The sequence below is a fragment of the Apiospora aurea genome (genome assembly GCF_038362705.1).
Source record: "Apiospora aurea strain CBS 24483 chromosome Unknown utg000003l_segment0_segment0, whole genome shotgun sequence".
Taxonomy (NCBI): domain Eukaryota; kingdom Fungi; phylum Ascomycota; class Sordariomycetes; order Amphisphaeriales; family Apiosporaceae; genus Apiospora; species Apiospora aurea.
Window position 1 is genome coordinate 1,551,307 of NW_027117390.1, and position 1,060,905 is coordinate 2,612,211.

Below are 1,060,905 nucleotides of genomic sequence, written 5' to 3' on the forward strand. Positions count from 1 at the left end.
GTTAAATGGAAGATTATTAACGCGAATTAACATGAATTTAAAACTACCTTATAGTGCGACTATAATAATACGGTAATAATCGAAAATACCGCGAATAAAAAACAGTATTAGTTCGTAATTCTTTAGTCGTAGTGAATTTAAGACTAGATCGATAAAAAATAAGTCGTTAACACGTTAATCTAAAAGTTTATTCCCGTATAGCCCGTATTTAATAACCGTTTATACCGACTCGTTAAGAGATAATTAAAGAATATCGTTAAGAAGGGTAAGAAATCGGATTAATTATAAATTAAAAAGATAAAGGACGTTTATTTTTTAAAAGTCGGTAATTTAAAAGCTTTACGAATTAACGGAAACGCCGAGAAAGGCTTCGAAGCGATACCGGGAACTATTTATAGACTGTTCGTTAAAAACCGCTTATTATAGCTTATAAAAAACCTAACGAATTAATTAATCTTTTAATTCTAGCGCGCGTGGTTTAAAAAATACGTTATGTTATTAAAAGATAGCGAAGAGAGGAACGATTAATACGATATGTTTTACCTTTATAAAGGACTCTTAATAAAGAACGATAAAAAGTGGGAAATATAAGTAAAGAAAATAATAATAAGCTTTAATATTAAATAAACCCGAAGACGTAATTACTTTAAAAAGTTAATAATAAGAACCTTAATTACCGGAAAGCGATTAATAATCGCTAAAATTCTTACGCTTAAATCGAACGAGAGCGGCTTAAAAAACGAATAAAATAACGAATAGAATAAGCCGGAGGACGAACCGAGAGACGAATTTAACGAGCCCGAGTTAAGTAACGAGTCCATTAAATTAAGCGATAACCCCCCGAATTTAAAATAAAGGTAAATAACTTAATTAAAAAAGCTAACTCGGCCGCTCGTCGAATTAATAAACTAAATAAGAAAGTACTTAAAAAGGGGGGTATTAAATTAAAATTAACGAAACTAAAGCCGTTATCGAGAATTAATATAAAAATATTAATAAGTTAAAAATAACGGATTTAAATAAACTAGCGAATAAAGTAAAGCGATAGAACGAAAACTTAAGGAAATATATGCCGAGTTAAATATAATAAAGGCTTAAAGCGAAGTTATAAAAAAGATCGTTAACGGAATAATTATTTCGATTTAAAGCTTAACCCGACGAATCGAATCCGTTAAAAGGAATTTTCTTAGCGACGATAAGGACGAGTTATAAAGAATTAAAGAATTAGAAATAAACGGCTCTAAGAAACGTAAAGTTAAAGCGCTATTTAATCCTTATAGTACGCTTAGTAACGAACGCGGAAAAAAGGCTAAATAAATATTTATACGATCGTTAAGCGAAAAAGGTCTATTCGTTAACATTAAAAAAAGTAAGCCCGAACGAAGAATTAATAAACGAAGAGGGGTAAACGATTAATAAATTATTATTAATATATAATCGCTTTTATTTAAAAAAAAGAACTATTTATACGATAAGGAAATACACGTTGATTTAAAAGTAAATTTATCCTAAATTTCCTTTTAAAAAGGGGGAGGTATAGGGTTTAACTATTAAGTTGATAAACTTTACACTAGTCTATTAATTAATAGATTAAACTCGCTCGTCTAGCGAGTAGGACGAGCTTAATCCATGCTTCTTTCATCTACCTTATTCTAACCCCTACGTTCGTGCCACGACATTTAATACGTTTTATTTCTATAACTATAATATTTAATTTTTTATTAGTAAATAAGCTCGAATTAATAATTTAAACGACGCGAAACCCTATAAAACCTATTAATTAAAGGGTTATTATAAAGTTTTTCGGCGTTTTATAATTAATAATTGGCGACCGATTAGACGGCCGAATCTTATAACGCGAAATTCGATATTTATAGCGAAAATTAACGTTATTTAAAACAAAGGTATTTTAAAATTATATAATAAACCTAAAAATTTTAGAAATACTTTTTAATATTATTAATATAAAAAATATAGCTAATTCTTTTTCCGCGTCGCGTAATAGCGAGCGCGTTAATCAGTATTAAATTAACCGTTTTATTAACCGTAACCTAGACTTTAAAACTTAAATAAAACGTCGATATAATTTTTAAAAGGTTTTTTTATAAAGATTTGAATATTATTTCCGGTTAATTCGCGTTAATCGCGAATATTAAAATTAAATACGGTATTGTAAACGAAAATATATAAAATTTTAACGAAAGCGGTTTTATAATAAATATAATTAAGTTAATATTTATCGTAATACGCGCCGATTAATATAAAAAGGCAAAGTTAGTTTAATTAGATAATCGGGAATAAGCAACGATAATTAATTATATTAATTTATAAAGTAAATATATTCCGCGGTTTATAATTATTTAAAACTAATATTACTTTATAAATTAATTTCGCGAATGCGACTTACCAAGTAATTAAATAAATAAACTAACTTTTAACGGCTAGATTAATAACGAAACAAGTTTAGACTAAATTTAATACTTCGATAAATATACGAAAAAGCGAATAAAAAATACGTATCGCCTTTTAATCCTAAATAATTATAAAAACTATATTTTAGCCGAATTTAAAAATACTGATAAAAATAATATTATTAATACGTTTAATATACCTCTTTACTCCTCTCACTTACTTTAACTTTTAAATATAAAACTTTATTTACTATTAGAACGTATATATTTAAAAGAAATTAAGCTATTTATAGAACCTTAATAAACTATATTAAGAAACTCGAATTCTTTATGGTTTTAAAGTCACGCATTTCGCTATATTTATAAAAAACAATATTAAATCTAAATTCAACGTTTTTAATTTAATCCCTTATAATTTTAATAAAGTAATTAATAAATTAAATATATATCTCTAAACGCTTACACTTAACCTATCTCGTTTGGGGATAGCTAATTCTTATAACTTTTAAACACTGTTTAATCCTTAATAAATAACTAAACACTCTATTTATATTAAAAGAAATATTTACTTATTTAAAAAGCTCTCTAACGCCGATTTTAAATATAATAGACTAAATAGCGAAGAATATAATTAAAATAGCCTATAAAATAACCTTTAACGTAGTTTACCACTACGCGACGCATATTACTTAACGACGCACCTTTTCCACTTCTTAACCCTTTTATATAAATTAAGTTAACTATAACATATTAAATTAATTAAAACTATTCGCTATTCGATTTACTACTTAATTTTATCTCTTTTTTATATATTTACGCATTATAACCTATCTCCTCGTAAATATCGCAACGCCTTCCACCGATCGCCTTCCATTTTAATAAACCCCTAGTTTCATTTTTATTAATCGCTAGACGCTTCCCTTTTACCTTTTTATCTTATAGCTTTTAAGATTTTTAAATAATAAAAACTCCTTTAAATTAAACTTATAATTTTTTAACTCTCCAGCATTTAAAAAGGGCTAAATTAATCACTTATAAGGTATAAATTTCTACGCGTATAAAGGTTATTAAATACACTATCGCATTTATACCCTTCGCTATTTAATCTATAGCATTTAAAATTAGCGTTAAAAAGCTTCCTTAATAGGTAAAGACCCTACTTTTAATAAAAATAAAGTATTAAGTTATTTATGAGGAATTAGATAGCGTTTAGGGGTTATAGGTACCGGCCTTCCCTAAGCGTAATAGGCTAGGTATAAGCATCCGAAAACGCATATCCAGCTTACTAATCACCTCGTTTAAACGATAAAGTACTAAACTAATTGCGTTAAATTTAAATTTAATGTTATTTTCCATGAAAATAATAAAATACGCTACTTTAAAAGCGATAAAGAACTTAAGCTTCGTAATATAATTTATCGACGCCTTAATAAATAGCTCGATTTCCTTCGAATAAACACGCTTTAAAAATAAATAAAGTATTATATCGAGAAATTAAAGTAAATACGATAAATAAGGAGGCATATTAATAGTAACAATGATATTATCCTAATAATATACCTTAAATTTAACCGAAATATAACTCTTATAGCTATTAAAAATTAAAAGATAATAATAACCCTTCGTTTATAATCTAGTATATTTATCGAAATACTTAATCTAATTTAAGCCTATCTCGTTATTAATCTAACTATTAAAAGTCAGCTTAATCACTTAATCGCCCGATAAATCGATTTCGCGGGATTAATTCGCGAGGTAATATTAACCTTAAACGATTAAAAATAGCGAGATATACCAGCCTTATGAATTAATATATTTAATCGCCGTTACCCATTCCTAATTACTAGGTTAAACCGACTTCACTTTTTTACGCCACTCGATACATATTACGATAAGTATTAACCCGATTATACTCATTATAAAGCCGGTCTTATTAAAATTCTAAATATTTTTATCGATAATCCCGTATTTCGCCTTTATATTCGCGATTAATATAAACTAAATAAAAATAACTTTAAAATCCTCGTAAAAAGCCCTTTAATAATCGTACCGATAATTCATTTTAATCTTTAAATCCGGGTTATAATCGATAAAACGCCTAACCTAATATTTACCGACACAATCGCCGCCACACGACGCGGTAAAGAAACTAACTATATCTTTTATACCAGCGAAATCGGGAGATATCCTTTAAATATCTAAATTAATTATATACTTACGAAGTACCTCTTTTTTAATTAAATTTATTTTATATCGTTTTAATCGAATTTTATATTTTAAAGTTCAACCGTAAATTCAATAACGTAAAATTAATTTAAATATATTATAAACTTTTATTACTACTCTTTAGCTTATTTAATTCGATCCGTTTTATATTACTTAAATTATTACAACTATCCAATCTTCTTAGGATTAATTAAGCATTATAATTATAAAGGTATTACATTAAAGTTTAATTATATTAAAATTAAATTTAAATGCGTCGCTAAGTGATATACATCGCGTAGTGGTAAACTACGTTATACGTAATAGAATATATATATTAAAAGAAACTAATTTAACACTTTTTAAGCGTTAAAGAATTAAAAAGTCATAAATTTAGCTTAAAAAAGCCCTTAATATTAAGGAATCTTAATAACTATAAAACGAAAAGGTAAAAAAAGCGTTTAACGCTCAATAAAAACGAAAATAAAGGTTCGTTAAAAAAGCGCGCGACAGGCGGTAAGCGTTATAAAATATACGACGAAATAAACTATAATACGTAAACATATAAAAAAGATATAAAATTAAACGAAAAATCGAACAACGGATAATTTTAATTAGTTTTAAACGTTATAATTAAATTAATTTATTCAAACAATTCGAGAATTAAAAAAAGTAACCGGCGAAATAATATAACCGACTTAGTAGTAAACCACTCTATTATTAAAATATTTAAACTATTAAAAAAATCTAAATACCTAGAACCGGGTTTTAAAAGCTTAAATTAAAAAGGATAAACGAAAACGAGACGGCCGAGTTTTTTAATTAAAAGCTTATTTTACGGAGGGGAAAAGCGTACGAACGGCTAATATTTTTAATTCTCTCGTTACGAAAGAAAAAGCCTTAAAAGTTTTTCCGTGTATAATCTATCGATTAAATAAAGGATTAGTTAGAATATAGCGTAATTTTAACGATAAGTTATAATAATTAAGTTAATTAAGTAATGATTATAAGTAAACGCCGAAACGTATACTTTATTACAATTAAAAAAACGTTTACAGTCTTTATCGTTTTACTCGTAACGTAATTAATTAATATTATTTAAAAGTATTTAACATAGTAGTTTTAAGCGCCCTAGGTTTTTATTAAAACGTAAAAAAAGAATGATTTATATTAAGTTTATAACATAACTCTTTTTTAATTAATAAGTTTATTTTAATAAAAAAAAACTTTTCGCAACGATTTTTACTCGAAAATAAAGATAAGTTACGACGAAAAGTAAAAGAAACGGTGCTTAAAACATATAAGGATTTTTATTACGTATTTTATAAAGTATAATCCGATAAATTAATCGAATATTACAGGTTAATAAACTATAAAATTAAATTAATAAATAATATAAAACCGAACGATTTAAGTTATAGTTTATTTTATTAAATATCCTTAAAAGAATTTATCGCGGTTTAAAAATATAATATAAGAAACTTTTAAAAAGGTTTTATTATATTAAGCGACGCTTTTTAAGCGGCTTTTATATTTATAGCTTTTAAAAGCGATAATAAACTTCGGTTTTATATAAATTTTAAAAAATTAAATATTATTATACGAAAAACCCGATATTTATTATTATTAATCGAGGAAACCCTTAATAAAATAGTTAAGGTAAAAATTTATACTAAGATTAATATTCGATAAGCTTTTTATAAAGTTTATTTAAAAGAGGAAAATGAAGATTTAACAATTTTTTCGAACCTATTACAAAGCGTATAAATGTAAGGTTTCTTTATTTAAATTAATTAATAGGTTATTTATTTTTTAAAGATTTATTAATAATCTATTACGAAAGTTTTTAATGATTTTTATTACGTTTATGTCGACGATATTTTTTATTTATTCCGAGGATCTTTGTTAATACGAGGAACACGTGAGAAACGTGTCTTAAAAGCTATTAAAAACCGGCTTTTAAGCCGATTTAAAAAAGTGCGAATTTAACGTAACGAAAATTAAGTACCTTAGTTTTACTATTAAAACCGATGGTATTACCGTTAATTTTAATAAGATTTTTACGGTAAAGGATTAGTTTTTACCAATAAATATAAAGGCGGTATAATTATTTTTCGGATTTTATAATTTTTATTATAAATTAGTTGAAAATTATAGTGGGATTATTGAACTATTGATAATTTTAATAATGGTAGACTAATTATAGGTTTAAAGATTTAAGTAATAAATTATTTTTAAAGAATTAAAAAACGTTTTATTACGAGCATTAATTCTCGCGTATTTCAATTACGAAAAAGAAACGAAGCTTAAAATTAACTCGTTTAATTTTATTATTATTAACGTTTTTTTAGAGATAAAACGATAGGGAGTAGTATTTAATCGGATATTTTTTGGAGTTTTTTTAGCTTAAAGTTTAACTATTTTATTTACGATAAAAATTACCTATTATAATTTAAAGTTTATACTATTAACGCGTAGAATCAATTAATTTTTCACGCTTTAAACCGTTTACTATTATTATTAAATATTACGCGCTTAAACATTTCGATATTAAATAACATTTTAATTCCTAATAAATCCGTTAAGTTGAAATTTTAAGCTAATATAACTTTATTATTACTTATTAACCCGGAAAAAATACCATTACCACGGACGCGTTATTTCGGGAAACGGAACAACTAAAAACCTTTAAAAATAAAAAAAAGCGAAAAACACTAAATTATTTTTAAACGCTTTAATTCGCTATTAAGTTTTAATTTTAAAATTATCGAAAATATTAAAGTTATATCATTAACAAATAATATTTCGCCCCTCGATTTATTAAAAATATCCCTCTTAAACGCTTTATTCGACATTAATTAAGAAGTAAAGAATTTCGAGGTTTTACGCGAAAAAGCGCGTATAAACCATAAGATATTAACGAAATAACAGTAATAATAATAATAATAATAACGAATATACCGGATAAAGCGTTAAGAAACTTTTTTCGGTTAATAACGATAGCCGTTTAATTAATTTAATAAGTTTAAAATTTTAAAGTATTAAACTATAATTAAAAAAATTATAGCTATTAATTATTTTATATTAAACGTTAATATTTAATATAGATAAAGAAACTGTCTAATAATCGGTTTAAACGTTTATTAGCGTAATATATATTCGTTTATAGTGGTAATACGTAATAATATTAATTATAACGAATAACGAGAACAAGTATTCCTTATTAATTTCCGTTAATTATTAAAAGGGAATGTTTAAGCGTAGTATAGCTCCCTCGATAGTATAGTTAAAACCCGAATAAAATTTAATCTTTAATTCTATTTAACTAAACTCGAGTTAAGATTTAAAATTTCGAAGGCAAAGGCACTTCGTAATTTAAATAACGCCGGATATATAGCCGTAATAATAATTAACGAATAAACGGTTCGTATATAAGCGCTCGATATTATTCGTAACTATAAAGCGGTATAGATAAATAAGAATATTTAATTTATGAATTAAATTTAAAATAAACTATACTTAAACCTCTAATAATTAATTATTAAACTAAATCCCGACCTAAAACTAAATAAATTCCTAAACTATATAAAGAAAAAGGTCACCGCCTACAAGGAATATTTACTATATAAATAAATAAATAAGACTTTATTCCTCGAACTATATTCGCTAGACTAATAATTAATACACGGAACGTTTAACTGTCTAACGATTAACGCCCCGTTATAACTTAAAACACTCCCGGTATTAACAATTAACGTTATAAAGAACGGCGATTTATTAAATAATTATTAAAATAACTATACTTATAACGGCGAAGAAAGAATTAACCCTAAAGTAAACTAAGAAAATAATTTAACGGCGGAGGCTACGCTAATCGAAGATATAACCCGAATTATCTTAAATAAAATTACAGTAATCGGAATTAAAACCGTGATTAAAATAATTATTTACCGCGTAAATATAGTATCGAACTTTAAAAATAAAATAATAATTATCGTAATTACGAACGTAAACGATTTAAACGGAAATACAAACCGTAACGATGAACTTACTAATAATAAATACGTCGACTTAATCATTAAATAGTATATACCGTAAATAAAGAAAAGGTTTTCGTTAATCGCGACGACCCGGATATCGAGGAGTACGAAAAGGAATTTATTAGCGACGGATATACTTTAATAAATAAAGTAATTAAAAAAGGAAAAAATAAAGTATTTATTAATATAAATAATAATAATAAAGTTTCCGTTTATTTATTAAATCGTATAAATAATGCTATAAAAACGCCGAAAAATCGGTATAATTATAAGAAATATAATATAACGTTTAACTTAAAGATAAAAATATTTAAATATATCTTCGGGAATAAGTATACGAATATTAAGCCGCGTAAATAAGGTTTATATAATACATTAAAAAGGACGAGTTTAATTAAATTACTGAGATAAATATTAATAAGCGAGAATCTCTAATAAAATCGAATAATAACGTAGCACTTACGAAAAACCTTAACTTAATCCTATTAACGGATATACTAATAATAATATAAAACGAACTAAATTAACTATAATAACTAAAAATAGTATACCTAAACTTATAAGATTAAACACTTATCTCTAATATAGGCCGATATATATGTATAAAAATAAAAATGTTTACGCTTAAAGGAATATCGTAAATATATATCGACTTAAAGGCATCTATTTTATTAATAAGTCGAGAATTCCTAAATAACGTAATCAGTAATTATATCGTAACGATTAACGAATTAACCACTTATTCGGGAATCGGAAAAAGGACGAGGTATATTAAAAATAAGCGTTACCTTATAAGCGGCCGGCTTTAATAAATATAAAAATAAAAAAGTAATTAAATTTATTAATAAAGTATAGATCGCTAACTATTTAACGCCTAATATTTTAATAAGTACCCTATAGTTAAAAGGTATAAAGGTAATAATTAATTACCTACGAAAATAATTAATATTCGAAGTAATAAATAACTTTATAATATTAATAAAATTTATTAAAAAAAGAGTACCGGTAATAAAACGAGTTAAGCTCCGAATAAAAACCGTCGTCCCACCGAGGTCGTTTATACTCGTACCGGTTAATTATATAAGCTTATTTAAAATAGAAAATAAAAAAGCCGCGAGACTTCCTTTTTTATACAAAAGCTTTATACGTAGCGAACGTATTTATTTCATTAAACTCTTTAAAGGTTATAGCGTTCATTAATAATACCAATAAAGAAATTATTTTAAAACGGAATATAAAAATTAAAAGAATAACTAACCTATTAAATAAAGGATATAATTAAATATTCTAAGAATAAGCGAATATAATTAAAATAAGGGCTACATTAAATAATGTAAAGGGCCTCGATAAAGGCGATAATAACCTATATTGATTATAAACGGAATTTAACTCGTTAAAAGAAGCCTATATTATACTTAATAAAAAAAACTTAACAACGAATAAAATATAAGCTACTTTTAAAGATAATAAAATAAACCTAAGTAATAAAGTATCGTGATTAAAAGTAAAAAAGCTTAAAAAACATCCCGTCGATAAAAATAAAATATAGCGTCTATATAATAACGACGAACCGATCGTTTACGCAATAAACCGTGAAAATATATAAAAAGTTTAACGAGTTATAAACAAATAAAAACATTATTTAAATAAATAAAAAGGATAAAATAACGAACGACTTAATTAATAAATAATAATTATAAAAATTCGCAATAACGAAATATCCATTAAGTATTAAAAATAGGAAGTTATTAAACGAAACCTTTAATACTATATATTAAATAAAACGACTCGAATAAATAAAGCGACCGACGCTTTTAAATACCCCATTTTTATCATTTAACGCATCGTTAATAAAAAACGCAAGGGATAAATAATTATCGACCTATAACCTATTAATAAAATCGCGGTATTAAACTTATACTTATTCTTAACGGAGAATAAGGTAATCGTACTTATTCAAAGTAAATAATTTATTACACTTATAAATAAATTAAAATATTTCTATTAACTCCTTATAACAATAAAACATCGGGATTAAATATTAATTATTTTATTAAAAGGCTTAAAAATATCGAACGTCGTACTTATAAGATTTAAAAATTCGCCGGCTTTCGCATAATAATTTCTAAATTAAAAAATAACGGACCTTTTATTTATTAAAGTTTACATCGACAACATCGTTATCTTTAACGATATAATAAAGTAATACTTAAATTATTTACAATAAATCTTTAAGAAATTCTAAAATATCGGGATAATACTCTTATTTAAAAAGTTATTTATTAAATACTTAATAATTCAATTATTAGGATTTATCGTCGACGCGGATAGTACGTCGACACCGGACGACTATATAAAAGCTATAGCGAAAATTTAATACCCGGATAGATTAAATAAATTAAAAAATTATATCGGTCTTATTACAGTTGCAGTAATTCGAGAGGCAAGGCTACAGGTTATTGTTTTATTGTGGAAAACCGAAAAAAATAGGGAAAGAAAGAAAAGGTCCAGCCTTGCCGGGATGATTTCCTTATTTAAATAAGTAGGGAAAAGTTAGGTAGCGCTCGGGCTATTTCTTACACGCCCTTACCCTACTCTGGTTAGCAAGGCTACTAAAGGCCTGTTTTAAGGTACGCCGTAACATTACCCCCCCTTTTAAAATAGCTCGTCCCGAGATATATTAAGTAAAAAATTAGTACTATAATTACTTAAATTTATTCCTTTATTTAAATTATTGTTTTTTTTCGATCCTTTCGTTATACCGTTCTCTTTTCGGGGGCGGCCGGTTTATTATTATTTTCGTGTAGCTCGTTAAACGTGTCGTTCTCGGCCGCTTATAGTTAATGCTATAAACGTATCGAGGGATTAAAGGCTTCGGGATTTTGCTTATAGTAGGTTTATAATTATTTAACCGTATTTTTAAAGTTCTCTACGGGATACTAGGTTAAGTTAGGATCCTATTCTCTTTATTCGATTTAATATTATAATTTCCGATAATAAGTCCTTAAATTAATAATATAATATACCTCCTATTCTCCTTTTTCGCCTAGTTCGACCACCTCGCCGTTAGGGTTTCATGCCGCTTATCCGATTAATAGGTTATTTAGGTACTTCCTAAGTCGGTTTATATAAAAGACCTTGGAACCTATCTATCCTTCTAAGACTTTTAACAGATACGAATAACCGATTTTTCGTTCGATTTTATAGTGCTATCAGGTTAAAGGATAATCGAGTTTATCGGCAGGCTTTATAGAAGACTAGGTTTTCTTAATAATAAATACCCGATCCCTAATATCGAAATCCGGTTACCGTCGGTATTTATTTTCTTAATTATATATTCTCTATTAAGCTTTAATTATATTTCCTTTAATTATTTTATAATAGTTAACGATTCGCTTTATTTAATTTTATATAGTTATTCGGCTAAGTTTTTCGTATTCCTCTAAGTTCGTTATATTTTTAATCCTAGCCTCTTAATTTTAGGTAGATTTTATAGGGAACCCTATTTCGATCTCGTAAGGGGAGTACCTAGTTAAATTTTAAGGTAACGCAGCCTAGGCAGCATTTATAGCCGGTAGGGCTTCGTTTTAATTATTCTAAAAATAGTTAGTAAATATTCGTAGCCTTTACTTAAGGTATTAGATCGCTACCTCGGCTTATCTCGCTATTTAAGAGTAACCTGCCGAGGATAGTTTTTACCTAATTCTTAGGATTTTTAATACTTTATTTATAAAGGCGGAGATAAACTACGGTCCTCGATTTAAAGTTATTATTAAAAGGCAGCTATACGTTTAATATAATCCTTTATAATATAATCGAGCTATTTCGGTTATAGTAATAGTTATCCGGTAAGCGATATTCTATATTCGCTTCCTTAATTTATCGACTATTAATATAATATTATCGTTCTTTTTTTTATTTTTAAGCATTATCTTAAAGTTTACCGCGATAGCGTTTTAAGGTCGTAATGGAATTAATAATAAGTGTAAGAGACCTGGTATTTTATCGCGGAGAACCTTGTGTAATTTATATTTTATGCAGTTAATTACGAATATATCGTAATTTTTATTTAATTTTACCCATTGATATTTTATTTGTATTAGCCGCCTAGTTTTATTCCTTTTTAGGTATACTCTAAGGGTTCGAGAGTAAACCTCATCGATTATACGGGTTTAAAAGTCGCCTTCGTCGGGTATAATAAGGCGGCCTTAGAATAGAATAAACCGTCCGTTAATAGTTTATTTTTATATTTTATTTTCTCGGGCTTTTTATTTATATATTTTTAACCCCGGATGTATAGTATTTTCGTATAAGAGGGTATCGGTAAGTTTATATTTAAAGCGTTCGGGTAGCTCCTCGACTAGGTATAATTAAGAGCTCGCTTTTTTTTAATTAGGTAACGCGCTTCCTTTAAAGTTTAGATAACGTTTAAAGAAGCTGGCTTAAATAAAGCTATAGTTCGTTAAGCGTCCTTTTTATCTTTTTAAGTTTTAAGATCACCCGCTTTTTTAAAAAATGCGTTAACGAGGACGTTTTCTCTCTTTAGCTTATAAATAATTATAAAATTATATTATAATAACGTATCGGTTTAAGCCGCTTATTTTACGTTAAATAGTCGTTTAATACCGAAATATTAAAATGCTTCGTAATTAATAATTACGAGAAATAATTAAAATCGTTATAATTTCACTAGTTCCGTTTTTTAGTATTTAAACGCTCTTATTACTATTAGTATTTCCTTATCCTAAATAGGGTAATTATACTTAGCTCTTTATATCGTTTCGGAGTAAAAGTATACGGGATATTATTTATTATTAGGTCCCTCCCTTTAGAGCAGGACGTTAATTAAGATATTATCCGATATATCGGTCTCGATTTAGGTTTCTTTATCGTGAGAGAAGTATATTAATACGGGTGCCTTTAAGAGTAACTTTTTTAGCTTCTCGAATGCTTTTTAATATTCGTCGGTCCACGCGAAAGTAAAACCTTTCCTAGTTAGGTTCGTTAAGAGCTTAGCGATACGGCTATATTTATACACGAAGCGTCGATAGTAATTATAGAATCTAAAAAAAGACTAGACGGCTTTAATATTAATAGGGGTGTCTTAATCCTTAAGGGCTTTAATTTTTTCGGGGTTAATTTCTACGCCGTTTATACCTATTATAAAGCCGAAGTATTTAATCCTAGTAACGTAAAATTTATATTTCTTTATATTAGTTTAAAGGCCTACTTCCCTTAGCTTTTATAATATTTTCTTAATATATTCTACGTACTCTTCCTCGCTTTTCAAGTAAATCAGGATATCGTCGAAGTAAATATTATAGAATAAATCTAAGTATTTTATTAGGATTTTATTAATAAAACGCTAGAACGTTACGGGGCTATTAATAAGTTTAAAGGGGAAAACTTAATATTTAAAAAATTTATATTTAATCCGAAATATTATTAAATTTTAATCTTAGAGTTTTATACGAATCCTATAGAATACTTAGTAAATATCGATTTTAATATATATCTTAGCCTTAATTATCCTACTAAGGGTTTCGTTAATTAACGGTAGCGGATACCGGTCTTTTTTAATAAATATATTCAGTTTATAATAATTAACGTAGAAACGGAGTCCTTTATTAGCTTTTTATATAAATAAAATAAACGCTGTTTACGAAGTAATATTATTAACGATAAAACCCTTTTTTAAGGCGGCGGTAACGTATTCTTTATAAGCCTTAAATTCTTTAAGGGATATTTTATAAAGTGGGCTAAACTTTAGGTCCTCGGGGCTCTTTTTTTTTTTAAATTTATTTAATAATGGTTTACGCCTCCCCGGTACGGCGCGATAATATTAAATTAAGTTTTATTAAAAATATTATAACGTGGTTTACCATTACGCGACGTATATTACTTGGCGACGTACTTTTTTTACTTCTCGACTTTTTTATATAAATTAATTTAACTATAACGTTTAAAATTAATTAAAACTATTCGTTATCCGATTTCTCGCTTAATTTTATATCTTTTTTATATGTTTACGTATTATGACCTGTCTCGCCGTAGATATTATAGCGCTTTTTACCGGTCGCTTTTCGCTTTGACGAACCCTTATTTTTATTTTTATCGGGTACTGAACGCTTTCCTTTTATCTTTTCGTCCTATAGCTATTAAGATTTCTTAATAGTAAAGGCTTTTTTAAGCTAGACTCGTAATTTTTTAGCTTTTCGGCGTTTAGAAAGTGCCAAATTAGCCTTTTTTAGTATATATATTTTATCGCGTATAAGGGTTATTTTATAGGTTATTTTGGTTATACCTTTCGCTATTTGGTCTACCGTATTTAAAATCGGCGTCGGAGAGCTTTTTTAATTGGTAGACACTTTTCTTTTAATATAAATAGAGTGTTTAGTTGTTTGTTAAGGGTTAAACGGCGTTTAAGGGTCGTAGGTACTAGCCGTCCTTGGACGGGATAGGTTAGGTGTAAGCGTTTAAAGACGCATATTTAACTTATTAATTACTTCGTTAAGGTTATAAGGTATTAAATTAAATGCGTTAAATCTAGATTTAATGTTAATTTTCGTAAAAACAGTAAAATACGCGGCTTTAAAAGCGATAAAGAATTCGAGCTTAGTAATATAGTTTATAGAAGTTTTAATAAATAGCTCTATTTCTTTTAAATAAGCACGCTTTAAAAGCGAATAAAGTGTTATATCGAGAGGTTAGAGTAAATGTAAAAATGGGGAGGTATATTAATAGTAATAATATCGTTATTTTAATAATATACCTCGAATTCGGCCGAAATATAGCTTTCGTGGCCGTTAAGAATTAGGAGGCGGTAGCGATTTTTCGTTTACGATTTGGTATGTTTATCGAAGTGTTTAATTTAGTTTAGGCTTGTTTCGTTATTAGTTTAATTATTAGAAGTCGGCTTAATTATTTAGTCGCCCGGTAAATCGGTTTCGCGGGATTAGTTTACGAGGTAATATTAGTTTTAAACGATTAAAAACGGCGAAATATATTAGCCCTACGAATTAATATATTTAATCGCCGTTACTTATTCCTAATTATTAAACTGAACCGATTTCGCTTTTCTACGCCGCTCGGCGAGTATTACGACGAATATTAACCCGATTATATTTATTATAAAACCGGTTTCGTCGAAATTTTAAATATCTTTATCGACGATCCCGTATTTCGCTTTTATATTCGCGATTAACGTAAAGTAAATAAAAATAACTTTACAATTCTCGTAAACAGCCTTTTAATAATCGTACTAACGATTTATTTTGGTCTTTAAGTCCGGGTTACGATCGATAAAACGCTTAACCTAATATTTACCGACATAGTCGCCGCCGCGCGACATAATAAAGAAATTAGCAAAATTTTTTACATTAACGAAATCGGGAAACATCTTTTAAATATCTAGATTAATTATATACACACGAAGTACCTCTTTTTTAATTAGATTTATTTTACGTCGTTTCGGTTAGATTTCGCGTTTTAAAGTTCGGCCGTAAATTTAATAACGTAAAATTAATTCGGATATATTATAAATTTTTCTTATTATTTTTTAATTTATTTAATTCGGTCCGTTTCGTATCGCTTAAATTATTAAAACCATCCGATCTTTTTAAAATTAATTAAATATTATAGTTATAGAGGTATTACGCGTTAAAGTTTAATTATATTAAAATTAAATTAAGGTGCGTCGCTAAGTAATATACGTCGCGTAGTAGTAAACCACGTTATACTTAATAATCTTTTCGTATTTTATTCTGCGATAGCTATATTTACGAATTAAACATTTTTAACTCGTAAAGAAATAAAACGTATTATATTAATTAACCTTTTAAAGACATTAATAATTAATTACTCGGGTAAGCTTTAAAACGCTCGGTTAATAAAATTATAAGCCTTAACGAGCTGAAAAACTTAAAATATAAAGTATTTAAAATTAAAACATTTTAAATATATTGACGTAGTTTATTACTAATAGGGTTAGCATTTAATTAGAGATTTTAAAATTTAGTTAGAATTTAGTTAGACTAAATTAGATAGTGAGGTAACTTAAATCATATACTTTTAGTCACTAACTAAACTTAGGTAGATTAAATTAGTCACTATAATAATTAAATTCTTTTTAATCTTATTCAGTAAGGTTTTTAGTCGACTAAAAACTCACTTTTTAGTTATTACGGGCGGTAATTAAGTAATTAAATAAATAAGGCGATATCGGCTTTATTATTATAGTCTTTTAAATAACAATAACTACATAACGAAAACGTAACATAAAAAGCTACGAAAATAAAGGATTAAAAGCAAAGGTTTTTAAAAAAGGACGCTCTTTAAAGGTTCGTACGTAGCGTTAAATTAATCGGCCCGTTAAGGGCTAAAGGTTTATTTTAATATTTAAAGCCGTAATAATACCCCTTTTTTAAAGCGAAACACTGTCGACGCAAAATAACGAGGCAAGGTTTAAACGGTTTAAACGGTTTAGGCGGTATAATACTTAATTAATTTAAGTAATTAGTTTCCGGCGTAACTTTTAATTAAACGATAAACTCTTTAAGTTTAAATTTAAGCAAATCTAAATTTATTTAAGTAACGACGGTAATAATTCGCCACAATCTCGGCGTAGTTTTTTAAATACGCGGTAAATTCCTTAATCGGTTTATCGTATCCCGTTCACTTAATAATATACTTTAAACGAAAATAGCCGCCGCGGCCTCGGTAATTTTAATAGGAGTTTAGGATTTTTTTAATATTCTATTCCTCGATATCCTTTATTTTTATAAATAAAAAAGGTTATATTATTATTTAAATAAAAGGTTTTCGGCAATAAATCTTAATGAATTTACGTAAAATACGGGGTAAGTTTTTATCGAAACAAGTAATTTTAAGCGATAAGCGTATAGGTTAACGATTTTCTCGATTATAAAAAATCCTAAATTCTTTTAATCTAATTTTTTTATAGGCGAAGTATTTATATATGATAGGTATTTAATTATATTCTTTAACCGGTTAAAAATCGGCGGGTAGGTTTACGTTTTCAGTTCGCGTATTCTTTTTATCGGCTTTAAACTAAGCGGATCTCAGTTTAAAAATATTTATATATTATTTTTATTCGGCGGGTAAAGTTTTTAACGTTTTTAATAATAACTTTGTTATTTAATATAATAAACTTAAAATTAAAACGTAAATAAAATTCGTTGTTGGTAAAAAAAACGTCGTGCTTATATTTTTACTAATTATATTATTAATCGCGAAATCGGTTAACGGTAACTATTTTATTTAATTATTTTATAAATATAATACTTAATTTCGTAAGTATTATTTTAAAAATACGTTAATAATTTTCGTTTACTTATTAATTTCGAAATAATACGTAATAAATAAGCGAAACTTTATTCCTAAACGACGGATTAAGTATTTTTAAAAATCGAAAATAAATTAAAATCCTCGGTTTAATATAATCGTTTTCGGGAGTCCGTAAAACTTCTACATATATTTCGTATATAAACAGGCGACTTTTTTAAAATTATAGGTACACTTATAATATTTAAAGTATTTTATTTTAATTAAACGGTTAATTACGACTAAAATAACGTAGTAACTTTCGCTTTTCAGTAAATAAGTAATACAATTTGTCGATAAATTCTATTAAGCTCTCTAAAGGACGGAAAAAAGTCTCAATATGGTAGGCACCTTTGTGTTGGTTTTGTAGTTGTAGGAACCATGCTCTATTAAAGGTAGCCCTAAAGGGCTACTCGTCATTTCTACCTGTTGTGGTAGCTTGTGGCGCGAGCCACAAGCCACCCCTGTGTGGCCGTAGGCCTCACACAATACCCCTTAACGACGTTCGTAAAAACTAGTAATTTTTTTATAAGTATAATAGTTTTTAACTTAAATTTCGATATACACTAATATACCGAACTAATAATAATTTCGGGATAGCGTTTCGTAAATACGTAGACGCTTTATATATTCGGTTATAGGGAAAACGTAATATATTTTAAAAAGTTCCGCGTATAATTTAAACAAATTAAAAATATATAGTTTTTTTTTAATAAAATAAGTATTAACTTTTTATCTCGTACTCGGCTAAAAAGATTCGGGGGTGGCGGGTTTTTTTAGCTTTTAAAGCGTCGATAACGAATAATAAGTTTTTTATTTCATTAATAGCCTCCGCTAAACAGGGGTTACAGTAAGGTTAAAACGGTCGGGACCGGTGTTTTCTCTTCTTAAAGCGGTTTAAAATCGGCACAGCTAATTAGGTTAGTGTTAGTAATAAATAAAATTACCTAAGATTTGGTTTAAGATTAGGTAATCGGGGATAAGTTTAAAAAAATTAAAGGGTCGGCGAAACGAACGTGTTTTTACAGGCGGACTAACGGTTACTTAGTATCGGAAAAGTTTTATTTCGAGTTAAAAAAGTTCTCGAAATTAACGCGCTTTAATACTATTTAACTTTGATATTTTAAACGTTTATTCTCTTTCTTTAATAAGTTTTTTAACCTCCTAATTAGAATATTAAACTTAATTGTTTATTTCCCGGGACGGTACGTAATCTTAAAATTAAATGTTAATAAAAATTTAAACTATCGTGTTTATTTTCGGTTTAATAACTTCGTTATCGTAAAATACTCTAGGTTTTTATAATCCGTAATTATTTTAATTAAGAAACCGGCGCCTTTTAATTTAAAACGCTATTCCTCGAAATAACAGATAATAGCTAATAATCTTTTATCGTAAATTTCGTAATTACACTTCGTCGTAAAGTACTTTTTCGAATAAAACGCTACCGGCCGTAATATTCCTCCGTTATCGTATTATAATAGTACTTTAATTAATATAAAATTAAACGCATTAGTTTCTAAAATAACTTCTTTATCCTAATCGAACAGTATTAATATTAATACCTCGATAAACGTTTTCTTTAATTTTTAAAAAACGTTTTCGTAATTATTAATCTATTAAAAGGGCACGCTTTTCATCGTTAAGTTTATTATCGGTACGATAATATTAAAAAAATCGCGTATAAATTTTCGATAAAAATTCTTAAACCTAATAAAAGCTTATATATTAATTAAGTATGTCGGCGTAGCTTAATTTTTAATCGTTTTAATTCTTTCGGGATCTATTTAAATCCTTTTAATGCTTATAATTATCCTTAAAAATATCGTTTCCCAAATTACGAATTGGTACTTTTTTAATTTTATAAACAGCCCTAATTCCTTTAAAACTTATAGGATTTTCCGGATATATTCAGTATATTCTTTTCGCGTTTTACTATAAACTAGAATATTATTTAAATACGCGGTATTAAATTAGTTTAAATAAAACCTTAGGGTATTATTTATAAACCTTTAAAATGTCGATAACGCGCTTATTAAGCTAAACGGCATAATTAAACTTTTAAATAGGCCGAAACGAATACGGAAAACGGTTAAGTATTTTTATCTTTATTTTATACGTATACCGTTAAAAACAGCGATAATGTTTAATTTTATAAAGTATTTTATCACTTTTAAATTATTTAGCGATTCTTTAATTAAAGGTAATAAGTATTAGTTTTTAACGGTAATATTATTTAATCCTCGATAATCGACATAAAATCGAAGGCCTTTATCGGCTTTTTTAATAAATAGAACGGGGGACACGGCGAGCAAAAAATTAAAGCGAATAAATCCCTTTTATAGATTTTCGTTCAGCTATTTTTTAGCGTAATTAGTTTATTCCTTAATATCGGGTATAATAGTTCGAAAGGTGGGTTTTTTTACGAGCTAGATATTATAATTGTAATTATAGTGTAGCGGTAAGTTTTTTATTTGCTACGGCGAGAAAATATCTATATAAAGGGATAGTTCGGGCGGAATAATCGATACAGGTTTAGTAGGTTTTTTTTCTTTAATAGTTAATTAATTTCTTTTAACGTAATAGTAAATATACGATAATCGCGTCGCTAATATAGTTAGTAAGCGCGGAAAAATATTTTCGTAATATTTATATATTTTAGTTTTTCGAGCCGGGCGGGTAAGTTTATCGGTCGATTTTTCGGCGGTACGTTATATATCGCTTTAATTTTCGCCGGGCTTCCCGGCCAGGGTTGGCAAAATGACTAAGAGTTTTTAACTAAGATTAAATTCTTAATTTAGTCAGGGTAGTGACTAAAAAACTCTGACTAATTTAGTCAGTGACTAAATTACAGTGACTAAATTCAGGTAGGTGACTAAGACTAAGACTAAAAACTCTATTTTTAGTCATTTATATTAAATTTTTAAAAAATATTTTAATATTAATTTTAATTTAATTTTTATTATAAAAATATTTCTTTATTTTATTAACAATAATTTTTATTAGAATAAGAATTAATTATATTTAAATTATTATTAATTATTTCTCTTTCTCTTTTTCACTATTAAATAAGTTTTGTTTTTATATACTTTATATAAAAGTTATAAACTTTTATAATTTTATTTACGGTTAAAAGATTTAATTTAAAATTGATTTTATTAAAGAATTCATATTTCGATACATTATAGTTTAGAATTATTTTATTTTTATAAAATATTAATACTTCTACTATAAAACAGGGTAACAATTCTATAATTTCACTTTAATAAATTTAAACTTAATATATTCTTTTTAATATAAAAAATTATTTTTAAAATATTTATTTTAGTTTGTAATTTTATTTTTAAATTTCATTTATTCTATTATCTTAACTTATTAAAATTAAAATTAAAATTCCTTTTTTCACTTACCTTAATATTTAATATTTATTATTTTGGTTTTTTATTATAAATTAAAATAAGTGTTATTATATTTAATTTTATATGAAATAATATAGATAATAAACATATAATAAAATAAAATTTATTTAAATTCTTTGACTAAAAAGTGAGTTTTTAGTCGACTAAAAAACTCACTGACTAAGAGTAAAAAGAATTTAGTCACTATAGTGACTAATTTAGTTTGACTAAATTTAGTCAATGACTAAAAATATATGAATTTAGTCACCTCACTGACTAATTTAGTCTGACTAAATTTTGACTAAATTCTAAAAACTCTGACTAAATGCCAACCCTGCTTATTAAAACCGGCCGCTTATAAAATAGCGCACGTCTTTTTAATATATTTTATCGTTCCTCCGATTCCCGAATAAAAGGTTAATTCGTCGGTCGTTACGATATAGTCGCCGATTACGTTATTTAAGAATTCTCGACTTACTAATAAAATAAACGCTCTTAAGTCGATATATACTTACGATATTCCTTTAAGCGTAAACGCTTTTATCTTTATATATATATATCGGCCTATATTAAAGATAAGTACTTAATCCTATAAGTTTAAATATACCACTTTTAATTATTATAATTAATCTAGCTCGATTTATACTATTACTAATATTTTCGTTAATAGGATTAAATTAAAATCTTTTATAAATACTACGTTACTATTTGATTTCGTTAAAAGGTTTCGCTCGTTAACATTTATCTCGGTAATTTAATTAAATTCGTTTTTTTAACGTATTATATAAACTTTATTTACGCGGTTTTATATTTATACACTTATTTACGAAAACGTGTTCGAATATTTTTATTTTCGAATTAAGCGTTAGATTATATATTTTATAATTATACCGATTTTCCGGCGTTTTATGGTATTATTTATATAATTCGATAAATAAACGAAAACTTCGTTATTATTATTTATATTAATAAATACTTTATTTTTTCCCTTTTCGATTACTTTACTCGCTAAGGTATATTCGTTGTTAATAAACTTTTTTTCGTACTTTTCGATATTCGGGTTACCGCGGTTAACGAAAACATCTTCCTCATTCACGGCGTATACTATTTAACGATTAAATCGACGCATTTATTAACGGTAAATTCGTTGCTATAGTCTATATTTCCGTTTAAATTATCCGCGTTCGCGATTATAATAATTATTATTTCGTCCTTAAAATTTAAAGCCGCGTTCACGCGATAAACGGTTATTCTAATTACGGTTTTAATTTCGATTACCGTAATTTCGTTTAAAATAGTCTAAGTTGTATCTTTAATTAACGTAACCTCCGCCGTTAAATTACTTTTTCAATTAACTTCGAAATTAATCTCCTCGTTCGCCGTTACGAATATAGTTATTTTAATAACTATTTAACGAGTCGCCCTCCTTTTCAACGTCAATTATTAACGCCGTGAATACCTTAAATTATAATGAGGCGTTAATTACTGAACGATTAAATATTCCGTGTACTAACTATTAAGCTAACGAATATAGTTTAAAGAATAAAGCTTTATTTATTTATTTATACAGTAAATATTCCTTATAAGCGGTAACTTTTTCCTTTAAATCGTTTAAAAATTCGTTTAGTTTTGAATTAAAACTTAATTTAACCATTAGTTATTAAAAGTCTAAGTATAACTTATTTTAAATTCAATTCGTAAATTAAATATTCTTATTTATTTATATCGCCTTATAATTATAAATAATATCGAGAGCCTACGAATAAACCGCCTATCTATTAATTATTATTACGGCCGTATATTCAGCGTCGTTTAAATTACGAAATACATTTACCTTCGAAATCTTAAATCTTAACTTAAGCTTAATTAAATAAAACCGGAAATTAAGCTTTATTCGGGTTTTAACTACGTTATCGAGAAAATTATACCACGTTTAAACGTCCTCCTTTAATAATTAACGAAAATTAGTAAAGAACACTTATTCTCGTTATTTATTATAATTAATATTATCACGTATTACCGCTATAAACGAGTATATATTACGTTAATAAACGTTCGAACCGATCGTTATATAATCTCCCTGTCCGTATTAAATATTAACGTCCGGCATAAAATAATTAATAGCCGTAATTTTCCAATTATAATTTAGTCGTTTAAAATCCTAAGCTTATTAAACTAATTAAGCGGCTATTATTATTAACCGAAAAAAGTTTCCTAACGTTCTATCCGGTATATTCGCTATTATTATTATTACTATTACTATTTTATTAATACGTACTATTAATTCTTCGTCGAAAAAAAGTAACGACCTCGCCCGTTACCTCCTCCCTCGTTAATTATCGGCATAATACTTCGTTACTCCCTTTAAATAACTAAGAATTCGGTAAGTTTTTTTCCGAGTTTTTATTCGCGTTTTTATTAAAGTTTTATTTTTTTATAGCCGGTCCTTTATTAAAATCTCGACTTTTTACAGTTTAATTATTTCGCTCATTAAAATACTTTTTAAATAATAACGAATCCTTCGATTAAGCTTCGCGAATTTATATAAGATTAAATATTAAGGTTTATTAATTTATAACTTTTTTAACCGTTTAAGGGTTAAAAATACTAAGCTTTTTTTTTAAAAAAAATAATTAAATCGTCGGATAATATTAACGAGTTGTTCGCTTCGTCGATTTAAGTATTTTTAATTTTTTAATTAATTACTTACGTTTTAAAATCGTCCTATCTTTTTTTATTAACGCGAAGTTAAAAAATATATTTTAGGTAAACGTATATCTTAAAGATAGCGATAAAGGAATACAGCGAAATTATAGCTGTAATGTAGGATTATTTTCGATATAAAAAATCACCGCTCGAAATATTACTTTAAACGAGTATTTATTCTATAATTAAGCTTTAAGGTAAATAATAACCCTATTTAATATACGCGTTATATATTTAATACTTAAAAGGGTTTTATATATATTTATAACGAATTAAATAACTCTTATTCGTTTTAACGAGGAAATAATTATAAAGAATAATATATTTAAATTATTTATTAGGAAATCGGCTACTTAGTAAACTTCCTTTAAACTATACTTATATAGAATAATGCCGGTTAATATAGGGTATTACCGACGTTAAACTCTAAGTTTACTTAGAGCTTAAAACGCCTAGTTCGTATATTATAGTTAATAAATATACTCTACGGGGTCACTTAAAATACCGACGACCATTTTAAGTGTATAGTTTTAATACTCGTCGTTTACTTTAACGTTATTTAATTTAATAAACGAATTATTAATTTATTAAAAGTGTAAAGCGTGCTAAGCTTAATTATTAAAGGAATAGGCTATGATTATTAATAGTTAAGGGTATGAATAATTTAAAATATAAAGGTGCGGTCTATTAAAAGGTTCGCTAATCTACCTTACGGCTATTTACCCGCGGCCTTATTACGAATTATTTTACGGTACTACTAAAATATTATATTATATCGTTACGGTTTTTAACGTGCACTAAAAATACTACTATATATCGCGGCACGAATAAGAGGTTTAAATGAAATAAATAAAAAAAGCATAGATTAAGCTCGTTAAACGAGCTTAACGAAAAAAACTTAAAACTACTAGCTAGCGTGTGCGTATGTCGTCCTAACCTAGTAGTCGAACACCCTATAATTACTAAGTCGGTCATATTATTTCGCCGGTTACTCTTTTTACTTCTTAACCCTTTTATATAAATTAATTTAATTATAACATTTAAAATTAATTAAAATTATTCGCTATTCGATTTTTCGGTTAATTTTATATTCTTTTTATATATTCGCGCATTATAGCCTATTTCGCCGTAAATCTTACAGCGCTTACCGCTTATTACGCGCTTTTTCGATAAACCTTTATTTTCGTTTTTATCGGCCGTTAAACGCTTCCCTTTTACTTTTTTATTTTATAGCTATTAAAATTCCTTACTTATAAGAGCTCTTTTAAGCTAGATTCGCGATTTTTTAGTTTTTCGGCGATTAAAAAATACTAAATTATCCTCTTTTAATATATGTATTTTATCGCGCATAAAGGTTATTTCATAAGCTATTTTAGTTATACTTTTCGTTATTTAGTTTACCGTATTTAAAATCGGCGTCGGAAAGCTTTTTTAATAGGTAAACACTTTTTTTTAATATAAATAAAATACTTAATTATTTATTAAGGGTTAAATAACGTTTAAGGGCTATAAATACTAGTCGTCCCTAAATAGGATAGGTTAAATATAAGCGTTTAGAAACGTATATTTAATTTATTAATTACTTTATCGAAATTATAAAAAGTTAAACTAAAAACGTTCAATCCGGATTTAATATTATTTTTTATAAATATAACGAAATACACGGCCTTAAAAGCGATAAAAAATGGAGTTTCGTAATATAATTTATCGAATCTTTTATAAATAACTCGATTTCGTTTAAATATATTCGCTTTAACAGTAAATAAAACACTATATTTAAAAATTAAAATAAAAAAAAGTAAGAAAATATACTAAGTGTAGCAATATTATTATTTTTATAGTATTCTTCGAACTCGATCGAAATATTACTTTTATAACCGTTTAAAATTAAAAAACGATACATACCCTTTATCCGCTTTTTCGTATACTTATTAAAATACCGAATTTAATTTAAACCCGTTTCGTTACCGGTTTAACCGTTAAAAATTAATTTAATTATTTAAACGCTCGGTAAATCTTATTCGTAAAATTAAAGTATTCTAGTATCTTTCTATACTGTTTTATATATATTATTATTATTTAAATTACGTTTTAAAAACTTTTTAACGTGGTTTACCACTACGCGACGCATATTACTTGGCGACGCACCTTAATTCAATTCTAATATAATTAAACTTGAACGCGTAATATCTCTATAACTATAATGCCTAATTAATCCTAAAAAGATCGGATAGTTTTAATAATTCAAGCGATACGAAACGGACCGAATTAAATAAGCTAAAGAGCAATAATAAAAGCTTATAATATACCCGAATTAATTTTACGCTATCGAATTTACGGCCGAACTTTAAAACGCGAAATTTAACCGAAACGATGTAAAATAAATTTAATTAAAGAGGAGGTACTTCGTAAATATATAATTAATTTAAATATTCGAGGGATGCTTCCCGATTTCGTTAATATAAAAATATGGCTAATTTCTTTATCGCGTTACGCGGCGGCGATCGCGTCGGTAAGTATTGGGTTAAGCGCTTTATTAACCGTAACCCGAATTTAAAGATTAAAATAAATCGTCGGTACGATTATTAAAAGGCTTTTTATAAAGATTTTAAAGTTATTTCTATTTAATTTACGCTAATTACGAATATAAAGGCGAAATACGGGATCGTTAATAAAAATATTTAAAATTTCGACAAAACCGGCTTTATAATAAGTATAATCGGGTTAATACTCGTCGTAATACGCGCCGAGCGGCGTAAAAAAACGAAATCGGTTTAGCCTAATAATCGGGAATAAACAACGGCGATTAAATATATTAATTCGTAAAGCTAATATATTCCGCCGTTTTTAATCGTTTAAAGCTAATATTATTTCGCGAATTAGTTCCGCGAAACCGATTTACCGGGCGATTAAGTAATTAAGCCGACTTCTAATAGCTGGACTAATAACGAAATAGGCTTAAACTGAATTAAATATTTCGATAAATATATTAGATTATAAACGAAAGGTTACTACCGCCTCTTAATTCTCGACGACTACGAGAGCTATATTTCGGCCGAATTCGAGGTATACTATTAAGATAATAATATTATTATTATTAATATGCCTCTTTATTTATCGTATTTATTTTAACTTCTCGATATAGTATTTTATTCGCTTTTAAAGCGTATTTATTCGAAAGAAATCGAGCTATTTATTAAGGTTTTTATAAATTATATTATTAAGCTCGAGTTTTTTATCGCTTTTAAAGCCGCGTATTTTACTATTTTTACGGAAATTAACATTAAATTTAGATTCAGCGTATTTAGTTTAATACTTTATAACCTTAATAAAGTAATTAATAAGCTAAATATACGTTTCCGGACGCTTATATTTAACCTATTCCGTTTAGGGACGGCTAGTATTTATAACCCTTAAACGCCGTCTAACCCTTAATAAATAACTAAGCACTTTATTTATATTAAAAAAGGGTGTCTACTTATTAAGGAAGCTTTTCGACGCCGATTTTAAATGCGGTAAACTAAATAACGAAGAGTATAATTAAAATAGCTTATAAAATAACCTTTATACCCAATAAAATATATATATTAAAAAAAGCTAATTTAGCACTTTTTAAGCGCCGAAGAGTTAAAAAGTTACGAGTTTAGCTTAGAAAAGCCCTTACTATTAAAGAATTTTAGTAGTTATAGGATAAAAAAGTAAAAAAGAAGCGTTCAGCGCCCGATAAAAGTAAAAATAAGGGTTCGTTAAAACGGAGGGCGATCAGTAGAAGGCGCTATAGTGTTTACGGCGAAATAAATTATAATGCGCGAATATATAAAAAAGATATAAAATTAAGCGAGGAATCGGATAACGAGTAATTTTAATTAATTTCAAGCGTTGTGGTTAAATTAATTTATATAAAAGGGTCGAGAAGTGGAAAAAGTGCGTCGCTAAGTAATATGCGTCGCGTAGTGGTAAACCACGTTATATTAAGGATTAATATTCGATATATACGGGTAATAATGTTAATTATAGTTTAATTTAACTTTTAATTATTTAAATAACCTTTTTACGGGTTTTAAGGTTAATAACTAATTTATATAAATTTATAGTGTAAATTATTAATTATTACATTATAATATCTATAACGTTTAAAATTTTTAAAGTAATTAAATAATTTTTAATATATTAAAATATTTATAAAAATGTTAGTAAGTCATATCTATAATTAATTATTAAGTTTATTATAAATATATTATAGTTTTCGTTTTCATTTTTTTATATAAAAATAAAGTAACATTAATTATAAAGTATAAATAATACGGGTAAAAAATATAATATATAATAATTGTAAACCGCGAAACTATTTATATCGTTTTTATTTTTCATATTCGAAATTATTTATATATTAATATATCTATTAATATTCATTAAATATGATATTCGTTTAATTAATCAATTTAAAATGTTACTATTTAATAAATAATATAATATTAAATTAATTATTATAAAACCTTATTTATTTAAAATATCTTTAGAAGGCTACTTTTTTTAATATTTATTAAATATTATAATAATATTACCTTAATAATTTATAAAGCGAAGTATAAACTATTTATATATAGCTTTAAACTTTATAAGTATAATTAGTATAAGTGGTAAAAAATATTAAAAACAATTACGTAAATTAATATTAAATACGTATTAAATAAAAAGTAAAAAAAATTAAATAGATATTTATTAATAATAAATAATAACTATTAAGTTTTTTATTTATTATAGTTATATGGCGCTATTAATACTATATACGAAATTAGCTAGTTAGGTAAAATTAAAATATATTAAGTTAAAAAATAAATAATGATAATGAGAGTTAATTTATCGTTTAATTTAAAGCTTGGGTTTTATGCGGACGTTAGGGTTATATTAGCCGCTATAGTATATTAATACGGCGCTTTAATGGGCTTGTTTCGGCACCCGCCGCGGTATCCGTCCCCTTAAGCTCCAGTATTTTTTTGCCGGCTCTTACCGCCCTAAAATTACCGTATAAGCCTTTGTATGCGCCGCCACGTTTTTTACCACACTTGTTATTTATTATTACGTATTTTAGAAAGAAAAGGGGAGGGGAAGGGGAAAGTGTAGTAAAAGATTTAGTAACGGTGCAGGGTAATTGCGGAAGCAGTTCTAAAGTAAGTAGTAATCGGTATAATGGTGTTTTCGCTTTTAATAACGGGTCGTGTTAAGTGTTTTTTTAAGGCTATTATTATTTAGTAATAGCGATTAAAATTGGCTAAATCGGTGATATTCCGGTATTAAACGTATTAAAAGAGGTACGTAGGTACCGAAAAAGGTGCTATAATATTAAGGGTAGTTTTAATAATGCGCTAATATATAAAAATTTACCGGTACGCTGCCGGTGGTGGTTAAATAGCGCTCCTTCGACGTTTTTTTCCCGATTACGAAATTATTTTAGCCCCGAGAGATGTTTATCGTTATTAATAGCCTTTTCGATACTAAAACGCTCCCTGATCGATTTAAATAAATATATATTATTATATAATAATTACCGGGTAAGCTGTAAAGTAATTATTAAGCGTAATAAGGTAACTGCCGGGTAGGCTATAAAGTAATTACCGAGCGTAATAAAATAATTACCGGGTAAACCGTAGAATAATTACCGGGTAATTAGCGATTATAAAGTAGCGTTCGCGCGTTTATAGGGTAATTTTTTAGCCGTGTATATATAACTGTATAATAATAGTGGCTGGTTAAGCTTAAAGGGTTTATTATTCACCGCGGGAGGCCGTGAAAAGGCCGGTGTTTAAGGCTTTTTCCGGGCTTTTAAAGGGCTCTTTTAAAGGCTTTTTCGGGGGCGGTTCGTTTTTTACGGCTTTTCGAGTGAAGCGTTTTAATAGGCCCGTTCGTAGTATAAAAATAGCGGCGGTTTTGGCTCGTCGTGACTCCCAGATTTTTTTATATTGGTGGGAGGCCTAGAGCTTTTTTAGCCGGAGCCGGTAAAGGCTTAAACTTTTTTCCGTAACTGGTTATATTTTTTATAATATAGTAATATATGTTGAACCGTTTAACGGTCGCCGTAATCGTAAAGTAACGAGTCGGTTCCGGGGCGTCGAATAGACTAGAAGTAGTTTTTAAGGCTTATTTTACCGGTCCGTATTTAGAATATAATAGCCGTTATAGCGCGTTTTAAGTTTAAATATTTAGAGAGCGTGGTTTTTTCGAGCCGAGGAAGCTAGTGGTATAAAGTTTTTTCGTAAGGTATACCTTTTTATTTATCGGCTTAACGCTATTTAATAGTTTTTTAATTAATATGCGTTAAGTAATTATTATAATAAAAAAGGTTTAGTTAATAATAAATCGTTTCGGGCCCCTAGATGTGTGCTGGGTCCTAGCCTTAGGCGTATACTATACCTTAAAAAGCTACTGTGGCACTAGCCGGGCCACTGTAGCTCCGGTGGCTGCCAGTGCGGCCAGCGCCGCGGCAGCCTCTGCTGTTTCTTAGGTAAGGTCTAGGGTGGGCTCCAGGGTAGGCTCCAGGGTAGTCGTCGAAGGCCGGTCTAGGGTAGCGGTTAAAAATAAATCTAAGGTAAGCTCTAGGGTAATCGTCGAGGGCTGATTTAAGGTAACGGCCGAAGGCAGGTTTAGGGTAACGGCCGAAGAAAGGTTTAAGGTAACGGCCCGAGGCAGGTTTAGGGTAGCTACCGGCGCCGCTTTTGCCGGTGCGGCTGGGGCTAGTGGTGAAGGGCTGCGTGGTGCGAAGCTGGCGGCGGTATATAAAGCTTTGTTTTTAGTGGCCGCGGCGGCTTTAACGGGTGTTTCGGCGGTTACTTTCGCGAGCTTATCGGTTTTTTCGTTACTTAGAACCTTTATATAGGCTGGAATTTAGTAAATATTAACGTTAATACCTTATTATTATAAGGTAGTAAGCTATACCGAGATTTGCCGTAGTAGCTATTAACCGGATTAGCGTTAAGGCTAGGCTAACGATACGATAGCGGCCTAGTTATCGGTAAAAACGTCGATTTGCGTAAACCGTTTATTTCGTAGTTTTAAGGTGTAGCTTAAGGATATATAAATACTTTTTAATTTTATTAAGTATATCGTAAATTACGTTATAGTGCTTATATAAGCCGTTTTTTTATACGAGAGCTTAAAAATACGTTATATTAATGCGTAAGTCGCCGCTTTAACCCCGTTATTATATTTATTCTTATTTATGTAAAAGATTAACGATTTAAAACCGAAAGCTTTTACGATATAATCGTAGTGTATTTTTTTTCTTTTTCTCCCTTTTTTATTACCGTTGTAATTCGTTTTTATTAGGGTAAGATTATAAAAAAATAAATAGTTTTTAAAGAAGGTTAAGTTTTATAGTATTATTAATAGTGTTTAATAAGCCTCGTTAAAAGAGATTTTTAATAAGCTTTATATACTATATTTTTCGTGGAGGTATTGTAATTAGCCGTTAAAGGGTTTATTCGAAGTCGAAGGTAAGCTATGTAGTTAGTTTAAAAGAGTTATTATTTGATTAGTAAAATATATATCTCGGCGGTTATCGCTAGTAATATAGTAGTTTTAAGGCTATTAGTAATTATTTATAAAGTTTCTTATTATAGCTTTCGTAGCGCCGTGAGGTGTTATTTCGTTAAGCTTTTTTTTAAGGCTTTAATGTAAAGCTAGTATTATACCGTGTTATAGTACGTAATTTACGGTATTATTATAGCTTGGTATAGTTATTATAGTTATAGGGTACCGTTTTTTAATGGGCTCCGGAGATAGCTTTAAGAGTTTAAATAAACTTTCGAACTTTAGTGGTAACTTTCTGGATGTAGTGGTGTTAGAAGAGGCTTAAGTTAAACTAAACTTTTAAGTGGCGTAGCTTATTAGCCGGCTTAATAGGTTTAAACCCGGGGAGCTAAATATATTCGGTTAGTGAGGTGCCGTTAAGGCTCTTAGCGGCCTAATTAGGTATATTAACCCTTATAAGTAGTGTTATAAGTACTGCGTTTTTATTAAGTATACTTGAAGCTTAAGCTTTTTTAGTGCGAAAATGTATTAATTTATATTTTTACGGGGTAAAAACGTAGCCGTATTTCGTCGCCTAGTTTACGGCTTTATTATATACTTTTTTTAATACTTTATAATTTTTTGCGGTATTACGGCCGACGATTAAAATATTAATATTGTCGATTTAAATAATAGTAATTACTTTAAAGTTACTTTATAGTGTACCTTATAATATACCTTATAAGGTTACCTGGGAGCCGGCGTTATTACCGGTATTAATGCCTTATTTTAACGGGGTGTTTACTTTTAAAATAGCCTTTAAAATAGCCCTTATAATAATTACCGTGCTAGCGCTTATAGTGTGCACTGTAGTAGTGTTTTCCCTTAAAATCTTATCGAGAAGGTTTATATTATAAAAAAGCCACAGTAGTGGTAATAGTGACGACTTTTACGGGATACCGTAATTCTAAGTAATCTAGCTTAATTTATTCTCTAGCAGCTTAAGCTTTATACGGCGGTCCTTAAGTTAATTATTAATTTAGAGAATAATAAAGGTTAAAAAGCCTCGGCGAGCTAAGTAATCGGTGAGCTTATCATGGTTAACGTTATTAAAAGTTTTTAAAGCGTTTAGTATAAATAGTATAGCTATTAAATACTCCCCTAAATCGGCTAATTCGTAAGCTTCGTAGATACGTTTTAAAGAAACGTAAATAGTATACTTAGTAAACCGAGTTTTTTAAGCGCCGATATAATTTTATAGGAGTAGGTAAAACTGTTTTACGTAGTAATTAATACGTTTTACGATATAGGATTTTAAGGCTTTATTAATAGTTTCTAGGAGGGCGATAAGCCGAAAAGTTTTAACTATGCTATAGTTATTTTTTCTAAGCTTTTTAAGGACTATTATAATAAACTCCTTATAGGGGTAAATGCCCCTAAAGAGGTAATAGTTAAAAAGGGGGTGTAAAAAAGGTAGAAAAAGGTCTAGTAAAATACGGAGGATGTAGTTAAAAATCCCTGAGGGTTTAAGGGCTTTATGCGGCCGTGGCTTAAAAATAGCCTATTATATTTCGTTTTTAATGAGTGGCGGGTAGGGGATTTTAATGTTAAAGGTTAATTTCGGGCTAGGGGCGTTAAGGGTTTTTAGCGGTGCCGGAAAAAAAAGTGTTAAAGGCTGCCACTTTTCTTTCGAAAAAGGTCTGCTCGTTAATAGTAAATATAACGTTTTATTATGCTACCCCTTAGCTCCGAGCCCTAGTTATTTTTACTAGGTCTTATAGGCCCTTAGGTTCTTTTAAGCAGGTCTTCGTCACCTTCTCCTGCTAGGCTTCCGTTAAGGCTTTCTGTACCGCCGCACTTTTTTAGTTTTATATTTTTCGGTATATTTCCTAGTTTTTCAGGGTTAAAATACGTTATTAAACCTTTTATAACCTCTTAATTTTTATACACTTCGCTTTATACTCCTTTATAAAACCTAGTAAGTAGTGTATAATAGTGTTTACTATAAATACGGTGTTTTTTATAGTATTATTTAAGGCTTACTTAATAGACCGGAGTGTATTAATTACGTCCTCGTTAGTTAGCTTATCCTGTAATATAGGGAGCCTCTCCTTTAATTTAGTTAAGAATACGTTCATAAGGGTATTTTTTTAGAGCTTCCGGGGGGTTTAAAGGGGGCTATTAATAATTATAATTAAAGTATAGTATATATAGGCTAGTAATTCGAATTATAGTATACCTCGTTAACGCGCTTATATTTTAAAAGCCTATTAACGGTCGCTATATCGTAGATAATTAAATCGATAGAGGAGGTTAATTAGTTTATAGCCCGGGTAATCGTTTTTAATAGTAGTACTATTTTTAGGGTTTCGATCCCTAGGAACTTTTTAAAGTACGGTAACGCCTCGCGGGCCGAGCCTTTATTACTTAGGTTTTAAGCCGATTATTCGGGGCTTTTTATATTAAAATTCTTAACGATAAAGTGTTTCGTTTTAAGGTAATTTACTTTATAACGACGAAAAATAGTAGCTAGCTTTTAAAAGATATAAGTTATAGGCTTACTTTTTTTAAGGCTATTATAAATGTTATAAATATAGAGAGTGGTAGTAATAAGGGGCCCGTTAAATACGGGGTTAATAGGGTTAAGTGTTAAGGGAATATTATAAGTAATAGCTATTATAATTATATTTCGAGTATAACTAGTAAAAGAAATTCGAAATTAATCGAATCGTTTATTAATATAAAAGGCTATCTTAGGCCTTAAAGGTCCGGGATTAAATAGTTAAAGTGTAAAGATAAAGGCCTAGGGGTTATAAGAGTTATACTCTTAACGATTAAATTAGGGCTTTTAGGCGGCGATAATGTCGTAATTTAAAACCTTTAAATTCCGAAAGAATAGGGATATTACTTTTTCCCTAGATTTTTATATATTATATTATAAAATACGTAGAAAAGATGTATTATTTATTATATATTATAATAGATATTAGAGGTAATATATAAAATATCCTCCGAGTTAAACTCCGTGTAGTCTAGGCGTTATCCTTTAAAGCGTCGTTTTAACGGGATAAGCTTAGTAATACTAGCCGTAGCGTTAAGCTTATAGAGGGTAGTGTAATAAATAATAGTGTCGTTATTCGGCTTAGTCGGTATTTAAAAAGCTTAGCTAAGGGCCCTTTTCCGCTTTTTTTTAAAGGCTCCCTTTATAAGGTTTATTGTAGGGGCCTCGGTAGAGAGCTCGTCGTTTAGGTCCGCATTAGCCCGTGGCCGCATTTTAACCCTAATCTTTTTCGCCGTTCTTAAGTAAATCTTTTTTTCGGTGGCAGTCTATTTACGAAAGTTAAGGTCGATATTATCCGCATTTAATTAAATAATTAAGGGAGCTGTAAAGGCTAAGGGGTTTTTTATAGGTTTTCCCGGTACTATTAACTTTATAACTACGCTAAGGGATATCGAGGGAGGCCTAAGGTAAATATTGTTAATTAAGCTATTTAAAAAAGCGTTAAGGGCGTTAATCGAGTATAGAAAGATAGTCGAGTTTAGGGTAAGTTCCCGGGTAGGCTTTAAGGTAAACTTTAGGGTAGTAGTGGTTATATAAGCCGGTGTTAGCGCCGGTGTGGTTAATAATAACGGTCCTTTAAGGGCTGTTAGTGGTAGTGGGGAGGCCTGGCAGGGGCCTATAGCGGGGGTGGCCCTTACGTTTTAATAGTATTAATAAGGGTGGCGGAGGTGGTTAGTACCGGTATTAGTGCTAGTGCTAGTGTTAATACTAGCGTTGTTATTAGCGTTAATACTGGTGCAGGTATTGTTGCTAGCGTTTTAATAGTGAGCTAGTAAATAGTCTTGTTTTTTAAGGCCTTTACGACCTTTTAGCGCTCCCGTTTCCGGTATTTGTACTAAGAGCTTTAATTATTATACTAATTACGGTAATTAATATATTTCGAAACGCTACGAAAAAAGCGGACGGGGCATTTTTTCGTATCGTAAGAGTCCGAATAAAAGCTATAGGTATTATAAGTGGCAGCGTATTAAGTAGTAATATAACCGTATTTTTAATATCGAAGGCATTATTTAATCCTATAGTTTTTATTATAGTGTTTAACGTTATAAGTTTCGTTAAACTATAAGTATTCTACGTGGATTAATTAATTCGCGGACTTAAAGCGACTAAATTTAACGATAATAAAGCTTATAAGTTTAGCAGCCCTTTCCTTTATTAATTAGCCTATGTAAATAATTTTATCCAACGGGAAAATCTCGGCGTTTAAAGTTTATAGTTATACGGCTATCTCGGAGGCCTTAAAAAAATCGAAAAAGGCCGAGGGAATATTATAAATAATTACCCCGTATATCGAAATAACTACGGCCGTTTTATTTCCTACGTATTTTTCCTATTAATCGGCATGCTCGATTAATAGTTTAGCTTAGGCCACGAAAGTAGTATATATTTAAATATCCCCGGACTTAAGAAATACGGCGCTATTCACCTAGATACCGTTATACGGTTTTAAAGATACCGGCCTTTTCGGGGGCTATTAAGGGTTTTTATTATTTCGATGTCCTTTAAGTCCCTTAAAAGTATAGGGGGTTTAGTGGCTATACGGATAATAACGCTATTAATATAATTAATAAAGGCCCTAAAGTTTTTAGTTAGTATACCTTATAGCTAGGATTTAGTGGCTTTCCCGTCGTTTTTAGAGAATGTATAAAGCTTAATAGTAATCTCTTTTTCGGTCGTTTTTGTAATATACTCTCGATAAGTGATACCTGTAGCCGAAACTTAAGTGCGGACCGTTTTAATAGCCGGAGAAAGCTTTACCTTTCGAGCTACCGCCGCCTATGTGCGGTTACCTTATACCGGGTTATTTTATAGGTTATTTTATAGGTTACCCGGTAACGGGTTACTTTGTAATTAATTTAAAACCGTCGTGACGGCAGTCTCGACGGCTTTTATAAAGCTCGCGATCTATTTAGCTTAATATTTTTAAGCGGCGGCGATTTCGTTTAAATAGGTCTTTTAAGTTTAAACCCCGGATTCGCGAAAAAACTTTTCTAAGAACGCTTAAATAAAGGCGAAAAAGGGCTGTAAACGGTTCGACGGTACGTTTACGAGGTTATCGCTTCGCTACCGGCCTTTAATAGTTTATTATAAGGTAATAAACTCTCCTGTAAAAGTATAAGCATATATTAATATATTATTTACGGTTTTACCTAAATCCGGCCACTATTAGGGCTTTTTAGAGGCTATAATAAGCCGCGAAAAGCGCCAAAAAACGGACTTTCGACTATTAACGGCTGCGCCGGCGCCGTACCGAGCCCAACGTAAGCTCGGAGCGTAGCGGGAAGCTAAATAGCCCAATAACCGGATTTACAGGCTCGTAGAGGCCGGAATAAAAGAGTTATTTTTAAAAATTTTATTCTAACTTTAGTTATTGTTTTTTATAAAAAAAAAAAATAAAAGAAAGGAAGGAAAAAAAAGTTAATCGTAATATAGTATAAAAAGTAAAGTATAATATAGTGTAGAATACCGTATTAAATAATTAATTAAACTATATATATTAGCTTTAATAAAGCTTAATTATATAATTATTACCTTAAAGTTAACTTTATTAGCCGCTTAAAAATAAGCTTAATTAATTTCCTTTAATTAATTAATAATCAAACCACTTAACCCTTTAAACGAATTACGAGCCACGCCTTTAATATTACTAATAATAATACCGTCGATATTAATATTATTAATAATATTAGCCCTTTTAACCGTTAAATTCACTTCTTATAAAAATAACCCTCGCTAAATAGAAATCCTAATTAAATACCGGAAACAGCCTCGAATTAATAACGACTTAAATAATAAGCTTTTAAACTTAACGCCTTTTATAAGCCTTATAAAAAAACGAGCCCTGAAAAAAAAAGAAACGTAACCTTTAATATTTCACTACCCCTTATAAAAACCGCGACCCGAATCCTATTATTTACGAAATTACCCTTAAAAAACTTACCACCGCTTTTAAAATGATTAAATTAATGTTACGGCGTATTTTTTCTATTAAGTTTAATAGCCGCCGGATTATTCGGAATAATAATAACGACGATAATTTTTTCTTACGAATAAAGTCCGATATTCCTTTAAAATTTAATATTTAACCTATTTATATTACGTATTTTATAATATAACGTACGTAAGTTTAAGGATATAATAATAATACTGTTATTTAAAACCCCTTAAACTTATAATTATGATATTATCACTATTTAAAAACCTTAAATTAGTTTATTAAATATAATAATTATAATTTATTAGCTTTTATTTTTACTTCCTAGCTTTCAAAGTAAGGATTTAAACTATTTAAAGTAGCTTTTTACGTTAATAAAGACCGTTTAAATTAATCTCGCATTTTTTTTATTAATTATACGAATAATATAACGTGGTTTACTACTACGCGACGTATATCACTTAGCGACGCACTTTAATTTAATTCCAATATAATTAAACTTTAACGCGTAATACCTTTATAATTATAATACTTAATTAATCCTAAAAAAATCGGATAGTTTTAATAATTTAAGCGATACGAAACAGACCGAATTAAATAAATTAAAAAGTAGTAATAAAAACTTATAATATACTTAAATTAATTTTACGTTATCGAATTTATAGCCGAATTTTAAAATACGAGATCCGATTAAAACGACGTAAAATAAATCTAATTAAAAAAGAGGTATTTCGTAAATATAAAATTAATCTAAATATTCGAGAGATACCTCTCGGTCTCGCTAGTATAGAAAATATAGCTAATTTCTTTACCGCGTCGCGCGGCGACGACCGCGTCGGTAAATATTAAGTCAGGCGCTTTATTAACCGCAACCCGGACTTAAAAACTAAAATAAATCGTTAATATAATTATTAAAAGGCTTTTTATAAAGATTTTAAAGTTATTTCTATTTAATTTACATTAATCGCGAATATAAAAGCGAAATACGGGATCGTCAATAAAAATATCTAAAATTTTAGTAAAACTGGTTTTATAATAAGTATAATCAGGTTAATACTTATCGTAATACACGTTAAATAGTATAGAAAAGCGAAATCAATTTAACCTAATAGTTAGGAATAGGTAATGGCGATTAAATACATTGATTTATAGGGTTAATATATTCTACCGTTTTTAATTATTTAAGGCTAATATTACCTCGCGAACTAATCCCGCGAAACCGATTTACTAAGCGATTAAATAATTAAGCCGACTTTTAATAGCTAGATTAATAACGAAATAGGCCTAGATTAAATTAAGTACTTTAATAAATATACTAAATTATAAACGAAAGGTTATTACCGCTTTTTAATTCTTAATAACTATAAGAGCTATATTTCGGCCGAATTTAAAGTATACTACTAAAATAACGATATTATTACTATTAATATACTTCCTTATTTATTACACTTACTCTAACTTTTTAATATAATACTTTATTCGCTTTTAAAGCGTACTTATTCGAAAGAAATCGAGCTATTTATTAAAGCTTTTATAAAGTATATTACTAAGCTCGAGTTTTTTATCGCCTTTAAAGCTGCGTATTTTATTATTTTTACGGAAGCTAATATTAAATTTAAATTCAGCGTATTTAATTTAGTACTTTATAACCTTAACGAAATAATTAATAAGTTAAATATACGTTTTTAGACGCTTATATTTAACCTATTCCGTTTAAGGACGGCTAGTACCTACGACCCTTTTACGCCGTTTAACCCTTAATAAATAATTAAACACTCTATTTATATTAAAAAAGGGTGTTTACTTATTAAAAAAGTTCTCCAACGCCGATTTTAAATACGGTAGACTAAATAGCGAAAAATATAATTAAAATAGCCTATAAAATAACCTTTATACGTAATAAAATATATATATTAAAAGAGGCTAATTTAACACTTTCTAAGCGCTAAAGAGTTAAAAATCGCGAATCTAGCTTAAAAGAGCCCTTATTATTAAAGAATCTCAATAACTATAAAACGAAAAAGCAAAAAAAAAAGAGTTCAGCGCCCGATAAAAGTAAAAATAAGGGTTCGTCGAAACGGAGGGTGACCGGTAAAAAACGCTATAGTATTTACGGCGAAATAGGTCACAATACGTAAATATATAAAAAAGATATAAAATTAAGCGAGGAATCGAATAGCGAATAGTTTTAATTAATTTTAAACGTTATAATTAAATTAATTTATATAAAATGGTCGAAAAGTAAAAAAAGTACGTCGCTAAGTAATATACGGCGCGTAGTAATAAACCACGTTAATAATTTTTAAAATAATTCTTTTATCTTAATCGAACGGTATTAATACCGGTGCCTCGGTAAACGTTTTTTTAATCCTTAAAAAGCGTTTTCGTAGTTATTAATTTATTAAAAAGGTATATTGTTCTTCGTTAAATTTATTATCGGTACGATAATTTTAAAAAAGCTGTGTATAAATCTTCGGTAAAAATTTTTAAACTTAATAAAGGCTTATATATCGGTTAAGTAGGTCGGCGTAGTTTAATTTTTAATTGTTTTAATCTTTTCGGGGTTTATTCGAATCCTTTTAACGTTTACGATTATTTTTAAAAATATCGTTTTTTAAACTACGAATTCGCACTTTTTAGTTTTATAAATAGCCTTAATTCTTTTAAAGTTTATAAATTTTTTTAAATATATTTATGTATATTTTTCGCGTTTTATTATAAATTAAGATATCGTTTAAGTACGCGGTATAAAATTAGTTTAAGTAAAACCTTAAAATATCGTTTATAAACCTTTAAAACGTTATCGGCGCGCTTATTAAGCCGAATAATATAATTAAGCTTTCGAATAAGTTAAAACGAGTACGAAAAACGGTTAAGTATTTTTATTTTTACTTTATACGTATAACGTTAAAAGTAGCGATAATATTTAACTTCGTAAAATACTTTATTTTTTTAAAATTATTTAGCGATTCCTTAATTAAAAGTAGCGGGTACCGGTTTTTAACGGTAATATTATTTAGTTCTCGATAATCGATATAAAATCGAAAGCTTTTATTAGCTTTTTTAATAAATAAAACGGGGGACGCGGCGAATAAAAAGTTAAGGCGAATAAATTTTTTTTAAATCCTCGTTCAATTGTTTTTTTAGCGTAGTTAATTCGTTTTTTAATATCGAGTATAATCATTTAAAAAGCGGGGTCCTTTTTTATAAATTAAATATTATAATCGTAATTACGGTATAGCGATAAGTTTTTTATTTTTTACGGCGAAAAAATATTTATATAATCGAATAATTCGGGCGGGATAGTTAGTACGGGTTTAATAAGCTTTTTTTTCTTTAATAACTAATCGATATTTTTAGTGTAATAATAAATATACCATAATCGCGTTATTAGTATAATTAATAAGCGCGGAGGAATATTTTCGCGATATTTATATATTTTAGTTTTTTAGGCCGGGCGGGTAAGTTTATCGGTTAATTTTTTAACGGTACGTTATATATCGCCTTAATTTTCGCCGAGCTTTTTAGCGTATTATAGTATTTTCGGTAATAGTTATTATTAAAAATAAAGTGTATTTAAAAAACCCGATTTTCCGGTTATACTATTTTAATTAAAGTAAGCTTAATATTATAAAATAATACGTTAATTAAATAATAAATAGTTTAACGGTTTTAATATAGTTTTCGATAATTAAGTCGATAATAATATAATAAATAACGGCGTCGAAGCTATAATTTAAACTATTAAAAATTATTAATTTAATAAAGTTAAATAGCTTATTTAAGGATAAATTATAATATTCGGCTTAATTTTAATTTATAAACCTTATACCGTTAATATTAATATTAACTATAACGTACGTCGGTAATAGTTTTTTATTTAATTTTAAAGTAATAAATAAAATTAAAAAACTTAAACGTAATCCGGCTTTTTTATACGGATTAGCCTCGTATTATAGTTTTAAAAACTCAGAAGGTTCGGTTTCGAAAAATACGTATAATACGAACTTAATAACGATTTATACTAAGCTCGCCCCGTTTATTAAACTTTAAGCATTCGGGGTCGGGTTAAAAAAGCGGGTAAAAGCGGGTAAAAAAACAGACCGGTTTTAACGGGGAACTAGTAATTTTAACGGATTAAAACCGGGATTAAAAGCGGTTATTAAATAAAAAATAATTAAATACTAAATAGCCCTTTTCGTTATAATGAAAACACTCTTTTCGCTCGTACCGTCTATTTTTATAGGTATAGCTTAAATTTATAAGGTTATTTTTAAAAGTTAAGGCAATAAAAAAAACTCGAAGCGAAAACGAACGGCGGACCGGGTTTAACGCGAATAAGGCGCGGGTAGTATTAAATAAAACCGAGTTAAAGGCGCGAAAAAATTATTTCCTTATAGTTTATTATTTATATTAACGGAAACAATTATGTAAAGACTATAAATACTTAATATATAAAATATATTTTCGGGTAAACGTAAAATTATAAAGTAATATATTTTAAAGTTTTTACGATATATTTTAAAATAGTAACGGTTAAAAAGTTTCAGGGAATATTTCTCTTTTAAACGCGAAACGTTAAAATTCCGCGTTGTATATATTAAAGTTTTAATTTTTTTAATAGTATTAATATAATCGGTTACGGGCGTTTTAAACTCGGTTAAGGTCGTTAAAAACCGTTTCGATATATTTTGAAAAGTCGGTATAATTAAAAAATCGGGAATACCCTTATAAACACGGGGTAAAGTTAAGTCGTAAGCCCGGCCTTTTAAACGGCCGGTTATATATATTAAACGAAACGTAAAAATTAAGAAGCGGTTTTCGTTTTAAATTATTTTATTATATATTTAAACGGAGAAGCGACGGAAATTTTAACGGGATCCGTTAAATTTTACTAGGTTAAAAAACTTTTTACGTTTAATAAAAAATCCGAAATAGCGAGTAATAAGCGATATATATAATCCCGATATTAAACCTATAAACAGGTTAGCGTTAATTAAAACGACGGGGGCGAATATAAAAGTATTTAAAGTAAAAGTAATCGAGGGGGTAATTACGGTAAAAATAGCGATAAAAAAAGCTAATGCCTTTTTTACACGTAATTATTTAATAAACTCGTCTCTCGAAAACGATTTATTTTAATAGGTTTTTTTTAATAAGCTATAATAATTTATTTTTACGCGAGCCGAATTTACGTATCCGCGAATTAAACGTACGTATTTACGAGTTAAATTTTTACCGAATCTAGTTTAATTTCTAGCCCGTTAACGTAGTTATAAAGGCCGAGATTATATCGAAACTAAGCCTCCGAGTTAAATATAACTACATTTTTAAACGCGTTAAAAATATAAACGTTTACGGGAACGTCGGGTTAAATAATTATTACGGCGATAAATCGCGGTATTTATAAAAAAAAACTATATAATATTGCGAGCGGTAATTAAGTATTAAAATAAATAAAGCGATATTAATTTTATTACTGTATTTTTTAAGTAATAATAAGTATATAACGAAAACGTAGCTCGAAAAACTACGAAAATAAGGGATTAAAAGTAAAGGTTTTTTTTAAAAAAACGCTCTTTAAACGTCCGTGCGTAGCGTTAAGCTAATCGGTTTATTAAAAGCCGATGGCTTATCTTAATATTTAAAGCCGTAACACGGCGGCTTCTTTTATTTAAATCGCGATAAATAATAACCTTTTTAAGCTTAAATAACTATAATATTAATATATAAATAATATTATTAATTAAAACGCTGCTTTATAGCCGCCGTTTCTCTCGATCGATTTATATATTAATTTAAGAGTATAATAGTTTAAATTACCTTAAACTTATTTTATAGCTTCGATTAATATCGTTTCGATTAATATTATTAATTAATTATTAACGGCGTAATTATAAAGTAGCCCCTTTCGATTACTTATTATAATATACGATTAAATTTTTATATATTAATATATTAATAAATCCTCCCTCGATATTAAAAATACCGGTTTTAAGGTATATAACCTTAACTTAAAGTAAGTTACATAGCGCCATCGACAGTATATGCGAAATTAGCCAGTCAGGTGAAATTAGAATATATTAAGCTAGAGAGGAAAAGAAGAAAGGAGGAAAGAAGGTTAGCTCTAATGCGGTGCGAAGGGTAAGGTAGTGATATGTGGGGCACTGCATTGAGCAATTAATTAATCCACGTGTATTAGCCTTAGCGGGGCTTAGCTACGTGATTAAGTATATAACTTTTATTATAATTACAGCAATTTGGGAGGCAAGGCTATAAGTTATTGCTTTATTATAGAAAACCGAAAAAGATAGGGAAAAAAGAAAAAAGTCTAGCCTTGCCGGGACGATTTCCTTATTTAAATAGGTAGGGAAAAGTCAAGTGGCGCTCGAGCTATTTCTCGTACGCCCTTGCCCTACTTTAATTAGCAAGGCTACTAAAAGCCTATTTTACAGTGCGTTATAATATTACCCCCCCCTTTAAAATAGCTCGTCCCGAGACATATTAAATAAAAAATTAGTACTATAACTATTTAAACTTATTCCCTTATTTAAATTACTATCTCTTTTAACTCTTTCGTTATACCGTTCTCTTTTTAGGGGCGGCCGGTTTATTATTATTTTCGTATAGCTCGTTAAACGTATCGTTCTCGGCCGTTTATAATTAATACTATAAACGTATCGGGGGACTAGAAGCCTTAGAATTTTACTCGTAATAAGTTTATAATTACTTAGCCGTATTCTTAAAATTCTTTACGGGATACTAAGTTAGGTCGGGATCCTATTTTCTTTATTTAACCTAATATTATAATTTCCGATAGTGAATCTTTAAACTAGTAATACGATATACCTCCCATTTTTCTTTTTCGCCTAGTTCGACTATTTCGCCGTTAAGGTTTCGTACCGCTTATCCGACTAAGGGGTTATTCGAGTATTTCCTAAGTTAGTTTATATAGAAAACCTTAAAACCTATCCATCCTTTTAAGACTTTCAGTAAATACGAATAACCGATTTTTCGTTCGATTTTATAGTACTATCGGATTAAAAAATAATCGAGCTTATCGGCAGGCTTTATAAAAAACCAGGTTTTTTTAATAATAAATACCCGGTCCTCGACATTAAAATCCGGTTACTATCGGTGCTTATTTTTTTAATTATATATTCCCTATTAAGCTTTAACTACATTTCCTTTAGCTACTTCATAGTAATTAACGATTCGCTCTATTTAATTCTATGCGATTATTTAACTAAGCTTCTCGCGTTCCTCTAAGTTCGTTATATTTTTAATCTTAACCTCTTAATCCCAGGTAAATCTTATAGGGAACCCTATTTCGATCTCGTAGGGGGAGTACTTTATTAAGTCTTAAAATAACGTAGCCTGGGCGGTATTTATAACCGGTAAAGCTTTATTCTAGTCGTTTTAAAAATAATTAGTAAATACTCGTAGCTTTTACTCGAAATATTAAATCGTTACCTTAACTTATCCCGCCGTTTAAAAGTAACCTACCGAAGATAATTTCTATTTAATTCCTAAAATTTTTAATACCTTATTTATAAAAACGGAGATAAATTACAGTCCTCGGTTTAAAATTACTACTAAAAGGCAACTATATATCCGGTATAATCCTTCGTAATACAGTCGAGCTACTTCGACTACGGTAATAATTATCCGGTAAGCGATACTTTATATTCGCTTCCCCAATCTATCGACTACTAACATAATATTATCGTTCCCCTTTTTATTTTTAAACATTATTTTAAAGTCTTCCGCGATAACGTCTTAAAGTCGTAATAAAATTAATAATAAATATAAAAAGCCTAGTGTTTTATCGCGAAGAACTTTACTCGGCCTATATTTTATACAATTAATTATAAATATATCGTAATCTTTACTTAATCCTAGCTACTAATATCTTATTTATACTAACCGCCTAGTTTTATTCTTTCCTAAATATATTATAAGGGTCCGAGAATAAACCTTATCGATTACACGGGTCCGAAGGTCGCTTTCATCGGGTATAATAAAGCGGCCTTAAAAAAAAATAAACCGTCCGTTAATAATCCATTTTTATATTTTATTTTCTCGGGCTTTTTATTTATATATTTCTAACCCCGGATATATAATATTCTCGTATAAAAAGGTATTAATAAGTTTATATTTAAAACGTTTAAGTAGCTCCTCGACTAAGTATAATTAAGAGCTCGCTTCTTTTTTAATCGGGTAACGCGCTTCTTTTAAAGCTTAAATAACGTTTAAAAAAGCTAGCTTAAATAAAGCTATAATTCGTTAAGCGTTCTTCCTATCTTTTTAAGTTTTAAAATTACCCGCTTTTTTTAAAAGTGCGTTAATAAGAACGTTTTTCCCCCGGCTTATAAATAATTATACAATTATACTATAATAACGTATTGGCCTAAACCGCTTATTTTACGTTAAACAGTCGTTTAATATTAAAATATTAAAATACTTCGTAATTAATAATTACGAAAAATAATTAAGATCGTTATAATCCTACTAGTTCTACTCTCTAACATTTAAACGCTTTTACCACTGCCAGTATTTCTTTATCCTAAATAAAGTAATTATACTCGGCTCCTTATATCGTTTCGGAGTAAAAATATACGGGATATTATCTATCGTTAAGTCCCTCCCTTTAAAATAAAACGCTAACTAAGACACCATTTGATATATCGGTTTCGACTCGGGTTTCTTTATCGTAAAAAAAGTATACCAATACGAGCGCCTCTAAAAATAACTTCTTTAACCTCTCGAATACCTTTTAATATTCGTCGATCCACGCGAAAGTAAAACCTTTCCTAATTAGGTTCGTTAAAAGCTTAGTAATACGGCTATATTCGTACACAAAGCGTCGGTAATAATTATAAAATCCAAAAAAACTAAACGGCTTTAATATTAATAAAAACGTCCTAGTCTTTAACGGCTTTAATTTTTTTAAGGTCGACTTCCACGCCGTTTATATTCATTATAAAGCCGAAATATTTAATCCTAATAACGTAAAATTCGTATTTCTTTACATTAATTTAAAGGCTTATTTCCTTTAGTTTTTATAATACTTTTTTAATATATTCCACGTATTTTTCTTCGCTTTTCGAGTAAATTAAAATATTATTAAAGTAAAAGTTATAGAATAAATTTAAGTATTTCATTAAAATCTCGTTAATAAACCGTTGAAACGTTACGGGGCTATTAGTAAGTTTTAAAAAAAAACTTAGTATTTAAAGGATCTATACCTAATCCGAAATATCGTTAAATTTTAATCTTAAAGTCTTATACGAATCCTATAAAATACTTAGCGAATATCGATCTTAATATATATTTTAACTTTAATTATTCTGCTAAGAGTTTTGTTAATTAACGGCAGCGGATACCGGTCCTTTTAATAAATATATTCAGTTTATAATAATTAACGTAAAAACGGAGTCCTCTATTAGCCTTTCGTATAAATAAAATAAGCGTTACCTATAAAGTAATACTATTAATAATAAAACCTTTTTTAAAACGGCGGTAACGTATTCTTTATAAGCTTTAAATTCCTCGAGGGATATTTTATAAAATAAACTAAACTTTAAATCCTCGGGGCTTTTTTCTTTTTCCAAGTCTATTTAATAATCGCTTACGCCTCCCCGGTACGGCGCGATAACGTCGAATTAAGTCTTATTAAAAATATCGTAATATCTATAATAATTAAAGGGCATAGCCTCTTTAACCTTTTATTTTAAGGTTTCTTTATCGTTTAATAAAAAATCGCTTTTAAGGTTAATAACTCGGTTAATATTACTTAAGTATATAATTTTTATAACGTCGAAACCGATATCGCTAAAAAATCCGCCTACGTTTAAAGTTTATACCTTAACGAGCCTTAACTTATACTATCCCACGCCGTTTCGTTTTAGCCTATAAGGAAAGTTTTTCGGAGGATAACCCTTCTTAAGTAAAAGTCTTTTAATTAAGCGCGGGGGTAATAATTTATCGAGTTAACGGTTTATTTTAAAGATCTCGGAATCTTTAAACCAATCCCTTAAAAGCGGCTTTAATATAACGTAGCGGGGTAATATTAATCCTTTTATTATTTAACTTTAACTATCTATTTTTTATTCCCTAATAAACTATTCGATACGCTGTCGGACTACTTCTATAATAACTTAAGGAACTACCTTCAGTTCCCTAGGTTAACCTGGGGACGGGCTATCGCTCGAGGTTTCCGGTTTATCTATTATAATAAGCTATTAGTAATTAAGTTAAAGCTTCGGAAAAAAAGCTTTATCCCGCCTTCGTTTATCTTTAATAAACATTTTTATTTTATGTTTAAATAACGTTTTAATCATATTCGGGTTTCTTTAAAAACTATCTTACCTCCGTAATATCGATATTTCGGGTCTAAGCTTTTTACTAGTCCTCTAGAAAAATTAACCGCTTCCTCCGATAATTTACTATAATATCGTATTCCTTAAACCATTTTCGTTCAATAATAAAGTTATGCTTTATATCGATTATAAGGAAAAGTATAAAAAGTATTTCATATCTTTATATTTTAAAATTTAAAAAAAAGGCTACATTAATTAATTAAAAAGACTTACCATTATACTCTCTAATAATTTTAAATTAAAACTTAGTTAATTATTAAAGGTTTAATTACTTTATTACTTTACGGGCTAATTTTACGCTTATAAACAACTTTTCGTTAACTCCCGTATCCGCGAGTATATTAATAATAATAATAAACAATCCATTATTTATTACAATATAAATAAAAATAAAAAGATCCCCTTTAAAACAGGTCTATAAAAAATTAAAAAGTATATTTTATATACTTAGCTCGGATAATATCTTTAAAAAAAGTTAAGATTCCTTAAAGTACTCAGTTTTCCGAGTTATCGAGATCCTCTTCTAAACGAGTAAAACTAAACGGAACGGTCGATTTAAAATTAATAAAATTATATCCTATTAAAGCTATTAATCCGTTAACTCGCTTAATACGCTATTAATCGAAAGTTTTCTTATTAAAATAATTCCGGGAGAAATATCCGGTCTTTTTATAATTAAAGTATACTCTTTTAATTAAAAACTCCTTTATCTTAACGGTAAAAATATAACGGAAAATATCGGTCTACTTAAATAATCCGGTAGCGAAGTTACCGGCGAAACTAGTTTTAAAGGTAATACTTCGTTTAACACTTTTTCCGGTAATTTTAACGTTATTCTTCTTTTTACGCCGTTACGCTAAACGTAATTACGATTTTATTAATAATCGTATCGGAAAATAATAAAATGGAATTTATTAAACGAAACATCGTCGTTATAATAATTAATAACTACTTTTTCGTTTAATCGAACGGGTAATTTATTATTAAGCTCCTATTTATAGTCGTCTTTTTTAACGCGGGCGTATCCGGTTAACTTAATAAACTCGAGTTAAAAAGTCTAAAAACTATTACTAAGCTTTATAATTAAGTCTTAAAAAACTTTACGGACTTTTTCGTAAACGTTAGGGTTATAGTATTATTCGTATAAATAATTTAAGAGGTTTTTAAAAGTTTTAATTAAAAGGTCGTCCTACTCGTTAATAACGAAAGGGTATAAATTCTTAGCGGCTTTACCGCTAACCCGGCTAATAATATAGGTATACTTATTTTTATTAATAAGGTAGTAATTAATATTCGTTTTTAATTTACCCTTTAAGGTTATAAACTAATAATTAAACTTAATTTTAAAGTCTTTTTTATTAATAAACAAGGGGAGGTCGAATATTTTAATGCTTTATTTAAAGCTACTAAGCGACGTAACGCCGGTGCGGGTCGTCTTTTTATTTAAACCGAAACTCCTCGGTTTCGGATTAAGAAATTAACGATATGTTAATTTAATTACTAAATTTCCTCGTCTCTCTTTGCGACGACTAGTATAAAGTCTTTTTTTTTTCTCGGTAAGCTCACCGTCTTTATCTAGTCCTCTATTTTAACTATCCTTTTAATTAACGTCGTTATTTAAATCTTTTTCGTCGAGAACGGCAATTTATATATAGCTCTCTTTTAAGCTAGTATTAAAGTTTTTAGAAATCTTTATTAAGTTAAAGGCTTAATTTTTAAAACTTATTATAAAAAAAGTTCGTAGTTTAAACCTCTCCTAAATAGCGGTCGAGTTTTCTTTATATATTTTATCGAAATATCCTTCGACGATTAAACCTTTACACTTAAACCATTAAATCTTCGCGGTCTCGATAAAAACTACGAAAAGTATCGCGAAAATATTATAACGTGGTTTACCACTATGCGACGTATATTACTTGGCGACGTATTTTAATTTAATTTTAATATAATTAAACTTTAACGCGTAATACTTTTATAATTATAATGCTTAATTAATTCTAAGAAGATCGGATAATTTTAATAATTTAAGCGATACAAAACGGACCGAATTAAATAAGCTAAAGAGTAGTAGTAAAAGTTTATAATATATCCGAATTAATTTTACGTTATCGAATTTACGGCCGAACTTTAAAACGTGAAATTCGACCGAAACGACGTAAAATAAATTTAATTAAAAAAGAGGTACTTTATAAATATATAATTAATTTAGATATTCGAGGGATACCTCCCGATTTCGTTAATATAAAAAATATGGCTAATTTCTTTATCGCGTTACGCGGCGGCGATCGCGTCGGTAAGTACTGGGTTAAGCGCTTTATTAACCGTAACCCGAATTTAAAAATTAAAATAAATCGTCGGTACGATTATTAAAAGGCTTTTTATAAGGATTTTAAAGTTATTTCTATTTAGTTTACGCTAATTACGAATATAAAGGCGAAATACGGGATCGTTAATAAAAATATTTAAAATTTCGACGAAACCGGCTTTATAATAAATATAATCGGGTTAATACTCGTCGTAATACGCGCCGAGCGGCGTAAAAAAACGAAATCGGTTTAGCCTAGTAATCGGGAATAAGCAACGGCGATTAAATATATTAATTCGTAGGGCTAATATATTCCGCCGTTTTTAATCGTTTAAGGCTAATATTACCTCGCGAATTAGTCCCGCGAAACCGATTTACCGGGCGATTAAGTAATTAAGCCGACTTTTAATAGCTAGACTAATAACGAAACAGGCCTAAATTAAATTAAATATTTCGATAAATATATTAGATTATAAACGAAAGGTTACTACCGCCTCTTAATTCTCGACGACTACGAGAGCTATATTTCGGCCGAATTCGAGGTATACTATTAAGATAATAATATTATTATTATTAATATGCCTCTTTATTTATCGTATTTATTTTAACTTCTCGATATAGTATTTTATTCGCTTTTAAAGCGTATTTATTCGAAAGAAATCGAGCTATTTATTAAGGTTTTTATAAATTATATTATTAAGCTCGAGTTTTTTATCGCTTTTAAAGCCGCGTATTTTACTATTTTTACCGAAATTAACATTAAATTTAAATTTAACGTATTTAGTTTAGTACCTTATAACTTTAATAAAGTAATTAATAAGCTAAATATACGTTTCCGGACGCCTATATTTAACCTATCCCGTCTAGGGACGGCTAGTATTTATAACCCTTAAACGCCGTTTAACCCCTAATAAATAACTAAGCACTTTATTTATATTAAAAAGAGGGTGTTTACCTATTAAAGAAGCTTTTCGACGCCGATTTTAAATGCGGTAAACTAAATAGCGAAGAGTATAATTAAAATAGCTTATAAAATAATTTTTATGCGCGATAAGATATATATATTAAAGGAGGCTAATTTAGTATTTTTTAAGCGCCGAAGAGTTAAAAAGTCGCGAGTTTAATTTAAAAGAGCCTTTACTATTAAAGAATTTTAGCAGCTATAGGACGAAAAGGTAAAAGGGAAGCGTTTAGCGCTCGATAAAAGTAAAAATAGGGGTTCGTCAAAGCGGAGGGTAACCGGTGAAAGGCGTTGTGGTGTCTGCGGCGAAACAGGTTATAATACGCGAATATGTAAAAAAGAATATAAAATTAAGCGAGGAATCGAATAGCGAGTAGTTTTAATTGATTTTAAGCGTTGTGATTAAATTAATTTATGTAAAAGGGTCGAGAAGTAGAAAAGGTGCGTCGCCAAGTGATATGCGTCGCGTAGTGGTAAACCACGTTATATTAAAGCTATTAAATACCTTGAGAGGACCTATACTATGTTTACTTACGCAACCGCTAAGCGCTTAGCGTCTACAGGGAGACGTTTATCGGTACCGCGCTTAAGTAGATCGGTACGCGCGATAGTGTACCAATCAGTCGGCTGACGGGGGCGTTGGCTGACACAGAAATATGCTTGGCGCCGGCCTCGAAGTTGGGCTTACCAACTGCATGCGATCTTCTGAGTATGACGACACGACGTTCGTCGCTTAACAGACCTGCTTGTCAACCACGGCTTGGCGAGGTCCTGATGCCAGGGGTGGTGGGTGGCTATTCCGGTGCATGACCCGGCTCCGCGATACCTGATGGAGCGAGATCTCAGGGGCACACATTGCCTATCTATCGACACTGACAAGGCGGACCAATGGCAACATCGTATTCAATATCTACACTCCTAGACGTTAGAGCTTATACCAAGAGGCTATCCAATGGGTGCCCGCCTACAAGTTCTAATAGAGTATAGACGTATTAAATGGGTCGCAATCCTTTCTACGCTATATTCTCACGCACTTCCCGAAGCAGCAAAAGTGCTACCTCTTGGCACCTAAAACAGGCGAAGCTAGAGCTAGTATAGAAAACGTACATGCACGAACTCTTATGTAAGGCTATAATGGTAATATTATTCTATAGGGGCAGACGGAATACCAGGCTCCCTTCGACCCTGAAAGGAGGCCCTCGGTACATGTAGTAGCGATTTGTTATATAGAGATTGATACTAGTCGATGTGCACCTTAATAAGAGCGCCGAGAAGACATCAAAGAACCATGGAACACTGCTCTTAACCGGCACTGAGGCTTGCGCACGAACAGAAGCGTAACTCATGTATTAACGATCCTAAAGTTTTAAACCATCTGTAATTATATTGGTCAAGTCTCTCACACTTACTTTTGGGTCCAAAAGCGTCATGAAAGGAACATCCACCGCAAACACATGGAATATGGTGGTCCTGAACTCGGCTGCCAGCATGGAATCAATGCCAAACTCGCCCAACCTCTGCTCTGGGCGCAATTGTTCCATGGGCAGCAGAATCAGGTTTGAGATCTTGTTTGCCACTACGGCCTGCACCGCCTCGACAATGGGAGTGGCCGAGCCTCCCTCGACCAACGCCTTGGCAACCTCGGGCGGCAGGCCGTGGCCTGCACCAGCAGAGCCCCCAACAGACGCACTTGAGCTTCGCTCGAAGGCGGCGGTAAGCAGGCACGCGCGCGGATCCGCGAGAACGTGATTGTCGCCTTCGAAGCCCCGGTCGCGCTGTTCCTTGAGGCCGATGAACTCTATCCCGGTCAGAATGTGGGCGCCGACGAGGCCATCGTAGTGCGGCTCCCACGTAGACGGCGACTGGGAAGCAATGGCCAGATCTAGGACCTGCAGCAGCTCGTCTTCGGTGATGGGGTGTATCCCCTTGCGCTTCAGCAATGCTTCGATGTCCGGGTGTTCGTGCAGGTAGCCGACTTCTGCGATCATGCCGTACCCGATCGCGACCGCAGGCCGACCCAGACGGTTACGGTAGCGCGCAAATGCATCGAGGAAGGCGTTGGCAGCACAGTAGTTACTCTCTGTGGCGGTGCCTACTGTGCCAGAAATGGATGATGTCATGACGAAGAAGTCGAGCTGTGAGTCTCGACCATCCTTCTCTAGGGCATGATGCAGATTCCAGGACCCGCGGACCTTGGGCGAGATGCTGGTGTGCCAGCTCTTGTGTGACATTTCACTCCAGAGAGCCTCGCTGAGCCCCATGGCAGCCTGGATCACGCCGCCTATCGGCAAGGGGGCGTGTTGCATGACCATCTCCACGGCTTGCATGCTACTGACGTCTCCCTGCACGACTTCGACATGTACACCTTGCGCGCGTAGATCGCCGACCAGCACCTTGGCATCCTGTTTCTCCAAGCCAGATCTTCCGAGAAATACCAAGCTTCTGGCCCCACGAGCAACCATCCACTTGGAGATACTTCGCCCGAGACCACCAAGACATCCAATCATGAGGTAGCTCTTCTTCGGCGAGAAAACAGTCTGGTACTGTTGAGGCTTGACACGGATGTGATCCGAGCGGTCCTCGAAAGAGACGGTGACTTTGCCCATACGGGTTCCCTGTGAGAAGTAGCGGAACGCCTGGGTGATCTCCGATGCAGAGAACGTCTCGATGGGGAAGCACGGTTTCGCAATACCCCTGCGAATCATGTCCATACTTTCCACCAGAAGCACCTGCCATAGATCGTGGTGGTCTGTCCGTTGGGAGTAGAATAGGTTGCTGAGGTCGAATGCCGTAAACGAGACGTTCTTCTCAAAAGTCCTCAAGCTCAGCAGCCCGTTGTCCAGGATGTCGCGCTTTCCAATCTCTACAAAACGGCCAAAGTCTGCACACGCCTCGAAGCTGCTGCGGAGCAGCTCTCCGGTGAGCGAGTTCAGGACGACGTCCACCCCCTTTCCGCCCGTAGCCGCCATGACAGCAGGGAGGAATGAAGTATCTCGCGAACTGAATATGTGTGATGGATTTAGTGCAAACTCCCTGACCAGGAACTCCCGCTTGGAGTCGTTACCCACTGTCGCAAAGACCACCGCCCCGATGTGTTTGGCCAGCTGGATTGCAGCAATTCCCACGCCGCCGGCGGCAGAATGGATGAGGACAGACTCCCCGCGTTTCAACTGGGCGCGGTGATTCAAGCCATATATGGCCGTCGAAAACACAATGGGTATGGTGGAAGCTTCGACGTAGCTCTCGTTATCTTCCAACCTGCAGAGTGCCCAGTGAGGCAGACGCTCGTGGGTAGCGAAGCGGCCAGGTGCCATGGCAACAACACGATCACCAGGTCTGAGATGGGTGACGTCGGAGCCCACCTTTAACACAAGACCGGCGCATTCGCACGAACACGAAACGTCTCGAGTGTCAACCTTGGCACCAAGAACGTAGAGATCCTTTGCGTTCATGCCGACACTCTTGACCTCGATCTCGACCTGGTCTGCGGGCAGCGGCTCGGGGTAGTCTCTGGAGATGAAGTGGATGGTGTCCATCTGACCGGGATGGGATATATGCAGTTGACAAGGCCCGGCTTCCTCGATGGGCACCTCGAGAAAGCCTTCGTCTTGCTTCAGCCGGAACTGCGAGTTTAACCCATCTAGTGGCTCCCAACGAGCTGAGTGTATGACCTGGTCTTTTTGACTCAGCTCCAGTTCTGCATCGCGAGTCGTCACAAGTTGATTAACGACCTTGCAGGTGTTGTGGGCGGTGTTTTCAGTATTGGTCTTTACGTCGTCAATGTCGAGTACCGCAAACCGGAGTGATGGCTGCTCGAGCATCACGGCACGAGACAGGCCGAGTACTGGTGCATATTCTGGATTCTCCCCGGCAATAAAGCCGGCGTGGCATATCCAGAGAATCAGGGAGGCGCGGTTTGTCATTACCTTCATCAAACTCATTTGCTCTTCGCTAATGGTGCTGATCATAGGGGCCTCGGTTTCGATAGTTGCAATGATCATGCACCCAGCTAGGATGGTATTTTCGTTGACATCGGAGATTCCGATTAGAGGCACGGACCGGCCACTGTAGGATTCTATGACTTTGAGGAGTCTCGACTCTAAGCCGGACGGCTCACCACCTTGGTTTACCTTGTTGTATGTTAGCGATGGTTGCAAGTGAATGTTTGGAATGAGCGTACCAATACAATATCGAGCTTTTTCTGCTCTTGAATATAACAACCTGGCAAGAGTAACGTGGCGTGCGCGGTGTCATTGGATGTTTCAGTCATGGCTTGGATCCTGGACCCTGGAAATTCAGCTTTGTCGACCGTCGCTCCAGTAATGAACATTGTGGAAGGCCTCACCCAGCCCTTGACTCCAGGAGGCAATGTTCCTGGGCAGAAAATAAGGTCGAACTTGGTCTCCTTTGATACCACCGCGGTCTCGGATCGGGGGTCTGAGACAGTAAAAGAGACTTCATAACCCTCAAGTTCCCCGCTGGTGAACGTCGCCTGGGTCAAGGTTTCAAACCGCCTCAATGGGGACCTGGCTTTCAGAACCTCCAGAATGACATTCGAAGTATCTCCGTCCACATCCAACAAAAGTATATGGGATCTCGGGTTCTTATGGACTGCCAGGTCGAGACAACCACACAATCGGAGCAGTCCGGCTGGCAACCCCTTTTCACCCCATGTCTCAAGAAACCAGTCTATGTACCTGGTAAGGCCGGGGTTGACACCCGCATCCATCAGGGTGACATCTGGTCTCCAAGCCACGCGGCACATGGGGTTCCGCTGCTCTTGCCCTTCTTGCTGTGTATTGCCTTGATAAGCAATGCACCGTGCGCCCGCCATGCGAACCAGAGTCTCACCGGACGTGTTGTAGAGCTCAGCTTCAATGTTGACGGTCCCGAATCCGACTTGTTTCGATTTCGTATCGATTGCCCATTGCTTGCCCAAGTCCATGTCGAGCATGCTGGGTGCAGAAAAGGAAATACTGTTCATCTTGACCGGGACCGTGGCGCGCAAGTTCCGGACCCAGCCTCCGGTGGTCGCTACGAACGCGGTCTGTAGCATAGAGTCAATGCTAATGGGATGAGCAATGTACTGCCACGACTGTGACATGGCGGCTCGATCGCCTCGGAGCAGGTGTGTGGTGGCCAGGGATTCATCAGCCTTCCTGGCCCGGTCGCAGTAGATGTCTTCCATAACAGCGAACTTGGGTCCCCAATTCAGGCCTTCCTTGAGGAACTTATGGTACCACACACGAGTAGCCTGCTGCTCCATGGTATCCTTGTTCAGGTTGATGGTTCGTGGAAGGACACGTGCTGTCTTGTTCAGACTCACGAGGCCGGACGCATGTATCGTCGGGAGTGAGTCCACTTCGGAGATGGAAGAAACGGTCAATTGCCACCAGCTATCTGACGACAGTATACTGGTGACAGAAGCTTTCCGCATTTCCGTGATGACTTCGAGTCGTGGTCGCTGGTCAGAGTCGAAACTCATAGCTTTGAGAAAATGAAAGTCGCGCATTTCAACTCCCGGGCACTCGCGAAGGTGGACTCCGTTGACTTGGCAAGCCGCCTCGGCGCCCATTGCCAGGTATGCTGCAGCCGGAAAGACGATCGAAGGTCCGAGGCAATGATCTTGGAGCCATGGAAGCTCGTTGACGTCGATGATGTTGCGCCATGTAGTCGTTAGTTTGCTGGCGCCCGGTATCTGGGACCCGAGCAAGTCGTGTCGCGGAAAGGGGCGATTCCGGAACTCGGTCACTGCTCGTGCTTCGGTCCATAACAATGGCGCAGTGTAGTCCCAGGGGTAATGGGGAAGGTCGGTCAATACTTGACGTCTCGAGGATACCAACGCAATATCATCCGGGGTTATATTCTCTAGGGGCAAGTCATCACGGCCCTGGACAAATAGTGAGCCGACAAGAGACAGCATGCTGACTGCAGCATCTTTGCCGCGAATGAGTGTTGGATTGTATGAGTAGTAATCCATATCTCGCCCTTCCGAAGCAGCAATCTGCTTGACGTAGAACTCAAGGGCGCGATGAGGACCGATTTCCACCAGATGGTACCGTCCGAGAGCGAAGAGCCCCTTGACCGCGTCGGTGAACTTGACAGGAGACTCCAAGTTCTTCCTCCAGTATTCTGTGGCCCCCATGCTACTCGGGTCCAACCCGGATCCAGAAACCGACGAGATGAGGCGCACATACGAACAGGTTCCCTGTTCTAGAGCTGCATCCGCACTCCACGCTTTGTCCAACGCCTGTTGATAACTGTCGCCAACTTCCTCCATACTTTTTGAATGATACGCCCTGTTGCCGGTGTCGAGCTTGCGTGCGAATGTTTTCTTCCCGTCATGACCCAGAATGCATTTCAACATATCCACACCGTTGGCATCGCCGCTCAAAGTGATGCTTTGGGGAGAGTTGTCGCAAGCCACGGAAACCTGACCAGACAACCCGTGCTTGTCAATCAGTGCCTGCGCATCTTCTCGGCCAAGGCCGACTGCCATCATAGCACCGTCGCGTGCTTCTCGTGCGACAGTCCGGCCACGGAAGTAAGCAGCCATGATAGACCTGTACGCAGTAAGGGAACCAGCAGAGTATGCAGCGGCAATTTCTCCAGAGGAATGCCCGATAGCCACTTTGGGTTTGATGTTCCATGCTTCCAAAAGATCCACTAGCGCAACTTGAACGGCTGTGCACAGGGGCTGGGATATCTCGGCCAGATTGATGTCGATGCTCCCCGGGGGGCGAGAAGCACACCCTCCAAGGTCCACGAAGGCTTATCTGCAGCAGCCAGGCCGGCAAGAAAGGTATCAAGGTGCCGAATAGACTGTCTGAATTTTGAGTACTGTTGGAAAAGCTGGCTGCCCATACCGGACCATTGGGCCCCCTGACCCGTAAAGATGAACCCAAATGGAAGAGCATCCCTTCCGGGCTGAGTCGCTTTCGGTACGGTGGATGCAATATCTTGGGCCAACGTCTGAGGGCGGGCAATAGTGAAACACCGTGTTGCCAGATGAGATCGACGGGCGTTCAGAGTATACGCCAAATCACCGACTTCGATGTGTTTTCCGGGTCCGGATAGGAAGGCTGCAGTGTTTTGGACTTGCTCCACCATCGAGTGCTCTGTCCGAGCCGAGAATGTGAGGAGTACTGGGCTGTTATGACTCACGCCATTGACACTGTGGCCTTCTGGCCGACTGGCTACCGTCGGCAGCTTGCTCTCCGAAGTTGACGCAGTTGGGATCAATGGAGCCTCGAGAATAGCATGACCATTGGCGCCACCGAATCCGAATGAGTTCACACTGGCGCGAGCAACCTGAGATGTGGGCCATGGTCGATTTTCCGTGACGATGTCCAAGTTCCATTCATCAAGCTTGATGCTTGGATTGATCTTCTTGACGCCTATAGTTGCCGGAATCTCGCCGTGTTGGAGAGCAAGCACCACCTTGATGATGCTCGAAAGGCCGCTGGTACCCTCCGAATGACCGAGATTCGGCTTGATACCGCCAACCGCAGTCGGCATGCCGGACTTGTGGTGGAAGACACGGGAGATCCCTTCGAGTTCTATGGGATCACCAACCTTGGTGCCAGTTCCGTGGGCCTAGATCCGCGTCAGTAACCCAAATTCCTTTTTCTTCCATATGTAGGCTGTGACGGCCAGAGGCATACTTCGACATAGTAAGTGTCATCCGTGGGCAGACGGGCTCGCTTGTAAGCGGCTCTGATAACTGCCTCTTGGCCATCGATGCTAGGCTGGACAATGCCCGGAGTGCGGCCATTCCTAGATGCTGTCAGTCGTTGTAACACCTAGTGCGCCTCGAGCAGAAAAGGGGGAAGAGGTCACGGGGGAAATATATGTACAGTACGTACCCATTAATCGCTGTTCCTCGGATGATGGAACGAATGGGATCACCATCTCTCTGGGCATCGCTTAGCCTCTTGAGATAGATAGACGCCGCCCCCTCGGCCCTGCCATAGCCATTGGCCGATTCGTCGAACGTATGACAGATTGAATCCGGTGACAAAATACCGGCTTTGACAGCAATCAACTGCTGCTCGGCTGATTGTATCAGATTGGCGCTGGCGACAACTGCCGCATCACAATCATGCGCGTCAAGAGCCAGGCAAGCAAAATGCAAAGCGTACATGGATGACGAGCATGCCGTGTCCAATACAACCGACGGACCACGGAGGTCAAAACAGTGGGTGATGCGGTTCGACAGCACAGTCGGGCCGGAGCCGGTCGCACTATAACGAGAAAAGTACTCGGGATCCTTGTACTGCATGATCATGAAGTCGTTGGTGAAATTGCCGATGTAGACTCCCGTCTTGGAGCCGCGGACCTTGGATAACGGGACTCCGGCGTTCTCGAAAGACTCATACACGACCTCGAGCAGTTTTCTCTGCTGTGCGTCCATGTAGGATGCTTCGAGGTTGTTGATCTCGAAGAAAGGATTGTCGAATGGCCGCAAGTCTTGTTGCAGGAAATAGCCGCCAGTCGAGTTGATGCTCCCGGGACGCTCGGCGTTGGGATGATAGAACCCGGCTGCATTGTATCGCGACTCGGGCACTCTGCAGTGGCCAGATTTGTTCTCCTTGAGGAAATCCCACAGCTCGGATGGCGAGGAGACGTGGCCAGGCAAGCGACAGCCTACGGCTTTGGTCAGTATCCGGCATGAAGTATGTGCATGCAGGTTTGGGTCATCTTACCCATTCCCACAATGGCGATCGGCTCATGCTGATTACCGAAGCCCTCTTGCGGGCTGCCTGGTATATTTTCCCGGCATGCCATATTGGATGAGTACTAGGCAAGTAAGTATGAGATCAAAGAAGGGCAGACGGACAAGGCCTACAGCTTAGTGGCAACCTGTTGCATATATATTCGGAGTCCTGTGCCGCTGGCTTACAGGACATACTCAGTGGCTTCCTCTGTAAGGCTCCGATCACGTGTATACGATGGGGGTACATGTCACACACCGACTGAATACCTAGACTCTAACCACAGTCGTGTATCTTTACGCAGCCATATGGTATAGGGGCTAGCGTGAGCTAGGGGCTAGGCACTGTTTCACCTGCATTCGGTGGTGTATACTCATGATGTTATTGTATACATTGTCCCATACACCCATTGCCCCTTTACCCAGACACCATCGCTGCTGTGTAGAACAGTAGACGAGACTACCTCGTCTTGCGGGGGATATTCTTGCCTGGACTGCAACAAGACAAGTCCGCCCATGCCCAAAACTACATAGGTCTGACTACGGGTGGCGGCGGGCTTGGATAGATCCACCAGGGGCCACCAGGGGCCACCAGGTTGCAGGGTGTTCGTTATCACAATACCCAGTCTGCAAGGGAGTAAATAGCCCCCTGTCAGCCCTACGCCGAAGACCACATCGATTCTGCAGTTGGATTGCACGGTAGTAGCGATTGCCACTGTGCTTTCGGGCCTCTTGATCTGTTGGTCTCTTTCGTTCTGCCGAATTCCATCCAGCCACTGCGCCGCATGCGCGTCTCGTCACTTTTTCCCAATCGGGACGCTGCGTGCAACCCAAGCCTGCTGGGCCTGGGGCCTGCGCCGTTGATTCGTCGACCCGGTTTTCCGTTTTAGCGGCGGAAAGCAGATGCTGACCCGTCGGCGGCCCGTAGCAGCCGCTGAAAAGGGGATCGATCGTGCCATCACGAGATACGTGCTGTATCTCCTCCCCTCCTCCCCAGGCAGCCCCAGGCAGCCCCAGGCAGCCCCAGGCCCCGGCCATCCGGATGCTCTTTACCGGCCCTGCCACCCCCAACCCCCTTGGCCTTTGCCTTTGCCCTTGCCCTTGCCCCCCCCCACACCCTCCTCGCCTACCTGGATGCTGCACTAATCACCCGATCCAGCACTGCTGTGCCTCGTGCAATTGATGCATCTTCAATGCTGTTGGGCTGTTGGTTCTGCCGCCACCAATCAATGGCCAGTGGCTAGTCCAGAACAACTCTTTTCCGGCGCAACCCAACGACAGAACCCCAGAAGGGGCATTGGCCGAGATTGATAATGTGACAACTTCTGCATATACCAGTAAGCAGACATGTTGCAGGCCGAGGCAGTGTCACCACACCACATACAGACGCAGTTGGTTGCAGACCGGCTGCGACTGCGAATGCATTTCCCAGTTGCATCTAACAGTCAGCATTGCCGTTTGGGAAAATGGCCGGAAATTGTCCTTTGTCGCATCTCATTCGGCTCTTCTTGAGGGGTTGGTTTTGTCGTCGACCGCCCGCCCTATTCTCCCCCAGCCGTTCTCCCCCCCATACACATGATATCCGAGTTCCGATTCACTGTTCTAGCGCTGAGGATTGCTCATCCCATCCCATCCCATCCCACCCGCTGAGAATGGCCACGCAGCTAACAGCCGCCGAAGCGCAAGACAACGTGCAGCCCAACTTGCTTGCATTATGTTCCACCATGATAGCTCTGTCAACGCTAGCTTTATGTTTGCGTCTGTGGTCTAATCACATCACATTTGCTCACCGCTGGGGATGGGATGACTTCTTCGCCGCACTCGCTCTGGTTAGTACTGCCCGGGACGCGGGGAGCCTGTTGACTTTGCTGACTTGCTGACTCGATCCCAGCCGTTCATCATCGCACTAAATGGAGTCATCATCTGGTGGATCTATCTCGGTCTCGGGAAGCACGCCGCCACCGCCCCAGCAGAGGACCTAGCCAAGGTGCCCAAGATCATCTTCGTCGGCGCCTTCTTGTACGACTGCAGCATATCGCTCCCCAAGTTCTCGGTGCTTTTCTTCTACCGCCGCATCTTTGAGACCACGAGCCGGTGGATGACCATCGCGTTATGGACCGTCGGCGCCATGAACGCCGGCTGGCTGGTGTCGGCCTTGGTCAGCACCATCTTCCAGTGCTCGCCGGTTAACGCTGCATGGGAGACCGTCCCCGGGTCGATCTGCATTCCGCAGTGGGACTGGTTTCTGGGGACGGCGCTGCCCAGCATGATCATCGACCTCTGCATCCTAATCATCCCAATGCCAATCCTCTTGCGACTTCAGGCGCCCCTGGCTCGCCGCATGAAGGTTGGAGTGCTCTTCCTCTGCGGATACTCGTACGTCTGAATCCCCACAAACCTCGAGAGGTGATATTCTAACCTCCGCGCCTAGTGTCATCGTCATCTCCATCGGCCGCCTCGTGTCCATCGCGAAAGCTGGTCCGCATCTGCTCGACGACATCAACTGGACCACCATCAACTACATGGAGTGGCTGTTATGCGAAGGCCCCATCTCGCTGGTCTCCGTCTGCTTGCCGAACGTATTTCGCTTGTTCAAGCGGGCGAGCCAAGATGGCGTCAGGGGTATGCTACCTGACAGCCGTGGGGGGTCCAAGATGGTTTCTTCCGACACTAACGCCAGCCGCAAGGGACAGTTCATTCGTATGGAGGACCGCCCGTCGCACTCTCCCAAACAAATGGAGGGGACCGCCGACGCAGTCCCCGAAGAGGGCCAGCCTGAACAAGACCGCCAAATGGTAGGCACTGCAGTGTAGACGGAAAATGACCGAGATTAGGGTCTTTCGGGAATATGTATCTCTAGCAACCCCCCTCCCAGTAGATGTACATATCAATGAAGCTGTATTCAATCTAACGCAGAGATTCAACTCAAGAAGCGCCTCCAAACGGGGTATTGGCCAGCTGCAACGACGCGCCGCCGTCGACTACCAGCGTGTGCCCATTCACATAGCTGGAGGCCGGGGAGGCGAGAAAAGCGACGGCATCTGCCACCTCGCCCGGTCTGGCCAGTCTTCCCATGCACAAATCGCCAAGTATTGCCTTCTTGACTTCTGGCGACGCTTCGAGAAACTGGTCCATCATCGGCCCCGAGACATACGAAGGCGCCACGGCATTGACTCGAATGCCCCTGCCGCCATTTTCGATGGCCGCCGTCTGCACCATGCCCTTGACCGCATGCTTTGCTGCGATGTAGTTGCCCACCCCCAGGAACGCACCCTCCGAGGCCAAGGACGTGAGTATGACAATGGCGCCCCGGGCGGGAGGTCTGTCGGCAGCCGTAGTCGGCGCGACGGCGTCCTGGTCGTACATGATACGCAAGGCGGCGCGGGTCAAGAGAAAACAGCCAATGTTATGGACTTCGTCGAGACTGCGCCAGTCCGCAAGGGTCATGTCACGGATAGGGGTCTGGTTCGCGGCCCCGAACTATGTAGCATCAACCGATTAGTCTAGTATCGTGTGCTGTGCCGCGTGCGGGTGGAGAGGGGCTTACACCAGCCGTGTTGATGAGCACGTCGATGCGGCCGTGAGTAGAAGCGACTTGGGCGACAAGGCTATCGACCTCGTCTTCGCTGCGTACGTCTACGGCGTGTGCCGTTGCTTTGAAGCCGCCCGGGTCCTTGTCGCGCGCATTCTGGCACAGGACCACGGTCTCCTTGGCGGCATCGAGGTTCAAGTCGGCACAAACCAAGACATCGGCACCCAGCGAAGCCACACGCTGAGCGACTGTTCTTCCAATTCCGCTGCCTGGTATCCAGTCAGTTTTAGCTTTTGAATGCGCCGCAGAGATGCCGGATGGAAAGCATGGATGGTACCGACCAGCTCCTGTTACAACAACAACTCCGCGAATTTCCATGGTGGCAGTGCGTACTGGGGGTGGTGATGGGGGTTGTCTTTGATGCAAACAAAGATGAGGGGGGAAATGTAGTCGGCCTCAAGGGTTGTGATGCTTAAGTAACCCCGTCCATTCCTTGCTTCTGTCCGCTTCCAATGCCTCGCATGTTGTCAATCGCATGCGGGGCTCCAGGTCTCGCGCTTCGTGGTTCCGCCGGCGGTTCACCCGGATCCCGGTGCAGGCTCGGGTGCAGGTCTGGGTGCGGGTTGGGGTGGTGCAAGGGGTTGGTTGATGTGTGTGTGTGGTGCGTTACCTGCAGGCTGGGATGATGCGAGGTTGGGTCTGCGGCGCAGGCTAAGTACCTACACATGGACTTACCTAAGTAAGAAACAAGTCCTGACGAGTACCTCGCGTACTGTGCAGGCCCAGCTAGCTTGATGCAACAATTCCAGCAGAACTCCGCACTGCTCGTTTCACAGACTTTGTCATCCAGCATCTTAAAAGCCGCCCCTTTTCCGTCTCGACTTCTTGGGAACTGTCTCCCTTTGGCACAGCACCTCTTCGCCCATCCGTACAGAACCAATTGTATATTTCCTGTTTGCCAATATTTGTGTGCATCTGCACACTAGAGCCCCCTCATTGTTCAAAGCCATTCTACCGTGCTCTGCAGCACCTGACTTCATCTTCTTCCCCTGCGGGCTTGAGATTGAAAATATATCAACTCGCCTCAAGAGCCGGAGCAGCCCCAGACACCACCACCATGGCCTGGAAGAAGACGGACGTGGAAGGGGTGTATTCCCGCCCGCTCGGCGAGAACGAGGCTTTCATCAAGCTCGTCGGCGATGCAGGACTGCAATTGCCACAGAAGCGCGAGCACTGGGCTATCAACTACATGGCCACTATTGCTCCCAAGGGGTCTTTTGAGTCTGCAGACTTGGTCGCCCATTTCCGGCGCGCCTGGGCACACATGCGTTTCCGGCATCCGAGTCTCGCAGCCGACGTGGCTCCAGCCTCCAATGACAGCAGCTTGACTTACACGGTGCCTGCCGACGGAGCCGCGCTCGATGCATGGGTCAACGAGACTTTTAGTGTTGCCGCAGATGCCAAGTCATCCGCTGAGGTGATCCCAACTTTCCAGCCCACGGGCTTGGCCAAGTTGGTATGGATCCCGCGGTCCGGTGAGCTGCTTGGCCACACCTCGCACTGGCGTACCGATGGCGTCGGCGCAATCCTCCTCCTGGACGCCTTCCTCGCTCTTGCTGCCGACCCCCAACTCGCCGACCCGGCCTCGCTGGCTTGGGGCACCGAGATTGAGCGCCTCGCGCCCTGCGTTGAGGAAGCCGCCGCGATGCCTACGGAATCCACGCCCGAACTAAAGGAGCGCGGCGCCGCCGCCATGGGCACGTTTGCGCACGCGGCCGGCGCGATCGGGATCCCGTCCCTGGGCGACGCGGCGACGCTGCCGGCGGGGACGCGCAGCGCCTCGCTCACGTTCGACAAGGAGGAGTCGCAGCGGATCATCGCGGCCTGCAAGCAGCTGGGCGTCAGCGTGACGACGGCGGCGCACGCGAGCGTGGCGGGGGCCAACTACGCCCTGGCCGACGCGGCGGAGCGGGACAAGAAGCACTACACCAGCACGGTGCGGTTCGCGCTGCGGCCGTACCTGCCGGCGCCCTACTCGACGCCCGCCTTCGCCGCCGGCCTGTACACGACGGGCTGGATGAAGCGGGTCGAGCCGCACATGACGTGGGCCGAGCGCCTGCAGAGCTACGCCGGCGACTACAAGAAGGGCATCACGCGCGACTTCCTTGACTCCCACCGCGAGTACGCGCTGCAGCTGGGCGCCCTGATCCGCAGCCTGAAGCCGGACGGGACGCCTCCGAGCGACATGGACATCAGCAGCATCGGCGTGGTGGACAAGATGGTGCGAAGCTCCTACGGTACCCCACAGGCCGGCTTCGAGGTCAAGGCCGTCGGCGTCGGCGTCGAGATCCTGTCCCGGCAGGGCACCACTTTTGTCTGGACCTTCCGCGACCAGCTGAACCTAAGCGTCAATTACAACGAGTCGTTCCATTCCGACGAACAGATGCAAGAGTTCGTTCGCACAGTCAGGTCGCAGCTCCTGAAAGGGCTATTCCCGGAGGAGAATACAGAGGCTGCGGCTTAGCTGCGAGCCGTTGAGCACAAATGTATATAGGATAGTAAATCTGCACCATCGACTCTCAATAGTTTAAGTTTCTTCATTCTTACTAGACATCTGACGCTTCGTATCTACCCACGTGCTGACACTTACCGAGTCTTGGTGTGATCTGTTTGCCTCGAGCCATCTGCTCCATCATACGGGTTGGGTTACATCGGGGCAGTTCCGTTATCCGTGGGCATTGGCCACGCTTGGTAACCCTGAAAACATTATCTCAAGCACCAAGCCGAGAGTATTTGTAACGCTAGTTCAGTTGCCGATCTCGAATGGCACCAGGGCAGTGGCCAGGGCAGCAAGATGTCAAATTCGGCCTGTCAGCGAAGGGGCTGATGAGAGTTCATTAACTGCGGCATAGACCAACGGCATAGTTACATGCGGACCATGTTGTCAATTTCTACCACGTCCGTCCCGGATCGTCTGCGGGTGGCGCCGTGTCTCAGCGCTGTTTGTGCGAATCCTGCCTACCTACAGTGTCCTAAGCTACCTACTTGTACTTGTATAGTATATTGTTTTATTGGTTCATGAATGGTGCATTCTCCGCGTCCATGTCACCGGGTCGGGTCTTTCTGTATATGAAAGATGCTTCGGCGTTTTGAAAACGGCTCAGCCATGCCGGCCTCGCGTTGCATTGCAGGGGCCCGTCAAGTGTATCAAGTGGACTCCTACAGGAGGCGAGGGTATCACCACATAGCCACTAGGGGCCGTCTGAGCCGAAGCGAGAGCCAAAACAGATACAGGAGAATAGCGCATGTCATCGAAGCCGTGGAGCGACAATGGCTGACAACTGGGCTGGCATAGACTTCGAGGACTCTAAAAGCAATGCGACTCGAGGTTGCAACGGAGCTGAGGGAAAAGGCGCCCTGATTTCAGGTCACTGTAAATAGACGACTGGCGAGCTGTCAGGCGTTGGCGACGCCAAGATATGATATGTTTGCAACATGAGACAGAGAGGCCAGGCCAGTCGCTAAAGGGAAGATGAAAGCTATAAATCGCAGCTCCCTCGCTCCTGAATCTAAGCAATGTTTGGCCAGGCCGGTCCAGATCTTTAATTCCAATGACCCTGTTTACTATCTTCCTCATCAATCTCCCTGCCGGCAGGTCCTCCTATTAATCCAACCATCAACTCTACCTCTTTAACAAAGTAAACGAAACCTACGATTCAAGACGAAGTTCCTTCCTGTCGTCTTTTCCTTGTTTGCCGCCGATGCCTTGTCGCAGAACGGGTAAGTCCAACTATTTCTCTCCATCCCTTCCCTCTTTCCCAGCGTGCCGACGAAAAAGCTGACCAGAGGGACACAAAACCAAAGCTGCGGCTTTCCCGATGGCCCTACCTGCGAGTCCGTCGGCGTTGGCGCGAACGGCCTGGAACAGTTCGAAGACCCTGACGGCTGCTGTCTACTGCCCATCCGCTGCGGCAACATAGCCGGAGAGCGGTGCGAGCGTGTGGGCGACTCCCCCGACAGCACTCCCCAAGGTGGTACCAATGGAGGTCCTCGTGGAGGCCCCCCTGCAGGGAAAGGGAACGGCCGCAGAAGCCTCATCGCCCCTGGAGATTGGGTTTGAAGTGAAAGCAGTTGGGATGCCGATGGTTGCTTGGAGGCGTTGGCCAAATAGAGAGGAAAAGTAGGAAATACCAAAACGGACATGCTCGATACCTATCAAGCAGGCAATGTATGTCCTTAAGACACTGTCACACTGCCCTCAAGTGAATTTCGTCTGCAAAGTCCCCTAACTCTCAGACAGCTGCGAGGTCAGGAGGCGGTCGAACTTGCAATCAGCAGATCAACGACACGGACTAGTAAAAGCACGCCAGTCTGAGAACGCAGAGGCCTACTACTTTGTAAGGTAAAAATCAAAGCTTGTGCAACTGTCTCAGACCGTGTGAGATTTCCAGGGTGAGGTATAGTAACATTGAAGAAAATGGGTTATTGTTCACAGCCAACCTCGAATGCAGCCAGTGCGAAGTACGCCTCGTCCGATTTCCTCCCGCAATACTAGCAGCTTCTTATGTTAGCTTGTACATTTCAAATATACGCTTTGTAGTGCTGACGCCTAGTCCAAATCTACTGATAGTCGCGCGATGCTGTTGAAGAGTAACTTGGCCTAAGTGCTCGATGAAATTAACAGTTACTTCATATATATCGTGTACGCCCTTTAGGGGCCCCTTTTCAAGTCTAGTAGTCCGTCTCCGGGTGTTTACATACCGATACAACACGTACATACATTTATTTTACATCTGCCCAATACAACCTATGTGCACTGCAAATACCAACACCACCAACTCCCCCACCGCCCACAGCACGAACGCTACTATCACTCGCCAGCATAACCACTAATTAGCACCCAGAATGTTGCTGGCTCTAAATCTACCAGCAACAGCCAAAACGCCTACAACACCTTATCATGTATAGACTCTGGCAATTCACCACCCTTCTCTGCCTGCTTCTGATCCAATTGGTCCTCTGTTGCAGCAGTGCTTTTCGGGGGGCAGATTGGCTCGGTCTGGGCAGTGGCCGCGGGGCGAATACTGCCTACAATAGGTATGAGCAGAACTCCCACCAGGCACACTGCCACCTCCCAGTGCAGTATTGAATCGAGGGCATGCTCCAAAGGGTTTCGATCCATAGCTATTCTATCTTCCAAAGGCACGACTCCATGGCTGAATTTTTGAAGCGCGAGACCGATGATGTAGTGGCCCACGATGTAGAGGCCAATGACGGACGAATACACCATTGGCTGTACTGCCAATGCCACGACAACCCCATAAGGCGAAAGACAGGCCTACACGCTTTGGAGTACCAGGCCACGGCAAGAAATAGCAACGACGCAGCCATTCCAACCATCAAAGCCGGGAACGTTGTTAAGTACGCCGATAAGTAGCCATGTTCCCACTCCATTACAGCCAAACAGAGCAGAGCGAGACTGGTCTGAGCCAGAGAGGATCGAATTGCAGCAAAGACCTGCATGCAGAGAGACCACCGAGGTGCTCCCTTGGTGAGCAGATTCAGGGCTTGATAGTCGAGAAGCACTTGGATGGCGCCGTGTAGTGCGACTGAAGATACAGCAGCTTGAAGAATGTCGGTGATACCGTACGCTGTCAGTGTGGCAAGCGCACCATAAAGTACCACGGAGAATCCTGCGTGCATGCGCGCTATGCCGCCAGAGGTTGAAGGTGCAGAGACATGGTGACGACCCAGGGGAGCGATAGCCTCGGCCAGCAGCACTGCCAACATGACCGAAGCACCGAGCTTGCTGTCGAACTGGGTAGGGAGACCCCAGCATGAAAGCACCAGTATGCTAACAGCAAGCTCCAAGGTAATTTGTAGCCATGACCACCTCGGTGCATAGCTTTGACCAGGAGAGGCCCCAACCGCCCGAGTCCCTGTAACTGGCCCGCCAACGACAGCCATGTTCTTCTCGTCCTCGCTATCCGAGGAATCAATCAGGGTATCCGAGCTGTGGCCAGAAGTGACCCCCCGGCCCTCTTCTGTACGGTCTCCTGCCCCAGCATCCAGTACTTTGGGTGATTTCTCCGAGCCGATCTGTCGAGCCTTCAGAGGCCAGATCCTGCCGAGTAGAACTGCTGCGGTGATCGCAAAAGCGACACCCCTTTCGAGATTTGTATCCGGCTGTTGAGGCCCTTGGTTCAGCACCACCAAATATAGAGTCACCGACAACACCCATGCCACCACTCGTGCCAGTCCTACCGTACAGCTTTCGCGAGAGACAGTAAAGCAGTCGAACATCAGAATATGCTTGGTTGGCCCGCCCGAGACCCGGATCAGGCCCATCCGGGCAGCGGATGTGTATGCCAAATAGATTATGTACACCAAGTAATAGGCCATGCCGGCCAGGTTGAGCCAAACCAGCACATTCCGGTATGGGGTCTGGAGGACCACATGCATCGAGTAAAACACACTCGGGGCGCGCGATACAACCAGCCCCAGTAGGTTGCCCCAGGCTGCGATCTTTTTCAGGGGGTTTCTTTTTTGTCTGCCAACTTCTTCAGCGGGCTGTCTGGGCCGTTCTTTTTGATGATCTGGAACTTGAGGCCGACTTTGCCGAAGTTCTCGGTCAGCAGCGCCGCATACATGACGTAGAGCTGCTGTGGCGGTTGGCCTCCGGCCAGGATCAGGAGCGCGGACGTTATTGACCAGATGTGGTGTGCGACGAGGCCGGGGTAGAGTTGGGTGCGCGGGAACTCGCCCACCCAGATGGCGATCCGGGACGTCACGCAGACCTTCTCGACCGTGGTAGCCTGCCATGGCGTCTCGCCCATGACAGCTGCCGCAGTCCCATTGCCCTGGATCGCTGCCAGTGCGCAGGCGGGGACGAACAGAACGGCCAGGCCTTTACCGACTGCCATGGCAGAGTAGTAGAGAAGCGCCCGGTGGTTTCCCTGCAGTTGACTGTATAGCTTTGGGGCTCGCTTCCGCATAAGGCCATCTGCCCAGAACGTGGCCAAGGTGTAGCCCATGACGCCTAGGACGAGAGGTGTGGCAGGTAGGAGCTCGCTGAGTAGCTCTCTTGACGCCATTGTTGTGATTGTGCCATAGCCTTGGAGGCGGAGATGGGTTTCCGATTCACCAGTCGCAACTGCGGAGCTATCGTATGTATAGGCAGGCCAAGGAAAGAAAGCTGCCCGTACTTAGGTGGAAGAAAGAGGGAGAGAATCGCGTCTCTACTCCCATCATGGCGGCGAAATGCCATCCGGGTAGCCTCTACTTATATCGTTTTAATTTAGATTCGATACTGTGTAAACCGGACTAGTGTCTGGGGGGTGTTAGGGTATAATATCTCCTTTTTAAGTCGATGTGCGTTGGGTTTGCTCGGTTTTGAGTCACTTGCTTCTGCTGGCCTGCGCTGGTATGAGTCGAAAAGCAAAAGAACAAAACAAAGTCCATCAAAGTAGGTACCTATTCTGAGCTCATTATCGGAGGGGTAGCCGCTTGTTGCGATTCGACATCTTCAGGCGAAGAAACATACAATCTTCGATCCACACAGGCTAACTGAGGCGGTCCAAATTCTGTAAGGTGGTAGAGTGGACGGCAGGGTGGCCAGTTTCCTTCTGGCCGAGAGCCGCTGCGGTGGTTTCTGGTGCCTATCGGCGAGCAAGATTTGGCAGTCAGAGTTTCTTACCAGACTAGTTGAAGCCGGCGTTGTACAAGCCATCGATCAATCGACTCTAAACGGCAACGTGCTCTTTCTCACGCACCCGGTACACGTGCAGTAGTCTTCACCAACCACATTGGAGCAGCGACCATGCATCGGTCTCAGCGGCTGCGAGTGGTGGTTTCTACCTCCGTTATTCAGCTAGCCACTCTGTTTCACTCGCGCCGCCCCATCTCCGAGCACGGCGGAAAAAACTGTGCTATTCAGCGCCCCATCCATGAGATGGCTACGTCCAAAGGCTCCTGGGACGACTGCATTGGCACACCCATTTACATACTCAGAAATGGGAAATATCTGACAGTATGTCCTCCGACTGTGGCCACTGGAGACCCAGATCTATCTTTAGTAGTACAGAAACAGTCGAGATAGGGGTTGGCCTCACCACCATAGCTCGGTTACTACCCCAGAGGCTCCTGACGAGGATCTAGAGGAGATCTAACTAGCCGACAATGGTGAGGGGGTTATCACTGAATGAAGCTGACGCCAACGTTAGCGTACATCCCTCATTAATGGCGAAGAAGACCGCCAGGTTGTGGTAATGGGGATGGTATTCCCATCTTATCCCGTTCATATCAAAACACAGAGGGCGCGCTAGTCACAGTGAGACAGAAGCCGTGTAGATACGTCATGCGTTATCTTGTCCAGGGTGACAGCTCCCTAACTACGCCTGTCATCGCTCGTTGGAGTTTAGGTTACTGTCGGGTGCGCCGAGGCGTCGGGCAGTGCCAGGGAATACCAGGATCTGCGCAAGGACTTGGACACCTTCACCCACATCCTGGTGCAAGTGAGGAAACATCTGGCCCGCAACCATCTCTGCCCATTGCTGACTCCGCGTCTACTACCCAGATCGTCGAAGAGAACCGACAATTCGAAAGTTGTCCTTCACTAGCCAACCTCAGCATCGAAACGAAGTCAATTGTCAACGAATGTGCCACGCTAATTCAGAATGCGCTTGATCGGTGGTTCCCTAAGTATCAACAGAACCTGCAACCTGGGGGCTCTGGGAGCAGTGTGAAAGACGCATTTCGCAAGATCGAGTGGTCGCTCAGAGAGAAGCAGGGTATACAAGAGCTTCAAGACAAGCTTCGCAAGAACACGGAGAGGCTGGCACTCATAATAGGGATCACATCAAGGTGAGGGAGCAACGCATAACAATTTCCACCCTGCGCATTTTGTAGTCCTGGCTTACAATCGCGGGTACAGATACGTATCCCGCGCGGAGAACGCTTCGGTACTGGCCAATATCGATGAAGTGAAGACCCTGGCATCGGAGAACCAAACGAACCAGCAGATCCTTCAAAAGGCCCTTCGACTCCAGAGCCGAGGTAACCAGGCAATGCACTCCGACCTTAGTAAACGACATGAGGTGCAAGCCACTGGGTTGATGTCAATCGTGGCAATTCTTATCGCTGTGTTCCATCAAATTGGCCATGTGAGAGCCTTGATTGTCGCAATCATGTCACGCCTGCAGATGATCACAACATCTCCATTGCTTCAGGGGTTAGACCCGACGAAAGGGCTCCCGGTCTACCTCGAAGACGCATTGGGCGAAATCCGCGAGTTACCGCTCCAGTGGGTGACCGATTGGGATGTATGTATCTGTACCATCTGCTTGTGGCTTTGCTGGTGAGGATACTCCCAAGGATGTTGACACTTTGCTGGAGATGTGGTTCAAGAATCGGAAAGGGTATCAGCTGGTCAAATCGCCGTTTTTCGCCCTTGAGGATGACTGCTCTGGTCAAGACATCGACCGAGGCTTGCCACCAAATACTTGCTTGCGACGCGGTATGAAGTTGAATATGAGTTTCCTATTCCTATACAGGTGGCCTGGAGGTTGCTGTTCTCGATGCGGTACGGCGGTGAACTGCGAGGGAGACAGAACAATACAATGGTAGGGTTTCACTTGCGCTAGTATTCGATAGAGTACCGGTCGCTGACTTTAAATTCGTGGCCAGTCCGAAGAAGCATTGTGGCATGTGGTTTCGGACCCTGAGGAATGACGCAGTTCGGTCATTGTTGGATCTCGTCATATCCTCAGCCTTGATATGGGACACAGCAGGCGGTAACTACTCGCTCAAGCACACCCTTTCATATGACAGCAAATCACCCAAACCGTCGGACTTCCAGCGCGTTAGGATAACGGACTCTGGTAGCTACCGATTAGCTGTGTTTGAAACTTTTGAGATATTATTCAAGGAAATGCGCCAGATGAAGTGGTGTCAGACATGATATCAGAATCTTGAGCCCAGCAATGAGGAACTTTGCCGCGATACCGAGACCCCTGAACAAGAAAACGAGGAACCTCGCCGCCGCCGCCTGTTATAAAGGAAGTAGAATCTCCGTACAGACTCAAAATGCCTTCGAGTCAACGGATGAAGCAAGGAAGAATAAGGACACGAGACACATGATAGTCGCATAATATGAATACTACGTACGCACTTGCATGGTTGTTTTATGTACTAGAACATCATACCACCCAAAGCCATGCCACCAAACAGCGGCAACGCCATCGGCATCATGCCCATACCACCGCCGTACCCCATCCCCATCGGCCGGTTATACGGCCCAAACGGCCGCCCATAGGGCGACCGCCCCATCCCGCCCGGATAGGCGCCGCCCCCGCGGTACGACGAGTACGACTCGGGCCGGACGTGCCGCGCGCCCTTGGGGATCCCCGGCGCGTCGGGCGCGTAAAACACCTCCTCGAGCGACGGGCTGAGCTGCCGCACGTGCGTGACGCCCGCGTACTGCGCGTCGGGCGGCTCGAGGTAGACGTCGGTGCCCTCGTCGTCCTGGCCCAGCAGCTGCGGCTGGTTGGTCCGGATGGCGGCCACGAGCCCGCGCCGGAACAGCTCGTGCTGCTTGTACAGGTCCTGCTCGCGCTGCTGGCGGCGGCTGCGCTCGGCGTTGCGCTCCTCGTGCGTCGTGCCCGTGATCTTGTCCTTCATCTTGCGGCCAAGGGACCGCGGCTTGCTGCTGCTGCTGCTGCCGCTGCCGCTGCCGCTCGCCTCGCTTGCTTCGCCCGCCGCGGGTCCGTGGCCTGGACCCCTGAATGCGGTGGCGTGGTGCGAGTCCCCTTCCTCATCCGTGGTCTCTGCGGCGATGTCCTCCTTGCTGGGGTGACGCGTTAATCCGCCCAGACGTTCTCTCTCCTGAGCGGGAAGCGAGTTGAGGTATTGCTCATCGTCGTATGGGTGATGCCTGGAGGGTCACTTATTAGACCGTCTCTCCATGCCATCTGGAAACAACGTTATCGCAGCTTGCGACAACCATAAGACATACCATATAGACCGGGGAGGGTCAGCCCGTATATCTACGAAGAACTGATGGTGATTCTCTGGGTCAAATGTCCGTACCCAACCGTCCGGGAGGGGCCTTGATTCATCCTCAACTGTGGATCGGGGCCGTTAGTACAAAGCGTTCTTGTCTCGAAGCGAAAGCTAGAGACAGGATGGAAGACCTACTGCTACGACGTCTCTGCGCGGAAATGCCATTCCGCTCACGCTGCGATAGGCGAGCAGACCCAACGGCCTGATCATATGAGGGAGGGTCTTGCGATGTCATGTTGTATATAGCACCTTTGGTATTTCAATAGATGAGTAAGAAGACCTTCAAATTTGGGCGAGAATCACAATCAATTGTCGTGAACTTAATGTCGTGTCGTGGCACGACGTCACTATGAGGTCAATATTGGCGTTGTACTTAGGTCGTCATGTAGGATCCACAGTTCTGTACACCCAGAGCCGTGCATGCTGGGAGGTCAAGATACTCGAGCTCTGTTCAGTGGCAACACTCTTTGCTGGAGCTGCAGCCCGAGAAGCGCAAAAGGAAACTCCACAGTTGGCAAGCTCTGTTAATCAGGATCCAAGCAGAAATGCCCGACGAACGCTTGTTATGTGATCTGATCGCGACTACGGGTAGACCCTGTTCCAATAATAAGGTGGCACAGGAAAACGAAAGACAAAACAATAGGGGCTACGAGTAAGGAGGCGGTTATGGCGGTCACTCATTCACATTCCGGCTTCAAGAGTTGCATATAGAAAGGAAGAAATGAACTTTTCTCATTGCTACAACCAATTCGCTGAGCCTGATACTGTCGAGACTGAGTACGAGAGACCGAACCAGGCCAAGACGCTCCGAGAGTAAAGAGCCCGAGAAACCAAGCACTGATGTCGCTGCAAGACAAGCTTTCCGGAACACGTCAGGCACGAGCAGGGCCAGGGCTGGACGGATCGCCGACGCTAGCGCTACCGCTGCTAGGGGCACTACCACTCGCACTCGCACTTCCGCTCCCGATGCTGGCAATCTCGCCTTCGCCCTTAAGCTGAGCCGGGAAGCCAAAACCAGGAGGCGGTCGCAACGACTCCTGAGCGGAGCCCGGGAGGCTGCCCTCGACCACGTCATCGTTGGAACTCGACTGCGTGAAGCCAGACACGTCGCTAAGCATCGAAGAAGAACGACCCCTGGACTGAGTCATGCGTCGGGGACGAGACAATGGCGAAGATTGAGGGACGAAACCCGAAGCGAGCGGAGATGGCCCCCAGAGTAAGGCGTTGTATGCCGATTGGTTCCAGGCCGTGTTGGGGTCGTAGGGCGCAGCGTTCACAGCAGGGCCGTGGGGCAGTTGACCAGCGGCCATATGATCCGAGTACTCGAGCGCACCAGTGTAGATAGCTGCTTGGTGCTGGTTCTGGACGGCCTCGACCTCCAACTTGAGCGCGCCAATAACTTGCTCCTTTTCGGCCGCGCGGGAGCTGACGAGATTGTATCTCTCAAGATACTCGCGTTCCTGCTTGGCAAAGCTGTTCTCCATGTTGGCGCGATCTTGGCGACGTCGCTCAGCTTCATCCAGACCGCGAGCATTTGCGTCGGCCAGGCGGGAAAGTTCCCCGTCCACCTTGGCAATACGACTGCTGATCTTGTTCCGCTTTCCCTCAAGGCTTGACTTCTCATCCGCCATGGCCTTCACCTGGCTGTCCAAAAGCGCCTTGAAAGCCTTAAATTCGGTCAACGCTTTGTCGAAACTCGAGCGCTCCGCGTTGTATGCGGATTGCTTCGCTTTCCAGGAAGACATCAACGCCTCGGGAACACCCTCGAACTCCTTGAGCTCAGCCTCCAAAAGGGCAATGGCGTGTTGGGCTTGCTTCGTCTGAGTTTGATTCTGCTGGATCTTTTGGCGCATCTTGTCATCACCAGTTCCGGCAGACTGGACGGCCGACGACAATTTCTCCAACTCTTTCTTCAGAGCGTTCATCTTACGGCTCCACTCCTTTCGAATGCCTCTCTGGCGATTCTTCTCCTCGGCATACCTAACCTCAGCACCTGCTATAGAGGTCCTCAAGGTAGTGATGGGCGAATCAGGGCGAAGTGACCGCTGGTTGCTGGGTTTCAGGTTAGGCTGGTCAACATCTGCGGTCTTGGCCTGGGTCGTTCGGAGGCTCGTAGAGAGGAGGATCTCATGGGTCGTCGTGCTGACGAACTCGCATTCGTAGTTGGACATGGGAGTCAAACCGTAGATGTCACCGCTCCAAGTGACTCCACGGCGGCGGTTTTCGCTGGTTTCGGACTGCTTATCGGGCTCGATGCGAGTGGGTTGCCAAATCGCATTGTTCACCCGCACGTAAAATGGCTTGGTCAAATCGATCTCGTGAGACGATGTTGCTCCAGCGCTCCCCGCGGCACAAGAATGGGCCGGGAAATGGCTAGTATTGAAGGAAACTTCGTCACAACCGACAAAACTAATCCAAATCTGGTCGGCCTCGCTGTTAAACGGCGCATTCCCCAGATTGTGAATGCCCGTAGCATTGGCATCGGCAGAATCGGCAGCGCTATGAGTTAGTTCGTATTCCTTTACGACAACGATTTTGGTGCTGGCAATTGCAGCCCACAGTGGCTGGCGGTTCCTGATTTGCGCACTTTGCTTCCTCTTCTTCTTAGTGTTGATGGTGGCTTGCGGTTGGAGCGCAGCAGCATCGCTATCAGGCGTCGAGAATCCTCCGTCGTTGGAGAAGTCTCCGGCGTATGGCTTGCCAGCCTCGGGGTCCACACTCTGTGCGAGATTATCGCGTCGTTCCCTCCTTAAATACCAATCGCGTATGTACTTGACCAAGCCCTGTGTCAATATATGTATAGCCAACACGCTGCGAACCCAATTCACGCAGCCGGACTGGATTTTATCGTATCCACGTATCGAATCGAGCGATTCCAGAGGGTCGTCTATATCCGGTGTCATGAAACGGCTGGAACCAAGTAGATAGCCTATGGGCGAGTATTTCATTTTGGTGTGGCGCAGGATGTGTGACAGCAGAATCATGCTCAGGCAGACCAAAGAGTTCTTCATCGATCCTCCGTCCCGTTCTCTTGATCCTCCGCCTAGCCCGAGTGCAATGACCATCTGCGCGAGATCGAGGATAACATGCTGGATCGGGCCCCAGAGAAAGAGCCATATGAGAAGGACGATGCCATCCACACAAACGACGGTAGCGATGCTGGGGGCACCGAGGTTCCATTCGAACACCTCGCTAAGGCTAAGGCCACTGCTGGTCGTTACGAACGTCAAAAGCGTAAACAGCACGTAGATCCCGGATAGCGCAATGGGGGAATCTGCATCAGGATGATGAGAATGGCGATGGTGTCCTGCGCAGGGCAAGAGCGGAGGACCGTGAGGATAAACTCGAGAGGGCCGGTGTCCCGATGGACGCTGGTGTTCTTGGTAGCATTGACGTCAATGCGACGGTGGTTCTCGACAGCTCCGTTTCCCTGGGCCATGTTGTACGACTCGGATGAAGAGGACTCGGAGAAAGCGCTCATGGAGCCGCGCCTGGCGGAGTCGTTTGCCATGTCGTCGGCGTCGGCGTCGGGCGGGGTCGCTACTGAAGCGGCGAGGGAAGCGGGTGTCGTGGTCGTGTTGGCAATCGTCGGCGGCGAAGCTGGGCATCCTCCTCTACCCACATCTGACACATTCTCGTTGGACGAGGCAGCTGAATGTTTCGGGTTGGCGGCGGTAGCATTCAGATAGCCCTGGCTCTTCAGATTCTTGGGGAGCCGCTTGCCGGGGCCGACTAAACCATTATCGTGACGATTGCTGTTGTTGGAGTTCTGGCTGGAGGAGGCGGCGGATCCTTGCTGCTGCTGTCGCTTGGCTGAGGAGGGTGCACGAGGCATATAAAAGGATTACCTTTCCCACCCGGCGAAGCTGACTTGACCCAGAAGCAGAGTTCCGAGACAGCCAGCAAGCGACCAAAGTCTGGAACGCGGCGGGAGCGAGCAAAGTGTGTCTGGTGTTGGGGGGTACGTGGTCCAACCCGAGGCAGTGGTGGGCGGCTTGGGTTCAAACTTTGGCAGCCTGCGGACCGGGGCAAGAAGACTTTAGTCGGAGAGGTTAGGCGTCGTCATGGGATGAGGAAAATGAGCGGATAAAAAAGCGTTGGAACCGAGGGCGCGGGCTGTCTGGAATTATGCTTTGAGGATGGCCGCTGCGCGATGACTAAGAATGGCAAAGCAAAGGCGGAATGGGGGGGATAGAAGGAGAAGGAAAAAAAAGATAGTAGTGGTAATAATAGCGATTCCCGGGATGGGAGATGCAGTGGTATTAAGACTGCTGTGGTGGTGGGAGTGGTGGGGAGAGAGACGGGAGTTGGCTTGGCTCTCTGAACATCGAAAATGATGTTGATTGGGAAGAGAGAGGATTGAGGGGGCCAAGATAATAATAGAAGTCAATAATGATGGGTGGTGATCACTGCTGCTGCTGCTGCTGCTCTGCTGTTGGCCCAAAATCTACATGCACACAGTACATCCAGAAAGACAGACACACATCCAGCGAAGTGCGTATTGTGGATGTGTGGGATTGCAAGTGTGTTAGGAAACCCCCTGCAGCACTGGAGGGTAATTTAGGTAGCAGCGAGCAGCCAGACACAGCTGATTATTCTCGAGAACGGCTGTTTACAGGCGCACGTACAGTTACCGGTGCTGACTGGTGGTATGCATGCGACAGAGCGACGGGCAACAAAACCGGTTGATTGGATTGGATCGAATGAATGAAGTGCTGCTGTTGCTGCTGCTGCTGCTGCTGCTGGCACCAGTACCAATGTGTGAGTGAGTCTGAGGAAGCAGGAAAAGTGACAAGACCGAAAGACAAGGCCAGGGTGGAAAAAAAGCAAGGTGCAAGGCAAAAACGCAAAGCAAGGCAAGGCCGGTAAAGCAAACGAATTAGACAGGGTCAAATTACTGGCAGTGGATTCCGCTAGGGGTCAAAGGGGAATGGCCCCAAAGCTTTTTGGGCTTGGGGGCGGCGGGGTGCAGGCGAGGTACCTAGCCTCTAAGGTTAGCAGTTAGGTACGTACGGCCTTGCCCACCCAGCCCAGTGAATGTGAATCCTTCAGCACACAACACACCACCCACCTCAAACCGCACCAAGAAATGCATGGTCCAGTTCCAGTTCCCAGCAGGCACTCGTCCTAGTCCCAGTCCCAGGGGGCCAGTCGGATCTGACCTCCCTCCGTCGCCGCGCAAGCAAACAGCATGCAATCCAACCATCCGGCACTCGCTGCAGACTGCCTGCCTGCCTGCCCTGGTATCCGGGAAGAAGGGGCAGACGGCAAACGGCTGGCTTGTGGCTCAGCTTGCAGTGCATTGATCTCGGCCTACGGCCTCCATACAAGTACGAGCTTTATCGGCATTGAACTGTGATACCATGTCCTGCAGCGTAGCATCAAGTAGGTAGATGCCTACAGCGGTGTGGTGTGGTGCGAAAAGAGGCCAATCGGTACATACCTAGCGGATAAAGATAAGATGGCTTGGGAAATCCTGCTTGGCTGTACTATCGCCGACTACATATCCAACTACATGCCTTATACCTGGCGACTATACAATTTGCCATGGCAGACTCTCTTGGCTTGATGGAGCCCCAAAGGTAGACGTTTTCAGCTCCTCTCCTATTACTCATAGTACCGCCGAAACGGCCACCAGCATCTAACCTGGTAGTTCAGATCGGTTTCTCGCAGTGCCCTTTCCGCTAGAATCCTGGAAAGACGCCCGAGGCGAGATTACCTGACTCGGACCGCCGGTGGTGCGCAAGGTCCAGCCAAGTTCGTCCTCCGTCTCCGTTCCTCTCTCCACCTGTTCTGGAAGGCCTCCTTGTCCTTGTAGCCACCGTAGCCACTGGCACCAGAGAATTTCTCTGTAAGCCGTACATAAGCCGACACCCAGGCACTTGCCTGCTCGGGCATTCTCGCCTATCAAGCACGGAATGGCGAGAACTGTTAATTACCAATGTATGCAGCCACTAAAATATAGTGGCGTTGCATCTGCCATCATGTCGTCAAAATCTATCGCTGGGCGGGGGGCCTGTCGTTCAGGATCCTTGGACAAACCCCACCGGTGAGGAGGCCGTCACGTAACGAGTTACAAAAGTCGCCAGAGGATGCCACCTGATTCGCCGCTAGACAGAAGACTTTTTCTCCTTCTCTCCATCGCTGGTCTCTACAAATCACATCACATGCATAACGTCGCTTTAGCTACCAATCCCGAATCCCCCCTTGCCCTGAGATTTTCAGAGAGGCTAGGAACGGACGATGTCGACCTAGAGAACAGGTGCTAGGTACAAGAAAGGGAATGGACCGAGGCGTACGGCCGGGCAAAGGAGCTTAATCCGCGGATCCGTTGGATTCATCGGAATGGCCGGCCGTCGTTAGGGTCCAGGACTCCAGGGTCTTGAACGATTCAAGGGCGCGCACGTTGCAAGCTTGTCTGAACCACAGCCAGGCAGCCTCTCATGACCTGCCATGGAAGAAGTACATACGCCTGCATTTAAAGATTCCACGGCGGGTATTGATGTCTTTGGACAGTGACTTTCTACTGTACAGAGATTCCCCAGACAAACCAGACATCCATGTGGCTCGTGTCTACGATCCACCGTCGATCTGTCAGCCTCATTGTCTTCTGATTAGTCGGAGACCCCTCGCTTGGTTCCCATGCCGATGCAGATTGCAATAGATATATGGTCTGGTGTCCATTGCATTGGTGCAACTGACTCCTCCTAATCGACGCAGCGCGATAATGCACCTCTACCACTACCTCCCTATATTCCTCTTCAACTGCACCCTACTTACCAGTCTGCAGTTTGGAGTAGGTTGTATTGCATTGGATGCTGTCCAGGAGCAGACTCACTGGCTGACTGAAGTCCAGCGTCTGTCGAGTGAGCGGCTGTCCAGTGTCTGTCCAGTGTCCAGTGTCCAGTGTCCAGTGTCCAGTGTCCAGTGTCCAGTGTCCAGTGTCCAGTGTCCAGTGTCCAGTGTCCAGTGTCCAGTGTTTGGCTGTGTGGGGTCGCCCATCCTGCCCCGGCGGAGTCAGCATGGCATTAGGGCCATTTTGGCATCCAATCTGTTTGATTTGCATTGCCGATCGTTGCTTGACTGGCGCCATAGGCTGCAAGTTGATGGACTGATCACTGGTCATTGATCACTGATCACACGCACGCGCGACGCCAACTCCTAGCGGGATATGATGAGCCAACTACCTACTACTACTATTACTACTACTACCAGACCAACCGGATGAGTGTCTCGTCGTCGTAACGCCGTTGTTTATCTAGCTACGTAGTATCAACGGCGTGCATGATTGATTTAGGCATGTATGGTGAACTAAATCGGTGAGGGGGAGAGGAAAGGGACGAAGACGACGTCGTCCCAACACCGAACGAGCACTGCCGTTAAGATCTGAAGCCAAGGGGCTGCTGTGCGCAGGCACCCAGATTCCCGAGCCAACAAGCCACATCTACCTACCTACATATTTGCCTGCAGCTTGCGTGGTGCCGTACCTAGTATATAGGACCTGCAGTTACGTCGGTGTGTCTGGTGCCTGTCTCTGTCTCACTCCCACCAATTGCTTGTCCGCACAAGCTTTTGCCGCGGGAGACTGGCGCGGTACGCAGCCGTCAAAAAGACAACCATACCTCGAAAAGCTTCATCCCCCGCACTCATTCCCGCCAACCCAGCACACTAGGCGCGATATGGCTAAGCCCGTCCATTTTCCCATTGCCGGCATTCGGGCAACCTTCTTTTTTCCTTTATCGGGTGGAGTCCTTCGAGCTGGTCGAGCAGGGATGCGTTTAACCCGACTGGGCTTCCTACCTTACATCTCCCGATACCGTCATCCTTCAACCCGAGGTGAAGAAAAGAGTCCAGGTGTCTAACGAGTATGAAGCTATGCCCAGCACTAGAGTGATTTCCTTCTCTTAGAACAATTGATATCCCATTGAACAGATTGGAAATAAATAAATAAAAAAAGACACTGAAAATTTCCGGCTATCCCTGTGATGCCAGCCAAAATAGCTGTCATACGTGACTAGAGTCATCGTCCTGAGGAACGCATTCATTCTATGGGTGACTGACCGACTTGCTTGTACAGAATACGAGGCTACGAAATGTTTGCAATTTCTCGTTGTCCTATGTTACAGTCTATCTAGTTGCCAGTAGGGAACTCGAATGTAGAAGGAAATAATCCGTATTTCCGTCATGTGCGGGAAGCTCTGGCTGCATCCACGGTACCAACCACGATGCGCCCTCCATAGGCCTTGACTACTGGAGAGAAGTCTGCCACTGTGGCAACTCGGGTTCTCGTTGCCGCGGGTTTATCATCGTCTGTGAAGCTACCTTCGTCATCTGTGTCGGTGAAGGTATGTGGTTTCCTTCGAGATTTCCTGACTTTGTTCGAATACATTGGTGTCGTACACTTATCACCTATGCACCTCAGGTTGATTTGATCTTAATATCCAGGTCAATGGAATCGACAGTTAAGATTGCCGTGTTAATCGTGAACACTAAGCTGAGATGGGTAGATGTCAGTGACACTGCTGCCTGCAGAGAACTGAGAAGCGATACCTTCAATTGAGGCAGAAATAAGTCCTATTACGAAGAAGATGTGAGAGCTCATGCTAAGTCGAAAACTTTAGCTCTGGGCGGTATGTCTAGCGGGACAAGTTCACCGTTGACAAAGTTCGATGTCCGCTTGATCCGAAAGACGTTGCTCATCAAGACCTCTATTGGTTGACTTCTAATCTACTTCTCTGCCTTTGTGTATGGCACACGTCCTCTTCCCACCGTCATGAGCCTGCCTTTCCAGCCGCGCCCAAATCCTCGACCGCGTCCTCGCGATCCCAAGTCTCCTTCTCGAGCGCCTCGACTTCCCGGGCCAACTCCTGGATCCGCAGCCTAGCCCTCCTCGTCTCACCCTCCTGTCGGTCCCAGGTATCCCGGAAGGTCTGGAGCACGAACTGTGGCATGGTGGTCTTCTTGCCCTCGCGGTAGTCGTAGATGGCCACATCTTCCTCGGTACGCGCAGCGATGCGGCGGTGTTTATGGGACAAGATCATGCAGTCCAGGATGAGGGACGTGTCAGACTCCGAAGGTAAAGATCGCAGCTTGTGATACACTGATATACGATCCGGGTAGACCACAGGCTAGATTAATGTAGGTGTTAACTTGAAGTCCCCCTGAGCAACTCCCCATCCAACTGGAAGGCCGCATCATAAGCAGCAGACTAACTCACAAACTTGTAGTCGGCCTTGATACTTTTCATAATCAAGCCGACACCTCGAGGATTCATCAAATCCCGCCAGTCGGATGCGCGGGCCGGGTTGACATTGGCGAAATACCTTATCCAGTTAACCCTGGACGCCTCGGCATATCGTATATAAGCAGCATTATTGACATGTTGCTGCCAGATAATGTCAGCTAGACAGCTCACTCAACGTAGTACATTCTCAGACCGTGAGAGGTCAGGTCAATCTGGGTTCCATGGAGAGAGACCAAGGTGCCGGGTTGACAAGTCGAGATAGATGTGACTTACAAAACTATCCATCTCACCCCAAACCACAGCCTGCCTCTCAAGCCCTCCCTGCTGCAAGAACCCCTCGCTTCCCGCGGATAGACCACGCCATTCCCGGGTAAGAGCGCCGAGGACGCCAGCCACGCGGTGGACCTGGGCAGGCGAACAGCCGAAGATGATGCACTTCCCCAGTCGGGCCTGCAGATCCGCATACCACCGGGATGACGGCAGATCGGGCACCTGCTGCTCCTGCAAGGAGCTGCGGCATGCTGTACGACTAAACAGCCGCCTCGATTGCTGCCGAGAAGACTCGGATACGGTGGTGTACTTGCTGTCCGTATATGCCGCTTGGCAGGAGCGTGGTCTGATCTGACTTGGTGCCGTCAATGAGAGGAAGCGTCCTCTCGCTTGTGACCGTAGCGCCGCCATGATGTAAACTCAAATACAAAGTAACCGACAACAAACAATGCGCCCAGAAACGAAAGACAAGAAAACCAGCCAGAAAGACGGGGGAATGTGATCTCGAGAGTTTGACGGTCCCCCTCGCCGAGAGTCTCGGCTGAGGGTGGGTACGGGGTTAGGGGAGTAGTAGTAGTGCAGTCCAATGCAGTCAGTAATGCTGGGGTTGCGATAAGATAAGCAAGCAAGCAAGCAACAGGGCACCTTGATGTCGTCACCTCGGCCGTCACCTAGTTCAACCCAAAGAGTGCAGCAGACTTGACTGTTTCAACATACTCACAAGTGCATTCGAAATGCTCGCCAATATCATACTGCATACAGACTGATTCCTCCTAGCACGCAGAGGGAAGACAGGCAGGTTTGCTGAAGGGCACAGGAAGAACCATGTCCGCCCCGAATCCGGCACTTCGAAGAGAGGTGATCGCCATATACAAAGGTGCGCACCATTGCTCTCTGCTCTACACAACAACATACCTACCTAAATCCACACAAGCCCATGTCGTGCAATCATCATTGTATCTCTCTGACACAAAGCAGAACTCCTCTACTTGGGCCGAGACTATCCCCAAGGCTATTCCTGGTTCCGGCCGCGACTGCACCGTGCCTTCATGGCGAGCGCCGACCTTCGCGACGAAGAGGCGATACGGAAAGGCATTGCTCGAGCCGAGTTTGTGAAGAAAGGTAAGTAGACACTGTTTGCTCATGCTTCTTTATGCATCAACGTTTCCTCCGGAAGCTGCAAGAGGACTATGCTGACCGGCGATGTATGTTTAACCACTTGCGAAGAGATCGAGGCACTGTAAGTAATTACCAAAGCTTCCTCTATTCAAGTATATACCCTCTCCCATGGTAGTTCACACCATCCCGTGGTTTACCGGACCTCCAGTACATCCTGTTCCCCTTTTCACGTCTTCTCCACCTCTCCTGTAGCCAGCACATCCAAGAAAGGCATGGCCTCACTTCAGATCCAGCTGCGTGAATGCGCATGCATAAAAGAAAACCATGAACACAATCCGACTGGTCCTTAAGCCCATTTTCACACACAACCCCCTTGGGAAGTTTGACCAAATGATTTGATATATATATATACTACCTCTGCTCATCCCAGCACCTACAAGCATTTATTCGGGTATATGGATATATGTAGCATATGGACAAGTACTGACGCGACCCGGGGTATAAAGATATTATTTGAAACGATATAGAACTTTGAGGAAAAGATACGACGCGACTTGAGTGAGCCAAACGCGCATAAGAAGGTGAAGCTCGAGCGCGTCATTCGGCGGATCGGCATGAAGTCTTGTCACGCTTGACTTCTGGAGAAGGATGGGAGAAGGATGTGAGACGGCTGGCTGGTGGGGTAACAGGAAGTCTCGAGTAGCACCGGCTGCTCGCTCAAGTAACTTGTATCCGATCGCTGGCGTGCTAGGTCCAGGTAGTAAGCTGAAGGAATCGCGAGCAGGACAGGGAGACCAGTCTACTTTCTCTTCCGTGCCGTCCATGCACCAACCTCCAAACATTCACCCCAGCTTGTGCCCCCCTCTTTCAAAAGATCATTGATCATCTTCCCAGCCCAACCGTCCCACTCGTCCTGGCTTTTCCCGCTACTCTCCCTCAGCAGAGGCTCCAGAGCTTGGATCATGCCGACAACTGTCTCTAGTGCAGTCCGACGGACGGCAGCTTGTTGTTGGCTTAGAGACTTGCCGCCGCCCCTGATGGACTTGGCATCGCCCATCTTCCCCTTCCCCTTCATGCTATCGATATAGCTCTTGCCGTCTTTGGTGACAACACCGCCGACGCCTTCACGCTCCCAGCGGACTTCGGATAGAGGAACCGCCAAGCGTTTGGATCTCACGTCGCTCAGGCCGTCTTCTTGAAGTAGCGAAGGGCCAGTGTGAGTGCAAGGTACAGAAGATATAGTACACTTTTCCAGAGCCTTACTCAGCCATCCATTGTATTCAACCAGGAAAGGGTTGAGCGGCGTGGACAAAGGTGTATTGGCTGTGATTATGTAGGCCCCAAAGCGAGATACTTGATCCTCTTCGTCAGGGTCCGACTCGCTCCCGTCCTCGTCACTATCGCTGTCGCTATCGCTGTCACTGGGGCTGTCGCAGGGCTCCTCGGCAATTGTACCTTTGGACTGGCTGGTCGGAGCGTGCGGCCTGAGCATGCGGATGGTGTGGTCTGCGTCCCAAATCTCGAGAACACCACCAGGGCGTAAAACTCGAAGGTATTCGTCCATGAAGTTCTGATATGTCCTACCTGACGGCGTCGCAAACGACATATCCTTCACCATGACCAGGTCGAATTCGCCGGCTTCGACGGGCCAAGGTGTGCGGCGCATATCGTGCTGGATGAAGCGCCAACGCATGTCTTTGTCGGGCTTGGAGTTTGGGTCGAGACCCGAGCCGCAAAGAGGGACTATGTCAATCCCCGTGAAGGATATGGAACCATGGCCATGTTGAGCAAAGTAACGATGACACATCATACTCCAGAAGCCGGTGCCACACCCGACTTCAAGTACACGGGCTGGCGGCTTCGCCGAAAAGGCGGGCGAGGTGATGGGCCCACCAAAGAGCTGGAAAAGCAGCAGGGTACGCAGAGATTGACGGTGCAGCTCAGCAAGATCAACGGGCAAAGGGTACGTAAGAGTGGGATCTTGTATATATGTGCGGTTGTTTCTTATGATGAGAGGTTTGGGACCGACGGTGGAGCTGGGCTTCGTCGAGGTGGAAACATTGGAAGCGGATATGGAGCCCTCCGCCGAGGAGGGCGGAAGGGTGTCGGAGGAGGTCATGAGACCAGCGGTGTTGTTAGAGGGAGCGGTGGCAGGAGCGGAGGAGACGCTGTCGTTGCGGTATGCAGGAGGATACTTGAAGGAAATATCGTCGGGTGTCATGTTCGCGGCGGCATGGCGGAAAGGGTGGAACAGGAAGGAGCGCGGCGAAGACGAGGAAGACGAGACAGAGGGCGTGGGAGGCAAGTAATTGTACTGATGTTTGCTATCGGCAGGGAAAGACGTAACAGCAGGCGAATTGGCTTTTGATTTGCGATGGGTCGCAGCTCGGCCCGGTGACAAGGGGGGTGCTAGTGCTGCTGTCCGAAGGAGGGTTGCCTAAGCCTGCACTGTTTGCGTAACGATGGTAGTACTGCGAGTGGTGGCGGTCTTTGGCAGAAGAGGAGGAGGCTGATGGCGATGGCGATGGCAACGGGGATGTAGCGGTTGGTGGTGGTACTGTTCCTGCTGCCAGCCCAGTAGCGGGTGGTGAGTGGGGAGTCGGCGGCAAGTGGGAGGACTGGGAGGAGGACTGGAAGGACTGGGAGGACTGCTGCGCTGACGACGGGCCACTGCTGTGCCACAATGGCGAGGTTACCGAGGGCGAAGACTTGTTAGGCGAGTGCCGCGCATGCGAAGCCGCGGAGGCCTTGGAGGGGTTCCAAAGCAAGGAGTAGTCGTAGCCGTAGCGCGGGTTCAAAGGGCTACGCTGGAGACTGGCAAACCGATGGTGGTCGGCGCGAGGAGTCTGTTCGCGCTGCTGGAGATCTTCTTGACTCCCGCCGAGACCGTCGACATGGATAGGCGCAGGCGGGATGCGTTTGACGGAGGCTGCGCGCTCCCGTGTTTCGGTAGCAGCAGAGGATGGACAGGAGAGGCGGAGACGGGGACAACGGGGACAGCGATGACAGGCTTTTCTCGTTGGACAAAACAGGGGTAGTAGGCGACGGAGTAGGGGCTTGACCTGCCAAAGGCAATGACAGCGACAGTGCCAGTGCGGCTATCGAATTGATGGTGCCACTACCGCCGTGATTGCTGCCCTCACTGGGGTCACCACAGACAGTGACGGCGTCTTCTGCGGCTGCGGCTGCGGCGGTGGCGTGGCGTGTATTTGTAGTTGTTGTGGGTGGGCGCTGGCTGGTGTCGCTATCGCCCGCAGCTGTGACGATGTTGTTGGTGGTGGGAGTGGGAGTCGTAGTGGGCCCGACAATCCTGTTTCTGGGCGAAGTGGGGTTCGCATTGTCGGGGAAGACTGCGATTGCTTCCGACGACCAACCACGCCCAGGACTGCGACTGTCAATGCCAGTGTTTGCCTCGCAGTTTGACGCCCCCCTTTTCCTGTCTTGTTGGAGTGTTTGCTTTATTGTTGTTGTTGCTGCTGCTGCTATTGCTGCTATTGCTGCTATTGCTGCTGTTACTGCTGTTACTGCTGTTACTGCTGTGTCCGGGATCCCGATTCTGCAGTCTCTTGACAACGGCCTGGTCGACGTTCTCGGATGCGGTGCGTCGACTGAACGTCCTGCCGAGAGAGGGCGCGTTCGCGTTCGTGTTCGTTGTCGTCGAAGTCGAAGTCGAAACCGATGTCGACGTCGATGACACTGTGCTGGTGCTGCCGGTGCGGCTGCTGGCCGCTTCGTCGACCGACAATGCTGGTCTTGGCGGTCGGCCTTGACGACGTCGCTTGTCGCTGGTCGGAAGTCGCAGCGGGGTCTTGACTCGCAAGTGCTCGAGCCTGCTATATTGCCCCGTTTCGGTGGCCGCTGCGATCGGCCGCCCTGATAACACCACGTCTGGAGAGAACTGGGCAACGTTGTGCGACGGATGACCTCGGCTGCTAGATTCTGTACTGCTGCTCGCCGCCCTCGAGTGTCCTGGTCGTTTGGCGTTTGTGTTTTCGTCCGTCCGTCCCGAATGCGCCCGCCGTCTTTGACCAATCTCCGTGCTGATCCCATCCTCATCCTCTAGTATCTCTCGCTCCTTGCGCGGGTAGGGCTCCCCTCGGAAGTTGGCCACCGCCAACGTCGACCAGTGCGCTGCATTGCTCATTGTCGAGGTTGCTCATGCAGAATCTCGGTATGTTACGTGGTCCGCTATTTCTGATCTGCTACCGCGTGATGTCACTTCCCTGCGATATTCTTTTATTTTGAGTTTCCCAGCTGCAAGACCACCCTTTCCCCCTTCTAGCCTTTTAGGAGCGTTCGCCTCTCTGTGGCGACATGCGGGTGAAAACGACCGTGGGTAGCCAGCCGGCTCTGGTTTACTGCAATCGATATAACAATATAATCGTGATATATGACGAAGGGTCCAACTCATGAGCTTTTGGCCACACCACGTGCCTCATCAGACGACGCTAATCCTCCTGTATGCTTATAGCATCGTACGGAGGTCTTGAACTGCAGTCTTCCCGTCACGTTCGTATTGCGATAGACGATGCTGCCGTCAAGTTATCCGTGGCTCTCCAGGCAATGTTTGTCGGGGTCATCGATGTGTTCCTTGATGATGAATCGTTGTGTGTCGTGAGGCATGCTGGCTGATGTCTCCTGGCGGCCGGTAAACTTAAGCGATAGAACGGCAGGTTGACACAACGGCAGGCTTCTCCCCATGGGGTTTTGTTTCGTTGAACCAGAAGAGGGAGCGCATTGAGCGTGCTTTATTCACCCTCCGGTGAGTGCCCGTCATTTGGCCAAGGTGCCGGTGGAAACTCTATAAACACCTACCGAAGTATGATGCTCAAATCGAAAAGCCCGGCGGTGGCGGTGGGTTGCTATTCTCTACAGACTACACTCAGAGTATAAAATAACCTACCGGTGTGCCTATCTACTGTACTTATTTGCCCCGTTGCTGTCATAGCACTTATAAGATACACACGGACGGCGAAGGCAGTAAATAGCATATAGCAGGAACCATTCTCTCGGATCATGGCATCTGCTGCCTCCTATGGTTGGGTCATGTAGAAGACTTGACCAAACAAGTCGAAACCTCCCTTAGGACTTGGATGCTGGTCGTCCGCACGTTAGGAGACGTGAAGGTGGTCGAACACGCCTGTCGGCACGCCATACAGGATGTTTGGTTTCCTGGGATTACTATGCTTCCTATTGCATCTCTAAAGTGTGTGGTTGAGCGGGATTAAGATGTTATTATCAAGCCAGCTAACATTGATGTACTCCTTATCTGCGTACGGAGGCTATGCATACCCTCCCAATATTATGTAGTGGCAATGCAGACAGTTACTCAAGCAACCACCTTCTTGCTGGCGTGCCAGGCCATATGCCATGCAGCAAACCCCCAAAGTCCACCAGGTCCTGGACCTGTCAAAGCTTGGCAGAGGCAAAAGCTCGATTAGCCTCAAGACTAAAGTCCAAAGTATCGTGCAAGCATGGTATCACTACCACACACCTTGAGCGCGCGGCCGTATGTTGTTTTGAGGTTGCTGCGAGCAACGCTGGCTCAGACTACCGTCATGCAGACATGGGGTTTCAATGCGTCAAGATAGCCAACATTGTTTTTTGAGCCGTAGGAAGCATACATTGATGTGCGGCACCGGGCAGGACGGGCAATTCATCGATGCCATATAAAACGCACCGGTATGTGGCATGATGGCATGTGATGTGATTCAAACTGTACACTCCTATATTGCGTTTGGAGTTGCGAGTCCTATTTGCGTATTCCGAGTTGGATGCCACTCAACGAGCTGGCCCTGTATGACAGATACCTACTTTAGATACGTTATGCGTCGACAGTTCCACGATGGATGTGTCTGCGGCTGGGCAGGTGAGGCAATGCATCAACAATTGCCTGCCCTCTCTGGGCCCAGGTGCTTGCTTAGTGGAGGGGCAGAGTAGGGGGGACAGCAGTAGGGAGAGTAGGGGAGAGTAGGGGTGATGCAAGTGGGGGGCGAGGCTGAGGACTAAACCGGGTTGGGTGCTGTGGATGGTCCAAGCTCCCTGGAGTGCGACACAAGCACAAGAGGAGGAGCTTTTAGTTAGGACAGCAGACCTGATATCTACCAGCCGGCGGTGGGGGGTGTGCGGCTTTACGCTGAAGCTGGATTGACCTGAACTGCACTGAGCAGATGCACGCAGTCGCATCAACGTGGGATTCCAGAACCACCCGTGGCCAGCATTTTTTTCTCTTCTTGGTTTGGTTTGGGTTGGCGAGAGACACCTTGTAATCAATTGATAGCATTGACACCGAACAAATTACTCGCCCTCAAAGCACCGAGGGAGACAGAACATTGAGTAAGTTGGCCTCTACTCTACCTACATGTAGGTAGGTATCAAGTATGCACCGGGCCTCCCACCAACCTACTTGCCTAGCCACTACAGGCCCAGCACCAACGAGTGTATACTTGAACGTACATCCCAATCCCCAGCCTTGGCCTTGACCGTACAGCACTGCTCGCTAGCTACCGACAAGACACCTTCTGACCAACGACAGAGTATCCATCAAAACTGGCAATTGACCACCAGCATCTTTCTATTCAATGCACTTCGCGTATCGCCGTTGATTCACTCGACCCCAACCCAACTCGACAATATCTCTTACCGAGTTGCCCACTTTGGGCTAATCTGCTTGCATCCTTTTCCGCCCAAGCATCCGTCGACCGTCTTGTCGCAACCGACCACCCTTTGCGACCTCGTTCGTTCGCTCGCCGCTCTGCACGCAACCCAGCTGCTGTCGCCGCCGCTCTCCCTCGGTTTGCTTGCCACGCCATTCATCCTTCGACAAGAGCCCGACGTCCTCGACCTTCCCTGGCGCAAGCAACCATATTCCTTCTACCCAGGTACGTTGGCACTGACCCTCTCGGGACACCTCCCGGGACACCTCCCGCGGGGCATCATGGGCCTCTAGCACATCACCAAAGAAGGATGGGTGCCACTGCAGCTTGACTGGGCCCCATCCTTTTGCCTACCAACTCAATCCAGGGCGGTGACTGACGTGCATTCGGGCAGGAAACCAACGGACAAGCTCGATTCTCCCGCATACGGTGTGCTCACCTTCTCTGGTTGCTGAACAAGATAAAGCATTACCGGAGGACACTTGCGAAGGTGTAGAAACGACAGGCCACCTACCTAGGCTTCGCCAGGATCACCTGCTACTGTGCAGTCAGCGTAGCGTCCAGATGTTGCCGCAGGTTGTTCGACAGACACTATTCCCCCCTCCTTCCCGACCTACAGACCAGCAACACCCGAGACCTGCGGATAGGTAGACCGTGTTTGGACAACTCGACTGTGTCAAATCCTATGGCGAAAGGTCAAAATCGCATGCAACATCGACCTCCATTCCGACAAGTTCATACCGACGATTCTTCATATCTTTTCCAGCTGCCTCTACCGACACCGTGTACCGTTGTTCCGCACAAATCAGCCACCCACACGAGCCGAACATAAATCGCATATAGTCGGGGCAGTATGTACGGGCCGCAGCAGGGCCACAACTCGCGCCTGAATGGCGTGCCTGGAGGCAGGGGCTTGGGGCCTCAGATGATGTATCCTACATACGTTCAGTCGCAGGGTAGTCACCAACAACACCACTCGCACCCCCAGCAACACCACCACAGTATTCAGCAAGATCACGCAGCTCACTCGGCTGCCGCCACAGCTACTCTCAATCAGATGACGGGTGGGTTCCCGATGTCCACTAGTGCGACCCCTTTCACGCCCAACTCACGGCAGAATGGGCATACACCAGCATCGCGAAATGGACCCCCAGGACAGCCTCTTAGCGAGGTCATGGCTGAGCAAAACCGCGCGTTTAAAGAGTCGGAGCATGCTCATTCGATCATGACTGATCAGCACCAGCCGCATTTCTTCGCCAGAGCTAAGGCCAACGAGAACAGGGGGGTCGGCCCTGCCCTTACTAGCATTACGGCTTCCAATCCCGGCGAGATGGGTGCTTCGGCTCTGAACGGAGAAGACGAGGATAGAGGACGCCCTATCAACCTGGACGAGTCCGAGGACCGCCAAGATTGGCAGAGTCTGGATTTGAGTGGCCAGGGGCTCCGGGCCGTCTCGCTGACGGTGTTCAATCGCTACGCCTTTGTCGAGGAGTTGTATCTCCCTTCCAACGGGTTGACCTATCTACCCTCCGAAATTGGCCAATTACGAAAGCTGCGCCATCTCGATGTGTCCTTCAACCAGCTCACCAGCTTACCTCCCGAGCTATGCATGTGTACTCCGCTGCGGAAGCTCCTCATTTTCAATAACCAGATTAGAACCCTGCCTTCGGAGTTAGGCGCCTTGCATTTATTGGAGTTCCTAGGATGGCAAGGCAACCCCCTGGACGGTGAATTGACCAAGCGACTGAGCGAAGAAGGTACCAAGAGCTTGATTAACCATCTCAAGGAGAGTGCTCCTGGTAAGTTAACAGTCCCCCCTCTTTTGCTCGCATGCCATGTTCGTTTCTGACCAGTATACGTTTTAGTACCTATGCCTCCACAGCCGCGTGCCATGATACCGCTGCAAGAAGACGTACCCCCGAGTCTAGAACACATCCGGGTGTTGTCGTGGAACACCTTGTGTGACAAGTACGCCACCAGTCAGCAATACGGCTACACACCCGCCAGCGCCCTCTCGTGGGAATACCGCAGCGAGAGTATCCTGAGAGAGATGCGTCACCGTGATGCCGATATCATGTGTCTCCAGGAAACGTCTGGTGAATCTTTTGATACATTCTTCACGCCGGAGCTGGCCAAGGATGACTACAGGGGCGTCTTCTGGCCCAAAACCAGAGTGTCTCACATGAGAGACAAGACTGAACAAGGGCTCGTCGACGGCTGCTCGATCTTCTACAAGAACACCAAGTATATCCTCCTGGATAAGCAGCTTATCGACTTTAGGCAAACCGCCATCAACCGTCCGGATATGAAGGCAACTGAGGATGTCTTCAACCGAGTCATGCCCTAAGGACAGCATCGGCGTCCTCTGCTTCTTTGAGTCCCGGCTGACAGGAGCTCGGTTCATAGTCGTGAACGCTCATCTATGCTGGGAGGGTCATCTCGCCGATGTCAAGGCGGTCCAAACCGGTATCCTCATGGAAACCGTGACCAAGATGTCCGAACGATTCACACGTAAACCTGCGGTGCCGATCAGCGAAAAGAAGCTCCTTAGACTGCCCACGACTGACGAAGTAACCGAGCTGACGCCGGACGACCTTCCGGAGCCACCTCATCCCAGTCAGGACTACCGGACCAACACCGACATCCCGTTGCTGATCTGTGGTGATTACAACTCGACCTACGGCAGTTCAGTCTATGATCTGATGGACAAGGGACGAGTACCGCCCGATCATCCGGACCTGGTCGGCCATTCTTACGGCAATTTCACCCGGGACGGTATTTCTCATCCTTTCAGCTTACGGTCGGCATATGCCCACGTGCACAAGACGGCAGACGACCTTAGCTTCACCAATTACACATCCACTTACTCGGGCGCCATTGACTACATCTGGTACTCGACAAACAGCCTGGAAGCAGTCCAGCTGCTTGGACCTCCTGACTACGAGTTTCTCAAGCGTGTGCCTGGTTTCCCCAACTACCATTTCCCGTCGGATCACATCCAGATCATGGCCGACTTCGTGTTCAAGGCCAGGAAAGACAAGAAGGCACTCGGGGGAGGAGATCAGGGAAGGACAGGATCACCCTCCAGGGTATGAAGTGGACCGTCCGGGCCATGAGGCCAAGCTCTCTGATGTTCTACGTTCCATTGGTAGGCAGGCAAAAGGGAAGGCGGCACAACAAACTTTGTTTGGGAGTTCAAGGTAGCGAGAGGAGCGTGGTATATACGAAAGAATAGACCTGCGTGTGTGGAGGGGGAGGACGCAAAGGAGAGGGAGTCACGGAAAGGGGGACGGACGGTCAGGTTCATCATCTTGGTAGGCCGGAAGGTGGGGGAGCGGCGATCGAAGGGTTTTGGACATGTCCGGCTAGCAAGCCTGAGCGAAGGAATCAGCCAGATTTCTATGACGTTACCGCCCAATTGCGCTTGTTCTTGTCTTTGGCTTTGATTATTCACAAAAAGGAGTTCTATCGTTGTATTGTATCGACCAATAAAGCGGACAGCTGTACATCTTGCGTGCGAGAGTTTTCTCTTCTCGTGGTGGGTGGATGTTTGGTTCGGCAGGCCCCTTGCAACCAGCGTCAACCTGTGTGTATGAAGTGGTGAGTGGTATATCGGCAAAGAGCGTTGTCGTGCTGTCTCAGCTTGACTAAAGAGTAGGTGAGTTGTTTAAACGTTGAAACCTACGGGGAACCCTACCTACCAACCTACCTAGGAGGCAGTTGGGCTATACGTACATACGCCTAAGCCGATCAATCATCGTGGGTGGGGGCAGTCTCTTGCAGCGAGACACCGGGAGCCGCTGAACAAACACATGATCGCCGAATGTTGTGGTGGCATCCGGATCTGTCAGATCGGATCGTTACGAGACAGAGCGTTTCAGGAATTTCTGCGTTGCAGAACAAGGAAGGCGTCTCCCTGTTCGATGGACATGTCCCTATCGCCGGGTATACTGCCTGCCAAGTGGAGCACGTAGTGAACATGGTCGCGAGTCATAGAATGGTGGGAAACGCGATCAGTGGGTTTGGGGGCCATCTGTCAAACTCCAAACTGGACTACATGCGCACGAGCGGTCTGTCTGTCCGCTATTGTGCACAAGAATAGTCCTGTACAGCCACGGAATGAGTGGGCTTTTCACTCTGTCGAGTCAAACAGCGAAACGATTCCCACCACAAAGTGTTGAACAGGAGAGACGTGACGAGCCATGCCAAGAGATTCCAGATTCAAACCAAGAGATACCGTATGATCAAAAGTACAGCCGAAGTGTATATACTTCGGCTAGATCTGTTATCGTAATGATTTGATGAACGACCAGGACGGACATCAGCCAACTAGAAGGGCAAAAAGTAATCAAATGGATGTCCTGGGGGAGACTCGAACTCTCGACCTTTGGATATCTGAACTTCTAATTCAGTCATATTGAAATATGAGACCAACGCTCTAACCAACTGAGCCACCAAGACTTTTCTGTTTGATTGGTTCTTGGAGATCGCGTATAGTGGCTTATGGTATGCAGCAAGGCCGGAGTGGAACGACGGGACACAATGGTCGGAATCTGTTTCGGCGACTTCCGTCCTTTTTCTCCGACCAGACTCGTCTAACCTTACATCGCACGCTTCGACACCACAACACCTGTTGGTTACTATTGGAGCCAATCCAAGTTGAATGCTCAATCAATTCGACACATGACACCTATCACCAGGAACATGCTTCGAATTTCGAGAACGACTAGATTCCCCAGAAACATAGGCGGGAAATGGGGTACATGAGCCCACCGTATAGGAAGAGGGAGTCCAAACTCAATACTGCGCCCGTAACAAATGCCTATTTGTTTCCAGTGAGCGGGTAACGCAGAGGCAATCAGATCTGGTAGAGAATTCACAGCCCCGATGCATGGAAATCCCGGCATGCTGGTGATACTCGAAGATGCCCTGTAGGGATTCGAACGACGTACAATTCCCCGAGGGCCAGCCAGCCAGCAGCCAGGCTGGTCGCTCGACAGGAAGCGCTTGAAACAAAGCTCTCGTGGCTTGTGCTGGCCTGCCTCCTCTACGGGGGTCGGATCTGAGACACATTTGATGGTTTCTGGAGTCTCGGAGTCGGTCAAGCTACTACAAGTAGGGGGCCCGTTTTTGATGTTCTCAGGGCCAAGAAGGAAAAGAGCGTAAGGAGGCCCCCCTGCGAGGCCCCTACGCACCCCCTGCCCGGCAGATTTGCTTTCCATCACACAGCCTAGCGAAGCCCTAGGCCTCAAAGGGGACCCCTAGCACTGGCAGGCCCCGACATTGCTTGACTCTGGCTCTGTCTCTGGCCCCGTCTCTGGCACTCTGGTCCTCTGCCAATCTGCCCACCGTGCCAGCTGCCCACCCCCCTGTCGAGCGGTGCGTGCAGGGTCAGGGGCCCCGGAACCCGACCAATCCAGCAGGCCAATCGAGTCTTGGGAAGCTTGAGCCTCAATATGGAATGCTGTTCAAACGTTGCAATGGCTGCGACTGTTGCAACCGCTCACTGGGCCGAAACGGGGTCGCTTTTGTTCCATTCTCGCATTTCCTTGATCACCTCCAAAACCAAGGTAGGATTTTCGTCCCAAATTTGCAAATGAATAATGGCCCAGTACAGTGTACGGCTACCTCAGGTAGGTTAGCCCAGCGGATCATGGCCATCGTTCGAGCCAATGCTGCTCACGACCGGACGCGACGCTGGCTGTGATTACTTTCTTCTCCTTCCCGACCGACCGTCTGTCATGTTCCTCCGTTTCTGTTACAGTTGAAGAAGTCATCGGGTCGTGTATGTTGCTGCGCATCTACTTTCCCTCTTCAGCATTCCCTGGCATGGCGACAGGGCGAATCGCGCGTTTCTTCTTCTTCTTCTTCTTCTTCTAAACCAGCAGCAGCAGCAGCATCGTCACCGTCCCCTGCCACTTCGATTCTTCCATTCCAGCATAATCACTCATGTGTAATATCTACTTACTACCTATATTCTTCACCCCCTTGTTAGCTTTGTTTCTTGCTACTTGATACGATACCTTGTACTAGTAGTGTACCATCCAGTAAAGCTCTTGTTATTCGTTCATGGTGGGATATCGTTTACTACCAGCAACTCGTTTCTTTTCTTTTCACATATTAACTTTACTGTAATACTGCCACATGATTACTGAGCGCAGCTGGCTGCCCCAATATCTCGTGCGCGAGGGAGGAAGAGAAAGAGAGACAACAGCCCCCGCCTCTGATGGCTACGGTTACAGTCAAGGAAAAGGATGGCGTGACACCCCTCGACTCACAGTCCTCTGGACTCGGCGCCAATGACCTGCAGCGCCTCGATGCCTCTCTCGAGGAGTTCAGCCAACAGCCCAAGAAGGCCGGCAAGGGCCGGAAGAAACGGCCCTTCTTCATGTTGGTCGCGGTGCTGCTCCTGTTCTTGGTCTCGGGCGGCGGCGTCGCCCTCGCCGTCCTGTCCTTCGTGAAACCCGTCGAGTCCGAGGGCTTCCGGCTGGCGCGCAACCTTGTCCTGGTGGCCTCGGGCATGTCGCTGCTCTACACGATCATCCACGTCCGGGGCGGCTTCAGCAACTACGTTAACGGCGCGCCCCATATCCCGCCGCACTTCCGCGGCGAGTATGTGCACGCCAGCGCCCTCATTGTGGCGCGACTCGGCATTCCCGTCTGGATCGCCGCCTCTGTTGCAACCGCTATTCTCATATCCAAGTCGAAACAGCCTCTGGGCATATCTGGGAACCAGATCCCGTACCCGCTGTTGGACTTGATCATCTGCGTGGTCGCCTTGTATGTCACGCCACCTCTCCTGATTCCCAGGCAATGAAACGCCCTCATGCATGTAGAAGCTACAGTGGGCTATTTGCTAACTACGACTCACAGAATATCCTTCATCGCCCTTGCGGCTACCATCAACAAGAACCCGACACCTTTCGCCTTGGCCGGCATCTCGAGCTCGTGGATTCTTACGTATCAGGATAATGTCTTCGTCGAGCACGACGACGATGAAGCCTTTGTGAGCATTTCTCGACGGGCTTCGATGCAGCGAGCAGCAGACGAGAAGGGCGAGAAGCGGACGACGCCGTCGATAGCGCCGTCGCCGCCCCCGGCACTGGCCCGCCCGAAATCGACGGCGGATTCGTCGAAACGGACGGCGCTGACGGAGGAGGCCCTTACCAAGGCGACCGATAACGGGCGCAGAGCGGCGCGGCCCAGCAACCTCGACGTCGCGAAGGTGCAGGCTGCGGAAGAGGACGCCAAGACGGAGCTGATGGCCAACTCGCCCGTGCGGCCCAACTACTACACCACCATGCCGCCCGTGCAGCGGAGTTCCGTCCCGCCGGTGCCCCCGCTGCCGCCCAAGGTGCTCAAAGCGAAGGCCAAATCGCAGAAGCAGCAACAGCAGCGGCATACTCTTGCGCCGCCCTCCCGCGGCGGCGGCGGATGGCGTGACGATCGGGATGACATGGCCCACCAAGTCGTGATGCGGCCTCGGACGCGCAGTACCTATAGCAGCAGTGCCGAGCGTACTTACACCATGTCCACCTACACGCCTAGCTCCACCATGACCTCGCACTCGTCCGCTGCCCCGATGCTGAGCACGCGACAGCTCCAACAACAACACCAACAAAACCAACAGCAGAGGCCGGGCACGAGCAGCTCCAGCCACTACAGCACCGCGAGCCGATCGCAGTACGGGCCGGTGCAGTACCCGATCGTCAGGGCCAGCGGCGTGCCCTGGCGACCCCCCACGAGGCCCGGCAGCAGCTACCAGCAACAGCAGAGCCAAGGAGGCCCCCAGCAGAGAACGCTGCGCCACTCCCCGTCCTCGTCGCTGGACTCCAACGCCAGCGGCAGCAGCAGCCGGTCGTCGTCGTCGCTGGGCAGCATGACTCTGCGCACGCCGAAGCCGATAGCGGGGCTGAGAACCGGCGGCGGCGGCGGCGGCGGCGCCCAGCAGCAGCCGCGTCAGCCGGTGCCAGGAGGAGGGCTCCCGTCCGGGCCGGCGCCGCCTGCGAAGTCGCCAAGGCGGAAGTTGCAGAGGAAGACGTCCAACTTCTCGCGGCCGATAACGGCCAACGAGTTCGTATAGAGAGATGCTGAAAGCTTAGAGAGAGAGAGAGAAGAAATCAAACGCCAATACCCACGCGAGAGTTCTAGAGTTATTAGAACGATGATGTACGACTAGGACGCATCGATGCGAACAAGAAATAATATACAAGACAATACCAACCAATCAATTCGATACGTACTACATGTGCTTAGTCTAATAGGCAGAGACTTGCATCCCTTATTGGATCAAGCCGGAGAAAAACTGGGACAACCTAGCTGAACATACGGGCGATAATGTACGGCCGAATAGTATTACCAAGTTCCTGGCCATCATCATATGCGAATGCACGTCTGCCAGCAAAACATGGCGCATGCCAGAAGCGCATGTGACAAGTAGACCGCCGCTTCAGAAGTCCAGCAGCGGCAAGTAGTGCGGGTAAGGGTCAGCATTTGCTCGCTCCAGGTAGAAGGGATCAACTTCCCCGCATCGGGGCCAAACCGACAGCATGGGGGGGACTGGAGAAGACCCTCCCTGCTTGCACCTACATATTAGCATATGCCACGGATTCCTTTTTTCTCGAAACTTGGAAGAATTTGTTGTTCACGATAGACCATATGCCTCTTGAACGACAGATACCCGACCATTGGTCCAAGTTGAACAAAAGTGATAATATAGGCCAGCTTCTTCCCATATAGGTAGGCCCGTCCCAAGCTCATATCCGAAAGAATCCCCAACGGAGCCACAGAAGCTGCGGCGTAGAAAAGGAACCACACCGCAGCGCCGAATGGAATACACGAATGGCCGGGAATGCGGTCCATATATTTCCCTGCTGGGCGTCCCGGCGAAAGAGACGGTGATTTTGTGGCCACCAACAAATCGGTATTGATGACACTAAGGGCTTCTGGGCAGTAGGGCGACCGGGGGTTGGGTGAGTTGACCGGGGGTGGCTGAGATGGATGTTGTAAAGTCTTGGCGTGTAGGGCTTGGTCCGCGACATTCTGTATGATCAACTCGAAGAATATATTAATATACCAGAGGATGTCGAGGTTGCATATTGTTCAAACAGACGCTAAAAACAGAATCGTATAGCAGATACACAACTCGGATGCGATCCGGATATGCTCTGTGCCTCTGGGATACGTGTTTGGGCAGGTGCTTGGCGTAGGCCCGTACGTAGGGGCACACATTTCGCATATGCCGGGCCTACATCCGGCACGGCACGGTCAGGATAGGGGCCGCGCATGGTTCGAGTTAGCTAAGCAACGGGCTGATGTTCTAGATAGGGTGTTTACAAGCGACATGCATATTTCCAGCAACGATATGGCATTCTGTGTTAGTCGAGGGTCAACTTCTCGTTGCGTACATACATGTGCAAGTACCAAGACAGACTTGCGTCCCTTGGCGGCGGCCAGCCAGAGTGACATGGCCTACGAAGAACTAATCCCCGCAGATCCACCGCCCGGTCCACTCACATACATACATCCATGACTAGCAACAGCACATTCTCACTTGTTGAACTCCTTTCCCAAAAGCATGTAATCACAAGAGTCCATCTCCGTGGCCTTGGAGGGAGGGGTTGAAAGGCAAGCCTTTTTTTTTTTTTTTTTTTTGCCGGCTCTTCCCTCCCGCCAAGTTCGGCCGGTTTATAAAACCCGTCCGGCCCTCCCCTTCCTTCTGTCAGTAGAGTACGTAGGTAAGTAGGCTAGCTTGTTGCTTATCGCGCTTCGATCAAACAAGAGCAGGTGTGCTTTGGTTGCGGTTTCTGGATTAAGCTTTGCGCGCCAAGAAAACTTGGATATCCCGACCCTCGTCCTTGTCCCGTTCTCAAAGCAGAAATCGACAACATGGCGACGGAGAAGAAGCTGAGTGGCGATGCCGGGTATGGGTGCCCCGTCGAGGTATGCAATTGATTTAGTTCAGCAATCCTTCCTCACTTACACGGATTGAGCAACATGCCAGCCAGTTTACTGACCCATGCGGGGCGTGGTAGGATGTCCGCACACTGTCCGCCAATCCTCAGGTCGACCCGGCCGCCGAGAAGGCGCTTCGGCGCAAGCAGGACATGAGGATCATTCCTCTGTCGGCCGGCATCTACTTCCTGTGCTATCTGGACCGTTCCAACATCGGCAATGCCAAGGTGCTCAACGCCAGTACCCATCATGACTTGCTGAGTGAGACTGGAAGTAAGCAGGCAACTTTCCGCCGCCGGAGTCTTCCTGACTGGGCATCTGAGATTGACTTGGCTAACCTTCGATTTGCTGCAGTGACTAACTACGAGTATACGATTGCTCTCATGATGGTATGTTACTCGATCCCTGAAAAGCCTGGAGACCATGTGCTAATATGCCAGTAGTGAGTTACACAATCGGGCCGTCTCATCGGAGAGTCATAGAACTACTGGAGGTGATGACTACATCATGCAGACCCGGTGCCTATCGATTGATTGGATCAGTAAAGCTAACGCTAGACAGCTTCTTGGTGGCATACGGCGTATTTGAAGTCCCCTCCAACATCCTCCTGAAGAAGCTCCGGCCGTCAAGATGGATTGCCTTCCTCATGTTCGCGTGGGGAGCACTCACCATCGGCCTCGGCGGTGTCCACAGCTATGCCGCCGTGACCGTGGTCCGCTTCTTGCTCGGAGTCTTCGAGGCTGGTCTGTTTCCCGGACTTGTGAGTATACTCTGCAGCTTGTGGTCTGGACAAGAGAATTAACAACTTTTTTTTAGGTGTACTACCTGACATTCTGGTACAAGACGGAAGAACGAAGCGTCCGCGTCGCCTTCATCCTGGCATCTGCCACCCTCGCCGGCGCATTCGGCGGTGCCATCGCGTATGGCGTCGGCCACATGAACCAGGCGAGCGGCCTCTCGGCCTGGCGGTGGCTGTTCATCATCGAGGGCGCTCCCTCGTGCGTCTCGGCCCTTTTCGTCTTCTTCTTCCTGCCTGACTACCCCGAGGGCGCCAAGTGGTTAAGCGAAGAAGAGCGGGCCGTCGCCGTGCAGCGGCTCTCGGTCGAGGGCAGCAAGGGTCACCACAACGCCATGACTTGGCCTGATGCCAAGGAGACTCTGTGTGACTGGAGGTTAGTAATTCGAAGCCCCTTGTCGAACCAGCTCTGTACCGAGTCTTACGTGAATGATCAGACTTTGGGGCCATTACCTCGTGTACTTTGGTATCTCTACGCCGTTCAGTTCGTTGTCGCTGTTTACTCCGTCCATCACGGCTGGCCTTGGGTTCAAGGACCTCGAAGCACAGCTTATGACGGTGCCCCCATACGCTGTCAGTATATTCAGACCACCCCTTTTGCTTCATGATACTGACATCGTCCATTATAGGTCGCATACGTAGTCCAGATCCTCACCTCTTACTCCGCTGACCGTTTCAACGCCCGCGGCCTGCACTCAGCCGTCTTGGCCACCGTCGGCGCCGTCGGGTTCCTCGCCTCCGCCGTGCTCCCCGCTGACGCCTACTCGGCGCGCTACGGCTGCCTGATCGTCGCGGCCTCGGGCGCCTTCTCCTGCATCCCGCCGCTTCTGGGTTGGTTGAGCTCCAACATCTTCGCCACCGCATCCGTCGGTTTAGCCATCGCCCTCAATATCGGTCTTGGTGGCGCCCCTGGCCAGATCATCGGTGTCTTTATCTATAAGCCCGAGGAGGCCAAGTCAGGTTATCCGACGGGCCATTGGGTCAATGCGGCGCTCTTGTTGATGGTCGCCGTGGGGTGTGTCATGCTTCGGCTTTACTATGGCTGGAGGAACCGGAAGCTGTTGAAGGCAGGTGGTGCCGGAGCCGAAGGTGGCGATGCCGTCAGGCTGTTCAAGTACTAGGCCGGGTAGAGAGGGGTGGCCGAACTTCTTTTAACTCGCATACCCACTACTTCCGATTCTGACATCGATGTCTTATCTAATTTTAATAACGTACTTCTCAGGTGTGATTTGACACACCTCATTTATGTCCGCTTTCCTTTGCACTTGCCATTTACCGATATATCTCGCAACGAACAGATCAGTAGCTGGAGGCTCTTGTTAGACTACTGGCCCGATCCCTCAAGGGTAGCAAAAGTCTTGTCTGACTCCTTTCCGATCCCGACCTCCCACAGCCGGTAGCGGGGGCTCAGCCTGTGGAAGTCGACGTAGCCAAGTATGTGGTCCTCGAGCGCCGCCGCGTAGGCCTCCTTCCCTTCGCCCTTGAGGGTCGCGCGCATCCGCTGTACTGCCTCTGACACGTCTTGGATGGTGTCTTTCAAGACATCTATCTTGGCTTTGTTGTCGTAGGTGGCCATCTGGCTGATGTAGTTGTTGCTATCTCCAATCCGTTCTTCCTTGTAGAACCTGGGCAATACGTCAGTCAGTATAAAGTCGTCGAGTTTCGAGCCGTTGGGAAAGATAGGGGGTGCCGGACAAGCGATGGCCTGCTTAATACACTTACGATAAAACATCATTGGCAGAAGCAATGTATCGATTGAGATCCGGTATGCATTCCAGATATTGAGCCGCATCCGGATACATCGACTTGGGAAACGTCATGTAGGCGACAGCCTCGCCGTCGCCGTCCCTCTCCCGTACATACCACGCCCAGTTGCGTCCGCTGCCACCGCCGCCAGACGTTTTGTTCGCCGGAGTCTCCTTGACGCGCCGGAACGCTGCCTCCGTCTCGAGCAGGTTCGCGTTCATGAAGTTCAGTGAGGCCGAGACGATGAAGTTGGCCACGGTCGCGTCCCAGTACTTGTATGCCAAAGGCAGAAGATCAGCCCATCCCTGTAGTAACGGCAGCGGATGTGGCGCGCCCGAGACGAAGCGCGCGCCGAATCGGGCGAACTCCTCGGGGTGCATATGGGCTTCGTCGTCCATGAGGAGGCCTAGCCACGAGTAGATGCCGATGTAGACCTGGACATCCAGCGGATGCTTGGGGAAGCAGACCTAGTCGAAAGAGGTAATCAATTAGTATAAGGGTACGGGTTACTTTACGGCTACTATAAGTATATTTGGCTTTGGGTTGCTTACTGCAGCATATGTGACTCCCGCGTAGAAGGCCTCGGCGGAAAGAGAGCCCTCCTCTCTTGGAACGCAGATCTCGTACTGACACGCTGCCTCCCACAGGGCCGTGTTGTCGTCCAGGGGGGTCGGTTTATACTTGAGCTCCTTCTCGATGAAGTTTCTATAGAGTGGCCGGAGAGTGTCACTCAGAGACTTCGGAGCGTCATTCTGAGTCTTGTGTCCCCCCTGGATCAGAGAGACGCTTTGCAACATGGCAGCTACGGATCTCATGTATTCCAGTATTGTGCAGTGTGGGATAAAGGTGGTCTAACACAATGTATATATATGCAACCTTTTTGGCGTGAGGGCACAGAATACTTGATAGAAAGGCATACCATATTGAGCACATTTGCTCCTTATATACATGTTACCTGTCCTTTATTCCGAGCCACCCGTATGAAGCCCGGAGGAGCCGACAATGAGTGCATTACGTTGACCTGGCATTCATATTCCTCCCAAGTCTCTTGGCGAGAGACTCACGAAAATGATGATTAGTATGATCGGATTGCTTCTATATACGCCGTACTACTCACGATACCAGTTGGCCAGTGAGAAGGTGTGGTATAGCAGCCCTTACCATTTGGCTTCAGTCTACCCATAGTCTGACTGCGTTGCCCAGCACAAGTCTTGATTGGGCCAGCTGCGGGTATCATTCAGCTGAGTATTGTGTGAAGAGCCTTTTCTGAGATCTACCTCATCTCGCAGTTCGTCAGCACGAATAGACTTGGCTGACTTTGGGGGCGTAGCTGATAGAATATGGCAGAGCATTACATCTGACAGCGCTTTTAGTCAGATTGCACCAAAAGGAGTAGTTGAATGTATTCTTACAGCCTGGAAGGAGCTAAGAGGAGCTGTCAGAATGTCGACACCGCCTTATGTCGGCCTTCCTTTGAACGGGATAACTTCAGGCACCTCTTCGGGACCCCCGGGGGCATCGTGGGATCGTTTCGTTGAATTACGTCCATTTCTCAGCATGCCAAGTATGTTGTGGATAATTACATACGGCCAACAATTTCTTCTACCGTCGATGGTAATGCGCATACATTCTCAGCGCCGCAGCGGCACTTCCGCTCGCTCTTGGTGTAACCCATTCGAGCTGCCTTGTCATACAATAACCCTGCCCTGACCTCCGGCTTCGGGTAGTACACTACTTTTTCCATGCGCTTCTTCCTGCGGTGTGGTCTGTTAGGATCATCATAATTCCAATTTGATGGCTTACCCATTAGATTTTCCAGCGCCAACTTACAACGGTGTAACCAGCAAAGACGTGGTGTTTGACGACTCCTGAACTTGCTATCAAGGCTGCCGGATCCGGCATGTTACGCCACTATCTTCGAGCGGCGCCGACAGGAACGGATGACCGGCCCAACGCGCACGACTGAGCGGGCTATAGCTGACGTTGTACTGATCTCAGACCCCTTCACACACAGTCGCGCCAAAGTTTGCTATGACCGGACAACAGATGGCGCAAGTCCGACTTGCCCGCAACCCTATCAACCAAAGTCATCTGGGCCGAGCATATGCCTGGACTTCCTGCAACCAACATGTTTGCTTTTTTATGTCTCGGCCAATAAGCATCGGGCGTTGGAGACTATACCGGATCGACCACTTGCCCGCATCCCATCTCGGCTGAAGCCCCACCGAGCTCAGGGTGGTTGGTGACATTCAAAGCAAACCCGGAGTAACCATTGGTCTCCCGTCAACGCCAGGTATTGACCGATCCCAGCGTACTGTCTCAGAATGGGTTTGAAAGTCATCGTAGTCGGCGGCGGCATCGCTGGGCTCTCGGCCGCCATCGCGCTGCGGCGAGCAGGCCACGAGGTGCACGTCTACGAACGCTCCTCGTTCGCCAAAGAGGTCGGCGCTGCGATCCACATCCCGCCGAATGCGTCGCGCTCGCTGCTGGACTGGGGGCTGGATCCTGCCCTGGCCAAGTTCGTCGCGGTGCGCCGGAGCTACCGGGCCGACGGGGCTTCGCTCGACAAGTTCCACGAGATGAGCCATGAGTCTGTGAAGGACCAGTACGGTGCGCCTTGGTTCTTCGCGCATCGGGTCGATTTGCACGAGGAGCTGCGGAGGTTGGCGACACAGGAGGCTGTCGTTGAGAATGGTGATCAAGGTATCCCGGCTCAGATACATTTGAACTCGGAGGTCGTTGAGTTTGTGGGTTCATCTTGCCCAAGTAGCAGCATTAAACCAATGCACCTTTTCCTAAACCGCTAACACATCAAGCAAAAGCTCCCGGGATGTTCATCTATTAGATTGGCTGATGGCCAGATAATATCGGGCGACCTGTTGGTAGCAGCCGATGGCATACACACCGTCGCCGTGAAGACGGTTCTCGACCGCGATAACCCCCCTCTGCCCCAGAAGGACTACAACTTCTGCTACCGGTTCCTCATCCCTGCGGCCGAGATCCGGTCCGACCCGGTGACCAGAGACTGGCTCGACGGAGATGATGGGCGGATGAAATTCTTTGTGGGACACGACAAACGACTCATATCATACCCGTGTCGGAAGTAAGATTCTCTTCTTTTTGCGGCATCCTACCCATGGCTGACTGGGTCCTTCGATAGCAATGAGGAACATAACTTTGTGGCCATGTTTCACAATGACGACGAAGCAGCAAAGAACCCGGAGGGTGAGTCGGATCAGCCCACCTCTACCCCTATCTCGAACAACTCTGACTATGGGTGACAGACTGGCAGGCCTCTGTAGATAAGTCGGAGCTGTTGAGGCGATATGACGATTTCCACCCCTATCTCAAGGGAATCATGATGTAAGTTGTGCAATATCCAGTAACCCCCAACAGCCCAATATAAAGCTGAAGAATCGATATAGCAAAGCGACAACGGTCAAGCAATGGGCGCTACTCTACCGTCCACCTCTTCCCACATGGAGGAAGGGATCCCTCATTCTAATCGGGGACGCTGCCCATCCCATGCTGCCCCGTAAGTCGCATACACGCACATCCAGACCAAGAAAACGGGACGCGACGGGAGGGCAAAAGCCCCCCCTCAACAACCTAAGACTGATGAGCATTCTCGATATTATCCTGTAGACCAAGGCCAAGGCGGAGCCCAAAGCATCGAAGACGGCGTCGCCATGGGTATCCTCATGTCCGGCGTAACTAATCACCCCAACGACGTCGCCTCGCGCCTCGAGCTTTTCGAGTCGCTGCGCCGGAACCGCTGCAGCGCCATCCAGATCCTGTCCAACGCGGGCCAGGACGAGGCGGAGCGCGTCCGGGACGCGGCGGCCAAGTTCATCCCCATCCAGGACATACCGAGTAAGTGGACTCGGACTGCATACATCTATCGCATGTGGTTTCGTAGTTGGAGCTAACTGCAAGTGCGTGTTTGTAGAAATTACTGAGGAGTTCGTCGACTTCAATTTCGGATACGACATAGTGGAAGAGGCCATTGCCATCATGCGGCGACAGGATCCGGACTTCGTGCTGGCGCCTGGCTTCTTCCAGTCGCCTGCCTCGATGAATTGAGCAGCAACGAGAAATTCGAGATGTCGTGAAACGAGATTGGTGATCTGCGTAATGGGCACATCGTGTTTTACTTTAGCAAGAACTGTGTATTTATTCGCGAGAACCTTGGTTGCTAGATAGATCCCTTTTACATGTCCAAATGCTATATGCCAATCCATTTTGAACTCATTCAACCCAAACGCCAGCTCCTATGCTTTGATATCATTACATACATCCATCGATAAAATCGTAATAATACATAAAACCCCTTTCTTACCCAACGGCGGCAGCTAATCTAGAATCAGATGATGTATGTATCCAAACATATATCGTTGAAATGATAACAATGTATAATAAAGATAATAATATATCGACCCAAACAGAGGCAGCATCCCAATCACCGAAGCATGTAGGATAGATCAGGGAGGTTTTGGATAATGTTTTCGACGGCTTGGCTCATTCCCTCCTGCTCCTCCCTTTTCGACGATTGGACTGGGCCAAGAATGACCGTAGCTGGGGTTGGCATCTCCGGGATTGTTTGAAGCTTGTTCGCCACCGAAACTGGTGGTCCAATCGGTTTGTCTGCAATGGGCGCCTTGGCTGGTGGTTCTTGTATAGGCTGGGGAGTCGGGGTTTCGAAGCAAGAGAAGTCTGCAAAAGCCCAAGGATCCGGAGCCTGATCCCTGATCTCTTGGATTTCTTGACTTTCACGTTCCACGGAGAACAAGCTCGTAGACTCAGCCGCTGTCTCCAATGCCGGGACATCCGCTGTGAACACGGAATCACTTGTATTTGCAGAGAACAAGCTCGTAGACTCTGCGGCCTGTTCAGAAACTGGAGCATCCGTACCTGTATCTACAGATTTCTCCTCCTCAGGCGTGTCCCGCTGAATGGTCGTTTGCCCCAAGTCTTCAGGGAGGGCGGTGTCTGCCTTCAAGCTTGAAGGCTCCGGGTCTCCAATATCGGGGAAACCGCTGCTGAGACTAAGTCCCTTGGCAAAAGTAGGCGAGGCAACCATTTCACCCCATTCATCATCGTCGTCGTCATCTCCCTCCCCCTCATCTCTGGATGTGCTGATGTGCTGGACTGGGGGCAATGGTTCTTGGTGTGCTTGCTTTGGAGCAACTGCTGGGGCAACTGCTTGGACAGGGGGCAATGAGAGTGAGTTTCGAGCTGAATCTGTCTTTGGAGCGGCTGCTGGAGCATGGGGTAAGGACATTGAATTCCGAGCTGAATCTGTCTTTGGAGACGATGTTGTTCCCGTTGCCATTGGTAAAGTAGTTGGCGACGGCTCGGGAGTCATGGAGCTCCAGCCGAAGGCCTTAGCTCCAATAGGTGGGCCAGTGAAGACGTTTGGAGGTAGTGTAGAAGCCCTGGCCGTTCGACCATCGGGTAGTTCAGCAGAATCACGCGGTGTTACCGTAGGAATACTGCTCTTTGTCGCGGCTCGCGGCTTTCGACCGAATATCTTGTCCATCTCGATGGGTGCACTGCCCCCCGAGTCCCAATTGAAGCCGCTCGTCCGCTTGCCTAAACCAAATGTCGGCCGTCCCGATATTGAGTCCTCTTCCTTCCATTTTCGAACAACCTTGATTGTCTCTTCATGAACGTCCGAGGTTGCCCATTGAATCCTAGGATAATTCTCGTCGTCGCCGGAGTTGTGTTTCCGCATGGACCCATATCTCGAAATACGGTACCAGATCCGTCGCTGCTCGAGATTGGTAAAACTGTCAGATATAACACGGTCTGGCAGCTCGCTGTCCGGATCAGCGTCATCGGGGACGTCGGAGAATATCGTCTGAAGGCCATCTAGATCGACGTTGAAGTTGATAGGGCCGAACTTCTCTATGAGTTGTTGCACAGGGAGAGACGCAGATCGTCGAGTATCGGAGTGGGCAGCAGTACTAGATTCCTCCAAGCTATCCTTTCTGTCATCCGGGCTGGCAGAAACAGCTGTGGGATCATTCGATCGCTCGTTATCCACTGACGCCTCCGTTGCATCGTCAGAAGTCACCGAGGCTACACCCGAATCTGTCTTGGGCTCATCATCAGTAGTGGACTTTAGGGTCTCGCGTGACCTCTCCTTGCTCTTGTCTCTAGCCGATGTTGGCCTCTGGAGTTCGGCTGGTTCTTCGGATGCTGCTCTTGCAAGACCGTCAAACTTGTCTACCAGAAGGGCAATCTTCCCCGTCACCTTTCTCGCGCTCGGTTGTTGTGGTTTGAGATTGGCTTCCTCGTCAATCGAGGTGATAGGTGAATCCTGACGTTCCGGGACACGACCATCGCCATCGGTAGAAAAAGTCGAAGAAGACCTGGACGGACTCTCGTGAGGTTCGGCGTTCCCATCGGCCTCTTCTTCTTCAGGCAGTGTAGATGTGGGTTGCGTAATTGGGGAAGGACCCGGCCTGGATAAGGGAGCACCTTCGGGCTTGAGATTATTATGGCCAGTCGTGTCGGCACTGGGCGGCGGTAGTCTAGGTGTCGCATCAAGCCACAGTGAATCGGCGGCCCAAGGATCGGGGGAGGGAGGCGGGCGGAAGACGGAGGAAGCGCGTGAGCGCGGAGGAGGGTTCAAGGCGGGTGAGCCGGGCCAAGAACCAGTGCTCTCCTTTTCAAAGATGGAAGAAGTTTTCGATCTCAAATGCGGAGTGCGCAAGGGCGAATCTCGACCAGCCGTCGCCCACGGAGAGGCATCTAGTAGATCATGTTCCGACTTTGCCGCCCAGCCGCTGAAAGTTTCGTCATCGGCCCATGGCGACGGGCCTGGCGAGGGCGAGTGTGTCAAGCTTGTGCCTCCAAAGAAGGCTTTCGGAGGCGGGTTGAGGAGAAGGTTGTTATTGGGAGGAGCAGCGTCCGCGCTTGCCCACGGCGAGCCCCATGGATCGTCCATATTGGGGAGTGGAAGACAATGGTCATGTTGACTCGCGACAACAATCAAAGGTCCTCAGGATCCGGGAGTTGCGATCCATCATAAGTGGAAAGGCACACTAATCAAAAGGTGACAACAGCCAGCATGGCAAGGTAATAATAAAGACTGGGTTCTGGATGGGGGAGGTTCCACGCTGGCAGGCTGGCAGGCTGGCAGGCTGGTAGGCTGGTAGGCTGCTGGTGGCTGGCCTTTCTAGCCCTCCTGAGCGCGTGTGAGACGGGGGCAGCGCTCGGAATAGAAGTACTCTCCGATGGAAGAGCCCGATTGCCGTTGTACCTCCAGGAGTGCGATCAAACAAGAATGCGCATTGCCCAGGGGTAGGTACCTGTCTGCAGAATAGCACCCATGCTGCCAAGGCCGAGGAAGCCGGGGGGCGGGTGGAGTCGACTGAAGTGCAGTGACTTCAGCCCAGGCACCAACATTTGCATAACTGTGCTGCACAGTGCTGTACAGTGCTGCCTGGCTCCGGAGTCTGCTGTGTGGCTAGTGAGGTACTTGGGCTTCTGTGGCCTCCTGTGGCCTCTGAGCTGCTGTGGCTAAGCCTCTGCCGATATGCAGCACGGGCCTGTTTCGCTTCCAACCTCCCATTGCATCATTTCGCCCAGGCCCGTTGGTGGGGGTTTTTACCTCGGATATGGAGGGGCAGGCAGCTTTTATCGAGAGACAGTAGCCATATGTAGCTGCTGATAAATGCAGAATCTCGTCCATCGCCGACAATCGCTGGCCTGCGCATAGAGTTGGAAGGAATTTTCTGAACTCTGGGATTATCTCATCAAAGGCGTAAACGCCGCTCCCACCACGTTATTCTGTTTTGTACGTATTAAGGATAACTTAGTCCAATTGGAATAAAATCTCGGACGTGGATTCTATCAGAACTGCCGGAGCGCGACAGGTCACCGCAAAGCCAGAGATGTCTCTATCCAAAGTCAAACATATCATTCTGGTAGGTATTATGTTGCAACCAACTAAGATCGGTGGACTTCGGCTAATCCAATCCACCACAGGTATTGTCCGGGAAGGGCGGTGTCGGCAAATCGTCTGTCACGACACAACTCGCCCTCTCGCTTTCCCTCGCCGGTCATTCGGTCGGTGTCCTCGATGTCGACTTGACCGGGCCCTCGATGCCGCGCATGTTCAATATTGAAGAAGCAAAAGTTACACAAGCCCCCGGTGGCTGGCTGCCGGTCACGGTTCACGAAGCAAACGCCGAAGCTGGTGTTGGAGAACTACGGTGCATGAGCCTGGGCTTCCTCCTCAAAGGTCGCGGCGACGCTGTGGTCTGGCGCGGCCCCAAGAAGACGGCCATGGTCCGCCAGTTCCTGTCCGACGTGCTTTGGGGAGACCTGGACTATCTGCTGATCGATACGCCGCCTGGGACATCGGATGAACACATCTCGCTAGCTGAAACCCTCTTGAAGGATGCGCGCCCCGGCCAGGTTGCGGGCGCTGTGGTGGTCACTACGCCCCAAGCGGTAGCTACCGCGGACGTACGAAAAGAGCTCAACTTTTGCTCCAAGACGGGCATACCTATCATTGGCGTTATCGAGAACATGGCCGGCTTCGTCTGCCCCAATTGTGCTGAGTGCACCAACATCTTTAGCAAGGGCGGTGGTGAGGTTATGGCGCAGGAATTCAGCGTACGCTTTCTAGGTGCCGTGCCCATCGATCCACAATTTGTCATGTTGGTCGAATCTGGAGCGCGGCCGGTCTACCCCGCGGGAACCATGGTGAACGGGAAGGACATATCAGGGGCCAATACTTCAACGGAGCAGGCCGCGGAAACATCAACCAGGAAAGACGCAGCGTTGCTGGCGGACAAGTATCGAGGCTGCTCACTAGAGCCCCTGTTCAACCAAATCACACGGGATATTGTGGCAGCCATCGGATGAAGCCAAGCCGAGCCAAGTCTCGGTTTCAACACAACAGCCCAACTTTACCGGGGCTGCCCATGCATGCGATGCGACATATGTTATCCAAGCAAACCACGACCGATGAGGCGATGCGCCAGCCCGCGAAGGCGGTAATCAGCAAGACACGACAATAGCCATTTGCAAGAGGGTGTGCTGGAACTCCGGTGTTAACTCTATCTGTCATGACTTTACAAGAGGTTCTGGCGAGATGCAGATCATGCAGACAGCCTAGCAACCTGGGTAGGCCTGCAGGGGCTTGAGGGCTTTTTTGGGTGCCGTCGTACACCCTCTCCTGTTTTGGGACCAAAGAAAACCGTTTCGATGCAACTGACACGGCATGCGGCTTGGGTGTCCAAGCCAATACGTAGTAGCACATGTCGCAGGTTCATGCTCCCAAGACTCGGCTGCTCGTTATGGACCACGGTTGGTTTGGGAGCACCTTCTTTCAACTCGTCGTCTGGTTGGTGCCCAAGCTCCACTGGCGGTGTAAGCTGGAATGAGGATGTACACTCCATCCCCAGCCGTGCAAGCGGCCAGCAGGCGTGTCATCATCTTGGCCTAGTGGTGGTTTAATCTAGATAGAAATATACCAGCTCCAACAAAGATAAGGTCGATGCACGGGAAACGACTTGGGTGATAGCTGCCAGCCCGATATTTCCCAGGTTGTGTTTGACGGATGCCAAGTCAGGGAGCTCGGCCACTCTGGATTATGTACCCATTCGTACCTGACAGAGGGCGTGCTGGGCGGCAGGCGGCTGGGGCAGCTATCGACGATGCGCCAAGAAGAACACACAAAAAAACCGCGACTCCACCCCGCCCTAAAATCTGCAAAGTGAAATGACCTCAGAGGCGCAGAGGCTCAGCGGCGGCTCAGAGAGGGAAAGGCGTCCCGCGGCGCCTTGGGAGCTGGCTGGCTGGCTGGAACTTGGGCGGAGGAAGTGAGGAGTCGCGCTGTTACTGCAAGGCCTGCAGGGCCTGCAGAGTGCCTAAAGTGCCTGCCCGCTTGCTGCTGGAGTGATTTTTAGTGACCTACCAACAGCCCAGGCCTCCCCCCACCCGCTGTTACGGCGCACATGCAGGCTGCCCATCCACACCCACCACCAAAAAGCTGATTTACTGCATCTGATTCGATTCGGCCAGGCACAAAATTCTGCCACAGTCGCGGAGGTGCTGAATCAAGAAAAACCTCTCGCTCCCCCGACCTAACTCTGCTTGACTCTTACCGACTCATCCAACTGCCCACCGCTCCTGCGCAGAACAAGCCATAAATTATTTCCGTGAGGACGGAACGAAAGAAACTCTGCCCGTTTGGTTCTCCGCCATTCACCTCTTCCCGCTACTGCTGTTGCATTACTTTGCCCAAACTCTATCCTCAGCAAGAGCCCCAGGTCTCAAGACCCTTCAACTCATTTTCTTTTCCCGTCTCTCCTCCTTCGGACGACAGACCCCGAATCCCTACCTACCCGCGACGACACGACTGCCGCTTCTCGTCTGCCGCCTCTGCTGCGAGCCCAAACGCTTGCTCCATCGTCCGACGAATCTGGATCGTCCATGTTTCTCAGGCAACACTCGAGCAGCTTGATCTGAACGATCCGAAACCTCTGGCCTGACCCTACGAATCAGGCGCATTGTCCTGCTGTCGTCGTAATCCCATCCCATCAGTTCTTCCATGAACCCGGCGGACCTGCTACGCTTCCTCTCCAAGCCCGCAAAGTACGTCGAAGATAAATAAGCGCCGTGGCATCCCGTCTATTTTGACTAACACTCGACACATAGGCCCCGATAACCCCAGTTTTCACCGTCCTTCTTCACGCCTCTCCGGTTTTTCTTACCAAACCAAACAACAACTACCCACCCCGACCACACCATCTTTGCAGATACCCTCGTCTGCCAGGCCCGATACTCCACCACAGGTATCGGTTTCTTGCACGAACGAGGCCCGGATATCAACGAGTCACAATTCCTTCATCACAGGTCTTCCTCCTCCCCCCGCGCGGCCGCCCTCCTTAACGTCCCTACGTGAGACGTTATAAAGCTATACATTTGCATTGCTGCTGGCGTAGCCAGCATCTGATCCCCACCCACCCACCTGTGGGCCTACTCTCTCAGACGAACGCCGCAAGGTTCGTTTGGGTGGCAGTCAGTGCTCCGCGGTCGCTGCAGTACCCGCCGCCAACCCCGTCCAGTCCATCATCGGCCCGGCTCGATCGATCGATCCTCACCGTAGGACCGCCCTAATTTGGAGGGAGAAAACAAAAAGAGTTTGTTTGGATATTTACGACTTGCACAGTCGCAGTACGGAGATGGTCGACTCTGAAGTCCCCACCAACCAAATCATCTCGCCGTCTGAGGATACACCTCAGTTGACGATCAATCATGAAGTCGCGGCAGATTTAGATTCGTCCAACGCCTTCGAGGGGCCCGAGAAGCTTCTTGAAGTCTGGTTCGCTCCTAGTGCCGACGCTCTTCCCCATGGAGTCAAGCCGGACGGCCTGAAGGCCGTGGCGTCCGACATCTGGGTCCCCATGTTGGACGAAGTCCACTGCAAGGTTCTCTCGACCATCAAGTCGGAGCACATCGACTCGTACCTGCTCTCCGAGTCCAGCATGTTTGTGTTCCCCACAAGCTGATTCTCAAGACTTGCGGCACCACCACGTTGCTCCGAGGCCTGCACAGCCTTCTTCGCATTGCCGCCGTCGAGGCTGGCTTCCCATTCCACAATGTGAAGAGCGGGGAGGACGAACACGTTGCGGCAACCCCCTACCGAGTGTTCTACAGCCGCAAGAACTTCCTCTACCCCGAGAAGCAACCGAGCCCCCACCGGAGCTGGAAGCAGGAGGTCGATTTCCTGGACGAGACATTTGAGCATGGTAGCGCGTACATGGTGGGCAAGATGAATGGAGATCACTGGTACCTCTACATCACCTCCCCACAGACCAACTCGCCACCTCGTACTCCCGAAGGCGATAAGGAGCCGCCTTTCCTGCCCAGCGGCTGGAAGATTCCTACTGGGCTGGCCACGGCCTTCAATGGCGCCCCTGAGAGTAACGACGAGACCCTCGAGATCCTGATGACTGATCTCGATCCTGAGAATGCAAAGCAGTTTTACTTGGATCACGTGAGTGCGGTCGCGCGCGCTGAGTGTCCTAAGCAGGTTCAGGAGGCACAGCAGGCTGCTGAGGAGAGTCTGGGCGACTTGTCAGCTAGTGTAGATACGCTTAAGACGACCAGCACAGCCGTCAGTCACACCGATGAGACATTCGATGCCGCTAGCTTGGACAGCAACTCTGATGGGAACGGTACCCACACCCCAATGTCTGAGCTGGCCGATATTAACCAAGCGACTGAGGGTCACGTGCTTGGCACCATTGTCTCGGATGCTTGCGGGCTCTCTGGTGTTTATCCGAAGGACAAGTATCCCGATGCTCGCATTGATGCCTACATGTTTGATCCATGTGGCTTCTCTGCCAACGGAGTCATTCCCTCCCCCCACAATGCCGAGGATGGCGAGAAGTCTACTCACTACTTCACCGTTCATGTAACCCCCGAGCCTCAGTGCTCGTACGCCTCTTTCGAGACCAACGTTCCTGGGGGACAAAAGGGCCGAGAGACGTCTGAGGTTATCGAACATGTGGTGGAGATCTTCAAGCCGGGCCATTTCAGTGTCACGCTGTTCGAGGCCAAGGGCGATGACGTTGCCAAGGGTGTGGCTCGCAACAAGCGTCTCGAGAAGATTCGGGGCTACCGCCGCATGGACCGAATCGTTCATGACTTTGAGGACTACGACCTGGTCTTCCGCTACTACGAACGTGACGACTGGGTCGGTGGGTCAGGCCTCCGGGTTGGTGAGGATATGTAAAAAGCCTGGTGCAACAGACAATATCTCACAGAGACAAAATGATTTCATTTCACACGCATGGATGATATTTTTTACGATCTCTTTTCTGTGGAATTGGTTTCCCCTTCGTTGATTTCGACGAATCTACAATCATTGGGTACGATCTTGGTATGATCTCGGCCTTGCACACGGCAAGCGACACTACGATATTGCTACATGACTCTTTTGGTCCATTCTTTTCAGCTATATACCTAGCTCTATCTAAAATGGCATATCTTAATCAACCAAACCTCTTTCGGTTCCGACTTCGTGACGGTGATGTCTTGGTTCAGCTTTTCTGCGTATATCGCAAACATGACTACGAGCATTATGAGATTGAACTTAGACAGTTAGCTAAAGGTACACGACATGGCCCAAGACTCGGGTATGTTATGCTATGACATCATGAGTGCTGTGGATGTCCAACGATGGATAGGGGTATACAGGAATTGAGCTCGGTAACCTTGTCAACGCTGCTGCTAGGTTGTTGCGCAAACAAGGATGGGCCAGCTTTCTGTGTCTTGGCTTTCACAGCCGCAATATGCCCAAGCCGAGCTTTTCTCGAACTATCTTCATTCTACAGTTACCGAGAGAAGAACAAGCATGTATCACACAAGATTCGCCTATCAACCTTCGTCCGAGGTGTGTGAATATAAAACACAGCGCGTCCGGCTCTGGCGTGGCACGATATACTGTTGCTTAATTTTACGAAACATCGTGGCTTTACCCACTCTCCGTCACTTGACTTGACCGAGGTGCTGTGCCCCCTCTTAGCTGAAAGGATCAAGACATTGTCGATATCGCATCCGTGTAGCAACCACCCCTCAATCTATCGTCGGGATGGTTGACGAGATCTCTTTGATTGAACGAGTTGAGGGCTTCTGTTAGGTGGGAGGAGGGAGCCGACTGAGCGACTACATAATGGATGAGGTTTGCAGATAGAAGTGCCATGTGGAAGAACAATCACAGTCCGTCTTTTATGATATCTCTTTTTCACCATTGCCCAACCACCGTCATATCTCCCGACCTCTGTCCTATCTCAGTCCGTCAACATGAAGCTCGCTCGCGTCCTGGCCATCCTTCTTCCCGGCTCCAGCTCCGGAGCTGCTGTGGCGATGACGATGGACAAGCTTCGTGGCAGAGCTGCTATTACAGAGGTTGTGGAGCTGTGTCCCAACCCCGGCTTCATGGGCATCAACGAAACCGTCACCTGCCTCAACTTCACCGATCCTGCTACGCCCAAGGGGTATGGGCAGAGAGACACATGCAGTAAGTTTGATTCATTCCGATCCATGGCGGTGTAAGGCAACGCCTCGTCATCGATTTTTGCTGATCCGGACGGATCTCTTTCTAACCCGCGGCTTTGAACAGTCAGCTTGGAGGGCTCCCCCTTGCATGTCGGAGCGCCTCAGGGAGTTTCGTCGGTCCGCATGTATGGCACCCTGAACTGTACGCTGTACAAGTATGTATTCCTTTCTCTTGGATCCCCTGTTCGGCGCTTTGTCTTTTCCTCTCCGGAGCCATCGGCGCTCGATTGAGGGAAGGCAGCAATGCCAGAGGAAGAGAGCAATGCAGTACCCATAATGGTTGAACCTATTTGACAGACTCTTGCTACAGGACCGAGAATTGCGAGCCCGACACGCCTGACAATGGCCATATCGTCCCTGATGGGGGCGAGAGCCGTCTGTTCGGGGGCGCCGGGCCGGATGATCCCAAAGCTATCGACGACAAGACTGTGGCTTTCAGGTGCCGAGATCCAGCGAAACCTGGGGTGCATAAGTACTCGTCCTCTGCTGCTGCGCCACTAGAATGAAGGTGTTGGGAAAGCGACGGCGCTGCCTTCGCATAACCCAACCGCCAGGGCGTCTCGTTTATTGTGTCTGCGTAACAGAGGAGACAGGAGAGGGTTGTCGATTGCAAGGAGGCGGGAACATTCTGACTCATGTATTCGTACTAAGCAAATCGAGAGGGTGGGATCGCGTGCAGGGCACTGTAGGGTTGCTGGCATGCTCGCATTGCCGCCCTCGACTGGTTCGCGCTGCTTCCAAGACCTGACTGAGAGTGGTCACTTTGGCCGAAATGATCAATATGCCGTTTACTTGATCTCTCCCAGGATCTTCTGGACTTCTGCCACATCTACCTCGTCGTTGCTTCCTCCTGTCAAGCAGGAAGAATGAACCCATGATTCTGTCCCGTCGCCATCTCTGCTCATACCAAGCTTTGATCGTAGTTCTCCCACATTGCTGCTCCGTACCCCGCCACCAGCGATGATCTCGATGCTGTCGCCAGCCTTTGCAATGATCCTTTTCAATGTGGCCATGTTCTGAGCCGCATTGCCGGGTCCGCCCGAGGTGAGAATGCCGTCGACGCCCATCTGAACAAGTGATGCCAATTCCTTCTCCCACTCTGGCACTACTGCCAAAGGTCCGTCGGTGGCGGCATCAGCCGCATCGTTGCAGCCCACAATGTCGTCGAATGCGCGATGAAAGACGGTCTTGTACGGCTTCGAGGCGGCTACCAGCTTCTGCACCGTCTCGGCCTGCAAGCCTACCCTCCCAGCACCCTCTGTCCCTGTCTTCATCAACGCGCCAAACACGAACCCATCACCCCTCTCGACCCGCATCGCGCCCGACGCCTCAAACGCCTCAATAGACCGCACCATCCCGTCGATCTCGGCATCCGAGTACAAGAAGTCTCGTTGCCCCGCAGGAGGACCCCGCGGCCGGATCATGACGCGCACAGGGACCTGCGCATCTTTGAGGCATGCCACATCCTCGACGCTGGGCGTCAGGCCGCCGGCCGGGTAGGACCCCGCGGCGTTGAGCTCGATGCGGGCAGCGCCGGCCGCGATGGCGGGGGACGCGGAGGCGGGGCCGAAAATGGGGATTTCGAGGCGCGTGGGCATCTTCTTATCCCGCATGTAGCAAACGGTGGCAGTGGATGATGCTGTAGTACAGAAAGGGCTGAAGCTGTGCTCAGCTGCTTACTTAATTATTCTTCCGTTTCGGTGCTCGCTCAGCTTAGCATTGGGAGAAGGGGCATGCCATGCTCGGAAACGTGATGTGTATTGGTGGTTGCGCCGAACGGAAGAGGTGGATACACTCTCCAATTGATGCGATTGACTGGATGACTAATCATCCATTCCCGCTGTCGTATGTCTCTAATCGGCTTTGTGGCAAGCTTGCCTCAACGGCAATGCAAAGGGATCAGCAGTTGGCTGAACAGATTGATAGGGCAATAGCTAAATCAACTTTGTACAGGTGCTTTGGCTTCCTTCCGCGGTTTAGAAGACCAAGACTCGCGCATCTGCTGCGGTTCAGACTCAAGCCCCCCGCCAAGCGAAAAGGGGCAAAGCTGCGTTCAACTGGTTGGTGCCATAACAGTTGGCCCATCTATTAGTTGGGGCTGTTGCATTGAAAGTAAATCTCATTACGTTCCAAGTGTCAATCGACATCAATTGATTGTAAGAGTGGCTGCCATTCAACACACGGCGCCAATGCACAAGATGGATGCCAGGACAAATCACTCGCTACAGCCGCATTTGGAGGCCCTAGATAGGCAATTTCTAGAAAATGCCAAGGCCAGAGATCCCATTGTTCCTATCTTTGGTCCCATACAGCTCCGTCAAAAGGTGAGACGTTGTCTCGGTGGCCTGTCCGAAGCACTTGCCGCCACCAATGCCGCCAATCAAGATGCTTCCCACGATATCCCTTGGGCGCCGAATATCATTCCAAGTCTCTGAAACAAGAGGAGAGGATCACTGGGTCGTCACTCCCTGGACCCGCCAACCCGGGTACCCTCTTCGCGAAGAGGTGGTTCGTCTTCGCTTGTCTTGTCACCATGCCACCATATTGTTCAGAGTAGGGTGAGAAGGGTCCTTCGCGGTGTCTCCCACGTGCTGTGCCTTGAATGCGTGCTCCTGGCAGGAGTGGGCACTCTCTCCATAGCGGAGATCCTTCGCCTGAGAGACCGCCGCCATCGGCCTGTGAGCTCTTCGTCGCTCGGATGCGGTAGATTGCCTGAAGTTGCGAATCATCAAGGCTCGTGTATGGCTCAATGATTGAGAGAATGCCACCGAGAACGTTGACGTTCTTGCAGACCTCCCCAATATGCCCCAGGATACTGGGGACTGGGGCATATTGGGAGGTCTTTGGGTGATGAAACCCTGAAGTTGTCTGGTGACGAATTGACACGCCGGCAACACAGACTATCAAAATCGAAGGTCAGTCTTTGGACCACATGACTCGGCGCATGCTGTTTTGTGGATGCATTTTACTTACCAAATCCTGAGCCGCCTACTTCGCGGCGCCCGCATGGACGTACTCGACAGAAGCGAACGCATTCATCCGCACTGAATTCAAGCAACACCTCGCGATGCTCATGGAATGTGAGCTTTCGGTGCTCGTAGGAAATAACGAACGTCCTTGATCTCGAGCCGGTGTCCCGTATGCAAGGGTGGTCCTGTACCTGCTGGACCGTTGGGCGTTGCGCTGGTGACTCCTCAAGACAGAACGCCACCAGACTCTTCTGCTCCGGCGAGCACTGGTCTCCTTCAAGTCGAGGGATGTGCTCTCGCAAGAAGCCACCAAATCGCGTCAAGCTCACGTTCACCCCAACGTTGGGCGGCAAGCCAGAAAGAAGCAAGGCCAGATGGAAATGACTGGGCTTGCCAATTGTCGCTTGGCCCCCAACCCAGAGCGCACGCCTTGCACACTCTCGGATCGGCTCGGTGGCACCTGGTGGAATTTGTCGCCCCGCGGTGACTGACCGATGTTCCGGCCGTGATGCCGACGCTTTGGTCCATACCTGTCTCCTCGGCCACGGTGATCTCGATCGTATGCATGTTCGTGATGAGGACGGTCTGAAATCTCTCATCCAATCAAGAAGGACAGTCGTCAAACCGAGATTTTCGTCATCCAGCCAAAGTCTAGTCCCATGCCGGTGGCAAGAATGGAGCTGATCATCAGACTCCGCATCTTGGTACTTTCAAACGCCATAGGCCAATACCTTCGCAGAATCTGAGAGTAGGCGGCGCAGTGGAAGGACTCGAGAACGGAACGATCGTTGTAGAGCTGAGCCAGCCCTGCCAATTGGGCAAAAGATCTCAATCTTGTGCTGACGATGGTTTCTTCAAGTTTCTGCCCTATCAATTTTCGATGGCCAAGTCTTGGCCTGCCATGGTGGCAAGGCCGGCCGTCCTTCGGGTGGAACGGCTAGTAGTACCGCCGGAAGCTTATCCAAACTCGGTCGTTTAGAGGAAGTAAAAGTCGTAACAAGGTCTCCGTTGGCAAGGGCCACCGAGACCAAGGTAGCTGGATGCCGAAACGAGATCCCTTGCCCTCCTCCGACTTTGAATGACTTTTCAGCCTGGCTTCGTCGTACTCTAGCCAGATATCCTGTATCGTGTCCAGAGCAATTTCCCTCACCGGCGGGTGCATCATGACCAGAAACAACAGCCTGGCGAGAGACAGCGTAATTATACTGGGATCACGACGCAACGACTTCACCCGGTTCAGAAGTGCAGCGCTGATTTCCGGTATCTCACTCAGGAACCGGATCAGCACCTTTCCGGGTGCCGATAGGTATGTTAGGGGTAGAAACAGAAAGCGAAAGTCTCCTCAGCCGTCTTCATCGTTCTGGGCGTTCTCGGTCGCCCTGTCCATCTTCTTAGCTCGGATCGGTCGTATAAGGTGACCTGATCGGCGTGGAACAGCTCGGGCTCAACTTCTTACAGCATCGGTTCCTATCGGGGGATCAAAGCTTCAGCATCTAAGGAAGGCAGCAGACGTGAAGTGTGGCTGCGGCGAGTCTTGGGTCGCTCTAAAGCGGCCCGGTCGAGCGTTGCGTCACTGTTCTCACTGGCCAAAGGCCAGTCTACCAATGAGCAGCCATGGTTGTGCTGGATGTTGAAGGTGGCCGGTCTCGCGAATATGGGATCTGTACCGACCCGATGGGCCGGTTGCCGCTGGGATTTGAGGTCGATCTTATTGCAGACGGAGAATGCGTTGAAGAAGCTTTCGCCCTGGAAGTGTCTTTCCGTAATACTCGCCGTCGTTTTTAGCGGTTCCCACGAGTCCATCTCCTCGAAGCCCGTTCTTGGCGATTGCGCCGGGCCTTTCGCGATGCTAGGTAGTCCAGAGGACCGCCTCCAGCGATTCCAAGTTCGGTTAGTGAAGCTGTCTGGTGACGAATTGGCATGCCTCTCCAGTCGGGACCAGGGTCCACACCACCCATTGGTCCTCCGCCGTGCTCGGCGCCAGCAACATGACGGAAATCAAAGGGGGGTGCTGATTCTGGTCTTGGGTGGCGACTCGGACGCGAACGGGAAGAATGATCCGGCGCTGCTGAAGACCTGGGCATCATCATGCTCACATCAGTGCTGCCGAGTCGGGATGATGACGCCGAACGACGGTGCGTCGGGTCTACCTTTTGGCAGGGCTTGCAAGTGACTTTCCATCGGCTGTCAGGGTGCCCTCGAAGGGGTAACCGCCGTGGTAGTTAATGCCATCGGCACGCGGCTTCTTCTCCTTCTTGTTTCCTTGCTCTGTTGGGAACCATACTGAGGGTGGGTTGTCCTCTGCTTGGTTGGGTGTATCGGCTCGGTGACTGTGGCGCTCAATGCAATGGCCGTGGCTAACCCCGAAGACTTTGACGGCCAGCCCGTCTGAGATCTCGAGGTAGCCTTTGCCTTCGCCCTCGCCGAGAGCAGGGCCCGGAGCCAAGGTTTCATGGCTGGAAGAGCCCGACACCACTGACGGGCCTGGTGCGCCCCTGACGTCCAGGCTTCTGGCGCTGGATCGCGTCGCTGGAGATCCAGCGCCAGAAGCAATTCGCCATGGACGGGAAAATGTAGTGAGGATGCAGAGTCAGGACTCTAGTCATGCAAGCCTTCGCCCAGCCTTGTCGTCATGACTGTCTTGGCTGCCTTCTTCGAACAAGGCTTTCTCTTCCTCGTCGCCTTGGGGATACATAGGAGTATGTCCGTGGCATGTCCAGCACCATGTATCCTTCTGCATGACAAACAAGATTCGACCCTGCGGCTTCAACTTGCTAACCCAAGCAGTATGACCGAGTGCATTGAACTAAAACGGCCGTGACAGGGTAAGCTACAGGGTAGCGTAAAAGCGCGGATCCAAGACACCAACTGCCACATCCATCGAGTCCAATCCTTTACAAGGAAACCCGCACGTATCCTTGGCCTCTGAAAGCGGCTTATGGACAGATATATGGTAGGGGACGAATTTGCCTAGAACGAACTTTCAAACGGATCTTGCTCTCCTGCCGTTGGACAACCGCTTCCAGAGGAGCAAGGGACGTTTCCAACCGCTGAACCACGTTCTGTCCAAACCCTTATAACAAAATCTGTATTTTGGTAAGCATAAGCTCATTCAAAGAAGTAAACTAAACTCCAACATTTTCCACTTACTTGTTTTTAGGGGATGATGTCGCTGCGCTCACGCTCGAGCTCTCGCGTTTAATTGCGTTGAAGTTGAGGGTCTCAAAGGTCTCCAGGTAGGGCGTCCAGTCCATGGAGCTTGGCCAGCTGCTTGCTTTCGCTGTCATACAGATCGACAAATCAGTCTGGATGCCGTCGCCCAGGTCTTCTTGTCACATTGGCTCGACGGTGCCATCTAGTAACAAAAGCAGCAAAAGTGTATCTTCTTGGGTGCTTCTCCTTGATCAGCCGCAATGATCGAATGTCCTCGGAGACCATGATACTCAACGAACTGCATCCATTTCCGACAGGTGGATCTTGACGTAGGTAATTTCACCAAAGCCCTGGAAGAAAGAACGAAGTTCTTCCTCGGTGGCATAGCCAGACAGGCCTCCGTCGACGATGGTGATGTTGTCCGGGTCGATGAATTGATTCATGGCCATTGGATTGGATTGAATGGCTAGACACGGACGTGCGATCGTTGGTGGAGCGAGGAACCTGTAGCGTATCCTCGAGAGGAAACTGTACTTGGGCTACTGCTGCTGAACCATTCATTGATTGTTCATGCCGCCCGGGGACTGCGTGCCATCTTGAGGAGGCATCATGGCCGGACTGCTAGCATCCCACAACTTAGAATGGTCCATTGCCTCTGGGAAAACGTCTTCTTTGCCAGCTGTGCTGACGCACTTACTTCCTTCCGTAAGAAGAGCTGTTGTGGCAAGTGTCGCATCCCCAGATCCTATGCAGTTCGCCCGAGCCTCGTCAACACCGCCGACGTAGTTGCGCAAGATGAAGGTCCCTCGAGGCAGGTTAGTAAATAAAGCCGATTAAGATGTAAAGGGGAAACAGGTCAACTCACGATTGGCTCGAACTCTCTCGACGCGGCAAGGACGACCTTGAAACATTGTTCCAGCACCATTGGCCATTGGCCATTAGCCATGGTAGTTGAAGCGTCTCTATCATTCTACGAATATAAAGTCAGTCCTCAGATCAGAAGTATTACTCGACAGAGAGATGGCTCACCGTGTATTGACAGAAGGCACATGGCATGTTCTTCTTGTCTCGGCGAATGTTCACGAAGACTGCACCCCACTCGCCGAACTTGCCAGCTTCTGGCCAGTCCCCTTTCCAGCGGGAGACGAAGAGCTCTGCACCTCAATGCGCATGTTGGTGCTGTCAGTCGCTGTCAAGGAGGCTTCCTGCATACAGTGCCATCTTCCTGCGTTGTTTTCGACGGTTCCCTCAGGTCCATTTACTCAAACTTCGTTCCTTCCTGGGGGCGCGAGCAAAATAACCTGTCGTGCACTGGCAAAGGGCGTACGGCATGTTCTTCTTGCCGCGGCGGATCATCTTCTTCCAGTCTACCAAGCGGTCGAAGTGCTTGGTGATCATGGTGTTGAGGTGACCGTTGACGCAACTCTTTGCCATTCAGTACTCGGTCATGGCGAGGGCCGGTGAAGTTGCGAAAGTTGTGCTGGTCTCCGGGACCGGCAGCGTGCTTACACCATACAAGGCATGGATCAGAACGCCGTGAGCCATAACTCGATCGCGTTCGCGTTCCGCTCCTCCATGGAACCTGAGTCTCGACCCCGTTCTCGTCTCGTTCTCCGCCTTTCTCGAGCTCCGCGGCCGCAAGGCTTCAACCGGCGTGCTTCCCTAGGGAGAAAGAGAAAGCTATTTCCAGAGTGTGGCAGCTGGCACGTAACTCCGCCTTCCATCTCTTCTTTGATCAGATGACCGTTCTTGCCCCAGATCTTGGCCATCTCTTACAGCAGTGGAAGGTACGCTGACTGCAAATGTTGTAGGTACCCATCCCAAGGGATCTCTGCTAGTGAACCTTGTCGACCTTCTGAAGTGCTGAAGTGGCAGCCTTCTTCTTGCGCCCACAAAGGAGAAGAATCTGTAACGCTCGAGGGATCTCACACCTACGTGTACAAGGAAATACGTATCCCGCAATACCTCGTAGCTCACATCAAAAGTCTTCACCACAGTGTCTTGATATCATATCAACCCGAGGCAATAACTTGTGCATCGTCTTCTCCATAACATGTACGAAACCATGTAATACGAGCGAAACATGGGGAGGAGGGTAGTTGTGCCTCCTGCCATCCGCCACGAACAAGCAGGATGGGGAGGAGGGTAGTCCGGGGGTGTTTCCTCCCGAAATCCACACGCTCGCTGTTGATCTCAACATCAAGCTCGTACTAGAACTCGTACTTCTTCTCTTGGTTCCTTCGACTGGAGAAGCCAACAGCAACTGCCATGAAGACTTGTGCATGTGACTCGACATGCTGACGAAATCAAGTTTGGTCGTTGGTATTGTTTCTGTGACCAAAGAGGCGGAGGAGTTGCTGCTGATCACCTCGATGCCGACGTTCTGACGCCGCGGGGAGTATAAGAAGTGCATTTCTGATCCCACGAAGTTAGTGACGGTGGAGACGAAAAGCGCAGTTGCAGGCACTTACAAACACACAGCCACCCCCATGAATGCCGTGAGAATCAGCGATGTCACGGCTGACCTCTTCAAGTCTGCCAATGGCGCCATCCTGTTCCAAGACTTTTCAAAATCTCGCCGATGGTGACTTATCCGCCCTCCCACCCAAAGTCACCACCTAGTCCAGTTTTTCTTTTTTTTTTTTTTTTTTTTTTTTTTTTTTCTTTTCACTGTTTCCACTCTTCTTTGGAACTATCCATCCCCTATCTGGCCTCACTCCTTCAGGAAGCGTCCTTCCTCGTACCATATCAAGACAACCATGTCTTCCCGCCCTTCTGCTTGCTAGGCTCAACAGCTCCGTGAGCAGGCGGCCTTTGTGGCCACCAGCCTAATCTCTGCCACCTCTTGTGGCCCGGCGTCGACGAGCTGTCGGGCGCTCGGCAGGGACAGGAGCCGGACGGGGAGGTCGTTCCAGCCGCGCTGGGATGTCGTCGGAGTCGCTGGTCGAACTCTCGTCGGGGTCGACTTGGTTGACCTCCCAGAGGTTCTGGTTGGCCGTCCGAGAGGGAGTGGCGCGACCGGCCCGCCCCGTGCGCCCTTGTCGACCTCGGGGTCGCGTCTGGGCTCTAGTCCTCCCAAGCCGTGCCTCGGGGAGAGTGAGGTCACGAGCAATGGGAGGCTCGGCCCACTGTGCCGAAGAGGCGGCCGTGGTTTCAGTGGCCGTGGAAGGCACACTGGTCGGAGTCGTGACCGGGACCGAAGGAGCTGCCGCCAAGGAAGGCGCACCGGCGAAAGGGGTCGTCGTTGGCAAGGCTGCAATTTGTGCCTGTCGTTTCTGCTCGAATGTCGCTGGCACTCCCAAGCTTTGCCGACCACTTCGTCGTGAGCGTGCAGTCGGCCAAGGGGCCCGATCAGAGGAACTTGGCGGCTGTCGAGGGAAGGGTTCGCCGGCTTGGGGACGGGTGCCGGGAAAGCGGCCGGGGACGGTGCGCGGGAAGGAGCCGTGGAAGGAGCCGGGAAGGGTGCCATACAGCTCTGCGCCGCTTGGGACCGAGGCGCCAGCTCCAGTGACTGGGCGCACCTGGCCCGAGACGCCGCTGAAGCCGGCAGCAGCGCGAGGAGAAGCAGGTCCTCGGGACGGTCTTACCTAGAGACCGCCCGATTCACTGCTCTCCCCGGCTGGTGAGCTTTGCTCGGCCTCAGCAGCTTGGGCGCGAGCCGGAGCAGCCGGAAGTGCTTGTCGACGGCCTGCACGGCCCGAAGCCACCCCCTGCACCGTCGGAGAGGCAGTTGCTACCGCTTCGGAGTGAGCGGCAGCCGGTGCAGAGGGCGGCATAGAAGAACCGGCAGGGACAGCTGCGGCCCGTCTTTGGCCAGGTGCGTTGGCCCCGTTGTGGTAGGGGTTTGGCGCTCCTGCAACATTCTTTGTTAGGTTTGTGAACGGATCGGCGACAAGATGAAACATATACTTACTGGCCCGGCGAAAGAATCGAGACAAGTGCGGCTCGGCATTTGGGGACCTTGTCCCGATCTGTACATTCAAGAAGAAGTGCTCGGCTTACACAGTAGTCAGTACACGAAAGAAAGAAAGGATACATGGGCCATCAATACTTACAGAGCACCAGCCCGCTGTACTGGCGCCGGCCATTGCGGCCGAAGTGGTTGGCCATGCGTTGGGCCAACTCATTCCAGGTGACTTCCTCGTTGGCTTCGAACAAACCAACTCGGCCGCTGGAGTAGGGCGCCGCCTCGCGCCAGAAGTAGGCCTCCTCGGCATCGGACCAGCTCTTGCCAACCATCTTGTTGGTCTGTGTGGTGATCTATGGAAGAAGGCAATTAAGTTAGCAAGAAAGTAGTCGAAACTTGCCAACATACAATCCAGTTATGTAAGAAATATGAAATCAAGTGATGTTAAGGGTTGGCGACGATGTATATATAACCTTGCAAGGCTATACAGAGTGTGTACTACCAAGCCGCGATGGCAAGGGCAACAGCGCTGAGGAGGAAGAGGAGGATGGTGAATGGGTAGATGGATGCGAGTAAGGTGAAAGATGATGTTGGTGGGTGAGGTGAGGGACGATGAGAGATGGGAATGTCACATAATAATAAACTAACCTGGTGATGTGTGTGTGGTGTGGCGTGGGTATGGTGTCTGCTTGTGTTAACTGTCAGCCGGTCTGGCAGAGAGTAACAAGTGTTTGCAGTTTGTGAAAGAGTGTGAGTAGGAAGGAGAAGGGTAGGGACGAAAAAGAAAGAAGTTGAGGGGAGGTACCAAAGGTTATTGTGAAAGATGCTATGGCTAAGTAGCAACTTCCGAAAAAAAGACGAAGAGGATGCTGTAGTCATGTAGCAACTTCGGAAAAAAAGTAGAAGAAGATGTGGTGACCAAAGGCTGTGTGAGGGTTGAAGGAAGTGAGTAACTGTTTGGTTGCTCCTTCCAGTAGGTGCTTTGGGTAGGTATGGGACTGGGTGGGTAAACAATCGGCGAGGTGTTGAATTACTCTGGTTGGGGGCGATTGTCAAGTGTGTAGGTAAGAGAAATTTTTGACTTAGTGGCAGTTGCTGCCAGGACGCTTAGGAGGTGTTTGAGGTTCGGGTAGGAAAATATGGAAGAAGCAAGGAAAGGGAAGAAAACACTTACTGCTCCGATACCTTCTGCCTCTCTATGGCCTCGCGGCAATGCAGTTCGCAAAGTATCAATCTCTGCTGTCGTAGGAACTCTGGTGACGGCGCGTACTCAGGACGTCAAAGCAGAGCCTCACACGCCTTGGAGCTGGGGAGTTATGCGGCCCTATGTGCGATCAAGCGGGCAAGCGGGCAATGGTGGCGCCCAGCGTCGCAAGACGGTAGGAATGAAACCGATATGCGAGCGACGAGAAAGGCCGGATGCGGGAGAGGTGCGTCCTAGGTGCCTTCTGGGAAGACCGAAGGTGATGTGTGTGCAATCTCTCGGTGCATGCTCCGTTGCTGGTGGATGGTCCAGGTAACCTGGTCTCAGATCGACGACCAAGGAAACGCTTCTTACCGTGGGTGACTTTGCAGATACTTCTCGACGAAGTCCAGCTTGTGCTCTGCTCAAGATGTGCGAGTGAGGTAGGGAGGGCTGGGAGATAACTGTGTTTCGACCAGTCGAACTACTAGCAAGGTATGGACAGCCGTGGCAGCCATGGGAAGTCACTGACAAGAAGAAACTATTTCGTGTGTCCGGAACTTGGGTGAACTGGTTGGTGGGATGGAGGGAAGGAAAACCCAAAATAGCAAAAAGGGAAGCGAGACTAAATAGGTCGAGAGCCGAGCTACTAGTCAAGCAATTGAGGTAGCTGCGGGAAGTAACTGATGACGAGTAACTGACGAGAAGAAGTTTTTCTTGAGGGAATATTCTTTTGTCTGGAACTTGTGTGAAAAATGCAGTTGTATCTGGTGGTTGGGTGAACTGAATAGTTGGATGGAGAGAAGGGAAAAGCAAAATGGCAGATGGAAAGTGAGAATTTATAGGTAGAGACTCGTAGCCTGGTCTCAGTCTCGCGGGTGTCAGTACAGCTGAACTCGATCCAGAGTACCTACTGCGTGACAATATACCAACCCGCGTGAGATTAACGCACCAGAGAAGAGATGAGACGTTTTGCAGAAACTGAAGGGCTATAACGTCAGGATGAAATGAGGTGTGGTGTACTTGAGCTATCAGGGCACGAGGTTGCGCCAAGAGAAGGTTGAATGTATGATGTACAGAGGTGGATGTGTTGAGAACTGCGTGAATAGTGCGAAAGTGAAGTAATGCGTATGCGATCAGAAGGTGTTGGGAAGAGTGAAGTAGAACCAGTATGGGAGCGGTAGGTGACCAGAAACGGGGCAGTTCGTCGTTGCCTGTGGCATTGTTTATGACATTGACACTATTCGATGCGTGGTCCGCAATTAGGGCTTGGATGACTTCCTCAGTGCAGTAAATAATTGAATAAACCACGATCTGTTGACGAGATGTAGATTGGGGTGTGCTTTTTGGTCAAGATATACCACTGTGGTGACTTATGCGCAGAGTGACAGACCCCGGATGAACGTAAGAATTGCCAGTTTTTACTCAGAATAGCATGGAAAGATTACTTCGTGATGCTTATGACTCAACCTCTTCAGTTCCATAGCATATGTTAACCCAAATCTTCGGCCGCACAGCATAAGACTGGCTGTAGGCTAATAATAGCTGACGAGTGAGGTTGGACGAGACTGAGCGACTTGAAGTCCGTGTGAGATGATATGTACATAGACCTCGTGGAAAACAGCTGTATGTCTTCATTGAATAGGCACTGTATCTCTATGTAGCACTCAGATGCGTGGTCACCAGAGCTGAGATGAGATGCATGTATTACCCGATGAAGGACACATGGGATGGATCCAAGCCCAAAATCTGGCAGTGTTTGGCGGACGGGGCCTCGAATGGCCAGAAAGCGACTTTGGATATTGTTCAGAACTCACTTATGGCAGGGCCACTGCATCCAGGATTGTTCCTTGCCTCCGGCTAATGGCCAGACGTGGGGCGAGTGAGAAGAAGCGAGTGTTGTTAAACCGGGAGAAAGGTGATCCAGTTGTCATTATGCGGCCTCGGTGATGATAGCAAGCATTGGTTCCGTATCAAGTAACAGATTCATGTATCTAACTACTATGGAAGATGTGCAGTAATGTAATGGATTCATGGCCACGTACGACGAGACATGCGGAAGTGCCTTTCAGCCAGAACAGACTGTGGAGAGCAATACGGTCAATTGGCCTTGACGGCGTTCCAAACCAACGACCAGAATGAATCAAACGAGTTCGAATCGAAGGCACAAGACCCAGCATTCATCCTGGCTTGGAAAAGACCCGTAATTGCTGCGTTCTGGGAGCAGGCATACCAAGTAGTGCAAAATCCGATGATACCCACGAAAGGGGTAATATGCCGTAGGTTAATCAAGTAAGTTGCTCTGGCCCAACGTTCAGGGACAGATAGAAGCTGCCGCATGCTTCGATAATGATGTTTGCCAGATCATAATACCAGCATAAAATGTGTGGAAAGACTGACAAGTTGTTGGAACGGTCGACGGCAAATGGTTTCCAACCGCAGTGCAGGTCCGCATAAGGCACTGGGATTTTACAGGCCACCAACCAGTTCTATGCTGAGCATCAAATTGAACAACCTCCAAGAAGATGGATACCTATACTACAAGTAATTTGACGTTTCTCATCCCGTTTCGTTGAAGATGACGATAAATCAGTTGCTGAGCCACACAGCCTTTGCTCTATTCCTACCACTTGGTCAATAGGCTACGACGGTGTGGAGCAAACATGCCAAAGAAAACCTCTTGGACACATACGTTAGAAAAGGTGTTAGGCCGAGCTTTTGATTCCGCCTTATTGGCAGACTTCTTGAACCCCATCTTGGCAAGCAGGCCCTTCAACAGTAATGATGGTTTAGGTGGATGTGGCATTTGAATCTCAGTTAGAGGCAAGAGGTGCTACTTCTGCCATGCTTCCCACCAGAAACTACCTACTCTAATGCGGCCAAAAGCAAGACCTGTTTGCTTTGGCAAGTAGATGAGGTGCCTCTGACAGCTTGAATCCATCACTCGAATGGACTCTTAGGCCCTGGTGCCTTGACACCGCGAGCCATCAAGAACGCAGCAAGACGATACTCAAACTTGGCAAACTGGTAGGCAAGTCGATTAGTCCATGTACGAAAAGGTGCGATAGTGTCGTTACGTAGTAGGAAAGAAAGGAAGAGTGACATACTATGCTCTTGCGGCTCAAGGGGGCCACGCCGTCCTTAACCCACATGCCCCAGCTGCCCATCATGTTGGCCAGCATCATGTCCGTCATGAGGCGGTCTCCTACGATGGCGACCTGGCTGGGATGCGTGACGCCAGTCTCGGGGTGCTTCTGGAAGTAGGCCATGATCTCGTCCTTGCAGCCGGGCTTCTTGGCACGGTGGGACAGGACGACGGCGCCGGTGGTCGCCTCCAGCTCCGTAGCCAGCTTGCCATCCCGGTCGTGCGACATGGCTCCGGCCGTGTTGGAGACGATCAGGAGTTTGCGACCGGGATACTCCTTTTGCAGTTGCCGAAACCGCTCCTGGAAACCAGCATCCCAAATCAATGCCTGAAGGTCTATCGGATATTCCGGGTCCAAAGCGGGCCAGGCAGCACAGGGAGAAGGAGGAGCAAACTCACGACATAAGGGGGATGTATTTGGTTGGTCTCGGGGTAGGCAAAGCAGTCATCTTTGTCTAAGACTACAGCTTTGATCTCCACCTTCTTGCCATGGCTCTCGAAGGCCCTATCAAGCGGCACGGGGATTTCATTGAAGGTTGAGACTGTGACATGAGGAAGACATAGCGACGGCTTGGTCAATAGTTTGAAGACATTGAGAGCCCCTGAGAGGTTGAGGTTCATCGCCGACGTTGGGTTTTGCGTGGGGTCAGCCCACTTGCCTCCTCCTGCCTACCGGAGGGAATAGCGGGTTGGCTGGTGTATTATGGATTGCAGTATGCCTGATGGTAGGCGTGGCAGTAGGTAAAGTGTGAAAGTCACTATCTTGATCTTCGTTGGTGCGAAGAAGCAATTGATAGGTTCAATCTTTAGACCCGACTGCTGGGCATGCCAGCATCATCACATCTGCAAGCCAGCAGAGAAGCTTGTTCTGGGCGCCCATGGCAACTTTTTAGTGGGGTCACACGGTTGTTGCTGGGGAGCTACAGGCGGTTTAGGTACTTTAGCCCGGTAGCTGGGTAAGCTGCAGCACTTGCTGCACCTTGACGCGACGACGCGTGAACTTCCATTGACCTCGGGCGATAATTGTATTTTGGGCAACTTTGCGACACCGACTTGTTTTTGACATTGCCTGTATCGTATATTCACCAACAGACAGCATTGGCTCTCAAATCCCATACTGCACTCGTAGCCTTGTTTAACCAAACGCCAATTGCCGCCTACCGTGCTGCCGAGAACCTTTAGTATCGAAGAGCACCACCATCACCTAATGGCGCCACGCCGCAAAGCGGACGCTCCTGAGCCGCCAAAAGCTGCGCCCGTGAGGCAATCCACTCGGAAAAGGGCAACAACAAAGGCCGAAGAGCCTACCAACGAAGCGGCAGACGAAGACAAGGCCGCGCACCCATCACCAGCAAAGCGGCCCCGAGGAAGGCCCACGGCGGCCTCGAAGCTCCAGAACGGCGCAAGCCAGAAGAAGTTCATCTACGATGTGCCCTCGGACGACGATGCGGTTGGCGGAGAAGGGGGTTCAAATAAAGATAAGGATCAAGCGGAGAAGGCCCACGTCGGCGATGAGGAAGAAGAAGCAGAGGAGGTAGCGACGACTCCGAAACGCAAGGTCAAGACCACGACGAGCCCAGTGAAGGCATCGGGGACGAAGAATATCATAACACCCTCGAGGGCAACTCGGTTCACGGGCGGTGAGACCCCGCAATGGCGACGAAATGACCGCTCCGCGCGCAAAAAGAGTGCTAGGGCCTTGATTGAGCGTGTGGTGGCCGGCGACGCCAGCGACGAGGACGAGCAAGAAGAGCTGGCGCAGGAGATTTACGACTCGAGTCAGGATGAAGACGAGGAAGAGGAAGAGCTAGGAGAGGGGCCCGAGGGCAGGGCCCGAGAGATTGACGAGTCTGAGGCTGCAGCGGCGTCGCCGTCCAAGAAGCCTCGAGGTCGCCAGAAAAAGGAGACAGCGCTGAAACAAAAGGGGCGGGCACGCAAGAAGTCGCCGACACCCCCGAGGGACCTGCCACCGTACGAGTTATACTTTGCACAGAACCGACCTGGCGCCGCGAAGACATCAAGCAACACACTTGCGTCGCTCGAGTTACTCACGCACGAAGAATACTTCTCCATATTGCACCAACACAAAGAGCACCATGCTGGGGACATCGAGTATCTTCAGTCATGGCACACCGAGTCCTTTCCCCAGTGGTCCTTTGAGCTATCGGAAGGGTTCAGCATATGTCTATACGGCTACGGCTCCAAACGGCCACTCCTACATAAATTCGCCAAGTTCCTCTATGACGAAACACCCGACCACCAGACTAGCAAGATCGTCATCATCAATGGCTATGTTCGCTCAACTTCGATCCGCGAGATGCTCGGTACTATCGCCAGCGCCGTCGATCCGTCCCATAGACTACCTGCCGGCAACCCCTCCGTCATGTTGGACAGCCTGAAAGCCCTCCTTTCTTCTCATGATATCGACATTACCGTTATTATCAACTCCGTCGATGCCGTCCCGCTACGCAGAGCCGGCACGCAAACCATTCTCGCCCAGCTAGCATCGCACCCGCAAATCCAGCTGATCTGCTCCGCGGATACCCCTGATTTCTCCTTACTCTGGGATAGCGGCGTCCGATCCGCCTTCAACTTCGTCTTCCACGACTGTACCACCTTTGCGCCATTTACAGTGGAGATCGACGTGGTGGACGACGTACATGAGCTTCTGGGCCGCAAGGCCCGGCGCGTCGGCGGCAAGGAGGGTGTCACTTACGTCTTGCGCAGTTTGCCCGAGAACGCCAAGAACCTGTTCCGCCTGCTCGTCACCGAAGTGCTAATGGCGATCGACGATGAGGGTGTGAGCGGGGGAGAAAACCCTGGTGTTGAGTACCGCATATTGTACAACAAGGCGGTCGAGGAGTTCATCTGCAGTTCGGAGATGGCTTTCCGTACACTGCTCAAAGAGTAAGAAAATCCCCAAACAGCTAAAAAAAAAACGAGACATGAAGTAATGACAGCTAACGCGGAATTATAGGTTCCACGACCATCAAATGATTACGAGCCGCAAAGACGTGTTGGGCACAGAACTATTAAGCTTGCCTTTCCGCAGAGAAGAGCTGGAGGCTATTTTGGAAGATCTCATGGCTTAACTACATATATAAATACATAGGATGGCGATGATGCTGTACAAACACATGTACAAGAAGGCCTAGTGTGCCGCATGGGTGGTATTGTTTAGATTATAGAGAGCAAGACCAATTAATGATACCCCTTAGCCTGTCTCCGGAATTTCCTCGCTCTTCTCGTCTAGCTCGGCCCACTTTGTCTTTCCATCTGTAATATCTAGGCAGCGCCTTGAGTAGAAGATATGCATTCTAACTCGTCATATTAGCTTCATATATTTACGATCAAGGAAATGGTGTACTCGAAGTACGTACGTTGGCTGGAAGTCCTTCTTGGCCTTCTCACTCTTGAACTTAATGATGGCGGGGAACATCAACACCATGTTCCGCCCCTCGTCCATGATGGGCGCATGGCAGTACGCGCAGCTGACCTTGCAGGGCAGGTCATGGTACGTGTGCTTCTTCTGGGCGTGGTAGAAGGCCAGGCCCTTGGCGCCGTTCTCGAAGTGCAGGTCTTCCTTCTGGAAGATGGCGGCCCACTGGAACGGTGCGCCTGAGAAGAGTCGTATTAGTATCTGTATACTCTCGCATTGCATAAATCAACATAGGCTTTGGTAGGGAAGAGAATTACCATGTAAGCTCTGGCAATCTGTACAGTGACAGTACTTGGACGCCAGCGGCTTCTCCCGGCTCAACCAATACTTGATGCGGCCGCAGTTACATTGAGCTTCGTGATGCTTCGTGGCGTGCTCGTTCTTTCCCTCGGTGCGGTAAGGCGGTTGGTCGCGCCACTCGCAGCCCTCCTTGCTCTTCTCGGCCTCCTCGTCCTCGTGCGTCGTGGTGGTGTCGTGCAAACCGGTGCTCTCGTGGTTGGTGCCGTTGGGGTACGGGTCCTTCTTATCTTCACCCGTCGTCTCGGTCGACTCCGACGTCAGCTCGTGCGGCTCCCGCAGGTCGTGGTCGTGCTGCTTCTTCTGCTTCTTGGAGGGGGATTGGGGGTCGGATTTCGAGACTTTGGCGGACATGGCGGCGGCGGTGGTGGTGCTGAAGGGGTGTGAGGTTGTGTAGTACGGATGGCTATGGTTATAAGTCACAGAAAGAGAAGGGCCTATGGGGGAATTCGGCTGTTTGTTAAGAAACAGTGCAGCAAGAGAAGCTTGACTGTATTCGTGCTGGTGACAGTGACGTATTGTGGTAGTATAGCGACTTGTTAGAGTTCTCAGACTGTTCCTACTAGTAGAGAACATGTTGCATTTTCAAGGAGGAAAGCTATTGAGAAATCCTACTGGAAGGGGCATACTGTCCTTAAGGATTTCCAATGAGCCCGATCAAAGTTTCACCTTCTGAACTCCATGAAAAGCAAAGAAATGCAAGCAAAATCGTACAGTAACACCCTAGATATGCGCATCACATTCGGGAATGAAAAAAAACATAAGTCTAAGATGTGTGCGTGTAATCCATTTTAGCGTGTTCGGCCCCTTGGAGCAGCTTCGCCGGGGTCCCACTCCTTCATACTATCAACTTTTTTACAGTGCCATATCGATTTACAAAAAGATATGGTGACGTTCGATGTGAGTTGTCCGGGTCTCGGTTGCAGGTTACCAGCCTCAAGGGATATGTCATTGTCCGGAGCTGAGGCTCCGTTCCCCTGCACAGTTTGCTCGTGGGACGACGTCCGATCTGTGGGGTATCCCACGGGATGATCCTAGCCTCATGTCAACCCGCGTGCAGGGCCGCCACCCAATAAGATGGAGAGATGGTGGGAAGCTGGGGGAAGCTCGCGTGCTCTGGCAGTCACTTATGTAGGGGTCAAAAGGGCAGCGCATAAGAAGTTTGCAGAATCGATTCCTCCAACGTAGCTCTCAGCCAACGGCATCGCTGTGCTGGTACTACCGCTCAACTTCCGAATGTTGGGGGAAAAGGAATTCATCGAACTCCAGTCTCCTCGCTTATGATGATTCATCGGAGCTGTCGTTCCCGCAGAGCAAATACTAGCGCTCTCTTAAGGAGAGCTGAACCCCCATCGATCGGACTTTTAGGATCGAGCGTACTTGGGTATTTGAGCCCGCCGAGCTGCAAGCACGAGACATCTGTTTGGGTTCTGTCCCCGCCTGAAAAAAGAAGACAAAAGAAGAAGAAGAAGAAGATCCGGTTCGAATATCGCAAGGCATGCTCTTCTACCAACGTTGAACTGCCTCGTCAACCGTCCGGTTCATTGGTCTGCATTGCAATGCCGTATGACCGAAAGGTTTGCGCATTTGCAAAACACAACCTTCATAGAAGTCAACTTTCCGCAGCATCCAAAAGTCGCAGGCAAAAGCTGCGAGAACGAGAACGTCTTCACAATATAGGTACAGATGATCGCGAATTGCAGGTCCAGTACTTCCACAGTGGTGGGCATTTTTGACGGATGGGCACCAGATAAGCCCGTCTGACTCGATTATGGGAGGTCACGGGGCGCAGGTGGCCACAGCTGACACTGACGTCATCCTTCCCCGGTTTTGACAGCGCCAACACTTGGGGATCTCGGAAACTCGCCTAATTTCGCAGCTGCCAAGAAGCTGTCCCAAATTCCCGGATTGGACCCCTAAGAACATCGTGCTCAAGCTTGCCGATCTTGCATACCTAATCCATCTATCTAATCGAGTCCCGTCAGACTTCTAACCTATGATAACGAGAGAGGACCATCTCAAAATGAGCCGTGGAGACAATGACATCCAGGCGCGGTGATACCATTATCACACTTCCCAACAACCAACAGTATGCAGTGCCATCACGAGGAGGAGGGGGTCTCGGCCCCGTCGTCCCAACGGATGGCATGATGCCGGAAAAGCAGCCGCGAAACAACGCTGCAACAGCCGCATCCGCCGCCTCGGTGCGGGCCCTGACATCCCAGGCCATCGCCTTCTATTTCCGCGCGCCTGTCAAGGCCTTCTTCCGGACCAGGGTGGATTACCTCGCATACGCGCGCTCCGTCCATCATGCCCAATCCCAGTTGCACGCCCGTCCGCTGGGAAGCGATCGCGCGACATCTAGATTGACCGCAGCTCTGCAGCAGACATGGACCTGGATGCGCGCCACGACTCCCGGCGTGCTGACGAGCGCCGTGCGCCACGACGGCTGGGCCGTGATCCCGCACCAAGTGCTACCGCCACTGATCGCCAACGTGAGTGTGGGTGCCGTACTGTACACGAGCTACCTGCAAATTCTCGGTACGCTGCACCCGGAAAGCGCGCGGGGCAACAAACGCGCATACCCACCACCGGAACCCATCCAAACCTTCACGGCCGGGTTTCTGGCTGGCAGCATCCAGAGCTTATTGGCGGCCCCGCTAGATGCGATACAGGCGCGCTATGATCATCGAGATTTGATGCCAGCCAGCGGAAAGGGGAAACCCCGGAGTATGTGGTCCTTCAGCGCCGAGAAGCTGCGGGAGATTGGGTTGCGGGGCATCTTCGCCGGCTGGGGCCTGAGCTTTATGAAGGACTCCATGGGCAGCGCCGTCTTCTTCACGACCTTCGAGTACGTCAAGGCACAAGGGTACATCAACTTTGTGCGGTGGTACTACGGCGGCCTCAGCCAGGAGATCGTGGATCTCCTCGCCATGAAGCGCCCGACGGACAAAGACAAGATGATGAAACGAAGCAACCAGAGCAAACACGAAGGCAAGCCGACGGTGATCAGACCCCATTACGCCATCGAGCCCGCATTCCTCCTGCTTGCTGGTATCGGCGCCTCCTTCGGGCAGCAGATCCTGCTGCACCCCCTGAATCACATACAGACCAAGCACTGGGACCACCTGGAAGAACTGGACGCGAAGGCTACAAGGCTTAGGGAGTCCCAAGCCGCCAATCCGGGCAAGCCGCATCGGAAGTGGAGGATGATGCGGGCGTACTACCGCGCCTACCAAGAGACGTGGGCACAGCTGGCGGCCGAGGCGAAAGCGGAGGGAATCAGTCTGACGCGATGGTTCTACCGGGGATTCTGGTGGAACACGATCCGGCAAGTCCCCAGCACGAGCGCCGGGCTGATCATCTTCGAACTGGTGCGGCGCAAGTACGGCATGGGCACGGAAGAAATCCGTATCACGAAGGACGGATATGATATTCTTTTGACCTAAAGCTAGAGAGAAAGAGGGTGGTAGATCATGGATATACGGGCGTTGGTGGCGTTTTATATTAGTTGTTGCGGTTCAGATATCACTCGGCTCACTTTTTCCATATATAGAACCACCACTCATGCCACTACAGGGCGATTGCTTGCACATGATTCTTGTTGAGTATATAGACTAGAACTCCTCTAACACGCAGGACGGGCTGCAAAATACCAAGAAAAACATATAAAAAGTGAAGCTGAAGATCCAGTACACTAGAATTCTCCAGAGACTCGTTGTAGTCGCAACATACAAAAGCCGAGTCGGGCTTTGGCTCGACGATGTTCGGCGTTTGCGTGCGGATCCGGAGTGTAAATGGCATGATGACGCAGCAAAATGGGCCGGTCGCTTGCCGTTAGCGTCCGTCCACTAATCGTTGAGCACCTCCGAAATCATCAAAGCCATCAATCATCCGTTCCATCCTTTCCATCTCGCACGTGCTTTGCGTTGCATTCAATTGTTACATACCGATTCCCCGAAGCCAATTGGCAAACTGAAGCATCGTCGAGACATCTTCAGCATCGAGTTGGCACTCAATTGCCGGCTCTGGGCCTGGTCGCTTCTTTCGAATTTGGAGTAGGACGGCCAGCCCACTTTGAGAAAAGACCGCGGCCTCGCGTTGAAGCCGGCAAACAGAAGAGAAAATACGGAAGCAAGATGAAGCCCCACGATGCCTTGAACGCTACCGATGTCCACGAGGCCCAATGGGGAGGCCACTCGTGGCGCGGTTATCGGTGCCACCAAATGGGGCGCTGCGTCTGCCGTCTTGGGCGCTGCTGCATACGCCTTCTCGCCCCTATACCGCGGGCTGACCGTTCAGTTCAAGGTGTAAGTAGCAGCTTTCTTTTCTTATTTGGTATTGTTTCCCCTTCGTGACTTAGCTCCTTCTCGTCTGGGGGTTTTCTTTCAGACAACCAATATGAGGTGGGGATTCCTTTCCTCTCGCGGTGGTATGCACAAGACACATCCATCCTCTTGCTCCCCGCTGTGTGCATATATACATGGGTATATATCTACCTCTATAATCTTTCTGCATTCACAAGACAGCAACCAAGGACCCATGTATTGACCCGCCTCTGCAGATACATCCAAATGTCCGGCATGATCGTCGGCAGCATGATCGAGGCCGACTCGCACATGCGCCAGTACGAGCACCGGGTCCGCATGCAGCGGCAGATCGCCCGGGACCGGGCCAAGTGGGAGGCCCTCGAGCGCGAGTTCGCCGAGGACGAGGGCGGCCCGCCGCCGCCGCCCAGGCCGCGGCACCTGCGCGAGGCGGAGGCGGAGCTGGCGAGGAAATAGGGGTAGGGTCACCAACAATGAGTGTATGAGAGAGAGAGAGAGAGAGAGAGAGAGAAGTTAAACTCTCGAGACTTCTGCAGTGTATATATGTTCTGCCATACCAAGGCTTTTCGCAAAGGGGGCATGTGGGTATACCTCCTTTTCTAAATACTACTGGAACGGGTTGCCATCAACAATTGCATCAACGTTACGAAAACCAATCACCAAAACAGATTAGGTAATGCTCTCTCATAAACACACGATTTATCTACTCATCTATCTGAGGAAGTGGTATCTCAGAGATCCAAGCCAAGCACATAATCATTAAACTCGTGAACGCCATGCCATGCAAGTCTTTTTTACCGATTTCCCATCACACACACACACACCACCGAATTTGAACTTTATCAACATCCATTCCCCTTCCCTAGGCCTTGATCAAGCACGCGCAGCAGGCGCCTCGAACCGCTTAGGATCCATGTTGATCTTGCACAGCCGGGCCACGCAGCCGCTCAACTGCAGCAGCGTCTGGACGCCCTCGAGGATCTTCATGTGGGTAAAGCCGATCTCCTTGATGAACTCGAGCTTGCTGTGCTCGCTGAGGGTGGGGATGGTCTTGGTGACCTTGAACATGGTGCTGATGATGTCGTGGCTCGAGTAGCCCAGGTCCCAGAGCTCGCGCAGCGTGTCGAGGGCGCTGTCGACTTTGCCCTCGTAGCACGCCTTGAGCATGGCCTGCACCTTGATCGGGTGCGGCGAGTCGACCACCTTGAACACATTGTCGCCGCTCACGAAGCCGAAACCGGCCCACGTACTCTGCAGGTTGTTGATAGCCTGCCGCATGTCGCCCTCGGCGCTGAACACCAGGGCCGCGAGGCCGTCGTCGCTGTACTCGACCTTCTCGGCCTCGATGATTTGTAGAAGTCGCTTCACGACCTGGCTGTCGGTCAGGCGGGCGTAGCGCAGGATGGCGCAGCGCGACTGCAGGGGCTCGATGATCTTGTTGCTCTGGTTGCAAGCAAAGGCGAAGCGGGTCGTGTTCGAGTAGATTTCCATGGTGCGGCGGAGGGCCTGCTGGGCGCCGCTCGTCATGGAATCGGCCTCGTCGAGAATGACGATCTTGTGGCGGCCCGCGGGCAGCGTGACCTTCTTCTGGGCGAAGCCCTTGATGCGGTTGCGCACGACGTCGATACCGCGCTCGTCCGACGCGTTCAGCTCGAGAACGGCCTCTTTGTAGCAGTCGCCCAGCAGCTGGCGCGCCAGGCACAGCACGCTCGTCGTCTTTCCGATACCCGGCATGCCACTGATGATGACATGCGGCATGTTGCCATCTTTCGCGATGATCTTGAGGCGCTCGATGGTCTCGGTATTGCCGACAATGTCGTCGAGGAATACGGGTCGGTACTTTTCTACCCTGTTATTCACAATTGTTGTTTAGTTTCTTGTTTGCAACACGGGCAAAGAAAGGCTTTCAAAAGGCATCACTTACCAGGGGAGCTCATAGTTGACGGCGCCATTTGTGGCAGCAGTCAGCGCCTTCTTGGCTGCTGATGTGGACGACTCGCCGACCTCTTCCTTTGCTTTGGGCGGCATTTTCTGTTGCTTTGTGTCGGTAGGTGGTAGTGGAATGTGCCTGGTCCCGAGCTGGCTGGTTGATGGATAGAGAGCGGCAGGCCAAAAACACTTAACGCGGTCGGAAGCTTGTAATTTGTCCCGCGACGCGTCAAGCTGGGCTGGACGCCTGCCCCACCAACTACTTAGACCTAGGCTCATTGGTTAACTGCTGGTAACCACCCCTAGGCAGGACGACCTTTCCCTTCCCAATGCTAATTGGCGTTTCGTTTGGTAGCAAGAGTGATCGCATACAATTCACCTGGAAGTGAAGTAAGCAGGACCCATGAATTAGAGTACGACCATGTGTTTCACCAAAGGCCACATAAGGATGTTATCATCGCTCTCGGATTCGGGCAGTATGCCTTTGACCAACTGTATTATCTATCACCCTTGGTATATGTATAGTTATCTACTCTATGTCCGGTAGTCGCCATTGATAGTAATGTATTCATGCGAGTAGTCACAAGTCCAGTATGTGGCTTTTTCCTTGCCCGTTCCGAGGCGAACCAAAATCTCGAGATCCTCATGCTCCAGGATCTGCGCAGCCCGGGTCTCGTCTACCATCTCCGGCTCACCATCTACAAGAAGCTTCAGCTCCGGGCTTCCATCAGAGGGGACAAAGGAGACATTGGTCTTCTCTGGGATGATCTCGGTGATCTCGTTCTCGGCGGAGCCACCGGGCTCCGAGATCAGCGAGTAGCCCGTGGCGCACAGGATGCGGCCCCAGTTGGCGTCCTTGCCGTATAGCGCCGTCTTGACGAGCGGCGATCGGGCGATGGTGCTGGCGATCTTGCGAGCGCCCTGCTCAGACGAGGATTCGGTCACATTGATGGTGACAAACTTGGTAGCACCTTCTCCGTCACGGACAATAAGCTTGGCCAGGTCGGTGGAGAACTCGGAAAGAACAGTCTGGAATGCCCGGTAATCCTCTGAGCTCGCGCTGGAGACTTCCTTGCCGCCCGCGGCACCGTTGGCCAGAAGAGCGACGGTGTCATTGGTCGAAGTATCGCCGTCAATAGTGATGCTGTTGAAGGACTTGTCAACGGCATGCTTGAGCAGACCTGGCATAACCGCCGAAGCAATAGGTGCATCAGTAGCAATCACACCGAGAAGCGTAGCCATGTTGGGGTGGATCATGCCTGCGCCCTTGGTCATACCAGCGATGCGGTATTCTACCGAGGGGGAAGAGGGAAGGCTGAAGCTCTTGGAGATAAGCTTAGGGAAGGTGTCAGTTGTGCAAATAGCTGTCGCGCAGGTTAACCAGTGATCATGAGATGTTCCGAGTTTCCCGTGAGCTACAGAAACGTTGTCCAGGATCTTCTTGATGGGTAATCTGATGCGTGTTAGCCCGTGAGTCATTGGTCACCCTTTCATGAGCAGCTACTCGCCTTTGTCCAATGACGCCGGTGCTCATAACGATAGTCGCCTTGTCGGCTCCTAGAGACTTGTCGGCCTCAGTGGCCATGGCTTCGGCATCCTCCAGACCACCCTTGCCCGTCACGGCGTTGGCGCATCCCGAGTTGATGAGGACGCCTTGGAGCCCCGCATTGTTCTTCCGCTGGAGGAGAGAACGGCTGAACGTCACGGGAGCGGCCTGGAACTTGTTCTTGGTAAAGACGGCAGCCGCCGCACAGGGTCGATCCGACGTGATGAAGGCAAGGTCCGGCTTGGTGGTGTTGCCGGGCTTGACTCCGACAACGGTGCCCGAGACCTGGAACCCGCGAGGGTACGTGCCGCTCGTGGGCACGTACTTCTTCTTCGCGGCGGGCACCGCGCCACTGGTGGACGCGGAGTACATCCGCCTGCCCCATTGGACAGGTAAACGAGTGAGCATCACCATTTTTGCAACAATTGACGAGGTGAATAGAGTTCTCTGCTGCAAGATGCCTTTGAGTCAACCCTGTAGATCAGTAGGAAGTTTAGCGGTGTAGAGCGGCAAAATCGCCCCGGTGCTCGACCGATGGACGGTGAGTGCTATGTTACAGGTCTCACGAAAAACACCCCAACCACGGACAAGAGTCATTGAAGAAGTAAGTGAAGAGAGGCTTCCACTCGTCAATCTTGGCGCCCTGCTTCTGCAACTTGAAGTCCTCGTGGCTTTGAAGATAGGAAGCAGGGTTGTTGGCTGGAAGGTAGGGTCTGATATCGGCAATGCTGAGCTTGGTCGCCCAAGACGAAGCTCGATTGAAATATATATTATCGCTTGCTAAGACCTATTTGGAAGACCTCAGCGACGAAGCGCTGATTATAGTACAAAGTCTTATGGCAAGAAGCAGTTTATGACAACTTGCAATCGCTTCATTCAATTTGCCAGCAAAACCCCTCCTTCTTGCTGCCGTAGGAGAAAGGCGGAATCAAATCAGCGGACGAACAAGAACTAGCCATCTGCCAGATACTCATTACGGAACTGACGTTTGTTCCTCATCAACGATCAAGCACATCCCAGGACGCCCCTTGACCTCGGCGATGGCCATCATCGACGCCGTCCCCTCTCATCACAAAAGAGACCTCATCAATCGGTATCGGTTCATCGGGCTCTTCACTCATTCGGCAAGTGCATTTCTCTCGTTCGCCGCATAGAAAGCAGAACTCGGTGCCGCATACGCATCTGGATAACATCTAGTTAGCATGGCTTGATCCCCCAAAGAAGGCGGGGATGGGAGATGCCGCGCAAGTTGACAGATAAACTTACAGCATCTCGCTGCAGCCCTCCCCGTGTTCGATGACGGTGTTGCACTTGGGACATTGCCTCCACCCTTTCTTCTTGGCCAACTTCAAGATCATATTGACATCGGCGTCTTCAGCGCAGTCTCCGGCATGCCAGGCTTTCCCACAGGGGACGCACGTGAACGTCTTGCACTTGGGGCATGCCGCGAGCTGGTCGCCGTCGCCGACGACGACGAAGGGCTCCGGGACGAACTCGAGACAGCAGTGGCAGTACGCCGTGACGGCAGCATGGTGCTCCATGCGGGCCTGGAGGTAGTCGCTGGCGATGTCGGGGCCGAGGAACTCGAGTGTCGCAGGCGTCGGTTCGATCTCTTCGCAGCAGCGCGGGGGGCCGGCCGAAGCCGCCGTTGTAGGCGACGGAAAAGGAGTACCTCAGGCAGTCCTTGCACCAGGCGTGGGCGCAAGGAAGGACCACGAAGTCCTTGCTGTGTTCGGTGCAGAGAATGCAATACTTTCGCTTTGCGTGACCTTCGTCGTCCTCGCCGCAGCTACACGCTTCCTCGCCGCAGCTACACTCCTCCTCGGGACTGTCCGGACGGCCTTCCATGTTGTGGTCGCCGATGTGACCCTCATCGCCCTCTAGCACTGTTCTTTCAAAGCTCCATGGAATGTAGGGGAGACCTCCCCTCGACGGAAGGCGCGCCGCCGCCCTGTTCAGTCGACATGGCTGGTTAAGACGGTAACGTTCACCAGAAACCACTTTATTCGACCAGTCTCCCCAGAAAACAAAAATCGTAGAAGCTGAAATTGAGCCTGAAAGAGAAATATAATGTAGTGGTATATGACCTACTGCCAGGCGTATTCTATTCAATCTAACAGTTTCGGGGAGAACCGCTCAGCGTTTCTGCCTCTAAACACCGCAGATAACCCTCCTGATACCCAGCGTTGGCTCGATGGCCCCTGCTGTTGGTGGAAATGGCGATACTCGCTCGCCGCTTCCCTGCCATCGGCAAAATCTCTAAGCAGGTTGTGCGTGGGAAGGGTCGGGTGGCTTTCCATTCCTGGTAGTTTCATGATAAGACCGCCACTTTGATTTACCTAGTCCAATTTTAACCTCTGGCATGGTAATGGCGAATTAGTTCGCAACACAGATTACCTTTCAGTGAAAGTATGCCACTCAACAATGGGGCATTTGAGAAGGTACGAATCAGCCAGCTCTAGGATGGCTGACATAACATGCGCTGCAATTATTGAAGAAAGGGGTCACCACATTTCTACTGTTGATATGGTTGCGGTTGGCTGCCCCGCTACTTCCACAACCCCGCGACCCCGCGGCCCCGCGACCCCGCATGGTCGCCAAAAGGCATCGCGCTCCGGCCAAGGGATACTTGATATATCTGATCCATCAAAAGTACGAATCAGCCTAGGAACGACGGGATCAGTGTATCGAAAGCCTCCTCCGTTACCCCTAGGTCGAACTCGAACGTCGTGATGGTACTGCGAAGCCGCACCGCCTCCTGCCTCTTCACCGTCGCCTCGTCTGGCCGGCCCATAGCATCGAGTACCTGCGACATCTTGAACATGGATCGTGCTACCCTGGGCGCTGGATCAAAAGTCCCTTCGAGGACCTTGATAGCCCTCCGAATGTGACCCCTGAGAAACAGTCAGTAAGCATGTGTGCCATTTTCTTTCTTTTGGTGCGCAGGGAGCTATGGCCTTACAAAGCCTTGTCGTATTCCTTTTCGCGAAGTAGAAACCCCGCCATCTTGTGCAGGCCCAAGCCTGTTTTGAACTCGTCAGGGGTTATTTCTTCGCAAATCTTCAAGGAGAGCTCGGTGTTCTTTCTGGCTCCCTCGGGATCGCCCTGGGCTTCTCTCACAAGCGCAAGATACGAAAGACCCCTGCGTCATGTATCAATAAGTGTAGACAGAAGTCTGATGTGAAGGGAAGCCACAAATATGATAAGAGGATGACACTCACTGCCCGTATTTTTGCGACTGTTCTCCAGTCGTTTCTTTGAAGAGCCCGAGTCCTCTCCCGATGTATTGTGATGCAAGCTCCAGCTTTTCTCCTTTGCCCTGTATCAGGAGTCAGCGTCTTGCAGTTCATAACTGTCCATAACCAATACGCACTTCCGCATCATCGTCAAGCTTGCCCTGTTTCCAGCAACACAAGCCAACATCAAGACAGGAGAGCCCAGTAGGAGACCCGTCGTGCTTGCCGCTCTTCTGGCATTCTTCATGGATATGCACAGCTTCCAAGCACGAAGCCAGTGCCTTGTCAAGCTGCCCATCTTCCATGTACACAATGCCTATTGAGTAAAGAGTATTACCCAAAACGGGATCAAGAGGACTCAACACCTTGCTCCGGATGTCCAATACTTCTTGACAAAGCTCCAAGCTCTCTTTAATCCTATTGCACTCGAAGCGCACACCAGCTAGGTTGAAGAGGATCGTGGCCAGCGTAAGTCGAGATTCATCGATTTCCGGGCAAGCTTCCTTTGCCGTGTTGATGAGAGGCTCTACCTCGGAGAACAGACCACGTTCTACCATGTACCTGTTTTTCGATCAGTGGATGGGTTACTTCAAGATCGCAGGTTGATGTGTTTTGGGAACCACATTTACCATGTGCAGGCACCCAGAAGGCTTGCGAAATTGGCATTTTTCTCGCCTTCTTGGGATAATTCCTCCCATCTACGTCGAAGGAACAACACATGAGGCAAGTATGTGTTGCAACGAGACCATTCGCTCCACGTCGGTTTTCCCTCCACTTCACGAGGAAAAGACCTGTCTAGCAAAGACACAACTTGACCAAATACTTCTACCTTGTCAGCATCTTCCATGCTGTAGAATCCGACAGACTGTACAAGGCGGTGGATGCTGATATACTTGTCTGTGTGCGAGACGAGGCCGGAGCTGCAGAGACCATCCAATGCCTCGTAGAAGCTAGCAGGTGCCATAAGCTATAAGGCCGTGATTCAAAAGGCGCATTTGATCACTCACCTGAAGCTGTCAGCAAGAGGTACGATTGGCACTGGATGTTTGCTACTAGACAGAAGGAGTTCTATGGGAATCTTGTCGGGGTCGAAGTAGCACAGGACTCTGAGCAGAGATTTCGGTCCATCCTCTAGCTTGTCAATCGAGAACGCTGTTGCTATACTCTGAGGATACTCGGCTGATGAATGTCTCTTCTGGTACAGGTCCTTAGGTTGTTGACAGTAGAGCGCCAGGAAACGTGGGATGTCCATGTGAAATCGATCGATGTAGCTACCGATATGGCAGAGCGCAAGAGGTGAGCCGCCCCATTCCCTGAAAGCCAGATCCATATCCTGTGCGCTTTCGTGTTCCTTGTCCTCCCCCACAATACTGAAGAACAGTTCCTTGGACTTGGCTAGACTCAGGGGGGACAGCTCCAGCATTTCCGATTGACGATATTTGGCGATGTAGGGGCTCCTGCTCGTCATGATTATATGGCCGCCTCCCCCATGGGGCCAAAAGTCGTCCAGATGTTCGGGCTCATCGACGTTATCAAGAATTAAAAGCCAAGGTTGGTCTGGTCATACCGAGTTAGCAAGGTGGGATACTTGCTGGAGCTCCTCTCATACCGGTCTGCTCCAGCCACATTTTCAAGAAGCGCGCATTCTTGCTAGGCTCTGCTTCCATGGATGCACCTTTTAGTTTCATCTTCACAGCGCACTCCGAAAGAGTGTTCTTGATCTTCGTGGGACTGTCTGCGGAGACCCAGATACAGGCGAAATACCGATCCCCATACTGCTTGCAATAACGGGCTGCGAGCTGTGTTTTTCCTATCCCGGGGTATCCGTTGATGCAGGTAACTGCAGGCCGTTGTTTGGTAGAAGAAAGTTGACGCACGAGGTCTTCTAGCTCTTCAGCACGGCCTTTGAAGTGCTGTGTCACACTGACTGGGATGCGCTCTTTGGATAGCTGCAATGTCCCGGTATCGGTTGGAATAGTAGGCGTTCCAGCATAAACGCTCAGCCTCTTAACCCACGCCTTGATCAGATGCATGGCCTTTGTGTGCTCTTTTTCGAAAGTTGTGGATTGGCATGTAGCTATACGAGCATGAAAGATGTTAGCCCATAGTAAAGCCTTCCACCCTTGGAAAAAAGCGAACTTGCCATAGGGGTTCTTCGACAGTTCAGAAGCCAGTTGAAGCAGCCCAGGGGCGAGTGCTGTAAATAAGTGGACAACTTTGCTGCTGTAGGCGCTTGGATGTTGTTGGGGGAGTTTGCATGGGAGTTCGGTCGCCAGTGTGAGGTCTTCGAACAAATTCATAATCCTTTCCGTGTCCTTACTTCTGCGATACAGCTCCTATCTAATTGATTAATAGATAAAGGGAGGGCGGCTGAGACATTGGAAATCTTACTGCCAGGATCAAGGCTGAACTCCCCCAGATCATAGCCTCCCACCTAGGATCCTTGTTACCTGCCGCAGTGTCCAGGAATTGCTTCGCGAGCTCGACAAAATCACTAAGGCATTCCAACGCGCCATCAATTCGCGTCGTGTATACGTTGAAGCTGCTTGTGTTTTTGGAATAACCTGTCAGATACTGGAAAAGGTGCTCGCGGCTGATGATGGTCGGCAACTCTCGCAGCGCCGGTTTACGTCGAAGCTCATGATCGAAGAGTTGACGGATACCGTCCATGGGACAAGAGTGGTGGCTGGCCAGTGGGTGCAGAGATTCGTGCGCCTTTGGAGGAGATGGTGTGCTGTGCCGAAGTGGGCAGGCAGGCAGGCTCTACAGCCGTGGCACACGACACATTAAGAATACCTACTGCAAGACCGTAAGATCACGGCTACCATGTCACACACCCAACTTCATGGCTGTGAAGTCAGGCTGCTTGGTGCCCAAGGGTCCTGATATGATTCAGCTCCAGGGCTGACCATGACCATTGTTTCTCCTAATGGCTTTCGATTCGCAAGGTGTGTACACCAAATGCACATCGGGTGATATTGGGCAAAATTCTTGCATTGTATATTGCATCAGGCTGTCGTCCCGCCGGCTCGAGTTTTGATCTCGTTTCTGAAGTTGAGGTCAGAGGTAGGTAAGAAGGTCAAGTAAGTGCAACTCACAGGCCTTGGTCAACGACATTGAAACCGGAAGTCACAGCACTCTTGGACCGACATGGACACAGCTGACCCCGCCATAGAGCTGGGTGCTTACACTCCGTCACACTGCAAGTTTGGTGAGTGCGGGTGCAACCATCCCGTTCCTCCTCATCCCACCTTACACCTTTCAACGATTGGCATCTGACTGCTTTTTTTTTTTCTAACATGAACTGGTGTAGAGCCTATCGAAGTCTGTGGCCACCATCGCAACCTCTATGGAACAGTTTCAGCCCAAAAGACAAGACATGACGGCTCATCCTCCGTAGATGTGGCATTTCAGGCTTATTCTGTTTTGGCCAACTTCAAACATTGCCAAGAACTGTTTTCAGCGATGGCCCCCAGTCGCCATGCCACTTCTATCAGCCAGACCGGCTCAGCTTGTTGGCTCTTGGACGCCTCTGTCAAGTTGCACGAGTATCTCACAAGATCTGGCACGCCTGACGCACTGACATGGGACTCTGCGGCTGCGTACCTCCAACAACAGTCGCTGCTAAGAGGGATTGGGGACGGAGACATACAGCTGTCGCACTACTTTGTGTTCTGCCTAGTGGGCACGATGACATGCTTGTACCGGCCTTCTAAGTCGGGTGCGATCAGTTACAACTGGAGGCTCTTTGAAATCGAGACCTGTTCTGCTACAACCTCGCATAGCTTTGGGTGCTACTCCAACTCGACGCCGTACCGCCTAGACACCAGTTTCCCCATTGGGAACTTCCTAAGCGGCTACGGCAACATACTTCCTCTCTCAGACAAGAACGGGAGAACATCAGTCGACGAGGAATGGATACTTGACCCTACCAAACTCAATGCCGACATCCTTGGCAATATTCTGAAGATAGGAGTAACTTGGACAGACACACTGGGTGCTCATTTGGACTTTGACGACGTCTCGAACACCCTGTATCTCTTTCGGCAGGCCACCATTTGCCTCCTCAATGCTACACCACCCGAGGAAGGGCGCACGATAGTTCAGAGGTCGGTCGAGCATGCCCCTTCTAATCGGACACTTCCTTCCGGGCCAATAAGCTGATTATTATACATAAGCTGTGTTGATGGTGACATCGCCAGTCCAGACGAAGTTGCACAGCTCATGCAGGAGATTTTACTATCTGTGCACGTCTTGTATGGACAGTGTCCCAAGTCACGAAGAGCCTTCAAGGAGCACCAGGTTTTCAAGGAGATCCCCCAACGGGATCGGGACCGATTGCTTCAATCATTGTGTAACGGCCAGGCAGACCTCACAAGCTTCGATCGGCGACAGAAGCGTTTCTACAACATCAAGACCGACTTCCCCCTCCTTGGACCGAGGCTGCTATCCCTTGCCAAACATGCACAATCCCAGGAGCCCACAACACTCAAGCAGCTATGGAGGGACAAGAGGAAAACCCTTCAATGGTGGACTTTCTGGGCTGTCATCGTTTTTGGATCCGTGTCCACTGTCTTGTCGGTTGCTCAAACGGTACTTTCTGCGATGCAGGTTCACTATGCTGCCTCAGACCCACGTCCATGAGATTGACACAAGTGCCTTGGTTTACTGGAAATACAGTAGCAAAACGGTGTCGTATGGTTCGATACAGCCTTGTTTGTGAACTCGTGGGTAGCACAGCCCGAGCCGTGTGGCTGCTTCCATCTAATATATCATCAGAGTACAGTGATACCGAGAGAGCTGGTCACATGTGTAGCGGAACGTTCACATCGGGCATAAATTGAGGCAGTGTTCTTTGTCGCTTTTCTATAGATAACGGATCTTATAGCCATCAGTCCAGTTGGGCAGGATCAGCGCTGCCCAAGAGTTTTCTGTTTGCTGGCATGGCAGCTCCCTGCTACGGCGGCATGACTACACCCACCCAATCAGGCTGAAGCCGCGTTTGTCTTCTATATGCAAGACAAAGTGAGGTGTTAAAGCGGGCACCAATTGCCCAACTCTTCTGAGTCTCAAGCACGCCCCGTTTAACCATCATTAATTGTGTGTATGCCAGCTCACATGAGCTTCCGAAGGCGGGCACCAATCAACCCAGGATTGGAAATCACTTGCCTCGAAAGTGAGCAGAGCCTCATCTAGCCGAATGGAGACTGAGCCGGCGGAATCTCAATATGATCAATAAGAGATAAGTCGATGAAATGTTTGGTTCCCGCATAAACTGGCAGAAACGACAAGCTTCAAATCGGAAGCGCACCGCTAGCTCGAGTATGTTCCGCTGTCCCTTATGCCCAGGTTGCTCGTTCATGACATTGCTGACTTTCACCTGCTGCCCTAGACCGGATTTGCCCCTGATGGCCGAGCCCACCAAGACAATTTCCAGCTTTCCAGCTGAAGCTCCTCAAACATCCGGGCCTGATAAGAAACAACCATGGCGTGCCATCTATCCATGTCTTCAGAAAGCCCTCGCCGTCACAGGGGCGCCTTCAGTGCAGCTACCGGCCACGAATGTTGCTAGCAGCTGGCACTACCTAGAACGGGGACTTCTACCTCGCCCTCAAGAAGACTTACTCGGAAAAATGATTCAGGAGAAGTTCGATGGGAAGCCATGGTACGAGTCAGAGAAGGACCCGAAGCCTGACCCGAAGCCTAAGCCCAAGCCGGAGCCGGAGCGCTGTGAAAGTTGTGGAAACTCGCCCTGCACATGTAGCGTCTTCGAGGGTGGTTGATCTTTTTGCGTGATGTAACATATCGAAGTAGTATCTGGTTCTTTCATGGTTCGGTGAATCGGGTTTCTATTGGGGCCTTCACCCAAGCCCGAATATGTATTTCATCGCAGGTGTCATGGGTAACGGACTTCGAACATGGGCTCAACTGCAGTATTCATATATGAGAAATGAAAGAAGCACAATGCATAAGTCGCTCCCTCGGGAGTTTTGCGAATTACAACGGAGGTGAAGTCACGTCAAGTTTAATACGTACGTAGTCATATGTAACATGTATGATTAGACCAGGGGTGTATCAACACCACCAACATGCACGAAGTCCTTCCCCGCTTCCCTCATTCGGAAGCAACATCACAGCAAGCCCATTCCTTGAATGCAATCTTCTCACAATGAGCTCCAAAGAGAGTAGGTGGAGTCTGTTTCCTTTCTGCCATCGTTTCCAATAAACCAACGCTTACGCGTTTTGCTGTTCACCAGTCCTCTCCGCGTTCAAGAACGGCTCCGCGAAGTCGTTCCCCGATCTCGCCCAAGCCGAGTCGGAGTGGCTGCCATGTCGCAAGACCCAAGGCACCTTCAACTTCATCTCGCCCCTGCCGAAGTGGGACGCCGAGAAACCTTTCAACTTGGCTCTGCCGCTCCCCGCCGACCAGCCGAAGACAAACTCCGTATACGACCGCCACGATGTCCAGATCAGCGACGGCAGGGGCAGAGAAAGCGATTTCTCTCTCGACGTTCACGGGTTCGCGTTCGCAGAGGTGCCTGACGAGGGGAGTTTACGAAGCGAAGATGCCATCAAAACGGAATATGTAGCGCGAATGGAGTTGTGGCTGAAAGAGTACCTTGGTATAGAAAGAGTGTTTGCTTTTGATTACGCAGCAAGTTCCACCTCTCCTTGCGAACATCAAACATATATCTGTTATTTACTTGCTGAAAGGTGGCTTAGTTACGCGAGGTCAAGCACGGCTTTACAGATGGCCAGCGGGTGGTTTGGCGCGAAAGAAGACCGGCAGCTAGGAATGCACATACTGGTAAGCTGATAGAATACACTTTCAGGGCACCTTGAAGGCTTATCAGATGATGAAAGATCAGACACCAGAGGCAGCCATGAGCCGGCTGCGACTGTACTTTGGTAACGAGGCAGAAGGGTTGGCACAAAAGCGAGTGCGGTTCATCAAGTAAGCAAGCTTCACTTACCTCAAATATAGCGTGTAGGTACATGTAGCTAACCCTGGCTGTAAGTATCTGGCGTCCACTCATCGAGCCGCTAGAGGATACTCCTCTTGCTGTATTAGACGCTCGAAGTCTGAGAGATTCTGATCTCATGGCCCATGACATTGTCTATGCCCACTACCTAGGCGAGAACTACCTCGTCAAACACAACGACGACCATCGTTGGTACTACTTCAGCCGTATGAAGACCCAGGAGTGCATCATTATAAAGAACTTTGACTCTGAAGTAAATGGTGTTCCCAGGTGTTAGTCTATATTCCTGTCATGTCCCATTCAATCACCTGGCTCTTCAGCAGTTATTCTCGAGCCACCGATGCCGCCATTTCAAAAAGTGCACCTCACTGACCATCCCAACCGACTTAGTATGCCCTCATGCTGCATTCAGGGACGTAAACACACCCGAAGGCGCGCCATGGAGAAAGAGTGTTGAGGTCAGGTTGATTGCTTTCGGCTAATGCAAATGGAACAGCCAGGTTCCTTCGCGACTCAAACTTCCTTCCTAGAGCCTGAATCGTTATCATTATTTTGAAAGAGAAGGGTATCGAAGGCAATGGGACCTGTCAAAACAGATGTTGGTCGCTGATTCTCTTTGAGGTAATCGTCCACAAGGCTCAGCAAGCCAAGGTCCATCCCTAGAGATATGTTAGCCGTATACATACAGTCAACTCAACAAGGTAACTACTCACCTCTGGGCGCAATGATTGAGAGAGACACGGGAAAGTACTCCTGGTTTCCAGAGATCTTTGACATGTAGGCACATTGGCCGACTAGGTTGAGTCAGTATCATAGATGGCAATGATACCCCTCAGAAATACAGTGTATCATGTTCATACCTGGGACAATGATGTTGGGGAGACCGCAGAAGGATGCATGTAGGTTCGAGTCAAAGCCTTCGAAGATCCGGTCTTCAGGGGGGCTGCGGTTCTGTTAGTTCACACACCAGAACGAACGCAAGTCAAGACGACGTACGGCAAGTATTCATCCCGATAAGCAAGACTGTATCGAGGAACGACTATGATAGAGCTGCTGTCGTTGAGCACATGCTCTAGGAACCATTTGTTGTGCATCGCGACTTCGGCCAGCAACTCCTGCTTTCGAACGTCTGAAATCATTCTGCCCTGATCCCTACCGAAGAATAACAATCAGCACCAATGTGCAGTTGCAGAACTTGGGCGACTTACCATAGATACTTGGTTACCTTACAGACATATGGATCCGAATTGTATCTTTCCTTGTACTCCTTACGGAAGTTGGCAAGATATGTCCAGTATTCACTGTAGGTTATGTCGATAAAAGTCTGGACCAGGTTCTCTTAGTTAGGAACATATAACTTGGGCTGCGAGGTTCGTGTTGCTTCTTACGTTGCTGAAGGTCTCATAGAAACCCTTGTTTTCTGCTTCGGGCTTCGTCTCATCCCATAAATCGCTAATAGATAGAAGGACTTGCTCTGCACCAAGCCAGTGAGCTAGCGAAGCAACCCAGTCGTCCGCAATCTTTTGAACAGCATCGCGGTCAGACCTGTAGTCTTCTAGGAGCAGTATTCGGACCGGTCTCCAGGGTGTTAAGCAGTTTACTATGGCTCGCGGCTCTGTGTCTCTGCTGCTTGGTGGGAGGATGGGTGCATTCTGAAGCCAAACCCGGCCAAACCCTAGCATCGCGTCGCTGCTGCGCCCCAGGAACCCGGGCGTATGGAATTCGCTGGTTTTGGTTAACTCTGGAATGTGTATGGGTACCTAGCGTACTTACGCGCATGGCAAAAAGATATCCAAAATGGGTTTGCCGTCGTGGGATGGGCGGAAGCCGTAAACGCCATTAGCAACAGCTGGATCGCGAATACTTCCACCGGCTTTGAAGAGGCCATGTATTAGAGATTAATGGAACCTTCAAAGGTTAATGACGGCTTACTCACAGTCAGTGCCTAAGGTGATGTCGAGCCATGGATATTGTGCCAGACTTGACGCTGAGCCCGTACTACTGCCTGTTGCAGCCAGGTATCCATCGCCCCGAGCATTAAAGGGATAGAAGTAGTCAGACCAATCCCCAGTGACCTCTTGGCTGGCACCAAACTCGACTGTCTTGGTCTTGCCCACGATAATACACCCAGAATCTATCAGCAACTGAACATGCGAGGAAGAAGACGGCCTTGATTCTGAATGCAGGGTTCGAAAAGCACGGTTTCCACAACCTGTTGGAACCCCTTTCAGATGGTATAGGTCTTTGACTGCAACTCTCCAACCAGACAATGGCTTCTTCTGTTCGGCCTTGAAGGGCAGTCTGGAAGGGACCGCAACACACAGTGATGAGGATCCATACGCTGCAGCATTGAGGGGCTCATACCTGTCGAGCCATCAGAAAAAGAAAGCATCAATCAAGAGGATCGTATGGGAGTAATTGATGGACGTACGCTTGAGGGTTGTGTTGAGAAGGAATGGTGCTGAGAATAAAGGCATTCTGATCGTCAGGAAAGAGCCTCCAGGCCTTGAACAGACCACTGGAAGAGTAAAAGTAGGGCCCTGGAGGAATTCGGGTTTTGGTTGAGATTTGGTTAAAACAGGTGCAACCCCAACCCGACAAAAGATTGCAGGCATTCTTTTCGAGGGATTTATCTGTTATCAGCAGAACAGTTGCGAAGAAGCCGTTGCAAAACTCGTCGTTCTCCAGGAAATGGCTGTGTTCTTTTTCAAGATCGCCACTTTGGTCCGTTGAGCTGGGGAGGGCCAAACACGCTAGCGGCTTAAGCTTGGCTGACTTGGTGGCAAACGGGACCTTGAACTACGCCTCGGTTCGAATTAGTTTATCCTTCTTCGTAAGTTAATCTCACTGTAGCATGCTGCAATTCGGGAACATCACTCACATCACAAGTGCTTTGTATAGCATATGCCCTGGAACCAAGGGTAATGACTGTCGTGGCCCGAGGAACCCCCCGATCGTCTTGCGCCCGGTCGCGCCACCCGTGAAAGGCAGTAGTGAAGTGCCGGCCGGCGGGTGGACACAGCCGATGAGACAGCTGGAAGTCGGGGTCTGGCCTGCTTTCATTGTTGGGGTGTATCGCTAAGGCCAGGACCTTTTTGGTCATCTTCGCTTCACCTCTACTGTTGCAGTAACAGAGTTGAGGTGGGCAGGGAAATCAGGACCAAAATGGCGGCTGCCCTTACTTCAAGTAGGCAAGCAGGTTAGGTACGTAAGTATGCATATAGACAAGCACATAAGGTAACCAGCGATTGAGTTCGAGACTCTCAGACAGTCCGCAGTCAATGGACGTTACATGAGTATCTTGGATTTGACGAGACGAATGGAGGTGGCGGGGTTCACTGGCGCCTTACAGCGGCACCTGTGCATCCGTGATAGGTTCTCCTTGATTCAACCCCTCGGATTACTACGAGCAAACGAAGCTTTCGCCGGTCTCGCGTTACAGGCTTGCCTCATTCTTCTCGAGGTGGTACATTAATTTCTCCCGTCCATCTCATTTGCTATCTTTAGTCTCGGCTTCGCATATGTACGCAAGCAAACTCCGTTTGTTTGCCGCAATGCTCGCCGCTCAGACGCATGGTTGGTCAGGGCGAGCACCAAACGTCGTGAACCTACCTACCAGCCCCGTCAATGGAGGAGAAACAAGAAACGAGCAATGTAGGGAGTACGGACTCCTATCAATATGCCCAATTCAAGGAACACCAACCGCCCCGCCAAAAAAAGGTCGCGCAAACATCAGTGTTGGGGAAAAGGTTCCAGATGAACGTTGGGTTTGGATAGGGGGTCGGTAAAACGAAATCGGTCTCTTGTTATTCTTCCAGCCTTGAGAGGCGACGAGGGTAGACAATACCGGCTCACCATATATACATCTAGCTCATGTGGCCAGGGTACCAAGCACTCCATCACTTCTTCACTTCAAGACCCGCTATGGCGCTGTGATAAAGATACTTGCAGATTCACCTCCTTGGCATGATAGATTGCGATACCCCTGACCCCCTATATTCGTCTCTATGCGGGGCCTCTATTATTAGGGCTGAAGGTGCAAGAGTCTCCGACTTTTTGGTATGAACAACCTGAAGATATATATACTCAATCGTTGATTATGTATATATATAGCACTTTTACCACCAGGCTATACCGGCCCATCTAAGGAGCCCTGGGTTAGTCTAGATAGCCGTTCGAGGAGATGGGCACTCATTGATTCCGAGTGAATGTGTTCAGACTTTAACGTAGCTATGGCTCGAGGAAAGAAGCCATCAGATCAATGGAAAGACGCCATTCTGTGTGGTTGGTATCAGTCACAGGAGAAAGCTCTCCAGATAGTGGCGTACTCCCCTGTCCGCTTGTTAGCAGTATAGGTAATTGCTCATTGAACTATCTCTACCTGGAGTGGCTGGGCCGCTCCGTGTTCGGAAGGGATATGCTACTATTCAGCCATCTATCCAAGTAGATTAGAGTGCCTATTGATCGTAGATTTGTGACGAGTCGGTTCACTTGGTATTGGATTGGCTGAATCAGATCGGGGGGTTCCTACATAGTGGTACCCAAGTAGGTGTCACTGTCTCGGCAACAGACTCCATGATAGCAACTGGGCTTCGCCATCAGAACAAGAAGCAATCAGTCAAGGCCAGGGATTGCTTTATACCTGAAGGTAAGAAAGTTTACCTGCCTCTGCGATCACATTCAGTTTGATCCCCCCCTCCCTGCTGCATTAGGGACGGCAACTACAGACCTGAGACCACCCTAGAAGGTTAGAACCACACTCAATCGGGCAAGGGCTTCCCGAAATGCCTGACAAGTCGAATTCGATATACATGATCGCTTTGGAAGTCATTTGGAACTCAGGGACAGGCATGGTGTAATCTTAGCTTAGATGCATCTGTCGACTTGCGCGAGGATCTTGCTTGTTGCTGCTTCTCCACCACGAAAATGGCGTCAATCTGGGGAAGGTGTTTGGGCACCCCCACGCGGTGTCGTTGCGTGCTGGTTCCACCAGCGCGTGCCCAACCTTCTAAATAAAAATTGGGATCCCATCGTGGATAGGTTAACCGATTTGACGCATCGCTTCTAGGCCACCTACTAGTCCGAGCTTTGGGTACTGAGGCTACATATATACATCTGGAAAACGTTGAACAGCAACTGAACAGTTCGGGTATTAATATATCGTATCAATTGAGGAGCTTCGTTTGGTTGTCGACGTTTTTTTTTTTTAAGGAAGAGCGTCGACCAAAAAGAAATAATAAAAAAAATCACATGATGCCAGACCACCCGACTGCGCTGCACGCAATACGAGAGCGAGGGCCTCGGGTCAGTGCGGATTGGTACCTGCGCAGCAGCTGAAATGACGGGGAAAGTTTCCGAGGTCCAGTTTTCTCCTGCCTCCTCCTTACGTGTTCGCCTAACCTAGCAACGCAAAAAAGAACAAGAGACCAATAAAGTCAATTCGGCGGTCAACTGAGAAGCCTCCAAGCTTGACATCCCATAACCCAAAAAGCCAAAATCTAACGTTGGATATTGTACCTACATTTTTGGGGACCGATCGGGCAGTGATTGGGTGCGTTACATCGCCATCCGTGATTTGTTTGCTACTTTCCAGCAGACCGGAGGCCAATCGACAGCCAAGAAAGAAGTCAGCATAACCCGGGAAAACCATGTCGCCATTCTCATCATCACTGCCACCGTCTGCGGACAAGAGCAGCAGGCTCTCCTTCCAGGAGTACATGCAGCTGGTCGAGCTGCCCGCGCCCTCGCAGCCGTACGGGAGCCAGCATGGCGTCCAGCAGCCGAAGCGCTACATGAGCCAGCGCGCGTCCTGGATGCCCGGCATCGACCTGCCCAGCCCCATGCGCGAGCAGATGACCTTCAAGGGCGCCGCGTACGGAGGGCACGTCTACAGCCAGTCCGGCCTCGCCGCGTCCAAGGCCTTTGCCGAGATGCGCGAGGAGCTCGACAAGCAAGGGAAGGGAAAGCAGTTCAAGGGCAAGGTCTTTGGCATTCACGTAAGCTAAGCTGCCTTTCTTTCTGGCTCTGGGATGGCATCTGCCGAGTGCATAGGTATACGTCTACTGCGGCACTCCCTTACATCAAATCCCACGTTCGGCAGTTGCCACTACTGGAAGGATTCACACGTTACCTGCACCATCATTCTAATCAATCCAGCAGACTATACACGGGTACTTCTCCGAAGCCGGCCTCATCGACCGGCCCTTCATCTATGAGGTAACGCCCGTCTCCACGGCGAACCTGGCCTTCGCCAACTTCTCCGTCACGGCGCGCCAGCCCCAGCAGCCCACCAGCAGCCCCTCGGGCGACCACTATCCCCTGTCGGACGCCATCAACTCGCCCATGGGCCCCATCTGCTTCACCGCGCTCGTCTCCTTCCGTCCCACCAGCTCGTCGCAGGCCGTCATGCAGGAGGACCCCCCGCAGAGCCGCTTCGCCCACATCCTGGACTCCCGGCCTCCCCACAAGTGGGAGCCGGCGCCCCTGGTCGACATCGACCGCGTCGTCGCCATGCTGCCGCCGGGCAAGAAGCGGGGCTCGGGTTCGTTCCCGTGCGTCGACATGAAGAAGGTCGACATGCGGGACTTTAACCGGGGCAAGCCCCTGCACGAGCGCCGCGAGCTGATTCTCTACCGCCGGATCCTGTCGCCCGCGGAGAAGGAAAAGAAGAAGCAAGCGGAGAAGAAGGGACAGAAGGAGAAGGAGGATCCCGACGCGCATATCCTGACGCATGCCTTCGAGGCCGACCGCAATGGCCTGCTCATGTGCGGGAACCACGTCGGGTTCGGGTCATCGCTGGCGCGCGCCGCGACGCTGAGCTACTCGTTCGTCGTGCATGTGAGTCCCGAGGAGGCCATTATGCGTTCGCGACAACCAAAGCCGCGGCGGCAGAAGGAGGAGCATCACCACCACCAATTCCACCTCCATCTCCACGACCACCACGACCTCCACGACCGACAGCAGGATCAGCAGCAGCAACATCAGCAACATCAGCAGCAGGAGCGGCAGCGGCGGGATTCGTACCCCCTACTTTGTCTTTGCCGTTCTCACCATCGGCGCCACCGTCAACGACGTCGTCTCATGGTGACAGGAGCGAACACAAACATCACGAACACCGCGAGTACACGATTGATCACAAAGGGATTCACCGGACCACCCACAAGCACGACGACGACGTCGAATACACTGTCGACCACAAAGGCATCCACCGGAGCACTCACAAGCATGACGAGAGAGAAGAGGAAGAGGAGGAGGAGGATGAAGGAGGAGATGAGTGGTGGATACAGGAGGCCACGTTCCCCCGCGTCGAGGCGAACCGATGCGTCGTGCTGTCCAAAATCTGGAGCCCGCAAGGCAAACACGTCGCCACCGAGTACCAGGACGGCATCATCCAGAGCACGGAGGGGCCCGACCCGCGAAACAGCCACCGGATGAGCAAGCTGTAATGTATATGTTATGAAAGCTGTACAAACGCCACTCCGCACGGAAGCACCGGCGAGATATATAACGAAATCTACACATGAAAAAGCGAAAGGTAAGGGAGTGAGGGGAAGCGAGTGAGGAAATCCCGGAGGACATGACATTTTTTTTGTCTTTTTTTCTTTCAAGCATGAGCATAGTGATACCTCCTTTAAGTCGAAATTTATAGTTCCTAAATCCGTACTTCACGACTTCCCCCCGGTTCAAACGTGAGAAATGTGAGAGACCGAGAGTGAAAAAATTTGAAATGTCACTACAGAATACAAAAAAGAGGATGTTTATAATTGTCATTTCATATTGGTTTCTTGTGTCCCCTTTTGAGGCCTATTATGTATGTACACCCCTTTGGCCAACCACTAAAGCATCCATTGCCCTGAACTCCTCGCTCAATGATAAGCCAAATATATGTATCCAGACCTTTGTCCCTCTTTTACATAAAACTACAGCTCAATGGAAAGAGGATACTGTATTCGGTATGAACATACCCGGTGTTCAACTATCACTGCCGCCGACGCGGCGGCGGCCCCGCAAAACTCACTTTGATCTCCTCCGTCTCGACGGGACTCCCCGTATTGCCCCCCTCTTCCCCCTATTATTCCCGCCCGTGTTGTTGTTCCCGCCCCCAACCAGGACTTTCACGGCGGGTAGGCGGTGGTTCGGGCCGGAACGCTGGGGGATGGTTGGTAAGGGGTCCCAAGTAGCAGTCCGCTGCAGCGATTGCTGCTCCCAGGCACGATTTAGGAGCGGGCTCGCCGTGGATGCGGATGTGGGGCTCGCGTACGGATTGTTGTTGTTGGTAGAGTGACTTGAATAAGGGCTGTGGCTGTGGTTGTAGTCCATCATGCCGGCCGCGCTCATGTGCGGTTGCGTGACGCCGCTGTAGTCGGCCGGGTTATACGCTCTGAGGGGCAGGAGCTGCGCCGTGCTCTTCGTGCTGACGGCGCTCGCGGGCGTGGCTGTGTCGGTAGGCGAGAAGCCCTTGGCCTTGGGCGAGGTGGAATAGTGCACATGATCCGGAACTGTAGGTGCACCCGTCTTGATGCTTTGAAGACTCGGTCCACCACCGCCTCCGCGGCCATAGCTGCGGCCATAGCTGCGCTGCTGCTCTTTCTCCGCCCTGCTGAAGGTCGAGCTGGGCGCAATGGACGGCGACCAATAGGGGGAGGCGGAGACCGGGTTGGAACTTAGGGCCGCTGTCGGGCTCGTGTATGGCGACGCTTTCTCTTCGTGTATGGTAGTCGAGTCTGCCATGCCATTCGAGGCAAAATTGGGGGACCGAGGCGATAGGTGAGTCTGGCACCTGAACGATAGAGAGGAAGCTGGCCGGTGACCTTTGCGCCTATTCGGCGCATTGCCGTCGAGAGAGGCCGCCAGACGCTGGCGGCGATTCCTCCGCGTGCGGCGGCGCACGAAGATAAGCCCCGCGATCGCCAGTAACAAAGCCGCACCGCCGATGGCGATACCCACGAGTGCGGGTGTCGCCAGTGCCGGGGCCTCGGCAGACTTGGCCGCCGAAGAGGAAATCGGATTGACCATGCCGATTATGGTCGGCGAGAAAACGGTGGCGTTCAGCCCAACGGCAGTCCCGGGCGCGGGCTGCTGCGCGCATCCCGCCTGTAGAGCCACCATGTAGTTGGCCAGGTACTTCTGGTCCTGGGATGCCGAAACGCAGGAGGCGCATTGATGTATGAACGGCGCGTTGACCATGGCCCCGCCGTCGGCGGCGCAGAACCCGTATGGCTCGAGGCCGCCTTTGACGTTGAGCTTGTCGCTGGTCAGGGCGTTCTCCAGCCCGCCGCACGCCTTGGAAGTCGAACAAGGCGTTGACTCCGTATCAGTGGCATTGGGGAAACCAAAAATACAGTGGTCAAACGTGTATCGGAGGTTGTCTGCGAAGTCATCGTATTAGTGTGTGTCGTGGGAGTGTGTGCGTACGTGTAAGTTGAGGAGAAGAGATGAGCCTGAGGTGATATGAGACATACAGAGGAACCACCCTTGGTCCGTCTCGGAACCTTGGGCGAAAGTGCTGTCTTGCAGACAACTGAGACACCTGCGGAACTTTTGCCCGGCGGCCGTGCTGGCGTAGTCTTTGTCATGACAGCTGACGTCTTTGCTTAAGGTGTTTGATGAGTTTGGATCAGAGTAATCCAGATCGTTCGAGTCCACACAGAACGACGCGCAGGGCGAGTTGGGGGTAACCTGCAACGTGATACTAAAGCGAATGAAGTAGAAGAAGAAGAAAAGTATAAAGGTGTGGACAGAAGTTAATGAAGCCATCTCGCCGGGAGATTGGTGTGTGGTTCAGAACACGTCGTAGTTGGGTAAGGAGCGTTTTGGGTCGGGGGTATTATATTAGTATGGCGTAGTTTGTTGTAATATTATTAGGGAGCCAGGCCTGCTGGGTAACATCTATGTCGTGATGCTTGGGTATAAATGTGAAAGGACCAAAGGAAGGAAACCGAGCCAAAGATAGAAACGATCGAAGGAGTTGGGCGAGGAACTGTAAGCTGCATATCAACAGAAGACCAAAGGGGCATGTATATACATATAAGTGAGGGTGGAAAACATGACTGCATCACACCATACCAGGTCGTACTATGCATATAGAGCCATTATTCCTCCTAACGCGCTGCGTTGCCGCTCGCATGTCGTTGGTTGCACAGAAGAGATGTCGGTGATGCGACGAATGTGGCATTTTCGAACCCACACCAGAACGAGCCGCCCGAACTATTGAAAAAGTCCCCCGGCAGCCCGGCTCATGACGCATCGTCAATGGATGATGTGAGTTAGGAAACCGGGGGCTCTTCCTCGAGTAGTTGAGGGTAGGGCCAGAAGTTCATCCGAAAAGGAAATAGAAGCGCATGGATTCCTGGTGTGCGTCGTGGGTTGGGCCAACCAGATGGGCGCTACGGAGTCTGGACTCGTTTTTGAAGCGCTGTGATTGAATGGGCTCGGTCCTAATTTGGGTTGACAGTTGGGTCGCGGGCGGCTACAGCATCAGAGGCCGCTCTGAGAGGCCAGCCCCGGATTCTTGGGCTGCCACACCCATCATCAGTGCAGAAGCCAGGATCCAATAGGAACCGAGGCGTGCCTTGCCAACTTGCTTGTTGAGCACCGGCGCCATCCGCCGGCAGGCGAGACGATGATGATGATGATGGCTTGCAGATAGATGCGACGAAGAAGCTTCGTCCCAAACCGACCACGCTGCACAGGAAAACCTTCAAGATTGATCGGGCTGACGAACAACGAAACTCTGCCCATCTCGTGGACAGAACTGAACACACAGTTACTTCAGCTGAACTAACAGCCGATCGTCTGGTCTAGAAACCCGACAGCTGAGGCGAGTCATATCATATCGAAGATACTGATTGAACGAACAAACACACTGGAAGCATGTCTGCGAGGTGTTTTCAATCCGAGGCGGCAGTTGAAAGCAGTTTCCGGAGTGCATGAGCGTGTGAACAAAGACGAATTGTGATGAGTGACGATCCGGGTGCAGCTTGCATGCAGAGAGATTTGATGCAGATGGTGAGATGTAAATGGCAGCGGGTGCAGGACGGACGGACTTGCTGCAGGAGCACCACCAAAGCGCTTATTTTTAGGTCGTCCACAGCACTACGGAACACAGGCTACAGCACGCCCTCAGCGCCGAGTTTGCGAGTCTCCACCCCGAGCACTCACCACCCTCAGTCGCCATCCACACCTGCGTGCATCAACACACCTCGCAGGGCTCAACCCAGATCCCTTTTTTCCGTAAAGATCTACTGCCCCTATTGCAATATGCCCTTTCCAATGCTACCATGCGATATTTACTGATTCCGACTGGTCTTACTGTTGCAATCGCGTAGGGCTAAACACATCGCGGCGAGTTACAAGGCGCATGCAACGCTGCAGGCGCGCTGATAAAAACCCGACACATTTCCATTCGCTAGTCAGACGCCTTCCATCGAGTTCTGGTGTACGGATGTATGCAAGCAAGCAAAAACTCCGTGTTGGTAGTGCCTACTTAGTATGGCTGGCGGGTGTACTGGTACTGACAGCAAACACGTTGAGAAGAATTCAGAAAGAATTGGTACTAGAATTTTGATGAGTCGAGTGGGGAATATGTGCCAACCCGCTCGCCTCGTCTGATTGTATATAGTTTTTAAATCTATCAATATGGGTATATATATGTAGGGCTGTTCAGCTGTATCATGACCGTGAACTCCGTGGTGCATCGCCGCATCTAACCATGTATGGCGCGGCTGACTGACTCCTCCCGGAGCATTGGACCCCTGAAATCTAAGTCCACTGTTCGTCCAATGATGCGCATAAAGTCCCGATGTGGGTATCGAGGATCCCAGCGAGCCAGGTCTAGCAAAAAAAACGCCAATGATGACCCCGACTGAACCCTCATTACTAAAAATGGTCATTGCCCCCTAGAATGCAGAAACCTCAAGTGTATGCATGCCCATATGAATTTTCCCAATAACGCCGCCCAATGCAATGAGTTTTTCGACCCGTCTGCTGCTTCTTCCAGATGAATACTGAAAACCGAGTGAGAAGGCGGTTTCACGTTCTCCAGGATGGCAAACCCGCCATGTGTCAAGGCTCCTCCTGGGTATGTAGATACGGCAACACCCATTTAGCCGTACAGCCCATCCACTCCGTTGAGAAGGACTTTGTTGCCCATGATGCCAATCTTGGACTCGAAGAAACACCGCCCTTGGTCGCAATCTGCGTGGAAGACAATGCCGGTGCCGTCCGGGAGCGGAGTTGCGCCTCCAGGGGCCGTCAAACCAAAAGAGTCCATGGTGACGACCAAGGGGCCGCTCTCGCTTCTTGTATAGGGTCCGCGGACACTCCTGGAATAGGCATAGTCAACGTTGTAGGTCGGCGACGTGAAACAGCCTGAGCTGAAAAACATTACGTAGAGTCCCGCAGCATCGCGGAAGATGGCCGGGGCTTCGACCAGGGGGCCGTCCGAGGAGATGCGGTCCAGTAACTGGATTGGGCTGCCAATCTTGGTGATCAAATCAGACCCAACCTCTTGCAGCAATATCGGCGTTGACACAAAAGGCGACACACCGTTGTTGCAAGAGCCGCCGTGACCAATGGAGTTGCCGTCAATCTTGTAGGCGACATAGGTTTTTCCATCGACATCCCGAAAGCCCGAAGGATCTATGCTGCCGCCTTTACTGAGGTCGCAGTCAAATGGCTCAGCCGATGGCGTGTAGGGACCTGTGACCTTTGATGCGGTGGCCGTGCCGACGCAGTGGAACTTGGGGTTTGATTTGACTTGTCCGGAGTAATACATGACGTACTTGCTGCCAGCAGTACGCTGTACATCCGGTGCCCAGGTGTTCGAGTTGGTCGTCCAGGAGCCGGTGTTCGGCAAGGGGTCGATGTTGAGATACGTCCAGGGCCCGCCTGGTGCGGAGGATCTGGCCACCTGTATGTTCTTGCCGTTGCCAGCTGTTGCGAAGGTGTACCACTGTCCATCCTTGTCTTGCATAATAGATGGATCCGGGAAGTCCATGTTGATGAGGGGTCTGTCGCCTTCACGGCGCCATAGGCGTGGTGCGGGTACCTGGGGAAGAGCCAGAGCTGCAGAGCAGAACAGCAGCGGTGCCGCGAAACTGAATGTCCAGGAAGCCCTCATGATGTTTAGAAGGTCTGTCGAAGGGGTTTCGAAAAGGATGGTTCTTTTATCTCTATTCCAAGAGTCTGATGCTGTTGGACGTCTATCTCGTCTATTGTGCCACGCGGTATATCACATGTAACAGAATGGGTTTAAGGAGAGGGTCTGCTGGTAGCCAGATAAGTATGAACGATACAGGCTGATGTTGCCCGTTTCTTTGCTGAACAGAGCAGCTATCAATGAGTGAGGGGAAGAGGGAGAGACAGAGATGAGAAAGGAAAGATGTGTATCGTCTATGTTGAGGCGTATCCAGCAGACCTTTCCTCAGGAGAGGCAGCGAGGAGTATTTATCGAGATGCGAGGATATAAGACCTGAATCTCGGACCAAAAGCAACGGGCGAGCCGCTTGCAGACAGCAGTTCGGTATTATATATTCGTCGTGAGTTGAATCGGGTAGCTGGGGGAACATGCAAGCAAGGGCAGGTTGTCGACGGAGCAGACGGGTCCCTGACGACGAACTTGATGTTCACAGGGATCAAGTCGCCTGTGTTACGGCCGGGGGTGATATGGGGCTCCTGCCCAGTCTCCCCGGCATACCGCTACTGACCGCCATGGCCGAGAGAAGGTGGCATTATTGAGCAAAAAGGGCGAGTCGAGAAAGGCGCGATTGGGTGTGTGCTTCCCGTGGCCCATGTCTCTCGATGTAATGAACTCAATGCAGGCACGCAGCGAGGACAGGCAGGGTGGGGCCTGCACTGCCCGGACGATGGAGCGTCAATCGTCGCATGGTTTTTGTCGCTCGAGGCAATTTGCGTCTGGCTCATGCTCGCCATGCAAGGTTGTCCTACGGGACAGGTTCGGGGCCGGGGCTAGCTTAGCTGCTGCCGAGCCTCCTTTCGTCCCTGTCTCCCCAAGCGTCCTTTTCTTCTGCTGAGTGCCTAGGTGCCTACGTAGGTGCTGGCGAGGCACGATCTCTGCTTCTGTGTCTGGCAGCGCGTTGTAACCCAAGACAGCTCATACCGATGTTTCACAAATATTGGACCGGCCGACTGGAGTAGTCGTTTGGCCGAGTCACCTGTTTGCGTAGCAGTGGCAAGACAGAGGCAGAGGCAGGACGGAGTTTCAATGTTGGTCCTGTCTGATGAAGGGGGGAAAGTGTTTTGCGAACCCACTCGATTATGGTTAACCTTGGAATATGTCCGGACTCGGGTTGCTACCCAAAACGTGGCGGCAGTCGGTTGCCGATGATGGCGTTGGCGGTTGGCGCGTGGCAGGCGCTGGTCCACGTTCTAGAGGCCGTTCTAGAAGAGCAAGCTTGGCAGTAGGAGTAACAAGCCGATCGTTACTTGCCGTCACAGCCCTGGACAGAACTGGAGTCCTCAAACCCTAAGGCACTCGGCAAGCCGCCGCCAGCGCGATCATTCCCCATTATTCCAGGGCATTTTTTTCCGCCATGGCTCCTGGAACACTGCCTGCCCTGTCCAGGCACCAGAGATTGGCTGACTGAACATCTGTGTCCAATTGCAAAGGCTGCCCAGAGTCCTGCCCAGAGTCCAGTCCCGCGTACCGCCCTCGTTCTGGATTAGATTGGATGAAATAAACAGATCAATCTACAAATCTGTTCGTATGATGGTCCATGTGCGGACGGCTCTCGGCCTTCCCGTTTCGTTGACTAAGTGCCACAACTTACTCGGAGACGGTACAGAAACGCCAATGGAGTTTGGTTTGCCTTCTGTCTGATCTAGTTTGCACGCTTAGTGAGACCGGCGCAATTGTCAACGGTCTCCTTCTCCCCGTCAGATCTTCAGATCAGATGATGATGAATCTTCGGACGACCAAGGTGGAATCCGAAAAGAGGAAACTGGCTAGCTGATTCTGACGTCGCCACGGTCGTCAGCTGCAAATCGATATTTCACTTCTCCATCGGCGGTAGAGAGCTGTTCGCGACGATGAAGAGGCGCCGTTTCAGGATCATCGCTCCCGAGATGCGCGAATAACCGTAGAACAAGAACAGACTGACAGTGACAGGCGCTGGGCTGGCGGCGGGCCCTGGTGGTTGACTCGGTAGGCAGGCAGCGGGGAGGCTAGGAGGCTAGCCCGATTGCTATCTATGATAGGTACCGGCCAGGCCTGGTGAGCAGGATCGCAAACCGGCCTGTGGGTGCACCGCGTGGAGATTCAGGGTCCTGTTACAATGCCCGCACAGGCACTGGGTGCCATGCTCCATGCGCGTGAATCTCTAACATTATCGGGGTGGCTTGGCTTTTAGATCGTCGCGTTCCACACCGAACATCTTCATGCTTCCTTTGCTAGTCCCCTAAGCCAGCTAGCGAAATAAAGCGGTAGAATGCAGAGGTCCCTGCCAGCTTATGTTGTATTCAGGGATCGTTGGATGGGACATCTACGGTTACAAGCAACAACCCCTATCACATCTTGGATGGGTAATCGAAACACCTGCCCAGTCGGATATTTCTAATTGTTACGAAGTGCGATGATCAGATTTGCTTATGTACGTACATGCACGCACGCAGCGATAAACACTCCAGTAACCTATTTAATTCGATGCAGAAGTCGATGCCCGTCACACTTCACGACCAACAGATGTTCAACAACCCAATATCGTTCGCAGCTGCCAAGGAAGACAGCATGACTGTAGACGCAAGTTAAGACGACGTCTTCACGCAGCTTGATGCTATTATCCATCTGAAGCGGGTGATCACCGTGGCGCCGCAGCTCACGAACTCAACTCCACGCAAGTATGCAAGGTCCCGTGAACTTTAAACATCAGATCAAGAATGATGTCAATCAATGCAGCGACTAGGTACCTAACGGTCCAAATTCAAGCAGCTTCTGTAGCCTCCGAAATGCACAAGATGAAATGACTATGTATGAAGCAAGCCGAAACGCCTTTTCCGTAAATCCTCAAGCACTATACAATTCTGCAGAGAACGCCCACGTGCCTACATACTGGGCACAGTCGTCAACACTCGACTTCCGCCCAGGAACAACCAGACATCATCGTCACCTGACAACAGCCGCTTCGGCACCTTGTCCTTGACCTGGGTTGAGGCAGTCCAACGGCTTGTCGCTGTTGGGCTGCTGCTGACTTCTCAGCAAATGTTCGGATGTCCTCAAACAAGGGCAGGCGGTGTAACGTGTTACTAGTTGTTTCGGTGGTCATGATCCACAAGATGATATCTAGTTGATAACTCAGTCGGACTCGTCATCGTCGCTGTCCTTTCCTCCCTTGGAAGCGCGTTTCGCCTTCTTGGCGGCCTTCTTCTCGGCCTTTAATCGCTTGCGCTCCGACTTCTCTTCGGCTGTCTCGCCGTCGTGCTTCTTGCGCTTCTTGTCCTCCTTCTCGGCGGACTTGGCGGGGGTCTCGGCCGCCGCGGGGGCGGGGGCAGGAGTGGCAGGGGTGGGGGCCTCCGACATAGCAACATCGGCGGCCGGTGCGGCAGAATCCTCGGCAGGGGCATGGAAGTCCTTGTAGCCAGACTTCCAGGCGGCGGGGGTGGACTCGTTGGGGCGGCCGAACTTGTCCAGCTTGCCGGAAGCCTTGAGCTTCTTCTTCTCGGTAGCCTGAGGACCAAGTCCCCATCGTCGCGGGTACAGGTCACGCTCCATGATACAGCGCTTGACCTTGGCCACAACACCGTGGTCACATGTGGACATCTCCACTGTGGACATCTGAGCAATACCGAGGGCAATGGCCTCACCCTTGGTGGTGATCAGAACAACCTCGTCATGGACATCAATGCCGGCCTCTGGAAGCGAGTTAGTAAATGGCCAGAGTTCATGGTAGAGGAGCGTCAGGCTTACCATAACGAAGAAGACCGGGCAGCATGAGCTTGGCACCGTAGCAGATGGCGTTGACAGTGGAGTCCTTGACCACAATCCTCTTGTATCCAACCAACAATGTCTCCAAAGGCTTGATGATCTTTCGGAGGTACTTCTCGTCGCTCTGGTTATCCCTCATCCACTGGGCGTCCAGAACGTCATGCAGGGTGACCAAATCATCGTTCTCAGACATGGCACCGGAGCGCACACGGCGGAGCTCCTGCATGTGTCCACCAACACCGAGAAGGAGACCAAGATGGACGCAAAGCGTTCGGATGTAGGTTCCGGCCTCGCAAGACACCCAGAAAACGGCAAGATGGCGGTCATTGTCGAACTATGCAACCTGTTAGTTCTGAGTAGCATTGGCAGAAAAGTGCAGGGCAACATACCTCAATGAGTTTCGACTCGTAGACGGTTCTAATACGAAGGACTCGCTTGACGGCAGAGATCAGGGGACTAAAGTAGTCAGAGTCAGTAAATGCTTCGCATCCTTGATTGAAGATTGCTTTTAGCCAGGGTTTGCTTACGGTCGCTGGAAGAGAGAACCCGTGAGGGTCTCAAGAGCGCGAGCAAACTGCTGCTCGCCTCCGGGAAGAGAACCGTGCAGGCGGCACACGGCGACGTATTCCTTACCAGCACTCTGTTCGCGGGTTAGCAAGCATTCTTCCGTTTATCGTACGATGAGCTGCCGGTTTGGATCTCCTTGCAGACCCCGCCCCAGCCGCCCTCGGAAATGGGTGATGTACCTGTTGACTCTTGACAAGACGGGTGGCACGGTCGATGGCCACAATCAAGCAACCGGTAACCTTGGGATCCAGAGTACCACTGTGACCGGTCTTCTCGACGCGGAGGATACGCTTGACCCAAGCGACGACTTCGTGGGACGAGGGGTTCGAGGGCTTATCGAGGTTGATGACACCGGAAGACACACTATCAAGGAAATATCAGCAGGGAGCTCGGGGTAGATCGTTTCGACCATTGCGCGTTCGCAGGTTCGTCTGGGGGCGGCGGTTTCTTACTATGACTTCAGGTCACGGTTCAAAGGCGAGCAGCCATTGGGGATGGGCGTGAAGTGACCGGTTCTGACGAGAACTAAGGGATTCAGGTCAGCTAATTTGGCACTCGTCGCAATTGGGTGCTGGGTGGTGATCGCGTACGCTTGTCATAGTTCTTGAGCAGGAGAGGGACCTGGGACCAGTCGACCGGCGGCGCAGAAGCCTCGGGCTTGATGACGAAGGACTCCGTGTTGTCAGCCATTGTGTGTCGGCCGCTAAATCTACTGAACGGTAAAATAAGATATGCGGGCGACAGTAAGGCGATGTTGTTGTACGGATACTTGGCCGAGTTACGAACTTTTTGTTCTGCACCAGGACTCGGAACTGTAGCTCTCGAAAAAAAAGTTCCAGATATTTTTCCTGCTGTGGGGCAGAAAGTTCAGCGACCAGCCACAAAAACAGTCTTCAAGCAGTTTAGCGTCATGCCGCTAACCAAGCTCGCGCCTCACTTCGCGTCGCGATAAGGCAAGATAAGCTGCGATAAGCCTATCAGTTTTGGACCCTCTGAAATAATCGGTTGCTCAAGGACGAGCTGGTCTGGAATAGACTTCAATGTTAGGAAGGAAGGAGCTGTAAACTGGCTGGATGATTGAAACAACTGTGCACTCTAAGAGGGAAGCAATCTCGACTGTACTGGCGTCCTCATACGTGGTTCATAGTCCAAAATACACTCAGGTGTTATTAAATAAAGAGACTCCTTCCTGCGTCTGAATCTAGATGTAGAATTCGCAACAGCTAATAAGTTCCGGCCAGTCCTAGTCCTCCTAACTGACCCTTTTTAGGCCAACCGCCAACGAAACAAAGTAATACGCGATGGAATACCTTATGCCCAATCCCATCCATCCCTCCCAAGACTGCATGCTCGCAACAAACGCTCCTGAACTCCGTACTGGTATCTCCCAAAACTTATGTCGCTTAATAATCAACCTGAATAACTTTCGTTTCTCCCAAACTCGCTCTCCATATGCTCGTTGGCCATGTTGGTGATGGCCCATATTACTTGGTACACGTGAAAGTATACTCATTCCCGACTACGTCTGCCGTAACCAGGATGCTCCAAGACCGGCGCCGTATTCTGGTGGTATTGCTGGTGCTGCTGTGGCTCGTGGTGTCCGGTATAGCCACCGGCACTGCTGACCCCCTCCTGCATCTCGTACGCATCAGCGTGCTCGTACCCATCATGCTGCTGCTGCATCTTGTCTTTGCCCTTTTTGTCGCCCCAGAAAGCATTATGGCCGTGCTCCGACTCGGGGCTGATGGCGACCCCGATGTTGTTGTGGTTCTGGTGCTGGGCCTTCTCCGCAGGCCAGCCCATATGATGGGGTTCGCCGCCGCCGCCTCCGGGCCGGTCGGCCGCGCTGACGGGGCTGGTGAACTGCGAGCTGTAGGGCGAAAAGTACCGACCGGGGTACGTATTCTCCGTCACGGCACTGATGGGAGATTCGTCCCAGCTGCGCAACGGGCGCTGGCTAACAGGCGACCCATCCCAGTTTCGTAGGGGTCGTTGGCTGACGGGGGTCTGGAACATCTCGCTTCCCGCGGCCGGGCTGGGCCATGTCTTGTGTATCTCCTCGCGCTTGCGGAGGAAGGCTTTTCTGCGCCGTTTTCCGTTCCATACAACGCAGCAGCCCATGACAGCGAGAATGGCCAGCACGCCGCCAATGACGACGCCGACAATAGCACCGAGGCTGAGAGGCCCAGGAGGCCCATGGTTCCGAAACTCAGATGACGCCCTAGGTAAAGTCACATTGACTATGTCTGTCTCCGAGAAGATCTCGCCTTCTAGACTGAGCTTGATGCCCGCGGAAGGTTTCATTGTGCAGGCACCATCTAGCACTTGGAAGTCTGGCAACGTTGTCAGTGACGCTATATGCAATGTGCGGACTAGGGGCAACACACAGTTCCTGAGGATATGACCTCCGTCAACATTCTCTAGGCAACCACCACAATTGTTTAGAGTGCTATTGTCCCATGTAGAGCAATACCCAAAGGCTGTCGAGTTGCTAGCAAATGCATTGTATTCGATTGAGTCCTGCAGCGCCCCACAGGCAGTACTAATGAGACTGTGATTAGTGTTTCGATCATGCCGAAGGCAGTCTTGAACGAGAGACATACCGAGTGATGCAAGGTGAATAATCAAAAACCCCGTTGAACAAGCAGCCGTCGATAGCATGTCGCATATTTACTGCGTCAGAGAAAGTGATGTCAGCAGCCTGCTGAGGGTAACTCAACCTTTCGACTCGGTCCCGCCAGGCAGACCAGACACAGGCAACTTACAAAGAGCAAACTGCAAGTCCGTTGTATTGGAGCCTTGCACCAAGGTAGTGTAATCGCTATTCATCTCGCACTGGAGACACGACTTCCAGACGCTCCCAGCACTCGCAGAGTAGTCCCCTCGTGTGCACACCAAATCGTCGGGGTTTGTGCTGTCGAGGACATTGCCGCACTTCGTTCCACAGGGAGAGTTCTTCGCCACCAGTATGGCGGAAGACAACCGCGCAAGCGCAGCGAATGCGATTAGACGTCCCATGGTGTAATGGGAGATATATGACGATGTGTTCTGCGGTCGGGCCAGCCGGGTCGTACCTCTTCCCGGAACTCAAGGCAGAGTGGGTGACAAGAAGAGTTTCGCTTCTGTGGCACGTCACATTACAAACCAAAGCGCCTGGTCACTGTAGGTATGGAATCGATAGGAAAGAAAATTCGGTGTGCTACAATACACCCGACCGAGGCAGAAGCGTAGACGAGGGAGCGGTCTTAACGAGTTTATAACTTCATCTGTCCTGTCTGACCGTGGTACGAGAAAGGGAAGTCACGGCGTGGTATCCAATATGCCGGTTATGCAGTCACCCAACGTCGCCTCGAACGAGATCAAGGTGAAAGTAGACGAAACCAACAGCGATAGTACGCAGCAAAATGTTGCGATAGACCCCAGGTGGGGTCGGCAGGTCGGCAGGGGAGCAGGAGGAGACACACCCATCACAGATGATGGTGACAACCAGCTTCTGCTCCCTCATTGCCGCTCCGTGATTCGCCAGAGCCGCCGTGTTCCCTTGAAAAGTCTGCGGGGGCCGAATGCGAGGTGCGAGTCGCTGGCCATTGATGTTTCTCAGCACCTTGTCGGTTCGGTGGTACCCCTGCATGCTTTGCGCAGATTGGGCCGGAGGTTGGCTGGATACTGCGTCCAAGGCCGTCTGATTGGGTGCATTTTTAGTGCTGCCGCGGGGCATAGTGTCCACTCACGAGCACAGAACAGATCGGCACATACTCCACTGTGCCTGATCCTTGTCCAGAATAGCAGAATCACAGGGCGAGTCGTCCGGAAACGTCGTTCATTCATCAATCCATGCGAACGAAGGGATTGTAGATTACAGCTGTCTGTCAGATGTTTGTGGCTCAACAGTTCCTTCAGCCGCCCCAGAAGCGACCTGGCGGCTGAGTTTATGGCCCCCAGGGCACCCGGATTTGTTCGCATTCCTTCGATCTCCGTTACCATTTCCTAATCGACTCGGTCGGCATTGCAGTTACTCGGGCTTCAATCAAGACAAAGCCACCCGATGGCAAGCTTCCAGCCGCCGTCAACCCTCCTTACCAAAGTGCCGGGACATTCGAATGGCACCGTTTCGTTAACAGTTGGGCGCAGGAAGTTGCAAATGCTACGCAAGGGAGCCAACTGCATTTACTGGGCGGCTAGAATTGGAGTAGATATGCTTGTCTACTAACTACCCGAAGAACAAGTCATAGGCTTCAAGCTTTGCTCTTGACGCCCTCCCAATTTGTTTTCAGCCATTCACGGATAAAACGTCTCATGTGTCTCTTCCATCATTCCGAACTATGTAGCATATACGTGTATATAGTTGCGCAACTATGTGATTTGCTCGGAACCTGACGCTATGTATCTCAACAGGTCAAGCCACTCAGTCCCTGAATAGCATTGACTGCAGAGCCCCCATTATTGGTAGCAAACACTCCGTCATATAATAGATCAATAATTATTCAAAAAGCACCGCCGCCTCTAAAAACCAATCAGAGATCATAAACCAGATCCCGGGACATTGACTCATTATCTCATACAAGCCGACAACACCATCTTCCCGGCACGGCTTTGCCCTTCTCTACCCGAACCCTTCTCTTTCCGATATGCAAGCGCGTATTTGAAACAGAAAAAGATCGCCACGATATGCATCAGTGCCTCGAAACAGATACCCTGTGCTGAAGAGCCCCAAATAGGTTTGCCGCATTGTATTTGCAGCATAAACTTGGAAAAGGAGCAGGACTTTCATCCACCATCTCGTCTTCATATACATGACGAGAGAGCTACCCTCGCTATTGACGAATCTGACTTTGGTCTCCCATCAGAAGAGTTGCCTGGCAGCATCATTGCTCTGGGTGTAAGTGGATATCCACGACTTTTTCGGGGCTCCAGATCCGTTACGCCGGTGTCTGGAGTTTCCGGACTTGTGATTGGAGAAGAAAAGATGCTTGGGTTCGAGTCCGCCATGTCTTTTGGCGAGAAAAGAACAGGTGACTTGGACCTCTCCTTCAAAGCGCGCCTTGTTCCATCTTTGCGATACTTACTCTGCGGGATAGGAACCACGGCTTGATGCTCAACAATACGCGCTGGGCTGTGAGACTGGATGTCTGCTCGTAAGGTTCCGATCGCTTCCTGGCGGGAACGCGGTGAAGTGACGGCTGAAGGCAACTGACTTAGGGGAGTCATCTCTCGGATAACCCTGGGCGAGCTAGTGTAATGGCCGCTACCCGCACGCTGCCTACTACGGCTCTCCGAATGAACCTCTCGATATTCTGACGCTCGAGGGGGAAGCATGCGACTCAGTGAGCCCAGTGCGTCGCGAGCCGGTCCTGCTATGCTCGCGACTGTTGCCATCGCGGCGTCGAGATTTTGAGTGGGATGGTGGGTTTGAACCGGGACGGCTATTTGACGTCTCCGATGCTGACTTCTTATGTCTACTAGATTGTCCATCTTTGCGCACTGTTTGTAGGACAACGTAGTCGTCGTCATCAACATGGCAGAGCAAACTATCTCGCTTTGGACGGCTATCGTTCCCTTCTTCGAAGACCATCAAGTCGGCCCCGATCTTTTCCAGGTCGGGAGATGCCCTACCCCGGCGTCCCGTATCTGGCTTCGCAAGGTCGTTTGTCGGTACGGACTGGTTGATGCGGCTGCGGCATCTACTAGATGAGGCCGCTCCGGGGTTTTGCTCGTTTCCAGGGTGATGGTGGGCGCGCTCAGAGGTCTCATGGCTACTGGCAGCCCTGTTTCTCGAGCGCCTTGCATCTCGAGATATTGTAGGTAATGGGCGTGTGGTCGCTTCATCTCTGACAAAACCCGGCTTCTTGAATGCCTTGACCAAAGATGAAAATTCGGTAACAGGCTCCGAGTCAACATCTGTCAGTGAGTCATCGTACTTGTGATCCGAATCCTCGTGCGACGCCTTTGGGGCCCTAGAAATCTCGTCGAGGCTCTGAGCAAGTAAGTCATTTCTCCCCACACCATGCAAGGGCGATTGGACCACGATATCGTTCTGCAACGGCTGAGATGATAACCACGAAGTTACCATTGAGTTCTCCAGCTCGGCGTTGAAAGATGGGACTGGTTGCTGGTGTATCGCATCCACTGGCTGTCTATCCGTCTCAAACGCCCCGTCCGCGATTTCATCCGAAGGTCCAGTAATACCTGAGTTTCCGGCTGCGGGAAACTGAGTATCGTCCACTTTGGAGTTATCCAACTCTGGCGTATCGGGATGCGCATCACCAGTATCGTCCGGTATTGAGGGCAATGACCCGTCACTGTTGTCGATAGAGTCTTGCGCTTCGTCGTCTGGACGGTAAACCATTTTGGCGAAACCAGGCTTCGATGTATCGACCATAAGGAGCTTCTTCTCGCCGCGACCCAGCACCCCGTACACGGTGACCTCGCCATTTTGGATGCCGATGACCGCACTGGTCCCGGCGTACACAGCGTCGTCCTCGATGCCCGAGCGATTGGCGAAGACCACGATGACTTCATCACCGTTCTCGGATCGAATCAAGGGTTCCATCCGCTTAACCCAATAGGTCAATGTCTCCATGTCGGGCTCATGAGGCCTGGTACTGAACGTATTCGATTCTTCGCGAGTGTTCCATGCCATTGACACGACTAGAACGTTGGCGGCGATTTCTAGAGCATGAGTCGAGAACTCGAATTCGTCCCACGGAGCCTCAAACCTGTAAGGGCTGCCAGAAATGTCAGCAAACCTGACTGAGACACATACAGCAACGTCTTGACTCACTTGATATCCATGCCTAGGTTTCATGTCAGCAACGAACACACACACCGATCTATTCCATGGGTTACTTACAGATTCCCAAGGCAATCTTCCCGATTCCTGGCAGGTGACCCTTGTAGAAGCCCTCTGGGCCCTCAAGTGCCCAAGACTCATCTGTATAGTATAGATGGGTCTTCCGGTAATGCGCCCAGGTATCGCCATCCCGATTGACTACAATGAGAGAGTTATAGTACTCCGGTGATGTTGGCCATTTGTGAGAAACATCGGCCTTCTCAGGATAACCGACAGCGACAGTGCAGTCGTACTTGAGGGCGACCGTGCGAGCCCAAAGAGACGAAATGCCGGCACCAGTTGGTTCGAGATAGGGGTAGATTTCGTGCAGTGACTTGAAGTTATAGCCTTCAGGAGGGTTAGCAAACTTTATGACACATTACCCCTGAGTTGGCCACAGAGCCGAGGAATCAGCTCTCCCTTGGGAATAGCTTGACACCCCTTTTTGAGAACCCGTTCGTGGTGTCATCTGGTTCGAACCATGATACATACCCGAGAAAGCCAGCTCTGGCAAGATGAGCAGGTCCAAGCCTTCGGGGTTCGCCTGGCTCAGGATCTTGTCGGCTCGGCTGAGGTTATTGTCGACGTCTCCGACCTGAGGGGCGAACTGCAGACACCCTATCTTCATCTTGGAAGATATGCCGCGCGGTGGCCGGACCCGTAGGTAATACGAGGTGGTTCAGAAAGAGGTATACGTGTGAAAAGAAGACGGCTGACACCAACGACTCTCCTCTTCGGCCCCCGCAGTGGCTAAGACGTTGCCGGCGCCGTGCCTCTTGCGAGGTGTCAGAAAGGCAGCAGCAGCACGCCGGACGAACAGATCCTTTGCAGAATGAGCAAATAGCTGTCGACACTCCAACCCTAGAAGTCATATGTGGGAGAGCCGGCAGTTAAACGACACCTATGCCCGCATGATCATTGCTAAATGGATACATGTATGTAGAGGGCGGATAGATGCAGTGCAGCGAATGACCTTGTCGGTGGGGGGGATGGGATGGATCCATGGAACTTGGCGTAGGGAATTAGTGGGGCAGGGCGATCATGGGCGAGGCACTTTCACAGCTTTCTATTTTCTAACCCGTATATTTCGGAAACTCAGACTCGAAATCCCCTAAATCTTTTCTGCACTAACGGTGCCTCGCCCAACGACAGGCGGCCATTAACCGCCAGACCCCCTGATCCCCTTCGCCTAGCCAGGGACGCCCCCCTACTAATAACAGCTTCCATCGATAGGATGATGGCACTATCCATCACGCTTCAGCCAAATTGACCGCTGTAGATAGTGGCCTGTGGACGAGAGTCCTCGAACTCTGCTGCCAGTCCCTGGTCGCAGGCGTTGGTTATGATGGCATCACCACCCCTTTCATCGTAGCATCCAACCACCCAACTTACCTTCCTAAGATGCTGTTGCTTCCCTTGCAGCATGTTGGTTGTGTTGCTGATATCGGTCAGGCTGGCCGGTGTGCCGGGTTCTTTATGTTAACGACCAACGTCAGAGAACATTCTTGAATGCTTCCATGCACAAGCTGGAGTCTCCATGATCTTCAGGCTCTCAAACTCGCATGCCAAACGTGTCGCATACCAGCCACCCTCAAACTGCTTCTATTACCCAGAAAGCTATCCGATAGGGGTTCCCGCATAAGCTTCCCGCTCGTGGTACAAGCACATCGGTTTGTCCCTGTCGTTACATTATGGGGATTCTTCAGCATCTATAGCCAATGGTTAGGCTCGGTTCGTTGGTGGTTGCCATGTTATGGAGTCCGGTGTCTCGTCATTTCTGGATGAATTGGGATTGAGCAAATTCATTGGCTTAGTTCCTATGGGGTAACGGACCGCCTGACGTTAGCGAGCAACCCGTTTCTAGAGCCACGAAATGCGGCCGACTAGCCAATGGTTGGGTGCCGCACGACGCATCCAGCATCGCTTGACGCTTAGGGGTTCTTGTTGGAAATTTGCAATCTTCAGACCGCAGGTCGCATCTGCTGTATAACCGCGCTGTCGGAAGAATCAAGCGCCCTACGAGCCGCGAATGCGATGCGACTTGCACCGAGAACAATACAGATGGGACGTGTTTCTACTGGCCGCCCAAGGAAGTATGCTCTGGTCTAGTCGAGGGATCCGTCGTTCTGAACCAATACTGGCAGTAGGTATTGTAGTATAAAGACTTGTCTCTTCCTCGAATCCCTGTCTATTGAATTCATATTTACTTATATCAGAACCTGGTGGCGACCAGTGCTGTTACAGTTCCCGAGGGCATGTATGTCCATGCATTGGTACAAGTTACGACTTGGCGAGGCTATTCAAACCTAGCACTGGCAAGGAATGACTGGAGAAGGCCCTTTCGTCTCCAACGCTGCGACCTTGTTCAAGTGGTCCCAGCCAAAGTACGCATGCCTGTCCCGCGCTGGCCTACAGGAATAAACATTAGTTTTCTCCTTCAACACCACGCCCGTTGGGTAAAACTTACGATACAAGAGTCATGATACCAGCATCGCTCGTCGAGTTGTAACCCCATGAGACAGTATAGCCACTGCCCTTACACTTTTGGTCGTACCATGCCCAAGTAGAGGCATCAACTCCCTTGGGGGACTCGAGCCTGAGGTCGCATGGCGATCCGGTCGCTGACCCATCCTGGATGTTGAAGGACATGGTGACCGTAGTTTTGGCCTGATTAACGTCTAGATCCAATCAGTTTCTCTACCAGACGCCTCCCAGGCGAAACCATACGACGACTTACATCGAACGACGTCCTCGACCAACCACGTCTGGGGCTCAGCATCAGGATTGGGGACAGCTCGACCGCGGACTTTTGTCGCCAACCCGCGCTTGTTCGCCCCGTTTGGGTAAGCATCCGAGGTCTGCGCGGCAATGTCGTTCCTCGCGTCAAGATCCTTGTCGCTGAAGCCGAAGAAGGCGTCGGAATACAGCGGTTGGTTGACGAGGACCATGACGGTGAAGCCCAGGTCGCTGTGTCCCGTGTTGACCTGCCAAATGTCGCTGCCATCGCAGTTGACTTTCGTCACGGGGGGCCAGCCCGCAGTCCTGGCCGTGGGCGGCGTGGGCCGCGAACTTGCAGACGATGGGTGCCATGAAGATGCCACCGCCGATACTCGAGTTGCCCTGGATGTGGAAGCTCCAGTTGCAGGTCGTATTGTTGGCCGAACGGATCCGTTGCGCGCTCGAGACGGTCCACTCGCCGATTGATTTGGCAGGCTCGGCGGCTTGTGTGAACAAGGCAAGCATGGCAAGAAGGATGCCAGAAACGAGGGTGAAATGCATCATTGTTCCTATGGCCTGGGGTGTTCCCTTGGATATTGCGGTAGGTTTCCTAATCGTTGTTTCCACGTTTTGGCAGCTGGTTAAGCCCTTCATGAGGTTGTCGCTACTCCAGATAACATTACATACATACATATATTTATACACGTCTCTACCACTTCACGGTTTGCCATTTGAGAGCTGATGCCGAGTTCCTCTATACTCGAAACCCAAACCCGTCAACTAATGCGCACGCCCGCACCAGCTTGACGAGTACGGGGGGAAAACGAGCAGCACCAAACTTCGTCATCAACCCCGTCGGTATACCTGTGTAAACCAGTCTCGACGAATCCGAGCCCGTGTCGATGTTCCATCCCCATGAAGAAGGCAGAAGAGTCGCCGTGTTGAAGGGATCACAGGCTGGTGACCCAAGCTCCCAAAGGCAACACCAACACTTACCAAAAACCCTTGGCAAGCAAACACAATGATATTTGGCTACACGTCAGATATATGGCCGGCAAGCTAACTGACAACTCCTGTCCTTCCTCGAGGGATGACACCCCAGTCTAATTGCGTTTGCCTCACCATGGAAGCACGGAACTTGGCAATAGCTTCAGTACGTTTGCCCTCTCGAGGTCTGAGACAAATCTATCAAGATAACACACGACCCTTCCTGTTCGAAACGACACCAACAAGAGACTGTCTTGGCCTCCTTGTTACACACAATGGATGGTCTCGGTTCGGCACTAGGATGGACGTTTGGAAGGGCCGAAGACCATGACGAAATTAGGCCTCATAGGCGACTGCGCTTCAACCACAATATACACCTCATACGACTCATGCATGCCCTACGCGTAGTGGAGTGGGAATAAGTTACAGTTGTTGTGGCATCCGGCTCACCTATCCCTAAGGACCCCATGATGCTCTAGTTCCTTGTTTGATAGCACTTACACAACTCATAGGGACCACGGTGCTATCTTACAGGCAGTATCGATAGAGCCGACAAGAAGGATGGAGAGCCATATCAGGTGAGTCTTCGTATAAGCGCCAGTGCCATTGCGTGTCTGTATTTGGGTGTGTGCAAGTGTATGTGGGTGGGTGGACGGGAGCTCGCCGCGTACATGATCAACCCCTCCCCCAGGCATGCAATCCCATCGCAGTGCACGACAGTCGCGAACGCGTAATGACTTCTTCGAGGAAGCACTATTCCATCCAAAGTCCAGATGAAGATAACAAGAATGGATGGCATACGATCCAAGTCAATGCGACAACAACCTGGTCCCGGGTCTGACGAAGCCGTGGAACGCCAGGCGACTAGATAAACACCCGAGCTCAGCTCAAAAATAAACCAAGGTCCCCAGTCTCGAAGACACAGTTACATCCAGAAAGGATACCGTTCACCATTGATCTGCTTAGCTGCCTCGCTATACCGTCACGACCCGTTTTCCTGGTTGACTTGTCGTTCGAACAATGTCTCTGGGTTGCTGCTGTTGCTGCTGCTGCTGATCTGCAAAGACCTGCCGGTTTTTAGCGAAAATGTCATCTTCGCTCTCAGATCAGTTTGCTTGTATGCACGTATGCTGCAGCCACTATCACTATCACATTTTTCTAGCGGTGGTGTTGTCAGGGATGCCACTCAATAAGCGCCAAGGCGGTTTTCTTGCCTTCTAGAACAGCCGCGCTCAGTCTTGTCGCTCTCAAATATTGGCAGGCGTCCCGTATGATCTATTTCAATCATGCCGTTAGCTCATGTGTGAGCTCCTCGAGCCCGTTTAATTCAAGTTGTATATACCAACTCTCGTTGACCTGCATCTCTTATTGAGAAGGACTTGTACGTTACGTAAAGCCGACGAGCGATGGAAAAAGCTTGCACACACACACACTGTACTGGGAATAAGAATGTCAATTTTCTTCCGTCTTGCCTACCGGAAGAGAGCCTTGGCGGCCGCTCTCCACCCTCATTGGATCTACCAGCCCTCGAGCCCTGTAGGTCGGCAGCTGGACGGCCGCATAGGTGGTCAGCGCCTGGCGAGCCACTCACGTCGCCGCAATGTTTCAACCAAACCACTTATTCCGGCTAATGGACTTGTTTCCCACCCACACACGTTTTTCTGCTGCTCTCCCCCTCCCCCCTCTCCCACCAACCAACCACCCCTGCTCGCTCCTCGACCAGCGAAGGGATGCATGGATCGAACCATTGACCTTTCGTCGAGTTGGTCGAGCCGGCGTCGTCGCCCTGCGATTGGCCGGACAGGGGGTCAACGGGTCGCGTCTCCATGCAAGCCAAGCTCATCTCTCCTGTACGCCGGCCTAGCTTGACCAGGACGGTGGCAGGCCCTGATTGGCCGGCCGCTTCTGCCGACACCATTGGCCTGCTATATTCAGCATCCTTTCCCACATACGGATACACGTACACGCTTTTCTTAGCCCAGGCTAGAGTCAATTAAGTTTGGCTGCATCTGGCCCGGGATGCTACCCCGACGATGACCAACATTTCTAGATGGAGAGCCGCCTGCCTGCGCGCCGCCGGCGTTTAGGTCTTAGCGGTGCCAGCTGTGCAGGGCGACATATAGTAAGAACGCGGCCCCAGATCGTATGCGGAGGTTGCGTAGAAAGGAAATACCCTTCTTCGAATCTTTCTATATACCTCCTTGGCGGCGTTGTTGGAGGTCTTCTGTCATCGTTGTCAGTTGTTTGGAAATACTACGATCTACAGCAGTACCCAAACAACCACTAGATGGTAGATGCGTTGATGGCTGGTCTGAAACGTCTCTATATAGCTCATTCCGCCTCCGCCTCCTCATCCTGATTTCTCTGCCCCCACTCCTTTCTCGGTCTTTTGATGCTTCGAGATATGGCTGCTAGGCCAGTCTGGTCGTGGCTGTGTCTGTTGCTCCTGTCTCAGTGCCGAGTCCTTTTCGCCTTGGAGGTTACGCCAGGGTCGTCATGTGCTGCGTTATGTCTCAACAACCCCGAAAGCGACCCGCTGAACCCCGCCTCGTCTTCAACAAGCCCGTCGGATATCACCTGCAGCGATGAAGGGTACTCGGAGACCAGTGCCGGTATCAAGTTCAAGAACTGCCTGGAGTGCCTGAGGGATAGCAGGGACGCAAAGAACGGGGAGAACGATGTGTCATGGTTCCTATGTAAGAGATGATCCGTGGCCCTGTGTGTGTGTGTGTGTGTGTGTGTGTGTGTTTTCGTGTGCCACTCTGGTTCATGAATATCGAAAGCTGACATTGGGGCCCAAAAGACAACCTGAGATACTCGGTCAATGTTTGCCTATATGGATACCCGAACGTGACGACGAACCCGATCTCGTCACCTTGCGATATCAACTACGCATGCGAACCTCTCAAGATGTCTCTACGGGCAGGAAACCTGGTCCCGAACAACGGAACCCAGCTCGACTACTGCGAAGCGGACGGGGGCAAGTTCCAAGGGCCCAAGGTTAGCAGTTGCCTGCAATGTCTGCAGGCGAGCCCGGATCAAACATACACAGCAAACTGTAAGTACTGTCGGCGCTGGGGTTCGTAGTCGCTTGGGTTAAGTGGCTAATCGCCGATGATAAACAGTCTTGGTTGCACTCAGGGCTGGCTGTGAGCAACGCCCGAAATCAGGGGCTTTGATCGGACTGAGCGGGAACCTCTTCTCGAACGCGCCAGTCACCATCTCAGAACCCCCGGTCAACGAGGCTGATTTGAAAGATGGCCCATCGCCGACGGGCATGACGACAGGCGCGATCGTGGGAATCGCCGTCGGCGCCGGCCTTCTCTTCCTCGGCGGCTCGGCGCTATTCTTCGTATACTACCGGAAGCAGAAGAGGTTATACGGCGACGACCTCAACTCCGAATACGACGACCGCTCGAGAGGAGGGGCCGGGAGTCAGCAGGCGATGATGCGCGGCCCGGGCGGGCACAGCGCCTTCGACTTCACGCAGTACTCGGCGAGCCAATACGAGCTCCGGTCAGAGTCGCAACAGCAACAACAGCAACAAGTCGGGTTCGGCAGGAACGCTGACTACTACGACGAGATCGAAAAGGAGATGCAGATGCAAGCGCTTACAGCCCGTGTCCCAAACTACAACTACAACTTCGACCCGCACAGCCACATGCGAGGGCCCAACGGCGCTCTCCCTACACACCCGGCATATATCCCGAAATCCCTGAACCGCGCTTCCCGAGAGCACACGCCGGAACCTCCGCGGCTATCTTCTCAGGCTTCGCATCATAGCTACCACAACCAACCGGAAGCCTACGCGGCGAACCCCTACCTCAACGCCGCACCCGCGCACGCCCAACCCCCCGCTCTGTCGATACCTGCATCGACACATCAGGCGTATCAGCATCATCGACGATCAGCATCCATTCCGCCGCCGCCGCCGGGCCCACCACCATCCCAGCAACAGCAACACCACCAACAAAACAGTAATGCCAACAACAATGAACGTAGTATCCTAGCCGCCGCGCAAAGAAGCATCTCACCCAGCGCTCCCGCCCCTCCACCTCCACCCCCACCCCCGCCACGAGCCCCCCGCCTCACCCTCCCCTCCGTCCGCAAGCTGCGCGTACCAAAGAAGTACGCGCCGCCGCAGATCGTCATCGAGGAGCCGACGCCCGTCTCGAGCCCCGGCGGCGGCGAGGTACCCATCGGCCTCGAGATCTCGAACCCGCTGCCGCACCACCTGCAGCGTTTCGCCGACAACCAGCACCCGGGGATGACGGCCGAACGCGGAGGCGGCAGATCATCCTCGTCAGCGACCGCCTCCCAACCGCAGCAGCGAACCACCACCACCACCATCTTGTCGATGCCGGACCACGGCGGCATTCGGCAGCAGCACGCCGTGGACCGGCGGCCATGGAACAACGGTTCGGGCGCCGAGTACGTGGAGATATACACGAGCAAAAGCGACATCTACGGGTAAAACTTGGTTTGCATCTTTTGGGGGCATTGATGGGTTCTCTTCACAAAGGGTCTGGGAAGAGGAGCTACATGGGCGTATTTGGATTTCTTAAGGAAAGGATTATGGGTGGATGGACTTTATTTCAATCACTGGTTTACTGGGCGTGAATGGCTTACGATGAGATGATTTCAGGATAGGATATACCAAACATAAGGCACTTTAGTGATAATAGCCTATACCACGGCACGTACGTATAAATTGCGAACACATGACCCTGGTCAATTATAAGTAATTGCACGATAAATGAACTGAAGGCTAGAGTTACATGCTTGTATTTATCTGCTCTCTCCCTTGGCGTTGCCAACGAACATGATCTGCCCGAGACTAACTGCTAAGATGGCTTAGGGCCATGGAAAATATCGCCTGTCTGTCGGAGAGGGTTCTCTTAGAGTTCTATTAGCGGAATATGCAGGACAGCTGCTCACGCTTCAGTTGGGCACTACTGCCTGCATTCCAACATGTCACACAAGAAAATGATGAACAGATGTTTCGTCTTGATGCCCGGGGCAGATCTTTATTGTACATATTGCTAGTAGTTTCTATCAAGCGATTGCTCTAGCCGAGGCGTCGCCCGGGTCCAGCAGTCCTCCACGAATCTGGCAGTGGGCCACCACGAGGTGATCCTCCTCTCGGAGGCACGGTCGCGGAACCGTAGCTCGTGTTACTGACACGAGGAGTCTCCATGATCCACGAGATGAACCAAGGCGTGGGGATCAGGTTGGGCCCATTGCCAAATTCAGGATACAAACGGACAAGAAAATCGTGCATGTGCGCAGCGACAAGTCCAGTCAGGCCGATCTTGACCATATACCAGCCGTTGGGGAACAGAAGTTGCACGAGCAGCAAGCAGTAGGGCATCAACTGAGCTGGAATCGTGATGATATAGAAGTGTGCAGTCTGGCCACGCTGATCTTGGGTGGCCGTATAGCACATGGCAATAAGCAGGGCCTGGAGGTAACCACCAGCACCAGTGAAGAGTGAATTCAAGGTCTAGTGCGCAAGTCAGTGACCAAGTTCTAGGAATGCGAAGCAGTTCGGTCATGGTACGATTGGCACGGGGTTGGAGACGCATGCAAAGAGCATGTGTCGTGAAAGTATGTAGGGCGCTGAAAAACCACCCGAGCGAAATGGCCAGAAGGCTTCACCCGGGTCATCCATTAGAGCAATCCCACCAAGCCCACACCGCGAACTGGCCCTTCTTGAGGTTTGCGAATGACGGACCAGCCGAAGTGCAGGGGTAATCTTCCTCTATTCCAGGAACCGCGATAGCTGTAGAGAAAATTCCACTATCCGGGCAGATTAAGAGGTGTGTAATGATACACGGGGCAAAAGTAGGAAGGAAACGGCATGGGGTCACGGGTACACAATGCAGGAGAGATATGGTTGGACCTACGATGATGATGCCTCCCACGAACATCAGGTACCAGATGAGGTCCTCCTTCCTTGTGAACTTGGAATTGCTCTTCTCAAGTTGGGAAAGGTATGTAAAGACAAAGTACGTGTCCATGAGGACGCTCAGACCGGGACCGGTGAGGAGGAAACTCGTTACGACGCGGTGGATGCCTGGGGGGAATGCCCTGAGGAGCCTCCAGTGGAAGTAGAAGGGACTGCTCGAGAGCATGTGGGTGTACACTCCCACGGATGATGCGAATACAGCACTGGCGACCGTCCTGGAAGGAATCGGGTTAGTATGGGATGCGTTGTTGGTAGGTATGTTGAATGCGTCGATTGACTTACCTGGCAATGGGCGGCGTGGCCCAATAGGCGTCGGCAATGCCAGGCATCTTGACGCTGTACAGCTGGTACTGTTATGCAAGGTACGAGAGGCAGTAAGCGACAAAGAGAAAGTGGCGCGAGGTTGACAATCCACTGGCAGATTAACGACGGGCTGGTTGCTTCTCTTCGAATCAACAGATGGGCCAAGGTTCAGATGTCACAATGAACGCAATTGGATGTTGAGGATGAGGGGGAGGAGGAAGTTTGCTTTCTAAATAAATAGAAGGCACTTTCAAGGCGGGAGTGACAGTGGCACCAGGCAAGGCAGCAGCGCCTCTGGTTGCATGGTGTCCTGTGTCCAGATTTGACCTGCTTGAATTGGAGGTTGGAGAAGGAAAACAACAGCTGAGCCGCAGGGAAATTTTTCTACGTGGCCTTTATGGAAACTCCACGGAAGGCACTAAGCTGCCTTTCGCGCATTGGTGGGGACCGATAAGAGCTCTAGCCACAGATCGAGCTAGGTATCTAACCCCCAAACCCCACTACGGCTTCCCCTGTGGCATGCACCGTGGCTGCTGCCTCGGCCTCATTCAATTGTTCCTTCTAGAGAATGGCAGATAAGCCATTGCAGATAAGATACGAGTGATGCAAGGCAAGTGCATTGCTCATGTATTTGAGCAATGCACTGCGGTTCCAGCATCTAGCATTGAATTCTGTCACCAACTGGCAACTTCCCATTACCATGGAGCATGTGACGATGTGACAGGCCGCATACGTGCCACTGCTACGTTGCAGCGGCTTTCAGCTTGCTTTCGCAATGGCTTTCTCGAAGTTCGCCTCTACCCGTCGCGCATGCGTGATGGCGTTGGCTCGGGATCCGTCATGGTGGTGCCTGCTGTCAATGTTGTACTATCCCGGAACGTATTACATCGAACTGTTTTCCCCATGACTCTGTCCATCCGTGATTGACCAGCTTGCAGCTTGTAGATCACGTTGGGTCATTGATGTATCCGAGTAGATTCATATGTATGCCAGGAAGCTGAGCAATGAATCGACACTTTAATAGTGATTAGCGCTTATGTGCATGTCAGATTCGGACATGATGTGGCCCAGTTGGCAAGGTTACATAAACCTCGCATGACATCATCCAATACCAGGTCTCGGTTTACATCAAAACCACGGACACAAGTTCTATATCATATTAGAGAAGCAGTGGATGGGCTGAGTTACACGTGGGCGGGTACCACCCCTAGTTCGCATAGGCTGTACACGAGGGTAACAGTGACAGTTGCAATCTTGTATCTCAATGTGCTCTCGTGTAGACGTACTCAGGTGGCCCCCCCCCGACTCTTTGACGTTGAACCTCGGGGCACTTGCCATATGTTGCATGCGACCTTACTCGTGGATATGTTCAAGCACTGCGTAAATGATGGGCCACACGTCCACCAAGAAGTGCACGTGGGAGAAGATCACCAAGTATCACGGAGGGAGCCAGCTTAATTCAACATCAATATCATGAGCCTATACCATCTTCATAGTCCGATGCATGGGAGTATCATCAAGAGCTCGGAAGCTGCCGAGTTCCCTCTTGCTTTATTCGGCGACATGCATGATGTAAGAAGTGTGATAGCCTATACGGCTCGGATCTAGCCTGTTCATGTTTGTTGTCGGTGATGGTTTGCTATATCCTGACGGATACTGGCAGTCGAAGACAAGATGAGAAAAGTCGTTGCGTGATATATCCTATGTTTCTTTTACGATATCATTGGTAGAATTTGATATAAATATGCCATCAGGTCGCCATAATGGGATGTCCTGGTTCATCACACCCTCCAACTTCGCCCGAACAGACATCATACCAAATCATTCTCCATACAAGTCCCCTTGGCCATGCATTTGCTTCTCCTCGCCCCCCCCTTTTGCTCGCTAGGTTCATCTCCGGCAGCCCAATCCTCGACCTGACCCAAGCAACCCAACCCAGGACCCCCAACACCACCTGGACCATCATCGAACACCGCATCGCCTGCACCCCAACCCAATGCCTCTACACCTTCGACATCACCGAGGCAACCCCCAACCAACCACAGCAAGGCCCCACCCACTGCGAATTCACCGTCGACACCGCCCCCGGCACTGCCGCCGCGCTCCCCGCCAACCGCACCTCGTTCCAGGACAAGACGTGCGGCAGCATCTACAAGAACAGCTACACCGTCAACGGCGGCTTCATGAACGCCAGCGGCGCCGTCGTCCTCTGCTTCAAGAACCCCCCAGAAGGTAACTGGGCCTTCTTCGGCTTCGACCCCTGGGAGTTCCTCTCCGGGCCCCAGAAGACCTCGCCCGCTTTACCTATCGGCACGTACGACAACATCACTGCCTTCAGCTACCGGAATGATGATGTCTGAGAGCTTCTGCGATGTGCCATACCGAGTCCAGATGTGATGTGCTGTGTAAGCCACGTATTGGATGTCAACGAACATCAAAAGAAATGGGCGATCAGAGGGCCGCGACGAGTACTAAAGGTTGAAAATCTGATAGAAACCAGGCCCCATCAATAAACACGACCCGTAGCATATATTCCTTATCTCATTGAGAATGGACGTACTTGTGACTAGGTTTCTGTGAAAGACACAATGGCAATCCTTCATGGGCCAACTTCGGGGAGATATAGGGGTTGACAGCATCCCAGTATAGAACCTTCAGAGTCAACGTACCGACTTCTCATCACGCATCGTTTCATTAACCAAGTTAACATCTACCGTCGCAACACCCTTCCTGACCAACTCCACATCAGGAACAGAAGAATGCTTGTGGCCTTCGAAGATGGCGTCGATCTCTTCAAGCGTCTTTCCTTTTGTCTCGACCCAGAAGACAGCCTGCATTCATTGTTGCTTAACAGTGCACAATATTACAGACTAGTAACAAGAAAAGTGTAATGCAGAATACTTACTATGAGAATCAGCACGATAATGTCCCAGGATCCGTTGATCATGTACATTCTCCAGCCTATGTTGGCAATGCCAATAGGCATTACGAAGACCAGTAACAACCTGAGTAGCATACGTTAGCTCCGACTGGGTTTCCCCAGTAACAGGGGTGAAGCCAAGTTACATACGCGAGGGCACTAAGACCAAAAGCCGAGGACGCCAGCCCGTTCGCTCGAATAGAGTAGTTCATGACCTCGGGCGGGTAGAGGTAAAGCAGCGGCGTCCATGCAAGCGAGTAGAAACCCTGAAAGAGGAACATGACAGCGACGTCGCCGTAGATGAGACTCTGGGTGGCTCCCTCTGGATCGTCGGCGTATAGTTTGGAAAGCCCGCCAATGATGAAAAGACACACTATTAGGAGACTTTGCGACAGCATGGCCGTAGGCTTGCGTCCCCAGTTCGCGGCGAGGTGAGTCCCTGTCAGCGCGCAGAGGAGGCACCAGACGTTGAGGACGACGTTCGCTTTCAGTTGATCTCGGGTGTCGGTCACGCCCGCGGTATCCAGCTCGGCGCCGAGATAGTACGATGCGATAATGTTGCCTGCAATACAAGAAAACGGCTCGGCTGACATGCCGATCAGGACGCGTTTCCGTGCCACTGGGGTCCGCACGATCTCCCGCGGGCTCATGCTCCTCCCATCCTTCTTCTCGAACTCGATGGTGTCCAGGATCTCCTTGTACACGGCGACGGTGACAGGGTTGGTGAGATTGCCGTTGGAGTTGGTCTGGGCGACAACGGTGCGCGCTTCTTCGAAGAGGCCTCGGTGCACTAGCCAACGTGGCGACTCAGGGACGAAAGGCAGTATGAAGATGCAGAGCAGGCTGAAGATCCCCTGGAAGAGCGACGGAGCTCTCCATGCCCATGTCGATTGCCATTCCCCTGTTCCCAATGTGATACCAGCGGCGATAAGGGCACCGATGCTGGTAAATATGAGCAAACGTGTTATAACGCAGTCCCCCTGATGCTAGACACACTTACTAGTAAAAGTTGTTGAGTAGACCGACGCCCCAGGCTCTCCACCGGCTTGGGAAGGTTTCCGACAGATAGACGCCAGCTGCGACCCCCGAGATCTGGGAGCCAAATCCGAGAATCACGCGCGCCACGACGAACATGGCGATGTTCTGGGCTGCGGTCTGGAGAACGACACCGACAATCGTGATGACCGTACCCCAGAAGATGGCCGGACGACGCCCCAGCCTGTCGGCGGTGATACCTGCAACAAATGGGCCCAAAATGCTGCCGATAAAGATGGAAGCAGTGTTGAGCCCCGTCGTCGCCGGGGTTAGCTTGAAATAGTCTGTGTAGGACGGCAAAATATTGAGTCCGTTCAGCATGGAGCCATCATATCCAGACGTCTGTTTTTAGAAAGGATTGTCCGATAGATCGTCAGCGAAGTCATGGCTTTTGGTAGTAGGTAAGGCGAGCCATACCGCCGAGTTCACCATGGAGCAGAATAGCAGCAATGCAGAGAGATTGGTCGTGGACTGCGGCACCCACGCGGGCAGCCACGTCCCAGTCGGTGTTCGTCTCATTGTGTCGTGACGCAAATTATTGCAATCACGAGACTCGAATTTGGCGAAGCGTTACATAGGTATACTTTAGGTACGGATCTGTTCAAGAAAACATTGAAAGGTAGTTGTTAGAAGATGGCGGTTGTTGACGATGAATGTGCAGTACTGTTGCTCGGAAGTTGGGTCATCTGCCAGCACTGCCTGCCGCTGATAACGGCCCCGGCCTTCCACCATCCTGAAACCGCAGCCCACAGGAAGGAATCAAATGCAGCGTGGTTGAGCCGGCAATCGGCCAATGACATATCCATGATGCTATAATAACATGCGGATAATCGGTTCGAGTTATCAAGGTGCTGACAAGAGGGGACTAAAGCCTCCCGATTGCCCCTCACTGAATGACTGCACATGCATGCACCCCAAGAAGCACTTTGACCGTTCAGGGCACAAGTACAGGCACGGGAGGAAGTTACGAATCAAGATAAGCGTCTACTAGCCCGCAAAAGGCAGGCCAGTGTGAGCCCTGACTTTCGGGGCATTGAGAGGAGGCAATCAGGGCATCAGAACTCACCTCTCGGCCATCTTTACCCGCAGCGTACTCCTATTGAAAAGCATGTGGTGATAGTCCAGTTATGTAAGAAGCGGTATTCAAATAGCATGGCCAGATGTCGAGTGAGAAAGGGGTAATTTCTATCTACACGGTGTCCAATCTACTCATCCGGTCCAGATAGCGGCTCATTTGACATCGGTATGATGCGGGCCAATAAGTCAGGCTCCCCCTCGAACTCCTTATCAAGCGGCCACATAGGCCGGCGTATGCGGTGGTGCCCGAGCCTCTCAAGGTCCTGATCCACACCGCCGGGCGTAAGTCCCAGCATCCAGTCCTTCGCCATATCGTAGAGCTCTGGCTCGAGGTACCCGATCTTCACAATCACAATATCAGCTTGGCGTGGCGTCAGCTGGAGCTCCGTAAAGCCCCGCTCGAGATGGTACGGCTTGCGCAGCTTCGTCAGGATGGCGAACACGCTGCCTACTTGTAGAACCACCTCGGTCACGGCGTGCTTGTCGCCGTGCTTGATCGAGTGCACCGTCCCCGTCATCGTGACAGGCCCCGCATGAATGTCGTCCACTTCGGCGCCCGCCGTAACAGTCACGACGGACCCGACGCCGGCTGCTACCGCTTTCTGCACGGCGTCTGGTCCCGGCACGCTCGCGTAAATCACCGTTGGTCCATCCTCTTTCTGAAACTCGGGTCGCGCGAGGAGTTGCGTGAGGCCCCAGGTCACGTCGCCCGACCCGCCGGCTGTGGGGTTATCGCCCGAGTCGGAGATGAAATAGGGGCGCGCCGACGATTTCAAAGCAACGTCGATGCATTCCGCAAAGGACCCAGTAGGCGCCACGAACGCGAAGTCGCAGTGCGCATCCCAGAATAATCTCGCCAGATGCTGCGCTGCCTCGCTGATGGCGCCTTGGTCCCAGCCGGTGACGACTACAGCAGCACGGTTCCGGGGCTCGTCAGCCCAGGCATAGCCGACCCAGATCGCCGCATCCAGGACACCTTCCCATTTCCCCACCTCGGATACGGCCTCGTATATGTGCTTAGCTGGCTCTAAGCGAGTCGATGTCTGTTCGCCTGGGAGCAAGATAGGGATTGGCACCCAAGCCTTGAGCGGTCGCTGTGGCTTACTGTCATCAAAGACCGTGGAGGTCTGAGTCAATAGCTCTACCAGGTTTCGACATGCGCGTTTCTTGGTTTCCATGACATCAACGTGAGGTGCGGTGCGGTAGCAGGTAATAAGGTCGGTCTGGTGTGCCAGCTCTCGGGACACATTGCCATGCAGATCCATCGAGGCCGAGACAATAACATCCGGACCGATCACTGCGCGTACGCGACGGAGCAGGTCGTACTCGGCGTCATCAATGCCCTCGACGCACATGGCGCCGTGAATGTCAAACCATAGCCCGTCGAGGCGTTGATCTGACAACTCGTCCATGATATATTGCAGTCTTTGCACAATCTCGCCCGCGAGCTCCTCATACGCGCTTCTCGTCACGATGCCGCCCGGCAAAGCATGGCCGATCAACGCGCCCCGCCAGTCTGCAGCATCGCCCAGCGGCGAGCCGGCTCGTATGAACGGGTATTTCCCCTGGATCTCCTCATATCCGCGTAATGGGTGAAAGGCGGGCGCAAGAGTCCTCGACGGAGTAAAACCCGAGGTCTCGCAAGCCAGACCCGCGATGGCAATAACAGGTCCTCTTGAAGCCATTGAGATGTATGACTTGTGATGGGACGATGGCGGTTCAGAGTTACACATAACCAACGCACCTGCCTATTGGAGTACGTACGTTATCGGCCGGCAAGGGCCGGCAACAACGAAACCCCTCCCGGATGGTGCATCAATGGCCGCTTTAGTACCCATGGCCGCATACACTTTATGTCATGACTTTTGATCCACATCTCATGTGAATTAGTATAGGTAGAAAAGAAGAGAGCAAGAAAATCGCGAACCTGTCGCATATTTAAAGCGAGTTCGAAATACTATTGCTGGTGAAGTACGGGGCATGTATACTTCCTATCTCGGAAGCGAATCTAGCCTTCAGGTTAAGCATATGCGGTCGCACCGCGTATTTGCTGTGTACCATCTCAAAAAAAGAAACCACCCCCATTAGGTACCTAAATAGAGAATCTTGGAATCAAGCATAACCAAAACCTCAGATAAGAAGAAGATGGTATGGAGGCAAAAAGATATGATTGCGGCCAGTGTGGATTGAACACACGACCTCCAGATTGATGATTCCCGAAGTTGACTTCAGTCTGGCGCTCTCCCAACTGAGCTATGTCCGCTGTGATGAGACGATGTTGGCACCGTCCCACATTGTTGGCCGCTTGTTGAAAGAAAGGCTGCTTATGGGCATATGTATAGCCAAGCCTCCCTGTCTCTCTTCCTGATTGGTCCAGCAGCTTTGCCTAAGTAGGGATAGACGCCAAGCGCATAGTCGGCAGGTTCGAGTATCACTTTCAGAAGGAATTTGTCGCCCCCGCAAGGCTCACAAATCACGCTGAGCTCTGGGAAAGGACATCGCAGCTTTCTCGTCCTCCTCAAGGCTTTCTGACAGTGACGCTTGTTTCTGAACGCTCTCCGGACTCTAGAATAACTTACGGTGAAACACCAATCTCTGTTCATTGTGCAATGGTAGTCGTCGGCAGTGCTGGTGCTATGAAACTAGGACCCGTGAGCCCCGATTCCGATTACGGCCAGCCCTGATCTACCGGCTTAGACCACCTGAAAGAGACACTTCACGAAATAGAGTTTTTGCCTAACGCTGCTTCAGCGGAGAGCATGGTTCGATCTCCATGCGAACAACGAAGAGAAGTAGCTGTTTTTGTATGTATAATTTGCAGTGCTACCAGTGGCAGCAGAAACTATATCGAAGTTGAAATGGTTAATGATATTACCCCACTATATCATACGTACGTGCGCTATTTCCTCTTCTCCAGTCATCTCAGCGGTTTGAATGCCCCTCACTTGCCTGGGTTAGGTTAATTCCGTAGCGAGCTCGTCATTCACTCGCCTATCCGCATAGCTGGGGCCCATCATCGGCCCATGTGTCAATATCTAACTGTACGACAATAAAAAGGCCATCTGCTCGTCCTGTGAATAGGAAACAACAAAACCCCCGTCCTGTCGTGAGAGTTCTATCTTCTGTACTTACTTACTCAGCTCAGAAAAAAAAAAAGGAAAGAAGGAACACAAACACAACTACCAACCAACCACAATGACGGACGCACCACCGCTTCGCATTGGCTACGTGCCGGAGCACTTCTCGACCCCACTCTACTTCGCCCAGAAACACTTCGGCCTGCAGGCCACCCTCACGCCCTTCCCGTCCGGCACCGGTCACATGATCACGGCCCTGCGCGAGGGCGAGATCGATATCGGCATCGGCCTGACCGAGGGCTGGATCGCGGGCCTGGGCAAGGAGGACACGCCCGGTGACGGCGGCTACCGGATCGTGGGAACCTACGTCGAGACGCCTTTATGTAAGTCACGTCACACATATCCCAACACAAAACCTACGAATGAAGAACTGTATACCTGACCCTGTAAAACAGGCTGGGCAATCTCCACAGGCGCCAAGCGGCCCGAGATCTCCTCGGTCGCCAGCCTCAAGAACTCCAAAGTGGGCGTCTCCCGCCTCGGCTCGGGCTCCTACGTGATGAGCTACGTGCTCGCGGACCAGGAAGGCTGGCTCGCGTCGACGTCGTCGTCGGACGTGGGCCCCTACAAGGACTTCGTGGTGCTCCAAACCTTCGACAAGCTGCGCAACGCCGTCAACGAGGGCGCCGCCGACTTCTTCATGTGGGAGCACTTCACGTCCAAAAAGTACTACGACTCGGGCGAGATCCGGCGCGTGGGCGAGATCTACACGCCCTGGTCGAGCTGGAAGATTGTGGCGTCCACCAACAGCACGAAGCTGGCCCAGGACGAGCGGCTGCAGGACCTGTTCCAGAAGCTCGACCAGGGCGTCAAGTACTTTGGCGAGCACCAGGACGAGGCGGTCGAGTATATCAGTACGGCGCTCGACTACTCCAAGGAGGACGCGACCGAGTGGCTTAAGACGGTGCAGTTCGCCACCGAGACGGCCGGGGTCAACGTCGAGGTGGTCGAGAACTGCATCTCCATCCTGCGGAAGGCGGGCGTCCTGAAGGAGGGCACGGGGATGGAGGCGAAGGAGATGTTGGTCTCGGGCCTGGGCGAACAGCTTCCTTAGATCAAATCTGTTCCGTGACCAAAGAGAGTCTGGCAAAACTAAAAGGGGGGGCTGTAAATCGCCTGACTATCAAGAGGCATATAACTGGTACCTAAAATAAAAAAGTGAAATTGCCATAACACACCTATCCCTCCGGGCTGCGCTCCGGGTAGCATATGGCACCATATCACCCCGAGCGTAACTAGCTCCCTTGCCTGTCTCTTCCTTCCCCGTTAGCCCCACCATGATTTTCCAGTGACGTCTACCAGCAATTGAGCTTCTTCAGGTCCCCTGGTGCCTGGCTGACAAAATCACTCCCTTGCAACGTGTGCGATCCGACCAAGCGTACCGTTCTCTCACGGCATTACCGCCTTGCCAATTAGCCAAGAGAGATTCAGAGAGAGAGAGAGAGAGAGAGCGTGTGTTTTACTCCTTCCCTCTCGAAGCCGGGAGCAAACCAATTGCCCACCAGCATGGCGACACCCCTCCAACGCGCCGCCGCCATAGGCCTGCGCATACCAGCGACCGGCGCAGCAACCTCCTCCTCGCGACAGAGCCTTCCATCCCAATCCTTCCTCATGCGCCGGCTCCTCCTAAGGCCACCGACCCGAACGCCTCGGATGCAACACCAACGCCGTCCCAACTCAACCAAATCCACCTCTTCCTCTACCACCAACGCCCAAGCAACGCCAGCAACAAGCACCACATCCTCCACCGCGACTGCAACCGCAACCCCCGACAAAACCGCCACCCGCCTCGACCGCATCCTCACCCGCACCGCCCGCTACCTCCCCGAACGCCTCCACGCCCCCCTGCGCAGCTTCCGCCGCGCCCCCGTCTCGCACGTCGCCGCCTTCTTGGTGCTGCACGAGCTGACGGCCATCATCCCCCTCTTCGGCCTGACGGGCGCCTTCTACTACCTCGACGTCGTGCCCGTCGAGTGGGTCTTCGGCTGGTGGGCGCCCTACGTCCAGGACGAAGCAACAAAAGTGCTGCGGTACTTCAAGAAGAAGGGCTGGTTCGGCCTCGCTGCGGGCGATGAGCGCGGCGAGAAGGAGGATATGGAGAAGGGCGAGGAGAGGCTCGAGCGGGAGCTCGCCGAACGGGAGGGCGGGAAGAAGAAGGGCGGTTGGTTCGCTTGGCTGACAGGGCGAGGAAAGGACGATAAGAAGGACGGTGGCGAGGTAGAGGAAGCAGCGGCCCAGGCCAAGAGCAAAGCTCGTAAGGCCATCGATGCCGCTAAAACCGTGAAGGGCAAGGTTACGTGGGACAATTCCGAGATGGGTTACAAGCTGGGCGTGCAGATCGTGGCGGCCTACGCCATTACCAAGATGTTCTTGATACCGAGGGTGGCATTCAGCCTGTGGCTCACGCCGTCCTTTGCAAGGGCCATGGTGTGGTCGCGGAAGCTGATATTCAGGCGATAATCAGGTACACTTACTTCTCTCCCATAGCCACATAGGCTAGGTGTATCACAACATAATGCCTAACGCTGCCCAGAGCCTGTACAACATACATAATCACCGATTAGGATAAAGTAAAAGATTTGTCTTAAATGCCTTGATTTTCGTCTCGAGCTATGCTTTTGTAACTTTTGCGTTCACAAGGGGGATCCCATCATTCATATACCAGAGGAAAGAAACCACCCGGTTACTAATCCCAAGCCGTCATGCCTATCTTTCCAAGAAGTCAAGAGATGTCAACCTTTGTGTTTGGTTGGTTGGTTGACGACATTTAAGCCTTCTCGTAGACCCAGTCGAAGGTGGCGCTCTTGTAGCTGACCAGATCCTCGGGCTTGAACCACAGAGCAATCTCCTTCTCGGCGTTCTCGACGGAGTCGGAGCCGTGGCAGACGTTTCGGCCGACATCGATGGCGAAGTCACCACTAGAGACAGCAGATGTTAGCAGATGTCCTCGATTGGGTTTGTGGAGGAGCGTGAGGACAGAAAACGTACCGGATGGTGCCAGGGGCGGAGGCAAGGGGGTTGGTGGCACCGAGCAGGACACGGCCGGTCTTGACGGCGTCACGGCCCTCCCAGACCATGGCGCAGATCGGGCCGGAGTTCATGTCTGTTTGCCCAAAGTTAGCAAAATTTGGACCAAAGTCTGTCTCTGAGGGGTATGGTGACAACTTACACTCAATCAGACCGGGGAAGAAAGGCTTGCCCGCGAGATCAGCGTAGTGCTTCTCGAGGTGGGCCTTGCCGGGGGTCATCAGCTTGATGGCGACCAGCTTGTAGCTAGAGAGGAATGCGAGTTAGAGTTGTTGACAATGCCAATTGACAGGAGGATCTGCTGCTGCTACTTACCCACGGTTCTCGAAGCGGCTCAGGATGGGGCCGACGAGGCCACGCTGAACGCCATCGGGCTTGATGGCAATGAAGGTACGCTCGGTAGACATCTTGGGCGGTTCTGGTTCTTCGGCGGGAGAAGAGGTAGAATGTGGGGTGTGGTGGGAGGTGACTGTGATGGTGGTTGTGGAAGGTAAACAGGAGGATGGGGAGGAAGAGGCGAAGAAGGTATTCAAGAAGCCGGCGTCAATGGAACTGGACAGCTGCCAAGGGGGGACGAACAGCAGAAAAATCAGGGCCAGGCCAACTGTGAGAAAAAGCGGTAGCAAAATGGCGCGGGGTCGATGGCGGGGCACGAGAAGCTCTTCTTCGTCTTCTTTGCCTGCTGCAGATGGTGGGTGCTGGTGCTGGTGCTGGTGCTCGCCTGGCCAATGGGAGTGGGCGCGCAAGGCTGGGCTGCGCGGGCTGCTGGTGCTGCTGCTAGAAGACGCCACCCGGTTCGATCTCATCAGGGTCCCGTCGTCTTGGGCTTCAGCTTGAGGGTTGCCGAGATTGACATGTGTACCCGATGAATAGGAGCGGTGTGGTGGGCCCGATCCCAGGACATCTGCCTTCTTCCTTCGGGAAAAGATGCTCACAGTAGGAGGAGACCTAGGAGACGACGGCAGTGGCCCTCTCGCTTGGTCGTCTTGCATCTTGGGATTTGCATCCATGGAGATCTGATCTGGTCCTGATCTGGCGTCTCCTTGGTATACGCTGTAGCTCGCACCATAGCAGTATTGCCCCCTGGAAGTCCCAGCCAAAAAGTGCTTGCATTGGCCCGTGCACCGGCAGCTCCTACCACTGCGTCTGCAGTAAACCATCAAAAACACAAGCTGCAACGAAGAGAATTGGTAGTCATTTAATGCCCAAATCTGACTGAGCTTCTGCAGATAGTAATTTGCATCGTTCCGACAAGTCCTTTTCAGAGGATTTACAATCGAGCTGACCAACCTGCTATGCAGCTATGTACCTAGTAGTCAAGGTGACCATACAAGTCTGGTGTCATGGCAATCTTCCACCGTTCAAGCAACAGAAAATACAGACAGCTCGAAGGTTCTGCCAAGGTTAACAGCAATGCTTGCCCCACGTACTCAAAGCAGAAGACCTCAGTATTAGGCAACCCTGACATTGTCATTGTCAGCATTGCCTAACTTGGCAGGTCAACAAGCCGTCTATTGAAGTCTATCCAGCTACCCACCGTAGGTCTCCATACGCCAGTGACGGAGTGCCAGGCTTCAAGCTCAAGCTAAGCCCGAACCCCAGAAACGGCAATGGAGTTCCGGGCCGGGACCTGGGGGCATTAGGCTGGAGTAATGGGCTTCCTCTCTGACGGCCCTGTTCTAAGAACGATATACTACTAGGCAGAAGTGCCTGGTCTTCCCGTCCAACCCCAGCCCAGCCCAGCATGGTCCGATGCTGCCTCCAGTGAGGGGAATAAACTGGGTAAGACAGCCGACTATAGCCAGGAGAACAGCCCATCGGGTTTACCCCCCATTCGGGAACCCCAACCAATACCATGTCAGTGCCTGGGCGGGGACCGGGACTAACCAATTGGCCAATCCAGTTGAGATTGGCGAAGACGAAACGGGACAATCAATATTGTTCAACGGCCAAGTCCATCATGATGGCCCATCATGATGCCAGTCCACAATACCACCTTCCTCGGCTCAAAGCAAGTACGAGCGGCAGTTTACGAGATGCCAATCCCAGTACGTCATGGATGGGCCTGCAGCTACTGCAGGGCCGCCCCAACTAGAGCGACATATATCCCGCATCTACTGCACCCGCGTGCCTCTCCGCACTCAACCTAATTCGTAGGATTGGGGGTTGAGAGGGGCTGGGGAATTACAATACCATGTCAAGGTCAGTCAGGCTCACCTTGGCTGCAGGTACAGTATCCGTATAAGTAAATATATCTTCCCCGAGATTTCTGGCCCTGGGAGTACGCCGTCTTTGTTGTCATTGATGTAGTAGGCACCCCTTCGGATTCGAACCATCCACCATGACGTCGCGGCTTCCCTCGAACAAAGGACTTGTCTCTGGGCTCATAGCCCTCGCGTCGCTACTAGCCACGCCGACTGCAGCCCAAGATGCGTCAACGGGTATGTCTCCGCGACCGAAACCGGCCCCCTTTCCCTTCTGTGTCATCACCGCGCTTACCCACTGCACCAGGAGGCGTCGTCGTGAACGGTACAAACTTCGCCCTGAATGGCGATCACGTCTCGTACCGCTTCCACGTGGACGAGGAGACGGGCGACCTTATCAACGACCACTTCGGCGGCCTGGTAACGGAAACGGTCCCCATGCTGACTCCGAAGAGCCAGGGCTGGGTCGAGGATATCGGCCGCGTGAAACGCGAGTTCCCGGACCTCGGCCGCGGCGACTTCCGCGTGCCCGCCGTCCGCATCCAGCAGACAGCGGGATATACCGTCAGCGACTTCCGGTACCGCTCCCACGATGTCGTGAAGGGGAAGCCGGCGCTGCCCGGGCTCCCTGCCACGTTCGGCAGGGAGGATGGTGACGTGTCGACGCTGGTCGTGCATATGTACGATAACTACTCGAGCGTCGCGGCGGATCTGACGTATTCAGTCTTCCCCAAGCTTGATGCTATCGTCCGCAGCGTCAATATCACCAATGAGGGTAAGGGCAACATCACCATTGAGAGACTCGCCAGTTTTAGTGTCGATCTGCCCTATGGCGATTACGACATGATTGAGCTCAAGGGTGATTGGGCCCGCGAGGGTATGAAGGTTCGGCGCAAGGTGGACTATGGTACTCAGGGGTAAGCACATAATACCAACCTTCATTATTCCGGTTCAAAAGGCAACGAAGGACTTACACAATTTCCCTCCTAGTTTCGGAAGTACCACTGGGTACTCATCCCATCTGCACAACCCTTTCCTATCCCTCGTGGCACCTGACACCACCGAGTCTCGAGGCGAGGCATGGGGATTTTCCCTGATCTACACCGGATCTTTCGCCGTGGACGTGGAGAAGGGCTCTCAAGGTTTCACGCGTGCGATGTTGGGCCTCAACCCCTACCACCTGTCCTGGAACTTAGGTCCCGGCGAGAGTCTCACCAGTCCCGAATGTGTTGCCACCTACTCTGAGAAGGGCATCGGCGGTGTCTCTCGTCTCTTCCACCGCCTATTCCGCAACCATCTGATGAAGAGCAAGTTCGCGGTGGAGCCTCGCCCCGTGTTGCTCAACAGCTGGGAAGGCCTCTTCTTCGATTACAATGAGAGCCGCATCTACAACCTGGCGCAGGAGTCAGCTGAGCTCGGCGTGAAGCTCTTCGTCCTCGATGATGGCTGGTTCGGCAACGAGTACCCTCGCGTCATTGACAATGCCGGCCTCGGCGACTGGCAGGCCAACAAGGACCGTTTCCCGAACGGCCTCGGTCCCCTGGTGGACCAGGTGACGGCGCTGACCGCGGCCAACTCGTCCGACAAGCTGCAGTTCGGTCTCTGGTTTGAGCCCGAGATGGTGAACCCCAACTCAACCCTCTATAAGACTCATCCGGACTGGGCTCTGCACGCCGGAGACTACCCGCGCACCCTCACACGCTCGGAGCTTGTCCTCAACGTGGCTTTGCCTGAAGTCCAAGACTTTATCATCGCATCTTTGTCAGATATCCTAGGCAACGCCTCCGTGTCCTACGTGAAATGGGACAACAACCGCGCCATTCACGAAATGCCCCGCGACGGCACCGCCCACGCCTACATGCTAGGCCTGTATCGCGTCTTCGAGACGCTGATGACGCGCTTCCCCGACGTCCTCTTTGAGGGCTGCGCGTCAGGTGGGGGGCGCTTCGACCCGGGCATCCTGCAGTACTTCCCGCAAGTCTGGACGTCGGACGACACGGACGCGCTGCAGCGCATCTACACGCAGTTCGGCACGTCGCTGTTGTACCCGCCCTCGTCCATGGGTGCGCACGTGTCCGTAGTGCCCAACCAGCAGACGGGCCGGACGATCCCGCTGCAGTTCCGGGCGCACATCGCGCTGATGGGCGGCTCGTTCGGGTTCGAGCTCGATCCGGCGGAGTTGTCGGATGCGGACCGGGCGCAGATCCCGGGGATCATCAAGCTGGCGGAGGAGATCAACCCGATCATTGTCAAGGGGGATCTGTGGCGGCTCAACTTGCCGGAGGACTCCAATTGGCCTGCGGCTTTGTACTTGTCCGAGGACGGATCGAAGGGGGTGCTCTTTTACTTCCAGGTCCGCAGCACTTACAACCAGCCCACGCCCTACTTGCGGCTTCAGGGGCTCGACCCGGCGGCTCGCTACACGGTCAACGGCACGGATACGTACTCGGGTGCCACGCTGATGCGGATGGGTCTTCAGTACCGGTTCCAGGGAGAGTACGACAGCAAGGTCGTGCTCATTGAGAAGGCTTAAGAAATAGTAATTGCATAGTCTCATAGAACAAAGTGGCTACTAGCGTAGCTAAACTTACTTTCTTCGGTATAGTTAGATAATGTAAATCAATAATGCTCTATGATCCATCCTATACCCAGTTGTGTAGACTATGGCGTAGTACAGTCCACATTCAGACAGATGTATCAGAATACCAGTATCAGCAGCTCATTCATTTGCAACATTAAAGCTAGGATGTTATAATCTAACAGTTGTCCAAACTTTGCCTGTCTTCTAGTCCAGTAGTAGGTCCGTTGTTGAATGAGTCGCATTCTAAATCGCGCGGACCTCCGGATGAACTGAGACCGAGATGATGGGAATGGTAAGATCGGCTGGGTCCCCCAAAGGATATTGCAAGAAGAGAGAAGGCCTCAATCGTTGATTCGTTCCCAGTGTCCAATCTAAGGGACAAGGTTGAATCATCCCATTTCCGCACTTCGTGTATTGCGTTTGCCCAGGCCGTCGTCAACACCAACACCTCAAGTCGCCTGCAGTATCGTCCAAAAACGGGATCTTGCCAAAACGACAGTGGACACTCCCTTCGGCCGACCACCAGTATCTGGCCCCGGAGGCCTCCTTGCCGTCGGCATGTCGTCGGGTTTGTTGTCTGGAGCGACGTTGCTTCCGGGGCTGACTCGAATTCTCTTCCGCAACGGCGCATGTGCAGGTCGTCGAAAAAAAAAAAAGATCACACGATCAGAGACTCGGCGAACGATTCCTAGATGAGAAAGAGTTACGTCCCAAGGCTGAGCGTAACTGAACATCGTCAGTTGCCAAGAGAGACACGTCTGCAGCTGAATCGGGGTCGCTTTTCGTGCCAAATGTTACTCCCCGATAAGACTTTCTACCCGTTCCAAGTCGGACACTAGAGAAGCATATTGGACGTCTGTGTACCCGCGAGACAGTTTTGGGCAGCATCGTTGCCAAAGTACACAAGACGACCAGAGGTTCATCTGATCTATTCTCATCTGTGCCCGTCTTTGCCGGCAAAGCAACCCATGTCAGGGGCGGCCTCCAAATGGCTTGCGACTAGGCCCGGGAGTCGAGAGCAATAGATCAGATTTACTAAGTACACATAATGTAGGCTATCTACCAACTCTGTACTTGCTTGAACATCTCACTCAGCGTGGTCCAGGCTTAGCAAAACTTCTAGACCGAACTTTAAAGCTCGATCGCCCCAACCACCCGCAGGTCATGCATGGCGCCAATCGCCTTATGCGGCTATTCTATTGATATCTCTCTCCTCTCGCCAAATCAGAGGGGCCAAGACAGATATCCAAGAAATCCCAAGACCAAAAACCCCCCCATTCCCACTCCCTTTCACGAACGTCGTACGGGAACCTCCTATACCCCATAGCCAAGCATCCCTTCCTTCATCCAAAGAGAGATCCCTTCGGTCAAGAACCGAAATCCGTCAAATCCCGTCTCGAGATACCGCCTCTCATCGCCATGCTGGAATAAACGGGAGTGGACTAGGCGCCAAGCCGTGACTCGGGGAGCCCGTCCACTCACGACTTAGCGACCCCGCGTTTCCTGTCTTACTTGCAAGCATGCCTGTTCCATGTCCTTGTCTTACCCCAGAGCCCGGGCATGTTCGACCCCTCGTCCGAACCACGCCCCAAGCTCACCTTGCAAGCTCTCCACCCCCGGATTGACCCCAGATTCTGGGGAGGGAGGTGAGGGTCATCCGGAGATTATCTGCCAAGCCACAAGGGATGATGTCCAGTCGGCAGAAAAGTCGAGGCGCCCATGCTTATTGAAAAACATCAGCATAGCGCCCTGTCATTGCTTGCGTCACTTGACTTCGCGCAAGATGGGGGTATTGGGAAATCGTACCATTCGCCCACGTCCCAAGCCATTCCAAGAAGAGGAGAACGGCTGGGCCTTTTTGCTTACCGAAGATGACGCCCCGAACATCTGTGTGTCCTTCGGCTGGCTGACGGCCGCGGAAAACAGCTATTACTGATCAGGGAAGGGTACTGTCAGTGATGATGAGACATGACATATATGTTGCTCAAGAGCTCCCCCGGTGGAATCCCAAATTTTGGTATTTGCTTATTTTCACCGTCTCCCTACCTCGCAACATAGCTTGCTCACTTCGGCCGCATCTGGTCTTTTTTTTGGTGCTTCGTTCTAGTTCCTCTTCGTTTTGCGCGCACTGCTTTATGCAATTGGCCGTTTGAAGGCCATTTTTGAGAAAAGCTTCGACAGTCGGTCGTGTGTTGTCGTCTCATCCGGCTCCACTGTCACCAAATACAGGTAGAGAGCCAAGTCAGGCTTTCGTCAGTCGCCTCACCAACATGGGCTGGAACACCCACGCCTCGGGGACGCTTGATCCCCCGGAGGTGCGAAACTGGCACATCCACCTCATCGCCGTCGTAGCATCCATGTCAGCCTTGGCTAGTACGTTTCCTCCCCCAATCGCCATGAGATTGTCGTCGTTTGCTATCCAGGTTCCTAATCTTTCTGTTCGCGCACCAGTGGGGTACGACACGGCCGTCATCGGCGGCACCATGGCCCTGGAGTCTTTTATTCGTGACTTTGGATGGGAGGATGTCGATAAGACTACCCGCGACACCATTCAAGGCAACATCGTCTCGACATTCCAGGTAGGACATAAAACACCCGAAGGGGCTGAGGCTGTGTGAACCACGAGCCGGTTCTTGCCTGGATGCCATATGATCTAATATGCTGATCTTCTTACAAGGCCGGTTGCTTCTTTGGGGCCCTCCTCTCCTTCCCCATTGCGGAGAAGTTCGGCCGCCGCATTGCCATCCTGTGCGCCTCCCTGGTCTTCCTGCTCGGCGCCACCCTGATGACGGCGTCGCGCGGCAGCCTGAACCTGATATACGGGGGACGCGCCATCGCGGGCCTCGGCATCGGGTCCTCGTCGCTGGTGGTCCCCGTGTACATCGCTGAAGTGGCGCCGCCCTCAATCCGTGGCCGGCTCGTAGGCATCTTCGAGATCGCGTCGCAGGGCGGGGGATGCTGGGGTTCTGGATCAACTACGCAACCGATCAAACAATCGACAAGCAGCAGCAGGCGCAGTGGATCATCCCTCTGGCCCTGCAGCTCTTCCCCGGCGTTTGCCTGTTCTTCGGTATGCTGCTCTTCTGCCCGGAGTCGCCGCGGTGGCTGACCAGAGGGGACGACTTCGAGGGCGCTGCCCGCATCCTCTCACGCGTTCGGGGCTTACCGCAGGACCACGCCTACGTTGGCCGCGAGATGGCCGAGATCCGCGCCCAGGTCGAGGAGCGCTCGACGCTGCACCGCTCGAAGCGCGACCAAGCCCGCAAGCTGCTGCAGCGCGGCGTGCGCAACCGCTTCGCTATTGGCGTTGCCCTCATGTTCCTGCAGAGCTTCACGGGCGTCAATATCATTACGTACTACGCGCCGCGCATCTTCGCGACCCTCGGTGTACAGGGCACCTCTCTCAAGCTATTCAGCACCGGGTTCTACGGCATCGCGAAGACGCTTGGCATGATTACCTTCACCTTCGTCGTCGTCGAGCGCGTCGGCCGCCGTAAGGGGCTTGTCTGGGGCGCCGCATTGGGTTGCATCCCCATGTGGTATATTGGCGGGTACGTCATGCGCGCTGATCCCGAGGCAGCTGCGGCGGCGGGTGCTGTTACTCGCGATGCTTGGGGTTATCTGGCTATGGTCTGCGTCTATGTGAACGGGTTCATCATTTGCGCCACCTGGCAGGGCATCACTTGGACTTATGCTTCCGAGATCTTCCCGCTCGATATTCGCATGTTCTGTGTCGCGCTGACGACCGCTGTCACCTGGCTGGGTTCCTTCATTATTGCTCGCTTCACGCCCTACATGATCTCTGATCTCGGCTACGGGGCCTATTTCTTCTTTGCGTCGATCTTGATATCGATGGGAATTTGGGCGTTCTTCTTCGTTCCTGAAACCAAGGGTGAGTTGCCATCATATCCCTCCGTCTTGCGTCACTCGATCGTACTTCATGTGTTAACCTCTCCTTTCACCCTAGGTGTCATGTTGGAGCAAATGGACGCGCTTTTCGCCAAGCCGACCGTCAAGGTCGTGTGGGCGCAGATAAGGGGGAAGCCAGTCCTCCCCGAAGATACTGTAGCGACGACTGGCAAAAGGGATAGCAAGGATGTGATGGTCGAGGAGATTGAGAGTAAGGGTATATAATACCACCAAGCTGTTGGAAAGCAGGGTCTTGGGTACTCAGGTAGACGTATACCTGTTGAAAGGAGATATGTGACCGTGTTCAAGAAGAGAACTCGGAAGAAATCTCCTCGTCAAATTAAGGGGAACGAATTATGGTACATGACAGAGAAACATTTGGTCATTCGCACGATCCTGACAGCTCAACAGGTGTGCCCTATCTTCGTGCATCGTCGTACAATATTTGCTTGGATGTGATTCATTTGACAGACATGGTGCTACCTTGCACCAGTCGACCAAACGCCGATATGATCAAATGCTGATATAGTCCTCAAGGGACCCAGGCGATCAATCATACATTGAAGGCATTCAAATAGTACAAGTGTTGGAGAGCCGAGAATTAGAATTTGAATTTCGAGTTTGCGCTTATTCTATAATCCATTAAGCCCCTGAACCAGTTCACCCCCCTGAATAGCAAGAACACCCCTAACCCAACCAATCTGTTTATTCCATTCTAGTGAAACAGAGACAAAAGGAGAAAAAGCCCAAACCCCCGCCCCAAAAAGTCTTGAGAAACCGTTCATCATGAGCCATTTTTGGCACCAAAGTCATTCATGAGATCGTGTATGTGTGTGTGTGTGTGCGGCCAAGGGGAAGAAGACGACGAAAGAAAACAGGAAAAATCAGTAACAAAAGGTCGATCGAGAGAACCGAGAAGGCTCTGCTCTGCTCTCGCTCTAGATGGCGAGAGCACCGAGAACGAGGACGGCCAAGGCCCCGACGGATCCGGCGGCGGCGGTCGCGGCGGCGGCGGTGGCGACGGGGGGCGCGTGGGTGGCGACGCCGGTGCTGTAGTTGCCGCCGGGCTGGACGAGCGGGGTGGTGCCGTAGGGGCTGGAGCCGTAGGTGCCGGTGGCGGCGGCGGCGGCGGGGCTGCTGCTGCTGGCGGCGGTGACGGCGGCGTAGGTGGAGGTCTCGGTCTCGGGCTCCTGCTCGCACACGGAGGAGGAGCTCACGTCCTCGGCGGGGGAACTGGAGCTCATGGCCTCGACGGGGTAGGAGGCGGGGGCGGAGGAGGAGGCCGCGGTGATCAGGGTGGTGGGGGCGCTGTCAGTGGTGGTGCACTCGCTCGTGGTGGGCGCGGGGGCGGGCGCCTGGCTGAACAGCGGGGTCGGCGCCATCGACTCGGTGCAGTCCTCGGTCGGGGCGGCGGGCGCGGGGTGCTCGGCTTCGCTCATGCTGGGCGCGGCAGGGGCCGGGGCGGCGGCGACCTTGGTGCAGAAGTCCTTGACGGCGGGGAGGACTTGGGCTATTGCGGCGAGGAGGAGATTGTTAGTCGTCTGGGTCGGAGCGTTTACTCGAAAGAGAGGTGTTGGGGGAAGAGGTGTGTGAGACTTACAGACAGCGACGGTGGCACCGCACTTATCCATGACGCAGCTGCTGGCCGCGCCCTGGATGGCGTCGACGTCATTGCAGATGCACTTGTAGTCGGTGGCCGAGCAGCTGGTAGTGGCGGCGGCGCTCTGGATGCAGGGGACGGCGCAGGCCGGGATGCCGGACATGTCCTGGGCCGAGACGGCGGCGATGAGGGCGACGGCGGTGAAAGCGTACTTCATTTTGGCGGTAGTGGTTGATGGACGGGTTGAATGGTTTGGGATGCTATTAGGCTGGGATGAAAGGGCTCGAGAAAGAATAGAAGCTGTCGAGTGGTATTAAGAAGTAGCAGTAGATTGAAGAGGTAATGAGTGTGTGTTGCTGTAATAGGGGCTGAAGTGAGTGACTTTGGTTGGTGAGTGACAGGAAGAATGAAGGCGATAGGGGGAGCGAAAACGATGCCTTAAGTAACGATCTCATGGCACTCTTCCTAAGCACTAACCGGAAAATCTTGATCTTGTTGGCCATGCATCTGCCCAGACTCGAATCAGGCCTCCAGGAGATCTTCATCGATAGCCGAGCAAGCCACGATACGCCTCCTGAACGGTGCCATTCCTGAAGCAGTGGGTGGTCAAAGAGAGTTTCATATGCCCAAGAGAACGTCCGCCGATGCGGCAATGATGATCATCATGGCGTCGTATTAGGTAAACGCGTTCACCCGTAAAGACTCGTATAGGGGTGATCTGGGGTAAAGCTCATCTGAACAGTCTAGTCGCCCATTAGTGATGAGTGGCGCAGAGAATGGCGTCAACGGGTCCCTCTCGTCACATGCTTGTACGTTTCCAAACCGTAGAGCCAAGTCAAGATGCCGCCGCTGGCTGGCATCGTGAAGCATGGAGATCAAATGGGAGTCTCCTTGATGCGGTTCGGTTTGCTGCGCCCGCAGTATAGCCATGTCATAGCAAGCATCTGCCCAGCTATTCAAGTAAGCTATAAATGATATACGGAACTCTTTCGTATCTCGACATGGTATAACCAAGCCACTTCGGCAGGATGAGTCACCTCGACCTATGAGCGTCTGCAAAAGCTTGTGTCAGGAGCTTAGCATCGCGAAATGGAAGAGGGGGCAGCCGATACGCATACACACCAAGTTCAGTCCCGAAAGCAGACCTCCCTATGAACCATAACCCCTGAACTAGTACCCGTTCTGTAACAGCCCTGGTACTTTGAGTTCGATCCGGTCCGGATGCAATGTCTGAATCCCTAATAAGGCTTATTTCTCACCTCGACCAATGGTCAACCCCCTTTGCTTCCACACATTGTTCTAGCGCCTCCACCACATATTACAACCAAATATGACCACGAGGATGTTTAATTCCGTACCGTCGAAACCTGCAGTTGAGCGACGCCCTGCATGGAACACCACCATATGATCTTTCCTGATCCGATACGAAGATAATCTTCCTTCAAGCAAGGGTGGCATAAACAGCGCGAGATCGACCGCATCTCTCAGGCGTGTCATCCCGTACAAACTCGCCGCGCTTGACGACTCATTGATTTGAATCCGGCATGGCTTGCATCTCCTCTGCGAGCATTTCTGCAGATGGGACATACTTGGACGTTTTTCATCGATATTTGCTGTTCAAATGGTGCACATGCTTACGCTTGGCTGCGGCCCGCAGCAAGATGCAGAGGTCATGGATTGAACCATGATCAAGGAAACGACCTAGGCAGGATCTGCCGCACAGCTTTCGTTATACATATTGATAATCAGCCGATGTGTATCCGCACCTCTACCTACTATAGGAGTCATGTCTTCTACGGGAGTGTCCTCAACCTCTTGCCCCTCCCCTACTTCTCATACCCGCTCATCAACCCCCTCTCCCCATTCTCCCTCACCCCCCTCGGAAACGCCTCCCCCAAATGACTAGTATGCCCCCACGGCTTCCTCGCCATCTCCTCGCGAATGACGTCCCCGAAGCACCTACTCCAGCCCAGCCGAGGCCAGCGCCCGACCACGGCGTCGCGGGTCCGCGCATGGACCAGCTCCGGCCGCGACCCCATGTTGTCGTACACGGTGGCCAGCTGCACGATCTGCCCGAGCAGCGGGATCGTGCCCTCGGTGCCGAGGTCCTGGTGGCGGATGATGGCTTCGGCGACGGCTTCGGCCTGGGGCTGGGGTGCAGCGGCTATCGCGTCCCCGAACCCCAGCAGGGAAGAGGAGGAGGAGGAGGAGAGAGATGAAAGTAGGTTCAGGGCGTGGAAGCCGCCCCAGAACTCAAAGGAGAGCAGGGTTGACGTCAGGTTCTTCTGTGTGGTTCCGATGTCGTGTAGAAGCGCTGTGAGGGCCCAGGTGGAAAGGGAGAGGGACTGGAAGTGCTCTGGGAATTGGCACTTGAGAATGCAGTAGCCTGAGGGAGACGCCAAGAAGAATTAGTTACGAGTAGGGCAAACACTGCAGCATGCGAGAAAGAAGTGCAGGTAGAGTAGAAACGAATGTAGCTGGCGCACAAAGCAGACAACAGTTAGGAGGGGCATTATTCACCAAAGCTATACACTCGCATCGAATGGTTGAAGGTCGGCCCCGGAAGCTCTCGCCTGACGTACTCCTGTACCTTTGCCACGAGCGGATCATCGGACGGGAAGGGGATGTCGTCCACAGAGATGGGCGCTGGGTCGTGGAGGAAGGGCTTGTCGCCAAAGATGGCATTGGCGTCTACCGGCACGGCGGTCCAACCATGCTTGGCAATGTCCTCGGCCGACGCAGCTGGGGTTGTCGAAGTAGCAGCGGATGATGACATGATTGCCTAAGAGATGTAGACGACCAGTTTAGGGAGATTTGTATGGCAAGTGTAAATTTCTTTTGAAGTGGAAGTTGCAGTACTCTTTAGGCAAGCATATCATGTCCGGCTTTCAGTCGATTCGAGACTGAGTATGGCCTTTCTCTTGGATTATATATACATGACTGCACAAGTAAAAACCACTGCAGGGGGATTTGCAACCAGGTCCTGTCGTAGCAGATTAAAGGGACGCGATGCTCCGAATTTAGATCTAGGTAGCGCCGAAATTAGGCATTCTCGACTGTCCGTTTCTTGACGAAACCCGAACGTCATGCTACAAATCCCGGGTCTATCATGGCTTACACATGTCTCCATGTCGCCAGCCAGTTAGCTTCCATCACCAGAGCTCCTGCGCAGCTTGCTTATATAAGCGTAGAAGAGCGCATACCCGTCTTGCGTCACACGGCATCTGCCCGCGGCGGAGACCGGCGTTGAACGGGGTTATTATAAGGGTAGGTAGGTGGCATAGACCTTTGGTGTTCCCCAAGCACCAAAGACCGACCGCAAACACCGAATGTTGGCCAGAAGCCGAGACCAACAGCTACTTTGACTGCCTGGCATATACAGATTTGGCCCAAACCTGGACCGGGTATTTTCGATATACCAGATAATTATTTTGACTTCTTGGTGAAGAAACTCCTCAGAATCTAGATACGTTTGATTAGCAATAGCCCGGTAGCAACTACTCAAATCAAAATGGTAAAACAGAGATGATTGCCAGTAGAAGAAGGGGCATGCTTACCTGATTTCGTACGAGCCTGCCCTCGTCATATATCGCACCCACTTCACGCTGGAATAATTACTCTTCTCAAACACCTTCAGGTATCTGACCAGCAGACCGGAACTAGTAAACATCAGGAGGCTGAAGTTCATGCTCAGTGGGGGGTCGCGACCAGGCCTTCTGGTTGGTCATGCTAGTGAGCTCGGCCTCGGCGCTCAAGACGTATTCGCTCTGGCCGGTGAATCTGCCGATCTTCCACACAATGTTGTTCTCGCTGGGCTCGTACTTGGCCTTGCCCTGGGTGCATCTTTCGGTTATACGGGCGGTGTTGAGTGGGGTCGGGATCTTGACGACCACGTTGGTTGCAAACAGCTTGCTGCCGAAGTTGGCCTTGACGCCGATGCTGAACTCGACTTTGGTCTTGCCGACTTCGTTGACAATGGCGTGGACCTTGAAGGGCAGGTTGACGTTCTCGGTGGCTCGGTAGCGCATGAGCTCGAACTCGCCGTCGGGGGGCACGAAGGAGATGATTCTGTCGGTGTCGAACTTGCCCAGCTTGACGCATTGGTGGAACTGGCAATCCTCTAGTGTTACACTTCCGGCGGCAGCCTTGGTAGCTTTAGTACCGAGTCTGTTGCCGCTGGGCAGCGATTGCAAGCCGTCGTGGTCGAGGAGCAGTCGGTCGTTCAGGCCGAATTTGCATTCAGGGGTGCCCGACAGATACGCGCGCATGATGATCTGGCCCGTGACGTCGGCCCGTAGTACTGTGCCAGTAGCCGACATGAGCAGGTTGACGTCTTCGATAACGTCCACAAACGCTTCGTTCTTTCGGTATTTGACATCTGCCTTGCGCCATGACAGGGCGCCTGTCGCCTGCATCGTAATCTTGGCCGAATCTTCAGGGGCGCGTTCCGACTTGACGCCTTCGGTGGTGATGTACATCTTGAGGGTATCCGTCTCGGTGTTCTGGGGGTATCCGAAGTCGATGATCTCGTCGAGCAGCTCGTACACCAGGACGAAGTTGTTCTTGACGGCCTCCTCATCGAACTTGCCAAAGTAGCCCCTCCCCAGCTGGATCAGCCGGTAGAGGAACTCGAAGACCAGGGCGGCATTGGCGTTGCTCTTGGTGATGGCGACGAGGTAGATGTTCTCGTGCTTGACATGGCTGAAGGTGGTGCTGCCGAGGGTCAGGATGGGCGAGCGGACCTGGGGGTTGGAGATGACCTGGATGCGGAAGACGTCGGCGAGGCGGGGGCGGCAGTCGTTCCGGAACGCGCGAAAGATGAGGTTCTCGCCCTTCTGATTGAAGATCAGAATGCCCGAAAGCATCTTGGCGGAGAGACCTCGGGACGGAGGGGGCGGTGTCCTGGGAGCAGCGGCTTTGCTTTTGGATTCTCCGGTTTGGGGGGGCAAGATTGGGAATGTTTCGGGCGATGCAGATGCGATGCGATACACGGATGCACGGGGGACGGAGGTTGAATTGAGCTTAGGGCCCCTTGCTCTTGGCTGGCCGGCTCTAAAGGGGGATTTCCTCCACGAATCCATCCACTGTAGCGCGGTCACAGGCCAGTGCTTGATTGGGCGGCAGGGTGGTGGATAGCGTGTTTGTGTGTTCGCGTTCGCGCAGTTCAGTGCCTTATTAGGTAAGGGAAATACGTACTGAAATGCTTAGCTCAATTGAAGAGCGTTGAATGGCGGGCAAATGTCGGCCTAACCTTTGGCTGATGCCGCTGCTGCTGCTGCTGCTTCAGGCGCGTAGGCGTGCAGCTTTTCTGTTTGTCGGGCCTAAACCGCCCTAAGATCAACTGCACAACTGCCCAGAATAACGCGAGAACCTGCCAACATCGGAGCAAACACCAGCACGCGTCATGTACAACCAATATCAGCTTACATGCGCCGACCATGACGGATCATTTGCATTTCCACCTCACATTCGTTCATCTTGGGCCGCGAATAATGGCCGTTTCCTATGAAGCAACTTGAATTTCATGGCTCTTGGTGCGTGGCCTGTAAACACATCAACACCTGAATGCACTTCAACGCCACTATCGTCAGGCGTCGTTTCAAGCCTCCATCAAAGCTTAGCAGTTGATCCTTTCTCGGTTGGTAAAAATAAATTGTGGCATACTTCGGACAGTTATTGACAATGACATGCATGCTTCTGTGGCAGCAGAATACGCACATTTGGTTATGTACATGGATATGTCCGCCTCCCGTCTTTTGTTAGATGCGCCGTAGATGCGCAGGTAAGGCAGTCCAGTAGGCGCTGCCTCCGATATTACAACCCGCCTTCACCTCATCAACCCGATATTGCTCATACCAGTCGAACCTTGGTACTGGGTTCTGCCAAGCTTCTTATTGATCAACGCATGCACCAACGGCGATTCTATCATGTTGCCTCAGCTCGAGATTGGACTGCTGTGCCGACTTGTTTGTTCATTGAGTGTGCTACTTGCGGCCTCACCCCGCAATATATCCGCATACTCCTTTTGACGCCACTCCGTGGATGTCCATCCTGTCTCTGCTCAGTAGACGGAGGATTGCACAGCATAACACGAGCAAGACCTGCCATTCCCTTGCTTCTTGCAGCCCTGTGGAACCTGGAGCTGAAATGAGAGCAAATTTCCGGGACGTCGTGCTACTCTTTCCGGGATATTGGCTTGACCGGTCGTTCCCCGACTTCTCCGCATGCCACTAACTTCCGTTTCGGGAACTTCATGGAGGGTAACTTTCCGAGAATGCCACCACCATGACCATTGGACCATCGACCCAGGCACGGCGCTATTTCGTGCCCTGCAACCCCCAGAGCCGCCTGGACCAAGATCTGGTTGGCGGGATTATTCGCTACCAAAAACCTAGATAGACAATGCCCCCACGTTGATCCGCCCGCCTGACGTTCTGAGCCCATCGATCTCACGATGTCTTGGCCTCCTGCTCCCAGGCTAGTCGGAGGCGATTGCCTGGCAGTCGAGTCCGCGCGAACCGCACTCCGGGCTTTTCAAGAGGTGCTAAGACTTGGCCACACCAAGAATCATCCGACAGCATGCGCTATGCCATTGAAAAAAGTAGGCGGAGGCTGTCCCGAGTTGGATCTACGGATGCTGCCCATGCCACTGTTCCCGTCTATCCGATTAGTGATATGTCTATTCGATTAGTGATACGTCCCTCGCATTAATGCTCGGATCCGCCAAGGATGTTGCTGTGTAGATATAAAGGGCTCGACATCCTTCGACGAGTTGATGATGAACCTCACGACAGGCAGGCAGGCAGACAACGTCAAGTATACACACCAAGCGCCCATTAGACCACGAACGCAATGGCTGCAAAGACTTTCGTCCTTGCTGCTTTGAGCTCTCTAGCTCTAGCAGCCCCTCTCGAGGGAAAGATCGAGGAGCGCCAGAACTGCGGTGCTGCTTGGTAAGACATATTTCTCTGGCATATATACCTACCTCCTTGTTGTAGATTTAACTAACAGAAACCATCAGGTCTCAGTGTGGAGGTCAAGGTTGGTCTGGCTCAACATGCTGTGTGAGCGGTTACACATGCGTGAAGAGCAACGACTACTACTTCCAATGCATCCCTGGCCAAGCCACGACCACTGCTGCCCCTGCCCCAACCAGCACCACCACCAAGGCAAGCACCACCAGCAAGGCTCCTTCGCCGCCTACTACCACGACCCGCAGCGGCACGACGACCGCGCCCCCGGCTCCCGGCGGCAGCGGAACCGCCACCTGGTCCGGCAACCCGTACTCGGGCGTCCAGATGTGGGCGAACCCGTACTACGCGTCCGAGGTGTCGGCCTACGCCGTCCCCACGCTCGGCGCCGTCGCCAACCAGGTCGGCAAGGTCCCCAGCTACATGTGGCTCGACACCCGCTCCAAGGTGCCCCTGATGGCCGAATACCTGGCCCAGATCCGCAAGGAGAACCAGGCCGGCGCGAGCCTGCCCAAGGCCGGTCTCTTCGTCGTCTACGATCTTCCCGACCGTGACTGCGCCGCCGCCGCTTCCAACGGCGAGTTCGCCATCGCCGATGGCGGTGTTGCCAAGTACAAGGAGTACATCGATGCGATTGCTGAATTGGTCGAGGAATACTCTGACGTTCGCATGCCCCTGGTCATTGGTAAGTCAACAAGCTGTGATTCTCAATACTGCTACTTGCTTTCGAGCAAGCCTCTCTCCCGAGACCATACTTGCTGACGAAAATGAAACAATAAACAGAGCCCGATAGCTTGGCCAACATGGTCACCAACCTGAACGTCGCCAAGTGCGCCGGCGCCCAGGCCGCCTACCACGAGTGCACCCTGTACGCCATCTCGAAGCTGAACAAGCCCAACGTGGCCATGTACCTGGACGCCGGGCACGCGGGCTGGCTGGGCTGGCCAGCGAACCTGACGCCCGCGGCGCAGATGTACGCGCAGCTCTACAAGGACGCGGGCAGCCCCAAGGCGCTGCGCGGGCTCGCGACCAACATCGCCAACTACAACGGCTGGAACCTGACCTCGGCGCCCTCGTACACGCAGGGCAACGCCAACTACGACGAGAAGCACTACATCGAGGCCTTCCAGCCCCTGCTCAAGGCGCAAGGGTGGGACGCTCACTTCATTACCGACACGGGCCGCAGCGGCAAGCAGCCGACGGGGCAGACGGAGTGGGGACACTGGTGCAACGCGCTCGGTACGGGTTTCGGCCTCAGGCCCTCGGCCAACACGGGCTCTGATATCTTGGACGCCTTCGTCTGGGTCAAGCCCGGTGGCGAGTGCGATGGTACCTCCGACACTACGGCCGCCCGCTACGACTTCCACTGCGGTCTTGAGGATGCCATGAAGCCTGCGCCCGAGGCCGGTACTTGGTTCGAGGCATACTTCGAGCAGCTGTTCAAGAACGCCAACCCGCCCTTCCAGTAAATCGCGGTATGGGGCATGCATGCATGCTTGGGATTCTGGTTCTCTTTAGACTCATGATGACCCAAGAAGAAGCCAAAGCGGAAGAGGATCCGTAGGATTTGGGGGTGGATCTAGGAATATTGCGCGGCGCGGGTGTATATACTTCTCTTGTTATATATTGACACCTACTTACATACCTTGCTTTACAATTTTGGGTCTCTCTCGGTTGCTAGTGTGAGTGCTGAGTAAACCCCAGCAAGAATGTTCTCCATCAGTGAGTGAATGCACGCGTCCCGAAGGCCCGGTCACCGAATCCTGGATTCAGGCATAACTCTCCTAGCGGCGATGGCAGTTGTTTTAGTCGAAGATCAGCAGGAGAGATTAATAAATCGAGTGGGACTGGGATCAATGGATAAGCTGCTGTATATTTACCTATTCGGTATCGAGTTACCGAATCGAGCACCGAAACTATCAAGTTGGTTCCTTATGCACTCCTTATGCATCGTGAAACAGGCAGTATGCTGTTTCTCTCGGTCGACCCAGGGGGATTATGACGGTGCAGTGCATTTACGCCAAACATTTGATACCCCGGTTTTCATCTGAACGCTCAGAGCGATGGTAGCCCTGCAGGCGGAGTCCCAGGCTGCCAGAGCGAGCAAACAACGGCAGTGTCACAGTTTCAGCCGCTTCGACTTACCATTCTACCATAGCAACCCCGGCGGCACCCGGGCGCAGATCCACCTTGGGCGGCGGTTGAAACGGCGCCAAGATCAAAACCAATTAAACCACAGATTCATGAACGACGATGGTTACATCTATACGAGTCGCAGAGCCTCAGCGCCAGCGCATTCCAAGTGGAGTGCAAACGAGATCGGCATGGGATACTAAGCCATGGGCATGAACGTGATGCGTGATAAATACCCGAGGTATGGCACGCCCTGCGACGCTTCCCTATCATGTTCGCTTGATTCATCTCTGAACCGCTTGTTCTTCCACACCCTTTCGTTCAAACCTTGTACATTCGTTTCACGCCGGTGACGACTTTCTGTCCCGTTTCAACTCCCTACCTTTTCCACACTCTTTAACAAGCATCAGGATGCCTTCTTCCTCTTCCATTCTTTCGAGCGGCGCCGCCGTCGCCCTCTTCGCCCAGGCGGCGCTTGCCTACACGCAGGTCAACGTGCCTGCCCCCTTCATGACCAAGAACATCGACCCGATCGTGTTCCCCGGCAGCTTCGACAAGTCGCACCTGCACTCCTTCTTCGGCGCCGACGGCGTGACGGCGAGCACCAACAAGAGCTCCGAACTCGAGAACTCGTGCACCAACGCCGACAACCCCAACGACCTGTCCATCTACTGGGTCCCCACCTTCCTCTACACCAAAGACGGCGGCAAGACGTACGAGCCCGTGCCCATGTTCCGCTTCAGCGCCTACTACAACCTCGGCGAGACCCCCGCCGAGGTGCCCTTCCCGCAGGACCTCAAGATGGTGGCCGGCAAGGCCGAGGGCACCAAGCCCGCCGACATGCCGGCCGAGGCCAAGATCGAGTGGGTGTGCGAGGGCATGAAGAACCCGCCGCCGCCGGACAAGAACGGGTTCCCGAGCAAGACGTGCGACACGCACGTGCAGACGCTCTTGTACTTCCCGCAGTGCGTCAACGAGGCGACGCTCGAGACGGCCTACAAGGACCGCGCGCACGGCACGCCCAACTGGTGCCCGGAGGGCATGAAGAGCATGCCGCAGCTGCGCTTCAGCATCCGGTACGACCTGCGCAAGGCGCTGCCCGGCGGCTGGGATGGTGTCGCGCCCTTCAAGCAGGCGTGCGGCGACAACATCTACTGCTCGCACGGCGACTTTATCAATGGCTGGACGCCCACCGCGGCCAAGAACATGGTCGCGACCACGAGGGACAAGTACCACTTCGCGCCCGTCGACGGCGACCGCGGCAAGGCCGGCGACAAGCAGACGTGCAAGCAGCGCGACGCGGACCCCAGCCACGGCACGGCCGACTACGCCGAGAGCGTCAAGCTCATGGGCAAGCGGTCGGTCGAGGCGGTCGGCTGGGAGTCGCACAGCCGGTTCCTCAAGATCTAAAATCCTTCTAGCTTTGCTGGATAGACCCTGCCACTGTCGAGATACGGGGGGCAAAATGTTCGCTGTAAATATTTTTTGTGTGTTATTAGCTAGCGGTTCATGAATCTATTACCTACTTGTACAAACAAACAAGCAATGCAGATGATGATGCCGCAGTTCCGTGATGTCTCCCCGTGTCGCGTGCCTGTTCGAAGCTGTTGCCAGACCGCCTTCGCAGCTTCTAGAATGTGGACTGTATTCGGCTTTAATGGCATGATGGAGAAAATAGTGGAGGCGTCTAGGGGATGGCTGAGGCGAGCAAGTTCATTTTCTGGTTCATAGACGACCCCGAATCTGGGCCGAGCTTAACTCCCCACAGCGCAGAGGTTCTGTCGCCTTCTAGGTTAACGCCAGTCCAGTGCTGAGAGTCAAGGGTCGTTCCTCGACTTTCTAGGAGAGATCCTGATGGAATAGCCCGAAGGGAATCACGGTAAATCTGGAATCTGACTGGCCCGGTACTTGAATGGCGTGCTAGTGCGAGCTCCAGGAGCAGACCGTGGGTGCGGACGTATGCGGAAATACTTCCATTCCAGTAAATGCTAACCTAGTCGTCGATTTTGTTAGCGACTCGAAGAATTGGTAATCGCCAGCGAATTGGGAGGGGGAAAGTTCGCCCTTAGTGTCAGCACTTTTGTACCTGAGGCTAGCAACGGCCCGCAACCTACGGCCCAGCATCTCCAGTGTTACACGCTATTTTGGGGAATACGCAATGCAAAAAGCCGGTGGCATTAGTGGCACAGGTGCTTTGTAAAGCCGTATGATCTTTTCCCGCTTATTAATCCCAAGTCTGGGTGGGTGATGGATGCTAATGCCGACGGCATGGTACCACGTGCGACGGCGGCAATATAAAGCCGGGGAGTTTGCCACGAGTCCAATGCATCTTGGAATACTATTCGGCAGTTTATCTGGTTCTGCGATAGACCGAGACAAAAACACATAATAGACTACTGCTTCATTGCCTGTAGCGTTTCGTTGTTTCTTTTTCTGATACCCAGCAGCACCATAACCACACACATCCACACACCATGTCGAACGAAGCCATCGACAACGTCGCCGCCGAGGGCATCTCCTACTTCACCCCGGCCCAGGTCCCTCCCTCGGGCACCGGCGTCGCCTCCAAGATCGAGGGCCAGCCCCTGCCCAAGCTCTTCACCCCGCTCAAGCTGCGCGGCGTCACCTTCCCCAACCGCGTCTTCCTGTCGCCGCTGTGCCAGTACTCGGCCAAGAACGGCTACGCCAACGACTGGCACCTGACCCATCTCGGCGGCATCATCCAGCGCGGCCCCGGTCTGGCCATCGTCGAGGCCACCGCCGTCCAGGCTAACGGCCGCATCACCCCCCAGGATGTCGGCCTCTGGGAGGACGGCCAGATCGAGCCCCTCAGGCGCGTCGTCGAGTTCGCCCACGGCCAGTCCCAGAAGATCGCCATCCAGCTCGCCCACGCCGGCCGCAAGGCCACCTGCGTCGCCCCCTGGCTCGACCTGAACGGCGTCGCCACCAAGGAGGTCGGCGGCTGGCCCGACGACGTCGTCGCGCCCTCCGCGGTCCCCTGGCTCGAAGGCGTCAACCCGACGCCCCGCGCCCTGTCCGTCGACGAGATCGAGCAGTTCAAGAAGGACTTCGTCGCGGCCGCCAAGCGCGCCGTCCAGGCCGGCTTCGATGTGATCGAGATCCACAGCGCCCACGGCTACCTGCTGCACGAGTTCCTGAGCCCCGTCAGCAACAAGCGGACCGACAACTACGGCGGCTCCTTCGAGAACCGCACGCGCCTCCTGCTCGAGCTGACGGAGCAGGTCCGCGCCGCCATCCCCGAGGACATGCCGCTGTTCGTCCGCATCAGCGCGTCCGACTGGTTCGAGTTCAGCGAGGAGGGCAGCGAGGCCCGCGCCGAGTTCCACCCCACCCCCGAGGCCTCCTGGACCGTCGCCCAGTCCGAGAAGCTGGCGCCGCTCCTCGCGGCGCGCGGCGTCGACCTGCTCGACGTCTCGAGCGGCGGCGCGCACCCCAAGGCCGCGGCGCCCATCAAGCCCGGCCCCGGGTACCAGTCGCACTTCTCCCAGGCCATCAAGAAGGCGCTGGGCGACGACACCCGCATGGCCGTCTCCGCGGTCGGTGGCATCAACAACGGGCCCCTCGCCGAGCAGCTGCTGCAGAGCGGGCTGGATGTTGTTATGGCTGGCCGTTGGTTCCAGAAGAACCCCGGTCTGGTCTACACCCTTGCCGATGAGCTCGAGACGGACGTCAAGATGGCGAACCAGATCGGCTGGGGCTTCGGCGGCCGCGGCAAGGCCCGCCAGAAGAAGCTGTAGAGGGGGGAAGAGAGATAGAGAGAGCGTTTGTTCCCATATAAACCGTGAACGATAAAGCGTTTGTTTAGATAGACATAGAGATTTGCATCGGACGGAGCTGGTGGTGTTTATTCATGATCAATATGATGGCTTACGTTTTGATACATTACACTTGCCTACAAACAATTTTCCAGTGATTTGGTGTTTCTCCTTACATGACAACAGGAGGCCAACGCTTATAGAACAGTCCATCCACAGTAGGGAAAGCCTGTCGTACTCGCGGTTTGGGCTGCGGGTTTGATCATGTTGGTGGTTGTATACGAAGTACGCCATCCCCATATTATATTATCTCAGAAAGAGAAATGCAGATAAATGAATATGACATGTAGACAAACTAGACCGAGCCTGTATGTACAGATTTACTCGCGTATATAATTTCTGCTCCCATCGCACTATATTTCCTCGCTCATAACTCGTACAGTATGATAGATCCTTCATCGTGGTGTCCATCGAGTACGTCTTTTGTCACCAGGACAAAGCTATTGGCGATAGTATAGGCCGACAGCGCAAATCTACAACTGTAATGCTTTGTCCTTTTTGTTGAATACTTGCTGGAGGTAGGCTCCTTCTATGTTAATTGTAAGACACGGTCAAAGGGGGTTGCCGTTTTCAGCTCCGAGAAATCGCCTTTGTACCCCTTTCGGTGGACAAGATTGGATAAGTAAAATGGAAATACTGGACAGCACCTTCTCCATCCATCATCCCTAACGAGGAAACTATAGCGATAATACCATAAGAACCACGTAGAAAACAAGCAAAATACTGGCATATCCTTTAACTAAGCGAAATGGCAGGCGTAGCGAACTCAGACGTCTCGATGAACGATCCCTCCTCCATAGCGAGCAGCTCGGACGGGAGCCTACCGCCGCCCGTCTTCCGCGAGAACTTCCCCCTCGTCGACGCCGCAGACAGCCGTAGCTCGACGCTCCCGGTCAACCCCCGCTCGACGGCCGGGGTCCAAGTCGACCGCGCGGAGGACCACTACCTTTTCCTCGGCGCCGAAGTTACAAATCTGGGAGGGAAGCGCCAGAACCGAGCCGACTACCAGACGAGGCTGCGCGAGCTGGCGCGGGACAATCAGATTTGGACAGTGGCCGGGTTTGCGCCGGGGGTGCGCCTATCATGTCTAATTGGCTGGTCGCGTCGATTCTTCCCGAGTTTGACGAGCTGATTTTGAAGTCTAGGGAGCAGGGTAAGTGACATTAGGAGTTGTATTCGTCCAGTTGGTCTATTCCGTAAAACAGCGATACTAACACTGAGGGCCATCAGGAAGAGAGATCCAGTATTTGAGGGAACAGAGACAGAGGCTGGTATGTTTACCTTTTGGAGAACTGAATCTTTATTCCCCCAAGTGTGTCTCGGATCGCCTTCAGGAGTAGCCCTAGAGCTTTTATCTACGTCTCTTCTTGTGTTATTGCTGGTCTATTCCGCTATGGGGAAGTGCTAACGTTAAGAGGAACTAGAGGGAGATGTACAAAGCACAGAAGACCATTGTTGATAAAATGGGGGGCAAGGGCGACTTAGATGCGCAATTCGTCGGGAACTTTGTTGCGAAGTTTGGCGCCGATTTCAGCGCCACCTTGACACCGAAGCAGATGGTTGATCTGTCCTTGGCGTGGGCATCCTTTTGGATTCGCGTCCGGACGAGGAGCGTCATCACCACGGCGCGGGACGACTATGTAAACCTGGCTTGGTTCAACGGCGATTACAAAAACAAAGGCTATATCGGCCTCGTCCAGGCAAACAACGACCTGGTACATGAGCCGAATATGGGAGAAGACCTGATGCTGGCACCCGTCGCCGCGTTGATGGATAGCGACGGCATCCCGGCGCTCCAGACCGTCTTTCCAATGGTGTACCGCCTGAGCAAGGAAGACGCGCTCGATTTACGTAAGTAGGAAAGGGCTTGGCAAAAGAGCCCAAAGGGGCTATTATCACAATCTGCTGACGTAAACGTGGTTTTAGTCCGCTATGCGCAAGAGAAAACAGACCGGAAGCGCCCAACTGATGCGGCGAGGCTCTTTTCCTACATGGCGAACTGGCTCGAGAATTTCTCCTCGTGGAGGAACAGTGTCTGCAGCACCATCAGGGCCAGGGGTTCCGCCGTCAGGCCCCTGAGGACGGATATGACGACCTTGGATCCCCTGGTCGACACAGCCATCCGCCTCATGTGCCATTTTATCAACGAGTGGCGAACCACGGGCGCGGACGCGGCACAGGTGGCTCGGAACTGGACGACCCTCGACCGGACCTTGTTGCCGATAAACCAGGCCGTCACGACCCTGACCAACCAACACGCGCTTCACACGGACGCGAGATGGCGAACCGATACTGTCCGGAGGGCGGCCATGGGCTTCCCGACCAAGACAAGAGCGGAAATGCAAGATCCGCCATGGCTGCCTTCGATGCTGCACCTGCAACCCCAAGCTGACACCGAGATGTTTGAGCAATCTGCATCATCAACGAAGACTCAGAGTACCGCGAAGCAGGCTCCCCAGCAACCTCCAAGCACTGCCGTACCACCACCACAAGGCAAAAATGGTTCCAACGGGAACAACAACCCCTTTGCCCCCAATCCCTACCAACAGCCCGGCAACAACCAATACCCCAACTCCGGAAATCAGGGCTTCAACACTAATAGGCTTAGCTACGCCAGCGCCGCCATGAAACGGACAAGGACAAGGGCCGCCGACGAAGGCCAAGTCAAGCGTGCCCGCTGGTCCGACGAGCTGGAGCTATAGGGCTTCGAGCTGCTTGGTTATAAGAAACTCAAAGTTGAGAAAATTCAAGAGAAGAGAATGCGGGAGAAGACAGGGAACTGGACAATGGTGGTATACAGAGTGTTCCCTCATGTGTCGCAGGAGTGTTAGGGGGTTGCTCTGGATGGGGATAGCAGTTTTGGACTATGTTTTGTTTGTTCATTTCTGTCTTGGTTGATTAATTGGATCGTTTTATATATTATTATACAGATAGGGTAAACTCGACTAGTTAAGTAATGCGCACAATTATCAGGTTCAGTTCGAGGAGTGTATATACCCCGTCAAAGAGGTGAAAAAAGTAACCGCAGAGAGAGGTAAACCCTCTTACGTCGAGAATATTCTAACAGTACTACCGCTTGGGCACAGCGACCCGGTATAGGTAAATAGGGTCAATCTTAAGAGATGAAGTAAGTGTCTAAATGAAATCATCCTGCTCTTTGTGTTTAAGTTTATGGGTTTTAAGGGGTGAGACACTCAGTGAGTGGGCTGGAACCACACCGACCATGGAGGTCGCAGAGTTAAACTCATGAGCCCTAGGTAACGAGCCAGTAGCCTGTTGGCGGGTAAATGTATTCTGCCGCTGTATAATAATATCCTATCATCGTTACTCCGGGGGATACACTCGGTCAGAAGCGCCCCCTTTTGATCTAGACTATCCCACTTACCACGACTCTAATAGAGCCCCTATATGGAAGAGGTCAAACCACTTGTAATATATGTGGCTGTTACATCATTCAGTGACCTGAATCTGGTGACAAGTTCGGCAGCCCTGAAATAATATTTTGTTATCGGACATAGGAGCGGATAACGATTGCCCAGGATTCGGTAACTCATGTTGCGTCAGGATGTCTAGCAGGACAAGGCCGATTTATTTACCACTAAAGTACTTACGCATACTCTGAAATAACTTATTGGCTCTCAAAATGAACAATCAAGCAAAGGCCGCATACTCTAAACCTAGAAACAATCGGCAATGAGCCCTGTATTGCAGACTATTCACGTTACTGGTAGCCCACCTTTACTCAGATAATTCAAGTGACAATTTGAGCACACCCTTCGTTTATCTCAGGAAGGAAAACAGCTTTCACAACAGCAAATTTTTGCTTGAATCGTCTTCTGCCGGCTTTGATGGTAATCAAGAGCAACGCTCTCGGATTGTCATAGGACAGCAGTCATAATTTCCTCCAGTCATCGCCACGTGTTCACTGGCAAAAATACCACGCCCTTTTCACGTCTTGCAGCATCTGGTCTCTTCTGCAGGCAGCAATCGCTGAATACACCTCATATGCAACCACCCAAAAACTCAGTTGGATTCAGTTCAGACAACGGTGCGCCTCCGTGAAGCACTCACACGAAACCATCGCGGCTATAAATTCCTTTCTCCGATACTCAGACCTGACAATTTACTCATATAGACACCAAACACCAGAGAATTTCTGTCCAAAGCAAAAGCATTCACGATACCAAGTATTTTGGAAACCTTATCTTCGACGCATACCGGAGACAGCTATCTCCAGAACGGTTGAATACGCAGCTCACAGCTATAAGAAGAACTAGAAGTACGTCCATCATCATCCAGAAACCAATCTTCAATTAACATCTATCCTCAACAAACGGTATTTCAGCACTATTCTCTAACACAAGAAACACCAAGGAAACCACAATGGCAATGGAAACGAACACCCTTTTTTTCAACGAGCTCCGAGAGAAGGACGTCTCGGTAGTGAAGGCCGGCGATCTCGACTGGGAAGACTACACCACCACCTACAACGTACGCCTACCGTATACCCCCCCTGGCCGTCGTGATCCCCAAAACGATCCAGGAGGTCCGCTCCGCGGTGGCGGCAGCGGGCCGTCACGGCCTCCAGGTCCAGGCGCGCAGCGGCGGCCACTCGTACACCTCGTTCAGCCACGGGGGCCGGGACGGCGCCGTGGTGGTCGACCTGCGCCACCTCCAGAATATAGATGTGCGCCATGATCACCGACTTGGCTGCCTCGGCACCTTTCAGGCCAAGGTCGGCGGCGGCGTCCGCCTGGGGAACCTCGCCTGTAACCTTTACTGGGGGGGAGAGGCTCGCCATCCCGCACGGAACTTGTCCCAGCGTGGGCGTTGGCGGCCACTTCACGCACGGCGGCTACGGCCATGCCTCGCGCGCGTGGGGGCTCGCCATGGACCAGATCGTGGCCATGGACGTGGTTCTCGCGAACGGCAACTTGGTCTACACGGAGGCGGGCATCAATCCGGACCTTTTCTTCGCGATGCGCGGCGCTGCCGAGTCGTTCGGCATCGTTGTTAACTTCCATTTGCGGCTGCACCGGGCTCCCGACGAGACAATCCGCTGGAAGTACGAGTTCGGGGACCTGATCGGCGATACTGGGGTCCAGGGCGCGGTCTCGGCCATGCTGGAGCTGCAGAAGCTCGTGCACGACGGCTCTGTGGTCGACCGGAACCTCAGTTTCGGGGTGGACCTCGGCGAGCGACGATTCGGAATCAGTGGCGCCTACATGGGCTCGTCTGACGACTTCGAGGCGAAGATCGAACCTGCCATCCTCCGGTGCTTCCCCAAGGAGCCGAACAAGGGCATAGTTTGGGAGGAGCTAGCGTGGCTCGACAACCTCAGATCGCAGGCTGGGGGCGAGCCACTGCTCCAGAAATCCTCGTATAAGGGACGCAGCAATTTCTTCGCCAAGAGCGTGACGGTGCCGGAGCCGGGCCTGTCGGCCGCCGCGCTGACGAGCTACTTCGAGCACATCGCCACGATTTCCGCACCAAGCTGCCTGGAACCGGAGGAGGAGGAAGAGCAGAACCAGCCCGGCTGGTTCGCCATCATGGACCTGTACGGCGGCGCCGACAGCCAGATCAACAACACCGCCCGCCTCTTTCCCGACTCCTACCCGCACCGGGACTCGCTGTGGGTGGCGCAGCACTACGTCTTCGCCGACGAGGACAAGCCCTTCCCCGCGTCGGGCCTCGAGCTGGCCGAGGGCCTCAACGAGGCCATGACCCGCCACATGGACGGGCGCTGCGCCGCGTACATCAACTACACCGACTCGAGCCTGTCGCGCGAGCAGGCGCATGCGCTCTACTACGGCGACGAGGTCCTGGACCGGCTGCGGACCATCAAGAAGCGATTGGATCCCCGAAACGTCTTTGCGCACCCGCAGTCCATCGTCTAGATAAATCGATGGGTGAAGGTGCCTGGGGCTACTATGCCTCTTAGATGTTGACGAGCTCTCAGTTATTAAGTCTCCTGGTTCTTTTTCTCACTATTAGGTTAGACTACTTACTGAAAAGGAGATCTGTCCTACTTATGCTACATCGTTCCATTCACTTTTACTTTCTAATTCTTGGGAAAATTGTACATCGACCAATGTACTAATGTTTTCTTATTCAAGCTTTGGTAATGTTCTCTCTGGCAGGGAACCGCGACTGTCACGAGGTCGCTTGCCCCGCACCTAACCTACCAAGGTTGCAAGGCCATGGCAAAAGTGAGGCCTGTGACCTTCCAACCCTTGTTACCTCTGTCGCGTCGCGATATACTTGCCGTGTCATAGATTCAACATTGAAAGGAGAGTGAACATGTTGGTGCTGACGTGGGTTCTGCTTTCTTCCACCGTTCTACAGTGGCCCTGCGCCTCAGCCTCAGCTGGGGCAGCGTCGCCCCCACCCCCAGTCGCTGGCGATTTAGTGCAAGTCGACCGCCGCATCTGGAAAGCCACTGCTGCATCAGGAAAGTCGAATCTCATCTTCAGCTTCCCGTCCGGTCTGGTCTTTCTTCTCGATAGTGCTGATGGCGACTATGTCCTGCCGAGCAATGCATCGCACGTTCCGCTCCAAGGCCACGGCCGTGGCTGGGTTTTGCCCGAGCTGTCCAACTCCAGCGACTCGGCATGGATGGTCACCGCCAATGGCTCCCTCTCGCTTTCTTTCCAACGCGGACAAACCCATCTCGCCGCCAACGCTTCCCTGGTCTACCTGACACAGCACCGAGCGCGACCTTATGCGGACATTCATGGCGACAAATTTTCTCTCGATTTCCCTGGCGCTGGCCGTCTCTCCGATGCGCTCGCTGGCTTTTACTGGGGCACCATGCTGCCGTGCGTCATTGAGCGCACCGCCGCCGCCGAGTACCCCGTCTCCGAGGGTTATGTCGTCAGTACACTGGCCGACAAATACCAAGGAACGTATCCCGACGTCGACCACGAGTTCCAAGTGAAGGGGCGGATCGCATCGGGCAGTTCTCTCGATCTTGCAGTGGTACGCCGGATGATTGAGCTCGATCTTCGCCTGGCCCGCGAAGACCCTTGCCAGCTCTGGCGTGCCCCTTGCTCGCTGCAGCCGGATGGCCGCCGCGAATATCACATACGGCGCAACAGTGAAGATGGCGTCACCAATGCCAATATGTTTTTGATAACAGGCAATGTTGAGCTGGTCGAGTCGGTTTGGCTCTACGTTGCCCGGACCAAGGATTTCGAATGGCTTCGTGCCAATATCCCCAACATCGAAGGGGCCATGTGGCTCATTGAGTCGCATATAGACCATATGGGCCGGCTTTGGTCTGACGTTTATTACGAGGACCAAGTGATGAAGGATGGGCGTGAAACCATGTCGTTGGCCCTTGCATCTCGATCTTTTGGTCTCCTTGCGCAGCTTGAGCGACTTCTGGGCCGTAATGATAGCGCCCTGCACTACGAAGGGGTGGCCAAACTACTCGTCCACACCCTAGCCCAGCCACTTCCGGTGGGATACTGGGACCAGGAGAAAAATCGTTTCGTCGATTGGGTCGACCGATCTGGCGCTGTTCATGACCATATCCACTTACTGGCTAATATCCTACCCGTGATGCTTGGTGCGACCGACCCAGCTCAAACCAGTCATGTCACAGACTTGGTGCAACGCGAGATGAGCGAGTTCCAGCGTTTCCCAACCTTCCTATCTGCCCGCATTGCCAATTACACGCGCAGCGAAATAGGCGATGGGGGACCTTATGACCTCTGCGCTGCTGGTCGGTACTGGTGCTGGGACGCGGCGTATTGGGCCTGGCGCGGGAGAGGAAACGTGCTGCTCAGCCAGCTCGAGACCGTCGCTGGGATGGGCCGCAGTGAAGACTACGTCATGGGAGAGCGGTATGATATGGACTACGTTTACTATATAGACGGAAGCCCATGGCATGGCGCGGCGCATTATTACGAGTATCCCTGTGTCTTCGTTTGGGTCATGGTTGCCGAGTTCCTAGGCATACGTCCAACAATCGATGCCGATATCCTAGTGGCGCCGCGCTTGGTTGATGCAGCCACCATCGAGCTCAACCAGAAGGCCTACCAGCTCAAATATGTCTACGGGAAGGACAACTTCGTGTTAACGAACCTGGGGAGCGCCGCGCGTACGTTCCAGCTCGATTTAAGCGCCCTGTACCACCAGTCTACTTTTATGATTCCGTTAGATGCGACAGTTCCGGAGAAGCCGCTCGACAGCACAGTTGTTCTTGTACAACCTGGAGCCAGTGTAACAATCACCCCAATGCAGACTCCCCACGTCGACGAATTGAAGCTGTGAGATGGGTGAAAGATTGGGCCGTACGGCATCGCAATACTTGTAATAACAATTTATAAGGAGTATGTAAGGTTCGTGTAGACCTGATCATCCGACCAAGCTGACGTTTGACGCTGCCCAGTTTGGGGGGTTCCAACCAGACTGCAAGGAGCTTACGACGCAACCAATATATATGAAGGCGCACCTGGGAACTTTTGGGTCTGTCATGTACTTTCGGTAAGCCGTTGATCAGCGAATGGGCTGCGGCGCCGTTTCCTTACCTGCCCCCCCTGTCTAAGGATATGCCCCGAGACCCCGAATATCATGCAACCCCGCGAGAACCGGATTGACTCTACATGATGAAGGCTTGAGCTAGGTGTTCGGTCGAACAGGAAACCGCATAAACCTTCGAGAACATGCGCCAAGCCGGGTACCAATGCAACGCATACACGTTAAAGGTGTTCAAGCTCGATAAGCCCTCCACCATGAAACACCCGAGATCCGATCTATCTACCGGAATGCAGTTTCACCGCCTCACTTGCACTCGTGCCCATTAACCACGAGTGTTTGCTTCTGGATTCAGCCTTATAAGACCTGCATCACGTCAGCACCATGCTACGGCTCCTGCTCTCTCCTGACGGGCCGAGCATCAGGATTCATAACTCATTTCACGAAGCAGATATAACCCCCTTTCCGAGAACATCACCAAACCAATATGGAATCTACATGAGCATCAAATTCAAAAGGCTTTGGTGGTGGCTGGAACAAGGCGGTTGGCGTGCTGATGACAGCCACCAAGGAACTTCCATGCCTAAGCATCAGAACAATCCTCTTGGCGCATTACGCTTCAGGTTCAGACCAGACGTTATCGCCTGCTTGTAAAAGCATGTCGCAAAACACTTCCTGGAATTGACGGTGAATCAAATTCCAAGTCGATGTCGTAAATAGCAGCTTCAACACTTTCTGCGGTCCATGGTCAGCAAGCACGTTCGTACTCATTGGCTTGGTTCACGATGCAGATGCAATAGTCACAGCTATGCGGAGCCAATCATATCAAATCCATCTTGGCGACATGAACACAACTTGCATATGCAGGTTTTTCAAATGTCAACAGACCGCCCGACCACATGGAACCATGAGGGGGTTTAGATAACCCTCCTTGAGGGATGTGCAAGCTGCTGCTGGGATACAGTTGTACCCTACCAAATCTGACCCCGGCAACGGTATCCCACCCGATCACCCCGTTGGGGGTGGCTCCGCTGACAGTTCAACAGGGGTTGCTTTATGCCACTAATGCAGTGAGATTTGCCAGTTACACTAACCTTCTATGTACCATTCTCACATAACCTTGCAGAATCGCACTTGGCGATTGGCTCGCATTCTCTGCTTCTTCCATCTCGCTGGTCGCCTTTGCTGATGCTCGTGGTCCTCTCCACATGCCTGGGTCATCTCACCATATCTCTCACTCAGGATCTTCAGCCAAGATTATCATAGTCCCCAGGCACACGAGCCTCAATCGACCGACATATTGCCATTTGGCAACGTCACCAGTCTCGATACTATTATCTCCCATTCATCTTCACTGTTATTCAGACATCATTCAGATATTACGGCCAAACTGAAACAGCTACGACTCCCAGGGTATACAAGATATGTGTAAAGTCTGAGTTGGTGGTAGTCCCTCACCCACTCGAGTGAAGAGCCATGACCGAATCGGTGGAACATAAAACCAATGACTGAACCACGAATCAGATCAAGGTCATGGCGGTTCTACACCCCAGGCCAGCTGGTGTCTTTCTAGCTGAGCCAGTTCCCATCCATCCTGCACCATCAAAGCTGTTTGACGTCAGCGTCAAGCTGAAAGCATCACCCGAGGACAACCCAACAACAGCACTTGACCCGAAGCCTAGCGAGGACTTGGAATATCGGCCAGGAACTAAGTCTTCTCCGAGGTCCAACCAGATCTCACTTATGCCCAAAGGAAACAGCCCCCAGAGTGGTAAATCTAGCAGCACTCACAGTGATCGGAGCAGCTCACCAGAGAGGTCAGAAACGGGCAGTACCCATCGGACCTCCCAGCATCGTACGGATAGAGTGAAGAAGAAACGTGCCAGCAAGCCCAAGGTCAAGACTGGGTAAGCATCCTTCAACCCGTCTCTGATCATTGCCACAAGCTGATCCGATACCTCGGAGGGCGAGGCCTGTGGCTTTCCCGAGGCCACGCCTTGTCTACACCGGGGGACTTCATACAGATGCATAAGCTGTAAGAAGAGACACGTAAAATGCGACGAGGGAAAACCCGGATGCAGGAAATGCGAAAGCGTTGGCCTTGTATGCGAAGGATATGCGCTCCCTAAAGCACCGAAGCAAGCAGTCCCGCCCAGCCGCCAACTGTTACCTCGCATCGCCCAGGCAAGCCTTGCCTCGAAGGCTGCCGAACTGTTACGTTCCGCAACAGGTATCGAGCCAAAGGTGCCAATGCAACTTGGCTTGGGCTTCGATGCCAGTGGCGATGATGGATGGTATATGGCCCTGTTCAGGGAGCGTGTTGCCAGCGACTTATCTCCAGGTAAAGGAGCGAACTTCTGGATCCGGTCGTCCTTCCGGGACAGCATGACGATGAAAGCCATCCGGCATTCCATACTGGGCATCGGTGCTTACTCTCGTGCTCTCATTGACCTCAAGACTGATTATCCTTGGATCAGGACGGCAGACCGGCCCTGGTGGCCTAGTTCGATCCAGAACCGGCATCATCAGGCGGCCCTCGACCACCACGTCAAAGCGATATCATACTTACAGCAGGACATAAGAAACAACAACGTCGACGACAGAACGGCGATGGCTGCGAACCTACTCCTTATCGTATTCGAAAACATGCGGGGAAACTACCATGTGGCAGGGAATCTAGTGAGATCTGGGATAAAAGTTCTGAACCGGATGGGCCAGAGGGGATCGCATGTGTTCAAGTGGAAGCCGCCGGAAGCGTTCGAGCCTAACGAGACGTATGAAGAATTAGACGAGATGGCCTGCATATTCTCGCGGCATTCCATCGCGACGGTCAATGTCCCGTTCCCTCACGGCAAGTCGGCCTACCACTTGCTTCTCAACGACGACTCGCCCACCTCGGACGACGAAGAGAACTTCCCCGTCAGCTGCCTGATTGAAGACACGACGCCGCACTCTTGCATGGAGGCCCGGGCGATCTGGGATCGGATCCTCCATTCCCTCGCTGGCTTCTACACCAAAGCCCTCTGGATCAATCTCCACCAAGACTTCAGCGTCGACAAGGACGGCTTAGCGTGGGAGCAAGCACTATACTTGTCTCGGCTGCAGGAGTTCGGCCTCGGCCTCAGCACCCTCATGGCGGCCGAGCGGAACGCCAACACGGCGCGCACGCTGACGTTCCTCACCATCCATCACCTCGTCGCCACCATATTTACTTCTTGCTGCCTGGACCCGTCGGAGACAGCCTACGATAACTTCGCCTCCGAATTCGACATCTTGCTTTCCCATATCCAGGCCTATCTTGAGATCCCGTCTCCGTTCACGATCGGCTTCACGAACGAGGTCGGCATCTTGCCCCTACTGGCTTTCGTGGCGGCCAAGTGCCGGGTGCTGCATGTGCGACTGGCTGCCATTGATCTACTGATGAACTACGGTTGGCGTGAGGGGCCGTGGGACGGTGTGAGCTTGGCGCGCGCCATGGAGGGATTGATGAACATTGAAGGACAAAACCCACCTCAGGCTGGTCAGGATGCAGGTCGAGACGACGAGTCTTTCGCATTTGCCCAGCTTCCGTCGGCGGACATCAGGTATGCCTGGACCAACATGTTCTGGGATTACGAGGCCCAGGAGATGACCATGGAGTACACCAAGCTTTTGCCGAACATTGACGGTGGTCTCGACAAGAAGACATTGACCGTTTCGTGGAGATGATTGGATGTCTGGGCGCAGCGTCGCTTGATAAAAAGACATATAGACACGCAGTATATAATGTTACAGGATATGTAAATTTAGAGGGAAAACGAAGGGTTTCAGAGGGTAATGATTGGTTGGTCAGGAAGCTGGAGCTTTCCGGTTGTTCTGTCAAACTTCCATGTCGATTGTGTGGATGTACACATCATCGTATATACTGTACGAAATATTCATGTATTTATTTACCACCTTCTATAAGAAAACCTACCTTTCAAACAGCTTTCCGGTTTATGACGTTTGACTGGAGAACCTTCAACGCTCGGAGAATATTGCGGCCGCGACAGGTAAAGGCTTGTGTCCTTGCGGTAACATAGCGTGCCGAAAGAAAACGGGATGTGCTGTATGGAGGATAGTCGTAGCTCCTGCCGTGCTAGTATGCTCTAATTGCATGCGTCGCATGGGGATTCCCATGACGAGGTCCCTTTCTCCTTAGCTCACTGCATGACGGGTTGCAGGAAGGGGAAGGAAGATGCGGGATTGCGGGGAAACCAAGCAATGGGCGCGCCCTTATATCGACATCTCCAATTACCACATGCAGGACTGCTCTGTTCAGTAGGTACTTATCTAAGTAACGAAAGTCATCGGGCGATCGTAAAAATGTCGTTGCGGATCTGTTTCTCCAGCATCACCCGGATTTCTTGTCATCATTCAGCTCAAGTAACTCAGACGAGATAGGAGAAGCACAGCAACGCGACGATGCAGCAGAGACCCAAGGCATACCTCTTCGACGTCTTCGGCACCGTGGTCAACTGGCGCCACAGCCTGGCCAACGGACTGGAAGCGTCGGCCCGAAAGGTGATTGAGGAAACGTCGACCGGCGTTGTCGAGGAGGCGGTCCTGGCGAGGGCGGGGAGTATGACGTTTAGTGACTGGGAGTGGTTCGCCTTCCAATGGTTCGTTTCACTTTTCATCTTACTTATCTTTCTTCCTCTCACACAAAAGCTCTCTTGCTACTAATCATCTACTGATACTGTTGCCAAGGTCTAGGTATCAGAGATACATCGACTCTGATGCCCGCCCCAAGGAAAAGGGCGATCGGGAGGCGGGAAAGGCAACGTTTATCCCCCAGGAAGAACTGCACCGCCGCAACCTCGAGACCCTGGTCACGGAATTCCAGCTAGACGGCCTCTGGACCACGTCCGAGCAGACCGCCCAGCTCCTCCACCACCTCTGGCACGAACTAGACGCCTGGCCCGACTCCGCGGCCGCCATCGCCCGGTTCGCGAAGCTGGGCCCCGCCGCGGCCTTGTCCGACGGGTCGGTCGCGCTGCTCACGTCGCTCGACGCGCGGAACGGGCTGGGGTTCGGCGAGGTCTGGGGGTCGGACACGTGGGGCGCGTACAAGCCGGACCCGGGCGTGTACCTGGGCGCGGTGCGGCGGCTGGGGCTCGAGCCGGGGGAGGTGGCGCTCGTGGCGGCGCACTTGGGGGATCTGTGGGGGGCGAAGCGGTGCGGGCTGCGGGCGCTCTATGTGGAGAGGCCGTTTGAGGAGAGATATAGCGAGGGCAAGGTTGCGGAGGCGAGGGAACGGGGGGTGGGTGGATATGTGGGTTCCTTACGCGGCTGGGAATGGGCTGCTGGGGATGGTGGAGAGGTTGGAGGGGATGAGTGAGTGAGTGAGGACGAGGATTAGGGTGGGAGAAGAAAGGAGGCGCGTTTGGAGGGGGGGAGAGACTTCTGGTTCCTGGGGGGTAGAATGATTGCTGATGATGCCTGGATTCGTGGGAAGGGGGAGGCTCCCAAAGATTCACGGCGAGCTCGATATGATGGAGAAACAGCAAGTTCGGTAGGGGAGGTCAATATATTTGAGAGTTACACGTCATGTGGAGGAGACGCTAGACCGTCGTTATGATGCCGGCTGTGTCAATTACACTCGTTCCATCCCTATTATTAGACTGACGCTGGGCCATGAGAAAGTAGGTTCACGAGAATGACTTGGGAAAGGGTTATTGATTTCGTGGGATACTCAAGTGAATGCTATTAGACTCTTAGTGTTCATTGCGTTCAAGTGAATAGGGCCGATACAGAAGCCCAAGTTGGTTGGTTGCGGCTCGATTACTTACACGCAAGCCATGCTGCTGCTCTCTGTTACGCCCGATGAGTCAGTCAAGAAAGATGGCGGCTCGGTTGAGGCCTCCGGGCTGTGCTTTGCCTCGTCGCCGACATACGGCCGTCGGCCACGCACTGGCGAGGATGTCCACGTGGAAGAAGCAGTAGTAACCAGGCTCTGGTGGTCGTAATCCGGGGCAACGGTTGGTGGGTTTCTTTTAGTTCCGGGACCCCGTCTCCTACTGTCCCGTAGGACTGCTCTTCAGGTGGTAGAACCCCCTGAAACCCTGCGTCGTCGCCCACTCAAAAGAAATCTTGATGATGATTCATGAAGGTTATCATCAAGATCTATCCGTCGCCCGAGGAGAATACCAAGCGTGGCTGAGGGCCGCGTCAACGCACCGCCCCTCTTCGAATATCGCAGACTTGCAGTTTCACTCCGACACGATAGTAGGTCTGAACTTGCAGTAGCCCCTACGTGCATGTGCAGCAGCCCACTTGAGGGGGAACCTTCTTTCAGCTAGTGGGTGTCTACCCCGGACGACGTGCGTACGTGCGAGCGAGATACCCGGCGCTACGTCTTGCTAGTTCTGGCCTGTCAATATCCTTTCCGTCTGACAACGACTGCCGGGAAGCTGTAGAGATAGTTCGTCACGATACTCAGCTTGCTAGTATGAGAGTGTCATGCAGTAATTGCCGGCTCTGACACTCTTCTCTTAAGGCGTCAATTGACCCAATACATCAATGTGAGCAGGTTACTTCGTGTTACTTGGATCAATCAATCGATACCAGGGACTTAGCGTGGTCGTTTCCAGAAGCCCCGGTGCCTGTGCAGATCTCCGCGTGGCCAATTGCGGGGGGCTTTGTTCAGCACTGACACCGCTGAAGAAACGACCTTTTGTTTTAGCCGCCAAACGTTGAACTGAGCAGCAATTGCTTGGCAGAGTCGTGACGACATCGACTTCCAATATCAATCCGAACCACCAACTCCTGGATTCGGCAAAGACAACATGCAGTGTTCGTATGTGTTGGTCACCGAAACCATGGCATACTTCACGAGCAATGCTGGGTCGGTTTCTTTCTTGATTGTAGGAGGTAGGTATGTAGAAAGACCGCAGGAATAGGATCAACAAGCTGAAGGAAGCACCAAAAAGAGGACCGACCATTAGACTCTGACTCGTGCCAGATGCATCTTCTCTCTGCCACTCGCTTGCTCGTCGTCGTCTGTACCAGTAAGCCGTAACTACTTAGTAATCCATACAACCCGCGAGAACTTTCCCTAAACAAGCGCAAAGAACTAATGGACGGATAAACCGGCACTTGCAACTTATAAGCTGCCTGTGACACTGACATGGGCCACGGATTGTAGGGAAGCTCCAAAGTCAAACATAGGTCCTTTGTGGCTGGGCGGCTCTTGAGCCAGCTCGTCGGTTGGGTGTGAGGCCGAACAACACATGGATGGCCCACGATATCTTGGCCCATACCACCGATGGGGTTACTCGCGGGAAACAGGGGGGGGCGGTCAAGAGGAACATCCTACCAGGTATGCTGGTCGACATCATGACTTTCACTTCGTCTAGCTGCGCCTCCCTCCCAAGCTGGGACTGGTGATATGAATTGAGTACCGCACGTGGGAACTGCCCAGCCATGTCCCGAGTTGCTTAAAAGCAAACGACATCGTCCCCAGAGCCACAAGAATTCTTCCATCATCGCATCAAGCTCTAGTATCTTAGAACTGAGAGATATCCACCAAATCCCACATACTCTCTCCAGAGATACTCGAAAGATGCAGCTGAAGCAAGTTTCCCTTAGCCTGGCGCTGGCCAGTGCCGCGGCGGCCCAGTCCCTTCAGGATGCCCTCAACTCCCAGAACTCCAGCTTGTCGGTCCTCAACGGTAAGCTTAGGGCATCCGCAAAGACTCGAGCTCGTCGCTTACTCACTACCTCTGTTAGGTCTGCTGGCCGCGAACCCCAACATCCTGACCGCTCTGAACAACGCCCAGAACGTGACGATCCTCGCGCCCAACAACGATGCGCTCAACGGCGTCATCAACGGGTCCGTCAACACGTACGGCGGCAGCGTAAAGGACTCGACCTGGGTCGCCAACTTGCTCAACTACCACGTGCTGAAGGGAACGTACCAGGCCTCGGCCTTCACCGACAAGCCCATGTTCCCGCATACACTGCTGAACAACCAGTCGTACACCAACGTCACCGATGGCCAGGTTGTCCAGATGCAGAAGAAGGACAACAAGGTCGTGGCCTACAGCGGGCTCAAGTACTACTCCACCGTGAAAACCGCTGTAAGTTATGCGTCGCCACTCTTGTAAGTTATCCTCAGTGAGTATGGTGGACTGAACCGTGTGTTGCGCAGGATGTGAACTACACGGGCGGTGTGATCCACATCATCGACCGCGTCCTCGTCATTCCCCAGAACGACACGGCCACGATGACCAGCGCCAACCTGACGGCTTTATCGGGCGCCGTCAAGGCGGCCAACCTTGGCCCGCAGTTGGACGGCTTGAAAGACGTGACCATCTTCGCGCCCGACAACAACGCCTTCGTGTCCATCAGCAGCCTGCTCGCCAACATGTCGTCGCAGGACGTCGGCAAGATCCTGGGCTACCACATCGTCCCCGGCGCCGTGGCCTACAGCAGCATGCTGAAGAACGAGACCATCAAGGCGCAGGAAGGCACCGACCTGAAGATCACCGTCGAGGACAACGGCGCCGTTTTCGTCAATGCGGCCCGCGTCACCGTGCCCGATATCCTGGTCGGCAACGGCGTCGTCCACGTCCTCAACCAGGTCCTCAACCCCGACAACACCCAGCAGCAGCCTGACCCGTCCGCCACAAACCCCCCGCCTCCCGCCTTCAACGGCGGCAGCTCTACCAGCGGCGGCGGCGTGCCCTTCACTAGCGACGTTCCGACCCCGACCGGTACGAGCCCGGCTGCTACGTCCGCGGGCGGCAACTTGAACAACGCCGCGTCCATGAAGACAGGTGCCGTTGGTGCTGCTGCCTTGTTCGGTGGTGCTGCTCTCCTCATCAACTGGTAACCGACAACAGTTGTTTCTTGACATATATCTCATTTGTCACATCATCAACTTGGCCTTTTGTTTTGTCGCTAGTTCGGTCTGTCATTGGGAGCGAGTGGCTAGTACCTCGGTCCAACATTATCATGAGCGGACGATTGTGTCGTTCGCAAGCCTTGAGTAATGCTTATTACATTGGTGGAAAGAGCCAACTTTCTGCAAATTTGTCTGCGAAGATGCGATAGCTGCATTAATAATTGATACCTTTCCTTTCTTTACGTACACTTGGATGTGATGCGCATGCTTTCGAAATGATGTGTAGTCAAGATCAGGGTTTCTCACGGATAGAATCGAGCAAACCGACTAGCAAAAACACACGGAGTTGGCTTGTGCCTTGAAGAAAGAGAGAACAAGTGAAGATTGACACTTGACGCATCTCGCGGATGGCGACTAGAAAGAATTGGAGGAAGCGAATAATCTAGCGATTCTAGAATGAGAGATGATTTGATGGCAACCGATGCCCATGATGCCAAGTCCAAGAGCTTTCCAGGGGGTTGCTGGGCCGTACACAGCCCCCGGGTTAGGGGTTTTTAGGGGTGACAAGTGGTCACCCAGGGGTTATCCCTAGAGTCAGCGTAGCCGTTGGCTTGGTCTACATCCCGCAACAGCTCGGATCTGGGACAAGCAATTGACCACGTCTCTTATTGCATTCCATCTTGTCTACCTATATTCGCTGAAGAAATTGTCTAATCTATTAGCAATATGTCTTGGAGCAATAAGGGACAACTTATGCAATTGTCGCTTGTGGACTATTTGTGCAGATGCATGGATTTATGCAAAGTGATTTCGTCATCGGGCAGGTTGCGGCTCAAGCTCCGGCTCTCGATCCCGAACTCGATCTCCAAGACAAAACAGTAAGGGCAATCGCCATTGAGCATGTTCTATGATGTCGCATGACGACATTGTGCTGCCATTGTTTGTACTACGTAACCTAGTAGGCAACAGCAACCATGGGGGGTAATGGGGGTAACACCTCCGCGAGGCGTGTGCCTGGGCTGTTCTATGTAGGGTCCGCCTCCCTCAAATGGGATGACACTACTTAGTTCCCGTCCAATATCTATCCATCCATCAGACCAGACGCAGAATTGCAGAGCCTCTTCTTTCATTCAATATACCAAATTCCCCAAATACATCCATTACATGTTCACGCTTCGCAGAACACTACTGAGCCAATCATCCAAAGGACTCTTCAAATACAACCAGCAGACCATCCTCAGAACCATGTCTTCCTCCGGATTCTCCAACGCCAACACCGGCGACAAGCCCGCCGACCCCTACGGCGCTGCCAATGCTGACCCCCAGGCCACCCTCTCGCAGAAGGTCGAGGCCCTGAGCAAGTTCGCCAACAACTGCAAGTTCGGCATGATGACGACGCGCGACGCCTCCAACGGCAAGCTTAGCTCCCGCTGCATGGCTGTGGCCGGCACGGTATGTAATCTATTGGTTTCGATTTCTATCCTCCGTGTCACGTTACACTTCCCCCCCTCTTGTCTAAACTAGAAGCCACGGGAACTGACAACATCCCACCCAACCCTTACAGGATACCGGAGGCCTCGACCTCATCTTCACCACCAACACCGAGTCCCACAAGACGGACGAGCTGGCCAAGGACTCTCACACCAACATCTCGTTCGTCGACAGCTCCGGCCAGTGGGCATCATTCGCGGGCGATGCCTCGATCGAGACGGATCGCGCGGTTGTCACCAAGTACTACAACTCCGCCCTCAAGGCGTGGCTGGGCGACCTGGGCGACGGCAAGCATGACGGCTCGGAGAACGACCCCCGTATTGGCATTATCCGCGTCAAGACTGGCTCCGTCTCGTACTGCCTGACGGACATGACGGTCATCGGCCGCATGGCGGAGATCGCCAAGGGCGCCGTCACGGGCGAGCCCGCTTCCATCAACAAGCTGCGCTTCATCAGCGAGGCCGAGGTCCTGCAGTGGCGCGCGTCCGAGTCGCTCAGAACATAGATCTAGCTGAGTTGTGACGAAAGGGACGGCGTGGTGGAACCAAGCTGGGCTGGGCGATTATGACGTAGCTTTGACGTCGCTGGGCGCTGGAGAATGTCTCGAGCCTGTTACTCTGCTACGACTGTTATGAGATGCATGATTTATAATTCAGCACGGAAGCCATCATCAATTAAAAGAGCAAACCACTCCATGCAAACCACTCCATGCAAAGGTGTATGACGCTGTCTTAAGCCATCTCACGATTTGTGAGTCTCCGCCAAACGTGGGGATTTGTGGACAATTGAATGCCAGATCGATCTGATCTAACGACGTAAACACTCCACAAGTGCCTCCAGTCGGTTTAGTCCGCCCCCATTTTCACGGTTAGAAGACGGCAGCGACAATTTTGAAATAAAGTGTTTCTTTAAGTAGACCAAACCTGATCGAAGATACTACTGGCCATGTATTAACCCACAGGGTTGTATATTCACATGTATCGTCAAAAGAAGATTCGTTGCCTGTGCTTCGAACCAAAAACGTCCCCCGCTAAGCAATCCAAAACCATATCCTCTCGATAAAGTTCCTAGGCACCGGCTCGACCCACGTAGCCTCGAGCCGGTCGATCTCGGCCTTGCCGCTCCAGAGGTCCATGTCGGCGGCCTTGACCATGCTGGTGCGCTTGACGAGCTTGTAGCCGACGAACAGGCCCGCGAAGATGGGCATGTCGACGTAGGGCGGCAGGAACGTCTTGGCTCCGAACTTGCCCGGGAAGAAGGCGTCGAAGCCGTTGAAGAGGGCGACGACCAGGCAAAACGCGATGGCGAAGCAGGCCAGCCACGGCTGCAGCGGCGCGCGGTAGGGCAGGGCGGCGCGCGGGATGCCGTGGTGCTTCAGGCCGGCGTGGAAGCGCAGGTAGGCGAGGCTGATGGCGGACCAGACGAGCAGGGTCGAGACGGCGGAGAGGTTGGAGAACCAGAAGAAGACGTCGGCGCCGCGGTGGTTGACGTTGAGGTACACGAGGCACGAGAGCAGGGCCGTGGCGCCCACGCAGGCGTAGGGGACGCCGAAGCGCTCGAACGTCAGGAAGTGGGGCGCTTTGCCGTCGAGCGCGGCGGCGTACATGACGCGCGTCGAGGCGTAGAAGAAGGAGTTGCCCGCGGACCAGGCCGAGGACAGGACGACGGCGTTGATGATGGTCGGCAGGGTCGCGATGCCGCCGTTCTGGATGGCCATGACGAAGGGGGACTGGGCTGCCCCCGGCGCGGAGCGGGCGATGGCGTCGAGGAGGCGGTCGTCGCGCGAGGAGACGCAGAGGCCGACGAGGAAGATGGCGAGGACATAAAACAAGAGGATGCGCCAGAAGACGCGCCGGATCGCTTTGGGGATGTTGCGGCGCGGGTTCGCGGTCTCGCCCGACGCGATGACGACCATTTCGCTGCCGCCGTACGCGAAGGTGGCCTGGATGAAGACTTTCCAGAAGGCTAAAAACCGGCCGAGCGCGCCCTCCGCCAAGTAAGTGTTCATGGGGCCCGGGTCGTGCCAGTACCGGAACCCGATGCGGTCCCCCGAGGGGGTGCCGCCGAGCGTGATGATGAGCATGAGCAGGATCAGGCCGATGATGGTGGTCAGCTTGACGGCGCCGAAGACGAACTCGGCCTCGCCGTAGATGCGCACGGGGAAGCAGTTCACCGCGACCATGGCGAGGAAGAGGACGGTGATCCAGACCACGTCGGGCACCGGGTTGGGCCAGTAGCCGATGACGACAACCGAGGCCGTGACCTCGATCGGCACGCCGATGGCGAGCTGGTACCAGTAGTTCCAGCCCAGCGTGAAGCCGAGGGCCTCGTCGACGTAGCGCGATGCGTAGACGGGCACGGCGCCGGGCAGGGGCAGGTACGCCGCCATCTCGCCCAGGCTGTTGATGACGGCGTACAGGTTGCAGCCCGTCAGCGCGTACGCCAGGAAGGTCGAGAGCGGGCCCGCGACCGAGAGCATCTGGCCGGACCCGACGAACAGGCCGGTGCCGATGGCGCCCGAGAGGGCGAGGAACTGGACGTGCCGCGACTTGAGCTGGCGGTTCAGGGTGCCGTTGTGCCGGGTCTCGTACTGCTGCTGCTCGCGCTTTAGGTCGCTTAGGTTGTCATTGTTGATGTTGGTCTGGCGCTGCTCGGCGCTGACGGAGGTGATACCATCTGGGTTGTCGGCATGCTGCCGTGGTTGTGCTTCGAGGTCTTTTCCCCCTAGCAGCTTGGGTTCTGGTTCCATTCTGCTCCCCTTCTCAGATCAGTCTAGTAACTCTACTTCTTTTGTTCTTTTTCTTATTTCTTATTGAGCTAAAACTCAAACATGGACACAGGCTTGCAGAGAGGCTTCGTCCTTGCTTGCCATCTGTGAGAGCTTATCTTTCAACACTGTCGACGACCTCCATGCTACGTACCATTGGATTGAGAAGCCAAGCCTTCTCTATCTGGCATGCGATTCGTCCAGCACAGAAGAAGGCCCCATGCCGATCCCGAGATGACTTACTTAGTTGAGTAGGTAGCAAGTGACATTGAGCGGATTTCGCATGGAAAGAAGCTTGGCGGCTCACTTCCCCGCACCATTACTATCGGCGGGCGCTGTAGTAGAACCACCAACGAGCGAGCGGCTGCTCAAGGTCCAGTAGTTCAATAACGATAGAGCATCCTTTCAGGGAGCCTGAAGTCGGATTCAGTGTTAGCTAAGAGATAAGGAATGCATGCACCCATGAGTTTAAGTCCGCGAACTGTGTAGGTCATGATGACATATAATATCATCTGTAAATACTTGCATTTCACGCTTATATGCACATCCGGCCTGCCAGACGCGGGTCGTTCAGATGCATAAAACTGAAGCCACCACATGAGTAAACTCCTATGGCGGTAGGGCCAGCGAAACCGTCTATAGTTCCTCCCCCTATCAACAATGAAGCCCCGTTCAACCATTATTGATCCACATCGCGTAAGGTCTTTGGAATTCCGCCATCAACACATACATGACGGTAAACGGCCCCCCATTGACCACGTCTTCCGGATCGGACACGTGGTTATGGCCATTTCTCTCTTCCACAGGCCACGTGCGGATGTCCAACCGACGCCGGCTGCCCCCGTGCTCTTGCAGGTCTCGGAACAGTGCCCAGGCGCACGCCTCTGGCCCGGACAGCATGTACTCGGCGTCGTTCCCGAATACGCGCCCGTAGCACCGCTCTTCGCGGGGTACCTGCACCCAGAGGTGCCGGAAGTCGGTGCAGCCGCTGAAGAAGAACCGCCTCCAGGCCCTCTCGGCCCTCGGCCACAGGCAGATCGAACGCAAGAGCGTCAGGACCGGCTCGCCTGGTCGACTGGATGGCACCCCAGTGATCAGATATCTGTCCGTTCGGTTGCTGGTGCCGCGTTGGGCCAAGACGAGGTTGCGAACCTCGCGGCACGCCGCTAACGGGAGGGCGCCGGCGAAGAGGCGAACGAGTGGTCGATTCCGATTCGTGCCTACCGCGACAAAATCGGGATACCTCTCGCCCAGCATGGGACCGCTGGGAAACGCCGTCATGAAGTGCATGATGAAGCACAGGCCTATGATGAATGTGTCGTGAGTCGGGTTGAGGTATACGGTGCCTCGGTGTTTTGCCCTGGAGAGGGTGTGCAGGAAGTTACGACCACTACCGCTGGGCCTGCGCCCGAGCACGTCCTGGGATACGGAATACTCGCGGACCCGTTCGCGCACCATCGGCGGGACCAACGGTAAAACCCCCACCTTGAGGGGCACTCTATAGAACCGCAGGGCTTCGATCCGGGACAGTCGGGAAGTCGAGAGATAGGGGCTGCACAAGTGGCTCTGGGGGATGATGTGGTTGGTCCTGTGGACCAGCACGAGACGGTCTTGGGACTCGGCCAGCAAGGCGCACTGCCAAACGTACAACTGCAGCTCTGTGGGTAATTCAGGAAATTTAGCGAAAGCCATGTTTGCACAGAGTAGAATGCCCTCATGGGCTCCTGCTGCGGGGTCTGTATTTCGACTTGAGCCTGAAGGGCCACCGCCCACTCAACAGCGCTTGAATAATTCCATGTCAAGAATTGATTCATAAATACTGCTGTTAGGAGACTGTGGCGCGCTGTATCTCCGTTTCATAGTCCATGAAGCTTCCAAACCGTCACCGGAGGAAGCGTACGGAGATAGTTTGACGAATAACGCCATCGCAACGGCAAAGGTTAACACCTTATCACCACACACAATAACACAATGACCTAAGGTATCTAGCAGGATTGAATGTATCAGTAACCGCAGAGGCATAGCACTTGCGTCTGCGGGCCTCGAGGGGAGGCGCATCATGATCTATCCTGACTGCAAGACGAGGAGGAAAGCAAAGCGGTTCTCGAAGATCGAGATGTAAGAAATACCATATGAGATTGTGATGTTCCTTCAGTGAAAATAGACTTGCGAATTGCATAGTTGTCTCCTACCCCTGCTTGCGGCCGAAGTCCCAGGGTGAATCGACACCGAAGAGAAATCGCTGGCTATTCAATCATGCCAGTTGCTCCCGGTAGCGGCGTACATCACCCCATCAGCGAGATCGCTCTAGGGGTCATGTGGAATCGGATACTAGAAGACGAAACGGACTTCGCGCCGACTCGGTCGCCGGAATATTGTGAGTCATTATCGCCGAGCCCCGCTCAAGTCTTCCGAAAGGGGTGGTCAATAGTAGCGGAACGTTAAGCAGACAGCCGTGCCAGTAATATGAAAGCATGCCACACATCACAATACCACTCAGCCAGTTCCCGGGTTTTCAACAGCATCATGGCGTCTTCGTCGCAATCAGACCGTACCGGTAAGCCGACAGTGATGGTGGGCTGGATCGGCCTAGGCAGCATGGGAAGCGCGATGGCGAAGACCATCCAAAAACACCCCATCGCGCGTGGGGTGAACCAGCCACCACTGTGCGTATATAACCGCACTGCATCGCGCTGCGCGGCGTTGGAGGAACTCGGGGCCAAAAGGTGCGAGTCCGTTGCCGAACTGGCACGCGACAGCGACATTGTGTTCATATCAGTGAGTCCTCGGTTACAAGCTTAGGAGCAAAAGAAGGCGAGAAGCTGACCGAGCTTACTCAAACCACTTAGTCGAGCGCCGACGATGCGGTCCTCTCCATTGTAGAGCAGATTGTCAATTCTGGCGCAGTGGAGGACAAGGTGGTTGTGGACACAACGACTGTTCATCCCGACACAACGCAGGCTGTAGCAGCAACGCTTGCGTCGAAAGGGGCTCACTTTGCTGCCATGCCCGTGTTCGGAGCCACGCCCATCGCCGAGGCGGGCCAGCTCTTAGCCGGGTTTGCTGGGTCTGATGCGGCATTGGACGCTGTGGCCCCCTGCTCGAGGGTGTGATTGCGCGGGAGGTGTTGGTAGTCGGGAAGGAACCGGAGAAAGCCAGTCTTCTCAAGACAACTGGGTAAGTTTTCGCTCAATCGAGGGAGCCTACCAGAAAACAGACCTGCAGAAGGCTGGATTCAATCTGGACTGATTAGCTAAACAGCAACGTGCTCATGGCATCGTTGATGCAAATCATCGCCGAAGCGCACGTTCTCGCCGCCAAGACGGATCTGCCGGAAGCGACGCTGGAACGCCTGCTGGAGGTCAACTTTGGGCCCGTGATGCACTCGGACTCGGTGCGCATGACGACGGGCGTCTACTGCCCGGGGCCAGGCGAGAGGCCGTGGTCGGACCTGCAGCTGGCGATCAAGGACGTGGGCCACGGGGTCGAGATTGCGGAGCGCGAGAGGGTCAGCTTGCGGGTGGGACAGAGAGCTCTGGAGAACCTGAAGAAGGCCAACGATTGGAAGGAGAGTCCGGAGGGTGGTGGGAGAATCCTAGACTCGAGTAGCGTCTTTGGGGTGGTGAGGAAAGAGAGTGGGCTCGCGTTCGAGACTGAGTTCGTTAGGGCGCGCGATGCTGCTGCAACTGCCGACGCCGAGTCTAATAATAGCTCGACGAAGCTTGGGGGGGGGTGAGTAAGACTGGAAGAGGATTCAAATGACAAGATCCGAGTATATATATATATATATCACTGTCAGTTTCCTTTTCTCTTTCCTGTTTGCATTGCCATCTGTCAGCCTAGATCAATGGCAAAGAGAAATCCAGATCTGGATGGATTGGACCCATTTGAGTTGCATTGAGCAGGAATGGGCCGATGACTTGGAAGCATGAGGGTTCGGTGATTCGGAGCTTTACTTTTACGTGGGCTAGGGTGTTGACGTTTTGGTGCGGGTGGCCAGCAGCTCAACGCAAGCTCTAAAATGCGCAGGCCTACTGTACCTAAGTAAATCCCCTCAGCTCTTGTTTTCCATTGCCCCGGCATGAGGTACTGATTACACTGTTCGATGTAAGGAATGCCAATGACAAGTGAGCCCACACGCGCCCCTCAGGCTCTTCTCAACTGCAGCATGCCTGGCTCCCCTCCCATCTAGGTCTAGGAGCTCTCCTCGGAGCTCCCTCTTTCTTTCTTACCCTCCCTCACGTGTGTACGTTGAAGGGCAATGCGGGGGTCTTTCCTCAACTGAAGTCCGCTCCCTGTTGGTCTGATCTGTCCATCATTTTGATCACGAGGGGTCCTTCTTCGTCCGATATCAGCCTCATCAATTGAATCAGCACTATATACCCATCAAGTAGACCATTGGTGCTTTCGCATCTTATTTTATCATAATATTCTCCTTTTCTTCCTATCTTGACAGACCAATTGCCTGCGTATCTATCCCCTTCTATGAGAGAGGGCAGGAAAGCTCAAAGAGGACGAAGCAAGCATACTCACTGCCCTACCAGCTTCTTGTATCACGGGACAGACGGATTGGAAGGGGGAAGGGAACATAGATGGCATCCCATCCCGCCATATCCGCGACGGCGTTCCCCGCCCTGTCGGCGCTCACGTACGAGCAGCTGCAGCAGCTCTACGTCAAGAACAAGGCCGAGCTGACCAAGCACGTCAACGAGGCCATGGGCGTCGAGGAGAAGTTCTACGGCGGCCACGACTGGTTCGTGCGCTGGTGGGAGGCGCCGCCGCACATTGTGCTACAACAACAACAACAACAGCAACAGCAGCGCCAGCCGCAGGAACCCAGTAACGGCAGTAGTGGTGCTGCTATCACCAACTTGGCCATCAGCAACCTTGCTCAGGACCACAATGGCCTCGAGCACCAGACCATCCCGGCCTCGGAGCAGTCCGAAGCCGTCAACATGGTCAAGAACCGCTTCCGCCGCCGCCTCCAGCGCTTCAACTGGGTTACGGGCCCCCAGCGCCAGCCCGACCTCGAGCGCGTCCTCGAGGGCTCCGGCTTCTCGTGCCAAGAAGAGGAGCCCGTCATGTGCGCGGACCTGACCGCGAGCGAGAACTTCCCCGACAACCTCGTCAGCTTTGGTGGTGTTGGTGGTGATAACGCAGCGGCCCCTTCCTCTTCCTCTCCATCCCGCCTATCGACGCTGGCCGATTTACAAGCCGCCGGCGCCGCCCAAAACGACCTGCGCCGCTTCCTGCCGCCGCATTACGCCCCGCTGTCCCCGCCGGCCGGCCTCCTCCCAGAGGGCGTCGTCATCGAGCCCACCAGCTCCCTCGGCATCATCGGCTGGGTGAGCGCGTGGGCGCACGGCGCGCCCGAGTGCGACGTGCTGCACTGGACCAAAGTGTACGCGCGCGTCGCGACGGCGGTGTACCGGGACCAGTTCCGCATGTTCGCGGCGCGGCGCGGGAGCGAGGTGATCGGGACAGGCTACCTGCATTGCCACTCGGGCATCGCGTCGATCCACTCGCTCTTCGTACACCCGGCGCACCGGCGCCGCGGGATCGGGCGGGCCCTGGTCTTGTACGCGATGCAGGAGGCCCGCGCCATGGGGTACCAGGTCGCGACGCTGACGGCGACGGCGCCCGCGATGGACCTCCTGAAGAAGCTGGGGTTCAAGGAGTTCGGGGCCGTCAAGCTGTACACGTGGTACCCGGTCGTGCTGCCGTCGGCGACGCGGGAGCAGGGGCGGAAGTACGCGGAGGAGCAGCAGCGAAGGCAAAAGCAGGAGCTCGTCTCGCTGGCGGAGGCGGAGGCGAAGATGAAGGAGATGGAGGCCAAAGACGCTGAGGATGAGGACTGGGAGTTCGTGTAGGATGGGAGATTGGGACATGCATGCGACTATGACTGGGTTTTCACTCTTGCGCTTTTGGGCTTGAAGCATATTGGAGGAGTGGGTCACGCACGACGCATGATGAAATGAAATGCTTGTAAGAATGTCTCGAGGCGTCGGCTTCCTAGGATATACTACCCAAGGTTAGGATGGGGGAACAAGATCAGTTTCGGCGTGAACGGGATCTCAAAATGATGTATGCAGGAGTAAGATCTCCTTCTGAGATTATTAGGCTACTTTGAATAATTAAATGGTGTATCTCGTTGCATATGGTCATTCATAGGTCGTTAAAGGTTTTCTCTCTCAAGCTCTCTCTATCCCTCTCTGTCGGGGCCCACGCAAAGCATGAATCATCATGAGTATAGATCAAGCGAGCCTTAGACTTGCTTCTCCATGTGCGTGATAGCAATCTGGTCCCGGTACTTCTGCGCCACGGCCGGGTCGAGTTGCTCCTCGAACACATTGATCTCGGTCGTCGCGAACTTGCGGGCGCTGATGCCCTTCTCGAACAGCAGGTCGAGCTCGGCGAAGGAGCGGCCCGTGGGCTCGGGGATGCGGAAGTACGAGTACACGAGGCACAGGAAGCAGATGCCGGCCCAGAAGAAGCCGGCAAAGTTGCTCCAGTTCCAGGCGCCCGGGTTGAGCATGTACGGGGTGAGGATGCCGCAGATGATGGCGACGACGTTGCTGTTTTCTCGTGTTAGCTCTTTGGTCTGCTAGCTAGCTAGTGGCAGAATGAATGCCTTGGTTTGGGGTTTGGTATAACTTACTATAGGATGCGGCCCAGGACGATGGTCTTGATCTGGAGGCGCCGGGTGGAGATCTCGGCTACGAGGGAGTAGCACACCGTCCCCACGGTCAGCTGGTAGCCCATGGCCCAGACCAGCATGATGCTGCCGGTCGCCATAGATCCCGCGGTCTTGTCAGGGGCGAGGCCCAGGAAGCCGAGAATCAGCAGCATGCAGAACAGGAAGGTGAGGCCGTAGAGGTACAGGCTACGGCGTCCGATGCCGAGCGTGATCAGCGTCCAGGTGCCGACGACGCCGACGCAGTTGATGGCGTACTGGCCCAGGGCGAAGGAGTAGGCCTTGTCGGGGGCCATGCCGGCTTGCTCCAGGAAGTAGGTGGAGTAGTTCGAGAAGGAGTTGCCGCTGAGGTTCTGGATGGCCCAGGCCATGCACACAATCTCGGTTCGGCGGAGGTCGGTGCCCTTGAAGCAGTCGAGGTAGCTGGCTCCCTTGGTGATCTTGGCTTCCAGGGCGGTTGTGTGGACCATCATCGCCACCGTCTCATCGGCGTCAAAGTCGGAATCGGTGCGTTTGGTGGTCAAACGGAGGAGTGACCTCTTCGCGTCTTCCAGCTTGCCCTTTCGGACCAGCCACCACGGGGACTCGGGCGCGAAGTAGATGCCGATGATCAAAGGGACCGGCCACATCCACTGAAGCGCGTAGGGAATCCGGTAAGCCCACTCGTCCGTACGCCAGAGGTTGCCCATGATGACCCCTATTCCGATCTCCTGGCCGATGCCCCAGCAAATGTTGATGTACGTCGTCAAGTAGCCGCGGAGCGCGACGGGGCAGACTTCCGATGCGTACGTGATGGTGATGGTCTGGAACACGCCCCAGGGGACACCGCACAGGATCTCGGCCACCTGCAGGGCCACGACGTTCTCCGCCGTGAAGAAGATGGCGGTGAAGGCGATGACGAGGCACAGGCAGCCCATGACGGTGTAGCGGTAGCCGAAGCGCTCGAGACCCAGCCGTTAATCAACAAGCCGATGATCTCGCCGACGGTGGCACCGTTGCTGAGCCCGGACTGCCAGGCGGCGGGGACCTGGTAGGTGCCGTCGGGCAGCTGCTCGCCGTACTTCTTGTTGAACTGCTGGAAGGCGTAGAAGTTGTTGACGAGCGAGACGTCGTACCCCTCCATGACGATGCAGGTGGAGATGAGCACGCTCCAGGCGATGGCCTTGGGGTAGAGCTTGATGCCCTGCCACAGGCTCATCGAGTGCTCCTTCTCCGTCGCCAGCTTCGCGTCCCGGATCAGGTCGCTCATGGGCCGGACCTCGGAGTCCGAGTACTCCTTCTTCTCGTCCGCGGCGGACGGGTAGGGGCTGCTGCCCTCTATGATGGCATCTTGCCTGGTGGGCTCTGAAGAAGCCATGGCGGCGTGTTGTGTCTCGCGTAAGCCTTTTCCCCGCACAAGCTTCCGCTGGGGGGGGCTCTTGGTCTTGATTAAACAGCGACCCGAGCACTTCTTTTCTGTTTGATGAGTACTCCAGAGGTTCTTGTTGTCCCCAACCCAAGCAGAAATGAGCAGGTTAATTAATAGGGCGAGGTGGGGGTGTGGTTGTCGTGACTCGTGCCGGGGTCACGAGGTCGCATCAACAGAAGAGCAATGTTGGGGATGGAAGACGCGAGAACGGCAGGCCGAGTGTCCCAGTTTTGGGCTGACGCGGATACGCTAGAAGGCGAAGGAAATTTCAAAGGGGTTTTTTTTTTTTGTTGTTGTGGCCGAGAACCCGACACTCCGACTGAAAAACCCATCCTTAGCATACTCCACCTTCTACTTCGAGCTGGTTTCGCGTTCTGGTGGGGAAGACAAGACTTGGGATATGGAGAGGGCATCTGGGCAGTATTCAGAGATGCTATACTCGTCGAGTATACAGCATCAATCGTCTGGAATCCGGGGTAAACGGCTATAGAACATGCGGGGGAGGATCGTCAGCCGAATTAAGCTTAAAAGGGACCTCGAGCGTTCGAAACAAGCAAGTCGTCTTGCTTCCTCCATCCTCTCCTCGGGCCAGGGTGGGAGGCCGGATGGGTCCTGCGCTGCAAACAGCAATTCTCGCCGATATGGCCCAGCCCTAATGCCAAGCCAGGGGTGCGTCCGGCGGTTTTCGCCTTTTTCGAGCAGCACCATCAGCCAGGCCACAGGCCCTGTCGGGTTCCACGCCGAAAAAGTCTCATTTCAACCCCAGATCCCCCCGTTTGAGGGTCAGATTGCCTTTTGCCGCAGTCCCATCTCACAACTCCCGAAGCTATTGACTTGACTGTGTGCTATGTATGCACATACATGAGATGACAGGTGGTCCTTGTGCTTTCATTATATCCCCATTGCGACCCGACCGTGGACCGATGAGAGATCGATCTACGAATGCCTTCACCACAGGTGGAGCTCCTCGCTGCCCCATGGTAACCTACCATCCGATCTTTCAGTTCACCCCTTGTCGTCACCATGTCGTATCGTCGCGCAATCCCAGGCTGACCCCTACTTTCCGTGAAGCCTGCCATGCCGTGAAAACCACCTGAAATGCGACCGGTTAACGCCAAAATGTTCAAGATGCATAAACTCTGGCAATGATTGCCGAGTCGCATACAAGTTTAAGCTCAGCAAGGGTGAAGGAACCCGCCGATTGGTCATGACACCTCCTCAGTCCCAACTAACCCGTATCTTGCAGACTCGTTTCGCAGGGGCCAGAAGTGGTTGGATCCGCCAAGGCAATGTCAGCTGCTCTTCTCCCTTGTTTCCCCCATGTCCTCCTTGATTGACAGAAATAGTAACATATATCGATGAGACATCTGCTCTCGTCTCTGGCCGTGCATCAGACGACGAAGCTCCCCGTCATCTCCTGGACGGCGCTTCTTCCACAGCACTGGGGGCCAACCATGCGCCAGAGGATCCTCCTCACCATCCTGGTCCGATAAACCACCCGCGTGCTCTACACAATGGAACTGCTGGGCCGTCTGCGTTCTCTGGGCGGGCTCAGGGTCTCCTTTCGCCTGGTAGCGGTGCAGATGAGTCCCCGGACAGGTCACCAGGTGCTATGGGTATGACAAGAAACCATCGTTCTCTGCCGCATATTACTCGCAACTATGTCAGCGAGCCCCAATATCCCATCACCCAAGTCATGCCGCAGCCAAACGTCGGCAAACATGCCCCGCGACCATCCATGAGCGGAGAAGAAGCGCACCTATTTCGACATTACATACAACACATCGCCATCTGTGTAGGTTTCGAGAGAGTTCCCATATGTGGCAAGTAGTAGCTGACGATTCAGCTGGACACCTGCGACCCCTTACGAAACTTTGAGCTGGTGGTGCCTCAAAGGATCGGCACTTACCCGATCCTACTCAAGGCGACGTTCGCCATTGCGGCCCGTCATCTCAGCCGGACGAGTGAATATGACCCACTTGCTTCAAATCGATATCATAATCAGTGTCTCACTCAGTTGATACCAATGATTGATGACGCCGCTGGCGGGTTGTCTGACGAGAATCTCTTCGCAGCAACTATAGTAAGTCGTCAAGTCCCTAATACGTCGAGACTTTACTGACGAACAATGCAGATTCTGCGTATGCTAGAGGAGATGGACGGTAAGTTGATCAGACATCCCATCAGGGGTATGAGCAAGTCCACTAATCTTATGCAAAAGCCATCACTGGCAACGAGAGCCACGGCCACCTCTTAGGTATCCATGCCTTTGTGAACATTGGCGATCAATACATGGTACCTGGGAGTCTGAGCGCTGCAGCGTACTGGGCAGGGCTGCGCCAGGAGATCTACAGCGCCATCATCAGCCAGTCGCGGGTCAAAATCAACCTCGACCACTTCATTGTGGACAGGTCTCTTCAGCCGGCAGACGACTACACGTGGTCCAACCGCGCCGTGGTCAACCTGGCAGATGTGCTGAATTACTGCTTCGACGCGCCGCCGTCTCCGACGCAGTGGGCCGCGCTCGATGAGCACTGTCGGAGATGGGAGGAGCTGCGCCCCTCCTCGTTTGAGCCGTTCTTCTACCAAGAACGTCAGATTCCGGACGCGTTCCCACAAAGCTGGCATCATTCGAGTTGCCATAGTAAGTAAAACGTCATCCCGAGGCATTTCAGGAGAACATCTAGGTCATATGAATGCTAACTCTCTATTTCAGTCACGGGAATCCAGTATCATCTACTTGCGCAGCTTTTTCTAGCTCAGTTCGACCCAACTATCCCTAGAGTGGGTACGAAGCGGACATCAGCCATGAAGAAAGTGACGGTAAGTATTATATAAGCTTCGTGATACTTACACCAAGCTGACAGGTGAGGTAGCAACGAATAGACGAACTCATGAGGCGGCTTTGCGGCATTGGTGCTTCCAACCAATGGGCCCCGCCAGCTATGTTTGAAGCATCAACTGGTATTGCAATGTGTAAGTCCACGTTACTGATATTCCTAAACATATATGCTAACCTCTGCTTCACAGTCGGGGATAGATTTGAAGAGAGAGTAGACCAAGAGGCCATGCTAGATATCCTAAGAAGAACAGAATCAGATCATGCTAGGCCAACGAAGGCTGTACAGCAGCAGCTCACGAGAGCCTGGGGGTGGATGCCTAGCTATGAAGAGCACTAATAGAGAATGATATATGCTTTTAAATATGTAATAGACCTTATAGAGCCCAAAACGCCTAGTTGAGGCTCTATAACTCATCAAGATTTTGCAGCTTCAGCTCACTTCAACTTTCTTTGACTCCGACCAATTCTGAGTCGGCCAATCGTCCCCGGGCATGAACCCTTTCAGCACAGCTGGTTGCCCCAGAGTGTATCTGGCTGTTTCTGGTACGGGTCGTAATATGACTGGAAGCTGGAAGCCCGATATAAGTGCAATGGCATCGCCGTGGCGGATCATCTTGCCTAACCCCATTCTACCACCTGTTGCGGTGAAGAGACAGTTATTACTAAGTGCCGGAGAAACAGAACGCGACATCAATCCCTCGGCGTGTGATTTGAGCAGTACATCCCCGGTATCTAAGCGGAAGGACGAAGTGCTAGGGTCTTCCATCCACCCACGAAACGCACGTAACGCACGTAACCCCTCCTCAGAGTTGGCTGATGATATGCAAGTAGGGAAGAGAATATCCTCCAGCGCTTCCTCAAATGTAGACCTGAGGCTTTTGCTGGTGTGGCACGCCGACTCCCATACTTTCAAAAGCCGATGGGCATCATTGTGCCATTGCTTCTGGCCCAGAGGACTGTAGTCAGGAAACTCATCACTGATAGCGTCGACGTGGTCGACAATATGACCCCCCAAGGACAAGGTCTTTCCGTCCGGGAGGACTTCAGGCGTACTATCCCTGAAGACATATTTGGCCCCAAAGGTCGCACGCTCGTAACGGTACTTGTACGCTTCCGGCGGGGAGTTGCACTGCAGGTTTAGAGTCCAAGAAGGCGCCCCGGGAACTGGGGTGCAAGTGGAAACCAGGTCCAAGAACTTGCCAAGATCAGACATGCTCGAGATGAGCCAAACGCTTAGTTCCCGGAGGATATCGGACATGTCTCTGTGGTAGTCAACTACGATCTTTCCGAAGGAGTCGGGAAATATATCCCTGCAGGCAAAGACCATGTCGTGGGGGTTTCTGGCCTTCTTGGTCATAAGCAAATACAGCATATAATGGTCCAGGAATACAGCACTTCCGGGGAAGTGAAGGGATAGAGCCGTACTGGGCGATTCTCGACTCCTGTGCATCGGATCCAGGGCTTCGGGGTCCTTTTCGAGTCCCAGTCGTTCCCATTCTGCATCGATATGACTCTCGAGATCACGTAGATATAACTGGAAACCCCACATTTCCAGCGGCTCAGCGTTGCCAAGATACACCAAACAGTTTTTGCTGAGGGCGACTTCCTGAATGGTCCAAAGCCTTGTCCAGTAAGGGGCAGAGCTGAGCTGCTCGAGCCCGTCCACAAGTTCAGGGATGCGCTGGACTGTCATGCACAGTACGTGTAAGCTTATGCGTAAGTTTCAAGAAGGAATCTCTAAGTAGTAGTAAAGAGATAATACCGTTGACTATGTCGGACACACTTGCACCTTCGCCCATAAGTCGTGTTAATTCAAGAACCCTTTCCGTAGCTGCCGTAGCATGGCCTAGCCAGACGTTGACTTGTCTGGCACGAGAGTAAATTAGTCCCATCTCGGATACCTGTGCCGTCTTTTCGGCCTCGTCCCGCTGGTTGATGCACAAAGCGTCGATCCATAGAGTTCGCTGTTGACCCTCATTGCTTCGCAAACGCCGAAGAGCATGGTCCACATTCTCCGTTACTTTCAGTGTCATCCCGTTGCATATGACATCTCTTGTAGGCACTTGGTCGCCCCAGGTATAGGAGAGGGCCTCATATTCCACCTTCGAAGCAATCGGAGATTCCCAGAGTTCAATGTGGATGTCGCTTGCATATTGGGGGGCCGGAAAGAGCGTGATGAGGCGGGTGCTCCTCGCACTACTCAACGCTTGGTATTGATATTGCCGAGGAGGATCCATGAAGTAGGGAGTCACCCAATCGCGAGACTCGCAGGTTTCTGAAACAAAACTAACGCCTCAATATATCCGAGTGGTGTCCATTTGGGTCTGGAATGGCCGGCTTCTACGTAGAGGTGGAGCAGAATAATAGCGACGTTGGATTCTGATAACAGGAGGGGTCAGGGTCTGGGGCACTACCCTAATCCCCCGATTGGATGTTTCTAATAATAGCAATCGCGGGGCGCGACTTCAACTCGAGTCGATTCAACGGATCATAACAGTTGCAATTGCAAGTTACGACGACATAAGTTGTGCTCTGCAGTCTTGCTAACTCTTGATGCATCCTTATGAGAGTGCATCCCTATAAACTCAGGATCAGGCTTCGTTCCATCCGAATTCTTGTCTACGCTAATGCACACCCGTCAAGATCGTTACCCGGAAGGTTAGCTGACTGTCGCGTACCATTACCCCGAGGACGCGGGGCGCACCAGACAACACATCTTGTAACAGCCGACCTGATTACCGGCACTAACCGGTTTCGAGGATGGAGCGATGCAAATGCCGATAGGAGCGGGTGGAAGCAGATGATGTTAGGTGTGATACCAAGAAACTGTAAAGGGTGTCTCCCGAAGGAATGATCAGCCAAACAGAGCAGCCGGCGCCACGGGGACCCTCCCGAGATCTGTGTAACGGCTCGCCTGTGGCGGCCGCAGCTGCGCGCCCCATGGAACGCTCACAAAGGGAAACATCAGACGGCTTGCATCGAAACAAACAGGGCAAAATCGTCGGCCATTTTTGCCTGTTCTGGTGGCTGGGAGAGCTGGGGTGGGTCCGGATCTGGATTTACGCCCGGCGACTTTCACCTGTTCCGTCCCGATAGAGTATACGAAATACCTCATCACCGAGTCTCGACTTACAACATGGTCACCCCCACAGATTTGGTACCGTATGGGAAAGAACTCTGGGGATACGAAACTTCGTTATATAAGGAAGGCGCTGTGAAGTAACAAGTTTCTGTCGCTTTCTAGTTTTCCCTGGTATATCCATCGCATCTCTCCTCTTGCTTCCTCCTAGCGTGATACCTTTATTCTGTCTAGCCTTAGTTCAAGCCTTCAAGAGCAATAGAGATCATATACCCAAATACACACTCAAGTTCATTACTAGATATAATAGCACACAATGGCACCAGGAGCCCTCCTTGACGACACGAGCAACCGTGACGGTCACCTCCTCGAAGAGACCTCCGACGCCATCGATGCCATCAACGTCCTCAAGGGCCAACAAGCAGCCCCTTCCACCAAGGAGGCAGCGGAAGCAGCAGCCACTTTCAACAGCAAGTCCGAGTTCGACTCGTCCAAGGACAAGACACAGTTCCGGCAATACGAAGACGCCTGCGACCGCGTCAAGAACTTCTACCGGGAGCAGCACACCAAGCAGACCGTAGCCTACAACCTGAAGGCGCGGCACCAGTTCAAGACGCGGCCGAAAGAGGAAATGACGGTCTGGCAGGCCATGGAGAAGCTCAACACGCTCATCGACGAGTCCGACCCGGACACCAGCCTGACGCAGATCCAGCACCTTCTGCAGTCGGCTGAAGCGATCCGGCGCGACGGCAAGCCCCGCTGGATGCAGCTGACGGGCCTGGTCCACGACTTGGGCAAGTTGCTGTACTTTTACGGGTCCGAGGGGCAGTGGGACGTCGTGGGCGACACGTTCCCTGTCGGGTGCGCGTTCGACGAGGAGCGCATCATTTACCCGGGCAGCTTCGCGGCGAACCCGGACTCCCAAGACCCTATTTATACGACGCGCTGCGGTATCTACTCTGAGGGGTGTGGGTTGGACAACGTCATGCTGTCATGGGGGCACGATGAGTATCTCTACCATGTTTTGAAGGACCAGTCCAGGTTACCCGCCGAGGCCCTCGCCATGATCCGCTACCACTCATTCTACCCCTGGCACAAGGAGAATGCGTACCGGCACCTGATGGATGAGCACGACGAGAAGATGCTCGAGGCCGTGCGGGCGTTCAACCCGTACGATCTGTACAGCAAGAGCGACGGTGTGCCTGATATCCAGGAGCTCAAGGTATGTTCATTCATATTTTGCCCAGCATTGATCTTCGGGATTGAGCTAACACTTCATCTAGCCTTACTATCTCGAGCTCATAGACGAATACTTCCCCAACAAGGTAGTCAAATGGTAAAGGGATATCGGCGCTTAAGGGAGTACACAGATGGTCGTACTCAGCGTGGAGGAACAAGCATTGAACCAGAAAGTAAATTAGAGCATAGCGTTTGGTTTGATATACGTTGGTTCGGGCCTTGGACAACATGAATGGTGGCACATAGATTATATCTCCAATGCCCTCAATCAGGCGCCAGGGTTTGAATTGGGAGAACATTTTCTCGTCTATAGCGAAAAGTTATCCAATTCCTAAACCATTGCCAAATTGAGAAATTTCTATCAGGCAAAACGTATGGTTGGGCAAGATGAGACAAAAATACCTAGTAGAGGGCTTCTGAGGGCCAAGTGTGTCTGCCTGAGGCACTGTCCCATGGAAGAACTTAGTACCAGCCCTGAACACCATGGGACGACTCAATGCAAAATTGAATGGGCGGTGGTTGCCCACAGTACCATTCGCGAATTAGAGGCCAGTGGACGTGGTGGGAAGGCTTCGATACATGGATCTATCTCCCCTTCCGCCAGACAGTCTCGTATGAGCAAAACCAAATCGTTAAATTAGAAGGAGGCCAGAGCTCTGGTGACATGCCATCCACACCTGGAAAGTAGAGTACTGAATTGTTGTTGCTCATAGGGGCATATGCACATGCGTAGATGATGTAGCTGCCAGGTACCTGCTGCAACTGACAGACTTATGGCCAGAAATGTTGGCCGATGTTCCGTAATTAGGATAGCAAAGGGCAGGGTCGACGAGAGCAAGAAACACAAAAGACATGAACAGAGGCACATGCAGCGCTGGGTCTTTCCGAAGGGCACACGACGCTTGTGGCTCAAAAGGCGGAGGCCAAACCCAAATGCGGATTGGGAAGTTGCACATTCCCAAAGCTTCAAAAGGGATGGCATCACAAGTGTCGCCGAGGATGGTCTTAAATTTGAGATTTGTCATCTACCGGATGATAAGCTCGCCGAGGTGCTTGCATTAGGTGGGCTGCATGTCACTTCTCCTGCGATCGTTGGAATTCTCCTGCTGATTTGTCATGGTGGGCGTCTAGATTGTGGATAGGGGTAGAGTTGTCTATACTGCAGCAAAGGGTCTTGGGTCTTTACATACTTCTTATGTGACAACACCCCCTACAGCAAGTATTTCGAAGCAGGTACATTCGGTCCCGCAAAATAGACGTTGAACGGAGCCCTTTCCACCAATATTATTGTAGTTAACAATACCACAAAGCCTCGGCAAGAAATGAACACATGAGCTAGGCCCAACCTCCCAATCCCAACCCCAACGCCTTTCGTAATCAATAATTCGAACTATACCTGCCATTACTGGATGATGTGTCTGCACACCCGGGCCGGGAGGCATCGATGAAGCAAACGGCAAGTGCCCTTCCCCCTGTTCCAACCGATTACGGATAATGAAGGAGCCCCGCCTAGTTGCCCGGTTGAATTCGTCATGAGCAACCAAACCAACACGCGCACATCAGAGGTTGGCTAACTGGAAGGGACATCTCAAATTCGGTAGGTATTGCAATGCAACCAGCCCCTTCGATCTAAGATGTTGGGTTGTTGGCATTGCACCTCCCCAGCTGCTACAACATCGACAGGAGCCCCGAGCCACATACCCCAGATATGTTTTTTTTCTTTTCACCAAGCCAACTGCAACATCTCTTTACGAACCAACTCATAATTTCTTTGGACCAGTCTATTTCTCAACTTCATCATCTTTACACAGTCACTCCAACCTAGAACAGACCATCGAAGAAGATCTCTGCCCACTGTTGGTTTGACGACATTCCCTGTTCATGTGATTCTCTCTTTTCTGCCATATCTGCCAATTCACCCCCAAAAGCCTTGCTTTGGATGACAGAAACGCCCTCTCCACCAACGACACTCCATGAATCACCTTTGACATCAATCCTTGCACTTACTACGCCCTTCCTTCAGCCACCAGACTGCTCTGGCATATTCACAGCAACGAGGAAGACAACTAGCCTCCACCACCAGGGCAGTTACTACAAGACCGTTCTGACTGTGGCCATCTCAGATCCCACCAATGTCAGATTCACAACCTGTCAACCTCCAGGCTGGGCCGAGGCCGACCCGCATCACAGGTTTGAATTCAGCCCGGCTGTATGTCCGGACAAATGGACGGCGTACAACCTCAACAGTCATGGTGGAACCAGCAAGGTCGCCTGCTGTGCAAGGTGGGTTCTGGTCTATACTATGAAGCCTCTTATATGACATTGACCTAACTTGGGATGCTCTACTCTAGCGATTACATGCTTGCCTATAGGCCAGTAGGGCTCAACATCAGCTTTGGGAATATTGGTCCTCCAGCCTGTATCAAAAGCTTGACACGCACACCAACATCTCTATTTTCAGCTACAGGAACCACAGGCACCACCACAACACAAACCTACACCTGGACGCACCCGTTTCCCGAAGGCATCCAGATGCACAACCCGTACAAGATATCTTGGCAAGCTACAGACATGTCGACGCTGTCACCCACTCCCCCCACTCTTACATGCAGTGGCGGTCTATACTCTTGGGACCCAGGCGAGGCGGCAGAGCCACAACACTGTAATGACAACGAAGGAGGACACACGAGAACAAGTGATGCAGTCGGGTTTTGGTTCGGTGCATGTGGCGCCCGGATCATTGTCGCTGTCCTTCTCGGTGCTTGCGTTGGCTGGTGGCGCCATCACGTCAGAAGAGACCGGAAAGAAGAGAAAGCTAGACGGGCAGCAGGGCTCGGCACAGTCAACCCAGACCGTGGGCTGTGGTATAGGCCAAGGGCTTCACGGTGGAGGGAGACCCGGGAGGGACGAACGTGAGAACAGAGGGAATAACCGCTTGCTGTTCGCATGGAACCTTTCCCCCTTCGGTTCTTCAAGTTCTCCTTGGGGTATTTGCCACTACCACCAAGATCTGCACCAGAGGCTGTTCAAGCCTCATTGCAGGATCAAGAAGGACAGTCGTCAACACGAACTTCACTGCAGAGGATGATCCCATCAATATTAATTTTTTTTTCCTATCCTCTTTTTCTATCCTTTTTCCTCATTCTTTTCCTTCGTTCTTTCCCCGATTCTACTTTATTTGTATATATTTTTCTCCTCTTCCGCTTTTTATATATAATATCTTTCGGTTCATACCGGGCAGGCCAGCAGAAACAAAAGACTCGCACAGAGTCAAATGTGAGGACTCTGCGCAAGCGATTGGAGAAGGCGGGCCACCACGTCTCCCATGCCGCCAACGGGGAGGATTGCGCAAGTGTTTACAGCGAACAGCCGGACGCGTTTGGTGTGATCCTCAAGGGCATGCAGGAAGGATGGCGGACCGGCTGGCCAGGCCCAAGGTTCAACTACGAGCTTTTTAACTGCGACAACTTTAATATTCTGCTTGTACGCTAGATAAGGATCAACTGAATCAATGTTCAACTAAATGATATCTACAAGAAGCGAACTCCGTCCCCAGGCTCCCGCCCATGAATGCGACGCCGAAGTCCCATGTCCTTTGTCCATGCCGATGCAATAATACAGAGAGTGACCCAGCCGAAAGAAGATCTGAACCACATAAACTGCCCGCCATATTACGAGAACTTGATGTTCTGGCAGTCACTCCCACTGCTGCACTTCTGGTAGACCGAGACCTGTCCATATCCGCCACAGATTTGCTTCGGGTCGCCACCGCACGGCATATTGCACTTCCCCATCGTCCCGTTGGCCGGCTTGCGCCCCTCGGTGATCAGGGATTTGCTGCAGAAGCACTGCGTCTTGTATTCGACACCAGCGTAGGTCATGCCGCCACCCTGGGCCTCGCCGCAGATCTTCATGCACTTGTCGACCGTCATGTCGGGCACGCCCTTCATCGATCCCGAGTTCGCGTCTCCGCCACCGCTGACGGTGCGCCCGCCATTGCCGCCATCCTTGAAGCAGCCCAGGTACTTCCAGCCCGCAGTCTGGGACTCGTCCGTGAACGGCAGCAGCGGGTCGCCGATGGTCGCCGTGTCCTCGGGGCAGCTGCCCGCGGCCTGCTTGACGGCGGGCTCGGGCCCGGCCTGGATCGGGTTGCAGCCGGGGAGGGCGGCGAGCACACTGGCGGCGTCGGCGTTGCTGCTGCTGCTGCTGCTCATCAGCTTTTGGTTGGTCCCTGCCGACTTGACGGGCTCGTGGACGCGCGGGAGCACCTTGCAGGCGGCCATGTCGTCGTCGGTGCGGAACTCGAAGGCGCCGCACTTTTCGACGACGCCGCTGGCGTCTGTGCACTCGTTGATGGCCTTTTGCAGGGTCGGGACGTCCCAGCCGTTGAGGAAGTCGCCGTGGTATCCGTAACCCTCAGGGTCGCTGGAAAACGACTTAGCTGACACGCAAACTCTACGGCGCAAGGGAAAGAAGGAGAAAAGAAGAACGAAAGCAACTTACCCATGAGAAAAGACGAAGGGCTGCTTATCCCCATACCACTGATCCTTGAGAGCATCCACGCTCCAAGTGACCTCGTAGAAGATGGTGATGAACCGCTTCGGGTGCGTGGGCGGGCAGAAGCCCGTGTCGACGCCCGAGGGGTACGCCATGTGGCTGCGGTGGTCCGGGGAGTCGAGGTTCTTGCCGTCCCAGCAGCTGGGGAAGATGAGCTGGGTCCGGAGCCCCGCGGGGCAGTTGTGGTTGGGCAGCTCCGGGGTCGCGGGCCCGTCGATGCCGAGGCACGCGAAGGAGACGGCCCGCTGCGCGAGCGAGTCGCTCTTGTTGCGGTTCGTGGGGTCGCCGGCGATCATGCGGAAGTCCTTGGGGAATGCGAGCAGGCCGTTCTTGTACTCGGGATCTTTTTCGTCTGTACGTTGCCTGTGGGTATGATATCAGTACATATGTTGTGGTATGCTCAGGTCAAGTAGAACTTACAGGTAGTAGATCAAGGCGCCTCCGGACTGCTTGACTGGGATGAACGACCCGTTCTGGGCGTGGTAGTACAGGTTGGGCACCCAGTAGCTGGAGAGGTCCTTGGTGACCTTGCAGGTCGAGCAGGTCGCCGTCTGGGTCTGGGCGTAGTCCATGGTGAAGTTGAAGGCGTTGCTGCCCATGACGGTGTGCATGTGCGTCGAGACCATGCCCGGGTCGACGATGGGGTCGGCTCGCTCCACCACGACGGGCGACGAGCAGGGGAGGCGCCAGAAGGCCTCGGCGGCCTGCGGGGCCAGGCCGGCGATCCCGAGGAGGAGGATCGGGAGATCAGATAATGAAAACATGATTGGTTGGGTATAACGATGATAGGATAATGTGGATCCTAGGTCCTAGTTGGGTCGGGTGTTGTTGGTGTTGGTGGGTGGTGAGACAAGATGACTCGTTGGGAGAATGGATGCCAAAGGAGGCAGATGATGTACTCTTCCGGAAGAGGCAAAAATGAATGGTAGAATGAATAATCTTCTCTTTCACGCCTTCGAGACAAACTGTTTCGAATTGACGGTCACCAGAGTTGCTTTGTGGTTGGGCCAAGAGAGCGAATACAAAGAACGCCAGCGTCCACACAGTGAGAGAATGAAGAAGTAGGTAAGTAGCCCCCTGAGAACACAAGATGCACACAACACAAGACTCTCTGAAGGGCAGGACGAAGCCCTCTTTATCTTCCCCGAGTTTGCGCCCGAAGCCCAAGGGGCAAGAAAAAAGCAACTCGTGAACGTTTGATGCTAAATTACTGTCTCTGGTATCCTATGCGGCCGCATGGGGTGCTAGCGTGGCCTGTTAGCGACCACGGAGTCACGATCCTCGAGGACCAATCAAACTTCCGGCTACCCCTGCATACTAAACAGCCGCAACCCCCCTGTGGCAGAAAGCTAGAATTCCCATAGGCGCACCCACAGCTGGCCGTGAGCCAGCGCTACAGGTATAAACATTTATGTAGGTGCCACGGCGTTTGTGTGACTGACTATTGGGACATGGCGACATGTCAGTTCAGTATCGGTTGAACGCCATGTCAGCCTGGCAGATGTCCAAGACGGCTTACCCCCAAACTCAAAAATGAAGCATACAGGATGATGGAATACTTCATTGCGCATTTAGCGATGATTGAACAGCTGTGTGTAAGGTCTGTGGGAACTCTTCTACTCAACTAGTGGTTCCTGCAGATGCGGTTATCTGTCTTGTGAGATGCACTTGCCCCGGTGCAAAAGCTGAGAAGGTCTACTGGGATGCCGCAAAAGCAAAACTGCCATCAGCCCCTATGCCTGAGGCGGAATTTTAGGCACAAGCGCTGACTATGGGTGCTCCCTAGATCCTAGACAAGAACCATCGTACTGGTGATGATGGCTGGCCGGTGGCCGCATTCGTCTGTGGCTTCCAGGCTGCATAGTAACTAAAGGAGAGAGACATGCCCCTCAGATGCGACATGAAATCCGCGAGATCTGCGACTACAGGGTCACGCGTATGCAGGCGTCTTTGAAGCTCTTGGCGCATGTGGTCGCCATCCGGCTAGGTTGGAAGAAGTGCAGGCATCACGATGAATAGACACCTCAGTATTTGGCTAACGGTACGCTCTAGAGCCCCGAAACATATGGTGCACAGCGTACTTTGGAGGCACGTTCAATTCCTGTCAATTGTAAAGGTCCTTCTCCCCGAGTTAAACAAGACGCCAATAACCCAACTGCACCAGTTCGCCAAAAGCAATCCATAATTCTTCGAGGGCTCGAGTGCTCTAGTGCTCATGATTTATAAAGCCATCGCGATATACGTTCTTGGCTGTTCATCCTAGCTAATCTTCCGGAGTAGCGACCGGTCGCATCTTCGTCATGGGCAGGCTGACGTCATTGGGGCTTGTTTAAGGCAGGGGTTCGTAGGCGCCGCCGCTGTTGTGGGCTGCACGGTTCGAGAAGATGAAGTAGATGATCATGCCGACAATGGGGAAGAGGAAGACGACGAGACACCAGAGGAGTTTCTCGCTGGGCGCGCGGTTGGACTTGAGGACCTCGACTGTTGTGGAACGGACTTGTTAGTAACTGGTGACTGACAGGACTACTACTACTGTGTGGTGTCACAGACGCAGAAAGCATGGATGTAGACGTACTGAAAACAATGATGTCGAGAACCAGGACAATGAAACCAACGATGCCACCACCGGTGCCATACTGCATGGGAGTTCCGGTGGTCGTGAGCGTCTCGTCAGCAAGGGGGGCAGCGAAAGCGAGGGCAGCCAAGCAGAGCTGGAGGAAAATGGAGAAAGCGGCGTTGATCATGTTGACGGCTGGTATGTTGGATGAACTGTGTGTATAACTGAAGTCGGGTATGTATTTCTATTGAAGGGAAAGGACGTCTTGATTTTCTATTGGTATCACGGAATGAAAGAGAGTCGAGAACCCAGGCGGCATCATACAAGAGTGCCCAAGCCATTCCTTTTGAACAATGGACGGGGCGCGGGCGCGGGGCATTTGCTCCCTCCCTGAGCAGCCCAGGCGACTCCCCTGCAAGTCCCAGCTGCAAGTCCGGCCGTTGGCGATTCGCACGCAACCACGCGATGGCCGCGATGCATGACGTCATCAGGGAGTCCCCGTGCTTTGTCAGCTGGGCAACACCCTGCCAGCCTGCCTGCCTGCTACACGAAATGCCACAAAGCCCGTTCATGCGAATCTTGGTTTCCCATCAATGTGTTCTGTGCAGGTGACCAATCAAGCTCTTGCCAGCCTCACTAGAGTCTAGACTCTGCTGCCTAGCCAGCCTACTATGGAGTCTACCCGGCGTTGAATATGCGGGGAAGCGGCATACTTCCTCGTAGACCGAGGGATCGTCGGACTTGAGTGACCACCACCCACCTCAACTAAAGGGAGCACTTCACGATGTTCAACTTGCACGACATCCAGATATAATCTGTATGTCGCTTTGAAACAAACACACTCATGTTCTTTGTGTAGCTACTCTATACTAGCATAGTCATCGCTGAGGATTTTACCACTGCACTCATCCTGCGCTCGCCAATCGCATACAGTCAATCTATTGGCAACAACTCATAGCCCTGGACTTGTAAGGACACTTATTGGTGGCCCTGGCTACTTCCCGCACTTCAAAACTGAATACTGGAACCTCCTAGACCGCGTGTCATGTGTCATGGCTTGTCTACTTCCTAAAGCAGGTAGACCCAGAGGCTGGGCTGTCGCATGCTCACGACTTTCATTAGACTTTTGGTACGAGAGGGAGGAACGACAGTCCAAGAAGCATTGATTGGTAATCGTCAAGCTGTGTAATACATTGCAGGTGATAACTCTCACTTCAGGCCCTCTGGAAATAGGTATCGATCATGTTGTTGAACCATATTGGAAGCAGACATGTTGCTTCTGAGCGTCGTTGTGAATAACGTCTGCTGGAGTGACCTCTGTGCCCTGTTGTAACTTTGGAAGGCAAGAAAGACTAAGTGTTCGCACGCTGCGCAAGTTGCCTGGACTATCTGAAGAGACTCAAGGAAGTGGGAAGTTACCAACTCTTGAGGTGTGCAGTAGGAGTTGATCATCCGCAGTGCAGCAACACGCCTAGTTGGCTGAAGGAGCCCAACAAAGCCAATATAGCCACTGGATGGAAGGCATGGACACATTGGTACATGCTCATACCACGAGCAGTCGTATTGACTTGTGTATATGCCTTCAAGATAACCCCCTGCATTGCTGGTGTGATGCATGTTGGCAGTGATCAGTAATATGCAGACACAGAGCGTGGGGAAACAGTACAGGTCACAGCACTGGTTGGTATGATCACTCCTGCCCTTGCTTCAGTTATTCAGATTGCATGTAGGCAAAAGCATCTTCCTTCCTTTTCGCCTGTACACTTTGGTCGTACAGTACCTGGGTATGATTACATTCATCTATTCACCTGTTTCCCGCGGAAGGTGCATTCAATGGCTACCTCATTTTGAATGCAACTGAAGACCTCACATTGAATGCAGTCATGGTTCACCCCAGGCTCTCCCATCCACTACTTAAGCCAGTCACTCTTCCAACCAGACTCTGCAACTCTTGACCAACACATTGATCCTCTCCCTCACCACCTGTTACAGGACCGTTTCTGGCTTCCATCGCTTGCCCTCTCACATCCAGCATCCACGCATTCGTCTGTGCCACTCCGCTCAGCCGTCAACATGAAGTTGTTCACTCAGCTCCTTTCATTGCTGGAACTCTTCCTGAGCGTCGCTGCTGACGACACTCCTCCCTATGGTGCTCCTGGCGGCTTGCAGTGTCGCGACATCAAGGTCGGTCTATAGCCAAGAAGCACCGAACTGTTGATGAGGCAAGCAATTTCCGCTAACCTCTTCTCCTGTGATAGCTGGTCGACGGCCCTGCCATCTGGGCCTCATGCCCTGTCAACTTCAACGGCACCATGATCTACCTCTGCGGCACCATGGTAAGTGAGCACCATCTGTCGACTGCTTACAGCAGGAGAATCCGAAACTGTGTGCTGAATACTGACCACATTGGAAAGAACATCAACCAGTGCTTTGCCAACCAGGATGGCTTCCTCGCGGCACGAGAGAAGTATGTGATTAACCCAACCTGTTGCTCAGCATCCAGCGGAGGAAGAACTTGGCTGACATGGACTCTAGCGGAGGTGCGGCCAACAGTTGCAACAATTGCCAAATGAGCGGCACCATCCTTCAATGCGACTGCCTGATCAATACCCAGACCACCCTCCGTCAAACCAGTCACATCGACACCGGTAAGTGTTGAGTTCTGCCATGGAATCTCGCAAAGTTTTATGGAAGCTAACCGTTTGTCTCAGACGTTGCCATCGTGAACGACGGCGGTGGCATGAAGTGCTACAATCAAACGGCTAAGATCGCGTTGTGCTGAGACCATGCGTTCTTCCATGGTTACCCGTGACTCGGGGAGGAAGGGTGAAGGAGTCGAAGACTCTCGAAGTTTAGGTCCACTGAATCCAAGCCGCTGTGGCAATGGCCGATGAATATAGCTAGAATGTCCGAGGTCGTAGACCAGTGCAGCCCAAATATCAGAGACATTCTTATGCTGCACAGTACTACTAGTCATGTTGCTGATGCTGATCGTGCCTTCCCCATCAACGTGATGATGTATGACCCTTTGCTTGTATGTACGTGTCTGCTTACATTCAATGCTGTGAGCACCACGGTGTATTCACAGATATCTTCTTTCTATATAATTCCTCTGCCCGGCATTGCAAACTCACATTCCGCCCAAGACCGATCCATCTACCAAATCCCAAATCCCAAATCCCGCACTCCATAAGATGCAACCCCCTACTGGCTGCCCCCCCCTTCACTGACCCCCCTAAAATAGATGTAAAAATCAACAACAACAGCAATAGATAGGTCAATTAAGCAACACACATTGCATTTTAAGGTCTATTTCGGCTCGTACGCACTACAATAGAGTCACCCTCACCACCAGCTCGATTTGCATTAATTTCCACCACCTCACCGGCGCCCCTTTTCGGCCTTTTCCTTAACCTTCCTTCTCTGACGTCTTCTTGAACCTCCCTAATATTTGCTATATAAACAAAGCCCTCATTAGGGTCCTCATCGACCTTCCTCCTCTTCTGAACCCTTATTTTCTTTAGATCTACCTCCAGACCGGCCTTTTCCTACTCCAACCGGCCGATCCGAGCCGTTAAATCATTAACACTCTTACCGAGCTTCTTCCACAGCAACCTTCTAATTAGATCACCGGTAGTAACCTTTACACTAAGTATCGCAGCCCCTAAATCTTTAACCTACCGGCTATTTTTCGGCGTCTCGATCCTTTTAGCCTTCGGTTCGGCCGGCTAGCGCGTATCCTCGGCGGTAATAACTTTGTCGATAGCTCGCACCATATTAAAGCGCCGGAGCCTAGTATTCATCGGCTTTTTAATATTAAGGGGGTAAATACTAATTATTACCTATCTACTAACGATAACTTTAAAAATAAAAGCTACTTTATATACTTTAGCCCAGGCTCGAAAAAATCCCCCTTCTTAACGTAATTATTATTAATAATAACGTATACTAAATCGAGCTTCCTTCGAAACCTCTTTTTAAAACCTTAAAACAACTAATATCCAGGGGCTAAAATATATAGAAACTATATAATAATAAATAAAGGAGCTACACTTTAGTTTTTAACGCCGCTAATATTATTATTATTAATAGTACGCCGTATGCCGAAGGCCTTCGGTACATTTACCTAGTTCCTCGTGTAATAAACCGTGCCGAAGCTGAACTAAAAATACACGCTGCCAATATCGTAAAATCTACCTCACGTGCTCGACGTTACCATGCTGGTTCTCACCCACCAGCCTAGTAACCCTTACTTTAGGGCTTGAAGAGAGATTATTTAGGTTCGGGTAGTCCCTTAATCTCCATTATTAACTTATATAGCGGTAATCGACCGGTCCGTAAAAGCCACTTTGCAATAACCTTCGCCGTATCTTTTTTTGCAGTAAGCGCCGCTAAATCGCGACGAGTTCGCAGCGGATTAGGTATTAACTGTTTTGCTAGTTGCTTTTGTTTTCCCTCGAAGTCTTTACAGTATAAGATCAGGTGTTCGGCTGTTTCCCGTCTTTTACCGCAATTATATAACGGCGTCGGGACGTTTAAAACCCGATAGGTAAATAGGAACGACTTAAGCCTTATTCTTTCAGTGCGTGTTTATATTAAGACCGATGTTTCGTGTTTAAGCATATTGTCGTAACGACGGCACGCTTTCTAGTTTAGCGGCGACTCTATAGCTAATTTGCGGCGGCTTCGCGTCGGAGTAACGGTATAAAACTATTTTTGTTCCTATTTCTCTTTAAACGTTTATTCGACCGTTTAATTATTTAGCTATTATTTAATTAACGTTAATTAAGCGTCGCTTAATTATAAAGTCGTGGGGGTTTCGCTAATAGCCCTTTAGGGTCTCCTTTGTCTCTTTCTCTTTGCGTTACGTTTTTTATTAATAATCTCTGCCGCTTTTATATAGGCGTCGCGTAAAAATTATAGCTTCCCGGTAGTCTCTGTGCGTATTTCGAAACTAGTTGCCCTCGCACTTAAATAGAGGTCGAAGGGGGAACTGCCGCTTTAATTTCTAAGTAGTATTAGGGGGTCGCTTTATATGCTTTTATTACGGTCCGGAAATAAAAGTTTTAGATTATTATAAAGCTAAAGGCTGGCCCTTTTTCGATATCGCCCACTTTATACTAAGCCGACGCTCCGTACGCGAATACGCTGCGTATTACTTTTATATAAAGCTCCTTTACTTTTCGTACCGAATATCCCTAAACTAACGCTGCGAGCCTGGTAAAAACTAATATTTAAGTTGCTATTTTCGCTTTAATTTTTAAAATATAGTCCTTCTATTATAGCTTCCGATAGAGTTAAACGCCGAGGAATCTCGTAAAAGTTACCGGCGTTATAGCAACGTTTCCGAGGCGTACCTATAGCGTATAAGCTTTTCGCGCTTTAGTAAAATAGATAAGCTCGCTTTTTTTAGGTTCGAACTCTATTCCTTTCGTGTATACCCAGCGGCTATAAGTCTCCTAGGCTTTTTTTAAGTTTCGGTAATTCGTAACGTAGTCTAGCTTTACGGTAATAAGATTCGTATTATCCGCGAATCCGACGATAATAAGCTATTCGTGCGCTTTTAGCTCCTCGTATAGTGTAGCGATATAGAAAATAAAGAGGATCGGTAATAACGGGGAGCCTTACGGAATACTAGCGCGGAGCTAAATCCTCCTTAACGATTTGCCGTCGAAATAAAAGTGAACCGATCTATCCGTAATAAAGCTCTCGACCTATCGGTAAACCTAATCCGGCAATCCCTTTTCGCGAAGTATAACAATTAGTCTTTTATAATTAATTATATTAAAAGCGCCTTTAATATCGAGCTAAAAAAGAAAAGCGACGCCCTTTTATTGCTACGTTATACGGACGACGTCGATAACTAGTCGAATAGCTAGCTCGGTAGATCGCTACGTTCGATTCCCTATTTAGCTTTTATGTAAAAGTGAGTACTCCTCGGCTATTCCGGTAATTCGCCGGTTTATAGTTATTTCTATTACCTTCCCGACCGTACTAAGTAATAAAATAGGTCTCTATTTACTAAGTGTTTATTTTTCGATTACTGTTTTATTTAGCTTTAGGATCACGATAACCTTTGCCGTATAGAAACGTTTAGGGAAGTAGGTAAGCCGGAAGCTCGTTGTCGCCAAGCCGGCTAACGTCCGGAAAAGGGGTTCCTTATACGCTTTAAAGAAACTAAGAGGTAAAAAGTTTTCCCTTAAAGCTTTCCAGGGTCCCGTTTATTTAATAATATCTTTTATTTCCTTAACCGTTACCTCTGCCTCGATAAGGGTAAGGCTAAGGGCGTAATTCGGTACGGTATTTAAATCCGTAAGGTCGGCTTTTAGGTTAAAGAAGAACTTTTTCGAAAAAAGCGTAATTTTCTCGTCGTGGCTTCGCGCCTCGTTAATAGTTTTTTCGCTACGTCGTAATTCTAGGATTCCCGCTATTTGTAGTAGCGTTTAGCTCCGTAATCGGGCCTATTGTTCGAGCGATTAAAATGTTTTAAAATCGTGAGAGGTAGCAGCGATTGCGTAGCGCTAGCTTTTCGTTTTCGCTATTTGAACGATTCTTTCTAGGTCCGTTTTCGACTCGGTGTATTAATTTTAAGTATATTGCGAGGGTACCGCGAAATAGGCTCGGTATCGTTATTTCGTTATAGTCTACGCTTTTTAGACTTTCGGTAACCACTAGGGCGTACCTTTACCAGTATAAGGGGTCTTTTTTAGGGCTACTATATCGACAATTTTTCGTAGGTCGCCTATAAGGTTATCGATAGCTTGATCCAGCTCTTCCGGGCTTATTAACTCGGCAATATCGGTTAAACGTACTCCGGCTTCCGCCCGTGCCAGCCCCTTATTTAATATCGTCCAGTTCTATCCCTCTACTTTTATTTTACTACCTCGTAGCGAGTTAGCTTTTAATTTAACGCGGACGACCTGTGCCCTGTAGTTAGAACCTTTTAAGCCAGGGTCTCCTTTATATAAAATTATCGTTCCTCGTGTCACCTAGGCCAGGTCTAGCGTAGAATCTTTTTATCCGTAGCGTCGTCTCGTAATTTCTCCATATAGCGTGGCTAACTCTAGGTTCCATTAGTCCGTAAAGGCAAAAAAGTTATCTACTCCGTACGATTTCCTGCCATACACGTTCTAAAGCGAATAGTGTGTATTAAAATTTTTAACGAATAAGTGTCGCCCGGGGTACGAGGTCGCATCGAAGTTGTTTAAGGGGCTCCGCCATTGAAAAGTTTTTTAGATTAGTGAATATATAAACTATATAATAAAGCGGCCACTTTTTCCCCTCGGTATCGTAATAGCAGCTTAATCGGGGCCTGCCTTAATCTCTAATTTAGCGATATTGAGGCGTTTATATATATAGATAACCGCTCGGCCTTCGCCGTAAATTATTCGATACTTAGTTATTTTTAAACAGTACGCGGTTTATATACGAGGGTTCGTCTATACTTTTTATAATATTAATATATCGTACTCCTTTTAATTAGTTAAAGTAAGTGCCGTTATTACTTTTAATACTGCGATATTCTAATATATTATTCGTAAACTTATAATTATAAGACTATAATAGTGTTTTACGCTAATAAAAAAGCGACGGTGCCGCGCCGGCTTTACGAGCGTATTTTTTTGCCTTAACTGCTCGCTATCGAATCGAATCGCGGGCGGCCTCTCTTCCGCGAAACTACTATATACCTTTCTTTATCGCTAGTAAAGAGCGTCGTCGATAGTAATAAATGCCCTATTCTTACCGAGCTATCGCCGGTATTACGAACTTCGAACTAACAAGGCCGGTAAACATAAACTTTTTTTACGCGTTTTCTTTACTGGATCGCTACGGGGCAGCCGCGATCCCACGCCGTGTATTCCCTGCCGTAATTAATATAACGTTTCCTGCCTCGTAGTCCTCTTTAAGGGTATTTTTAGTCTCCCCTAAAGTATACTATTATAAAGTAATAGTTATATCGCTACTACTTCCGATAATACTTAGCTACGTAACCGTAGCCGTAATAACGGTAGCACTATTAAATACGGAGGTTAACGTTATACGGTTCGCAGTCGAAAATCTCGGAATCCTATATTAAGCCGTTATCGTATAAGTCTTTCGCAGTTTAAACGGAGCTCGCATATAAAATAAAGGAGGCGTAGCGTACTTCGGGATTCTTCGGCAAGCTACGCTTATATTTCGAGATTTCTCTCGGGTTATATTTATCTACAAGTAAACTACGTAGTAACGCGGCTTCGTTATAAATATCCCGTAGCTTTTTTACTAGGACCCTTTTCGCGATAACTACGAATTCTTTGTAAATAAGCTGCGCGTTAATCCCGAAAGCGTTTAAAACCCATTTATTATTTTTTATATGTTTTTTCGCCTCGTTTTTAAAAGTAAAAATAATATCGCCGCTAAGTAATTTCCTCGTTATAATAGTTTCGCTATACCCGATTACCGTATTAACGCTTTACACGATATTTATTAGCCTTCTTTTTTAAATATTATTAAATTAATCTACGCTTTTAATTATTACTTCGCGGTTTCGGCGGGCTAGGACGATAATTTTCGGTTACCAAGTAATAAGATCGCTATCGCGCGACATAAATATAATTTAAGCTTAAAACTTAGTTTATATAGCTTTAAAATCCTGCGTAGTTTAAGCGATAGCTTTTCCGACTATTTTTCGTAATTCCCCGCGGGTTATTAGCGCGTTATCGTCGTTATCGAGGTGCGGTTATAATTCGGTTATTTCGGTACGAAGTTCCCTAATTACTTAAAAAATCTCTTTACGCCTACTACTAAGGGCTATTAAATTAGCGATTAGTTTTTCTAAATACTTTAATCCTTCTTCGATACCTCTTTTCGAGCCATTTTCGCTGTTAAGACACGTTTAAAGCGTTTAAAGTCCTTAATTATACGCCGTAACGTTGCTTCGCGGGTAGTGTTAGCTCTGCGCGAGTCCGGCGCGACCGGTATCAACAACCATCGGATCATCCATCGGATCATCCATACCGTAACGCCTTGGCTGCGTCCCCTCGATAAAGGTTCGGCTAGGTCAATTCGACCTCGTAGATTTAAATAATAAAGTTTATTTTCGATTATTCGATGGTTCGACCGAGTTATCGATCTTTTCAACTTAAATATATCGCACTACGGTAAAAGTTATCGCCGCTAATATAAAGTTATTATCAATATAATTTTTATATTCATTAAGAATTAAAAGCCTTTATTAATTAAAGTTATTAGGCTTCGTTAAAAAAAATAAAGATTTTTTTTTAACTATTTTAAGGCTATAAAATTAAAAGTTTATCCTTTTAATAACGCTTTAAAGGCCTAGTCCTTATATTCGTAGTTAAGCTCGTCCTCTTTTTAAAGGAATTACTATTACTAAACCGATTAGCCTTTAAATATAACCAAAGGCGGTAAAACATTACTAATAGTATTAATATACTTTAAAATAATCACCCACTTATAATTAACTAAGTCGTTCCGTATTAAACTTTAATAAGCGGCAGGTTTAATTATTATAATACCTTTCTTTATCGTTATCGTAATTCTTACTTTATCGGCGTTAAATTTAAATCGAAGGGGTATATTATTAATAATAGCAGTATTAAACCGATTAAAAAACCCTCGCACAGCCCCGTTTAATATATATACGAAACGCCGAAAATTTATCGCTTTAATACGCACGGTCTTAAAGGCCGGATAACGTTTTAAAAAACGGTGTACTTATCGCTTACCGATAAAGTGATCGACTTTTTTTATAAAGAGAATACGCTAAATATATATACGAAATAACTAATACGTTAGTACGTAGCCTAGGCTAGCCTAGAAAAGGGCCTATTTAGTTAAAAAGGTCTCTTCGGCAGGGGTAAAAAGCTAAAAGGCTTTATACTTCTCTTTTTCGAAGGTTAACCCCTGAGTCGATTACGAAAGGTGCCCCTGTTAACGTTATAGTCTTTAACCGCACGGTTAATGCTTCCGCCGGCCAGCACGGCCTGGACCGCCTACGCAATGCGTACTTCTTTAATTATATTAGTAGTAGTAAAAAGAGGAAAAAAAAGGAAGAGATTAATCTACTTTAATTAGGAGACGAGTGAAATTTAACCCCTTTATATACTATTATTGTTGCTCAGAGGCTCTAGAATCATCTGAAATCAGGAGGGGTCAATCAGAGGGGGGGGCAGCCAGTAGGGGTTGCATCTTACCCTTCAACCAAGTCTTTTACCCAGCTTCAACTACAACTCCCAATTCAACTTTTCCCTCCAAATCCTACCTCTTGCAGAGTCATTCGGGTGCCAAGATGAAGATGTTCACTCAATTCCTCGCTATGATGGCACTTGTCATGTGCGCTTTCACTGCCGACTACCCTCACTACGCCGACCCTGGACAGTGCAAGACGATTCAGGTAAGTAGTCATCAAGAACCCTTGAACATGTGTGTTAGCGAAACAATCGCAGCTGACTTCGATTTTGTGCAAAGCAATGGAACGGCTACTCTGTCATCGCCAACTGCCCCAAGGACGACGGAACCTGGGTGTGCAGCATCCTCGTGAGTAATTTCCCAGTACCTGCTCCTCCTGGCGATCCAGCCGCAGTGAATGCCAGGCGGTTGACAGCAACCTTCAAACCTGCGAGAACCTGACTCTTTGTGTGCTTTCTTCTAACTGGACCTGAAAGGACCTCGACAAGTGCTATGCCAACAACGCTGGCGCGATCACCCCCAGAGAAGAGTAAGTTATGACCCGACTGCACTTTGCCTCAACGTGTTTGTCAAGAACTGCCGACTAACACTACCACAGTGGCGGCTTCAGCAGCTCCTGTAACGATTGCTACTGGACTAACACCGTGCTGCACTGCAACTGCGATATCAACCCCGGCCACAGCTTCATGCAGCCTAAGATTGAGACGAGTAAGTGGAATATCTCTTCTCTTGTACATCCTGCATAGATGGATAGGATACTATGCAGTGCGAAAGAAACCCTGCTAACGAAGTGCCCCCCAGATCTTCTCCTCGTGAACGCCAATGGCTTCATGCAATGCTTCGACCGCGTCGCCAAAAAGTGCCCTCACGGAACCGCTCCTACGGGAACCGCCCCTCCAGCATTCGCCTCCACAGCTCCCCCTTCGGCTACCGTGGCCCCGGCCCGTGACGCAGGACTGAAGGAGAAGAAGACCTTCCACGCCTGATTCCGATGAATCCAGGTAAACGATGCCACGATCCTACGCCGAGAGCCTTTCTCAGCTGGGTCTACAGCACAACTGGTTCAAGTTCTAAGCACGGCGCTGGGAGAAAGATGATATAGGGAGCGTATGCTGATTCAGCTACTGGGTTGTTCGTCAATGTCTCTCTAAGAATAGTACAGACAGAATCTCTCGTTGCCTCAACGACTGTCGCATCTTCCATGCTCTCTCAATCAAACCTCAAACAAGCTAACTCCTAATTCCTCACGGGTCGGCATTTCCGTGCCATGTAATTAGTATCTAGTGTCGCGGTTCATGATCCGCTCGATGTCCATGATCACTCCGTCCTTGTTGGGATCTCCCTATGACCCCGCCCTAAGCCCAGGCAGCTTCTCGGACATGCTCCCCGAGTGCTGCTGAAGTTGAGTGATATCGCGGATCAAGATGGTGAAGTGTCGCAGGCCTCCGCCTACACAGCTCTGTTAGTCAACCAGAAGCCGTGTGCCATCGCAAGCATGCCATCAACATAACCACCCTCACCAAGGCGATTGACGTAGATGGGGTTGCCGCCACTGCTCTGCTCCGCTCCCGCTACTTACAAGTTTCCATGGCGTACCCGCTACATGGCATGTTGCAGTGCCGGTCGCCCGCGATGTCACGGGTGGGCGGCACGTTGGCTCCGCACAGGCAATTAGTCCCGTTGGCGAGCCCGACGATCCACTGGTCCATCTGCCGGCAGCGGTTCGCGCAGAGGCCGCGGGACTGGAACGGGTTAGGGCCCAGGTCGACGAAGCCGGGGGCGGAGGAGAAGCAGCCGACGTAGTTGAGGGAGGCGGCTTGGACTTGGGCTACGGCTAGCATTGCTGCCGGGAGGACGAGGCGTGCCAACGGGCTCAGTTGTGTCGACCACATTGCGGGCGTGTGTGTATGGATGTATGGACGTGTGTAAGTGTGTGGGCAGAGAAAAAGTAAGTCTGGCTTGGGCTGCTGGCTTCGTTTAAGAAGCAGGATGGATATGATCGAGAGATGTTCCAAGTTGAGGCACTCTACAGATGCTGCAATGGTTGGATGCAATGTTCGTGGGTAGATATTCCTTCTGCCTAGTTGGTGCATGGGATGGCATGGAGTTAAGTTGAGCCACGAGCTGGGATTACGTCATTGTCGTAGTAAGCAGTCTGCTGCAACTAGATAGCTCCTACCGGCTGTTCTTTTAGTGGTCGCAGGGTCTATGGGAGGCAGGTAGGTTCTGTTGCTCCTGCTTGAAGTCAAGTAGAGTCTGTGGAGTGATATCTAATAGGATTGTTTACTGGTGGAAGTAGCTAGGCCGATGCGCATGTAGCAAACATACCATGCCAGTATTATGAGAGAGGCCGATTAGTCAGTCGGCTCTCCGTTTCGGAAGTCAGGTATCTGGTTTCGCTGGTTGCAGTCCGCTCTTGTAAGTGGCTTAGGAATCTCAAGACCGTTGGATTGGCATATTGTGTATCAACCCTTTCGCCCCTCAAGAGCTACAGGTGGGCTCGGTATCCCGGGTTGAGCTTGTTCTCGAGCTGGCCAATCCTGGTATTCTACTGTTTGCTCACATTCCTGTACTTCATAGGTATTGCATCGTTGGGTGGGCCCGGCAGCAGTATATTCTTTCATGGAGGACGGTGGCATCTGAATGAACCACCCATGTTACTAACTCGTACATGAGCTTCTTGTTCGTTCCATGCCGTCCGTTAACCTTGGGGTTTTCATGGTCAACCGGTGGTAGCTACCTTGCAGTCCTGAGCCGACTCTTCTATCCCACACCCCAACATGACCGCCCCCTTTCTCCTGCATACCATTTGAGCTGTTACCGCGGCGTCGGTTCGCCACACAGTCGACCGAGGGAAGACACCTCAAGCAAGCTCTGGTACAAGAATTGCTTCGGCGTTAGGCCCCCGGTCTTTCACTGAAACGTCCTCGTCACCCCCTGTGAGAAAGACGGGCTCCGGCCCTGCTCAAAGTCCAGCGGGCTGCTCTAGCTTTCCACGAGTCCGGTTGCACTCACCAGGCTCTCGACCTTGAACTCCTTACGAGGGGGGGGCTCGGGCACGGAGTCGCGACGCCGCGTGGGCCACGGTGGATGTCGGCGAGGGGCTAGACCGTGCCATGGAGACGGTTCTGCCCGGCACCCCGAGTTTCCCCTGGGAAGGACATAATGATGGCGGAGTTGCCTCTGTTGGCGCGGAACCCCCTTCGTGCGTGTTTTGGTGCCAAGCTATTGTCTATAGCTTCGGTCGAGATGGCGGCGGAGCATAGCTCCAGCTGGGGTGACATGAGTCCGAACCAAACACGTCGAGGTTAACAAATGTGTTAGACAAGGAGGGTTGTTTTCATCATAAACAATAGTGTGAACGGTTGTCAACAGAGTTCTAAGGCGTGGTCCAAACGCCTTCCGGGCTTCAAGAGTCCAAGGACAAGATGCAGTTTTTTTCCCCTGTGGTGTCCGAGTTATGATGGAGTCGCTCATAGTGCAGCGATCCGCCGTGTGTGCAACAGATGCTGCAAAAAGTCCCAATACTGATCCCCCCCTTGGGAATGCACCATGCCGACACTGAGACTTGAATTTCGATAAGCATTCACCAACCAATAGGCAAAGGAGGGTATTCAGGAGTTGAAAATGATATATTCAGAATAGCACAGACATAGCTGTTCCTTTGCATGATCCAGCCGGATCCAGGAGGCGCAAGTCGTAGCGATTCTGTAGGTGTTTGGGGTCCAACCGTGGACATCGTTCAGCGAGGTGATAATCTCTCGGCGCATTCACATCGAGCAGAGTTCATCTACCCAGGTTCACCCGGAAACAGCCCCGTGACGCACTCGGACCTTTGCGCATCACCTCCGAATGCAGATTCATCTATCGTACATCTTGTGGCGTCATTATAGTGTACAATAGCAGTTGGTTCTCTTGTTCCCCGCTAACTATTCGTGTATTCCTTCTATCGTGTAGATTCGTTTATGCGCTACAGGCTGGATTAGTATGGTTGGGCAGCGAATGGCGCATTGGGAAAAACTCACGGAGTGAGGAGAAGTTCCGCCCAGGATGTCGACAGGAAAGCTACGGCGGCCTAGGGAGGGGAAAATTAGCGATGAACAACAATTTATTTATATGTAAGGCCGGAGGGAATACATACACCGAAGACAGCGACGCTTCGCACAACAGCGGCGTTGTCCGGCGAAGTGATGGCATCGAAGGTCTGACCGAAGATGCCCTTGGGGGCGCGACGGGAACCGCCACCGAGAGACTTTTGGGGAGCCATTTTGCAGGGAAGATTGACGGTATATACGATTGGGAAAGACGGTGGTCGTTCAAGTGCGTATGCGACGGTGGAGTCGGAGGGGGTGGTGATGGCTGGCGAGGATATCTTGCGATGATGAAATGGCACTGAACAATCAAAAAAGCTTCGCTTCATTCAATGGACACAAGCTCGGGCGCTGCCAAGGCTGAAGATAACGATAAAAAAGAGCCTGCGTGAGTACGTACCTTGTAAGGCGGGGTCATGCGGGAATCTCCGAAAGCTGCCCTCCTGTCACCCAATGGCGTCACATCATGATACAAACGCCATGTACCTCGGAGCTGGAATGTCATCAAGACCTCTCACTGGGTGCCCTTCCCGGCGAGCATTCTTCTTTGGATTGAGACCCGGAAACTCCTATGCCATTGAATGTTTTGACATTTATCATCAAATTGCATCTTAATCACACCAATCAAGCATGGCCGACACCCCACGGTACGCCAACGCGGGTGGCTTTGTCCCGCCCACACTCCCATCACCCGCTCCCAGCACCGCATCCAGTCGCGCGGCTGCTGGCTTGCCTCACCCGCTATCGAAACCCCTAGTCCCGGGTTCGCGCAAAGAAGAATATGCCCGCAAGTACGCCGAGAGCCGCCTTCTTCACATCTCGAGGCGCTATGTGAAGAAACACGGAATCCCCGACCCCGCCGACACCGTCACAGGCTACGATAGCTTCGAAGAGGTATGCCACGACCTCGAGGAGGTCATCTTCGTGCTTTGGTTCTCTGGCACCCCCAGCATCCAGGTGCCATATCTTCTCAATATCGCCTTGGCCTTCACGGACTACATCGAGGCGTTCGAACCGGCGCCGACGGCTACGTTCCAACTGCTGAAGAAATTGGATCACTGCTTTGCGAGTCTACTGGCGGGGAAAGATATTCGCTCGGGCGAGACGCTGCCGGGCTTCGAGCAGAACATGAGAAAAGGCATGACCAAGACCGACATGGTGCGCTGCAAGAGTCTGGCAGAGCAAACGCGCCTGTTGGTCGCCGTGGTCATGAGCAATGTCGACGGAGTCGAGACCTACCTGCCAGAAGAAGATGAGTCTATACCGCCATCTAGAGGCCAAGCAACACCGGCTAGAGCTCAAGCAACACCGCACGGCGAAAAGAGAAAACGGATCGAAGAAGAGACTCCCGCAAAGGCGGAAGAGGAAAATGAGATCAAGGAGGAATCCTCATCCCCACCTAAGAGACAAAAGACTGAATCGCCAGAAAACAGACCAGTGACCGGATCACCCTCCGTCAAGCAGGAAGACGAAAATTCGACACCGGTGCCATCTACACTGTTCTCAAAGGAGAGCCTCACGGGGATGGAGGCGTCAAAGAGTGACGGGAAGTTTCACTTCGCGCTCGAGGATGAGGATGACGACGACGACGATGACGGCGGCGATAACACAGGAGGAAATGGAAACATAGGCGAGACAGCCACAACTGCTCTGGCGCGAACACCGCCACATCGTAGTACCTCGGAACCGCCAGATCAACCACCTGATGCGTATGAGCCTGATGATGACAACGATGACGAAGAGCTGTACATGAATGTGGCGAAGGTTTATGAGAAAACACTCGTTGCTCTGGGCAAGACCCTTGGAGAGCCTATAGTAGGGTATTAGTCTCTGGCTCTGGCTCTGGAGTTCTGGTATGTTTCTGTCGAAAGGGAAGGGCGTTTTGGATTCCATGAGATACATCATCGGTTTGACAATGTGGCTTATTATAGAGATACCCAAATGCATGCGGTGAGAGCTTGGATAGGGCAGTGTAGTCCTTCCTTCACTCGCAATTTTGCTACTAGCAGGACGAATTGATGGCAGAGATAACGGAATAAATAAAATGAAACATATCTATCATCCCCGTTGAAACCCCCTACGAAGACGAATCAGCTCATCAATTGGGGTGGTGTTGAAAGATGATGGTAAATCACAGATTCTTAGCTACTTCTCAGTCTCGTCTCCAAATGGACCTCAGTCCTTTCGCGGCCTTGTCAGTTCTATATTCGCTTGGCCCCCTTCATGAGATCAGTGGTATAACGTCAGGATAGGGAACTTGTAGAAGGACGTTGCTTTCGCGTCTATTAATATCACACATGATCTACGGAACAGAGATGGAGACGCACCTCATTTCAGCTACGGTGGTGACGGGACCAACAGGAAAAAACATCGGATACTTATCAGTTCATGTTCGCAGGATCGATCATGCGACGGCACTGTGATTGGCCTTTGCAGTAAATTACATATGCGCAGTAAGCGTGTCGTGAAGCGGGACAACTGGACGCCCACGTGCGGGAAAAGATACTTGACCTGTCAGCGCCAGCGCAAACTCTCAGCCAGCCTCACGCAAGTCCAGATGCGGAACCAGACGACGGGCAGTTGATGAAGCACGCACAGCTGGTTCCATACACTATCACACACATTTGGCATCTGGCTGTCATCGTACATGGACACATCATCAGAGCGACGACCAGCAACCTGGGTAGTAGTACTAGGTTAACAGGCTGGCTCTCGAGTCACGGGCCACATTCTGGTGCAAGGGTTAAGGATCTCGGTTCCCCTTCGATGTGGGGTTAGGGGCCGTAGTATGTAAACCCCTCCTCCCTCCAGAACTGCCTCCCCGTGCGCCCTGGGGTTTTCGGCCCAGATATTCATTGGGATTGATTCAGCAAATGCGGCTTTGGATACGACGAGGCAGGCAAGCGAGCCTTCAGCGGTTGATCGCATGCACGATATCCCTTTCTAGTCTGCTGGCGAAGATAGAAACTACTCTCGTTACGAGTCGGTCTGCCTAAGGTTTGCTTGACTCATGGGGAGTCGGACCGCTCTAGACTTCGCATTATTAGCTGAAGAGTGGGCGCATATCCGACATTCCGACATGCCATGGTCACAGCTTGCAAACGATATCCCAGTGGACATGGAAAACCAGCCAAGTGAGGAGCGAACACCGCCATCATCGCCGAGGCAAGCATTTACATGGCTCTCTTGCTTTCAAATGACAGACAGAGCCTAAATAGACGTAGCCTGACGTGAGAGCCTGTCAGTTGGGCATCGCCAGGCCCTTGAGTTATCATCATCCTGCACACACACACACACACAAACTTGCCCAGGTTTGGCATCTTACCTACCTACCTACATGCCTACCTCCTGCTCGTCCCAACATGGTCTTCTTCGCCCGGTACATCATGTCCGACTGAGGCAACGAAGCCAAAGTACCAACCTGGGTAATTTGCCCGTGCGGATCTTTTCCGTCTCACGATCGAAACCCATCAGCAAATTATGCATTGGATGCAGCCGTCGCATCGGCGTTGTGGCCAGTTTTCCTTTTCTGAGCCTTGGAAGCTGCAGGGAGTAAGTAGTAGGCAGACCTGTGTAGACTCCCTCCGGAACCACCCCTGGCTGCATATCGAGCTAGCCATGGCCCAACATGAACCAGCCTGATGGAATGATGAATGACCTCTCTTCTGGCAGTGCTACCACCACCAACCCGCCCCAAACCAGTGTGCTGCACTTTGCTTTTGGCGCTTGTCTCGAAGACCCAATCCCATTCCTGCCCCCCCTTCCCCTTCCGCTTCCCTTCCCCCGGCCCCCCGTCCCTGGCGCTGTGCAGGCTTGCAAGGGGGCTTTGCTTTTTTCTGGTGACCAGGCCCAGGGAAAAGGACAGGCAAGACAAGACAAGACACACACACACACACACAGAAACGCATCATCACCAAGCGGGCGGGCGGGCTGACTGGCACGTTCGGTTCGTGGGTCTCTGGTCTCCATTTCTCGAATCGGTCGGTTTCCATTCCGATTCCCACTTGGGCTCATCTCTTGCCCTCTTTTCCTCCCCATCCCTCCCCTTCTATTACTCTTTCCCTTTTTCCTCCCACATCGTCTTTTTGTGAAAGAAAAAATTTCCTGCTTTTCTTTCCGGTGGTTGATTCGGTGCCGAAGTCGCTAGGAAGAAGAAGAAGAAGAAGAAGGTTGCTTGAAGAAGACGGATAGGAAAGCTCCAAGGGAATATTCCGGCTTTATTATTATTTTTTCGTGACAGGTAAGAGAGCTAATTTCTGTTTTTTAAACTTTTTTTTCGCGCATCCAACGGTCTGCCATCTGTCCATGGGCACCTCTTTTACTCTCTCTGTTTTGAAGCCGGACTCTGTGTGGGCTTGCGCGGTTCCAACGATGGTGGGCGCCGGTCCCGGTCCAACACCCTCAAAACGAGCACCACCGTTCCTGTGGCTCCTTGAGAAGAGTCTATTCCGAGTCCACCTCTGGATTGCGACGAACCTCGGGAGCAATTCTGTCATACCCATGGCGGCGCATCCACAGGAGGGGGCTGAACCCTCGTGGTCAAAACTTTGAGCAACACCAATCTCGACAAATGCCCACGTCGTTCGGAACTTGCCAACAGTACTATAAATATTACCGCTGCTGCGCCAGGCTCTTTCTCGCTTTCCTCACCAGCTGCGCGCATCTTCAAGTCGTTCAGAAACCCCTCCCGCTCGAACAACCCCGCTGTGGTTCTGCTTCTGGCGCATCGCATTATCCGTGCGCGCGACGCTCCGCTTGCCTTGTCGCAACCATGGCTTGGCTCAGCTCTTCAACGTCTCAATCTCTCCCGCGATGAATCGATATATGTCGCACGCATTCCTTGTGTGGTGTGTGCGACAATGCGATGCGGCACACATCTACAACGGGCGGATGAGCATGCGCAAAGTCTGAAGAAGAAATAAGCTATTCCAACGACTTGAAGAATCAGACAAATGCGCCGGGGTCGCACAAAATCCATGCATCCTGCAGGTGCTCTGGAAAACGTGGGCCGTGTCCTCTGTGCTACATACCACCATACTTGATACCTGGCCCTACCCTGCCTTGGAGCTGAAGGGCCCAAAGGTGTGGGTGTGTGTCTCTGGATCCGAAATGTGGTGTGTGCGAGAGTGCGTTGTCCGTCGGAGGGTGTGGTGCGATAGGGCGCGGCCCGCCACTGCTTGCTGCTGCTGCTCCAACCAATCGTGGGGGCTACCCCTGAGCAAGTCGTCTGCCACACCCAGCACCCGCCCATGCTTCCATTTGGCCCATCCCTTCACCCATAAATACGTTTACCCGGATGACCTCGGATGAAGTGTCCAGCTGCGGGCTACCGCCGCAATGACGACCGCAGCCTTCGATGATAATATCCAACCATCAAGCAGCTGGACACTTGGTGACAACCATGCTTGCGACCACTATTGAGGAATGGCTTGGATTGGACCAAACTAGACCGACTGCGGAGGTGGCGCTCAAACCACACCGCTGCAAATGCGTCATTGACCAATGGACAGATGGCGACCAAGCCTATGTGAGATGCCGTGCTGACGATGGAACTATACAGACTCATAAACTCGTCGCAATGTCGTCTCTGTCGCGTCGGGCTTGCTACAAGTGTGGCAACGTTGGCCACTATGCCGAGGTTTGCTCTTCGGCCGAGCGCCTTTGCTACAACTGCAAGCAGCCAGGTAAGAGAAGCACCAGCAGCTCTGCTGTCAAACATATACCACGGCTTTTTACTGACTGGACACCAGGTCACGAGTCCAACCAGTGCCCCCTGCCTCGCACCACCGAGGCTAAGCAGTGCTATCACTGCCAGGGCCTTGGCCATGTTCAGGCCGACTGCCCTACCCTGCGCTTGAGCGGCGCCGGAACCAGCGGCCGCTGCTACAACTGCGGCCAGCCGGGTCACTTGGCTCGCGCGTGCCCTAACCCTGCCGGCGTCAACATGGGCCGTGGAGGTCCTCCCGTTGGGCGTGGAGCCTACGGAGGTGGCTTCGGCGGCCGTGGTGGTTTCGCCGGTCCTCGGGCTGCCACCTGCTACAAGTGCGGCGGTCCCAACCACTTTGCTCGGGATTGCCAGGCTCAGGCCATGAAGTGCTATGCCTGTGGCAAGCTCGGACACATCTCGCGGGACTGCACAGCCCCCAACGGCGGACCTCTGAACACTGCTGGCAAGACCTGCTACCAGTGTGGTGAGGCTGGTCACATCTCTCGCGATTGCCCTCAGAAGGCTGCCGCTGGTGACATGTCTGGCGTCCCGGGCGTTCCCGTAGGAGTGCCTGGCGGCGTCCCTGGTGTCCCTGGTGGAGTTCCTGGTGTCCCCGGCGTCCCCGGTGTCGGTGTACCTGGCGTCCCCGGTGGTGTCCCCGGTGTTCCCGATGTTGATATGACCAGCGCGGCACCCATCCCTCCTGTTGCTTAAAGCCACCCTGCGCGGAACCATAGTCCGTGTGGCTTGACCTGCAGTTTGTAAAAGTCAGGATGGTTGCAGTTGGAGAGAATGCTGACGACGATACGAATCAACAACGCCGGCTCTGGCGCTCGGAAGCCAGCATGACTTGCTCATCAAACACGGCTTTCTCGAAACGCATAACACAATTTTCCTTACTCTTATCACATTTCCTAATTACGGATTGGGCTCGATCGACTATGAGTACGGACTTACTCATCTTTCGTGGCTCTGGATTTCTTGGTAGCAACATCACCATGCCGGGATCATTGCTTCATTCGCCGCTCCTCGGCGTCGTTCTGGAGCACAAGTCTCTAACAACTTCTTTTTTTGCCCTACATGACCCTTAGCGGAACCACCCATTATTTCCTACGACCTTCACGACGTTTAACCACACACCTGGCTTGGGCCATACGAGCAACTCACGGCGCCTGGGATCAATCAAAAGCATGTCTCATTCCATGCAATTGAGCTCTGTTTATTGGCCAGAGCGCTGACACGTCCAATGGTTAATTCCATGGATGGAAGGTGGCTGATCACTACATGTGGCGACAGTACTTGTATCACCAACGGCAGGGCTATACCCGAAGGACCAAAGTCACTACCTCGGTTTGACTCAGCATTGGATCCATCACCTACACATACGCCGTTTATTTCCTTTGCTTCATCGAAAGGCAAGACTCTTTCTCTTCACGAATCGGACGACAAACACGACAGACGATTGACATGCTGTGGATCGAGAGATGGGGAAAGACTGGATGTTGCAGTTCACAGGGGAGAGGATGCAGTGCATGGTCACGAGATGGCTGCATCAAGAACGGTGGCGGTTGAGGGGAGCGCTAGTGGGTAGAGAAGTAGTCTGAGAAGAACAAGCAATGTTGTTGCACGATGGAAGCCTTGAGGTGCCCAATTCTCTCGAGCTTTCCTTCGATATGGTGCTCTCATTCTCGCAACGACCCAATTCACCTGCGGACGGGGGCATCGAGCGACTCGAGCTTTCCAAGACAGCTTGCGCCGGCTCGGCGCCCTTGCTAACCACATAGGTCGCCTGACAGAAGGGGTTGGGAGTTCGGCCAGTTTCACTGCTCAGGTAAGCGCATATCTTTCTCTTGGCCTCTTCTTCTTTCCCTTTCTTGTCTCTTTGGCTCTGCCCAGTGGGCATCCAAAACCGCCATACATGATGATACTCTTTAGCTCTAGATCAGGAGCTGCTCACCGGCAGCGAAAACCGAGAACTTCAACCATGTTACACAGTCTCTGAGCATTGGCGCATTTATTTTGGCTTGTCTACAAAAGCACACCAACTTCTTCTGATCGGTTTGCTGACATAGCCCTACATGCATACAGGTTTCCATTAGACACCGCCCAGTGTTCTCTCTCAATGACTCTCCGTCAAGTACATGATATATCGGTAAGTACTCTTGATGTGTGCTGCCGCGTGATGATATGCCAAGGGTCTTTGAATGACGTAGAGACTGAATTGGGGCTGTCGGTGGACGTACCTATCGTTTGCTTGGCCATTCCCATTCATCGTTGACAATGCTAAAACATCTCTCACACTATACTTGTCGTCTCGTAACAAGACGTCACGCATCACACAGTAACTGTTAGGCGCCAAGCCTTGCATAAGATATCTTAGGTAGCCTGCGGTAGATGTATAATGTAAAAATGCCTAATTCAAATCAAGTCCGATTCAGACCTGCGTGCATGCGCGCCTGTCATGGCTTTGCTTAGAAGAAAGCGTGTTAGGGGTAACAGTTGCTCCATCAAAGACAGGACAGGGCTTCATGTATTCGAGCGTGGTAACGACCACACAGTCCCAGCCAAAACCTAAGGTTCCATATGAACTATGCGATCGAAGCAAAGCTAGAATACGTTGGCGACTCTTGAGGGTAGTTATTGGTACCACATTCCATGGAAGCCTTCTCATGGTGTGCCGAAGCTAAGTGACCTTGCTCGGCTTCTTAGTGTCTTGATTCGTTTCCTGGGAGAAGAGGATTAAAGAGATGTGTGAATGTGCGTTCAAGGGAAAAGACATATGCCATTAAGGCCCTTTCGGACCTTTCACCGTTCCTTGGTGAAATGCGAGTAAAAACTCTTTGACCATTTTCCATCTCCCCCGTTCAATACCCAGTGGGTGCAGCAGGGATAGGGAAACTGGCTTGTGGTAATATGACGGGAATTACACACGGCTTTTTCCTCTCGGAATTTCACAAGCACACTCTTTCACGCGGTAAACATGAACTTTCTTCGAATGACAGCGCGTTTATCTGGGTAGTCATTGACGGCCGCATGCGCCCCCAAGTCAAAGTTCGCGTTCGAGAGCTTGATTTGTCGTTTGGTTTGCCCCCTTTTGTCAAAGCCGACTGCGACCCAAAGGACAGGACGGCTTCTTGTCGGAATACTTATTGTTACTCCCGTCAAGGGACGGGAAGGACTTTCCTCTTGGTCCTCTAGTGGTTTTCAATCAAAATTATTCATGGGCCTGGTTTCCATCCTCCATACCATCAGACCGTCTCCCAGTCTCCAATGTGTGTGAATGGGATTGCATAGATATGTGCGACATCTGTCTTTACCATTGCCATGGCTGCTGACAAGATCAGGTATATATATAACGACAACCAATCATCGAGTCAGGTCAGCATGGATGGCCATATACCTTACCATGCCTGTTACCTGTAAGGAACCCTAGGCTACATGACCAGCATCTACCTGCAACCGTTGAGCTTAACAACAACCACCATGGGCCATGTGTACGGCGATCAACTAGAAACAACAGGAAAGGCTGACGGCAATGTGCGGACCAATACACCCAGTTCCTTTGCTTTCTAGACACTCCATCACAGTGGTGCCAGATGCAAACAGTAGAATAGTACTTCGCGGACTTTACCGTACCTGAATTGCAACACTATGTAACACTTGCATCTATGATCTATCAACCTGAGGGTTTCACTTTTCGATGCCAACGTAACCCTCAACCCTTAACTAGACACCTTGTAGACCGTACGAAGTATTCTCTGCCCACTTCCCAACAGACAAGTATGCTCCAATCCCGGAGTCTTGCTGGCGTGCCTCTCACGAGTTGGCGTGACCGAACCATCAATGCTAGCCTACGACGTTACTGTTTCACTTCACCAGTCAATAGGTACACGATCAATAGCATGTCCTTTCTTCTCAGGTAGTTTATTCCATATTAACCGAACCCGACTTTGCCACCAGAGGGTCGGTCTATTGTACATCAGTTTCCCCCAATACTTGTATCTGTATTGCTACACCCATTCATCCATGGCCACTTCTTTTTTTTAAGAAAGGACTCCGCCAGCGCCGATGCTAGTAACAGACAAAAACAAAACAAAAAGACAAATGTGAGAAAAGCCAAGGAGGGACAGGCAGTGTGAAGTTATAGGAAGACCATGTAAAACAACAACACTCTTTACACAGACCAATCGGTCCTCCGCAAGCAAGGCAAGCACTATCAGTAACATCATGACCCTCTGCTTCCACCTCACTGACTGACTATGTTATACAATCCCCGTCTTCTCGACTCCTCCCATTTCAGGACTGAGCACAAAGAAAAACGGTATGGATACCAACTGAATCTCATTTCGTTCACCTCACTTCTCACCAAGCGGGTCGATGCGGCATCGTTTGGGTCTCGGCGGGTTGAGGCGGCAGAGGAACGTCCGTCAGCGGTGCCATGGAACGTGGCCGCGCCTCCACCACGTACGCGACGCCGTCCTCGGACGAGTACGAAGGCGGCCGCGCGGTGGCGGGCCTGACCGGGTCTCGCTCGCTTCTCTCTTCTCCCTCTGTTTCGCGCCCGCTGCTGCTAGTGGGAGGCGGCGACTGCTCGTTGCGGGCCCAGTATATACGGTTAGGGTCGACGCGCTAGAAAGAGTCACCTGTTAGCTACGAGATGGAGAACAGAGAACCAAATCAGATACGTACCACGCTCTCCCTCCATAGACCGTAGGCCGGGGGCTGCAGTTTGTTCGTCTCGCTCTCCAGGCCAGCGGCCTCTTCGTCGCGCGCGAGGACGACCCGGATGGGACGCTGCGGGATGGCGTAGCCGCCGGGGTGGAACATGTTGGGTAACCGGGCGCGCTCCTGCTCCTCGGCCGTCCTCGGCCGCATGACGAACAAGCACAACTTAATGAGCCCGTGGCAGAAGAAGATGGTCGTGGCCAGGATGATGAGGATCAGCAAGATGGTGAACTCGCTGTTGTTGATGTTCTTGGTGAGGCTCAGCGCCAGGTCTAGTAGGAATCACGTTAGCACGTGCTGAGCTACATCATAATAGGTACCCCCACTAGTATAGCTAGCAGGCGGGAGGGATGAGTATAAACTTACAGACAGACAATGTCAGGATTAGGAGCATTCCTGATACAAAGCAGCGTAGAACTTGGTTCCGGACGCGCCGGCTCTTGATCCAGGGGAAGCAAAAGAGAAAATGACTGGGGGTCGACGTCCTCCTGTCGCAGGACCGCCATCCCGATCAGAGGCCGACCCGTCTGATCGATCACAACGCCGTGTCCGTTGTCGACCCCGATTCGCCATATCCGCGAGGTGCATCTCTGCCGGGTCCGCGCCTCGGAAGCGCTGCATGAAACTGCTCTGGCCTTCTTCACTTTGGCGCGTACGGGCGGGCTGGGGCTCTTCGATGACAGGTAACCGGTCGGGCTGCTGGCCCTGTTGTTCCTGCGTCGTCGGCCGGGGCCGTTCTGACTGCATCGATGGTCTGGGGTTGTCTCCACCTCCGCCTCCACCCCTTTGTTCGGCCTCATGCAGAGAGGAGGGTCGGGTTGGTGGGCCGGACGAGCCCCTCGTCCAGGTGCGGGCAAGGTTCGGTAGGTGCAAGCGCGTCGAGGGCATGTTCGTGAGGTTGATATTGAAATTCGGCGACTTGGGACTTTCGACCTCGCCGGGCTGGATGCCGTCGGTATGTGCCCTCGGAGGCTCTTGGCCACCACCATTGGCCGCATTAGTGTTGCCCGTCCGCCTGCCGTTGGAAAACTGTGGGAGTCGTAGAGATAACCGCCGTGTCCTCGTCGTCGCCGTCGGGCTTTGGCCGCCTTCGATCATTTCTGGCGCGCCTTCCCGTTGCTCCTCCACATCTCCTGCCCGTGTCGACGCCCCGCGGCGGAACATGTTGGATCCGGGGAGAACCATGTTGCCGTTACCAAATGGCCTGGGCCTCTCGGTATAATCAGTACAAGTGTCAGCTGGGAGTCCGAATCGGCATGCTCCCAAAAACCCGTCAAACTACTTGCAGCGTCCTTTTTCAGAGGCTGCTCGAGTCGTATGTATGCCGTGTGGAGATGCCGAAGGAAGACAGAGAGATTCGCAGTACCGGGCGATGAGCGAGTGGACCGCCGGAGTTAACCAGGATGCGTAGAGGCGATGGGAACGACAACAATAACAAGACGCGGTTTGTAGGTTACAGATGAATCGGATGTAGTATATCGGGTCGCCCTTGGTGTTTCAAAGTCGAGGGCTCTCAGCGAACCAATTCTGGTCTCAAGCCAGATAGCGTCGAGAAGTGACGGGTTCCTGCAGCTCGCCTCGCCGGAAGTGCAGATGAATTGTCTTAGAACCGGGCAAGGGGTGGGTAGTGTGTGGCTTGATCCCAAGAGCGAAAATCGAGCCAGTCGAGATGAGAGAAAGAAGATAAGTCGAAACGAAAGGAAGGCTCTCGGTCACACACACGCGTTACGAGCCTATCGATCCCACGGGAAAGGAGGAAAGTAAGAAAAGAAGAAAAGAAGATTAGAGTTGTTGAGTTGCAATCAGGGAGCTCCCAGAGCCGGCCGGCGATGCAAGGTTCACAACGCACACACAACCAACCAAAAGGTGGGAAAGTAGAAGCGAGTGTGAAAAGGAAGTATGCGTGTGTGCGCGTATGGAGAAGGTGAGTAGGTATAATAATAACTGGTTGTGCGGTGGTGTGTAACGACTGTGGGACTTCTCTCAGGTCACAGGGTGCCTGCCAATCTGGGAGGGCTTGAGCGGGCAGAAACGAAAGAAACGGCAGGCCGGCAAGGGCCAAGAAGTCGGAAACGAGGGCGACGGGCTTGACGAGAGAAAATAAAAAGAGGGACAGGAAACGCCAAGGTCGGGGGCGGAGGCAACCAGTTAGGTAGGTAGTTGGCAATGAGACTGTGCCAGTATTACAAGAGTACTTCACGACGAAAGAGAGAAATGTTGTACAGGATCAAAGTGTGGATGTTGTATCAGGACTAAACATCGAATGCATGTAGTTTAGGCAGGAAAAAAGGTTGTGGGAGGAACAACCCGGGACCAGTGCTTCTCGACAGAGGAGGGAACTTGGACCTTGGCAACTTGTCGTTTTGCGGCTTACGCCATTGCGCGATGATGTGCCACTTTCCGGACCATGGACCAGCACTCGGGCGAAGCAACAGGAACAAGAGTGCGTCAAATCTGGGGTTGTTGCGTAAAAGCCCAAGCATGGCTGGCCCGCGTCTCGGGCGTTATTGAATTGGGCCCTCTGGGCTTTTGCTCAGGGCCATCCATTCCGCATGCGGGAGCAAGTAGAACGAACAGGGAGTGGGCTGACGGCTGTGAGACGTGAAAGCTTGTACAGGGGGGGGAGAGGACCAGCAGGACCAGGGGGACCAGGAGGACCAGGAGTGCGAGAAAAAAAAAAAAGGGGGTCGTCGATGATGTAGGAAATCGTGTTCGGTAACCAATTAGAAGGGTCTTGGTAGCGAACGGAGCCAATCTGTGACGGATGGAGCTGGTTATGAGACTGGCTGCAGGGGGCGTTGGCGGCATCCGCGTTTCGACTCGGCCGCTCTGATTTGGGCTGAGGACCGACATGGGTGTGGCAGGGTGGCCCAATCTGCCAGTGGGTGGTTGCGTGCGCTATGCCAGGTACAGTTCATAGCTCGCCCGCCTCGCCTGCCACTTTAGCGACGGCCACAGCCAGGCAGGCGGCCGACGAGAGGGCGAAGGGCGAGCGAGCGAAGAGTTGCCGGATTGCATACGAGGTAGCAATCTAGGAGCCAGGGGCACAGATTAGGCGCTACGACAACTACGATTAGGCAGTATTAGTATATCAACCTGACGTTGAATAACGTTGGTGCTAACGAGGGCAAACGCCGGGAAACCCATTACCTGCGACAGACAAAGAAAGAACAGATGATCTAAACTAAACATAGCTCAGCTCCTCTCAACCCCATCTCGCCATGCGCCGCCTATCGTAGAATTCTACATAAAAACGCAAGCAAAACGATGGGCCCCGGATCGATTCGGATTCAACAATCGTCCTTGTCCTGGAGCCCGAGAAACATATCGCCACGGACCTTCTAGTCGTGTTTCCAGCAGCCAAGTATGGCAGTTTCAGAATCTTAAAATTCGGTCTTCCACCCAGCCTCCGGTGCAGAAGCCACATGGGGTATCTACTGTAAGTCTGCCTTCTGCTACTGCGTGGTAAATACTGCCCGAGCCCCAAGACGGATCACCTATAGAGCCAATATGAGCTCCACGCATCTCTCCATCCTCCCCATTCTATACCTTGAGGACAATGCTCCGCTGGTCCGCCCTTTTACTTGGTCATTCCACACGAGATGCTCCGTCTCGAGCTTATCTCATTCCCTCACCATGTGATCACAAACCCAGCGAAGAGTTGCTTAGATTCCCACCTGTTAATGATGGTGTATTACGTTGCATCGAGGGCGCTTCGATGAAGATAGGCCCCGGCATGTCTAGATCCGACGAGACATCCGACCCTTACTTGGCTGGCACGGCGTCTGCGCGTGCTGGAGGAAGTCGCCTAGATTACCCTCTATGGCCTTATGAGCGATTCCAGGCCTCTGAGTGAAGAAAATACCATGACTGGCAATTCCAGTGGTTAATACATCAGGCTAGTTCATCGTAATTCACCCAAGAGCAATCTTCGATCTGAGGAGGCCGAGAGAACTGCAAGATCGTTAGCAAAACGTCCAATTACGAAAGGTTGCGGGATTCTTACTGAGTGGCTCATCGTTGGTGATGAACTCGGCACAGTTCACCGTACCCTTGTGACCGGGAAGCTTGTAGAGCAGTTTGCCTGTATCACTGCCCCAGATCACCACGGTGCCGTCGCCGGCACCAGCAGCAATCTTTTTGCCACTCTTATCCCAACTGGCCTTCATCAGGTTCTTCTCAATACCAACCTGAGCGCCGTCGAATGTTCGAAGATGACGTTCCGTGGGCGCGAATGGTCGAATGTCCCAGGTCCGGGCCGTTGAGTCATGCGAGAAAGATAGGAGGGACTGGCCGTCAGGGGATACCCTCAAACTTGTGACCGTGTCGTTGTGGCCGAGCATGGAGTATACGACGGCCTTTTTCCGCACGTCCCAAACCTTGATGTCGTTGTCAATACCACCCGAGTAGATCTCGTTTCCGGCTTCCGAAACTGCTACCGCGGTGATGGGGAAATCAGTCTCGATATAATCGGCGGCATTCTTCGTCCGAGGATCCCAGATGCCTATTGTTCCATCATCACTGCCGCTGATCAGCAACTCCTCTCCTCGGCTGCTGATATCCAAACTGTTGATTATCTCTTCGTGTCCCACATAGCGACGTATCCTTTGGCCCGATGTCAAATCCCAGCTCGCCAGATGCATATCGGCCGAGGCTGAGAAGAGGATTTCCGAATCGCGCGACCATTGCAGGTCCAGCACAGCTCCTTTGTGTCCGCTGAGCATGCCGTAGTTTTCGCAGTCGCCGCCGGCCCTCCAGAGCATGATGTTTCTGTCCATGGAGCCCGAAGCAAGGAGGTGACCTCGGGGATCGAACTTTGCTGCAAAAACCTCTCCTTCGTGACCTGTAAGCTCCATCAACGGCCCCTCGAGATTGCTAGTGCGCGGCGCCTTTTCAATCAGATTAGCATCAACGCTGTCGGTTGTGTCGAGTACTTCCACATACAGCTTGGATTAATGTTCCGGCAGCAGACCCATCTCTGCGGGCGAGGGTTGTGGTTGTTCCCAAGTTCTGCCTCTTCGCCACGAGTTGACCAGCACCGCCAGGGTCATCCGACGGGCGACGGGGGCGCTTCTCGGACATATTGCTAGACGTTACTTATGATTTGGCGATTGATGAGTCGAGGTGAAGGTTGGTTGATATGACGGCGAAAAGTCGCGACGAAAGAGACGCCTGGCAAAGACTGATATTTTTTGGACGTGTTTCGACGCGTCGTATGCTTTTCCTGTCGTCGGGTAGGCCGTCGTTTTGGTGTTAACGCGCGGCGGTAGGTCGTAGTCTGGGCGATTGCAAACAGCAACTTGCTGAGCTCTCTCTCGCACCTCAGCTTCAAAATGTACCTAGGCTCGTAGCTCCCGCTGTCGCAAAGAAAACTTGTCGGTGAGTGAGATATTCCTCAACCGACCGAAGTGGGATGTACCTGAGCACGGTACTTAGGATCACCGACCACCGACAGATTATGTAAGTGAGCTTGGTTACGGAGAGGGGCCCCCACGATTCCGGCCCTCACCGCTTTCAGTTACTGCCACTACACCTGAGTGTACAGTACGCCATTGAATGGTCCAACATCGGGAACACGCGCGCATCCTCTGTTTCTTGATCTTAACGACGCCAACTTGCCTGGTTCTACAAAAGCCTGTAGTTCTTTCTCTTTCATCCATCAATGAGATAGCGCTTCAGCTTCTATAAGCTCGTCGCGCGAGCATGTCCGCAAACAAGGCAGCCCGAGTGGGCGAAGAGTAAGCAAACGGGAACCCTCAACCCTTGGACCATGTACTGATTGTGTACTCTCATCTAGAATTTGGAAGTAAGTCGCCGGCTGGATTCATCGAATATAACCGCCATTCGCCTAACACACGAAACACAGAGGCCGCATCGATAAGGTCAACGCCGAGTTAGTGACTCTCACATACGGTACCATTGTTGCGCAACTATGCAAGGACTTCGAGAGCGACTACGTTGAGGTCAACAAGCAATTGGACCGAATGGGCTACAATATCGGCCTACGCCTCATCGAAGATTATCTCGCCAAATCCAACACAATGCGACGGTGTTCCAACTTCCGCGAGACCGCCGAGATGATTGCCAAGGTCAGTTTGGTATGAAAATGCGAGGTCTGCGAGGCCAGTAGCTTACTCGGGTCACTTTTCTATATCTAGGTTGGCTTCAAGATCTTTCTCAACATCACCCCCACTATCACGAACTGGACAGGAGACGGCAAGCAGTTCTCGCTAGTATTCGAGGAAAACCCGCTAGCCGACTTCGTGGAGCTCCCTGACGACGGACGAGCACAAGACGAGCTCTGGTATTCCAACATATTCTGCGGCGTGCTGCGTGGCGCCCTGGAAATGGTGCAAATGCAGGTCGAGGCCCATTTCATCAGCGACGTGCTGCGGGGCAACGACACCACCGAAATGCGGATAAGCTTGATCCGTTATATCGAGGACGAGCTTCCTCCGGAAGATGACTAGGCAGAATAAATCATAGAACGGTTTGGGAAATGGCGTTTGTTCGACTTTCGCTCAATTGGAGACCCCTTGGCGAAGAGTCGGTCATATTGGTAATGAGGGAGTACGACGCGTCAACACACGAACCTGAAGCGTTGGCGTTTTTGGCATGCCGAGAGGTGCAATCTGAATGCGGAGGGAACGGAGGCAATGCTAGACCAGGGAGGGGGTTTTCAAGCTGTGGATATCTGCTGCATATACCCTTCGCAAAACGCATCGTGGGTTCGTCCCGAATTGCAGATGCATGCGGCCGATAGTCCTGTTCAGACGGGCGTCCCTCAAACGGTGGTAATCAGGCGACTGTCGTCTTGATAAGCATTTGAATACCTCACCACTATTTGCGCTCGATAATTAAGGCTTAACGTGCCAAAGGCACTACGTCTCGGCCTGATTGAGTTGTGTGGCGTTCCCTTGATACCTAGAATTGACTTATTACCCTATTGTTAGTGCATAGGTTTGGATCTGCTCCAGCTCAGCCTTCCCGCGACATCGGTAGTTCTGTTTAGCGGTACGCGCCGCTTCCTGCCGATCCCCGTCCCCGTCATGTCCACTTCTGCCCTTCAGCACCTGGCGGGATCTTGCAGAAGAGATTGATTGCCTGTAGCATGGACGGATGGACCCCTGACGCAGCTTAATCCGACTCCTGCCAGATTAGGCAGCACAGGTAGATAGATATGGCTATCAGTAAGTGTTGCTGGGGGTTCTCCTCGAATGTGAAGGCCGATTTAAGATGCATGGTACCTGCGTTGGTGATACGCCAGGCTGGTTAAGGCTGAACTGGGGGCTTGTCAGATTTGCGCTGCATGCACATCATCATTGTTATCACATCGGGGTTATTAGTCAGGCCACTACAGTAGGATGGGCTGCTGCAATTGGGTTCCTCTCCATACGATCGATTGACTACATGCATGTGTATGTCGTCGTCAATTGGAGTTGAAGAAAAAAAATAGTGATATACGAAATGAGACTATTGAAACACACTACCTGAATGTCTCGACTGTTTACCCCAATGGTTGAAGATCATATTTCCCCAAAGGACCCTGAGAAAAACCGGGAGGGGGTTCAATACCAAGTCCGATTTCCTGCTGGGAAACTGGGAAACTGGGAAACACACAACCTTTAACGTTAAGTGGGTGGTGGGCCGCCAGCACGGCGCGTGTCGATCCCCAGAACCCGATGGATGCTCCCACTTTATTATTGCATATATCGTGACATTTGATGGCATGATCTAATAAAGGGAGCGGAAGCAATCGCCAAAATTGTGTGGGGTACCATGCTTCATGCGCCGGCTACTTGGTCGTGAGTGTTGGCATCTATCTCACTCACTCACTCTCTCTCTCTGTTCCAGCCTCATTCGGTAAAAGAAACCACTGACGTTGACACATACATGCACGTGCTGCAAGCTCGTGTGGCTGGCTCAGAAACCCAGCGTACTGTTTGTGCATATGCGGATCGTACGTAGGAGCCTGAAGCTGCAGAATCGTTGTGGTCGGCTGACACGCTGACATCGGGGATGTAAGACGGACTTTAATGTTGGAGGACAAACGTGATTGTCTGGATCCCGTCCGCTACCAGCACGACAAATGGTGTTGGTTTTCGCATGTCTGCCTATCCGGATGTTGACGGCCACCAATGTTCACTGCCATGTTCTCCTAGTATTACGGGCAATTGCTACCGTACCCATAGTCCTACGTGACCTATGAACTCATCGCACATGGAAGGATGGGCATGACTTTGCCTGCCCAGCGGATTTGGAGATGTTCCAGACGCCGCAACTTGCACATCATAGCTCCAAATCTTAGCGATCATCTCTCTTTGCCCACCAGCATGATGCATGATGTAGTATGCAATAACACCTGTGGCCACCGGCATCTATTAGATTAAGTCATATCTGCCCGTCTGCCATGGAACGACTTACGGCGCAGAGAAATGATAATCTCTTGCCGCCCCAAATCACTAATGAGGCTTTTTACATAACTCCTGAGGTTTCCAGAAGCCTCCTCGGTCTTTATGTAACTCGTTATCATGAACCTGAAATTTGATGTGGTGTTGCCAAGACTATTTGCTGCCTTAGCGGCCTGAAGTGTGGATACCGTGCTGAGAGCTACGCAGAGACGGTCACGCTAACCGGGCCTTGGCCGTTCTGAAATGTGCGCACTGCGACCGGCCAAGCTCCTTGAAGCTTTCTGTGAGCATGCAAGCTGGCTGCCCTGTCTCATCTCCCCCCATTCATCTGGTTCCAGTCGATCAATCCATTCTCATATCTGGCTACAGGACCTGCTTCCGCCATGTGTTATGGATATACCTACATGCGCACTATGTGCGCTGCCTGGGAGCAGTTCGACTGTGCCGTCCCGTAGTCCGTAGATAGGGAGAGATAGAGGCATGAATCAACCCTCTGAATGCAGCTTCTGTTAGGGTCAAGTAGTTGCAATTGCATAGCTGTAGCATACCGCTAGTAGATGTACTTGCTTGCATGCTCCTCCTAGAGTGCCGGTACAGACCGCACCACCCGCACTGCTGCTGGCATCAGTTGTAGGCGGACCTAGATGGACATGGGACATGGACATGGACGCACCCTCACACTCTCACTGTACTCGACGAAATGGCCTAAGCAACGACTGACTGACTGACTGAGTGACTGAGCCCACACAGCATCAACCCAATTTCTTCACCCACCTTACCTATCAACTTACTTCACCACCTCCCATTGTTTCTACCCCCCATATCTTCTCCTTCGTCGAACGACCTGTCTTGATGTTTGATGCTAGCGCAGCAGCTGTCTGCGATCCGACCTTACCAAATTGGCCTCTTATAGTGGGAGACGATTAGATTCAACCCCGGTTCGCCTTACAAATCATACGCCAGTCTCAGGTACCTTTCTATCGCATACTGCCACTCTGCCACTACTATCGCCTACAGGGCCAGGCCCAGTCTCCCTAGGCGGCCTGACAGAGCAGAAGACGGGAGCCAAAGCCAAAGCCCAGCGCAAGCCGCTCTCTAACGACTAAACCGTTACGGAGTTCCTTCTTGTGCACTCCCCTACTACCTACCTAACCTCTTCCCTCGGCTTCTCTGGGTAAAGAAGCACAAGAGCAGCCTGCTGTAGGAAACAGAAGATCAATACAACAACGTGCGTGCGTGCGTGCTTCCGAGTCGACTTTTCCTTCACTCGGGCAACATTCAATCGTGACGGCCGTGGTTCGTGGCTCGTTGTGCAACCCGCCCGAGCTTCAAATCCCGTCCAGTCGCGCTATCAATTATCCTGGCGGTTGATCTTTTTTTTCTGAAGGGTGAGTCCCGACCTGCACTTCCGCCATTTACCAGCCCCCCCCGTTCCCCGTCGCGCCCATTTTTTTTTTCTCCCAATTCCCTCCTGTAAGTCCCAGCACCGCACCACCTTGCCTGCCTGCTGCTTTGCTTCGTACCCATCCCCTAGGGACATTCTTCCCCAGAGCTGAATGAGCGGGACGACGACAACTGCTGCGCGTCACTGGCTAGAGCGCGAGAGAACAGAAGCAGGAGCGAAAAGAGACGGGAAGGATATCTGCTGCTTAGCCCTTTGGCCTTCATTTCATTTCCCGTATTTTAATTTTCGTCCTCCGACTGCACCCGCCGTTCATTCAATTGATCGGTCGACAAAGTCGAGAAGACTCGGAAGACCAGTTCAGGCAAGTGTCTGTCTATCTGCCGTGTCGTGTCGTGTCGCATCATACCACATCACTTTGCATTCTATCGTGTCTCTCTATCCCAGGCCGCCCTTGTGCCTTTTCCCACACGCCGATTCTGATCAAGCGCGCCCTCTCTCGTCTCCAGGCCCGTCTGCCTCGCCAGACCCCATTCCGCATCGCGACTTAGCCACCCTTTTCCGACCGGCCACGGCCACTACGCGGTTGATCTGTAATCGGGGGTGCCCTTCAGCCATCACCAGCTCCCTCCATCGCACCACTCGCGGCTATCGCTGGTACGACCACGACTTGGGATTTTCGACCTGTCTGCTGACCGTCTTGTGTCGCGGCTGAGTGCTCGCCACGTCCGCCCCCAAGCCAAAGTGACAACTCGTCCATCATCCCCCCAAAATTAGTCACCAAGCTCTACGCTACCGCCCCCAACTTACCCCAGACCTGGCAATCATAGCAACTTGCCCTTGACCCTGGGCCTTGGGCCTGTATATTCCCATCTGCACTTGGATCTGTCCGCATTGTTGAGTGTTTGTCGCATTGTACCTGCATCCTGTCTGCAGCTCTCTTTTTTCGCATTTCGTCCGTCGTTTTGTCGGGCCAAAACACGTCTCTACCCTTCTCTAGGTCTCAATCTCCGAAACGTAGCTGTTAGGGAGACTGGGGTCTGATAGGCAGAGTCAAATCAAAAGCCCGTCCTCCGTTGCCTTTTTTTTCTCCGACCGATACCACCACACACCCATCCAACACACAACCCACTTGCCCTGCCGCCTTCTTCCTTCAGCTTGCAAGGCAGCGCAGTCTAGTTTCCGGGAAACACCTCATTGCTCAAATCGTTCTCGAGCGCTGTCGCATCCCTCCACGATCCTGACGATAACAACGACATTTGACGACGTCACTCTATATCATTTGTCGCTCACCGCGCCACCGGTCAACTCAATCTACCCCTTTCGCAACAATCCGCCAGGACAAGCCAGCCGCACGCACCCATCGCGTCCGCGAACCTTGCATCAACGATTTCCCGTCATCATCATCGGCGCTTCACCTTTATCGACAAGCTTGATATTGTTTTGGATTCATTTGCCCCGGATTTCGATTTTCAGACACGAACTCTACGCGTTCTGAGCCGAAATACAAACCTTGCAGCGCGACCCTAGTTCGATCAACCGCAGAGCTGCCCATCGACTGCTCGCTTAGCTGACCAATCCTTACGGATGACCGCAGACGCAGTCTGCTTTGAGCTCCGACAAATAGGACCATGAACAACGTGAACATGGCCAACATGGGCGCCATGGGCGGACCGGTCGGCGGTGCACCCATACCCATGGCCATGAACAATGGCAATGGCGCGCTGCCTGCCCAGCCAATGCAGGGAAATGATCGTAACCACCGGTGTATGCTGAACACGTATATTTACGACTACTTTCTGAAAGAGGGCATGGTCGATTGCGCGCGCTCTCTCCTGAGGACAGACCAGCCGCTCAATGTATCCAAGGATAGCCCCGGTAGCCGACGCGACGAGAATGGGAACGCCTTGAATGGCGTATCTGACGACTCGATGGAAATCGACCACAAGCACGATGTAGATTCCAAGGACCTCCCGACTCCTTTGATCGCGTCATCCGATACGTGTTTTCTCTACGAATGGTTTGGCCTCTTTTGGGATATGCACCTCGCTCAGCGTAATCGCATGGGCAACAACAATGCGCAAGTGAGCCAATATATCAACCACACTCAGGTACATCACCCTCTTGAAGCCAGCCTCAATCCCCCTCCGCATCCGCTGACCAGAATACCAGACACAAAACCGGCTAAAGCAGAGCCAGCAGCAAGAACTGCTGCGCAGTATGCGACCAGACCAGGCCGGCGGTATGCCTTTCAACCCTATGATGCGCAACATGGCCAACGGCATGCAAATGCCAAACAACAACTTGGCGAGGAAAGCCATGGCCAACAACCAAAAGTAAGTCATCGATGTCTCATGACTTCTGATCCATCTATATCTGCACATTTGCTTACAATGTCAGCAGCCCCCAGATGATGCTTCAACAGCAGAAGCAGAACCAGATGCAGCGTGACCCCTCGGATATGGACGGCAACCGCCGGCCAGCATCGCCTGGATCAGCGGAAAATGCGCCTTCGCCCAACAAACGACCACGCCTGGAAGGCAACACTCCCTTCAACCCACAGCAGGCAGCTATGATGCCTAACGGACGACCACAGCAGGGCATGCCTGGTCAACAACAGGTCAGCAATACTTCCGCCGCACAGTCACATGCCCAGACCGCCCAGCTGCTCATCGCCAACAACATAAACCCGACCTCACTAACCCCTCAGCAGTTCCAGAACTTCCAGAACCAGCCGCCTGCCAACCAGCAGAAGTCCATTGCCACCTACGCCCAGAACATGGCCGGTCACCATGGCAATCAAATGCCTAACAAAGGCATGGGCAACCCAGGAGTCCCCCAAGGCCAAGGATCGCCCATGATGACGCAACCCAATGGCGCTGAGCTCAACACATTCTACAACGCCGAAGGTCTAGCTGGCGGCCCGATGCGACCTGGTGCCCCAGGGAATGCCCAGGGTGGCGGCAGCAACCATGCGCTGCAGGACTACCAGATGCAGCTGATGCTATTGGAGCAGCAGAACAAAAAGCGCCTCATGATGGCTCGACAAGAGCAAGACAGCCTGGGTGGTGGCATGCCCCGCGGTGATGGCTCCGCTGGTCCCGGGGTTCCTGGAGGTCCTCCCGGCCAGCCATTCCCCGATGCTTCCCCACAAGGCGGTAGAGCAGGTGCTTCGCCGAACCCCGGCGAGCAGATGAAGCGCGGCACTCCCCAGATGAACCCTGCGGGTATTCCGTCGCCTCTTCCTGAAGGTGGCCAATCTCGTGGCTCCCCCAACCAGATGGGCTTCATGCCCCAGAACGTGAATGTTGGTGACCCCAATATGGCACCCCATTTCTTCCCCAAGGGCATCAATGGCATGGATCCGAACATGGTCCAGATGAACGGCGGTATGCGACCGCCGAGCTCCCATCCCGGCCAGACCTTCAACGGTGGGCAGATGAACCCCCAGATGATGGCTGCTAGAGGAGGGCAACCAGGTGTTCCCGGTGGCCCACAAATGCAATGGCAAGGGGGTCCCAACGGCGGCAACCCCATGGTTCCCCAAGGAGGCCCTCAAGGCCAAGTTCAAGGAACACCACAGCAGCGTGCCATGCCTCCACCATCTGCCCCTGCGCCTGGTGGCAACGCGAATGGCCGGACACAGCCATCTTCGCCAGCTCCCAGTAACGCGGCACCCCGACACCCCAGCAGTCGAACAAGGCCGCCCCCAAGAAGAAGGACACGAAAGGTGCCAAGGGCAAGGTAACTATACTCCAGCAATGTGCCCCTTTGATGCCTTGTTGCTGACAATGCTGATCCCCAGGCGGCTGCAAAGAAGGCCAACAACGCAGCAGGTGCCACTCCCGCAGCGGAGCAATCACAGGAACCGGAGCCTCCCACTCCCGCGACTCCCATCACCCCAGTCAACCCTGGCAACTTCGCCAAGAACGGGCCGAATGCTGGTGCGGGTCAGCCGGCGCCCAATGCTCAGACATCTGCTCCTCCGGCTCCGGCTCCGGCTCCCGTCGCTCCTCCGGTACACCCAGATCCCTCGCAGCCGTTCGGTATGGAGAACACGGGTCCCATGGACTTTGGGATGGAATTCGCCAACCCTCTTACGTCCGACAACGTGCTCCAAGACTTCGACTTTGACTCATTCCTCCATGACAACGACGGCGCAGACGGCGGTTTCGACTTCAACCCGTCCACGTTCATGGAAGGAGCTGGGGAGATTGGCGCCGAATAGTCTCGGCCCCTTCTCGATTAGCTACTGTGAACCAGTCCTGCTTTACGCATCTCGCGCGTTGCTAGCCATGGTGGAGTTATTGGTTCTCTTATCTTGGTATTGCATCTACTCTCATCCGTTACTCGGACCCCATTCATCTTCATTGGGCATGTCAAGGCGTTGGTCGGCTACTTGCGAGTCTCGCATTGTTCTTGGCGGCTGCGAAGGATTCTCATGTGTTGGAAGGGAACAAGACACGACACGAGCTTCATGTTGCAAAAGTTGTTCCATGCGCCCAAAACAAAATTTTCTCAATTCCCCCGTAGATCGGCGTCACTGATATGGCTTTTATCTGGACTTTCTTTTGTTCGTACATCATCTGCCTTCTTTCTATACCAGAACACAACACACGCACGCACACACACACAATGCATACACAGCCCCGCTGGGTCAGCCTCACATATCCGGGATCAAATCATATCTTGGATCATTGGGCGGACTATCTATAGCCGGGAGGAGATGTTGGGTTTCACTAATTAGGAAAGTGGACAGAAAGTCTTGAGTGGGAAGATCGGGCTATTTTTCTGCTATTTTCATGTATTTGATAGAAAAGGAGGGAGATTGTCCCTCCTCAGGTGGCGAAGCGAGGGTGGAAGAGGGAGGGAGAGAGCAGGGGAGGGGATTACGGATACCTTTTCCTCCTTTAGTCTACTATTACTGTCTCCTCGGCTTGTGAGATTATCACTGTTACTGGTATTGATATTAGGCTTATTATGGTGTTTAAATGGCAAAGCTGATTACGATGTTCATATATACGCATATATTATTGCCTTTCTAGTTAAAGTTAGAGAGTTCTTATAAGTGCTCTCTTAAGTATTATATTTAAAGTATATTAAATTATAAATCACGTAACGTAGTTTACCACTACGCGACGTATATTATTTAGCGACGCACTTTAATTTAATTTTAATATAATTAAACTTTAATGCGTAATATTTTTATAACTATAATACTTAATTAATCCTAAAAAGATCGGATAGTTTTAATAATTTAAGCGACACGAAACGAACCGAATTAAATAAACTAAAAAGTAGTAATAAAAGCTTATAATATAACGTGGTTTACTACTACGCGACGTATATTACTTAGCGACGCACCTTTTCTATTTCTCGACCCTTTTATATAAATTAATTTAATTATAACGCTTAAAATTAATTAAAACTATTCGCTATCCGATTTTTCGCTTAATTTTATATCTTTTTTATATATTCGCGTATTATAACTTATTTCGCCGTAAATATTATAACGCTTTTTACTAGTCGCTCTCCGTTTTAACGAACCTTTATTTTTATTTTATCGGGCGTTAAACGCTTTTTTTTTACTTTTTCGTTTTATAATTACTAAAATTCTTTAATAATAAGGGCTTTTTTAAGCTAGACTCGCGACTTTTTAGCTTTTCGGCGTTTAAAAAGTGTTAAATTAGCCTCTTTTAGTATATATATTTTATCGCGTATAAAGATTATTTTATAGGCTATTTTAATTATACTTTTCGCTATTTAGTTTACCGTATTTAAAATCGGCGTCGAAAAGCTTTTTTAATAGGTAAACACCTTTTTTTTAATATAAGTAAAGTGCTTAGTTATTGATTAAAGGTTAGACGGCGTTTAAGGGTTATAGGTACTAGCCGTTTTTAAACGGGATAGGTTAAGTATAAGCGTCCGGAGACGCATATTTAGCTTATTAATTACCTCGTTAAGGTTATAAAGTACTAAATTAAATACGTTAAATCTAGATTTAATATTAATTTCCGTAAAAACAGTAAAATGCGCGGCTTTAAAGGCGATAAAGAATTTAAGCTTAGTAATATAGTTTATAAAAGCTTTAATAAATAGCTCGATTTTTTTCGAATAAATACGCTTTAAAAGCGAATAAAGTACTATATCGAAAAATTAAAATAAGTGTAATAAATAAGGAGATATATTAATAGTAATAATATCGTTATTCTAGTAATATACTTCGAATTCGGCCGAAATATAGCTCTCGTAGCCGTTAAGAATTAAGAGGCGGTAACGACCCTTCATTTACGATTTAATATATTTATCGAAATGCTTAATTTAGTTTAAACTTATTTCGTTATTAATTCAGCTATTAAAAATCGGTTTAATTATTTAATTACCCGGTAAATCGGTTTCGTAAAACTAGTTCGCGAGGTAATATTAACTTTAAACGATTAAAAACGGCGAAATATATTAGCCCTATAAATTAATATATTTAATCGCCGTTACCTATTCCCGATTACCAGGCTAGACCGATTTCGCTTTTTTACGCCGCTCGGCGCGTATTACGACGAGTATTAACCCGATTATGCTTATTATAAAGCCGGTCTCGTTAAAATTTTAAATGTTTTCGTTAATAATCCCGTATTTCGCTTTTATATTTACGATTAGCGTAAACTAGGTAAAAATAACTTTAAAATTTTCGTAAAAAGTTTTTTAATAATTATACCGACGATTTATTTTAGTTTTTAAATCCGGGTTACGGTCGATAAAACGCTTAACCTAGTATTTATCGACGCGGTCGCCGCCGCGCGACGCGGTAAAAAAATTAGCTATATTTTTTATACTAGCGAAATTAGGAGGCATCCCTCGGATATTTAGATTAATTATATATTTACGAAGTATTTCCTTTTTAATTAGATTTATTTTACGTCGTTTCGATCGGATTTCGCGTTTTAAAATTCGGCCGTAAATTTAATAGCGTAAAGTTAATTCGGGTATATTATAAGCTTTTATTACTACTTTTTAGCTTATTTAATTCAGTCCGTTTCGTGTCGCTTAAATTATTAAAACTATCCGATCTTTTTAAGATTAATTAAGTATTATAATTATAAAAGTATTACGCGTTAAAGTTTAATTATATTAGAATTAAATTAAGGTATATCGCTAAGTGATATACGTCGCGTAATAGTAAACCACGTTACCCGAATTAATTTTACGTTATTAAATTTATAACCGAACTTTAAAACGCGAAATCCGATTAAAATAACGTAAAATAAATCTAATTAAAAAAAGGTATTTCGTAAATATATAATTATTACGACCTGGCCCAGCTATGCGGCCCAGAACCCACCCTACGGCACGGCCCTACGATACCCCGAAACCTCTGCATAAAAACCCAGCGTAATCCGAAGCCCCACCAGTTAGCGAAACCCTACTAGTCATTACGATTTTATTGGTTAGTAAGGCTAATTACGACGATAATTAATACTACGAATTAGATAGTACGAATTGAATAGTACGAATTGGATAGTACGAATTAAACAGTACGAATTAAATAGTTAAAAAAGAATAAACTATAGTAGGATAATACTAGTTACGTAGAAATAAAATACGCGTAACGACTTTTAGGATCGCGATAAAAGCCAGAGAGTTAGCTCGATAGGATTTCGCGAGAGCTGCGAAATCCCCGAGATTTAAGGAAATTAATAAAAGAGAAATTAGATATATAACGATGAATATTCCCTATATATTTTATATAGATACTCTTTACTTTAATAATTAATTTAAACATTAATTTAACCTATTAGTAAAGCAAACAGCCTTAATAACCCTATTATAAATACCTTTAAGTCTACGTACCTTAGTTATCTTTATTCCTACGGCTATTATATATTGTATCGATAAAAGTGGACTTCTATTGTACGTTTAGATACTCTTTCGTATTACTAAATATAAAACCCCAGTACGTTTTACTAGGTTTCTTTTGGAACCTAGATAGCGTTCGTTATATTTTAATCACTCTTGTTTTTACGAATCACTACCTGGACCCTTAAGTAATAGTACCTATAGGAACCATGTTTACACCTGGACTTAGTAATACCCCTCGCCACGGGAAGGCCCCTGTTGCTACCGTAAACACCTCTTATCGAAACCCCGCGATAAAGGTAAACAGCGACGATAGCGACGATAGCCTTACCCGACAAGCGTTGGCTAAACGAATTAAGGAACTTAAGCAGGAGAGCGCTAACTATTAGCACTACTACGTTAAACTCGAAAAAGAACGCAACGAACTCTTAGCCAAAAATACCCTAAGATAGACACTAGACATCGACGAGCTACGTAAAGAAATACGCCTCCTCCGTACTACCGCCAACATTATCTAAACCCCTGTTACTTTTAAAGGAGGCATAAAGATTAGTACCTTAGCAGCCTTCGACGGGACAAGTAGAAATCTCCGCGGATTTCTTGTTTAGGTTAAAGCTTACCAACGGTTTTATAAAGAAACGTTCCAGGACGCTACTCAGCGAGTTATCCACACCGCCTCGTTCTTTAAAAACAAAATACTCGCCTGGTTTAAACCCTACCTAAACGAACTAGTAGAAAATAACTAGTAAATTAAGCTATGCCGCGTAAAGGTATAACGAATTTTTAAAAGCTACGATAATTTCGAATAAGCTCTTAAGTTACTCTTCTAGAACCTCGACGAAAAGCGATAAGTAAAAAAAGAATTAGAAACTCTTAAATAAAAAAGGTTAGCCGCTTTTTACACCGCCGAGTTCCGACGTATTATAACTCGACTAGATTATACCGAAGCCACGAAAATTATAATATATTACCGGGGGTTAAAAAAAACGTTAAGGACGAACTTAGCCGGCTTAATACCCCTAATAATTTCTTTTCGTATATAAAGCTTACTATTAAGATCGATACTCGCATATACGAACGACGCCGCGAAAAGCAAGGCGGATAATAACGGTAGACTAGTCGAGTCTTAACCAATACAAGACGACCGCGTTACCACTATAGTATATTACTAAAAAGCAGCATAGCGTATAGTTATTATAGTGGACTTATAAACCTTAATACCACTAAACATAATAAATACGATAAGAAATAGGGCGTTACTTATTATAACTGTTAAAAATAGAAATATTTCGCCCGAAACTGTCGATCCCTAAAAAAGGACTTTCGAAGAGTCCCGGATAGACGATAAATTAATACTATTAATAGTCGATTAACCCTTATAACTATTAAAGGAAACAGCGTTAATAGCACAATAAACGTGCCCCATAATAGCCTATCCTAGACAGCTTATTACGACGATAATTACCACGATTACTTAGCAGATAAGGAAAGAACGGGATGGTTCTTTAAAGCCCTTAAACGGTAAGGTATTACACGTACCCTCGCAATAGTATAACGATAAACCCTTTATAATAACGAAAGTAGCGAAGGCAGTAACGAAAATAAAAACCCGAAAAATAACCTAGTCCGCGCCGAGCGCCGATTAAAGGATTCTAAACGGCTTATTGGATTGCTTGTACCCGAACTCGCCGTAAAAATAATAAAACCCCGAGACTTAGATATCGACGGATAGCTAACGATCCCAGGAGTTATATTTTTTAAATTACGAAAACTGCGGCAAGTACTCATTATATACGGACTTAAATAAAGAGTAAAAAGAAACTACGTTATCGGTAACGATCTTAAAATCTCGCCAACACATAATAACCATTTCTTACTCGCTTGGATCGATTATATCCACGATAATTGCACCGAGCACTTAATAAAAAGCTCGAAGAGGGATAATTCCCTCGAAGGATTGGTAAGCACCTAATCAGGCAACTATACTTTAACCACCTTATCGGGAAGGTTAAGACAACTATACCTGACCCCCGACGAGCCTACCTACTAGTTAAAAAGACTCCACAGTAGCCCCGAGAATGCCACCTAAAGAAATAAGACTGAAGGGATTACACTAATAACGAGTGCCTATAGCACGTTTAAAAAAAAGTCACGAGCCTACTAAACGTTTAAAAAAAGCGCATAATACTTCCAAGATACCTAAAACTTTTAGGTTAAGGGACCTACCATAATAACAAAATCTTAAATACCGTTACCACCGTACGACTACGAAATACCGTACGTATAAATCCGTCGCTACCAACGAATAACTAACGAACGAAACTTATTATAACGGTCGAAAAACGACTTCCGCCGGTTATAAAAAAACGATACCCGACGGGACACGATAAATCCTTATATTTAATAACGAATAACTAAAATATCTACGACTATATTATATTAATAATCGAAATTAAAAGAGTTACTATCCGAGCGCTATTAAATAGCGAAACGCAAAGTAATTATATTTCACTACGAATCGTTAACAGCCTAGCTTTAAAATAACAGGAAAAGAACGCCCCATACCGATTTAAGACCGTCGATAAAGGATTTATAACGTACGATAATAAGGACGTACGAAAAGAAATCGCGAACCTTTTAATTAATATCGAAAAACGTTATAAACGAATCACGTGTAATATTATAGACGTCGTAGGATACGACATAATTTTAGGGATACCTTAGTTACGGGTAAATAATCCCAAAATCAATTAAAAAACAGGCTAACTTCAGTGAGATACACCAGGAAAAGGTTTAATCGATAGGCAGCGGTCTAAGAAGCGACCCCCCAGTAAACTTAAGGTCTTTAGGGCATATGTTATTGCTAAAAAGCCTAAACCGAACGTTACGACGACTATACCGAAAAAGTACCGGCAATTCGAAGCTTTCTTTAATAGGAAACTAAAAACAGGCTTACCGCTTCACACACGGTGAAATCATGAGATACCCTTTTAAAAATAAAAAGGAACCCCTATTCATACTTATATATAAACTTAATCAAGAGTACGAATAAACCTTAAAGGAGTATATCACGGAAAATCTCGAGAAAAAAGTTATACGACTATTCACGTTATTAGTAGGCTTCCCTATACTTTTTTATTTAAAAAAAGTAAGGATAGGAAACCTAAGTGGCGTATATACATCGATTATCGGAAGCTCAACGAAATCACTATTAAGAACCGGTACCCCTTACCCTTAATTAGCGATTTACGAAATAAGCTGCTATACGCCAAAATTTTTATAGTACTTGACCTTTTTAACGCATATAACCTAATCCGTATTAAGGAAAGAAAAGAATAGAAAACCGCGTTTCGAACTAAATACGGACATTTCGAGTATTAAGCTATGCCGTTTAGTTTAATTAACGTATCAGTTAGTTTTTAAATAATAATTAATTACGTTTTATAGGAGTACTTTAATAAGTTTATTGTAGTATACCTCGATAATATCTTAATTTACTCCGAGGACGATAAGTAACACTAAGAGTATATAAAATTAATACTCCGGAAACTGCAGGACGTTAACTTATTAATTAACCTAGAGAAAAGCGAATTCCATTAACGATCCGTTATATTTATAAAATACGTAATATCTCTTAAAAAAATCCGGATAGAACCTTCCAAAATTTCAATAGTTAAAAAATAGCCCACGCCTATAAGCGCTATAGAGGTCAAATCCTTCTTAAGACTAGCCAACTACTACCGAATATTTGTCCCCGGATTTAATAGGTTAACAACACTTCTAATAAACTTAACGAAGAAGGACGAACCATTCCGATAAACAAAAAAAAAAGACCAAGCCTTTTACGATATTAAAGAGCGAATCTTTAGCGAACCAATGCTTCGCGTAGCAAATCCTACTAAACCTTTTAAAATCGAGACCGACGTATCGAATTATACGATTAAAGGGTAACTTAATTAACGGAACGATAACGGAAAATCGCACCTTATCGCATTCTTTTCGAAAAAACTTAATAGACTAGAACTCAATTACTAGATTCACGATAAGGAGCTAATAGCCATTATTAAAGCTTACGAAAAATGGCGATATTACCTCAGCGGAACGGTAGAACCAGTTAAGGTTTATACCGACCACAAAAACCTTATAATGTTCACTACGACAAAAGAGCTAAATAAATAATAAGTACGATAGTCTAAATTCCTCTCAAGATTTAACCTTACCATTATTTACTATAAAAGTAATAAAAACGGTCGCGCCGACGCGTTAAGCCGACGATTAAACCACCAGGAGGAAATCCTACTTAAGACACGGACTATCTTGACCTACGACTAGGACGGCAACCTCACGCCGTTACGACAATTAAATACCATAAGTTCCGTATAGTACAACAACGATTAGGTCTCCAAGTTCCGACAACTAGATTAAACCCCGGATCTTACTAACTACACCAGGGATCACCTCGAGAAACGAGATAACCTCGTCTTTTACCGAAATAAGATCTACATCCCTAAGTAGTACCGTAAGAGCTTTATTAAGGAATTTTACGAGCATCCCGCGCACGGACACTAAGAAGTATTTAAGACTTAAAAACGAATCACTAGGCAATTCGATTGTAAAAACTTTAAGTCAATCGTGATTAAAGTAGTTAACGAGTGTAACCTCTATAATAAGGCTAAGGCCGCCAGACATCGATTTTATAAAGAACTATAATTAATTCCACTACTAGACAGAGTATGGAAAATAATCGCACTCGATTTCGTAGTTAAGCTACCCTTATTAAAGGAACCCTTAATTAAAGTTAACTACGATAGTATCCTGGTAATTACGGATAAACTTACGAAGTACGCTTACTTCTTGCCGTATAAGGAATTTAGCGATATTAGTAACTTAGTTTACACGTTTTTACGAATAATTATTAATTAGTATAGGCTACCTGAAACGATTATTTTTAACCGAGACAAACTGTTTACCGCTAAGTTTTAAAAGTCGCTAATAGCGTAACTCGGCGTGAAATATAAGCTGTTTATAGCCTATTATCCCTAAACGAATAAATAAACCGAACGAATAAACTAAATACTAGAATAGTATTTACGCTACTACGTTAACCATAAATAAAATAACTGGGTGCAGTTATTACTTATAATATAGTTCGTTTATAATAGCGTAAATAACGAGGCTACCCGTATATCCTTATTTCGAGTAAATTACGGGTATAATTTAAAAATTACTAGAACACCCTTAGAAAGAGAGTTAACACTTGTCGCGACTATATAAGTCGAAAAACTAAAAGAGTTACAGATAACACTATAGTAAAACCTCACCTTTCTCCAATAATAAATGAAGCAGTACGCCGACCAGACCAGGTTAAAGGGATTAACCTTAAGAGAGGGAGAAAAAGTTTACCTCCTACGGCGAAACATTAAAACCAAGCGACCAAGCGAAAAACTAGACTTCAAAAAAATTAGACCATTTAAAATCGTAGAAGTTATTTTTAAAAACTAACTACCGATTATCGCTACTTAAAATAATGCGGATATACCTTATATTTCATATTTTATTGCTTGAACCAGCTTTTAAAAACGCGAAAACCGAAACTTAGTTAGAAGTCGAGATAAATTAACACGAGTATAAAGTTAAAACGATTCTCGATAAAAAGTAAGTAGGGAAGGGATAGAAATACCTTGTTAAATAGAAAGGTTACCCAACGGAAAATAACACGTGGGAACCTAAGAAACACTTAGGGAACGCCGCTGGGAAGCTTTAATAGTTTAAAAAACGACCCCGAACTCCGCTAATAATGACGGCTTTAATAATACGTTAAAGTACACGGCGTTCTAGTTGAATAAAAAGTCGGAAGGCAATATTAGAACCTCCTTAGGAACCGGTTTAGATATAGCTTTATAACGAGCCTCTTCTTCCGCCTTCTCTCGTTCTACACGTTTTAGTTCTTCGATAGAATTTAAGCTTCGCTAAACGGCACGTATTATCTTTTTAAACCACAGCTTTTTTTATTTCCGAAGGCGCTGTACTTTCGTATTTATCTCACGACGACGTTCCTTAACTTCTTCGATCTCGGCCTCTAACTTCGAGTATTAAAGGGCGGCGTTTATTAACACCTTGGCCGAAAAACCCATATTATACCCGGACTGGTGGTTAAAAACGCACTCACTATACCGAGAGGAATTGTCCGGTGAGGACCGATAAATAAAACCACGACGAATATAGTAAGAATAACTGTCCGGCATCTCGATAAGACTTTAAAAAATAGCCTGAGCAAGAAAATCACAAGTACGAGACTTTTCCGTCCTGGATTATTTAAATACACGACGTTTCTCGATACGACTAAACGATATAATAAGCACACATTACAATAAAAGCAAGAAAAAAGAAAGAACTCATAAAAATCTTAGTATAACGGCAACCTGTAGGTATTTATGGCGATTAAACTGTTTTAGGGATAAAGCAAATGGAAAAAAGGGGATAGTATTACGACCTAGCCCAGCTATACGGCCTAAAACCTACCTTACGGCACGGCTTTACAATACCCCGAAACCTTTACATAAAGACCCAGCGTAATCCGAAGCCCTACCAATTAGCGAAACCCCACCAATTATTACGACCCCATTGGTTAGTAAGGTTAACTACGACGATAATTAATATTACGAATTAAATAGTACGAATTAGATAATACGAACTAGATAATACGAGTTGAACAGCACGAACTAAACAGCTAGGGAAAAATAAGCTATAATAAAATAATACTAGTTACGTAGAAATAAAATACGCGTAACGACTCTCGGGATCGTAATAAAAGCTAAAGAGTCAACTCGATAAGATTTCGCGAAAACTACGAGATCCCCGAGATTTAGAGAAATCAGTAAAAGAAAAATTGGATATATAACGATAAACATTCCCCATATATTTTATATAAACACTCTTTACTTTAATAATTAATCTAAGTATTAATTTAACCCATTAGTAAAGTAAATAGCCTTAACGACCCTATTATAAATACCCTCAAGTCTACGTACCTCAGTCATCTTTATTCCTACGGCTATTACACATTATATTAATAAAAGTAAACTTCTATCGCACGTTTAGATACTCTCTCGTATTACTAAACATAAAACCCCAGTACGTTTTACTAGGTTTCCTTTAGAACCCAGATAGCGTTCGTTACAATAATTAATCTAAATATTCGAGGAATACCTCCCGATTTCGCTAATATAAAAATATAGTTAATTTTTTTACCGTGTCGCGCGGCGGCGACCGTATCGATAAGCATTAAATTAGGCGCTTTATTAACCGTAACCCGGACTTAAAAATTAAAATAAATCGTCGGTAAGATTATTAAAGGGCTTTTTACGAGGATTTTAAAGTTATTTTTACTTAGTTTACACTAATCGCGAATATAAAAATAAAATATAGGATCGTTAACGAAAATATTTAAAATTTCGACGAAACCGGCTATATAATAAATATAATCAGGTTAATACTCGTTATAATATACGCTAAGCGGTATAAAAAAGTAAAATCGGTTTAACTTAATAATTAAAAATAGGCAACGGCAATTAAATATATTAATTCGCAAGGTTAATATATTTCGCCGTTTTTAATTATTTAAAACTAATATTACCTCGCGAACTAATCCTATAAAACCGATTTATTAAGCGATTAAATAATTAAGCCGATTTCTAATAATTAAATTAATAACGAAATAAGCCTAAACTAAATTAAACACTTTAATAAATATATTAAATCGTAAATAAAAAATCGCTACCGCCTCCTAATTCTTAATAACTATAAAAGCTACATTTCGGCTAAATTTAAGGTATATTACTAAGATAACGATATTATTATTATTAATATACCTCCTTATTTATCGCACTTACTTTAACCTCTCGATATAATACTTTATTCGCCTTTAAAATATATTTATTTAAAAAAATCGAGCTATTTATTAAAGCTTTTATAAACTATATTATTAAGCTTAAATTCTTTATCGCTTTTAAAGCCGTGCATTTTATTATTTTTATAGAAATTAACATTAAATTTAAATTTAACGTATTTAATTTAATACTTTATAACCCTAATAAAATAATTAGTAAGCTAAATATACGTCTTTAAACGCTTATACTTAATATATCCCGTTTAAGGACGGCTAGTACCTATAACCCTTAAACATTATTTAACCCTTAATAAATAATTAAGTATTTTATTTATATTAAAAAGAGGGTGTTTACTTATTAAAGAAGCTCTCCGACGCCGATTTTAAATATAGTAAACTAGATAACGAAAAAATATAATTAAAATAGTTTATAAAATAACCTTTATACGTAATAAAATATATATATTAAAAGAGATTAATTTAACACTTTTACTACGGCGCACCTTAGAACAGGCCTTTGGTGGCCTTGCCAACCAGAGTGGGGCAAGGGCATGCGAGAGATGGCCTGAAGCGCCACTTGACTTTTCCCCACTTATTTAGATAAGGAAATCGTCCCGGCAAGGCTAGACCTTTTCCTTCTTTCCCTATCTTTTCGGTAATGTTACAGTTGCAGCAATTCGGGAGGCAAGGCTACAGGTTATTGCTTTATTATGGAAAACCGAAAAAGATGAGGAAAGAAGGAAAAGGTCCAGCCTTGCCGGGACGATTTCCTTATCTAAATAAGTGGGGAAAAGTCAAGTGGCGCTCGGGCCATCTCTCGCATGCCCTTGCCCCACTCTGGTTGGCAAGGCCACTAAAGGCCTGTTCCAAGGGGGCGCCGTAGCAACTTTCTAAGCGCCGGAAAGCTAAAAAGTCGCGAATTTAATTTAAAAAAACCCTTACTATTAAAGAATTTTAATAGCTATAAGACGAAAAGGTAAAAAGGAAGCGTTTAACGCCTAATAAAAGTAAAAATAGGGGTTCGTCGAAACGGAGAATAATCGGTAAAAGGCGTTATAATATTTACGGCGAAATAAGTTATAATACGCGAATATATAAAAAGATATAAAATTAAGCGAGGAATCGAATAATAAGTAATTTTAATTAATTTTAAGCGTTATAATTAAATTAATTTATATAAAAAGGTCGAGAAATAAAAAAAGTGCGTCGCTAAGTAATATACGTCGCGTAGCGGTAAACCACGTTATAAAAAAAGTTTTTATATATTATAAGGTAGTTTTTAAAAAGGGTTTTTTAAAAATATAATATTAAGTTTAATTAAAAAAAAATTTAATATATACCTTTTCGATTTTAATTAATATTAAATAACGAATCGAGATTTTTATACTTTTTTAATCCGAAAAAAGTTAATAATAGTAATATTAAAACTTTTAATAGCACTGTGTGAGGGGGTGACGTAGTTATATAAAGTAATGAAAAAGGAAGGAAGATTACCTAGGCTAGCTGTACGTGGAGCTAATAATAAGGTGGCTAATAGTAGGGCTAGTGTAGCGGCATAGACTATATTAGTAGGCTAATTAAGTGATTTCCTTAGTGAGGTTTATTAAATAGCCGGCGGCTCGGAAAAAGCTTGCCGACCTCGGTAAGTCTTTTATTTAATTTTTTTAATTAAACTATAAATTTAATATACGTGATAAGATTATATGTTTTTAATTAGTTTATAACGTGGTTTTTTTCGTATTATAATACGGTAATATTATAATATAGGATTATTATAATACGTTGTTTATTATTATATATTAAGAATAATTTACTAGTTTTTTAATAACGGGTGTTTACGAAGCTTACCGCGTTTACGTTTTAATTAAGTTATAGTTTTAAGGACTTATAAATTATTAATAGTTAAATTAATAAATAATACGTTAACGGGGTTTTTACGAGGACGTCTTTTACCTCGTTTAATTAATTAATTACCGGGCTAAGCGGGTAAAATATTAAGAAAATTAATAACGTTATTAGCGATTACGTTAGCGACGACGGGACGGTTACGGGGACGAAAACTTTCTCGTTTAAGTTTTTTAATAACCGGAATAGGCGAAAGAGATACGCGATCGGATTAATTACCTTAAAAAACGGGACATTATTTCTTGGGTTTTTCGCGACGAGGTTATTATAGTTTAGTAAGCTTTTCACTTTCTCGTGCCCAGTATTTTTTAATTAACTCTTTAAAGTTATTTAGAGTATTTTTTCGTTTCCAAGTATTTTAATAATAAGCGAAGCCTTTTTACTTAATAAGATATTCGTATTTATTCTTAGTTCTATTTCGTTTATAGTTAAGAATAATTTTAATACCGTAACATAGTAGTTTATCTTCCTAATCGGCTTCGATAGAACTTAAAGGAGGACCTCTTTTATTAAAAATATCTTTACTATTCGAGGACGGTGTTAAATACTTAACGGAAATAACTAGGTAAACCCTAATATATTCGGGGGAGTTAAGCTTATAAGCTAATCTACCGATATATTTAAACACTTTAAATAGACTTAATCGTTATTATAAGTATTTCCGGGAAGGGTTACTAAGTAAATAATAACTATAATATAGTTTTAAGTAAACTTTATTATTAACGTTAAACTTAATAACTTAATAATAAAAGTCGTAACGATACTTAATAATAATAACTATATAATCTATAATAAAAAAGCGTTCTTACGTATATACTCGCGTATATAACGAATTTCGGAGAGACTTTTTTCGGCAGCGTTAATATCGGTAATAATATTTAATAAACCGGGAATTTTAAAGCTAAAGATTTATTTATAGGGTGTAAAATTAATCGCACGCTAGTAAGCACTATTTATATTCTATTAAAGCGAAAGAATAAAATTTAAACATTTTTTATTAAGGAATATAAACGTGTAAAAACGAATACTAATCTCGATTTCCTAGTTTTTTCGTTCCGAAAAACTATCGGCTTAAGAATACTATGCGGTTATAAATAGTAAACGCGTGTTAAGTAATTTTTACATGCCCTTTTAAAAGTCGCTTATAAACTTAGAGTCTCGATTAAAAACAATGCCTCGTGGTATTCCTTAATTAAAAAAAAAAAGCTAAGTTCTAAGAATTTTTCCCTAGTCTTCTACTATATATTAAATATTACTAGGAAAAAGCATCGTACGTTTAAAAGTTTAACATAATATAATTATTATATAATCGTAGTAGTAATTATATTCCTTTTTTTAATTATTAAGGAGTTTTTTCGGTATTTATTTAAAAGAAACTTAGGATAAAATCGATCGTAATATTACGTATCGGTAACGGATCCTTATTTTTAAAAGGTTAGTAGTCGCTAATTTTCGGTTAACGATTTATCGTATTAAGTCGATATTCGAAGTAATAAGCATAATATTATTTTATTAATCGTTTTTTATTTTTAATAGCGAAACCTTTTAATGCCTCTAATATTTTCTCGACTCTTTAATAATATCGATCGTCGTAAGCTATTATTATAAACTTATAAATAAGCTTATATAGCATATAAAGTTTTCGTTAACCTAAGAGATTAATATTATAAAGTAAATTATCGCGGACCTCGAAAAAATAGCCGGAACGAGAGAAATTCTTAACGACCTCGTTAATTTTAATATTTCTTTTAAAGTCTATAATAATCGTTTTAAAATAAGTGTTAGTTCGCTATTTTTTAATTAACTATTAACGGAATTAATTATCGAGTAGAATTTCGGCCTTTAAAAAATAAGCGTTATATTCTATATATTAGACTTCGTTTAGCGTCGCAGGTTCGGTAAAACGTGCTTTAGTGTTTTAAACGGTTAAAAGGCGGCTTAAAGCATTAGGAACAAAATTAATCTTTCCCGTAATATAATAAACTTATAAGCCGTATTATAATAAGTAAATAAAGGCGTTAATAAGTTAAGCGTTAAATCGATTTATGCTGGTTATATTAAGGGTTATTTAATCGCAAATTCTTTTAGTCACAACGTAATTTATTAAAATAATAACGGGGTTATTACTCGATTAAATCGTAATACGTAGTTTCTTAACTATTTAAATAAAATATGCCACCTCGAGCTTAAAAAGACCGTATCTAATCTCCGGTTAGGATAGTATACGGCTTAAATACGAAATAAGTTAAACTTAATTCGAAGGAATTAAAGAACCTAAAGTTTATTTATAGCTAGTTTTAAGGTAAAAAACTATAACGCTAAATCCGCGTTAAATTAATTTATCGAGCTATATAAATAGGATTTTATTAGGATCGAAGTGAAATAAGGCGGTGTTTTTATAAATAGCTAACTAAAAAGCGTTAAAAAAGGCTTTCTTAAGATCCGTTAATTTATAATACGTAGATTTATAATAAGCTATGCGCTTAGCTAAATTACCGTTAATTACTTTACTTTATTTACGTTTTTTAGCAAGTAATATAGTCTTACGCTTTTAAAGGGGTTTAATAATTTAAACGTAGTAAAGTATAAAATAGCGGAGAAATCCAGCGGCACCGATGTATTATTCGAGGGCCTTTAAATTACTAAGAAATACGAGCTTTTTAAAGGCAATAAAACGGTTTTTAATATTAATTAAACTAAGGCTATTAACGCGGTAATCGAGTAATTTAATAAAAGGATAGCCGAGGAATAATTTTATAAGTAATATAGAGATATCGCGGGAGTTAAACAGGGTAAAGATCGTTTTTAAGTGTTAAATATATTTGTTTTTTATTTCGGAAAAAATGACGATATCGTTAATAAAGGTACGGTAAAAGTGTCGGTATTTCGTTAAAAGCTTATCTATAAATCTCTGCGCGTAAATAGGACTATTCCGAAAACTTATAAGAGTAATTATTAAACGTTTTAAACTTCGATAACTTATTATAGTAAATCGGTCTCGAAAGTTTTTATATACTAAAAACTAGTAAAAAAAGGTAGTTATATTAACGATAGTAATAAAATATTTTTTTTATAGACTGAAAATGATATCGTTTTATAATAGTAACGGGTATTAATTAGGAATAGCGATAAAATTAAGGACGCGAAGATTTATAACGATTTATTTTTTAGGTTTATTATAAACTTATCGCTAAACGACGAATAAAAGGTTAATAAAAGGTGAAGGTTTATTTACTTATTTTATTTTTCCTTGATTATAAAGAGCGTTATAAGTGGCGTTAATAATTTTTTAATCCTTTTTACTGAGAGGGTATAGCCAGTAATTTAACTTGCGGTTTTACTATTCGTTAATTAAAGGGATTTTTATTTGTTTATTTTCGGGAACATTAATCGGCTTATTGTTTTTTTAGAGCTTAGGAAACTTTTTAACGATTTCGATGAGTTTATCGGCGAAAGATTTCTTTTCGGCGTAAATACTTATATTTTTTTCGGTTTTTAATTTAGGGACGTTAATAAGCTTTTTAATGCTTAAGGTAGAGAAATACTCGGTAATCTTCGGTTTATCGGGTTTAAGTAGCATTATAAGTAATACGTTTATCGAGTAAGGATTAGTTAGAGAATAATTACTAGAGTTAACGATAATATTATAAACTTTATTAGTAAGAGAAGTGCCTTTTATAGGAATAAAATCGAAAGTAATATCTATGAAATTAGTATACGGACTATTTAAATTAAGGATTATATTCGAAGTAATAACGGTTATAATAAGTGTTATAATAAACTTAACGTTAATTCGAATAATAGCGTTATAATTAAGAATAACTTAAGTAATAATAAAAGGTATACTAATTATAGCTCTAAGATTTAAAGTGTTTAAAGGTATTTATACGACGCTTACTAAAGTAACTACGGTAGTAAAAGTAGTTATTCCGGCTTTCTAAGTTATTTTAAAAAATCCGGTGTTTATGTTTTTTTTAATGCTACTTAATTTTTTTCCCTTAGGAAGAGTAACAGTTTTATTCGTCGAGTTAATTATTATAATAGCTTAAGGGCTCTTAGGGTTTATAATAGTATTGTAAATAGTGTTTATTTCGAAGTAGAAATAGAAATTACGGCCTTTAAAGAGGGGTTTATAATCGATTTAAGTATACGCTAACTCTTTAAGCTTAAAAGTTATTTTACGTGTATTAAAGACTCGTTAATTATAAGGGTTATTTTTAAGTAAAACCTAGAAAGTGGTCTCGAAATTAATGAGCTTCTAATAAATAACTTTTATAGTTATGTAGTTAATAATTACACTATACGAGTGTAAGGTGTTATTTTCGAGAAGTAGGTTAAAAGTAAGGTCGCTTTTAACTTAAGCCTCTTTCGTTAGCTTAATTAATTTAAGCTTATCTACGGAATTAATTCTTTTTAAATAAATAGAGAATCGAGCTTTTTAAATAATGTCGGCTCGTTTAACGCTTTTAAAGCGACACTTCTCGTTTTAAACTATATAGTTTAATTTAGTTAAAAAGTCTTAATTAATTAAATTATAGCTTATTCCGAGATTAAAGCAAACGTGATTTATATCCCCGTTCGGTGAGGTACGGGCTTTTATTTTAAGGTAGGTATAACTATTAATAGAAGTGTTAAAAGTTTCGATTAAAAGGGTTTCTTTAACGACGTATAAATATTCGTTCGCATCGTTTACGTCGTTCTCTAAGACGCCTTAACGAGGCTGCGGCAAGGTGCTTAAATCGATTTTTTAGTAGTTATATATCTTACTATAATTATAAATATGTTAAAACAGTTTATTTCGAAAAGGAAAAGAGTTATCGTAATAGTAATAAATAATGCGGTTAACGGTAAACAAAGGTAAGGATAGTATCTTTTTTATACTATCGCACTTTTTTTAATAAAGCTTAGTTTACTTTTTAATAAGGAATGAAATATAATATTTAAAGTAAACGTAGTTTTAACTATAAATAATATAAATAAGGACTTCTTTATTAGAGTCGGAATCGGAGAAAGAAAAAAACAAGGATAAATTAGGTGAATTATTATTATACTTTTCGATATAGTGGGAAGACTTTTTTTATCGTTAAACTTATTCTTTTTTTCGTATTTCTCTTTACGAGCCTTTTTTTCGGATTTGTCCTTGTGGGATTTTTTCTTGTTATCTTATTTACGGTTTCGCTTACCGCTATTAAAGTCGGAGTTATTATTGTTTTTTTATGACTTTTTTTTAAACTTACTACTTATTTAGCTAAAGTTTTTTTTTATATCGTATATATAACGCGACTACTTAACGTTGAGGTGCTTTTATTTAACTAAGGTAAGTAAGCTAAACTTAGCTTTATTAACGCGCTATAAGTATTAAAGAAGTGACTCGAACTGTCGAAATTATGTGAAATATTATTTAATTTTAAGGGATATTTTTAACTAAATATAAATTAAAACACTATAAGTATTAATATTATTATCGTTAAGGGTTTTTATTATACGAGAGTATTATAGTATTTTATTAAAAAATTAGGGAAGAGCGTGTTTATTCGAAGTAATATTGTAAAATATAAGCGTTATATCGTTAAATCGTGAAATCGCTTCCGATAAGTCTAGGATAAAGCGATTATATAAGGTATTTAACGTTACTATTAATCCGGCTCGTTATAGGTTTCGACGGTTAAAAATTATAAGTTTACTGTTCTACTAAACAGCCGCAGGTCCTCTTAACAGCGTTAAGAAAAGCGTTAAGATTTACTGCCTAGCGGGGCTTTCGGGATTATCGTCGATAAACGTTCGGATACGATCGGTAAAAACGCGAACGTTTATAAAAATTAAGTCGCGACTATATTAAACGATGCCGATATTTTTTTTATTCTCGAATTCCGGGTTAAATATACCGATATTATTACGTTTAAGTTTAAATAACTTTATTTTAAAGGAACTAGATTTAATTAATTAGTTTTAAGGAGTTAATTAAGTGGTTATAAATAAATTAAAGTTTAATTATTATAAACTAAATAGGTTAAGTTAATAGGTAAATTTAAACGTGTTAAGCTTATTACTTAAGGGATTACCTATATTTAATACTAATTAATTTAAAATTAAATCCTTAAGTTCCTAAAAGTTTTAAATATAATCGCTCGAAATTTTATTTAGGTTAATTTTTATAATTTCGAGGTTTTACTCCGTGTTCGCTTAAAACTTTTATAGGTTATCGCCCACTTTTTCGACCTTTATAATAAGCTCGCTAATTCGTCGGTTATACTCGGGTAGGGTTTTATTAATTAAGTTAATGTTAGTAACGACCTATTCTATATTATTAATATTAACTTAAACTTTTTTAAGTCTCGGAACTCTATTAACGGTCGAGCTTTAATCTCGAACTTTGCCGCCGCCCGTAGCGAACGACTCTCTATTATCCCCTATACCAATAAAGGCGGTGTCTAAATTAAAGTCGTGTTTTTCTGTTTTTAAATCGGGATTAAAAAACCTGGTAACGTTTTCTTTAAAGTCGTTTTCGTCTTGCGATTCTTAGTTAAAAAGGGAAGGTTCGGTTATTTTTAAGGTTAAAAATAAATAAGTACGGGGTTTACGAGTAAGTAATAATTTAAAGCTAAATTATTCGCTATTTAATTCGTTGCTTTTACTGCGCGTTATAAGCGGTGCTATACGGTTATTTATAAACGAGTAGCTAACCTTTTTTATATGTAAAAAAAGAAAAAAAAACGAAAAAACGAATATAACGCGATAAATAAGGAGGTTTTAATTTTATTATTTTAAGTACTTAACGTTCGTTAAAGTAATAAATTAAGAGGGATTAATAGCTTACTTAATATTCGGCTTTATTATATAACCGATTCGTTTATAACGAATAATTTAGGTATTTAATATTCGTTAAATTACTCGTTTAAAATTAAACTATAAAGATAAATTGTTTATGAAAATTTTTCGTAAACGGTGGTAATATCGCGAATTTTCGCTAAGGTATTTAACGTTCCCTTAAGAAAATTTTTAAATAGCGGCTAAGCTATTTAACGTTCGCTTATCGTGTTTAATAGTAATACGAATAGTGACTTAACGTTAACTATTCGTATCGAGGCTAATTAAATTAATTAGTAAAGGTTTACTATTATGCGCGGCTTTAAAAAAATATTACTATTATAATAACACTGTGTAAAAAAGTAACGTAATTATATAAAATAATAAAGAAAGAAAAGAAATTACTTAGGCTAATTGTGCGTAGAGCTAGTAATAAGGTAGCTAGCAGTGGGGCTAGTGCAGCGGCACAGACCACATTAACAGGCTAACTAAGTGATCCCCCTAGTGAGGCTTATTAACTTTACCGGTATACTTTATATTAAAAAGGTTTATTAAGTTTAATACTTAGTTTAAAAAAATAAAAAATAAGGGGGTATATAATTTAACCGGGTAACTCGAAACTTATTCTCGAAAGTTAAACGCGTTATTAATAAATACGGCTTAAAATTAACGTTTTACTAATAAAAGATTACTCGATTAAAGTAAAAAAATTAAAGCTTTACGTTTTAATATATATACGAAGGTTTAATCGAACTTAAATAAAGTGTTTTATAATTTACCGAATATTATTAAAATTAAAGAGAAAATTACTTAAACCGGTTAATATTAATAGAATAAAACCGGTATAACGGCTTAGAAAATAGCTTTAAAAATAAAAAATATTATTTTAAATAATATAATATATAACGTGGTTTACTATTACGCGACGTATATTACTTAGCGACGTACCTTAATTTAATTCTAATATAATTAAACCTTAACGCGTAATACCTCTATAATTATAATATTTAATTAATCCTAAGAAGATCGAATAGTTTTAGCGATTTAAGCGACACGAAACGGATCGAATTAAATAAGTTAAAGAGTAGTAGTAAAAGTTTATAATATATTTAAATTAACTTTATACTATCGAATTTATAGTCGAATTTTAAAATGTAAAATCTAATCGAAATAATATAAAATAAATCTAATTAAAAAGGAAGTATTTTATAAATATATAATTAATTTAAATATTTAAGGGATACCTTTTAATCTCGTTAGTGTAAAAAATATAATTAATCTCTTTACCGCGTTATACGGCGGCGATCGCGTTGATAAGTACTAAGTTAAACGCTTTATCGACCGTAACTTAGACTTAAAGATTAAAATAAATTATCGGTATAATTATTAAAGGGCTTTTTAAAATTATTTTTATTTAGTTTACGCTAGTCGCGAATATAAAGGTAAAATACGGGATTATTAACGAAGATATTTAGAATTTCGACGAGACCGGCTTTATAATAAGTATAATCGGGTTAATACTTATCGTAATACGCGCCGAGCGGTATAAAAAGGCGAAGTTAGTTTAGTTTAGTAATCGAGAATAGGTAATAGCGATTAAATATATTAATTCGTAAGGCTAATATATTCCGCCGTTCTTAATCTTTTAAGGTTAATATTACTTTATAAATTAATCTCGTAAAATCCATTTATTAAGCGATTAAGTAATTAAATTAGCTTTTAATGGTTAAATTAATAATGAGATAAGCTTAGATTAAATTAAATACTTCGATAAATATATTAGATTGTAAATAAAGGGTTATTATCGCCTTTTAATTTTTAACGGTTACGAGAGTTATATTTTAACCGAATTTAAGGTATACTACTAGGATAACGATATTATTATTATTAATATACCTTTTTATTTATCGTATTTACTTTAACTTTTCGATATAGTACTTTATTCGCTTTTAAAGTATATTTATTTAAAAGAAATCGAGTTATTTATTAAAGTTTTTATAAACTATATTATTAAGTTTAAGTTTTTTATCGCCTTTAAAGCCGTGTATTTTACTGTTTTTACGGAAGTTAATATTAAATCTAGATTTAATATATTTAATTTAATACCTTATAATTTTAACGAGGTAATTAATAAGCTAAATATACGTCTTTAAACGCTTATATTTAACCTATCTCGTCTAGGGACGGCTAGTACCTACGACCCTTAAACGCCGTCTAACCCCTAATAAATAATTAAGTACTTTATTTATATTAAAAAGAGGGTATTTATATATTAAGGAAGCTTTTCGATACCGATTTTAAATACGGTAGATTAAATAGCGAAGGGTATAATTAAAATAGTTTATAAAATAACCTTTATATACGATAAGATATATATATTAAAGGAGGTTAATTTAGTATTTTTTAAGCGTTAAAGAGCTAAAAAATTACGAGTTTAATTTAGAAGAGCCCTTATTATTAAGGAATTTTAATAGCTATAGGATATAAAGGTAAAAGGAAGCGTTTAACGCTTAATAAAAATAAAAATAGGGGTTCGTTAAAGCGGAGGGCGACCGGTGAAAGGCGTTATAATGTTTACAGCGAGATAAGTTATAATATACGAATATATAAAAAAGATATAGAATTAAACGAGGAATCGGATAGCGAGTAATTTTAATTAATTTTAAACGTTATAATTAAATTAATTTATATAAAAGGGTCGAGAAATAAAAAAAGTGCGTCGCTAAGTAATATACGTCGCGTAGTGGTAAACCACGTTATATTTTAACTTTAATTAATTAAATATATTACGTTATTATTATTTAATTAATTTATAAAGTGTAGTGGTAATATACCGATTCTACGTTAAAAGGGCCGATTAGGTTATTATAATAAGGGGTGTATTATAATGAGGGGTGCGCACGGTTACTATTCGAAATGTAAAGTCGTAAACCTTAATAGCAAATGCCGGCTTCCCCTATTCTGCTCGGAGCCGGGCATGGCTAAAAAAGAAAAAAAAAATAGGATAACTAACTCTATCGGCAATGCCAGAAACCGCAGTCGCATCCCCTTTGCTTGTTAGGTCATCGGTTATTAATCAGTGGTCCAGCAGAGATCAGAGAGCCAAGTTAAATCCCATGGAGAGTAGCAAGATTATTGCTATGAAGCTCGTGCGCTGTATTGATAAGCTTGCAGGGAATGAATGCATTAGTAACCTCCTCAATGGCATGATGGGAATTCTCCCTTAGGGTATAGTAGATGTCTACTCAACTTGAGCTGATACCTACTTAATTTCTTAATGTGGCTTTTTATACCCTTTCTTGCTGAACCCCCACGGGCTTGAAGATGCATGTATGAAACATACCGATGAAGAGCAGATAAGCTATGTATGGATCGAGCCCATCGAGATAGTTGGCCGAAATTGGGCCACTGCGTGTCGCCTCGCTTGTTGCCTCGCGTGTTGCCTTGCAAGGATGTCTGGCTGGAATACTACCGATAGCACAGGGGCGGGACGAGGGGAGTTTGCTGCCGCGACGAATCAAAGCAATGTGCAAGTGAGAAAATAGACGTGTCTTGCATTCCATTGGAAGCTATACTGGATGAATCACAGTTGAAGATGGGCAGCGCTTCAGCAGGTAGGTATGCATTTGGCGTTGCCTGTTACACCGTCTTTGCTGCTGTGACTACTGCTATTTCTGCAGTCATGCCCATTTGCGGCCTCGCTTGCATCTACATTCAATGTTATACACCAAGCACTATTCGCTACCAAACAGCAAACTACTTAGTATCTACCTCTATAAATGATAGCTCTTGATTCACCGGTTCCCTCTCTCCCTCCTGTTGTTGAAAGGCTCTGCGGACAGTTATATCAAGGCCGGCTCTTCTACAGTCATTCACCTTTATCATACTACTAGTACGGGCGACGATTACACGAGTTATAAGCAGAAACACCATCCAGCAAGATGGAGCCTCTGCACATCCTGAACCAAACGGCGCCTCGCGACTATGTCAACTTCACGCTATGCTTCCCTTTCGATGACGACAAGGCACAAGAGGCGGTGAACCATTTGCAGCGATGCGTGGACGACTGCACCCAGCAGAACCCGCATCTAACCGGCACCCTTCGAGTACAGGATACGCCACGGCGAAACACGCTGGCCTACGTTCCCGCGCCGCCCGGGGAGCGACGGAGAGCTGTCGTCGTCGAAGAGTTGCGGCCGTCTTTTTTCTGCACCGCGCAAGGCGGCAGCCGGTCTTTCACGTACGACGAGCTGCGCGCCGGCGGCTTCTCGCCCGGCCTGTTCTTCGACGACGTCTTTGCGCCGGCGGGAGACCCGGCTGACCAGGGCGGGGGCGGCCGCGTTCCCGTCATGCGCGTGCACGCCATCTTCGTCCCGGGCGGGCTCCTGCTGGGGGTCTTCATCCACCACGCCATGAGCGACGGCGTCGTCGCTACGGCCCTCATCAACGACCTGGCGGCCCGTACCCGCGGGGAGGCCGGGGGCTCCCTCCCCAAGAGCCAGCATCTCCCCCTGGGCCGGCCGTCGGCCGAGTTCGAGCGGCGCGTAAGTGACCTGCGGCGTGCGAACAGCGGGCTGAGCAGCGAAGAGATCATGGCCGAGATGTTGCCTGACTGGACTACTACTACAGGGCCGGATTTCAGCATCAAGAACTGCTTGCCTTCGAACAAGAGCCCTCGGGTCGGCAAGATCTTTCATTTCAGTAAAGATAGACTCGCCAAGTTAAGCCGGACATTGGCGCGCAGAGGGCCAGAAGGGGATGCCGTTGGCAAGCCGCCTTCTACAAATGTGGCCCTGATGGCGCTGATCTGGGCTTATGTAGCCAAGGCGCGAATGCGCGCGGTCGGCGTGGAGGACTGGTCAGCTCTGCTGAATGAGGAGGAGGAGAAGAAGAAGAAGAAGAATACGAATGATAAAGGCCAGAGTATCGCGGCTCAGCTTTTGATAGTCGCGGCTTGGAATCCCTCCATGGGCTCTTCCCTCGCATCTTCGATAACGAAGAACAAGACGGGGAAAGAAGGAAGGAAAAGGGGAAGCGGGTTCAGCCAGGAGACGCTCGATGCCCTCGGTGATTTCTGCGGCAATGCCGCCATGTGCCCCATTGCCGTTTTGCCTACCACCCAGCAGCTTTGGCTTGCAGCAGCTAGCAGCAGCGATGCCCCAGAAGAGCAGCGGGGCACAGGTACGGGAGAAGACGCAGGAGGGGCGCGACGGGAAGAAGCGTTGGCGCAGATAGTCGCCCTCATCACCCGTTCGCTCGACTCGCTGGACGCCGAGTTCGTGCGCCGGCGGGCGGCACTGCTCGAGACGCTGTCGGATGTCTCTGCAGTCACTATGAACCACGACTTCGAGGCGCCGCAGAACGTGCTCTTCAACTCGCATCGGTTCCTGGCGGGGCCGGATACGGTTTGGGATATACCTGGTCTTCTTCCAGACGGTAAGGAGGAAGGTGAGGGTGAAGGTGAAGGTGAAGGTGCAGTAGATGGTGAGTCAAACGTTGTTACTCCCACCACTACCAGCACGAGGGGGACACAGCGCAAGCCCGAGATCATCCGCAAGGGTCGCAAGGCCTGGGGACAGGGCACCGTGCTGGTGATGCCGAGTCCGCTGGAGTCGGACGTGCTGGAGGTGATGCTGGCCATGTCGGGCACGGCGATGGACAAGCTCTCTCAGGATCAGGGGTGGCGCGGTTGGGTCGAGAGGATCGTAGACTGAGTTCAGATTCGGGGGGGCGCACATGGGCGTCGCGGAGCGACATCATTCTTAGTCGACAGAGTAACATTGGAGTGACAGTACAACAGTCACGATAAGGCTGTAGCCTTGGCGAAGAGGGAGATCGACGATATCATCATGTCAGATCGGAGGTCCCGTGGGGTGTCACGGCATAGTAGCGATCAAGAAGGGCTTCACCAGGCAAGGAGGATATTGGCGCATCGCATCTTTTGTCTCTAGCCTGATAGATTCGGAGAGTTCGCTAATGAAGGTGGTTTGCCGCATACTTACCGGTTTATGTGCAAGAGTGAACCGTACGAGGCAAGTACTTCCACGTGTAAGAAGGGTTCGGTTTTGTACGTGCATGTCAGTATTTAGTCCAATCCTCAAGGACTTGGATGGTATGCCATTCATTACATCCGAAGTTATTCTTCAGCAGTCGATGGCATATATATATAGCTCATGTGAAGCGGAGGAGAGGTATATTCATGTTCACAGGTTGGTCATGATAAGAGTCGACATCGGAAAGCTGTTTATGTCCAATAGGGTGACTAAGATGGTTCCAAGTGCTCGCTTATGCCCAAACGGCAAGTCGATGAAACCCCGTCATACGTGAGAAGTAATATTCGTTCGGCACTTTTTATCGGAGCGCTTTCTCGAGGGCGTCTATTGGCCGTCTCAACGGGATGGTGTCGGGGATGACCTAAGATATCCAGGTCCGGGTGCGAGAGGAAGGAAGCGTGCGTCAGCGTCAGCATGTTCTTGTCCCAACTACCTACCCTAGCAGTAGACCGGAGCATCCGCCCAGTCTCGAAAAGCTTTAGAAGGGAAAGAAGCGGAAAACGAGTGAAAGACGTCAAAGTCCATTTTGTTGCTTGGACGGAGAGTCGTCATACCGTCCTCGGTGGTTGGCACTGGGACCCACGGAAAACGTAATGTTCCCGACCCGGGTTCCATTGAATACGCAATACTCGAGCCCGTCTAGCCCCAAGACGGAGCAAAACGTTGGGGCCGCCCGGCTTCCCGGTTCCAGACCGGTGCGCTACCTTGGCCATTGACCTGCGAGCCTGGTAGGACGTGACAGTGGTTGTCGGTGTGCAGATGCCGTGGCCAGACCGCGTTCCTGCCCGCCTTGATCTGGGCGGATGGAGGAGGTCTGAGTTGGCACCCAGATCCGCTCTCGCACCTTGCTTGATGGGCTCGCTGGGGAAAAGTCACGATAAGTACCGGTACTCGAGCATCTTGTTGCTATAACAGACTCCTTCTCCAGCCTTGTTGTTGTTGTTGTTGTCGTCGTCGTCGCCCTACCTGAACTATGGAGGCTGCGCATGGGACCCAGCGCGGGAATCCAACGGCAGAGGACCAGAGGACTAAAGGATCGGCTCTTAGCCGGGTAACTAGTTTCCCGGACCATGTAACACGGTCGACGGCATGCCACCGTGATGATGACGATTGAGTTGTGTATATGTCCACTTGCAGTAACCCCCCTCTACTACATGCCTACTGCTCCGTGGACTCGAGTAGATAATATCAGAGCAGTTAAGATGTGGCAAAGCGGGAGAGACAACCACTTGGTCCGAAGTCGAGTATGCCCAAATTGGTGAGCCGGAGCTTTTGGCCAATGACGAGGTTATAGTAGAAAACTCGTATCATAGCATAACCGTGACAGGTGGGCATATAGCCAAGACATTTTTGCGATAACTTGACAAGGCTTGAAGTTGGAGAACCGATCTTAACGTTCACGGTGGTATTGCTATAGTTGGTTAGGGTGTCACAAGGGCATTCGATCTGGCTGCGTCGGTAGATCACTGTCTGTGAGAAGGAAGGCATGGAGAATCCGTGTTGGCTCATTTCGGGATTTAACCGTGGATGGCGTTGATGCGACGTTGACCTGAGCCCCGGGGCCCTACCAAGCCCCGGCTCCAAGTGCCAAGGACACTCGCTGGCGCATCAGTGCCGTCCCCAGCTTGGGCGAAGATCAGCTTCGAGTGGCCAAGAATCTTCCAAGCAAAAAAGGGCAAAAACAGGACATGCCCAACGTGAATGGGTTCCTTGCTCTAAAGAAAAGAAAGAAAGATGTATGTATGTCCAGCAAGGCATGAATTGTGTATGGATGCAGGGTGCTTTGCATATGTGCAGTGCAGTATGCAGGCCAGCTATGCGCGACGTGGACGCCGGCGGGAGTATCTCGGCGGTATATGATTGGCAGGCAAGCCCTACGCGAACGGTACCTGAGCACATTATTAGCAGCAAGCACAAGGTGATGATGAGTCGACATGCGCCTATTGGTGGTGATGAAGCCGCCATCCAACTAACTCATTAAAGGTCGAAATGGCACTGAGCCTGGGCCAAGTGCCGGCATGGAACTTGAAACACGCGAGAGGGAGGGCCTGTTCGTCTGGTCTTTCTTTTGGGCCTCTCTTTTCTTTTTGACAGGACCCCCGGTCGTGTAATCCCATGTGGTCGCGGCGGTTGGCCTTGATGGAGAATCAGAGCAAGACAGAAAATCTTTTTTGTTCCCCCCTCCTGACTCTCGTCCCGATACGTGTGCGCTGTCGTTTTTGGAAAAGAAAAGAGGAAGCGCCCAATGGGACGGGGCGCTATTTCGCTTCGGTGGTCTTGGTGCTATCGGCAGTGTTTCGCGCCATCGCTGCAAGACGGCGCTTCTGCACCCTCATTGGCGCGCGCCCTCGCCCGAAGGACGACAAGTCAGGGGCTTCAGCTACGAACGAACGGTACCTACATTAACACTACCGCTAGCGACTGCGTCTTTTTTTCCTTCTCACTCTCGTTAGTAAAGAGAAACTACTAGAACAAGTGACGAGTCGGTTACTCTTGCCACTGGCATCGGACGTTTGAGAAGCACTTTTTTCTTTCTTTCTTATCTTTCGAGGCCAATGTCGCATCGCATGCGTGTAGTACGATGGATGACTTGCCAAGCCGAGCGAGGGAGCCCATCGAGTATCGGTAAACGGAGACAGCATGGAAGAATCCAATCCAATAATACATACGAGCTGAGCTAAATGAGTCCTTAATATCCAATTCCTATTTCCAGAACGGTATTGGGAGGACGGCGGCTAGCCAACTGTTCCACTACCGACCGTTGAACACTCCAGGGGCTAGTGGAATGCAGTGCACGCAATGCATAAAACATCCTGAAGAGACAATTGCATCGCACCAAGATAGATTAGACGGTTCAGCTGCCTACACTGCCACTAAATAAAAGCTAGAGACATGCTAAGAAGAGACAACAAGACGGTCGAGACCGCTAGACAGCAGTGAAATTCGCCCGGTAGGTATCACTGCTCGGTATCAGGGGAGTGAATAGACCCCCTTGCAGCTGTAGCGCCAACTGCACGCACGTCAGGTAGTTGCCGTAAGTGCCGCGCCGTCTTGGGCGCTTTGCCTTGGTTTGGACCTGCCCGTCGCGATGGCAGGCAGGCAGGCAGGCAGGCTGGCCGGTTCCTCTCAACCAGTCCACATTTTGAAGAAAAATGTAGAGATCAAAAAAGAGATCACAGATCTATCCCATCTATGCCTTCGGCTCCAAAGAGGCAACGATTGGCAAGATATAAATGCGTTGGAAAACTTGCTTAGGGAAAGAGTTCGCCGGTCATGGCGTGGCTGAGCACCGTGTTGCTTGAATTTGGACAATTTGCCCCACGAAAATGGAAGAACCTGAAGCTTCCAAGACATTGGAGGGGCAGCTCTCTGCCTGCCCCTGCCTTCCCCTGCCCGGGTTCAGGCCGGGGTCTGCCCATCTTATCAGTCCAGCCGTGTTTCACTTTGGGGCTACCTGGGCTACCTAAGCCTCTCTTCGACCGAACTCCTAGGGGACTCGGGAGCAACGACAGGAAAACGGAAAACAGGTGCTTATGCACGACGAACGGTCGGCCAAGCTACTTACCCAGGTAGGTCGTAGTCGACGGGCGTCGACGGCATTGCGTACCAAGACCCGACACTACATTTTTCAGGCCGAGCAAGACCAAGCCATCTGCTATCCTGTTTTGTTCTTTTCGCGTTGACGCAGCTCTGCCTGTCGATCTCTTCGTGTTCTCTTGCCCTCTCCCAGCGAGCAGGTTCGGAGACTGGAGTTACGGAGTCTGCATTGATTCCTCGCCATCGACCAGCTCCATAACTATAACGGATCGTTGTAAGATCCTCGCCGGCTCGAACACACAGGAACCAGCCCTAGCTGCCTACAAGTAGCTAGAGCTGCCGGAGCCACCAGTGCACACACAGGTGGAGAGGCGCGGCACCAGTTCCAGAGTTCCAGCAGATCAAGCAGTCAAGCTTGTCCGCTCGTCCCCGATGGCAGGCTGGCCCACCCACACATTCCAGCAACCCTTCCCTCAGAGTCCTTTTGCGCTTGTGGCTGTGGTGCGTGCATGATCCCTGTTTAGGCCAAGTTCAGGAACAGACGCTCAATGCTACCCACTCCGGTCGTGATCAAGGGGTTGAATCGATCAACGCCTGCCCATTCCAACACAACCTGCCAGAGGGGCAGCCCAGCGTCTGCCCAGAGCCTCCTCCCGCCGGACATTTTCACCCTGGCCCGTTCGACAGCGAATGGCCGCATTAGGAGGAGACTTGGCACGGTTTCTATGGCTGGCGGCCGTCCACTCTCGCTTCCTGGCCTGTTCGGGAAACGGGCAACCGGCCAGAATTACCACCCACGTTATACTCCCTGGGCCCCCATGTCATTAAGGCCTCCCCGGCACTTGTTCCAATATGGAGAGGTGCTATGGATCTTGGCCTGATAGCCACGCCCACCCACCGTCCCCCCGGCTAGGATGCATATTTCTTTCCGGCGGGTAGGCCAGGTAGGTAGGAAAGGTGGTCGTCCTATATTAGAGCTGTGAGTTCCCCTTCGTACCAGTACACGATCACCTTCGTCTCTCACTTTTCCATCTGTGCTGTTTCCAGTCACTTACGTTCACTTCTTTTCTCAACTCCATCTTGCTTGCCAAGACGACATTCATTACCTTCACCTCGCCCCCCCAGTGGCCCTCTTCGACCTCCATTTACATATTGATACCACCCTGCCAGTCAGGCTTCTTCCTCCTCTCGCCATTCTTGACTCGACACCAGTATCACTACTACATTCTCTCTCGCAGACTCTATATAAACACCACAACCAAAGTCTGCTACAGTCACCCACTATATATACATCCATCACCATGCGTTCCGCCAGCAGCCTTCTTTCTCTGCTCCCGGCCCTGGTCGGAGCCATCGCACCGCCCAACGTCGATGGCCTGAAGCTCCTCTGGCACGACGGCTTCGAGGGCCCTGCCGGCTCGCCCCCGAGCGATAAATGGAACATCGCACTCTCTGTGAACACCAACAACGAGCTTCAGACCTACTCGACCTCCAACCAAAACATCCAGATCAGCGGCGGAGACACCATGCAACTGGTCCCCCGCAAGTCGCCCTCGGGTCACTGGACCTCGGGTCGTATCGAAACGAAGGACTCCTGGACGCCCCCGCCCGGCGGCAGGCTGCTCATCCAGTCCAGCATCCTGCTCGGCAACAACGCCCCCGTCAACCAGCAGGGTATCTGGCCCGCCTTCTGGGCGCTCGGCGATGCCATGCGTCACGGCACCCAGTGGCCCCTGGCCGGTGAGCTCGACATCATGGAGCGTGTCTCCGGATCCGAGGTGGCCTACGGCACAACGCACTGCGGCGAGTTCCCCGGTGGTGTCTGCAACGAGCCCACGGGCCGCGGTAGCACGACCCCCCTGCCCGCCGACGGCTTCCACACCTGGGCGCTGCAGATCGATGTCACCAACCCCGACTGGAGGGCTCAGCAAATCCAGTGGATCCTCGACGGAAAGGTCTGGCGCACCCTGACCGGCGCTGACATCGGCGTCGAGGGCACCTGGAGCACGCTCGCCCACAGCCCCCCTGTACATCCTGATGAACGTTGCCGTCGGTGGTGACTGGCCCGGTAACCCCAACGGCGCCACCATGGACGGCTACGGCAGCATGATGGAGCTCCAGTACGTCGCCGTCTACTCTACATAAATACAGAGTAGTGGGGATATTTCGGTTGGTTGGTGGTTTGGACATATATGATTCACGACTCATAAAAATATATACTTTTTCAAAGAGATATATACAAAACAGTTCCTGCAGTTATCGATTTGCGATGGGATACTACTTCACACACAAAATGGCCTTGGCGTTTGCTTTTACCAGACTTTGGGTCTGGCTTATTACATATTGGATTGGTTGGAAACTTGATCGAGATACCTCCGTCGCGCGTTCTCAGCTACCAAGAGACGTGCACTTTTGCCTTCTACACTACTTACCGACACGCACACTTACTTTCAAGACGTACTGTACATATATTACTTATTGTCTAGTACATTCAATGGCTCACTCGACAGAATGGGCTTTCTTTGAGCAACTATCTATACCTATTCTTTCTTGCTTTCGTGACAGGCGCTTCTTTCTATTCTCTTTCGATGGGCGGACCCGCCCGTGTTTGTGATTCCTTGGCAATGTCATCTATTTGCGGCTGAAAGAAAGCGTAGACCTTAACTTTGAGGATCCCATCGTCCAGGGGTCGGGAGGGATTTTGACTCGCGCACTAAGCAGCATCCAGGAAGGTCAACTGCAAGTTACCGTGATCTACCCGAAGTCAACGGGACAAGGGCTCGCCGTTTAAAGGCGTGCAGCATGCAGAAAGCCACATTGAGGCTTGCAGCATGTTATCGCAGGTTTGGGTCTCGGGTATGCGAAATAGCCAGACAGACAGCACTTTGATGGAATATCCGCGCAGGATACTATACAAAACATGTGAAACACTTGGTGCAAATCTAGTCTTGGTATACTCACATTCCTCTGGTATCAATGGGACTATTCAATGCAATTGTCTCAATGCAGTAAATCATTCATACTCGACAAAAGACGGAAGGCCTCTATGCCGGTGCTAGGTACGATTTGACCATTGTGAAACCAAACATGTAGCAATCCGCATCTGGCAGCAAGGGCAGGTTCTGTTGGCTCGAGGCATCAAACAAGATCTGCTATGCGCATACAGATCACCCACTGGGGTATGGGGTTTACTGCTACAGACTGAAGACAAATAACCAACGGATAGACTCGTTGGACAAACGGGTAATGAACGCGAAAAAGAAACATACCAAACAACATGTTCCCACTGAGACGCGTTTCAATGTCAGAATGCAGTATCATCATCCACCTAAAACGACAGCTGGAGCTCAATATGGGAGACGAACATGATGGCATCCAGACAGGAAGACAGGCTGCGCTGACACGTGCTGGACAGGAACATAGTACTGCTGTATGTAGATTGACACTGTGTCGCCTACCTCTTCTTACCCCGCGATAAGATAAGGAAAATGCGCGGGCGGCGCTGGCCGTCAGTCCTTAGGTTAGCCTGGATTGGACATTATTTTCAGTGCAAGGAACCCGAGCTCTAGAACTTTGGGGGGCCTGTCTATGACCGAGTCCTGTTTCTATCCCACATGAGCAAGCAGCTGCACCACCCATACCACTCTTTACGGTAGCCAATTGCATGAATGGGTGTCCTCCGTATCCCCATGCCATCATGTCCACACATACTGCGCCAGCTGCCGTCTTATAGCCTCGGTCTGCGGCCGACGAGGCTCCCCGCGCTCCTCCGTCACGCCGCCCGCCAACAACCCACGTGCCGCCCACCACAAGCCCAGCGATTCCCGGCCTCCGTGCGCTGGGCCTCCTCCTCCTCTTCGCCGTACGCGTCGGCGGCGCCGGCGATCAAGCAGGCCTTCGCTGAGCTCGAGCGCCGCATCGCCGCCATCCCCATCGACCGGTTCCGCAACTTCTGCATCGTCGCGCACATCGACCATGGCAAGAGCACGCTGTCGGACCGCCTGCTCGAGATCACGGGCACCATCTCCTCCTCGGCCGCCAACAAGCAGATCCTCGACACCCTCGAGGTCGAGCGTGAGCGCGGCATCACCGTCAAGGCCCAGACCTGCACCATGATCTACAACCACAAGGGCGAGGACTACCTGCTGCACCTCGTCGACACGCCCGGCCACGTCGACTTCCGCGCCGAGGTGACGCGGTCCTACGCCAGCTGCGGCGGCGCCCTGCTGCTGGTCGATGCCAGCCAGGGCATCCAGGCCCAGACCGTCGCCAATTTCTACCTCGCCTTCGCCGAGGGCCTCAAGATCCTGCCCGTCGTCAACAAGATCGACATGAACGCCGCCGACGTCCCCCGCGTCCTCGACCAGCTCGAGTCCACCTTCGAGCTCGACCCCGCCACGGCCATCGGCGTGAGCGCCAAGACGGGCCTAAACGTCAAAGCCCTGCTGCCCGCCATTGTCGAGAACGTGCCCGCGCCCCAGGGCGACTACACGAAGCCGCTGCGCATGCTGCTGGTGGACTCGTGGTACGACAACTTCCGCGGCGTCATTTGTCTGGTGCGCATCTTCGACGGCACTGTCCGAGCGGGTGACAACCTCGTTAGTTTCGCCACGGGCGAGAAGTACACGGTCGGCGAGGTCGGCATTCGCTATCCCATTCAGGTGGCCCAGTCGGTCCTGCGTGCGGGGCAGGTCGGCTACATCTTCTTCAACCCCGGCATGAAGAAGATCCAGGACGCCAAGATCGGCGACACCTTTACCACCCTCGGCTCCGAAGGCATCGTCGCGCCCTATCCGGGCTTCGAAGAACCCAAGCCCATGGTCTTCGTCGCCGCCTTCCCCACTGACCCCGGCGACTACCATCGCCTCGCCGACAGCATTGGGCAGCTCGTGCTCAACGACAGGAGCGTCACCTTATCCAAAGAACACTCGGAAGCCCTAGGCGCGGGCTGGCGGTTGGGCTTCCTCGGCAGTCTGCACTGCAGCGTGTTCCAGGACCGTCTGCGCCAGGAGCACGGGGCCAGCATCATCATCACGGAGCCCGCGGTCCAGACCAAGGTCATCTGGAAAGACGGCACTGAGCAGGTGATGCAGAACCCGGCCGAGTTCCCGGACGAGGACCACCGCACCCGCGGCGCCGAGTTCTACGAGCCCTACGTGCTCGCCACCGTGACAGTGCCCGAGGAGTACCTCGGCCGCGTCATCGAGCTGTGTGAGGCCAACCGCGGCGAGCAGGAGAGCATCGAGTTCTTCCACGGCATGTCGGTCATTGTGAAATATCGCATCCCAACGGCGCAGCTGGTGGATGATCTGTTCGGCAAGCTCAAGGGCGCGACCAAAGGTTACGCCACGCTGGACTACGAGGACGCCGGGTGGAAGAAGTCGAACCTGGTGAAGCTGCAGCTGCTCGTCAACAAGGAGCCCGTCGACGCCATCAGCCGCGTCGTTCACACGTCGCAGGTCGAGCGGCTGGGGCGACAATGGGTCAACAAGTTCAAGGAGCACGTGCAGCGGCAGATGTTCGAGGTCATCATCCAGGCCGCGGTGGGCAAGAAGATTGTGGCGCGCGAGACGCTCAAGGCGTTCCGGAAGGATGTCCTGGCGAAGCTGCACGCGTCCGATATCACGAGACGGCGCAAGCTGCTCGAGAAGCAGAAGGAGGGGAGGAAGAGGCTGCGGACGGTGGGGAATGTGACGATTGAACAGGAGGCTTTTCAGAAGTTCTTGTCGAAGTAGATACTGTATATACCAAGGTACTGTAGATATCATACGTATAAGCAGAAGGCGGGAGGCAGAAGAGCCTTGTATATTAATGAAATTAAATGTAAAATAGTAAACTCTATAGAAGCCATACTCTTGCTTTTGGCATTGGGGTTTACATCCCTTCGGTCTCGCTCGTTACTTTCGTTTTTTCTCCTGTTTCTTCTTGTGGTAAGGTAGTGTGATTCACATGTACATTTGGGGTTGGTGAAGGACGACACTTCATCCAGCGTAACCCCTTAACCGAGATGGCATGGTTACTTCGTGATACAACGGGCTCGTCTATCAAGTTGGGGGGGAGTTTTGGTATTTCATCTCACTCAATAGGTACGTTGGTTGCCCCTGAAGTATATCATAGAGCAGCCAGGAGACATAGCTGCAGTTAGATAATCTCAACAACCAGCTTCGGGCTGGAGCTCGTGCCCCAGCCCATGGCGCCAATGTCGCATGCCGTCTGGATCCCTTCCAAGCCTTTCGCGACGACCTCTGGTTCGGGCTTGCACTGCAGTGCCCCCGAAGCAAGAGCCTCGGGGACCCATTTGCCCCAGATCGCGGGGCCGACTTCGTTGCGGACGAGAGTACTGCCGTAAGCTATTGTTGGGACAACAATACCGACAGTCAGTCGAGAACTCAGGGGTAAGAGAGTGGGTGCTCGATCGTGGAAAGGAAAAGAAAGGGGCGAGCTAGCTTTTTACTTACCATACCCAACCTCAACCCCCTCCGGTACCTCTTCCCCCACCTGCGCCACCCCCGGCAGCACCGTCTGCACCCACTTCCTGCCCTTACTGACACTTCCATTCTTCTCGAGCTTCAGTAAGATACGGGCACACCGCGCGACCGAGCCCCGAGACCACGCATCGAAGACCCCGACGCACTCGCGCCCCCTGAGGGCCTCCACAATCTCCTCCTCGATCCCTTCGTCGTGATAATCGAAAACCCACGTCGCGCAGAGGCTCCTGCAGTACTCGTGGTTCCGCGCGCTCGCCGTTGCGGCAACGTCGAACCCCGCCGCGACGGCGAGCTGGATCCCGCAGCTGCCGACGCTGGTGCGGCCGCCCCAGACGAGGAGGACTTTCTTCTTCGCGCCGTCCTTGTTGTCCATGGCCGTCGTGGCGGCGGCGGTGCCCGGGAGCGGCAGCGCCATGGCGTCCTTCTGGAACAGGGCCGTCGCGGCCGTGCTCAACCCCAGCGGCAGCACCGCGGCCTGCGTGTACGAGACCGAGTCGGAGATCTTGGCCAGGAGCCCCCGATCCGCCTTGGCGTAGCGCTGGAACGCGCCGCTCCGGAAATCGCCGGCCCCGTGGGCGCCCGCGAGGCCGCAGACGCGGTCGCCGGGAACGAAGGAAGAAGCAGCGTGGGCGCCGGCGGACACGACCTCGCCCGCCAGGTCGCAGCCGAGGACGGCCGGGTAGCCGCCGTCGGCGGGCACGATGACGCCCAGGGCCTGGATGAACCAGTCGACGGGGTTGACGGCGACGGCGCGGGTGCGGATGACGACTTCGTCGGGGCCGGGGACGGGCATGGGGGCGTCGGCTATGGCGAAGGGGCGGGATTTGGGGGAGGTGAGCCAGGCGGCCATGTTCTTTTGGGGGGTTGGGGTAGTAGCAGCAGCAGCCATGATGGTTGCTGGTTGGTGTTATTTCAAGGAGTCGATTTTTAGTTCGGCAAGGGTTCGCCAGGGGCAGCTTTGCTTTCTGAGATATCAATGTGGATGATACGGAAAGGGTAAGTAGGTGGCCGGATGAGAGGCTGTTTGATGTGTGTAGGCAGTAAGCATTAATAAGAGCTCCGTAGAATGGAGAGGGTATGCCAGAAGCATACAATGCGACGCCCCTCCGGGTATATATGCACCTTCAACCCGCGGGTGAGACAGAAGGCGCAGCTGGCACCATCTCGGGCTACTTAAGTACACATCCGGAGTTTACTTGGGTTTAGGTCCTATACCCGTAGCCGCGATGGCATAGCTTGAGAACACAGCAAGGTCGAGGATAAATGAAGAATCCTGCAAAGGCTGGAAGAAGGATCTAAATGGCATCATTTCAAGTGCCACATTATCCGGAACTGACCAACTTTCCGGTCGCTATACTTGAAAGGGCAAATGAATAAAGTCTTGGCTCGGAGTCGTGGGCCATGAACGACACCGAGGTCTGTCTCGGCATTAGATGATGTGCTTAACTGCGTGGCATAGCTCCGTGCGGCACTGCAGATGAATGTGAGTCCTGCTGATTGTTGCGGAACGTGGGCGAAAGGGAGAAAACCAGTAAACGGAACAGCATTCAGTCAAACGGTTCGACACGATTGAGGACCCGAGAACGCTATCTGACGTGTGCTTTCTTTTGTCTATTGACGTTGCCTTATGCCATGTGATTTCTGTACGAGACACTCTACATCCGGGCCTTGGTTTCTGCCCGAACTTCGGTTTCTTGATCGATATGTTTCTTCTCCCTCCAGCTTTGGCCTCTCCATTGTAGCAGAGCGGTCGGTATGCATGCAACTGCGAAGATGATACCGACCATGATGCCAGCGGAACCAGCACCACCGACGCTCTCCAGCATGTCGGGGAACCAGAACGGGCCAATAAATCCCCAAGTAGATCGAACAACGTTGACGAAGACACCAATGCTCGCGCTATGCTCAATGTGACAGTCTACAGCGTAGGTTACAAGAACGGTAGTGATGAGTTGGTTGCCGGCTGCAGCGATACCCACGCCAACCTGTTGCCCAGATATTAGTCCCAAGATCAGCTTCATAGTGCGACATAAGTACTTACGATGGGTGTGACGGTATAATGCCCTTTGGTAGCATTCTGTATCTGCACCCCAAAGACGATAAGGCCGACCATCGCCAGGGCGTAACCAAAGTAGCTGAGCCAAAGCCGGTGCTCTGGCGCGGGCCGATGACCTAGTTTCTTCGCCTTCTTGTTCATCCATAGGTCGCTGAGACGACCGCCGATCTGTTCTCCAATAACAGAGCCGATGATCATGCCAAGGAACTGCAGGCCAATCTGCTGCGGGTTGAGGCCAAACTTGGGAAGGAACAGTTGCGGGATCTCGACGGTAAGAAGCACGCTCGTAAACCCGAACACAATCGAGTAGGCGATGGTAGGCACCCAAATAGATGCGTACCTCCAGAGCGACAGGGGCTGGATGAACTCCATCGGCTTAAAGGGGCTGGGATCGAGGCGCTTGAAGTTTAGGTACTCCTGCTTGAAGACCGAGTCCTTGTGCGGGACACCCGATCGAAGGTACCGCGTTTCGGGACCGAAGAACAGATAGGCGATGAACTGAATGCCGTTGACAATGGCGAGCACCCAGTAGATCCATCTATAGTTGCCGGTGTGATACGCGACGAAGCCCATGAAGAATGGGCCACTGGGCGGTCCCAGGGTGACGAGCAGCGTCCACATACCCATGTAAGTAGCCCTCTGCTTCTTGAAGAACGTCTCGGTCACGACCCCGCTACCGATGGCGATGGCGGGACTGATGAAGAAAGACGTGAAGGCGCGGCAGATAGCCATGGACGAATAGGTTGGGCTCAGCGCGCAGCCGACGTTGAAGAGGAGAGAACCGACGGTGCTGATGAGCCACACCGGCCGGCGGCCGTACCGGTTCGAGACGGGTTTCCAGAAGAGGGGTGCCCAGCCCAGAATGGCGATTTGGAGGGAGGTCAAGTATGAAGCTTTCTGGATCGAGACGCCTAGTTCTTCGGCGATATCCTCGTAGGCCGGGATGACGGCGGCTGCGATAAAAGTGGTCATCATGGCCTATGCATGTTCTCATCAGCCACGACTTTCTTGTCAAAGACCATAACAAAAGCATTTACACAAGATCATTTCAAGCTTTGGAAATATAAAGGGAGAGACTGTTGATGAACAACTCGAGCTGTCCATTAACTTACGTGAAAAGCCACACACGAAAGGTTTGCGAGCTTCTTCCATTGCGGCCAGTTGTAGGGATCTGCCGGGTCTGCCGAGGGTAGGGGCTCGAGGTCGAGAGTGCCGTGACGCTTGAGCAGGTAGTCGCGATGTTCCTGGGAGATGCCGGCGGCGGCGGCGGTATTGATGTAGGTGGCTCGCGGGCCCAGCTCGAGGTCATCGACGGCGCCTTCATGCCGGGTCTCTCGTCTCTCTAAACCACCTTCATCGTAGGCACTCGAAGCTTCCTGCGCCTTGGACACGGCGAAGTCTTGGACGTTGTGCATGGCTGGCTGGCTGGATTCCTGATGACCAAGCGTCCTGAGACCAGTCTGATGGAGAGACTGGAGGGGGAAGAAAGAGGAAGCCAGTACAAGATAGGAGGATCAAGCCGAGGATCAAGTAATAGAAAAAGGCGTGAACGACCTAAAGGACAGACACAAGCCAACACATAGGTTCAATGTTCAACTTTCCGTCATTATTTCGTGCAAGTGTATGTAAGTAATACCAAGCGTTTGTGAGCCCGCTGCGTAGCCGACGGGAAGGGACCGTGGCGAGCCGCCCTTTGCTTGCCATTGCCCGAAACGAAAAAAAGAGTTGCCGTGCATGACTGCCATCCATGTCTCGGGATTTGGTAACATGAATTAACCGGGGCCCATCTTGCACACACGTACGTCGGGGCTTCAGGGAGCGAACCAGAGCAGACCGAACGCATCGTGTATCTGAAAACTGGGACTGGCTGACGCCTGCGTTTCTGAAGCGGTCGAGGAGGAAGGAAGCTGCAGGGGCATAGCAGCAAAAAGCGTGACTTCCTACGTCTCTCCGCATCTTTCTCCGCATTCACCCCCCATGCGCGCTATCTAGCACTATTCCTCGGGTGCTACCCCCGGCCCCCCACGAGACGAGATTGGAGCTGGAAAGTTGGAGACCCCCGCAGCAGAGCAGAGACCAGGCCCCCCAAATCCACTTTGGCATTCCTCTTCGGAGCAGAGACCCAGACTGGGCGATGCTGCCAACTACACCATGCCGAGTTAAGCACCGCCGCTCCAAAGCAATACGACTCTAGGAATGAGGAAACGTCATGCCGTGGGATCTGCTATCTGGGCATGCGCCTGTCATGAGGCTTGGCTGTATGCGAGACCCTTATACATACTTAGGGGAAGGACAAACGACGTGTTTCCATGAGTGATTTACACAGGTATGTGATGCCCAGCTCGTGGCAAGTTAGGAAAGCCAGCAGTAGGCAGTGCCGCAGTGGTGGTAGGCTGGTAGAGAGAGGACCACGGAACAGGACACGGAATGGGTTGCCAGTGCTATGATGACTAGGTCGTCACTAAGCAACGACTATTGGCTAGCTTGTGGAGAGCTGTTGCATCGGTAGACAGCCACGGTTTGGGCAAGATGCATCTCCCTATCTATGCATGCAGGTCGTCGGTCGCCGGGGATTCTCATGTAGGTACGTGTAGCACTGAACCATGAAGCACAGGCTAGGGTACTCATGCGATGAAGGGTGTCGATACTGGTCCTGCCACCCGGCCAATAAACTTCCTCGCACTCGAACCAATCGCGGTTATAACTCCGGACCCATGATACAGAAGATGAACGACGCCATCTCCAGTTATGGTAGGATCCAGTGGATGCGCCATGATCCGAATACGCAGCCCCTGGCGACTAACAACAATATCACCAACGGTTCTTCGATCACTAACAACTGAAAAGAGATATATGTACTTTTTTATTTTGATTCCCGCCGGCTAAACAAAATTCTGTATCTGCTAACCTAGGCTTTCGTCGCGAACCGCTCGGCCAGCTTCTCCGTCTGCTCGGCCTTGACGTTGACGGCGTCCTTCTCGAATCCGGCAATGGCCTTGTACGTGGCCCCGATGCTCTCGAGCTCCTCCTTCGGGATAACGTCGTAGATGTTAGCGAAGCCGTCGGGCGCGCGCTCGTGCGCCAGCTGCAGCACGTGGTCGGGCCCGTTGGCGCGGTTCGCCATGACGATCTGAGCCGTGGGCGGGAGGCGGGTCTCCTGGTAGATCTTCAGGGCCGCCGCGATGTCATTGGGCCTATCGGACTTGGCCTGGTCGAGCAGGCACTTGGCCAGCGTCTCGGCGTCGATGATGGCCTGCGTCGCGCCGTTGGACCCGATGGGATACATGGCGTGCGCCGCGTCGCCCAACAGCGTCAGCCGGCCGAACGACCAGCGGTCCACGGGGTCGCGGTCGCACATGGGGAACTCGAAGACGTTCTCGGTGCTGTCGATCAGCTCCGCCATCTTCAGGCCGCCGCACGCCCACTCGGCAAACGGCCCCGCGAACCGCTCCTTGGGCACGCGCTTGGTCCAGTCCGTGACGGGCGGCGTGACGTCCGGGTCGCCCTCGGCGCGGACCCGCAGCTCGGCGATCCAGTTGACGAGCGATTTCCCGGCGCGCAGCGAGCGGCCGCTGATCGGGTACGCGATGAACTTCTGGTTCGCGTGCCCGGCCCAGACCATGGAGGCGCCCGTCAGGTAAGGGCTATCGCGCTCGACGCAGCCGCGCCAGAGGATCCGGCCCGAGAAGCGCGGGGGGCCTTCGTGCGGGTACAGCAGGCGCCGGGCCAGGCTGTTGATGCCGTCGGCCGCAATGAGGACGGCGCCCGTCATGCTGGGGATGGCGGCGTCGCTGCCGTCGCTGCGGCGCGTGAACCGGGCCGTGATGGAATCGCCGCCCGTCCCCTCGGCGTCCTGCTGCTCGTACGCGGTGAGGGCGTGGTCGAGGTGGATGCGGTCCTCGCCCAATCTCTCCTTGGCCGCGTCCAGCAGCAGCATCTGGAACTCGCCGCGGTGGACCGAGAACTGCGGGACTCGGTAGCCGGCGTGGGCGCCGCGGGGCTCCGACAGGATCGGGTGGCCGTGGCGGCTGTAGAAGTTGAGCTCGGCGGTCTCGACGCCGATGTCTTGCAGCTTGGGCAGCAGGCCCAGGTTCCGCAGGATCAGCACCGCGGACGGCTGGACGTTGATGCCGACGCCCAGCGTGGTCAGCTGGGCGCTGGCTTCGAAGACGTGGATGTCCGTGAAGCCCTGGCCGGAAGGACGAATGTTAGCCTAGCCAGTCCACAGTATATGTATGCATGATAGGGACATGCTTCAGTGAATGTGGAGAAGCAGATTGAAACGCATGCCGTTGCTGTAGGGGATCGTTCAGGATGGTGATAAGATAGATGGTGCTACCATGGTATAAGCGGTGGACACTTCCTTACCTCGGCATGCAATGAGAGGGCGGCAGTCAGACCCCCGATGCCTGCACCGGCAATGATGATCCGGGGTTGCGGAGTCGTGAGATAAGGCATGGTGAAAGATACTACTACTACGCCTTTGGGAACAACAGTCTAGGAGCGATCGTAGTGGGGGAGGAGATAAAGAATGGCCTTGAGAATCCTCCTATCGCTCAGTATGTAAGTATGGCAAGAAGGAGTGAACCGCCCGTCACCGCAGTAATAGCAGAATCATCCGGCAGCTGAGGAGACAGACATCTTGCGAGGTCGGCGCCCTTGCATATGTGGCCGGGTCATTGTTTTCTTCAACTGTTACCGTCAAGCTGAGAGAACAGGGCGATCACTGGATCTCGGATCTGGGGGTCAGGGGTGGTCCAATCACTTTAGTCGAAAGCGGATATAAGACGGTGCATCGCTCCCTCCTTTTGACTGTGCAAGGGACGCATCTAGCCTGAATAAGTCAACACGAGTTTCTATATATACATGGGTCTTGCTGGATCTTGACCCGGCAATGTAAGTACCGTGGATCAAATAAGGAGGGAAATTTCCGTGGGCAGCACAGTCAAAAAAGCCCGTTGAACTTGAACAAGCGGTTACAAACCAAGGACAAACCTGGATCCTCAAATATGGACTGGAAAAGTCTCTAGTGCGTGTTATTGGCTAGTGCTAAGGTTCGGTATTTAGCCACGGGTAGAATACTCGAAGCGAACTTGGCGCTGGGTTGGCTGTGGGCTTTCAAGTAAGTGGAGAAAACACACAATTCCTAGCCAGTTGGCCGCGATTCTAGTCCTCTGGGAGTATATTCGCTTGCACTCTTCCAGCCCGGAGCTGGCATGGCACAAGAATATAGCAAGAGCAATATGGCTGTCCGGCTATGAACAACTTTACATACCACTGTCAGTGTTTGTGTGTGCTTCGCTGGTTGGTCATGGGCGCATTTAGGTACTCCTCACGGCGGTGGAGGGGTCAATTGCCTCAGTATGTTGTTTTGGTCTAGGAACTCTTTCGCTCTCTATATCTAGGATCTAGGATCTTTCTATATGCTTGGTCTATATCACCGTCTCGTCATGGCGACTGACATCTATTGACTCTAAGGGTGTGTCGTTTCATTCGTGTGCTCGTGTAGTTAGTTGCCGTTTCGTATCTCTCTTTCTTATTTCCAGCCAATATGGAACAGTTTGTAACCGCTCTCATCCCCACGCCCAAGACCATCGGGCTTCGGCAGCGTCTCGATGTTGAGGATCGACAGCTTGCGCCCCTCCGCATCCTTGGGACACTCGGGCGCGCCAAAGGCGGCCTCGACGGTGTCGCTGATGCCCTCGAATTTCCCGTTGGTGCGAACAGCGATGAGGACCCAGAAGATGCCGTCGGGGGCCAACAGCTGCGAAGCGCAGTCGCGCAGCCAGACGGCGTGCTCGGGGGCGTAGATGACGTCCGTCGCGACCAGCATGTCGGCCGGTAGATCGAGCGGCGGCGCGCGCGACGGCGCCGACCAGTCAAGGTGGCAAGCGTCGACGGGCGGGTTCTCGACGCCGGGGAAGTTGCTGGCGATGTTGGCGCGCAGGTTCTCGAGCACGACCGGGTGGAAATCCGTCGCGATCAGGGGCGTCGGCTGCGGGACGCCGAGGTGCGGCAGCATGTGGCCCATGGCGAGCCCCACGAGTCCCGTGCCCGCGCCGAGCTCGACGATGCGCGGCGCGTCCTTCTTGGCGAGGTCCTCGAGCCCGAACCGCGCCGGGGAGGCGCACATGAGCTCGGGCAGGATGATGGAGGCCGCGAAGCTCTGCAGGCCGACGGCGGTGTGGTCTGTGTTCGCCAAGGGACCGTCGAGCAGGCGCACACTGATACCATTTTCGCAGGAGCCGGTTACTGGCGATGGCGCCGAGGAGCGCAACGTGAAGGCGAAGTCGCGCACGATGCCCTCGTCTTCGTGTTCCTCCTCGTCAGGGGCGCTCGTAAAGGACTCGAGGATGCAGTAGGCCTTGTCGGTGGCTAGTTGGCGCGCCTCTTCGGGGATACGAATCATCTCCTCAGCCCGCGAGACGAAGGATGTGAGCCAGCGCATGGCGAAGTCCCTTTCAAAGGCATCACACCGCAGTTCCTCCAGTGCTTGCTTCACGTTTTCCGCATCTTCATTTTCAGTCTCTGATACGTAGCCCGAGTCGACGGGGGGTGTGGGCGCAACCGGCCGCGGGTTCTTCTTTTCCTTTTTAGGCGACTGCAGAGCGAGAGACAGCGGGATGGGGCAGTAAATGGCCTCCAGGTTCTGCAAACTAGCCAAGACCTGGTCCTCGGTGAAGGTGTCGGGCCTGCGCAGAGGAGGCAGACTGCCAGTCGGTGGCAGCGGGAGAGCTGCGGCGCCCATCGAACCGTGCTCCGACAAAATCGGCAATGACCACCCGGAGAAATGGACGGGGATCGGGGATCGTGGCCAACTGCCGGGAAGTGGAAAAGGGAATGAAGCAACAAAGGGAAAAGAGGGAAAGACGGAACGAACTTATACGCCCAGTACGTACTGCAAGTACATTATTTTCCCTTCTCCCCAGGGGGAATTTCAGCCAAGACCCACCGGATCAGCACGATCTGAACGGCTGGAATTCGGGGCTTGTCTAATCTCCTTCAGGTCCTTGGCTGCACATGGCAATTTTTTTTCTACTTGCTCCGGTGTAAGCCGGGGAGGCCTAGAGCAACTCAGCAGGTGCCAGGAACAGGCCAGTATCCACACCGCCGCCCCTCGTGGCTGACTCGTTGGCCTAGACGCCTCAACGCCCAATAAGCTGAGTCAACTGAACCCATTTGTGTTAGGTGCTGATTAGGTACTCCTGAGCACGAAGTCGCCTCCTCCAGTGCGCCCTTAACAGTGGGTGGTGTTTTTAATGGCTATGAATTGAATAATAATCCCACTCACCGAGTTGGTCATACTGCAACGCTCTTCCAAACTGAGCTCCTGCTCGTTTCTTCGTAGTGCATCGTCTTCCGGCGCTGAGGATAGATGTCAAGTGTAGGGGCTGCATCTTCAATTCGTGGGGTTCAGGGGTAACGGTGGTAATGGTTTGGGAACTTTTCTTTTGAGCTCCCTCCTAGAATGAAATATCCTTCTTTGCCGAATCGACCATATCGTACAACCGTGATTCCCTTTTAACACGCACAGCGACGAGACGAGGGCGGACTTCCCAAGCCAACGCTCAGTGATACCTCCCTTGATAGCGTTTGGGTGGCTCCAGCTCCGTCACACTGTCCTTGACTGTTTGACCCTTCCGGTACTCTTCCTCGAGTGCGCGCTGCATGTCGAAGTCTAGCTGGCGCTCCTTCTTCACGCGCTGCTGTTCCATGTCCCTGACGACACCCTGGTGCATTGCCTGCAAATCTCTGGCATTAGCCCGCAATTTGCGATATCATGATAGAACCATGCAAAGTCTGGCAGGCGCATTGCTCTCGAAAAAGCGATGCCATGAGAACAATTGCAAGTACGAGGGACAATTACATACATCCTTCTCAACTATTCGGAATTAGCAGGCCATCAAAACCATGGGATTGTGTGAAGAAGGGCTTACATTGTTGTTGAAAGTGCACGAAGACGACGGTCCCTAGGGCCAGGAGGGAGGTGCCGGCCAGAGTGAGCTTGGAAGCTTGCGACATGGTGTATGGGATCTCGAAACGTGCAATGGATACTGCTATAACATGGTCTCTTGAAAAAGTCTTCTCAGGTTTGTTCTTTGATGAGCGTTGTCTATTGCGCTACAACGTTGTGAGCCGACGACGACCCATGCCCATCGATTAAGGATTTCGCAGTTGGGAGCTTGGGCCACATTCCGTCACATGCAGCCTAGCTCGGGCCTGACAGCGACGTCAACCAGGGCGGCCACAGCGTCCACAGCGTCCACAGCGTCCACAGCGTCCAGGCGTATCGGCTAGCTGTTGCATCTGCTGCACAGCGTATCGGGCCTGACTTAGGTAATGCCGCGCTGCGACAGTTGAGTGCATTCCCAGGGCCCCAAGGCCCCTACATCATCATCCATCAACCGTTCCCATTCCTCCCAGTCCTACAATAAAGCACATTCAACCCATCACTCATTCATTAAACCCAAGAACCCGCGCTCCGCCCCAGTCGCCAGTTCAGTTTGCAGCCACGCACCCCGCGACCCGACCGGTCCTCGCAAGTCAATATGGTAGGCCTGTTGATGCCTCGACCTCGGACCAACCTCAAGGATGGATGTTGCTAACTCGACTTGCTATCTCACAGTCGGCCCAAAACTCCCAGGGAATCCAGACCTTGCTTGATGTAAGCGACACTCCCCCCCCAAAGACTATGCATTCAAGATGTGTGAACTAATCAACTGCCATCACCGCAGGCCGAGCGAGAGGCATCCAAGATCGTACAGAAGGGTACGCATTGAACCCAGTTTCCGACGCCAGCCACCCGACGCTCCCACCTTTCTTCAACCCCCCACCCCCCAGCTTCGCACGTCGACGAGCGCGAACCACCACAAGTTGCCTTGTTTAATCTAAGCCTTCGTCATTACTAACCTCATGCCCCTCCCTTTCAGCTCGCGAGTTCCGCACCAAGCGCGTGAGAGAGGCCCGCGACGAGGCCAAGAAGGAGATCGACTCGTACCGCCAGAACAAGGAGGAGGAGTTCAAGAAGTTCGAGTCGGAGCACGGCGCCGGCAACAAGGCGGCCGAGGACGAGGCCAACAAGGAGGCCGAGCTCCGCATCAAGGAGATCCAGGAGGCCGGCAAGAAGAGCCAGGACAAGGTCGTGAGCGATTTGCTCAAGGCCGTCTTCGAGATTCACCCCACTCCTCACGTCGAGGTCTCTTAAACGAAGACGACAGAAGAAGAAGAAGAGAGACAGTACCGATCAAGAGAGGGAACAGGATGTATGTTATGGGATCGTCAACGTCGTTGGTAGCATAAAGTAAAGAGAGAACGAACATGCACGCATTGTACTGAAGCTCAACTGGCCCCTGGCGCGATCCCACTTCAACGCAGGTTCTCCGAGAGGGAAGGGTTGCTTCACCGAATAGTTAGCCGTGCGGGATTGGGCGAGAGGAAAATCGGTTCGTCGCGCCGTGATCCCCCAAGTTTTGTCACGAGGGCTCTAGGCGGCTGCTGTCCGGATATGTCGATAAAGGGAGAGAAGCTTCAGGTCGGGCGGGCGTGTTAGTGACTGGTTATGTGGTTGTCGCTACTAAATATGGTATGTACATCATAGAAGAGGCACAGGTTCTGGTTTGGGTTGCATCAAAGCCCTTTGGGGCCAATATCATGTGATGATTCTATATGCCGCGCGTTCGTTCATCCGTAAAGCGACCGACCAGACTCTCTATCTTGGCCGTGTCTTTTGCAAGTGATCTAGTCAATGACCAAGCATGCTGTCTATGCCTGTCTATCCCTCGTCTAATTCGGCATCTCGTCCGGCAGACCGCTGCCGAGCTCTACCATATCCTTCCAGCTCTTGCCCATACCGCCGCCCTTCTCCTTGGTCTCCTCCCACTGCCTGAGCCGGATCTGCGGTGTCACCCCATCCTCGCCGACCTGCTCCTCCTCTTCCTCAAAGTCGAAGATGCGGTAGTCGGCGTTGAGGTAGAAGCAACCGGTGACGCCGAGACGCAGGAACCCGGAGTGGCTGACGACGATGATGACCTTTTCCGGACGGTCGCGCAGCCGCCGCAGCGAGGCCTGCCCACGGTTCAGGATGGCACCTCGGGTGGCGAAGTAGTGCGAGCCGGCGGGCGTCCGCTTGGCGGGGTATACCGGGTCCAGGGTGCTGAAGTCCACCTTAGGGAACTTGGGCGCGAGGGCGACGGCGGCGCCGGGCATGCCGGTGTCGCAGGGCTTTGCGGAGTTCTCTGGAGTGAAAGAACCGCATTAGTCAATGAGTTTTATTTCCTTCCTTTTATCTTTGTCACTTGGGAGGCCAGGTTTGGGGGACAGAGTCCATGTCTGTGACCCCTATTCCTCTCTCTCCCCTTGCGTGACTGAGTGCGACATGCATACCTTGCCAGCCGGCATCGGCCTCGATCTTGACGCCCTTCTCTATTAACCAGTCCAGCGCGCCCATGGCAGTCTGCATGGTGCGGATCATGGGACTTGTCACGATGAGACCGGCATTCTGGGCCACCGGATGGTTCATCAGGTTGACCCTGAGCTCCTGGACTTGAGCATGTCCATTCTCGGTGAGCTCTGGGTCATGGATTTGGTAGTCCTCTGCCGTCACACGGTTAGTAGCGATCCACAAGAGACCCGAGAGAGAAAGAAACTCACTTGTAAGATTATGCAATGCCTCGGCATGTCGGATGAGAATGAGTGTCGGGGCCATAATGGCTTATTCCTTGGTTTCGCGATCTTGTTGTAAATATGCCTTCTTCTTTCTTTAGGACACGTTTTAGGTAACCAAGGCTGCCGAGAAAGAAAAGAAAAGAAGAATCGCCAGGAAAAGTTTGCCTCTTATATGGATGATGTCCACATCAAACAAAACCGAAGAAATTCAAAGAGTGAATGATTCCAAAATCCGCAGCATATTCCAAGACATTGCATCTGGCAGAAGAAGGGGCAAGCGGCGGTCCATAACGGCCTGACTCGGTCAGCTCCGAGACCTCGTTCGCCCCGAAGACCAAAGGAACCTAAGGTTACACACACTCCATACATAGCCGAGCATGGCAGTGCACGATAAGGCGTACTCGCTTGTCGCTAGCTATTGTCTGACCAGTCTTAGCAATGGACTTAGCCACATAGTGGACAACCATGCTCAAGGGGGGGACCACACATCCCGCATGATCTTGCATGGCATCACCAAGTGTCAGATACCATGTGTGAGATCAGGTTGTCAGTGGGATCGCCAATTGCAGTGCGTTCGTATTTGAGGTTGTCAGTTGTTAAGAGCAGATACAAACCATTCAGCACAGTGCGGGCCTATATCAATCGTAAGTGCAAGTGCAAAATGCAAGGTGATAACTGCCTGTCGAGTTCAAAAGAGGGATATGGATATTATTTCATGCCCCGTAAAGTCCAATCACCAGGTCTCCGGAAAGAGAGATCGATTCCCTTTGCAGATCACCCGAGCATTGATCGAACGTTTATTAGCCGGAAGCCCATGTCTTGGACCAAATTCCGGACCAACCAGAACTCACCTCAGCCTGAAAGCTTTTTGGACATAGCCAACGGCCACAATTACTCGAATAAGATAATGGACCAAGCAGGTGTACCATAACGGCCAGATCAAACAGGCATTACTCACTGGTATTGTTCGTTCCAGTCCATGTCTATAACTGTGGTTAACTCTTGAATGAACGCGCTGGTTGGTTTAGTTAGTCCAGTGCCCTTGCGGTCCTATTGGTTGGCTACTGTAGCTCCAGCTTAAGCCGTTGGTCCCAGTGTCAGTGTCGGACATTTTTGGTTGCTTAGCACCGACCAGACTGACCTGACCTGCAATAATAAATAACAACCACTTTACCAGCACCAGCCATTTCACCACCACGCCGGTCGGTTCGGCGCCACTTCTCCCAAAATGACGAGCATCGACGAGCTCTTCAAAGGCGTGGGCAGCAAGCGCAAGCTGGACCCAATCAGCGACCCCAGCCAGGTCTACAAATCCGCACGTCTAGAGAACGAGGAAGACACAGAAGCCGGCCCTGCGCCGCCGCCCGACGACGAGGAAGGCGATTACGGCCCTACCTTACCACCAGAGGACGAGGAAGGCGACGATGAGGAAGGGCGCTTCTTTGGCAGCGGAATCACATCGGAACAACGCGAAATCCTCGACTACGTAGACGGCGTCGACATTCCTGCCGAACAAAAGATCGACCTGCCCTGGTTGCGCAAAACAGCGCTCAACTTCGAGAAGCTGGTCTCCCGCAACGCACAGCAACGCGCCAAGTTCGCCGACGACCCATCCAAGTTTATCCAGTCCGAAGCCGACCTGGACGGCGAGATCAAGGCCCTGAGCATCCTGACCGAGCATCCTGACCTGTACCCTGAATTTGCGCGCCTCGGCTGCACAGGCACACTGGTCTCGCTACTGGCGCACGAAAACAGTGATATCTCAGTGGACGTCCTGGAAATTCTCAACGAGTTGACGGATAACGACGACGTTGATACGTCACAGGAACAGTGGGATAGCCTAGTCGACGCAGCGCTGGAAGCCGACTTGCTAGGCCTGCTCGGCAGCAACCTGGAACGACTCGACGAGAAGGAAGAAGTCGACCGGAACGGCGTATACTACGCACTGGGCGTGCTGGAGAACCTGGCCAGCCGGCGCACCACAGCTGCCGAAGCAGTCGGCAGTACAGAGCACTTAATAAAATGGCTGTTGACGCGGATCCAAGCCAAGGAGAGCCGGATGAGCCAAAATAAACAATACGCAGCCGAAATCCTAGCCATTCTGCTGCAAGCGAGCCCTAAGAACCGGACGAAACTCGCGGAGCTGGACGCCACCGATATAATGCTACAACTGATCGCCAGCTACCGAAAACGCGACCCTGAAAAGGGCGGCGAGGAGGAAGAATACATGGAGAACCTCTTCGAGGCGCTTACGTGCCTCGTGGACGAAGCCGAAGGAAAGACAAAGTTCACAGAGGCAGAGGGCGTTGAGCTCTGCCTCATCATGCTCAAGGAAGGAAAGATGAGCAAAGGTCCTGCGTTGCGACTCCTGGACCACGCCACCAGCCGACCGACCGGCGCCGAAGTCTGCCAGAAGATCGTCGAGGCGGCCGGCTTAAAGACTGTATTCACCATGTTCATGAAGAAGAACGACAGCCAGACTCTGGAGCACCTGATCGGCATATTCGCGTCCATGCTGCGCCTACTGCCCGGGGGCTCCGCGGAGCGGATACGCACGCTGGCCAAGTTCGTGGAGAAGGACTACGAGAAGACGGCGAAGCTCGTGCAGCTGCGGCGGCAGTTCGCGGCCCGCGTCGAGCGGGCGGACGCCGAGATCCGCGCGGAGCAGGCGCGGCTCCAGAGCGCCGAGGAGCGGGAGGAGTACGCGGGCGACTGGTTCTCGCGGCGGCTGGACGCGGGGCTGTTTTCGCTGCAGACCACCGACGTCGTGCTGGCGTGGCTCGTGGCCGAGGACGACGGGGCCCGGCGGAAGATCGCGGCGCTGCTGGCCGAGCGCGACGAGACGCTCAAGGTCCTTCGGAGCTCGGTCGAGGAGCAGATCGAGGGGGTCGACGAGGTCGAGGACGCGGATGGCAAAGATACCAAGGAGATGCTGACCACGCTGGCGCAGTTCCTGCAGTAGATACCTAAGCAGTCACTAAATTGTATAATACGAACCAAAAAAGCAGTGTCATCTTTATTAAGCTACCAAATGTGTTTCAGCTTGGTAAGCAAAGGCCGGAAACTTGATTAATTAGACCAGAAACAAAATTAAGCCCCAAGCTGCTGGTCATCTATACGATACAGAGAATCCGCGTGTCGACGAAAAGTCGTAGCGTCGCCATGGTCTGTACTCTCGTCGGAATCTGCCTTGTCCACGACCGTGATAGCTCGTTCCACGACCACGAGGTCCGAGTCCGCGTCCTCTCGGAGGGGGCGGCCGTTGTTCCAGCCACGGCTAGCAAGATTTCGGTTGGATCAGCCTCTGATTTTGTTTATGCGGCATACTTCTAACTTGAATACTCACAAGGGACCGTCTTGGATATGGAACAACTATCGGTAGGATAGCACATGAGTATGGGACAACCTGCCTGTCAACCAGGCACATACAGTTCCTCATTAGAGGTAGCACTTGCCAAGAGGCCTGAAGCGAGCCGAGCTTTCACAGTCTATATTCGCTGGATAGCAAGTGCCAGGAGACGAAGAGAGTGAGCACATAATCACGGGAAAGGATAGAAAACGCTGGTTGCAGAATCACCGAGGCAGACCGCTGCCAAGAGGGGCCTCTGGATTGAGAACTTACAGTCGAAAAGACTCCATGTGGCTAGCGATTAAGTGCCTCATCTCGTGTCGAAGTGTCCTTGCAGGGTTAGGGCCAGTAACAGATACTGCACCTTAAAAGCATCGCTTTACGAAGTCCTCGACAGATGCCTACAAATCTGGCGCTTACCTCTACCCAACTACTCTGGCGTTATCTACAGCAAGGGTCCAACTACTATTTCCGCTTCTCTTACATGATCAATATGGGATGCAGCATATCACTCACGAAGTCAACCCGTGCTCTTTGAAACAGCCACCAAATAATATCAAAGTGGCAGAGTTCGTATGTCTCGCAGACGGGGACGGACAAGAGCAATTTGGTAACCAAACGAAACAACACCAACAAGGCATCACAACAGGTACGTCCCGCAGCAAGTGACCATGGGTGGTCTTGGACGGCGCGATTCTAAGCTTCCAGTCCTATGATATCGGCCGGTTGACTGCTCGCAGGGCTTCTGGGCGTCTCCCTATCCCCGGCCGTTGGGAAAGAGAACTTCGATTCACTGGATTCTTGCACAGCATCTGGCCGCACGACCACCATCCTGCAAGGAAGTAATCAGACATCGGAGAGTACAAGACGCTCAATGGAACATCAAACAGTTTCCGATTCTGCTACGGAATCTGTGAAATGGATACACAAGTCATTGCAATCAGACAAGCCCCAACGTACTCCAACCCCTGATCCTTTCCCCATAGAACCACAACAAAATAGGACTCGGTATCGCCAGCCCCAGCGTCAAGAACGCCAACAGACTGTTCCCCCACGCGACGCCCAGCGCGTCGTACATGGCGGGCGCGAACAGCGGGAAGCTGAACCCGCACATGGTCCGCAGGAACGCGCCGACGGCCGCGGCGCTCGCGGCGTGGCGCGCGCCGTACGCGTCCGTCACGTAGGCCTGCGCGGACTGGAAGGCGAGGATGAGGCCCGCGGCGAGGAAGACGCAGCCTAGGTCCGGGACGAGCCAGTGGATCGAGGGGCGGGCGGTCCAGCCGTACATAAAAAGCCCGAGGGGCGTGAGGAGGCCGCCGAGGAGCATGGGCGGGATGCGCCACTCCGAAACGCCTTCGGTGCGCTTGTAGTACTTCTTCAACCAAACATAGAGCTAACAGCGAGGAAAATGTCAGCTTGAAATGGGGTATTTGACGGGGTATGCAGAGACCAAGAACTTACACCATCAATCAGGGGATGGCTAATCTGTAACCCGATCATGAACCCGAGACATAGCGACAAGTAATGGAGGCTCGATATGGTCTTGCCCATTCCGTAGACATCTTGCCAAACGCGATCGAATGTCGAGAGTCTATTACATGACCATATCAGCACCCGTTGCCCCAGTTGCATTAGTAAAAGTGAGCTGTAGATGAACTTACAGGAGATACATGACGCCATACAGAAACGCCCTGTACACCGACGGCGCCTGGACGGCCGGGTGGGCAACCAGCATAGTGAAAGGCAAGATGAGCCGGCGGCGGATGATGGAACCTGAACTCCGCTTCGCATCATCGTATTCAGTACGAACATTCTGAGAGCCCGTCTCTTTCCTGATGTGAGCCGCCCGCTTGGCCAGGATGCGGGGTCCGTAGGTCTCGCGCAGGAAGAAGAAGGCCGTGACCTGGACTGCGACGTCGAAAAGGGACGTCGACCAGAAGATCCAGCGCCAGGAGACGCTCTGCGAGATGTAGGCGCCGACGATGGGCGCCACCGTGGGGCCGATGAAGGTCAGCATGCCGTAGATGGTCTGGCCCTTGCCGAGCTCCTCTTTGGTCCAGACGTCGGCGATGACGCCGTTGCATAACTAGGCCAAACGAAAAGAGCAGATATCAGTGAGAATGCACACATTCAAGGAGGTAGGGATGACTCACTGCTTGAGGCGCGCTGCCTCCGATGCCGCTCAAGAAGCGGAAGGCCAGCATCTGGCTCTTGGATTTGGCGAAACCGCACGCCGTGTTGAAGGCGAGATAGATCAGGTTGGCGTACTGTAGCACACGCACACGACCGTATATCTCAGAGAGCGGCGCCAAAACGAAGGGCCCCTGGGCGTAGCCCAACAGGAAGATGGACATGACCAGGGCCTGCATGAAGCCCTTGGGGATGTTGAGCTCGGTGCCGATCTGGTCTAGCGCGGGCGTCACCATGGTTGACGAGAAGGGCGAGATGAAAGTGAAGCAGGAGACCAGGATGGTAGCGACCCATTTTCGCTTCCAGGTCCAGTTAAGGGGGTTCTCAGTGTCGTCGGGACCATCCCAGGAGACCTAGACGAGGCGTTAGTGATGCTCTAGAGAAAGGGGCAATTATTGGTGGATGGATGCGTCGCAACTCACCACGACCTCTTCATCATTCTTCTTCTCCATCGATAACTGACTACTATCAGGGCTCGTCATCTCGCAATATGAAATGATAATTCATTCCCAAAGAAGACGAACCGCTCACAAGAATAGGGAGAATAAGTATCAGCTGGTTCTTAGGCCTTGAAGCTGATTCCTTGTGCCAAGGTCAGGTTTGTGCCCCCAAGTCTGTATGGCCCATCAGGCCCCCCACAGCCTCCTTTGCTTTTTCGCGTTGGCAGGCTGGGCGTACCGTGGGGTGACGACACGCAAACCCCCATTCCGACGTTGTAATCGCTTGGCAAACCGGCATTGGCAGCGGCCAGTCGTCTGGGCAGAGGGTGCGTAACGGCACGCACGGCCCGGCTGTGGTTGCAGTCCCAGCAGCGCCTTGCTCCTCAGATTCTTGGCTACGGCTCCTGATTCGTTCTCCCCCCCTATAGGCCATGGTTACAAAAGAAGCAATGCCGCACGCGACATCCTGCCCGGTTTTGGAGACGCTTGGGAATTGTGGACTGGCAGCCTGCATACGTCCAATGCTAGCTGCAGGTTTGGCGGCCTACGTAGCGTAGTATGCAACGACAGGGGGTTTGCAAATCAGGCAAATTCCAGCGAATTGTTTCGTATAGACGTCTGCAGCCATTGCATCACCCAAGCGCAGCATCTACTCGTAAGCCTTTGTGGCGTTTCTTATCTCTTACGTAGGATGCTTGTGCGTTCACTATACCGATAATTGGATGGGATGACTTCCGCCCCCTTGGTTTGGCCGCAGCTTCGTGGTTGTTTCATGAAGGTACTCAAGGCAGCCAAGGCAGCCCTTACTTGAATGAAGCTTGACTATCGAGCTGATGTTGTCCGCCGCGCGGCTCACATGGTGGATATCGTGCATCGGGCAGAACGCCGACTTCTAAATATAGTAACATGACGATCATGGCCTGGAACCTCTGAAGCCCTTTGGCTGCCGGCGGGACTCCCCGGGAATTACTGAGATATAAGTATGTCGCAATCGGTACATGCCTGCTGCTGAAACATCAGACTCATCGTAAAACATAAGACTAGACATTCCATTTCAGACCTTGTTCACCTACCCGGTCATGTTCAAAGACAAATTCAACCTGAAGAGACTCCAGTCGTTCTCCAAGAAACCACACCAACATGACATCAGGCTTCTCATTGCTCCGTCCGGTTTCAAGGAGACCCTAGGCCCCGAGCAAGTCGCTGATTGCATCGAAGACGGGGTGCGGCGTGTCTTGGATGAGGAGAGGGCCTTTATCAGAAAGGTGCCTCTGCACGATGGCGGTGAGGGTTTCGCCATCGCCCTGACCTCTGTCAAAGGAGGAGAGTTGAGGCACCTGGAAGTAACTGGTCCCACGGGCCAGTCCATCCAGTCGTGCTACGGCGTATTCGGGGAAGATAACAAGACGGCCGTGGTCGACATGGCCTCCGCTGCTGGGCTAAGACTTGTACCAAAGGATTGTCGCGACCCCACCGTCACCACCACGTACGGCGTGGGACAGCTAATAGCTGCTGCACTTGACGAAGGATGCAACAAGATCATCATCGGCTGTGGGGACTCCGGTACTTCGGACGGGGGTGCTGGTATGCTTCAGGCTTTGGGAGTGCAGCTACGCGCAAAGGACGGTTCCGCGTTGCCGATAGCACAAGGAGGCGGGAGTCTTTCCAACCTGGACAACATCTGTCAGCAGGAAATACATCCTCGGCTACGAAGCAAAGGTAAGTCAGCATCCAAGCAGCTGGAGTTCAAGTAACTTACTATCAAAGAAACCCAAGTCCAGATCGAGGCCGTGTGCAACATCAAGAACGTTCTATGCGGCCCTCGTGGGGTAGCCCGAGTGTACGGTCCGCAGAAAGGGGCTACGCCAGATCAAGTAGAACACCTCTCAACAGCTTTGGAGAAGCTCGCGTGGGCGACCCAGCCCATTTGCGGAGGAGAAGAAGGGATAGGCAACCTTCCTGGGAGCGGAGCTTCCGGTGGGCTGGGAACGGGCTTGTTGCTGCTGGGCGGCCGACTGCGGGCTCGACAGGAGGCCATCGACGAGTACTTCGGGCTCGCGACGCTTTTCGACGAGCCATGGGACATCGTCATTACGGGCGAAGGCAGTCTTGACTCCCAGAGCACGCACGGCAAGATGACGGTGGAGATTGCTAAGCGGGCTCAGCAGCACGGGGCCAAGGTCATTGCGCTGGCCGGCAGCATCGGGGAAGACGCGAACGAAGTATATCAGGTCGGAATCTCGGCTTTCATGAGCATCGTGGATGGGCCCTCTGACCTGGAGGAGGCCAAGAAGCACACGGACAAGCTGCTGCGTAACGCTGCGGAGAAGGCGATCCGCATGATCCAGGCGGGGATCGCGTTGAGGAGGAACGAGCCGCCTCGACCGCCGCCAGCGGCCATCCTGCCGCAGAAGAGAGGAGACCGATCCTTATTCAAGTTTGCCAGGGTAGCAACGACATGATCTTAGGGTCGCTTTCGGTTCAGCGTATTCCACAAGTACATGTGTGGCTATTCGTGGAGAACACTCGATGCCGAGCACGATGGTTTTGACTGCCGAAGAACATTTCCCGCATGACGGGCCAACATATTCCCATTCCAGTCAATTTCCCTTAGTCCTTACTCCAGCGTAGGTAGCATAGCTCAGGAGTTTTGCTTGCCAGCACCAATACCAAAGACAATAAGCGATCTTCGGAAAGCTTTCAAGGGCCATTTCGTGCCCGATAAAGACCCATTCCACTTTTGCTTATTTGATCCAACGTGCAAATGAAGCTCATAGCTCGGCGGTGGTGTGGAAGACGGAGCTCTTGTGCTTGGCCCCGATGATGGTTGGGCCAGGTGGCCATTGGCATCATCGTCTGGCCAAATTCCTCTCTTTGGCATCTCATTGCTGACAATCTTATCCAATACGTCCATAATATCCTTTTGCCAGTCTCCCCTTCTCGGATATTCATGAATACGTTCCAAGAGGGTTGCGCCGTTCCAAGTAATTGCGAGTGGTGCACCGTTCCAACCATAAGGTGAAAGAGCTCCACCATCTCGACTATACGTGACACCTGTTCCTTATGGTAAAAGTCGAATAGGGTATCCAGGAACTTTGCCCACAGAGTGTATTTCCCCACAGCATCTGGAGACATGCAGTCGGCACCATGATTGAGAAGAAGCCTGCAACACTCCGTACCGATAGCAGTAGATGCCTTCTCACCCACGGTGGCGAGTAATATAAAGAGCCTAAGCAGCGTATCCGACACTCTTGTTCGTTGCTGAACGTCCATTGCTCCAAACTCAGGGCTTAAGTAAGATGTGAGTCGCCAGTGAACCGCCATTACGTGAAGATTGTTGACCGTACATCCTTCAAGACTAGTGATCCTTGGAACAAAAGAACGGTCTCTGCGTGAGACGCATAGTAGTCACAGAGAGCTGCTATTGACCAAGAAGCTGGAGGCGGGGTGACGTGCGTGTTGTTGACCTTGAATTGTGAAACATCAGTCCAGAGTTGCGAGTAGACATTATCGAACTCGGTTAGATAATGGCTTGGAAGTGGGTTCTGCTTCTCCTGCGCTTCTCTTGCATAAGCCAAAGCTGTTTCTATGCTTTTCCACATCAGCGAGCCGGATCCAGGTCCGGGGTGTGCAATGCCGGCTTCGATGATCTCTACTGGGAAATTCTTCCCCAGCATCATGGCAGACGCGAAGAGACGGTCGTAAGGCCGGAAGCAAGGATCGAAGTCGTTTGACCAAGTGACCTGGGGTTGTTCATCCTCTCTCAGAAACTCGACAGCAGTCTTGTGAATGAACCGGACCATTGGACGATTCGCCGAGCGGAAACGCCGCTGTGGTTTTCCTTCGTGATATTCTAGCAAGCCACAGCAGCGGCTTGTAATGCGAGCTTCGAATTGAGCACATTTCCGTCTCTCCGCATCTCGCGATATACTCGCTGGTTTGAAATACTTCGCGTAGTTCCAATCCTCTTCCGCTAATGCCAACTGAAAGGCTAGGATTGGGTGGCCGCGGTGGCGAGACTCTACCTCTAGGCTTGCTAGGGCCATCTGAAGCAGCTGGTATGATTGCTTCCGGTACATTGGTGGTGTCTGATGTAGCATGTATGAAAATAGCGACTTGAGCTCAGGTGGGAGCTGTTTTGTTCTTTCAACAAGCTCTGCGAGATTGTCTCCATTTCGTAACCCCTCGAGCATAGATTTCACAACCAGTGCCACCCACAGGAAGACGCCGGAAGCTTTCTCGACGAGATTGTCTACAAGGCTGAGATATGGCCCACCCTTGCTCTGTAGTTTGGGTCCAAGGTGGTCCTGAATATAGTGTCGAATATCTTCCCCTGTAAGGTCCTGGAGTCGAAGGTTGGGGTGGCCGCCGAATGCGTCTAAACAGACTGTGATGGGCCTGCTGGACACAAAGAACCTGACATTTGAAGACCATGTAGTTTGGATCAGCTCAATGAGATCATGATGGTCCCCATGGAATTAGTCAAGGCCGTCGATGAAGAAGCAGATCTTGAAGTCGTCGCCCGTTTGTGCCACCAACTTGCGAAACCATCGCATGAGCTCAGGTAGAGTCGGACATCCAAGGACTCCAGCCTCTCGCTTCAGTAACTCACGACATAGCTCTGGCATGACACTGATTATCAAACGCGGATATTGCGTAAAGATATCATGTAAAAGGCTCCGGAGCAGACCCTCTTGAGATCGCTGTAGCTCCGTACCCAAGTGCCAGAAGAAGAAGGCAGGACAAATCAGGTCTGCGGCCTTTGCCCACTGGCCAAGCAAAGAATTGGTGGTGGCGTGGCATTGCACATGCTTCATGAGTGTAGACTTCCCTGAAGCAGCCTTGCCATTGGTCCAGTAACATGGTTGGGAGCCGGTCAGCCAGGCGGAGAAGTTGTCCCACGGCTTTCCTTGTTCCTCGGGATCGCAAAAGATCCAATTGAACGTTCTCTTGTGAGCCTCCGGGATAGTGTAGTACCTATCGGCTAGGTGTCGAAAATGGAGACAGTCTAATACCGGTTGTTGGAAGTCTTGGTAATCGTCGAACGAGATGCCGCTTCGATAATGGAGTCGAACTACGCTCTGAGGCATACGTGGCTTAACCCCCGGGTCGACAGGGCTGCCACCATGCGGTAGAACGCGGACATCACTATTTTGGAGAGTCAAGATGGCCGCGATCAGGTCTTGGCGTCCCTGTTTATGCAAGGCGTCACTGGCCTCCAGGCGTCGTTGCAACTGTGCGGACTCGCCCTTCACAGCCTGCACAAGCTTCCGCTGGTCTAGTGCCAAGATCTCCTTGATGTTGAACACCTCTCCCTCGATGTCTTTGGAGACAGTGGCAAGTATTCCCAACTTCTCGCTGATAAACGCCAAAGCCCTAAGGTTCACCTGCCGCTGATATACTTCCAACCTGTTGAGAAGGTCACGGATACGATCAGCGTTCCAAACGGTTTTCAATGCTGCATGGAAGTTGGACCATTGGCTAGTGTATTTAGTCTGCACCTGAATCCTGTTGGGCTTGAGGGATTCGAGAACCTGGATAAGCTCTTCTGCAACGGCACTGCAATTTTGAAGCAGATCTAGAAAGGCCTAAGAGGCAACCGCGTGTCAAGCATCAGTACAAAGACTTGGCGGATGATAGATTTTGGATATTGCTCACTGCTTCATGTTGTCCAAGAGGGCCGGCCGGAAACTCATTCTTGAGTGACTGATTGAGGCTGATCAGATCTTTGACGGCATTCGTAAAGTCGGTGTGCGTAAGCGACTTTCCATCTCTGCGTCCTGAGGAGGACTCTCGGATGACAGCTGTGCTAAAGTCGACAAATTGGACTACCGCAGCCGCATGCAACGAACCAAGCCAGTTCAAGATTATCTGCGATGTCTGCTAGCCGGGTGCGTGGTGATTTTGATAATAAATACATTAGGTACACAGCATCCATGGAAGTGAAGCAAACCCCCAGGTTGGAGTTGGTTTGCAGTGACTTGGGAAAGAGCGACCAAGTGCGGATGTTCCACAAAACCAGACCAACGCGACAACACGATACAACTTCCACTCGTTGTAACGGCAGGGGCCCATTTACAGCCCACCCGATCCCGCGTGATCCCTTTCGCTACTATCTCCACTTCCGCCGGCGGGCGGCTTGTGCCTGGGGTGTCTCCTGGATGCCAAGGTGCGTACTTTTTCGCCAACCTCGATATTCTCACAACCGCCAGTAGCCCGTCACAGCCACGGAGGGGAGAGTCACAAAAGTGTTGAGAACAGATGAAAGTCACATATGTTAGATCAACATCATCCAATGCCTCCTCGCACACACGCACCGTTCAAGCGTGCCAATTTCGACAATACCGCATCCTTTTGGATACATCGGAGTTGGCCAACCGGGTTATATATGTCACGGCAAGACGGCGTATCTGGCCGGAACCGTAACCGAAGACGATCAAGGCTTGTTTCTCCAGATGTGGGTTCGGATGCTTCGGGCCACTCCAACTTTTGTTTCCCCAGTATGGATCCGACGCTCCAGGATGGTCCAGCCTATCCGCAACCGGGGACAGGCCCACCACAGTGGCCCAACGATCCTCCCTCCGCCAACACCCCGGTCTGCCGGTCACACTCATACGAGCGCCGACCATCAATGCCAGATTGTCTCCTGACTTGGCGTTGGACCGAAGCCGGGACAGAACAATATCTCATGAGGACATGTGGTAGAGATTTTGACCGAGTGCTATCTGCGAGGAGGCATTGCCAGCCGCCTGGAACGACATCACCATGCGGGAAGGGAGGAAAGAACCGTATAAAAGCAGCCAGAGCCACAGACCTCAAGACGACTACACACTCGACAAATCACACAATCAACTTCAGCCTTGATACATTCGCTACTTCCTTACATAATCCTTTCTATCCAGCAAAACCCCGTTTCATACACAGTCGACCATGCCTGCACTCTCCGCAGATCTATATCACGTCGAGCAAGCCCCTCTGGCCTTGCGACCCGACAAGGCGGCACGCAACATTGCTTCAGACCCAAATAGACAGCACCTGCTGGACCGGATGGAGATCCGCGAGCTATGCGAGGGATGGCCTGTATACCGAGATGCCGCCGAGTGGGAGAACTACCGCTCCATGTTCCATCCCGGTGCCTACATCACCACTTCGTGGGAGCAAGGCACCATAGAACAGTTCATCGCCGCCTCGAAAACTGCTTTCGCCGAACAGAAGAAGGGCATGTTCCACATCCTGCATCGAGTCACTGGGTAAGTAAGCATCTTGCTCCACTGCCCTGCGCCGATCCAGCCCCTGAAATCTCCATCGAGGCTAAGACAGTCGCAGGCAAACGGTTGACGTCCAGGGGGATCGCGCAGTATCCAAACTGAAAGTCACCATCACCTGCCGCGTGACCATCGACGGCAAGGAAATGGACAACGAAGCGGACTGTCGATTCTTCGCCCTGCTCGAGCGCCGCAAGGGCGTCTGGGGCGTTGCCCTCTTCACCCTTCTCTTCGACAAAGACAAGATGATCGTCGTCAACCCCACGATTGGCGGTTTCGACATTCCCGAGTCCGAGGTGGAGAAGTACCCAAGGTCAGCACTTACTTACTCATTCACTGACTGTGGTCTGCAGTACTGCAAACAGAAAGCCCCTTATTACCACACCTAAGCTTAGAGTAGCGAGCTGACTTGAAGCAACAGCGGGTATCGATATCTGTGCTGGTGCGAAGACAAGGTCGGCCACCCACCAAAGCTGGACCTCAACGCCCACGGGCCCGAACGCGATATCCTGTACAAGAAGTGCAAGGATTGGCTGGAGGGCAAAGAAGTCAAGCCTAACCTGACTGGAAACGATATTGTCGACTACTAGACGAGATACCACTATTTTGTCGGCGAGTTTGGAATTTAAGCTTTAAATGAAGTGAATTTCCTAGAGCAATAAGAATGATGGTGTTTACTATAATTCGCTAAGATGCAACCCCTATCGGCTGCCCCCCCTCAAATGACATACCTAAAATAGATGTAAAAATTAATAACATCAACAATAAATAGGTTAATTAAACAACGCATACTGCATTTTAAGGCCTATTTCGGCTAGTACGCATTATAATAGAATCACCCTTATCACTAGCTCGATTTATATCACTTTTCACCACCTTATCGGCGCGCCTTTTCGGCTTTTTCGGCTTTTTTCTTAACTTTCCTTTTTTAACGTCCTTTTAAACCTCCTTAATATTTACTATATATATAAAGCCTTTATTAAGGTCCTCGTTAACTTTCCTCTTCTTTTAAAATCTTATTTTTTTTAGATTTACCTTTAAACCGGCTTTTTCTTGCTCTAATCGGCCGATCCGGGCCGTTAAATTATTAACACTCTTACCGAGCTTTTTTTATAGTAACCTCCTAGTTAAATTACCGGTAGTAATATTAGTATTAAGTATCGTAGCCCTTAAATTTTTAACTTACCGGCTGTTTTTAGGTATCTCGATTCTTTTAGCTTTCGATTTAACTAGTTAACGCGTATTCTCGGCGGCGATAGCTTTATTAATAGCTTACACTATATTAATACGACGGAGTTTATTATTTATCGGCTTATCGATATTAAAGGGGTAAATACTAGTTACTACCTATTTACTAGCGATAACTTTAAAGGTAAAAGCTACTTTACGTATTTTAGCCTAGGCTCGAAGGAAATCCCCTTTTCTAACGTAACTATTATTAATAACGGCGTATACTAAGTTAAGCTCCCTTTAAAACCTTTTTTTAAAACCCTAAAATAATTAACATTTAAGGGTTAAAATATATAGGAACTATATAATAATAAGTAAAAAAGCTACACCTTAACTTTTAACGCTACTAATATAAAGTTATTATCGATATAATTTCTATATTTATTTAAAATTAAAAGCTTTTATTAATTAAAATTATTAAGCTTAATTAAAAGGATAAAAATCTTTCTTAATTATTTTAAAGCTATAGAATTAAAAATTTATTCTTTTAATAACGCTTTAAAGGCTTAATCCTTATATTTATAATTAACTTTATCCTCCTCTTAAAGGAATTACTATTACTAAACCGATTAACCTTTAAATATAATTAAAAGCAGTAAAATATTATTAATAATACTAATATACTTTAAAATAATTACCCACTCGCGATTAATTAAATCGTTTCGTATTAAACTTTAATAAGCGGCAAGGCCGATTATTATTATACTTTCCCTTATTATTATCGCAATTCTTATTTTATCGGCGTTAAATTTAAATCGAAGGGGTATACTTACGATAATAGTAATATTAAACCGATTAAAAAACCCTTACACGGCCCCGTTTAATATATATACGAAGCGCCGGAAATTCATCGCTTTAGCACGTACGGTCCTAAGGGCCGGATAACGTTTTAAAAAACGGTACACTTATCGCTTACCGATAAAGTAATCGATCCTTTTTACAAAGAAGATACGTTAGGTATACATACGAAAGAATTAATATATAGGTACGTAGCCTAAGCTGGCCTAGAAAAAGGCCCATTTAGCTAAAAAGGTCTCTTCCGTAAGGGTAAATAACTACCGAGTCTCATCCTACTCTTTTTTTAAATATTAACCCCTAAGTCGGTTACGAAAGGTGCCTTATTAATATTATAGTCTTTAACCGTACGGTTAATACTTCCGCCGGCTAATACGGCCTAAACCGCTTAGGCAATACGAGCTTCTTTAATTATATTAGTAATAGTAAAAAGAGGAAAAAAGAGGAAGAGATTAATCTACTTCAATTAATAGACGAGTGAGATTTAACCCCTTTATATACTATTATTATTACTCAGGGGCTCTAGAATCATCTGAAATCTGGAGGGGTCATTTAAGGGGGGGGCAGCCGATAGGGGTTGCATCTTAAAAGCTATAACGTGGGAGTCTGAAGGTTATGTGAGTTTCTGAACGCAAAGTTAAGTAAACACCAGCTCTTTCACATCCTTTGGCCATCTATGAAGGACTCATTGAATAGAAACTATCTCTATCGATCTTATTTATGCATATGTTTTGTCGCCGTGACAAAATCGCCAAGGTATCAAAGCTCGCCGCCTATAGCAGCAGCATTACCACTATTTATTTCTAGCCAGGTCTCCCATCCCATTACCTCTCTTTCTACCACTCTTTTCCCCATCATTGGTCTAACCATTAACTCCTAGGAATCCAACGATCCATTACTATGCCCGCCGCTCCACCAGCAAACCACGTAGCCACAGTGAGAGCAAGACGAATGCTGCCCTTTGCGAAATCCCTTGCTCCCCGCAGCAACTCAACCGTCGCGAAGCGTGGATCGGATAGACCCTCCTTCAGCGTCCGCGCGACCCACTGCACATCCGCGCCCGCCTCCTGAATCGCCCAGGAGATGGGGAACGAGTCCTTCTTCGGCGGCGCCCGGACCCGCGGCCTGGACCCGGGGAACACGGCCGCGCCGCGCCGGCGGCCCTCGAGGTCCTTGAGCGTGAGCTCGTGCGCCTCGTGCTCGCGCTTCTGGACGCTCTTCTTGGTGAGCTTGCTGCGGAGCACGTTCTTCTCCTTGGCGGGCAGCCCGCGCCACCACTTCTTGACGGCGAGGAACATGTAGTGCTGGATGGCCGACTTCTTCCTGACGAAGGACGGGTGGTGCAGGATCTTGAGGATCTCCTCGATGGTCTCGTCGGCGTCGAGCGCGTCGTCGTCCCAGCACCTGACGATGCGCTGCGTGGCCCAGTTCGTGGTGACGGTGGCGACCAGGCCGGCGGGCTGGTTGAGGACGTTGCTGAAGTGGTCTTTGGACAGGTCCGAGTGGCTCGGGTCGGAGGCGTCGGATCCGTCTTCGTATACGGCTGCCGACGCGGCCTTGGCCGCTTCTTCGTCCACGCGGTCCTTTGCTGCCTTGACGGCGTTACGAAGCTCCTTGACCGCGGACTCGAGCATGACCGCCAGGAACTTGAAGACAAGCTGGTCTGTGTATTCTCCGAGTTTGGTGCTGGACTGGCCTGGCCCTTGGAGGTCCGACTCTTGCGCACTCTCCTGTAACCACTTCTTCATGCGGTCGTGGAGGAAAAGCACCGGCTCGATGGATTGCCAGAGAAGATTCGGGTTCGCAATGCCGCTGGCGTTCTCCTTCAACTCCTTCACTTCTGAAGCAGGTGGCGGTTCGTCGTTGTTCACCTTTAATTCGTCTTCGGTCGCCATTTTGAAGATCTCCCCGATTGTGTCTAGTTGTTTCATAAGGGGGCTGGCGTCGGATGTGAATTTGCTTAATGCCCCAAGTGCAGTCTTGACGAGGTCGAAAAGCTGCTCAAAGGCCATGCCTCCGTAGACCAGCTTCGATTCGAGCTCGCCCAAGGTGCCTTTAGACTGTAGAATGGCCATGTCATCAGCCTCGCCGAGCATACTGTGGAAGATGTCCAGCATGCCGAATGTCCCCGTAACCAAGGGTGGAACTTTCCTGCCTCTCCAGCCCGGCGCCGTAAGCCTGCACTCGTCGCCAACGAAAGCGAAGACGTCCCGTTCGCCAAGCTCATGCAAGCAGAGCTCGACATAGTTGCTGTGGGCAGAGAAGTCTTCAAGAGTGTGCAAAGCAGCCCCTAGACGAATGAAGGACTCTTTCCGGGCGCCAGCGTCCTTGCGACCTTTTCGGCCAAACTCGATGCATTCCTTGAGCTGCTTGCGGATGTAGTCCGCCGACGTATCCCACCCCTGACCTGAGTTGGCGATGTAGTTCTTCATCCCCGTCTTGGGGTCGAACTCGAGCTCTCGGGGATCCACGGGCCCACGCAACCGCTCGTCGATCTCCTTGGCGTTCTCGTCGTAGCCATGGGGGTTGTCAATGTGCTCGACGTGCGTGTAGCAACCCAAGCGCTCCCTCGTGACGTCGAACTCGTCCGTCGCGAACCCGAACTCCATGAAGCCCATGACCGACACGATGGCGCGCAGGATGGGCTCCGGAATGTTCTGCAGGCAGGTCGTGTCGATGACCTGGGAGAAGTCGCGCAACCAATTGCCAAAGTAGATCTGCTTCCGCTGCAGCTGGGTGAAGCGGTGCTGCGTCACGAAGCTGAAGGGCAGGTACTGTAGGACCTCGGTGATGTCGCCATGGCGCCACACATAGCCGTTGAACTCGGAAGCCAGGGGCAACGACCCGGCGCCAAAGGCTGTGGCACCCCCGGCGAAGAGGGCGCAAATGAGGAACACAAACAGCAGATAGTGAGCTGAAAACATGTCGTCGAAGATTCCGTAGTAATGATTGTAGAATGAAGCGTTATTAAAAGTTGACTTTCATGTGACCTGAAGCGATCGGGTTTGGCACAATTGGTGACACGGCGACCACTGCATTAACGGAATAGCGGGCGCGAATCGGTAGCGGCAGTGTCTCAAGAACTTCTGGAAGAACAGAATCCTGAGCAGCGAAGCTGCGTGTGTATCGCTAAAACAGGGAGAAACGAGCTGACGATTTCGATTTTACCAGTCAAGACATGATAGCCGTCAGCCCTATTTCATTGTGTGCAGATTTCGGTAGTGGTGGTTGGTCCGATCGAGTCGATGGGTGAGTGGGTAGTTTCGGGTGTGATGGACGAAGAAGATCTGGTGGGTGGATCACAAGATGTCATCGGGACGATGTTGTCACCCGCGACCTTGGCTTTGGTTCGATTCGTCTTAGCTCAGAGATGGGACTTTTTTCGTTGCTGCTGCACGTGCGAATTTGCGGGTGGCAGGGCGCCAAGAAAAACCAGCCGCATGGCCTTCAAGTCGTCGGGCTCTAAGGGGAAAAGAAACTGGGCTGAGACAGAACCTTTCCGATGCAGATCAGGGGCTAGCTTTGCCTCGGACGGGATCACAGAAACATGAACCAATCATGCCTGTTGGTGAAGCTCAAGGGTGACTGGTCTTGGGGAACAGTGAGCTGAAGTTAAGTGTGTCCAAATGGGGATTCATTGATGCAGCTCTAGACAAAGAGACCAATTCCCGCATGAAATCCTAGCCCCTGAAGCTTGTTACCTGTCACCTCTGGCCGCGACATCAACATGTCTGTGTGTGAAATCGCTGCAAGGTCACAAACACCAGGAGACATCCATAGAGTAGGTTGGATATTCGTTAATTCATTGATTTCTATCTATAAGGGGTAATAGGCTGCGGCCAACCATTCTTTGAAGACTCAAACCATACCGATGACGTAGTATTCGATCGGAGCACGGACATTGACAGGCTTGGTAAGTCAGCGCCCCCCGCTGCCAGTCCGGATCGAACGGATTCTCGTCATAAGCTAGCACACCTCGCGATGTTTCCATATTCCTGTTGGTGATTTCTTATTCTAGCATCTCCTGGAATCTCACTTTTTTGTGTGCCTTCATCTTTGCCCTGTTCTCGTGCTCTCCATCCTCTATCACTTTCAACTAGGAGGTGTTAGTCGGCGTAGAGTCTCTTCCTCTGTCGGGGTCGCCAAGCATGCTGTGAAGCCCCACCATCGGGGGAAGGTCGTTGGTATCGTTGCTGTCGGCAAAGCCAAAGCTTCTGTTGTATTCCGAGGAGGTCCTGGCTCTTCTGAGCAGTTTGAGTGAACCATAGATTGACGGCGCGTTGGCGACGAAAACGGCGACGAATATCTGTACCGACGCCCAGACGCTGCGCACATTCTGGTCCGGCTCTTTGAAGGTTTGCACGAGCCGGGTGATGGTGATTCCTATGCATATCGTCCCTAACCCGACTAACACGTAAACACGCAGCCTGCCAGACAAGCTTTGTTTGGGTAGTTGCGTGAGTGGGAAAGCAATAACGAGGACCACTATGTCGAGAAGCAGGTTACAGCTGGTTTGCATTACTAGTTGGGCGTATGCTTTCCTGCAGGCATCGGGTTCAGGGTACCTCTGCCAGTATAGACTGAATGGCCGGCACTCCAAGAACGTGGCCAAGACAACGGCCACGAATGTCACGACCACCGCACACCAGATGGTGCGCAATACGCAGGTCATAACTGTGACATCGTGCACGAGACGTGTGTAAAAAGAGAGAATGAGGCCGATCTGGAGCCAAAGGACGAGGGTGAAGAGGACGCGAGAGACCAGGACGAGTATCTGGCCGGCCTTGTAGGTAGCTTCACCCACGTCTTGGCTAGACCCACTGCCCAGAATGTCGTTACCTGCGCCGAACTGCAGGTAGTAGTAGTAGGTGGTGATAAGACGCCCGATAATGGCCACAACAGAAGCAGATGCAAGAAAAAAGTTGAGGTCGAGTTTGCGTTTCCGCCAAAACTCTAGGGTGAGACGGGTAAGGAGGAAGACGAGGCTTAGGGCTGCGGAGAGGTAGGCGAGAGTCTTAGCTGTTTGTGAATCATACGGCATGGCAGCTCGTCGATACTAGCTCTTGTGCATCTCTAGGTATTGGCGTAGGGGATCGGGTGTGAAGAGGAAAAAGCAAACATGAGGAGAGGCGGCTGTGAGAAACCGATGCAGGTGTTGGACGGCATGGCGTGTTCAATGGCTGTTGAAGCCGCAGAGGATAAGTCCTTCCGCGTGTGCATTTTTCTCCTCCTGTCTTATCCCTTCCTTCCGTCAGTGCTTGCCTTGTTTTGTTTCTTACGGTCCAATGACGAAATGAGGGAAATGAGCATGCGACGGCAGTTGTTCCTGTCAGTCCCTCCCTGTCAGGCTTCGGCCGCAGTGATTGCACTCTTGGGTGTTTAAACTTTTGCGCGGCGCACCGTTCGGTTTCCCAATTTCGGGGCCAACAGATTGCAATTAGGTAAGATCGACTCTCGGCGTGCTATTTTCCCAGGGATGCGGATACGGCGTAATGCTGACCACCTTAGTGAGTGGTAGGCCTGTTGACCTGGTAGGCAGGCACTAACCAGCTGCTGTAACCTCGCTGTAGATGCGCATCAATCGAGTGATCGGTATTATTAGGGGGCCAGCCAACTCGTCTAGCCTGGTCAATTCCGCAGACAGGCGAAGCAGCAGAGTGGAAGAGTACCTTGGGTACATACTTATGCTTAAAATAAAAATCTGTCCGAAGAAAAGACCATTCTCTTTTTCAAAAGGACGGCCAAACTCATTTCGACTTGAGATGGATTGGGCCTCTGTGATCTGTCAGGTAAGCCGTTCATTGACTTGATCACTTTGCATGATGACGGGCGACTTCCACTGGTGGGCATGTTAGCCGATTGCTCAGGGGCTTACCTGCCTCAAAGATACCTGGAATTTACGACCCCAATTCAGTAGAGGCAGTGGCAATTGACACACCGGTCTTCCCAAAACCACCTTCCAGCCTTACCCTGATCACCTATCATTCGGTAACGTCTGTCGCAACCGCCATTGCCCACCTGAAGCAGAGTCCTTCGAGCACTGGGCACTTTCCCAGTCGTCCCGAGGGAAGGGTACCAAGTAAGTAATGAATGGTGCTCCACATGGCGGGGTGCATGCCCCCCCCCCACCCTCCCCCAATTTCACTTTGCAAGTCGCCGAGCGAGGCTTTGGCCAATGACGTTTGTTTGCTGTTACATTTGATAGATGTTTCCTGCTCCTTGCTCCTTGGGCCACGCTGGCTACATCCTGGTCCTTCTTCACATAGGCAAGTTCATTCAGGCTTGCCCACCCGCCATGACTGCCAGAAGCCGCTCCAGCACATCGTCTTCGCCCGGGTAATCGCCCTTGATCGTGTCGAAGGCCGGCAGCAGCACAGCGTCGTCGATCTCTTTGTACTTGCCGCACGAAACGTGAAGCAGGTTCCCGTGCCGAGATGTGTCCGCCATCAGCAGCGCCGCCGCCCGCGCCACCGCCGATGCCGGCTGGATCTCGACGCCAATCTTTTCCATCATGCCCCGCAGGTTTGGCAGCACGCTGCTGTCCGTCCACGTCGGCGCCAGCGTGTTCACTCGGATCGGGAGCTGCGCTGCTTTGGTCAGGGTGGTGAGACAGCGACCGAAGCCAATGACGCCGTGCTTGGCCGTGGCTATTGTCCGTGTCAGAATCCGGGAAAACCTTGCTAATTTGGAGCAGGCACGTACAGTAATCCACGGCTCGGAGCCTTTGCAATCCCGTCGTGGAGCCGTTGAGCACGAGGCTGCCGCCGTCGGCCTGCTGTCGGATATGGTACAGGGCCAGTGTGCACGTGTTCATGAGCCCCTTCAGACTGACATCGATAACGTCATAGTTCGGCTCCTTTAGGTCGCCGTTCTCATCGACCTCCATCGACAGGAAGTCAGCGCGCGGGCCCAAGCCGGCGTTGGCAAAGACTGAGTCGATGCGGCCATAGAGCTCCTTGGTCTTCTTGAACACAGCGACAAGATCGGCCCAGACCGTGACGTTGGTCTTGACGAAAGCGTACTCTCCCGCAGCAGATGATTCGGGCTGCTTGACGGGCTCTTGCACATCTGCATTGATCACGCGAGCTCCCAAGGAGAGCAGCAACTCGACAGTGGCCTGGCCGATGCCTGATGAGCCTCCTTAAAACCCAACAATATCAGATCATTCGTTTCTTTCCTTCGTCGAGCCATCACCAACTCCAGGCCGCCAGAGAAATCCGTACCTGTGACTATCACCGCCTTGCCTTTCAACCCCGTCAAGTCATTGTCGTTGATCAGAAATTCGGCCATGGTGAAAAAGGTCGGTTGCGCGAGCCCGCTCGTTTGATTTCAAAGCGACGACGAAATGTCCAAAATATGCAGAAGATCACAGAACAGTGACTGCTGCTTATCAAAGAAAATCGACGGATGGTTTACCTAAAGGGAATCACTCGGCTAAATAAGTCCAGCAAGTCCGTTATTGAGCCCCTAGGCAACAGCAAGCATGAACGGCCAAGGGGTAGGGTCTTTCCCGCATCCGCATGGGTGGTGTCTACGTGTAACTTCACCGCCACCTGTGACACGCGACCAATGGATCCTACCCCATTCCAGGTACGTTTTACCCATTGCATCGAGCTAATAATATCTCTTTCTGCTGGTCCATTCGCTTCTGGACACAAGAAAGTGGCACGTAAAACGAAGCCGGGCCGCTTGGTGGGGGAGGATGCTTAGCCTGGGTCTCTACTTATCCCACGGCTACAGTTGACAGATTACCTTATTTTTCTTGGGTGGCCAGTGATGCTCTGCGTAAGCTAGGCGAGGAGAAAGTCTCGGCGTGGTTGCGTCCGACTGTATCTCCACAACTAACAGCCCTAGCCACATCCAGATGGTCCCGAAAAATCAAGCCAGTTACTAGCTTGTGGGCTGCTTACTGTTTCCTATGATAACGATAGGAAAGACTGGACATATACACACATACTCACTCGACCACTATTGCACAATACACATCGTTGCATATCGACGCTAGCCAAGCAGCCATTCTATGCGGATCTTACCCGTACTGCCCACAGCTCATGGCGCCACGTCTAGAGCTTTAGTCAACGCGCTACTGCTGAAAGTCTCTGCTGGAAAGGCATCTGGACACATATGGACCTGGCTCTGCATGCGAGCTAGATCAAGGAGCTGCATGCGGTAACTTGGCTAGCCCGGTATCAATACTCCGGACAGGGACTCTCAATTTTTTTTTTAATTTTTTTTTTTCAATCTCCGCAGAGTCGGGTAGCGGGCATCAACTGATCTGACATATTTGGCGTACAGAACACTAAGGGGCAACAGGCAAATGCTTCGGAGAGCCCCTTTCACTATATCATCAAGCTAAAACGCTCCGGAACCTTTACTCCCAGACCCTGGATTGCACATCAGTCGACAGCTGCGCTAGCGGTTTGTGGCGCTTTAGAAGTTGGACCCGGCCCGCGCCGGTGCTGAGTAAAGTATGATTTCTGATGCGTATCTCCAGACGTCAGGGCTAATATTGTGTCTGCTTCAGGTTTGCCAAGTTGATCTCGGCTCTTGTCACGCTGAGCGAGGAAAGGTACCCCAGATTAAGCAACACCCAACTCTCTTCTTCTGATTGTCCAAGACCACTAATCTAGATAATCGGTGTAGATTTATGCGGGATATAGTATCAACTACTCGAAGCCTGTCGTAACAAGCAGGTATCGTATACCCCGGGATAACATCTTGGCCGAGGAGTTGCTTACGCCATGTCATTGTCTCTCGGCTAGGGTTTAGTCAGCTCCTAGATATGTGGTGTTGTTCAGGGATTCGATGAGCGATACTCGTGTGATTGACCCAGAGAGGTCAAGCCACTGCTGGAAATTTCGAACCGAACCATAGTCTGAGACCCTGGTTCCAATGGGATGACTTGCGAGACCGACGACCAATCTAGAGTCTAAGCGAGGAGCCCCCTGAAGGTATCACCCTAGCCTAGTCTCGCTTTCTCGCGACCCAGTTGTATCCGTTCCGACTACCCGCGTCGCAGGGGCCATGAAGTCACCAATGGTTGGCTGCTCTTATAATAACCATATTTAAGCAATTGGCCACATCCGGCTTTCTCCTTGGTTCCGCTTCTAACAACCCGAAAAGAGCATCTTGCGTGCGCGCAACTTCTCGACACAGATCGTCGACCCCGCCATCATGGCGAACGTGGCGGGCGACGGAGTTCCTCTCCTCTATCTGACAATCGTGTTTCTGGTTCTCTCATGGCTCACTTTCGTGACTAGAGTGGGAGTACGAAGATGGATCCATGGCCTTGGGACTGACGACTGGCTTATGGGGGGCGGCTTGGTACGTTGCCTGATAACAAGTTTCTTTAGTTACGAAATATCATTGTATTAGCTGACGGATGGAACTCACACCGTAGGTCCTGTATACCATCACGGCTTCTTTGGTCATTGTGTGTTGTTTCTATGGCGCTGGACAGTACTCAAATGCGCTCACTGCTGGCGATATACAAATTGGAACTAAGGTAAGATTGTCTTCCGCCCCTTTACCAGCCAACAATCGAATTCTTTCGGTTCGGAGCTAAATATATCCAACACAACACAGATATTCTTTATCGCCGAGTTTTTCTACGCCGCTTGCACGGTACTCATCAAATGCAGCATCAGCGTGACTCTGTTACGCATAGCCGACGCGCGCCGACGCTTCGTATGGACCCTCTGGACCGTCATGGGCTTGACGGCCATCGCAGCTGTGGTTTTCATCCTCGTCATTGCCAACATATGTCATCCCATCACCATGCTATGGGGCGAAACGACCGAGGGAAGCTGTAACCCCAGTCTCAACAGCACCGTCAGCTTTTCATTCTCGGCCACCTCCATCGTGACGGATCTCGTGCTGGGCATTCTACCGGGAGTTCTACTGTGGAAAATACGCATGAAGAAGACCGTCAAGCTCTCTGTGATGGTCATTCTTGGAATGGCTGCTTTGTAAGTGCATTGCCAATGCCAACGCGACCCAGTTTGGTATATTAGCAACTAACAGCTACCGTTCCTTTTTCAGTGCAAGTTGCGCCACCATCATCAGGCTTCGATACTTAACCCTTTATAACGACCAGACCGAATTTATGTTCAGTACCGGTGCAATCGGCCTGTGGTCGGTCCTGGAAGAAGGAATTGGTATCATTGCCGGCTCGCTTCCGGCACTCCGACCTTTGCTGAGCCTTCGTGCTTTTGGTGGCAATGGTCGAAGAACCGATGGCTCATCTGCAAGCGACACAAACCAGCTGCCGATAGGAACCACAGCTCCACATCCGCGATACCAGGAGACTCCTCTTCCGTACACCCGCACACGACAGGGATCGAACGCCATACGACTTGATGCCTTTGACCTATCTCCTGAGTCGGAGTCGGGCAGCCTGCGCGGTTGGGGAAGCCGGCGGGGCTCGGCCAAGGGCGGTTTCGATAAAGAAGACGACGATGGGGACAGCCAGAGGCAGATCATAAAGGAGGTCCATGTCACCATCGAGGCCGAAGAGTCGGGCCAGGCCGGTTCGGATGACTGGATCAGGCAGCAGGTCTTGGGATGGGACACATCAAGGCGTAGCAGCCGAGCACACGCCCGTTCATAATGGACTAGTTTCCTTCACATCTAACGAATACACACGCCTTTTACATTACCATATACCCAGTGTTTCGATATGCACAGAAATAAATGTCGGGAACGAATGATAGCCAAACGCCATACCCTCTGGCGTCCATCAAAACCTCGGAATGCGATGAATATAACTACAATATAGGTCACCTACCAGGGTGGCAGACATGGTGATTCCACAAGCATTTGCCAGCAGCGATGTAGCATAGGATTTTGGCGACAGTGGGGGTAGAAGAAGGCAACCAAAATGGCTTGAGGTGGGCTGTTTTTAACCAATCACTCATCCCATTTTTTAACCTGGTCATATTATCGGAGAGGAGATTAGGTATGCATATATATAATCTGTCTGTAGGAAATAGTAATCATGTTGGATTCATTCATTCCATGGAAGTCATGGTAGCTAAAGTATTCAATAGGAAAATAACTCGATGCCTTCTGTTTGTTACTTGTGGCACTGGCAACGGTGAGTAAGTCCCTCTGCCTGGAAATTCCCAGTAACCAGTCACGTGCCGTATCCCATCCCTTTGAACCGCAAAAGCCTACTTAGGTACATGTACCTTGAGATGAGTTGATGCAGGTCGCGCTTGTATGGTTTGCCCTATTGCCAGGGATTCTTTTGCCGAGACAAGAACACTATGATTTCACTTGACCTGCTCTGTCACAAAACACCTATTTCACATGATTTCCATGCTCACACGGATTTTCCTAATTGGACAACTTCTATTGCCTCCTGCCTTTTCAGTATTGATTTGCAAACAATTTCTCGAGCAACGTCGAATTCCGGAAAAACCACACAACAAAGAGATCGACTCGTCCTCCAGATTGTAAAGAAAGATGCGCACATTTCTTCGCCGTTGGCATCGACTGCTCGGGTTGTCGACACACGCCCCCGGGTGGTATCGTGAGCGCCTCCGCGAAGAACTTCGAGAACGCCGACACGCAAACGGGCCCTGGCAGAAACTCAGCGAGACTGCGGACATCATGTTCGCTATCAGCCGAGCCCAACATGATGGCTTCCCCGTCCGGCAGTCCCTTCTGGCTCCCAAAGCCCCGCTTGGAAGGCGAGGCTCCTGCGGTGTCTGCGCCTACATGCTGGCGAAGTACACATCGAGGTGGTTGTTTTATCAAACTGCTGCTGCCATCAGCGGTATGCCACGCTTTCGTTCAGTGTGCGAGGTAGTGAATCCTGCCAAAGACAAGAAGATTGAGGAAGTCGCTTCACGTCACCAGCTTGACACGATGAAGTTTTGCCGGATCTCGCGGCGATTGCGCAAAATTTGGCCCCTTCCGTCTTGATTCCCTGATCAGGTGTTTGGGTAAGGCTTACGAGTCCTAGAAGGAGGCTCCGGCCAACCGCTGCAGCGCAACGGCTAGCTTGGTGCTCTCGGTGCTCAGTGAATAGGTCCAGCCAACGGCCAGTTATCAACAGAACCGATCGCACGGCCTTCATCCCGAAAAGCCACCTCAAGGTCCATCGTCCATCCTAAATAGGCGTCTGAATTCATTTGGGGAGCAAGGCCTTTGAGTTTTTCAAAGATGACAATACACATCATACCTATCCTCTTTACCCTACTAGCAGCACTTTGTTGTTGAAATTATATACAGTTGCTAACAATTGCCTATTGATAGTGCTCATGGATGATTGTGCGCCGATCTGCACACCCTTCGGCACAAGACATGTAGTCACTACATACCAATCATCCCATTCTCGACAAACAGCTTCTCGAGGAAAGCCTCCATGGATACCTAAATGAGTACCTCCTCGTCCCCAATTTCTTCGTTGTTATACTGTTCACCGACAGGAAGCCTTGGAATAGCCTCGATTGCTTTTATGTAACCGAGATGTCCCAGTTACTCAGACTATCTAGCTGGCATCTTTAAGCACCCGACGACATCGCATCGTGGGCTAGGGAATCGCAGATGTGTTCCAGCTCTCTCAAGCGTATCGGCACAATGATGGGCATCCGGATGCAAATCGTATGTTCCTAAGCTAGCTATACCATCCCACAGAATTGGATGTGACCAAAGGAACACCTTGGAAGTTCACAGTGGTATGCGGTACTACTACGTCTCCCGCCTGACTGCCGCATTCTTTCATGGCTCCTCCTAAATCTCTTTGATGTGCCGCCTAAACCAAGCTCTCCACCTGACAATGTCTTCCACCCGGGTCGTCCCCCGAAGGACCTTAACCCAGCCCTGGGTTCGGAAACTCGGGAGGATTTCCTCTCATTGGCGGTTTCCCAGCTCGGAGTCATGAACAAGGTCGCCATACCCTTGTCCCAAGGTGTTGCAGATCTGTGGCTGGGCTGAGACAAGTTCGAAATCCACATATGTCGTCTACTCTCGAGAGCCGATCAGACGGCCTCTAAAGCAAGAGATGCATTTCCTATTGGCGTTCCTTTTTGATGGTATGTCTACCATGTGTGTATGATTATGTTAAGTATCGAAACACATGGAGATGCTGATCAGTAGAGTCTCAGGCTATCAAGCTATTCATCGATTGGGGTACTGTCTATCGTGATGATGGAGGTTCTACCGAAGCAGGTAGTGCCGACAAAGTTTTGCACCAATCTCCACAACGTGGAAATAGCACGCATGCAACAGCGGAGGCCATTGACGATAGGGAGCTCAACCTTCTTCTGACATCGAATCTATGCACGTTCCCCCGCATCATGGCAAGTCGTGATCAACCGTTGCTTTCTCCCCGCGTCCTGGCTGCATATAGTATGCATTAGGCAATCAACCGGACAGCATATATCGAGTCATATATCCCCGGCACTTGATATGCAGCTTGCATGCACTTACCCCACGAATTATACCTTTTATAAGTCGTATATGCCCGGATCGGTTCGTATTCGCCACCAGTGTCTTGCAAACTGCCTCCCATGCACCTTTCAAGTCTGAATGGGATCAGGTCATGTCTAGATTAATCAAGTTGTTCACCATGGCGCTTCAAGTGCCCCTTGTCCTAGGAGGCAGCATCCCCTCAAGTCCTAGCATACTCGATCTGAGTTCCTCACAATGGACATTGAGCAACCCTGCCATGGAGATCAGCATCCCTGCGAGATTCCCATCTTATGCTCATCTCGATCTTTACGCCAATCACGTAATTGGGAACCCCGAGTACGCCCTCAACGAGTTTAACTTAAGATGGGTCTGGAAACAGAATTGGACTTATACCACACAAATTGAAGATCTGTAAGTAACTGCGGCAATGTTCCCGCTTCAGACTGTATGGCTACCCACCAGAGGCAGATCCCCTGACTATGACCAAACCTTCTTATTGTTCCAAGGCCTTGACACCTTCACCACCATTCAACTTTGTGGCCAGCATGTCGCTTACACCAACAACCAGTTCCGGCAATACCACTTCAACGTCACGGACGTGCTGGCTCAATGTAAAGGCCCGCCCACGTTGAGCCTAAATTTCGGCAGCGCCCCCAGATCGCCGAGGCCATTTCGAAGGAGCCCGGGCAGCCAGACTTGCCATCCAATGCCGGAAGCATCTTTGTGATCCCGCATCGGGAGTTCATGCGGAAAGAGCAAAACGATTTCGGCTGGGACTGGGGACCGGCCTTCGCCCCAGCCGGGCCTTGGCAGCCCGCCTTTGTGGTCCAGCTCAATCGAGAGCAGCAACATGTACATCCGCGCAATGCCTTAATCGATATCTATCGTGACGGACAAAGAAACAATTTACTTCCGGACCAAAGTCAGCCGTGGGTGGTTAACGCCAGCATTGACTACATTGGCGAACCCATCGACAACCCATGGCTAACCTTCGTTCTCAAAGACGCCATGAACCAAACCGTTGCTGACGGCGCTTTCCGCAATATCACTTCAGTGCCGGGCGTAGTCACTGGCATGACTACTATACCAGATGACACTGTCGATCTCTGGTGGCCCATCGGGATGGGTTCACAGACTCTGTACTGGCTGACGATAAGAGTGAGCGACCAGAAAAACAGCACGGTCGCCTCGGTGACCCGGCGGGTAGGATTCCGAACCATTGTACTGAACGAGTTGCCTGTTCCAGAGGAGGAAATAGCAGTCGGAGTAGCGCCAGGAAACCATTGGCACTTTGAAATCAACGGCCGTCCATTCTTTGCCAAGGGCTCGAACTTCATTCCACCCGATGCTTTCTGGCCGCGTGTTACCCCCCAAAGAATAAGATCGCTGTTCGCTGCCGCGATTGCCGGGAATCAAAATATGTTGAGAGTATGGGCCTCTGGCGCGTACTCGCCCGACTACATATATGATGCCGCCGACGAGACGGGCATCTTGCTTTGGTCCGAGTTCGAATTCGGCGACGCACTTTACCCGGTCGACCAGGGATTCCTGGACAACGTTTACGAAGAAGCCGTCTATCAAGTCCGCCGGGTAAACCACCATCCGTCGCTCGCCTACTGGACTGGTGGCAATGAGCTCGAGATTCTGCAGCTCTATCTAGCCAAAAAGGCAGCACCTGGCAAATTTCCGCGAATCCGCGCCGACTACGAGACGCTTTTCCTTTCGGTTCTATTTCCGGCCGTTTTTGAGAACTCACGGAGCATCAGCTACGCGCCTAGTAGCACCAGCAACGGATTCATCTCGCTCAACTTTACGGACGCACCCTACATGCCCCAGCGATACGGCAAGCTGGAGCCGGGCCACATATACGGCGACACGGATTACTACGAGTACGACTCCTCGTTGGCCTTCAACAACTCCGCCTATCCCATCGGTTGGTTTGCGAACGAATTCGGGTACCACTCGATGCCAGCCCTACAGACGTGGCAAGAATATGTGCCCGAAAGCGAGCTTTTCTTCAACTCGACAACGGTCATATACCGCAATCGACGCTATCCCCCGGGCGGGCTGGATATAAATTACCCAGCCACGTCAGAGGGGATGGTGGAGATGACACTGACAGCGCAACGCTGGTATCCGACGCCCATGAAGACCGACCCGATTGCCAACTTCTCGGCCTGGTGTTGGACGACCCAGGTATTCCAGGCCGACTACTACGGCGCCCAGATCCAGTTCTACCGACGGGGCTCCGGCTTTCCACAGCGCACCCTCGGCAGTCTGTATTGGCAGCTCGAGGACCAGTGGGCGGCGCCAACCTGGGCTGGCATCGACCGAGCCGGACGATGGAAAATACTTCACTACCGCGCCAAGGATCTCTATTCCAACGTCATCATCAGCCCTTTCTGGAATGTGACGACGCGAAGGCTAGAGCTCTGGGTCACTAGCGATCTTTGGGAAGAAGTCCATGGTACTGTAGATGCACGGTGGTATACCTGGGAAGGTGAAGAAGTTAACCTCGATGGCGGCTTGCGCGGCAAAGAAGTCACGGTTGGCGCGCTCAACAGCACGAAGATATTCGCGACGATGCCGGATGGCAACGCCAGCAACTTGATCATGAGAACCAACGTCACGGTTGCCGGAAAACTGCCTAATTCTGAAGAGGTCGCGACGTTCCACCAAACCAATTGGTTTCACGCTACTCCGTTGTCACAAGCCAATCTCGTCGATCCGGGTTTACAGTTAACACACCATGAGGAGGCTGCCATGTTTACTGTGACAGCCGCTTCTGGTGTCAGCGCGTGGACTTGGTTGGACACGCCAGCAGGAGTGGTGGTGGCGTTTGAGGATAATGGATTTTGGCTTACAAAAGGGGAGCCCAGAAGACTGGGCTATCGTGTCATTCAGGACGATACTGGCGGGGATTGGATCAACAAGGTGACGATACAGAGTCTGTGGGATAACACTTTGGCTGATTGAAGGGAGGTCGTCAAAGGCATCGGTATGCTGACCCGCCCCAACAGTCTCTACTGGGTGGACATCAGCGATATTAGTTTTACCCGATTCGTTCTCATGCCAAATGAAAAGACGTACGATGGAGGATTCACGATTCATGTACAGTAGCAAAGGCCTCCTGGTTATTTACAAAAGCTATAATAGGAAGTTTACTTTGGTTGATGTTATAAGCGTCACCATCCACGAACGCAAATATTCAGCTCTTGTGGGCTGCATGGAATACCAGGGCTCTTATGGAACACCACCAAACACATCTTCCACACCGTATTCCGGGTACACCGCGGTGTCGACTGCACAGATGTCCTTATAAGCCTCCAAGAACTCCGGTATAGAATGGAAAAGTCGCGCTGCGAAGTCAATATCCACGGTGTACTTCCAGCTCCACGGTCTCGCATCGTCATTATCTTTGTCGTCCGCCTCAGCCGGCGGCTCCCGGCAAAGCAGGACGTACGCGTCCCCGGGGTAGCCGTGCCCGCAATTCCAACCCGCGGCGACCTCGAGGTCCGACACCTCAACGAGGCTCGAGGCCCCGGCGAGCTCGTCGGGCTCCACGACGAGCTGCGGCGTCTTTTGCAGGTCCAGCATGGTCCAGAAGGGGATCCCCTGCTGCTCGCGCTCGGGCTCGAGCCCGGGACCGTGCAGGCAGTCGACCTGCTCCGCCACGACGAGCAGCTCGGCGGGGAAGGCGATGCCGTCCCGGACCGAGGCGCGGCAGTGCGCGCGCAGGTACGCCTCGATGGCGGCGACGTAGGCCTCGCGGTTGAGGCGGCGGTCCGCCTCGGACAGGGAGCAGGGGCGGCACGTGCCGTCGAGGCCGAGCTGGGGCGCGACCTCGTCGTAGTGCGCCAGGAGGTCCGCGGGCCGCTTGAGTTCCCGGCCGCCCGCAAGGCGGTCGAAGCCCTGGCCAACGAAGTACTCGAGGAAGCGCATGCGCTCCTCGGCGATGGCGGCTTCGTCCAGGTCGGCGACGAGGTCGTTGGGCTCGGCCGTCTCGGCGAGGCGGACGTACTGTTCCAGGGCGTAGCGGTTTCGGGCCGCGACGTGCTTGCGGTAGTTGGCGAGGCCTTCGAGGATCTCGGCGCGGTTTGTTACTGTGTTCTCAATCATTCTGGCCTTTTGTTTGTAGGTATGCAGGCTGAATATGAGCTATAGCGGATACAATGGAGTGGAAAGGGGGAGAGTTGGAGGGGCTTGGAGGAGCTATGGGAGGCATGGTTGCGACAACCCTTCTTTTTTATATATATTTTAAACATCACATTGTCTGCTGATACGATCGCTTGAGTACTTAAGATGGATGTGTCGTTGGTTGAAGACATTGACCAAGTAGGAAGGGGGGTGTGGGGGCAAGGAGTAGGCAGCAGTGATCCCTGTCAGGGTTGCATCAGTCTTCATGTGCTAAGTACTGTACACTGTATTCTCCCGGCCTCACTCAGCCAATGACCAATGTTTCCACATCGCATGCATCCCCATGAGAGCCAACATCAGTATCAGACGCCCACCAAACGGTCTTGCCTCGCCTCCGACGTGATAGACCAAGCAGTGCCCATAGACACTGAGCGCGCTGCAGAAAACCTGCCATTCGAGATGTGAGGAAATATCCCCCTTTTGCACACGTGCATAGCGCTTCCTCCACAACAGCCAGCTCAAATGCGTAGAGAAAAAGGCTGTTAGCAGTATCTTTTCGATCATAGACGCGGCATTGCTGCCATACCCATGCATAAATCGCAAAATCCTTGGCGCGTCCAGTACATACTCTGCATACTGCCTGCGCATCGAACGGAGGTCCAATAAGCCACGGAGAACTCGGTATCCACGCAGCATAACCTGTTGGACGGGTCCAAGCTGCACAAACCGCGACTCGGTATCTATTCCCTCCTGCTTGAGTGTACCTGGTACGTGTCAGTGCTAAAACTTGGGAACTAACCACGGAGAAAAAGAAAAAAAAAAAAGAAAACCGGGCTTGCCTTCTATGATATAAAAGGTCGAAGCGCTTATGGCAGCTTGCCTGTTGCAGGTGGTTTCCGAGATTCTACCAAGCTGGCTAGCAACCAGGTCCTGGTCGTCGCCATCCCAGTCGGGGAACGGCCGGAAACTCGATGCAAGATAGCAGTCCTTCTGGGGGCTGTACAGTCGAAACCCAGCATCTTTTCCCGTGTCATATTCAATGGCCCAGGTGGTATTGTGCAATCTCTCTTGATGCCCGCTTACCATGAAACGCGCAAATCCGTCGTCCGCGGGACCGAGGTTCATCTCCTGGTCGACGATAGACTGGTCCCTCGCTGCCAGGCCGAGGTAATGCCCCGTGATTCGGCTTCGGATATGTACAGGATCGCCGGACCAGAGGTGGCTCATCAAGTAATCCCTCATTTCAGGTTCATAGCCTTCATCATCGTGGGTGTCCGCTTGTTCAAAGGACCATGGGTGGCGTTTCCCCATGGGGTCGGAGAAATAGATTCGCGAGTCCGCCCAGTCGTCTTCGTCGTCCGTACGTTGCAGCTCGTCTCGGGTGCCGAAAACGCCCAGATCATCGAGCCACACGCCTTCGTCGAGCCAAAGAAAGCCGGCTCTGGGCATGTAGATCGAGACCGGTACGAATGGGACGATGGCATGCTGTGGGATGCTGTAGTTGCTCCAATTGGGCGACTGGGAGTCCACGTACGACGGAGACATGGAGCGGCGCAGTTGTGGGGAGAGGTACTGGAGATTGTAATTCCCTCCGCTGGTAACCTCTGAGGCCGGCATCACGAGACCCACAATAAGCGCGAGGACTATCCAAGGCAAAGCCAAGCTGCGCAGAGTCACGACTCCGATCTCGAGTAGTGTCCATATCTCACAAGAAGGTTAGTCGACCTGGCTGTCGGAGAAGAACCGAAGATGCCGGGACTTACCTCTGAAGTTTCTTTGGGCAGGTTTGTCTTGGAATCTCTGCGAGAGCATGCGATGCTCCAGATAGTCCGACAATACACGACCAGAAGGCTCGTAATCAAGTCCGTCAAGTTGCCTCCTAAGGCCCATGCAACTACAAGCAGGCACTCCAACAAAGTAGGAAATTTCAAATCGGGGGTGCTAGTGGTGTATACAAATACAAGGATAACAAGAAAGTCGCCAACGTCGTTACAATGCGCTAGACTAGTACGGCCATCATGAATCCAAACCGCGGCCGCCACTAGATAACCAATAGTCAGGGCTGAGGAGGCCAGGTATCTCTTGGCACATTCTTTCCCATAGTAGATGTATGGAAAAATGAGTAAAGACAGCAAAACACGGGATACTAAACTTAAGCCAGATAGAACTAGCGAATGCGTTTTTGCAGAAAGGAACAGTGACAACGGAGGGAGCAGCTCAAGAAAGAGTTGGCCCTTGGCCAGAAACGTGCTTAATACATGATGAAGATGGGATATCTCGGGGTCAACGTCGTATTGAATAGTAAGGAGTAGAGTGCCAGCAGCAACAGCAAGGGCGAGCGAGACCAAGTCAGGGTAAATGTGTACGGACCCCATTGCAACGGGCCAGGGAATGAATGAATGAATGATGCCTGGAACACACATACTCGGACGTCGCGCAGGCAGGCGCCTGTCCTAGATATCCATCTCGTGAGTGATTCTTTAGGCATTTGGAGTCTGGTCTTACACGATGGTCCAACGTCCACACCATCACCACACTCGCCATCAGGTGGAGGATCAAATTGTGATTACACCGGCTGGGGTGAGTCATTGGGGATTGCCGTATCTCTAGGAAGCATCCTGGTTCTGCCAGGCCGACTTTCAGAGCCGCATCGGGTCGAGCTTGAAGCAAACCACTTTTTGTATATTCGAACCGTACGGTCCGGTTTCCAGAAGAAGCCCAATATCGAAAACGCACAGTGTGAGGTGTTGAGATTATGCGAGCCCGGAGGAACTTTACACACCATGTCGACACGGGCTGACACGGATTGATGCTTGCGGCACGTATGAGATACTTTCGTCCCTTATCAAATGGCCCCCGCCACCCTCGCCTACAGCTATTCCGATACTATCGCAAAAACCCGACATCCCGGGATAATCCCTGGGAGCATCAAATTAGTCATATGTTGGTTCGGTTCCTCCGAATGCAAAATTGGCTATGCAATCCTTCACAGGGCCAATCCTCCCGGGGATGCATACGCCTCAACCAGCCAGATTACTTTTGTGGCACAGCTGCCCAAACAGGCATTTGGTATCTCTGTAATAGGCAGAATTGGCCACGGGGAGACGGACGTCGTCCGCATGAGCGTTGTGCGCCGAGGCCAAGGCAATGTACTCTGGTCGAAATGCTTCTTCTTCTCCAGGCACGTGGTTCTATTCATATCCCGACCCTTCCGCTTGGACTGCCCCTGGCATCGGACAGTCTGCCCCTTTTCGGGCACGTGGGAGTCTAGCCTTGCGGCAAAGATAGCCTCAACCAAACACGCGTCCACTTTCAAATCATCTAACACCATTAACATGAGCCATCGGGTGGTGCAGTGAGCTGACAAGGCTGCCTGCGGCCATCCTTCGTTCCGCTTCATGGGCTGGATGAGCCACTATCCTGCTTGACACTATCGAATATGCTTCTAGGATGAGAGAAGATGACCCGAGTAGATTGTGGTCAGGCCGTGAGCTCCGAGACTAGACTGCTTTTCCACCAACTGGTCAAGGGATGATTCCTCCACAGCAGCCTAGACTCGATGCCAAGCTGGAAGTACGGTAGGAATAGAGAAGAAAAGCCTCACAACGAGCAGTTTGCCCAAACTACTGAGCCTACGATCGACCATGGTAGAAGGAGCGAGAGCGAGGGGGGACGGAGGGACAGGATGAAAGTGGTTGACCGAGGATGAGTGATGTAGAAGAGAAACAAAAGGAATGTGTATATATGGCTGAGACTGCTCGATAGAACCAGTGATGATACAATATCAAGCGCACACAGGTTTTGAGACTGCAACTAGTCAAGATGAACTTGTTCAGTTCTGTGCGGTGTTGTGCCATTATATGGCCTCTCCTACTATTCACAGGAGCCAAAACATTTCCATGGAACTTTGCTCAAGATGTTGATGTGTTCAACTCGTCGCCGTACAAAGGCCCATACACGACTGTTTCCTCCCGCCAGGAGGGTAGACCGGAACTACGTATCATGCCTCTGGGTGCCTCCATCGTCTGGGGACTTAGGTCTTCCGATAACAATGGGCGAGTATACCTTCGTTGGCTGTTTGTGTATTATATTAGATTAGATATGCTAATACGACACGGGCCAGATTCCGTAAAACCTTGAGGGACCAGCTTCGATACCTAGGATGGAACGTCAACATGGTCGGGTCCAGACGCAACGGCAACATGGTTGACAATGTGGGTACTTCTGTTCGCCGTGTTGTGTCTCACAAGCTAACAACACTTGATAGAACGTCGAGGCCAAATCTGGAGACGTGGTTACACAGATTCATGCTGCGTCTAGGAACTCATATGACTTCAAACCCAACGTGGTGCTCATCAACGCAGGCACCAATGATGCGAACCAGAACATTGACATTCCCAACATTGGTATCAGGATGGAATCAATGATCAACGATCTCTGGGCAGCCGACGGCATGTCTGATACGCTCATCGTCCTGTCAACTCTGCTTCCTACCACCGAGGCCACTGGGGCTAGCAACGGACCCAGTATCAATTCCCAGTATGAGGCGTTAGTCCAGAGACTGCGCTCGAACGGTCGGCCCATCGTCATCGCGTACATGAACTACCTGACCACAGGCGATCTGGCCGACGGCACACACCCAACGGATGACGGGTATCGGAAAATGGCCTACGTCTGGTGGGTGGCCATTGAGAGAGCCGCCGCAGCCGGTCTCATCAAGCCCGCTGCACCTCTAGAGGGCGCCGCGCCCGACAGCAAGTGCGACAAGGTGTTCAGCAACGGCGTGTACGCCGGGGGTCTCACGCAGAAAGGCTCGGGCATCGGAGATGGCATCTACCATCACGAGTCGCAGGAGAAGGGCATCGTGCTTACCGTCACGAGCGACTTTGACAGGAACCAATGGTTCTTTGCTCGCCTGTACGGCCGGAAGTACGACGACCTCCTCGGTTGGTTCGAGCGCGAGGATGGGAGTGTCGCTTATGGTTGCTGGAAGAATGACGGAGGCAAATTCACCAAGATTGCCGATCTGAGCGTGGCGGACAACTGCATCCCCCGAGGTGTCCACTTCTTGGATCTCAACGGTACGCATCAACTCGCCATGGCCTCTGAGATCCTGTTGCTTTGTGTGCATGGCTGACACTTGCTTCTTGCTACCTGCTAGGGGACGGTTATGACGATTTCGCCTGCGTTGCACCAGATGGCAACGTCTACGCCTCCATCAACCAACGGGATGGCACAGCTGACAGGCCACCGTCTTTCAAAAACATCGGATTGATCAAGCAGAACGAGGGCTACCCGCAAGCGCGTGTTCGGTTGGGCGATATCGGTTCGTCCCCCTTGACACCGCTGGTTCCCGATAGAAATACGCTAACAAGACGAACAGACGGTGACGGACGGGGTGACTATTGTGTCCTTTACGACAATGGAAACATACGGTAAGCAGCATCCTCCATTTTTGAAGTGCAATTTCGTCCCAAGAGACTTAAGCTGACGAGTTTCTGCACCTCATACAGGTGTTGGCGAAATGGATGGATAGAAGACAAACCATCGTACTGGCAGGATCTCGGAGTCCGCTTTACGGGAAAGGGCAAGAACGATTTCCGTGGCGTCCGATTCGAGGACGTGAATGGAGATGTATGTCCCATACCTTCCACCCCCAAACAAGCTTCGGAAAACGGTCGAAGAGATTACTGACCGATGCGTAGGGACGCGATGACTGGATATGGGTGAGTGACGTGGGCGTCACGGACACCTGGACCAACGCGAGAAGCTGTGCCTCGGGAAAGCTCGGCGACGGGCTCAACGTGGCATGGCGTCAAGGCTTCTACAAAGGGGCCAGTTCTGGACCAACCCATGGCGGCATGGGGGCTTCGTCACGGACGAGGAGAAGTACCTGAGAGACCGAATTCACTTTGCACGCATCTACGGCGAGCCGCAGGTTAGTAGTACAGCACCACCAACCACTCTCATCTCTACCCCCTTTCTCTGCCCCTCACTACCCGGACGCTCTTTCCATTTTGGCTTTGTACGGCAAATCGCTCAAGTTCCATTCCACCTTTGACGGCTAACATGTACTTTTTGGGAACCAGGACTTTGGACTTCTTGGGCGCCAAGACTACGTGTTTATGCAACACTCCAAGGAAGGTGGACGCCACAAGTTTGACATGCGCGTGTGGAAGAATATCGGAAGTGGTGGCACAAAGCTGGAAGGTTGGTTCCCATTCGCCACCACCGCTTCTTTTCTATCTATATGTATGCTAATACTATGAACTTGTAGCCGATGGAAACAAGTGCGTATCTGATGCAAAGTCTCCAGCGAATGCTTTTGCTGTTGCCGTCTGCTGACCGATGACTAGGTATTGTAACATGATCGGCCACTCTGACGGCCGTGAAGGTAAGCTCGTCCCCAGCTACGGACCATGTCATCTCATATCAATACTTTGCCTGATGCTGATGCGCAACCAATACAGATTACGTATGGACCTTGTCCAAAGGCGAAATGCGAATCTACCCGAACAAAGGCCTCAAGCAAATCGAGGGCGACGAGAGTTTCTGGGGCGACAGCGAGATCATCTGGGACCCGACCAAGCAAGCCCCCTTCACCGAGCTGGACCGGCGTGACCTCCACCTCGTCGACTACGATGGCGACGGCGCCTGCGATATCGTTTGGGTCAACCCCGATAATGACAACAGGATGAGCGTCTGGATCAACAAGTACCCCTCCACCGGAGCCTGGAACTGGGATTACCAATCGAACCCGTCTCACCAAGTCACTTGTACGGAGCACCGAGGGCTGGGTATCTACGACCTTGCCGTGCGCTTTGGCGACCTCTCGGGAAACGGACGGGGCGACTACATTTGCATGAAGAAGGACGGTACAGCTGGGGGCTACCTGCACAACGATGACGGCACCTGGACTTCGGTTAATCAGTTCAAGTTTGCCGAGGGGAAGGATCGCGCCAACTTTAGGTTTCACGATGTCAACGGAGATGGACGGGACGACCTAGTGAGCCACCACAACCTTCGCATCGAACTACAACGGCCCTATTGCTGACCTGAAGACAGATCTGGATAGACAAGTTTGACGGGAAAGGTTACGTATGGTACAACGAGGGACCCGGTAGCGTGAGTGACGACTCCTTTTTCCTACCCACACTATGGCATAGGCTATGAACTGATTATGGGGGTTACAGCCGGCCGACAATGGCGGATCCTCTTTCCACTGGAGAAAGATCGACAATCCCGTCTACGATGGAAACCATCAGGGGAATTGCTTGTTCTATCCAGATCTGTATGTGATTCTCCACGTCCGATTATTTCTGAGTTCATTGACAAGGGACTGACGGCTGACAACTTCACAGAGATGGGGATGGAAGGTACAGATTATCGATCAACAGCTAATTAGACTGCCATACTGACTTATGTCTTAGAGCGGATATGCATTCACTCTTGGGTACATGGACAAACCAGGCCGAGACATGGTTCAACCGCTGCGGTGGACTGTCGGATGTTACTGGTGATGATCCAGGAGGCGTGATCAACCCGAATCTGCCCCCTCTCCCTGAAGATCAAGGTAGTGACCCGGGTGGTAACCCCGGCGGCAACCCTGGGGGAGACCCAGGTGGCAACCCAGGAGGCAACCCTGGCGGCAATCCCACACCTGGGGATGGCTCTGGGACAGTGTATGTGGGCCAAGAGATATTCACCCAGGCAAATCCGAAATTTGTCTGCGAACCGCCGTGCCTGCTGGTTTATCCATATTATACTCTCCCAGAGCCAACTGTTATCGTCATTCCGCCGTACACGACGTCGGTCGAGGTTTACTATCTCTCGACTGTGGTTACGACAATTGGTCAGATGACCTCCACGGTGACACTTTCGACCTGGACCGAAACACAGAACACGACCGTCATTCTCCCTCCCGTCACTACCTCAGTCATAGGTTTCTACGAGGTCGAGGTGACCGAGACCCAAGTGAGCACGCCCATCGTCAAGTGGGTAGAGACAAAGATTATACTGCCGCCGGCTATCATAACCAATTCGTATTCGACGCCGACCGAGAGCCGGCCACCTCGGACCCGGACGATCTTGCCGCCGCCGTTCCCATGGTCCAGTGTGCAAACAAGGGGCCCGCCGCCCCGCACGACGCAGCCAGAGGACAACCGGAACTCGCACATACCGACGGTCGTCACCATCTCACGCGGCCCAACACCGTCGCCCACGTGCACCTCGGGCTGTGGTACGCCGTGCAACTCTCTGTTCCAAATGTGCAGGCCTTGCTACGTCAACTGTGGCGGGGGCGGAGGTGGGCGCAATGTCGATTTCCACGACCCGGCAGACCCGAAGCCCAACCCTGTCAAGGTACGTAATTCGCGCATATCCCTGGCTTTTCCACGAGGTGAACAGGCTAACACAGGTTTTCAAGGACCCTAAGGACCCTACTAACCCGACCGGCAACCCGACCGGTAATCCTACTCACAATCCTACTGACAACCCAACCGCCAACCCAACTGCTGACCCAACCGCTAATCCAACTGTCGATCCGACAGCTGAACCGAGCAACCCTACCGAGTCCAACGATGCTTGTGAGCCAGAGCTGGATACATCTCACGGTCTTTGTGAAAATGGAAACTACCCGGTCTATGACCCCGGGACCGGCAGCGTATCGTGTGACTTCTCGAGAGAAGAAGCGGTCGACTTGTTGCCCGAGTGCCAGAAGGAGGTCGATGAGAGCTTGGAGGACTCGCTTGACCGACTTGAACAGTCCCGGTCTTGCTGTCCCAACTTTAGACCATCGGAGAGATTCTCTCGGATGTTTGCCAGAGCATGTCCGGGCGGCGTCAACTGTGTCTGTCCTTCAAACCGTGAGCAAAAGCCCTTTTCTCTCCAAGTTCTCAGAGGTCCTCATCGGCTCATCGGCTCATCGGCTCATCAGCTGAAATTGAGTCCAAATAAAACAATACTGACCTAGTATGTATCAAACCAAACAGCCCAGTACCGGAATAACCCGCCACCCAACGGATACCATAGTGTTTTCACCTGCGACTACCGATTGTGGCCGAATGTCTGCGCAAACGCACAGTCTGCCATTTTATCTAGGGGCAAGTCGCCCATAATGACCTTTGTCCCCGATAGCAAGCTCCATACGACAAACCCGTATTACAACGGGAAGACTAAAGGATGGAGACTCAAGGGATGTGAAGCCGAGGAATATCCCTTCGGCGCTGGTAACCCCAACAGAAACCCAAACACCAAGATTTGGGCCCAACAATCAGTTCTACGACTGATACCACAAGACGAGAACGGGGATCATGGACGGGCAATGAAGGCCTTTTACAGAGCCGCGGGGAATGGAAACTCGAGGCATGCTGATGGCCTCATCTTCTCCATTTCCTTCACTGGCCGAGCCATGTCCAATCCCCCCACCGAGGCGGACCTCTACGTGGACCCGAACGACCCAGCCAGTACGGCTATAAACCCATGCGCGTAAGTGACTAGCTCTGATGCCGGCTGCTCTTTCTACGCCGGGAAAAGGCTAACCATCTCATCTACCCATCCGACCAGCGTGCCTCACGGTCTTGCATTCATCTTCGTAAACAAAGCCAATGTAAATCGAGGTGAACGATCGGACGATCCGTAAGTCACAACCGACCCTGAGAGACCCTCTTCGCACCACCGTCTCTCGCCGTTCGTTTCTTCGTCCACTACTAACCACCGGGGGGACCGTCGCGCGTCATATAGCTGGTGGAATAACAGGAGATTTGTTCGAACCACCTCGATTAGCACGAACAGAGCCGGCTCGACGTTGCAGATCGGGGTAGGGCAAATGGCCAGTCAGTATTGCGAATTCCCCTCTCCGGGACGATCCGAGTACGTCAATGGCGCGTGGCAATATATCGGAACCTCGAACAACCGCAAGCGAGGTAACCGCTACTACTCCTGCGACAACTTCGCGGGCTATAACGGCCCAGCCATGATGCGTAAGCGCCGGGGTCGCCGCCGAGGCCTCAACGAGATGTCGCCCGCCGAGGTGCGGCAGCTAGCCCACGAGAAGGGCGGCAATAACATCACCGTGTCAGACGGGAACCTCGAGATCCGCGACCCGGACGTGATCGACGATTCCTGGATCAGTGTGCCTGAGAATCCGGCCCAGCCCGCGCCTCCGCCCCTCAAGGTGTCGGCACGGCAACTGCCCTCCGGCGGCGGGCTGCTAGACCCCAAGGCATACGCGTACCTCGGGTGCGACAACGCCGAAGACGACCCGTGCACATACGGGGATGGCAGTTACTGTTTCGACGTGGACAACACCAACCCGGACGACCCGGACCCAGACGAGCCAGAGGAGCCGGAAGAGCCTGAAGAGCCGACGTGCGACGACAAGTGCAAGCTTGACCGGGGCAACCCGTGCAACTGCAACGAGAACGGATGCGATGACTACTCGCCCGCCTGCTGCGGGAACGCCAGTTGCCCCTCGTGCGATTGCAACGAGAGTGGTTGCTCGTCCGGCTCGCCCGCGTGCTGTGCCAGTGGCACCTGCGCCTGGGCGAGTACGGGAGGTGGTGGAGGCTAGTGAGATAGTATTGTTGCAATTGTTGATGTCAGGGGTAACTTACAATGGCAGGGATGTCCTGACGATTTACTCGGATTTCTTCCTTTTTCCCCTTTTCTATGTCTATTCCTTTATAATGTCTACTCTTTCTAGCTAGTTAGCACCGCACATCTATTTTATCTGGTCACATTCTCGCTGATTATTATATATTGCTCTATTGCTCGCTGTAGCAAGTTATCATTTGCCTGTGTTACTAGAACCCACCTACGGCGGAGCAGGTTGCTTCAAGAGAGTTCTGATGACCACTCAAAGTCAACTGGTTTTCTAGTAGTGCTTAACTTTGCCTTCATGGCTAACGCGGAAGGATATCTGGTTCCTGGAGGTGGTGCATCTAATCGGGCCGGTTCGATCGCTTGATGAACTTGCTCTTTTCTCCTCAGGTTCTGGTTTCTTGGCTGACGCTTTGATCTGTGATATCACGTCGGCGTTCGAAAACCGGAACGAGGACATCGTCGTAACGTGGACGGTACTCACGGAGCTATTGCGCCATTTTGTACCAATTTTACAGATTTTGAACGCATGGGAAGGCAAAGCACACGTGCTACTCCCATTTTGGTATCTCCAAAGTCGAATATGGGTATTCAGCTCGTATGGTTCAGCCACTCACCCCAAAAGTGCCGTAGTCAACAACACCGAGGGGCATGCAGGAGAAGCGCCTCAATGCAAGTTCAAGAGCGTTCACCAGCTACGTCGTCTGAGTTTCTACGATCCCGGTCACCCTTCTAAGGTTACTTCCCCCGTGGTCTCCAATGGTGGAGTAGAATTGTCTACGGCGGGTAAAGCTCTCCTCGTAGCGTTACCGGAGTGGGTGGCGATGTAGCTTTATTCTTCTCGTAGGCTTAAACCAATCGCCGTTTTCTGGCTCGTTATGGGCATGCGTTCGGACCGTTGCCTCCGCTGAGTCATTTCTGGATTTCGCGTCAGATCGGACCGTCGGGATCGGGCCGAAAAGGGGGCAGCTCGTTGGGACGTTGCCGGTCTTGGCCGATCTCTTGGCGGCGGCTTCGTACAGGGGTGGGAATCGGTAGCTTGTCGAGGCGGAGGATCGTTGGGCTAGGTAGTACGTAGGCTACAAAGCCATGCGCGCGGATGGGTTTCGGGGTCTTTGAGGCTGTCTAGCGTCGGTCGGAGGGTTTTCCATGCGGATTGTCAGTATGAATCTTCCAGGAAGCTGGGTGGAGGGTCTACTTGCTATTTCTTGTGACACAGATGGAAAGACCACTTTGACAAATGGTGATTTTGTAGCGGCATCTGGGAGAGGATTGAGGGCTAGCAAATAAGCGCCTCTTCGCACGTGTCTTTCCTTCGTACTAGCTAAAGCAGTGCGGGGTAGTCTTTTGATTACTTGGGTGACTTGGTTAGGCGGATAGCTGAGTAGCTGAGGCTCTACATGTGATCCTACAGGCGGTTCCTCGCGTGCTCTACAGGCGGCTTTCAGGCGGCTGGGCTGGTCCAACCAGCGCACGAAGCACTATTGCCACTTATGCAAGTTGCACGCGGTGAGAGAAGTAGTAGTTAGGTTTATCACCAATTTTTACGTGTTGGAACAAAGGATGTTGATCACCGGGAGCCAGCATCATCATCAAAATAATCAGCAACACAACGAACAAAGCATACATACGGTCTGTTGTTCTTGCTAGCACCCATGTCATCACGTGCCTACCATCATCGTGATGGGATTCATACCGAGTCGCACATCCTGTTCTCCTTCCATTCGACCACGCACCCATTTTAACATCTTGCAGAACAGGTAAATATCCGGGCGGCATGGACAGGAAAGGGGCTATCGCGCCTCCTAGCAGAGGCTTCCCAAGCCACCACGACTTGTCATATGTAGGATCCTCTTACATTTTACATATCATGCTAACATCGTGATACGAAATCCCAGACCTCCTATTTCCGTTACGATAGACTTGCTACACCCCACCTCACAAGCCCTAGCACGGATCCCAGGATCGCGGCTATTGGGGGCACCACGCCGAAATACCTGCCTCTTACATAAGCGCTCGCGGCCACAATCACCCACCGAGGATCATTCCTGAGGCTCCTCCGCGACTGAAAGCCAATGTAGACGCAGCCGAATTGTCAGATACGATAGACAGCAGTGTACACAAGCCCCATGGCTCCAGCTATCAGGCCTCGGACCCCTGATTTGACCCAACGGCAGCTCCGCAGTCCGCCCCAAACCCCCATGGTCCCACGCACGAGCACGATCCCCGGCAAGAAGATCCCCAGTAACGCGGTGACAGGAACCTGCTAGGAAAGGAGAGCCCTGATTAATGGCGGCCAGCGACCCGAGAAAAATAGCAAAGTTAAAGTTGGGGTCGGGAAACTCCTGGGCGACCGCGAGGGGCTCACCCACCCCTCCGCCACCACGTTCTTGCGCAGTAGCGGGACTACCACGCCCACCCCCGGAAAACATGATCCATGCCAGGTACATGTTGGCGAAGAGGCGGAAAAGGAAGGTCGGCTTCGGGGAGGAGGAGCCACAAAGAACCATGACGGCGATGAAGACCGCGGAAAAGACGCCGATGATGCCGATGTCCGTCTTCCAGAACATGTTCAGTCGATACTCTGGGGGCCCACGCGACGCTCGTAATCGGTTTGGTTGGCGCTGTAGGCCTGGCCGTCGTTAGATACGGTCCTTCTACTGGCCGCCGCCGTCGTGTCTCGGTGGAATGGGAGTCCGCCTGCTTCTGCATGTGGGGGCCTGAGCAATATTGCTGGAGTCGTAACCCTCGATGCTCGTTCTTCCATGTCGTTGGCGTCTCTTAGCTGGTCCTCAGTTCCAGTCCCAGGCATAAGCCAGCGCTGGGCGGCTCGGACAGGTCGATGGACCCAGCGGTAGTCGTGCACTATGGTGGCGCAACCGGCCGAGAATACGAGCACGGGGAAGTACCAGGCAGCGTTGTACAGCATGCCCGTCGGCGCTGTCAGAAGCACAATGATTCGCGTGAGCTTGTCCTTGAAGGTCCTGTTCGATAGCTGCACTGCTGCCAGCGCGATGATACCCACGGCGGCGGTGTTGAGGCCTGAGAGCAGAAAGTAGACTGGCCCCGGCAGGGCCTCGCCCACGTTGGACACGCCGATGGACAGACCGAGCATCCCCAGGGCGCCGGGTAGACTGTGATATGCATGTAGAGGTTCGAATGGATTAGAACGCGGGAAAATTTCTCTGTTTTGTTTCCATATGTTCCCGCGTTCCTCAATGAGATGAGAACACCACGAGTACGACATCAAATGGACTTGTCTTACCACCCCAAGACGACGCTAAGGGTAACACTCGTCACATCGCCATGAATGAGGTTGGTTCAATAGAGCATCTTGGTGCTCGCCGGACCGCATAGTGCTTGTGACACGCTGAATAGCTCTTAGTACTATGTCGAATCGGTCCCGTCAGTATCGCGAATCTCCAGGGGATGAAGCAGGGGTCGCCCCGGAAGTGGTCGGCCAAAGGCCGTAAAGGTCAGGTGCCAATTGACCCACAGCGTCTCCGAGGCGTCTTGGACCGCCTGGAGCAGGATGACTTGAACGTTCTCGGCGGTCACTGTTTATTGGCGGTGCAGGCGCGCAAGTTTGAGCCTATTCCGAGAGACGAATTCTGATGAGGTGCGACTGGCCAATTAATCTAGTTCTCTCTCATCATCATCAAGTAGCCGCCAGGGTTTGCGAGAAAACGCCGCAATGAGCAGGTTGTCCAGGCCAAATGCCCTTTAGTTCCCGCAGTCGGGGTCGTCTCGGCACCTACATGTTGCATGACCTTTTTCGTCCTCTCCATCTCTCGAGTTTTTGGACTGAACAGCATCAGAGACGGAGATCTTGAAGGCTTGGCATCCACTACCGGACTCTAGATAATCTTAGTCTCCCATCATACCCCAAGACTCTTTTCACTACACCCGCCCGCGATGCGCTTCTTCACGTTGTTCGCCATCTTGGCGGCCGTCGTCGGCCCCGCGGCCTGCCACGCCAACGAGACCGAGTTCGAGATCGAGTCCACACAAGGAGGTGACGCTACCCTGGTCGATAACTGGGCCATGTTCAACATCCAGAACTGCCAACGGGGTCGCAAAGCGCCAAAGGAACGCATCAGGCAGGGTATGGAATACCTCGATGCCTCCCCTAACGAGAGAGTAGAGATCAGAAAAGGCTGTAAGGAAGTCAGCTGCACTTACAACTCAGCTATCTGGATGTGTGGCTTGGTAAGCTTTACTTCCTCCTCCTTTTCCTTTTCCTTTTCCTTTTTCTTTCCTTCCTCCTTGACTTGGTACAATACCTCTTTGTTTTTGTTTTCCTTTTTTTCTTCTTTTTTTCCCCTTCATGTGATGTACTCTTCCTTTTCCAACTTCCTTCCTTCCTTCCCTTATGAGGGTCTGAGAGTCTGAGGGGAATGCGTATCTGCGAGTGTTTTGTTTCGTTTCTACGTGGAGCCCCTTTCTTAAACTGTATCACTGATGATTTTTAACTGACGTTATATTCTTTTCTTCCCACCGAATTCAGTCCAACGAAGTTGTTTCAGTCTCCAGCTACAAAGTCATTGCCATTGGGGTCAGCAAAATCATGACGGAGTGCGGAAAGAAGGGTCGCATTTCGAAGAAGACCAGCGGCGAGGCTCACCAGAAGAGTTGGTACGTCCAGATCGGCCATTCGGGGCGTCATTGCTAAGTCTGGTCCTCCTCTTGCTGCACTTCTCCCCACCCCCTGCGTTTCCCTTGGAAGCCACGCCCTCTTGCTCTCTGGGTACGTGGTGGGAACCAAAATAAGAGGGAATGCTTGTGAAGCAGAACCTTTCTGCGTAAAAATAGTCATGGGAAAACGGAGAGACAATGCCTGTGGTACGATAGGCATGACGCATCGGTATTAGGCAGTGATATGACGTGGCGATGCTGTTGAGGATGACGTTTTAGCCGAGAAATGGGATAGCAGGTGTTTGTGCTTGACTATCGAGAAGTCATGAAGCCGCGGTGTTTTCTATCAGCAATGCATGAGGAGCCACGTTTCCCCCATGCATGTTGTTCCTCTTCTCCATGTGACCATGTACACTCTTGGGCTAGTTGAGGAGACTATTTCTAGTCTTGTTCGAGCAAACGTACGTAAACAATTTTGGACAAACTCGAAAAATGAGTCGACCAGTTCGGAGATGGGCAAAGGATGCAAGGTATTTTTTGGGTCTGGATATGGGTTTATAGCTGCGCATTTCTCACCAAGAGCTTACATCATAGTCTCCATTCCTCTCATGGTGGTTCCGTTGGTGAAGAGGCCTGGGAACGAGACATTCTAGGTACCTCGATAGGGGATGGTGAGACAGCCACTCCCGCAAGGGCTGCCAGGGTGTCTCAAACCGCCTCTACCCTGAAGCTGACCCTGACTTAGCTGATGTGCCAACCAACTCAAATTATACCTAGGCTGATCTTCATGCGCATTCATACACTTTGTTGGACTTGGTACTCTGGTTTTAATGAACATTTGGGTCGTGTATTACGAGTTACACCCTCCCCCCTTGATGCATGCTTCTCGTTCACGCGGACGGGTGCCACGATCATGTGTTTGAAGCATCCGCTCTTTGGTCATCTTACGCGGTCTTGTCTACGCGTGTATCTGCTTTGCTGTCATTTTAATCAAGCAGGCATACTTGTTGGGTTGAATTACCCCTCCTTGTTACCCCCCGAAATTACCCAACTTGCCAGAAGACTTACAAGTGTTACAAGTGCAGTGGCAACCAAAGACATCACTACGGGGCTTACTTGACCACTTATTCTGCCCTCATAGTTACCCTGGCGCGTAGCTCATCTAAGAAGGGCGTGAATTAAACACTCCTGCCAGTAACAGCTCCCCAGAAGCCTTCATGCCAATAGCTTTAGTCTATACTATTTTCAAATACTTTTCATTTGTATGTGGTTGGAAGCCTAGAATCTGTTAATTCTTGTTTTCTTTTTTTTCGAATCTAGAACCTCTTTTCGCTATAAAGAGCCCTGCAGCAACTAAAACAGCACGCTAGTGAACAGGTTCGGGGCTGGAGGATGCAAAATTCGGAGGGCGGCCCCGGCGTATTCGGGAAATACGGGGCCATTGCCACTAACACCGCTCCAGGCGCCCCTCCGTAGCCTTCAGCAAAAATTCCCCTCCAAACCCTCCGGCCTAATTTCTCAAGGCTTGAATTTTTTAGATTTGATTCCGAGTTTTTTTCCTCACTTCCGATATCGTCTTTGAAGAGTGCCAATTGATCCCAAGCCAATTCAACACCATCAACATGTCTTCTTCGCCGGTTATCAAGCTCCCGGACCCAAGGGTGGCAGCCTTTGCCAGCTCAATCACGGAGCCAATGGAGGGCACGGAATGGTGGAGAGGTAACGAGGGCGGCGTGGTATACGCCGGGGGCAACATCCTTGGCATCCGGTCTGACGGCCAAGGGCAGTTTCCTGTCGGCGTGATGGTCAGACACGACCATCCTGGCCTTGAGAGGATGGGAATCGACATGCAAGGCGAGCACTGGGCCATAATGGGCTTTTACTTGATCACCGATTGCTGGTTCAGTTGGGATGATACCAAAAAGCACATTATGGTCAGACTTGAGAAGGCACATTCGGCTTCAAATGCCAGCAGTGATGAACGCCCTGCCGAGGTAAGCAATTTGTTTCCTCTCACTCCCTCTCTCTCTCAAATCATTTCTTCTATGAAGTGCCACATACCAACCATCAACTAACAGGCTTGTAGGAGATGTGCCAAACCTGCCAGAGCCCCCTCATTGCGAGATACCAAGGATCTTCCCCCATCTGCCAATTTCCGTTGTGCGACACGGCCAACAACGCTCAGCCAATGGGGGAATACAACAAGCAATGGCTGAGAACTCGCAAAGACCAGAGTAATGTTCCGCCCTTCTCGGTCTCTTTGGTCCCAGGTCCTCCCCAACCTGTGAGCAAAGAGGATATCGTTGCTTGTTGCAATGGCCGAAGAAATACCTCCTTGAGAGTCAACTGGATTGGGTGGACTTGCCCCAACTGCAAGAGGCTCAACCTCTGTATCTACTGCGATGATTGGAGTCCTTCTGATTTCGACGAGGTGAGAAACTATTGTCTCAACCCAGTTCCCAATTTCTATTTGAGCTATGTACCTAAGGAGCTTACAGTTCGCGCCGGCTTGTGAGACATGCAAGGAGCCTCTTGTTTCGAGATACCAGGGCTGTTCACCCATTTGCGGATTTCCAAGGTGTGCCACAAACAACACCCCTAACAACTTCAACTCCCAGCCGACGGGAGCTTATGATCAGGCCTGGATCGATACTCGCCACAACCTGATCATTCCGCCCTTCTCCACCTCGTTGCTCCCGAGCCTACCCCAGTTCTTGAACAAACAGGAGATAGTAACCCTTTTCAACGCTTGCACCAAGAGAACGGAACGGACCAACTGGAATGGCTGGTTCTGCGACCGGTGCTTGAGACTGAATCTGCGAGTACATTGGAACCGGCTCGAATGCCGTAAATGCGGTAACTCCTTCCCTTATGGAATGCCGGATTTCGCCTTCGAGGAGCTGGTTCGTCCAGAATGGAGAAACATGACGAAGGACTCCGCGGTTCCTGGCCTCAAATACAACGACCACATAACGCATACCGTCAACGATGACCATCCCGGGTACGTGGTCCATACGTTCCATCTCGACGGCGAGAACTCCGTTGTCATTGGTTTCCCAACAGAGCTCGCTATCACGTACAAAGGTGGCTCCAAGTCCACGTTTGAAGAGCTTTGGGCGAGCATCCAAGATGGCACCATACCCCTGGAACGCTGCCCTGTCAGCGCAAAGATCCCGGGGCAGCTCACAAGGTTCTTTGCAACGAACTACGGCGAAGAGTATCTGGCCAAGATGGCCACGAATACTACCTCGTTCGCGGAAGCCCCGTCTGTAGTTCCGAGCATAAAGAACGAGCTGACATCCGTCGTGTGGGAAATTCTTGGCGGTGAGGACCCCAAGTTCAATGAATTGCTGTGTATCGGGAACTATCCCAACATGGCAATGAATTGGCACAAGGATGGTGAGAAGGGTGTAGGGCCAATCGTTGCTTCCTTTTCTTATGGGGGAACAGCCACCATGAGTTTCTCCATGGACCGCCGGCATCTGGTTGGAAGAGGGAGGACGAACGGCGCGTATTTATACGATACGATTCTTCCTGGCTGCTTGGAGGAGAAGAAAAAACGATCTCTGAGGAAGAAGAGGGACAAAGGGAAAATTACTGAGGAAGAGTATGAAGAAAGATTCAGGGCTCTGGTCGACAAGATTAAAATGCCCTCAGCCAATAAGCCAATTCTTCAGTTCCCTCTCCCTGGAACGGGAACTGTCATGATCCAGGTTGGCGAGAGCCTGAACCAGCGATATGAGCACATGGTTGAACACAACGGTGTTGCTCGCTTGGTCACCACCTGCCGCTCTATTGAGCATGAGGAGCACCAAGCTTAGAAACGAGTCAATATAAACAGAAACTAATTGAACTATTAAAACATAACAAAGAATTTTCGTTAATAGTAATAGAACGATGAGTTTTGTGAAGCGATTCCTATGAAGTTGTTATTTAAGCGATATGTGTTATTTATAGGCGTTTTACGCGAGGGCATCGAGCGTATCCAACACGTCTGCGAACCGAGATTCCTATAGTAACTGGAAATTATCGGCACCAACGTGTCTAGTAAAACGCTACTCATTACCGGCCCTCCTAGGTGCAGAAAAACTTCCACCGTCGCAGCCATCATAGTTATCTTGCTCCATGCTTTCCGTCTTGACCAATTCTACCCTGTAAGGTTCCTCCCCTGTTCCCCCATTCCTCATTCCTCATTTCCCCAGCTGGGATCATTGTATCAAATTTATTTATATCCCAGGTGGCCGAATTTCTCGACTCTTGATCCCCCGTTATCCCCTAAAGCTCCTATCCCATTTCACCACCCGTGCCGGAGCCATCTGATTCCATCAAGGGCAAGTCCTCCACCGAGATAACTAACCATAACCTATCGACACGAATAATACGCAGATAAGGAGAAGCGGGCTATCTTTGATCCCGTACATCATGTAGGAGCCTGTTAGCTCTAGCCAGAGCCCGACCCTGCTACCTGAGCAGCTCCCAATGCGACTTGCACGACGGTAAGAAATAATATGATGCTACCGAAACTGCGGAAAAATTGGTCAATTCCCCTGGCTGGTCAACCACCGGGCGCCAAATTACTTACAGGAAAGTCCAGTATTGTATTGTGTCTCGGCTGTCTCGAAAGAGAACCCAGAAATTCCACGGGCGGGCCGCTTGAAGGTGGTGGTCGAGTTCGAGGATGCGTGGCCACAGATCCCGGAAATCGACCTGGTTCCAGGATGTAGCCTCTTGTCTCATAAGCAACTCGATTTCTGGGTCATACGGGAGCTGGGCGCTCCAGCCGGACACTCTCCGGTTCTTCTCGAAGGTGTCTTGGGACAACGTTTTGATCTCGCGGGTACGGATCCGCCATGATGCACAGCCCAGGCACCAGCACTAATACCTAAGCCCAGTGTACGTCACCAGCGCGCCATGTGCCGAGGATACATGGATAGGGTTGAAAAGGTTCGCATAGGTGGACTGCACCTCGTAGACCAAGCTGGGTGATATGACTGACTTGTTCGGGCTTTTCGTTTCACGGTCTCTAAGAGCACACGGTAGAGCGAACAGCTCGAGGTAGTGCCTCTGTCCAGACCTCGAGAGCAGCAGATGGAGCGATATGTTGTCTGTCCAGGCAATACGTACACCAGCCAGCGACAAGAGTCTATTAGCGTTGAGTACCTTTGTCTCGATGATGTGCGATTCGATGAGACCCGAGTGTAGCCCGAAGCTGAAATCTGCTGTGCGGGAGACGGACGACTGATCAGCAACACACGCTCTTGAAGTCTCGGCCGTCCCGGAGAGCCATGCGGACTCGTCTGCGTGTGGGAGGAGGCCGCAAGACCTGATGAGATCAGATGGCGACTGGTCGAACGCTCTCGCTTCCGAATAGGGTATGCCGTATCTGTGACAGAATGATACAACCACGCGCTTCTGGTTGCCTTGTGTGGGAGAAAAGTACGGCTTCATAAGTGTCCAAACCCCTATTATGATGAGAACAGTGTCTTCGACGCTAGTTAATCGCTCAGCGGATCCTGGGGAGGTGTCGTTGAAGTAGTAGTGGTCGGGCTGACTGGTGGCTAGCTCGTTGACATATGGCTGTATTGCCATATGGTGGGGTTGATCTCCTTCTCTTCTGAAATGAAGCACGACGTCGGTAAACAGACGTAGATAATCCTCCTTCTTCCGCACACCAGGAGAGGATGACTTGATCCAGCGCAGGTACGGCTTCAACCGAGATATTGACTCTCCCGGATCATATCCCATGGCACTCAGGATGTCTTGGTCCATTCCGCCCAAGTGGTAGTCACTGTTAACGGGAGTTGGACACCGGATCTCAATACCTGCTGACTGCTCCATGTGTAAATAACCAAGAATGGCCCGGGACGATATCTCGTATTCGACAAAATTCGTAGGACAATATTCCGGGCGTATGTGGACAGAAACTTGCAATGACCGCAATTGCCTTCGAAAAGTTTGCGCAGCCTGGTAGAAGCGGGAGCTGAACCTGCCAAAATGCTCCCATTAGGTGCTGCGGGAAGCTGCCAAGCCTTCGGGCGTTAGGCATAGGACAAGGCACAAAAGCGTCTTGGGGGCAGTCAACCGATCAAACAGCCCGCATATGGTAAGGAGCCAAAATGTTCTCTGGAACCCTCTTGGAGTCTGGAGGGCAACATTTACGACACTGGCGGCACCACCAAATTCCTCATCGCAATGTTTTTATGTACAGCCTCAGGGCATGCGTTTCCAGGGCATGGGGTCATTGAAGGTACTTGGTAGTAGCAGGGGCGTTTCGAGGAAGCCCGCAATGCTTTCCTCCCAACATAACTCCCTTCGTTGCCTGTCAATCGATGACTTCAAACGATAACATGCTCCTCCCTCATTTCCCTCGGGACCTTGAATGCTCCGTAGAACGCAACACGTCCATCTTGCAACATCTTCGTGAGTTGGTCACCCTCCACGTGGTAGTGTTGAACGTCCTGAACCATCTGCATGTACGAAGTGAACCCTACTACCTTACCCTTGTGCATTCCAGGATCCGACTCGTCGAGTAGGCACACGGGGGTTCCACTCTGTCCGCCGGGTGCTTCGTAGTCGTGTGCAACCCGGTACAGTATCGATCTGGCCACCAGCCGTTTACACTCCGCCAGTTCGGACTCCGTGTCCTGCCTGTTCTTACCTCGCCTAAGAAGCTCACGCACGCTCCATCGCTTCGACTTTTGACGGTGCACGAAAATCCCCTGTCCCACCGTCTGCTGTTGATTAGCTTCACGTCCTAGATACGAAGGCGAGTTTGGACCAACCTGAAATTGATGTAGTCGGATCCCAATGCTCTTAACAGTCCGATCCTTGTCATCGAGGAGGAACACACTCCTTGTGTTGAACTGCAAACTGGCCCATTCTTGATCTGAGAACCATTCAAGCGGCACGCAAGGTTTCATTCCTCCGGTCATCGTTGTTGGCAAGTCGGATACGTCGACTAGGCTGACATCGTGTTCGAAGCCGTCGGGAAAGACTCTTGCATCAGTGTCGAAGGTTCTAGCAACCTTGCCTAACTGATAGAGACGTAAGTATCGGTATATATGAAGATGTATCACTCCCCTCACCTCGGCGTTGTTATTTCCAGCAACTAGTCGTACTTCCTCAAGCCCGGACTGTGGCCACTCCCAATCCAGCTTCGAGTCAATCAGTGCTTCTGTAACCAAATGAGTTGGCAACGTCAGATAAAACCGATTCTGAGCCTCGGTCATCAGCCCAAGTTTTGCTTGGGACCTGTTCTTGGACTTTCCATTGTTCACCTGAGCTCGGACTGAGCTCCCAATGGATAGCCCTTGGTCGGCAATAGGTCTCGGAGAATTTGACATAAGATTACCAAACCCTGATCCAGAAGGAGTTGCCGATGTACTCGATTCCATAGTATTTTGGGTTTGGGCAGATATATGGCCCCACTCGGTTGAGGAGGTCTTCCGACGTTTGCTCGCTTCTCCAGCTGTTGAAATCTGTGTCTGGGCTATAAAGCTGACTTGTAGACCACCAAAGCGCCCGGGGTAGTGGTTCACTGCGGAATATATATCGAATTCGTCAGGTACAATGATCTGCAGCATGCCGTTTACCAAAAGATAGAATCCGGTTGCTTCCTCGAACGTATCCAATATCTGCTCCACTGTGTCATCGCATAGCTCTTTCACTGATGAAATATGGTGTGGATGTGGGTCAGGAGGCATCAAACCTGCGTTGAGGGGGTAATAGGTCTTGATAGGTACAACGACTGGTATGTTGGCTATAGTCAGTGGTACGGGATAAGAGGTGTTTGTATCCGGGGGAATGCATGTCCAGCAGCAATTCCCCAGTACTTTCTCCAGCCGCAAATCGTAGCGGATCTCATTTGGCAACAGACGAAGGAAATGTCCAATATCGACTTCAACATCAGAAAGATGCTTGTCTTGGTGTAAATGGTGCACATAGTCTGTTTGCTGTCTCTCTGTAGGGATTGGGACGGTGCTTGGGCTTGAACTCTTCGTCGGGGCTCTTCGCTGTGAGCCCCTTGCACGACTCTTGCGGGCATTAGGAAAGGGAGCCTTCTCTTTACCCTTCTCCTTAACCTCCTCTTCCTTGGGCTCGTCCTTTTTAGGAGCTCGAGGTCTAAGTTGCAGCCGCTTGTTAAGGTCGGACATGAATCCAGCTTGCAGAACAGCAATCTTACGACCCACCGGTCGAGCCGGAACCGCTGTCTTCTGTTTAGCTGCTGCTTTCGATTCCCTAACCCCGGAAGGTGACTTCGAGGGGCGGGCCGGAATTTGGGTCTTTGGTCGGTCCGGGATCGCAGGTGAGAATGGACGGTGTTCCACCATTTCAGGCTTGACCGTGTGCTCGGAATGAAGTGATAGGTTCTCAAATAACCCCTTTAAACCGCGGTACGCTTCGGTCACTTCTTCGACTTCACTAACATCAGCAGTTGCATCAAAGCATATGGCTAAATCTGCCAACTGTGCTGTGACGCTCAACTCGTCTGAGTACATCTCAACGGGTGACTCTCGTAGGATCTGCTCTATGACGGTTTCATTCCGTGTCAGGCTGAAGTCACAACTCTCCTCATGGATATCGTCGGAACCAGGATCCGTCAAAGGGGGCGAAGGGAGTGAGCATCTGATATTGGCCTCATTGACAATATCGTAATATCTCGTGGGAGACTCCGGCAAGCTTAACACAAATGTGTGCTTCTCGTGACCATTAACGATGTCAAGTGACTTAATGGGTATAGCTCCGTTCTTGTTGGCTATTATATCCCGGGCTTTCTGCACAGTAGCTTGTGGAGCCGGCATGCTGTACACTTGAAACGGTAAATCATTTCCCTGTACCACCAAGTCAAGCATAACCCTGGTAGCCGATGCCTTTTCCGGAAACTCTCGTAATAGAGTGTCAATGAGGTAGTCCCCGATGACAGTTGAGAAGACCGAGGACACACCATCTGCGCCACACTGCTTTAATACGGCAAGGAGGTCGTGGAATGCATGCTTCCGAGTGCTCATCAGATTCTCCAGGTACCGTAAAAACATGTTGCCCAATATAGGATCGCTTTTTGACAGACTAGAGATCGCATAGAAGGTGGTGAAGATGAGCCATATGCTTGGTTCAAGCATACCAGCAAGCTTTTCGAAGCAATGGTTCAAAAGCGCAAAACCCATAGCCACACGGCCCTGTCTGAGGGAGCTTAGGGCCATGCCAAGTATCGTCACCCAATTCAAGGTCTGGTTTGTTGTCGCCTGGTGGGATAAGCCCCAAGGGTTGATGTATGCTTCCGAGTCATTTGGCAATGAAGTCATAGCGGCTATGTAGTGTCCAATTATAAGCACTATAAAGAAGAAAAGTCAGCAAGCTCTGACAAAAGATGAATGAGTGACTAGGGCCAGCTGAGAGCAGCACGAGCCAGTATATATGATAAGCCAGGACGGGGGTTATCTAGATATTCAAGGAGCATACTTGACTGTTCAGCATATCTCGTGTTGTGTGGAAGCTCAATTGGTTGGCGAAGAGAGCCAAATCGCCATAAAGGGTGTTCCGTAAGATAGGTGGTTCGAAGATACCTATTTATGCGCCTGCCAAGGTCGCGATCGAAGGTTTCGCTTTTCCGTTCTATGGGTTCCTTATCCTCTGTGGCAGATGTTTGCCGAGTGCGACGAAGGATATCTTCAATGAATTGCGAGCTAAGATTCTTCCGAAAACCCCATTTCCTGAAGTGGTCCTGTAGAAGAATTCATTGAGTATTGTGGATAATCATATGGCTTTCTTGCCATCCGTGTCTGCTTCACCTGTGAAACCATCGGTTATATCACTTGGGCGGCGACTCACTTTGTACATCTTAGGACTGCGCAGATCAGCATGATGGGTATGAAACTACAGCATCAGGAGACTTACGTAGCATGGAATTGAAATTCTTCCCTCATAATTCTCTCAACCTCTTTCAATGAAAGGTCATCGATGATATACAGTTGCGTGATTATGTCGCGGCGTAGGGCCCAATCGAATGGCCTGGCCCATGATTGTTGCCATATGTGTTCTCGCGATATGGCTACAGGCGGGTAGCGATCCTTCTCGCCAGTAGTGACACCATCGTTTTCCTGTTTGACTGTATTGTTGAGAGTCTTCCGAACAAGAGCTGAGTTATTGTCCATTGCCTAATGGGATGAAAGCGATCATGAAATGCCTTGGAGATAAGGAAATCGACCATTTGCAAAGTAGGTAGAAGTTGGGACCTTCTGTCAACAACGGAGCGGCCTAAAAATGCTTCAGCAACAGACGCGGGGAGGGTGGGATAGATCTTACCAGGCGTCTGCCATAAGGCTATGTCTGCAACTTCGCCACAGGCTGATTGGTTTCCCATCAGATGTTTCCCGTGTGCCTACATGTACGTAGGCAAGCTCACAGCGAATTCTGCCCCTGTCAAATCCCAGCAGAGATGGATGACGTTTGCTAGCAATGATGTTCAACCAGTCATAGGCTCGCTCAGCATTCACATTGCGGGAATTCACAAGCATAAAGGATCGAGAGCTGGACTCACCACCACTACCAGATACGTTACACGACCCTGTCCAACCACATTTGTGCACGCAATCTTACGAGTCTCCTGTGCCTATTTCCCAACATCTGTACATACGCCTCACGATGCTATGTCGCGTAACCAGCAGAGAAGAAAGAAGTCTGCAGTCTAGCGACTGAGTATGGCCTTGGCGGTCAATCCCATCATGGAGAATGCATTGCTATTACGAATAAAGCGTCATAAGCCACGAAGGCTCCCAGTGTGACCCGTCCTCCACCATTTGGGCAGCTTCGAGATCGCGCACATGCTTCCGGTCGCCATTTACATGGCCCTTAATAGGCCCGCCATGTACGAAGGTGTCGTGTCATAGGTGTCGTGCTATACCCAGCGAATTCTGAAAGGAGCCAGTGGGCTGTACTTCTGGGGTTTTGGTGATTGAGGTTCCTGGCCGTTGCCGAGCTGGATCACATAGGGAAGCTTGCATGGGAGATGGATAAATACGTTGAGCGAATGACGAACGACCTCCTATTGTGCTTTTTGCCGTGTATTCGCGCTAGAACAGAACAGCTGAAGCGGCAAGGGTAGTATATATTGGTTGTTCATACATATTCGCTCATCATGTTGGTGCGCATCAGTAGAAGATGGGGATTCATTTGTGCTTTGCGTTCATGTCATCCTTTTCCAACCCCATTTACCACAGGCACTCAGAATCTACAAAGGGTCAGTACACATTTCTCGAAGAGGCCAAAGAACGTGATGCGGGAGCCCATATACCGTGGAATCTATTGCCGTCTAAGGGATCGACGCCATGGACAAGATACAACTCGGATCAATATTCTGGCGAACCATGGCTATCGGGCATGGGCTCGTCGTTATCAGGAGCTTGAATATTTACGGCAGTGATGATTCTAGTGTCAGATCCAGCAGGTGATATGACAGCTGCGAGATGAAGCTCTAAGTCAAGGAGCGCCCACCGACGTGAGCATCATCCGAGGTGGCTACCGCAAAAGAATGCCAGCTAAGTCAGAGATACGGTGAATGCATACCTACGTCGCCACAGAGGGAGCCCCCGGGCGGTCGACCAAGGTATGCCAGCGGATATGACTGCGAATATGGCCATCCACAAGGTCCTCAATTACAGCGAACTTTTACAGGGTGCTCAAGGCGTGGCGCAGCATACAGTCCGGCCATCCCTTGGCCCTGACCACCTCCCAAACCAGAGTCTTCGCAGGTCTGGCTACGACTCAGAAGCAAGAGGCGATCATAAACTGGGAGGCAATCAAGGCCATCTTCGGCCACATGGCCGTGGCTTTGCTCCTATTGGTGGGCAAGACACCAACAGGGCTGCGATACCACCCCAACCTAGCGATGATAGAGAGGCAGATCGATGCACAGCCTTCGCAGAGCCGGACGAAGCTCAAAGTCAAGACAAGTTGTGTTGAGTTGTTGTTATACCAGTTGCTCAGGGCTCCGTGCCTAGCGACGGCCTGAGCCAAGGCATTGCGTCAAATGACGAGGGCTGGTGACCGCAGGGGATTTCTGGCACATCCCCCTTTTCTCTTGCCGACACCGATCTACAACATATATGCTATCGCATGTTGCTTCTGCCTGCTTCTTGACCTTAGGGCAAGCTCTATCCTCGATTGCTCCAAGGGACTGGCTGACAGGCTGCTCATTCTCTAAGCATGTTCCAGCACTGAAGACTTGAGATAGTGTGCCAGCCATGTACTGAGATGGCCACTACAGTGTAGTGCTTTCTTCTGAACAATAACTGCATTGAAGCTTGTAGGCTTGTAAAACGCACATGTATTTACAGAAAGAAAACATATACTGGACTCACTCATGTGTTCGGCAGTGAGACACGGGTTCGGAGAACACAATGAGGCCAAGCCATTCCAGTGACAATGACCACCTCCTGTGGGCGGTTATGCCCAAATCAATCCTGTAACAAACCAAACCACCCGGGCCTCGCCGATCACTGAGAGGTACCTAACCTTAACCCCGCACCCTACGCCTAACCCGACCCCAAGCAGGTACAAGTTTAGGACAAGTGAACAGTACTTGTGCCTGACGTAACTGGGCTATTCTCCCCCGTTTCCCCCTGTCTCCCATCGGCGACCCACAGCGGGGTAGTTCTTTTCCAAGCTAGGTCCTAGCTGCTGCCTTTCCGTCAGAGCTCTCTTCAATGTTGCTGTTTGCTCAATGCCCCGCTTCTGCCTGTTTGGTAGAGTCAGAGAGAAGCAGTTGCGCCCACTCTAGAACCCTCCTGGCCGCCTCTGTAAGTCTGCAGCAAGCAGGTACCTGAACCAGCACATTACATTACCTCACAGATGGAAGACTGGGAACGCTCAAGCATCTGATCTTCACCCAACATCACTCACTCATCAGCACAACTACCAAACACCAATAGTCAGAAAGCATACATACATACAGGACGAGTTGACAAGATGGCATCGGCAAAGAGAATCACCAAGGTAAGTCCCCCATCGCCCTCACTTCCGCTCGTCCCATCCTACCTGTTTGCTGCCGCCTGGTCGCTCCAGCCTTGCATCCCACCTTGTCAGCGCCAAAAGCAGCCCAACTAACGCCCTGGCGCCACCCGCCGACCCTCCGAATCCAGGAGCTGCAAGAGTGCGAGACCTCGCCCCCCGAGGGCATGACGATCGCCTACTCGGAGAGCAACATCCACGTCTGGACCATCACGCTGCAGGGCCCGCCCGGCACCGTCTACGCCGGCGGCGTCTACACCCTGACCCTGACGCTGCCGACCGAGTACCCCTTCAAGGCGCCCAGCGTCGTCTTCAACACGCGCCTCTACCACCCCAACGTCACCAACGACAACGCCGGCAACATCTGCCTCAGCATCCTCAAGCCCGAGAACTGGAAGCCCGCCAGCCGCATAAAGGGCGTGCTCGAGGCCGTGCGCCAGCTGCTCGTCGAGCCCCAGCCCGACGACGCCCTCGAGGCCCGCATCGCCGACGAGTACAAGAACAACCGCGTCGAGTTCGACAAGAACGCAAAGAGCTACGCCCAGCGCTACGCCAAGGGCGGGAATGGCGGCAGCGGCGGCAGCGGCAGCGGTGCCAGCACAGAGGGCCCTAAGTAGGAATCGACACTGCGCCGCTTCGACCCCCTAAGGTCCTCTCTGGCAGTTAAGGATGACGAGGAGGACGTGATGCATAGGATGCGGCAGACTGATGCCAATTGTCGTCTACAATGAATACACCCTGGCAACCTTATCACCTCGTACAATCACAGCATCACCGCCATTTGAACCAACAGCCGGCTCACGATTATGGATAACCACTTCACGCCGGCGTTGAGTAGTGGGGCGTGATGTGAGGAAGGTGCATATGTTACGGACGGTGGAATGGCTTCTTTCTTCCATGATATTCAGAACCGCCTGCCGTGCAGTTGTACATAGGGTCATGCTACCCGATCACTGCACAGCGATTCCACAGGAAGAAGAAGGGGGACGGTTATGGCATCACCTGGAACTAGAACCACCAGGTGCTGCGAGCGAAACTCATGACGATGAGCATTAGCGTGCATTGGGTGAAGCTAGGGTATGATTTCATGGCATTAATGAACAAGTAAAATCACTGTTACAGCCAAGTCTTGATTGCAAATTCGTGTTTGTCTATATTGCCACCAGGGACACATACTGGCTGCTGGTTTCATCTACCTTCAAGTAACCATGCACAGCTATTTGTAGAGTGAACAGTGAGTCGAGTCTACTGGCTTAGTCAAGTCACATATGATCAGGGCACAAGGAACAAGGGTGTGGTTTTGTTGCATGGCAAGCTGCCATTTTCTTCTTTCTCCCGGGGCATCCATGATGGCTTCGCTCTAGTGAAATCATTCTATGTACTGGTGGGCCTGGCTCCTTTGCCGTTTGCTGTTGTTCCACGCTGCAATGCCGCAAGATACTTCTTTACAGATGAAGAAGAAAAACAAATGCAAGACCGAAAACGGGGTGGTTTGTTGGAAACGAGACACACAGAAAAAGCAAAAAGCACCCAGCGCCGACAAATGCCTAGAATATGCAACCCTTTCCTTTTCCCCATTGCAAATTTTGAACAAGAATAAAAAAAAAAAAAAAAAGACAGGAAAAAAAAAAAAAAAAAAAAAAAAAAACGAAGCCCACACAAGACACCGGAGTTTTGTTTGCAAGCCAGCAAGCAAACAAGCAATGCAATGAATGCCCCTATCTCTCTCTCTCTCTGTCTTTTTGTTTTGTCTTCGCCAGCCCAGCCGCCCTGCTCCGAAAAGGAAAGAAAAGGAGAACCCCCCAGGCCAGATGTGATGATGTGCCATTGTTGTAAAATACAAATCGCGCGAGCCGCAACAGAAAATTCGAGGCCGTAAGTTCGTGAAAACTGTCATGATTTCGGTGGAAGGAGGTGGATGATGGATGGATGGGTATAGTAGTAGTAGCTGTGTGTGTAGTTATTGTTGTTCTTCTTCTCCTGCAGCCTCGGCAAAATCCCTAGGAGGCGCACAACCAAATCTGAGTCGCGAATGCAATCAAGTCGAATTCGAGTGAACGATGAAATAGTGCGCTGGCTCCGCTACCATGTCGGCGTCGGCCACAGGCCACCATCATGAAGCCATCTACACATTTGCCGCATGTGTGTATGTGAATGTGGTGTGTTATGGCGTAGCGGTACGGGTATCGATCGGCGCGGAAGAGTGACAAAGGAAATAGAAGTCGATGGTGTATGTTCAGGTGCTGTGAGGTTGCGAAAAATGTCGCCGCTTTTGGTTCCGTTTGTCCGTCCGTTCGTCCGTCCGGGGAAAGTGCTTGCCATCCCTTGAGTTATGATGCTACCGCTCGCTCGCTCCCTTACTTCTTGCTGCTTAAAAATGTGCCCTTCTTCTTCAGTTCCCCGGTATCCTCTCCCAGACTAGCGGCTATCCGCGCGTTCTCCACCTTGACATTGTCGCGTCTCTCCTGTCTCCGTTGTTCGATGGTATCCTGGCTCAGATGCCCAAAGCCGTTGCGGCGCTTAAAGCAGCTCTCCATCAGCGCATTGGCGTCGATCAGCCGCCGCGGGATTGTCTGCACCACCTGGAAGATCTCCATGGGATCGCTCACGCTCTTGATCTCATTCTCGCCAATCTTGAAGACGGCCAGCGCGATGCGGAACAGCGTCTTCGAACCTTCGTAGAAAAACACATCCCAGACTCTCAGCGTCGTCTCAATGGGTAGGGTGCCAATGAAGCAGCTCATGAACCAGGCTGTCATACACAGGGTGATGGGCGGCAGGCGTGTCGGTTCCGGCCCCTTTCGGTGTCGTCGCGACTTGGGTTTCACCACTGCATCAGTACCATCCAACTCGCCGCCAATTTTGCTCCAGACAGCCGGCATGGAGTCGCGAAGCGACGACATGAGCACGGCCAGATCCACGTTGGCGCCCTCGAGACTCATCTCGTGGGTTCCGGGTAGGTATACGCGGGTTATGATGTTAAGTAACCAGAACGCCTGCTCTTCCGACTCCACGAACAGTAGCAATAGCCCAGCCAGAAAGTTGAGCGATTGGCAATAGCCAATGCGAGGGTTGTAAATCGAGAATGCGTGGAGTACCCTCCGGAGGGCGGAGATCATTTCTGTTTCATCCGCCCTGGCTGCATTGCCGGTTGGGACGGTCATGGTGGCCGTGCTATTGCGATTGCGCGCGGCCTCGGTATTCGGCGCAGACGAGTTATGGGGTGACCTGAACTTGATATTATCGGGGAACGTTCGGTGGAGGTCGCGCTCGATGGCCTCGTTATCGACATCCTTGGCCTTTTGCTTCAACAGCCCGTCGTACACGCCTCCATGTTTCGCCAAAATGGCTGGGCCACCGGCATAGTAGAACCAAGCTGCACCTCTCCATTCGGGGGGAATGCCCTTGCGGACGAAGCGTTTCGTCTTGGTCGAACGTGGAGGGAAGCGGTTAGGGGTATCCGTCATGAGGCCGCTCTCCTTGAGGAATGCGACCCATTTCCGCCGCCTCCTCTCAATGTACTCAGTGTATCCGCTATTCCACTGGTCGTACTGTTCTTGGCTGACGTATTGGTTGTGTTTGCGGAACCCGTAGCGGTCTCGTTGGCTTTCATCGTCGACTTCGGGCGGCGGCATGTTGGTAGTGACTGGGTTTGGGGAGCAGTGCGATCCGGGAATTCCTCCTCGTCGTCATCTTCCGCTACATCAGCAGCTTCGTCAACGGTGGGTGTTAAGTCGACGAGCTTGCCCGAGTCATGCTTCTCGCTCTCCGCACTTCGTTCCGCTTCCTTTTCAGGGGGTTGGGAGATTGAGCTTCAGGGTTTCGGAAAACCGTCGCCGATGTGCGGACAAATCGCTCAGAGCCGCCTGCACTAGTCCCCGGTCGGACGATGGTGGGTGGATCCAACGGCATCTTGTTCAGGTCTGAGACACTATGGGACATTACATGCATGCCCAAAGCTTCTTGCGAGACAGCCAGCGCGGGCGGCCGGGGAAGCGGCAGACTATCGGTCATGGCCTCCAGCATTGCGCTCTTCCTCCTGCTCATTTCCGATGCGCCAGTTGGCGGCCTAGACGCGTCGTCGTGTGCGCTGAAGAACTCGCCCGGGGCTATCGTGTCCCGGAAACCCTTTTCGTACATTCCCATGACGTCGTCCAAGCTGAACTCGTCCTCTTCCTCGTCCTCTTGGTACTCCTCCATTGGCATGTTGATGGATGTCCTAGAACTGCTTTTGGTCGCCACACTGCTTCGCTCAGTGCGCATAGTCCCTTGTTGTGTCGAAGAATTAGACATGTGTGAGCGGTAGCTAGTCCTCATCTCGCCAGAGGGCATCGAGGCCATGCGAGGTATGGGGTCCCTGGAATTCGATCTGGGGCGGTTGCTCTCAGTTCGACTGTAAGCCAACGGTGGCCGGGCTAATGACGGGTTGCCCTGTCGGCTCCTACTGCGGGCAGTCTCGCGCATGTGAGGATCGGGCGTACCGCGCGGAGGCAGAGAGGCAAACGTCGATGCAGAGTGGTTGGAGGATACGGAGTGTCCTCTTTCCCGCGGCCAAAGCATATGCTGTTGGTAAGTAGAAGGCGAGTCGGTAGGAGTAGGGTCGGTTGCAGAAGACGGGGTATGGACAAGCCGGGTCTGAAAGTGTTCCGGCATCGGCTGCTTCACACTCGGTCGTCGAGGCCGGGAAAAGTTCCCAACCACTGGTTCCCCTCCCACATGCCGGCTCTCGAGCGAATTCATCTTGGGGAAATGGCTGGGACTCAGAGGAGGGAATTCGTCCCTGGTTTCCGAGATGAGCGATGCGTAGTCTTCGTCCTCGTATTCATGCGGAGTTAGCAGACCGGGTGAGCTAAAGGCCGAATGCGAATTCGAAGGCAGAGTGAGCACCGTGGTTTTCGGGTGCGGTAAGGTCTGTGGTGATTGATTGTAAAGAACGGTATGGCTATGAGCCAAAGAATCCCATCGTGGAGATAAGGGTGTCAAAGGCGCCGGCGGGACGTGGTGCCCACGGTCGTAAGACGGACGTCCAGAGTCGTATGACGGACGCGGGTGCTCGTCGCGGGCGTCGTGGGGGTGGTGAGAAGTCTCGTTCGTGCGGTAGTGAGAAGTAGATGTGGCAGGACTCGCAGATGCGTAGGCGTCGATTATGCTGTCGTGACTGTCGATACTGCCGCGGTGGCTTTCGGCGGCAAAGGGGCGGACAGGGCTCGACAGTGAGGCAGGACTGGGTAATGAATCAGGAATGGGGGAAGCCGGGTTGCTAGACGAGGCTTTTGAAGCATACAGGCCAAACTCCCTAAACGTGTTGCTCCGCTCGCGTTTGACGTTAGAGGGCCCGCGAACAGACGTTGCAGTTGCATCATTCAGGTGACCAGGGTGACCCTCGACTGGAGTTGTCTGAAGCCCTTGGCTTCGTCCAATGTCTCCGGGCATGGCCATTGTGCCGGCCGGGGGTGGCACATAGGGTTGGCCGAGTCGTCTCCTTCGCTCGCTTGCTCTCAGGCTGTCCCCCCTCTTATTTTGAGATTGCCTGTGTTATATCCGGCGCCCGATATAGTACCTGTAGATGTATCTGAGGAAAACTTGATTTGCGGCCTATCTGGGTAGGGGAAGGTTATTGGAGCAGCCCGGCCAGTTGAGGAAAGGAATGAGCCCGGCCAAAAAAAAGGACCAGAGGCTAAACTGCAAAAGGAGCAGGACAAGGCCGGACCGGGGCTAACAAAAGAAAGACTCCGAGTGACATGAGTGCCTGGTCTCTGACAGTCAGGACTCCTAGTCTCTCTACGTGTAGTCGCTACAGCAGAAGGCGTAGCAGGAAGAGCGAGGAGAGACGCCCAGCGACCGCGAGAGTTTTCGAGGCGACCAATAATAATAACAGCAGCGGGCGCTTGGCGGAGATTGAAACTGCAACTTGGGTAGGCTGCTACAACCTCGATCCAGTTTGTGGGGATTTGCTTGGGCGGGCTTCCAAGGTTGAATGAAATCCAGGAACCCGTTGCTGCCCTGGTCGCCGCTAGGCCGGTCTGGGAACAGCCAATTTGCACAACTATTCCCAGAAGGAACACCTGGACCTGGTTCGCTGGAGCCTTTGGCCGCTGGAGCTGATGCGCGATGCCCATGCCAATGCCATGCGATGCGATGCCAATCCGTCTCGCGGGTATGTACATGTACCTACTACCTACAGTACTGCTACCTGCCTGCCTACTAATGCTTCGCTTGATCCGAATGATGCACGCGAGCAGCGATCATGCAAATCCGGACGCAAGATGGATGGATGCTAGGCTACAGTACCACTACTGGGCAATGCTTGATGCACTACGGAGTAGTAATGGAATGGAATGAACGGGCTTGTCCGTTCAATCTGTTCTGTCTTGTCTCGTGCCTTTGCCGTGCCGAATACCTGGGTATGTAGCTAGCTAGCGAGCGGTGGCTTCTGATTGCTCGCTTTCGAATCTTCAACAGCGGACGGTTAGTTCTTGTGCAGCATCAGCAGCGTCCCCCTTCATGTCGTGTTCTTCCAAGCGGGTCAGCGGTAACGGCCGGAAATTTTGTGGCCTCTGCAGACTCTCTCTCATTGCCAAACCCTCAGAAACCTCGCCCATCAACACGGGTCTTCCTTGCAACGAGTAGCTGCACCACCCGCCCACCGGATCAGAGGCTAGAAAAAAGTACATGTACATTCTCACTTGGCCTACTTATTAGTGTCTGTGTCAACATCGGCAGTCTGGTATTTTGCCCGCTTTAGTCTGCATTCCAACCGAGCTTGCGAGCCGTTAGCGGGGAGGAAACATCAACAACACAAGATTGCCTGAAGAGGCAAGCATGCCGAAGAAGGAAGCCGTCATCCACTTCCAGCTGCAGTGCATTGTCTTCTTCACTAATGGCTTATTAGGGATGCATACTTTGTTTGGCCAATGCTGCCTGAATTTGGGATCGTCGGTGAGGTTGATGAGACAGTTCGGACTGCCATGCTGTATGGCGGCAAGTCCGGTAGTGCTTACTGGAGCCTGTAGCTGCAATATAATGCGACAGGCTGAAGACGGCTTTGCCCTCGAGTAACATGCCGAGGGAAGGACACTGCAAATCGCGATGGAACTAGCTGGCGTTCCTTTTCGAACAATGTCAATGCTGTGTTTCGCGGTCCAATGGGCGCCAAGCCTGGTGGGTATATGTTAGGCTATCTCGATGTCAAGCCTGGCGTTCATGGTATGATATCGACGTGACATGTCAAATGCCGTAAGTAGCCTGTGCTCTCAGACTCGATCACGGAACTCTGGGAATGGGACCATCAGATCTTCCTACAGTACCAAAGCTCAATGCTTGCGTGCATTCAAGTAATCTACAAGAATGATGTCAATCCCTCGCTATCATTGTATCATTCTTCATATGTTTGAAGCGCCGCGTGATGCCTCATGCAAGGGCGCCTTGACGATCCTCCATCCGTACATGGCTCCTCGCGTCGGGGCCATCGAAGGTTTCGTTAACGCAGGCGGCAGGTGATGGGCAACAGGCGACATGGACAGCATGCTGCTGCTCCCGGTGCCGGCTCTCCATGGGCTGTCTCTGATAGTGACAGTACCTGCATGACGTTGCAGCGCACGTTCGAATAGACAAGATGCGAAAAAGTGATATCACATATATTAACTCGGCTGCATGTCCCGTGTATGGCTGGCCACTATTCGATCCTATTCATCTCCTGGAGTCGAGCTATCACTATTGCTTGCACTGCACAGATGAGAATTAGACAATGAATTGTTGATCTTGACGATTGACTTTCATCACAAGGCCTTCTCATATTAATGATAATAATGTATTAATAATATACATGGATCTTCCCATGCGCCCGCCCGTTGGCTGGGCAGACTTTGACAGCCTTCGATTGTCCGATACGGGAGAGATTAACAGAACCTACTTCTCCGCAGGAATAGAGTTGATATCCAAACGGCCCAATCAATAGTGAACTCCTTTAAGACAGGCACAGTCAAAATACTGTATCTGTGACCCAGGGCTGTACAGGCTGGACATGGGCTCTATGGATACATTCTGGAGGAGAATTCATTATTTTAGAAATCTAATAAAAAATGTTTACATTCAGTGGGTTCGGCACGCGTCATGGCCTCCTCGTTTGCTGCGACTGGCTGGGAGATTTGAAATGAAGCTGAGAAAAATGGTTGAATTAGCGTTGGATCCGTCGCGAGGAACAACGTGTGAAATTTGCTGGGATGGCAGACAAGGCCAGCCGACGACAGGGGGATGGGAAAACCAAAACAAAAAAAGAAGGCCGCCTCTCATTGGCCCAGGAGCTTCCTGACAAAACAAAAGAGGAAAGGAAAAAGAAGGCAGGTAGAAGACGACGATCAGCAAACTCGAATCCTGACAGCCGACCCAGTCGGCCAGCCTCCGTCCCCCTTGCGGGCGCCCTTTACTCGATGATGTCAGGCAAGGGCAGGGGGTAGCATTTCGACCGAGTTGGAGTCCATCCCTTTTGCCCATCTCAGTCTATGACTACGACTACTTGTCTTGAAGTTGACCTGACAGAGTGAAGCAAGCTCGCGGGCCGGCATCGCATATGGAATCAACCAAGCAGCACTTTTTTGTTTTGCTCTGGTGGGTGTGCTGGGTGTGGTGCACTGGTGGTGGTTTGTGACAGCGGCCCGCCCCCCTGTAAAAGCGGTCCCTGCTAGGCTTTTTAAATCAGTACGACCAGCTTGCCAGGTGGTGCATCTCCATCGAGTTAGGGGGGCAGAGGGGTGGGTTTCCGGCTCTCCCTAGCGCATCGGGGGGAGGTAGTAGGGGAGACAACACAACTGGAGCTCGCCCCGGTTCGAAGCGAGCTGTACGAACCCAATGGAACGGGAAGAGCCAATCTGCCCTGCCCGGCCCAATGGGGGCCTGCTTGGCAAAAACGAAGTTGGCTTCATTCGTTTTGATATTGCTCTGGTGATTGATTCCTTCTTGTTGAGACTCATCTTCTCTCATGTTAATTTCCGCTTACAAGCCCTTCGCGGAGAAGGAGCAAGTAATCCCGAAACAGAATCTGCCCTCCTGAGCAGCCCGGATGTCGGATAATAGTAATAAAGGGGGTTCGCGCTCCCAACTTGCGCGATGGATATGAAACAATTGCAACGCCCACTGGTGATCCATTCAACCCATTTACTTCCGTTTCTTGATCCCCAGATGCTCCCTTGATGCCATCACTGGCCTGGCTGCCTCCTCTGGCCCGGCTAACGCGGGCTGCACTGGAAATGCGGATATCGTATCAACTGTCCATGTCATTCATTCTTACACGTACATGTGGCTTTGTTCCTCGGGACCCCGTTTATCCTGTCGTCTGAAGCAGCGGTGTTCCCCTTGCAGCCTTGCTCCGTATCCGCTATGGTATAAACTGTCCTTGCCTGAGCTGAGATGGCAGTTCGGGCATCCAATGGCTCCATCGTCAATCGGTGGGAAGGTTTCGAGGCCGCACAAGGAAAATGGGGGCTCGGGCTCTTACAACTATCCTTCACCGCGGTCGGGTATTCATCCAAGGCCATATGTTCGCGATGCGGTCGCGTTCAACTCGGCTTTGCTTGCGCCTTTCACTCCAACTTAATGTGTGCCAGTTGCGCCTTTCGCGGTAAGTAGGGTATGTATCATATTGAGTGTTGTCGCAGTCGGGCGCACAGCGCATGGAAGAATTGAATGGTTTTCCCTTTACGGGGTTATCGGAGTACCAGCCAACTATCATTTGGAGCATACCTACGCATTGGACATGCATTCACGTTCCTGGCTGAACTGTGTATCCAAATGTGTGGGCTAGGGGCCCATCCAGCAAACCGCACATGGAGGAGGCATGGAAGACGCCTTGCCTTTTCACGTGGGCTCTCGGTTATGTCAACCACATTTCCAGCCCAGCCACCGCCCGCCCTACTTGCCCTACTTCCCCTACCTGCCCTACCTGCCCTACCTGCCCTACCTGCCAACCCCGTTATCTGGAGTGGAAGGCGGAAGCTTTGGGAAACAGAAAAGTGACAAGTCAGGTCGGCAGGGCGGGGAAAGCAAAAAAATGGATGTTTTTGAAGGAATGCCGATAGTTGTGTGTGTGTGTGTGTGTCTGATTCCTGATGCAAAGATGCTTTGTGCAGTACATGCCTCTGCGTGCGGCGTTTGCTTGCTTTGCCAAACAACGTCATCGAACTGGAGTGTTTCAAATTTGTCTTGCGATACTGTCCTGATGGAAGTTTACCGACAGAAGCACACTCGGACCATTCAAGATACGATACCTGCGCCCGGCAAATATTGGAGAGTCCCACGTGATCTGCGGGAGCCTTTTACCATTGATCAATGGGAGTGATGTACCCAGATACGTCAGGTACGGAGATTCCGCATGCGCCTTGGTTCATCACTGGCCTATGCTGCTGTGCCTCAACCCGTTCTGGTTGGGCCATGGTGCTGCAAGTACAGTACAGCCTTGATGCACGCGCGACAGGGGTCCGTCAAGCTCTTACAGCAAATGCATGTACTCGAAGGGGACAGGCAGCTTGGGACAGGGCAGAGTCGCTGACAGGAGTGAGCAGGAGACAAGAGAGAGGTCGAGAAGTCGAGTGTCAAGTGTGGTGCGGAGAGGCCAAAGCTCCCTTCAACTGTCTGCTCTCGTTTCTCTTTTCTTGGGGAACAGAGCCAACCAGCCAACCAGCTGTCGTTTAAGCTGCCTTCTCCCATGTTACTCCCAGGGGCCAATCGACAGCTCCCGTGTCTAGCATCGGGGCTATGGGCAGAAAGTGGCCCGCGTACACACCATTACAACATCAAAGTCCCCCCTCCCCAATGTCATCACTCGCAGTGCAGTGCAGTGCAGCCAGCCCAGCTCTCTTTTTCTCTCTCTCTGTCTGCTCTATGCTCCCCCTCTCCGGCCTCCCATCTGCAGTCGTCCCTCTTCGTTTGACTGCTAACTCTAAGTGACATGGAGTGACTCTGTGGCTCTATCGACCATGCTCCACAGTGACAGAGTTATGCTCTCTGCTCCATCTTCCCGCAGAATCGCGCGCCGTAGTTCCTTGGGGAAGTACTTACACATGTACTCGTCGGTACATGCCTACCAGCCAACCCTTACACATGGAGAGCTGTTGTGCGTTGGTAGTAGGCAGGTAGGTACTGTAGCTTTGCCTCATGAGGAGGAGGAGAGGTTCAGCAAGCAGCAAGCAGCAAGCACCTTGAAATGGATGGGCGAACAGCAGCACACTTGCGCGCGCAGTGAATGGGATGGGCTGGCAAGCCGGCAAGTGAAGCAAAGCCAACTACCCTAGCAAGCTCCCCCTCCTCTTCCTCTTCCTCCTCACTCTTGTCCCTCAGTCCCCCCAAGTCTGACCTTGCCAAGCTGTCCATCCAGCTCCCAGCTCCCCAAGCTCCCCCCCAGCTTACGAGCCTCTGCCTCCCACCTTTGCCTGCGCGTTCCCTCTCCTGTCTCCGTCCTTTGGGAGCCGCGCCCAGCGCTTGCCTTCCCACCACCCCCCGACTTTTCCCCCTTCTTATCCCATTACCCTCCCTCTTCTCTTCCAATTTGCTTGTTCCGTACGTAGCCTCCTATACTTTTCACTTGCCATTGACCTATCGGGACATCTCCCCCTTGCCGTTGAACCTAACCATTTGCCTCTACCTGCCCACTTACAGCCAACCATGTCCCGCAAGCGCAAGAACGAGGAGGAAGAGCTCGTTGCTCTTCCCAGCGATGAAAGCGAGGAAGAAGAAGAGTGAGTGACACTATGCACACGTTATCGTCGGCGCATTACCTGTCCCCTAGGTCGCAAGCTGTGGTCCACTCCGCCTGCCGTGCGTCGCAAGTTATACGCCATCACCCTCGATGCGCCTAGGCTGGGCGCATTCCTATAGCGCTATTGACGCAAGGCCAGGCCATTTAAACTTGCCACGGCTTTAACAGACCGCTGCGTGATGTGAAGAAGGACGATGCTGATGCCCTGACAGATATATCTCAGAGGGAGATGAGGACGAAGTCGATGATGACGATGACGACGACGAGGAGGTCGACGAGGAGGAAGGCGAGCCTGAAGAAGAGGGGGAGAATGGTGTTAAACGTAAGTTCCACGGTCTTGCAATGTGCTCTTACATCCCGCGATGGCGCTGCGAGAAGAGGGTGGTCCCTCTGATTCTGCGCGCGCGATCTAAACCATCGAGCAAGGCGACTGACAACATCCGCCCTCGTACTAGCCGAGCCGGCACATCCGGCTAAAAAACAGAAGACCGCCCCGGCGTCCACAGAGCCTGTTCCCGTAGTGGACGACGGCGATGAGGAAGAGCCCGATGAGGACGACGAAAACGTCGACGAGCAAGGCGGGCTCGAACCCGAGGAAGACGCCCTCGAAGAAGAGGAAGAGGGTGATGCCGAAGAGGAGGACGACAACGAGGAAGCCGCCCCCGCCGCTACCGATGAACCTGCCAAAGCTGTCAAGGTCGGCGCTGCGCCCGTCGTGGTTGAAGGAGGAGACCACGTCAAGGAGGTTGCTGCCAATGGCGACGAGGAAGATTAAGCCTCTAGAATGGCATGAGCTCCTCGAAATGCCGGCATCTTGGCGCCCCTGCCTCGTACGCGGATCATGTTTGATTGGAATCTTTCCTGGTTATCGAGATGAAATGTTTTGGATTTCGTATCTTCAAAGAACATAGATGTAGCTTCAACAACATTGCGAGCCTTTGTTGAAGAAACGAAGGCCAATGTAGCATTGGTTTGAAAATGAAATAATTTTGCGAGTCTGCAAAATCTCTAGGTCTCTCTCCTAGGAAGTCCAAAGGGGACGGGCCATGGTACGGTTGGTGCAGAGATGTCTCATGACGCTCCGGAGTCCCGGGCCTGTCTAATTATATATCAGGAAGGGCAGGACTTCCATTGGGCATCGATGCCTACTTGGGAGAAAGCAAGCTTCGTGAAATCAACCATACACATAGCATTGCAAGTCTCGTTTCCCCGCGCTAAGTAAGCTCTCTCCTCCTCGAGCCCCATATGACCACTTTACGTGCGTAGGTACGGGTAACTTGCCGAGCCTTGAAAAGAGGGCTCTCAATCAACAGGCTTAATGGTTGGTCCTGACGGCGGCGGCTGCAGCCGTAACCTACATACATACATAGGTTGACACGTAGAGCTCTTTTTTTTTTGACGATCAGCATCTCGGTGGAAGTGTAGAAGCGAAACCACGAACCGTTCGTCAGGTCAGGACCCCACATATACGGACATGTTCATCCATAGACCACCAGAAACGGGGACCATTCAAAGGTCCGTCCGTCCCATGCCTGACTGCCCGACGGATTGGGTGGATGGATCTCTTCGCTATTTTTACCGGCTGGGCGGGATGGTGGGGACTTTGCGGCGCTTCCGTTGATGAGATGGACTTTTCAATAGGGCATCGTCGCATTTGCCCGCGTCATTTAGTTAATAAGGATGCAAGAGTTGGTCAGCATGCTACCTTTCATAGACAGAGCTGCAAAGTCCTCTATGTGAGACTGGGTTCTTGATTCTCACAGGATATATACTTCTAAAAAGAACATGTTTTTATACTCTTACAGTACAGCATAACCATCACACATATAACGATATATAGTAGTCTGAGTCGGAAGCACATTGAATGCATATAGTAACATCGATAGTAGACATCACAGTGATACAGGACATCCTCAAGCCAACCTTCTAAGAGTATAATGACAAAGTATCGCCGAAAGTCAATAAAGGGGCTCGATAAGACATGTTTAGCTGTTATTGTTCAACAAGCTTCACAATGCATCTCGCTTACAGTCTGTTCAGCTAGGGACACGAAAAGGAAGGGTATAGTCATATAGCCTAGCACAACCTGTATGAACCACACTAGAACAACAAACGCCGGAACCAATGCATTAATGGCGACAACTGTTTTGAGCTTGAAGGGACGACTCCTCTATTCGTCATCCTCTTCCTCTTCCTCTTCCTCTTCTTCTTCCTCCCACTCATCCTCCTTCGCAGCCTCGTCGGCGGCACCGGCCAGACCCTCACTGTCATAGTCATCGTCCATCATCTCATCAAACAGATCGCTGTTGTTACCATCCAGGTCCATCTCGTCATCATCACCGTCCTTTTTGGTGCCATTGGCAGCGCGCTCCTTTTTCTTGTCGACGTTGGCCTTCTGCTCCTTGCGGCGCTTCTCCTTCTCCGTCCGCCTTTGTTCCCAGCGCTTCTCGAGCTCTTGGATCTCGTCCTTGGACTTGTGGATGTGCTCGTGCCACATGACGTTGCCGCCAGAAAGACCCTCCTCGACCTTGACCAGGCGCAGCTTCATGCGCGGGCCAAGCTCCACCATCTTGACAGCTCGTCGCTCCACCCGGTCATCCGCATCGTCGGCCTTGGCGCTGGCCTCGAGAGCAGCGCGGGCCTTCTGGGACAGGACCTTCTTGGGGGCGTTGTCGAGGACTTCGACTTCGGCATCCGTGTCCATTTCGCTGCCGCTCGTGGCATCCATCATGTAACCGTCTCCGTTCTCGCCGCCGACCATGTAGTCGGAGATATCCTCCAGCTTGCCCAGGTTCGGCACACCACCTTTCCTCGCCTTCTTGTTCATCAGCTTCTCGGCAGCATCCAGGCGCCGAAGCGGCTTGGAGACACCAACTGCCTTGGTCGTGATGGCGTAGTGTCGGAAGTTGATGACAAAGCTGCCATCATCGCCATCTTTGGCGGGTTCTCGATTTAATAGGAGCACCCGCTTGATGGAGCGCAGCGGCGTCTTCTGGGGGTTGATAGGGGGAAGAGGGACTGGAAGACGGTGGTCGCGAGAGTCTCGAGATGGCGAGGGACCTTGGACTTGGCGTCGGAGTTGGGGGTAGAGAAGTTGTTCATGACGAGCAGGGGAGGTGTGAGGTACTCCTTGCCGCCGCCTCGCGGGTGTCGCTGGGCGCGCCGCACGTCCTTGCACAGAGAGTATTTGTCGACGCGGAAATGCAGCGTAGGTCCTCGGGGCGCGAGGGCGACACGGAGGTTTGTGTTGCCGGAGTCTGACTTGGAAAACAGGAGCAGATGGGTGACTCCCAGCGGGCCGGTCATGGTGACATAGTCTCGAAGACGGTTCGCGCGGCGCTCCTTCAATCGACTGGCAGTACCGGGCTCCATGACCTGACGCACATCCTTGGCCAGCTGACTGATGTTTGATCCGACCTCGCCAGCACCTATCCGAATGACCATGCTCTTGGGGTCCTTGACGGAGGCATGGCCGGTCGAAGCGGCAGTGGACTCGGGGTTAGCGGCGCCAACGTGGGTGCGCCTCTTTGTCCGACGTTTCGCCATGACTTATAGTGGTATCGAAGAAACTAATAAACAATGTTAAGTATTCTTCTATCCCAATTGAGGCTATTGGGTGAATGTTTGGGTGCAGCTTGTTGAGCGAGAGGTGTACTGGTGTTGCTGCTCCCCCGATTTTGCGTACAGCGATCTTTGTACTACCGAGCTGCAAGTTCATGTTCACCTAGGAAAAAGTTCAGAGGCCCGCCAAAAATTTCTTATCGTCTGCTATCGATAAGGGGAGAAGATGGATCAGATAACGCTTACAAGATGCCATCTGGGCAAAACCTCAGAACACGATAACTAGAAAACATTGAGATTCCTTCCCTATAGACAGATACCTGAGTCAAGAGGGCTGACTCACGTAAAAAGGCTCATTCTAACACCACATCTGCGTTATTTTAACATGTCATAAGATGTTCAGAGATTGAACGGCGGTTTCTTTGCAAAGGCGGCTCCAGGGACTAGGGACCTGTACGTCCAGATAAGGCCCGCTAAAAAGTTGGGTGGGCCTTTTCCTAACTGCGAGCGAACATCAAAGTTTGGATGGCTTCGTTTCCTACGAATCACATGGAAAAGTGCTCAACCTCCTTGAAAACTGCAGCTCTACCACCCGTTGTAGTCCTCACAAACTTGCACCACTACATCGCCAATTGAACAACGAGCCGGACAATTGACCTCAGAGACAAGCGACCGTCGTAGCCTCCTCCACAACATGTCTTCGATAACGGGCAAGCGGCGCAAGCTGTCCCACGATGCGAAGGCCCCGCGCGCCAAGGTGGACGTCAAGAGCGAAAAGAAGAAGCCTGTTGCAAAGCAAGTCAAGGATGAAGAGAGCGAACCGAGCGAAGAGGAATCCCCTCTAGAGTCGGGTACCCTCCAAGACGAGGACGAAGAGGAGGACAAGGCCGAAGCCAAGGAAGCCGGCGCGAGCAGCGACAAATCCGAAGCTGGCGATGACGATGCCGAGGAGGATGAGGAGGTGCTGAACAAGTCGTTCAAGGAACTCGGCATTGTCGACTCGCTTTGCGACGCCTGTGAGGCTTTGGGCTACACAAGTCCCACGCCGATCCAGCAGAAGTCCATTCCTATTGCGCTGCAGAACCGCGACGTCATCGGCCTGGCCGAGACGGGAAGTGGTAAGACGGCTGCATTTGCCCTGCCCATCTTACAGTCACTGCTCGATAAACCTCAGCCTCTGTTTGGCCTGGTCATTGCCCCTACTCGTGAGCTTGCAGCTCAAATTGGCCAAAGCTTCGAAGCTCTCGGTTCCCTGATATCCTTGCGATGCGCTGTCATTGTCGGTGGTCTCGACATGGTGCCCCAAAGCATTGCGCTTTCTCGCAAGCCGCACATCATTGTCGCTACCCCCGGTCGTCTTCTTGATCATCTCGAGAAGACCAAGGGCTTCAGTCTGAGAGCCTTGAAATACTTGGTCATGGACGAAGCCGATCGTCTTCTTGACATGGACTTCGGTCCGATCATCGAGAAGATCCTGAAGTTCGTGCCCAGAGACCGACGCACATTCCTTTTCTCTGCCACAATGTCGTCTAAAGTCGAGTCGCTCCAGAGAGCCAGTTTGCGGGACCCTGTAAGGGTCAGTGTCACAACTAACAAGTATCAAACTGTCTCGACCTTGAAGACCCATTACATGTTCATCCCGCATAGGCATAAGTAAGTCTGCCCCTTTGCTGCTAGATCAGCATTATCCCATGCTGAGAAGGAAAACCGTATCTCAATATGGGCACATGTTCGCAGACCTGTGAAGCTAACCTTGATTAAATAGGGACACATATCTCATTTTCCTTGTCCATGAGTTCTCGGGCAAATCCGGTATCATTTTCACGCGAACTGTCAACGAGTGCCAACGTCTTTCGATTTTGCTGCGACATCTCGGCTTCGGTGCGATTCCTTTACATGGACAGTTGGGCCAGACCGCTCGTCTTGGAGCGCTGAACAAATTCAAGGCCAAGTCACGGGATATCCTGGTCGCAACCGATGTGGCCGCCCGTGGTCTTGATATCCCAAGTGTCGATGTCGTTAGTAAGTACACCCGACTCGTCTTCCTTTGGCAAACATGAAGCCAGGCTTAGCTTTCCGCATTCTCTTGGCTCTGCAAATGCGATGATTGATTTCCCACGGTGGATGCGTACTTCTTGACTAACGTCTACCCAGTCAACTATGATCTCCCATCGGATTCCAAGTCATACGTCCACAGAGTAGGACGTACGGCTAGAGCTGGAAGATCAGGTCATGCTATCTCTCTGGTCACACAATATGACCTGGAAATCTGGTTGCGCATTGAGGCTGCCCTGGGCCAGAAGTAAGTCCAATGAAATAATTCACAAGACAAATCTGCCGTTCCTAACCATTCTTCTAGATACAACGAGTATGATTCGAACAAGGAGGAAGTCATGCTGTTCAAAGCCCGTGTAGACGAGGCAGCCCGTGAGGCACGGACAGAGATGAAGGATATCCACGAAAGCCGCGACAAGAAAGGCAGAGGTCTTAAAGGGGGTCGCTTCAAGAAGGGTGGTGCCGGCAAAAGAAGACGGGACGATATGGATGCCGAGGAGGGTTGATCCGCTAGTTAATTCATCGGGGCAGAGTTGGAATGAATGGATGGAGTTCGTGCGATTCGTTTCACGGACGGTAAAAGGCGTTCTTGGAAGCAATTGCATTCCTGAGTTGTGAGTGGGAATAGGCATCGTCAATATTCAGTCTATCAGCGAACCCATTTAGCTTGCTTCTCCTATTCGAGATTGAGAAACCAACGAGAATTCTACGTCGTAATAAGCAGAAGAAACGAATGCCATTGAGAAAGCATGACGCGACTGAAAGGCGACGTGCGGTTGCTACTGTGTTCCTGGCTCTTCAGTACGGATGTCTAGTAGTGGCACCGAATAAGCGTATCAAGATGCTGATGCCGCTTGTCGCCATAATTACCCCATTACATTTTACAAGAGCAATGGTTAGGCGGCTGCGCTTATGGTCAGTGTGGGGTGCCCTGACGCAGACCGGTCATGGCAGTTTAGTCCTTATCGACATTGCAGTCGACAGCCAGGGGCTATCATTTCCAGCTTGTCGCCACAAACATCATTTTCATAAAAAGGAGGGGTCTGGGCAAGGTCTTTGGAATGAATAAGTCATGGATTGAAAATAAGACATACTGAGATTGGCTGTCTATTTCCAGCAGCGATTCCCTTGTGAGTATTGAGCCAGGGACGGCGGCGGTTGGAATGGAGGCGTCGAAGGGATGTCTTACTCGCACACTTCGACGCACTCAAAACACCCATGGCCAAACACACACTTGAGATCTGCGGCCCTCTTCTTCGCATTCTGCCTTGTATACCTCGCGGGCAATATCACTGTAGCAAGGCATAATCGTCACGATGTTGTTTCTCGACATATATTGGACATCTCTCCTGATTCTGGTTCCGTGCGTGACTTTGGTGCTGGCGCGCAATATCGTCCTTCGTACATTCGGTCGATTTTCAACATGCACTGTCGTCGCGACCACGAAAAAAGGAGGCTGCGAGGAGGAGGGAGAAGATGTTGAACGCCGCGATGCAGAGGAAGCGAGGAAATTTCGATGGCTGTTCTTGCGGGTTTACCTGCTCGTCATGGGGTCGGAATGGCTTCAAGTAAGATCGAACCCTCACGACTGAGCTTACTTACTTAGTGTGCCAGTTCCTGACGCTGATAAACACTATTCTCAAATCCTTAGGGTCCCTATATGTACACCTTCCTGAAAGACGAGAAGAACTACTCCGACAGGACGGTGGCGCTGCTGTACATGGCCGCCTACATCTCCGCCGCCATCTCCGCCCCCCTGACGGGCTACCTCGCCGACCGGATCGGCCGGCGGACCGCGTGCCTGGCCTACTGCGCGGTCCACTCGCTCGCCTCGCTGTCGGTCCTGTCCAGCGCGCTCGGCGTGATCCTCGCGGGCCGGATCCTGGCCGGTGTGGGCACGACGCTGCTCTGGTCCGTCTTCGAGAGCTGGATGGTCGCCGAGTACAACGCGCGGGGCGGCTTCGGCGGAGAAGAGGGGAAGCGGCGGCGGCTGCTCCCGCTGAGCGCCATGTACGGCGTCATGACGACGTATAACTGCACCACGGCGATCTTGGCGGGGCTCGTGGCGCACTGCGTCGTGCTGGCGCTCGGGTCCAAGACGCATTTGTTCATACTGGCTCTGGTGCGTAATCACGAGTTCACAATGATGTACATGACTAACGGGCCTATTCATAGATCCTGGATTCTACAGCGGCGGTGATTATATTGCGGACCTGGACAGAAAACCGTGGAGGGGCTGGGGGCAACAACCAACTACAGCAACCTCACGACGACAGCAGTACCAAAGAAGTCGAGTCACTGGGTGACAGGCTTCTTGATTCCCTGAAGAATGTCCGGGTATGGGTACTCAGCCTGGTCTCTTGTTGTTTCGAGGGCACGATCTTCTTGTTCATGTACTACTGGCCCGGTTCCATGCAAGTCGCCCATGACCATCACGGCAATACCGACTCAGGAGCAACCCCTGGCCACCAACTCCCCTTCGGCGTGATCTTCGCCTCCTTCATGGCCATCATGGTTCTAGGAGCCCTGCTATTCGATATCCTCATGACCCGACAACAACACGGAAACACAGGGAGCGATGACGACTCCACCACCACCCTCCACCAACGATACCTCCCCACTGGCCTCCTGACGGCCGCCCTTCTACTGGGTGGACTGGGATTCCTGGGGGCCGCGTTCTTCGCCCACCACGAAACACCGCTGCTCTGCGCCTTCCTCCTGCTCGAGGCCGGCAACGGCCTGTACGTGCCCAGCATGGGCTACCAGCGCAGCCAGGTCGTCAGCGACGCGCGGAGGGCCAGCGTGTATGGGTTCATGAACATGCCGCTGTTCGTGTTCGTCGCGCTCGCGCTCGTTACGACCAATGGAGGTCAAGGTGAGTCTTTCTTTCCATTCTTTTCCCTTCTCTCTTCCCCTTTTGCTATCTCCCTGACTTACAGATGAACACAGTGGATGACCATAGGCACATCGTTTTCGTCTTGTGCGCGGTGCTACTGTTCGCGGCCGGTCTGGGCGCGTTTATCGGACTACGTGTGCGCTCTTCCCCGGAGAAGGAGTATGAGGAGGTTAAGGGGACAGATGTCGACGTTCATTCCAAGAGTGACTCAGCAGAACGAGTCACCTGAGTCTGACCATCTGACTGTAAGGACATGTGCATTGCGCGCTTTCCCCGGCTGCTTAGCAACATTGCTCAAATGGGAGCAATGTTAGTGAGCGACGGCCCCTTGGACCGAGCATCCCGTCAAGTAGTCATAACCATCACCATCGCCGGTCTCGGTAGCCCCGTGTCGCCGTGGTAGACATGAACGCCTCTGTATATGATATATTGCGCAGTAGTCTACATGTCAGTTTCTGGTGGACGAAGGATTGTCGGTCTTGTGCTATCCACTGCTTATTGGCATTCACATATGTAGGTACGATTAATATGCGTATATACAGAATTCTAGTAGTGAAGCAATTTGAGTTTGACGCCATTAGCAATGGCGTTGGATCCGGTTGGTGTGACAATGGATGCGTCTCTACGGCTCTGGGGGATGAACTAGCCGAAACCATTGGCATTGATGGCGGGAAAGTCGGAGATAAGGCCGATTTGGGCCAAGGCTGTTGAAGGATTTCGGTTGCTGAACCGTAAACGGCATCAAGTACAAGCTTGCATGCAGGCTTCGAGATGGCCCAGACTCGTCGAGTCGCTGTGCCGTCTCTGGAGCTAGGTGGGCGAGTGGGGGAATAAGCAATAAGGGAAGATCTCAGTAGACTCGGCTCTCTCTGCTAGCTGTCTCACGTGCTGACCAGCCGAGTTAGGCAGGTCATACCTGGACGTTCCTAGTGGCCCGAACCCGCGGGAGGCGGCCTCGCTATCGCGGCCACCAAGCTGCCATAAGTCGCCAATGGAACGCCAGAAATCGCATTCTGAGACCAGGGACAGGGGTACTCGCATTTGAGGCCGAATCCTCCATAATCGTTCTCGCCTCAAACCATTGTCAGCTGAAGTCTGTCCATTGTAACGTGGCAGCCGTTGGGTTGGGATTGGGTTCGCTGGATTCAATGAGTCAATGACTGAAGTACCGAGTATGGTGGCATGTTTGCTTGGGCTACTTGGGCGGCAAGTAGCTAGGTTTTATCAGCGCATTTGCATGACGATAGATACAAGTCTACAAGGTGGCTTTAGCAATCCTTCTTGACGAGCGGGAGTCAATCGTGGTGGATGATGGCTGAAATGCATAGATACAGAGGTTACAGTGACTGGTAAATGTCGATCGGAATCGCCGTTCGGACCGCAGGCCTTTCCAAGCCCCGTTACATCTGCCGGTTCAGGGATTCTTTTGGCCAATCGTCACCAACAGAGATATCAGGACAGGGCCCGTCAGCACGACTCAGCTTGGAAATTGCCCAACTGTCTGTTGGGCCTGCCATCCTCCCTTATCTATTGAAGTGCCCATTCACCTAGTCCATGTCTGATATTCCTGCCACTTTCTCGAGATTGCTTAGATAAGAAATACTGGAAGCAAAGGCCAGAGGTTGACCTGGTTACCCGGCAAAAAAGAATATGCTCTCTCGTTCGCAGCGACGATACCTAACCCCTCGTGTTCCTTCCCTGATATGGAGTGTTTCCCCACAAGAAAAATAAGTTTTTTTTTCTCCCTCTCGGGCTTGGCATTACCTAGAGACACGACGTTTCCCCATCTAACGCAGCGTGAATCGGCCCAGGAGAGGGGAAACAGTGATTCCTTTCATTTTTCTTTCTTCGGGACGTGCTGCTAGATATCGCATTCCCTCGATTCCCGATCGGCCGTGGACGCATCTTCCTAGTGTAGTAGGTCGCATGCGCGTTTGATTGATAGCCCACAACCACAACCCTGGAGAATCTGGGGTAGCTGGGCGCGCATCAAATCGCAGTGGTAATCTGATAACTTTACAGGCCTTTGGCACAGGCGCTGCCGACGGCATGCGTCGGGGCGGTCAAGAAAAGCTGGCTTTGCCACTGTGATAAGAGTATGACGCTACTGGGTCAGGGGGGCCGGGCTTGGCTCCTGGCTGGCTCGGCAGGGGACTTGGGGGAGGAACTGACATGGACCGACAAGGGGCCGCTGGCCAAAAACACAGGCGCTATTTCCCTTATCAGCGCCAAACAGGCACAAAGACGACAGAAAAGCCAAGGATGCTGGATTGTTTCACTGGCTTGCGGCTCGAGGAGTGACCGCCATTGGACACTTGCGCCAATCCGCTCTTCCAGAGCTCTTTACTACCTACCAAGCATAAGAAACAATTTGATTGGAAGGACTGGGGGCTGGGAGGCTGGTGGCTGGATGGAGGGAACCCTTGCATGTTCCAAGATTGCTTTTTGCTTTCTTATAAGGGAGCTAATAGGTTGCGCAACACCCACATGCATCATGTAGCAGCAGCAGCAGCAGAAGCAGCCAAGCGGCAGCCGGCGAGCAGCAAGCAGAAACGGCTACCAGCCTCCGACCGAGCCTGACAGGCAAACTTTCGAGAACAACAGGTTCGTGCCCGTTCATGTTTCGCGGCAATGGCTGCCAGTACAACAGCCTGGCTCAATTAGCGACGGGAGCCTCTTTCGGTCCCGTCACCCAGCTTGTGTTTGAATGTAAGCGGGATCAATATTTGCCAGTGCAAGTGCTCCGTAGGCAGGCTCCCTGTGCAACGGTGAGATCCCGAGGCATGGCAATCACCGTGTCGCTTCCCCCAAATCGTCACCGAACAGGGCTACCTGCCCGCCAACTGCCTGCCTACCAATCCCTGCCAACCTCCAGACTCTCGCTATCATTGGAAGTTGTCCATGGGCGTGACGATCCTGGTCCATCTTCAGCTCTCACGGCGGCGCAGAGTCTCATCCCTCCTGCCCTCCTCCGCACATCCCCGGTTGGCCACCCTAGCCACCTTGCTCAGAGATAGGACAACCTTCCGCTTCCAGAAAGACCCATTCCCTAGGGCAAACCGGCAGCAATCTAGCCCGCGCGATCAGCAGCTCGGTCCAGTACGACGCCGGCGGCCAATGGAAAGGCTTTGCTCGTCATTTTTTTTCTTTCGGTGGGTAAGCGTTAGATGTGGGCGACACTTGCAGAGGTCCCGGTAGGTCCCAGCAGGTCCCAGCAGGTCCCCTTCTTGCCCCAGCACCAGCGTGCATCCTATTAAACCGAAGCCATACCCGCACACACACGCGCAACCTTTTTCCCAGTATGCATGCAGGTCAGATAGATCAGCAGCCTCGTCCCCCTCTCCCATTTGCGACTCTCTGCGCGCGAGTAAGGTGATCCGACGACGACAGACTCCCTCTCTCTGTCAGGTCCATCCGTTCCGCGCTTCTTTCTTCGGCTGCGGCATTGCCACCCGCTCAGCAACCCCCGTCTGTGTGTGTGTTGCTGTCGGTCTCGAGTCGGTAACATACACCACAGCCGCGCAACCCCAACAAGACCCGTTCTTGTTTCCTTGGACTGAAAAATGAACACCACCAAAGAAGTTTTCGGGGGCGAGGGCCACAACGCCTCTCATCAGCATGGTGTTGACATTAACCCCGATCCGGCCCTGGACTATGCGCATGAGCACCGTCATGAGCACAACAACCACGGAGGAGCTGCTGCTGCCCACAAGGGCCACTTGGGCCAGCACGACGAGGTCGTATACTCGGCAGGTACCACGGATAAGAGCCATGACCTGATGGACAAGCCATCCCAGGACTACACCACTCACAAGCTGCGCGACACCGCGGCCGAGAAGTCGGTCGACGAGGAGAGCGGCAGAGTGGGGGCCGTTGACGAGACGGAGGAGAGTACTGGCCGGAAATGGACTTGGAAGAGATTCTACCGAAAGTTCCGACTCTTCGTTCACATCTTCATCTGGCTCTTCTTCACCGAGTACGTATCCGAACTTGTGATCTCACTCTATCTGGGGGCAACCATAGTAACCCAGATTCTAGATGGTGGATCGTTGGTCTGGTGTTCCACCGCAACGATGGCCTTGGCTGGCTTATACCGTTCCTGTTGTACCTCGCCGTCAGTCTGCGCATACTCACACTATGGGTGCCCGTGTCCTTGTTCATGAGGCCTGTTCGTTTTGTTTGGGACAACACCGTCGTCAGACTTTACAACGTCATCCCCAGCAAGTTGCACCAGCCCCTTGCCGCTGCCGGAACCGTAGCCGTCTTTCTGGTCGGATCCTTCGTCCCCGAAGAGACTGGCGAGAACACACGCGCCAACCGCGCCGTCTCTCTTGCTGGCCTTGTCGTCATGATCATCGTTATGTACGGTACTTCTCGCAAGCGCTCGAAGATTCCCTGGCACACCGTGATCGGAGGCATGCTGTCGCAGTTCATCATTGCTGTCTTCGTGCTGCGAACCAAGACTGGTTACGACATCTTCAACTTCATCTCGTTCCTTGCCAGAACGCTGCTGGGTTTTGCCGGCCAGGGGTTGGCATTCCTGACGAATGACAATGTTCCCAAGCTGACTTGGTTCCTGATCACCGTCATCCCGGCCATCATCTTCTTCGTCTCCCTGGTTTCGCTGCTGTTCCACACGGGCCTGCTCCAATGGTTCATTGGCAAATTCGCCGTCTTCTTCTTCTGGAGTCTCCGTGTTTCGGGAGCCGAGGCGGTGGTCGCTGCTGCCACTCCTTTCATCGGCCAGGGTGAATCAGCCATGTTGATTCGTCCCTTCGTTCCTCATCTCACTCTTGCCGAGCTCCACCAAGTCATGACTTGCGGTTTTGCCACCATTGCCGGTTCCGTCTTGATTGCCTACATCAACATGGGTCTGAACCCCCAGGTCCTGGTATCTTCGTGCATCATGTCGATCCCGGCTTCGCTGGCCATCTCCAAGATGCGATACCCCGAAACCGAGGAGACATTGACTTCGGGCCGTGCCGTCGTCCCCGAGGATGACGAAGAGCACAAGGCTGCCAACGCGCTCCACGCATTCGCTAACGGCGCCTGGCTCGGTCTCAAGATTGCAGGCATGATCACTTCTGTCCTGCTCTGCATCATTGCCTTCGTTGGCTTGATCAACGCCCTCTTGACCTGGTGGGGCAAGTACTGGAACATTGAGAACCCGGATCTGACTCTTCAGCTCATCTTGGGTTACCTCCTGTTCCCCGTTACGAAGCTCCTTGGAGTCGAGAACAAGGACCTGCGCACGGTTGGTGAGATCATTGGAGTCAAGATCATCACCAACGAGTTCGTCGCTTTCGACACGCTCACCAAGACCACCACTCTGAGCGAGCGCTCCCGCGTCATCGCCACCTATGCCTGCTGCGTAAGTTGGCCCCACCCACGCCTTTGTGCTCTAACATGCATGGCAAATGATCTAACTATGACGATAACAGGGTTTCGGTAACATTGGTTCTCTCGGCAACCAGATCGGCGTGCTGTCCCAGATTGCCCCTGGCCGATCCGGTGACGTTTCCCGTGTGGCTGTATCTGCTCTGATCTCCGGCATCATTGCCACCTTGACCTCCGCCTCTATTGCCGGTATGCTGTACACGCAGCAAGTGGCCAACAACACCTAAATGATGTTGAGTAGATTGTGGGATCATGTTCAGGAGCGTGTCAAATTATTTGATATACCCAAATAATGTCTGGCTAGCTGACGGATATACCTACTGCAGTGCAACGCTGGTTTAAAATTAATGAAGAATATGACTGATAATAACCAAGACAGTAACTGTGTCCTCTTATCCTTGAATGTCGTGACCTTATGTGCTTTCATTGTTACGACTGCCATTAATGGTTTGATATAGCTGGTGCCGACCAACTGTCTACTTTCACCATCGGTATCGCTCATGGGGCCAGGACCCCTGGAGATCCAACTTTCATATTACTTAAGTATAAAGACTTGGCATAGACGTGCATACATACTGGGTATCATTGATATCTACATACGCTGTGTGTACAATTCATAGACGCACTTTGCAGTTAGTACGATACCTTCGCGATCCCAATCAAGTCCCCCTCCAACAACTGTGTGCAATTGTACAAGACGAAGGGATCACTGTTTTGCTCTCAGCTTTCCCCCCAATTCCTAAGTATGCATTCCTCCTGTTGAGAAGGCAGAAATAGACCATCGGCTCATCACATGGGGCTCATGCTTCGCGGTAGCCCGACAACTCCAACGTGCGCTTCGTCAACTGCTCCAGCTCCTTCGTCTGCGCAAAGCGAGGGGGCTGGACAAACATGCGATCCATTGCGCCCTTCTCCCTTTCCTTCTTATTCTCGGCGGTGGCGGTAGCAGTCGATGACGAGTCCTTGCCGTCGTCGCCGTGGGGCCAGTTGGCGGCGTACTTTTCGAAGTGGCACGTCAGGGCCAGGACGTGGTGCGCCAGCTGGGTCTGGATGGTGTCGCCGCTTCCTGTCGGCGACGAAGGCGAAAAGGAGATGAGGGACGAAGGCGTCGGCGTGACTTGTAGTAGCATCCGCACGGCGAGGTCGAAGTCACGCTGGCCGTGGCGCTTGACGGTCTGGGCGCGGTAGAGGTGCTGCGTGGCGGCGTCGAGGTGGATGAGGGGGCCCCGGACGTGGGAGCGGCGCACGATAGCGGTTTCGAGGAGGGGCTGGAGGGCTTCTTCGAAGAGGTTCTGGACCAGGACGCTGCCGCTGCTGCGGGCGCGGCTGTTGTTGGTGATGAGGGTCCCGGTTTCGGTATTTTGCTGGTTGTGATTGTTGCTGAAGGGTTCGGAACTATCGTCTGTTGATGATATCACGACCCATGGTAGGGGATCTTGGAGCATCTTCCTATCGTTCAGTTCGCGGCGGGCTCGGGCTTTCACGCCGGAGGCGTCTTTCTTGCTGTGGGTAGGGGATGCCGGCGGCGACGATAATGATGATGATGATGCTGGCTGGAAGACGGAATACGGTATCGGATGAATGGGCGACATGAATGAGAGAGCGCCCAGAAGGCGCCATGTGGCCTCCTCGGTCTCGGGCCGCTGCCTGGCGAGCAAGGCGACGTCCTCGAGACGGTGGGATGCCGTGATGCCCTCCATGATCTCTATCTATGTTCCCCTTTGTGTCTTAGCGCAAGGGATGGGAGGCGAAGGGAGGAATGTTGTTTTTGATCTAGAAACAACTGGTTTGACAAGTATGGGAATGTTTGTGAGTAGGTAGGTTACTGCCATTTCCTGCATCCAACTTCCCTATTCATGGCAAACCAACAATATTTGTAGGACGGAAGCGGCCGTTTCGCTTTGTTCTGGGTCACAAGCGTGCTCATACAGGAGTGGATGAAAGACAGAATCAAGAGGTTTGACACGGCCAGTCACCTTTGTGTTGTTTGCGATGGAACCTGTTGCGTGTCTGCTAGAGACAGACAATGGGGACCAAACCGACCCATGAAAAGATGTGATGATGAATGATGGATGGTCCAGCCAGCAGCAGTGAATCAAATAACACAAGACCTTTCTTAGAGATCATTTTCATGGGATGAATCAATTGGAGACATTCGCTGTATTATTCCTACTGTACCAAATGCGCCAAGTGAGTCGATGTCACCCATGACTGCTCTCGACCATGAGGGGGTATCATGTTATACAAAGATTATCGACATATCTGGGCCATCAACGCCGTCCGATGCAAGTCTCGAGATGGTATGCTCGTTCAACCTCTTCTCCAGGTCGTGTGTGTATGTTCCTTAATAGTACTCCTCCTCATCGTCATCGTAACGAGTATAATCCTCCTCGTCCTCATAAGGCTGCTCTTCCTCGTACTCCTCCTCTTCCTCCGCCGCTTCCTCCTCTTCGGGCGCGTCGGTCGGCTGGTTGTGGGCTGCGATTGGCACATCTCCGGCCTCGCTCTCCGGCACTTCGCTGTCCTCGCGGCTCTCACGCGAGCTGTCGGCGACACTTCCAGGACCGCGCGACCCCTTTCTCTGACTGAAGAGGTTGTTGATGGCGTCGAGGTTGATTCTCGAACTCAGAGTGTGCTTCTTCATAGCTGCCATAGCTGCCTCGCCAGGTGTACTGGCCGGCGTCAGCTGTCCCTCACCGATCCTGGGCTTCCTGACACGGTTACGTCGCTTCTTCTGCGGACCCAGTTCTTCCATTGCCTTTCTGTACTGCTTCTCCTGCTGCTTGCGGAGCCAATCCTTGTTGGCATTCATCCAAATCTTCTCCTTCATGGCGATTTCATCGGAGTTGAGCAGGCAGTTTTCTACCTCGGGGTCATCAGCAAACTCGGTAGGGTCGATCTCCTCGTTCATAGACAGTTGTCGTTCTTGTTGTTGTCCACGCTCCCAGGCTGCTTTGATGCGAGCGACCAAAGCGGCATTCGCCAGTGCGCGGCGATGTTCATCGCTGTGAGGATCTGCAATCACTTCGGCGATTTGCTTTTCCATAAGGTCCTCGTCATGCTCCCATTCTTCGTCAAAGTTAAGAAGCGGTTCAGGGTTGCGGTCGTATCGACCCCGACCTTTCCTGCGCTTCGCGGGCGGTTCTTCTTCCGCCTCTTCCTCGCCCTCTTCCTGTTGCTGTGCATCGTCGTAAGTCTCGGCAAGATGATCGACGGCTTCATCGCCGGTGGGGTCATCTGCGTCAAGCCCCTCTGCGACCTCCTTTTCGGGAGCGGCCGCGACCTTAGGAGCAGGCGCAGGGACTTTGTCGGGGTCGAAGGCATCAATCATGGTCGCGCCCGTCTTCGGATCAATCGACTTGGGAAGATACTCCGAGACAGGGGCTTTCACCCTGGAGAAATCGGGAGGCGGTGGCGGGGGCATCAGCTGGCTTGGGGTGGGAGTCGCTCGCGGAGCTGGCGTAGTAGTACTTCGGGTCAAGGCCGGGTCCACAAGACTCATAGAAGCGTCTGCCGACTGATTCTGGACTTCGTCTTCATCGAAGTCTACAACACGTTTCCTCTTGCGTCCGGACTCGACCCGCTCCTTCTCCAACTTCTCTTTCCAATCATCTTGGGCCTTGTAGAAGGACGGCGGATCGTGGCGAGATTCGAGAAGTTCCTGCTTCAAGAAATCTTCGATCGTCATGTCCGAGGTATCAAGAACCCTGAACTCGTCTAGACGCTGCTCGATAGTGTGCATTGTCACCTTGACGATATAGACAATCTCTCTAACGGTTCGACGGAAGCCCCAAATTTGCGAGGCCATAGCAATACATGCGCCGCAAATGCCAGAAGGACGACGGCCCATGACCATCCAGTCGAGTCCCATGCGCTGGCAGAGCTTCGTTGCGGTTTCAGCTACGTCCTTGGTAAGGTCCCCAAAGTCGAGGCGGTCACAGAATCTGTAGATGAGATCCTCGGGCACAACCGAGTTGACTTTGTTGTGGCTAAAGTCGTAGATGTTGTTGAGGTCTTTGAAGACGTGACCGAGCTCATACACATTGATCTTGACCAGCTCGGCAAAGTCTATGAGCATGACGCGACAGCGTTCCTGCTTACGGCAGGCTGCATAGAGGCAAACGGGAACGACCTTGATCATGCCACGACCCTGAATCCAGTTCATGGTGACACATAGCTTGAAGACCTGCAGGCCTTCGTTCATGATGCTCTCGCTAATCCGAAGTTGATGGGAATACTGGGTCATCATGGTCTTGGCTTCTCGCACCACCTTCTCTCTGTTGTCGGTCAGGTTGCCTCCGATACGGCGCATGCCTGGGCCCATAGGTCGGGAGGCGCCCTGGTCTGCTCCGATGAAGCTACCTTGGACCATGGCAGCACCGCTCGAAGTCTCTCCAAACTGAACTTCGGAGACAATGTTGGACGTGTCGATTTCGCGACCACAGGCTGAACAGTATCCATCTTGGACAGGGGCTGAAGGGTCAGGGCATTGCTTGTTAGGACAACTTCGCTGGGATGGTGTAACGACGTTGCTGACTGAAGCTTCCGGGACAGGGGTTAGACTTGAGGGCGTGAGACCGGTATGGCTCCCGAGCCGGCCAATGTTTTCGCGCAAGCGGTCAAAGTGCTGAGTGCCCCGTGGTTTTGTGGATGAGGGCTTTCTCGGGCCAGTCTTGTTGGCCGTGAAGAAGGACGACATGGCGACCAGGGATGGGGTGTGGAGGGAAGTGACAGGTTAGAATAGGTGCTGTTGATTGCACGCAAGCAGAAATGCAGTATCTACGCATACGAAGCTGAGCATTGATGGTAGAAGGATAGCTGGGAGTTCCGCTCTCCTATTGTTGGTTCACGGACGACTTGTGAAGTCTGAGCCTCTTGCCTTGCTGAACGGAGGCTGATTCTGGGCGATGCAGGCGAGGCAGTGTAGTCAATGTTTTATGAATTGTTCGTTTGAGAGCGAGCCTCAAAGGCCGCCAGAAACGAAAAGACGGAGGGTAAAGCGTGGCGGTTGGACATGTAGAACGAGGTCAGCTCGTTTCTTCCGGCACGCGTGTAAGTGGTTCGCGATGGGTTGATGGGACTCCTTTTGTCTTTGGTGGAGTTTGGCGAGAGATGCTGGTGAAGAAGGAAAATGGAGGGGCAGTTGCAGGTTTTTGGGAGTGCCCAAAAAGATCGGTCGGTTGGTTGAGTGGGGAGGATGGTGGGAATGAATTGAAAGTTCGCTCTGCTTTGCTTTGCTTTTGGGCGGCCGTTTTGCCCTGCAGAACCCTGCTCGCTGCAACTCCAGTGGCTGCCAGTTCGAGTACGCCCGTGGACAACAATTTTGTGAAATGTCCTTTTTATTCTCTCGCGGTCAATTTTTCTTCTTTTCTTTTAATCAACCCAGCCTCTTCGTCGACAATCATCCAGGCGATCACGTCAGGAAAGCGCTGGATTGTTCTCATGTAGCTCGGCCGCATTAATCATACTTGCGCCCTCCAAGCTTCATGTCAATTAATAAAAGTGCTGCCTTTGCCATCTTGCACAGTGCAATTGAATTGAATCTGCTCGTGGATAAGCTACTTGCATACCTGCTTAGATAGATTGATCTCTGGGCCCCGCTACAACACTTCTCTACCGTTAGTCGCAATAACTACTATGTAGGTACATAGCCTAGAGAAACCAACCCGATTACCTTGTACCGGCGTCATAGTGCCTTAGGTTACTTATTTGGTCTCGAGGTCCGCACATTCGATTGCACCGAACTCTTCATCATCTTTTGGGATTCGATCCAGACCAGCGACTTCTCCAATGATGGACGGTCTCGATGATTTCGAGAAGCAATTAGCAGCCGAGAAAGCTGAACGGGAACAGGAGCGGGACCGCAAGCATCACAAGCACCGCCACCACCATCGTCGCGAACGCGAAGACGACGGAGAAGAAGGCCATAGGCACAAACGATCGCGACGCTCCCCAGACGACAGCAAGGACGAGCGAAGAGAACATAGGAGGCGCGAGCATCGCGACCACCACGAGCACCGCGAACATCGCGAACATCGCGAACATCGCGAACATCGCGAACATCGCGAACATCGCGAACACCGACATGGCCGCTCCCATCGGCATCGCAGCGACGCCGGCGAGCTTGAGGCCGAGACGCATCTGAAGACCTCAGATCCCAAGGGCGATCTTCCACTACCAGATGAAGAGACCCCTACTACGACCAAGAAACTCGTCCGAGATGATTGGATGTCGGCGCCCTCGGCGCTGGGTGTCGATTACACGCAGAAAGGCGCCAAACGCGAGAAGACGCCGCCGCCCAAGCAAGAGCCGAAACGAGCTGTACATGCTCGAGAAGTCAACGCGGCGGAACTGAATCAGCTCAACGAGGGAAAGGCATGGAGCGAAATGGAGCTACCGGCACAGCACGATGTCGAATACACATTCGGAGACAATGGGTCGCAATGGAGAATGACGAAGCTCAAGGCCGTTTACACCTTAGCAGAACAGACCGGTCGCCCCGTAGATGAGGTGGCCATTGAGAGGTTTGGTGGTCTCCGCGAATTCGACGATGCTCGCGAGGAGAGAACCGAGCTGGATAGGCGGAGGACCTATGGCAAGGGCTATGTAGGCAAGGAGAAGCCGAGCGGTGAACTGTTCCAGGAAAGGAAGCTCGACGCAGGCGTCCATCGAGCTGCTCAACAGCCGACTGATCCTCAAGAAAGTGCCGACAACATTGCTCATGCTGTTGCTAAGACGAATGAGAGCGACGACGAGCAGGCGCCAGCTACCAGGATCGACCAGACGATGTTGAACAAGATGCGAGCGCAAATGATGAAGGCAAAGCTGCGAAAGGCCCCTGACGCCGCCAAACTCGAGGCCGAGTATAACCAGGCGGCGGCGGCCTACGTCAAGCAAGGTCCGGCGCCGGTGGTTCTCAACGCCATGGACAACCGCATGCTGGCTGGGACACGCGCCGAAGCAAAGGCGATCGACACGAAGCGCGGAAGAGAGCGTGGCTTAGTTGAGGAAAACACTGAGATGACTATAGATGACATGGTGCGGGAGGAGCGACGTACCCGTGGCCAAACAGGCGGCGAGGGTCTCCGACTGGCCGAACGCATCGCCAAAGATGGCAAATTTGACAATGACCTGGACTACATGGACGAGAACGCCGAGAAGCTCGCCAAGCGCGTCCAGAAATCTGAGATCAACCTCAAGAACTCGGCCATCGGTGATTTCCAGAAGATCAACAAGATCCTCGACCGCTGCCAGCTCTGCCACCACGAAGACCGGGACCAGCCGCCGGTCGCCCCTATAGTGTCTCTCGCCACGCGCGTCTACCTCACCCTGCCGACGGAGCCGGAGCTGGCCGAGGGCGGCGCCGTCATCGTGCCCATCCAGCACCGCAAGAACCTCCTGGAGTGCGACGACGACGAGTGGGAGGAGATCCGCAACTTCATGAAGTGCCTCACGCGCATGTACCACGAGCAGGGGCGCGAGGTGGTCTTCTACGAGAACGCGGCGACGCCGCACAAGCACATGCACGCGGCCATGCAGGCCGTGCCCATCCCGTACGAGCAGGGCGACACGGCACCCGCCTTCTTCAAGGAGGCCATGCTCACGGCCGACGAGGAGTGGTCACAGCACAAGAAGATCATCGACACGGGAAAGGCTTCCCGCGACGGGCTCGGCAAGCTGGCGTTCCGCCGGTCCATCGCCAAGGAAGCCCCCTATTTCCATGTCTGGTTCACCCTCGACGGCGGCCTGGGCCACGTTGTCGAGGATTCCAATCGCTGGCCCCGCGGCGACCTCTTTGCTCGCGAGATCATCGGCGGCATGCTCGATGTGGGGCCCGATGTTATCAAGAAGCAGGGCCGCTGGCATAAAGGGGATCCCAGGGCCGACGTGTTCAAGAAGCGATGGCGCAAGTTTGACTGGACCCGCGTGCTTGCTGATGAAGCTGCTGCTTAAGTAGTTCACTTGTATACTTACAAATACCATATTACCCCTGGCGCACACCCATGTAGGCACACTATAACAGGAACCTGTAAATTGAATATAATTCGATCCCTTCCTGCCATAACTATTGTCAATGTGAACTTCGTGCACAAGGACCGCCGTCAATGCGTGAATTCAAAGGGCGACATATCACAGTCAAACTGCCATACGAAGAAAGGTTGGGTATCTTGAATAAATTGTGACTTTTGCTTATTTTTACAGATTGCAGTTTTCCGAGTCCAGGCTCTCTCTGTCGCCCATCTATGTCCGTCCCTCTCTCTCATTCCCTCTGCAGCACGACGAGCAGGCCCATGATGCCCAACATGACGGTCTTGAGCCAGGGGTGCTCGCTGAGCATGATGGTGACGTAGCCGACGAAGGGGATGTAGGCGAAGACGCTGCCGATGATGTCCTTGCGCTCGAGGTAGTCCTGGCCGCGGGCGTAGAGCTCGGTGTCGTCGGCGGCGTTGTTGTCGCCCTTGGTGAGGAGCTTGGCGTGCTCGCCGGTGCCGAACTTGCGCACGACGCGGTGCACGATGGGGATGTCCTTGTCCTTGACGTTGTACACGACGATCTCGCCCACGTCCGTCTCGGCCACGAGGTTCCGGTTCCAGAGGAAGAGCAGGTCGCCGCGCTGGAAGGCGGGCTCCATGGAGCCCGAGAGGACGACGACGATGGGGGAGGGGGAGTCGGAGATTACGGAGAGGCCTTTCCACATCTGTTTGTTGGGGGGCGCAACTTGTTAGCTGGACTTTTCTTTGAATTGTCTTGCAGAGAGAGCGTAGACTGGGATGCGACGTTGCGGGCGCATGCGGTTTGGAGGGACAGCTGGCTTACCATGAAGGCCGTGGAGAGAATGAGACCAAAGTTCAGCACCTGGGCGGCCAATTGCCGCGGGTTCTGGAGGCCGGACAACATTTTTGGGCTTTTGGTTTTATTCAGCTGCTCGTCTCCCGAGCAGAGGGAGGAATGTGTGGTCGGTCGTGCTGTGGTTGTCTTGGGGAGAGTGGTGGTGGTTCATGCAATTCAATACTGGAGCTATCCGGCGATTGCCCAGATCTCGGAGGTGGTAATCTTATCGCAGGAGCTCGAGGTGTGAGGTGTCCTTAGCAGCCGTGCTAGGCTGCTGTGTGCTAAGCTGAGGTCCCCTGTACTCAAAGGCTGGCAGCTGGCAAAATTGGGTGGAACGGACGGAGGACTGGGGCTCAACCGCAGGGCGAGCTTAGAACGACAACCTCTGGTACATATATCACTATATACCTAAACTTTTCCGGCCAATCTGTATCAATATCAATAACTGTTCCCTAAGTAATATCTTTTATCGGATGTATTTGGTTTCCGCGATGTAGGCCTTCCAGTCCAGACCCTAGAGGTGCATATTACCCCTGGCCTTTCGTGGTGACACATTTCTGCGATGCTGGTTTTTGCCATGCAGTTGCTGAGACTCGCTGCACTCTGATCTCTATCTTTCCTAGACGAACGCACTCATAGATGTGAAGCTGGTCACATATATTTTAGCAGAAATCGGCCTCGTTGAATCTAAGAGATGAGCCGCCGTGAGTAGGTACTCGGCGAACAACTGTTCAACGGCGGAAACAAACTCGCTACTATCATCTGTGTTTGCCTGGTACACTACCACTTCACATCACAGCAACATACAATGACCATGAGAGAAAGCAGTCCGGGCCAACAAATAACAAAGACAGCCGGCAGTGTAATGCCTCGGCAGGGCTACAAATGACAGTAGTGAGATCCATTCCGAGAGATCACTTACAACATTGTCTTACTACATACAGTATCTAGAAAACGATTGGCGGACGAAGCAGTCACAGGATTGGCGGGGTAAAAGTACGCATAACGAGTCAATCTCGATCACCAGGCAGGCTGAGCGACAAGAATCTGGAAACATCAATGCCGAAGACCGTGTACTTGCAGCTGTTCCCATCTCCATGAAAGATATTTTTCGACTCCTCCTTGTTCTAATAGAACTCATCGTTTCTCATACCAGCGAACAATAATCAATATGTCGCGGTGGCGCACCAAAACTTGCTCCGAGCCCGAAGTGCATCTGCACCACGGGATACCGCGGTGTCGCAACTGTAAAGAAACTGCATCTGAATCCCTAAGAGACGCGAAACCCATCAGCGTCAATGTCAGTCTTTCGATACCGCCTGACGAGCCATCGGGATCTTTGAACTTGCACTGGCCACCAAGCATCAGATGGGCAGACACTCCGACAGAGCATGCCTCGTCTGAAAACCAACCAACAACCGCGTACCACGAAGTTGTTTCTCAGCGAAGCGAAACAGAGTCTCATTCGATTACGGGAGGCCCAGAACGACGATATAATGTCTATCCTCGCCCACTCCTTAGCAACGAAATCCGTTTGATACGTCTCGGTGTTGAAGATGCTAGCAATGCTGTCATGCATCTCACGCTAGAGGTATACGACTCGGAAGAATGCCCCGAATATGAAACAGTCGCATATACGTGGACAGGAGAGGATGGCGATACCGATCTTTCAGAACCGATCTTCATAGGTCCGTGTTGGGATGTCTCCTTCCAGACGAAAAATATGATGTCGTTGTTAAGGTACCTACAAACAAGGCACGGACTACGATACATCTGGATAGACGCTATCTGCATAAATCAAGCAGACGTAGTGGAACGGAATTCACAAGTCGCAAACATGGGGAACATCTACTTTCAATGTTCTCGAGTTGTAGTATGGTTGGGACACGATCTCGTTCAGGAAAGCGCGACAAAATATCGTCGACGTCGCCGTATAGGAGAGATAGGGGAAGAGTTTGGAAATGCCAGCAAGCTCGAGGAGATTCTGCGTCGAAGATATTTCTCACGTATGTGGGTAATCCAGGAGGTTGTCTTGGCACCGTCATCAATATTTCCAATCGGCCAAGCAGACTTCTTCGCCTCTGTAAAATCCACCAACGAACTCCCGAGCATATTGGGAGACGAACGCTGGGACTCGGTAAGAGTGGGATGGCTGGAACATATGCACGACCCAACACGGTTTAGGGGCCTCGATCTGTTCGAAGTCTTGCATCTAGCCTCCCCGTTGGGAATGGATGCCACAGATCCTCGCGATCTGATATTTGGTGTTCTTGGATTGCTTCATGACTCACCATCCGGACCACTTACACCAAGGTACTCTGTATCTGCCCAGAATGTCCTGATCGGTACCATGGCGCACTTCCTGTTGGATTTGCGACATGACCACCTGTTGAGATATGCTTTGGGGCGCGAGGCTGTATCTCCCTTCCCATCCTGGCTGCCTGATTGGGATACGATTTGGCACTGTCCTGCGAATGGCGCGTTGGGATCATTAGATTATTTTGAAGCAAACATCTATCACGATTACGATGGTTTCATTTCATCCATATGTGCCAGTGAGCATTCGTATATTCCGAAGTGTTTAATAGAGCTCTCCTTTGGTTGGCTTCAGGCTATTGTATGGCTTAAAGACCCAAAGAGAACGGACACGAAGATGGACCTTTCTAATTGGCACAAGCCACGATATGTAGCCGCTCAACCCGCATGGCTTGACGACGCTTCCATCGGAAGGTCTAATGCGTCTCTAAGCATCAAAGTCCTCCATCTTATGGTGCTTGACTCAATTCTGGAACTAAAAGCTACCCGCCTCTTCAGTTCCGAATATGTTATAGATAAGAATGCACATCAAACAAACTTCAAACGACACTATCCCTCCGACAGTAGAACCTGGAGTTGGAACAACTATCTGCTTCGTCGAGCATCTGGCTCACTTGGCATTTCTGTCGACCATCCCGCCCTTGAGACAGTTGATGGCAACGACGGGCCAACTTCTCTTTGTATCGTTAAAACGTGTTAAACAAGACCCTACGATATGACCCTATTGGTCATACAGCCATTATACGGTGATAGTTACCGGCTTATCACTTGGACTTATTGTCGGCGCATTGCCGTTCTGTTTCCATGGCCAGCTCAGACCAGGGATGACTCAACCCAAATCCTGCTTCCAGGCCCCCATGAGCGGCCTTGTTTTAGATCTGTGTCGCCTTGGTGTACGCTGTCATCTCTTCTTCGCGAATGGCGTTTGTTTATTGGGGATGGGCGGTCGTTTGGTATAGGACTGAGACAGTTCTTCAGCGACAGAGCGCTCACATTGAAGACGTGCCTGCGCCTGGTCCAATCTGTCCAGCGGACGAGGTTCGCCTACGAACTCCTGGAGATTGCAACAGAGTTATGCAGCGACTTTTCTCCGACTATAAGAGACGGGGCTCTAGTATATACTGGGAACGCACGGTTGTTCAGGGACGTTTTCCCGACATTTCAGATCCCACCAAATGAGCTGTGGGAAGACTCGGTCACCCGGGCACTTGATTTGGACACCATTCGTTATACGGTAAAAAACTTGGACATGTTTGACTACATGGATTTTTCCCGTGTTTTCAAACATGTCACTGGGGAAGATGAGATTATTATGGCACTTCGGGAGCCAAGGCCCGAGGACAGCGAGGTCTACCCTCCGAGTGTGTGGCCGGAAAGTGTGTCACGGCAGCTCGGCCTCGACGGGAAACTACGGCGTATCCGCATCGTCTAACTGGGGGTTCACAAAGACTGGCCATGGGCTCTTTCTTGCTTTGATACATCGTTGGAGATCGGACGAAGATATCCCCTAGACTACCAAAAACAACTCAAAGAGTGGGAACATGTTTTTACGATATTTGATTGGGGGGCCTTCGTCGCAAAACGGCTCGTATTAACGGCGAACAGGCATTTAGAGACTAGGTTTACGATTTCTTAACTAGCTATACTATACTATACGGCTTTATCAAGTTTTAATGGTGAGTAAAAGATAGCAAGAAGTATGCTCGGCTTTACTCCGCACAAATCTGAGTACATAGGATAATAGCGTAGCGCTTTGCAGAATAGGGGTTTCATATCACATCGCAACAGGCATATATACATGTGATCAGGTTGGCATCTTGAACGGAGTACTTTCGGTTCCGTTATACCATTGGTCAGTAACACCAAACATAGGTAGCTTGAATATAATCGAGCTAAATACCCAAATGTTAAATCGCTATAATTGGCGAGTTGAACATATATTCCGGTAAGGAATCCCACGAGGTGCTCAAAATATCTGACAACTAAGGCTCACCCGACAAGTTCAGCATTGCATCATCATGTATAAGCAGCTCCTGCTCGAAGTCGACACCCCTAAAGCGGTTATACTCTTTCGTGGCGTCGCTGTGGGGCGGCGTCTGTACGGTATCGGTAGTACTGGCCAATGCATCTGGCGTCATCTCGGCCATGATCAAAGCCTTTATGGCACGCGACAGATGGGAGGTCTTGAAGAAGAGACCCCTCCGCGACCCGCCCTCTATGTCTATCATGCCCACCGCTGTAGGCACGCTCTCGACTATCTCGCAGCAGCGGTCCAGGGTCGCGAACACGTCGATCCGCCGCCGTACCTCTTCCGCGTCCCAGCCCGGCTCGTTGAGGATTGTGAGCTTGAACAGCACGATTATGCAGTGCGTGAACTGCGCAAAGGTGTCGACTGTGATCCCTAGCCAGTCCACTACTGGCATCTCGAGCCAGGCGACCAGCCAGCTCGCGGCGCAATTTAGGAGCGAGTCAAGGTCCTGGAGTCTCTGGGATTGCGTGGCGACGGTTTGTGGCTGGGTTTTGGACCGTGTGAGGATAGATTAACGGATCCTGAGTTCCGTGCTGTAAAGGTAGTACGTTACACATGCTACGTATATTCGGTCAAACCTCCACCTGGCCATGATTATAGGTTGGGGTTTTGATAATTAAGGACTTACTGTATGATTCAAGTTGGGGTGGCATGCTTTGCCGTATTTCATCGACCTGTTGTAACAAGTATGCCACGAACTTGGCCGATGATGATTCTGAGCTCCCCCCTTTTTTTTCAGGGGTTGGTCCATAGTGGAGCAGATCGGTTGGTTCGTGATAATCTGGAACTTTACCTGGGTAGTCAGAACGTAGTCCCAATCGCTCTCGCCTGATTCTGCGACTATTCTCAGGCAGTCGACCATGTATGGAGTGCAGCTAAGAGCCTGTAATTTTCTATATGATGACCATGCTCTATGAGATGGTTAGTATGCCCAAGACAATCGGGTACAGGAATGAGTCCTATTTCTCAAGTAGGGAGATGGGGTAAATCAACATCTAAAGGAAGTAAACCTACGCAGATGCAAGGTGAAACACACCGAGTATGGCTCGACGCTCTTCCAGCGTCCTTTGCGTCTGACTTGATGCATCCCGGGTGATAATCCGATTGGATCTGATACATTGTATGGCGCCTGGGGGATCATGATGGAGGCCCATTTCGAAAGCTAGCGACACAACCAACTGTGAAAGCATGGTCATGAATGGTTTGTCCGACTTGAAGTAGTGAGACCTGAAGACTCGTTAGCTTGGATGGCAAGTGGCATCATCTTGCGAAGGATTTGCTGACCAGGAACCATAGCATATGACCCTAAGAAGTAGGTCCAAACTGGCAAGATGCTGGGTCACTATTCTCTTTGATATGATATGCCAAATGGTGTTATCCATGGCGAATTGCTCCGCAACATTGGTAGTGGTCAAGCACATTATGACAAACCAAAGGAAGGGCTTCTCCAGACGAAGCTCTGATGCCCTCATGTCGTCGCGGATGTGGACGAAGGGAAACATTGGGATAAATGAACGCCGGAATGTTTCAAACTGCTCTGTTGCAATTCATTCAGGAATATGATGTACAGACACATCATTGAGAAGGGGCGACAGCGAGGTGTCAGGGGTACTTGGACGTAGAGCATGTATGATCGAGTTCACGGTATCCAGGACAAGATCAGGGTCCCCAATAGCTGTGTGTGTAGGGGGTAGTCACTGTCACTTCCAATGTGGTGGTGGGAAGGAAGCCAAACCCACTTACCGCTCGCATTCGGATCCAGGGAGCCTGAAGAAGCACTTGCACTTGGCGCACGAGCAGCCTACACATGCTCGGCCATAAGGCGCTGGACTGTGAGAATCGCTGGCGCGCGATGCCATCTTGTTAAATCTCGGAACAGGAGGTAATGAGATTGGGGTAAATCCATTCAAGTATAAGTAGGCAAACAAGAGTTGCTGTTGGGTAGTAGAGAGAGGACTTGACTTCCGGGGTGAGAGTGTTGTAAGTGGTAAAGTGCTGATGAATGGAATGCTCAGGCGGGGTGCTAGGGGCCTAGGGTGCAGCTAGTGGCTGACTGCTTGAAGCCCTTGAGCCTGCACTTGAGCTTGCCTGCCGCTCTGTTCATCGCTTACAATCTCTCCAGCGCTACTGATCACTCACAACAACAAATGAAACCAGCTGGACCCCGAACAGAGGCAACCTCAAGCCCGTTCAACACCAAGTTTCCTAGCAATGATTATCCATAAACTCCCAAGCGTACTACGTATTCACATTGGAATTTCCTACAGATAAGATCTGACCTGCGCCTCAGTCCAGCTCCAAAAGTCTCCTGCAATGTTGGTACCGCCTTCGGCCTTGGTCTTCGCGCCTGCGAGCATTTCCGGTGCCACATTCCAGAACTGACCCCATGGAGCAGCTGGTTTATTACTGTTAGCTCACGCGCTTGGCAGATTATGCGACTACAAATCAATTTCGACCAAGTAAGTACTTACTGAGCGTGCCCGACTTCTCAAGCGTGACCTGAGGAGAAAAGGCGGCAAACAAGTTGGTGTACGCGCCGAAGACTGGCGGGTAAAGGTGCGTTTTCTGAAGAATGCACGTCATGAGCGACCCCTGCGTGCGCCAGAACTCGGAGTCGAGGTTGCCCGGGTTCAGCGGCAGCGAGAGGACGCCGTCGGCACGGTGCCGGGCCGCGAACTCGGTCGCGTGGAAGTAGTTGCTGAGCTTGCTGATGCTGTACTGCTCGAAGGCGCCCATCTTGTCGACTTTGGGCAGATTCTCGACGAAGCCCTGGGGACTGGTGGCCTCGGCGGCCGAGGAGGTGACCCAGACGACGCGGACCGAGTTGGCGGGCGAGGCCTTCGCGGTGGAAACCAGCGTTGGCGTGAGGAGCTTGGTGAAGGCGAAGGTGCTGATGCAGTTGACGCCCAGCTGCGGCTCGTAGCCCTGCTTGGTCTTGGATCCCTTTTCGGGATACCCTACGCCGGCGTTGTTGAAGAGGATGTGTAGCTGATGTTCCCTAGCGAGGAACGCGATGACCGACTTCTTGACTTGGGTAAGGTCCGAGAGGTCGAGAGGGAGAAAGATGAGTTCTCCGCCAGACTTCGGGACGGCCGCCTCGATGTCTTTTCTAGCCTTCAATGTCTTCTCCCGAGAGCGTGCCATCATGTACACCTTTGCATTCTTGGAGTAGACGATCCGTGCGATTTCTTTGCCAAGACCGGTGTTGGAGCTTGTCACGATGATGACCTTGTTGGTCAAATCCGGAACATTCTCATCGGTAAAAGTTGGCTTTCCTGGGAAAGACTGTTTGATGAAGCTGACAGTGCCAGGCATGATGTCGGTTGAATATTGAGTTTAGGTTGTTAGAAGTGACGAGGTATTGTCTGGAGTCACGAGATAGAGAAGGTCTAGATATGTAGTTAGGAGTTGTCCGGTGATGGTGTGTAATTGCGATACGGTTCCCGATCCGATGATGCTCTCTGATCCTGCAGTTTGTTTACTGTCGGAAGTCGCTCGAATATGCCTTTATATAGAGGCCATAATCCCGTTTACATGTCTTCTGGTATTTACCAAAAGCGGATTTTACGGTCCCCTTTGTGCCATATCCCCGCGGGTTCAGTGTGAATGAATCCCGCGGGATTGGGATGCAAGTGGCGTGGTCTCATCAAAATGGCAGTGTCCCTTTCCCACTAATGCACATCGCTCACATGCCAACGAAGGCTTCAAAAGAGCCTTGCATTACATGATATGATCAGACCCGAATTTGACGAAGATAACTGGAAGCTGTCGATAATGTCGCTGTGGCGCTCGCGCCGACAGCGATGATGCGTCCAGCTTGGTGCTAGCAAAGCGTTGCTGCACTTAGCGCTTGACTTCAACGCCAAGGCCGCGGATTTCAAACGCTGCGGCTTCGTGTAACTCTTGACTAGTAACCAACCCCGGTGGTTTCCTGGGGGTTCAGAAGAGGAAAAATCAAAGCCCACAAAACGTAGTCAATGGAATGCTCTCTCCGGTCAATGTGTAGGAGATCGGCAGTATAACTCAAGCACTGAGGCTATTCAATATGATGTCGAAGCTCAATGAATCGGCCTGTTTCTGGGCGATGCGGGACCCCACCGCTACGCCGGCCGGTGCCGACGGAGACCCGCCTCCACTGTCAATAGGCACTGAAGCCCCGGGTTGACACGGCCACCCCCGGTGGTGACGGCGTGTATCTGAACGAGACAGCTGGCCGCAAACTGGTAGTCAGACAGTTGGATTTCTATTATTTTCATGCCATGTGGCGGTCGACTGTGAGATGGCGTCCAAGGATAAGTTGACAAGGTTTCGCGAGGCCAAACGTAGGTGGTGGGTGGCCATGGTGGGCTAGCACTATGTGTCTGCAAGTATCTGGAGATTGATGAGGCCGTGGAGGATGGTGGGGGACAAGGGCCAGCGGAACTGGCAGAGCTGCCGAGGGTTATGTATCCAAATTAACAGCGTTTCCTTCCAAGGTGGTCGACTGGTTGTTGTAGGGCACATCCCTTGCGGTGCACCCTCGGGGTAATGAATTATCCTGAGCCTACTGCCCACGGGTTCGAATCCCCCTCAGGGCATTCGAACCAACCCCGGTGTGTGGATACATGTCCCCGAGTGTTGGCGTTTCAGGAGTTGCTTGCTCCCTGATCCTACCCTTCACATTGAAAGGCTGGCATGTAGACACACATCCCCGTGTAGGCATTCCCCAAGGTTCTCTTGGGGACTTACCTTACACAATCAGGTGTGTTCGCCAGCATCCCTTTTCCACCCAAATTTTTGTTTGATTTTTGTTTGATTTCCACTCTAGCTGACAGGAGCAACTATCGTACGCCTCTCATCACTCTTACATAGGAAAACGTTGTGCCCGGGAATAAATAATCATTTTACAACTGACTGCGTTAGGTTTTCGCTCGTAATTGTGCTTCTTAAGTTGTCAAGTCGAGATTTGAACTCATTCTTGGCGCTTTTGGAGTTGCCTTGGTTTACAGGGCTATGGGTGTTTCAAGGCAAGTTTTTTTCCCTTGTGTTGAATTTCCGGGTTCTTGCAGAAGAAATCAAACACAGTGACTTTCACACCCCATGTTACTTTTTCTCCTATTCATACCAGGAGGCCAGCAGAATCAATAAACCAAAACAGTGCAGACAACCAACGCTGGGAAGTAGTCGCGGCAAGCCTCGCGTTTGGAGTTACTGAAACATCTGTCTATATACGCTGTTACGAATAATGGCGTTATTTGAGGTCACTTTGAGAACTCGCTATCAGCCAGGCAAATGCATTTGATGCTTGCCGAGTAACATGCAAATGCTGGGTAAGATCCATGCACCTCGTGGCCCATTTATTGGGGAGTTGCACCCGGGTCAGGTGCGTTTGCCTTGACTGACTTTATCCAGAAAAGGGGTTAGTACAAAGCATGGCACGGCAGCATTGCATATATGATTATTTCCGGTGATCCTATCAGCTATCGGTACCCTCTGGCTACATATATGACTTGGTCTTAAATCCAACACACCTGATGTACAGAAGGGGAAACTATACGGACACTCCCAGAAAGCACTGGCTGTTCTAATATCGAACCTCGGCTCCAACGGCCCTTCTATCATGAGACCTTCGAGAATACGCATGCGTGGGAGTGTCTATAGGGATACAGAATTGGAAAGAGCGTTTTCTACTTGCCGATCCGTTGGGACCGGATGGGCTGTCAATTCTATAAATGGAGTCATGCCAAGTGCCGGGAAAATCCAATTTGGGTAATCGGCGTGGTAGTCATGCCGGTTGTACAGACCCGGCCGTGACTGGCTATTCCCGTCAGGGCCTAAAAGGCATGCAACCAATCATTGATTCCCTCCAGGTCAAATTATGACCCAGATGCTGGTCTAGACTGCGAGGTTTCTGAGATTTTTGTGCATGGGTATCGGCAATCCAGGGGAGTCCGTATCAGATGGGCTTATACGGAAGTAATAAACCATGGCCGCGTCCTTCTCTAGAGCTTCTCCCTGGAAGAGTCTGACCCTGGATATCTGGTACCTGCCATCTGAACCTCCAAGGCTTTTGCAGTTCTGCTAGTAGCTCACCTCTTGCCTCGTCATCAGTATTGCAAGATGCGATTCTCCCTGTTGGCTGCTGCGGCTATCGCGCCGGCTGTCAATGCAGCTGCAACTTTGCGTTTCTCCTGCTCCGAGCTGGTAGTTGAACGACTTGACCCGTAAGACATCTCATTTTCGAAGACATGGCATGCAACAGTTTGGGAAAACGCCAACTAACCAACCACTTACACTTACAGTCTCGTCAATTCGGGCATGTCGCCCTCGCCCCATTTGCACCAAGTCGTCGGAGGCAACACTTTCAACGCCTCCATGTTAGAGGACATCCCGTCTTTGGCAACCTGCACCAGTTGCACTCCGACTGAGGATTTCTCGAACTATTGGACAGCTACACTGTTCTTCCGGTACGTTGTCTCCTCTACGAGGAGACCTATCAGCTTTGTGAGGGACCCACCAAGACTTACCCCTTTGTTCCAAACAGTGCCCGCAACGGGACCTTCCACCGTGTGAACACCTTCGGCAACGAGCTTGGCTTCAACTCGGCGCACGGAGGCCAGACAGTCTACTACTTATCCTCGGGCAAAGTGACAGCCTTCAAGCCCGGGTTCCGCATGACGGTGGGCGACCCGACCTTCCGGACCGCGAAGCAGCTGCAGGCCAAGTACAAGTACATGGACTTCACGTGCCTGGCCACGTCGATGACGCGCGGCGGCCAGACGCTCGACTTCCCCAACAGGCCCTGCGCCGCGGGCATCATGGTCTCGATCCGGTTCCCGACGTGCTGGGACGGCAAGAACGTCGACAGCCCGGACCACCAGAGCCACGTGGCGTACCCGACGGGCAACCGGTGCCCCTCGACGCACCCGGTGACGGTGCCGCAGGTCTTCTACGAGACGTACTGGGACACGCGCCCCTTCAACGACCGCTCGCAGTGGCCCGCCGACGGGTCCCAGCCGTTCGTCTGGTCGTTTGGCGACGCCACGGGCTACGGCATCCACGGCGACTACGTGTTTGGCTGGAAGGGCGACGCGCTGCAGCGCGCCATGGATACCAACTGCAACAGCGACCTGTTCGCGAACCGCATCAACTGCCCCACCCTCAAGACGCAGTCGCTCGACCAGGCCAACAAGTGCACCATAAAGCCCACTGTCACAGAGAACTTGGACGGCTGGCTGACGGAGTTGCCGGGGGGCATGCCTGTCATGTGAGCTAGGTTGTGAGCTTGCGCTAGCATTTGAGAAAAGGGGCATTTGTCTATCAGCGCATGAAGACAAAACAACTGAGATTCGGTCTCATTTTAGGATATGGATGCTATATAGTGGTGCGATTTTGTTTAAGCGCGTATACTTTCCTCCATACATGCAACTCCCAACAATACCTACGTATCTGTTCGCTCCAAATTGCATGTGTGTTTATGACGATGATTACTTATTGTGGTGTCGGCTTCAAAAAGGTACTAGTGGCTTCAAGTTATGGATGTCATCGGCAACAGATTCTGGCACGTTGGCACATACATGTATCATTAGTGATCAAATTTGGTCATTTTCAGGTACTTGGGTAGGCACTGACCGTGCAGATTGGTAATCATGTGCAGGCAAGTAAGCACTTGCCTCCTGCCGTTACCATTTGAAGTTGGCACTCACGTCCAATGTAGACGCATGTGTAAGTACTCGCTGCTTCCTTGAATATGTCTGTAACTCTACAATGCGCAGCAGCCCCAGCCAAGGCTTGCAATGGATTCCTTCGAAGAGCCGAATGCTCAACTCTTGCATCCTTCACAACACCAACCTTACTGGCATCTCTTGCTCCCCTTACCTTTCTGTTTCTTCAGTTTCTGTTCTCTTCACATACTTTTGATACCATCGTCTCAGCTATCAATCAGGCTGAGATCGTACCTACAAAGCATTTAAACCTTCGTTTTGGATCAACATCCTTTCCCAGTAGGGTTCTCGCGCATTCTCCCAGCTTCCGGACTTCCTCTGCCCATCAACATGGCTGACGCGATGACACCACTCCTTCCGGGCCCATCCAATACGGGTTCATCAGACAGCCATGTAAGGCTTGCTGTTGGTCTTTTTGGACGATGATGGCACTCTGCTAACTGATCTGGACCGACGCAGCCAATCTTCCTCCGAGCCTGTCACTCGCCATGGCGATTCATCAACCAGAGCGTCCTGACTTTGTTCCGTTTCGTCATTTCGGCATACCTCCTCACTGTGATGGGCATCTCCCTCAAGTACAAGCTCGAAACGGAGGATGACCACACCCGATGGCGTATTCCTTTCCAGTTCTCCTCTGTCTCCTTCATCCTCTTGCTGCTGTACAACCTCCAAGTCACTGTCAGTCTCAGCCACGACTCTAGGTCGACACCTGCACTATGGACCCTTGCTAATCCTGAATACAGGTATGGACATTCATGCACTTGCTGCTACCCAAAGAACTACCCGAAGATCCTGCCGAGTGCCATGGCCACCAGTTCCGCAACAAAATCATCAATCTCTTGTTGCCTCCGAGCCGTAATCGGTATGGAAACCACACCCACCCGTTCTGGTTCTCCATGTTCTACACGGTTTCGCATGTCTTCACCTTCATGAACACCATTATATACTGGGCCGTTCTTGTACCGGCAGGACACGGTGGCTTTGAGCCACCCAATGCCCCTCATCGTCACCCTCATGCGCCTGATAACTCAACGGTTGCTGGGTATGATCCTCGTAAGTACCCAACGCAGAGACGCCCAAGGGTTACCATGGTGTTATACTAACACCCCCTTGAAGACAAGGGTCTCTTCGAGGAAGGTCACCTCAAGGCGTTCAGCATCATCAATGTTTGGTCAATCACATCTGCGATTGCCGTTCTAGAGGTACTCGTGCTCAACAGTATCAGACGCCAGACGGTAAGCGATGCCTCGACTGATGCCTGACACAGACCCAAGCTAACGTATAGCACTCGACAGCCGATCGTTGGACATGTTGCCGGCACGATGTTTGCCAGCATCGGCTACATTGCTTGGGCCTAGTTGGGCAAGCTTGTCACCGGTCACGCGGGCCTCTTCTTCCTGGACCCCGAGCTTATGGGAGATGCACACGGAGCAGCACTTGCCGCCAGCGTCCTGTTTGTCTCGCTCTCTCCCGGAAGTAGGTCTCCACCTTGATATGTGATAAGAGTATACTTGATCGGGCGTGTACTGACGTGTTGGGTAGTCTTTTCCTACATGTACGGCCTGATTGCTATGCGTGAGAGCATGTCGGCTATCCACGAGACGCCGCAATAGGCGCGTCCAGCTGTACATGCATGCGAATCATATGTGCCTGACATGACATGATGTTGGCCAAGGCCAAGGAAGCAGCCGTGCGAGCCTGATGGTATGTTCTAGAAATTGGTAATCCCGAAATAGGATCGAGAGACAAGTAACGGGATTGGGAAAACGATGACCCTGCCAAGAGGCGGTGTCGACTATTCTGATACAGGGAGAAGAAATAACGCAGGGGGAGGAGACTTGAGACTTGAAGCTTGTACCTAGGTATCAATGACCATTATCGTGGTCGAACTGGATGGGGAGGGAGAGGGGTACGGAAGTATTATTAAGCCGGCGGGAAGAGGAGTAGTATACAGAACAGACAGCTGATCAGAATGAATAACAGCATTATGCAATGGGAACTAGCACAGTGTCGGTCATAATATCGCGCATTCGGCAAGCAGAGCTCTACTTTGACAGCACAGCTGGCCAGGGGTAAAGCCGGAGATGAGAAGTATGCGCTGTTGTAAGTCTACTACTAGCAGCATCTAGTAGTAGATGCAGTTTTTGGCGGGAGGTGAGAGGAGGTGTTTGGGGAGTCCCACCATTTGCTGCTTGCAGTTAGGCACAATTGACCGCTGAAAGCAGCCCAGGGCGCCCCCTCCCCCACTTGTCCAGTAAGGTGACGTCTAATTTTGGTGGGATGGCCTGAGGACACCTGCGGACACAACCAAGGCACCAAGGCACAGAGGCCCATCGCCCGGAGGTCGGGGGAGGGAGTCATTCCGATCAGAAGTCACATTCTTGGACATTACCTAACAGGACCTAAGGTAATGAAAGGCTGCATGCAAGTGTACAGGAATAGCTCCGATTGTACCGCCTCACTCCTGGCTCTATCCCTTATCTCTGAGCTGGCTGTTCTCGGTGATACCCAATTGAGAAAGGCACGCTCTGTGGATGAACTGGAACTGTCCGTCAAATGATCCTGTCTGCTCCGTCTTGGTGAGAGGCCTCTGAGAGGCCCCTCAGTTGACCGATACCTGAGTACTTTGGAGGGGAATTGCACTGCCTCCTGTTCATGTTCACGTCTTGCGGTACCGCTGTACCACACAGCGCTTGACACGAATGCAGTCAGCAACCTTCCCGACGACCTGATTCGCCAACCAATATGCGCTGGGAGCGTCTATCACGGGTGACGGTCCTCTCTCTAGCACCCTCTCCCCTCACTATCGTTATCGCTGCCTTATCGCCTTGTCGCCCAGAAACTGACCAGTGACCGGCCGGGCGTGCGATTGATGGGCAGCATTTCACGTTGCAGCCTGTTTCGCACAGCAACGCAACCTCACGTGCTGGTTGCCCAGTTGCAGCTGCAGTCGCGCTGGGTGGTCGGGATTTTTTGTTTTCTCTCGAAGCCTGGGCGGCTACACTGCGAGACTGCCCTAGGTACCAAGCACGGGTAGGCACGGGAGGTAGGACTATCATTCATGACCTGATCGATTGAGCGAGCGCTCAACCGATTGATCAGATTTCATGGTTAGGTCGCATTGAGTCCATCCCAACCCGGGTTACGCGCGAGCAGGGCCCATGCCTGTGTCTCTCTTTCTCCTCTTCGAGAATCAGGCCGAGCGAGTGAGGTTCACAAGTATTCACGGTACAAGCGGTACCACCACGCTGCGATGGGTGACGATGGCGTGGCTGGGGGGCGTGGGAGATGGACGAATCAACAGCCGTCTCGTCGCCATACCAGCCCCAATATAGCGGCACGTACGGGGGCGTCCGAGGATGCAAAGGCGCCAACCACGGCCGCCAGCGCTTTTCCGTATAAATATATTGTGCACCCCCCTCCATCTACCCCCCTTCCCTTCGTTCTCCCCTCCCCACACACAAATCCTACAGGGTGTCGCAAAGCTTCAGGATATCTCCAGATTCATTCGTTTACCTCCGAATCGTTCTCTGGGGATAGACCGCCCCGGACCCCTCTCAATCTCTATTTTTGTGCGTCAACTCACTTCCACTCTCTAGTCGCGTCCGGTATCCTCTTCCCGGGACAACACATCACACTCATTTCGTCATTCCCTAAGCCAATTATAAAGAGGAACCAATTACCCTTCGAGAAGTCGGATAGAAGAACCGTATTCACTTACGCTCTTCCGGTGCCGCCTTCTTGTTGCCCGGTTTCTTGTCATCTCGAATCACTGCTACCCCCTCGACTTCCTCCTTCTTTTCCCTCTTGATCTATCACCTACCACCACCGCCATCATGTTCAAGTCGTTCCGGTCCCAAGACCGCGTCGAAAAGGCGTCGAGGTTAAAGAAGTCCACCCCTGTTCCGAAGTCGAACAACATTCGAAGTGACGCCCAAAAGGTGTCGAAATTGCAGCAGTCGCTCGAAGAGAGCACCCCCAACAAGAGGAATCTCAACTCGCCCATTGTCACACTGGCCGTGGGCCGTGAGGGGCGGCTGTTTGCGGCGCACGAGGAGGTCCTGGCTCAGTCGCCGTTCTTTGAGCGCGCCTGCCGGGACCAGTACCTCCGTTCGCAGAGTAAGAGGATATCGCTACCAGACGAAGAACCCGAGATCTTCTCGGCCGTGCTCGAGTACCTCTACAAGGGTGACTACTACCCCCGCTTGTTGCACAACAAGCACCGCAACACTTGGGAGCTCGAGGACACCAACACGGCCGCGGGACGATCTCCCAACCCATCATCCGAAAACGGAGGTGGTCGCGGAGCCGCCGAGGCCACAATCTACATTTCCAGCGTGGGCCAGCCCCTCCTGAGGGACACCGTCGTGTACTGCGCCGCGGACCGGTACGGGCTCGAGGAGCTCAAGCGCCTGTCTCTGCGCAAGCAGGGCCTGCAGAGCGGCATCGACGTCGCGACCATCCTGCGGTCGGCGCAGTACGCCTACGACAACACGCCGGACTCGGACTCGCGCTTGCGCGCTCACTACCTCGCCCTGATCATCCGGTGTCGCAAGACATTCAAGAGGAGCGGGACCATGCAGGCTGAAATGGAGAAGGGCGGCAAGCTTTTCTTTGACCTGTTCGTGGCCATGTGCAACCACCTCGACGACGTCGTGGACATGAGCAATGCTCGGACCCCCAAGACGGTCTGAAGAGGCTTGGGAGCAGACGACATGGACTACCATTGAACACATTTTGTCAACTCAACTCGGGGTCCAACTGTTTGATTTTTCTGGCGTTCGGCTCGGGCGAAGAACCACGGGATTTGCTACGAGGCTTACACGATGATTTTCTTGCATGTCTTTTCTCCGCCACTCACACTTCTCTCCCAGTCGGACACATCAGATTGGACATCCATTTGGGAGAAACAAAAAAACTCCACTTCTTGCAAGGTTGGCCGCCCGGTTTGATGTTTCTCGGGAGAGTTGGGGCATGATTAGCTCATGAAGTTCTTCTTCGCCCCTCCGTCTTCCCCTTGTTCTAATGAACCCAGACGCAACACCATGATTTCTACATTATACCCACCCCTTTGAGGAATCTGGAAAATCTGGGTCGATTTTTTTGGTCTTTTTCAACAGTACGCGGCAATGCGGCGGCTTGTACAGGATACAAACGAAACAGGAAAAAAAAAATCCAAACCCATCAAAAAGGTCGACAGATTGGGAAAAGCTTACGACCGAAGAAAGTTTTGTCTTTTGAACTGCGTTGCTTTTATTTAACCCGCTGGCGCGCTCTCAATGCGCCGTCCCTCTCCCAGTTTGAGAGGGCGACTCACTCGCGCCGCGGCTGGAGGCAGGCGGGGAGGACGATTGGACCAACAGGTTGGCGCGACCTCTTCGCTGCCTAACAAACCATCTCCTATCTCATCAAGGAAATCGGAAATTTGTCAAGGAGCCGGAAGTCTGACCTCTGGGGTAACAAGGCGGACGGAAGGCGAGAGAAGGAAGCAGCCTGCATTCTTGTTGAGGTCCCCGCTATCGCGAGAGCGGGATGATTTTGGGGGAAACCTGAAGTAGCTAGTTAGTCTCGACGGCTGTCTAAGCCGATTCGATTCCCCCTGCTTGGGAACCGTTCACCGTCCCTAGTGGATGGTGATGGTCCTCCCGGCTTGAGCCCTCGTCAGGGCGAGGTTAATGAGAAATTCGGCCACCTCACACCAAACACCAGACTACTTGTGCCTTGACCATTTGATGTGTGTGATCTTGTGCATGTTTATGTTTGCTTGCTCTCTTGAATCTGATGCGTAGAATGTTGTTCGCATTGCCTTGTGTTGATTATGCCTCGCAAGGCATGGTGATACGCTTATCTTACAGGCTAAGGGCCTTGAATGGCTTCCCCTCCTCTCCCAATCATCGATATGCCTCATCGTTCGTTACTCGTACATAGACCACCGCGATCGAATGCATCATCTGCTCAGGACTTGCTTGGCTGGTACAACTTGGCGTCCTTGGAGGTGCCGAGGGGCTACTTGCCCAAGTTCGCAGCTTCAACTGTCCCTTGCGGCCTGAGCTTGGGTCTTTTGCTCCACTTCCCAGTCGTGAGGTTTGCGCGCGTAGACGACATAGCTGTGTTTTCGGGGCGAGAAGTCAGTCAGTCATCGTCAGAATCGTCAGTCTTCCGATCCAGGAACCAAGCAAAGACTCATCCCTCAGTGCGTTCCTGTCATTTCCCCAGCGGTGGGGCATGGTTCAGATCTGCCCCTCTCGTTCTGTCCTTCTTTCCCCTCATCTCGTGTTCTTCTCTGCTTCTTCTTTCCCCGTTTCCCCCTGCCACGTCACTTATCGGCTTATCGCTTTCGGCTCTATTTTTGGAGGGGGAGGGGGAGGGGGTCAAGGAAATGGAATGGGGCTAGGAACAACAAGTACGGAACACGGAACATGACCACCAGCAAACTACGGAGTACATAGCACATAGCACATAGCAAACTCACACTGGATGGAAGATCTCGAGCGAGGGGTCCCCGGCGTCCCGCCGCAGCTCCGCGATCAGGTTTTCCTTTTCGTCGGCGCTTAGGCCTGCGAAGCCTAGCGCCTTCCAGCTGAAGCCGCGGGCGCCCTCGGTCAGGTTCACGAGGGCGTACTGGCCCAGGCGCTTCTGGGCGGGGTCCGACGGCCAGTCGGCGAGGGGGCAGTGGTGGATTTGCTCTTGGATGTCGACGACTTTTTTTCGTTCATCAACCCCCCTCTCATGTTAGTAGTAGTAGTAGTAGTAGTAGTAGTAGTAGCAGTAGTAGTCAATTGAAGCAGGAAAGGGAGGGAGGGGGTGAGACGAGTGAAACATCTGGGCTGGGAAAGTCGGTCAGAATATTCAAGAAGATGATGCGCACACTTACAGCCGACTTCTGCTAGCCAGGTCTTGTAGTTGCGCGGGCAGAGCATGTCGCGGCCGATCTTGGACATGCCTTTGCGGAAGGTGGCCCAGAACTTTTGGACGGTTGAGCCTGAGGTCGCACATTGTCAACATTCCTTTTCTTTTCCGCCACACAATGCGTGCATGGGCACTTTCCAGGACCAGAACAGTCATGTTCGACTAGATTGCTTCACTCACCCTCGTGTCGCCCTGTCCGCGACAGCGGATCAATGTACAAATCGCAATACTCGATCCAGCCGCCGGGTCGCATGTTGTCAAAGGCGTGCCGCATGACGACCAGGTTGTCGGGAAAGCAGGTGAAGACCATGCGCAGGTGCACATAGTCGAAGAGCATCTTCTCGGTGCCCGTCTCGGGCGTGCGGTAGAGCCACTCCTCCTCGGCGTCGTCCTTGACGAACTCGCAGTTCTGCACCATGGGCAGCGCCGGCTGGATCTTGCTGAGATCGGTGCCGATTACGTGGGAGCCGGGGTGTTCCTGTGCTGTAACGTTGTTTGTCAGTCCCCCGGTTCACAATTGATTGATGACTGTTCAACCCTTTTTTGTTTGCTACACCCGTCGTCGAACCAAACGCGGATCTGAGATAGAGTAGTAGTAGGAGTAGTAGTAGTAGTAGGGGCCCAGCGTACGTACCGAATTGGATCGCCCAGATCCCCGTCCCTGTCGCGACGTCCATCACGTATTCCGGGTCGTGGTCCATGGGCGCGTGCGCGAGCTTGCCGCCCGTCGCCATCATGAGCATCGCATGCTGCAAGTCCAGGCGGTCTTGCTCGGCCTGCCATGGTTTTATCGCATCAGCTTCAATCGCCCCGCTCCCCCCTTCTCCTCAAAGGGGCGGCCAAATGTCTTGCGAATAAAATGTGTTCATCCAACAGCAACAACAGCAGCAGCAGCAGCAGTGGGCAACAGCACTCACAGCGTCATTGGGCAAGAAATACTTCCCCTCCTTGTACCCGTGGAACGAGCGGCCCGAGTCGTCAAAGACGGAGTCGGGCTCGATGATGGTCGAGCCCGTCGGCTCGCGCGGGACCTCGGCCGGCATCAGGATGCTCGTGGGCTGCGAATGGATGCTGCCGCTGGCGGAGCTCGTGGAATAACGGTTCTTGGAGCGGTCCGGGTCGGCGGCTGCGCCGTTGCCGCCGTCGATTGCACGCTCGGACGCTACTTTGTCAGTGTCGGGCGGCGACAATAATGGGGCCTCTTTGGCACCATCGCCGGGCTGGTCGATGGTGTTGGTGTCGGTGGTGGAGTCCATGTGTGCGGCACGGAACGAAGGGGAAGTCAACACGGTGCAACTGCCAATTGATAGTAGACGCAATATAGCAATCAGAAGTTGTGTGGATGTTTGCTCCAGAGGCAGTAAAGTTAACAAATTCGGTAATCCTGCATCGTCAAGCATGCTGGAAGGCCAGCAGCAGGCTCTGTTGGTAAGAGTTGCTCCGGCGCCAGATATGATGCACCGAGTCTCCCGCTCAGCATACACACCATCGCATTGTCGTCACACACATTCCCGAGGGGAAGGATCGATCCCTCCTTTCGATTTTTTCATTTTTTCATTAGCCATTCCAGTCAATCAAGGGTCGTTCTGCAGGGAACGGGATGTGTGCCCTGTCTAGCTGACCAGGCCCGTGATTGGCAAAGTAAGCACACAAGTAAGCAAATTATATCCACGTAATCCGTACCGCTACATGCACGTATACGTATACTTCGCGATTAGGACCCCCTCCGTGGACTCCGGCGGATTCATGTCGTCCAGTGGGTAGACAGACGGAGAAGGTGCCCGGCTCCCCCTCTCCCCCATATCCTCCATGTTCCTTCGCTTGGTTCGCGCAAGCGCTTTGGTCTGGTTGGTTCGGTTGCTCGACTTATGTACGCGCGTGTAGTTCCCCCCCAAGGAGGTTGACAGGGATCGGAGTTTTTGGTCCTCGGCCAATGAGGATATTCTTTCTCTGTTTATATGCGGAGGCGGGTGACGGCTTGGGATGAGCACTACCGTACCTCCACGACCCCATGCGTGCTCACTGTACGCGGGGGAGAGGGCCCCCGCCCCTTTTTGCAGATTTTGACAACATACTGAGGCATCGGGCAATCTACGTCTTTCTTGTGGTTTCAGTATGCAGTTCAGGTGGGTATGAGATACACATTCCCTGGCCTGCATATGCTTACTATTCCACGTTGTCCTTGGCAACGCGGGGTTCTCTCGCGGAGACAAGTGTATAGCCGGTGATGGAATACGTCTCAAACAGAGTCCTTCTAGATGAGTTTGAATTTTCGGTCTTTGCTCCTACGGCATTATTGAGTACCAATGTATAAAGACCACGTTCGTGGCATAGGGGGTTGCTCACGAGTAGGGCCCCGATCACTTGCACCAGGCCGATGTCGTTGAATGGACCAATCATCCCTCGCCACCCATGATGGATTAAATATTTCATCTATTCATCACCGGTATGGGTTTTCTCTGATATCTGATACCTCCTCTGGTGTACTCCTTTGCGATCATAACAGAAAAGGGTGTCTTCGGGCTATCTGGCAGCTCGATTCGATCTTCATCACGCTCCGTCACCAAAATGTAACTCGTGAAAGCGTGATACTAGCTGGTATATACACTAGATACTTTTGTTCCTGTTCTAATCAACTTCCGGGGAGCAGTTTTGTCGATCTAACTTCCCGATGGGTAAGCAACGTGCTACCTATCTATCTGTCTATTATAGGGGGGCAGAAGAGTATTCATGCATGACTTAGAGTGAACATGAACCTCCGAAAGAAATGCTCGATATTAACCCCAAAGCCAAAAGACCCCGGGAATTCTTAGTTGTACTTATCACCCTTACCGTTATTGAGCTGGCTATCAAAGCAATCATCTCCATATGCAAACTGCCTTGAAAACCCCGTACATAATAATCTGTAAGATAGGGCCAGCCTAACAGTTCATGCGCTCCTGGCCATAATACGATGGCTGCGAGTTGCTAAGTTTCCGTCGGTGCAGACCCCTTTACAAACAGTTCCTAGATATAGTTGAAGTAGGATGTAGGGTACCATATAAGGCTTGATCCAGTTCAAGACTATCACAGGTAACTGTAGATAAATGTTTGAATGCATCCGCGCAACGTCCATACATGGAACCGTGTTCCTGATCCGGAAATGCTGCATGGCCTGTGGTATCTGCTCATTGGTCTATGTATATATAGACCAAACTTGCCCCCACAAGTCTCCAGGAACAGTACGCGAGAGTGTCGTTATCTCTTAGTGGTTATTTCAGGCTCCTATATCATCCCTAATTTTGCACCTGGTAAAGGCTCTGAGCGGGTGGTAACTAGTGTCCAGTGGCTTCCCTTTATATTTACTTCTGACCGTCTACTGCTGAAGTGCATCATACTCACGCCCGGCGACGCTCTTACTCGAACGCGCGGTTCGTCATGTCTTGTCACACGAACGTGAAGCCAACTACAGTGACCTAGCTATCAATATGGTTGGTTGATCAGGGAAGACGTCTCCGAGGCTTTCTCTGTCCAGCTTATGCGGTCATCCACCGTTCAGCCATGTCGAGAACGGAAAAGTGACTAGATCAGTATCACTTTCAGCTCGTGCATGTACAGTCTTGTATTCGCTGGTTGAACGCTTCCGATTTGATGTGGAAGAAAAATACAGACGGGGCACACCAACCCTATGGCATCAGTCTATACACCATATGAGCCGTCATTATACTCGAGACCTACATGAACGGCATCATATCCCACCATACCAGCTTACAGGGATGCTGTGCTACATCAACCGGGTATCCTGTCTAAGAAAAGAAAAGAAATAAACCTCCGTGACAACCGCAAAGCGTAAAAAGAAGGGATGATTTCGGGGGAGTGTGGTGTGTGTGGCAGAGCGACACGTCACGGGGGGAGGGAAAGACCAAGACGCCCGAAGTAGGTAATGGATACAGTGATCCAGCCAATGGCCCCTTAGGCGAAGCGACCGATATGCTCCGATTCGTCGCATGCGCCATACCCGGGCTAGATCCCCCTTACTATAGACTTGGGACTCGCCCCGGCCTGGCCAGGTAGGCCAGAAAGTCACACGCACAAGTCAGGGATGGGGAGATGAGGGACCCCTAGACCCCTTAGACCCAGGTACTAGACCCGAGGGATTGAGTGTGTATGCTTATGTTGACCTCGGAAGCCGCGCCCGCTAGCCAGTGTTTAGAGCGGAAAAGAAAAATTGAAAATGGTTCGAAGTTCGATCAAAGAGTCAGGCAAGGGAGCTATTTGGCTAGTGAGGTTCTTTGGGTGGGAAACTGGGCCAGGTTCGAGAGGGAAAAAGTTATGGGGGTCGGGGAGAGGATCCTTTTTCTCGCCGCGCGCCGTTTGCGTGGACTTGGGTGGTATCAAAATCTACGGGATGGCGCAATATGCTCTCATGCACTGGTGAGATGCGCAAAGCTCGGACAAAGGAAAAGGCAGTTAGTTGCAGCAGCGGCACCAGCCGATGCCTTCTCGTGCATGATCCAGCCCCTTGTGGCACTGTACAGATCTTCGGATCTGTTCTCGCAATCCCGCCTATATATAACGACATGCGCCTTGTCATACACTCTGGCGGTGAACCTAGGTCGACTTTCTCCTGGAATCCACGCCATATAAGACCGTCAGCCCCGAATCCAGTCTTGCCCATTGCGAGTCAGTCAGTCACTTCTATTGAATGCACTTGTTCCAACGCACCTTTAGGCCAGAGTACATAACCACCCACGCTGTCTTACTCGCAAGGCACAACTTGCTCTCTCAAGCTCTCAACCACCCCACCAAGCCAACAGACCAAAAACACTAGGAGACATCGCAGCTCGTCCTTTCCCCGACCTCTTCTACGTTGCGCGCATATACCTTTCATACCATGGTCGTCTCCGAGGTACACCCGGGGCAAACCATAGCCCCCAACGTGTCGCTTGACGAGAAGACACAGCTGGTGACTTCTGCGCAAGAAATCACCCCTGCCGAACTTGGAGTTGGCGGCGACGATGGCTCCTTCTTGGTCACGTCGCCTTACACGGAGAGAGAACACCGTCTGGACCTGAGAACGGTGGACACGGAGAACGCACTACTGGCGAGAGCCCTGGTTCACATGAAGAGTCTGCGGCCAGACTATGCGACGGCTCCCTACACAGAAACCTTCAATTGGTCCGACGTCATGGGCGAATTGCGAGGTCTCCTCCACGAGACGGGCCACAAGTGGAAAGAGACCTTGTTCTACATTGTCGCATTCCGGTCGCAGATCCCACCATCGACGGTGTATGCGGAACTGGGAGAGTTGGATAAAGCGGCGCATGCTGAAGCGGTCGCAAGTGGCGGATTCCTAAAGTGAGTATTCCCTTGGCGCCCGTGTAGCGAGAAGGGCACTGAGAGGCAAAACCTTCTTACTAACTCGAGCCAGGTACTGGTTCGGTACGCCTGATAAGGATGGCAGGAACCTTGCTACCTGCGTATGGAGGTCGCAGCATGATGCAAGAGCGGGCGGTGTTGGCCCAGCACATCGTAAAGCAGCGGGTGCGGCCAGGCATCTGTACACTGATTGGCGGATTGACCGGCATCGACTCATTATCCGGGAGGAGCTGAGCAGTTGGGAGATTGTCGACTGGGTGGACTGAGTCTGCCCAGGGCGACAGGTCACAAGGGTGCCGACATGGCAATGGCAGCGTAGCAGCGCTGCCGCAGAAAAAAGGCGATAGCGCGCAGCGGAACGGGATCCGGTTTGCCGGGGCATACGGGAATGCAAAGCGTATCTGCTTTCGGGCTTGATTTGGAAACTTTGGTTTGAGCGTGGCGTTGATAGGCTTTCGAGGTTCTAATCAACGAATTAAGACAATAGACGTGCGAGATAGATTAGACGGGTAAACAGTCAAGAAGATCTTCAGCTGCAAGCAACCAGAGCCTGGACCATGACGGCTACCCGTGCTGAGGAGAAGTTGACAGGCCGATGTCGTAACAGGTCATATAGCCGAGATAGAAATGGCCTCCTCCATCTCTCTTCTTATCAGGCTTGTTGCTGGATCTCTTCGTGTTTTCTGCATGCCGACTGCGCTCTGCAGCAGGATGGCCAACCGAGACTGTCGGATGGCACCTTCGTTGCGCTCACCGAGTCCTAGGACCGACCAATGGCGCCGTTGTTGATAACCTTGTGGCGGTTATCTCGCAACGTGTGGACGGGTATAGATCCAGGGAAGAAGAACAAGAGGTGCAAACATGAGGGGATAAGGTATGCATCCTTATCTGTTTAAGGAAAGATAGGCCCCTCAAGTTTGGTAGATTCAGCGGCCGTGCTGTAGACTGTCATTGGTGGATGCGACCGGCTTGTAGGCAGTGAAATGTTTGGCAGTGCATCTTGTTTTTGATATGGGAAGAAAGCAGCAAGGGACAACGTCGTCAAACACGCCAAATCATCATCTGAAGTCGAATGCGGCTCTGAGAGATGTCGTTGGAACTGAAATACGAATGGCAACATTAGAGACGTGGGGGGCCATACGGCTCGAGAGTGGGATGAATTCTATGTTTCATACCTGTGAGTGGGCATCGCGACACCTCGAAAACGCGGGGGTGGATTCAAACGGTCAGGTACTTCTTAATCAGCAGCAAGCCATCAAATCAATCACTCAATCAGGCGCGGCTTGTCTGTGCTGTCTGTCTGTCTGGTGTCACTGCTGACTGCCAGGCCAAAAGCTCCGACCTCCCGGTTTGGACCTATTTTTTTTTTGGAGGGGTCAAGCCTTGAGCACTCACTGGGCAGCTGGGTGAAGCCTACCTACCAAGCCTCCAAATCGTCACCCCACTTCCCACAGCTGCAAAAGAGCACAGCGTTCGAGTGATTATTGCCCAATTACTCCGCTTTCTGCCCACAGTCAGATTTAGCAAAACTTGCCCGCTACGACATCCAAACGGCACGCCCATCGACACGCGAAAAGCCAGCCGCCAGCGCATTACCGAACTTTCGATCGCTAAGGGATTCGCATTTACCCATCCTACGAATTCGCATCGCAATCATGGCGGACGCTCAGAAGGAGGTGCCGTTCAAGACGGTCCAGGTGGAGGCTTTGGTACGTCTGGCTTGATTTTCTTCTTGGCCGTGTGTCGAATATGCCCCTCATTTTTGCGCTCGCTGCATTTTTGGCAGCGTCGACGATGATGTTGGGGAAGACGCCAGGCACGGGTGGTGAGGATGATTATGTGCTATGGAGGGGTCACTGACCAATGGATTCACAACAACAGGTGGTCATGAAGATCGTCAAGCACTGCGCCAACCAGTTCCCTACTGCCGCCACCGGATCCATCGTCGGCATGGACCAGTCTGGTGTCCTCGAGATCACCAACACCTTCCCTTTCCCGATCGCCGACGTTGCTGGTCTCGACGGCAGCCACCAGAACGATGCCTCGGCCCTCGCCGCGGCCGCCCCGCGGGCCAAGGCCAACGTCGTCTACCAGTCCGAGATGATCCGCCACCTGAAGGAAGTCAACGTGGATGCCAACAACGTTGGTTGGTACACCAGCGCAACCATGGGCAACTTCCTCAGCTCCAGCTTCATCGAGAACCAGTTCCACTACCAGAAGGAGAACGACAAGACGATTGCGCTCGTGCACGATGTCAGCCGCAGCGTACAGGGCGCCCTGAACATCCGGGCTTTCAAGCTGTCGGAGAAGTTCATGGCCGCATACAAGGAGGGCAAGTTCACAACGGAGAGGTCAGATTTTCCCTTCCTCCCACTTTGGTCATTTTAGCCGTCTAACATACAACAGCCTCCAAAAGTCGAAGCTTAGCTTCAAGGAAATCCTCGTCGAGTTCCCCGTTAACGTTCACAACTCGCATCTCCTCACCTCGTTCCTCCACCAGCTGCCCGGCGTGCCTACCAAGGCCGAGGCCACCATGCCCACATCCCTCGCCGATATCCGGCGAGCCGACCAAAAGACACCTCTGTACCCCTCGGTCGACACCCTGGAGCTCTCGATAGATCCCTTCCTCGAGAAGTCTTGCGATCTGTTGCTCGACAGCATCGAGTCTCACTACACCGAGCTCAACAACCACCAATACTACCAGCGCCAGATGGCCCGTGAGCAGACCAAGATCACAGCATGGCAGACGAAGCGCAAGGCGGAGAACGCCGCCCGTGTGGCTTCGAAGCAGCAGCCCCTGCCCGAGGATGAGTGGCAGCGAATCTTCAAGCTGCCTCAGGAGCCCAGCCGCCTCGAGGGCATGCTGAACGCGAAGCAGGTGGAGCAGTACAGCAAGCAGATTGACGGGTTCACAGCAAACGTCAGCGCCAAGATGTTTGCGGTTCGCGGCAACCTCCTCCCCGAATAGCGGAGTGGTCGCTAGCATAGATAGATCAGAGAGGTACAGAGACAAGGCCAGCCCTTTCTGGCGGTGGGAGGGGAAAGGGGTTGATGAAACCAAAAATCTAGGGATGATGCATCTGGCCCGGCGTTGGGGGTTTCTTATGGCTTGTCGGCCTGGCAATGATTCAGGCTTGTTTACACGACGTTCAATGTATTCAGCTCTAGACACTATAGCACTCGGGTAGAGTTTGCTCGAGACTTATGACAGGGCTCCGCGCTGCCGGAGCTTTTAATAGCCATGGAGATCTCGGCGTCGTGTTAGCTGGAGCGGGACAAGATGAAGAACCATGTCCCGGTGAGCGGCGTTTTTTTTTTTGCGAGCTGCAAGGATTACCTTGGCTGATGGAGCGCCGAATCAGGAGTGGATGTTCGGCGACATTTGTACCTGCGAGCGAGAGACATGCGTACATCCCATGCCGTCGATAGTTGGGCAGTCGGTCCCTAGGTTACCCGTCGCCCTCTTGTCAGCAACAAGTGGTGACTTTTGGTGGCGAAGGGAACCGTCAATAGATGCATACCAAGCAAGACCATTGGAAATAGCCAACACCCTTACGGCATTCTACTACACTCAACTCTATGAACCCGATGGCATGATATCTGAGTTGTGTATGCCATATTCTGCTGGCAGAAATCAGGGGACCATCCCTTCGGCCCATTCTATTGATCGATAAAGCTGATAAAAATTAATTGACCCGTGTCTCCCTGTTGGGTTCCCATCCAAGAATGCCGAACATATCTGGTGGTGGGGCAGAGATTGCAGGTTCCTCGCAGCCCTTGGAGTGTGGGAGTGTTGGAGGGGTTTTTTTCCCAGACGGTTAGTGCCCACGTTTTTGCCTGAGCAACCGGCCAACGGACCAGTCAGAGCCCGGGTTTCTGCACACGATCACGAATACAGGTAGTCCGAGGGCCCCGCGCTCGGAGGGGTACTTCAGATGTGGTCCTGTGCTAGGCCGGTTCCATGATGGGTGCACCAGAGATTGGCCGGGACAGAGAGGCTGGCAGCAGTAATCGCGTTGGAAGGGCGGGCCTGGGGGGGCTGCTACATGCAAATTTCTGTCTGGGATTTGGTTGGGATCAATCGCATTTGGATTGGTCCTGCTCGAGTCGGGCTCGGGTTCCTGTCCTCCTGTCCTTGTCCTGCCAGTCCTGCCAGTCCTGCCAGTCCCTCATAAAGTCCACCAAGGGTCCTCATCCCACTTTCGCTTTCTGAATCTTCTCCCTCTCTTCCTCTCCCATCATCTTCTCTCCATCACCACCTCATCTCCCCAAATCTCCGGTAAGTCAATCACCTCGGTGCTCCCTCCTCGCAATCCAGTTCACCAGCCCCTAGCTGTTTCCCTGTTTCCATCGCAATTGACGGTTCTGTCGTTGCTCCCCCAATCAACCCCATCACCAGTGCAGAAGTTCTGCCAGCCCACCCCGCACTTCCCTCGTCTGCTTACATTTTCCCACCCTGTAAGCCTTTTCACTTGGCATTACTTTACTTCTCTGTGCTCCTCAGAACCTCAAACGGGACAATTGCTTACTTTTCTGCCTTCCCAATCCAGATTCTACCAAGATGTCTGCTCCCGCCTCCAAGTTCAAGGTCGCCGACCTGTCCCTTGCCGCCTTTGGCCGCAAGGAGATCGAGATGGCCGAGGTCGAGATGCCCGGTCTGATGTCGATCCGCCAGAAGTACGCTGCGGACCAGCCCCTCGCTGGTGCCCGTATCGCCGGTTGCCTGCACATGACCATCCAGACCGCCGTCCTCATCGAGACCCTCACTGCTCTCGGTGCCGAGGTCACCTGGACTTCTTGCAACATCTTCTCCACCCAGGACCACGCCGCTGCCGCCATTGCCGCTGCCGGTGTCCCCGTCTTCGCCTGGAAGGGCGAGACCGACGAGGAGTACAACTGGTGCCTCGAGCAGCAGCTCGTCGCCTTCAAGGATGGCAAGAAGCTGAACCTCATCCTCGATGACGGTGGTGACCTGACCCACCTCGTCCACGACAAGTACCCCGAGATGCTCAAGGACTGCTACGGTGTCTCTGAGGAGACCACCACCGGTGTCCACCACCTGTACCGCATGCTCAAGAACAAGTCTCTCCTTGTCCCCGCCATCAACGTCAACGACAGCGTCACCAAGAGCAAGTTCGACAACCTGTACGGTTGCCGTGAGTCCCTGGTCGACGGTATCAAGCGTGCCACCGATGTCATGATTGCTGGCAAGATCGCCGTTGTCGGTGGTTTCGGTGATGTCGGTAAGGGTTGCGCCCAGGCCCTTCACGGCATGGGTGCTCGCGTCCTCGTTACCGAGGTCGACCCCATCAACGCCCTCCAGGCCGCCATGGCCGGCTACGAGGTCACCACCATGGAGAAGGCCTGCAAGGTCGGTCAGATCTACGTCACCACCACTGGCTGCCGTGACATCATTGTCGGCAAGCACTTCTCTGAGATGCCCAACGACGCCATTGTCTGCAACATTGGTCACTTCGACTGCGAGATTGACGTCGCCTGGTTGAAGAAGAACGCCAGCAGCGTCCAGAACATCAAGCCCCAGGTGGACCGCTTCCTGATGCCCAGCGGCCGCCACATCATCCTCCTCGCTGAGGGTCGTCTCGTCAACTTGGGCTGCGCCACTGGCCACTCCTCGTTCGTCATGTCGTGCTCCTTCGCCAACCAGGTCCTTGCCCAGATCATGCTGTACAAGGCTGAGGACAAGGCTTTCGGCGAGAAATACGTCGCTTTCGCCAAGGCTGGCAAGCTCGACGTCGGTGTCTACGTCCTGCCCAAGATCCTCGACGAGGAGGTCGCTCGCCTTCACTTGGCTCACTGCAACGTCGAGCTCACCAAGCTCACCTCGGAGCAGAGCGAGTACCTCGGTCTCGAGGTTGAGGGTCCCTACAAGGCCGACCACTACCGATACTAAGTTATCTCTGTTCCGCTGTATTCCTCCAACCCACTTCTCTGTGATTGATCGGATGGGCCACATTCCGGCAGTTTTCAACACGCATTTACGGCATATAATGACACGGGGCTGGGACATCTATTCTTGATTGTTTTCGGGAATCCAAAAAGGGTCATAGCGGGCACCATTTTTTCAACAAAAGGCGTTGGCACAGAACTGATATGATGCATGATTCCCCTCATGGCGTTTTTATTTTTATTTTGACGACTTCGTCACTTGACGAAAGGCGGATATGGGATGGGTACCTGGGGTCTACCGGTGTAGACCAGAACCGTCGGCCTCCACGAGAAGCTAAGACGTAGCAAAGTAGATGACAGTCACTCAAAAGTGACGGGATGACCCTTCAACCGGGTCTGTGGCTTCAACCAATAGAGAAGCAATGATGAGCAAACCTTTCGCCCCTCTCCCTTTGTGACATGTCTGCAATGTTGATTTGACGTCTCGATGCTTGTTCGAGGCATACCACCCTCGATCGGACGACTGCTTGCCACCCAACTCCGTAAACATTTCCGGTATAGCACCATCAACACAGGCCCTGATTTTGGCATAGCAATAGATCTAATTCCTCTATGATATGTTTTCTACGGAACCAGAATCCAGTCGTCTCTATCTTTGCTTCGTAAGTCGAAAAGCTCGGTCAGCCTACTCACAATACCAGGGCGGGTTTGACCGATGAAGTCAGAATGAATGTGAATTCAATCCCTTCTGAGCCCCCTCCGTGGTCAACCAACCTTTGACCTATTACACCAGTCGCCCGTGATGGATTCTCTCATCATGTTGGGCCGTCGAAGAAAAGACAGTATCCCGAAGCCCTACCCTTTAGCCTCAAAACGGAAATGGTAATCTCTACTTCTGACCCCTTTCCCTGCGGTATTTCTCGCTATCTGGTGTTTATTCCCATGCCGGGGTTTGGTCGCTATGTACTTCCCCTTGTTCTCTGGCTCTCTCTCTCTCTCTCTCTCTCTCTCACCCCCGCGAGACTCGCCCCTCCCCTCCCCTCCTCAGAAGGTCAGCCCCCGCTGCTCCGGCACGCCGCTCGTGAGCCCCGTGCCGGCGAGGGCGCCGCGGACGTTGGCCATGGTGGCCTCCTCCATAGCGCGCTCCGTCTCGACGGTCCAGGTGCCCATGTGGGGCACGAGCAGGGCGCGCGGGTGGCGCCGCAGGGCCGGGTGGACCTGGGGCTCGTGCTCGTAGACGTCGAGGCCGACGGCGGCGACGTGGCCGCGGTCGAGGAAGGCGGCCAGGGCGGCCTCGTCGACGATGGCGCCGCGGGCCGTGTTGACGAGGACGACGCCGGGCTTGGTCTGGGCGAGTTGGGGGTGGGAGATGGTGTGGCGGGTCGAGGGCTGGTTGGTTGGAGGAAGGGGGTTAGTTTGTTAGTTTTGGGAGAGTTTGCGGGGGCGGGCTTTTTTTCTGGTTAGGGGGTGGGGGTGTGGTGTGGTGCGTAGGTAGGTGAAACTTGACTTGCATTCAGGGGTAGGTTCAGGCTCAAGACGTCGCTCTCGCGGAGGAGCTCCTCGAACCCGACATAGGAGGCGTCCCCGGCCTCACGCTCGTCCTCGGGCGCCAGGCGCGTGCGGTTGTGGTAGAGGATCTTCATGCCGAACGCGAGCGCGGCCTTGCGCGCCATGTTGCGACCGATGCCGCCCATGCCCAGGATCCCCAGCGTCTTGCCGCGCGGGTCGTGGCCCTTGTCCGGCAGGGTCCCCGCCGCGTCTACGCTGCGCCAGCGGCCCGCGCGCAGGCTGGCGAGCCCCGGCGCCAGGTTCCGCAGGGCGCCGAGCAGGAGCCAGATGGCCAGGTCGGCGGTCGCGTCGTCGACGGCGTGGGGGGTGTGGCTGACGCCGATGCCGCGCGCGGTGCAGGCCGCGACGTCGATGCTGTCGTAGCCGGCGCCGTTGTGGCAGACGTAGCGGAGCGATGCCGGTAAGAGGGGCACGGCCTCGGCGTCGAGGCGGCCCGTCGCCGCGGTGGAGGCGAAGGTGCGGTACGCGGCCACGACGCCGTCGAGGGCGCCGGAGCGGCACTCGGCTAGGAAGGCGGCGCGGTCGGCGGATTGGGGCGTGACGATGTCGGCTTGGCGGGCGATGGCGGACCAGGTCTCGTGCGCGCTGTGAGGGGGGAGGAGGAGGGGGGTTAGTGGGGTGCCAGCTTTTCTTTTCTTTTTTTCCCCCTCTTTTTTATAGTCGCGCTGGCCTTGGTCTAGGGGAGGATATGCGTGTAAGTGAATATGTAGGTGGGTGGCTTACTGCTTAACTTCGCCGAGAAGAAGGACCTTTGGCCGGCTCATTTTTGCGGGATACGAGTGGGTGAGCAATCAGGGTTTTTCGTATGTGTGCTCCTGGTGGGTAGGTGTCATGGGTTTCGTAAGATGTGGCGCTCGAGGAGGATGGGTTTGCCAGCGGGCGCGCTTCTATACCCCAGGACTATCGACTTGGCTCGGATTTCGGCGATCTGGTCTCGGAGACAAGTCCGGGTCTGCTTGGTGGTGTTGTGGGGGGGGAGCTGGAAACCAGAAACGAAATGGGAAAGGCAGGGGGGCACCGTTTATATATAGAATTGAAGAATCGAGTCTTCAATAGAATTAGAAAGACGAAGGGCAATCAATGGCCGAAGCCAATACACAGCCTTTTAAGAATCAAGATGTGTCAAGAGGCTTCCCGTTATGAAGCAACGCGACTGACTAGGTTACCACCTTGCGCTGGCCTGAATACCCCAATACGCGGGAATAGCCGAAAGACCGTCAGTGTAGATCACTGCGGAGGCGGGGTTCAAGGGGTGTGTGTGTGTGTGTGGTGGGCAGGTGGATGATGCATGGAGAGAGAGGGTGCGGGGTGGAAACTCCTATTTTCGTGTCGGAGCAAACCTATGGCTTTATATTGGTCTGTTGTCGAGTCCCTTCCTCCTCTGCTCGAGGCCGGGAATGCGCTTTTGAAGTAATGGTTTGCTCATGCGAATGAAAGAATGAATGAATGCAGCTTCCATTGCCCATCCCAAACTCCGCCGGGGGAGAAAAGACCCTGGATGCAGAAGAACGAATGCAAATACAGGGATTGGGCAGATGGACTACTATATGGAGGTATCATACCATCTCATGGCGACTAGGTTAGGCATGGTATATGAAGGATGAGGCGATGGGACCCGATCGTCTGGAACCCAAGACGGGAAGCCGCCATGAGCGAATGAGTAACGAGAAGAAACGCCAGGACTCATTCCCGTCGACGAATTGCCTCCTTTATTACTCTGCGCTTCTTCCCCAGCTACCACAACTTACTTGTCGTTACTCCTGACGGTTCAATGATAACTTACTTATGTAAGTGTGCCACCCTCCACAACCCGACCTTATCGCAGCTGTTGTATAACCGGTGAGACGCCACCCCTTTTCGTGCTGCTGGCCGTGCGTTGCGTGCGCGCATGCATCATCATAACCCAAGCTGTGATAGTATGTATTGCCTTGCCTACCTACTTGCCATACATAGAGCACCCTATTACCCCCCTTCTGCATTACGTGGGGGTCCTTGTGTTGCCCGCCAGAGGTCGATCCGGGGGGCGGAGGCCAGTCAGCCAGACCTGTCTGTCATGGAACGAGCATCCGGATATTCCGTGTAGCAGTGGTTGGCTTCCCTCCCGGCCTATCACTAACTCCAGTGAGCCGCCACTGACCACATCGATAAGTACGCCCACTACGAAGACACGGCGCAAGAGCAGGTATCGGTGACTGCCGCCGACTGCTTGATTGAGTCGCCGTTGTCGCATTGCCTGCCAGAGTGGCCATATCGTCCATAAGTACTTGATCGCGACATCGCACATAAGTCAGAGGATAGTAGACGGCTGTCAACTGCATATCAACACACGTAGCCAGTCCAGAAAACGGCAAGCTGCCTTGCCGGCGTCGCATGGTGAGAGCGCTTGGTCCCCGCATACGCATACGTCTGACGCAGGTAATAGAGAGGTAGAGAGGTAGGGTGGTACTGAACTCCACGTCCGTCCCACCACCCCCCACGATATCGAAGCGCGCGAATCCCTGGCCATCGGCGTGCCGGCCGGAAATTCGTATCTGGTTGGGTGCAAGCAAATGCGCATTGGATCCTTTTTTTTCGTTTCGTCGATCGCCACGTCAACCAATACCTGGAACTCAGGGTGGGAAAGGGCAAATTGCTTTTTCTTCCTCTTTCGGTTTCTCTTTCTTTCATATCTATCAGCATCGGACAAGGGAGTTGGTCTGTGTTCGTGCTGTACGTGTGTGTATGCCTGAGGTAGAAGGTAGAGCAAGTTGCCCTGAAAACAAATGTCTTGCCGCATCCAAAATATTGCCAAATCGTGTCCCAATTCCGCCCTTCGCAATTATCCCTAGCATTAGTCAACCCCCTTTGACCCTCGATCCTATTCTTTCCAATGGAAATTTCTCTAGCACGGTCTCTTCTCTATCGCCAATTTTTGGTTCTCTGTCGTTCCATTGGAACACATAGTCATACATCATATTCAAACATGTCGATCCGAACGCTCGTGTGTAGGGCGAAGCCGCTGGTTGGCATAACAGCTCATGGTTTGTTGTTCAACCAAGATAGTGTCGGTTTCTCCTTTCATTCTTGGCGACATCGTGCTGGCGGTCCAGCGATACTCTTGGCAGCTTCTTCTTCTTCACGGGCCTGCCCTAAACACCGCAGCAACAACGCAAACCGAGCCCCAATATGAACGACCAACGGGCCTTCACGGTATATGCAGGCATGCAGTTATCCACCAGCGCCTAAAGCTCAAAGCAAGAACAACGCTGAATAGAAAAGGAAGAAAGGAAAGAAATAGACGTGTTAATACAGTTATCTCCCGTATCGTCATGACGCATCATATCGTGGTACGGCGAGAACCGGCGCGCGTGACGAAAGCCCTTGCCGCAATCTCAGAAAAGCAGCGGACCACATTCGTCGTTCCACCGGTAACCTTGGCCTCGTCCTGGATGAATTTTCGAGCTACCGCCAACTTACTTACGGGCATCGATTCGTCCAGGTGTGCCGGCAGCGTGCGTTCAAAATCGGCCGGAAATTCGGGGGTATATGCTCGCATAATGGTAACGGCGTAGAGGACATCTCGATTTTCGCGGCCATCAAGGACAGTGCGCATTTTGGCCAGGATTTCCTCTCGGTTTGGCGGCATTGGGTGGTTTGGGTCGCTCTTGATGGTGAGGAACTCGCCGAGGTAGAACCAGAACTCGAACTCTCTAAGACGATGGAAGTCGCCCTCGGACAGCATTGGCTGCAGCGGGTTTTGACTCAGGACATCACCGCTGATCAATGCATCGAGAATAGTCAAGCGATTGCGAGCCTCCACTATGTCGTCTGGCGGGGGCAGTGACCGCCCTGCGTTCATCTGCTGATTCGACGGGTCCGCGAAGCAGGCCAGAGTCGCCTTCCACACGACGAGTGGCTCCAGTGTGGCAGGATAATCAAGAGAGGGTGGTTCATTTGCGCCGACTGAACTGATGGTATTCAGAAACGCCGCCAGAACATCGGTTGTTGACTTATCGGCCATGAGCATATCCAGTGTCTGCTCCCTTGTGAACCATCCAGACTCGAAGAACCTTTCCAGACCTGGTCCGTAGATTTCGGCAAGCAGTCCTCTCACATCGTTCAACAAAGCGGCGGATGGAGAAACCTGGAGCTTGGGCAACGTGGCCCCACTCATCACCACCAGTTGGTTGATAGGTATTCTCGGGCTTCTTGGCGGGAGTGCTACCAGATGAGGCTGCTGTTGTTGCTGAGGTAGGGGTGGTAGGGGTGGTGACTGAGATGCGGAATGATGCATAGAAACCAATTCCGGCCCTCCGCCTCGAAGATGGGGTGTCACGGAGCTCATCGGCCTCGGATCTATGTTGGTGGTCATTGAATGCATTCCTGGTATGGTGGTGCCGGATGTGGTGGTGGCCATACCCAGACTCGGATCAAGAGTGGGCGCAGGAGCTAGGTCGATACCCTCAGTCCTCAGGATGCCGTCCTTGGCCATAGAATTGGAGCTGATGGTGTTAGCGGGTGCAGCAGACATGACCGCAGGATTGTATACCGGGGGAGGAGCCGTCGGAGGCGGTAAGGGCGGGCCGTTGGACGGAACAGAGGCCGATGGGGGTACGGGGTGGTTATTAGGAGCCGGCTGGATGCTGGTTGGATGTTGCTGCTGCTGCTGTTGCTTGAAGATGGGATCATAGCCCATGCAATCACGTTTGGACTTCTGGCAGTTCTTGCAGACGGGATGTTGCTCGTCGCACTGGACACAGACACCAAGCTTTCGTCAGTAAAAGGGAAAAGGTGGGGGGGACAATTGGGCAACAGGCGGGACAAAACGTCTTGGGTGAGATGAGTTGGACTAGTGCGGGCTCGGCCGCTGGGGAACCATGGAAACAAAACTGCAGCTCTGCAGTGCTCTGTACGCCACGGCTTCAATTGGGTCCGATGCTGCTCGGAAGGAGACTTGGAAGAGATAGGAAATAAAAACCCCGTTGGCAATATGTATGGAAACGCACTCTGGTATTGGCGGGCTACTGCATGGACTTCCAATTCAGTGACTGCCATGTTTAGATCAACCGATGTCTTTCTCCATCCCGCTAACTGGCGGCTCCCAGGCACTGGGCACTGGGCACTGGGCACTGGGCACTGGGCACTGGGCACTGGGAAGTTGGCAACGCAGGAAGATCCGATGGGGCGCGACAGGGGAAAGCTGCCACGGCATCCCCAATGATCATGTCGGTGGCGCCAATGCGCTACTCTCATGCAATCTTTTGGGTGGGCAGTCATCGTCCCAGCTCGTCACTATGCCATTAGAGTTCTGGAGATTCCCGTGCTAAAAATATAGAACGGAAAGGGCGGCTTGAATGGCGGTCTCGCTCGCGCCTCCAAAGTCAAGTCAAGCCAAGCCGAGAGTCCACTTCAACTTCAAAGCGTCAAGTCCCTCTGGCTCACGATCTTTTCTTCCTTCCTTCTTCCCACTCTCAATTCCATCCCGCTGCACACTTGCGCAGCCCTTTCCACCGCGTACTTGCGCTCATGCGGCAAGGAAGATACGGCCTGGCCAGCAAAACAACAACAGCAAAAGGCCACACGCATAAGTGATACAGCAAAAATGTCCTCAACATACCTTTATCCTGCGCTTGCGACAGGTCAAGCAACCGGTCTTGGTGCGGCGTTTGATCTCCTAAGCGACGACCGAATCCCCAATCAGTATACGCGGATATACGTCAACTGGACACTTGTACCGTTTTATTCTGGTGGTTGAATGGTTCTATAGGTACCTTTTTGTGTCGCCCGCTCGCAAGCACCGTCCGGGGGTCGCTAGGCGGTATTGCGTATCGCGGGATGCCGTCGGCGGGGAACGCCGTAAAAGACCCCGGCAGCTGTAGGGGCGGTGGTGGGTAATATGACATGCCCCGTGGCATCTGCCCCATGGGCGCAGCCATGGCGATCTGCTGTTGCTGCTGCTGCTGCTGTTGATGATGTTGCTGTTGCTGTTGCTGCTGTTGGAGAGGATCGATTGTCCGCATGCTGGGTAACGACATGGCATGGCTCGCCGCCGTTGGACTGCCTCGATATACATCGGCGTTTGACCCTGCCGACGCTGGATATGCGTACTGCATTGGAGACGCATACGTCGGGGCTGGGTAAGGTACGTGCTGTCGCGGCGGCCCGGACTGATGAGGCGGAGGCGGGTTGGACATGGCTCGCGACGGCGGCGTAGGAGGACGTGAGGATGCAGCGCCGTTTGCAATGCGTTGGGTATCTGCCGAAGACGAGGCGTGGGCAGCAGACGATAGGGTCGGGGGCGGATCGGTAGTGACAGTCGTGTTAGCTATAGCAGCAGTTATTGTACCTGTCGCTGTGCCGGTGGGAGCAGAGGGTGGGTTTGCGGTGGTAGGCGTCGTGGTCCTGACATTAGCAGTGGCTGCGGTGTTTGGCGTCGAAAGAAGCTCTGACGACGTGCGCTCCCTGCCCTTGATAGACTGCTCCTCCTTGATTTCTACAATTACTCCTTGCAGAGGCCGTGTAGCTGTCGGTGCCTCTGCAACTGGCTCCGGCTGTGGCTGCAGCTGCAGCCCTCGTTTCGCACTGTAAGTCCGGGTGTCGTCGTCTGCGCTAGGTCGCGATTCCGCCTGTAAGTGCAAACGGGGGCCAGCAGGAGCACCAAAGGATGTTGTCTGGGGAGTGGCGGTGGTGTTGGTGGTGTTAGTGTTAGCAGCAGCGGTGGTGGTAGTGGTGGTGGTGGTTATGCTGTTGGTGGTGTTGGTAGTTGTAGCTTGTGACCGTGACGGGGATCTGGCCAGTGAAGTGTCACAGCGCAATCCACCAACATTATTACTACTACTATTATCGGTCACAAAGGCAGAGGAAAGGCCATGACGGCTAGCTCGAATTGGAGCATGGGCATCTTCTTGCGCAGCAGCGGAGATGGCGGGAGGGAAGGCGACAGTTCCCCGTCCGGGTGCAGGTCGAGGCTCGTCTTGGTCTTGGGCCTGCCCAGGCCGTGGATGGCCTGGCTGAGGTGGCTGCTCCTGTGCCTCTGACATTTTTATTTGGTTTTTAATTTGCAATTTTTATGGAGCCGGCGACGAGAGGGAAACCGGGGGGTTTGGCCATTCATCCATACAGTTCGCGTCCTTCACCGTGCCAAGGGGGATTGATGGGTGGCCGGGGGAAGGAAACGCGGGCAGCATAGGCGGCGGTTCCTGGTCGGGTAGGTAGTAGTATGAGTAGGTATGGATGGATATGGATCTGTATGGGTACAGTGTAGTGTAGGCCGGCCCTGTAGGCACGTATCGATGGTCTGATTGCAAAGCAGATGGCAGATAGGCGGGAAACAAGGGGGTGACAGCCAAGATAGGCCGCGGCAGGATGGGGGCATGGACATGGGCATGGGCATGGACAAAAACAGAACAGACGAGAAACAGATCGCCTTGCGGGCAGCAAACATTGCAGCCCAGCAAGCTCGCTGCTCGGTCTGTTGTGACTTCGGGACTGGGGGAGCTGGCCCGGCCGAAAGAGTGAGAAAGAGAGAGCGCGCGAGAGAGTGAATTGGGAAGAAAAAAGAGGTGTGGTGAAGCGTTTCGAACACGCGCTACCCTGGGCCGAGATTCCTGTTGGTATCTGCAGTATTACCATACCTGCCTCCTCCCATGCAAGCATACATACCTACATACATACGGCAGCAAGTACATTGATACACATGCGTACATAGGTAGATACATCTACCTTGCCAGACATACATGTCTGAGCAGGAACTGAAGAAAAAGAGTAGAATGCGACGTACCTACAGATGTCACTGAGACCGCATGTATCATGGAATATTGGACTGATGCAGGCCTGGCTACACCAGACACCGTGGCATAACTCAGCCGAGCCCGTCCCAACATTGACAGCCTCTGGTAGGCAGGTACAGCGATAATCACGGTCGTAATCGGCCGTGATCGAGGTTTCAATCCCCCGGGACACCTTGCGAATGCGACACGAATGCAGATTCCACATCGGCTGGCTGGGGGGGTCCAGGTCTAATGCAAGCATGGGATAATTAGGAAATGCCTCCTGTTTGTCGCCTGGCCTCCTGCTCTTGTTGCCTTGCAATCTGTCTTCCTCCGGACCGCGGGCGATGGTCCTCCTAGTGAATGAACTGGCTGCTCGTGGGAAGTTGGTAGACTGGAGAATTGGGAAATCCATTGACTTTTGAGATGTCTCTTGCCCGTTCGGGGCTAGGCCGGACGCACCCTGCAGCAAGCCCAATTTGGAGGAGCAATAAATTGGAGCCATCTCTCGCATCTACTACCACTGAGCTAGGTACATCGAGGTGGATTTCGGCGTCAATTAGTTTTAAAGCACAGTTCATACCTAACTGTCGGATATTATTGACTGGATACATCGAGATCAAGGGAGGCCGTTCCGGTGAGTCGAAAACAAGTCCCTCGCTGGGTACGGAGTACTACACAACATACCACTACGACCAGATACCAGATACCAGATAGGCACTTGAGAAGATAGAAAAGTGTGAGGCGGCAATACGCTCAGGCGGAGCTTGTTGGTTTGGTCTGGACATTATGAGAGAGAACACGACACACATGTATCAATAAACTGTTCTCTCTTTTTTTTTCGTTTACTAGTCTGTCGGGTATCTGACGTGTTGCATATCAAGACCTTTTCTGCGTTGGTTCGTTTCTTGCGATCAATAATAGCACAACGCCAGCTGCTTCAATCAATCAATGAACAAACGAAACCAAAGACGAGGCCCTGCTCAAGTAGGCATGGTGTCCGTTCGTTTGGGCTTGGTTGGTCTGGTCGCTTCGATCAAACCCATGCAAGCGAAACCCCTGGTTGCGTGCTTTCCCTGTTCTTCCCTAGCCTCGTTCAGGGAGCCCCCAATGGTTGTAGGCCCGGATTCTGCCCGGAGGACAAGAGATGAGAGAGAGAGAAAAAATGCGACCAGAAACCTGAGGGGAATGGCAGCTCGGTTAAGGGACCCGGCGGCTGGTAGGGGTCAACCCTGGACCTCATCATGTCTCTCCGTCTTTGTCGCGTCGCCCCCCCCCAGCAGACCCAGCGGCTTTACGAGCTTGGGCTCCAGTTGTCTGGGCTGCTAGGGAGCTTGGGAGCTAGACTCCCTGACTCCAGCCAGCCAGACCTGGGCCTGGAGGGGTTGCGGTCCTGACTGGAGCGCGTCTGGGGGGGGAAGACGGAGCTTGCCACGAATCCCGCCGACGCGCATCAAATCGCTGTGCATGGGCATAGGTATTGATTCCATCATCGCCAATCTGCCATCCAATATCTGGTAGGTAATTCACGTCAAGTTAGGCTTGAAAAGTGGCCTCTTCGTCGTGGGTACTTCGTGCTTGCAGAGACGTACATGTATTGCTCAATAGACGCGATGAAACGACGATCTTGCGTCGTTACGCCCCGATGTGAATTCCCAAGTTGGAAATTTGGGCCCCATCAATCCCATCCATGCCTTACCATAGGGATCAGACGGCCCTATTCCACCCCCTACGACCTACATACATACATGCAGCTGCCTACATATTGGCATTTCGTTGGGTTGGATGCTGCTGACCTCTTCTCTCTGATTTGATATCCGTTCTGCCGCATCTGCCTCCTGGCGCTGATGCCAATGTCAATACGGGCGGGTAGGTAGCCAGGCAGATTATCTTAGGTACTGTCCTGCACGGTCGGCAAGGAAGGAACGCTCCTTAATTAGTCGACAAATGGAAATAGCGGCTAATAAGCAGCACGCCCAGAAATACGTGCGTACCTCCGATTATTGGTGCATCCAATCGATTGGTCTACTTACATAAGATTACATTGGAGGCAAGGTAAGAGCTGACATTGGAACTTTGGACACGGGCGCCCTTCACAAGCACTGCAACAGCACGAAAGAAAATTTTGATCTTACCAGGTTGCACAGCTATCCCTTGAATCCTTCAGCAGCATTCGGCGCCGTCGCTGTCATGCCTGCCCACCCCCATTTTCTACCGAAATAATGCAATGCTGCAGTTGGCTGAGATGCACTGCAACCACGAATGCAGGACTTTGAAACATTGCATCACCACGACTCACCGGAACTTGGATCCTTCCAGCCTACCCGAATACCACTGCACCGCACAGCAGCAACCTGCCATGGACTACGAGGTGAACACCTGCGCAGCACTGGGCGCCTGTCTCCCACGGCCTGTCCTGTCCAACCGGTGTCGTCTCTGGCATGTGTCAGCTCACTCGTCCGTCCATTCATCCATCCACTCTCGGGCACAAGCACGTGCAAGCTTCTGCCTCTTCTCGTCTTCTCCCAGCTGCGCTGCCTGGCCCGTCCCCGCAGACCCGACTCCGACCCTGACTAACCACATGCCTCAAACATAATCTGAGCCGCTGAAAGCCTGAAAGCCAGAGGTCGAGACTTTGCTCGTTGCGATTGTTCCTTTCTATCCGTTTCATCTGCGTGAAACGCTCACTTGTTTGACCCTCGAACAGCTCCCATGCGGTTTGCTGCATTAGGTACCGCCTACCCTTCAGCTGAACCGAAGCCGAACAAAATACACACTCTCCCCCGAGGTGACAAGTCTTGGCAGAGACGGGTCGCGCTTCGAATACCCGACTCACCTCGTGCGTGGTGGGCACGACGACTGTGGTTGAGGGTTGCATGTAGGTCAGGCCCGCGGCGCAGGTGATGTGGTGATCCCCAGTCACATGACGGAATCCAGAAGGGCTTCAGGTTTTGAGGCCAGTTTATCCGTCAATCAAACGGCTATGGAGTACTGCGTTCTTTTTCTCGCGCTCTGCAGGTCCCCGGAGTATTTCATGTGTTCTGCAGCTCGCTTCGTGAGATCCCGGTTTGTCACTCGGTTGATAATCGATCGCTTGGTGTGCCACTGTGGGTGGCCACACCTGCTGAGCGAGCCTATCCGCTGTGCCTTCGTTACGCTACCTGCGCTAAACCATAGCTTATTCGAACCGCAGCAAGCCCTTGCTCGTGCCGAGGCGTCCTGCCGAACCATCGCAACCCACCAAGCTCTTCATCTAGTTTGTATATCCCACAATCTATATTGAATATCTCATCGGGTACCGGAGGATTGGATATGGCCTCGGCCATCAAGTGGGATGCCTCCCTTATGGCATTGCGACGTTGGCGGCCGCCATGTGGCCTTGCTGACCATCTACCTCGTAACGAGAACGTGTGCCGACAGGTGCCTCCGTCAGCCCCTGAACACACGCACGCACTCTATCTCTCTATATATACACACATTTGGTCCTTATCTGTGCCTATCGTCGGCACAGCGCCCTTGGTTTCGTCGAGATACAATCTACTAACCCGCGACGGGACGATCCCGGCTGATTTCGTTTTGTCATTAGGCTCTTTCTACATGCACAACAGCATCACTGCGTGGCTGCCGGGAAGTAATGAGGTCATGGCATGCAGGCCGTTCATTAATACTGGAATTCCATCAATCGACCAGCCTTTCCCTCTCTAAATTGCTGGTTTCCCTTGCATTGAGGAGATGTGGCCGTCTTGATCGTGTTGCGGGCCGCCAGGTGAAGAAAGCAGCGGCGTAGGATATACGGCCCGGCTCTCCACAGACCTGTTATGGAGACCACAGCCAGTTGCAACGCAGGCCAAGTTGGTCAACCATTCTCCGCGAGGGTCGAAACAGCACCCGGAATTGTTCAACGCTGCGTCCGGATCAACGGAATAATTCGTTAGAGGTGCGTAGTTCATTGCTGCTACTATATGTCGCATTGCTTCACCGTTTATGGCGCCACGCAACCTCGGCGGTGCAACAAGATCTTTCCATCCGTAATTCATCCCGTTGAGTCGCGCAGGCCACTGCCGCCCATATTGCGAATTGCTGGCTGCAGCAGCTTGGGAGCGTGGTGGCTGCGTCTGACGACTCTCACATCATTCGGATCTCCTGCAGCCACATGATCCCAGGCCGCCATGCGTCAATTACATCAACCGTGGCCAATCACGAAGTGCGGTGAAATGTATTGCGCAACGGGCGATGAAGGGGTTCTATGGTACTGCCGAGAGGAACAAGTCATTCTGCTCGCCCGGCATCTTATCCATTGCGGCTTTTAATAAGTTGATCAATGTGATATCTGGCCACAACTCGGTTGGCATCATCGCCAAATAACTCACGATACTGGACTCGCTGGCTTCATCATGAACCTGCCCATCTTCGTCGGGCGGTGCTCTGCCAAGGCTTCAGGGCCGCTTGACGCATTCATGGCCCGTGTGGGTTGCTGAGCGGTTGACACAAAGCATCTCGTCTACATCCGCCTCTGGTCGTCTGTCACATCGATGAAGAGACTGCCAGTCCCCCCATAGATGGATGATGGAAGATGAACTGTGGGGGTCTCGGTACCTGGAGCGTCGGCTGATGCGAAAACGTAGAGCTTGATTGTATGAAGCCATGTACACTGGAACCAGATGGTCTTGGGCAGGATAGCTAAGTAACTCCTGCTGTCCATTTCCTTCCTGGGCTCGTACGAATCGACAAGCCGAGCAGAAACCCTGATACTAATGTTCCTGGTCCCCCTATCTTGGCGACAGGTTCCGCATAGGCAAAGCCACGAATCTTGATTGGCAAGCCAGATTTCCCAACTTGAGAAATGATGCATCCACATGAATGTCTGGGTTCCCTCCCCGGCAACTGAACACGGCCTTGGCATATGTGACTGAGACTGGGACTGTGTCTTTGCAACTTTCATTCAGACTTGCAGTAAGGGTTGACTGCGCTCTTGAAGTTTGCAAGCCAAGATGGTGGACAGTTTGCAGTGAACAAATCCGTAGCTATATTCTCACGGTAAACTGATTCTTATTCTAGGAAGTTAATCATATCTCCTAGCTGGTATAGGATAAACCAGTAAGTCTAGCGTGTTCTTTCCTGGTTATGAGATGTGGCATCGCTTTTCTTGTTGGTATGCTTGCTAATCTTTAGCATGGTACCTACTGGAGATGTTCTTTGATAGGTATTGTATTGACTCTAGTTGTCGACTACTTTGGTAAAGAATAACTCAGTTGACCTACTATAGAAGCAGCATGATACATTTGGCATTGCGGACGACGATGACCAGAGTTCAAGGTACAATGAAGCATAGCAGGTTACAATCATGCACTCTTTCCAAGGGATAATAATGCCAGGGTCATGCCCATGGTGCCCCGTCTGTCACTGTTGGGTTAGGAGAGCCAGTCGGGTGCTGCCAGCAATATCCGGCAGGATTTAGCGAGGCCGGCTCCAGACAACAATCTTTCCAGGGTCGCAAGGGAAAGACTGCGTTTAGCCGTGGATGACAGGAACTTCAGCATCCCCGTCCCCCAAGCATTCCTTATCTTGGGAATGCCACCCTACTGCATTGGATATTGCCCCCCTTGCCTTTATCGTGAGTACCGCGTTGGTCGCTTTGCATACGTCTATCTTGTCCAATACTTGGCTTTCACGATATAACCAAGCGGTACACTCTCATAGGAAATATGCGGAAGAATGACCAAGTATCTTCATTTGGCTTCATATGGAATTCAAATATCCAAGTAGCAAGAATTGATTTGTTACTACCCAATATCCGCAGTGGATAGCGAGGCAGAGTTCGTACTGAATGATATGTACTATGCGAAGCCGGCTTTTAAATCTGCATCAGCTGCTATCAACGAGGGTAATAATCCACATGCAAATGGACAATGTGCGTTTGTGACCTCGTTGCCTAAGAGGAACTTAGTTGGTGTCTTTCTTACCCGGCGCCCTTGGACACGGGCTCACTGGGTGATCCAGCAGTGCTAGGCATTGGCTTGTTGATGCATACTATCATGAGAAATGTTCATAGCATATCCAAGAAGTGACTGGCAAAAGGAGAGTTGCCCCTGAAGAGACGATGGTGAAAAGCCCGTTCTCCCCGCGTGACCTTTTGCCCCCGTATGCATACCTACGTAAACAACTTCACAAATGGCATGCGGTCATGCAAGTCCCAAGAAGATCTAACCATCATGATCCGACGCCCGCCCCCCGAAACTTCGACGAAATGCCCTCGTAACGGCCCGTCTTTTATCAAATTCTGTTTCTACCCCTTAGGCACTAGTGGTTTAGTGGTAAAACCCATCGTTGCCATTTCATTAAACGAATTCTCGATGGGGCCCCGCGTATTATACACTGCAAGTAGAAAGTGGTGGAGAGTGAAGCCAAAAAAGAAGAGGCCAAAAGAGGCCATCGTGGGATCTTTCGGTGGCTATACCCTTTCTTGACCCCTGATTCCAGCACGGGCCAGTCGCAGGGGTTCTGAGCGGGCGCTAGTGGAGTCTAGCCCTAACCCAAAATTCGACAGGCAGCGTTCGTTGGATAGATTATGGTTGCTCCAGCCCACCACCGGGAAAGCGTGGATCATATAGTACCATAAGCCGCGTCGTCTTCAACAAGTTAGGGGATGTGGTCTAGTGGTATGACGTTTCCTTAGCATGCGCTACTGTCTCGTCCGGAGTCGGTATCCAGCATGGAAAAGGTTCTGGGTTCGATTCCCAGCCTCTCCAACTGATTTACTTTTGCTCTGCATCACGAAGAGATGGTGAAAGGCTTCTTTGCTTTTTGGACTTGTCCTCCCGGTTTTTGCTACTGTCCGTAGACGAACCCCCCCTCCAGTTCTCTTGCGTCGCGGCCCAACCCAATGTCAGTGTTGTGACCTGAACCAGGCTTTTAGTTTTGCTTTTGCTGCACGCAGTTGGTCGGGCGCCCAGCCTAAGCCTAAGCCCCCAGGCCCGGTAGCTGGTAGGTATTCGCTGCTCGCCCTGTGGTAAAAGCCTAAACTTTCGAGTGTCAACTGCAGGTCTAGGCATTGAAATATACTTTGCATTCCGCTTCAGCTCATTCAATCCGTACACTATAAAATTGCAGCATACGACTCCCTCAAGAAGTGCCCGATAATAATCCACCGGGCACTTGTATTCATCGCGAGGCTAGTCGCATGCACAGTGGTGACAGTCAGTCCTGGCTCTCTGAGTTGCAATACCTTGAGCAGTCGACTTGAGCGGGTCGTGCCGTCTAGTAACAAATATGTAGTCCAAAAAGCCGGAGCTGCATCACCAACAAACAAACGTCACAGCTTGTGTAGTGTAGTGGCTATCACTCCAGATTCTGACTAATCATCAAAATTCTGGCAACCCCTGTTCGATCCAGGGCACGAGCTCAATATTTTACTTTTTGTTTTCCCCTTGTCTTTTTCTAATCTCGTTGGCCTCGACTCAATCTGCATGCTATGAACGAAGGCTGATATGACCGTGCATCGTAATCCTCCATATCTGAGTTCAAGACAACATTTGTCTTGGTAGATGGTCCAATCTTGCACTTCGTATTACGGACGCTGAGAGGTTGGCCAAGTGCGTCCGCAAGCGGATTCACGTGCCTTTAGTCGTTCTGCAAAGCTCTTCCACATTTCGGTGTGAATGTCAGGCTCTTTATGAGAGCCGAGAACGCCCGCAGTCCGGCAACTTATGTGGCCAACAAGATCGAACCCGCCTTTCTCCATGCGTCGTTGCTGCCTCATCTGCACGCGTGGGTATCCGCGGCTCTCAAGACGTGACTGCAGAGTGCTGCTACGCCGCCATCTGGCAGTCTCATGTGTTGATGGGAGATGGCCACAGAGAGTTGGTAGGCGTCACCCGACATGCTTACAGGAGGATTGTTCCTGTGCGCAGCCAGGAAGTCCGGGTCAATTGGCTTGTGATGTTTCGTCGATGGCAGTGACGTCCGCGATGCGATTGAAAGCGCGTACGTGGCAGTCCCAAGTTCTATGGAACATTGGTGCACACGCTGTCCGCGGAGGAGGTCACCAGGAGCACCGACTGACAGACCAGCATAATAAGCGATGGTTCAACTTTGGTCTCCTCTTTCGGCTTGAAGGTGAGGAGCCTAAGGGCTTGCACACCTTGGCGAGCGCGCAGTTGATGAGTGGTCAGATGGAGCGGCCAACTCGTGGAGTTGACGAAGTGGTCCCAATTGGCCGGTCGTGAGGTATCGAATCACCCGGGTCAGTGCCTGGACCATCTACTAGAGCTTATCGCCAACCCTTACACTCTGTATACCTTGTTTCTGGGGGGCTGCGACCTCGGAAAAAGTAGAAGATTGTGCGAACGGCTCCAAAGCCGATCACGCGTGTCATGCGCTCCCACACATCTTACTCCAGAGGGCATTGTTTAGGACCGCTCGCGAGCGACCCAGGCGACTCCCGTTGTCGAGGAGACCGGCGAAGGTGTTGGCATCCCAGCTCATAGGCAGGCTAAGGGAAACTTGCTCCCAAGACGTGAATCCCAGTATCGACTGGTCTGCTAGCCGGTAGGCGTTCAGGCTTGCTCAAGATGGGCCTCGCCGATGAGTGTCCATCTTGGCGCCCTGAAGAGCATGTACTTGAAGGGTTCACTCTTAATGGCAGTCACGTTAGCTAATCGATTTACATGGGAAAAGGACGCGTGTCAACTTACTTGTACACATCCATTGCCCAAGTACGGCCTTCAAATGGTCAGTCGCCACGGACGAGTAAATGATGCATCGAATCATCAACCATCACAATTGTGGTCACAATTGTGTATTATCGTCACATGGTCGGCCAGAGGCGTGGACGAGCCGCTGCGGTCCGATACATGACTGTCTTGGATCGCTCATCATTCATCGGGCTGTTAGTAACACGATAAGCCCCTCAAAAGAAGCGCAGAATGGGCATCGTAGACTCGGGGACACGACATGCTGCGGCATGATCTGGGACTCGGCGTCGCTGAGGCGGACATCTGCATCCTCTCAAGACCTGCTTGATCGACCCGATCCATGTAGACGTATCGAACCTGTCAACTGCCAAGAGGTGTTGACCGGTCGTCCACTCGTCCCGCGTCTAGCGGATTCACGGTGCCAATGACGGAGAGGCAGTCATTCAAGCCCTCGGAACGGTACCGATGAGAGGGGACAATGTTTAACGAGGAACCTCTAGTGAACGCACGTCATCAGAATGCGCTGATTATGTCCCTGCCCTTTGCTCACATCGCCCGTCGCTACTGCTGATTGAAGGCGCAGTGCCGCGTCTCCTTCTGCTGCTTCATGCCGCTTCTTAGCCATAGCGCGTTGGCCAGTATGGCGCGGTCCACCACGAAGCGCTTGCCGATGCCACCAATCCCATGACCAAAAGAGGTCTATCAAGGTGAAAGGCGTTTGATCGGATTGTGACGCTTGTGTACATTGTGCAGAGCAGACGACGATGGCTGCGACGACGCTGCTCGACCCGAAATAGAGGCCGTCACAGTAGCATCCCGTTTTCGACCAGGATCGAGAAACTGGCTGCTGGGTCAGACCCTATTCCCGATGAGAAAACGAACCCGGATAGGTATGAGTTGCTTCCTTGCACTATATCTGATGGTCAGCATAGCAGTCCCACGAATCGCTCGTTCACACAAATCGTTCACATCCCGCAATTCTCGAAACAAAGCAGACCATACCGGATCATAGCATACACATCGCGGCCATTCCCGTCATGCCATCGTCCATCGTGCGACCAAAAGGAGCAACATAGGTAGCTGATATCGAAGCAGGGATTTCGAAAATTAGGTGATGCCATCAGATCAGCTTGATGCGGGTTGGCTACACAACAGACCAAGGATGTGAAATACTGTAAAAGGAAAGGACTACCGAGCTACCTCGCTCAGCAGCCGGGATGCATTTCTGTCTCAACAGTCGGTGTATGTTCGCTCAAGAATCAACCAAATCATTAGCTGGTTCGGTTTGGTGTTGACTGTCGGAAATCGTTCTATCCAGGTTGATGTTGATGGAATGTCGCTATACAATCAACGTAGCGCTTTGGCGGATTCATGCAGGGGGTTAATTCATCAGCAAGGTCTCCCTTCCTCCCGTCTCTTTCCTTGATCACGTCCATGTTCACGAGTCATGGTGGCTCCTCAGTATGGCTCGGGACCATACTTCTCGTTATCAGTGCCGTCGCTTTGACCAAGACGGCCCTTGGTCGTTCTCATGCTCAGCCTGCTGGCATCGAAGAGGGGTCTCGTCCAGCCGCCTTCACATCTTACCGGCATACTCATACCGGCTGTATACCAGAATTCAGATCAGCTCTCTCCCCTTTCGAGCCTACACAGATGGATGGACGGGGTGGTGAGGAGAAAGAAAAGGATTTACCTATACCCGTCGGAGGGCTGTTGACAAAGACATTCTCCCAGCGGCCTGGGGGCACGTCGTAGAGCTCGTGCCGGATGCTCAGATGCGGATGCGACTTGGTGATTTCGTACCACCACGTCCATGCCTCGCGGTGGAGGGGCCCGTGCGCGAAGGCGTGGGCGTCGTCGGCGGACCGAAAGTAGCACAGCATCATCAGCTGGCTTCCAGTGTAGGTCTCGTTGGCGGTGAGAAACGTGGTCTGACAGAGAACTAGGGAGATGGTGGCGACCCGTGTGAGCTTAAATGCAATATGTATGTGTGAGTTTCGGGGTCGAGACTTACAGCCATTATCGTCCTTGCCTTTCTCGAGGGCAGCGCGCATACGCTCCAGCTCAGCCCCTACTCTTTGAAGGCCGGGCGAGAATGTACCCAGAGGACTGTTGTTTTTCAACCCAAGGTCAGCAAAAGAATATCTCAAGTTCAACGATCTTGGAGGGTTTCAGAAAGCTTGGGGGCGAAGATGGAGGCGTTGACTGAGAGGAAAGGCACACGTACTGGGTAGATCGCGCAGCCAGCATGACCAAGCAGACACCGTTCTGGGAGGGCAACGTCGGCAAGGCGCCGTCGGGGCCGGGGATCTGCGCCGTCCACTTGCCTCGGATGACACCGTCGGCCAGATCATTTTTGACCAGGCCGGCAGTCATAAGGAGGGTCTTGAGCACGCGGCAGAGAAGCAGCATTGGTGCCGGCAAGAGGGCGAACCGGAGCGGCAGACAGACCGCGAGCAGGCATTGGACCAGGGCACCCATGGCCAGCCATGTTGAGATTGTGAAGTTGTTGCGCATGAACTGGATGAATAGGCATCAGTTGAGAACTGGATTCATCTCACCAACCCATCCCGATCGGCTGGAATGAATAACATACCCGGTAGTTGAGCATTTTGGTTCCGTCGTAGTCGCGTTGACTCTTGGACGGCCAGGCATAAGCCTTGACCATTGGTGAGAACTTCATCTTGCCTTCAGATGGCTGCGTTACGTAATCAATAAAGCTTCGAGCGAGATGCAAGTAGAATGCTGCTGAAATCAATATCAGAGAGGGTGCGGGTCGGCGAGAGAGCAGTTGTGATCATAGCAAATAGCGTAGCAATGCTGTGTTGTGTATTCTGTTCCTGTACGGCCATTTGACCTGGTCGGCATTGAATCCGATTGAAGTAGGCAGAACGCAAAGGGAGCACCGTTTCATGGCAGGTACTTCCATCCAAATGAGGTCGTCCCCAGAAGGTGAGCTTGTTGTCAGGTCAAAGTGAGCCAAGACCGTTTTTGTCTCACGGGTTCTCGCAGCCTTGACGGACTTGGCCGTTTGCGCATCAGAATCGGGCGGCCAAAGACGCGGGGAAGTAAATCCTCCCTATTTTATGTGCACGTTGCCAATTGTCAGCTGGTAGTATCAATACGAGTTCTCTTGTATGTTTGTTGCCGCTTTCTCGGCTGAGCTCAGTGTCGGTTGAGCAAGACTCGCAATCCCGAAGAGCAACGTCAATCACAGCAGTGAGAAGAGCTGAATCAAGAGACAAGCTGATGGTAGCGATGGAGACTGATGGATTGATGCATCGTGTTTGATTGATACCGCTGCGCAGCGGAATACCACTGCTTACTTGCTGCATCGCATCAGGCGCAATTCACACACACACACACACACACACACACACACAATTCCATCACCAATGATAAACGCAAGCGAAGTTGATGACATTGGTGGCTGATGATCTTCAGCCGGGCCACCAGATCGGGCTGGATGTAAGTTTGCCCAAGCTTGCCAAGGTGGTTTCAACGGTTTCCCCCATTAGGAAGGAGGGGGCATTCTGCCTTTTTTTTTTTTTTTTTTGGTGCAGCTCGCTACGCGGGTCAACTTCCGCGACAGTGCTTCCTGCAACTCACTTCCAGATCAGATGTTAGCTCTAGAGATCAGATCAGCGGACTGGGCAGTTCTGTGGTGATCAATCAATTGACAGCAAGAAACAACACCATACCTCACGAGAAGGCTTTTTTTTTTTTTTAAAAAAAAAGGAGAGGTCATGTTGAAGAAAATGCGAATTGACATTCGATTCCAGAGGCTGGTTGTTCATCTATGTAATACCCTAAATCTTTTTCCGATCGCCGCGTTGTCCAGTACCCAAGATGATGTACTCCAACGGTCGAAAAAAACGCCATCATAATTTCCTCCGCGAAATTTGTGTAGATGCCCAGCCCAGATTTGTTGTGCCCCTTCTAGAATCTATGCGTCCTCCAAGCAATAACATCTGAAGCGCTGCTATGTCAAAATCAAGCGCTGAGGGGATATCGCTAAAACCAAAAATTTCAAGACCGCCCGAAAAACGCCGAGGCCGTTAAGATAACCCTTCCTTCCCAATGGGCAAACCAGATTGTCCGCCCAAATATCCCGTGATAGCAAAAATGTCCGTAGCTAACTTCTCTTTTTCTTCGTGTGCGTGCGTGTCATGCGCCCGAGGGGTAGCTTTCCCATGCAGTAAGCAACAAGTCATGTTGTTGCTTGTCACTGTTCCGAATGGAGAAAAAGAGAGGTAGTAAGTTTGGGCCAGCCAATTTGACTTCCCCGACTTCAACTTCCCCTCATCTTCATTTCCTCGGTCCGCTGGTCTCGTAGTGTTTCACCGCGGCCTCGAGCTCGGCCAAGCTCGAGCGGTCGCCGTAGGCGTTCATGAGGTTCTCCGCATGGAGCTTGGCCGAGTCGGGCGCGGACGGTGTGGCGAACTGAGAGGCAGCTTGCTGCTCAGTATGGAACTGCTTGAACTTGACAACTCCGTAGCCTGTAAGGAGAATCGGTGTTAGCCTCGGGTATTTCTTTTTGTTATTTTGGCCCCGGACCAGAGCTAGGCGACTGGAGAGGGTGGGAGTGGCCGGGAGACCCCTCCTTTTGCCTGTTCAGGCAATTGGGCGGGAGGAATAAGCAAGGAGGGAGGTACTAACCAATGCCCACAGTTGCGACTGCGACGGGAACCCTTTTCATGGTCAGCATCTTGTTGGATTTGTTGGCGCACATTTTGAGGTTGGTGATTTTTCCTCTTGTTCTAATTTTTTTCTTCCGTTTGCAAAAAATCGTACGATAATTGTAGCCAGCCGAAAAAAAGTAGAAAGGAGGAAAGAGAAATGGGACGGGGGTTTAGTCTGAACATACAGCTTCTTTTCAACGCGACTGGCCCTGTGCAGTTGGGGGAGGTATGCTGGGTACACGCCAGTGGTGGTGGAGAACGGCCGGGTCGAACGTGGCAGCGACATGATGGATGGGAAGAATACGGCAATGTATTTGCTCGGGGGTGGTGTGGCGCTAGTAGTACGAGGGGGATTGATCGTCCGTGGAAAGTTTAGGTAATTTGAAGTTATAATATCGTATGAGTAGGTCTGTATGTATGTATGTATGTATGTATGTGTGCAAAACTACTCAGGGTGTGTGGTCATGCGTGTTGTTGTATGCTTCTGTCTCCTTTGGGATGAGTGTGGTGGTGCGGGAGGCGCAGGGGGATATATCGAGGTTTAAATGACCCGAGAGTGTGTCCTCTGGCTTGGTCTGTTCCGTCAGGAGAATATTCGCGTGGTTGTGCAGTGCAGTTCAGCGCTGGCAGGAAATCTTTGCTTTGCGCCGCTGTAACTTTCTGATACGAAGAGCTTCGAAGTCCGGCGGAAGCGTCCGAAAATCGAACGAGGGACATGCGAGCGTTATTATTTGTATAGGACGACAAAGCAGCTCATTATGCTGAACAAGTGGAAATGTCCAGGTCTCGCAGAGCTGAGAGCTCGGTCACATTGTGGAGCGGGCCCGGCGGTGGTGAGTTGCGAGGCAGCGAAGCTCGATGCGAATAATTGGAGCCTCTTCTCGCTGGCGAGTTGCGAGTCGCGACTCGATCAAGTCATCTCAGAAGCGACGCAAAAATAACAGGAGACGGAGCCCGTCCTAGCAGCTGTCGCGGGCGGTGTGGTGGATACCGGCGGACTTCACAAGCAGAGCGAGGCAGGGGGCGAGTTGCTAAAACTGGAGGGGAGTCTAGAAGAACTTGGCGGCCAGCAAGGGCATGTGTCAATGTTTAAATAGAATGGCAGCTAGGGAAGGGTTTCAAGAAACGCATTCGACCAGGGAGCGTCGTCGGGATATTTAAGTGTGTAGGTAGGCATTCTTGAATACATGTACCTCAATAGCCAAAACCGCCAAGCAGTGTCCGGTTCGTGGGTGTTTGGTCTGAACCGCGGCAATGGAAAAGGTAGAAGGAAAATCTGCCTACGAAACGGGCAGAAGGATCGACGACAAAAGCCTTGGGCACGGCAGCGGTTGAATGCCTGGCTCCCTGCCCTGCTGCGCATCTTACCGTGCTTGCATCTTGCAGTTGCAGTTCGCCCATCTGCTGCCATCTCGGGCCAATTCTGGCGAGGATCCCTCCCAAACCGACAAGCCGACAGGTGGGGTTGGGGCCATCTCGTGCATGCATAAGAAAAAAAAAACCAAGCAACTTGCTGCAAGTTCCGCCAGTCATACAACACTGCAGGTATCGTCTGACACGCCCATTGTGATGTTCTGCCGAGCGCCACTAACGGGAAGCAAGCAAGCAAGCAAACAAACAATAATACAGTCAGTACCTATGTATTCTGCCACTGCCGTGGGTGGGCTTGTTGATGCACGTATCAGGAGAATTAATGCAAGAGTGTCTCTCGAAGCGGTTTCTTTTCGATCGATTTGGGCCGCTTCCACGCTTCTTGGGCGACTTCTTCCCTACAGCAGCTCCCTAAACCTCCTAGAGCCTAGGAGGGGCCCGCCCGAACGTCTAGCTCCCGCCGGCCCGTTATATCCAGCAGGGGGCTTGGGGGGCCACTGCTGCTTGTTTGAAGACGCAACGCAACGGGGTGTCCACCCGTGGGAAAACGGGTCCCCCTAGAGAATGGAACAGCTCACCAACTTGGAGCCAGTCGGAGCCAGTCGTCTTGCACGGGAAATCATATGCATTGTCAGATGTAAGATGTGGGATTCGCGTACTAATACTTGCTTCCAGACCGCCGCCCGGCGACAGCCTGGCCAAGGCTGGGAATGAATGATACCTGCTGCTGCTGCTCCTGCTGCCCTACCCTAGCACCGCAGTACATATGCCTATCGGGGGCTGCACTGCACCAGCACCAGCACCAGGCAGCTCTCCACCCATCTCTTGGCCGTGGACCCCTTCGATGGAGCTTCTTGGCCTGCACCTAGATCGACCTAACCTGCCTGCCTTCTGAGTTCCAGCCAGGTCTCGAAACAGGAAACGGCCATGCCATATCGACGCTAACTGCCGAAGATGCTTCTTGGGCAACCAGGTGTCGAAACAACAAACGCATCCGATCAGATCCATCACAAGCTCGCCAAGCTACTACAAGCAGCAGAGCTGAACAGACTAGCCAACAGGGAGCCTTGTCGCTCTAGGGGTGGCATTTCCCGCCCAGTCAACACTATGTACTACCGGCACTGCATGCAGATCGCACCTATCTTCCGTACCAAGAGATTTTGATGCTATTTCTATCCATTTCAGGCAACCCGAAACCCAACATGCGGCAGTTGACATGCTGTGCTCAGAACGCCAAGAGGATTATCGACGGCATAAACAGAACTTGATTCGCGGACCCAATAAGACTTCATTTTCCCAGCCCCTGGATGCCCCAAGCCAAGGAAAAGGAAAAGGAAGCTAAGTGCGAGCGAGAGGGCCGTGTTGTATAGTAGCAGCCACCCAACCCGCCTCTTGGTTTGGGTAAGAAGAGCGCGAGACAGCGAGATGATGCCAGCCAATAGCGTCACCAGGAGGCCCAACCGGACCCTCCATATAGCTGTGTAACCAATGATAAGAGGCATGCCATAAGTGTATCAGGTTAACTATCTACCGATGACAATACGGCCATACACCCGCCAGCCCGCCCGCCCCTCCGAGTGGGCGACAATAACAAGCCTCGGCATTTCTAGCCCATGTACTGTCAGGTATGCGCATTCGTCAGTTCGGCCAAGGCAGCGTAAGCTTGCAGAAAAGACCCAGACAGGCAATCAGAACAGTAGACGGCGACACATATGTAGAAGCACAAGCATCAGCATCTTGCATATGTAGTGGAACCACCGGCATAGTAGTACGCTACATAGGCCCAACCCGACACGACAGCACAACACGCAATGCAAAACATTAGTATACCTATTCGGACTGTTCCGTATCCCCGTTATGACCATTACTATGTGTCGCTACGGAGCGAGAAGGACGAAAATAATAAGGGCTGCGGCAGTTGTCGTGGCTATCTGTGATATATCATTGCCGACAGAGAGCAACAGGTAATGAGGATGGGCAGTCTAATAATTCACAGACCACCAAAAAAAAAACCGAAATTCCCCGAGAAACGCCTTGGATCCATACCCTCAACAGCCCTCAAACACCGAACAATAGCCGGGCGCCAAACTTGACCAGACAAACATGTGAAGAGTGTGCGATGGATGCAGTCGCAGCCAGGAACAGGCAATGCCTTCAGTGCTGCTGCGCCATGGGACCTCCGACAATGACGGCCTCGATAGTATCGCCCGTTTCACTCTCGGCCGACTCCTCCTCCAGCTCTTCGTCCTCGTCTTCATCGCCCTCCCCGTCTTCTTCCTCTTCCTCGAGGTCTTCGTCAGCGGCCTGGTCCGGGTCGTCGTGCCCCTCTCCCATTTCTTCACCCTCGTCCTCTTCGTCCCGCATGGTGTGGTCCGCCCCATCAGCTTCTCCGCCTTCGTCGGCTTCTTCCTCTTCCTCTTCGTCTTCGGCGCCGTGGTCGTGGTCATGGTCGTGTTCGTGATCGTGACCGTGTTGATCCTCGTCACCGTCGCCATCGTGCACCAAAGTCTCGTCAGCCTCTTCCTCTCCATCTTCATGCTCCTCGTGCTCTTCTTCCTCGTCATCGGCATCTCCATCGCCCTCTTCGTCATCCTCTTCGTCTTCGTCCTCTTCGGCCTCCTGTGTGTTTCGTCTAATAAGGCCAGGGAATAAGAGAGCGGCTTCCTCATCGTCGAGTATATCATCCGGCACGTCGCTGAGGTCGCTCTCATCATCGGCCGAGTCGTGCAGACTTCTCGACGGACTGCTCTCGTGACCCTCGTGCGCGTCATCGTCCTTCATTTCCACGTCGCCGTCTCCTTGCCCGGGAGCCTCTCCAGTTGGCGTGCGGCTGTTGTTGCGTGACTTGCTGCTTGATACTGAGGCCCGTGACTTCTCCCTCGCAGGCTTGGCGGGACCGTCGATGGCACGCATGACGGCTTGTTCGGCCTTGCGTAGAAGATCCGGCCGTCGCACGCCAGCACGACGTGGTCGGGCAATGGCTTCTTGAGTTGCTACCGCAGGCCCCGCTGCGTCGGTGCCGGAATTCTCGACGGACTGAGGATTGAGTAGAGCAGTAAAAGGGTTGGCAGGTGGTTTCTTCTCTTTTTCCAGTTCCCCCTTCTTGGCCTTATTGGCTTCGGCGCGCTCTTTGATGAGCTCCTCCAGCGGCGGACCAGGTAGGTTCTTGCCGACCTCGAAGTAAAAGGCCGTGTAGCTATCGTAGATAAGATCGTCCACGGCACCGGCCTTCATGAGCGCGGAGTTTAGCTTCTTGAGCTCGACGGCCTCTTTGAGGGCCTCGAACGCCGAGTGGTCCGACGTGTTCGCGTCCGTCGACCATTCCGTGATGCGCTCCGCGATGATCTCGAACTCTTCCTGTGAAACGTTCTTATACACGTCATCGATGATGGGCTGGATTTTGTAGTGGCTGCGGATCATGCGCAGGTAAGCAACGCAGCACGTCTGCCACAGGTCGTTAAAGTGGTAGAAGTCGCCTCCCTTCTTGCGGATGCGGCGCAACAGGGCCTCGAAGTTGGTGCGGTCCTTGAGCGTGACCAGGAGTTTGACCATAAAGCGCACATACTGCTCGGTATAGACGTGGTGACGGCCGGGTCGCTCGGCGTCGCATTTCCAGACGTTCATAACCATGGTTTTGGTGAACATAGTCTTCTGAAGTACCTGGAACGCGGACAGAGCCTGGAGCGCTTCGGGGTTCTCGGCTTTGTCGTCGAAGAGCAGCTTGGCATGGCGCATGATGATGCGATGTTGCCAGTTGGACTTGTCCTTATCCTTGAGGTGTGTAAGCGTCTCAATGACGAATGGTTCCCATTCCTCCGTGTCATTGATCTCTACCTTCGCTCCCTTCTTGATGGCAAATGGCTGACGTTGCAGGATGTCGGCTGCCTCTTGAGGCTCGAGGTCTCCACGCGCCACAAGTTTATATACGACCGACACGATCTTGTAGTGAGGCTCAAGGATAGGATCTGTCCCGGACCGAGGTTTGGGCAGGGCCCAGACAGCCTCAACCGACTCCTCCAGGGCCCTGATGAGTTGCTCCACAGTCGGTCGGCTTTGGCGGTCGTAATGGTCTAAAGTGGTGTAAGGCTTCTGATACATCTTCCAGATGCACTTGGCACGCATGTAGGAGTTCCTGACATGGTTAGCATAAATTCCGGGTAAGCAAGGCGGACTTGTTGTACTTACTTCCATTCCTTTGGCTTAACCCCCATAGCTTTGCGGAAGAGTCGGGCAGCGTACTTCCACACTTTGTAATCGTCCATCTGCTCATGTATGATACGCTTATATGTGCCTCCACCCATGCTATTCTGGATGAAGAATCGCTCATGATCCGAGTGCTGGAAAGGCTCCATGGCGAAAGGCTCGCGGCTAGAGGCATACATGCGCATGCCAAATTTGTGGTACAGCTCATGGATGGCCTCGATCCCCTCGGTGTCGCCCGGTTCAGGTAAGGCTTTCCAGGAGTGAGATAGCGCAAGGGTGTAACAGTGGATAGCGTTGCGCTGGTATTTAACAAGCTCGGCGCGCTCCTTATTCATCTTTTCAGCAGTCCAAAGAACCGACTCGTCCAGCTCGTAATCGAAGCACTCGGCAAGCCGGAACCATGCGTCCCATTGGTCAGGGGTGAACTGGAGCTGCTGTCGAAGGAATGTTGCGCCGATCCGAAGGTCATCCGTCGCGCCTGGGGTTTGTCTGCGATTGAGATCCACCCCCTTGAACTTACTGAAAGCGATCATGCCAAGCAAGAAGAACCACCCATGGCGCGCGAGTGAGCTGTCCGGGGTGTTAACCGCTACAGCATCAATGGTGAGACCACCCTTGAGAGCTTGATACAGTCGTAGCGGGTGTACTGGTCTCTTGAGGAATTCAGTAAAGTTTCGCAGGTTGTGTATCGTCTGTTGATTCGACTTCGTTTGGCCAATGGCTTGCTGCATGTGCTCAATGGTACCCTTCAAGTCTGATTTCAGGAGGTCCTTCATCGACATATGGTTTGCCAGAACAATAATCTTCTCGACAAGTGCAGAAGCATTGCGCCTCTCAAGTTTCTCTGGTGGGCAGTTGTGGTCCTCCACCTCCCAAGAGCCAATGCCTTTGAGGCCGTAGAGATCGAATAGTACCTGGCCGAGGTAGTCTTCCCAGTTATCTACTAGATTCTGTTTCAGGAGCTCGACGCGCATCATCTTGAGGAAAATCTTGTTTGATGACTTGCAGAATTTCCTGAGGCCTAGGACTTGATGAACAGCAGCAAGGTATTCTGCCAGGTCCGTTTCTGGCGTTGTGAACTCCGAGCGGTTTTCATTTACACCAGCCTTCAGAATAGTGTAAAGAAGCGACCAATTTCGCACTTGCATTTCACGAAGCTTGTTCAAGAAGGGCGAAAAACTGGCATTGCTCGTAGGAGCAGTAAGCATGCCAACCCGGACCTCATCTTCGTACACGGAAGAGGTGTGGAGAAGGCAGCTCAGCTTGACCAGTGCAGCAACGCTTGACCTCAGGTGCCTGTCATCGATAATGTCGAAAGCCGTTGGATCGTTGAGTGCGAGCGCGAGGGAGTTGACAAGAAGATCGTCGACAAACTTGAGCATCTTGAAGAAAAGACCGCGCCGATCCTCAAGGGGCATACTGAGATAGGGGTCTCGCTCAAAGTCATTGACTACCATCTCGATGGCTTTCACCTTGCAGGAAAACTCCTTGGTCGTATACTTGATAGCCTGGTATGCTTCATCCAAGCGGTTCCACAAGAACAACCGCATCTCAGTACTGGCGCCGAGTAAGAACTTCCACAGGTCCCGGAGCCCTTGACTGGCGGTCTCGGAAATGGGCTGCTGTTTCGCTTCTTCTGGCTGTGGCGTATTGGGCTGCTCGTCCGGGATCGGCGAGCCTGAAGATGACTCGGGGGTCTCCACCGTGTATACTGATTCGGGGTTGAGGACGGGTTCCAGACTGTCAATGACGGAGACTGGATCGCTTAGGTCGTTCTGGAATAGCCCCAAGAAGAAATCCATGGTTGTCAGCTTAGATATCTCTTTGTCCGCTGCGAATATCGATATCTCTGGCATGATCGCGTTGTTCGGCAACCGTGGACTTATACCTTCAAAGTCGCTGGCCAAAGACTCGCGCAAGCTTTGCCAGCATTGGAGAATATGTTCCCGCGATACACCCTCGGTGAGAGTGACCAGGAAGACGGATGCCCATAAGAAACGCACCGAGAGTGCTTGGTTGCGGTCTGCCGGCCTCCTCTGACTCAATTCCGCAGCAAATGAAAACCAGCGGCCAAGCCTCCCCTTGGTCTCCACACGAATACCAAAGTCCACGGCGCTATTAGGGTTCGTGATCCTCTCGTAAACGTCCAAGTGCAGCTCAAAAAGCATCTGGGCCATCCCGTCAACACTGTCAAATGCCTGTGGGTCTTCCGAGCTTGCGGCCTCTTCAAACTCATGTTGCATGCGATTGTAAATGTCCTCGTCCAGATGGCTGATAACCTGTACCACCGAGGTCTTCATGGAATCCGACCACTTCGAGGTGACGTAGGTTTCAGATATGACCCTGACCCACTCAAAGGCAATATCGCCTATGCCCATTCCGAGCTGCTTGGCTTTGGCGGCGAAGGCCTTGAGGTTCTTTGTCTCGTCAAACTCCGTCGTTTCAGCCTTGGACTGAGAGCCGGGCTTAGAGTGCTCAAGGAACAGGCTGAAGCCCACGGCGGAGGTCGCTTCCTTCTTGCTCAACAACACTCTGGCAATGTCCTCGTCGAATGCAGTAAGCGAATCCCGAAGATCAACCATAGCCGGTTTTGTCACCTTGGCAGTCCGTTTTTCGAAATCCGACAATTCCAAAATCTCCGCGAGGCGGTCGAGCATGCCGCGATCCGTCACACCCAGGTTCTCTGCGATATTTCGCACATTCTGAAACAGATTCTTGTCGGCGGCTTGGTAGGGTTCCAGTTGCGCGGAAAAGGGGTTCTGAGCTTCGACTGGCTCGTCCGCTACCGTCTCCCGTCTCCGAGTCCGCTTGCTTCGCTTCTCGACGACTTCTTCGGTTTCGCCGTCAGGCTGCAAGCCAGCAGCCGATTGTGACCGTTTCCTCGATGTTACAGAGCCGCTGCGTTCTTTCCGGGACCCACCGACAGTGGTTGTGTTTTCGATTTTGCCATCTTTAGGCGACTCCACTGCGTCTTCGAGCGCGATATCCTGACTTGTACTATCTCCAGCTTCTTCTGTGGCTGTTTTGTCCGCCGTCTCTCCTGCAGGCTTGGGCCGTTCGACCAACATCTTCTCGGTGGGCTCTGGAGTATCGGGCAGTTCTGGCAGCTCGATAGTCGTAATCCTTCCGGGAACGCCGTGCGTGGCCACGAAATGGACCAGAGTCATTCCTAAATCGGCCCACGATGCGGTTGGCACGGCCAGGACAAGCGGTGACAGATTTTGCAACTCATTATCCTTGGCGCCTTTCGGCATTGCAAGTGTTTTGGTCGGATCTGGCAAGAACGGAATCGGGTCGAGATATCGTTTTAGGGCAGCAGGCATGAACTTCTTGGTGTAGGGTGCCATGATAGGATGTGACAGCGCCATGTCATCTGACAGAACGTGCAGCTGCTCTTTGAGTTGCTCTCCCGCAAAGCCTTCGGCGAGAGACGGAGGTTCGACCTCGTCAACTGCTGGATCATCGTCCAGCTCGATTGCCGCCTCCAAGCAGTACCTGCTGGCCCGGGCGCTTTTCAAGAACGCAGCGACTCGAGCCGCTTTCCTCCATAGTTCGGCGTCTGATGGGTCGTGATCAAGGGCCGTGGCGTAGTCGCACAGAGCCTTATGGGCGCTTCGGAGTGTCTCTTCCTGGGTAAAGACCGCAGCTCTATCTTTGCCGGCAGATTTGGCCTTGTACTTGATACCGTCCAGCTCGAACTGGCCATGGTTCTTGTAGGCCAGGTACAAGGCCTGGGGCAAACTGCTACCGGTGCCATCGATATCCGTCTGCGCGACTTCGAGCGATTGTGCGAATGAGATGTCGAGAGGGGAGGTTGTGAGTTTCGGTATGGCGCTCGGCGCGATCGAATTCAGTCTGCGCTTCGGTGTACTGGAATATCTCGGACTTGAACAGGTCATCGTATGCGTCGGCAGCTTCGGCGTATTGCTGGGGTCCCTGAGCATGGAGCTTCAGGGCGGTTTGGTAGCGTCTCAGGGCCTCTTCGATATGGAGCTCCCGAGTAATGTCGACCTCGTCATCGATGTTTTCCTCGGGCTCGACATTGATGGGATTGAAGGCCGGCTGCAGATACTGGATCAGTCATGTTCGCAAGTCGGAGGGTTTGGCTCACACGAAGCGTACCATGGTGTTTTGCGGTTATGGGTAGATACTGATTACGCTAATCGGATAATTGGCCGTTCGCATCACATGTATAATGCACTTTCAGGTCCATCGCATAACTGCTGCGATCACAATGCAAGCCAATTAGCTCGGTGTCGCCGGCAGTGTGCAATCCTCAGTCGCTTCGTAGGGTTATGCTGTGCAGGTGGAATCGTGGTGGTGGTGGTGGTTACAGGGGGGTTGATGCGGCAGCGGATCGCATTTCGTAGTCGCGCCTGGAGTTGGGAGAGGACGCGCCGTGCGGTTCGGAATTGCCCATTAATAAATTGAATTGGAGATGGATTGACTGCACCAGCCAGCCAGCAGCAGCAGCTCCCAGCTCCAGACGGACAAAAAGATGACGGAACTCGTTAAAGCGGGATGTGGGCCAGGTACCGTGTGGCGCGAGCTGCCCCATCCCTGCTGGAGGCTGTGGCTGAAGCGCCGATTGAGGGCGCTGGAGGGCGATTGTTTAGATTGCCCAGAAGCCTTCCAGGGCGTTTTAGATTGATCAACGAATCCCCGGCGCCCGGCGTGGCTTGGGGCGATGGCGCGTTCCTTGATTGGAGAGACAACTCTGGCCAAATCACCAATGCCAAGCTGCATCCTGTGGTGCGCAATCGTGTTCCCAGTCCTCCCAGTCCACTCCCGTCGCATGCCACCAACACCAGCCTCTCCCGACCCTCGATCCTTCCCGCCCACCAGTCTCCCAGCGTCGTCTGTACCGGAGGTTGAAGTTGCACATCTCTAGCCGTCAATCCATGATCCAAGGTGCCCGGCACCATTGACGCGCTTCCGTCTACTGCCCCATGACTCGGGCGCATTGAGTTGCATCATACCCTTTCCAACCCAAGGATAACATCGACTCGTGGATCTGCATTTGCGCTTTCCCATCTGCAAACCCCTACAAGCGCCTTCACAATGCCTTCGCCCGCGGTGCCAGAGTAGGAGCCCCAAATCCCTCCCCCGTGAAAATACTCTGCTAACCCAAGCCCTTGGTAGGATATCCGAAGAAGTACTTCACGAGTCCATTGAGGCTCGAACCGAGTCGCTTCAGTCGTTGCGCGAACTTGGTCCCCCCGACTTGGTCCACCTCCTCAAGCAGAACCTCCGAACCGCTACGCGGCAGACGGGCGTATACCATCATGTCACCGGTGTGGACGCCTCGTCTTCCGCCAGCTTAGCTGCGTATATTAACACCCTCACCTACAACAACAAGGAGCACGGCCAGCAAGCCACCAACAAGATCGTCGAAGGTCTTTACTGCTGCTACAATGCCTTCTCCCGCCTAGACATGCGCGTCCATGTCACCATCCCCGGAACAGTCGATAGTTACTGCATTGACGAGCGGGGAGAGAAGCGCCCCGCGACCGACGACCTATGGCTGGAGACATATCTCTGCAGTGTGCTGCGTGCGTACTCGTACGCGGATGATGGCAGCGGCGACACAATTAGGAAGATCATGGGCGTCCGCCGTTTCAACCCCGTCATGAACACCGAAACCGAACACCGTTTTCTCAGCGCTGCCGAGCAACTGTTCTTCCGCGGCTGGCAGCTGGGCTCCGACTCGGTCGTTCAGGTCCCCAACAACGTCTCGAACCACCTCACTTCTGGCCTGCTGAAATACTTCCACACTACCGGCCGCTTCGCTTCTGCTATCAACCTTTTCGAGAAATTGCGCTCCCATAACGTCGAGGTCTCCTCGCTCTTGGCCAAGGTCTTGTTCATGGGCAACGAAGAAGTACAGGGTGTGCGCGTTCTGTATCAGGCACTCAAGGATACACCCATGGATTATGTTATGCTTGACACACAAGCGGATTTCCTCATGAAGAAGGCATTGTCCGCCCCTAGTGCTCAGCTGAAAGAAGAGAGGCTCAAGATGGCCCGGGGCTGCGCAGACCGGAGCACCATTGCCGCTCCCAGTGAGTTTGGCACGTGGGCCCGATTAGCACAAGTCTACGTTACCATGGAAGACTGGGAAAATGCTCTGACTATTCTCAATTCGTGCCCCATGTTCACCTACCAGGATAAGGATGCGCCCCTTATGCCCGAGCCGAAAGACGTCTATCTCCCCACTCTACCCGAGACCCGGCTGGATGAAATCGACAGCGAGCCTGAATCACGATACAACGAGCAGGTAGATCCCAGCTTACTGAACCTGAGGGCGGCCGCCTACCGTGGAACCTTCAAGCAGGCGTACAGCATCCTAACGGAAATGACAGCCAAGATTGGATGGGACCAGCTGCTCAAGATTCGCAGCAATGTATTTGTGATGGAGGACGAGTACAGGACTGAGCGCCAGGACACATCTTCCCTTGCACCCCCAGCACAGCGCAACGCTAGTCTCGACGGCCTTCGCGGGACTCCTGAGCCCCCTGTCAATGGCGATGAGGAAACGGAAAAGGAGAAGGACAAAGAAAGTGCCAAGGACGACGACGAAAAGAGCAACATTGAAGATGACGAGAAGAACGACAAGGATGATAACGAAGATGAGAAGAACGGCGACGATAAGTCCAACGCTGGAGATGCTGATTCGACTGCGCCAACCCTGGCGAATGGCGAGAATGTCCCGAATTCGGTAGAAAAGCCTGAGCACACTATTGACCCGGGCAAGGTCAAGGCCGATGCCATAAAATCAGACTCGGATAACGTAAGTTGCCCCCCTCGGAAGATGTATATGGGCTACGTATGCTAACAAGATTGGCCAGTCTGCAACTACGGAAGAGCATCTGTCGCGCTTGAATAACAAGCGACTGTGCGAGCGCTGGTTGGATAGTCTCTTCATGGTTCTTTATGAAGATCTGCGAGTCTACACAATCTGGCGCACCCAAATGGCGCAGTACCGCGCCCAGTCGATGCAGTACAAGAAGTCGGCCGAAGAGTGGGAGATCCTCGGCTGCCTGGCCGAGCGCCTGCAGCACCACGACGAGGCCGTCGAGGCGTACCGCGCGTGCCTGGCGCAGCGTTTCAGCCCCAAGGCGCTGTCGGGCATCCTGCGCGTGTACGAAAAGACCAAGAACACGCGCGAGATAGTCGCGTCCCTGATACGGCTGGTGACGTGGCAGTACCGCTGGTACAGCGAGTTCTCGCCCGACCTGCTGTACACGATCCGCACCCTCATCGAGGACGAGGGCGCCGTCAAGGTGCGCAGCATCATCCAGGCCACCAGCCTGCCGCAAAACGTCCTGGACCTGACGCACCACTACGCGGCCCTGTGTCACTCGTTCCGGAGTACCGGAACCGATGGTTAGACGTGGAGGGCTAGCTAGTGACGATGGGGAAAGAAAGGAGGAAAAGGAGAACGTCGATTTGCAATTCGACGCGCGGGTTATACCTCTTTGGAAGGGACGAGGCGGAACCAGGGTACGAGGATTTTTCATTCTAAGCAATGTGTGCAGTCAGATTATGTGATATCCACGTCGGTACTACTTTGGTAAGGGAGGTAGGTAGGAAGGGATGTTGCCAGTCCGTCAGCATGTGGTATTAATAGACAAAAGTCCCACGCAGATGTTTGCTTTGCAGTTGCTCGGTCCGTGCTCGTCCGATCTTTTCTTTTCTGCACGTGTGACTTCTTAACAACGTCTCCTCGCTACATACACGACAACAAACCTACCTAACCTACACGGTATGCCCCTTCCCTTGCTTCAGCCCCGGCAGCAGATCGCCGTAGACGGCCCGCTCGAGCTCGTCCCACATCCGGTTCACGACGTCGTTGCCGTGCGGGAGAACCATGGTGAACATGGCGGCCGCGACGCCCGTCGCCGGGTCCACCCACCACCGCCCGTTGCTCATGCCGCTCCACGTCATGCTGCCGGCGCGCCGCCGCTTTCCCGGCAGGTCGTCCAGGTTGATCAGGCCGCCCAGGCCGTGGTCGAGCCGCACGCTCCCGTCCAGAGGCATCTCGGGCGCGAAGCCGGCGGGGAAGGCGGATACGGTGCTCGTGAGCTGGGCTCGTTGGGGTGGCGTGAGCTGCGGGGTCAGGAGCTGCGTCAGGGTTTGGGGTTTGAGGAGGGTTTCTTGTTCTTGTTCCTGGTGGTGGGAAGAGGAGGAGGAGGAGGAGGAGGAGGACCGAAGCAGGCCGGAGAGGAAGAGGCCGTAGTCGTGCGGCGTGGAGAACAGACCGGCCCCGCCCGACTCCATCTCGTGCTCCGTGCGTAGGATGCTCGTGCCGGGCCGCAGCTCGGCGTCGGGGTAGGGCCGGGCGCCTGTGATGCCGTCCTCGGCGCTGAATGCGAACTCAAGGAGCCGGTCATCTCCTGCTTTCTTCTCATCGCCTCCCAAGATCCGCTCCGGCCAGAACCCCGTCCGCTCCATGCCCAGCGGCGCGAAGATGTGGCGCTGCATCCACTCTCCCAGCGACTGCTTGGTGAGGGCTTCCAGTACCGAGCCCGCCCAGTCGTACGCCATGCCGTACACCCAGCCCTCGCCCGGCGCGGACGAGAGCGGCGTCGTCATGCCCGCCCGGGTCCAGTCGAGGTTGACGGCGGTGCGGCCGGCGGAGCGGCTCCAGCGCATCAGGTCCGGGACGGGCAGATCCATGGCCAGGCCCAGCGTGTGGGTGAGCAGGTGGTGCAGGGTGATGGGCCGCGTGTTGGGCTCGAGAATGGGCTTTCCTTCTTCACCTCCGTCCCTGTCGTCGGTGTCAAACCCGCGTAGAATCCCCATGGCGGCGAGCTCGGGCTCGAGCGACCGCAGGTTTTGGTCCATGGCCAGCAGCCCCGGTCCACAAGCTGCAGCGCCGCAACGGCCGTGGGCAGCTTCGTCATGGAGGCTAGCCAGACGAGGGAGCGTATGGTGAAGGGCGCTGCTCCGGGCGCGAAGGCGAGGCGACCCGAGGCGCCTTCGTAGAGGATGCCTGTTCCTGGTTGTTAGCAAATGGGAGACCGGGGGCGCTTACGTTGGGAAAGAGGTACGCACCATCCCTGTCCACGACTACGAAGCCGGCGCCCAGTAGCTTGTTCTTCACTGTGAGCTCATCGGACGAAACAGTATATGATCTGAGGATTTCATCAAGCTTCTCCATGTTGGATTGGGATACGGCTAATCTTCAATCCCGGCATTGTGCAGAGGTTGCCGTGTCGGCTTCTCGGCACCTCACACAGCCACTGTGCGTGCCCAACAGCCTAGCCCCCCCCCGTAGGAATCGCAAATCTGCGACGACCCCGCTTCCATCCGGGGCCCCGTGTAAGCCAGCCAGCCCCTTCTCCAGTAATTTCTCCCCCGATCTATTGGATAACTTCGCGCTTCGCAACAGCAACACACGGGGTTCATGAACAGTTCTACACGTCATAATCGTATGTACGACAGAGAACGTGATGCGAGGCTGTGGGTAACGCGCCACGGCATAACATGCAAGACACCTAACTTGGCCGTCCTCTCTCTCTCTCTCTCTCCACACGACCTCAGCCCGACAGAACAGACTCGGCGGGCTACAGGTCCGTCTACCGAGTGAGGCTGGGTTACCTCCGACCGTTCTTTTCAGGCAACCAGTCTAGTACACTTGAAGGCCGTTTCGATGGACACGCATCTTGACACCATTGGCCAGGCAATCGTCACGTCGTTGCCAGACTCTTCACCGTGGGTTTCTCGCAGACTCGATTGGACCAATACCTGCCGAACAGCAAAGGAAGCCAAGAGGTCGAAAACGGTGCTCAATTCATCACAGCCACCCTGTCTGAACCTTACCCTCCGCCTGCCAATATTCTAGAGCCGCTTCTTGTGCTCCTTGGACATGTTTCTTGGCAAGTTCCCTTCATGAACCAGAGCGATGGCCTGGTTCAAGATGATGACAAGCGCACGCGTTATACCGCTCCCGCCGTAAAACCCGGCGAGGCTCTGGGGTAGAGATGTAGCGTCGACGCGTGTTCCATGTCGCGAATATACTTGCGTCCTCATGATAGTGTGACAGTGAACGGTCAGCCGCCATGGGGCATATCTACAACACGAGCTGCCCTGATGTTGGTCCCTCGGTGTTTAGTGACGGACGATGCGGTTGAGCCTGCCTACCGCCGTTTCGGCCCAATCGCACTCCGTGAGATGGGGCCTGGTCGGCTGGTTGACTGTGCGGTGTGCAGTTGCAATCCGATCGAAACGGACTTCATGAGTAGGCGCAGGGCACGGCACGAAACGGGCTTCATCACCACATAGTCTTGACGGGCGCCATGCAGTGGTTTTCCAAATCATTTCGTTATTACTTCCATTGCATGAACGTCCGTAGAAAGACACGGAAAGATCTCACTTCACTTTGTGATTGTCCGAACTTTTGGAAGTAAAGCCAAACGCTCTCGCCCACTCAAGTACTATTCCTGTACGTGACTTGCTGTAGCATCACGCCCGGCGGGAAATGCGCGCTAACCTGGTTTTGCAGAGTCTCACTTCATTGGTTTGCCAGTTCGGCAGGCCAGTGAATGGCCTGAAGTAGAGGCCAGGTATGGTGTCCACGAAGGAGTCGCGCAGCTCTGTCAATTTCGACGAAGATGTTGACAAGGAGGTGCCGGCCCCGAGTGGCTTTGCCTACGACCACCACCACTGGAATCCAACCCCCAGTACCACGAATACGCCCCGGGGAGCAACGAGCCGCCACCCTTTAACGTGGAATTCGACTACTACGACGATTACAGCACTGGCCCCCAGCTCCCGCTGTACGCGCCAGAAGACAATGAGCTGTCTCCTTTTGCTGCAACCCGCGCCGGCGACGACTCCAGTCTTTTCACCGGCATTGGTTCCAGTTTCGGCGCTGACCCCAGAATTTCCCCCCCAATTCCAGGATTCGAGCCCGTCGCGGCCAGTCCCTTTGGCTTGGCTCCTGGTGCCGGCTATGACCAGTCCTTCCATGCAAATCGATCTCGAGACACCTACCGGACGCTTCTAGGGATTCCAGACGAGAGCGGGCAGGATGGTTATCATCCGCACTCGTCTGATTCGTCTTACTACCATGGGTCGTCGTCGAATCTGGGCCACGGTGGGGCGATGCAGGATCTGGATTATCTGACCACACTATCCCCCAACTCGATCGCCCACAGCAGCGGGTTCGGTTCCAAGGGAAGGCGCCCGCGAAAGCCCCCGACAGGGCCAAGAAGCACAAATGCACCCACTCTGACTGCCCGTGGTCCTTCGACCAGCCCAAGGGGCTCAGGCGGCACGAGGAGACCCAGCACGCAGATTCGCACACCGCATGCTACACTTGCAAATGCAACTACCAAACCGCCGTCAAGAGCAACTACCGGCGACACCTTGACAGCAGAGGCTCCCACTGTGGTGGGGGTCGCGATGACACTTGGGGCGCGTTCAGGTGCAAATGTGGCTGCCCAGGCTTTGGCGACCTGGCCGACCTAATCGAGCACCTGGACGTTTGTGAGTCGGTCAAGGAGAAGTCTGGGCGACCGCGCAGAAAGCCCAAAACGCCTAGAAGTGCTTAACACTTCTTTCCCCTTGCTTGATGGAGGTAACAGATGGACTGTCATTACCGGACATTGAAAAGGGAATTCGCTCTTTACACTAGAACCCACTGGTATCACTCCACTTATTTTTATTCTTGTACATCGCGTGCCCTTCTTCCTGTACTGTTTCTCCGTTGGAGACAATTGAAGAGGATCCAGGGGAAACGATGAGTTTTGCGAGGAGTTCAAGGACAAGAGAGATTGAAAAGAAGAGGATGAGGCGAAAAAATGACCTCGGTGTTTGTTTGCCTTATAGCTAGCTGAGTAACATCGAACATCAATGCAAATGCGCCATTCCCTCTTCCAGCCCTCTTTCTTGCCCAGAGCAGAGTACAATCGTGATCTTCTAGGCAGCAGCACAAGTAGATCTTAAGGTACTTGAAACCCCCAAGCATCTGCCTCGCGGAAGGAATGGTGAAGTATTCGAACGGCCAGAATGACGGCTTTACCATGCAGCTTATGAGAGCTCTGCCTTTCGTATAGGGCTGTAGGGCTCAACTGCTTCTCGATAGGGAGGGAAGGGAGCCCTTGTTGCCTGTCGCACTGGGGGTTGGCGATTGCGCCATAGGCCTTGTGGGCACTAATACGACCCCACCATTTGCATATGCTGGCCCCCAATTTTGGCTGAACAGCAGCTGAGCTCGGGAGAGGGCCAGCCCGCTTTGAGACAACATTTGGGGGGGCCGAAAAACCTCAGCAAAAGTGAAGCCCGTTTTGGCAGTTACGAAAGACATACTCATCCAGTCAAGGTTACATCACCACCGTGCAGAGGCTATCTCAGCATATGCGACTTTCGGTCCAGTCAGACATCTCGGTGTGAGAAACTTCAGTATGCCATTGCCAGAGGTATATAAGTCAACCAGTCACCCTGAAGCTGTCCTCAATGATACAATCAATTCACAGAGCATTGGGATTTTATCTACTCCTCCTATCACATCGCGAGTCCTGGCTTCAGAAGCAAATCTCTCTGCAGTTCCCCTCATAACAGCCCCTTTCTCAGTTTTGAGCAGATCAGCTTTAACTAATTATATACCGAAGACAAGTAATGGACGTAAGTAAATAGCGGTGTGCTGCTTTTTTCTTCTTTTTCCTTTTTTCTTTTTCAATTTCTGACATTGCTCTCATCCAAGAGCTTACCGCAAGTGAAGCTAAAGGACTCCCGGTGCCCATTCCTAAGGCAGTCAGCCACGAATGAATGTGGCTTGACCTGCAAACCAACCATTGAGCGAATTCTGCAGAAGAACTCAGGCAGCTACCAGGTGGTATCGTGCACCTGGAACACGGGAGATCTCATCGTTTTCTCCGTAATGGTGCTGGATGACCATCCAGAGTATGCACTCCTCCGCAACCGCCCACTCGAGGCGCAGGCCTTCTGGAAGCACGGCAAGCTGCCCCCGAAGCTCTATGAGTCCAGGAAGCGTAGGATCCGAAGGCTGAGGCACTCGCGAAACTTTGTCGAGGACGTCGAGGACGAAGGATTGAGAGTTGTCGTATGCCGCTCACCGAGTGAAGGCATCGAAAGGCACTGCAAGCTGCAGGGGGGCCCTCACCCGAGTTACAGGATGCAGACTTCCCGGTGCTGGGCCGAGATAGAGCCCAAAGTTACGCCAGCACACTCAATACGAGAAGAAGCGGCATCCCGACCTACGCGAGAGCCGCAGAGACGTCTTGCCAGCAAACACATAATGAGTCTTGCGGGCTGACCGATCCACCCAAAGTGACCAAGCTGTTCACACGACGTAAGGGATCCAGGAAAAGTATATTAGGCTAGAGCCATGGTTACAGTCGTTCTGGCGAGCTCATGATATCCATAGATTTTATTAGGCGTCATATAAACGCTCATTCAACGCAGTGCTTATTACCCCCTTTAGTGAATCTGATCACTGTATCCAAGTATCCATGAAGTTGAGCAATTGGGTATGATAAAATATCTTGGCCACGGCACCAGTTGCACTATAGGCAAAGCAATACGTTTATTCAGGGTCCTAATACCCTGTTACCAGGGAAGTATCCCGTTATATACGGGTTTTTAGAAAAGAAGTTATCATAAGCAAACGTCTCTTGACTTATCCAGCCTCCAAAGTGTGCGCCCCAGCACAAGGCACTCCTGGACCCCCATAACGCCCGAACAAGTCTACCAGATTTCCCAAGAGTCCTAAGGAGCGTTCTTTCGTTTCACTAGGTTCTGATTGTTTCCTGGTAGGCGGGATCGTCGGGGTTGATCCGAATCACTGTGACTCCTGCGGGGATGTTGGGCCACTCATAGTCAGCCCAAACTGTGCCGGGAAACCAGTCCTTGCCCGTTTCATTCGCTGCCACCTTGGGCAGCAAGACGTAGGCGGTTCCCGTGGCCATCTCGGCGAGGGCCTGGGAGCAGATGTCGAAGAACTCCTTGCTGGCCTGCTCGTCGCTCTGCCATTGGTCCTGCCAGTTGGGAGTTATCCATTTCTGCGCCAGTATTTTGTAGCCCATGAGGTACGCGCGATCCTTGATGGCCTGCCGTGCCTTGCCTGCGTAGCCCCCCCGGCCCGGAGTAGAATAGAGTATTCCCGGTGATTAGTTGGGCCTTGCACTCATCGACGGTAGGCAGGGGTGGTGTAGGGCGAAGTACAACCTGGACGAACTCCTTGCCGATGGGGCTGGCGAGGGCATTGAAGGCCAGTGATGCCAATAGGGCTGCTCTGAATAGTGGTTTTACCATATACATTCTGAGAGGGCTCGGGGGCTGTGACGAGTTCTGGATACTGTAATGGGGTGATGTGATTTTGAGACGTTTGATACTGATAACACAATGCGATGACTATACCACTTCTTGCAAACATACTGAGATTTCACAAGGCTTCATATATTTCAGTTGTCACCTGCAAATGTGCTCTTAATATCATCTATAGCTTCGCACTAGGTAATGGCCAGAGGAATGTTTACAAAGAATGCTATACCGTGTGGCGTTGACATGGATTCCGAGTGCAGTAGGGCTGATGCCAGCAATATAAAATCATACGATGATCATATTAAGAGGGGCATTCCTACCGAACCGGACATATTCCCAAGATGGACGCGAGAGAATTTACTTACTGAATCCGTCTGGTGGCAGATATCCAAGAGGATGCTGGCCTAGCCCTATGCGGAAATGGAGCAAAGAATTGTGTTGTATCAGGACTGTCTCAGCACTCGTCTTTAGAGAGGCATTCGTAGCTGAGACAGACCGTGAGACGGTGAGGTCTAGAAGCTGAAGAGATGTTACTTTGGGTATGGAGGCGCCCGAACTAGACATTTATTAGGTCTAAGGGATACTTATGAGCCGCTTTTATCGTGGCGTTGATACAGGCCGTCTTAAGACCACCTGAGTAATTCTTCCCATAGATGCGAGTACCTATCGAATTAGATACAATATGCAGTTTCTGCGTAATAACCGGGTTATCGAGAGCCGATAAAGACTTGGGAAACCAACCGAAAAGGAAACAAAGGTTCTTTTTCTACCAGAACTCCTTAAGTAGCCACCACAACACAAGCCCCTGGAAACAACACGGGCACATAAAGCTGAGCAAAACCATGGCTCCATCAAACGTCGGAAACGATGAAGTCATTGCGGCCAGTACTACTTGTACTGAGCAATCAAACTGGGACACGAGCGCCTTTGAGCAACTCCTTGAGAAGAATTGGGACATCAACAGCTGCCTTGGTTATTCGGGAGATGCACTATCGTAGGTCAACCCATTTCTTCTGGCCATTTTCTTACTTCTATCCACGCGAATCTCATCTTGGTTCCATTCACTAAACCACCAAATATATAGTTTAGCTGTAGGCGCCAACAAACTGCCGCTGGTGAAGTATCTCCTCGACCATGGGGCCGACCCAAACCGCAACCTGCGCGGAGACACGTACTCAGCCCTTGAGCTCGCAGCCGTTGTCGACGCGCAATTGGGCATATTCACAGCGCTTGTGGACCACGGCGCCGAGGTGCAGGACCGGAGCGTGATGCTGATAGCCGCTCGCACGGGACGGGTGGACGTGCTGGAGCACATCCATCGCAAGGTGGATGATCCTCTCTTGATCGATGCCGTTCCGGACAATGTTGATGTGTACGATAATGCTCGAAAAAAGACGGACTTCGGGACTCCCTTACACGGCGCCGCGGGGAATGGTCAGACGGAGACGGTCGAGTGGTTGCTCAAACAGGGGGCGTCCAGTGATATCAAGAATGATAGTGGGCTGACGCCCAAGGAGGTGGCTGCTAAGGGAGGTCATGTAAAATGTGAAAAGCTCCTTTGAGATATGGGACACGTCATGTATACTGATAGACAGCCCCTCAAACGCGTATCAACAGCGATAGAATCACGACCAAAGACTCGAAGCTCGATCAGCGTGTTCCTTGGTGCCACAGTGTCCCATGTGCATACTGATATTACTCTTCACTCGTTTACGTGGGCTAGAGCATATGGCTAATGTGCCCAACTACTTAGTTGCATCGATCCAACACTCCCCAATTCCTTTTTTCTCTGGAATAGGGGTTTTTGCAACGAAAGCAGGAAGTTGGATCCGTACCGTCCGTGGAGATGCCAGGCCTCAAATCGACTGGGCTTATGCCCCACTGTCTCGTCGTGTTGGCTTCATACTTGTCATGGAGCCCATGGTATCGGAATCAAATCCGTAAAATTTGAAACTTGACATGCAAGATTACCTGCTCGCTATAATTCGGCACTCCTCTAATCACACTTGGCCGCGAAGTCTTTTCTAGAAGTCTCAAGCCATGCCACATCATATGAAATGATACTTCTCGGGAGCCACAATGGCACGGCATCAGCCAAACAGAGGGATGACGGGCTCCACTGTGAGCAGCAGTAGGCTTGTCTGTATTGAGGTTCGAAAACAATCTTCCGCCCTCGGCGGGTGCCGCGCCGGCTGGCCTAATCCGGCAATGCAAACGACAACGCCGGCACCACGGTTCTCGCCAATGGAATACCCCCATTAGTGGAACTCACCAAAATTGTAAACTTCCAACCCACCTGCATCGCGGGTTCCCACTAATCTCAATATGAACTTCCGCCTATCAGAGCCTATGCCCCCTTGGCATCGCGATTAAGGCATGGCTGACAAACATCTTGAGACAACCTATAACTGTGGGACACTCGCACCTCTTGAGTGAGTTCTGTTAACCCTCGAATACAGCGCTACCCAGAAGCATAAACCGGATTCCAAAGCACAAGACTCAGGATGAAGAGCTCCGTATCCCTCCTCGGCGCGCTCGCCAGCGTGGTCGTAGGCCACGGCCTGGTGACCGACTTCTGGATCAACGGCCAGCACGAGCAGGGCTTCCTGCTCGACTACTACTACGCCAAGAAGAACGGCGGCTCCGTGCCGGACATCGCAGCCTGGTACGCCGAGAACCTCGACATCGGCTTCGTGGCGCCCAACGAGTACGGCACCGCGGCCATCAACTGCCACAAGAACGCGTCGCCGGGCAAGCTGACCAAGACGGCCCCCGCGGGCGGCTCCATGTCCTTCTACTGGGAGGCGGCCAACAAGCAGCCCTGGCCGCACGCGCAGGGTCCCATCCTCAGCTACCTCGCGCCCTGCAACGGCGACTGCAGTAAAGCCGACCCGACCAAGCTGGCGTGGGTCAAGATCGACGCCGCGGGCATCGACTACGCCACCCAGCGCTGGGCGTCCGAGGACCTGATCGCCAACAACAACACCTGGACGAGCCAGATCCCCGCCGGCATCGCGCCCGGCCACTACGTCTTCCGCCACGAGATCATCGCGCTGCACGCCGCCGGGTCCGCCAACGGGGCCCAGAACTACCCGCAGTGCTTCAACGTCCAGATCACCGGGTCGGGCACCGCCAAGCCGTCCGGCACACTGGGCACGGCGCTCTACAAGGCGGACCACCCGGGCATCCTGTTCAACCCTTACCGGACGATCACGAGCTATGCGATGCCCGGACCCACTCTGTTCAAGGGCTAGATCCGAAAGAGACGGAGGAAAGACTTTATTTAGATGATGGTGGAAGTGTAGTTGCTAGGTCTTCGCAGGCAGAGGCCAGCTCAGGGGTTGGCATGGTGAGCGTGGCTAAAGACATCATAAACTACCAGCATGTATAGAGAAACGAGAGTGAGACTATTGCTATAAAGTAGTATTCGAGAAGGCGCTGTCGCACCTCCCGGGTTTAGCCCCCCTTCCCGATTGGGCATCGCGCGATTGTACACCCCTATCTCCAACTAAATTTATATCTTAATCAGAGTGCTTTAACATTGACACGAGGATGTTCATTTCCTCAGGTCTGTCTCTATCTCTGAGTGGGTTCCTCGTACTGAAATGGTCCTGCCACGTCCAGGCCCAGATCAGCACTTCTTCAGCTCCAAGATGTAGTATTCCTCGACAACACCTTCCCCGATGGGCTCCTGCCCCCGAATAAGCTCCTTATGTGCGAATCCGGATTTCTCGGCGATCTGGTAGATGGCCTCGCGGTTAGCGTAGGCGCTGGTACCGAGAAGGACCACGCCCCTGTCGGTAAGGTAGCCCTTCGCCTCGCCGATGAAGCGCCGCAGCAGCTTGTACTCGGCGTCCAGCGTCTTCTCCGACTGGAGCTGGCTGGGCACGGCCGAGTCGTACTGCCACGGGTGGTTCCAGAAGATGACGTCGAAACGGCCCTCCACCTGGGCGAAAAGGTCGCTCACCACGACCGTGCCCGCCAGCCCGTTGGCCTCGAGGTTCTTGCGCGTCGTCGCGACGGCGTGCGGGTTGATATCGACGCCCCACACCGTCGACCCGGACGCGGCCACGGCGACCGTGTTGAGGCCCGACCCCACGCCCACCTCGAGGAAACTGCCCCCGTTCACGATGGGCGGGATGTTTCGCGCGTACCACCAGGTCTGGAGATCTTTAGGTTATACAGTAGAAACCAACGAGTCTCCGTTGTTGTAAGACTTACCTCTGGGAAATATTTGGGCGAGTAGACTGTGGGGTGGATATTGATAGTGAATGGACCGAATTCTGCGTCGTAAGACGAGGTGTGTTTATTATGTGATTGGTCGACCAGCTCCGATATACGCTTCTCCCATACGTCGCGGGGTGAGGCCTTCGAGGGGCCAAAGGCGGAGGTCTGGGTCTGTGTTGTTGTACCGGTAGTAGACATTTCAACGGGCGCGAAGGATGATCGTACGGAAACAAAGACCAAGGGGCTTTGTAAGTAGTAGTGATGGGCAAATGATTAGATTCTTATGCTCAATACACCCTATCTGCGAGGAAGGACAACAAGGCTAGACAACGTCATAGCACGAAACAAAACGGCTTAGCCGCTGCATTTGTGTTGTTATATTCCTCAGATCTAGACCATGTCTCTCGCTTTCCTCAAAATCACAGCATTATTATTATGTAATGGGCCGGTCTGTAATATGGCCTTTCCCCGCCTTTGAAGCAGTACTAGACCCGTACGGCATGCATCAACATGCATCCCCGCCGGGACCTAGGACGAGCCCCTCTCTGGGTATTGCAATGAAGATGCCTCTTACGGCAAGGCTCTTGTCTTGCCATGCATTACGTGCATACGCCCCGGTCAAATCCAACCCCGGATTCCTCCCCGCGGCGGAGCAGGGTATGTGCATCCGGGGGTGACAAAGATGCTCGGGGCCGGCTTCCGCTATACTTGCAGTACAACTCTCGGAGCCCTCGAAGTCCGTACGCTGTCGCATCGCGTTTTCACTGCAGTCGCAGGTGCAGTGGTGGCGTGGCGAAGTGAACCAACACCAAAAGCGGCCAGCAGTATCAGATCTTTGGCCTACTCGTGAGTGAGTGGCTCATCTGCAGCGACCGCCAGTTCAGGACTTTACGTGTGGGACGTACAGACGGGTTCTGGTGTGGATACTGACTTGAATATCAGATGCTTGCGAAGTCGAGGATCATTAGGGTTGTTAGTTGTTGATTTTCCATCATGCTGGTATCAGCATTCAGCGCTTATCGCTGGCTTCAATTACCCGAGAGAAGTATCCTTGACCTTGCATCGCTGATATATTAGCGTCCATTGAACTAGATGCGGCTGGAACGGTGAAGTAGCAAGGCAACACCTCACCAAGGAGGCAAACAACTTGAAGCGCCGCCTCTCAACTCTCGATCCATCCCGTTTGTCGGGCTTTCGCATCGGGCTCATAGGAATAGATTGCACTAATAAGGAAGCGACGCTTCAAGTTTTAATATTTGGGAAAGGGCTGTGCTCCAGAGTCGATACAAGAGAGCTCATTGTCTCTTTTGTATTGCGGCGCGTAGAATGGCCGATTCTTCTGAGATATCGCGGATGCTGTAGTCCCTCATCACCTTTAACCGAGAGTTCAAGTAAGAGTTCCTTATGCCATTCGGAAGATGTGATATTGGCTGCTAGAAGTTCGATATCAGTCTAAGTAAATGCTGATCGTCAGGTAGGCCCTTGGCCAGTTCCGTTGCAGAATCAACAGGAGAGGCGAACACAGGATTCACTTCACTGCTTGAACAACACACAATTTCAGGACATGTAACATTGGCCAAAGATTAGTCCCCGACGTGATAGAAACTCCTCCCGTAGTCGAGAAAGCGCTGTCATATCTGCCGGGTTTAGTCCCTCTTCCTAATTAGGTATCGCGTGGCTGTGCCCCCTATTAGTACCACTTATACGTATACGTATATATCTGTGTGTGGTTAGAGGGCTTAAACCCCTTCTATATTTAGCCAATCCGCACCCTTCCCCGACCATTCATACTGTTCAGACATCTTTTCAGTAAACATGGACTCTTCATCTCTAGATACCACTATCTTGCCCAGTTATGGAAAATCTACCGTCTGTCTCGATTCCAGAATCCATCTCACCATGCGACGTGTGTCAGAAAGGGTGTGAAACGTTTGTTTCATTGCCAGATTTGGTCCAGAGTACTGAAGCGGGTTGCTTTGTTTGTAAACTTCGCTACCCCGTTCTATCAACAGTATGCGAAGAGTCGGTGGAGGAAGAGTCGAATCCCGATGTGTCTTTGAAGTTTTGTGGACCGGCCATCAATATACGAAGAGAGTGGAGAAGAGGGCGAGAGGACAACCTGTTCGACTTCAGTTCTAATGTCTTTCTCTACACAACGCGACTCAGCCATCCCAAGTCCTTCCGTCCCTTCATAGGTGTGGGCCGCGAAGTCGGCTATCGAGCAAGCAGCTATGTCCCTGTGCTTACTAGATGGCTTGGAACACGCCACCAGAATCACCCCGCCTGCCTGCCAAACATCGATGTACCGCTGCCTACGCGTGTTCTGCATGTTGGCGATAAGGATTTGGAGAAGGTACGACTTATTGAGGTAGTTTCAGGTCAGCGAGGGTGTTATACCGCGCTCAGCCATTGTTGGGGGAGGCGTGGGATCAAAACAAAAACGACCACTAAGAACATCGCGGCGCGGAAGAACGGATTCCGTTATCCCGACCTTCCTCTCTCATTTCAGCACGCAGTCACCGTGACAAGAGGGCTTGGCTTGGACTATCTATGGATAGATGCTTTATGCATTATCCAGGACAGCAAAGACGATTGGGAAACCGAGTCAGGGAACATGGCGGCGATATACCAAAATGCATAACTTGTCCTCGGGGCAGATATGTCGCCCAACTCACATAGGGGGTTTCTCAATGTCGGAGAGGGTGGTTATAATGGAGCTGGGTGGCCAGTAGCTACCATCCAGAACGAAAAAAGCGACAAAAGCATCGTATACGCGCGATCGGAGGATAACAGCAACAACGATTACCGTGGTGCTCGCCCCCTGATCGACGAACCATTATCCCGCAGAGCCTGGACCCTACAAGAGCAAATCTTGGCGTCGAAGATGGTACATTTCGCCTCAAGGGAGATGGTTTGGGAGTGCAAGTTGACGCTTTCCTGCGAATGCATGCAACTCGATCGGGTGGGGCGCCCATTCATGCCGCCATCTCCCTTCGCAGTTTGATGAACTGTTCGTTTACTGCAAAGTTCAAAACGTGGTATGCATTGGTAAACGAAGTCACGTCTCGGAGCATCACAAAGCCTGAAGGTATTCTGCCTTGTCTGTCAGGGATAGCCCAGCATTTCCAGCATGGCGGCGCCGGGGTATACCTCGCAGGTCTTTGGCATAAAGACTTGCCACTGGGCCTCCTATGGGGTCCAGGTCCAGAGACCATAGATGCTTCTCGAGCTGTTCCGTACCGAGGGCCATCTTGGTCTTGGACTTCCCTTGACCGAGTCCGTAGTCCGTACGATAGTGCCGGAGGGTTTACGGATAACGACAATGAACTCAAAAAGGTCTATGCTAGGATCATCGAAGCGAAGTGCTTTCCAAGTGGGAGGGATCCACTAGGGACTGTTTCGGGCGGCTATCTAAAGGTTGCCGCACCTTTATTGGTACTAAAAGAGAAGCTGGGTATTTTACCCAGGTATGACTTTGACGCAGATACTCCCAGAATGGAACTGTTTTGCTTATTCATCGGGGAAGTTACCTGCTGCGCAAATGGCTGGCCCTTCCGGGGACTGATCCTCCAAAAGCGGCGAGGTTTTGAGAATCCCACATTTGAAAGAGTTGGTCGGTTTGCCTTGCATTCTGGAGAGGAAATTCCACTGATCAAAGATAAAGAAGATAGTATAACCACTATTATCTAATTTCCGTACTGCCCCTTGACGCCAAAAGAGATCACGGGCAGTCTATCCGTGCTCCTTTTCCATACGACTCGTAGCAGATGTCCTATATCCCATAGGTCGATATCTCACCATCGGGGCTTGACTTCTGTGTCGCGTCTCAAAACGCGCCTCGTCCGGGCAGCGGGTCGTTCTTAACCGGACAATGGCTGTCATACGTGTTCGGCGCCACGAAACTCGGCTCTGGACTGTTTTGGTAGCCCAGTAGAACTAGAGTGTCACCTATGGACACATGATATAGTGATAGTGAGGAATCTTCCCGTGGTCAAGATCACATCGGACCTGGGAACAAAGTACTTACCGGTTGGGTCATATAAGGGCCATCCGTGTGTAGTCAACCCTCCCGTCGGATCCCGGGCAAACGCGGCCCAGGCTGCCATCATGTACCGCGACGTGACGTCTTCCTCGCAACTACTCTCCAACCCGGACACGTCCCGAACCGTCCCGAAGACCATCTCGATCTCGGACCCGTGGTACGCGCCGCTGCCCCGAGGACCCAGCCCCGCGGACCCGTTGTACAAGCGGAGGTTATCCCAGTCCCCAAAGTACCGGTACCGCCACGTCGGCACGCCGTACCGCACGCGGTACCCGGCCGTATACGCGCTGGGGCACGTGAACGCGCGCTCGTCGTACAGGTCCCACTGCGCCTCGGTCAGGTTGATCCGCGCCGCCCAGGCCGACAGCTTGTACCAGCCGGCCTCGAAGTCGTTGTTGCCGACCAACAGCGGGATCCGGGCGAAGCGGCCCGCGGCCGCGCGCGTCTCGTAGTCGGCGAAGACGGTCGCGTTGTCGATGGTGGGGTCTTTGGTCCAGGCGAAGGAGTAGTAGTCGACCGAGGCGCCGCCGGCGCTTTGGCCGAAAATGGTGATGCGTGACGGGGCATTCCCGGAGCGCCGGGGAAACCGAAGATGCCGAGTCGGTAACTGAGTTGAGCGTCAGCGTGGCAGGCATGGAAGCCCGGGAAAATAGGGGGTCCTCATGATATAACTGACTTGACCGTGACCACGATCACGTCCTCGGCGTCCGCTAGATACTCGCCGTCGAAGAAGGGACTATGCGGACCGGGAATAGTGAAGCCTGTGGAGAACCCGTTCATCGGCAGGGGTCCGTCCAACGACCAGGGGTCAAGCGGCTTGGCAGCATACGTCCCCCATGGAACCAGACCAGGGCCGGCTTCTTGGCCGAGATTCCCGGGTTCTTGGTCCAGACGTTCAGGGCCAGGCAGTCCTCGGATGAGGTGTTGTCGTTCTGGGCCGCGAAGTTCTTCCAGACCCGCAGACCCTATGGTTCGGTGAAGTTTGGGAACTTGGACACGGGCGGTTTGTTAGAGGGACAGTCGCTGATATCCCGGTCCAGTTCATTGTCAGTGTGCCCGCAACTGATGGTAATATGGTATTACAGTAACGTACGGTGACTGCGTATGGGGTTCGAATTAGTGCCGTGGAACCATGATGAAAATTCGTGATGCGCATCAAGACACTCACCCATTCGGACGCTTCAAAGAAGGTCCTTGGCGGCGCGGCGAACCTCTTAGGCGGTGCAAATCGAAGCTCGCCAATCGGGGCTGCTGCATACTTGATGCCGAGGAACTCAGCGACGGACGTCCGGTTCGGCGCTGGGTGGCCGCCAATCAGTCCGTTGGTGGTCTTGACACGGAGCGATGTTGCCATCGGGCTCGTCGTCGCCGCAAGGGCCGATGCGAGAAACGAGACGGTAATGATATAGATGAAATATAACGAAATGGCGACCTTAGGGGATTTGTAAACATACAGGAATGAGCAAAAGGGAAAAGTGGTGTGGCTACAGCTTCCCCGGAAGATATGAGGTCTGGAATAGCGTCCAAGACAATTCTGTGCGACCCGAGCTCGGGGATCATATACAATAACGTATACACACACACACACACACACACACATATATATATATATATATATACCGCCAAGAAGCCAAGTGCTCGGGATATCGTGTGGACGCCATTGGTCTCCCTTTTGATTGCCAAAGCGTAGAGTGACGTATAGATGTTGGGGATAACGGTCGACGAGGACGTACAGAACGGTAATGGGCTAGTATACCCAATCAAAAAGCTTGGCCGACCCGAAAACAGCAAAGGAAAGCAACGCCAACGGGATTAAACCAGACCAATGCCCTTTGGCTTTCAACGGACATACGAGGCGTGCATCGGGATAGCGCCATCGTCTCTTGGCAGAATGCCATCAATTGGCCCAGTCACCGCAATTGCATCCCAAATTTGGATGGCTCAAATGCACTCGATCCTCTAGCTGGATTCTCTACTGCAACCACTCGCCGTCCATCATTCTGAAAAGTACGATGGGCTCGTTCTTGCACCATGCACTTGACCATTTTTCATCAAGTGTACTGTCAATGGCCAAGCCTCGAGTTCAGTTCAACACACATGAACCATCGTACAAGGCTGGGATACTGAACACAAACTATAGCGATTTAGAAATTGAGGTAGAAATAAATCCAATACCTAACAGATAGTTGAGTAGAGAGAACGAATTGAAAAATCATGAGCCAACTCCCTGTTGCATGGAGAGACAGGGAGGGGTGGCCATAGAAAATATAGGAGTAATTAACCCCGATTTGCTGTCCAACATGAACCGCCGCAAGAAATGGCAAGGCAGACTCACAGTAAAATGTGCCAACTGACGCGCCCATGGTAACAGAAGGACAGCAATCAGATGTGTATTTAGCATACACCGACGTCGCCAGGACCCAACAAAGGTTGCTTCAGAAAATACAGTATCAATAGCAGGAATAGGGACTAGCAGTCTCTTTGAGATGTGTTGCTGTGACAAAGGACTTGAGTCCCACACAATATCTATTCTCTGACACAACATCTGCTTTTGGCCAGGGCGATGAAAGATATTGTTCAGAGCGGCTTCAAGGAATGAAATAGCCCCCCTCGTTCCCTCGAGAGCTTCACTTTCTTCTCTTCTCTCCTCATCCACCACACTCGAGGACTCCGTCAATACTTCGTCTTTATTCATACTGATCAAGTAACCTTACAGGTAACCGTAACTAACCGTTGACTTAGATTTACTCACCGTCGATACCGACTCGCTACTACTGACTATTCCCCACTTAGGTACTTTAACAGGAAGATACCCCAGACGAACACCATGCAGGTCGAGACCACTCGTGGCAGCCAAAGCGGCAACCGCAGCGCGTTGGAGCCGACAGGGCTCCAGTTCTTTCACAAGTTCTCGGACCTCCCCGGGAGTTAAGAGACCACATCTGGGAAATCGCCATTCTTGACGATAACAAGGACCGACAGGCCGTCGTTCTCAGCGGCCCGGACCTTGACCCTCTTGATGCTGGAACGGCCCAAACCCCGGGTCGGCTACTTGCCCTACAGAACATGACTATTCGGCTGGGATGGCACATGCGGCCCACCGTCTTCTATCGGGTTTCCCGAGAGAGCTTTGCGGCCGTATGTCGAATCTACAACGTTAGGCTAACACTGCATGGCTCGCTCTCGCGCGACCCCAAACTTGGGGTAGCCCTGAGCAACGCGTCCCGGACCCTAAGAGCAGACTACGAGGGTCCCGCCCCGACCGCCTACCTTCGGGTAAGCCCGGAGCACGACCTGTTCGTGTTCCACGACGACCAGCACGTTCCTGAGAACGTTTATGGCCACTGGGGCCCGCGAGTGTCCTTCCTGCACAGACGGTTTACCGCCCGCGCGGGTCGGCTCACTTCCGCCCAGACGGCCGCTATCCGGCACGTGCTGGTCGTCCACTGGGGCAACTTCCTGAGCCCTTCTGACCCGGATTTCATCGACGATGCGGCGGCCAAGTGTGTCGATCCCTCCATTGACGACCTCTTCGGTCAGGTCCGCACCCGCGTCGATCTATACGTCCATGAAAATCAGTACCACGGCTGCCAGCACGCCGAGTCCAAGGGGGCTCTACCCACACAGCTCCTCGAGCAGTACCCGGAACAGAGTGTCCGGAGCATTCCTGCACCCGTCCACCAGGTTGCGTCTGAGGAGGCCGATCTGTAATTTATTGCAGACAACGGCGAACCTCACCAAGGGCACCATTCTGTTCCCATGGTACGTGTGGCCATGAACCACCTAAGGACCACCAAAGAACCCAAAGTGAGTCGGTGGGTAGCGATGCTTGATACGACTGTTATGTATGCTTAGCCTTATTCGGTCCGTTACGGACTTTTGATGGAGACCTTGACTGTTGCGTCGGTCTAATCATCTGCATTGGGGGCTCCGTTGGCTGGGGGTTTGTTTCCTTCCCTTGCCGTGGCTGGGGGCTACCATACTTCCGTGCCGTGGCTGGGAAGTTAACTTTCTCCCGTGCCGTCGTCGAGTTCTATGCATCCTTATGGGCTCTCGTCCAGGCTCTTTACGAGCTGGTGACGATCGAGCATCGTAATGACTTAACAATGACAATGATTTACTAAAATCCTCTTTATGTCCCGATTCTGTGACCCCTTTTGTGATGTAGTGCCCGTTGAGCCTGACAAGTGCTTTGTGTTGGAGGGGACAAGCCCCTTTTGTGAATACGTGAAAGATATAACTATACAAAGACCATTATCGAAGGTCGTGAGGATATAACTATCACTAAATGGCCCCAAGGGTAGCCGATGAGTCCCAGCATACGCCAGCCACCAACCATCAGCGATTGGTACAAGGTAGGTTTCTTTCGCCAATATCGTCAAATAACCGTACTACCCCAAGCCAAGCACCCGGCACCGACCTTAGAAATGGCGCCGCCTCACCTCGCCGGCCCCTACGCCGACAACCGGTCCTACTACTACGCGGCCCGGGACCCGACGCGCACGCGGCGGGTGTCCAACCACCACCCCTTCATCTCGACGAAGCGGATCCACAGCTACATCCAGCTCGGGCTGGGCTGCTTCGTCGCGCTGGACGAGGTCGGCCTGCCCGCGGGCCCGCACATCGAGCACGGCTACGGCTGCGTCTGCGCCGGCTTCCGCGACGCCCACCTCCTGAACCTGCTGTGGAAGTGGGTCAAGGTCGACGCGCGCATCCTGCAGGTCGAGCCGGACGCCGCCAACGAGGTGGCGGCGCGGCTGCTAAACGAGTGGCACTTGGGCTTCATGCCGGCCGAGGAGGTGTTCGAGGTGCTGGGGCACTGGAAGTGGCGGGTGGGGCAGTTTGAGATGGCCCCCAGTTTGGAGGCGGCGGCGCATCCGATGATGTAGGTGTGGAGGAGGTTCACAGAGGAGGGCAACTCCTAATGTCGGTAAGTTTCGTGGGTTCGCGATAGTTAGAAATGTTTTATAAAGCAGTTGTTTACCACACTGTCCAGTCTCATATCGCAACAAGTAATACCACAAGGTAGATCCCAGCCATCCCACTGATAAACTGCAACCCCCTTCAACTTTATTGCCGGACGAGCAGCGGCCATTATTGTTGCCCTTCGTTGCCCCGGGTGCTCCCGCACTACCTCCTTCCGTGCCGTCACCTGTAGTCCCATCGCCTCCGCCAGAACCCCCCGTCCCCGAGCCAACACCAGACTTCCTTTCCTCCAGAGCTACATCTCTCTTACACGCCTCACTACTGTCACTGCTTGCCGTGGTTGTCGGAGCCGTGGTAGGCGTCCGTGATGATGCTGATGTAGCGGTAGTCGTCTTCTTCTTGCGCGTCCCCGCATCGCCGATCACGGTGACGGGCGTCATCCATGCGCCAGCGGCCGTCAGCGTGGTTGTTGTCGTAGTCGTGACAGCAGCTCCTGCAGCAGCGCCGCTGTTGATGAGGCATGTGAGGCTGCTGTCGCTGCTGTTACCACCCGCTGGGGCGCGCGTGCAGTCGTAGACACTGCCGCCACCCCCGAGCTCAAGATGCATGGTGGACGGGCCCGACGTGAGAGTGCGCCGGGGCCGGAAGGCGCCCGTGCAGGTCGGCGACGCGGCAGCGACGTCGGGCTGGCACCCTAGGGCCCAGAGACTGGTGGCGCCGTCCTCTTTTATGAGCGTCGCGTAGATGTGCTCCGAGGCGGAGGTAGCGATGGAAGGTAGCAGGAAGGTGCTGGTGCTGGATTTGGTCGTGGAGGATGCTGCTTGAGCCACGGATGATACCGCAGCAAGAAGCAGCAGCACATAGCCCGTACGTTGCAGCATCGCTGCTACTAGGCTCTTCGGCGCCATTAGTATCGGTCGATCCACACTTTTCCGAGTAATCTCGTTAGGATCTAGTTGATGGGATATGTAATGAGGATGCTTCGCGCATGTACTCGAACTTCGATGTTATTTATAGGGCTGGGTTCCAGTCCCTTGAATTTGGCAGAACCTCGCAACCTATATACTTTTCTGTGAGGCCTCTCTATCGCCAAGCTTGAAGTAATTTACAACAGCGGCGCAGCCCTCTTTTATCCAGTAGAATATGGCCTGACGTGGTACTACATGGGTTGGGATGACGCCAAGATATCGGAACCAACCTCCCAATGGACAGTTGTAGACTGAATTTGCCGATCCCAGAAACCTTCCTGTTAGCGAGGGCAGTCGATGGCAAACCTAGAAGGCAATGCACCTGATTTTACGATATGCGAAACGTACATGTCCACCAATGAGGCGTGCTACGAGGTCAGCACTAGTAGGTGCATTCAGTAAGCGACAACCAAGCTCTAGTTGCATGCACATTATCTACCAGTTGTTCACAGTAGGTGAACGCTCAACTCAATCATTGATAGATGCACAAGCCTCGCCAGTTACTATGGCAGTATGTTTGTCCTCAAAGTCCGGGTATTGTTCTCTCAAGGATGGCGGATGGTTGTGAACATTCTTCAAGCTGAACCTGATCCATTCTTTGAGTGTTATTATCCCATCCTGACCGGTTCTGTGCTAGAGAAACCGTGGTTCCTGGTGGGCTCATCTACCTCCTAGGCTACCTCCTCTCTCTGACAGGACCACTAATCAACCTCCTCTACGATCGGAGACGTGATGAATGGATCATACAAGGGAACCTCGTACCCGAACTGACCTAGCCACTTCACCATGTTGTGGTAATCGCCCGCATCTTGACGGCCCCACAAATGACATGCGACGAGGAACCTCTTCAACCAAGTCTCCTGTTCCGTTGCTAAGAGTGCGATCTCAACGTTCTCCGGTGTCTCAAAAGCCCGAGCGAAAGAATCAAGGTTGAGCCTGTAAGTGTCGGCATCGATATCCCCCAGAACACCCTCTGCCTCTAGCAGGCAGGGCATCATGAGATAGTAAATGAATCTCGATGAGTGAGGGATCTCAAACCCGACCGCGGCCCGGTAGAGATCATCGTCGGGGATGACGGGGCGGAGTCCTGGATCAGCGTACTCTTCCGGCTCTCCCCCGATGCAGAAATTCGTCAGGTGGTCTAGGCCTCGGAGCAACGTTCTTCGCAGGTCGCTCAGGTAGAGCCGGTGGGCGTCGTCGTAGGTGCACGCCTCGCACTGGCAGTCGAACCCGAGGGCGCGGCGCCGGTCAGCTCCAGTCAAGAAGTTCACCACGCCCTGGTAGCTGATCGTGATTTCCGTGCCCGAGGGGATGTCTTTGTTGACGACCAGGTACGAGGCCTCCTTGTCTACGCCGTCCCCGAAGACAAAGGTGGAGGGGACCACGGCGTTCGGGACGCAGGAGTGGTTGATGCGAGGCATCAGTAGGAGCATGGCTTCGTCGTCCGGATGCTCGGTGCCTTCTTGAGTGAACTTGTTGAATAAGAACGCGGCTTCCAAGGTCGCAAAGGGCTCGAAGCTGTTGCGCCGCAACGAGAAGAATTGCGCCTTGGCTTCGGGCGTCAGCCGTTCCACAGCGGCGCGGACTTTGCGCTTGAGAGATCGCTTCGGGCCTCGGTTGGTGATTATAAATAGCGGCTTCTCCATCAGGATGACATCGTTGCGTTGGATGTCCTCGGTCGCAAACATGCCCCATCCCTTCTCAGAGGTGGGCCGAAGCTCAAAGGACGCGCCGTCCGGGATTTGCAAGTTGCGATACGCTGAAGAAATAACCGTCAGTCAGTCAGGTTCCTACTCACTAACAATGCTGCAGGGTCTTGAAGAGGGGGAATACATACGGTGTGAAGCAGCCATCGTAAGCAAAGTCTTTACTGAATGAGCATGAAATGCTTCTGTTGGCGTTTGTGGGTTTCTCTTGTGGCCACCTTGACGTGGTTGGTTGCAGTTGACCCAATAAATCTAGTGGTCTGGTAAAAAGTGCAAGAGAAAGTTGACCCAGTGCGAAGGGTTCTGCAGAAAGTGCCTGGGATGCTATTTAACAGATGAGAATGATAGATAACATTGAATGCAAAGGGGGAAATGCCACCTGATGGTCACTTAGATATCTCTGCGCAGTGACATGCGCTTTACTAGTACCTCGCATACTGGATACCCCACAGGCAGGAATGGCGACATATGATATTGGGGGTCAGGTAACCTCTATAGTTCCTCAGGCGATCGGTAACGAAGGCCCTATGGTGAAAAGAGAAGAGCTCATATTTGCCTTCTTAGTCCAGCTCCGTGACAGACTCTTGACGACGTTACGGTGATAGGTGCCTACACTAGTGTCACTTCTAGCAGCATGAGTTCTCGGCTTGAGGAAGATAAATTCCTAATTCATACTTGAATCATACTGTACCATACGAAACATGCTTTATAGAAAACAATGATGGGGTCATTGAGCTTAGGAACACCTGAATCCCTATAGACACCACACCAAAGGATCCCAATTATATACCCATTGTCCTAAGAAGGTTTAGTCCACATCCAACAAATGATTATCAATGACTCCCAACTCCTCATGTTGGTCATCGCAGAAGCATTTTTCAACCCCGGTGTGACAAGGCTCATTGCCATATTCCACTTCCATGGCAAACAGCTTGCACATGTCGAATGCCATCAGGCAATAGCAGCAGTCAGTCCGACCCCACAGCTGCCAACCGACATCCAGCTTCTCACCCCAAGTCTCCTGCTCAAGTGCCCTCCCTCATTGTTAGATAGGCGTTACGTGGCGCCCCAAAACTGCTGCGAAGTCGGTGCGGCAAGAGTCCGCGGCGATGTCATCCATTAGTCTACAGGAGACATGATAGTATTAAGAGGTATATCAAGCGGGAAGAGAAAAAAGAAAAATCTCGAAGTTCTCTGCAGCCTTGCGAAGGTCTGGGACTGTGACGAAGCGTGACAAGAGATTATGAATGTGTCAAAACTGTCCTTTAAGTTGACTCAGAGGATGTTGTATGTGACGGCTGGTTCATGAGAAATGCTGGTGTTTGAGCAATGCTGCGGGAAATGTGACTGAACTTACAGACACCGGGCTGGTTGAGAAAAGACATTTTATACAGAACAGTTAACCAAGAAGGTTCGCAAGAGTGGTCTCTGGTTTCCCAGATCAGGAGCTGACATCTAAATGAAGGCGGCTGTTTAGGTTGATTTGCCCATCCCATTATGATCACCGAGAAGCGCGAGAGGCTTCCCTTGCATCTCAGTACTTGTATAATGGATTTAGTAGACCGTATATTAGCTAAGATTGTGACGTTGCTGGATAACCTAAATAACATAAATAACATAAATGTGGCATTGTCACCCTTTGCTGTCATTAATATTTGTGTTCTAAGTTTTCTAGTTCCCAGCTTTGTTTGGAAAGCCAAGCCCTTCTTGAAAGACCACACTCAACTACGATTCCATGTTTGTGCTTGCTTTGATCTTTCATTTCAGTGCTTTCGTGTACCTAGACTCATTGCTGCTTTGCCATCCGCTCCCGTTCCTCCTTGTAACGCCCGGAGATCTGCCAAGCGATGGCCTTCTCCTTGACGAACTCTGGAAGGAGCCCCATGAGGCCCATCTGCAGTGCGTGTGGCACGTAGGCGCCAATGACCATCCTGCCGCACCCGACCCTAGCGAGCGCCGACTCGACAAAGTCATCAGCATGAGGCTCGAAGAAGCTAGGCTTCTTCTTGTTCAGATTGGTGCCGCTGACGAGCCCCACCCGGAGGCCGAGGATCTCGACGTCGCGGCCCTCGCACTGGACCTCGCGCGCGAGCTCCTTGGACGAGGTCATCATGAAGGCCTTGGTAGGCCCGTACGTGGGCAGGTAGGGCACGCCCTCGTCGGCGAAGGAGCCGATGTTGATGACGAGCCCGGGCCCGTTGCGCAGCAGCGCGGGAAAGAGCGCGCCCGTCAGCAGCGTGGGGAACGTGGCCATGACGTTGATGTGCTCCGTCAGCTCGGCGGGCGTGTAGTAGTCGATGGTGCCGAACTCGGCGCGCGGCATGGCGCCGCCCAGGTTGTTGACCAGGACGTTGAGGGTGATGTCCTCGACCTGCCTCGCGATGTCCGGGAACGAGACCTTGTGCGGGTCGGTGCACTGGCCCGGCAGCGTGACGATGGTGCGGAACTTGCGGCTCGGGTGCTTGGCTTTCAGCTCCGCTTTGGCCGCTCTCAGCCGCTCTTTGCTCCGGCCCAGCAGCACGATGTTGAAGCCGCGCGCGGCCAGCTCGTCGGCGAAGGATTTGCCGATCCCGCTGTTGCTGCCGGTGACGAGGGCCCAGGGCGTTTTGCCGTCCTTGGTCTCGAGGTATCTATCCAATTTCGAGGGCCGCAGGTATGGTATCACGGCGTGAAGGAGATCATATGTGATATGGAGCCCATAGAGAGCGCCGAGTATGGCGAGAGGCTTGACCACCTTGTTCACGTTGATGCTGGCCATAGTTCAAATCTGGTTGTTGTGAATGGATGAGGACAAGACGTCGAGATTAGCACCGGCGCAGATCAGGCTAAAGAGTCTTCAAATATTAGCGGTGTGGTTGAGAACCTCGGCGCCACGGGGGGTTTCAGAAATCTCGGGAATGGAACATTTGATAGGTCAATCCCGAAACCAAGGAACGTAACCAGGCAGTGTAATGTTACGCAAGCTGACGGACGGCGAACCCGAAGCGGGGGTCACGATAATGCAGCCGCATGCTCGTAATTCGCAGTGCTTCTTATCACGCGTTGATATACTCATATCTGACTCGTATGCACTTGCTAGAATGGGAGGATGAGTAGTGTCGTAAGGTCTGAACCTGGATGGCCTTCATGTTGGTTGGTTCGGTGCTTGCTCCTGTCTTCTGTATTTTAATGCTTGTCGCAGCATATGTCGACCGCGCCTTCAGCTACTGTTGCAGACGAAAATATGGAGATGCAACAATCCCCTACAGGAACAACAGCTCTCATGGAGTACATGCTCGTACCATGGCTATGGTTTACGACGGAAGTGAATGCGTGCATGTCATCGTATCTAGCCACAGCATGTCGCTATTGGCCTTGGCGTATCTCCAGCACCCGCCCCCAGAAGCTACCCCACCAACATCGCGCTGATCTTCCTCAGTGAGCCCCGCAATAATTTTCATCTACCAGAAGACCCCGCCATCCTCTGCAGACCGGAAGAGCAACGACACTTACCGCAACCTCCGACACAACTTGCATATCTGGATGCTCATCTGCTGTCTTACACATCACCATTGAAACACATTTATTCGACATGGCAGAGTCAGCATCAGCTGCCGCGGCGGCCACAGCCCCGGCGACGGGCCCCAAGCCCACCGCCATCGTCTGCGTCGGCATGGCGGGATCCGGCAAGACGACCTTCATGCAGCGCATCAACGCCCATCTGCACGGCCAAAAGGAGCCGCCCTATGTCATCAACTTGGATCCCGCCGTCCTGAACGTGCCGTTCGAGGCGAATATCGATATCCGCGACTCGGTCAACTACAAGGAGGTCATGAAGCAGTACAACTTGGGGCCCAACGGCGGTATCCTGACCAGTCTGAACCTGTTCTCGACCAAGGTCGATCAGATCGTGGGGCTGTTGGAGAAGCGCGCGGCGCCGTCGGAAGCGAACAAGACACCGATCAAGAACATCTTGGTTGACACACGTAAGGGATCCCAATGAGGCCCGAGGGAAGCAATAATGCGACTAACCATACCTACTACAGCCGGCCAAATCGAAGTTTTCGTCTGGTCAGCGTCCGGCCAGATCCTGCTCGAATCTCTGGCATCATCTTTCCCGACTGTCATTGCCTACGTTATCGATACCCCGAGAACCGCCTCGACCAGCACATTCATGTCCAACATGCTCTACGCCTGCTCCATCCTCTACAAGACGAAGCTCCCCATGATATTAGTCTTCAACAAAGCCGACGTGAAGGACCCCTCGTTTGCCAAGGAGTGGATGACGGACTACGAGGCTTTCCAGGAGGCTCTGCAAGAAGACGAGAGCGGCAATGCGTTTGGCGGTGTCGAGGGTGAGGGCGGCGGCAGCGGCTACATGAGCAGTCTCCTCAACTCGATGAGTCTGATGCTCGAGGAGTTCTATGCCCACTTGAGCGTGGTGGGGGTCTCGTCCATGACCGGCCAGGGAGTCGACGACTTCTTCGCCGCCGTCAAGGAGAAGTCGGAGGAGTTCAAGCGGGACTACCAGCCCGAGCTGGAGCGCAAGCGCAACGAGCGCGAGGAGAACAAGCGTGCCGCGCGTGAGAAGGAGCTGGACAAGATGATGAAGGGCATGTCCATGGCCACAGGGAGCAGCTCCACGCCGGGTGTGAAGCCGCCCAACGACGACGACGATCTCGACGTGATCAGCGACGGAGAAGATGTGGACGATTTCGCGGATGATGATGAGATGGATCGTGAGGGCCTGCAAGCGCGGTACGAGGCAGCCATGCAAGGAGAGGAGGAATCCACCATGGCCGATGCTAGTTTCGCAAAGTATATTCACACTCAGCGAAAGGGGTAAGGTTCTCTCTCAAGACAGAGAGATCTTTCGTTTCAGGGTGTACGCATAGATCCGCAATTGGGGCATTTTTACAGGGAGGAAACCGGCGCAAAGGAATACCAAGTCTGATTTCAGAGGGCACTCATGAATAACGTCCCTAATGAACTCCTAAACTCCCAAGACCGCCCAAGATCCTGTGCTTGCATCTGCCCATGAATCCAGTCTTTTGCCACAATTACTGCCTACTCTATCGCAGCAGCTCCTGCCATCTATCATATCATCGTCGCGCGTAGACGCCGAGTACCGTGTCGGTCAATTTGCAGTTGCATATCGCAGTGGTTGACTTTCTCTATCGTGCCTCAAACTGGACCATTCTGTAACGAAGAGGTCAGTATATCTCGGATTGTAAACGCGCACGCCCCAACCATCGTGGGAGAGTTATATTGTTTCTCAGGAGACATGCTACAGGGGGTAGGTAACGTACCTCTTGGTGCGCTCCTTGTACAGGACGCGGCAGCCGCACTCGACGCAGCGGATGGTGTCGGCGCGCTTGAGCGGGAAGGTGGTGCCGCAGTCGCCGCAGATGTAGCGCATGGGCAGGCCCTCGTCGTTGGCCGCGCTCGAGGTGTTGACGACGCTGCGCATGGCCATGCCGGCGGCGGGCGACTGCTGGCCGGTGGGGATCTGGTAGGCTTCGCGTTGGCTCGACATTTTGGGTGTTTGGGGTGTTGTGTTTTTGTCAAGTCGGTTTCTTTCGGGTTGTTTGACTTGCAGTTTTCGCGAAGACGGCAGGTTGTCAAAAGAATGTCGGTTTTTTCGATGAGGCGAGAGTTGAATTGCTAGAATGGGAATGCCGACCGTCTTTAGCGTAGCGGATGGCGGAAGGGCGGGATGGAGAGGCTCAAAGAAAAAGGCGGTGCACGGTGGCACAACTGGGGGAGTCGTTCTGGCAGTGGAATGCAGGTGGTTTGGTCAATTACAGTTACGTCAGCAAATGGAACGGTACCTCGGCTTAGGCATATCGATAGCGCCCGTCCACTGTAAAGTACGATGGACGCGACCGTTAACGGCTTGGAAGCTTCGCATTCCGAGACACGAGGGTGCAATGTTCCACCGTTATTCATATCAATAAGTCTCGTTTAGCCATTTGTAGTTTGCTGTCATACCGTTGGTGCCGGTGTTCTGGTATTTATTTTATGTATTCAAGCCCGTTTGCTGATCCTATCTCTGCCACTCTGCTCTCCTCCAAAACAAGCTTTCCCACCGTGCAGCGCCCCTTACACCACATCCATCTAAGCTGTGTGTGTAACCAGATCTCTGGGCCGCCAAAAACGTACCAACCATGGACGATCCAAACCAGTCCTTCGACCCGACGGTCCTCCCAGCCTCCGATCCGTGTCCCTTCTGCACGATAGCGAACACATATCCCACGTACGACCCGACCGCACCCCCCGGCCCCGACGAACCCTCCCTCGACCCCAGCAAAGCCGCGCCCGCCTCCTTCGTCGTCCTCTCGACCCCGACCCTCCTCGCCTTCCTCGACATCCTCCCGCTCTCCGCCGGCCACCTGCTGCTGTGCCCGCGCCGCCACGCCCCCAAGCTGACCGACGTCGACGCGCGCGAGGCCGCGGAGCTCGGCCGGTACCTGCGGCTGCTCTCCCGCGCCCTCGTCCGCACGACGGGCGTCAGCGACTGGAACGTCGTCCAGAACAACGGCGCCGCCGCCGCCCAGGTCGTCAACCACGTCCACTACCACCTCATCCCGCGGCCCGAAATCCGCGCCAGCGGCAAGCTGCGCGAGAGCTTCACCATGTTCGGGCGCGGCGTCCGGAGCGAGCTCGACGATGACGAGGGCGCGGCGCTGGCGGCGAAGCTGAGGGAGGCGGTCAGGGAGGTTTTGGAGGAAGAGAGCAGGAAGAGCAAATTATGAGAAGCATATTGGTTATGTAACATTACTTTCGCATGCACCATCAAGACTGGGACAGCTCATGCCGTGGTAGTGGCAATGCATTCACTGGTTGTCGTTGGTAGGAGGCAATTGATCAGATGAGGTGAAGCAGGTACAAGTCTATTTCGGGCCATCTAGTATGTCTATATGCATTCCAAAACGCCCCCTCTATACCATGGCTTCCTCTAACATTATTTTACTTTATTTTGGCAACAGATTCTTACTCGTGGTCGCCGTGGAAGATCTTGATGGGCAACCAGTCGTCGCCGCAGACCTTGAAGCGGTCCTTGAGGTTGTCGAGCTGGTCGACCTCCTCGTCGGTGAGCCACCAGCCGTCGAGGTCGAAGTTGGCCTCGATGCGCTCCTTGGTGACGCTCTTGGGGATGACGTCCCAGCCATTCTGGATGCCCCACTGGAGCAGGCACTGCTGCGGCGTCTTGCCCTTGGCCTCGGCCAGCTTGAGCAGGGTCGGGTCCTTGTACAGGGGCGAGTCGGTGCTGCCCAGGCACGAGTAGCCGGTGCAGTGGATGCCCTTCTCGCCGCAGTAGCGGACGAGCGACTTGGAGGGGTTGTTGGGGTGCAGCTCGATCTGGTTGACGGCCGGCTTGATCTGTTTGGTCATGAGGATCAGTATTTGATTGATTATACAGGAGCGACGTGTTTCTTACCTTGCAGCTGGGGTCATTGAGGAGCTTCTCGAGGTTGGTGATGTCGAAGTTGGAGACACCAATGTTCCTCACTTTGCCGGTGCCGACCAGCTTCTGCATCTCGCGCCAGGTATCGATGAAGGTCCAGTCGTCGTAGACCTTGGAGGTGTCGTTGGCGTCGAGAGGGCAGGGCCAGTGCATGAGGTAGAGGTCGACGTAGTCCATGCCGAGGTTCTTGAGGGAGGTGTCGATGCCCTCCTGGACCTTCTTGTGCCAGGGGTTGTCGAGCTTGGTGGTGATCCAGAGCTGCTCGCGGGGCACGCCCGAGGCCTTGACGCCCTCGCCCACCTCGGCCTCGTTGCCGTAGGCCAGCGCGGTGTCGATGTAGCGGTAGCCGGCGTTGATGGCGGCCTTGACGGCCTCGCCGACCTGGCCCTTGCCGGATTGCCAGGTGCCCAGGCCGATGGCGGGCATCTTGTCACCCGAGGCCAGGGTGTAGGTCTTCTTGGTGTGGGCGTTGTGTTGCGACATTTTGAGTTATGTGTGTTTTTCAAAGACGACAACTTTGAGGGGTATCAAGTGAATTGGGAGTAGAAAGAGGAAATGAGAGACGCCAGCGAGCAGCGTGGAATCTATTTATCAAGACCAGGTTGCCCACTTCATTACATCAAGATAGCATGACGCAGTGGTGCCAATGAGGGGGATGCCATGTGGGCCTGGAATACCTCATTGCCCCCTACAATCGCTCTTGTTCGCTTCCTCAGGTTCCAGTTTGGCTCCACCCATTACAGCTGTTTCGCCTTCCCAATGCGAGATCGAGCCTGGGAAATCGAGCCAGAATCCGTTGGAAGCTTTCGCCCAGGCTGACCATTGGCATGCCGCGTTGACAGCCGGCTACGGAGCGTATCCGGGTTAGTGGGACCTGCAAAAGCTGCCGACTCGCCTGGCTCCTGGCAACATGAACGAAGCGGGTGGGTATGTAGGAGTGCTATTTACCCGCACCAATCATGAGGGTGCATTTGAGACAGCTTGTCACTATAATCGACACTATGAGATCAGTTCCGAAGGCGGATTCAAAGCTAGCAATGGGCATTGGTGAGACTTTTGTGGTTTGCTTGCACGTAGGCGCGGGATTAATCGCACAAAACGCATTGTGTATGGGGTTGGTTGCAGCACCGGAGCTTGTCAAAGACGGCCTGGCAGGCTGGACGAGGGGTTTGTCGGCCACCCGCCGCTTGCTTTTTAGCCGTAGTTAGCATGCTCCACCGCCTAAAGCCAGCGAAACCCCCCACTGAATGACGGCGCTGCGCCAACGCCTACAATTACCATTGGTAGGTCTAGCGCCACGGCGCTGTCGAGGGTCCGAATATATTGGCATCCACTTCCTTATCCTTCGTGGCATGCGTTCATATCTCGATTGGTCTCCAAGGGTGAATGAAGCAAAGAACGTGTCTTCTTGGACAACTCCTTGTCACGAATCAGGGAAGATGAACCGGGTTACTTCGATCCCGTCGCTTGGAACTTGGCATCAGTTAAGACAAGCTGAGAGCTGGTAGCACATGATGACATTGGTCGGTGATTGACGCATCCGACACGATACAAAAATACTACAGCTGAGCTTTTTTTCGAATCTCCAATCATCACCCTCGTCATCCTTCTTGGCGTCACTATCAGTGTTCTCTCCATCGCCGAAATCACATTGACCTCTCAAGTCATGGCCGTGCTGTCATGCATTTTGGTAGTGGACCAAGATTGTCCTGTGGTCTCTATGACTATATCACAACAGTACTCTCCGCAACCCCCGGTCCCAGGATGAGTCTCAATGTTGTCGCTGCCCCGCTCTATAGCGATGATGGTATCATGCGCGAAAAGGATTCGACCTGGATCTTGGTGACGAGCGAGTCCTGGTCCCAGACCTCTTCACTGTCGAGGTAGGCCTCCTACCGCGGCAGGCACGGCGCCACCGCCGCGCTGTTGTAAACCGTCGCTCGCAGCAGGGCGTCCGCCTGTGCTTGGCGGGGATCTCGCTGCCGGGCTTGGCGCCGAGGAGTAGGAGCAGGCACGCCGGGCCGTCGTATTACGCCGTCGCCTAGCACATGGGGCTGTTGTACCGCTCGTTCCTAGGCCTTCACGAAAGTCCGGGCCAAATCGGGGCCTTGCGGCGCATATCGCATGGTGCAGCGCGTTGCCAGCGTGTGCGCATGTTGGGGCCGACGCCCGGCTTCAGCAAGCGGCGGGCCTGGGCCGTGTCGCCCCAACTCAATGACCACATGTCGCACGCAAAAGTGGAATTCCACTAAAGCGTACGGCAATAGTGGCATATGTACTCAATGCGACACCACATCATCGCGGTCTGGCTCACGTAGTCAGAGCTTGTCGAGATCGACCGTCTTCGCGTCCGGTATAATCTGTGAGCCAGGTCCGCTACCTTCGGCACTCTTTGGTAAAGGGTCATCAGATACAGCTCATCCAAGTAGGTCTTCATTAGTCGTAGTCAGTCACCTTTAGGCGTGCTCGGGGTATCGCAGCTTGGATAGTTATGAATGCATTGTCGTCAGGGCTTGAAGACGATAAAGCTCTACCCTTTCCTCAAAACAATACGACCCACATTACCATAGGTAAGAAGATTGAAGAGTGTCATACATCTGCTTGACCGGATGCGTTGGAGCAACTATAGTACTTGCAAGCGTTCGGGGTACCCTCTGCCCTCCTATTGCCCCGATCTCTGGTCTTCTGCTGCAGCCACTTCCCTACATAGCCCCTCAACTCAGTTGCACCATCTCACCTCCCGGAGGTAAATTGAAAGAAGGCGAGGCCAAGGTCGCTTTAATTGCCCGAACCAAGTCAACCTAACAGAGACGTTACGGGCGCCTTATCTACTGTTTCTAGCTATGATAGGTTCGGGATAGGAGACTGCTGGAGGGGCATTGTTGTGAGCTGGGCTGAGCCTGCAGCTATTGGTACCTGCCGTCAGATTTCGATAACGGCTACGGTCGGCTCGGGATGAGATATGGATGGAACCACTGTCATAAATTCAACCGAGACCATCATCTATCTTCTGGGATGAACTTGGTATAGCCCTCCGTCATTGACACTGCTTTAAGGCGTGTTTCTATGCCTATGTAGAACGTCAGATCCAGCCAACATGGACCCCTGCTATGTAATGCTGCTTGCATGAGGAAACCCTTCTAAGGGATGACCCTTTTGACTACACGGAAGGAAGGGAAACCACCGCGCCTAGACGAACGCTGTTTTGTAGGGTGACCTGGGAATTACAAGGTAAGCCAACTCCGCAAACAGGAATGAGCTGGGCCAACAGAGGCCGCCGCAACCCCCAAGTTCCATATTCTCGTTGAAATCTGGTAGCTGCATTAAAACCTGGAGTACTTTGAGCCGAATTGTACTTGAATTTGTATTTGCAGTCACACTCTCGAAGTCTTCTTTCTTCATTTCTGCTGGATTAACTTGACATCAAAGCTGAATGAATGGAGGGGAAAGAAACCATCTCTGCTCCTTAACGGTTAAGTGAAAGCCACCAAACTCTATGGGCAAGCCAGCCATCGTCGCAATGCCTTAGTCCCCTCAAGACGCTTCAAGGCAATTGGCTTTTCCTGTTATACCATACATTAAGACTATCTAAGTAAGCAACTCCTCCATTGTATCACTTTATTGCCTGCCGGGCTGTGGTGGGGCCGTGGGGGGGCGAGACCCGGGCTTTAGGCGGCGGGATTGCTCAGAGAAAACTAAGCAGATACGGATGCATGTCTTCTTCATTGTCTGCGGTCGCAATAAGATTTACTCACTTAATCATATTTCCCTCTGGTTTCGACATGAATAGAAAGAACCGAGATGGCCAAGCACTCGTTTTCAATGCTATCGTTATGCAATGTTCGTATACATGGCTTGGCGGTTTTCAAGAGCTTGCAATACTGTTTTAGTATTATGAGTAAGGATAATAAAGTACCCTACTTATCTACTTACCCAGGTCTCTAAGGTGATACTAACCAGCAACTACCCGTAGTTCGATGCTTATGCAATTACACCTCGCAGGAGTCCTATTGTCATCCTTAGGGCACTTGACTTCCCACGTGCAAACATCGATACCCCGGGGTCTTTGTAAGCCCGGTCAGCTTTGCAAGCCCGATCAGACCCGGCTTACCGTATTCTCTCGTGAAATTCAGGTTTTGCACCACTTTTCCTAAGACTGATTTAGAGTTTTGATTGGATAAGTCGCCACATCGATGGCTGTTCAAAAAGATATGCCCTCTCAGATAGAAAACCTCACTCATCTGGCTATCTCGAATCGAAAAGATTCGATTTACTGACGTGGCCCTCCTGAAGCTCCTGGAGGAGGAATTTAAGTCGCAATGGCCCCTGAGTAAAGCTGGACACGGTTTGACCGTTTTACTTTCATTCATTTCATGTATACCGACCAATCCATCATTCCTTTTGCACCTTCACCATTTTGAATTGCCGCCGTGTTTCACTGCATGCTCTGGTCCATCACTATTTGGTGCTGATGGTCTCCTTCATCAACGCCAATGTCTACCCTACCAAGCCTATCCAGCCAGGACTCTGGCTGTGGGTCCCGGCAGCCGAGATTGCACTTCGTCTCTTTCAATGGCACCTGGGCCGGTGGCGTACTCAGCTGCCGCAAGACAGTCGTATCTGAATTCGTGACGCTGATTTCCGCTCATGAAAATGTCTTTGAGACGCCGATCAACGGTGTTGGTTCGGACATCGGTTTCATTGACCGCATTGTTGGAGGCAAGCCCCTTATTCATATCCTCAAAGATATTCCAGTTCTTAGACTAACCGTTGGTGCAGGTCTTGGCGGTTGGGGCACTTTGCGGAATGTCATCACGGCTTTTAGTAAGACAACCCATGTTTGGACTCCCTGCTTGATATTGAACTTTGTTAGGGAACCTCGCCGGGCACTATGCTGCTGAAGATAGGATTATCTTGGTTGGGTATTCGCGAGGTACATATTTTCCTCCAATCATCGTGCAATCGATGGACAATTGCTAATTGATCCACAGGAGCTTGGGCAGCCCGCTACCTTGCCATGCTGATTGACGTCCTTGGATTGCCAAGGGACGGGGACGAGAGATTGTATAATACACTCTATAAAGCATGTCACCGGGACACGATAATCACTCAGGAGGCCGCGCAACAGATGCTTCAAGGTTACGAACGTAGGTGTAGCTATTGTTGCCACTTCCTTCCACTATTTCTTTTTCTCTATAGCTGACTCATTCGTGCAGGGTGGACGGGCGTCAAGATTGATGCCCTCTGTTGCTTCGACACCGTGGGCTCGCTGGGATTACCTTTGACTGGCCTGGCGAAACCACTCGCGATCCTCGGTGCCAGGAAGAGGAACAACGTTGATGTCGTCTCTGATGTTGCGTCCAGTAAGACTTGTTCCATTCTCTTTTACATTCTGAAACTTGTTTCCCTCGCACTCCTTTCGTTCCTTCGAAGCTACAGCCCCAAATGTCGCAGGCTTCCATCGCAATGTCCATTGCTTTTGGACTTCGGCTAACTGAATTCATGGCAGACGTCAAATACGCTTTTCACTGTCTTTCATTGCATGAAACGCGAGAACCGTTCAGCCCAACTCTCATGTGCGGGCCTGGCGTTCACCAAGTCTCGTTTCCTGGGAGTCATGGCAGTCTCGGCTGGATCGAAGAGACTGAAGGTCTCGTCCACGCACCGTTTGCTTGGATGATCCAGCAGCTACATACACACTTGAATATCAGTTTTGATAAAACTCAGCTGGCAAAGCACTTTCCTGGCTACGCCGAAGCGGACACCCCTGTGTTAGCCTCGGCCGGAACCCCCACGGTTTCAAGTCTCACCGGGCAACCAAGAATACATGGAACAGCTACGAAGGCATCGTCAACAGAAACTCTGATTTCTGCGCCCTATGCGGGTCGTCTATGGTCTCATGGGGACATCATGCGGGCCAATACCGAACTCTTAGCCATCATCGGCAAGAAAGGCCGGAACCCTGGTCATATCACCTCCGCTGGGAAGGGAGCAAGTCTCAAAGTCCACATCGGCGCTCGCCTGCGCAACGCGGGAGTAGCGAGCGAGACGTGGTAGCAGCAGCAACAAGCCCCGGTAGAGTGCTGCCGAAATCGGCTACCCGGAGCCGTGATTCTAGCTCTGGGTCCAAAGCTGCCGAACGCATTGAGGAAGCCGAGGTTGGGGCATTGGAGGCCGAGCTCTTGGGTCTGCCCCTCGAGGTGGTGAGTGGGCATTGCTGTCACCCAAACTGCGTGCCACGCTAGCAATTCAAAATGAAAAGGGGCAGTGTGCTCAGAGGTTGACTGACATTTGCAACTTGCATAACTATCAACAATTTGGGCGTCAAGGATTTCATACGCACTATACGTTTTGCTTCTACCTTTCTTTCCTTCTTTATAGCGTTTTGGCTCTACGATGTTTACGATACCCCCTTTAGACATGCAATACACTTATGTTCCGACTTGGGTTGCTGAGAAAAGCTAATGGACTGCAGGGAGTGACGGTATGGACACATGCTTTAATCGAATTGAGGAAAAGGTTTTTTCTTCGGACAATATCTCAATTGTGATTCTCCCTCAGCAGTTTCAGAAGTTGTCCGACCATGTTTTGATTGATGCTTAACACCTATGATGTTACCCTTTATGTATTTCAACCAAGCTTAATAGGCGTGTTCTTTCTATATTTACATTCGGGCTGCACACTGTAAGCCCTTTTTTACTCTCACCATGGGACCTGTAGATGACGCCTTTGATGGTGTCACTGCAACTATCTACTTCATTTGACGGTGCCTACAGTGTTTCTCGGTGCAGCCTGAGCTGGACATCCGCCCCGCCTTTTGAAGCAGACCGGAGGCCCAACCGCTACCAACGCCATCCGAAGCTAGAGGCAAGTTTCACACACTCAATCCCATGCTTTGGGTAGGATACATCCTAGCCTCAATTCATCTACAGGGGTTCAAGCCATGACAGTCGTACCCTACAATATCTTCTGCCATTGCGGCGCCGCCACGCAGACCGTCGTCTCGGCCCCGCGGTTGCCAGAAGAGAGTGGAGAACCGCACCCGCTGAACTTGTGGCACTGCAAATCATGCCGACACACCACGGGCCTCGCCTGCGTATCCTACATGGACCTGTCCTCGGCGCCGTTTCTGGATGGTTTGCGGGTCTACGGAGCTACCCCGCGTTTTACACGTTACTTCTGTTCGACATGCGGATGCCACATATTCTGGCGCCAAGGGGATCCGGAAGACCTAGGGCCGGGAAAGGAGACTTTCGCAGTCGCTACGGGTACTATTATTGGGAGGGCAGACGAGGGAGAAGACAATGAGGGAGGCATCGCCGGTGGTGACGGTGGCAGGAAGAACGACAGGGCCGCTGCACCGGAGCCGCAGTACGGCAGACACGTCAACGTGACCGGGACGAAAGATGGCGGACTCTCGCATTGGATTCCGGAAGTGAGCGGCAGGAGGATGGAAGTGCATGGCGGCGGTGGTACAGCTGAAGAAGTGCGAACGATGGCACCGGGCGCTTCGGGCAGTGCCGCAGATGTGCTCGACGGGTTCTGTCACTGCGGCAACGTTCAACTCCGCATCACGCGCTCCAATGCCAGCAGTCGACTCCCGCGCTCAAACTACCCCGACCTGATTGTCCCATACCACACAGGCTCGCCGCGCATCAATAAGCCGGACGACGAGAAGTGGTGGTTGCGGCCGTCGCAGAGCTCTCCAGCTCTGACCAGGTATCTCGCCGGGACCTGCGCGTGCCGCTCTTGTCGCCTGACCTCAGGCTTCGAGATCCAGACATGGGCATTTATCCCACGACCCAACATATACCTTCGCGTTGGTGCCCGCGCCGCCACGGACCCGGACAGCACCAAAGACGAGTACCAACCGCTCGACTTGGTGGCGCTGGCCACCGGTGCGGCGGAAGGAAAGAAGACGGCGCTCCAGAGCTACGAGAGCTCGCCAGGGGTCCTGCGCGAGTTCTGCGCCCAGTGCGGCGCCACCGTCTTTTGGCACGACAAGTGGCGGTCCGACTTGATCGACGTGAGCGTGGGGCTGCTCGACGTGCCTGAGGGTGTCAGGGCCGAGGGTTGGCTGGACTGGTGGACGGGGCAGGTCAGTTTTGTGGACGATGCCGGTAACGGACGATGCGGCGACATCGCGAAGCGAGCGGTTGGGTTGATCAAAAGTCTCGAGGACGGAATGAAAAGGCGTCATTAAAACTCATGTGTAATAAAGCAACTACCTAAGGAGCATGCAAAAGTATCGCGAGTCGACGCAACCGCGAATACCAACCAAATTGGGATCTCGTCGAAAAGAAAAGGGGTATATCATCTCCATCACCATGTTCACCACACATTATAACACCAACATCTCGTCATTCCGAACCCAACCTATTCATCCCTTCACTGCGCCTGCCCAGCGTTTTGGATCCGATCGTCGTGGAACTGAGGCACCGACGGCTGGGTAGAACCAGTGTGTTGGGGCTGCACCTCCTTCGGCTGGCCGTAATTGGCCGACATATGCGCCTGCTGGGGTGACATCGGGTACACGGGCTGTTGCGGCGGCGGCTGCTGCATCGGGTACCCCGAGTAGTAGGCATTCACCGGGACAAATACAGGTTGCGGCCCCCTGTTCCGGCGGGCAGTTTCTACGCATGCGCGCACGAAGAGGGTGAAATGCGTAATGCTAGTAAATCGCATGTCAGTAACTGGACTCGTCTTCTTGTTCATGGTTTGACTTGGTAGAACCTACATGAGGAGAATCAAGAACGCGAGTTCCGCCTGCAGCGACCGGACATAGAACCTGATGGTCGAGTATCGGCTGTAGCGGTAGCTCGAGGAGTAGTAATAATCGTACTCGACGTTGAGGGCGACGACGTACGCCGTCAAAGCGGCCGCCACGACAAAGGCCAGCCAGAGGAGCAGGTGCAGCGCGACGTGGGCGCCGGGGGTGGATGCCGCGCCGGCTTTTGCGCGCGCAGAGGGTGACGAACTCGGCGACGGACCAAATGATGGCGACGGCGGCCTCGGGGGCGACCCAGACGACTTGCAGGCTCAGGATGGTGGGGTTCACGGCGAGCGCGATGGAGATGCCGATGACGACGATACTGAAGACCACCGACACCGACAGGAGGACGATCTTGGTGTTGTGCCACGGCCGACTCACGTCTGGTGGTGCTTGCTGCGCCGGCGCGCTGGCAGTGTAGGGTTGATATGGTTGGTATTGCCGAGGCTGCTGGGGTTGATGTGCCTGTTGCGGCTGCTGAGGGTGTATGGGCTGTTGGTTGGAATCCATCTTGACTAACAGTCTTTGAGACTATTTTTCACTTCCAGATAGTAGTTGTCGACTCTTCCTCTTAAGTATGTGATCAGTCCCCGTGGTTGCGTGACCGGAACACTGTCTCCAAAAATATGCCCACGAGGAACAAGTCAGATGCGAGACACGAGCGTTGGATGAGGATGATGAAGAGGAAGAATAACATACGACTCGCGACAAGAGAAAGAAAAAGCCCAACGCATCCTCAGGAATGGATGGCTCCTCGGCGCCATCATCTGCACTCCAGGGCGACTGAAACAGAAAACAAGCGAAGCGAAGCTGCCTATTTCAGCTACTGCTTGCTAACAGCATCCTAACTGGAGAAGGATTAGGTGCCCAGATTTGGAGACGGCTAAAGCTGCGCCGACGTGATAGCTTGTTCAGCTAAGTGGGTCTGTCCACCCCTGAGGAAGACACAAAGTATATAATTAGCAGCGTGCAGGTCTTTTCTGGGGGCTAGTGTGTCCAACGACGGCACAGTTTCCCCTCAGAGATCATCCTTCTTTTCGTATGATCTTTCTGCCGGTGAATGAGGAAGAAGAGGGGACATGCATCCCAAGGGAATATGCTAATTCCGACCTCGCTTCAACTAACCGAATGCTTGCAGCAGAGTGTGCAGCGTGTCGGCCATCTTAGCCCATGCCACTCAGCCCTACCGTCGCCGAACAGTAGCTGATATTCCCTAGGAAGCCGCTAATTTCCGGTTGGCATGCCAAGTGTCTCCCTTCGGGGCCAAGCCACGGCTCGTATCACGACGCTAATCCAATCAAGCGGTGACGGGACTGCGCGTCTGGGACACAGAGTCGGCCAGCTTCCTTCAGTATTGTTTTACTCGAGGCTATTGTATTGAGGGAACAGTCGGGCGAATAGAAACCCGTCTTATGGTGGTTTCGAGGGACATCTGGCATATACTACCATGAAGTCAATCCGTATGGTGGCACATAGAGAGAGGCGCCGATGTCATGTCAACAGTCTGCCAGCGCATGAAGAGATCATCATCCCTAACAGGTACTTAATAAATCCCGTTGGCTTTAAGGTACTCGCACTTGTCAGATTTAGACTGGGACCCGGTGACTCGACTTAGTGGATTTGTACTTCCACTCTACACAGGCTATGCCGGCGCTTCACTAGTAGCCAAGGAAGCATGGCAGGCGTTTCTCCGTTCCAATCGCCGTCCGCAGCGGGCATTGCTTTTGCCCGCATTCCATTTGCTGGCCAAGCCCGGGTAATGCGGTTTCGACGACTGATCAGACCCGATGACTCCGGGAACCGTGCCGATCGTAGTATTGGTACTATGGCAGCAAACACACTAATACTAAACAACTAAGAAATAGCCCTATATAAATCAACGTCCTTTGAATGATGATTCCTTACATGATTACTTGCGGTCTTGTGCGCGCAATCTTCCAAACATGTGTGCTGCCAGGCCTCGGCGAGGCCGCGAGGACTATTGTTGCGTGGGCATACATTTCACTTCTCCGTTCAAATTTTCGGGGCCCCGACTGCACAAGACCTTTTGATCTGGCCCTGACGGCGAGGAAGGTTTGCCCTGGGCGGGAATTTCCGCGGCCACATGGATACCCTGCCTTCTCGTATGACTGCTGCTTACGAACCCATTGATGAGCATCTTTGAAGCTGCGGCCCGAAGCTGGCAGTGCCTTGAATGATGTGCAAATAAACTATTTGGGTTCCGGCCTACTGCTTAGAGTTCATCCCAAGTAAAGGGTTCAAATTCAGTCGTGATGACGGGTAGACCGCACCCAAGATTTCAAGGGACGGGCAATGCACGAGTCATGTAAAGTCAAACAAAATGAGCAATCGAAATGCCGCCAAGGGACCCGGGAAAAACATGCAATGTTCTCGCTATTTCAGCGTTCCATTCACGATGTTTGACTCCCAAACCTTTCTAGCATCTTCTCTATTGCTTTGGGTGACGAAGCTGACTGGGTTACTTTCGTGTCGCAATATGGCTCTCCAACAATTACCCCTTTTGGGAGGAACTCTGTAAGCACCGCGTCCTTTGCGGTGGCATCCACGCGAAGAGAAAATGTCTTCTGACAATTATCCACCAGGCCCTGGAACGCTTCGCTCTGGAAAGCCGTTGATGACTCCGTCCGCGGCGGCAACAGTTCTTCGCACCTATCCATCGCCGCGACCAAAAGTGAGGCCACCTTCTCCGGCTACCTCGACGACGCCACGCTGGGCGGCGCCGGCTTCGCCTCGCAGAAAACTGTCGGGTCCCTGGACTGGAACCTGACGGGGTACGACGGCCTGCTGGTCTCCGTCGCACTGTCCGACGGGAAGCTGTACACGCTCAACCTGAAGGACGTACTGCCCTCGAGCGACCGCGAGAGCAGCTTGCTGTACGAGACCAACTTCACAGTCCCCGCCGGCAGCGACTCCGCACGCGCCCAGGAGATCTTCCTGCCCTGGGCCAACTTCACCGCGACGTACAGGGGACGGACTCAGCCCGACGCCAAGCCCCTGAACACCAGCAGCATCAAGACTATGAGTCTGATGATGAGGAGGTACGTATGGTATCTGCCTTTGCCGGCACATCTTGAATCGAAGACGAGTATACTAATCTTTCCACCTCGCTAGCTACTTTGGAAAACAAGAGGGTTCTTTCCGCCTGACAACCAAATCGATCTCGGCCTTTCGTGATAGTCGGCAAAGCCGATGAAAATATGGATTGGGGTAGAAATTTTGACATATTGCTGCTTTTCCCCGAGGAACATATGAGTATATCTCTTATATTTCACATTAATACGGACGCATTGTTTCTACAAACATGAGAAGTTTCTCTACCTCCAAGCGAACCCGTCCCTGTATCGTAGATACTATACGGCACGGCTATATAATCGTGTTTTTGGATTAAATACAAATTAATATTTGAGAGTTTTTATTTAGTTGCGAGAGCTTCAAGGTTAGAGGTGAAAAGCACTAAGCACCGGTGCCATAATCCCGAAATGGTAAGGCGCAGGTACTTCCTATGTTAAAGCTTGATTGGTTGGAGATTACCAGGTGTCTGACCAAATTACGAGGGCTCTCAGCCACTGACGGGATCTTCGGTAGCCGCGACACAGTAAGAATGTGACTGTCACCTTCGGTAGCCATGCTGATCCGTTGGGGCGAGTTGGCCTTCTATTGGCCCATCTGCATGCAGGCTGGATCAACCGTTTCTGCCTTAAAGTTGCCTTACTTCCATCCAAGTCAAGATCGAATGCATTCTTGAAGGACATCCAGATACCGCCTCCTCTGCACAATGGTTCGCCGAATCGTCTACACATCGCTATCGACAGCCCACGATCCTCGTCACGCCGTAAGAATCGAGCTGACATGAGTTAGACATCATCGCAAGCCTCCAAACTCGTAACGATCGAAGCTTAGTGTTCCAGTATGGCTGGAATTCCGATTGCCCCTCGCCCATGTGTCCTCGACGATGTGACAGGCCAGGGGGCATGATCGACCAACCTAGCACCCTAGCAGCGACGCGACGAATTACGACACCGACTTCCTCATTAAGATATATACATGCGGATGATATCAATGGACATGATACGCGATCGTGCTTCTCGCGCGGGAAAGAAAAGTCAACAGCGAAACGGGTTGATCGTGGACGCAGATTTGCGTGTCCGTTCTTCGCACGAAACCCTCCGAAATACATGGAAATAAGGCCCTGCTCGGGACCTGGATGGGACTCAGTGCATCGGGTGAAGTAGGTTCATCAATAAAACGAACCACTACTCTTCATAACTGCACCCCGCTAATATACCTCAAATTTGCCCAGAGAGCACATATACAGAAAACACACGCGATCTCCATTTGCATGTCGATGCAAACACAATTTCGAGAGCGCCGTCGCCCTTTCTCGACACAAGCAAACGAATCCAGAATGTAGCCAAGGAGACAGTATGGAGGGAGAGGACCGGATCGACGCGACGAAAGAACGGCAACTGCGGTCCAGAAGAATGGTGGAGCACCAGCAACTCGAAAACAGCTCTGCGGCTCTGAGCCTCGAAGAAAGACGGTGGCATATCGTATACCACATTTTATTCCCCCTTGATGGACCAGATAGTGCACCCAGTCCATGTAAGTTCCCATACTCCTATTCCGGATGAAGACTGACTGTAACTCTGTGGAAGACCATGATGAGACCCTGTGCCAACCCCGTAAAGTTAACGAGGCTGTTGAGAAATCGGGAGTTCATCTCCCATACGACCTACAGGGACAACTTGCATCCATGACACAAGATCTCGCAAAAGACATAGCTGAATTATACATATCGGCGAGGGAGTCGGGTAACTTGCAAGAATTAGAGCCTCGAACACACAAACGAAGTAACGAATTCACAAGAACCGTTCTCAATATGCTGAACATTGAGCAGCAACCGCGCGAGAAGACCTCATCGACAGAGGTAGAGTCCATGGATTCGTATGGGGGCTACGAATCTATCATACCAGATGAAACAACACCAACTCAAGCACACGGAACGCACTTAGGCACATATCCATTCAACTTCACCTCAACCGCGAATCTTCACCTGGACTCGATAGCCTCACTCCCTGCGAGTGCATATCATGCTTTTGATGTCGGTAATCATCTTTTGGGAGATTATATGGGAGAAAGCAATGTGATGTTTCCTTGTATATCGGACGACTCATTCACGTCCATGTTCTTGAGACCGAGTTGAAGGCTCAATGCTCGGGCAGGGCTGGAGCACAATACCTCTGGCAAGGTCTAGCCTACCAAACTTGCTGATATAGCCACGAAATATCCTGTTTGTTGTCATGATTCATCGATCTCAACTCATATCAAGATTTGTGCCTAGTGTACACATTGATCCTTGATCCAGAAGCAGGCGGTCTGGTTTCTGCCAGTCGTTATGCATCCAGGTTAGTAAGGCATGAGTACAGTTTCGGTCAGTAAGGGCTAATTTGTTCGAACCAATCGGAAGTCGGGCATTTGCGCAAACGCGCACAGCCAATAGTACTGTCAGACTGTGGTGTGCCCATCCGCCTGAAGCGCCGCTGCGCCTCCACTTGTTGCCTACAAGGCGACTGGACTGCGTGCAACGTTGGTGTGCGCGGTATGACTGACGCAGATGATAGAGGGCATGAAAGTACCTACCCAAGCAGCCAGCCTAAAGTGCCAGCCCTCTAGGTACCTAAATCCAGCGGCGAAAGGTTTCTTCTGCCATATGTCGTAAGATGGTGCGCGGATGAACCTAGATAGGGGTGGTCAGAAGAATGGGCAAATCGATTCTCCCAGCACTCGGGTGCAAGCTCGTTCCCTTGGATTTGTATATATGGAAGTCACTGTCCCTTCCATCTTCTTTCTGGTCAAGGCTACATACTGCACGGCTTTGTGCACATTCATGTGGTCCTCAACCATTACGGTCAAAATACGAAGAGCCCTTCATTACCCAAAAGACGAGTTGACTGAATACACAGATATTCTCAGAAGCTCCCCAGTACGGTGCAGTCGAGTTGAACGAAAGCCTTCAAGGTCCCAGGAGACATCATTGCTCCAAATTCCCAATTGATTTCTTGCCCTTGATCCTGTCCATCTCCACAGAGATCTTTCCTGTCCTTCCCCTCTGGCTGCTTTCAGTGTAACGGCTGTTGCCCGTTACGAAGAAGTTCTCCAACCCCGACAATTCTTCCTCGAGGAACCGATCCATCATAAGGCTGTTCCATGGTGATGGTCTTTGGTGCCGTCAGTGTTTATTCAGTTTATTTGTCAAGTGACAAAACACCAGATCGGGTCTCTTACTTCTTGGGTACATCGGTAAGATGAAGAGAAAGCATAACTTGCATTGCGAAATAAATGACGATGACAAAGTACTGGAGGATAACAGTGCAATTGAGCAACAGATCTGATCTTGTCAATGATCAATCGAATCGAGACTCGACGATGCGACGGCTATTCGAGGTATTTGGAGTGTCCCGAGATTACGATGTCGACGCTTACAACAGAACGGATCAACAAGTGTTGGCATTGGAATTCTCATGCATGACGGGGGCGCAGGGACTTCCACGTCGTCCCTTGACATCGCTCAACGATGCCAAAAAGGCGAGAGCCTACAGGGTATCAGAGCACCACGGTGAGCGAAACACTCCACTGGAGGGACAGCGCAGGCTATCGGTATTGCACCCATACCCTACTACTGGGCTTACTCGTTTAGAGGCCTTCAGAAGCCTTACAGCGACGTACATGCACTGTATTTGAGCATGAAAAGGTATTGGTCCAATGGCGTGCCCAGGTACAGCTACTTACTGGCGTTGCTCTTTGGAATTACTGCACTGCTGGTCGTGACATCGAGGGCAGACATCGAAGAACGGAACCAGCTCGACGACGACGAACTCTCTATACCGCTCCGTCCCCCTCAGTTTGCAATCTCGACAATTCCTCTCGGTTCGAAACCACGACAACCGTGCAGCCCGCAACCCACGTTCCGAACCATTCATCTACACAAATCACTTTAACAGGCATTAGTGCCCATATTGAACATTTCCAATCAAAAGGGCTTTTGTCCAAATTGAACAATTTCAACAGAAGCTCTACAACAGTTGAGGAAGATGTCTGCCTTGGTCACCACCAGACAGCAGCGCATTGCATGTCCTTTCCATGCGGCATCACTGCTTGTCGGCTATGCTATGGGTGTCGTTGACGAATGCGATCGTCTGGGATTCTCAGACATGGCTCATGTTCAGTAAGAGTTCCGCTAACTGCCGCCCCCCTCTCTCACCCCCTACTCAGTTAGATCCTCCAAAACTAACTAGCCTAGTGAACACTTGAGGAACAAACACTACCACCACATGCCTGAGGAGGAGCGGGATGCTGTCAGATACCTGTTCAGTAAATGCAACCAACGCGTACCCGGGCGTGACAAATGGTACCGACTGTTCCGCATCTGCGCCCCTGACCTCACCCCACCCGACAGCCATTACCACTTCCTTCTCTCCGACTTCCTCAATGCCTTCCCCAACTACCGCGGAGCCCTCCAACAAGAGAATCTTCTTCTCGCTTTCGTATTGGATCATTAGGTCTCCGTGGGATCAGCGTGTAGCTCACAATAGCATCGCGCTGGCCCAAGAGGTGGGCAACCCTTCATGAGATGCAACGAACATTTACGATGGCGACGACTGCTTACTGGGAGTGGATTTGTATGCGATGGCAATGGAGTTTCGGTTTGCATTGCGTACTTGCCATGCCATAACTGCATGATAGTAGATTCAGAAAGTATTATCACACAGACCGACAAATTGATGATGTTACAACTTGCCTTTTATCTCTTGTGCCTATTCTCCTATGCCCAAGATCACCTTATCCCTATACGACTTAGCAATACTGTCGATAAACGACCAGGCAAGCTGCCCTGATCCAAGGCGTTGCAGTTGCGAGTGGAATACATTTTAGACTTGTAGTCGATATAGACATCTGGATGGTCTGCTACTGGTTTTCACGGAGACCCCAGATTATTACCTCGCACGACTACATTCCTATTCCCAATGCTGTGGTTAGACTTCGCGATCCGTGCCGTGCCGCATATTTAAGCTCTTCTCCACAGTATACAGAGACAAAGAAGCTCAAACCAAAGTGCAGAGCCTATTGCGAACGACTTACGGCCTGTCTAATACGTAGTATAAGGAAGCACTAGCTTCACGATCCAGTAAAACAAAGCAGCAAGCGATCCTGGATTGGACAGCATCTACCACGGCCAAGCAGGGTACTTTCGGGCCAATTGCCCATACATTGTGAGTTCATGCAAGAACCAAAGGAAGTACAAGCTACTAATCTGCAGTACAGAGTGCGCAACCATATCTCGTGCTACTTAGGTTCACCATACGAAGTAGTTTACACTGAATGTTCTATGAACACTTGCACTAGCCAGTAAACCATCCTGAGAGGCACCCAGCCATCATTGGCAACCAATTCTCAGGTATCTGTTCCCAACCGGCAGTCCAAAGCCATAGCTTACACAACCAACCCCGCGCCTAAATCACGCAGCATGTACACGTTGGCAATGTTCCCGAGATCATAACGCTTGGACCACCTTAGTGAGCCCCTGAAACCTTATCGGATATCGGGTAAGGATGACTGCCCACTAGTCGCTCTCCTTCTTTCAGTACTCATATAGGCAAGTTTTTCAAAGATTCTATGTGCCAGTCAAAGATCGGGTCTGGCTGTCAGTTTAGTTGACGCTCACCGGCGTCACTAGTCTTGTTCTTAACCCGATACGATCGGACACTGGAGCAAGTCGTGAATGCTCGTCGTCCGCTCACTAGCAACTCTCCGGCACTTCGCGCCCCCGTTCTGCTCTATGAATCTTAGCGAAGGATACCGCCGTGCAAGCCGCCAACACCTGTGGCCAGCTGGCTTATCAACGCCAGCACCCTCATCGTCGCCAGCCCCTTCCTTTCTCACCACCGGCTACCCTTTCCCCTCGTCGACGCCAGCCCCTTTCCCTCTCAACGACCGCGTACTGCCAACACCCTTCTCGCATAGGCCGCGAAAGGAAAAACACTCGGTAGGATTCGAAACCAGGACCTTAATCAACGTCGGCAAACCTCACGGAAATTACAGCTCCGATCGGGTAGTCGCGATTTCTCCGTATTCCACAACGATACTCGCAGGATGTTCTTTTAACCCCTCGTAAAGTGTCCTTGCCAGTATTTACAGCCTGATACGTATCCTAACCCCTGACAGGATAATATTCACAGTGGTCGAGATAGGGCTATAGAAGAGTTTGCCGGTGCAGGCGCTGTTAGCACGGCTGCCCCAGTGGTAGATCAAAAGGGTAGATTGGCCCGGTCGCGGCCGCACGACAGCACGATAGCGCGCGCTCACCTCCCCTTTCGCTTGTCTCGTCCAATCTACACCAATCAACATGAGGCAAGGCTCTGTTTCTCGTCGACTGTTCTTGAACTTTCGAGAATGAAGACTGCAATGCCCAATGACATCTAAACACTGGTATAATATGTCTGGTAGTTCATCAAAGGACGTAACTCTACCAGTGACAATGAGGGCAATAGCAAGGAAACAAGAATACCCTACGTTCTTCTCATCCGTCAGGTCGGACAGACATACACATTGTGTTCATCTCTCCCATGATCCAATTTGAATCATCTGATAAGATGTCATCACGGCAATTCGCCCTGCAAATTTACGACCCCTTTCCGAGTATGGTTGCCATCGAGTTGCAGGGAGTCCATCTCGGATGCGACCACAGGACTAACGGTCCACCATGAGCGGCCTGAATGAGTAACCTCTTCGGGCTGAATCCCATTTCCCATGGGCTAGGACATAGATGGCAAGGCTGTCATGGAGGTTGCAACAGGAATGGCCACAGTCAAATACCGCATGCGACTCTCGCGGCTATCACAACCTACTTTCTATGAGATGGCATGCTACGGTCGCATAGCTCTCTAGTGGCCTCTGCACTTTCAGTACAACATGCTGGACAGGGGCTTTTCCGCATATGACACCGGCACAGGTGAAGTGTCGTATATTTTCGACACTTATGTAAGCCAGTAACATCGTCATCATTAGTAAGTCATTGCACAGATCGCAAGTGTACCGTAGACGAGAGCGCATACTACGACAGGGGTAAAACGAAAACTGCCCCCCCCCCACCTCTTTTCCTTTCCCCTGGCAGAGACTGGAGCCCTCCGAAACCAGGACCAGGACCGGTCCACTTTGCGGGGACCCCCGATGTTGTGCATCTCCAGACGGCTGGCGGATCTCCGAAAAAGAAATGGGCGATCCACCGCGCGGGTGGGGGCCAGCGCACAACGCATCTTGGTTCGGATCATCCTCGGCAGTAGGTAGGTAGGGGGGGTGATGGCATTTTCCAGAGCCACGCTTGGGCGGTGCAAGATAAAAATAGACTTTTCGAGGCACAGCAAACGCTCGGAGGATTTGTGTCTCGTAGGGAACACTGCGGCGCGGGGGGCTCACGGAGGCAGAGAAGCGGTCATGCCCGGATTTCTGTATCCATACGTACTCAATGCACTCGTCGCGAAAAGAGAGTCAAAGCATCTGCTTCTGTTTGGACTCCTTTTCGGGTCCGCGGGCTTGTCGGGCTCTGCTAGAGGCGCGGCTCCGTGACTTGAGGTTACTTCCACAGAGGCGAAGGAATACGACCAATGCAACAAAGCAAACAGGCATGAATTGCCGAAAAACGATCATGCCACTATAGAACTTGAGGCCAGGGTATGGCCTACCTACGTTCAGCCCGAGCCGACGAGATCGGCAAGAGAAACAGATGATCGGCTAGTGTATGTCAATCACTCACGCCGATGTGTTGATGTGCTCTAGGGTAAACTGCGGGCGAAATGGTGATCGTGTGTGTGGGGCTGTTTTGCGCGGGAATCGGGGGGGCAAATTGCCCGGAGTCCCTAGGGACGTTGCATATCATATTGGGACACAGGCCTCAGCTTACCATTCACATATGCATAATACAAGGTTGAATACAAGGTTGAACTAACCCTCGTCGATACCGGCCCGGGTTATTATGCAGGGGACGTTATGGGGGGTCCCAGAATAACGGCAAGTTGTGGAGACAGGATTCCAGAATACGGGTCTGAGCTCGAAGCATATATGCAAGGTCTCATTGGAGTGGGTGTTGGGTGCGATGCGGCTCTTTGCAACGGGCGGTTTTCTAGGGGTAGCTTTGGCGGCCAGATCGACGTCGTTGTGCATCTTGAACTACCCTCTTAGTATGGAATTCGTCGTAGCATTGAGTTGGCGCTGCTGCATTCCCCCTGTGGCATGTGACGGGAAAAACAGCCACAGGGTGGCATATGCGCGTGAAATGAGCAAATGGTCAGTCGGAAGATGCACTGTCAATACGAAGACGAGGTCACCGGTCACCGGCCACCGGGCACCAGAGTAAACGCGCATCGGTGAAGTGTGCGAAAGTAGGAGGATGATTGCCTCGACAGGAGCCGGTGGATACTTGACGCTGACAAATCGTGCAAGAACTTCCGTTGTTCTGTGTCGTTGTCAAGTAAGCAACTGGTAAGACCGAGTGGCGCCAGATGCGTATAATTTGCTGCCTCTCCAAAACACAAAAGATAGACTAGGGGAAATAGAAACTGAAATGCAGCGTGGACTCGAATAACACCAAGGTAGGGGCCATTTCACCAAGTCAAAATCGTCAAAATTCAACGGCAAGGAAGATGGTAGGTTTCGGCATCGGCATCAATAAACCAACTAAATACAGAGTACTGTTTTATCCAAACTAGTAATACAAGAATCATAATGCCAAGAAAGAAGAAAAAAGGCCATTAGAACCCATCGTTGACAGCAGCGCCAAACATCGTAGCAAGACCCGAATGAAGGCCAGTCTCGCATGGAAACCTATTTCCATTTCCGTTACACAAAGGAAAACAAGCAGAAAGCCCCCATCCCCCATCCCCATATCGGGCCGCATTAGATTTAGATGCCCGAGTCGCCCTGCACCACCGCGGCCGCGTCCTCGTGCGCGTTCCAGACGGAGCAGGTGTCCTCGAGCCGCTGGGCGTCGAGGATGCCGGGGATCTCGGCCTGGCGCTCGACGAACTGGAGGGCGAAGCCCTCGCTCGTGTGCCAGCCGATGTGGCAGTGCATGAGCCAGGCGCCCGGGTTGTCCGTCTTGAAGGCGAGCACGAGGTGGCCGGCGGCCGGCAGCATGGCGGTGTCGCGGCGGACCGGGTTGTCGAGGTTCAGGGCCGTGGCGCCCTCCTCGTAGGCGCCCTCGCCCGCGGACAGGACGTGGAAGTCGTGGCCGTGCAGGTGGATCGGGTGGGCGACGGCGAGGTCGGACTGGACGACGACGTAGGCCCAGTCGTCGCGCGAGGGCTGGTCGGCCGTGGCGAGGTGCAGCACCGCGTTGGAGGTGGCGAAGTTGGTCTCGTCGTTGTGCAGCTGCATCACCGTCGGGTTGCCCCAGTGCACAATCATGGTGGTCGAGTTGATGAACCAGCGGAACATGGAGTCGTCGTTGGTGCCGACCTCGACGTTGTTGGTCGACTGCCAGGCGTTGGGGCCGACGGTGGCCTTGACGTGGGGGACGAGCAGGGACGAGTCCATGTCGGTGCAGCTGTCCTCGAACGTGTGGGCCAGCGTCGTGGGCTCGCCGTCCGTCTTGTCGCCGTAGTACACGATCCCCTTGATGTTGGTGGGGTCCGCGACGTCGCTGCAGGCGGACTGAGGCGTGGCGCGCAGCCAGAACTTGTCGGCGATGGCGCCCTGGTCGGCCGTGACGATGACGTCGTAGCGCTGGGCGATGCCGATGCTGATCACGTCGGCGGTGAAGGGCTCAATGGGGACCAGGTCCATGGCGATGACGGTCATGGTGTGGTTGTCGATGGAGAACTTGAAGTGCGTGTCGATGGCGGTGTTGACGAGGCGGATGCGGTGCGACTTGCCCTCCTCGAGCGACAGGCTGTAGCGCTCGCCGGTCACGGTGCCATCCGAGTTGTTGAAGGTGTTGGTGCCGTTGAGCATGCAGTTGTCGAGCTGCGGCGGGCCGGCGGCCTGGGCCGTGTCCCAGAGCTCGTCGACGGTCTGGTGGCTCCAGTCGTTCATGAAGAGCAGGCCGAGGTCCTTGTCGTAGTTGGCGGTCGCCGGCCCGTTGATGACGATGCCGCCGAAGACGCCCTGCCAGGCCTGCAGAGCGAAGTGCGAGTGGTACCAGGTAGAGCCGTACTGGGTGGCCCTCCACCGGTAGGTGAAGGTGTTGCCCGGGGCGGTAGGGCACTGGGTGATGGAGGCAACGCCGTCATTATCGTTGGTGTAGTTCTGGCGGATGCCGTGGAAGTGCAGACTGGTGCCGTTGGTCGACGTCTTGAGGTTGTTGGTCAGGTGCACAACGACATTGTCGCCCCAGTCAGCGTGCAGAGTCGGGCCCGGGATGGTCCCGTTGATGGCCATGGCGTAGCGGCTGATCCCGTCAGGTGCCACCTCGACCTCTGTCAGGTCGAGGTAGTACTCGCGGGTGACTCCGGTGTCTGGGACCTCGTTGGCATAGTCGGTGTTGATGCTGTAGTCGCACCACTGCGACCGGGTGTCGGCAGTGTTGCCCTCGCAGGCGCTGCGAGGCGTGATCTGTTGGAAGGGGTTTATGGCATAGCCGGCAACGAGAGGAGCTGCCACAAGGGGCAAGAAGAGCGAGGGGATCATGGTGAGGGAGGTATAACGAATGGACAGGATGATGACTATGATAGAGCAAACAACTGGGACGAGGAGTGCCGACTTGACTTGAGCGAGGGTGGCCAGGGACTTGGCGAGTGAAGTCTGGGATGGTGTCTCTTCCTTCCTTCAAGTGCGAACTCTGAGCAACATCTTATACCAGATGGCCCTCGCCGGCCGGGTACTATCACCACGATGGACTTTGTCGTAGCACATGCCCAGAGCCTCACTCAAACGCCCAAGGCCCATAGCCGAGGCGGCGTATGGTCTGACGGTTCTCGAAAGTGCAACCATGGTACCTCCCCGAGTGCAAAGTATGTTGCATCTCTGGATGCAACCGTACTGAACCGGGTCTCGGTCGACCCCCTCCGCCGGCCAATGGCATTAGACGTTTTCTCAGCAATGAGCGGGTAGTATGTTTGCGCGAGTCTTGCTCGAGCAGAGTATATTAGAGTTTCAGTGCAGACGATCTGTTTGCTTAGTCCCCGATACGACGCTGGAGTTTCAGGGTGGGGAGGGAAGGGAGCTTACACGGTCATCCCAGGGGCAGGAGGTCTCTTCCCTATGCTCCAGCCCGATGCGATAGCCGGCGTCGGACTTTATCCACTGCGTAGATGAGGATGAGATGCGCCAAGCGCCAAGCGCCCGCTGGGATTCCTTTCGCAGGACTTCAGGTGCGGCTTTTCTCTATCCCCGGCTCTTGCCCCCGGTTCTTGTCCCCGGTCTTGGCCCCGGCGTGCTCTGCTTTGACCCCGGCGCGGATACCCGCTGCATATACGAAATCATCCGAAAGTCCTCCGCCCAATAGGAGTCCGTGGCGCAGCGAGCAACATGCCCAAAACGGTCAAGCCCACGCTGAGTGGTTGACCTGCGAGCATCTACCGGACGTGATCGTGTAACACAGCGTGCCTATACGCTGTCGATGTCTGCATTTGAGCCGACCCATTTGTAGGATGAGAACGGTGATAGCTTAATCGGGATGACATGAATCGATTCCGTTGCTTTTTCTCTCACCGGGACCTGCTGGTTGCTATTCCCGGCATACTGGTCGGTGTGAATTCGTCTAATTTATGCTGTGCCGACTTGGTATTGGATCGCAGCTCGAAGAATAAAGACCGAGCAATCGACAGGGCTCTCAGGTACGTTGCATTAGTTTACAAACAAGGGATCCTCGGCTCTGCATACTCTGCAGCGCGCACAGTAGCTACGCAGCCACGCGACATTTAGCAGGCAATCTGCTTTTCTGGCCCTTCGAGAATCATTGCGCAAACAGGATCTACAAATGTACTTGATGTCCGCTTGGGTCGGGCCGATGTCGTAGGGGTTCTTCAATCTCCAGGGCCTTTCGTTGATCCCAATTGCCGGCCTGCGACGTCGAGATCTGTGGTCTCAGGGGTAAAGAACTGTGGCTCGACAGGGGTAGCTTGTTATATGGGGTCGAAAAGTAGATCCGCAGTTATAAAACCGGCACCCCTGTCCATAGTCGCACGCGAAAAGTCGAGAAGAACGAGTCAGATGTGATAGAATACAAACAGGAACTCCTGAATTGCAACCTCACAACCCACCGGCAGCACCAGCATGTCCTCCACCACTGCTACCATTGCACCAAGGGCTGCAGGGGCAAAACCCGTAATTACCCGGTTCACTCCGCATGGCCGTGGCCTGGGCGCAGATTGGTAATTAATTACTCGCCATCCTAGATTGTCGAGGAGGTGCAAACAACGCCCACAGCCCTCAATAATGGGATGTGTTATGCAGGAGCACTCACCGCAGCACAACGTAGCATTGGCAATATCTAAACACTCCTCGGAATCCGGCTCGGAATCGTCACTGGCCTATCTGCCTTCGGACGCCGATGGGAATTTCCTAAAAAGAGGTCTCCCACCCTCGCCACGCTCGACAATGCCATACCTGCCACCCAACCGATAAGTAGCACGGATCTGCCCGTCCATCTTCTTTCTGCCCGCAAGCATCCCACGGCATCGCCTAACTCACATCACACTCGTTACCTACCTGCGCGCCCACCACTCTTTTCAAAGATGCTCTTCAACACCTTCGCCATCCTGGCCGCCGCCGTTGGCGCCGCGGCCAAGCCGTTGGGACGCCCCGTCGTCACCGACGCGCACCTGTATGCCTACGGGAAGGACATCGGTGGCCTGCCCATCCTTAGACTCAAAGGCGTGTCACCAAACCGGGACAATATTCTGGGTGAGCTGCGCGCTAACAGCATTCCAATGGATATTTAGATAACGCATACTTGGTGAACACCACCGTTTCCACGAACCCTGCTGTCCACAATGTGACCTGTACGTCGGCCTTCCGCTCCGCCCCCTTGGGATTCCTTGAGCCTTCGGAACTGTAAGAGACAACTGACACTCCCTCCTAGTCTCCTGCACAACCGAGAACCGCACTCTGCAGACCTCGGGCCCGCCGGAGGCGGAAAACGGCACCGCCACCAACCTGTTCGCCTTCAAGAAGGACACGGGCCTGGCCACGTTCACCGACCTGGAGGACACCGCGGCCACCACCACGGGCTTCATCTTCTTCGGCTCCATGCTCTTCGTCGACGTGGACCACCACATGCAGGCCAAATGGGTCGCGCGGCCCGTCGAGGTCGACGGCCAGGCCCTGTTCCAGATCGGCTGGGACTCCAAGGAGAAGGACGCGATCCCGATCCAGCTGAACACGAGGGCGCCCATGCACCAGTAAGATGTCACGTCACTCTCGGTCCATTGGTTGTTGGAGATGAGGTGGAGAGGGGAAGCTGTCATGCTTCGCGGTTGCGAAATCACCGAGCAGAGAGAAGAGTGGTAGCTCGCAACGACGGACGAAATGACATTTGACTTCGTTGTAAACTTGGACCATTGTTTAAAATTCCCTTCTGGACTTTGTTATTATTTACCTTATTTAACCTTTATTCTTATTGCCAAGCTTTATCTGGCATCTATGTCTCGCTTTCACGCTGCCATTTCGCCTCTCCTCCTTGGATTTGACATTGTCCTATTGTAGTTGAATTGTCCGAAAACTTTAGACTTCGATCCAGTGCCATGGTATTGTGCTAGAACTACCATCTACGATAAGCTCCTCTTTATTTCTTTCTTCTCTTTTTTTTCTTTTTTCTTTTTTTTTGTTTTGTTTTTGATTCATCACCAGGCTAACCCAGCGAAGCCGAAAGAACTTTTGAAGAGCAACCCCAAGTAGAGTTTTCCTTTCCCGATCGTCGTACGTGGCCTGGGAAGATCATTGTGACCCCACGTGCATTGAACACAACCATACGTAAACTCAAAAACGTTATCATGCCCAGTACGTTTCAGGACTGTGAAGAGGAGCTGGTGCAGCAGGACCTTTGCTGATCTGAGGTTTCGCAATAAGTATGCTGTTTTTCTCTTTCTCGTATTACTTGCCCCTATATCCACGTCCGGTTTCCTTTCCAAGAAACCATGAACTGTATCAGAGAACCCGAATCGGTACTCTTCTATCTGCTGGCAAAACTTCGTGATGCCTGCAGACTGTTGCATTACCGTAACGACAACATGTGATAGAAATAGGTCTCGCGACTCCTAGTTGTCCACGATATCAATACAAAAAACAAAAAAATCTTTAACGTGTATCCTAGTCAACTGCCGTGGAAATAAATCTTACCACACACAATTGAAAGAGGGATGACAGCTCGGTAGACGGGGGTATAAGCATTGCAATGATGATAGGGGCATGCACCGCTGGATACATCTGTTACTACGACCTATCCCTCCAATCAATCGCGGGTTTCATGAGTAGGCACCATCGTCAACCAGACCCCATCATCGGGTGACATAGTCAAACCAACATGATACTTCACTTCATTCACCCAATCATCATTGAGTGTCTTGAGTTGGCCACCAGACTCTGCGGCTTCGATACTAGAGAATTGCTGAAGAACCCGGCAAACCATGTATTTGGCCTCGTCAATCGCGAAAGCCTCTGGTCATTTGGAGTCAATTAGCACTACCGTAGGGAGAGGCGACGAAAGCGGGATAAATATATAGGGTTGGGTGCTCACCGCCTAGGCACTTCCGCGGACCGCCGATGAAAGGCTGGTAAGTCCAGTCCGTGATCCGGTCCGTCAGCGACCTCTCCGCGCTCCATCGCCCGACGTCGAACTTGTCCGCATTGTCCCACAAGCTCTTGTCCGTCTGCACCGCGTAGGCCGAGAAGCAGATCAGTGTGCCCTTGGGACACAGGATGGGCGAGTCGCCGGTAGGACCCCCGCCCCGGGGCAGCGTCGTATCCGCGTTGCAGAGGCGGCCGTTGATGGGCACCGGTGGGAAGAGGCGAAGGACTGGCCTGCTGTTAGCGAAGATATCGCGTCATGTCGGTAAGTGGGCAACATGTATACGTACCTTCGCAGACGAACTGGTCAAGCAGTTTCATCTTGCCAAAGCCCTCTTTTGTTGGCAGTCGGCCGTCGAGGATCTCACCAACCTCAGCCCGCAATCTGCCGAGCAGACTCCTCTCACGTGCCAACACATACATGCACCAGCAGAGCAGACTCCCACTCGTATCCCTGCCGGCGAGCAGCAAGTTCATGAACTGGTCTCGTATCTCGCCGATATCGTTATCATCCTTCATCAGCCGGAACAGCGCAATCCTATCCTCCATCCCGCCCGAGTCGTCAATGAACTGCTGCGCGCGCCGTATGATCCCCTCGACCAGCCCGCGCGCCCGCCGGCACGAGGCCCGGAACTCCCAGCCGTCGACGAGCCAGTAGAAGGCCTTGAGGCGCTCGCGCCGGGAGATCCACTTGAACGCCGTGTTGAAGCATTCGGCGAACGCTCTGCCCTCGGCGGACGAGGTCGACGCGGCGGGGCCGAGCAGGAACTCGGTGATTACGGAGAAGGTGAGGTCGAAGAGGGGGGCTTTGAGATCGACCAGGATCGCGCCGTCTTCTCCTGCCCGGCCTTCGAGATCGGAAGCGAAGGCTTGGAAATGCTGCTCGAAGATTTCGAACGGCGACAAAGTCGGCCGCCTGATGAGGGGCGCAAGCAGCTTCCTGGAATGATCCCATGGCTTCCCGTCTTGGGTGAATATGCTGTCACCAATCAGTGGCCTCACGCAGCCAGCTCTTGCTGATCCAACGTCAAAGTCTGCAGGATATTGTTAGCATGAATTTCGACTCATGAGCATATACCACATCGAAATCGGGGACATTGTTCGAGCGAGTAAAGGAAAAGGGAAAAGAGAGAAAGAAAAAAGGAGAAAAGCTGATCCGTTCCATACGTTTGAACTGCCGGGCCAACACCTCCCTTATCACCACGGGATCCCTCGTGATAATCGTGTACAGCCCACCGCCATACTGCGTGTACGTATCCCCGTGCCGCTCGTGCTCTTCCAGCATCAGCAGCGGGTATCTGCTATTCTTCTCTGCTTCCACCACCTTGCCCAGCTTGTCCAGCCCGAACGGGCGCAGCCACTGGTTGGGCAGGATCTTGGGAGCTCGGCAGCCTGACGCAGCGGCCAGAGCCTGGAGTCGTTGAGACTCCCGCTGTCGCCAAATGAGATAGTAAGCAGCGAGGCAGCCGCTAGCAATGGCGACGAGAGTTGTGAGCATCATGCATGTGAGTGCCGTAACTCGGCGAAAACTGAGGGAAAGAAAAGGAGTTGGTCAGCATTGTGAAACGTGCCCGGACTTGGGGGAGCTGAAAAACTCCAGCCGTGGGCCGTGGGGGCGGAAAGTCTCCCAAAGCGGACGGAGCAACCAACCCCTGCTCGATCTGACCGGCACAAGACTAGTGATGGAAGAACATGCTTATTGCGCAGCGCCTAGTGCCAGTTGCGGTAACTTGTTAAGAGATTTCACAGGGTTCATCAGTGCTCTCACCAGATTCACAGAAAGAGGCAATACGTATAAGAAAAACCATACTGAAGGAGTGCCTTTTCTGTCCCATGACCATGACAAGCTTCAGTATTACGGTCTTCGCAACCTGCACTCTGCTATCCAAAAGTGCGAGTGGCTGGCTGTCTACTAAGCATGATTATTCATGTGCTATCTAAAGTAGTACGTTGCTTGGTCCATACACATTCCTTAAACCTGGCGTGGCCGGCCGCTTCATCAAGAACAATACCTCCGGAAGACATATTCCTCCCACCGACTCCCCTCCCCAAAGATCCTCCGCGTGCCCTCGAGCAGCCTCTCCACGAGCGGCGCGGCCTCCTCCGTCTTACCTAGTTTCCGGTAACAATCGATCAAGTACGCCATCGAGACCATCTGATCGGCGTGCCCGGCGCACGACGCCTCGTACGCCGCGTTAACCTCGTGCAGTATGGCCTCGGCCTCCGCGAGCCCCCGTCCTTCTTCATCACCATCGTCCTCAAGGGATTCCGACCCGGGCTCTGCCGCCGGCGACCTCATCAAGACCCTCGCGAGCTGGGCCTTGCAGTACAAGATGCCCAGGTGCGTCTCCCCCGAGGTTCCGCGCGGCGATCTTCAACCCATCCCGCATCATCTTCTCCGCCGCCGCCAGGTCCCCGCGCCCGCCCCGCGCCGCCTTGACGCGCGCCAGGTTCAGGATCGACCACAGCGTGAAGGCGTGCTCCTTCCCGAGCTTGACCCGGCGGGCCTGCACCACTTCGAGCAGCAGCTCGTGCGCCTCGTCGAGGTCGGCGCGAGGGTGGTGACCGTCTGCCTCTTCTCCTTCTCCTTCCTCGGTTCTTTCTTCTTCCCCATCTCCGCCGGCCGCAGTGCTTCCACCGCGCCTGTCGCTGTCGCCGTAGACGTAGTAGTACCGATCAAAGTGAGCCATGGCCAGGCTATCGAGTACCGTGAGCGTATCGGTATGCGAGCGCTGGAACGCCGCGTCCCTCTCGAGGCCCGCGAGCGCCTCGCGGTGCAGCCGCAGCGCCCGGTCGAACTCGAAGAACTTGCCGACGGCGCGGCCGAGCCCCGACTTGGCGCGCAGGGTGTCCGGGTGTTCCGGCCCGTGGAGCCGCGTCAGCCTATCGACGACGTCCCCGAGCAGATCGCGCGCCTCGGCGAAGCGCGACTGCTGCCAACGCGTGTTGCCGAGCTTGTCGAGCACGCGGATCGTGTCCTCGTGGTCCGCGCCGAGACTCATAACGCAGTGGTCGCGCAGGTCCTCGAGCACGTCGCTGGCCCGGCCCCCTCGCTCAGCGCCCAGTAGATGTCGGACATGAAGAGCAGTAGCCGGATGGTGACGGGGTTGTCCTTGCCCAGCCGCGTGCACAGGAAGTCGGCGACGATCTGCTGCTGCGCCAGGGCCTCACGGTACAGGCCGTTGTGCGCATAGACGAGGCTGAACTTGGCGCGCTGGGCGATCTGCGACCGCGTCGTCCCGCCCGAGACGACGGGCCAGAACCGCCACCAGCGCGCGCTCAGGTGCCGGTTCCGGTCGCTCTGCCCGCGGATCCGGGCTTCTTGCGCCTGGACGTGGTGCACGTGAGGCAGGATGTCGCGACGCAGGTCTTCGTCCGATTCACGGGTGCCCAGCGGCGGCAAGATGACGGCCTGGGCGAGCATGGTGCCCGCGGCTTGGCACCACACAGCCTGCTCGGCGAGGCTCATCTGCGGCCGCTCGCGGACCCAGACGTGGATCAGCGAATGCATCGAGTAGCTGTCGTCCGCGGCGTCGTACTCGAGGAGCGACATCTGGTGAAGTTGCTTGAGGGCTTCGCGGAGCCGGTCCTCGTCGAACTCGCCGTATGGGTCGACATCGCGGAGCACCTTGGGAAGCACAGGCACTTCGCCCATCCGCGTGATCGCCACGGCGAAGCTCACTGCCAGTTCCTTCGCGGCTTTGGCAAGAGGCTTGCGTGCGACCGCCTTGCGCTGCGCTGCGAGGGCTTGCTGCTTCTTCGCCTCCGCCGCTTCGAGGATCGGGTTCGTGGCGGCCTGGATCAGCGTGTTGACGCGGACGCCGCGGCAGTGCAGAAAGGCAAACGTCTTGAGGAGCTCCACGGCGTCCTCGCACATCTGGCTCTCGTTCTTCAGCAGGCCCTGGAAGGCCAGCTCGTAGCTCGAGAAGACGGTGATGTTGGTTTCCGAGAGCCGTCGCCGCCTTCGGGCCTGGTGCACGCGGGTCCAGCTCTGTTCAAAGTACTCTATGTAGGTCTTCAGGGAACAGACGTGCGAGAGGATGGCCTTCCCGGCATGGATGATGGCGAGCGGTAGGAATCCCAGCTTCTGGCAGATCTTGCCGGCGAGGAAGAGTGATGTCGTGCTCCATGGGGCCACCTCGCCCGCTGTTCGTAGCAGCAAGTCCTTTGAAGCCGTGCCTGGGTAGTATAGTTAGTAGAAGTCCTCAAGAGTGTGATGGAGAAAAGGGTGGTACTGCTGAACCGACTTACTGTCTAGTTCTGTAAAATGAAAGAATCCCATCCCGACCGTCCCCTGCGTCCTCAACTGGTAATTCCGCGTCGTGATCAATATGACGCCCCTCTCGCCCTCGGGGAAGTACCGCTCCACCGCGATCGCCGGATCGTCCGCATTGTCAATGATGAGCAGCCACGGCCGGTCCTTGCTCGAGAGCCACGCCTTGGCCGCCCGCTCGTTGGCGTCGACCTTGCCGAGCCGCGCGATCTCGGCAAACGACTTGCGCGCGCTCTGCTCCGACGTCGCGTCGACCCAGAATACGCCCCAGAAGCGGTGCCGGTTGTCCTGCGCCCACTTGCAGCAGAACTGGCTCTTGCCCGCGCCGCCGAGGCCGTACACCACGAAGCGCTTCTGCTGCTTCGGCCGGGGCGAGTTTCCTCTTCCTCCTCCTACGCCTCCTCCGTCTGCTTCGTTTTCTTCGTCTCGGAAGACGCCCCGCTTAAGCGTGTCTAGCTCGTCGTCGCGGCCGATGAAGGCGCTGCTGACCGCCTGCGGCAGGCTGAAATGCTCGTTGACGTAGGCCAGGGGCATGACCGCCCGCGCGGACTCGAGGACGGGCCCCGGCTTTTCGTCCCGGGCGCTGAGGCCTTCCTGCACCACCGCGATCCCCCTGCGCAGCTCCGCGCGGAGGGCCCGGATCTGCGCGACTGATTCCTTCGAGTTGGACTGCGCCCTGCGGGTGTAGACGATGTTGGCGGCTGTGAGCAGCAACTGCAGCCCGTCTTGGTGGCTCTTGATCCTTTGCCGGAACTTGGCGAGTTCATCCTCTTTGAGGTATTTCCTGAGCCATCGTTTGGTACGCTTTACGAACTCTGGTGTACTTCTATTACTCTTGGAGTCTTCGCCGCTGCCGCCGTCGTGGATTTTGGCGCAGATCGCTTCCAACTCCTCGAGAGTCGCGCCACATTCTGCCAATTTCGCGTCAAAGGCAGTCCACAGGCTGCCAACAGCGCCTTCATCGCGTCCATCTTCATTTACCTTCTCAGAATTGGACGCGTTGATGTCGTCTTCGAAATGTTTGCGGATCGCATCGTTCGTGTTCTGGAGGGAGACGATCTCCCGGGACAGGTGTATCAGGTCCCCGTCGACCGCCTTGATCCCGGCCGCGGCCTCGTACAGGAACTGGGCAACCTTGACGCAGACCCCGGCGAGCTCGAAGCTGGTCGCGATGATCGAGAGTGGTTCGGCCATGCTAGGGCGGGTGTTTGGGGACTCGGGTTCGGCATCGTTTGTGGGTGTGGGAGGAGGGTTGGTTTTAGGTGAGTTGTCTGGGGAGGGCGGACACAGCCTGAGATTCGGTCCCACGGAAGGAAAGAGGCGTTCTATCTATGCTGCTTCGGAGTGACTCTGCCGTCTCAGCTGGGGACGGGATTCCACTCAAGTGCGGTCATTTGTGCCGAGGGTTTGGGGGCCGAAAGCAGGGGTGTGCATGACTTGGCGCTGAGGGTCTTTTCGTACCAATAATGGGCTGAGGTATATGCCACCTACGCCGTATCTTCTTCGAAAACGGCGTTTAGAGTAAGTCCGTATCGCGAGAGGACCTAAGGTTCACCGATGGACGAAACGCCGGTGACGTATATAATCTGGCTTTAATAGCATTCGCGATAGGCAGAGAGCAGCTTACGCGGAGTTTGGACCCCAGAAGTGTCGTCGACAATTGGATAAACACCCAAATGAACGATCTGATGCAAGTGTGATAGCTCGATCTGTGGCCGTTATTACACCTTGAGTCTGGCTGTTGTGGTTACTCGGGGTTCTTCTTTCTTCCAACTCTCGACAACCTATTCCAATCCAGCCACGAACGACCCTAAGGTACACACTCCTCGACACCAGAAAACAGCTATACCCCGTGGAGAACCGGTCTTCGCCATCCGAGACCTTCCAGACCGGTTGGGGGCAGGTCCATATCATCGTCGTAGTCGAGAAGCAAGCACACCAGCGACGCGTCGCCCTTCATCACCGCCCAGGCCAGCGGCGCCACGATGTCGCCCCCCCCGTCAGCTCCGAGATGTGCCCGTACCCAAGCGTGCAGTCTGAATCCCACTCATCATCGGGCAAGGGCCGGTCGGCCTCCTCGAAATCGCACAGGGTGGCGCCGCCGCCCTGGCCCGCCGCGAGGCCCAGGGCGCGGGTTCGGGTGACGCGGTCGCTCTCGGGCGCGAGCACCTCGACGAGCTCCCGGTTCCGTTTGCGGACGGCTTTGATGAGCGCAGGACCCTCGACTTTCCAGACGGTGTGGTTCGCATCCGCGCCCGCCTCCTCCTGGACGCGGGCGAGGGCGGGCCGGTCGTGCTCGACCGCCCACTCGAGCGGCGTAATCTGGATGTCGGGCGCCGGGAAGGGCACGAACTTGGTGTTGGCGATTTCTATATGGTCTAGGGTCGCGTAGTCGAGGTTCACCGTGCCGAGCGCCAGGATCTGCGAGACGATGCGGGGGCGGCGGTATCCCAACGCCAGCGCCGCCGCAAGCACCTCGCGCGATTGAGCCTCGCTCGGGCCGCCGTCGTCATCGGCGTAACCGGCTTGGTCTTTCTTATCCGAAGGGCAGAATGCTGTGGCCCCGGGCAGACTCGCGAACCCCGGCCTCGAGCCCCAGCGGCCGGCAGGGCGCTCTTCCTGGGTCACACGGTTCTTGAAGCAGAGAGTCCGCGACATCGACAGCCACGTCGGGTCCCTTCGCCTCGGCCACCGCCTCCTCTTGACCCCAGCCACTCACGGGGATATTTAGCAAGTAGGCGACGCACGAGGTCCTCGGCGTTCGATGGGAGCTCTTCGGGGATTCATAAGCTTTGGCTTCTGGGGTCCTGTTGTTGGTTTCCATCTGCGCCGTCGACACGATAGAACGGAGGAAGGCCGGTTAACAATTCATACAGAAACACCCCTAATGTCCACCAATCCGTCATGGTCAAAGGGCCAGGCAAGCAGGCGAACAAGGAGCTTCTCGCAGACGTCACTGATGTCAAAGCGATGTGTCGTCCCCCGCTCCCACAGGATATATCCCCGATCTACCCAACACCTGGCACGAGCAGCGACTTGGGCACGGTCGTATTCGAGAACGAGGCACGGGACCCATTGCCGGCGCACTTCAGGAACAGCAAGGTCTACCGCGCCTGATCCAGCGCCGGCATGCTCAGGCAAAGGCAGGCCGGACCGACGCCGCGGCCCAGGCCCAGTAGCGTAGTGCGAGTTAACGCTCAGAACTCCCGTCTTTGCCTTGCCTGGGAGGCGTACCCGGTCTGCCCAAGTACCAATACTGGATTGAGATACGGCGGTATCTAAACGTCTGGGTCAGCTGATGACTGATCAAAGGATAAGAGTGTCTCGAGGTACTTTTTTCCATACTAGCAGATTGTTCCGCGGATTCCGCATTCGTTGCTTAGAAGTGAGTGCAACAAAAAGAACCTCGGTGGTACGATTCTCGATATGGGCCCAGAAGGGGGTTGTTGCTTGGATCGGTGCAGGGGTTGGGATGGTTCCCAACATTTGCTGGGTTCGGCTCAATGTTGGATTACAGGGGTGAAGGTCCGCCAGAAAGAGCTTGCTTTCGCCGATGAAGGGGGTCAAAGGGGGCAAAACACAACATCGGATAGTTTCAACGCTTTTTGCATTTCATTTTGTCTAGAAAACCAAGGCCACTATTTCGTCATACCTGACATTTCCTCGAAGGGATCTCTGCATCAAGCGGGATGCCTGAGGAACCCTCCGTTTAAAGTAAGGGTGCTTGCTGTCTTTGATCTAAAGGGGCGGCCGAGCCCCTTCTGCTTTTTAGCTGCCGCGTAACATCTAAAATCGTTATCTTGGCCCGTTTCGTTATGCCAGTAGCTTCATTAGGCACACACCACCAAAAGCTTGCCTTCTCCGTGGTCTCTCAAGACCTTCAAGCGACGGCAGTGCCGATCTTGTTCAGTCCCTTGAGACTGCCCAGACTCAAGGCGAGACCTTGAGATCGACTTCTTATCCTAACGAAGCCGGTAACAGGGCCATCGTCACCCTCCTTCTCAATACTCAAGTTCGCAAGAGCATCCTCGCCTACATCCATGTCAGTTTACGATGATTATACGAAAAAGGCAAGGTACTTACCGAAAACGCTTCTTGCGTATAGATTTGCGCTCAAGAATTGACAGTCACCCTTCAGGCTGGCTTCAGGTGTCAGGCAGCTCATGTTGGTGCAGGCCATTAATTGCTCCAAGAAGTCGCGCAGAGTCTTCGCCTTGCTGTTGATGTTGACCTTGTTCTCCCATTCGAATTCGGTCCACATGGTTCGGAACTGGGTCTCGGTGCAGGTAGCCGGCTGGATGTAGTCCATTATGTCGACGTGCAAGTCGTTGAGGATGACTACATTGGTGTCGGTGCTGTGTGCGCCATCGTACACGACGTTGCCGAAAATGACGCCAGTGTCTGTTGATGACACCTTAATCGTGCACTGCACATTGTGGAAGTCGTGGGGGCCGAGGTTCTGTGTTGTTGGCCGCTCAACGACCTTCAGGTCGCCAAGCGTCGCGAACTCGACCGAAAGGTTCTGCAACGTCTCGGTAGTTTGGTTGACCAGTAACACATCGAGCACGATATCGAATTGGTGCACCTTGACGTACGCTTCGGCGTAGACGGGATCCGAGAAACCAGTAAGCTGCACAACTCGGCTCAGCTTAGATGAAAGATCCTCGGCAGGCGCATCGCCGCCAGTAGCCTTCTCCAAGTCAAGCTCAATCTCATCTGCCCCATCCACCGTGTTCTTCTTGGAGAGTTGTCGGATTTGCACGACATCGTCCACTTGAATGGCAGTCTTGGCCTTCTCAAAGGCCTCCTTCGCGGCTCGCTTCTTCTCCTCAACCTGCACCATCGCACGGAAAGCCTTGCGAGTGTCGTCCAAGAAGACGTTTCCGAGTTCCTTCTTCTGAGAGAACTCAGCCAGGGATCGAACACAAGACATGACACGGTCGACCGAGTCCTCATCGATAGGGGCCTTGACAAAGTGAGACTGGCCGACACGGATGATGGAAATCATGATCAACATGGCTTCGGCCTTCAGGGCGTTTGTGCGTGCATGGTCGGCGGAGATATCGGCGTGGCGCATGACCAACTTCGTAAGCGTTGCCGAAAGTACAGTCGCCAGGTAGTAGTCGCCATCCAGGATAAGCTGTCGCAGCGGCGGCTTCTGTGCAGCCTTGACAGCCTCCAACTTCGCAGCAGCCGCAGCAGAGCTGGTCAGAGCAGTCTCGGTAGCGTAAGTGCCGTCAGCCAAAACCTTGCGCGATCCGGAGGGGGCAGCGGGCTTGGAGTGGCCGTTGACTTGCTCATCCTTCTCCTTCTCGTCATCGCCCTGATCCAGAAGTCGCTGTTCAGAGGCCAGGATCGGGATCTCGCCCAGGCTGGCGCGGATGCCCCTCCAGGCATCCCGGATATCCTTCTCCTCAAGGGAGTACTCGCCAATAATCCAGATGATACCGCGGTAGACCTTACCTGCGCGAACCTCGCTCAGGGTAGCCACCAGACGCTCAACAATCGAGGGTCGCAGCTTGGGGAACTTCTCGACGACCTCCTTGACGAAGTTGATGACATCGACGGCGGATGTGTTGCTGAAGTCAGCAATGAAGTCCATGAGGAGGTCCACGACACTGGCTGCGACCTCGGAGAACTTGATGGCGCACTGGTGGATCGATTGAATAAGCAATTGGCGGTACTCGGCGTTCTTCTCGTACTCTTGGTCGACCGTCTTGGAGAGCTCCTTCTTCAGCAGTAACACGACCTCTTCCACGTTCTTGCTGGCAACCATCTCCAAGGCAATGCTGAGGGCCTTTCTTCGCACGTCGATATCGGGACTGGACAGGACTCTGAGGATCTCCATAATAAGGTCATCCAAGATGCCCTCGTTCTTCTGGCGCAACTGATCGACGCGGTCGAGCACGATAAGCTTGACATTGTTGTCCGCCTCCTTGATGCTCAACTCAATGAACTTGGCGGCAGCAGCCTTGACGGCCACCGGGTTGGATGTCAATGCTGTAAGCGACGAGGCCGCCTCGTAGACGACAGTCGAGGCGCCAGCCTCGAGAAGATCGAAGATGAGTCGCAGATAACGGGCCTTGTTCTGCGAGTTCTGAACAGCATCCTTGCGGATGAACTCCAACTCCACCAATTGCAACAACTCTTCCGCGTTGGGGATGCCCTCGAAGACGTTGCTGAGATAGGCAAGCGCCTTGTCGTGATCTATGCTGGCCAGGGCGGCAAAGGCATTGCGCTTGCAGGTGGCGTCGCTTTCGGACTCGAGGAAAGTGGCGATGAGATCTGAGGCGTCGGGGATGAGAGACTGCGAGTGTGTGAAGATGGAAGAGATGGCGTATACGGCGTTCTTTCGGACGTATGCGTGTCTGTGCTCGAGGCATTGGCGCGCTGAGGACAGCAGGGGGCTCGATCAGCTCGGGTTCTCGCAGCTTGCAGAGGAAGCGTAGTGTGTTGCCGCGGATGTACTCGTTGGGGTGTTGAAGGTCGTTTCGGATGCCGTTGCAGACCAGAATCATCTCCTGCTTGAGCTTGCCCTGGGCGTCCAGCTTGGGACATATCTCGTAATAGAAGTACAAGAGCTTCTTCAAGGGCTTGTACTTGGAGGGCATGACGAAGCGGATGATGTGCATGAGAAGCTGGGGCATGGGGTCGCCATTGAGCATGACGGTCAAGATGCGCTTCATGGTCTCGACCTTGCTCTCGTCGGTTCCCTTCTCCAGCTGCGTGCGCAGCTCTGACATGCTGGGAACATCGGCAGTGTTGTCCTGGTGGACTAAACTGTAGGCATTCTCCAGAAACGACGACATGATGGGCGGAGGGTGCGGTTCGCGACCGCAGTATCGGGGATTCGGTCTTGCGGTAGAGCTACACTGAGCAGGGTCAGTTCAGTACACGGTCGCCGGCGTGGTTGTTGGAGGAATCGTGGGGGAGTGATTCAATGGGCCCAATTGCAAGCGGTGGTTGAGGCTCTGGGTAGGTAGGTAGGCACACGTACACGTATTCAATTTGGGGGAGGACGGGCGTGGATGGGCCAATTGCGCCGGAAAGGCCAGGCTAGAGAGCTAGAGGGCGATCAGATGTTGACTAACAGACGAGTAGTTGTCTGTTGGCGGTTCATGCAACTGTGCATGTCAGATCCAGAGGTCGACCGATCTGAATTGGCGGCGGTGGTATGAATTATGTGTCGTCAAATGCTCTCCCTAAACACCTCCCTAATGGCCAGCTTCGAATTGTCCAGATTGGCTTTCTGGATAGCACCAGCTGTCAGCCTGACCATCTGTCCCTCCCCTGATCCTGAGCTACTCGGGTGTGCCCCACCAGCCCCATCGAATTCCGACCTGGTTGTTCCGACTCCGATAATCCAGCTCCATGATTGGTAGCGACGTATCTCTCCATTGGAGCCACAAGCGCCACAAAGCCAGCATCAGCCTCAACCAAGCTCGCTGCCGACCGTCTCCGCTTGCTGTCAGTTTCTGTTAGTCAAACTGTGCCCGGCGCCGCCCATGCATGAGCTATTGCTTATTGCTGCTCAGCTTTGGCTGGCTGCCCACACGAGCTCAATTTCTCTCAATATATAATAAATTAACAATGGAAAATACCATCAGCACATGACGTCATGTGCTTCAAAGGTGACATAGTATAGTGGTCAGTACAACACGTTGTGGTTTCATACCATCTCGCGTTCCGTGTAGACCCCGGTTCGATTCCGGGTGTCGCCATTGATTTTTGACTTTTTTCACGAATTTCTCTTTTGCTGCTCCTTGCAGACTGGGCAGCTAGCTGACTGCTTTTCTTGATAAGCATTATGTGTCTCCTTTTGGGCTGGCGAAGAAATATCAATCTGGGTGTGTTACTCCACTATTCCCGGGTGTTCGTATTTGCTCTATTGAGGATGCATTATGCGCTGACAAAGACTATTAGCAGAGCGACACCGGAAGCTGGTAGTTGTAATATCATCCAACTACATGCGAATCCATATCGCGTGACCTATATTGAGTGCAGATGTCTAGCATCGTACCAACAGTGGCAAAGTGGATGTTTGCTATACCCATGTGTCGCCATCGTCAAGTATCCAGTGTGGTGTCATACAACAAACGGACGGCTATGTAGATGCACCAAGCTTAATGGTTATAGAATTTTCCTGTATCGACCACTGAATTAGACTTTGCGCATACCGGGAAAACCAGCAAGTCAAAACTCAGTAATGAGAAATGCAACGGATAAACTGCTCAAGTACATACATATATAAGACCATGGGCGTAGATTCCTCGTTCCATATAAGCTACACTTTTCAATAGCATCGCGCAAAACATCATTGACAAATCTCGTTTGTTGAGTCTAATCTACTTTCTCTGTCATATCACCCTTCCCCAACAGGCTATGGACAAAGTTGGCGCTGAACCAAGTCCAACGAGCACCTAATCGACTCTCGGAGGCTCATATTTCTCTCCCAAGAATAGGGAGGGTGTCTAAAAAGCGCACAAGCGAACCTTTTTGAAGAAAAACGAAACAGCCCATTGATTACTCCTAGGTCACTGGAGCAGTAAGGAACGACTACTGAGAGAGGAAGGAATATACACCGACACTCGTTTGCCCAAACACCTCTATGGCCATGGACAAGATACCCCGGGCCGATGTCGCCTCAATGGGACCACCCGATGCATATCACGAGATTCCCGGTCTTTGGCCCCTTGTCATCATTGGCGGATTCCTAGGGTTTTTCTACCTCGTGGGCGTCGTCGCAGCCACGCACCAATGCTACCACGAGGCGCGGAAGACCTGGCCCGCCTTCCGCAACGACGGCTGCCTCATCGTGCTCCTGCCCTTCCTCTCACTCCTCTGCGGCATCCTCTGGCCGGTCGAGCTAGGTCTCCTCCTCGTCTTCTGGGTCGTTGCCCACGTTGCGCGCAGGGCATGCGCGGAAAACGGCAGCTGCTGCGGCTTCAACTTTACCGCGTACAGGGCCCGGAGAGCGGCGCGTCGGGTCCAGAAAGAGCAGGCGAGAGAGAATCTGCGGCGACAGGCCGACCTACGACAGGACTCTATAAGGCCAGTTCCCACGCCGCCACCTGCGTATACTGCTCAGCCATCTCCATCAGACTTGGAAGCAGGATTTGAGCGCATACATCTATGAACAACGGCTGGCTTGCTGCACCTACCTGTGCGATAGACCAGCACCGTCTTGAAGGGGACTGGAGCGTCTGTACTCGGTGCATATACAAAGCTAGCTCGTATATTCGAGTAGTGGTTCCAACTGCTTGCGAGTCTTTAGTTTGTGCAGGGGTTAGTGGGCATTATCTCAAAGTCGAAGGGCAAAATACGAAAGAAAGGATCCAGGATTCATTGGGTCAGTGTGGTGTTGTCAGAAGCCAAGGGGGCTTTTATGGGTGTCTGTCTGTTTCCCCTTGCTGGGAGCCATCTGTTGGTAGCGTTGTCTGTCGGCTTTGGTGAGATTGACATGGTGTTTATGCAGAACGGCCTCGCGTATGGCGGAGAATTAGTCTTTGCAAACCGGCTCGCATGGAAATTGTACTGCCTGTACAGTCTTTTCCTCAAGGGGATATAATCCAATAGAATAATAGCAGACTAGGGTCGAGGAGACGAAGGCTTTGGCGACGAGGCTCAGGCCAATGAACTGAAATCTGGACCCGAACTCGGCCTCGGAGGATCTCTCGCAGATCCATATACTTGCCAGTGATATCAAGTATCTGTCTTATTGGGGAAATGGCAAATCAGCGTTGGGTTTCGCTGAGCAGTGATTCACTATCGTGCCCGCTGTCTAGCCGGGTGGCGGGGTAGCAGGCCAGTTGATTAACGGGTTGAAGAAGCAGCATGATCACTGCGCTTATCGGCCAATTGCTCACTTAATCCTGCAGCGGAGTCGCGGTTCGTAACAGCGCGTGCCACTGTGTTCATTCATTTCCTGCGCGGATCTCTCCCTCGACATTCCATATTGAGCACGCCAGCACGTCATGGCAAACATATTTCGAGAACACTGTGTTCGCAGTGCACAGCTTGCGTAAAGATGTTTGACGTTCTGCTTGATCAACTGTCAAATCACCAATTGCGGGCCTTAGGGGTCCAAGGGTCCCCAATGCTTGCAGTTGCAGGGGTTCGCCTAGCCGACGAACCGGTTTTCACTGGCCTGGCATGGCATGTCTGGGCGCTGAGCACTCGCGTCTTCTTAGGCCAGGGCAGACGCGCTTCTGCGACAAGCCAATGGACGACCTGTCAAAAAGGGCGTGGAATAATGCAAACGTATCGCCGGCCTGCGTCGATCAGGGAAAGGCGCAACACAGGAGTTCGTTTCATCGCAGAACCTTTTCCAACCCCTTCCTAATTTGGTCCCCGCTCCCAGCAATGAGCAATGCGGTTTGTGGGCGCTGATGCCAGCATGGCATTCAACGTCCCCCACTTCCGGTGAGGGTAGGATTTCGGGGCGGGTATTTATTTCATGCAGCACGCCGCACGCCTGGCCGCCGTGGTTCTCGACCAGATAGTTTCATGTTCATTGTTCCTTCTTTTTACCGTTCTTCTGCACTCCTTCTAGAAGCTAGAGCCTTCACCATCTGATCTTTTGCCTTGCCGTCGCCCGCCCGCTATCTTAATCCAAATCTTTAATCGTCTAATCTTCCGACTAGACTTGTCAACATGGTGGGTCCCCGCCACGTCCACCCCTCATGCAGCAAACAAATCAGGGGGAATATCAGTCAGACCGAATAGACTAACGATACGACTTTCAATAGACCAGAACTCTATCCCAAGAGGAGATCGCCGTCTTCAAGGAGCTGTTCGATTCTTACGTGAGTCTCATCGCGAATTCATTCATATGCCCAAGTTGCTCTGACTAACATCTCAATAGGATGACGATAAGGGTGGTAAGTGCAAGGCCCAGGAACGAGGTGTCCATCGGGAGGCTCGTCGCTAAGACAGCAAACAGGAAACATCACTGTGCAGGAGTTTGCCAAGGTCATGTCCAACAGCCCCGGGCAGCAACCCACGGAGGCCGAGGTGCAGCAGATCATCAAGGAGGTCGACCTCGACGGCGATGGCACCATCAACTTCAACGGTATGTTGCAACACTACTTATTCAGCTATCATGCATGTGGTGGGTACTGACCATCATCTCAGAGTTCATCACCATGATGACCGGTCAGCCATACCCCCCGGTGACGGACCCGGCCGACGAGTACGCCAAGGCCTGGAAGGAGTTCGAGCCCTCGCTCAAGGGCTCCATCACACAGGCCCAGTTCCGCCAGCTCATGGCCAACCTGGCAGAGCCAGTCAGCGACGTCGAGGTAGACAAGCTGGTCAACAACGTGGATGGCGAGGGAAAGATCAGCTGTAAGTGAACCAACCACTCTTCCCCCTGTGAGAAAAAAAAGGGGGAAGAAAAGGTGGGACGATAACTAATCGGCGAAACTCTACAGACAAGGATTTCGACCACTTCATGAAGCACCGGAATACGGAGAGCGATATCCTCCAGGAATATGAGCAGTAGACCCGGTTGGGAGCTGATACCAAAGAAATAAAAGACGTTAGATCGCATCAACACATGGTGTATATAGAAATGCGTCCTGAATAGGAACAAATTTCGTGCTACAGATGCTATCTCTAGGCACAACCATTGATCTTTAAAGTGTCGAAAGCAATGATCCTTAATCCCCTTATCTCTACCAAAGCTGCTACATGGTATATAACGCTGCGTCTTTCGGTTATATCTGATTTCTTCTTCCATGTGGTAGTACAAGAACCATAGGCATCAAGGCTGGCTCAAAATACAGATCGCGCGGTTCGGGTTGGACAGGGAGGAGGGACATTAGCCGGTTGCTGAGAGTACGTACGGCCTTGGTTGTAATTGGGACCTTTGGAGTACATGCCCGTTTGTGCCCAACTACGTCCTAGGCTCTGTCAGGGCGTGGGAACTTACTGAAGCAAGGGATATACATAAATGCAGCAGGGTTAAGCAAAGGGATAGCTGCCACACTTAGGAGCCCGAGTTCGATATGGAATTTTTATTTTAGATTGACTGACTGCAGGGCATGCTGCAAAGTCACATGGCACATCAGCACCTTTTCATACGATCGTTCTGGTGGGACCCTTTGTACCAAGAACACGAAATCCTTCACTTGATCATTTGATCATCTACTTAGCCAGCACCTGCACATACTGATCCTATTATTCAACTGTGTCTTCGCCGTTATAACCATGTCGTCCCAAGATCAAGAGACACGACAAGGTGGCACCATCATCTTGACAGGAGCCAACGGGTCGGTCGGTCTTGCTGCCGCTGAACACTTGCTCAAATCGTATCCTCAGTATCATTTTGTATTTACGGTGCGAGACGCCGCCGATACAGATCCAAATACCCGGAAGCTGCGAGACCTCATCTCGAACTACCCACATGCCAAATCGAAGGCTTCCGTCCACCAAGTCGATCTTGCCGACCTCTCTGCTGTGCATGAGTTCGCTCTTGCCATCTCGTCTTCCGTGGCCACCGGACGATATCCTCGGATCAGGTCCATCATCTGCAATGCCGCGTACCGGGATTTGATTCACGATTCGGAGCTGACGGTCGATGGCTATGACAAAACCATCCAAGTCAGTTTCGTCGCTCACGTGGCCCTGGTTCTACGCCTACTAGACAGCTTGGCCGAGGGCGGTCGTGTAGTCCTCTTCTCTAGTGTCGGCCGTTATAGAAAGCCAAATGCCATGACATCCCTCTTGCCAGTCATTCCCGACGGTTCCGACAGCATCCTTCATCCGGGTCCGGAGCCGGATAAGAAAGCACAGGGTCCTCAGCGTTAAGCAACATCCAAGTTGTTACTGGGATCGACGGCAGCAGTTGACATGGTCGTGTAAAGAACCCAAGGCTCAGGAGTATCACGGTCGTGGCCATCAACCCAGGCGGGATTGGCGACTCTCGAGTGTTTACCACCAGGACACCGCGCTTCGTTCAACTAATGCAAACATTCGTCCTTGTACCGCTCATGCCGTTGATACGCCTGGCCGATCCAACGTTCCGGACGTCTGCAGAGGCGGCGATAGACGTCATCGAGCTTGCGGTTGGCGATGCCCACTCCGGCGAGCGTGGCTATTTCACCATGCTCCTAAAAGATGATAGCGACCCTGTTACAATGGAAAAGGAAATTCAAGACATCGTCTGGAGGATGAGTCTTGAGTGGGCCAAAGTCATGAAAGATGATACTGGCCTTCAAGGGGGTATGGAGCCCTTTTAAGCATTAGGTTAAACTGCATCTATTTTGAGTCGCACTTTTTGGTGTATATTGTTATAGACCGGCAAATTCTATTGATATGGCTAGTCCTCCCTGCCCCCCCTTTTTGGTTTTTTTTTTCTTTCTTTTCCCGTCTAGGTTTACTCGTCCCTCGGCCTTTCTCTTTTCTTCTTTTAGTTTTTCGGGCTTTGAGATGAATTGATCGATCCAGTTATTGTTTGTTAATACTCATTGAAAATAACTTATATATGTGCTCCGCGTCAGGAGGTCTCCGATACCACTGAGTCTGGTCTCCATCGAGGCACCCTTGCCAGTGTTTCCGGATGTTTGCTTGGCTGTTCGATGGCAGGGAGCTCGGAAACCATCACGAAATATCTCCGGAACACCTTCCCGCACACAAAGCACGAGTGCGTGGATTATTTGTGGCTGGCCTGTCTCGACGGGAATCTCAATCTGCCACTGATCAAAGCACCGTTGGGAGGCACTGAGGCCGTCAATCGGGCTCCGGAAGGACCCAAGTCGTCCTGGAAAAAACAATATCCGACTCTTCTGTTAACGGCGACTGGGTCCAACAACTATCGGTCGCAACAACTTCCACTTATGAAACTGTTAGTCGACTATGGGGCCGACTTTCTCGCGAGGAACGACTCATAACAAACAGTGATGCATATAATAGCTGCCAACATGAAGGTGTCGGTTACGGCGCAGCTCTTGACGATCTTCATGGAACATGGTGCAGACATTGATACCTAAGACGACAGAGTCCGCATTACTCTATCAAACATACTAATTGAAGCGGACTACAGCAGTGCAATGACTTCTCACGACTCGCTACTACTGCTCCTCAGCCTCGGGGCAGATCCTGCACAGCCGGAATTCAACGAATATCACCCTCTCCATTACGCCGCTTACCAGGGACTAGCACCGCCCGTCGCTGCGCTGCTGCATGTGAGAGTCCACGCCGACCCGAAAACTGTCCTTGGCCACACGCCACTTCACTTATTCCGGCATGACTATCCGGAGGTACTTGATTGATATTAGACCAGCTGGCTTCACAGGGTTACGGCGCTACCTACCCTCGTCCGCCGTCACCCCATTCCGATTCTCGCAAGAGTCGTGACGCTACAAGCTGTCAGAGCTTTGCAATCTAGCAAACAGCAGCAGGGCGCCCGAGCAGGGACCGCCATGGTGGCTCCATACCGGCGACGACGTGGATTTCCTGGCCGATCCCCTGCGGCGAGGCGACGTCGTCGGGCTGTTGGTCGACGCGGGGACGCCGGTCGCTGCCCGGGGCCACGAAGCCTGTACGCCGCTCCACTACGCGGCCCTGCAGCTCGCTTGTTCCGGGTTGGAGCTCGCGCCCCGCTGGCTCAAGGCCGGCGACCGCGAGTTCGTCGTGGCCCTGAGGCGGTGCGTCATCGGGCTGCTCGTCGACGAGTGCGGCGTCGATGCGGCGGCGGAGGATAGGCAATGGAGTACGCTTTGCAGCACCTGGGCGACACCATTCACCTGCTCTTACAGGAATTTATAGATAAGCGATCTTCCCACACAGCCGGTGGAGACGGTAACGCAGCGGCAGAGGATGTGGCTTCGCCTGCTTCGGAGCGGGTAAGACCCAGCATCATGTGGTAGGGCTAGTAGAGATGATGAGAATGAGTAATACACAAAACCAACCTACGGAGTACATTGGACATGGATGTGTTCTTCAATTCGTATAGACATTATGGCTTTCTTTCAAGCTTGGATTCCACGTGAGGGGGCCTTCTCGGTGCCGTAGTAGGATAAATTCTTTGTCCATACTAAAAGACGTTGCAACCTCAAGCCATGTTCCGAATCCGGCAGCTATATAGCAGACAAGCAAAGTACAAGATTCTGCTTGTTTTCTTGTTATGTACGGGCTACAAGTTTATATATAATTTAAAATCAAACTTACTTGATTGAACCACGAAGGCAGTGGTCCCCTCGCGCGCCCTTTTTGGTATCTATCTTACCGTACCTTTTCAGCCAGCTAGCCTCAGCACAATCCGCCTAGCTAATTGCCCATCTACCACAAAGAAGAAACGGTCTGCCGAGAGCAGGATGTGGCAACTCGTAGCCAGCACCTTCCCCCTCTTCTGGCTCGTCACCCTCGCGCGCCACATCGACCGGCCCACCCTCTTGCTCATCACGCAGCGCGCCCTCCACACCTACCTGCTGGTCGTCGGCCTGCTGCTCGGCGCCGCGCTGGCCGCGGGCGCGCGCAGCGTGCCGTACCGCTACGTCCACGGCCGGAAAGCGGCGATCAACACGGACTCATCACCGGACGACACCTACGTCTTCACGGACGAACGCGCCGTCGCCGCCGCGCTCATGGGCTGGGTCTGCTGGTACGGCGGGCTCGTGCGCAGCTACCAGAACAGCTACGACCTGCTCGGCCGAATCACGTTGCGCCACCGCGGCGGCGGCGGCAGAACCATCCACCTACGGCAGCGGGAGCGGGACGCACGCTTGGTGCTGGGCCTCGCCGCCGCCGTGCTGGCCATCGCGCTGGGACACCCCGGGTTCAGGGCGCTGGCGGGCGCGGGGTCCCGGCGGCTCGGGCTCACGGACGGGGCGGTGGGCCGGTTCGGGGCGTGGGCGCTGCAGCGGCTGTTTGCTGCGGCGAGGAGGAGGAGGAGGCGCACGGGCAGGGTCGAAACGGCGTGGAGGCCCAGGAGCCGGTGGGATCAGGTTGCATCCGGGGTGAGGCGGCAATGGCGCTGGCTGAAACTCATGGCGTTGAGGCGGCGCTGAAGAATGAAAAAGAAAAGAAAAGAAAAGAAAACCTTGGCTGCGAGACAGACGAACTCTCTGAGGTCTCGAAAGCTACGTACGCAGTTTGAGGCGAACGAACTCGCAGCGGCGATGCAGATACGGGCAGGCGGCTGGAGGGGGAAAAATACACGACGAATTCTTACATAGTCATGCAGGGGGACAAAAAAAGTTTCAATAGATGTGGATGTGATGTGCCGAGTTACACACCATTCGGTGATAGGATGACGAGATATGGAGATAATCTGGAAATCTTATTTCGACACCAGCCGCCCCCTGGCAGCCAATTGAGTCGGTGAACGTCGGTATGATTCTAAATTTGGTAACACCCGTCTGTCTCAGTTGACGGCCATCCTTTTTCGAAGAAAAAGAGGTTGAGAGTTGTTGTGGGTTGGAGACTGCCTAAGGTTTGCTTTTTGGAGAACAGTGCTGCTGCTGCTGCGTCCAAATGTCTCTTTTGTTGGTAAACCCAATGCCAGAAAGTATGTCGGTGGAGAGAGGGTGTGATGCGGACAGCATTACGTGCATACACTTGCATATCCCTTTTCCGTATTTCCTGATTGCTCCGATAAGTTAGTTGGAGATTGGAAAGAGTTGGGTCGAGGATCGGCAGACGGGCATGGGGTTGGGCGGAGGGCTGGTCAGTGATGGGAAATGATTTCCTGGTCATGGGATAACTCGTGTCTTTCATATTAATACAGGGGAAACACGGCAGATTGGCGGCAGCAAGCAAGAAACGGCATGTTCGACGCTTCGAAATGCAGGTCGCTGACAATCGGACAGACAGCCGAACAGAACAGTCGTCCACGAACGGGATGTAACCTATCACGAGCTGCCGTTCCTGAATTGCAAGGACCAGCGGTTCAATGCGAAACGCCAACGCCTCTTTTCTCTCTCTCGCTTTTCCAGAAGGGTGAAGGGTCAATTGACCCAGTGGAGCGCCAGGCGGGTAGCGGCGTACGGGGGCTCGGGGGCGTTTTAGAGGGTGCCCTCCAGCGCTGGCGCCAATCAGAGCGTCGGGATGGACCCCCCAGGATTCAGAGACAGGCCCCGTCAGGGACCAAAAGACCAAAAAGACAGGGGCTGTGTTCCAGGGACGGGCGTCTTAATGCGCGCCGCAAATTCCGTGTGTGCAGGTGCAGGTGTGTGCCCCCCCTGGTATTAGGTATTATTAACCCAGTACATACTTCCATGGATCATTCAATGTCCCATATCTCACGACTCGGCTGCTGACCGACGCTCATCTCCTGTTCAGTGTCCATCCTGCCCATCCCCATCCCTTCCTCGTCCCCTCTCCTCTCCTCTTCCTTTAACTTTCCGTTCCCGACAAGCGAGAAGAAACTCATTACTGAAAAAGAGAAGAAGCGAGGCGATTTCTAGGTCAGGTACATACACTCGCTTGCTCGGTCTCTTTCCAACTTTCCATCCTCTCTCCTTCGTTTCCCTCTTCTACTGTGTCTTGCCCGGTCGCTCGTTTCTTCGCTCGCCTCGGGTCGTCGGCTCGTCTCTTAGTCGATCTATTTCCTGCTTGGCAGAAGCCGCCAATTCCCCACCGCACCGTTGAAGTCGTCATCGTGCATTCTTCCCACTCAAGAGGCAGGATCCCTCTGTTGTGTGTGCCTTGGTAGCAACAAACGAAACTTGAACAACCAACAATACCCATCTACTTGTCGCAATTGCACATATATTTCCGAAGAACCTCGAATACCTCTCTCTCTCCGTCACGCGCCGGCCTCAGCTACTACACCACTGTACATACACTCGAATCCGAAGGAAGCCGAGAAAAAGACGAGAATAGCGATCCAACGATCAACTACAACAACAACAACAATACCCACTTTAATTTCGCCAAGATGCCGTCCATCCTCTTTCGTCGCGTCGACTGCGACGCCAACCCTGGCGACGCCGCCTGCGAGAAGCCGTCGAGCGGCGACAAGGCAACCCCCATTGTCATCGGAACCCTCGTGTAAGCTTACCTACTATATTCAATCCCCTTTGCTCTTGCTTCTTTCCGGGGGTTTGTTCGGCCCCTTTGTTTGGGATCATTTGGTTTGCTGACCCTCTCGCTCGGATGCAGAGGCACCGCTTTCGTCGCGCTCTTGGTTATCCTGTGGCTCCTCCACCTGCGAAGAAAGCGTAACGACCAGAAGGAGTGGGGTAAGGATCCGCAAGAACTGGAAGACTACGGCTTCGACGACGGCTCGTCCCGGCCCTCCAAGGGGGCCAAGAAAGACAACCGGATGTCCAACCTACCCATGGCAGGAGGCAGACCGCAGGACAACCCCTTCGGAAATCAGGCAGAGGTGGTGGCAGGAGGACGGTAACCCAACATGCACACGTCGCATTGGGAGAAAAGGGACATGGGAAAAGGGGGAAGGCAGAAAGAGGGAAAGGACAGGGAGTGGAAGACAGACAGGATTGAGGCAGTGCCGTCACGAACCATACGACAGGTGTTACCGGAGTTCTTTTGTTTCGCATCTTGGCATGGGCTTTTTGGGGGTGTTAATGTACGACTAATTGTATATTGCACACGCAGCAGCGACGATCGGCTGGAAGTGCTGCCTCCTATGGAGAGCAAATCACACAATTCGGCTGCATTTCTCTTCTTCAATTCGGATCTGGTTCATTGGAACGATACCAGATAGTGACGGGGAAATGACGTCTTGGTCTCGTCACAGCCTGCATGCCTACCTCGCGCCAGTTTCGCAGCCAACTGTTCGGGACAAAGTGATAGCGCTGGGACTAACGAGGGCTTATCTGACGGCCGTTCTCAAGAGTTACGCTTGTTATATCCGAAGCACTACTAGAGTGAATGCGGGTCTACGGGGAGAGGAAAGAAAAGTCAAGGCAGAGAAAGCTCACCAAGGCCAGATACCCGAGGAATGCCACGGCTTCAAAACAAACAACACGCAATTTCACGTGTGGAATGTGTCAGTCACTGTGTGCGCCAGCTATCATCTGAGTCGCGCCATTCAAGTCATGCGTAAATACGCAGTTCCATTTCCCTTAAACTCAGGCGAAGTGTCTGTCTAGGACGTAAAGTAATGAAGACTCCTCCTTCCTCCTTCCTAATCAGCCCAAGATGACGACGGCGCCGCCTTCAATGGCGAGCGTTCCGTCTCTTCCTTGCTGCTACCTAACGCCCGGGAAATGAACTGTGGCCGAAGAAACCGTAAATGTAGAGGGGAGGGCCAAACCCCCCAGTCGAGCTCGTCCGAAGGAGTCTCGAAAGCATGCCGAGGGGAGGACTTAAACGTAGTCCTCGGAGTTCTCGGAGTCTGGCTCGAAGCGAGCACGCTTGCTGGACTGGAGAACAGCAGCTTCATCATCGCCGCCGTCGTCGTCATCCTCGTCGACGTCGCTGAAGCCATCGTCGGAACCGTCGCCGTCGGCGGGCTCCTTCTTGATGCTGCTGCCGTCGTCGGAGCCGTCGCTGTCGCTGGGCTCCTGCTTCTTCTTGATGAGGGTGTTCTTGAGCGGCAGCTTGCGCTTCAGGCTGGGGCGGACGGGGGCGGCCTTGGGGGGGGCGGGGGGCGCGGGGGCCGGCGCCGGAGCCGGAGCCGGAGCCGGGGGCGGAGCCCATGGCCTTCTCGATGTTGGCCAGCTTGATGCAAATGAAGGCAAATGCGTCCTTGGCGGCCCGTTCGTTGTTGAAGCCGAACAGCTTGTGGTAAGCGGTCCAGTTCATGGCGCTGATGGCGTCCTTCTGTTTCACGAGATTGGTTAGTTTGTCGGGGTTTCTTCGAGGAAGTTCCTTGTTTCCTCGGCAGGTTTCTGCGTTTTTTCTGCGTTTCTTCGGCGAGGTTTCTTGTTTCTTCGGAGAAACGACGAGATCCGCGTCACCGGAAAAGTGCGGCCGGAGGAGGGCCGGAGGAGGGCAGCGAGACTGGGAGGGGTGGGGGCCGGGTTGTGCTTGACAATATGAGATATTACGATAACTTACGTGCTTCTCCTTGAGGTTCTTCATGAAGACGGCGATGAGCTTGATGTCACGCTCGGACAAGTTGGTGGAATCGGTCTTAGGCATCGTGAAGGTGGTGAGTGTTGGTCTGGGGACGATGATGGTAGGTGATGATCAGACGGAAGACCTTCTGCTTTAGTTGCAGCGTGAGAGAAAGAGGTGTATGATGTGGTGAAGTCTCGTCTGAGTGAGACTTGCGACTGAATGTGGGGGGTAAGTAGGAAAGATGTTGCGGAAATGGCAACTCTGGGGGAGTGAAAATTCCGTAGAAGTAAGAGATATGGATGTCTAACGAGGGAGGCTGACGTGCAAGTTGCAAGTCCAAGTGCTTGGATGTGACTTGTGAACAAGTATTGTGTCAGGTGGAAAGAAGAGTTGTGGGAGTGGCAGGTCTGGGGGGAGTGAAAATTCCGCAGAAGTGGGAAGCATGAAAGGCGAGGGAATGCAAGCAGAAGTGATTGTCACGGAGGACTCACCGGCGCAGGCAAGCGCCAGTGAGACCCACAGGCGCCGACGTGGGGTCGAGGGGTAGTGTGCCTGCGATCTTTGTAAACCGGTAGCAGTATAGTCGCCGACGTGGGGACGAGGGGTGGTGCGCTGGCGACCTCCGTTCCCAGGCAGGCATGACAGTCGCCGACGAGGTTCAACTCTTGCCCCAAGGGATGTGCGTACGCTATTCGTGGATGAGCGCCAGTCACTGTTTACTCGATATACGGATATGTGTGTGTGTATATATCGACTATCGGTACATATTATCATACTCGTCGAGCTTTCAGGGGTTGGACAGGCTATACGATAGTCGGGCGTTGCTGGAATGAAGACTAACGGATAGACGTGAGCCCAAATGACCACGACTCCCTAAACTGGGAAGGAGGCGATACTGTTCACGGGGTCTACTTGCCCCGTAGGCTCCATCGTGAGAGATACGAATTCAGTTTGTCAAACTTTACTGTAGGCAGTCACAAAAGCGGCGTGCATCCAACACCCACAAAGCACCACCGGCATGTCTAAGACAAATCTTGCTAGGCTTATTTGTGTCGAATCAAAGTTGAGGGGGTGAAAGAGATCAGGTTTCACAAATAGCTTGGGAATAACCAAGCACTTGCAAGGCAGTCCGTCTCCTGGAAGAAATATCCACTAGGCCTTGCATCCGTGCTTGGATATGACCTCGATGTCTGTCGTGCAATGGTTCAGTGGTGAAAGCAAGAAACAAAGCATTGGTTCTGACAGTAAAAGTACAAACGCGTGGCACCAAAGGTTCCTGCTCGGTCTGCTCCGGCTGGATATTATACCAAAGAAGACTTGACTGATCCAGCAGTTTTGGCCTCTATATTCTCTCAGGGAGCCAAGGGAAATCCATTTGTTCTGTCTGGGTTTCCAGCTACCACCTCGGAGATTCTGTCCCTCGTAACACGCAAACAGCAACAGCCTTGTCCGGTAAACTGGATTCGAGGATGTTTGCAACGATGTCTACAAAGGACTGACCGATAGATGGCTTGTCTCAAAACTATGTTTCATAGAATCTATCGTGGATAAGAGAGACCAACCCCAGTATCTGTGCCTGATTAGCAGTTGCAACGGGACTACAGCAGCTCTTCATTATGCGGTTATTTTCGTTGATTGTGTGGGAGTTTTTGGTTCTCATCCAAAAATGCAGTTTGCATATCTCGTATTAGCACCGCATCTGACTCACCATGTGTTGTCCATCTCCATTCACCCAGGGGATATTTCGCTGACTTCGTTCGAGCCTTCCAGCCAGCCCTCATGACAGAACAGATACATGTATATTGAATGTACACTTTCCATCGAGCTACCGGAAGTAGCTGGACCCCTGACCTGAGCCGTTTCGCGGGTTTCTTATTGGCCATCAGAGAGCCCTATGTAGCGTAGATAAGTAAAAAGAAGCGAGATGAAGCGTGTAGCAAAGAATCAGACTTATATCTATTAAAGTGGGAAAACACTCAAGTCTGAGATTTTGAATCAAGGAAGAAAGCTGTAACTTGACAACCGGTTTGGACAATGCATACGAATATCAAATCATACCACCTGTGGTGAGATATTAGTTAAGACCAATAAGATTACTAATGGGGCCGGCCATGGTTCAAATCACTGTCAGATCACCTTGCCGTCAGTCTCGTCTCTAGCCCAATGACAAAGAGGTCCTATCTGCCGAGTAGAGCCATCGCCTATCAGTGAAAGTGATATGTATAATGAAGCCTGGCTGACAATCTCATATTTGAGAAGTCCAGGCCTATCAGTGACTGATGGGTATGCTCATGAGTTCTATCGTATCAGTCCTTGAAATTTTGGACAGACAGACTGCTATGGTCATCGAGCGCATTGGGAGATAACATAGTGCAAGTTGCCATAATGCATGTACGAATGAATGTGAAGTCCGGCCCTGCAAAGTGAAAAGAACCTCGGAAGCCTTGTGAAGGCATAAGACAGCAACGCAGTTACTCTGGTGACCGGACGCCATCACAAATTCTTTGGTTGAAAATGTATTTGAAGGATCCCAAATGAGACGAATGTGATTCTGTAAAGGAAACGTGCATTTGAACCGAAATTTGAAATATTTCTAAGATATCAATAGTGTCGCTTTCATCAGCCCCGTGACCGTAGCTGGTTGATGAAGATGGCGTTGATGGAATGTATGGCTGGCGACCTGACCTGCCTGTGATTTCACCGCCTTCCCTCTGGAGAATCCCCGAGAGGTCTCTTATCTTAGCACCTTGATAGATGCATATCAGAACCCCGGGCTAAGCAATGTACCTGGGAGGATGCTAGTGGCAAGCTTGCCCCACCACAGCCAGCTCGTCACTGGAACTAGCAGCAAGTATCACCGGGAGAGGCTTCACTTTATTTCTGGTGATAATCGCGACCCGACCAGCAACCCACGTACAGCGAACCCCCTTTCCACGAGAAACGTCAACGACCATGGCCAATTCAGCATCCAGCGGCGAGCCGTTCTACATCCGGTACTAGTACGTCAATCCTCCCTTCCCCCGCCTCTGTCAATTCCCATGCGCGCGTACAGTCCCCCAGCCCAGCCCCATCGCGGGCCACCTACACGCACCCTCGTCTGCTGCCCCATGGTTGACCAGACCAATCACTGACCTTGCGCGAACCACACACAGCTCCGGACACAGCGGCCGCTTCGGCCACGAGTTCCTCGAGTTCGACATCCGGGTGGTCGGGGACGGGCGCTCGGCGGTGGCGCGGTACGCCAACAACAGCAACTACCGCAACGACAGCCTGATCCGCAAGGAGATGTGCGTCTCGAGCCTCGTCGTCGACGAGATCAAGCGCATCGTCCGCTCCTCCGAGATCATGAAGGAGGACGACGGCAAGTGGCCCCAGAAGAACAAGGACGGCCGCCAGGAGCTCGAGATCCGCTTCGGCGGCGAGCACATCAGCTTCGAGGTACGTCTGGACCAGGCTAGGAGACTTGAGGGGTAGAGGGGGGAAGGGAAGAGGAATGGAAGAATACGGAGCGGGAGGGCTGCGCGACAATCCCAAATCGCGTAGTGATGAGCGAGAAAGAGGCTTGGAGGCCCTTATGATTTACCTGGAGCACATGCTGACCCGACGCTTGATACAGACAGCAAAGATCGGTTCGCTCATCGACGTGACCGAGTCCGCCGACCCGGAAGGCCTGCGCGTCTTCTACTACCTCGTCCAAGACCTCAAGGCGCTGGTCTTCAGTCTCACGTCGCTGCACTTCAAGATCAAGCCCATCTCATGAGCTGCGTAGCGCTCTACACTACGTTTTCTTGGTCAGACACCCGAGTCGCTCCGGGACCGATGTCGAAGGCGCGCCGGGTAGCATTTCGACAACAATGAATGGGATTGGAAGGGAAGGGCAACAAAATGAGCTGGGGAGGGAAGCTGCAAAGGTCACAAAAGCCAAGAGGGGCGAGCAATCAGCGCGGGTGTTTAGACACGAGGACTTGGAACGAGAAGAGATGACGATGATGCACAGTAAAATGTGCGTGACTTTCATGAATCATGTACACCGAGTCTTTGACTGATTCGGTTCTGTCAGTAGTGTTTATGCGGTCGGTGGCCCCCCCCCCTTCGCCTGTCTACCCAACTGTCCGAGGCTGGAAGAAAGGGATTCCCAAGAAGCAATATACCCCCCAATGCCGCGCGACGATTTACGAAGAAGTAAATAATTCGTACGCCGCCGTATGCTAGATAACAAAGTCCAAAACCCCCTCCGTCGCCGTTCGCTGATGCTATGTATGTATAATATGTGTATCTTTGATAAGTGGCATTGGATGGTAATCCCGAGGTTCTGTTCCAATCCTCAAATATGGACCAGCCAGCTCGGTTTCCCAATCCGCTGCCAGTCCAAAAGCATTTCAACTCCTGCCTCATCAACCAGACCCTCTTGAGAATTTCGACTTGGCCACCCCTTGTTCCATGATATCGTTGGCCATGACAAACGTATTCGCGTAAAAAAAAAGATATAGCACGCTGCCCTCTGTAGTGGTATCTTTGCCCTGCTCACAGTTCCGAGGGAAAATAGTAAATTGTACCTCCCCAACACTCTTGGAAGTTTTCTCGCGGTTCCCCCGAGAACCACCATCCGGCAAAAGAAGAAAAAAAGACCACCGCTTTCTGCCTTGAAGCCCGTACGAGTTTCACGCCGTATCGAGACGTACTCAGCACGAATCCCGCTCAGCACGAGCCCCAGGGAGATAGGGATCTCGCCCTCCCTGGTCTCTCAACCGGTGGCGTGAGGATCATGAGGATTCTTATCTGAACTCCATGGCTCCGAAGCAGCCCCTATCCTCGACATGCTTCAGCTCCAGTTGTTGGAATCTGGATCGCAGGAAAGTTAGTCAATGTTTTCCAGACCAATGCTTTTTTCTCTCTCCCTAGAATGTGGAGTACTCACTTCTCGCTCCTGCTGTGGAAGTAGATGCCGCTGATGCCGCCCTCCCGCTGGTTGAAGCAGATATAGTAGAACCCCTCGAAGCTGGCGCCGTTGATGGTGCGGACGCGGTGGTCGGGCACGAGGAAGTGCTCCTTCCAGCGCATGAATATGTTCTCCTTGTTGTGCAGGTCCGGGATGTGCACGGGGCCCTTGCGGGCGTGCTTCGAGTACGGGCGGAAGGCCGTGAACTTGTTCCAGTGGTTCAGGTCGATCTTCTCGGTCGCGCCCCAGCTGTCGTGTTTCGTGATGAAGTGGTACTTGGATCCGATGATCTCGCCCTCGAAGTAGGTCGTCAGGGTCGGGTTGTCTTCGGTGAGGCCTGTTTTGTTCCGTTTGAGTCAGCAATTTTGCTTAGGTATGTTCTGAGGTTTGGTTTATGGACCCCAAGGCGGGCGAGCAAACGGTCGCCAAACGAAGGTGGCTCCGAGAGCTGGCCCTGCGCCTCGACTGGGTCGCAAACAAACGAGAATCAGTTGGTTTGATCCAGATGCTGAACTGACCTTGAATCTTCAAGTACCCGCAGAGGAAGGATTCCTTCAGGTCGACGTACTTGATCTCGACCTGCACGTCGTAGATCTGGCGCTCGGACTGCTGCGTCCCATGAAACTTGCTGCCCGGCCGCAAGAACGACGAGTATGACGTAGGCGTTATCTGTATATGCGAGATTGTCAGCGGCCGCAACAAGCTTTCAGAGACATGGACACGTCCAAAAGCAAAAGTGTCTCGTGAGACAGTTTGCGCTTGGCGCTTCCTTCCGAGAGAGTAAGGCGGGATGGATTTTGACAGTGGATATAGATAGGATGTAGGGTATTATGTGAGCGCGAAGGATGCGTACCCTAGCATTGGAGAAGTCGTAGCCCATTGGCGGGTTGCAATACTCATGCTGTATTCTCCTAGACATGATGCTGCTGCTGCCGGCTTCCGCCTTGTCGCAGTCTGCCAGCGTTGACGGGGCCACGCCTTCGAATGACGTGGTGGCACTGTGACTCGTTTGCGCATCGCGAACCTGATCCCTGCTGCGGCGATTCCGTCTCGGCGTCCTATTGTCGTCTTCTTCGGTTTCGTCGTCTGCAGTCTTAGTGGATGACGATGGCGGTAGTGCGTCGCTATCGAGGTGGTGTTGGTGATGATGGTGGTGGTCAGGCCCGGGCGTGGTTTCCGCCGTGCCGAGGCCGCTCCTCGAGTCGGGTCGGGGCGATTCCGTATTGGATCGCGAATCGATGTCGTCGTCTATCGTGGACTGGTGGTGGTGTGGTGTGGACGAGGTCGAGGCGGGCGACATCATCGTATCTTCGCCGCCGCCGCCGGCACCGTGCATGCTGATTTCTTGTCCGTCGGAGTCATCCCCGTGGTCGGCGGCAGCGGCTACGGCTGGTGTTTGCCACGAAGACGAGGGAGTGGCGGATGCACGCCATTCGTCCGGGCAGGCAGAGCTATGGGACCGTGGCGGCAGCTCTGGCGGCGGATTACTCGACGGCGTAGGCATGATTACGGCTTCCAGCAAACAAAGCTGCCGATGGAGTTGGGGAAAAAGTTATGTTAGGTAGGTAGTTATGCAAGTGGAAGCAAAGAGTCGCCGTTGCTTGCGGTCGAAGGTAGTAGCTCCAGGCCCGGCACGTAATACCCCAAAAGCCTAAACAGAGGCGGCCGACGATATGCAATAATTAGGTACTTTTACAACAAGAGACGACGGGAAGAATACAGGTGATAAGAAGGGTTTCCAATGGCAAGAAGCGGATAAAAAAGAAGCAGCAGCAGTCTGGTCTGGAGCAGCCAGCTACTGCTACCTACGCAATACTGCAGGTTCGAGCACGAAAGAGTGCCACAAGCTTCTTTTCGTCCGATTCGCCAGCCGATGGATGATGTGAAGACGGCGTAGGGACCAGGGCGGGAATTGGTTGACGAAACCACCCCCGGGCCGGTTAGGATGGGATGATGCTGTGTTGTCGTGTTGAACGCGGAAATAGCGAAGCCAAATGGCGACGATCGTACAGTTACAGTCCTGGTCAGGATTGGGGGGCAGACTCGTATCATATGCAAAGACAGACCGTCAACGGAGTTGGAGGTGGCAGCCCAAGGTGTCGTTGGATGTAAGTGAGACCGGAGGCAAAAGTTGAAGGGTCTCTCTCTCTGGCACATAGCATGGGGGTTGCAGGCTAGCGAACCAGTCTTAGACGGGCGACCACTATAAGAACGAACCCCCAGAAGAGCGTAGTGGGCAGGGGCAGGGGTAAAGCGGTGCCGGTGGTGGTGCATTTCCCATCCATTCCTTTGCTCCTCAGCCCACTTTCCGCCCACCTCCCACCTCGGGCTATCCTCCTGACTGGAAGCCGGGGGATCTGCCTCTCAATCAAGATAGGCGCCTATTGTACGTAAGTGGTATACAATGCCATGCCAGAGGACCCGGCCCCATCGCAATGCAAAGTTGGCAACGGACAGCTGACGATGAAGTGCGCCTGGAAGAGGGCATGGCAGAATCAGGTGTGAGCGGAGCAGGCGGGTGGGTTTTTTGTCTGGTAAGGTAAGGGAATCGATGCACAATCCAGACCATCGCGTAGACCGCGTAACCCCAAGAGGAGAGAGCCCAGAGCACCACCGAGGAAAGTCCCCTACGCCCGACAGGATGTCTCGATAGGGTAATCGCACGAGCATTCTTCCCATCTAATAGACCGCCTTGTCCATGCAAGTATCGTACGTTCTTTTTGTGCATATACCTTACTCAGGCACACCAGTAATTTGCTATAAACACCAGCACGGAGATAACGCATCGCACCCGACAACTTCCATCTTTTGTCGGAGGTGAGGTGTCAGGTGAGAGCTGTTGCCATCGTCAGCTCATGGTCGAAACCGCCTGATGCTGAGGCGCCAACACAATAGTTCCAGTCTTCCAGCGGGCAGCTCCGATAATGACGCCGAAGGTTCGACATGGAATGCGTGCTTTTTTCCTGCTGAAGAATGGGTCGGTTTTTTTGCTGCTGGAGCAGGGCGGGAGTTCCAAGCTCGACAGTCGACTGCGGGACCCTCCTCTAGCGCCCTCGACACTGATGATCAGATTGGCTGTTGGGCTGGGATGGGGGCCTTGGGGGGCCCAGGCGTACCCCGGGATTTGTCCGTTGAACCAGGCGTTACGGTTACAGGGTGGTTCAGGCGGGATGGTACCTAAAGCTCCACTGACGAACGTGCGTACCAAGCACCCTTCCGCTGCCACATGCAGCCAGCCCTGAGCTGCGAGGTGCGCAGGTGCTGTCACCCAAGCAAGCGCCATGCGCCATCCCCTACCTACCTGATCATTGTCTCGAATACTGCATAAGGGTTCGCGATAACAGTTTTGTTTGTAACGCAGCTATATATATGTAGCTTCTACGTCGTGTTATCATTGGCTCTGTTCCTGATATTCGTGGCCAAGCCCTTTGAGCTTGGGTATCCTTACGTCTAGGCTGATGGACTGGTGACGTGCTTGCGGCCAACCCAGATTCCATGCTAGAAATTGTCTCATCTCCTGCCGGTTGGCCAGTCACCAACAAGAACTTTACAGACGCAAGACGTACAACTTAAAAGCGTTGTAATCGGAGCACCCACTTCACATGCAGGTTGCCATGGGAAGAGGCAATGGGGAAGCATCCCCATACTTGAGCTTGCTGGGTATGGTGCAGTTCCCAGGACGTCTATGTCGTTGACCAATACGGCAACAAGGCTGCATGTCGACAAAGCCAAAGCTATGTCATACGGCATACAGCGAAAATGCTTCCTCATTGACGTGCACCGGGAAGTCTGGATGAACAGCCAATGAGATTTCGAGCGTGCAGCTCCGAACTCTAATGCTGCTCACGATGCCGGTATGAAAGTCTGATGGGACCTTGACGTTCCCGGCTGCCTGGTGAGGTGTGCCGCTGTCACTTTGTAGCCGACGCTGCCGCGGCCGATTCTCTATTGTTGGCGGGGCAGAATCCGGCCCAAACCGTATTCTAATTTGGAGCAATGTCGATTGCGGACTCGACCGCCTCTTGAGTTCGGAAGCCGTTGAAGTAGTGCCGGCGGAAGGGATTTAACTCATCAGCTGTAATACCGTCGCTGGTCTGCTCTCTCGACTGATACTCGAGGAGAGCTTTCTGATCGACCTCCGAGTCTGGCAGGCGCCGGTAGGTTATCAGCCTTCTTGACCATTTGTTGAAAGCTTGCGTACAGACCACCACGATCTCCATGCAGGGGTGTTTCGGTACGCCTATTTCTTGGTTTTCGTCGTTGGCAGTAGGCATCCAGAAAGACAAGCGACCGTTGTCTACCAACGTATCAGTCGCAAACTGGAGGATGTCGTCGAGCATGGCGACAAAGCTGTAGGGCTTCTTGGGTGGGACATATTCCGGCAGGTTCCACATCACTCTGGACTTCTCCACGACCCACGGCTGGTTCACAGGGTCTCTTGCGCCCAACACCTTGAGGCCTTCTCTGACTCCGTACGGGGGATCGCAAAGGATGCCGTCCAGGATTCTGGCTTTTCGCACCGGGCTGTTCGTCAGGTCGCAGACGAAGCAATCTCCCAGAAGATTCTTGAGACCATACTGCTCGAAGTTGCCCTTCATGCTTTTCTGTTCGCCGTCGCCCCTCACACTGCGCCCGTCTATGTCACTTCCGAAGCCAAGAGCACCCCACTGTGCACAGGCAACCGGAAAGCTCCCAGTCCCCGCGAATGGGTCGTAGAATATCTTGCCAGGCGCTGCGAGGGCGATGTTGGCAGTGATGAGAGCCAGTTCACTGTCCATAGACGTGGTCGATATGTAACCTCTCTTTTTAAGATCGAAGGTTTGGATGATATCCCTGGCAGATATCGCAATGAACCTACCAAAGTGCACTTTCATCGGGGCGGGCAATTTCCGAGGGACGGCCCCGAATTCCCACTGCTCGAAGATTGTGAAATCTTCCTCGGGGTTGACCATCTTGATCTCCCCGTCGAACGGTAAGTATCCGAACGAGTTGATGAGCGCAAGCCTCTGCTTGTTGGATCTCGAGCCGTTGAAGGCATCCAGGGAGAACTTGAAGCTGGGCTCCTTATACCTGGGCCACCACTGCGAAGTCTTGCGTTTCACTTCGTCATGCAGTTCGTCTAGGGTATTGCCCGTGCCCCAGTGCTCATGTATACTCTGGGCCAATATTGACCGCTTGACGATTGCTTTCGCAGCAGCATCGGAAGGGAGCTTGACAACACAGAACGGTGACTGCAATTTTCCAGAATCAGCGGCCAACTTCGTAAGAAAAGTGAAACGGGAAAGCCGTGGGTTGAACAAACCTCGAGATCATAATGCAATATTTGCATATCAACTCCCACCACTACTGCGAGTGCCTGTATCTCCGGAATCCGGAACGTCTCGTGAGACTGGCTGAAGCGAATGAGATACTCCATCATGCACAGACCGAATTCTTGGTATCACTTGCGGTTGATACGAAGACGAAGACACTCCAACCTGACAGTTGGTTCAATAATCGGACGCACGCTTGGATTGTCATGCATTCGTGGACATGCGCCTATACGATACCTAATGCCTTTCCACTGTTGCCCTGATTTGAGCCCAAAATGGTTTTTTGTGGTGGAATAGGATGTGGCATGAAATCTGAGGGGGGTGTGAGTCAATCAACAAAATGGCCGAGTGCTAAGGATGGCGCCAGTCCTAGTTGATGCATAAGCTCTGCCAATTGCATGACACAGTTCAGCCGTTTAATGATATGCTCACCTGCGGATACCAATTTTCGCAGCAAACCTCGGACACAGTGCGATTGCCCAGGAAAGCCGAAATCTTCGTAAGAGGAAGTCACGTTTTCGTCAAAATACGCGCCTCGGTGTCGTTGTATCAGCTCTGCAAAACCCGACCGTCTAAACGATTCAGTCGCCAATCCTGGACTTTGGAGCTGAGAAACCCAGTGACGTCTCCCAAGCACGCCAATCCTGAACGAAAGATGTTGTCGTTACCCGAGCCGACTGTATATCAGTCGTCGAAATGCTTCACCACCTATGGCACCATGAGCTACCCAGACCCGAAGCAGCTGCCCAGTAAGGGTAAGCCATGGAGTGTATTGCTTTCGCAAGATTTCATCCATAAGGTATGTCATGCGTAAGACATCTTCGTTGTTTTGCTGTCCATGGCTGATGCCGCAGATTGATTTGACTAGGTCGACGTGATCGTCCCTGCAGAGTCAGTGGATAGGATCAAGGAGAAACTCAGCAACGACACATTCGCCCCAAAATACAATCGTGTAATCATGACTCTTGGAGAAATTCTCAATGGCGAGTTCTTCACACAGTATATCAAGATCGGTATGGATTATCGTGTTGCTACAACCGCTGTTCTTTGCTAACCAAAGGGTATGAGTGTAGGGAACATCATGATGCTTTCGGAATGCAAGATAGGAGTTGCAAACGTCTTCACGTTGAAAAATGGTAATGGGTGCTATTCTCTCACGTAGAAACCGAACTAATATTAGTGTAGGTCAGCTCAAGATGTACCTTGATAAGGAAACATACCAGAGAGCCGGGCTTGTCGGCCAACCTCACGGAGTCAAGGGGAAACGTGGGCTTAAGCCAAGATGGGGTATGCTTCCAGCCAATCCTCACGAATTCCATCAAGCTGACCACTGGATTTAGTCGTCGAGTATGATCTTCGAAGTCCCGCAAGCTTTCCAGGCAAAAAGGGCTTCGACAGACTGGTATATGCGTGCAAAAACGTGTTCAATCAGCCGCTTACTTGGCTGTTTCTCAATCTATCTCAGAGTAAGTACCCCGGGCTTGTGTTGGTGGTTGAACCTAATAAAGCTGCTATCTAGCCCCTGACCCAGATCCTCTCGCAAGCTTTGCGCCCGTCAAGTATACCTCATCGTCATTCGTCACGGAGAATCATCATACTCTGATACCAGTGATCACGCCGCCGCAGTCTTGCTTGGGTAAGGGCGGCAAACTCGACTTCGAAGAGTTCGCAACAGATATGTATGAGTGGCTATCACTCATCAGGCTCGACAGTCCCAGGATAACTGCTGGTGACAAGATCGACCCATACCTTTCGCGATACTCTGTCCCAAACACGCAGGGCGACCCCAAGCCAGTCACTCTCTGCAAGGTCAGCTGGCAAGGCTTTATTGATCCCAGCTGGACCAGACAGGTCCTGGTGGACTTGATTGTTTCCACCTCATCCCGCTCCTGGTTTGCAATGAGCACAAGCTCATTCGAGAAGGGGGTAGCCGGAAAGGGGGGGCGATTGCATAGTTTTGCGACCAGCTAACTCCCCCGGTGAATATGTGATGTGGGACGTCCATGGACACGAATGAAGTTGCTAGTGGCAAACTTCACTCCTGTCTCTGGCGGACATTGCGGTCATCCAGGTTTTGTTCGCCTATGGCGTCCTGGACAAGGCGACGCAATGCAGCCTGGCCCTCTTCTGTGTGGAAGTCGTCGCGACCTGCCAGCTCCTCAATCCTCCTGCGGAACTCGGGATCAATATCAAGCTCTTGCTCCTCTGCTGGTGTCATTGTGCCAACGGTAACCGCCATACCCCCCGGGCGCAGGGGGGAGCTGGGAGGTGGCAGTTGCTCCCTCGCCAGGAGCAACCGATCCATTGGATAGGGTTTGGCCCCCAGCTTCTCTCAGGTATTCGGCGACCTGGGGAAACTCATCCTCTTCGGTAATCTTCTCCAGCGCTGTCTGGCCTTCTGCGTTCTTGGCGTTCACATCGATGTTCAATTCTTCCACCAGGACCCGTGCCGCGGCGACGCTCTCAACGACGAAGAGAGCTGTTTCGTTGTCTTCGTCGCGCAGGTTGATGTCGACGTTGAACTCCCGGATCAGGGTACGGAGGAGGTCTAGGTGCTCATAGCTGGCTGCGGCGTGTACGAGGGAGTAGCCGTGCTCGTCCTGCCCCGATGCTAAGGTGGGATCTTCGCGAAGGAGGGGCAGAAGCGCCGGGCTGTTGTCGGCGGCGAGGAGGAATGGGTTGCGCGACATGGTGGTTACTTGGTGGATAGTACGGATCCTAAATTTCAGGTATCCTGCGTTTCAACTTTGGTTCGTCGTGGTGTGACTTGCGTTGTATCGTCTTGGGATTCGCTCTCGTGGTTTTGAAAATTTGGGATCTGAAAATCGATCAAATTGGCGTAAATTCGGTATGACGCATCGCTGGAGGCCCGGCGGGATCCCTTTGCCCCGCCACAAAATTAGGTGCCCAGGCAGCCAGTTGCCCTAAAAATGGAGGGGTAGCTAAGCGAAATACTGGCTTGCATCTAGCCCGCAGCTTCGCCCTCTTCTCTGTATGCGCCGCACTGTGTCGCTGTTTACCTACCTGGAGACGCAAGGAACCAACAGCGGCTGTCAATCAAATCGGAATAGCATCCTTGCCAAAGGGCTGAGCATCAAAGTACGTGAGATCTAAGCCGCAAGCCCACGAAAGACACCGATGCTTTCGCTGGTAACCTTCGTCCACTTCACCGTGCTGGAATCCATCCTACCCCACCCTGCCACTAACATTTGGGCAAAGGCAAACAAACCTACCTACTGTACGTCTACAAACGACGGTACTGGTCACATCACACGAGGATTTTGTGAGGCGCTTCCCGACTACTCAACTCTAGGCACCTTCCCTCCGAGGCTGACTTGAAAACCATAAGTCGATTCGGTCTGGGACGTTCCTCCCAAGCTTTCCTTTAGGCTGAGTGAACTCATCTGGAATCATTCTTGGTGACTCATCCGGGGTCTAGTTGCTGCTTGGGCCAAAACGCTCACTGGGCCGTCGCCTTTCTTGACACCCGTGGATCTTTGTCAAAGAGTACAAAAGCATACTTCAATTGCCCGTTTCTCGCATACCCATATTCCATACTGCCAAAATACCAGCCTTGACGCGTATATGAGCTTGCGAGTGCTCAGACGAGCCATCTTTCCTTCTGTCGTCTACCACAAGATCTGCCTCCTTGCAACGGCTTCGACGTCGTTCAAACGATCGTCTCTTCACCCATACCCTTACACCATTTCCACTCAACACCCCAGGAGCTTCTGCCATTCCACACATCTAAGGATGGAGGCTTCTACCAAGGTCCCATATGTGGACCAAGACCCCCAGGAGATCGGCACGCTTGTTTCTGGCCTCAATAACAAGTCGGCAAAGAAGGGCTACAAGGCCAAGAAGACGAGCTTCAAGGTCCAAGATTCCCCAGATGGAATTACTGTCGACTCGTGGCGCTTCCAGGAGTGGGATTACAAGAAGCAAGACTTGCCAATCTTTGCCCGAGGTTTGTTCACCACAAAGGATCGACGTGGCCGGGATGAGATTTGCATCAGAGGCTACGACAAGTTCTTCAACATCAGTGAAGTCAACGAGACGAGGTGGCCAAAGATTGAGAAGAACACGCAGGGACCGTACGAGCTTACGCTGAAGGAGAATGGCTGCATCATATTCATTGGTGGCCTAGAGGACGAGACCTTGCTCGTGTGCAGCAAACACTCGACGGGACCTCGATCGGATACAGAGATCAGCCACTCCGTGGCCGGTGAGAAATGGGTGGACCGTCAACTGGCTGCCATCGGAAAGACTCGAGCAGATTTGGCAAGGGAGTTGCGCAAGAGAAATGCAACGGCCGTTGCAGAGCTCTGCGACGACGAGTTCGAGGAGCACATTCTCGCATACGGCCCTGAGAAAGCCGGACTTTACCTGCATGGTATCAACATCAACGTTCCCTCCTTCACCACATACCCTAGCAATCTTGTTCAGCAGTTTGCAGACGAATGGGGTTTCCGCAAGATCGCCGTACAGGTGTTCGACGACATCGAGACGACAAGAACGTTTCTCGAAAAGGTCGCCGAGACCGGTGCACACGAGGGCCAGGACGTGGAGGGTTTCGTTATTCGTTGCCGCATGTCGCCAAGCCCTACCGTGACTCCGTACAGCGACTGGTTCTTCAAGTACAAGTTCGAGGAACCATACTTGATGTACCGACAGTGGCGTGAATGCACCAAAGCCTTGATCGCCGGCAGGCCTCCAAAGTTCAAGAAGCACCTCAAGATTACCGAAGAGTACCTGCTGTATGCCCGCAAGAGACTGGCCCAGGATCCCCACCTTGGAAAACTCTACAACCAAAATCACGGCATCATCCAGCTGCGAGACGACTTCTTGGCATTCAAGCAACTCAAGGGCTCCGAGGCCGCCAATTGGGAGATAGAGATGGGCGAGGACACTTCTGCACTCATCACCAATGATGTGGTGATTGTGCCAATCGCCACAATCGGCTGCGGCAAGACCACTGTCGCAGTTGCCCTAACCCATTTGTTTGGCTGGGGTCACGTCCAGAACGACAACATCACTGGAAAGAACCGCCCGAAGCAGATGACACAGACTGTGGTAGACCAACTCGCGTACCATCCTGTGGTTATCTCGGATAGAAACAACTCGGAACGTCGCGAAAGAGAACAAATCATCAAGGATATCAAGATGGCACATACAGGTGCACGCCTCATTGCCATGAACTTTGCCCACAACGATCTCGATGAAGTCCGACGAGTCACCCGGGAGCGTGTGCTGGAGAGAGGTGATAACCACCAGACTATCCAGGCCCATTCGGAGAAATCCAAGGTCATTGGCATCATGGAGAACTTCATCCAGAGATACCAGCCCTGCGATCCGGAGCAAATGCCTGATGCAGGCTTCGATTTTGTTGTCGACCTTGACGGCGCCAAAGACAGCCGTGCCAACCTGGAGACCATGGTCCAAGAGCTGCACAAGAAGTATCCTCGTCTGGTACCCGAAGTCCCTTCAGCAGAAATCATGGACGAGGCAATCGAGTCTGCCCTAAACAACTACAAGCCCAACCTCCGCCACAAGATCCCCGACCGCAAGGACAACAAAAAGGGCAAAAGCTCCCAGGTACAGCAACAGGCCAAGGCCCAGAAGCCGAAGGCTTTGGAGTACATGTCGGTCTCTGTCCCGTCCAAGAACGTCAACTCTGCTTTGGAAGATGCATTCAAGGGCGCGGGTGCCGAGACGTCCAAGTTCTACAAGCAGCTCCAACTCACCCGCCGCGTTCAGCCCAATTTCCACGTGACATTGATGCACAGAGCCGTCTCCAAGGAGCACCCCGATCTGTGGGCCAATTATGCCAAGATGCACTCGGAGAACACGGACCCTGACGGAAAGCTGGGGGAGTGCGAGATAGAGCTCGAGCGTGTAAGCCTCCTTTTCCTACCACTTTTGTATTTTCATGTTTGACTAATATCTCTATAAGGTTGTTTTCGACTCCCGCATCATGGCTATCGTGGTCCGTCTGGTAGACCCCGAAGACCGCTGGAAGTGCGTCAATGCTGTCGCTCACATCACGGTTGGCACGCGCGACGACGGTGTCAAGCCCAAGGAGAGCAACGATCTGCTGGCCAAGTGGATCAAGGAAGGGAGTGGCAAAGAGACGGGTATTGGTGAATGCGTCTTCAAGCCGAAGGTCGTGCTCACGGGCGTGGTCAAGGGTGTGCTTTCGCGATAGGTGGACGAAACTGCTCCCATTCCTATCAGAGAACGTCGCGTTGCAGGCGGCTCCGTCAGTGGAGATGGGCAATCGTCTAAACGAACCAGATATTTCAAGCGAGGCAAGTATGGTGATCGAGGCCATGATGGCGGTCGAATCCAAGATGCCGGGCGTGCCGGATACCGCGGACGTGGATCCCACGGGCAGCCATATCGCGGGCGTGGCACTCCTGGCCGTGGTAGCGCGGCACGTGGAGGAAACGCAAGCAGTAGTGTGCTCACCTAGGACCTCGAGAAGATCATCGATATTGATTTGCCTGGACGACATAGATATTAGTTCGCCTAGTGCGAGCCTCCCTTGAAGGAAAAAGAAAAAGAAAAAGCAAAAGGAAATGTAGCGACATCGACCACCGATTTCTGGGAGAGCAGAAAAAACAACAGTTAGCAAGATAGTATCGTCTTCTTAGCTGACATATATGGCATTTCCTGCTCCGACACGATCGACCAGTACATGTGATAATTCACTCGCATGTGTGTGTAGTAAAAGTTCACCGTATGATGTGGATTCGGGTCTCTCTCGCCGTGATTCTTTCAATGTGTTTGCCTGTGGCATATCATCCCGACATACGCTGCCCGTGTAAACCTATCGTAAACCAGACTCGTCCTCGGGCCTTTTTCCGGTTTGCCCATCCAAACGCCATATTGGGTTGTTTCTATTCCAACATTCGAGTGCCACTACTGCCCCTAGTTTTAATTGCCTTCCAGCTCGTTGGTCACCTCCACGAACCTCTCCCACATATTCCACGCCGCCCCGCTCTTGATGGCCCAGCGCGCGCGGCGGACGCCCTCCTTCCAGCGGCGGCCGCCGGGCCCGCGCTCGGTGATGACCGTGCCGCCGTCCGCGGTGGTCTCGGCGTCAGTGTCGCAGATGCCCGAGACGACGAAGAGGGCGGCCGTGTTGAGGAGGACGAACTCGAGGATGGGGTCGTCGTCGGCCATCTCGCCGCGCAGGATCTTGCGGAGGATCTCGGCGTTCTGGACGGGCTCCTTGCCGGGGCTGACGGTGCTGAGGGGGTGGCGCGACAGGCCGAAGTCCTCGGGCGTCAGGGTGAAGTGCTCGACACTGACGTCGGTGCCGTCGTCGTCGCCCGGGCGCGGGATCAGTTGCCAGCAGAGCGTGGGGCTCGCGCACGAGACCTCGTCGAGCTGCTCGACGCCGCAGACGACGAGGCCCTTGCGGGTGCCGCCGAGACGCAAAGCCTCGGCGAAGACGGGGCCGAGGTCGTCCCGGGCGACGCCGATCATGCGGGCCTCGATCGCGGCGTCGCAGGGGTTGGCGAGGGGCCCGAGCAGGTTGAAGATGGTGCGCCAGCCGAGCTCCTTGCGGATGGGCGCGACGTACTTCATGCCCGGGTGGAAGACGGGGGCGAAGAGGAAGGCGTAGTTGGTGCGCTCGTAGACCCGGGCAACAGTCCGGGGCGTGATGCGCGCCAGCGGCGGCGCGCGCGGGGACATGGACAGGAGCAGGTCGGCCGAGCCGGACTTGGAGGTCGAGGCGCGGTTGCCGTGCTTGGCCATCAGGAGCAGCGAGGAGGCGAGGATCGAGGAGGTCGTGCTGATGTTGAAGGTGTTGTGGCTGTCGCCGCCGGTGCCGACGATGTCGCACTACCCGACATGGAGGTGGTCAGTCAAGGAAAACTTGCCAAGATCTCTTGGAGTAGAGTTCTATCGTGTATTAATGCTCTCAAATACTTACAAGTCCGCCCAGGTATTGCCCCTCAGGCTTTCCCTTGCGGGCGACCACGTCGCTGAGCTCGGCGAGGTCGATCTCGGCGGCGGCGGCGCGCATGGCGGACGAGGCCTCGGCCAGGACGTCGGCGCGGCGGTCCCATCCCGTGAAGTGGAGGCAGGTGAGCAGGGAACCGGTCTGGACGGGGCTCAGGCTGTTGGGGAAGATGAGGGCGAGGGCCTCGGCGATCTCCTTTGCGGTGACGTTCTGCTGCTCCGGGTCGGGCCAGAGGCGCTGGAGCAGCGGGCGGATGTCGACAATGGCCGGCGAATCTACCTGCGCCGCAATGGACGCGGGCTGTTGTGCGTTGCTCATCGTGTGGGATGTTGGTTTCTCGGGTGATTCCGCGTCGCTCGTTGGCGGAGGCGGCGGCGGGCGCAAAGGCGTCGTTTTGTCACAGCTCGCGATGGCGGGGTAGTGAAGCCGTGAGGTCAACTGCACCTTTTTGGACAAATCAGCAGTCGTCAAGCTTTCTCAGACCGTGTTATATGTCCCGAGTCACCGAGGTATTCAATGGCAAGGGAGGATTGCGAAAAGTATCATGTGAGGGAGACGGGGAACGTGGTATTATTTAGTTGACAGGTCCGCAGTGACTCAAAAAAGCATGATGGCAGCAAAGTATGTAAGTACGTAAGTAACGATCCACCAGCGGCATCGGGACGAATTGATGAGACACAGGCAGTTAATACACCCTTCATGCAACGGGATCCCAGTGCCATTGACACCATGTCCATCACAGTAGATGAAGAACGACCTCTGTCATTTTTATGAATGCATCTCGACAGCAACATGATAGCTTCAGCTACTCAGCTACCGCGATACCGATGACGAGGGGCAGGTAGGATCGCAATTGCCCAATTAAGGCACTTTGGGATCGAGCTGTCGCTGTGGAGCCCAGCAGCTTGGATCCTTGCAGGGGCGCCAAAAGCCACAAGGGCGCTCAGTTGGCAACTCCAGCAGCCGGTAAAGGGTCGGAGAGGATTTACCCCAGCGCCGGTCACCAGCAAAGCACAGACCTCTCCAGCGAATTTGGGCCCGGCAAAGAAAGCCTCAGGCGATCTTCGGATGCAGCAACGTTTTCTCGACGAGCAGTGGTAGGACAGGTGGCCGGCATAACACCTCAATTACCTTCCCAACATGTCTGCCCGACTCAATTGCTCGTCGGCGCGCTGCGTCGGCCGAGCTATCAAGACCCAGACTGCCAGCCCGCTTTCTAGAGCTGCGCCCGCTGCAGTGACGCTCTCCCAGACCTCGATATCTTCAACGAGGCACTATGCCGTTGCTTCTCAAGCCTTGCCCACGGCTCTGGGTAAACTCCAATTGCCCCAGGACTACGTCTCCCCGACCAAGCCGCCGACTGCGCGCCGGCCCGAGACCCGCAAATCGCAGATGATCCGCGCCTACACAGCTCTCCTCCGATCGACCCCGTTAATGCTCCTCTTCCAACACAACAACTTGACAGCCGTCGAATGGGCTGCGGTCCGCCGAGAGCTGCGCCGGGCGTTGCGCGAGGTTCCTGCGCCAATTGCTGGCCCCGACGGAAGTGCCCCCGTCGACATCACGGAATCGATCCACTTCCAGGTCTTGCGGACTCGCATGTTTGACGTCGCATTCAAGGTCGTTGAGTTCTTCGATGCCGAGGAGGCTGCCAAGCTGTCTAACGGCTACACCCACGATCTGTCTCAGACGGCATACGAAGCTATCCAGGCTGCCGATACGACGAACCCCAACACAGCCTACGCTCAGATCAGCCCTCTGCTCGAGGGCCCCGTTGCGGCGCTGACATTCCCGACGGTATCTCCAGCTCACCTGGCTGCTGCACTGAAGGTTCTGGCACCTAGCGCCCCCCGATTTCCCTCCTCCCACCAGGAGGAAGAACCCCGGTTACTACGAGCTGGCAGCCCAGAGCGGTCTGCAGAAGCTGCTGCTCGTTGGTGGCCGTGTTGAGGGCAAGGCGTTTGACTACCAGGGCGTCCGATGGGTCGGCGGTATTGAGGGTGGTCTGGATGGTTTGCGCAGCCAGCTTGTGTACATGCTCCAGAGCGCCGGGCTGGGTATTACTACGGCTCTCGAGGGCCACTCCAAGGGTCTCTGGCTCGCTCTCGAGTCCCGAAGGTCGCAGTTGGACGAGGAGCAAAACCCCAAGAAGGAGGAGGGAGAAGCCCCCAGCAGCTAAAGTGTGGATGCTGTACGAGAAAGATACCAAGGTGTATAAATGTACAATACAAAAATGTACCAAATAGAGGCCCAAGCCCAGAAGACCTGGGTTCCGGTTTTGTTACAATGTCAAATACTTGAAACAGTACATCTTGAGTTGCTCAGCAGATCTCTAGAACAACGCCCTACCGAGGCGTGTTCAATGGAGGTCCGTTGGCATCAGTCTGAAAGCGCAATTGGGTTCGACTTGCAAATGAGGTCCATGTCCAGTACAAACATTCTGACATCCTTGTAGCTTGAGGGTTTCAGGCACAGCAATTAGCTTTTATTAGTCAGTGAGCACCTTCCGTTGGTAGCTGAAGGATAGGAGCAACCGAGGATGCTGCATACATGGAACAAGTTGAACGAATTTTGGCTTAAGATATCGTATTGATTGATGAAAAGGACGTACGACATTCGATATCCGTAAATGGATACCTGCAGAACACGAGCCATTCCCGCCGATGCACCGAAATAGATCAGTGACGGATTGAGCTACAGGAACTGGTTCGCGCTAAGAGAGGACCCTGCAGGTCATTGAGTGAGATGTGGGCGGAATCTGCCGTTGCCGATCCCCAGGCCAGACAGGGCAGCAGCTTTGTACTTGACGCTGCGTTGCGTTGCGTTGCGTTAGACAGACAGATCCGGCGCAAGCGCTATCTATGCGCATGCATTCCTCCAAAGTAAACTTCAGCTTAAGCGTCATTCCCTCACCGTCACTCTTCCTGACTGCCCGCCTCAGTCTGCCTGTATTACGGCACACACCGACTTCTGCCTCTTCTTTTCCTGTTCTTTTTGCAATTCGGCCAGCTCGCCGGAGGAGAACACACATTGGGTGCAACATTGGAATGCGCTGCCGTGAATTTGAAACTTGAGGACCCCGAAAGCTTGGACTGGAATAACTTAGCGAAGCAACACCGACAAGAAGCCGAGCTAAGCAAGTTGGACCATTGCGACGACCTGCTATCTCCGAACCTCGAGATTTACCGACACACGACGAAGCCACAGTCTCTCTCACGTACGAAAGCTTCTCTGCAAAGAAGAAAGCGACGCACACAATACCAGCCCGACCCGAAATTCCAAAATCCTGCAACACGACATCACCGAGTAACCCAAGAGCACAGACAGGCCGCACACCATGGACTTCGCACCCTACCAGTCCTCCCCGCCGGAGCACAACCGCCCCCTGGTCCCCTCCGCGAACGACGGCGTCCCCTCTAGCCTCCCCGCGCGGCTCCTACGATTACCCGCGCCGGCCCAGCAACATGGCCTCGCCGCCGCCGCTGCAGCACCCCCAGCCGCAGCGTCAGTGGTCCTCGAGTCTGCCGACGGCGGACCGGTACAACAACACGAGCCGGGGGCTGGAGGCCGGGTTCGGGAACAGTCCGGCTACGGTGGCGACAAGTGGTGGGGGGAGGGTATATGAGTGCGGGCGCGGGCGTGAGCGAGTTCGATACGAGTCTGGGGCTAAGGCTCGACTACGAGGCGGCGGCGGCGTATTTGGCGGGTCCGCCGGTGGGCGCGATTTTGTTGTTGATTCTGGAGAGGAGCAGTGATTATGTCCGGTGAGTGAGAATTTCTGTACCTACATCAATCGATACGGGATGGATGGCTGGAGCCAGCACTGCTGGTCTTCTGATTCTGGGCTGGAGCTTCGCCTCGAGTTGGATCAGCAAGACCTGGCGCCAATGCTGTACAGGGGAGATTTCTGAGGACTGTCAAACGTTTTAGCATATTATGGGCATGGCTAACAAAAACTCGACAGATTCCACGCGTGGCAGTCCAGTCTGATGTTCACAGCCATCTTCATCATTCATCTTATCTTCTCATGGTCCACGTTCCTGAGCTGGGTCCTCATCCTTGCTGATCTGGCGCTGATGGCGTTCATGGCTCTGAAAGCATACAGAGATGCAGATACTCTCGATAGGTAAGTCCTGCTCATACCATTCCGAGATTTGGCGTACGGACAGCTGACCCTGCATCAGATATGAGGTGCCCATTTTTGGACAACTCGCCAGCCGAATACTAGATGACGAATAGCCGGAGCAGGGCGATCGGACGGAATTCTGACAGATGACGGTTAATGAGAGCGGTGCAGCAGGGCTGTTTATGAAACTTGCATTGGTGGTGCTTGACCTGCCAGGGGTTGTTGATCAGGAGATGAGGAAGCTTCTTTCGCTGTACGTCTTTAAGCAAGTGTTGTACATATACCCCGGGCTGCCTCGACTGAGACATAATACATACCTATTCGATAGTATAAATGGTGCTAAGGTTAATGATAATGATCATGTCCTTGGGTTTCTTCAGTATTAGCTGGACTGAAGGATCGTCTTCGCCCCTGACGATTCTACCGGTTCATCCTTTGATCATGAATCTTGGGACAGTCTTTGCCAAGGTTACTCACGCTCTACAAAGACTGTATATCAATTGATACGAAATACACAGTGATATCTGGCATCAGTACTCATTCCTTTCTTCTTTGAGTCTAGGTAGCTGATCATCACATGTGTCATCTCACAGCAAGTATCAGCCAGTGATGAATCTTGCCCTGATAGGCCCTGACAGTTCCTACCCTCATCCAGTGTCTCTCTTTAGAGATTGATGGTGAACCTCACATGTAGTGCAGGTTGAGGTTTCTTACGTACTTCTATCGTCGATACCCGAATCCAAACATCTATTGGTAGCCTATTACAAGTATCTTGCAAGCAACCACTCATATACGCAACGGGATATCATGCGGAGATCGGTAAGCCGCGAGGATGCATGCTAAGAGCCTCTGATACCTCTTAGAGGCTCTCGCCGTTATTTTAAGTCATCTTCTGCGCCTTCCACCGGGTGTCTCAATACCGCCGACTCTTCTACCATTTTTTTCTTTACTCTGCTCCGGTCATAAACTTTCTAACCACTTTTCAACTGGGACCAGATCCCTCCTTCGGCGAGCAGGCACTACTTCGTAGTTCATCACGCACCTTCCTTTTCCACGCTTCCCAGTTCCACTAAGCGCCGAGAAGACTTTGGCCATCACAGTACTTCCCATTTGTTCTGCTCCTTCCTCTCGGAATATCTACACATATATTCACTTACAACAGGTCACGGAAGGCACACCAGCTCGACAAGCACATTGAACGCATTCCCTTGTAACTACATAAACCTCTTCCGCCGCAACTACCTCGACCTCCTTCGTCGCAACTACATGAATAATCATTAATCCTCATCTTCTGGCAAACTTGTCCTTCTATCTACAAGCACAAACCATCACCATGTCTTCGGTAAGCAGTTCTCACTCTGAAGATGAATCTTGGCAATGACATAATCTGACTCACATGCTCACATCAGTCTTCGAGCCATGCGATGCCCAAGGAGCAACTGCTCGAGAAGGTTGCCAAATTCCAGGGCTCGGGGGCCAAGGCCGCCGTTGAGAAGGCGTGGACCGAGAACACCGTCAAGCTTCTATACGAACGCGAGCTTCAGCCTCCAGTTTCCCAAGCTTACGCAGACCGCCTGATGGCCGAAGAGCAGTGGTTCAAGATCTGTAAGTGGACCGCTACCAATATCCATGTTATCAACCGAAAATCTAACACCAGACTTCAAAGTTGAGAGCCACAAATACTCCTGGTCTGGTCAGCTCAACACCAACGTCGCATCCGGACCACGTCATCCCCAGTACTTTCGTTACTGGTTCGAACGAAACCGTCTTGATGAAGAGGCTGAGAAGAATGCCGGTGTTGAGGGAGCAGAGAATCCCAACCGCGCCAGTATGCATGCCGCCGCGTGGCAAACAGTACTTGCCTACATGCAGGGCTTGCGAGCCAAGACCAAGAAACCCGAGCTCGTTACTCTCTACGAGGAGGCACAGCAGCAGATTGAGGCCCTGGAGGATCTGTGTGACAAGTACAAGAATACCGCTTCCAGCGAGAAGGAGCGCGCCCAGCAGACCGCTCGTGACCTCAAACGCGAGAAAGGCATCTACGATCATAAGCTTCGCAATGAGAAAAAGAAATCGAAGAAGGAGCTCGTCGAGCAGCGGGAGCAACATGACAGAGTGAGCCGCGGTATCAAGGTTCAGAACCGGGACCTCCTACAGGAGCTGAGAGCAACGAAGAGCGCCTCCGAGTTAGCGGAGTTTATGAAGCGCCAGGTGGACCAGTCCCAGTGGGACTTGTACGAGCAGCAGCGCCTGATCCAGGCAAACCACATTGAGGCCCTCGAGGGAAAGTTCGACATGAATGCCGACAACATCAACGAGAGACTCGACGAGAATCGTGAGCTTAAGATGAAGCTGAGCCAAGCCGAAGCAAAGATCCTCGCTCTGGAGCTTAAGAATGATGATCTGAGAGAGAAGGCAGGAAAGGCCGTGAAGGTCAAGAAGGAGGAGTCTGGCCCGATGAAGTTGGAAGACATCCAGCCTGTTGGCGTGAAGGAGGGCGGTTCTCGTAAGCGAAAGTACGAGGAGTTGAGCTCCGATGATGAGGATAACTCCGGTGACGAGTCCTTGAGCCTTAATGGCGAGGATTCTCGTTAATATTCCACGTCCGGGCGGTCGACGAGGTTGAGTGTATGAATACGGGGGTGGTCTACGCACAACACACAGACATGGCTGGGGGAGGGAACTCGATGAAGTTGAAGGGAATCCAACTCACTGAGGTGAAACAGAAAGGACGATCTCATAAACGGAAGTACGAGGAAGTTACGAGGAAGTTACGAGGAGGTGAGGTCTGAAGATGAAAAGTCTGAATTAGCCACCATCGAGGTGTTCATCAGCCAGGGAGAATCTTTGTGGTAGGCTACGAAGGGATATCTCGAGGGGCTGCTTGCGTTGGTCATTATCGCGGATCCTTTCTAACATGGTTATTCCTGGGCTACGGAAGATATCACAGAGGTGTCACCGTGGTAGCCTGAAGAGCAGGAATTGCTGCCTCGATATTCATATTACGCATGAGTTACATCTTGGGTTCGCTAGGTACAACAATATGCAATTGATTTCCTCTGGAAATCAAAATGACTCACTAATGCTATGACTCTTTCGTGAGGAGTTGACGTAGTTGGAGGAATGTGTATCCTGGTGCAATTGCCAGCAATAAGCCATGAGGGGTCACCGGTGGAAGTCAATGTTTACAGTATGTGTAATGAGTAGGTAGGGGGCAACCGGTTGTTGCTATAGGGAAGATTGCGGCAGAGAGGGTAGGTACTTAATTCCTAATAACAGATCTTTTCAGCAACCACCAACAATGATAGCTCAGCTTGCGCAGTAGGGGCCCCTGCGCGAGCTGCAGCTTAGTTGGTTGCAGATGTAAACGCCTGCGTAAAAGTGGCCAGAAACAATCCCCGGTTGGCGGTTGGCTTGAAGTATTCAAGGGGGGTTTTTCGTATGGTTCGATTCCGTCAGGGAGCAACCTAGCTTTTTTGCCATTTTTCTTTTCATTTTTTTTTTCATTTCATTTAGGATCGAGTTTCTGGATTTTACCACTTGAACCATTGCTTTTGCGCCTCTCCCATTCTACCTTACTATTTCACACCCACCGGTATGCTCATGCCTTTAGATCATCCACTTCTCACAACACGCTTGTCATCCCGCCTTCTTGGTTTTCCTTGGAATGGGATGTGTAACACATGGCCAAAACCTTGAGTTTAGGTGATCCCGAGATGCTCGAACCCGAGGTGCTCGGCGGAAGTAGCCTGACAAACGTACCTTGATAAGGCCAACGCGTTCTGCCGAGGCCACATCTGTTTTCACTGTAGGAACCTGTATTCCCAGGAGCCAGCTCGAGAAGGGGCCAACGAGCAGTTGTCTATTTAGGAACATTGCGATATGGCCGAGAACTTATTCAATCGTACGGTAGTTGACTCGAAATCATGCGGATTTGAACAAAACCTTGACGTACCTTATTATTGGCCATGTCAGAACAGGAACGGGTGAGATACGATATGGACGCTTGCCAAGTAGCTCGTGACACATCGCAATGGGTACCAAACATGAGAATCGTTGTTTTATATCTTGGCGTATTTAGAAGTCGACAATGTTGGCTGCCGCAGCGCTCCGGGGGAAGTCAGCTATTGCCATCTGGAGCTCATAAAGAAAGGGGTAGGGAGCCCCATAAAACATTTTCGCCTACAAATAAGCAAAATTCGATCTTTCTCTTTCTAGCTGGAGATCTTTTGGATTTGGTCAACGTGATGAGACATAACGGGCGGAATTCGATGTATTGCGTCGCCATCGTCCTGTCCCTTGACTCTGCTCGATATCATATGTTGTCCGAGTTCGTGGGGAGTAGTGACGATGGCGAGCGCGGAAGGCTTGCTAGCAGTGGCATATGAAGCGACCCATGAGATGGTAATTGACGCAAAGCGTCGGGCACGATAAACTGCCACTGATATTCAACGGACCCATTACAATCGTGTAGGACTTCAATGCGATGTCATAGTCGGCTTAGTTGATCACCACAGTCCTGCCCCTACCCGGGCCAGGCGGAAGATGGCAGCGATAATCCTCAGAGGTAGGAAACACAGAGTGGGACGAAGAAAATCAGAATTGTAAGCCCGTAATTGACATTGTGCTGCCAGCTCAATGGGATCTAATGGTGATGCTCTCCATGTTTGGATTAGAGAGGACCGACAGCCAAAGAAAGGAAGGTGCTAATAGAGGCGGCGGGTCTCGAGATGGAAGGATTGTACCAACCGCCTGAAGATGGGCAAGATATCAATCATCCTTGCCAACTCGAGCAAGCGAACTGGATGGACATTTGCTCGAATGTAATGCCCCGACATAAACAAAACAAATGACTTGTGCAGCATGATTAGCAACTGGACCTGCCGAAGCATCGAGTCAGAGGCAAATAAGGAAAACCCAAAATGCAAAAAGAGAAATGACTGCACTGTCCGAGAGTCGAACTCGGGTCCTACGTTGACACACATTGGATAATGGGAAACGTAGATGATAACCGTTACACTAACAGTGCCTTGTGGAAGAAGTTGGTGCGGGGATGGTGAAATTGCTCGTTGTAAATGTTAATGTAGGCTCGCCGAGGTGGCTGTTGGTAGAAGCTGCTTACTGCGTGCGTTTGTGACTTCCTCCTTTGTTCTCACAAAACTGGACCCAGGGGGCTTGCGTCAGTTGACAGTACTTGTGTACTTGCTTTGACTTTATGTGGAACATTAGACAATCCATACTTAGCTCTGTGGTGGTTCAATGAGGCTATCAAGTCACTCTGTTATATAAGTGACGCCCGAGAATGATAACCCAAGGTATGTAGGATCTGTGTGTTATGAAAGGGAGGTGGGTTGGCAAGTAAACCCTTTGCCCATATTTACAGCCTTGTCCGTCAAAGCCGCCCCCCTTGGTTCTCCCTGATCCCCATAAAGACCACGTGCCCGTACTCCGTCCAGCCTTCATGCCCAATCCTGAGAATAACCGAGTGCTTCTTGAAGTGGTCGGTGTGGTGGTAGTCGTCATGGTGCTTGACCGTCTGCCACCCCACATACACACAGTAGCTGCTGCCCATGCCGTCCACAAGCTCCGAAACCTGTCCTCCTGCGATGTCCAAACACCCGGGTACATGGCGGACCACGTGCGTCCACAGCGGCCAAGCCCCTTCGTGCCAGACGGCGTTGCACGACTTGTAGATGGCCGTGCCGATGGGATAGCCCAGCAGGGACTTGGAAAAGGGGTTGGCGAGGACTTGGTGGGTCAGAGACATGTGACGGATCGAGATTGGAGAGCCGGGAACGGCGAGGCTCTTGAGTACGGGCAGAACCTCATCGACGTATGATGAGATGGCAATGAAGCTATGATGATGTGCCAGAGTCTTCTTGACTACGCGGACATGGCATTTCATTTAGCCCTTATCAGTAAAGGCACTTGGGCTTGAGCTTGAGGCAGATAGCCAAATACCGATATGAAGTTGCACCTTCTCCGGCTCTTCCAGGCGCCTTCCCCAATACAGGCGCACGAAGCCTGGAGAACTGGCGATGGTATCGAGGAGCTTGGCCCATTTTAGCCCAGGCTCAGTCGATTCGTCTGCTATATCCGACGAGGATGGAATATCAACATAGAGAACTTGGGTGATAGGGGTATTGGAGGCAAATGTCGTATGCGACATGATTGATGAGAAAGCGACCGGGATTACAAGTCGAAGCGTTTAGCACAGTGACGTTCTCCACGGTAGCAGTCGTGGTATGAACCACACTAACCTCCAGCAGAGGAATATTGTAGATACATGGCATCGGTTGGTTGAAGTGGCCTTGGCTTGAAGGAAAGTTGGTCTGCGAGCCGAGTCAAGCAAGCACGGCAGTTGCATAGCGAAGGGTGTTTCCCCGCAGGCTGGCGGTACTCGGCCTAGTGTTGTGCGGTTCCTCGGGGCCTCGTCCCCAATACATTAACTGTGCGGGGTTCCCACCATCGCGCAAACAAAGATCTCCCACCCAACTGCTAAAACGAGGTGCTATTTTGCGAAGAACTCCAGTTGAATGCCTTTGGGTCATTGTTACTGGTCATAATGTCAATCCCGCCTGCCTGCGAGTTGTTGGCGCAAGAGCTCTGCAACCCGGACAAGCGACGAGGATACGTGAATTGGGGACATACCCTCAATGTCGTTTTGCCTCGGCATGCTGCCCAAATCTGGGACCAACACGGTAGCCGACATTCAATATCATTCAGATCGTACGACCGCGAGAGCTCACTGGTCTTGCTTCGAGTCTGACTTGATCGGGTCCCGACTCCATCGTGACCAAAAGAACCCAAGAATGCATTCCTGACTGCTTGGAGGGAATGAGAAATATGAGCTTACACTCCCCTAAAGGCTAACAGAACTCTTCAGAAGGGCTTTCGGCTGGAACCAAATCATAATCGGACATATTCCTAGCTAGGCATTGAAGCGGATCGTGAAGATGGCCCCCATGACCAGATTCGCGGTCGAGGACCCATACCAATACCTCGAGGGTTTGGGCAACTACCATTCGTAAGATCCGGTGGTTATCAAATCATCCCTGGTCGAAAGCCAGCTAACTTCGGGCTTAGGTCAGAGGCTCTCCAAGGAGCGATCCCGCAAGTAAACAACACGCCCCAGAAGCCACCACTGGGCCTGTACACCGAGAGAATCAGCGGCAGCGCCTTCACCTCGCCGCGCGACCAATACCTCCAGACCTTCCTGTACCGGTCGCAGTCCTCCATGCTGCATGGCGACTTCGTGCCTCTGGAGATAAGGTCGGGCTACGGCCCGCAGACGTCGGCGGCGCCGACCCAGATCAACCCCAACTCGTACTTTTGGCCCTCCTTCCCCGTCCCCGACCAGGCGCACTGGATTACGGGCCATGCCCTACTAGGAAGCAACGGCGATCCCGTCAAAAAGGAAGGCACCGCGATCTGGGTCTTCAGCGTTACTGAGGACATGCCGGCCCGCCACATCTTTTCTAGCCTCGACGGCGAGATGCTCATCATTCCGCAGTCCGGGGCCCTCGATATCCAGACCGAGTTGGGCTTCCTCATGGTGCGCCAGAACGAGATCGCCGTTATCCCGCGCGGCGTTCGGTTCCGCATCACCCTGCCCGGCGGGAAGCCGTGTCGCGGCTTCGTCTGCGAGCTGTTCCAGGGCCACTTCCGGCTGCCGGACCTCGGTATCCTGGGTACGACGGGCTTGGCCAATTTGCGCGACTTCCAGGTGTCCAAGGCGTACTTCGACGGTACAATAGTGGACGGCGTCGCCAAGGCCAGCGATCGTGACGGGGAGAAATGGACCATCGTGTCGCGTCTGGCGGGCAAGCCGTGGCACTGCATCCAGACGCACACCCCCTTCGACGTCGCGGGCTGGCATGGGACTTGCTACCCCTACAAGTTCGACCTGGGCCGTTTCTGCCCGCTGGGCAACACACTCTTCGACGAGCACGACCCCAGTCTGTACACGGTCCTATCAGCGCGACACCACGGCGCCGAACCGGGGACCGCGGTGGTGGACTTCGTCCTCGTCCCGCCGCGCTGGAACGTATCCGAGGACACGCTGTGGCTGCCCTACTACCATCGCAACACGATGCAGGAGTTCTTCAGCGCCATCGTCAGCAACCAAGACCCGGAGTCCCCCTCCAACGACACCGACAAAGTGGCGAACCGGTTCGCGCCGTTCGGCGCGGGGCTGCACGGCGCCATGAGCACGCACGGCGCGTCGGATGGCGAGATGCGGGTGGCGCGGGAGATCGATACGTCTAGGCCGCAGAAGCTGCAGATGGACGGGGTTACGGCGTTTGTGCTGGAGACGGAACGGCCACTGGCGCTGAGCGAGTGGGCGTTTATTTGCGCGCAGAAGAACCCGCAGGCCAAGGGGCGATTGGCCAAGATGTAGCCTCCGGGGCGAAGGACCAGGATTGAACTTCTCAATCGGGAGTTTGCATGGTTCTCTATGGTGTACATTGTATTCTGGACTTGTCTATGAAACGCGTGTTGGCTTTCTTCTATGTATATACAAGATTGAGGGCAGAACGGAACCTACTTATGGGAAGCTGCCGTCTTCTTCATCGCTCGCCCTCCCTCGTGTTAGCCATACTTTCGAGACTTCGTACATGCCCAAGTACAAGCCGCTGCCGACAGCGGTCCATGCCGCCCTGAGCACCGCGCCCCGGAACAGACCCGGCACGCCCCGTTCGCGCAGCACCTGCCTCGCGACCGCGAGCCCGCCCCGCGCGTCCTTGGCCTTGGCGGCCTGCTTGGTTTCCGCCGGCACCCCCTCCTTGCCCTCTTTCCGCTTTTGTCCGCCGTCACCGCCGCCGGCCATCAGCATCATGCGCGTCTTGACCACATCCATCGGCGTCGTGACCACGGCCGCGAAGCTCCCTGCCAGCCCCGCGCTCGTCCCCGTGACCCAGCCCGTCCGCCACAAGCTGCTCTCTTCTTTCGTCCTGCTGTTCCCCTTCTTCCACATGAGCTCCCGTACGTGCTCGAAGATGGGGAACTGGATCGCCGTGAAGGGCAGGTTCCGCGCCACCATGGCCGTGTAGCCGGACAGCAGCTTCCGGCCCGCGCCCGCGCCGCCGGCCAGCTGGCGCAGGGCCTTGATGGAGGAGGAACCGCTGATGGCACCACCACTGCTGGACGGGCCCGGCTGTTGCCGCTGCACCATCTGCGCGTTCTGCTTGATGACCTCGGCGGGCGTCAGGACGACGCAGCTGGCCATCTCGGCGAAGGCGCTGGCGGCCGAGTGCACGAGCGGCTGGGGCAGGTTGACCAGCTTCTTGCGACCACCACCAGCGGCGGCGGCGGCGGCGGCATGATCAGCGGGGCCGACGTGGCGGCCGAGGAAGGTCTTGGCGGCTTCGTAGGTGGTGAAGAAGGTGCCCGCCGCGGGCAGGGTCGCGACGATGACGATGCCGATGCCCTGGTAGAGGCCGCGGAAGAGCTGCCTTGGCGGGGCCTTGGTCTTGGCGGCCGGGTCCGCGAAGGTCTGCAGGAAGTCTTGGGACTGCTGCCGCGTTTTGAGGGTGTCTAGGGGGTAGATGAGCAGGTCGACGGTGAAGGCGGCGGCGGCGCCGGCCTGGGGGTTGGACGGGATGCGTTAGCGAGATGTGGGTGGGTGGATGGGAAAGCAGGAGGTGAGAGGATGCAAGATCGAGGCTCGAGTCAAATCGGCTTGGGGCAGCAGTGGTGGTTACTCACAAGCATCACATCTCGGTTCGTGCTCCCACTCATGGTGGCACCTTGCTACTTATTCAAGGGGGCTCTTCTGACGTCTACGCCCAATATTGCGTGTAGGTATCTTCAGAACAAAAGGAAGTGCACGTGGTTTGGATGAGCTCGGGAATGGTTGAATGGCTATGACGACATTGTTGATCCAGCTCAATTGGGCCAATTAGAATCGTATCGCAGGTGTGGGGATGCGAAGACCGCCAGCAGCAACCCAAGCACTAGAAATTGCTCTATGCAATCAACACAATTGCTAATCATCAAGCCACTTAGAAAGAAATAAAAGCAGGAAAATGAAAATCTACTCTCAGTATTGCTATTCTAAATGCAGTCTACATTGATTGAACCCGGTTGGGTGCTCAAAATCAGTCCCTCATTGCGTTCTTGGGGGGCCGGCATATGTGTGCGCGCCCGGGTGTTGGTCCGCCTTCAGGGATGAAAGCAACATCAGAGGTCTGCATCAAACGGTTATCGCGATTCCAACGCCTGCCATTCATGGCCTCGCCAGCAAGCAGAAAACCAAGAACTGATGAGTGTCGGTGTGCGCCATGCCATGATCATGCAACTTGCATGCTGCCGTGTTTTTGCTGACTGTTTTTTTTCTTCTTCTTGGAGCCTGGACGCCAGCGACAGGCATGTCATCTTAGGTAAGCCCGGCATCTTAGCTCAGGACCACAACTGACTCTTACCTCAGCTTGACTCACCCAGCTGCCCGCAATGCATCAAGTATGTAAAATCCCCCTCTGCTCTAATCGACCAAAGCAGGCCCATCGTTTAGCCTCGTAAGGCTGGTAGCGCCCGAGACAAGGCAGGGGCAGTACACGGGGGCGGAGCCGTTTAGGGCGCGAACCGAAGAATCCTCCCGTGATACAGGCTCGGGCTGTGGGCGCCTTCATGTATGACAGCCTTGCAACCAATCACCATGGTTTCTGCAACCCAAAGCTGACATCAGCCTAGGGATCACACCAATGGGGAGCGCGGCATGCAATGTAGGCACTGCAGGAATATTGACTGCAGAATGGCAGCCTGCGAGTGAGCGTTCATGCCGACACTACTTCGCCTCTGCCGACCAGGCTACCCCCAAGCTCACACACAGTAAGACCAACAGCAAGTCCTATGAGCATTGAATCCATACTCCAGGCATCCATTTCTCCGGAGGGGCCCTTACATGAAATCTCATTTTCCTCATCTCACAGATTCTGGAGAAAACCGCTCCTGGTTTTACATCCCTCGTCTTCTTATGACTGTGTGATGACTTCACATCAGTCTCATACATCATTCCTATAACAGTCTTACACAACGTCGCTATAGTAATCGCCCAGAGCGGCGATAATCCCCGAAAGACAACGATGGAGTACCAAAGCCTCAATACCGACCCCGAAGCAGCCGAGCGAACCGACTTTACGCCCAAGAAGCCAGGAGCAAAGCCCAAGCTCTGGCAAAAGGTCGAGACGCAGGACTGGGGTCTAAGCAACATATTAATAGTCACTGTGGTCGTGCTATTGGCAGCCTGGGGTGCCATCGATGCGTCCACACGGGCCCTGCAATTGGCGCAGTCCGTTCTGAGAAAGGAGTACCGCTCGCCCTGCTGGTGCGGCACATCCGACGCCGAAGCCGTCGCCATGGGCTGCACCTGGGACCACATCGCCGTCGACTGGCTGCCGCCGCACTGCGTCGACCACGAGCTCATGACCGAATTCGACGCCGCCGGCTCCGGCCCGGACGGCGCCTGGCCCTACTACATCTCGGACGCGCGCAACGTCGCGCTGATCACGGAATCGCAGCGGACGCCCGTCAACCTCACCGACATCGACGAGCTGGCGCGCGAGGGCCGGGAGTACTGGACCACGGTCGAGTGGCACATCTCGCACTGCCTGTTTACCTGGCGGAAGCAGGTGCGGTCGGCCACGAGCGGCGGCGCCGTCTCGGTCGAGCCCTGGAACGATAAGGAGGCGCACGCGTCGCATTGCAGTATGTATATTTGGGATGTGCTGAGGACGGGGAGGCCGTTGGATGAGGTCAGTACCGTCATTTTGGGCAAGGACCGACATACGGATGAGTAGATGCAGGCGTAGGATACGACTTCTTCAGGATATAGACCTAGGGTATCAGTCGGTTAGCTACTGTATGTCAATAAGCTGATTTTTTGGCACAGCAAAGTATCCGCCCGCGACAGGCTGTGTTAGTTCAGTGGTAGAATTCTAGCCTTCCAAGCTAGAGGCGGGGGTTCGATTCCCTCACACAGCATTACAATTAACTTTTTGCGTGATCACCCGCCGCGGCGTGGCTCGTCGTCGTCTTGTTTGGATCCTTCGGAATGGCAACGGTCAGGCTCCAGGCTACAGCTCGTCGTAGTTCATGTGCCTTATATACAGCAAGGTGTGTCGCCACACGAGGTGTAATAAAATGAGAATCAAACCTACTTGCCCCTAGACACTCATTCGACCACATGACATTCCGCGAAGTCTCTTGCAACGCAGGAGTTCCCACGTTTATCGCTTCTTATGAGGGGGTGGCTCCTCGGCTGTCGTTGCTCATCACCAGATTACTTTATCATAACAGCGCTGATTCTTTGAGTTGCATAGATATTTCCCTTTTTGTCCCGTCATCACACGACAGACGATGCTTGGTTTAGACGGGCCAAATCAGGATCTGGGGATATAAACAGTAGTAAAACCGAACTGTACATCGGGTCAAAGAAGCTGAACAATAATGGCTTGGTGGTGTAGTTGGTTATCACGTCAGTCTAACACACTGAAGGTCCTGGGATCGAGCCCCAGCCGAGTCAAAAGCAACGCTTCTCTTTTTGCTGGTCTTCCCTGACCATTGAGGATTACCCATGGAAAAAGGTCAGCTTTTTGCGAGGAAACCAACTTGCAATAGAGATAATGCACATCGTATTGGCTCTGGGTGGCATCTAATCATGGGTGATGGGCGATTCGTGGCCAGCCATCCAACTCTGACATCCATCGTCTCCTTGCTTAAATTTCCACCATTAACTTGTCCGATGGGGCCCGATAAGTCCAAAGCCGCTATCCCTCAGTAAGGATCCACAGATAGGACAGGCGAATATCATCCAAAAGTCTTAGAGCACGCTCGGCGATGGTGCCAGGGACACCAGCGTGCTGGACATTGTCGGTGTACCGCAAATATCGGGGCTCTTGACCGCCGCCGACGGCATCATCTGGGGCCCGGTCGAGACTCCGGACTCGACTTTGGCAAATGTCGCTCCAGAAAAGGAAAGTCTGCACCTTCATGTTAGTCTATCAGAATTTGGTTGCAGGCTGGGGTGGGCCAGGGGGTACGGCCATTCTCCCACACCAACCAGGCGTTGTAAGTCATTTCTGTATGTTTAATGTTTTGAAGAAATAATTATGCTACAAAATAGCTTTTCTTCTTGACTGACATTGCATAATCAGTGGCTTCTCTTGTCCTCTGACAAGTAAGGGGTAATACCTAGTCGACCCCTTTTCTTCAACATAGTGGGGATTTTCAAAATCTCGAAGGACACGTCATAAGAGGCCAATTGACAGCTGCGATGAAACAGGTGCCAATAGAAAATAATCGAGGTCTCGAGACGGTCGAGTTATTTTACAGGTATTATTCTGCCAATGGCAACCCTGATTTCAAAGTGTATGCCATCTTGATACATATCTACGGCTGTCTCTACCAACTTGTCCTAAAGTAACTCAGCCTCGATCACACTTTCCACCGCCCGATGATGCCGAGATATTTCTACAATCTTAAACCCAGCCTCTCCCAACAGCCTGGCCCAGTGCCCCTCGGTCCGCTCCAGGCCCGAGACGCAGTTCATCAACTGCAAGTCGAGCGTGGTCATGAGACTCGTCGCACCCCGCGCCGGCAACACGACCTCGTAGATCAGCAACTTTGAGTACCCGGGCTTCATGGCGGCCTTGATGTTGGCAAAGATGCGCAGGCAGTCCGTGTCGGACCAGTCGTGCGGCACCGCGTGCAGGAAGTACGCCCGGCTGTGGAGGATAGGCTGGGGCGTGAAGAAGTCGTACGGAACCCGCTTAATACGCAGGTCCAGCTCCTCATGCGCATGCGTCGACACAACGCCGGGCAGGTCTTCGACGAACAGGGCACCCTCCGGGACCCTGTCCGGATGCCTGGTGAGGAGGTGCTGCGTATCAAGACCGTGCGCGCCGCCGATGTCGACAAAGAGCGGTACTTTGCCCTCACCTTCCAAATCGGCCCCCTGGAGCAGCTGTCGGGTGTCGTAGACGTCGGTCCAGACCATCTTGTGGTTCCGGAGCGCGGTCATGAGGCCGATGAAGCTCCCGCCGGCGCCGGGGTTCTTCTGGCAGAAGGCGAAGAAGTCGTCACCAAATAGGTCACGGTAGTTGTCAAACTTGTCTTTGTCCAGGGGCTCGCGGTAGCCGTTCTCTTTCAGGAACTTGGCGAGGTTGACGCCGCAGGGGATGGTGTGGTCCAGGCTTTTGGAATATTCTTAGTTTTATCGTCTCGAAGAGCCGACGATCGAAAAACTGAGAAACAGCCTTACCCGCAACGGACTCCCTGGTCTATGTAGGATACACCGTCGCCCATAGCCAGCGAGAAAGCTGTGGGATTCCACGTGTTGGGACCAACTTCTTCCAAAACATCGAGGGCAGCCATGTGGTTCAGAAAGCGATCTAGTCAGTATGCATAAGCTGGTGTCAGACCGAGAGGCTCGCGCCAAAACATACATAGCAGGTTCGGCTCGACGGTGGTATTGCAAAAGCCAAGAAGGCTATCCAAGGTCTGAATCTTTCCATCCTCCCCTTTGCTCGCGGCCTCGGTCCATTTGGCCCAAACACCAAGATCTTGACACAGCTGTAAACCTGCGACTAGGACGGGGTTCTCAAAGGCCAGGGCCCAGATCCTCTCGAAGGGCGTCTCGATGCGGGCAAGCAGCCTGCGTGCGGCCTCCTTTGCCGCATATCTTTCGGTGTCGGTTTTGAACGAGTCGATACCAATGGAGTCAAGGAGCCCGATAGGGCTCGTCATCGTGTTGACTTGAGGGTTGTATCCGATTTCGCCCATGATCTTACTCGAGGCCCGAGGTTTGGTAATCACTCAGAAGTAGTTTTATTGAAGTTCAGGGTATCACACGATGACGGGATGAGGAGAAAGAAAGATCGCTCCTTGGCAGGATCCAACATCGTGGCAAAGGATATCCCGAGGATCTTCAAGTGAGGCCCAGCAAATGCAATATGCTCTAGCGCTATGCAGCTGTGAGGCGCAGGCTGACACAGCGCGATTGTTTCGACGAAAACACAAAGAACCGTCACTAAAGCTATGCATATGGAAATACGAATTGACAAGGAACCAAGTTCGTGTAACCAAATGTATCGTGTCAGGATCTACTTACCCCTATTCCCTGAAATTACAGATAGACAAGATGGGAGGCATCCGTCCGCCGCCCGAAGTAGAGTGTAGCATATCCCAAGTGCACTTGATGTTCGGCCTCGCCAAGCGAAATCATGTAGCATTGAAGGCAAATGATCGTACGATGATCCTTACGACTTAGGCAGTGCTCCCGCTCCGACCCCCACTTAGTCAATCACAGGAAGCTCGACATGCTCCTGCTTCTTTAGCGTGCTAGATACAGATGTAGCCACAATCTCCCCCAAGCTAACTAGATGGTCTACCCAGCCTTGGCCAACGACTGTATCCCCGTCTTAGTTTCCCTATGCTCCTCATTGAGCTTGCGGTGCTTGATGAACGCACTAGCCAGAAGAGCAACGCCCGACAAGCACGTGTACATGATGAACATGTTTCGCAAGCTCCACGAGAACGCCTTCAGTACCACGTGACGCTGGACCCCATCCCGGATAGTCTGGGTGATCCCGACATTGGCCGCGGCCTGACTTCCCGAAAGCGCCTCGCGGACGGAAGTGTCCAGGCCCGCGGCCGCGAGGGCCGACTGCCGCGCCTCCATGCTGTTCTGGAACACGACAACGCCGAGCACGACGGACAGGGACATGGCGAGGTTGCGGATAAAGCCGAGACATGCCGTCGCTGACGCGGTCTCGTCTTGGCTTACGGTGTTCTGGATCGACACCATGGGTCCCTGGAACAGGAGAGCGGGACCAAATGCGCCGAGAATCTCCAGACCGATGACCATGGCCACCGACGTCTCGGGCCCGAACGTGATGTACAGTCCCGTCCCGAGCGTCATGAGCACCGCGCCAGCCCAGATGAGCTCCTGGTACCGACCCGTGCGATGAATCACGACGCCGGCCAGAATCTCCACGACAGCCTGCGTGCCGATGAGCGGCAGCATCAGGATGCCGCTGCGGAGGGGCGAGGCCTGGAGAACGCTCTGCAGGAACAGGGGGAAAGTAGTACTCGACACCGATCAGGACCATGCCGTGGGCGAAGGCCACGACAAAGGTCGCGTTGTTCGAGCCGTTCTGGAAAACCGTCAGCGGGATGAGGGGGTACTTGGCCAGGCGCTGCTCGCTGAAGACGAAGAAGCCAATCATGAGCCCACCGACCACGATCAGGCAGATGACCTTGGGGCTGGTCCAGGGGAAGATGGCGCCGCCGAAGTCGAGGCCGAGGAGGAGTAGGAGGGTCACGGCGAGGATGGAGATGGTGCCGATCCAATCGATGGCCTTGACGCCCTCCCTGATGCGCGTGCGGGGGCTGTGGACGTCCAAGAAGAGTACCAGTAGAAGAAAGGTGAGGCCACCGATAGGCAGATTGATCCAGAAACACCAACGCCAGTCAAACTGCGTAAAAGCGCCACCGATCAAGGGCCCCGAAGACCCGGCCAGCGCCCAGACGAACCCCACGTAGCCCAAGTACAGCGACCGCTTGCGCACGCTGAAGAGGTCGGAAATGACGATGGTGACCAGCTGCATCAGCCCGCCGCTCGCGACGCCCTGCAGCGCGCGGCCGGCGATGAGCATCGTCATGCTGGCGCTGAGCGCCGCGAGCAGGCTGGCGCCGGTGAAGAGCGCGACGGCGGCGAGGAGCAGGGGCTTACGGCCCCAGATGTCGCTGCACTTGGCCCAGATGGGACCCGTGGCGGCGTTGGCCAGCAGGTAGGCGCCGCCGATCCAGACGTAGCCCTGGGCGGAGTGCAGGTCCGACGTGATGGTGGGGATGGCGATGGAGACGATGGTCTGGTCGAGCGCGGCCACGAAGAGGGCGAGCTGGGAGACATGGTCAGCTAGGTGGTTTCAATGGGCGGAAGTGTGTTGCGCACATAGAGACCGGACAAGATCGCGTATAGACGCAGCTTTGTGCGGACCTTGGGGCTTTCGAGGAGATGGAGCGGCTCGATTGGGACACCGGTGTTAGCAGGAACTCCAACTGCGGGAGGCCCAGCTAGCACTCCAGCGGGTGGCTTAGCGTCTGGCAGTATGCTGTTCATATTTGTGCAGGTCGGTTGCTCTGCTGTTATTATCCAGTGAAGAGCTCGTAGCCTAACGCAATCTCGTTGGCATCCTCATTCAAAGATGTAGTTTATATGCCAGGAGCTTACTCCGGCGTGACTCACTGCTGGTCGGCGAAGTAAGCGAAACGATTTTATGACTGCCAGGGAGACGTTGTAGGCGCACCAATCACCCCGCCATGAAGCCCCCTAAACCCGTCAGCGAGGGACGGAATTGGGGTTGGCGCCCCTGCTAGGGCCTGCAAAAGTGTGAGGATCGAGCTGCATTAAACCACCGGTTTGAAAATCCCGAGGACCTCTCACGTACAGTACGGAGAACCATTGAACAACTCGTGAAACGCGGGCATCATGTTTTCCTATTGAGAATGTAGAGTAAGCATATTCAACAGCCCTACAACCAATCAATCCCAGGCTGACCACCTTGCAAAACGGCGGGCGCAATGCCATTCTCTGTTGCCCGAACGAGAAACTCCCCAACCACAGAGTGGGTTGTCTCATCATCAGCCTAGCTAAACAAACAAAACTGTCCTAGTCGCTCACCACAACTTCTTTTTCTTTATCAACCGTGCCTTCGTCGTAATTCCGTCAAGTCGACCTCAGTACTACTTCATGGACCTTCCTCTTCTTCTTTCCTTCGAACAAGTCGGCTGCTCAAAACTGCCACTCGCCGCCCTTTTCTTCCTCTCCGAGCCCTGCACAGGAACACTGGGACACGCGGCGGGATCCTCGCACGACAAGGGCACGGTCTCATCCTTGTCCTCGCCAGGCGGGGGCTTCCGGATCCCGCCGAGCAGCACCAGCTCCTCGTATAGCGCGTCCCCGAGCGCGGCCCGCACGAACGAGGTCCGGAACGCCAGGAGCCGGTTCTCCAAATTCACGATGTATTTCTTGTGTATGTCGGGGTCGAGCGTGTACTCGTTTCCCAGCTTCGTCTCGACCAGGGCCGCGGGGGTTGCGCCGTCCTTGTCCTTGTCGGCCTCCTTGCAGCGAAACCGATCCCCCGGCAGCCCGCCGTTGAGGTGACCGCGCTACTCCCAGGGCAGCTCGAAGCGGCGCGTCTCTTCGCTCTCGGACACGAGGAAGTTGTAGAGCTCTTTGCAGGGCCCGCTCTCCCTGCAACGTTCGGGGTCTCGGCCGAAGAACTGGCCGCTGCTGCTGCCGCACTGTCGCACATTGTGCGCCCAGCCCACCGGCTTCTTGAGCCACGGAGGAAGCTCGGAGTGGACGTAATGCCGGACTAGACTCTCGAAGAAGGGCTTCAGGCTTGCGGGTGCTGGCCTTCCGGTTTGCTCGACAACATCGACAAAGTCGGCCAGGATGAACTCGGCCAATAAGTGCGGCTTGTCACGGACGTGTAGGCCACCCCGCATCCCAGTATCTGTTTGGAGTTGCACAGGCTTTGGACGGTGTGTTTCCGCGACACTGCCGCAGCAGTTATCTATCAACCTGTCTGCCTCGTCCGAAAGCCCGTGCAACCCGAGCTTCTTGGCGAGCGCCATAAAGCGAGACACCTGCGTCTTTTCGTAGCTCTCATAATTGGCCCTCCAGTGAGGCTTGACATGCCCCACCTCGTAAGGGTATTTGAAGTGTCGTTCCAAGTCACTGTCGTCGATCTTGAGCTGGTCTATGGTGCCCCAGAAGACCGTCTTGGTAATCGCCTCTATATCTGGTATCTCCTTGCGATCCAGCAAGTCAGGTATCAGAGCAAGGAGTAGAGACTTCTCGGCGCGGTTCTTCAACGCCGGCAGCAAACTAAATACCGAAGGGTTTAGCAAGTATGCGTGTGGGATCAAGCAGCCGCACAGTGGATTACTCACCTTTCATTCACCCAGTCCTGACCTTTCCCTTTCTGCAAGATGGCCATGATAGTAGATGCGTCGTTCCACTTGAGGCAGGATTCTGGCTGATTGAACCGATTTTCCGGGATAGAAAGTCGCCATGTTTGAAGGGACTGTCTGGCACTCTCGGCATTCAAGTCCTCCAGAAGACTGTCCAGCGCCTTATTGACATTCTCCAATGTGTGAAGGTCGATTGCCATCTTTCCAAGACTGTGGAATATAGTTAGTGCTCGTGAACGGGATACCTGGTGGGACTTGTCATATCCAACTCACTATTGATCCCAGTCTCCCTCTAGACTGCCCATACTGCCCTCGTTCAGGTGCCATGCCAGCCTCGACAGTACAGGTGTCAGACTTCCCATCGCCCATGTGCATTTGTCATCTTTACCGTACTGGGACTTGAGACCACGGAACCAGTAGAAATCATTGCCGTAACGGCGAGAACCCGGGACAAGGCGGTGGAAATCAGTCACAGCAGAAGTAATGACCTCGTCCCACAAGTCGCGATTGCCAGTCTTGATGGCAAACGATAGGATTTTGGGAAGGGTTTTGCCCATCCCCCTCTTGGGCAGCTCCACAAGATGCTTCAATGTCTCGACAGTAGTACTGGGGGCTTGGCCGTTACTCCTGTATAAATGCCCTGTGACCAATTCAGCAACATTGGCTGCGAGGGTATCATCCGGAAGGGCTCTCAAGTAGAGAAACTTTGACAGGTCATCTTTGCGAACAATTACAGCAGCCTGGAAGGAGAAAGTATGAGCAGGGCCATTTTTCTGTTATAGGTCCGCGGAGCCTCGATGGTGAGCAATCATCTACTTACCGAGTCATGGTATCTATCCTCTGGTGGCGAAGTTTCATTTCCCAGGTGTTCGCCGCCGTCCAGGCTGTCGGCATCACGCTCATATGGATCTGGGCCTATGAAGTTGGGCTCAAAGTCCATCGTGGTTTTACAAACCGGAGCCCCTCCGCTTGTCGCCGCGTACGTGAGATGATAGTAGTCTTCGGTGTCCTCTTCATCATAGTACCCCTCGGCCGGCCCAATATGGGTTCTGGTGATATTGGCAAGCAAGAGAATGAACTCGGACGAAGCGCAGGCTTTCTGTAAAGCGTATACCCGCGCTCTGTCAACGCCCTTCATGTAATGCAGAGACAGGCCGGTCTCGGAATACTTGTGTGAAAGCGGGTAGAAGAGCCTTGTTGCATCTGGGATGTCGGCGTGAGCGTCTTTCAGCATGTTCATCAGCGCGATCTGATGTAGAGCAAAGCCATCCGCTGATGGAAGGCTAGATGGACCCTTTTCCAGTACAATGCTGTAGGTGAGCACCAAGCGATGGCCCGAGGTGACTTCCTTGACCTCGTGGGTGACATCGGAATACCATGCCAGAGCCGTGACTTCGAACGCGGAGTCCTGGGTCGTTGTGAGGACATGTTTCTGCCCGCTGTGAGAGATGTGGACGTCTCCTCCTCGGTGGCTCGATGGGAGGCAGATTACCAATGTGGCGATCATACCAGGGGCCTTTTCCGAATCTTTGTGCGGCTTGAAGAAGGATCCCGGGTCATACAAAAGAAGCTTGTACGGCTCAGCCCGCACATTCTGCGGCCTGCAACGCGGTTGTTAGGGTACCGGAGCTGTGTGGGACGCGTCATGGAGTTACTCACATGCCGAGCGCTACTGAGGCATCTTTGACAAGTGCATTGACGAAGCTGGGCCACTGTGGGTTCAGAAGCTGGAAGCCCTCGCTGCCAATTTCCCACGTCTTCCGAACAGATTCATCAACCACCGTCTCATCACCGCGGCCAAAAGGAGCCTGATGGCACGCCTTTCGGATGACTCCGGCATCGCGAGGCGTGGACAGAGGAAGTGGGATCGGTGTGCCTTTGATTTCAAGGCCTGGGAGGATGAGCTCTTGGTATTGCTCCGACCAAGCAATATCGCCAAATGTTTCAATGGCGTGGAGGTTCCAATCGAACTGGGTCTTCCAAGACGTCAGGCCGGGGTATCTGGACGATTGGATGTCCTCGTCGCTATCTGCCGCCTCGCTCTCGGCCACATCGCTCTCGGCCACCTCACTCCCGGTGACGTCGGAGTCCTGCGAATAAGAGGACATTGTTGTAGGATGGAAATCGATTCGTAAGTTTTGGGACGCGCAAACTCGCAGCTGATTAAGTCTACGAAACAAGTAGAAAATGGACTGCCATTCAAATGGCGGGCATAAAGTGTTTGGATGCCCTTTTCTTAAGTGAAATGAGAAGATGAAGAATTTTCGCGGCCTTTTGCTCCAAGTCACTTTGTTGTACAAGCATAAAACTTGTCGAGGGCTGTTGCCTGGCACAACAACACGAATTCACGTGCCTGTGTCCGGGTAGATACGTGTACCAATGTAGAGCCCGAGAACTTGGATAACACTTCCTTGGTACCTTCAACTGGAGAAAATAACAAGAAGAAATAACAATTATAGCCCAAAACAAATTACAGTTCAGGTGTCTACTAGATGCGAATCATCAAACGAGAAGCTTCACTCTGGACGAATTCTTATTACGCCGCTGGTCTCGATGTTGACACTTTGCGAGTCTGCAACCACCGACGGGGACAGCGGTGCACTCTCGGCTTTGGATTGATGGCCATCCAAGTCACCGGGTGACCTGCGGGGACACCACCGTCGCAGTCAAAGGTGTATATCCACCAGCCGATATAAGATGCAACCACTATCGGCTGCCCCCCCCTCCCCTTAAATAACCCCTTTAAAATAGATGCGAAAAATAATAATAACAGTATTAAATAAATTAATTAAGCCACGTATATTATAATTTAAAGGTTATTTTACTTTATATATATTATAATAAAGTTATTTTTATTATTAACTTAATTTATATTACTTTTTATTATTTTATCGGCGTTTTTTCGGCTTTTTTAAAACTTTCTTTCTTTAATGTTTTTTTTAAACTTTTTTAATATTTACTATATATATAAAGCTTTTATTAAGGTTTTTATTAAAAAGCGTTAATAAGTTAATAAGGTACGCGTTAATTAATGTGCTAATTATTAAAGTTTCTTAAGGTTCGTAAACATTATTAAGCTATAACGCTTAAAATCGGTTCGAGTTTAATAATAAAAAATCGATAAATAAGGCAGCGCTATATATATATTAATATCACTAGTTTTAAAAATTTAGTTTATAAATAAATCGTGTTACAGTTATAGTAATTCGGGAGGTAAAGCTATAAGTTATTGCTTTATTATAGAAAACCGAAAAAAATAGGGAAAAAAAGAAAAGGTTTAGCCTTACCGGGATAATTTCCTTATTTAAATAAGTAGGGAAAAGTTAAGTAGCGCTCGGGCTATTTTTCGCACGCCCTTACCCTATTCTAATTAGTAAGGCTATTAAAAACCTATTTTAAAATACGTTATAATATTACCCCCCCTTTAGAATAGCTTATCTCGAGATATATTAAATAAAAAATTAATACCACGACTACTTAAACTTATTCCCTTATCTAAATCACTATTTTTTTTAACCCCTTCGTTATACCGTTCTCTTTTTAGGGGCGGCCGGTTTATTATTATTTTCGTGTAGTTTATTAAACGTGTCGTTCTCGGCCGCTTATAATTAATACTATAAATATATCGAAGGATTAAAAGCTTTAGAATTTTATTCGTAATAGGTTTATAATTACTTAACCGTATTTTTAAAGTTTTCTACGGGATACTAGGTTAAATCGGGATTTTATCCTCTTTATTCGACTTAATATTATAATTTCTAATAATAAGTTTTTAAACTAATAATACGGTATACCTTTTATTTTTTTTCTTCGCCTAATTCGATTACCTCGCCGTTAAGGTTTCGTGCCGCTTATTTAACTAAGGGGTTATTCGGGTACTTTTTAAGTCGGTTTATATAGAAGACCTTAAAACTTATCTATCCTTTTAAAATTTTTAATAGATACGAGTAACTGATTTTTCGTTCGATTTTATAATATTATCGGGTTAAAAAATAATCGAGTTTATCGGTAAGCCTTATAAAAAACCAGGTTTTTTTAATAATAAATACTTAATCCCCGATATCGAAATCCGGTTACCGTCGGTGCTTATTTTTTTAATTATATATTTTTTATTAAGCTTTAATTATATTTTTTTTAATTATTTTATAATAATTAACGATTCGTTTTATTAAATTTTATACGGTTATTCGGCTAAGCGTTTCGCGTTCTTTTAAATTCGTTATGTTTTTAATCCTAGTTTTTTAATTTTAGGTAAATTTTATAGGGAACCCTATTTCGATCTCGTAAGGGGAATACTTCATTAAATTTTAAAGCAACGTAGCTTAGGCGGTATTTATAGCCGGTAAAGCTTCGTTTTAATCGTCTTAAAAATAGTTAGTAAATACTCGTAGTTTTTATTCGAAGTATTAAATCGTTACTTCGGCTTATCCCGCTGTTTAAAAGTAACTTATCGAGGATAGTTTTTACTTAATTCTTAGGATTTTTAATACTTTATTTATAAAAGCGGAGATAAATCACGGTCCTCGGTTTAAGGTTATTATTAAAAAGTAATTATATATTCGATATAATCTTTCGTAGTATAGTTAAGCTATTTCGGTTATAATAATAGTTATTTAATAAACGATGCTCTATATTTATTTCCTTAATTTATTAATTATTAGTATAATATTATTATTCCTTTTTTTATTTTTAAACATTATTTTAAAGTTTACCGCGATAGCGTCCTAAGGTCGTAGTAGAATTAATAATAAGTGTAAGAGGCCGGGTGTTTTATCGCGGGGAACCTTGTTCGGCTTATATTTTATGTAGTTAATTACGAATATATCGTAATTTTTATTTAATCTTAGTCATTAATATTTTATTTATACTAAGCGCTTAGTTTTATTTTTTTAAGTGTACTGTAAAGGTTCGAGAGTAAACCTTATCGATTATACGGGTTTAAAAATCGTTTTCGTCGAGTATAATAAGGCGCCTTAGAATAGGATAAATCGTTCGTTAATAATTTATTTTTATATTCTATTTTTTCGGGCTCTTTATTTATATATTTCTAATCTTGGATATATAATATTTTCGTATAAAAAGGTATCGGTAAGTTTATATTTAAAGCGTTTAAGTAGTTCCTTAATTAAGTATAATTAAGAGCTCGCTTTTTTTTAATTAGGTAACGCGTTTTTTTTAAAGTTTAAATAACGTTTAAAAAGGCTAGTTTAAATAAGGCTATAGTTCGTTAAGCGTCCTTTTTATCTTTTTAAGTTTTAAAATTACCTGCTTTTTTAAAAAGTACGTTAATGAGGATGTTTTTCCCCCCGGCTTATAAGTAATTATAAAATTATATTATAATAATGTATTAGCCTAAGCCGTTTATTTTACGTTAAATAGTCGTTTAGTACCGAAATATTAAAATGTTTCGTAATTAATAATTATAAAAAATGGTTGAGATCGTTATAACCCTATTAATTCCGCTCTCTAATATTTAAACGTTCTTATTATTACTAGTATTTTTTATCCTAAATAAAGTAATTATACTCGGCTCTTTATATTATTTCGAAGTAAAAATATACGGGATATTATTTATCGTTAAATTCCTCCCTTTAAAATAAAACGCTAGCTAAGATATTATCCAATATATCGGTCTCGATTCGGGTTTTTTTATCGTAAAAAAAGTGTATTAACACGGGCGCCTCTAGGAATAACTTTTTTAACCTCTCGAATACCTCTTAATATTCGTCGGTCCACGCGAAAATAAAACTTTTTTAATTAAGTTCGTTAAGGGCTTAACGATACAATTATATTCGTATATAAAACGTTAATAATAATTATAAAATCTAAAGAAAAACTAAACGGCTTTAACATTAATAAAAACGTCTTAGTTTTTAACGGCCTTAATCTTCTCGGGGTTAATTTTTACGCCGTTTACACCTATTATAAAACCAAGGTATTTAATCTTAATAACGTAAAATTCGCATTTATTTATATTAATTTAAAAGCTTACTTCCTTTAATTTTTATAACATTTTCTTAATATATTCCACGTGTTTTTCCTCGCATTCCGAATAAATTAAAATATCGTTAAGGTAAACGCTATAAAATAAATCTAAATACTTTATTAAAATCTCGTTAATAAACCGTTAAAACGTTATAAAGCTATTAATAAATTTAAAGGGGAAAACTTAATATTTAAAGGATTTATACTTAGTCCGAAATATCGTTAAATCTTAATCTTAAAGTTTTATACGAATCCTATAGAATGCTTAGCGGATATCGATTTTAATATATATTTTAGCTTTAATTATTCTATCAAGGGTTTTATTAATTAACGGTAGCGGATATCGGTCTTTCTTAATAAATATATTTAGTTTACGATAATTAACGTAGAAACGGAGTCTTTTATCAGCCTTTCGTATAAATAAAATAGGCGCTACTTACGGAATAGTATTATTAATAATAAAACCTTTTTTAAAACGGCTGTAACGTATTCTTTATAAACTTTAAATTCCTCGAAAAATATTTTATAAAGTAAACTAAACTTTAAATCTTTAGGGCTCTTTTTTTCTAAGTTTATTCGATAATCGTTTACGTTTTCTCGGTATAGTATAATAATATCGAATTAAATTTTATTAAAAATATTGTAATATTTATAATAATTAAAAGGTATAGCTTCTTTAATTTTTTATTTTAGGGTTTCTTCGTCGTTTAATAAAAAATCGTTTTTAAAGTTAATAAATCGATTAATATTGCTTAGGTATATAATTTTTATAACGTCGGAACCGATATCGCTAAAATATCCGCCTACGTTTAAGGTTTATACCTCGACGGGCCTTAACTTATACTATCTTACGCCGTTTCGTTTTAGCCCGTAAAGGGGGTTTTTCGGGGGACGACCCCTCCTAAATAAAAGCCTTTTAATTAGGCGCGGGGGTAGTAATTTATCGAATTAACGGTTTATTTTAAAGATTTCGGGATTTTTAAACCGGTCCCTCGAAGGCGGTTTTAATATAACGTAACGGGGTAATATCGGTCCTTTTATTATTTAGTTTTAACTATTTATTTTCTATTTTTTAATAAACTATTCGATACGTTATCGAATTGTTTCTATAATAGCTTAAAGAACTGCCTCCGGTTCCTTAGGTTAACTTAAAAACGGGCTATTATTTAAAGCTTTTAGTTTATTTATTATAATAAGCTATTGGTAATTAAGTTAAGGCTTCGAAAAAAAAGCTTTATCCCGTTTTCGTTTATTTTCGATGAACATTTTTTTTTGCTTTTAAATAATATTTTAATTATACTCAGGTTTTTTTAAAAGCTGTTTTACCTCTATAATATCGATATTTCGGGTTTAAGTTTTTTATTAATTTTTTAAAAAGATTAGCCGCTTTCTCCGATAATTTACTATAACGTCGTATTTTTTAAACTATTTTCGTCCGATAATAAAATCGTACTTTATATTAATTATAAAGAAAGGTGTAAAAAATGTTTTATATTTTTATGTTTTAAATTTAAAAGGAGGGCAATATTAATTAATTAAAAGGATTTACCGTCGTATTCTTTAATAATTTTAAATTAAAACTTAATTAATTATTAAAAGTTTAATCGCTTTATTATTTTACGGGCTAATTTTACGCTTATAAATAGTTTTCCATTAATTCCCGTATTTACGAATATATTAATAGTGGTAATAAATAATCTATTATTTATTATAATATAGGTAAAAGTAAAAGGGTCCCTTTTAAGGTAGATTTATAGGAAATTAAAAGGTATATTTTATATACTCAGCTCGGATAATATCCTTAGAAAGGAATTAAAATTCTTTAGGGTATTTAGTTTTTCGAGTTATCGGAGTCCTTTTTAAACGGGCAGAGCTAAACGAAACGGTTAATTTAAGATTAGTAAGATTATATTTTATTAAAGTTATTAATCCGTTAATTCGTTTAACACGCTACTAGTCGAGAATTTTTTTATTAAAACAGTTCCGGGAGAAATATCCGGTTTTTTTATAATTAAAGCATGTTCCTTTAATTAAAAACTCTTTTATCTTAGTGGTAGGAATACGACGGGAGATATCGGTTTACTTAAACGATCCGGCAGCGGAGCCACCGGTAAAACTAGTTTTAAGGGCAGTGTTTCGTTTAATACTTTTTTCGGTAGTTCTAATATTATCTTTTTTTTTACGCCGTTAGGCTAAACGTAATTACGATTTTATTAATAGTCGTATTGAAAAATAATAAAATAAAATTTATTGAACGAAATATTATTATTATAATAATTAGTAATTACTTTCTCGTTTAATTAAACGAGTAATTTATTATTAAGTTTCCGTTTATAAACGTTTTTTTTAACGCGGGCGTATCCGGTTAGCTTAATAAACTCGAGTCGGAAAATTTAAAACCTGTTACTAAGTTTTATAATTAAGTTTCGAAAAGCTTTATAAGTTTTTTCGTAAGCGTTAAAGTTATAATATTATTTATATAAGTAATTTAAAAAGTTTTTAAAAGTTTTAACTAAGGGGTCGTCCTACTCGTTAATAACGAAAAAGTGTAAATTCTCAGCGGTTTTATCGTTAACCCGGTTAATAATATAGGTACACTTATCTTTATTAATAAAATAATAGTTAATATTCGTTTTTAATTTGCTTTTTAAGATTATAAACTAATAATCGAACTTAATTTTAAATTTCTTTTTATTAATAAATAAAAAAGGGTCGAATATTTTAATATTTCGTTTAAAACCATTAAGTAACGTAACGCCGGTACGGGTCGTTCCTTTTATTTAAACCGAGATTCCTCGGTTTCGAATTAAAAGATTAACGATATATTAATTTAATTGCTAAATTCCTTCGTTTCTTTCTATAACGACTAATATAAAATCTTTTTTTTTCTCGGTAAGCTTACTATCCTTATTTAGTTTTTTATTTTAACTATCTTTTTAATTAGCGTCTTTATTTAAATCTTTTTCGCCGAGGACGGTAATCTATATATAGTTTTTTTTAAACTAGTATTAAGGTTTTTAAAAATCTTTATTAAATTAAGGGCTTAATTTTTAAAGCTTATTATAAAAAAAGTTCGCAGTTTAAACTCCTCTTAAATAGCGGTCGGGTTTTTTTATATATTTTATCGAAATATTTTTCGACGATTAAGCCTTCGCGTTTAAACCACTAAGTTTTCGTGGTTTCGATAAAAGCTACGAAAAGTATCGTGGAAATATTATAGTGAAAATTATATATAGTAATTAATCGTTTAATTTTTTTTTCGATATTTTCGTTTATAACGTTAAGGAAATTATCGGAAAAAAAAAGCGTTCGTAGTTTAAGTTTAACCTCGACTTAATATAATTAATAAAATAATTCGGAGGCGATAACTTTTTATTTTAAATCACTTTTAATATTAAATAATAAATCTTCGCCTTTACGCCCGGTAATAACGTTTTAATTACTTACGTTTATTAGGTTTACGTTAAAATAAATAAAAAATACGCGTTTAATTAATAAAGAATTTCGCGCGGCACGTTTTTTTAAGCTCGCGAAAAAGCGGTTAATATCGTCGATATTAAAACGCACCGATTTACGGGCCTATTTTATGCGCGTATCGCGCTTTTTTAATGTTACGACCTAGCTATTTATACGGCTAAGAAAGAGGTATAGCGATTTTAAAAACCCCGCAGTTAAAAGTAATGAACGAGAATACTAATAAAAGCCGTACGGACTACCTCGTTACGTAATAGTTCACTATAGATTACCGTAAGCTACCGTAAGCTTAAGGGTATAGTTCACTATCTTAGCAAGTAAGCTAAACACTACGATTAGATTACTAGATTACTAGTAAGCTAGTAATCTAAGGAAATATAGCAAAATCGATAAAGAAAAGATTAGATATATAATAATAAACCTTTCTTATATATTTTATATAGACATTCTTTACTTTAGCGATTAATTTAAATATTAATTTAATATATTAATAAGGTATATTACTTTAAACGAACCTATTATACTTTTAATTAAGTTTTATAATTAGTTTAAAATATTATTTATTATATTAAACGGACGTATTTATTTATACATTTAAGTACTCTCTCGTTTTAGTTAATATAAACCCTAGTACGTTTATAAGGTTTCTTTTAAACCTCGATAGCCGTTCGTTATATTTAAGCCGGCGGCTATTTTAATTAATTACTTTATTTAATCGAAATTAATTTAAGTTTTAATTTTTAAAAAAGTAAGATATTTATAAGACTTTCTTAGGCGTAATAAATTAAATTTTTTTCAGTAATATTATAATTATAGTAATTCGAAAAGTAAAACTATAAATTATTACTTTATTATAAAAAACCGAAAAAAGATAGAGAAAAAGGGAAAAGGTTTAGCCTTGCCGGAACGATTTCCTTATTTAAATAAGTGGGGAAAAATTAGGTGGCGCTCGGGCTATCTCTCGCACGCCCTTGCCCCACTCTAGTTAATAAGGCCACTAAAGGCCTATTTTAAGGTGCGCCGTAGCAAATCGCGTAGATTTTTAAAACGATTATAATAGCTTACGCTTTAAAAAAGACAGCTTTAATTCTTTAATAAATTTAATAAATAAATAAAGAAAGTAATCGTTTCGAATTAAATTAAGATAAAAAGTAAAAAAATAAGGCTATAATTTAATTATAATAAGCTTAAAAAAATTACTAGATTAAGTGCTCTTTTATAATAAAAAAGTATTAAATCGAATTTTTTAATTAGTGCGATTTAATAACGCACTCTTTTCGCCGATTTATTAACGAGAAGTGCGTATTATTAAAATATAAAATAAATCGAATAACAAGCCTTTATAAATAAGTCTTAGTATAAATAAATAACGTGGTTTATTATTACGCGACGTATATTACTTAGCGACGCATTTTAACTTAATTCTAATATAATTAAACTTTAACGCGTAATATTTTTATAACGTGGTTTATTACTACGCGACGTATATTATTTAACGACGCACTTTTTTTATTTCTTAACCCTTTTATATAAGTTAAATTAATTATAATATATTAAATTAATTAAACCTACTCGCTATTTAATTCGTTATTTAATTTCATCTCCTTTTTATATATTCGCGCATTATAACCTATCTTTTTATAAATATTATAACGCCTTCCACCGGTCGCCCTTCGTTTCGACGAACCCCTAGTTTCGCTTTTATTAATCGCTAAACGCTTCTTTTTACCTTTTATCCTATAGCTCTCAAAATTTTTAAATAGTAAGGGTTTTTTTAAGTTAAACTCGTAATTTCTTAGCTCTCCGGCGTTTAAAAAGGGCAAAATTAATCGTTTATAAAGGATAAATTTTTACGTGTATAAAAATTATTAAATACGCTATCGCATTTATATTTTTCGTTATTTAATTTATAGTATTTAAAATTAACGTTAACGTGATTTATTACTACGCGACGTATATTACTTAGCGACGCACCTTAATTTAATTCTAATATAATTAAACTTTAACGCGTAATACCTTTATAATTATAATGCTTAATTAATCCTAAAAAAACCGAATAGTTTTAACAATTTAAGCGATACGAAACGAACCGAATTAAATAAATTAAAGAGCAGTAATAAAAGTTTATAATATACCTAAATTAATTCTACGCTATTAAATATATAACCGAACTTTAAAACGTAAAATCTAATTGAAACGACGTAAAATAAATCTAATTAAAAAGGAGGTACTTCGTAAATATATAATTAATTCAAATACCTAAGGGATACCTCCCGATCTCGCTAGTATAAAAGATATAGCTAATTTCTTTACCATATTACGCGGCGGCGACCGCGTCGGTAAACACTAAGTTAAGCGCTTTATCGATTATAACCCGGACTTAAAGATTAAAATAAATTATCGGTACGATTATTAAAGGGTTCTTTACAAGGATTCTAAAATTATTTTTACTTAGTTTACATTAATTATAAATATAAAGGCGAAATATAGGATCGTTAATAAAAATATTTAAAATTTTAATAAAATTAGCTTTATAATAAATATAATCGAGTTAATACTCGTTATAATATATATTAAGCGGTATAGAAAGGTGAAATCGGTTTAGCTTAATAATTAAGAATAGACAATAACTATTAAATACATTAATTTATAGGGTTAATATATTCCGCCGTTTTTAATCGTTTAAGGTTAATATTACCTCGTAAACTAATCCTACGAAACCGATTTATCGGGCGATTAAATAATTAAGCCGATTTCTAATAGTTAGATTAATAACGAAATAGGCTTAAATTAAATTAAACATTTCGATAAATATACTAAATCGTAGATAAAAAATCGCTACCGCCTCTTAATTCTCGACGGCTACGAAAACTATATTTCAGCCGAATTTAAAACATATTATTAAAATAACGATATTATTATTATTAATATACCTCCTTATTTATTACACTTATTTTAACCTTTCGATATAATACTTTATTCGCTTTTAAAACGTGCTTATTCGAAAAAAATCGAGCTATTTATTAAAGCTTTTATAAATTATATTATTAAGCTCGAGTTTTTTATCGCCTTTAAAACCGCGTATTTTACTATTTTTACAGAAATTAATATTAAATTTAAATTTAACGTATTTAATTTAATACTTTATAATTTTAACGAAGTAATTAATAAATTAAATATACGTCTCCGGACGCTTATATTTAACTTATCCCGTTTAGGGACGGCTAGTATTTACGACCTTTAAACGCCGTTTAACCCTTAATAAATAATTAAGCACTCTATTTATATTAGAAAGAGGGTGTTTATTTATTAAAAAAGCTTTCCAACGCCGATTTTAAATACGATAAACTAAATAGCGAAAAGTATAATTAAAATAGCTTATAAAATAACCTTTATACGTAATAAATATATATATTAAAAGAGGTTAATTTAATACTTTTTAAGCGCCGGAAAATTAAAAAGTCGCAAGTTTAGCTTAAAAAAGCCTTTACTATTAAAAAATTTTAGCAACTATAAAACGAAAAGGTAAAAAGGAAGCGTTTAACGCCCGATAAAAGTAAAAATAAAGGTTCGTTAAAGCGGAGGGCGATTAATAAAAAACGCTATAATATTTACGGCGAAATAAGTTATAATACGCGAATATATAAAAAAGATATAAAATTAAGCGAGGAATTAAATAACGAATAGTTTTAATTAATTTTAAGCGTTATAATTAAATTAATTTATATAAAAGGGTCGAGAAGTAAAAAAGGTACGTCGTTAAGTAATATACGTCGCGTAGTAATAAACCACGTTACCCTATTTTTTTATTAAATTAATATACGGTAATAAGGTTAATTTATATAATAATTTTAACGTTTATCGACACCGCTTTTAATAATAAAATCTCTACCTTTTAATTAATAATTAAAAGAGCTTAATATAATTATATAACGCTATTAATAATATATATGAAATTAGTTAATTAAATAAAATTAAAATATATTAAGCTAAAGAGGAAAAAAAGAAAGGAGGAAGGAAAGTTAGCTTTAATACGATGCGAAAAGTAAAGTAATAATATATAAAACACGGTATTAAGTAATTAATTAATCCACGTGTATCGGCTTTAATAAAGCTTAGTTACGTAACTTTATAATAATTAAACGAGTAAAATTTAACCCCTTTATATACTATTATTATTATTTAAAGGCTCTAAAATTATTTAAAATTTAGAGGGGTTATTTAAGGGGGAGGGGCAGCCGATAAGGGTTACATCTTAAACGTTTAGTGTGGTTCAAAGCATGGCAGCACACCCGAGATTAAGCCTTAAACTTCAATCCACAACTTCTCGACGCCAAGGCGACTGGCAGCAACGAAGCAGACGTAGCCATCCTTGGCCGAGCCAAAACCCCGCCTCTGCACCGGTGGGACTGGTAGACGTCCCCGGGCGGGCTTTCGTGGGTCGCCAAAACCTCCAACATGTTCCGTGCAGACGGCCTGGCTCTGGCGCAGACGTCCGCTCCCCCGGTCCGAGTCGGAATCCGCCGCGCCCGACACTACGCGGATATGTGTCTTGGTCAAAGAGGCCAGCCGTCATCGATATTGGCAGCGGCGTCTTTATCTCCGTGCACTGCCAAGGGTGTGGATGCCACTAATCATCCTCGCACGGAGGACACGGAGCGCTTGGTGCTTAATCCGATACTCCTACCTGTATGCACCGAGATCTCTAGCGTAAGACTGTAATTTTTGATAGGTCTTGCATAAAGGCCCAGAACGATATGCCTGGAAAAGGTTCGTTACTGAAAGCTGGAAATTTCTATATATATACCTAGTACGATGCCTTTCGCCCCCTCCCCCCCAGTGCTGGATGGTTGATCAATGGCCGTGCATCACACCACAATGCTGCAATGAGTATCAACGCCGCTCAGATGTCTGGGTAATTATTTGTGTCTGGTGTGTGTGCCGCCAGTCCCGAGAATACACGGGAAAAGCAACGAGTGCTGCAGATCGGTATCTTCAATCTGAATCACCCAAAATAAGAATTTCGTGACAGAAACCAAAACGCGAAGAACACATGACTCTTCAAATTTGTTCTTGGTCTTCATATGTTTGTGGTTTCCCCTTATTAGCTCCATACCAACCAGGAGGGCGTTTGATCATGCTCAAATAGTGCCCAGTCGTGACGGGCCGTTGAGCGCCAAGGCGCGCCTGCCGTTATTTTGACAGCGGACGGCTCGATCCTAGGCGGAAGCGAAGACGGGCGAAAAAGCAAGCCCCGACGCGAATGTACAGTATTTATTGTGTCTCTGGAGTCGAATCTGGGCCGACCCTTCCGTCACGTCGATGTCCGCATGTCACTACTGCTCGGAATGAGACAAGGCTCGCGGGAAGTCTCGATTCTATATTCGTATCTGATAGTCCTCGATTTGAGAATGCGACTTCGCGTGGCGAGCTCTGCTTGATGCAAGACACCCATCTACACCACGCGGTAGTGGTTGCTTCCGCTAGTGGCCGTCTAGTGCCAGCTGAAGATGACGGCAAGGCTTAGGCAACCGATCCCGTAGCATGACCGGTCTAGATGCTCCCGTCGGATCAGGCACGGACTGCCCAGCTACTGCGTGTCGCCATATCCTGTGGCTGATCCCCATGGCCTTAGGGTCGTATGAACCCTGAAAGACTCTCTACCTTGGGGAGACATTCCGGCGTTACACCCATACGCCTCATTCTCGCCCTATTGAGAGACGGTTCATCAAACTATCTATACCAGTGTGTGTGGCTCAAGCCAAGACACAACAATATGAACCGGCTTCATTACTCAGCGACAGGCCCAAGACAGATGCAGTCTTAGTTCCCTGATCTCGGTGCTCTACATGCGCGAATTGACGAGACACGATAGGCTCAGCAGACCGAGGTCTGAGAGCTTCTCCTGAGTAAACTCGCCACATACAACTGGCAGTCCATACCTATCTCTCCTGATATACATACTCAGCCATGCCGCTCTCTATGACCTGTGGGACTTATCCTTCCCTTCATTTCGCATTCGCAATCGCATTTCCAGATAGTCACTCATTTGCTAGCTTGGAGCTCACTTTCACTAGCCAACACCAAAGTTCCGGACTCACTACGAAGCAGTCCACGACACTCTTTCACTACCGCCGCGACCATGAAGCTACAAACCATCACAATATGCGGCGGCATAACGGCGGCATCCGCGCTGACCTTGCCATTGGTCGATCTGGCACTGGACCTTCCGGTGCGGATATACGAAGCCGCCGCATCGGCGCCCGCTCTGCCCCTGTCCGCGTTCCCCAAGTTCGAGACGGTGCGGTACCAGGACGCGGTGCAGAACGCGACGTCGTACACCAAGGTCTCCTCTGCAGAGGTTGCCGATGCCAACGCAGAAGCCAGCGCCGGTAGCGCCCAAAATGCTCCTACCGTCCCCTCGTTCAACAATGACCCTGCTCTCCCACCGGCAGCCGGCGGCGGAAGCACCAACGACGCGGCAAACAGCGCCGGTGACGCCCAAAACACCCCCGTCACCTCGCCCGAACCTGAGGTTGCTCCGCTACCTGAGAGCCCGGCAAACACGACCACCGACTCATTCGAAACTGAGCCTATCCCCGCCCCTGCGAGCCCGGAAACCAGCAGCGACAGCACCGTCCCCGCCGACAACAGCAACAACACCACCCCCAGCGTCCAAGCCAACCAAGCCGCCACGTGCGGGCCCCTGCGCACGCGCATCGAATGGAGCGCGTACCCGACGGTCGACAAGCGCGCCTTCGTGGACGCGATCGCGTGCCTGCAGTCGAAGCCCCCCCTCGGGCCAGTTCCCGCCCGCGACGAGCCGGTACGAGGACTTTGTGCGGCTGCACCAGGCCTGGACGCCGCAGATCCACAACAACGACCTCTTCCTCATCTGGCACCGCTACTTCGTCTGGGCCTTCGAGCAGGCCCTGCGCGCCGAGTGCGGCTTCCGCGTCAACGGCCTGCCCTGGTGGGACGAGACGCGCAACGCCGGCCGCTTCGCGAGCGCGCCCGTCTTCACCGCCGAGTACTTTGGCAGCTTGCCGACGCAGAACGGGGGGGAGGGGACGTGTATCACCAACGGTGTAAGTGCCTACCTACTCTGAGGAGTCGCGGGCGGGGAGCGGGTACCACCATATCGAAGAGATGTGTGCTACAAATTGCTGACATGAGAGGTCGTCCGTCCAAACAGAGATTCGCTGGACTCACGCTCCATATCGGCCCCGGAGACGGCCATCAGGCGCACTGCCTATCCCGCGCCGTCGACGAAACGGGGACCGCCCAAGTGAACAAGGACTACGAGAACCTCTGCCTATCCTACACGAGCTTCACCGACTTCGCCAAATGCTGGGAGCAAGGGTAAGGTCCCTTCCCTCCCATTACCCCCCCCGACCCCCCGACCCAAGATGAGATGGGGAGCTCGCTAACAAGCATACCCATCTACAGACCCCACGGCATCAGCCACAACAGCATCGGCAGCGTCATGGCCGACGTGAAATCATCTCCCGGCGACCCGATCTTCTGGATGCACCATCTTTACATCGACCGCGTCTTCTCGGCGTGGCAGGACCGGGACGCCAGCGGCGCGCGCAAGCGCACCGTCAACGGCTGTGCCGACGGGAACCGGCCCTGCACGCCGCTGACGATGCAGACCAACATCCCCATGGGCGGCCTGCTGAAGGACGTGACCGTGGGGCAGGTCATGGACACGATGAGCGGGGCCATGTGTTACAACTTTTAGTAGTTCCCTGGGCCGATCCTATAGAAAGAGGAGGGTGACGAGCGAGATATATAGAAAGTGGTAGGGAGTTGGTAGTTATACAACGAAGTCTTCTTTTATGGAGATAGATGAGGAGTTGATAAAGGACATGTAAATAAGCAACAATTGCCATAGGTGGGGTGAATGACCATAATGGAGAGGATAAATGCCGTTGCTGATACCCTCGTTCGGCCTTGCCAACATGTTGATGGTCGTTATTGTATGCAGCAAGGAGCAATTCAAATATGTTATCCAAGAGCACGCCCGTAATATGTTCGCATTGAGTATTGCAGCTCATTTCTCATGACCGAGTCCTGAGTACATCTGATAATGGCTGGCCCAGACCTTGGCTGTTGGGAACCTCCTCTTAAGGCGGAATCGCACACTTGCGCCAGACCTCTCTTTGGAGAGTATTGGAAATAGGCAGTGGAAGATCTGGATATGAAAACTTGGCAAATGACATGTACAGTATAGTATGATGAGGGACGGCAGTAGTGCCACCAAAGACTCGAGTTGAAGGAGATGATCCATTGGAGATAGTGTACTCTATAAGATGTATCCATGCAAATATACACTGTTGTTACAACAAACAGGATTGACCTGTCTGTCCTATGAAGCCGCTGACGGCGACGACGGCGCATCGTCCGCGACCGGCTTGGACCCGGATTTCTGCTCCAGGGCCTTATCCAACATGCCCATGGTCTTGAGCTTCTCCGCCCGGACGCGCGCCCTGTCGTCCATCTGCCGGCGGATCAGGTCGATGCCGAGCGTGCCGGCGAACATACCGCCCATATGCGACGGCAAGTCGTACACTTTCGCCTTCTTGGAGAACAGGCCCGAGAGGTGGAGTCCCACCAGCAGGCCGAGGAAGATGACGCCCTCCGGTCCCTTCATCGGGGCCGGGGGGTAGCCGAAGATCTTGAACTCGTCGTTCTTGTGGAGCCAGAAGTACGCGGCCATGATGCCGTAGATGGCACCCGATGCGCCGAGCGTGGTGGCATGCAAGGTCCCGGTAATGACGAGGGTCGACAAGCTGGTCAGAAAGCCGAGGGTACCAGAGGCAAAGTACAAGGCGAGAAAATTGCCACGGCCGATTTCATCATGCAAGCGCACGCCGAAGAACCACAGCGCAACGAGATTTGGTATCATGTGGCCAAGCGCCTGGTGAGAGAAGATGGCGCCGACGAGCTGCAAAGCACGGGGTGTGGCGGGGATAACCATCAGATAGCGATTCAATATGGGCCAAGCAGGGGGAACCTCCACAGCGCAAATACAGCCAGGTTGGCGAGAATGAGGCCCAAACAGGTAGCAGCAGCCGGTGGAATATCGGGCCACAGCCTTTGAGACCGGCTGGGTGGCTTGTACATTTGGGTAGCGAAGTAGGCGGCAAACAGAACCAGGGCAGACATTGCGAATGCAGGCACGAGGCGCTCCCAGATACTCTTGTCCGGAGGTGCTTCGAGATCGGACGTGGCACGCATGGCGTGCTTCTGCCTCCACGGACTCATCTGCCGAGGCTGGGCATTCTGAGTAGACAATACGTCAATGTTGCCCAGTTGTTCCTCTTCTTCGCGCTTCGCCCTTTCTTCTTCCAGCCGTTTTTCTTCGGCCGCTTGCGCCGCTAGATTTCGCGCGCGGATGCGATCAATTGTACTTTCTCCATACGGCGAGTCACTCTTGGGTTTCCTTGGCAGTTTTCCAATTGGCGGCTGTGTTGGGTATTCTGGTTGGGCGACTGGTTTCTCGGGTTCGTGCTCTGGCTGGGCGGCCTCGTCGTATTGCTCCTGCTCTTCGAGGAGCCGCAGCTCGTCTTCGGCGCGGAGACCGGCATTGAGAATTTCGTCCACGGGGATGTGCTTGCGTAGATATTCCAGTGCGACGACCTTGTCCGAGGGCGAGTACTCGGCCGTGTTTTGCTGAAGATCGGGGTCGTCTAACGTACCCGCCACTCTGCGGCCGTGTATTATCCTCAGCAGCCGGTTGGCGTCTGCCGCAGGAATGTGCGTGCCGAATATCTCCCTGACCTCGCGAGGGTTGAGTTCCTCTTTGCGAAAGGGAAGACCGTCGGGATCGGTGTACGAGTCGGGTATCTGGTTATAATCGACGATGGCGCGGAACATGAAGGCCGTTCGAACCGACATTCGCGGCAGTAGACGGCGGTCACATTGTAACCGGCTTTGTCGGAGAACGCCCGAGGGACTGGGGACTAGCCAAGGGCCGTGATAGCAGATTCGAGAAGAGGAGAAACATCGTGCGGACGAGACAAATCGCGGTAGAGTCGAGGTTCGGGCAAGGTTCGCGGGGCGGGCCGACACAGCGCGGAGTCCAACTTGGAAGCTGGATATCGGCGGCGCCAAGGCAGAAAGGACGTTCATGGTCCTCGATTGCAGCGCTCTTCACCCGGCGGCTTCGGGGTTCAAGGCTCCATGAGCGCACACCTATATATGGAAAGAGGAGAAGGGCAGCCGTATTTCTATGCCCCGCAGAGGCATTGGTCGAATTGGAGGCAGCAGGTCGAACAGGACAGGTCCAACGCAAGTCGACGACATCAATTGTGCTCGAATGCGATCTCACCACACGCACTGCGGATGCTAATTTTGGTGGTGACTGGTGGCAGATTTCGGAACTTTGGCCCACCCCACCATTTAGTGCAGCTCCAGGTAGCCAGTCTGTTGGGACGATCTTGGCCCGGGGGGGTTCTACAGTCTACTGACCAGACTCATCCATCATCAATTGATATAATACAGTCTTTCTGGTACTGCGAGAAGATTGCCAATGGATAGACAAAGCGAATGAGTCATTGGAAACCAGAATGTTACAGTTCGCACTTTTCGAGAAGCCAATTGCCGTTGCGACTTCAACTACGTCATGGGCAGCCCGCCAGGCGTGTACCACATATTGACCGAACCCGCCAGCACCCGAGAGCTCAATGTCACGATGCAGGCTCGCTTCGAGGCTGATGGTATTCAGACTCTCCTAGCTCCAGAAATGAATGTATATGCTGCCTGGAGACTACTTCTCTATCGTACTACTACTGGTTCCCGCGGCTTCGGCCTCAGAATTGCCTTGATTACCAGCACCTGCGTTGCCCAGGTATTTGCTCGGGTGCCATACGCAGAAGACCAGAAGAGCGAAAATCATAAGAAGAGCTTCAAAGACCCAAAACATCCATTCGTGCCGCAGGCTGTAGCCTTCCTGCCCCTCAGCAAACTCTACCATGCGAAAAACGCAACGAATCTGAGAAGTTATTACCAGTTTCTCGGATACGAATGACAGCCCTCGTCTTGGTAAGGGGAGGGGATTGGGGAAGCATACCAAGATCAGGATACTGGAGATGTACACAGCCTTCAGGACATTGAACCATCCCTCGGGGCTGCCCGGTACGGCCATCGAGCGAGACAGATGGTGGAACCGTACAAGGATGCACAGGTATGTCGAGAAGGCAAAGACCTGAAGGGCCAGGCCAGCCAGCAAGATATTCATCCCGATGTCAGCGAGCTGGCCTACCCAACCGACCCCACTGGCCAAAGAAGACCCCGACGATTGGACGCACAGGCATACGACGTCGAAGCTGACATAGATGTGCGTGAGGCGTTGCGCCGGGACCTTGAAGATCCTGTGTCGGGAAGCGGGGAGAACAGCGCGAATCAGGCGGCCGATCAGGAGGTAGTTGCCAGCAGCGACGAGAATGGGAGCTAGTATGATGAGAGAAGTACTAGTGGCGAAAATACCCTATAGCATGGAAACAGGGGCTGTCAGCAGAGCTCACCCACAGCAATGTCTGCAGGCGTCAAACAGGCTCAGGAGAGAGGGGGCCCCGGATTGATGGTACTCACGATATCCTGGTGGTGCTGGGTCGAGTATGCACGCATCGCATACCCCGTCACCTGGCAAAGGCCGCCGATAGGCACAGAGACGAAGTACCACGCCTTGTACCGGTAACAGGTGAGATACGAAATCCAGAGGGTGGCGATGGTGTACAAGACGGTGGCCACGATTGCCAACGGCAGCGATGGCTCAAAACGCCAAACGCTCCAGTCCTCAGGCGGCGCGTCCGCCATCGTGGCTCTTGGTGAACTGGTTATCCACGTAAGACTACTGACTCGATGAGGCGTGATGTCGAACCTAGCGCTTCGTCGATGGAAGCGAGCTTGGTCGAACTTCTCAACAACATAGAGGATGACCTACCTTGTTCCAGGCAGCAGATAAATGAATAGCAGAAGACGGGCGACATGAATCGAAACCTCGAGGCCCTCGTACGGGAGCTGTCTCGCCGTGCCTATTAATACGAGCATCCACGACTGCGTGCCGCGTCATCTAAGCAGCAGGGGAATCTCGGCTAAGGCCATGTCCGCCTAACATCGTCTTGGCCGTTGCAGACCGGGTGGTGTTTTCCAATGAGACAGCTCGGAAAGACTGCAAGCTGACCATTGAGAGGTTGCTCCGGGGCAATGTGCATGGTCGTAGGATTTGCGTCAAGGGTCGCTACGAGGCACTTTACTGACTAAGTACCCAATTGGGAAGAAGACCTCAATTCCACCGAAATGGCTGCCTGGCCCGGCTCGGGCATGCGACATCCAAGTCAGTCACCTGTGCCGCATCACGAACGCTGTCTATCTAAGGTATCGAGTCTACAGCGAACACGATGAAATTGTGCTTACATAGAAAAGAGTAAACCCGGGTTTATTCAAGGACATTCATGTGTTGTGGTAGCTGTCTTTCAGCTTTGCCCTTTTCTGTTACAATTCTCTCTCTCTCTTTCTCAGGTCCCCTTATAAGTTTCAATGAATCTGCGACAGTATGATTGACCGACAAGCTGCTCTTGCCCTGGGGTGAGCCTGCTGTATTCTTCCAACCACGTACCGAAGTCGACCGACGGCCCCCTAAACTCGAGCTTGCCACCATGGAGTGTCTGACTTCCCAACTCAGGCCATATCCTCCTTGATAAACCCAGCAGCCAGCTCCGCGACACCGTACACGACCGCCTGCGGGTTCGCCGTCGGCTCAATCGGAAGAACACTAGCATCGCACACGCGCAAGCCCGCGACGCCGTACACACGCAGCCGGCCATCGACGACGCCGCCCAGCTCGCGCGTCATCATGGCGCACGTCCCGGTGTAGTGGTACGTCCCGTTGGCGGAGCGGCGGACGTAGTCGCGCGCGGCCTCGAGGTCTTCGAAGCGCTTGGCGAAGGGCTTGAGGTGGCGGCGGAGGGGCTCGGCGCGGCTGATGACGTCTTCGGTGAAGCGGACCTGGCGCGCCAGCACCTCGAGGTCGAGCGGGTGCGAGAGGTAGCGGCAGTCGACCCGGACGCCCTCGCTCGTGTGGGTCTGGTCGGCCGCGGCGCTGGTGATGTGCGTCGAACCTCGTGACAGCGGGTGCGACAGCTCGATGGCCACCGATACCCACTTGCCCGGGGCGCGGTGGCCTGGGTCGTCGGGCACGTCGAACGGCGCGTACGCGGGCCCGAAGACGTAGTTGCCCACCGCTGACGCGGGGTTCATCAGGACATCGCGCCCCACGAACGTTTCGTGCGCCTCAGCGAAGGCCGGCGTAGTGGGGTTGGACGCGTCGGGGACGAACGCTTCACGCGCTTGAGTCAGCATCAGATTGGCTCTCATTTGTCCCTCGGGGCCATGGAACTCCGGCAGGGGCAGCTGGGCCATGGTGACCATGTTGCTGGTGCTCATGGGCCCCGTGCCCTTGGTGGCGTAGTCCTGCATGGCGGCGTCGACGGCCTCGCGCTCCTGGCGGAAGGAGGCGTCGATCGTGTCGACGTCGTCGTTGGCCTCGAAGACCAGGCCCGTGAAGAGGTGGTTTTGGAGGTTCTCGCCGACGTGGGGGTTGTCGACTACCTCGTCGATGCCCAAACTTTGGAGCAATTTGGCTCCGCCTACACCCGAAAGCTCGAGGAGGCGGGGTGAGTTGATGGCCCCGGCAGTAAGGATCACCTCCTTGCGAGCCTCCGCGGTTTGAGTGTCACCGCCATTTGAGATGAATTGGACCCCTTTGGTGGCAGCGTCCCCACCAGAGGCAGACTTCTCAAGCAGGATCTTGGTCACGGTCGTCTCCGTGCGGACGGTCAGGTTCGATCTGTTCCGAACGGGATCCAGATAGGCACTGGCTGCGTAGCTCTTCTGCTTCGTCTTGGGATCGATGCTCTCGGCGGCGATGTTTGCCCCGCCGACACGGTAGGAGATGGAATCGGTCTCCGGGAATCCGACGGACCCTAGACCCTCAACCCAGGCCTTCTCCCAGAAGCCCTTGGACGACCCGACGGAAAGCTGAAGCGGGCCGTCGCCTTCCGCCTCGCCAGACGCCCTGTGCAGAGTGAACGACTTCTCCAGGGCCTTTTTGTACGCAGCGTAGTCCCAACCCTGGTCGCCATTCAGGGCCTTCCATCCGTCCACGGTCTCCTTGGACGTGTTGTTGAAGAGGAAGCTGTTGATGGCGCTCGAACCTCCCAGGGCCTTTCCCTGGGGGATGGTGATCTGCCTTGCCAGATCCTTTTGAGGGACCGTCTGGAAGGTCCAGTCATTGGGAGAGTTGGTCAGCAGGGGCCAGGCGCCCGGAGTCAGGGTGTTTTGGTCGTTGGCACGGTCATTACCGCTCTCCAGAACGAGAACCTGGAGGTTCGGATCCTCGGTAAGACGGTTTGCCAGTACGAGCCCGGAAGTACCGCCGCCTACAATGACGACGTCGTAGGTTTCTAAAGACATGTTGGTGCTTTCTTATCAATTGAAATTGAAATGCAGTATTTCAGATGGGAATAGAACTTAGCAGGGTGAAAGCCAGGGTTTGTCCAGAAGCAAGGAAGGTTAACGAAATACAATTACCACTGAGTGTTCAGGTGTATCCAGCAGGATACCAGACCGGCAATAGGAATACTTCTTCCTCGTTTTAAGGCACCAGACAGTACTTTCTAGATGCATAAAATCGTTCAACGGTTGGCTGTTGGCTTTTCCAACTGGCATCATACAGAACCTTGCCAAGACGCACAAGGGGTGGGTTGCCGTGCGGTCGGCGACCAACAGCCACATTTGATACTACTACACCATGTATTGAATAGATCAGTTAAAGCATAGAATAATGCAAACCCTTTGGTATAGCTCACCAGAGCGAATACATCAGACCTTTCCATTGTGCCTTGCTTTCTCCTTTTCTTCGAGTCCGAACTCCGTCTCGAGTGTTTTCCGCAGTTTTACCTCCTGCTCGACGAAAGACAGGAGGGACGCCAAACCCGGAAACGCAATGCCGATAAGAAAGACCTTACTCAGGGCTCTGGTGAACACTTCGATGATCTGGCTCTGCACCGGCTCGGAAAACGACGTGACAAAGTCCCGCGTGCCACTCGAGTACGCATCGCCGTTCTGCAGCGCCACCCTCGTCCCCGCGTCAGCAGGTATGAATTCGGCGGCGAACCGACTGCTGTAATTGTTGAACACCGCGCCCGGAATAGCAACGCCCCAGATATTCCCGAAACTGCGCACGAAGGACCAGCTCGCCGCCGCGGCCGCCGAGTCCGCCTCCTCCACGCCGGCTTGGAAGGCGGGCAGCAGAGTATCCAGGACCATGCCGGCGCCGACGGGCGGAAGGATCTGGAGACATACCCACTCCGCCGTGCTCGAGTCTCGGTCGAGCACGGCGAAGGAGCCGATGCCTGCCGCGAGGAAGGCGAAGCCGATGATGTGGAGCGCCTTGTATTTGCCCCACTTGGCCAGGGCCACGGCGCCGACGGCGGCGCCGGGGACGGCGATCAGGGTGATGGGGAGGATTTGCACGCCGGAGCGGGTGGGGGGTGGACAGTTGGACGGCTTGGAAATACAGAGGGAGGAAGAAGAAGATCCAGTAGTTCAGCATAGAGACGATGAACGTGTTCACATAGATGATGGCTGAAGTGCGGTTGGAGAAGAGTCGAAGCGGCCTATCAAGGTTGCGAGTTAGCCAGCGCTGCCGTCGTAGGCGGGGAAAGGGGGCGTGTCACTGACAGAGAAAAAGGGGAAGAGAGAGCAAGGATGAGAGAGAGGAAAATCGGGCAGCATACATTACAGGCTCCAACACCCATGCAGATCCTTCGAGAGAAAAGAAACCCACGAGTCCCGCGAGCCCAAGAATAAACGGAACCAGGATGTGGTAAGATGACCATGGGTACACCGAGCCGGTCCAAGTCAGGGCGATGAGCACCGATACCGTGGCCGTAACCAAGAGAAGATTGCCTGCGTAGTCGATCCGCTTGAGTTTATCCCATGTCTTGGTCTCCTTGTCCCACTTGACGCGCAAAAGGAGCCATGAGAAAGGGAGACACCGCCGACTGGTAGGTTGACGTAAAAGACCTAGAAATAATGTCAGATATACTGTCATGCCTCTAGTTCATGAAACTGTAGTGTTCACAAACCCATCTCCACGTGGTGTTATGCACAATCGCCCCGCCCACGACGGGCCCGATAGCCATGCCGACGGCGTACGTCATGGCGAGGATGGCCTGGTAGGCGCTCTGCTGGCGGAGGGGACGAGGTCGGAGATGACGATGCCCATGACGGCCGTCATGCCGCCGCTCCCGGCGCCCTGCACCGCACGGCCGGCGATTAGCATGGCGGGGCCGTTGGCGCCGCCGCAGAGGCCGCTGCCCAGCGTGTACAGTGCCACGACGAACAGGGCGACGTGGCGGCGGCCGAAGAGGCCGGCGAGCTGGCCGGTGAGGGGCTGGACGACGGAGCTGTGCTCATAGTTTCTGTTCTAGCAGACGGACAAGATAGGGGAGAAGAGAGGGAGAGAAGAAAATCAGACGGAGCTTACGTTGCCAGGAAGAATATGTTGGTGACCCAGATGTGACTGCTGCCCAGGCCCAGTTGGCTGACGATGGTGGGAAGGGAGGTGACGACGACGGTATTGTCCAACGAACACAGTCTCTGCATGGTGCAAAGTGCAATGATGACGGACCAGAATCGATAGTCCTGCTGGTATGCACGCTCCTCTTCTTTCTGTGCTTCACCCTGGACATTATCAAGAGAATACTGGTGTGCCGCATGGTCGCTGTGGTCGCCCTCAGCACCGGTGCCCGCCAACGCTGCGCCAGGGTCTGCTCTGCCGGTGCTCATGTCTGATAGGGCTGCAAACGGCGGATGCGGATGCGCGCTCCGAACGGTTAGTGTCGTTGTCTAGTAGCAAAAGTTCGGAAGATGGTTGATTTATATGGAACAGGTGGACGGATGAAGGCAACATGTGCCCAATTAAGGGCCTTGCTGGTGCAAACGCAAAGGCAACATTGTGCAACTCAAGGGGCTGCCAGAAAGGGATGGGTCATGGATGTTCTGGCTATGTTCTATGTTACATTTAATGATGTTGTTATGCCTCCTAACTTTCTATCGTTGCATAAAAAGCCATCCCTTGCATTATCCGCCCCAGCCATCCCTGGAAGGATTTGTTTGGTAAAGCCCCTACTAATCATGGTCCGGTCCCCTAAATCCGCCCTTTTCAAGACTTGATGGCGAGGGCTCCCAACCAGCGTCAAACCATGCAAATCGTGGTCCGCGGCTTCTGGTACTCGCCCGGCCCGGTAGCATTCCCGGAGCACTGAGTCCTCATTCTCGGATCCCCGTCATGAGCCACTCGTAGAGGCCAGCCACTCTTTCCGTTTCCACAACACGATGTTTTTCTCACTGTAGACTCCTGGGGCATCAATGAAGGAGTTCTGGTTTTATTGGAATACATTCTGTAAGTTTCCAATATGTTGCAATTTGCTCCTTAATCCATCCAATCCAAGACCATTACTTCCTGTTGACTTGACGACCTTCATGTACCAAATACCCAAGTGAAACCATTACATATCCTGAAGGGAAATGCCGCCCAATCAAACCTCGGCAGCGTCAAAGTTTCTGACCAGATCATAGTAGAATCTCAATGCCTCCATGTGGGCTTGCATGTCGATAGCCTCGTCCACAGTGTGCGCGTTCTGCGTACCGCCCTTGCGCGTCGGGGTCCAGCGATAAACATGCTTCGACAGGTCTGCAACGTTACATGGTTAGCTATCATCACGGCGACTTGGTCTGCAGCAATGGGGGGACTTACGCAGATAGTGCCTGGTGTCAGTGTTTCCTGTCATCAGCTCACCCACGGGGACGACCTTGCCATCCTCGAACGCGAAGCTGTGCTGGATGGTGCCCGAGAGCACATCCCAGATATTGCCCGACGACGGCGAGATGGGCGCGACCTTGCTCGGCTGGGTCGAGCTGAGCGTCAAGGTGCCGTTGTAGTCGACGTCGTACGAAGGCTCGAACTCGCCCATGCCGTCGGGGTTGTTGTCCTCGCCCTTGAAGGCGCTGACGCCGAGGCCGTAGTGCTTGACGATGGGCTTGATGAGGTCGAGGATGCGGCCCTTGACCTCGGGGATGGAGTTCTGGGGCGCGACGCGGTGGTTGACGCCGATGCGGATCTTCTCGGGCATGGCGTTGATCTTGACGCCGCCGTTGAAGTAGTCGACCGACTGCGACGTCTGCAGGCGGTACTGCGTCTTGCGGTCGACGGTGGCGAGCTCCTCGGCCAGGGCCTCGAGGTCGCCCTTCTCGATCAGCTTGGTCACGTTGGGCACCGCCTTGGGCGAGTACCGCGCCTGGCAGACGAGGTGGTTGTGGATGGGCGAGCCCTTGATCAGCTTCGGGTCGTAGGGATGCTTCTCGAGCTTTACCACGATCTCGGACATAATGCCGATGCCGGTGTGGGGGAAGGGGGGTCGAGGAGTGGCCGCCGTTGATGCTGAGATCGAGCCAGATGTCGACGTGGCCCTTCTCCATGACGGCTGGGAGGGCATACAGCGTCTTGCCTTCCAGCAGGTCGAGTCCCATGCCGCCTTCGTCTAGGACGATGGCCATGGAGTGCTTGCCGTACTGCTCCTCCAGGTACTTGCCGATCTCGCCGGCGCCACGCCGACCGGAGCATTCCTCGTCGAAGCCAAGAGCGACGACGATACTTCTCTTGGGGACCCAGGCTGGATTTGACAGAAGCGTGTCCAGCGCTGACATCAATGCCGTCAAGCTATTCTTGTCATCAGAAGCACCGCGGCCCCAAAGCCACCTGCCATCGAAGTGGGCGGAGAAGGGCGGGTACTTCCACGTCGACTCATCGGCCACGGGTACCACGTCCTGATGGGCTGTGAGCATGAGTGGCTTCAGTGCGGGATTGGTCCCCTTGAGGCTGAAGACCAACCCAAACGTGTTGACCGTGGCGCGGCCCATATGGAGGTGACTACATATGTAGGTGTCAGTTGATTGCTACTGCCGGAACCCTGATTACAGCAGGGCGAGTGGAATGAACTTACACATTCGGGTACAAGTAGGCCAGAGCGGCGTGGAGTTTGTAGAAGACGTTCCATCGCGGGTCCTGGCCCGGCTCGCCGTTATCGTCGTAGGAGATCGAGGGGATCTTGACCAGCTGGCTATGTCTCTCGACCTGTTTCAACAAGGCTTCACCGTCGCCAAACAGATCCCGTGCTGCCGGCAATCCATCGGCGGATGGATCCAAGACGGGCGGCAAGTCGCAGGTGAACTTGGAGGACGTGGTGGCATCACCACCGCCTCCGAGTATCTGCTGCCCACCACCGAACGAATACCGGCCGGCAACTGCCGATTGGGCAATCGGCACGCCGGCCGTCAGGCAGATCAAGTTTGACCAACGCATTTCGCTTCACGATAGCTGGAGACTTGATATGATCTGGTTTCGAATGGAGGAGATTCATGAATGAACTGCCTACCAAACCACACCGTACTTCGAGGAGGAGTGAGGCGATGCGGGGGTGTTTTGCCCCTTTAAGAGTAGCGTTCACCTGCACAGCTCGGCCTTTGGATGAGATCATGGCGCCGACGCAAGCTCATGCTACCCCAACCATCTGGGGCTTCCTCTGGTTTGGGGCCTATCCAAGATAGGAAAGCCCAAAAGGCAAACGGTGCTGCATTTGGGGTGATACGTGACGCCTCGCCTCGTCGCTGGCTATCATCGGACCTTGGCCGATAGTGCGAATGACAGGGGGCTTATCAAACCATGGGCGATTGCCAATCGTATTCGAGTAGTGGCAGTCTGCGTAAGTCGCTGGCGGCCAATCCACTTCGCTGTTCTCCGGGTTTGGTGTTACCGTCCACGTCCGTTACGGGTCCGAGTATCGGCAGGCACCCCGCCAAACAGCGGGTTGGGGACCTCAGGCTGTTAGCTGCTTGCAAGCTTGGTACGGCTTAGGGCGTATCTTTAGCACGTTGGTAGAAGACGCAATGGCGCAAAGAGCTAGGTTACCCCGGTCAAATTCAATGCCCCGCTATGAAATGTGCCCACGGACTGCAAGCAGCTTCCAGGCACTTCGGCAGGCAGCTTTTGCATGACGAACAGAGCTGCAGATCATCGGTTTGCAACAACCCAAGCCCAATCAATACAGCATCATCTCCAGATCGACCACGCATTACTTCCTGCACCCAACAGCCAATAGCCCAACACAGATTGGATCATCCCTTGTTTCTCGATAATCCGACCAGCTCCTCTACACGCGCGACTTCACACCTCCTTCTTCGTCGCGACCAGGCAACGACTGGTACCCCACGTACCTTCAGCCCGTCTCTCCCATCGCATCTCGCACACCAGACCCCAAAATGTCCGCCCAAGCCAGGCCTCCCACGGCGGCCGAGTTCGCCAGCGCCCTCACGGAACTGCCCGCCTCCAGCCTAGCGCTCAAAGTCCTCGAGATGCGCAACCAGATCGCCCACCTCGACTACTCCAACTCGGAGATGAAGCCGTTCGCCGACGGCGCCGACGGCGCCGACCCCGACCAGATCTGCATCGACGGGATCCGCGAGAACGAGGAGATCATCGGCAAGGTCCAGCAGCGCATCGAGCTCGTCCGGCACGAGGTCGAGCGCCGCGGCCTGAGCTGGCCCGAGTTCGACGGCAAGGACGTCGCGACGGCGCCCACCAGTCTGGAGGAAGGCCAGCACGACGACGGCCGCGCGAATGCGACGCTCTTGTCGTCGCTGGTGGCGGGTCCTATACCGGCGGCCGGCGCCTCTTCTTCTACGACCGATGACCCCACGGCGATCAGGGTGACGCCGACGACGACGGATACGAACGGCGCAGCAGCAGCTACGAACGGCACGAACGGACACAGTTCACAGAACGCTGGCGCGGATCGGGCGCTGCTGCAGGAAGCTATGGATGCTGGCATCATACAACGCATGTCGGCGCAAGAGTTCGTGGATTCAGTCATGGCGTCACACGAAGGCGGCCAGAATGGCGCGCTAACCGACGCGAACCACCCCAATGGCGATACGGAGGACGATGGTGGCATGCATCTCTAGTAGGAGCACTGTGTCAATGGCCTATCAACACGAAAAGGGAGGACCACGATACATTTTCATGTTTTATGAGGAAACAAGAGCATAGAATCCGGCGTTTTGGGACGGCAGCGAGACGTTCTTTTATCAATGATCCGCAAGGATCGGATCTGGGGGTTGGTCAGCCATTGGAGTTACGATTGGCTACCAGATCTCAGTCACGACACTGCATTTGGTTCGAGGATGACTGGCGCCCGCTATGTTCTGTCATTATGAGCATGATTCACGATGAATATTACGATGCGTTGGGGCGGTTTTTGACCTATATGGAAACAGAACTGGTCAATCAAACGCGGAAAACTTCATATCTGGCTGTTGCTAGCATACAGTAACACAACTTCAGACTCCCAAACGCATCATTCCATCAAACATTCCAAGCAGTGTGGCAAGGTGCATACATGAGGAAGCAGTACACCCAATCAATCCGACTTGTCCTTGGCGAACCTCCCGGTGAACTGTCGGATCTGTTTGCCCCAGATGTAGATGGGGATACCCATAAGCCCGAAGAAGCCCGTCATGGCCCCGAACGCGCCGAACGCGCCATCCCAGCCCGCCGTCTCGATGAAGGGCGTGATGCCGTAGCTGACGCCGAAGGAGATGATGCCGCGGAAGGCGCAGATAATGATGAGCAGCGGCCCCGCGCGCGTCGGGTAGCTGTCGAGCAGGTACGTGATGGCGACGATGTTGGCGCCGACGAAGCAGAAGTAGTACGCGGCCACGGCCCAGACGTAGACGAACCAGTGGTACCGCTCCGGGTGCGCGGCGCCGAGGCCGTACAGGACGGCCGTAAACACACCGACGATCATGGGGAAGATGAGCGGGACCAGCCGCGTCTCGGGCTCGTGCATGCCGCCGCGGCGCCGCGAGAACCACCGGATCAGGCCATCGGAGCCGTGGCCGAAGAGGGGGAGGGCCAGCAGAGCGGTCGCGATCTGGCCCGTGTTGACGTAGCTCGCCGAGGTTTGGGGGAAGTTGTAGGGGGGCTGGTGACGATGTTGCCGTACTGTGGGGTGGTGGGAGGACCATGTCAGTTTCACGGTCCCGCGTATCCTTCTTCTCTCGGGGTGAAAGCCACTTACGGTAGTGCCGATGGCGACGTTGACGCCCAGGGTGAGGCCGTTGATGCACAGCGCCCAGAAGACGTTGGGGTAGAGGACCAGCTCGAACGTCTGGTAGAAGGCCTCCCAGCCCTTGCGCCACTCGATGTCGCCGACCCAGAGACGCATGTCGGAGTGCCACGTGCGCGGCGCGAAGTTGACGTAGTCCAGCGGCGGCCGCTCGGTGCACATCATGCTCGCCGTCGCCGCCGCCGCCGCCCCTGTCGTGCCACCACTGCTGCTCTGGGTATCTGACGATGGAGTCGCCGCGGCATTGTTCTCGCTGTCGTCGACGTTTTTGTGGTCTGAGGGGGAGGCGGACGACTCTTGGAACGAGCTCATCGGTCGGTGGTACTTGGTCTCGGGCACGAAGAAGACGGCGAGGAGGAACTGCACGCCCGCGAGGATGGCGCCGAGGCCGTACCACCACTGCGGCGTGATGGCGCCCGCGATGGGGCCGGCGAATACGGTCCAGACGGCGGTCAAGATGACTTGGATGGTTTGTTGGATCATCAAGCCTCGGCTTCGTTCGTGCAAGAAAAAGACTTCCTATATTTCATCACGACCAATTTTGTCAGTCTTCCACAAATGCCACGAAGGGTTGTATGAGGAAGTGGGAGCAATGGGTTGCGACGAACCTGCGTGATCATGGGCACAAGTGCCTCGCTCTGCCCCGCTGCGAGTCCGAGAATCATCCGGGATGCGAGATGCCATTCGAAGTTCTTCGCGCCAGCGGCGACTCCGGCAGCCACAATCATGATGATTGTCGAGACTAGGAGGACGGAGCGGCGGCCGACCGCGTACGCGAGCGGCATGCCGAAGAGGTTTCCGATACCCCTGGCCAAAAATTTCGGGTCAGTCGGCGTGTCATTATGCATGTTACCGGCATTGGGCAAGGCGTTGTCTTACATGAAGAGAGTCGGGTAGGTCATCAGATGGGTGATGTCGGCGTAGCCTTTACCCGCGGCCGTGTAGTCTGGGATGTAGAATTCAAGCAGACCACCAAAACCGCTGATCAAGGACAAGCCCAGACAGGAGACTGTACGTTGAATGGTGTGTAAGCCATGGCGTGCTTGGGCACAAGGTCAAACGTTTGGACAATGATGGGTCTACTTACAGATGGATATCACGATGAAAACCACATATTTCTGCCATAGGCTCATGTTCAGAGGATCTGGATGCCAGTCAGTTCTTGTGCCGAATACCATCATGACAAACAGTTCGAGGGTCTACTTGCCTTGCGGGTCTGCAGTTGGCGTCGGAATATAGATGATCTTCCCGTGTGTGAGCTTGACAGTGCCCATGACTTCCACCTCGCCCCGAAGGACATCACTGTCCTTGACCACACCGAGGTCCTCGATATGGTCAGCGGATGACTTCAGCTTGATGTCGTCCATGATTGCGTGTTTGTGAAGAAGAATGGAAGTTTGCAAGAACTGCAAGGGGGTGCTACGGGACGGATCGAAAACTCAATCAATATTTATGAGCAGACGAGGTTATGATCTGGCTACAGCTCGTTTACGGCAACCATAACCATATGCCCTCACCCGCTTCTTACCTCATATGTTCGCAGGATGTAACGCACATATATAGAAAATTCCGCCTACCATCACGTTCTGGGTGTGTTACCCGACCCGAACTGAGGAGACGACCCCCCTGGAGCCGGACCAAGAGTTGACACTATTTCCTCCAAGAACCTGGGCCAGACGATCCAAGACACGAATCAAGAAACGGCCGCGCTGGCAATCTGATCAGCCCCAGGAAACGGCGTTAGTCCATTGTTATTGTACTAAGTAAGCAGCGAGCAGCAATCCCCCTGTCGCAGACCCCGAGACCTTGGCATCTGGTCACACACACCCCAACTCCCAGTATCGTTCGGGACCCTGGACTGGGTTCCCCGTTCTTTTGCCAACCCCCATCCCGATATCTGTACTGGTGCCAAGGGGGAGCGCCAATGCGTGACAGCGATACTACCCCAGTTTCCGGCCGGGACGGGCACGATTTGGGGAATGCGGGGGAGGGGCCGATGATTCTTCGGTTTCGGGTATAGCAAGTAGGGACATGATTCCCAGATCCGGATGCAACTATGGGCTACCTAGCCAACGTGCAGGCTTCGCCACTCGGCAGTTACTGGGGACAGACCCAGGCTATCCTGGGCGACCTGAGGCCGCTAAAGCGCGCGGACAGTGTCGCAATCACGTACTCGGCGCGACCAAGGGGGATTTGTGCCTCGGTACCGGAAAACCAAGCAAGCTGTATATTGCGAATCGTGCCAAGGGCGCCATCAAAATTTCTCTTCCATAGACAAGATAATACATGATTGGCGATATCCAATTACTGTTGTCGAAACTACCAAGTTCCGTCAGTCACAACCGTACCTGCTTCGTGCCAACTCAGCCCTACCATTACATTTATCACCCTACTATTCCTGAGTGTTGGGATTCTGTTGATACTTGACATCAAGTGAGAGTCCGAGTCAAGTAACCCCGTTCCGAACCGGAAAAGAAAACGGGTATTGGCTGGGGCGTGAAATATCACGAATTTCCATGAGAGGGATTGGTGATGAAAAGAATCGTCTGAAATAAATCGATATTGTTATTGATCGTCATATATATATGTACAGAGTATTCTTGTTTCATGATCGTAATAGCCTCCAGCCCCCTTCTCGGTCTCTAGTACGGCTTGATACCAGCAAGTCGCAGCATGTCGTCCGTGACCTCGGGCTTCTCAAACGGCTCAGTCCTGTACTTGGGGCACAGCTCGCCGTTACGCATCGGCTTCTCCGCCGCAGCCCGGACGTTGCTGGTGATACACTGTCAGCATACAGATCACTCTCGAGGTGGGTTGGGCAAAGCATCGAGAATACTTACCAGTGAGGCCAGTGTGTGGTGCCGACGTAGTTCTCAAAGCACCACTTCTTGGCCTTGAGGGCTTCCTCGTCGGCGAACTGGCGAGGCGTCATGCAGATGTACTGCACATTTCGGATCTGGTCGCCCTCGGGGAACTTGGCGTAGTGCATCGTACGCGAGTCCCAAAGAACAAAGTCGCCAGGTTCCACTGCGAAAAAGAATTTCAGTTAGCTCGGTTTCTAGTATGGGTCTGTTGGGCAAACTTGCTATTGATCTTGACGAGTTCGCAGCCGCGGTCTTCGAACCACTTGACGTCCTTCTTGCTGAAGAGGAACAGGTCCATGAACTCCAGTTCCGGCGGGGGAGCGTCCTCGTGGTCGGCGGAATCGCGCTTCTCGGCAAAGAACTCGTTGAAGAGCTTCGCGGAACCCTTCATCAGCACGAGACCACCGTCGTTGTCACCGTTGGGCGAGTAGTTCAGAAGACCTTGAACGGCTTGCATGCTACAATGACGAGTCAGCTTCTTGGGCTCCTCCGTGGCATGCCGGTGGGATTGAAGGGTGGGTGGTAGGTACTCACCCCTTTCGGCGAGGGTTCTGGTCGCAGTGAGGCCAGGGGCTCCACTGGACGTCGGTGCGCTTGGGCATGGAGATGTTCATGCCGTCAAAGGAGCAGATGAGCTCGTTGGTGCCCCAGAGCTGGGTGAAGACGTCGCGGACGGCGGGCTCCATGCGGGCCTCCCAGGACATCTTCTCGTGGGCGGAGCCGTAGAGGAAGTACATGCCGCCCTTGAAGCTGACGGGCAGGTGGCCGGCGGTCCAGGTGCTGGGGTCCTTCTCGTCGAAGCCGAGCTCGAAGTTCTTGAGCCACTGGATCTGCTTGTCGGCGTAGTACTGGGCCCTCTCGGGCGTGATGACGTTCTTGATGACGACGCAGCCGTTCTTGTGGAACTCGTCCCGCCAGTCGCCGTAGACGGCGTTCTCGTCGAAGGTGATGAGGTCCTTGGTCTCGTACCTCTCGCCGAAGGTCTGGGCCTTGCCTTCTTCGAAGGTCTTGGTCTCGGTGGTGGTGGCCGTGGTAGACATCTTGATGGAGTGCAGTGGACTTCAATTGTGATTGAAATGGGCTCGATGGATGAGAAAGGGGACGGTAGGCGATGTCTAGTGATATGGTAGCACTCTCCTGAATGATTATTGACTGTCCAAGGCGGCCTCTTCAAGTAGAGTATACTCGTCGTACTCTTCAGCTCCTCGGAATCCAAGTTGGTTTCCGACGGTAAGTCTCGGTCAGTGGAACCCGTGCCGGTGTTATCTGTCTCACCCCAGAGCATGGGTGTTGCCTGGCTCAAAGTGGGTGGAATGGACGGGAAAGTGGACGAGGTGCTGCGCACATATCGATCGGCCTGCGGATCATGACCCCGTGGGGAAAAAGGCGCTATCGTTGGAGCGGCAGTCTTGGCGCCATGCACCTCGGTCCCTCGGGTATCCACCCTCATCAACATACCCGATCCGAAGCAGTTCGGTTCGGTTCGGATGAGGGACTAGAACATGTCCGGATCTCAACATTAGCATACCCCTCATCGATCTACCGCGTCTAGTCCCCGTCTCGGCCGACGGGCGCTACCCCCGCCCAGTGACCCTCATTAGGGGCTCAACATGCCTCGTGTGTGAGGCCGACGATATGCCCATTTAACGTGAGACACGCGTAGCAGTTTGTGGTATGGAACTCGGGCCACCTTCTTCCAACTTCCAATCAATATCCCAGAGCTAGATTTCGTCCTATCCCCTCATGCCCGACCCAGTTCAAGTCGCCACCAGGCGCATCGAGACCCCCAAGGTCGGCGAGAATGGTTACGTCGGCTTCACGCCCGGCAAGACCGAGGTCCTGAAAGCCGGCACCGTCCCCTTCGACGCGAAGCCCATCACGAGCGACATCCGGATAGACCACGACGTCGAGGTGGTCGTCCGCGACGGCGCGCGCCTCTACATGGACGTGTACCGGCCCGCGGGCAGCAGCAAGACGGAGCCGGTGCCCGCGGTCCTGGGCTGGTCCTTCTACGGGAAGAAGTACAGCGCGCTCGACATGCTGCCCATCTGCACCTGGCACTGCTGCGTGCCGCGCTCGGACCTGAGCGGGCTCGAGAAGTTCGAGGGGCTGGACCCGGCCTACTGGTGCCCGCGCGGCTACGCCATCGTCAGCGTCGACACGCGCGGCGCCGGCCACAGCGACGGGCAGATCTGCGTCATGGGCACGCAGGACGCCGAGGACGGGTACGACGTCGTCGAGGCCGTCGCGAAAATGGACTGGTGCAACGGCCGCGTCGGCATGGCCGGCAACTCGGCCCTCGCCATCGCGCAGTGGTTCATCGCGGCGCAGCAGCCGCCGTCGCTCGCGGCCATAGCGCCCTGGGAGGGCATGGGCGACATGTACCGCGAGCAGTTCTGCCGCGGCGGCTGGTTCTCCATGAGCAACTTCGACCTCATCGCCAAGGCCATCGTGCGCGGGCAGCCGGACTCCGGGCTCGAGCACTTCTCCGAGATGTACCGCCGCTCGCCGACGCAGAACGCGTACTGGAAGCAGAAGCGCGTCGACATGACCAAGATAAAATGCCCCGCCTACATCCGCGGCTCCGACGTCAGCAGCATCCACACCATGGGCTGCATCCGCGGCTGGCTCGAGATCCCGCACGATGCCAAGTGGATCCACTGGAGCAGCAAGCAGGAGTGGTACGAGCTCTACAGCGAGCCGGAGTCGATGGAGGAGCTCGCCGTCTTCTTCGACCGGTATCTCCGGCGCATCGAGAACGGGTGGGAGACCAAGACGCCGAAAGTGCGGTGGTCGGCGCTGCAGTTCGGTAACCGGGAGCCCATCGACAACATTGTGATAGATGGGTTCCCCGTCAAAGGGACGGACTACCGTGAACTGTTTTGCCAACCCGACGGTCGCCTCGCCCCGGAAAAGGCCGCATCCGTCACCTCCATTTCGTATAACTCCGAAGACCGGGCAAGCTTTGCCGAGTTCACCTACACGTTTACGGAACCCGCCCGGCTGATCGGTCTCCCCAAGGCTATCGTGTACATGTCCTGCGACAGCCGCGATGACTTCACCGCCTTCACCATCCTGCGGAAGAAGGACAAGGACGGCAAAGACCTGATGCACCTCAACTTCCCCATGCACGCGACGCCCGTCAAGGCCGTCGAGGAGATCCCCGAGAAGGACCAGGCCAGTCTGAACCTGCACCTGGGTTCCATGGGTATCCTGAGGGCCTCGCAACGAGCCATCGACGCGTCCAAGAGCATCCACCCGCAGTTTCCCTTCCATCCCCACGAGAAGCAGGAGAAGATCCCACGGGGAACCGTCGTGAAGTTGGAGATTGGCATCTGGGCCATGGGTGTGGACTTTGACGCGGGTGAGAGCATCAGCCTCCGGGTTGGCGGGCAGTTCCCCAGCATCGCCGAGTACAGCAGTTTCTCCGGGCCGAGGCCGGAGCACGAACAGAACCGGGGTCAGCATAAGGTGCACTTTGGCGGCGAGTACCCGAGCTCGGTGATATTACCTTTCACTCCTCTGAAGAAATAATCGGCGCATCACAAGTATGCATGCATTTTATGTAGTATGAAGTAGTCATTGTAGGTTTTGAAACCTGACTAGAGCGCAGTAGTTACCTGTTGCGTTATGTATGAGAGATGTTGTCGACGAGAAAGTGAATACCACCTAGGTCTCCATATCAATAATATTGTAAGTTTAGGGGATGAAAGCACGCTGGAAAACGTGTACACATTACCGTTCTTGCGCCTTACCAAGTTCGTTCCTTTGATGGCACGCTGGGGTTCGGGCCGTCAATACGCCCATTTCCCCTTCGAGTGGAACGAGATGGCCCGGCGATCTGTCAACCCCGCCTCTCTACGACATCTGGCTGGAGCAACATGATCCGCTTTGAATATTCGACTCTTCAGCAGAGATAGGCATATCCAATTTGATTTGAGGTATTATTTGCAGCTTCTCGCGACCCTTACGATATGGCGCACTCGCCACATTGCACAATGAACGCACCAACGAGCACCAGCCAGAAGGCCTCCAACCAACTGACGCAACCAGCATCGGAGTTCGAACAGGTTAGCGAAGAACAAAGGGAACCATGTGCCGATACGAGCGATTTGCCCTACTCGACCTTCACCCGGGGCCAGAAGCTATGGATCAGTTTTGTCACATCATTTGCCGGCATGCTCTCCACGCTTTGCAGTTACATCTATTACCCGGCGCTGGTTCCTATCGCCCGGGACCTCGGCGTTTCCATTGCTATGGTAAATCTGACGGTCACTTCGTACTTGCTGGTAGCTGCGGTGGTGCCGGCTATCATGGGTGACATGGCGGACCAGGTTGGACGGAGACCAGTCTATGTCCTCATGTTTGCTATATTCATCGGAGCAAACGTTGGGATCGCTCTCCAGCCATCTTACCCTGCCCTACTGGTTCTTCGAATGATACAGAGTGCGGGCTCCTCGGGTAAGGGTTGTCTCATCAATGGTCCATTCCGCCCCAATCTGATGCCATAATAACTGACTGGCGAAGGACTAATTGCGGTCGCCTATGGGGTAATAGCAGACATCACCACCAGAAGTGAGCGAGGAAGCTATTGTGGGACGTTTGACCTACTGTGGGTGTCTTATCATCACTTTTGATGTTTCCCCAGCGCTTTCGGGACGATGTAGTAACGAGACGTAGTATTCAGCTTGCACTCAGCATAGGCCCGGTGATTGGCGGAAGCATCACCCAAGAACTGGGTTGGAGATGGGTGTTCTGGTTTCTCGTGATTCTGGGTGTTATCCAGACTCTGATTATTATTCTATTCGTTCCGGAAACACAGAGAGGTATCGTTGGGAATGGCGCTATAAGACCGAGACGACTCTATTGGACCATACTTGATTTGATCGAGAGCAACAGTAAAGCGGAGAACATTTCGGCTCCGAAGAGGCCAATCGGATGTCGCTTTCCAAACCCTTTCAGCTGCGTACGGATACTGGGACACAAGGCTTCTCTCATGGCGATCCTTTTATACTCTATCACATACGCGGTCAAGATGACGATCCAAGCGTCCCTAGGTGCCCAGTGTGTCGAGATATACCGGCTCAACTATCTTACAGCAGGTTTGGTTTACATCCCTTCTGGTGTTGGTGGCGCGGTAGCAGCCTTTCTGTCAGGTGAGAAATCAGCATGATTGGAACGAAAGAAGGACGCGTGCTAAGACTAATCAGGCAAATACATCGACAAGACATACCATGCAGCGTTGTCTAAGACAACCATATCCTCCAGTACCTCTGTGGGCGACTCACCAGACTTCCCTATCGAGAAGGCCCGACTGAAAGGAATTTACGTCTTCATTGTTACAAGTGTTATTGAAACAGTTGGATATGGACTCGCACTGATGACAAAAGCGGTGAGAGTTCCGACAGAGTATGCTTAATGGGGACGCAACTGACAGGCCATTATTGAAAAGCATATATCTGTGATGATCATCATGCAATTCCTCATCGGTTTCACGACGGCACCTATATTTACTGTAGGTATTGCGTAAAACATTATTTGAACCTACCCATCCTTTATTTGCAACATCACTGAACCCATACAGATGACAGCAACGCTCCTTACCGACCTCAACAGGCATAAATCAGCAACTGCCCAGGGCGCTTGTAGCTTGCTTCGATGCCTGTTGGCGGGGGCGGCAATTGCAGCGATGGAGCCCCTTGCAAATGGAGTGGGCCTTGGATGGTGCTTCACCGTATATGCGGTTCTTCTATCCTTTGAAGTACCATTGGCCTGGCTTCTCTCGACACGTGGTGCCCGGTGGAGGAAAGAGAGTCGAGCAGCAGATTGCACATAACAAGAAGCGGGCTCAATGGCATCAACGCGAGTTCGGATCTCGGGTTGATGCTGGCTCAGGATGCCTCGAAGTCTGAAACTGTAGCCCATTCTTGATGATGCCAAGCTCCCCGTATAAGCAAAACACCACGTCGCTGTCTGCTGTTGCCACAGGCCGGACAGCATGATATTCGGCATGAATGCTCGACACGTATTCGTTCGGGACAAAGAAATGCCGCGTGTAGATCTCGGTGTCCCGGTTATCAACGCTTATACTTGAGAGCCATGAGTTCTGGTCAATGAACATCAACCGTTCAGGCTTTGATTTCCTAACAACCCCGATGAAACAGTGGCACGCCTTGAGTAGATAACCGTACAAGGGCGTAAGCCCATTTTGATCGATTGGGCTCAATGATGATGCCGATGTCTGGCCAAGGTTGAAGAGGAATGTGGTAGTAGACGAGGCGTAACGTGTATCGTAACTGATGTCGAGAGCCAGCGTGTGCGTTTCCTCATGCAGCGCCGCGGCCTTGATTCCCGTTTCTGACACGTCGTCCTGGAGTTCGTAACTAAGAGAAAAAGCATAATTCTCTACCTGCGTTGGAAATGACATCGCCAAATACGCTTTTAACATGCGGTTCTTGACGAGTATGAACTGTTGGTCGTTGGCGGCACCGAGGTTCGGGATCCACCGCCAAAGAGTTGGTGCTTCGGATGAGCTCAAGGTCATTGAGCCAACGCAGGAGCCATCTTTGACAGAGTAGACACTAGCTGCAGACGCGCTACTCGCAAGCAGGAAGTCGTCGTCCACGCTGAAACAGAGTTGTTTCACGGGCTCTCGGGACCTTACACGCAGAACCAAGGAAACGTTGTCTGAGGTCGTGAGCTGTTTGGTGTTACTCAACCTCCAGGCCAAGATCATGCCGCTGGCGTCACCTGATGCGACCAGGTTATTTCGACTCACTGCCAGTTGTGTGACACTTTCTGCCTGTGGGTGAGTGTAAAGCACACTGATTTGGTGGCCTGTCTTGCTGCTGAAGGCCAAGACTTGACCGACGTAGTTTCCAGCCAGCACGATGGGAAGCGAGGGGTGAGCGCATAGAGCGGTCATTCTTGCTGATCTCAGCGGCTCATATTGGCCCTCCGTGGCACTCAACTGAACAGCGTCGTCACTGATGCTGGCATCATCCTCGGTATTCTTGCGAACGAGTGCCGCGGGGGACCAAATGCGCATGCCAGAGTCGCTTAAGTCGATAATGCTGGACCCGTCGGACGTGAAGTTGAGGATTCGAAAGGAAGCAAACGGGGTCTTCACATGGTAAAGGAGTGACAGAGACTCAAAGTCCCAGATCTGAATATTCATCAACGAGTCGCACGTCGCGAATGTGCGGCCATCAGGTGAGCATGATGCTGAAACAACCCCAGCAGTCCTCGGCGGCTTGGTGGAGTGGACTAGGCTGCCCGACCACGTCTCAAAAAGGGCAAGGTCGTGATTGGTATAGAGAACGAGGAGCATTCCGATGCCTGGATTTGGATTGAAGAGGATCTTGGCGGGAAGTTTGTCATCTTCTCCGCGGGCCCAGCCGATGAAGTCGCCCGACTGAAGGTCCCAAAGACATACCGTGCCCCCTCGATACCCAAGAGCGAGCATCTCCATGTCTGGAGATATCGAAGCGACCGATGGCGCCCTGTCTGAAAGGCGGTTGTAATCGGTCTCGACATCGTGGTTTCTGTACTCGAAACATTGATCCTCTTGCAAAGCGCCATCTGCTTTACTCCACGTGAGGAGATGCCCGTGCTGCGTCACGGCATAGATGAGCCTTTCCGTGGATGCGAGAAGTATACAACGTGACCTTAGCCGGGTCTGCCAAATCAACCTGCCATCAGTGTGTTGCAGTATGAGGAATTTTACGGTGCAGATCGCGACGAAGTCACCCGCGAAATGGACGATATCGATGGGCCATTTTGTCCAGAGATTTCCTTCCTTCTGACAGCTTTGCTGGTTGTAGAGCGATATGGATCCCGAGGCCATCCCGATAGCGATCAGGTTATCGCCACATGACGCAGTGAGTGGACTGTCTTGCCCAAAGGCCATGGATGCAATACAGTCGTCCCACGTGGCGTTTCTGAACCCAACCAGTGCTAACCCGTCCGCTCTCTTCCCGAACTGTCTGTAGACAGCAGACTCGGTTGGGCACAATGGGGGGACGAGGAAGAAGATGGAAGCTGGGTTGTGCAGTAATGCCGTCCCGAATTTGGACACCAACAATGTCAAGTCCATAGTCCAGCTATCCACACTTCTGACCTGTGCGCTAAGCGGAGAATGATACTTGGCTGTGCGATCCAAGTATGCCTTCAAATTTCTCGAAGTCCGGACTAGACAGTGAAGGTCACCCCGCAATGCCAACCTTTCAACCCATGACAAAACATTGGTCCTGAGAAACAAATCCAGCGAGAGAAGCAATTCATCGGTCTCCGAAGAAGCTCCGTATATGTGCTCTGAGAACTGGAGGGCATAGTCGAGAAGCGGCGGCTCCGCGGTTCGACCTTGCGCCGAGCCCCGTCGGCCTCTCGGTGGTTGTAGTTCGCGTCCTGACAAGAGTTTTAAACACGTTGATGCGAGTCTTTTGTGGGCAAGAGACTTGGAAACTTGAAACTCCCCAGCAGCGTCGGAATGCAGAAATTCGCGGACGGTAGGATGAACCAAGTCAACCATGTCGGTATCTTTGTCCACTGACACCAGTTGACCACAGAGACCCTCAATAGCGGTTTTGGCGCTGAGGAGTTCCTCCTTGATATCCAAACGTAAGGCCTGGCAAAGCTCCGCGATTGTCAACCGACGAAAGCTCGTCACAACCCACAGCAATAAAGCCTTTGCAATGTGTTTCTCCCGCTTATTTTCTGCCGTTGAAGAAGCTGTTCGCTGATAGTAAGGAAGCATCCCTTCAGGAATGCCTTCGAGAATGTTCAGAATGCTTGCTGAGGAGTAAACCTTCTCCAGCTCATCCAACACTAGGCGAACCCAGAGGAAAGACGCGTTGGAGCGAACCAAGATTTTTCGAGCTAGCTCGATTCGATCCGAGCCGTTATCTAGTGGGAGGCTTTCGGTTCGACTCCGGATATAACATTCGATATCGTGCATACTGCTCTCTGTTGGTATTCGAAGAGACCACAATGACATGGAAGCTTGTAGGGGCCGATGTATTCGCGCCATGTCTGGAAGAGTCCGGCTGGTGAGGAAGATCCGCAGTGGAAACGCCGGCTTCTCGCTCCTTAGCAGGGTCAAAAACTCTTGATACTTGGTACACTCATCAAGGGCATCGATTACCCAGTACTGGGGTGTATAGATACGGGCCTATGCAAATAACTGTAAGTCAATTTAGAAGAGTTCCAAGTTCTGGAAGGATGCTCACCTGGAAGATGCCTCTTTTGAACAACTTGGTCCAGATCGTTCTATCGTCGTCGAGATCAAATGTCGAGCCATCATTCCGCATCTGCATTATTCTCTCCCGAACTGCAGTATTTGACTTGGCCATTTGATAAGCAACGGATCTGAGAAAGTCCGACAAAGATCGTGATACTTTGTTCCCGGCATGAAAGTGGTAGTGAGCACATTCGAACTGGTGGTTTCTGAGCTCGGAGGCAACGTGAGCTGAGAGGATCGTCTTCCCCGTCCCAGGCTTGGCGTGGACCCAAAAGATGGATGTATTCATGGTCTTCTCCTCCGAGGCCTTCTCGTATGGTAGTTCATTGGTGCAGTCTCTCCAGTTCTGGAACTCGTCTCGTTCGTCGATCCATTGACACGAGCCGTCAGCCTTTTGAAGAGTCTCATCAGATCGCTCAGAGAAGTTAAGATATGACTTCAGGGCAGACATGTGTGCCTGCTTCTCCTCTTCCTTAGCAACTGTTACTACAAATCTACGTCAGCATGAGTCGAGGACACCAGAGGCAGGCCGCTGTAACTTACCGCCCTTCAGCAGATCCTCCACCGCGCCGAGGAGGGCGTTTCGTACTATGGCGTAGTTGGGGTCGTCAGGACTATCGAATTTGCAAACATTGCGATGATTTGCTCCAATATACTGAACTCTCTCGTTCTTGAAACCAGGCCCTGTGCTCGTAATGTATTAGAGGAAGGTCAAGTTTTCACTCTACATCGGAGGTCTCTGGGGAAGTGCACACCAAGAATTGCAGAATCCTTCCCGACTATCAAGCAGGTGGAGACCCCAAGACTCGTCCGTAAGGTCTCGTAAAAGGAATAGATGTGCAGTTGATGCGCACATCTCCCAAAGTCTTCGTTTATCAACTGGGCCGAGGTTGAGCCACTGGTCAGATCCCTGATGTAGTCGCGCGACGATAATATACCAGAAACAGTAAGAATCTTGTTGAGGGTCGCTGCGTAGTCCGAGCCTCTGTGTGGAGTGGCTAGAAAGAATATGCTCTGGATGCGGCTTCTGAGGTCTGGCACGTCCTGGGCCAGAATGTATGCCTGGCGATAGATTTTGTTCACAATCAGCACGCGCGACAGGCAGTATCGGTATGAAATTCACCTTTTTAATGACTAGCCCTCCCATAGAGTGCCCCACCAGTATGATCGGTCCCTGTTCAGCTGTGAGTCTTTCCTATTGTCTCAAGAAGAGCGGAAGCTCGCGACTTACACCATCATTTCCCCTTATATGTGGAGAGTTTCTCAATGCTTCCAGTAGAGCTCGTCCAAAGTCGTGAACATTCAGTATACTCGACTTTGTACTGGCCCAGTCCGATTCGTAACCAAAACTATGAATGTTGACGTTGTAGAAGCCTCGCTCAACGGGTAGCCAAAACTGCGGCCAGAAGAATTGGGGGTCATCTCCTTTCCTCCATGTCTTGATTGAACCGCCTCTTAGACCATGTACAAACACAATATCTACCAATGGCTCGGGCGAGGAATGCAGCAAACGCAGTCCGTCTGGTCCTCGTGTACCAGTATCGTTATCGACTGGACGATCGTGGCGTCTCTTGACCCATGAGGTACTGAACCGCCACTTGAGTGATGGTATTGCTATATCGTTCGACTCGGAGTTTGGGTATGTGCCGTTCGATCTACCGTCCGATGGTGTTGCTTCGGAACTATTCAATTCAATAGAAGTGCTCGCAGATGAAAGTGGCGGACGTGGCGCTAGCGGTGTTTGCGCTTTGGACGGGGCGGGCCGCGCCCACGCTATTTGGAACTTGGTGGGACTCCTTTTCAAAGCCCTGCGTCAGTGATGAATCCAATACACCTATTCGCGGCCGGCTGGGGAGAACTCACCGACATATTCATCAGCGATGTTGATGTGTGTTGCCGTGACAAATTGAATTCGCGCGATCGCACAACAGGACGGACGTGGTTTGGTAGTTTTCAACCCCGCCTTCGGACACGGTGATTGGACGCCGACAAGCTGCCAGGTTCCTGCAACCGCCGCCATGCAATGCATGTTGGTTGTTGGCAATAATGCTACCAATCAGCTACGCGGTCAACCGCGGTCAACCGCCAGCTTCCACCCCTCCATCTGTGACTTTCATTTTCTCAACCCCCTCCCAGCTTTCATCCAGACCGTTTCTTATCTACGTTTACCGCCGCCATGATCGACGAGAATAACTTGGATCCCGCTATCACAGCAGGTATGAACGTTTCATACTGAACATATCTTGTACAGAATATGTACGCTGACCAGTATCACTCCAGCCCTTCCACCAGGCAAAGTGATATTTGTCACACGGCATGGAAAGACAAACGTGCGTATCGAACATTGCGCTTCGCTATCGACTTTCAATGATGATGTGTCCCTTGCAAAACATGCGCAGTCTCACATAGTTCTGTGATACCACTGCATTATTTCATATGCTAATTCCAGCCGCCAGTGGTCCACAGGCTACAAAATCGAGCTTGAAGGAGAGAGCGAGGATGAGGAGTTCTTCGTCAAGGTGCGTTTTACTTGGTAACTATATGCGACATCAACGGAGACATATTTACCAACCCTCGTCGATGCAACAGATTCTTGATTGCGAACGAGCAGACGAGATGGCTATGGCGGAGTTCGAGTGTCAGAGAACACTGATGCAATACATTCCAGAACATGTAGTATCCCCGATTGCTTGGGGAAGATTTCAAGAAGACCCAACCAAAGCGTTCTATCTCACGCACTTTCGATACCTACATGAGAAGCTACCTACCACGCAGCAACTCTTACCGATCGTCAAGAAGCTGCACCTGTCCTCGACTTCGCCTACTGGCAAATTTGGGTTCCCTGTCACGACCTTTTGGGGCCCTCCACCGATGGACAACAGCTGGACGGATAGCTGGGAGGAATACTTCACGAGGAAATTCCGTGCCGCCTTGGAATACGGCCAGCAGCCACATGGTAGAGACGACGAGCTCTGCGAGCTTGGCGACCAGTTCATTCAAAAGGTCATCCCGAGACTACTGAGACCCCTACAGACCGACGGGAGAAGTATCAAGCCAACGCTGTGTCATGGTGACCTCTGGGACGCGAACGTACAAGTTGACGCAAGCACCAGACTGCCCATCATCTTCGATCCCTGCTGCTTTTATGGCCACCACGAAAGTGAGTTTGCCCTCCCACAGATGATTGCGTGCTTGACTAGGACTCACATACTGCAAGTGGATTTCCAAAGCATGCGATCTGCTCCAAACACACTGGGGCAAGAGATTGTGAACACTTATAAAAACGAGGTTGGCGCATCTGAGCCCCAGGAAGACTTTGACGACAGGAACGCGTTGTATTCTATGTGAGTAACGCAAGCAACCCCACACAGGGCCGTCGCCACGTTGATGCTATGGGGCTGACCGTCCACAGGCGTGGTGACTTGGAGACAGTTGGGATGTGGCCACAATGGCATCGGCTCTTGCAACAGTAAGTCAAAATGGCAAGCTCCCTCGAGATATATCCAGTGGTTCTGAGAAGCCTTAGCGTCAAAGACGAGATGCGTCGTTTGCTAGAGAAGTATCCTGATGGTTTTGCTGGTTTCAAGCGAGGGGTGGCCAGAGGAGACCAGCCTATATCAAACATGTAGCAGCAGACGGATTCAGTATGCGCACTATCATATCGAACGATAGCAGTTTTTGTATAGCAATTCTAGACCTTCACGGATTCCAGAAACTCTGTGTCGTTGTGTACCGGCATTTTCAGCATTACAAGCATTTCCTCAACTCCCGGAGTTGTGGTAGCTTCTCGATTAGTAGGCTTAGAGATTCCTTTGTGCAGTACTACCATGCACTCAACAAGTGCACTCATTATGTCGTCAAATACATGAGCCCCAATGCCAGCATTCGTGTATGATACTTCCGCACCCACGCCTGGCATGCCCTCGTTATCTTTTAACTTCCGTTACCCACGCGATTAATAGTACTCCCCCCTTCTTCCGTATCCCATAAACCGGCGTCGGCTTGCCGACGGTGGGCACCTCGGTCTTGCCGCTGAGCAAGCTGCTGTCGCGGGACATCTCGCTCCAGGCGACGCTGGTTCGGACCCCGTACTTCTCGTCCATGCGGTCCCGCTCCATCCGCTCCCGCTCCATCTTGTCCAGGTACGAGACGGGCACGACGCCGTCCGGCAGCGAACGGAACCGCTTCTGCTTCGTCCGCCGCCGGTGCACCCACCAGCACAGCAGGCCCAGCGAGAACAGGAAGGCGATGCCGCTCACCGACACGGCGATGATGGTCATGGTGATGGTCTGGGCGTTGCTGTTGTTGTCGCTTTCCACCAGGCCGTCCTCGTCCTGGTCCGGGGGTCGCACGACCATGGCGGTGTCGAGCATGGGGGCCACCAACAGCTCGGATTTTGCTGCTGATTTTAGGAAACAGTTCTGTGGCAAATCAGTTAGTAAGACGTAAACGCGTGGTTAGTTCTGGGAGGCCCAGGAGGTCACATACCTGAAATCCGAGCGTCTGGTCCGCATTGAAGCTCACAGCTTTACACATAGACGTCTGAGCACACTGCCCCATGCAATCCTGCAGCGACGACGCGAAGTGGTTCACGAGGCTATCGCTGCCCATATTGGTGCCGCACGAGAGGGCGAACTGGACCTCGTTGACGGTCTGCATCGTGGTCGCCTGCGTGACGGCGCGGCAGTTGGACGACGAGCTCGTCGGCAGGCCCACGACGGCGGTGAACTTGGGGCTTGGGTCGGGCGCAACCAGTTTTGCGGGGGTCGAGTCGGTCTCGTTGTGGAAAGCGCACGACGTGCCGTCGAAGGTGGCGGCCGTGCAGCGCGGGTTCGCGCGCGCGCAGGCGTCGGCGCAGTCGGACAGCGTCGGCACGTCGACGCTCGTCGTCCGCCGCCCGCGCGCCGTGCTGCTGCAGTAGACCTGGAACTTCTGGATGGAGCCTATGGTCGTGCCGTTGGCACACGCGTCGTTTTGTTGGCCACTGCCGCCGGCCGCCATGGCGACGGCGAGGTTGAGAATGAAGAGGAGTCCAGTAGGCCGCATTTTGGGGGGCAGAATGAACCGGCATCCGTGCTTTCGACCTGCTACTCCGGCAGAGCCAGCTGAACATTTCGCACCTGGGCCAGGCCGCTGTCTAATATGTCTGTTCCCGCCGTGGCATGTGTGTGTGTGTCATGTCGACCCTCATCCGGGCCCAGGGGTCGCTGACACAAGAGCACGGGCCCCCGATCATCGACAACGTTAAAATCGTATGCGAGATCGGTTGACGGAGTTTCCAAGCCAGGGGTTTGGGATCCCCCCACCACGGCTGGAGACGCATGGCCGGATACGGCTATATTAGAGGCTCCATATAGCCATGTTCGGATCCACGTCAACGTCTCGGGAGTTTCATGCCGTACAGTGATCTGGACCAGTTCATCTAGTCTATCGGCCGTATATTGGTTGCTTGGAGCTCCATATTCGAACCATAACTGCCAACCTCTACGTTTCGTGTCACTGGCCATGACCCGGTGCACTCAGGTTTCCAAGCTTTTGCGAGATTCTTTTGGAGCTTGAAATCCACGATGCCTTGGTGCATTGACTGCATGGACCTGGAGAATGAGTAGTTATCCAGATTGGTCGAAGAATGGACATGCAGCTAATGCATATGACACATGTGTCCTGACACATCAATGGTTCCAGCCGCCTCAAAAAGGACGCTTCCCCAGTCCATGTCAATTTTTTCCATATCTCCATTCCAAGGCTGACCAAACAGTATCGCTCGGCTTTCGATACATCGTCGTCACCCCAATCACCACAAATTCTTCAGCCCTCCACAGAAGACTCGGCAGAAACCGAGGTCCCGGTTATTTTACTACAGATCTGGTGTGATCACCCGCTGGCTAGTTTAACATCTCCAAGGGACGCGACGAAAAATTGTAAAAAGTCTCCGGCCGGATTCCGACAGGAGAGTACGGTTGGAGGGCTTGACTACTGATCGCAACCCTGCCGAAGTAAGGAGCGGAGCTTGATGGCGATGACTATAGCCCCTGACATTTCAACCCCTGGGTGGCGGGATGCAGATGTCGGCTTGAACAGAAAAGAACGGACGGGTGATTTCTAAGCACGCCATGCAGGCACTGAGCCTGGCTAGAGCGCCCAGCTTGTCAGTTTCGTCCATCATACCCTCAGCGCCTCCTTGACCCTTGGTGCGGACGGATAGCCGCCCACGCGAAATGTTGACATCGAACCGCAGGTAACTTCATCTACTCGACGCACCCTAAGTTAATGTCATCTCATCTTCTTTTAGGTTACCACTAGAGCGGTTATCGTATTTTTAACCAGTTATTTCGTCCTACTTATTATTAATTAATATACACCGATTTAGACTTAACAGGGATTTTTAACTAATCGAAGTTATTTAAAACACTATATTTATATTATATAAATAATCTCACCGCGGTTTATTATAAAAAAGGTAGTAAAAATATTATAACTTTTATTAAATTTAAAGGGCATTGATTACCTCTTTTCGCCCTCTCGATTTTTAAATATATAAATTCTTAATATTATTCTTATTTAATCCCTTTTTTCTAAGTTCCCTTACTTAAAAGTAACTTACTTTAAATAATTCTTTAACTCCGCTTAACTAAGGTATTCCACCTTAGAGGGGAATTAAGCGAGCTTTTATAATAGAAGTGGCGATAGATTCTCAGATTATTATTAAATATCACGTGTATTAAATGGAAGCAGATATTATATAGTTTAAAGTAATCTATTCTCCTCCGTCTATCCTTGTAGAAAAGATTTCTTTTAATTATTTATACCCTTTTTAATTAAGGTTCTAAGGCATTAACCTAAACTTCGTATACTAGAGTTACTATAGTAAGTAACTTATTAAGGTTTTCTATATTCTCTTAAAACTAGCCTTTCGGAGAAACCCTTTTATTTAACACACCCCCTTAATTATTAACCTTTTAAGATAGATAAGTTAATAATTAGTAATATTTATTTCTCCTTTAATAATTAGCTCTTCGGCTGCTTCGAAGTCTTTTAAAGTTAAATTCCTTTTTTATCTAGCCTTAAGTTTTTCCCTTATATTTACCAGTCCGATTTATTCGATAAATCGTTAATGCTTTTAGTAAGGAAGTGCTTTCGTAAAACTATCGGCAATTATATATTTTAACGGGATATATATTACTTTAAAAGTCCTAGCACGAACCTCTTGTTTTAACTAGTGGTTATAGATATTTACATGCTTTAAGCGAGTATTTAAAACCGTAACTTCCTTTTAAACTAGCCGTATTATTTATGAATTATTGTATTTTAAGCGAATTTTTTAGGTATCTAGCCTTACTCCTAATTTTTTTAATAGTTTAGAAATAAAATACCCTTTTTTAATAGCTTAAATAAAGGAAAGTAACTCTATTTCCGTTATAAAAGTAATTACGGTTTTTTGTTTATTTATTCGCTAACTAATAATGCCGCTAAATAGTTTTATAGTATACGTTTATAAGTTTTTTTCGGTTTAATAAATTATCGGCGAAAGAAGCGTCGCTTACCACGATAAAGTTATCGGATCTTTTTAATTATAATGCGAAATGCTTTATAAAGTAAAGGTATTAAAAGACTCGGTCTATTATAGTATAATATAACGGTTTAGGATTTATATTAAATTTAGATAAGCGAGAAGCGGTAAATACGATATTTAATCGAGTAATAATTGCCGTATATAGGATCGAACCGATTTTTTTTTAGTATAGGTTAACCTCGCTTGGCCGTGTAAATCCGTTAAAAAATAAGAGCTCGTTTTAAATTATAAGAGTTCGAAATAACCGTTTCGGTAATTAATTTAATAATTGCGTAATTTTATTAATATAGTCGGCTTATAATAGCTAAATATGTTTTTTAACGCGGTTTCGAATAACGTTAATTCCGAGGAATTATTAAAATTTATTGCCGCCCGTGAATTAATAGTATTCCTTTAAAAGTATAATCGTTTAATTAATCGTATACCTTTCTTAATTTTTAAATACTATAACGATATCGTCGATATAAAAAAAGATTAATATATTCCTTTTTAAATAATAATAAGGTTTATAAGGAATTTAAACGAAACTAAGCTCGAGGAGCGTTTAAATAAACTCTTTTTATTATAATAATAGTAATTTTCGGAGCCCGTATAAGGCTTTATTTAACTTAATTAGTGTAGCTATTTTTTTATAGCTAGGAGGTAGTCTTATATAAACGTTTTTATTAATTTTAGCGTTAACGAACGCGTTTACGGTATTATACTGGATTAGTTTTAAGTTAAATCTAGCCGTAATAGCTATTAATACTCGAAAGGAACGGTTAGCTAGCGTTAACGCATATATATTTTCGTATTTAAATATTATTTACTAATTATTACGCACGATTAGGCGTACTTTACATTTAATAAACCGGCCATGTTTATCGAATTTATATACGTAAACCCATATACAGTTAAATACCTAGTATCCTAGAGCCTAGTATAACGGAATTTCCGTCTATAATTTCATCTCTCGGTAACTAAATAAATATTGCTTCTCTACCTCCTTAAAAAATATTCCATATAAATATACTATAAGATTACGGTAATTCTTAAATAAAGTCGGTATTTACCTCTTATAAAGTTTAATGCTTTTTAATAATACCTTTAATATCTAATTAAAAAAAGCACTAAAAAGCTAAACTTTATTCTATTAAGTTAGCTCGGCTTTTAATTTAAAAATACTTTAAATCGTGTCTTGCTCACGTTTTTTCCGTTAATTAAGCTTATAATAATAGACACTCTTTCTACGTTAAACGTAGACTACTAGTTTATATATCGAATAGGAAGGGATTTTACCCTATCTAATAATGCGTACCGGAGATCGGGCAGGACTATTTCCGGGCCTATACGATTACGATTTCCGTTATTAATAAAACTCTTAATAATACCAGTAAAAAGGAAAACCGGCCGGGTAAGCAATACCTCGGGGGTTAAAAATGGGACGAAAGTTACGGTAATATAAAAGTAATTAATCCCTTCCGTTCCTTCCGTTCGTAGCTGCTTATTAAGGAAACAGGATTTCTTTCCTATTTAATTTTCCAGGCTCGAACTACTTTTAACTATCGGATTATTCCTTTCACTGTTAAAACTAATCGATATATCCTCATCTTCCTTTTAAATCGCTACACTTAACGTTAAATCACCTCTTTTTAAAAACGCCGTTAATTATAAAAACTAGCTTAAAGCTTAATAATTAACTTCTCGAAAATTATCCCGTAATCGTTAAATAACGCTATTAAAAACTAAGTCTTCGTCGAATATCACGTTACGAACGGCGAATACCTCGTTAATTAATAAATTTTATACCCTATAAATATTAATTAAATTATACCTAACAAAGTATTTAATTTATACTTTCGGGTTTAGCCGCTTAAGCCGGTATAATTTCTTTAAGGCGTTAACCGTTAAAGCATAAGCTTTACATTCGTAAACTTTAAAATACGCTAAATTTAATTACCTCTTCGCTTTAAAACTACCGTTCTTATATATTATATAAACGTAAAGAATTTTATATAAAGTTTTCTAATAAAAAGAGTATTTAAATATTCGGTTATTTAAATAAATTATTAATCTCTAAATCTTTTTCTATAGGAAATTCGGGAGCTTTAAGCCTACTTTCATCGCGCGAGCCTTCTCTTTAATTATACCCCCCGAGCGTTCGGCGGCTTTATTTTATAACTAGGTATACGGCGCCGAGGGCTTAAAAAAAAATAAAGTATTAATTTTATAGTTAATATACTACGCTAGGAGTTTTAATTAAAATCTCGTTATTATATTTTATAACTCGAACTTTAAAACTATATTACTTTTAAAAAAGCTTAATAAAATAACGAAAGGTTATAATAAGAGTTATCGTTTCTCGATCTTTAAAATAGTAATCTTAAATTATCCCTATATATCGATTTATCGCGAGTATAACGCTCTTATTATCGTTAAGGTTTAATTCGAAATTATAAAAGTCTATTACGATATAATAACCTAGTTCGGTTAGATCTGCTTTTAAGGATCGTTTAATTTAGCGTTTCGCTTTTAACACACCGTATGCCTTATATTAAACGGTAAAAAGTCCCTTTATTTTTACCCCCGAGAGTAATTCGTTAAGTATAAAATAGCTTCGGGTCTAGAATAGCTAAGTCGAAGGTGTCATTTATTATTTAATATTAAACTCGGAGCTCTTTTCGTTTAAATATTAATTTAGTTTCTGCGCGTATAGAAAACTGCCGAGGTATAAAACTCTAAGATATCTTCGATAATAAACTAATTAAATCTTTCTATTAAGTAGTAAACGATTATGTTGTTTTTTCGGCGTAGGCAGTTATTCGGAGCTTTATTATCCTACTAATACCCTTTTAGCCGTAAGAGTTTAAAGGATACTAAGTTACAATTAAAGTCTTTATAATAGGCCACGTTTATTAATCTTATAATCGTTCTTCCTTTTAAGCTATTAACGGTAATATTAACGTTTCCGTAGCCGATAATTTAAACCGAGTTATCTTTTATATAGACCTAGTTATTTAAATACGTTTACCGGAATCGGTTAAATCGACTAATCTAATTAAAAATATAGATAATAGTCCCTAAATCTAGGATTACTAAGTTTTTTTAAGGGGTAAATAACCGTAGTAAAAGCTCCTTTAAATATTTATTAAATAATAAAGCAATTTTTAATCTTACTAATTATCCGTAGCGCGAATTATTAATTTAAAGAGTTTTTCGATTTCTTTAATCGCTTAACTTTTTTTATTAGCTTCGTGTATATACTTATATTATATTTTATAAGTCTTTAAATTAATCTTAATACTCGCTATCCTTAAAAAGCTTTATTCGGGAAGAGATAAAAATAGTTAGCTAAAGTGTGTTTACCGAAGTATACTCCGCATTCCGTATCGGTCTCCTCTCTTTTCTTTTTAACGCTTATTTTTTAGGCGTCCTTTCGTAATTATACTAATATTCCTTTCGAGGCAATATTAAAACTAAACCTAGAAGCTTTTTAGCCCGTCGTGTTTTAATTAAAGTTTTACGTATAAGGTTCGTTTTTAAGAACGTTCCTAAAAGTAATAAATAACCCTTTAAATACTCTTAATACCGGAAAAGCCTTTATTATTATTTTTTAAAAGATTCTCAGGTTAAAAGCCACTTTCCGGTACTCTATCCGTCCCGAATAAATATTATTTTACTTATTAAATTAAAAATTAATAACCTAATTTTTTATAATAAGTCTAAGAGCAACGATAAAGTCTTAACACTAGGCTTAAAAGTTAAATATTTCTAGCACCTCTTTTTAAATACTTTCGGCTATTACGGTTTCTTATTAAATAATTTAAGTATTAAAATTTCGAGGCATCTTAGTAAAAGGCTTAATAGATACACGGTAAACCTTTTTAGCTTCCGTTATTTAATAACTATTTTAAACCTTTCTAATTTCGCGAAAGGCAGTATACTAACCGTTTAAGTCGCTGTTTTTATCGTAGCAAGTCTTTTTATATATATCGGACACGATACTTAGTATTTAATTAAAAAGCTTTTCGACCTTATTCCGATAATCTTTATATTCTTTTATTTTATAGGTATATATAATATAATCGAGCTAAAAACTAATTCGGCCGTTATTTATTAAGTCAATAATAAATATTACTAGTGAATCGTTTTAATTAAAAGCTAAACCTTCGCCGATATTAATAAATAATCGTCTATTCGATTACGCTAATCTTTTAGGATAATCGATTAAAAGTAGTCGTTACGAAAGAGATATTTAATCGATTTTTCGTTCTGGATTAATATATTCTTAGATTTCGAGAGCCTTAGCCTTTTTCCGAAACTCGGATCCCTAGGTATCCCAGTCGTTTAGCGACTTAAAGTAAGTTTTCTATATATTATCGTTATTCGTTATTATATAAATCCGATTAAAGTCGTAATACCTTTTATTCGAAATTAATAAAAGTAATATAAAACTTTTAATTATTAAATATTACGTATATTAAATAAAAGCAAATATTATATAGTTTAAAGTAATTTATTCTCCTCTATTTATCTTTATGAAAGAGATTTCTCTTAGTTATTTATACCCTTTTTAATTAAAGTTTTAAGGCATTAACCTAAACTCCGTATATTAAAGTTACTATAATAAGTGACTTATTAAGGTTTTCCATATTCTCTTAAAACCAGCCTTTCGGAGAAACCCTTTTATTTAATAATTATAAGAAAGACCGGCGCTGTTAATATTAAGTCTAATTGAGATTAACTAGATCACGTTCGCTATGTAACCCTAAAGAGCTCGAAACAGTGACAGAAACTATATGTTCTTCCTCTCCTTGCCTACTTGAGATGCCCCTACGCCCAGTCCGATTCTTCGTCTCCCATTCAGCTTGTGTGCTCCCGATCACGTCGACATGCAGGCTAGTGCTGTTAAGGTAACACCATAAGGATGAAGCTCGCCGTCACGTTTTCGTTACTTTGAACACTTGCCGCCACTAGCGCTTCTAATAGAATCATGGCAACCACCTCGGTTAGTAGCTCCGGTTACCGATCCCCATTGGCAATAACTTCTTTTATTGTTCCCCCTATCGAAATTGTTACTAACGTAGGATAATCGTTACGAGGAAGTAGTTAAACTAGGGTGTGCGCACGCCCACGACCTACTGTAGCGGCCATAATAGCACCACCTCTCCAAACTAATCGAGATATCGACAGCGACAGTAATAACGAAACCGCCACCACCACAACGTCCGGCTGCGGCCGCAACGGGTGCGGCCGGTGCTACGGCCTAACATCGGTGGGCATGTCGCTCTTCGGGTCCTCGTTCAACCTGCTCCACAGCCTGCTGCTATTGCTCCTCGTAGGGACAAGATGATACGGGAGATCTTTATTATATTTTTCCTTCTTTTTTCTTTTTCTTCTCTCTTTTTTTCTTTTTTCTTTTCTTTTAATCTTTAATCTTTTTATTACAGTCTCGGTCTATAAACACGATAAACACGGGCTTTAAAATTAACGACCGGGAACATTAAATACATTAATAATATAAAGATATACATATAAAACTATACTTTTAAACTAACCCAGCTATCCAATACGAGATCCTACTTTCTACATCCCCGAGATGGGAATCTGCTTCTCCTCCTGGATATACGGGATCCCCGTCAGCTTGAACACGCGCTCGCTCAGCACCGCGTCGTGGAGCGGCCGCGTCCGGACCACGTGGTCCGGCTTCCCGTCGCGTTTGGCCTCGTTCCAGCCCGTGTGCCGGGCGTTGGGCCAGTGCGTCGTGCCGACGCGGCGCTCGTACGCGTCCTTCTTGCGGAGCAGGTCCTCCTGGGTGGCGCAGGCGACGGGCATGTAGCACGTGTAGATGGCGAGCCGGTCCTGCTGGGTCTTGGTCGGCACGTTGTAGTGCGGCGTCCGGCTGTCCCAGACGATCAGGTCGCCCGGGTCCGCGGTCGGCTTGGTCCACTCGAGCCCCGCGTTGGCGAGGTACTTCATGCCGCGCTCGGTGAAGCCGTACCACTCGGGCGTCCAGGCCGGGATGCGCTCCTCGTCGGCCATGTCGCGGTGGAACTGCTCGCTGAGCGTGTGGCCGCCCCTGCAGACGATCAGGCCGCCGTCGTCGGGGCCGCTGGGCTGCAGGTTGACCAGCCCCTGCAGGCAGCGGAACCCGGGCTTCTCCGGGTCCTGGTCCTGGTGCGGCCAGGGCTTGTTCTCGGGCAGGTGCTCGCGGTTGGCGAAGCCGTAGTTGATGGCGTCGAACGAGACCAGCAGGTCCTTGGTGTCGTAGACCTTCTCGAACGCCTCGTAGACGCCCGGCTCGCCGCGCACGCCCCAGACGAAGTCCTCGTGCGCCGCCGCGTAGTTGAGCAGCATGCCCTTCTCGTTGACGACGGGCAGCTTGTCCGGGTGCACGGTGGAGGGGTCGTTGCGGTCGTAGCCGAGGCCGAACGACTCGAGCAGGGCGAACATCTTGTCGGCGTACCCCTCGGCGCGGTCCCGCGGGACGGCGCCCTTGATGACGGCGTAGCCGTCGCGGAGCAGGTCGTCGCGCCAGTCGCCGTAGACGGGGTCGGTGCCGTCGAAGGCCATTTTGCGGCCCGTCGAGGTTTCGAGGTTCGGCGTCGAGGCCGGGGCCGTGGTGGTGGTGGTTGTTGTGGAGGACATGTTGGATGTGATGATTGTTGGTTGAACACGATGAATAGTTGCTGGTGCTCTCGATCTCTGAACCGATGATGTCTGATGAAAGTCACCTTTTGACTACTTGCTTCGATATCAGCTTCGAGTCCCGAGCCTCTTATCCTAATGGGCGTTGCTCTGCAGCAAGACTCCACCTTTACCCCCTAATTACCCCAGGATCCTTGGTCGATCCTCCGGTTCGGAATGTGGGCGCTGGGGAACTGCAAAACCCGAACCGAGAAGGTGAGACACAATAGTGCCCCCGCCCAATCAGCTCGATCCGAGTGGCCATTCAGCAACCTGTTGAACCCCGAACCGAAGGACGCGCGGTGTCTCCTCCAATCCCACCTCGTGGCCTTTCATCGTCAATGCGAGGAGGCAAACCTCGCTAACCAAGAAACTCTTTTGCGGCGATGCCCAGGATGACGCGACGGCCAGATGCATTGTTCCGGACAAGGCTTTTCCACTGGATAGCATGCCCGAACTCAAGTCCAGTACCAAGCCTCATCCCCCACGCGCACGCGCCGTACTCCAGTAGGAAATAGCTTTGAAAGGAGTCAAGAGCGAATATCCGGGTATATCCCGTAACGAGCATTCCATGACAATTGGCAAAGATCTTTGAAAACTGGTAATAGCGCTATGTAATCGCATTCCTGCAGCCGCCCCGCCGTTTTACTCCATCGGAATAAATGGCTCGTTATCGTCAATCAAGAACTCGGTCCCCAGCATCGGCCAAAGCTCGTCCAGGGCCATACCCGCAAACGGATCAAACAACGCGCTATTGTCCGGTTGCGTCCCCATAGTAGCCGCAGCCAGGTTTGTGGATATGGACAGGTCTGGTAGGCCGGCAGTTGCGTTCTCGGAACTAATACCCCGAGCAACACCTCCACCGCCGTCCGGGACATGTTCCGAACTCGAAGCCGTGGTGTGATCGCCCAGGTCTCGGTCTCGGCCGACGTCGCGGCACACCGTCTGCACCCGCTCCCGCAGGATGGTGCAGCCCCGGATGAAGTCCGGGTCCTGCCGCAGCCGGCGGTACTGGTCCTCGCAGTAGCCCGTCGCCTCGCTCAGGAGCTCGAGGTCGGCGCGGGCCATGCGCCTGCGCGGGCTCCGCAGGATGTTCAGGGCCAGCACCACGGCCGCCAGGAAGGGCTGCGTCGGCGTGAAGATGTGCGAGTTGACGCTGCCGTCCGCGAGGTCCAGCACCTGCTTCGCCAGGTTGCGCGACGCCGCGATCGCCAGGTTCTGGCTCTGGAGCAGCCGCGCCTGCGTCGTGGCGGACAGCGAATTGGGGTAGAGCCGGACCTCGTCGGCGTAGGATTGCGCGGAGAAGATGAGCGAGGCGCGGAAGAGCGTGATTTGGGCCTGGTAGTAGTGGATGCTGATGAAGGCCGCGATGTGCTGTTGGTCTCCGTGATGATCTAGCACAGACGTCTCTTGGCCGGGCCGCAGGCTCTCGGGTAGAGAGGATGCCCAGCCCGTCAGTGCCTTGTCCAGTTTGCCGGTCTCATTAAAGAGGACGTAGGACGATGTCGCGCGTTTCCGGTAGATATGCTCACTTATCCGCCCGAGTATTTGCGATAAGGATACCCATATCCCGAAGTAGTCCGGGGCCTCGTGCGCCGCGTATTTTTGACGCGGAAGAACCTGATCGCAGTCGTAGTCCGCGATGGCCGAGGGCCGGCCCGTTTCCATCTCCATCAGCTTCTCCAGACTGTAGCATGTCCACCAGAGTCGGCCATGGAGTTGCAGGTCGGCTTTGTATCCGGGTTCCGCGGTTCCGCGCCTGGGCCTGGTGTCGTGCGTCGAGATGTGGCGGTGCAGGCCGATCGAGTGCGCCGTCCGGATGGCCTGGCCCAGGAGATGCCACCCCTGCCCCTCTTTGCCCCGTCCGCGCAGGGCGATGACGAGAAGAAGGGCCGCCTGGACGCTTCCTATGTATGGGAGGGCCGCCACATGCCCGTAGAAGCTGTAAGCGGCGTCGAGGAACTGTGTCCCCGTCGCGGTGATGCTTCCGGCAGCCTCGTCTGCGGCAATGCTTATTACCAGGTAAACAGACACCAGAGCAGGAGCGTCACTGGGTTGTATCGCACTCTCCAGAGATCGGGCAGGTTCGGCCCTGTTGGAGGGCGTACTCTGCAATGACAAAAGGCGATGGATGTCGGTCATCAACGGCTCATGGTCAACGACTGGGAAGAGGGGCCATATGCGCCGGAAGAACACCCGGACATGCTCCTCCAAGACATCAATAGAGGGTAGATTGGGCCGGCTGACCGCGATAGGAAGGGCGAACTCCTCGACCTATGTGTTTGTATTATGTCAGCCGGGATGGTTCGATGATGGTTCGATGGTCCCCATGGGGATTGGAGATGGCTGGCCCACTCACATGGCGCATGCCGAAGCGAAACTGCTGGGAGACGGGACCTAGCCCCTTTTGCTTGAGGAACAAATCCACAAATATGCAGAGACACTGCAAACTGCTTCCGCCTAAATACTACACATGCACATGTTTGTTAGTCCACTCGGTATCCTCCTCCACGGGTGTTCTAGGGACAACCAACCTTTACACGATGTGAGCTTTCGTCGGTGTTGACCACGATATCCGGGCTCTCGGCATCCTCCAGAGACCTCTCGCCTCCTCGCTCCTTGGTGCTGGCGCGGTATGCTCTCGTCAGGAAGCTGACGGGGATGTTGGTCAAGGCTTGCGGAGTTTCGGTCTCAACATCCGGAACGCTCTCGCCGTCGTCGCGCGGGCTCTTGCCGTTTTGCTGTCCCCGTGCATCACCGCCGTCGGCTGCCAGTCCCTGGTCGGCCAGCAGCCGGCTGGTTTTGGCCGGCCACTTGCGGGTTACTACCGCCTCAGGCTTCCGTGGGTCGGTGGTCTGGCAAACGTCGCCCCGGAGGCGGCAGTTCCGGCACTTGGGCGTCTCGGCGTCGCACCGAACCTTGCGCTTCCGGCAGGCCGTGCAGGCGAGCGAGAGCCGGATACGCTTCGGTGCCGGCTGTGACGGTTCCTGCGACGGCTCTTGCGACGAAGAGGCTTCGACCATGGATAAGCTCGAGGTGGCGGTCTCTGGGGTTCGAATCATCATCGTTGCTGATCACTTTGTGGGGGCGGGCCCAGTCTCATGGCAGTGCATCGTCGACTAGACTAGCATGCCTTTTGCCCATTACCCCGGATTCAGAGTGCTGTCGGATATGGGATCTCGCCCAGTTCCGGCAAGGTGGACGATCATGGACCAAATAATGCGGGGCCGGTGGGCGGAGCCAACTCGCAGTAGCTTCTGCACATGATTGACCTCTTGAGTTCGATCGGTTTAAAGTAGTAGTCTCCAACTTTGATCGCCTCCGTGAGCCTAATCTGACAGTTGCTTAGGTTACTTTGAGATGTCCTGCAGTTGCGCCCATGGGCGTCAGGCCATTGGCATAGACCGTGAACTCGACCTCTTGCCTCATCTAGGTGCTTTTCGAAATAATAATAAAAAGATTACTTGTCGCATCTATTCACCTCCGGGCAGCACCTCGTATCGCATACATCCGTTGCATAAACTCGAAAGAGCTCAATATAAAGTGCTGATACAGATGTGCAATTCTTTGCATCCAGCAACCACCACCCCCGCAGCCACAGCCGATGCACGAACCAATCGCCTTCTCGCGCTCTTCGCGTTTGCGCCTCGCGACTCCGCGGGTGCATGCAATGCGAATGACAGTGTTTGGGGTAAGGGAAGAGCAACGCCAGGGATGTTGGTTGATTGGGGATCCTGACCTCACTGACGAAGCGTATTAGTAGCACGTTTCAATGACAGACTGGGTCTCCCAGATAGGTTAAGCGATAATGCCCCTGTCCGGAGGGGATGGCGTGGCCTTCTCCACGGCCCTGCGCCTACGGGATTAGAATCGAGATTCCGTACTCCGTAGCACAAGTGTGTGTGTGTGCAGAACAATGCAAACATTTGTCTGTTGTCCATGGGAACTTTTCGTCGGCCTCGGGCGGTGAAGATCCATTGCCGCCGAACGATTGGGCAAGCTCCTCCCAGACTTCCTACTGCGCCCCAGTTTTGCGCCGGGATGATTACCCAAAAGGCCGCATGATCCGCTCTGACAGGGGGCGACGAACTCCATCCCTTCACAGGAACGCATTGCATCCGCGAGCCGCACGCACAAATTCTGCCTTTATGCACGCCGTTGACCACCACTCCCAGCGCCAACTGCTGTATACCATCTCCACATTCTGTGCCTAAAGGACCTCGGGTCTCTTCCCGCCCGTTATGTAAGGACTCCATCGTTGCATATTCCATGATCCATCGTGTATGCTTGCCAAAGCCAGGTACATAAAGGGGAGGACTCTCTCGTTACTTCCCAAAGTCTGCATCATCGGAGCTCATCATCAGCCACTCAAGTTTCCATTGTATTGATGCTTTGCGAACATGGCAGATACAATACACCAGTTTCGAGACAGGATGCTGTCTTCGCCTCTCGAGATGGCGGGGACGACCATGGCCGTCTCGTTCGCCATGGTATGTAGGCCCTCTCTTATACTGCCCAGTCTCGTCGAGCCCTCATGACCAAATTGTACCAGCTTGCTAACAGCAAAACCCCCACCTCGCCAGATCGTCGTATACCTGGTCGGCCTCGTCCTGTACAACCTCTTCCTGCACCCGCTGCGCAAGTTCCCCGGCCCCAGGCTCTGGGCCGCGACGCGGATCCCGTACACCCGCAACCAGCTCTCGGGCGTCTCGCAGAAGCGCATGCTGGCGCTGCACCTGCAGTACGGCCCTATCGTGCGCGTGGCGCCCGAGATCATCTCCATCAGCCACCCGGACGGCATGAAGCAGGTGCGCGGCCACCGGCACGCGGGCCAGCCGGAGCACGGCAAGGACCCTCTTCATGTGGCGGCCAACGCCGGCAACATTCTTGGGGCCGACCGCGATAAGCATGCGCGGTTCCGACGGATCCTGGCCCATGTCTTCTCGGCGCAGGCCATGTATGAGCAGGAGCCCCTCATCAAAATTTATCTCGATAAGTTGTTCGCGGGGCTCAAGAGGGAGTGTGCCGGCGAGACCAAGGTTGTCGATTTGCTCAAGTGGTATAACTGGACCACGTTCGATATCATAGGTAAGTGGATGTGGCAGCTACTCGTCCGAGCCAGGCAGTAACTAACGACATGACATCAAAGGCGACCTGTCTTTCGGCGCGCCCTTCGGATCTCTAGACACCAACGCCTACCACCCCTGGGTCTCCAACATCTTTGGCAGCATCAAGAACCTGTCCTTCGGCGTGAACGCCAACCGGTACCCCTTCGTCGCCCCCATTCTGCAGCGCCTGGTCCCGGCCGAGGTGCAGACCAAATGGGCCGAGCACCGGGACCTGTCGATGCGGAGCCTGAGGAAGCGACTGGACACCGACACCGACCGCCCGGATTTCGTCGACAAGATGCTGCATGCTCGTGGAACCAAAGGTGGCGTACGTGAAACCCTATCCCTACAAGAATACTCTCTTCTGTCCGAGCCATATACTTACCATACCTACACCCCTTTAGGAAATGACCTTCGAAGAAATGGCCTCCACCTGCTCCCTCCTCATCATCGCCGGTTCCGAGACAACCGCCACGCTCCTGTCGGGCGCCACGTACCAGCTCGCGACGCACCCCGAGGCCCTCGCGAAGCTGACGGCCGAGGTCCGCGCCGCCTTCCCGACCGAGGACGACATCAGCATCGCCGGCACTTCCAACCTGCCCTACCTGCTCGCCGTCCTCGACGAGTCCCTGCGCATCTACCCGCCCGTTCCCGGCGGCAGCCCGCGGAAGATTGCCAAGGGCGGGGATACTATTGTTGATCATTTCGTGCCTGAGGATGTAAGTAATAATAAAGACCTGTCCCATTTCCCTTCCCTGCTTTTGTATATTATGGCCGTGGTGAACTAATGTGGTTGTTACTAGACCGTTGTGGAAATCTGGCAGTGGGCTGTATACAACAACCCCGGCTGGATCACCGAGCCCGAGTCCTTCGTCCCGGAGCGCTGGCTCGGCGACCCCCGGTTCAAGACCGACCGCCTCGACGCCGTGCAGCCTTTCTCCCTGGGTCCGCGCAACTGTATTGGAAAGAAGTGAGCCATCCCGTGTCCCCTACCTGTTCCCCTTTCTTTGCACGCATCTCGTCTCCTCGTTCGGAATACTCGTCCTCTGACAATTGGACAACAGCCTGGCCTACGCCGAGATGCGCATGATCCTGGCGCGGATCATTTGGAACTTCGACCTGAGCATCGCGCCGCAGAGCAGGAACTGGGTCGAGGACAACAAGGTCTACTTCCTCTGGGAGAAGCCGCCGCTGGAGGTCGCCTTGACGCCGCGCAAGTTCTAGACGCGGGCCACCAAGAAAACGAACTCGTTCCAGGTGTATCACCGAGTGTGCAGAACTGCGTCTTTTGCTTTTGTCAAAATCTCCATGGGCAAGATATTGCGAGGGATGTCATCAAGACGTTACACCAAACAGAAAACGCAACTCGGGGTTTTTGGAGAGAAAGGGTCTGTAGGGGTTATTGACTGCCATGACTTTCCAAAGTAGTCCGTGGTTTGGGCTATTCCGAGGCGGAAAGTCCAGACAGATCGGAAGGGAAATATGTCCCGATATTCTAGCTAAAAGTAACATCTATTGGAACTTACTGAGTATTCTTTCTGGGTTCAGGAGCTGGCTGGCGGTCAAGCTAGACCATGAGCCAAGCTACATACAATCGGGTCCACCAATGTGAAAGCATCCCCAGATTCTGGTAATAGTGGTGTGGTCGTATACGAACCGCGCATCCCGGGCTCTCGGATTCGTACAGCATATGCTTTTGCAGACAACCAATATCTGTAAATGGGTACAAACCGTTAGAAACCGGCTTCAAAATATGCAAGTTCAAGTCAGACGAGCAATCAGACATATGCCGGCCCCCTCAGGCCTGCACACTGCACGAATAGGGGCCCTCGGTGGCTGAATTCGTGCGACGCTGACGGCGCTAGCCGAGCTCCTGGCCTGCCGGACTCCGTGTCGCACAGGGGGCCTCGATCGACTGGCGCGAGCGGAGGTTACCTCTTCTTGCCTGTCGCCAGAGTCGTATCCAACGAGTCTTGGGTGATCCGGCCGCCGGGTGCCTGTAGCCATGACTGGATATCGATATGCATGCGATGCACGATCCGCATCTTGCTGGCCGAACGCACATTGATTCGCCAGTTGAATATGTTGTCTTAGACTCTTAGGAGGGAGCGGTCTCGGCCTCGAGATGAAAAAGAAAGAAGGAAAACCCCGCATTATGTAGATAAATAGGGGTGATGGTCTGGGATTATCCCTACTATCTGCCACGGCTTTCGTCCCCATACCGAGCAACCGGAAGCCTCCAGTCCTCAAAAGTCATCGGGTATCCATCCATCTCATCATGAAGATCTCACAGGCCGTCGGCGTCGCGGCATTGGCCGCCGGAACAGCCGTGTCGCAATCCAGGGACGACGATCTGTCCACTGCCGAGCAGGAGGTCAAGCAGCTTGTTGCAGCCATCGAGCGAAAGGCCTTCGCAGAACTTGGAAACCGCGACAAGACCTTCGGGTGCACTGCGGAGAACATTGTCTACCGACAAGAGTAGTACGTGAGCATCGTTTGTTTCTCTTCCGGTCTTACTGACACCACGACACCACGGGAAACAACGACCGCCAGACACTAAACATGTGACTGCAGCGGCGACCTTTCGAAAGACCAGAGGCTCGACTACATCAAGGCGGTTCAGTGCCTGATGAGCCTACCGGCCAATACCCCATCGGATTATGCACCCGGAGCCAAGTCCCGTGTACGTACTACTTCTTCCCACTTTTCATGAACGTTCCCCCGTGCCCCTCTATTCCGTACCATCGCATGGTCTTCCGAGCCACGGGAATAGAAACCATAGTCGCATCCAATGTTTAACAACGATCCCTTTAGTATGACGACTTCGTCGTGACCCACATCAACCACACCCTCGACGCGCACTACACCGGCAACTTCATGGCCTGGCACCGCTGGTTCATCTACACGTACGAGACCGCCCTCCGAGACGAGTGTGGCTACCAGGGCTACCAGCCGGCAAGTTTGTTTGCGTAGTCCTCACATCCCACCTCTCCCTGTCCGATCTATATACCATCATGGACCGACTGACCCATCGCAATGCTTACCTACCAAATACAGTACTGGGACTGGCCCAAGTACGCCCCCGCCCCCCAAGACTCCCCCATCTTCAACGGCGACCCCTACAGCCTCGGCGGCAACGGCGCGTGGGACCCGGACCTGCCTGCCTCGGTCGTCACTTTGCCCGAGGGCGTCACGGGCGACCCCTTCACGCTCCCCGGGGGCTCGGCGGCGGCTTCGTCGCCGCGGGGCCCTTCGCCAACGTAACGGTCAACCTGGGCCCCGTCGCGCAGCTGGCGGGCGGGTCGCCGCCGAACCCGCGCGCCGACGGGCTCGGGTACAATCCGCGGCGGCTGAGGCGGGATGTGGGGCCGGCGATTGGGGAGCGGTATGCTAATTGGACTACGGTTTGGGGTGGGTATACATCTAAGCGATATGATCAGGGGGTCTTTGGATAATTATTGTGTGTGGCTGACAAGCTCCCTCCCGTTGGGGCGGCAAAACCAGATCTCCTTCGGAAGCCGAACATCACGGAATATCGATTCCTGTCCGAGGGCGGATTCAACAATGGAGAGATTGGTCCCCATGGTGGCGGGCACTACATGATCAAGTAAGTGATCCGAGAGGTTCCTTCCTATGTTTAGGTCGTTTTCATTCCTAGTCAAGCTGACATTGATATACTCGTAGCGGCGACCCCGGCGGTGATTTGGTGAGTCTCTAGTCCACTTTATATCACTTTTATTACTTTCTCGCAGACAAGTGACGACGACTGATGTACGATCGGGTAGTGGGTTTCCCCAGCTGAACCAACTTTCTTCGTACACCACGGCAACATGGATCGAATGTGGACATTGTGGTAAGGCCAAACCCAGCCAATCCATTCCACGCTCCGGCGGCTTCGAAGTTTTCCCCAAAAGATCAAAACGACGCTACTGACGAGGTTGGCATACACAGGCAAGCCATAGACCCCGAAAACCGTACCGTCCTTCTCGACGAGGGTCCATACGGTCATACCACGGTACGTCTCCTTCCCAACCATTTCCCCGGAGCGACTCGTCCCCTTCGCAGCTTAGCACACAGGAAAACTAAAAGCTGATCACAGTGGAACAACGAGCCGCCGTCTCCCTTGACGACTATGGACGACGTGATCAACATCGGTTGGGCTGGGCCTCCCACAACGATGAGGGAGATGATGAGCACGACCTCGGGCCCGCTCTGTTACTTCTACAAGTAAACCACAGGCACCACCCCTGGTAATAAACTTTTTGCCCTAATCTGGTGTGCAAGAGGGAAAGATGGAAGAAACAACAGAGTGCTTTCACCTCAAAGTTCGATGCCGCGTGTGCAGCAGACAGGTTCTTATATAATAACCCAAGCAAGCTTGTCTTTACATAGCCCGTACTAGGCACTCAAAAAACACCGAGCGCCTCTAATATTCCAGAATGAACCCCAAAGTCACGCTCTCGGAGAGTTGTGTATCGTAATATCCCAACAAAGCTCCCCCTTTATCTATGCGCTCTCCCAGCCCTGCTCCCGCTTGTACCACTTTAGTGTATCCTTGCCCGTTTGTACGCGCATGCCGATACGTGCGTCGAGAGTGAAAGATCCCCAGTTCGTGACCTTCTCGAGCCACTCCTCACACAAAGCGGTCTGCTTCTTGAGCCACTCTGTGTCGGATAGGGGGTCCTTCCTACTGCTGACGCTCTGCGCGTCGGCTTTCTCCCCGTTACTCGCCGGTCCCGACTTCTCCGACTTCTTCCGTTGAACTCTCCACCAGGTCACTGCCGCCATTTCGTAAGCGGCCGCCGGCTGGGCCCAATCATCCTTGAGCGGTCCCTTGAAGAGGTTCCTGAGTCGCTGCGTCAGTAACCACTCCGAGGAAATTAATAGGAACAAGGGGTGAATACCTATCGATCTCAAGGGCACCAGTCAATAGACTCTCAGCCTCATCCAGCTGACCTCCGCATCTCCGAATAGCGGCCATGCAGACATCCCGGATGACTTGTTCATCGCACTCCGCCATGATCTTAGCCTTGGCCTCCTGGGGTGCGGTGAGCCGGTCCCAGCTCAGCATCTTCTCGGAGAGGTTAAGCTCGGCCTGCGCCATCTTCTTAGTACCGTTCCAGAGGAAGACCATCTCCTGGCCCGGGCTTAGGCCTGCCGCGTCGACGAAGTCGATCCCCAGCAGCTTCTGGCGCTCCTCCCACTTGCTGATCTTCCGGGAAACATAGACCTCGAAGGGCATGGGTCTAGCCATGAAGCGCTTCATGCCGGCGGTGCTGCGGCCTTTCAGCAACAGCTCTTCTGCCTTTCTCTTGTGGAGAGCGATTTGGGTCTCGTCCTTGACCTTCGCGTGGAAAGCGTTGCGGTAGGTTTCCAACTCGGCACAGCCCGCAAAGTAGTAGTACAGTGAGTGACTCCAGTCATTGAGTTCAATGCAACGTAAGAAGTTGTCCCGAGTCGCCGGGTAATCTCCAACGAACATGGTGTTTAGAGAAAGCTCGAACGCATTGAGGGCTTCGACTTGGCGCATCTTGGAGTCGGTGTTCTTGAGCAGAATCTTAATAGCACCGTGCAAGTCCTTGCTGTTAGAATGGCCACGGGCTTCTTCGAGACGCCAGAGCCTCGAGTCCGGGTAGCGTGTTCGCATCTTGGCAAGCAGCTCGGCGCATCGCTTCTTCGGGTAGCCGACGATGGCACCTCGCTCCGTCTCCTCCTCGGAGGGCAAGATATCGGCAAAAGCCAGCAGACCGTTATAGTATGCCAGAAGAACAAGAGCTGCCACCGCGCCGTTGATGTTATCGAACCTCGTGCTTTGCCACATCATGGTCACGCCCCGTTCGCGGTCGCCCCTGAAACCTATTATGGAGAGAAGCCGAGAGAACGCCGGCGGGACCATGGAGATGATTAGTAGAAGGACGCCGAAGCACATGTTAGCTCCACTGTGTACGAAGGCGTCGATGGGATCGGTAAATAGATCGGAGTCTGGGCCTTTGCCCCATTGCTCATCGGCGGGCTTCTGTGCATCGGCAATTGACAGGTCTTTCAGTTTCCCCTCGATTTCCACGTGACCCTGGTACTGTGCGGGCTTCTGGGACTCTGGCAATTTTTCTTCAGCGGCATCGACGAAATCGAGATCAGAGTCCTCAGTCTGGTCGCCGCTCGATGCAGCAGTGGGAGTTGCTGTCCCCTTGGCGGCTGCGCTGGGCAACGAACTCTTGCTTCCGGTGGACTCAGTGTGCAGGCCCTTCGCCTTAAGGTACGCCGTCTCTGCCTCCATGATCGAGTCCAGAGTCAAGAAAGCCTTGCGCAGTTTGTAGAAGCCCTTGAGGCCCTCCGTCAAACTCTCGTGCAGCACCCCGACGACGGCGCTCATCAGCTGCGCCTCCGCATGCACCAGAGCATACTGACTGCCGGGAGGATGGATCTTTGCTGCTTGCCCGTTGGTGGCGGCGTCCTTTTGGGCCTTCTTCATCTCATTCCAGGCGTTAGTTTCGCAGTTGGCTAGCCGTTTGCTAGCCTCGGCCATCATCTCCTTCTCGAAGCCGAGAATACTCCGCATGAAGGTGGTGATGCCCAGACCCAAGTCATGATAGGGCGAGCTCCCCTTCTTCAGGTCGATTTCGGCCCCATCGATGTCGTCGTTCATGATCTTGGCCGCGCTGGTCATAGCATCCTGGATCTGAGCGATCTCGGCCGCCTGGAGATCGATCTGCGACTCGGAGGGGCTAGGGTTGGCGGTGGATCGAGGCGTGGCGCCCCGGAACCAGCTGCGTAAACTCATCGTGAATTGTGCCTGGTCCGAGTCCGATGTGGTAAAAAAAAATGAAAGAGCGAAAAGATCAGAGGATGTTTGACCGATGCGGAGATCCCAAAAGGCCGGGAAATCTGGTCGGACGGAGCTACCGAGCGTAGCGTTTAAGGAGAAGGGTTATCCGGTGCGTCTTTGGTTGTGGGGCGTCTTTTAGGGGTCTTTTTGTGTCGTCCTAGGACTGGCAATAGTCCGGTAAATCCGAGCGCCAGGCTGAGGGTGAAAGCGAGAAAGGGAGGTTCCGGTTCAATGGGACACGACAGAGAAGTTTATGGCGACGAGAACTTGGCGTAGAAAGCCAATGCGTATGGAGCAAGGTATGCGTTATTGGCGCAGGGTGAAGATACGCCAAAATGGGTGTTTGTGAAGGACCCGTCTCGAGCGTATCCGCAATTAGAGCATGAGATGAAGGTTGTAACCTAGGGTGTGCCTGTAGATCCATGTATCACCTCCGTGGGGATGACGTCTTGACTCTTTCGCGAGAAAGACCCCGCCAGGCTGCAAGTGGGCGTTAGAGAACAAAGCAATGTCATCGAGTCAGCCCCGGGATCCCGTAAGCCCAAGTCAGCGGCCAATTGAAAGGAATCAAACAGCGGTCGGCAGCATGACAAGCAGCCGAAGTCAGCAAGTTGGCAGGTCTCGTGCTCGCTCGCTCACTCTCTGTCAGGAAACATTCAGACAAAACAACAGCGCAAGTCAAAAGGAATGGCACAACATGGTCGTATTGACCTTTCGTCGGTTCGGATTTCCGCTGCTGGGTGCTCACTAATAACGAAAACGAAACAGGCTGAATCGGGGCGCAAGGCAGCCAGGTAGGCTGCTTGACTTGCGAGCCTACCTGACTTTGACTTCGCAGCGCAGCATCTTTGCCTGCGCCAGAATCCCAATCTGTGAATGGGGGCTTTGTAGCTTGATTGGCCCCAAACCAACACGGTCGGTCACTGTCGTCGCCGTACGCCGAGCTTTTAGGCGGGCTTAGCCTGCGGCCAGCTTGCCAGGTATTTACCTACCTACTAAGTACTAAACCATGATGCGGCTTGAGGGGCCCAAGCTCTGCTGGAAGCTCCTTCCCTACCGCTCAGGTAATCAAGCAAGCAAGCAATCAGTCAATCAACGATTCCCCCACTCTCTGATAGCCTCACCCAATCCCCAATCCCAACCGGCCCAGCCTTGTCAGCCAGTTAGTTGCACCACCACTTTCGATCCCATAACCAGCAGTCCCGCGAAACCACGGTGCGACCAAACCACAAACCACAACGACAACACATCTAGCATCATCCTTTTCTCTCTCCACCAGAGGAAAGAATCGATAGCCCCAGATACCACATACACATCATGGCGTCAACAAGCACACCCAAGCCCGACGAGAAGTCCAGCACGCCCGCCGACTCTAAGCCCGAGCAATCGCAAAACACCAAGACCGCCGGCGCCCTCGAGGAAGATGACGAGTTCGAGGACTTCCCGGTAGAGGGTACGTTATCATGGTCTCCCCCAATACGCAAGAGCCTCCTGCCTTTCTTGTTTGCCCGCCTCTCCCAACAGCAAAAGCACACAATCCTGCCCCAAGTGTCGCAGCCCCGTCACTGGCATTCCCATGCGACTGGCTGGAGACGGCTGAGATGCAGTTTGCACATACCCTCCCAATGAACGCAATCATCCATGTCGCACGAACACAGCATGAGCCCCAGCAACAAAAACGTCTAGCAATGTAACTAAAATCCTCTTCCTCTAGACTGGCCAGCCGAGGAGACCGAAGCCGCCAACCAACAAGGCAACACTGCGAGCGGCGGCACAGCGGCCGACCACCTCTGGGAGGAGAGCTGGGACGACGATGACACAAGCGATGACTTCTCGGCACAGCTACGGTGAGTAATCTTGCCCCCTTCCCATTTCCCCTGCCACCCCGCGTGCCATGCGCAAGAACGCAACTCCCTTCCATCACTATGTTATCCACCCCTTTTGCAGCCCCAGGCTTTCACCTTGCAGCATCAGGAGGAACAATGCTAACCAGAGTCGTACGTGCCCATCTACAGGGAAGAGTTGAAGAAGGTCGACGCCGCGAAGCGAAGATAGGATCAACCTCAGTCAGGAAGCCTTCGACCCCGCACAGACAACTCGAGACAGCTTCCATTGCGATGAGCAAGAAACATGGCATGGGTTCAGTGCGAGTGTTGCATTGTGGTAGCGGCTTCTAGCGGTCAAGGAAGAGATGCAATACAGCACAAATCAAAGGAATGCCAGCCCATGATATTTTATTATCCCCTGCGATTCTATTCTCGGAGAACCCGCCAGCTGAGCGAATTCGTAATCTGGCATCAGGGGCGATGGGCAAGGGAATGCTGAGCATCTATGAGAGGGGGAAACAGGAGCTTAGATTTCATGGCTTCCCAGAGAGAGCACTTTAGACGAGTGAAATGAACAGCTGCATGCCAGTCTTCAGTACCACGCACTTTAAACGAGCGCGCCCATCCGCGTCATTCCATCGCAATATATAATTGACTGTGCTTGGATCTGAAAACGCACGATGTCTCTTGGCCTGAGGTTTTCCACCTACGCCCCTGGATGTAGTCGGACGAGAACGCAAATGATGGTCAATGGGAATGCCCTATGTGAGAACACTCCTTATGCAAGGCAAACGTCTTTGTCGGTGCTGCCACGGTTGAGTATGGGGACCCAACGGCACCGGCAAATAAGAGAAGGCAGAATGATCACAAGATACACAATAAAAGTCGGACAAGAGTCATTTATGTTCATAGGGGTATATTTTTGTATTATGTTCATGTTTCGTTTCTATAGTTACTGGACCTCGACCTCATGTCTGCCTGCCCGGGAGAGCCATTGGCCTTCCTACCTGCCGGATTCTTGTTTTGTTTATTCCTAGGAAGAGCTTCAATTCGTCTAATGATCGTCAGGTGTCATAACTTTTTTTTAATCGTCAAAAAAAAAAACCGTATTACAGCTTCGTCTTCAGGCAGCCAGGAGGGCACTTCGCGTCCTATTTGCTGCTGAGAGCGGTAACACCGGGCAGCTCCTTGCCCTCGAGCAGCTCGAGGGAGGCACCGCCACCGGTGGAGACGTGCGAGCACTTCTCCTCGGCGCCGTACTTGGCCGCGACGGTCGCAGTGTCACCGCCGCCGATGATGCCGATCTTGCCCTGGCTGACGGCGTTGGTGAAGGCGTCGAGGGTGGCCTTGGTGCCGTTGGCGAACTTCTCAAACTCGAAGACGCCGGCGGGGCCGTTCCAGAGAATGGTCTCGGCGCTGTCGATGGCGGCCTTGTACAGCTTGATCGACTCGGGGCCGCAGTCCAGCCCCATCCAGCCCTCGGGGATGCCCTCCTTGTCGGTGGCGGCGCCCGTGGTGGCGTCCTTGTCGAACTTGTCGGCCGTGACGTAGTCGACCGGCAGGACGACCTCGACGTTGTTCTTCTTGGCCTTCTCCATGAGCTGGCCAACGGTCTTGGAGCCGGCCTCATCGAACAGCGAGGTGCCGATGGGGACGTTGTAGAGCGTCTTCTTGAAGGTGAAGGCCATGCCGCCGCAGATGACGAGCTTGTTGACCTTGTCCAGCAGGTTGTCGATCAGCTGGATCTTGTCGGAGACCTTGGCGCCACCGAGGATGGCCAGGAAGGGGCGCTTGGGGTCCTCGAGGGCCTTGGCGAAGTAGTCCAGCTCCTTCTTCATGAGGAAACCGGCGGCCTTCTGGGGCAGGTTGACACCGACCATGGAAGAGTGAGCACGGTGAGCAGTGCCGAAAGCATCGTCTGGTTGTATTAGTTAGCTGTCTGTGTCACAGCAATATAATTCATGGCAGGAAACTCACTGATGAAGACATCACCGAGCTTGGTGAGGCCCTGGCGGAACTCCTCGACCTTGGCCTTGTCGGCCTTGGTCTTGTTGCCCTCCTTGTCCTTGGCGGAACCCTCCTCCTCGAGGTGGAAGCGCAGGTTCTCGAGGAGAACGACCTGGGCGTTGTCGGCCTTGTTGACCATGGCCTCGACCTCGGGGCCGACGCAGTCGGGGGCCATCTGGACGCTCTTGCCCAGCAGCTTCTCGAGCTCGGGCACGACGGGCTTCAGGCTGTACTTCTCGTTGACCTGGCCGTTGGGGCGGCCGAGATGGGACATCAGGACGACGGCCTTGGCGCCGTTGTCGATGGCATACTTGATGGTGGGGATGGCACCGGCGATACGCTGGTTGTTGGTGACCTTCTTGTCGGCATCGAGGGGGACGTTGAAGTCGACCTGGGAGAAGGAAGCTTTGTCAGTTCACAATGCACGAGCAGACATATTTCGGCAAGGGTGGTTGGTGTTTGACGTGACAAACCATGCCGAGGGGGATCAGACGGAGAGCGCGTCGAGCGAAGCCATGGTGATTGACATGTTGCTGCTCAATAACTTGGGATGGCGGGGTGGAGGGGCTGGAGGGGAAGTAGGGGTCGTTTGCTTACACGGATGAGCACCCGCTTGCCCTTCAGGTCGACATCAGTGATGGAGAGCTTGCTTGACAGAGACATGATGAAGGTATGTGCAGGAAATCGACGATGTGTGTTGTCTTGATTCTGGGATGAGAACTGGAGGGGGAGGGAGAGGAAGAGGAGGGACAGCGTCGGTTGAAATAATAACAGCTCGACGGAAGGGAAAAGCACGCAGTCGAACGGATTGGCCTGCAGCAAACGCAAACGGGCGGGCGGCCTTGTCGGGGTCGGGAGGTGAGGGGCAGGCTGCTGCAGCTCCCAGCCCAGGGTCCTGCTCCTGCTGCTGCTCCTGCTGCTGCTCCTGCTGCTGCTCCTCTGCCTCTCTCTGCCTCTGCCTCTCACGCTCTGTCGGACTGTCGCGCCAGAAGCCGTCCCTCTCGAGCCAGTGGCATGGTGGGGTGATATGTTCACGCTGGAGCTTGCCGTGCCTTAGTGACGTGACATCTCACTCGGTCCTTCTTAGCTTGCAAGTTTCAACTTGCCAGATGTTTACTGTATATCGGACCATTTTGCTGGCCATCCAGCCACATTGGCCAAGTCTCGCCCTGCCCAACCGTATTGGAGCCTTCGCGATGGCTTGATTCTGCCGATTGCTGCTGCTTCCGGCTCTGGTTGGGCCCTTGACTCACCCAGTCGGACTCCGCCGGTTTGTCTTGGCCGATTCTAGATTCCCTTCCAATCCTGGCTGCAATCCCTCCAAAGGCTCAGTACCTACATTTGTGTCAAGCTGGATAGAATTCGCGCATGTCCGTTGTAATTGGATTAGGATGCGAGACAACAGCGTTGGTAGTTGGCGGTTTATGATAAGAATGCATGCTGACTCCCCTGTCGTTTTTTTTTTTTTTTTTTTTTTTACTGCGTCGCCGTGCTTGGCGTCCCGGTCGTCCGTACGCAGGGTCTTGCGCATCTGCAAAAAGCAAAGTCTACGTTGTTGCTCGAATGCGAACCCCCATGATAGTAGGTTAATGCTTCATTTTCGTCATAAGTAACAAAAAGGGATAGAGTAAACTACAGAGAAACGCCGTTTATGCCTTGTGCACAACTGATTCCATAAATTCGACACCCGTAACGCCGCGAACCGTAGTAGGACCGAGAAAGTGTCCTTTACCGCTCGGCCAGCGGCTCAATGCGCATGATGAATAACATGATCTCCAAAGATCGGGGCTGCCAAAAACGTCGCCCAAAACCGATTTGGCCACCGGGCCGTCCAGAACTGCTCAAGTCCCCATAATCCCTAGGAAAGTCGAATGTTCGAAGCCCGTGGAGAGTTCTGCGTGGTTTCTTGCACGTCCTCAGCCGCATTGGACAGCGACAGATAGGCGGTCCACGCAATACCAATAGTGGAAACGAAAGGCTAGTAGCGCCATCAGGGTCAGTCTCCACTCCGACAAGAGAAGTTCACGGCCGTGATTGATAATAGAACTGTGCCACTTACCAGCTGGAACTGCACAGGCATGAGCCTGAAGTTGATGACCTGCACAGCCGGCCAGATGAGGAAGTTGGCCTTCAACGTCGGGATGTACATGTCCCTCAACTTGTGCGCAATGGCGCGCTTACCACCGCCCTCGGCAGCCGTCATGACGGTAAAGAAGCATGCGATACCGAAAGGCGCAAAGATGAGCTGATCGAAGGCCACGCGCTTCATGGCCGGGCCGAACGCACTCGCCTTGGTGACTGGGAACGTCCGCGAGAGGAACCCGAACCACTTGAACTGCAGCGGCGCCATGGCGAAACCGTACGCCATAAAGCGAGTGAGGCGCTCGAAGTCGAACGGCGGCGGCAGCAGCTTCGAGTCGGGGATCAGGTCGCGCTCGTAAAAGGGGTTCTTGCGATCGAGATCGTGGATTTCAATGGCGATGTTATCGTTCTTGTTCAAGCCCCCTTCTTATGGAGAGCACGCTCGCGGACGGATGTGATGGTTTGGGCGACAGTATCGGCGATGCCTCCGAGGACGGCATTGGTCACCATCATGGTGAGAACTGCGGCGATACAGTCAGCATGCCGAAGAGAGGACTGGTTATGGGGACCCGAATTGGGGACAACGTACTTGGCCGCTCGTCATAGTAGGCATTGAACCTCGACATCAACCTCGCTACGATCGTCATTTCGATAAAGAATATAACGGTATGGAGAAGTGGCTAAAAAGTGGTGAGGTAAAGATGGTCAGCTTAGGTATTTGGGAGGTGTAGGGACGATGCTGCTGCTAGCAGAGTAGGGTCCAGTCAATGATGCCATGGAAGGATTGAAGATCATCTGGGTCTATTGCAGCGGTCGGCGACGGACAAGACATGTGCGTGGGCTAGAGGACGGGAGGGCAGGAACTCACGACTCGACCGAAGATGAACTTGCTATTAACCGCCCTTGCAACGCGGCGACGTGTGAGTTCCCAAGTCATCTTGAAGCGGCGGGAGAGGTTGGCCTTTGTTTTTTATCTTTTCGGGGTTTACGACTACGGGACACCGGCCCTCGGCACTGGAGCTTTAGAGAGAAGAAAAAAATGCTAAGCGTTGCGTTGCGTGTCGCTTGTTTTCCGCTTGCCGGTGACGAAGGTGCTCCGTTGATTTTCGCAACGAGTTGGATTCAGAACGACGTGCTGGGTTGGAACCGGGTCCTGGGGCTGCCCATCTATGACGACAGTTTGACAATTTGGTCAATTTCCGGGGGTGCAGACGATCCAAAAGCCTAGGCCAAGAACTTGTCGCAAGTCGCAAGCGGGGCTAAAGGTCCGATTCAGGTGATACGAGTGCACTCTGGCGCTGGAGTCTCTCCTCTTTGTCTTCTCTCTCGTAACGTCAACTTTGATGGGGAGCGAGGAGGTCGATTCGATCGAGGAGCTCGTGGAGGGGGAAGGAAAATAAGTAGCGTCAAATTAGATCAAGTTGTTGTCGCCCCTCGAGAAGCGACGTGTGGTAGCTAGCTGGTGAGGGCAATGACGGGAAGAAGAAGTTGGAGGGAGAAAGGGTAAAGTTGTCTCTACGAATGGAATCTTACCTGACACTCAGCTAAAGGGGATTGATTAATTGGCTGACGAAAGCAGGCAGTGCAGCAAGCCCAGGCAAATGGGAGGGTGGTCGGATCGAGAGCGCGAATGAGTCTCGAGTGACATATGTAGTGAATGCCCTGCCGCCTGTGAGGCCTGGCGTACTGCCCAGCCCGGGGTCAGTGCAGTTGCGCTGTCGCAAGCCAGGCCACATATGCCGGTCACTTCTTATTAGCGCCTGGCCGGGTACGATTAGCGCCCGAGCAGCCTGCAACATTGGTGCAACACGTTTCGACGTGAACGACGACATGCCACCACCAACATCACTTCAGTCTCACTCCCAGTCATATATGTATCTATATCTATCAGCCGGACTGTCTCGAGAAGACAACGTCTCTGTCTCCGTCTCTATTGCTTCGCATCCTTCTGGAATCGACTTGGGTGATCAGAGCCGGTTAACGTAAGATTCGACTCCAGATATAGTGGAAGATCACTACCACAATGTCCCTAGTGGGCCAATCCCACCCAAGGTTCAAGACATTAGGCCCCGTCCAACACGAGTCCGCCACGCTCGTCAGTTCAGTGCAGATGTCTGAAATTAGATACTGCCACACATACATGCTGGAAGAATCTGCACCTGACAAACGGTTGGCACAACCCCACGCCCAGCAGTAACCTCCAGACTATCCCACCAATGAGACTTTCTCAAATGTAAAACTGTCGACATGGATGATGGCATGCTGCTCCATGAGACGAACTCTTAAAACCAAAAGCAAAGCAATACACGCTTTTTGAAAATCAGATGGACTGCGATCAAATGGCATCCGGATGATAAGGATTCGGCTCCGGTCAGCTTGACTTGTGCGCGGTAACCTATGTGTTTCTCATGCTGACAGAACGTGCAAATGAAACCGGTAGATTCCACCTGGTCCTACTTGAGAAGACTCGGTGCTGCACATCCTTTTACCACAATGCTCGATATGACAGATAACAACCATCAATGTCTTCGCTCACGACTCAACCGACTTCAAAACAAACAGCAATCGAGAGTAGGGGTCCAAAGACCAATTGGATTAACTAGAAAGTAAAAGTAAAAGCTGGTTGTCGGAATCCAAAAAAAAGTGCCCGCCTGCCATTTTCCCAACCTGACGTACGCCCCCTAAATGCGCCCCTCGCTGTCAACACCAAATGACAACGAAAACAAACAAAACCAACCGGTCTATTTGTCGCAAAAGCTAGGTAATCAAGATACGCGACAACTGCACGCTCCCATTTCGGCAGCATGCCACACACACACACACAACCCCTTTAATCATCTGTAACGATAGGCCGAATCACCAGATAGGTCGATGCCGGTGTCTCGGTCGCGACAGCAGTGGCGGTTGCCATTGCCGTCGCTGTCGCCGTCGCCGTAGTAGCAGGCGGCAGCGTGCACGAGGGGCACCCGCACGTCCGGCGCACCACCACGGTGGGCGTGCAATCCTCCATGACCGTATGCGACGGATACGGCGCCTGCGTCGGCTCGCCGGGGCGGCAGGTGCTCGTGGGGTCGGGGCAGACGTACCGCCTCCCCTTCATCCTGTTCTTCTTCTTGCAGACGCCGCCAAAGACCGGCAGCGTGGCCGTGGCCGTTTCGGCGGCCAGGCTCGTGCACGACGACGGAGACGACGACGAAGACGGCTGGGGCGGGTAAGTGGTGATGACTGGCCGGATGGGTACGGTGGAGGTGGAATGGGGCCCCTCTGTGGGTGAAGCCGTTACGACGCTGCGGGAAGGGAGACGGCGCTGTTAGTGACGATTGTCCCCCGGCCGAGGCGTGTGCGAGGGGAGAAAAAAGGCCCATGGCGGGGGAGTGACGCCAGTGGTGGCGGACTGTTCTTACTCACCTCGAGGGCAGCAGCAATGCTGCGAGTGTGATGCTTAGACAGCCGGGTAGATGCATCTTGTCGAATTCGAATCAATCGGTATTTCGGATCTTGGGATGTCAGGATGCGTTATGAAGGTAGCGTTGGTCAAACATTCAGGGGTCAGAGAAGGGAGACAGCCTCTTATACGCAAGCCTCGCTTTATTTCGGAGAAGGCAAAATTGATATGTTTATTTTCTGCCTGACTATTCTTGGATGCTGTGTTTTCAGCATTTGCTCGATCCATGGGAGCCAGGCACGCCGAGTCGGAGCTTCGGGTTTTGAAGGTAGCCGGTGTTATGGCCTCAATGGTCCAATCCAACAAGGTCGTGATCCATTTTGAGCGGTTTTCTTGATGTTGCGCAGCTCATCCCTCTTGCATATTCTAATCTTCGCTGTGGTTGTCAACTAGCCCAGGTTGATTGCGTTGAATCGACGTCACTCCTGATACGGCCCGGTTAATATGGTTTCCCTACCATGACGGGTACTCACCCACGAAATAGGCCCAAGGCAATCATGGATGGGCAGCAGTCGCCTATACAGTTTGATAGCCTTGTATATACAGCCCACCTTTCAAATAGGATTGCTGTAGGATCGCATCCAATTGGGTCCATATAGCTAAGCCACTTACACGATAGGTATAGGGGTTACCTACCGAGGAAACCGAGCACCACAGCTACCCTGTGAAGCGATCCTCACATTGCACTTAAGCTGGGAGTTTCGGAACGTGTCGAAAAGCATTGATAGCCATGATAGTATCTCGTTTCAGAGTTGTGAATTGCCAATAAATTCCCAATGACGGCCATATCTGCTACGAATATTTCAGGAGACCAGCTCGACCCAGAGTCGCACTCAAGCCCCATTGATATATGATTGACGAGGCAACTCCATTCTGATTTAACGGCCATTGGTATGACAATCCTAGATTTGCCTCTTGCTCTTCCTCAAAAGCTCTGGTAGACAGGTCTTTTTTGGAAAACCCCTCCAAATTAAGCCTTGCCAAGTACAGGGACGTCCACCAAACGAGATTTCCCTGGCAGCTGGGTTGAATCTTAAATGGACGTGCATGTAATATCCCGAGCGCTGCAGTCGGGCTTCCTAACGTTTCGTTAAGAGTACGCAGGCAATAGAAGCTAGGCTTTCCTAGCTACGTTGCAACCTAGGATTGCCCACCGCATTCATGGCATGTGGTCGATGTTGTGGAAGCCACCACTGTTGGATGATGCATCATCCATATCGAAGTTACCAAGGTAGCAGCAACCCTGTATGTTAAATGCACCATAACAGCGCTGCGCTATTGCCTCTTGGACATATTCTACACTGTTTTGTACGGCAGTTACGATACAGCGCGTATAGGGAGAGTCATAATAGCAGCGTCGACTTTCCCATTATTCAAGAAACAACGGATCTGGTCGTCGGGTTTGAGATATCCGAATACTTATTATGCAAATCGTATTCGAACTCATCAAATGTTTCTACATCCATGCCGCTGCCAAGGCATGTTTCACGAACGATAAGGTTAAGCGGTGCTGAACATGGGATGAATAAGAACCCAAGCTTTTGGCGGGAGGTTGTTTCCCGGATAGCTAGCGAAAAGCAAAAATGAGGCCCAGTGAGCAACCCAGCTCTTGTCGACTGAATAATTGAATGGAGCGTAGGTAGCGTCACGAGAAACCACATGTGAATGCATTGGACGATCTGGAACACATTAGACCCGAAGGAGAATTTCAACATGTTCTTCTCTCCCATCCTCAGTTCCTGATAACCAAGCTCTTGTCCGCTGAATGGATCGCTTGATACCAGGCCCCAAGAAGGTCGCCCGCTACAAGAGCAGAATCCCGGAGAAATCCACGAACAGACTTGCTTCTCTTTGCTGCTACCGCGAAAATGGAGTCCGCAAAAGTCATCCCTCTCCATGGCTTCGACACCATGCCGGTGTACACCAACATGGTCCTCAGCCTCATGCTGAAGTACGACAAAGTCCTCGACCCATTGATCCTGCGAGACAGCTTGATCGAGCTGGTGAGCCGTGAGGGCTGGTGCAAGCTCGGATCGAGACTGGAGCGAAATGTGCTGTATCTCCCCATCCATACCAAGCCCGTGATTTGACAGCTTGCCTAACCTCAATTTTAGGAGAATGGGAAGTTGGTGTACCACGTACCGGCGAAGTTCGACGAGAAGACACCCGCGATCACCTTCTCCCACGTCACGTACGACATGGACGTGGAAGGGCACCATCTCGGCTGCAAGATCCCGACCCACCACCCGGACAAACCCACCGTCGTAGCCGATCCCGCCGTCTTCGGACCCCTCGCCCGCCGCGCCGACGCCCCCGCGGGCCTGGCCGACTTCATCGCGCGCGCGCTGCCGCAGCTGGAGCTGCACGTCGTCTCCTTCCGCAACGCCACCCTCGTCAGCGTCAGCTTCCTGCACTCGCTCCTCGACGGCATGGGCCTCGGCAGCCAGGGCCTCTTCCGGGGCTGGATGCTGGTCCTGCAGGGCCGCCAGGCCGAGATCCCGCCCGTCTGCGGCTTCGACGAGGACCTGCTCAAGGACCTCGGCAAGCAGCCCACCGAGAAGCACAAGCACCAGGGCAACCGCATGGGCCGGTTCGGCATGCTGTGGTGGGTCCTCAAGCGCGCGTTCCAGGTGTTTTGGTACAAGGAGGAGGGGCGGATCGTCTGCATCCCGGAGTCGTTTGTGCGGCAGTTGCGGCAGTCTGCCCTGGACGAGCTCGCCGCGCAGGCCGGAGGCTCGGCAGGAGACGCCAAGCCTTGGATCAGCGAGGGCGACGTGCTGGTGGCGTGGTGGACGCGCTACGCCACGCTGCATTTGCGGAACGAGCCCGACAAGACCATCAGCATCAGCAGCGCCTACAACATCCGGCGCGTGCTCTCGGGCAACCTGCTGCCCGCGGGCCACGCCTACCTGTCCAACGCGTCGCTCGGCCTGTTCATGCTGCCCCAGATCCGCGACATCTTCAGCCGGCCGATCAGCTGGATGGCGGCCCAGATGCGCCAGAGCATCGTCGAGACGGGGACCAAAGCGCAGATCAAGGCGCTCGTGGCCGAGGTCATGCCCGACTGGACGGACATGTCCACGTTCCGGATGTACGGCGACACGGGCATGCACATGATCGTCTTCACCAATTGGACGCAGGCGCAGTTCTACCAAGTCGACCTCTCGCCAGCCGCGGTGGACTACAAGAAGGCCGACCCGCAGGGGCAGCAGCAGCAGCAGCAACAACAACAACAGCCCGTCGCACCCAGCTTCGTCAGCTACCGGATCTCGAGTACGGTATGGCCGATGCGGGACAATTTCTGCATCATCGGGAAGGACTCCGAGGGACGGTACTGGTTGGCAGGTAGTCTACAAAAGGGGCTGTGGGCCAAGATTGACAACGAACTTCAGCAAGGGGGTGTCGTCGGTGCTTGAAATATTGTCGGGTCACGCGGCTGATTGGTTCCATGCCACAAACGCCCGGTCAACGCTACCCCGCCATCCATTCTGACTTGGTCTTCACCTATCTGGCCAAGTAGACCAGACGTTCGTTCGGCTTTGATCAAAAGTACATAATCGGTAGCGTCTGTGAATTCCAGGCTTCTGGGGCGGGAGGAGAATGACCCCCCTAACCTGTTGGGCTGTGCCCCGCTTTGGGGTGATGCTAGTCTCTCAAGCCTCTCTAAGTAAACAGCTGCCTAGCCAAAGAGGTGTTTACCAAGTACCAAGTCGATGCCAACACTGCATGTTCCTTTTTGATTTCATAAGTCCGAGTATCCCAGCACCTAAATATCCGATTCTCCTTTTATCATAACTACTTCTTTCCAATCGGAAGTCTATCGTCAACTGAAGGAATGCGCATCGCCTCACCGAAGTTGCTGTTAAAATGCATGTTTCGGCAGGCCTTTTCTGGCCTTGGCGGTCCCAGAGACTCCTCCGTCCCAGCTCTGCCAGCCAGAAGGAAGAGGAAGTACTGATCATGCCAACTTCGCCTGCCCCGGGCAATCTGCCTACCGAAATTCTTCTCCAAGTAGTTGCCATCGTCCACTACGAACATCCGCCAAGCCTGGCAGCTTTCGCACAGGTCAACAAGGTGTGTAATGCCGCAGCCATGGCCTGGAGACTCCGAAGTATCCGCTTCGAGGTCAAAAAGCGGCAGGATTTGCGATACGACGTAGATCGCTTTCTCCAAGCTGTCAAGTCCATACGGGGAGAGAGGCACGTGCGATGGCTCGAAGTGCGAGGCAGCTTGGAGCCTACCGTAGAGGGGGACAGCCGGGCTCCCAGCCGCCCTAGAGAACCCGTCTTGCGAGACCATATATACCACGGCACCGCCAGGGATGTTTTCAACGAACCCGTGGACGCCGAATTTGACTCGGACGGGCCTGTTGAGAGACAGCCGGAGGAAGACAAGGGTTGGGAGCCGGTCGTTGACCTCTTGAAAGCACTACCACACCTCGAGGACTTCGTCTTCACCAGCGAAGAGAACCAGCTTCCCCCAGTTTGCTCCAAGCTCTCCACGAGCACCATCCGGCGTGCCGACTCCATCTTCCCTACTTCCGCTTCCGCAGCCTACGGGAGGACTCGACAGATCCGCACGAACTGGCCATCGTATGTTCGCCGCTCCTGCACAGCCTTGGGGTCAAGTGGATGAAGTACGACGCCCAGCGAAACATCGATTATAACTTGCAGGCCGTCATGTGCCTTATCGCGGACGGCATGGCCCCGAATCTGAAGCGCGTGAAGCTGACGCATTGTTTGCCTACCTCGTATCCCCGGCGTCCATGGGTGATCCGCCCCGATCCGCCCTGGAATGGATTAGGCTCGGGACCGCAGGGCCAGAGTGCTGCGAGCACGGCGAAACGGACTTCCCTGGAATCCCTCATACTATTCGACTACAACCCGATAGAGGCCAGCGTTTTGGCAACGTGGCAACGCCATACCGCGTTCGAGAAACTGACGGATCTCAGCTTCATCACTGGTGTTAGCGACAAGGCGCTGAAATGGGCCGCCCGGAACGCCTCGTTCCCCAACTTGACCCGGTTGAACATCAAGTTCGTTCTCGACGAGAGAGATCAGAGCCCGCGGGATTCCACGTCGCCACTTGCAGTGTTTCTCGAGTCTCTACCACCCCTGGAGTCGCTGCGCGTAACCGGCCACATTGACAGCGGTACCATCGACACCATCCTGATTTGGCACGGTGATAGCCTACGAAGCCTGACCCTGCGTCCCTACGGGGCTCCGGACCCGCTAATCGGCCTTGGCTGTAGGCGGCGCCATCCGTCGACATACGGACAGGACCACATCCTGCAGATAGGCTTCCTCTGCTCGCGCCTGGAGAAACTGAGCCTACCCATCCGGCGCCAGAAGGGCGCGCCCGACGAAGTCGACATCTACCGCGCCCTCGGCATCATCGAGACCCTCACCGACATAACCCTCCACCTACACTGCCCCAGTCGGTACGCACTGGAGCCAGACGACGGATGGCTTTGGGAGCCGTTTGGGGACCCCTTCAAAGACCGGCGTTTCGACAAACGCGACTTTGTGCACGGGTGCCAGCTGCGCAACGGCGACGTGTGGGAGGGCCTGCTCAACCGGGCCGTGGACGAGGTCCTCGCGCGCGCCATCTGGGACGTCGTGGCGGCGGGACGACCGCGGCAGTCGCCGCTGCACTCGCTCCGCCTCCGCCCGCGCGGCGGCCCGGATTTTGGCCCGGGCGGGGAGGGGTGCGGCCTCGAGTATACCATCGAGCATCTGCAGCGCAGCTACCTGGTCGAGCGCAGCGTGCGCGACGACGATACGGCGCCCCGGGTGGTGGAGCTCGGCCGCACGGAGCGGGAGGCGCGGGACGAGAGCAGGACGGAGAGCGACCGCGACTATCGCCGCAGGTGGGCGCAAAGCCATCCTGGTGAGCCGTCGCCGCCGGAAGCCACGCATTTGGAAGAGCTGCTTCGGAGGATGTGGCCGGCGAAGGGGGGAAGTCAGGATTGGAGAGATAATTGGGAAAGCGTGCCGCTTGAGTTAGGCAAACGATGAGTTGTCTATTCTCCATGATTACGCCATAGGCAATGGTATTCAAACAATCCAGCAGCGGACCACCGCGTCTATTATAGTTAGTCCCGTCTCTTCGGTTGTTTTCCGACTCGCGAGTCTCATTACCTCTTACAACTTGGAGGGCATCTCTCACAAATCTACAACATACGGTATCACCTTCTTTGTCAAAATGGTCATCCTGCTCTTGATGCTACTTTTGTTCTCCCTGTGGTAACTCGATATGTTTTTGAAAATAAACAAAACCGGTACTCCATACTATATCTCGGTTTTCCAATTGACATGCACTCACCCATCTCCCGCGGCCTTTCCGGCTGATCACCCATTATGCTACAGGCCGTCATGCTCGGGAACCCACGGCTCGTCCACATCCAGCGCGGCGCCATTGCACTGATCATCCGTCTCGATGTCGCGTCCGCCCTCGAGCGTCATGCTCGTGATCAGGGACCGCTCCCCCTCGCCCGCGCCGGCGAACGGGGCCATGGCGCCGGCCACGACGGTGCCCTTGGCCTTGTCGTCCACCACGCTGAACCACAGCCCGGGGCTCTCCCACGAGGGCGGGAACTGGCCCGTCTTGGCGTCCGGCGCGCCGAAGTAGCACTCCCACATGGCCCGCCACCGCTTCTTCCACGCCGGGTCCTTGGCGTCGGGCCGCGCGTTGGTCGTGTCCCCGCCCGCGTCCGTCCGGACGAGCATGTCGAACCCGCCCTGCGTGAAGTAGTGGTCGACGGGCCGCGTCGTCGTCGGCGCCATCGGCAGGCCGTTCCGCTTCGCCCAGCGCCGGTTGTTCGCCGTCATCGGGCCCGGGCCGAAGCCGATGCGGAGCTGCATGTGCCCGTCGTCGCGCGGCGTCGCCGCGAAGTGGAAGTCGCGGCCGGAGTCCGGCATGCGCACCCCGAAGACTTCGTGGTTGTGGTCGCTGCGGCCGAAGTCGTCGTCGGACCGCTTCACCACCCCATCCGCCGAGACGGTGGTGCCGTTCCAGCTGCCGACGTGCCGGACCTCGGCGTCCATGCTGCGGGAGAAGATCTCCTCGGCCTTCTTTGTCCAGACCGCGACGTCGTCACGAGCCCGCCGCGCTCTCTGTGGCAGGCGCGCGGGCCGCGGCCGGTTGGGGAGGGCGGCCAGCGGGATGCTCGCAGCGGCCGCGTCGATCCAGGGCCCGAGGCCGACCCCGTCTGCCCATCGGGTGTAGTCGGTTACGCGCTGCACGTAGCCCATGCCCTCGCGGAGCGTCACGTCCAAGTAGACCTTGGCATCGGTGCCCCACTCGTACAGCTGGTCCTTGGCGGCCACCGCGAACAGGCCGATGCCGGTGGCCTCAACTATGGAGGCCATGACGCAGTCGTAGCCGGTGCTGGCATCTTGAGAATCTTTATATGTCTGACAGGACTGGACCATGCCCTTCCAGGCGTGCACGGCGGTCGCGCCGCCAAAGGTGACCCCAATGGCCTTCAAGTACGACACGCTCAGGACCCAGCGTTTAATGTCTCCTACATCAGCGCGCTGCTGGACCGGGGCGAGGTCAGTACTGGAGAAGGTGGTGGAAGAATTCCGGGCTGAGACCGTATCATCCGCCATATCAGCCAGAGGAACGGCCAAAGATACAGGGGCGGCTATTCCCATGAGAAGGAGCTGGACTTTCATGATGCTTGGACTGACTGTTCAGACTGATAGAAAGGAAATGTCCGTTTGGGATTGTCAATGCAGGTCAAATGTGGTGGATAGGAGCGTAATAAAGAATAGGTGATTATGCACTGAGGTCGGGGATGTGTGGATTGGATGAATATCGGGAGGTGATACAGACGGCATTGGCAGAGTTATTATATCTATCACATACCTCCCTTGGGCGGTGTGTCTGAAATCTCAATATCAGGCAACTCCAAGAGCGTCTGGGTTCGAGACATTCCGTCTGTCATAGCAAATACCAATGGTGGCTGGGGAAATGCTGTTGGGTCTTTACAACATCCAACTTGTAGCCATCGATACTCCGACTGCATAGATGGATGACCCAGATGCTCAGCGTCCTTGGGATCCTTGAGTACCTGGCTCAAGATACCTATGAATAGCTCTTCTTCGGTTAACTGATCCTATTGTTTCTCTATTACCCCGCGGAAGAACTGGCTGAGCCACCCCGGACTGACCATCACTCGATGCGCCGCTGCCTCGCAGAAGGTCAGCAAGTAGGCTGTATAGCTTGGCATGTTGGGCGTTACCCCACTGTACATGTCATTGGCCCTTGTTCCACTTGACGAGCATCATGTCTCTCTGAACCGTATGCATGTACTTGACCTTGTTACCCTGTTTGTAGCTCGTTTGTATAGCTCCCGTTCTTAAATTCTTACGTGACAAAGTCTGCGTGGTCAATTTGCGTGGCTCAGGCTATGATGGGAAAAGGCGATGTTTGATAATCAAGAGGGTAAACACATACATATTATGTGAACATAGCTACGATACGCTTCCGATTAGTCCACGAATGAGGCACTGGCGAAAACCCTTTGTCGAGGCATGTAAAACCTGATTTACCACTACATGAGAGATTCTGGCCTAACATTGCAATCCCTTTCAGAAATAACTAACAGAGTTCAACCCCAGTAGCCTGCGGATATCCTGATAGACGATCTTGGGTCCGAGCACGACCAACGTGACCGCCGCCGGCGGTGCACACAAAAGTATAAAGGTATCTGGCCAGTCGATACTATCCCAGCCATCCATTTTGCTGTAGATTTTGTAGGCCGTCCATGGTATGTACAGCAAGTGGAACAGCAAGATGTGGTCCATCAGGACACTCGGTTTCTTATGAGGGCCTTCTGCATGAGTCAATTGGGGCGGCTCATCTATTCACCGGAAATCCATCAAGCAACCCATTAGCATTGCTTGGGCTTGGCGAAAAATAAGTACTGCTGCTGTGGGGGAATGGCATACCTTGAGGAGCCGGCGTGGCTTCTGCTCCCTTGGATGAGGGGCCTGATTTGCTTTCCGAGTTGGGTGCCATACTTGGCAGCTGACTTGATGATGCCGGTGGGATTCTCTTCTGGTAGAGGTGGTGTCGACTGATCTGTCCGAGCAACGCAGTAGGAAAGATAAAAGTGATGATGAGAAATGATAAAAGAAGATGGACAGCCCTGGAGACACGAGAGCGCTTAAAGGAACCAGAAGCGGGCGGGCTGCGCGCGGCACAGACGGCGGCTACCTGCGTAACGCAGGGAGGTAAGCAAGCAGGGATTGGGATCATCCGCGCCCCAGAGGAATTGTAGCAGCAAGACAACCATCAGCGCACCGGTGTTCAACAAGCAGCATATCCCGGTTGAGAAAACCACCGCTCGGGCTGTTAGGGATCGTCGCTCTAGCCTACTCCAAGAATACGGCGAAGACACTTCGCCTGTCTTGGCTTGTTGGGCGCGCTTGATCCAGGCAGAGGCGGCGGAGGCAGAATCCTACGATTGGGCCAGATTGAGGGCTGTGGCAAGGAAAGATCAAGAAGAGTGGACCGAGAAACCTCGAGAGTGCTGAAGATGAGAAAGAAAAGACGAACCCCGGGGCCTCGGGGAAGGCAGCACACAGATATGGATCTCGCAAGCAGGGATACGATCCCGATGTCTTGGTAAGAAACATCGAAAGCGGCGCGGTCCAATCAACGAGCAGCGTTTCCTATTTGCACCCCAAGAAGAACAACCAACAACAGTGTGGCTCAGCTTTGGCATATAACATACATGAGGCTGACAGCATCAACATGCGAATTGTTTCGGGGCTCAGCACCCACATCCTTGGCATGATGCAATCGCGGGAAGAGAAAGGAATGTACTCGTGTCTCTCCTTGTATCCGGCACGGAGATACCCCGGGCCACGGAACGATCGAAGATGCCCCGGCTGATTGCTCCGGGGATATCGCGCCATGGCTCGCTTACCGTGCCGACCGTCCACGCCGGGGCTTAGCGGCGGCAAAATGACAAGGTGATCCTACAGACGCCGTTGACTCGCGGATAGTGTTTCTATTATTAGCTATTTTCCACGCAGGAATAAGTCACGGAGAGAAAATATACACAGTTGTTGCTATGATGGACCCAGATGCAATGCCATGGTGACTCGATGGTAGCCTGAGAGAGAATGGATCCTCATGAAGTAGGATCACGTTTGTGACATGGCTCTCTAAGACGGCCTCGAGTTTCAGTATATTACAGCTGCTCCTTCCGTCATAAGTCCAAGTAGATCAATCCAGCAGATACACTGTCCCACGTTGCCTACACAAATAAACACCTTTGCTTACCATCATATTCCGTATCCAACAGGACACGCCATTCACATATCCGCATCTCCCCCTTTTCCGGCCGGCTTACCCCGAACCCTAAACGCAAGTCTAGAGGGAAGCATGATGCACCTCACAGCCCTCACAGCTTTCGTCTCCTGCCTCTCCGGCCTGGTGGCGGCAGGACCCTGGACTGCTGAAGCGCCCAACTCTACACTACCCGAGAATAATGACGTCCCTCGTGCGGCTTCCTCCCCTGATCTTCTACCCCACCAGCAGCACGTGGCGCGCAACGCCGCGGGCTGGAACTGGAAGCTCTGCGAGACGACGGGCGCGGGCTGGTGCACGCTGTACGTGGCGACCGGCGACGGCTCGGGCCGGCTGAGCGCCGAGGCCTCGGACTACCGCAGCGTGGCCCTGTTCGACAACAAGTGCCGGCTGCTGCAGGCGCTCATGACGAACTCGGCCAACCCCAAGGTGACGCTCCGGGGCAAGGCCGGCCCCGCCGAGTACGTCGACGTCAAGCTGGACAACGCGGTCCGCCCCCGCGGCTGGATCTCGTACGACGGCGCCGACACCCCGCTCGGCGACGGCTCCGGCATGGCCTGCAACAAGCCCGAGTTCTCCGACGGCGTCCAGTGCCGCAAGGCCTTCGAGTGCTCCGTCATCGCGCCGCCCCCGGAGGCGCCCAAGGAGGAGACTTCGCCTTGGTCCAAGGAGTTTCCTTACAAATACCCCTACCAGCAGGTTATGGGTAACAGATGGAGAAAATAGATCAGGGATTTGAGACAGTCCCACAAGAGCGACGTGTCAGTGGGACTCTTCTGTGCCTGAATTTTACATTTGGAGCATTTTGCGGGACGCTGCATGGCATGAGTAGATGGTGTGTCGATCACGGGTCAAATTTCCTTCACTGCTTTTCATTTCACGGGTTTCATCTTGCCAGAGGCAGTAGGCGTTATTGAGCAGTTACGTAAAAGCAACGAAGCAACTTTGAAGAATCATGGGTGGTAGATAAATGTCGAGTGCCGATGGCTTCGGGGGCGACATTGACCCCGCCCGGAAGAAGACCCCTAATGTGGATTGTGAGTGAGGGTATTGGACTTGGTATGCATGTCAGCAGGGGGCCCGGCTCAGTACCCGACCAATGATTAGCCCCTACTGGCGTGACATGTCAGACGCCAAGCCTTGACATCTCCAATCTTCAACAGATCCTCCGAGATGATTGTTTCGGTCTCTGTCTGCGAGAGGGACAATATACGAGCGTGCAGCGGTTGAAATAAAACGTCCGCCGGTTCGAAGATTCTTCGGTTTTCATCTTCCCTTGCAGTGCAATGGAACACTAATTAATATTATCTTGTGTAAACAGCGGTGCCCGCTTCCATCACACAACATGGCCGCAACTCCGAGTTACACTCTCGACGACTACGAGGTAGATTATACCCCGTCCCGCTCTTATTAAATCCGGGGCCGCCATTGTTCAGCACGGCCCATGTTGCTAATATCTCCCCCGCCGCTAGACTACCTTCCGCAATGTGATCGACAACGAGCTCACCACCACGGCGGAGACCCGCCGCGCCGTCGACCCCAGCACCGGGAAGCCCCTATTTGAGGTGCCCGTCTCCACGCAGCAGGACGTCGACCGCGCCGTGGCGGCGGGCCAAGCGGCCTTTCCCGCGTGGCGTGACCTGTCCACGGACGACCGTGCCGGCTACCTGCTCAAGTTCGCCGACGCCATTGACGCCAACCGAGAGGGGCTCGGCGCCCTGCTCGGAAAGGAGACCGGCAAGCCCCCGCAGGGCGTGGGCATGGAGCTGTTCCATCTCGGCAATCTGATCCGGATGATCGTACCGCTGCGCATCGAGGAGGAGCTGGTCGAAGAGACCGAAGAGGTACCGTCTCTGCCCCGGGTTCCCTATGTGATAACCGCGGCACTGTCCCCCTTTCTCTAATGCGTCGGAAATCCCCCTGGCAGAGAAAAGTCGTCCGCCGCTACGTCCCCCTCGGCGTCGGCGCCGGCATCACGGCCTGGAACTTCCCCATGGGCCTCGGCGTCGTCAAGCTCGCGGCCGCGCTGCTGGTCGGCAACGTCTTCGTCTGGAAGCCGTCGCCCTACAGCCCCTACACGGCCCTGAAGCTGGGCGAGCTCGCGGCCCGCGTCTTCCCGCGCGGCGTCCTGCAGGTCCTCAGCGGCGGCGAGGACCTGGGGCCCCTGCTGACGGCGCACCCGGGCGTCGCCAAGGTCAGCTTCACCGGCTCCGTCGCGACGGGCAAGAAGGTCATGGCGGCGTGCGCGGCGACGCTGAAGCGCGTCACGCTCGAGCTCGGGGGAATGATGCGGCCATCATTTGCGGGGACGTGGACCTGGCGACGGTGGTTCCCAAGGTGAGTAGCTTGCACACCCATGCCAATCCCCAAGAGAGAAACAATGTCAGACAAATCAAACAAAACGCTCTGGCTTACCAAACCGTCGGGAACCTCTCGCAATACAGATTGCGTTCCTATCATACGTAAACAGCGGCCAAATCTGCCTCGCCATCAAACGCGTATACGTCCACGAAAGCATCTACGACGCCTTCCTCGCCGCCTTCATCGAAGTCGTCAAGACCTTCAAAGTCGGCCCCTCCACCGACGCCGACGCCACCCTGGGCCCGGTCCAGAACAGCATGCAGTACGCCCAGGTGCAGGACCTGTACATCGACGTCTCCCAGCAAGGGTTGAAGGTTGCTTACAAGGCGGAACTCTCTACCCCGCCCGAGGGCTTCTTCCTCCCGCCCACCGTCGTCGACAACCCCCCGGACGCCTCGCGCATCGTCGCCGAGGAGCCCTTCGGCCCCATCGTGCCCCTGCTCAAGTGGTCCGACGAGACGGACGTGCTGCGCCGCGCCAACGACTCCCTGCTGGGCCTCGGCGGCTCCGTCTGGAGCGCCGACACGGCGCGCGCGGAGCGCATGGCGCGGCGGCTCGAGGCCGGCACGGTCTGGGTAAACTCGCACTTCGAGATCACGCCCAACGTGGCCTTTGGCGGGTTTAAGGAGAGCGGCGTCGGCGTCGAGCAGGGGACCGACGGGCTCAAGGGGTGGTGCAACCACCAGTCGGTCTGGGTCCGGAAGTCGACGGTCGCGGCGGAGCCGTTTTCGTAGGTCTCTGTAACTTCTGTTGACTTTCTGTTTTGTTCGAAGAGGAAGGTTGAAAAGGAAGGGATGAGAGAGCTAAGGGTTGACTGAGAAACCAGATGGGGTGTATCTCTAGGGGGAAGCATGGGACCTCCATATCAACAACCTGGATAACATGATAACCGTCTTCCCATTTTCGAGCATTCTGGACACTCCTTGAGTGTCCGAAAAATATATTGGTACAATCCCCAATTCCGTCAAAGTACGGATATGCCAATCATCCGATACAAGGCCTTGCGTGCCAGAAAAAAGCAACCCACAAAGAGCAGATTAGCCAGTTATACCAAAACCCAAAAATAATAGAGTTTAAACGCTATCATGGATTATATTTAAATATTCTCCTATCCAATGTAATAACCCAACGCCGAGAACACTCCGTTCTCTCCTTCTAATACATATAACGCAAAACGCAGCCACCTTTGGTCCACATATCAGGCCCGCTCTAGACGCACATTTCCACCATGTCTGACGAACGGTTCTCTCGTTTTCCCAAGTTGCCACCCGAGATCCGGATAATGATTGTGAGCAACACCGATCCCTGGCCATGATGGTCGCCCGAGCACGACAAAGGACTAGTCCCCTTTGTGGTGGATCAGGTGGCAGGTTACCAAAGCAATCGAAAAATCCCTGGCTGACTCGTACATTTACATGAATAGTGGGAGGCTGCAGTGCACGAAGAGTATCGTGACCGAGTCCTACTGCTTGAAGAGGCCACACGCCGTATCGTTGCTAGCAGGGAGCTGCAACAGCCCTTCCGCGCCGTTTTCCATGCCAACCGGGAGAGTCGCCATGCTGCCAACTCCATGTTCCCGGTTCGACTTCCCATGTACCGTTTTCGTGGATTCCCCAGTTTTGAGTGGCACCAGCAACGTATAAGAGGCAATGCAATGCCTTTTAGGGAGACGCTCGAGACGGTAGCTAGCGGTGAGATCCCCGTTAGCCTGACATTGGACACCTTCATGATCGGATTTTCCTGGCGGTGGCTGGAAGGGCGAACTGTTAGTCAAGGATTCGTTGGCAGTTATATGTCTGGCAATCTATCTCGCCAACAGACGCGCTTGATTCGGAACCTCGTCCAAGTTGTCAATGACGGCCGGGCCAGCGAGGCAGCGAGCCGAGACCCTGAAAGTTACCTCGACTTAAGTGCTGATGCGCTATCCGTCTTTGGAGGTGTGCAGGAATTTCGTTGTCTTTACCCGAACCCCCCCCAACTATCCCCGCATTATATGGATGTTGTGGGAAATGGGTGACCGAATGTCGTACAAAGTCGATGCGGCGCTTAATTGGCATGGTATCAGAGACTTCGGGACCCCGAGCTACAACGGCCGCGCACTGCTGCCACACGGGCAGCACCCGTGGAAGATGTTGACCTGTGCCGATTTTCAGGCTAGACTACATCGGACCCCGACTAGTGAAGAGTGATTCCTCTTCCCTCTTATATCCGTCTCTCTATCTTTAGACTTAAAATATTCCAAAGCTTTACCCAGAATGCTGACCCCTGTCTGAGTTGGTGATAGAACCGGCCGAGAGAGCAATGGAGCTCGACTAATTGCTGGTCTTGCCGGGAAAGACAAGTTGCCAACAAAATAAGTTTTCTGGCAACGGCAGCAGTAATGAGGTTTTCATATCACCCTTTATACCCCTGTTGAGAGTTTTGCGGTCCCACGTGGTGCATGCAAACAACACTAAATGCCCTATCTTAAGGAAAGCAACCAATATAACATTAAACCTAATGCGCCTTTCTCTGATTTTCTCTGTGCAAAATCTGTCATCCACTGCTCTTCGTTTTTATCACATGCACTCGAACACCTTCAATATGGCTGGCGCTGCTGACTTCTCTCTGTTCCCAGAACTGCCGACCGAAATCCGGTTACTGATCGTAAGTAAAGCCCACTCACCCTCGGCAGGAAATGATTGTGACCCATTTCGAGCAAGAGGGTGGTCCTCTTCTTGGATAGGCCACCATTACGAGTGGCGACATCACGTATGCTAACACAACACTCGCCATGACAGTGGGAGCAGGCCGTGCTGGAAGAGTACCGCGACCGCATCCTGATGGTAGACCCGCAGTTCCGCCGCATCGTCATCACCCGCTAGCTCCAGCGGCCCTTCCGCCCCGTCTTCCACGCCAGCCGCGAGAGCCGCGAGGTCGCCAACGCGCTCTTCCCGGTCCGGCTGCCCGTCCACGTCTTCGCCAACCGGGCGGCACGCTGGCACGAGGCCGCCCACCCCGAGCTCGCGCTTCCCCCGAGCTCACCGATCGACTCCGGCCGCGCCCCCGTCGGTGAGATCCCCGTCGGCCTCGAGCACGATACCTTCCTGTTCGGCATGAGCTGGTGGTACCTCCGCAGCTTCCAACCGGCCGTCGCCGCCGCCAAACTAGCGGGACAGCCACCGCCTCGTTTCGCCAACCTCCGGTCCGTTTACGATAGCAGAACCTGTAAGCCGGTGGAAGTAGAAGACCCGCGCAAGGGCTTCGTCGGCGCCTTCGTCACCGCCGAGCTTGCTCGCCCGCTGGTGCACGCGATCCGGAACGTGGTCGCCGTCGTCCACGGCGCGCCCCGCGAGGACGGGCAGACCACCCCCTGCACCGCCGGGGCGCGAAACTGGTTCCGAAAGGCGCCGACGTATCGACGGCTCCACCTCGCGGACGAGGACAGCTTCCGCGCTCTGGGTGACTAGTTGTCCCTTGAGGTCGACGCGGCGATGGACTGGGCCGGTCCCGGGGAGAAGAGGGACAATCCGAGTTACAACGGCCGGGCCGTGCTTCGCCAGCAGGGCGAATGGAAGGCTTATGTTACCTGCGACAACTCCTAGGCAAGGATTTTGGAGATTGCGTGGAAGGACTGTCACAGGTTTGCAATATACCGAGGCCACGGTGAATAACGCTACGTGAGTTACCTTGAGCTCGAAATGGGGGATGATAACAATATCCTTCGAGTTTGTCCGGTTTGGGAAGGCCATAAATCATGTGGCGATACATTTTCAATCTATATAATAGCTTTTTATACTGTCTATAATCCCCTTTTCCTACATATTACCATGGAGCCCAGTGTTATTGGTACCCTCCCGGGTCCTGGTCCGTGTAATTGTTTTAATGTCCTCTGTACTTTCTATGGCTTTGTCAACACTTATGTCGACCCGGTCCCATGCCGCACCACCATCGGTCCGGCTACTGTTTAGATGGTCGACATGTCAGACGGCTCCATGACGAACTCCTCCATCACAGGCCGATACGACGACCGGACGTACCGGTCGGGGTGCGAGGTGGCCAGGTTGCCAAATCAGTACCGGGAGATGAAACCTCTCGGGGTCGCTGGCTTTCAGGGTATTCGCGAGGTGCGCTGAAGAGATTCGGAGTTTGGGAGGCCTGGGCAGTATCCATGGGCTTGGGTTGAGGTAGGTAAGCTAGGTTGACATTCCTGGAGAATGAAGTAGCCAATGCTGCGACAGCCGGTAAAAGGATAGCTGCTTGGCGACGGGATAGCTGGTTGGTAGTTGGATGATTGAGAATGGGACAGCTGCAGGCATGCACTCGCTAGGTAATGGAACAATCAACTTGGGTAGATAAAATCGAAGCTGGTCCAGACGTAAAGCCTGATGTGACAGGACTGTGAGTAAACGGTGTGTCCCCTTTTCTGTTCTATTCAATTTGGAGAAAAATTGGTCCGAGACTCAATGGGCATCTTCCACCTACTAAATCAATCACCCTGCCTCTCATCGTTCCTCATCCATCTCCCTTCTTGTGCACGCATCACATTCAAACAGTCACATCGTGTTCAATCATTCTATCTGTCAAGCCATCTGACACAACCACGCCTTACCACGCCGTACCATCACCCGAGGGAAAGACTATCCGCGTGGCCATCATGACCGCGAAACGCTTCCCTAAATTCTCCCGTCTGCCCAAAGAGCTACAGTGTATGATCGTGAGTCATCCCATCCCCAACTATTGAGAAGCCCATCCACTGATTCTGGGGTGTTCCGCAGTGGAAAATGGCGGTTGTCGAGGAGAACAAGGACCGAGTCTTGTGCGTCCACGACGACACTCAGCGCATCGTCGCGACTCCATCTCGTCTGCTCGCGCCGTCTCCGGTTTTCCGCACCACCAAGGACAGCCGATACATCGCCCTGATGGTCTACTGCACCCCGCTCCCCGTCGTCAAAACTGACTGCCATGCCCTGGCACAGGATCCCAGCTTGCACCCCTGCGAGGCCGTGGGCTCGCTGCGCATCAGTTGGGAGCACGACATCTTCCTCTTGGGCTTTGCGTTTCGTGACTTCCGGATCATGTACCTAACGGGAGACTACAAAGTTCCTGTCCCGGTCGGGGTCTGCGACAATTTCGCATCGACGAGAATTCCGGACAGTGATCTCGAGAAAATCGCGAAGGTAATTGAATACCAGCCACGCGGCCAGGCGCCAAAGAATGCTGGAATAGCATGGACGTCCTTCGACAAGACTCGGTTTGCCGGAGTAGACACCCATTACTACATCAGAGGCATCGGTAAGAAGGATCGGCTTGCTGTCAGATACGGGTCCATCACGGGAAGGTTCGACAGGTTGCAGCCTAATGGTAATAGTGCTTATCTCAAGCGCATTATCGGATTCACGAAACGGATTGTTGGCCCTACGATCATTGAACGACCGGAAGACCTGGAGGAAGCCGCTCAGAACGCAGAGAAGTCTTCGGCAGATTGTGAGGGGCTGGTTGGAGAGGCCAGATTGTGCCGATTGGACATGGTATGAGAGAGAGAACAAGACCTGGATACGGCGGATCCCGGATTGGCTTTGGGAATCAGGTAGCCGCATCAGGTATACAAAGAGCCTTGGGCCAGGACGGTTGCTCTACATGGCTAACCAAATTGCAGCCAGTGAAATGATATGGAATAAACATTGGATCGCCTGGCAGTTGCTTCTAATTTGACAATTGGACATCCGTTTTCGTGGAGTGAACATTACGACTGTCCGCATGGAATAACCAGGCTGTCTAGCCAAATAGTAACCAACAACCAGTCACACCAGCCCAACAACACGTGCCAGCGTAACAGCCATGACCGTGGTTGAAAATGAGCATGAAACGAAGGAACTCCACACTCAACCCCTCCAACTCCCCTCCATCCAAGTCATTGCCGACGCATTCTCCCTGCCAAGTCCCAACCTAAACCAAGATCTCCAAAGCCGCGACCCCAAGCCCGACAAGCCCGGCCGCGCCCCCGGAGTCCCCCCCACGGCGCCCATCGTCGCCGCCGCGCCCGTCGAGCTCGCGGAGGACGGTGCGGTCGTCGTCGTCGACGCCACCACCGTATTGGTGGCCGTGTTGGTCGTGGACGTGGTCGTGGTGCTGATCGAGGTGCTGGTGCTGGTGCCGTCGGCCGAGACGACGGCCGCGCCGCTCAGGGCGAGGGCCAGGGTGATGGTGAAGGTGACGGTGGTGGGTACGGCGACCATTTTGAGCCGAGCGAGTGGTCCTCTGGGCCTCTGATTGAGTTTTTTTTGGGGGGGAGGGGGGTATGCGACGGCAAAGGGTGGGTTTCGAGAGTGAGAGGTTTTATCAAACTTTCAGATCAAGGTTGAATGTGTGACGGGACCACTGTGAGCTTGGTACTTCGAGGTAAAAAGTCTTGTGCTTGAGTTACTCTTGGTTTTTCTGGAAGAGGCTTTCACTGGGCTGGAGCGAAGCTTAAATACGAAAGGCACCGAGGGGAAAGGGAAGTAAATCAGATGGACTCGAGGGGAGAGGGTTTTCGAAAGCAAACTTGTTTCGCCCAGGGCGCTTGCTTGTCTTGCTTGCTTATCGTCTCTGCGAGGCGGGCAGGCCGCGAAGTTGACACGCGAAACGGATGCCATGGGCCACCACGTACGCACCTTTCCGCCACCGGGCCTCTCTGCAAAGTCCTTTGCTACTTGGGTCCGGCCCCAAGCATGTGTTTCGGAAATCGTTATACCTGTGACACCCACGAGCATAGTGTGGATGGGAGGCTGGGAGGGACGAGCCGTGAGACAAGCACCACGGCCAATCACGTAGTTTAATCAAACAGTAGTATCATACAACTAAGAATGGCCTTCTATATATGCTTGCTATCGTCATACCGCCAAAGCTGGTAACACAGGTGTTCCAAACACCACATGCATACCTCATCCCTTCTTCGGAAACTAGCAAATCGGATTTCGCTCTCGTATGTTTGTTGTCAGATCGTCCCGTGCTTATAGTGCTACATGTCATCCCAAAGTTCTTATGTTCCCATGAAGCTCACAGGATATCCGTCTCATACGACGTCCGTTAAGATTGTATCATCTATGCCCTCTGCCGCGCTGATCAAATCTTACTGTTTGCCTTGTTGCCTAGCCAGCCACTCCTCCGCCCCGTAATAGTCGCAGTTGTACTTCATAAACTCAGCGGGGTCGAGTGTGACCGTGTTGGACGCCTTGCTGTCGGTCGCCGGCCTAGCCTGCTGACGGGAGTACAACTGAATCAGACTCGCACGCTCGTACCGCGCCGCCACCACCGCCCGCAGCGCTGACGCGACCTCGGTCGCGTTCGGGCGGCCGCCCGCATGTTGCCTCAAGAAGGCCTGCAGCGCCTCCGCGTCCTCCACGCTCTGCGACGCCCCCCTGCCCCTGCGTCGGCAGCATGGCGTGCGCCGCATCCCCGACCAGGATGGCGCGGCCCTTGGTCCAGGCGGGCAGCGGGTCGATGTCGCGCAGCTGCCACAGCGCGATGTCGGGCCCCCGCGCGAAGATCTCGCGCAGCCAGGCCGGGAAGTCGGCGTAGCTCTCCATCAGCTTCTCGCGCGACCCGGCCTCGACCCACGACGCCGTCGACGAGGCCTCGTGCATCTTCTCGTCGGGCACCAGAGCGACCACGCCGAACACCTTGCCGCCGCGGCCGGGGCCCATGATGACGCGCTTGTCGTGGCCCATGATCATGGTGGTCGTGCCTTCGGACGCGCGGCCGCTGGTGTCGATCAGCTTCTCGGGGAGGCCGTCTATGTTCTGGAGGTTCTCGATCGGGATCAGGAGTCGGTAGGCGGAGATGCCCGTCGGTATCGCGCCTCGCTCCTCGCCCAGCACGGCGGTCCGGATCGCGGAATGGATGCCGTCGGCACCCACGATCAAGTCGGCCTCGAGCGTCTCGCCGCTCTGCAACGTCACCGTCCCCGCGTCGGGGTCGCAGCTCGTCACCGCGCTCGCCGTCCTGACCGCGGCGGGAGGACCTGGCAGCTCGGGACTCGGCGCGGCGTCAAGGAGGCCCTTGTGCAAGTCCTGTCGGTGGTAGAGCATGCGGTCCGCGCCGAACATGTCGGTCTCGAGCCGCATCTCGCGCACCATCTTGCCCTCGAGGTTGAAGATGCGGAACGCGCGGTCGGGCATCGGCTCGGCCTGCTCGAGGAACTTGTCGATACCCCATTGCGAGACGATCTTGGTCGCGTTGGGCTGCAGCGAGATGAGGGCGCCGACTTCGCCCAGCATGCGCGAGCGCTCGAGGACGGTGATTTGGCGGTTGGGGGCTCGGAGAGCAATTGCCTAGGTACAGAGCTGCTTGTTAGTGGGGGGTGCTTGGTGCTTTTGCGCCAGTCATTAGCAGGCACAGGAGCTAACTGTTGCAAGACCAGCAATGCCACCACCCGCAATGATGATTCGAAATTCTTCGGCGACGCTGCCCATCTTGTCGTCTTCTTCTGAGGAGATGCTTAGGCCAATCACGTTCACTATTCGCGTATACCGTTACAATTGATTACTGCCAGTTCGATCACTGTTGCGATTTCACTTCATCCTGTTTGTCGGAATCAACCACAAGCACAGAAGCTACATGCTCCTTGCTGCCCCTCCTCCTCCTCCTCCTCCTCCTCCCCCGCCCCCACTCGTACCGGTCGGTTCCAATCGAACAGAATGCGACCAAGTCAAGTCCCCGACGTGGGGTTTCCCCAGGTTCTTCGAAGAGCCGCGGCCCATCCGATTTTACATACCCGTCGCAAGATCTCATGTCCCCAGTTAGCTCTGGCTGAATACATGTATCCACTTTGATGACTAGAAGGAAGACCAGATCTGCACGTTGTCGAAGCCTGGAGGGGTAGCATTGCCGGGCACCTAAGAGTCCGTCCCTTGCATGTGTAATGCTCCCCGAAACGCCTGCTTGAGCCTTTCCTCCTTGACCCGAAACGCATCCGGGAACCATCCCTTCAACTCGTCATCGTCTCTACCCTCAATCATTGTCGCCAGCGCCTTGGCGCACATCCAGCACAGCACCATGCCGTGGCCCTGAAAGCTGGCCGCCACCCACAGATTCTCGGCACCCGGGACAGCGCCGACGAACGGACAGCCGTCGGGACTGTAGCCCATGATGCCCGTCCACGCGCGGCGGATGCGCCCGTCGGGATGGTCGTCGCCCCAATGGTCGCCGAAGTAGCCCGGAAGGCACTCGCGAAGGTTCTCGGCAATCACGCCGTTGAAGCCCGTGTCGTCCGTGGTCCCGTACTCGGTCGCGCCGCCGTCGGATAAGTCGTGTAGACCGCCGCCGATGACGATGTCGCCCTCGAAGCGAGATCCGGGCGGACGTGGGATCATGTAGTCGTAGGAGTCGCCGTGGATGAAGCTGTAGGTGACAGGCAGCCCCTTCGCGGGCATGCCCTGTCCAGGTCGCTGCGCTGTAACGTGCCCCCGAAGCGGGACGATGATTCCTTGGAACTGCTCTAGTAGATGGGCCGTGTAGCCGTTGGTCGCAAGTATGACCTTCCCCGCCGTGATCGCGCCGCGCTCCGTCTCGAGCCTCCAACCACCCCCACCATCCGCGTCCGTCGCCTTTTCCAGGTTGAGGACCGGCGTATTGGTCTGCAGATTAAGCCCACGCTCCAAACAAAGCTTCAACACGCCGGTGACGAGCCGGTACGAGCTCATGCTGCCCGCCTCGTAAGACACCCCGCCCGCGACGCCCTCGTCGCCACCCTTGCCGCAGTAGAACGTGTCGCGCACCTCGTCCGCCGTGTGCAGGACGTACTCGGACGCCGCGTCCCCTGGCGGCATGGCGTCGCGCATCGCCCGCACGGCGCGCTGGTCCTCCGCCCACTGCGCGGCGTCGTAGACGACGTCGACGGTCTGGCACGGGTGCGAGTCGCAGTCGATGGCGTGCTCGCGCGCGAAGGCGTGCAGGGCGCGGATGTTGGCGAGCTCCAGCTTGGCGATCTTGACGGCTTCGTCGGTGCCGTGCTGCTTGGCGTGGTGTAGGAAGGTGCGGTAGGACGCTGCTTTGGTGTGACCGCCTGGATAAACGTTAGGGGTTGAGCTCACTGGGTGGCACCTCGGGCGCGGAGTTGGGGGTTTGGGGGTGGAAGCTCACCATTGCGGCCTGTGGCTCCGGAACAGGCCTGTCGCGCCTCGAGCATGACAATGCTGCGCTGGGGGTCATCGTCGCTTTCATTTTGCAGTGTATTCCATGCGATGGCGGCGCCGGTGATGCCGCTGCCGATTATGACCACGTCTGCAGACTCGGGCAGGTTTGGTGTCGTGCGGAGATCGGCAATGTCGGCTGGGGGTCTTGCCAGTAGCTCTGCGTTGGGTTGTCACGAGGTAGTGTAACGGGTCTTGATGCATTCTCCTCCATGTTGAATCAATCCAGGCAAGACAGACAGATATTGGGTTCTAAAAGAGGTATTTCAAGTGGTCAAGGATCGGGGGTAGTGTGGGTGAGATGTAGGTTCGCGCTGTGGCGATTTATGCTGCATCCCCCGCAAGTCAAGCTCCGGCGACAAACGGCCGCCCGCGCAGCTGTGAAACATTTGTACAGTCATTTGCACCAAACATCTGGTCAGCTTGCAGCAACATCATTGTACCGTTTGCTATCCCAAACAGCCCTTTTTACGTAATTTTCTTGTAGTATTTGTTACTAAATAGGAAAGTAGTGTGAGTGGCATATATGGACCGAAGAAAATATCAGGTCCCATTACATAAAAGCCCAATCATAGAAAGAAAGAAAAAAAAAACCCCAAACGCCGTTTGGATATCCATCTCGGGAGTCACCAATCCCCCCTCCCATCTCATTCGGAATGATGGTTTGAAAACTTGGAAGCAGCGGACCGAAACAGCGGCTCCAGGAGAAATCCAACAAAAGCAAAGCTGCTTATTTTTAGTCATGGCGTCATTGCCCATGAGCCTGACCACGACATCCGACATATAAATCCCAAGAGAGTCATCGCTACCGCACCACGGTTTACAGCCGCGGGGCTGTTCCAGGACCCTCGTCCCGTAAGATAGCGGCAAGCTCATCTCCGCCTCCTGTTTTCCCCCGCGTCCGGCTGAGCTGTTGATCTTTCATTACCGTAACCATATGCTGGTCGTACGGGAACCCGGGATTCTGCCACGTGAAGCAATCTCTGAGACCCAACTTGCGCTGGATACACTGGTTGCAGAGCAGGCTCTTGTACGTGGTAGGATCAATGGCCACTCTGCACTTCTTTCCAGTCTTTTTGCAGTACTTGCAGGGAATTGGGGCATCCTGTCCCACATCGTCGTTGAGAAGACGGTCGGCCTTCTTCTTCTCCCTGATGGTCTTCAAAGTAGGGCCCTGGGCGGCTGGCCTGGCTCGAGACTGCCGAGAACTAGAACGAGAGCGAGATCGGGACCGGGACTGGCTGTTCGTGCTGTTGCCGGTGGTGGTGGAGGCGCCCTCGTCTGCCTGTGGTCCACCTCTGTGTTGACCTAACGCAGCCGGCGAACGAAACACGCCTGTCGCCGGCATGCTCATTCTACCTGCCTCTGGTATAGTCGGCAGTGCCGTTCGTCGGCTAGGAGGTGCTGGTGGACGCACAGCTGTAGTGGCTGTTGGTGCCACTGGAGCAGCTGCCGTTGTTGCCACTGGAGTAGCTACCGTTGGGGTGGACGGAGTAGCTGCTCTCAACGGAAACAATGGACTACTTGTCGAGGCTAGTGGGGTAGATTGCAGGATCCCGTTGGTTCCACTCGAGGGTGCGGCGTGGGATACGTCTATGTTACCGTGTCCAGGTTGGTGGACTAACAAATCCATCAACTCGGCGGGTTTGGCATTCTCCGTGAAACTCCACTCCGCCGCCCAGAGGTCGACGTATTTCTTTTGGTACAACCAGCCCTGATCCCGTCCAAACAGGGGGTACTCGGCACACTCTTCAAAGGCCATATTCATCGTCTTGACGGCCATTTCCAGCCTGGCCCTGAGGTCTGGCATCAGGCGGGGTCCCGGGTTGTCATTGCGGACCTGGTCGAACTCCAGCGTGGCACGGTTCACGAGGTACCGCATGAATTCGAGCGCCTCCGCGGGGGTGCCGCGGCCGCCAAGCATCCGGCCTGGAATTGACGACGCCGGGCTTTTTGAGCGTCTCGGGGGCCCGGAAGGCCCGGTCCATTCTGCGGTCCGCGCGGCTGAACACGATCTCGAGATACGTGTCGTCCCCTCGCGCGAAGGCGGTGGCGTAGTCGTCCGAGTCCAATATGAGGTTGGTCACCTCCGCGGTGTACGCACCGTCTGAACTATAACCCACCATGGGCCCATGCGTGGGCTCACGCTCGGCCGAGCAGAACGGTAGTGTCTTCTCTTTGGGCTCTCTCCATCGGTAGCCATCTCCGTCTCGTTTCGGGAGTTCCTTTCTTGGCGGTCCGTACTGGGACTCTGAGATCCCTTCAAGGTAGCGGGATGCCATGTTCGTGAGTAGGTGGATTGGCCAACCGAGGACTGCGAGTACTCGAAGCCAGGGGGGGATGGTCTGAGTCGAACCGTTCGATGTACGGTTTGTTCAAACCCAAATGATGGCGACTCGTTAGGCACTGTTTGTGCGACACTGCCGCCGGGAGTTTCTTACTGTGTTCAAATCAGCTATAGTATACAATGGCGAGCAAACCGAGTTCTGCAATGGTATGCTATCAGCATGGTACCCCCTCGAACTAATGTAACTGAGCCCGTCCCCAAGCAGTCATTGAGAAGGAAAGGATGGACAGAAAGACTAAAGCTGCGGGTAAAGTCCCGGTTTATATATGGCAAGAAAATATTTTGCGAATGGCCGAAATGCCGACGTGAAGCGTGCGGGTGACTCTTCTTAGTACTATAGAGTTTCTTGCAACTATGGGCGGTTGGGGCTCCCGCGAACAGTAACGGCGAACCTTGGTCGACTATAAACTCAACGGCTAGCGTGAATTCAGTTGCCATATCCCCTTCTCTCCCATTGTGAAGCATCTACCTTAGCATGCTGTACTTGTTCCATTCCATTGAGTATGCGTACGTATGATATCGCATAGCTCCAACTCCTTGCCCAGTAGTTTCGCCTATGGTACCGAAAGCTCCAGGCAAAAGAGAGATTGGATCAAAGTCTCATTGCCCAAGACGCCATGCTAGAACGCATCTCCATTTCATGGTTTGAAAACAGGAACTCGGCCAAGTAGAATAATTATAGTTTCAGCTTGTTTGGTTCACCGTGGGCCTAGCACATGTGTACATCCGGATTGAATGATATCGCCAGAAGCACATTGAGATCCAAGATAACTCCGATGACCCAATTCCTTCACGCCGTGGATATCCACTATTTGCTTCCGGGACAATCTTGGTAAGTTCGAGCTGCGCGCATTGTCCCCCTGTCCGTTCCCTGGTCTGGAGCTCGCGAGACGAGGTCAGATGGGCTGTTCGCATCTCAGCAAGCCTGCTTGTAATTAGGATCTGTGGAATAGTGTTCTTCTGGTATCAATCTCAAGATTCTGCTGGTACCCTGGTGATCTGATCCAGGTGCGGAATGTGATGGCTGCCTGAAAAAGCGCGGAAGTTGACTGGGTTGAGATGGCGGAATCCACCAGAAGGAACTCTCGTCTCAGATCATCAATGCAGTGTGGAAATCGCATACAATCAGTTTGCATATGGGTAGGAACTAGTGGAAGCGAGGCAATACCTTCCATATGACTGATGTGCAACGAAGTAAAAACCCTGGTCATTGCTCCATCCCAAGTGCATGGTGGCTTCCTCTAAGGTTGAACCACATGGCCATGTTTGGACTGTCATGACTGGCTCGCTGAATATGGAATTAAAAAAAAAAGAAATTCGGCGGACTTTCCAGAATCCATTCGAGATAATCTGTCCTCGGGGTTTCTGCCACCCTCGAGTGTACTGTTTCTTTTCTTCAACAGGTTGGGAATCTAGCGGCTTAGATTCGTCCGTTTCATAGCGCACTCATCCCAATTAAACATCGACTGTGCTACAACCTCCAGATATAATCAAGAAATATTGAATCAATCATCATCCTCCCTTCCCTATATCGCTTTCTCCGATGTATGTGTAGATGAGTGGCCATGGCCAAAATATATGTTGGACAGGTTTGGACCCAAGACTGTCATTCTCTCGCCTTATCAGAATTCGACAAAATCACACATCAGCACCACAATAAGTGTAATACTGAGACCAAAGAAATAAACAATTATATAAAGGCCTTAACCGTGATTGGCATGCGTAGTTACATCTAATCGCTTGTACAGACGGCACATGCAACCAAGTTCCTGCTACGCCGCGCAAAGCGCTCAAAACTGCCGGCGACGACGACCATAATGATAATAGGCACGCCGATCACCATGCCTGCTTTTTCATCGACCAAGAAGGCGCAGGTAGTCAACACGGCGCTGAATACAACAAATATCCCAATGGGTTGACGTTCGGATAAGCTCAATGGGCTCTAACGGTTCTGGGGATGGTCGCCTTCCTTGGGTCGAGAATGGTCTGAACGTTCAACGACACTGTTGAAGTTACCGCCGCGGAGTCTGCCGTCCTTTTAAGCACCCAGGCCATTGAATGGCCTCCATTCTATCCAACGTGGCGGGTCGTGCGTCATGTAGGCAATTTTAGAACGGGGTAGCTCGCTCACTAGGCAGAACGGCGCAACGAAACGCCCTGCCATGCCACCAAACCAGCTCAAATCGCGGGGCAAGCAAGTACTAGCTGATGTTCCGCGTCAAGCACCGTTCCCTTTCGTGTACTTCGAGTGCTGCCTCCACGCCGGCCCATAGAAAAAGATCAACACTGGAATCGGCGCAAACGCGAGCCCTACCGCCCCGAGCACAGTGCACCCGAACCCCGCCCCCAGCCGCTTCATCAGCGGCACGGCCGCGAGCGGCAGGAACGTCGCCGCGACGCAGCGCGTGACGATCATCGCCGTGATGGCCGAGGCCGAGTACAGACCGAACGCGTCCACGACGAAGGTGAAGACGGGCATGAAGGCGAAGTTCATCGCGAAGCCGAACACGGCCGACGAGGTCAGCACGACCCACAGCGGCAGGCGCAGCTCCGCGGCCCAGCCGTACAGGGTGAAGGTGATGGGCAGCGCGAAGGCGCCGACGATGATGATGGGCAGGCGGTGTTCGGGCATGCCGATGCCGCTGTTGGCGTCTCGGAGCTTGATGTAGATCCGGTCGAGGAGCGCGTTGCACACCAGGGTACCGACAATTGACCCGGAAGCTGGGGCGGATCAGTAAACTGTTTTGGATTGATCACTCGGAGGTCGACTTACTGAAAGGGATGAATGCCAATCCAGTCTGGGCAGGCGTCAGATTGTAAGTCTGCATAAGGGTATCAGGGTAGGTCGTGGAGAAGATGTAAAAGTAGCTGAAAGTCATGGCCCCAAACAGGCAAATCAGCTGCAAAACGAAGGAGTCCGCAAACACGACCACCGGCCGCATCATGGCGTCCCACAGCTTGCGCGTGCTCCGGTCGTCATCCATGAGATCGAACGCGGTCCGCAGCGCCTTATCGCCCGTCTCGTGCCGTAACCTGGCCGCCTTGCGCCGCAGGATCGGGACCTTGTACGTCTCCTTGAAGCCCGCCAGCAGGAACGCCTCGCACACGCAGGCGAGCCCGACGCTCAGCCAGACGACGGAGCGCCAGCCGATGGTCTCGGCCATGGCGCCGCTGATGAGGGGGCCGACGGCGCCGCCCGTGATGGGCGCCAGCTGGACCAGGCTCATCGCGGAGCCGCGCTGCTCCGTCACGAACAAGTCCCCGACGATGGCCGGGTTCAGCACGTTGGTCGCGACGGCGAGCCCTGTTAGGAACCGGGCGGCGATGAAGAGCGGCGCCTTCTGGCAGAGGGCGGCCAGGACGGTCGCGCCGATGAAGCCGACGTTGGCCGCGTTGATGACGGGGTACCGCCCGAACATCTCGGAGAGCGGCGCCATCAAGAGGGGACCGGCGGCCTCGCCCAGCTCCCAGATGGTGACCAGTAGGACGCTGGAGGATTTGCGGGGGTCCCCTAGGTCGGTGGTGATGCGCGAGGCGATGGGAACCACCGAGATGCAGGTGAAGGTCCTGAACAGGCTGCGTGTTAGCTAACCGACATGATCCAAAGAAGGATCTGGTCCGGGGCTTACACAGTGAATGCCATGAAGGCGAGCAACCCGACAATGGCCCATTTGTAGCCCGGCGCCCACTCTAGCGGGTTCTCGGCGTCCCCGCTGGGGTCGAAGTCGACAATGTCGTCCCGTGCATCCTCGATCTCCCGGACACGCTCAGCAGTCGTGTCAGGGAGCAAAGGGTTCGTTTCGTCCATACTGAAATGCAATACTCGGCCCTCAATCTGGCCTGAATGAGGGTGGAACAGCGAGGTTAAGGGGGTCACGAAAGAAAGCCAGTCAGTCGGTCAGCACGAATCGTAAGCAGCACCAGCGGATTTTGCTACAGTGGGTCGGCCACCACCATGGCGCTGATCGGCTTCGGCTTCCAGGTCGGTTCCAGGTCGGTTTTGGTGCTTGGCGGTCTCCATCAGGGCTTATCGCCGCCGCTAATCATTGCGAATCGTCGCGCCATTTTGTCTGCACTGCGCCTTGGTGAATCGGATGCAATATATGATTCCGGCCAGCTGCGCGGATCGTATCACGGCAAAGCGCTTGGGAATCTCGTGTGCACATGGACGATTGCTTGAGCAAGTAGACGCGGTTTTCCGGGCGCATCTGTCGCCGATGAGACCCAAGTCTCGTGTGTAAACGCAATAAAAGCACCTGTAAGTCCCGCGTTGTCCCACAATTGCGCCATGCAGGCGTGACAGAAGTCCATGCATCCGCACCGCTTCCCGACGACATTCGCGTGCGACAACACCGCTTCGGACTTGTCCCTGCCTCACTTTCCGACACGCGGGGTGAACTTCAACATAGGAGCCAGTCGCAGAATGAATATCTCAATTGCCTAAGAGCGCGCCGAACTCTTGAGGCGTCCATATCTGCGTCCATCCCCGGATATTTTCCCAATGCCGAGCAACGGTACCTTGCATGGTGCGGTTCAGAGCTGCAGGGGGTGGGAAGACCAACGGCCACCGCTCTGCGCAGTGGCACGTTTTACCTACTCGGACCGACTTCTTCACTGGGCGCGCTGTCGAGTCGAGTCCAATCGCTCCCTCGGCTGGCTCCCCGAGGGCGGATGAAGGTCCGGATGCTTCGGAGGAGCTCCGCCTCGTCGGTATGCGATACATGGACACCTTTATGACTAAGCAGCCTCGGTGCAGTCGGGGAAATGGCAGGCCAGCCATCTCGGCGCTGGTACCCGAAGAGCGGCAGGATAGTGGCCTCGGGGTTGCTTACGGGCGAGAACCAAAATCAATTCTACTTCAAATGCTTTCGGGTGAGAAGCCATGTGTTGGTACGTCGCTCATTCCTTCTAAATGATCCTCAAATCTTGAGGTCGATCAATGTTGCTACACCAAATGGCGCACCCTGAAGTATATACAAGAAATCAAAGTAAGCTCTGCGTCGGTCATAAATCCGTCCTCATCCGTCGTCTTCGACCATTCCCTTTCTCTCCCTTCCCTCCAATGCTTCTTAAGCATAGTTCTCCCCCTGCCTTGGTAGTCGTGTCCGACTTCATCTGCACATCCTTAAGCACAACGCTCGACCCGGTCTCAGACGTGACGCGGACCCACGCCGTCGCGGCCCCGACACCGCCGTTGCCCTCGAGCTTGAAGAAGTTGTTGACGTCGCGCGTCGTCGGCTTCCAGGTCGCGCCCTGGTCCGCCGACACCTCCATCTTGGCCGTCCGGTACACGGCGTTCTCCACCGTGGCCGCGAACCAGTACTGCGATGCGCCGCCGTGCATGCGCACCTGCAGGGGGCTGGTGATGGGGCAGGGCACGTGCTCCCACTGGATGCCGATCTCGCCGAGCGACTTGTCGGCGAGCTGGGAGAACATGTCGGGGCTCATGTCGAGGTGCTGGGCGTTGCCGCCGGTCTTGTTGGTGATCTGTGGGGGCTTTAGTTAGTATGCAGGTTCTGATGCAAAAGAAACGAATGGAGACATACCATGGCAATCTTCTTCTTGCCCTGGTACGTGATGGACACGCAGCCGCCGCAGTGGTAGGCGTTGTCCCAGATGGTCTCGGACACGCAGGTCGAGCCGTCGATGCCGGCCGGCAGGACGTAGTCGACGAAGGCACAGGGGCCGTTCTGCCAGCAGCCCTCCTCGCCGCAGCTCTCGCCGTACCAGGTGCCCTGGCCGGTCTCGACAGCGGAGGTGGTCAGGCCGGCGGGCGCGGGAGAGGCCGAGGTCAGGGCGATGAGGTTCATTGCCAAGGCGCCAAGGCCGTGCATGGTTCGGGAAGAAGGCATGGTGAGTTGGGTTTAAATGAGTGTACTTGGTTATTCGGAAAAGAATGTGTGCCAAGAGCGAGAGCGACTGTGTTGGTGAACAGATCTCTCTCGAGCAGGACTCTGCCTTCTTAAATACATCGCAAATCTTTTCATAGTACACATCGTCTCGTCGTCCCACTATGAGCGCATCATCCGCGACCCGCGGTGCCGGCGTGGCCGCAATAAGCGTACAATGTACTTGAAACAAGATGTCATCAATTTACAGTGGGGAGCTGCATGTTGGCTTGAGTCGTGGAAATTGGATCGTGCCCCGCGAGCGCTGCCGACTGGGAGCGACTGAGAGCGACGTGGGGTTGGAACAAGCTTCATCCAACCTTTAGCGTCATCGACGGGGGAAAAAGAAGATTTCAGATATAAAGTGGGCAGTCCCAAGACGGAAGCTAGCCCGCGAGTTTATTGATGTTTCCACCAATCACCACTAGCCATTGTCCCTGTTTTAGCTACCATGTTGTCGCCCCTTAATCCGCCAGCCTGGCTCCTGGGTATTTAGGGTGAACGCCACGTTCGGATGATGCACCCCGTCACTTTGCGAGTCATCCATGTCCCCAATGCCGCATCAAGTGGTCTTGGACCTTGGAGGGGCAAGGCGCAATGCGTCGTAGTCGCGAGAACCAAGAACGGAGAATCGCGGCAGGCGAGGAGGCACCACGTTCTCATTGTGGTGGCCGAGTTGAAGTAGTCGCGCGCTGAACTGGGGACCGGATTGAAGTACCACCGTGTCGGGGTTGGTTATATGCTGGGAAAGTTTATTACATGGGACAAGCCCGCGTCTGGAGGCTTGGTATACTGAGTATAGGACGGTCTAATGCGAATAGGTCGTATCTGATTGGCAGCCACATATGTAGCAGGTTCATCTGGAATGGATATTGGAATCCAGGGACATATGTGACTATTCGATTGATCTAATGACTAACCCCCCTTTCAATCCTCAGACTTGAACCACCGGACTCGTACGTAAGAGACTTTGCACGCCCATGCAAGTCCTCCAATTGCGCGTGCCCAAACTTGGAGTACACTCGGCTCCCCAATACGTTTTCATGAGGGCCGCCTTTGCCGGAAACGACGCTTCAAGCTCGCTCAAATTCCATATGTTCGTGTGCAGCCGGACTTCGTGGCTAGCGTGCACATTGTTCTGCAATATGAAATCCTGGGAGGTTCCATGCTTCTGCTTCATGCGGACACAAACCCGACTCCTGAGAGATCCCATGTATATGGGCGGTCCGTTGTAATGGTTGCTGAAACCTTGGTCCGCTGAAACTGTTTCGAATACGATGCGCCGAACTTGCAGCCCGACATCGCCACTAACCGGAACTTCGAGCAGCAATACATTTTGACTTTCTTCTTTTTCACGCGAACTGTACCGCGCTTTCGCACAGTCCAATTCTCCCCAATGCCTTTGTCCAGAGGCAATGGGAGTCATGACGGCAGCTGGTTGGTAGTTCAGCGGGTATGGACAAGAATCTGTCTTGACAGCAGGCCAGGTCAGCTTTGAAGCGGCCCTACCCTTTATCAATAGCTCAGTGATCCCCTGATTACCCATTTCTTTGGCATAATCTAGGGCCATCTTCCCATTCTCACAAGGAATGTTTAAACCCAGGCCACGCTCGATAGCGCACTCGAGTTGTTTGACGAAGCCACCTCTCACAAGGAACAGTAGCTCTTGGGCACTCATTGGCGAGTTTTTATGAATATTAGTGGCCAGTATATCAGCCACTTGTTCGTGACCTAACCAGAAAGCCATGTCGAGTGGAGACTCGTCTCTGGTGCCTCGCCTGACGCTTGGGTCTGCGCCAATCTTCAATAGCTTCGAGACCATTGTCGCGTTCTTACATAGGGCGGCGTCGAAAATCGGTGGTAGCACAATATGATCAGTATCATGGGAGAGGTTGACTTGGGCACCGATTGTGATCAAGTCATCCATCATGCTTTCTCCTTTGCATATTGAAGCGAGTCCCAGGGGTGTGGTCGGTATGGGATCTCGGTCCAGACGTTCCCTGTCGTGTTCGGCGAGGATCGGAATGAACACGGGGAGGTCGAGGAATACCACCCAGTGCAGTCCGTTAATCCTACCGGGGGCGAACCATTCCTCTGATGGCCATCCTTCCTGATCAGGTTCACCTCCCAGCTGTGCAGCCAAAACCTTAGTGGCTTGCACGTTCACATAGTCATTCCATCCGCAAATGGACTCCTTCAAGGTGGTATCGGCCATCTTCCAGAGTGTGGTTTCTGGGATTTCTGGCTTTGGTGGGCTCAAGAACCTTGCCAAATCCTTCCCCCAGAACTCCAACGCGTATGGACACAATGGATAGAGACTGATGAAATCGCCCCTGGAGATGCCCCCGTTGCCTCTCTTCAGGCACTCGAAGTGAAGAAACTGCAGTAAAGTAGTCGGAATGTGCTCCTCGATACTCGGAAACCAAGTGGTTCGGGTTTTGGGCTGCAACAGATCATCGGCGATGGTCTTGTGTGCAACCCGAAGCGTACTGTCCTCATTATCGACAACAAGGTATTCTGCGCAGATGCTTGTAAGACTGAAACCCTTGAAAACCTCCCTGTTAGGATCGTAGCCTTGCGCGCCAAACTTGGTGGCCAAGGCTTGCCTCAGTTGCGTCTCCGTCAAGGGGCTTTTCGCATAGACAACCCAAAACAGTGCTTGGATAGCGGTGCACGGGAGTTCGCCTTCTTCAACGTCGGGGAATTCCTCCGCCATACGCCGTAAGCCTTGATCGTAGGCTTCGTAAGCTGATCGTGGAAGCCTTTCGATCATTTCCAGGCATTCCGCCGGAGAATTTGCCTTCAGGATCTGGTCCATGAAGAGTTTGGTCATCAAGAACAATCCCTGGCACTTCGGAAGCAATTGCGCAACGATCTCTTCCATGAAACCAACATTACCAGTAAGCAAGAGGTTTTGGCTTCTTGAAATTCGATCTTTTATGTACAGGATGAGATCCATATCGCTTGCATTCAGCGAGAAGTGTGGATAGGTCGAGAATAAGCTGGAGATGTCTCTGTACGGACGTGAGGTTACCAACAGGCGACATTGTGGGGTGTTTCGCATAATGTTTTTGAGTATTCCCACCACTTCTCTTTGGTGGTGTCGTGGAATTTCGTCGAGCCCATCGAGTATGAGAATGACCCGACTCGTTTTGGTGACGGTGTGCTCGAGATTTTTATCTTCTCCTTTCTTATCGTTTCGGCAGAGTAGAAGGCGCCTTGGCGTAACCTGGATCGCGATTCTTCAATCAATTCGAAGTCGATCGACGTGGGATCGACTAGCTGGGCCCAGAAAGACATGGCTATATCCATGGCGTCTTGTATTTCCCTCAGACCGGTGACCTGATGACCGCAAAAATGCAAGCGACTTGAACTACACCAGACGTCTCTGCACTCTCTTTCAGTCTCCTCGCGATGTTGTACCTGGTTGATGATTAATAATCCGATGAATGATTTTAATAAATCGCTGATATGGTGTAGAGAAAACTCACGCTAAGCCGGTTTTCCCAGATCCCGCTGACAAGACATTAGCACCCATATGAATGTGACGTAGTCATCCGAAGCCGAGGTAACTCACGTAGCCCCTTTACCCAAAGAAGAGCGTTGTCGGACGCAGCCCAATCTTTAAATTCCCTTTTACCCAGAAACTCTTCTCCCGTGCCATCTGTGTGGGATAAAGCTACTGGCGTCTTCGCAATCTCATGGGCGAACGCCGGCGTGTGACCGTTGATGAATTCCCTAATGAGTTGCCCTGTCGCTATTGATTAGTCTAACGTGGAAACAGTATTGGTAAAAGGGCAGCTCTGAATGATTTGGGTTATCTTAACTCGTCATTTCAGCACTTGGCAAGTTCACCTTTATCCAATTCCGAAAGGACGTCCAGCGTCTTCGTCGTATTCATCAACAGCAGGGTCTCCTTGAAATCCCTGATGCTATGAAGTGCATCCTTGACGTCAGCCTTCTGTTTGGGCCACATCAACCGTGTGTACAAGTTTCTACAGAACTTGGGGATCCGCTGAAGTTGAATTTGAAGAGTTAGTAGGCATTGTTTCACTCGGTCTAGGGTCTTGCCTAGTTTGGCTTGTCCTCGGATCCGAAGTATCTCCAGGTGTCCTCCAGATCCTGCAGGTTGGGGTGCAGGTCGTCCGTCTGTGCGAGGAGAGCAGCCCTCTCCTCGGCTGCCCGATAGACACCCCCGGCGTACTTGATGAGTTTGACAACATCCAAAACGAGGTTTCTGATATCGCCTATGGATGCCATGATAAGCGGTATAGACTTGAATGAAGAGAGAGAGGTGGGTTGAGATTAAAATTCTTGTCAATGTAGAAATGAGTGGAAAGTTGAAGGCTGAGCAGATGGGGCTGGAGACAGGTCTACCACCTGCGACAGCAATACTTGCATCTGCATGACTGATACTGGAAGTCTGCATTTGGTTAGAACGAACATATGGCTGCAGCTTTGGCGTGCCACGTAAGTATAAGGAACCCATCCTGGTCTGTACCGTGACGGCGTTTATTGATGCGCCAAGTTCCCTTCTGCCCGGGACGATGCTCGCGAGAACACTTACTCGGGATACTTTCGACATATGAAAGTGGCCCGTGAAAAAGAAGAGAGTCCGCCTTGTGTGTTTCTCATCCACCTAACTGGCCATGTCAGTGAGTCGGCTTCTGAGGTCCGTTCCCGTAGGTGGATGTCCTGAAGCTGCAATGGGCAGGTATCGCCAGTGTGGGCTTCTGTTATTAGGTTAGCGGCATGCGCCAATGCTTCCCCGGGCGGTTACAGCGGTGGGACGACTACCTACACGCAAAGGTTTAATTGCGGCTGAGGCTGATAAATTGGAGACGTCACGGAGGAATTTCCACCAGGTTGGGCTCATCATACACCGACGGTGATTGTTGTGACGTACATGTCCTTTCGCTTTAAGTACTCACGGCCCTCCTTGGCTACTTTTGCCTCTGCATCGGCCGAAGTGGCTCACTATAGCAATAAAGACACAGAGTAACAAACAGTTACCACCCCTGCTCTTCTCCGTAAACAACATTGATTTTAAGGCCATTCCGTGGTGGGCGTATGAGCACCCCCGACCCCACGCCGTGCCGCCTTGTCCTGAACTCGGTCCTGCGTATTGTGGTTGGGTTCAGAGAAACTTCTTTTTGTGGGAGGGGATAATGGGGCAGCTGCCCGAAGGAAGGACATAGCAAGGTGGAATAGCGACGGCGACAGAAACAACTCTTATTGGAGCCCGACCTCTACACAGCCACAGCGAGAACCCCACGCCTGGCCACAGCATCTCAGGCAGATGTAGGTTGAATCAAGCTCTGTCCCATCGCACTCTCACTGCTAGTCATGCATGGGAAAAGACAAAGTCCAAACAAGACACAGGGCATCCTGTCAGTACTTTGTTTATACGGAAGAGTAAGAGGATCGGGCTTTGGAATAACTTTCCCTATATTCTAGCTAATCTATATTCAGATTATAATCGTTTTATAAAGGTAGTATATTAGGGCTGGTGCGTGGTACAGGTGTTGCGCCGAACGGTACAGCGGCTTAGTTTGAAGATACACTGATAGGCTCACATATAATAACTAAGTAGTTTAATGTTTCTGAAACCTACCAGTATATAGACATTCCTGAATTGTTGTTTTCTGCGTTGTCTGCCGCCATAATGGAGAAAAGGAAATGGACCACATAACTAGCTTTTTGCAGTCTTGAGATACTGTCAGTAGTCGAGAAAGCGCTGTCGCACCTTCCAGGTTTAGCCTCCCTTCCCGATTCGGCATCGCGCGGTCATATACCCCTGTCTCCACCTAAATACATATATAAGACTGCCTTCCCACAAAGTCTCCTCGATGTATACTTGACTTCTTTCTTCTCTTCCTTTACCACAAGATCGACCACGGCGCTCATTATGCCTGTCCATGGCTACGAGTCCGACCTAACATTTTCAATCCCATCTGCGTTCCGGCTCAATCGAACTCTACTGCCATCACTGCCACTGCCTACTTTCCACACTACACACCAATCTTCATATAAGTCACGCTGAAAATAACATTCACTTCATCACTACTCTGAGTCTTTTCTAGAGATCAGCTACCAGCAAACCCTTCGCAGCCATGGAGGCTTCCTTCGTCTCCCAAGGGCTGCTCCCATTCTGATAGCGTTCGCCTACTCGAAGCCATGTTGGCATCGCTACCGCGCTGTTGCCTTCATTTCGGATGTACGACGTTCCGGGATTGTCTCTTCCAATCATTCACACATGATGGCGAGACCACGTCAACACTTAAGCCACATTGTCAGCTTTCGTTCCAGATGAGGAAGGTCCCATTCTCGCCTCATCTCCAGAGGACCACCAAGCTGCCTTGGCCTCGGATGCAGGACGTTCCGCGACTCGCCTCTTCTGCTCATCTCCCCCTTTTCGGCGAGGCCACGTCAGCACTGCCTCCAACTATGCGGCCTCGGATGACAGGGCGCTTTATTATCGTCTTATTTCCAGAAAACGATCACTGTTGTCGCGTCATCGCGGCCACGCGGCTGCCTTGGCTTCGGATGCAGGACGTTCCGGGACTCGTCTCTTCCAATCATTCACGCATGATGGCGAGACCACGTCAACACTGCAGCCACATTGTCAGCTTTCATTCCAGACCAGGAAGGTCACATTCTCGTATCATCTCCAGAGGACCAACCAACTGCCTTGGCTTCGGATGAAGGGCGCTCCGTCTTGAGCTCTACCAATCAGTCATCAGATGTCGGTGGGCTGTATGTGGTACCGCAGCTGGCCTGCGGTCAATTCGGTTCTATTAATTTCTCCGAGTGTATTCACCGGGAGGGATTGGCCGAAACTGAGAATGGCACATATGACTGACGTCTCTAGTATGTGCTTTGCCAGCTCATTGGTCGCCATACTGCACTCCCAGTCACCGAAGTCAACGCCCGGATGCGTCAGGTGTGGCACAAATTACACGAAGTCTTAGCAGGCCACAAGTTCAGGGTCGCAACGGAAAATGGCCAGTAAGAATTGGGGGAAGACTCCTAAGAATGTGATGCGCCGATTATTCTGTGTATAAATATCTACTGGTCGAGCCAAATCCCCCTTTCCGCAGAATGTCTCTGGCATATCAAACTTCGAGTTTGATATCCCTTCTACAATTCACTTAAATAGCTACAATCACACTATATTCTTTCACGGGAGGCCATGTCACATCTCCCAACCCCCAGTGTGCCGCTGCCTAAGCCCAGTGTAACTCCCCACGGAGAAAAGCTGAGCGGCAATGGTGCTCACATGGCTAGTAGTCGCAGGGCAGATCTCGTGCCCACCTCCGTTGTGGGATTTCCAATGAAGCCGAAAGCATCATCTGGCAGCGGAAAAGGAGCCCACTTCCAAGATCCGATCTCGCTTATTGAAGATGACGAATTTCGAAACCCTACGCCGATTCCGCCCTGGAGAAGCGGCAACAACCATCAGACAGAAGTGCCTGCCAGCTCCAGACAAACCGCGACTCTAAGTCTTCCGCCTGCCATTTTCACCTCTGGTCAGCCTGTTGCCAGGCCCCAAGGTCCGGAGAGCGTTTCTTTCATTGGTAGGCCCCCCAACCAAATTAGACCACCCGATTACCTCCGAAATACAGCCACTAGGGGCAGAATCGAGGTCCCTCTCTGCTGTCAAGACCCCTAAGCCCGTGGATTCCTCATTCCTCGGGATGACGAGGGAAGACTTTGGAAATTTACCTTGGATGAAGGCGGCTGCGCAGCGCCGTAAGGCGCGGGAAGCGTCGGTACAGAGCATTCCTCGTCTATCTCAAAACAAGGACAGCCAACCCCTGGAGGGTCTTACCATTGTCACCAGTGGCGCTCAGTTGATAAACAGAGGGACGCCGAGTTCTTCTAGAGTCCCTGATGGAAGCACGATTGGTTCTGCCTCGAAGACCCAATCAGATTCTGCCAGCAACACCGACTCGCGAGGCTCGGTGATTGTCGGCACGAAACGCAAAGGCCGGGAGGAACTATCTGCATCGAACGACGGCAACCTCCTTGGTCCTCATGACAGCACAAGTGATGACCAAGCGAGTTCCCGAGACCAGGCAGTGGCGGCAGAAGCACTGCCCGCTCGCAAGCGTCAGAGGAGGTCCGACCAGGCTCAACGACCAAGTTCACCAATGAGTCAGCCCCCCTCACCGCGACAGCCCCATTGAACGATCAGCTGAGGCGTTGCCGGCATCCCATCCGGCATCTTCGAATATCGTCTCTCCCTTCAGCGCTGCGTCTTATGAGGAAATACTGATCTCCAACGGTATCCTGAAATGCGTAATAGTGAACGGACAGCAAACATATCAGATCCAGTTCACTACGGACAAGCCCCAGGGTGCAGTGCATTGTCCCCAACATGTTCCCAATCATGAGGCTCCAGTTAGGCAGCATCGCCAGACCAGGAGGTCGCAAAAGCTACAACACTCGCCTGGCAAGACTAATAAAGGTATGCATCAGTCCCATGAAATATCTCCTCGGGAATACCGACTGACTTCGAGAAGCTGAATCCGCTGTTATTGGTGAGGTTGATCATCTGATCGCACGCTGGCGCTCGGGCCGTCGCGCCGTGTTCCTCCTCAAGTGGACAGACGGCACCCGCGATTGGGTCCTCCGTGCGGACATCAATGAAAGAATGGTCCGTGAATTTGAGGCAGGCTATGATGGCATCTATGAAGGCGTAGATATTTTGGAGGTACGTGGGAAGGGGGCGAAGAAGCAGTACAAGCTGCATTGGAAGGATCGTCCTTCCAAGGAAGAAGGATGGGTAGCTGAGAAATTGATCAGCAAGCGGTTGCTACGTGAACATGAGGAGCAGTCTAACAAGGCGAAGGATTTATCATCTGGATCTTGATTGTTTGGAACATTATCTGATTTCTTTCCTTCACACACTTGGCGCTACATAAAATGTCTCCTTTTTCTTATCGCTGCACTGTTGGCGCCTTGTATCGCAGTAGAAGTACAAGCTATTAATCCTTATAGTACAGGCTTGAATTCCTCCATTCATAGCTATAGTGGGTAGCAAAGACTTCTGCTTGTCCTTTCTATGCAAAAGTTGATATTCTTACAGCACAGCTCCGTAGCGGCGGTATCTCGGCATTCTCTGATGTCTATTGTTGAGAGTCGGGTTTTGCAAGTGAGGGGCTCTGCTACCATTCCAAGTCTATTACCACCGTGATCTAGGAACCGTGATCCAGGAACTGCGATCCATGATTTGAGATTCAGGAATCGGGATCCAAGAACTGTCATTATAGAACCAGAAACCATTTTAATTCTCTTCAATTAACTCAATCCAGTGTGCATTGCGAGTACACGCGCACCCTAAAAGAGTACAGTGGAATTCGAAACGGTTTCGCTTTTTCAGGGCAAGGTCTCCTTTAAAAACTGGCCCAGTCTTATCTTGGCGCTGAAAGGTACTTCGAGCAAACGTGGGGTACTTCTGGATGTGCCTGGAGACGCAGTGTAAAGAACGGCTGGTTTAAGCCTCAGCAACCAACTCGGGCCACTGAACTGTACAGTGGATACTGGAAAGCAATTATGTGCCATATACACGAACAAACGTAATGGGTATCGCGGGGGGCGCTGGTGAGATACTGATTCTAGTGTCCAATAGTCTCCCGATCAAAGTGGGTGCAAAGTCTAGCTCGGTGACGTCCCCGAAGAGCAAAGACCAGAACAAGCCCTCTCGAACAAAGTTAAAACTGACGAGCCTGTGATGTATTTGAACAATATGTTATTCTGGCCTAGTTGTGTGAATTAAGGAATAGGTCAGCGAGGTGGGTGCCAATGCTAACTGGAGGAACCTAGCGGCCTGGATATGGGATGCAACAGACAGTAGCTTGGTTGGGTTGAGCTGAGTTGAGCCCAAGCTAGCCTACGGATCGCCAGCATCGACCTACAGAAAGGGTTACCCACCGTTTCCTGAAATCACTTTGGCAATGAACGATCGCTCGCAAAGCCTTAATCAAGTCACTTTACGCATTTCTCGACATGAATGCAGTATTTTCAGCAGTCTTCGGCATCAAACTCCTGGGAGTGTCCAAGATTACTCGCGCTTCGCAGTACTGAAATTAGTCATGTCCACTGTCTCTGCCGCTCGGCGTGTCGTACGTACTACGGCAAATCAGAACATGAGGACAGCCCCAGACGAGGGGGTGGCGTGGCGGTACGACCTGTCGCCGTCACTGTCGCCGCCACCCTCCACGTCGGCAGCCTTGTTTCCCAACCCCCTAGACACAAGCCCGATCACTTCGACCTGCTTGAAGACGTGCGCGGACATTTCATTTGGGAATTTCCTTATCGCAGAACTACTCGCAAGTTGATCGTCGGTCGATCGTCGCTATCCAGAAGCCTCGAGGAGAGGTGCTCTGACCCCGTTATGCCACCCCGCGGTATGTTACTCATTCGTGACGTCGCAAGCGCCAACCTGCTGACAGCTGTCACGGTCGCAGCACCGCCGACGGAGCGACGGCTGGGTCTCCACAGGCTCGTCCCTGCCGAGGGTACCACCGACACAACCACGCTCGAGTTCGTCGTTTCCACCCCGAAGAAAACACGACTGATTGTATCAGCGTCATTGCGATCCACGGCCTCGACACCGAGTCGCCCCGCACATGGATATACGAAAAGAACGGGACGCAGGTGCACTGGCTACGCGACAGCGACATGCTTCCGGCGGCCATCCCGGAGGCTCGCATCTACACATACGACTGGAACGCCAAAGTGTTCGGCCATGCGCCTGTGCAGACCTTGCTGGGCCATGCCGACAATCTCCTAGGCCAAGTAGCCGCCGAACGCAGTCAGAGCAGCGAGGCCCGCCCTCTGATCTTCGTGGCATCCTGCTTTGGCGGCCTCGTCCTCGCAGAAGTGAGGCGCCTTACGTCGACGACGAGTATCGTATCAGCTAACGTCGGTAGGCTATTTGTCGAGCGGCCCAGGAAGGCAGTCCTTACCGTGGGGTGCTTCTCGCTACGGTTGGTGCCGTGTTCCTTGCCACGCCGTTCGCGGGAACGGACGCGGCGCAGCCAGCGTCGTGGCTGGTGACGATCAAAGGGATCATGGGTGAAGACGCATCTGACAACCTGATCCAGGACCTCCAGCAGTGCCATAGCCAGGTCAGTCAGCGGGTTCAGAGGTTCGCTGAGATAGCTCATTCTATCATGCTACCGGTTCGTTGTTTTTACGAAACGAAAAAGACGGACATCTACCGCAGAATTCTTCCGAGGAGTATTTCACGATGGACGAAAGGATCCAAAGGCTTTGTTGTAAGCTAAATAGTAACCCGTAGTCCTGTCTACACTAACACCAGTAGCTTGTCGCTGAATCGTCTGCTTGCATCCACGGCCATTACCGACAAGGTCTCGAAAAGCAACATGTTATGACGAACAAGTTCGAAGGACCCGATGATTCTCAATTCAAACTCGTTCGTCATGAGATTCAGAAGTTGGTATTAGGGGCAAAGGAGGCTCTTCAGCGCCGAAGAAATGGTTAGTTTGCTTTACCAAGTTTGTGTTTGCTATTATCTAATACGGAACAGACTCTGTCAAATCTCACTTCCTTGTCCCATTTAGCAAGAATGAGAATTTTGTAGGACGAGAGATGATTCTGCAGCAGCTTCTTGAAAGGATCCCCCTAACTACGGACCCAAACGCGTGCTAACGGACCGTTATCGAGGGCCTCGGCGGCATCGGCAAGACACAGGTCGCCATCGAGGCGGCCTACCGCGTCCGTAAGGCGCATCCCGACTGCTCGGTCTTCTGGGTGCCGGCGGTGGACATGACTATGTTCGAGAATGCCTACCGAGAGATTGGCCAAGCACTCGGGGTAAAGGGCATGGAAGACGACAAAGCCGACGTCAAGGCCCTCGTGAAGGCGGCTCTGGGTCGAGACGAGGCGGGGCAGTGGCTTCTCATCATCGACAACGCGGACCGCTCGCACCTCTTGCTGACTGCAAACCAAACGGACAGTACGCAATTGAGGTTGGATCCAACGAAGTTGACTTCGTATCTCCCCGCTAGCCGTAAGGGCTCGATCCTGTTTACTACTCGGAATCACCAGGCGGCCGTCGGTTTCGAGCCCCGGCAGGGGCTATTCAAAATCGATACGCTAGACTACTGCGACTCAATCCAGCTGCTACAACGAGGGCTCCGGCCAAGTCAAATAGGTGACCCTCACAACACCAAACTACTGCTCGACTACCTCGCCCACCTTCCGTTGGCAATCAGGCAAGCCTCAGCCTACATGGCGTCGAATACGAATGCGACGGTTCTAAAGTACCTAAGCTACTGCAAGTCCAGCGACCAAAGCATGATTAAGATGCTTAGCAAAGACTTTGAAGACCAAGACCGATACCAGGCGATCCAGAACCCGATAGCCGTAACGTGGCTCATCTCCTTCCAGCAAATCCAACGTGATACGCCACTAGCGGCAGGCTACCTCCGATCCATCGTTTACTTCGCAGAAAAAGATATCCCTATCTCCTTCTTACCGGCCGGAGAGGACGAGATGGACAGAGACGAGGCGATAAGCACCTTGCAGGCATACACGTTTATTATAGATCGTGGCACACTAGATCGGTTCGATATCCATCGGCTTGTGCGTCTTACCACGCGGAACTGGGTTCAAATACAGGGGAAGCAGAGTCAGCAAGTGACGGATATAGTACGACAGCTCTCCGAGAAGTTTCCATGGCCGAAGCACGAAAACCGAGACATGTGGACATGGTACTTGCCCCATGCGCAAACGGTGTTAGTGCTCAGGGACGAATGCAGCGAAAGGGAGACGTTAGGGTCGCTGCAACATAACGTTGCAGCATGCTACAGCTTGCTTGGGAAGTACTCGGAGGCGGAGCAGATGTATCGGCAGACACTGGGGCTGAAGGAGACGGTGCTGGGCCGCAAGCATCCTGAGACACTAAAGAGTGTGAACAACCTGGCAGCAGTACTCAGGGACATGGAAATGCGTAGCTAGGCAGATAAACCCAATTGGCAAGCACACTTATCGACGGATTCTAAATATGTGTTAGTTATTGAAACTGATATAGTGCGCAACTCCCTGTCGTGCACAGGAGCTGGCAATGATCGCGAAAGCGAAATGAACACTACATTAAGCAACATAACAAATTCTCATTTGAACCATGTCACTTCTCACGGCGAGCATCAATACTAGTTGGGACAATGCCTCAACTATGGCAGGTGCTTCTGTTGGCGAGGACAGCAAAGATAAGGAGGGAAAGGAAGAGGTAGTCTACAGTATTACATTCAGTCTTCCCTTAGGCTCTTCCTAGGGGGCTGTCGTGCCAGTCAGCCGGTGGCGGCTGGCGGTCAGATGTGAGGCCCCTAAGCAACGTGTATGGCCGTCACAACTGAGCATGACGAGGGTCATCTACTAGAAATAGGACCGAGATTCGCGGGTCTCCGCTGACATCAGTACTATCGAACAATTCGTAAGGCTGTGTAGTGAGCACGGGAGCGACAGCCACTGTTCCGGCTGGATCCTCTCGCAGACCTAATTGTGAAGGCCTAGCCTGGATAGCACGAATAACTCGGATACATGAATTACTTTAATGCGAAAGGCTTGACTCGCTCTACGTTTAACGACACTTCATGACGAATACATGGCTCAGGTCTTTCTTACAATCAGATTTCTATGGCTAGTTTGGGTTGCGACAACGCGTGCCATCGGCCACTTGCCAAAGAGGCGTGCCGCACTTGGATTCCAGCCGCGCAGGCGGTCTTGGGCGAGAACTAGGGCGACCGGACCCAGTGAAGGGCGGGGTGGTCGAGGCGAAGGGAAAGCATCCACCCGACAAAGCCGGCACCCCTGTAGAGCACGCTAGGCGACGCGTCCGTCGCGACGTTCAGCTCGCCCAGCCTTCGATCTGTGAGCCGTGGCGCATCCATTCGATCAACACACAGCTGATCTCGAGCTGTTGTATCGGTTCCCACTGTGCAGAAAGTACCTTTGTTACTCCTCCAGCATGCCCTTCGCTTTTCGCGTGGCGCTAGAAAGGCTTCCCGGGTGGGGTACCTTTTCGTTGACCTCTGGTAAGTGCTTCTGCCGTCGCCGCTCGTCGTGATCCCAGCTCCGCCCGCTCCTCGGCTCTACAGCGGCTGCCGTAGCTATTGGCAAGCCTTCATCCGTACAGACCCTCGGCCCCACCGCTTTCATGCTTTGATCCCCGCCTTCCACCAGCCTAGCCCGAATCCTCCGCAGTACGATGACCGACGCAGCAACGATGCTCCTCGCTGTCGCCGTCGCCGTCGCCTTGGTCACGGCCGTCGCACGACGCCGAATCTAGAGTCGCCTGTGTGCGATGAGCAGCGCCCCCGACTAGACCTGTGCCACTCGACGGCACACGACCAGCAGATAATAATCGACTACGAATCGCTTCGCAGCTGGTCCGGCAGTGTAATATGCGCTTAGGACACTCCACCACGGCAAGAGACAAGGACCTGACGGGTGTCCGCCACGCTTCATGATAGGTAGGCGGTACAGGTGACTCCAGTCGACAACGGTACGTGTGCCGAATCGTCGCCCGTCGCACGGCCGAGGGCAGCGTACTGGCTACACCTGTGATCCAACCGAGCTTTCGGATACAGTAAACACCTCATGGCCTTCTTGTCCGGCATATGCGATTCGGAACGCATGCAGGGCACACGTGCTTCAGCCTACGCCATTACACGGCTGCAGGACGCGTATCATTGGCAGATAGAGAGGTGCCGAAGCGCAAGTATAACACGCAACACGAACAATCATTAAACGGCCAGGCTGTAACCATGGAGCTCACAGTGACCATTCACTGGCTAGCCCTCTTGAGGTTTTAACATGGCTTTACGGAAAATCTACCTTACTGTTCAATGTAATGTCAATATCGCTATAAACGAAATTGCCTGCTCCTAGACAGACTCTACAGACTGTTCAATCTAGAGAAGAAGGCATAATATAATTCTCAGCCAGCCTACCGCGTTTAAATCCCCTCAACCGGTGTCTGTGAAATGCCTTCATCTACCCCGCTATGCCGTCCCATGTTTCTGAGTACCTTCGCCAGGTTGTTCATGCTGGCGAGTGTGTCGGGATGCTCGCGGCCCAGCACCGTCTCCTTCAGCCCCACCTTCCTTTCTTTTCTTTCTTTCTTGGCATCTACTGTTAGTGCCAGCCTGCTATCTACTGCTATTTCCTTAACAGCCCTCAACCGGCGCCTCAACGCCAGCCCAGAGGCCAAATGGACTCTGGGACCATCATCGTGATGGCCTCACCTTCCCGTGAGGACACCGCCGATGAGGTGATGACGGGAAACAACCCTCCCGGCCACCTCGAAGAACCGTCTCCTACTTATACGCATAAGAGGAAACGAACAGGACAGAACGAGGCCCCTGCGAACGGCCCACTGCGAAACCGGAGGAAGGTCGACGACGCTCGAGAAGCTTCGACGACGGAGGAAGCCGCGCTACGAACCATGGCTCAAGCACACCGCCCAGCCTCGGACACACTGACACCGATCCTGAGCGATATGGACAGACGACATAACACCCGACGATCGGTGCTTGCTAAGATCGCCCACGCCTTGGACACCATTATTGAAGACTGCCGCGAGGAAGACAAGGAGCTAGCTGCAGAAATTACGAAAGGCTTTACGGCGTTCTTACAGGCCAAGACCGGGGACAGCATTAGCCCCCACTCGAACGAACACCTACAGGAGAACGGCCCAGCCCGTGCGGAGCCTCTTAGGGCCCCCACGCGCAGCTGGGCTGACGTCGCCCGAGCAGACCAGAGCCACCCACCTCAAGACAACACAAACAAACAAACCCAGCAAACCCAACAAACGAAACAAAGAGAGGACCTCCGAGTCCTAGCCAGGATCCCCGAGGAACATCGAGGCTGGGCACACAGCCAGCACAACTTCGCCTTACGACAAGCCGTATGCAAGACTCTAAACCTATCCCTTGTGGACATCCCAGATGTCTACCATACGGCCACGGGCGTTGCAGTCCGCCCGAGAGACAAGGAAGCGAGGGAGAAACTCCTCCGAGGGAAAGAGGAACTGGCGCGAAGCCTACGAGCGGACGCGGTCGAGGTCCCAATCACGTGGGTGAACTACGTGGTCCCGGGTTGCCCGACGCGGCTCTCGAACATCTTCGGCGAGACATTCGAGACCGACACCCTCCTACGAGATGAAGTTATTGCGCAAACCGGTGTCGAACCAGTAAGCGTGCGCTGGGCACGCCAGGAGCCGGCCCCGGGAACGAACAAGAGGTCGTGCATCGTCTCGTTCTTGCAGAAAGTCCGTCCGTTTCGGCTCTTCGGCGCGAGCGGGCCCGCCCGGCTGATAGAGAAGCGGACGCCACCTAGCAGACATAACCCAGGATGCCAAGGATACCACCCGAGCCGAGTCTGCACGCGAACAGATAGGTGCGAAAACTGTAGCACCCGGCTCCCAGCGGGCCATGACCACCCGCAACCGTGCCAGGACCGCCCACGGTGTGCGAACTGCTATGGGCCGGCCCCAGCTAGTCACGACAACTGCCCAGCAAAGCCGGTCGTGAAACACGGCAAGCTAGTACGCCTAACGCGAAGTGAGCTGGCCAAGATCCGCCAGACGGGAAGCCTGCTCTACAAGGCAGCCCAACCCCAAGGAACAAACCAGAGCGGCACCACACAAAAGGACACCAGCCCGAGATCAGATACGCCAACTGCCGGCAGGAACAACGCCGAAATGGCCACAGAGGACCCGACTCACGCGCCCATGGAAGCCGTAGAAAGACTGCCTCAGCCCACCCACGAGAGCAGACCAAAGCGCAGCCGACGGAACATCCCACGTATCAACTACAGCGTGGACGATCACATAGCTGATATGGACCATGAATAGAACAAACCACCGGAGATCCTCGACGTGCAGCAGGCCAGGACGGCAAGTCTTGCAGGTGGCGCAGGCCAACGTTGGCAAATCGCCGCCAGCACACACGACCTTACTACAACAATGCTGGGAGGACCACATAGACGTGATCCTCGTACAGGAACCATCCGTCACGAACGACGGCCGGAACAGATTCAACTCGCACCCGGGCTACAATGCTTACGTCCCGGTGGACAATTGGGACGGCATCACCTCCCAACCCCGAGTAATGACTTATGTTAGGAAAGACAGCAGACTCAAAACGAGACAAAAGCGACCATGGAAGACCAGAGACCTCCTATGGCTCGAGGTCGACCACTGGACCTTCATAAACGTATACAAACCCCCACATGAACCGCTAAGCCGGGCGACACGACTCCTTTTAGACCTACGACCACCACCCCACTGCGTAGTCGCAGGGGACTTTAACGCCTGGTGCAGCGCCTGGGACCCAGACGTGCCCCAAACCCGAAACGGGGGCATCGAGATCCACGACTGGGCTGGTGATAACGGACTCAGCTACATCGGGGAGATTGGGATCCCGACACACGCAGCGGGACGGACCATCGACTTAGCCTTCTCGAACATTCCCTTCGCCGCGGCGGAAGTGGACCCGAGACTTCAGACAGGAGCAGACCACGAAACAATCCGAATCTTGATCCCTCGGCCCGACCACACATCAGGAACGCAGTTTCGGTACTCGGTACCAGAACATAAACTCACAGCCTTTGCCGGCACGGTCGAACTGGGTGTGCAAAGCCTCACGCCACTCCCGCCGATACCGACGACGGACCAGTTAGACCAACAGACAACGGAGATCCTGAGCCTCTTACGAAGAGCACTGGAAGCGGTCGGGAGACAGCCAGCGAAAGATGGTCACGACGCACCGTGGTGGACTGACGCCTGCCGGGAAGCCCGGGATGCGTTCCGACGAGCAAGACGACACCACCAAGGGGACTGGAGGCACCTAGAAGAACGAAAACGCTTCCTCGCGGTAGTCCGGAAGGAGAAGCGGGAATACTGGCGACAGCGAATCGACTCGATCCAGTCTGACAAAGACCTGTACGAGGTGGTTCGATGGCACAGGCTACAGCCCGCCCTGCAAGCGCCTCCTCTTGTCATCGACGGCAGGACGATTGAGGACACGGAAGAGAAGGCGCACGCCCTGCGCAAGACTCTGCTGGAGCGATTCACGGACGCCGAAGACCTCGAGGACGACCCTCTAGAGATCCCAACGGTACCACGGCGCGTCCTCCCCTGGGATACCTACATCTCCAGAGAAGAACTCACAGCTGCCACGATCGCGGTCAAGAGCACCTCCCCAGGAGCCGACGGCATCTCGGTGCGGCTACTGAAAGCGTGCTGGTATGCCATCGAAGAACCGGTACGATCTCTCTTCCAGGCCTGCCTGAGGATAGGACACCACCCACGTCCGTTCCGCACAGCCGAGGTTGTGATGCTGCGGAAGCCGAACAAGAAAGACCTCTCGAACCCTCGCTCCTGGCGACCGATCGCCCTTCTCTCCTGCCTCGGGAAAGGCCTCGAGAGGCTCGTCGCGAGAAGGATAGCAAACATCACGCTCGTATACAAGGTGGTCAGCCCACAACAGGCGGGCGCCCTGCCAACACGAGCTGCCTCGGACCTCCTCGCCTGCTTGACACATGAGATCGAGCATTCCCTAGAGAACAGGGGCACGGCCTCGATTCTTACCGTGGACGTGAAGGGCGCATTCGACGCAACCCTCAAGAAACGGCTTATGCTCCGGATGAGACAGCAGGGCTGGGCCACCCAGCTGGTGAAGTTTGTGGGCTCCTTTATGGAAGAAAGGCAAGCGCGAATCCGACTCGAGGACGTCACAACAGCACCACAGACGATCCAATGCGGCCTGCCGCAAGGATCCCCCGCCTCCCCCGTTCTCTTTCTTCTCTACATTGCCGACATTCTGCTCGAGGACACAAGACACCGGTTTGGATACGCGGACGATATCTGCTTCTACCGAGCAAGCAAGTCCCTCCGAGATAACGCACGACAGCTAGAGACCGACCTGAACGACGTCCTGGACTGGGGCAAAGAAAACAAAGTCACGATCGACCCGGAGAAGAGCGAGCTCCTCCACTTCACACGCGCAAAGAACCCGGGGAATCTCCCTAGCGTCACGGCACGGGGTCATGGGCTTACTGTGCACGCCGCGGACCAGCCCGTACGATGGCTCGGCGTCTGGTTTGACTCGAAGCTTCGGTTTACGGAACACGTGAAGAAGAGGGCGGCACAAGCACGGATCGTCGTCCAGCACCTTCGGAGCCTAGCAACTACCCAGCGAGGCCCCCCCACCAAGAGCTCTCCGGAAGACCATATTCACCTGCGTCCTCCCCATCCTCACGTACGGGGCTGAGGCGTGGTACGAGGGGCGGACGAAGGCCCGGCGAACAGCGAGCCGGCAGCTGGGCTTGGAGGTGTCGACCCGCCAAGAGGCGCACATGGATGAAATAGACAGGGTCCTGCGGGAGGCGATCCGGGCTGTGTTGCCTGTATGGAAGACGACACCAATAGCCACACTATACAGAGATGCGGGTGTCCCAACGGCACGAATTGCACTAGAGACAGCGTATTATCGCTTCGGACAGCGGCTCCAGTCGACGGACAAGGACCACATGCTGACCGCGCGGACGGCGCTGCGGCCCTATCCACCGGGCCGCGGCTACGGCTCTCTACAGCCCGCGCGGACCAGGCTCCAGAGAGCGGCCAGACTCCTGCCCAGCTTCCCGAGGCCGCAGTACCTTCCGAAAAGATATGCGCTGAAGCAGGAGCCGCAGAAAGACAAGAAGACAGCGGCGAAGGAGTTCGCAGCGTGGCAGTCAACGCTTCCCGACACCCACCTCATCGTTTTCTCGGATGGGTCGAAAGGACCTGATGAGTCAGTGGGCTGGGGTTTCGCCCTGTACAGGAAAGGACGGAAAGTAGCTCAGGGAAAGGGCCGACTAGGGCTGGCGGAGGTCTTTGACGGAGAGGCTGTCGGGGCATGGCAGGGTCTACTCCGAGCCTATCGAACGGACCCAGGCACGACAATCCACGTCTGCCTCGATAATACGTCGGTCATTCAGAGTCTCACGGGGAATGCGCCAGAGAGCTCGCAAGAGGCCTTCCTCGCCTTCCAGGAGCTAGCAACCATAGCCGACGTCCGCGTTCGCTGGGTGCCGGGCCACGAGGGGATCCAAGGGAACGAGGAGGCCGACAGGCTCGCGAAAGAAGGGGCGGCGCTTCCACCAAGCCGCTCTGCCCAGGCCACGTACGCGGGCGTAGGGAGGTACCGAAGGACGACCATCCAGGAACAGTTTACGAAGTGGTGGGACGAGGCCTCCCAAGGCTGCAAGCGCTACCGGGAACTCGAATTCACCGAAGCCACGCTCAAGGCGCCAAAGGAGCTGGACCTCCCTAGACGGACACTCCACAGCCTCCTCGCGCTCCGATCAGGACATGGAGACTTTGACTGGTATCACAAGAAGTTCCGGCACCTACAAAACGACCGATGCGCGTGCCGAATGCTACGAACGCCAGAACACTTAGTACACTGTCGGAAAACGAGACGACACCAGGCTCGATGGCCGAAGTTCGACCCCGACCCGAAAACCCCACAAGAATACTGGCAGCGGCTAATACACAGTCCGGAAGCGTTTCAGCTCTTCGTAACATTAACAAAATATTATGAAGACGCATGCCCACCCCCGATAAGTAATAGGAGACACTTTACATGAAGCAGTAGCTACTAAAACGGGACGAGCGCCGAGAACGAACTCGCACGGAGGAGTCACGGAGACGGTTTGACCAAGGGATTGCCAGTAGGCTCGATATGCGGGATATCTCGTGTATATGTAGGTAGACTCTCGCACGCCAGATGCCCCTCGGGAGGTGGGACACTGTCCCAATACGGCGATAATACATCCAGTCCAGTCCAGTCTCCCTCAGCGCCAGTGTCTGCCGATGCATCTCCTCTGCCTCCGCGTACTTCCCAAGCAATCTGTAGCATTGTGCCACGTTATGCTGTAGCGACCCTAGTATCTTGCGTTCGCTGCATTCATTCCTCAGCCCTAATACCATTTGCGCATGGGGCAAGTACCATGTCCACACGTCTCGGTTTTCGTGTTTCGGCCATGGAAATTTCTCGGAGAGGTGTCGTACGACACCCGTAACTTGCTGGCTCTGCTCCCCCTGGCTTTGGAGCCAATTCCGCATAGCAAGACGCACAAGCCGGTGAACATCGAATCGGTCTGGTGTGCCACGATCTAGGATAAACGCATACGCCTCCAACGTGCTAATCGCCTCGCCTCTCTCCATCTCATCCTCGCCAGCCGGTAGGAAGGAGATAGGGATGTCCTTTTCTGCGAAGTAGGTGATGGACTTGAGGTAGCCTGCCGCTAGTGGCGCATCACGCGAGATGTGCTGAAATGACACAAGCCATGTTGTGGCGACCGGGTTATAGATGGCTCCGTCTCGGTCTCGGTCTCGGTCACGGTCATCGAAGGCCTGACTAAGCATTTTAATCATGCTTTGGTCGCTGGACTTGCAGTAGCTTAGGTACTCTAGAACCGTCACATACGGATTCGACGCCATGTAAGCTGAGGCCTGCCTAATGGCCAAAGGTAGGTAAACAAGGTAGTCCAGTAGCTTCGTCGTGTGTTCGAGATCGCCTATTTGGCGTTCCTGGAGGCGTTGGTGCAAAAGCTCACGAGCTTCTGCTTCATCCAACTCCTCAAGTCTAATCACATGACGGGTGTCGAGTCGGACCGCGGCCTGGTGGTTCCGGGTCGTGAACAGGATCGACCCCTGTCGGCTGAACGGTAGGTAGGACAGCAGCTGGCCGTCTGTGAATAGAGCCGTATCATCGGCGTTGTCGATAATGAGAAGCCATGGCCCCGTCTCGTCTCGACTCAGAGCCGCCTTTACGAGGGCCTTGACGTCGGCTTTGTCGTCTTCCGTGCCCTTCACCCCGAGTGCTCGGCCAATCTCCCGGTAGGCATTCTCGAACATGACCATGTCCACCGCGGGCACCCAGAAGACCGAGCAATCAGGATGCGCCTCGCGCACGCGGTAGGCTGCCTCGATGGCGACCTGTGTCTTGCCGATGCCGCCGAGGCCTTCGACGACGGTCCGCTGGCACGCGTTTAGGTCCGCACTTGGCGGGATCCTTTTGAGAAGCTGCTCCAGAACCGACCCTTGTCCCACAAAGTCTTCATTTCTGCTAAATCGGACAAGGAAGTGAGATAGAATGGACTCTATACTATATTAGCTACCATCACGCACGTGCTAAATGTAGCAGACTAACCATTTCTTCGGCGTCGAAGAGCCTCTTTGGCCCCCGAGACCAACTGCTGGATTTGGTGACGGACGAGTTTGAATTGAGAATCATCGGGTCCTTCGAACTTGTTCATCATCACATGTTTCTTTTCGAGGCCTTGACGATAATGGCCGTGGATGCAAGCAGACGATTCAGCAACAAGCTACGGATGTTAGTATAGGCATGACAAAAGATTACTATCTAGCTTACAATGAAGCTTTTAGATCCTCGAGGCCATCGTGCGAGTCTGGTCGGGAGAACTTTGCGGTAGATGTCCGTCTTCTTTGTTTCGAAGAAACAACGAACCGGTAGCATAATGGAGAGTGCTATCTCAGCAAACTTCTGAACCCGCTCATCAACGCGGTTGTGGTTTTGCTGGAGATCTTGGATCAGACTATTAGATGCGTCTTCACCCATAATCCCTTTGATCGTCACCAGCCACGATGCTGGCTGCGCTGCGTCCGTTCCCGCGAACGGCGTGGCAAGAAAGACGGCGCCAACCGTGGCGAGAAGCACCCCATGGTAGGGACTGCCTTTCACGGCCGCCCGGCAAATGGCCTACCGACGTCAGCTGATACGATACTTGTCATCGACATAAGTCGCCTCACCTCTGCGAGGACCAGGCCGCCAAAGCAGGATGCCACGAAGATCAGGGGGCGGGCCTCGTTGCCCTCGCCGCGTTCGGCTGCCACTTGGCCTAGAAGATTGTCGGCATGGCCCAGCAAGGTCTGCACAGGCGCATGGTCGAACACTTTGGCGTTCCAGTCGTATGTGTAGATACGAGCCTCCGGGAGGGCCGCCGGAAGCATGTCGCTGTCGCGCAGCCAGTGCACCTGCGTCCCGTTCTTCTCCCATATCCATGTGCGGGGCGACTCGGTGTCGAGGCCGTGGATCGCAATAATGCTGATACAATCAGTGCTGTTTTTGTCGGGGCGGAAAGGACGAACTCGATCGTGGTTGTGTCGGTGGTACCCTCTGTAGGGACAAGCCTGTGGAGGCCCAGCCGTTGCTCCGTCGGCGGTGCTGCGACCGTGACAGCTGTCAGCAGGTTAGCGCTTGCGACGTCACGAATGAGTAACATACCGCGGGGTGGCATAGTGGGGTCAGAGCACCTCTCGAAGCTTTTGGATAGCGACAATCGACCGACGATCAACTTGCGAATGGTTCTGCGATAGGGAAATTCCCAAAGGAAAGGTCCGCGCACGTCGTCAAGCAGGTCGAAGTGATCGGGCTTGTGTCTAGGGGGTTGGGAAACAAGGCTGCCGACGTGGAGGGCGGCGACAGTGGCGGCGACAGTGACGGCGACAGGTCGTACCGCCACGCCCACCCCTCGTCTGGGGCTGTCCTCATGTTCTGATTCGCCGTAGTACGACACGTCGAGCGGCTAAACCAGTGAACATGGCCAGGTTCAGTCTACTGTTCGAGTAACCTCATATTACTGAGCCGCGCTGCATGCTGCATTACAGCCATATGCGGCGCGTGGTCTTGAAGCTTTAGATCGGTTAGGCAGCTCACCTGAGGCCGAGATTACTATTCCATACCGCTTAACGAGCCTGGGCGGTAAGTGCAATCTGGCAAGTGCATGCATGCTTGGTGGATTACAGCAGGACTATCTATTTTTTACGCATATTCCTAATTGTAGGTAGTGGGGGGCTCAGTGGCGACCAGACAAGAACAGATCACCAGCAGTGCACTCAACGGGGCTGCCGGACGGATGCTTGCCCCGAGGTAGTTCGTTCATGGTGTGTTTCCATGAATGCGACTTGTTTATAGCCCCCAACAGCCCCATCTTGGCTCACTTCTAGTGAGCAGATTTAGCACAGCGAACCGAGCCCTGCCGCCATGTCGAGTATGCAAGCCCTGCAGTGAACTCAATAGTCTTAGATTTAAGTCTTCCAATAGTATGCTCCCGCTGATAAAAAGGCTTGATATTTCACACCAAGACAGATGCGGGCCGTACCCTGTCCTTGCAAACCCACGTAGTCATCGTTGGCGGTCCTGCTATACCGCTGTGAAAGCCTAGTCAGTCCTTGCAAATATGCAGTAGCCGTAGGTCAGCCGCTTGGCTTCATGATACGCCACACAAAGTCCAAACTCCTTGCTCTACTTCTCCAGGGTGCATAGGTTGAACGTGTCCTTATCTAATCTCACAATTACGGGGGTTATTGCGGGCTGATTAACACCTTTGTATAGTGATGGGGTAGCGCACAAGGCTGGCACTAGCGACCTTCACCGATAGCATCTAGAGGTACATATTGACGACTAGCCTAGCTAGAAGTAAGAACTACGGATACATATGTCTGCACTAAACGTTATTTACACCTGCTATGTGGGAAAGCCTACGATTTCGGAGTCTCATTGCCAGTGCCCAGTTTGACACAAATGTAATGAGAAATACGACCAGAATGAGACCTATCGCAATGAGGGGACCCAGAATCGAGAAGATGGTGAAGCCATACGACGCCGATTGGAAGGCTTCATTCTCAGTAAGAGCTGTAGTAGCAAGGCCAACTTGCATAGCTGTGAGTACCACCGCGATGTACACCGTGGCCGAGGCCAGCCATGTGAAGTTGTCGCGAAAGAAGTCTCCGTAGCGATCCCATGGCGGCATGTACAGACGCAGTGCGAAGCCGGAGGTTAGCAACTGCAGCTTGTTCAATCGGCTGAGGCGCAGTTCTCCGAAGTGGAAGCGCTTATCGATGTGGTCGTAGATGTACTCTGGACCAAATTCGGCGACAAAGCGTCTCCAGTCGGCCCATGCGACTTCCTCCGGCAGAAGATGTTTCTCCTTCGCAAGCAAAAAGTCGCTCTCGTGGCAGATCAGCGCGGCATACGAGAACAGAAATCCCAGCGCCGACTTCCAGAGCCTCGGGTGGTGGCAGGGTGTCGTGATGGGTTGGGAACAGTTGTGGCCGTGGCAAACGAGATGCCGGCTCCAGAAGTGGGGTTCGAGCAGAAAGCGCGGCATAGGCTTCAGGTAAATGCGCCGTGTCGCCCAGACTAGATGGAGGTCCATCTGCTCCGCCACGACGATTTCTCGACCGAGCAGCCGTTGGTAGTGCAGCGGGCGGGGCGGTATGGGGCGACCCGCGACCCAGAGCCGCGAAGAAAGTTTCGCTAGCCGGCCTAGCCCCAGCTCTTTCTCCAGATAGGCGGAGTCCTCCGGTCTTGGGGGCGCGAGGTCGGCGTCGTCGGGTCCGATCCGGTACAAAGCGGGTAGGAGCGCTTCGAGTTCGGCCGGCGTCGATGCGTCCTCGAGAAGTCGGGTTTGGAAGGGGACGAGCTGGTTGGCGTTCAGTCAGCCAGATCCGCGCAATTGTGTGTTGAGAAAGAATGTCACCTTGGGTCTGTGTTCCTCTACAGCTGCGTCCATTTCCTCAGTACCTTGTCCGTCTCGCGGCGGCCAACACCGTATTATCCGTATATGCAGCAACTCAGAAAGATGACAACACTGCGCGTTGCGTGAGCGAAGCGACCGGTCCTCATGTCGGGTCGTAGAGCGGATTATTTAGCACCATTGAAGCGCCAGCCCTGAGCATCGGAATGGCAAGGTTGGGTAGGACCTGCCGAAATTGCAAGGCGCAGCGTACGGCAGTGTCCGCCACTGCGTACAACAAGGTTGGTTGTGTGGCACCCCAGCCTGCGCCATGGACCCTCAAAAGATTGGGCGGGCAGTTCATTCCACGGCCAGCAAGCCCTGGAACCCGCTGCAACGACGGCAAGAGCGCGATAGCGAGGTTCCGAGACAATGGTCTGCTTCAAGGCATGGCACCCTGCTTCTTACCCAGCCTACGTCCCCTCCCACCAATTCTTCCCGATTACTGGCAGCGGAACACAGAAAATATAGTGTACAAATTCCGCGGTCCGCTCTCATTGGCATATTGCTTCCACGCTACTCTGGCCCAAGCTGCCCCATGGCTAGGGAAGGATGTAAGACAGGCCTTCACAGCACTGCAAGCAAAGCGTACCCTCACCTCGCACCTCCGTTTGACTTGTTCAGCGCATAGCCAGCAAGGTGCGGAGGACAAGCCAGAGAGAACTTCTGATAGTGACCGACGCAGCGCCCAGCCTCTACAGGCGGCCAATTGGAGCCTTCTGGTGATATGCCCAGTGAGCCGACGCACAGGGCTTCGTCCCGCTGAATAGTGCAGCGGGCTGGCGCATAACGCGCTAACCCCGCTGGAGAAGCTTCGACGCCCCCCCAGCATCCCCATCCCGACCCGCTCTCGAGACCTTTACGGGAAAAGAGCTGCCGCATCCTGCCCTGTAGTGTAGTGGATCGAGGGATGTTTACGCTAATCAGTCGCCGCATTGGAGCAGCGGAGGGAGGACAATGGATCAGTAATATCGTAAGTTCCATGAGTTGAGCCCCACTGATTGTTGAGTATTGTCAGACAGACAGGCAGATTCAGCTGCAAACATGCACGTGACCGCTTGTCGGCAACGAGTCTTGCGCGACCTGGGCTATGATCTACATAACTATCAACGCGTGAGCATGCCACACCATAAGGCGGTGCTACGGTTTTGAGATAACGATTCATTATGTGACGTTACGTTTGGCTATCCTTGGTTTACTGTAGGGATCGAGCATGTCCAGTCCTATCTGTGCATGCATTGGATACGTATAAGAGTGAATTTCGACACCAACATGGCGGGCGCAGCGTGCTACACAAGGTAGCCTAGGGCCCGAAACGAGATAGCGACCAACAAAAGCTCGCCTTAACGCAGCGGCTGGCCGTCAGCTCGATCTACGATCGGATCCAGGAATCTCCACGAACGCGTCTACGGCGCGTTTCCTACAGTGTCTGTCATCTTCGCACAACGGACAGTACAGCAGACGTTTGGCGCGTTGGTACCTCTCGGAGTGACACGATCGACCGCTACGGATCACCATGCAGGCTGCTAGATCACTGTCCTCCAGTCGCGCCGTGATCGTACGACGCGCCAATAGGAGCGAGTAGTGGAGCAGCCAGGGAAACATGCAGGGTTGTCTGGCTGTAAACCGATCAACAAATCGCTTATAGAGATGAGCTGCACTCGGCGGAGTCCATGCCGCCATTTTGAGTGCCTTGGCGATCTGTCGCATAAGCCTAGCTATTGCGCACCTCGCCCCATTAGCTAGGAACCGGTCTGTCTTTGGCAAAAGCTGAGGAGCTGCACATGGGCGCGTGGGCGAGCACGGGCCATATGACAGAACACTGCCCTCCCGCTGGCAGTGGTCTTACCAGATCCACTCCCCCGTCCGTCCTGTTCGATGGCTGCGCCTTACCTATTATGCACCCACTCTCCTGTTCCCAGGCCTGATGTGAACTCCAAGCATCGCCATGCGTCTTCTGCAGCGCCAATCCGATGGCAGCTTTGCCTGACTAGGCATTTTGTCGACGCCACCCCGCCGTACGCCATCCTCTCGCATACATACGTGGGGTGACGACCAGGAGGTCACAATTTAGGAGGTGAAGGAGGGCACAGGTCAGCACAAAGAGGGCTACTATCAATTCGTGCGCTAGGCTTCCTATTCTCGTATGCCGCATTGATCTGCCACGAAAGCGATTTTGTTCTTGCAAAAGAGAGACACCTGCTCCCGGCAGAAATCGTATGGGACTGGAGATACTTTGTCGCGGAACTTGGTGTGGATCACATCCACGATCAAATCGATGCACACTTTCATTACAGAGAGCTGCGCCTGAGCCGGTTGAACAAGCTGCAGTGCCTAGCCTCCGGCAACCCAAAGCACTGGAGCGAATAACTTCCCCCACATACCGCTATTGTAGAACTCGTGTACAATCCTTTTCCACAACGTCGTCTTCCCCATACCGACACGATCTCTAATTAGGACTCGTCTCGGTGTTTTCGTTTCGCTATCGGGCATCTTGCGCGGGTCAAAGAGCGACGGAAGCTCAACATGTGCAATTGGATCCGGCGTCTGGACCTTGATTCGCGCGGACATGGAAAACGGAGAGGTATAAGACGCCTTGTCATTCGACTGGCCTTCCAGATAAGGGCGCTCGTTCCGCGATTGCCACACCACTGCAAGATTGATATATCATTGTTTCATGGGCAGGGGTGCTCTGCAGATGCTGGCAATGCTCTTCCGTCAAGTGACCCGTGTTCAACGATACCATAGCCAGTGCGTCAAAAATACCAGTAGTCTTCTCATAGGATGAAGTTTCTACAGCTTATTTGCCTGTGGATTGCCGCTCATTCTCCCACAAAATAAACGGCCTGTCGGGTTCACGCCAAATGATCCCGCATTTCCCCGGCCGCTTAACTAGTACTAGGCGGGTTGTGTGCCGTTCAAACCGATGGGCGCGATTAAACACCTGAAGAGGCCGTTCTTGGAGAAGTTTCTCTCAACGTGGTCACTATACAAGCGGACAATCCTGGCAAGAAGTAGCTCTCGACAAAATGGTTGATTTGCAACGATGGCGAGGATGACAACAGCTATAAGAGCACATTAGACAGCGATTGTAGGGACCATATAATTCCATCAGATCAAGGCTAGAAGCTGCTCCTTGACAATTCCTTGCTGACTAGCTTCAACAGCTTCCCCATTCATAAGACCCTGTATGTAGGACTCTCCAACAACGTGCCAATAGCACTGTAGAGATTCCTGTCCATTTATCTCCTTCTCCCTGTCCACCCGGTCTTGCGCTTGCAGATGCGGCCCCTGTTGTGATCTGAGCACAAATGGTACACCGCCACCAGATATGACGGCGACCGTATCGCCGCTCTGTGCTGCGGATGGGCCAAGGCCCATCTTTCCATCGGTCGTGATGAGAAAGGTCCTGTTGAAGCAAAAGTTTCGCGCCAAAGCAACATAGGCAGCCTCGGCTTGCTGGTCTACTATGTCTTTGAGCCCCGACAAAAGATTCGCGAGCAGGATGTCCAGAAGGGTATCGTGTGCTCGAGTGGCAGATGACAACCGCGGGAACGACAGTATGTCCTTCCGACAGCTAATAACTAAATTCCGCAGATACCGCGAGCCATAGTGCAGGCACTGTTCCCACGTGTAACCACTTGAATTATGTTGATCTGCTGTCGTCACTCTGACGAGGTCAGCTACCCAGCGCTGAGTGATCTCTTTTATTTTTTTCCTGCCTCTCGTTCGGATAAGCCCAGGTTCATGTTACGGTCCAGGAGGATTAGAGCGGTCTGGATGATGAGAACCATGGTACAGTCAAAGGACGCGTGAAATTGCTCCCTGCACGTAGAAGTACCATTCAGCAATACCACACGCTCGATTTGAGTCACCACAATACCACCAACACGGAGTATAGACCCATTATGCGACTTGGTCATAGAACCATCAGCATCAGGAGCCTCCTCGTGATTATAAACTCGTAGCCGGGTCTGAGCTGCCGCCGCGTAGTTATTGGGGTACCCTAAGATGGCGGGTTGCTCCTGCTCTTGACCTGGAGCATAGTGAACCCAGGAGAAGCTTGTCCGAATGTGGCGGTTATAGCCCTCGAAGTCGCTCCAGTCTGGCACCCAGGACGGTAGACCTGGTAGCTCGGTCGTGCGCTGCGTCCGGCTCAGGCTACCGATGAGCCCTCGTGTGCGGGTGAAAAGGGCTATTGAGTGACTGTGCGTTAACAGGTATCGGCCAACACGCTGGTACACCTGCTTCGTGCTGAGAGTGTAGTCAGGACGTAGCTCGTGAGGTATACTCTCCACAGAGCGTATCGCCTTTGTCTCCCTCGTTCGAGTTGACCAACATTCGGCTGCTAGCCCTAGCAAGCTCCAGACTTTATCCCGTTGGTCGGTTGCATGGAATTTGACCTGCGTAATCGACAGCAAGGCCTCTAGCGGCCAGGCAGTGCGGGACCGTCGGAGGATGCAAAGCGTGTCCACGTTCAGAATCGCCTGAGATATCTGCGGAAGCCGTGTGTAGCCCTTTCGACGCAGCCAAGTCGCGGCCCAGCCCAGGCGTTGCCAGCTATACAGGGTCTGTCCGTGGATAATGATAGGATCCTGTGACGATTGCACCACTTCCTGAATAACCCAGATTCTTGAGAACCATCGTAGGTCAAAAAGCTGTTTGAGGTATGACCACATAGGGCTATCCCAAGATGGAAGTCCAAATCCTGCGTGAACTGCGTCTGAATACACACATAGAGGTATATCTTCCAGGGTTTGTGCTGCTGGAGTTTCCTCCCGGAACACATGGAAAATGTTGTCTACCATTCCCCATGCCACGGAAGACGAGCTGAACTCGGGCCCAAGCCATATAAGGGTCCGGATGGCCCTTGAATATATAGCGCCCATCAATTGGACTTGAGCGGAACGTTCTTGGGCATCCTGTTGATTGATGCATATGCTGTCTATCCATACGTAGTTCAGGGGAGGGTCCAGGGCCCAGTGGGCAGTCGTGGAAGCGGCTAGTGCGCGGAGTCGTTGGATTCCCAGATGAAGTGCAGTTAGTATGGAAATATGTGCACCTCCAATAATAATATCAGTTCTTTGATCCTGATGCCCCCAGCAGTGGCTAAGAGCATAGTACAGAGGCGCTTCTTCAAGGGGCACGACCACGAGCTCCCCAGCTGCTGGATATGATAGCTCAAGGTTAATGTGCAGTAGGCGGATTCCATTAGGGGGCAAGTCAGTATATGAAACTCTGCAGCTACTTCTCATTTCGTTCAAACCCTGATACGCCTGATATAGGGCGAAGAGTATGTTCGAGGGTGTCTTGATGAATGGCCAACAATAGCTTTTAGTATGTACCACAGGCCTGAGGCGATCCTATTTATCTAGCCATTCTTACTAATTTATCGGCAGGGAGGCTCTGTGTCATTTCTTGGTATATTTGACTCCTATTTCATTCAAGTACTGTGCGCCCCTCAAATGCTCGCTATGCTGGATGTGTGCATCGGCTGGAGACAGGATCCAATTAGCAACGACAATGGGTTGATGTAACGGAAAACTGCCCCGTGGAAAGCAGCAGGCTGGGGTCGTGGACGAGGTGATCGACTGTCATGTGGGCGCGCACTGCCCCGTGGAAAGCAGCAGGCTGGGGTCGTGGACGAGGTGATCGACTGTCATGTGGGCGCGCACTGCCCCGTGGAAAGCAGCAGGCTGGGGTCGTGGACGAGGTGATCGACTGTCATGTGGGCGCGCACTGCCCCATTAACAGCAGCAGGCTGGGGCTGAGGACAAACTCATTAGCTGCCATGGGGGTGTATGGAGGTCGGCAAGACCGAGAAAGCCTACAGTAGCCTTTTGTACACCACTGGAAAAAATAAGCAATCCCCACCCCATGTGGTCCCTCAAAACGTGAAGTAGCATCATCGCAACCACAGAGGGGCGTGGCAGTATTAGTCACTGCCTCGTTGGTCTCAAAGTTGGGGCTGTAAACCGATATCTCTAGGACTCGCACAGCCCCGAAAACAAAGCTACGTTAATATCTACAGATAAGCTTGGACGCACAGTAGGTAATGCATGGCTGCCTAGAGAGTGGCCATGTGGCGTATTTATTACCCCAACTATTTCTGCGGCGCTTCATTACCATCTACTCTGCTTAGTTTTTGAACTCTCGTCGTCTGTGTGCCAACTCTGATATCTTTAGAGAAGTGGCGACTATGGACCACACTTCGCCGGAAGTCCAACAAGTCGGCCCGTCGAGCGTTAGCGCTGCGCAGCACCCGCAGTGTATTAACTTCCGAGTCGGTCTAAAGCAGCAATATCCGGATCCCAACGACTTAGCCACCACGCGCAATACGACTGTAGAGTAAGTATATAAAAGCTTATGTGGCTTTACGTTCGCCATAAGATTGGCCTAACTGACATGAACGGGAAGCGTTGTCGCCATCCACGGATTCCGCGCTGAATCGCCCAGGACATGGATCGCTTGGAAAGATGGCAAAAGTGCTACATCTGGGGTGGTCAACTGGCTGCGAGATCGCGAAATGCTGCCAAGCGTAATCCCCCAGGCTCGCATACTCACATACGATTGGAATTCAAACATTGACCGAACGGCCTCCAACGACCGACTTCTAGGACATGCAGACACTTTGTTGATGTTATTACACATCAACCGCAGGGATAATGTAATGCAACGTATTACTTTCTACTTGGAATTAGTATAAGTATACTGACGGCGCTTCTTTAGGCACGATTGGGCCATCCCCTTGTCTTCATCGCTTCCTGTTTTGGTGGGCTGCTTTTGGCCAAGGTACGTCCTGTAGTTCTCCCTCAAACACTCATGCGCCGGATTTGGTTTCTAAAAGGAGATAACTGATATGGAAGAACGAAAAGGCGCTGGTACGAACGCAAGACTCCCAGGAAAACGGTTCGAAACGAATTTTCGAGCTGACGGCTGGCATCGTGTTTCTCGGCACCCCTTTTGGCGGCAGCTGGCCTCAAGGGTATTCCATCAACAATTACCGAAGCTATATGCTACGAGAAGAAGGCTTCGATATCCCACCAGAGCTTATCCAATACCTGAGACCTCACGGCCGACGCGATCCGGATGCAGATGGACGGCCTAGCCCCCTCAATGAGATGGTTGACCAATTCGCAAAGATAGTGAATCACAGCCATCTCTACCCTAAGACGTTTTGCTTCTACGAGACTATTGCGACCAAGTTTGCTCCGCATCTCATAGGTATACCGGCTGATAAACTAAACATAGATCCATCATGTCAAGCAGTAGTAATGCCGCCCTCTCACACCAAATGCCTTTTACTCAGAATACTTACACGTGAGCATAGGTCGTACCACCGGAATCGGCTCGTCTTGTTGGCTTTACGTCAATCCCGCTGCAAGTTCGACACAACATGCTACACAAACATGCGCGGCCGGATGGTAGCGCTTTCTTACTCATCGCTGAGAAAGTAAAATACTTGGTGGATAAGGCCTCCCAAGAAAACCCACTCCAGGCTCCGGACGCATGGATTCGTAAAATCCACTATTGTGAAGATAAACTGAGGATCGAACGCCTCTTGGGCACGCCCCTGGATATGGAACAATGCTATATCAATCTTGCAATAGTGCGGCAGTCGCGGGATGAGCGCCTTCACTCGAGAGACCAATCGAATGACCCGCAGTCTTACACTTCTCCATTTTCAATGTCTGCACGGCTGAAGGTGCAGATGCCGGATCTGAATGCACAAGTTGAGCTCTCGTCACTCTTCGAATCATGCAAGACGTCCGACGGCCAACCCAAGAACCTGAGACGGGTCTTGATCCGAGGTGCAGCGGGCGTCGGGAAGACGACGTTGTGCAAAAAGATTGTACACGAGTTCCTTCACAGCAATATGTGGGGGGAGTTATTCACTCGCGTGCTTTGGGTGCCGTTACGACAACTTAAGCAACTCCAAGATGTACGTTACAATCTTGGTCAGTTATTTGAACTAGTCTACTTTGCAGGACAGCGCCAAGCTTCAAGAGTTTCCGAGGCCCTATGGAAAATTCTCGAAAAGGAAGAATATCGCGAAACCTTGTTCCTCCTCGACGGTCTTGATGAGGTGTCCGAGTTTATAGACGAAACCCATCCCGGACACCAGCTTCTCGATACCCTTTTCAACATGCCGAACGTTATCATTACCACACGGCCCCATACAACGATTCCCCATGTCTTTAAGAAGCCAGATATGGAGCTGGAAACTGTAGGATTTCTGCCAGAACATGTTCAGGCCTACCTGGAGAAGGTGGTGGGTTCAGATTCAGGCGCTGTACAGGAGATCCGGCGGTTTCTGCAAAAGCACCAGCTTCTTCAAAGTCTCGTTCGCATTCCGATTCAACTGGACGCTCTTTGCTCCATTTGGGACGATGATTTCCGTAACACAGCGATCCCGGAAACCATGTCAGGCGTATACTGCGCGATTGTGCAAAAGTTATGGGAAAAGGACATTGCACGCCCTGGCAGGCGGCCGGAGAACGCCAGCAGAAAAAACGCCCACCCCCGGGAGATCGATCGCCATACCAAGACTGAGAAGGACTTGGTCGAGTATCTCGCATTTAGTGGCATATATAACGACGTGGTTGAGCTGGAGCCACAACATCGAGATTATATCCTCAGCTTGGTTGCACTGCCTCCCGAGGGGGACATATTGGACGAACGGCTCGCGAAAACATCGTTCTTGAGGACATCCGATCCCTTAACAAAGTCGTCTCAACGAAGCTATCACTTTATCCACCTGACTTTCCAGGAGTTTTTCGCCGCGCAGTATTTCTCACGACAATGGGAAACTGGCGAACTAGAATATTGGGACTTCAAGGCAAACAAGCATGGAAGGATTAGCCCTACCAGGTTTCTGCAACAGCACAAGTATACATCGCGCTATAACATTATGTGGCGTTTTGTTATTGGCTTGCTGGACGATACCGGAAAGAATGACTTCTTTACAAAGATTCAAGAACAACCACTTGACCTATTGGGGCCGACGCACCAACGACTGGTCATGCATTGCTTAACGGAGACCGACCGAAAGTGGAAGCACCGGGCCGCTGCTGAACAGAGACTGGCTGAGTGGCTTCTCTACGAGTGCGACTTGGCCAATACAGCGGCATTGGCAACGGACTCGGAATTTCCAGACCTGTCATTGAAGATTGCCCTAGCTAAAGGCTCAAACAAACAAAGAAACATTATCCTGTTAGGCATTACCAGACCAACTCGATACTTATCAAATATGGCTGTGGAAGCGATCATCGAGCTTTTAAACGACGAAGACCAGCAAGTCCGATGGTCCGCCGGCAGAGCCTTAGAAAGCCAATCGAGCCTGCCACCCACGGCGGTTGATATGATCTTCAAGCTCTTGGAAAACGGAGACCAGGACATCCGATCGTCAGCCATAGCTATTTTAGGAAGCCAATCGAACCTGCCAGCCTCGGTCGTGGATGCGATCATCAAGCTCTTAAATGACAAAGACAATGCAGTCCGATCGTCTGCCGCCAGAGCCTTAGGAAGCCAATCGAACCTGCCAGCCTCGGTCGTGGATACGATCATCGAGCTCTTAACAGACGCAGAGAATGAAGTCCGATCGTCCGCCATAGATACTTTAGGACGCCAATCGAACCTGCCAACCGCGGTCGTGGAAGCGATCATCAAGCTCTCGGAAGACCCAGACCAGGACGTCCGATGGTCCGCCGCCAGAGCCTTAGGACGCCAATCGAACCTGCCAACCGCGGCCGTGGATGCGATTGTCAAGCTCTCGAAAGACCAAGACCAGGACATCCGATCGTCCGCCGTAGATACTTTAGGACGCCAATTGAACCTGCGAACCGAGGCCGTTAATTCGCTTATTGAGCTCTCGGAAGACCCAGACCAGGGCGTCCGATGGTCCGTCGCCAGAGCCTTAGGAAGCCAATCGAACCTACCAACCCCGGCCATGAATGCGATCATCAAGCTCTCGGAAGACCCAGACCAGGACGTCCGATCGTCCGCTGTCAGTGCCTTAGGGCACCAATCGAACCTGCGAACCGAGGCCGTTAATTCGCTTATTAAGTTCTTAAAGGACAAAGACCATGCAGTCCAATCGTCCGCTGTAGCTACTTTAGGACGCCAATCGAACCTGCCAGCCGCGGTCGTGGATGCGATCATCGAGCTCTTAACAGACCCAAACCAAAACATCCAATTATCCACCGCCAGCGCCTTAGGACTCCAATCGAACCTGCCAGCCGTGGTCGTGGAAGCGATCATCAAGCTCTCGGAAGACCCAGACCAGGACGTCCGATCGTCCGCCGCCAGAGCCTTAGGAAGCCAATCGAACCTGCCAACCGCGGTCGTGGAAGCGATCATCAAGCTCTCGGAAGACCCAGACCAAGACGTCCGATCGTCCGCCATTAGAGCTTTAAGAAACCAATTGAACTTATCAGCTGCGACCGTACAAGTAGTTATCAGGCTCTTAACCAACAGAGACCACCAGGACGTTCGATCGTCTGTCGCCAGAGCCTTAGGAAGCCAATCGAACCTGCCAGCCGCGGTCGTGGAAGCGATCATCAAGCTCTCGGAAGACCCAGACCAGGACGTCCGATGGTCCGCCGCCAGAGCCTTAGGACGCCAATCGAACCTGCCAACCGCGGCCGTGGATGCGATCGTCAAGCTCTCGGAAGACCCAGACCAGCGCGTCCGATCGTCTGCCGCCAGAGCCTTAGAACGCCAATCGAACCTACCAACCGCGGCCGTGGATGCGATCATCAAGCTCTCGGAAGACCCAGACCAAGACGTCCGATCGTCCGCCATTAGAGCTTTAAGAAACCAATTGAACTTATCAGCTGCGACCGTACAAGTAGTTATCAGGCTCTTAACCAACAGAGACCAGGACGTTCGATCGTCCGCCGCCAGAGCCTTAGGAAGCCAATCGAACCTGCCAACCGCGGTCGTGGATGCGATCATCAAGCTCTCGGAAGACCCAGACCAGGACGTCCGATCGTCCGCCGCCAGAGCCTTAGGACGCCAATCGAACCTACCAGCCGAGGTCGTGGATGCGATCATCAAGCTCTCGGAAGACGCAGACCAGGGCGTCCGATGGTCCGCTGTCAGTGCCTTAGGACACCAATCGAACCTGCGAACCGAGGCCGTTAATTCGCTTATTAAGTTCTTAAAGGACAAAGACCATGCAGTCCAATCGTCCGCTGTAGCTATTTTAGGAAGCCATTCGAATCTACCAACCGCGGCCGTGGAAGCGATCATTAAGCTCTCGGAAGACGCAGACCAGGGCGTCCTATCGTCCGCCGCCAGCGCCTTAGGAAACCAATCGAACCTGCCAACCGCGGTCGTGGATGCGATCATCAAACTCTTAAATCACAAAGACAATGAAGTCCGATGGTCAGCTGTAGCTACTTTAGGACGCCAATCGAACCTGCCAGCCGCGGTCGTGGATGCGATCATCAAGCTCTTAAATGACAAAGACAATGCAGTCCGATCGTCTGCCGCCAGAGCCTTAGGAAGCCAATCGAATCTGCCAGTCGCGGCCGTGGATGCGATCATCAGGCTCCTGAAAAATGCAAATCAGGACGCTCGATGGACCTGGAGTAGAGAAATCGGAGGGATTCCTGGCTTGATTCATAACTTCTTTGACTCCTCTGTCGAATCGCGAGACCTCTCAACATATTCGTCATCTACATTACCTCCCATTCGGGAGATTTTTCCTATATTGTGTGCATATTCTTTACCTTTACCGTCGCGTTCCGCACGAGGGCTTCAGTATCTCTATGGGAGCTTATTGGTTCGGGCTTTCCAGGATGAACTTTGTCTCTATTACGATAAGAAACGTGGAATCTATAGCTCTCGCCCCGTATTGGATGCTGCCCTAATGGTCCAGCTACCCGCCGTAGTCGAGCGAAGTCGCCGATTCTGGAATCCTGCAAGCTATGATTTATGGTAGCAGGAAATCAACGAGCATATATTCTATATCATTGCACTATCTGCATGGTCGCAGGGCCATCACTTCCTGGTTCCACTAGGCTGGAACAAAGCTTCGTCGGAAGAGACTCAACAATACAACAACTCCTCGGGAGGATACCCCCCAAGTTCATCCCAGACGGGTGCCAGCGGACGGCGATCGAAGGCCTGGGGGGCACCGGCAGGAAGCGGATTGCGCTCAAAGCTGCCATCCGAACCCGCGATCTCGATGCAGAGTGCTCCGTCTTCTTGGCGCCGACGGTGACCAAAACGACGTTTGAGAATGCCTACCGCGAGATCTGCAACGCCTTAGCCGAGCCGGGCATTCAAGACGACATGCCGGACGTCGCAAAAGTGGTCTAAACCGCGTTAAGCCTTGCCGGTACCGGTCGCTGGCTTCTGATCGTCGACAATGCGGACGATATACAGCTGCAGCGGTGGCAGCAGCTTCTTGTCGCAAGTGCGACGAGGTGGCGCAATCTGTAACTCAAAAGATGGGTGAGATTATGTCGCAATTATCGCATCTGACCGAGACCGTGCAACGTCTGACCGAGCGCATTGACGGCCTCGAGTCGAGCATCGCAGCAAAGGCGCAGGCGGCGGATTGGAAGGGTGAATTTGTTGAGAAGGACGATCTGGTGGAAACCGTCGCGGTCCAAGTAGAGTCGGAAATGGACGGCGTTAGTGTCTACTTGGAGGAGAAGCTCAAGGAGCACCTCGTAGAGTACGTCGAGAATGAGTTCGAGGAGAAGGAGGCGGGGATCCTGGAAGCCGTGGTAGATAAGATACGTTCCGCTAGAGTACGATTGGATATGTAGTACACAATACAATACGCCCTTAGGCTGCTGCTTCTTAAGAAGCATTTTCCTCGATGCTGGAAACTTTCCAGGCAGCTGGATCGAAGGCAGACTCATCCAATTCCGTCATCTCGCCATCTTCCTTGCCTCTGCCTCCGCTGTGCCTCCACCTGACCCTGATGCACACGAGTCGTCTTCCCCGAACTCAACGTCCGGGTCACTGTCCTCCTGCATCTCTTGGAAGACATGTCAGTCAGCGTAGAGCGCCGGATGAAGTGCCATGGACTGGGCGCATGTTAGGCGCAAGTAGCTTTCACCCCGGGCAGCCGTGACAGATGAATCCCCTGCCCACAATCGCCACGCCGCAGTAGCCGCACCACGCGGAACATTCCATGCAAGCGTGATGGTCCACCGCTTTGCCAGCCGCGACTGATTGTAACAGCTCACCACGACGGGGATGGGAGCTTCGTCGGCCCACGGGACAGCTGGCTCCCGGCTCTATTGACACCACACAGTCATGATGAAGACTATCAGACTGTAATGAGCATCTCTATCGCGCTACCATCTCCCATCTCCATCAGCCAACCTCTCATTCATGAACCGCCTGTAAATCAGAGAAGGATCCAGCCATGCCACAGTGCCGAACCCAACTGTGTGCCCGCCTATGAGACCAATAAACGAAACGTCCCTGTGAAAAATACGGCTGTCTTGAAGAAGCTGAGCACCCCATTCACACGGTCGGGGGTTCGGAGTAGCTACATAGCTTTGACCAGTCATCGTGTCATAGTCGTCCAAGTTCGTGGGTGGACAGAGAAACAGAGTGCGCAAACGCAACAGACATGACAAGCACAAAGCTCGAAATCGTTAGTCGGGGGGTGATGGTGTGGTTGGACGACCGAAAGAAGCTGCGCGTCGTGATGTTCGCAATGACAGAACCGGACGAGGCTGGGAAATACGTTTCCTAGCTAGCCCGTGCGGCGCAGCACATGGCCCGCCCCACCATATGCACTGGCACCAATTCTACGCTGCAATTTCACATCGGTCTTGCAAATATTGGCTTAAACCAAGTACCAAGCGCGTCATCTTCCTAATCTGACAATGCTATCAAGGATGTGAGAGACTTGCTAATCGCGGAGTAGATTTTACGAAGCCAAGCAGTCATCTCGCCACCACACTCCTTCCTCCGTCCTCCGACAACCTCGCCCTAATCCTCACCTTGAGACACGCCCGATCCAGTGTCGAACCCTGCTCACAATCGTCGCGGGCTACTAGGTAGGACCGGCTTTCAAGCTTACCGGGCATAGTCGTGCAGTTCGTGTCAGTGCTTTCATACCGTGGTGGACGCTATCTCTAAGGAAGTCGGATGAACAACGATGCGAGGTGCTACAGCCCTTCTCCTGGATGGGCAGGCCCTAGCTTGTACCAGTGACAACCCTATCTGCGTCTTGTTGGCATGACTTGCCTGCACAAGCAGCAGACCGAGTATACATGTATCAAATTGCTGGGCTCGGTGCTTGCTATGGGCCTCCGCAAGAGAAGCGCAATAATTAGCAGCGGTGCAATCGAGCAGAGAAAATCCAAAGTCTCGTGTACACGTACATGCAGTTACTCAATAACCCTAATGAGGAGGTTTGCCACTACCCACGATATATCTCGCTAGTTGAAACACATGCCCGAAATTGCAACAAAGCACCAAAACAACTCGGTGCTTGGTCCTAGCAACCCCTCCGAATGTTTCACTGTTCCACGCGTGAGACCCATTTCCTTGGCTATAAAAGAACAACACAGGCTTGACAGGAGGATGGTGTGTCAGATTGCACATCCGAAAGTGATGAGTACAGGGTATCTTCCCCATCATGATGCGGTCCAGGCTCAGGTGGTGCAAAGTGACAACAGAGTTGTGAATGGATAAGAAAAGACCAATGAGTTCTCAGAGGCTACCTGGTCATATACGTTCTGTGTTCGTTGTGAAAGCAAACATCCCGTCCTAATAGTTGTCGTGCTATATTACACCCTCCTCACCCATTCCTAGTGAGGCAACCGAGCGACCAAACTTGCTTGTCCCAGGCGCCACCATCTGCGCTGTGTCGACCTCAATCATCCTATCGGAGCAAGGATCAGCAAATTCCATCCCTGATGGTCACTTCCCGTTCGCACCGGCTACGGCGAATGCATCTCTCGCCCAGGCAATTATACGATGTTGTCCAGACATCGAAACTGCGGGGCGATTGGCAATTAAAAGTTATCTAGAATGCAGGCCAATCTTGCAAATGTGGGGAAGACCCCTGTTTGGGCTCGATCGGGTTGGTCAAAGCCATGTTTGATAGATTGTTAGTTACGATGGCGCCAGCAGGCTGCCTGAGGCGTAGGTCCGTCTACTCACGCCTGATTGCTTCACCGAAGGCGCCAAGTGCGTATGCATGGCGTTATCTCAGATAAAGAAATGTACTAGGCACAAAAATGTTTTCGTGTGCATGCACAGGCAGAATAAACGTAACGAAGCGGTATTAGATTTGGATATGCGGATTGTATTACAAATTATCGTTGTTCGCGAGAAGACCAGGGAACAGACAGAATACAAACAAAGGAGAAAGATAAACATCGTAATAGCACAGGAGCAGTCTCCCAGGAACATGTCGCCTTACAAGCCATGATGTAGACTAATGTGTCCTTCCGTTAGCTGTGGCAGTGCTAGCTGCGGAGTCGAGTGGTCGTGTGTGCACGCCATGGCCCGATGGCCTCTTCCCCGGCCCTTGATGCCCTTGTTGAGATGTTTATAGACGTCGGCGAGGCGAAAACACCTTGTTGTCTTCGCTGTGCTTGAACGTTGTGTTGCAATTGCCGATTCTGCAGGTGAACCTTTAGTCTGATCGTGGACCTTCTTGTGCGATTGAAGACCTCCACCCCGGGCAAAACTCTTGCCGCAAACCATGTAGATGTGTGGTTTCTCGCCAGTGTGTTAACGTTCGTGAGTCTGTAGATTTAGTTTAGTTATGAATATAAAGAGCATGCAGTACGCTTACCCTTAGGTTGCCCTTTTGGGTGAAATACTTGCCACACCCGGCGTGCTCGCAGGACTGGTTCCTTCGAGTTAGAGAAAACTTCACTTAACAACTGAGACCGGAAGACACACATAAGGCTTGGCACCAGTATGGACACGCATGTGGCGTATGAGGTCTAAAACTTCTTTTTTGCAGACATGGCACTTCTTTTTTGTGGTTTCGCAATCTCTAAGTGCGTCGACTTTGCGAGATGAAGTGAGAACGTGTCATTCGCCGGACTTCTGTCAATCTTCCTCAAACCGTTAGGTGGAAATTTATACCGGGGACTGGTTTGCACACTCTCCATGCAGTAATTGGTATCGGGCATGGGCATGGGCAAGGGAGGATCGGGAAGCTGCGGCGCGTATGACTGGAGCCCAGAGGCATCGGGTAACTGACAATATGGGAGTTCAGGTAATGGATATGGAAGGGGCATGTTCGCCGACGGCATGCCAAGGGTAGTAAAAACGGTGTATTGGGCTGCACCTGGGGCCTGGTATGTAGCTTGTGTCCCATACTCGACTTTGATAAGGTACCATTGCTCGTTCTGCATTGCACTTTTGAGGAGGTCCGGTCGATTGAGACGGTACAATTTGGTGAGTACAGGTTGAGCTATCGTCAAGGCAACGAATAGCCATGAAGGACGAGTGAAGGGCAGGAAACAGGTGTAAAGGAGCTTCCGGTCTGGGGCGGTTCTTGTATGTGAACAATGAGCGCGATAGTCATGTCTTATAACAGACTTCCACTTCATGCACTTTGACAAGATCGTCGGCTCAATCTTTACCGCGCCAGCCCTCGTGGTGGAAATTAAACTGCGGGTCACTCCTATAACAAGGTATAGGTTGGATACTCTTGGCCCCGAAGTTAGAACGCCCCGCCCGGCGGCTAGCTGAAGGTACCTGCAAACATCTAGATTGGACCATGGAGCTGGCATAACGGGCTACAAGGTAGGACCAAGTTTCAAGCCTGTCAGCCATAGTCGTGCAAAACCGTAGCGTGCACAGAAAGGAGCGCATGAGTTTGACACCCGCCATAATGCAAGCAAAAATTGCAGTTCGTAGACCGATGGGATGAAGATGAAAAGAACTTTACATTCCCTCGTTTGTTACCTTACACTTTAGCATAGACTATAACATGCTATATTACACACTGAATAAGCAGACCTAGTATCTTACATGTTGGGAAACATGGCTGGCCGTAATCGCCTTGTGGAAAGCCGCCCCAACCGAGTTACCTTGGACACAGCCTCTCCAGAATTGTTCCAGGACCGGGTCCACGTTATCACCCTCCAACCTATTCCACGTGCCACAACTCTGCAGGAACGCAGAGACTTCGGGGACCAATGAACTGAAAGCGCGAAGATGCTTTGCGATCACCCATTGCGCATTTGGAATTTCCTCACCGCGGAGTAGAGAGTGGAAACATTTGAGGCAGTCGACGCCCGAGTGTATCTTTCCACAACTGTTGTCAGTGCCTCGAAGATGGAAAAACCAATGCATTACGAGCAGGGAGATGGCAAGCCGACCAACATCAAACGGCCCGTGACGGATGTCGAAATGGGGCTGGATGTGTTGCCGCCCCTCGGGCGACCTTACGTAGCCAATAAGCTCGACGGATGGATCAAAACATGATCGCCAGCAGAGAAAGAACCCGACACTTGTGATGTGGTCTTCAAGCATCGGAACTTGGAGGATAGTCTCCATCTTGTAGATGCGAAACTCAGCGCACTTGATGCGGGACAGATCCACCAGAAAGGCGGCTGGGAGGTCCTAGACCAGGTAAGTTAAAGAACAGAAAGTCGTTGGGGGTTTCTCACGATTGGTGACGGATTGGTAAGTAATTCTTTAATCAGTCGAGCCCTTTGTTCGAGGACTTCTTCTGTCGGACGCTCATCCTCGAAAGCTTCGCAGCCTGACAGGAACTCAAGCGTCTGGGTCATTCCAAGATCCTGCGAATTGGGAGAGCCAGATGCACCGACAAACGAGCCCAAAAGAATAAGGCTTCTGTCAAGCGTGTAATTACGCTGAAGGCATGTATGGTACTGCCATGGATCCTCCCGGCCTCCAGCCAGCTCGAAAAGACGACGGACCAAGGCGAACAGATGAAGCTTAGATCGGTCTCCGTCTTCGTCGCGGTTCTTCAACCCCTCGCTGAAAAGGCCATAGCAATGTTCCGTAATGTGACCAGCCGTTATGCGATGCATAATACGTGATTCGTCTTTCCGAGGCAGGCAGGCCTGGACCACAAGCTGAGCAAATAGTTTCTGTGTTCCTTCTGACGAGTCCTATAAAGAGTCAGCTCGCGGACTAACAAAAAGCCATGGCGGTGTATTGACCTTGATATCACGGACCAAGATGCCGCCTTCAACCTGCACCCAAACGGACCGATACTCATGGTGATTTCGGTAGACTGGTCCCATCTGATGGCCGTAAACCTCGGTGCCGCCGATTGCATTCTGTCGGAATTTGAGCAATGCTTGTCTTTGTGCCTCGCCTTTGCCTCGGACGCTTTCGGCGTTCTTGGACGGTGTTGCCACCAGTGCATGGTCAGAGTTCCACACCACCTGCACTGGTCCTCGCTTGATTACCTCTGATACTTCCAATTTCACTGCCAACAGGCAAAAATTGGAGTCGGTCGTAGGACCCCCCATGAAGTGTATTCCATTGGCTGGGCCATTGGCCATCATTAGGGCCGTCACATACTTTGTTGGGTAGAAGCAGTGTACCCAGCTTGGATTGACTGTCTCTAGCGATGAGCGTTCCTGCAAGGGGGTGGCTGAATGGCGGCTCCATGGCTCGAGTGCAACCAGAGTGGAATTACGCGAGAATGCCACACAAGCTGGGCGAGAGCAACGGGCCATCATATACTGTTTCGCTTGATCCGCTTTCATGGGAGGTGAGGGATCATTTCTTTTTCATCAAGGGGTACATGGACAGCCAGCCACTGATGCAGAGCTGACTCCATGCCGTGGTTGTGACCTCCTTTGACTCATAGCATGGTTTGCTGCTTCATAGGAAAGGTGAGTTGGTGACCCTCTCAGTAGCTTTTGCTCCGGGTGATGGCAAGAGTACATGGGTTCCCGATGTTCCCAACCGCCACCGCAGATTGCTTGTTTCCCCAACCACCACTCGACGATTTCCCTGTGCCGGGGTTATTTCCTGCACCTTTTGAGTCTCTACGTCAGTTGGATTCTGTGTCACGAGCCAGGCTGATACCACCTTTTCTCAGTTTTTTCTTAGGGACGGACCGCTAAAGAAGCGTGTCTCCGATTATCTCAATAAGATCGGCAACGAACCAAATTTTATGTTGATCATTATTGCAAGCTGAGCGGCTTGAAACTAATCCTGAGGCCGCTGCAGGGCAAAGGAGTGAAGAAAAAAGGCAAACAAGAGCCAGGCAATAAGAGGTACATTCCCAGCATTTACCGCTGATTTTCAGTCTGCACCCAATGTGATATGTACGTAGGCACAATCACCTCCCAAGCTCCCGGGCTGTCTAATGCCCCCGAACTGGTCGCATGAGCCGGCCGTCTCGTTCAACCCACTGAAAAGCGAGACGTTGTAGCAACTTTCCTTGTTTGGAGGGCCTGGACGACATGCTGAAATGGGTCCACGTCACCCTCGTACTGATAGTCCCAACCATGTTCCTCTGCGAATGACCTTGCTTCTGCTACGTGCGCTGGTCCTCCCTCTCGGTGCTTCTCAAATAACAAGACGTGCTTCCCGGCGAATAGCCTGGGCAAGTTCCAGTTCTGGATCTGTTTCAACATAGCTTGGTCTCGGAAGGGGAAGATTCCGCCATCCACTGCAGGTGCCCATATCGACTGCGGAGACACACACCTATTCCAGTCGCCAGTATCTAAGATATGGAGCAGCTGATGTGTGCCACCAAGTGTGGCACAGGAGACCGAGAAAAGTTGGTCGGCAGTCGCCTTATACTAAGGATATTGCAATCAGTCCTGCATGCTCCGTCCAAAGACCTGTGCTCATGCCTTACTTACTGGTTCTGATGGCCAACCCAAAGCCCTATGGAGTAAATGAGTCTTACCGACTCCTTTCGCGCCAAACAGGCCAACCCGCAGTTTTTCTAGGCTTATCGGGGCAAGAGTTGGGGTACGCTGCCTGGGTGCAGATGAATCAAGAGGTATAAAGTCGGTGGGCGGTCGCCCAAGGAAGGGCATGGATAATAGAAAGTTCTGGGCTGTTAGCAACAGCCTGGTGCGAATGGGAGAAGTACGTACTATTAGGAACGCATAATGGAATTCCAATGCCAGACTGACAGCGCCGGCCAGGTGAAACAAGGCTATGCCTGAACGTGCTTTTCTTTGGGACCACAATGCCGTCCAGAGACAATAAGTGAACACCGCACCCGCTTGCCATCTCGGGTCGAGAAAAAATGATAACAGCAATAGGAAGAGCTCAAAACCAACACACAAATAGCATAAATAACGCAAAGAATAGCCTGACTCGGGGACGATCTTTTGGAACTGGCTGGGGATCAGATCGATGTAGCCTCTGGGAATGGACTGGTCGTTGAAAGGTGTCTGTAAGACGAATAATGACTATGACTGTCAGCCCAGCACAGCAAAGGGAAATTTGTACATACATCGAGCACGATACAACAGGATCCCCAAGTCCATAGTCGTACCGTCCATGCTATGTTGTCGTGCGCCCACACGAAGAATAGCACGGTGGGACCCAAGTAGACGAAGGGAACAAAGGCGATCACATATCGTTTTGTATGGTACACCCACCATGCTGCGTACACCGCCGCATATAGACAGATCGCCAAGAGTAAGGCAAACGCAAAGTATGGACTGTGTACATCCATTTTTGGAAAGGCACAGGGAGTATCGCGGTCAACAAGCCTGACAAGAGAGTGAGGCAGGAATGAGGCAGGAATGAGGCAGTGGTGAGGCAGGAACGAGGCAATGGAGGAATGTATCATTGCATGAGCCGTACAGGAAGGCCCGGGGGCTTATATCTGTTGAGATAGGTCCTCAGGACTAGCATCTTTCCGGTTCTAATCTCCACATAATCCTAGACGGGACCATATAGCCATTGTTGAGCTCAGGTAAATTAATGCAGAGAGAAAGATGTTCGTTGCCACTGGCATGGCATGACCGGTAAGCGGTAATATGATGAACTTCAGTGGATGTCGGTGTACATGTTACGGATGTTTGCCGGCATCCCACCCCTGTAACGGTGGTGATAGATGTGACCCAGGTTTAGCCAAGGGCGGTTGCATTAGCGTGGTTGAAACTGACTTTCAACATGGGCTGCGTTAGCGTGGCGAAGCTGATTGTCGTGTATGAAAGTGAATCTTGAGTGAATCTCAGTTCACAGTACTCTGCAATCCGTTCTCTGCTTCGAGGTATTCGACGAACAGAATCGACTGTTCCACACTCAAAACGCTTCATGGCTGTATCACATATCTTGATCACCGACAAGCAAGTGCGTACTGTCGAGCTCGAGACGCCGGAGGCTTTTGTATACTTTGTTCTATCGACACGGCATCATTGGGTAGCCGTGAAGATCCATGTTAGCCCTTTGAGGCTACCACAGCTACCGGATGAGAAGATTAAGCTGTGCAAATCATGGGGTTATCCGTGCTGCAGCAAGGCTCCGAAAGCCGCAGAAGTTATCCGCAGATTTTACAATGCCCAGTGTGAGCCTGGGAAATGGCTTGATGGCGGGTAAGTCTTCATGGCCACGCAATGGAAGTAAAGCTGACAGCCTCGGCAGCTATGTTCGTGAAGACCATACCGTGAAGCTCAACGTGTCATGTCAAGAAAGCAAGTCCTCTTTACCTGCGGAATACGGCGAGTCAGCAAATGTAGATTCAGCAGCGAGCGAGCAAGGGGCTACCGACAGTACTTCAATCGCAAGACAGCGTGCGGACCACGGGGCAGTCTAAGCAGAGAGTCAGTCCCGTCATGACGGGGTCGTGGATGACCTCCGGGATGAGAGTCCCGCGTCCTTTGCGGTCCAGAAGTTCAAAACCGGCCGGTCCCAGTTTAGCCAGTGCAAAAACTACGCAGGCCCTGAGCTGGCTATCCCAAGCCGGTTGGCAGGGGGTGCCAGAAGCGTGGAAGAGGCAATTTTTGCAATCGCTGAAATGAGGAACAAGCAGCGAGACTGGGCCAAGATTGAGGATTGGATCTGGGAACATCTGCTTCGATGCCTCCGGGTCCTGCAGTACCACGAACAGGGGAACGACAACCTACTGTCAGCTGTCGGACACCGCCCGGAGAAGTCAGCTTATTGGATCAACAGCTTGGTAGAGGCTGTAGCCAAGCGGATTGGTCCTTGGGGACTTCTTGTGAATTGTGCATACAGTGGTGAGTTGCCCTGTTCAGACCAATACCGATCTAATTCAAGTAGTGGTCAACTTTCGATGGAGCGCAGCTGGCCACTTCAAGGACGACGGCCACGAGATCACGAAAACGGTTTGCGAGGGCATACTCAGCGATGCTATCCACGTCCCAGAGAACTTGTACCTTTTAATCCCGCCACGAGCCTCTACTGCCTGCTGGGAAGAGAGTAAGTCGCGACCCTCCCAAAAGAATACAGAATCTCATTCCTTGCTAGTTACAAAGGCTTGTGTCGCGAATTGGGTCTGGAGAGTCTCTCAACCTGCGATCCGAACGCTGGCATCGGTCCACTCAACTTGATCCCATTAGGGCAGCTCAGCAGGCCTAACATTTCCCCCCTTTGGTCTGGAAGGATGAAGAGAGATGTTGGCTCATCGTTAGGCAAGAAGATGCACACACGAACACAACCTCCAGCCCCAAAAAACGCAAAAGGAACGGGAACGCGACTAGTACGACGCGAGCGCCTACTTCCGCGTCATTACCCGCGCCCGACAGGCCCCCTTTTGCCTCCACTTATACCGCAAAGAGAAAACATAGAGCGCATTCCCGGGGACGTACTATTCTCTGCTTGCACCTCATCATCAGTTCAATGGGACGCTGGACGAATGGACTTGGAGGACATCCAGTCAGATGTGGATTGCCGTGGTAATGAGGAAGGTATCATGCCAACAGGGCTTTATAGCACGGGAGTTGCCGAAGAAGGAACGGCGCAGGTCACGAATGATCACTCGACAGGATGGGACAACACCACAAGTTTCCTCGACGTGTTGATGACTCAAGACCTCGACGAAGAGCTTTTCATTGACACATGGGACTTCTTTAACAGCTAGGATGGCTTCTCTATACATAGAATTGTAATGAATAAGATCCTTCCCTCCACTATATGCAAAGCATGTCCTGGCTGTATGATGTACAGCTGAGATTTCCAGTCCATGTAATGAAGAGGCTCGCTGCGTTTATTGAAAGCAACCTTTACAGCGGGGTCAGACGACTTGATTATAGGTAAAATCAAGCACAGCTGTTTCTCATCCAGCGTGAGTCCTCCTGACTCAAGCAAGAGAGTATTGGGACGCATGACTTGTAGGTTAGGGTGCGCAGCCTTGACGGTGGATCTCTGCTTTAGTCAGCCAGAGAATTAGTTTAGGGACAGAGCCTTACTGCTTCATGAATGACTTCCTTGAAAGCTTGGTCAAATACAGAATTGAATGGCTGCGGCCACTTAATTGCAGATACTCTGACGTCCTTGGGCTTTGCGCCTTGACTCTGTTTTATGGGACGAGGTTGTGCTATTTCGTGGTTGATTTCCACAGAGCTAAGTGTAGATACATGGTCGCTGAGCTCGGGGGATATGGAAATTGTTTGAATTGCTGCTTCCATGGTAGAAGATTCTCTCGAGTGACAGAAGAATGAGGGGATTCATCGAAAGGTGATCTTTTGTCGGCTATGGGGTCTATAAATAAATGAATGGAACATGTGAGCCTAAGGCTGTGTCGAGTCATGGAGGTGTTCGGGCAACGGCGAGTTGGCCGTGCGGAGAAACGTCGGCCCATTCGTGGTACCCCACTGCACGTAGGACGGTTCATAGACTCCATCTTGTACCATCATCACCCATAACCAGGTCTATCGGGATAGTATCATCATGATTCCTCTGATTCTCCTCCTTCTGCGCCTCCTTCTGCTCCTCTATCTTCTGTTCCTCTTTCTTCTGCTCCTCTTTCTGACCGTCGCTTCCGTTGTTGTCTGACATAGTGATTCTAGTTTCGACGGCAGACATATAGATGAGCGGTGATAATGATATAGACTAGTAACCTGGGTTAGTAATGCTTGACAGTGGAGGAAATTGTGTGGGTGTAAGTATATACTCACTGGTGACTTATTTGTGACGGTGGATAGCGATACTGAAGAGACGCTGACTGTGTACTGACAGTAGCTACGTGATCTTCTGGAAACGATGCTGATTTGGAAAGTATTCAGTGTAATTGAGTAAACGAATGAACTAGATGACTCGGGGCATCCTAGGAGCAGAAATAAGGGATAGTTATACCGTTCGAGTCTCATCTAGTTCAATTCGAGATAGCGTAGTCCTCACCCTCAAACTGCAACCACCAATGGCTTGCATAAGGGCGGCATGCACTCATCCATGACCATCTCTGGTCTAGTAAGACCAATGATAGGACGATCCATCACATTGGCCTCTTACAATCAGGGGGTGCTGAGCGAGCCGCTGCATGCTGGCACGAATGTAAGGATTGATATCACGTCGTTGGCAGGCCACCCATAAGGGTAATACCAAAGAATACGGAGGCCTGATGCAGGATCCAAGGTCAACAATCTGCAAGTCAACGAAATCGGTGAACAACCAAAGTAAACAATGTATTGATCCTTGAAAACGGTCATCCCAAATGAAATACAGTCTGCCCAGTATATTTCAAGAACGATGTTCACAACAGCCCTCGCTGTGGATATTTAAAATCGTCAACACCATCGCCCTCAGGCCATTTTGTAGGTGCATTATTGAAGTGTGCTGATTATCATCCAGCTTGCCCTGACGTGCAGCTTCCAGGATGCCGTGGAGCCATGCTATGTATGTTACTAATACAGCCCCATGCCAACCAAGAGCTATGATTTTGGCTTTATAGCTGGTGGTAATATATTAATTACCCCGGTAGTCGGTTCAACATCACCACGCCTTAACGGCAGCCCCAAGGGTGCGGTCTAGATCCCTGTTCTCGGATCGACCCCGTGTAAATTAAAGAACAGTCCCACGATCGTATTAGTAGCCAGAGGTGACAACTTCGACATTAGAGCGTCATCATGCAAGCCATGGCAATGGGGGTCGCACCTCAGCGAATCTCTTCCCAACCTGAATCAAGGTCAAGGTCAGCAATAGTGCGGGAACATATCCCGGTGGCCCAATGGCTTACAAAGGTTACCTTGGACCTCATCTCATTTTACGAGTTTTCACTCTGTCTATTGGTATGGCAACGACTTTAGATTGCGAAGGTGCCTCTTCCAATTATTCCTTGAACCACTCTGTATCAGTAAGTAAAATCAGCTTTCAAGTTAAAGAGGCCTATTACATCTCAGTACATATATGGATGAGGTAGACTTTACTATCGTTGAGAACTACAAGACGATCTGCCCGCACGCCATCGGGGTTGACAACCCTAAGGGTGACATCCAGCTTTTCGCTTGCGAGGTCGACAAATTACCGGTGTGGCTTGCGTCCGCTGACCGGTGAACCTGGCTAACAGATTACCGAAACGGCAAGATGGGTACATTGTGCCCTTCGTTACCCCGCGGAATCCTGCAGCTAGAGGTACATTATTAATGTTCCCTTTGAAAGTACTTGTTGGGCCAATTTTGGCGTATATTAGATCCAAATTGCCGTTTATTCACCCACCAAGTACTTTTGCAACACTACGCAAGCAAGGACCTCGGCAATTTGTGGTTTCTAGGAAAGGTGGATGTGTCCCTTTTAATACCGAGCGACTTCCCCGTCTGATATCCATACTTCTTACCTATCTCCACTTTATTCGAATCAACTTGTCAAACTAACTCCCCATCATCCAAAATGACTGCAAAGCTAGAGACTGACCTGGACACGATCCTCTCTATCCTTCCAACCGAAGATGCTGAGAAAGTTCGGAATTGCTACGCAACGGGACAGAAGCTCAGCTCAAAGAAAAAGAAGCAACACTATGGGCAAACATATTCTACTTTGGTAGAAGAAAAAAACAAGCGTTACTTGGTGCATACCTGTTATGTGCTTGTATTCGACATAGAGGGTTACAAATGCGGGAAGGAGTTCAATGCCCAGGAACACCACAAACGCCTTGCGAGTGTTGTTACCGTCACCCGACGTTGGGGCTCAGACATCGTCCAGCATTATGGATTTTCTGCCCAAAACAGATCATACTGGGACCGACTCAGGCAAATCGCAATTGCTCACGATTGGCAGGAGGCAGTGGTGTTATTTAACGCATCGATCTACCGCAAGTCACGCGAACACAAATGGTCGAAAGAAGTGGAGAATTGCGTCAATCCGATTACGGATTGGGTCTTGAGATCTGCCATTCAACACAGAGGGCCAGTCGAAGACCCTTCCTCTTTACCACATGACTGTGGTAAGGACTTCTACGGGCTTATTGTTCGAACTAGGTTTGCGAAGTCATCGCAAGCTACTCCAGATTACTACGATGGGCCAACACTTTCACCGACGTCGCTGCCGACAACGCACACTCCCATCAAGTCCAACGAACCGATCTCGCCGACGCCAACCCAGCACGATAACTCTAATTCCTCAACGACCATCACCCAAGAACAAAGAACAACGACCCCACCGCGATCCTCATCATGCCTACCAGAGACACCATTGTCACAATCATTGCCAGTATCCCCCGCTATTGACAATGGCGGCATGGCTATGGGAGATGATGGAAGGGGCGATACCAACTCTACGGCAAACGGACCAACTGTGCCATCCCCGGCTCTGTCAACTGCATATAATGTAATTCATTCACTTGCGCCATCGATATCGTCGCATCTTTCGCCAACGTCGCCTTCATCTTTACCCTCAGATGTGACCGTTTCGCAATCATCGCCATCGTTACTGTCAATTACCAGAACTTCCTCTGAAGCCGACACCACCACCACCATCTGCAGTTCGCCGCTGTCCCCCTCTCCAGAACTGAGCTCGACGTCTTCGCAACGTGGGCCATTAAAGCCAGCCCCAGCTTCCCAGAAGGACGACTACAGCGACGTGTCCATAGACTGGGATGAAAGGAGTGACCCCTCCAATGCCAAAAACCCCACGATCACGATATCGTCCCTACTGTCACCATCTACGCCGCTGCCGACATCCTCGCAACAACAATCATACTACCCCCCGGATGTCGCTCTAGGATCAGTGTCGCCGTCGACAGCCCGGCCAGTACAAGGATCAACGCTACTACCCCTGCCATTACCAGAAAAGGCCACCAGTAGTCTTCTTGAAGAGCCTGAGGACTGTTCGAGTCAGGATGGCAACGTGCACACTATCAATCAAGCCGCAATCCCATACCCGCACTCAGCAGCGCCGCCTTTGCCATCCGCTTCATTGTTACATTCCCAGACCGAGACACTCAGCATCGACTCTTACCCGTCTTCGTCGCTTCTTGTGGCCCCATCAACATCGAAGTCCGCCTGGCTAAGGGACGTACCATCTTCTATACATCGGCTCGACGAAAAGGGATGGCTCAACGACACCATAGTCAACGGATATATGCACCTCATCACCGGAAATCATGATGTCTATTTCCTCAGCAGTCATTTCCTTGAGCGGTTTGATCCAAATATGAAGTGGCGGTTCGAGAATGGAAAGTGTCCCTTGGAATCGGAGTTCGTTCTGATGCCCATCAATGAAAATTATCACTGGTATCTCCTTGTCATGTACAAGCGGTACTTCCCCGCTACCGACCACCATGAGCGGGTTGTCTGCTTTCTCGATTCTTTAGGTGCATCGATGCACATCAGCTCTTTTAAAAACTGGACAAAGTACCTCGAAGCTCGTGGAGACAGATGGAAGGTGCAGAAGAAAGAAGTCCAAGTTCCCCAACAGAAAAATCTTTTTGACTGTGGAGTCTTTGTTCTCGGGTTCGTTGAGACGATTCTCCAAAACGTTCAGGGGTTCATTAAAGCAATCGATAGTGGAAAGGAGCTCGTCTAGGAGTTTGACGGTCAGACACTACGTAACCACATTAGAGACAACCTTACCCTAGCGGCGGACGCTGAAGACCTTTTCGGTAAGTGGCTATTGTCTCTATGTATGCAATCAAAGTCTACTAACAATGTATAAGGCGAAATAGCTAAACTCCAAGCTCGAGGCTCGCCCTTGACCTATAAGTTGGAGACTTTGAAATACAAACAGTTCCTTGGTGGACTTGAATTGCCGCTTCTGCGACAGAAAGTCAAGGCGCCGCACGATGAAGTCGTTATTGGTATTGAGCCATCAACAAGCCTATCAGACGCCAGGGTGGTCACAAGTGACAGCTGCAAGCCACATATCATTGTCGCGAAAAATGTCTTGGTGGAACGGCCCAACTCTGAGCCGCCGAGGAAACGGAGGCGACAGATCGTAGGTATGTCATACCCCTGCCTATATTCCAGCCCTGAGACTGATATAATGAGAAACTAGACCAACACGATAACCTCGGCAGCTTTTCTTCGGTTCAAACACACACTATCCCGCATTCCGAGCAGGCTGCCGTGCGTGTCGCTTCAGAGGGCCACGTTCAAGTATCTGAAGTTGAACGTGACTCTTACATTCTCAATGAAGCGCAGGCTAAATGGGCTGCCGAGCGCCACGGCCTTGAAATCTTGAGCATAATCAATCTCGAGGCAGCTCTTAATGGTGATGGTAGGTATGGATCGTTTATTACGTTTACCATTTCCGACGAAGAAGCCAATAATCTAGCCACATGCCGTGGCGAGAGCCCCAGCGAACCAGAACCATCCAAAATACGAGGGGTCTGTACTCAAATCACCAAAGATGGCGTGCAAGTCGCACTTAGCCAATTATCGTCTTGCAATATGGTAATTCCGTCACGCCCTTATCCACCATTTATCTCACTCTGGATCACCTTGGACATAGGGAGGAATATTGCGACGAAGTATGGTGTACATATGGTGTAACTAGCTAACAATCATGTTCATTATTTAACAAATCCAAAGCCTCCAAGTAATCCCGTGGCGTGGTAACATAAACATGACCACCTTTGGGACCAGCAGCATGATGTTCCTTCCCATCTTGACGAACACGTGCGTTGCCATTCTCGGCTGTGAATGCCCAGCCAGTTTGCCGGACCGTGGTAACGTTTTGCAGACGAGATGGGTTTATCATCAGTGTTGCATTAAGAAAGACAATCTCCATCATATCCGTGTGTGGGGCATCGAGGACCTCAAGCGCGACGACATTGCGTAGCCCGTTCCTATCAATAAAATTGGCCAATGCAGGGAGGAACTTGAGGTCGACACTTGCCAAATCAGGTAGGCAACCGGCTTGATACTCGTATGGGTGAAAACCAGTGTCGGTCAGAATAAACACATGCCCGTGTATGTTGGTCGGATCCGAGTCGATCGCGGTGGGTACAGTCCATCGTCCACCTCCGGGAGGCTTGTTTCCGACCAGGACAGTGTGATCTTTGATGGCAAAGTGGCCATGAGCCAGATGTATGCCGAAGACTTTGTCAGCCTGGTATTTGACGAAGAGTTCAGCGAGACCATTCATATGTTCCTCAATATCGGGTTGATCTCCATCAGAGGGGAGACCGTTGTAGCTGTGTATGTTAGCTACGGATAAATGCAAATGAGAGTTGCTCCATACATTTGCCTACTGAGAATCATGTCCTCCATCGTTGGATCTAGATGAAGGCCAGGAATTAACGGTTGGGAATCCATAGTCGGCATCGCTCTGATCGTGCTGAAAGAACGACTAGGTAAGACAAGTGCGGCGACAGCGTTGGAGTAGGATTTGTTGATGCGCAATTAAATATAAGCCGGGAGCCGACTTCTGCTTGCCTTGCGATGGTGCGTATATGATCTTTGGTACCCCGTGCAGGAAAATATTAATAGCACACAGCCCCGCACTACCAGGCGTTAATGGGCATTGTCCACACCAACAATAGCGGCTAGGGGGAGACGGACCCTGGATTGGAGCCGATAGTGGCACGGCTCCCTAAAAATCAGGACCTCTCGCTAAATAATGGAACACAAGTGAAATGCCAGTTAGACCAATCAGTTTTGTAATCACCACAGCGGTGCACAAGAGTTATAAAGTACACATGACGGCTTCCTTATTTGTGATGCTGCAACGTAATAATAACTCTACATGCTGTCTTATACGTCGACGTGGTATTCAGAGGGTGGGCACCCCGCAGATAGTGAAAGTACGTCCTAATTATAAACTAAAGGGTGTGCACGGAACGATTAGCCAAATTACTGTGTAGTATCGCGCACTCTACCCCAACCCCATGATGCCTGGGGCATAGTAGGAGGATGCGTGGCACCGTTGATTCCCTTCATCGGACTTGCACCTGGAGTCCTCAGGAGGGTTGCACCTGTTGCATGTGACATACAGACAGTGCATTTTATGGGCGATCGGCTGTAGGTGATCCGCTAGCAGAGCGGGGTTGAAATTTATTACCCACCGAATGCGCTCGCAGGGATAGAATCCGGCCTATTCTTTTTGGCGCACCACTTGCCCACTAGGTCTGGCATGTAGAGTCATATGATATCAAACTCGCTTCATGATTTGACCCCTCCACAAGATAGGCCAATTTGTTAGGAATTAATGGAGTGTATATGAGTCTTAGGTCGCTTATCATCTCAACGCTGCGTGCATCCGTCTGAAGTTGGTGCATTATTGCTTGACACGTGAAACTCGTGAGTGCAATATGTCCGACCATAGCACGTCTTGGAAACTTGGCTCGATACTACAGAGGACCCTGGCAAACTCCAACTTGATTTAGTCAGGAAGCGACAACCCCCATCCCATTTTGGCCTCAATCGTTTGAAGCGCCTGTACCATGGGGTTGGTCGGCGTTGAGAAGGAATAATAAAGACTGGATATGGTGCTTTAATAGAAAGAGTATGGCATTCCAAGAAGTAGTAGTTGATAGCTAATGATGGTCGACGTCCCAGAAAGCACCGTGATCCTTGGGTCATGGGTGGCTCACTGGACTAATGTCGTCGACCGTGAAACGGAAGAATGGTAGATGCGTGGCGTATTTCCTATCGGCCCGCCGCGACCATCTCCATGCGAACAGCCTTCAGCACCTCCTCAGCGGTCTTATATTCATGATCCCAGCATCCTTTGATGACATTCCCGCCGGTGAGATGTGACACTGAAGGAAAATGTCCATTCTTAAACCATGCATCCACTTGATGCTCATAAGCCTGTTTTTCCTTCACAGAATTCCATAAAGGTGGACGATCTCGGAACGGCCAGAATCCTGTTTGGATGGTGTAGAAGATCGACCCTAAGCTGAAGATGTCGGTTGCTGGTGTTGATTCCCATTTCATTCGGGGGTCAAAAAAGGGCGTGTCCGGCAAGTGACCGCCATCCAAACCAAGCCCCTCACACATCGATCCACCAAAATCGCACAACCAAACGCTTACAGAAGAGGCATCGACTTGGTCAACTAGAATGTTCTCTGGCCGAAGATCTGAATGTATCACGCCTTTCTTGTGCGTATGTGCAATCGCGTCGGTTACTTGCTCGCAGATTTCAGAACGTTGCGAACGACTCAATTCTGCGTTGTGAGTGTCGATATATGTCTGCAGATTCCCAAGTCTTGCCTCCAAAAGATATATTCCATCAGAATTGAATCCTATATATCTGCTCAATATTTTTTAGTCCACTGGTCATTGAGAGTATAGTATCGTACCTACGGAACGATTCTGGGGTGTTTGCCTAGCATCTGTAGGATTTGGCGTTCGGTTTGGATAGCTTCTGCGTTCGTTTTCTCCAAGTTCGCGCGATCCGGATTTCCCTCCCAAACCTTCATGGGTTTTTTAAGTATTACATTCTGGGTATGGCGATAGAAGTCCGAAGTTGTACCGCGGTATGATAATGCTTGCATTCTCTTGGGTAATATTACAGTGTTGATGACTTTGGCATGCTTTTGAAAGAGGGAAAGAGGAAAAGATTGAGGGCAGTCAGGTTTTGAACGTGCCAGCCAACCACAACAAAAACGTGTCTAGATTTTACTTCGAGGGCTTAGGACACTTGAGACAATCTGCATTTCCCGTCATATATACCACGTATAATCTCTATCCAAGCCGTGGGCATAGTTATAATGCTTCCAATCGTCCCTCTGCGTAAAATTTGTTAAATCCCGCGGATTGTTAACATGCCCTTTTGATATCCTTTTGACATGGAGGTTGTAGACTTACCGTATGTACCACTAGTGATTTGGGCAATTATATGCCCCGCAAGTTTCTTTGACCCGACTAGAACCCATTATGCCCCTGGTGGCTTTGTGACCCGGTTTGCCGTTGTCAGGGCAGGCTTCGAACTTGACAAATTGCTCCTCAGTCTTGCCGCAGGAATAAATCTTGTTGCTGTAGTAGTTGGTGCACATAGTGTAGGGAGTTCGGTGAGTATTATTAAGCAAATGTATGTAATGCGATACTACATGCGACACAATGGGTGTTTAAGGATAGCAAACGACAGACAGCTTTCAAATATCCGTCGTGCGCCGTTAGAGATCAAACTGGGCTTGTGTCGCGTGCAACTTCCCTTGATCGCGAACAATGCCACGGTGATGATGAATAAGTACAACCTCTGGTTAACTTCACGTGAACATGGGTGCATGAATTATGGCCTCATGCAAACAGTAATTAGAGCCGATCAGGCTCCGGCACGGTGTGTATTGTTGCATTGATGGGCCCAGCATGGACCACCTGGTAAAATGATGGTATAGGCCACAGTTTGAGTTGACACATATGTTCACTTGTGTATTTGCAAGAGGGTGTGGTGATGTAAACGATACTGGGCGAGTGATTTAGTGATTGGACTGGGGACAAGATGCGACCGGTGAAGCCCAAAGTTCGGAACAGGATGGCCCATCACCGCTACCTTGCACCCTCGCAGCTCACACCATGAAATTACCAATTAATTATGCTAATAAATCGTCGTCGCTAGCGTTGACATCTCCCATATTCAAGGCAGATATACAGGTCTGACTGAAGGCGATACTACTGTTAATAGGATGACCGACCGCGGTTTTCGCATGCTTGACTGCGTTTCTCCGATTCAGTTCGCACTGCGCCACGGACGAGCGGAATGTCGCTCGAGCCGCACGTGTCTGGACGGACAATTGCACGGATATCATCCTTAGGGAAGTTCAAGCGTTGACACTGGGAGGGGAATTTTGCACAATATCTATAATGGCAAACGGTTTTCTGTTCTATGTAGTTGTACTCGTTTCTCCGTGCTACTTCAGTGGCCTGGCCAACGTGGTTTTCTTATCGACAGAGTTTGTGGCCTTTATCAGCTGTGGCTCGCGAAATCTTTCATCATAACCTAACTAGGGAGCTGGCCTTGCAACACGCCTTCCTCTTGTCGGTTTACGTTTAGTGGTCGGAGTATCCATCGCTAACTCGTCCGCAGATGATTCGGAATCCTGCGAGGTTGAAAGTGCCTCTGGCGGGCTGAATTGTCTAATGTTTTCACTAGTAGTTTCATTGTTTTCCACTAGGTCTTGGTCCGTAGTTAGAGGCCCTGTAACTTGGGTTGAGACAGAGCTTGTGTGCAGCCGACTATTCGCCAGCTTTATAGCCTTGTCCCTCTGGTGTTTCGCCCAATCCAGGCCATTGCGGTAAGCTGTGAGCCCCTGTCGACAGCTTCCCATATTCCCAGTCAAAGCCCACGAGTCTAAATGGGTCATCACATACTCGGGGCGACCACCAGGGTGCGTCGGATGTTTGACATGGCTGGTGAACATCTTGAGTGTGCCAGAGTGATATGTTGATGTGATCACACGAGAGTTTCCGTCGTTTTGCGACTCGGAGCCTCCGTATGAAAGAACGCCCTGTATTCCTCTCGCACCAAGAGCACCATCGTAATTCGCCTGCCGTGCTGCAACAGCCGCTGAGCCATCAGGACCCTTCACTGCAAGAATATTGTTCGGCATGATCTTCCAATCATGCTGAGTCGAAGGGACAATAAACCCATCGAGATCGGCACGTATTCTACGGTCGAGCTGCTCTGGGCGAGCGCCATAGTAACGATCTGGATTTCCTGGCACGAGTGAGCCATCTGTCAACTGATCGAGGTTGTTGAAAGGTATTTGTCCAGAAACACATTTGCGGTCTCCGATGTTACCTTCAATTATAGGGACCACATTGGCGACGATCTGCCACTCCGTTGTTGCGTGCGCGTCCTCTTTCTCGAATTTCTTGAAGTCGTCGTTCTTGAAGCGTGAGGGAGACAAGGATGGTCGAGGTTGGGCAAGAACCGCTCTAATCTCTTCGAGATTGTCGGGAGGTGGAGGGGTGCCGCCATCTGGGTACTCATATCTGTAGGGAAAAACACCGTGGTCGATGAGATGTTGTTGGAAAGCACGGTCATAGGGTCCGGTACTCTTGGTGCTCGTCGTGTTGGAGCTACGCTTCGTTGGGGATTGCGAACCGCGCTTCCGTCGCCCAAGGCTGGATTTGGTCATGTTGCGGAACTATGCTGTGTTAGACACGGCATTTGAATCGGTGAAGTAATGACATACCCCTCTGAGATCTGACAAATCCGGGCCTCCCTCCCTTGAAAAGCGTTTGATTCGGCGCAGATGCGCGGGCGTCGACGCCTCGAGGTATGCTGAAGCGGACTGAAACGACCGGTTTGCGGCAGCAGTCCTTGTATTGGGACGATCGTCCGCAGGTGTTCCCGGGTGTTCGACTGCGATTCTCCGATCGAGTTCGCCTAGCGCGCCACGGATTAGGGGGGTTTTGCTGAGGTTGTCCTAGAACCGAGGTGGCGGTCGGCTTAGATGGAGGTGCTTCGGCTTCTTTCGAGGGCGTCGGTCGACGCCGTTCGGTAGCGATTCAGGAGTAGGAGCATGTCTGCGCTTGCGCGAGCCTAAATATAACGGTGTATTCATATGGATATACTGCGAGTTGGCGGCTGGCTATGTTGAGTGAAGGTTCTTTTATTTGCGCATAAATTCGAACTGGATTGTCGCTTCGCGCCTGCACTACGCGGGGGGCAGTTGGCCCAAGCGCCCGCAGCCCTACTGTTCTAGGGCGCTTCACGTCAGAAGTCCATTCATTCACAACCAATAGCAGAGGCGCTCAGACCCTGCATTGAAACGAGTTCAGTGTGAAATATTAGATGCGGCTCTTTGAACCTGCCGCACACTCGTCCTGACGTTTCCGTTTCAATTGTTCCTAACCTAGCTCCGTTGCGTACACATGGCGCACTGAGTGGCGGCGCGGCCGGTCTCTGCATGGTGGAGTGGCCCGGTTTAAACCTCCGCCATCTCATGCTCCCCAGGCTCGGCCCAGCCCGTGTGACCGGCGATTGAAGGCCCCGTGGTTATCTCGGGCTATTCCCAATGGCTTCACGGTGTTATTCTATTCCATAAGTAACTGATGTACTCACATTATAAAGGGACCGCAACTCGAAAGGGGCGATGAACGATACTGATAGTGTCCCTCATGAGCTGATTGGTTCTTTACCGGCCACATTTTGATAGCATTGTAGGTCCCGGCAGCTTGGTTCGCAGGGAACCTCAGCGTAAATAAAAGCGCAAACCTCGCGCGTTTGCTTTTGACCTATTCTCCCCCGTTGTCTCCTCGTGCACTTTCCTCTTCATGCTTTTAGATCTGATGTGCTTTTTTTACCAAACTCTTTGGGCCTGTGGCCACTGGAAATGGGGTCGTTTCTCTACACAATGTACGAAGGAACACCGCATCGGAGAAACGTGCGGCTTGAAACTTATCTGGAAAACGAAACCCTAACGTGACGCATGCAATGTGTGCGCACTGGTAGCCAAGAAACGCCTTCGAGTCGAAAAGATGGTCTGTAATATCGAGCGGTGGAAATGCGAAGGTCACCGGACTGCGACGATTGAGAAGACGAAAAAGGAACTCTATAGAATTCAACAAGCAATTGGGCGGCTACTCTCGCAGTACCAAACACAAATGAGTGGAACTGATTCACGGTTAAGCCAACCCGCAGCTACAGGGAACATGTGCCGGCTGCCGCCGATGCCATGTCTGGGCCTACTGGAAACGGCTCCTCCCACGAAGGGGCAAGGTTGCAGTGCTATAGCTTGTCCTTCGAAACTGTTTTCCCGACATGATTCTCAAGTTGAGCGCGACACTACGCTGTAGCTTGTGCCGCCAAACCCTTTTTTACCGGAGTTCGATGTATAAGGTGCGTGCCTAGACCATCTAAAGTGTTGCCGAGGCCCCAGTCGATGAAGATTACAAACTCAGTGAATGAGAAAACCATGTTAACCAGGAAGTCTATGTCGGAACTATAGTAACAGAGGACAAAACACATTTTACTTCGACTGTAGTAATTACGGATGGAGACAGTGGCTGTAAATGCGTTCAGAGGCAGGAGCTTGAAGTAGCACTCTGCCACCTGCATCCATGACTTACACGTAGCGCCGGACAGAGAAATGGGTACAACTACATAGAGCATAAAACCAGCCGTTTCCCACCAGAAAACATTGTGCATTACTCCCATTCCTGTACGAGCATTTGGGATTTTCTACAACGCTACCCACGTTGTCCGTTCCGACGCGCGTGGCCCTACTATTGCGTTCTCTGCAGTACCATTTGTGGCTGCCATTGCCGTCCGCGAACGACCTAGCTGCAGGGGGTGTCCAATTTTCGAGCACAATGTTGTTCAGGACACATCCTGGGGCTCCTCTCGCTGGGTAAGATACAGAAAGGGTTCGCCTCTTGTTTCTTCTCTCAACACTTGCCTTAAGCCGGATCAACTGGCCCATAGTCACACAATCTCGGACGTCGAAACGGTAGTAGTTGGCACCGCCAATAACTTTCAACTCTGTCGCTCTGGCCATATAGAAGGGAGACCGAGCCAACCTCCGACAAACCCTGGGCCAGTGCGCCGCTAAAAAACGATTAGGAATGTACCCCACATCCCAGAAGTACCTGTAGCTCACCCTTCTGGTATTTACTATTGCGCTGGCACGCCAAAGAATTTGCGCCAGGGCTGATACTACAGGGCTCCTAGTACTACCATGCCGCGGATCGCTGGAACTCTCTACTTCTGTGGTTGTGCCACGCAACACAAGAACCTACGCATCTTCTTGCTTTATGTATAATCAGACCACCCAAAATGCTTCATAAACTGCCGGATAAAGCGTTGCTAATGATCCTGACGTTCGCAAATAACGGTGAAATAGAGGACTTAGCCTTGTCATCTTGTCTATCAAAAGCTCGCAGGGATTGCGACGCCCGTCGCATTTCGGAGGATTGTCGCATATCCATCAGCATGGGCTTTCTTACGATCAATTTAATTCTCGGAGTACCCTGTATGCGAAAATTTTCAAATCAATCTGCTGGCTATCCGAGGGATTGAATGCAGATCTAGCTATATCGTCTGAAGCGTTCAAGGTTATTTTCACCAGATAGCAGAATTAGGAAGCCTCGTCTTACGGATGCGAAGTTTTGGCTACAAGGCATGTCAGCATGCTAATGTGCAGGACAGTAGCAAGCCGACTTGTAGGAGAATCTACCCAAAACACCAATCCGACATTTGCAAGCTGTCCAAGATTGAGACAGTTGTGCCCGCGAGTGATATTCCACGTCCTGGGCGTCACACCAGATCTCCGGTCGGGTATAGGATCTACGGTTCTGGTGAACAATCTCGCGGCCTACCACGACCTGCATTGAGAAGCCAGCATTGCGGTTTACCTACTGGCTTGTGCAACCCACGACATTGTGGGTATGTACCGCTTTCAAAACAGTGATGCATCGGATCAGGCTGTTGCGAACTTCATGGAACGAATGAAGCGGTTCGACCTGGGTCCCCAAACAGCATGAAGGGGAGACAGCTTCGCATTGTGCATGCTCTTCTATTTAAAAAATCCCTTCGGACCTCTTCTTCTGAGAATAAGTTTCCTCATTATCGACGTCGGCGACGTGAGGGCTCGACCTAGTCTCGTAGTTCGAAGTTCTTATTCAACACCGGCCGATGACGAGATGATGGGCCTAGTCGCGTCTGCCAACTTTGGAGGCCTTGCTTTTCAGGCGAGGACAAATCAGGAAAAACAATAAATCCTGACCACCACCCTCGAGGCTGGACTTTGCTTCGACCAACAGTTCACCTTTCCCATTCATTAATCATTCTAATTAATCATCTTGATTTTATTAGCACAAATTCCTTTGAGGTCCACGTCCTTACCGAGTTGATCCGCTGCCTGCGACGTACACAGGAGCTTTCATGTCTCAAGGCTTAGAGACGGTTTCCATACATCATGATGTCATGGAAGAAGATTCTCTTGCTGGAAAGCGCCAGATCAAGCTGATGCAGAACGAGGTCCTCACGCTGGTCGGCCGCCTGAATGACGCGTGCCAAGAGAGGGATGAGCTTCGTCATTGCGTTAGAGCGATAGAAGGCTTTCCAGACAAACCGGCCTTGCTGCTTAGCCTTCAGCGTGAGAATCTCGTACTGAGGAAGCAACTACTCGCTGCCCAGCCAGCTAGAGAGCATGCTAGTTGCAGCGAAGTCGGCCGTCTTGGTCCCATTGACGTCGACCCTAGGGCTGAGCTCGAACTGATCAAGGATTCTGTTGCTGACGCGTGCGCGTCGCTTGAGGGGGATGAACGCATACTGGATCCGTCAAAAGATCACAGTGCAAGTTTGGTGCTTTCACAGTGGGCCAGCAAGGTTTTCGGGCAGGATTTGGATTTCAAATCCTTCATCGCATCTTGTAAGAAGTCCGGCATGAAGATGGTTGACGTCCGCAGGTCCCTTGTGGCCACATCACTTTGGGCTCTTGTGTGGCAGCATCCCTTCGAAGAGATAGCAACCGCAGAGTCGCCAATGCATGACTCCTACAAGAAGCAGTTACTGGCAAGATGTAAGTTATGCCACCCAGGACGGGCTGCTCATGCTGATTGGCCAACATAGATGGGCTTGATGTTCGCCAGCTTGACACCCTTGCCTACAGGTCCTGGGTATCGGAGCCCTCGTTCAAAGATTTCGTCGCTAGTCGCTCCAAGACGTTATCGGGTTACATGTGCCACGCACTGGCCCCACTGCTGGGATCGGAGTCGAAGCAATCCGATGTCAGTGAAGTGTCTGATTGGATACCAGCAGCTCGTTTCGAAGATGCCATGCACCGCACGATCGAACTGGCGGCAAAGCTGTACCTTACCAATAAGGGCTGCTTTTGGGCTTTCCCTCAGCACGGGAGCCAATTTGACTCGTGTACGATGACCCCAACTGACGTCACAACCTACGAGGAGGGTAATCGGACAGGGCAAGCTCCCACGGTTCAGTTGTGTCTTTTTCCTGCTTTGTATATGAGCAAGATTTCGGAAAGCTCGGCCAGTTCAGATGGGGGGCCAAAGGCTCAACCAGGAGCGCTTCTGAGGACTTGAGTGGCTATCAACTTGTTGCCAAAGGTCTCGTGCAGATCAAGCAGGGAGATAGAGCTGTATTTCTTGATAATGTAGATACATCGTCAGTCAGCGCAAGAGTTTAATTATTTGCTGTGGCTGGCTGTTTTGCGGGAAATGAGCATTTCAAGAACTCTATCCATGATTTGTGCTATTCATGATCTAAGAGCATAATCCTCATTCTCGAAATGTCCTCCGCAAATGTACTACCCACTCCCTCTCGTACTTCCTGGATTGTGAGTGGCCTTCCTAAGGGCCTTAAGATTTGTCCTGTGTTTCCGCTTGTTCGACACCAACTCCGCCAACGGACGTCGGAGTGTAAGCAATGAAGCCCGCTCAAAGTCGATCAACATGACCCCATCGTCCCGGGATTGAACAACACGTTCGCCGATCGCACGTCCCGGTGAATCACACCCTCCTGGTGTAATGCCTGTAGGGCTCGAATAGTAGGTGGAAGGAATTTCTGTCTTTCGTCTTCATTCACCACCTGCGGAATACTGATTCCACCCCCAAGAGAGAAGCGTTATATGCACAACAGAGACTCGATGGTTATAGTAACAGACCTTGTTCATTGGACGGATGTCAATGGCGCCCAGAAACACGGGCACGTACGCACCTTGGAGCGGCCTGAGTCGCCGATAGACGGCGGCCTCGTGCCCGAGGTCCTCGACAAAAGCCTGCACGGTGCCCCTGCTGACAAAGGTGTAGCCGTAGGCAAGGAGTGTCACTTTGAAGAGTACACTGCGCGCACCACCATCGTCTAGGGGTATGATCCCATCGTCAAGAGACTGCTCGAGCTGTTCCCAGAGGAGGCGAATCCACTCGTCATGACTGGCGGGATGATGCCCACGGTTACCTGCGTCACCCTTGCCGTGAAGCGACACGTTCGGGTATGTCGAATCCAGGAGCCTCCCTAGGACTAGCTCCCAAAAGGCATCTTTGTGAACAGTATGGCTGCTCCTGCACGCCGCTTCTATCTGGATGAGTCCGATGCGCCAGGCATTGACTGCGCCGAACCCCGTCTTGTCCCACGGGGTGGGAGTATCGGGTGGTATTGGTGCTATTTCATCATCGTCGGATGGATCCGGTACGTCCTTCCTTGGCTGTCCCCTACGCACCCCGTCATTCCATCGACGGCGTCTCTGTTGGCGTAGGACATACGGTGAGCGACGCGGTGAGCGATCGACCTTTTCGTAGGTCAGAACATAGCAAGATGTGTTTTCCGACGGTGCCGATCGTTCACTTTCTGGAACAGACCGTAGTGTGGTTTCGAAACCTTCAGCCCACGCCTCGAGGCCATCCATGGCTCTCTGTCGCTCGTCCTGCCCATGCTGCTGACGTTCCCCATGCGCCCCGAGCGCCATTAGTGTAAATAAGCATTGGCCGACAGCCGAGCAGACGTTTGCATTGAGTAGGTGAGTCAATACCCCTGGGCCAGGTTCCGCCAGATGGTAGTACAGGGTTTGGGGTTCGGCCCAATCGACTTTGAGAAACACAATCGTCTCGCCCGTGGTAAGCTGGCCGTACTCCAGACCACTTTCCATTATGTATTGATATGTTTGCGTGATGGCGGATGCTACCAGTTTCTCTACATGGTACTGAAAGCGGGCATCGGGGTCTGCAGAGGTCGGTATAAGCTTCCGGTTTACCACTTCCTTGTATATGTTCATCGCCCGAAGCCCTACACGCAAATGTGCAGCGGTCAGCTTATGGGGCGGCTTGTACTCGTAAACATAGAGCATAGCATGTGGTGCCGATACGGAACTGTTGCCGCGGTAAACACAGATCTGGTTTGGCCGTAGCTGGTGTAGATATTGTCGGTGGTTTGGCGTCCGAGGCGGTGACGCTGGAGTATCCCTGGACACAACCTCCTCAGCAACATCACTGATAGCGCGAGGATGGTTCTCGAAGATGATACCATCTCCAAGCTGATAGGCGCTGGCGACAGCTTCCACTCTTTTCAGCTGTTCTAGAATGGCCCTGACCGGATCCTCCACGGTATCATGTAGAAAATATTCGAGGGTCTTCTCGTCCGCGATCAGCCGCTGCGAGATTCTGTTGCTGAGGCCGACTAGGAAGTTTCGGTTCTCAAAAACGCGACTCCCGGTGGGGAAGGTATCATAGAGGGTGCCTAAGGCAGTTCTTTGCTGCTCGAGGAAGTCGGACCATGGCTTCAGGTTCTTCGGACACCATTTGTCACGAGGATTGGTTATTGGACCCTTCGATGTCAGCTGCGGGTCTGGTTCGATGGCGAATCTAGAGAATACGGAGGCATGGCAAGCAGCGATGTATTCGTCTAGTGTTGTTCGTCGTGTCTGTCCCTCGGAAATATCGGCTCGTTGTCGTTCTTTCTCGGCGCGTCGTCGCTCCTCCTCTCGCCCTTTCTCTGCGTCTTCGGCGCGTTGCTACTCTCTCGACGCGTTATCGTTCCTCCTATCGTTCTCTTTCGGCCTCTTCGACGCATTTCAGGGCAACTTGGAGTTGCCTTTCCAGCTCGTTTACATCTTCGTGTCCAGTCATGATGCACAAATTGATGTCGTGATGAACAATGGAGCATTAACTTCCACTTGTGCTGATGTTTTGAGGTGCATCCTAATTGAAGTGGGGCCACTGAGCGTTGCGAGGGGTGACCATGATGACGCACGTAAACTTTGCGCAGTATACTTTTCATTACTGTACCGTTGGCAACTCGTAAAGTACGACAGAAGAATAATAATAAGATTATGAGTTCATGCTACATCTTCAACTATACGTATCGCTCTCTTCTAGATTCACCCGTCCTGAAACACCTGGTGTCGGCTGTGGCCCACTTCTGCTCGGCATATTTTCTGGCCCGTAAATCAGTGGGGTCGGATATTGCTTGCCCTACGGCCGGCGCAATTAGCTGGTGCCACCTTCAAATGCATCATGACCTACAATTTGACTGCGCTGTGGTGGCCAGCTTGGATTATCGGAAGAGGAATACTCAACCCACCGGGAGTTCATATACATGACCATGTACATTTCAGCTCCACAGAGTTCATGGAATTCGTCCAGTTTTCTGATTATCGTCAGTCGCCGCCTACGGAGCTTTGCCTTCTCTTGTTTGTGTTCTCTTTGCGCGCTCGTCCTCGTCGCCTTAGCAACTCGACTAGATGATTGAGTCTTCGGGCTCATGTTACTATGAATTGAATGTTGATAATTGCAGCAATGTCTTCTTGACAACCGTGTAGTATGCGAGTGGAAAGGTGCTGATGAACTGCTGTCAGAGACTTGGGGAGAGCTATATATGTGGCTCTGTGCGGCAGCAGTTCTGACGGACATTGTCGCTATGCAGGATTGCTGCTATCACTTTCTGGGTTGCGGTTTCTGGAAATAAGACCTTTCTAAATCTAGAAAACGGTATATCGTTCCTGGTTCTAAACAATCTACCCTACTTTGATCCACCCATGTCTGCTGCTTCCATACAATCCCCGTGACCGTCTCTCATTTCATGTAGCTCTAAATTCGAGCGGGCAACTGTGGTGAATGAATTCGATGCCGGCTTGGAGCGTGAGCTGCGTATTCTCAGATAGTAACGTAGCCTGACTTACCAGATGACCGATCTTGGCCTTGAGTTGCTGGAGCTCAGCCTTCGCCAATCGCAATTTTTCCTCCGATTCTGCTAGTCTTACTTGAGTGTCGAGGAGGTCGGAGGAGGTGATCTCAGAAGCCACCTTCCATGCCGCACAGCAGACATTGGACTGGCTCAAGAGATATTTGGTGGTATTGTGAAACTCAATCTCATTACTGAGCATCATTGAGAGGACGGCATCACTGTTCGACTCCATGATGTCTGGACTTGCCAAGTTAGGTTCGAATAATTTACAAGATTTCATGAAGCTATATATCTAAGCTATGCCTCCCGGGCGGCTGAGGCTGTACATGATTGGGTGACCAAAGAAGTAACCGTCTGCACTGCAGTGATGGTTGTGTACAGGGTACTAAGCGCTGAAGCGGTCGGAAGCGATGACCCTGTGGAAGTGGCTTTCGGACCCTCGGGAGAGTTGGCCGTTGTTTCTGGTGGTACTCGACTTGATGATTCGGTGGTCACGGTGCTGAGCGTTGTCATAGACGCGCCGGGCTGGTTCCAAGAGGTGGAGTGAGCGTCTACGGCGTTAGTTGCATGGATCTGTGTGTCCAAGAAGGTTGTGGTGAGTGATTGGTGGGTCGAGACTACGGTTTCTACGAAGGTACTGGATCCGGAGATGGATGTGACTAGCGATGTAAGGAGCGATGACGCCTCTTGGATGCAGCCGATCTTTCCTTCCTGGTCAGATGTGATCAACTCAGGGCTGTTGGTGCCGTTGGTGATCACTGCCTTCGTGCAGGTGGGAGTGGATTGCCCAGCGCACTTCCTGTATCTCGATTAGTGATACCCTACCACAAAGTGCGGCTTTGGAAATGTCACCAAAATAGGTACGCATCCCCATTCGGTGCTTCGGTAGGCACGTCGAATGCCGCCACCTGTGTGCCCATGCAGGGAAGCCGGCCGAACGAGAAAACGACAGGGAGAAAGTTGTCATCGGTAAAGACGAGTCTGGCCTCACACGGCTTGCCGAGAACGTTCTTGATTCTGGGATCTGATTAGCTCCAGACCATGCCGTTCTACATGACACCTACGAGACTTGCACCGGTGAACTCGCCACCAGTTGCATAGGCGGTTGTTCCAAGCATGCCCTTGGCGTGCTAATATTGGTGAAGCTTATGGCTGAAAGCGGCAAGAAGGTCTTCATGATGGTAAGCGCGCGTGTCTAAGGAAGGCCTCAGTGGCCAGACACCAGCGTTCCAAGCTGTATATATCTAGTAGCTCTCAAATCCTGGAATCTATTTTGGGAAAACGAGTGGTCGTTTTCCAGAATGACACAACTAGTTTTCAGTAGGCTGGAAATACACTTTCGAAGAGCCATAAGAAGCGCGCAAAAGAAAGGCACCGAAAATACACTGGAAGCCCCAGCCATCAAATTCAAATTCACAGAGCAGATCATGTTTTCAGACACGGAGTACAACATGACATTTGGCGAGGATGTTCTCAATACGCAGGAGATGTTGGCGGGTCCCACTTCGTCAGAACTGGTGGTCCCGGCTCCTGAGTGCAACAATTGCAAGATGTAAGTCTACTTTTCCGATCGGTATGCCTCCTTACTCAACGCCTCTAGCCTATTCCGACACATCATGCAGAAACTCGAGCATCTAGAGGCCGAGTTGGGGAAAAACAACCACCTTGAGCAGCGGTTCGACCGTGTCGATCAGGAGCTGTCTCGGAACGATAGATTGGAACGGATCGAGCGGGATCTAGTGAGAGTCGGGGACTCGACAGTTGCTCTAGCGAATGATCTACGGAGTTTTTCTGTGGACGTTCATTCACGGCTGAAAGATGGCGCCCACCAAGCACGTTAACAGGATTGGGGCCCCTAGCGTACCTCGTAAATGTAAGATAGCAAACAGTTAGATCGATCCCTGGTGGATTGTTCGTCTAGCGCAATGCAGACTTGCAGTAATTGTTCATCACGTGGTGTGGTGTGGGTTACATCGTTCATCGCGGCGACGCCACAAAATAGCCCTCCAAGCAAACATGTGCATAGACCGTGCTAGCTACACTCCGCAGGGTTTGTCAAGGGCGTGCGCATAGTACTTGGGGGTTCTTCAAACCTGGTTTTCAACAACGAGATCCTAGTCTACGGAACCCGGTATGTGACCCGCTTGGGTCAGTCATATAACGGGGGTCTTTTGCTTGTAGAGGTGGAGCATTCTGCCAACATGACGTCCAGACACGAAAAGGCTCTTCCCCTTACCCCAGGCATGCCGGCAGCTGAGCAAGCAGCCGATGCGACGGACTCGGACAAAACTTACAGTCCCGATACATACATTTCTTTACTAGAAGAGGAAAATGAGCAGCTTAGGCTCCGGAACCAAGAGCTTGTTCGTCAGCTGAGATACGTGCAGTATAGGCTCGCCGATGAAACAGAGACCAGGAAGGACGCCAGTGAGAAGGCCGGGCAGTACAAAGCCGGCCTGGAAAAACGTGATGCGCTGGTGGGTGACATCGCAAACGCTATCATACGCGAATTCGAACGGTATAAAGATGTCATTTCGGCTAGGCCAGAAGAGCAGATTCGTGTATATTACAGAAGTAGTTTTGACCACGACTCGCCCGTGTGAGCATGGGGTAACGAGTGTATAGTGAGGAATTGAAGAGACCACATAAGCGCGCGCTTCTCCGTACCAACATTTACCCTATAAGTATCATGGTCAAGACCAAATGATTGACAGGTCTGCGCATCCAAGCTATTGCACACCCTTTGACAAGCACAAGGCCACAGTGAGATTGTTATCATGTCCATTATTTGCCAGGTCATCCGCGATGAAGACGTACCCGTCCATGGCATGACTGTCGTTCTTCATTGCGCCGACGCTGCGCTCCGTCCTTTTGAGGCATCGACAGACATAGAGGGGAACATCTTTCAGTGGCACCCAGCGGGAAGTACGCCGGTGAATGGTACTGGTGTCGTGGAACCCATCAACGACACACGATGGCGTATGATCTTCGCCACGCACCCGTACATGGGGGCCGAGACAACATTCCGAGAAATACCTGTCGAGTTCTACATCTCGTCCAGGGGGCATTATCGCATTATCCTCCTGCTCTCAGACGATAGTTACGGCGTTATTCAAGAGAGGAAGCCTATTGAAGCCCCCGAGGCTTTTGTTGATGGACTGCTCTCCCTCTCTCCACGTCGTGGCGAGGATGCACTGGACGCACACGCCACTAAGCAAGATGATGACTCTGAGTCTTGGAAGAAGGAGCCGTCACCCTACAGTCTCTACGAGGAAGTCCGCACTCAAGGCAGTCATCGAGCCCAACGCCGACATAAGGCCGCCGCTACAGAAGGACCACGGCGATCACAGAGAATCAAGATCATGGCGGAGAAGGAGGGGCAAGCTTGAAATACTCGATGTACACAATTTGTAATATTATATGGTCTAATTTAATCCCACACTAATTATTGTAACTTGGTTCAATGAACGTCCTGCGAGTACTCCGGGTTTCTCTGCTTAACGGAGAGATTGATCGTGTCGTATAGTCGGGTATGTGATCTGGGTAAGTCAGCGAAGGTCTCGACGGCGAAGTTACTGCAGAGACTGCTGAAGAATATATATGCGTATTGAAACTAGTTCTCGAAGCCTGGCTTATAGATGCGTTACTGATCGACGAGTCTTGATTGCGATTTTGTTTTGCAGACATTCCAGCGGCCATAATCAGCGAGTTTCCCTCGATGTTCACTTGCGAGTTGGACCTTGTCTCATCGCCTAGAGGCCATCTCTGGAGGAGAGGACCCAAATAGGACCTAGGGCTGCTCGTTCGTACAAGCGGCCCTTCCCTCAGCTGGGGGTTGAAGTATGAACGCGTATCTTCTTCAATTCCAGAGTCATGCGGCCCATGGTGGCCAGTGCTTCTCGTTCGTATATTTGGCCCCGCTTCTGGTTGCGGGCCGAAGTACGAACGTGCGTCCTCGGTTTCAGTGTCTATCGGCCCATCGCTTCCTGAAAGAGAAATGGACTCCATTGGTGGCCGTGAATCGCAGCGGCGGCTGCTAATCGCTTGGTGATTCTGACCAGCACGGAGTATTGGTCGCCTGACCGTTAAGCCTGTTGTGGTCGGTGACCTAGCTGAACTGGTGTAGTTGGGTAATTCGCCCAAAAACGCGCAGAGGATATCTCGCTATACGAAAAGAGTCGTGAGATGGTCCGTATTGCTGGACTCTAGGAGCTGGGGAATGAATAAGTGGTTAACCATATGTTTTGAAGATTCCATGAAGGGGCGGCCACATCGCCTGCTCATCTGTTCCTCATTCTGATCCGAACTCTCGATCCTTTGGTCTTCTGGCTGGCTCTGCAAGGAGACAAGTCTAAAGATCTCAGAATTGATCTTTTTCGACGTGAAGCCCAGCATACGAGATCTTCGTAGCAGCTTTAGTAGATAGTAGTCTTTCGACCCTGCGAGACTAGTACTGCTTCCTTTCTCTCGGCGAGGCGGATGGTCAGAGAGCCAGGGGGAGTATCGCATTGCGGAGATAAAGACCTCTTGGTAGGACCAGCTAAAATCTGGATTTAACGGAACCTCGCGAAAGTCTTCCTCCTTGAACTCGATATGGCACTTGTTGGGACATCGCCAGATTTGGTGCATCGCCTCGTAAAGCGACTGTCCCTTTTGAAGCCTTGTTAGTATCGTCGATTTAAGTATTTCTGAGCCAATGCTGAAGTATTTCATGTTTTCGTGAAATGTTTTGATGCTAGGAATTATTACATCAAGGTCAAGAATGGCGGACTCGATCCTCTTACGACGGTCTATATCGTGAATCAGAGGATATAGAACGCGTGAACGCATTAACTTCCTGATAAGTTCCCGGTCTTTTCGGCTTGCAGAAGGAGCGAGCAGTTGGACGTGTTCAACTGTTTGTGTGTCCGTGGCCAACCCGATGTCTTCTTCTTCCAGCGTTATCTTCTCCCAAACTTTGAAGGTCCGTTTTAAGTACCGTTCCATCGCCTCCCTGCCGCGCGAAGCTAAATGCTTCTCTATGTTTCCAAGCTCCAACCCACCCCTGAGGCCGGGGAAGCGCTTGGTTAAACGATCTAGTTGTACGACAAGCTCCGGGATGTCTAGCAGGCGTTTCAAAGCCTTCTGCTTGTGTAGCGACAGCCTGCCGGTCCACTCGCCCTCCGCTCCCGTATCGCCTTGAATCTGGTATTGGCGTATCTTCCAATAGATGTATCTATCCGGACGACATGTCTCGAAGTGGTATCGTTCAGCATGCGGCCGGAGAAGGAGAAAGGGATCGGTGCCCTCGGGAATACAATATAACCTCGCCGTCCACCAAGTCTCTGGTCCAGACGTTCTCATAGCCGCCTCGAGACGCTGCCTTCCATGAATGCATTCAATCTTTCGAGATGATCGGATCTGTCGGAAAGGCGGGCGAGTCCGTGCTAGGTCTTCCAACGGGATAGCAGAAGAAGCCAGGACTTCATCTAGTTCACTCGGCCACAACTTGACATCGATATGATTGATATCTATCTCTGGTTCACAGTGACGTTGGAAAACCGACTGTAGTTTGTTAATCGCATTTTCGTCCTTATCACGGCATAGATCGACAGAGAGATTTGCGATCTGGATCTGGCCTATGCCTATCAGAAACTCGTGCATTTTTGCATGGGTAACACGCCTCTATCCGTAGCTCGACAAGCGCTACTTATGAGAGCTCCTCTTACGGAAAGATTTGGGATCCGGAAACCAGAAATCGAGCGACGGATAGCTAGATCGCGAAACATGACAACAAATCTGTTATAAATAGCCAGATGGTCAGGTCTACGGTTGACACGTTCAAAACAACTAACAAGAACGATTAAAAATGAAAGACCCTCTAAAGATCGGTCTTATCCTTATGAGCATTGTGATGGTGGTGAACTACGTGTAAGAAACAGCAACGAAAGAAATTGGACTGCTGCTAATATAAGTAGTTCGAAGAAGCATCCGAAACGTACTTCACGACCACATGAACGACGCAGGAGAAACATGAGGTAGAGATAATTGTGCTGATGGACTAAGTCTAAGGACTATTTTGATTCCTCTGGAGGAAGGCTCATTGATGTCGGGGTCTTTGGGCTTGGTGGATATGTAGCCTGCACTAATATGAGCAGGTATCTTTGAATAAAACGTTTTAAATACACTTACCAAGTGTTTGGGGCCTTCGGCTTGCATCTTTGATAGTTCAGCTAACTGAGCCTGCGAATGCTTGTACATCTGGAACCAATAACTGGCTGCCACCCGATACTTCTCGGAGTCAGCTCCTAGAGTAGTCTCGACTGAATGAGAAGGGAGAGGAAACGGTGGCAGGGTGTTGTTTCTATGCCATGGGGGAACTCCAAAAGAAGATCGCGTGGGAGAAAGCCCGCTGGTGCAAAGGGGGAAAGTCTCGTCACGTGGAGCAGCGTGCTGTGACATTGTGTCTATTGGGATTTCCAGTGAGTGTAGAAATGTATAGCAACAGGAACGAGGCAATGTTGATAAGACATGAGGGCTCTTTAAGTACTTGTGGAAGAGTGGGTCTTGAGATACTCTTCATGTCAAACGTGGAATCAGGCTGGTGTTCTTAGCGAGTCGATGCTCTCGACCAGGTCTTCCCGTCGTTTGTTGTACTGCACCTCTTGGCCGAACTCGCCGATAGAAGCGAGCTGGGAAGTTCTAAGTACCATTGCCGACCGGGCTGATAGAGATCATGATAGTAATGCTGTAATTATCTAGTATTATACCGCATGTACTGCACTCGACCAACAGCTCTGTTTCTGCTATATAGAAACAGAAAACGAGAAAGTGAGATTTCAGCAATTGATATATATAGCTTTCTCCCCTTCATGTAAGGATAGGATAGTGGATATTGTATTCTTTTATCATAAAGGGACTATTATTATGGATTCATATATCCTATATGCAATCTTTTTTGCGTCCCTAGCAATTTTCCTGATTACTTACACGAAGTACCACAAGCATCTCTATGCATTGGCGTTGAGATACGGATACTACTTGAAACTGCCATGGATATCTCTTACGGTGGCTGAGGTATTTGCTATTACCACCTTGATGCTGGAAAACGCCATTCTGACTTTATTCCTACCCCGATTGACTGACGAGAGTCAGGCAATTGTATCGATCAAGCTTTCCTTGGTCCAGTTGCTCCCGGTATTCTTGGGAGCAGGTACTCCCTTCTTCCACTATGTACTTCCTGACACTCTTCGCATGATTTATACTTGGCTAGGAATCAGTGCAGTCGCACAGACACTTTTCCACGGAATTTCGTTTGCGTCGGTGGCAAATAGAGAGCAAATCATATCGGGCAGCCTCGCAGTATTCTGTTTCTTTGCAAGCTTGGTCACTGGGATGAAGTTATGGCCTAGTATACGATACATGTCCAAAAAGTTACATGGGTTTCTGGCCGTGGCTGCCATGGGGTTTATGCTATGGCACACATGGGAGGTTTCGAGATCTTTTTCCTCAACGGCCTGGATCGCAGTCTTTCTTTGTGGCTTCTCCTTGTTCTTGTCGCAAGCCATCAAGATACGCCCCTTTCGTCGTTCAGCTTCCATTACCAGTGTGGAGGTGCGAGAACATATGGTTTACATGACCGTGGCCATAGGGAAAAAAGAAGAGGCCGGACCTAGCTATATTTTCCTGAAGTCTCGAGATCTGCCATTACGACAGCGTTATAGGTCTGAACCAATACTTATCTCATGGTGGGAGAAAAGTCGGCTGGAAACGAACGAATTCGGACTACTCCTGCCGAAATGGATGTTTCACTCCGAGAAACTCACTTTTCAGGCCCAGAGGACAAGACGAGAGCCGATACGGGCATTTATTCGAGGGCCGTACCGGGACATCCATAACTTAAGCTGCTATGAAACTGTGCTTCTCACGGCGCAAGGGATTGGCATTGCTGGCGTGTTGCCTTTGATACTGTCCCTGCTAGAGAGGAAGCACAGCGATACGAGAAACAAGCGTACTGGATCCCTTACCATGTTAAACAACGATAAACTCCGGAAGCTGGATTTATACTGGCGACTAGACTCTGAGCATCAATACGATTCGGCGGTGGGCTTGCTCGATCGTCTAAGCGGGGCCCAAAGCGAATCTTCTCGCTTGCAGGTATGGATAGCTTATGATACCCACCGCAATATCAATATTCCATCAAGAACCGGCTGGTCCAGACTCGAAGAACAGTCATACCTGGAGGAGACATCATCCGCTATTAAACGACAGTCTCAGTCTACCCCAGGGAAGAGCATCGTGATTGGTATGTGATCACAGACCTTCTTGCAGTAGCTACTGATAAAATACAGCCTGTGGTGATCCTAAGTTCTGCGATACGATGAGGCAGATCACGCGTTCCCATATATCGACCTACAACATCATCCATTTCCGTGAGGTTATCGGTACGATGTAACGGAAGTGAGCTGGTGAACTGGATTCGTGCAGTGTAGGATAGCCGTAAGACCTAGCTTACATTCGAGGCAGTGTTGGAGGTACCAATAGGCGCCGTACGCCATACTAATGTCCATATTAATACATATATTACAGTAGTAAAATATCGCGGATATGGAGGAAACAAGTTTGTGGCATGCCAATAGGGACAATTCTACGACCTGTAATAATGAGAGGTTAGAACGTGAAGCATGTGTGGACAAACTATCTTGCATCAGGGAGCTGCGATGGAATTGGTAGCGAACTAAGTCACTGAGTAAAGCAGGGTAGATTAGCTTTGGTGGGGCGCTCGTCCACCAGAGAGACGCTAACTAAACCAATCTTTCCCTACCCCATTGGTAGGGCTGGTAGTGCATTGTCAGTCTTCCTTAACATCAGGCGTGGTTGTCGCTAGCTGCGTCTTGCGTGTGATTGCTTGGAATTGCCTCACGATTTGCCTGGCATACCGACCTCCCAAGCTATGTGGCAGACGGACATGTACGATGTCGTAATTAACCTTTACCAGTCCCAATTTGTAAGCCTATCGCAGATCATACAGTACCAGAGAACTTCTTTTATAGCTATAACCTGGTACGGTGTGCATTTGGGGGGTGAAGAAATAAGCAGTTGGTTCTTTGTCTTACGAAAGATCGAAAACGGCGTTTTCGATCTTTAGCACCCCATTGTGCCCTTTGCGGCTTTCACCTCGGGCAATGCTTCGTTGGCCTATACCTAGATAAATAGGTTGCATGAGCTTGCATCATGTGGCTTCTTCATTCAGTTGTCATAATTGATTACTGACGAAGTGGGTGGGAATGACTATTTTTAGGGTGTTTGCTCACTGATGACGATACGGGCTAGTCCCAATTGTACGTCCCATTGTACCCACCCCATCCATGAATGCGATTAAGCTCTCTCTCGTTTTCCTGTTAGTAGCGTTCTTACCAACATTCTTTCCTGATTTCAGTTCTTGCTAGCAGCTCCTCTCTCCATCAGTCCTGTTCTGCCAGCCGTTCCTTTCTGCCACCAGTTCTGTTCTGCTACCAGCTCTTTTCTGCCAGCCGTTCTGTTCTGCCAGCCGTTCCTTTCTGCCACCAGTTCTGTTCTGCTACCAGCTCTTTTCTGCCAACCGCTCTGTTCTGCCAGCCGTTCCTTTCTGCCACCAGTTCTGTTCTGCTACCAGCTCTTTTCTGCCAACCGCTCTGTTCTGCCAGCCGCCCTGTTCTGCCAGCCGCCCTGTTCTGCCAGCCGTTCTGTTCTGCCAGCAGTTCTTTTCTGCTAGCAGTTCCTTTTTTTCTGCTAGCCGTTCTGTTCTGCTCTGTTCTGCTACGGATGCTACGTAGGGATAGATGCTACTGGTAGGCAGGGATTGAATGCTACCGGTAGTAGGGAGACCGGAGGCACTACTTATAAAAGCTTCTCTTACAAGTGAATCCGGGATTCGGAAACGGGAAATCGAGTGTGATATATAGATCGCGAGATATCGCGTTAAATATATTACAAATAACTGTACCTACGGTAAACAAGATACAATGATAATAATTAACAAAAGGCTTAAAATGGAAGGCCCTCTAAAGTTCGGTCTTATCCTTATGATCGTTGTGATGGTGGTGAAATACGTGTAAGGAAACAGTAAGGAACGAAACTGGACTGCGCTAACATTAGTAAGTCGAAGAAGTACCCAAAACGCACTCCACGATCGTGCCTCCAACTCTTTTGCAAGGTCATCCTTCTTTTCGTACTTCGACTCCAGCGCACGCTTTCGGTTGTAGAGTGCCAATAAATCTGCGCTCCCAGGCACGTCTTGACCACCGCGCTCGGACATTATTGGGTTGTATTTGAAGAGTTGGAGATCCGTTACCATGAAGGATCGTGGGGTGATTGGACAGTAGAGTTATGCACAAAAATGTAAGCGCGGGGAGCAATGTAATCGTGGGGAGCAAGACAAACTATCTATGTGGATTCTTGAACGTAAAGTGACTGGAATTAATCCAGCAGAAATACGCGCTGGATCTAGCAGGTTTTATAACACATATAATGCTTGATGTGCACGCAATGCAGTATCCCAGAGCCTTATTCGTGCTGCCTTGTTGCCACAGACCAACCGTGCCTGGAGGTTAAACCTATCTGTGCCAGCTTCGGCGCGTCGAGGATGGCATAGATTATCTTATAGAGCCGCATTATGCGTCTTTCTTTAATGCACAGCCCTTCTTAGTCTGAAGACGTGGGTTACATCAGATGGCATTGATCTTGATATCCTACTTACTATATATAGAGTATGTATAGGACGAGAGGAGGGGCACGAGAGGGAATGGGTGAAGCGGGGCAGTCTTAGCTGCTGTGACTGGCAATCCCAGAACTTCAATGCTTGGCCGCAGTCCCGCCAGCTAAAGCAGTCGGTTTCTGGCAGAGTCGCTGTTTCCAGACGCCGTTAAACCCCATCGGCAAGGCTACGACTTCTCTGTCACCCACTTCCTCCTGAAACGGAAGTGTCCCCATTGTGCTCAACATCTACTTGTCTCAATATATGGCTTTATGTGTCCTAAGAAACTACTATAGCGGGACGATGGTGTGTCTTGCGGGCTTTGTTCTTGGGCCAATCTTGTAGCTGCCCCAGTGAGAGCTGATTCTGTGCTCCTAAGTAGAATGAATAACGCCGTTATCGATGTCTCAACGAATCGTGCTCTTTGCCTCTTTCTCTTTGGGCATGTTTGGTTGTCCGACGAATAAGTAAACCAGGCCAAGATGGGCTGAAGGGTGCCAGTGCCTTTGATTCGCTCTAAGGACACATCATGTGGTTCGTATGTGCGCGTTAATTCACTTGTCGTGATTGGTTTGGTAGGGACAACTTTTTTGTTTGCTCACCGGGGGGCGAAACTACTGTACTAAAGTCCTAGATTCACTCACCTCAGGTCGCAGCGGCCGCATCACTTTCCTAGCTAGTTACTGTTCTGCCTGCAACCAATTCTGCTTGCAACCAGTGTCCATGCCCCGCCCTTACCGTTCCTTCGGTTCACTTCTGCTAGCCGTTTCTTTTCGCAGACCATTTCTGTTGACGGACATCTTTAGCGACCCTTGCTGGGCTCAATCCTCATATGATCACCGATTCAAGAAGCAAGCGCGGTGATCGGCAAGCGAGCGCTTGCGTGCTTTATTAGGTACACCCCTTGCGCAAAGTGGAGACATGGATTATTTCTTTCCCACCCCTCGACTTTGGAGTCTCTTTCTCGATTGCCTCAGATATTTTGGCAGCACGAACATCCCTGAGTTCTCCCCCATCCCTTCTGCGTGCTTCTCTTCTTTGCCTACGAAACATCGATAACGGCGTTATTCATCTTCTGTCGTACTCTTCCACACATTCTTTGACCATTCCTTTCCACCAGTTGCGCTGTCGTCAAGGCCCTGAAACATACCCCAGCCCATCTGGCTATAAACCTTGTAGCTCCTGTCGCTATGCACGCCACTCTTCCTTCTAAGCTGCATCTACTATCGTGGTTTTACTACTCTCCTATGTTCCACACTTAATCATGCACAATTGGAACCTTCGGTACACAAGTTGTCCCGCTGGCACGCGGTGGTATGTGTGTTCCAACAACAAATTCTCCGGTTGCTGTCCTATCGACCCCTGTGATCAGGAAACTTGTCCAACGACTGCATTGACGACGACATTGGAAATTTCCTCACCCTCGGACATTCTTTCTTCGACGACGACCTCTTCGAGCCATCGTGTTTCCCCACGTCGGATCCTGACAGATCCATGAGTCCGGACCCAGTTAAGACGACGGGTTTGCCTGTGCTTACAGCCGTCGGCCTCGCGGTCGGAGCTTTGGTCATCGGCAAAGTACTGGGCATCCTCATGTGGGTTCTAATTAGGAAGTATATCCGGGTTCGTCGGGTACAGAAGCCGGACCATGCGCCTGGTGCGGCCCATACAAGAGTGCAAGGTAGGTCACTTGCTAATCCCGAAGACACTGTATCCCCACTAAAGCTTTCATGGTAGAGCCTGGCACCTCCATCCCGGAGCTAGAATCCCTTCCATATTCCCAGCCTCCGCAAAGCACGGCCTGTGAAATGCCAAACGAATTCCCCGCATCCCCACCTCAGTTACTATCCCCAGATTTCAGGACGGAGGCTTGCATCACGGACTGGACAAAGCTTTGATCCCGATTTACTTCGGGATTACGAATGCGTTCAGAACGTCGCCATTTACCCAGCCCTGAGATGTCAGCGGCGATGACTCAGAGAGCAGTTTCCCTTTGTAAATGATCAGTAGTCGAGAGCTTGGCTATGGTGTATTAGTGAGCGCCAACCATTGCAGCATATGGCATACCACTAGGTCGAGCAGGTGCTCAGACTTTTTCTGATGGCTCTGACCGTGGCCCCACATTGCGCAGGCACTTGTATATCCCGATGCGTACAATCACTTGGGCGAACAACCACAACAATGTCGCGTGTAACTACAACTGGGACGAGGATGTAACGACCTTGAACTTGCCATGATGGTGGAGTAGACCCCATTCTGGACGATGGCAATGTGTTGGACAATAGGCGGCCGAGCATCATGATGCAACTTATACGGTTCATAGCCCATTAAATATATTTCGACGTCGTTACCAAGCTTGGAGCGCGAGAAGACAGGCTCGGTTGGGTGCCCATCCCACGTACTCAGCTCATGAGCCTTAAATTAACGTGCAGGGTAGAGGCATCAGGAGTGGCCATGCTACGGTGCCATTGGCAGAAATGGTGGGAGGAAACAATGCTACTGCTAGGTGGGGTGACATGTTCCTGGTTACCAGAAGCTAGTTTCTACTATCAGATTACCGCAAGTCCGCTACTTACACCCAGGTGGTCGTCAGTCCCCAACGACGCGTTCTGCAACAGACTCGTGGCCATACGTATGTCATGGTGAAAAAAGCCCGTATGCGGAGCGATCATGGCTCCAACAAACATTTTCTGTGCCACGAGGTGCTGCGAATGGTGCAGCCTAAACGCGATTTGTCTCAAAAGGCGACTCGCATTGAACCTGCTCGTTGCGCACCGAAATGCTGAAATTGCGCAAAGGTCAGCGGTGGGCCAGCGTGACGTGCAAATAAGGTTATTTTATCAAGACGATGGGTTAGCACAGTAGATCTTCAGGGTTTTACATAACATAGTTTCATCTTTGACTCGCATCGGCAAGGAGTATTATATGTATTAATATGCTAAGTGTCTCTATGTTTTCGTCATTACGATCGTCAAGTCCACTTAGTTGCTGATGCAGACGGGGCCCATGTTACTCAAGCAAAGACGTGCATGATACGAGTGGAACTAAGGGAGCGTGTTGTATGGAATTGAAAATACACGATATGCCTGCATTGGCGACTTGGCGCAAATGCCGCCCCTCATCCCGTTACCAGATTGCCCTCCAGCAATCGTGCTGCTTCTAGGCTCAACTCCTGTATCTCCCCGAACCTCTGGTATAAACGTTCCAGGAACGCTACGAACTTCTCGCCTTTAAGCCTCTCGATCTTGCTCTGACAACGCGTAGGTATGAGAGCAAATGTCCAATTCCCAAATACACTGTCAAGCTTGCACCATACCCGGCCCGCGACAAGTTGCTGCTTGAACGTCGCGTATTTAGATTGGTATTCTTTTGTCGACTTGCTCACTGTTTCCTCGCCATGGATGTCTGGGTAAGCTAAAGCCATCATGCGTTTGAGTGATAGCGAACTCAACACCTTCGATTCTATTTTGCGACCCGGATGCTCGTGTAGTATCTGAGTTTTGATGTTGTTTCTCAGGGAAACAAGCTGTTTGAGGAAATATCTGCGCAGTACGCCCTGTTTCAATGATTCCACCTCCAATGACTTGATCGCCAGGAGCAGCTCAGGGATACTTTGAGGCCGGAATGCGGGCTGGAGTGCAGGTGCAGAAGCTGCGCCCGTATGTTGCGCAGACTGCAGAGCCCGTGCCAGGTCATCCAAGCGCTCCCGTTGAAGTGAGTCGGCTAGCTGCCGCACCGTCTCGTTGAGATCAGAACTAGCGCTTCCGTTCGTGTCAAGCTGAAGGCTCAGGCTACCAAGGCCAGGTCCATGGTCAGGCTCCGAATCGCCACCAACAAACAAGTTGTCGTTTTCTGCGTTAAAGTTCTCAGGATTCATCTCGTCTGCATCAGGTTCGTTGGATTCATCGGGCTCGCCATCTGCATCGGGCTCGCTGTGCTCGCCAGGGTCGTAGCCTGCATCAGGCTCGCTGTGTCCATCAGACTCGTCGCCTGTATCGCCTTCGCTATCTACCTCGACAATTCCTTCATCCGCTCGCGTGAGTCCTGCGGGACGCAGCGTCGCCTTTGGCATCCACCCGCCAGTGCTGCTTTCTGGAGAGTCAGGTGGGCTGTCGTCTTCCATCTCTTCGTCCTCGGATGATTCGGCGAATTGTTGCCCTTGCAGTTGCGTTATTACAGTCGAAAACAAGTCCCCAATTGGCTCTATGTTGTTGTTCCCCGTCTGTGTGTGTGACAAGAGGCAATGTTGGACGTCCATCATCATCTGAAGACTTTGCAGCATCGCAATCCCCTGCTGAGTTGGTGTGGCCGCCGCTAAAAGTTCGATGAATCGGATCAAAGATGCTTTCATTGCAACCAGCTCCTGCTCTAGAGACAGACGAGTTGCTTCGGAGCGCTGATCTGTTCTCATGAGGCCCTCCATTTTGACAGGACACAAACAAGTTGTCGAAACCACATGCAGGTTGGCTGCTGTGAAATTCCCACGTATTTCTAGGTTGGAAGCTGCCATGTCTTCCACTGCCCATTGCGCCTGATTGGGTACCGTCCTGCTGGGTCGTCACAAGAATCTGGCCAAGCCACTTACTATATTGCAGCCATGATCCCTTGACTGCTGTTGGTTTACGAGGTTGAAAGGCAAACAAGCTGAGAAGGGAGGGGGTCGAAGAGCCGTACAAGTGTACATTCGCACGTTCTGACGGGGGGATTGAGCATCTCCCCCCGTCTGCATATGTGCCGTGAGGCAGTTTTGGGCTTCCATCATCTCAAGTCTTTGCGATATGATAAGCCCCTGCTGAGTTGGTGCTGCAGCTAATAGCCTGATAAGTCGGCTTAAAGATGCTTTTACTACAAAACCTCTGTATAACGAGGCGTTCCATTTTGGCAGACTGGAGAACCGATTGACCGTTGTGCAATCCCCGCGTATTTCGAGGCCGGATGTCGCCATGTCTCCCACTGCCCATTGTAATTTGATTGGGTACCTGGGCCGTCACTGCAATCCACCTGCGGTATTCTTAACATTGATCACTTGATAATACGGTAAACCGATTCAAGCAGAGGTTTGCTAACCAACAAGGAAGACAATCTGCCTGGCCAATGTGAGGCCGTGGCAGTACTGCGTTGCAGGAGTGTAGGTGGGAACAAGGAGCGATGCTTCTCTACAAGAGTCGATTCGGACGCTCTGATTGGAGATCGAGCATCTGGTAAGATCTTGCTCATGCTGGATCTAGCGATGCACCCTTGCATCTTGGTTCACTCTCGGTTCGCTGTAGACGCAATAGAACCTCGCCTTCGTGGTAAAATTAATGTATCTAATTCTGATACCGTTTCGACGCAACATTACCATTCATCAATGCATACATTTACTTGCTTTTCACTTTTAACCTGTGCAATCATCTCCGATGACATAACCCGATGACACTTGGGCGGACGTTGTCGCGTCGAGCTACTGATTTAATTGAAAGGGGTCAAGCTTCACGTAGGGGTAGTAGGGCCCTATCACGTGTACCAGTTCACCATCAGATGGGTAACTTCTAGCGGACCAGAGTTGGCGCTTTTGGGTGGGGTCGGTTTCAGTGATGCACTTAGGTACTTTGCCCATCACTGGGGGTAACGCTCAACGCTACTAATGCGTGCGCCTCCTGCTGTATGATTTCCTTGCTGCACTCTTTAATGTCTTGATTGGGTACCGTCCTGATGGTTCTCACACCACTACTGCAAACAGGTCTTACCGCCGCCACGATTCGGGCCCGAGAATACTCGCTACATGCTCTCAACTGGTGCGCCCATAGTGTTCATGGCCAGACGAAAATGTAAGACAATCATGAACAGTACTTGATGGAAACGCACTGCCTGAACGTATCTGGGTTGACGAACGTACCCACACTCCCTGATGCGCTTCAACGTGTTAAAAGAGGGCGCCGCGTTAAGCTTATGATTCAACGAAGGTGTCTGAGGCTTCTCGCGGAGAGTGGAAGCCCGTAAATGACATCCAGGAATGTGCCGGAGAAGGAGCGCGAGTTCGGGGCATTCGGCCCAAGATGTAGGGCTGGCACGTGCAGCAGTGAACTGAATAGGTAGTCTGTTGGTGGATACTAGCTGACGAGTATGATACTGATTGCTACTTGGCACTGACAGTCCTTTACCAGTAGCCACCCTACCATGACCAAGTACTCCATTACCGCTACCTAATCTAGTAGTCGACCCAGGTCGCTATCTACTAGCGGATCCACTACCAGGGGCCACAGTAGCCCGCACTCAGGCTGCATTGGCTGTCTACCAGTTTTCGCGCGACCAAATCTAGTTACCAGTTTTCTCACCACCTGTCCGAGCCGTCTTATTTAAGCCAAATGGAGGAAGCCTCTAGTTTCCATCTCTTCATCAGAACGATATGTACCGTACTGGATGCTCTGCATTGCTAGACGTGTGCCACAATGGCCTCTGTACATTTTAAGCTCCCCACCTATACTAAAAGTCGGAGACCACGGCCGATTGTTGTTGATTGTGGTATTCGAGACGGTCATCGTCCACCAACCCCTTATCTATAACTGTTTGAACCGCTGCAAGTTGTACATTAACCGCCTCGCCAGCTGAACTATACCACAATACGAGAACGGCATCATCGAGGCAACCACTGTATTGTTACACGGTCGTATACCCGCTATGAGTTCAGGCATACTAGTGACCCTAGCTACACTGCTTATACTCGTCGCGACTTCAGACGAACAGTCGAGCATGAACGCTATGCCATTACGAGTCGAACCGTACGATACGAGACCAGAAATGTGGAGGATCATGTGATGAGAAATCCCATTATAGAGCGTGAGGTATTTCACGCAGAGGGTGAGCTGGCTTCAAGGATCCGAAAGATGAAGCTCGGAAACCGGAAGTAAGAAATAGCTCCATAGACATGTAAAATATAAGCCTGGTGCGTCTCCTTGATTTTCCAAAGTCTCGTGGTCTGCGTCGTCATCATCATGGCAATCTCTTATGAAGAAATGGTTCTTGAATCTAATGCGGTGCCGTTAGTTTTTAATATAGCTGCTGCAACTTGCGCTTGGCTTTTACTCTCTGGGTTCTCCATCTTCCCTGCTACATTCACAGCTCTCCATCAGACCATTGTCTATTCGCAATATCATGTTCTACTGAGCCACTCGATACTTCCTTTCGTTGCTCTGTGCACGACAACAGGTGTCATTGGACTTCTGTGGCTCTGGTATAAGTGGAAACATAACTATATATGGCTGTTGAGCCATGTTTTCATGTACGAGTAGTCCCGAACTCAGTTTCATGACTGACCTACGGAGTAGGCCCTCTATGTTCAATTCTGCAAATGGGTTGATCACAGTTCTCATCAACGTTTACACTGCCCAGGGGGCGTCTGGTCCACCACAGCGAAGGCCGCTTTGGCTTTGACAAGTGTGTTCACGTTTTTAACGATGCTTCTTTCAGTATCATATAAGCTTTGGATAGAGGTTCTAAGAATAGGGCAGCGGCGATAAGCATGTTGTGGTGGGCTTGTAACATGGGCCCCAATATCTTGTTCTAGTTTTCGAATTCTCGAAAGTGGCCGTACCATATAAACAAACAAAATTCAGATTGGCGACAAAGAATCACGCTGTTCATGTATGCCCTCTATGCCGTCTTCATTGTGGTTAAATCTTCGCCGCGGGGCTCCTGGACTTGATGGCCCCTTCCTGGAAGAGATGTCTGGCCCATTTCAACGTTTGGATCAAGGACCTGACAAAGAGGTCGACGTGATTACTATCATCAGAGGAACTCAAACGCGCGAACTACCAGGCCACGTACACATGTTTCACTCTAACTCCTCCGTCATCCTAAACTGTAGCCTTCACCTCCAGGCCTCTATGCCGGTGATCAAAGCTGGCTGGACCCCTCCCAACATCATTCGACATCCCGTCCAACGTGCACAGTCTTTAACTGGTCCCGAACTTGCACGCCGATTTTACTCGCGAGCTCTCTTATCACTGACCAATACTTGCATCTTCGTGAAAGCAGAGCACGGCGGCATTGCTGAGATTTTGGCCGAATTAGCAAATTGGGTCTATCCCGATCCTCCAGTATTACGCCAAAAACCGGTCATTCTCATATTAACGGAGAGGGGGAAAAGCATGAGAATTTCTTTTAAAAACTTGGAGTGGACATTTACGACTAAGGTTCTAGCAAGGTGCAACGTACTGCGAGAACACAGTTTTAAAACAGCAGAAAATATATGGCGCGATTGCTTTTCTAGGCTAATGGTACAGGAAAAGCCAACCGAAGGACAGACAGCGGTTGACTTCTCAACGGGAGTTTATGTAAATGCCGGCTTCCATAGAGCTTTTACGCGGTCGCAAGTCAGGACTCTGCTACGGGTAACTTGTATTCATTTTGCAGAAGCCACCACAGATACTTTAAGTTTGGTTCGCGCATCACGAGCAACACAGCCTGTACCCGAACTCCTTTCAACACACATCGCCGAATTAGTTAAGAGAAGCTCCCAAGATCCTGCCTTAGCAGAATCGACATACCACTTCATCGCATCCGTGCTTGTGTCCGACGCATTTCGAAGCAAAATTTGTGGGTGTTCGTTACTAACTAGGTAGACATGGTATAGCTAACTTTCAGATAGGGTTGCCACCTGAGCCGATATTCACAGAAATCTATCGCTCGTTGATTGAGAACATCGAGGATCAGTCGAGAGCTCCTAGACTCACCGCCATACTGCAAGACCACTTTGTTAGGCTGGCCAGCCAGATTGTTGCCAGCCAAGGCTATACTAGGAAACATATGGAGATCATCAGGTCCATCCCTCCATCATTGCAAGGAATTGGAGCCTCCAAAATCTGCTTGGCATGTCTAGCTTGCATGACCTCAAATACTCTATCGTGTGGGCACGAACTTTGCGATTCATGTATGTCAAAATACGCTCCGATTATTACCAATGCTCGGACTGTTCTTCTAGCCACATGTTTATTTTGTGGGGAGCCAAACGACGTGGTCTGTCGCCTTCGACCACATAATGCGGGAGTCAGGGTTCTGGTTCTGGAAGGCGACGTGCAGAACGCCCAGTCGATGTCAATATACTTGAAAAGCATCCGCAGCATACTGACAGCGCCAATGGGGAATTATTTCGATCTTGTCATCGGAAGCAACATCGGAATATTTTTCGCCGTCATGCTCTTCTGTCAAGGAGCTAGCGTTGAAGACTGCATACACTATCTCCGAGGACTTAAATGGGTCAAAATACACAAGAACGAAATTCGATTTGGCCCAGGATTAAACTTTCCATTCAAGGATATCCGTACTAAAGGACTAAAACTGTGTTTATACCACAGAGGCCGCCTCATCACAATGGTGGAAAAGTTAACTTCGTTCAGAACGGAAGAATGGCTCCGTAAAAGCTTCCGTCCGCGTCCCGCGGATACTGGTTTCTAAGTAAACGCTTTAGTGTCACGCCTTTGGCCTGAAGCGTCGATTAATGTTTTACTCCAGTACTCCCCAGCTATCTCCTCCCACCTGGATGAGCAAGTTGAGAGCCTCATCGGGTCTCTGTTTTACGTCGATATTGTTGAGCCCTTCCATTTCTATAGCGACACTCCCATCGAGATAGAGCTACGAATAGGGTGTCATATCGAGCCTGGGCCGTATTTAACTTCCCTTCTCATGGCCCTCAGGAGGAAGAAAACTAGAATTCACTATCGTGGAGACAATCCGTTGGTAGTGGCAGATTTATGCTCTGATCAAAGTTGGAGAGAGGTCAAAGAAGGAAAAGACTTCCTAACTTTGCTAACAGTCACTGCATCGTCTCCTTCGTCTATGATCATGATAATGGTCGATTCAATGAGACAGGAGGGGCAGGTAAATATAAGTAACTCGCCCTGCCGCTTAGGCAACTTGCAATGTTCTCGGGAAGGAGCCACGGGCATATCACAAACATCTGGGATTCGATCTGTCATTGCTACGATATCTTCACTGCAGGAGGCTTTACAGAACATGAATTAAAATGTATATTGTTCAATTCTTTGGAATATTGAAGTATGTTCGAGTTTGCGGTCTTTGGTTGCCATTAATGTTGACCGGCTCTTTCTGGAAGTTCTGACTGCTGATTGGTGAGGGCGAAAGGGGTTGATCGCGTCGTCGTCTCTCAGCGACAGTGATGAAGTCATCAGGGGTCATTCTGTTAGCTGCCAATACCGGGCCAGCTGGACAACTAGGAAAGTCGCCATGGGACTGATATGAGTATGGTACACCGTCTTTCTCCACATAAACATAAACTTTAGCTCCGAAAAGTTCATAGAGCTCGTGCATTTTCTTCATCCCATTTCTCTTTCTCCCTTTCCACGACTTCAATAGAGCGTATGATGCCTTCATGCTGTTAGAAAATACTTTGAGGTTGGTATTGTGCAGCTTCGAGGAAGTTGGATTTGGTCCTTCTGAATATTGTTCTGGATTTCGACTTCTGGGTGTCTCGCTTTATATTAACCTGTAGAACATAACATAATTAAGCGCGCGGCAAACATTTGGAGTCGTTCTTCCCAGAAATGTGGACTAGGATTCTAAATTTAGGTTTCTGGTTTCTGGAAAAGTGGGATGCCTATGAACTTATATATACCTAAGGACATGCCCAGTCAAGCTTCATTCTCAAGAACCACGCAAACATGGATTTGAGCAACCCTGTTCACAGAGCGGAAGCTCATCGGCGAGGGGACTCTACCTCTGAGATTAAACATGCACTTGCCTATGCGAGACTGTTCAGGAGTGGCGATTTCCTTGACGCAGCTTCCGCCATCGGCTTCAACCCCTTTGTCATTGGTCATCCCCAAGATATGCGAAAGTTCTACGATGGAGACACAAGCGATTGGATCAACCTGGTCTTTATTTCGAGTGACGGCACAGGTGAACTCCACGAAATTGCGAAAGGTACCGCTGACATAAAGTCATGTCTTTAGAAACATACCTATAATGAGTAATTGTGCGAGGCACATCTTACGGACAGCAAGATTATTTTGAACCTATGGGACTGGGAAAACGAAACCAACGTTGCCCTTTCACAACCCATATCGGGTCTTTTCGAACAACGCGAAGGCTACTATTTTACATATCTGCTTTACAGTTTGCTTGACAACAGGCACAGAGATAGTCTCGCACTCAAAGAGTGTAGAGTTACTGAAGCTCCTCTCCAAAGCATTGGAATACGATCCATGGTGAAAGAAGACTGGTTTCTATACCACACTCCAGTATCAGCAGAATGGAGATCTGCCGATGCCTGGAAGACCCTCATCCGACTTATGCGAGAATACGTGGAAGGTTATGTAGAGGACGACGTGTTGTTACCGTGGCGCTGGCGATTATTCGAGGATCAGGGAGACCTTGATTCTGCTCCACTCCTACTCCGTCTCAATCAAGCGGGTATTTTGACGATTCAATACAAAAAGAACTATTACATTACCGAAAGAGCAGGTTGGCAAGAAGTTTCTGGTCTGAGAGAGTTCAAGCAGAACTCGTCCCTAACATTCCTCCTGCCTTCTAAGCCTAGAACGGAAGAGTTCTGTCGACTACTTTTGGAAGACGAGAGAGTAACGGCAGCGGCAGTCACTTCTTTTGACCCATTCATCATGCCCGGGAGCGCTTCTGGTCCAGTTATGGCATCGTCGGAGCGTGTTGTTCCGTCCCGGGAGGAGCTGGAGAATGTGGCATGGGAGAACAAGAGCTACTTCCTACCTGTTGATGAAGTTTCTGCCAAGGAAACAATCGACGAGCTGGAGATGGAATCATGCACAGCCTATACTGGGGACTTCGTATGGGTCACTGTTACCGCCACGTCCAACGACGCCGATGTTTTGGCGTTTGTGGAGGAACACCTTCAAGGTTTCGAGCAGTATTTCTGCCATAATGTAGATGATTCAGAATAGTATTATAGAAACAGTTCTCCCTTTCAGGAATCTATGACAGTAAACAGATTGGTTAATCGGAACCCCTGATATAGTCAGTGAAAGTGTGGTTATGATCTTGCATGATAGTACTTACGCCCAGGTAAGCTCGGAGCCTCCAGGGCTTAGTGGTATTACAATGAGGGAATATCAAAAGTTTCCGTGAACATGGATCTGCCAAAAGTTGCAGCGACTGCCTTATGGTAAATAATGCAGAGATGTTATCTCATCCACTTGCAAAGCGTATACATGGTTCCACTGACAAAGAACAAAGGGCCCTACCATGGCTGGATTGATCAGAAAGCGCTCCGCTGTGATGGACCTGGTGATTAGCTAAGGATCATTGCAACAAATTAATTTTGCACGATCTGTTAGAAACAATTCGAGGGCTGTTTCACAGTGGCATTCTAACATGCTACCATAATTCTTCTATTCACTTCTTTGTAGGTCGTGTTCAGTGAGAGTCATGACCAGGCATGGCAAAATTAACACTACAAGCTGCCCAATGTGCCGCGAACTCGTTCTGCAGGTGTTTACGACGGGAAGGTAAATCGATTCTCGCCGTTGGCAGACGACCAAAGACGATGTATGTTTAGTTGGGGTTTGGTCGAGAGCAATACGTTGCTGGATAATCTTTCCTATCTAATCATTCCCACGAACACCCTGTTGGCAGCCCTAAGCGATCAGCCACTCAGGTAATGGAATCGGAAGACGGATTCGCCGCTGGCTAGGATTAATATTAATCCGATGACGTATGTGAAGAGGAGTATGTTCCCTTCTACTGTATCTAAGACACCGGGCTAATATTGGCTTCTTTATATTGTCCCACCAATGTACTAGATAAAAGAGCAAATATATAATATATTTCCGAATTGCTTGCTACGTATTGTTCTAGAAAGGCGCTTCCAATTTCTTATTTCCAAACTTCCTGAGACATTGTTAACCCAGCAGCCTGTCGGGCACGAGGAATCTTCTCGGGGGGTAAATCACAGCCATTCGTAGCAAGATTCTGATCGAAATGTCAGATGAGGACTCCTCTCTGAGATCATATACCACTGCAGCAGAAACCCCTTTTGAGTCGGAAGCACTTGGACATGCCGAAACGGAGGCTAGGTATACCGATTCCTTTCCGGCTACTTCCTATGTGGACTTCGAAAACGAGGTTAATATATTCGTTGTAAATGATGGCCCAGGTACCCATAGCACCCAACCTGCGAACATCCTCAGTGTACACGGCCGGCAGTTTTACGAGAATTTCCGCTGTCCGCAAACTGATACAATCGAGACGGCTCGTATAGAAGGCTCACCACCCTGCAAGAGCTTTGTACTTCTTACTCTTCCACCCTTTAGTCGAGGCCAGCCTCGCCGCGGTTATACGTGCAAGAAAGAACAGCTGGGAATCCGGTCGTCCCGATTCACCGATCTACGCATGTTGACTGCACAACAACTAAGGGACTATATCCGTGACCACGACGTACCTGGGATCCACTGGATATGCCCATATGTCGATCTTGATCCACTACTTAATAATGGCCGTGCCGGTTATCCACAAAGGAATACTTATACTTGGATGAAGCTTGATGGCCCCGAACCTCCATTTATTAGTTGTGGAGTGTGGAATAGCGTCCTTGGCAATCAAGGGCAAGGCCGTATTGATGCGCATTACGAGATTACTGGCCAACACCTGCCCATCGAGCCGTATCCACCCTCAGCCAGAACGAGCCTCCAGGTCGATGGTGCACGGCTCAGGAACCAGACGTACATAGCATCTGTCGTGGCCCTAACCCCCTCAACCCAACCGGCGCCGCAACAGGACAGAGTGCTAGTGACTCCGCGGAGTGAGACCCAAGAGGAACAGCAGTGGCCTGTGCAGGCCCCACAAAGTCAGCCTCAGCCAACAGTCGAAATGCCTCAAAGCCCAAGGCCAGCAAGTCTTTTCAGGCCAGCGCCATTGACCCAGTCACCACCAGCTGCAACTAGCATACCTAGATCAGATAATCCTACGGAGTCACGAAATAGACCTCCAGGTACCGCTGATCCGCTGGAAGATGTAAGACCCCACTGGAACCTCTATGGAGGACGCCCATACTGACGCTATGTCTAGTTTCTGGCCATATATAATGAACCCAATGGCCGGGATATCACAGGAAGATGTCGTGTCTGTGTAGAAACGAGTTCTTTAAGGGGCGAATCGATAAATCAACAGTCTATAGCTACTATGGTTATCCAATGCGGCTGCGTATATTGCGATTACTGCACGCGGTTAGCAGTCAACTATGGAACTAACTATATAATCTGCGGAAATAATGGCAGCCATAGGGAACAATCGTTGTCGACATTCTTCACTACACGCTTTAATGAACGGTATAGCAAGGTTCGGATACCTGTACGCACTTTTAAACAACTTGGATTTCCGTGGACTGAGGATCACACATTGAAACCCCAATGGACGCGAAGGGCGCGAAGCCCAGTACTTCGAGTTGATGCCGAGGAAGACTGCCCGATTTGCTATGACACCTTAGGGGACCTCTTTCAAAATTGCTCAATTACGTGTGTCGGTGCGTCTGTCCACATATTTCATACCATATGCCTGGCGCGTCACTTTCGCAATGCTGCGCGTCGCTTCCTGGCCATGTCCTGCCCGCTGTGTCGGGCAGCCGTACGGAGAGTTTTTACAACTGGCCAGTGGTTCAGCCAGTCTCAATGGTATACAGAAAGCGAGCGTTTTGGGGACGACCGAGAATTCTATGTGACATGGTTACAGTTCAATAAATATCATCCTGTTAACTATCCGAGAATTACGCAAAGCCGACGGCAGGAAAGGGATGTTGAAATCGCATATCAGCAAATGAGCGAAGAGCAAGCCCAGGAAGAACTCAGGAGACGAAACGACGAAATTGACGAGCAACGATCTGTGGGCGAGACGCTATAACTCGGAACAATAAGATGCGATACTGGAAAACGGAGAGAAACACAGGGAAGTCCAAGGCTTAGCGTTCATTTTTTAATATTAAGGTTTTATGTATTAGGGTAGAATTAAATCTTTGCACAAGTGCGTATGTGTCCTCACGGAAGCAGTGGTCTGCGGCTCCAGCGACAGATCGTTGTGGTGTCCAGGCGGGGTCTTGATCATGGCCTGTCATCAGTCTTCAAAGCTCCTGTTTCTCCAGCGCGCTAGGCGAGTGCGCGGCTAGCAATCAGTAACATCCAGCTTTAGCGTTGCCCATTCAGATGTCAGATTATTCGGCTGGCTATTGGGCTCATGCACCGTGCGTAAATGATGTGGCAGAAATACTGTCCAGTAGCCAGCTCATTCCTGTACTGTTCCTAACATGGACCACACTGCTAGACCACAGAACGCTAATGCTTGAGCTTACTAATAATTCAACGCCAAAACCTGTCTTGACAGCATACTCCACGTTGAACAAACAACACGGTACCGCTAGCAATAAGGGTCATGGGTGTTTACGGTAGATGACCTGACGAATACCTCGTCGATCAAACATAAATACACCAGGATTTGCGTTAAGCCAATATCTTTTAGATGGTAGTATCTTCAGTACAACGATCAATATCGCGTTATAATGCATGCAGTATGTGTAGAAGAAAGGGATGTCAATTATGGTAGGTAGTTTTTTTGTTATTCGGGTACTTATTCTCCGCTGTAGAGGCTCGCCCTTGGGTAAAATCCTGTGCTTGGAGACTCCTCCTACATTAGCGTTTGGGCGTTGGTAAGCCACGAAGTGCGTACACAAAATTAAAAAGATTCTTTCATACTACTTATAATAGCCTACCCTATTATTTTGGCCAGAGTTAAATGTATATGAGTTTATTCCCCTGACTGAAATAGATTCGTACAATTCGGTTCAGCGTCCGCTTTCGCTTTCCAGGTTGGATGCAGTGGGTCGCTGCAAGTGATGTGGCATGGGCACATGCCTGCCAGAGTCCCACAAGTCATTCCGACGTTCCATGTACCGTTACGATCATGCAAGTCCGAGATGACCAGAAGGCTGCAACAGTAACTATGAATGGAGTACCATTTATATACTGACTGTGTAAAGCGTCACATTTACGCCATCCTTTAAGCACATGCATGATCCCCGGTACTCGTAAGAAGCTCAACATAAAGTGAGCGGCCGGGATCATAATCTGTGAAGTACAATCCAGTGTTGTTATCCCGCATGCTTCAATCAACTGGTCTTGGTAAGGTGATTTGCTCTATTATAGGCATCTTCCAGTAGATCCCGCGATACGTGTCGGTCGGGATCGTTACCGCCACGGTATGTCCGAGGAGGTCAACGGCTTCTGTACTCCGTCGGTCGTGAGGTATGCGCTTGCGGTGGCCGTGGACGTGCGGTACAATGATGGCCCTGTGAGGAAGGCTTGTAAAGTTTACATCAAGACGACATGGGACGAGCCATTGCTCGGTTTCTGTGCTGCTTTGAATAAGTACCTGCCCAGCCAGAGGCGGGAACTTTTGAAGACTCGACTGATTGCAAAAACCAGAAAGGAGATACTATTTACAGGAACTCGTTCCGCAGCAACAGACTCTAGGAATCGGGTTTCGAATGTGTTTCTAGAATCTATTCCTCCAGTATATGTAGCTTGCCCATCTAGTTCACGTCGCTAATCAAATCTTGCTATTCTTCATTATTAACACAGTTATTATCATGAATCGCGCAGACCGTCGAGCACTAGAGGAGTCGCAAGGGTTAGTAGGGAGGCGCGCGCTAGGGAGGACCCGATCTACCCGCAATAGAGTAGGAAACAACCCAGATCCTGGAGTTGAAACAACAGAAGGTGCGGTAGGGACGACCAGATCTACCCACAACAGAGCAGGCACCAACCCAAGACTTAGAGATGAGACGCCCGAAGGCGAGATCCCAATTGCGATCGAGGTGTCGGATGAGGACGTTTCCATGAGGTCACATACCACTACAAAAGCTGAATCCGTACCCGATGCGCAAGCCACGGCGGAATCGCCCTTTGAGCCTGAGCCTGAGCCTGAGCCACTTGGACATGCCGAAACAGCTAGACAAACCAATCCTATTCTAGATACTTCCTCTCTTGGCACCGAGGACGAATTAGATGTATTCGCCACGGACAATAGACCGAGTACTCATGGGACCCAGCCAACGAATATTCGCACAGTACGCGGCAGGCAATTTTACGAGGACTTCCGCTGCCCGCAAACTGGTGGATGCGAAACTGCTCGGATCGAAGGCTCGCCGCCCTGGAAGGGTTATATACTTCTTACCTTGCCACCTTTTAGTCGCGGCCAGCCTCGCCGTGGTTATGCGTGCAAGAAAGAACAGCTAGGAATCCGGTTGTCTAAGTTCGAAAGCCTCCGTATGTTGACTTCGCAAGGGCTAGCCCAATATATCCGAGCGAATGGTATACCTGGCATCTTCTGGATATGTCCATATACAAATCTCGATCCATTGCTCGACGACGATCATGTCAATAATCCACAAAGGAACACCTATACTTGGATGAAGCTTGACGGGCCTAACCCACCCTTTGTCAGTCGTGGCGTATGGAATAGCGTCGTCAGAGACGAAGGGCAGGACCGTATTGATACACACTACCAAATAGCTGGCCAAGACCCCCCACTGGAGCCTCTTCCTTCCTCGGCTAGAGCTAGCCTTCAAGCTAATGGTGCACGGCTCAGGAGCCAGACGCCTGCGGACTTAAGGCCCGAGGAAAGTGGCAGTGGTGCGGCACCCAGGCGTCCTAGCCAGCCACAAGCATCACGGCGACAGCCACGTTCCGCACAGGCCGCGCGAAGCCAGCCTCTCCCGTCGGTCGAAAGGCCTCGAGGTCAACAGTCTCGCACAGGCGACGAGATTCAAGGCCAAACATCAGTTCACCTGAGGTCTGGAGTGCCCGTGTTCGCTCAAGACCGCGCAGGTGTGACCAGTGTTGAGAGACGAGGCACCGGGCCGAGAACTCCAGCTACAGGAGACGATGGACCACCACGAGCTTCCCGGCCAGCTGCTACTTATGCCCCACAGCCCCAACCGGAAACGAGTCTATCGCGGCAAAGTACCCAAAGGGACAACGATTTAGAAAATGTAAATCACCCCCGGATATGAATATACAGATTGCTGACTGACACCAGGTATAGTTTCTAGCCATATACAACACGGTCCATGGGCAAAACATCGCAGGCCGATGTCAAAACTGTGTAACCACCAATTCACTGAGGAGGGAGTCCCTAGATAAACAGCCTTCGGCATCTATGGTTATACAGTGCGGTTGTGGATACTGCGACGGATGTATGCGGCATGCAACGAATCGTAGGGAGGATAGCCTTATGGTTTGCCAAAACGATAACCACAGAGGAGAGACGACATGGGCATCCACCTTTTTCACTACACGTTATAGCGGAAGGTACAACCATGTCCGGATACCCGCGAAGACTTTCAACCAACATAGGCTCCCATGGACGGAAGAACATACCTTGAAACGCCAATGGGCTCAAAGCCCATTGCTTCGAATCAACGCCGAGGAAAGCTGCTCCATTTACCCCGAGCCACTAGGGGACGTTTTCCAAGATTGCACCATTGCATGTGAAAGTCTTCACATATTCCATACGAAATGCTTGGCAATATACTTTCGAACCGTCATGCGCGAGGAACGGAACGTAACCTGCCCCTTATGCCGGCAACCCACCGCCAAGGTTTTTACTACTGGCCAATGGATAAGCAGGTCCGACTGGTACACAGAAAGCGAGCGTTTTGGGAATGACGCGTACCCCTACATAACATGGCTGCAATTCAATTTTCACCATAGGATCGACTATCCGAAAATTATACAGAGCCGAGAACGAGAACGAATGGCCGAAGTGGCACACGAGGACAGGAGTAACCTGCAAGCCCAGGAAGAACTAAGAAGACGAAGCGAGCGCTGATTCACGCCTGATTGGTGTGAACTAGGGATTAACGAACACAGGAGGTAAGCTATGTCACACAGGAGCACATGTCTTTCGATGAGCTCCGGCACGGATGCGGATGAGTAAATAGGTAGATGTAGACATTAATAGTAATAATTTCTTAGCCGAGACGGTCCATCACGTGCTTTAGAATAACAAGTACAGTGTAGCTGATATAATGTAATATATCGCGGCATTGGTGCCCTGATAAAGCAGTATTGCGGGAATGAGCGCTAATGCAAGGACTGCTGCGTGGAGGACAGGGCAGTGGTACAGACGGCAACGAGCAAAGCATGGTGCAGGCCATTCCCAAGCTAAGACCATGCTAGCAGCCATAAGATTCGCAATCTGCAAGTAAGGGAATGGCGAAACCGCGCTGTCGAGGGAATGGGTCACAAAGTCCCAAAAGATCTTAGGCTATATAAAACCGTGCAACGAAGCTGCGATCTGGTCTTTCGCTGATTAGTATGGGCGGAAGGCTCGGGTTGTGGACCTCACAGAAAGCCGCAGTCGAACTGATGAGCCTTGCTAGGAATAGCTGAGTTGAGGTCTCCATCTGGAAAATGCAAGGCTTGGCTAGCTTACGCGTTTGGGGTTCGCGCACATGCGCGTAGTATATACTAGAGCGCGACGACGTGTCTGGGATCGGGGTTTCTAGTTACGCGCGGCAGATTTCTGCTACCAGAAAGCCGCGAATCGACTGTGTTGGCGAAGTACTGTACGCTAACACCGCGCCCCACCTAGCGTCGGTGGCCTATTCCCTGCTTGTGATCCCTTCAGCACCGTACAATCCACGAACGACGCCGATGCCGAGCGCTTCGCTCGCGATTCGGATTTCGTAGTCTACGAGGACGCTGCCCACTACGGCGACGATTGCGCACTGTGGGTGGCATAACATGGCAGCTAGGAGATGTCAGGTCGTGCAGGGGTGGGCGGATGTCCGTCCTTGCCAGTGGTACCTGGGGCAGTCAATTTCACGTTCCGGTTATTGCGCCAAAGTTTGGTGCACTGGCGTAGCAGTCCTTGTGTAAGCCCTGTACGCGCACCGAAGTTTTGAACTTCAACAGGCTTCTTGCTGCTTTGGCTCACTTTGAGCCATTGTGACGATCGGGGCAATCTCCCTGATCGGACTCGAATGAATGGGTTCGTTGGCGTTGCTTCTTATTGCGAAGGCTGAAGCGAGTAGTACCGCCCCAAAAGCCCACATAGTTCGTAACTCCGCAACAACTCGGTTTCTTTTCGCGAAAACGTTAATTATGGGATCGCATGCGCGCTCCGTACTGCTTAATCCACGGGCCGAACCGCAAGCTAGCTGGGAGGCAAGCCTGGCTGTGGTATTTCGTGATACTAAACGGAACGTCAGCGGGCATGCACGAATCTTGATCTTTCGTCTGCTTGCCATCCCTGGCTTGCGGCTGAGCCATACCCCGCACCTGCAGCCTGGTGCAGGGCCAGCTGTCCTCACAATGATGGCGATGTTGACATCGGTTTAGCTTCTTGAAGCAAGAGCGCCACACTCCAGGTTCTCGTTCATTCCAACGATGCGCCGAGTCGCGTAGCTCCTGCGCCCTACGATGCGGCTACTCCAATGCGACGATGCTGGCCGGTGCAGCTTGACCGACGACTTCGTTGCCGACAATGCGCCTCCTTACGCGATCCTTTCCCACACGTGGGGCCCAGACGAGGTCGTCTATGCGGATCTAGCGAACACACCAGCTGCTTGGCAGCACAAGGCTGGCTATGACAAGATCAAGTTCTGTGCCGAACAAGTGGAGCAACACGGGTTGCGATATTTCTGGGTCGACACCTGCTGCATCGACAAGTCCAACAACATCGAGCTGCAGACTGCGATCAACAGCATGTTCCGGTGGTACCGCGATGCGAAACGATGTTACGTCTATCTTGCCGACGTCTCCAGCGCTGCCGACACTGATGCGCGGGACAACGTGGCGCCTTGGGAAGGGGCCTTCCGAAAAAGCAGATGGTTTACTCGTGGTTGGATACTCCAAGAGCTCCTCGCGCCGACGTCAGTGGACTTCTATTCCAAGGAAGGCGTGTGGCTCGGTGACAAGCAATCTCTGAGACCTGCGATACGCGACATCACAGGCATTCCGGCGAGTGCACTCAACGGTACTCCGTTGTCCGACTTTCCCGTCTCGGAACGAGAAGCCTGGGTCCGCAACCGCCAAACAAAATACCCGGAGGACCTGGCGTATGCGCTCCTGGGGATATTCGACGTCCACATGCCGCTGATCTACGGCGAAGGGCGAGATAATGCCCAGAAACGATTGCGCGAGGAGATCCAGAAAGTCGTGAAGGGTGGGTTTATTCCTTCCAAACAGTGATGCTGGGAGAAGGCTGACTGAAAAAAGGGACTCGAGCCAACAATTTCTCTGTCACCTTCAGCCTGTCGGATGTTCCCGAGACGCAGCACTTCGTCGCAAGAGAAGGTGAACTGGCGGAGATCCGTAGCAGTCTAAGCTCGGATGGAAGCCGTCGCGTCATTGTTCTCCACGGGCTCGGCGGTATTGGCAAGACACAAATCGCCATTACCTACGCAAAACGATACAGAGACGAGTATTCCGCTGTATTCTGGCTCAACATCAAGGACGAGGCCTCGATCCAGCAAAGCTTTATCAAAGTAGCGACGCAGATAATGCAGCAGTATCCCGACGCCAGCCTCTTAAGTGCTGAAGGCAAACGGCAGAGTCATGAAGAGACAATAGAAGCCGTCAAGGCCTGGCTAAGCCTATCAAACAACACGAGGTGGCTTCTTATCTACGACAACCTCGACAATCCGAGATTGACCAATAGTGCCGAAGGCGCAGGAATTGACATCCATCAATTTCTTCCTACGGCGTATCAAGGCTCGATTATTATTACGACACGCTCGTCGCAAGTGGATCTTGGTTACATGATTCGAATAAGAAAGCTCGTCTCAATAGAGAACAGTCTAGAAATCCTCTCGAAAACCTCAGGCAGGCATGATTTATAATACGGTAAGAAGCTTATCGCCAATTGAAGTTTTACTAATGACTGTTGCAGACGTTGACGCTAGAAGTCTCGTAAGGGAGCTTGATGGGCTACCCCTTGCCCTTGCCACGGCTGGAGCTTACTTGAAGCGGGTTTCAATCGGCTTCGATGGTTACCTTCGTCTATACAAAGAGTCGTGGGCAAGACTTCACGCAAACACTCCGGGTCTAGGCTCCTACCAAGACCGCACGCTCTGCTCCACATGGCAGCTCTCGTATGATCAATTGCGGAGACACAATCCACTCGCAGGCCACCTACTCCGATGGTGGGCGTATTTTGACAACGAAGACATCTGGTTCGAACTCCTCCAGGCCGACGAAGACGATCGTCCAGCCTGGGTATACGAACTGAATGATGAGTTGAGTTTCAATGACGCAATGGGTACGCTGCACGATTACGGGCTTGTCGACCAACACACTGGCACTCCGGGCCTAACCGAGTCAAGGGGATACAGCATCCACTCCTGTGTACACAATTGGACCATCCACATGTTGAACCAAACCTGGGATGTTGACTTGGCTAGATTCACGATAGGCTGTGTAGCCTCACTGGTCCCATCAAGGGACAGCTCCCAGTTTTGGCAGCTACAGAGACGGCTTCTATCACATGCCGTCAGATGTTACGCTACGATTCGAGATAGCGATCACGATATACCATGGGCCTTTCACAGCCTAGGCGACCTCTACTCCGACCAGGGCAAGATGGCCGAGGCCGAGGCGATGTACCAACGGGCACTGCAAGGATACGAGAAGGCATAGGGTCCAGACTACACATCCACACTCGACACGGTCAACAACTTAGGCATCCTCTACTCCGACCAGGGCAGGATGGACGAGGCCGAGGCGATGTACCAACGGGCACTGCAAGGAAAGGAGAAGGCATGGGGTCCAGACCACACATCCACACTCGACACGGTCAACAACTTAGCTGTCCTCTACTCCGACCAGGGCAGGATGGACGAGGCCGAGGCGATGTACCAACGGGCACTGCAAGGATACGAGAAGGCTTTAGGTGCCGACATATTCGTTCGATATAGGCCGGCACTCAATACCATGCAAAACCTAGCAAATCTCAGAGCCCATCAGGGCCAGCGAATCGCAGCTAGAGAACTCTATATGAAAGCCTACGGCGGACTCGAACTACTTCTTGGCCCACAAAATCTCACCGTTCAACGCCTTCGTGATACTGTATTGCATTTAGAGAGATCGGATGGCAAGTCAAGCAATTGTTCCTGTACTTTGAGACCCTAGTATGTTAATTTCTAGAAACAGATCCAATCCTGCCGCCTACGTATAAACACGACAAGTATAAAAGGCGCCGCCTGGAATAAGGCGATGTTTTGGAAGGTATGAGCAACCAATCTGATGTGGCAGCACGCTACAGCATGTTTCAGTGCGAGATGGAGGCACATTAAGGTTAAGGAAGGCCTATGTGCCCCATGTAAGGAGCACATGTCTGAAGAGGGATGAGTTGGCGTGCGCTCCGACACCAAGGACCTGTCTATATGATATGAGATAGACCCGATAGACAGATGCGAAATCCAAGGCTTTGAACCCCCGCCTCTCAGGACCTGCTGTGCTGACCAAAGGCTCACAGAAGGTTCCGAAAATGGTTTGTTAGACAGCAAAGGATAGAAATCTGTCGATTGCTAGATAAATTGTGATGACTAATTAAGTGAGCCTCGGCACGAGCAGTAACGAGGAATTCGCTATAGGCAAGTAACGAAGATAGGTGGAAATGAGAGTGGAGAGCGTTAATTTTGATAAAATGCGTTCAAGGCTTCAGGAGTAAAACCACTGTATTGCGGGCTCATACTTAGTGTGTTTTCCAAGCCAGCTTGGTTTAAGCCTTCATACAAGTCACGTCCGAGTCCGGTTCGTCTTCTTCTGATCCCCTGCTAACCTGGCATACTATATCGTAAATCATCCCACCGAAGGCCTAGGTCTGAGCCACACACCGTGGACAGTCTGTACATGATTTCGAAAGTGGTCAAGATCGTCCAGCTTAACGCCTTCTTCTACGCATGTGGGATGCTCGCAGAAGATAAGTCTGTCTTGCTCGAGGTCTCTGATCTCCTTGACATGTGCGCGCTCGAAATGATCGTTCATCACCGCTGGCCGGCTGTATGTGAAGGTTCGCTCTTGGTACGAAAGGCGACCATCCCCAATACACCGTGGACATTGTGTCTTCAGCATAAGTAATGGGAAAATATGAGGATCGGGAGGGGTTGCATCGGTTATGTTCGGCTGAACCTGTGCTCGCTTGTGTATACGAGTACGTCTAGGCGTCTCCCGCTTTTGGCAGAGTCGGAACATAACATCGACAGCGTGAATGCATGACTCCAGCATATCCTCAAAGGTGGGCACTTCCGGTTGAAAAAGGAACGCCTCAGCCAGCTCTGCGCGTTCGGGGATTTGGAGGTCGATCTCGGGCTGCCAGGCTTCCTCCAGTTCCACCAATTCTTCCTCACCTGCGGCCTGCCTCTCGATATCCCACGTGGGCCTGTTGTAGAAGAAGTATTGCCGGTACTGCTCCTCGACGTTGCTTACGCGTTGCGCTTATTTCGTTTTGATGCTCCCTGACAGGACTCGGATTTCCTCCTCATTTTCTTGTCCTTTGTATCGATACCGGCCATCTTTGAGAATCTCTCGTCGTTGCTTCAGTGCTTCAATCTCGGGATCCGGCGGCAAGGACTCCCAAACTTACTTAGGGACCATTTTTCTTCGAGCCCGTGGGTCACGCGTCATCCCGACATGAGTAAATAGGTTGATTAGAGCGTCTTCTGTTGGCTCGTCCAGAAAGGCGTTCTGTGTATTAAATTCGATGTTCTCGTTGATATACGCACTATTGAACGTAGCCCATTTGGGATCATGGCGTAGCGCCTGATCCCGCACAGCGTCAGGGGCCTTTCCTGCATAATTTCAGTATAAATAGTAGATAAACACTGAACTGGGACTTACTGTTCATAACGTTGGCATTGCCTCTTCGGAAGGCCTTTGGCGTGATAGGTTCTTCATTCCCCATGTCAAGACTTTGTCGTTTTAGGTCATCGCGAAGCTTGTGATAGCGAACAACCTCATCTCCTACACGGAAAACCGGCCGCTTCAGCCACTGTTTCTTCCATCGAAGGGTTGTGCACTTGACCGGGCCCGCGTTCTTAACTTGGAAGACCCGCCGGACAGTCGTCAAGCTTGGGGCATCAAAGGCGTCGTCGCAGAGGGCTAAGCAGATAATCACATTGATAAAATTGAATATCAATTTGCGCGTCATGGTAAACCAGAAGATGGTGCTAAATAAAATGTCAGCAATGATTCCGAAATCATCGCAATAACTGACACTCACGGCTTCGGGTTGTTGTCCATTCCCTTGTGGTGTATGAATTTCACAGCCATGGAGAACATGTCTTGGCCGGTCTCTGGGTGGCGTACCACCATAAGTCGAATGTCTTCGTAGCACAACGCTTTCGGGCGACCACGATCAGTAGTTTCACGGGCCAAGATGTTTTCGAGCAGCTGAAACTCGTCTGGTGCATGGTTGTTGTCCTCATTCGAGCTGGTTGAGCATTTGGAGGCAAATAGATCTTCCCAAGATCCATCCGATGGCTTGTGTGTCTCGTTATCCACGAGCTCACCAGGTCGTACTCCTGTGTATGCCAGAGCTTAGTATATACCAAGGAGATTGATACGTTAACGCTCACTTGCGAAAATGCCGTCGTCATAGGCGATGTTGAAGACCAGAAGAGCGAAAACACCGTCAGAATTCACGACTGGCTTACCATCAACATTCGGAGGACGGAGCTTGAAATGAGGTACCAAGGTAGCGTCATGCCACTGCGAAACTGTTAATGGCTGGAAGTGCTTATTTATAACTTACGTACCTTGAGAATCTCTTTGTTATCGTTCGTGTTAATGTGGCGGCCATTGACGCTAGCATAGAGCTGCTTGTACTGACGATAGTACTCCCAAGATGTGCCCAATGACTTAATTCGGTATGTCTTACACATATGTAATAGAAAGTCCATTGCGGTTGCTCGGTCAGCTTGTTCAAGGACGGCTTTCCATGGCCCATTCACGACATCGCGACAGAAGCTATTCCATTAGTTAGAGCTATGTGGCCAGTTGGGGGAAAGGGACGAGTCTCACATTTTCCATTTGCGCAAAATTCTTGCCACATTAATCTTGGTTTTATCAGCCCATGCCGGCTTCAGAAAACGGACTTCTTGCAGTTGCTTCCGAAGTGCTGCATGCTGCGTCGCCGTCAAGGACTTCGGGCCTTTCGAAACTCGATTCTGTTGTTCTCGGTGGATGAACTCATTCACAAAACCTTGGTGAGGGCCTTGTAGAACGGGTCGAGAACGAGTTGGCGCCATCTTTGGACGCAATGGTTTACTGGCGAGTGACCAGCTTGGGCTTGGTAGCCTGGAATGCGTACTCCCGGCTCGTTCTTATAATCCGATTGGGGGAAAGCAAGTAATAGGAAGGGGATTAGTCGAACTTGCCAATAGGGCAAGTGGGGCACAAGTTGAGCGGCTACGCCTATCCAATCAGCCCAGGCCTCATGAAGTGGGGCTATGTACTCAGTACGCGGGAGCAACCACCAACCATTTACTACCTCGCTGTCATGCCATCATAAAATGGAATCCCACGCTTGCCAAATTGGGGCCCCAGAACAGCGCTTTCTCCTTTTAACATGTAACGTTCAGGCTAAAAGGTTTCCTCTTGCGTTTCGTACCTCTGACTTTCGTTTCTCAAACTCCTCCACCTTCTCCGTGCAATGCAGAGACTGCTTGATGAGCCTGAGCTTGTCGTCTTGAACCCATTTCACATACTGTTTTGGACATCAGCCTTTTAAATACTCCTGATGGTATGATGCAAGGTCTGAATTATGTACTCACCATCTCGATTGAGTCTTTCACCAAGTATCTTGTGACAGCCACGTCGTGTGTCTGCCCGATACGATGAACGCGGTCGATGGATTGGGCTTCCAACATCGGGTTCCAGTGTGGTTCAAGGATTTCGAAAAGCGGTTTCGACAAGATCTAGCATGGCAGTCCAGGAGGTGATGATCACACTGTATCAGAAATTAGTGATATTTCTCAATGAAAGTATGCAATACGGAGTCCACTCGCCTCTTGCCTGGACGCTTGTATAGATTTGCCAACAAGGCTTTCACCTTGGCCGATGGAATCACACTGTCTGATGAGACCGCGGGAATGATACTCGTGCTTTCTGGATCATCGTCAAGCTCCATAGGTTTGATTAGGCTGTCCTCCTTTTGCGCACCCTGGCACGTGCTGCACAACCGATGAACACCCTTAGATCGGGGAGAAGAGCCATCTGACACGGTCGGGAGATCATCCAGGTCTTCGCCACATTGTGAACAAGAGCTGTCCACTATACCGGACAAGCTTGGAGCTCCATCGTCCAAGTTGGCATCCAGTAGCGGAAGGCCCGTGGGGGGTAGCATGTGCTTTCCATGGTCACATATCCTCCGAAGAACCGTAATGAGGGCCAGAATATTACGTCCCGAGGATTCGGTGCCTGGACGTTGACTGCTGCGACGGGATGCCAAATCTTCCGCCTTTTTTTGGAAGAGGTTGTAGATCTGTTGGTCCTCATCGTTTAAAGCAATGCTTTCGACTTCATCCAATCGGGATGGGAGCTGAATTGCGAGACCAGCAGTCACCTTGGTCCGGCGAAGGCAAGTGGACGTTACCAGATCCCTTAGCCTGCCATAGGCATCTGGTGGCTGATCTCTAATTGGGTTGGAAACATGCTTGTCGAATTGTGCTTTGGTGTTCAACGAATGAACTCGGAGAAAAGCCAATAGGGCACCGTAGTCGTCAATGGATTATTATTATTAATAGTACGCCGTATGCCGAAGGCCTTCGGTACATCTACCTAGTTCCTCGTGTAATAAACCGTGCCGAAGCTGGACTAAAAATACACGCTGCCAATATCGTAAAATCTACCTCACGTGCTCGACGTTACCATGCTGGTTCTCACCCACCAGCCTAGTGACCCTTGCTTTAGGGCCTGAAGAGAGATTATCCAGGTTCGGGTGGTCCCCCAATCTCCATTGCCAACTTATACAGCGGCAGTCGACCGGTCCGTAGAAGCCACTTTGCGATAACCTTCGCCGTATCTTTTTCTGCAGTAAGCGCCGCTAGATCGCGACGAGTTCGCAGCGGACTAGGTGCTAGCTGTCTTGCTAGCTGCTCTTGTCTTCCCTCGAAGTCTTTGCAGTATAGGATCAGGTGTTCGGCTGTCTCCCGTCCTTCACCGCAGTTGCATAGCGGCGTCGGGACGTCTGGAACCCGACAGGTGAACAGGAACGACTTGAGCCCTATTCTTCCAGTGCGTGCTTGTATTAGGACCGATGCTTCGTGCTTGAGCATATCGTCGTAACGACGGCACGCTCCCCAGTCTGGCGGCGACTCTGCAGCTAGTTCGCGGCGGCCTCGCGTCGGAGTGACGGCATGGAACCATCTTTGTTCCCATTTCTCTTTGAGCGCTTGTTCGACCGTTTGACCATTTAGCCATTGTCTGGCTGACGTCAGTTGAGCGTCGCTTGGCCATGGAGTCGTGGGGGCTTCGCTAGTGGCCCCTTGGGGTCTCCTTTGTCTCCTTCTCCTTGCGCTACGTTCTTTATTGATGATCTCTGCCGCTTTTATACAGGCGCCGCGTAGAAGTTGTAGCTTCCCGGTAGTCTCCGTGCGTATCTCGAAGCTAGCTGCCCTCGCACTTAGATAGAGGTCGAGGGGGGAACTGCCGCTTCAGTCTCTAAGTAGCATTGGGGGGTCGCCTTATATGCCCCTGTCACGGTCCGGAGACAGGAGTTCTGGACTGTTATAAGGCTAAGGGCTGGCCCTTTTTCGGTATCGCCCACTCTATGCTAAGCCGACGCTCCGTACGCGAGTACGCTGCGTATTACCTTCGTATAAAGCTCCTTTGCCCTTCGTACCGAACATCCCCAAGCTGACGCTGCGAGCCTGGTGAGAGCTAATGTCTGAGTTGCCATTTTCGCTTTGATTTTTGAGATGTGGTCCTTCCATTGTAGCTTCCGATGGAGCCAGACGCCGAGGAATCTCGCAGAGGTTACCGGCGCTATAGCAGCGTCTCCGAGGCGTACCTGCAGCGTACAGGCTTCTCGCGCTCTAGTAAAATGGATAAGCTCGCTCTTTTTAGGTTCGAACTCCATCCCTCTCGTGCGTGCCCAGCGGCTACAAGTCTCCCAGGCTCTTTCTAGGTTTCGGCAATTCGTAACGTGGTCTGGCCCTACGGCAATAAGATTCGTATCATCCGCGAATCCGACGATAATAAGCTGTTCGTGCGCTTCTAGCTCCTCGTATAGTGTAGCGATATAGAGAATAAAGAGGATCGGTGATAGCGGGGAGCCTTGCGGAACACCAGCGCGGAGCTGGATCCTCCTTGACGACTTGCCGTCGAAATGAAGGTGGACCGATCTGTCCGTAATAAAGCTCTCGACCCATCGGCAGACCCAATCCGGCAGTCCCTTCTCGCGGAGTGTAGCAATTAGTCTTTTATGGTTGACTGTATCGAAAGCGCCTTTAATATCGAGCTGGAGGAGGGAAGCGACGCCCTTTTGTTGCCACGTTGTACGGACGACGTCGGTAACTAGTCGAATAGCCAGCTCGGTAGACCGCTGCGTCCGGTTCCCCATCTGGCCTTTAGGTAGAAGCGAGTACTCCTCGGCTATTCCGGTAATTCGCCGGTTCATAGCTGTCTCTATTACCTTCCCGACCGTACTGAGTAATGAAATAGGTCTCCATCCACCAGGTGTCTGCTTTTCGGTTGCTGTTTTATTTGGCTTTGGGATCACGATAACCTTTGCCGTACGGAAACGTTTGGGGAAGTAGGCAAGCCGGAAGCTCGCTGTCGCCAAGCCGGCTAACGTTCGGAAAAGGGGTTCCCCACACGCTTTGAGGAAACCAGGAGGTAAAAGGTCTTCCCCTGGAGCCTTCCAGGGTCCCGTCTGTTTAATAATATCTCTTATCTCCTCAGCCGTTACCTCTGCCTCGATAGGGGTAAGGCTAGGGGCGTGGTTCGGTACGGTATTTAAGTCCGTAAGGTCGGCTTCTGGGTTAGGGAAGAACCTCTCCGAAAGGAGCGTAGCTTTCTCGTCGTGGCTTCGCGCCTCGTTAGCAGCTCCTTCGCTACGTCGTAATTCTGGGATTCCCGCTGTCTGTGGTGGCGTCCAGCTCCGTAGTCGGGCCCATCGTTCGAGCGACCAAAGTGTCTTAGAATCGTGGGAGGCAGCGGCGATTGCGTGGCGCTAGCTTTTCGTTTTCGCCATTTGAACGATTCTCTCCAGGTCCGTCTTCGACTCGGTGTATTGGTTCCAAGTGTATTGCGAGGGTACCGCGAGATAGGCTCGGTATCGTTGTTTCGTTATAGTCTGCGCTTCTTGGACTTCCGGTGACCACCAGGGCGTACCTTTACCAGTATAGGGGGTCTTTTTTGGGGCTGCTATGTCGGCAATCTTTCGTAGGTCGCCTATAAGGTTATCGACAGCTTGATCCAGCTCTTCCGGGCTTATTGGCTCGGCGATATCGGTTAAACGTGCTCCGGCTTCCGCCCGTGCCAGCCCTTTATTTAACATCGTCCAGTTCCATCCCTCTGCTTTCGTTTTACTACCTCGTAGCGAGTTGGCTTCTAGTTCGACGCGGACGACCTGTGCCCTGTGGTCAGAACCTTCTAAGCCAGGGTCTCCTTCATATAAGATTGTCGTTCCTCGTGTCACCCAGGCCAGGTCTAGCGTGGAATCTCTTTGTCCGTGGCGTCGTCTCGTGATTTCTCCATATGGCGTGGCTAGCTCTAGGTTCCATTGGTCCGTAAAGGCAAGAAGGTTGTCTGCTCCGTACGATTTCCTGCCATGCACGTTCCAGAGCGGATAGTGTGTGTTAAAGTCTCCGACGAGCAAGTGTCGCCCGGGGTACGAGGTCGCATCGAGGTCGCTTAGGGGGCTCCGCCATCGAGAAGTTTCTTGGATTGGCGAATATATAGACCATACAGTAAAGCGGCCACTTTTTCCCCTCGGTATCGTAACGGCAGCCTAATCGGGGCCTGCCTTAGTCTCCAGCTTGGCGATATCGAGGCGTTTATGTATATAGATAGCCGCTCGGCCCTCGCCGTAGATTACTCGATACCTGGCTGTCTCTGGGCAGTACGCGGTCTGCGTGCGGGGGTTCGTCCATACTTTTTGTAGTGCTAATATATCGTACTCTTTTTTGGTTGGTTAAGGCAAGTGCCGTTGTTGCCTTTGATGCTGCGACGTTCCAGTATGCTATTCGTAAGCTCATAATTATGAGACTATAATGGTGTCCTGCGCTAGTAGGGGAGCGACGGTGCCGCGCCGGCTTTGCGAGCGTGTCTCTCTGCCTTGGCTGCTCGCTGTCGAATCGAATCGCGGGCGGCCTCTCTTCCGCGAGACTACTGTATACCCTTCTCTATCGCTGGTAGGGAGCGTCGTCGGTGGTGATAGACGCCCTGTTCCTGCCGAGCTGTCGCCGGTGCTACGGACTTCGAACTGGCGAGGCCGGTGGGCATAAGCTTCTCTTACGCGTTTTCTCTGCTGGATCGCTACGGGGCAGCCGCGATCCCACGCCGTGTGTTCCCTGCCGCAATTAACACAACGTTTCCTGCCTCGTGGTCTTCTCTGGGGGCACTCTTGGTCTCCCCCAGGGTGTGCTGCTGTAGAGCAGTAGCCACATCGCTGCTGCTTCCGACAATACTTAGCTACGTGGCCGTAGCCGTAGCAGCGGTAGCACTGTTGGATGCGGAGGCTGGCGTCATACGGTTCGCAGTCGAAGATCTCGGAATCCCATATTAAGCCGTTGTCGCACAAGTCCTTCGCAGCTTGGACGGAGCTCGCATGCAGGATAAGGGAGGCGTAGCGTGCTTCGGGATTCTTCGGCAGGCTACGCTTACATTTCGAGATCTCTCTCGGGTTGTATTTATCTGCGAGCAAGCTACGTAGTAACGCGGCTTCGTCGTGGGTATCCCGCAGCTTCTTCGCTGGGACCCCTTTCGCGATAACTGCGAGTTCTCTGCAAGCAAGCTGCGCGTTGGTCCCGAAGGCGTTTAAAACCCATCCATTATTCTCTGCATGTTTCTTCGCCTCGTCTTTGAAGGTAAGGACGACATCGCCGCTAGGTAGTTTCCTCGCTGCGATAGCCTCGCTATGCCCGATTGCCGTATTGACGCTCTGCACGATATCTGCTGGCCTCCTCTTCTGGATGTCGTTGGATTGATCTACGCTTTTGATTACCACTTCGCGGTTTCGGCGGGCTGGGACGATAACTTTCGGTTGCCAGGCAGTGGGATCGCTGCCACGCGGCGCAGATGCAACTTGAGCCCAGGACTTGGTCTGTATAGCTTTGGGATCCTGCGTAGCTTGGGCGATGGCTTTTCCGACTATCTTTCGCAATTCCCCGCGGGTTACTGGCGCGTTATCGTCGTCGTCGAGGTGCGGTCGTAGTTCGGTCGCTTCGGTGCGAAGTTCCCCAATCACTTGGAAAATCTCTTCACGCCCACTGCTGGGGGCTACTAGATTGGCGATCAGTTTCTCCAAATGCTTTAATCCTTCTTCGATACCTCTTCTCGAGCCATTTTCGCTGCTGGGACGCGTCTGAGGCGTTTGAGGTCCTTGGTTGTACGCCGCGACGTTGCTTCGCGGGTGGTGCTGGCTCTGCGCGAGTCCGGCGCGACCGGTGTCAACAACCATCGGATCATCCATCGGATCATCCATACCGTAGCGCCTTGGCTGCGTCCCCTCGATAAAGGTTCGGCTAGGTCAATTCGACCTCGTAGATTTAAATAATAAAGTTTGTTTTCGATTATTCGATGGTTCGACCGAGTTATCGATCTTTTCCCTTCTTTTCTTTTACTACCGAATATTTAGTCGTCAATGGAGTTTTGTATAGGTGTTGCAGTAAGACACCACCTATAGTGAGCGCGAAGCTTACATGTGGTTTGAAATACCTCAGAGCTCCGGTTCCGGATATGATGGGCTTCAATTATTTATTAGATAGTAAGCTGATGAATTGGTTGGGTTACTTACCTTCGTCCAAGACCACCCTCAGCCACATTACTGTGGAGAGTGGCCCCTTTGATTTCAGATCCGACCTCAGTGTTTCATATGTGGTCAGTACCAGATCATGATCCTTGAATCCATTGGATGCCTTTCGTCTCTCATTCCCATGATGGAGGAAATAGCTGAAGCGATTCACATCGATGTGCCTCCATGTCTCGTTAGTAAAATATCTGAAAGATCGTGTTCAAGATAGCGGCGTACCAGTCAATTTGTTGTTTCCAGCTCACGAATGGTGAGTCGGTTAGCAAAACCACGTTTCTACTCGGTACAGCGACAGAGTTTGTCGTAGATCAGCGGAGACAGTCTAACTTACTCGACTTAGGTGTGATAACCAAAGTTGCCCTTGTCTCTCCCTCATTTAGCTTGGTGTAGCCGAGCTCCATTGAATCAAGCGATGAGCAGATCAGAGCAAGTGTTGTCAGCGTTTTCCCGAGGCCCACGTCCTGTTATATGTCAGATTGAAAATATACAATTACTGGGCGAACATACATCTGCTAGAAGCCCTCCGCCTGTTTGTACTGGGATGGTGTTGATAGCTCCGGTAATTATATGACGGTATCTGATATGGAAGGTCAGAAACATTGTTTCTGAGGGTCAGGCTCTAGCTTACTGGAGGCCTTGGGTAGTGTGTTCAGTGATCCAGAGCGATGGAAACTTTGGGTCACCGATGATATTCGATTTCCGCTCGGTCATCATCGCTATAGCGTGCAGTTGATGTCTGGAAATATCAGCAATGGAACTATTGGCACTGCTGCTATACGTACCTCATAAGCTTCGATCGTATCCGAAGACTAGGCTCGGCAAAAGCAGATAGTACTACTTGGCCATCTGCGGAGTCGAAAATCCTCAACACGCGGCATTTTTCGACATCATCCAAATTTCGTTCTGGATTGGTGCTGGCGCTTGCACTTAAGCTGAGGTCCTCGGGCGCAGTGGCGCAGTACGGGACATCTGTTTGATGGTCTTATCGGACTCGGCATTACCACGAAATGACTTCGAGATAAGCAACATGTATCAAAATCATGCAGTTGACTTATTTCAAGAATAAAAATAAAGAAACACCGATTTTATAGTTCGCACTAATACTTGGACGCATCACAAGTCTTGCACGTCGAAAAATACTATATTTTAACGCCCAAAGGGATACTCCGTGCCCAAGGGTATATGGCTCACTGCCTCCCATTGCCCCCGATGTCACAACCGGCCTTCCTATTCTTGATCTGCTCATTCATTTCAACCAAGAAATCATCCCAGGTTTTACCTATCAGCTCAGGCAATCGCCTTGGTAGTGGAGCATCACAAATGAATTTACTGCCCCCCTGAGCAGTTGCGTCTGCTCCGTGCAAGAGCTGTACTTTCGTTATTTCTAGCCCCTCCAGCGAATCTATCATTGTGGCAGCTTCCAGGGATGACATGGCAATGGACTTACCATTCTGATAAGGGAAGTTCACTGGCGCGCCACAGTCCACTATGTAATGCATGAGCTTGGTGGAAGAGGTTTCACTTCGGATGGCATAAGCCAGTGCTTTAGCGGCGACCCGGTCCGGTATTCCCTCGAACATGTGCGTGTCTTCCCAAAACTCTATTAACAAGCTTTCCCTCAAAGGGTTCCCAGCTACTGCTAGAAACAGACCTCTGTCCGTGTATTCGCGCTGGTTGCTGTTTGACGTTCGTTGAGGGCGCTTGCCGCTCTCAGTCCAGTACATGTATCCTGACTTGAAATCCAATAATCCGTAGGGCTTCCAAATATGATAGGCTTCCTCGTAGCATTCCAAGGAGAGTAAACTTGCCAACAGTTTGGCCATGTCCGTGTACTTCCACACGATTGGAAGCAGATGTGCGAATCCCTCCGTAGTTTTAACTTCCAAAAGTAATCGTAAGATCGTTCCCCATATCGTAGTGGCAACACCAGAGGTTTTCAAAACAGCAAGTTTGGGGTACAAGGATATTCTGCTCATCTCCATGTTTGGATCGTCGTATACTCCCTGCTCCTCCCCTCTCAAGCCTTCGACGAGGATTTCCAAGGTTTCCACGGAGCCGAATAAGGATGCCGTCTCTAAAATCTTTCCTTGAACCTTCCCATTCAGAGCCAAGAATTCCGGTAAAATAGTCTTTATAGAGGCAGCCTGGTTTGTCCGTGCCAGATCAAAAATGAAGGATTCCTCCATAACTTCCAGGGACGCGGCAACTAATGCATCACCAGATTCCTTGTGGAAATGATCCAGATGGTCATCGCGCATCTTCAGCGAACCAAAACCTCCCTCGGCATATAAGCAATCGGAGAATCGACATTTCCATGGTCGATCGTGGTTATTCTCATGAATTCTTCGTTTTTCGGGGCTTTCGAAACCATACCGTCCAGAGATACACGAGAGATATCCACAATGAAACGGGAGTGGACCGTGCCATTTCAGCAAAACTTGGTCGTTTCCGTTCTTGTCAAGCTGGTAGACCTGGGAAGAGGTAATCTGAGAAAGTGCCTCGTGAACCCGGACAGATGTCTCCGATATTGTCAATGGGTCCAGGTGGCCCCAAACCGCTCCTTCGCAAGAGACGAAGTAAGTACACAAGCCAGACAGACAACAGAACGGAGTATAACATACCTTTCCTGAGGTGATAGTCCGAGCGCGAGCATATATTGTTGAAGTCATTGAGCTGACAGAGAGTGTCATAGAGGTCCTTGTGTTCTGACTTCAAGTTGCGTAGTGACGTGATATCGTTGTATGTCGTTTTATCCTCGAATTTCGGGTCCCGTTTGAGTGATACCAGCGACTTCAAGCAGCGTATCAACTCCTGTGAATCCCTTTGGGTCGTGGTCTCGGTGAGTGCCGTGATGGTTAATTCACACCATGTGCGTGCGGCAAAGTGGTAGAATGCGTAAGATCCAGAGTGTATGTCACATGCCATATCTTCGTCTTCCACCTCCATGGTGTGATTTTCCTGAGTTAAATACAGAACACAACACATTGCTAGACTCCTTGTCGCATCAGTGGAAGAGATATAGCCAGGAACCGAGGGGCTGGTCAAATACCTACATTCGAGTAGTTAGTATACGTACTTGAGGGCGAGATAGTATCATAGACTCGGTACTTACTCTTTGACCGTAAAGTGTACGAATTGGACGTAGTTGTCGGTGGTTTCTATGATCGGACCACAGAGCTGAGTCTATGAATCGCTGGCTTCAAGCAACGATGGGGCTAGCGTGGCAACCTAGCTAGCACCAAAAACTGCTTTGTGGCCACTTTAAAGGGATTTGATGCAAACCAAGCTGAGCTGAAAGTCGCCAGCTGAGTATCGCACCGGCGCCTTGGCTGCGCGCCGGCGATGTTGTTGAATCCTCGGGCGCGGCGCCGGCCCCCACGACGCCGAGGCTCGACTGCTTGCCCACCATGGCCGTGTGCCTCTGTACGCGCTCATGGAGGACCAAGGACTCGTCTGGAAGTCGCTGAATGGAGCCCAGCTCGCCATCCTCGCACACCATCTCGTGTGGCGCACCCCGGGGCTCCTTTGGGGTAGCCCTCTCTTCGAAAGACAATCGCGCGGAGATTGGGAACGCCACGATGATCGTCCTATGATACATCAATACCAAACTAGAAGCGACCTACTATTAGAAGGCTCGTCCCGTCCCCGGTTCAGTCGCCTTCCCTTCTGTCTACCGTCTTCACGGTGTCACAGCTCACCGCCTGTCACTCTTTCACCATGTACAAGACACTCGCTCTCCTTCCTTTCCTTCTGTTGGGCGGCCGCGTCGTCGAGGCTAAGCCCTGCCTGACATGCACTCCCGACGTTTGTTACCTAGCGGCGCGCAATACCGACGTCCCCGGCCAGAACCCGAAGGAGGACTGCTAGGCCTTCATGCGCACGACGGTCACGCCATCGGCCAGATACGCCACCGTCACCGTCACAGCGGTTCAAACCCATGGTGTGACGGACAGCTTCACGGATACCGAAATTGACACGGCGACCCAAGTAAGGAAGACTGCGGGGAAAGTATGCTGAAGGGGCTTTTGGGCAGAATTCTGATAGCCGTGATATTAGACCGATAATGCAACCGATACTACCGCGGAGACCAGCTTCGCTACTGTCGTCAGCGAGATTACTGAGGTATGGCTCAAAGCGCTGGGATTGGGAAGGGGGAGATTTCGCTGACCCAAACGATATCAGACCAACACTGTCGCCGTCACTACCACCGAGACCGCCACACGAACAGTAAGCTATCCTGTCACACGTTGCAAAATGCTTTTCATCGCTCGGAGCCAGTTGCCAACTATGTAATAGACTACCGGCACTGAAACCACCACGATCGTAATCACCTCAACTATAATCCCGGACTTCGACCCCAAGACCTTGAGACGGACCAATGTGATGGTCAACCCCGACCTACGCCGCGCACTGGGCCCCCTTGGCAAAGACCTGCCCCCGCTGCGCGCACTGCCCGGGCGCGATAGCCGAAGGGGGTTGCCCCTCTCCATCATAAGTGCCAGCGCCGCCGCCACCGTCTCACTTCCGGCGTACGCGGCCGGCGTCTGCGCCGAAGACAAGGCCTTCTCCAGCGCCTGCCGATGAAACGGTGTGGGCTCGACGACCATCACGGCCGAGGTCCCGGTAACCACCCTGACCGTGACCGACAGCGAGCAAGTCACCCAGACGACCCAGGCCAACTCGACCGTTAGCTTGGCCACGACGGTCACGCAGATCCGTACCGTCGCCGTGACCGAGGTGGTCTCACAGACGCTGACCATGCCTCTTACTTCCACCGTCGACCAGGTAAGTCATAGCCCCGTTTCTATTGACGATCTGATGGGATACGGTTGATTGACCATGGACCATATCGCAGACGAGCATCAACACCGCGCATGAGACAACCACCACCGGAGTAGTTCAGACACAGGCTACGACCGTCACCACCACAGGTTAGTACCCAATTATGCTTTGATCGATATGTGCTCTGATATTTCAATGTGGACAACCGGAAGAGGACCACAAAAGACGCCACCGCCCCCTCTGATGCCACCCGCTGACCTGAACCCATTTACGCGCAGTACTCCCGGGACCGACATCAGGCATCCTGAGAGCCTCCGGCTCCCAGTTCGACGGGAGCTACGTCAAACTCTCCACCGATCGCCTAGTGACCTTCAAAAGTCAACAGGCGGCGTCCAACGCCTTCCTCGATTACTTTGGCCAACTACACATTGGCTCATTATTCGGCCTCACCGACACCGACGGCACCTCCCTTTTGAAGTTCCGGATCGCCCTCGACCCGGAATTTGCCGTCGACTTTTACGTGACCTGCGCCTCGGGCTCCGGCACCGGGCTGCTGACGTGCACCCGCGAGCGCGACGGCATCGTCTCGCCCGGGCAGGTCTACTTCCAGCAGTGCTCCTCAGAAGTAACAGGCACAAGCGACGGCGTCTTTGCCTCGTCGCAAAAGACACTCGAGGGCTGCACCAACTTCGACTTCGTCATGGAGGAGCTCTAGGGGCGGTCGCCTCTACTTCCACGGCTTTAGGCCTGTTCGTCGGCACAGCCGCCATATCGTATCGCAGGTGCCATGGACACTAGGGGGCTATTTAAGACCTAAGAGACTATGAGCGATGTAGCGCTGTTATACTATTTACGTATTATACTTACATTACGGCCTATTAAGACATAAGAATATACCTATACCACTAATATCCCTAGAAACGAAGTTTTAAAGCACGGGGCATTCTTTGCGATTATAAATTTACTCTTGCTGAGACTAGACCGAATTCATTGTAGTCTTCCAGATCTAACTCATTTCTAAACGCCTGCTAATGTCGCTGTTTCAAATTGTTTCTATTCATGGTAATAGGGTCACCCTAGGTGCCATCGGGGAAGCACAGGCGAATCGTCTTCTTTTGTATCCGCTGCCTCCTTGTGGAAGATCAGAGGGGTGCATTGCGTTTCCCCAGGCGGCGCTTCCACTGGCTCTCGCTCGCTGCTCACCTCTGGATACATGTTGAATCGTCCCAGCTCTACCCTGGGTGTATCTCCTTCTGCCTTGTATTTGTCCGTCGCCGGCAGCTCGGGTATGGCGTATCCGCGGCGCCGTTGACGTCGAACCTGCATAGAGACCAGCGCGCAGACGAAACCTAAGAGCGCAATAACCCGACTACCAAACCCGCGATTTGGCCCATTGTCAACGATGAAGACTCGGCTTTTTCATCGGCGGCCGTCGCTATGGTTGTATCGGTGGTCGACGGCTCGGGTAAATCTGGGCCTGGGCTGTTGCCGGTAGTCATTGCCGGTATGGCCAAGGGGAAAGCTTGGATCCGATAGGGCAATGCCTGATCTGACGGGACTGTGGTGGAGCGAGTGGCCAGCTGGTTTTCTTGCGTATTCGTGTGGGCCGTTTCGACGAAGGTCAAAACCGACACCATACTGACGCATACCCGCATTGTAGCCGACGGCGTGAGGGCGTATTTGACATGTGTCGTGCCGCATTGGTAATTCCCGCTTGGGCAGCACCACACTTGAGATTGTTCCCCGAAACCAATTCCAAAAGTTGTCGAACACGCGGTATGCCAACCCGCCCGGCAGGCCATCCCAGGGTAGGCCGCGGCCAGCTCAAAGTCTGTGGCCAGCCCGCCGACGCTTAGTCGTGTGTCACTTCGCTTTTGGTATGGGGCTCCCGGCTCACCTATACTGTAGTATCCATCCGGAAAGCAGTCCGGATATCGATCCGCCGTGACGATACCGCGGTCCCCTGGGTAAACATACGATGGCCGACGCGATAAAGGGGTGAGGATCTTGACGTCGCCGGTCTTCCCCTCGCAGCGGACCGACGGCCGGCAGAACGTTTCCGCATCGGCGCGATTAGTGAATGGAGTGGTCTGAGGAGCGAGCCAGACTGTATTGGTCGCAGTGCCAGTGACACCGCTGGTTACTTACTGCGTGAACAATGTTCCCATGATACCACCGGAGTATACAGAAAGCTTTCAATCAAGGGTAATGATGTTGACGACCAAACTCGGAAGCCGGAACGTAGTTGGGTTGAGATGGTCACAAGCACACGTCAAGTTTGCTGTACGCGAATCAATACGAGTCCATTTTGAGGCGAAGCGTTAGCACAAGTGGGAATTGGTCTGTCTGCTGATTTAATTGATATGGGTATGTCGCGTGTGGTTAGGATCGGGTAAGTAATTGTGTGTAGGCTGTTCGTCTTTCTTTGTCATGACATCTCCGCCGTCACGTATGTCGTGCAAATGTGGCTCTGTGAAAGGTGTCTGCCCTGGGCCTAGTTCTCCTTCCATCTCGGGGTACATGCCGTGTCCCTCCAACTCGGCCCTGGGAACATCCGATGCTGGCAGCTCAGGCTTGGCTCGGTACGCATCGTATTCGTTCGGTGCTTGTCCAGTCTTGTAGCGTCTGCGACGGATCTGCACGAAGACTAGCGCGGCCACCAGTCCCAGAAACACGACACAACCGACGGCAGTCCCGGCTATCTGGCCCCTAGAAAGTGTCGAGCCGTTGCCTTGGTCTGCCGTACTTGGCGAGCTGGAACCAGATGTCTCCGCTGGGATCTGCAGTGGGAAGGCCTGAATGCGGTATGGCCGTGCCTCTTCTGGTACCACCCTGGCCAGGGGTCACATCAAATCGGCTACTCCCGCCGTGACAGCTGTGATGGTACAGCGTCGCTCTCAGGATAGATTGTCACATGCTGATACTCTTATCGTGTCCAAGTAATTATAAGTTCAGAAGAGCAGCAATCTTCTTATACGGCTATGTCATGGCAAAAATAAAAATGACCAGCCTCGGTCTCGGCATCCAGCAATGCACATCATCTGAGACCTCGTTGGCTCGCATTATGCAAGGGTAACTCTGGCACATCCTGTGAGAATTGAGGGGTCATTCTATCCTGGGGGCGGGACGAGGTAAGAACAGAGCCCGTTGCTGTCACAAATCTCGTCGTTGGTGGTAAACGTAGAGATTGCTCACGTTCAAAGCCAGCGCACTTAGCGAAGGGCCCTTCGATATCTTTATCCATCATTCCACATTCTGCATGTGATTTCTAGAATCACTCAATCAAATCTCGGAACTCTCTGACATGGTCACCAAACTCTGCCCAGGTGACTTTGACCCAATAGACGTCGGGCCGAATTCCACCCGCGTGGACATCAAGCTCGACGACAGTGGAATTTCGGATTTGCAATGTACATCCTTGGCCAATGTTAGGTTTGCTGCAACTCGAAATGGAGATTGTAGATAAGTCGGGGCCACATTCCGTCGTCACGCAAGAGGCAACCGCTATAGCGACCTTGGGCCCACTAATAATACACAAGTTCACCTCGGCCTAAGTATTGACGGGAAGTAAGAAATATAAGAGCTAATTAGCTTGTGTAGATTAATTACATGTGCTAAGCATTGAGATGGGAAAACTCTTGCCGGTTGGGCACGGCCGTAGCTCCGGCCCGCATACCCTGGACCCTAGCTTCCGGCAGATCATCCGAACTTCTCGTAACCCTGTCCCTGCGTAACTGACTCAGGGTTACTGGCGGCGGAGAAGCCGACAGTCTCCTCTGATCTAGATCTCGACCAGACTACAGACAGCCCAGTCCAGCCCAGCGGAGCGAGAGGACGGCGGGGTTCCGCGCGGAACTCGGCACGCTTGGGATCCACAACAACAAGCCAAGCCACGCAACAGGGACGACGACTCTTTTTAAGGGGCATGATAATATTACCGATTTGTAACATCCCCATCCCAATTTTCGCCTTCTCTTCTATGATTAGACTGGAAATTCAAACGCCCCGTTCACCATGTACGACACCACGCACGACAACCTGCTGCTCAGTGAGTCTCTTTTGACGCATCTGCAGCAGGTCTTCGCCAAGTATAGCGAGTCCAGTCATAGGTGGGACGAGCACCAAGCGGCCGCATTTTTCCAGCACATCCAGGCCGAGGGCGCCGAACATGTGCCTCTCGGCGATGGCTTAGACTACGGCGTGTTTCTTCAATACATGACTTCACCCGCGGCCAATGCCCTAGGGCCCCCGCCTCCAGAGCAGGACCTGTCGTGGCCGCTTGGTAGCTACTTCTGCAGCTCCAGCCACAACACCTATCTCACCGGAGACCAGCTCGCCAGCGACGCCAGCACCACCGCTTACAAAGACGTTCTTCTACGCGGGTGCCGGTGCGTCGAAATCGACGTGTGGGATGGCACCGAGCACTTCCACGACCCCGACAACCCGGACGCCAGCGGCCTCGATGGGCAGGGCACCCGCAAGCTGGGCTTCCGGGCGCGGACGGCGCTGAAGCTGGGAACCTGGGTCTTGGACAACTGCATGACTACGGAGAAGGCCAAAGAAGAGGCCAAGGAGCACAAGGCCCGGTTCGCGCGGCTGCTGGGCGTCGAGCCGCGCGTGCTGCACGGGCATACGCTGACCAAGGAGGTGCCGTTCCGCGAAGTCTGCCGGGCGGTCAAAGAGCACGGCTTCGTCACCAGCGACCTCCCCATCGTCGTCAGCCTCGAAGTCCACTGCACGCCCCCGCAGCAGGAGACGATGGTGGAGATAATGCGCGAAGAGTGGGCGGGCCTCCTGCTCGACGAGCCCGACGAGCCGCCGCAGGGGCTTCCCTCGCCCGCGGCCATGCGCAACAAGATCCTCGTGAAGGTGAAGTACGTGCCGCCCGAGGGCGACCTCACGCCCGTCACCACCACCGAGTCCGACATGAGCAGCCTATACGAAGACGGCGAGCCGACCAAGAAGGAGAAGCCCGTGAAAGTCACCCGCGAGCTCAGCGACATGGGCATCTACACGCGCGCCGTGAAGTACAAGTCGATGGCGCAGCAGGAGGCCGAGATGACAGGGCACATCTTCTCCGTGTCGGAGCCCAAGCTTCCCGGTGCCTTCGACAAGGAGGCCTCGCTCTTCTTCGCCCATAACAAGCGCCACCTGATGCGCACGTACCCGGCCGGCACGCGCGTCGACTCGTCCAACATGGACCCCTCGGGCCACTGGCGCCGCGGCGTGCAGTTCGCGGCCTTGAACTGGCAGACGCTGGACGAGGGCATGATGCTGAACGAGGCCATGTTCGACGGCAGCAAGGGCTACGTCCTGAAGCCCGACGGGTACCGCGGGGTAGAGCCGGGCCGCGAGGACGCCGAGGGGGTGCCGAGCCCATGATCCCGCACAGGACGCTGCACGGGTGCGGCGTCACCGTCCTGGCGGCCCAGGGTCTGCCCTCGGGGGTGGCGCCGAGCTGCGCCCCTACGTCGAGGTCAAGCTCTTCGCGGACCCGCACCCGCTGCAGCTCGCGAAGCGCGAGCCCCTGGCCGGCCGCACCGAGCCCGCCGAGGGCGTCGACCCGGACTTCCGGGGCCAGGCGGTCTTGTTCGGCGACGTCGCGGGCGTGACGCCCGAGCTGTCGTTCCTGCTGTTCCGGGTCTTGAACAGCGAAGTGGGCCGTGATCCTTTGCTCGGTTGGGCGTGCATCCGGCTGGACCGGCTGAGGACCGGGTACCGCATAGTCCGGCTATTTGATCCTGACAATAAGCGTAATGCAGCGGCGCTTCTCGTTAAGATTGACATGGCCGTGTCAAATACAGGCGCTTGATACAACTAGTCTAACTATGTAATTACTACCATGGAGTCATAGAGCAAAGGTAGCACACGGAGTGCACTTACCGCCTGCTACGAATAACTTGCAACTACCTACCCATCCTTCTCAAAAGTCTTCTAATGGTATGCAGGTCCGTCTGGTAATGCTTTGCCCTCTTGCTTGGTTGGTCAGAGACGCCAAGGCAGCTGGAACGTGGCATCGACGCTAGCCGTGTCCACCAGCCCCTGGCGATCTAACGAAAGCGGCACAATATCCGGGAGGCAGCCAGGTCGGCTTCCTGTGACGAAGATATTGCCCCGGCCACCAGGCAACGAAATGTGTCCTTTCGGTAGCAGCGAGTCTCGTATCTAGGAATCCGACGCCCCCTAGATTGGTATGAGTCGGCGTCTACTATGAATGGTGCCTTGTCCCTGGACCCGAATCATGGAGCAGCCACGGCCTCACGGGGAGGCTGTCTGAGGGGGCCCTTCGGGCACCGGCGGGTCCGAGTGCCGCACAGCCGAGCCTCAATACCGGAGCCGTTGCAGCACTAGCAGCTAAGTCGTGGCCCACCTATAAGTACTGTAGGCTCAGCGCGGGCCCCGAAGGCTGCGAATTCCCGCGATCGTGCCGCAACCCGTTCTATATGGGCTAATTTAGCACGTGCTACGCGACAAGTCATACTCCGTCCCTTGGGTACCTGCAGTAACTAAATCCATGCTAGCGGCGGCGGGGTCAGCTCCGAGGTTGACTCGTGCATAATTCTCCGTTCCGTCCGCGTCACGCTTGTTGTGGCAGTGTATCTCGGAGAAGGTTTTCTTTCAATGGGTTGTTTCTATACCCCGCTTCACTCTCCATGTTACTTCGGGCACCGGCAAGACTCGTTGGCCAGGAGATTCGTGACGTGATAGAGCTTTGGAGGCCTACTTGAGTGGTGGTAATGACGTCTAAATCAGAGTCTGCACGTTGCGTATACCTAGCTTTCAAAAGAAAAGTTTCAACGTAGCTCTGTGTACTCTTTTCCGAACAATATTTACCGTCCGAACCCTACGCAAAATTTTCACATCTATCTTTATTTCTCTATTACCATGACCGCCACAGGGACCTCCTCCCAGGTTTGTGATTCAGCCCCGCGCGCTGGCGCGCGAAACCCAGAAATTCTATTCCGCGAGGGAGGGCTGCTAGATAGTCTCACAGAGGTCTTCAAGCAACACGCCGGTCCGAACCAGGCTTGGTCCCAGCATCAGGTCGGCACATTCCTGCAGCAGTTCCAAGCCGGCGGTGACCCCCTCGAGGACCTCGCCGACGATGACAAGCTGCATCTTGGCGATGGGGAGGTGGACTTGGAAGCTTTCCTCCGCTATATGAAATCTCCTGCCGCCGATATTCTGAAATCCCCGCCCGTCGACGACTTAGATATGGAGTGGCCACTGAGCAACTACTTTGTCAACTCGAGCCACAACACATGTCTCAACGGCACCCAGCTGTCCAGCGTCCCCATCACCGAGGACACTGTGTTCAGCACCGATGCGTATAAGGAGGCGCTGCTACGGGGCTGCCGACACCTGGAAATCGACATCTGCGACGGAGACTGGGTGCCGAGTGACGAGGTCAACGACGAGCAGGAGGAATTGCTGACAAAGGAGCTTACCACGATGCAGCAGGTATGGTTCAACGCCCTGAAGAAGACGCTGGACCACTCCGAGGCCAAAGCCAAGGACGAACGGTTCATCCATGATATCCAACAGATCCGTCAAAGCTGGAAGACCGTGTACGTATATGAGCCCCGGGTGCAGCACGGCCCTGGGTCAACGATCAACGGCTTCTTATTCAGCGACGTCTGCCAGACCATCAAGGAGCACGCCTTCGCCGCCACCGACCTGCCGCTGATCGTGAGCCTCGACATTCACTGCGATCCGCCCCAGCAGTTGGCCGTCGTCCGGATCATCAACAAGGCGTGGCCCGAGTTTCTGCTCCCGGCACCGGCGTCTGACGCGACAGTGCTTCCCTCTCCGGGCAGTCTCCGCAAGAAGATCCTGATCGAGGTCAAGCAGACGCCGCTGAAGGAGGACCGGGCACAAACACCGGACTCTAGCACCAGCAGCCTGTTCAAGAAGAAGAAGAAGACAGGAAAGGCGGAAGACGAGGAAGATGATTCCACCACAGTCATCGAACCCCTGAGCCAGCTCGGCATCCTCACCCGCGACATCCCATTCCGCTCGCTGGACCAGACCGAGGCCACCTCGCCGACGCACGTATTCTCACTCTCCGACGCCTCCCTGACCCAGGCGCACGCGCAGCACCCCGTGGCGCTCTTCCGCCACAACCGCCACTTCCTCATGCAGACCTACCCGTCCTCGCCCCGGTCCAACCCGAACCCGCTCGCGCACTGGCAAAAGGGCGTCCAGGCGGCCGCGCTCCAGCGGCACGTCTGCGACCCGGGCCTGATGATCAACGACGCCATGTTCGCCGGCACGGGCGGCTTCGTCCGCAAGCCCGACGGGTACCGCACGGAATCCCAGATGCCGGCGCGCCCGCCCTCGGCGGCCAGCGCCCACGACCCGGACACGCTGCGCTACATCCCGCGGCACCGGATGATCCAGCGCCTCGCCGTGCACGTCCTGGCCGCGCAGGACCTGCCCGCGCCCTTCCCGGTCGACGACGACGGCTCCAGCGGGATCCGCCCCTACGCGACGCTGGAGCTGCACGCGGCCCCGCACCTCTACGAGGAGATGCGCCGGGGTGGCCCGCCGGCGCCGTCGCCTGGAGGGGCCGGGTGGACCCAGACGCGGGCGCGGACGCGGACGCTGCAGGGGCTGGCGCCCGACTTCCGCGGCGGCGGCGGCGGGGAGACGCTCGATGTGCTGAATGTGGACGGCGTGATGCCCGAGATGGCGTTCGTGCTGTTCCGCGTCTGGCACGAGGAGCGGCCGGAGGACCTGCCCATGGGCTGGGCCTGCGTGCGGCTCGACCGGCTGCGCTGCGGGTACCGCCTGCTTAGGTTGCGGGATATGCAGGGACGGTCCAGCAAGAGCGTCGTGCTCGTCCGGGTTGAGAAAAGGATGTGGTGAGCTCGGGCGAGTTTTCATCATGCTGGGGCGCTGAAGCGTCGCTTTTCTTTTTTCGAGGCTCACGTTACAAGACCGAGTTTCATATGGCGTGCGTCCCAGCGTCCTAAATATAGTACGTGGCTTGTTCAGCTTTGCCTGGTCGTTTCCATTAGGTTGAAACTTGAAGTACGCCTTGGCTAATCGTGGTGCTTAGTCGGTTCACTTGCTGTCTAAAATGTGATCTAGATGGGCCAGCCTCGTCTTTCTCAACCCCCACACAGCTTTGGCCCCCCGTATACGTAGATCAGGACACACTAACTTATCGTCGGCCAATTAGCGTCTCGTACCTTGCACAAGAGGCTGCCTTACTACGGTTTCCCGATGTAAGTGTGGTACATGGGGTGGGAATATATTGCGGTGGTTGATAGCTGTTTCCACCAGGCTGACATATATGGGTTACTTGAGATATGCTGTTGTCTTGTGGCAGCTGAAAACAAATTACACCTCTCGGCAGGCAGCCAAGGGCTGCATCCTGATTGAAGTCACAATCTTCACCAAGGTTGGACAACACGATGACGATGTCGTTGTACCTAGACACCCGGAGGTGGACTACTAGACTTGAAAGACCCTCAAGGGGCGAGACTCAATACTGGGGGTTAGCTATGTAACGAAAATAGAATAACATCATACGCAGAAAGTAAGCTACGATCATGTAAGGCATACAGACTGTATAGCCCCCACCACTCAAGAGTCCCGGCTACAGCTTTATGCATCCTTCTCGATCTCGACCTCAGTAGGATCATTTCTAAATGCATCTGAGTAATCTTACTAGTGGCACAGGTGCAGCCAGCTTCAGCCTTTCCGTCGATCTGATTGGCTTCATCTAACGCTACTCCGCGGGTGTCTTGGCTGTGCAGGATGATTTGTTACAATGGTGGGGGCGCCAGGATGGTAGAATGAATTCAGCTCATAGCACCGGATATTGGGCTGATAGTAAGCGTCTAGGTATAGGATCTATATGATCAATGTCAGTCATAGTACCAAAATATCTGTTTTCAGATACGCGAAAGCATACATAAAGACTGCTTCTGTCCTGTTGCACTTTTAATCGTCTCTCAGCATCACCATCATCTCAAACAAACCAATAAACGTCTACTCCATTCACCACATTCCTCATCTTTCTTCAATAGTGCTCTCGTCATTTCCCACAAAATGCACGCCATCCAGGCAGTACTGCTCGTAGGCAGCCTTCTGGCCGTGAGCGAAGCCAAGATCGTCGGACGTCTTGGTGACAGCGCCTCGGCCCTCGAGCAGAAGTTCCACCCCATGACCGACTTCGACACGGATGGCTGCTACTTCACTGCTGCCGTCGGCCCTGAGGGCAACACCAACCCCGGCCTAAGTCCTGTCGGCAAGAGCATGGCGGCCGACTGCCGCGACAACAACCGCCTCGAGTTCAACAACCTCTATAGCCGGTCTCGCTGCAACAACGGATGGTGTGCCATCATGTAAGTATTACTCAACTCAATCCACAGATCTTTATCGCTCTCTCTATCTCTCTCTCTCTGTCTCTATTCCCATTGCATACTAATTAAATGGGACCTCCAGGTACGAGTACTACTTCGAAAAGGACCAGACCGTCTGGGGCTCCTACGGCATCGGCCACAACCACGACTGGGAGAACATCGTCGTGTTCACGAAAGGCGACGACATCAAGCGCGTGGCGCCCTCGTGCCACGGCAAGTACGAGCACGCCAAGAACGACGGGTTCCTGCGCGAGGGCACGCACGCCAAGCTGGTCTACCACAAGGACGGGGCCGCGACGCGCTGCTGGCGCTTCGCCAACGCCGACGACGACAAGAGGCAGGAGAACTACACCCGCAAATGGGTCCTGGGCAACCTGGTCGGGTGGAACAGCTGGCCCTCGGTCCAGGGGGAAAGGGTCGCTCCGCGACGTGCTCTACAAGGCGTGGAATGGCGGCGTCGGGCCCAAGTTCTGGGATAAGGACGATAAGTTCACGAACACGCTGCGCTCGGCGGCGGGGAACTCGGTGCCTGGGTTTGACCCGGCTAAGGATGAGTAGGGGGTTGTCTCTTTCGGGTCATACTCTTTTGGGCATTTAGGGCTGACTTGCATGGTGGGTGTTCCGGGATCGGTTATGGATTCTACACGAGTAGATGGGCACTGGGGGTTTCAGGGCTTTGATTTTCTTACTTAGTTTTACTTATTTCAATTCGTCAGCTGTATATTACACCTTCATTATTCATTACATTTGTTTCTCTGTCCTGCCTCACATCACTTAGTTGCAGCTGGTAAACGTCGCTTGAGCTCCTTGCCAGTCTTTCACCTTACAGGGTATATTTATACTGCTGTCGTTTCCATGAAGAGAGGTCATCGTCCGCTACACAGGCGATTGGATCATTCTGGCTATCCTTGCCGCTGCCGGTTTGGACATGGTTACCAAAATTGCCTGGGCTTCAAGATCTATGCGACTGTTTTCGGGCGAATCACAAGTAAATGTCAGTCTCCATCGATCGTGATTGGTTTGCAAGTTACTTGGGAAGCGTCCAAACATACCATAACGGGCAGGTGCGCGACTGCTCACAGAGCCAAGGATCGAGGCACGCCGGGTGAAAGAGATGGCCACAAGGCAGCTTGCGAAGCTTGTCGCCCGTGTGGAAGTCTTCGGTGCAGATGGAACAGGCGGACGGCCGCCATTTCTCGTCTTCCACCTCCTCATCGTCGTTCGGCCGGCGCCAGCTGATCATATGCCAAAGCCGCGTGGACAAAGCCTCCCGGGGTTGCGCCGTCTGGTTGGTGCCGGGCCATAGGCTGTGCGAGCTTTTCTTGTGGTGTAGCGGTAGTGGCGGTGATAATGTGTCGGCTTGGTACTTTATTATGGGTATGTGGTCCACCGCCTTCTGGCCCAGAGCTTGCTCCGGGCGGACCTTGCGGGCTGGGACGGCTCTCTGTCTGCGGGGAGGCTGCCGCGAAGATTTCATCCTGTAGCCGAAGAGGATGATGGCGAAGAGGGATACGACGATCAAGGATACCGAGACGGCGACGGCAATAATACGAATCGTTTGGTGGCCGGGTGGACTGCCATTGTGCTCAACGAAGGTGGGGGGAGAAGACATGGTGGCCACCAGCTAGATTTCCGGCGAGGAAATACTCGAGTATGGGGGAGTGGCCAGATCGTAACTCGTTTCACTCCGGCGCTCTTGAACAGCAGTAAAGAAGAATGTCGCGAACCAGTCAGTATACCCCGTTTACAACCAACATAATCTCAGCTCATGTGTTCTTATTTCCCATGGGGTTATTATACTTATCTTGTCCGGGTGCTACTTATCCGCTCAGCGTTAAGAAGAGGCTGGCCAACTGCCCCAGAATAAAAAATGGCATGTTGATGGTGGGTCGATGTCAATCGCTCTCACCGGCTGTTTGTCAGGTTGGTTTCCATTGCGCCAATTGCGTGGTGGTGGGCATGCAGTTGAGACTAGGCGAGACCTGCATAGCCATCGCCTAGGAGCGAGGCCACCGCGGACGGAGGGCCGTAGGTAGCGACATATGTAACCTATGTACATATGGCAATCCGAAGGACCCGAGGAGGCGGATGACGGCCGACAGGATGAGGTTATCTTTTGACAGAGCCATGTTGACCAAATGCTCCGAGCTTCGGCGGGGCTGGGAGGGGAGACCGCCCACAATAAGACTGGCAGACTGACAAGCGCTTCTACCCAAGGGCCCCACGGAATCGGCTAGTGTCGTGATTGGCTGGCTCCCAGACACGAACGTCTGTTATTCTATAAATAAGCCTGGCGCAAAGCTCCTGCGTATTCGGTAGGTGCAAAATGGAGATTCTTGGGTATTGTTCACTCGAGCGGCGTTGACATAGGCGTATACTCACTCATCGGCCATGGTTGATGGTTTAGGGTTATGTCCCCTGATGTCAACTTTTCACTGTGCTGCGAAGGGCTGAGCAGGTTGGCGTTCGGCCGTTAGTGCCCGCTTCGATTACTCCCTCCGCAGACATGATCGCCACGTTTGTCGGTGGCTACACTAGTCCAGCATGTGTTATCAAGTGGACAGACACTAGCCATGTCTATACCGACCGATCAATGCGCCATACCTACCTAGGTATGGCATTCGGTGTGATGGCATGGGAAGATCCTATGTGGGCCCAAGGCGGTGTCCCAAATGAATGCCTAACGCCTGAGGCATTTCCACCCTGCCCAAACTCCTACCCTCGATTCCTCGAATCGGAAAATCCAGATTTACCCAAGCGAAACGTAAGTCTTCCGTTGTCATCCGCCAAGGAGCTGCCCAGTCTGGGTGTGGAGCACATGGAGTCAGCTCCTAATCCCTAGCTCGCTTACTTGTACTTCACACCTCATACTCTTTATATCGACAGGGACGCCTACAGTCGTCAGCACCACAATGTATCGTCGCATAGTTGGACGGGGCGCTCCCTGAATAGGCGACTTGCTGTCAATATAGCGCAGGCTATATCGTGAAAGTTCCTCAAAAAGCCTTTGCAGCTGGTCGGTGTGGGCAATTCCAAACAGGCAATGTTGCCTCCATATATACCGAGTTCGGAAGGATCGACCAGCACAAGACCTCAATCGCCGATATCGACGTTGACGCGGCCACCGGCCTCGACCCCGGACACGCGGCCGAGCGCCTCGAGGAGCATTGCCCCAACAGGCTCTCTGCGTCGCTGAACCGGTGGGCCTGGAAGATCCTGGGACACCGCTTCAAGTGTTTTGGGTCCATCCTGCTCATCGGTGGGGTCCTGTAAGCCGCCTGGGGAGCTCAACCTGCCCATTCGCTCCGTGGCCGGGGAAAGTGTTGATGCTGCATTCTACTCCCTTGAGCTCGCAACCGTCAAGGCATCTTACTAGATTGTGTCCTTTTGGGAAAACTGACTTACTCCGACCTACATTAATGGAACCGTGAGTTAGTCACCGATGTCGCCATCGGCACCGGCCCCTTCACCGCCGAGTCCATCACCGCCGTCAAAGACACATTGCCTGACCACCCGGCCATCCACAAGCTCTGGAGCGCCGCGGGCCTCTGCAAAGCGACCGGCTTAGACGCCGAAACCCTCTCCACCCTGCTCTCGGAGAGATGAATCTTCGGGAATGCAACGGGCCAGGCCGCGCTCCGCTTCTCCGCGGGGCGCGGATCGGTCCCTGACCTCCGCGGAGTTTGGACACGCCGGTCCGATCTCGCGTTCGACAACCGGAATAGGCTCATGGCTACGCTCTTGGGGCTCGTGGAGCCGCATGGGTTGGGTATGCGCGTTTCCGGGGAGGAAAAGAGGGAGTTTGGGCATTCCAGAGACGCGCAGGTTCGCGATGATGCCCTGAATCTGTGAGACCGCGCAAATGATACTCGATTTAGTTGTTGTCCAGTGACACCAAGCCTTGCTCATCAAAGGCGCTCCTAATACCCTACTGGGCCGTTGCACAAAGGTCGCCAAAGAGGGTCGCCGCGTATCTTCCCTGATCCTCTTGGCGCGAAAGGTATTAGTCTGAACGGGCCCGCTGCTGTCTTCCGGAACCTCGGCCCCGGGGACCGAGGAGCATGTCTCCCGCGAGATCCAAGGCGGATTGACCCTCATCGGCCTTCTGGCGCTTAGTAGGCCGGCCCGTCCCGAGATCGCGGAGGTCATGCGCGTGAGACACTAATAGATGCGAAGGGGTATTGACATTCATCAACTGATCCCATGATGCATATATATCTGGATTTGGCTACTGGTGGCTTCGGATTTACGGCTCTCGCCGTGGCCCGCCAATGCGAAATGGCCACCAAACGTGTCGTGCATGACAGCTCGGCCCTGAAGAGATTTCCACCCGAAACCCTCGCCACCTCCCCTGACACGAACAAGAAGATGAAAAAAGAATAAGACGACGTTGTCATCGACGGCGATGGCGACAGCAACTCGGAAACCCCACGACCACCACAACCCCGGAGGCCGGCCTGATGACGTTCAACGACCACCAATGATACCAAGCCCGCGCCTACCCCGAAATCGTCTTCACGAGCACGACGCCGGGCAAGAAGCTGCTCATCGTACGGGAGCTGCAGCCGCGCGACGGCGTTAATGACGCGCCGGTCCTTGAAGGCGGCGGACATCGGCATCCGCCTAGCGAGTGGTCGGACATTGCCATGGAGGACGCGGACATGGTGCTGCTCGAAGATTCTCTCGCAGCCGTGGTCGGGGCCGTCAAGAACGGGCGGCCGGTGTTTGACGGCCGGAAGAAGGTCACCGCGTACTTGATCTCCGCCGGGTCGTGGTCCGAGTTTTGGTCGGTTTTCACGCATGTCGTTTTTCGATATCTTGCAGATCTTGTCGCCGTTTCTTATGATTACCCTATGGTATGTCCATCTGTGGTCACCCTCTCTCGGTCCAGGCTAACACCAGGGTCTCCCCAAGCTGTTTCACTAATTGTGTCGCGTATCATTTCCTGGTCCAAATCTTGCAAGGCTTTACACAGCGTGATACTTAGATCACTACTCCACCCGGCCACGGCCTAAACGAAGAAGACGATTTCGCCGCACATGTGCTTACTGAGTCAGACATGGGTCGAGCCCGGCATCAGGCAAGCCCCGAGCAAGTTGCTTTTGGGGAAGCTCTGGGAATGCTTCTTATCGCCGATCCCTTGAAAAGTCCTAAAGACGCCCAGCTTGGGCGAACCCCAATCTGAGGCCTCATAGGCTCCCTGTACGAGATCCTAAACGGGGTCACCGAGCCGCAGTAGTCGATGCGCAACGCCACCGAAGTTGTAACTACCGTTCCCGGCTGTTGGGCAACCTCGGCATAAAGTCCACAGCTAGGGCTGCAGCGACGGGGGCCACTAGCACGTGTGAGTGGAAAGAGATAAGGTCAAGAATAAGCAAATTCAGCACCGCTTTGGGAACCCAAGAAGAAGCAAGTTCGTAAACAACAAGAGAAAATAGTTCTTTCCTCGGGGCCATCGGCGCTGTAGATCATTATTATGGGACCCGGTAACACGGTACAGTAGTATTGCTTCTGCTGGCAGACTATTACCTCGGCCGCCGATTGCTATATGAGTCTTCTCTGGAGGTAGGGTAGGGAGTTCAGTTGTCAAGGCATGAAGTCGAGGAAGATGGCCCCTAGTAGGAGAGCGTCCTGACCAACGGAATTGCAAAGGGATATAGGATCAATTCCCGTCGGCTAGGAGGTGAAGGATCCAAGATTTGAGACTCGCGCAGGGGAACAGTGTGGCCATTGTATCTAGAACGTGATCTCCGGGGACAGAAAGCTTAGCGGCCCTATTTGGTAGCCAAGAGCGCGGGCGGAGCTGAGTTGATATCTATATTGGACTTGCGACGCGACAGGAAGGAACTGCAGCGCAGGCCTGTGTGGTAAGAGGTTGAAAGACAGGTATGACGATTCCGGGTTTTGCCGAATCCAGGGCGTTATCACTCAAGCAGCCCGCTGTCGATCAAACCTATTGAAGGTTCAACACGGCTCAAGGGATCTGTGCCGAGCGGCATGGTGGGCATGAAGCCTGTTTACTCGCTCTGTTCGGGCGTCGGACCCTTACGATGGGCGCCTGCTTCTGCTTGGCCGTGGTGGGGGAGAGCTGACGAACGTGATTTTGTGAAAGCCCAGCCCCAGCTCCAGCTCGAGCCAGCTTCTACGCATCTTCCAGGTGCATGGATTGATCAGACAAATCAATTGCGCACATGAGCACAGGCATCTTCAGCCGCAACAGAGTGCCCGTCCCGGATTGGCTAAGCCTAAGCGAGGTAAACGTGTGCTGAAGCATTGGTCAGGTTCTCTACCGACTTGCCTGAGGAACGCAGCGTATTCACCAAGCATGACGAGATCTTAACGCTCAGGATCGAGTAACTTGTGCCTGTTTACCGGCATTTGTCAGCGGGGCCTGGACGGCTGTCTAAGGGCGTGTTTACTCTGGTCAGCCAGCTGAACTTTTAGGCCGCGCACGTCCCCTTAAAGGGGCTAGAAGCATACGTCCGGTGACGGCCCCCTTTTTTTATATATCAGCCGAAAATCTAGCAGTGTGTTTACTTCGACCCCTTGGTTAAAAGTAAAAAAAAGCTGGCTGACCGTCGTCTCGTCTTTTTTCGTCTCGTCTCGGGACCGGCTAATCGTATTTAATTATATCGATGAATCTTGGCTGAATGAAACAGCCGACCTTAGGCCGGCTGATCCAGCTTTTCGACTGCCTTATAGGGCGTAGAGGGGCGCTATAAAAGGTGCTATAAAGGGTACTGTAAGTACTGTAGCTTATAAAGGGTACTGTAGGAGTAAGTGTAGCATTACTCGCGCTCGGTCCTCGAACCGGCGTGCGTTAAAATTAGTGAGTGTAGTATTACTCACGCTCGGCCCTTAACGTACGCTCGATCTCCCGAAAGGTTGATTCTTATTTCAAATAAAATTCGAATAAGCTTCGAATCAGCTGGCTGAAAAGGTGCGTGCGTCGGCCGATAAGCTGGAAGCTGGCTGACTAGAGTAAACACGTCCTAAAGTGGTAGTACATTTACCTTGACATCGGCAGCCTGCCCGCAGAAATTCAGGTTCTAGCTCAAGGTTCAGCTTGACAGGTGCAGGTGGCTTAAGCCTGAGCTAGCTAGGTACGCGCCCAGGGCCTAGCTTTTGGCGTTAGGATACTTGGGCTGGCTGCTGTGGCTAGTGTTTAGCGTCAGGGCGCGCCAGCCAGAAGGCACCGCACCCAAATGAGTGGCTTCCCCCAATTTCCATTCCACCAGGCACGAGGCGGGACCTGGGAGGGAAAATTCAATTGAACCATTGCGCCTGGTTCCCGCAGTAGCCCAGTTGCACAGATCGAGCATACAGATTGAGGCAAGGTATCACCATATCATCAGCTGTTGATTGCAAGTGTTCAGATGGTTTGGTGTTTGCGTTCATCCCATCTCACACTGCTTTTTGGGATGAAAAGCGGAAATGGCTCCGGTCAACAATGGCCTTGATTGGCCAACACACGATACGAGCCCTGCTTGCATCTATCGTCCCACCAAAAAGCACCGCTTCCCGGCATTAGGTTCGAATAGCTCGGCTCGTTTGGCAGCTATAGAAAGAAGTCTAAGATACGCGAGCCCGACTTGCACCAGTTTGTCCGTCTAAAAACGAGGGCGCCGTTGCTTCCGCGTGCTTAGCAGCAACACTGAGGTCGGCTTTTGCTGTCGAAAGTGGTCCGGCGCACGCTAACTGGCGGCAGATCCCTCCCAGCACTGAGGTACTACAGAACAATGTCTTGGGGCACCATGCGCGAACCAGATCATGCAGATTCACTGCTTGATATGCATAAATGGTGGCTTGGGTCACTTCACGTTAGTGCCAAAACGCCCAATAGTGTTGTCGACAACATGATCGAGGCATCGCGCCTAACCCGAAAGCAGCACTCGAGGCCGGTCCCGAACCAATGGCCACGGTACCTCTAGCCCGAGCTGACCATCTGGCTGTGGTCGCTTCTCAGCTCTCCGCCATCCCACTGCTGTCTGTAGCGGGGTGGAATTTCTCGTATCCTCGACATACGGCCATACTGCGCTTCACGTGTTGGAAACCACGCTTGCGGGATGTGACCTGACGTCCGCTACGCCCGACGCCCTCGTCAACTTTGTTGGCAGTGTTGCGCCTGAATGCGCATTCATTTTGCTTCTTCGGCGTACCGTACTATCGAAAGTGAGCTGCCTACCGTGGAGGCCTGGACCACGCCGTACCAAGATACACGGTGAGCAGTTCCCCAGAGTTCCCTCGGGCCAAAGTCCACTTCCCGTGGACCCCTGTGTGACCTCGTCTATATAACGCAGATCATTTCCCTTCCAGAGTCTATTCTTTCTCTCTCCAGTTCAGCAAGTTTCCAATCATCCCTCTCAAGCGCCATATTCGGCTTTGACATTTTAGTCCCACCCCGGCTTATCACAATGAAAAGCTTCACTTTCGCTACACTTGCCCTTGCGGCTTTCACCCGGGCCCAGCTCCTCGACCTCGAGGACCTTGCCGACTCCGTCCCAACCCCCGTCGCCGTGACTCCTCCTTTCGGCGGCAACGCCGTGGAGCTCACTTCCACCTCCAATCTGCGCTTCGCTAAGCGCGCCGCCTGCGGTACCCAGGCCACTGGCAAAGGCCCTGCCTCGAACCCTCCCACAGCCGAGGGATTCCTGAACGACCCCGATTTCGCCGCCACCGCTCTCGGTGCTGACGCTCCTGATGGTTACTTCAATACCTTCCAGAACCTTAAGGGCTCTGTAGAAGGTGTCGGGTACAAGACCCTCAACACCATCGACACCTACGACCCGGCCATCTGCGCTAGGGCCTGCAACGTCATGGATGGCTGTAACGCTTTCAATATCATGTACGAGCGTAATGGTCTCACTGTAAGTAACAGGGCCCAGACCTGCCATATGGGAAACCCATACTAATGGCTTAAAAGGCATCTGGCGACAACTGCCCCAAGCCCGCCCCCACCACCATCATCAAGTGTACCTTCTGGACCGTTCCTGTCGTCGCGGAGCACGCTATCAACGTCGGTAACGGTGCCAACGACCAGCCCGACAACAACCAGTTCCGCATCGTCATTGCCGCCTCCAACGGATACGTCAGCAACAAGTTCAAGCCTATTACCGGATACGAGGGAACTTCCATTCCCGTCGATGCCGCCATCAACGCTCCCAAGACCACCCCGGACTCCTTCATCCGGTCCCAGACCTTCCCCATCTCGGCCCAGTATAAGCTCGCCAACTGCGCCAAGGCCTGCTCCGACCAGGCTGCCTACGAGTACCGCCACCCCTCCCCCGGCGGTGCCCGCGCCTGCTCGTTCTTCAACAGCTACCTCCTTCTCAAGAACGGTGTCGCTCAGAGCCAGGTCTGCTCCATGGTAAGGCCATTACCCCCACCCATCCTTTCCGCCTTCCATCAACGCTACTTGACTGCTAACATGCCCTCTCCTCGCTTCCTTTAGTACACTCGGTCATGGGACAATTCTTACTCCACCAACTTCGGCCAGCAGAGCGGCGGCAACAACTACACCATCACCTTCGGTCTCACCCAGTCCCAGCCGTCCCAATAAGGGGTATTTCGCCGAGTCGGGATACCCTTAACTTCCTGGAGCAGTTGAGCAAAGAGCGACTTGATGGACGCCAGCTCATTGCTGTTGACACACGGTAGTGGCGGGGAGGATTGTTAATGATTGGATTTCCTTAGTTGCAAATGTGAACGAATCATGAGCGGGAGACAATGTTTTAGATCTCTACATAATAATAACAAAGATAATACTTACGCTTAACTGTTACGTGCCCGCCTCGTCGGACTTTGACCTGGTTTTCCCTCATACCGGTGACAGTCGATGTTTCGATTTGCACTCCCCAAGTTGGAAGGTACCAATCCCATCTTCTCATGTAACGAGATTCCCCAAACATTCTACGCTTACCACCTCATCAAATTGATTGTCATACATCTCTATTGGGATAGACTGCTCCTTCCTTTTCATCAACGGACCTGACGGGCAACAGACATTACGCAAACCAAACAATTATTTCCCTCCGCGATCCCATCACCACAACCTTACTATCTCGTTTTGCATCGTCACGAGAGAACACTGTTCATCGAGTACAACATCTCGTCCACTACATATTTATGTGAAGCATCTTCCCTTCCATCACATATCCCTGCACATAACTACCCAACATCGTTGACGCCTACGGTAAGTAAATCTCATATTTTCATACAGCGCAAGTGTTTTCTTATCATCAAATTCCGCATCGTTCCATCTTGCTTCTTTTCCACATCACTTCCACCAGACTACATGTTCCAAGTTCAAGTTCAATTCCTTATCAGTCTGTCACAACTTGGATTGGTCTTTCCTTTGCAACCCTCCACGTTCATTCAAGTCTACCTATCTCGTCTTCGTCTTCATAAACCATCCTTCATTCAAATCTTTCTTGACACATGTCTCTCAGAGTATCGCGAATTGATATTTATTTCTCTCAAGTCTGAATCCAGAGTAAGTTCATCCTCGACAATCATGACCTCTCTCATGCCGTCTCATGTTCTCCCATACTCGCTCACGCCAATTCAAACTTCTTTCAACCTTACTACATAACACCTCAATCTCCTCATTCCACCCACTACTTCACTCTTCTCATGAAACTGACCATACCTTTCTTCTCCAACACAGTTCATCACTGTTTGTATCACCCCAGCCCGTCGCGATGGCAGCTATAAAGTTCGACGAGGATGGCGACTTGATGATTCGAATCCCCGGAGATGGTGCCGAGCGCGCGCCTCAGAAGTAGATGTTCAACACCCGAAAGCTCCAGGACGTTTACAAGCCTGGCGACACCGTCCACGAGGTTCTGGCCAACCCGGACTACGAGTTCCCCGAGTATCACTCGCCCCGCGCTGTCCAACTGGTCTACTGCATGATCCGCGACCCTTACGATGCTTCTATCCCCGATCAGCTCAGCGAGGAGCTGCTTTACAACCTCCTGAAGTTCACCCGCTGTCTCAACGTTACGCGTATCACGCGTCCTTGGGCGAAGAAGTGGGCAGTCGCCATCGAACTGTCTGTTGCCAATGCTTCCACCGTCACCAGCATGAGACTCTTCATCGCTTGGGAGCTGGGAGACCGTGCTTCTTTCGACAGAATGGCTACCTGGATTGCCCTCAACACGGAGAAGCCGCAGAACGGTAGTGTCCAAGAGGTCCTCAGGAACACGAGCTACTTTGATGATATCGTAACCATCAAGAACGACCAAGGTGCTTCCATCGTTAACGCCCTTATTGATAAGAGCCTTCTTTCTATAACTTCTTGCAAGATGCCAAGCTAAAGCACCGTATCGTTTCCAGAGGATATCGAGCAAGTGCGCCGCGACGCTGTCAACCTGATCTACAAGATGATCAACGACGACATGAAAGCCCTGTTCACGAACGGGAAAAGCCGACCCAACGTGCCGCGCCCCTGCCGCCACGTCGCAAGCAAAGCCCGTTGCGAGGAGTCGCTGGCCGGCTCGCTGTCGGCCCAGCTCTACGCACGCACGCTCTGGCCCCCGGTCCTGTCGCGCCCGGCCGTACCGGACCAAACGAAGAGTGTCACGACCATGCGCGAAGAAGTCCAGCACGTAAAGAGCAACCACCATGAGTTGCGCGACTGGAACGACAAGTCGCGACACCCGGAATGCGGCATGGAGCTTCCGCTCTTCGTCGAGCTGGAGCCGCAGCTGCAGCGATTCTCGGTGCTGTCCAAGCGTCACTTCGATGAGCACTTCAGCAAGCAAGGAAAGCTGACGGGCTTCGTGGTCGTCGACTACATCGAGATCGCCTCAGACTGAGAACTTGAGGACTTGAGAGGTGGGAGATGGTGATTGCAACGGTTTCATTATTCGGGTTTGATATTGATATTGGCATTCGGAAAATTCGAGATAGGCGAGGGATCGGGTTGATTTATGGCATTGTTTTACTGGCTACTCTGATGGTGGATGCACAACTTGCCCTGGAGATCAGGGAATACGAGGCAAGATGCGATTGCCCTTTCAGAAGATTCATTACTATTAATTTTATGAAATTTCTGCAAATACAAATGAGATGATGAATGATTAGTTGTTTAGCTTCACCTTTTTTCCTGGCCGGCTCTTCGCTCGTGGTAGCGAGACCCGTGGCCTTCCCGTGTTCCTGGAGCTGAGTCTTGTGATACTGGGTGAGCCGAGCGCTATGGAGACCCCTAACCGATCTGCGAGACAGTGGTTTACGCAGTACCTTTTCGCAATGATAGACCGGGTCAGAGGCCGCAAGTTCTCTGTGTACAGGTCGCACGGTGTCTTGATCCACTGTCTTCAGAGCATCGACCATGACGTCAACCGAATCCGTCACATCTTCAGCTTTAGGAAGTGGCCACAGATTTTGACTGTTTAATGAGCGTATAAGCTTGCCCAACATCACTTCTTCGCAGCCGGGCTGACCGAGCTTGCAGGCGTACTGATGAGTAGACTTGCGGATTAACAGCATGTCAAGTGCGTCCTGAAATGGAGACAAGATATTCTTTAGGAAGGATAGTCGCATCTTTTTGACAATCCTACAACAAGCCCAGTTAGGTTCCTCAATCTCATCCAAATATCTGATGGATGCGTTCTTACCGGCAATCTGGGATGGCTCCAAGATATCTGAAGTTGGGTCCCCGACCTGTTCCAATTGGTCTTGGTCGTACCTCATGGCCATGTATCGAATGGCTCTCGTAAACTCCGTTGTGGCACCAAGAACCCAGGATATCCAGACAAATTGCCGCAGGATCAACGAGTCCTCGGACCACTCTTTAAGGTTGTCAAAGATGTGCTTGGCCCATGCCGGGGCCCAGGGCCGCAAGAGGCGGATGATGTCGTATTTGTCTGCTGTGACTGTGACCTGGTACAACCATTTCAGGTCGGGATGGTGGTCGAAGGGGGAAGCTTGTCGAATCTGGCATGGATTGTGTTAAGGAAGAACCCGACGGCTTCTACGTCATCATCCGGCAATTCGACTACCCAGTCGCCGTCCCTTGGCATGGATTCGGCAAACCCCCGAATAGCATCTTCTTCCAGACCGGGGAGGATCTCGCCAAGGTCCGGGAGCAGACTCTGAACGTGGCTGCGACAGCATGGCCATGCCCTTCGTCACCATTCGCGGGCTCTTCGGCCCCTTCAGCTCCCGGCGCTTCTTGCATCTCTTCGATCTCTTCGGGATCTTCGGCCAGCACTCCGCGTGTATCCTCCGCCGATTCGACTTCTGTCGCATCTTTAAAAGCCTCGTATGAATCCTCTTCTGACTCATCTCCCGAATCTTCTTCTGATTCGTCTCCAAGATCTTCCTCTCTCTTGTCCATGCCAAGTTATGATCAGAAAAAATGCAGCTCGTGACGCCAACTTTCAACAAAAGGTCGCCATCGGGATCCACGTCGACGACTGGGCGCTCTTGGGGAGCCTGCGCACATTGATTGTGTCCCATGGCGACTGTGTAGAGCGTGACCTCGTTAATCCAGAGTTCATTCGTGCAAGCCCAGTAGGTTTAGGGAAGATTGGACCCCGGTTTTGTATTACAACGCATTGGCATATGCCATTAGATATGCGAGTCAAGGGAAGTCAAGGGAAGTCAAGGAAGTCAAAAACTTGAAGAAGGTCAAGACAAACGCGTCGCAACCACGTTTCCAGACGCGTTCTTGCAGTTGATTTAAAGTTGACTTCCCAGGGAGAAGCACGGTTCGGCTCAGGTGCCGGGCAGCTGGCGCTAGCTGACAGCAGCCAAGGTTGCTTACCCCTTATTCCAAAGTGGGGTGCTTTTCATCAATTACCGCCTATACTTTGAATAATATAAGATATTCGCTTAGGATGTGACAGGCAGCTGTTGAAGAATTCGATGTACCGTTTATGATTGCTCATGATGCTCCGATCGAGGGTGGGGGCGTCTCGCACTCTACCATTGCCCTATGCAGCGAATTGACTTTTCTTTTTTGTTCTTTTGCTTTTCGACTCATACCAGCGCAGGCCAGTAGAAGCAAGTGACTCAAAACCGAGCAAACCCAACACATATCGACTCAAAAAGGAGGTATTATCCCCCAATGCTATGATACCACACTGTAAAATCCAAGCGGAAACATGCATAAGGGCGAGGGCTTTATGGTGCCACGTGGAGCATTCATTAATTTCACCGGTATCAAGTCCGCTGTACACTTGAATCTGAGCTTGCAGTGTATCATACATCACGACAACATGGTTTATATCATCTCTATAGTCTAATTGCAGTGAACATCATCTGCTTAGTTTCGTCCCCCTGCCACCCACGCCTATCATCATCCCAATTGGCGGACCCATAGCGACCGAGGGAGCTCGTAACTTCCCATTGAGCTTTGGCTTCACCTCCACCGTTAGCGTAAGGGTCTATCGTCTCCGCTTCGTCGTAGGACGACTGGAAGAGGTCCGCAATGGTATTGGGGTCGTGCCGGTACAGGTCCCAGCCGATAGACTCCATGCGGAAGGGCCCGCCCTTGCCCGCGCCGAGGTTACGACCGAAGACCATGGACCCGGCGCGTGGGCGGAGGAGCCGCCGCAACTGCCGGACGACGACCCTTTGCTGCGGCTCGCTAAAGAGGTGCAGGAAGCTGCCCAAGTAGACAATGTCAACCTTCCCGCGGTACTCCGCGAGGAAGTCCTCGGCGAACACGTCTGCGGGGACAAATGTAGCCTCGAAGCGGTCCCGGTCGGCAAACAGCTCGTACCCTAGCTGTAGGAACGCCGGCTCAAGGTCCGTGCCTATCAGGTTCCGCGTCGGGGCGCCTGGCCCCGCGTCATAAGCCAGCTTCCGGAGATCTTGTCCGAAGCAGCATCCCAGGTCCAACAGGGTGGCGCCCTCCTGGACCCGCTTGACCACGCGGGGGTAGTCCGGCGATAGGTGGATGCTGAAGTCGAGGAAGCGGAAGAGGCCGATGCACGGGTATGGGAGGCTGTAATTGGGAAAGTAGTCAGCAGGTTGCTTGCGAAATATTACCTACTCCCAAGTTCGGGTGTTAGTATTGGAAGTAGTTTAATATGTAAAGGACTTTTGAAACCACTCACACTTTCCACGCCATATCCCTAATCGTGTATATGTGTTCCTTGATCACATCCTCGCCTTTGACCCCAACATAATTCTCGAAGAATTCAACCGTGCTCGCAGGAAGCGACTTGACTGTAGGCTGATACCACTCCACGACTTTTGACGTGTCATCCATTGCTTCCCGGACCCGGTCTCTGGTCCGATTATTGCCCCTGGCCATCCACGGCTTGGACTCTTCCTGAAGCGACGCCAACATCTTTCTCGAACGTTGGTTGCGTAATGAGGGTGATACGGTTCTGGGGAATCCAGAGTGCTTCTAGAGAACCTTTCGGAACTGTAGTTTCACTGCCAACTTGCGAGTCAGAGTCTCAGCGCCCGGTATTGATATAACATTTATTTTTCATAACTGCGTTGCCACTTTTGAGGATACTCACTCTGCTTACGCTTGCATACACCAACTGGCTTAGTAAAACTTCACATATGTCCGATATCTTCGTGCTACCAGTAGCTAGTTGGCCCTCAGGCCCTTAGTGGTCCGATGCGCCCGCCTCCGTATCAGCCCACTGCCACCGACTTCACGTCACCTGATTGGGCATTGGCGGACATGGTCCCGTATCTTTCCGCGAACCATTGATAAGCCTTTCTCGGTGTTCCCCAATTCGAAATCCATCGCGTTGGAAACCACCATGCACCTGGTAAAAGGGAGTATAGATAGTCGACGCATGCCATGTCCCCACACAGCAATTCCTGCTTCCGTGTTCTGCGGCTGGAGCAACATTCTGCCGCATCCCTCTCACCCCACACCAAACCAAACTCATCATATCTCCGGAACAGCCCTCTCACTAACGGAATATCACGTATCGGTACGCACGTGGACCCTCATACACTTGGAGTGATCTTCACCACCACCCCTCATGTCGGGTTGATAATGCAGTAGTCATCACACATCCTCGGAGAAGGCTCGGAGTCAATGATACATGGGAAGGTAACTCACTTTGTACAATACATACCTCTTGGATTTTGTGACGACAAGCGAAGTAGCTACCTGGCCCCAGTCCAAATGCGCGGGCTCAAGCAACGTTGAAGCTCGGCCCGACCCGAACCAGAGGGGAAAAGCGGAAAAGGTCGAGCTCGTCAGTGCATCAGCATCTGACGTGTGACAGCAATGACGCAACTCGGTGTTCAGCATTTTACCCGCTCGGACTTGACAGGAAGTTGCGCCAGTCCCGGTTATCGATATCCTTCACCAGCAAAAGAAAATGAGCCAACCCTTGGGGAGGCAACTTCAGTCTTGCTTCGCGGTATACCGCTCGTCCATTGATGCCACTCGGTGGTGTAGTTCCACATATGCCACAACCGACTCTCCGGACCCTCATTGACTATATCCGGCACCGCAGATGTCTTGATGCATTTAGATAGATAGGTCCGTCCATCGGCGAGAACTTTGAAAACGCTGAACCATGGTGCTTGTATCAGTGCATCTCCGCGGAGGAAAACGGGATGAAACAACCAAAGTCCCCAACACGATAACACTTTCTTGACACCCCCCACTGATAATTCGATAACCTTAGCCCGGAGAAAGTGCAGATCCAGGACAACCTGGTCTTGGCTGCAGTACCGGTGGTCCGGCGCGATGTCACATGCCTGTCGACGGATGTTTCCCAGACGAGTTCCTAGCGAGCCCTCGGACACATCATTATTGCCGAGTTGAAAACATCCGGATGTCTCCCCCGGCACACCTTGGCAACGGTACCATGTGGAGTACGAACCCGGAAAGTCACCACCACCAGCCGGCTGTTGTCGGGTAAGTCGCCGATATCATTTTGGGGCCCATAAATAGCCACGTTAACTTGAAACCGGGCTGCCGATCCATTAATAACGCCGCCGTATCCGTTTTCGAGGCTGATTATTCGATTGGAACATCACCTAATCATCGGGAACCTGTTCGCCCGGAAATCTGGCCCGGTACATCCCGCTCAACGTGCTTGCCCTGATTCATCTCCTGGTAACCCAAGTCTATTGCGCGTCGAGCTCGGCGATAGTCCGGACTACATGTATAAACTAACGTCGCCGCCGCAGCTTCAGCGCACGAGCTAAGCCGGCCACCCCTGCAACGGGCCACCCCTGCAACGGACCGGGGGGTTACACCATAATTGCTATGTTTTTAAAAATAAATTTAAAAATAAATAAATTAGCTACTAATCTTTAAATTTTTGTTTAATAATCTTTAATAGCTATTACTTATAAATATAGTTATATATAAAAATAAAAAATTGCTTTATTTTTAAATATTTACTTAAATAAAAATATTTAACGTAGTTTACCACTACGCGACGTATATTACTTAGCGACGCACTTTTTTTTACTTCTCGACTTTTTTATATAAATTAATTTAATTATAACGCTTAAAATTAATTAAAACTATTCGCTATTGGATTTTTCGCTTAATTTTATATCCTTTTTATATATTCGCGCATTATAACCTATCTCGCCGTAAATATTATAATGCTTTTTATCGGCTACTCTCCGTTTTAACGAACCTTTATTTTTATTTTTATTAGGCGTTAAACACTTTTTTTTTACTTTTTTATCCTATAATTATTAAAATTTCTTAATAATAAAGGCTTTTTTAAACTAAACTCGCGACTTTTTAACTCTCCGGCGCTTAAAAAGTATTACATTAACTTCTTTTAATATATATATCCTATTACGTATAACGTGGTTTACCACTACGCGACGCATATCACTTAGCGACGCACTTTAATTTAATTTTAATATAATTAAACTTTAACGCGTAATACTTTTATAACTATAATGCCTAATTAATTTTAAAAAGATCGGATAGTTTTAGTAATTTAAGCGATACGAAACGGACCGAATTAAATAAGCTAAAAAGCGACCCCCCAATACTACTTAGAGACTAAAGCGGCAGTTCCCCCCTCGACCTCTATCTAAATGCGAGGGCAGCTAGCTTTAAAATACGCACGGAAACTACCGGAAAGCTATAACTTTTACGCGGCGCCTATATAAAAGCGGCAGAGATCATTAATAAAGAACGTAGCGCAAGGAGAAAGAGATAAAAGAGACCCTAAGGGGCCACTAGCGAAGCCCCCACGACTCTATAGCTAAGCGACGCTTAACTAACGTTAGCTAAACAATGGCTAAATGGTTAAACGGTCGAATAAGCGCTCAAAGAAAAATAGGAACAAAGATAGTTCTATGCCGTTACTCCGACGCGAGGCCGCCGCGAACTAGCTGCAAAGTCGCCGTTAAACTAGGGAGCGTGCCGTCGTTACGACGATATGCTTAAGCACGAAACATCGGTCCTAATATAAACACGCACTGGAAGAATAGGGCTTAAATCGTTCTTGTTTACCTATCGGGTTCCAGGCGTCCCGACGCCGCTATGTAACTACGGTAAAGGACGGGAGATAGCCGAACACTTAATTCTATACTACAAAAACTTCGAGGGAAAACAAGAGCAGCTAACAAAACAGCTAGTACTTAGTCCGCTACGAACTCGTCGCGATCTAGCGGCGCTTACTACAAAAAAAATACGGCGAAGGTTATCGTAAAGTGGCTTTTACGGACCGGTCGACTGCCGCTATATAAATTAACAATAGAGATTAGGGGACCACCTGAACCTAAATAATCTCTCTTCAGGCCCTAAAGCAAGGGTTACTAGGCTGGTGGGTAAAAACCAATATGGTAACGTCGAGCACGTAAAGTAGATTTTACGATATTAGCAGCGTGTATTTTTAGTCCAGCTTCGGCACGGTTTATTACACGAGGAACTAGGTAGATGTACCGAAGGCCTTCGGCATACGGCGTACTATTAATAATAATAATAATATTTAATTAACCCGTGTGTTTAATTAAACCGTGGATTACTTTAATTTAAAATTATAAAATTATTATTTTATTTAGTTTATTATACTATAAAAGTTTATATATATAACGTTTTTATAGTAAACTTTATTATAAATTATCATTATTAAATATTAAGAAATATTATTTTTAAAAATATAAACTATAAGTTTCTTTTTTTATATTAAAGTTTATTATAACTTATTAAAAATAATTTAATTGTTTTTCTATAAATTTATAATTCTACTTTTAAATAGACGGCCCGTTGCAGGGGTGGTCGGCTTATATCTCCGCGGTCACGCCGGTGCTCTCACATGTGGGATAATGGGCAAGAATTGTTGAAGTTAATGAACTTGTTGATGGGTAGAAACACACGAAGATTGGTTTGAGGAACAGCTAAGCACCAGCACGTCAACCGGATTAAGCTCCGAACACTTATTTTCCTATTCCGAGGACTCACCCGTAGCCTTGAGGTTGAAGGCCCGAGATCGGACTGCCAGTAACATCTGGCCACAGGCCGGGGCAAGTTTGGCTTTTTCTCACTTTTGCTCACTTTACGAACCTGGTAATCTGATTGGAAGTATATGACCCGGCGGGTGGTTGCGAAGTGGTCCGGGGAGAACCCGGAATTGACTGGAATCCCGCTACAGTGCTGTAAGTCCGACCCACGCAGGTTATGCGGTGATGTCATGTTCGGATAGCAACACAGGCACTTTAGTCATTCTGGTTAGATATATACGCTTCCAATTACTTTGGGTGTTGTCTGTAATTGGGCCGCTATGGGATACCTTAATTCCGATCACTCCTAACAGTCAGTAATTAGATCCAGTTCAATGCGTAGCGTGAAGACTGGGTCCAGGATTATGATGGAATGGGAAAGTTACCAACACGCCAATGGTGGTTGGCTGCAAATATGGTACCCAATGCACGTTGTGGCAATTGTTTTACATTCCATTGCATAAATTGTGGCCGGGCACGCTGATGTGTGGTGCGACACATTCCAGAGCAGTTCTTCTCAACCCGAGTTACTGCGCCAAGCAGATTCAACCGCGTGTGTGTGTCGACTCAAGAATCTAACGTCCGTTACTGACACAACTCCAGAACCCTGAACCGCGATGGCGGGGCTCCGGGGGAAAGAGGGGGCAGGAACACTACACTCCGGCCCTGGAGGGCCAGGAAGGCAGGGGCTACGGTGTTGAGTTTTCACATGAACCAGCCATTCAATTAGAATGCCCTCGAGGGCGTAAATGCATTATATAAGTCACAGACATTCCATTTGCGTTCTTGAAGCAAAGTCTCCGCCTTGACAATTGCCCCTGACTAGCTTCGCCGCAATCAAGTCATCCTGTCTTGCAACACCTGCAGACCCAAGCGATGTATCTAACACGGCTTCGGATTGTCTTTCTGTTGGTGTCGTTTTGGGTAGACCCGGCCATCGGCTTTCCACAAAATATCGTCACCTCGGATTGTATCACCGAGCCCGCTGCTCGTCCCACGATAACAGTTTATGTCACGCAGACCAGTACTGTGTGTACTGACGCCGTTCAGACCCCCGACGTCACATGTTGAATTTTGGCGTGAAAATCCACGCGGCGGCTGCGAACACGCATCCCGGTGACCCCATAGACCGAGGACACTACCAGCCCATCAACTCAGCCTCTGGTTTCAGCAATGTAGACGGGTTTGGTTCCGGTCAAAGCCCGGACCGCCCGGGAGTGCTCAGCTCTGGGAACAAGGACAACATTACTGGCAACCCGTAGTCCAACGGCTATGGCGCGCTGCCCGAACCTAAGACCAGGGACCTCGTGTGGTGGCCGCGGGTTTGACGACGCCTTAATCAAGGTGCTTGGGGTTGCCGCCTTAACAAAAGACGACCTCATCCGCTCTGCAAACAGATTGTGCTCGGACTGTGACCGAGCCACACCCGACTCCCCCGCGGCCACGGAAAGCGAACCAGAGAAGGTCTCAGAGCGGGCCGCGAACATCAAGAGCAACTACCTCAAACATACCGTTTACGCCGGCGTGCTGAAGCAGGCCAGATCGGGCGACGGGTGCAAACCCAACACCGGCGGCAGCTTCTACGTGTATCTCCGCGACTCGACCAGGCAATAGCACCTCGTGACTGCAGAGTCCGGTGCATGCAATATCGTGCCCATGAACGCCACGGACGACAGGGACGCTCGGGGTCAGCTGCTCCACTACCTCCCGGACGCCCTCGAGGCATGCGGCGTGTCGCGGTTCCGGGTCGCCTCAAAGGTCGAGTGGCCGCTCACCGCGCACGTCATTAGCCGGCCGCCGGTCGACTACGACGACGACGTGGACACGCCGGGGGTGTATGTCGCGGTCGATACGCAGGGCGGGGGTCTCATACACCGTCACGTGCAATATCCAGCGTCAGATCTCCAAGATATTTGATGTTCCTCGTGGATAACCCGTTTCCCGAGAGGTTGGAGTCCCTAAAGCGGGAAGAGCTACAATGGACCTAGATGGGCGGGATTGTGGAAGGATGCTGTCCAACTGCGTTCCTGAGTATCTTGTGGGGTTTAAACATGTTATGTTTAGTTTATATTCCCGCAAGCCAGCAATCGGGCTTGAGCCGCTCTCGTGTCGGGGGATGGTCCGGTTTTGTATTTCCAATGTGCTCCGGCATCGCGCTTTTGCAAAAGAAAGCAGCACTATCCCCATCTACTTATCGGACAGGTTTTACTGAGCTGTGTGGTTATTGAACTATAGGCATTGCACGCACGGCAAGGAAATGACAACCACGTGGGAGGAACAGGTTCAGGGCTGCAAGATTAGGGCAGGTTAGTGCTTACCTGCTGTGCTGACTGCGCCGCAAGACAACCTGTTGTCAGACGCTAGTATGGCCGCTTAACACACACAAGAGGAGTTCCCGTTGTCGGAAAGTTCCAAACGTGCGGCAAACACGGCAGATACACCGAAATCTCTGAGATATAACAGTAGACAGGTATAGGCATGGGAGTACCTGGTGTGGGGGTAGGTGGTAGGGCTGAGTCAGTTTCCATTTTGGGATACTCGGGTTTTGTGGACAGAGTGGGGGTTGTCGTTCGCTTTATCACAATGCTGGCTTGCGAAACTCGGTAAGTAGCTATTGGTGGCCCGGCCAGCAGCCGGGGCAGATGGGTGTGGCGATCATTGAAATACAGCTACACGGGACAATGGCATTGGGAGATTTTGAGGCAGAGCTCTTGTGGATATCAAATTCCCGTTATCAGAGGAACCCGCCTGAAACATGTAAGACCTAGCGAGACCCCTGCAGGAAAATATGCAGTCGCCCTCGACAGCCGGCTTTGGCTGAATAGCAAAATTCCTGCTCAGTAGCAGTTGGTATTCCGGCCCCCAAAGCCTTGCGACTTACCAATGTGCACCATGTCACCCTAGCTAGTATTGAACAGGGGTGAACAACCGGGGGGTTGCATATCGACCTTACTATAGAATATTCAGCTCGGGCTTGGCTACGAACAGGGGTCTGGAGCCTCGCGACCTAGATCACAACCCAGAATGTCATCGGGCTGCGGACACTTAAAGGAGCTGGCATCCTTTTGACATGTTCAGCCCATTCGAATTTGACAATCACTCGGATACAGCCGTATCAATTGACCTTATTCTTACTCGGCCAGCCTACCGCCGAAGCAAGGCACGATGGCGCAACAACACGACATTGAAATGCGGCAACGTCTTGCGTCATCAGAGATCTACTCACCACTCGGCGACTTGTCCAGCGCCCCGAGCCCACTGTCCCAGCCCGATCCATCCTACGCGAATTATAAATCTTCTCCGTACCATCGGGTCTCCCAGGTGAAGGAGGACGACCCACGCTCCGCTAGGCCGCTGCTGAATCACCAAGGCTCCTCGTTTTCCTACCAAGACTCCGAATATGCCTCTACTTATGGCCAGGATTTCCAGAAACCGGAAGCCAACTTCCAAGTTCCGATGGACATCCCGAAGAAGGTGCTCGAGACAAGCTGGCTGCGGTTCTTCCAAAGCTGGCCGGTGCACTTGCTGGCTATAGGGTCGACCGTCGGGATCGGCTGGCTGGGCTCCTCCCGTGTGTTCTGGTGCCCCGAAAACGGCCCGGTCGTGTTCGGGCAATAGCTTACCCACGACATCGTCTCCAACCTGCTCCAGCTCGCGGCCAAGGTGCACGAGATCATGATTATATTCTCCCTGTCAGCCATGGCTCTGGCGATGTTCCGGCGCCGCCTCGTCGGGGACGGTATCCGGCTCGGGTTCTTGACCGGCGGCTACCGCGTCGGAGACCCGGCCTATCTCACGAGCTCCTCCTTTTTGGCGCCAAGGCATGGAAAAGTCGAGGTCTTGGGAGGTCCTTCTCTGCGGTTTTCTGGTCTTCGCCACGATCATGTCCACCCTTGTGGGACCGGTGTCTGCTGTACTCCTGGTCCTGGCTCTCGGCTGGTTCGACTACGCGCCCGGAACGGCCTTCAGCAACTTGAAGTCTCCCATCCTCTATCGAATCTCCCGAGACCTAGCTTGGCGTCCTACTATGCATGCCGACGAGGACGACGAGCAGACCGGGGTGTGTACAGAAGGCTACGGGATCTACATGTCAGCCTGCCCAGCACGAGGGTTTAGAGAGATCAACGACTGGGTGAGAGATTGGGCAGCCACCGATCTGAACAGCTCTCCCACGTTCCAGTCCACCACATCCGACATCGGTCGCCAGCTGAGACCGACCCAGGCCGCCGAAAAGCCCTCCGTGGTTCTCAGCACCACCCCCTCGGAATTTCTCTTGCAAAGTATCGGGCTGATGAAGAACTACATTGGCAATACTAACGTAGGCGAGGTGTCTGGGAATCCTCGAGACAAGTTATCTACTAAAGGAGCGGACGACCCGAAGACACCCCTTTCGGCACAGCTATTCCAGCCGCTGGTGCAGCCACAATGAAAGCTATACGACAAATTGATATTCATGGCCAGCGAAACGGTCTACTTCCCGACCGATGATCTCAACTGCATGGGTGACGAGGACTGCCAAAGTCTCCAAGAGAGCCCCTACAGCTTCAGCCCGAACGCGTCCTTCTTCTCTAACAGCACCAACCTGGACAGCGATCTTAGCCACTACTTCGTCGACTACGATGGCACCTCCCTCGTCTACCTGACGGGCCAGATCCCCGACGCCGTCGTCGGCCGCCAGGGCACCAAAGTCTACATGTGCAGCATGGTGGCGAGCTGGATCCCGGCCAACTTCACCTTCGACCAAACGGCCAACGACGAGCTCGTGTCGACGGCCGGCTCGGACCAGAGCATGCAGGCCGTCTTCCGCGAGCACCCGGCCGCGAGCCGCGTCGTACGCTTCGACGACGCCTGGCTGCGCCTGCTGAACCCGACGCTCGTCAACACCACGGACGCCGAGTGGACCGCCCTCGATGCCCTCACGGGGCACTTCAGCACCGACACCACGCAGCAGGGCGACCACAAGCAGTACACGACCATGGCGGCGCACGAGGGCAACGACACGGCGGCCGCGCTGTTCCTGGCGAAAGTCTTCGGCATGTACCTGACCGAGGCCCTGGCGCGCACCTCGACGACGTGGCGGACCGTCGTCAAGCTGAGCCGCAACGAGACGAGCCTGTCGTACGCCAACCTCGACTACCAGCACCACCCCATCTGGAGCGTCAACAACATCACCGTCCACAACGTGACCCACGTCTGGGACCACGAGGGCGGGCAGGCCCTCAACACCACGCTCGAGGCGTTCGACCGGGCGCTCGACGAGGGCTCACTGCCCATTGCGCTCGAGGCGCAGCGGTACGGGTATGGCACGGGGCAGCAGCGCAAGACGCTGCACTTTGCTCAGGCCATCATCAGCATTTATCTGGGCACCGTGCTCCTGTACGCGGCCGCCATTAGCGTGGGCCACGTGCTCGAGCTCTGCCGCATGCGGGGCAGCCGCGGGGACCGGATCCGCGTGCTGAGCGTCGCGGCGTGGTCCGACTTGCAGGACCTGATGATGCTCGCGCTCAAGACGCCGGCGCCGGGCGGGGACCTGGCGGATGCCGGGGCGGGCGTCACGTCGGCGCAGACTTGGAAGAAGATTGTGAGGGCGCGCGCGGATGAGATGGATCGGGTGTAGTTGGTGTTGGATGATGGGGCGCAGGCGACGCGGAGGCTGGACGAGACGGGGAAGGAACGGTATTATTAAGGGGCACAATCTAAAATGGGCATCGGAGTAATTAAGGGGTATGGGGTAGGAATAATGAAGCCTTCGGCGGACATATCGCCCAATCATCTGCTATCTATATCATTGCTCTTGTGATGTGTTGTGATGTGTATAGTGACTGAGGCTGCCCCTAGGGGAGCACACTAGTACTTCCTTCCCTCGGCCATGTTGTCTTTTCGTCCCTGACGTTGGGCGGTGACGGGCTCCGTGTGACCCACAACCGACCAATTCTCAGGCCAGTCCGGTCTTCGATGCCTGTTCCTTGAAGTACGCTACCTGGGCCGCGGTGGGAGCAAACACCAAACGGGAGTTGATGTCTGTAATCTTCTTAACAAAACTGTCGCCGCCATACCCTCTCCCGCAGAACCTATGAGCATCGTTTAAAATAGGGACATGTTGCGCAATATGTAACAGGCTTGTTTCCACTTGGTTCGCTGTTTTCTTGAAAGTAACCCCTGTTTCTGAAGCCGGGAGAAGACCGTCAGTGCGAAGGGCACGTATGAAGTACCCCAGCATTAGCATATTGCAGTGATCCGTGCGATGATTTGGGTGGCCGCAGAAACCTTTGCCTCTTCTACTGTTTGTCCAGGCCGGAATCGCGCCTGACATCTCCAGGATGACATTCTCGAAGGGTTGCAGGAGCGAATCGATTATTTCCTGACGACGCTGTTTAATCGTTTCTAGAAGCCAATGTTAGAATGCAATTGGTGTCACGTTCTGTAGTAGTGGTCATTATAGATATTAAATCTTGTTTGAACTGACCGGTGACACCAGGGGGGATCAAGTCAGATTTGAACGAATATCCAGACCGCATGTAGCGTGCTAAAAGTCCCCCTGCTTCCACGAAGAGTTTCTGGCTACCCAGTACCCATGAAACCCACAAAAGTTTCAGATGCGACTGGAAGTCATTTCTCATGTCTCTCCTGGCAGTGTCAAGCCACGCGAGCGCCCACGGTCTCACGAGGTGTGTCGTGTCGTACTTGTCGGTAACAATTGTAATATCGTAAACATCGTGCAGGTAAAGCCCATATTTAAATTGTGGTATGAGATCAAACCTCGCATGCACCATCCCAAGCACCGTCAACATGGGTTCAGGCGAATCATCAGGTAACGTAACTGTCCAATCACCACCCTCTTTGGGCGGCTTGGACTCGGCGAAGCCGCCGAATAGCATTCTCTTCCAAACCGGCGAAGCGCGGGCCATAGCCCGCGAGCAGACCCGGAAGGTTTGGGCCACATCGTGTAGGTGGTCACATTGGTCGAAATCGGGACTATGAAGCTTGGCGGAACATTTGGTAGTGCCGACTTTGAGTAGGAGGTCTCCATCTCCATCGATGGTCGTGATATCGTGGCCTTTGGGTAGGAATGGGCAGGGACGTGGTGTCGAACCCATCGTGTAAGTGCTGTGGTGTAAGTAAGGTATGCGGCACTGGATAAACCTGAGAAGTCTGACTGCCAAAGTGGTATTGCGTAGCTTTAAAGTTGATTCCCATGCGGTCAATAACAGGTCCTTAAATATAATGCCCATGATGCAGTTTGTTTGCATGGAAACCTGGGCATAGAGGTCTGAGGTTTAGTTGTCATCGAATATATGCTTACTCGTCTGGGGAGAAATTAATTGTCTATACCAAACTCCGCTTGTAGCTATCAAGTTCCTTTTGAAACGAGAACCCAAAGGCAACACTATTTACCAATTCTAGGATAGTAACAGAGAATTCTAGGCAGGTTCGACAAAGCGTTATTGGCTGTAGTACATACAATTTCAATTATAGTCTTTCTCTATCCTGTGCGTCGTTCATCTGATAAGACAATTTGCCAGAATGAACTTACATTTGAATCAGGCCTCCTGCTTTGTTCGAGCCACGGTTGATGAGAGAAACACTCGACGATTCTAGAATTAGCTTGAGAAGACGATTACAATGAAGATCCTGAGCAGCCTTGAATCAGACAGCTCCAGGCTATAGCGCAATCTGAGTTGCTTCGAGACCCCTCGTGTAGTAATACTGAGATAGCCAACTCAGTACATCTCACCCTTCTCGTCAACACGGATTCCAAGTCTCCCCGCTTCCAGATATTTGGGGACATGACAGATCGAAAGAATTATCTGCCAACCCTTCAGGCGCTCCCCGCAGCTCGGGCGGGCGCGTGGTGCACGGCCCAGGCATGGTGGTCAAGTCACTCCCGTTACTGAACCACCTGGGCGATGACACCCGAGTTGGCATGGCGCATGATCCATGCGAAGGGGCTCTCGTCAGTTGTGGCAATAAAGCCTGCTGCAAGCGCATAAAGGCTCGCGCTCTTTCCTCGTCTTACTGTGGCACCTTCAGGATCTCAACATTAGCAATGCTTTCTTGAGACTTTTAAACAATAGTCTCACACACAGAGGCTTTCCCTGGGTGTCATGATCATGAGAACACCGAGTTGGCTTTTCCTTACCAAATATTGATCGAATCGAAAATACCAAGCTCGCTATACGCCCTCTTCCCGCGTCGTAGTTCGGTTTGCCATCCAACTCAATTTTGCCGCAATACAGGCACCGCTCATGTGCCTTTGACCCGTCATTTACTCTGCAGCAATGCTCGTTACGGCCGCAACGACATCGGCTCCATCGGCCCCTGTGCCCAACAGTTCTCAGTCCGTGTCGTAGAACTACACCTCGCAAGGCGCAATTAATTCTTCTGCGTCCATCTGCGAGAGAACGAAGCCGAGGTATTTGCTGGATCGTCCATTCTTTTAAACACATCAGGGGGCCCGATTCTCTTGACAGCCTTGCTTTGGTTTTCCTCCGACAATGGTTCCGGTCCTGCCTTTACGGCTTGGAGGTACGTAATGCAGACCCTGCCGTTGCGGTCCACTTGAACATCGGATTGACCGATGTGGTCTCCTCGACTGTGTTGGCTTTGTCGACACAGCACGTGTCAATCCACGACCATTACAGACCCTGCTTGCGGGCAATTTTGCACGCGCCACTGGCCTTTTGTAGTTGCGGCACCTTCATGACATCCTCGCCGCCAGTTCTCAGCTAGGGGGCCTGTTCCCCAATCTCCTCGAACGTGACCTCTTGCCCTACCATCGGTGGGAGAGGATTGCACAGCCTTGCTGTCTAATGGAGTGCTGGTCCCCATGATGTAGCTCGAATGTGGTAGTGTTGAGGAGCCGCATACCTACAGAGCATGAAGACAGCTTGTCTGGTTAGTATAGTAGACCACAAAGTACTCATGACGCGTGCCATAATGGATTAAGACCGAGATGTGCCGAATTTGGGGCCTAATTACGCGACGTTACATTTCACGTACCATTGGGCATCCTAGCCAAAAATGTCGCTCTTTTATCTACATGTGCATGTGCGCTTCAACGGTCTATTCGTGTCGTTCATATCCACTAGCTAGCTATGTCGTATCTTCCTAGAATGCGCCCTGGAAACCCCACGCCGCCATCCAAGGTCTGCTGCAGCTCAAAAATGACAGGTTCGATGCCTTCACGCTCCAGTAACCTCATTCCACAACGGCTGGTTCTTTAGAAACATCCAACAGTCTATCAGAGATGTTTTCCTTCGTTCCAGAGACTGTCAATGCCGTATATGATCTCCATGAACAAGACATCTGACGCGGTTGTGATGGCCAACAACTCCGGCTCCTTGACGCCAGCTATTTTTGGCCCAACCCAGTCTTCAAGCCCTGTGCCCGAAAATGCGTGAGCTCTGCCTCTGTGAGTGTGAACTTCACATTTCCGACGATCTGATCGATTTCACTACCAGCTTCTTTCATGAGTCTGTGACAGCCTTCATGGTCACTATCCAGGACGGGCGTCTGGATGATGATGGACTTTAAATTCTGTGCCACTGTACACACTGTCTTGCCGAGCATGATGCTTCTTGCGAATTCCGGATAGAGATGTGCCTTACGGAAGGAACGCTTAAGGTATCTCAACAGCAGCATATTGCATTCCGAGGCCTTATCATTATCTGACAGGCTGCAGCGACCGCGGCGTCGTCCATTGCTTGCTGCGTATGGATCCTCGCCTGATAATTGAAAAATAACCTCCTCCCAGGGCCTGAGCAGCTTGGCAATAGTAACATGGTGTATTTTGATTATTCGGTCTGAGAAGAAGAGGTCAATAATAGGTACTTGATCCCATCACAGGTCGGCGGAAACTTACCAGCGACATCTGGAGGGGTGAACAGAGAAAGCTTGAACGGGTATTCGCTCTGCATATTGAGTGCCAGATAATGTGCAAATGCGACGAAACGGCTTTGGTCGCCCAGGACCCATGTGATCCATAACTGCAGGATGGCTGACAAGTACTGCTTGCTACCATTTTCCCAGACTTGATCAAGCCAGAGTCGGGCCCATGGCTTCAGGAGATGTGTCAAATCGTACTTGTCGGCGAGGACAGCAATGTCGAACAGCTCTTGCACACCGATGGTTTGTGGTACGTCGTCAAACTTGGCATGTACTATACCCAGCAGCGTCGACATGCTCTGAGGCAAGTCATCCGGCAAATTGACAACCCAATCGCCTGACGGGGGCTTGGACTCGGCGAAGCCACCGAACAGCATTCTTTTCCAGACAGGAGAGGCGCGGGCCATGGAGCGGGAACAGACTCGAAAGGCAGAGGCGACATTGTGGGAGTGGGTGACTTGGGCATCACCGAACGGGTATCGTACACACTTCGTACTCCCAACGTTGAGCACGAGATCTCCGTCGTCGTCAAATACCACCGTGGCAGGTTCGCTGGGTAGGCCGGGACAGGGCATTGGTACATTACCAGTGATTAAAAAATCCATTTCGTCCAAATCGCCTCCGACAGGGAGGAAGTTTCGAGATTGAGAAACAATGATGTGGTGGTCGGTAGAAAATTGGGAAACAAAACGCTCATGTGGAATGTGGCATTGGCTAAGTTGATGGGAACCTTGCGCAGGGAAGGCAAGTGAGAGGACATTTTCTGCATGTATTCAATGTCGAGTGGAACCGGGTGTTCTCTATAGATACTCATTACAGAACATTCACATGAGTTACACATCCCAACTACGTATGACTCTCGAAATAGTAACGGTTAGCTGGCTGGCCCTTCGAACGCCATGGCTTTATGATCGCTCTCCAGGACTGCGAAGGGGGAAGAGGATAGATACATCTTTCCCATGCTGCCGTCGAAACCGTTGGACAGTATGATGGTAGGTCTTCTACCATCGTCCGCAGTGTCGGCGGCGGCGGCGAGGAAGTAGGCCAACGGCACCTTGAGCCCATTGACTTGCAAAAAATACCTTTGGCTGCGGGCCGGCAACATGACGCCGACCTTGGCAAAGCATTCGGTTTACCGCCGCCCATGGGTGTGATGCGCGGGTCTTTTTAGTTGCCATGTAAGGAGATGCTGGCCGCGCACGTGTAGGGTATGTGTGCCCCCGAGGGAGTTGTCGTCGCGGACCGACATGAGGTTCTTGAGCTGCGGGGCGTGCGCGATAACCGCTTCCGCGCGCCAGATCCAGGCCGCGTACCAAGACTCGAAGCCGACGGGGATGATCTCGCCAGCACTTACCTCGCACTCGCCTAAAACAGGAGTACTCCAGGTGGCGTAAGCGAGGAAGGAGAGATAGGACTTGTCAGCACATGACCGATGGAGACTCGCCAAACTCGTGAGATTCGGGAATAGTCAGTAATCAAAGGATGAAATGGGCAAGAATCAACGAGTAGCTCTGCGGATTTCGTTGCTTACTGCATAGCTAGTGACACCTTTATATATCATCTATTATTCCTATGTGTACATCCGAAGAGCAATAACTGCTTGAATGACCTACCAAGCTGTTGGTTTATTGGTATCAGCAATGTGCCTTCTCCGCGCCATTGAGCTATTTCGTGTGTCGTTGACTTAGTTTGTTGGCAACGAAACACCAGGTCGTATTACTACATACTTGGAAGGTCTGGTGCCGTATTTGATCTGCTATTCTGTTGGTGGCAATCGAGACTCTCGGGTCAGCCAGTGCCGCAAGAAGACAGAGCGAGCAGCTTGATAGAGCAGCGTCCGGCAGCAGTTGCTGCGATTGAAGCATGGGTCGCCAATGACCCCAGGGATGGGAAGAGAACCTACTTGCTTAGTCAAGCTTCAAACATCAAGAAATAACACCAATAATTATCCGCACCTAGTTGGGTCTGAATCGGGGAATTTGTGAAGCTGATCAAGATCAGTTTCAGGGTATCTGACTTAGGTAGTTGAAGAGTTAGGTGGGGTACGTGGGGCCTGAAATAAAAAATCACAGCAGCCCAAGCCATCTCCAAATTCGCGACAACACGAACATTGCATCGGGCCTGCAAAAAAAAGCTGGACGACCCTACCTCTCCGGCAAACTCCCCAGAAGATGGCGACCGCAAATGCGCCCGCGGGCTCGAGCGACGGCCTCACCAAGCTCGTACAGACGACAAGCGCCCTCATCTCCCAGTTCGAGCCCGTCTTGCACGCGGCCGCGACCGACAAAACTTCTTCAGCAACTACCCCGCCATCATCGTCATCCACCCCGCAGTCGCAGACCATCGACGCTCTGTCGCTCGCCCACGACTCGGCCAGCCTCATCAGAGCCCACAGCACCAAGATCTCCTTGCTGATCATCAACGAACCCTTTACGCCGTCCGCTATTGCCAAAGTCCTCAAGGAGCTCGTCGCCGGCCCCATCCCGGGCATTGCGTCTGCCGTCCAGGCGTGCGACATCGACAGGTACACGACGGTTGCGCGACAAGATCTGGCCTGGAGGTGCTACCGGGTACTGAAAGAGCTGAAGACTCTGGTTGAAGCGATACCGCTAAACGGCAAGGTGCTGCCGGCAGAGAAAAAGAATGGCATCTCCGGTGGTATGGGCAGCATGACTGTCACCGGTGTCATTTGGGCCGCATGCGACGATGTGATATTGCTGAAAAAGCTTGGCATCGCAGGCCTGCTAGTAAAGAAGGTGGAGCAGTACAGGGACACGTTGAAGGATGTACTCGACGAGCTTAAGGAGTGGAAGGAGGAGGGCGAAGAAGCCGAGGACGAGGAGGAGGACGAGGTTGAGTACGTCGCGCACCAGCTCGATGCCACCAGCCTATCGGTACAGGAAACTCAGGATGCCCTGGACGACCTCATGAACACAAGACATATTCCGCGTGATGATCCGGATAAGTTGGGCGAGCGTCTGGATTCATGCCTGAAGAGGCTCCGGCTTACCACTTTGTTGTACTCTGCGGTCATCAAACGAAGGCTCAAGACCCTGCCATCACTGCCGGCTGAGCCAGGCAGCCCGATCGTACGCCGTCTAGATGAGGTGTTCCCGATACTCCGAGGACTTCCCAACCGCTTCAATGAGCTGGCCTGCGCATTCTACGAGCTGGAGCCTGGCCCAATTGACGATGCCATGGATGCCTGTTTCTTCGACGCCTTTGCCGCGTCCGAAATGCTGATGAAGTCTTGGGCTGGCCAAAAGGATGAATTCACCGAATGGGCCGAGAAGTACCAGGTCAGCATCAAGAAACCCGAGGAGACCGAAGGATAAACCAATTGCAGTACTAGCATTCACAATTGATACCTACCTACTTACTTGTCCCCCGAATCTGAACCCGCTCTCGCAACCTGGAAACCCGTGAACCCACGATGGGAGCAGACAGTCCATGGTACTCTTATCATGTCAGGAGTCAATGATTTTGCATGAGGGCACAGATCTTTGCGGATGATGAACGAACGAGAGCATCATGTTGGCGCTTGTTGTTGTGTGGTTCGGTCGCGTTTTGCCCACTGTTAGCCCCGGTGGAATGTGCTCCGGACGAAACAACGGTGGCATGGTTCAATCAGGCCATCCCGGCACCTCCCAGAACAGGCAACGGGCAGAAGAGTGTGCTGTTCAACGCGGGGGACGTGCTGCATCCGAACCCGGCTCGCATCTCGGTTTGGCTACTCGTCCACCCACGCGGTATTCAACGGCGTCTTTTTGTCAATTCCCATCAATCATCGCATCTCGACCAAGGCCGGATTTGCTGCAATGCAACGCACACTAGATGATCGTGTGCTGGAGATGGCGAACCGGCCGATTTGGACTGTCCTCCCGTTTCCTCTTTTGGCAAATTGGCCATATGCTTACCAGCCTAGGGGTACAGCACAGCCCGTGCTCTCTCCACCAACGTGCCCTGATTCCGCCAATCATTGCAGCATCCTTTAATTAACACACACCGGCACCTGCTCCCCTGCATCACGGCCGAATTTGGCAGGTCTGGGGCCATGCGCCTGCGATTCGGAGATTGTGGGACAGGGTGCAGCGCATCGGCATCGAGTTCTTTTATAAGTCGACAGAAGCGTGCAAAGCAAGTAAGAACATGATGACCTCGTTCTGGCTCACCAATTCCCCACGCTCATTTTCGGGAACCCTCGCAGCAGTGTTGTTGTGATCATGCTTGTCCAAGCGCCTCTCCTGGCGGCCTTCGCCTTCGCCTCCACTGCTTTCGCCGCCTTCGGATTCACGAAATCCGGCGATAACTATGTTGTGGATGCGGGCTCCGATAATCCCCTCATCTTCACCGTCAACGGCAAAAGCTGCGACATTACGTCCATCAGATTCCGCGGCGTCGAACTGCAGGATAAGCAAGGCAGTCATATCTCTTCAGGTCTCGGATCTGCTACTGTCAGTGCCACCACTGTCAACAACCAATATGTTAAGATCACCTGCCAGACATCGACCTTGACCCACTACCTGGTGGTCAGGTCCGGAGACAGCACCATCCATATGGCCACCTACATCTCTGCCGAACCTTCCATCGGCGAACTGCGATTCATCGCGAGACTCAAATCGAGCGAGTTGCCTAACGAGCATCCCTACGGGGCTGTGTCTACTACGTCCGGCAGTTCCTCCACCGTGGAGGGCTCCGACGTCTTTGTTGTCAATGGGCAAACTCGATCCAAGTTCTACTCCAGCACCCGCTTCATCGACAAGGACGCCCAGTGTGTCTTTGGCGGCTCGGACCTGAAGCATGTCTGCATAATGACCCCGCAACAAGAGTCTTCGTCGGGCGGCCCCTTCTTCCGGGACATCGAGTCCAACAACGCCGGAGCTGCGACCAACCTCTACAACTACATGAACAGCGGCCACGTCCAGACCGAGGCTTGGCGCACCAACGTCCTGCATGGACCTTACATGATGACTTTTTCTCGCTCCGGTATTCCCACTGGCAAGGGATTCGACGACTCCTTCTGGGGCCAGCTCAGCGTCCAAGGCTATGTTCCCAAGAGCGGCCGTGGTTACGTCTCGGGTACCGCCTCTGGCGTCGCCAGCAACTTTGAGACCGTCATCCACTGGTACAATGGTGCCGCTCAGTACTGGACCAAGGCTGGGTCGAACGGTGCTTTCACCTCGCCTGCCATGAAGCCGGGCACCTACACCATGGTCCTGTACCAGACGGAATTCAAGGTAGCCAGCGCCAGCGTCACCGTCGCCGCCGGGCAGACCAAGAAGCAGGACATTGCCAGTACGCTCCCCAAGCGAAACGCCCTCTGGAGCATCGGCGACCTCGACGGCCAGCCCACGGGCTTCCTCAACGCCGACAAGCAGCAGCGCATGCACCCCTCGGACTCGCGCATGACGGCGTGGAAGCCCGTGACGTACACGGTGGGATCCTCGACCGTCGGCCAGTTCCCCATGGCGTTGTTCAAGAGCGTCAACGACCCGGCCACCATCAAGTTCAACCTCGACGCCGCGCCCGCCGGCACCGCGACCCTGCGCATCGCCACGACGCTGTCGTTTGCCGGCGCGCGCCCGGGCGTCAAGATCAACAACTTCAGCCCCGCGACGCCCGCGTTGCCGCCCAAGATCGACAGCCGTGGCGTCACTCGCGGCGCCTACCATGGCAACAACGAGGTCTATGACTTCAGCATTCCCGCCGGCACCCTTGTGGCCGGGACCAACACCGTCGTCATCAATGCTGTGTCTGGAAGCAGTGGTGCTACATTCCTGTCCCCCAACTTCGTAAGTTGCTCTGAGCTCATCCTACCCCCTCTCTCTCTCCTTCTCCCTGAGGCCGATTGGGGTCGCCTTTTCTTTGACGTGTCTCCATTAATACGTTGGGGTTGCGTCGAACAGATCTTTGATTCCGTCGAGCTCTTCACAAGCTAGATGTAGTCAAGTGGAGAATTGACACTGTTCGCGCCAAATGTAGATCTTCGATAGCGTCGAGCTCTTCACGGCAGGCTCAGGCTCAGGCAATGGCGGCGGCAGTGGCGGTGGCGATGACGACTCGCCCCCGCCTACGACGACTACGGCTCAGGCCCCTCCTGCGACTACCACGACGACGGCCCCCGACTCGCAGCAGACTCAGTATGGTCAATGTGGGGGGACTGGGTACACCGGACCTACTGTGGTAAGTACTTGTCAATCTACCTACATTGGCTGAGGAGTTGGACAGAGGCGAGTTTCAGGTGTTGACGATTACTGACACGTCTTCGGCAGTGCGCGAACCCGTTCAAGTGCACCGTGTCTAACGACTGTAAGTTCAGCTCCAAGAAGAGCAGGAAACTGTAGCTGCTACACCTCATGCCGAAATGATACTGACCGAGATGCAGGGTACTCTCAATGCCTATGAGGGGCAAGGGTGAATGGTTTGCGAACTTCTCGACGTGACGTCGAGATGCCCATGCCGTATGTCGCAAGGCAAGCGCCGGGCCTAAACCCCCTATGTCCCTAATCAATATCATTATTTATGCCGAAATGCAATTGTTCCTCCATCGGGCGTCTTACAGTGAGATCAGCTGGGTTAAGTGGACTCAATAGACAGATTGAATCACACCACCTTGGGGGTGCCGCTCTAACGAGAGGAGAGAAGCAGTGTTTTGAGTCCCGACTGCCTTGTTCGGCAGCGGGCAGTCGGGTACAATAAGCTTATGTACTTACCTTACCTGTTTCTCAACCAAGGAGAAGGGGTCAAAGCGGCCTGCTCTAAATGACACTCAACATGAACACCCCCCAGCAAGCTCGTTCATCCGGCCGAGGAGATCATGCACAGCGTCGGCCGCCGTTCCGACTCTTGACAGGTTCCACACTAAATTGGTTCTTTTCCATGGGCTCCTACATATCACATGTACACATGAGGATGCCGATGCATCAATATTCCTGCAATGGACCTTACGTATCTATATGTATAGCCCCGGAGGATCGCCGAACACTACGCTATCGGGGCCAACCACAGACCAGGCCCTCGCAGCTGCAGATGAGGAGTGCACTGCAACTGTCTGTTTGATGGAAACAGTCCGAAGTCGCACCCGAGTACGGCGCAGCTGCGAGGGGCGTAATGGTCTTCAGGTGGTGAGGTTGATTGCCGCCCTCCCTACTCTTCCGAGCAAGCCTCGGCACTAACCCAGCGCGGGAAGAGGTGCAGGGCCAGAAGTCGGCCCTCACTTTAGGGTTTCGGGATCCAGGAATAGGTGGTGGAGGGAAGGGACTGTCGATACCTGCATGTTGGCCAATGTCAATGTCGTGACCAGACAAGTCTTGGGTCTCGAGAAAGTTTATGCATGTGCGCGGGAGGCAACTGCCGATCCAGAGACGCCAGTCCTTTTCTGACATGAGTCTCTACACCAGTTCGGAAACGGGTGGGCAGATCTTATCTCACATTTGATGAGGCGACCCAGTCTCAGGCCCCGCCCCGCCTGTTCATTCTACTACTAGGCTGCCAGACGGCCCAGGCCTGCTTGCAAGAGAGAGACGCAAATCGAGGCACGTGGCTAGGTCGTAATGAGCGAGGGGCCTGTCTGTCCAACCCCCGTTTCGGCCCTGGCACCTTGTTGAAACGGCACCCTTCTGCAAGCATCATCCTCATGCGCGTCCGGCATCTTTCGTCTCTTGCAACGCTCGCTCGCCGAATTGAGGATGGATGTTCAGTGGGGGGTCGGTGAGCGTCTTTGGTGGGTTCCTTCCTTAAACCCGCTTTCCATTCCGCGTCCCGAATTGATAACACTGTCGGGGAATATCCTCCTGCGACAACTCTGCAGCATTGTAATGTTTGCTGCATCATGCATCGAGCATTGACGGATTGTATATCCCTTCTTCCTTTCATTTCCTTTTATTTATTTCGCACTCTCTTCTTCGCTCGGCCAGGCCATGGATCCGGTCGTCTGCGACGGCTTGAGCAATCTTTTGCAGGAGTTCATCGTTGAGCCACCTTTTCCGGAGCCGAGTAGCTCTTAGCCCTACGTTGAGTCTATCGATCGTGTCTAATACCTAGACACCAACCAAAGGGATATGCACCACTGCATCATGCACGATGCATCACTATCCCCCGCAGCGTACTTTTCGATTTGCACGTCCTAGTTTCGACCGTCCACGGCGGTTTTCTGGTTGCCTAGCAGTACTTTTTAGGCCAGAACAGGCTTGGAACGTATGTGATAATGTAGGGAAGCGTCTCTCAACTCCATTTCGGTGCACGGCAACTTGTTTCAAACACATCGTGGCCTCGGAGCTCCAGTCATTTCGCGTCTGAGCTGCAGGCTTGATAGGCTGTAACCCTCCGCGCTTATCTGCAATAGGGAAGATTGCCGAAGCAGCTTGGACCGCTCGACCAGACTCGGGAGTCCTTCCACCATCTGCCGACTCCACCATCCAGCATTCTCTCCATGGCAGTTTGGTGGTAGTCTTCCAATAGCGTCTCAGTAGCGCAACCAAGCACTGTCCACAGTTGTCCCCCCATCGCGGTTTATCTCGGGCTATGTGTATGATTATATTGCCCGAGAAGCAACGAAAATCCCCCGCGGATGTAGCCGGCTTCCACGGTTGTACGGTCACGTCACACTGATCAAGTTCCAGCGTAGCATCGATCTGCGCTGCATTATTCACCTTCACACTCCTTCTGCTTGTGCGCCGTCGTCATCGTCGACAGTCTCGTCACACACACAAACACACATACGCACACATCTTCTTACACCGCTCACCTTGGCAGACGCCACTCTGTCTGTCTGTGTGTTCAGTGTCTATCGGACACATTGGGACCCCGCATCATGCACCGCATGAAGGCCTGCCACTTCCAAAGAAAGCCCTTGCCACTTTGCACTCGACGACGACAACGCCATAACTCCGCGGACGTCTGCCATAGGCAACCGTTGGAGCACGGGCGCCTCCCGCGGCAGCCCTGTGTAATGTCGGCCGTATCTGTGCCTGGCTTAGTGCAGATCCATCTGCAATATTCTTTTTTGGTGGTCCCGGTGGCCGAGTGGGGTGTCTGACAGTCTGAACAGGGTCTGGACGGGATCAAAGCGGCATCAAATCTGCCTGCCATGCTGCAAGGCCATCGCATGGCCGCCCACGAGAATCATCCCTCAGGCCATATTCCATGTCTATATTACCATCCGGATCGCGTGGCACGAGGGACTCGGGAGGTTTGTTGCTTATCTGATCTAATCATTTCTTATTTTCTTTCTTTTTTTGTATATATTGCGACGAGCGGCTGGCCCCCCCCCCTCAGCCTTCCTAGCCGGCTTAGCGAACCAGAAGGACGAGAACCCTTTTACAGCAACCGTTGGCCATGACTGGTCAGCTACCACAAGGAGCAGATGGTCCGGCAGCCTTGTCCTTGATATTTGCTTCCTTCAGCTTGAGTTGTTCGATCATCTTGATATGGCTTGCCTGGTCCCTTAACGCCCGATTTTCATGTAAGTGTACCATGTCCCTTGAGCCAAAGCCCTTTCGAAAGCCCACTTATTTACCGTGGCATAGACATTGCTTGTGTCGCGATCTGTACACTCGTGAGCACCACTGCTTCCATCATCCAGCAGATACACGTCATCGGCTGGTACCGAGATGCCGCGGTGGAGGAGTTCGAGGCCAAGCTGGCAAACCCCGGTAGCCCGGACCATGTCATCGCCAATGGCTCGACCGGCATGAATTTGGTGCTCTTTTACATACGTATGTCTCCTCTCTCGTGCGCTTAGCCTTTCCAGGACTTCAAGCTTACGATATCCTTAAGAGTTCTACTGTTACAATGTCGAGTCCATGTTCGTTCTCTTCTGGGCGGCCGAATTGGGCCAGTCGGTTTATGGGTTAACGCAGAAGTATCACCTGGCTACCAAGCTGCGGGACTTCAACTACGCGGCCAAGGTGATCGCCGTCCTTTTGCCGCTGATATTCGTGGCGTGTCTACGAGCTCCGGCAGTTCAAGCCAACAAAACTGCTTTCACCGTCCTCGCCAGTCTACCTTGTAAGTGACGATGCCGCCCCCGCCAACACACGTAACATACCAGCCCATACTAAGACCTAATGGCCTAGTGTGGCTCAGCATAGGATTCGGGACCATCATCATGATTGCCATCTTGGGCCGGTATATCTACACTCAGCGCATGCTTTGTCGATTTGACCCCGGACGGACGGCTTCTACCTCGACGACGCCGAGCCGCGGCGGGCGGAGAATCTTCTCGCGGCTATGGTGCACCTACGTCTACGACCGCTGGGTCGCGACGCGCTTTTTCGTTGCCTTTGTCAGGCTCGCGTGAGTACTTTTAATCCTTGACGTTTGATAGGATAGCCCCCATACTGACTAACCATCTCGCACTTAGCCTTTTCCAGGTGACCGTTACCGTCTTCCAGCAATTCGCCCCCACCGGCCCCAAAAGCATTGGCAACGCCGTGGCGGCTCCGGGCGACGCCCCCGACATGAGCGTCGAGCGCGCCAGGATGGCCATGTACTTCTTCATCCCCGGCAACACGCCCGGCGTCGCGCTCATGATCATCTTTGGTACCACGGCGACGTTCCGCCACCACATGTACAAGACGTTCGTGCCCCAGCGGTTCCAGAAGTCGCCGCTGCCGCTGTACGACAACAATCCTGGCAGGACGTCGTACCCGCTGGAGAGGGCCGCTACTAACTCGTCGGCGATGAAGCCGATCCCGCGCAACAACGCGGCGACGCCGGTGCCTGCCTGTCCCAAGAGGGCGCTCATGAAGCAGGTCTCCTTCCGGTCGGATTCCGCCATGTCGTCGTTGAGCTCGCCCACGTCTTTGAACTCCCCGACGTCTCTGGACTCGCCAACGCCACTGTTACGTCGCTCCGACAGCGTCAAATCCTGCATGCGGCAGAGCGCGCCGACGCCACCCCTGCGCGCAAAGTCGGTATCCTTCCGATCGGACCTGGTTATGCCATGTTCGCCCACGCAGTCGCTGACGCCGCTGGTCCGATCGCAATCCGCCCGGATCCCGAGTCAGACGCCGCCACAGACGAGGTTCCGGTCGAACACGGCCATGTCCTCGTACAACCGACCGACGCCCACGCCGAGACCAGACCGCATGAAGACGCTGCCCGAGCGCCCGCCGCCGTCGTCGCACTCGCGGTCGAACCCGCTCGAGGGCCTTACTATGGGGCCCGGTGTCGAGACGGAGTGGCATGAGGATAGTGCGGCGTTTATCATCAAGCGGATCGAGGCGAGGCATGGGGTCCGGATCAGTCCCGGGTCTCGGGATGGGTTGATATGACACGGATGCATGCATCCAGAAACGAAGAAGTGAGTGGAGTGGAATCGGAGCTCCAGAGGAACGTGGAGGATGCCCGATTGAGATGAAGGAGCGATTTTGAAATTCTTGCGCTTGACGGTCATGTCTTTTGATGGATTTTGACCTCCAAAGCGAACGGCCGAATGTTGCTGTTATTATACCCCAGATACCCCTGACGTAGATACCCCTTGATTTCATTGAATAAGAACTATACCCCATCTTTCAAAGCATTTCGTTCCTCTCCCTATATAGGGGCATAACTGACCAACTTGTACACTTGGGGGGATTTCTTCCAGGGAGCTGTCTTCTTTCCATCTAGCAGCAATGTAACCATCAGGCCGCACCAGAACGGCTCCGGTCTCTTCCACTCCAAAGGCCAATTCGAACTCTCGTTCCTCAACCTCCATAATATCCTGACCCACATGCACGCACTCGAGACTTTTTAGTTCTCCCAGCAGTTCGAGTAAACCCCTATCCCCGGACAGCAACATCCACCCACCGCAGCAGAGGTCCAAGCTCGAAATCCCCTCCCCGTTCCCTTGGAGCCAGATGTGCGGTGCCCTAGCCCCCGGCTGCCCCTTCCACTCCGCCGGCGTCTTCGCCAAGCCCAGTCCGCTCTCCTCCCCCTCCATATCCATAGCCGCGGCCCCCGAGCCCGCGTAAATCTGCCCCAACTCCGTCGCCACGTCCCCCAACACCTCGACGTCCTCCTCCTTCCCGTCCTTCCGCCAGTCCGAGTCCGCGACGTACTCCCGGTAGTCCTCCCGCGCAAAGATCTGGTCGTGCCGCACCCGCGCCACGGCCCGGCGCTCGGCCTCGTACGTCCCCAGCAGCGCCCGGTCCGCGCGCCCCGCGAGCACCGCGCCCAGCTTCCACGCGAGGTTGTGCGCGTCCGCGACGCCCGTGTTGGGGCCGTAGCCGCCGCGGTTGGGCGGGAGGGCTTGCGATCGCTCGGGCGCGGAGGAGGGGCTCGAGCTTGTCTTGGGCGATGCCGAGCGCTTCGACGGGCGTGGCCGAGCTGAAGTCGGGAGGCGTTCCGCTTTGGTCGCCTTCTCTCGGTCCGCTGTCGGTGGGCTTGCTGGTCCAGTGAGGCTCGCTCTCCCACTCGCCGTTCAAGGTCCTGGCCTTGACCCGGCGCGGCTTGCCGCCCGCACTGCTGGGGACGGCTTTCAGCTCCGCCTCCAGACCGTCCACGGTCCGGAACAGCTCCATTGTGCGGTGCGTCCAGCCCATGGCGCGGGGGGTGTGGGGAACTGCCGGGGTGCCGCTCTATGGGGATGCACGGGACGCCGCGCTGGGCGAGGAACAGGGCGCGGGATAGGCCGACGATGCTGCCGCCCAGTATAATGACGGATGTTTGCAATGATGATTCTGCCATGGTGGTAATGCTCAGGGGGAAGGGGGATGGGATAAAGCGGCAATAGTACACACGGTTTGGAACTGGTATATGACGAGGAACTCATGATATGTCTTGTGCTGGTTTATAAACATGCAACGCCGGACTTGTGCATTGCCATCGGCCTTCGGGTGTTCTGTAGCTGATGCCAGGGTGGGCCCCCCTACCGAGACTGGAGCCGAACCCAAGGGCCTAGAGCTGGGGTTCGGGCTTTGGGGCTTGAGCCATTTTAGCCCGGGGGCACTACAATTAACAAGCGGCTGATGTTGGACGGTGTAAGATAATAGTTTATTGATCTGTTGATTCCATATCGACGTCATTTGTTGAGTCAATGCACTAGCAAGTTGAAGAGGATGGTTGTGACATACTAGGGGACGAAGACGGACAATGGCCCCTGGCCAGTTTGTAGCTATCATATATAAGAAGATTTCGTCTTCATTCAATGTACACATTGACAGAAATAAATCTTTATTAGACTGCATCCGTCCTTCTACTTTGCAAACGGCACCTTACGTCCCAGCCGAAGGCGCTTCCCACATCTCCAGAGGAATAGGGGGTTGGCACCAAATCCAAGCATACAATCCCCCCAACAGCGAACAGCCCCATCTGAGACCCAGGACCTCAAACATCTTGGGTCACGCGATGGGCGAGGCGGCGCCCATGATACTCCGAAACACCGCACTTGCCGCCACGGCCGCCGCCGAGTACGCCTCGAAGCAGCCCACCAGGTACAGCGGCAAGGTTTGGAAGATGTCCGACATGGCAAAGGTGAACGGCAGGAGGCTGGTGAGCGGTACGGCCCAGTGCACCTGCCTTTCCGCCGCCCAGCCGAACACGAAAAAGGCGATGGGCGAAACCAGCGCGAACTTGATACTCAGGGGTAATCGTATCTCGGGTTCCTAGCACCCGTTGTTCTTCTGGACGCGGCCGACCAAGTCGCGATCCGGCGCAACCATAACGACGACAAGGCTCAGAAAACCGTCTAGGCCCGGGGAAAGGTAAACCAGCCCGGCCTATCCCACGCTCCAGTCGTAGGTCTGGGTGAAGACTCGGCCGGTGGTCGTCAGGAGCAGGTAGTACGCTCCGTAGGCGAAGGCGGTATAAAGCGAAACGGCGAAGACGGGCCGGTTTGTACAGCAACGTGAGCGGGCGTAGCAAGCCAAGAGCGATAACAGCATAGACGTTGCTGCTCTGGGAACGACTCGCCCGAGCTCGTTGTAGATAGAGCACGTGCTCGACCTGTTGCGATAACCTGCCCTCGTCCAGACCCTCACGCCCTGGGACTTCTGCCGGTGATCACGCTGTTGGAGTTCAAGGAGATTTGTGTATTTATTAGCACCGTAGTGCCTTTCTCTTTTGTCCTTTCTTTCTTTCTTTTAGCTAGCACTTTATGAATCATCTGACGCTCTCTACCGTGCAACAACAGACAAGACGTATGACGAGTCGTCATTTTGAGAAAACTTGATTTTACAGCTAGCTTGGGTCAATCTGAGTTTCAGTGTAGAATTATTCTTTGCATACAACAGAAACGCCTATGTCGAGGCCGTCAAGATCAGAAGTCCCCGTGCCAGTTAGCCACCGGTTAGATTCGACCAATAATCTTTGTTTGCGTGAGTTCATGTCGTATCCCAGTCCAGATTTTCATTACACCGGGTTCAAGTCTGCTCCTCCCCCACCGCTTATGCGAGCTCCCCCCTCTCCCGCCTCCTCCTCCTCTGCCTCTGCTTCTGCCTCCGCGGCCTCCTCTAGAGCATCCTCATACTCATCGAGGTCCGCTTCATTGTGTAACACCCATCTATTATCGCTGCTTCTCCTAGTCCGTCGTTTGAGCTTACCTCCCATGTCGACATCCCAACCATAGGACAGCGCGGCCCTTTCCATATCGGCAATCTGCTTCCGTGTGTGATTACCGTTTCCCACCATCGCGATATATAGACCCGTGATGACCTCGGCATCATCCCACTCATCAGGCTCCTCGTTATCGGCCTGAGCATCGTTGGCCGCAGAAGTTTGCTCGTCGTCCTCGGGCTCCTGGTCAGCCTTATTGGTAAAGACACCAATGTGGATGATGACCTTCTCAAGCCACGGAATGTCCTTCAAGTTCGCGGCGAGTTTGTGCAGCTGAGCGGGGGTGTCTGGCGGCACCGGCCCTTCATCCAAGCGATAAAAATCCCTTGAGGAATCCATAAGCCTGGTCTTTATTGTCCTCACATTCGGGCACAGCGTGCGGATCGCCGCCAAGTTCTCCTTATCCAGGTCATGCATGTTCGTGAGGCTGCACTCACCCCAGAGACTGTGGTCGAAGGCCCTCAAGCCGATTTCAATGCATCGAATGAGGCGGGCTCGGCGCCCGATCCGCGCCAAAAAGATGATAACCGCAACCATCTTGCCCATGTCCAGGTTCCCGTGGCACTTATCGCCCAAGATGGAGGGCTTGTCCTCATCAGCAGAAGCTGGAAAACGGCCGGTACTGGTCCTTGTAACAGCATGCAGTCACCAGAACCCCTCGAGCACTGAATCCATGCTTTGCCGCCTAGGGCTTGAAGCGGCTGAAACCTGTTTTACTTACATCTATCTGTTGGTTTGGGTTTATTGTGACAGTCTTGACGTCGGTCTGGACCTAAATGCACAACAGATGACAAAAGTCGGTGATAAGGGCTTAACACAATGCATAACGTTATCAACCAGTGAAAGAGTAACACCATATTAATTGTCAGGCCCCCCAACTCATTCAAATGGAGCTATGTCGAGTTGAACAATTATCCTACAGCTCCTAAAAACACACCATGTGGTAAGAAGCAGCCACACGTAGGTCATATGTGGGAGGTTGTCCGTCTTGTTTAAACCATAGCAGGGGGGCTACCACGACTTGTACCTGTGAGCAAGCAGATTGGTAACGGTAATGGTTTCTTAATCATATCTGATACTAGAACTCGGTCGCATATAAGGTATATATGAGCCCCAGAGTCGTTGGTTGGGTGATGAGGTCGGTGGAACTGGGGATACGGTGCTATCAAGAGAAGGACAACTTCACTTAAAAAGGTGAAAAGGGTGGAAGTAAATTCCCTTGTTGTATGCGTGCTCCCAGCTGGGTTTCTATGGTTGCTGTTCATGGGGGTCTCTTAAGCCTGTGAACTGCGCCGATATGTCTGTACGTGTTCGAAGTCTGTGTGTCTGCTGGCTGTTCACGCGCCTTTGTGTTGGCTCAATGTGTGTGGAGGACAAGAAAAAATGTGATGTGTAAGATAGCCTTTCTCATAATTGTTGGACCAGTGGTAGGGTCTGTAGGAGTTAAAAGAGTGTGAGAGTACATCTTGTGCATAAACAAGCTAGGAGCATTACTCATTTGTTTCTAAGTACGTCAACAGACCTTACTGTCCAAGCTTTACCATTGACACGAAAAACGGTTGGTTCAACGATGGTAGTGACGAAAACGCGGAACTGAGTGAGCACAAGTTGCAAAGAAGCAGTGATCTCTGGTACCAGGCTCCATAAGTTGGCGTTGCTGGTATGCTGCCAGCAATTACAGGAGTTACTGAGCCATATTTTCATCCTACTAGAATAATGACCAAGACGTCAAATGGAAAGAGAACACCGCCTTCGAGTAGGCAAACGGTTTAAGACGACCGGTTGTCCACAATCAAGTGAGCTGTAACTGACAGCTGGTGAGCCAGCAGCAATCTCAAAGATTGCTGGGCCAGTGGTCATTTTCATAACACGCGCTTAACAAGATACTAAAGGGAAGGATAACGGCCGTCACATACGTAAACTTTGCAAATTAAAGGCATGTTCCTGAACTCAAATGTTGTAACTAGCCGCTGATATGGCGTCTGCAATCCCAAAGGTTGTTGAGACAGTGGTGAATGTCAGGACACACACTGAATAAGATACCAAAGGGAACGGGCACCATCTGTACACAAGCAAACTGTAGCAGAAGATTACTTATCACTGACCTCAAAACCCCAAGTTGGTTGTCGGTATCCCTATAGGTATCCCAAGGGTTAGTGGTTCAGGCATCAATCCCACATCGCCGAGTTAAGAAGGAGGGCGAACCGCCTTTAGATACCTAAACAAGCAGTACCAAGCAGTGACTTGTGTCCAAACTTGGAATCCCAAGTAAGTTGTCGCTATCTCAACAAGAAGCGATCCCAAGAGTTGTGGGCTCAGTGGCCAATCCCCCGTCTCCGAGTCAAGAGGAAGGAGCACCGCCATTAGACACCTAAGTAAGCAAGCTGTACCAAACAATCACTTGTCCCCAACCTTATAGGTCGCAATTGCTCGTCGATATCTCAACAAACAAGTGATCCCAAGAGTTGGTGGCTCAGTGGTCAATCCCACGTCGCCGAGTTAATATGCTAACAAGGCGGTCAGGAGTTCGAGCACGGCTGCGAGCACAACAGGACCGACAACGCAACACAGCACCACTTCCACTTGCTGACACCGAACTTGCAGTAGCTAACTCCTCCTTGCAACACACGTCACAGTGCTATGGCATCTCCACTGACCCTACAAAAGCACAAAAAAATTGCCCTCACACACATGGGAAGCAAGTAAGTACCAACCCCCTACCACACCACCAGCTCTGGGATCGCTCTATTTTTTTGAACTTTTTCCTTGCACCACAGTGATTACATCTACCTTCTCATAATAGACTTTCCATTCAACATATTGAGTAAAACATACCTTGCTTCTGCCTTATTATCTCTCTCCCCCGGTTTCAAGATTATGGTGCGGACTCGAGTTGGCATGCCTAACCTTCAATGGTACGCAAGCTAGAGCACATGCCATTCTACCACAGTATGGAAATTCAATAGCTCCTTCGTAAATGCCTCTTTGAATTATCCTCTTATGTCGTCCGCCGCTACTGTACTGGTTGATGCTATTCTATGACGCCCAGTATTCGGGTCCACTTTTAGCCCCTATCTATGAACAGTGACCATGTAAGCGCGCATACTGCTATGATGACAAGATAAAGCCACCACACCAGACCTATAACCCCTTCCTCCACTCCCACAGCAAATACCCAACCTCCAAGCGCGGGTCCCACAGCCCGAGCAAAGCTGGCCAACATGTTGCCCGCCCCGTGTATGGTGCCCAGGACAGACTTGTCAGGCGCCGACTCGGTCAGCAGGATGACGGTGCTGGGAATCGCCATCGTCCGCGCCATGATCTGGGCGCAGACCACCAGCCCGAGCAGCACGTAGCGCACCGCGCTGTCCCCGGCCACCAGGGAGAGGTACGGCGCCGCGGCGTACGTGGCCGGGAAGAGGACGAGCGCGATCCGGAAGACGCCGCGGGTGCCGATCCGGGCTTGGATCCGCGGGTAGATGAATAGCTGGAGCAGAATGCCGCAGACGCCGAAGCTGGATAGCCAGAGCCCGATGGATGCGGACCTCAGGCCGAGACCGCCGGTGAAGGTGAAGACGGTGGCTTCGGTGTTGTCGGCGGGCGGGCTGCTGAGGTAGACGGGGAATATGTGCATGAACGCCGAATTGTGCAAGGGCAAGAGCCCGAACGAAACAAGCGATGCCAGTACTTCTCGGGTCCATATCTGTCGGAATGGTCTTGGCTCTGGATTTTTGAGTGGTCCAGTCTCTGCGGTCGGTGGTTTCTCGCCATGGTCTCCTCCCGCTACCAAACCATCGCTGTCCTGGCTCCCGACCGTCGCGTACCCTCTGCCCCTCCTAGGGTAGATGTAGGCCCGGAACCACGTAAGCAGCGAACGGCCCGCCCGCAATCCGCAATCCTCGGTCGCCTCTTTTCCAGGCAGAGTTTCGCCGAGTCCGAAAACGGCAAGAAGCAGAGTCCCAGCCAGAACCATCGCGTTCATCAAGGCCGGCAGTGCGTAAGGGTACGCGAGAGTCCACCCAACCCCCCTCGGGATTCCCACCGAAGTCGAACGCGCCGCCGGGACCAAACAGCCAGGGCAGGTGCACGACCGGCTCGGCCAGCCAGCCGCCCAGGGCCAGACTGGCCACCATGCCCGAATTGAAGACGAGCGGGAGCAGCAGGAACGCCTTGGTCTGGAACCGGCGCTCCCGCACAATCTCGGCGGTGACGGTGCGCATGATCCCGACATTGCCGTTACCCAGCCCGGTCAAGACGCGCCAGAACAGCAGCGCGCCCAGCGAGCGCGAGAGCCCGAACCCGACGTTGGCCAGCACCGAGACGGCGAGCCCCGCCAGGATAGCGACGCGCCGCCCGTGCCGGTCCGAGAGCCAGCCCCAGGGCAGGCTCACGAAGAACTGGGCCAGCGGGAACGCGGAGACCAGGATGCCCGAGTAGGTGGATACGCGCGCCGCTTCTGCGTCGGGCTCCGGGGCCGATCCATGGTCATTCGCTGGCAGCAGCACCGAGCGCACTAGGTAGAAGATGTAAGGTAATAGAAAGACGTTGGATAAGGGTTCCGATAATCGGCAGAGTGCAAGAATGAACAATTGGTCCTTATTGGGTAGGTCTCTCCAGCGCACAGCTTTTGATGAGGGTGGTGGTACTGCTGCTGCTGCTGCCGTTTCAATTGTACCGTTGGCCACTTTTGTATGCAGACGTTGGTGCGCGTGCGAGGGCTCGCCCCCGCGTTGGCTGCTGCTACTTGCCGCGGGCGCTGCTGCTGGGCCTAACGGGTGATCAGTGACAATAGCTCAGTTTCAGGGTCTTGGCACGCGGCAATTGGAAATGGTTGGGCTTTTGGGCATACCACTTACCAATAATCATGATGCGTTAAAGTAGTGGTCGGTCCTACCTACAGCAGCCAGCTTCGGGGATGGGCTACTGGATATATGCCTTTCCATCCCCGGAACTGACGCGTCGCAATATGTCGTGCTCGACTCATTCCGATCGCCTTGTTTTCTCTGGGCATGACGTGCAAATGGGAGTTCTTCCACATGCGTGCTTTAATCTAAACATCCTCCCCTGCCCCTGACTCTCGCCTGGCTTGGCTCCGTGGGACGGGTAAGCTGCGTTAGGAAGACAACCCCGCTTCCCTTGACACCCCCGAAAGCTACCCTGCAACAATCCCCTGTACCGCATATCAGAAGGAGGGGACGGCATATCTGGGCAACAAATAGCGGGGTTTCGGGGCCCCGGGCTGCCAACAAACGACATGTCTGTTCTGGGCAGTTCCGCACCTCCCTCTCGAGTTGTTGTCAATTCGCAGCCAGCTTTGGCGGGTGATTGGAGACGTATATGCAGACGCTGGTGCATATATCTCATCAATATGGTAAACTGGGTCCTTCTGCCATTTGATAAATGGTTGCCGAGGACCCTTTCTAAATTGCCTCCGTCGACAGCTACTTCCCAGCTGCGATAGCTGAAACTGATTCTAACAAATCAGCTCGATAGAGTAAAGCCGTGGCCATGTTCACCCAAGCAGTAGTGAGACTGCATCTCTTGTGCATCTTCTTCGCAATAGGGTCTTTCGTGTGGGGGTAAGTACATTCACCACGAACAGCGATCGCCGCCGAGAGGGGCAGTTCCGTTACACTCGCTGACCCCTCCCCTACCCAGCTACAATGTCGGCATCCTGTCCTCCATCCTCGTGCACCCGGGCTTCGTCGCCGCCATGGGCGAGCTGACCGCCGCCCGCAAGGGCGTCATCACCGCCATCTACTACCTCGGCACCTGGCTCAGCTACCTCTTCGTCTCCCACCCGGTCAGCGACCGCCTCGGCCGCCGGTACGCCGCGCTCGTCGGCACCGCCGTCCTGGCCGTCGGCACGGGGTTCGAGGCGGGCGCGGCCGCGCCCCGGGCGTACGCCATGATGGTCGTCGGGCGCATCGTCTGCGGGCTCGGGGTCGCGATGGTGTCGACGTCGGTGCCCCTTTACCAGGCGTGAGTCGATCCACCCTGACTCCTGCGGTTGGCTGCTTCGTTCTAACTCCAGAACAGCGAGATCGCTCCGGCGGGGCAGCGCGGGAAGTACGTCGTGCTGAACCATGTCGGGTTCGTTGCTGGTTTGGCCAGCGGCTTCTGGTAAGCGATGTTCTTGTCTCCTCCACAAGATTGAGGTACTGATCAACGGCGTTCAGGGTCGGTTATGCCGTCACGTTCTGGGAGTCAACGCCCCATCAGATCTACGTCTCCTGGAGGTTCTCCGCCGCCGTCGTCCTCATCCCCGCCCTGATCTTCGGCGCGGGGCTCCCCTTCCTCCCCGAGACGCCCCGGTGGCTCATCGAGCACGGCCGCTTCACCGAAGCCCAGCGGTCGCTGCACTGGCTCCGCGAAGGCAGCTTCACCAACGCCCAGATCGACGACGAGCTCAGCGAGATCCAAGACTCCGTGGAGGCCTACCGGATGTCGGGCCTGAACTGGCTGTCGCTGTTCCGGGAACGCCACCTCTTCGATCGTCTCTGGCGGGCGTCCCTCCTTCAGTTCATGGCGCAGATGTGCGGCGCGACCGCGATGAAGTACTACCTGCCCACCTTGTTCCTCAAGCTGGGTCTGGGGACGCGGGTGTCCTTGCTCGCCGGCGGTATCGAGTCGAGTCTGAAGATCGTCATGACAGTCATCGAGATGTTGCTCATCGACAGGCTGGGCCGACGGACGACGCTGGTTGCCGGGTGCGTGGCGATGAGTTCGGGCTTGCTCATCAATGGCGTGCTGGGCCAAGTCTACCCCGACAACCAAAACCAAGCCGCCGACATTGTCTGCGTCGTCTTCATCTTCATCTACGCGATCGGGTTCAGTCTCGGGTTTGGGCCGACGGCGTGGGTATACGGGTCCGAGGTGAGTACGAGTGGATCGAAGGCGTCTAAGCACGGAAAGTACTGACTCTCGAAATAGATCTTCCCGACTGCCATACGTGCTCGTGGCCTGAACTTCTCGGCCTCGGGCGGTGCCATCGGATCCATCGTGGTGGCTCAAGTTTGGCCGGTAGGCATCGAGACGATTGGATCCAACATCTACTTCTTCTTCTTTGCAGTCACAGTGGTCTGCATCCCGGTAAGTCCCCACACACATAGTGCCTATGCATACGGACTCAGACTAACAAAGACTCAAGATAATCTACATATTCTACCCGGAGACCAAAGGCCGCACTTTGGAGGAGATGGATGAGCTCTTCCATGCAAGTCTTGTCCGGAGGCACGTGGAACCCGTTGACGGGGATACAGAAACGGTCCTGCCGAAGAACGTCCCTTAGGTACACATGTTGTCATGCTGTTTAGCGAGCAAGTGTGTAGGTAACAGCTGAATATCTTGATTATCCTTTGATTATACTAGTAACAATCCAAAAGATAGACTGAAGTAGTTTGGAGATGCCAAGACAATAAGGGATTCAATTTAAAAGCAATGGCCGCCTATGTTTCCCTATAACCCCAAACCAAGGCAGCGTTTCATCCCTCAAGGGACTTGAACGATGCATAAACCTGCAACGCCCCTTCCACGCTCTGTATCAAGCCAAACACTATCGTTAGAACCAGTACGAGAACGGCCACCCAGAAGGTGTACCACTGCACCCCGTTCCGGCGGTCGTGCCACCACTGGGTCAAGGTCTTGGGTTGGGCCTCATCGTACGCCTGCTTCAGCATGATCAACCGGTCCCGCCAGAAGTGAAATCGTTCGATCTGGCGCAGCTCCGTCTTCAGCCGTCCGCAGTGGCCCAGGCGTCGGTCTATCGAGGGGAGCCTCGACAGCCACCGGCGAGTCTCGCGGTCCGTGCCGGGGCATAGCAGCGCGAGCGTCTGCAGCGTCTCTGCGGCTAGGACGTCGGGCAAGAGGCTTTCCGAGCTTCGGAGATAGGAACGTCAGTGATGGCCTTTTTGCTTTTCTTTTTGTTTTTCTTTTTTCTTCTTTTTAGACGTCAGCGGCCATCTCACTCACCTGTGCTTCTGGTATTCGAGGAACGATGCATGATGGAAGATGTGGATCTTTGTGTCGTCGTCGCTCAAGCGAAGATGGTCAACGAGATTCTCTGTCCAGATGATCTCGATGCCCCCTATCGTTGTCAAGTTCCTCGCGATGAACGTCTTCTCGAGCTTCATGCTTTCCAGCGACAGGACCGGGGGCTCGTTGAAGTAGTCGGCCAAGAAGGCCTGCAAGCTCCCCCGTGTCCACTCCAGTTCCGTCCGTCCCGAGAAGCCGAGCGGGGCGATGCCGAAGTCGCACATGAGAGCCAGGCTGGCGGCCAGATCTATAGCGTTTTCCAGCAGTTCATCCTCGTTTTCATGTTTCCTGGATAGCTTAGACCGCAGAGCGCTGCGGATCTCTTCCCTCACGGCACCCGCCTTAAGCATCTGGACCACCTCGATGACATCGGCATGGGAGCGGACAGCGTTGTGCCGGCCGCCATCGTGCAGCGCCTGTCGACAAGTGCTGCTGTAGTATTCCCAGAACGGTGCCAGGTCATTGAGGTTGTTCAATCGCGGAGTTTCAGCTTTGCCCCAGAATTCGGTAGCCACGGCAGCTCTGGTGGACTGACTGAGTGTCTCAAGAAGGCTTGACTCCATTGCTCTGGCCTAGAAAGAAACTGCCAGGGGGGCTCAGAACTGTGGTGGTTCGTCACGGCTATAATTGCGGCGAACGAGGCCACCTCACGTTCAGTCAGGCAGCGCCGTGTAAGCGTGTAATCATCACCGGCTATTGTCGCGTTCAGTGTGGCTGGGTATTCAGCTGGCTGGGGGGCCAATCAACTGCCGCTTAGCGAATCCGGCTAGAGGCACACAGCCCCTTTCTTGCAGGCGTAATCTTCATATGCTCGCTGGATTCAACATGACATTCTCTTGCTCATACTCAATACTACAATGGAGTTCATGGTAGGGAATCGCAGGGAGACGTTGCCGGAGCCACCCCTCTCACGGTTGGCGCTCCCTGCCAACAGCTTTTCGTCTTCGCTCAATTTCCGGCGAGATTCGACCAAGCGACAACCGATCTGGCCAGATCCAGAGCGATGCACCGGTCGCTTCATCTGCAAATCCGGCAGAAGCTCCATCTGGGAGGCCTGCGGGCTTGCTCGTGATGCCTTTGACAAAATGGCACCCGAAATCAAACGCCACCTCGACAGTTGTGTTGAGCCCATCTCGAGCTGGGTCACCTGGTCCATGTACATGATTGGCAGCGCCAAGACCAGCGCCAGCCCGACCCTGCTCTTCTGCTGTGAAGTCGCGGCCCACCGTCGAGAAGTCCGAGACACCATCAAGCAGAGCGGTATTCTCGACAGCTACCCCGGAGTCAAAACCGGGCACATGGCCAGACCGCCAGGATTTCAAGACCTTGTCACATTGGCCAGCACCACCAGTACCGACCAGCTCTCCTTTACTCTGTCGGTCAATACTCGAGACAGACGTTTGATCATCAGGGACGACTCGAGTGCCGATGACAGCGCACCGAATACGGCCACACTGGGAGGCATCATCAAGCTACGGGATACGGTGTTATTTACTACTGCCGGACATCCTTTTTGCAATTCTGTGGAGGGGCCCATGGCGTTTGCAGACTCAGACCACCAAAGTACAGGGAGCGATGATGCTCTTAGCTGGGATGGAGACTCTGACCTCGAAAGTGATGACGAGGACGCATGGGCTCCACTTACACCTGAAGCTGGACCTTACGAACATTTCAAACCACCGACTGTTCTTACATCTGGACAGAAAGTAAAGGCTGTCTGGGATGCAGACCAGCCTCTACGGTCAGCTGATGAAGACTGTTTCGTACTGCAAGGTGTTGTGCGACCATTGACGCAGCCCGAAACGCAAGGAGAGACTACGTTGAACCCACCGGGTGAACTGTTCATCACAGATATGACTACAAGCGCTACCGGACTCGACTATGCTCTCATAACAGCCAATGGCCACGGGGGCTTGCCTCAGAATACGTTTGATGATCCACGGACACCAGGCAAGTGTGTCTCGGTCAGGGCGCTTGCAGAACCTACGGCGGCAAATCCCACAGTCATCGTTGTCACCCCGAGGGGACCACTGCTTGGGACCATGTCGGAAACTCCATCGTATGCACGCGATCCCCGTCATACGAGATTCCAAAGAATGACAAGAGCCTTCGTCGATGGACGGCTAGAAAAGGGGGATTGCGGCTCATGGGTGATAGATGCCGATACTAGGAACTTGCATGGCCACGTCATCGCAGGTTCTCTAGGTTCCGGTGCTGTTTTTTTGGTGCCTTTCTCGGATATCTTTGAGGATATCTCGCGCCGACTCGGCGTGGTACCAGAGTTTCCAGTAACCGGCAGGGTAAACGAGCAGCGACTGCCCCGGGATGAATCAAACGAGGCCCTTGGAGCGTCTTTTATACCAACACATCATCCTGGCGCCACTACTATCATCACCACTACTGGCCAGGACACGATTGACGATCATGATGGTCACAAAGAACACTATACTGCTTTAGAACGACTATCTAGCCAGCAAGGTCCGCCCAAATGCTCTACGCAAGAGGCGGCAGAAGAACCAGTATGCATTGATTCAGACTTGTCAAAAGACTCCCGGCACACTCGCGGGTCGAATTCCAACATCTCCGACCTAACAGCACGTACCGAAAGAGAAGACGATGCCTATACAACGGAACCACCTCCCACATACACTTTGAGCGTTATGTCCGACCGAAGCTCACAAAAGTTCCGAAATCTGCTCATCAGGCTTTCAAGTACTCCATTGAAATGGGAGGAACGCGGCGACGAAGCACTGCAATTAGTCCCTTTGGAAACGATATACCAAGAGGCCGAGGACGAACGAGCCATGTTGGAAGCACAAGCCCGGTACGAATCAACCAGCGCATCAACGACCCCCGAGTGGGGTTACGAGGACTGTGTGGTGAGATCGCTTCTCCGATGGTTCAAGCGAAGCTTTTTCACTTGGATTAACAATCCGGTCTGCTCTGCCTGCTCGTCGCCTACGTGTGCCTGGGGTTTAACGCAGCCTACGCTTGACGAGGCATCCGACGGCGTGACGCGTGTCGAACTGTACGAATGCAGTAGCCAGTCCTGTAGAGCTTTGGAGCGGTTCCCTCGGTACTCGGACGCTAGGATGCTGCTACAGACAAGGAGAGGACGCGTGGGGGAGTGGGCCAACTGCTTCGGTCTGTTCTGCCGGGCCGTAGGCGCGCGCACCCGTTGGGTCTGGAACAGCGAGGATCACGTCTGGATCGAGGTGTACTCGGCACACCAACGACGATGGATCCACGTTGACGCTTGCGAGGAGTCATTCGACAATACGCGGCTGTATGCGGAGGTCTGGGGCAAAACCATTGCATACTGTATCGCCTTTTCCACCGATGGGGCCACGGACGTGACCAGGCGGTACGTGAGGGTTCCCGAGCTCCAGGGGGAACGCTCGAGATGTCCCGAGCCTGTTTTAGCCTGCATCATGAACGAGATCAAGGACATGCGCCGCGCCGGGCTCAGTAAGCACCAGAGGCTCGACCTGGAGCACGAAGATGCCCGAGAAGATGAAGAGTTGCAGGGCTATGTTTCTGTGGCTACCCTTGTAAAGGATGTAAGCTCACTGATGTCTCAACGCCTCATGGAGATGTCACCAGGACACTCTAAGACGAAGCAAGATGATTCATTGGTGGAAGAGCAGAAAGGCAAAGGCTTGAGTCTGGCTCAACCTGAGCCTGGAGATTTGAACATTCAAGACGGGTAGAAAGGAAAGACATATTGGGTGGCTGGCGGATGTTGGGGTGTTTCATTTTGTCGTCACCATCCACATGATTCACGATTTCTATTATATTACTTTTATTACCTTAGTATCCTTTCTCCGTATCGTAGTCTTCAATGTTTCACCAGTACAGTTGCGTAAATTTGCACATTGCTTCTTGCCATTTAGCCCATGGCGAATAAAGAAAAAACACTTTGGATTACTCCTAGTACATGATCAAAGACTCCCATATATGATCAAGGGGTTGCAATACAAGCAAGTAAAATATCATCACCGCCTTCTCACGAGAACCCACCACCATAACTGGTATTTCAAATTTACCCAGCTATCTCTCGACTTCACTCACATCCCGTAGGATACGGCTCTGGCGACCGTTCAAACGTCGGTGACGGCCGGTCAAGTTGCCGTCCAGCTGCCCTTCTTTCCCGGGTGTTTCCTCTCTCCCCTGACCTCGTGCTTATTCCATACATGGCGTATCCAATTATCCCGACGGGAAGAGACGTAGTAGCAAGCAGCATTTGGGCACCGGAACGTTTGCTGTGCTGCAGGGATTCCAACGTCGTCGATAACAGATTGATCACGATACTTCCTGGTCTATAAATGGCGCATGAGGTCTCTTCTGTTGGGAGCTGTATAGTCGCATCCTTCGTGCAGGCAGGGGAATACCCTGACTATAACAGGTCCCCTTCGAGAAGCTGTTGATAGAAAGGCCCTACGGCTGGGAACGAGTGGTTCGACTGACCTGCCACGTCGGGGGCTTGGATATTTCGGGGTTTGAGCTTCTGCCTCTCCATCGGAAGGGGACGTCGATGAACTCGGCGTTTTTGAACTAGTCACCTCAGGATATTGGAGATTATCTGATGCCGGTCGTTCTTCGGTGGCTTCCGTGGCTGTTGACGCAATAAAGGATGCCAACTCGGTTAGTTGGTTCTGGGCTTCAAATGGTAATGACTGGTTTGCAGTACCCGCAAAGTTACTGGACTGCATGTTGCTTACCGGGGCTGGACTTGCCATTCCCGTTATGCCCCCTTCGAAGCCATCCAGGCTTAGGCGGTCGTTATAGTAGGTCATTGGTAGCCAGGTATGACACATCGAATCCGCAGGGTCTAGTTAAGTATCGTAGGCAATATATACTTTTAATAAGTGTTACCGGACTTTAATAAACTTAGAAAGTAACTTCCATATTCTCCAACGCCGTTTCTCTTCCATTTGCCATTTTCTATACACGGATTCTAGGTCTCCATTTAGGCAGTCTGCAGCATCTTTAACCGAGCCCCGCACTACAGCAATCGCAAGTCCCATCAACCGTAGCTCATTCTGCCGCTCTCCTTCGATTGACTTAGAGGCGCGCCCAAAATCAATTAGCAGGACCGTTTTCAGTTGCTCTGTATCGGTTAACGTAAAGGGGCGACCAAGTTCCAACGTATGGTAGGCACCAAGTCTCTATATATAAGATGCAACCCCTACTGGCTGCCCCCCCTCTGATTAACCCCTCTTAATTTCAGATGATTCTAGAGCCCTTAAGCAATAATAATAATATATAAAGGGGTTAAATCTCACTCGTTTATTAATTAAAGTAAATTAATTTTTTCCTACTTCACAAGGCAGGAAAGGGAAAAGATCGATAACTCGGTCGAACCATCGAATAATCGAAAACAAACTTTATTATTTAAATCTACGAGGTCGAATTAACCTAGCCGAACCTTTATCGAGGGGACGCAGCCAAGGCGCTACGGTATAGATAATCCGATGAATAATCCGATAGTTATTAACACCGGTCGCGCCGGACTCGCGCAGAGCCAGCACCACCCGCGAAGCAACGTCGCGGCGTATAACTAAGGACTTTAAACGCCTTAAACGCGTCCTAGCAGCGAAAATAGCTCGAGAAGAGGTATCGAAGAAGGATTAAAGCATTTAGAAAAACTGATCGCTAATCTAATAGCCCTTAACAGTAGGCGTAAAGAGATTTTCCAAGTAATTAGGGAACTTCGTACCGAAGCGACCGAACTACGACCGTACCTCAACGACGACGATAACGCGCTAATAACCCGCGGAAAATTACGAAAAATAATCGGAAAAGCCATCGCCCAAGCTACGCAAAATCCCAAAGCTATACAAACCAAGTCCTAGGCTCAAGTTACATTTACGCCGCGTAGCAACGATCCCATTACCTAGCAACCGAAAGTTATCGTCCCAGCCCGCCGAAACCGCGAAGTAGTAATTAAAAGCGTAAATTAATCCAACGACATCTAAAAAAGGAGGCCAATAAATATCGTACAGAGCGTTAATACAATAATCGGGCATAGCGAGGCTATCGCAGCGAGGAAACTACTTAGCGGCGATATCGTCCTTACCTTTAAAAACGAAGCGAAGAAATATATAAAAAATAATAGATAGGTTTTAAACGCCTTCGGGATTAACGCGCAGCTTATTTACAAAAAAACTCGCAGTTATCGCGAAAAGGGTCCCAGCGAAAAAACTACAGGATACCCACAACGAAGCCGCGTTACTACGTAGCTTACTCGCAAATAAATATAACCCGAAAAAATCTCGAAATATAAGCGTAGCCTGCCGAAAAATCCCGAAACACGCTACGCTTCCCTTATCCTATATACGAGCTCCGTTTAAGCTGCGAAGGATTTATGCGACAACGGCTTAATATAGGATTCCGAGATCTTCGACTGCGAACCGTATAACGCCAGCCTCCGCATCCAACAGTGCTACCGCTGCTACGGTTACGGCTACGTAATTAAGTATTATCGGAAGCAGCAGCGATATAGTTACTGCTTTACAGCAGCACACCCTAGGAGAAACCAAAAGTGCCCCCAAAAAAGACCACGAGGCAGGAAACGTTATATTAATTACAGCAGGGAACACACGGCGTAAAATCGCGGCTGCCCCGTAGCGATCCAGCAAAGAAAACGCGTAAAAAAAGCTTATGCCTACCGGCCTCGTTAATTCGAAATCCATAGCACCGACAACAACTCAGCAGGAACAAGGCGTTTATTACTACCAACGACGCTCCCTACTAGCAATAAAGAAGGGTATATAATAATTTCGCGGGAAAAAGGCCGCCCGCGATTCGATTCGACAGCGAGCAGCTAAAGCAAAGAAATACGCTCGTAAAACCGACGCGGCACCGTCGCTCCCCTATTAACGTAAAATACTATTATAGTTTTATAATTATAAGCTTACGAATAATATACTAGAACGTTATAATATTAAAAGCAACAACGGCATTTACCTTAATTAACTAAAAGGAGTACGATATATTAACACTATAAAAAATATAAACGAACCCCCGTACGCAAACCGCGTACTACTTAAAGACAGCTAGGTATCGAGTAATCTACGGCGAAGGCCGAGCGGCTATTTATATATATAAACGCTTCGATATCGCTAAACTAAAAATTAAAGTAAGCTCCGATTAGGCTGCCGTTACGATACCGAGGGGAAAAAGTGGCCGCTTTACTATATAGTTTATATATTCGCTAATTTAAAAAACTTCTCGATAGCGGAGCCCCCTAAACGACCTCGATACGACCTCGTACCCTAGGCAACACTTGCTCGTCGGAGACTTTAATATATATTATCCGCTCTGGAACGTGTATAGCAGGAAATCGTATAGAGTAAATAACCTTTTTGCCTTTACGGACTAATAAAACCTAGAGCTAGCTACGCTATATAGAGAAATTACGAGACGACGCTACGGACAAAGAAATTTTACGCTAAACTTAGCCTGAGTAACACGAGGAACGATAATTTTATATAAAGGAAACCCTGGCTTAGAAGGTTTTAACTACAGGGTATAGGTCGTCCGCGTCGAACTAGAAGTTAACTCGCTACGAAGTAATAAAACGAAAGCAGAGAGATAAAACTGGACGATATTAAATAAAGGGCTAGTACGGGCGGAAGCCGGAGCACGTTTAACCGATATCGCCGAGCCAATAAGCCCGGAAAAGCTAAATTAAGCTATCGATAACCTTATAAGCGACCTACGAAAAATTGCCGATATAGCAACCCTAAAAAAGACCCTTTATACTGGTAAAGGTACGCCCTAATAATTACCGGAGATTTAAAAAGCGTAGACTATAACGAAATAACGATACCGAGCTTATTTCGCGGTACCCTCGTAATACACTTAGAACTAATATACCAAGTCGAAAACGAACCTAAAAAAATCGTTTAAATAACGAAAACGAAAAGCTGGCGCTACGCAGTCGCCGCTACCTCCTACGATTTTAAAACACTTTAATCGCTCGAACGATAAGCCCGACTACGGAGCTAAACGCCACCATAAACAGCGGGAATCCCAGAATTACGACGTAGCGAAAGAGCTATTAACGAAGCGCGAAGCCACGACGAGAAAGCTACGCTCTTTTCGAAGAGGTTCTTTTTTAACCTAAAAGCCGACCTTACGGACTTAAATACCGTACCGAACCACGCCCTTAACCTTACCCTTATCGAGGCAAAGGTAACGGTTAAGGAAATAAAAGATATTATTAAGCAAACGGGACCCTGGAAGGCTCTAGGGGAAGACCTTTTACCTCTTGGTTTCCTCAAAGCGTATAGGGAACCCTTTTTCCGAACGTTAGCCGGCTTAGCGACAATAAGCTTCCGGCTTGCCTACTTCCTTAAACATTTCCGTACGGCAAAGGTTATCGTAATCCCAAAGCCAAATAAAACAGCAACCGAAAAGTAGACACCTAGTAGATAAAAACCTATTTCATTACTTAATACGGTCGGGAAGGTAATAAAGACAATTATAAACCGGCGAATTACCGGAATAGCCGAAGAGTACTCGCTTTTACCTAAAAGCTAAATAGGGAACCGGACGTAACGGTTTACCGAGCTAGCTATTTAACTAATTACCAACGTCGTCCGTACAACGTAGCAACAAAAAGGCGTCGCTTCCCTCCTCCAGCTCAATATTAAAAACGCTTTCGATACAGTCAACCATAAAAGACTAATTACTACACTCCGCGAAAAAAGACTGCCGGATTAGGTCTACCGATAGGTCGAAAGCTTTATTACGAACAAATCGGTCCACCTTTATTTCGACGGCAAATCGTCAAAAAAGATCCAGCTCCGCGCTAATATTCCGCAAGGCTCCCCGCTATTACCGATTCTCTTTATTCTCTATATCGTTACACTATACAAGGAATTAAAAGCGTACAAGCAGCTTATTATCGTCGGATTCGCGGATAATACGAATCTTATTACCGTAAAGCCAGACCACGTTACGAATTACCGAAACCTAAAAAGAGCCTAAAAAACTTATAACCGCTGGGCACGCACAAAAAAAAATAGAGTTCGAACTTAAAAAAAGCGAGCTTATTTATTTTATTAAAACGCGAAAAGCTTATACGCTATAGGTACGCCTCGAAAACGCTATTATAACGCCGGTAACCTCTACGAAATTCCTCGGCGTCTAGCTTTATCGGAAGCTACAATAAAAGAACCATATCTTAAAAATTAAAGCGAAAATAGCAACTCAAACATTAACTCTCACTAGGCTCGCAGCGTCAACTTAGGAATATTCAGTACGAAAGGTAAAGAAGCTTTATACGAAAATAATACGTAACGTACTCGCGTACGGAACGTCGGCTTAATATAAAATAAGCGATACCGAAAAAAGCCAGCCCTTAGCCTTATAATAGTCCAAAACTCTTATCTCCGGACCGTAATAGGGGCATATAAAGCGACCCCTTAATACTATTTAAAAACTAAAGCGGCAGTTCCCCCCTCGACTTCTATTTAAATACGAGGGCAGCTAGCTTCGAAATACGCACGGAGACTACCGGGAAGCTATAACTTTTACGCGGTGCCTATATAAAAGCGGCAGAAATTATTAATAAAAAACGTAACGTAAAGAGAAGGAGACAAAAGAAACCCTAAGGGGCCACTAACGAAACCCCCACGACTCCATAACCAAGCGACGCTTAACTAACGTCAGCCAAACAATGGCTAAATAGTTAAACGGTTAAATAAACGCTTAAAGAGAAATAGGAATAAAAATAGTTCCATACCGTTACTCCGACGCGAGGCCGCCGCGAATTAGCTATAGAGTCGCCGCTAAACTAGGGAGCGTGCCGTCGTTACAACGATATGCTTAAGCACGAAACATCGGTCCTAATATAAGTACGCACTAAAAAAATAGGGCTCAAATCGTTCCTGTTCACCTATCAGGTTCTAAACGTCCCGACGCCGCTATATAATTACGGTAAAGGACGGGAGACAGCCGAACACCTAATCCTATACTGCAAAGACTTCGAGGAAAAACAAGAGCAGTTAACAAAACAACTAACACCTAGTCCGCTGCGAACTTATCGCGATCTAGCGGCGCTTACTACAAAAAAGATACGGCGAAGGTTATCGCAAAGTAGCTTCTATAAACCGGTCGACTGCCGCTATATAAGTTAGCAATAGAGATTAGGGGACCACCCGAACCTAGATAATCTCTCTTCAGGCCCTAAAGCAAGGGTCACTAGGCTAATGGGTAAAAACCAGCATAGTAACGTCGAGCACGTAAAGTAGATTTTACGATATTGGCAGCGTGTATTTTTAGTCCAGCTTCGGCACGGTTTATTACACGAGGAACTAGGTAGATGTACCGAAGGCCTTCGGCATACGGCGTACTATTAATAATAATAATAATAATAATAATTTTTTCCTCTTTTTTTCCTCTTTTTATTACTATTAATATAATTAAAGAAGTATATATTACGTAAACGGTTTAAGCCGTATTAATCGGCGGAAGTATTAATTATATAATTAAAAACTATAATGTTAATAAAAGTAAGATGTAACCCCCTTTAATTAACACCCCCCCCCATTAACCCCCTTAAAATAGATATAAAAATTAATAACAATAGTAATAGATAGGTTAATTAAGCAACACACACTATATTTTAAGGTCTATTTCGGCTCGTGCGCATTATAATAGAGTTACCCTTATTACCAGCTAGATTTATATTAATTTCTACCACTTTACCGGCGCCCCTTTTCGGCCTTTTCCTTAGCTTTCTTTTTTTAATATCCTTTTAAACTTCCCTAATATTTACTATATAAACAAAGCCTTTATTAGGGTCCTTATTAACCTTCCTCTTTTTTTAAACCCTTATTTTCTTTAGATTTACCTTTAAACCGGCTTTTTCATACTTTAACCGGCCGATTTAAGCCGTTAAATTATTAATATTCTTACTAAGCTTTTTCTATAATAACTTTTTAATTAAATTACCGGTAGTAACCTTTATATTAAGTATCGTAACCTTTAAATTTTTAACCTACCGGTTATTTTTCAATATCTCAATCCTTTTAGTTTTCGGTTTAACCGGCTAGCGCGTATCTTCGGCGGTAATAGCCTTATTAATAATTCGTATTATATTAAAACGTCGGAGCTTATTATTTATCGGTTTTTCGATATTAAAAAAATAAATACTAATTATTACTTATTTATTAACGATAACCTTAAAAGTAAAAACTACTTTATATATTTTAACCTAAGCTCGAAAAAAATCCCCTTTCCTAATATAGCTATTATTAATAATAACGTATATTAAATCGAGCTCCCTTTAAAACCTCCTTTTAAAACTTTAAAACAGTTAATATTTAAGGGCTAGAGTATATAAAAACTATATAATAATAAGTAAAAGAGCTATATTATAACCTTTAACGCCGCTAGTATAAAATTATTATCGATATAACTTCTATATCTATTAAAAATTAAAAGCCTTTATTAATTAAAATTATTAAGCTTCGTTAAAAAAATAAAAAAATTTCTTAGCCACTTTAAAACTATAAAATTAAAAGTTTATCCTTTTAATAACGCTTTAAAAGCCTAATCTTTATACTTATAATTAACCTCGTCCTCTTTTTAAAAAAAACTATTATTATTAAACCGATTAACTTTTAAATATAATTAAAAGCGGTAAAATATTATTAATAATATTAATACACTTTAAAATAATTACCTACTCGCGATTAACCGAGTCGTTCCACATTAAACTTTAATAAACAGTAGGTCCGATTACTATAATACTTTCCCTTATCGTTATCGTAGTTCCTATTTTATCGGCGTTAAATTTAAATCGAGGGGGTATATTACTAATAATAATAATATTAAACCGATTAAAACCTTCGCACGGCCCCGTTTAATATATATATAAAGCGCCGAAAATCTATCGCTTTAGCACGCATAGTCTTAAAAGCCGGATAACATTTTAAAAAATAGTATACTCATCGCTTACCGATAAAATAATTAACCTTTTTTATAAAAGAAAATACGCTAAATATATATACGAAATAACCGGTGCGTTAATATGTGACCTAGGCTAGCTTAAAAAAGCCTATTTAGCTAAAAAAGTCTCTTCGGCAGGGGTAAAAAACTAAAAGGCCTTATACTTTTCTTTTTCGAAGGTTAACCTTTAAATCGGTCACGAAAGGTACCCCTATTAACATTATAGTCTTTAACCGTACAGTTAATACTTTCGCCGGCTAGCACGGCCTAAACCGCTTACGTAATACGTACTTTTTTAATTATATTAATAATAATAAAAAGAGGAAAAAAAAGAAGAGATTAATTGTAACGAACGGCTATCGGGGTTTAAAAGAAACCTCGTAAACGTACTGGGGTTTATATTAATTAAGACGAGAGAGTACTTAAACGTGTAAACGAGTGCGTCCGTTTAATATAATAAATAATATCTTAAACTAATCGTAAAACTTAATTAAAGGTGTAATAAGTTCGTTTTAAGGTAATATACCTTATTAATATATTAAATTAATGCTTAAATTAATCGTTAAAATAAAGAATATTTATATAAAATATATAGGAAAGGTTCATCGTTATATATTTAATCTCTTCTTTACCGATTTTACTATGTTTCCTTAGATCACTAGCTTATTAATAATCCGGTAATTTAATCGTAGTGTTTAGTTCACTTACTAAAATAGTGAGCTATACCCCTGGGCTCACGGTGGCTCACGGTAATCTATAGTGAGCTATTACGTAACGAGGTGGTTCGTGTGTTTTCTATTAGTATTCCCGTTTATTATTTTTAACTACGGGGCTTTTAAAACCACTATATCTCTTTCTTAGCCGTATAAATAGCCAGGTCGTAACATTAATTTATTTTAATTAAAAAACGAGTAAAATTAACCCCTTTATATATGATTATTATTACTTAAGGGCTCTAAAATCATCTGAAATTAAGAGGGGTTAATCAGAGGGGGGGCAGCCAGTAGGGGTTACATCTTACCTTTTAACTATTAAGGATAATAGTAGGCGAACTCTTAGTTGCGCTCCCGCCCTATGTATAAGAAAAAGCCTCGTATAGTAAACGTTCATCACTAATAAATGCTTAGAAGAGCTCGCAACAAATTTTATTCGTGTGATAATAATAATTATAGAGACGAAGAAAGCGAATAGTATCTCTAGAGAGATCGATCGGCTTATACGAGTATACGTGCGCCATTTCGATTCTAGTTTAAAACGTAAGCTTGAAAAGTCGAGGAAAAGGAAATAGGGAATAAGGGGATGCAACCTTAGAAAGGGAAAAAAAGAACGGCAAAGAAAAAAGCGAAAAGAGCCAAGCTCTACACAGCCAGCCCAAGGCTGGAAACTAGGTACTGTTGATTAGTTCAATGCAGTACGCTGACATACATAATGCGCCTAACAGAGGAAGGCGTGTCGTAAATGTGCGCATGCAAGGCGTTGTGTTTATGCCTTCTATGCATTGACGCCTGAACTGAGGCGATGCAGCACCGATATGGGGGACTGACTTCCAATGATTGACCCCCAATACCATGCACCGCCATGTAATGTGGGTGATTGGATGCAACGCATGTTTACAATTCCGCCCATGACGGCTTTGGTTCAATGTTAACATGCATTTGGATCAAATGAACACGGTGTGGAACTGATATAATCGTATTTATGTGAACAAATCTGTCTCCTGGTTTGTCTAAATTACTTATCTTAATATGACTTGCGGTCGAGACTGCTACACGCACAGAGGTCAATGTCTAGATATACGAGCCATTGACTGCCATTGATACGTCACACAGCAACAAATTAAATAATCTTGCTCGCTGCATCATTCTGCAAGAGGCCTACCAATATCTACTTCTGGAATGGTTACTTCCCCCCACCTCACTATCTCTATCCTCTCCCCCCTCCCCCATCGAAGTCGGCTTACTTCCTTTTCTCGGTCCACCCCTTTTCAGTTCCCATAGTCGTGCTTTAATTGCGATGGGAAAAGTACCCTGAAGTTGAATCGCTAATCCACGAATCCTTCTGTCTGCACCCCAGGAGCGGGAAACTTGCTATGATGGCAGAGGTTGGTCATATATCGGAGGTTCCAAGGTAGATTGACGTTATTGACAATCCTTCAGGCATCACCAGAGCTCACGTCCACCAGCACATCTACCGCCACCAACATGGCGCCTACTGCTAAAGTCTGCATTGGAGGGGCCGAGTACGAAGTCGACGCTGAGAAGATACCCTACCTGGCATCATTCCTGAAGTTTCAAAAGCGCTCTGGACAGGCCGACGGGGCCGCTCCGGAACACGGAGAGATCCCCCATTTCGGCATCATCAACATCGGAGTGAAGGACGGCTTCCGGCAGTTCTTCCGACGCATGCCGACGCAGCTGTCCGAGTACCACACCCTTTGCGAAACCCTCGAGTTCCTCGCCATCGACACGCTCGGCGGCCGCGACATGAAGAAGATCTTGACGGACATGCGGAAAGGCAAGGAGGACTACGACCCGCAAGAGCGCTGCACAATCCCCGGCAACAAGAGCCTGGCTCGCGACTCGGCCTTCAGGCTGCTGTATATCTTTCTCTTGGGCGAGTTTGCCTCGGACGCGCTCGACAGCAACATGGCGTACAACGCCACGCTGTTCGTCGTCTCGCATCGCGCCATATTCAAATACAAGGCCAGGAATATGGTGCGTGAGGCCTTCGAGGAGCGGTTCCGGGCCTCCGCGAAACAGCAGGCCGGACTGGACAAGTGGCCATTGAGCCGCGGATCGATCGACGAGTCGCAGGAAGACGACGCTACTACGGAGGTGGAAGAGTACGGTGGCGACTTCGATTCAGACTGGTCTTAGTACTTTGGATCGAGGGTCTAGTTGGATACGGAAACAGGCTTTCACTGTTAATTGGCTTTTATAATGCTTAAGGGAAGAAAAAATGAGTTAGGTGTTCCTTTGATGAGAACGAAATTGTTTAGAATACTTAAGTAATTACACACATCAATCATAGCTGCATGCGTAGGTAGAACGTAACAGTGCGTGTACAGAACCGTCCCCAACCTGCCCCCTCCCTCCTACTTTCAGCACCTCCGGCATCGTCCAAGTTGTATGTCTAAGGTCCCATCCCAAGCATATGCTTAGTTGGTCTTGAGAACGCTCCATCTGCCGTCGGGCATAGTGCCGTTCTCGCCCTTGATCAGCGTGGGGACGCACCACTCATGGTTGCCCGCCTTGATCGCGGCCTCGCCGCAATCGTCGCCCTCGAACTTGCCCTCTCCGCAGGTGTACTGGGCGTGAAGATGAGGTAGCCGGACGACCCCGGGGAGACGGACAGGGTGTACTGGCGGCTGTAGGACTCCGGTCGCGAGATCTCGTGCGAGTTGCCCTCCGTGTGGGCAATGGAGAGCTCGGCGACCCAGGCGGCACCGGCGCTGTAATAGTATAACTCTGTCAGCTGGTGTTCTGGGCGGAGTGGACGGCACGGTAGAGACATCTACTTACGTCATTGTGGTGCTGTCGGACTTGGTATCACCGATGGTGTTGCCAGTGGTGTATATACCGCTGATGTCTATCACGGGGCGGTCGTTAGTGGGGATGCCACTCCAAACGAGCATGGCGTTGTGGAAACAATATGGTGGACTCACTGCAATCGATGTTCGCATCCGGCGGGCAATCGACGGTAGCGCTGGTCTTCTTGGGCCGGCGGAAGATCTTCCGGACCCCCTTGGGGGTCCGGTTGAAACTGCAAGCCTCCCTCTTCTCCTTCCCCTGGACGGGGTCCGCGGGCAGCGGGAGCGAGGTCCCGGTCCCGGTGGTGGCATTGAGAAGAGCGGCGCCCAGCTCCTCGGACGCCCCCCGCTTCTTTTCGGGGGCAGGGCCCCGCGGCAGTCGGGGCCGCAGCAATAGGCTAGGTCGTACGCTTATTTAATTAATTTAAGTATTATGAAATAAAAGTATATTTTTAATATTTAAAAGTAACTATTAATTATTTATTATTTCGTTATTATATAAAATCTTATATTTATTAAATTAAAGCTTTAAAATACTGTATTTTATAATAAATAATATTATTATAATTAAATAAACTTTTATTTATTATAAAGGCTATTAATATTATAAATATAATATTATAAATAAAATTAATAGCCTTTAAATAAATATTAATTAATATTATTATTATTATTAATAGTACGCCGTATGCCGAAGGCCTTCGGTACATCTATTTAGTTCCTCGTGTAATAAACCGTGCCGAAGCTGGACTAAAAATACACGCTGCTAATATCGTAAAATTTACCTTACGTGCTCGACGTTACTATGCTGGTTCTTACCCACCAGCCTAGTGACCCTTGCTTTAGGGCCTAAAGAGAGATTATCCAGGTTCGGGTGGTCCCCTAATCTCTATTGCCAACTTATACAGCGGCAGTCGACCGGTCCGTAAAAGCCATTTTGCGATAACCTTCGCCGTATTTTTTTTATAGTAAGCGCCGCTAGATCGCGATAAGTTCGCAGCGGACTAGGTGTTAACTGTTTTACTAGCTGCTCTTGTCTTTCCTCGAAGTTTTTGTAGTATAAGATTAAGTGTTCGGCTGTCTCCCGTTCTTTACCGCAGTTGTATAGCGGCGTCGGGACGTTTAAAACCCGATAAGTGAATAGGAACGACTTAAACCCTATTCTTTTAATACGTACTTATATTAAAACCGATACTTCGTGCTTAAGCATATCGTCGTAACGACGGTACGCTCCTTAATCTAGCGGCGACTCTACAGCTAGTTCGCGGCGGCCTCGCGTCGAAGTAACGGTATAAAACCATCTTTGTTCCTATTTCTCTTTAAGCGCTTATTCGACCGTTTAACCATCTAGCCATTATCTAGCTAACGTCAGTTAAGCGTCGCTTAGCTATAAAGTCGTAGGGGCTTCGCTAATAGCCTTTTAGGGTCTCCTTTATCTCTTTTTCCTTACGCTACGTTTTTTATTAATAATCTCTACCGCTTTTATATAGGCGCCGCGTAAAAGTTATAGCTTCCCGGTAATTTCCGTGCGTATTTCGAAGCTAGCTACCCTCGCACTTAAATAAAAGTCGAGGGGAGGAACTGCCGCTTTAGTTTTTAAGTAACATTAAGGGGTCGCCTTATATGCCCCTATTACGGTTCGGAAATAAGAGTTCTGGACTATTATAAAACTAAAGGCTAGCCCTTTTTCGGTATCGCCCACTCTATACCAAGCCGACGCTCCGTACGCGAATACGCTACGTATTACTTTCGTATAAAGCTCCTTTGCCCTTCGTACCGAACATCCCTAAGCTAACGCTACGAGCCTGGTAAAAGCTAATATCTAAGTTGCCATTTTCGCTTTAATTTTTAAGATATAGTCCTTCTATTATAGCTTCCGATAAAACTAAACGCCGAGGAATCTCGTAAAGGTTATCGGCGTTATAGCAGCGTTTCCGAAGCGTACCTACAGCGTACAAGCTTTTCGCGCTTTAATAAAATAAATAAGCTCGCTCTTTTTAAGTTCGAACTCTATCCCTCTCGTACGTGCCCAGCGGCTACAAGTCTCCCAAGCTCTTTCTAAGTTTCGGTAATTCGTAACGTGGTCTGGCCCTATAATAATAAGATTCGTATTATCCGCGAATCCGACGATAATAAGCTATTCGTACGCTTTTAATTCCTCGTATAGTATAACGATATAAAAAATAAAGAGGATCAGTAATAGCGGAAAGCCTTGCGGAACACCAGCGCGGAGCTAGATCTTCCTTAACGACTTACCGTCGAAATAAAGGTGGACCGATCTGTCCGTAATAAAGCTCTCGACCTATCGATAGACCTAATCCGGCAATCCCTTCTCGTAAAGTATAGTAATTAGTCTTTTATAATTAACTGTATCGAAAACGCCTTTAATATCGAGCTAAAAGAGGGAAGCGACGCCTTTTTATTACTACGTTATACGGACGACGTCGATAACTAATCGAATAGCTAGCTCGATAAACCGCTGCGTCCGGTTCCCTATCTAGCCTTTAAGTAAAAGCGAATACTCCTCGGCTATTCCGGTAATTCGCCGGTTCATAGCTGTCTTTATTACCTTCCCGACCGTACTAAGTAATAAAATAGGTTTCCATCCACCAGGTGTCTGCTTTTCGGTTACTGTTTTATTTAGCTTTAGAATCACAATAACCTTTGCCGTACAGAAACGTTTAGGGAAATAGGCAAGCCGGAAGCTCGCTGTCGCCAAGCCGGCTAACGTCCGGAAAAGGGGTTCCCCACACGCTTTAAGGAAACCAAGAGGTAAAAGGTCTTCCCCTAAAGCTTTCCAGGGTCCCGTCTACTTAATAATATCTCTTATCTCCTCAACCGTTACCTCTACCTCGACAGGGGTAAAGCTAAGGGCATAGTTCGGTACGGTATTTAAGTCCGTAAAGTCGGCTTCTAGGTTAAAAAAGAACCTCTCCGAAAAGAGCGTAGCTTTCTCGTCGTAGCTTCGCGCCTCGTTAACAGCTCTTTCGCTACGTCGTAATTCTAGGATTCCCGCTATTTATAATAGCGTCCAGCTCCGTAGTCGGGCCCATCGTTCGAGCGACCAAAGTATCTTAAAATCGTGGGAGGCAACGGCGACTGCGTAGCGCCAGCTTTTCGTTTTCGCTATTTAAACGATTCTCTCTAGGTCCGTCTTCGACTCGGTATATTAGTTTTAAGTATATTACGAGGATACCGCGAAATAGGCTCGGTATCGTTATTTCGTTATAGTCTACGCTTCTTAGACCTCCGGTAACCACCAAGGCGTACCTTTACCAGTATAGGGGGTCTTTTTTAAGGCTACTATATCGGCAATTTTTCGTAGGTCGCCTATAAAGTTATCGACAACTTAATCCAGCTCTTCCGGGCTTATTAACTCGGCGATATCGATTAAACGTACTCCGGCTTCCGCTCGTACTAACCCCTTATTTAACATCGTCTAGTTCCATCCCTTTACTTTCGTTTTACTACCTCGTAACGAGTTAACTTCTAATTCGACGCGGACAATCTATACCCTATAATTAAAACTTTTTAAGCCAGGGTCTCTTTTATATAAAATTATCGTTCCTCGTATCACCCAGGCCAGGTTTAACGTAGAATTTCTTTGTCCGTAACGTCGTTTCGTAATTTCTTTATATGGCGTAGCTAGCTCTAGGTTCCATTAATTCGTAAAAGTAAAAAGGTTGTCTACTCCGTACGATTTCCTACTATATACGTTCCAAAGCGGATAGTGTGTATTAAAGTTTCCGACGAGTAAATATCGCCCGGGGTACGAAATCGCATCGAGGTCGCTTAAAGAGCTCCGCTATCGAAAAGTTTTTTAAATTAGCGAATATATAAACTATACAGTAAAGCGGCCACTTTTTCCCTTCGGTATCGTAACGGCAGCCTAATCGGGGCCTACCTTAATTTCTAGCTTAGCGATATCGAAACGTTTATATATATAAATAGCCGCTCAGCCCTCGCCGTAAATTATTCGATACTTAGCTATCTTTAAGCAGTACGCGGTTTACGTGCGGGGGTTCGTTTATACTTTTTATAGTATTAATATATCGTACTTTTTTAATTAATTAAAATAAGTGCCGTTATTATTTTTAATACTGCGACGTTCTAGTATACTATTCGTAAACTCATAATTATAAGACTATAATAGTATCTTGCGCTAATAGGGAAGCGACGGTGCCGCGTCGGCTTTACGAGCATATTTCTCTACCTTAACTGCTCGCTATCGAATCGAATCGCGGGCGGCCTCTCTTCCGCGAAACTATTATATACCCTTCTCTATCGCTGATAAAGAGCGTCGTCGGTAGTAATAAACGCCCTATTCCTACCGAACTATCGCCGGTACTACGGACTTCGAACTAACGAGGCCGGTAAGTATAAGCTTCTCTTACGCATTCTTTCTACTAAATCGCTACAGGACAGCCGCGATCCCACGCCGTATATTCCCTACCGTAATTAACACAACGTTTCCTGCCTCGTAATCCTTTCTAGGGGTACTTTTAGTCTCCCTTAAGGTATACTACTGTAAAGCAGTAGCTATATCGCTACTACTTTTAATAATACTTAGCTACGTGGCTATAGCCGTAATAGCGATAGCATTATTAAATGCGGAGGCTAGCGTTATACGGTTCGCAGTCGAAGATCTCGGAATCCTATATTAAGCCGTTATCGCATAAATTTTTCGCAGCTTAGACGGAGCTCGCATATAGGATAAGGGAAGCGTAGCGTACTTCGGGATTCTTCGGTAGGCTACGCTTATATTTCGAAATCTCTTTCGGGTTATATTTATTTATAAGTAAACTACGTAATAACGCGGCTTCGTCGTGGATATCCCGCAGCTTTTTTACTAGGACCCTTTTCGCGATAACTACGAGTTCTCTGCAAGTAAACTACGCGTTGGTCCCAAAAACGTTTAAAACCTATCTATTATTTTCTATATATTTCTTCGCCTCGTCTTTAAAGGTAAAAACGATATCGCCGCTAAGTAATTTCCTCGTTGCGATAGCCTCGCTATGCCCGATTACCGTATTAACGCTCTATACGATATTTACTAGCCTCCTCTTTTAAATATCGTTAAATTAATTTACGCTTTTAATTACCACTTCACGGTTTCGGCGGGCTAGAACGATAATTTTCGGTTGCCAAGCAATAGGATCGCTACTACGCGGCGTAGATATAACTTAAACCCAAGACTTAGTTTGTATAGCTTTAAAATCCTGCGTAGTTTAGGCAATAGCTTTTCCGACTATCTTTCGCAATTCCTCGCGAATTATTAGCGCGTTATCGTCGTCGTCGAGGTACGGTCGTAATTCGATCGCTTCGGTACGAAATTCCCTAATTACTTAAAAAATCTCTTCACGCCCACTATTAAGGGCTACTAAATTAACGATCAGTTTCTCTAAATACTTTAATCTTTCTTCGATACCTCTTCTCGAACTATTTTCGCTATTAAAACGCGTTTAAGGCGTTTAAAGTCCTTAATTATACGCCGCGACGTTACTTCGCGGGTAGTGCTAGCTCTACGCGAGTCCGGCGCGACCGGTATTAATAACCATCGGATCATCTATCGGATTATCCATACCGTAGCGCCTTAACTACGTCCCCTCGATAAAGGTTCGGCTAAGTCAATTCGACCTCGTAAATTTAAATAATAAAGTTTGTTTTCGATTATTCGATGGTTCGACCGAATTATCGATCTTTTCCCTTCCTTTTGGCTTTTTCGGTTATTAATTAATAAAGTTATTAACTTAACTAATTATAAAGAAATCCTATATAAGTATCCTTAAAATATATATATTAAACTATATATATATATTAATAAACATAATTAGGGAGGGAACACTTACCAGGCCCTGAAGAAAGTTAGCGCTCTGTTGAACGTCTCGTCTCAGGGCCTGGCTTGTGCTGCCGCCGTGTCCGGGACATTCCTCATCATCATAACTAAAATGATAATCATGATGGGGACTCCCAAGCAATCCGCCAAAGGGCGAAGCTGACACGGCATCAGAAGAACAATCCAGGCTACCTGAAGACGAGGACGAAGTCTGACATGGCAGAGCACCGTGGGCGTCCTGGCCCGCATAACTACATCCATTCGCATCAAAGACATTCAAGATACTGGCTCCCCCAAACCAGTGTCCCTCAGTCTCGTCATCCGAATCTCTGTAGTCTGCCCGGCCAGTGGCAATCCACGAAATTCCGCCATGTGAAGCTTCTCCCTTTGTCGGCATAGGTAGCCTGGGCATGTTCTGCTTCGGCGAGCAGAGACATCCTTGGCAGTGTGCACTCATTGTGTGCACAGTCGTGTGGTCGAGATGGTGTGAGAGTCGCGGGTAAATCGATATGGTAGGCAGAGATTCGGATCTCCAGAATGTTTGTGGTTGCCAATGAATACTGTCATGAGATGTTTCTCTCCTGACTCTTCTTTGGAAGTTTACGAGTCCTACTAGTATGGCTGGTTTGGTCAGACGCGGCTTGGCCCCCGAGGGAGAAGGAGCTGTCGAATAGCGCACGCTGAACCAAACCAGTCCTAGGAAAACCTGTCTCTAGACAGAGACCACTTACCGTCTGAGTTGAAATTAGGTTGGTAGCTAGATCACCCCCTTTAGCGCCGAGAGCACCTTCAAGTGGGAAACTTTCCTTACCCAATACAACTCTTTGAATCTCCTTGGTTAGGAGTTGGAGGAACTTGCACGTATCGCAGACTGTCAATGGGATACTGTAGAGCAGGTCCAGGGCAGGGGCACTTTAATAATCCACGACCCAAGGTCAGGATGTGCCAGTATGTCCTGCAATTGACTACTGAATACAAGTGGGGGCCCGTGAGGCCATTCTCCCTGTGCTGCAATGTATCGTCATCTTGACGTTCGCATGCAGTCGGGCGTAGTAAGGTGAAACAAAAAATAGCCTCACGGTGAATCGGCCAGATACAGGGGCTTCATGCAGTGACAATGGCTCTCTGGGAGGCATGATAGGTACGCCGAATTATTATATCACATGTATTTACTTCTCAGGTTGGGAGTTGAGAAACCTGGGATCAGGCTCGGTGGTGTCGCCGCCAAGGAGGAAGTCAGGCACCAGTCTGCCTTGGGCAGCTGGAATCGTACTTCTAGGATGGGGCCCGTTCTCGTCAGGAGCGTCCCAGCTGCCTCCCCATGCATCTACCTACAGGCGGCCAATACTGTCCCCCCGCCTCTACATGGAATAAGTATGGGTTTTATTGGCTAGGACACACCAAACTGACAGGGCTGGTTTGTGCAGCACTGCCCAAAGGCACCCATCCAGTCAGCTGAACAATGCCCCGGCCAAGGGGCAAAGCAACATGCAAACCCCGGCTCAGAAAAGCAAAAATAGAAAGGAAGTAAGCCTCCACTGAGGCCCAAATTGGCACCATTACCTTGCCCTCGCACGAAACAAACGTTGTTGCCGTGCTTCGCGATAACCCTTGGGACATCGACATTACTATTGTTAGGAAGAGGTGCACTCGGTATTGCAGTCAACCTAGTCAATGAACAGTAACTATGGATTATCTCCAGAAAACCTCTTAGACATCCCCACCGTCCTTAGTTCCATCGGAACTCCGTATTGATCTATTCTTGCAGGGACTGTTCTGGCATGCTTAGTTTGTTATCAGCCAACTCTTTACCCTGGTAATCCTCCCAATACATCATACTTCTCAAGGAACCTTACCATTTCACCACCGCCCAGAGTTCCCTATCCGTTCTCAGTCATTGTCCGATCATAAGCTTTCCATGGAGGCCGCCGACGGATCCTTGCGCGGCGTAGCCGGGGCCGACTCCGGACCCCAGCGTCCACTCCCGCAGCCTCTGCATGTAGTACCTGACATCCCACGCCTCAGGCGGGCCGGGCCACGACCTCGTCCGCGACCCGCCTCCACCACGCCGGTCGGACGAGCGCGCACCACTCCTCGGCCAGCGCGAAGACGTTCTTCGTATTGGTCGTTCTCGTTGTTGCCGACGTTCTCGCCATCCAAGCCCGGCCCGACCCCCGAGCCCGGGAGGAGTAGCATCGCCGCCGCCAGGAACTGCTCGTGTCCGTTGGCGCCGCGCCTCGTGGCCATGGTGGGATCGGGTCTCCAGCGGCCCAGCAGAATGGAGCGATGCTTGACAACGCAGTCGTTCAAGTTCACCCCCTGGGCCAACAAAGGGGCTAGACTATTTGGTGGCTCGGTAAAGATATTGCGTTCATACCTTTACAATTTCCAAATAAACCAGTCTCACGACCAGGGCATCTAACACAGTTGAAGCAAAGGGATATGCTCGTAGAGCAAACTCCGGGAACATCCTGATGTCCCTGTATCAGCTCCTTCAAGTCAACTCGTAAGATAACCAAGGAACCGATTAAAGGATATACACATAGGGCGCAGAGCATCGTTAAGCTCACCACCCGTCTCGCTGACCCCCTGCCTCGCTGACCCCCTTTTCCCCACCAAAATCGTAAAAACTTCATAATATTCAAAACGTTCTATAAAATTAAATAAAATAGATAAAATTAATCAGATCTTTATATTTTAAAATAAAAAGTAATTTAAAGTTAATATAATTTGAATTTAAAAATATATAAATTTAACGCTATTAATATAACGCTTAAAAGGTGAATTTGAAATTTTATATATAAATTACTAAGAAATGTAAAAATTAGGATAAAACTTTAAATAAATATTATTATTTAAGTTTAAAACATTTTACGGTTACAAGATATTATTTAAGAGGTAAATTAAAGAAACGAAGCTTATAAGTAATTTATTTATTTAATTATTAATTTATTTTAAAATTTTAAATTATTTTCTATGTGGAAAAACTAGAGAAAATTTGTTTTCTTTAATTAAAAAATGGTTTTATTTTATTTATTTTTTATTTCTGAAATAAAATACTTTATTAAGCTTAAATATAATAAATAATAAAATAGTCACGTGATTTATATATAAACTTTATTTTATATTCGTTATAATAATATTTTAAATACCTTAATTTATTCTATTAAATAAAACTGTAAAAAATATAAAATATTTATATTTACTATTTATTATAGTTAAATTCTAATAAAACGAAAATTCTTCTTTATATTTTAATTAAAATATTTAAAAATAGCCATTAGTCAATGAGAGGGGGAGTCAGTGAGGGGATACGTGAGCTTACGCTTCCTCGTAAAAATTAGAATACTATCAATAGTTACTAAAAGTCCATATACTCTCCCATGAGAGAATCCAAAGTCAAAAGGACGACCCCGAGTGGTATCTTCCTAAGAACGCCAGCCCTATGCATCCTGGCCTTACCTGACCTGACCCCGACCCCGACCCCGACCCATTCCAGTTGCACAATCTCCTAATCCCGTAATTACACCCCATGGACCATGCCAAGCATTATGCAGCCAGCCAGTGCTGCTTGCTCCCGGGATGACTTTGGCATGTTCCGTTGATCCCCTTGGTCTCCCAAAACGCCCGCTTTACCTCCCCATCTTACAACTTTGACTTTTACCATTGGAATATTGTCGATTCAAAAGCCACATTCAAATTCGATGACCAGGTGCCCCCTGCCATCATTCAAGCCCCATAGCCACTTCATCCCCGAAGCCCCAACTGGCCTGCTCTTTACGGGATCCTTGGATCTCCAGTTCCAGGGCCGGCGTCAGGGAACCATCGTTCTCATGGGCGCTGTTCACCGAGTCGCTGGTGCGCCTAGTCCGCTTCGAACTGTCCGTCACCTTCTTGCCTCGGATCGACGGGGGTTGCTGTGACTGTGGTGGGCATAGGGGTTTATGCCGAAGCCCGGCCACTTGAAGCCTCGAGCCGACTTGGACGAAGTGGACAGCACGGAGGCGGTGTCGGTCTCCTCGTTATCCTTATCGTGCTCGTTGCTGGTTTGCGAGTGGCCGGGATCGGAGCTGCCACTCTGGACCGAAGAGGAGAGTGGAGCCTTGGACTCGGCTACATCCTGACGGGGTGGAGCTGGGCGAGCCGGGAGTTCTGGAGGCGGGGGCGATATTGTTGGTTCAGCTGGTGTCGATGATCCGGATATCTCTGTTTCGTCATTTACCTCAACAAGCTCGGCATCCCGATACCACTTTCGCCGACGGGTCCATCGTCCCCAGCCATCCGCACCTCGGCGGCCATTGTTCCACTGTACGACACCGTGTTAGCAACCACCCTTTCGTCCCATATTCCTGCCTGCTAAAGATGGGCATACCTTGTTGTCGTAGTAGATCCAACCATTCTTGCCGGCGTCCGAGTCATAGTCGTGCTCGTCCTGAATGTCGGGTACTCCATCCACGCGCCACTTGCTTCCCTTAACCCAGCGCCACCTCGCATGGCCATCCTCAACCTCGGGTAATGCGAACTCATCCTTCGGTGGAACCTCATTGTTGTGCTCATCCGTCCATGCCGCTCTCTCGTAGGCGAACAAGTTATTCGTCCAGCCAAGTCCGACCCACCTCCTCTGGTTCTCATATAGTATAAAGGTAAAGCGCACTCCGGTCTCCTTGCCGGACGAGAATCCTGATCTCGACCGCTGCAGCAGAGTAGTCAGCGCCGACGTAGACTGCGACTTCTTGGTCGCGTTGGATCTACCCAAAGTCTTCCCGTTAACGGCGTCCTTGGTAAGATTCTTGGGTCCTTCGAATTCGAGCCCGGTGACCCATCTGGCAATTCGACGAACCGTAGCGCTCCGCCACAGCAGGGTCCTCGAGACCTTGCAGATTCTACTATGCCAGCTGAGCACCAGCGTGCCGAATAGCATTACAACGCGCTTGGTCGTAATAACGCGTAAAGGGGGTAATGTTAGGATGACCCATACAGGCGTCACCGCTAGGATCCTCACGAACAGGGCCGTGAGAGCCGGTCTGGTGGTAGCACTCGTAGCTGTGCGCTGCGTGCTCAGGAAATCTGTCATCAGGAGCAGGGGCTCCAGGAGGATGTTGCACCGTGTCGTGAAGATCTTGACAGTATCGACGATTTCATCTAGTGTCTTCTGATGACGCGTATTTGTCGACTCGCTCTTATTTCTTTGATGGTCGCCCTTCTTGCTGCTTGGCCCACCGGCAGCGGAACCCTCGGTCACACTGCTCTTCTTGCTGGATTTGCTCGAAGACGACGACGCCCATGACGGATGCTCGCCCCAACCGCTGCTGCTCAGGGGGCTGTACCGGCGACCGTACATGCCTCCGATGATGCCCATGACAACAACGATCGGCCCAGCGAAGCGGACCAGGAAGTCGCCATACTGCACGGTCGCCCAGAAGACGACCAGCAGCAGAAAGCTTTCCCATGCGTCGCCCGTCGTCCAACTCAGCAGGCCCGCGAGCTTATTGAGGGGTAGTAGGAACGGGTGGCTGTAGGCGAGGGCTCGGGTGACTTGCGGCGGGGTGGCGAGGAGCAAGGGGGGACTTTTGGTGTACGAGGATCGTCGAGCGTCGGGCTGCGGCGGTAGCCGTGGTCGAAAGGTTCGTGGAGCTGAAGGCGGCGTAGGTGGGAGGGGGAGCGCCGTAAGGGTTTTCGATGATGGGCGAGGAGACGGAGCCATCGACGTCGCCGTCGCCGCGGGGTTTGGATGGGGTCGACATTTGGGTGAGGAGCCAAGGAGTGTCCTGAGACGGGAAAGGGTGGTTAGAATTCAGCCACCATAATCATTTCGTGGGGGGGGCAGATCAGGTGCGCAAACGCGAAGCCGCTAAATTGGGTGAGAGGAAGAGGAACGCGTCGGAAGATGAGATGTGTCGTGGTCGGACTCCTCGGCGTGCATAACTGGGGAATATCGAATTGATTGTGGCAAGATGCAGAACCAGAATGAGAGAGGGATGGATGGATAGAGTGCCCGCGATAAAAGCGATGTCGTCACCCCCAACCAGGTAGCCAGATAGGCACTAGGCTAGGAGGGTGCCTAAGCTCCGGCCGCTTGGGGGTCCGCGGAGAGAGACAGACAGCCGGCAGTGGGGAGGACAGAGGACAGAGGACAGACAGTAAAGCAAAGTGGCCCTGGATCGCATGCTGCGGGCAGGTGTAAAAAAACCAAAAACCAAAAACAGTGCGTCCACACCAACAATTCGACTTACCAGGGCAGCCATGAAGAAGAAAATGCGACGCGGCAACCTCACTCGGTGGCCCACGTTTGGCGGATGGGATGTGCGATGCGATGCGATGCGATGCGATGCGATGGAGCACAACGGGAGTTAGTAGCAGCAGCAGTGGGTGCCCTCGCTGCAGCCTCTCACAAGCAACCAAGCAACCCACCCGGATGCAGCGCATGCATGCTACCCCCGCTCTCTCGCTCTCGCTCTCACGCACTCTCGCTCTGCTGCTCGCTTCTGCCTCTCTCGCCAAAGCCAGAATCGGGCAATGTCGTTCGGTTTCGTCTTCGTCTCGAGCTAGATAGCGCCCTCGAGTGGATTGGTTCGGCCTCAACAAGAGCCTCTTGTCGCTGATAAAAAGGTGGGAGTTGCCGCGTGCCAAACAGACTGCAAGTCCCCAAGGTTTGACGGTGAGATGTCCGGCTTCAATAATGCCGAGGATAATTGAACTGGCGGGCTAAAAGTTGGCAAATGATGGTGGGGAGAAGGTCTGCTTCTTTCCAGGTCCGGGCCAGCAGAAACGAATGAATAAAAATAAAAATAAATCAATCAGGTAGGTGGTTCCTGACTGTTCGTAGTCGTACACGGAAATTCAACCGAACTTCTGCGTTCCTGAGAGGGACGAGTCAGCAGACAGACAGCCCTGACAGCGCCAAGGTCCAACGCCAACGCGGGGCACGCGGCTTTTCGGTTCAGCTATCACATGCCAAACCCTTGGAACAACCCAAACTATCGAATCCATCGTACTGCATCCTCCGCACCTTGCAAAACCGCTGTCTCGACCCCTGGAGGCTACGTCGTATTTCTTCGCCAGGAATAGACAGAATGTTTGAAAGTGAAGAACCGGAACACTCGCAATGAATAGTCCATTCGGTATCAATAGTTCACGTATTACTTCCGAGTCACTAAACCCATGAGAAATAGCCACTGAAAATGGGGGGAAACTCTCGAATTGTACCCAGTAGTAAATGAAACTTTCGGACTCGCTGTATTCGTCCGCTGTGAGAAAATGTACATAACTCTTCCATTCCTTGATTGCAAACATCACCGGTGTGATGTTATCCATCTATCCAGCCAGCCAGCCAGCCAGTACCTCGCTGGCCGGCAAGGCTCAGTAACCACACCCTCAGACCTCCTGCCGCAAGCTTTGGTAGGGTATCATATGCATGCGTAAAACTAAAGAAATCACCTCACCCTTCGTAGCAATACAGCATACCTCCCTTATATATGACGACAATGATGAAATTTCTCAAGACTTCATGTTCGGGTTTTGCTCCCAGAGCCATCGAGAAAAATACTTCATGCGCTTGTGGCCCATCTCGCCGTTCTCGTCGTCGCTCCGATCGAATGTCATCTTGATCGATGATCCGCCCGAGACTTGAGGGACAGTTACGTAACCGACCCCGTGGTTACTGATAAGGCCATCTTCCCCAAAAAGTGGTGTCTTGAGTCTTACTCGTAGGCACTCCTGCGGGTTGATTATGAGTTGGAACGGTCCTCCTTGTGTCTGCGCTGTTCGTCGATCGGCGCTGATGACCAGCCTAACGCAGGGCTCGCTTCGGCTGGCTCTTTGCCAAATAAGTTGGCTTCGAAGCTCACTACCTTCACTGATAAGACGTTCGTACGACGAGATCTCAAACGTACTCACAAGAGGTCCTTGGTTACCACCAATGGTTGCCACTTGCGCCTGAGGGGTTGGAGTTTGAGGAGTCGGCATCTGGGGAGACGGAGCTGATACCGACGGTATTATCACCGGCGGAGCTAGTACGGGCGCTGCCAGTACCGGGGCTGCTGCCGGCGGAGCTGCGCTTTGTGCCGTTTCCATTGCAGGCTCTGGAGCTGGATCCGCGGTCATACCAGGGGTCGAATTCGCGGATCGGGCGCTTGAAACAGGGCGTGATCTCGGCTTATCTCGGCCTTGAATGTCTGATACTAATGAATTCCGGAACGCATCCGGATTTGCCGAGAGCCGCTCGAGCGTCTCATCGAAGGAGAAAATGTGCACGGAGTTATTTATCTTGGGCGTATTCTCCTTCTCTGCCGGGTCTGTGTCATGCTCTGGCTCCGAGACCACGTCGCCTATGTTCGAGAAAGAGCTCTCACTGTTGTCGCGAGACTGCGGTGCTCTGTACTGGGGGGCAGCAGACCGTATGGTATCCGGGGGCTTTGGCTGAGGGCCGGCTGAGTCCCTAACACGCAGGCCTTTCCTCTCCGCACTGAGCTTCTCCCAGGTCTTGTACCCACATCGCTGGGCTACCCAGTCTCTTGCGTCGTTGTAGGACCCTTCGGGGTAGCCTTTCCTCTTCGGGGCGTTAGCCCGGTCCAGGTCAAGCTTCGATAGGTCTTTTGCCGGTACCCAGCCATAGTTCTTTTCTTGATCGAAATACATGACCGGGAACTCTCTTTTCTCCACCGACTTCCCGCCGTCCATGTAGTTCGACTTCCATCCGATAATCCTCTGGTACCCCTCGAAGTTGTAACAACGAGGCGGATCGTGCTTGATGAGTTCTGATGCGGCCAACGTGGAGTGTCGACATCCTTCCGGGAGTTTATCCCATCCTAGAATCACGACGGCCCAATGTTGGCCTTCGTATTTTGCATAGTAAACGTGGGATGTTTTCGGGTGGGTGATGATGCTTGATGCTGACTTGGCTGAGGGTTGATTGGGCTTCCGCGGAGATCGATCCGGGGCCGGGGCGGGTAGATCCTTAACTCTGGCCTCGCGTTTGTGCTCGTTGCGCGGAACATACCCGGCTGCATACTTGGCGTTGGCTTCTGCGTTGTGCGATTCGCGGCGTTGATCTGTGCAGTCCGGGATATAGTAGCCGAGTTGAACAATGGCCGGCCTTCTGTCTCGCGTGGGGAGCCCATGCAAACTTCCCGCCAGGTGCTTAGCTGCAGCGTTGTCTGCTTTCTGCTTGAAATGGATTCTGTGTTCCTTGCGAAACAAGACCCAAAACTGTTTGGACTGCTCGGGCCATTCGATTATGGTATCCCAGTCATTACGGTCGACGGCGTTCTTACGGACGTCCGCGAACATGAGCGTTTTTATTGGGTCCGGCTTGGCCCGCCCTGGTGTTACAGAGGCCAATTCCGTGACCCGTTGCCTCTTTGGGTAAGGGCTATCATCTCCATCGGCCTTCCGCTTTGAACCGAGAGGCTCCTGATCATGTGTGGAAGAATCTGACGATGGTGAGTGAAGAGGGATAGAGTGAACCATGTTGCCGTGGAGCTCCCAGCGACAGGGACCCATCTCGGCGTGGGCGGCACCGGAATGTTGTGTATCCATGACCGTTGCTTCATCCCCGTCCTTTGAGTCAACGGAGGCCCGTGGGTTAGATGTGGGCGGTTGTTGTTGGCCCTGTTGAGGGGCGGGGTAGGTTAAGCTGCGGAGGTAGTCCTGGGCTTCGCGGCGGCGACGAGCTTCTAGGTCGGCCATAGACCTTGCATGATCGGCCGTTACCTTGTCCATGGCAAGTTTGCGTTGGTCATCTGACATACGGAGCGCGCTTCCAGCCGATAGGGCGGAAAGCTCGTTCTTCTTCCAGGTGTCCAGTTTGTCACGCTCCTTACGATATCGTTCCTCCATAGCCACACAGTGTCTCTTCCATTCCTGGCGAGCACTAAGAAATGTTGGCGAAGACATTTTAAAATGTAGGAGGAGAGGGGGGTTGATAGGCTTACAACTGGATGGGGAGCGTGTGATATCAAAGTTGGTTAGAAGCCTGTGTGTTTGAAGCGGCGTAACGCATCCAGTACCTAGCCGCGGCCGTCGTGGTTTCGGCGGTGAGCGGGGGCACCTTCCCCGTTTGCGCGCTTATGAAACAGAGTAAGTTGTTGTCTTGTCCTGGGGTTGGCGCGTTGTGCTGGCGATAAGTGGTATGGTGAGGAGATGTGATAGAGAAGTGGGCAGGAACGGGCCACGAAGCGCCTAGCAGGGCTGGCGGGAAGGCGAGGGCGGTGCTTTGATTCCCAATACAGGCATTGGGCAATTACAGACCCTCGAGGTTCGTAATCGGATGGGAGGGGATGCACGGGTAGTGACAGTGGCTAGATGGGTAGATTTTCTTTTGCCTACAGTCAGCAAGCAAGCACGACCTGGCTTCCAGATTCAGCCACCACACGAGGAAAGAAGGACGCAGCGGTTGAAAGAATGGACAAGACAGCGTCACACCAATCAATTTCAGAACCAAAAAGGGAGGCGGGGCTGAGCGGGTGGTTGGCTCGTGCGCGCTGTTTACGTGAGAAGGAGAGGCAGAACGAGTATTGCTCAAGACAGTGGGAGAGAGAGAGGAGGGCGAATAGGATTCGGTCCATTCAGCCAGTCAGCACTGTGCTGGATGTATGGCGGAAATTCCAATCTAAAACGACGAGGTTGGGTTAGAACGTAAAGTAGGAATTAGGAAGAAGAAACGATCAAAAAGAAAAGAACCCTCGTTAGCGTTCGCGCTTTCCCACATTGAGATTTATAACTTTTTAGGCTGTACATGGATGCATGTGCCCAACCCCTGCCAGGTAGAATACGTACCTCACTCACTACATGTATGCACTATTCTACGGGTAAACCCCTCCATAGCGACCAGCTCTTATTACCCGGCCTGACGATCATATGTTTTATACCACCAGGGGTCGCAAGCCATTCTGACCTCCCTCTCCTATATGTGGTATGAACATCCTATCGTCACATCTCGGGCTGAGACTCCAATGTTCTTAGGAAGGCCAAATGCCGAAGCATATCCCCTTCGTTGGCGTAAGAAGCGCTTTCGACATCCGGGAGATAAATATAAGACCGATGTAGAAGATAACACAGTCATACTATTCAAGACTGGCCAGACCAGTAGCAGAAAGGGCTCTGATGGATTAGCACTCGCCCCGGTATGATCGTATATGGAAAAGCCAAGCAAAAATCACAGGATGCGAATTTGTATCACGAGCGGGACACAAGCAACATAGACCGGATGGACAGCTCGAGAGTAATGTCTCAGCTGCGCCCAGGTGCAGTCTAGGTATCGAACCATCGCGTTTTCTTGCGGAGTACGCAGCGAATAAACAAGCTGCTGGCCAAGGCCCGAGTCACACTGCATAACGCAAAACCACGCCCGATGACGTTGCCATGCGATATAGATAGCCACAAAAAAAGGCAAGCAAGTGCACACATAGGTATGCAGGTAGTTCCGTCTCTATCACCAGCCCACCAGTCGTGTGTCTCTACCTCATGAAGAAATGACAGCGGGAGAGCAAGCGCCACAACCATCACCACGTGTAAGGAGACCCATAATCATCGCTATCGCCGTCGTCATCGTCATTGTCCATCACCCGGCCCCGGCCGCCCCCGTCGCCGCCGCCCCCACCGGCAGTCCTCCGCCAGCCCAGGCCCTTGGCGGCAAAGTCGCTCATCTGCAGCTGGTCCATGAACGACTCGCGCGCCGCGCAGCACTTCTTGCACTCCTCGCCCCGGAACTCCTCCTCGGCGCGCCGGAGGCCCGACGTGCACCGGCCCAGCGTGCCCCGGCGCCGCGCGTCCCGGCACCACTGCGTGTTGGTGTTCTCCCCGATCCGGTCGTTGCAGGTTGCACAGACCGACTTGGTTTTGACCTTGCGACACATGATGATTTATGGGATTTCCTTTTTTTCTTCTTTTTCTAAGTAGTCTAAACGCATCCCAAGCAGACGTGTAAGTGATGCGCATGAGAAGCATTTTTCCCTTTGGGCAGGTAGGAGAGGACGGAATGTTTGGGAGGCAAGTAAAACCTTCGGGCTTGAGACAAGAGGGGGCGGAGTGAAGGGGGGGCATGCATTGTGAACGCGAGGCTGTTATACCTTGACACAGATGGGGTCGGTGACAGACAATCGGGCTCGGATAGGAGCCTGTCAGAGTCGACTCCTGAATGATCAGGTCAGCCAGCCAAATTATGGGACCGCAGCGGTGGCTGATTGCGTGAGGTTACCTGGACACAGCGCGATTCCGAGACAAAAAGGGCAAGGCAAGGCAGTGCCCGCGTATGTGCTTGTTCAGGGCGTCGTGTGTGTCTTTGTGTGTGTGCGTGCGTCAGCAGCGTCGGGCAGCAAGACCTGGGGGTGATGTGGTTGGGCCGAGGTTGCTCCCGCCCGTCAGAGATTGAGATAAGAAGAGCACGCGTCCCCCCCCAGACCTCCCGTTGCCAGTGCTTTGGCGGGCTCGACGACTATATATACGACCCACGTCCCCAGGCCATTCTCGCCCATCTCCTAACCTATCCTCTTTCGACAACCCGTGCATCGATCTAGCTGGACTTACCCGAGTCCTCGCGGGTTGTGACGCAGGCTGCTCCAGGTCCGTCATCGTTGCTGTTCTCTGTGTTTAGGCAGAATGCGATCTTGACCAAAGGATCGGCCAGGCCCTGGGCTGTGTAACCAGGTCTCCAGAACAGGTTGTTGCACGACAGGGGTCATAGCTCCGTCATAACGTCGGGGTCCTCGCAGCTCTCGGGTGCATTGTTGCTTCATAAACGAGATGCTGCCCAGCCGAGCTGTCTGTGGGCAGGTTTCTCCCATCGCCAATGCAACTTGGACCCCAGTCTCTTGAGCAAAACATGGCGTCCCATGACAAAACGGAATTGCTCATACTTCTCAGACCTTGAGTGTTTTCCTGCTCGAGGTTGCTATGGACCAGCTGTTCGGAGCTGTGTGCTTCGTTTGGGAACCCGCAGCCGTCGGTCTGCAGGATGCCCGTTCAGGGAAATTGCACACATAATCGAGTATCACAATCCGAGCGGCTCGCCACAACACGGCCCACGCATGTGCACGCGAGAATAAGAGCCCTCCTTCGTCAAAGACCACGTAGTTGGACAGGTGCACGATGAGAAGAACATTTCACGATTCCAGAGCGAATCGATAACGAACCTGGACCGCCTGTGTGCTGAATTGAGCATCCCAAACAGCTTGCGCGACGAAATGGGACTCGACGTTCGCTGTTCATGTTACTTCTGCATCACCCTGAGCGGGGAGAAGAGAATGTGACTGACAGCGAACATGGTCCAAATGGTCCGTGGCTACGCTCCGATCGTGGTCCGAGACGGCACTTAGTTTTTCATGCAGGTAAGCGAACTGCAGAATTCCTGTTTCCCGTGATTTCGCATATGGAAATAGCTGACATGACTTGCAAGGCAGAGCCGGGGGCAGCGAGGACACAAGAAAACTAGAAAACTCAATATGTATTACTCATATGAGGCTTGGTTCGTGCATCCAGGTACCCATCGTCGTGGGACTCTCCTGCGGTCAAGATCACCCTTTTCGTGCGAGATGTTAAGTGATCGAAGTACGCCACTGTGCTTCCCAGCTGCCTCGGGAATCAGAGCCTCCTTCCAATACACGGGCCAGTGGAATCTCATCTTCAGGTGCTAGGATAGCACAACAGAACCAGGCGTGGATCACACCAACACAAAGCACCAAGCACCTGTTAGCAGTGCCGATTCAATGCAATCCCTATCCAGTCCTTCGAGAACCACACGAGCATGGCGAGATCGGGATTTAGATCATCCATCGGGAACTGGATCATCGCGTTGTGCCAATAATACACCCCAAATCCCAAAGCAAGCAGATGGCGAACGGCATGGTGACATATGCGTGGCCGTCTAGGCAGTCACGGCCGATATTGGCCTTGACGACCACGTTCTGGCCAAGACTAACTCCCTCAGATTTGTCGGGCGACAGACAGCCGCCACTGTCTACCGCTCATTATCCGAGATGATTCCACGAGATAGAAACGCCACCGAGATTTGTCCTGTACGGCTATGTAATTACACAGGTACAATAACATGAATTTGTAGCGCAGGGGAAGAAGTACGTAGGCGAACGGGCCACGGATATTCGGAATCACCGCTTGCTCGAGAGGTATCTCTGAGAACGCTTCCCGGGGGCAGCGAGTCCAAGAGTATACACGACATAATTATTATTATAAATTGCTAGGCATGATACATCGACCCCCGTAGCTTACAGGGGGTACATGATGTATGCCAAAGAGGGGAGAACGTATGAGATACGGTGACCATGGCTGATGAATGTGCCCACCACCTGATCGCTGTAAACTCCGTTTCTTTCTTTTCTTTCTTCTTTTTGTCCTCTCAAGTTCAAACATATCACTTAATCTTGGAAAAAGGAAAAGGAAAAGGAAAAACACACCCGAGTCTCAGAATAAGCCAAGTATTTATTATGGTTCCTCTTCTCTTCTCAAAAAGCAGACCGCCTCAATATTGATCAAGCAACAAAAAAGAACTCCCGTCTCCTATAGAAAAAAACAGAACATATACACACAAGACACAGAAATTCCGCCTTCCTTCTTGCCAAACTCCGAAATGCTTATCGTGACGAAATTTTGTGATGTGATCCTCCCAACGCCACAACATCATGATGCTCCCCAATTGTTGGGTACGCCGATCTCGACAGCGTACGCCACTAACGTCATGCAGTGGAGCGAAAGCAAGAACACACATTCCTCCTCTTTCTCTACCAGAAGGGACACCAACCGATGTAGTGCTGGCAGAGATTCTCCAGTCTGGTGGCCTGGATGATGAGCTTGTTGACCTGGGTCACTGGCTCCAGCTCCTCGTCAGGCTTGAAGTCACGGCCATTAAGCTTCTGACTAACGCGGCCAAGGACTTCGACGGCCCGAGCATTGCGGGCTTCTGTCTCGATGTTCTCGGTGTGGCTGTTAACTGCGCTCGAGTTGGTTCTAGCACGAGGTCGAACGCCAGGCGGGCCACCCGTAACAGAACCATCGATTTGTCCCGCAAGGAACTCGGACGGTGGCTGGTTGGCTGCCAGGATCGAAGGTCGTCTAGCTCGAGGAGCGCCAGGGTTGGCCTCCATGGCATGCTCGCGATCTGCATTGCGGAAGTCGGGACCCGTGGGAGACGCAACGTTAGTGAGACCCCAACTAAGGAGGGGATCGTGAATGAACTGTTTGCAATATGGATTAGCATAGCACGCAAATAGAATCGGGGTACAGCACTTACAGCTTCGAGAACAGCCATGACGCTCTCCTTGTTGTCTCTCAATACCCGCATCACCTGTTCACACGTAATGCGGAAACTGCCCTCGATGTTGCTAACTTCCATGGCATATGTGAGCATGCGCGTCAGTCGGAACGGCACCTGCTCAGGGTACTTGTCTCGCTTGCAAGCCACTTCGAAACAATCACCGAAATCGATATGGATGATCTTGCCAGTGACACGGTCAAGCATGAAGTTGCTAGGATGACGGTCGCCAAGGCCGAGAATGTAGCCCACTATGCTCATAACACCCAGCGATCGCGTGTAGTTGGTACGTCGCTCCAACCAAGCCTCGGAGGACTTGCTCTTCAGCCAGAGGACGCGATACAGATCCTGGCCAGTAGTGTTGTCCAGCGCGTAGCCGAACACTTCCACTTTCTGCATCAGCGTGAGGGTCTCGTAGTCAGGAGCCATCTGCACCATGATGCGGTGCTCAATGTTAGTCAAGATCTTGCGCGTATCTCTGTACTCGCGGATGAGGACGTGTAGGGTATCGCTGTTAGGGACCCAACCAAGTAAACCCGAGTTCTGACTGAGAGGGATGGCTGGGTAACGCTGGATGCCGAGATGCCTCTTATAGCATTCGGAATCGTGAGCGAGCAGTGTATTGCACAGGCCGAAGAGCTGCATGCAACGCTCATCTTGACGAATATCCTCGTGTCCCTTGAGGACGAAGGCATACGTGCTTCCATCGCTCCCGTTCATGATCAACTTCCTCGGACGCTGCTTCGAGTTGATGACACTAACAGTTGGTTCGAAAGAGATGATTCGGACGATAGGCTGGCCACTCTTGTAAGTGCCAGGTACCGCCAGATCAAGGTCCTTGGAAGCCAACAATTGCGGGGAACAATAAGCCAGCTCTAGAGATGTCATCTGTGGCAACTGGCGTCCAATGCGACGGAATACGTGATAGTACAGCTCCCAGGCTTGATTGATGTCATTAACATCTTGGCTCGACTCGTAATGGCGGCACCATTCCCGCGCTTCGGATAAGTCGCGGCCAAAGGTCTGCGCAAAGCTGATTTCGCGCAAAGTCTGCGGACCCCTTTCGAGCTGATCGTGCAGCGGCCCCAGGGTGCTGAACATGCCATCGACGTTCTGGTCGCCAAAGTACAGTCGCGATGCCTCCTCAAGTGCCTCGTACCACTGCTCATGCCAAAGAACAGCAACACGGATCAACTCGTGACTAACAGAATCGGCTTGCTCGACCAGATTAGGGCTGTGCGCACGCATGCTGTCCATGATTTGGGCGGCCGATCGTGACCTGCGCGTGCTCTGTGATGACTTCATTGCCACCGTGAGGGGGTAAACAAGGGCTTGGGGATGGGTTCGTCCGACGTCAGATAGCAAGTTGTGGATGGACTGTCGCACGCGGCTGTTCGGCTGATTGATGCGAGCAATGAGTTGCGGAATAACTTCGAGCCATGTATCGACACTGACAGTACCGAAGCCCTGTACGACAGCATTGTTGACTTCGCTACTACCACCATGGGCGAACCAAAGAGTGAGAAGTCTAAGAGTGTCCTGAAGAGAACTGCCGGACGAGAGGGCAATAGACTTGAAGAATCCTTGTACGGCTTGAACGACGTGACCGACAACAACGGCAGGGTCCATCCGGGCGATTGCTCCATTGGCAGATGGCGAGCCGATAGCCTGGACGATCTCAAAGTTCGCCAGTGCCCAAGCATGCCATGCCTTGTACCACTTGGGATTGTACTGGGTTGCCTTCGAGTACGAGGTCAGGATATCCTGCACGTTGTGGTATTGCCAGTCGTCCTTGTTCAGAGCAACCTGCCATTCACCTTGTCGGAGATAGCACTTGGCCAAGAGGTGGGTGTACTCGTTCAGTTCGTCCATGGATCGCATGTTGACACGTTGGGCTTGCGCCTGGGGGTTGGAGACGGGGTATCCGAACTCATTGACCGGGCCCAACACACCCAGCTCATTAGGTACCTGAGGCTGCATACTGCTCCGAACAACATCAAACTGGCGGCTAATATCGGCCGTGAAAGCACGCAGGCAGCTCAATGTCTTCTCGGGGTACTCTTGCTTGCGTAGGTCTGGCGTTTGGCCGTATTCCCATTGGTACTTCAAGATCGCGTACATGATGGGCGGCGGAGACGACATCACTCTCCTGCTAGGAGTCTGCGGCATGTTCTCGTCACTCCAGTACGGGATGACCGACTCCAAGGGAGCCTCGGTACCGATGAGCTGCTTGAGCCACTTCTCGGCAAGGCCCATGCGCTGCGACTTTCTGCAGAGGTTGCAGAACTTGATCCACATGTGCATGTTCTCATGTGGTGCAAGTACCAGTCCACGGAGGCGCAACATCCTCGACCAGGTCTCCACGTTGCGCTGGCAACCCTGAAGGCGCACTTCCCATGTCCGACGCAGTGTCGCCTTCTTCTTGTCGTCGGCTTGCTTGTAGACAATCAACTCTTCAAGCTCTGCAAGCATTTGGACTCTAACCACGACTTGGTACGCTCGGTTGTACGATTCACTAACAAGCGCACTAAGCTCCGTATCAAGGCCCTCACGGGTTTGTTGGATGCAGACGGCTGCCTCTCGGAACTGGTTGCGGTGAAGAGCAAGAATGGCGCCGAAGAAGGACCTGTCCGGAGAATGGCGCTTAAGAGACTGCAGGTAGTTATCCATGGCATCCCATTTGCCCAAGCCCCATGCAGCGGCGGTAGCGAGAGGGGCAATTAATCGTTGGATCTCGGGAGCCGAGTTGGACCAAGTATTGCCTGCCAAGCCTGCCAGGGCATCCCACTCGCCCAAGGCATGGAAACATCGCATCTTGCCCATAACAATATCGATAGGGATCGCTTGATCGGCTGGAACATTCGCTTCGCGTTTGTTATACGACTCCAGAGCCTCGTCCCATCTCTCCAGCTTCTCGAACCATGTCTCTCTGAGGCGAATACCATCTTTATAGAGCTGGGCCTTGCGGAGAATGCCGATAGCTGCATCGTACTGCTGTAGCTGGTTGTTGATGTCGATCAATGCCTCGACAGCAGGGCCGCTCTGATCTTGCAAGAACTCAAGTTCCTTATAATGAAGTGCTTTGGCATAAGCATGGCAGCGGGCTGCCTCTCTTCCGAGAATCCTTATGTCGATCGGGAGAGCCTTGTCGTCGTGTTCCATGAACTCGGCCAAGTTGAGCAGAAGGCCTAGCAGATCCGGCGGGACATGCTCACACTTGATGGCTTGTTCGATATTCACGATCAGTTCGTCCTGGTAGTTCTCATAAAGCTCGCTCCAGCAGGAAACGAAGGCAGAGTTGAACAGCTCGCGTGCGAGTGGGAGATGCATGCTGGCCAGAACCGCACAGGCCCGTAGAGCATGATTGGGGGATTCCGTGAGAAGTGTTGTGCTGAATCGTCTCAGCCACTCCTGCCAATCTTCCTTGGTCGACTTTCCCTTAGTATCCCACGCGGTTTTGAGATGGATGGCATTCATCTCGAGCTTCTTGGATCCAAGTTCGGCGAAAATCGGCTCGTCTTGTTGGTCGACAAATTGCGTCTCGGAGCTCAGATCTTGGGGCAGCACTTCACCCTTCTGAAGCTTGCTGACAAGGAGTTCGTAGTTCTGGTGCTGAATGGTATGTGCCTGCAGAACCTTATTCACAGTACCCATAAAATGCAGGTAGTCCTTGCCAAGTTGCTGGATGAGGGCACAGAGAGTGTCGAGAGCAGCATGTCTCAGAGACATATCTGCCCCAGAAGCAAGGAGACGAGCCAGTGGATGGATGATCTTGGCTGCGTAATCGTTGAGGTTAACCTGACGAGAGATCTTGCCAATGGTTTCGACAGCCGACTTGCGCAAGAATGTAGGCTGTCCAAGCTTCTCAAAGGTCTGAACGACCACTGGGATGATGAGATGCATGTACTCTTCAGCACTTGCTCCGAAGACAAGGAAAGCATGCAAGACCTTCTCCGAAGGTATCCGCTTTGGCGATGTGTCCTTATCAAGCACACTAAGCATCATCGGGAGAAGGCGCGCCAGGTAGATCTTGAACTCCCCTTCGAGAGATCTGGATATCGCCTCAATCAAAGACAATATCGTTGACTGAAGTGGGCCAGAGGATTTGGGCCAGAAGTCCTGCAGTGTATCTACGATCTCCGGTAGAAAGTTGCGAATGTGCTGTCTCACGATGTTGACCAAGCCAGCTAGTTGACTAAAGTAGGGCTCCTTCTTCGTGTCCGGACAGGTCCTGATCGTGGAGATGAAGGCGGGGACGATGCGATCAAGGAACAGGACACATTCGAGACCAAGAGTGCGGAAGATGTTCATGATGGCCTCAACAACAGCAGCATGATGCGTCTGGAGGGACTGGTCCTTGAGAATGTTAAGTAAAGCATTGATGACCACAGTAGGGTAATACTCCTTAGCAGACGGCGTCAGTCCGGTCATCATTAGCGAAATATCCGTCATGCGTGTGGCTTCGACGTTTTGTTTGGCGTCGGGTATACGCTCTTCGACTTGCTGTAGTGTTCGGTTTCGGTTAGCATACTCCCAATCTTTCTGGGGGTCTTTCTCGAATGCATATTCGTATTCGTTCGGTCTTTTAGGCGTGTACTTATATCTCCACTTGTCGATAGTACAGACGCTGTTGAGTTCGTCAAAGAAGCGGGTAAATACCTGATGTCGGTACGGATCCAATGCACCCAAAATACCCATCAATTTGATCGTTTCCTGTCGAAGAGGTCCGCGCTGTGGTTCGGATCGAATGATCGCTTGGAGAATCTCGAGGAGTTCGGGATATTCGAGGTAGGGGTCAATCACGTAGCCACTGTTGCTAGCAAGTTGACCAAGTGTGTGGAGGGCCGCTTCGCGTTTCGCCGTCGAGCTTTGATCCTGTAGTGCGTCAATGATGATGGGCATAAGTTTCTCCTTGTGGACGAGCATGTCTTCTCCTCCAACTGTGCAGAGCTCTCCAATAGCTTTGAGGATAGTAGCCGCCACAGCTGGGCTTGTGTCTCGCGCTTTGGGGAGAAGAACGGCCATCATGGGCTCAACATAGGGTTTGACGAGGCCTTGCGCATTCTGGACGAGAAGACTGAGCAGCTTGGCACTCTCCTCCTTGTTGCGCGCCACATCAGTATACTCCAGCTCTGTGAGCATCTGGATAAGGGTCTTTCGTAATGAAGGGATGACGTAGGCGGGGTTGTAGCGGGCCAAGCGGCCTATGATGGAAATGGATACTTCTCTGATGGAGAAGTCCTCGTCATTCAGGGCGTAGAAGAGGGTACGGATGTTCTCGGCCTTGGCCAAGTGAGGGTCGAAGCGCTCGTCAAGTGCGGCGAGGACTGTTCGTCGGATACCGGCTTCGGGGTCGGCCACTCCTACAGTCAGTAGTTTCTCAATAACATCGCCGACTACCTGGAGAGCGTGATAACTAGTCTGGTTGACGATAGGGTCGCGAACATAGAGTTGACAGCAAGTAAGAGCGGCGGCTTCTCGAATTTGCGCATCGTCATCCTCGACATACTTGATGGCCACATCACGTACGAATTCGTTGAGAACATGTCCTAGCAGTTGGGTTAGTATCGCGGTCGCTGCCAGTATTCACCTCAGGCAACACCGTGCAGCTGATTTTGCAGAATCATAATAGGTACTCACCTGAGAAATCGAAGCTGCCCAATGTATTGAGGGCAAGCTTCACTTCCGCCTTCCTGTGCTCGTACGCTTGAAGATCCTTGGGGTCCTTTGGTATCACCGGCACGGAGGCGAGTGTGTTGGGGGTTGGTGCGCCAAGCGGTTTGAAAGGCTCTCCGCAGAGGACTTTGCTCAGCATATCCAACAGGCGTTCCTGGATAGTCGCCTTGACAGGTGGGATGTAGAATGCCATGTCCACCAGAGCTTGGGTCAGCTTTGGTGTAAGATCGCAGGCGAAGATGGGATCCAGCAGGGCCTCCATGTACTTGCTCAGGGTCTGACCAACAGCAACGGCAAGTCTGCTAATACAGTCGAAGACTGGGTCGACCGAGCCACGCTTCCGAGATTGGTAGCTGAGACCTTCTCTGACGTAGATCAACACTCCGTCCAAGTACGGGGCAATTGCGCTCTTAACGGAGTTGGCAATGTTTCCGATAGCCAGGAAAGCGTCGTTACGCTCTTTATCCTTCTTCAGCATGCCAGAAAGGTAGACCATGAACTTGTGGAGGTATTGGTGCGAGAACTCAGACGGAGCGTAGTTAGCTAAATCCGGTGTAAGTACCACCACCGTCTTTCGGATGATGGGATCTCGGTGGTCGCGATATCGGTAGACGATCTCGCAAGCCTCCATGTAGTGGTCTTGCATGAACATGCCACCCTGTTCGAGTAGCTCTTTGAGTACCAATAGTGATCCATGGACAGACTCAATTGTGTTAATCTTGAGGCCAGAGATCATCTCGTTGTACATCTTGTGCATCCAGCCGCTCTTCATCTCTTGGTCTCGTTCGCGGATTATTCGAAAGCAGGCGCAAACTGTCTCGCCCGAGGCCACACGGATGAGCTGTCGAGGATCGCGCAGGCCCACCCAGACCAGCTCGAAGATCAGGCCGACATACTGGTACATGAGAGTGGGCGAGTTCCGAGCCAGTTCTCGCAATACAAGAACGGCGCTGTACCGCTTCTCTTCGACGCGATCTGATTGAAGCCACTCCAATGATGTCTTGACTTCGGATTCGACGAGTTCGGAAATAAGCGAGCCACCAGGCCGGCACAGCTTGCCCAGGGCAATAGCAGCAGGCTGCATAGGTACAGTGTCTTGGCCACGGAGAATCGTCTTCAGGTTGTTCATGAAACGTGTGTATTTGATGGTGGCATCCACTGCGTCGAAATCTGCGAGGGCGTCCATTGCGTAAACACCGCCCAGGCGATCTCCCGGTACGCTGCTGTGAATTAGTTGCGTTATCTTCTGGTTGACGTTGTTGTAGAAGTAGGTAAACTGATCGGTCCCCAAGTCTGGCACCACGGATGCGTTAGCAAACCAAAACCAAGACCGGAAGTTGGGTTTGGAATGGTTTCTGGAACCAAGAATAGTGTCATGGGAAGGTGAGCATGAGCGTAGCCTAAGGCCGTTGCAATATTTGGGTGCTTCCAAACGCAAATTCGTCAAAAAGCTGAGGTGGGCTTGCTCAAGCTTGCTCAAGCTCCTCCAGGGCCAGATTGTTTGGACCAAAGGCAAGCTTAAACCATGTTGTCGCCTCCAGCGTAACTGCCCGACGAATAAGACTTCCGCCAAATTTCCAGGCAGCGATTTCGCACCAAAGCTCAGCCTGGCAAGCTGAGCCAGGCTGCTCAATATGCATCCTTGGACCGCTCATGCTCACCACCAAACACACCGCCTGCACCAATATCGCCGAGTTCCCACTCCGGGAGACTTACCTTTGGACTTGGACACGACCATTTCTCGCAAGCGTAGCGCCGCATGCTTGCGTATTTCTTCGCTCGCGCGGTCTGAAGACGGATGCCTATTGTTGTTGAGTAAGTATTTGTGTGAATAATGCGAATATGTACACTCCAGTGCTACACTATAGCACGTTGTCGAACTACGACAAAGAGATGTGGATCGCCGAACGGATCGGTAATGGAACGGGTTCGGGTATGCTGACTTCGCCTTCAGGTCCTTGACGATATCATCCAACGTATTATTCAGTGCTTGCTGGGCCGCAGCAGTGGGGTTATTAACCGGGACCGACATGATGCCTGTCCGTTCCGACGAAGCGCGTGCGTAGGAAGATCGAAGACAACAAAGTCGGAATTATAGGAGAGGATGGCTCTCCTTGTATCGTCGCGGACGAAGCGATCGTCAATTATCGGTGCCAGTTTGAGGTGCCAGCGAGGAGATCGACTCGGTCGTATCGACAGTCAAGGTATTCGACGGCAGCCTGGTCGGTCGACAATCAAGCATGGGTGGTTCTTTGGAACTGGACCCCTGATGATCAACCACTGAGCCGTCTGCGCCCTCGGCCGTGTCTGCTACAACTTCAGCAGAGGGCGACAGACACCATTGACGTTGCGCTGCTTCATGCGACACGCGCTCTGTTAAGTCGACAACGCCGATGACGGGGGAGAGGCGCAGTCGATGGCCTTTCGAGAGCTCGGAGGTGCGACGTCGAAATCGGGATTGAGGGGAGGGTTCGTCGGTGGGAATGAGATGATTTGAAGTGTTGAACTATGTACAGCTCTCCCACCTTGATGATGGAACTGGGACTTGGATCGAGCTGCTTGGAGGTGCACGCTGCACACGGGCCGACCGACAGGATGCAACAGCCGCTGTCTGATTGGGCAGATGCGTGCTGATAACTCCAGGCGAGTGCTGGAATGATGTCGAAGTACTCAGGGATGTGCGCAAGCCCAGCTGGAGACTGTGAGCTGGGTGCGAAGAAGGTGAGTAAGGACAGTGTGGATGCTCGAGTCAAACAAGAACGAGCTGTCAGAGGTACAGTGCAGCTGGGGCTGCTTGCGCCAATCCCACTTCCCGCGCGCTAACGACTTGGGAGCATGAACCGAGCAAGCGAGCCGGCAAGCTGCACTTGTTGTTGGAACTGAATATAACGATGTGTTCACGGAAAAGGAGAGGAGGAATAAAGGACTATAGTGAAGGACGATGCAGGTCTCTCCGCCAGGACCTGAGCGCGATCCTTATGTCCGCGAAGGAAACATTCAGAGAAGGCTTGTTGTTGTTTGATTCAATGTTCTATTTCAGGAACCAGCTCAAGCAATGGGAAGCTGCCAAGTGATTACTACTATCGAATAACCGTGCTAGTGACGCTAGCGCCATTTTCTAGCGTTATCGTTATCGATATGGACTTCTTAAAGTCGTAGTTGCCACAAGATAGGAAGTGACACTAGCGCGATAACGCTAGTGATTATCGTTATCGATATGACTTTCTTAGAGGTCGTGGTTGCCGCATAACGGGAGGTGACATTCGCGCCACTTCGCATCTCCATCATCTCTATTGGCCCAGACAGCTTTGTGCATACGACAAGCCAGAAAGGGGCTTGACCGACGGCTCACAATTGAAGTGGTCCTTGTAACTCGTTGTCGTCTTATAGTCTCCTATACCAGGAGTAGTTGGTTGAATTTGTGAACTTCCTAGCTTCTATTCTCATAATCTGCATATCAAACCCGCCCAAGACCACCGAAGCGCAACCAATAGCGTCTCGCCACCAGCGTATCTTCGGCGACTGTTATATCTTTGCGAAACCTCCTATACCTCGCGCCGACCGTTCAGGGACTATCAACGAGGCAGATACCACTTTGTCGGCGAATCTCAGGGGCGTCCCGGAAACACACGGGTCCAACGTCCTCGCTCGCAACATCCACGACCACCATCTCATCCGCACCCGCCCATCTGATCAGCCCGCCCAACCCCCCAGCACCAATCCCAAAATGGGCAACGACGGCGGCTCCATCCCCAAACGCCGCGAGCTGGTCAAGAACGCCGCCCGCCTCCCGACCGCGACCGAGCTCAAAGAAACCCTGCACGAGTCCCTGACCCACGCCTGGACGACGTGCCCCCTCTCCTCGCAGCCGCTCGACCTCAGCAGCCAGGACCGGGTCGTGTCCGACTGGCGCGGGATCCTCTACAACTACGAGTCCATCCTGCAATGCCTTCTGCCCTCCGACGACGCCGCCGTGCCCGAGGCCCAGGAGGACGCCTTCCGCCAGACCGGCATCAAGAGCGTCAAGGACGTCGTCAAGCTGCGCTTCACCGTGCGCAAGGACGAGAAGGGCCGCGAGTTCCGCGCCTGTCCCGTCAGCCTCAAGGAACTGGGCGGGGCCGCGACCAAGGCCGTCTACATTGTTCCCTGCGGTCATGTCTTTGCCGAGGCTGCCATGAAGGAGTTGCAGCCGGCGGAAGACAACGGCAAGAACAACAGCAGCAGTGGCAGCGACGAGGCGAAGAAGGAGCAACAGCGGCAGCAGCAACATTGCCCAGAATGTAGCGAGCCCTTTGAGGAAAGCAACGTCATCCCGATTTTGCCCACCTCGGACGCCGAGCTCGAGAAACTGAAGACGAGGATGGAAGATCTCAAGTCGAAAGGTCTGTCGCATAGCCTGAAGAAGGATAAGAGCGGCGGCAAGAAGAAGCGCAAGGCCGAGGAGGCCGCGTACGGTGAGAAGGAAAGCGGCATCAAGAAAGGAAAGAAGGAGAAGGAGACGGGTATCGAAAGCCGTATCAACAACTCCATGACAGCCTCACTCACTGCAAGGGTGTTAGCAGAGCAAGAGGAGAACACCAAACGGCGGAAGATTGCAGAAGGCAGGCGAGGCGAGAAAGTGAGGTGATGATGCAACGAGGCAAGGCAATTAGACCCGAGAAAGGGCGTTGCTACACTATTAATCACTTGTATGTAAGATGATGCTCAATGATACCACGATTCATGATTTCCAAAACATCGCCAAACTCTTAGATTCTTGTGATTCAATAGGCTAAAAACAGATTTTGTCATCCCTCGCTTAAGTCATCATCCATCGTCTATCCACTGTCTAACTCAGTGTGTATGTAAGATTTGTGTAGCATCACCGCGAGTAAGCTTACAACTCGTCTTTCTCCCTTACGTTGCCGGGTTCCACAGCTTCTTCGCAAGCAGCAGGGGTGCCGACTTCCATGCGGTAAACACACTTCTCCTGCTCGGCAATCCGCCAGAGCTCTTCGGTCTCGGCACATGCCAGCCAAACATCGGTTCGGCGGTTCGGGCCGTTCCAGCAGCCCTGCCCGTTTTCGTAACGCATCACCATGCGCTTGCCCCGGCCCAGACCCTTGCCGTCATGGGGTTCTTCCTCGTCGCTTTCTTCCCAGTCAATACGATCGAAGTTGCCCATAGTAGTGTGGCCGTGACCCTTCTTGGACTTCTGAGAAGTGCGGGACAGCCAGCAAAGCTCGTAGTTGTATTCTCCGGCATCCCTGGACACACACTTGTCCTTGAGGTAGCGGAAAATGTCGTCGGCGCCGTAATCCTTTTGGAGATCCTCCTGTTGGCTGGACAGATCACGCTCCTTGTTGCTGATCTCGCTCTCGACAGCCTGGTAGGCCTCACGCGCGGCAATAACGAGGCGAGACTCTCCAGAGCTTGTCGGGTTATCGGCTAGGATACCGTTCTGGATCAGCCAGATGCGGATAAAGTTCAGCTTCTCGTGGACGAAATCGCGGACAGGGGGAGGGAGGTAAGCCTCCAAACTGTAGACTGTGAAGTGTTAGCATTCCATAATATATAGCCAGAAAAGATCGCGCAACTTACGGATGTCGGTATCGGTCACCTCACCTTCCTCGTACTCCTTCCAGTTGATGCCGTTGGAGTCGGTATCTTCCTTCAGCACTTCCTGGATGTCGTCTTCATGGAGGGTCTCGGCCGGGGCCTCCACGAGCTTGGCAGCATAGTCCTCCCATGCACGGACCGCTTTCTTGACACCCTCGTCGTTGAAGTTGGGGTTGTACTCCTCCTTGAATGCAGCCAAGATGCCTTGCAGCTCTTCAACCTTACCCTTGAGATCGTCTCGCTGCCCCATGACAACTCGGAGGGCATCTCTGAGCTCGTTGACGCGGTTACGAGCCAGACCAACTAGAACACCCAGCTTGCCAGTACCTTCCGTCTTGACCACCTTGCCGCGCTCGGATCGTTCGACCTCGTCGTACTTCTGCTTGAGCTCGTCACGCTTGAACTCGAGACCCTTGATCTCCTCTTGCAGGGTCGTGATCTTAGCCTCGACACGGCGTCGGAGCTCTCTAGATTCCTTGGCCATGGTACGGCGCTTCTTGTTGGCCCGCTCCAGGTTCTCCTTGCGTTCCTTCTCGACTCTCCGCCACTCCTTTCCGATAGCGGCACAGCGGTTCTCGCACTTGACACCGCCGACACCGCGGTACTCTTCGCTGCCGTCACAGCACAGTTGGTAGTCGCAAACGCCGTCATTCACGTACATGAACGGGACGTAGGCGCCAATATGGCCCTCGTTGGCACACCAGAAACCGGGCAGGGCATTGCTGGCATTGGTGGTGCCGGCGAAGGCGGCAGGCAATGGCTGAGGGGGCGAGAGAGGGTCCAGGTAGGCACATGCTGCCGTGCCAGGCTCGTCGGAGCCGTCAGGGCAGTCGCAGCTGTTGTCGTTTACTTTGGACGCGGGGATGGAAATGGACGGGTGGCCGATGCAAGTGAAAGTGTCCTTGAACTCGTAGAATTTGACAACTGCAGAGCGATTGGTTGGTCAGCCATTTTTTGCCATGCGTACTCGAGCTCAAAAACGTGGGCTGTTGCAATTGCAATCTCCCAAGGTGTACCAAGCTACCCAGCAACCTGGGGGCACTAGGGAGAGGAGAGACAAGAATTGGATGGAGGATGACGTACATTCAGGGCCGACACCTCGTGGTAATGAACCGGCAGCCACGAGGCCAGTGTGAGCAGCAGCTGTGCCCAATAGCACAAATGCCCGTGATTGCCGCATGTTTGCTGTTGTTGTTGGGGATAGAACCCTTTCCTAGAACAGAAGAGCGAGCGGGTGCTTGGTGAACTGAACTGAACACGAAACACATCAGAGGAGCTCCCGAAGTTCGAACAGCTAACCAACTAACGAACTAACGCCGCAGCTCCCCTGCCCTGTCAACACTGCCAGCTGGCTTGGGCTCTTTGGCTTTTAGCCACGCTGTGTGGGGTGAAATGTGGCGTGCGGGGGTTCAATTTAGGGATGGCCCCTCGCCCCAATTCTCCCAATTGACGACTAAACCCGGGCGGCATGGTTGCAACTCTGATAAGCTGCCACTTATAGCTCTTCCAGCGAAGTGGCATGTTAAGGTTCGAATACTTACTCTATTCTGGACTCCGAGAAATACCCAACTGGATGCCATTCCCTATCGTCCTGTTTTTGGGAAAGGACGCCAGCGATAATGAAATCGGAAGAGTCAGTCTTAAGCTTTATCTCCTTCTCGTGGTCAAAATACGCGAGGACTAGTGCCCGCAGTAAGGCGTTCTTCAGTTCGTCGAAAATAGCTTGCTGCTTAGGTCCCTAAATTTACGGCTAGTCGGCTTTCGTTAATATCGTTAATAGTTTAATAATCTTATTATAATTCTTAATAAATTTATAATAAAAGTTATAAAATTTAAGGAATAATTATATCGCCTTTATACTTATTAATAAAGACTAATTTTTTACTATAAAAATTTTATTAAGGTTTATAGCGACGCTATTAATTTTAATAATAAAACCGAGGTATTTAGTTTTTGCTACGGCGCACCTTAGAATAGGCCTTTAGTGGCCTTGCTAACCAGAGTAGGGCAAGGGTATACGAGAGATAGCCCGAGCGCCACCTAACTTTTCCCTACTTATTTAGATAAGGAAATCGTCCCGGTAAGGCTAGACCTTTTCTTTTTTTCCCTATCTTTTCGGTTTTTTATAATAAATAATAATCTATAGCTTTACTTTTCGAATTATTATAATTATAATATTACCGAAAAAGATTTAATTTATTAAGCCTAAAAAAGCCTTACGAATATCCCACCTTTTTAAAAACTAGAACTTAAATTAATTTCGATTAAATAAGGTAATTAATTAAAATAGCCGCCGGCTTAAAAAAGCGCGATACGCGCGTAAAATAAGCTCGTAAGTTAGTACGTTTTAATATCGACGATATTAACCGTTCCCTCGTAAGCTTAAAAAAACGTGCCGCGCGAAATTCTTTATTAATTAAACGCGTATCCTTCGTTTATTTTAACGTAAGCCCGATAAACGTGGGTAATTAGAACGCTATTACCGGGCGCGAAAGCGAAAACTTACTATTCGATATTAAAAGCGATTTAAAATAGAAAATTACCGCCCCCGAATTATTTTATTAATTATATTAAGTTAAGGCTAAACTTAAACTGCGAGCGCTTTTTTTTCCGATAATTTTCTTAACATTATAAACGAAAATATTAAAAAAAAATTAAACGATTAACTATTATATATAATCTTTACTATAATATTTCCGCGATACCTTTCGTAATTTTTACTAAAACCGCGAAAACCTAGTAGCCTAAACGCGAAAACTTAATCGTCGAAAGATATTTCGATAAAATATATAAAGAAAACCCGACCGCTATTTAAAGAAAAGTTTAAGCTACGAACTTTCTTTATAATAAAGTTTAAAAACTAAGCCCTTAACTTAATAAAAATCTCTAAAAACCTTAATACTAGCTTAAAAAAAAGCCACATTATCACAGCTGTAATAATTCGAGAGGTAAAGCTATAAGTTATTATTTTATTATGGAAAACCGAAAAAAATAGGGAAAGAAAGAAAAGGTCTAGCCTTACCGGGACGATTTCTTTATTTAAATAAGTGAAGAAAAGTCAGGTAGCGCTCGGGCTATTTCTCGTATGCCCTTGCCCTACTTTAGTTAGTAAAGCCACTAAAGGCTTATTTTAAGGTGCGCTGTAATATTACCCCCCTTTTAAAATAGCTCGTCCCGAGATATATTAAGTAAAAAATTAGTATTATAATTATTTAAACTTATTCTTTTATTTAAATTATTGTTTTTTTTAATCTCTTCGTTATACTGTTTTTTTTCGAGGGCGGCAAGTTTATTATTATTATTATATAGTTTATTAAACGTATCGTTCTCGGCTGTTTATAATTAATACTATAAACGTATCGAGGGATTAAAGGCCTCGGGATTTTATTCGTAATAAGTTTATAATTACTTAGCCGTATTTTTAGGGTTTTTTACGGGATACTAGGTTAAATCGGGGTCTTATCTTCTTTATTCGACTTAATATTATAATTTCCGATAATAAGTCTTTAAATTAATAATACGGTATACCTCTTATTTTTTTTCGCTTAGTTCGATTACTTCGCTATTAAGGTTTTATGCCGCTTATTCGACTAAAGGGTTATTCGGGTATTTTTTAAATCGGTCTGCATAGAAAACCTTAGAACTTATTCATTCTTTTAAGACTTTTAATAAATACGAGTAACCGATTTTTCGTTCGATTTTATAATACTATCGGGTTAAAAAATAATCGAGCTTATCGATAAGCCTTATAAAAAACCAGGTTTTCTTAATAATAAATACCCGATCCCCGATATCAAAATCCGGTTACCGTCAATGCTTATTTTTTTAATTATACATTCTCTATTAAGCTTTAATTATATTTTTTCTAGCTACTTTATAATAATTAACGATTCGCTTTATTTAATTCTATACGGTTATTCGGCTAAGCTTTTCGCGTTCCTTTAAATTCGTTATATCTTTATTCCTAGCCTCCTAATTTTAAATAAATTTTATAAGGAACCCTATTTTAATCTCGTAAAAAGAGTACCCTATTAAATTTTAAAGCAACGTAGCCTAAGCGGTATCTATAACCGGTAAAGCTTCGTCCTAGTCGTTTTAAAAATAATTAGTAAATATTCGTAGCTTTTATTCGAAGTATTAAATCGCTACCTCGGTTTATCCCGCTATTTAAAAATAACCTATCGAGGATAGTTTTTACCTAATTTTTAAGATTTTTAATACTTTATTTATAAAAACGGAAATAAATTACGGTCCTCGGTTTAAAGTTATTATTAAAGGGTAACTATATATCCGGTATAATTCTTTATAATATAATCGGGCTGTTTCGATTATAATAATAATTATCCGGTAAACGATACTCTATATTCGCTTCTTTAATTTATTAATTACCAGCATAATATTATCGTTCCCTTTTTTACTTTTAAACATTATTTTAAAATTTACCGCGATAACGTCTTAGGGTCGTAATAGAATTAATAATAAATATAAAAGGCTTAGTATTTTATTACGAAGAACCTTACTCGGCCTATATTTTATATAATTAACTATAAATATATCGTAATCTTTACTTAATCCTAGCTACTAATATTTTATTTATACCAGCCGCCTAGTTTTATTCCTTCCTAAGTATACTATAAAGGTTCGAAAGTAAACCTTATCGATTACACGGGTTCGAAAGTCGCCTTCGTTAAGTATAATAAAGCGGCCTTAAAATAAAATAAACTATCCGTTAATAGTCTATCTTTATATTTTATTTTCTCGGGCTTTTTATTTATATATTTTTAACCCCGGATATATAATATTCTTATATAAAAGAATATCGATAAGTTTATATTTAAAACGTTTAAATAGCTCCTCGATTAAATATAATTAACAGCTCGCTTCTTTTTTAATCGGGTAACGCGCTTCCTTTAAAGCTTAGATAACGTTTAAAAAGGCTAGCTTAAACAAAGCTATAATTCGTTAAGCGTCCTTCCTATCTTTTTAAATTTTAAAATCACCCGCTTTTTTAAAAAGTACGTTAACGAAGACGTTTTCTCGCCCCGGCCTATAAATAATCATAAAATTATACTATAATAACGTGTCGGCTTAAACCGTTTATTTTACGTTAAATAATCGTTTAATACCGAAATATTAAAGTGTTTCGTAATTAATAATTATGAGAAATAGTTAAAATCGTTATAATCTCATTAATTCCGCTTTTTAATATTTAAACGCTTTTACTACTACCAGTATTTCTTTATCCTAAATAGGGTAGTTATGCTCGGCTTTTTATATCGTTTCAAAATAAAAATATACGGGATATTATTTATCGTTAGGTCCCTCTTTTTAAAGTAGGACGCCAGCTAAGATACTATCCGATATATCGGTTTCGACTCGGGTTCCTTTATTATAAAAAAAGTATATTAATACGGGCGCCTTTAAGAGTAATTTTTTTAGTTTTTCGAATACTGTTTAATATTCGTTAATTCACGTAAAGGTAAAACCTTTTTTAATTAAGTTTATTAAGGGCTTAGCGATACGGCTATATTTATATACGAAGCGTCGATAATAATTATAAAATTTAAGGAAAGACTGAACGGTTTTAATATTAGTAAAAGCGTCCTAATCTTTAACGGCCTTAATCTTTTCAGGGTCGACTTCTACGCCGTTTATACCTATTATAAAGCCGAGGTATTTAATCCTAATAACGTGAAATTCGCAATTTTTTATATTAACTTAGAGGCCTGTTTCCTTTAGTTTTTATAATATTTTCTTAATATGTTTTACGTGTTTTTCCTCGCTTTCCGAGTAAATTAAAATATCGTCGAGGTAAACGTTATAGAATAAATCTAAGTACTTTATTAAGATTTCGTTAATAAACCGTTAGAACGTTACGGGGCTATTAATAAGTTTAAAAGGGAAAACTTAGTATTTAAAGGATTTATATTTAGTTCGAAATGTTATTAAATTTTAATCTTAAAGTTTTATACGAATCTTATAAAATATTTAGCGGATATTAATCTTAGTATATATTTTAACCTTAATTATCTTGCTAAGGGTTTCGTTAATTAACGGTAACGAATACCGGTCCTTTTTAGTGAATATATTTAATTTGCGATAATTAACGTAGAAACGGAGTCTTTTATTAGCTTTCCGTATAAATAAAATAAGCGCTATTTACGGAGTAGTATTATTAATAATAAAACCCTTTTTTAAGGCGGCGGTAACGTATTTTTTATAAGCTTTAAGTTTTTCGAGGGATATTTTATAGAGTGGGCTAAATTTTAAGTCCTCGGGGCTTTTTTTTTTAAGTTTATTTAATAATTGTTTACGTTTCCCCGGTACGGCGCGATAACGTCGGATTAGGTTTTATTAAAGATATCGTGGTATTTATAATAATTAAAAGGCATAGCCTTTTTAATTTTTTATTTTAAGGTTTCTTCGTTGTTTAGTAGGAAATCGTTTTTAAGGTTAATAACTCGGTTAATATTACTTAGGTATACGATTTTTATAACGTCGGAATTAATATCGTTAAAAAATCCGCCTATGTTTAAAGTTTATACTTCGACGAGCTTTAATTTATACTATTTTACGCTGTCTCGTTTTAACCCGTAAGGGGGGTTTTTCGGGGGATAACCCCCTTTTAAGTAAAGGTTTTTTAATTAGGCGCGGGGGTAATAATTTATCGAGTTAGCGGTTTATTTTAAAGATTTCGAAATCTTTAAACCGGTTTTTTAAAGGCGGCTTTAATATAACGTAGCGGGGTGGTATCGATTCCTTTATTATTTAGCCTTAGTTATCCGTTTTTTATTCCTTAATAAGCTATTCGATACGCTATTAAACTGTTTTTATAGTAGCTTAAAGAACTACCTCCGGTTCTTTAAGCTAATCTAAAAACGGGCTATCGCTCGGAGCTTCCGATTTATTTATTATAATAAGCTATCGGTAATTAAGTTAAGGCTTCGAAAAAAAGCTCTATCTCGCCTTCGTTTATTTTCGATAGACATTTTTTTTACCTGCTACGGCGCACTATAACGAACGGCTATCGGGGTCTAAAAGAAACCTCGTAGACGTGCTAGGGTTTATGTTGGCTAAAACGAGAGAGTATTTGAACGTGCAAACGAGTACGTCCGTCTGATACAATAGGTAATATCCCGAAACTAATTGTAAAACTTGGCTAAAAGTGCAATAGGTTCGTTAAGGCAAAGTGCCTTATTAATGTGTTAAACTGATGCTTAAATTAATCGCTAAAATAAAGAGTGTCTATATAAAACATATAGGAAAAGTTTATCGTTATATATCTAATCTCTTCTTCACCGATTACCTGGCTTAGTAGCTCGCCTTCTTCCTCGTTAGTAATCCTTTGAGCCATAGGCTCACTGGCTCAGTAGATTATTCCTAACTGAGCCGGTGATCCAGTGAGCTGGTCACGTGATGCAGCTGTCCGTCGCGGTCTTTCGATGCGATCGTACGTATCCATCCTTCCTGCCTTCAGATTTGGTGTCGCAGTAGGTGCCTTAGCTGGTTGTTGCTTATAATACTGATCCTGGTGAGTCCGAAGTGACTGTTGGGCTTGGTCGAGTTGGTAAGCGCCGCGGGGCATTGTGGTGCCGTTCCGTAAGGTGGGTCTAGGCCGCGAGATCGGGCTAGGTCGTAACACGCACCTTAGAACAGGCCTTTGGTGGCCTTGCTAACCAGAGTGGGGCAAGGGCATGCGAGAGATGGCCCGAGCGCCACCTGATTTTTCCCCACCTATTTAAATAAGGAAATCGTCCCGGCAAGGCTAGACCTTTTCCTTCTTTCCCTATCTTTTTCGGTTTTCCACAATAAAATAATAACCTGTAGCCTTGCCTCCCGAATTATTGCAACTGTGACATTACCTCTAAGTAACGTTTTAATTATACTCGGGTTTTTTTTAAAAGCTATTCTGCCTCCGTAATATCGATATTTCGAGTTTAAGCTTTTTATTAGTCTTTTAAAAAGATTAGCCGCTTTCTTTAATAGTTTATTATAACGTCGTATTTTTAAACTATTTTCGTTTAATAATAAAGTCGTGTTTTATATCGATTATAAAAAAAGTATAAAAGGTATTTTATATCTTTATATTTTAAAGTTTAAAAAGAGGGCGATATTAATTAATTAAAGGGATTTACCGTCGTATCCTCCGATAATTTTAGGTTAAAACTTAATTAATTATTAAGGGTTTAATCGTTTTATTACTTTACGGGCTAATTTTACGCTTATAAACAGCTTTCCGTTAGTTCCCGTGTCCGCGAATATATTAGTAGTGATAATAAATAATCTATTACTTATTATAATATAAGTAAAAGTAAAAGGGTCCCTTTTAAAGTAGGTTTATAGGAAATTAAAAAGTATATCTTATATACTCAGCTCGGATAATATCTTTAAAAAGGAATTAAAATTCTTTAGGGTATTTAGTTTTCCGAGTTATCGAATTTTTTTTTAAACGGGTAGAGCTAAACGGAACGGTCGATTTAAAATTAATAAAATTATATCTTATTAAAACTATTAATCCGTTAATTCGTTTAATACGTTATTAATCGAAAGTTTTTTTTATTAAAATAGTTCCGGGAGAAATATCCGGTTTTTTTATAATTAAAGCATGCTTTTTTAATTAAAAGCTTTTTTATTTTAGCGGTAGGAATACGACGGGAGATGTCGGTCTGTTTAAACGATCCGGTAGCGGAGCTACCGGCGAAACTAGTTTTAGGGGCAGTGCTTCGTCCAGTATTTTTTCCGGTGGTTTTAACGTTGTTTTTTTTTTATGCCGTTGCGCTAAACATAGTTACGATTTTATTAATAGTCGTATTAAAGGATAGTAAAATAGAATTTATTAAATAAAATATTGTCGTTATAGTAATCGGTAATTACCTTTTCGTTTAATTAGGCGGGTAATTTATCGTTAAGTTTCCGTTTATAATCGTTTTTTTTAACGCGGGCGTGTCCGGCTAGTTTAACGAACTTAAATTAAAAAGTTTAAAAGCTATTATTAAGCTTTATAGTTAAGTCTCGGAAAGCTTTATGGGCTTTTTTATAAGCGTTAAAATTATAGTATTATTCGTATAAATAATTTAGGAAGTTTTTAAAAGTCTTAATTAAAAGGTCGTCCTATTCGTTAATAACGAAAGGGTATAAATTCTTAGCAGTTTTACCGTTAACCCGGCTAATAATATAAGTACACTTATCCTTATTAGTAAAATAGTAGTTAGTATTCGTTTTTAATTTACTTTTTAAAGTTATAAACTAGTAGTCGAACTTAACTTTAAAATCCTTTTCATTAATAAATAAAGGGGGGTCGAATATCTTAATACTTCGCTTAAAACTACTAAATAACGTAACGCCGGTGCGGGTCATCCTTTCTATTTAAACCGAGACTCCTCGGTTTCGAATTAAAAGATTAATAATATATTAATTTAATTATTAAATTTCCTCGTCTCTTTTTATAACGACCAGCATAAAATCTTTCTCTCTTTTAATAAGTTTACCGTCTTTATTTAATCCTTTATCTTAATTATCTTTTTAATTAGTATCGTTATTTAAGTCCTTTTCGCCGAGGACGGCAATTTATATGTGGCTTTCTTTTAAACTAGTATCAAGGTTTTTAAAACTCTTTATTAAATTAAGCGCTTAATTTTTAAAGCTTATTATAAAAAAAGTTCGCAGCTTAAACTCCTTTTAAATAACGGTCGGGTTTTTTTATATATTTTATCGAAATATTCTTCGACGATTAAGCCTTCGCGTTTAAACTATTAAATCTTTGTAATTTCGATAAAAACTATAAAAAATATCGCGGGAATATTATAATAAAAACTATATATAATAACTAATCGTTTAATCTTTTTTTTAATATTTTTATTCATAACGTTCACAAAATTATCGGGAAGAAAGAGCGTTCGCAGTTTAAGTTTAGCCTCGACTTAATATAATTAATAAAATAATTCGGGGGCAATAACTTTTTATTCCAGGTCGCCTTTAATATTAAATAATAAATCCTCGCCTTTACGCTTAGTAATAACGCTTTAATTACTTACGTTTATCGGGTTTACGTTAAAATAAACGAAGGATACGCGTTTAATTAATAAGAAATTTCGCGCGGTACGTTTTTTTAAACTCGCGAAAAAAACGGTTAATATCGTCGATATTAAAACGCACCGATTTACGGGCTTATTTTACGCGAGCATCGCGCTTTTCTAAGCCGGCGGCTATTTTAATTAATTACCTTATTTAATCGAGATTAATTTAGGTTTTAGTTTTTAAAAAAGTAGGATATTCGTAAAGCTTTCCTAGGCTTAATAAATTAAATCTTTTTCGGTAATATTATAATTATAGTAATTCGGGAGGTAAAATTATAAGTTATTATTTTATTATAAAAAACCGAAAAAGATAAGGAAAAAAAGAAAAAGTCCAGCCTTACCGGGACGATTTCCTTATTTAAATAAGTAAAAAAAAATCAGGTAACGCTCGGGCCATCTCTCGCATACCCTTGCCCTACTCTAGTTAGCAAGGCTACCAAAGGCCTATTCTAAGGTGCGCCGTAGCAATGCCCAACGAAAGCGACTTTTAAACTCGTGTAATTAATAAGGTTTATTTTCGAACCTTTATAATATACTTAGGAAGGAATAAAACTAAGCGGCTAATATAAATAAAATACTAGTGGCTAAGATTAAGTAAAGATTACGATATTTTCGTAATTAATTATATAAAATATAGGCCGAGTAAAATTCCCCGCGATAAAACATTAAGCCTTTTATACTTATTACTAATTTTATTACGACCTTTAAACGTTATCGAGGTAAACTTTAAAATAATGTTTAAAAATAAAAAAAGGAACGATAATATTATATTAATAATCGATAAATTAAGAAAGCGAACATAGAGTATCGTTTACCGAATAACTGTTACCGTAACCGAAATAGCTCGACTATATTACGAAAAACTATACTGGATATATAATTACTCTTTAATAATAATTTTAAACCGAGGACCGTAATTTACCTCCGTTTTTATAAATAAAGTATTAAAAATCTTAAAAATTAAGTAAAAACTATCCTCGATAAGTTACTTTTAAACGGCGGAATAAACCGAAGTAGCGATTTAATATCTCGAATAAAAACTGCGAGTATTTACTAACCATTTTTAAAACGATTAGGACGAAGCTTTACCGGCTATAAATGCCGCCTAGGCTACGTTGCCTTAAAATTTAATAAGGTACTCCCCCTACAAGATCGAAATAGGGTTCCTTATAAAATTTATTTAAAATTAAAAGGCTAGGATTAAAAATATAACGAATTTAAAGGAACGCGAGAAGCTTAACCGAATAACCGTATAGAATTAAATAAAGCGAATTATTAATTACTATAAAACAACTAAAAGAAATATAGCTAAAGCTTAATAAAGAATATATAATTAAAAAAATAAGTATCGACGGTAACCGGATTTCGATATCGGGGATCGGGTATTTATTATTAAAAAAACCTAGTTTTTTATAAAGCTTACCGATAAGCTCGATTATTTTTTAACCCGATAACACTATGAAATCGAATAAAAAATCGGTCACTTATATTTATTAAAACTTTTAAAAGAATAGATAAGTTTTAAAGTCTTTTATGTAAACCGACTTAGAAAATACCCGAATAACTTTTTAGTTAAATAAACGGGACGAAACCTTAACGGCGAAGTAATCGAACTAAGCGAAAAAAAAGAATGGGAAATATACCGTATTATTAGCTTAAGGATTTACTATCGGAAATTATAATATTAAGTCGAATAGAGAGAATAGGATCCCGATTTAACTTAGTATCCTATAAAGAACTTTAAAAATACGGCTAAGTAATTATAAACTTATTATAAATAAAATCCCGAAGCCTTTAATCCCCCGATACGTTTATAATACTAATTATAAGCGGCCGAGAATAATACGTTTAACGAATTATACGAAAATAATAATAAACCGGCCGCCCTCGAAAAAAGAACGGTATAATAAAGGGGTCGAAAGAAATAGTAATTTAAATAAAGGAATAAGTTTAAATAGTTATAGTATTAATTTTTTACTTAATATATCTCGGAACGAGCTATTTTAAAAAAGGGGTAATATTACGGCGCACCTTAAAATAAGCTTTTAGTAGTTTTACTAATTAAAGTAGGGCAAGGGTATACGAAAAATAGCCCGAGCGCCACCTAACTTTTTTTTACTTATTTAAATAAGGAAATCGTCCCGGCAAGGCTAAACTTTTTCTTTTTTTCCCTATCTTTTTCGGTTTTTTATAATAAAGCAATAACTTATAGCCTTACCTCTCGAATTACTGTAATTATGACATGGTTTATTACTACGCGACGCATATTACTTAGCGACGCACCTTTTCCACTTCTCGACCTTTTTATATAAATTAATTTAATTACAACCCTTAAAATTAATTAAAACTATTCGTTATTCGATTCCTCGCTTAATTTTATATCCTTTTTATATATTCGCGCATTATAACCTGTTTCGCCGTAAATACTATAGCGTTTTTTACTGGTCGCCCTCCGTTTTAACGAACCCCTATTTTTACTTTTATTAAGCGCTAAACGCTTTTTTTTACCTTTTCGTTTTATAGCTATAAAAATTCTTTAATAATAAGGGCTTTTTTAAGCTAAACTCGCGACTTTTTAACTCTTCGGCGCTTAAAAAATACTAAATTAGCCTCCTTTAATATATATATTTTATTACGTATAAAAGTTATTTTATAGGCTATTTTAATTATACCCTTCGCTATTTAGTTTACTGTATTTAAAATCGGCGTCGGAAAGCTTCCTTAATAAATAAACACCCTCTTTTTAATATAAGTAAAGTGCTTAATTATTTATTAAAGGTTAAACGGCGTTTAAAGGTTATAAATACTAGCTATTCTTAAACAGGATAAGTTAAGTATAGGCGTTTAAAGACGTATATCCAGCTTATTAATTACCTCGTTAAGGTTATAAAGTATTAAACTAAATACGTTAAATTTAAATTTAATATTAACTTCTATAAAAATAGTAAAATACGCGGCTTTAAAAGCAATTAAAAACTCGAGCTTAATAATATAATTTATAAAAGCCTTAATAAATAACTCGATTTCTTTTAAATAAGCACACTTTAAAAGCGAATAAAGTACTATATAGAAAAATTAAAGCAAATATAATAAATAAGGAGGTATACTAATAGTAATAATATCGTTATCTTAGTAGTATACCTCGAATTCGGCCAAAATATAGCTCTCGTAGCCGTCGAAAATTAAGAAACGGTAGCGACCCTTCGTTTACGATTTAGTATATTTATTAAAATACTTAATTTAATTTAAGCCTATCTTATTATTAATTTAACTATTAAAAGTCGGCTTAATTACTTAGTCGCCCGGTAAATCGGTTTCGCGAAATTAATTCGCGAAATAATATTAGCCTTAAACGATTAAAAACGGCGGAATATACTAGCCCTACGAATTAATATATTTAATCGCCGTTACTTATTTTTAATTATTAAATTAAACCGATTTCGCTTTTTTACGCCGCTCGGCGCGTATTATAACGAATATTAACCCGATTATATTTATTATAAAACCGATCTCGTCGAAATTTTAAATATCTTCGTTGACGATCCCGTATTTCGCCTTTATATTCGCGATTAACGTAAACTAAGTAAAAATAACTTTAAAGTCTTCGTAAAAAACCCTTTAATAATCGTACCGACGATTTATTTTAGTCTTTAAATCCGGGTTACGGTTAATAAAACGCTTAACTTGATATTTATCGATATAGTCGCCGCCGCGTAACGCGGTAAAAAAATTAGCTATATCTTTTATATTAACGAAATCGGGAAGCATCCCTCGAATATTTAAATTAATTATATATTTACGAAATACCTCTTTTTTAATTAAATTTATTTTACGTCGTTTCGATTAAATTTCGCGTTTTAAAGTTCGGCCGTAAATTCGATAACGTAAAATTAATTCGGATATATTATAAACTTTTACTACTACTCTTTAACTTATTTAATTCGGTCCGTTTCGTATCGCTTAAATTATTAAAACTATCCAATCTTTTTAAAATTAATTAAACATTATAATTATAAAAGTATTACGCGTTAAAATTTAATTATATTAAAATTAAATTAAAGTGCGTCGCTAAGTGATATACGTCGCGTAGTGATAAACTACGTTATTTATTTATTTTATTTTTTTAATTATAAAGAGCGTTATAAGTAACGTTAATAACGTTTTAATTTTTTTATTAAGAGGGTATAACGTAATCCACGGTTTAATTAAATACACGGTTCAATTAAACACTTTCTTTTAATTTCGTATAACTTATATTTTATACCTTATATTTTTATTATTTACGATAATAAATTAATATAAAGAGAACGATATATAATTAACGCTTTAAGCGCTTTAAAAAGACCTTAAATTACGCGTACGAGCCGCAGCGTAAATATATAATATTCCTTATATAACCTTATATTACCGGCGTCGCGGTAATATTTTATAACGAAATACGTAATCGTTAATATAAAAGCTTACGAATTTTAAAGAGTAATTAATCGTATAATATATAATTAATTTAAATTCGCGATCGTTTCCGCCTTAAATAAATAATATTAAAGATATAGTGAATCGATTACTTAATCTATGTAACGCGGGACGCGTCGGCGTTAACTAGGCCTTTAATTTTATACGACGATAATTAAATCTCTAAACGCGTTTTAACTAAAAAATTAATTATTAAAAAGTCTTTTACGAAAATCCCGACGCGTATCGCGCGTAATTTATTTTCGTACGGAATATAATTAATAAATATAAAATTTAAAAAAAGGATATATATAATTTCGACGAGACCGGGTTTTTTATAAGCTAAATTTCGTTCGAAATAATTATAACCATCTTTAATTAACGCGAAAAGCTTAAGGTAATATAGTAAAAGAACCGGGAATAGGTTATAATAATATAAAGCGTCGAATTACACGGTTACGCTATCCCTCCGTATATTATTTTTACCGAAAAAACGCACCTCTTTTTTTAGTACGAAAATAGCCTATTACCGAAAAACTAGGTAATTATAGTCACTAAAAATGGCTGGATTACGAATAAAAAAACGAGGATTAAATTTAATACTTCGATAAATACACGAAGTCTCGTATAAAAAGTGTTTACCGCTTATTAATCCTTAACGGCTATAAAAATTACTATTCGATAGCTTTCGAATTTTACTATAAAGAGAACTCGATTATTATACTCTATATATTTTTTTATTTATTATATAAACTTTAGCCTCTTAATATCGGCTGTTTTTATACGTTAAAAAAAGCGTACGGGAAAGAAATTAAAAGTTTTATACGGGCGTATATTACCTATATTTTAAAGGAAAACTTTTTACTAGCGTTTTTAAAAGCGTTCCAGGCGATTTTCACCGTTTCGAATATATAAAGAGGTTTTCGAGGGACCGGACTCGTCCCGTACGATTCGAAATATATTATTTTATAGTTAAATATAAAGCTACGTACTTTAACGCCTCCGGGGACGTTTTTTAGCTTACTTATTTTTTAAGAATTAAAAACCCTAAATAACCCGATTAAGGCTTAATCTTAAACTAAATACGTTCGAAACTATATCGTATAATATTAAAATAGCTCTTCGACGTCGATTTTAATTAAACTTAACTAAATTACGAAAGGTATAACGCAAATAATATACCGGCTCGCTTTTTTAAAAGGTAAAATAATTATATTACGAAAGGCAAATAAAATATTTAACCGGCGCCGCCGTACGAAAAAGAAATAGCTATAAAATAAAGGATTACTTTATATATAAACTAAAAAAAACCTGCAGTTTTAAAAAGACGTTAATAAATAATTATAAGATAAATCGCGCCGAAGTAATAGTTATACGAAAAAGCTTAAAACGCGCCCGCGACGCTATAAAATCTACGGGGAGCCCGGGTATAATACGCGTACCTATTAAAATAATATAAAAATATTTAAAGGGAAGGATTCCGATTAATTTTAATATATTAAATACGTTATAATAGAATTAATTTATATTTCGTTATATAAAGCCTTAAAAAGTATTTAATTAGACCGTGTATTTAATTAGACCGTGGATTACGTTATAAGTATTAATATTACTATCGTTAAGGGTTTTTATTATACGAGAGTATCGTAGTATTTTATTAAAAAATTAAGGAAAAGCGTGCTTATTCGAGGTAATATTATAAAGTATAAGTGTCGTATTATTAAATCGTGAAGTCGTTTTTAATAAGTTTAAAACGAAGCGATTATATAAGGTATTTAATATTATTATTAATTCGGCTTATTATAGGTTTTAACGGTTAAAAATTATAAATTTATTATTTTATTAAATAACTATAACGTAGTTTACTATTAAGTAAGCTATATTATTAAGAGGCTTAATATTTTTATTTACCTCTTTTATTAAACTTTAATATATAATAATTCTATTAATATTAACTATATCGATTTTATCTTAAAAAAATCGAATCGTTTTAACGATTTAAGCGATACGTAAAGGCCGAAACTAAATTAATTAAAAACGCGCTATCGCTATATACGATATTTTATACGAAACGTTACGTAATCGAATTAACGGCTAAACTTTACGATACGAAATCCGATATTTACAATATAAATTAAATATAGTTAAAAAAAAGTACTTCGTAATTATATAATCGATTTAAATATTTAAAGGTTACTTTTTAATATTAATATTATAAGAAATAAGTAACATGGTGCGTTAGCCTGTGCGCTAGTTAGTGTGGAGACCCCACACTAGCCCCATCACCCTGTTGTTAAAACCGATCTGCCGCATCGGCCCTAGCTCGATTTTCTCTTTCCTTTCCTCTTCGTCGCAAATTCTATTTATTTTAAGACTTATTTATAGCCCCGTTTTATAAAGACTTAATTATGTGACTATTTATAACCGCCTTTTTTATTGTTTAATAGTATAATATTTTACTTAACTATTTAAATTAATTAATGTTACTTTCGCCGCCGTGCGATAAAAAGTAAGTATTAATTAATTAACGCTAAACTTTTTAATACCCGACGATTTATTTTAATATAAACGCGTTATAGCGTGTAATAAGAATAACCGCGTTTCTTAGGCGAAAACTAAGCGATATATACGTTTTAATTAAGGCGTTTTTATAAAGCTTATTAATAGATTTAAGGAATTCGATAAAAAATTAACTCGCTTTTCCCGTTAATCTTTAAACCGATATAGCCTATTAATTAACCTAGAGGTCGAATAAATATAAACCGCTTAAAATAATTTTAATAATGTAGAAAACGAACAGGGTTTTTATACCCTCGTCGATTTCGAACGACTATAAAAAGAGGCCTAGTTTTTACGATATAATACTATAATTAACGATTTAAACGGCGACGATTTTTAAGCTCGGTTAAACGCTTTATTTAATCGATATACCCGCGACGGTAATAAAGCTACCTTCCCTTTTACCCCGTAAATTAAAATTGAAAAAGCTAAATAGCCTTTTAAAAATAAACTTATCGCCCTTACCGAGTTTAAAAAAATATATAATAATCCGACCGAATTATTTTAAAAAATACGCCTTATATTTTTATTAGATTATATTTATACGGTATAAGTATTCGATTTTTACGTTAAAGCCCGCCGGGTAAACTTTTAATTAAAATTAACCGCTATTTAAATTAAATACTTAGTTTCGCTCCATTTTTCCGACTATTATAATATTTATAAAAGCGAGAACCTAATAAAAAAGCAGCTTAAAATTAACGGATTAAACGGTAAACTCGACTCGTTAAAAATTACTTTAAAGAAATTAATTAAAGCTTATAACGAGGCCGTTATTACCCGGGAATAAATAGAGGTAATTATAAACGACTTAATTACCGACTTTATAAAGGTTAATATTAAGTCGGCGAACCGATTAAAATAATTATATAACGTTTAAGCCGCCGTTACTCGATTAATTATAAATAAACGTAATAATATTCCTTTTATAATTATTAACGATAAAAGTACTCGTTATAAAAAAAATCGCAAAGTTAAGGTTAACGATTTTTATAGCGATAAAAATAAGGATAAAGTTTTTTTCGAAGTCTAATTCTATTAAATTAAGGATATATAAACTAAGAATACCGACTATTTTTTTTCGATAATTAAATATTTAGCGTTATTCGTAACTACGTAAAAAGCGATGCTACTTGTAAACTCTTATTTTTCCTCCGGGATTACTATTTTAATTATATTATTACTATTAACGAGCTCCTCGACCACTTTTAAAAGCGATATTTCGACTATACTTTTCGTAAAAAAATAAAAAAGAGTACGATTAATTAGAAATAATTTCCTTAGCCGGTTATTAAAAAGTTTTTTCCGATTTCGTTAAATTAGCCGGAAAAAAGGAACTCCCCCGTACTTTTTTAAAAAAAAAAGCTTTTATAATAAACTTATATTCCGCGTTATAATTATTACCGTTACGATATATTTTAACGAAATTATTAACTTTAACGCCTACGTTAAGCACTATAAATAAATAGTTTAAAACTTCGTAAACGCGGATAAAAAAAAAGCGATTCGACAAGCCCTCCTTTTCATAAACGGGCAAAAATAATTCCCGTAGTAAGAATAATAAGGCTAGCACTTTTAAAACCCCTATTTTTACTAAACCTACCCCGTAGGCAGGCATTTTTTTAACTAAAACTTACCCTCTTTTTACTACCGTTAAAAAGACTTAAAAGCTAATAAAAAAAACGATGCTTTAATTATTACTAAACTAGCCATCGGAAAACTAACTGCCCCCTAAAACAATATAATACCGGAGAACGTAAACTTACCGACATTAACGAAATTTATCGGAAGTACAGAGGAGCGTCGCCTAATTTCCCCTTTAATAACCGTAAACTTAATTAAGCCCTCGCCGAGCCGGAGGGATTAAAAAATTAATTCTAAGGAATAAAAACTCCCTCTTAAAATAAATATTAACTACCGTTAAAAATAATTTAATAACGATACTATTCGATTTTTTATAGAAATTAATTAAAAAACCTTTTTTAACCTTTAAATATACTATAAATAATAATAAATTATCGTTATTCACTACCGTAACGCTCGTTAATACGGGAGTATCCGGTTATTTATTTATAAATATAAACTTCGCGGGTAAAGTAATTAAATAATTAAATACGAAGCGAGTAATCGTTTTCCGACCTTATAAAATTAAGGGTTTTAACGGTAAACCTTCTTAGTTTCTTAACGTAATAATATTCGTTAACCTATAAATTTACTATTAAAACACCGGGCTAGTTTTTTTCGTAATAATTAATATAAAATATAACCTTATTATTAAACGGAAATAATTCGAGGAATACGACGTTATTATCCGCTTAAGGACTCGCTACTTAAACTACCTTAATAATTAAAACCTTATTAAAAACACGGATATACCGGTAAACGAAGTAAGTATACTACTACGATATCCGAGTTACTAGAAAAATGCGGATATTAAAAATAAAGCTTTAAAAGCCTAAATTAAAAAGGATAAACGGGAATAAAACGGCCGACTTTTTTAATTAAGAGCCCGTTTTACGTAAAGGGAAAGTATACGATTACCTAGCACTTTTAGTCCCCTCGCCGTAAAAAAAAAATCTAAATCCCGAAAATCCGTCCGCGTATTATTTACCGATTAAATAAAAAAGTAGCTAAAATACAGCGTAATTTTAACGATAAACTACGGGAATTAAAGTAATTCGGTAATAATCGCGAACGAACGCTAAAACGTGCGCTTTATTATAATTAAAAGGATAAACGTAAACCTTATCACTTCGCCCGCGACGCTATAAATTAATACCGTTAACGAGCGCCCGATATAATAATCTTAAACGCCTTAAGCTTTTATCGGAGTATAAAAAGGACGACTCATATTAAATCTATAAAGTCACTTTTTATTAAATCGATAAGTTTATTTAAAAAAAGGAGACCTTTTAAGATAACTCTTTACTTAAGAACGAAAATAAGCTGCGCCGAAAAGTAAAAAAAACAGTACTTAAAACATATAAAAACTTTTACTATATATTTAATAAGGCATAGTCCGATAAATTAATTAAATACCGCGGATTAATAAACTATAAAATCGAACTAACGAACAGTATAAAATTAAACGACCTAAGCTATAACTTACTCTATAAAATATCCTTAGAAAAGTTTATCGCAGCCCGAAAATATATCTCGAAAAACCTTTAAAAAAGCTTTATTATATTAAGCGACGCCCTTTAGGCGGCTCCGGTATTTATAGCCTTTAAAAACGACGGCGGACTTCGTTTTTACGTAAACTTCCGGAAATTAAACGCTATTACGTAAAAAGATTAATATTCGCTACTATTAATCGAAAAAACCCTCGATAAAATAATTAAAGTAAAAATTTATATTAAAATTAATATCCGGTAAGCCTTTTATAAAGTCCGCCTAAGGGAAAAAAACGAAGACTTAACGACTTTTCGAACCCGATACGAAGCGTATAAATATAAAGTCCTCCTATTCGGGTTAATTAACGGACCATTTACCTTTTAAAGGTTTATTAACGGCTTATTACAGGAATATCTCGATAATTTTTATTATACCTATATCGATAATATCTTTATTTATTTTAAAGATTTTTTCTAATACGAAAAACACGTAAAGAAAGTTCTTTAAAAACTATTAAAAGCCGGCTTTTAAGCCGATTTTAAGAAATACGAATTTAACGTAATAAAAACTAAGTATTTCGGCTTTATTATTAAAACTAATAACGTCGCCGTAAACTTTAATAAAATCTCCGCGGTAAAAAATTAATCCTTATTAATAAACGTAAAAGCGGTATAATCGTTCCTCGAATTCTATAATTTTTATTATAAGTTCGTTAAAAACTATAATAAAATCGTTAAACCGTTAATAACGTTAACGAAATCGGATTAGCTATAAATTTAAAAAACCGAGTAGTAAACTATTTTTAACGAATTAAAAAACGCCCTACTATAAGTATTAGTTTTCTCGTATTTCGACTACGAAAAAAAACGAAGCTCGAAACTGACTCGTTCGATTATATTATTATTAGCGTTTTTTCCTAAAAATAGGACGATAAGGAATAATACTTAGTTAAGTATTTCTCGGAATCCCTTTAAAAATTAAAGCTTAACTATTTTATTTACAATAAAAAATTACTCGCTATAATTCGAGGTTTATATTATTAACGTGTAAAGTTAATCGGGCTTTAACGTTTTAAACCGTTTATTATTATTATTAATTATTACACGCTTAAATATTTCGATACTAAATAATATCTTAATTCTCGATAAGTTCGCTAAACCGAAATTTTAGCTTAATATAATTTTATTATTACTTACCGGCCCGAAAAAAATAACACCGTTACAGACGCGTTATTTCGAAAAGCGGAGGAATTAAAAACTTTTAAAGCTAGAAAAAAAGCGAAAAATACTAGGCTATCTTTAAACGTTTAAGCCCGTTATTAAGATTTAACCTTAGGGCCGCCGATATTAAAATTATACTATTAAAGGATAATATCCCGCCCCCGATTTATTAAAGATATCTCTTTTAAATACTTTATTTAACGTTAATTAATAATCGAAAAACCTCGAGGTTTTACGCGAAAAACGCGTATAAATTACGAGGACTTTATATTAATTAATAAATTATTATTTTATAAAAAGAAATTAGCGGTTTTATGTAACGAACGGCTATCGGGGTTTAAAAAAACCTCGTAGACGTGCTGGGTTTATGTTGGCTAAGACGAGAAAGTACTTGGGCGTACAAAAGGCTTGGTCTTTTGATACAATGGCAATATCTTAACTTAATCGTAGAACTTGGCGTAAAAACGTAATAGGTCCGTTAAGGTAATATACTTTACTAATAAGTTAAATTAATGCTTAAATTAATCGTTAAAGTAAAGAGTGTTTATATAAAATATATAAAAAAGGTTCGTAGTTTATATATCTAATCTTTCTTTTACCGATTTTTAGATCGCGCTGGATATTCGTGATCCGGTATATTTAGTTTTCTTTGGATTATATTAAATATTTATAATCTAATATATTTATATTTTAGCTGGATTATATTGGATAGCTATGATTTAATATATCTATATCTTATTTTTACGTGACCTTCGATAGTTATTTTATTTGCCCTGTCTATTCTATATTAGCTATTCGTTACCGGCTACTTAATATTATCATCGTTGTTCTATCCTGGGCGTACTGTTTAATAACGGTCATCGTTGGTGGGTCCGTTATCGTAAACGGGGCGTCAACGCTGACCGGTAGGTCTGGCTGTTATCGGGCTTAAGTATGTTTCGGGGCATCGTAAGCCCGTGCCGTAGGTGGGTCTTGGTCGCGTAGTTGGGCCGGGTTGTAACATTTTATTAAAAAATAGTTTTCGAACGAGGATTATCGAGGATATTTATTATCGAGTAACGATTACCTATTTAAGAATAATTAAAATTAAAAAGCTAATTTTTTAAGGTTATTAATAATTAGGATTAATAAATAATTACGACGTGTTCGTTATTAATTATATATATAAGCTAATTAAAATCCTACGTATAAAAATATTAAAGAAACTTTAACTATTTCCGGTATTTAATTAATCGTAGTAAAACGTAATAATAAACTTTAAAGTTATAAACCCCCCGGATAAAAAAACGGGCTACAATATAGTAATAACGGTCGTTAATCGCTTAACGAAACGTAATTAAACCTCCCTTTATAATAAGAACGTAAACGCGAAAAAAGCCGCCTAGCTTTATTATTAAGGGCCGTTTCGAGTATTCGGACTACTACGAACCGTAATTAGTAATAAAAGCACTTAGTTTACGGCCTTTTTTATAAAAAAATCTGTTAAATATTAGGTATTAAATAAACGTTCGCCTCCATAGTATATTATAATATAACCGGTTAAATAAAAATTATAAATAAGTATATAGACTAGCGGCTACGACTATTCTTAACCTATTATTAAAATAATTAAATTAATACGTTACCTGTTTTAAACTACGCTTAGGCCACGATCTCGTATAATTCCCTTAGAGAAATATCCCTTTTAAAGTAAAACAGGGTTTTAAACCCTAGAGTTATTTTAATTAGGAAAAAAAACTTAAAACTTAAAAGGATTTCCTTTTAACGAAAAACTAAGTTAAACTTAAGCTTAATAAAACGTATAAATTATTAAGAAATACGTTAAGACCGCGCGGCGGGCGATATTAACCTTTTTTAAAAAAAAAAAAAAAAGTAAGTAAAAAAACACCGAAAAAAACCGGACTTCGACGTAAGCGATTAGGTTTATATTAAAAGGATTACCGGCTTAAAAACGGATTAACCCGGCGATAAGTTAGCTTTTTTTTATATTCGATAATCTTTTTATATCCTATCCCGCGATAACTATATTTACGAACTAAATATTTTTAATTTATAAAGAAATAGGACTTACTATATTAATCGACTCCTTAAAAACCTTAATAACCCGCTGTTTAAATAGGCTCCGGGGCGCCCGGTTAATAAAATTATAAACCTTAACGAACTTAAAAGCTCGAAGTATAAAATATTTAAAATTAAAATATTCCGAACCTATTACTATAAATTATAATATAAGGCGGATTAAGTTAATTAAGAAAATAACGTGGTTTATTATTACGCGACGTATATTACTTAGCGACGCACCTTTTCTACTTCTCGACTTTTTTATATAAATTAATTTAATTATAACGCTTAAAATTAATTAAAACTATTCGTTATTCGATTCCTCGTTTAATTTTATATTTTTTTTATATATTCGCGTATTATAACCTGTTTCGCCGTAAATATTATAACGCTTTCCACCGGTCGCCCTCCGTTTTAACGAACCCTTATTTTCACTTTTATCGGGCGTTAAACGCTTCCTTTTTACCTTTCTATTTTATAGCTACTAAATTTTTTAATAATAAAAGCTTTTTTTAAACTAAACTCGCGATTTTTTAGCTTTCCGGCGCTTAAAAAATATTAAATTAGTCTCTTTTAATATATATATCTTATCGTGTATAAGGGTTATTTTATAGGCTATTTTAATTATATTTTTCGCTATTTAGTTTACCGTATTTAAAATCGGCGTCGGAAAGCTTTTTTTAATAAATAAACACCCTCTTTTAATATAAATAGAATACTTAATTATTTATTAAGGGTTAAACGGCGTTTAAAAATCGTAGGTACTAGCCGTCCCTAAACGGGATAAGTTAAGTGTAGGCGTTTAAAGACGCATATTTAGTTTATTAATTACCTCGTTAAGATTATAAAGTACTAAACTAAATACGCTAAATCTAGATTTAGTGTTAGTTTTTATAAAAATAATAAAATGCGCGGCTTTAAAAGTAATAAAGAACTCGAGCTTAATAATATAATTTATAAAAGCCTTAATAAATAACTCGATTTCTTTCGAATAAGTACGCTTTAAAAACGACATTTAATACCCGGCCTTTAATTTTAAAAATACTCCGAATAAATTAAAGGATTTCTATCGTTAAAACCCCGATAAAACCGGCCTTTTAATATAATTAATATAATAAAAACTCGCAGCCGAGAAAGACCGCTTCGATAAAAATTACTTAAACGACGAGTTACTAGTATTAAAAAAAATCCGCCGATTAACGAGGCGAAAAACTAAATAAATTATAATAAAAAATCCCTGCTTTAACTAGAAAATACCTTCGTTTAAATCCCCTTTAAAGCCGTCGAGGCGCCGCCTTTTTACGAGGGGGGGAGTAGTAATATAATGCGTTAGTCTATGCGCTAATTAGTGTAAAAACCCTACACTAGCCCCACCACCCTGTTGTTAAAACCGATCTGCCGCATCGGCCCTAGCTCGATTTTCTCTTTCCTTTCCTCTTCGTCGTAAATTCCATTTATTTTAGGACCTATTTACAGCCCCGCCTCATAAAGACCTAATTACGTGACTAAATATAATTAATTTTTTTTTAAAGTTATACGGCGGCGACCGCGTTAATAAATATTAAGTTAAATATTTTATTAATCGTAACCCGGATTTTAAGACTTAAATAAACCGTTAATATAATTATTAAAGGGTTTTTTATAAAAATATAAGTATTATTTCCGGTTAATTTAAACTAATCGCGAATATTAAGGTTAAATATAATATTTTCGACGAAAATATATAGAATTTCGACGAGATTAGTTTTATAATAAATATAATCGGGTTAACTTTTATCGTAATACGCGCCGACCGGCGTAAAAAGGTAAAATCGGTTTAGTTTAATAATTGAGAATAGTTAACGGTTATTAAATATATTAATTTATAAGGTTAATATATCCGGCCGTTTTTAATTATTTAAAATTAATATTACTTCGCGAACTAAACTACCGAATATAATTTACCGAGTAATTAAATGATTAAGCCGACTTTTAACGATTAAACCGATAACAAGACGGGTTTAAATTAAATTCGGTATTCCGATAAATATATTAAATCGCGGGTAAAAGGCCCTTATCGCCTTTTAATTTTAAACGGTTAACTATAAGAATTATATTTTAACCGAATTCGAGGAATATTATAAAAATAATATTATTATTATATTTAATATACCTCCCTATTTCTTTTATTTACCGTTAAAGCGAGTATATTTAAAAAAAGTCGAACTATTTATTAAAGCGTTAATAAATTATATTACGAAGTTAAAAATTTTTATTACTTTTAAAGCAGCGTATTTTATGATTTTTACGGAAAATAATATTAAATCTAAATTTAAAATAATTAATTTAACGTGGTTTACTACTACGCGACGTATATTACTTAGCGACGCACTTTAATTTAATTCTAATATAATTAAACTTTAACGCGTAATATTTTTATAATTATAATGCTTAATTAATCCTAAAAAGATCGGATAGTTTTAGTAATTTAAGCGATACGAAACGGACCGAATTAAATAAGTTAAAAAATAGCAGCAAAAGCTTATAATATATCCGAATTAACTTTACGCTATCGAATTTACGGCTAAACTTTAAAACGCGAAATCCGACCGAAACGACGTAAAATAAATCCAATTAAAAAAGAAATACTTCGTAAATATATAATTAATTTAAATATTCGAGGGATACATCCCGATTTCGTTAATATAAAAAATATGGCTAATTTTTTTATCGCGTTACGCGGCGGCGACCGCGTCGGTAAGTATTAGGTTAAGCGTTTTATTAACCGTAACCCGGATTTAAAAACTAAAATAAATCGTCGATACGATTATTAAAAGGTTTTTTACGAGAATTTTAAAGTTATTTCTGCTTAGTTTACGTTAATTACGAATATAAAGGCGAAATACGAGATTATTAACGAAAATATTTAAAATTTCGACGAAACCGGCTTTATAATAAATATAATCGGGTTAATACTCGTCGTAATACGCGCCGAGCGGTGTAAAAAAGCGAAGTCGGTTTAGCTTAATAATTGGGAATAGGTAACGGCGATTAAATATATTAATTTATAGGGCTAATATATTCCGCCGTTTTTAATTATTTAAAGTTAATATTACTTCGCGAACTAGTCCCGCGAAACTAATTTACCGGGTAATTAAGTAATTAAGCCGATTTTTAATAATTAAATTAATAACGAAATAAGCTTAGATTAAATTAAGCACTTCGATAAATATATTAGATTATAAACGAAAAGTCGCTACCGCCTTTTAATTCTCGACGGCTACGAAAGCTATATTTCGGCCGAATTCGAAGTATACTATTAAAATAACTGTTACAACCCGGCCCAACTACGCGACTAAGACCTACCTACGGCACGGGCCTACGATGCCCCGAAATACACCTAAGCCCGATGATAGCCAAACTTACCGGTTAGCGCTGACGCCCCGCTTACGATGACGGACTTATTAACGATAACTGTTATTAAATAGTACGCCCAGGATAAAACAACGATAACAGTACTAAGTGGCCGGTAACGAATGGCTAGTATAGGATGGACAGGGTAGATAGGATAACTATCGGAGGTTACGTAAAAATAAAATATAGATATATTAAATTATAATTATTTAATATAATTTAACTAGGATATAGATATATTAGATTATAAATATCTAATATAATTTAAAGAAAACTAGATATACCGGATCACGGATATTTAACGCGATCTAAAAATCGGTAAAGGAGAGATTAGATATATAAACTACGAACTTTTTCTATATATTTTATATAGACATTCTCTATTTTAGCGATTAATTTAAGCATTAATTTAACTTATTAATGAAACATATTGCCTTAACGGACCTATTACGTTTTTACGCTAAGTTTTACGATTAAGTTAAAATATTACTATTGTATTAAAAGACTAGGCCTTCTATACGCCTAAGTACTTTCTCGTTTTAACTAACATAAACCTAGTACGTCTACGAGGTTTCTTTAAACCCCGATAACCGTTCGTTATATTTTAATCGCTCTTGTTTTTACGAGTTATTACCTAGACCTTTAAGTAATATTTCTCAGGAAACATGTCTATTTTTATTAATAATAATACTCGTTACGGGAAAAGATTAGCCGCTAGACTCAACGTTACGTAATTACCCCTTCTTATAAATATTAATAGCGATAATAATGACGACGAACAGTAGATATTTAAAGAGCGATTTAAAGCTTTAAAATAAGAAAACGTTAACTATAAGACTTATTACGCTTAACTTGAGAATAAAAACCGTAACCTTCGTAACTACTAGCGACCTAAGCCTTCTAATAAAAATAAAACCGACCCTAGCGACCTGCGGGAATAGATCCGAGTTTTTTAAACAGCCGTTAATATTATTCAAACCCTTGTCGTACCTAAGGGAGGAATAAAGATTAGCGCTCCTAATACCTTTGACGGGACTAACGGAAACCTCCGGGGATTCCTAGTTTAGGTTAAGGCTTACCAACGCTTTTACGAGGAAACGTTTACCGACCTAACCCAGCGCGTAGTGCATGTCGCTTTCTTTTTAAAGGGTAAGGCACTCGTTTAGTTTAAACCCTACCTCGATAAACTTATAAAATACGATTAGCAAGTTAAGCTATGTCGAAACAAAACCTAGAAGGTTTTTAATAGTTACGAAGGGTTCGAAAAAACTCTTAAGTTACTTTTTTAAAATCCCGACGAAAAGCGATAGGCGGAACGAGAACTCGAGACTTTATAATAAAAGGGATTTATAGTTAACTACTCGGCCGAGTTTCGACGTATTATGGCACGCTTCGATAGTACCGAAAATACTAAGATTATAATGTATTATCGAAGCCTTAAAGAAAAGGTTAAAAACGAGTTAAACCGATTCGATACCCTTATTAATTTCTTTGGTTATATAGAGTTAATTATTAAAATTAATACACGGCTTTACGAACGACGCAAGGAAAAATAAAAAAGATAAACCCGGTAAAACTAGCAAAGCTAAATTAATACTAACCGAGTTAATATAAAATAATTACGTTAACCGGCTAATAATAAAACACGATCCACCGCTTACGGTTAGTATAGTGGACTTATGGATTTTAATATTACCTAATGAGATAATAAGGGAGAACGTAAAAAAGATGTTACCTGTTATAATTACGGAAAGAACGGGCACTTCGCACGAGATTACAGGAGCCTTAAAAAAACGTTTAACCGAGTCCTTAATGGATGTTACGTTAACGCTACCAGGGTAGAGGGAACCTTAGTAGCTATTAAAAAAGTAGCGCTAATAATATATTAAATATGTTACACGGTAGTTTATTTTAGATAGCCTGCTATAACGATAGGTACCCCACTTATCTAGCAAATAAAAAAAGAACCGGATGGTTCTTTAAAGCCCTCAGAAAAAAAAGCCGCCGGACGCGAACCCTCGCTATAGTTAAAAAAGAACCTTTAAAAGGTACCGCCTTCGTACCCTACGATTTAAAAAACGAGGACCCTAATTTAAAAGGATATAAACGACTGGTTAATATATTTATAAACGAGTTAATAATAGAAATTACGAAACTACGAGATTTAAAAATCGATAGATAGCTTACTATCCCCGGTGTCCTATTCCCCGAATCCCGGAAATTACGATAAACTTTTATCACTTATAGTTTCAAATAAAGAGTACACGGTAATTACGCAGTAAAAAACGACTCTCGAGTATCTTTTACCTATAAAGCCTATTTTACCCTATTATAAATTTTTTACGTACACGACGCCTATACCGAATACTTCGCGGAAAAACTAGAGAACGATTAGTTTCCCCGGCGAATCGATAAAAGGCTTATTACACGATTATATTTCGACTACACGATCGGGAAAGTTAAAACTACTATCCCCGATCTACGTCGTACATATTTATTAATATAAAAAGACCCCCGGTAGCTAAAGAAATATTACCTGAAAAGGCAGTATTAAACCATATGCAACGAGGACTAATACCTCGACTATATATAGGAAAAATCTAGGGCCCTAAGGCAGCTATAAGTATTACGGGAATAATAACCTATTACTATAATAAATATCCACGAAATTTACGATTAACGCCCCTAAAAAGACGAAGAACTACAAAATAAAGCGTTCCGGGACACGAATAAACGGCTACTCCGCGTAGCCGATATCGTTAATAGCCGTATTAATAATAACGGCGAAATAATCTTAATTTAATAGAAACGGGTAGACGACCCCGAGGGATTATAAACGGAACTAAGGTTCGTTAAAAAACCCGAATCCTAAATACGCGAACCAGTTATAATAACTAAATTTACTACACTACCCTTTACTTATAAGCGAATTACGCTATACGAGTAAATTCGATAATACTAGAAACTAGCGGAGGAACGAGTTAGATTTTAATAGTAGTCGAAAAATAAATACCGCCGAATATAGAGGGACGATATTAGGCGGGATAAAATAGGTCCCTGTGCTATATAACGAATAAACGAAATATTTATAAATATATTATATTAATAATAAACGTTAAAGGAGTTATTATTAAAGCGTTACTCGATAGCGGAGCGTAAAGAAACTATATTTCACCACGAATCGTTAATAGTTTAAAATTAAACTAGCAAGAAAAAAACGCCCTATACCGATTTAAAACCGTTAATAGAGGACTTATAACTTACGAAAATAAAGAAGTACGAAGGGAAATCGCGAACTTTTCGATTAATATCGGAGGACGTTATAAACGAATTACGTGTAATATTACGGAAATATTAGGATACGACATAATTTTAGGGATACCCTGGTTACGGGTAAGCAATCCTAAAGTTAACTGGAGAACAGGCCAACTTTAATAGGATACACCAGGAAGAGGTTTAACCGTTGGGCAGCGTTTTAAAAAAGGACCCCTAAGTAAGCTTAAAGTATTTCGAGTATATATTATCGCTAAGGAACTTAAGCCGAACGTTACGACGACTATATTAAAGGAGTACCGGCAATTTAAAAACCTTTTTAGTGGAAAACTAAAAATAAGGTTACCGCTTTACACACGGTGGAATCACGAAATACCCCTTAAAAAAGGAAAGGAATTACAGTTCATATCGATATATAAGCTTAATCAAGAGTACGAACAAGTATTTAAAGAGTATATTATTAAGAACCTTAAAAAAAGTGTAATACGGCCATCCACCTTACCAATAAAATACCCTATTTTATTCGTCCCTAAAAAAAGTAAAGACGGAACAAAGAAATAGAGGTTATACGTCGATTACCGGAAACTTAACGAAATTACTATTAAAAACCGATATCCACTTCCCTTAATTAGCGACCTATGCGATAAACTCTACAAGGCAGTTATTTTTATAGTATTCGACTTACTTAACGCGTATAACCTAATCCGCATTAAAGAAGGAGAAGAATAGAAAACAGCGTTTCGAACTAAGTATAGATATTTTAAATACTAAACTATGCTATTTAAACTTACTAATACGCCTACGAGTTTCTAAAGTATAATTAACTATGTTTTATAAAAATACCTCGATAAGTTCGTGGTAGTTTACCTAAACAATATCTTTATTTACTCGGAGGACGAGAAATAACACAAAGAATACGTTAAGCTGGTACTTTAAAAACTATAAAACGCTGGACTCCTGGTTAACCTAAAGAAGAGCGAGTTTTACAAGAAGTTAGTTACTTTCGTAAGATACGTAATATCCCTGGGAGAAATCCGAATAAAACCCTCCAAAATATCAATAGTACGAGAGTGGCCTAGGCCTATAAGCGTTATAGAAGTCAAATCCTTCTTAAGACTAGCCAACTATTACCGGATCTTTGTCCCCGGATTTGGTAGGATAGCGATACCTCTTACGCACCTAACGCGGAAGGACGAGCTATTCCAGTAGACCGATAAGGAAGAATCGGCCTTCTAATCTATTAAGGATAGGATCCTTAACGAACCAGTGCTTCGCGTGGCAGATCTTAATAAACTTTTCGAAATAGAAACCGACGCATTAAATTATGCGATCGGAGGATAACTAAATTAACGGAACGATAACGGGAAGTCGCACCCCGTCGTATTTTTTTAAAGAAATTAAATAGACTAGAACTTAATTACTAGATCTATAACAAAGAGTTAATGGCTATTATTAAAGCTTTTAAGGAATAGAGATATTACTTAAGTGGTATCACGGAACTAGTAAAAGTCTATACGGATTATAAAAACCTTACTACGTTTACTATTAGCAAGGAGTTAAATAAACGATAAGTACGATAGTTAGAATTCCTGTCGGAATTTAACTTCGTCATCATTTACCGGAAGGGTAGTGAAAACGAAAAGGCCGACGCCTTAAGCCGGCGACCGGACTATTAATAGGACGTGCTATTAAAAACGCACACGATTTTTATACACGATAAAGACGGAAACCTAATACTATCCCGATATATTTAAGCTACCCACAGGGTATAGTTCTATAAAAAATGGATTAAGAAATTTAAAGAATATACCCTTAAGGACGCGAACTTTATAGGCTAAAATAGACTTAAATACCACTACGAGAAGATCGATATCCCCGAGCAGTATTAAGAGGAGTTTATTAAAGAATTTTATATATACCCAGCCTATAGACATTAAGGAATTTTTAAGACCTGGAAACGAATTAACAGACAATTCGATTATAAGAATCTTAAGGAACGAGTGGCCAAAGTAATTAACGAATATAACCTTTGTAATAAGGCTAAGGCCGCACGATATTAACTATATAGGGAGTTGTAATTTATACCACCTTTAGATAGAGCCTGGAAGATAATTGTATTAGATTTTATCGTTAAGTTATTACTATCCGAGGAACCGTTAATTAAGGTTAAGTACGATAATATATTAGTAATTATTAATAAGTTTATTAAATATATTTATTTTTTACTTTATAAAGAAGTAAGTAACACGGATGACCTAGTATACACTTTCTTTAAAACCCTTGTTAATCAATACGGATTACCGGAAACAATTATCTCCGACCGAAATAAGTTATTCACTGCTAAGTTCTAGAAATCCCTTATGGTATAACTCGGAATTAAACATAAGTTATTTATAGCCTATCACCCACAGACCGACGGACAGACCGAACGTATAAACTAGATATTGGAACAGTATTTACGATACTACGTTAACCATAAACAAAACAATTAAGTACGACTATTACCTATAATATAATTTGTATATAATAGTGCAGATAACGAGATTACGTATATATTACCCTTTAAAGCGAATTACGGGTTTAACCCCGACATTATTCGAATACCGCTAAAAGGAGAATTAATACCGATAGCGACCATTTAAGTCGAAAAACTAAGGGAACTCTAAATATCGTTGCAGGAAAACCTTACCTTCTTTTAGGATCGAATAAAGAAATACGCCAATAAGAAAAGGATAGAGGGACTTATTTTAAAAAAAGAGAAAAAGTTTACCTCTTACGGCGAAACATTAAGACTAAGCGACCTAGCGATAAACTAGACTTTAAAAAGATCGGACCATTTAAAATCGCAGAAGTCATTTTAAAAACCAATTATCGACTATCGCTACCCAAAATAATGCGAATACACCCCATCTTTTATATCTCATTACTCGAACCAGCGCCAACGAACGCCACGACCGAAATACGACTAAAGGTCGAAACAGATCAGCACGAATATAAGGTCGAAAAGATCCTCGATAAAAAGCGAGCCGAACGGGGCTGGAAATACTTTATTTATTAAAAAAGATATTTAATAAAGAATAATACCTAAAAACCTAGAAAGCACCTGGAAAACGCTACTCGGGAATTTTAGCAGTTTAAAAAACAAGCTTAAACTTAGCTAGTAACGAAGGTTCTAACAGAACGTTCGGGTACACGCTATCTTAATCGAAAGAGAAATTAAAAAGTAATATTGGAACCTCCTCGGGGATTAACTTAGTTATAGCTTTACGACGAATTTCTTCCTTAATTTCCTCGCGCTCTACGCGTTTAAACTCCTCGACACTATTAATACCGCGACGAACCGCCCGCATCATTTTTTCGAACCAGAGTTTCTTTTATTTTTTAAGACGAAGAACCCTTTTCTCTATAACTTAAAGCTCGTTTTCCAACTTTTAATACTACTCGGCAATTTTCCGCAACTCGGTGGGAGTAACGTTTTAAATATCGCAACGAAAACGACCTTAACGAACGTACTCCGCATAACGGGACGAGTCCTATATCGAAACTTCGTAAGAAGAAAACCTACGGCTTTCGTAGTAAAAACACGACGGTATGGTAATAAAATGCTGTAAAATAGTAGATAAAAGAGCGTTACGTTGTTTAGTTTTTTTAAAACGCGACTTGCGTTTTTTAACACGATTAGATATAATAAGTATATATTATAATAAAAAGTAAAAGAAAAAGGAAGGAAAAAACTTACGAAAATCCCGGAAAAAGCTAAATAAAAACTTCTTAAAGTACTTATATTACTAAACCGCTTTAGGGATAAAGTAAATAGGAGGGGGGAAATAATATTATAACTCGGCCTAACTACGCGACCAAGACCTACTTACGGCACGGGCTTACGATGCCCCGAAATACACTTAAGCCCGATGACAGCCAGACCTACCGGTCAGCGTTGACGCCCCGCTCACAATAACGGACCCACTAACGATAACCGTTATTAAACAGTACGCCTAGGATAGAATAACGATGACAATACTAAATAGCCGGTAACGAATGGTTAATATAAAATGAACAGGGCAGATAGGATAACTATCGGAGGTTACGTAGAAATAAAATATAGATATATTAAATTATAAATATTTAATATAATTTAAAGAAAACTAAATATACCGGATCACGGATATCTAGCGCGATCTAAGAATCGGTAAAAGAGAGATTAAATATATAAACCACAAACCTTTCTTATATATTTTATATAGACACTCTTTATTTTAGCGATCAATTTAAATATTAATCTAACCTATTAGTGAGGCACATTACCTTAACGGACTTATTACGTTTTCACGCCAAGTTTTACGATTAAGTTGAGATATTGCCATTATATTAAAAAACCAGGCCTTTTGCACGCCTAAGTATTTTCTCGTCTTAGCCAATATAAACCCAGCACGTCTACGAGGTTTCTTTGGACCCCGATAGCCGTTCGTTACAATAACGATATTATTATTATTAATATGCCTCCTTATTTATTATACTTGATTTAATTTTTTAATATAATACTTTATTCGCCTTTAAAGCGTACTTATTCGAAAAAAATCGAGCTATTTATTAAAGCTTTTATAAACTATATTACTAAGCTCGAGTTCTTTATCGCTTTTAAAGCCGCGTATTTTACTGTTTTTACGGAAATTAACATTAAATTTAGATTTAACGCATTTAATTTAATACCTTATAACCTTAACGAAGTAATTAATAAGTTAAATATACGTTTCCGGACGCTTACACTTAACCTATCCCGTTTAAGGACGGCTAATACCTATAACCCTTAAACGCCGTCTAACCCTTAATAAATAATTAAGTACTCTATTTATATTAAAAAAGGGTGTTTATTTATTAAAAAAAGCTCTCCGACGCCGATTTTAAATACGATAAACTAAATAACGAAGGGTATAATTAAAATAGCTTATAAAATAACCTTTATACGCAATAAAATATATATATTAAAAAAGGCTAATTTAGTACTTTTTAAGCGCCGGAGAACTAAAAAGTCGCGAGTTTAGCTTAAAAAAGCCCTTATTATTAAGGAATTTTAGCAGTTATAAAACGAAAAGGTAAAAAAGAAGCGTTTAGCGCCCGATAAAAATAAAAATAAGGGTTCGTTAAAACGAAGAGCGACCGGTAGAAGGCGCTGTGATATTTACGGCGAAACAGGTTACAATGCGCGAACATATAAAAAAGATATAAAATTAAGCGAGAAATTAAATAGCGAGTAATTTTAATTAATTTCAAGCGTTGTGGTTAAATTAATTTATATAAAAAGGTCGAGAAATAGAAAAGGTGCGTCGCTAAGTGATATGCGTCGCGTAGTGGTAAACCACGTTAATACTTTATTATTTAAAGGAGGTAATTAATAAATTAAATATACGTTTTCGAACGCTTATACTTAACCCGTTACGCTTAAAAACGGCCGGTACCTATAACTCTTAAACGCTATTTAACCCTTAATAAATAACTCGATATTCTATTTTTATTAAAAGTAAAGTCTCTACCTATTAAAAAGACTCTTTAACGCTAATTTTAAATATTATAAGTTAAATAGCGAAGGGTATAAACGTGATAATATATTTTCAATAACTTTTATATATATATAAAGATTTATACTTTATAAACGATTAATTTAACCCTTTTTAAACGCCGAAGAGTTAAAAAATTATAAGTTTAATTTAAAAAAGCTTTTATTATTTAAAAAACTTAAAAACTATAGGATAAAAAAGTAAAAAAAAGCGTTTAACGATTAATAAAAATAAAACTAAGGGTCCGTCGAAACGAAGGGCGACCGGTAAAAGGCGCTATAGTATTTATAAGGAAATAAATTATAATATACGAATATACGAAAAAGAAATAAAATTAAGTAGCGAATTAAATAGCGAATAATTTTAATTAATTTAATACGTTATAATTAATTTAATTTATATAAAAAGGTTAAAAAATAAATAAAGTGTATCGCTAAATAATATACGTTACGTAGTAATAAATTATATTAGTTTTTTTAATAATATTAAGAAAAGCGTTAAGATTTATTATTTAACGGAGTTTTCGAGATTATCTATTAAAGCTTTTATAAACTATATTACTAAGCTCGAATTCTTTATCGCCTTTAAAGCCGTACATTTTACTATTTTTACGAAAACGAATATTAAATTTAAATTTAACGTATCTAATTTAATACCTTATAACCCTAACGAAGTAATTAATAAATTAAATATACGTTTCTAAATACTTACACTTAACCTATTCTGTTTAAGAACGGCTAGTACTTATAACCTTTAAATGCTATCTAACCCCTAATAAATAACTAAACATTCTACTTATATTAAAAAAGGGTATTTACCTATTAAAAAAGCTCTCCGACGCCGATTTTAAATACAATAAATTAAATAGCGAAAAATATAACCAAAATAGCTTATAAAATAACCCTTATACGTAATAAAATATATATATTAAAGGAGGCTAATTTAACACTTTTTAAGCGCCGGAGAGTTAAAAAATCGCGAGTCTAGCTTAAAAAACCCTTATTATTAAAAGATCTTAGTAACTATAAAACGAAAAAGTAAAAAAAAAGCGTTTAACGCCTAATAAAAGTAAAAATAAAGGCTCGTCGAAGCGGAAAATAACCGGTAAAAAGCGTTATAATATTTACGGCGAAATAGGTTATAATACGCGAATATATAAAAAAGATATAAAATTAAGCGAAGAATCGAATAACGAATAGTTTTAATTAATTTTAAACGTTATAATTAAATTAATTTATATAAAAAGGTCGAGAAGTAAAAAAGGTACGTTACTAAGTAATATACGTCGTATAATAGTAAACCACGTTAATATGAAAATTTCGTAAAATCGTTAAAATTATTTTAATTTAAACCTTAACCTTATTATAAACCCTTTTTTAATATATTTTTACTTAATTAAATATTTAACTTAATCTCGAAATTAAATAAAAACGTAAAATAATCGATTCTTACGGAACTTTATATTTCCGTTTTTAATAAACCGAAATTTAATAAGTCGTACTTAACGCTTAAAAATAAAAAGCTATTTAATATACCCGAAATTATTATTAAAAAAAAAGTCTATAACTATATATATATAAAAAACCGTTTTTATACGAAGAAACTCTTTAAAATAATTAGTAACCACTCGAATATATAAAAAGATCGCGGAATTATAAATATCTCGAAAGATTAATAAATGAAAATCCCGTTAATAAAGGGTTAATAAAATAAAAAGCTTAATAGTAAGAGTTATTCGTTAAGTATTAAAAATAAGAAAACTTTAAACCATATTTACGATGCCTTTTATAATATATAAAAAGGTATATATATTAAAAATAATTAATATAACCTTTTTAAAACGCCGAAAAGTTAAAAAAACAAATCTAGCTTAAAAAAGCCTTTATTATTAAGAAATTTTAGTAGTTATAAAACGAAAAAGTAAAAAAAACATTTAACGCTTAATAAAAGTAAAAATAAGGGTTCGTTAAAAAGGCGCGCGACGAGTAGTAGGCGCTGTAAAATTTACGGCGAAATAAGCTATAATACGCGAATATATAAAAGAATATAAAATTAAGCGAAAAATCGAATAATATATAGTTTTAATTAATTTTAAACGTTATAATTAAATTAACTTATATAAAAAGTCGAGAAATAAAAAAAAATACCTCGCTAAATAATATATATTATATAATAATAAACTACGTTAATACTTTTATTATTATTAGCTTTTTTTTATTATTATTAACTACTTTTTTTTATTAACGTTAATTTCTTTTTAAAATCGTTAACGCTAGCCTCTTTTTTTTAAGTCGTTAAACGCGTACCGTTAATACTTTTCTCGTATAGGTTATAAAAAAACGAAAACTTTAAATAAAATTTAAATATATAACTTTTATTTACGCCGTCCCTTTTTTAATATACTTACCCTTAATTAATTATAAACGCTTACGCACGATTAAACGCGGCCTTAGCGTTAAATTAAAGGTTAAAAGATTACGTAATCGCTATAAACTTATACTAGTACTATAAATACTCGCCTAAGACACGCTATACTACACCACCCTTTTCTTTTATCCACCAGACTTCGTTGCTGTAAGAGCCTTAACTTGTGATCCGCCGCCGCCAGTAAGATCATACCAATCATCCACCCTCTATCCGAAGTAGGGCATCTCGACCTGGGGCGCCAAGTTGGTGACCAGGCTGTACTTGAGCTTCCAGTGGCCGTCGGCCTTGTCGACGACGAAGTAGTCATCGCATCGCTCGTAGATGCGGAACGTCTTCTTGATGTCGTGGAGGGCCGCAGGGTCCCAGTGCGAGTACACGATGCTGTTTCGTGATGATATCTTCGGTTAGCTCTGCCTCTTGCGCTCTTCTGGAGGTGAATCGACTGAAAGATCAGTAGGGAGGGTAAGGGGTATGACGAGTTATAAAAGAGAGAGTGAAAGAAAGAGCAGCGTACTAGGTAGTCACATTCGCCGCCAGCCCGTCCTTGCGCGGCACAATGATGGCGTTGGAGACGTGGTGCGCAACCTTGACGCCGGCAAAGGCCGCGCGGATGTTGTCGGTGGTCTGCTGGAGCCCGACGGAGAGGCCGCCGTAGCCGGGGCCGAGCGGGCGGCTGTCGTAGACGATGTCGTTGGTCATGGACTCGCCCAGGCGGGCGTACTGCTTGGTGTCCAGCGTGTAGGCGAGCACGTTCTCGCGCTGGTGGATGGCCTCGTACAGGCCCGGCTCCAAGGCGGCGGTGCCGTACGTCGTGGCCGCCAGAGACATGGGGATGCTGGCGACGGCAGCGATGAAGGCGGGGGTGAACTGCATGGTGGATGGATGAGTGATGAAGAAGGGGATGAGATGTAGTAATTGTTCGATGGTGAAGATGGTTGGCTTGCGAAAGGATGCTTGGCTGGTGGTTTTTCAAATCGTTCATGAACTGGCATGCCAGCTATAGTTATAATAATTCGCCAGACTGCCCGCATTGTAGGGCAATATTCCGCTCTTGACGACTTTGCATAGAGGAAATCAAGGTACGGAGGTCCGCTGAATCTAAAACAGCCTTGGTCCCTGATTCTCTGCTTTAGGTGCTGTGCAATATGCCCTCTTACCCTTCTCGACAATGTCGACGCCTGAAACACCTGGAGTTGCTTAAAGTTTCGTTTCCGCAGTTTCCCTGTGTGCTCACCAGAGCATTCTCGTTAAAACGAATTCAATGATTCATATCTCAGCCCTATCTTTGTCCCTTGGGCACATTAGATCAACCAAGGGGTCCAAGTGAGATTTGGTGCTAAATTTCGAAGGCCTGGACCGGGTCTCAACATTATCGTGGAGAGTGCCCCAGCGTACGGGACGGTTCGAAAAGCTTGGCCAAGTTGGAGACGAGCCGCGTTTCTTGGAACAGTCTGTGCGTCGCGTATAAGCATGGCTCGGTGAGACATTCCTGTTTCCGGGGAAAGCAGAAGCGAGGCAAACCGTTCTAACGGAATAGACTGCCAGGTCCCTGAAGATGGCTTGCAAGTTCACCAAAGTCAATTCCGTTAGCTGTGCTGCTGCAAAGGAAATCTGGGGTAAATCCGCTGCCCTGGGAACGAAACAAAATTTCGGACGGAGAGATATTCACATTTCAAAGTTAAAAACATAGATGGGTAAGGTGTTGATGTGCTTCCTTGATTCATGGCCACAACTTTAATGTTACCTAGCCTGGAGAGTCTCTTCGGCCTCTGGTCTACTCCACAAGCTCCTGATATGCCGAGATCCACATGTATACTAGGTGGGCACAATGGATTCTACTTCAGGTGAAATTGTTCCATTCGTCGTCTGTGATCCCGTAACCCAAAGACTCCCAAATGGACTCCCTGTACATATTCGCTCGTTGCTTGCTCGTACAACCCTCTATCCCCGAGAAAGTGGAATGCCACAAAACCACAACTTACGTTGGTTGAACTCCGAGATATAAAAGCGAAAATTCCCACCCATGAAATATTTATCAGAGAAACCCGCCACCCAAACCAAACATAAGGAATAGAAAGACAAGAAGAAGAAGGAGAAGAAGAACAGAAAAGCTCCCTACCCGTCGTCGTCTCAGATCAGATTCTGCGCAATATTGGCGTACTTGCTGTCCGGGTACTTGAGGTTATTCTGCGTCGACTCGAGCGACCCCAGCGCCTCCGCACTGACCCCGATCAAGCTGTCCGCCCCCGTCTTGTCCCCCGACGCCTCCCAGAACATGGACCCGCCGAGCCCCTTGCCCGTCGCGTACGTGACCTTGGCCCGGACCATGGCGGGCGTGTCGTACGAGATGAACTCGCGCTTGCCCGCGTCGTACGACCAGCTCGCGCCGACCGTGTCGTCCTTGTCCGTCACCTCGGCCCCGGCTTTGGGCAGCGCCTTGTAGTCCCAGATCCCCTGCTCCCACGACCCCTCGCCGATGCCGCTGTAGGGCTTGCCGGCGCCGTCGGTCGACTCGAAGGCGCGGCCGTATAGGGGCATGCCCATGACGATTTTGCTCGCCGGGACGCCCGCGGCGATGTAGTCGGTCACGGCGCGGTCGGTGCTAAAGGGCGTGGCGTCCTTGTTGGACGGGTCCGAGTACAAGTTCGCCTGGTGGCCCGTGGCGTTGCTGAAGCTGCCGGCGTAGTCGTAGGCCATGAGGTTGAAGGTGTCGAGGTACTTGTCCATCTCGGCGAGGCGCATGTTGTTGTAGTTCTGCGGGCCCGCGGGCACCGCGGCCGTGAGCAGGAAATGGTAGCCGCCCAGGTCATTGCGCGACGAGTAGTCGTCCAGCTCGGCCCGGATCGCGGCCAGCAGCGAGACCATGTCCTGCGCCTCCTGGTCGTTGGCTGGGTATTCCCAGTCGATGTCGACACCGTCGAAGCCCCAGTCCTTCATCAGGGCCACTGACGACTTGGCGAACTGCTTGCGCTTGGCGTCCGTGCTGACGGCAGACGCGAACCGCCCGTTCAGGCTGTACGTCCAGCCACCGATGGAGAGCAGCACCTTCATGTTGCGGTTGGCCTTCTTGAGCTTGAACAGCTGCTTCACGCAGCCGTAAGCATAGCCTGAGGGATCGTTCCAAGCTGGATAACGTAGGTCAGTAAATGTCTATATATGAACGGGGGATACTAGTCTTTAGATCCCATGGAATAGGTCCGGCTGGGTAGTAAAGATAAAAGGTTTTTGGCTTACAGTCACCTTCCCAGTGAATCTCGACGTCAGCCCATGAATCGGACGTGATACTGTTCAGGATTGTCAGCTACCGTGTGGTCCTCGCGTTCCGTACTTTGTACTTACACCGTCCCGTCATCCTGGAAGTTAGCAAATGCATAGAGGACGTTTGTGATCTGGTTGGCCGGCAGCGACTGGGGCTTGTAGTTGCGGCCGTAGATACCCCCTACATCGCATCATGTGTCAGTGTGTATGTTCAGATATCAACTTACATGAGTTTGACGGTACAACTTACCAGTTCACGAAGTAGGCTGAGTTTTCGTAACCGCCAGCGCGTTTGTCGACGCTGTGTGTGAGAGGAGAGGCGTGACTGACCGATGCGTACAGGGGAGAGGCAGGTGGTTGCCAGCAACTGGAACGTGTTAGACAGCATGATGGCAACGTATGTATAGAACACGCGAAAGGAGTGATCGTGGTATATAAATGCTAGCAAGACAATCGAAGGCAACACAAGAAGTCGACGTCAGATGTCTGACTCTGGAAGCTATAGTTGGTGTGGCCGAGGTGAGAATACCACAGAAGAACAACGGCTGGTTGCGACACCTTTATACTGCATGAAGGCCAGGGACATGGAACATCTGCCCTTTGCCCGTTCCAGGTAGGTGACAACACGCGTTAAGAGACATGTTGCCATCGTGTTGCATTTGCGATGTCTCTTGGTCTGTACCCCATGTTGTCAGCTAGACGGTGGGAGAAGAAAGGGGGGCCGTTGAAGGCTGACCCGACCCACACATCCTACTGTCTAAGCCCGTCGTTCCCCAGCTGCTGGTAGCATGAGCTTCTCTTGCGTCTCCTTCTTGGGTAAGGAAGTCAGAAAAGTAGGCGGGGTGTGCCAGATGTAACAACAACATGAGAAAGCCACACGCGGTCCATGTGTGTCCAGCCCTTCTTGGGGGGACCTTTTCCGGAGTTGGTAATCTCCGAATGGAGGATTAGGTGAATAGAAACCGATGACCCTTACAGAGGACAGCACACCTGCAAGACAGAAAGACAATCCTCGCCCGAACAGGCGGCAACGTTGCCACATATGCCTGCCCTGAAGCCTTGCGGCTCGAAGGACGACCAAGTCGTGTGCGGTCGTCAGCAGGTGTGGGAGTACCTAGTCAAATGATGGTTGTCGTCAATCAGGGGTAGGTAACATGGCATATGGGGGATCCAGGGAAAGTGACAGGAGGTCTAAGTCCTATGCCCCAACGGGAAGGTGGAGTGGACAGGGTGTTTCTGATTAGCCGAGCGATCTGCTCTGGGATGTCTCGGTATTCTCTCCAACAGAGCCCATCCTAGCCTGTCCTTCTGTATAGTGAGTGGAATGTACATGGGCAAGAATGGGGGCTAATGCGCCTCTGCCATAGAAACGCCGAATCATGTTGCTGTGATTCGGGGAACACTGCTCTCGAAAGGAGGGCCCGTCTTATCTCAGGGTCACATCCGTCATCTCCATCGCGCGGCTAGGAACCCCGATCTCTGAAGCCCCCAGCGAATGAAGACCCTTGCTGCAAGTCATGATGGGCTCGTCACGGCTCGCGTGGGCAAACTATCCGTGATGGCAAGTGTAAGACATGCAGTTTTGATAGCAGATGCCAAGAAGAACCCAAAATGTAGATTTGTCTCGTCCATACGTACGGTGTATCAATGTGGGATGAACCACGCCTGCTCAACGGCTCGGCTTGCATATAAATAGCATGGTAACACACGCTTTTCAATAACATTCGAGATGTTTCTGGTCAGTCGTCAGGGGTGCACGCAATCGTTGGGCTGCATCCCAGAGGCGCGAAGCCAAGGAACCGGCGTCCATGAGGATCAGGGGCCACCTGAAGGAAGCATTGGGCTTTTGGGCTTTTGGGGGTGCGGCGTGGAAGAAAAGCTAGCAGATAGAGTGGCCGAGGGAGATTGGCGGGTCGGCCCTGCATCTGCTTCGGGAAGCATGTGCGAAAGAGCGTGGTTATCGCGTGCAGTGGTTTGACCAGTCAGCTCTCGCCCTGGCCCATCTCACGACCGCGACCCTGTACCCCAGCAATTCCATCACACTCCTTCCTAGTCCAGGTTCATCTAATCCACAGTCTGGGCAAATGCCAGCATGATGGGTTGCATCCTGGCCCTTCACGATTAACTCTGCAACGTTACCAAGTTGACGGCCAAAACCATCGCAGTGGGTAGGTATTGGCGGTTGTGAGTCTCTTATCGCCGGCCGTGACGGATCCTCCGCTCTGCTTGAGCACGAAGACCCCAAGAAAGGAGGAGACAGTGCTGTGTCAAGCAAGTAAACGCGAGGCTTGCATATCGAAAGTAGATGTGAACAGGCCAGAGCCCTAAGACATCGTGCATCAGCGCCACTCCCGAATGGGGGCCCGGCTGGGCACAGAAAGCTGACTGAGTTCTACCATTGTGGCATGGTAGTATGACGAGCAGCCCTGAACCCCTGGATTAGATATGGCAGGCATCATGGTCCATCCGACGAGGAGCTTGCTGGGTTGTACCGAAAGCCGATGTAGCTATGGCCGCTGTATCGTCGGGCTTCTGGGTTGTGGTACGAAAATAGGCGTCCACAAAAAGATAAACAATTCCGGGCGGATCATCGGGGCGGTTCGGTTCATGTGGAGTCTGAAACAAGAAACATCCGACATTTGCCAAGGGATGGAAGAGACGTGCGGAAGAAAAGCTTGTGTTATCTCCGAATTCCATACCCAGTGATGGCTTGCATATGCTTCTCCCTTACTCTGTATTCCCAGCGCAGAGGTCCACGTCTGAGACAAGGTCAGGTAGACAGACAAATGACATCAACTTTGTCATGGTCAGGGGGCAGCTGATGTGAGGACAGGGGCAAGGGCGACCGACGACGCCTGTAAGTAATACCAGGATATTAAAGTATAGGTCATATCGGGAAAGGTTTCAATTTCTTATACAGAATGGTACGAGGACGAGCCGATCTATTCTCTTTGCGTAAGGAAAAGGAAGCTTGTGGTTACTGCGCCGTATGCAAGCCCTTACTGTATCACTTGGTTCCTGCATTTAACCCCAAGCACAGTGAGGTCAGCGACCTTTGGCATAGGGCGAAGTATGCATCCCACCGAGCCTTTTCTGTCGTATTCAAAATAGTTTTAGGCCAGAGAGTACTGGAACTGGGCATATTTGAGACTATTCAAGATATATAACAATATGGAAGCTGCATACATTACGTTTGATGTCTTGTAGAAACTGAGAATTGAAACATTCTTCAGCGGGGATACCCCGCCAAAGCTGGCCTCGAGGGTCGCCCCGGTAGAGCAAGATGGCCCCCAAAAAGGCCTAGCCTGGCACGCCTGGGGCTGTCCAGCTGTCCACCAAGGTGCTAAATTCGGCGGTAACCAGGCCGAAGCACGCCCCAGCTGAAGCAACACGGCTGGGATCCACCACTTTTTTGACGATTACATCTTGTACTTTGGGGGCCGTATTTCCTTCAATTCGATTTCGCCTGGAGGATCTTTACCCAGTTGGTTATTTTCTTTACGACCCTTGAGGCTCAGCTACGCCCTACGAGTATATTCAGGGGCCACATCGTTAAGCTGCGGCGCTCCAACCCCCCCCAGCCTGCTGCTACGCCAGATCTACTTTACGCTCGGCTACCTGTGCGATCCGCCGCCAAACAACAACAACCCACTTCCTCAACAGCTGGGAGGAAGTGGTGTGGTGGAAAAAGCAATTGGCAAGGACTCTCTTCCAACGAACCGAATTATCGACCTTTCTCCGTTGCGCGACTGCTGGGATTGCTTGATTGCTTCTCAGGCCAATAATCTCCCGTGTCCTTCCTTCGAGTTTCACAGATATTGCCCATCGGACGAAACGAGACACACCTCGGCGCGGAACCGCCTATTACGCTGCCCTACCACGCGACCGACCTTGCCACGAGCCCCCTGCCGAAGATACGAGAGCGCGACATAGACCTCCTGTGTCGCCCTGACCGATGCGGCCGAGACAGCCCATCTGCTCACGACCGTAGGGCGCAGGCCCCCCCCCAATAATCAACCACTCTCCCCTTTTCTCGCTACGGCGTACAAACGATGCGACAATTCGCCTCCTCGAGCGAGCGACAGCCCTTCGTCGACCCCGCCGACCAAGCCCTCTCGCCCGCCTCGTCCACGACCCTCGGCGACTTCGACTATGCCGAGGACGTAGAGAAGGACTCGTGGCAGGACCGGCTCGCGTCCGCCGGCGGTCGCGGCGGCGGCCAGTCTTGGAATAGCTGGTTTAGGTCAAGACAGCGCGGCTTCCGGCGCATACTCAGGAGGCATCCCGGACACCCCCTATTTACCGTGTTGAAATACACCATCCTATTAATATGTATTCTTATTATCGGCACCCCGATCCTCGCGCCGTCGTACACGCGGCCGCCCAAGCACTACCGGGACCTGGCCGTGCGATGCCAAGGTCCAGGTCCCTCGGCCGAGCCGGGCTGCGCCAATCCGTTCAACGAGAAGGTCTTTATAAGCATCAGTCTGTACGACAGGGACGGCCACCTGGCCACTGGAAGCTGGGGTCGGACGCTGCTCGAGCTCGTCCGTCTGATCGGCGAGGACAACGTCTTCGTCAGCATCTACGAGAACGACAGCGGCGAGGCGGGCGAGAAGGCGCTCAACTGGCTCAAGGCCCAACTGCGCTGCCGGCACAAGGTCGTCTACGACCCGCACGTGTCCCTGTCCGACTTCCCGACGATACGGATGCCGGACGGCACGGACCGCATCAAGCGGCTGGCCTACCTGTCCGAGATGCGCAACCGCCCTCTGCGGCCGCTCGACCGGCTGGACGAGAGCGAGGATGGGGGCGTGGTGGAATACGATAAGATCCTGTTCCTCAACGACGTCGCCTTCCGCCCGATCGACGCGGCGCAGCTCCTCTTCAGCACCAACCAGGGCCCCGACGGCCGGACGCGCTACCTGTCAACGTGCGGCATGGACTTCGCCCACCCCCTGCTCTTCTACGACCTCTACGCCCAGCGCGACGCCGAGGGCTTCAGCAACGGCCTGCCCCTCTTCCCCTACTTCAGCAACGCCGGCGCCGGCCTCTCCCGCGCCGCCGTCCTGCGCCAGGCCGACGCCGTCCCCGTCACCGCCTGCTGGGGCGGCATCGTCGCCATGCAGGCCCGCCACGTCCAGCACCTGAACCAGTCCCTCCCCGACTCGGACTTCCGCGCCCCCGGCCACCACGTCCTCGACCCGGCCCGGCCCGCCGCCGTGACGGGTCCCGTCCGCTTCCGCTACGAGCCCGAGGTCTTCTACGACGCGTGCGAGTGCTGCCTCTTCCTGGCCGACGTCGCCCAGGTCGCGCGCAGGGCCGGCGGCCAGACCGACAGGGAGCTCGGCACGTACGTCAACCCCTACGTCCGCGTCGCCTACTCCCAGGAGACGCTCGCCTGGCTGCCCTGGGTCCGCCGCTGGGAGCGCCTGCTGAGCGTGCCGCAGCGCATCCCTCACGCCCCTCCTCCGCCTCCCCACCCACAACCCCCACCGCGCCGTCCGCGAGGGCGAGAGCTTCATGGAGGAGGTCTGGGTCAACAACGAGGATTCGCAAGGTGGCCACTGGCAGCTCACCCAGCGTGTAGCCAGGAACGGGCTGCAGTGCGGCGTCCGGGAGATGCAGCTCGTCCAACAAGGTATGTTCACCACAATGCCCTCACTCACCCCTTTGAAGAAAGAAAACAAAAAGACCAGATGAGGTAGCTAACTACATGGTACCAGGCGAACGCACCAACGACGTCAACTGGCAAAACACCAAGATGCCCCCCGGACAGGCCCTCCACTTCCCGACTTGAGCCACTCTGTGAAAGCGCGTGACTACGACTTTAACGACGACGACCCCTTACCTCCTGTTTATCTGTTTATATTGGTGATGTTACCACAAGGATACGGTATGTATTCCTTACGTTGAGGAGACAAGCTCCCGTATATTTGCTTGTATATGCATTTTTGGTACATTCACTTTGGTACGCATGTCATAAATATTCTTGGCCACTGGCAGATAAAAAAGGGGCCAGTGACATCTATACATACCATCGGAAGGATTGTCATGTACCTATGTTTGGATACATGGATCTATCCATATACTCGCCTTTTTAGCATATAGCAGTTGCTCGAACATGAATAGACTCAAGATACACGATATCTTCTATCCATCATAGTTTCGCTTCAAGGCAGTCAAAACCTGCATATAGAAGTTTTGTAGTTGTCAAAATGAAGGTACTCGGCTTCGTATGATTGGATCATAGCCTCCAGTAGTGCCCTCTCCAGAATTGAAGACGAATGTCGCTCGGTCAACAGTAGTATCAAATGTGTTCAGACGAAAGTACTATTCGCAATACGCAAGTAAGGTATATTTGTCCCTGAGAACTCCTACGCCGGCTAGTATTGATATCGACACGAAAAAAAAAAAACATTTACCCATATCAGTCAGGCAGACTCCCCATCTTTCCCAAGATGGATCCAGAGCCCAACCTAACCGACCCATAAAGCCAATGCCCATCCGTGTATCTCACCGCCCGCACCGCCGCGAGAGAGAAAAAAAACAGGCTATTCCAAACAAACGCAAGGAGGTATCCGAAAATAAAGAGCAAGCAGGAAAGACGGCAAGAGAGCAGACCCAATCCACTAATCGAGCGAATAGACTGCGTCTTGTTAGAGAGTCCGAACCAACGGGACTTCCCCAGTTTTGGGCGAAAGGCCCTTTGAACTTCTCCCACGGCTTTGATTGGCGCAAATGCTTCACGGCATTGACGTATCCCTTCTTTGTTGCTTATTCCGTAGCTTCAAACGGAGCGTTTTAGCCTTGCCCAGTTGCTGGCGCGCCTTACTTTTGCTCAGCGACGCCCAACGGGACGCCTTCGTTTTGGCTTGATTGTGCATGATTTTACAGCGGCCAAAGATCTACTTGGCAGCCGTCTTGGGCTTGGAAGCAGTTGCCTTCTTCGCCTTGACCTCATCAGTCTTGGCTTCAGTCTTGGCCTTACCAGTGGCCCTGCTCACTGCCGACTTAACCTGTGCAAGAGTTAGTCATTTGCGTCGTCGCGAAAAGATCGAGATTCATGGAAGTATGATGGAGAGAAGCGGGGAGGGTACGGTGTGCTGTTCCGCTAAAGGTGCTGATCCGCATCGGCAACGATAAAGTGAAATGACAAGAGCAAGTCGCGGCCCGGGACAGTACGAGAATCATACCGAAGCGAGGGCGACACAGCGAATGTGGAAGGTAATGCTTGCATGGGAAAACCGAGATCGGACTAACCTTGGCAGCGACACCGTTCTTCTTCGCGGGCGTCTTCTTAGTGACGCCAGCAGGCTTAGTGGTGACGGAAGTAGACTCAGCGGCAGGCTTCTTGGTAGTCTTGGGCTTGGTGGTGCGCTTGATGGCGGGCGCGGTGTCAACGGTCTCGAAGACGCGCGGCTTGAGTTGCCAGTCGCAGAGCGTGTTCCCTCGCGAGCCATTTTGACGTGATATTGGGGTGGTTTTGGAAAGTTGGTAAAGAGTAATCTATATGTACCGTTAGCATGCGACGTAATTGAAGACGCGATGCATCGCATCCGTTCATGCGACGTTGTGCGAACATGCGCGGGCGAATGCGACAACTGCGCAAAGTTGGATGGGCAGTAGATGGGCCGACTTACGAAACAGGCGGTTAGCTTGTCGCAAAGATTGCGGCTGTGAGCTTAGGACTTGGAAGGATGTTGGTTAAAAGCAGAAAGTCGGTTCAATGACAATCTCGTACAGCTTCAGGTGACAATTTGAGGGAAGAGGAGAGTGGTGAAGAAAGAGAAAAGAGAAAAGGAGGAGGGCAGAGGCAGAAAACAGATGGGATGGGGATGGGGATGGGAACGGGGAGCTGTTGTGTGGCCCGGCCTGCGAGAGCGTGCAAGAGAGACTGGAGAGTATGTGCGTGTGTGTATTGCCATCGCGCTCTAATCCCAACACACCAGGCCAGGACCCCAGCTCCGATCCAGCAGGGCCAGGACGAGACGAGACAAGCGAGGAGCACGTCGCCCGCAATAGCAACCGCCTTACCACGAGAGCGACCGAAAAGACGGGGAGCTAGACGAGCTACTGTACTTAATGCCTAACCTACCTGGTCACCTGGCACCTGGACCTGAGCGCCAGAGGCTGGGCCGGCATGGAGGAAAGCCCCCATCCATCCATCGATAGCCATTGATAAACGGGCAGGCAATAATAATATCACTCGAACCAGGCAAATGACACGCGGGTGGTGGGAAGTAGGCGGTGCTTTCCCCTCTTCTTTTCTCCCTACCCTCCCCGTTCCATGTGGCTCTTGCTCTTGCTCGTGCTCGAGGCGACGGGAGATCCGAAATGGGGACCGGGGACCAGGGACCAGGGACCATAGGTGTCGAATAAAAGACCAGATGTTGGTCGAGAAATCGCGGTGGCTCCTTCCGTAGTCCATGGAAGCTGCCCCCTCCAACACCGAGAGGGAAGAAGGAAGGGGAGGGTGGTGGACACCTAGTCCATCTCATTCGATGGAAAGGGTGCTCTTTTCTGCATGTCGGATCAAGCCTAACGGTTACGGCTGCTCTGCTATCCCTCCCACCACTGACGCGCGCGGCGCGTCTCGAGATTTCCCAGTCATTTCTCATTCATGAGGATGATTTCCCATCCAGACGAGAGAGGAACAATTCGGTCATTGGTCTAGAACTTTCCTGGTGTCTTTCCCGACTTCTCGCTTGAGGAACATGGGGCATAGGGCTAGTTCACGGAAGGCCGGCCTCGACCGAAAGGATGAACGAATACAGCAGCAGGAACGAGTAACTGCAACGGAGACGCGATGCGTTGGCCAGTCCCACGTCCACAGCCCAAATGGTTGGCCCAAATCGTGCAGGGCCTGTTTGTATGAACCATACTCGCGATTGACACTGAACTGGGATGTCCGCATTAGTGTTTCATGACTTGATTGAGGTAAAAAGGTCGCGGGAAGAAAGGGCACGCAGGAGCGAGCAGGAGGGTTGGAGGAGGGGAAACCAGGGGAAGGCACCACTTGCGCATCAATTGTCGCACCTCCATGCTGTTTCCCCCGCATTGCAGCAGATCCCCATTGCGCCTTCCCTGCAAGCAAGGAAGCCATCTGCATCGCCGCCGTCGCAGTTTTCTTTTTCACGTGCATCAATAGAAAAACCTTGGGGCTTAAGGGCTCATATTGATGCCGCCTTTCAATGTATAGAGGTAAATCGCATGTTAAACGATGAGACCATACATCATCTCCTTTTCCCCCTCCCTTTTTCCCTTTTTACCTTCTCGCCAAGAAAGCTCAAAGGCGGTTTCCCTTGATATCTGGAAACACCAAATCTCTGCACATTAACTTGTCGCAGCCCAAGAAAGATGTTATATACCTAAGCACCAGTTGTTTTTTATGTATGTGAGGAGCGTATACCGCCATTTTCCCCTCCACGGACTGCGCGCTTAGCGTGACTAAATCACGTCAAACTCGGGCGCCTCCCCGTACTTCTCGACCCCCCATCTCCTGTGCCCCTCGACCAAACTGACCGTGAACTCCTCGTCATACCCCTTCGCATCCTCCGCCCAAGCCGGCTTCCCCGCGCGCCACGTAACCCAGTCCGCCGCCTTGACCCCCTCGGGCGCGCGCAGCAGGCCCATCGCGACATTGAGCACGGCCTGCGCCGCCGTCGGCTCGCGGTGCTCGGTCGCGAGGAGCGCCGTCGCGCCGCACACGCCGCAGAACCCGCGCGTGTTGGGCGCCGAGGACTTGTACGTCTTCAGGGTGCCGTACGGCTGTTGTTGTTGCTGCTGCTGGTGCTGATGCTGATGCTGATGCTGTTGCTGCTCTTCTCGGCCTAGGTCCGCCGGAACGGGCGGCTCGATGACCACCCGCGGCACCAGCATCCACGGCACCACGGTGGCGCCCGAGAGGCGGCCGCAGTCGCGGCAGAGGTCGAGGAACGCCTTCCACTTCATCGGGTCCGAGGGCGAGACGTAGTCGCGCAGGTACGCGTCGTCGCGGACGGCTTGGCTCGGACGGGGGATTGTGAACGAGACCCCTCCACAGTGGCACTCGGCGCGGAGGCGCTCCGACCCGTCCGCGGCTCGTTCCGGCTCCGCGGCCACGAACGAGTCGCCGTGGTCCGGACTAAACCAGATGATCTCCTCGGCGCCAGCAGCACCAGCCGCGGTAGCATCCGGCAGCAGCCACTCCAGCAACCCGCCGTCGGGGACCGACTTGGGGAAGCCGTGGACGCGAATCTCCCAGAACTTGCTGTCGAACAGCGAGACCGGCATGGACCACTGACCGTTCGCCCCCTGCCCACCGATCGTCGACCCGCACGTCGAGCAGAAGAACTGGGGCGTAGGGCGACCCGGTACCTCGTAGCTTGTCGTCTTGTCGCTGGGCATTGAGCCCCCGGCCCAATCCGGTCGGACGCCGGGTGGCAAAACGACGCCGATCCGAGCGTACGTGCCCCCCGCATGTCGGCAAATGCTGCAATGGCACATATAGCCCCGCAGCGGCAGGCTGGCGACGGGCAGGCTGACACTGAACGTGACGGCGCCACAGTGACACTGGGCCGCCACCTTCGTGGTCTCGTGCGGGCCCGAAGGTGCCGCTTTGTCGTGGTTGAGGCCCTTGCTCAATAGAGCAGCAGCAGTCGACTCTGACATTCCACCAACTGACTGCGACATGTTTGCTAACGTGAGTACTTGAAATAGTTTGCGCGGGGGTGTCGTAATTAGACAGTATTGAGTGAAGAAATAGTTCCAACAATCGAGTTATGTTCCGGGGATTTGAGTGAAACATAAGCGTTGACCGCTCCGTGGATGATTTGTCTACATATGAGTAAGACGAGCCATTTGCAGCTACCTCGCATGTATGCAAGTGTAGTCAAATAAAGTGCTTACTGATCATATCTTATGAAAAGCAATACGGGAAAATCGAAATACGTACCTAGGTAAGCAGTAGGTTAGCTCGAAGAACCCGCTGCTTGATTTGCTGAACACGGCTGGCTCGATCTCGTCGCCCCTTTTTGCTGCCAATGCCACATGTTTTCAATGACGCCGGCTCAGAGAGAAACAGTGGCAGACCAGACCATAGGTACTTAAGAAGAATCACTGCCAAGCAATAAATTGATTTCGTTCTACCGAATGTAAAGTAGTCGTCCCGACTCCCAGGCTCTTGGGGCTTCTGATGCAATAAGGAAGTGGATGGCCTTCCATGATAAAGTCGGGCGGTTCATTGAGCTCCATAAAAGCCCCCAATAATTACCCCAGGTTTCCCGACATTCGGGACAGCATCCAAACCATTATGCATACAAAATTATGAAACGCCGAAGCTGGATAGCCTTGGAACAGCGACTCGAATTGTCAGATGAAAAGAACTCGTTGCTCCAAGATGAGTGAGGGACCAGCCGGCATACATGTGCTCACGACTGACGTGCTGTGGTATTGTACATTTGCTATTGCTTATTCTATCGAATGCTGCTGTCTGGGTATCAGAATTAAGAGGAACCGAAGTGGTGGCCGAAAATTGTAACATGGCGCAACTCTATGCAAGTATATACGACCCGTTAAAGGCCTTGGATATCCAGGCCGTCGACCTTGCCGAGGAAGTCGCCCTTGGCACCCTTCAAGAGCTCGTCCACGTCCAGCATGCCCGTAGCGATGTACTTGGTGCTTACACCGGTATTGATTCGCTGGGACATGAGCTCCTTCAGCTCAGCCTTGAGAGCAGCCATTTCTTGCTTCGACATGTTTTTGCCTTCTTTTTGCTTCTCCTTTCTCACGCTACCTCGTCCTCCCCACTTCCCCGCCTTCTCCAGCTCGTCGCTGTCGTACTCGACGCCCAACTCCTCGGCGGCCTTGCGCATCCAGTCGTCTTCCTTGCTACCTTTCTCCTTCGCCTGCGACGCATCGGCAATCTTCTTGGCCAGCGTGAGGCGCGGCTTGAGACGGCTGGCGAGCTTGCGGTCCACATCCATTGTCTGCACGAAGAAGTTCTTGCCCGCTCCTGATCCTCTACCCTCGGCGTGGACCTTGGCAATGAGTCGTCGTGTCGAAATGACTTCTTCAGGCGCGCAGAGCAGGATACTGATACCAGTCTTCTCAGCACGAGCCGTTCGCCCGGATCGATGGACATAGGAGCTCGCATCACGGGGGACATGGTAGTGAATAACTATATCAACTCCTGGGATATCGAGACCACGAGCGGCCACATCAGTAGCGATGAGGACAGAGGCTTGTCCCTGAGGGGCGTTAGTGAAGCGCTCTACTGATCGTAATCGAGCTTTCTGGGCCATCTGAGAATGTAAGGGGTTTGTCGGAAGGTTGAGTAGCTGTAACATGGGATTTATGCGTCGTGCAGAGCTGATTGAGTTGGTGAATACCAATACACGCTTGTTGGGGTAAATCCTATTAATACAGTCAGTTGCAACCCATAGATCTATTAGAAATAGCAGCATCTTACATCAGTAGTAGGTAAAGGTATAGGTCCTTTTCCATGGCTCCGCACTCAACAAGGCCCTCTTTGAGACCTTCCGCCATTTGTGCAACCTATCGACTCTCGGCGTTAGTAGTGCTCTCCAAGGGGGATGTGGAGGGTGGAACCTATGTCTGGGGAGAGAATATGTGTAACTTTGGAATGCTCCATGTACATTCAGTCCTCAAGACAGCGGTATAAAGAAGGGTAAACGTTGGGATAGGGAAGGACTCAACCCGAAATATGCTTACAGGATTAACATCACAGTACACAGGCTGCTCCTCGCGGAAGTTGAGCTTCTTCAAAAGGTACTCCATCGAGTCTGCCTCATTCATCAGGCCAAATTTGCCCTTGCCCGCAAGCTTCTGCTGCAGCCCCTTGTGGAAGGTGGCGGAGAAGACCAGGGTCTGGCGCGGCATAGGCTTGCGCGCCTCTTCGTCTTCGTTGGCCGTGTAGCGATCGAGACCATTGAGGATATCCTCGGCTTCCTTGAAGGAACCCTCGCTGAGTAGTCGATCGGCCTCATCCACCACCAGGAACTTGATGTTTTTGAACTTGTTCATGAGCTCGGTGCTCGAGCTCAAGACTTCCCACAGGCGACCGGGAGTGCCAATAACGATATCGGCTTTGGTCAGCTGGCGCTGTTGCTTGTGCACGGAGAGACCTCCGGTAACCGAGCAGATGTAGGGGGAGTTGGGCATGCCGTTGCAAAGGTTCTTGATATGTTCGGTGAGCTGGTGGGCCAGTTCTCGTGTGGGCGATAGTATAAGGGCGATGGGGTCTCTGGATTCGGGCTCGTCCGCTTCGTGGGTCGACTCGAATACCTCTAGCCATCGCTCGACAATGGGAATACCAAAGGCCAATGTCTTTCCGGAACCCGTCGAGGCCTTTCCAATAACGTCGTGGCCGGCTAGGATGTGCGGTATGGCTGCCCTCTGGATCTTGGTTGGTTTGCTGAACTTCAGCTTCGCAAGACCCGACACCACCTGCGGTGACAGATCCATGCGAACCCAGGCCGAAACGTTGACTTCATCTTCTGCTGCCTCCACTTTCTCCAGCGTATCAAAGGCGTTGCCCGCTACTTCGAGGCCGTCTTCAGACTTGTCCGCTTTCTTCGCTGATTGCTTCTCCTTCTTCTCCTTCTGCTCCTTCTTCTTCTCGGCCTTGGTCTTCTTCTCCTTCTTCGGCTTCTCTTTAGGTTCCTTGGCCTTCTCGGCAGGGGCCTCAGCAGGGGTCGTTACTTCTTCGACTTTGTCTTGGGTCTCGGTGGTATCAGCTTCCATTGGGTCATCGCCGAAGCCCTCGAACTCGTCGTCGTTGCCTTCGGCATTGTCCTCGGCCTGTTCGTCCTCATCTTCGTCGTCCGCAGCGGCAGTCCTGAACTCGACCGTGTTGTCTGGCCTTTTGATGACTTCTACATCATCAATCTCCTCCAGCCCAAAGAAACCCTCGGCGTCGTTCAACATGTCAGGGAGCTCGGCTTCCTTCCATTTGAGCGCATCGGCGGCGAGCAATCGGTTTGGCCTCCTGGCAGGCTTTTGCGACTTGGGCTTGGGCTGGGTTTTCTGCTTCTTGGAGGCGGATTGGGCGCCGCCAGTAGCCGCAGCCGCCAGATTCAGCTTCCTCTTCTTGTAATCGACCATGGTGAGGCTGAGTATTCGCAATAAGTTGCGAAATGGCGGGGCGTCTCTGGTAGGGATGATGCTGAAGCTTCAAGACTTTCGAGGTTTCTAAATTTTTTGTAGAGATCGGCATCTCTTGGGACCGACATTGCCCACTAAAACTGCCCACCAGCACCATCCCAGCACTGACCATACCTTAATCCCGCCCTGTTTCGCAGCATCCTATTCGCTGGAAAAAAATAATTGGAAATCTCCAGAATGCACCACCCCGCCAACGGTAAGGGAAAATGGGCAGAATATAGACAGTCATTCTCTGTATACCGTCAACTTTGAGTGCTCACGGGATACTGTAAAAGAGTCAGTAACGCGAAATGGGCAAATCTTCAAAGGACAAGCGCGATGCCTACTATCGCCTGGCCAAGGAGCAGGGCTGGCGCGCAAGAAGTGCGTTCAAGCTGCTGCAGCTGGATGAAGGTCCGTTTCCGACGTAGAACCCCGCCATCAGATGAAGAAAATTCAATAACTCATTCAACCCCCAGAATTCGATCTCTTCGCCGACGTCACCAGAGTCGTAGACTTATGCGCTGCGCCTGGCAGCTGGTCGCAAGTCCTCTCACGTGTGCTCATCAAGGGTGAGAAATTCGGTCGTGCGGCATGGCAGAACCGCGAAGCCAAGTTCCGCCAGCAAATGCTGGGAGTCTTCGGCTCGGTAAAGGAGGCCCCTGAAAAGCATGTCGGCGAGGTAGATCCCCCGAGGACGAGCTGAAGCCAAGAAAGGACGTCAAGATCGTTTCGATCGACTTGCAGCCCATCAGCCCCCTGCCGGGTATCATCACTTTGCGGGCCGACATTACGCACCCCGCCACGGTCCCTCTTCTGCTTCATGCCTTGGACCCGGACTACGATGCCACGTCCAAGGACCAGAAGGCCGCCCACCCCGTCGACTTGGTCATCAGCGATGGTGCACCCGACGTGACTGGCTTACATGATCTGGATATCTACGTGCAGTCGCAGCTACTGTTCGCCGCCTTGAACCTAGCGCTCTGCGTGTTGAAGCCGGGCGGCAAGTTCGTCGCCAAGATCTTCCGCGGCAAGAACGTGGACGTGCTGTATGCCCAACTAAAGATCTTCTTCGAGGAAGTCCACGTCGCCAAGCCCCGCTCCTCGCGCGCCAGCAGTGTCGAGGCCTTCATCGTCTGCCTGAACTTCCAACCCCGAAGGGGTTCTCGGCCAGTCTGGAGGAGCCGCTGGGCGTGGGATACCGCCTATCCGACATGATGGAAGAGAAGCGAAACGCGCTTCCGATCAGGGCACAGACGATTCTTCAGAATCCCGAAACCGGCGCTTGGGATTGCAGCCCGGAATACCCCCGCAGCACCAATGCCGACGGAGTCACGGAAGTGGAGTTTGAGGATCTACGCGGTCCTGAGAAGGATGACGTGAGATGGATTGCGCCCTTTATCGCTTGTGGGGATCTCTCTGCCTTCGACTCCGACGCTTCGTACCGACTACCCCCTGGTCACGTATCACTGGACCCCGTGCAGCCACCAACGGCGCCGCCTTACAAGCGGGCGCTTGAGATGAGGAAGTTGGCTGGAGGTGCATATGGAAAGACAGGGACCAAGAGCTGATCGAGGCGCTCCCATATCTGTCAATTTGCTAATGGCATTCATGGATCTGGATGCTGCGCTGCGGGCCCCTCTACTATACCGACCATGACATCCTTCATTCCGCACTCGTCCCATGTCTTGGCACCCAGCGTCTTGCGGTACATATCCATCGCATCGCTAGTTAAGAACATGAAACGTCGCAGATGCAGCCATCCTTTGATAACCTCGCCGAGACACTCAAGCATCCAACGACCAATGCCTTTCCCTTGATGTTCTGGCAAAACATAAACATCGGTCAAGTAGGCGAAAGTCACATCGTCCGTGATAACTCTCAAGAGGCCGACTTGTGCTGGACTGCCATGGCCTATGGAGAACCAGTTTATCAGCGGAAAGTTTCTGATTCACCCAGGCCAGGGAAGATAGCACAAGGTGAAACAACAGTCCTGAAGTATTCCAGACATACCTGCGATTTCCGCCGTGGATTGCGGGAGGGCGTAGAGACCGAAGCAGAGCGAGTTGTGCAGGGCTTTTTTCATCTGGTTTCTGGGCAGACCCTGCGCCCACCACATCAGATCAGAGCCGAGGACCGCATTGATTTCGTCGACCTGGATGAGCTGCGGTTCGGTCGAGATCAGATAATCATCACGATACCAGTTCTTCGCTTTGGGGTTCACCATTCTCGCGACCCTAGGAGATAAGCACGAAAACAAAATAACTGTTCACACAAGTAAAGTCTTGGAACAGTGTCATCGTTGACCTCCACGGCCAGCCCCTCAATGCAGAAATTAATTGATAGACTTTCAGCTGAGCCCGCCTCACGTCATGGCTCACGTGACCTCCGCAACGTACATCTCTTCTCAAGGCAAAGGAGTGCAGTAGGCACGCCAGTTTTGACACCGGAAACGAGCAACAGGTTGTCTTATGGACTCTACTAAATCAACTGTTCTTGCATATGCCAACACTGTCAGTCAGATACCGTATGCAATCCGACCAGGCATGGTCGGAACCATCCGAAGTATGATATATTCCGAAATCGTTGTACTTTGGGGAGGGGGCAGTATCCTGAGCAAATATGACTTACGGTACACACCTTTCATCTTGCGCATGAATGTTTCTCTGGTAATTAAAGCACACATCAGCTCACAATCTTCGTGTCGTGTACTGTTGGGGAATCATGATAAATGGCGACTGCGCTGCAGAACGGGTGTGGGCTCCCCACAAGGTCACGTATACGTGAGGCCATTGCCGCAAGTACCTGGATGGTAACCTGCGCGCTAAGTCTTCTCAAATTCATCCGCGTCCGGTCTACGAGACCTTTTTCTTATTTGTTATGTTTACTGTACCTTTCTTGTTCGAAGGCTTCCCTAGGGGCGTTTCGTCTTTCAACCGGGGATAGAATTACACGTTCACCATCACACGGCTCCATCACATTTGTCCATCATACTTGCACAAAACCAATTTGGAGACTGTTGCACATTTGGGCCCGTACTCAGGCGTTCGACGCTCCAATACTCTTACAACTTCCATCCTGATGCAAATACGGCATTCCTCGCGCTCCATGAAGCAGGAGTCGCCACCGCACGCAATGATGGCTGCCTTTTCTCCCAACGCACTGTACGACGAGAAGTAAGTGTTGGCTGCTGCTTTAGGTGTCTGCCATTGCTGATTTTGTTTTTCTTGTAATCATCCAGACTCCTTCGGACGGGGAATTTCTCGGATGTGCTAGTCCGGTGCGGCGGCCAGAACTGGCGGCTGCACAAGCTGATGCTCTCTTCCCGATGCCTGTATTTTCGAACGGCCTGTCAAACGCTTGGGTAAGATTGCTTCATCAGCGTTCACCCAAGACACGCATCTCAAACAAACACAAACTAACAACAATGCTCAAAAGATGTTCGGAGACCCGGCATATTTCTACATCGACGAGGAAGATGCCCAGGCAGTCTGGTGGATCATTACCTGGATCTACACGGGATGTAAGTAGGGCACGAGATGACCTGATCTATGATAGTTCTGCTGGCTGACATGGTTTGTACATACATAGGCCTACCTGGTGAGGTCTTCGCCAAGGACGGTAGCGACATCGCTGCGTGCCTGCGCCTGATCCGCTGCTCGTGGGTGTTCCTGCTACCCGACCTGACCGCCCACGCACGGAGCCACCTCTATCACGCCCTGCACAAGCTGACGATCGAGGCCCAGACCGCGTTCTACGAGGCCGAAGACAGCGACGGGCAGTTCGACGTGTCCGAGCTGCGCGGCTTCTTCGCCGGCGTCCGGATGGTGTACGAGGAGGAGGGCGGCGAGGACGAGTTCGCGGGCGAGAAGCCGTACTTTCTCGGCGTCGTCAAAGGCGCCCACTTCTGGCCCCTGCTAGACTCCAACTTCCAGTGGATGGCTCGGGCCAGCCCGCAGTTCTGGGCCGATGTCATGTCGCTGCAGCAGACCGCCATCGACGAGGGCGCCCATTGGCCCTACTGGAAGCCCCAGGAGTGCTGCAAGTGCGAGCACAGCCCCTGGAAGTTCGCCGACCTTCCGCGGTCGATCCACTGGGCGAGGCTGAAGCTCGTCCAGGGCAAGTGCGAAGCTACTTGCAACCGCTGTGCGGGTGAGGAGGAAGAACGAAAGTCGTGGGCGGAGTTATGGGAGGAGGAGGAGGAGGAACGACAGCTTCCCCTCTCCTTGGACGGCGAGGGAGAAGAAGAAGGGTCAAGCACCAGCAACGATAGCGACGACACTGGGTATCTGCCTACCCCATCGGCAAGAGACGAGGAGCCAAGCACTGACAAACTAACGAGCGCACAAAAAAGATCACGACGAGGAAAAAGTGAGGGACAGGAAGTGGCTGGAATGGCCGTTGAAAGCCAGTGGAACAACCACCATCCCGACAACGACGCGGGATATGCTCTGGAAGAAAATCAATGAGATGCGGCAAGCAGCACAGGGATGAAGCTGAATGTGGGGGAAAATAGTTCAAACTGCCGCCGTATTTGTGGGAACCAAGGTTTTAAGGAGAGTTGGTCACGATAAAGATAGCTTTGAAGGTCTTTGAGGAAGTGACTTTGCTGGTCAACCATGTAATAGATCCGCGGCACCCCATGCTTCTCCCTCTTTCCTGTAAAACGAGTCACCTTGACGATGTATAAATGAAGTGCCATGCTATGCTACCGAGAGGTCTGCAGTGTTACCGTATTTAAAAAGGTGAGACCACACGCTGCAACCAAATTGTGATGCCCACCCATTATCTAGAGCAGTACTCGAGACAGCTCCCTTACTTCCCGGCCACCTTGCTTTTACGTGCCTTCTTGCTACTGTTCTTGTGACTCTTCTTCTCCTTCAACGACTCGGATTCCGAGTCGGAGTTCGAGCCCGAGTATGGGTCTGAGTACGAGTCTGTCCCCGAGTCTGAGTACGACTCATCAACCGAATTCTCGCTCAACTCATCCACCTCAGAATCGTCCGCAAGAACCGCAAAGTCGGGATCTCCGATATCCCCAACCTGCGCGACCTTCCCGTCAGCAGAGACCCCTCTTTCGTACCCCGTAACTTCGCGCTCGTGCCCCGACACGTCGGCGTACCAGTCCAGCACCGACGCCTCGCTCGCAAAGTAGCGGTCGTAGCCGCCGGTCGTACTCCCCGCCGTCTTTCCATCGAAAAGGTCGCTCGTTCTCGTCTCGTCGGGCACCCGGAGCCGCGCGCCGCCGCCCCGCGCGTTGGTGTTGGAGTCCAGGTCGACCACGAGCCGCACATCGACGCGGCCGCCGAGGACGCGGCGCAGCTTGCGCCTGACCACGCGGACGAACCGGTCGTAGCGCGCAAAGGGCAGCGTCCTCTTCCACGGGAGGCCGTCGTCGGTCGAGCCAGCAGCCGCGTGCTCGAACAGAGCCCCGGGCACCTTGATGGGCCACTCGTAGCCGAGCTTTTTTTCTTGTCGTCGCCGCCGCCGCCGCCGCCGCCGACGACGAAGGCGTCGTAGTCGCTGAAGCCGTACGCGTCGCGGGGCTGCGCCTTGGCCAGCGCGCGCAGCTCCGTGCGGGTGCCCACCAGGTTGGTGCTGTTGCGGCGGCGGCGGATCCGGCGGTAGGCGACACCAAAAGGGGACCCTGAAGAGTCGGTCGACGACGAGGCGGAGGGTTTGCAGGCTGGGGAGCGCCGCCAGCGCGGCCGGCAGGCCGGGCAAGAGCCATGGGCTGTCCGCGGGTCTCAGAGACGGGTCATGGCTTCTCTGTGTATCCATATCCGGCCAATAGGCAACTTCAAACAGCGGAAGAGCGAGATGGCGGAGACTTTGGCCAATCTGGAAGTTCTGCTGAAGGGGCCTTGTCATGGCCTGGATGGAGTGCTTCAAATTAACGATATAAAACATATCACTTCTGGTGTCCACTGCCACCACTCCTGGCCGGCCGGACACACGAGGTTCAATGGAGAGTGTTTGGTGGTACCGCCCCACGACTTTACGAGCTTCTCGATTGACACGAGCCAAGTTCACCTCCGTCTTCGGCTCTGGTTCCGATGTGATGTGCTGCATCTCCGAATGGACGTAGCTGTGCTTGTAACGATAGCGTGTACCCCCCTCCTTTTGGCCTGTGCGTAGAATACGTGGAGGCATGATGATGATTGACCGAGTGCTTCTTCCCACTAGAAGAATTATTGTTAGTTGAAGTATCGCGAAGATCTTTACAGGGTGAGTACAACAGTGACGCATACAATGATTTCCCGAACATTTGGGGGCAGCTTACTGAATTTGCTGAATGCAGGAGGTTTGGTCCGCCGCATTCTGTGAATGATCGTGGGGATGGTTTAATGGCTAGACTTGTTTGGTTTTGTTATCCAGAGATGTTCAGTGACGATGCTTCCAAATCGGCGGGCTACTCATAGCGTGGGCTAGAGGTAGATAGTTATATATAGGTCTACAGGTGGTAGAATATGAACCTGAGGTACCCGGAGCGCCTTGATCATTGTCGTATATTCTGGTGTAAGTCATGCTAGAAGTCCTTTGTCATGTACGATCTCCCGCACCAATCATTGGTAACATGGTTGAAACAGTCAGACATCGAGAACGGAAGAAGGCCACTGGTACCCTGGAGCTTCCAGCCAAGCCCAAAAGAAGCCATAGGCAGAAACGAAACACAACTCAGCACCATATATTTCCTACTGTCCAAGGTGGCCATGGCCATCAAGTAGAAAGACCAGCCCACTTGGGTAAGATATTGAATTCCCTGGGGCAGTCTTCTCACCACCCCACCACCACCGACTCCCTCCGCGTAACCATGCCCTTAACCCGAATAGCCGCCGACCCCAACATCCTTCTCTCCTCCGAGGGCACCGGACTGTTACTCGTGCCGATCTCGGTACTGACGCGCGACTCCAACAGCCAGTTGCCACTTCTCTGGCCGCGAAGATAACTGCCGTGATCGTTATTGCTGTCCTGGTGGACGTAGTAGTTGCCTTGTCGTTGTTGATACCGACGCTGCTGCTGCTGCTGCTGCGCTGACGAGGAGAATGAAGACAAAGGCAGGGGAATGGCGGCGAACCGGACCACGGAGCTGGTCTCGGCCGTCGAGGAGCGCCGGCTACTGCTACTACCGCCGCCACTCGGCATCAACGGTCGCATGATGGACATGCACATAGGCGGCGGAGAAGGCGTCGCGGGCTGCACGGGCAGGGCTTTACGCGCAGTCTCGAGGCCATAGATGAAATCGGAGTCGGAACCGCTGGCGGAGGAACGCGGCAGCGACGCCGATGGTCTCCGCGACGGCGGCGATGAAGACGAAGAAGCAGTGGTAGTGTCAGTATTGCTGTTGTAGTATGTGCCACCGCCGCGACGGCCGTCCGCGCGGGCACAGGGCGGGGGTCGCTTCGGGCTCCCTGCGGCTTTCTCGGGGTCGCCGCCGTGAGCGTTGCCAACGGGCGACCGGTTCGTCGTGGATCGGTTGCCGCCTTTAGCGTTAGGCGTGGCGGACGCGACGGTGCTCGTGAGCGATGCCGGAAGCCAGCGCGCGGCCAGCGGTCGGAGTGTTGGGAGACAGAGGCAGATGGTGCCGGAACAGAGCTCCGCCAGGGACAAGATGGACGGGTCCACATATTCCCAGGTGGGATCGGGGTATTCGCAAAAGTACATGATCCGGACGGCCGCCAATGCGCAGGTACTGGGGACGGGGTCAGCATTCTCGCATGAATCGATATAGGGATAGACATACAAGAACCCCAGACAGAAGATGCCAATCAGCAGGCACTTCTGCGCGCGGGGCAAGCGTAGACTGCTCAGAGCCGGGAGTGGCAGAACCAGGACAGCAATGTAGGTGATGATGTTGCCAGCGGCGTTCTGGTAGGCCAGGGGTAGGGTGGGTATGCACCTGATCGTTCTTGCTTCGGCGTTGGTAGTGCGGTCCCCCCGAGTCAGTTTATTGTCCCAGTACGCCTGAATGGGAAAGCAGGTGAAGATGCTGAGCATGATCTGCGAAAGGCCCCAGAGGCCGATGACGACCTGGAGCGCGGCGCAGGCCCGGCGCAGGCTTTGAATCGGCAGCACCCGGTGGTATTGCGCCAGCAGGGCCAGCTTGGTCGACATGATAGCCGTGTTATACCACAGCACCGAGAACCAAAGGTACTCGGTGTAGGTCTTGAGCCCGGCGGGATTGGGAATGGTGTTGACATGGCGGCCCAGGCCATGTTGTGTCACTGCAGAGCAACTCTCGGGTCAGCATGCGCGGTTCGTCATTCGTGGACCGACTGACTTACTCCAACACTGCGTCACACCGGTAGCAAGCACGATTACCTGCCATGGGAAATGAAGTCAGTCTCCAATGAGTTCTGAATCGAAAGGGGTTCACGGTGCGTAGAGGATCCCTTACGAGTGCCAGTAGCGCCATCCAATCGTCATATCCCAAGCGATTCAGAACAACGTATCGCGTGTAGAACCTCAAGAAGATGAATATGGTCGCCAGTGTCATGAGACCAATGTTGACGCCCAACAGCATGGAGGCTCGCGACTCGAGAGCAGCAACCGGCGTCTGCCTCGGGCGATTGGCGACATTACTCGATTCCATCGTTGAGCGAGATGTTTCCTTATCGGGGAGACGATTCCGGGTATAAAGACACAAGGGCCAAATGTCCCAGCACGGAGAAGATGGGTTCTCAGTGTCTTCTCCCCGTCGTCAACCCCGACTCTCCATGGCATTTAAATGCATCCTTCCTCTTGCCTCCCACTCAGTCCATCCGTGTGTAATGCCGTATCGATCATCTTCATAAGATCTGAGAGCCCCCCCATCGTATGCCGGCTGAAATCTGGGGTGCGCATGCGCACACAAAACCACCGTCACCAAATCGTGGATGGTGGTACTCTATCCCGCGAAAACGTGCGCCCCGGGATGCGCTTGGCCAATAGGAGTTTAAGTAAGGTAGAGGTCCGCCAGCCCATCACCATGATGGAGGTGTCACACGAACGAACTGCCATCTGACAAAACCGTTGGAGAGCGCGGTCGCACATGGCTGATGGCTGACGGGCTGGCTTGCTCGATCTCTGCACAGACCGTTCTCGTAGACAGGACATCATGGCGCAAACGTGCCGCTAGATCGCACTTGTCCATGCGGAATATATCTCCCCTTCTGCCGTCCCGGTAAGCGATAAATATATTCTCTTCTGGTGGACGAGACGGGAGGGACTTGATACTTGACCGTCTGTTCCTCTTGATGCCAAGCACGAAGCTGTGAATTACCCGAGCCGTCCATAGCCCCAAGCGCGCAATCCAAACCCCCGCATCTTCTAAAACCGGCAAACGCCAAAAAAGCCATGGACCAAACCTACCATCCTCCCGGTTTCCGCTTTGGTGTGGTGTGTCAGCATCGTAATTTGACAGGTTTCCTTATTGCCCAGCCCCGCTGGTCGTCTGACAGCTCGTTCTCGCATCGGGACCCTTTGTTGCTTGTTGCAAGCCTGCGACTCAGCTTGGCACTTCGCATCCGGTTATGCGAGTATATGCGAGCGACGTAATATCGTGTATGACTCGGCCGTTTATCGTCATGGCCGTTCGTTTCCGGGGTCGTCGCCGCCCCACGACGAAGCTCTCGGTGAGAACTGGAAATGGGACCGAGTACCGGTCGCATTGGAAAAACCCCGGTTTCCCGGGGGATCATCACTGGAGAGAGAGAGAGAGAGAAAGAGCGCGCGCGAGAAAGAGCAGTAGGTGTTTGCGAAGTCATTAAAATTGTGGTATCTTTGAATGCTGTGTGCGCCATGTGAAACCATGACGGGCTCAATCGCTAAAAAGCATGCGGTGCCGCGGCTAATACATGAACAAATCCCTCTAGGGTATATATATGTGTGTGTAGATAAAGCATGAAAAGGGCGATTGCGGCCCCAAGGCTCGATGCCAATGGGGAGGGCATCGCGGCTCGGGGTATCATGCAAGCTGAAAATCAGTGACGCCCAGTGAATCTATGCTGCGAAATGCGCGCGCATCAGTTTTATCCCGTCATAAAATTGCTGACATGTGCAATGGCTCTGCAACTCCGCCCGGCTGCTCCCTCCAAGGATCAAATCGTCCTGGCAGCATTCCCGTTTCTCTCTTTTTGAAAGCCCCATACCGTGTGTCCCAGACCACCCATCCTGCGCCGAAAAAGCAATCCCTGTATCGTGTTTCCTCAGTGTGGGGTAGAGAGGGGTGTTTGTTTTGTGTGTGTGTGTGTGTGTTGTCGAGATTAATTGTATTCATAAGTCGTCAAAAGGAGTTCTTCATTGCCCGTAGCCCCTAGGCTGGAACACCGATGCGCCGTAGCCCTGAGGCTGCCAGCTGGGTGTGGGGTGGCCAGCGCCCAGAAGTTGCTCGAAAGCTTGCAGGCGTCGCGTCAGCTCGTCATTCTTGTGAGCCATGTTGCGATTCCGACGCTCCAATTGATGGATGTACTCAGTTGCCTTGGTCAAGATGGTACCCTGTTATGAATATGTTAGAGAAAAAGAAGAAAGCAGAGTGCGGGCGGTGGAACTGACCTTGCTGACCTTGGGCGCCTTCGACGCGGGGACCGGAGAGTCATCGTCATCCTCGGGTATCGACCGGAGAGAGGGTATGGCTTCGCGCAGATCGGCAATCCTGTCCTTCAGGTTTGTGCGGTACTTGCGCTCGATGTCGTTGTGGGCTGCCCGGTCGCTGTTCCTGGGCTTGTCCTTGCGCTCACCAATATCGGCAGGGGTAGTCTGGCCGGAGCGCATGGGCTTGGCCACTGACGATGTCCTCCGCTTCATCTCCGGAGGCGGATCACTGGCCGTCTCAGACGTGGTGCTGGGGCTTCGTTGCTTCTCGAAGTTGAAGTAGTCGACTGGCGCACCAGCGCGGGTGGTGGTGTTGATTGGGGGAAGGCCGGTTCCCATGGCGATGGCAAGCAGTCGTTGGCGCTCGGGGTCGTTGAAGACGGGGCTGTTGTATTGCGACTCCATGCGCAGGCCGGGTTGCGGGGGTTCCCAGCTCAGTGGGGTAGAGTAGAGTCTCTCGGGAATGACATCGAGGGGCGTCTCGTCGCCCCTTCTCGTGTAATCATCATCCAGAGCCATTGCGAAAGCTTCCTCCTCAGACGAAAGCGCGTGGTCGAGCGCACTGTCAGAATCAACCAAATCGTTGATCATTGACGGGAAATCAGGCTTCACGCTGTCGAATGACGTGACCCGCGATGACCTTGCTGACGGGTGGATGAAGTCGAAGGGTCTAATCTACAGTTCAGTAGGGTATTCAGCTTATTTGGCTACGACATAGAATGCATAGCCAACTAGGGGTTTTGGAGGCTCACCTGCGGGTTTGGTTATCGAATTCGGATTTGTCGAGGCTCTCGTCGTCGCTATCGAAACGGAGCCAGTAGTCTGTGCAGTCGAGCGCTGAGTAGTCTTGCTTGCGCTTTAATGACTTCTTCGGACCCTTGGATCCGGACTTGGAGACTCTGGAAGACTTGGATAATATCTCCTTCTTGGCGAGAGGCGGGCTTAATGAACCGTTTCTCGTCTTGGGCTCTGTCACGGGGGTGATGGGGGATGGGTGACGGTTTGTTGTTGGGGCAGGCCGTTGTCAAAGTTGTCCCAGAAGGATATCGAAGACAGTTGACGGAGGCAGTTGGAGGAGTTGTCAATGAAGGACTGTTTGGCGAACCAGTTAGCCTCGCTCGCAGACGGAAGATGAGGAACAGAAACGAGTACACTTGTACCCAGTCAGCAGGGGCTCCGAAATTACCTTGCTGTTGGCCGCCGGGAACAGGTCAATGTTCTGTAGAACTTCACTGTCCATGACGACGGAATTGGAAATTTAATGTAGCTCGGATGCTACGTACAATCTGCTCTCTACCTCTAGATGATAGGTACTCCGGGCGAGTGGAGTATCAAGTCGCGAGACGGAGAAATCAGAATGGCGAGGTGGGAATATGCGCTGAGGCAAGTGTCGAAATCTTTCGATGCCTTCGAAAGTGGACGGTGAATGTTGTGATAGTAAACCAACGGATACACTGTATCGGTCGAGTCGGCGTTTGACTAGTTGGTGGTGGGCTGACTCGGGTCTCGGTGATGTACGTGGTTGGCTGCGATGGTTATGGTGTGGCAATGTGCCGACGATTTGGTTGGTGAAGTTGGGGTTGTTGATGGACAAGACGGTCTAGAATGTGAGCCGTGGAGCGGATGGGAGAATGTTGTCACTGCTTGTAACAGTTGATTGCTGCTTGATGATAGAAACGACGAAACGAACATGAGATGGAGGGCGGCGATATGGGAATCTAATAATAAGCCGCGAAGATGGGATAGTGGGGAATCAGGATCAGGGTGTATGGCGGTGGATTAAAGCACCAGGCGCCAAGAGGAGAGTCAGAACGAGCCAGATGGCCAAGAGCAAGTCACACACTCAGAGACACTACGAGCTTGGACAGGCTGGTGGTAACCGACGGCCGGTTCCAGGAGTTGGGGGAATGCTCAACAATGGCAGCGGTACAGGCGGAGACCGGCCCCGAGAGCTGCCACATGCTGAAGGGCCTTGGGCAAATGGTCTGACTTTCCAGGCGCTACGAAAATGCAACGGTTTCGGGCGGCCAGATTGTGGGAAGCTGTACGTGGCCGAGCGTACAGTACAGTACTTCTCGCGTAATTGTGCCAGAGCTAGGTCGTGCACCCGTACCCCTACGACTGCGACATTATGGATGGAGGCGGCACGCACAGCTTGCTGTAGTCGTAGCTGGTCTGGTCACTGGGGTCTGGCTGGTGGAGGCAGAACGAGGGACGCAGGGTACGCAGGGTACGCAGGGTACGCAGAGAAGGGTCGGTACGTGTTACCGGGTGTGGGGTGTTATTGATGGGAATGGGCCATTGACGGTGTTCACAAGCTGGCTGTTTCCCGTGCCTTCTCTCTCCCCTTTCCCATTTTTTTATTACGCGGGACGCTGGAGGGTCGGGGGAAATAATGCCCAAGCTGTGCACAATTATCTTGATGAGGACGGAGGAGCAGGACCGATTGGGTACATTGCTCGCGCAGGATCGCACGCCCAAACTGGCTGGCGAGCGACCTGCAGGCCAAGTAGAGATCGGAATAAGCGGAGTCTTGGATAAAGTCCAGGCGTCAGAGACACGTGAGCTTGGCGTAGAGTGGCCTGACTTTCCCCGTTGTCTTCCAACCTTTTAGGACCTGGGGGGCAAGGGTTTCAACGACCCAGAGGGACCAGCCAGGCTAGCCAGAATATGCGAACCTCGTGCAAATGCAAAAGCGCGGGACATGCACCTGCAAGCACCAAGCACCAAGCACCAAGCACCTGCACTCACTGCACCGGGGCGGGCAGGCAAGAAGAAAAAAAGGAGGGTCCAGAACTTTAGGCTCGTCTGGCAAAGTGTTCGAAAGTGGGGGGTGGAAATCAGCCCATTCGCAAGGCTGAGGGTGGGAAAATCGTATGAGAAGTGGGGCCGACGGCAGGGCTCTCAAGCGTCTCTTGATGGGATTTATTGGCCGGCCAGCCCTCAGTCCGTTGGCCGCCGTCGGCATGCGCTTAAACTCTGCGTCAAGCTCGACTCAGCCTTGCAGCGAGCCCGGCTTTACCCTGGACTGGTCGTGGCGTTTGCAGTCACAGTCGGGTCGGGGGTGTGGCCATCAGTGATCACTCACACCCTGCGTGCGTTCTCGACCCCCCCTGCCCCCAATTACCGTGGGGACGTTATCCGTCACTTATCACATACTGCATCCAGCAACGGAGGATTCTAGGGATTGCGCTTCTGGACGTCATGGCAAATCAAGAAATTCCGCGGTTGAGGATAGGATCTACGTACATGGGCAGCATGGGGTTTTCCAAAGTGTGAGGCTCCAGATTGCCAGATCGTCGAGAGTCCTGTCAGATTTCGGTTTGGCAATTCCCAAAAGCACCAGATATCCAAAACCGCGAGATAAGACTATCGCCAATAAAATCGCCAATCCCCCAATGTCCAGTCCAATCCATCCATCCGTGTCTCGAAAGAGTCATGCATGTGCATCATCTGCGGCTACCAGTCAATTCCTTCTTTGCGAAGTCAGACGGACATTTGCGTTTTGCAATGCACCCGGTGTCCACAACGGGAATGTCCACGCTGGAGTCGAAAAGAGGGCATTTCACCATTGAAAACTTGCTCACTCGCTTTCGGGGATCCTGATATTACATTGCCATACTTACAATGATACGGATGCCGTACATACAGTAGTGTGTAGTGGCAGGGCCGGAGTTTTAGACTATTGCCGCCTACTGTCAACTGCAAGGCCCACGCGGGCGGCGGCTCGTAGGTCAGTGGTGGCAGTGGTAGGCAGGTAGGCGTTCTCCGTCACGGCCGACGGGCGAAAGAAAGGAAGGAAGAAAGCAAGTCGCAGGCAAGAATGCTGTAGCCTGCACCCACTTCGCCATGTCCCGAGTCCCGCGGCCTCTCGCTCTTGGGGGGGCCCTCTTGGGACGACACAACCAATCAGCGGAGGGCCAATTCGGATTGTAATCAGCGCATCGTACCACTTCTGACCTGATGTTTACATTTGGTCTGCAACACATATCTACCGCTTCGTCGCACGCAACTCCCCAGCGTTTTTTTCTGCTGGTCGGAAACACTTCTTGTTTTCTCCCCATGCGCTTACCACTCTCCGTATGCGCCCTGCCTTCCCCGGACTCCTGCGATCTCCTGCGGACAGCCTCCCTCCACACACTGGGACCCTCCTCCAATTCCTTCCGTAACGTGACCCTGCTACACCCGAGTACGTGTACTGTACACTCTCCCTAGACTCCGATGCCCAATCTCGGACTGGAGTGATGCAATGTTGCCAATGCACACCTATTCTGCTTCCAGTCGTAGTAGTAATTCCCAATTCGGGACCCTGCCTGCAGTACATCCCCCACCCACGTAAAATAGGCGCAGGGCCAAAGTAGGTGCCATCCCGCCCGCGTGGCAGGTGCCCCTCGGCCGCTGCCGCCTCGGAGCAATATTCCATGTAAGTACTGTACTCTGGGAATAGCTTCCTAGCTTCCTAGCTCCCTTGCCAACCAGCCCTAGCTCTGAGACACCAACAACACCAAAGAAACAAAACGACAGCCGACCATTGCACACCTAACTGTACGAGAGAGCATGCAAAGGCCCGACTTCTCACCGTCTGTCCCTCTCTCGTCACCTCTGCGCCGGCAAGTACCGCTCTCCGAATAGTCGGTATCCTTCAGGGCATATGGTCCCTTCCCGACGCCCACTGCCCTGCGTAATCTGGTCTTCATCAAATCGGAACATGAGCCCAATCTCGGTACATACATGCCATGCCAATACGCCAAGATCTAATCAGATGGCGCGCCCCCCGGCCTTCCGCGGCCGCCCGGGAGGACTCGCCATCGGCAGGCCCCATCGGTAGGATCGAGTGACTCAGCTCGAATTCGTATTCCCAACACTTCATCCCGCAACCCGAGGCTGGACGAACTGGTGGATGGGTGACGAACCCTTCTTCTGCCGTTGTCGGATCCATGTAAGCTGTCCTTGACTAATCTAAATCTGCATCACCACTCGATCCCTTCACCGCGGGCTGGTGAGCTCCCTTTGTCTCACCTACATCGCCAGCAGGCCCGGTCACTGGTAAGTCGGCTGGACGAAGGATTCCAGGGGCTCGCTGCAGTAAGTGACATTCCATTTCACATGTCTCATCACCACGTCGGCGATGGACGGACCAAACAATTTTCCCTTGACGATCAAAATCCAGACTACTCCCGTCTTCTCAAACGTAGCCGCTGCTTTTCTTGATGCAGGGTCTTGAGATAAGTCTCGAGCTGATCATGCAGCCCATCAGTAGGCTGTCCCCTCCTTGTTCTGTCTGGACCCTGAAAGGTTTGATCCTCCTTTGGTGCTGTCAGATAAGATTGTCCACCAGCCAAATCTTGGAACGCTGGCCAGGGCAGGGGGTGGAGAGATTTGGTGGCAAAAAAGCACGATGATCCTCCGCCAACGGTTCCGGTCCAGGCCTACCTGGCCTGAAGACTAGAAAACCTACCAGTTTACCGCCTCAACGGAACTGGCGCCTACCTTCATCTTTCTCGATCTAGGCTCTGGGCGAGTCGCCGGCCATACACCCTCAAGTCGGTTCCCGACTGGGCTGAATCCGTGTGATCAAGTGTGAATATTGATCAACACAAAGTAGCCAATGGTCTTCAACATCTGGATATGACATCTCCACCTCATCTTCATGGGTCCCTCTTATCACGTGCTATTGGCTGGCACGAAACGAGCCTGGCCCCTGGTACAAGTGATCCCTTCTTTTCTCTTTTCGTCGTCTTCACTACCAGGAGCGCAGCTACACTTACTGAAAGTTCAGGCTATCTTTCTCCCGAGAAGGGCATGCCTGAGGCCATCTCGCTACCCTGCCGGCCTCCATATCCTCCTCTCTCCTGCATATGTCGACGTCTAGACCGCACTCGAGACTCTACTAGCCACGGCAAAGGGTGGAGATGGCAGGGCCATCAGGACCCCATCCGGCTGCAGGCGTGCGGGACACAGAGTGGTAGGTGTTGGCGTCGATACAAAGCCAGTAGTCTCGCTTTCTCTTTCTTCCCCGGCGGGATTCCGAGCTGTGCTCCTGGTCCTGGGCGGATCATACCCACTGCGAGCATTACATGAATCATGTACATATGCAAAGAGCCTCCATACACCGATCTCGATGTGATAAAATTGACCGATTGGTCGGCCTCGTGGTTGGCCCGAAGCATGCATACCTAGAAGGCACTATTACTGGTTTTTCGACGACATCTCGGCTGCTTTTGTTCTCCTGTCTTGATCAGCCACGCCAATTGCGTCTGCAATGTCACATCGTCAAGTATTTCCCAGTTTTGGCTGTTTCGTACCTCGATCTGCGGCGGGTCTTTGCTGGCTTTTTTGCCTGTTTGCCTTGAGGTCTACTGTAAACCCTACAACACCGCCCCGGGTACAGACGTAAGACCCATGGAAGAATTACTGAACTGCATCAAGCTAGTCTTCGCAATTATATCATGCTGCTTAAGCGTGGCGGCCCTGCTTCCGATGCAGCTGCAGGACCGCTTTATCGTCATCTTTCCTTGAGCAGTGTTGAAACAGTCGGTGACTCGGCCATCTGGCCATTCTGCTGCATTAAGGCATTACATAAGATTTACCGATACAAAAATTCCACTCCATCTTACAGAATGCAGTGAATACTTCATCTCAAGCTTTTACGGATACTGCGTCCGCTCATCCGATTTGTTGATTTCTCCATCTCTCGGGGACCTCTTGGTCGGTGCAATCCACCCTGTCTTCATCCGTTCATGCTCGTAAGGCCGACCCGCGAGCCAATCAACCGCCCTTCTCGCCCACAGCTTACCGATATAGGTCTGATATTGGTAGATTGTGCGTAATGTACTCGGCTCTATTACTATGGAATAGTAATAGTCAGGCCACTTGGATGCACTGACGACGGGACAAACCTTGTTGACGTTACTTCAACGACGATAGTAGAAAAATACCAACCACCGTAACACTAGCTTCCTATGACTGGGCTGTTGAAGAAGAATATCTCGTTCGCGCAGTAAGCGGAAAGATGGGAGTTGATGAACACCATGGAGAGAGTCTTTTGCCAAGATATCTAATTGCAAGGCTGCAGCTCCGTATCCCCACAATGAATGCAGTCCTCCTATAGACTCGGCATGTCTGTATGTGATGTAACGCCGGTGCGGCACGTACGGCACATGCTAACTAGATATACGATATACGCAGCTCGCGGAAAGGGGCCTGGAACAGTCTCATAGATCTGTTCATCACCATGCAATCTCCGCAGGTAGGTTGCAATATTGAAATTGATTGCATAAGCCAAGATCATATCTGCGCGAGTTCACAAACTCAGAAACATACACATAATAGATTCTCCAATTCACATGGTTGGGGGAAGAACGAGATGCCGGGTGATGGTACCGCACCGGACTTGTTGGATGCGACTCCACGATGAACACGCGGCCCTCGCATACAACTCCAACTTTCTCGGCTCCGGCTGGCGGCCTGCCTCGGTCTGTAGCCTGAAAGAAACGTGGATTAAGTAATGTTCCCCGGGTGCATGGCTCGCTCTTCAACCCCACCTGCCATGCCTTGGCTCAACTGGCGGCGGAATTCGGGACACTAAGGGGGGGGGATATCCACGGATATCTGGACTCTCTAAGGATCACTCATGGATATCTAATCAGAAAGTGCCGCATATAATGCCACGTAGGGGAAAAAAGCAAAAAACATCACCAAGATATTCCGCACTGCCAAGTCGGGTATTACCCGAAAAGAAAGCAACTTTGGCTTTCAAGAGGTTCGCGCAAAGCATACACGGTTATGCAATAGCCAGCTAGCTTCTATAGAGAGAGACCTCGGCAAAGCTTTCTGTATGCGATGTTGCTCCCGATTCAGCCGTCCCGGCAGGATTCACTTGCCTAATTCGTGACTTTCACCGTTGCAGGGCTGAGAATGGGCAAGAATTACCGTGTTGCCCCTGGGAGCGGGCGACGACGACCACCATGATAAACACTTCACCGAGCAGACCGTTCCACCAGGGCATAGCTGTGAGTTGGGAAACGTTATTCCGAAATCGAATCGACGGTAGGTGCGGCCGCACTTGAAGAACGACGGGTAGTGAGTGACCTCTTGGTATCCGGATGCTGGGTATACTAACTGGCCTGGCCTGGCTTATAGCCCAGCGTTGAAAGCATCGCTGGAGGCTACGCTCGCGAGCTCCGCAGGGCCGGGGATGGGATATGGGCCCATACATACCAAAGTGCAATTATGTGGCATGGGCGGCACTATGTAGAATATCTCGGAAGAAAGCGGGATGAGCATGCTATTTGGAAACAACTTCACTCGAATATGGGATTGACTTGCCAAGGTAGGTGTCACATCGCAGGAAGATGCCTTTTGCCAGGGGTTGAGTGTTTGTGACCGAGCGGACTGGAAAGGGGCCGGAAGTGAAAGTAAAGCCCATCTCAGTCGAGACAAGGTAATTCCGCAGGCTAGAACTGTAGTTGAGTCCGAAAACACCATACGCGCAAGTGTCATCGAACAACACAGTGGTGCATCTATTTCGCGTTTCCGTTAGTTCAGCCTTCAAGATAATGTAAGAAATCCCGTCGAGATGTTTAGCGAGCACCCCGGGCCCAGTAAGCTCTCTCAAGGAGGTTCTCGCTCGAACCGGTTCTTGCTCCTCAGTGGATCCCTAAGGAATGCTACTCCTGTGTGCAGGCGAGCGATGCCAAGGTCAGACAGCACATGGGCAGTTGGGTTCAATGTCTTGAGAGCAAGTCAATCTCTCTCGAAAAACAAAAGAACAAAAAAGAGTAAGTCAATCCCTCCAGACGGCAAACTTTATCGTTCGAGGTGCTATATACAGGCCCTCAGTCGATGCAGTAGTTGTCAAAGGCTAACAACGGCTTGACCCCTGGATATAACGTCTCAGCATACCTCTGCCCACCCTGGCCTGCGTGTGACTCACATATGAAAATCGTGTACCACCGTGAAAGCAAAGTACTGCAGGTGCAGCGGCGCGATGTTATCGACGGTATCAAAGTCAAATCTGCGAAACAACTGCCGGCCATTTTCATAACGAGTTAGTACATGTTGACCAACCCCTTTTCAAGGGGGCGTTCTTCCCTTCCGCAACGTACCTCGACGAACAGCTTGCGGACCTCCATCCACACAATGGCCTTGCCCATGCACTGGAACTTGCCCGCGCCGAAGACTAAGTCCAGCGTTTTGCGCATACGGCTGAGCCTCGCGGCCTCTGCCGCGGGTGTCTGTGTCTCCCCAGGCTCTCTCATTGGAAGCCATCGCTCCGGCCGGAAGCATCCGGCATCGTCGCCGAAGGCGTCCTTTGATCTCAGGATGCCGGGAACGTTGGCTCCGATCTGCGTATTGGCGGGGATATGGTACCCGCACACCTCCATCTTGGGGCTGAGCTTGTGCTTCGCCTCCTTCTCGGACTCATTCAAGTTGTCTCTACTGCTGCGGCTGCTACCGGTACTCCAGAAGTGCCACCATGGTGTCTTGTTGCCGTCTGAGGGAGAAAGCTTGGACGGTGCTATGGATGGTGGATGTAGGCGCAGGGACTCACAGAGAACCGCTTCGAGATAGACAAGCTTGCGAGCTTCTCTGTCGGCGGCGATGGGCTTGCTAAGACGGTCCGTGGAGTCGGCATGGTCGATTTCTCGTTGTAGTCTCAGATAGGCGGTCGGGCAGGTCAATAAGCACAGCATCGTCATGCGGGCCCAGTCAGCTGATGCATCTGTCCCTGCGACTCTACGGGTGAAGAGGTTGTATAAAGAGGTTAGAACCAAGGAACGGGCTACCGGAACATTGCCGATGAAGGTTTGCAGGAGAAAAGAGGGGGGGCGTGCGGTCTATCTGGGAGCTTACTCACATGTGAATATACACCTGCTGCATCAGCTGCTCCCTGGTCATTCCACTACGGATGAAAGCCTGCATCATGTCGCTTTTCGGTACAGCACCCGGTGCCATCCTCTTGTCCACCAGGATCTTAGCAAATCTGGTGCAAAATAGGAGTTAGCAGGTGCCATCTTAGCCCATCGTTATGCTATTCCCACTATCAGATATATGAGAGCATACGTACCCGAAAAGTGTTCCGAAACCTACCTTATCCCCGTCACGAGGCAACAGGAGGCGGAATGGCCACGTCGATCTCAGCCCGGCGAGCCACGGCATCAGACCGGCCAGGGTCATAATGCGTATGGATAAGTCGTTGATCTCCGTCATGCAACGGACATCCTCGTCCTTTTCTAAAAAGCCAAAAGGCTCCCCGAATGCAAGCTCGCCAATGAAGTCGAGCGAGTAAAAGTGCATCTTCTGACCGAAGTCCATGTACGGTGGCTTACTCCAGGGCTCCGACCCTGGCTGAGAGACGTACTTTCTGTTGATCAGATGCATAAGATTGGATATCTGATGGTCTACAGCAGGCTGAAAGCTGATTGAGTACTTCAAGTACAGAAGAAGGTATCAGTTAGCGACTAAAACCACCTATTAGGTGCAGGGATCATGCACAACTTACCGCAGGGCCCATTTTGAGCCTCAGCGCTTTGTGCTTGGCCGGATCCCGCTCCGAAGCCACGTGGGTTTCATCACCGTCTGTCACTCGGCCCGCGTCATAGGCCGGACCTTTCGTGAACTGGGACCGGATGCCGGAGATGGCAACCACCTCGTCTGCATCTGAGCAAAGGAGAAGGTTCGGACCGATACGAACAAGAGGGCCTTATGGAGCTCTGACAGTCAGTAGGTGTGCGCATAAAGCATGGAATAGTGGATGCATATCTGGATGAACCGGGTACTAACCATAGTCCTCACCGGCCTGGATCAAGGTAGGGAACAGGTTGCCGTTCCAAGCATGGCGGACCAGCCAGAGGATAGAGAAATGGGCAACCGGGTGACCTGGAATGTGTGCCAGTTTCTTCCATGCTGTATAATAGTGGTGAGATATAGCCGCAGCCAATGAAACGAGGAGAAAGAATAGTAACCATTTTGGGGAAGTTATCCAGGTTCCTATCCAAATCTCCCCCTGAATGTGCTTAGTAGCATTGTAATGACCCTCATTGTATCAGCAAGAGAGAGGCTGTGTAAAAACTCTGAAGCAAAGGCTGGGCTTAAGATTGGATCTCAGGCCGGTGTATATAGGTACTTATAGAGCACGACGTAATAGGGAATGACGCACTATTCAAGGTATCGGACCTAATTGACACTCCGGCCGTATTTTCATGTCACACCACACCACTACATTCAATGTCGGCATTCTCCAACAAATCATACATGAGCTTGGGAAGTTGCTCATCCCCTTCCAGGTTACTTGAATTGTAGAACCCCAAAGACCGAGGTATCGGCCGAATCTATTCCACAGCTCCAGGGTATTTCCCCTCTCTACATGGTCTACTACCTCGGCAAGACTCCCGCAATCACAAGCTCAGCTCCTTTTCAGTCCAATCCCAGAGTTTTTCGATAAGGCCATCGTCCTTGGCCATCTCGGACTCTTTATCTGGGATTCCCACGGGCTCATAGTACTTGCCACTGACCACATCGGGGCTGGTGGCAGCCCAGAGGTGGTTCCTGACTCCGGTCTCCACAGGCACACAGACGAGCGGCGCGATCGGGGCGGTGATTCGCACCAATAGGCTCTCTTTACGAAGCGACGCGGCCATGCCGGTCAAGATCCTTCCCGGGTGTACGGCCGCGACTTTTAGCTGCGGATGCCGCCGGCCGAGCTGCTTTGCGAGCCCGATAAGCGCTACTTTGCTTTGGCCGTACCGCTGGCCGTATGACTAAAGAAAAGGTATGTCAGCAAACCTGACGAGAACCGAAACTCGCTGTATTCCCGAAGTTTAGAGGCGGGGGCGTGTGTATGACCACGTACCATCTCGGCGCACGGCCCCTTCAGCGCGTCAAACTGGATCCCACCCTTGGGGGCCACGCTGTGCCCCTCGCTCGACACCACCACCACGCGCGCGTCCGGCTGCTGCTGCTGCTCCGCGGTCCGGACCAAGGTCGGCACCAACAGCCGCGCCAGGAGCGCGTGGCCGAGGTAGTTGATGCCAAAGTGCGCCTCGTAGCCGTCGCTCGTGGTCCCCGGCGCGACCCGGATGATGCCGGCGTTCAGGATCAGGACGTCCAGCCTCTCCTCGCGGGCGATGAACTGGGCGGCGCACGCCCGCACGCTCTTGAGCGAGCCGAGGTCTAACCCGAGGAACCGGAACTCGGTGCGCGTCGCGTTGTCCTTGTCGTCGCCGCCAGCAGCCTGCCCGAGTGACTCGGGCGCCGCTTTCGCGCCATCCGTCCCGTACGCCTCGCGCGCGATCCGCCGGAGCAGCAGCTCCTCCTCGTCGGAACTGCCGCGCGGGAGGTCCGCTACGTAGATGCGGGCGGGCCGCCCGTAACGCGCGAGCTGGACGGCGGTGGTCCGGCCGAGGTCCCCGGCGGCGCCGGTGACGAGGACGACCTTGCCCGCGAGGCACGGGATGTCGCGCGAGGGGTCGAAGGAGGCCGCTCCCTTGCCGCCGCCGGGGGCGTCGTTGCGCGACCCGAACAGGGTGACGCGCAGCATCTCCATCAATTGGGCCATCGCGATGAGCGGCGTCGTCCCGAGTCGATTGGTGTGCGGGAGTCTAGTTCCCTGAGGCGAAGCGCGGCTTCCTGGCAACGAGGCGATGTGGTCGACGCGCGAAGGGGTTCCGGAACGACCCGTCTACTAGGTAGTGAAGATACTCCGAGCTAGCTGGCTTGAACGGGGGAGGATGCGAGAAAGTTAAGTCGCGCGCATCTCGGGTCCAGAAAGCGATTAGTAAACTGCAATGCCACCTACAAATGGGGAAGAAAAATCCGAAGAAAGGACGGGCTCCTTTTGTTGGTCCGGATCAATCTACTCGGGTGGTAGTGGTTAAGCAAGGGGAGACTGAAAAAAGCGGTTGGGTTGACTTGACCCTCATATCCACTAATGAGATACAGTAAGCGCTATTCATTTAGCCTGTCCAAGGATAGTTAAAGCCGATGCCGTTTCTCAGGTTGGTTCTTGAGGTGTGAAGCAAGATTTATTCACCGCTAGGTAGGTAGTTAGCCAAGAAATCAGAGTGAATCGTTATGTGCTTGCGCATCTATCTTTGGTAATCTCTTTCATATGCCCACATGGAATAGTTACAAGGGCGAGTCATTCCTTGACTGCGCACTGTTGAGAGTTTCGCGACGTGAGGAAGATCCCCTGCGCGCCTCTGTGGTAGACCCGTCATGTCCACCCCGATCACGGACTGACAAGTCGGCCATCATTGTTTCGGACGGCGGCCGCTGCTCAAGTAGGTGGTTCGAGTCTGGCTCCGGCTCGAGGTCCTTGGCCTCCAGGTCTGCCAGCGTCTGCAACACGCTATCTTGCCACCGTGATCGCGGGCCGCGGCGTTGCCTGCTGTCGGCCGGGGATAGGTCCCCGGCGGCGCGCTGGCGCTGGTCGAGCTGAAACCGCCGGCTGTTGTTCTTCTCGCGTTTGTTGACCCAGAGGGACCGGAAGGAGATGATGCAAGCAATCATAAAAGCTGCGATAACATCAGCGTCAGTATGCTTTGGCCTGTTGGCTCAGAGACCGAAGCGAGTAACTATTGGACCGGCGACTTACACACTATGTATTGGATCATGAACCAAAACAACAGCCAGCCAATGTTTAACACTCTGATGTGGTTGGCGTCACCGACGGCCTTGTAAACGCCGCCAAAAATGTTGCCGCGGACAATTGTTACGGCAACAGTAAAGCCCACGAGCAGGAAGACACCGGTGAGGACGAGTTTCTGACGAACGGTAATCCCGCTCCGCCAAGCGATGAAGACTGGAAAGCAAATGACTGGGTCCCCATTCCGAGGTCAGTAAGTGTACGGGTTGACGACAAGACTGGTCTTTCTGCCAAGGCATACTTACTGATGGCATCGGATATCACATCCAATGCAATGCTTGCTTTGTATATGGTGTAGACGTGGATAAGGTTCTCCGTGATGAGGGCCAGACTGTCGAACTGGGAACCGATGGCCAGGATGACGCCGATCTGCACCAGCCCGCAGGAGACGACCAGAAAGCTGGCAACCCACCAGGAAATCATGTACGATCTGATCTGGATGCCGAAACGGCGGAAGAAGGCTAGGAAGTTGAGCTTGATGGCCCAGATGCCCACGGTGTTGAGGGTGAGGGCGGTGCGGAGGCCCGGCTCCTCCAATACGACGCGGTCGGGCATTTTCACCTGGGTCGGCATCTCGAGGACGAGGTACATGTATCCGAGAAAGTGCTGTAAGATGGCGGCCAGTGTGATGAGGCAGAGGACCGAGAAAAGCATGAAGTAGTCCTCATTGAAAAGACGCCGGAACGTCAAGTAGCGGATGGTGAACCGCAGGGCCGAGACTACGATGCAAATCGCGGTGGTGAGCCAAACAACGACCTGATGAGAAGGTACACGAGAATTCAGATTCAAATCCAGTAATGGAAGCGGACGCGAGCGCGTTCGCTGCACATATCCAACAACAGCACATACATACCTTGAACGCAGTCTCGGAGACGAATAGATCGGTCGACGGTTCCTGGCGAGGAATCAGCGTATCTGGAGACGCCATCGAGACGGCTTGCCGTTCAGGCGGAACTGGTTGCGGAAGAGAAAAGCACGAGCGAAGCGAGACCTTAGGATATGGGGATGACACATGCTCGGCCGTTAGGGCCCCCAAGTCAGGTCCAGAGACAAAAGGAGCGGGCCGGGGTTATTACCAAGCAGTCCCCAGCGAGGCGTCCGGTCGTCGCCGCCCGGCATTTCATAGGGCTGGGGTAGAGGAGAGGAGGAAACATGCGGATAGGATTCAGAGGATGGGGTGAGAGTGTAGATAACGAATGCATTAACGCGTAGACTGAACCTCGCAAAAGCTCGAATGGGATGTGCGCAAAGGTGGTGGTAAGTAAGCTGACGTTAGCATTGGCAGCATGAATAATGTGGGCCAATTCCATTCTCTCTTCGGCAGATTCGTAAGACACCCTTAATCCTACCCTTCCCTGCATCCCCGGCTGTACCGGCCCAATGGGACATCTGACTTGGCTGCACACCCTTTTCCTAGCTTTCTCGCGCCACCGGATGGATTTCCAGCCTCTCCGCATCCCCGCCCCCCCTCAAAGTCTTTCTTTTCGCCGGCCATGATACCACGGCCGCAAGCATCTGTCTCATGATAAAGCTGTTACAGGACCACCCCGGATACCCTCGAAAAGATCCGGGCGGAGCATGACGCCGTGCTCGGTCCGGATCCGGATCCAGCCCGTGCGGCACAGGTTTTGACCGTATCGCCTCACCTCCTGCATTCGCTCCCAAACTCACTCGGCATTATCAAGGAAGCTTTGCAACTCTATCCGCTAACTACTACGGTACGTCAACCGCCCCCTGGCTTACTACCTGACCGGTGCAGACTCCGTCAAGTGCTCCATGGACCGCTTCGGGCTGTGGGCGTCGGCCCCGGCAATCCAGCGTCACCCACGATACTGGCCGAGACCCAACGAATTTCTTCCCGAACGGTGGATGGCCTCGGAAGGGGATCTACTATATCCGTCCACTCCGAATGGTTAGATTCCCTTTTCTCTTGGACCCCGGAGCTGCATCAGGGTAGAGCTCGCGTACATGAATTTCAAGCTTGCCTTGGTTTTGACGGCACGAGCGCTCGAAATCCAGGAGGCTTGGAGTGAGTGGGATGCCATAAAGTAAGTACCAATTTAATTTGCTTGGATCTTCTGCTATTGTACCATGATGACTGACTGACAGAGCGTTCGGGGAGCCAAGGCTACTCCCTCGCATACTGTGAAGAGGAAACGGTTATATCAGATTGGGACCGGATTGGACCATCCTTAGGATTGAATGCCAGTGCATGTTAGGCTTAGAAAGTAGGTGTCTACCTAGGTATCCAAGACATCCATAACAGGAGTGACTGGTAATCAAGAGATGTAGTCGTTGTAGCTAGCTAGGCTGACCAATTACATAGTCTGCGTGATGACTGGTTAACCCCTGAGATCTCAGCATATTATTCGCTATTGTGGTCATAAGGGTTCATCTTGGAAAATTATGTATTGCTTTTGTCTGAGCTGTGCTGCGATTGGTTAGGACTGAATGCCCAACTTATGGGACATGACGAAAATAGGGGTTATGAAAAAGGGGTTCGAGATTTATCGAACCCAAAGTCCCTGAAGTACGAAGCCTTGAGAATTTGGTATCTTAAATTTTTGACAGTGCTCTTTAACCCATCACCGATTAGTTATTTTCCCGGGACTTGGCGTATCAACACTCGTTGTGGTATTCTGGTGATGCCCAGCAATCGGGGTGCTCGTCGGCGATTGCCATGGTGGGTGTTGCTCGCACCCAGGCTAAGCAGGATGAGTTATCTGCGACTGTATCCGCTGAAGCCAAGTGTGAGGAGTGCCTCGGAGCCGTCATAAAGATTCCAGTTCTCAGCCCATCACTCCTTCTCATCGATTGAGAGATCGCCCAGGAAGAAGTTTTACTAGCAGAGCTTTGACTATACCTTACGTTACTTAACATTTCATGACTTATGCGATTTTCGAGGCTCAGAATTACGGATTGGAGAAGTCCCAAGCCCCTTCACTCTTTGGAGCCGAGGTACAAAAAGCAGGTTGCCTCAAGTGATCGTCTCCAAAAAGTTGCCGCTCCGCGAAACCGGCAGCTCCACCAGTCCCTCAAGATCAAGACACTCCCCATTGTCGAAAATGAACATTATTTCCGGAAAGCCATTACCTTGGGCCAGAACGTACCCTCCCGCTCGTTCCTGGCGGGTTAGGCGCTTTTCCGCGCGCCAGTGTGGCAAGAACCCAGCGAAAGAGCTATAAAGGTGCCCACGGCGATGATCATGATGTTCCACTCACCATAGCGGCTCAGCCGTGGTCCTCACGCACAAAGCCGGTCCTCGGGTAAATGACCTTCGTTGGGTAGTCTAGGGGTGGTAGCAAGCGGCCGTCGCCGACAACGACAACGACAAAGGCGATGAAGGCATATGAGACCCAGTCGAAAAGAGAAGCAGGCGGGTGTGAAGTATTAAAGCCCTGTGCTTTGAGCTAGCGCTCTTTGCAAGACATCGCCGCCGGTGACCATCAGGACGGTGGAAATGTCCGTCGGGTTGCACCGCTGACCCGCCAGGGACTCGGCCGTGCCTGCGTTCTGGTGCTGGTGCCGCCGGTAGCAGCAGAAGTGCTGCGCAGCTGTACGGCATTCTGCCGTACTCCGGCCAGGCCTCGCACAATGCACGGAGGGACGGAGATGCGCAGGAGAGCAAGAACAAGCCTTGGATGAGGCTTCTATGGTAAAGAGTTCAGCTACCCCTTCCCTTGTTCGTCTTTCCACATGTGGCCAAGTGAACTCGGTTGTAGAAATTGAAGACTCGATTGAGATATTGCATTTTGGCTGTGCCTCAGGAGAAACCGCAACAACTAGTTGATTGCGCCAGGCATCGCTGCAATTCGTAGCGCGCACGCACCTATGCATTTTGCTATTGGAGGTTAGTATCATAACCACCACGGAGAGATGGACAAGCTCGCACTGAGTCATCATCTGTTTCGGCCTACTCATAGTAGGCTTGATAGGGCTGGAGCCCAAGTGGCAGCAAATTTGTGCTGGGTGACATCCTGCCCCTTGTGGTAAATAGGATCTCTCACTCCCCTCTCCCTCGCCATTACAACGGTGTCACGACGAGTGAGCACGTTTCCCACTGGGAAATACGTCAGAAATTCCATGCCTAATTGTTTCCCATATGTATATATGAGCAGGAATGTCGGCTGGAGTTAGAACGTTCTCATGGGCAATGGTCTCAACGTAGGCTGGGTATGACGGTGTGACCCTTTAGTGGCGGGCTGACTCCCGTTAGCCTGGCCCCCCTACATTGTTAGTCCCGAGTAAGAATATTCTGTCAGATTGCTGCGTAAAAGCTGCAGACCAACCAATTGATACCCCGAAGGCAGGTGGGACTTGGGGGCTTGTACGGAGGGACATGGGGGTGGCTCATGGTGTCAATGATCAGCATGCGTTTGCATCTTGCTGTTCTGATGGCCAGGCAAATGGGCATTGGCCAACTTGCATGCTACCAAGTCACGTGACATGAATGACCACTGGCGCAGAATGCATGCACTTTTCTTCGTATTGAAGGTTGCGGGCTGCGGCGTTTCTAGAAGAGCAAGTAAGTGATATACATTTACCTTGCGGTCGCAGACAGAGGCACGGTAGTGACGTGCTCGACAGTTTTCCGGTGTGGCATCGGTGAGCCGCCAAGAAGAGAAGTCACGAGGCAAGCGTCAAGAAAGAGTGACCGCTTCGGTGGAAAAAAACAGAGCATGTCGAAGGACAACCAGGTTCCTAGGGACCCGGCGGGGATGGCATGCACCAGACCGCTGAGATCTTCGGGGGGCAGATCCATTAATAGCGCCTGCTTGCATTCCC

At 50.7% G+C, this 1,060,905-nt stretch overlaps 333 protein-coding genes across 333 annotated transcripts; 160 read left to right on the plus strand and 173 right to left on the minus strand.

Moving 5' to 3' along the window:
- Window positions 1-52,610: 52,610 nt before the first annotated feature.
- PG986_004332 (type I iterative PKS) lies at window positions 52,611-60,039 on the minus strand (the record flags this gene model as incomplete). Its single annotated transcript, XM_066840554.1, has 6 exons — window positions 52,611-55,382; window positions 55,433-57,949; window positions 58,003-58,848; window positions 58,917-59,054; window positions 59,114-59,898; window positions 59,958-60,039. 6 exons carry the CDS (start codon window positions 60,037-60,039, stop codon window positions 52,611-52,613), a joined length of 7,140 nt encoding a protein of 2,379 aa, XP_066703181.1.
- Window positions 60,040-61,617: 1,578 nt separating this feature from the next.
- Window positions 61,618-62,778, plus strand: PG986_004333 (uncharacterized protein; the record flags this gene model as incomplete). Its single annotated transcript, XM_066840555.1, has 3 exons — window positions 61,618-61,794; window positions 61,857-62,341; window positions 62,397-62,778. The coding sequence occupies 3 exons, from the start codon at window positions 61,618-61,620 to the stop codon at window positions 62,776-62,778; spliced, it is 1,044 nt and encodes a 347-aa protein (XP_066703182.1).
- Window positions 62,779-62,890: 112 nt separating this feature from the next.
- Window positions 62,891-63,875, minus strand: PG986_004334 (NAD(P)-binding protein; the record flags this gene model as incomplete). Its single annotated transcript, XM_066840556.1, has 3 exons — window positions 62,891-63,445; window positions 63,513-63,766; window positions 63,839-63,875. The coding sequence occupies 3 exons, from the start codon at window positions 63,873-63,875 to the stop codon at window positions 62,891-62,893; spliced, it is 846 nt and encodes a 281-aa protein (XP_066703183.1).
- A 739-nt stretch (window positions 63,876-64,614) lies between these two features.
- Window positions 64,615-66,021, plus strand: PG986_004335 (uncharacterized protein; the record flags this gene model as incomplete). Its single annotated transcript, XM_066840557.1, has 1 exon — window positions 64,615-66,021. One exon carries the CDS (start codon window positions 64,615-64,617, stop codon window positions 66,019-66,021), a length of 1,407 nt encoding a protein of 468 aa, XP_066703184.1.
- Window positions 66,022-68,442: 2,421 nt separating this feature from the next.
- PG986_004336 (uncharacterized protein) lies at window positions 68,443-69,959 on the minus strand (the record flags this gene model as incomplete). Its single annotated transcript, XM_066840558.1, has 2 exons — window positions 68,443-68,835; window positions 68,895-69,959. 2 exons carry the CDS (start codon window positions 69,957-69,959, stop codon window positions 68,443-68,445), a joined length of 1,458 nt encoding a protein of 485 aa, XP_066703185.1.
- Window positions 69,960-70,027: 68 nt separating this feature from the next.
- PG986_004337 (uncharacterized protein) lies at window positions 70,028-70,745 on the minus strand (the record flags this gene model as incomplete). The annotated part of the gene is made up of 2 exons (XM_066840559.1): window positions 70,028-70,650; window positions 70,703-70,745. The coding sequence occupies 2 exons, from the start codon at window positions 70,743-70,745 to the stop codon at window positions 70,028-70,030; spliced, it is 666 nt and encodes a 221-aa protein (XP_066703186.1).
- Window positions 70,746-71,316: 571 nt separating this feature from the next.
- On the plus strand, window positions 71,317-73,089 carry PG986_004338 (uncharacterized protein; the record flags this gene model as incomplete). Its single annotated transcript, XM_066840560.1, has 5 exons — window positions 71,317-71,526; window positions 71,872-72,359; window positions 72,430-72,817; window positions 72,870-73,011; window positions 73,049-73,089. 5 exons carry the CDS (start codon window positions 71,317-71,319, stop codon window positions 73,087-73,089), a joined length of 1,269 nt encoding a protein of 422 aa, XP_066703187.1.
- Window positions 73,090-73,685: 596 nt separating this feature from the next.
- On the minus strand, window positions 73,686-74,790 carry PG986_004339 (uncharacterized protein; the record flags this gene model as incomplete). The annotated part of the gene is made up of 3 exons (XM_066840561.1): window positions 73,686-74,427; window positions 74,509-74,617; window positions 74,691-74,790. 3 exons carry the CDS (start codon window positions 74,788-74,790, stop codon window positions 73,686-73,688), a joined length of 951 nt encoding a protein of 316 aa, XP_066703188.1.
- A 637-nt stretch (window positions 74,791-75,427) lies between these two features.
- Window positions 75,428-78,390, minus strand: PG986_004340 (ubiquitination network signaling protein; the record flags this gene model as incomplete). The annotated part of the gene is made up of 2 exons (XM_066840562.1): window positions 75,428-77,765; window positions 77,801-78,390. 2 exons carry the CDS (start codon window positions 78,388-78,390, stop codon window positions 75,428-75,430), a joined length of 2,928 nt encoding a protein of 975 aa, XP_066703189.1.
- A 2,937-nt stretch (window positions 78,391-81,327) lies between these two features.
- PG986_004341 (uncharacterized protein) lies at window positions 81,328-81,621 on the minus strand (the record flags this gene model as incomplete). Its single annotated transcript, XM_066840563.1, has 2 exons — window positions 81,328-81,339; window positions 81,394-81,621. 2 exons carry the CDS (start codon window positions 81,619-81,621, stop codon window positions 81,328-81,330), a joined length of 240 nt encoding a protein of 79 aa, XP_066703190.1.
- A 1,705-nt stretch (window positions 81,622-83,326) lies between these two features.
- Window positions 83,327-84,480, minus strand: PG986_004342 (uncharacterized protein; the record flags this gene model as incomplete). The annotated part of the gene is made up of 3 exons (XM_066840564.1): window positions 83,327-83,683; window positions 83,773-83,940; window positions 84,073-84,480. The coding sequence occupies 3 exons, from the start codon at window positions 84,478-84,480 to the stop codon at window positions 83,327-83,329; spliced, it is 933 nt and encodes a 310-aa protein (XP_066703191.1).
- Window positions 84,481-84,894: 414 nt separating this feature from the next.
- PG986_004343 (uncharacterized protein) lies at window positions 84,895-85,185 on the plus strand (the record flags this gene model as incomplete). The annotated part of the gene is made up of 2 exons (XM_066840565.1): window positions 84,895-84,946; window positions 85,004-85,185. The coding sequence occupies 2 exons, from the start codon at window positions 84,895-84,897 to the stop codon at window positions 85,183-85,185; spliced, it is 234 nt and encodes a 77-aa protein (XP_066703192.1).
- An 802-nt stretch (window positions 85,186-85,987) lies between these two features.
- PG986_004344 (SAM binding domain-containing protein containing protein) lies at window positions 85,988-87,409 on the minus strand (the record flags this gene model as incomplete). The annotated part of the gene is made up of 1 exon (XM_066840566.1): window positions 85,988-87,409. The coding sequence occupies one exon, from the start codon at window positions 87,407-87,409 to the stop codon at window positions 85,988-85,990; it is 1,422 nt and encodes a 473-aa protein (XP_066703193.1).
- A 1,173-nt stretch (window positions 87,410-88,582) lies between these two features.
- Window positions 88,583-89,332, minus strand: PG986_004345 (uncharacterized protein; the record flags this gene model as incomplete). Its single annotated transcript, XM_066840567.1, has 1 exon — window positions 88,583-89,332. The coding sequence occupies one exon, from the start codon at window positions 89,330-89,332 to the stop codon at window positions 88,583-88,585; it is 750 nt and encodes a 249-aa protein (XP_066703194.1).
- Window positions 89,333-93,018: 3,686 nt separating this feature from the next.
- On the plus strand, window positions 93,019-94,939 carry PG986_004346 (glucose-repressible alcohol dehydrogenase transcriptional effector; the record flags this gene model as incomplete). Its single annotated transcript, XM_066840568.1, has 3 exons — window positions 93,019-93,643; window positions 93,710-94,141; window positions 94,251-94,939. 3 exons carry the CDS (start codon window positions 93,019-93,021, stop codon window positions 94,937-94,939), a joined length of 1,746 nt encoding a protein of 581 aa, XP_066703195.1.
- Window positions 94,940-98,070: 3,131 nt separating this feature from the next.
- On the plus strand, window positions 98,071-99,927 carry PG986_004347 (adenosylmethionine decarboxylase; the record flags this gene model as incomplete). The annotated part of the gene is made up of 2 exons (XM_066840569.1): window positions 98,071-98,624; window positions 98,718-99,927. 2 exons carry the CDS (start codon window positions 98,071-98,073, stop codon window positions 99,925-99,927), a joined length of 1,764 nt encoding a protein of 587 aa, XP_066703196.1.
- A 1,805-nt stretch (window positions 99,928-101,732) lies between these two features.
- Window positions 101,733-103,715, plus strand: PG986_004348 (uncharacterized protein; the record flags this gene model as incomplete). The annotated part of the gene is made up of 7 exons (XM_066840570.1): window positions 101,733-101,786; window positions 101,879-102,071; window positions 102,153-102,240; window positions 102,360-102,558; window positions 102,615-102,970; window positions 103,032-103,167; window positions 103,224-103,715. 7 exons carry the CDS (start codon window positions 101,733-101,735, stop codon window positions 103,713-103,715), a joined length of 1,518 nt encoding a protein of 505 aa, XP_066703197.1.
- A 203-nt stretch (window positions 103,716-103,918) lies between these two features.
- PG986_004349 (uncharacterized protein) lies at window positions 103,919-105,137 on the minus strand (the record flags this gene model as incomplete). Its single annotated transcript, XM_066840571.1, has 3 exons — window positions 103,919-104,219; window positions 104,317-104,807; window positions 104,892-105,137. The coding sequence occupies 3 exons, from the start codon at window positions 105,135-105,137 to the stop codon at window positions 103,919-103,921; spliced, it is 1,038 nt and encodes a 345-aa protein (XP_066703198.1).
- Window positions 105,138-106,664: 1,527 nt separating this feature from the next.
- PG986_004350 (FAD dependent oxidoreductase) lies at window positions 106,665-108,423 on the plus strand (the record flags this gene model as incomplete). The annotated part of the gene is made up of 7 exons (XM_066840572.1): window positions 106,665-107,087; window positions 107,163-107,443; window positions 107,501-107,565; window positions 107,625-107,703; window positions 107,766-107,875; window positions 107,986-108,213; window positions 108,290-108,423. The coding sequence occupies 7 exons, from the start codon at window positions 106,665-106,667 to the stop codon at window positions 108,421-108,423; spliced, it is 1,320 nt and encodes a 439-aa protein (XP_066703199.1).
- Window positions 108,424-108,799: 376 nt separating this feature from the next.
- Window positions 108,800-111,292, minus strand: PG986_004351 (uncharacterized protein; the record flags this gene model as incomplete). The annotated part of the gene is made up of 1 exon (XM_066840573.1): window positions 108,800-111,292. One exon carries the CDS (start codon window positions 111,290-111,292, stop codon window positions 108,800-108,802), a length of 2,493 nt encoding a protein of 830 aa, XP_066703200.1.
- A 949-nt stretch (window positions 111,293-112,241) lies between these two features.
- Window positions 112,242-113,220, plus strand: PG986_004352 (uncharacterized protein; the record flags this gene model as incomplete). The annotated part of the gene is made up of 2 exons (XM_066840574.1): window positions 112,242-112,274; window positions 112,336-113,220. 2 exons carry the CDS (start codon window positions 112,242-112,244, stop codon window positions 113,218-113,220), a joined length of 918 nt encoding a protein of 305 aa, XP_066703201.1.
- Window positions 113,221-115,544: 2,324 nt separating this feature from the next.
- PG986_004353 (s-adenosylmethionine decarboxylase proenzyme) lies at window positions 115,545-117,100 on the plus strand (the record flags this gene model as incomplete). The annotated part of the gene is made up of 2 exons (XM_066840575.1): window positions 115,545-115,849; window positions 115,918-117,100. 2 exons carry the CDS (start codon window positions 115,545-115,547, stop codon window positions 117,098-117,100), a joined length of 1,488 nt encoding a protein of 495 aa, XP_066703202.1.
- Window positions 117,101-118,170: 1,070 nt separating this feature from the next.
- Window positions 118,171-118,931, plus strand: PG986_004354 (uncharacterized protein; the record flags this gene model as incomplete). Its single annotated transcript, XM_066840576.1, has 3 exons — window positions 118,171-118,387; window positions 118,490-118,580; window positions 118,736-118,931. The coding sequence occupies 3 exons, from the start codon at window positions 118,171-118,173 to the stop codon at window positions 118,929-118,931; spliced, it is 504 nt and encodes a 167-aa protein (XP_066703203.1).
- Window positions 118,932-119,213: 282 nt separating this feature from the next.
- PG986_004355 (CutC family protein) lies at window positions 119,214-120,023 on the minus strand (the record flags this gene model as incomplete). The annotated part of the gene is made up of 1 exon (XM_066840577.1): window positions 119,214-120,023. One exon carries the CDS (start codon window positions 120,021-120,023, stop codon window positions 119,214-119,216), a length of 810 nt encoding a protein of 269 aa, XP_066703204.1.
- Window positions 120,024-120,843: 820 nt separating this feature from the next.
- On the minus strand, window positions 120,844-121,961 carry PG986_004356 (serine threonine protein; the record flags this gene model as incomplete). The annotated part of the gene is made up of 3 exons (XM_066840578.1): window positions 120,844-121,325; window positions 121,399-121,881; window positions 121,925-121,961. The coding sequence occupies 3 exons, from the start codon at window positions 121,959-121,961 to the stop codon at window positions 120,844-120,846; spliced, it is 1,002 nt and encodes a 333-aa protein (XP_066703205.1).
- Window positions 121,962-122,557: 596 nt separating this feature from the next.
- On the plus strand, window positions 122,558-123,567 carry PG986_004357 (uncharacterized protein; the record flags this gene model as incomplete). The annotated part of the gene is made up of 2 exons (XM_066840579.1): window positions 122,558-122,700; window positions 122,853-123,567. The coding sequence occupies 2 exons, from the start codon at window positions 122,558-122,560 to the stop codon at window positions 123,565-123,567; spliced, it is 858 nt and encodes a 285-aa protein (XP_066703206.1).
- PG986_004358 (RNA-binding domain-containing protein) lies at window positions 123,541-124,990 on the minus strand (the record flags this gene model as incomplete). Its single annotated transcript, XM_066840580.1, has 3 exons — window positions 123,541-123,910; window positions 124,545-124,699; window positions 124,847-124,990. 3 exons carry the CDS (start codon window positions 124,988-124,990, stop codon window positions 123,541-123,543), a joined length of 669 nt encoding a protein of 222 aa, XP_066703207.1.
- Window positions 124,991-125,342: 352 nt separating this feature from the next.
- On the plus strand, window positions 125,343-126,011 carry PG986_004359 (uncharacterized protein; the record flags this gene model as incomplete). The annotated part of the gene is made up of 2 exons (XM_066840581.1): window positions 125,343-125,362; window positions 125,543-126,011. 2 exons carry the CDS (start codon window positions 125,343-125,345, stop codon window positions 126,009-126,011), a joined length of 489 nt encoding a protein of 162 aa, XP_066703208.1.
- Window positions 126,012-127,375: 1,364 nt separating this feature from the next.
- PG986_004360 (uncharacterized protein) lies at window positions 127,376-128,786 on the minus strand (the record flags this gene model as incomplete). Its single annotated transcript, XM_066840582.1, has 4 exons — window positions 127,376-128,134; window positions 128,285-128,400; window positions 128,461-128,544; window positions 128,603-128,786. 4 exons carry the CDS (start codon window positions 128,784-128,786, stop codon window positions 127,376-127,378), a joined length of 1,143 nt encoding a protein of 380 aa, XP_066703209.1.
- A 3,791-nt stretch (window positions 128,787-132,577) lies between these two features.
- Window positions 132,578-133,403, minus strand: PG986_004361 (HAD superfamily phosphatase; the record flags this gene model as incomplete). The annotated part of the gene is made up of 3 exons (XM_066840583.1): window positions 132,578-132,661; window positions 132,745-133,110; window positions 133,182-133,403. 3 exons carry the CDS (start codon window positions 133,401-133,403, stop codon window positions 132,578-132,580), a joined length of 672 nt encoding a protein of 223 aa, XP_066703210.1.
- Window positions 133,404-133,989: 586 nt separating this feature from the next.
- PG986_004362 (uncharacterized protein) lies at window positions 133,990-135,874 on the plus strand (the record flags this gene model as incomplete). The annotated part of the gene is made up of 2 exons (XM_066840584.1): window positions 133,990-135,689; window positions 135,760-135,874. The coding sequence occupies 2 exons, from the start codon at window positions 133,990-133,992 to the stop codon at window positions 135,872-135,874; spliced, it is 1,815 nt and encodes a 604-aa protein (XP_066703211.1).
- A 122-nt stretch (window positions 135,875-135,996) lies between these two features.
- PG986_004363 (uncharacterized protein) lies at window positions 135,997-136,872 on the minus strand (the record flags this gene model as incomplete). Its single annotated transcript, XM_066840585.1, has 3 exons — window positions 135,997-136,078; window positions 136,163-136,400; window positions 136,479-136,872. The coding sequence occupies 3 exons, from the start codon at window positions 136,870-136,872 to the stop codon at window positions 135,997-135,999; spliced, it is 714 nt and encodes a 237-aa protein (XP_066703212.1).
- Window positions 136,873-138,557: 1,685 nt separating this feature from the next.
- Window positions 138,558-139,967, plus strand: PG986_004364 (mitochondrial carrier; the record flags this gene model as incomplete). Its single annotated transcript, XM_066840586.1, has 1 exon — window positions 138,558-139,967. The coding sequence occupies one exon, from the start codon at window positions 138,558-138,560 to the stop codon at window positions 139,965-139,967; it is 1,410 nt and encodes a 469-aa protein (XP_066703213.1).
- Window positions 139,968-140,688: 721 nt separating this feature from the next.
- PG986_004365 (uncharacterized protein) lies at window positions 140,689-141,302 on the plus strand (the record flags this gene model as incomplete). Its single annotated transcript, XM_066840587.1, has 2 exons — window positions 140,689-140,828; window positions 141,083-141,302. 2 exons carry the CDS (start codon window positions 140,689-140,691, stop codon window positions 141,300-141,302), a joined length of 360 nt encoding a protein of 119 aa, XP_066703214.1.
- A 417-nt stretch (window positions 141,303-141,719) lies between these two features.
- On the minus strand, window positions 141,720-142,874 carry PG986_004366 (uncharacterized protein; the record flags this gene model as incomplete). The annotated part of the gene is made up of 2 exons (XM_066840588.1): window positions 141,720-142,695; window positions 142,771-142,874. The coding sequence occupies 2 exons, from the start codon at window positions 142,872-142,874 to the stop codon at window positions 141,720-141,722; spliced, it is 1,080 nt and encodes a 359-aa protein (XP_066703215.1).
- Window positions 142,875-143,309: 435 nt separating this feature from the next.
- PG986_004367 (arginine biosynthesis bifunctional protein argJ) lies at window positions 143,310-144,735 on the minus strand (the record flags this gene model as incomplete). Its single annotated transcript, XM_066840589.1, has 2 exons — window positions 143,310-144,139; window positions 144,195-144,735. The coding sequence occupies 2 exons, from the start codon at window positions 144,733-144,735 to the stop codon at window positions 143,310-143,312; spliced, it is 1,371 nt and encodes a 456-aa protein (XP_066703216.1).
- Window positions 144,736-145,319: 584 nt separating this feature from the next.
- PG986_004368 (uncharacterized protein) lies at window positions 145,320-146,169 on the minus strand (the record flags this gene model as incomplete). The annotated part of the gene is made up of 3 exons (XM_066840590.1): window positions 145,320-145,503; window positions 145,588-145,868; window positions 145,906-146,169. 3 exons carry the CDS (start codon window positions 146,167-146,169, stop codon window positions 145,320-145,322), a joined length of 729 nt encoding a protein of 242 aa, XP_066703217.1.
- Window positions 146,170-146,980: 811 nt separating this feature from the next.
- Window positions 146,981-150,227, minus strand: PG986_004369 (uncharacterized protein; the record flags this gene model as incomplete). Its single annotated transcript, XM_066840591.1, has 8 exons — window positions 146,981-147,215; window positions 147,284-147,463; window positions 147,543-147,640; window positions 147,695-148,118; window positions 148,187-148,507; window positions 148,565-149,114; window positions 149,167-149,893; window positions 149,949-150,227. The coding sequence occupies 8 exons, from the start codon at window positions 150,225-150,227 to the stop codon at window positions 146,981-146,983; spliced, it is 2,814 nt and encodes a 937-aa protein (XP_066703218.1).
- Window positions 150,228-150,707: 480 nt separating this feature from the next.
- On the plus strand, window positions 150,708-152,201 carry PG986_004370 (uncharacterized protein; the record flags this gene model as incomplete). Its single annotated transcript, XM_066840592.1, has 3 exons — window positions 150,708-150,768; window positions 150,871-151,666; window positions 151,760-152,201. The coding sequence occupies 3 exons, from the start codon at window positions 150,708-150,710 to the stop codon at window positions 152,199-152,201; spliced, it is 1,299 nt and encodes a 432-aa protein (XP_066703219.1).
- A 764-nt stretch (window positions 152,202-152,965) lies between these two features.
- PG986_004371 (uncharacterized protein) lies at window positions 152,966-153,340 on the plus strand (the record flags this gene model as incomplete). The annotated part of the gene is made up of 1 exon (XM_066840593.1): window positions 152,966-153,340. One exon carries the CDS (start codon window positions 152,966-152,968, stop codon window positions 153,338-153,340), a length of 375 nt encoding a protein of 124 aa, XP_066703220.1.
- A 386-nt stretch (window positions 153,341-153,726) lies between these two features.
- PG986_004372 (uncharacterized protein) lies at window positions 153,727-154,817 on the plus strand (the record flags this gene model as incomplete). The annotated part of the gene is made up of 5 exons (XM_066840594.1): window positions 153,727-153,742; window positions 153,815-154,365; window positions 154,412-154,498; window positions 154,550-154,571; window positions 154,630-154,817. The coding sequence occupies 5 exons, from the start codon at window positions 153,727-153,729 to the stop codon at window positions 154,815-154,817; spliced, it is 864 nt and encodes a 287-aa protein (XP_066703221.1).
- A 236-nt stretch (window positions 154,818-155,053) lies between these two features.
- PG986_004373 (amidase signature enzyme) lies at window positions 155,054-157,643 on the minus strand (the record flags this gene model as incomplete). The annotated part of the gene is made up of 10 exons (XM_066840595.1): window positions 155,054-155,199; window positions 155,254-155,334; window positions 155,401-155,483; window positions 155,537-155,692; window positions 155,749-155,864; window positions 155,929-156,085; window positions 156,314-156,413; window positions 156,477-156,904; window positions 156,972-157,339; window positions 157,389-157,643. 10 exons carry the CDS (start codon window positions 157,641-157,643, stop codon window positions 155,054-155,056), a joined length of 1,890 nt encoding a protein of 629 aa, XP_066703222.1.
- Window positions 157,644-160,188: 2,545 nt separating this feature from the next.
- On the plus strand, window positions 160,189-161,985 carry PG986_004374 (Acyl-coenzyme A thioesterase 8; the record flags this gene model as incomplete). Its single annotated transcript, XM_066840596.1, has 3 exons — window positions 160,189-160,536; window positions 160,700-161,377; window positions 161,704-161,985. 3 exons carry the CDS (start codon window positions 160,189-160,191, stop codon window positions 161,983-161,985), a joined length of 1,308 nt encoding a protein of 435 aa, XP_066703223.1.
- Window positions 161,986-162,553: 568 nt separating this feature from the next.
- Window positions 162,554-164,296, minus strand: PG986_004375 (uncharacterized protein; the record flags this gene model as incomplete). The annotated part of the gene is made up of 2 exons (XM_066840597.1): window positions 162,554-163,908; window positions 164,002-164,296. The coding sequence occupies 2 exons, from the start codon at window positions 164,294-164,296 to the stop codon at window positions 162,554-162,556; spliced, it is 1,650 nt and encodes a 549-aa protein (XP_066703224.1).
- Window positions 164,297-166,643: 2,347 nt separating this feature from the next.
- Window positions 166,644-167,660, minus strand: PG986_004376 (uncharacterized protein; the record flags this gene model as incomplete). The annotated part of the gene is made up of 1 exon (XM_066840598.1): window positions 166,644-167,660. The coding sequence occupies one exon, from the start codon at window positions 167,658-167,660 to the stop codon at window positions 166,644-166,646; it is 1,017 nt and encodes a 338-aa protein (XP_066703225.1).
- A 3,189-nt stretch (window positions 167,661-170,849) lies between these two features.
- Window positions 170,850-172,736, minus strand: PG986_004377 (putative centromere microtubule binding protein cbf5 protein; the record flags this gene model as incomplete). The annotated part of the gene is made up of 7 exons (XM_066840599.1): window positions 170,850-171,406; window positions 171,462-171,813; window positions 171,869-171,935; window positions 172,007-172,119; window positions 172,226-172,409; window positions 172,499-172,571; window positions 172,637-172,736. 7 exons carry the CDS (start codon window positions 172,734-172,736, stop codon window positions 170,850-170,852), a joined length of 1,446 nt encoding a protein of 481 aa, XP_066703226.1.
- An 819-nt stretch (window positions 172,737-173,555) lies between these two features.
- Window positions 173,556-174,350, minus strand: PG986_004378 (uncharacterized protein; the record flags this gene model as incomplete). Its single annotated transcript, XM_066840600.1, has 1 exon — window positions 173,556-174,350. The coding sequence occupies one exon, from the start codon at window positions 174,348-174,350 to the stop codon at window positions 173,556-173,558; it is 795 nt and encodes a 264-aa protein (XP_066703227.1).
- Window positions 174,351-175,380: 1,030 nt separating this feature from the next.
- PG986_004379 (uncharacterized protein) lies at window positions 175,381-175,764 on the minus strand (the record flags this gene model as incomplete). Its single annotated transcript, XM_066840601.1, has 1 exon — window positions 175,381-175,764. One exon carries the CDS (start codon window positions 175,762-175,764, stop codon window positions 175,381-175,383), a length of 384 nt encoding a protein of 127 aa, XP_066703228.1.
- A 1,545-nt stretch (window positions 175,765-177,309) lies between these two features.
- PG986_004380 (uncharacterized protein) lies at window positions 177,310-179,503 on the minus strand (the record flags this gene model as incomplete). Its single annotated transcript, XM_066840602.1, has 4 exons — window positions 177,310-178,771; window positions 178,828-178,840; window positions 178,897-179,223; window positions 179,368-179,503. The coding sequence occupies 4 exons, from the start codon at window positions 179,501-179,503 to the stop codon at window positions 177,310-177,312; spliced, it is 1,938 nt and encodes a 645-aa protein (XP_066703229.1).
- Window positions 179,504-181,181: 1,678 nt separating this feature from the next.
- On the minus strand, window positions 181,182-182,154 carry PG986_004381 (uncharacterized protein; the record flags this gene model as incomplete). The annotated part of the gene is made up of 4 exons (XM_066840603.1): window positions 181,182-181,284; window positions 181,343-181,553; window positions 181,613-181,872; window positions 181,946-182,154. 4 exons carry the CDS (start codon window positions 182,152-182,154, stop codon window positions 181,182-181,184), a joined length of 783 nt encoding a protein of 260 aa, XP_066703230.1.
- Window positions 182,155-184,984: 2,830 nt separating this feature from the next.
- On the plus strand, window positions 184,985-187,054 carry PG986_004382 (uncharacterized protein; the record flags this gene model as incomplete). Its single annotated transcript, XM_066840604.1, has 3 exons — window positions 184,985-185,276; window positions 185,384-185,638; window positions 185,706-187,054. 3 exons carry the CDS (start codon window positions 184,985-184,987, stop codon window positions 187,052-187,054), a joined length of 1,896 nt encoding a protein of 631 aa, XP_066703231.1.
- A 594-nt stretch (window positions 187,055-187,648) lies between these two features.
- Window positions 187,649-188,877, minus strand: PG986_004383 (uncharacterized protein; the record flags this gene model as incomplete). The annotated part of the gene is made up of 3 exons (XM_066840605.1): window positions 187,649-188,083; window positions 188,487-188,763; window positions 188,831-188,877. The coding sequence occupies 3 exons, from the start codon at window positions 188,875-188,877 to the stop codon at window positions 187,649-187,651; spliced, it is 759 nt and encodes a 252-aa protein (XP_066703232.1).
- Window positions 188,878-190,614: 1,737 nt separating this feature from the next.
- Window positions 190,615-191,211, plus strand: PG986_004384 (uncharacterized protein; the record flags this gene model as incomplete). The annotated part of the gene is made up of 1 exon (XM_066840606.1): window positions 190,615-191,211. One exon carries the CDS (start codon window positions 190,615-190,617, stop codon window positions 191,209-191,211), a length of 597 nt encoding a protein of 198 aa, XP_066703233.1.
- A 300-nt stretch (window positions 191,212-191,511) lies between these two features.
- On the minus strand, window positions 191,512-193,325 carry PG986_004385 (sugar transporter; the record flags this gene model as incomplete). The annotated part of the gene is made up of 5 exons (XM_066840607.1): window positions 191,512-191,682; window positions 191,757-191,856; window positions 191,922-192,713; window positions 192,772-193,148; window positions 193,224-193,325. 5 exons carry the CDS (start codon window positions 193,323-193,325, stop codon window positions 191,512-191,514), a joined length of 1,542 nt encoding a protein of 513 aa, XP_066703234.1.
- Window positions 193,326-194,011: 686 nt separating this feature from the next.
- On the minus strand, window positions 194,012-195,568 carry PG986_004386 (uncharacterized protein; the record flags this gene model as incomplete). The annotated part of the gene is made up of 1 exon (XM_066840608.1): window positions 194,012-195,568. One exon carries the CDS (start codon window positions 195,566-195,568, stop codon window positions 194,012-194,014), a length of 1,557 nt encoding a protein of 518 aa, XP_066703235.1.
- A 1,510-nt stretch (window positions 195,569-197,078) lies between these two features.
- PG986_004387 (uncharacterized protein) lies at window positions 197,079-198,074 on the plus strand (the record flags this gene model as incomplete). Its single annotated transcript, XM_066840609.1, has 2 exons — window positions 197,079-197,343; window positions 197,416-198,074. The coding sequence occupies 2 exons, from the start codon at window positions 197,079-197,081 to the stop codon at window positions 198,072-198,074; spliced, it is 924 nt and encodes a 307-aa protein (XP_066703236.1).
- A 452-nt stretch (window positions 198,075-198,526) lies between these two features.
- PG986_004388 (uncharacterized protein) lies at window positions 198,527-199,480 on the plus strand (the record flags this gene model as incomplete). Its single annotated transcript, XM_066840610.1, has 1 exon — window positions 198,527-199,480. The coding sequence occupies one exon, from the start codon at window positions 198,527-198,529 to the stop codon at window positions 199,478-199,480; it is 954 nt and encodes a 317-aa protein (XP_066703237.1).
- Window positions 199,481-199,787: 307 nt separating this feature from the next.
- PG986_004389 (uncharacterized protein) lies at window positions 199,788-200,454 on the minus strand (the record flags this gene model as incomplete). The annotated part of the gene is made up of 4 exons (XM_066840611.1): window positions 199,788-199,938; window positions 200,009-200,123; window positions 200,190-200,293; window positions 200,363-200,454. 4 exons carry the CDS (start codon window positions 200,452-200,454, stop codon window positions 199,788-199,790), a joined length of 462 nt encoding a protein of 153 aa, XP_066703238.1.
- A 234-nt stretch (window positions 200,455-200,688) lies between these two features.
- PG986_004390 (uncharacterized protein) lies at window positions 200,689-200,916 on the plus strand (the record flags this gene model as incomplete). Its single annotated transcript, XM_066840612.1, has 1 exon — window positions 200,689-200,916. The coding sequence occupies one exon, from the start codon at window positions 200,689-200,691 to the stop codon at window positions 200,914-200,916; it is 228 nt and encodes a 75-aa protein (XP_066703239.1).
- A 1,472-nt stretch (window positions 200,917-202,388) lies between these two features.
- On the plus strand, window positions 202,389-204,784 carry PG986_004391 (alpha-galactosidase 2; the record flags this gene model as incomplete). The annotated part of the gene is made up of 3 exons (XM_066840613.1): window positions 202,389-202,488; window positions 202,559-203,168; window positions 203,242-204,784. 3 exons carry the CDS (start codon window positions 202,389-202,391, stop codon window positions 204,782-204,784), a joined length of 2,253 nt encoding a protein of 750 aa, XP_066703240.1.
- A 2,318-nt stretch (window positions 204,785-207,102) lies between these two features.
- PG986_004392 (uncharacterized protein) lies at window positions 207,103-208,966 on the plus strand (the record flags this gene model as incomplete). Its single annotated transcript, XM_066840614.1, has 5 exons — window positions 207,103-207,205; window positions 207,284-207,411; window positions 207,510-207,752; window positions 207,836-208,724; window positions 208,800-208,966. The coding sequence occupies 5 exons, from the start codon at window positions 207,103-207,105 to the stop codon at window positions 208,964-208,966; spliced, it is 1,530 nt and encodes a 509-aa protein (XP_066703241.1).
- A 713-nt stretch (window positions 208,967-209,679) lies between these two features.
- Window positions 209,680-210,558, minus strand: PG986_004393 (uncharacterized protein; the record flags this gene model as incomplete). Its single annotated transcript, XM_066840615.1, has 1 exon — window positions 209,680-210,558. One exon carries the CDS (start codon window positions 210,556-210,558, stop codon window positions 209,680-209,682), a length of 879 nt encoding a protein of 292 aa, XP_066703242.1.
- A 1,609-nt stretch (window positions 210,559-212,167) lies between these two features.
- Window positions 212,168-213,117, minus strand: PG986_004394 (MFS transporter; the record flags this gene model as incomplete). Its single annotated transcript, XM_066840616.1, has 2 exons — window positions 212,168-212,727; window positions 212,862-213,117. The coding sequence occupies 2 exons, from the start codon at window positions 213,115-213,117 to the stop codon at window positions 212,168-212,170; spliced, it is 816 nt and encodes a 271-aa protein (XP_066703243.1).
- Window positions 213,118-214,000: 883 nt separating this feature from the next.
- Window positions 214,001-215,206, minus strand: PG986_004395 (adaptor complexes medium subunit family protein; the record flags this gene model as incomplete). The annotated part of the gene is made up of 1 exon (XM_066840617.1): window positions 214,001-215,206. The coding sequence occupies one exon, from the start codon at window positions 215,204-215,206 to the stop codon at window positions 214,001-214,003; it is 1,206 nt and encodes a 401-aa protein (XP_066703244.1).
- Window positions 215,207-217,193: 1,987 nt separating this feature from the next.
- On the plus strand, window positions 217,194-218,781 carry PG986_004396 (1- 4-beta cellobiohydrolase; the record flags this gene model as incomplete). Its single annotated transcript, XM_066840618.1, has 3 exons — window positions 217,194-217,294; window positions 217,363-217,997; window positions 218,096-218,781. The coding sequence occupies 3 exons, from the start codon at window positions 217,194-217,196 to the stop codon at window positions 218,779-218,781; spliced, it is 1,422 nt and encodes a 473-aa protein (XP_066703245.1).
- A 1,075-nt stretch (window positions 218,782-219,856) lies between these two features.
- Window positions 219,857-220,855, plus strand: PG986_004397 (oxidoreductase; the record flags this gene model as incomplete). The annotated part of the gene is made up of 1 exon (XM_066840619.1): window positions 219,857-220,855. The coding sequence occupies one exon, from the start codon at window positions 219,857-219,859 to the stop codon at window positions 220,853-220,855; it is 999 nt and encodes a 332-aa protein (XP_066703246.1).
- Window positions 220,856-221,919: 1,064 nt separating this feature from the next.
- Window positions 221,920-223,203, plus strand: PG986_004398 (NADPH dehydrogenase; the record flags this gene model as incomplete). Its single annotated transcript, XM_066840620.1, has 1 exon — window positions 221,920-223,203. The coding sequence occupies one exon, from the start codon at window positions 221,920-221,922 to the stop codon at window positions 223,201-223,203; it is 1,284 nt and encodes a 427-aa protein (XP_066703247.1).
- Window positions 223,204-224,029: 826 nt separating this feature from the next.
- Window positions 224,030-224,413, plus strand: PG986_004399 (uncharacterized protein; the record flags this gene model as incomplete). The annotated part of the gene is made up of 1 exon (XM_066840621.1): window positions 224,030-224,413. One exon carries the CDS (start codon window positions 224,030-224,032, stop codon window positions 224,411-224,413), a length of 384 nt encoding a protein of 127 aa, XP_066703248.1.
- A 331-nt stretch (window positions 224,414-224,744) lies between these two features.
- PG986_004400 (uncharacterized protein) lies at window positions 224,745-225,983 on the plus strand (the record flags this gene model as incomplete). The annotated part of the gene is made up of 2 exons (XM_066840622.1): window positions 224,745-225,132; window positions 225,208-225,983. 2 exons carry the CDS (start codon window positions 224,745-224,747, stop codon window positions 225,981-225,983), a joined length of 1,164 nt encoding a protein of 387 aa, XP_066703249.1.
- Window positions 225,984-227,664: 1,681 nt separating this feature from the next.
- Window positions 227,665-229,178, plus strand: PG986_004401 (uncharacterized protein; the record flags this gene model as incomplete). The annotated part of the gene is made up of 3 exons (XM_066840623.1): window positions 227,665-227,772; window positions 227,825-228,028; window positions 228,072-229,178. 3 exons carry the CDS (start codon window positions 227,665-227,667, stop codon window positions 229,176-229,178), a joined length of 1,419 nt encoding a protein of 472 aa, XP_066703250.1.
- Window positions 229,179-229,728: 550 nt separating this feature from the next.
- On the minus strand, window positions 229,729-231,186 carry PG986_004402 (uncharacterized protein; the record flags this gene model as incomplete). Its single annotated transcript, XM_066840624.1, has 2 exons — window positions 229,729-230,685; window positions 230,959-231,186. The coding sequence occupies 2 exons, from the start codon at window positions 231,184-231,186 to the stop codon at window positions 229,729-229,731; spliced, it is 1,185 nt and encodes a 394-aa protein (XP_066703251.1).
- Window positions 231,187-233,295: 2,109 nt separating this feature from the next.
- On the plus strand, window positions 233,296-235,470 carry PG986_004403 (uncharacterized protein; the record flags this gene model as incomplete). Its single annotated transcript, XM_066840625.1, has 2 exons — window positions 233,296-233,669; window positions 233,844-235,470. 2 exons carry the CDS (start codon window positions 233,296-233,298, stop codon window positions 235,468-235,470), a joined length of 2,001 nt encoding a protein of 666 aa, XP_066703252.1.
- A 735-nt stretch (window positions 235,471-236,205) lies between these two features.
- On the plus strand, window positions 236,206-237,121 carry PG986_004404 (2-haloacid dehalogenase; the record flags this gene model as incomplete). Its single annotated transcript, XM_066840626.1, has 2 exons — window positions 236,206-236,402; window positions 236,497-237,121. 2 exons carry the CDS (start codon window positions 236,206-236,208, stop codon window positions 237,119-237,121), a joined length of 822 nt encoding a protein of 273 aa, XP_066703253.1.
- Window positions 237,122-239,344: 2,223 nt separating this feature from the next.
- On the plus strand, window positions 239,345-240,616 carry PG986_004405 (fasciclin domain-containing protein; the record flags this gene model as incomplete). Its single annotated transcript, XM_066840627.1, has 3 exons — window positions 239,345-239,453; window positions 239,512-239,861; window positions 239,933-240,616. 3 exons carry the CDS (start codon window positions 239,345-239,347, stop codon window positions 240,614-240,616), a joined length of 1,143 nt encoding a protein of 380 aa, XP_066703254.1.
- A 1,257-nt stretch (window positions 240,617-241,873) lies between these two features.
- PG986_004406 (uncharacterized protein) lies at window positions 241,874-242,624 on the plus strand (the record flags this gene model as incomplete). The annotated part of the gene is made up of 2 exons (XM_066840628.1): window positions 241,874-242,080; window positions 242,193-242,624. 2 exons carry the CDS (start codon window positions 241,874-241,876, stop codon window positions 242,622-242,624), a joined length of 639 nt encoding a protein of 212 aa, XP_066703255.1.
- A 525-nt stretch (window positions 242,625-243,149) lies between these two features.
- PG986_004407 (uncharacterized protein) lies at window positions 243,150-244,868 on the minus strand (the record flags this gene model as incomplete). The annotated part of the gene is made up of 1 exon (XM_066840629.1): window positions 243,150-244,868. The coding sequence occupies one exon, from the start codon at window positions 244,866-244,868 to the stop codon at window positions 243,150-243,152; it is 1,719 nt and encodes a 572-aa protein (XP_066703256.1).
- Window positions 244,869-245,558: 690 nt separating this feature from the next.
- Window positions 245,559-246,578, minus strand: PG986_004408 (uncharacterized protein; the record flags this gene model as incomplete). The annotated part of the gene is made up of 1 exon (XM_066840630.1): window positions 245,559-246,578. One exon carries the CDS (start codon window positions 246,576-246,578, stop codon window positions 245,559-245,561), a length of 1,020 nt encoding a protein of 339 aa, XP_066703257.1.
- An 834-nt stretch (window positions 246,579-247,412) lies between these two features.
- On the plus strand, window positions 247,413-248,622 carry PG986_004409 (uncharacterized protein; the record flags this gene model as incomplete). Its single annotated transcript, XM_066840631.1, has 3 exons — window positions 247,413-247,664; window positions 247,736-247,953; window positions 248,148-248,622. 3 exons carry the CDS (start codon window positions 247,413-247,415, stop codon window positions 248,620-248,622), a joined length of 945 nt encoding a protein of 314 aa, XP_066703258.1.
- Window positions 248,623-249,478: 856 nt separating this feature from the next.
- On the plus strand, window positions 249,479-250,756 carry PG986_004410 (uncharacterized protein; the record flags this gene model as incomplete). The annotated part of the gene is made up of 1 exon (XM_066840632.1): window positions 249,479-250,756. One exon carries the CDS (start codon window positions 249,479-249,481, stop codon window positions 250,754-250,756), a length of 1,278 nt encoding a protein of 425 aa, XP_066703259.1.
- A 395-nt stretch (window positions 250,757-251,151) lies between these two features.
- PG986_004411 (general substrate transporter) lies at window positions 251,152-252,937 on the minus strand (the record flags this gene model as incomplete). Its single annotated transcript, XM_066840633.1, has 3 exons — window positions 251,152-251,461; window positions 251,545-252,521; window positions 252,566-252,937. 3 exons carry the CDS (start codon window positions 252,935-252,937, stop codon window positions 251,152-251,154), a joined length of 1,659 nt encoding a protein of 552 aa, XP_066703260.1.
- Window positions 252,938-254,060: 1,123 nt separating this feature from the next.
- PG986_004412 (uncharacterized protein) lies at window positions 254,061-256,167 on the plus strand (the record flags this gene model as incomplete). The annotated part of the gene is made up of 8 exons (XM_066840634.1): window positions 254,061-254,172; window positions 254,329-254,783; window positions 254,835-255,071; window positions 255,123-255,150; window positions 255,210-255,632; window positions 255,705-255,811; window positions 255,865-255,964; window positions 256,019-256,167. 8 exons carry the CDS (start codon window positions 254,061-254,063, stop codon window positions 256,165-256,167), a joined length of 1,611 nt encoding a protein of 536 aa, XP_066703261.1.
- A 93-nt stretch (window positions 256,168-256,260) lies between these two features.
- On the minus strand, window positions 256,261-257,523 carry PG986_004413 (uncharacterized protein; the record flags this gene model as incomplete). The annotated part of the gene is made up of 1 exon (XM_066840635.1): window positions 256,261-257,523. One exon carries the CDS (start codon window positions 257,521-257,523, stop codon window positions 256,261-256,263), a length of 1,263 nt encoding a protein of 420 aa, XP_066703262.1.
- A 1,702-nt stretch (window positions 257,524-259,225) lies between these two features.
- PG986_004414 (inositol oxygenase) lies at window positions 259,226-260,249 on the plus strand (the record flags this gene model as incomplete). Its single annotated transcript, XM_066840636.1, has 2 exons — window positions 259,226-260,131; window positions 260,193-260,249. 2 exons carry the CDS (start codon window positions 259,226-259,228, stop codon window positions 260,247-260,249), a joined length of 963 nt encoding a protein of 320 aa, XP_066703263.1.
- Window positions 260,250-262,087: 1,838 nt separating this feature from the next.
- Window positions 262,088-263,064, plus strand: PG986_004415 (uncharacterized protein; the record flags this gene model as incomplete). Its single annotated transcript, XM_066840637.1, has 2 exons — window positions 262,088-262,431; window positions 262,521-263,064. The coding sequence occupies 2 exons, from the start codon at window positions 262,088-262,090 to the stop codon at window positions 263,062-263,064; spliced, it is 888 nt and encodes a 295-aa protein (XP_066703264.1).
- A 755-nt stretch (window positions 263,065-263,819) lies between these two features.
- On the minus strand, window positions 263,820-265,469 carry PG986_004416 (WSC domain-containing protein; the record flags this gene model as incomplete). The annotated part of the gene is made up of 3 exons (XM_066840638.1): window positions 263,820-264,573; window positions 264,652-265,068; window positions 265,126-265,469. 3 exons carry the CDS (start codon window positions 265,467-265,469, stop codon window positions 263,820-263,822), a joined length of 1,515 nt encoding a protein of 504 aa, XP_066703265.1.
- Window positions 265,470-267,034: 1,565 nt separating this feature from the next.
- Window positions 267,035-267,449, minus strand: PG986_004417 (uncharacterized protein; the record flags this gene model as incomplete). The annotated part of the gene is made up of 2 exons (XM_066840639.1): window positions 267,035-267,186; window positions 267,281-267,449. 2 exons carry the CDS (start codon window positions 267,447-267,449, stop codon window positions 267,035-267,037), a joined length of 321 nt encoding a protein of 106 aa, XP_066703266.1.
- A 1,886-nt stretch (window positions 267,450-269,335) lies between these two features.
- On the plus strand, window positions 269,336-270,044 carry PG986_004418 (uncharacterized protein; the record flags this gene model as incomplete). The annotated part of the gene is made up of 5 exons (XM_066840640.1): window positions 269,336-269,446; window positions 269,521-269,598; window positions 269,677-269,729; window positions 269,798-269,910; window positions 269,974-270,044. The coding sequence occupies 5 exons, from the start codon at window positions 269,336-269,338 to the stop codon at window positions 270,042-270,044; spliced, it is 426 nt and encodes a 141-aa protein (XP_066703267.1).
- Window positions 270,045-277,553: 7,509 nt separating this feature from the next.
- On the plus strand, window positions 277,554-278,439 carry PG986_004419 (uncharacterized protein; the record flags this gene model as incomplete). Its single annotated transcript, XM_066840641.1, has 5 exons — window positions 277,554-277,658; window positions 277,733-277,801; window positions 277,930-277,982; window positions 278,052-278,161; window positions 278,255-278,439. The coding sequence occupies 5 exons, from the start codon at window positions 277,554-277,556 to the stop codon at window positions 278,437-278,439; spliced, it is 522 nt and encodes a 173-aa protein (XP_066703268.1).
- Window positions 278,440-278,795: 356 nt separating this feature from the next.
- Window positions 278,796-279,345, minus strand: PG986_004420 (uncharacterized protein; the record flags this gene model as incomplete). Its single annotated transcript, XM_066840642.1, has 2 exons — window positions 278,796-278,902; window positions 279,033-279,345. The coding sequence occupies 2 exons, from the start codon at window positions 279,343-279,345 to the stop codon at window positions 278,796-278,798; spliced, it is 420 nt and encodes a 139-aa protein (XP_066703269.1).
- Window positions 279,346-281,474: 2,129 nt separating this feature from the next.
- Window positions 281,475-281,720, minus strand: PG986_004421 (uncharacterized protein; the record flags this gene model as incomplete). Its single annotated transcript, XM_066840643.1, has 2 exons — window positions 281,475-281,528; window positions 281,595-281,720. The coding sequence occupies 2 exons, from the start codon at window positions 281,718-281,720 to the stop codon at window positions 281,475-281,477; spliced, it is 180 nt and encodes a 59-aa protein (XP_066703270.1).
- A 454-nt stretch (window positions 281,721-282,174) lies between these two features.
- PG986_004422 (Conserved hypothetical- protein) lies at window positions 282,175-283,371 on the plus strand (the record flags this gene model as incomplete). Its single annotated transcript, XM_066840644.1, has 1 exon — window positions 282,175-283,371. The coding sequence occupies one exon, from the start codon at window positions 282,175-282,177 to the stop codon at window positions 283,369-283,371; it is 1,197 nt and encodes a 398-aa protein (XP_066703271.1).
- A 3,751-nt stretch (window positions 283,372-287,122) lies between these two features.
- PG986_004423 (zinc finger protein gis2 protein) lies at window positions 287,123-287,965 on the plus strand (the record flags this gene model as incomplete). Its single annotated transcript, XM_066840645.1, has 2 exons — window positions 287,123-287,228; window positions 287,295-287,965. 2 exons carry the CDS (start codon window positions 287,123-287,125, stop codon window positions 287,963-287,965), a joined length of 777 nt encoding a protein of 258 aa, XP_066703272.1.
- Window positions 287,966-291,613: 3,648 nt separating this feature from the next.
- PG986_004424 (uncharacterized protein) lies at window positions 291,614-293,161 on the minus strand (the record flags this gene model as incomplete). The annotated part of the gene is made up of 4 exons (XM_066840646.1): window positions 291,614-291,880; window positions 291,941-292,248; window positions 292,297-292,337; window positions 292,380-293,161. 4 exons carry the CDS (start codon window positions 293,159-293,161, stop codon window positions 291,614-291,616), a joined length of 1,398 nt encoding a protein of 465 aa, XP_066703273.1.
- Window positions 293,162-295,535: 2,374 nt separating this feature from the next.
- PG986_004425 (uncharacterized protein) lies at window positions 295,536-295,832 on the plus strand (the record flags this gene model as incomplete). Its single annotated transcript, XM_066840647.1, has 1 exon — window positions 295,536-295,832. One exon carries the CDS (start codon window positions 295,536-295,538, stop codon window positions 295,830-295,832), a length of 297 nt encoding a protein of 98 aa, XP_066703274.1.
- Window positions 295,833-295,880: 48 nt separating this feature from the next.
- PG986_004426 (uncharacterized protein) lies at window positions 295,881-297,058 on the minus strand (the record flags this gene model as incomplete). Its single annotated transcript, XM_066840648.1, has 3 exons — window positions 295,881-295,930; window positions 295,983-296,865; window positions 296,921-297,058. The coding sequence occupies 3 exons, from the start codon at window positions 297,056-297,058 to the stop codon at window positions 295,881-295,883; spliced, it is 1,071 nt and encodes a 356-aa protein (XP_066703275.1).
- A 621-nt stretch (window positions 297,059-297,679) lies between these two features.
- Window positions 297,680-298,446, plus strand: PG986_004427 (trafficking protein particle complex subunit 3; the record flags this gene model as incomplete). Its single annotated transcript, XM_066840649.1, has 3 exons — window positions 297,680-297,714; window positions 297,843-298,065; window positions 298,135-298,446. 3 exons carry the CDS (start codon window positions 297,680-297,682, stop codon window positions 298,444-298,446), a joined length of 570 nt encoding a protein of 189 aa, XP_066703276.1.
- A 4,974-nt stretch (window positions 298,447-303,420) lies between these two features.
- On the plus strand, window positions 303,421-306,017 carry PG986_004428 (uncharacterized protein; the record flags this gene model as incomplete). Its single annotated transcript, XM_066840650.1, has 5 exons — window positions 303,421-303,900; window positions 303,962-304,125; window positions 304,193-304,409; window positions 304,503-305,519; window positions 305,595-306,017. 5 exons carry the CDS (start codon window positions 303,421-303,423, stop codon window positions 306,015-306,017), a joined length of 2,301 nt encoding a protein of 766 aa, XP_066703277.1.
- Window positions 306,018-330,181: 24,164 nt separating this feature from the next.
- On the plus strand, window positions 330,182-331,954 carry PG986_004429 (uncharacterized protein; the record flags this gene model as incomplete). Its single annotated transcript, XM_066840651.1, has 1 exon — window positions 330,182-331,954. One exon carries the CDS (start codon window positions 330,182-330,184, stop codon window positions 331,952-331,954), a length of 1,773 nt encoding a protein of 590 aa, XP_066703278.1.
- Window positions 331,955-337,131: 5,177 nt separating this feature from the next.
- Window positions 337,132-337,890, plus strand: PG986_004430 (beta-glucanase; the record flags this gene model as incomplete). The annotated part of the gene is made up of 1 exon (XM_066840652.1): window positions 337,132-337,890. One exon carries the CDS (start codon window positions 337,132-337,134, stop codon window positions 337,888-337,890), a length of 759 nt encoding a protein of 252 aa, XP_066703279.1.
- A 1,629-nt stretch (window positions 337,891-339,519) lies between these two features.
- On the plus strand, window positions 339,520-341,565 carry PG986_004431 (Translation factor GUF1; the record flags this gene model as incomplete). Its single annotated transcript, XM_066840653.1, has 1 exon — window positions 339,520-341,565. One exon carries the CDS (start codon window positions 339,520-339,522, stop codon window positions 341,563-341,565), a length of 2,046 nt encoding a protein of 681 aa, XP_066703280.1.
- A 406-nt stretch (window positions 341,566-341,971) lies between these two features.
- On the minus strand, window positions 341,972-343,207 carry PG986_004432 (uncharacterized protein; the record flags this gene model as incomplete). The annotated part of the gene is made up of 2 exons (XM_066840654.1): window positions 341,972-342,180; window positions 342,289-343,207. The coding sequence occupies 2 exons, from the start codon at window positions 343,205-343,207 to the stop codon at window positions 341,972-341,974; spliced, it is 1,128 nt and encodes a 375-aa protein (XP_066703281.1).
- Window positions 343,208-343,973: 766 nt separating this feature from the next.
- PG986_004433 (MFS multidrug transporter) lies at window positions 343,974-345,789 on the minus strand (the record flags this gene model as incomplete). The annotated part of the gene is made up of 3 exons (XM_066840655.1): window positions 343,974-344,303; window positions 344,360-345,352; window positions 345,487-345,789. The coding sequence occupies 3 exons, from the start codon at window positions 345,787-345,789 to the stop codon at window positions 343,974-343,976; spliced, it is 1,626 nt and encodes a 541-aa protein (XP_066703282.1).
- Window positions 345,790-347,282: 1,493 nt separating this feature from the next.
- PG986_004434 (uncharacterized protein) lies at window positions 347,283-348,832 on the minus strand (the record flags this gene model as incomplete). Its single annotated transcript, XM_066840656.1, has 2 exons — window positions 347,283-348,563; window positions 348,743-348,832. 2 exons carry the CDS (start codon window positions 348,830-348,832, stop codon window positions 347,283-347,285), a joined length of 1,371 nt encoding a protein of 456 aa, XP_066703283.1.
- Window positions 348,833-349,910: 1,078 nt separating this feature from the next.
- PG986_004435 (Protein-lysine N-methyltransferase EFM2) lies at window positions 349,911-351,122 on the minus strand (the record flags this gene model as incomplete). The annotated part of the gene is made up of 1 exon (XM_066840657.1): window positions 349,911-351,122. The coding sequence occupies one exon, from the start codon at window positions 351,120-351,122 to the stop codon at window positions 349,911-349,913; it is 1,212 nt and encodes a 403-aa protein (XP_066703284.1).
- An 820-nt stretch (window positions 351,123-351,942) lies between these two features.
- PG986_004436 (uncharacterized protein) lies at window positions 351,943-352,396 on the minus strand (the record flags this gene model as incomplete). The annotated part of the gene is made up of 3 exons (XM_066840658.1): window positions 351,943-352,116; window positions 352,246-352,256; window positions 352,312-352,396. 3 exons carry the CDS (start codon window positions 352,394-352,396, stop codon window positions 351,943-351,945), a joined length of 270 nt encoding a protein of 89 aa, XP_066703285.1.
- A 527-nt stretch (window positions 352,397-352,923) lies between these two features.
- On the plus strand, window positions 352,924-353,579 carry PG986_004437 (uncharacterized protein; the record flags this gene model as incomplete). Its single annotated transcript, XM_066840659.1, has 4 exons — window positions 352,924-352,926; window positions 353,001-353,039; window positions 353,110-353,143; window positions 353,305-353,579. 4 exons carry the CDS (start codon window positions 352,924-352,926, stop codon window positions 353,577-353,579), a joined length of 351 nt encoding a protein of 116 aa, XP_066703286.1.
- Window positions 353,580-354,157: 578 nt separating this feature from the next.
- Window positions 354,158-355,079, minus strand: PG986_004438 (phosphoglycerate mutase; the record flags this gene model as incomplete). The annotated part of the gene is made up of 3 exons (XM_066840660.1): window positions 354,158-354,609; window positions 354,758-354,967; window positions 355,025-355,079. The coding sequence occupies 3 exons, from the start codon at window positions 355,077-355,079 to the stop codon at window positions 354,158-354,160; spliced, it is 717 nt and encodes a 238-aa protein (XP_066703287.1).
- Window positions 355,080-356,267: 1,188 nt separating this feature from the next.
- PG986_004439 (uncharacterized protein) lies at window positions 356,268-358,001 on the plus strand (the record flags this gene model as incomplete). Its single annotated transcript, XM_066840661.1, has 1 exon — window positions 356,268-358,001. The coding sequence occupies one exon, from the start codon at window positions 356,268-356,270 to the stop codon at window positions 357,999-358,001; it is 1,734 nt and encodes a 577-aa protein (XP_066703288.1).
- Window positions 358,002-359,328: 1,327 nt separating this feature from the next.
- Window positions 359,329-361,060, minus strand: PG986_004440 (uncharacterized protein; the record flags this gene model as incomplete). The annotated part of the gene is made up of 5 exons (XM_066840662.1): window positions 359,329-359,781; window positions 359,850-359,979; window positions 360,050-360,474; window positions 360,542-360,931; window positions 361,001-361,060. The coding sequence occupies 5 exons, from the start codon at window positions 361,058-361,060 to the stop codon at window positions 359,329-359,331; spliced, it is 1,458 nt and encodes a 485-aa protein (XP_066703289.1).
- Window positions 361,061-362,097: 1,037 nt separating this feature from the next.
- On the plus strand, window positions 362,098-363,480 carry PG986_004441 (uncharacterized protein; the record flags this gene model as incomplete). The annotated part of the gene is made up of 2 exons (XM_066840663.1): window positions 362,098-362,737; window positions 362,786-363,480. 2 exons carry the CDS (start codon window positions 362,098-362,100, stop codon window positions 363,478-363,480), a joined length of 1,335 nt encoding a protein of 444 aa, XP_066703290.1.
- A 179-nt stretch (window positions 363,481-363,659) lies between these two features.
- Window positions 363,660-366,714, minus strand: PG986_004442 (uncharacterized protein; the record flags this gene model as incomplete). The annotated part of the gene is made up of 5 exons (XM_066840664.1): window positions 363,660-364,072; window positions 364,198-364,307; window positions 364,346-365,396; window positions 365,631-366,577; window positions 366,677-366,714. 5 exons carry the CDS (start codon window positions 366,712-366,714, stop codon window positions 363,660-363,662), a joined length of 2,559 nt encoding a protein of 852 aa, XP_066703291.1.
- A 1,234-nt stretch (window positions 366,715-367,948) lies between these two features.
- On the plus strand, window positions 367,949-368,873 carry PG986_004443 (uncharacterized protein; the record flags this gene model as incomplete). The annotated part of the gene is made up of 3 exons (XM_066840665.1): window positions 367,949-368,268; window positions 368,345-368,596; window positions 368,705-368,873. 3 exons carry the CDS (start codon window positions 367,949-367,951, stop codon window positions 368,871-368,873), a joined length of 741 nt encoding a protein of 246 aa, XP_066703292.1.
- A 2,304-nt stretch (window positions 368,874-371,177) lies between these two features.
- On the minus strand, window positions 371,178-373,232 carry PG986_004444 (uncharacterized protein; the record flags this gene model as incomplete). Its single annotated transcript, XM_066840666.1, has 1 exon — window positions 371,178-373,232. One exon carries the CDS (start codon window positions 373,230-373,232, stop codon window positions 371,178-371,180), a length of 2,055 nt encoding a protein of 684 aa, XP_066703293.1.
- Window positions 373,233-374,404: 1,172 nt separating this feature from the next.
- PG986_004445 (uncharacterized protein) lies at window positions 374,405-375,349 on the minus strand (the record flags this gene model as incomplete). The annotated part of the gene is made up of 1 exon (XM_066840667.1): window positions 374,405-375,349. One exon carries the CDS (start codon window positions 375,347-375,349, stop codon window positions 374,405-374,407), a length of 945 nt encoding a protein of 314 aa, XP_066703294.1.
- Window positions 375,350-376,584: 1,235 nt separating this feature from the next.
- On the minus strand, window positions 376,585-377,598 carry PG986_004446 (uncharacterized protein; the record flags this gene model as incomplete). The annotated part of the gene is made up of 3 exons (XM_066840668.1): window positions 376,585-376,955; window positions 377,011-377,448; window positions 377,532-377,598. 3 exons carry the CDS (start codon window positions 377,596-377,598, stop codon window positions 376,585-376,587), a joined length of 876 nt encoding a protein of 291 aa, XP_066703295.1.
- A 1,884-nt stretch (window positions 377,599-379,482) lies between these two features.
- Window positions 379,483-380,917, plus strand: PG986_004447 (uncharacterized protein; the record flags this gene model as incomplete). Its single annotated transcript, XM_066840669.1, has 4 exons — window positions 379,483-379,632; window positions 379,709-379,813; window positions 379,894-380,276; window positions 380,350-380,917. 4 exons carry the CDS (start codon window positions 379,483-379,485, stop codon window positions 380,915-380,917), a joined length of 1,206 nt encoding a protein of 401 aa, XP_066703296.1.
- Window positions 380,918-381,774: 857 nt separating this feature from the next.
- On the plus strand, window positions 381,775-383,250 carry PG986_004448 (uncharacterized protein; the record flags this gene model as incomplete). Its single annotated transcript, XM_066840670.1, has 3 exons — window positions 381,775-382,087; window positions 382,823-382,917; window positions 382,990-383,250. 3 exons carry the CDS (start codon window positions 381,775-381,777, stop codon window positions 383,248-383,250), a joined length of 669 nt encoding a protein of 222 aa, XP_066703297.1.
- A 634-nt stretch (window positions 383,251-383,884) lies between these two features.
- Window positions 383,885-386,703, plus strand: PG986_004449 (uncharacterized protein; the record flags this gene model as incomplete). Its single annotated transcript, XM_066840671.1, has 3 exons — window positions 383,885-384,138; window positions 384,196-384,325; window positions 384,376-386,703. The coding sequence occupies 3 exons, from the start codon at window positions 383,885-383,887 to the stop codon at window positions 386,701-386,703; spliced, it is 2,712 nt and encodes a 903-aa protein (XP_066703298.1).
- Window positions 386,704-386,970: 267 nt separating this feature from the next.
- PG986_004450 (uncharacterized protein) lies at window positions 386,971-387,846 on the minus strand (the record flags this gene model as incomplete). The annotated part of the gene is made up of 1 exon (XM_066840672.1): window positions 386,971-387,846. The coding sequence occupies one exon, from the start codon at window positions 387,844-387,846 to the stop codon at window positions 386,971-386,973; it is 876 nt and encodes a 291-aa protein (XP_066703299.1).
- A 138-nt stretch (window positions 387,847-387,984) lies between these two features.
- Window positions 387,985-389,481, minus strand: PG986_004451 (uncharacterized protein; the record flags this gene model as incomplete). Its single annotated transcript, XM_066840673.1, has 2 exons — window positions 387,985-388,023; window positions 388,948-389,481. 2 exons carry the CDS (start codon window positions 389,479-389,481, stop codon window positions 387,985-387,987), a joined length of 573 nt encoding a protein of 190 aa, XP_066703300.1.
- A 2,205-nt stretch (window positions 389,482-391,686) lies between these two features.
- Window positions 391,687-396,803, plus strand: PG986_004452 (uncharacterized protein; the record flags this gene model as incomplete). The annotated part of the gene is given in 15 exon segments (XM_066840674.1): window positions 391,687-391,944; window positions 391,959-392,078; window positions 392,132-392,945; window positions 393,026-393,299; window positions 393,378-393,498; window positions 393,570-393,668; window positions 393,704-393,889; window positions 393,954-394,074; window positions 394,335-394,870; window positions 394,930-394,989; window positions 395,058-395,155; window positions 395,295-396,225; window positions 396,281-396,329; window positions 396,414-396,712; window positions 396,756-396,803. The coding sequence occupies 15 exon segments, from the start codon at window positions 391,687-391,689 to the stop codon at window positions 396,801-396,803; spliced, it is 4,014 nt and encodes a 1,337-aa protein (XP_066703301.1).
- A 176-nt stretch (window positions 396,804-396,979) lies between these two features.
- On the plus strand, window positions 396,980-398,434 carry PG986_004453 (uncharacterized protein; the record flags this gene model as incomplete). The annotated part of the gene is made up of 2 exons (XM_066840675.1): window positions 396,980-397,350; window positions 397,657-398,434. The coding sequence occupies 2 exons, from the start codon at window positions 396,980-396,982 to the stop codon at window positions 398,432-398,434; spliced, it is 1,149 nt and encodes a 382-aa protein (XP_066703302.1).
- A 2,124-nt stretch (window positions 398,435-400,558) lies between these two features.
- On the minus strand, window positions 400,559-401,033 carry PG986_004454 (chromate transporter-domain-containing protein; the record flags this gene model as incomplete). The annotated part of the gene is made up of 2 exons (XM_066840676.1): window positions 400,559-400,726; window positions 400,836-401,033. 2 exons carry the CDS (start codon window positions 401,031-401,033, stop codon window positions 400,559-400,561), a joined length of 366 nt encoding a protein of 121 aa, XP_066703303.1.
- A 2-nt stretch (window positions 401,034-401,035) lies between these two features.
- PG986_004455 (uncharacterized protein) lies at window positions 401,036-401,578 on the minus strand (the record flags this gene model as incomplete). The annotated part of the gene is made up of 1 exon (XM_066840677.1): window positions 401,036-401,578. The coding sequence occupies one exon, from the start codon at window positions 401,576-401,578 to the stop codon at window positions 401,036-401,038; it is 543 nt and encodes a 180-aa protein (XP_066703304.1).
- Window positions 401,579-402,378: 800 nt separating this feature from the next.
- PG986_004456 (uncharacterized protein) lies at window positions 402,379-403,135 on the plus strand (the record flags this gene model as incomplete). The annotated part of the gene is made up of 2 exons (XM_066840678.1): window positions 402,379-402,672; window positions 402,971-403,135. The coding sequence occupies 2 exons, from the start codon at window positions 402,379-402,381 to the stop codon at window positions 403,133-403,135; spliced, it is 459 nt and encodes a 152-aa protein (XP_066703305.1).
- Window positions 403,136-404,720: 1,585 nt separating this feature from the next.
- PG986_004457 (uncharacterized protein) lies at window positions 404,721-406,919 on the plus strand (the record flags this gene model as incomplete). The annotated part of the gene is made up of 2 exons (XM_066840679.1): window positions 404,721-405,092; window positions 405,717-406,919. 2 exons carry the CDS (start codon window positions 404,721-404,723, stop codon window positions 406,917-406,919), a joined length of 1,575 nt encoding a protein of 524 aa, XP_066703306.1.
- Window positions 406,920-407,539: 620 nt separating this feature from the next.
- Window positions 407,540-408,936, minus strand: PG986_004458 (uncharacterized protein; the record flags this gene model as incomplete). Its single annotated transcript, XM_066840680.1, has 3 exons — window positions 407,540-407,621; window positions 407,681-407,973; window positions 408,025-408,936. 3 exons carry the CDS (start codon window positions 408,934-408,936, stop codon window positions 407,540-407,542), a joined length of 1,287 nt encoding a protein of 428 aa, XP_066703307.1.
- A 497-nt stretch (window positions 408,937-409,433) lies between these two features.
- On the minus strand, window positions 409,434-413,249 carry PG986_004459 (uncharacterized protein; the record flags this gene model as incomplete). The annotated part of the gene is made up of 5 exons (XM_066840681.1): window positions 409,434-410,132; window positions 410,184-412,405; window positions 412,558-412,819; window positions 412,927-412,942; window positions 412,993-413,249. The coding sequence occupies 5 exons, from the start codon at window positions 413,247-413,249 to the stop codon at window positions 409,434-409,436; spliced, it is 3,456 nt and encodes a 1,151-aa protein (XP_066703308.1).
- Window positions 413,250-414,422: 1,173 nt separating this feature from the next.
- On the plus strand, window positions 414,423-415,056 carry PG986_004460 (uncharacterized protein; the record flags this gene model as incomplete). The annotated part of the gene is made up of 2 exons (XM_066840682.1): window positions 414,423-414,541; window positions 414,675-415,056. The coding sequence occupies 2 exons, from the start codon at window positions 414,423-414,425 to the stop codon at window positions 415,054-415,056; spliced, it is 501 nt and encodes a 166-aa protein (XP_066703309.1).
- A 1,005-nt stretch (window positions 415,057-416,061) lies between these two features.
- On the plus strand, window positions 416,062-416,720 carry PG986_004461 (uncharacterized protein; the record flags this gene model as incomplete). The annotated part of the gene is made up of 2 exons (XM_066840683.1): window positions 416,062-416,088; window positions 416,235-416,720. The coding sequence occupies 2 exons, from the start codon at window positions 416,062-416,064 to the stop codon at window positions 416,718-416,720; spliced, it is 513 nt and encodes a 170-aa protein (XP_066703310.1).
- A 1,740-nt stretch (window positions 416,721-418,460) lies between these two features.
- Window positions 418,461-421,542, minus strand: PG986_004462 (GTPase activating protein; the record flags this gene model as incomplete). The annotated part of the gene is made up of 2 exons (XM_066840684.1): window positions 418,461-419,749; window positions 419,976-421,542. 2 exons carry the CDS (start codon window positions 421,540-421,542, stop codon window positions 418,461-418,463), a joined length of 2,856 nt encoding a protein of 951 aa, XP_066703311.1.
- Window positions 421,543-427,758: 6,216 nt separating this feature from the next.
- On the plus strand, window positions 427,759-428,627 carry PG986_004463 (uncharacterized protein; the record flags this gene model as incomplete). Its single annotated transcript, XM_066840685.1, has 3 exons — window positions 427,759-427,832; window positions 428,065-428,174; window positions 428,308-428,627. 3 exons carry the CDS (start codon window positions 427,759-427,761, stop codon window positions 428,625-428,627), a joined length of 504 nt encoding a protein of 167 aa, XP_066703312.1.
- A 1,395-nt stretch (window positions 428,628-430,022) lies between these two features.
- On the minus strand, window positions 430,023-431,398 carry PG986_004464 (uncharacterized protein; the record flags this gene model as incomplete). The annotated part of the gene is made up of 2 exons (XM_066840686.1): window positions 430,023-430,820; window positions 430,880-431,398. The coding sequence occupies 2 exons, from the start codon at window positions 431,396-431,398 to the stop codon at window positions 430,023-430,025; spliced, it is 1,317 nt and encodes a 438-aa protein (XP_066703313.1).
- Window positions 431,399-432,107: 709 nt separating this feature from the next.
- PG986_004465 (ATP-dependent rRNA helicase RRP3) lies at window positions 432,108-433,974 on the plus strand (the record flags this gene model as incomplete). The annotated part of the gene is made up of 4 exons (XM_066840687.1): window positions 432,108-433,066; window positions 433,179-433,435; window positions 433,568-433,715; window positions 433,773-433,974. 4 exons carry the CDS (start codon window positions 432,108-432,110, stop codon window positions 433,972-433,974), a joined length of 1,566 nt encoding a protein of 521 aa, XP_066703314.1.
- Window positions 433,975-434,784: 810 nt separating this feature from the next.
- On the plus strand, window positions 434,785-436,593 carry PG986_004466 (uncharacterized protein; the record flags this gene model as incomplete). Its single annotated transcript, XM_066840688.1, has 4 exons — window positions 434,785-435,036; window positions 435,120-435,590; window positions 435,644-436,343; window positions 436,418-436,593. 4 exons carry the CDS (start codon window positions 434,785-434,787, stop codon window positions 436,591-436,593), a joined length of 1,599 nt encoding a protein of 532 aa, XP_066703315.1.
- A 3,334-nt stretch (window positions 436,594-439,927) lies between these two features.
- PG986_004467 (uncharacterized protein) lies at window positions 439,928-441,988 on the plus strand (the record flags this gene model as incomplete). The annotated part of the gene is made up of 3 exons (XM_066840689.1): window positions 439,928-440,340; window positions 440,403-441,735; window positions 441,806-441,988. The coding sequence occupies 3 exons, from the start codon at window positions 439,928-439,930 to the stop codon at window positions 441,986-441,988; spliced, it is 1,929 nt and encodes a 642-aa protein (XP_066703316.1).
- Window positions 441,989-442,561: 573 nt separating this feature from the next.
- Window positions 442,562-443,461, minus strand: PG986_004468 (uncharacterized protein; the record flags this gene model as incomplete). The annotated part of the gene is made up of 1 exon (XM_066840690.1): window positions 442,562-443,461. One exon carries the CDS (start codon window positions 443,459-443,461, stop codon window positions 442,562-442,564), a length of 900 nt encoding a protein of 299 aa, XP_066703317.1.
- A 644-nt stretch (window positions 443,462-444,105) lies between these two features.
- Window positions 444,106-446,460, minus strand: PG986_004469 (transcription factor IIIB; the record flags this gene model as incomplete). The annotated part of the gene is made up of 1 exon (XM_066840691.1): window positions 444,106-446,460. The coding sequence occupies one exon, from the start codon at window positions 446,458-446,460 to the stop codon at window positions 444,106-444,108; it is 2,355 nt and encodes a 784-aa protein (XP_066703318.1).
- A 1,091-nt stretch (window positions 446,461-447,551) lies between these two features.
- PG986_004470 (uncharacterized protein) lies at window positions 447,552-449,714 on the plus strand (the record flags this gene model as incomplete). The annotated part of the gene is made up of 1 exon (XM_066840692.1): window positions 447,552-449,714. The coding sequence occupies one exon, from the start codon at window positions 447,552-447,554 to the stop codon at window positions 449,712-449,714; it is 2,163 nt and encodes a 720-aa protein (XP_066703319.1).
- Window positions 449,715-450,021: 307 nt separating this feature from the next.
- On the minus strand, window positions 450,022-450,659 carry PG986_004471 (peptidase S26A- signal peptidase I- serine active site protein; the record flags this gene model as incomplete). The annotated part of the gene is made up of 2 exons (XM_066840693.1): window positions 450,022-450,459; window positions 450,579-450,659. The coding sequence occupies 2 exons, from the start codon at window positions 450,657-450,659 to the stop codon at window positions 450,022-450,024; spliced, it is 519 nt and encodes a 172-aa protein (XP_066703320.1).
- A 1,105-nt stretch (window positions 450,660-451,764) lies between these two features.
- Window positions 451,765-453,609, plus strand: PG986_004472 (uncharacterized protein; the record flags this gene model as incomplete). The annotated part of the gene is made up of 2 exons (XM_066840694.1): window positions 451,765-452,281; window positions 452,375-453,609. 2 exons carry the CDS (start codon window positions 451,765-451,767, stop codon window positions 453,607-453,609), a joined length of 1,752 nt encoding a protein of 583 aa, XP_066703321.1.
- Window positions 453,610-454,891: 1,282 nt separating this feature from the next.
- On the minus strand, window positions 454,892-456,440 carry PG986_004473 (uncharacterized protein; the record flags this gene model as incomplete). Its single annotated transcript, XM_066840695.1, has 4 exons — window positions 454,892-455,422; window positions 455,567-455,831; window positions 455,953-456,165; window positions 456,223-456,440. The coding sequence occupies 4 exons, from the start codon at window positions 456,438-456,440 to the stop codon at window positions 454,892-454,894; spliced, it is 1,227 nt and encodes a 408-aa protein (XP_066703322.1).
- Window positions 456,441-457,199: 759 nt separating this feature from the next.
- Window positions 457,200-458,253, minus strand: PG986_004474 (uncharacterized protein; the record flags this gene model as incomplete). Its single annotated transcript, XM_066840696.1, has 2 exons — window positions 457,200-457,351; window positions 457,410-458,253. 2 exons carry the CDS (start codon window positions 458,251-458,253, stop codon window positions 457,200-457,202), a joined length of 996 nt encoding a protein of 331 aa, XP_066703323.1.
- A 2,784-nt stretch (window positions 458,254-461,037) lies between these two features.
- On the plus strand, window positions 461,038-462,188 carry PG986_004475 (uncharacterized protein; the record flags this gene model as incomplete). The annotated part of the gene is made up of 3 exons (XM_066840697.1): window positions 461,038-461,141; window positions 461,220-461,384; window positions 461,462-462,188. 3 exons carry the CDS (start codon window positions 461,038-461,040, stop codon window positions 462,186-462,188), a joined length of 996 nt encoding a protein of 331 aa, XP_066703324.1.
- Window positions 462,189-462,971: 783 nt separating this feature from the next.
- On the plus strand, window positions 462,972-464,254 carry PG986_004476 (uncharacterized protein; the record flags this gene model as incomplete). Its single annotated transcript, XM_066840698.1, has 6 exons — window positions 462,972-463,034; window positions 463,101-463,319; window positions 463,385-463,694; window positions 463,758-463,876; window positions 464,000-464,117; window positions 464,184-464,254. 6 exons carry the CDS (start codon window positions 462,972-462,974, stop codon window positions 464,252-464,254), a joined length of 900 nt encoding a protein of 299 aa, XP_066703325.1.
- Window positions 464,255-466,477: 2,223 nt separating this feature from the next.
- Window positions 466,478-467,335, plus strand: PG986_004477 (BTB/POZ-like protein; the record flags this gene model as incomplete). Its single annotated transcript, XM_066840699.1, has 1 exon — window positions 466,478-467,335. One exon carries the CDS (start codon window positions 466,478-466,480, stop codon window positions 467,333-467,335), a length of 858 nt encoding a protein of 285 aa, XP_066703326.1.
- A 1,334-nt stretch (window positions 467,336-468,669) lies between these two features.
- Window positions 468,670-470,806, minus strand: PG986_004478 (uncharacterized protein; the record flags this gene model as incomplete). Its single annotated transcript, XM_066840700.1, has 6 exons — window positions 468,670-468,748; window positions 469,114-469,342; window positions 469,516-469,623; window positions 469,731-470,033; window positions 470,185-470,326; window positions 470,468-470,806. The coding sequence occupies 6 exons, from the start codon at window positions 470,804-470,806 to the stop codon at window positions 468,670-468,672; spliced, it is 1,200 nt and encodes a 399-aa protein (XP_066703327.1).
- Window positions 470,807-474,423: 3,617 nt separating this feature from the next.
- Window positions 474,424-475,174, plus strand: PG986_004479 (UPF0643 protein; the record flags this gene model as incomplete). The annotated part of the gene is made up of 2 exons (XM_066840701.1): window positions 474,424-474,887; window positions 474,961-475,174. The coding sequence occupies 2 exons, from the start codon at window positions 474,424-474,426 to the stop codon at window positions 475,172-475,174; spliced, it is 678 nt and encodes a 225-aa protein (XP_066703328.1).
- A 1,389-nt stretch (window positions 475,175-476,563) lies between these two features.
- On the plus strand, window positions 476,564-477,876 carry PG986_004480 (Eukaryotic translation initiation factor 3 subunit H; the record flags this gene model as incomplete). Its single annotated transcript, XM_066840702.1, has 3 exons — window positions 476,564-476,617; window positions 476,790-477,259; window positions 477,315-477,876. 3 exons carry the CDS (start codon window positions 476,564-476,566, stop codon window positions 477,874-477,876), a joined length of 1,086 nt encoding a protein of 361 aa, XP_066703329.1.
- Window positions 477,877-479,469: 1,593 nt separating this feature from the next.
- Window positions 479,470-480,819, plus strand: PG986_004481 (adenosylhomocysteinase; the record flags this gene model as incomplete). Its single annotated transcript, XM_066840703.1, has 1 exon — window positions 479,470-480,819. One exon carries the CDS (start codon window positions 479,470-479,472, stop codon window positions 480,817-480,819), a length of 1,350 nt encoding a protein of 449 aa, XP_066703330.1.
- A 1,040-nt stretch (window positions 480,820-481,859) lies between these two features.
- Window positions 481,860-483,148, minus strand: PG986_004482 (uncharacterized protein; the record flags this gene model as incomplete). The annotated part of the gene is made up of 3 exons (XM_066840704.1): window positions 481,860-482,204; window positions 482,318-482,969; window positions 483,108-483,148. The coding sequence occupies 3 exons, from the start codon at window positions 483,146-483,148 to the stop codon at window positions 481,860-481,862; spliced, it is 1,038 nt and encodes a 345-aa protein (XP_066703331.1).
- A 2,552-nt stretch (window positions 483,149-485,700) lies between these two features.
- Window positions 485,701-489,403, minus strand: PG986_004483 (uncharacterized protein; the record flags this gene model as incomplete). The annotated part of the gene is made up of 3 exons (XM_066840705.1): window positions 485,701-487,113; window positions 487,981-488,037; window positions 488,135-489,403. The coding sequence occupies 3 exons, from the start codon at window positions 489,401-489,403 to the stop codon at window positions 485,701-485,703; spliced, it is 2,739 nt and encodes a 912-aa protein (XP_066703332.1).
- Window positions 489,404-500,283: 10,880 nt separating this feature from the next.
- On the minus strand, window positions 500,284-501,508 carry PG986_004484 (uncharacterized protein; the record flags this gene model as incomplete). Its single annotated transcript, XM_066840706.1, has 5 exons — window positions 500,284-500,429; window positions 500,519-500,767; window positions 500,840-500,985; window positions 501,053-501,345; window positions 501,422-501,508. The coding sequence occupies 5 exons, from the start codon at window positions 501,506-501,508 to the stop codon at window positions 500,284-500,286; spliced, it is 921 nt and encodes a 306-aa protein (XP_066703333.1).
- A 1,625-nt stretch (window positions 501,509-503,133) lies between these two features.
- Window positions 503,134-503,557, minus strand: PG986_004485 (uncharacterized protein; the record flags this gene model as incomplete). The annotated part of the gene is made up of 2 exons (XM_066840707.1): window positions 503,134-503,324; window positions 503,485-503,557. The coding sequence occupies 2 exons, from the start codon at window positions 503,555-503,557 to the stop codon at window positions 503,134-503,136; spliced, it is 264 nt and encodes an 87-aa protein (XP_066703334.1).
- A 3,475-nt stretch (window positions 503,558-507,032) lies between these two features.
- Window positions 507,033-513,206, minus strand: PG986_004486 (Histone transcription regulator 3-like; the record flags this gene model as incomplete). Its single annotated transcript, XM_066840708.1, is given in 4 exon segments — window positions 507,033-509,010; window positions 509,064-512,951; window positions 512,968-513,152; window positions 513,195-513,206. 4 exon segments carry the CDS (start codon window positions 513,204-513,206, stop codon window positions 507,033-507,035), a joined length of 6,063 nt encoding a protein of 2,020 aa, XP_066703335.1.
- Window positions 513,207-514,142: 936 nt separating this feature from the next.
- Window positions 514,143-516,472, plus strand: PG986_004487 (uncharacterized protein; the record flags this gene model as incomplete). The annotated part of the gene is made up of 3 exons (XM_066840709.1): window positions 514,143-514,165; window positions 514,224-515,871; window positions 515,921-516,472. 3 exons carry the CDS (start codon window positions 514,143-514,145, stop codon window positions 516,470-516,472), a joined length of 2,223 nt encoding a protein of 740 aa, XP_066703336.1.
- A 367-nt stretch (window positions 516,473-516,839) lies between these two features.
- Window positions 516,840-518,244, minus strand: PG986_004488 (beta-lactamase; the record flags this gene model as incomplete). Its single annotated transcript, XM_066840710.1, has 2 exons — window positions 516,840-518,076; window positions 518,135-518,244. 2 exons carry the CDS (start codon window positions 518,242-518,244, stop codon window positions 516,840-516,842), a joined length of 1,347 nt encoding a protein of 448 aa, XP_066703337.1.
- A 292-nt stretch (window positions 518,245-518,536) lies between these two features.
- PG986_004489 (uncharacterized protein) lies at window positions 518,537-519,710 on the plus strand (the record flags this gene model as incomplete). The annotated part of the gene is made up of 5 exons (XM_066840711.1): window positions 518,537-518,546; window positions 518,767-519,061; window positions 519,122-519,252; window positions 519,439-519,528; window positions 519,709-519,710. Coding segments are annotated over 5 exons (528 nt in total).
- Window positions 519,652-520,556, plus strand: PG986_004490 (uncharacterized protein; the record flags this gene model as incomplete). Its single annotated transcript, XM_066840712.1, has 2 exons — window positions 519,652-519,711; window positions 519,768-520,556. 2 exons carry the CDS (start codon window positions 519,652-519,654, stop codon window positions 520,554-520,556), a joined length of 849 nt encoding a protein of 282 aa, XP_066703339.1.
- A 1,411-nt stretch (window positions 520,557-521,967) lies between these two features.
- On the plus strand, window positions 521,968-522,363 carry PG986_004491 (uncharacterized protein; the record flags this gene model as incomplete). Its single annotated transcript, XM_066840713.1, has 1 exon — window positions 521,968-522,363. The coding sequence occupies one exon, from the start codon at window positions 521,968-521,970 to the stop codon at window positions 522,361-522,363; it is 396 nt and encodes a 131-aa protein (XP_066703340.1).
- A 475-nt stretch (window positions 522,364-522,838) lies between these two features.
- PG986_004492 (uncharacterized protein) lies at window positions 522,839-523,132 on the minus strand (the record flags this gene model as incomplete). Its single annotated transcript, XM_066840714.1, has 1 exon — window positions 522,839-523,132. One exon carries the CDS (start codon window positions 523,130-523,132, stop codon window positions 522,839-522,841), a length of 294 nt encoding a protein of 97 aa, XP_066703341.1.
- Window positions 523,133-524,212: 1,080 nt separating this feature from the next.
- Window positions 524,213-524,932, plus strand: PG986_004493 (uncharacterized protein; the record flags this gene model as incomplete). The annotated part of the gene is made up of 2 exons (XM_066840715.1): window positions 524,213-524,364; window positions 524,455-524,932. The coding sequence occupies 2 exons, from the start codon at window positions 524,213-524,215 to the stop codon at window positions 524,930-524,932; spliced, it is 630 nt and encodes a 209-aa protein (XP_066703342.1).
- A 942-nt stretch (window positions 524,933-525,874) lies between these two features.
- On the plus strand, window positions 525,875-526,624 carry PG986_004494 (glycosyl hydrolase family 61 protein; the record flags this gene model as incomplete). The annotated part of the gene is made up of 1 exon (XM_066840716.1): window positions 525,875-526,624. One exon carries the CDS (start codon window positions 525,875-525,877, stop codon window positions 526,622-526,624), a length of 750 nt encoding a protein of 249 aa, XP_066703343.1.
- A 377-nt stretch (window positions 526,625-527,001) lies between these two features.
- Window positions 527,002-527,795, minus strand: PG986_004495 (uncharacterized protein; the record flags this gene model as incomplete). Its single annotated transcript, XM_066840717.1, has 2 exons — window positions 527,002-527,532; window positions 527,592-527,795. The coding sequence occupies 2 exons, from the start codon at window positions 527,793-527,795 to the stop codon at window positions 527,002-527,004; spliced, it is 735 nt and encodes a 244-aa protein (XP_066703344.1).
- Window positions 527,796-530,256: 2,461 nt separating this feature from the next.
- On the plus strand, window positions 530,257-531,187 carry PG986_004496 (heterokaryon incompatibility protein-domain-containing protein; the record flags this gene model as incomplete). Its single annotated transcript, XM_066840718.1, has 3 exons — window positions 530,257-530,559; window positions 530,625-531,064; window positions 531,124-531,187. The coding sequence occupies 3 exons, from the start codon at window positions 530,257-530,259 to the stop codon at window positions 531,185-531,187; spliced, it is 807 nt and encodes a 268-aa protein (XP_066703345.1).
- A 236-nt stretch (window positions 531,188-531,423) lies between these two features.
- PG986_004497 (cholinesterase precursor) lies at window positions 531,424-532,993 on the minus strand (the record flags this gene model as incomplete). Its single annotated transcript, XM_066840719.1, has 5 exons — window positions 531,424-531,578; window positions 531,625-532,246; window positions 532,321-532,400; window positions 532,469-532,604; window positions 532,733-532,993. The coding sequence occupies 5 exons, from the start codon at window positions 532,991-532,993 to the stop codon at window positions 531,424-531,426; spliced, it is 1,254 nt and encodes a 417-aa protein (XP_066703346.1).
- A 946-nt stretch (window positions 532,994-533,939) lies between these two features.
- PG986_004498 (uncharacterized protein) lies at window positions 533,940-535,350 on the plus strand (the record flags this gene model as incomplete). The annotated part of the gene is made up of 2 exons (XM_066840720.1): window positions 533,940-533,975; window positions 534,445-535,350. 2 exons carry the CDS (start codon window positions 533,940-533,942, stop codon window positions 535,348-535,350), a joined length of 942 nt encoding a protein of 313 aa, XP_066703347.1.
- A 716-nt stretch (window positions 535,351-536,066) lies between these two features.
- Window positions 536,067-536,528, plus strand: PG986_004499 (uncharacterized protein; the record flags this gene model as incomplete). Its single annotated transcript, XM_066840721.1, has 1 exon — window positions 536,067-536,528. The coding sequence occupies one exon, from the start codon at window positions 536,067-536,069 to the stop codon at window positions 536,526-536,528; it is 462 nt and encodes a 153-aa protein (XP_066703348.1).
- Window positions 536,529-536,889: 361 nt separating this feature from the next.
- PG986_004500 (uncharacterized protein) lies at window positions 536,890-537,446 on the minus strand (the record flags this gene model as incomplete). Its single annotated transcript, XM_066840722.1, has 2 exons — window positions 536,890-537,072; window positions 537,144-537,446. The coding sequence occupies 2 exons, from the start codon at window positions 537,444-537,446 to the stop codon at window positions 536,890-536,892; spliced, it is 486 nt and encodes a 161-aa protein (XP_066703349.1).
- Window positions 537,447-538,234: 788 nt separating this feature from the next.
- On the minus strand, window positions 538,235-539,386 carry PG986_004501 (SET domain-containing protein; the record flags this gene model as incomplete). The annotated part of the gene is made up of 2 exons (XM_066840723.1): window positions 538,235-539,292; window positions 539,371-539,386. 2 exons carry the CDS (start codon window positions 539,384-539,386, stop codon window positions 538,235-538,237), a joined length of 1,074 nt encoding a protein of 357 aa, XP_066703350.1.
- A 1,639-nt stretch (window positions 539,387-541,025) lies between these two features.
- PG986_004502 (uncharacterized protein) lies at window positions 541,026-541,997 on the minus strand (the record flags this gene model as incomplete). The annotated part of the gene is made up of 1 exon (XM_066840724.1): window positions 541,026-541,997. The coding sequence occupies one exon, from the start codon at window positions 541,995-541,997 to the stop codon at window positions 541,026-541,028; it is 972 nt and encodes a 323-aa protein (XP_066703351.1).
- Window positions 541,998-542,810: 813 nt separating this feature from the next.
- PG986_004503 (uncharacterized protein) lies at window positions 542,811-544,064 on the plus strand (the record flags this gene model as incomplete). The annotated part of the gene is made up of 2 exons (XM_066840725.1): window positions 542,811-543,204; window positions 543,265-544,064. The coding sequence occupies 2 exons, from the start codon at window positions 542,811-542,813 to the stop codon at window positions 544,062-544,064; spliced, it is 1,194 nt and encodes a 397-aa protein (XP_066703352.1).
- A 328-nt stretch (window positions 544,065-544,392) lies between these two features.
- Window positions 544,393-544,773, minus strand: PG986_004504 (metallothionein-I transcription activator; the record flags this gene model as incomplete). The annotated part of the gene is made up of 2 exons (XM_066840726.1): window positions 544,528-544,773; window positions 544,393-544,417 (listed from the first exon to the last, which is right to left on the minus strand). The coding sequence occupies exons 1-2, from the start codon at window positions 544,752-544,754 to the stop codon at window positions 544,393-544,395; spliced, it is 252 nt and encodes an 83-aa protein (XP_066703353.1). The 5' UTR covers window positions 544,755-544,773.
- A 612-nt stretch (window positions 544,774-545,385) lies between these two features.
- PG986_004505 (Nitrilase and fragile histidine triad fusion protein NitFhit) lies at window positions 545,386-545,973 on the plus strand (the record flags this gene model as incomplete). Its single annotated transcript, XM_066840727.1, has 1 exon — window positions 545,386-545,973. The coding sequence occupies one exon, from the start codon at window positions 545,386-545,388 to the stop codon at window positions 545,971-545,973; it is 588 nt and encodes a 195-aa protein (XP_066703354.1).
- Window positions 545,974-546,211: 238 nt separating this feature from the next.
- Window positions 546,212-547,169, minus strand: PG986_004506 (uncharacterized protein; the record flags this gene model as incomplete). The annotated part of the gene is made up of 2 exons (XM_066840728.1): window positions 546,212-546,601; window positions 546,660-547,169. 2 exons carry the CDS (start codon window positions 547,167-547,169, stop codon window positions 546,212-546,214), a joined length of 900 nt encoding a protein of 299 aa, XP_066703355.1.
- Window positions 547,170-551,179: 4,010 nt separating this feature from the next.
- On the plus strand, window positions 551,180-552,743 carry PG986_004507 (uncharacterized protein; the record flags this gene model as incomplete). The annotated part of the gene is made up of 5 exons (XM_066840729.1): window positions 551,180-551,510; window positions 551,560-551,619; window positions 551,678-551,833; window positions 551,903-552,049; window positions 552,196-552,743. 5 exons carry the CDS (start codon window positions 551,180-551,182, stop codon window positions 552,741-552,743), a joined length of 1,242 nt encoding a protein of 413 aa, XP_066703356.1.
- An 886-nt stretch (window positions 552,744-553,629) lies between these two features.
- Window positions 553,630-554,889, plus strand: PG986_004508 (Mss4-like protein; the record flags this gene model as incomplete). Its single annotated transcript, XM_066840730.1, has 1 exon — window positions 553,630-554,889. The coding sequence occupies one exon, from the start codon at window positions 553,630-553,632 to the stop codon at window positions 554,887-554,889; it is 1,260 nt and encodes a 419-aa protein (XP_066703357.1).
- Window positions 554,890-555,074: 185 nt separating this feature from the next.
- On the minus strand, window positions 555,075-555,966 carry PG986_004509 (uncharacterized protein; the record flags this gene model as incomplete). The annotated part of the gene is made up of 3 exons (XM_066840731.1): window positions 555,075-555,357; window positions 555,424-555,527; window positions 555,553-555,966. 3 exons carry the CDS (start codon window positions 555,964-555,966, stop codon window positions 555,075-555,077), a joined length of 801 nt encoding a protein of 266 aa, XP_066703358.1.
- A 1,987-nt stretch (window positions 555,967-557,953) lies between these two features.
- PG986_004510 (uncharacterized protein) lies at window positions 557,954-558,670 on the plus strand (the record flags this gene model as incomplete). The annotated part of the gene is made up of 3 exons (XM_066840732.1): window positions 557,954-557,991; window positions 558,060-558,515; window positions 558,589-558,670. The coding sequence occupies 3 exons, from the start codon at window positions 557,954-557,956 to the stop codon at window positions 558,668-558,670; spliced, it is 576 nt and encodes a 191-aa protein (XP_066703359.1).
- Window positions 558,671-562,568: 3,898 nt separating this feature from the next.
- On the plus strand, window positions 562,569-563,036 carry PG986_004511 (uncharacterized protein; the record flags this gene model as incomplete). The annotated part of the gene is made up of 2 exons (XM_066840733.1): window positions 562,569-562,702; window positions 562,778-563,036. 2 exons carry the CDS (start codon window positions 562,569-562,571, stop codon window positions 563,034-563,036), a joined length of 393 nt encoding a protein of 130 aa, XP_066703360.1.
- An 8,169-nt stretch (window positions 563,037-571,205) lies between these two features.
- PG986_004512 (uncharacterized protein) lies at window positions 571,206-571,875 on the plus strand (the record flags this gene model as incomplete). Its single annotated transcript, XM_066840734.1, has 3 exons — window positions 571,206-571,374; window positions 571,413-571,472; window positions 571,553-571,875. The coding sequence occupies 3 exons, from the start codon at window positions 571,206-571,208 to the stop codon at window positions 571,873-571,875; spliced, it is 552 nt and encodes a 183-aa protein (XP_066703361.1).
- Window positions 571,876-572,920: 1,045 nt separating this feature from the next.
- PG986_004513 (uncharacterized protein) lies at window positions 572,921-574,753 on the minus strand (the record flags this gene model as incomplete). Its single annotated transcript, XM_066840735.1, has 4 exons — window positions 572,921-573,126; window positions 573,206-573,484; window positions 573,546-574,289; window positions 574,423-574,753. 4 exons carry the CDS (start codon window positions 574,751-574,753, stop codon window positions 572,921-572,923), a joined length of 1,560 nt encoding a protein of 519 aa, XP_066703362.1.
- A 760-nt stretch (window positions 574,754-575,513) lies between these two features.
- On the minus strand, window positions 575,514-578,722 carry PG986_004514 (uncharacterized protein; the record flags this gene model as incomplete). The annotated part of the gene is made up of 3 exons (XM_066840736.1): window positions 575,514-576,308; window positions 576,359-577,434; window positions 577,507-578,722. The coding sequence occupies 3 exons, from the start codon at window positions 578,720-578,722 to the stop codon at window positions 575,514-575,516; spliced, it is 3,087 nt and encodes a 1,028-aa protein (XP_066703363.1).
- A 765-nt stretch (window positions 578,723-579,487) lies between these two features.
- On the minus strand, window positions 579,488-580,186 carry PG986_004515 (Ankyrin repeat-containing domain protein; the record flags this gene model as incomplete). The annotated part of the gene is made up of 1 exon (XM_066840737.1): window positions 579,488-580,186. One exon carries the CDS (start codon window positions 580,184-580,186, stop codon window positions 579,488-579,490), a length of 699 nt encoding a protein of 232 aa, XP_066703364.1.
- A 246-nt stretch (window positions 580,187-580,432) lies between these two features.
- PG986_004516 (uncharacterized protein) lies at window positions 580,433-580,645 on the plus strand (the record flags this gene model as incomplete). Its single annotated transcript, XM_066840738.1, has 1 exon — window positions 580,433-580,645. One exon carries the CDS (start codon window positions 580,433-580,435, stop codon window positions 580,643-580,645), a length of 213 nt encoding a protein of 70 aa, XP_066703365.1.
- A 763-nt stretch (window positions 580,646-581,408) lies between these two features.
- Window positions 581,409-584,337, minus strand: PG986_004517 (adaptor protein; the record flags this gene model as incomplete). The annotated part of the gene is made up of 3 exons (XM_066840739.1): window positions 581,409-581,560; window positions 581,612-583,877; window positions 583,927-584,337. The coding sequence occupies 3 exons, from the start codon at window positions 584,335-584,337 to the stop codon at window positions 581,409-581,411; spliced, it is 2,829 nt and encodes a 942-aa protein (XP_066703366.1).
- Window positions 584,338-586,142: 1,805 nt separating this feature from the next.
- Window positions 586,143-586,664, plus strand: PG986_004518 (uncharacterized protein; the record flags this gene model as incomplete). The annotated part of the gene is made up of 1 exon (XM_066840740.1): window positions 586,143-586,664. The coding sequence occupies one exon, from the start codon at window positions 586,143-586,145 to the stop codon at window positions 586,662-586,664; it is 522 nt and encodes a 173-aa protein (XP_066703367.1).
- A 1,517-nt stretch (window positions 586,665-588,181) lies between these two features.
- PG986_004519 (calmodulin) lies at window positions 588,182-589,031 on the plus strand (the record flags this gene model as incomplete). Its single annotated transcript, XM_066840741.1, has 6 exons — window positions 588,182-588,184; window positions 588,277-588,333; window positions 588,393-588,408; window positions 588,471-588,599; window positions 588,662-588,874; window positions 588,961-589,031. 6 exons carry the CDS (start codon window positions 588,182-588,184, stop codon window positions 589,029-589,031), a joined length of 489 nt encoding a protein of 162 aa, XP_066703368.1.
- Window positions 589,032-589,738: 707 nt separating this feature from the next.
- PG986_004520 (uncharacterized protein) lies at window positions 589,739-590,769 on the plus strand (the record flags this gene model as incomplete). Its single annotated transcript, XM_066840742.1, has 2 exons — window positions 589,739-590,215; window positions 590,395-590,769. 2 exons carry the CDS (start codon window positions 589,739-589,741, stop codon window positions 590,767-590,769), a joined length of 852 nt encoding a protein of 283 aa, XP_066703369.1.
- Window positions 590,770-591,775: 1,006 nt separating this feature from the next.
- On the plus strand, window positions 591,776-592,297 carry PG986_004521 (uncharacterized protein; the record flags this gene model as incomplete). The annotated part of the gene is made up of 2 exons (XM_066840743.1): window positions 591,776-591,789; window positions 591,931-592,297. 2 exons carry the CDS (start codon window positions 591,776-591,778, stop codon window positions 592,295-592,297), a joined length of 381 nt encoding a protein of 126 aa, XP_066703370.1.
- Window positions 592,298-592,845: 548 nt separating this feature from the next.
- Window positions 592,846-593,538, plus strand: PG986_004522 (uncharacterized protein; the record flags this gene model as incomplete). The annotated part of the gene is made up of 1 exon (XM_066840744.1): window positions 592,846-593,538. One exon carries the CDS (start codon window positions 592,846-592,848, stop codon window positions 593,536-593,538), a length of 693 nt encoding a protein of 230 aa, XP_066703371.1.
- A 1,871-nt stretch (window positions 593,539-595,409) lies between these two features.
- PG986_004523 (uncharacterized protein) lies at window positions 595,410-595,880 on the plus strand (the record flags this gene model as incomplete). The annotated part of the gene is made up of 2 exons (XM_066840745.1): window positions 595,410-595,522; window positions 595,634-595,880. The coding sequence occupies 2 exons, from the start codon at window positions 595,410-595,412 to the stop codon at window positions 595,878-595,880; spliced, it is 360 nt and encodes a 119-aa protein (XP_066703372.1).
- Window positions 595,881-596,805: 925 nt separating this feature from the next.
- Window positions 596,806-597,583, minus strand: PG986_004524 (uncharacterized protein; the record flags this gene model as incomplete). The annotated part of the gene is made up of 3 exons (XM_066840746.1): window positions 596,806-597,160; window positions 597,219-597,442; window positions 597,500-597,583. The coding sequence occupies 3 exons, from the start codon at window positions 597,581-597,583 to the stop codon at window positions 596,806-596,808; spliced, it is 663 nt and encodes a 220-aa protein (XP_066703373.1).
- A 2,871-nt stretch (window positions 597,584-600,454) lies between these two features.
- On the plus strand, window positions 600,455-601,262 carry PG986_004525 (Mago nashi protein; the record flags this gene model as incomplete). The annotated part of the gene is made up of 3 exons (XM_066840747.1): window positions 600,455-600,501; window positions 600,655-600,940; window positions 601,119-601,262. 3 exons carry the CDS (start codon window positions 600,455-600,457, stop codon window positions 601,260-601,262), a joined length of 477 nt encoding a protein of 158 aa, XP_066703374.1.
- A 1,015-nt stretch (window positions 601,263-602,277) lies between these two features.
- PG986_004526 (Glucose-induced degradation protein 4-like protein) lies at window positions 602,278-603,945 on the minus strand (the record flags this gene model as incomplete). Its single annotated transcript, XM_066840748.1, has 4 exons — window positions 602,278-602,344; window positions 602,421-602,778; window positions 602,960-603,110; window positions 603,295-603,945. The coding sequence occupies 4 exons, from the start codon at window positions 603,943-603,945 to the stop codon at window positions 602,278-602,280; spliced, it is 1,227 nt and encodes a 408-aa protein (XP_066703375.1).
- A 2,479-nt stretch (window positions 603,946-606,424) lies between these two features.
- Window positions 606,425-607,857, minus strand: PG986_004527 (S-adenosyl-L-methionine-dependent methyltransferase; the record flags this gene model as incomplete). The annotated part of the gene is made up of 2 exons (XM_066840749.1): window positions 606,425-607,672; window positions 607,744-607,857. The coding sequence occupies 2 exons, from the start codon at window positions 607,855-607,857 to the stop codon at window positions 606,425-606,427; spliced, it is 1,362 nt and encodes a 453-aa protein (XP_066703376.1).
- A 171-nt stretch (window positions 607,858-608,028) lies between these two features.
- On the plus strand, window positions 608,029-609,724 carry PG986_004528 (uncharacterized protein; the record flags this gene model as incomplete). The annotated part of the gene is made up of 6 exons (XM_066840750.1): window positions 608,029-608,076; window positions 608,166-608,552; window positions 608,622-608,766; window positions 608,939-609,040; window positions 609,094-609,219; window positions 609,273-609,724. 6 exons carry the CDS (start codon window positions 608,029-608,031, stop codon window positions 609,722-609,724), a joined length of 1,260 nt encoding a protein of 419 aa, XP_066703377.1.
- A 64-nt stretch (window positions 609,725-609,788) lies between these two features.
- On the minus strand, window positions 609,789-610,443 carry PG986_004529 (uncharacterized protein; the record flags this gene model as incomplete). The annotated part of the gene is given in 2 exon segments (XM_066840751.1): window positions 609,789-609,961; window positions 609,981-610,443. The coding sequence occupies 2 exon segments, from the start codon at window positions 610,441-610,443 to the stop codon at window positions 609,789-609,791; spliced, it is 636 nt and encodes a 211-aa protein (XP_066703378.1).
- A 1,063-nt stretch (window positions 610,444-611,506) lies between these two features.
- PG986_004530 (RNA ligase-domain-containing protein) lies at window positions 611,507-613,958 on the plus strand (the record flags this gene model as incomplete). The annotated part of the gene is made up of 2 exons (XM_066840752.1): window positions 611,507-613,648; window positions 613,707-613,958. 2 exons carry the CDS (start codon window positions 611,507-611,509, stop codon window positions 613,956-613,958), a joined length of 2,394 nt encoding a protein of 797 aa, XP_066703379.1.
- A 731-nt stretch (window positions 613,959-614,689) lies between these two features.
- On the minus strand, window positions 614,690-616,043 carry PG986_004531 (uncharacterized protein; the record flags this gene model as incomplete). Its single annotated transcript, XM_066840753.1, has 2 exons — window positions 614,690-615,604; window positions 615,696-616,043. 2 exons carry the CDS (start codon window positions 616,041-616,043, stop codon window positions 614,690-614,692), a joined length of 1,263 nt encoding a protein of 420 aa, XP_066703380.1.
- An 822-nt stretch (window positions 616,044-616,865) lies between these two features.
- PG986_004532 (mitochondrial 54S ribosomal protein uL10m) lies at window positions 616,866-617,904 on the plus strand (the record flags this gene model as incomplete). Its single annotated transcript, XM_066840754.1, has 2 exons — window positions 616,866-617,555; window positions 617,623-617,904. The coding sequence occupies 2 exons, from the start codon at window positions 616,866-616,868 to the stop codon at window positions 617,902-617,904; spliced, it is 972 nt and encodes a 323-aa protein (XP_066703381.1).
- Window positions 617,905-619,062: 1,158 nt separating this feature from the next.
- PG986_004533 (uncharacterized protein) lies at window positions 619,063-619,964 on the plus strand (the record flags this gene model as incomplete). The annotated part of the gene is made up of 3 exons (XM_066840755.1): window positions 619,063-619,328; window positions 619,690-619,851; window positions 619,910-619,964. The coding sequence occupies 3 exons, from the start codon at window positions 619,063-619,065 to the stop codon at window positions 619,962-619,964; spliced, it is 483 nt and encodes a 160-aa protein (XP_066703382.1).
- A 1,287-nt stretch (window positions 619,965-621,251) lies between these two features.
- On the minus strand, window positions 621,252-622,519 carry PG986_004534 (uncharacterized protein; the record flags this gene model as incomplete). The annotated part of the gene is made up of 5 exons (XM_066840756.1): window positions 621,252-621,374; window positions 621,417-621,454; window positions 621,504-622,002; window positions 622,117-622,422; window positions 622,514-622,519. 5 exons carry the CDS (start codon window positions 622,517-622,519, stop codon window positions 621,252-621,254), a joined length of 972 nt encoding a protein of 323 aa, XP_066703383.1.
- A 2,724-nt stretch (window positions 622,520-625,243) lies between these two features.
- PG986_004535 (uncharacterized protein) lies at window positions 625,244-626,020 on the minus strand (the record flags this gene model as incomplete). The annotated part of the gene is made up of 2 exons (XM_066840757.1): window positions 625,244-625,734; window positions 625,813-626,020. The coding sequence occupies 2 exons, from the start codon at window positions 626,018-626,020 to the stop codon at window positions 625,244-625,246; spliced, it is 699 nt and encodes a 232-aa protein (XP_066703384.1).
- A 787-nt stretch (window positions 626,021-626,807) lies between these two features.
- PG986_004536 (homogentisate 1-2-dioxygenase) lies at window positions 626,808-628,252 on the plus strand (the record flags this gene model as incomplete). The annotated part of the gene is made up of 2 exons (XM_066840758.1): window positions 626,808-626,878; window positions 626,938-628,252. 2 exons carry the CDS (start codon window positions 626,808-626,810, stop codon window positions 628,250-628,252), a joined length of 1,386 nt encoding a protein of 461 aa, XP_066703385.1.
- A 147-nt stretch (window positions 628,253-628,399) lies between these two features.
- Window positions 628,400-629,592, minus strand: PG986_004537 (uncharacterized protein; the record flags this gene model as incomplete). Its single annotated transcript, XM_066840759.1, has 2 exons — window positions 628,400-629,437; window positions 629,560-629,592. The coding sequence occupies 2 exons, from the start codon at window positions 629,590-629,592 to the stop codon at window positions 628,400-628,402; spliced, it is 1,071 nt and encodes a 356-aa protein (XP_066703386.1).
- Window positions 629,593-630,935: 1,343 nt separating this feature from the next.
- On the plus strand, window positions 630,936-631,649 carry PG986_004538 (uncharacterized protein; the record flags this gene model as incomplete). The annotated part of the gene is made up of 1 exon (XM_066840760.1): window positions 630,936-631,649. The coding sequence occupies one exon, from the start codon at window positions 630,936-630,938 to the stop codon at window positions 631,647-631,649; it is 714 nt and encodes a 237-aa protein (XP_066703387.1).
- A 969-nt stretch (window positions 631,650-632,618) lies between these two features.
- Window positions 632,619-632,843, minus strand: PG986_004539 (uncharacterized protein; the record flags this gene model as incomplete). The annotated part of the gene is made up of 1 exon (XM_066840761.1): window positions 632,619-632,843. The coding sequence occupies one exon, from the start codon at window positions 632,841-632,843 to the stop codon at window positions 632,619-632,621; it is 225 nt and encodes a 74-aa protein (XP_066703388.1).
- Window positions 632,844-633,265: 422 nt separating this feature from the next.
- On the minus strand, window positions 633,266-634,632 carry PG986_004540 (uncharacterized protein; the record flags this gene model as incomplete). Its single annotated transcript, XM_066840762.1, has 3 exons — window positions 633,266-634,043; window positions 634,112-634,241; window positions 634,296-634,632. 3 exons carry the CDS (start codon window positions 634,630-634,632, stop codon window positions 633,266-633,268), a joined length of 1,245 nt encoding a protein of 414 aa, XP_066703389.1.
- Window positions 634,633-635,236: 604 nt separating this feature from the next.
- On the minus strand, window positions 635,237-636,973 carry PG986_004541 (uncharacterized protein; the record flags this gene model as incomplete). Its single annotated transcript, XM_066840763.1, is given in 3 exon segments — window positions 635,237-635,914; window positions 635,925-636,752; window positions 636,806-636,973. The coding sequence occupies 3 exon segments, from the start codon at window positions 636,971-636,973 to the stop codon at window positions 635,237-635,239; spliced, it is 1,674 nt and encodes a 557-aa protein (XP_066703390.1).
- Window positions 636,974-637,596: 623 nt separating this feature from the next.
- Window positions 637,597-638,858, minus strand: PG986_004542 (uncharacterized protein; the record flags this gene model as incomplete). Its single annotated transcript, XM_066840764.1, has 3 exons — window positions 637,597-638,022; window positions 638,071-638,746; window positions 638,812-638,858. 3 exons carry the CDS (start codon window positions 638,856-638,858, stop codon window positions 637,597-637,599), a joined length of 1,149 nt encoding a protein of 382 aa, XP_066703391.1.
- A 246-nt stretch (window positions 638,859-639,104) lies between these two features.
- PG986_004543 (uncharacterized protein) lies at window positions 639,105-640,940 on the minus strand (the record flags this gene model as incomplete). Its single annotated transcript, XM_066840765.1, has 3 exons — window positions 639,105-639,572; window positions 639,653-640,433; window positions 640,492-640,940. The coding sequence occupies 3 exons, from the start codon at window positions 640,938-640,940 to the stop codon at window positions 639,105-639,107; spliced, it is 1,698 nt and encodes a 565-aa protein (XP_066703392.1).
- A 13,493-nt stretch (window positions 640,941-654,433) lies between these two features.
- On the plus strand, window positions 654,434-656,035 carry PG986_004544 (uncharacterized protein; the record flags this gene model as incomplete). Its single annotated transcript, XM_066840766.1, has 4 exons — window positions 654,434-655,117; window positions 655,161-655,379; window positions 655,487-655,653; window positions 655,741-656,035. 4 exons carry the CDS (start codon window positions 654,434-654,436, stop codon window positions 656,033-656,035), a joined length of 1,365 nt encoding a protein of 454 aa, XP_066703393.1.
- Window positions 656,036-656,662: 627 nt separating this feature from the next.
- PG986_004545 (uncharacterized protein) lies at window positions 656,663-658,194 on the minus strand (the record flags this gene model as incomplete). Its single annotated transcript, XM_066840767.1, has 2 exons — window positions 656,663-657,241; window positions 657,328-658,194. 2 exons carry the CDS (start codon window positions 658,192-658,194, stop codon window positions 656,663-656,665), a joined length of 1,446 nt encoding a protein of 481 aa, XP_066703394.1.
- Window positions 658,195-659,065: 871 nt separating this feature from the next.
- PG986_004546 (RTM1) lies at window positions 659,066-660,114 on the minus strand (the record flags this gene model as incomplete). Its single annotated transcript, XM_066840768.1, has 3 exons — window positions 659,066-659,290; window positions 659,369-659,785; window positions 659,890-660,114. The coding sequence occupies 3 exons, from the start codon at window positions 660,112-660,114 to the stop codon at window positions 659,066-659,068; spliced, it is 867 nt and encodes a 288-aa protein (XP_066703395.1).
- An 864-nt stretch (window positions 660,115-660,978) lies between these two features.
- On the minus strand, window positions 660,979-662,772 carry PG986_004547 (GMC oxidoreductase; the record flags this gene model as incomplete). Its single annotated transcript, XM_066840769.1, has 1 exon — window positions 660,979-662,772. The coding sequence occupies one exon, from the start codon at window positions 662,770-662,772 to the stop codon at window positions 660,979-660,981; it is 1,794 nt and encodes a 597-aa protein (XP_066703396.1).
- Window positions 662,773-663,180: 408 nt separating this feature from the next.
- Window positions 663,181-665,151, minus strand: PG986_004548 (uncharacterized protein; the record flags this gene model as incomplete). The annotated part of the gene is given in 6 exon segments (XM_066840770.1): window positions 663,181-663,867; window positions 663,920-663,977; window positions 664,098-664,321; window positions 664,449-664,547; window positions 664,565-664,769; window positions 664,850-665,151. The coding sequence occupies 6 exon segments, from the start codon at window positions 665,149-665,151 to the stop codon at window positions 663,181-663,183; spliced, it is 1,575 nt and encodes a 524-aa protein (XP_066703397.1).
- Window positions 665,152-665,903: 752 nt separating this feature from the next.
- On the minus strand, window positions 665,904-667,726 carry PG986_004549 (carboxypeptidase S; the record flags this gene model as incomplete). Its single annotated transcript, XM_066840771.1, has 4 exons — window positions 665,904-666,058; window positions 666,122-666,704; window positions 666,751-667,294; window positions 667,368-667,726. The coding sequence occupies 4 exons, from the start codon at window positions 667,724-667,726 to the stop codon at window positions 665,904-665,906; spliced, it is 1,641 nt and encodes a 546-aa protein (XP_066703398.1).
- A 956-nt stretch (window positions 667,727-668,682) lies between these two features.
- On the plus strand, window positions 668,683-669,384 carry PG986_004550 (uncharacterized protein; the record flags this gene model as incomplete). Its single annotated transcript, XM_066840772.1, has 1 exon — window positions 668,683-669,384. The coding sequence occupies one exon, from the start codon at window positions 668,683-668,685 to the stop codon at window positions 669,382-669,384; it is 702 nt and encodes a 233-aa protein (XP_066703399.1).
- Window positions 669,385-669,839: 455 nt separating this feature from the next.
- On the minus strand, window positions 669,840-671,914 carry PG986_004551 (major facilitator superfamily domain-containing protein; the record flags this gene model as incomplete). Its single annotated transcript, XM_066840773.1, has 5 exons — window positions 669,840-671,066; window positions 671,156-671,354; window positions 671,427-671,556; window positions 671,635-671,708; window positions 671,751-671,914. 5 exons carry the CDS (start codon window positions 671,912-671,914, stop codon window positions 669,840-669,842), a joined length of 1,794 nt encoding a protein of 597 aa, XP_066703400.1.
- A 1,275-nt stretch (window positions 671,915-673,189) lies between these two features.
- On the minus strand, window positions 673,190-674,451 carry PG986_004552 (uncharacterized protein; the record flags this gene model as incomplete). Its single annotated transcript, XM_066840774.1, has 4 exons — window positions 673,190-673,319; window positions 673,388-673,574; window positions 673,634-673,869; window positions 673,946-674,451. The coding sequence occupies 4 exons, from the start codon at window positions 674,449-674,451 to the stop codon at window positions 673,190-673,192; spliced, it is 1,059 nt and encodes a 352-aa protein (XP_066703401.1).
- A 703-nt stretch (window positions 674,452-675,154) lies between these two features.
- On the plus strand, window positions 675,155-676,945 carry PG986_004553 (X-Pro dipeptidyl-peptidase C-terminal non-catalytic domain-containing protein; the record flags this gene model as incomplete). The annotated part of the gene is made up of 1 exon (XM_066840775.1): window positions 675,155-676,945. One exon carries the CDS (start codon window positions 675,155-675,157, stop codon window positions 676,943-676,945), a length of 1,791 nt encoding a protein of 596 aa, XP_066703402.1.
- Window positions 676,946-677,409: 464 nt separating this feature from the next.
- Window positions 677,410-679,033, plus strand: PG986_004554 (uncharacterized protein; the record flags this gene model as incomplete). The annotated part of the gene is made up of 5 exons (XM_066840776.1): window positions 677,410-677,872; window positions 678,115-678,567; window positions 678,622-678,803; window positions 678,849-678,930; window positions 678,996-679,033. The coding sequence occupies 5 exons, from the start codon at window positions 677,410-677,412 to the stop codon at window positions 679,031-679,033; spliced, it is 1,218 nt and encodes a 405-aa protein (XP_066703403.1).
- A 235-nt stretch (window positions 679,034-679,268) lies between these two features.
- On the minus strand, window positions 679,269-684,518 carry PG986_004555 (uncharacterized protein; the record flags this gene model as incomplete). The annotated part of the gene is made up of 7 exons (XM_066840777.1): window positions 679,269-682,580; window positions 682,639-683,135; window positions 683,193-683,333; window positions 683,405-683,711; window positions 683,773-683,844; window positions 683,881-684,457; window positions 684,484-684,518. The coding sequence occupies 7 exons, from the start codon at window positions 684,516-684,518 to the stop codon at window positions 679,269-679,271; spliced, it is 4,941 nt and encodes a 1,646-aa protein (XP_066703404.1).
- Window positions 684,519-684,825: 307 nt separating this feature from the next.
- On the plus strand, window positions 684,826-686,278 carry PG986_004556 (fructosamine/ketosamine-3-kinase; the record flags this gene model as incomplete). The annotated part of the gene is given in 5 exon segments (XM_066840778.1): window positions 684,826-684,865; window positions 685,116-685,168; window positions 685,239-685,993; window positions 686,062-686,118; window positions 686,137-686,278. The coding sequence occupies 5 exon segments, from the start codon at window positions 684,826-684,828 to the stop codon at window positions 686,276-686,278; spliced, it is 1,047 nt and encodes a 348-aa protein (XP_066703405.1).
- Window positions 686,279-686,575: 297 nt separating this feature from the next.
- PG986_004557 (uncharacterized protein) lies at window positions 686,576-687,695 on the minus strand (the record flags this gene model as incomplete). The annotated part of the gene is made up of 2 exons (XM_066840779.1): window positions 686,576-687,070; window positions 687,138-687,695. The coding sequence occupies 2 exons, from the start codon at window positions 687,693-687,695 to the stop codon at window positions 686,576-686,578; spliced, it is 1,053 nt and encodes a 350-aa protein (XP_066703406.1).
- Window positions 687,696-695,787: 8,092 nt separating this feature from the next.
- PG986_004558 (uncharacterized protein) lies at window positions 695,788-696,849 on the minus strand (the record flags this gene model as incomplete). Its single annotated transcript, XM_066840780.1, has 1 exon — window positions 695,788-696,849. One exon carries the CDS (start codon window positions 696,847-696,849, stop codon window positions 695,788-695,790), a length of 1,062 nt encoding a protein of 353 aa, XP_066703407.1.
- Window positions 696,850-697,533: 684 nt separating this feature from the next.
- On the minus strand, window positions 697,534-699,953 carry PG986_004559 (uncharacterized protein; the record flags this gene model as incomplete). Its single annotated transcript, XM_066840781.1, has 3 exons — window positions 697,534-699,162; window positions 699,248-699,355; window positions 699,423-699,953. 3 exons carry the CDS (start codon window positions 699,951-699,953, stop codon window positions 697,534-697,536), a joined length of 2,268 nt encoding a protein of 755 aa, XP_066703408.1.
- Window positions 699,954-701,342: 1,389 nt separating this feature from the next.
- On the plus strand, window positions 701,343-703,220 carry PG986_004560 (Trichothecene C-15 hydroxylase; the record flags this gene model as incomplete). Its single annotated transcript, XM_066840782.1, has 6 exons — window positions 701,343-701,378; window positions 701,472-701,976; window positions 702,038-702,324; window positions 702,401-702,715; window positions 702,800-702,966; window positions 703,061-703,220. The coding sequence occupies 6 exons, from the start codon at window positions 701,343-701,345 to the stop codon at window positions 703,218-703,220; spliced, it is 1,470 nt and encodes a 489-aa protein (XP_066703409.1).
- A 1,054-nt stretch (window positions 703,221-704,274) lies between these two features.
- PG986_004561 (tyrosinase) lies at window positions 704,275-706,227 on the plus strand (the record flags this gene model as incomplete). Its single annotated transcript, XM_066840783.1, has 10 exons — window positions 704,275-704,477; window positions 704,571-704,679; window positions 704,811-704,951; window positions 705,054-705,221; window positions 705,287-705,407; window positions 705,501-705,603; window positions 705,681-705,702; window positions 705,782-705,849; window positions 705,948-706,011; window positions 706,096-706,227. The coding sequence occupies 10 exons, from the start codon at window positions 704,275-704,277 to the stop codon at window positions 706,225-706,227; spliced, it is 1,131 nt and encodes a 376-aa protein (XP_066703410.1).
- Window positions 706,228-706,502: 275 nt separating this feature from the next.
- PG986_004562 (breast cancer protein) lies at window positions 706,503-708,777 on the minus strand (the record flags this gene model as incomplete). The annotated part of the gene is made up of 2 exons (XM_066840784.1): window positions 706,503-706,842; window positions 706,901-708,777. The coding sequence occupies 2 exons, from the start codon at window positions 708,775-708,777 to the stop codon at window positions 706,503-706,505; spliced, it is 2,217 nt and encodes a 738-aa protein (XP_066703411.1).
- Window positions 708,778-710,139: 1,362 nt separating this feature from the next.
- PG986_004563 (DSS1/SEM1 family-domain-containing protein) lies at window positions 710,140-710,877 on the plus strand (the record flags this gene model as incomplete). Its single annotated transcript, XM_066840785.1, has 3 exons — window positions 710,140-710,275; window positions 710,537-710,669; window positions 710,838-710,877. The coding sequence occupies 3 exons, from the start codon at window positions 710,140-710,142 to the stop codon at window positions 710,875-710,877; spliced, it is 309 nt and encodes a 102-aa protein (XP_066703412.1).
- Window positions 710,878-711,799: 922 nt separating this feature from the next.
- PG986_004564 (phosphoglycerate kinase) lies at window positions 711,800-713,318 on the minus strand (the record flags this gene model as incomplete). The annotated part of the gene is made up of 3 exons (XM_066840786.1): window positions 711,800-712,566; window positions 712,626-713,046; window positions 713,253-713,318. 3 exons carry the CDS (start codon window positions 713,316-713,318, stop codon window positions 711,800-711,802), a joined length of 1,254 nt encoding a protein of 417 aa, XP_066703413.1.
- Window positions 713,319-714,513: 1,195 nt separating this feature from the next.
- On the minus strand, window positions 714,514-715,384 carry PG986_004565 (uncharacterized protein; the record flags this gene model as incomplete). Its single annotated transcript, XM_066840787.1, has 3 exons — window positions 714,514-714,633; window positions 714,715-715,160; window positions 715,327-715,384. 3 exons carry the CDS (start codon window positions 715,382-715,384, stop codon window positions 714,514-714,516), a joined length of 624 nt encoding a protein of 207 aa, XP_066703414.1.
- A 2,187-nt stretch (window positions 715,385-717,571) lies between these two features.
- Window positions 717,572-718,102, minus strand: PG986_004566 (uncharacterized protein; the record flags this gene model as incomplete). The annotated part of the gene is made up of 1 exon (XM_066840788.1): window positions 717,572-718,102. One exon carries the CDS (start codon window positions 718,100-718,102, stop codon window positions 717,572-717,574), a length of 531 nt encoding a protein of 176 aa, XP_066703415.1.
- Window positions 718,103-720,050: 1,948 nt separating this feature from the next.
- Window positions 720,051-721,598, plus strand: PG986_004567 (Transcriptional regulator sdnM; the record flags this gene model as incomplete). Its single annotated transcript, XM_066840789.1, has 2 exons — window positions 720,051-720,263; window positions 720,297-721,598. The coding sequence occupies 2 exons, from the start codon at window positions 720,051-720,053 to the stop codon at window positions 721,596-721,598; spliced, it is 1,515 nt and encodes a 504-aa protein (XP_066703416.1).
- A 451-nt stretch (window positions 721,599-722,049) lies between these two features.
- PG986_004568 (uncharacterized protein) lies at window positions 722,050-724,199 on the plus strand (the record flags this gene model as incomplete). The annotated part of the gene is made up of 2 exons (XM_066840790.1): window positions 722,050-722,778; window positions 722,832-724,199. The coding sequence occupies 2 exons, from the start codon at window positions 722,050-722,052 to the stop codon at window positions 724,197-724,199; spliced, it is 2,097 nt and encodes a 698-aa protein (XP_066703417.1).
- A 345-nt stretch (window positions 724,200-724,544) lies between these two features.
- On the minus strand, window positions 724,545-725,861 carry PG986_004569 (uncharacterized protein; the record flags this gene model as incomplete). The annotated part of the gene is made up of 1 exon (XM_066840791.1): window positions 724,545-725,861. The coding sequence occupies one exon, from the start codon at window positions 725,859-725,861 to the stop codon at window positions 724,545-724,547; it is 1,317 nt and encodes a 438-aa protein (XP_066703418.1).
- Window positions 725,862-728,586: 2,725 nt separating this feature from the next.
- Window positions 728,587-729,234, plus strand: PG986_004570 (uncharacterized protein; the record flags this gene model as incomplete). Its single annotated transcript, XM_066840792.1, has 1 exon — window positions 728,587-729,234. One exon carries the CDS (start codon window positions 728,587-728,589, stop codon window positions 729,232-729,234), a length of 648 nt encoding a protein of 215 aa, XP_066703419.1.
- A 619-nt stretch (window positions 729,235-729,853) lies between these two features.
- Window positions 729,854-731,603, plus strand: PG986_004571 (Aldehyde/histidinol dehydrogenase; the record flags this gene model as incomplete). Its single annotated transcript, XM_066840793.1, has 4 exons — window positions 729,854-729,892; window positions 729,981-730,352; window positions 730,436-730,845; window positions 730,979-731,603. The coding sequence occupies 4 exons, from the start codon at window positions 729,854-729,856 to the stop codon at window positions 731,601-731,603; spliced, it is 1,446 nt and encodes a 481-aa protein (XP_066703420.1).
- A 494-nt stretch (window positions 731,604-732,097) lies between these two features.
- Window positions 732,098-732,886, plus strand: PG986_004572 (uncharacterized protein; the record flags this gene model as incomplete). The annotated part of the gene is made up of 2 exons (XM_066840794.1): window positions 732,098-732,157; window positions 732,293-732,886. The coding sequence occupies 2 exons, from the start codon at window positions 732,098-732,100 to the stop codon at window positions 732,884-732,886; spliced, it is 654 nt and encodes a 217-aa protein (XP_066703421.1).
- Window positions 732,887-733,452: 566 nt separating this feature from the next.
- PG986_004573 (uncharacterized protein) lies at window positions 733,453-734,318 on the plus strand (the record flags this gene model as incomplete). The annotated part of the gene is made up of 3 exons (XM_066840795.1): window positions 733,453-733,515; window positions 733,650-733,694; window positions 733,740-734,318. The coding sequence occupies 3 exons, from the start codon at window positions 733,453-733,455 to the stop codon at window positions 734,316-734,318; spliced, it is 687 nt and encodes a 228-aa protein (XP_066703422.1).
- A 1,187-nt stretch (window positions 734,319-735,505) lies between these two features.
- PG986_004574 (uncharacterized protein) lies at window positions 735,506-736,385 on the plus strand (the record flags this gene model as incomplete). The annotated part of the gene is made up of 2 exons (XM_066840796.1): window positions 735,506-735,565; window positions 735,627-736,385. 2 exons carry the CDS (start codon window positions 735,506-735,508, stop codon window positions 736,383-736,385), a joined length of 819 nt encoding a protein of 272 aa, XP_066703423.1.
- A 304-nt stretch (window positions 736,386-736,689) lies between these two features.
- On the plus strand, window positions 736,690-737,121 carry PG986_004575 (uncharacterized protein; the record flags this gene model as incomplete). Its single annotated transcript, XM_066840797.1, has 1 exon — window positions 736,690-737,121. One exon carries the CDS (start codon window positions 736,690-736,692, stop codon window positions 737,119-737,121), a length of 432 nt encoding a protein of 143 aa, XP_066703424.1.
- Window positions 737,122-737,962: 841 nt separating this feature from the next.
- PG986_004576 (uncharacterized protein) lies at window positions 737,963-739,304 on the minus strand (the record flags this gene model as incomplete). Its single annotated transcript, XM_066840798.1, has 3 exons — window positions 737,963-738,238; window positions 738,294-739,163; window positions 739,239-739,304. 3 exons carry the CDS (start codon window positions 739,302-739,304, stop codon window positions 737,963-737,965), a joined length of 1,212 nt encoding a protein of 403 aa, XP_066703425.1.
- A 423-nt stretch (window positions 739,305-739,727) lies between these two features.
- PG986_004577 (FAD dependent oxidoreductase superfamily) lies at window positions 739,728-741,237 on the minus strand (the record flags this gene model as incomplete). Its single annotated transcript, XM_066840799.1, is given in 3 exon segments — window positions 739,728-740,896; window positions 740,974-741,183; window positions 741,201-741,237. The coding sequence occupies 3 exon segments, from the start codon at window positions 741,235-741,237 to the stop codon at window positions 739,728-739,730; spliced, it is 1,416 nt and encodes a 471-aa protein (XP_066703426.1).
- Window positions 741,238-741,843: 606 nt separating this feature from the next.
- On the minus strand, window positions 741,844-743,305 carry PG986_004578 (uncharacterized protein; the record flags this gene model as incomplete). The annotated part of the gene is made up of 2 exons (XM_066840800.1): window positions 741,844-742,863; window positions 742,901-743,305. The coding sequence occupies 2 exons, from the start codon at window positions 743,303-743,305 to the stop codon at window positions 741,844-741,846; spliced, it is 1,425 nt and encodes a 474-aa protein (XP_066703427.1).
- Window positions 743,306-745,588: 2,283 nt separating this feature from the next.
- On the minus strand, window positions 745,589-747,178 carry PG986_004579 (major facilitator superfamily transporter; the record flags this gene model as incomplete). The annotated part of the gene is made up of 3 exons (XM_066840801.1): window positions 745,589-746,091; window positions 746,144-746,937; window positions 747,000-747,178. 3 exons carry the CDS (start codon window positions 747,176-747,178, stop codon window positions 745,589-745,591), a joined length of 1,476 nt encoding a protein of 491 aa, XP_066703428.1.
- A 1,196-nt stretch (window positions 747,179-748,374) lies between these two features.
- On the minus strand, window positions 748,375-749,222 carry PG986_004580 (uncharacterized protein; the record flags this gene model as incomplete). The annotated part of the gene is made up of 2 exons (XM_066840802.1): window positions 748,375-748,857; window positions 748,917-749,222. 2 exons carry the CDS (start codon window positions 749,220-749,222, stop codon window positions 748,375-748,377), a joined length of 789 nt encoding a protein of 262 aa, XP_066703429.1.
- Window positions 749,223-750,192: 970 nt separating this feature from the next.
- Window positions 750,193-752,031, minus strand: PG986_004581 (uncharacterized protein; the record flags this gene model as incomplete). The annotated part of the gene is made up of 1 exon (XM_066840803.1): window positions 750,193-752,031. The coding sequence occupies one exon, from the start codon at window positions 752,029-752,031 to the stop codon at window positions 750,193-750,195; it is 1,839 nt and encodes a 612-aa protein (XP_066703430.1).
- A 1,298-nt stretch (window positions 752,032-753,329) lies between these two features.
- On the minus strand, window positions 753,330-753,665 carry PG986_004582 (uncharacterized protein; the record flags this gene model as incomplete). Its single annotated transcript, XM_066840804.1, has 2 exons — window positions 753,330-753,533; window positions 753,636-753,665. The coding sequence occupies 2 exons, from the start codon at window positions 753,663-753,665 to the stop codon at window positions 753,330-753,332; spliced, it is 234 nt and encodes a 77-aa protein (XP_066703431.1).
- A 5,604-nt stretch (window positions 753,666-759,269) lies between these two features.
- PG986_004583 (TPR-like protein) lies at window positions 759,270-762,248 on the plus strand (the record flags this gene model as incomplete). The annotated part of the gene is made up of 7 exons (XM_066840805.1): window positions 759,270-759,340; window positions 759,420-759,806; window positions 759,851-760,145; window positions 760,196-760,393; window positions 760,591-760,765; window positions 760,816-760,865; window positions 760,953-762,248. 7 exons carry the CDS (start codon window positions 759,270-759,272, stop codon window positions 762,246-762,248), a joined length of 2,472 nt encoding a protein of 823 aa, XP_066703432.1.
- Window positions 762,249-763,143: 895 nt separating this feature from the next.
- On the plus strand, window positions 763,144-765,823 carry PG986_004584 (uncharacterized protein; the record flags this gene model as incomplete). Its single annotated transcript, XM_066840806.1, has 4 exons — window positions 763,144-763,324; window positions 763,426-763,678; window positions 764,466-765,483; window positions 765,644-765,823. Exons 1-4 carry the CDS (start codon window positions 763,258-763,260, stop codon window positions 765,821-765,823), a joined length of 1,518 nt encoding a protein of 505 aa, XP_066703433.1. The 5' UTR covers window positions 763,144-763,257.
- Window positions 765,824-770,064: 4,241 nt separating this feature from the next.
- On the minus strand, window positions 770,065-772,422 carry PG986_004585 (uncharacterized protein; the record flags this gene model as incomplete). The annotated part of the gene is made up of 4 exons (XM_066840807.1): window positions 770,065-771,443; window positions 771,494-771,668; window positions 771,716-772,063; window positions 772,114-772,422. Coding segments are annotated over 4 exons (2,211 nt in total), but the record flags the coding sequence as incomplete, so codon positions are not given.
- Window positions 772,423-773,810: 1,388 nt separating this feature from the next.
- On the minus strand, window positions 773,811-774,878 carry PG986_004586 (uncharacterized protein; the record flags this gene model as incomplete). Its single annotated transcript, XM_066840808.1, has 2 exons — window positions 773,811-774,788; window positions 774,846-774,878. The coding sequence occupies 2 exons, from the start codon at window positions 774,876-774,878 to the stop codon at window positions 773,811-773,813; spliced, it is 1,011 nt and encodes a 336-aa protein (XP_066703435.1).
- Window positions 774,879-777,992: 3,114 nt separating this feature from the next.
- PG986_004587 (uncharacterized protein) lies at window positions 777,993-780,136 on the minus strand (the record flags this gene model as incomplete). Its single annotated transcript, XM_066840809.1, has 2 exons — window positions 777,993-778,585; window positions 778,636-780,136. 2 exons carry the CDS (start codon window positions 780,134-780,136, stop codon window positions 777,993-777,995), a joined length of 2,094 nt encoding a protein of 697 aa, XP_066703436.1.
- A 944-nt stretch (window positions 780,137-781,080) lies between these two features.
- Window positions 781,081-787,208, plus strand: PG986_004588 (uncharacterized protein; the record flags this gene model as incomplete). The annotated part of the gene is made up of 5 exons (XM_066840810.1): window positions 781,081-781,229; window positions 781,299-781,548; window positions 781,757-782,026; window positions 782,212-786,557; window positions 786,962-787,208. The coding sequence occupies 5 exons, from the start codon at window positions 781,081-781,083 to the stop codon at window positions 787,206-787,208; spliced, it is 5,262 nt and encodes a 1,753-aa protein (XP_066703437.1).
- A 131-nt stretch (window positions 787,209-787,339) lies between these two features.
- Window positions 787,340-787,663, plus strand: PG986_004589 (uncharacterized protein; the record flags this gene model as incomplete). Its single annotated transcript, XM_066840811.1, has 1 exon — window positions 787,340-787,663. The coding sequence occupies one exon, from the start codon at window positions 787,340-787,342 to the stop codon at window positions 787,661-787,663; it is 324 nt and encodes a 107-aa protein (XP_066703438.1).
- A 2,938-nt stretch (window positions 787,664-790,601) lies between these two features.
- PG986_004590 (uncharacterized protein) lies at window positions 790,602-793,333 on the minus strand (the record flags this gene model as incomplete). Its single annotated transcript, XM_066840812.1, has 8 exons — window positions 790,602-790,616; window positions 790,666-790,719; window positions 790,776-790,819; window positions 790,984-791,367; window positions 791,798-791,810; window positions 791,859-792,452; window positions 792,500-792,967; window positions 793,019-793,333. 8 exons carry the CDS (start codon window positions 793,331-793,333, stop codon window positions 790,602-790,604), a joined length of 1,887 nt encoding a protein of 628 aa, XP_066703439.1.
- Window positions 793,334-795,956: 2,623 nt separating this feature from the next.
- Window positions 795,957-797,886, plus strand: PG986_004591 (uncharacterized protein; the record flags this gene model as incomplete). The annotated part of the gene is made up of 6 exons (XM_066840813.1): window positions 795,957-795,965; window positions 796,029-796,378; window positions 796,428-796,555; window positions 796,724-797,023; window positions 797,067-797,225; window positions 797,282-797,886. The coding sequence occupies 6 exons, from the start codon at window positions 795,957-795,959 to the stop codon at window positions 797,884-797,886; spliced, it is 1,551 nt and encodes a 516-aa protein (XP_066703440.1).
- Window positions 797,887-798,535: 649 nt separating this feature from the next.
- On the minus strand, window positions 798,536-798,803 carry PG986_004592 (uncharacterized protein; the record flags this gene model as incomplete). Its single annotated transcript, XM_066840814.1, has 2 exons — window positions 798,536-798,619; window positions 798,672-798,803. 2 exons carry the CDS (start codon window positions 798,801-798,803, stop codon window positions 798,536-798,538), a joined length of 216 nt encoding a protein of 71 aa, XP_066703441.1.
- Window positions 798,804-800,630: 1,827 nt separating this feature from the next.
- PG986_004593 (uncharacterized protein) lies at window positions 800,631-803,607 on the plus strand (the record flags this gene model as incomplete). The annotated part of the gene is made up of 5 exons (XM_066840815.1): window positions 800,631-802,690; window positions 802,799-802,839; window positions 802,903-803,175; window positions 803,232-803,457; window positions 803,586-803,607. The coding sequence occupies 5 exons, from the start codon at window positions 800,631-800,633 to the stop codon at window positions 803,605-803,607; spliced, it is 2,622 nt and encodes an 873-aa protein (XP_066703442.1).
- A 125-nt stretch (window positions 803,608-803,732) lies between these two features.
- On the minus strand, window positions 803,733-804,448 carry PG986_004594 (uncharacterized protein; the record flags this gene model as incomplete). The annotated part of the gene is made up of 2 exons (XM_066840816.1): window positions 803,733-804,372; window positions 804,420-804,448. The coding sequence occupies 2 exons, from the start codon at window positions 804,446-804,448 to the stop codon at window positions 803,733-803,735; spliced, it is 669 nt and encodes a 222-aa protein (XP_066703443.1).
- Window positions 804,449-805,982: 1,534 nt separating this feature from the next.
- Window positions 805,983-806,676, minus strand: PG986_004595 (uncharacterized protein; the record flags this gene model as incomplete). The annotated part of the gene is made up of 3 exons (XM_066840817.1): window positions 805,983-806,046; window positions 806,073-806,432; window positions 806,486-806,676. The coding sequence occupies 3 exons, from the start codon at window positions 806,674-806,676 to the stop codon at window positions 805,983-805,985; spliced, it is 615 nt and encodes a 204-aa protein (XP_066703444.1).
- Window positions 806,677-808,125: 1,449 nt separating this feature from the next.
- On the minus strand, window positions 808,126-810,038 carry PG986_004596 (uncharacterized protein; the record flags this gene model as incomplete). The annotated part of the gene is made up of 3 exons (XM_066840818.1): window positions 808,126-809,271; window positions 809,320-809,553; window positions 810,000-810,038. 3 exons carry the CDS (start codon window positions 810,036-810,038, stop codon window positions 808,126-808,128), a joined length of 1,419 nt encoding a protein of 472 aa, XP_066703445.1.
- A 3,015-nt stretch (window positions 810,039-813,053) lies between these two features.
- Window positions 813,054-814,174, plus strand: PG986_004597 (uncharacterized protein; the record flags this gene model as incomplete). Its single annotated transcript, XM_066840819.1, has 2 exons — window positions 813,054-813,651; window positions 813,702-814,174. The coding sequence occupies 2 exons, from the start codon at window positions 813,054-813,056 to the stop codon at window positions 814,172-814,174; spliced, it is 1,071 nt and encodes a 356-aa protein (XP_066703446.1).
- Window positions 814,175-814,668: 494 nt separating this feature from the next.
- On the minus strand, window positions 814,669-816,826 carry PG986_004598 (uncharacterized protein; the record flags this gene model as incomplete). Its single annotated transcript, XM_066840820.1, has 2 exons — window positions 814,669-816,448; window positions 816,804-816,826. The coding sequence occupies 2 exons, from the start codon at window positions 816,824-816,826 to the stop codon at window positions 814,669-814,671; spliced, it is 1,803 nt and encodes a 600-aa protein (XP_066703447.1).
- A 3,144-nt stretch (window positions 816,827-819,970) lies between these two features.
- On the plus strand, window positions 819,971-820,372 carry PG986_004599 (uncharacterized protein; the record flags this gene model as incomplete). Its single annotated transcript, XM_066840821.1, has 1 exon — window positions 819,971-820,372. The coding sequence occupies one exon, from the start codon at window positions 819,971-819,973 to the stop codon at window positions 820,370-820,372; it is 402 nt and encodes a 133-aa protein (XP_066703448.1).
- Window positions 820,373-820,546: 174 nt separating this feature from the next.
- On the plus strand, window positions 820,547-821,158 carry PG986_004600 (uncharacterized protein; the record flags this gene model as incomplete). The annotated part of the gene is made up of 1 exon (XM_066840822.1): window positions 820,547-821,158. The coding sequence occupies one exon, from the start codon at window positions 820,547-820,549 to the stop codon at window positions 821,156-821,158; it is 612 nt and encodes a 203-aa protein (XP_066703449.1).
- A 775-nt stretch (window positions 821,159-821,933) lies between these two features.
- On the minus strand, window positions 821,934-823,412 carry PG986_004601 (uncharacterized protein; the record flags this gene model as incomplete). Its single annotated transcript, XM_066840823.1, has 1 exon — window positions 821,934-823,412. The coding sequence occupies one exon, from the start codon at window positions 823,410-823,412 to the stop codon at window positions 821,934-821,936; it is 1,479 nt and encodes a 492-aa protein (XP_066703450.1).
- Window positions 823,413-823,822: 410 nt separating this feature from the next.
- Window positions 823,823-824,210, minus strand: PG986_004602 (uncharacterized protein; the record flags this gene model as incomplete). Its single annotated transcript, XM_066840824.1, has 2 exons — window positions 823,823-823,888; window positions 823,941-824,210. 2 exons carry the CDS (start codon window positions 824,208-824,210, stop codon window positions 823,823-823,825), a joined length of 336 nt encoding a protein of 111 aa, XP_066703451.1.
- A 5,641-nt stretch (window positions 824,211-829,851) lies between these two features.
- On the minus strand, window positions 829,852-830,607 carry PG986_004603 (uncharacterized protein; the record flags this gene model as incomplete). The annotated part of the gene is made up of 3 exons (XM_066840825.1): window positions 829,852-830,085; window positions 830,431-830,505; window positions 830,551-830,607. 3 exons carry the CDS (start codon window positions 830,605-830,607, stop codon window positions 829,852-829,854), a joined length of 366 nt encoding a protein of 121 aa, XP_066703452.1.
- Window positions 830,608-831,601: 994 nt separating this feature from the next.
- Window positions 831,602-832,906, minus strand: PG986_004604 (uncharacterized protein; the record flags this gene model as incomplete). Its single annotated transcript, XM_066840826.1, has 1 exon — window positions 831,602-832,906. One exon carries the CDS (start codon window positions 832,904-832,906, stop codon window positions 831,602-831,604), a length of 1,305 nt encoding a protein of 434 aa, XP_066703453.1.
- Window positions 832,907-839,141: 6,235 nt separating this feature from the next.
- PG986_004605 (uncharacterized protein) lies at window positions 839,142-840,395 on the plus strand (the record flags this gene model as incomplete). The annotated part of the gene is made up of 2 exons (XM_066840827.1): window positions 839,142-839,419; window positions 839,480-840,395. The coding sequence occupies 2 exons, from the start codon at window positions 839,142-839,144 to the stop codon at window positions 840,393-840,395; spliced, it is 1,194 nt and encodes a 397-aa protein (XP_066703454.1).
- A 1,036-nt stretch (window positions 840,396-841,431) lies between these two features.
- On the plus strand, window positions 841,432-842,505 carry PG986_004606 (uncharacterized protein; the record flags this gene model as incomplete). Its single annotated transcript, XM_066840828.1, has 1 exon — window positions 841,432-842,505. One exon carries the CDS (start codon window positions 841,432-841,434, stop codon window positions 842,503-842,505), a length of 1,074 nt encoding a protein of 357 aa, XP_066703455.1.
- A 2,578-nt stretch (window positions 842,506-845,083) lies between these two features.
- Window positions 845,084-846,508, plus strand: PG986_004607 (uncharacterized protein; the record flags this gene model as incomplete). Its single annotated transcript, XM_066840829.1, has 1 exon — window positions 845,084-846,508. One exon carries the CDS (start codon window positions 845,084-845,086, stop codon window positions 846,506-846,508), a length of 1,425 nt encoding a protein of 474 aa, XP_066703456.1.
- Window positions 846,509-848,921: 2,413 nt separating this feature from the next.
- PG986_004608 (uncharacterized protein) lies at window positions 848,922-851,794 on the plus strand (the record flags this gene model as incomplete). Its single annotated transcript, XM_066840830.1, has 6 exons — window positions 848,922-849,666; window positions 849,720-850,298; window positions 850,393-851,101; window positions 851,207-851,629; window positions 851,687-851,726; window positions 851,774-851,794. 6 exons carry the CDS (start codon window positions 848,922-848,924, stop codon window positions 851,792-851,794), a joined length of 2,517 nt encoding a protein of 838 aa, XP_066703457.1.
- Window positions 851,795-852,302: 508 nt separating this feature from the next.
- PG986_004609 (uncharacterized protein) lies at window positions 852,303-854,749 on the minus strand (the record flags this gene model as incomplete). The annotated part of the gene is made up of 8 exons (XM_066840831.1): window positions 852,303-852,882; window positions 852,930-853,037; window positions 853,087-853,291; window positions 853,341-853,669; window positions 853,723-854,023; window positions 854,078-854,210; window positions 854,258-854,468; window positions 854,523-854,749. The coding sequence occupies 8 exons, from the start codon at window positions 854,747-854,749 to the stop codon at window positions 852,303-852,305; spliced, it is 2,094 nt and encodes a 697-aa protein (XP_066703458.1).
- Window positions 854,750-861,736: 6,987 nt separating this feature from the next.
- On the minus strand, window positions 861,737-864,976 carry PG986_004610 (uncharacterized protein; the record flags this gene model as incomplete). Its single annotated transcript, XM_066840832.1, has 9 exons — window positions 861,737-861,753; window positions 861,809-861,938; window positions 861,985-862,054; window positions 862,106-862,213; window positions 862,260-862,446; window positions 862,925-864,034; window positions 864,099-864,526; window positions 864,590-864,635; window positions 864,760-864,976. The coding sequence occupies 9 exons, from the start codon at window positions 864,974-864,976 to the stop codon at window positions 861,737-861,739; spliced, it is 2,313 nt and encodes a 770-aa protein (XP_066703459.1).
- A 218-nt stretch (window positions 864,977-865,194) lies between these two features.
- On the plus strand, window positions 865,195-866,974 carry PG986_004611 (uncharacterized protein; the record flags this gene model as incomplete). Its single annotated transcript, XM_066840833.1, has 7 exons — window positions 865,195-865,281; window positions 865,534-865,599; window positions 865,660-865,704; window positions 865,774-866,006; window positions 866,127-866,262; window positions 866,333-866,408; window positions 866,538-866,974. 7 exons carry the CDS (start codon window positions 865,195-865,197, stop codon window positions 866,972-866,974), a joined length of 1,080 nt encoding a protein of 359 aa, XP_066703460.1.
- A 356-nt stretch (window positions 866,975-867,330) lies between these two features.
- PG986_004612 (uncharacterized protein) lies at window positions 867,331-870,186 on the minus strand (the record flags this gene model as incomplete). Its single annotated transcript, XM_066840834.1, has 4 exons — window positions 867,331-867,579; window positions 867,633-868,366; window positions 868,709-869,091; window positions 869,999-870,186. The coding sequence occupies 4 exons, from the start codon at window positions 870,184-870,186 to the stop codon at window positions 867,331-867,333; spliced, it is 1,554 nt and encodes a 517-aa protein (XP_066703461.1).
- An 87-nt stretch (window positions 870,187-870,273) lies between these two features.
- Window positions 870,274-872,071, plus strand: PG986_004613 (uncharacterized protein; the record flags this gene model as incomplete). Its single annotated transcript, XM_066840835.1, has 2 exons — window positions 870,274-871,596; window positions 871,652-872,071. 2 exons carry the CDS (start codon window positions 870,274-870,276, stop codon window positions 872,069-872,071), a joined length of 1,743 nt encoding a protein of 580 aa, XP_066703462.1.
- Window positions 872,072-873,144: 1,073 nt separating this feature from the next.
- On the plus strand, window positions 873,145-875,127 carry PG986_004614 (uncharacterized protein; the record flags this gene model as incomplete). The annotated part of the gene is made up of 1 exon (XM_066840836.1): window positions 873,145-875,127. The coding sequence occupies one exon, from the start codon at window positions 873,145-873,147 to the stop codon at window positions 875,125-875,127; it is 1,983 nt and encodes a 660-aa protein (XP_066703463.1).
- A 1,191-nt stretch (window positions 875,128-876,318) lies between these two features.
- PG986_004615 (necrosis inducing protein) lies at window positions 876,319-877,111 on the plus strand (the record flags this gene model as incomplete). Its single annotated transcript, XM_066840837.1, has 2 exons — window positions 876,319-876,614; window positions 876,715-877,111. The coding sequence occupies 2 exons, from the start codon at window positions 876,319-876,321 to the stop codon at window positions 877,109-877,111; spliced, it is 693 nt and encodes a 230-aa protein (XP_066703464.1).
- A 548-nt stretch (window positions 877,112-877,659) lies between these two features.
- PG986_004616 (uncharacterized protein) lies at window positions 877,660-878,244 on the minus strand (the record flags this gene model as incomplete). Its single annotated transcript, XM_066840838.1, has 1 exon — window positions 877,660-878,244. One exon carries the CDS (start codon window positions 878,242-878,244, stop codon window positions 877,660-877,662), a length of 585 nt encoding a protein of 194 aa, XP_066703465.1.
- An 894-nt stretch (window positions 878,245-879,138) lies between these two features.
- Window positions 879,139-879,905, plus strand: PG986_004617 (uncharacterized protein; the record flags this gene model as incomplete). The annotated part of the gene is made up of 3 exons (XM_066840839.1): window positions 879,139-879,396; window positions 879,519-879,532; window positions 879,605-879,905. 3 exons carry the CDS (start codon window positions 879,139-879,141, stop codon window positions 879,903-879,905), a joined length of 573 nt encoding a protein of 190 aa, XP_066703466.1.
- A 1,005-nt stretch (window positions 879,906-880,910) lies between these two features.
- On the plus strand, window positions 880,911-881,619 carry PG986_004618 (ATPase- P-type- transmembrane domain protein; the record flags this gene model as incomplete). Its single annotated transcript, XM_066840840.1, has 3 exons — window positions 880,911-880,923; window positions 881,124-881,488; window positions 881,608-881,619. 3 exons carry the CDS (start codon window positions 880,911-880,913, stop codon window positions 881,617-881,619), a joined length of 390 nt encoding a protein of 129 aa, XP_066703467.1.
- Window positions 881,620-885,046: 3,427 nt separating this feature from the next.
- Window positions 885,047-886,191, plus strand: PG986_004619 (uncharacterized protein; the record flags this gene model as incomplete). Its single annotated transcript, XM_066840841.1, has 3 exons — window positions 885,047-885,499; window positions 885,556-885,999; window positions 886,084-886,191. The coding sequence occupies 3 exons, from the start codon at window positions 885,047-885,049 to the stop codon at window positions 886,189-886,191; spliced, it is 1,005 nt and encodes a 334-aa protein (XP_066703468.1).
- A 1,225-nt stretch (window positions 886,192-887,416) lies between these two features.
- On the plus strand, window positions 887,417-888,451 carry PG986_004620 (uncharacterized protein; the record flags this gene model as incomplete). Its single annotated transcript, XM_066840842.1, has 2 exons — window positions 887,417-887,879; window positions 887,970-888,451. The coding sequence occupies 2 exons, from the start codon at window positions 887,417-887,419 to the stop codon at window positions 888,449-888,451; spliced, it is 945 nt and encodes a 314-aa protein (XP_066703469.1).
- Window positions 888,452-888,840: 389 nt separating this feature from the next.
- Window positions 888,841-889,974, minus strand: PG986_004621 (uncharacterized protein; the record flags this gene model as incomplete). The annotated part of the gene is given in 4 exon segments (XM_066840843.1): window positions 888,841-888,849; window positions 888,933-889,571; window positions 889,604-889,729; window positions 889,747-889,974. The coding sequence occupies 4 exon segments, from the start codon at window positions 889,972-889,974 to the stop codon at window positions 888,841-888,843; spliced, it is 1,002 nt and encodes a 333-aa protein (XP_066703470.1).
- Window positions 889,975-890,873: 899 nt separating this feature from the next.
- Window positions 890,874-891,936, minus strand: PG986_004622 (Methyltransferase; the record flags this gene model as incomplete). Its single annotated transcript, XM_066840844.1, has 2 exons — window positions 890,874-891,588; window positions 891,701-891,936. The coding sequence occupies 2 exons, from the start codon at window positions 891,934-891,936 to the stop codon at window positions 890,874-890,876; spliced, it is 951 nt and encodes a 316-aa protein (XP_066703471.1).
- Window positions 891,937-897,317: 5,381 nt separating this feature from the next.
- PG986_004623 (uncharacterized protein) lies at window positions 897,318-897,659 on the plus strand (the record flags this gene model as incomplete). The annotated part of the gene is made up of 1 exon (XM_066840845.1): window positions 897,318-897,659. The coding sequence occupies one exon, from the start codon at window positions 897,318-897,320 to the stop codon at window positions 897,657-897,659; it is 342 nt and encodes a 113-aa protein (XP_066703472.1).
- Window positions 897,660-897,701: 42 nt separating this feature from the next.
- PG986_004624 (uncharacterized protein) lies at window positions 897,702-897,962 on the plus strand (the record flags this gene model as incomplete). Its single annotated transcript, XM_066840846.1, has 1 exon — window positions 897,702-897,962. The coding sequence occupies one exon, from the start codon at window positions 897,702-897,704 to the stop codon at window positions 897,960-897,962; it is 261 nt and encodes an 86-aa protein (XP_066703473.1).
- Window positions 897,963-899,210: 1,248 nt separating this feature from the next.
- Window positions 899,211-899,663, plus strand: PG986_004625 (uncharacterized protein; the record flags this gene model as incomplete). The annotated part of the gene is made up of 1 exon (XM_066840847.1): window positions 899,211-899,663. The coding sequence occupies one exon, from the start codon at window positions 899,211-899,213 to the stop codon at window positions 899,661-899,663; it is 453 nt and encodes a 150-aa protein (XP_066703474.1).
- A 265-nt stretch (window positions 899,664-899,928) lies between these two features.
- Window positions 899,929-901,662, plus strand: PG986_004626 (uncharacterized protein; the record flags this gene model as incomplete). The annotated part of the gene is made up of 2 exons (XM_066840848.1): window positions 899,929-900,363; window positions 900,478-901,662. The coding sequence occupies 2 exons, from the start codon at window positions 899,929-899,931 to the stop codon at window positions 901,660-901,662; spliced, it is 1,620 nt and encodes a 539-aa protein (XP_066703475.1).
- Window positions 901,663-902,419: 757 nt separating this feature from the next.
- PG986_004627 (uncharacterized protein) lies at window positions 902,420-903,142 on the minus strand (the record flags this gene model as incomplete). The annotated part of the gene is made up of 2 exons (XM_066840849.1): window positions 902,420-902,466; window positions 902,512-903,142. The coding sequence occupies 2 exons, from the start codon at window positions 903,140-903,142 to the stop codon at window positions 902,420-902,422; spliced, it is 678 nt and encodes a 225-aa protein (XP_066703476.1).
- Window positions 903,143-905,396: 2,254 nt separating this feature from the next.
- Window positions 905,397-906,505, minus strand: PG986_004628 (uncharacterized protein; the record flags this gene model as incomplete). Its single annotated transcript, XM_066840850.1, has 2 exons — window positions 905,397-905,848; window positions 905,908-906,505. 2 exons carry the CDS (start codon window positions 906,503-906,505, stop codon window positions 905,397-905,399), a joined length of 1,050 nt encoding a protein of 349 aa, XP_066703477.1.
- Window positions 906,506-907,062: 557 nt separating this feature from the next.
- Window positions 907,063-907,466, minus strand: PG986_004629 (uncharacterized protein; the record flags this gene model as incomplete). The annotated part of the gene is made up of 2 exons (XM_066840851.1): window positions 907,063-907,378; window positions 907,462-907,466. 2 exons carry the CDS (start codon window positions 907,464-907,466, stop codon window positions 907,063-907,065), a joined length of 321 nt encoding a protein of 106 aa, XP_066703478.1.
- Window positions 907,467-908,101: 635 nt separating this feature from the next.
- Window positions 908,102-909,265, plus strand: PG986_004630 (uncharacterized protein; the record flags this gene model as incomplete). The annotated part of the gene is made up of 1 exon (XM_066840852.1): window positions 908,102-909,265. One exon carries the CDS (start codon window positions 908,102-908,104, stop codon window positions 909,263-909,265), a length of 1,164 nt encoding a protein of 387 aa, XP_066703479.1.
- Window positions 909,266-910,153: 888 nt separating this feature from the next.
- On the plus strand, window positions 910,154-912,335 carry PG986_004631 (rhamnogalacturonase; the record flags this gene model as incomplete). The annotated part of the gene is made up of 4 exons (XM_066840853.1): window positions 910,154-911,722; window positions 911,913-912,113; window positions 912,203-912,239; window positions 912,316-912,335. The coding sequence occupies 4 exons, from the start codon at window positions 910,154-910,156 to the stop codon at window positions 912,333-912,335; spliced, it is 1,827 nt and encodes a 608-aa protein (XP_066703480.1).
- Window positions 912,336-915,266: 2,931 nt separating this feature from the next.
- Window positions 915,267-917,206, plus strand: PG986_004632 (uncharacterized protein; the record flags this gene model as incomplete). Its single annotated transcript, XM_066840854.1, has 5 exons — window positions 915,267-915,393; window positions 915,458-915,646; window positions 915,708-915,938; window positions 916,007-916,226; window positions 916,294-917,206. The coding sequence occupies 5 exons, from the start codon at window positions 915,267-915,269 to the stop codon at window positions 917,204-917,206; spliced, it is 1,680 nt and encodes a 559-aa protein (XP_066703481.1).
- A 212-nt stretch (window positions 917,207-917,418) lies between these two features.
- On the minus strand, window positions 917,419-918,457 carry PG986_004633 (FAD binding domain-containing protein; the record flags this gene model as incomplete). The annotated part of the gene is made up of 2 exons (XM_066840855.1): window positions 917,419-918,174; window positions 918,230-918,457. The coding sequence occupies 2 exons, from the start codon at window positions 918,455-918,457 to the stop codon at window positions 917,419-917,421; spliced, it is 984 nt and encodes a 327-aa protein (XP_066703482.1).
- An 805-nt stretch (window positions 918,458-919,262) lies between these two features.
- PG986_004634 (uncharacterized protein) lies at window positions 919,263-919,523 on the plus strand (the record flags this gene model as incomplete). Its single annotated transcript, XM_066840856.1, has 1 exon — window positions 919,263-919,523. The coding sequence occupies one exon, from the start codon at window positions 919,263-919,265 to the stop codon at window positions 919,521-919,523; it is 261 nt and encodes an 86-aa protein (XP_066703483.1).
- A 741-nt stretch (window positions 919,524-920,264) lies between these two features.
- On the minus strand, window positions 920,265-921,014 carry PG986_004635 (uncharacterized protein; the record flags this gene model as incomplete). The annotated part of the gene is made up of 1 exon (XM_066840857.1): window positions 920,265-921,014. One exon carries the CDS (start codon window positions 921,012-921,014, stop codon window positions 920,265-920,267), a length of 750 nt encoding a protein of 249 aa, XP_066703484.1.
- A 2,518-nt stretch (window positions 921,015-923,532) lies between these two features.
- Window positions 923,533-925,334, minus strand: PG986_004636 (uncharacterized protein; the record flags this gene model as incomplete). Its single annotated transcript, XM_066840858.1, has 3 exons — window positions 923,533-924,377; window positions 924,439-925,236; window positions 925,325-925,334. The coding sequence occupies 3 exons, from the start codon at window positions 925,332-925,334 to the stop codon at window positions 923,533-923,535; spliced, it is 1,653 nt and encodes a 550-aa protein (XP_066703485.1).
- Window positions 925,335-925,976: 642 nt separating this feature from the next.
- Window positions 925,977-927,759, plus strand: PG986_004637 (uncharacterized protein; the record flags this gene model as incomplete). Its single annotated transcript, XM_066840859.1, has 6 exons — window positions 925,977-926,047; window positions 926,127-926,450; window positions 926,508-926,591; window positions 926,648-927,344; window positions 927,402-927,560; window positions 927,619-927,759. 6 exons carry the CDS (start codon window positions 925,977-925,979, stop codon window positions 927,757-927,759), a joined length of 1,476 nt encoding a protein of 491 aa, XP_066703486.1.
- Window positions 927,760-927,952: 193 nt separating this feature from the next.
- PG986_004638 (uncharacterized protein) lies at window positions 927,953-929,065 on the minus strand (the record flags this gene model as incomplete). The annotated part of the gene is made up of 2 exons (XM_066840860.1): window positions 927,953-928,346; window positions 928,440-929,065. The coding sequence occupies 2 exons, from the start codon at window positions 929,063-929,065 to the stop codon at window positions 927,953-927,955; spliced, it is 1,020 nt and encodes a 339-aa protein (XP_066703487.1).
- Window positions 929,066-929,587: 522 nt separating this feature from the next.
- On the plus strand, window positions 929,588-934,066 carry PG986_004639 (uncharacterized protein; the record flags this gene model as incomplete). Its single annotated transcript, XM_066840861.1, has 3 exons — window positions 929,588-929,877; window positions 931,111-932,062; window positions 934,025-934,066. 3 exons carry the CDS (start codon window positions 929,588-929,590, stop codon window positions 934,064-934,066), a joined length of 1,284 nt encoding a protein of 427 aa, XP_066703488.1.
- An 8,601-nt stretch (window positions 934,067-942,667) lies between these two features.
- PG986_004640 (uncharacterized protein) lies at window positions 942,668-943,342 on the plus strand (the record flags this gene model as incomplete). Its single annotated transcript, XM_066840862.1, has 1 exon — window positions 942,668-943,342. One exon carries the CDS (start codon window positions 942,668-942,670, stop codon window positions 943,340-943,342), a length of 675 nt encoding a protein of 224 aa, XP_066703489.1.
- Window positions 943,343-943,682: 340 nt separating this feature from the next.
- PG986_004641 (uncharacterized protein) lies at window positions 943,683-944,100 on the minus strand (the record flags this gene model as incomplete). Its single annotated transcript, XM_066840863.1, has 2 exons — window positions 943,683-943,917; window positions 943,988-944,100. 2 exons carry the CDS (start codon window positions 944,098-944,100, stop codon window positions 943,683-943,685), a joined length of 348 nt encoding a protein of 115 aa, XP_066703490.1.
- Window positions 944,101-944,117: 17 nt separating this feature from the next.
- Window positions 944,118-944,414, plus strand: PG986_004642 (uncharacterized protein; the record flags this gene model as incomplete). The annotated part of the gene is made up of 1 exon (XM_066840864.1): window positions 944,118-944,414. One exon carries the CDS (start codon window positions 944,118-944,120, stop codon window positions 944,412-944,414), a length of 297 nt encoding a protein of 98 aa, XP_066703491.1.
- Window positions 944,415-951,736: 7,322 nt separating this feature from the next.
- On the minus strand, window positions 951,737-952,078 carry PG986_004643 (uncharacterized protein; the record flags this gene model as incomplete). Its single annotated transcript, XM_066840865.1, has 1 exon — window positions 951,737-952,078. The coding sequence occupies one exon, from the start codon at window positions 952,076-952,078 to the stop codon at window positions 951,737-951,739; it is 342 nt and encodes a 113-aa protein (XP_066703492.1).
- Window positions 952,079-953,556: 1,478 nt separating this feature from the next.
- Window positions 953,557-955,575, minus strand: PG986_004644 (integral peroxisomal membrane peroxin; the record flags this gene model as incomplete). Its single annotated transcript, XM_066840866.1, has 4 exons — window positions 953,557-953,754; window positions 953,832-954,137; window positions 954,204-955,316; window positions 955,411-955,575. The coding sequence occupies 4 exons, from the start codon at window positions 955,573-955,575 to the stop codon at window positions 953,557-953,559; spliced, it is 1,782 nt and encodes a 593-aa protein (XP_066703493.1).
- Window positions 955,576-957,328: 1,753 nt separating this feature from the next.
- On the minus strand, window positions 957,329-959,668 carry PG986_004645 (uncharacterized protein; the record flags this gene model as incomplete). Its single annotated transcript, XM_066840867.1, has 1 exon — window positions 957,329-959,668. The coding sequence occupies one exon, from the start codon at window positions 959,666-959,668 to the stop codon at window positions 957,329-957,331; it is 2,340 nt and encodes a 779-aa protein (XP_066703494.1).
- Window positions 959,669-961,332: 1,664 nt separating this feature from the next.
- Window positions 961,333-961,686, minus strand: PG986_004646 (uncharacterized protein; the record flags this gene model as incomplete). Its single annotated transcript, XM_066840868.1, has 1 exon — window positions 961,333-961,686. The coding sequence occupies one exon, from the start codon at window positions 961,684-961,686 to the stop codon at window positions 961,333-961,335; it is 354 nt and encodes a 117-aa protein (XP_066703495.1).
- Window positions 961,687-964,563: 2,877 nt separating this feature from the next.
- On the minus strand, window positions 964,564-972,801 carry PG986_004647 (uncharacterized protein; the record flags this gene model as incomplete). The annotated part of the gene is made up of 5 exons (XM_066840869.1): window positions 964,564-965,016; window positions 965,073-970,642; window positions 970,734-972,062; window positions 972,486-972,571; window positions 972,713-972,801. The coding sequence occupies 5 exons, from the start codon at window positions 972,799-972,801 to the stop codon at window positions 964,564-964,566; spliced, it is 7,527 nt and encodes a 2,508-aa protein (XP_066703496.1).
- Window positions 972,802-974,496: 1,695 nt separating this feature from the next.
- Window positions 974,497-975,396, plus strand: PG986_004648 (uncharacterized protein; the record flags this gene model as incomplete). Its single annotated transcript, XM_066840870.1, has 1 exon — window positions 974,497-975,396. One exon carries the CDS (start codon window positions 974,497-974,499, stop codon window positions 975,394-975,396), a length of 900 nt encoding a protein of 299 aa, XP_066703497.1.
- Window positions 975,397-975,645: 249 nt separating this feature from the next.
- PG986_004649 (uncharacterized protein) lies at window positions 975,646-977,547 on the minus strand (the record flags this gene model as incomplete). The annotated part of the gene is made up of 3 exons (XM_066840871.1): window positions 975,646-976,295; window positions 976,350-977,291; window positions 977,451-977,547. 3 exons carry the CDS (start codon window positions 977,545-977,547, stop codon window positions 975,646-975,648), a joined length of 1,689 nt encoding a protein of 562 aa, XP_066703498.1.
- A 37,156-nt stretch (window positions 977,548-1,014,703) lies between these two features.
- Window positions 1,014,704-1,015,370, minus strand: PG986_004650 (uncharacterized protein; the record flags this gene model as incomplete). Its single annotated transcript, XM_066840872.1, has 2 exons — window positions 1,014,704-1,014,878; window positions 1,015,012-1,015,370. The coding sequence occupies 2 exons, from the start codon at window positions 1,015,368-1,015,370 to the stop codon at window positions 1,014,704-1,014,706; spliced, it is 534 nt and encodes a 177-aa protein (XP_066703499.1).
- Window positions 1,015,371-1,016,627: 1,257 nt separating this feature from the next.
- Window positions 1,016,628-1,018,143, minus strand: PG986_004651 (chitinase 1; the record flags this gene model as incomplete). The annotated part of the gene is made up of 4 exons (XM_066840873.1): window positions 1,016,628-1,017,622; window positions 1,017,732-1,017,781; window positions 1,017,837-1,017,936; window positions 1,018,086-1,018,143. 4 exons carry the CDS (start codon window positions 1,018,141-1,018,143, stop codon window positions 1,016,628-1,016,630), a joined length of 1,203 nt encoding a protein of 400 aa, XP_066703500.1.
- A 3,664-nt stretch (window positions 1,018,144-1,021,807) lies between these two features.
- Window positions 1,021,808-1,023,555, plus strand: PG986_004652 (uncharacterized protein; the record flags this gene model as incomplete). Its single annotated transcript, XM_066840874.1, has 3 exons — window positions 1,021,808-1,023,108; window positions 1,023,206-1,023,396; window positions 1,023,482-1,023,555. The coding sequence occupies 3 exons, from the start codon at window positions 1,021,808-1,021,810 to the stop codon at window positions 1,023,553-1,023,555; spliced, it is 1,566 nt and encodes a 521-aa protein (XP_066703501.1).
- Window positions 1,023,556-1,024,663: 1,108 nt separating this feature from the next.
- Window positions 1,024,664-1,026,124, minus strand: PG986_004653 (uncharacterized protein; the record flags this gene model as incomplete). Its single annotated transcript, XM_066840875.1, has 3 exons — window positions 1,024,664-1,024,774; window positions 1,025,019-1,025,177; window positions 1,026,101-1,026,124. 3 exons carry the CDS (start codon window positions 1,026,122-1,026,124, stop codon window positions 1,024,664-1,024,666), a joined length of 294 nt encoding a protein of 97 aa, XP_066703502.1.
- A 1,081-nt stretch (window positions 1,026,125-1,027,205) lies between these two features.
- Window positions 1,027,206-1,028,429, minus strand: PG986_004654 (uncharacterized protein; the record flags this gene model as incomplete). Its single annotated transcript, XM_066840876.1, has 1 exon — window positions 1,027,206-1,028,429. One exon carries the CDS (start codon window positions 1,028,427-1,028,429, stop codon window positions 1,027,206-1,027,208), a length of 1,224 nt encoding a protein of 407 aa, XP_066703503.1.
- Window positions 1,028,430-1,029,310: 881 nt separating this feature from the next.
- PG986_004655 (ATP-dependent RNA helicase MAK5) lies at window positions 1,029,311-1,031,861 on the minus strand (the record flags this gene model as incomplete). Its single annotated transcript, XM_066840877.1, has 3 exons — window positions 1,029,311-1,030,151; window positions 1,030,207-1,030,292; window positions 1,030,470-1,031,861. The coding sequence occupies 3 exons, from the start codon at window positions 1,031,859-1,031,861 to the stop codon at window positions 1,029,311-1,029,313; spliced, it is 2,319 nt and encodes a 772-aa protein (XP_066703504.1).
- A 350-nt stretch (window positions 1,031,862-1,032,211) lies between these two features.
- PG986_004656 (tRNA (cytosine(34)-C(5))-methyltransferase) lies at window positions 1,032,212-1,033,471 on the plus strand (the record flags this gene model as incomplete). Its single annotated transcript, XM_066840878.1, is given in 4 exon segments — window positions 1,032,212-1,032,314; window positions 1,032,380-1,032,582; window positions 1,032,597-1,033,034; window positions 1,033,061-1,033,471. 4 exon segments carry the CDS (start codon window positions 1,032,212-1,032,214, stop codon window positions 1,033,469-1,033,471), a joined length of 1,155 nt encoding a protein of 384 aa, XP_066703505.1.
- A 38-nt stretch (window positions 1,033,472-1,033,509) lies between these two features.
- On the minus strand, window positions 1,033,510-1,034,127 carry PG986_004657 (gnat family n- protein; the record flags this gene model as incomplete). The annotated part of the gene is made up of 2 exons (XM_066840879.1): window positions 1,033,510-1,033,814; window positions 1,033,914-1,034,127. 2 exons carry the CDS (start codon window positions 1,034,125-1,034,127, stop codon window positions 1,033,510-1,033,512), a joined length of 519 nt encoding a protein of 172 aa, XP_066703506.1.
- A 1,211-nt stretch (window positions 1,034,128-1,035,338) lies between these two features.
- Window positions 1,035,339-1,036,369, plus strand: PG986_004658 (uncharacterized protein; the record flags this gene model as incomplete). The annotated part of the gene is made up of 2 exons (XM_066840880.1): window positions 1,035,339-1,035,423; window positions 1,035,492-1,036,369. The coding sequence occupies 2 exons, from the start codon at window positions 1,035,339-1,035,341 to the stop codon at window positions 1,036,367-1,036,369; spliced, it is 963 nt and encodes a 320-aa protein (XP_066703507.1).
- A 346-nt stretch (window positions 1,036,370-1,036,715) lies between these two features.
- On the minus strand, window positions 1,036,716-1,038,053 carry PG986_004659 (uncharacterized protein; the record flags this gene model as incomplete). The annotated part of the gene is made up of 1 exon (XM_066840881.1): window positions 1,036,716-1,038,053. One exon carries the CDS (start codon window positions 1,038,051-1,038,053, stop codon window positions 1,036,716-1,036,718), a length of 1,338 nt encoding a protein of 445 aa, XP_066703508.1.
- Window positions 1,038,054-1,038,677: 624 nt separating this feature from the next.
- Window positions 1,038,678-1,040,493, minus strand: PG986_004660 (uncharacterized protein; the record flags this gene model as incomplete). Its single annotated transcript, XM_066840882.1, has 3 exons — window positions 1,038,678-1,040,125; window positions 1,040,186-1,040,222; window positions 1,040,299-1,040,493. 3 exons carry the CDS (start codon window positions 1,040,491-1,040,493, stop codon window positions 1,038,678-1,038,680), a joined length of 1,680 nt encoding a protein of 559 aa, XP_066703509.1.
- A 1,685-nt stretch (window positions 1,040,494-1,042,178) lies between these two features.
- Window positions 1,042,179-1,043,855, minus strand: PG986_004661 (uncharacterized protein; the record flags this gene model as incomplete). Its single annotated transcript, XM_066840883.1, has 5 exons — window positions 1,043,659-1,043,855; window positions 1,043,472-1,043,564; window positions 1,043,225-1,043,397; window positions 1,042,434-1,043,142; window positions 1,042,179-1,042,376 (listed from the first exon to the last, which is right to left on the minus strand). Exons 1-5 carry the CDS (start codon window positions 1,043,710-1,043,712, stop codon window positions 1,042,179-1,042,181), a joined length of 1,227 nt encoding a protein of 408 aa, XP_066703510.1. The 5' UTR covers window positions 1,043,713-1,043,855.
- Window positions 1,043,856-1,051,403: 7,548 nt separating this feature from the next.
- PG986_004662 (cytochrome P450) lies at window positions 1,051,404-1,053,442 on the minus strand (the record flags this gene model as incomplete). The annotated part of the gene is made up of 7 exons (XM_066840884.1): window positions 1,051,404-1,051,499; window positions 1,051,580-1,052,210; window positions 1,052,332-1,052,457; window positions 1,052,542-1,052,903; window positions 1,052,977-1,053,176; window positions 1,053,258-1,053,353; window positions 1,053,421-1,053,442. The coding sequence occupies 7 exons, from the start codon at window positions 1,053,440-1,053,442 to the stop codon at window positions 1,051,404-1,051,406; spliced, it is 1,533 nt and encodes a 510-aa protein (XP_066703511.1).
- Window positions 1,053,443-1,053,871: 429 nt separating this feature from the next.
- Window positions 1,053,872-1,055,031, minus strand: PG986_004663 (retinol dehydrogenase 14; the record flags this gene model as incomplete). The annotated part of the gene is made up of 2 exons (XM_066840885.1): window positions 1,053,872-1,054,234; window positions 1,054,327-1,055,031. 2 exons carry the CDS (start codon window positions 1,055,029-1,055,031, stop codon window positions 1,053,872-1,053,874), a joined length of 1,068 nt encoding a protein of 355 aa, XP_066703512.1.
- A 569-nt stretch (window positions 1,055,032-1,055,600) lies between these two features.
- On the minus strand, window positions 1,055,601-1,057,048 carry PG986_004664 (uncharacterized protein; the record flags this gene model as incomplete). Its single annotated transcript, XM_066840886.1, has 4 exons — window positions 1,055,601-1,055,989; window positions 1,056,070-1,056,276; window positions 1,056,366-1,056,876; window positions 1,056,974-1,057,048. 4 exons carry the CDS (start codon window positions 1,057,046-1,057,048, stop codon window positions 1,055,601-1,055,603), a joined length of 1,182 nt encoding a protein of 393 aa, XP_066703513.1.
- Between the last annotated feature and the right edge of the window lie 3,857 nt (window positions 1,057,049-1,060,905).